Here is a 978,226-nt window from a genome sequence, read left to right as displayed (position 1 = left end):
TCATGGGTAAAAAATTCCCGCAGGTAAAAAGTCTCAGGGGTAAAATAAGTCTCAGGGGTAAAATAAGTCTCACAGGTAAAAAAAGTCTCACGAGTTAAAGAACATCTGACAGGTTAAAAGTCTCAGAGGTAAAAAGTCCCATAAGTAAGAAATGTCTCACGGGAAAAAAGTCTGACGGGTAAAAAAAGTCATGGGTAAAAAGCCTCACAAGTAAAGGAAGTCTCAGAGGTAAAAAAAGATTCGGGTAAAAAGTCTAGCAGGTAGAAAAGTCTCACAGGTAGAAAAAGTCTCATGGGTAAAAAATTCCCGCAGGTAAAAAGTCTCAGGGGTGAAATAAGTCTCATGGGTAAAATAAGTCTCATGGGTAAAATAAGTCTTAGGGGTAAAAAAAGTCTCACAGGTAAAAAAAGTCTCAGAGGTAAAAAAAGATTCGCGTAAAAAGTCTAGCAGGTAGAAAAGTCTCACAGGTAGAAAAAGTCTCATGGGTAAAAAATTCCCGCAGGTAAAAAGTCTCAGGGGTAAAATAAGTCTCAGGGGTAAAATAAGTCTCACCGGTTAAAAAACATCTGACGGGTAAAATGTCTCAGAGGTAAAAAGTCCCATAGGTAAAAAATGTCTCACGTGAAAAAAGTCTGACGGGTAAAAAAACAAAGTCTCAGAGGTTAAAAGTTCCATAGGTAAAAAATGTCTCACGGGAAAAAAAGCCTGATGAGTAAAAAAAGTCTGACGGGTAAAGAAATCTCATGGGTAAAAACTCTAAGGGGTAAAATAGTCTCACAGGTAAAAAATGTCTCATGGGTAAAATAAATCTCACGTTTAAAAATTCTCGCGTGTAAAAAAAGTCTCATGTTTAGAGAAGTCTTACGGGTAAAAAAACTCTCAGAGGTGGAAAAATTCTCATGGGTAAAAAGTCACACAGGTAAAAAAAGTCTCACAGGTAAAAAAAGTCTCACGGTAAGAAAAGTCTCAGGGGTCATAAAAGTTCACGGGACAGTAGTATCACAAGTTAAAAAAGTCTCATGGGTAAAAAAAGTCTCAAGAGTAAAAAGTCTCATGGGGAAAAATGTCTCATGGGTAAAACGTCTCACGGGTAAAAAAAGTCTCTAGGGGTAGATAAATTATCACGCGTACGAAGTCTCAGGTAAAAAAAGTCTCACAGGTAAAAAAAGTCTCAGAGGTAAGTAGTGTCACGGGTAAAATGTCTGACGGGTAAAACAAATCTCACGGGTAAAAGGTCTCACAGGTAAAAAAAGTCTCATGGTTAAAAGTCTCATGGGTGAAAAGTCTCACAGGTAAAAATAGTCTCACGGGTAAAAAGCCTCAAGGGTAAAAATTCTCATGGGTAAAAAAAGTCTCACAGTTAAAAAGTCTGACAGGTAAAAGAAATCTCACAGCTACAAAGTCTCACGGGAAAAAATGCCTTACGAATAAAAAAATCTGACGGGTAAAAAAAGTCTCAAGGGTAAAAACTCTCATGGGTAAAATATCTCACGGGAAAAAAAAGTCTCACGGGTAAAAGAAGTCTCATGGGTAAAAAGTCTCACAGGTAAAAAAAGACTTTTTTTACGCATCAGACTTTTCACCCTTGAGACCTTTTTTACCAGTGAGACGTTTTTTACCCGTGAGACTTTTTACCCATGAGAAATTTTCTACCCATGAGACTTTTTTTACCCGTGAGACTTTTTACCCGCGAGACTTTTTTACTCGTGAGACTTTTTTACCTGTGAGACTTTTCTACCCATAAGACTCTTTTTACCTGTGAGACTTTTTACCCTTGACCTTTTTTACCCGTGAGAATTTTTTTACCGGTGTGACTTTTTACCCATGAGAATTTTTCCACCTCTGAGTGTTTTTTTACCCGTAAGACATTTCTAACCATGAGACTTTTTTTACCTGTGACTATTTTTAAATGAGAGATTTATTTTACCCGTGAGACTTTTTAAGCATGAGACATTTTTCCCCATGAGACTTTTTACTCTTGAGACTCTTTTTACCCATGAGACTTTTTTTACTTGTGATACTACTGTCCCGTGAACTTTTGTGACCCCTGAGACTTTTCTTACCATGAGACTTTTTTTACCCGAGAGACTTTTTTTACCTGTGTGACTTTTTACCCATGAGAATTTTTCCACCTCTGAGTGTTTTTTTACCCGTAACACTTTTCTAACCATGAGACTTTTTTTACATTTGAGAATTTTTAAACGTGAGATTTATTTTACTCGTGAGACATTTTTTACCTGTGAGACTTTTTTACCTGTTAGAGATTTTACCCATGTAATTTCTTTACCCATCAGAATTTTTTTACTCATCAGGCTTTTTTTTCCCGTGAGACATTTTTACCGTTACAGTTTTTTACACATCAAACCTTTTTTACCCATGAGACTTTTTTTACCTGTGAGACATTTTACCTGTGAAACTTATTACCCATGAGACTTTTTTTACTCGTCAGACTTTTTTTCCCGCGAGACGTTTACCGTGAGAATTTTTACCCGTGAGACTTTGTACCTGTGAGACTTTTTTACCCATCAGACTTCTACCCATGACATTTTTTTTACCCATGAGAATATTTACACTTGAGGCTTTTTACACATCAGAATTTTGAACCATCAGACTTTTTTACCTATGAGACTTTTCTTAACCGTGAGATTTTTTTTATCATGGGAATTTCTACTTGTGAGAATTTTTACCCGTAAGACTTTTTTTACCCGTGAGACTATTTACCTGTGAGACTTTTTTTACCCATGAGACTTTTTTTACCGCAACCTGAGCTTTTTAACACAAAAATTTCAACAAGAACATCTTTCTAGTTTAGGTCTCAAGTTTTTTTCTATCCTTTTCTGGAGCCATAATCAAAGATCAGGTGATGTTAATCCCGCACTCTTTCTAGTGTTAGTACCATAGGGTCCCGAGGGGGTACTAATCCACAGTCTTGCCACTCAGGTTTGTCCCGTAGGACGAAGGACCTGTCTGCATATGATACTTCGTCCCATTTTCCCTCTCTTCTCAGAAACAACATTAATTGCAGGAGAGTGTTATAATCTAACGTTCCTCCCTCCTGAGGCCATTTCGCATCACTCCCCAATTTATACAAAGGCCACCACTGATTACAATATTTAATCAATTTAATTCTATTTTCGGTACCACCCTGTCCTACGATATCCCTCCAATGTTTTAATATACAACCCAAGAGCAATTTTTCACAGGGCTTACTCCTTCCATTTCCTATTTCTCAATTTTAATCACTTTGTTTTTCTCCGGCCACCTTGACATGCGGAATTAGACTCTATAACTCGAAAGTTATAAAGTAGGTATGTTTCTTGTGTGCAGATGCACGGGGGATCGCTCCTCCACAAGCGTGCATACCTGAAGTGAAGAACCATCTCACATTTATACAATAAAAGAAATGAATATTCAATTAATGCCTAAACATATTCGTTACCTAAACCCGCTTACTCTCGCTTCGTATGTTAATTAGCTTATCAGTCCATTGCCTGGAATGTGGTGGTCTTACAGGTTTGTAGATGATTCATGTTCTTGTGACCATCCGATCTTCTCCAGCAAGAAGACTTAGCACTCCCTTCCTCTAGATAACATTGAAATGTCTCTCACCCTTTTCTCCTTTTTATAAATAGCCCCTTTGTTAGAGGAAGAAGGGTAGGTGTCTCCTCAAAGCTGTGTGAGTATGTGACCATACACCACACTCATGACCAGGCACCATACCCTCATTCCTTGAGCAGACATATACAATCACAATCGATGTGCATTGTCCCCATTTCACACTATTTCTCCATATCAAGACAATAAAGGAGTTAAAAGAGGAGCCAATGTGTCCCATTCAGTGTTCTCTGTGTATCTGCATGCACCGCTTCCCCTGTTTGGTTTCTGATCTGAGCGGGAAGGACAGGGGGTGTGTAAGGACATTGCAACTCTCAAGAGAGAAGATAGGCTTTTATGCTGGCTTCCCCCAGTTCTGAGCTCTTTGGGGCTTAAATCTCCACAGAATGGGTGTGATGTTGAGTTTGTCTACTCCAGGGCAAATGGAGAGGAGGAGGGGCGCCTGGAGGGAGGACCACCGGCGCAGGGGACACCCTGAGCATCAGAAGTTGTTGGAACCACTGATGACTAGGGCTGTGACCAGGGGGGACCTCTCAGATTTCTCTGCATGGGGTACCCCAGTTGCTGGGACATACAGTAAGCAGAGATTGTGCCGTCTGGTCGGAGGGTGACTTGGTTTGCAAAGGGGGAGCTCAGGCCAACCCCCTGCAAGGCAGGTAGAACTGCAGTTCCTCCCTGTGCTTTGTGTTCACCTTGCCGTTCACTATGACAACCTGCCGCAGAAAAGCTGAGCACAGCCCTTTGCTGACACCCAGCAGCTTGTGCTCCCTCTGAATTTTTTTGGTTGATTGTCATTTCATGGAGAGCTCTATTGTCCCCCAGCCAGGGATACTGCAGCAATAGCAAACCAGGGCTTCTAGTTACTCCCGGATGCCTGCCTTCCTGCCCCCTCTGCATCTCCACAGCTCTCACAGAGGAGGGGTTGCCAGTGGTGCCTTCTTCAGGCAGGGCACATCTGCAGCTTCCCATTGAATACCCTCCTTTCCTCTGAAAGCCCTGCCTCTTTCTGGCGCGTGGGGATTGCTCATTTCCATGAGCGCTTTTGCAGGTGGTGGTGACATGGGAAGGAAAGGGACATACAGTGCTGGAGGTAAAGAGCTGCTCGGCTTCTGTTTACACCGTGTTTGTACAGCTGAGGTGGATACAAATCAGGGGTGGCTTTGCTGGAGAACTTTGCCAGGGATATAACTGACCGCCTGTTTGGGAGTCCCAGAGCAGCACGTTCAGTAACAGGAGATCGCTGCGCTGCCTGCCCTTGCCGTTGCTCTTGCGCATGCGGCAGTAAATACCTCCTCTGCACAAAACTGTGTCCGGGTAGAGTCCATGGAGACAGTTTTGGTAAGAATCCCAGATGCTGCAGAAAAGCAGTCTGAGGTCTCAGCTGAGCTGTACTGCTTCAGAAGGGAGATTAGCCATAGATACGTACGTGCTTTCTTTCTCAAAGAGGGGAAAGATGGTGTGGGATAGTCCTTTGCTCAGTGGTCCTGTGGGCATGTGTACTGGAGAGGAGCCATCACAAGCCACCTCTTCCTGAGCAAGCCACCACTGTGGGAGGCACTGAGATGCTCAGCAGAGGCAGTTTAGGAGCGACAGGGGTGGCTGGTGATCTGTCCCGCTGCTTGGAGGTAATCCCCTCCATACAACCCTGAGATGCAACGTACCCAGCTAGAAGGAATCCCAGAAGAGATGGACAAAAAGATGAACACGTGCAGGTATTGCTCCCCAGCAACATGCGAAAAAATTCATCAGCAGTACATATCCTGGCATGTATCCGTTCATATGGAAGGTGAATATTTATGGGTTTTAGTGTAAGTCAAAAGTTGTTGGACAGTCTGTTTTGCCTTGAAACGAAACCATAAAATTAAATTGCGCAAAGCAACCCGTGTTTCAAATCCGTGGACAAGGTGAAATGCCATGGGCATGAGAGCGTTTCTCATCAGCCCGGATCTTTGCTGTCTCTAAAGCAGTGCAGGCTGGGGCTGTGGGTGCTACTGGAGATACGCAGCCCGCCTGCACTGTAGGAAGGTCATTCTGGTCTCACTGTCAGATGGAGCTGTATGTTGTACAATATTGTACGTGTTGTGCCAGGCTTTCTGCAGGTAAAGAAAGAAGCAGTCATGTATTTGACAACAGCGATCATAGGTGATGCTGTGAAGAGATTCAGGGAAAATCTGTGGCACGTGATTTTGACTGCAACCAAGCTGTAGTTCTGACTTGTCTTGGTCACTTTAATTAGTAATGTGTCATTAATTTAAAAATAACCAGTGCAGTTAAAGAGCATGGGTGTTGGTCAGAAATGCCTGCTTTCTCATGTGTAAATTCACCAAGTCAGACGCACTGATGCAAGTGCCTGGATGAATCAGTAAAACAGGGCTGGGCTAGCCAGGGTTGGCACGGGCAGCGTGGGCAGCATGTAGTTGTTTAGGCAATAGCTCTAATTCAGAGTTATGATGGAGGTGCTGAATGTGCTTGGTTTTGAAAGCACACAGTCTTCGTTAGCTTCAACAGAAACTTCAGGATTCTGCTGTGCAAATCAATGAAACTGTGAGATACAATCCACTGTTCAGGAAAGTCAGAACATGTTTTTAAGGAAGTCTCTGTTGGGAGGTAAAACCGCTGCTGAAGCAATAGCAGCGATGGAGCGTGTGTAAAAGAGCCTAAGGAGACCTGCAGCCTTCTGGAGCCAGGCAGAATATTTAGGTTTGCATGACGCCGTCCAGCTTTACTCCCAGCACTGCTGTGAAGTGTCGCACCTCATCTGAAACCAGCAGGCAGGGAAATAGGGAAGTGATTCTCCCTTCCAAGCCCTGAGGAGGAATGTGGCCTCTAGAAATGCTGAGGGACTTGGTACTTTATGCCGTAAGATTTGCACATGTATTTTGCCAGAGATACTGAGGCTAGAAAAACGTGGCAAGCAATCATTCTATGTTCAAGATACCCATCATTATAAATTATACATATAAGCACTTTTCAGCTGCAATGCTAGGACTCCTGGAATAAAAAGGGTTTCAACACCAGCTGTTTCCCTTTGAACTGGTGGAAATTAAGTGTCAGGATTACCTGCTCTTCTGCTGTCAGACAAATGGCGTATGAAGTAAGTTGGGAGGAGGTATGAAGATGCACAAAAACCTAGGTGAGCTGAAGACGACCAGATGTCAAGTTTACAATCTGCATTATCTGTGCTCCTGGGAGCTTGGGAGCCCAAGCCTGTGTGCCGCCTCCTCCCGGATGTGCTTCCTAGTGAGAGGATCCTTAGCCCGAGTGGGGCGGCTGTGGTTTGTCTGTGAACCTGTGGGCAAGGGTCAGGAGGGAGAGGAGAGCCTGATGGGGAAGAGCCCGTTTGTCATGTCAGAAGCAGATGGTCCCTGTGTGAGGCCACGTGACACCAGCCCCCCGGTTCCCGTGAGAGTTGCCCCCCTGAGTGCAAAGTGCCAGGGCCGGGAAGGCTGGGCTGGGGCTGTGTGGGCATTTGTGTCAGTCCGTGAGTGACCTCTCCCTGCCCCTTGCCTTCCCAGCTCAGCCTGAAATGGGTTTTGCTCGTCTGTTGCGCGCTGTAAAAACTGCTGGGTGCTCAGGGAGCAGGGAAGCAATGGCAGCTGCTCTCATGTAACCCACCCGCTGTCACCCTGGGATGTGCCATGTTATGTCAGCGTCACTCCAGTCTGTGAGCAGCAACTGATATACCGACAGAGAAGGAAGAAGAAACCCAGTGTGTAACTCTTCTGGAGAGCAGCCAATAGCACTTGTGCTCTGTTTGTCTTGTTCCATGTCAGTAATACATCTATATAACTTTTTGTAGTGATTTTTTTTTTTTTCTTTTCTACAAGATCACTTCTACAGTATCCGTATCGCAATGTCTGGAAGTAAAATTCAGTTTTCCAGCAACATCAGTGGGTCTTCTGCTCAGGCGTCTATTGTCAGGGCAGCAGTTTGACTGAAATACTCTGTCTAGATCCATGTCTAGAGACACATTTGTGCCGTGCAAGGAATAAAGCTGGGGTCTTCAAGATTTCAAGCCTGTGACTTTGTTGTTTGTGATTTTCTGTGCGCAACACATAGGGAAACTGAAATTGCTGGAGGAATACTGTGTGGCGCACAGTGTGTCAGAGATACAGAGGTGTATATCTACGTATGAGAGAGAGAGGTTGTGCATGTTTAAGAAATAGGAATGGCCTATTTGTGACCATATATAGCGATTTTCAGCAAATTTCCCGTATACATTAAAAAGTATAATGCCCTGGAAGAAAGGAATTCACACAGATGCATCTTAAATCTGTATTATGATAATTTTCTCTCTAGGAGTGCACAAATTTGAGGGGATGTTTTATTTTGTGTTAAGATTTTTGTCACAAGTAGGATGATTCAAGATGCACTCTAGGTGTAAATAAGTAGTATTAAGTCATGCTGGTTATAAAAATGTGTGGTTTTTCACTGCACGTGAGAACTCAGGATCTACCTTTCATATATCATCAGCTGAAAAAGAAGACATGAAGGATGCCATTGAATATTGTGGGGTGTGGGTATGTAAACCCAAATATTTTGGATTACAGTCTGATTCAGGAAGTTGTACTATACACTAAGGTAAAGAAAACTTACCAGTCAGTGAATAATGCTGAAGGGATGTCCTGTAGGTGAAGGCTGTATTACAGTCTGAAGTAAAGTTGGATACAGTCGTCTTATGGTGGGGTAAAATCCTTGTCACTATGTCGGATGCTTGCTGTTACACTGATTTGTTTTCAGCTCGTTTGCTTAAATTTTGAGCGGTGTTTTTCCTCTTGTGCACTGCTGAGAAACAGTGCAGCCAAATGCGGGTTTTTTTGCCTTGCAAAACGCACGTTCAAGTGAAGAGGGAGATTTGTCTATAATACGCTGATCTGATTGATTAAACATGCCGGTCTTCCTCTTTGTAAGAAAACGATCAAAGAGAATGCCTTGAAATGTGGTGATCTTTCTGATGCTGCCCCAGCCTTTGCAAAATACGCTCTTGTTTGGCCATGTGAAGTGTTTGAAAAGGGTTTTCTCAGAGGGTATCCTAGAGGGGAATAAGGCAGGCGTCCTGCTTGTGTTGGGCGTGCGGGGCAGGGCTGCACAAACGGGTCTGGCGTCCTCCGGAGCACCCGAAGGGACAGCATAGCAAATTATTTCCAGCCCACAGCCAGGCATCACGAGAGAGGGACGTGCCTAATTCTACCAGGCAAAGCACAGGACTTAAACCTGTTGCAAGGTGGTAGTAGTTGGCCAGTAAGCTTGGGAAGGGGGAGGGTGAGACAGGTGGTGGCTGGCTGAGGTGCTCCTTCCCTCTTGTGAGCAGAGGGGTCTTTGCTGCGGGAGAACAGGGCCTGGCTGACAAGAGAGGAGCACGAGGAGCATGACGGTCTCAGCCCGCTGGGACACCAGAGCTGCAGGCCCTGTTCAGAAGGCACCACGAGCCGAGGAGGCATGTGGGGAGGGAGCGTGTGGGCAGGACTGTGACACAAGGCAGAAGCAGTCAGAGCTGTTGAGAAAGAGAGTGGGGACAGGGGCTTGAGGGGGCTGGGTAAGGTTAAGGCATGGTGCGGTTTTCCTGCAAGCTTGGGTTCCTGATTTCTGGGATGAGGGCAGGAGCAGACAGGTTTCCCTAATAAATCCTTTCCTTTGCACCTTGAAATGGAATTTATTATTTCTGAAGCTTGGGTGAAGAAATAATCCTCCCTTAGCCAGTTCTCTGTGTGGTGAACGGTAAAAAGCTTGTCATGTTCATTCCCCTTGGGTTAGCTTAGAAGGCTGGGGACTGTAAAATGCCAGACAGTAGAGTGCAATGGAGGGAGGAGGGTGGGTGAGAAAAGTGTTGGCAGTTTTAATGAAAAATGGTATTAAAGCAAAAAAAAACGTGAAAAATAAACATACTCTGTGACAAATGCCGGCAGTTACAGAAAGCAAGCAGGCTAAAAGGTAAAAGCAACCCTAATGCCTAGGCAAATCTAACCCAAGAAACTGTTGTTTCCAAGTCCTTCTCTTGTTAAGAAGATGGTGATGCAGTGAACCTTTCATTTAGTATCCTTGATTTTTATTATTAAAATGGCTTTCAGAATGCCTTATTTCTATTACAGGATGAGTTTGCAACATAAATTGCATAGATTAACTGTAATGTTTTTTCTTGATAATCTTTCTGTCTGTACCTGTTTACTTAAGGATAAATATATTTTAGAAACTACCAACTTGATAGAAAAAATCAGCACATGAAAATCACACTGATAAGGCAGAAATTTTACATCAGAAAATGAGGAATTGCACAGTGCTGACAAGCAGTTCTAAGTCCAAAACCTTGGAAAGAAAGAGATGCAAGAATGTGGGTTGAAAATGAGAAGAGGGAATTGAAAACAAGTTTTAAAAGCGTTACAGCAGAACTAAAGCAGCTGCTTGGTGAAATTAATGAAACTGGGAAAACTACTTCCTTTGTGGAAGAAATGTCAGAAGATGGCTTCAGTGCTGAGCTGAAGAGTTCTCATGTTGTTTCGTCTCATGCAACAGAATCAAGTAACAGCTTAGAAAGTAAAGGTGAATTTGGAGACATTAAACTTATGCTAGGTGGGAAAGTACCCAAAATGGAAACTGTAATCCGAGTCTTGGTGTCCTTTCTGATCAAGATAAGTGAAATGCAAACACGGAAGATACCTGGAGTACAGATGAAGGAGATTGCACAAATAATATCAATGATACAAAGATGCCTCTAGCAAATCCAGAGAGAAAAAAAAAAGCCTCCTATGGAAATGGAAGAGAATGAAACTGGAAGTAGTAGAAATGCAGTGGGAGGTTGTGAATACTTCCTGAGATACAGCTTAAAAACCAAGTCTTTTGGATGATGTTTCTAGTATTATTCTTAAAATAAGACCAGTTTCTACACGTGATGAAAATGCACTTTTTGTAACAGAGAGGGAACTTGGAAAAGACTCTGGATTTAGTGATGATTTTCCCAGGGACTGCTTTATTGACAACAAAATAGGAAAAACAGAAATGGAAAGTCTTTTTGCAAATGCTCAGCAATCATGTGCCATGCTGAAAAGGAATCTTGATGAAGAACTAAAACAAGATATGGGAAGATTTAAGGGTAAGGTAGGAATGCTGCAAATAGTATTCCTGGCTTTGGAGAAAGAGAAGGTACAGCTGCCAAAAGAGGTAGTTCACGTGCTGCTCTTTATTCTTTAATCTCACTCCGGATCAATGGTCCTATTCATTTTAGCTATTTGTCATGAAGGGAAGATGCTTCCTACAAATTAGGTTTTCTTCTAATGGAAATAGGTGACTGGTGAATAAAGAGGGCAGTGGAGAGTTGTCTTTTTCCCCATTTTTGGAAAATGGAATGCATTATTGTTCCAGTTTAACAGCAGGTGGCACTAGGTTCCAGTGCAAGTAGTTATCACTTTATTGCCATAAAAAGAAATCCATATAAATATGTCGGTTCTGATTCTGAATCAAAGAATGAAAATAGCTTCTGAACAGGGTCTTGACTAATAATTCATGTGCTGTGATATCTGCATGGTGTGTCTTCATTGTCTTTCGTGAAAATTCCTCTTTCCTGTGAAACCAATTGTGTTTGTGGGTTTGGGATCTTTTTTTTCTTTCCTCCCCTTGATCAGGGAGCAGTAGCCCAGCACAGTTCCACTTGATTTTTTTCTGGTGGTGGTCTAACATTGTGCAGTCCTCCTAACTCTTTGTCCATCAGTAATGCTTTCACTTTTTTTGTTGTTCATGTTTTAAGATATTGTTTTCTTTCTAAGGGCTGTATTTTTGTTATGTCTTTCATGATGAGTGAATTTGAAGAACTCTCAATGACAAATAATACAATTTGTAGTGTAATTTTGTGAAAATGCTTCTCTGTGGATTAAAAAAAAGATAACATTTTATATTATTTGAGGGGTAAACCCTGAATTAATCCATCTTGGATGTGGTGTTTCTGTCTTCCAGAAATACTAAGAAATACATGAAGCTTAACTTTGTTTTTATAGGTTGAGAAGAAAAAAGCAAACAAAGATGTTCAAGAGCACAGGCGTTGGCAAAACAGGAATGGCTGGATAAATTAAATACACCACCAGGCAACATCACTAATTGGCAAATGAAGCAAAAGATTACTCTAAGGAAGAATGTGTGTTTGAAAATGGAGAATAAAAACACGATAGAAGAAAAAGACAAAAAGAGTTTTTCATCTGGGGAGCGCTCAAAATTGATTAAAATGCCAACGAAAGGGTAAGCTAAGGAAATGATCTCTAATTCTTATTTGTAGTGCTATGTAAGTGTCTTAGGTTTTCTAATACTGTAGTAGTTGAAGTAGTTTCCCCAGTGGTGAAAGCCATAGTGAGTAGTCCACTGCTTCTCAAAAAGTGAAGAAAATTTCTTTTTAGAAAACACGAAGCTGACGATGGAGGTTCAATTTTATTGCCTGCTCTTAAAAAAGAAAAGGGAAAAAAAAAAAGAAAACAAAACCCACCCAAATTCCTGTGATTTACATGTCAATACTGAGGCAAAATGCATCTTCCAAACCAGAAAGATGCATAAGGAATGTTGAAAATAAAACTTACTGATAAAAATTGCCCTGAGAGCTGGAAGCAAGTTTGGATTTTTGTTGTATTTTGGGTTTTTTGGCAAATCTGATGCATATGAAGATTCTTGTTCTTTTGTGTGACCACACTACCTGATGCGCTTTGTGTTGACAAACACTTCTTTTTTGTTTAGAGTGCTTTGAACATGCTGGCCAAGTCAACAATAAGGTCACGTGCACAAATTCTGATTAATTACATGAGTGTGTGCACAGGCATAGAAGTATTACATGTGTTTAAAAAGGACGAGGAGAGACTTACAGAAAAGCAAAATTACTCTTTCACTGCAGGTATCTCAGGATTTTTTGCCCTGCTCCCCGCTCCAACTTTTCTCTCGCAGCTGTGTACCCTCCTGACTTCTTGCCCACCCTGAACTTACTTGTGTGGGTTGTGGCAAAGTGAGAAAGAGAAGTTGTTGACGCTGTTCAGCCTTAGCTAAAAATCTGGTGTGTTATCAACACTGTTTTGGGCAGAAATCTAACACACAGCGCTGTGTGGGCTGCTGTGAAGAAAATAAACTGCATCCCAGCCAGATGCAGGACACCAGAGAATCCAAAATTACAGTTCTTTGACCTGTAGGAGAGGGATTCTCAGTATTGAAGAGAGCTAAACCCCTGGTATTAAACAGGGAATGCACGTAACCGTATAGCTACATGTCTGTAGCTGTAAGATTTCTGTCACTTTGTGTGAAGCTGAGAGAATAGTTATTTCAACTATTTGCTTAATATCTTGTGGAAAAAATAGCCTTCCAATAGACATAATGGTAGACAATAACTGTTTCAGTCTTCAACTACATCTAACAAAGTTGTTATACTACATTTTAGTTTAGTTCATTTCTGCAATGAAGTTTTCAAACAAACAACTGTAGTGTTATTCATAATCAATGTAAGCATTTCAGTACTGAAATATATTTCTGTTTTCTAGACCTGCAGCAACAACCAGGAGTGAAAAGAACAAGGTACTGTAGAACTGGTTTCTTGATAAACGGTTTCTATCAGCTTTTAATCACTTAGATGGGAACTGTGTTTACGTCGTTGTGATAAATAACTTAGTCCCAAAATAGGATTACAATCAAAGTTTGCAATTTATTAAGCAAATAGAGGCAAGCAAACAGGACTGGGTGCACTGGGAGTCTCCGCTCCACCAAGACGCGTGCTGTACAAAGTTTATTTTTGGTTTATATTTCCTAAACCAATACATATTCATAGCTATTTCTAAGAAAGGGTCGGTTTATGTAAATGGATCCTTGGAATAGGCCTGTACTTCGTGGCACATGCTCTTTCTATCTCCGAGGGTCTTCTTAAGCCCTGTCTGGTGGTCGGTGGATGAAGTCAGCAGTCTTCCTCGGCTCACCCTTAGGATGACCCTAGATTTTACGCATGCGCCCTGTAAACTTCTCTTACTTAACACTATGCTGTTAGCACCTCAGCCTGCGTATCAGGGTGTGTAACCAGATGTCCTTTTTAAGATACAGAAATTAGGTATGTAGCCAGATGTTCTTTGCAAGATACAGGAACTATATCCATTGATCACTCTGTTTTTCTTAAGCGTGTGGTTATACAAGGGTATGTAAGACAGAAGGTTACATTTCATCATATGGTCCTAGCATTGTTCTATATTGACATGAATCAAATGAACACATTTCACACAGGGAAAGTGGCTGTGAAGAGGGAGAGCAATTTAGTGGGGCAGAAGGTTTTAGCCCAGCCGCAGGGTGGGAGTGGGCCAAACCAGGGGAAGTGGTACAGGCTCCCCTGCGCGAGACTGTGGGAAATGAAGGACTCATTACGGTGATGGTCCGATTTTCAATAACAGAGTTGAAGAATTGCAAAGCAACCGCAGGAAATTACCGGGACGACCCTGAGAAGGTGGCTGGTGTTTTTGAAATAATGATGGTTAAAACACAGGATCCAGAGTGTAAGGATATAGAGGCAATACTGCAGGTTTTGTTTGATAGTAGTGAGAAGGAGATGATTTGTCAAGCAGCTAGAATACATGTGGAAGCTGAGGTTAAAACAGGAACTGTGGAGCATCATTTCCCCTGTTGGTCTGAACTGGGACCTGCAAATTAACAGACCCAGGCAGCTTTGGACTCGGTATCAGAAAGGGATTATATTTGGCATTCAAAATGCTGTGGCTAAGGCAATAACCCTGTCTGAATGGTACGAGGCTAGGCACGGTAGCCAAGAGCCCCCCACAGATCTGCAGAACAGAATAAAGGAGGTAGCCTGCAACTCTACAAGTATTGACCCTGAATCTTAAGAGGGATGAGATCAATTGGCCCCTCTATTGGTGGGCCAATCCTGGGATGGTATTAGAAGAAAATTACAAAAGTTAAAAGGAAGTGATTGCTCAAGATAGGGGAAAGCTGTTGGATGTTGCTTGGATTGCATATCATCATAGAGAGTCAAAAGGGAAGAGTAAATTGTTGCTTGTTGGCGGTATCAGAGCAAAATAGTAGGGTGAGGGCAAGGGCCTGAGGATGGGGCAGAGCCCCGAGAGGGGGACTGCGGCCCAGCCCTTGGTTGGGTGATAATCAGTGTGCACAGTGCAAAAGGGATAGGCATTCAGAAGAAGACCATCTGCTTAAGGATTGGAGCCCCTCTGCCCCTTTGCTCCCAGTAAGCGAGGAATGAGGGGGAGCGGAGGAGTCTCTCCCCAGAGGAGCCTCTGGTTAAAGCAGAGCTGGGAAGTGAAGAAGTTGAGCTTTGGGTAGATCCTGGGGCTACTTCCTCTGTTCAGAAGACTTTAGAGGGGAACTAAGCAATAAGAATATAAGCATTGCTGGTATGGCAGGGACCCATGAAACTTGGCCATTTTTGAAACCCTTAGCCATGAATCTGGGAAAACAGTGGGTTACTCATCAGTTTTTATATTAGCCAAATTCTCCAAAAGCATTGTTTGGGGAGAGATCTACTCCAAAAAATTGGAAGCAGAAATCTGATTTTAAAACGAGGAAATAGAAATCTTAATTCCAGAAACTGTGTCGAGGCAGCAGCTTTGTTATTACAGGCTATGCTGCCTTGAAAAGAGAAAGATACGCCCGGAGGTCAGAGATGCTGTGATTCCTATTGTACGTGCCGGAGAGGTTCCTGGAAAATCCCACAGGTCAAAACCTGTAAGGATTGACTTAAAGCCTGGATCATCCCCGCTGAGAATGAGAAGCTAGGAATGGGTAGGTAGCGATAATTCAGAAATTCTTGAAGCACAACCTGTTGGTGGGCTGTGCGTCAAAATCCAACACCCCTGTTTTGCCAGTGAAAAAGGTCAAGGGTCAAGATTGCCGTTTGGTGCAGGATTTAAGAGCAATAAATCACATACCTCAAGATATTTATCCTGTAGTAGCACATCCATACAGATATGAAACCACCCTTACAGGGGAACAGGGATGGTGTACAGGTTTTGATGTGAAGGATGCCTTTTTCTGTGTTCCCCTGGGCACTGACAGTCAGAAGCCTTTTGCTTTTGAATGCGCAAAACCAGAAACGGGAAGGAAAATGCAATACACTTAGGCGGTTATACTACAAGGCTTTCAAAATATCCCGACAATCTTTGGGAATCAGTTGGCAAAGCAGTTCGACATTTGGAGAACAGAAAATGATCAGGGAAGAGTTCTGGTCGCAGCAGGGACTTGGGAGCTGTGTCTTTCCCTGATGATAAGCCTTCTAAATATCTTGGGAATTAGTGGATATGGAATTATCGAGGAGTCACATCCACATTTGGGGTTTGAAGTGCTGGAAGGCCAGAGACAGTTGGGATCTCAACAGAAGGAGACTATTTGCTGCCTTGTGGAGCCTCAAACTCTCAAGGAATGACGAGGATTTCTCGGGGTGGTCGGATGGCGTTGGCTTTGGGGAGGCAATTGTGTTTTATTTGTGAAAGCTCAGTACGAGCTACTGAAAACCTCCTGCCATGGGTCTATTGGCGGGACAGAGGAGGGTAAAGCCACTTTCAAGTATCTGAAAAAAGTGAGCTCTGGTGGAGGCCCCCGTGTGGGGATTACCTGATGTGACAAAGACCTGTGCACTTTTTAAGCGTGAGGGAAAAGGCATTGCCTTTGGAGTTCTGGCACATTGTTTAGGGCCTCAGGGGCGGGCTGTAGCTTGCTCCTGCAAAGAGCTGGATGAGGTGAGCTCAGGATGGCCTGGATGCCTTAAAGCAGGAGAAGCACCTGTGCTACTGATGCAGGAGGCCCCTAAATTCACCATGGGGCAGAAGGTGACCGTCCATGTACCCCCCACAGTCGTCACGGCACTAGAAGATAAAGGAGGACATTGGTTGGCCCCTAGCATAATGTTAAACTAACAAGTGTCATGTGGGGAGGCGGTCCTCCCATTTTGGGATGGGGAGGGTGCGACGAGCGAGGGGAAGCAAGCGGCCGACTCAGTGTGAGTGATAGAGCAAGCTTCAATTTATTACGGCGCGATTATGTCTTATATACAGTTCCAGTTAATTTATGCCTACAATTCATCTGCTAATTGGCTAAGCTCTAAAGGATTACATTTTTATACGTCCTCCTATTTGCGGTTACAGCGGATAGCTACAGCGGGTTCGGGTTACACCTTGTTCTTCATGCTTACTCCCTTAAAGTTGTTTTTCTGTTTTTGTACAAGGTCAGCACAATCTTATCTCTCTTCTCTCTTTCGTAATCCTGGTAACTTTCCACTGCAGCTGGGCTTCTTAGTGTTTTTTTTTCTCTCTGCAGCCTAGTTTGGTTCACTCAGACCTGAGCCAGACTTATGTCAAAAAGTCGTATCACACAGTCCTTCCATAGTACCGTGGCCGTTCTCTTTCATCCATTCTGCAACAATTCCCCCTTTTTCTTTTTGGACAAGGAAAACTGGTCCAGTTACACGTTCAAACAATTTTCGAATACAGGAGAGAGCACAACTTAAACATATAAATCCGATGACAACAATTATCACTATAAGTAATACACTTTGTAAAAGTCCCTTTAACCAGCCTCCTATTCCAAACCAATTTGCTAAACTTTCTAGGCCAAAGAATCCAACATCTTGTTGAATCTTTTGAGAATGTTCCATCAACTGTTTAATTTCTTTGTGTATGGAGCTGGAATTGTCTTCAAGGTCCATACAACACATGCCTTCAAAATCTTCACAGCCATGTCCATGTGCTAATAATAGAAAGTCAATGGCCATGCGATTTTGTAAAACAGCATGTTGAACAGTGGTTAGGCTATCAGCTAGGTCTGATAGTACCCAGCTGGTGAGGTTGGCTTGTTTAACTATCCAACAAGACAGTGTTTCTAAGTTTTTATGGGCTCGAGCAGCAGCAGCACCTGGAATAAAAAACGAAGTAAAAAATACTTCCCATTTATTCCAAAGTTGTACACTATCGTCACAGGTGTTTTGAAGAGTTTGTATAACATCTCTTTTCCATCTTGTTGGATTTGACTTGTTAGGATGATGATGTGGTAAAGCTAAACTTAAGCGACCAATGGTACATGGACCCCCTACAGGCACTGAGGGTATTCCATTCCATGCTCTATTACCACAAATAAAAAATAGACCAGGGGGTAACTTTCTAGGATATAATACTCCAGGGACAGGATTTGACAGGTTTCGACTGGTATGGTTACACCAACCACTCCAAATAGACTGATTTCCAATTGGGTATACAAGAGTGCTAGCAGTTGCATTACAAGGTGTGGCAGAACTTTCACCAGCACAAGGATACTTAGAAGAATTTAGATATACACAATAAGAGGCATTCAATGAGTCAAGTAGTTCAATTTCTTGAGGATTAGGACCAATAGAAAGTTTGTCATCCCAATTATCAAATTTATCAAAAAACTCACTCATATTTGAACCTCGAACTAATTGGGTAATCTTTGTCTGGCTAAGAGACTGGTTAAGGGTGATCCAATCTGAGTCATTTAATGGCACACCTACTAAACAAGTTAAAAAGGGTACACTAGGAGTTGACACGCTTGCACAAAATGTGGTTGTGTTGACAGCTCTGCTTAAGGTTACCCATACATTTTCCCGCACATCAAACAGTGATTTAGATACTAAAGCTACACCTATAACAATAAGATTAATTAACACAACAACTGTTAACATCATGATTAGAATATAGATAAATTTACACTAAAAGATTAATCACAACTGTCACTGGTTGTTGGAACACTGGTGTTGGTCACCGCTGCTTTGGTCCACTTTGCTGGGATCCACTGTGGTCCTGTGGAAGTAAGTACACACATATAACCTCTTCCAGCATATTTCACTTCTGCTGGTCCTTTCCACAAACCAGTTGAAGGATCCCTATACATAACAAACATTGGAACATCATCTTTACATAGCTTAGAATACCCATGTAACCATGCAGGTGGTTCCTGTTGATCTGTAAAGATACATAGATGATTTAACACAAAAAGAACTTTAGCAAGTCTTTCTTGTACATCTGTAATTTTTTCAAACTTTTTTAAATATTGTTTTAATGTCTGATGCGTTCTTTCAATGATTGCTTGCCCTGTGGGAGAATGAGGAATGCCTGTACTATGTCGCACTCCCCACGCTTGACAAAAACGTCTCATTTTTTCACTGACATAAGCAGGGCCATTATCAGTTTTTATTGATTGAGGCACCCCCATAACGGCAAAACAACTTGTTAGATGCCGAGTTACATGAAGTGCACGTTCTCCTGTTTGTGCTGTGGCCCATACAAACTTACTATATGTATCAACAGTAACGTGAACATATTTTAATCTACCAAATTCGGGAACATGAGTGACATCCATTTGCCACAACTCTCTGGCTTCAAGTCCTCTGGGGTTCACACCGATACCTAAGCCCGGTCCATGATGACTGCACGTAGGACAAGCTCGTACAATTCCCCTAGCTTCCTCCATTGTAATGTTAAACTGTCGATGCAGACCCCGCGCGTTCTGGTGAAATGTGTTGTGTGATTCTCGTGCCTTAACAAACTCATTTATAGGAGCCGCTACAGACACGAGCTGGTCAGCGCGCGCATTCCCTTCCCCCAAACCTTCAGACCATTTGTGACTTCTAATGTGTATAATGCAGTAGGGTTGCGTGCGCTGTTGTATTGCTGACAACAGCTGCCTAAGAAGTTCAAACAGTCGTTGATTTTGTAGTTCTTTAAGACGAGCATCTTCAATTCGGCTTACAATTCCAGCAACGTACATTGAGTCTGTTACAATGTTTAATCTTGTATGCATCCATTGGGTACAGACCCATACAACAGCAGCTAGCTCTAAGGTTTGTAACGAATCTCCTGTTTTTGCAGGGAGAATTTGATGGTGCCATTGATTGTTTTCGTACCATGTTGCTGCCGCTTTTCTTGAGCGTTTTCCTGCATCTGTATAAACTGTAATAGCATCTGTTAAAGGTTTCTCACTCCGTTTTGGACACTTTAACCAATCATAATTACTAATCCATTTTAATATTGGTGTTTTCAAAGGCTCGACTTTAATCTCTAGAGCTTCACTTAATAAGCTTAACTGTAAAACCGATGAATTCTGCAACCACCACTCTAAGTCTTCTCTGCGTATTGGTAGATACACAGCATTTGGCTCCATTCCGGTGATTTGTAAAATTTGCATTCTTCCCTTTTGAATGATTTCCGCCAGATTTTGTGTTTTTTCTTGGATGGTGGTTTTTGGTTGCATTTTGGTAAATATCCATTCTAATACTCTTACAGTCTCCCCCTTTTTCTTTTTGCACTGTGTAAGTGCACCGATAAAATGTGAAGGACCATTTAAGACAGTGAGGTCTACAGGAAAGGTAGGGTCAATGCGATCTACTGCTCGTTCTACAATCCGGTTACTGAGCTGTTGGATCATAACGTGTTGCTCTTCAGAAACATTAATAGGGCGTGATGGGTCTGTACCCCTTAACAATGGGCGTAACACGTCTAATTCGTCATTGGTGATGCCTGCTACAGGACGTAACCATTGGAGATCACCTAATAACTTCTGAGCATCATTGAGAGTATGTAAATTTTGACGAATAGTTAATTTCTGTGGACTTACTTGTGAATGAGTAATATTTCAGCCAAGGTATTTCCATGTGGGTGAACGCTGAACTTTCTCAGCTGCTATGACTAACTTCTGTTGTTCTAACTGTTGTCGTAAAAAGAGTTCCTGTTGCGCAGTAAAGGGCTGTTCCTGCGCAAATAAAATATCATCCATATAATGGTAAATAATAACATGGGGCCATGCTTTTCGAATAGGTTGGAGAGCGGCATCAACAAATAACTGACACAAGGTAGGGCTATTTTTCATGCCTTGTGGTAACACAGTCCATTCAAATCGCTGGTCAGGACCTTCTCTGTTCACTGATGGTAATGTAAATGCAAATCGTTGAGTGTCATTGGGGTGTAAATGAATTGTAAAAAAGCAGTCTTTCAGGGCGATTATTAACAAATGCCATTCGCTGGGCAACATGGCAGGATTGGGAAGGCCTGGTTGTAAGGCTCCCATCGCTTGCATCTGTCGATTCACTGCTCTTAAGTTATGTAAAAGTCGATATTTTCCTGATTTTTTCTGAATGACAAATATAGGCGTATTCCAAGGACTGGTCGACGGCTTAAGATGACCTTGTGTTAATTGATCTTGAACTAGTAAATGTGCCTGTCGCAGACTTTCCTTTTTCAACGGCCACTGTCCGATCCAAACAGGCTCTTCTGTCAGCCATTGTAAAGGAATCGGGAAAGTCCAATTGACAGTGACCATTCCTAAAAAGGCGAACTTGTAGTAAGGATTACTCCCATTTGATTCAATACATCTCTTCCGATGAGGGCGTTTACTCCATTTGGTAAAGGCATGACGGTGACATGCAGAAGCGCTGTTTTCCCGTCTAAGATGACTTGTATTCTTTGCTGACTGCGTTGGACAGGAGCCATCCCTCCTACTCCTTCAACTCCTCCAGGAACATGTTGCAATGGCCAGCAAGAAGGCCACTGAGCACGTGCGACGATGGTAATATCCGCACCAGTGTCCAAAAGTGCAGTCATACGTCTTTTGTCAGTTCCATGTACAAGAATAATGTGGGCGAGTGGCCGTTGGTTCATAGGCATGGTTAGCAGTGCCAAGCCTCCTGTGGAACCAAGAGCACTGGTTCCACGATCATGGTCAAACATCGTAGACATGTGGTGAGTCAGCTGTTGAAGCGGTATCAATTGAGCTATGCGACTACCTTTAGGAATATAGATAGGTGGAAAATTTGTTTGTACAATTATGAAAATTTCTCCTTTATAGTCACTGTCGATAAGTCCTGGTAAAATAAAGAGTCCTTTGAGGCCACTCGAAGAGCGACCCAGTAACAAAGCTCCATGAGGCTGGTCGTTTATCATGACAGGTCCTTGGACTCCTGTAGCAACTTTTTGTGGACGAGTATCAAGTAAGGTAATGTCTATTGCCGTTGCCAAATCCAGTCCGAGGCTCCCTCGGGTTGCAGGTTGTAAGTCGGTGGCTGGTCGAGGGTGGGAGATGTCGGTGTTGGGTGGGGAAGCTGATTGGAGACAGTTGTCGGCATGTAAGTTGCTGGAGCCGCTATTGGGGTCAGCGCGCCGCGACTCTTGGCGCTCCGCTTCCTGTTTCCCGAACGCTGACAAGCTGCAGTATTATGATTATTCATTTGACAATTCCGGCACCATACTCGACGCTCTCGACAGTGTCGGCGCATATGACCTGAACGTCCACAACGGTAACATACACAGTCCGTTTGCCAGCATGATTTATTTTGGCGCTCATCTGGAGGTTTCAGTGGAGCGAGCGCTGCAAATGCTTGTTGTTGAGCTTTGACTAAATTGTCCCCTACTTCTTTAAGCGTTTCAACTAACAAAGCTTGAGGCCCTACAGGAACCCTGCTCATTCTTTCTAACATGGTTTCAATAGAAGCATCTAGAGGAAGAGTAACTAAAATGCCTTTTGTGTAAGAGTTACAATTTTCTAACACACATTGTCTTAACAAAGGTCCCTTCATAAAATCAGATACATCAGCTCGATTAATAGCATCCGTAACTTTATCTACAAAAGATGCAAAGGACTCGTCCCTTCCTTGCTTAACTGACATATAAGAGGGTGTAACTGGTGTAGTTTTAACCTTTTGTAAAGCTTCTCTTGCTAGCCTCATAGATTCTAATAAAACATCTGGGCCGGTTTGCATTTGCATTTCTATAGAAGCAAAAGGTCCAGTTCCCATCAATTGTTCTACAGTTAAACCTGCTAAACGATCATTTGGCGCGCGCAGCGTATGCACAGACAAGTCACAAAGCCTTTGCCAATGAGCTTGCCATAACAGTTGTTGCGATTGTTTTAAAATAAGTCTCATTATATTTTTAATGTCTTCAGGACAAAGCAACCCGCTACCCCAGATATAATTTAACATCTGTCTGGCAGGTTCACCATGCAAACCGGAATCATTAACAGTACTTCGTAACTGGCTTAATATTTTCCAGTCTAAAGTATGATGTTCTCCCGTCATTGTGCCTGCATTATCAACAGTATAAAGGACCGGATAGGCTTGAGGATCAATTTGAGCTACAACATCAAATTCCTGTTGTTCCATTGCCTCTCGGATTATTTTATCCCAACCGACTCGAATCAGTCGTTGCTGAGAACGAGGGCAAGATGGCTTAGAAGTTTTAGTGATTAAGTCAATTTGTAACTTTTCCTTATTCATTTTTACGTTTTTATCATTTGCCTCCTCCTCCGAATCACTCTCTTGCGATTCTCCCTGCACCTCCTCTTGAGGGGGTGCCGGGGAATAAGATTTCTCCTCCGGAGGAGAAGAAGAATGATTCGAGGTTTGCCGGACAACAGGAACAGGGATTCCTGAGGCAGGGGGGGTGAAATAGTCACCTCCTGCCGTAAAACGCCCAGCAGCTGGGTCAGACCGCTCGAGTCGGCTGGAAGCAGCTGCTGCCATTTGTTTTTCAACTTTATATCTCTTTAAGCAGTTAATAACTTCCCTCCAAGATTTCATTAATTTCTTAGCAACTTTATCATCATCAATTACCAAGTCCCATAGACAATCTCCATAATTACGCCATTCATCTACTTCAAAGATATGCTCAGGATCTGTAAAATATCCTTTCGCTTTACCCATAGTAATTAACCTGGCCAGATCTTTTAAAGGGCCTACTCCCCGCTTTTCTAAAAAGCATCATAAAAGTGCTACCTCTTTTTCCATAGCGCGCTTAAAATAGTCCTTTTCCTTGATTAAGATGCAGCCTTTTCCCTGGGTAGACACTCACGGACGGCGAACCTTTCCTTGATTAGTCGTCGGTTCAAGCACGGATCGAGTTACGATGCCTGCATCAGTCGATCTTTGCTCCCTGGTCGCTGCTACCAGTGCTTCTCCGTCCTCGCTGTCCGGTGAAGAACAAGGATTGGGGATCCTTTGTTCGGGCGCCACTTGCGACGAGCGAGGGGAAGCAAGCGGCCGACTCAGTGTGAGTGATAAAGCAAGCTTCAATTTATTACGGCGCGATTATGTCTTATATACAGTTCCAGTTAATTTATGCCTACAAATCATCTGCTAATTGGCTAAGCTCTAAAGGATTACATTTTTATACGTCCTCCTATTTGCGGTTACAGCGGATAGCTACAGCGGATTCGGGTTACACCTTGTTCTTCATGCTTACTCCCTTAAAGTTGTTTTTCTGTTTTTGTACAAGGTCAGCACAATCTTATCTCTCTTCTCTCTTTCGTAATCCTGGTAACTTTCCACTGCAGCTGGGCTTCTTAGTGTTTTTTTTTCTCTCTGCGGCCTAGTTTGGTTCACTCAGACCTGAGCCAGACTTATGTCAAAAAGTCGTATCACACAGTCCTTCCATAGTACCGTGGCCGTTCTCTTTCATCCATTCTGCAACAGGAGGGGTCTGGTTTTTGGGCTCCGTTTCATTGACAGTGCAGATCTGAGGGTTGCCCTGCTGCTAAGGACTTCCATCGAGGGGGAGCTTCTGCGTGACAACTGCATGAGAGTGACCTGCTGGAGGGTCCCCTTGGGGGGTCCTGATGTCCCAGGAGTGCTCTGTGGGGGGTCCTTCTGCTTCCAAGATGTCCCTAATGTCACTAGGATGTCCCTGGGAAGGTTCTAATTTCCCCGGGATTGTCCCTGGTGTCCCACAGATGTCTCCAGGGATGTCCTAGTGTTCTCAGGTGTCCCTATAGGCATTTGGGTGTCCCAGTGTGTCTTGGGGGGGTCCTGGTGTCCCAGGGGGAGTTCCTAATGCTCCTACAGTTTCCCTGGATGCAGGTCGTGTGTTTCCAGGGGGGCCCTAAATGTTCCAGTGTTGTCACTGAGGTGGTCCTGGCATCCCCAGGCGATTCTAGATGTCCCAGTTGTGTCTCTCAATGGGTCCTTGTGTATCACAATGTGTCCCTGGTGGGGGTCATTAATATCACAGTGGTGTCCCTGGAGGGGTCCTGATGTCCCCAGGCCATTCTAGATGTCCCAGTGGTGTCTGTCAGTGGGTGCATGTGACCTAATGTGTCCTTCTGGGGGTCCTTAACGTTCTAGTGGTGTCCTCAGGGGAGTCCCTGATGTCCTAATGGTGTCCCTGGGGAGTTGGTGGGTGGGGGTGGGGGGGTAGTCCTGGTGTCCCAGTGTGTCCCTGGGACATTCTGGGGTGTCCCTGGGCATGTCCCTGGGACACCTGTCCCTGGTGTCCCCATGGAGGCAAGTGGGTAGTCCGTTATGTCCCAGGATGGGGTTCCTGGGAAATTCATAATTTTACAGTGGTGTCCCTGGAGGGGTCCTGATGTCCTAAAAGCTATTCTAATGATGTCCCAGTGGTGTCTCCCAGTATGTCCTTGTGTCGCAAGGTATACCTGTGGGGGTCCTTAATGTCCTAGTGGTGTCACTGGGGCGGTCCTGGGGTCCCTGATGTCCCAGTGATGTCCCCAGGAATGTCCTTGTGTCCCCAGTATGTCCCTTGTGCGCTTCTGGTCCTGCAGGGGTCCTGGTGTCCCGCGAGGAGTCCTTAATGCCCCTACATTGTCCCTGGGGTAGGGCTTGTGTTAAAGGGGGGTCCTTAATGTCCCAGTGCTGTCCCTGGTAGGGGTCCTGGTGTCCCCGGGGAAGGTGAGGGGGTGGCCCCTGATGTCCCAGGGGGCATCCCTGGGAAATTCCTGACGTCACACTGGTGTCCCTGGAGGGGTCCAGATATTACCAGGCCATTCTATATATCGCCGTGGTGTCTCCCCGTGTGTTCTTGTGTCCCAGTGTGTCCCAGTGGGTGCCTTTAATGTCCCAGTGACATCCCTTTGGGAGTCCTGGTGTCCCCCCGGAAGTCCCTAACATCATAATATTGTCCCTGCCTGTGTCCTGGTGTCCCTAGTGTGTCCCTGGGGAGTTCCTGTTTCCCTAGGGATGTCCTCAGTGAGCACAGCCTCTCCTGCCTGATCTCTGCCTGCCCTCACCCTCGCTGCACTCTGCGACCGAGACCTGCAGCCGCTGAAAAGCTCACCCACACCCAGCCCGATGGCCAAGGCCAAGAAAGGTGAAGCACTGCTGCTCCTCCCGCGGGGGATTCACAGCAGGCCTCTCTCAGGGAAGTCCCTCAGCAGCTCTCCTGCTCTTGCTTCTTGGTCAACAAGGAGCGAAAGCATGCCCAGATCTAGTCTGAGAAAGCATTTGGCACGTGATAGAGTTTTGCTCTTCCCTGTGGTCAGCCTTTGTGTCATTTTCCTGGGCAGGGGGTCCTGGTCACAGGACTCAGACCTTTGCTACGTTCCAAGAGCAATTCCAAGGTGAGGAAGAGGTGTACGTGGGTTGAAGACCCGTCTCCCAGCTAGACATTGGTGAGTTAACTCTGCGGGAGCTTGCGTTCCCCACAGAGGTTATCCCTGGTGAGAAGGCAATGGACACCATCCACTTTCCCGCGCCCTGTTTGGGACTGGGTGCATGCTCTCTGCACTTCAGAAAGGGCACAGAGAAACTGGGATTTCAGAATTTCTCTGGAGAGAATTCCCTCCAAAGTTAGGCGGACAGCTTGAGCTCCTCCCAAAATAACCACTCCCCAAGAGCCGTTTCCATGAACGACCTTTTCTCTGGCATTCCGTTTCTAATTTTACATGGAAATTCAGCCCGCTCTGCCAGTGACGATGTTCCTCCTCCTTGCAGACAATGTCAAGATCGAGCCACTGAACTACAGGTGGCTATGGCGAGCCACTTCCTTCCCATGGCATGTGGTGCAGAGCTGTGTGCAAGAGACCATACTCTTGCACTCTTTCCAACTGAGGAACAGGCAGCGCCTTGCCTTCGCCTTCAAGGACATTGGCATTCTGTCCTTCACCGACGATGTCTTGTGCATGCAGTTCTATCGCAACTGCGTCACAGGGCTGGAGAGCAAGGCCAGCTGGACTGCTCTGCTCAACACTGCGAGTTGATCAGGCTTTGAGGGTGATGCAGTGACTTTGGGAAGCCTTTTGAAGGGTGAGCAACCCGATGGCCATTGGCCAGCCTGCACATGGCAGGCCAGTCCGACACCTTTCCACGTGCTCACCCACACTGACTTCTCCATTGGAAAAGAAGTTTTATTCTGAGCTTCTGAGTTCTTGTCCTACAGAAAGGCTAGCAGTGTTACTGTGCAGTCTCAGTGTTTGCTGTGCAGCTTCTCCAGAGCAAAGCAAGGGCTCATGTTCACGGAGGAAGATTTGGAGAAGGGGTTTGGAGAAGTGGCTTCCTTTTGGAGCAGGAGGCAGGTCTGCTTCCTTTGGGAGCCAAGAGCAAAGTGCCTTGGAAACCTTCTAGCAGCTCTGTGTCACTTTACAGAGGCTGTGGATGCCCGGTGCAGCTGTCTCCAGTAGAGCGACCAGTACTCGAGGGATGCAGGCTGCTCCTGCCCACGCTTTCCCCAGGTGAGTGCATTTTCTCTGCAGCCCTCGACTGACCGAGCGGGCAGATTCCCATCTCCTGATCAGGGGTGCGCCTTGCCGGGGCTCGGCATTGCGTGTTGAGTTTGGGAGGGGGCCTGACCTGAAGGGGCTGGTTTCTGGTTAACTTACGACGAGTTGGGGTTACACGTGTGTTCCCCTGGAGTGGCCAGGCACCATCATTGCATTTCTCATGCCCAGCCTGCCCGCCATTCCGTCAGAGAGAGCCAGATGCACACAGGGAGGGCTTTAAGCTACATCGTCTGGTGTTGGGGGAAGATTGCTAATAAAACCCATGCATGGCTGCATGGCCACGAGAAGAAGGTGTGCCATGCTTCACACAAGAGTTGTGAGGATTAGTGCTGGGAAGCTGCAGAGGGTAGGGGTCACCCTTCAAGCCTGTGTCATCGTTTCCTGCCCAGGTTTCGCTTTACAGTGGTCAGCAGAGCAGTGGCCAAGGCTTTGTCCACCTGGGCCAAGAAGGCTGCAGCAAAGTCCAGGCTCAGACAAGGTATGGGAACAGGTCTCTGCTGCCCAGCTGAGGCCCTGCTCTGTGCTGGGTGACCACAGCTCCATCAAAAGGCACTCCTCAGGGGGCTGCTCTGCAAAGTTTCTTCCTTTGCCAGGTGCAGAGGAGCATCCTGGCAAGCTGCTGCAGAGACGGATGAAGCTTTCCCTTGCTGCACTGCCAAGTCAGGGGCCAGGCACAAGACAGAAAGACTTGGGCAAGAAGACTTCTGAGAGGTGAGACCCTGGTGGGAAGGGATGAAAGGGATCCTGCACCCATGGAGGAGAGACATCCCCTCCGAACACTCCAGCTGCAGGGACGCGGCAAGGTCCCTGACACGTGCCGCATGGCTCTTACGTGCTTGTTTCCCCTGTTGTGGGCCCCTCACTGGGGAAGGTGGTGGACGCTGTGTGCACCCCACGTCCCTGTGGTTCCCTTACGCAAGAGCTGAGGTGCAGTCCTCACCCATCCATCTGAGGGGGCTCAGGAAAGGCTTCCCCCTGCCAGCAGAAATGGCCCCACCTCCCGTGCTGCTTCTGCCAGCCTGGGGAGCTTTGGTACCAGGCGAAGGTGGGAGAGCAAACTGCCCCGTGCTTATGCCGACTGCTCCTGGTGCCTCTTTGCAGTGCGCTCCCCCCGTGTCCAGGCAGCTCCCCCAGGATGAAGGAGGCAGGCAAGGCAGGCAGGCAGGAGCCGGCTTCTCCAGCCAAACCCACCTCTACACTCCCATCTTCAGACGACTGCCAGAAAGCGCTGCAGGTACGTGCCTTGCTGTAGCTACCATGCTGCTGGGTACTCAGCAAAAGCCTCTTTGTGCAGAGAGCCAGCCTGAAAGGACCCCTGGACATGTGCTCCTTGTCAGCTGTCTGTCACCTCCTTCAGATGTTCCTTGCCCCATGGGTTGTCACAAAACACTTTCTCCTGGCCCAGGGGCTATGGGAGATGCCCAAGTCCTTTCTCGGCTGTTCACAGTGGAGGGCTTTGGTCACAGCTGTGTTTGCCAGGAGCCTAGAATGACCCCACAGCCCCCAGTCTGTTAGGGGCAAAGCCCTGCCAACCGACCAGCTGAGGCAAGGGGCGGCAACACGGGTCAGACCCGAAGGACACCCGTTCCAGGAGCGGAGACTAATCCTGCTTTCTGCTGCCTTGCCATCTCCTCCAGGAGGTCTGGCAGCTGTCTGCAGAGTGGGAGCAAGTGAGGCCCAAGTGGCAAGAGCAGCTCAAGCAAGCAAAGGCAGAGTGGGCGGCGTGGGGAGCCTGGTCTGCAGGGAAGGACTGACAGCAACCCCAGGTACGGGCAGCGATTGACACTGCTGAGGGCAGCAGCGACCCTCTCCTTCGGGGCACCCAGGGCGGCAGGTCTCCAGAGGTGGGGAGCAGGACAGACATCTGGCTGCAGGGCAGGGGTTTGCCTGCTCATGCACATGAGGGAGAGACTGGCAGCAGGATGCAAGCGGCAAAATCAGCTGTGATGACGGGCATGCAGTGCTGGGTCTCCCAGCTGCCAGGTCCTGCTGCAGGCTCCTTTCAAGAGGTCCTCTGGGAAACAGCACCTGTGGATGCCGTCTGCTTTGCTGAGAGCGTCTGCTCCTTGGCAGGCACTCAGCACTGGAGGCGCTTGGACTCCCCACCCTCCAGCCCAGCCCAGGAGAGAGGTGGTCAAGGAGAGGTGGAGAAAGGCTCCAACCCCTCTCCCAGCAGAGCAGAAGACAGCAGCAACCTCTAGGCCTGGGGGAAACCTGCATGAGAGAGGAAATAGGCATTTCCTCCTCCCCTTAAGCTTTGAGTGTTGTTCTGTAGAAGGAAGAGAGTTGCCTTATTGCCCCAGGATGGGGTAGGGGAGCCCAGAGGCAGCGGTGCCTGAGCCTGGGACAGGGTTCTCCAGCCTGGAGGCCAAAGCTGTTGGTGGGACTCTTCCCTCCAGCCTCCCGCCTGGACTCTGCAGGGGGCAGGGGACCTGTGCTGGGGCAGCAAACACTGCTGTAAAGCCTAAGGATGTCCCCAGGGGCTGCTCCCAGCTCTGTCTGGGAGCTGCTGCTGTCAGATTCATCCACTAGCAAGCAGTTCCTGGTCCAGGAGTGATAACTGCATGGAGGAGAACAAGTCTGGGTGTCTAATACCAAGGTCTCCAATATCAGCTGAGCAGCATTTATTTTAATGGGTTTTTTAACTCCCCAGCAGTTTCCATTGTGCCCCAAAGCCATTTTCTGTCAGAAAAGGTGCAGGCATGTGCATGAGACACAGGTGTTTCTCTGTGTTGTAACTAGGAACAAAGGCAGCTTTTCTTTTCGTTCCAGCTCGAAAGGGAGCACAGACCGTCAGCCCCAGGGAGGCAGCCCTGCTCCCTCGTCCTGGCTGTGGGTGTGAGCCCTTGCACACTCCACCTCTGGAGGAAAGGCACTGAAGAAGAGCAGCCTGGGAGGGACCTCCCAAAGCCGGCTGGGGAGAGGGCTGGTCACCCCGCGGCCCACGGCGACTGCCGGGAGCAGCTCAGCATGGCCAGTGGCCTCTGAGCACGGGCCTGCAGGCCTTCCCTGCATTGCTGTAGGCGGGCACCGGAGCGTCCCCAGGCCTGGGCGCCCTGTATGGGAGCCATGCCTGGGGACAAGGCCCAGGGCGGTGGCACCCAGAGCTGCTGCACACACACAGGACTGAGCTCTGCAGAGGCTGCTGGCACCAGGGGGATGTGGGAGGTGCGGGCTCGGGCCTGCTGGGGCCTCTGTGAGGGGTAAGCAGGGGCTGCCCCGTGCCAGGCACAGCTGGTTCCAGCCAGTCCCAGCCAGTCCCCGCCAGGCTCCACAGCAACCACAGCCAGGCTTTGTGATGCAGGTGGCGCACCATGCCCAGAGGTCACTGTGATGCGGGTCCCCACGGTGACCCCGCAGGTATTTAAGGAGCCAGAGCCCTGGGTACCTACTCCCAGGAGAGCCACTCCCTCAGGAGGCAGCATCTCCCCTGGGTGACCATGACCGGTCATGGGCAGACGCCGCCAAAGATGCCCACGGATGAGGAGGCAAATGCCCACCCCCAGCCCAACAGCACGCTGCATCACAAGATACTGCAGTCAGGCACAGTGTCCAGGGCATGTGTGACAGGGAGATGGCTTGTACTGTCCGTGTCATCCCGCTGACATCCCCTCCATCCCCTGCCTGTGCTCTTCGTCTCCCCGTGCAAGTGGCCTCCCAGCACAGAGGTGACACACAGCCCTCCTCTGGCTACAAGGACCATAAGCCTAACCAACCCAACACATGGCACTGCATATTCTACCACTAAATCATGTCCCTAAGTGCCTATGTTTCCCCCAGTACCCAATAACGGATGCTTAGATCTCCTTTTGCCCTTAATGTTTTCAAAGGAGGAGCCAGGGCACTCAGAACTGCAGGAGGACAAGTGGTAAGAGAAGCCTCAAGGTTAAGTCTTTAGGTTAAGTCTTAAGGTTGAGTCTTAGTGTTAAGTCTTATCGAGTTAAGTTTTAAGGTTATGTCTTAAGGATGAGTCTTAGGGTTAAGTCTTAGGGTTAGGCCTTTAAGGTTAAGTCTAAGTTTAAGTCTAAAGGGTTAAGTCATTAGAGTGTGATTCTTAGGGTTACGTCTTATGGTTAAATCTTTAGGTTAAGTCTAAAGGTATAGTCTTCAGAGTTAAGTCTTAGGGTAATGTTTTAGTGTTAAGGCCTAGGGTTAAATCTTAGAGTTAAGACTTTAGACTAAGTTATAAGGTTAAGTCTTAAGGTTGAGTCTTAGGGCTAAGTCTCAGGGTTAAGACTTCAGGTTAAGTCTTTAGGTTAAAGTCTTAAGGTTGAGAATTACGGTTAAGACTTGGGTTAAGTCTTAGAGTTATGTCTTAAGTTTAAGTCTTAAGGTTGAGTCTTAGGGTTAAGTCTTAGAGTTAAGTCTTAAGGTTGAGTCTTAGGGTTAAGACTTTTGGTTAAGTCTTAAGGTTGAGTCTTAGTGTTAAGTCTTAGAGTTAAGTTTTAAGGTTATTTCCAAAGGTTGAGTCATAGGGGTAAGCCTTAGGGTTAAGTCTTAGGGTCAGGTCTTTAGGTTAAGTCTTAAGTCTAAAGGATTAACTCTTTAGAGTATAACTATTAGGGTTAAGTTTTAGGGTCAAGTCTTAGGGTTAAGGCGTAGGGTTAAATCTTAGAGTTAAGTCTTTAGGTTAAGTGGTAAGGTGAAGTCTTTAAGGTTGAGTCTTAGGGTTAAGTCTTAGAGTTAAGTCTTAAAGGTTAAGTCTAAAGGTTCAGTCGTAAGGTTGAGTCTTAGTGTTAAATCTAAGGGTTAAGTCTTGTAGTTAATTCTTAGGATTAAGTTTTAGTTATAAGTCTTAGGGTTAAGTATAAGGGTTAAGTCTTAGGGTTAAGTCTTCAGTTTAACTCTAAAGTGTTAAGTCTTCAGTATTCTTAGGGTTAAGTTTTAATATTGTATCTTAAGGATGAGTCATAGGGTTAAGTCTTAAGGTTAAGTCTAAAGGTATAGTCTTTAGAGTTAAGTCATAGGGATAAGTCTTAGGGTTAAGACCTAGGGTTGAATCTTAGAGTTAAGTCTTTAAGCAAAGTTATAAAGTTAAGTCTTAAGGTTGATTCCTAGGGTTAAGTCTTAGGGATAAGATTTAGGGGTAAGTGTTAGCGTTAAGTCTTTAGATTAAAATCTTAAGGTTGAGAATTACAGTAAAGACTTAGCATTAACTCTTAGAGTTATGTCTTAAGGTTGAGTTTTAGAGTTAAGTCTTAAGGTTAAGTCTTTATGTTGAGTCTTAGGGTTAAGTCTTAAGGGCAGGTCTTTAGGTTAAGTCTTAAGGGTTACGTCTTTAGAGTATAATTATTAGGGTTAAGATTTAGGGTTAAGTTATAAGATTAAATCTTAAGGTTGAGTCTTAGGGTTAAGTCTTAGAGTTAAGTCTTAAGGTTGAGTCTTAGGGTTAGGTCTTAGGGTTAAGTCTTTATGTTAAGTTCTAAAGGTTCAGTGTTAGAGTTAAGCATTAGGGTTAAGTTATAGGGTTAAGTCTTAGGATTAAGGCCTAGGGTTAAATCTTAGAGTTAAGTCTTTAGGCTAAGTTATAAGGTTAAGTCTTAAGGCTGAGCCTTAGGGTTAACTCTCAGGGTTAGGTCTTTAGGATAAGTCTTAAGGTTAAGTCTACAGGGTTAAGTCTTTGGAGTTAAGTCTTAGGGCTAAGTCTAGTTTAAGTTTTAAGGTTAAGTTCTAAAGGTTCAGTGTTAGAGTTAAGCATTAGGGTTAAGTTATAGGGTTTAGTCTTAGGGTTAAGTCTTAAGGTTAAAGTCTTAATTTTTGAGTCTTAGGTTTAAGTCTTAGGGTTAAGTCTTAAGGTTAAGTCTTTAGGTTGAGTCTTAGTATTAAGTGTTAAAGTTTTAAGGTTATGTCTTAATGTTGTGTCTTAGGGCTAAGACTTAGGGTTAGGTCTTTAGGTTAAATATTAAGTTAAAGTGTAAAGGGTTAAGTCTTTAAAGTATAATTATCAGGGTTAAGTCTTACGCTTAAGTCTTAGGGTTAAGTCTCAAAGTTGAGTCTTACAGTTAAGTCTAAAGGTGCAGTCTTAGGGTTAAAGGCCTAGGGTTAAATCTTAGAGTTAAGTATTTAGGCTAAGTATAAGGTAAAGTCTTAAGGCTGAGTCTTAGGGTTAAGTCTTAAGGTTAAGACATAAAGTTGAGTCTTGGGGTTAAGTCTTAGAGTTAAGTCTTAAGGTTAAGTCTTAAGGTTGAGTATTATGGTAAAGTCTTAAGGTTAGGTCTTTAGGTTAAGTCTTAAGGTTAAGTCTACAGGGTTAAGTCTTAGTGTTAAGTCTCAAGGTTAAGTCTTAGGGTTAAGTGTTAAGGTTGAGTCTTAGGGTTATATCTTAGGGTTACGACTTAGGGATAGGTTTTAGGGTTATGTCTTTAGGCTAAGTCATAAGCTTTTAAGTTTGAGTCTTAGGGATAAGTCTTAGGGTTAAGTTTTAGGATTAAGTCTTTAGGTTAAACCTTAAGGTTAAGTCTAAAGGTTCAGTCTTTAGAGATAAGTCTTAGGGTTAAGTCTTAAGTTTAAGTCTTAGAGTTAATTTTTAAGTTTAAGTCTTAAGATTGAATCTTAGAGTTAAGTCTGAAAGTTGAGTATTACGGTTAAGTCTTAGGGTTAAGTCTACAGATTAAGTGTTAAGGTTGGGTCTTAGGGTTAAATATTAGGGTTACGTCTTAGGGATAAGTTTAGGGTTAAGTCTTAAACTTAAGTGTTAAGGTTGAGTCTTAGGGTTAAGTCTTAAAGAGTTAAGTCTCAAGGTTAATTCTTAAGGTTGAGTCTTAGAGTTAACTTTTAAGGTTGTATCTTAATATTGAGTCTTATGATTAAGTCTTTAATGTTAACTCTCAAGGTACAGTCTTTAGAGATAAGTCTTAAGATTAAACCTTTAGGTTAGTTCTTAAGGAGAAGTCTTAGGGTTAGTTCTTTAGGTTAAGTCTAAAGGTTAGAGTCTTAAGGTTAAGTGTCTAAGGTTGAGTCTTATGATAAAGTCTTTGGGTTAAGTCTGAGGACTTAACCTTAACACTTAACCCTAAGGACTTAACCCTAAGACTGAACACTAAGACTCAACCTTAATACTTAACACTAAGACTTGACTCTCAGACTCAAGCTTAAGTCTTAACCATAAGACTTAACACTAAGACCCTATAGATTTAAACCTACAACATATCCCTAAGTCTTAACACTACGACTTAAAACTAAGTCTTAACCATAAGGCTTAACCCTAAGAAATAACACTAATACTTAACCCTAAGAATTAAGCCTAAGTCTTAACTTTAAGATGTAAGCCTAAGACTTAATGCTAAGACCTAACCCTAAGACTCAACCTTGAGACTTAACCCTAAAACTTAACCCTAAGACCTAAATCTAAGACTTAAAGCTGGCTTAACACTAAGACCAAACCCTAAGAAATTACCCTAAGAATTAAGCCTAATACTTAACCCTAGAACGTAATTCTAAGACTTATCCTTCAGAACTAACCCTAAGACTTAACCTAAAGACTTAACCCTAAGACTTAACCATAAAACATAACCCTAAGATTTAACCCTAAAGACTTGACTTAACCCTAAGACTTATCCCTAAGACTTAACCATAACAGTTAACCCTAAGACTCAAATTAAAACTTAACCCAATAACCCTAAGACTTAACCCTCAGACTTAACAATGACTTAACTCTAAGACTGAACCATAAGACTCAACCTTAAGAATTAACCTTAAGATTTAACTATAGGACTTAACCCTAAGACATAACCCTAAGACTCAACCTTAAGACTTAACCCTAAGTCTTAACCTAAAGACCTATACCTAAGACTTATCTGCAAAACTCAACCTTAAGACTTAACCCTAAGACTAAACCTTGATACTTAACCCTAAGTCTTAACCTAAAGACCTATCCCTAAGACTTAACTGTAAGACTCAACCTTAAGACTTAACCTTAAGACTTAATCCTAAGACTTAAACTAAGACTTATCCCTACGACTTAATTCTAAAGACTCAACCTTAAAACTTAACCTTAGGGCTTAACCTAAAGACTTAACCCTAAGACTCAACATTACGACATAACCCTAAGACTTAAGCCTAAGCCTCAACCTTAACACTTAAACTTAAGAATTAAGCTAAGGACTTTAACAATAAGACTTACATATAATGCTTAACTCTAACACTTAAGCTTAAGACTTAACTCTAAGACTCAACCTTCAGACTTAACCTTGAGATTTACCTAAAGACTTAACCCTAAAAATTAACCCTAAGGACTTAACCATAACACTCAACCTTCAGTCTTAACCGTAAGACTTAACCTTAAGACTCAACCTTAAACTTAACCATAGCACTCAACCTTAAACCTTAACCTTAAGACTTAACTCTAAGGCTTAAAACTTAGAGTCAACCTTAAGTCTTAACCTTAAGATTTGACCTTAAGACTTAACCCTAAGGCTCAAGCTTAAGACTTAACATTAAGACTCAACCTTAAGATTTAACCCTAAGACTTAACTCTAAGACTGAAGCTTAAGACTTAATCCTAAGACACAACCTTAAGAATTAACTTTAAGACTTAACTCTAAAACTTAACCCTAAGAATTAACCTTAAGACTCAACCTTAAGACAACCTTAAGACTTAACCCTAAGATTTAACCTTAAGACTTAACCCTAAGTCATAACCCAAATACTTAACCCTAAAGACTCAACTCTAAGATTGAACATTGAGACTTAACCTAAAGACTTAATTGTAGAGTCTTAACCCTAAGACTTATCCCTAAGGCTTAACCCTAAGACTTAACTCTAAGGCTCATCCTTATTCTTAACCCGAAGACTCAACCTTATGACTTGACCTTAAGACTGAACCTAAAGACTTGATCCTAAGACTTAACCCTAAGACATAACATCTAGACATAACCATTAGTCTTAATCTAAAGACCTAACCCTAAGACTTGACCCTAGGACTTAAAACCCTAAGGCTCAACCTTAATCCTTAACCTATAAGAATTAACTATATGATTTAACACAAAGACTTAACTCTAAGACTGAACCTTAAAACTAACCTTAATACCTAGCTCTAAGACTTAACCATAAGACTTATTCCTAAAACTCTAAGCCTAACACTCAACATTTGGACTTAACCTAAAGACCTAACCTTGAGACTTAACCCTAAAACTTAACCTAAGACTTAATCCAAAAACTTAACAGTAATACATAACCTGAAGACTTAACCCTAAGACATAACCATAAGTCTTAAGACTGAACCTTAAAACTTAACCTTAGGACTTAACCTAAAGTCTTAACCCTAAGACTTAACCCTAAGACTCAACCTTAAGACTTAACCTTAAGACTTTACCTAAAGACTTAACCCTAATACTTTACTGTAAGACCTATCTCTATAGATTTAACCCAAAGCCTTAACTCTAAGACTCAAACTTGAGACTTAGCCCATAGACTGAACCTTAAGACTTAACCTAAAGACTTGACCCTAAGACATAACCCTAAGACTTAACATCTAGACTTAACCATTATTTTAAGGTAAGGTCCTAACCCTAAGACTTAACCCAAAGTTTAACCACAAGACTTAACCTTAAGACTTAACCTTAAGACTTACTCTAATTCTTAAACCATACACTTAACCTTAAGGCTTAACCCAAAGTTTAACCACAAGACTTAACCTTAAGACTTAACCTTAAGACTTACTCTAATTCTTAAACCATACACTTAACCTTAAGGCTTAACGCTAAGACTTAACACTGAGACTTAAGCCTAAGATTCAACTTCAAGACTTATCCCTAAGACTTAACCCTAAGGCTCAAGCTTAAGACTTAACCCTAAGACTCAAGCTTAAGACTTAACCCTAAGACTCAACCTGAAAAATTAACCTTAAAACTTAACTCTAAGACTTAATCCTAAGGCTAAAACTTTTAACCTAACCTTAATACTTACCCTAAAACTTAATCCTAGGACTTTAACCCTGAGACTGAACGATAAGACTTAACTGTAAGACAAAACATGGAGGCTTAACCCTTTCTTAACCTTAAGACTTAACCCTAACACTCAACTTTAACCCTTAACCCTAAGATTTATCTCTAAGTCTTAACCCTAAGACTCAACTTTAAGACTTAACCTTAAGACTCAACATTTAGACTTAACCTTAAGACTTAAATGCAAAACTTAACCATAAGAATTAACCCTGATACTTAACCTTAAGAATTAACCCTAAAACTTAACATTAAGGCTTTAAGCAAAGTCTTAAACTAAAGGCCTAACCCTAGCGACGTAACCCTAAGACTCAACCTCATTACTTAACCTTAAATCTTATCTCTAAGATTTAATGCTGACTTAAATATAAGACTTAACCTGAAGACTTTAAGACTTAACCCTATGACTTATCCCAAAGTTTTAACCCTAAGACTCAACCTTTAGACTTAACCTTAAGACTGAACCTAAAGACTTAACCCTAAGACTTATCCCTAAGACTTCACAGTAAGACTCAAACTTAAGACTTAACCTTTAGACTTAACTTGAAGATTTAACCTTAAGTCATAACCTTAAGACTTACACCTAAGACTTAACGCTAAGACTTAACCCTAAGGCTTAACTCTGACAGTTAGACTCAACCGTAAGACTTAACCCTAAAACATAATCCTAAGACTTAACTCTAAGACTTAACCCTAAGTCTTACCCCTAAGACTTAACCCAGACATTTAACACTATAGAATCAACCGTAAGACTTAACCCTAAGACTTAACTCTATAGACTGAACTTTAAGTCTTACCCCTAGGACTCAACCTTAAGAATTAACCTTAACCCTAAGACTTAAAACTAATTCTAACCCTAAGACTCAACCTTAAAAGACTCAACCTTAAGACTTAACCCTAAGACTCAACCTTATGAATTAACCTCTAGACTTAACTCTAAGTCTTAATCTAAAGACCTATCCCTAAGACTTAACTGTAAGACTCCACCTTAAGACATAACCCTAAGACTTAATGCTAAGACTCCACCATAAGAGTTAACCTTAAGATTTAACCTAAAGACTTAATGCTAAAACTTAACCCTAGGATTTAACCTTAAAGATTTGACCCTAAGACTTAAACCTAAGACTTAACATTGAGACATAACCATTAGCCTTAACCTACAGACATAACTGTAAGACTTAACTCTAAGACTGAACCTTAAAACTTAACATTAGGACTTAACCTAAAGACTTAACCCTAATATTTAACCTTAAGTCTTAACTCTAAGACTTAACATTAAGACTTAACCCTAAAACATAACACTAAGACTTAACTCTAAGACTTAACCTGAAGACTCAACCTTTAGACTTAACCTGAAGACTCAACCTTTAGACTTAACTTTAATACTTAACCTAAAGACCTAACCCTACGACTTAACCTTAAGAATTTACTCTAAGACTCAACCCTAAGACTTATCCCAAAGACTTAACCATAAGACTCAACTTTAGACTCAACCTTAAGACTGAACCTAAGGACTTAACCCTAAAACTTACACCTAAGACTTAAACCTGACAGTTAACCCTAAGACTGAACCTTAATTCTTAACCCTAAGACTCAACCTTAAGACTTAACCTTAACACTTTACCCTAAGACTTAATCTTGATACTTAAACCTAAGTCTTAACCCAAATACTTAACCCTAAGACTCGACCCTAAGGGTTATCATTGAGACTTAACCTAAAGACTTACCCCTAGTTATTTAACCCTAAGACTTATCCCTGATCCTTAACACTAAGACTTAACTCTAAGGCTCAGCCTTAAGGCTTAATCCTAAGGCTCAGCCTTAAGACTTAAACTAAGGACTTAACCCTAAAGACTCAACTCTAAGATTTAACATTGAGACTTAATCTAAAGACTTAATTGTAGAGACTTAACGCTAAGACTTATCCCTAAGGCTTAACCCTAAGACTTTAAGGCTCATCCTTAAGACTTAACCCTAAGACTCAACCTTATGACTTGACCTTAAGACTTAACCTAAAGACTTGACCCTAAGACTTAACATTTAGACGTAACCTTTAGTCTTAACCTAAAGACCTAACCCTAAGAATTGACCCTAGGACTTAACCTTAAAGCTCAACCTTAAGCCTTAACCTATAAGAATTAACTATAAGACTTAACCCAAAGACTTAACTCTAAGACTGAACCTTAAACCTAACCTTAATACTTAGCTCTAAGACTTAACCATAAGACTTATTCCTAAAACTCTTAAGTGACGTACGGAATTAGACTCTATAACTCGAAAGTTATAAAGTAGGTATGTTTATTGTGTGCAGATGCACGGGGGATCGCTCCACCACAAGCGTGCATGCCCGAAGTGATGAACCATCTCACAATAAAACAAATGAATATTCAATTAACACCTATACATATTCGTTACCTAAACCAACCTACTCTTGCTTCGTATGTTAATTAGCTTATCAGTCCTTTGCAGGCAATGTGGTGGTCTTGCAGGTTTGTAGGTGATTCATGTCCTTGTGAACATCTGATCTTCTCCAGCAAGAAGACTTAGCACTCCCTCCCTCTAGATAACATTGGAATGTCTCTCATCCTTTTCTCATCCTTTTTATAAATAGCCCCTTTGTTAGAGGAAGAAGGGCAGGCGTCTCCTCAAAGCTGTGTGGCTATGTGACCGGACACCACACCCATGACCAGTCACCATACCCACATTCCTTGAGCAGACATATACAGTCACAATCGATGTCCATTGTCCCTCTTTCACCCTATTTCTCCATATCAAGACCAAATAGAAATTACTTGAACTATGCATGAACACTTTAGTGAAAGTAAAGACCACTGTGCTTTTAAATGGGGACGAAGCTCATAAGACCCAGTGAGGATTAAGTGTGACTAAAGGTCATCGTAAACGGTTTTTCCAGGTGTATAAATTATTTTCCTGTTGCAAAGAGCTGTGCTACCTTTGTGGGTTTGCCCCCCAGCTCCCATCCCCGCAGACACGCGTAACTGGTCCCTCAGCCGTGCGGGTGCTCGATCTGTTGCACAGCAGGCGATGGGATCCAGCCATTTGACGGCAGAATCAGGTCCCAAAGAGATGGTCGCTGCCAGCCCTGGCTGGCCTCGGTGCTCGGAGGGGCTGCGCGATGTCCCGGTGTGACAGCGGCCGTTACCGGGGCTCGCCCCCCCGTCTGGGTGCGAGGGGGGTGGCAGCGCGGTGGGTGGTGGTCCTGCCAGGGTGGGAGATGCGGCTCCAGGTGCTTTGCCTGCCGGCCCAGACGGTGCTTTCGCTTCTCGTTACGCGTTTGGGGGAGGCAGGAGGGTCGCTGTTACCGTCAGCGAGCCCGTGCTGCCGCCGCTGGCCGGCATCAGGGCTGTGTGGCATCCCGGGGTGGCGGGGAGCAGAGCAATGCGCCTCGTCTTTGCAGGGTGCTGAGCTGCCCTTCCCCGGGGGCCAGGGCTCGCTGCCGCTTGCACCTGCACAGGATTTGGTCCCGCAGCCTCAGTGTGAGGGCTGGATTTTCGCAAAATGAGGAGGAACTGCTGGCAACTTCTGTACTAACGGTCGGCTTGATTTCTTGCTGTGCTTTTCTTACATTTTTAATAGCCAGGTGGAGTACAAATTGTAAAGGAAACTTCATACAGAGAGTTTTAAAGTTTGAAGAGAGATTATTCACCCTCTAGCTGTCGTGAGGTTTCACCTCTCCTTCCTGGCAGGACTGATCTTCCAGTTAGAAGTGAAACAAGGTCAAACGGTTTAAAAAAAAGGTTTCTTTCTGTCAGGCTGAATCTAAATCAATCAAATTCCGGGGCACCAAAGTGTGTTGTGTAACAAATGTGAGTGCAAAGGTAAGCAAGTAGCTACAGGCAGCAGAAGAGCATGTGCGAGAGAAGTTGTGGGACTTCTAAGTTCTAATACCTTGCTCTTTGCGCTGTTCTTCTGCAGATTTGCCTGGATTTTAAGTATGGACAGAAGAGGGAGAGAATGAACATATGCATTTGATTTGCTTAATAGAAAATACCTTGGCAGAAACACATGCTTGTGCTGTGTATTCTGTTGGAGTATGGCTTTTTAAAATACTCATGTTCTGTCTAATGAAAAGCTGATAGTATCTCCCATTCACCTAAGAATATGTTCAAACATAGCTTGAGATATGCTGCTAACCATGTTAAGAAAAATGTATAGCTTAATATCAAACTAGCTAAAGTGCAGTCACTGGGGGATGTCTTGGTGCTTGTAAACTTTAAATTAAAGAGCGCTACGAGGCTGGATTACCTGATAACCAGTACAATTGGAACAGCAGTATAAACCCTCTTTTTTGAAGGAAGACTGTAGGTCATTTTGAACAGTGTGGAATCATAGAATCATTTAGGTTGGAAAAGTCCTTTAAGATCATTGAGTCCAGCCATTAACCTAACACTGCCAAGTCCATCACTAAACTGTGTCCCTGATCACCACATCTACACATCTTTGAAATGCCTCCAGGGATGGCGAGGCCACCCTGAAACTTCCCTGGGCAGCTGGTTCCAGTCCTTGACAACCCTTTTGGTGAAGAATTTTTTCCTAATGTCCAATCTAAACCTCCCCTGGGGCAACCTGGGGCCATTTCCTCTTGTCCTATCCCTTGTATCCTTGTTGGATCTGATAGAAATGATCCCCAAATGGCAGTGTGTAAAGGATTAATTTAAATTCCAGATTCCAGTTGCCTGGCATTAGCAAAAATAAAGCTTTTGTGTTATTTCTCTTAACAGTTAAAAATTAGATACAGGAAAAATAAAGAGAAACACGTAAGTTTGGAATTTTTTTTCCCCCCTCCATTTACATTTTGGTAAGACAGAACTAATTTGCTCTCCTGTCTGCTGTGCATCCTGCTGCTGAACTAATCTTTTCTATGCCCTAGACTATGATTAGCTTTGTTTGTTTATTCCTGAAAGATTTACTTTCTAGGACTCCTTTTAATTCCATTTGCTACTACATTGCCTTTTGTCTTAAATGTTATTTTTCTGTAGTGTCCTTTAAAAGATTCTTGGCCTTTTCTAACCTGGGACAAATTTATAGTAGCCTGGTCGAGTTTTCCTAATCATTAATGATCTTCCCAGCAGGATATGTTCTTTGTCTTCTTCCTAACATGATTCAGGACACATTCTGTTTTAAAGTGCCCTTACCCTTGAACCATTGTGCTGGGATTTAGTGTATTAACCCAAACTCTAGTAGATTTTTCTTAAGGCTTTTCTCGGTCACTTTGCACAGCACTCCTAAGATACCTGCTGTCAAAGTGCTTGCATTTTAGTAATAACACCTTGGCACTGTTAAAGTATGTTTAAATTTTCCTTTGGCCGACTTACCTGTTTTAATTCCTTAAATATTCAGATCTCTTCTGAGACAGGTCGAGGAAAGGAGCACTTGTTCTTTGTGGCAAATTAAGAGACGGGACGCAGCTTGATGCAAGCAAATGTCAATTTATTGTACAGAAGCACGAGGTTTTATACACTTTCAGAAGCTGCGCGTTTTAAACTAATTGGTTCTTGAAGCTAAGCCTTGCATACTAGGCAATCCCTGATTGGTGGTTAACTACCATCAATTAACAACAAGGTGTTATCTTTCCTTGGCGCCATCCTTGGCACCATCCGTCTCCCACTCCCCTGTGCTCTGCAAACATGCTTCATCATGTTAATTGTTGTCTAGACAAGCTCGAACAAATTCCCCTCAGCTAACTGATTGCCATGCATGGTCCTAGTTTGCAGACCACTCCTGCATCTCCCCCTTCCTGTTGCACAAAAAGAACCTTTGAAACCGAACAAGTAAAAACAATGTATAAGTAATAGAACAAATAAAAAACTGAGACATATTATCAGTGTCAAAATAACCCACTGTCTCTGTTCCGTACAATTTTACAATTTCCCCTTTTTTGTTTTTGAACAGCTAGTACCAGGTTTTTCATGTTCTGCAGGGCCCTTGCAAACATGACAGCAACCAAGGTAATAGCAAACAAAAATACTGCCAATTGATTGAATGAATGCCAAAAAGGCTGAAATTTTCTCAGATTTTGACAACATGTTGCTGCAATGGGGCGCCTAAAATCCACGCAGCACATATACCATCAAAATCCTCACAGTCATGTGTCCTTGAACCAACAACAAAAAGCAGTAGCAATTTTGACTCACATTCTCAACTGCCTACCAAACAAGGTGATTTAACTCTTTAATGCTTTCCCTGCTGTTACTCCGGATAAGAGAAGAACTGCTGCAATACATTCCCATCATAGCCTCCTACTACATTAGCATCTACAGAAAGACAATTATCGACATTCAAAGTGTAAACAATATCATCTTTTGGATTAACATTATACATAGGTGGAAGGGCACACCAAACAAGAACTGGTTCAGTCAAAAAGTTCAAAACATAGCATGCCTTCTCTGAACACACCTCTGGGGTCATTCCCTTCATTCCCTCTCTTTTTTATGCAAAGAGAAACACTTTACCATAACAGAGAAGCCCCTATTTACATCTCTGAGCCCGGACACAAACCGCAGCTGTATGCTCCACCAGGCTCAGGGCAGAAATCATTCATGTAGTTACATAGCTATATATCTCTACAAGCATGCAGACACCTATTAAACACTAGATAATCATGTTTATCTTTCCTCTTCTCCTTCACAATACCTGGTTGTTCTCTCATTATGAATCCTCCCTTCCCCCACTGCTTTGCTTAACTCTTTAACAGCCTCGTATTGCACAGGCTGCCACTCTGCAGGTTGATTTGTCTGACAAAATACTGAACATGCCATAGCGACTCCCAAAACCCATCACTGAAGTGTTTCCCACTTGCATTCCTGCCACAAATCCCTCAGACTCCCTTTCACCCTCCCCAAAAATACAATCAATGCATCAGGAGAGACAAGGGGGTGGGGGAAAGGTCTAGCTCCTTTTCCAGATCTATAGGACCTGGATCAAAAGGTTTATCAGTGTCAATAAAATCATTGTCCAAGTTGTCTTGTTCCCGTGCTTGGCCCTGTGTTGTGAGGGTCGCTGCAATCAGTGACAGAAGCTTTGGGGGAAGAGGAGGTGTGGACAGAATCGCCATCGCTGACTGTGTCTTGAGAAGAGTCGCACTGTCGGTGGAATTTACAGCTTCCTCTGGTTTAGCACCGTTAGTAGAATTAGTCCACACTTGGCAAAGAGTAGTCAGAATTTGCCACCAAGATGCTAAATGCATTCCCGACACGGAGTTCCCCTCCACGGCAGCATCATACAATTGGCTGCTGTATGTACACACTCTCATTCTTTCAAAGTCTCTAAAGTTTCTTGGCTGCTCACCTGTCTCGATGAATACAGGTGTTATCCTCGGGGTTTAGGTTGTCCGCCTGGTCCAGACAGCAAGTTCAGCCAAGCCGTCTCCTCCGGAACGCAGCCCTCTTCCACGAGCTGTCTTTTTTATCGACCAGTTCTGTCCTTATTCTTCCAAGGCTTCGGAACACCACCATAGGGGTCACCATTTGAGGAGACTGAGGCACGGACTCCCTGATCTGACTAGAAGACCCTTCATGAGTCCATATACGTCTCTTTCTGGGGACGAACCCTGATTCCCCATTACGGATTTCCCACAGCTCACCTCTCAACTCCGGAGGGATTTCAGGCCGGCTCCTGCTTCCTTTCAGCAGATCATTTAAAGTTCTGTGGGATTCGCTGCATGTCGCTCAGATAGGCGATTCGAGAGCCCTTCACGTCAGATCCTTAAAAGCATCACGTCAGGGTCACCAATTTGCGGTGAATGAAGAGACGGGACGCAGCTTGATGCAAGCAAATGTCAATTTATAGTACAGAAGCACGAGGTTTTATACACTTTCAGAAGCTGCGCGTTTTAAACTAATTGGTTCTTGAAGCTAAGCCTTGCATACCAGGCAGTCCCCGATTGGTGGTTAACTACCATCAATTAACAACAAGGTGTTATCTTTCCTTGGCGCCATCCTTGGCGCCATCCGTCTCCCACTCCCCTGTGCTCTGCAAACATGCTTCATCATGTTAATTGTTGTCTAGACAAGCTCGAGCAAATTCCCCTCAGCTAACTGATTGCCACGCATGGTCCTAGTTTCCAGCCCGCTCCTGCAGTTCTTTACAGACGATGAAATAGCAGAAATAAATGTGTAAATAGGCATGAGCATTAGGCCATTAGGGGTGTTTCTATGGGTATGTCTGCTATGCCCAGAATGGTGTAAGAACAGTAATCCGCTTTGCAAATTTGGCTGTATGACCATATCACTATGTTCAGAGGTGCAGGCGTCAATAGATGCAAGTGTTTTCAGAGAATTAAGAAAACCATCTTGTTCATGCAGTCCAGCCATAAACGATGCACAGAACAAAAAATGATAGAAAAAAAAAATGTCTTTTCAGACCCATATGAGTAAATAGAGTATTCTATGCTGTCCTGTACACGCATGTGTGTACATGTATTCGTAGCCAGTGAGTCATGGCTCCTAAGCCTGATTTTAAAACTGAATGAGTTCATTATAATCCCCCCCCCTCCAAAAAAAAATAAATAAAATCTGAGGAATCAATCTAATCTGCTTTACTAAATGAACATGTGAAAGTGCTTACTAGGGATAAACCTGAGGACTATACATATTTCTCTCTTTTTCCTCCAACAGAATGAAAACACCTTTGAGACAATAAAGGAGTTAGGAGAGGAGCCAGTGTGTCCCATTCAGTATTCTCTGTGTATCTGCGTGCACCGCTTCCCCTGTTTGGTTTCTGATCTGAGCGGGAAGGACAGGGGGTGTGTAAGGACATTGCAACTCTCAAGAGAGAAGATAGGCTTTTATGCTGGCTTCCCCCAGTTCTGAGCTCTTTGGGGCTTAAATCTCCACAGAATGGGTGTGATGTTGAGTTTGTCTACTCCAGGGCAAATGGAGAGGAGGAGGGGCGCCTGGAGGGAGGACCACTGGCGCAGGGGACACCCTGAGCATCAGAAGTTGTTGGAACCACTGATGACTAGGGCTGTAACCAGGGGGGACCTCTCAGATTTCTCTGCATGGGGTACCCCAGTTGCTGGGACATACAGTAAGCAGAGATTGTGCCGTGTGGTCGGAGGGTGACTTGGTTTGCAAAGGGGGAGCTCAGGCCAACCCCCTGCAAGGCAGGTAGAACTGCAGATCCTCCCTGTGCTTCGTGTTCACCTTGCCGTTCACTATGACAACCTGCCGCAGAAAAGCTGAGCACAGCCCTTTGCTGACGCCCAGCAGCTTGTGCTCCCTCTGAATTTTTTTGGTTGATTGTCATTTCATGGAGAGCTCTATTGTCCCCCAGCCAGGGATACTGCAGCAATAGCAAACCAGGGCTTCTAGTTACTCCCGGACGCCTGCCTTCCTGCCCCCTCTGCATCTCCCCAGCTCTCACAGAGGAGGGGTTGCCAGTGGTGCCTTCTTCAGGCAGGGCACATCTGCAGCTTCCCATTGAATACCCTCCTTTCCTCTGAAAGCCCTGCCTCTTTCTGGCGCGTGGGGTTTGCTCATTTCCATGAGCGCTTTTGCAGGTGGTGGTGACATGGGAAGGAAAGGGACGTACAGTGCTGGAGATGAAGAGCTGCTCTGCTTCTGTTTACACCGTGTTTGTACAGCTGAGGTAGATACAAATCAGGGGTGGCTTTGCTGGAGAACTTTGCCAGGGATATAACTGACTGCCTGTTTGGGAGTCCCAGAGCAGCACGTTCAGTAACAGGAGATCGCTGCGCTGCCTGCCCTTGCCGTTGCTCTTGCGCATGCGGCAGTAAATACCTCCTCTGCACAAAACTGTGTCCGGGTAGAGTCCATGGAGACAGTTTTGGTAAGAATCCCAGATGCTGCAGAAAAGCAGTCTGAGGTCTCAGCTGAGCTGTACTGCTTCAGAAGGGAGATTAGCCATAGATACGTACGTGCTTTCTTTCTCAAAGAGGGGAAAGATGGTGTGGGATAGTCCTTTGCTCAGTGGTCCTGTGGGCATGTGTACTGGAGAGGAGCCATCACAAGCCACCTCTTCCTGAGCAAGCCACACTGTGGGAGGCACTGAGATGCTCAGCAGAGGCAGTTTAGGAGCGACAGGGGTGGCTGGTGATCTGTCCCGCTGCTTGGAGGTAATCCCCTCCATACAACCCTGAGATGCAACGTACCCAGCTAGAAGGAATCCCAGAAGAGATGGACAAAAAGATGAACACGTGCAGGTATTGCTCCCCAGCAACATGCGAAAAAATTCATCAGCAGTACATATCCTGCCATGTATCCATTCATATGGAATGTGGATATTTATGGGTTTTAGTGTAAGTCAAAAGTTGTTGGACAGTCTGTTTTGCCTTGAAACGAAACCATAAAATTAAATTTCGCGAAGCAACCCGTGTTTCAAATCCGTGGACAAGGTGAAATGCCATGGGCATGAGAGCGTTTCTCATCAGCCCGGATCTTTGCTGTCTCTAAAGCAGTGCAGGCTGGGGCTGTGGGTGCTACTGGAGATACGCAGCCCGCCTGCACTGTAGGAAGGTCATTCTGGTCTGACTGTCAGATGGAGCTGTATGTTGTACAATATTGTACGTGTTGTGCCAAGCTTTCTGCAGGTAAAGAAAGAAGCAGTCATGTATTTGACAAGAGCAATCACAGGTGATTCTATGAAGAAATTCAGGGAAAATCTGCGGCGCATGTGATTTTGACTATTAGTAATGTGTCATTAATTTAAAAATAACCGGTGCAGTTAAAGAGCATGGGTGTTGGTCAGAAATGCCTGCTTTCTCATGTGTAAATTCACCAAGTCAGACGCACTGATGCAAGTGCCTGGATGAATCAGTAAAACAGGGCTGGGCTAGCCAGGGTTGGCACGGGCAGCGTGGGCAGCATGTAGTTGTTTAGGCAATAGCTCTAATTCAGAGTTATGATGGAGGTGCTGAATGTGCTTGGTTTTGAAAGCACGCAGTGTTCGTTAGCTTCAACGGAAACTTCAAGATTCTGCTGTGCAAATCAATGAAACTGTGAGATACAATCCACTGTTCAGGAAAGTCAGAACATGTTTTTAAGGAAGTCTCTGTTGGGAGGTAAAACCGCTGCTGAAGCAATAGCAGCGATGGAGCGTGTGTAAAAGAGCCTAGGGAGACCTGCAGCCTTCTGGAGCCAGGCAGAATATTTCCTGTTCACTTTAGCTATTCGTCATGAAGGGAAGATGCTTCCTACAAATTAGGTTTTCTTCTAACGGAAATAGGTGACTGGTGAATAAAGAGGGAAGTGGAGAGTTGTCTTTTTCCCCATTTTTAGAAAACAGAATGCATTATTGTTCCAGTTTAACAGTAGGTGGCACTCGGTTCCAGTGCAAGTAGTTATCACTTCATTCCCTTAAAAAGGAATCCATACAATTCTATCAGTTCCGCTTCTGAATCAAAGAATGAAAATAGCTTCTGAACAGGGTCTTGACTAATAATTCATGTGCTGTGATATCTGCATGGTGTGTCTTCATTGCCTTGCACTAAAATTCCTCTTTCCTGTGAAACCAGTTGTGTTTGTGGGTTTGGGATCTTTTTTTCTTTCCTCCCCTTGATCAGGGAGCAGTAGCCCAGCACAGTTCCACTTGATTTTTTTCTGGTGGTGGTCTAACATTGTGCAGTCCTCCTAACTCTTTGTCCATCAGTAATGCTTTCACTTTTTTTGTTGTTCGTGTTTTAAGATATTGTTTTCTTTCTAAGGGCTGAATTTTTGTTATGTCTTTCATGATGAGTGAATTTGAAGAACTCTCAATGACAAATAATACAATTTGTAGTGTAATTTTGTGAAAATGCTTCTCTATGAATTAAAAAAAAGTTTTCATTTTATATTATTTCAGGGGTAAACCCTGAATTAATCAATCTTGGATGTGGAGTTTCTGTCTTCTAGAAATACATGAAGCTTAACTTTGTTTTTGTAGGTTGAGAAGGAAAAAAGCAAACAAAGATGTTCAAAAGTGCAGGCCGTGGTGACGTGCAGAATTAGACTCTATAACTCAAAAGTTATAAAGTAGGTATGTTTATTGCGCGCAGATGCACGGGGGATCGCTCCTCCACAAGCATGCATGCCCAAAGTGACGAACCATCTCACATTTATACAATAAAACAAATGAATATTCAATTAACGCCTATACATATTCGTTACCTAAACCCGCTTACTCTCGCTTCGTATGTTAATTAGCTTATCAGTCCATTGCCTGCAATGTGGTGGTCTTGCAGATTTGTAGGTGATTCATGTTCTTGTGACCATCGGATCTTCTTCAGCAAGGAGACTTAGCATTGGAATATCTCTCATCCTTTTCTCATTCTTTTTTAAAATAGCCCCTTTTGTTAGAGGAAGAGGGGCAGGCGTCTCCTCAAAACTGTAGGCGTCTCCTCAAGGCTGTGTACCTATGTGACCAGACACCGCACCCATGGCTAATCACCATACCCACATTCCTTGAGCAGACATATACAATCACAATCGATGTCCATTGTCCCCATTTCACACTATTTCTCCATATCAATCCCCCCTTTTCTATCAAAGTAAATTCTTTTACTTAAGCAGTCTTCCCGAATGATATAAAGCATCATACATAAGTGTTACCCTTTTAAACATTCTCCAAACCCACAAATATAACATAATGGTTAGTATTAAGGAAATTCCTCAACTGATCAATAAGATCACAATGGGGTGTACCATAGTGTTAAGAATTCCTGTTGCAGAAGGTGACCAGCCAAAGAGAGTATCCCACCAATTATGGTTTCCATCCTGTTCTACCTTTTTTAAAACTTTCTTGATCCCATCTACATCATGATGGATCATAAGAAGAGTTTTGTGTCCCTTTTCTTTGGTTTCTTCCAGTATACGTTGTAAATCTGCATGTTTTAATAGTTCTTTTATAGTACTTATATTTAGTCCTATGGGGGTAGGAATTATCATCTGTGATAGGGTAAAGTTAGATTTTAAGAATTGATGAGACACTACTGGGGCTGAGTAACTAAAATCGCATCCTGTGATAGTAGTAATATTACAGATACAGTAATTTGAATATTGTGCAGTCTCCTTTACCTCCCCATCTATGGTTATTGTGTTACACTTAGTTCTCAAACACGCACATCCCTTCCCTGCATATATAATTACTGTTTTCAAGTTTGCATTTGGTCGGGCCTCGAAATGACATATTTTCTGATCTGTATCTAAACAAGTATCCTGAGCTATTATAGTATTGCTTTCACAGAGGAAGCCCTGCTGCTCTCGCATAATACAAGATTCTAAATCTACTGTTTGCCACTTGTTGCCTGTCTTTCTGGCCTATGTTCTATGTTCAAAAGGATATTTTCCTAGGCATATTATAAAGATGGGCTCGGTTAAGGTAAAATTGTGCCAACATTCCCGTGAATTAAAGCACATGGTTGTATTTAGAAGGGTAAATTCCTTATCTACCTTTCTGACATTAATCAGGGTGTCTCCCGAAATCTTGCTGTTATCCTTTTCATTATATGTTTGACACCCTACTTTTATCTATCTCCTAATTTTCCCCATAATCGGTCGAATTTGTGTACATCCTCCCAATCCCATTGATTCCTTTGGTACACCTCATTTTCAGAATAAACCACCATAGCTAGTTTTGTCTTTGAGTCCACCTTTCCCATTATTCCAGTGTGTTTTTTCTGGGCATGATTCCAAGGCCAGTTATCAGCTCTTGGTTGTAGGCAAAAGAGAGGGTACAAAAACCACAAATGGTTTAAACCCACTATTGATCATTTTAAGAATCTAAACGTTCCTCATATGTACATATAAAATCTGTTTTGATCAAAAATATCTTTGTTTGAGTTGGGGCTTACTGATAACAAGTTGGGCAAGAGTGGCCACTGGCTCAGTCCCAGACTCTTTTGTCCTATATTGTTTGTTGTGGTGCCCTTCCCATATGGTGGATCCACAACCGCTCAGGTTCGCTTACTTGTCACCCACATTGTTCCCATTTGTCCGAGTAAATTTGAGTTTCAGTTCTTTTTTATCTGGGGTTACTTTCCACGAAGTTGCAGGGGCTTTCTTAATCCGGGTATGATGAATCCAAGAATTCTGTCCCTCAACCTTGATTGCAGTATAGGTGGTGAGTAGGACTTGAAAAGGTCCAGTCCACTGTGGTTCCAGGGTTTTATCTGTAAAACACTTAACGTATACATAGTCCCCTGGTTGTATATCGTGAACAGGTCCATCCAGACCCCTACTGCATGTTCCCATCACATGCTTCTCAATTCTTATTAATTGTTTGTTTAGTGCCACCATATAGGAAGTCATTGTTTCTTCACCAATCTGTGAAGACGTCCCCTTTTGTACCCCATAGGGTCATCCATATAAAATTTCAAATAGGCTAAGCCCCTCTTTTGCTCTTGGTCTAGTTCGAATTTATGTAAGAGCTAATGGCAAAGACTGGGGCCAAGTTAGATTTGTTTCTTGACCTAACTTGACAATCTGTTGTTTGATTAGATGATTCATCTTTTCCACCTGGCCACTCGATTGTGGTCGGTATGGGGTATGTAATTGCCAATCTATTCCTAGATGGTGGCTGATCTGTTGTACTATTCTGGACACAAAATGTGGTCCTCTATCCAAGGACATTACTGCTGGGACTTCAAACCTAGGTATTATCTCTTGGAGCAGTATTTTGGTCACTTCCCGGGCTTTAGCAGTTCTGCACGGGAAGGCTTCTGGCCAACCTGAAAAGGTATCTGTTAGTACCAATAAATATCAATACCCCCCTTTTCTTGGAAGTTCCGAGAAATCGATCTGCCAATGTTGCCCTGGAACATTGCCTCTACTAATGTTCCCTAGTTTTATTTTATTTGCTGTATTGGGATTATTGCATAAACACATTTCACATTGCTGAGTCACCTGTTTTATTACAGTATACAAGTTTTGCCCTATCAATTTCTGATTTAGACTTTTATATAAAGCATCAGCTCCCCAATGCATCTTATTAATAATAGGGCTGTGGTCCATATTAAATTGGATGGTACTACTATACGAACATCCCTTAAATAAGTCCACTTATTTATTTTTATTTTATCCTTCATGTCCTGAATTACCTTTTAAGTTTTCTTTAGAATAGTTTGGCTCCTGATCTGTACTTACAGTTTGGTTTTTATTGTCTGGTATTAAGGATAATTCCTCTTTTTCTACCTCCTGTTATTTGTCTGGCCTCATGGTCGGCCAGGTGGTTTCCAATTTCCAAATCAGTGCCTCAATGGGTCATCTTATGTTCTTCCTTCCTGGGTGACCCTCTTATAACAGAGGGGGTCATTCCTCACATCAAGGTCTGGCATGGCACATGTTCCCACCGCTCAACGCCTACTGGGTTGCAGCCAACAGCGGAGCTCAAGATTCTTCTCGGTAGCAAACACAGAGGCCAACCCGGTCTTGCCCTTGACTATGGTAGGAGGCACCTGACCAACCTTATTCCTTGTACTTTGTTGTCAATGCAGAGTTTCATCTGGACATCCCATAACAAGTCACAGTCATGGTAAAACACAGATTTACATTAGTAGAACTACTACAGAGTGTATTTTATTTCAGTTTTTCTGCCAATATCCCCACAGCCTTGCTGACCAAGGGATATTGTTTTTATCTGAACTGGGCAAGTCTCCCCCTTATCATTTTTACTGTAACAGGTAAAGCATTTTTCACCTTTTATTTTCAGATACACCTGGTTAAAAATTTCTTTTACTTCAGGGAGGTCCTCTTTTCCTCTTTTCTGTTGAATTAAAGATAAGCTCAAGATTTCAATTACTTGATCATTTTTAACTTTTAGTTTCATTTCTCCTTCTTTAAACGTCTAGATGTTCTAATAAATCTCATCCCAACAAAGATTTTGGTGAATTTGGCATTCTTATTTGTCTTCTTAGTTTGTACTTTAAAGGTTTCAGGATGTTTTCCTGGTGGCCAGCAGCTCCCACAACTGTAACAAATTATTTATTTTTTTTTTACTGAAGTTTAACAAATAAGTTGTTTTTGTATTCACTAAAATTCCACCTCATTTTTCCTAGTCCCTAGTTCACCAGAACCCCTTGCTGGTTCTTTAGCTCAGGGCGATCTTGCTTCCAGTGTCCACTTTCCCTACAATATGAACAGTGATCCGATCCCATAGGAGAGGCTTCACTCTTTCACTTCTGCCTGACACTCCTGTCTCTGCCAGTTTAGCACGATCCAGCTCTTCTTCTCTTACCATCTGTACACATTACCTGTTCCTTCTATCAACTTTTCTATATCACGCTTACCTAGTAACTCGAACCTTTATCTAGTCCTATTAGATCATCCTGACAAATCTTTCATAACCAACTTTCAAACATCTAAATTTCCCATCAGAGATTCACCTTTATTCTCCTCATACCCATTCCCTGCCCTAGAGGGGCCGTTACTGGTCCTGTTGTACTGCAAATGCTGCAGCAATTGGGGTGACATTGTCAGGTCCTTCTGCTCAATCGTCAGCAACAGCAACCTCCTCCTCCTCACCAGCAGAAGGGTTCGGGGCAGGAGATGCTCTTCCTGCTCTGTAGGTTATACAAGCCTGCCTCTGCAACAGCAGTTCTGTTTTAACTCTTTCTTACCCTGAATGCAAATCTGCTCCTTGTTGCTTTAAGTCTGTTCTTACATATCAGCCTTTGCAGGCAAATAGCAAACACCCTGCCATGCATCCCAGCATGATTCAGTCGCACCTTCGAGGGGGTGCGGGGGTTTGTACAAACTCACCCCAATACTTTAACACTTTCACAAGGTCTTTGAACCCCCCCCTCCCCACCCCCTCAGGTTTTACATACATCAGTACAAGTTTTTATCTTACAACGTGTTTCATTCTGGTTGCTCCACAGAAGGAACCACAACCCGAGCTTTTTAACACAAAAATTTCAACAAGAACATCTTTCTAGTTTAGGTCTCAGGTTTTTTTTTTCTATCCTTTTCTAAAGCCATAATCAAAGATCAGGTGATGTTAATCCCGCACTCTTTCTAGTGCTAATACCATAGGATCCCGAGGGGGTACTAATCTACAGTCCTTTTGCCACTCAGGTTTGTCCCGTAGGACGAAGGACCTGTCTGCATACGATACTTCGTCCCATTTTCCCTCTCTTCTCAGAAACAACATTAATTGCAGGAGAGTGTTATAATCTAACGTTCCTCCCTCCTGAGGCCATTTCGCATCACTCCCCAATTTATACAAAGGCCACCACTGATTACAATATTTAATCAATTTCCTTCTATTTTCGGTGCCACCCTGTCCTACGATATCCCTCCAATGTTTTAATATACAACCCAAGAGCGATTTTTCACAGGGCTTACTCCTTCCATTTCCCATTTCGCAATTTTAATTACTTTGTTTTTCTCCGGCCACCTTAGCCACCCAAGGTCAGAAACACGGATAGAGCTCAAACTCGTTTTGCACTCAAATGCATGCCGCAAGCACTCTTGCACTCACACTCAGTCAAAATAATTAAGCTATACACAGAAAATCAAAATGCGCATCTCAATCACACTGTTCACACTCTCCGGGCAGCCCTCAGTCACACAAGCAGTATGTTATATGGTACCGTGCACTTATGTACAACTTTTAGGAACACTGACAGTTCACGAAGTATGCATTTCAATGAACAATTGCCAAAAAACAAACAACAAACAAAAAACCAATTTTTCCTGGTCTTAAGCAGAGTGTTAAGTTTTCCGCTATTTGCCACGAATTACCAGAATATTATTATTTTTCAACATACATTTCATAACTCCAAGTTTTGAACATGTAACAAGACAACACATAGAACAAACAGGACACAGAGCGCTATTTCAATTGTTACATTCTAGGAATTCCCCAATTCTTAAGACAACCTAAAGGAAGTTTTTAGCTTCCCCCCCCCCTTTTTTTTTTTCTTTTCTTCTTTTTTTCTTTTTTTTTCTTTTTTTTTTTTCCTACGCAAAAGTTTCCCTTTTACTTTTGCTATGAGGTCCCTCTTGTTACTGTGAGATTCCGCCTTATTCCGTCCCGCCCCCCGCTTTCTGTCACGAGGCCTCCGGGCTTTTAGGAATGGCAGTAACCACGGGTTCGCTCAATCTGCCCTCAAGATCGCTAGCGGCCACCCCTTCCTTGGTCAGCAAACGCGCTCCCAAGGTACCTTTCCTCCTGGGGACTACGCTGCGCGCCGGACGTCTCCGTGCGTCTCACCAGCCGCCCCGTTACTAAACATACTGTTTTATCCGTGGATCCAGGGGTTTCTCTTCTGCTCCTGGGTGAACAGCTGAGAAGAGGAGGCTCCTCCGAGGAAATCTCCCGGGGCGCGCCTAGGAGCGTCCGCTCCGCAGCTGGTCCCTCAGCCGAGCAGAAATCCTCCTGCCTGGCTCGCCAAAATGACATGCGGAATTAGACTCGAAAGTTATAAAGTAGGTATGTTTATTGCTCGCAGATGCACGGGGGATCGCTCCTCCACAAGCATGCATGCCCAAAGTGACGAACCATCTCACATTTATACAATAAAACAAATGAATATTCAATTAACACCTATACATATTTGTTACCTAAACCCGCTTACTCTCGCTTCGTATGTTAATTAGCTTATCAGTCCATTGCCTGCAATGTGGTGGTCTTGCGGGTTTGTAGGTGATTCATGTTCTTGTGACCATCGGATCTTCTTCAGCAAGGAGACTTAGCACTCCCTCCCTCTAGATAGCATTGGAATATCTCTCATCCTTTTCTCATTCTTTTTTAAAATAGCCCCTTTTGTTAGAGGAAGAGGGGCAGGTGTCTCCTCAAAACTGTAGGCGTCTCCTCAAGGCTGTGTACCTATGTGACCAGACACCGCACCCATGACCAGTCACCATACCCACATTCCTTGAGCAGACATATACAATCACAACCGATGTCCATTGTCCCCATTTCACACTATTTCTCCATATCAGTGGCAAAACAGGAATGTGTGGATAAATAACATCACTAATCGGCAAATGAAACAAAAGATTACTGTAAGGAAGAATGACTGTTTGAAAATGGAGAATGAAAACACAATAGAAGAAAAAGACAAAAAGAGTTTTTCATCTGGGAAGAGCTCAAAATTGATTAAAATGCCAATGAAATGGTAAGCTAAGGAAATAATTTCTAATTCTTATTTGTAGTGCTATGTAAGTGTCTTAGGTTTTCTAATACTGTAGTAGTTGAAGTAGTTTCCTCAGTGGTGAAAGCCATAGTGAGTAGTCCACTGCTTCTCAAAAAATGAAGAAAATTTCTTTTTAGAATACACGAAGCGCGTGATGGAGGTTCAATTTTATTGCCTGCTCTAAAAAAAGAAAAGGGGGAAAAAAAAGAAAACCCCCACCCAAATTCCTGTGATTTCCTTGTCAATACTGAGGCAAAATGCATCTTCAAAACCAGAACTGAAGACTGGAAAAAGCAGTTATTTTTGTAGGAAATGGCCACCTAGAAAAGAAAAGGAGGAACTCGCGGTTTGCTACTACTCCCTTTTCTAGGTGGTTTTAGTGATCTCTGTGCAGTTGGTGTTTTCCTTTTCATTAAGTTAATATGCCCTTTGTCAGAAAAAGATGATATTATCAAACCAATCTCAAAAGTCTAAAGGCGGCACACATATTTTAATGTAAACTTAAGCAGGAGTTTTTTCCTGTCTGTTCTTCAAAGGAATCTCTGCTCTAGATGCTTTCTGTACCGTGGCTATTTGGATATAGTCCAGCTTAACCTGGATCCAGCTCAGATTCCCTGTGTCCCCCTGACTCCTAGGGCAAGGATTTTAAATACTTGGGTATCTTCCATGATCTTTGCAGTTAAGTCTGTGATTTTATCATAGATATTTGTCGTCTCAGTTGTTTCTGGACATCATCTTAAGTATGTCTGTTTCACAGAAATATTTTTTGCAAACCTAGTCACTTGGTGATTTTTTTCTTTCTGTTTAATGCAGTAAAATTGCCCTGAATGCCAAAGTTGCAAAGAAAAATAAAAGCCTTGAAAGCAGAAGGCTCATCAGTAGATGAGCTCTTCCAGTGGCAATCATGGTCAAGTACTGGATGATAGCACTTCCAGTGAAACATCTCAGGATGAAGGAAGGTATGCATATAAGGAATGTTACAAGTAAAACTTACTGATAAAAATTGACCTGAGAGCTGGAGGCAAGTTTGGGGTTTTGTTGTGTTTCGGGGTTTTTGGCAAATATGATGCATATGAAGATTATTGTTCTTTCGTGTGACCACACTAACTGATGTGCTTTGTGTTGACAAACACTTCTTTTTTGTTTAGAGTGCCTTGAGCATGCTGGCCAAGTTAACAATAAGGTCACGTGCACAAATTCTGATTAATTACATGAGTGTGTGCACAGGCATAGAAGTATTTCATGTGTTTAAAATGGGTGAGGTATCTCAGGTTTTTGCACTGCAGGTATCTCAGGATTTTTTGTCCTGCTTCTCGCTCCACCTTTTCTCTTGCAGATGTGTACCCTCCTGACTTCTTGCCCACCCTGAACTTACTTGTGTGGGTTGTGGCAAAGTGAGAAAGAGAAGTTGTTGACGCTGTTCAGCCTTAGCTAAAAATCTGGTGTGTTATCAACACTGTTTTGGGCAGAAATCTAACACACAGCGCTGTGTGGGCTGCTGTGAAGAAAATAAACTGCATCCCAGCCAGATGCAGGACACCGGAGAATCCAAAATTACAGTTCTTTGACCTGTAGGAGAGGGATTCTCAGTACTGAAGATGTTGTCGATTTGTTAAAGAGTTGAGACCAATTGATTTTATTGGTTTGATTATCTGATTTTATAGAGTTATTTTATAGAATAGAAATATAGGAAGATAAAAAATATGTTGAAGAAAGTTATGATTATTTAGTAAAAGTAGTTGTGAGACCCTTTATACATTTTGTACTAAGGCCAGAAGAATGGGTTGGAATCATTGTTGAAGCTTAAGTAATAATTTAGGGTTTGAAAGGTTTCTTTGTATCTAACTAGTCTTCTGTATAAAGAAAGTATATTGAGATGTCAGAATGTAGGATTAATGGAAACTGGGGAGAGTCGACTGGAACAGCTTGTAGTTACCTGCCAAGAAACCGTGAACTTTAGTAAAAGGTAATTCCGGCAGGGGGAGATCGCGACCACCGACTCATATACCACCTACCCAAATCGTACCCCAGACCCATTTCTGGACCTTTCTAAGCTTTATTGCGCAGAATCGGATATGGGAGGAGAATATGTTAATGATTTTTGGGAAATGTTATGATTATGCATGAATAATTAATGAATATGTATGAATAAGTTCTATATATGGAATCTGTTTTTGGGACCTGGCGTGCGTTGATCGCGAGAGGACTCGCTCACCCACCCGGCCGTTAATAAAGAAGTGTCTGCTTATCTACATCACATTGGTGTCGATAAGTTCTTCATTCCGAGATTTCGGTAACAAAGAGAGCTAAACCCCTGGTATTAAACAGGGAATGCACGTAAGCGTATAGCTACATGTCTGTAGCTGTAAGATTTCTGTCACTTTGTGTGAAGTTGGGAGAACAGTTATTTCAACTATTTGCTTAATATCTTGTGGGAAAATTAGCCTTCCAGTATACATAATAGCACACAATAATTGTTTCAGTCTTGAACTATATCTAGCAAAGTTACTATACTAGATTTTAGTTTAATTCACTTCTGAAATGAAGTTTCCAAAGCAACTTGAGGTATTTTTCATAATGCAATGTAAGCATTCCAGTACTGAAATACCTTTCTGTTTTCTAGACCTGCAGCAACAACCAGGAGTGAAAAGAACGAGGTACTGTAAAACTAGTTTCTTGATAAACTGTTTCTATCAGCTTTTAATCACTTAGATGGGAGCAGTGTTTATGTAGTGATCAACCAGATGTACAAATTGCTGCTGGTATGCAGCTTTATTGTATTTGAGACAAATCTGTGGGCTGTGAAGGAGAGAATGAATCATTCATGCATTTGTAATGGTCTGTAATACTAGACAGTGGAACTACAGAAAGTACTGTATTTTTTGTAGGTCAGCAGACAAATGGAAGTAACTGATGACCCTGGTTTAACTCACTCATCTGACCCAACTTCAGAGGATGTCCGGTTACAAGCTTCAACCTGCAAGGAGGCTGTGCTGCTGTTGGAAAAGCTTAGTGTGGTTCATATGGGTATGTTTTCAAGTCTCTGTCTTCAGCTGTTACAAGTTCCCCTTAAAACATGATTTCTTTGCATGCATTCCTAAGTATTTTAATTTCATATTTTGATATAATATTTCTTTCTGATTAGAGATGCCCCTCAAAAGCTGTGAAACTGTCACCTAGCCTGAGATGTCGCCTGTATTACCAGCCAACGTGCCTTACTTTATCATTGGTTCTCTGTGTAGTCAGAGCTGGAGAAGCAGTTTCTTGCAAAGTACAGTTCAGTTCCTTCTAATGTGGTCATCAAAAGTCGGCAAGAGCTTTTTCTTCTTTATATCCCCTTGTTGTGGTTTAACCCCAGCCACACCTAAACACCTAAGCACCACACAGCCACTCACTTGTTCCACCCCAGTGGGGTGGGGAGAGCATCGGAAAGGGAAAAGTGAGAAAACCCATGGGTCAGCAAAGACAGTTTAATAGCAAAAGCAAAAGCCACGCACGCAAGCAAAGCAAAGCAAGGAATTAATCCAGCACGTCCCATGGGCAGGCAGGTGTTCAGCCATCTCCAGGACAGCAGGGCTCCGTCACACACAACAAATACTTGGGAAGACAAAGTGCCATCACTCTGGATGTCCATCCCTTCCTTCGTCCTCCCACAGCTTTATATGCTGAGCATGATGCCGCGTGGTATGGCACATCCCTTGGGTCAGCTGGGGTCAGCTGTCCCAGCTGTGTCCCAGCCCGGCTCCTTGCGTACCCCCAGCCTGCTGGCTGGTGGGGTGGGGTGAGAAGCAGGAAAGGCCTTGGCTCTGTGTGAGCGCTGCTTGGCCATAACGAACACATCCCTGTGCTACCAACCCTGTTTGCGGCACAAATGCAAAACATGGCCCCGTACCAGAGACTGTGAAGAAGATTAACACTATCCCAGCCACAACCAGCACACCCCTCAACAGCTAATGACAAAGAGTATAGCAAAATAATGGCTTTGCTTAAAAATAATAAATAAATAAATATATAACAAAACTCAACTGTCATACGATGCTTGCATTTATACACAAAGCATTATATAAACATAAGCATCACTTACTAGGGCTCTTAAACTATGCTAAAATTTCATTAGGCAAGTGTTAACCTTGGCTGAAGGCCAAACTCCCTCCTGGTGCTGCCACTGCCCCTCCTTGACAAAACAGGGTGAAAAAGCTTGTGGGTCAGTGTGAAGGCAGGGCTGTCACTTCCCAGTGACCGTCACTGGCAAAACAGACTCCAGTGATTAAAATACATTTGGATAGTGAGAAACAAAGACCCAAGACCTGAGAAGGACACGCCAGCACCCCCCCTGCTCAAGCTCTGCTGCGCTCCTTCCCCGCCACCTCCCCAGGCAGCACGGGGAGGCTGCGGTCTGCAGTCGGGACGTAGCAGTTTCTCTCTGCTGCTCCTTCCTCGTCCCTTTTCCCTGCTCCACTGTGAGTCCTCCCCCAGGCTGCAGTCCTTCGGGGAAAATCTCCAGCCTGGGCCCTCCATGGGTCGCAGGTCCTTCGGGAAAGATCCGCCGGCTCTGGCACAGGGTCTTCCGCAGCACTGCGCTGTGGGTATCTGCTCCAGCATGGTTCTCTCAGGGGCTGCAGGGGAATCTCTGCTCTGGCACCTGGAGCAGCACCTCTCCCTCCTCCTTCGCTGACCTGGGTGTTCGTTTGCGGGGCTGGTTTTCACATGCTTTTCACCTTCTCTGCCCGTGTGGTGGTTTCGCCCTTTCCTACATTTGTTTTTCCTGAGGTGCGGCCAGCACGGCTGGGTTTTGGCCCCCTGGCCCCAGCGATCTTGCCCAGTCCGTGTGAGGTCGGCAGGGAGATGCCGGGCTGGCCCGGGGGCAGGAGCACCAGCCCTGTGAGGGGAGGCTGTGGGAGCTGGGCCTGGGGGAGTTGGGCCTCCCAGCGCGGGGGAGGGGGGTACGAGGAAGACGAGACCAGTCCCAGCTTGGCCTGGGTTTGACTTCAGCAGGTGTTCAAAATCCTCAAACATCTATCAAGTATAAAGAAGTAATATTTTCATTCTAAATGAATTCTCCAAGCAGCGTTAATTTATACTTTCAAAAGTTACACTTTTTATGAAATTACACTAAAAATTATATGTAAAGCTTTTTCCTTGCAATATACGCCATTCAAATACAAATGTTTGTCAGTCTTTCAAGTAATTTTAGTGGTGGTTGATTCTTGTTTTGCGGAATTTCTAAAGCAGGCTTTCAATTGGCAGTTCTTTCCTTATGTTGATACTTGATTTTTATTTTTTTCTTGTTCACCGTTGCGAGTTTATCGGAAAAAATAGTCAAGATAATGATCAAACACAAAGCTGCTTTCTTGTTTGGGTACCGTGGGCACACCATGGACCGTTTTTTACCATGTCAGTGCTCATTGCTGATTGTTTCAGTTGGTGAAGAAGCTGACCTTCCATAAGGCTTTCCTTGTAAATCAGCTTCAAAATGAAATTGCTGTTCTTTCTCCCAGAGGTACATCCACTGAGGTTTAAAACTGTTTTTAATTGTATTAAGCATAAACCCCATGCATTTCTGAATCTGGTTTTGAACACTGACATCATTCTTGAGTAAACAGAAACTGCTTGTTCTGTCTGTGGTCAGCAGTTGTTTTAGACTTACCGAAGGCTTGCTGAAAAATTGTTGGGTCTGCCATAGGTAAGCAGCATGCTGATTCACCAGTATTACTTCTAGTCACTGAATCCGTAATATGTAGCCTCAGTATACTAAGAAAATGTATATTAACCATAGTAAAAGTTTATGATGCTTTGATCTGTTGAGACAACAAACTCCTTTTTCAACAAAATGGCTGTAATATGAAGACGATTTATTTTTTTATTATAGAAGTGTGCACACTGGTGTGTGTTTCCCTATACAAACTTACAAATAACTGATAAATCACTCAACTTTTTTTTCTGTATCTTGTACAACTGATACCATGGACAATGGCATGAAGTTAGAATTCTTTAAAAAGTTGAAAAGTACAGTAAAAATATGAACTCTGAAAATATTTAACATTTTTTATGGGTTGAGTTGTCTCTGCAAGTTCATCATGTGGAATATCTACTTTTATATCAGTGCTTTTGTTTCTCAAATACTCTTAAATCCCAGATGTTCTTTGAAACAACAAGAAGAAAAGAGGCTCAGAGTAGAAGTGCTGTGTGAGAAAATGAGAGAAGACCTCCAAAGCAAAGAAGATCAATATTGTAAAGAGATGGAGGAGAAACAGAAACTTGAGTTACACCCAAGGAATTTAGAAATGGAGTTAAGAACACTGAGAAAGCTCTTTAAACTGGTATATTAAATAATGAATTAAACACTTTGTCTTATTTTCTGCTTCTTTTCAATTGTGTTCCAGTATGCCTAGAGAAGAAGGTGCTTTGTTCATGGAAGAGGCACTGGATAACAATTGTCAAATTTTGAGGACAGCAGAATACAGTTGGTTCACAATTGGGCTGTTCTTTTTTTTTCTTTGCAGTTTATTATTCCTTTTTTCCTTTTTCAAAATTTAGGTTTCATTTTGTATTTCAGGCAAAGCCTGACTTTTTTCTGGATTACTACAAAACATCCTGTATTTCTTCTTAAATTTTCATAAGAAAATTTAAATTTATTTATTTATTAAATTTATTTATTATAGGTGGATTATCATAACTGTGGGGAATCAAAAACATTTTCAAGTATACAAGGGAGAGAATGGGAAGATGTATTGCTAGCTCTGGTTTTTCTCAAGATGCAAGTAGTTTTATTGTAGTGCTGCAGGTTGAAGAGGAACGTGATGAAACACAGAGACAGCTCTCTCAGGAAAAGAGGGCCAGAGCTCTTCAAGAAGGAATTTTGAACAACCACCTTGGGAGACAAAAGGAACTAGAAGAAGAGACAAGAAGAACTATAGGAAAAAATTCAGAGGTAAGCAGATACTTTTGCTAATAAATCAGATTTCACCATATTTGTTTTAAAGTCATAATAAATCTTTTGTAACTTTTTTGTTTCTTGATGGTTTATTTACAGTTTATCAGTGTAAATTAATTACACTTGTAATTATGTGTACACTGGTAATACTAAGTGTAAATACCTTTCCTGTTTTCTCGTATGTGTTTAAAAGTTCTGGAAAGCAACATCAGTTCTGTATGTACCTGCATTACTTGTGCAAGTCGGAACTAATAGAAGACACTATTTACCCTGTTTCTTAAACTGTCTGTTTGTAATTGTGTGAGACTACAGCTTTACTAATACAGCTTTTAAAGTGGCTACAACTTCACATAGCTCACGAATGCCTTTTGTGTTGTTGACTTCCATTTATTATGAATTTTCTAGTCTGCCAGTGGCTGGAAAAGTGTTAATTAGATTATGCTTTCTTTCAAGGAAAAATGAATTATTTGAGAAGATGCTGATGTTCGTAGTTTTAGCATTTTTTTATTTTATTTAAGACTTTATAACAAAATACTAGATATGTCTGACTATATTCTGGTTGTGATTTGATACACATGAGCAGAATATGCTTTCATTTTATATTTTATATTTTATATTTTATATTTTATATTTTATATTACATATTACATATTATGTATTATATATTACACATTATGCATTATATATTATATATTATACATTATACATTATATATTATATATTATATATTATATATTATATATTATACATTATATATAATATATAATATATTATATATTATATATTATATATTATATATTATATATTATATGTTATGTATTATATATTATATATTATATATTATATATTATATATTATATATTATATATTATATATTATATATTAGACTTCTCTTTTCCTGGGATGGTAGATTGAAATTGTCATGGATAGAGATGAAAAAGAACTTGAGGAATTGCAATCCAAGTGGTGGTATCAGCTTTTTGTAAATGCTAAGTTTTTTTCAGACTTAAGCCAAAGTATTTGGGAGGTTATATATCTATTTTCAGCATTCAGTGCTTAAAGTGAGTGGGGGACATAACCTTAAATTTAAACCTCCTCTTGCCAGTTCAATAGAATTACAGGTGAAATGGTTCTAATTTCACCTTTTTATACTACCCAATTTAATAAATACCAAGGTGGGGGAAGTATATCAAATTATTTCAGGTGAAAAGTGATACATGCACTTACTCATTTGGTTCTCTCCAGATTTGGAATTAAATACTTTACCACTTATTACATGATTCATAAATCTTTGTTTAAGGGAAGTGCAACTGATTCATAATCTTACGATTCTGATGCTTTTGATAATTTGAAAATGACTATTATAGAAATATTTAAAACTCCATTTCCAAATCTGGCTAGTTTCTGTTACCATCGACTTGTTCCTCTGTTATGTAATTAGTTCTGTGACTAAAAAAACAGCCTGAAATTTACTGTCCGGTGAAATGGATAAGTTCTGGATACCTATTAATTGTAGAACTTGAAGTGTAGTTATTTAGTTATTGGACTTACCAGCGCTGGCGAGAAGAGCTGGCCACGCAGCCTCTTGCTGCTCAGCTGCTCAGTACGAACCGCATCTGACCGTGCAGTTTGTCTAACCCAGTCAAAAGGTCAATTGTCCCAAACAGACCCTACTCAGCTGTGCAGCACTTGGAGTACACCAGGGTGCTCAGTGGCTCCAGGGACTCTGCCAGCGATGAAACCTGCTACTGCTGAGGCTGGGGAGCCCCCAGGCTTGGTGGAGGAGCAAGGAAGAATGGCACTGAGAAAAAAATGGACAGGCATCTGGGAATTCTTGCTTTTTCCTTCTGCTCCCCTGGTTGCTCTCCGCCTAAGGGTGGCCGCTTCAGATGAGTTCCCTGAAGGCCATCTTCTTCAGTCCTGTTGGCCATCAGTGTTTCTGGAGCTGTCCAGCAAGAGTGTTAGACTCTAGACACAGAATTTTAGAAAGCTCTCAAGAAACAAGCTCTGTTGTACTTCCAAAATAAGATGCACAAAATTTTGTGGAATTCCGATACTGTTTTTTGTTTAAATTAGCATGTTATCAGTTTCCTCTTTTTTTCCCCCTGTGATAACTGGAACCCGTATTCTTTCCTGAAAGGTGGAATTTTAAGAGGTATCTTTTTAAGGTAATATGGATGATGTTGAAGTATTATATTAGTCACTGTTTGTCCACCAGGAAAAATGCTATCAGAAGAAATTATTCTTATTTAAATGAAGGTTTTTTTCATGCTGTCACAGCTCTATTTTCTGTATCAGCTGCCTTCATGTATAATAGTAAAAATAATACAGGCTTATAAGTGATGATACTATTAAAGCAGAATACCATATTTTGATATATGCTGTACATACCCAGCAACACTTCTGCAGGGTTGTACCACATAATATTAATAAGATTCATATGCTTATTTTTAATCTGTTTGTATGGAATAGGAAGCTAGTATAGCGAGCTTTGGTGAAAATGGCATAAATGCAGGAAGAGTTTAATGGGAATTTGTAAATAATGCTAGGTTCAAAGCCTAGTCTTTTTTTTTTTCAGTCTTGGGGTTGATGGAGATTGGGTTATAGAAATACAGGATTTTTTTAGAATAGGATTTTTTTAACACCAGCCTTTTTTATTTTCTGTTGTGAATTTTTTTAAAACAATTTTGCAGTATAGAGAAATACTAAAGTAATCATGACAATGAAAGTACCGTATTTCTTTAAAGGACTTCTTTTTAATAGTCAGTGCTTCTCAGGGTAGGAATTGTGCATGTCTGCATTGCTGAATAGCATCTAGCATGGTAAGGCTTTAACTGGGTTTTATTTATACTCTTGCAGTATAAATAAAAACTATGTAAAAAGCTCCAATGTAAAAATGGTTAGGCGGCTTTCCAAAATGGAGGTTTATTAGTATTACTCAATTAATAGGCACTTAGCTTTGTTTATTTACATTGCATGGCTTCTTTATTCAAGCAAGATTTATTCCTTAATGTTGGATTAAATCTGCACTTAGGCTCATTTTTATATTTAAAGAATTATTGGCCTTATCATCAAGCTTTAGGAGAAGGCAAATCATACAGGTTTTTTGAGCTTGTTTATGGCGCCACTTGTTACTTGTCTTTCTACTCCACACCAATGTTCACATTATAGGTAGATATTTTTTTTACCTCTTAATTTTATACCCTAATACAGACATTTCCAACAAAACCTGTAGCTGTACAGTAGTTCTAACTGTCTGTTATTCATCTTTTCCTTCTTGTGAAGGAGTTGATACTATTATCAGTAACACACTCCAAGAGTAAGTGGATAGTAGTTTTACAACAGTGTATCTGTTTCTTTGACTAGTCACCTAAAGATCTGTCCCTTTCTGTGCCATTCTTAGCTTTCCCTTCCCTGCCTCAGGAATGTTGCAAGTTAAATGTTCTAGTATGAGAGTTACCTGATCTGGTTTTAGAAGTTAAAATTAAAAGCATGTGCTGCTATGTTGTGTCTAGAAATTAACAGCAAGATTTAGGTTTTAAAGCAGAGAAATACTGTGCTTAGTTCTCAGAAATATCGACAAACTTGCTTCTGTATTTTTCATTAAGTATATTTAAAGATGATATGATCTGTCTTTTTATGGCCTGTCCCAAAATTGTTTGAGGATCTTCAAAAGCTATTTAAAGTAGAAGAGGGGTGGTAGAAGGTGCTTTTAAAGTATAAAGATCCTGAAGTATTGTGGGTAGGAAGGTTAAAGTAAATTAGGTACAAAACAAATGGATCTTTGTGGTTCTTCCTGCATAATGGTTTTCCATGACAATTTGCAAGTGACACATTCACTGAAAAGCACCTTGAACGTGTGCCACTTATAATAAAGAGGCAACATTAATGTCCAAGATGTAAAGTATGAGAGTGTTCCTGTTTACTCCTGTCTCTGCTTAGAACAGTTTTCTACTTAGTCTTCCTTTGTATTTTAAGTTTCTTTCTATACAATGTCTTCAGAATGCTTGTAGCATTTAAACACATTTAAAATGTAAATACATTTAAGTTCCTTGTTACACTTCACAGGATTGTCTTGTGTTTGCTGCTAATAAAAAAGTGTTAAAACAAAAGAAACAAAACCAAAAACCTTCTGAGGAAATTTTTTCATGGATTAAGGTTTTGTATAATGACTTTACATGTAGAACTAAATCATTTAAGCATAAAAGTGATGTCTGCTTTTTAGTTGTTTTTATGTAACCTGAAGATGTATTGCAGTATGCTGAACAAGTGTTGCAATTCAAACTCGGATATAAAATTTGCAAGTGAAATTTTTCTACAGTAAAGAAAGAAAAATTGTACTGCAGTGACTCAGATTTTTACAGGGTACTAAACTTTTTCAAGATTGCAAGTAATATATTTGAATTAAACTTTTGTTCCTCCTTCAGATTGCTTTGTGGAGGTGAAGAGGGATATTCTAAACGCATGCTGTGTGTGACTGCTGATTTATATGTGTACATACAATTGTGTTTTGGAATGTCTTCAGTAAAGCAATTTTTACAAATGGAAGTACATCAGTTTTATCTGGAACAATTCTATATTAAAATTTTTAAAACAGCACTCATAGATTTGATGTTATCTTTAGGAAATACACAGGCATAAAGTCATCAAACAATATGTTCTTGTGTCCTGATGTTTTTCCATATGATAATACTGAAACATGTCAGCTTCATTTGTTGCAGGAAACAGAGGGCTTGAAGGAACAGAGCACCGAAAGCCAAATCCCATCCCATAACTCTTCAAACTTACTTTCCCCTCTCTCATCCCCACCCCGCAATCATATTTCCTGGAGTTCCCATCCATATTTGCATTCTTCTGGTCTCTCTGTTCTTTTTTCTGAATCATACTTCTGTTTTTTTGTAGAGGACGAGAACTGCTGAGAAAATGCCAAATAAGCAAAACTACTGTTTGTTGCCCTTGCAGTTCCTTCAACAGCCTTCAAAGTACTGAAGACTTCTTGGTTAAGAAGTGTTATACTACAAGGTTTATCAGCTGTGCAGTGTTCCCTGGCCAAGTTGGGAAAGGGTTTGTCAGAGGACTACATACTCTTCCTTATTTTATCTCAAAAGAAAAGTAGCTCTTCCTTGGTACCGTATTTGAACTGCCCAAACTGATTTGGGAATGGTAGACTAGTGTGATGCTTAACTCTCCTCAAATGCTGCACAGCCTGGCTTCTGTTCCCATTTGATGTTTGCAGCTGGACGCTGAGTGTAGTCTTTCAGCTTCCAATGCTATTCATTTCCTTACTCCTTCCATATGTAAATAGCAATTGTATGGGTTCTATTCTCTTGTTTTCCCTTTTCAGTTTGATGATTGTACAATCCTTTTAAGGCGCTGTTGAAGGAAAAGAGTCTCTTATGGAGCCATCCAGCAACATGACTTGGTTATTTGGTACCATCAGAGACAGCTGAAATATGACTGAAACACATTTTGCAAGTAAAAAGTGACACTGTGGTCGGTGGAGGAATTTTGAAGAACAGTGTCCTAAATTTGTCTCCTCTGGAGGTTACAAGTCCACAATGAGTTACTTAGACTATTAACAAAACATATTCTTGGATTAATTTATCTGATCTAGTGACATATGTAAGATCATATCTAGTTGACTAGGGAGAGTTGTGGTAGGTCATAGTGATCCTCTCATTCCTACTTCATCGCTTCTCAGCTTAACTGTGGCAGTTCAGTGTATGTGGCATGAAGTTACCAGCATTAAAGAAACGTCGGTTCTGTCATAGGTGTCCTGCTGTAGCACACTGGGTATCTATACAGAAATGATGATCTGTCTCCATCTATGTGGAGTCTAGAGAACATCTCTTCCAGAAACCACTTGAGAATTCTTCAGCGCCTGGTCCAACACTCCCAGTCTGTTGACCTTTACTTCTTAAAGAGATAAACATACAGCAGTGTGTATGCATGAGATTATACACATGTGTAAACACACATTAGGTTATTTTTTTTAAAGAAAGGAAACCTGGTGGTGTGTGATCAATGTACTTGGATGCATATGCTTCTTTTGAGGGTGAAAGGTATTAGGTGTGTTTTTTAATGATGATTACTACAAGCCTAGTTTAAGAGCTTGCATTAACTAGAATTCCTGGAACTCTTCAGCCATTTTACAGAGACTGGCATGTACTCAGCCTCTGTCAGGTGTAAATTCAGCACATGCAAGTGATGCAGCTGCTAACCTCCAGCACGCCTGCTACTAGAGATTTTTCACTTACTGATGTTTGCCTAGAGTCTAAAAATCTGTATGACTAAAAATGTATGTTTTCAAATATGCTAGCCTATGATGTAACCTAGAAGTCACCATTATCACCTAAATCATACCTGATTTAATCTGCTCGTTAGCTGTGTTTTCTTGCTCAGAATCTCTCACTGTCTTCATTTCCATCAAAACAGGCAGTTGAGTGGGAAACTTGGGACTCCAGTGTCTGCTTATTTTTACCAAAGGAACTTCTGTCATTTCATAAAAACTCTCATTTTTTGATTCAAGTACAGTTTTATTTCTCTTACTTATAACACTTATGTGTGTTTCTAAAACAGTGTATGCAGATTTGGAAAACAGGAGGAGAAGGGACGACAAGAGGTCACCTGCTCTATACACCAGCCTAAGGACAGGCTTATCTCTCTACACGGGTGCCAATATTTTCTGTTAAAACCTCTATGATTAAGGTTTTAAAACAGCCCCAGTCAACACCACTTGCAATACTTTACTGTCCTTACTACTAAAAAGGATTCCATAAGGCTGAGTATCTTGTTTTGATATCTTCAGTACCTAATACAAATTTCCCTTAAGCTTATTAGTTGTCCTATCCACTGTGGACATGAAAATTGCTCTAATTTTATGCAGCAACCTTTTGCACATGTGGTACACATTTGCACATCACATCTCTCTCTAATTTTTTCCTTTCTTCAGATAAACTGGTTAAATTCAATTTATTTATTTATTCCTAAAGCTAGAAACCATGACCACCACTCCTGGTATTTCCCCTACCTCTATTTTGCTCAGAACTTTCTTGAAGGATAGAGCCCAAAACTATACTGGGCTTCTTTTCTAAAGTTGCTTTATAATATTGTTTACACACATATCACAGTCAACTCGTCTAATAATTCCTCTAGAGCCTGTGAGACTCTATGCCTCTGCTGAACTTTGTTCCAGTCTCAAAACAAGCTGTGCAGTGACACCATCTGGTTTGGTTTTGCCTATATAGTTCTTCTGCATTTAAATTGCTGTTTCAACCTAATTCAGTTTAAGCTGCTTTATAAAAACTCTCTCCTTTCCTTGTAATAGCTTTGTGTCCTCATTCGGTGCTGCCCACACAGGACTTCTCCTGTTTTCAGGAATAGAGTTGGCGTTTCTCCCACACGAAAAGTTTGTGGGGAGGGGGCAGTATGTGTTATCAAACTAATCAATTTTGAAAACGCAGACAAGCTTTTTGGTACAAAAGACCTTTAGTTCTGAAATAGCTGAAAAGTTTGAAGATAAACCTGGGTTCAGAGCAGTCATTCTGACTTGAACATAATTAATTTAGTTTAAGAGAGTCTTTCTGCTGCTGAAGTTTGAAATTATGAATAGAAGAACCATGACAAGGATTTTTTCCCTTTTTTGTTATGATTCACTTGGAGATTCTCCATGATCGTGGTTTGTTTAGAAAAGCCTTGAAAACAATTCATTAATGCAATAAACATAAAGGACAAATCAGAGACAGGGCAGCTGTCTTCTCCTTTTTGATGTTCCAGCATAGGCACTAGAAATGGGTAAGCTCTTGCTGAATGAGGAATGGGTGAGCTGCAGTTGCCTGTATTGTCTGTGACAACCATGAAATACTACATTCTTGAAATACAAATGTGAAAATCTGGTAACTCATTTCTTTTTTTCTCTATAAACTGACACCTTCCTACTGAAGTTCATCATTTTCATATTGACCATCTTTGTGATAATAGAACCATGAACTTGACCTGTCTTTGCCGTGTTTGATCACACAGTCTTATGATTGGATGAGAAGAAAAATCACGGTTACCTCAGTCATAACCAGTGAGGATTAATGAAAGGGGAAAAGATCAGGTTATTGTATTTTCTTGAAGAGAAAACTTGGGTCGTTCTCTGCTTTCTGTTGCAATACAAAGATGCCAGGAAAAAAAAAATCTCGGGAGAGGTGGAGAGAGGAAAACTTACAGCTCATGCAGTTGGTAGGACAGCTTGACCTACATACCACTGAATACTCCATTTGAAAACTCAGGAGAACCATCTATTGCTAGAATTCACAGTTATAGTAGCTGAAATACTTCTGTATTTTGTGACTCTGAAAATTATAAAATAATTCTTGAACATAAACCAGAATTTAGCTGAGAGAAGGAAAGATTTACATAGTTAATTTACTACTTCCGTTTATGATACCTGCTTGTATATCTTTTAGCTATGTAAGGGTACCAGAATGGATTTGATTTTTACATAGCATCTGGGGGGGAGGCAGCGGTCTGTTTTGCCAGAACATATTTTTCATTGGTAAAGCTGCTCTGCTTAATGAGAGACTATCACCAGAACTGTCCATTGTGCTGTTTTTTTTAAAGTGATTTATTAATCAAAGATGTATTGTCTTGCAATTTTTTTATAGTTATGTGTTGAATGCAGCAAGTGCTTTTGGACAAAAAAGGAACAAGAATATTTTTTCATTCTCCATTTTATTTTCAAGACTAGAATTCTTCAAAGCTAATTTTGGTATTTTTAGTTTCAAATCAACATTTTCAGAGCAAATTAAGCTGTGTAAAATTAAGCAAACAGGAAAGCAAAACTGTCTGCAGTAGTTTGCTGCTTTTCTTGGTGTGGTTTTGGCTTTGGGTAGACTCAGAACTGTTTGGGTTTGGTTTGTATTGTTCTCTACCTCTTACTTTCCCCCAGACATACTCATTAAGCTTGGACAATCAGTGACTCATACTGCTCAAAGGCTGTTGTCTTACGCAAACAGCTTCTTTCTTACAGACTTCCATGAAACTCTATTTTATCTTTTTTTCTTTGTCAGTAATCCAGATTAAAAGGTTAACAGGAACTGTAGAGTTACATATAGTTTTACAAGCAAGAACTTAAATAGTTAGGCATACTGACTTCAAGGGTGAAGTCAGGATAAAAAAAAAAAAGCAAACCAAATAATACTGTGGCTAAGAGATGAAAAACATATTACTGTTACTGCATTTGTGAAAATGGTAGCAATTTTATTGGTAAGTAATATTTTTTTTCTCAAAGTGACTACAGTTGAATGTGATTTACAGAAATGAGCTGTGGTGTTTTGTTGGGGTTTTTTCCCCTTTTCCCTATTAGTGGGCAGGAAAGAATCAAAGTGCAGGGAGTTTTTTATTGCTGCATTTGAGTATGGTCTTTTTGAACAACCTGCCCGCCAAGTTTGTTAGGAATCTTACTTAGATGGCACTGTTTGCTACACTTGCTAATAAAATATTGCCAAATAATAGCTTGAAATTTGTAGGTGAAGTTGCACAGATAGCTGAGCTGATTTAACAGCTCAACAGTGCCAAACAAAAATCTTCCTTTTTTCTACCTGTGTGCCTTCCACCTCCCCTTGTATAAGCTTCATTCAGAATGCTCTAAGATGCTGCAGCTCACTAAACTATTAGACCAAAGAAAAGTTCTTTGCCAGATTGTGGAGCTGGATCAGCTTAGCGGAAGGGCTAAAGAGCACCAAAAATGGCTTAATACTGGGAGGGATCATGGAACTAAAAGTTGGTGCGTGGGGACGAAGGAGGGGTTTAGGTTTTGAAGAGGATCTGATTCTTCATCCTTTAGTGGACCTGAGCTATTAAGTTGGCTCCAAGGTATGTAATTCTACCATTTGAGAAGCTGAATTGTACATGTTTTTCAGGAAAAAATGTTGTGCCCAGAAGCTGTGGTAAATTCTTCTGAGTCCCTATCATGTGTCCGCCTGCCTCCCAGTCAAAACTAAATGCATGATTTGAGTAGATCTGTCCTCTTTAAGACTATACATATTTTCTTCTGATATGTTTCTGTTATTTTTTTAGAAAGTCTTGTCTTTTTTGTTGTTGTTGTTGTTTGAATTGCTGATGCAGTAGCTACCAGACGGTGGAAGATGACCTCACCAAAAGCCAAGAAAGGCACAGCATCCAGAAGGGGAGTCCAGAAGTAAATTATAGATGGAACAACAGATTAAGTTGCTCTTTGGCTTACCTCTGGGTTGTCTTTTTTTTTCAGTTACTGTAGCACTGGAATCTATTTCATTCCTTTTAAAGTGATGAATCCTGAAATGATGTTTGTACCTGTTTTGAAGAATACATGTTTTATTAAAATAGATGTTTATTAAATAGCCATTTTATTAAAATATTTGCACAATTTATGAATACTTCAATACAAATGCAAAGTTTTGCCAACTTTGAAGTGAGGATGTGTTTTCTTTATATACACAAATTCATATCTTAAAGGCAAACTAAAGTGCTTTTTTCTGCTTTATAATGTAGAAATAAAGCTTCATTTACTTTTGTTGTGGGTACTTTATAAAGAACAGTGGTGTTGCATCTGATTTCTTCTAATTTTGAGTAAGTCCTATTGAGGGCCACTTAGATGTACACCAAGAGGAAGTCTGAAATGGTAGAGACACCTTTTAAATATTTTTCAAGTGTTTGAATTAAAAAAAGAGAATGTAAGACAAAAATCACATCCTTGCATTCCAGTTTGTTACAAAATATGTTTAAACAATTATTTGGAGAACAGGTAGTGAATGTTAGTCATTTTTTTCATAGTATTTGTGTTTGTGTCACTTTTCTAATTATTCAGATTTTCTCTGGAAAGGAGGAGACCAGAATTTCAGACATAGGGCCCAGGGCAAAGAAAAAAACAAACCAAAACCCAAGGTCCATTCTCAACCGCCCCCTCAGGTTTTCTTTTTATGTTAGTGAAAAGCTGTAATTATTAATAATTTTGTAAAGTGTCTAGTTCCAGTGGAAGCTTGACTCACATGTGCTTCTCATAACAAAATAATGGTTTACCTTTTTTTCATAGTTGAGAAGCATGTAACCTTCCATAACCTTTCTTAAAAGTACTTCCTTGCCTGGCTTTGAGTCTTGTTTTCAGAGCTGTAAGTAAAAAAATGCAGTGTTTAATTTTGGTGTGAAATACCACTACTTTACATTTAGATACTGAAAAAAAAAACCCAAACCAGTTAGGGCATGAACATTATTCTTATCAGGGAGAGTGCTTTATGAAGCTTGGCAAACCAAAACGAATGCATATGAGCCAGTGGGTGGTGTATTTGTGTGGATGTCCAGTGCTCTGCTAGCTTGATTTTATGTCTGAATCGCTACTGAAATAAATATGTTGTAGCATAAAATGTTGAATGAATGCTGAGGTTATGTTTTGAAAACAAGGGAATCCATTGTTTTGAAATAAAACTGGAATAACATATTTAAAAGTTCGTTTCTACTCTGACTGCTATACAGACTCAATCAGCAAAGTGTGGCTGGTGACTTTAAGCATAGCATGCTTTTCATTTCAGATGCAAAACAGGACTGCTAAAGCCTCTCTCATATTTAAAACTCCTCAAACCAAACTATCATTTTAATGACTTCATTTAATCATTTTGTTCAAAAAGTATGTCACACTATTCTGAAGAACTTTGTCAAGAAAGCATATTGTATTCTCTTGCTGTCTTGCATACTCAAAGTTAATGTCATTCTTTTGTACTTTAGTTGTTTGACATTTTAATTGTTTTAGAAACTTATTTACCAGTAAACTTTCTCTCTTTATTTTGAAGTTTACAAGCAGTGTGTTTTCTTTTGAGACTGCCAAAGCCAAATGCAGGAAACACAGATATTTCCATATATTTGAAAAGAATGTTCTGAGGTGCAGATTTTGTAAGCCATCCCTGTCTCTTCCCACCCCAAAAAACTCCTGGAAAAAGTTTGTACTGGCAAGTGTTCTGCGAAGAAAAGGGGTGCTTTCCATCCTAGGTGAATGTTGTTTCAGGGCTTGCCTTTGCTCACAAGAGACTGCAAAGCTACAGTCGTGGCAAGCAAGAACGCCTTTGGCTCACTGTGACCTGCAATGATGTTTTAAAGCGTGGGATGGTCAGGATAAGCGAAGTGGAAGGCTGTGATAATCCCTGCAGTGCTACTGTACATACCGCATACTGTATGTGCTTGCACACGTGTGTGTTGTTTTGCAGAACAGGGATAGGGAAACGGTAGGATTTTGTTGCCATCCCTGTTTGAAAGTAAAGCCCCCAACACAAAAGAAGCAAGCTGCCTTTAGACTGCATCTACTGCTCTTGATGGCTCCAGGTGTGTGTAAATATTAGAGAACAGCAGGGTCCTGCATTCCCAGAGCCACTTGAGCAGTGCCGTGAAGACAAGTGTCCTTACTGGTATTGCAGCCATACTCCCAAGCTCTCCTGCTGTTTCCAATCTGTGCGCACAGCCGTGAAAAAAACGGACTGACATTTACAGGCACAGCAGGGAGACTCTTGAGTAGGGAATGTTAAAGACTCCGCTACCTATGTTTCAAAGTGGCCACTAGGAGAATTAGTCGGCACTTCAGCTGATGGTGTAATGAGGCTATTGATAATGAAGCACAGAATGCTTCTTTTAGTGCTTGAACACTTTGCAGACAAATTGTTTCTATTTTTTTTCCTTAATCTAAAATATCTGGCGAAAGAATCAAATTCAGGATGGGTATAAGATATTTTTTAGATGGTGCTGCTTTGCTAATTTTTACAGGAATATTTCCCAATAAGTTAATATAAAATGATAATGTAATTCCCGATGTCTGTTACAGCTAGCATTAAGAAGGGGGTCAGCTGCTTTCCTGAGTAGTTTGACAGACTTTACTCACTGTTTTATCCTAGTGAGCTGCCAGATTTGGGATGCCATAATAACAGTAATGCAATTAGGTTTTCTGCACGTTGTCTGGTTGACTTCTTAGTTAAGAGTTTCTTTCCCTTTGGGAATAAGACTAGACAGCCTGTCATTTGCTATTACTAATTCTGCTTAGCATTATCACTGGAGCTTTTTTGTAATTAGCTATCTTAGTTGGCTCTTAAATTTTCATAGCCAATTGAAGCTACATTTTAGCCAAGTTCCATATCTGAATTGCATTCAGTCCATTAACAAAGTTGGTTAAAAGGCTCTTAAAACAAAAGCCAATAGATGTGGTTAGCACTTCCATGTTTGCAGCAGTAGCAGTACCAGCCTCCAATGAATATTCTCAAGAAATGGCACTTCCTTCTAGCAAAGGAAGTGAACAAAGAATGACCAAAGTTTGTTTTGGGAACAAAGGCTGATTATGCAGAATACTTGTAGAAAAAAAATAAAATTGAAGTGTGTCTTTTCTGGAAGAAGGTGGGGGAGATGCAGAAGGGGGAATTAATGGTTCTGCTCAGACTTGACAGGTTCTGGAAAAGCCAAATAAATGAAGTTATGTTTTTCTCCATTTCAGCTGATCAAAATTATTAGCAAAACCATCTGAAGCACCTTCTGGTGGAATTGTCATCTTGCTGAGTTTAGTTTGTAAAACAACCTGCCAGACATTAAAAAACCTGTAAGCATGCCAGCATATAGACTCAGAGCACCGCTTCTCTAGCTGATAGACCCTATAATTTTCTTTTATACTGAAGACCATGGCTGGATACCTCAGCCTCCCAAATAATTTAATGTAACATCAGTCTGAATTTTTTATCCCTAATAACACTTGTTTAAATTAGATTTTTCTCCTCTTTTCTTTCTTTAAGGTGTAGGCAGGAGATTAACAGCTTTTGAATCATCCCATGACAAATAATGGCTTTCTCAGACTTTTCTGCTTTTTAAAAAATAAATAAATCTTTACTGTTGTGAAGACATCAAATATTAATACTGCTACAGTTTTAATACAGAGTCTACTAGTTGCTGATGAGTTGTTTCAAGGATGGTTTGCAATGCCCTGTATGTGTGATGATAGGTAAGTATCAGTAGATTCATTGCAGGAGGTGTGAGGCAAACCCCAGATTATGTCTGAATAATCAGTGTGTGTGTGTGTGTGTGTGTGTGTGTATTTTTTTATTTATATATATATATATATGCTTTTACCAGCATATATAGTGGGACATCTAAATTAGTTTCCAGAGTGCACCACTTCCATTGTTAAATAAGACGTAGAGCTGGAGCTCTTTGAACATGAGTTGGATCCTGTTGCTTGTAGCTGACCTGCAGTATCAAACCAACTGGAAATGCTCTGTGGCAGTAAGTGCCGGTTCCTTCATCTCTCTTGCTGTTTTGGGGTGCTGGGCTCTCTGTGATGATGCAGTACTCGAAGGGAGAAGGAATCTTATCTGTCTGAAGGTTGATTTTCATGATGTCCTTTCTCATAGGTAGGGAGAAAGCAGGTGTGGTGGGATCAGCTTCTTTGGAAATTCCTAGAGTCCTAGTTGATCTCATGGATCGCTTTATGCAACCGCATGCTAACTCACATGCATTTCAGTTTTCTTCCCCCATATTTTCAAGACTGAGCAACTGAAGATTTAGAAAGGTGATTCTATGAATTCTTGCTTCATTTTAGGCCTTCTTTATCTCTGTAGATGATACCTCTATAGCAACAGTTTTGGGGGTTTGTGTGTCTTGTTGTCTGGTATTTTTTTTTTTCCTTTTCTCCTGAAGTGATACATAAAAAAGGGAATATACTATTTTTGTGAACTGTTTTGCCTGGATGCAGAGTAAGCCGGACAGCTTAGAAAAATGCAGCAGCTCTAATTGGATGCTACAGACTAGTTTTTCTCTGCACTGATGTGCCATGTTTTTAAACATGAAGTCAACCAGCAGTATTGCACTTGTACTTCTTTCTAGTTGTCTGTGTTTCATCTTATCTCAATCAAAACCTGTCTTCTTTCAGACTAGAGCATATCCTGCTCATATAGGCTTTCATGCCAGATTTTAATGCCCTTGCATTTAGGTCTACTGCATACAAATAACTGAAGTATTTTCAAATGGACCTCAAGTTCCACAACTAAGCTGCTGACAAGTGAATCCTGACAGCTTTTTCTCCATCATTGTGAATGCTGCAACAAGCCAAAATTGAGGCTTTGCATTTTCTCAGCGATATCCCAAACAGTAAAAGAGTTGTGGAGGAACTGTTATTTGATGGGAGAACGATTGCCTCCCGTATTTCTGCCCCTTGTGTTGGAAGGTCATCTTTCCAACCCTGCAGACCTTAGCTGCTGTGATGGGTTTTCATAAGTATACTCGAAAGAAAAGTGACAAGAGCACAGTGAGACAGCTGTGAAGTGTAGTAGAAGTGAAAAGAAAATAGACGTTTATGAACTTTCCTGAACTAATTCCTTTTGCCAAACCACACCAGACAGGAAGAAGCTGGCACAGTGGTAATCTGCATCTGCAGCTCCTGAGAGAAGGAAAATGCTTCTTTGGCAAATGAAGCAAGAAACCTAGAAAATTAAGGATTAATATGTTCATTTATAGAGAAGCAGTGAGAACACAGTAAGATGAAATACAACCAAGGAGGATGCATTTAGAAGACAAAAGAGCCCTGGAAGGGAAGGTACTTAGCTTTGTTCAGAATGCAAACTATAACACGCAGTCCTTGGAACTGGTGAGTTGCACAGCTGAATGTTAAAAGAAATTAGTTCATACCACAAGAAATACACAATCTGTGCCTTGAAAACCTGAAGGTACTTTTCTTTTCTGCCAGGAGAGGAGTGGAACACTGGATCTACTTGAAAGTAAGTAACCCTCCAGCTAATTTTGTCTATCTGCTGCTAAACTTCAAGAAAAATAGTCTTATTAATAAACTGAATTCCTTTCTGAAAACAGATATATCTATAAAAATGCCTTTATTCCTGCATTCTCACTAATCTGTCATTATGGAAATGTTTGCTTTGGAATGGTGAAGGTGGATCTGCACTAACAAATGTGCAGTCCCTGACTCACTTCTAATAATGCTTGGCGATAGCCATAGTGAAAGGTATAGAGTAAACGGCACCACATTCAGAAGACAATATGGTGCTGAAAATATCTGGACATGGTCTAACAACTAGTTCCTTTTGTCACCGATGGAGCTGATGATCAGTAATTTGTAGGATTTGGGTTTTTTTTAATCAGTGTTGTCAAACCTGGGATGAGGTGGAATTTAAAACTCTCTCTTATCCAGACCAAATGTTACTTGATATACCACTTTAGAGACTGACAACATTTTTTGCCTCTGTTATCTTCATACATTAGCTGGTTCCATGTGCGGCAGTGAGTTACCTCACTGATTGCTTATTTCCTTTCCTCAAGTCAAAGCCCTCCTAAAAACACCTTTGAAACTTGTCATCCATTTCTGGTGTAAGTGCAACACAAGGTTTTCTTTAAATCTGACCAGAATACTTTTTTCTCTGTGTGGAAACTATTCTGTTTTGGGGATGAATTCCATTGTTTCTATGGAAAGCTTGAGTTTTCTGAGGTGGTAGTGCGCAAGATATCATTTGAAGCCAGTAAGAGCTGCAGTTATCCAGTATCACTGAAAATCAGGTTTATGCGCCTCTAAAAATATACCCCTTGCCTGCAAGAAAGATGATGATATTTTTGGCTGTTTAGCACACTGCTGAATTATCTTTAAGAGCAGTGATAGAAGCAAAATTGCAAGATAGGCCCTAACAAAGAATGAGCAATTTGTTAATGAAATTGCATGCTGCAAGACTGTAACTCTCAAGCTAACTCACAGAACTTACGCTTGAACTTGACATTCTGACATTCAAGGTACTGTGAGCAAGGCAATGAGGAACCACAGGCATGAGAAACAAATGTATTGAAATGTGTCGTGTTTTTGCTGTGTTCTTCACAGTTTTTGCCTGTTGGCTTTGTTTTAAGCTCTTTCAAGAGGTGGTTGTCTTCTTACCCATGTGCATAGTACCTCGTGTACTAGAATGTGAGATGTTGAGTGCTGATGGTGAAGTGAATTTTCTTTTATCAGGTATTTTGCTTACTTCATGTCAATATACTTCCTCCTTCTGCCTTCCAAGAGAATTTTTTGGTTATTCTAACCAGTAGTTTAGCTTTATTAGACTAATTATTTAGCCTCATTAAGCTAATTATTAGCTTTATTGAAATTGGCATTGCCCTGAAGAGCACTGAAAATGAGAGGAGCCATAGCAGACCTGAGGCACTGGCAGGCATTGAAACAGGCCAGGGCACACCAGAGCGTTGTGCTTAGAGCTGAGGAAATGGAATTGCTTTCCCGGACAGGCTCTCTGATTCTTGCCTAGGGTTGAAGTTCCAAGGTGTGGGCCTTTCCTACAACAATGGTTGCCTTGTTGCTTCCTCTTCACCACAAAACAAGACAGAGCCATCCACCTTGGGTCTTCCCTTCATCTCTGTCAGTTCTATTCAATCTGATTTCTTCCCCCTTTAAGTGCAGACAATGTTAACTGCTATTTGATGCACTTGTGATCATACAACTGATGTCTAATCAGGGCCGTGCTTGCAATGTTCAGAGCCCTGGGACCAGAAGTAAGAGTCCTGCACAGGTACTGGGGAACCCACTAGATCACTGTGGGTCAGCTGGGTTTTGCAGCTTGACAGGGGCTAAAATGTTTTGTTGTTGTATTTTGTTTGTTGTTGTTTTGGGTGGGGGGTTTGTTTGTTTTTGGTCCCTGTGGAGTATCAGCCCAGTCCTAACACTGAAAAAAGGTGGAGAAATTAAACTTCAATATGTCTTTGATCATTCAGACTCTGAAGAAACTCAGAACAAATCATTGCTGCATCTTTCTGTTTTCAGAACAAGGCTTTTGAGAGCAGTCAAATTCAACAATTACTGTTCTGGAAATTTAAACAGATCACTAAAATACATCAATATTTTTGCTTCCTCCTCATCAAAGTATTTGATTACCATTTGATGATTAGAGGACTTCACAGTCAGAAACCTTTTGCCTCTCACTGTTGTATCCTTTGCAAAGAAAAAGTTGAGTTCAAGACCTGCCCCAGAATTCACGCCTACTTTCTAGCTCCTTTGGAGAGGTCGAGGGGTGTTAAGAGTAGCACATAGCCTACAGAGGGCATACACATAAGTGATACCAAATGGAATGTAAACTGTTTCTGAAATGTCTAAGAGCACCTCTGATGTGGAGCACAGTTCTGAGAATTAGGGCATGCTATTCCTCTACAGTTCTTTGCTGTGGAAGAAATGGACAAGTCAGTGGATTAATTATGTAAAACTTGTATTTAGTTTTGCTTCCCATTAATGATGAGGATAGCATGCATGGGAATTTATTTTTACATTCAGGATTTCTTACAGTTAGCCTATTTTACCAAAGTTAAGATTCAGTCCATTCTCCATCTGACTTTTCAGTTCTTATCAGCGATCCTGACACTTTATTGATGAGATATAAATATGAAATGGAAGACTCTACAAGCTCAAATGCAGCAAAAGAGCTTTTTATAGGGCTGTTTTCCCCCTTAAGCTGTTCTGTTCTGCCTACCCTAAAAAACAAGCAAGCACCAAAAGAGAAGAATTAACAGCAAACAAAATGATATAAAGGGAGACATTTTTCACCTGTCCTTTTTAGAGGGGTAATTGAAAGAGACAGAAGTCAACTAAATTTAGTACACTAAACCAATGTACAGTGCTGTGAGTTCCTCAACCTGATGGATCAAATACAGTTCTTTAAATCCTTCCCATTGCAAATGCAAGGAGAGAGAATAAAAAGAGGCTTTGTTTTCAGAGTTGTTATTCAGTTAACTGTAAAATAATTTCCAAAGATAAAAAGATGTCCTTAATGCTTTACACAGTGTGGATTCAGGTTGGAATCTTTTTGTTTTGCAAAAAGTCTTCATCACCAGAATCTCTTTTCTTCCTTGTTCAGGCATTTAAAACCCACATTCAGACCTGTCAAGTCTTACACTTGGAGAATGAGACTCATTCAGTTGATTCCTGTCTCACATGTTTCTACAGATAGCCTGGATATCAGTCAGAGAGCAGATTGGCTTTACAACAAAGTTAATCTAATGGGTTCATGGGGTCAGTAGCACAGTCCTGCTTCCTTTTGCGGCGCCCTAGTTACGTGTTCCTGCCCCCTTTACTGTGCCAGTGTTGCTCATTCAAGCCTGTGGTGAGCTGGCTAAACCTGCTGAGTGTACATCCCTTTTTTTAAACAGGGGTCGGGGTGGTGGTGGTGTTTGTTTTCAGAAGGAAATTTTAAAGCCCCTTTTTATCTAAGAAATAAATATTTTTCCCTGGCCCATAATACTTTAATGTCATCTGTTACTGGACTGGATGTGAATCATTCAGGTACTGGCCAAAAGTAGTTGTTGGGCAGCTCTGAATACATGTTCTGTCCTAAGAGCCCTACACTCTCTGAGAAATTCCAGTCTGCCTTCAGACAGTAGAGAATTAGCCAAATACCTGATCAAGCTGCATCGTCGGCCCTCATCACTGGTATTTTCCTATTGAGAAATACACATCATAAGTTGCATGTGAAAGTCAATTATGGAAAGCAAACTTATGCAGGACGAAAGAACAAATTAAATCCCCTCAATTACCTCCATTTTCTGGCATTGCTTCTAGTACTGGAGCCTCAAGCATCACTAGGTGTTGTCACTCTCAGCATGGCACTTGCACCACACTTTGCTGCTCTTCTGCTAAGCAGGTCACAGGGTTAACTCCAGAATGTCCATTTCAAGCTATTAACTTTGTAATCAGAAGTGTTGAGGAATATGATGAACTGGTTTAGAATAATTTCCAGGGCTGTCAAGATGCACTTGGCTTGCCCCATGACTCCAAGAGACATGCAGTGGAAGCTGAATGATTGGGAGGGACAAATTGGAACCAGTTTGCTTCTAGGCTACCCTGTATGGGTTCTTGTATTATAATAAATGTATGCTTATACAGTGGGTGGATTTGATTTTTCATGAAATGGATTACCAGTAAGTCTATGAGGTGGTCATGACATTATCTTTTACTGTAACATTGAAAGGAAACAAAATACACATCCTTTCACAGAAAAGCAGTGGTCCCCAGGAAAGTCTTTTAGTGTTGGAAGGATAATGAGATCCTTCAGAATTTTAGGCCTTCACCTCAAATGTGCATGCCTGAAGCTTTGTGTGTTATAATTATGAAGGGAAGGTGTCACAACGGAGGGAAGACACAGTCACTCAATATGAGTGATCAGCAGGCTTCGTTTATTGTACCTTACAGTCACCTTTTATGCCTTGTTATAATTAGCTCATACATATTACAAAAGTTAATGGTTAGTTGCCTAAATATCAAGTCCGCCCCTAGTTTCTCTTCTGTAGTTAATCTGTTCCCACCTGCAACATTCTTTTCCCACCGAAATCTTCCTGATATTGTGTAACAAGAACAGCCAAGGACGGTGTATTTTTGCTTTACTTCAGATAAGCTGAGAGCGATGTGCATTTTTGTCCAGCCAGCTGGACTATGTCTATGTGAACTTTTTCAGTTAGCCAGTTATCCACAGGAAGGCATTCTTCCCACAAGTGTACTACCTGTTTGAGAGAAAGAGAAATTACAAAGAATGTGGAGTGTAAAATCAGTCTTGATGTTTTAAATAGTATTGACCAGGGACTCTAAAGATTTCCATGGACTGCTTGATAGAGTAGAAAGAGACAATAGAGAATTTTCTGCATGCTGGCTTTGCAGAAACATGTTTTATATTTGAGTGTTTTATTGAGTGCAGCAACAGAGTACACAAAACATTTGGAATCAATAATGATTTTGTACATCTTTCTTCCAAAGTTCCTAAGCTATTTTTCAAACATTGAGCCTTATGGCCTTAGGAGGAGGAACTCATATCTAGGTCCCAGGTACCCTCTTCCTTTTAAAGGCAGGGAAACGGGACCAGCAACACGGTTCATATTGCGCAGCACTACATGCTAAGTCAAGTGGTAAACTGCATATGAAATCCCTACCCAGCACATGCCACTTCAGCTCCTGATCCTTCATACAAGTCCTGAAAAGCATTTGTTCCTTGTTCACTGACCAGCTAAATTATTTAGGAGCAAAGTTAATGCCCTGTGGAGGCCTTGTGGAGTAAAACAGCCTCGGTCTGTTCAGTCAAAGCTAAGGAGCTATCTGTAGTGGAAGTAGGTTCTTCTCTAAACTCCTTTATCTGCCACAAATGAAGAGCAGTGTGGGTATGTCCTGCATTATTTCTCTTGGTCAGTTGCTCTTAAATACCAGGGGTGGTACTGAATTCATCATTTGGCCTCCCCTGGGCTGGGAATTACATTAATCACCTTAAGATAGTAAATGCATGTGCTGCATCAACCAAGCATTCACGTGGCTGACAATTTCCCTTTACAAAAGCCCTTTAACAGTTAAAATATAATTACCTGGGCAGACATGAGATGATTGACTGACTAGGTTGTATCATCACCTTAACTGTAATTCTAGGACTCCGCTAGCATTATGAAGGGCAGAAATTAGCACATTTCTGCCTCTTTATCTGAGGGAAACTTCCTAATGCTTACAAATTCTGATTCTTTAATTATTTGCAACAATAAGTGCAATCTCTCTCATTACATTCTTGAAACCTTCCTCTTTGTATGAGTATGGACATTAAGCTGGTATATGTTTTCTTTGCATTTTGAGGATCTAGTCTTTTCAAAATGATAGATACTATTTTATAGGAAGCTGCTAGTACATCATTAATAAAAGATCAGGTATGTTTACCTTTCGAAATATTTGTTTAAAATTTGTCAGTTTTCTAGTAATTCTATGATTGCAATCAGTTCATAAGTTTGTGGGAAGAATTCTAAATATATATTCATAGAGGATGTTTTCTCAAAAAGGGAAATAACAATGCTCAGCATAAGGTTAAAAAGCAATAAAGGTCTTCTGTTGTTTTTACAAGTCTGATTTAAATGAAAGGTGTTTTGTAATGCTAGTAAAAATAGCTGTGCTTCATTTTCTGAGGGTGGTGAGGGGAGACAAAACTGGTGCCTACACATTCAAAAATTTCAAGGGGGAAATTAGATTGTCAGGAAAGGGTTTGAAATGGATGCTCAGGTATTGTAAGGAGCAAAAATGACAGTGTCCAGCATTCCTAGATTTGGCAGTGTTGAATACAGACTCTTTGAGTAGATATTAATCTTTTGTATTAATTGTAATTAACTCATTACATAAATGTGTTCTGTCTCTGTCTCCTCACTGCTTCCTGTAGCAGTGCGGAAAGAAGTTGACCTTTCGTGTTACCTTAATAGCTGTATATGCAAAATCTCTACTGCTTGCTGGACTGCCTGCTTGAAGCCAGCTATGGCCTACCATCAAAAATTATTTATCAGGTTTCAAGAGCCTTTATAGTGAGGCGGTAAAACCAGTATAGCCACAATATTACTGTACGTGTAGCCCATATAGGGGCTAAGGTACAAGCATGCGAGGTGAGGTTTTTTCAGAAAAAGACTTCTAATGCAACTGCCAGGTACTCACAGAGCGGAGTGTGTCACTGTGTATGATTTTGCCTAAGGACAGAGCAAGGGTGGGAGCAGGAGGACCCACTGACAAGTAGCCCAGGGATGTTTGGGGTGGGATGTGGGACCAAAGCTGAGACTAAACATAAATTCTGCATCCGAGAGTAGATGGGCACTTGCTGATGCTCCATTCTCCCACCCCCCAGTGGAGTCTGCCACGATTCAGGCACAGCAAGGCCAGGGTTAAGTGATGCCAAGGGCCCTCCCACCTGGCAGAGGAAGACTGTGGTAATGGCACATGAGGCTGCTGGAGGCTAGAGAGTGGGCCAGCCCTGTAACTCAGGCTTATCATCACGTGCAAAGCAGCGTGGGCTGTAGAGGGGCCAAGGGTGTGTGAGATCTGGGGTGGCACTGAGCCTGCGTGTCCATTCAGACAGCTGTGGGGCTCTGCAGGAGTGTGCTGCCTGGGATCAGGTGAATTAAGTGGTTGCAGTGAGGCTGTCAGGAATTTGTTGTTGTAGGAAAACTTTGGTTTTAACACATGGAAGAAATCCTCCTCACTTGGGTTACAGCTTCCACTTAGCTCCACCTGCAAGTCCATTAAGGCACTTGAAACTTCCCAGTATTTTGGTACACAGCTCAGGCCCCATAAATACACACCAGACCTGCATCACAGCTCTGGCTGAGAGACTGCCAAAGTTTTTAAAACTTTATAAAGCTATAAACATATATGAACCATATATGTACACTGGAAACAATCCAGATGCAAAAATCATCTGAGAAGGGGTGGTAAACACAGTGCCAGTTACTTTTTCATTACATAAAAGCTACAGGTTTTCCTCGGAACTGCAGAGCTCTGACCACGGTGAATTTGGCAAGCGGGCTGGTGTGGCTTAAGGCAGACCTATTTCTGTGCTGGAGAAGTGATTTCACAGGTATCTGGGGGATTTGAGGGAGAGGTAGAGGAGTATCCCTTGTTAGCTAGAAGTGGCTCCATGTATCTGAGCGCCCCTTGAGATGTACCCAGTTTGAGCCTCCTTCTCCACAAGGAGCATTTACAAAAATGTAGCCATGGGCCTTTTCCTGCATAAAGAAATTTCTGTCATTGCTGGACTACTCGCTGACCTTGTAGTCTTCTGTGCCACATTGCAGAAAAGCAGTGTGCTTATTTAATAGATCTTCACGTGTGTTCAGGACTTAAAGCCAGGTCCCACCAATAAACCACAGGCCTCGACTGACTCCAGTGGGGACCAGTGGTGTAGTGGAAAGACCTTTCAGTAAGCTGAGAAGAGCCCAGAGCGGGGGTCAGGGCCGAGTGGTTGTACTGACGGGAGTCTACATAAAGCGGTAGAGATGTGCCACGAGTAGTGTCTGCAGAGAACTCCACTTGCAGCCAGTTTGTGGCAACGAAGAAGAGGAATTTTGCTAGCAAGTAGTAAGAAAGGAGCTACAAACTGTTTTCAAAAGAAAAGCAAGCTTTAAGCAAGAGGTCTTAGTCTTCCGCCAGAAGGAAGAGGGCTCGGTACTGGGTTGGCCCAAGGCCTCAGGCTGGGCTGCGCCCCCCTGGCACGGCGCAGTAAGGGGGCACACAGCTGCAGTCAGGAGCTTCTCACAGGCCTGGACCTGTCGTGGTTTGAAGGTGTGTTTCTAAAAGAATATTTGTGCTCTCAATTAAGCTTCTCAGCTTCTTGCTTCTCTGTTGCGTTACCTCTGAAAGGGTTAACAGGGGAAGGAGCTACACAGCTGAGAGACTTCAGAGGGAAGGGGGACCCAGGGCTGGGAAGGGCTGTGCCCCCCAGGAGGGCCTGGGCAGAGGTGGGGCTCTGCCAGCTGGGTCACTCATCTGGGAGTATGGTTCAGAGGCCCCAGGCCAGAAAGAATAACCGACTGCTCGTCCCGTACCCCCTCCTTTTGCCTTTTCAGTGGCGCTAGGGACCTGTTGAAGCCCTGGAGACTGAGGGGTGTCAGCGCAGAAGCCCGTGGGCTGAGCGACGCCATAGGCGGGCAGCGTCAGAGGCCTTTCAGCCTTACCCTGCACACATCCATGGAAGAGCTCCTTCTCTGAGGCCCTCTGCACCCTCCCTGTGCCACGGGTCCTGCCACCCTGCCATCGGCCCAGGACACCGTGTGGGAGAGCCAGGCTCATGGGGGAACTGCTGCGCCCACAGCCCCTGCCAGCTGCTCACTGGTCCCTTGGCAAGCACTGCTGTTCTGGAGCTAGTTTGGGGGGTTTGGGTTCTTTTTTTTCTTTTGTCTTCAAATGCCTTCAAAAGATAATTACAAGGAGTTGGGGCCATTTGCTCAAGTTACTTTTAATCCTCACAGTGGTTATAATGTAGTGAGTACTGCACATCCATTTTACTAAAATAGAGTACAAGAACACACTTGACTTTCTCTCTGCAGACGAAAAAGGACAGATCGTTAAGAAAACAGATTTCTTTTGGAAGAGCTGCAGACTGAGTCTTTTAGACCAGCTGAGATCTTCGGTAAAGGGCTTTTGGATGCTTCCTTTCCCCCAGTGCTGATCCCAGCATCATTGCAGGTTTTATCTCAAAGCAGACAGGCTTACTTCCACAAGAACACCAGTAAAAGTGTGCTAGTGAATAGGAGAGATGTCCGTAAGAGAAAAGGAGGTAGAAACATCCCTTACCATGAACAAACACTTTTCTGAAGATTTCCATTTTGTAATACTGGCAGGTGCCATTCCCTCATGGTTCAGGTGAGTGTTGGGGATTTGGGTGTTTAGGTGCTGGCTGGCTTGCCTCAAGCTGAGTGCCCAAGGTACTGGTAGAGGACAGATGTTTTCACATTCAGATCCTCCTTTCCCAGTTCTTTACTGCTCAGAAGTTGCAGCACATACGCAGATGCATACTCACTCACTATTTCCTGAAAAACTGGCTTCTCAGAGCTGCTCTTGAAAGAAGCGTTGTCGTGCAGTCTCTTACAGAGGAACCAATGACAGGGATTTAAATCAAGCCCTTCCTGTCGCAAGAGTACGTAACTCCCTATCCAGAGTGCATTTTGAAGCTGAGATTACATTGCAGCTTTCAAGCTAGATATGTTTTATATAAAATAATTATGCGGTCTTGTGTTTAAGATATTCACTCAAGTTTCAGCCTTTGGTCTAGGAAATGCTTATTTCCCAAAGTGAAACAATGTCACTAGGAGAGATTCATACCTCAAATAGCCTTACTGCTTCAGGGCTGGGGTGCTGTCCTGGGAGACTGAAAACAGGGCTGTTCCATTCCAAGTGATCTACCCAAGCATTGCAATTTGTGAATAGAAGTCAGAGGTGAAAATGGGGCAGGTTGGCATCAGCACTTTTGTAACAATTTAGATTTTCATTTTCTCTGCTCTTTTTTTTTTTTTTAAGGGGGGGGGAGGGAAGTTACCAAAATGATTCATTTCAATCCAAACAAAATGCAGTGATTTTATCTTTGCTACAGAAAACACAAAAATATATTTGGTTCGGATGCATTTGATTTTTGTCTATTTCTTCTTTTGTTTTGGTTCACCTGGTAAATAATATTCTCAAATATGATTAGAGGAGTCTATGCAGAGATTAATTGAGCAGAAACTGGTTCATAATTTCATAAATCTTTGCTCAATGGACTTGGAATTGTCTGTCAAAGCTTTGATTGACATGACAACATTATGATGCATTTTTGTCCGTGGTGACTCATCCAACATCCTTTGCTCGGATGGAAGAGAATTACATTGCTTTTTCATATCTACTGAGGGGTACAAACACCAGGAAGGGATAGGGATAAATTACTAATATGCATGAGTCTTTTGCTTTTGTGTCATCCTGCCATTCATCATGTCTTTCCCCAAGTTTCTTAATGTCAGGACTCACTAGGATGAAAGTATTAAGTTAAAGGTAACTGGGGATTGAAGCTTTTGCATCACCTTATCACAAAAGCACCATTGATAAGGTTTTGCTTCACTGTTCTGCAATTCAAGGGGACTTTGAAGTCCACATATGTAAATGGCATAAGTAAACTCTGAATGACCACTAAAAATAAACCTGTTTGCTATTTATTATTTTATAGCACTACTGAATATGCTTGTTACTTCAGAGATGTGAAAAGAGAAGACCTCATCCTTAGTTGTCTCTGCAGAGCATTTGCAGACAAAGAAGTCAGCATGCACTGGTACGATCCTTGTTATAATCATACTACTACTCCACTACATTTTCAGAGTAATGAAAATATATTCCCCTTTTGGAATTACGGGATTCAATCCTTTGCCCTGTGTTAAACAGATAGTAGCTCAGACTAAGTGATTTTAGTAATCCTTCATCCCTTAAAAAATGTTAACCAAATCTACTACTACGAGTTACAAAAAATGCCATGGCTGTATTAAGGTGTTTCACAAAAGAACTTTTGAACTCTGGATTATAATGAAAAGCTCATTCAGAAAAGAGCAAAATAGTTAATTTTGCAGTGAGAGTGAAACACGTTCTTTGAATTTCCCAAAGAAGGTTTTCCTGTGGTAAACTCAGCCAGGTGAGATCTCAGGAGGAATAGTAACCAGAAAGTGATTCCTGTGATGTTTAGACTTGCAGTTTGCTGTTTTGAAATGTGCCACATAAACTGACTGACAGAAATGTTCATTTTCAATTAGGTGTCACTGATGGAGCATCTGTACTTCTTTGAGAGGGTGCAGTGCACTCCAGTCCTGCATTGTTATGTTCTGCCACCATTAATTCAGAAGTCAGTGCTGATTTCTGCTTCACATTCTCCTATGGCAGCCTTAAATGTCTTTCATTTGCCATGACACAAGATAGGTATCAGTCTATTTTCTTTCCTTTCTCACTGTATCCCAACTTGAACTGAGCTTTTGGTGGGCTCACCCCATGCTTCCCTTATTATCACATTTAAGGCATCCAGGTGGGGAGACAGAATGGAATAAGACACCAGCCCTCCATCTGTTAAAAAACAAGAAAAAAAAAAGAGAAATTAAATACAAGGTTTTATTGTTCTTTAAGTAAGAACAGATACAGTCCGTATGTCAAGGCCAAACTATATCCTACTAAATCTATCCCTTGAAGTCTTCCATTGGGCTGACCAAGGATAGATGGTAAACTGTTATCATTTGATACGGGATTAGGTCAAGTCAAAGTTCAAGTTTGAAGGTAACAGTGAGAGTCTCAGTTCAGCTGTCAAATGTATTAGTTTATATAATGAATAGCACATAGTCAGCATCTTTGCTGCTGTTCTGCTAGTGGGGAGATTCATTTAGCCACAGATCTCCACACTCTTTAGAAGTCTAAAATGGCAACACGTATCTGTTCTAACTTGGTATCTGAATATCAATACAATCTTTATTCTTTTGGAGAAGAAAAGAATTTAGGTCTAGGATGTACTGGCCTAAAATGTAAGACAATTATTTTTTGATGCATTTTCATCAATTGCCTCTGTGTTTCTGTTTTCTTTGCATATTTGCCAAACGCCTATCACATGAATTTATCAGGACATTTAAGCTTTTGAAGATACTTCAAGGACAAAATGCTTAAAAGTTTTTATGATGGCTGGATGAAAAGTGGGATGATGCAAAAAACAAGGGTTCCTTTTGTCACTTTGCACTAAGCTTGTAGAATGTAAGTTATACAGAGATATTATTAAATGGTACATATGCATAGCGTCTTAACCATAATGGAAAATGTGTGTCAAGGTAACACAGTTGATTTGGTAACACATCTGTAGCGAGAATGATGTTGCTGTCTGCTGGGAGAGGGGGGGAAGAGAGTAAGACATTCTGCCCCTCTACCCCTTGCCCTTAACATATTCTTATCATGTCTGAGACATATATATATATATATATATTTAACCCAGGAATAAGGAGATTGAGGTCAAATCTCTATTCTGTGTGCTGCTTTTTAAATCCCTAGGGAATCTGTCCTTTTTTGAGTAAAACGGTGAGTCTAGCCTATAGCAGGTCAGGGAAAGGCTGCTGAGTACTTCCTTCCCTTCAGTTTCTCCTGCCCTTTTTGACTGTGGCACCGAAGGCCGCCGCTGCTTGTGGGAGCCCCCATCTCTAATACAACAGCCCAACATTCTTGTTGAAGCTGAGTAAGCTTGGTTTTGGCTAGCTAACGACTATGAAGTCGTTCTCCTGAAGTAAGTAGTGGAGTCATAGTATACTACCATGTGTGGGTGAGTGTCCCGCAACCCAGGGGAAAAGTGTGTCTGAGCTGCAGCAACAGCAAACTAGTTGTCCGATGTAACAGCTGAAGGGCAAGTCTGGCGTTTCCCCTGTTCCAGCCCTGCAGTCCTGCTACTTCCTTTGCTATTTGGTGAGCACAAGGACCGTTGAGCTGACTGGACTGACCAAATACTGAGTCTCCCCTCGAAAAAGACCGTTACTATAGTTGACGTGCGGAATTAGACTCTATAACTCGAAAGTTATAAAGTAGGTATGTTTATTGCGCGCAGATGCACGGGGGATCGCTCCTCCACAAGCGTGCATGCCCGAAGTGATGAACCATCCCACATTTATACAATGAAACAAATGAATATTCAATTAACGCCTATACATATTCGTTACCTAAACCCCGCTTCGTATGTTAATTAGCTTATCAGTCCGTTTCCTGGAATGTGGTGGTCTTGCAGGTTTGTAGGTGATTCATGTTCTTGTGACCATCTGATCTTCTCCAGCAAGGAAACTTAGCACTCCCTCCCTCTAGATAGCATTGGAATGTCTCTCATCTTTTCTCATTCTCTTTTAAATAGCCCCTTTGTTAGAGAAAGAAGGGCAGGCGTCTCCCGTCTCCCCTTTGTTAGAGGAAGAGGGGCAGGCATCTCCTCAAAAACTGTAGTTGTCTCCTCTAAGCTGTGTGCCTATGTGACCAGACACCGCACCCATGACTAGTCACCATACCCACGTTCCTTGAGCAGACATATACAATCACAATCGATGTCCATTGTCCCCATTTCGCACTATTTCTCCATATCATAGTCATAGAGCAAACACCCTAAAAATCATTCTTCTTGTTGAAGTTTTATAAGAAATGTATATATATATATATATATATATAAATATATAAATATAAAGAAATATTTAAAGAACTGTATAGATCTGTGCTAGAAAACCTAGGACATCTACTTACAGGTAGTACAGTAGAACTCTTTCTTAGTGATTCAAAACAATCCATCCAAAACACAAGTTGAGGAAAAAATTGTGTTGTTTTTGACTCAGTTACTGTACTCTGTCAGCAGCACATTGCTGGAGATAGAAGAGAAGAATTAATGTCTTCTGGAAGCGTACAGTGTCCAAAAGAAACGCAAACACAGCATCACTAAATTTGCACCCCAATCTAGAATGTTAACTGTGTCCCCAGCAGCATCAAAACAGGTTTGCAAATGCATGAAATTTATAACTATTGCATGTATTGTTGCGATGACATAACAAAAATAAAAGGCATACCCAGTGACTAATGTTCACTTTGATTAAATACTTATTTCCATTGAATTTTAAACTCGCTGGGGTAAAAACTTGGGAAAACAACTTCTTTCTGGAAAGGATCCCTTTAGCAAGTGCTGTGACCACTCCTTAAATGGTTTTCAGTTCATTGGTCCCCCTAAACAGTTCTCCAGTTCAGCTCATTCTATTATGCACGTGTGAAATAGGTTTTTTTTCTAGCCTGAAGTTTTCTTTTAACCTAAATGTAGATAGCTTAAATTGATATCACCTAGGCTCTTTTACCTTTATGCTACTCTGTTCCAATAGCCATGATGTTTTGTTTGCCTGTCAGATGGGCGAAGTGTGTGGTTGCAGAATAGTAGTGCTTTTTTGTCTGTGGGGCACGAAAACAAGGGTGTATTGGAACCCTGCAGTTACAGGTCTGAACGTTAAAGCTTGATCTGTTCAGGCATTCCTGCTTGGCAGCATTTAATCCTGGCACAGAAAGGCAATTCTGAAGTCCCTGCGTAGGTGATAGTTCAGTTGAGTAGCTTAGCAGCAGGCTACTTCGAGATCTAACAAAAAAGAGTGAACAGAATAGTGATTTGAATTTGAAAAAAAAAAAGGGGCGGACACGACACACCAGAACACAGTAATATTATCCGGAAATCCTGTGTCTTTGCATCTCATGTACATTCTCATTGTTTCTTCACTCCTTTCCTGTTTGCATAGGTGAAATGGACCAGCACTTCATCTGGCAAGTTGTTTTTCTTCCCTTCCTCCTGAAGGGGAGGCAACTCCCTGAAACTCCTGGAGAGCAGACAGAGATAAGGAGCATTAGATGCAGGAGCTGGAGCAGTATCAGAAGACTGAGGCCTATGAAGTCTTTAGCAGGAGAGCACAAGACAGACAAAAAGGCAAATCACACAGACAAGGTATTGAACGGGACAAAAAGATGTGCCTGGAACAACACAAGATTCCCAGCTGGTTGTGCAGACTGACGCTCGTTTACAGCCTTTGATGTAAAGGCTTGTTAAAACGTGGATGCTCATCTCAGGGAGCTCATCTGTGGACATGAAACAGAACATTTTTCTTCCTGCAGAACCAGGTTTCATAAACGTGACATATAGCAATATACACTAGAAACAGCAATTGTCATCAGCAGTGACCAAACCATTAATTGTTCTCCATTGTTCTGGTATTGCTTGTTAAAGAAAATGTGTTTTGAATTCAGAAATTTAAAGTGCTGAAGCAGTTAAAGTGGCAGAACCAGGCCTCGTCCCCAGTATAGCCCTAATCCAAGGCTGGTTTAACACCCAGTCCAGTTAGTCAGTGGGAGAACAGAGAAACAACAGATGATCAACTTGTGCACACAGGTGCTTGCAGAAACACAGGTGTTTCTAGAGAAATCAGTAGATGTGAATAGGAATTGCTTGTTCAAAGACTTAAGTGTGCTTGAAGGAGTGTGTGAGTTAAAGCTGGCAGAAAGAAGATCACGATCCGAGGAGGAGCCTGGAACCGAGGCAGAGACTGGAACCGAATAGATAATCAGCTGGGACAGGGTCAGGTGATGGATTTGCAGAACTGACAAGACCAAAGGAAACTTCTAAAAACTTCGGACATTGACTAATGATTTGGTAAGTGTATATACGCCGTGCTGTATCCCTTTGCTCTCTGCCACTCGCTGGGGTGGTGGCCCAGCTCTGAGTTGTGATTAAAGCAAACCAATTATAACAAAGTTGTGATTATACCAAACCAATGCTGCCAGCAACTAGGTGAGATCGCCTGATGAGACTTGGACATGGGTAATTCCAGACACAGACCTGAAAGTGCTCTTGCGTTTAAATTTTAAAAATTGCATACTGGTGAGGAAGGTAATGAATTCGGTAAGAATGGAAAATACACCCAGCATTGAAAAGGAGGCACCCCTTGCTGAGTTTTTAGAGAATTGGGAAAAGATATCCCTGGCACAGGCTTTGCTGAAATGAAAATTCATTATTTTGTGCCAGGAGGAATGGCCATTCCTGACTCGTACTAGAGGAGGACCCATGGATGTGTGGCCTCCTAGAGGAACTTCTAAGCCTCATAAACAAAAACTTTGAGAATAATTTTAGAAGATTTTGGCAGCCAGGATATTGATTATTGGTATATATGGTATAATTGGGCACAGCAAAGATGTAAATCACCTAGAAGAAGGGTCCTAGCTAATGCAACTGCAAATTTATTTTTTTTTATTTGTTAGTTGTTTAACGTATTCTCACCCTCACATACCCTTCCCCTGAGTTGTTTGCCTCAGTCTCATGTTTGGAGAGATTCTGTGGATTAGTTAATAAATGTTAACTAGTTATTTTGCCCCTTCCAAATCTTTATCTTTGTGCATTATGTGCCCAAAATGTGGGTGAAAGGACAGGATAGAGGCTTTTCTATTCTAATGTACTTTATAGGCTTTCTTTCCAACTAATCACCACCAACAGAGAGAGGAACAAACTCCAAAGCAGGGAACATCTTGAGATTTGCCTGTGGCACACTGTGAGCTCACAGGAATAACTTAATCGCCACTCATCCTCTTGGCTTCACACTACTACTATAGCAATCTCTGGACAACACTGTTTTCTTACGGTACATACGCACAACTGTTCCAGTGCTTCTCATCTCTCCCCAGATCAGCATGTCCCTGACATCAAGTTAGTTTCAGTTTCCCTTCTGGAATTTGACTACTATTAATTAAACAAGGACCTCACAGATAAAGACAAACTACACGAAGGAGTGTCAAATGCATCTATCAAAAAAAAAAAAAAAACCCCAAGCCACTTTCTTGTAGAACTTTAGTCCCTTCATTTTTTAGTCACCAGGAATCAGTGTGGGATGGCACACAACGTATAGTCTAAAGCAGTAAGCATAATGCCTTCAAAGACACCATGTACTCCCAGAGGAGCACAATGTCACTTTCCTGACTCACAAGGGAGAAAATTAATTGTGGCAGCTGAACATCCAGCCTTCAGAAAAAGACGGAATGCAGCACCAGCCTGTGGACGGGGCTGGCTGACCGGCAGGACGCGTGCTGCTCTCTGTACACGAGAACAGCCAGCTCTCCCCAGCCAGCTGCGTGCAGCTGTGCAACACTGGAGAAAACCAGAAGCACTCCAGAGATGAAAACAGCAAATGGATGAAAATTTGTGATCCTATCCCAAAAAATCTGAGTAGGTAAGGCATACTTCAAGGACAAAACTCCATGCTTTTGCTTCGTTGAGAACTCTGTTACTTCATCTTCCCTCCTCAGGCTTCTGCTCAGCGTTTCCAGCAGTATCAGAGGGCTCATTCTGCAGCTGCCGAACCTGGGACAACTCCTCCGCCCAACGTGGGTTATTCACTGACTGTCAAGTTCCACCACCGAACGAGCTCGTCTGAAAAAGCCCGAACAGCAAAACCCTTGAACCGTCGATGCCCTGCCTGGCAGCCACCCTGACAGCGGCAGCTGCATTTTACCCGAAAAAAGCCTCCTGCAGCATGTGCGCTCCCGTGAGGGGCCCGTTCTCTCTAATCCCCCCCGGAGCAGTTTCCCCCGTGCCCGGCCGACCCCCCCTGCCGCGGGGGCTCCGCAGGCGCCGCTCCCTGCCCGCACCGGGGCTACCGGCACCCGCGCCAAGGCAGCGCCCGGCGCACCGGGCCCGGCTGAGCCGTCACGGCAGGGCCGGGGGCGGGGGGGCTGCGGCCCGGCTGCGGGGGAGGGGCTGGGGCGGGGGGCAGCTGCGCGGGGCGAGCGGGGCCGCGGCAGGCTCGGGGGGGCTCTGGGGAGGCGCCAGCCGCCGCCCCCCCGGCTCTCGGGACCCCCGGGCCGCCCCCCGGGGGCGCGGCGGAAGGAGCCCCCCCTCGGGCCCGCTCGCCCCCCCCCCCCGCCGGGCTCGCCCCCCGCAGCAAAGCGCCCCCCGCGCCGCGCCGGCAGCCCGGGCCCCGCCGCTCCGGCCCGCAGCGCCGCCAGCCCCCGGCACGGCCCGGGCAGCGCGGCCGCAGCCGAGTGCCGGCAGCCGGCACCGCCCGGCACTCCCGGCACAGCGCGGCCGCCCCCCGGCAGCGCAGCCCCCGGCCCCCCGCGCAGCCCCGCGCCCCCCAGCGCGGCTCCGGCCCCGCTCCCCGCCCCGGCCCGGGCCCCGCCGCCCCCCGGCGCTCTCCCCCGCGCCCGCCGCTCGCCGCCCCGGCCCCCGCTCACCTGCCCCGGCGCGGCCGCGGCCCGGCGGCGCTCAGCGGCCGCTCCGCTCCCCGCCCCGGCCCCGCCGCCGGCAGCCGCCCCGCTGCCCGCCCCGGGGTCCCCCCGCCCCGGCCCTCAGCCGGAGCCCCGCGGGGAAAGGGGCCCTGGCCCGACCCCTCCCCCGGGCTCCCTCGCAGCCCCTCGCCCGGCGCCGGGGGGGTCGGCGGGGGGTTACTCGGGGCCCGGGGAGCGAGCCCCGGGAGCGAGCCCGCTGCGGGGCTGGGGGCCCCCGCGCCCCCCCGGCCCCGGGACGCCTCGGCCGGCGTTCCCCGAGCCGCGCTCGCCGTTCCGGGGGGCTCTGCGACGCTCCCCTCCGTGCCCGCACCGGGACGGGCTCCCCAGGGCACGGACGCCCCCGGCCCCAGACCCGCCCCCCCCCCCGGCATGTGGGCACGTGAAGGAGACCCCAGCGGGGCGCGGAGGGGCTGGGGCGGGTGCGGGGCAGGGGGCAGCTGAGCTGAAGGGGGCGCTGGGCGAGCGGCGCAGCTCGGAACGCGGCGCGTCCTCTTGCAGCCCGAGCGGGCTGGACTCTGAACGCCGCTGTTACGGCTGCTCGTCTGCTCGTTGCGGGTTGGCACACGTGCCTGGCACAAAAGCAAACGCTCCGGCTGGTGCTGGAAAATGTCTCATCCCTTCCGTACCGGTTCCGCCTGGGACAGTTAATTTCCCCCCGGTAGCTGGCACAGCCCTGTGATTTGCTGTGGGATGAGCCCCAGGCTGGTGACGCCGTTGCAGTCGGTGTGTGCTGCCCGGCAGCCCCGGGGGCTGCAGCTTCTCGCACCAGCGAGAGGGCTGGGGGCACCAGAGGCTGGGAGGGGACACGGCCGGGACAGCTGACCCACTGGCCAAAGGGCTGTGCCTTACCTTATTTCATGCTCAGTGTATAAACCGGGGGAAAGCTGGCCAGGGGGCAGTGCTCGGGAGCCGGCTGGGCAGCAGTTAGTGGGAGGTGAGCAACCGCCTTGTGCATCACTTGTATACTCTAATCCTTTTCTTATTCCACTTCCTTTACTGGCCTATTAAACTGTCTTTATCTCAACCCACAGATCTGACACCAGCGACACCCTGCCACCACCACCCCAGTTCTATCCCCCAACCCGCTGGGGTAGGGGGTAGGGGCGTGGGGCAGGACAAAATGAGCCAAAGTGCCACCTGTGTGGTATTTAGCTGCTTGCCGGGTTCAACCACAGCACCACCCTTGCAGCACCGCTCAGGGAGATAACCCCACGAGGCCGCAGGACGAGGCTGTACCATCATCAGAATCCAGGCTTACGGATCCACCGCAACAGCCACAGCCCTTGCGCTGCTGCTGCACGTCTTGCTCGCTTGGTCAATAAAGCCAAATGTGTAAAACTTCAAAGAGCAAAATGAAAAATAAAGAACAAATCTCGGTAATTCACTTTCTACTAAAAAGGTGTGGGTATGTTTATGTGCATCCAATAAAAATACTTACAGTGTGGAAGCGTTTGATTTTTGTTTTGCATTAATCGAACTTGCATAGCTGTGAACTGGTACTGTTAAATTATCCGTCTCCAAAATACACAGTTATAATTTGACTAGGGTATTTTTTTTTTTTGTTACATAATTAGGAGTGACATCTGGCCAGCTGTGCTGCCCAAGAAAGATGCTACTGATCTGCCAGGGAAACGTCCCATTGCAAGAAGGAGACAAACAAAGTACTTCAGAGCACTCCTTCAAAATATCGGGGAAAATCCCATAACATTCAGTTGCATCTTTTTAAACATTGATGCCAAAATGGCACAGAGTAACGGCTCAGAGACAAATTTTGTCTTTAAGCAGCAAAGGTATTTATTTTGTGCAACATTGGGGAGCTAGCCGGTTCGCACCGGACAAACTAACCCCAAAGTTTTCAGTGAAAAGTCAGGTAATTTATACAGTTTTCATGAGAGGTTACAACATCTTTACATACATACTCATCTGATTTCGACATCTAATTATTCTATTCATAATAGGTGGGATCTAGGTGGAGTAAACCTTTCAATTTTCGTTGTTCAACAATCTCTTGACTCAGGGTCTCCTTGTGTCCTTCAGGTGCCCACCTTATCTTTTCTAATTATTCAGAGTACATTCCTTTAACATGGTCAGTGGAACCTTTTCCAATTATTCAGACTACATTCCTTAACTTTAACACCGCGTGGAATGGAACAGGCCATGCCCATCATTTGTCATTTATCTTATCTCAACACAAAGTTTTTCATCTTATCTCAACACAAACAGAGCATCACCCAGAGCATTGTACCAAACCCATCCTGACTAATCTTTTTAAGAGCTTGCTCTGTTTCAACATTGAGAACAAATCCCTAACTGCTTAGAGACATCTAATAAATTATGTGCTTCAGCTATTGGGCAGTTGCAGTTTAAACAATGCAAGTCACTTTGTAAACTTTATGATTTGAAATGTCTTTTAAAGTTTCATTTATGATAGAAAATCAGTGAGGGAAGAGATCCTCCATTGTGTTCTACTTCTGGGTGGGGAAAAAATACTAATCAAATCCCCAGTGCTGCAATGCATAAGGCTACCAGAAAGGACAGGCAGATTCGCCAGCGCTTCTGGCTGTACTGAAGCGTGCAGAGGAGCACGTTTGTGGTACCTCGACTGCTACAAGTGAGAGCCCAAAGAGCAGCGATTTCATCAGCTTTTGGAAGACGGGCTGTGCTTGGGTCTTTGTAAAAAGATATTTTTTTAATATTTTTTTTTAAAGAGAGTGAAAAGCCTTGCTACTGCTGACTTTTACTGCCACATGTCATCTCTGAAGATCCACTCTGATGGGAGGTTCATAAAATGCAACTTCTTTCAATGAGCAAAATTTCTGCCTTGGAAAACCTCTTTCCATCCAGAATAAAAAATTACACGCTGTAGGTTAGGGAAAAAGGAAATAACTGAGGCGGTAACTCACGAAAACCACATCAGGACTCACTGTCACTAGTTAAGAGGCTGCTAATGCTTCTTGGGAAAGCCTGGACCACATGTGGAAGTGATACCAGTTTGTCCCGTTTTGTCCACGTCTCTTCTTTGACCCCGATTGCTTTCAGTACGAGTGCCAGTATCTCAGTAAGGTTTTTGAGTATTGCTGTAAGATATTGCCAGAGCTTATTGACTGAAAAAGCATAAAGCTTTTATCATGAAAACAAAGTCTGTTTCTTCTGAACATCTGAACTCTTACAAACAGTTTCCTTTTTTAGTACAGAACTGTTTTCAGTATCATTTAGCAGTAAGCACACAGAAACAGAAGATGATGCTTTCAGGAAGAGAAATTCAATGGAGGGAAGTAAGGTTTTCTCCTGGTTTTGTTTGGGATACAGTTAATTTTCTTCTTAGTAGCTGGTACAGTGCCGTGTTCTGGATTTAGTAGGAGAATAATGCTGATAACATGCTGGTGTTGTAGTTGTTGCTAAGTAGTGCTTACTCTAAACCATGGACTTTTCAAGTTTCCCACGCTTTGCCAGCAAGGAGGTGCACAAGAAGCTGGGAGGGAGCAGAGCAAAGGGATATCCCACACCACAGAACCACCGAACCACCCCATCATGCTCAGTATAGAAACCGGGGGGTTCACTGCTGGGGGACTGGCTGGGCATAGGTCAGCGGGTGGTGAGCAACTGTACTGTGCATCACTTGGGTTCTTTCCCCTTTGGGTTTTACTCCCTTCTCTTTTTCATTACAATCGTTATTATTATTGTATTTTATTTCAATTATTGTTCTTATCTCAACCCACAAGGTTTAACATTTTCCCGACGCTCCCCCCATGCCCACCTGGACACACACCTGGCTCATGCCCAGCTGTCACCCAGCCCCCCCAGGCCCTTCCCAGCCCCCTGCCCCAGCCCGCAGCGCTGCGGGGGGCTGGTGTGCCCCACGGGCAGGACCCAGCGCCGAGCCTTGTTGAACCTCGTACCGCTGGCCTTGGCCCATCGGCCCGGCCTGCCCAGATGCCTCTGTAGTGCTCAGTGCGTGCTCACAGCCCAGATGCCCAAGCCTATCCTGGGCTGCATCAAAAGAAATGTGGCCAGCAGGTCGAGGGAGGTGACTCTGCCCCTCCGCTCTGCTGAGGCCACACGAGGAGTACTGCTGGCAGCTCTGGAGTCCTCAGCACAGGGAAGACCTGGATGGAGCTCTTGGAGCAGGTCCAGAAGAGGGCCACAGAAATGATCAGAGGGACGGAACACCTCTCCTACGGAGAACGACTGAGGGAGTTGGGATTGTTCAGCCTGGGGAAGAGAAGGCTCCGGAGAGACATTATCACTGCCTGTAATACTTAAAGCAGTCCTATAAGAAAGACAGAGAGACCTTTTACCAGGGCCTGTAGTGACAGGACGAGGGGCAATGGTTCTAAACTAAAAGACGGTAGGTTTTGCTTGGCCGTGAGGAAGAAATTCCTTACAACGAGGGTGATGAGATACTGGAACAGGCTGCCCAGAGAAGCTGTAGATGCCGCATCACTGGAAGGGTTCAAGACCAGGCTGGGCAGGGCTTTGAGCAACCTCACCTAGGTGACAATGTCCTTGCCCATGGCAGGGTGTTTGGACTAGATTATATTTAAAGGTCCCTTCCAACCCAAACCATTCTATGATCCTGTGATCTCATGGTGTGAGTATTGGCAAGACAAAATGTGACAATGCAGTAGGTATTGCTGATGTAAATAATTGCAAGCAGCAAGTATGAAAGTGATTAAAATTGTACTTGGCAAGAAGGGACTTTGCGTGCATGTGTGTGCTAGGTATCTGTATTGCTTTGAAGTTGTACTTGCTGGACGCACCAAAATCTGGTAACGGATTTCAACAGTAGAACAGTAGTAGCTGGTGTGGCATGATCTAACAAGATGCCCAGTTTACTCAGTATCATACTATCATGCAAAAGCTGACACAAAAATAAATTCCTCTAAAAAGGAGGGGGAAAAAAATTACCTTTTTTTTTAACACTGTGGAACAGGCCACAGGCGCTCTGACTGTGATTGAAGCTGTATCTCAGCTGCAGTCTGTGAATCCTGAGTGCTTCCCAGGAAAGCTAAAGCACAGCTCCCATCCGGGCGGTAAGGCAAGGCTGTGCAATCCCACCTCTGCTCACGCAGGGTATGCCGGTGCCACCGCACACCCGGGTAGGAGAGCCGCACTCCCTGCAGCGCTCCCGCACCCCAGGGATTTGCTGCATGTACCATCTCCTGCCTACTTTGCCCCGGTTCTCGAGCAGGAATGCATGCAGGCTCTTTGCCCCAAGCTCAATAGAAAAGCATTCCACAGCGCTACTTTTTTTTTTTTTTTTAATACATTAGGCGATTTCTTTTTTTGTTTCTTCCTAGCAGTGCCCATGAGTGTCTTGCAGCCTGCCCCAGCCCAGCCACTCCTTGGGCTCCCCACCCCCTCGAGTGGGGGTCACCTCAAGCCTGGATGAATTTTTTTTGCCTCTAGGCAGGACGGTTAAAGGCAGTTTAGCTCCTCTTTTCCATGAATCTTCAAAGTGCTCTGTAACTTTGGGGAAGCTTTAGCAATGTCAGATAATATCTGTATGTGGAAGGAAAGAAATTCTGACCTCATTGCTCCCATATAGTCCACCGTGCTCCATCATTTGGTGTTTCAGACAGGAGGCGGCTGGAGCCCTAGCAGGTGCCCGGTACCTCATCTAATACGGGAAACCTCTTGGCCCGCAAAGGTCAAGGATGAACCATGTATTTTCTCTTTGCTTACAAGACTTGAAATAAATCAACACGGTCAGGAACCCACAGCCAGAGATTTCAATCCAAACCAGGAGTAAGTAAATGAAGGTAAGATCTATCTAGGATTTAGACACTAAAACTGAAACACATGAACAAGTAACCTCTATCAAACTTTCCAAACCCCTCAGGTTTTTCTCATCTCTAGCCTATCTCCACTTACAATAGTGATGCAAAGAGTTAAAAAAGCAGTGAATATTATGTATATGTTATCTGGTGTTCAATGCAAAGGTGATGGTTTCCAAGGCAGTACTGTCTCAGAATTTCAAAGTCGCTGGTGTTCATGTTACATAGAGTACCACTTGGTGGTCATTTGGAAGGCGCTTCTACTTCTGTGTAACTTTCTTCTAGGTTGGGTACAAATATTCCTGAGAGGCTAAAACAGAAATGTATTTTGTTTAGATACAAGTCTTAGGTACGCGTTAGAAAACTACAGCACTTAGTAGTATCCAATAATATAAAAAATGCTATTCAGAACATCTTCAACTACATATATATGTGTGTGCGTCTATATATAGGTATAAAGGTACAATACGTACATGTATGCATGTAAACACAGACACACAGAGGTATTCACAACTTGAACTGTATTTGTAACCAACCTGAAATACTGCAGCAAAAGTTCATTCTGGTGAACCATTAATATAGTATTTTCCAACTTTGGGCTCTAACCATAGTTACAATGTTAACACAACAAACTAAAGGTTTTGCTATCTGCTGTCCTAGCTTTTTGCTATCTTTTTTGCTACCCTCATGAACATGTCAGAACCCAGAGCTCCTATACGGGGACAGTAAGAGGACCCTGCCTAGTGTAAAGCTGTGCAGCTACTGTGCATGCTTGCAGCCGTGAGCCCTGGGTGCCCGTTGATGGTAATGCTTCCTTGGATGGAAACATTTAGCACACTGGCACAAAGGGCAGGGAACCTTCGGCGCCCAGGTGCTGAATCATTGCCGCAAGGTTCTGACTTTTGCTGGAGAGGCATTCCCTGATGAGCAGCAATAAAAAGAAGCGGACGATGTGGATGAGATCTTCACAGGGCTCATGGCATCTCCCTCCTGCAGCTTCCAGAGGAGCTCTTGGTTAGTCCTGCTCAGCTGCTACATCTCCTCCATTTCTTTCTCAATGTATTCTTGAAGATTCACATTCTCCTCTGACAATGGCCTGGAGAGAGAAGGACAACATGGTGGCATTAACGCAGCCAGCTCTACACAAGAGGCATGGCCAGGCAGGACCCCGAGCACCTCAGTCCCATCCCATCCACCTGCCCTCAGGGCTGCAACTGAGCTTGCCCCAGCTGGGGCACAGATGTCCCCGGTTCTCTTCACTGCTGGGCTAAAGAGGGATCTCCACAAGTCACAGCTGCCCCCCATGCCTGACTGCGCCTCTGGCTGTGCCTGTGTCTTTGCTCTACACCCCTCCGAGGCAGCCCAGCTGCCAAAGCTTAGATGGGCTTTTGACCCAGCAAGGGCCTGGGTCAGTGGGCACTTGTGCCCCCTGCACGTGCCGCTCCTTGGCCAGGGCTTCTGTTTCTGCACCAAGAAGACAAGGGGCTTCAGAGATCCAACCAACGTGGTCTGCCACAGCAATGGCACCTCTGCAGGTGACCACTAAGCAGCACAAAGTGCAGGTGGGCTCCTTAAATCCTGCTTTCTCCCCAGCTTCAATGCCTGGCTCCAGCCACCTCTGCCCTGTGGCATTTCACAGCCCAGAGGTGCTTGCAATGCTGCCTCATTTTTTTCTCCAAAGCAGCACAGCAGCTAGAGCAGTCCCCAGAGGGGGACAGTCCTGAGTTTGAGGCCCTCTTCTGTCTGACTGAGGATGAAAAGCCAAAGTCCCAACTCTGTGGACAGCTGTGACTCTCACCCTTCTTTCTCAACCCTGCCACCAAAGCTGTGCCGTGAGCCGAAGAGCATTTGTGGAGTGGCAGAGCAAGAGCAAAGAGGTGAGAGAGAGCAGCTGCATCCCTGACTTTTCCAACTAGCTGCTCCTGCACAGAAAGGGAAAGGAGTATGCGCTCTCTGTGCATTTTTAGCTGATGTCCTGATGTGGGATGCAGCTCAGCTTCGAGGCCTTCCCTCTCCTCTGTCATTGAGGCTATGGGTCCTTCTGCAGCTCCTCCTTCCTTGGTCCTAACAAACCCTCTATTCCTGACTGCAGCACCAGAGAAACGTCACCAGTGAGGACCAGGGAGATGTTTTCCCCAGAATGCCCTAAAACCTGATGGTGTTTTGGGAAGAAGGGCATGGAAATCTCCTATGGGCACCACAACCTCCGTGAGTCTGTCTTATCTAACCAAGTGACTGCTTTAAGAAGAAATGGGGTGGTGCAGGCGGACTGTGGGGACGGATCGAGATGTGTTTTGGGCATGTGCTGGCACCACCACCTGCCTGGAGGATGCACGCAGGAACATCTGGCTTCTGCAGCCCCATTACACTTGGGCAGGAGCCAGGTCCTGATGTGATCAGCCTGGGGCAGCTCTGGGCATATACCTAACCTGTTTTAGAGGAAATGTAGGATTTTACAGAAATAAAGAGGGAGGCGCCTATCCTCCCCCACTAAGTATTTCCAGGGTTCAGCAGCAGCTGGGTATGGATTTTGGATGCACACATGAAATTCTGGACAACTCCTTTTCTGGCTATAGGCTGACGCCCAAGGAAGATGTCACAGACTGCTGGTCCACTCTCTTTGTGTCATCAAAAGTCTCTGAAATGATGGGGCTGGCATTTCTGATTTTGTTTAAAAATCATTTTATAAGAACGTCTGCTTTTTTAGCCTCAGTTCCTATGGAAATGGAGCTCAGGTGATCAAGAGTATGCCTGTTCTACACTCCCTGAAAGTTTTCAGCCATGAAGCAGTGGCTAGCAGAGTAGAAGGACTGAAAGACACAAGCTGGCAGAAGTTTTCAGAAAGCTGCTTACCTGGTAGAGGATGAACATCCTATTCACAGTCCCATTGGGGAACCAGCTGTGGCACGAACTCATGGTCTAAGAGGCATGAGAAATTCCACATGGGAGCTCACCCTAAAGAAATAACTCCATAGAAAAAGCCTTGTCGCACAGGCAGTTACTTTTTCTTCTGCAGTGTCTAACAAGACAGGCCATAAAAGTTATACACAAAGCCCTACTAGATCCTTTTCCAGCCAGCATTCACTGACGGGAGAACAAAAGACAAAAAAGCACACATGCCTTCCCTGCCTTTGTGTAGCTGTTAGTGTGTGACTGGCTGGTAAAGCTCATCTGGGTATTAGGAACAGGCTTGTCGCAGGGGCACGCAGGGCTGCAAGGGCACACCGACGTGATAAGAAGCAGGGGAAGGTGCTTGAGTCATGCCCTCAACTCACGTTAAAGCCTAAACGGCTCAGGTCAGCAGGTGCCTGGGCTATGCTGACAGAGACCAGACACCCTCCTGGTCCTCTTCATTTCTAGGGTGCTGGAAACTACCATTCCTCAAACATCCTTAGGCCAAAGGACCAAAAACACGATGACAGATTTGGAGGGAGAATCTCAGATGCTGGGAAATCAGATGATTTATTCCAGTGCTTGGGGAAGTCCAAGCAGAGGCTCTGTGGAGCTCCTGTGTCCAAAGCTGGTGCATGACCCACCTGCGAGGCTCATCTCCCTTCCTCTGCACCTGCCCTTGGCTGTGATTGCAGATACCTCTGTGGTGCATCCCTCAGCCCGCCGCTGCCTCTGGGACCCCCCTCCTGACCGTGCTGCAAAGGCTCCCTTTGCTCTGGCTCCCAGCCCTGCTGCTGCCCTCCCTCCTCCTGCTGCTGCTGGTCTGCCACAGCCGCCTGGGCACCCAAATTGCAAATGCCAATCAGCAGGAAAAGCCCTAACCTGCACCGTTCCCCAGCAAGGACAGCTCCCTAAGCTTGTTCGTGCCTCTTCCCAGGCAGTGCCAGTACAACAGAAATAAGCAGTTGCGGTGGCTACTGCTGCCAGGAAACTGCATGTTGTAACGACTCTGACTTTAAAACCCTTCCTGACACTGTCCCTAGAGCTGTCCCCAAACTGTAACAGTTGAAAATAACTGTCCTCCAAGGTGACTTTCTAGGCTGACACCAAATTCAGAATTTCTCCCAAAAGATGTTCTCTGAAACCAGTGCTTGCATAGTTACAAGCAAGAAGCAAAGTGCCGCAGCTGGATGCTGGCAGGACGCAGCCAGGAACAGGTAGCTGCGACGCAGAGATGCCAGGCACTGAACCAGGCACCCTGGCTGCTGTCACAGGTGTGGAGAGAGAGACTGCCCCTTCCAGGGCGCAATTCATCCAGCCCAAAAGCAGGTGTCTCAAACTGGTCTGGTGAACCAGGCCTTACAAATTCCTGGTTTTCCCTCCCCAAGCACAGAAAGGCTGTAGACACCCACCTCAGACAGTGACAAGTGTGTTACAGGCATTTACACTCAGGTGACAGGAAACATAATCCTCACCCCAATCTACATTTTAGTACAAACAATGCTGCCTTTTGAAAATATCTACACGCAGGAGACAATAAGCCATTAATCCCGGAGACACCAGAAAGACAAAAACTAAAATTAAATCAGAGATGAGATGCTGAAGCTTTAAAAAGACAGCTAAACATTAAATTGCATTTTAGGCCAATGGCATAATCTCTGGCAACATCAGCTAGGCAGCGGGTGTGCTGGGACAAGTTCAGCTCTAGCATCTCCCCTGGTACCCCTGCTGCCTGGCTCCAGCTGTGGTCCTTTGCCTGACAGCAGATTATAAACTCTCCGGGGCAGGGACCATCCTACCCTTCTCTATTTCTATACTGCCTAACACAAGGAACCTTGTCACCTTTCTCAAGTTGTGACAAGGGCGCTAACAGACAGTGCAGATGAAAAAAAAACCACCAATGAATAACCCCGCCTGGGTGACAGGGGCATCGTTAGGATGTCTCTCCTGAACTTGCCCCATTTCCCATCCTTGTTACCCACTGACTAACGGGTCTCAGGGCACTGACACTGAGATCAGAAGCCACTGGCAACTTGGCCCTCAGCAGCATGTCAAAATCATGGACATACGCAGACAGACATGAGGCCTTCCTTATGATAAAGTAGGCAAATCCCGATATTAAAAGGATTTTTTAACAAAACAAGCAGATCAGGACACCAATACACTTTCAGGAGGAAACAAGCTTTTCCCCTTCTGCAATAAGTGTCAGCCTCGGGCGAGTAAGATCTGCAGTCTCCTTTCAAGCTCACATAGGTTGCAAATATCAGCACAAACCTTATGATGACAGTATTTAGCTCAATCCTGGCTCTGAGTTCTTCATTCCGCTGTTGCAGCATGGTGATTTCTTCTACCAGTTTTCTAAATTTTTTGGCCTGCAACAAAGGAAGGTTGGTTAAGTCTGAAGGAAGCCCAACACTTGATCCAAGACAATTTGTTCTTTATCTCATTTGTCCCTAGACCAACTTCTAAAATTTGAGAATATATGGAGACGGTCATCTTGACTGCAGCTGACGCTTAGAGGTCTGACTCACACCACATCATGCTGGTGAAGTGGGGTCATCAGCAGAGCCTTGAGTAGGGGCAGAGCTGAACTATCCCTTACTTCTAATGGAGGAGCAGGAGGGTCTTGGTCTTGTCCAGCGCAAATAAAACATCTTCCTCGGTGGTGCCCCCACAACTTTTATCCCCCAGGAGCCAGCAGGACCAGCCGTTGTTCTTGGACAGGGAGCTAGTGGCACTTGGGGACCATGGGGATGCCCAGTATGGAAAGGGCACTGTGGTGTGAGTAGTCAGTCTAGCAACGAAGGAGGAGTGCAAGGCGGTATGATGTGCATCATCCAGCTCAACTAACCTCACCAGACACAAATCCTCTAGGACTGTGATTCCCCAGTTACAGGGAGCAAAGCGTTACCCAACAGGGCGGATTACACCCAGCAGCAGCCTTAGCCTGGTGCTGCACTCACATGAGGTGGTCTGCGCTTTGGAGACACTCCTCCCCACTGCTGACAGTGTTGGCTTAAATGACAGGCTTAAACTAGACATTTAACTATAAGCTACATTTAAGTGAAGTGAATCCTATCCCAACTGTAGGTAGCTTTTACTCAGGGCAGGTCGAGGACAGAGTTTGAGGATGTCGATAGCAGCGTATTAAAACATCAGTAAGATGTTTATAGGCAGGTACCACAGCCTCAGATGCCCTGTTTTTCCCAGTTTTGAATTTGGCATACTTAATCACCTTAGTTCTTAGTTTTCCAGCAGTTTGAATTTTGCTGAATTCAACACTTGGAAGAAAACAAGATACCACAGGGTGCCCTTATCTCTGTGTGAGCTTGGTTATTGAATTTCCCGATCTTCTATAAAGAACCAAAATATTGTGCATTGGAGTTAGCAATAACTCACATCTTACAGCAGAGGCATCAGGTTTATGCAGTGGCTTCCAGTCCATGCATGTAACCATAAGGGATACTCCCGATTCTCAGACATTCTGGCCTAACCCCGTATGCTATGCTGGAGCAGGACAAGGACTCTGGCCCTGTTTTGAAATGCTCTGAGAGAGGAATCACTGTCATGGGCACCTGCTTCCCTAATAGTTTTAGCAAGTAGTAGCTATGACAGCACGAAGCGTGGGAGAAGACCTGTGCATCTCCTTCCCTCTCTGCTGCAACCCTCACCCTATACCACTCCTCTCCTGCCACCTGCATTTCCAGCCGCCCTTTCAGCAGACGAGGAGCCGGCTGCCAGCAGCCCCAGAGAAGGGAGCTTTGTTCCCTGGCCATTCAGCCCAGCAGCGGCCCCCACGCTCTGCGGGCACCAGCGCTTCCTGGGCAGCTGCAGGCGGGTGCTGGTGGGGCCATACAATGGGGTTTGGGGTGGGATGGTGGAGGAAGGGGCAGCCGTTTGGCATGTCTCTGGCCGGGAGGGGAGTCCCAGAGCAGAGGCTCCTTGTGCTGCCCCTCAGCCCGTGGGGCACACGCAGGCAGGCACAGAGCTTTCCAGCAGCTCGCTCAAGCTGGGTTGGGCAAAGGCAGGACCTACCTTGGCTGCAGCTTCTCTTCTTGGCAGGTCTCATCAAGGCAGGTCACCACTTCCAAACCGCCTTTTCTTCTTCCCCAGAGAGGACCTGGGGCTGCAGCATCTCCCTGCCAGCTGCCCATGGTGGCTCCTGCTGCGATGGTAACTGTCTGCAGCAGGAGCCTCACTTAGCAGTATGAAACACAGAGGGTGCAGCCCCTGAGCTGGGGCAGCCGTGTGGCAGGGGCCGGAGATGACAGCATCCCACTGGCTGGCAAGCACAGAGGGACATCCCAGTGGGTTTGTGGCACTGGGTGACTCTCTTTGCCCCCAGCTTTGCTCCTGGAGCTGCACTGCAGCCCCAGTCTGTCCCAGCTGGCTGTGTGCTTGTCGCACAGCCAGAGGGAGTGGTACAGGGTCAGCTGGGCCCCAGCACAGGGCCCTTCCTTGTGGCACTGTTGCCCACTGCAGTGTGGGGACCACTCTACTGTGGGATGCCCAGGACTCCCCGGCCGCTCTGCCCCGGCCAGCCCTGGCTGGTCAGGGTGGGAGGTCACCAGCTCCCCATGGACCCCCACCTATCTGCAGCTGGGGGCAGACAACCCTCTCCCTGCTTACCCTTGTGCCTGTTCCTGGATCCTGCCTTGGGCAGGAGGATGAGGCAGCAGGGAGCAGTGCTGGAAGGTGGCTGTGGGCCATGCCAGGGCAGCTGCAGCGAGCTGGGGGGTTATCGAAAGCTCTTGGAACAGCCCCCAGCCCTGAGTCCCCCAGGGTGGCAGGCACAAGGGCAGCCCCGCTCAGCGGGCATGGACTAGGGAGCTCCGAAGGCCCCAGCTGTGAGTGCAGCCCTTGTCATGCATCAGCTTCTGTGCGGAGTTAAAAGGCGAACGCTGGCGTTTCTCCCAGTGCAGAGGCAGGAAGAGGCCAGCCGGCAGCCTCGGCGTGGGGGCGAGCTCTCCTGCCCTGCCAGGGTGGTGGGACCAACCCCTATGGCAGAGGGCTGCGAGAGAACTCGCTGCCTTGCCAGGGTCTGCCCTCAGAGGGCTCCAGGGTCCTCATTACAGGGTGGCCATGGCCTGCAGCCCAGGGGGCCAGCACAGGGGCTGTCACTGGTGGGGCTCCCACAGTGCATCTTCTTGCCACAGCTTGTCCTGCCGGGGGAAGGAGCGTTCCCAGCATTGTCCTGGTCAGACTCAGTTGTCCAGTGCTGGTGGTGTGCTGTGCCTGCCGTGTGCCTTGGGAGAGCCTCAGCTCAGCTTCACAGAGGGTGTGGGCTCCTGCTGCTGATGGCTCTCCAGGCTGGTGGCAGGAGTGGTGGCATTTGGGGAGGGCTGAGTGCCGGCCTCTGAGTACCTGGGGCCTTCCTCCATCCCTCAGCCCTGCCTCCTCATCCCAGGGCTCTCAGCTGGGCTCTCCTCTGGGGCTCTCCTCCACAATCCCTGCAGCTTGCCCTCCTCACTGCTCTGGTTCCTGGCTGGCACAGAGCAGCGCAGCCAAGCTTGGCGGGGGTCTTGGCGGGGAAAGCGCAGCGCAGCCATCCCCTCCACAAAGCCGCACTGTTCAGAACAAATCCGCCTAGAATTGGGCTGCATTTTTGTCAAGTGATTCATCAGCACGTGAATGGAAAAGGCTGGAGCCCCTGAACCAGTAACCGTTCCCTGCTCTTGGAGCCACTGCACCGGAGTCGTGTGCACGCTCTCCAGCTTGGTTGCACCCAAGTTACACCGCAGATGTGCGCAGAGCAGCGAAGGGCCTGGCATGTGGGGGCACGCAGCAGCTGGGTCGGGGGGCGAGGGGTGGCCTGTGCCAGCGGTGACCCAGGCATGCTGCTGGCAGAGGAGCAGGCGCTGGCAGCGGGCAGGGACTGAGTCTGCACGTGGCAAGCTGAGCTCCTGCAGCCTGGGTTGGGGACTGGGATGGGGGGCTGTGCCGAGGGACTTGCCCTGCTGCCTACTGCAGGCCAGGAGGCTGGGGCTTCCTGCATGGCCAAGATGCTGCGTGTGCTGCCAGTGTGCCAGGGCAGCCTGACCCTTCCCCAGGGAAGGGGAGCAGGGCTGGGAAAGCCCTCGGTGCAGCCCTGGTACTGGTATGCGTTGCATCCCTCTGGCCTGCACCGAGTGAGTGCCCACATTGACCAGGGGTGTCTGTTTTTGAAAGTCTTCTTCCCTGGCCCCTGGTCCTGCTGGTGGCCACCCTCCCTTTTCCAGAGTAAACTCAGCTGGCCCTTACCAGTGCCCATGTGGGGCTGTGCCCCCCTGACCTTCAGCTTAAATAGCCCATCCACATGCCCCCACGCCCCATTAGTATTTATAGAGCGTGGTCAGATTCCTTCTCCTTGCTGTGCCAAATGAAAGAAGGCAAGCTCATCTGTGCTGGGCTGGTGAGCCCTGCGTGTCCCCAGCTGCTCCCACCCCAGCACCTTTTGGGGGGGACACAAGCTAGATCTCCAGCTTGGCTGTTGCTTGCTCTTCTGCCACCCTGGCCAAAGCATGGACCCCATCCCGTACCCTGCAGCATGCACGGGGCTGGCAGGTGCCCCGAGAGATGGGGATCTGGCCTCCCCGTGGGATGGCAGTACCCCCAGCAGAGTGGAGAGCCCTGTGAGCCCCTGCCCTGCAGCCAGGCCCCCTCCTCAGCTCCAGCTGTGAGGGTGCTGAGCAGGAGCTGCAGCTTTGGGGATGCCACTGCCCCCTGTGCCATCAGCGTCCCCGGTGCTGCCTGGGGCCAGCCGGGAGCTTCCGTTCTCACACTGATGGAGAGAACCAGGCAGGGCTGGGAGCCACAGCTCTCAGCACCGCAGCCCTGGCCTTGCATGCCTGTGTCGCTGCGTTCATCACAGGCAGCTGTAACCTGCGCAGCGCAGCACTGAACCAGCTGCCGTGTCCCGAGCCAGTGAGTAAGGGTGAGCTGGCTGCCTGCTTCCTGCCTGCCCTGCCCACCCCGAGTGCCCTGCAGGGCACTGCCACGTGCAGAGCACTCACATGCTCGTTCATGTATCCCCAGGCTGTGCTGGCAGCTCACCACAGGGACCCTTCCACCGCAGAGCTGTCCCCAGGCTCCAGGGTGCTGTGACCTCAATGATCCTGGGGCACCCGACCTTGTCTCTTGGCACCAAGCACTGGAACTGCCCCAGGGCTGTGCAGAACCGGGAGGGCTTTTGCCTGTGGCTGGGCTGCTCCAGGGTGCTGGCTGGGGAACTTGCTGCCTCTCCTCACCGGGCTGTGTTTTTTCACTGCCCAGCCCTCGGTGTCTCCAGGTTATTTTTTCTGGCAGCAGGGGCAGGGATCGACACCCTGCAGCCCCCGGCCCCGAGAGGACGCGATGTTTGCACCTGCATGGTGTGAGGCTCCATGTGGTGGTAGCTGAGGTCTGGCGGGGAGCCAGCAGCCAGAGCATTGCCCCGTGGCAGCTGGGACCCTTCCCTGGTGGGACAGGGACCCCATGCTTCAGCTGTGGGGTGTGAAGGCAGCCTGGTCCAGGGACACCCACTCCCCTGGCATGGTGGTGCAGAGGGGCTGGCAGGGGTCTCGGGGCGTGCCAGGGACCCCAGCATGAGCTGCCTGTGCAGGCACTTGGTGAGCATCGCTGGTGCCCGTGCTGGCCGTGGCAGGCAGCCACGGGGATGCAGCTCCCACCTTCCTCTGCACCCGAAGGTGACCCTCCAAATAGCTCCCCCATGCCCTTTCCCCCTCCAGCCCTGCCAGGCCACACAGGCATTTGGCTGGGGCCCTCGTCAGAAACTGGTTTAATTAATGACAGTGGGACAAATACCGTGGTGCTCCCAGGACGCTGCTGGCAGGTTTTAGCTGACTCAGTGCCATCTGGGTGACAGGCACGAGCCCAGGCAGGGCCAGCCTGCACCCACAACGCTGACAGGAGCTGGGCAGAGACCAAGCCAGTGCTGGCCAAGTGCAACTGGTCCAGCACAACTGGCAGTGGTGGGGCTGGGTGACCCTGGGGTGACCTTTCCTTATTGGCCACCGTGAGGCTGCTGCTGCAGTGCTACCCGTTGCTGTCCTGCACATGTCAGAGCCCTGTCCCTTCGGGGACAGCGTGTGACAACCAGCTCTGCGGGCAGCTGGATGTCTGTGGGGAGGACACTGGGGCTGGCTGCGGGTAGCCAGCCCCATGGAGGGTGGGACTCCCTGTGGGATGGGGAGGCTAAGTGGGACTGTCCAGCCAGGGCAGCACTGTGTGGTGCAGGCAACACCTCCAGTCCTTGGCCACCCCTGCTGACCTTGACACCCCTCCATTGCAGTGATCCGAGCAAAGGCTGTCTCTGCGAAAGAGGTGGATTCGGGGAATGATATATACGGGAATCCAATCAAACGAATCCAGTATGAAATCAAGCAGATCAAGGTAATGGGGCACTTTCAGGGCAGGAGACTGGGAGGGACGGGGCAGCCTCTGTACTGGCCACTCACCCCTGCTCCTTCTCGCCAGATGTTTAAGGGCCCTGACAAGGACATAGAGTTCATCTACACGGCTCCGTCCACTGCTGTGTGTGGCCGGCTGCTGGACACCGGCGGGAAGAAGGAGTATCTCATTGCAGGTGGGTGGCTGTGACAGAGGGCTCTTGGGGGTTTTTGGTGGCACTGATGGCCCTGCTGCCTCATGTGCTTCCCAAGATGCCTGTGACATGTGTGCCCACGTGTGTGTGTTGTATCCTGTCCTGCTTCCACCACCAGCCTTCCATGGACCCCCCCAGCTGTGGCAGAGGTGGCTGTGGGACAAGCCTTTGTTCCCTGGGGTCCACCAGGGACAGTATATGGCAAGAGTGGCTGGTTTGCAGTGGCCTCCAGCCCCCCAGGCTGGGCTGAGACCCGGGCACCCCAAACCAAAGTCGGGTTCCGGGGCGCCTGGAGGGGACCCTCTGATCGGTCTCTCTGGCCTCTCCCCAGGCAAGTCAGAGGGCAATGGCAAGATGCACATCACGCTCTGTGACTTGGTCTCCACCTGGGACTCACTGAGCCCGACCCAGAAGAAGAGCCTAAACCAGCGGTACCAGATGGGCTGCGAGTGCAAGGTGAGCAGCCGGGCTGCCCCAGAGCATGGGCTGCGCCCCACTCCCCACACCAATGGGGTCTGCAGCCCTGAGGCAGGCACGGGCTCTGCGGTGAGATGCTTTTCCCTGTCCTTCAAGGATGATACTGTGCCGGGGGCACAGCATGCAGCTAGGGATATGGGAAGGATGGCTGAGCCTCTGGCGCTCTCTGGCTGGGAACCGACCAGCCCTGGGACCCACACTCCCTCAGTCCCCCTGCATCAGTGTTACGTCCCTGTGCCCTGCAGGGAAAGGGTAGCCTGGCATCCCTGGTCCAGAGCTGGGGGGGTGGATGAAGCAGGGCTGTGGAGAATCACCAGTCACAGCTGCCCCATGCTGCTTCCTCCCACCCCAAGGAGCGACCCTCGGGTCTCTGACGGTCTCTGTTATGTGCAGATCTCACGCTGCCTCTCCATCCCCTGCTTCGTCTCTTCCTCGGATGAGTGTCTCTGGACAGACTGGGCAATGGAGAAGAACAATGTGGATGGGCGGCAGGCAAAGCACTACGCTTGCATCAAGAGGAGCGATGGCTCATGCGCCTGGTACCGTGGCATGCCCCCCCCCAAGCAAGAGTTTCTTGACATCGAGGACCCCTAAGCCAAATGAGCGCATTCCAGTAGCCAGTAGAAAAAACCTGCAAGATGTTAGACTGGTCCACGCTGATATCAATTCCTGGAGACAGCATGAAAATCCACTTGGCTGCGGGGCTCCCCATGCTGTGGTGGCTGCCACACGTGTGCAGAGGGCAGAAATGGGGACCTGCTCTGTCACAGGCACCCAGCAGCCCGTGGCCATGCTGGGTGCTCCTGCTCTTGTGGCAGGGCTGAGCAGGGTGTGAGGGGACCCCCCTGCTGGGGCCATGTCCCTGCCTAGCCACACTCAGCCCCAGCACCCTGGCAGCTGTGAAAGAATTGAACCCTTGTGAGTGGCGGGAGCTGCCCCATCTGCGTAGCAGGTCTACCAGTGACCCTGCCACGGGGTAGCCGCCCCAGCAGCTCTTGTCAGGCAGCCCTCCCCACTGCAGCATCCCTGGCCACCCTCCAGCACTGGGGACCCTGCTGTCCCCCTCCTCACCCACCACCCGTCCCTCCTTTTGGGGGTGCAGGAAGGGTACAGCCTTCCAGGCAGGGGCTCTGGGGGTCTTTACCATGTGGCAGAGCCCCCAGCTGTGTGCGAGGGGCTGTGGGTCTTTTGCAGGGCTGGATGGCTCCTGTGCAGGTGCCTTGTCCCAAGAAGCTGGAGGGACATGTTAGCATGGCTGGGGTGGCCCCCCTGCATGCACCTGGGCACTGCAGCCCCTCTCTCCACACGCTCCTCTCCCCATGGGGACACAGAGGCAAGTGCTGGGGTTTACCATCTTCCCCAGCATCACAGAGGGGTCCGTTCCCACCACAACCTGCTGCACGGGCAGAGAGCTGCTGCTGGACCCTTCTGCTGGACAGCCTTAGACCCACAGCCCTTGCAGGCAGGCAGGCAGGAGGGCTTGGCAGGGCACCGAGGCAAGAGCTCCAACTACACGGGTGCAGGGTGTTTGTCATCACCTCATACAGCTGTTGGCTGAGCTGCACTGCGGCCTTCGGCACCACTGCAGCATTGTGGCCGGTTGAGCTCCCTTCTCTGCGGTGGCGAGGACAGAGCCCGGCACCCAGCTGGGTGCAGGCAGCACCACGGCTGCAGGAAAACCCGTTCCCTCCGGTGAACCCTCCCACACACCTCGGGCCCCGCTTTCTCTGAGCCATTCCCACGTTGTTGCAGCGGCGCTGGTGCGTGCTACGGAGCTGCCCAGCTGCGATGCGGGTGGCACTGTCTCGTGTGCCCGCTGGCCCTTACCGCAGTTGTGTGAGCGTGCTGGGAACAATCCCTGCAGCCCTGCTCTGGGGGCTTTTTCATGCTGTGCATCCCTGTAAGGTTTAAGATGTCGTACTGGACCAGTCTGGGCAATTTCAACATATTAAAGAGAAAAATTAAAAAGAAAGAAAAAACCCCCCACCCAACCTCTAATCAATCCCATATACGACTCCCGTTCGCTTACTGTATGGTTATATCAAATGTGCCATTTACTCCTGTCTCTGCTGGTAGTCTATCTTTGAGTTTAATATTTCCACTTGTTTTGCCACTGGCTCTGTGGTCCCTGTGCTTTAATTTCCGTCTCTCCTCGTCAGGCGCTGGAGTCGCACCGGTTTCGTGCGGGGTGTCTGTACCGGCAGCTGCCAGACGGGGCCGGCGGGGGGCGGGGGCAGGGGCCGCTCTCCGGCTCGGCCGGGCCCCTCACCAGCCGACGAGAGGAGGGGTCCCCGCTGGGTGCTGCTAACCCGGGGCTGGCGCGGGGAGCAGCGGCGGCAAGACCGCGTCTGGCCCCTGCTGGCAGCCCCGGCAGGGCGGGGCCAGAGCGGGCGGGGCGGTTACCCAGGGACGGAGTCACAGGTGACTGGGCCGAACCCATTGTACGTCACAGGCTTTAGAACGCGACCCGTGGCGTTGCTAAGGTCGCGCAGGTGCCACTGCCCGTCACTCCGCTACAGGACTCTGAACTGGGCAGACGCGTGTGGTGGTGTTAGTGAGCGAGAGGTAGTGCTGTCAGTGCGCGCGTTGTCAGTGGCAGCGGTCAGTGCCCTTCAGGGGGAGTGGTGAGTGCCCTCACTGGGAGTGGTCCCTGCCCTCAGCGGGACTTGTCACTGTCCTCATTGGGGGTGGTCACAACCCTCATTGGGAGTGGTTACTGCCCTCAGTAGGACTCGTCACTGCCCTCATTGGGGGTGGTCACTGCCCTCATTGGGAGTGATCGCTGCCCTCACTGGGAGTGATCGCTGCCCTCATTGGGGGTGGTCAGTGCCCTCATTGGAGGTGGTCACTGCCCTCACTGGGAGTGATCGCTGCCCTCATTGGGAGTGGTTACTGCCCTCATTGGGAGTGATCGTTGCCCTCACTGGGAGTGATCACTGCCCTCACTGGGAGTGATCGCTGCCCTCACTGGGAGTGATCGCTGCCCTCATTGGGAGTGGTTACTGCCCTCACTGGGAGTGATCGCTGCCCTCACTGGGAGTGATCGCTGCCCTCATTGGGAGTGGTCGCTGCCCTCACTGGGAGTGATCACTGCCCTCAGTAGGCGTGCCCTGAAGAGCGGTCAGTGCAGGTGCCCTCAGGGGGAGCAGGCAGTGCCCCCAGTGTGATCAGCGGGAGCGGGCAGCACCCTCAGCGAGAGCGGGCAGCCCCCGGTACAGCCTAGCGCCCCTAGGGCCCGCCCTCCGCTGAGCCCACCCCTGTGGTGGGCAGTCGCGCAAGACCGACGAGCCGGCAGCGGACACGCCCCCGCCCCCGGAGCCAGGCAGTGACACGTGCGTGCGGCGCGGAGACCCAGATGGTGAGTACAGCCGCTGGCTGGGATGGGGAGGGCCCAGCTGCACCGCACGCTCTTGCTCCGCCGGCGGGGCCGGCCGCGGGGCGGGCGCGGCGGGGCGCCGGTACCGGGCGGGGCGCACGTGGCCGTGCGGCGGTGCTCAAGGTCGCGGGCGGCGTCGGGCAGGCCGGCAGTGCGGTGGCGACGGCGGGGCCGATGGGGCCTGCGGGCAGCGTGGCGGCAGGGACCGGCCTGCGGCGGGCCTAGGCCGCGGCCGGTTGCACCGGGAGCGAGGGGGAACGGGCCGGCGCCCTCCCGCTCATCCGCTTATCCGCCCGCCCAGTCCCCACAGCCGGGGCCATCCGACCGCGCCATGACGATCCAGGGGAAGCTGAGGGAGGTGCTGAAGCAGAACCGGCGGAGGCCGAGCGAGGATGGGGATCTGGGCCAGCTGCTGGCCGCCTCGGCCAAGAGGGTGCTGCTGGAGAAAGTCGAGTTCGAACCCGCCAGCCGCGACTTCTCCAGCCAGCTGGAGCTGCTGCGCGGGAAGTACGTGGTGCTCAACGGCGGGGCCGCGGCCGCCGACCACCACGGCAGCCCGGAGAAGACGCCACCCAGCAAGCGGGGTAGGTAGAGAGGGTGAGGGGGCCCTCCTCGCGTCTACGTCCCTGCTGCTCACCACCTCTCTCTCCGCTGCTCACCACCTCTCTCCCTGTAGGCAGGGACGATACCCCAGAAGACCAGGGGGACGGGATCCCCATGCCCCAGAAGGTGCTCTTCCCGATGGAGCGGCTCTCCATGAAGTGGGAGCAGAACTACCGCATCGGTGCCGGACTGTGCAACCTAGGGAACACCTGCTTCCTGAACTCTGTTCTTCAGTGCCTGACCTACACACCACCGCTCACCAACTACCTGCTCTCCAAGGAGCACTCCCACAACTGTGAGTGGGGAGGCCTGGCTTGGTGGGCAGCAGGGCCAGGGCAGCTGCATGGGCAGGGCAAGGAGTGCCTGCCTGTCCTGCTCCCAGTGCTGGGCTCGGCAGCTCTGCACATGGCTCTAGCCGGGGGTGTGTGGGTGTCAGGATGCGCGTTCTCTACTCCCTCCTGCCTGTTTCTCCATCAAGAGCATACAGCTCGCTTTTCCTGGCCGTAGTGGTGTTCCTGAGTTCCTTGTGTCTGGGGAGGCTTTGTTTCTGCTGCATGTGGGCAGGACTAAGATGGGTCCAATGTGGTCCGTTGGCTTCCTGGGGACTGAGCTGGGGGTCCCAAACAGCCCCTGGCTGTGGGGACTGCATGAAAGTAGGGCAGCAGGTGCCCTTTCTGGGTGGCTTTGAAAGGGAGTCCAGTGGGCACAGCTCCAAGCTGTGACCACAAGGAGCATCATGGGCCTTGCAGCCTCATCCATAGGGCTCTGGTGGGATCTGCCCCTCAGGGCTGACCTGTGGGGTCCAGTGAGTAGCTGTGACCTGTTTTCTATCCACATGGATGCTGTTCTGTCTGGGTGGGTTGCAGTGGCTGGGACTGTGCCAGCCATGGTCTCTGTGTGCCCAGGGTGCCCCAAAGCTATACTGTAGCACAGAGCTCATAGGGACAGCTAAGCGTGGCTGAGCTGTGTTGGGCCAGAGATCCCCTGTCCCCTGTCCTGCCTCCAGCTCTCCTGGATTTGACCCTAACATCCTGTTTTCTCCTCTTCTGCTCCAGGTCACCAAGAAGGCTTTTGCATGATGTGCGTTATGCAGAGCCATGTGATCCAGGCTTTTACCAACAGTGGCAACGTAATAAAGCCAGTGTCCTTCATCCAAAACCTCAAGAGTAAGGATGGCTCCCCTCCCTTCCTGTAGCCATGCAGGAGAGCAGGGACTAATGCGGGAGCAGAACCTTTGAGACTGCCAGGGGCTTATGACTTCCTGGGCTATGTAGGGGCTTCCCCCATATCCAGCATAAGTCTGATGTCTGGTTTGGGTTGAGGGGGCTCAAACCCCGGAGTTCCTGTCTCAGGGGAGGGAGGGAGGGCAGGCTGCTCCTGTTGCAGCACATGCTGAGGCTGATTCCTCCCTTTTTTGCAGATTTTACCCAGAACATCTTCGGCAGGCAGGAGGATGCGCACGAGTTCCTGCGTTATACCATTGATGCCATGCAGAAGGCCTGCCTGAATGGCTGTACCAAGTATGTGAGGCTTCTGGCCCATCACTGCTCTCTGCTGTCCCTTTGCTTGTCCCCTGTACCCATGTGAGGGGTCTTTGGGGTGAATGTGTCCCCCAGGTTAGACTTGTAGAGGGAGGTACTGACTCCAGGGGCCTCGGGTGGTTGGCCCAACTCTGCCCCTCTCTGACACAGCTCTGGACTGTTGTCTGCTTTCTCCTGACTCCTCTATGCCAGTATAGCTGTGGTCCTGTCCCCAAGTTCTGAGGCTGCTATGGGTCTGGATCTTTTCCCAATTGCCAAGGAATCCAGGCCTGCTTGCTAGTTCAGCCCCAGCGCTGTGGCTGTGGGTGAGCAGCTTTCCCCTCGGCTCTCTGTCCCAGGAAATTTTCGTTGCCTCTCTCTGCAGTGCCTAGCTCTGAGCTCTGCCCCAGGGTTTCTGCTCCTTCTAGAGGAGGGTGTGCATCAGAGCCTGGTGCCACCCTTTCAGTTTTGGCACTGGGAGAGCAAACTGGCAGAGCAACTTCTCTCTGCCCCTGGAGTTCTGCAGCCCGTCTGCTAGCTGGAGCACGCAGGGGAGCTGTCCCGAGGACACAGTGGTGGCCCGCGGGGGTGGCTGGTGTGAAGGGGTGGTGTGAGATCCAATGCTTCTGTCTCTAGGTTGGATCGCCAGACCCAGGCCACGACACTGATTCACCAGATCTATGGTGGTTACCTGCGGTCCTGTGGTGAGTGCTGGCTTCCAGGTCCTGGGCCTGTGACTCCCAGGGGTGCTCTTTCTCTCAGAGCCAGGCTTAGCAGTTTTCCCAAAATATTTTTACTGCAAGTGCAAATTATCCAGAGCTGCAGCTGGTCAGTCTTGTGGGTCGTGACCCCTGTTGTGGTGGTGGAAAAAGCTGCTGTCTGAGGGTCTCTGGCTCATTGCCACCAGAAAAGGGACCTGTGTTGCCAGCTGTGTAGCAATACTTGCTGTCCTAGCACGTAGTGGAATTGCCAGCCTTCCTCTTTGTCAGGCGGTGAATGCTGGTGCTCACATCCCAGAGCCCAAACTCAGAGAGGAGTAACACTGCAACTGCCTGTGCTATGCTGGGGTGGTGGTGGGTGCAAGCGTTGTGCCAGGGTGTGCTCATTGCTCTTTCTTTTGCAGTGAGGTGCTTGGAGTGCAAGAGCGTGTCGGACACCTATGAACCTTTCCTGGACTTGTCGCTGGAGATCATGGTACTGCAGCAGGGCTGAGGACGGGGAGGAGCTCTGCTCTCATGGGACATATTCCTGCAATTGCATCGTTACTGCTCTCGAGGCTCCTTAACCTGCCAGCATCAAGGCATGGTGCAGACAAGAGGGGAAGCAGCTTCTGTTGTGCTGCCTTCTCTGGCAGAGCAGTGCCCGTCGCCTGAGTGTGGCTGTTGAGGCTCTATGGTGTTGGGGTGCAGCGCAGCCATCCCTCCTAGCATGCTGGGCAGTGCCTAGCTGGTGGCGGGTTCATGAGTTTGGTGTAGTCTGTGACCCTGTGCTTGTGCTCTGTGTTACCTCTTGGAGCCAGTGTCTCAGCAGGGATCTGGGCTGTCATGTGGACAGGCCACTTGTGCCCTGACCTCTCCTCTGCCCTTGCAGGAAGTCACAGACATAACGCGGGCGCTAGAGCTGTATGTGCAGCCAGACATGCTGGGTGGGGAGAATGCCTACATGTGTGACAAGTGAGTGTGTAGGGCTGTGGGTGGGAAGGGTCCTGTGGGTCTGCTGGTGGGAAGAAGGTGGAAAGCCTGCTGCAGCAGGGGAGGGCTTCTCTACCTGCTTCTAGCTAAACTGTGAGGTATGTGGCCATGAAAGCCTGTGATGAAGCCTGCCACTCCTCCATGCCAGTCCGCCCATGAGGAACACCTGGGCCAGAAGACATGGCTGTGGGCAGGTGCCCTGGAGCGGTGCCTGGTGTCAGCAGGGTCATTTCTGTGGGGTTTGTGGTTTGGCCAGGGCTGGCAATCATTTGGGTGGTAGAACAGCTTGAATAGCTCGAGCTCTTTCTGTGCAGATGCAAGAAGAAAGTGTTGGCCAGCAAACAATTCACCATCCACCGACCTTCCAATGTTCTCACAATCTCCCTGAAACGCTTTGCGGATTTTCATGGAGTCAAAATCACCAAGGTGAGTGTTCGGCAATCCAGAGCTTGGGCTGTCTCTTGGCCGGAGGCCCTGCTGCCCAGAGCAGGGTGGGAGGTAGTCCTGTGTGCAGTGCAAGCTCTGCCACTGTTCTGCAGCCCTTCCCCAGCTGTGCAGTGCAGTGGGAGTTTGCCTCATCTTGGCATCTTCCTCACAGTGATCTCTGCCTGGGAGAGCAGGTCCCCCTCCCTTGAGAGATGGGACTCACAGGACAGCTGAGCTGCTCTTGCTGTAGCAAGAAAGCTGTCTGCTGTGCAGGCTCCTGAGGCACCTTCTCCTTGCAGGATGTGGAGTACCCTGAGATCTTGAACATCCGTCCTTACCTGACTCAGAGCAACGGGCATCCTGTCTTGTACAAACTCTATGCAGTGCTGGTGCACTCTGGGTACAGCTGCCACTCAGGGCACTACTACTGCTACGTGAAGGTGAGCCCAGGGCGATCTCTTGGCACCCCCTCTGGGCTGTGGGCTGTGTGCGCTCATGGGTCTCTGCAGTGCGCAGAAAGGAGGGTTCTCAGTAGGTGTGCACAGTGTGGAGCACTGGACTAGGGGGGTGGTGGGGGATACAGGCTGTGCTCTGCTGCAGGAAGCACGGAGCTCTGCTCTCGCAGAGCCCCCTTGCCTGCCCTGGGCCATGTGTGGATTTTGGGGAGAGAAGCTCTGGCAACAGACACTGTACCTGCTGCTCTTCAGGCCACAGGGGTCCTCGGACACAGCCCCGACCCTGTTCTCTCTTCTTCCACAGGCTAGCAATGGGCAGTGGTATCAAATGAACGATAACCTGGTCCGCAGCAGCAACATCCAAGTGGTCCTCAACCAGCAGGCCTACTTGCTGTTCTACCTGAGGTGAGAGCGCCCTCTGCCGCCCAGCCCCTCTGCCCCCCGCTCTCAGCATTTGGGAGGGGGCCGGTAGCGTGTGCGTGGGGGTAGAAAGGAGCTTGGCCCAAGCAGCCGCAATGCCCATGTACATGCTCTGACTCGGAGGAGGGTGGCAGGGAGAGGTCCAGTCCCTTGTCATGGTTTTGCTGTATGACCGCGCCTCCTCAGAGCTTCTGGCTCCTGTTTCCTGTGCGCATCACGGATGAGCGTTCCAGTCGCTCAAACCCTTGCAGTTAACATGCACTTCTCTGCCTTGACCAGAACCCCGAATGCCAGCAAGAACCCAGAGTGGCCCATTGCCAAAGCTGCCTCCGCCCCGCGTGCCAACACTGGTGGCACCTCTGATAAGGTCAAGAAAAGCGTGACCAGTAAGCCCCTGTCTTCACCACTGATGAGACAGGTGAGTCCTGAAAGCTGTCCTTGGCTAGTGCTCCCAGAAGCTGAGAGCTGCTGCCACTCTATGAGGGCAGGCAGACCACAGCTTTGCAGGGAGGTGGGTACACTGCTCTGGATGGGCAGGCACAAGGCAGGACGGTTTCCAGGAGGAATCCTGCTCAGCCAAGGGTCCCTGTGTGGGCCTGGGGAGGGACTGGGAGGGCAGTATCACTCTGTGTCCTTGGCTACTCGAATTCTCTCCTTGCTGAACTTCTCTCTTTCTTTTTGTCTAGAAACCAGGTGTGCAGCCAGTGAAGAAGTGGCTAGGGCTGAAGGAGGTTGGAGTCCCTGTGGCTCGTGGCATGGTTAAGATGGGGCCAAAGCCATCAAACGGAACTGGTAGTCTGAAGCTGCGTGTTAGGTCCCCATCCCCCAAACTGCCCCATAAAGCCAACTCAGCGTTGCCAGGTGATGGGGCCCATAGGTTCAAGAAGCCATGCTCCTTCCGGCAGCTGCTTCCCACACCCAAAGCAGTTCAGGGTTTCTGCAACACCAGCAATGCAAGCAGTGACAAAGTGGAGCTGTCCCAGCAGAGCTCCTCCAAGAGCAAGCAGCCACCTACCTCATCCAAGCTGCTGCTGGAGCCCAGACAGCAGCCCGGGGGCAGTGGGGACATTGCTGGGACCCAGCAGAGGGGCTCCTGTGCCAGCAGTGCTGCCAGCCCAGTGCATGGCACAGTGGAAGAGCAAGCCATAGGGTCCCAGGAAGGCAAGAGCAGAACTACCAGCTTCTGCACCTTTCAAGAAATGAACTGTGACACACGCCTCCCTGCTGGCCCTGGTGCTGAGCCAGCTGTCCCTGAAGACTCCAAGACAGCAAAACTGAAATCCTGCCCATTGACCATCACTGCTCTGGAGCCAGGCAGCACCACATCACCACCACCTGCCAAGAAGCTGGCGCTCTCTCCCAAAAAGGTGAGTCTGAGCCCCTGCCTGGAGACTTCTGTAGGTGCCTCATGCCTTCTGAACAGGGGCTTGTTTTGGAGGCAAGTACAGAGCTAATACTGGCTGTCTTGCTAAGCTGGAGGTAGGTGGGGAGAGCCCCTCAGCCCCAGGGCTGTAGCAGTTGCTCTGCCTTCCGTCTGGGTTGGGGCATGGGGCCAGGCCCCCACTGTTGTTCACATCCCTAAGTGATGCAGAATTAATGGCTCCTGCCTTTTTGCTCAGGACAGAGGGGTGGCTGTGCCAGTCCCTGCAGTGGGGCAGCCTCGCCAGCCTCCTTGGGGTACTGTGTCACCTGGGGCGAGTGGGAGCAGGTGATGCAACAGCTGGAGGGCTGTGGGGTTGCTTCCTCCTTGGGCGGTGGCATGGGACTTGCCCTCTGGGCACTGTTGTGCAGCCAGGACTCAGGATGGTGCACTGGGATTTCTGTTCTTTAAATTTCCTACCTTCTTTTTTTTCCTTTGTGCTTCTAACTGAAAACACTTCTGATTGTTCTTCTACCACCTCCCCACTTCCTCCCCCCCATCTGTGTCTGTTCCCCTCCCCTTTCTCTTGGCTCCCCTTTTAATTTTTTCCTCTTGACTCATGGAAACCTCTTTTCTTTAGACCACCAAGTTTTTATTTATGTCAATAACTACAGGGCAACACCCTGCAGAAGATGAGCAGAAGTGACTGCCACGCACAACCTCACCCACAATCTGCTGACCCCACCAACCTCACGAACAACACCCACCCTGAGTCCACTCCCTCGCCTTTTGGCGAGTTGAGGTAAGCAGTGCCAGTCACTCCCAGGCTCCTGCACGGCAACAAGGCCAGTAGCAGCCTTGGGCTACTCCACGAGGCAACTGTCTGGCATCGAAGCTGGCTGGGGGGGGGAGTGACTTTGTCAGCTGGCTCTCCTGTTCTGCTGGGCTGGTATGGCTTGCTCTGGATCCTAGAAGCAGGGCAGTTTCTCTGACTGTCAGCACAAGGCCAGAGGGAGCTTTGCAGGCTCTGACCACATACTAGTGTCCCGTGGGATCAGGAGGAACCACCCTGGTCTAGATCTTACTCTGGGTCTCCCTTGTATGTAACCACCATTGGCATGTGCTGCAGCAACACTTGCTCTGTCCTAATCCCCCATGGGAAAGTGTGTGCCCTGTGCATGGCTGGTGCTGGGCAGGTGCAGGGTCACTGTATGCACTTGCAGCTGCTGCTCTGAGAGCAGGGTCTGATTCAGATTTCCTGCATGAGATGGTAGCAGTTGGATGTTGTGCTCATGCATCTAGAGGTGTGGAGGAAGAGAGGGGCTCCCACTCCTGACCTGGTGGCTTTCAGATCATGTCAGCCTCTTATTGTCCTTCAGGCTGTCCTTATGCCCCCTCAAAATGCCAAATCCTGAAAAGCCTCTACTCAGCTTCTCAGCTCCCAGCCTCCCTCCTGACTAATGGTTCCACTGCCTGCCCTTCACACCACCTTCCTCCCTGCAGCAGGGGGACGGGGCCTGGCCAGGCCACCACTGGTTCTTCCAGAAAGCAGCGTTTTGGAGCCCGTGGCAGCTCTCGTGCTCTGGCTGTGAAGGGCACGGATGAAGACTCCAGCCCCCCCAGGAAGAAGAGGAAGAAGAGTTTCTCTGGGAAGGGCTTGGTGTCCTTCACATGGAAGGAGGCAAGTGAGGGTCCCAGTGGTGGCCAAGAGGGGCCAAGCTGCCAGGATCTGGAGAAGAGGCCCAAGCAGCAAGTGTCAGGCCGCAGTATTTGCCTGGACATGGAGCCCATCTCCTCCAAGAAGAGGAAGAGGAGTGCAGAGGAGATAGAAGAGCCCTGCTCTGGGATGCTGACCTCCTACAGGTGAGGGGCTAGGGTCATGCGAGAGCACACCCGTGCTCTGCCTGAAGTCAGGCTCCCTGGGTGGTGGTCAGGTGCCTCTTGTCTTTCTGCCAGTGGGACAAGTCTTGCCATGGAGCCAACTGAAGTGCCAGCTTGCTGGGAGTGATTTCACCCCTCCCCAAGTGCAGCACTGGGGTCTGAGTGTCCCTGTATCCTGTTGGCGTGCAGGGAGCTCGAACTTTTCCCCACTCTGGTCTGGCCAGAGCAAGCTGACCCCTTCTGACTTCCCCAGCTCTAGGAGATCTGAGTTGGAGCCTCGGAGGACAAAGCGGCCACGGATCATGGAGGCTAGGGCTGGAGAGAATGAGCACTGCAAGCACAAGTGGAGAACAGCACAGCAGCGTGGTCTAGCCATGAACCAGCTGGTGCAGGAGCGGGCTGGAAACTAGGACCATGCGTGGCAATCAGTTAGCTGAGGGGAATGTGCTCGAGCTTGTAGGTCACGAACCCAGGGAGGACAAGGAGTGTGAATAGACACAACAACTAACACGATGAGGCATGTTTGCAGAGCACAGGGGAGTGGGAGACGGATGGCGCCAAGGAAAGATAACACCTTGTTGTTAATTGCTGGTAGTCAACCACCAATCAGGGATTGCCTAGTATGCAAGGCTTAGCTTCAAGAACCAATTAGTTTAAAACGTGCAGCTTCTGAGAGTCTATAAAACCTCGTGCTTCTGTACAATAAATTGACATTTGCTTGCATCAAGCTGCGTCCCGTCTCTTCATTCGCCGCAAGCTGGGTGGTGTTGGCACCTGCACTGTAGATGACACACCAGTTATGACTGTGTGCCTCCACCATGCCTGGTGCTGGCTGCTTCTCTGCCCATGCAGACCCTCACTGGTGTGCAGACCCTGGAGCTTGCTGGTCCCTGCAGCTGTCTGGTGGTGCCTGTCTCCTGACCCACCTTGGCTGAGGGGGTGCTCCTCTCCAGTCTTGTGGGGATGGGTCCCTTGAGGGGTGAAAATTTATCCTCAGATCCTCCCTGTCCAGGACAGGCGCCAGTGTGCCCAAACACCCTGTGCTGTCCGGACCTTGTTAGTCCTGACAGTGTCTTCTGGGGAGAGATTTGCCTTGGAGATGAAGCAGTGCGGGAGCTCCCTCTGACTTGTCATCACCCCACCTGTTTTTGCAGTGCCAGCATGCACCAAGGACAGCCAGGCTGCAAATGGGTGCAGGTACTACCCAGCTGCCCTGAGCCCTGAGCCCAGCTATGGAGCTGGCACGGCACCCAGGAGCCAGGAGGAGTTCGGTGTGGTGAAAGAGCTGCTCAGGAACTCCTTGGACAAGGCTTATGGCAAAGAAGGTAATCCCTTCTCACCTGGGTTGGCAGCTCCCCTGCCTTGAGCCCTGGATGTGGGCAGAGCCCTCTGTGCTCTGCCAGGGCCTGAGCTCCCCCCAGCACCGTCGGGGGGGGGTGGGGTCTTGGAGCTAGGCAGATGCACCCAGTTGAGGGGCTGCTGGGGGTGCTGGAGTGAGGGGCTCCAGCCTCTGGTCCAGGGTGGGGGCCGTGTGCAGGCAGGTGCAGCAGAGCACAGCGTGGTGCTCCCTGCTGACTGCACTGCTCCTGCAGTCTTGACCTGGAAGGGTGAGATCTCGGCTGTCAGCCAGGATGCCATCCAGGACACAGTGCTGGCCCAGAGTGAGACTGTCATCGATGAGTGGGACAAGCAGTTTGACAGAGGGAAGGTGAGTCCTGGCTGTGTCTTGGGTGGGAGCAGGTGGGAGGCAGTAGGGGACTCTGTGCTCTCACCTCAAAAGCCTTTCTGCCTCTGCCCAGGTAAAGAAGATTAGGGAAGTAAGGTGGGAGCAGAGGAGACAATTAAATCCCTTTCAGCAGTGGGAGAACAAGCACAGCTGCACATCGGGGGTGGCTTCTGTCAAGATGTCACCTTGGTGAGTGAAGCCAGTGTGGCAGGGAGCGGGGTCAGCTGCTGGTAGGGTGCTAATGCTGTTCGTCTCCTCCCAGGTTATGATCTGCATCCACCAACTAGAGCCCAGAGCAGTCCTGGGTCAGGGGCTTGTGGAGAAAACTGTCCTGGGAGCTGCTGGTGGACCTTGCTGCAGGAGGGGAGGATCGGGGGCGCTGGTCCTGCATTATACCCAGGGCCTCAGCCCTGGGGATCATGCTGTAGCTGGGGCCCCCTGTCTTCCCATCTTCCTTGTCTTCCTGTCTTCCTTGCCTTCTCCTCCATTCCTTCCCTCTCTGGGAGCTGCTGTCCCTGCAGCCCCCAGGGTCCCTGTGGGCTGGGGCTGCTTCCCTCCAGCTGAGGAGGAGCCTGTTCAGCTGTGACCTGCCTTGTCCAGGCTCCTCCACCAGCTCCTCTGTGCCAGCAGCCTCTTCTCCCAGCCAGCCTGGAGTTAGACTCGTGCCTGCAATTACCCCTGCTGCTCCGGGTTAACGTGCCCCCGCTGGCCCCTGTGCAGGGGGACGCCAGCCCACGCTGAAGAGCTGGGAGCACCGGGGCTGGGGTTCGTCTCCCGGCCGTGGCCCGGCACGGCTCCAGCCCCTCCTGCCCTTCCTCCTCCTCCTCCCTGCCCAGCCACCCCCTTTCCCCTCCCCCTCGCGCTCGCGCTGGCTGCGGGACGGGTACTGCGGCCGGGACCGCAGACAATAAATTCGTGGTGTTTATGGCTCGGCTCGGCTCGGCTCGGGGGCGGGGCACCGGGGGGGCTGGCCCCGGCAGCTCCCACGTCACGTGACGCTGCCCGTGGTGGCGTCGGCGGCCTCGTCAGGCAGGCGGGTCCGGAGAGGCGGCGGCGGGATGGAGGAGGAGGGCGGCTACAGTCAGTGCGGGGCTGGGGTTGCGCCGCTGGGAACCACCCCCGCCCCACCTGGGCCGGGCCGCGGCGGGGCACGCCGCTCCGGTGCACGGGGCCGCGGGGAGGTGGGGGGGTTCCCCAGTGGAGCAGGGGCGGCTCTGCTGGGCGGGCGGCGTGTTCGGGCCGGGACGCTTCCAGGTGTGAGGCCGGGGCCGGGCGGGCAGGGGCGGTGGGAACTGCGCCCGCAGGTGACGGAGCGGCCGCTCGCCCACGCGTGGCCGCGGCCTTCACGGCATCGGCCGGGCGGGGCCGAGGCGGCGGTGGAGGAAGCGCCGGGAGGAAACCGGCGCCCGCGGGGAGCGGGGCGAGCTGCTGGGGCCTGACCCGGTGGCCCCGGCGCGGCCTCATCCTGCCCGGGGCTCTGCCCCAGCGGCTCCGCACCGCCGGCGCCGCGCTGCCACAGCTCACGGGCCGCCCGCGGGGCCGGCGCTGCCGGGCTCTGGGACCGGCTGCCTGCACGCCTTCCCCGCGCCACTCTCACTTTGTATTCAGCTGCTGCCTCTGAGCACTGTCTGAGTTGAGGCTCCGCAGATCTGTAGGGCAGGCTTGTGCCGGTGGCACCCGTCGAGTGGCTCGCCAGGACTCTGGCTCCAGAGCGCATCTGCCTGGCACAGAAGCGCCCGGTGTGTGCCCAGGGTCCGCTGCCAGGGTGGGCCAAGCAGGGCACCACAGCTCAGGGGCTGCAGGTCCCCTTTCTCGTGCACATGCAGCTTGCTTTCCTGCTTTCTTCCATCCACCGTGTCTGCAGAGTATTCCCGTGCTGAGGAACAGGACTGGGCAGGAAGGTGCTGCCTCTGCCTCAGCCCTCTGAGGCAGGTTCCTGTGGGTCAGCAGGTGGGTTTTCCTTGAGCTTTGCCGAGCAGGTGGCTGAAGCCTGTCTGGCTGAGATCTGAAACCAAGGTTTGGATACTGCAAGCTTTACTGGCAACTATTCTTCCTGGGTGCTGAGGTCACTCAGGCACTGCTGGTGCCAATGAAGCCACTGTTGCTAGCAATGCTGGTTCATGGGCCAGCTTCCTGCCTGCCACAGTTGTGCAGTGCAGCTGATTAGGTGGCTGCCGTTACACCCCAGAAGTGACTTCGCACAGCAGTTTACTGTGCAAGATAAGGTGCAAGTGCCTGGCCCCGCTGGTGTGCGGCCCAGCATGGGTGTTGTTGGATGCAGCCCATTAGCAGGAGAGTACTGCAGGGAGTGATTCTGCGAGCAGCCTCTCGCTGCTTCCTAGAATTGCCTGCAAGGATGTCCTGGGTTGTCTGTCAGCATCAGAAATTGCCTGATCACCATGCTGCGGGGGCCACAGGGCAGCTGCAGGATGCGCAGCACAGCCATCTCCAAATCCCTGCTGCTGTCCCTGTTGCAGGGTCATTGCAATCTGCAGCTGTTCTGAAGCCCTTGAGCTCTGTTGGTTTTGCAGAGGACAGTCTGATGAGGCCTTGGTGTGGTGGGAGCCTGATGGGGAGGCTGTTGCTGGTGGGATTGTGCTGACGCCAGTGTCTGCCTCACAATACGTGGCCCCTCTCCAGCCATCTGCATCAGCAGAGAGCAAATCCCAGGGTGAGCAGCTGGTGGCACAGATGTGGGCTCCCCCCACTCCTGCCGGGGTGCGGCCCCACGCTTCCGCCCCCTTCCCCCCATCTCCTTGTGGGGACTGAACCCATACCTGGATTGGAGCTGACCAAGCACGGTGGTGCAGGAGCAAAGGCCTCTGAATGGCAGGGCAGTGGTGTTGCACTGGGGAACCAGCCCAGCTGCTCTTGACATGCAGCACCGGTGAGCAGCTGTGGGGAGCACAATCCCATCCCAGCACTACCTCCTGTGCTGGGCCCTGTGTTGGCTCAGACCTGGCCCCTGGGTGAGGGGGACTGGGCAGCACTGGTAATCCTGCTGCACCCAAGGGATTACTGCTCACTCTGTCTTGGGGGATTAAGGGATTTCGCTAAGCTGGGTTGATGCAGTCTCCTGCAAAGCAGCTTGTGCCGTGGGGGGGCTCGCTGTCTGGGGCACGATGGCCAGTGCCACGGGGCGGGGTGGTCCATGTGAGTTGTGGGAGATCCCCAAAGGAGGGTATGCTGTCAGGTCCCCTGGCAGGCTGGGGGTCACCGCCCGGGGGGAATCCCTGCCCTCTCCTTGCTGCCAGCCTGCACAGCCCTGTTCTGCCAGCAGGCCCTGGCAGGCCCCTGGGCACGGAATCAGCTGTTTTGGAGGCAGCTTGGGACTGCGGTGTGCACCAAGGGGACCAGGGCCGGAAGGCATGCTGCCAGGGGAGCTGCTGGTGACGCACCAGCCCTTTCTCTGGTGTGGTATGGGGTGAGCTGGGGCAAGTCACTGGGCCCATCTTGGGGGGCAGCTCTTCCGCAGAGCAGGAGGCTCCCAGGTTAAAGACACAGGGACAGTGTGGTGATAGCAGTGGGCCTGGAGAGCAGAGCCAGGGGCCCGGGACGGCAGGGCTCAGGCAGTGCAGCACTGAGCAGAGGCAATTAGCCCATTCCTCTGCTGAGATGTTTGGGAGCAGAGAATGATCAGTCATATTGCTGACACTCAGCAGTTACGCATCAGGGACGCAGCAGGGCCTGCGTCTCCTGGAGTGGCTGTTTCAGCCCGTCTGTGTGCTGGGCAGTAGGGCTGGGGTCGGACATTTCTGCTCTGGGCCTGAGGCTGGAGGGAGGCTGCTCTCTGGGGCCCTGCTTTCTGGCAGGCAAAAGATCAGGGCTCAGAGCCATGGTTAAGGTGACCCCAGGGTGTTTGTGAACACTCTGCCTGACCTGAGCAGGGTGTGAAGATCAAGCTGCACGTCCAGGTCGCTTAACATGGGACGTGCTGCCTGGCCCTGCTTCGGGGTGGCTGGAGCACCCATGGGTGCCCTTGCCACGTGGGGGTTGGTTCAGGCCTGGGCAGGTGCTTGCCACATCACGTGCCCAGATCAGCCTCCCTGGCTCCTCTCGCCTGCTCTTTTGCTTCCTGGCAATGCAGCAATCACCACTTCAGCCTCTGGCAAAGGGGAAGTAGCATCAAAACCAGAAGGTCGGTCACATCAGCAGAGAGTGCCTGGCTGCCCTCGTGAGCCTGAGAGCTGCCCTTCTGCATCTTTCCTCCTGTCTCCAGTTATACGGCTTGTGGGCGCCAAGGTCCCCTTCTGCCTTGCACCCTCCTGCCTGCCAGGGCGGCTTCCTCCCAGGGCGCCCTTCCCTGCTGCCTGCCTCATCAGGGCTCTTGCCTGCCTGGCTTGGGTTTCTCCTAGCTCAGCACGTCCCCGTGCTTGCCGGCGCAGGTGAGCAGAGCTTGCTGGCTCCTAGCAACCAAGATTTGGCAGCCAAGTTGTCCGTGGGGTGCTGCCTCGTGCCCCAGCAGGCTCTAGGGTTTGTTACTCATGGCCGTGCCCTACACTCGGGGATTGCTCCTGCTTTAAGGGAAAGAGCTGTCAGTCCGGTTTGGATTCACTCAGCACCTGTGGGGCTGGGGAACACAGGTGCTGCAGGGCAAGAGGGCTGTGCCTTCCCCCCAGCTCCACAGCTGGGTCCGAGGCTGGGATCCTGGGGCAGGACTTCCCCAGTTCCCAGACCCCAGGACCGCAGCAGAGCGGGAGGCATCTCCATTGCCACCAGGGCATGCCTGGAGCCCAGCCATCTGACCGGCATTGCCGGAGGACTGGCAGGAGGCGCAGCAGGCTTGCCCGTGCACAGCACGCGGGGCAGGCTGAGCCTGTCGGGGCTGTGCTGGGACTGGTGCCCGGGCCCTGCACCCCACAAGTGGGAGCCGTGGCAGCACCCCCTGCTCCCCAGGCCTCGCCAGAGCCGCCTTGTCTCTTGGTGCACCTTCCTTTATGCAGTGCTGGTTGCTACGCGACCGTCGGCTCCCGATGCTTAATGCTCTAATACGGAGAGATAAAACAGCTCTAAAAATACCCCGCTGCTGGCCCTCTGCGGGGGCAAGGGGGCTGCTGGGGGCAGGCAGCCCGGGGCGGGGGGGCTGCTGGGGAGTTCCCAAACTCCTTGTCCTCTAAGTGGCTTTGAGCCGCCGGCCAGAGCGGAGCATCGGGAGCGGAGCGGGCTGGTGTGCAGGCAGGGAGCGGCGGGGATTGGCTGGGGCTGCTGCGTGGGCTCCCGCAGCTGGAGCTCCCCTGCCAGAGCCGCCTTCCCTGGCTCCAGCCGGAGTGGGGGGTCCTCCGGCTCCCCTGCCTGCACCCTGCCCGCAGGCCCCGACATGGGGGAGCCTGCTGCTCAGCCACACGGCACCTACCAGGCCTCTGCCTGCTCCTGCCTGCCCTGCTGGAGCTGCTGGTGTCCTGCACGGGACCTCCGCAGCATGGGGACGGTCAGCGAGCTCTGTGCCTCCAGCTTCCAGGCCTTCCTTTGCCCCTCAGTGGCTGCCAAGGCAGGTAGGTGCTTCATGCCCTTCCCTCTGCTCACTGCAGGGTCCCCATTGCCCTGGCAGTCACGGCAGTGCCTGTGGCTCCAGCTCCATATGGTTCTTGCTGGCAGTGGCACAGAGAGTCCTCGCTGTCTCGCCACCTCTGTCCCCCGCACACTACCAGCCTACCCAGGCTCAGGCCTCTGCAAGCACTGAGCCCCAGCAGGACAGCTGAGCACTGGGCTACCTTGCGTGGCATTGCCCTGCACCGGTGCCCGGTGCCATGCTGGGGTGGGGGGTGCTTGGGAACTGGTGGCAGCAGCGGCTGGGAGGTTGCACGCAGCCTGGTCCTTACCTTGCCCCTTGTCTTCCTGCCCTGGGCGATGCGTGAGCACTTGGCCACCCTCGCTGCTGTAAGGGCAGCTCAGGGCAGCACTGTCAAATGGAGATCTGTGTGGGAAAGCCCAGTGCCTGCTGCACTGGCGATGCTGTTGAGGGTTGGCCGCCTGTGTGAAATGCTGCTGTCTGTGAGTTCCTGCCTGAGCATGGGACTAGGTGTGGCTGTGTGGTGGGGCATGGGGCTGTGAGACCTTCTGTGGCCAGCCCTGTGCCGTGGGCATTGTTCCTCCTGAGGCCCAGCACAGTGAGCGGAGTGGAGAGCAAGCAAGGTCCCTGCCAGGCTGTGCTCCCAACACCAGCACAGTGCTCAATGTGTGTGCATGTGGCTGAGCCAGTGCTCGCCCAGCTGCACTGTGAGTCAGGGGTCTGTGCATGGGGAGCGTGGCAGCCTGGAGCTGCCAGGAAGCGAGGCAGCAGCTGTGGATGAGGGTTCCCTGCCAGGCTCTGTGAACAGGGAGCAGGGCTGACAGGCAGGGCTGCACAGAAACAGGACGAGGCCCCTGGCTGGCTCTGGATGCAGGGTCCGGCTACCTGGGAGGGTCTTTGCTGGAAGTGTCTGTCCCCAAACTCTTCTCCTGACGCACCTCAGCTGTCGGTAGGGAAGGATGGGGCTAACGCAACCCAGGATGCACACACAACACGGTGAAAACAGGATGTGGCGCGCTGAGACGGGCAGGAAGCTTCTTAGGGCCCCATGGGCCCCCGAGCCATGGGGCATAGTGGGAGCAGGCAGTGGCACCCCACAGCAGAGCCCAGCAGCAGCCGCTGGCAGCACCCTGAGCTCATCCCCATGGTCTACCTAAACTCTGCCCTTTGCTCCTCGAGCGCAGCCGGGTGCAGGTGCAGCGTGGGCTGGTGGGAGGACTGGCTACTGCTGCAGCACAGCTGTGGGCCAAAGACAATGTGAGACTTCCGAAGCTCTCCCTCCCTTTGCTCCATTGACGGTGTTCTGGGTGCTGCTTCTCCATCTCGTGCTGCTGAGCAAGATTTAGCTGAGTCAAGGTGGCCGAGGCTCATGCAGCCTCTCCAGGCAGCTGACAGCGGGACAGGGATGTGCTGGGGTTTTGCTCCTGCTGCAGGCATGGCCTTGCAAGCCCCAGACTGTGCCACACAGTGGTCCTGTACTGAGCAGTGGGGTCTGTACAGGCACCCAGAGCAAAGGGCCAAGGTAGTGGGGAGCAACTTCCCATGAGGACCAGCATCACCCCTGGTCCCAGTTGTGGTCCCATCCGCCAGTGTGAGCTGCTGTGGAGTCTGCAGAGGGCAGCTGGCACTGGTGGTCCTCACAGCCCTCCCAGTCCTGCCTGGAGCTCAGTCCTTACAGCCTGAGCACGACCTGGACCTGCAGTGGGGGATTCTGGCAGATCTCCAGGGGAGCTGCGGGGCAGGGCCGGGGCTCTGCTGGGAGGGGGTGACCCCAGCTGGTGAAGGGGAAGGGACCCCAATGTTGCAGTGAGCTCAAGATGTGCTGGGTCAAGTGTCCTGGCAGCCTCCAAGGAAGGAATGACAGAGCCAGCCCCCAGTACCTGCCTGGCTGGGACCCCAACACATCATGTCCCCTGACCCAGGGGCCGAGAAGGGGGAGCAGTGTGCTGGCTGCCCTGTTTCCCCTCCTGGCTGGGAGCAGAGGAGTTAAGGTGCTGGCAGCCCTGGGCTGGTGGTGGCAGGAGCAGGGTGTTGAGGCTCCTGCCGAGGCCAGGATGACGCCCAAGCAGCCTTGGAGCTCATTGGCCTGGCATGGCCCTGGCACAGCCCGGGAAGCACCCGGGTGGGCAGGTGTCTGCGCCCTGAAACAGCAGCACCTCTCTGGAGCGATGGGCAGCAGGGGCATGGCTGACAGGGCCTGCCAGGATGGTGCTCAGGGCAGAGGGCAACGGTGAGCTCAGCCCGGGAGTTCAAGGAGGCTAGTGGGGCCAAGATGAGGGGGAGGCAGGGGGGCAGCTCCACGCTGCCCCACTCCTGTGTCACCCACTGTGCTAGCTTGTCTTAGGGCAGTGGGGTGGGAAGCAGAGGGCGCGAGCATGGCTTCCGTGTATCACAGGGTGCTTTGCTTTGGGTATGGTGGGAGAGGGGGAAGTGCTGCTGCTCCCAGTTGCCACAGACCCCAGGGAGCCTGGGACGGATGGACAAATCCTGTCGGTGCCCCTTGCTGCCCTCCTGCTGCTGCTGCTTCCCGGCCCCCTGCACCGGGACCCCATGCTCACAGGGAGCATACGCCAGCACTGGGATCAGCATGCGGTGGGTCGCTGTGCCCCAGCTCCTGCGCCAGGCTGAAGCCAGAGCAGCCAAGCGCCTGCCTCAGCCTCCCCATCCCCGCAGCACCACTCTGCTGCCGTGAGTCTCGCCAGCCTCTTGGGATCTGCTCAGGCTCTGCTCGGCACGGCGAGGCGGGTGCTGTGTGGAGTGCCAGGGAAGGGTTAACGCCCTCTTCCTTTCCCAGAAAAGCTCTTGCGTCTGGGGTTTCTCTTCCTCTGGCTGCTGCTGACATGGCTGGGCCGGTGTCACGAGTGCTTGCCCTTCCCCGCAGCAGCGCAGGCTAGGAGGGACCTTCCCAGGCTCCGGTACAGACCCGCTGGCCGCCTCTGCCCTGCAGAATCTCATCCTCTGCTACACCTGCCCTGGGGCCTGCCGAGACCCCTGCCCGCTCGCAGCTGGGCAGTGGGAGGCAGCGCTGCTCCTGCCTGGGCTCCCTTTGCTCTGGTTCCACCCGAGGCCGGCTTGCCTCAGGGCATGTCCAACCTTGGCACCGAATTTCACCTTCCCTGCGGCCGCAGTGTTGGGAGGGTCCTGCAGCACATGCTGCTGCTTGAGGATTTGGAGGTTTTGTGTCTGGCAATGGGCTTGCGATGCAGCTTGGCCCTCCTGCAGCAAGCCCGGGCTTGCAGTGTGTCCTGGGTGCCGGGCAGGAGGGGCCGGGCACCTGCGGGGACGGCACTGGGGTGTGCATATGGTGCTTGGATGTATTGATAAGGCAAGGCCTCTGGTATTTCAAGTTTACATAACTTTTAGCCCTGTTGCCGTGAGCGGGGTTGTCTGGTTCGTACTTGCTGGTGTCAGAGACTGAAAAGATTGGGAAGTGTTGCTGTCGTGTCTGAAGGTATGGTGTCGCAAGGCAAGGTTGCTCCAACCTTGGCAGTGGGGGAACTTTGTGAAGGAGGAAACTTGTCAGAAAGCCTGAGCGGAACCAGGGAAGTGCTGAGTCCAGAGATTTGGTTCATGTGATCACCATTGCCCCAGGGGCACGTGCAGCTCCCACTGAGGAGGCAGCAGCAGCTCTGGGAGGAACCGTGCATGGTTGAGGACAGTGCTAGTCTGAAGGCATGCTTTGTCCCTGGGTGCTGGTATGGGGCAGGCAGCCATGCTGGGGACACTCTGGGTGAGTCTGGGCTGGTGGCAGTGGTGGCTTGGAGTCCATGGTCATGGTGGCACGCAGGGCCTTGGCAGAAGGGAGCGGGAACGTTTGGGGAAGGAGAGGGCAGTGGCAGTGCCTGTCCCCAGCACCACGGGGTGTGTGGGTAGGAGGCAGCCTGAGGGCCGAGCCAGAAGCTGCTGCTGCCACCTCCCTTGGGGAGAGTGCTCTGGAGGGACAGTGCTTTGGTGTTCTCATGGGTGACCTTGGAGTTGTGTGCAAGGGAGCTGGTGGGACCCACTGGCAGAGGTGTGAGGCGCAGGCAGTAGGCAAGGGCTGGCAGCGCTGCTGGAGTGAATGTGGGTAACCCTGGGGACAGGAGGGAACAGGAATGGGATGCCATGTCACTGCAGAGTGGGAGGTCATGCACTGGGGAGCACTGGGCATGTTGCAGGAGCTGTGGGACTCGGGAGCAAGGAGGGGCATGCGGTGGCCCCAGGCTTGATCCTTGGGAGGGTGTGCCTGGCTCCCGCAGCGTGACAGGGAGGTGTAGATGTCATGGCACACAGGCGAGGTTTATCAAGAGGATGTGCCAGCTATGGGCGCTGGCTTGGAAAAATGGATTGAGCGCAGAGGGGGCTGTAAGGACAGCCAGGAGCTGTTTTTTGTTTGGGACTGACCCGGTGCAACAGAGCAACCCTCCAGATCTATGTGGAACTCATGCCATGGGGCACAGCAGAGCTACCCTGCCACAGGAGGGACTGGGACAGACAACAGCACCAGTCCAGCCAGGGTAGAGTGGAGTTAAACAGGACTTGGCAGGGCCAGGGCCAGCAGGAGGATCGCTGGAGCTGGTCCAGGGGCCATGCTGGTCCTCTCTGCCCGAACTACCCAGCCGCCTCGGGCTGAATCAGCTGGAACTGGCGGTGCCCAGTTACTCCACTGCCCAGTTACCCCACTGCAGCCACTGCTTGGCGGGGCGATGCCCTGGCTCTCGCATTCCTCGCATGCCATCGGTGGCACTTAGCTGCTGCGTGGGGCCAGGGATGCTGATCGCCAGCCCTGCTCCCCCGGGCACCCAGCAGCTCCATATCCCAGCTCCTGACAGGCCCCAGGCTGCTGGCCGGGAGCAGAGACTGTGCCTGGAGCCTGGCAGGGACAATTCCCATGGCGACGCATGCTGACCTGACCATGTCTCTGCTCAGTGCCCAGTGACCTGACCCCAGAGGAGTGCCAGGAGCTGGAGAACATCCGACGCCGCAAGCAGGAGCTGCTGGCCGACATACAGGTGTGATGCTGAGGGCCACTGCCCGCACGTGCAATCCCCCTGTCCTGAACGCAGCTGTCCCCTGGGAGGGAGGGGACAATCTCCCTGCCTGTGTCACTAGGCAGGGTCCCTGCAGCCCTATCCAGGGTCCCTTGCCCCGCTGTAGGAAAGGTGAGGCAGGGAGGAGAGGCTGCCCTGGCTGGGGATGTCTGTAACAGCCATGAGATTGGGGTGCAGCACCGCAGACCTGCAGAGCCTGTGCAGGAGCAAGCCCAGGCAGGGCTGTGGGTCGGGTTTGTGCTCCCGTCCCCTTTCCTTGCCAGCCCCTGGCTCCTCGCATCCCATGGGGGCTCTCATGGACCTTTTGGGGCAGAATATAGAGCTACTGGAACTGCAGGGCAGGGTGGGCTGGGCCGGCGGGGTGAACGCCAGCGGCTGCTGCAGGGAGCCCATGACCTGCTTGCCCAGTGGTGCTGCCTCTGCAGGGCCCCAGGGCTGGGGAGAAGGTCCCAGTGGGGCATGTGGGCCTGGGCTGGCAGCTGACCTGCCCTGCAGCCATGGCTTCTCCTTGTGCCCTGTGTGCTTGTGCCATTCCCTGTGGACTGGGGCACCGGCGTCTCCGTACCAGCCCCTCCCTGGCACAGGCAGGGACTGTGTTTCAGGGCCAGGCCACTGCCCTGGCAAGTGACTGCGAGGTCAGTGCTCATCTGGGACGCTTGTCAGTCATGTCCCTGATTAAGGCAGCAAAGGCTAATTATTGCCATATGCTGGGCATGATCTAAAGGGATCAGGGGGAAATTTTGTTAAACTCTGAATCTCTTCCTTCCTGTACACTCAGAGCATGGCGAAGGTGCAGGGGGATTAGCAGCCAGGTGCAGCCAGCCCCTCTGCAAGTGCCCCCCCCCCCCCGAGCTGGCTCAGTCCCAGGGCAGCCCGCGGGTGGGAAGGGGGGCGGGAAGGAGTGGCTTTTTACCCATGACTTTTTTGTGAGACAAGTCTCACAGGTAAAAAAAGTCTCATGGTTAAAAGGCTCATGGGTGAAAAGTCTCAGAGGTAAAAATAGTCTCACGGGGAAAAATTCTCTTGGGTAAAAAAAGTCTCCCGGGTAAAAAGTCTGACGGGTAAAAGAAATCTCACAGCTACCAAGTCTCACGGGAAAAAATGCCTTACGAGTAAAAACATCTGACGGGTAAAAGAAGTCTCAAGGGTAAAAATCTCTCATGGGTAAAATATCTCAAGGGAAAAAAAAGTCTCATGGGTAAAAAGTCTCACAGGTAAAAAACGTCTCACGGGCACAAAAAGTCTCAAGGGTGAAAAGTCTGATAGGTAAAAAAAGTCTCACAGGTAAAAAAGTCTCACGGGTAAAAAAAGTCTCACACGTAAAAGAAGTCCGACAGGTAGAAAAGCCTCACAGGTAAAAAAAGTCTCATGGGTAAAAAAGTTTATCAGGTAAATAGTATCACGGGTAAAAAAACTCTCCCGGGTAGAAAAATTCTCATGGCTAAAAAGTCTCACAGGTAAAAAAAGTCTGACGGGTAAAAAGTCTCACGGGAAAAAAAGCCTGGCGAGTAAAAAAATCTGATGGATAAAAAAGGTCTTATGGGTAATAAGTCTCACGGCTAAAATGTCTCACGGGTAAAAAGTCTCACGGGTAAAAATTTTCCTGGTAAAAATGTCTGACGTGTAAAAAAATGTCTGACAGGTAAAAAAAGTCTCACAGGTAAAAAAGGTCTCACGAGTGAAAAAAGTCTCACGGGTAAAAGAAGTCTTGGGTAAAAAGTCTCACAGGTAAAAAAAGTCTCACGGGTAAAAAAACATCTGACGCGTAAAAAAACAAAGTCTCAGAGGTTAAAAGTCCCATAGGTAAAAAATGTCTCACGGGAAAAAAAGCCTGATGAGTCAAAAAAGTCTGATGGGTAAAGAAATCTCATGGGTAAAAACTCTAACGGGTAAAATAGTCTCACAGGTAAAAAATGTCTCACGGGTAAAATAAATCTCACGTTTAAAAATTCTCGCGTGTAAAAAAAGTCTCATGGTTAGAGAAGTCTTACTGGTAAAAAAACTCTCAGAGGTGGAAAAATTCTCATGGGTAAAAAGCCACACAGGAAAAAACGTCTCTCGGGTAAAAAAAGTCTCACGGTAAGAAAAGTCTCAGGGGCCACAAAAGTTCACGGGACAGTAGTATCACAAGTAAAAAAAGTCTCATGGGTAAAAAAAGTCTCAAGAGTAAAAAGTCTCATGGGGAAAAATGTCTCATGGGTAAAAAGTCTCACGGGTAAAAAAAGTCTCTAGGGGTAGATAAATTATCACGCGTAAGAAGTCTCAGGTAAAAAAAGTCTCACAGGTAAAAAAAGTCTCAGAGGTAAGTAGTGTCACGGGTAAAATGTCTGACGAGTAAAACGTCTGACGGGTAAAACAAATCTCACGGGTAAAAGGTCTCGCAAGTAAAAAAAGTCTCATGGTTAAAATTCTCATGGGTGAAAAGTCTCACAGGTAAAAATAGTCTCACGGGTAAAAAGCCTCAAGGGTAAAAATCCTCATGGGTAAAAAAAGTCTCACGGGTAAAAAGTCTGACGGGTAAAAGAAATCTCACAGCTACCAAGTCTCACGGGAAAAAATGCCTTACGAGTAAAAACATCTGATGAGTAAAAAAAGTCTCAAGGGTAAAAACTCTCATGAGTAAAATATCTCACGGGAAAAAAAAGTCTCACGGGTAAAAGAAGTCTCAGGGGAAAAAGTCTCACAGGTAAAAAAAGACTTTTTTTACGCATCAGACTTTTCACCCTTGAGACCTTTTTTACCCGTGAGACGTTTTTTACCTGTGAGACTTTTTCCCCATGACTTCTTTTACACATGAGACTTTTTTTACCTGTGAGACTTTTTACCCGCGAGACTTTTTACCCGTCAGACTTTTTTTACCTGTGAGACTTTTCTACCTATCAGACTCTTTTCACCTGTGAGACTTTTTACCCATGACCTTTTTTACCCGTGAGAATTTTTTTACCTGTGTGACTTTTTACACATGAGAATTTTTCCACCTCTGAGAGTTTTTTTACCCTTAAGACGTTTCTAGCCATGAGACTTTTTTTACCTGTGAGAACTTTTAAACAAGAGATTTAGTTTACCCATGAGACTTTTTAAGCATGAGACATTTTTCCCCATGAGACTTTTTACTCATCAGACTTTTTTTACCCATGAGACTTTTTTTACTTGTGATACTACTGTCCCGTGAACTTTTGTGACCCCTGAGACTTTTCTTACCGTGAGACTTTTTTTACCCGAGAGACTTTTTTTACCTGTGTGACTTTTTACCCATGAGAATTTTTCCACCTCTGAGAGTTTTTTTACCAGTAAGACTTCTCTAACCATGAGACTTTTTTTACACGCGAGAATTTTTAGATGTGAGATTTATTTTACTCGTGAGACATTTTTTACCTGTGAGACTTTTTTACCTGTTAGAGATTTTACCCATGAGATTTCTTTACCCATCAGACTTTTTTGACTCATCAGGCTTTTTTTTCCCGTGAGACATTTTTACCGTTACAGGTTTTTACCCATAAGGCTTTTTTTACCCATCAAACTTTTTTACCCATGAGACTTTTTTTACCTGTGAGACATTTTACCTGTGAAACTTATTACCCGTGAGACTTTTTTTACTCGTCAGACTTTTTTTCCCGTGAGACGTTTTTTCCCGTGAGAATTTTTACCCGTGAGACTTTGTACCTGTGAGACTTATTTACCCATCAGACTTCTGCCCATGAGATTTTTTTTACCCGTGAGAATATTTACACTTGAGGCTTTTTACACATCAGAATTTTGAACCATCAGACTTTTTTACCCATGAGACTTTTCTTAACCGTGAGATTTTTTTTATCATGGGAATTTCTACTTGTGAGAATTTTTACCCGTAAGACTTTTTTTACCCATGAGACTATTTACCTGTGACACTTTTTTTACCCATGAGACTTTTTTTACCGCAACCTGAGCTTTTTAACACAAAAATTTCAACAAGAACATCTTTCTAGTTTAGGTCTCAAGTTTTTTTCCTATCCTTTTCTGGAGCCATAATCAAAGATCAGGTGATGTTAATCCCGCACTCTCTCTAGTGTTAGTACCATAGGATCCCGAGGGGGTACTAATCCACAGTCCTTTTGCCACTTTAGGTTTGTCCCGTAGGACGAAGGACATGTCTGCATACGATACTTCGTCCCATTTTCCCTCTCTTCTCAGAAACAACATTAATTGCAGGAGAGTGTTATAATCTAACGTTCCTCCCTCCTGAGGCCATTTCGCATCACTCCCCAATTTATACAAAGGCTACCACTGATTACAATATTTAATCAATTTAATTCTATTTTCGGTACCACCCTGTCCTACGATATCCCTCCAATGTTTTAATATACAACCCAAGAGCGATTTTTCACAGGGCTTACTCCTTCCATTTCCTATTTCACAATTTTAATCACTTTGTTTTTCTCCGGCCACCTTGACATGCGGAATTAGACTCTATAACTCGAAAGTTGTAAAGTAGGTATGTTTATTGCGTGCAGATGCACGGGGGATGGCTCCTCCACAAGAGTGCATACCTGAAGTGAAGAACCATCTCACATTTATACAATAAAAGAAATGAATATTCAATTAATGCCTAAACATATTCGTTACCTAAACCTGCTTACTCTCGCTTCGTATGTTAATTAGCTTATCAGTCCATTGCCTGGAATGTGGTGGTCTTGCAGGTTTGTAGGTGATTCATGTTCTTGTGACCATCTGATCTTCTCCAGCAAGAAAACTTAGCACTCCCTTCCTCTAGATAACATTGAAATGTCTCTCATCCTTTTCTCATTCTTTTTTAAAATAGCCCCTTTGTTAGAGGAAGAAGGTTAGGTGTCTCCTCAAAGCTGTGTGACTATGTGACCAGACACCACACCCATGACCAGGCACCATACCCTCATTCCTTGAGCAGACATATACAATCACAATCGATGTGCATTGTCCCCATTTCACACTATTTCTCCATATCAAGACAATAAAGGAGTTAAAAGAGGAGCCAATGTGTCCCATTCAGTATTCTCTGTGTATCTGCGTGCACCGCTTCCCCTGTTTGGTTTCTGATCTAGACGGGAAGGACAGGAAGGGTGTAAGGACATTGCAACTCTCAAGAGAGAAGATAGGCTTTTGTGCTGGCTTCCCCCAGTTCTGAGCTCTTTGGGGCTTAAATCTCCCCAGAATGGGTGTGATGTTGAGTTTGTCTACTCCAGGGCAAATGGAGAGGAGGAGGGGCGCCTGGAGGGAGGACCACTGGCGCAGGGGACACCCTGAGCATCAGAAGTTGTTGGAACCACTGATGACTAGAGCTGTGAACAGGGGGGACCTCTCAGATTTATCTGCATGGGGTACCCCAGTTGCTGGGACATACAGTAAGCAGAGATTGTGCCGTGTGGTCGGAGGGTGACTTGGTTTGCAAAGGGGGAGCTCAGGCCAACCCCCTGCAAGGCAGGTAGAACTGCAGATCCTCCCTGTGCTTCGTGTTCACCTTGCCTATGACAACCTGCCGCAGAAAAGCTGAGCACAGCCCTTTGCTGACGCCCAGCAGCTTGTGCTCCCTCTGAAATTTTTTTGGTTGATTGTCATTTCATGGAGAGCTCTATTGTCCCCCAGCCAGGGATACTGCAGCAATAGCAAACCAGGACTTCTAGTTACTCCCCTGAATGCCTGCCTTCCTGCCCCCTCTGCATCTCCACAGCTCTCACAGAGGAGAGGTTGCCAGTGGTGCCTTCTTCAGGCAGGGCACATCTGCAGCTTCCATTGAATACCCTCCTTTCCTCTGAAAGCCCTGCCTCTTTCTGGCGCATGGGGTTTGCTCATTTCCATGGGCGCTTTTGCAGGTGGTGGTGACATGGGAAGGAAAGGGACATACAGTGCTGGAGGTAAAGAGCCGCTCGGCTTCTGTTTACACCGTGTTTGTACAGCTGAGGTGGATACAAATCAGGGGCGGCTTTGCTGGAGAACTTTGCCAGGGATATAACTGACTGCCTGTTTGGGAGTCCCAGAGCAGCACGTTCGGTAACAGGAGATCGCTGCGCTGCCTGCCCTTGCCGTTGCTCTTGTGCATGCGGCAGTAAATACCTCCTCTGCACAAAACCGAGTCCGGGTAGAGTCCATGGAGACAGTTTTGGTAAGAATCCCAGATGCTGCAGAAAAGCAGTCTGAGGGCTCAGCTGAGCTGTACTGCTTCAGAAGGGAGATTAGCCATAGATACGTACGTGCTTTCTTTCTCAAAGAGGGGAAAGATGGTGTGGGATAGTCCTTTGCTCAGTGGTCCTGTGGGCATGTGTACTGGAGAGGAGCCATCACAAGCCACCTCTTCCTGAGCAAGCCACCACTGTGGGAGGCACTGAGATGCTCAGCAGAGGCAGTTTAGGAGCGACAGGCGTGGCTGGTGATCTGTCCCGCTGCTTGGAGGTAATCCCCTCCATACAACCCTGAGATGCAACGTAGCCAGCTAGAAGGAATCCCAGAAGAGATGGACAAAAAGATGAACACTTGCAGGTATTGCTCCCCAGCAACATGTGAAAAAATTCATCAGCAGTACATATCCTGGCATGTATCCGTTCATATGGAAGGTGAATATTTATGGTTTTTAGTGTAAGTCAAAAGTTGTTGGACAGTCTGTTTTGCTTTGGAACAAAACCATAAAATTAAATTGCGCAAAGCAACCCGTGTTTCAAATCCGTGGACAAGGTGAAATGCCATGTGCATGAGAGCGTTTCTCATCAGCGCGGATCTTTGCTGTCTCTAAAGCAGTGCAGGCTGGGGCTGTGGGTGCTACTGGAGATATGCAGCCCGCCTGCACTGTAGGAAGGTCATTCTGGTCTGACTGTCAGATGGAGCTGTATGTTGTACAATATTGTACGTGTTGTGCCAAGCTTTCTGCAGGTAAAGAAAGAAGCAGTCATGTATTTGACAACAGCGATCATAGGTGATGCTGTGAAGAGATTCAGGGAAAATCTGTGGCACATGTGATTTTGACTGCAACCAAGCTGTAGTTCTGACTTGTCTTGGTCACTTTAATTAGTAATGTGTCATTAATTTAAAAATAACCAGTGCAGTTAAAGAGCATGGGTGTTGGTCAGAAATGCCTGGTTTCTCATGTGTAAATTCACCAAGTCAGACGCACTGATGCAAGTGCCTGGATGAATCGGTGAAACGGGGCTGGGCTAGCCAGGGTTGGCACGGGCAGCGTGTGCAACACGTAGTTGTTTAGGCAATAGCTCTAATTCAGAGTTATGATGGAGGTGCTGAATGTGCTTGGTTTTGAAAGCACACAGTCTTCGTTAGCTTCATCGGAAACTGCAGGATTCTGCTGTGCAAATCAATGAAACTGTGAGATACAATCCACTGTTCAGGAAAGTCAGAACATGTTTTTAAGGAAGTCTCTGTTGGGAGGTAAAACCTCTGCTGAAGCAATAGCAGTGATGGAGCATGTGTAAAAGAGCCTAGGGAGACCTGCAGCCTTCTGGAGCCAGGCAGAATATTTAGGTTTGCATAACGCCGTCCAGCTTTACTCCCAGCACTGCTGTGAAGTGTCGCACCTCATCTGAAACCAGCAGGCAGGGAAATAGGGAAGTGATTCTCCCTTCCAAGCCCTGAGGAGGAATGTGGCCTCTAGAAATGCTGAGGGACTTGGTACTTTATGCAGTAAGATTTGCACATGTATTTTGCCAGAGATACTGAGGCTAGAAAAACGTGGCAAGCAATCATTCTATGTTCAAGATACCCATCATTATAAATTATACATATAAGCACTTTTCAGCTGCAACGCTAGGACTCCTGGAATAAAAAGGCTTTCAACACCAGCTGTTTCCCTTTGAACTGGTGGAAATTAAGTGTCAGGTTTACCTGCTCTTCTGCTGTCAGACAAATGGCGTATGAAGTGAGTTGGGAGGAGGTATGAAGATGCACAAAAACCTAGGTGAGCTGAAGACGACCAGATGTCAAGTTTACAATCTGCATTATCTGTGCTCCTGGGAGCTTGGGAGCCCAAGCCTGTGTGCCACCTCCTCCCGGGTGGGCTTCCTAGTGAGAGGATCCTTAGCCCGAGTGGGGCGGCTGTGGTTTGTCTGTGAACCTGTGGGCAAGGGTCAGGAGGGAGAGGAGAGCCTGATGGGGAAGAGCCCATTTGTCATGTCAGAAGCAGATGGTCCCTGTGTGAGGCCACGTGACACCAGCCCCCTGGTTCCCGTGAGAGTTGCCCCCCTGAGTGCAAAGTGCCAGGGCCGGGAAGGCTGGGCTGGGGCTGTGTGGGCGTTTGTGTCAGTCCGTGAGTGACCTCTCCCTGCCCCTCGCCTTCCCAGCTCAGCCTGAAATGGGTTTTGCTCGTCTGTTGCATGCTGTAAAAACTGCTGGGTGCTCAGGGAGCAGGGAAGCAATGGCAGCTGCTCTCATGTAACCCACCCGCTGTCACCCTGGGATGTGCCATGTTATGTCAGCGTCACTCCAGTCTGTGAGCAGCAACTGATATACCGACAGAGAAGGAAGAAGAAACCCAGTGTGTAACTCTTCTGGAGAGCAGCCAATAGCACTTGTGCTCTGTTTGTCTTGTTCCATGTCAGTAATACATCTATATAACTTTTCGTAGTGATTTTTTTTTTTTTTTCTTTTCTACAAGATCACTTCTACAGGATCCGTATCGCAATGTCTGGAAGTAAAATTCAGTTTTCCAGCAACATCAGTGGGTCTTCTGCTCAGGCGTCTATTGTCAGGGCAGCAGTTTGACTGAAATACTCTGTCTAGATCCATGTCTAGAGACACATTTGTGCCGTGCAAGGAATAAAGCTGGGGTCTTCAAGATTTCAAGCCTGTGACTTTGTTGTTTGTGATTTTCTGTGCACAACACATAGGGAAACTGAAGTTGCTGGAGGAATACTGTGTGGCGCACAGTGTGTCAGAGATACAGAGGTGTATATCTATGTATGAGAGAGAGAGGTTGTGCATGTTTAAGAAATAGGAATGGCCTATTTGTGACCATATATAGCGATTTTCAGCAAATTTCCCGTATACATTAAGAAGTATAATGCCCTGGAAGAAAGGAATTCACACAGATGCATCTTAAATCTGTATTATGATAATTTTCTCTCTAGGAGTGCACAAATTTGAGGGGATGTTTTATTTTGTGTTAAGATTTTTGTCACAAGTAGGATGATTCAAGATGCACTCTAGGTGTAAATAAGTAGTATTAAGTCATGCTGGTTATAAAAATGTGTGGTTTTTCACTGCACGTGAGAACTCAGGATCTACCTTTCATATATCATCAGCTGAAAAAGAAGACATGAAGGATGCCATTGAATATTGTGGGGTGTGGGTATGTGGGTATGTAAACCCAAATATTTTGGATTACAGTCTGATTCAGTAAGTTGTACTATACACTAAGGTAAAGAAAACTTACCAGTCAGTGAATAATGCTGAAGGGATGTCCTGTAGGTGAAGGCTGTATTACAGTCTGAAGTAAAGTTGGATACAGTCGTCTTATGGTGGGGTAAAATCCTTGTCACTATGTCGGATGCTTGCTGTTACACTGATTTGTTTTCAGCTCGTTTGCTTAAATTTTGAGCGGTGTTTTTCCTCTTGTGCACTGCTGAGAAACAGTGCAGGCAAATGCAGGGGGTTTTGCCTTGCAAAACACACGTTCAAGTGAAGAGGGAGATTTGTCTATAATACGCTGATCTGATTGATTAAACATGCCAGTCTTCCTCTTTGTAAGAAAATGATCAAAGAGAATGCCTTGAAATGTGGTGATCTTTCTGATGCTGCCCCAGCCTTTGCAAAATAAGCTCTTGTTTGGTCATGTGAAGTGTTTTAAAAGGGTTTTCTCAGAGGGTATCCTAGAGGGGAATAAGGCAGGCGTCCTGCTTGTGTTGGGCGTGCGGGGCAGGGCTGCACAGAGGGGTCTGGCGTCCTCTGGAACACCCGAAGGGACAGCATAGCAAATTATTTCCAGCCCACAGCCAGGCATCACGAGAGAGGGACATGCCTAATTCTAGCAGGCAAAGCACAGGACTTAAACCTGTTGCAAGGTGGTAGTAGTTGGCCAGTAAGCTTGGGAAGGGGGAGGGTGAGACAGGTGGTGTCTGGCTGAGGTGCTCCTTCCCTCTTGTGAGCAGAGGGGTCTTTGCCGCGGGAGAACAGGGCCTGGCTGACAAGAGAGGAGCACGAGGAGCATGACGGTCTCAGCCCGCTGGGACACCAGGGCTGCAGGCCCTGTTCAGAAGGCACCACGAGCCGAGGAGGCGTGTGGGGAGGGAGCGTGTGGGCAGGACTGTGACACGGGGCAGAAGCAGTCGGAGCTGTTGAGAAAGAGCGTGGGGACAGGGGCTTGAGGCGGCTGGGTAAGGTTAAGGCATGGTGCGGTTTTCCTGCAAGCTTGGGTTCCTGATTTCTGGGATGAGGGCAGGAGCAGACAGGTTTCCCTAATAAATCCTTTCCTTTGCACCTTGAAATGGAATTTATTACTTCTGAAGCTTGGGTGAAGAAATAATCCTCCCTTAGCCAGTTCTCTGTGTGGTGAACGGTAAAAAGCTTGTCATGTTCATTCCCCTTGGGTTAGCTTAGACGGCTGGGGACTGTAAAATGCCAGACAGTAGAGTGCAATGGAGGGAGGAGGGTGGGTGAGAAAAGTGTTGGCAGTTTTAATGAAAAATGGTATTAAAGCAAAAAAACGTGAAAAATAAACATACTCTGTGACAAATGCCGGCAGTTACAGAAAGCAAGCAGGCTAAAAGGTAAAAGCAACCCTAATGCCTAGGCAAATCTAACCCAAGAAACTGTTGTTTCCAAGTCCTTCTCTTGTTAAGAAGATGGTGTGCAGTGAACCTTTCATTTACTATCCTTGATTTTTATTATAAAAATGGCTTTCAGAATGCCTTATTTCTATTACAGGATGAGTTTGCAACATAAATTGCATAGATTAACTGTAATGTTTTTTCTTGATAATCTTTCTGTCTGTACCTGTTTACTTCAGGATAAATATATTTTAGAAACTACCAACTTGATAGAAAAAACAGCACATGAAAATCACACTGATAAGGCAGAAATTTTACATCAGAAAATGAGGAATTGCACAGTGCTGACAAGCAGTTCTAAGTCCAAAACCTTGGAAAGAAAGAGATGCAAGAATGTGGGTTGAAAATGAGAAGAGGGAATTGAAAACAAGTTTTAAAAGTGTTACAGCAGAACTAAAGCAGCTGCTTGGTGAAATTAATGAAACTGGGAAAACTACTTCCTTTGTGGAAGAAATGTCAGAAGATGGCTTCAGTGCTGAGCTAAAGAGTTCTCATGTTGTTTCGTCTCATGCAACAGAATCAAGTAACAGCTTAGAAAGTAAAGGTGAATTTGGAGACATTAAACTTATGCTAGGTGGGAAAGTACCCAAAATGGAAACTGTAATCCGAGTCTTGGTGTCCTTTCTGATCAAGATAAGTGAAATGCAAACAGGGAAGATACCTGGAGTACAGATGAAGGAGATTGCACAAATAATATCAATGATACAAAGATGCCTCTAGCAAATACAGAGAGAAAAAAAAAAGCCTCCTATGGAAATGGAAGAGAATGAAACTGGAAGTAGTAGAAATGCAGTGGGGGGTTGTGAATACTTCCTGAGATACAGCTTAAAACCCAAGTCTTTTGGATGACGTTTCTAGTATTATTCTTAAAATAAGACCAGTTTCTACACGTGATGAAAATGCACTTTTTGTAACAGAGAGGGAACTTGGAAAAGACTCTGGATTTAGTGATGATTTTCCCAGGGACTGCTTTATTGACAACAAAATAGGAAAAACAGAAATGGAAAGTCTTTTTGCGAATGCTCAGCAATCATGTGCCATGCTGAAAAGGAATCTTGATGAAGAACTAAAACAAGATATGGGAAGATTTAAGGGTAAGGTAGGAATGCTGCAAATAGTATTCCTGGGTTTGGAGAAAGAGAAGGTACAGCTGCCAAAAGAGGTAGTTCACCTGCTGCTCTTTATTATTTAATCTCGCTCCGGATCAATGGTCCTATTCACTTTAGCTATTTGTCATGAAGGGAAGATGCTTCCTACAAATTAGGTTTTCTTCTAATGGAAATAGGTGACTTGTGAATAAAGAGGGCAGTGGAGAGTTGTCTTTTTCCCCATTTTTGGAAAATTGAATGCATTATTGTTCCAGTTTAACAGCAGGTGGCACTCGGTTCCAGTGCAAATAGTTATCACTTTATTGCCATAAAAAGAAATCCATATAAATATGTCGGTTCTGATTCTGAATCAAAGAATGAAAATAGCTTCTGAACAGGGTCTTGACTAATAATTCATGTGCTGTGATATCTGCGTGGTGTGTCTTCATTGTCTTTCGTGAAAATTCCTCTTTCTTGTGAAACCAGTTGTGTTTGTGGGTTTGGGATCTTTTTTTTCTTTCCTCCCCTTGTTCAGGGAGCAGTAGCCCAGCACAGTTCCACTTGATTTTTTTCTGGTGGTGTTACAACTAACACTGCAGTCCTTCTAACTGTCCATCTGTAATGCTTTCACTTTTTTGTTGTTCATGTTTTAAGATACACTATTGTTTTCTTTCTAAGGGCTGTATTTTTGTTATGTCTTTCATGATGAGTGAATTTGAAGAACTCTCAATGACAAATAATACAATTTGTAGTGTAATTTTGTGAAAATGCTTCTCTGTGGATTAAAAAAAGATATCATTTTATATTATTTAAGGGGTGAACCCTGAATTAATCCATCTTGGATGTGGTGTTTCTGTCTTCTAGAAATACTAAGAAATACATGAAGCTTAACTTTGTTTTTATAGGTTGAGAAGAAAAAAGCAAACAAAGATGTTCAAGAGCACAGGCGTTGGCAAAACAGGAATGTCTGGATAAATTAAATACACCACCAGGCAACATCACTAATTGGCAAATGAAGCAAAAGATTACTCTAAGGAAGAATGTGTGTTTGAAAATGGAGAATAAAAACACGATAGAAGAAAAAGACAAAAAGAGTTTTTCATCTGGGGAGCACTCAAAATTGATTAAAATGCCAACGAAAGGGTAAGCTAAGGAAATAATCTCTAATTCTTATTTGTAGTGCTATGTAAGTGTCTTAGGTTTTCTAATACTGTAGTAGTTGAAGTAGTTTCCCCAGTGGTGAAAGCCATAGTGAGTAGTCCACTGCTTCTCAAAAAGTGAAGAAAATTTCTTTTTAGAAAACACGAAGCTGACGATGGAGGTTCAATTTTATTGCCTGCTCTTAAAAAAGAAAAGGGAAAAAAAAAAGAAAACAAAACCCACCCAAATTCCTGTGATTTACATGTCAATACTGAGGCAAAATGCATCTTCCAAACCAGAAAGATGCATAAGGAATGTTGAAAATAAAACTTACTGATAAAAATTGCCCTGAGAGCTGGAAGCAAGTTTGGATTTTTGTTGTATTTTGGGTTTTTTGGCAAATCTGATGCATATGAAGATTCTTGTTCTTTTGTGTGACCACACTAACTGATGTGCTTTGTGTTGACAAACACTTCTTTTTTGTTTAGAGTGCTTTGAACATGCTGGCCAAGTCAACAATAAGGTCACGTGCACAAATTCTGATTAATTACATGAGTGTGTGCACAGGCATAGAAGTATTACATGTGTTTAAAAAGGACGAGGAGAGACTTACAGAAAAGCAAAATTACTCTTTCACTGCAGGTATCTCAGGATTTTTTGCCCTGCTCCCCGCTCCAACTTTTCTCTCGCAGCTGTGTACCCTCCTGACTTCTTGCCCACCCTGAACTTACTTGTGTGGGTTGTGGCAAAGTGAGAAAGAGAAGTTGTTGACGCTGTTCAGCCTTAGCTAAAAATCTGGTGTGTTATCAACACTGTTTTGGGCAGAAATCTAACACACAGCGCTGTGTGGGCTGCTGTGAAGAAAATAAACTGCATCCCAGCCAGACGCAGGACACCAGAGAATCCAAAATTACAGTTCTTTGACCTGTAGGAGAAGGATTCTCAGTATTGAAGAGAGCTAAACCCCTGGTATTAAACAGGGAATGCACGTAAGCGTATAGCTACATGTCTGTAGCTGTAAGATTTCTGTCACTTTGTGTGAAGCTGAGAGAATAGTTATTTCAACTATTTGCTTAATATCTTGTGGAAAAAATAGCCTTCCAATAGACATAATGGTAGACAATAACTTTTTCAGTCTCCAACTACATCTAACAAAGTTGTTATACTACATTTTAGTTTAATTCATTTCTGCAATGAAGTTTTCAAAGCAACTGTAGTGTTATTCATAATCAATGTAAGCATTTCAGTACTGAAATATATTTCTGTTTTCTAGACCTGCAGCAACAACCAGGAGTGAAAAGAACAAGGTACTGTAAAACTGGTTTCTTGATAAACGGTTTCTATCAGCTTTTAATCACTTAGATGGGAACTGTGTTTACATCGTTGTGATAAATAACTTAGTCCCAAAATAGGTTTACAATCAAAGTTTGCAATTTATTAAGCAAATAGAGGCAAGCAAACAGCGCTGGGTGCACTGGGAGTCTCCGCTCCACCAAGACGCGTGCTGTACAAAGTTTATTTTTGGTTTATACTTCCTAAACCAATACATATTCATAGCTATTTCTAAGAAAGGGTCGGTTTATGTAAATGGATCCTTGGAATAGGCGTGTACTTCGTGGCGCATGCTCTTTCTATCTCCGAGGGTCTTCTTAAGCCCTGTCTGGTGGTCGGTGGATGAAGTCAGCAGTCTTCCTCGGCTCACCCTTAGGATGACCCTAGATTTTACGCATGCGCCCTGTAAACTTCTCTTACTTAACACTATGCTGTTAGCACCTCAGCCTGCGTATCAGGGTGTGTAACCAGATGTCCTTTTTAAGATACAGAAATTAGGTATGTAGCCAGATGTTCTTTGCAAGATACAGGAACTATATACATTGATCACTCTGTTTTTCTTAAGCGTGTGGTTATACAAGGTAAGACAGAAGGTTACATTTCATCATGTGGTCCTAGCATTGTTCTATATTGACACGAATCAAATGAACACATTTCACACAGGGAAAGCGGCTGTGAAGAGGGAGAGCAATTTAGTGGGGCAGAAGGTTTTAGCCCAGCCACAGGGTGGGAGTGGGCCAAACCAGGGGAAGTGGTACAGGCTCCCCTGCGCGAGACTGTGGGAAATGAAGGACTCATTACAGTGACGGTCCGGTTTTCAATAACAGAGTTGAAGAATTGCAAAGCAACCGCAGGAAATTACTGAGACAACCCTGAGAAGGTGGCTGGTGTTTTTGAAATAATGATGGTTAAAACACAGGATCCAGAGTGTAAGGAAATGGAGGCAGTACTGCAGATTTTGTTTGATAGTAGTGAGAAGGAGATGATTTGTCAAGCAGCTAGAATACATGTGGAAGCTGAGGTTAAAACAGGAACTGTGGAGCATCATTTCCCCTGTTGGTCCGAACTGGGACCTGCAAATTAACGGACCCAGGCAGCTTTGGACTCGGTATCAGAAAGGGATTATATTTGGCATTCAGAATGCTGTGGCTAAGGCAATAACCATGTCTGAATGGTACAAGGCTAGGCACGATAGCCAAGAGCCCCCTACAGATCTGCAGAACAGAATGAAGGAGGTAGCCTGCAACTCTACAAGTATTGACCCTGAATCTTAAGAGGGATGAGATCAATTGGCCCCTCTATTGGTGGGCCAATCCTGGGATGGTATTAGAAGAAGATTACAAAAGTTAAAAGGAGGTGATTGCTCAAGATAGGGGAAAGCTGTTGGATGTTGCTTGGATTGCATATCATCATAGAGAGTCAAAAGGGAAGAGTAAATTGTTGCTTGTTGGCGGTATCAGAGCAAAATAGTAGGGTGAGGGCAAGGGCCTGAGGATGGGGCAGAGCCCCGAGAGGGGGACTGCGGCCCAGCCCTCGGTTGGGTGATAATGAGTGTGCACAGTGCAAAAGGGATGGGCATTCAGAAGAAGACCATCTGCTTAAGGATTGGAGCCCCTCTGCCCCTTTGCTCCCAGTAAGCGAGGAATGAGGGGGAGCGGAGGAGTCTCTCCCCAGAGGAGCCTCTGGTTAAAGCAGAGCTGGGAAGTGAAGAAGTTGAGCTTTGGGTAGATCCTGGGGCTACTTCCTCTGTTCAGAAGACTTTAGAGGGGAACTAAGCAATAAGAATATAAGCATTGCTGGTATGGCAGGGACCCATGAAACTTGGCCATTTTTGAAACCCTTAGCCATGAAGCTGGGAAAACAGTGGGTTACTCATCAGTTTTTATATTAGCCAAATTCTCCAAAAGCATTGTTTGGGGAGAGATCTACTCCAAAAAATTGGAAGCAGAAATCTGATTTTAAAACGAGGAAATAGAAATCTTAATTCCAGAAACTGTGTCGAGGCAGCAGCTTTGTTATTACAGGCTATGCTGCCTTGAAAAGAGAAAGATACGCCCGGAGGTCAGAGATGCTGTGATTCCTATTGTACGTGCCGGAGAGGTTCCTGGAAAATCCCACAGGTCAAAACCTGTAAGGATTGACTTAAAGCCTGGATCATCCCCGCTGAGAATGAGAAGCTAGGAATGGGTAGGTAGCGATAATTCAGAAATTCTTGAAGCACAACCTGTTGGTGGGCTGTGCGTCAAAATCCAACACCCCTGTTTTGCCAGTGAAAAAGGTCAAGGGTCAAGATTGCCGTTTGGTGCAGGATTTAAGAGCAATAAATCACATACCTCAAGATATTTATCCTGTAGTAGCACATCCATACAGATATGAAACCACCCTTACAGGGGAACAGGGATGGTGTACAGGTTTTGATGTGAAGGATGCCTTTTTCTGTGTTCCCCTGGGCACTGACAGTCAGAAGCCTTTTGCTTTTGAATGCGCAAAACCAGAAACGGGAAGGAAAATGCAATACACTTAGGCGGTTATACTACAAGGCTTTCAAAATATCCCGACAATCTTTGGGAATCAGTTGGCAAAGCAGTTCGACATTTGGAGAACAGAAAATGATCAGGGAAGAGTTCTGGTCGCAGCAGGGACTTGGGAGCTGTGTCTTTCCCTGATGATAAGCCTTCTAAATATCTTGGGAATTAGTGGATATGGAATTATCGAGGAGTCACATCCACATTTGGGGTTTGAAGTGCTGGAAGGCCAGAGACAGTTGGGATCTCAACAGAAGGAGACTATTTGCTGCCTTGTGGAGCCTCAAACTCTCAAGGAATGACGAGGATTTCTCGGGGTGGTCGGATGGCGTTGGCTTTGGGGAGGCAATTGTGTTTTATTTGTGAAAGCTCAGTACGAGCTACTGAAAACCTCCTGCCATGGGTCTATTGGCGGGACAGAGGAGGGTAAAGCCACTTTCAAGTATCTGAAAAAAGTGAGCTCTGGTGGAGGCCCCCGTGTGGGGATTACCTGATGTGACAAAGACCTGTGCACTTTTTAAGCGTGAGGGAAAAGGCATTGCCTTTGGAGTTCTGGCACATTGTTTAGGGCCTCAGGGGCGGGCTGTAGCTTGCTCCTGCAAAGAGCTGGATGAGGTGAGCTCAGGATGGCCTGGATGCCTTAAAGCAGGAGAAGCACCTGTGCTACTGATGCAGGAGGCCCCTAAATTCACCATGGGGCAGAAGGTGACCGTCCATGTACCCCCCACAGTCGTCACGGCACTAGAAGATAAAGGAGGACATTGGTTGGCCCCTAGCATAATGTTAAACTAACAAGTGTCATGTGGGGAGGCGGTCCTCCCATTTTGGGATGGGGAGGGTGCGACGAGCGAGGGGAAGCAAGCGGCCGACTCAGTGTGAGTGATAGAGCAAGCTTCAATTTATTACGGCGCGATTATGTCTTATATACAGTTCCAGTTAATTTATGCCTACAATTCATCTGCTAATTGGCTAAGCTCTAAAGGATTACATTTTTATACGTCCTCCTATTTGCGGTTACAGCGGATAGCTACAGCGGGTTCGGGTTACACCTTGTTCTTCATGCTTACTCCCTTAAAGTTGTTTTTCTGTTTTTGTACAAGGTCAGCACAATCTTATCTCTCTTCTCTCTTTCGTAATCCTGGTAACTTTCCACTGCAGCTGGGCTTCTTAGTGTTTTTTTTTCTCTCTGCAGCCTAGTTTGGTTCACTCAGACCTGAGCCAGACTTATGTCAAAAAGTCGTATCACACAGTCCTTCCATAGTACCGTGGCCGTTCTCTTTCATCCATTCTGCAACAATTCCCCCTTTTTCTTTTTGGACAAGGAAAACTGGTCCAGTTACACGTTCAAACAATTTTCGAATACAGGAGAGAGCACAACTTAAACATATAAATCCGATGACAACAATTATCACTATAAGTAATACACTTTGTAAAAGTCCCTTTAACCAGCCTCCTATTCCAAACCAATTTGCTAAACTTTCTAGGCCAAAGAATCCAACATCTTGTTGAATCTTTTGAGAATGTTCCATCAACTGTTTAATTTCTTTGTGTATGGAGCTGGAATTGTCTTCAAGGTCCATACAACACATGCCTTCAAAATCTTCACAGCCATGTCCATGTGCTAATAATAGAAAGTCAATGGCCATGCGATTTTGTAAAACAGCATGTTGAACAGTGGTTAGGCTATCAGCTAGGTCTGATAGTACCCAGCTGGTGAGGTTGGCTTGTTTAACTATCCAACAAGACAGTGTTTCTAAGTTTTTATGGGCTCGAGCAGCAGCAGCACCTGGAATAAAAAACGAAGTAAAAAATACTTCCCATTTATTCCAAAGTTGTACACTATCGTCACAGGTGTTTTGAAGAGTTTGTATAACATCTCTTTTCCATCTTGTTGGATTTGACTTGTTAGGATGATGATGTGGTAAAGCTAAACTTAAGCGACCAATGGTACATGGACCCCCTACAGGCACTGAGGGTATTCCATTCCATGCTCTATTACCACAAATAAAAAATAGACCAGGGGGTAACTTTCTAGGATATAATACTCCAGGGACAGGATTTGACAGGTTTCGACTGGTATGGTTACACCAACCACTCCAAATAGACTGATTTCCAATTGGGTATACAAGAGTGCTAGCAGTTGCATTACAAGGTGTGGCAGAACTTTCACCAGCACAAGGATACTTAGAAGAATTTAGATATACACAATAAGAGGCATTCAATGAGTCAAGTAGTTCAATTTCTTGAGGATTAGGACCAATAGAAAGTTTGTCATCCCAATTATCAAATTTATCAAAAAACTCACTCATATTTGAACCTCGAACTAATTGGGTAATCTTTGTCTGGCTAAGAGACTGGTTAAGGGTGATCCAATCTGAGTCATTTAATGGCACACCTACTAAACAAGTTAAAAAGGGTACACTAGGAGTTGACACGCTTGCACAAAATGTGGTTGTGTTGACAGCTCTGCTTAAGGTTACCCATACATTTTCCCGCACATCAAACAGTGATTTAGATACTAAAGCTACACCTATAACAATAAGATTAATTAACACAACAACTGTTAACATCATGATTAGAATATAGATAAATTTACACTAAAAGATTAATCACAACTGTCACTGGTTGTTGGAACACTGGTGTTGGTCACCGCTGCTTTGGTCCACTTTGCTGGGATCCACTGTGGTCCTGTGGAAGTAAGTACACACATATAACCTCTTCCAGCATATTTCACTTCTGCTGGTCCTTTCCACAAACCAGTTGAAGGATCCCTATACATAACAAACATTGGAACATCATCTTTACATAGCTTAGAATACCCATGTAACCATGCAGGTGGTTCCTGTTGATCTGTAAAGATACATAGATGATTTAACACAAAAAGAACTTTAGCAAGTCTTTCTTGTACATCTGTAATTTTTTCAAACTTTTTTAAATATTGTTTTAATGTCTGATGCGTTCTTTCAATGATTGCTTGCCCTGTGGGAGAATGAGGAATGCCTGTACTATGTCGCACTCCCCACGCTTGACAAAAACGTCTCATTTTTTCACTGACATAAGCAGGGCCATTATCAGTTTTTATTGATTGAGGCACCCCCATAACGGCAAAACAACTTGTTAGATGCCGAGTTACATGAAGTGCACGTTCTCCTGTTTGTGCTGTGGCCCATACAAACTTACTATATGTATCAACAGTAACGTGAACATATTTTAATCTACCAAATTCGGGAACATGAGTGACATCCATTTGCCACAACTCTCTGGCTTCAAGTCCTCTGGGGTTCACACCGATACCTAAGCCCGGTCCATGATGACTGCACGTAGGACAAGCTCGTACAATTCCCCTAGCTTCCTCCATTGTAATGTTAAACTGTCGATGCAGACCCCGCGCGTTCTGGTGAAATGTGTTGTGTGATTCTCGTGCCTTAACAAACTCATTTATAGGAGCCGCTACAGACACGAGCTGGTCAGCGCGCGCATTCCCTTCCCCCAAACCTTCAGACCATTTGTGACTTCTAATGTGTATAATGCAGTAGGGTTGCGTGCGCTGTTGTATTGCTGACAACAGCTGCCTAAGAAGTTCAAACAGTCGTTGATTTTGTAGTTCTTTAAGACGAGCATCTTCAATTCGGCTTACAATTCCAGCAACGTACATTGAGTCTGTTACAATGTTTAATCTTGTATGCATCCATTGGGTACAGACCCATACAACAGCAGCTAGCTCTAAGGTTTGTAACGAATCTCCTGTTTTTGCAGGGAGAATTTGATGGTGCCATTGATTGTTTTCGTACCATGTTGCTGCCGCTTTTCTTGAGCGTTTTCCTGCATCTGTATAAACTGTAATAGCATCTGTTAAAGGTTTCTCACTCCGTTTTGGACACTTTAACCAATCATAATTACTAATCCATTTTAATATTGGTGTTTTCAAAGGCTCGACTTTAATCTCTAGAGCTTCACTTAATAAGCTTAACTGTAAAACCGATGAATTCTGCAACCACCACTCTAAGTCTTCTCTGCGTATTGGTAGATACACAGCATTTGGCTCCATTCCGGTGATTTGTAAAATTTGCATTCTTCCCTTTTGAATGATTTCCGCCAGATTTTGTGTTTTTTCTTGGATGGTGGTTTTTGGTTGCATTTTGGTAAATATCCATTCTAATACTCTTACAGTCTCCCCCTTTTTCTTTTTGCACTGTGTAAGTGCACCGATAAAATGTGAAGGACCATTTAAGACAGTGAGGTCTACAGGAAAGGTAGGGTCAATGCGATCTACTGCTCGTTCTACAATCCGGTTACTGAGCTGTTGGATCATAACGTGTTGCTCTTCAGAAACATTAATAGGGCGTGATGGGTCTGTACCCCTTAACAATGGGCGTAACACGTCTAATTCGTCATTGGTGATGCCTGCTACAGGACGTAACCATTGGAGATCACCTAATAACTTCTGAGCATCATTGAGAGTATGTAAATTTTGACGAATAGTTAATTTCTGTGGACTTACTTGTGAATGAGTAATATTTCAGCCAAGGTATTTCCATGTGGGTGAACGCTGAACTTTCTCAGCTGCTATGACTAACTTCTGTTGTTCTAACTGTTGTCGTAAAAAGAGTTCCTGTTGCGCAGTAAAGGGCTGTTCCTGCGCAAATAAAATATCATCCATATAATGGTAAATAATAACATGGGGCCATGCTTTTCGAATAGGTTGGAGAGCGGCATCAACAAATAACTGACACAAGGTAGGGCTATTTTTCATGCCTTGTGGTAACACAGTCCATTCAAATCGCTGGTCAGGACCTTCTCTGTTCACTGATGGTAATGTAAATGCAAATCGTTGAGTGTCATTGGGGTGTAAATGAATTGTAAAAAAGCAGTCTTTCAGGGCGATTATTAACAAATGCCATTCGCTGGGCAACATGGCAGGATTGGGAAGGCCTGGTTGTAAGGCTCCCATCGCTTGCATCTGTCGATTCACTGCTCTTAAGTTATGTAAAAGTCGATATTTTCCTGATTTTTTCTGAATGACAAATATAGGCGTATTCCAAGGACTGGTCGACGGCTTAAGATGACCTTGTGTTAATTGATCTTGAACTAGTAAATGTGCCTGTCGCAGACTTTCCTTTTTCAACGGCCACTGTCCGATCCAAACAGGCTCTTCTGTCAGCCATTGTAAAGGAATCGGGAAAGTCCAATTGACAGTGACCATTCCTAAAAAGGCGAACTTGTAGTAAGGATTACTCCCATTTGATTCAATACATCTCTTCCGATGAGGGCGTTTACTCCATTTGGTAAAGGCATGACGGTGACATGCAGAAGCGCTGTTTTCCCGTCTAAGATGACTTGTATTCTTTGCTGACTGCGTTGGACAGGAGCCATCCCTCCTACTCCTTCAACTCCTCCAGGAACATGTTGCAATGGCCAGCAAGAAGGCCACTGAGCACGTGCGACGATGGTAATATCCGCACCAGTGTCCAAAAGTGCAGTCATACGTCTTTTGTCAGTTCCATGTACAAGAATAATGTGGGCGAGTGGCCGTTGGTTCATAGGCATGGTTAGCAGTGCCAAGCCTCCTGTGGAACCAAGAGCACTGGTTCCACGATCATGGTCAAACATCGTAGACATGTGGTGAGTCAGCTGTTGAAGCGGTATCAATTGAGCTATGCGACTACCTTTAGGAATATAGATAGGTGGAAAATTTGTTTGTACAATTATGAAAATTTCTCCTTTATAGTCACTGTCGATAAGTCCTGGTAAAATAAAGAGTCCTTTGAGGCCACTCGAAGAGCGACCCAGTAACAAAGCTCCATGAGGCTGGTCGTTTATCATGACAGGTCCTTGGACTCCTGTAGCAACTTTTTGTGGACGAGTATCAAGTAAGGTAATGTCTATTGCCGTTGCCAAATCCAGTCCGAGGCTCCCTCGGGTTGCAGGTTGTAAGTCGGTGGCTGGTCGAGGGTGGGAGATGTCGGTGTTGGGTGGGGAAGCTGATTGGAGACAGTTGTCGGCATGTAAGTTGCTGGAGCCGCTATTGGGGTCAGCGCGCCGCGACTCTTGGCGCTCCGCTTCCTGTTTCCCGAACGCTGACAAGCTGCAGTATTATGATTATTCATTTGACAATTCCGGCACCATACTCGACGCTCTCGACAGTGTCGGCGCATATGACCTGAACGTCCACAACGGTAACATACACAGTCCGTTTGCCAGCATGATTTATTTTGGCGCTCATCTGGAGGTTTCAGTGGAGCGAGCGCTGCAAATGCTTGTTGTTGAGCTTTGACTAAATTGTCCCCTACTTCTTTAAGCGTTTCAACTAACAAAGCTTGAGGCCCTACAGGAACCCTGCTCATTCTTTCTAACATGGTTTCAATAGAAGCATCTAGAGGAAGAGTAACTAAAATGCCTTTTGTGTAAGAGTTACAATTTTCTAACACACATTGTCTTAACAAAGGTCCCTTCATAAAATCAGATACATCAGCTCGATTAATAGCATCCGTAACTTTATCTACAAAAGATGCAAAGGACTCGTCCCTTCCTTGCTTAACTGACATATAAGAGGGTGTAACTGGTGTAGTTTTAACCTTTTGTAAAGCTTCTCTTGCTAGCCTCATAGATTCTAATAAAACATCTGGGCCGGTTTGCATTTGCATTTCTATAGAAGCAAAAGGTCCAGTTCCCATCAATTGTTCTACAGTTAAACCTGCTAAACGATCATTTGGCGCGCGCAGCGTATGCACAGACAAGTCACAAAGCCTTTGCCAATGAGCTTGCCATAACAGTTGTTGCGATTGTTTTAAAATAAGTCTCATTATATTTTTAATGTCTTCAGGACAAAGCAACCCGCTACCCCAGATATAATTTAACATCTGTCTGGCAGGTTCACCATGCAAACCGGAATCATTAACAGTACTTCGTAACTGGCTTAATATTTTCCAGTCTAAAGTATGATGTTCTCCCGTCATTGTGCCTGCATTATCAACAGTATAAAGGACCGGATAGGCTTGAGGATCAATTTGAGCTACAACATCAAATTCCTGTTGTTCCATTGCCTCTCGGATTATTTTATCCCAACCGACTCGAATCAGTCGTTGCTGAGAACGAGGGCAAGATGGCTTAGAAGTTTTAGTGATTAAGTCAATTTGTAACTTTTCCTTATTCATTTTTACGTTTTTATCATTTGCCTCCTCCTCCGAATCACTCTCTTGCGATTCTCCCTGCACCTCCTCTTGAGGGGGTGCCGGGGAATAAGATTTCTCCTCCGGAGGAGAAGAAGAATGATTCGAGGTTTGCCGGACAACAGGAACAGGGATTCCTGAGGCAGGGGGGGTGAAATAGTCACCTCCTGCCGTAAAACGCCCAGCAGCTGGGTCAGACCGCTCGAGTCGGCTGGAAGCAGCTGCTGCCATTTGTTTTTCAACTTTATATCTCTTTAAGCAGTTAATAACTTCCCTCCAAGATTTCATTAATTTCTTAGCAACTTTATCATCATCAATTACCAAGTCCCATAGACAATCTCCATAATTACGCCATTCATCTACTTCAAAGATATGCTCAGGATCTGTAAAATATCCTTTCGCTTTACCCATAGTAATTAACCTGGCCAGATCTTTTAAAGGGCCTACTCCCCGCTTTTCTAAAAAGCATCATAAAAGTGCTACCTCTTTTTCCATAGCGCGCTTAAAATAGTCCTTTTCCTTGATTAAGATGCAGCCTTTTCCCTGGGTAGACACTCACGGACGGCGAACCTTTCCTTGATTAGTCGTCGGTTCAAGCACGGATCGAGTTACGATGCCTGCATCAGTCGATCTTTGCTCCCTGGTCGCTGCTACCAGTGCTTCTCCGTCCTCGCTGTCCGGTGAAGAACAAGGATTGGGGATCCTTTGTTCGGGCGCCACTTGCGACGAGCGAGGGGAAGCAAGCGGCCGACTCAGTGTGAGTGATAAAGCAAGCTTCAATTTATTACGGCGCGATTATGTCTTATATACAGTTCCAGTTAATTTATGCCTACAAATCATCTGCTAATTGGCTAAGCTCTAAAGGATTACATTTTTATACGTCCTCCTATTTGCGGTTACAGCGGATAGCTACAGCGGATTCGGGTTACACCTTGTTCTTCATGCTTACTCCCTTAAAGTTGTTTTTCTGTTTTTGTACAAGGTCAGCACAATCTTATCTCTCTTCTCTCTTTCGTAATCCTGGTAACTTTCCACTGCAGCTGGGCTTCTTAGTGTTTTTTTTTCTCTCTGCGGCCTAGTTTGGTTCACTCAGACCTGAGCCAGACTTATGTCAAAAAGTCGTATCACACAGTCCTTCCATAGTACCGTGGCCGTTCTCTTTCATCCATTCTGCAACAGGAGGGGTCTGGTTTTTGGGCTCCGTTTCATTGACAGTGCAGATCTGAGGGTTGCCCTGCTGCTAAGGACTTCCATCGAGGGGGAGCTTCTGCGTGACAACTGCATGAGAGTGACCTGCTGGAGGGTCCCCTTGGGGGGTCCTGATGTCCCAGGAGTGCTCTGTGGGGGGTCCTTCTGCTTCCAAGATGTCCCTAATGTCACTAGGATGTCCCTGGGAAGGTTCTAATTTCCCCGGGATTGTCCCTGGTGTCCCACAGATGTCTCCAGGGATGTCCTAGTGTTCTCAGGTGTCCCTATAGGCATTTGGGTGTCCCAGTGTGTCTTGGGGGGGTCCTGGTGTCCCAGGGGGAGTTCCTAATGCTCCTACAGTTTCCCTGGATGCAGGTCGTGTGTTTCCAGGGGGGCCCTAAATGTTCCAGTGTTGTCACTGAGGTGGTCCTGGCATCCCCAGGCGATTCTAGATGTCCCAGTTGTGTCTCTCAATGGGTCCTTGTGTATCACAATGTGTCCCTGGTGGGGGTCATTAATATCACAGTGGTGTCCCTGGAGGGGTCCTGATGTCCCCAGGCCATTCTAGATGTCCCAGTGGTGTCTGTCAGTGGGTGCATGTGACCTAATGTGTCCTTCTGGGGGTCCTTAACGTTCTAGTGGTGTCCTCAGGGGAGTCCCTGATGTCCTAATGGTGTCCCTGGGGAGTTGGTGGGTGGGGGTGGGGGGGTAGTCCTGGTGTCCCAGTGTGTCCCTGGGACATTCTGGGGTGTCCCTGGGCATGTCCCTGGGACACCTGTCCCTGGTGTCCCCATGGAGGCAAGTGGGTAGTCCGTTATGTCCCAGGATGGGGTTCCTGGGAAATTCATAATTTTACAGTGGTGTCCCTGGAGGGGTCCTGATGTCCTAAAAGCTATTCTAATGATGTCCCAGTGGTGTCTCCCAGTATGTCCTTGTGTCGCAAGGTATACCTGTGGGGGTCCTTAATGTCCTAGTGGTGTCACTGGGGCGGTCCTGGGGTCCCTGATGTCCCAGTGATGTCCCCAGGAATGTCCTTGTGTCCCCAGTATGTCCCTTGTGCGCTTCTGGTCCTGCAGGGGTCCTGGTGTCCCGCGAGGAGTCCTTAATGCCCCTACATTGTCCCTGGGGTAGGGCTTGTGTTAAAGGGGGGTCCTTAATGTCCCAGTGCTGTCCCTGGTAGGGGTCCTGGTGTCCCCGGGGAAGGTGAGGGGGTGGCCCCTGATGTCCCAGGGGGCATCCCTGGGAAATTCCTGACGTCACACTGGTGTCCCTGGAGGGGTCCAGATATTACCAGGCCATTCTATATATCGCCGTGGTGTCTCCCCGTGTGTTCTTGTGTCCCAGTGTGTCCCAGTGGGTGCCTTTAATGTCCCAGTGACATCCCTTTGGGAGTCCTGGTGTCCCCCCGGAAGTCCCTAACATCATAATATTGTCCCTGCCTGTGTCCTGGTGTCCCTAGTGTGTCCCTGGGGAGTTCCTGTTTCCCTAGGGATGTCCTCAGTGAGCACAGCCTCTCCTGCCTGATCTCTGCCTGCCCTCACCCTCGCTGCACTCTGCGACCGAGACCTGCAGCCGCTGAAAAGCTCACCCACACCCAGCCCGATGGCCAAGGCCAAGAAAGGTGAAGCACTGCTGCTCCTCCCGCGGGGGATTCACAGCAGGCCTCTCTCAGGGAAGTCCCTCAGCAGCTCTCCTGCTCTTGCTTCTTGGTCAACAAGGAGCGAAAGCATGCCCAGATCTAGTCTGAGAAAGCATTTGGCACGTGATAGAGTTTTGCTCTTCCCTGTGGTCAGCCTTTGTGTCATTTTCCTGGGCAGGGGGTCCTGGTCACAGGACTCAGACCTTTGCTACGTTCCAAGAGCAATTCCAAGGTGAGGAAGAGGTGTACGTGGGTTGAAGACCCGTCTCCCAGCTAGACATTGGTGAGTTAACTCTGCGGGAGCTTGCGTTCCCCACAGAGGTTATCCCTGGTGAGAAGGCAATGGACACCATCCACTTTCCCGCGCCCTGTTTGGGACTGGGTGCATGCTCTCTGCACTTCAGAAAGGGCACAGAGAAACTGGGATTTCAGAATTTCTCTGGAGAGAATTCCCTCCAAAGTTAGGCGGACAGCTTGAGCTCCTCCCAAAATAACCACTCCCCAAGAGCCGTTTCCATGAACGACCTTTTCTCTGGCATTCCGTTTCTAATTTTACATGGAAATTCAGCCCGCTCTGCCAGTGACGATGTTCCTCCTCCTTGCAGACAATGTCAAGATCGAGCCACTGAACTACAGGTGGCTATGGCGAGCCACTTCCTTCCCATGGCATGTGGTGCAGAGCTGTGTGCAAGAGACCATACTCTTGCACTCTTTCCAACTGAGGAACAGGCAGCGCCTTGCCTTCGCCTTCAAGGACATTGGCATTCTGTCCTTCACCGACGATGTCTTGTGCATGCAGTTCTATCGCAACTGCGTCACAGGGCTGGAGAGCAAGGCCAGCTGGACTGCTCTGCTCAACACTGCGAGTTGATCAGGCTTTGAGGGTGATGCAGTGACTTTGGGAAGCCTTTTGAAGGGTGAGCAACCCGATGGCCATTGGCCAGCCTGCACATGGCAGGCCAGTCCGACACCTTTCCACGTGCTCACCCACACTGACTTCTCCATTGGAAAAGAAGTTTTATTCTGAGCTTCTGAGTTCTTGTCCTACAGAAAGGCTAGCAGTGTTACTGTGCAGTCTCAGTGTTTGCTGTGCAGCTTCTCCAGAGCAAAGCAAGGGCTCATGTTCACGGAGGAAGATTTGGAGAAGGGGTTTGGAGAAGTGGCTTCCTTTTGGAGCAGGAGGCAGGTCTGCTTCCTTTGGGAGCCAAGAGCAAAGTGCCTTGGAAACCTTCTAGCAGCTCTGTGTCACTTTACAGAGGCTGTGGATGCCCGGTGCAGCTGTCTCCAGTAGAGCGACCAGTACTCGAGGGATGCAGGCTGCTCCTGCCCACGCTTTCCCCAGGTGAGTGCATTTTCTCTGCAGCCCTCGACTGACCGAGCGGGCAGATTCCCATCTCCTGATCAGGGGTGCGCCTTGCCGGGGCTCGGCATTGCGTGTTGAGTTTGGGAGGGGGCCTGACCTGAAGGGGCTGGTTTCTGGTTAACTTACGACGAGTTGGGGTTACACGTGTGTTCCCCTGGAGTGGCCAGGCACCATCATTGCATTTCTCATGCCCAGCCTGCCCGCCATTCCGTCAGAGAGAGCCAGATGCACACAGGGAGGGCTTTAAGCTACATCGTCTGGTGTTGGGGGAAGATTGCTAATAAAACCCATGCATGGCTGCATGGCCACGAGAAGAAGGTGTGCCATGCTTCACACAAGAGTTGTGAGGATTAGTGCTGGGAAGCTGCAGAGGGTAGGGGTCACCCTTCAAGCCTGTGTCATCGTTTCCTGCCCAGGTTTCGCTTTACAGTGGTCAGCAGAGCAGTGGCCAAGGCTTTGTCCACCTGGGCCAAGAAGGCTGCAGCAAAGTCCAGGCTCAGACAAGGTATGGGAACAGGTCTCTGCTGCCCAGCTGAGGCCCTGCTCTGTGCTGGGTGACCACAGCTCCATCAAAAGGCACTCCTCAGGGGGCTGCTCTGCAAAGTTTCTTCCTTTGCCAGGTGCAGAGGAGCATCCTGGCAAGCTGCTGCAGAGACGGATGAAGCTTTCCCTTGCTGCACTGCCAAGTCAGGGGCCAGGCACAAGACAGAAAGACTTGGGCAAGAAGACTTCTGAGAGGTGAGACCCTGGTGGGAAGGGATGAAAGGGATCCTGCACCCATGGAGGAGAGACATCCCCTCCGAACACTCCAGCTGCAGGGACGCGGCAAGGTCCCTGACACGTGCCGCATGGCTCTTACGTGCTTGTTTCCCCTGTTGTGGGCCCCTCACTGGGGAAGGTGGTGGACGCTGTGTGCACCCCACGTCCCTGTGGTTCCCTTACGCAAGAGCTGAGGTGCAGTCCTCACCCATCCATCTGAGGGGGCTCAGGAAAGGCTTCCCCCTGCCAGCAGAAATGGCCCCACCTCCCGTGCTGCTTCTGCCAGCCTGGGGAGCTTTGGTACCAGGCGAAGGTGGGAGAGCAAACTGCCCCGTGCTTATGCCGACTGCTCCTGGTGCCTCTTTGCAGTGCGCTCCCCCCGTGTCCAGGCAGCTCCCCCAGGATGAAGGAGGCAGGCAAGGCAGGCAGGCAGGAGCCGGCTTCTCCAGCCAAACCCACCTCTACACTCCCATCTTCAGACGACTGCCAGAAAGCGCTGCAGGTACGTGCCTTGCTGTAGCTACCATGCTGCTGGGTACTCAGCAAAAGCCTCTTTGTGCAGAGAGCCAGCCTGAAAGGACCCCTGGACATGTGCTCCTTGTCAGCTGTCTGTCACCTCCTTCAGATGTTCCTTGCCCCATGGGTTGTCACAAAACACTTTCTCCTGGCCCAGGGGCTATGGGAGATGCCCAAGTCCTTTCTCGGCTGTTCACAGTGGAGGGCTTTGGTCACAGCTGTGTTTGCCAGGAGCCTAGAATGACCCCACAGCCCCCAGTCTGTTAGGGGCAAAGCCCTGCCAACCGACCAGCTGAGGCAAGGGGCGGCAACACGGGTCAGACCCGAAGGACACCCGTTCCAGGAGCGGAGACTAATCCTGCTTTCTGCTGCCTTGCCATCTCCTCCAGGAGGTCTGGCAGCTGTCTGCAGAGTGGGAGCAAGTGAGGCCCAAGTGGCAAGAGCAGCTCAAGCAAGCAAAGGCAGAGTGGGCGGCGTGGGGAGCCTGGTCTGCAGGGAAGGACTGACAGCAACCCCAGGTACGGGCAGCGATTGACACTGCTGAGGGCAGCAGCGACCCTCTCCTTCGGGGCACCCAGGGCGGCAGGTCTCCAGAGGTGGGGAGCAGGACAGACATCTGGCTGCAGGGCAGGGGTTTGCCTGCTCATGCACATGAGGGAGAGACTGGCAGCAGGATGCAAGCGGCAAAATCAGCTGTGATGACGGGCATGCAGTGCTGGGTCTCCCAGCTGCCAGGTCCTGCTGCAGGCTCCTTTCAAGAGGTCCTCTGGGAAACAGCACCTGTGGATGCCGTCTGCTTTGCTGAGAGCGTCTGCTCCTTGGCAGGCACTCAGCACTGGAGGCGCTTGGACTCCCCACCCTCCAGCCCAGCCCAGGAGAGAGGTGGTCAAGGAGAGGTGGAGAAAGGCTCCAACCCCTCTCCCAGCAGAGCAGAAGACAGCAGCAACCTCTAGGCCTGGGGGAAACCTGCATGAGAGAGGAAATAGGCATTTCCTCCTCCCCTTAAGCTTTGAGTGTTGTTCTGTAGAAGGAAGAGAGTTGCCTTATTGCCCCAGGATGGGGTAGGGGAGCCCAGAGGCAGCGGTGCCTGAGCCTGGGACAGGGTTCTCCAGCCTGGAGGCCAAAGCTGTTGGTGGGACTCTTCCCTCCAGCCTCCCGCCTGGACTCTGCAGGGGGCAGGGGACCTGTGCTGGGGCAGCAAACACTGCTGTAAAGCCTAAGGATGTCCCCAGGGGCTGCTCCCAGCTCTGTCTGGGAGCTGCTGCTGTCAGATTCATCCACTAGCAAGCAGTTCCTGGTCCAGGAGTGATAACTGCATGGAGGAGAACAAGTCTGGGTGTCTAATACCAAGGTCTCCAATATCAGCTGAGCAGCATTTATTTTAATGGGTTTTTTAACTCCCCAGCAGTTTCCATTGTGCCCCAAAGCCATTTTCTGTCAGAAAAGGTGCAGGCATGTGCATGAGACACAGGTGTTTCTCTGTGTTGTAACTAGGAACAAAGGCAGCTTTTCTTTTCGTTCCAGCTCGAAAGGGAGCACAGACCGTCAGCCCCAGGGAGGCAGCCCTGCTCCCTCGTCCTGGCTGTGGGTGTGAGCCCTTGCACACTCCACCTCTGGAGGAAAGGCACTGAAGAAGAGCAGCCTGGGAGGGACCTCCCAAAGCCGGCTGGGGAGAGGGCTGGTCACCCCGCGGCCCACGGCGACTGCCGGGAGCAGCTCAGCATGGCCAGTGGCCTCTGAGCACGGGCCTGCAGGCCTTCCCTGCATTGCTGTAGGCGGGCACCGGAGCGTCCCCAGGCCTGGGCGCCCTGTATGGGAGCCATGCCTGGGGACAAGGCCCAGGGCGGTGGCACCCAGAGCTGCTGCACACACACAGGACTGAGCTCTGCAGAGGCTGCTGGCACCAGGGGGATGTGGGAGGTGCGGGCTCGGGCCTGCTGGGGCCTCTGTGAGGGGTAAGCAGGGGCTGCCCCGTGCCAGGCACAGCTGGTTCCAGCCAGTCCCAGCCAGTCCCCGCCAGGCTCCACAGCAACCACAGCCAGGCTTTGTGATGCAGGTGGCGCACCATGCCCAGAGGTCACTGTGATGCGGGTCCCCACGGTGACCCCGCAGGTATTTAAGGAGCCAGAGCCCTGGGTACCTACTCCCAGGAGAGCCACTCCCTCAGGAGGCAGCATCTCCCCTGGGTGACCATGACCGGTCATGGGCAGACGCCGCCAAAGATGCCCACGGATGAGGAGGCAAATGCCCACCCCCAGCCCAACAGCACGCTGCATCACAAGATACTGCAGTCAGGCACAGTGTCCAGGGCATGTGTGACAGGGAGATGGCTTGTACTGTCCGTGTCATCCCGCTGACATCCCCTCCATCCCCTGCCTGTGCTCTTCGTCTCCCCGTGCAAGTGGCCTCCCAGCACAGAGGTGACACACAGCCCTCCTCTGGCTACAAGGACCATAAGCCTAACCAACCCAACACATGGCACTGCATATTCTACCACTAAATCATGTCCCTAAGTGCCTATGTTTCCCCCAGTACCCAATAACGGATGCTTAGATCTCCTTTTGCCCTTAATGTTTTCAAAGGAGGAGCCAGGGCACTCAGAACTGCAGGAGGACAAGTGGTAAGAGAAGCCTCAAGGTTAAGTCTTTAGGTTAAGTCTTAAGGTTGAGTCTTAGTGTTAAGTCTTATCGAGTTAAGTTTTAAGGTTATGTCTTAAGGATGAGTCTTAGGGTTAAGTCTTAGGGTTAGGCCTTTAAGGTTAAGTCTAAGTTTAAGTCTAAAGGGTTAAGTCATTAGAGTGTGATTCTTAGGGTTACGTCTTATGGTTAAATCTTTAGGTTAAGTCTAAAGGTATAGTCTTCAGAGTTAAGTCTTAGGGTAATGTTTTAGTGTTAAGGCCTAGGGTTAAATCTTAGAGTTAAGACTTTAGACTAAGTTATAAGGTTAAGTCTTAAGGTTGAGTCTTAGGGCTAAGTCTCAGGGTTAAGACTTCAGGTTAAGTCTTTAGGTTAAAGTCTTAAGGTTGAGAATTACGGTTAAGACTTGGGTTAAGTCTTAGAGTTATGTCTTAAGTTTAAGTCTTAAGGTTGAGTCTTAGGGTTAAGTCTTAGAGTTAAGTCTTAAGGTTGAGTCTTAGGGTTAAGACTTTTGGTTAAGTCTTAAGGTTGAGTCTTAGTGTTAAGTCTTAGAGTTAAGTTTTAAGGTTATTTCCAAAGGTTGAGTCATAGGGGTAAGCCTTAGGGTTAAGTCTTAGGGTCAGGTCTTTAGGTTAAGTCTTAAGTCTAAAGGATTAACTCTTTAGAGTATAACTATTAGGGTTAAGTTTTAGGGTCAAGTCTTAGGGTTAAGGCGTAGGGTTAAATCTTAGAGTTAAGTCTTTAGGTTAAGTGGTAAGGTGAAGTCTTTAAGGTTGAGTCTTAGGGTTAAGTCTTAGAGTTAAGTCTTAAAGGTTAAGTCTAAAGGTTCAGTCGTAAGGTTGAGTCTTAGTGTTAAATCTAAGGGTTAAGTCTTGTAGTTAATTCTTAGGATTAAGTTTTAGTTATAAGTCTTAGGGTTAAGTATAAGGGTTAAGTCTTAGGGTTAAGTCTTCAGTTTAACTCTAAAGTGTTAAGTCTTCAGTATTCTTAGGGTTAAGTTTTAATATTGTATCTTAAGGATGAGTCATAGGGTTAAGTCTTAAGGTTAAGTCTAAAGGTATAGTCTTTAGAGTTAAGTCATAGGGATAAGTCTTAGGGTTAAGACCTAGGGTTGAATCTTAGAGTTAAGTCTTTAAGCAAAGTTATAAAGTTAAGTCTTAAGGTTGATTCCTAGGGTTAAGTCTTAGGGATAAGATTTAGGGGTAAGTGTTAGCGTTAAGTCTTTAGATTAAAATCTTAAGGTTGAGAATTACAGTAAAGACTTAGCATTAACTCTTAGAGTTATGTCTTAAGGTTGAGTTTTAGAGTTAAGTCTTAAGGTTAAGTCTTTATGTTGAGTCTTAGGGTTAAGTCTTAAGGGCAGGTCTTTAGGTTAAGTCTTAAGGGTTACGTCTTTAGAGTATAATTATTAGGGTTAAGATTTAGGGTTAAGTTATAAGATTAAATCTTAAGGTTGAGTCTTAGGGTTAAGTCTTAGAGTTAAGTCTTAAGGTTGAGTCTTAGGGTTAGGTCTTAGGGTTAAGTCTTTATGTTAAGTTCTAAAGGTTCAGTGTTAGAGTTAAGCATTAGGGTTAAGTTATAGGGTTAAGTCTTAGGATTAAGGCCTAGGGTTAAATCTTAGAGTTAAGTCTTTAGGCTAAGTTATAAGGTTAAGTCTTAAGGCTGAGCCTTAGGGTTAACTCTCAGGGTTAGGTCTTTAGGATAAGTCTTAAGGTTAAGTCTACAGGGTTAAGTCTTTGGAGTTAAGTCTTAGGGCTAAGTCTAGTTTAAGTTTTAAGGTTAAGTTCTAAAGGTTCAGTGTTAGAGTTAAGCATTAGGGTTAAGTTATAGGGTTTAGTCTTAGGGTTAAGTCTTAAGGTTAAAGTCTTAATTTTTGAGTCTTAGGTTTAAGTCTTAGGGTTAAGTCTTAAGGTTAAGTCTTTAGGTTGAGTCTTAGTATTAAGTGTTAAAGTTTTAAGGTTATGTCTTAATGTTGTGTCTTAGGGCTAAGACTTAGGGTTAGGTCTTTAGGTTAAATATTAAGTTAAAGTGTAAAGGGTTAAGTCTTTAAAGTATAATTATCAGGGTTAAGTCTTACGCTTAAGTCTTAGGGTTAAGTCTCAAAGTTGAGTCTTACAGTTAAGTCTAAAGGTGCAGTCTTAGGGTTAAAGGCCTAGGGTTAAATCTTAGAGTTAAGTATTTAGGCTAAGTATAAGGTAAAGTCTTAAGGCTGAGTCTTAGGGTTAAGTCTTAAGGTTAAGACATAAAGTTGAGTCTTGGGGTTAAGTCTTAGAGTTAAGTCTTAAGGTTAAGTCTTAAGGTTGAGTATTATGGTAAAGTCTTAAGGTTAGGTCTTTAGGTTAAGTCTTAAGGTTAAGTCTACAGGGTTAAGTCTTAGTGTTAAGTCTCAAGGTTAAGTCTTAGGGTTAAGTGTTAAGGTTGAGTCTTAGGGTTATATCTTAGGGTTACGACTTAGGGATAGGTTTTAGGGTTATGTCTTTAGGCTAAGTCATAAGCTTTTAAGTTTGAGTCTTAGGGATAAGTCTTAGGGTTAAGTTTTAGGATTAAGTCTTTAGGTTAAACCTTAAGGTTAAGTCTAAAGGTTCAGTCTTTAGAGATAAGTCTTAGGGTTAAGTCTTAAGTTTAAGTCTTAGAGTTAATTTTTAAGTTTAAGTCTTAAGATTGAATCTTAGAGTTAAGTCTGAAAGTTGAGTATTACGGTTAAGTCTTAGGGTTAAGTCTACAGATTAAGTGTTAAGGTTGGGTCTTAGGGTTAAATATTAGGGTTACGTCTTAGGGATAAGTTTAGGGTTAAGTCTTAAACTTAAGTGTTAAGGTTGAGTCTTAGGGTTAAGTCTTAAAGAGTTAAGTCTCAAGGTTAATTCTTAAGGTTGAGTCTTAGAGTTAACTTTTAAGGTTGTATCTTAATATTGAGTCTTATGATTAAGTCTTTAATGTTAACTCTCAAGGTACAGTCTTTAGAGATAAGTCTTAAGATTAAACCTTTAGGTTAGTTCTTAAGGAGAAGTCTTAGGGTTAGTTCTTTAGGTTAAGTCTAAAGGTTAGAGTCTTAAGGTTAAGTGTCTAAGGTTGAGTCTTATGATAAAGTCTTTGGGTTAAGTCTGAGGACTTAACCTTAACACTTAACCCTAAGGACTTAACCCTAAGACTGAACACTAAGACTCAACCTTAATACTTAACACTAAGACTTGACTCTCAGACTCAAGCTTAAGTCTTAACCATAAGACTTAACACTAAGACCCTATAGATTTAAACCTACAACATATCCCTAAGTCTTAACACTACGACTTAAAACTAAGTCTTAACCATAAGGCTTAACCCTAAGAAATAACACTAATACTTAACCCTAAGAATTAAGCCTAAGTCTTAACTTTAAGATGTAAGCCTAAGACTTAATGCTAAGACCTAACCCTAAGACTCAACCTTGAGACTTAACCCTAAAACTTAACCCTAAGACCTAAATCTAAGACTTAAAGCTGGCTTAACACTAAGACCAAACCCTAAGAAATTACCCTAAGAATTAAGCCTAATACTTAACCCTAGAACGTAATTCTAAGACTTATCCTTCAGAACTAACCCTAAGACTTAACCTAAAGACTTAACCCTAAGACTTAACCATAAAACATAACCCTAAGATTTAACCCTAAAGACTTGACTTAACCCTAAGACTTATCCCTAAGACTTAACCATAACAGTTAACCCTAAGACTCAAATTAAAACTTAACCCAATAACCCTAAGACTTAACCCTCAGACTTAACAATGACTTAACTCTAAGACTGAACCATAAGACTCAACCTTAAGAATTAACCTTAAGATTTAACTATAGGACTTAACCCTAAGACATAACCCTAAGACTCAACCTTAAGACTTAACCCTAAGTCTTAACCTAAAGACCTATACCTAAGACTTATCTGCAAAACTCAACCTTAAGACTTAACCCTAAGACTAAACCTTGATACTTAACCCTAAGTCTTAACCTAAAGACCTATCCCTAAGACTTAACTGTAAGACTCAACCTTAAGACTTAACCTTAAGACTTAATCCTAAGACTTAAACTAAGACTTATCCCTACGACTTAATTCTAAAGACTCAACCTTAAAACTTAACCTTAGGGCTTAACCTAAAGACTTAACCCTAAGACTCAACATTACGACATAACCCTAAGACTTAAGCCTAAGCCTCAACCTTAACACTTAAACTTAAGAATTAAGCTAAGGACTTTAACAATAAGACTTACATATAATGCTTAACTCTAACACTTAAGCTTAAGACTTAACTCTAAGACTCAACCTTCAGACTTAACCTTGAGATTTACCTAAAGACTTAACCCTAAAAATTAACCCTAAGGACTTAACCATAACACTCAACCTTCAGTCTTAACCGTAAGACTTAACCTTAAGACTCAACCTTAAACTTAACCATAGCACTCAACCTTAAACCTTAACCTTAAGACTTAACTCTAAGGCTTAAAACTTAGAGTCAACCTTAAGTCTTAACCTTAAGATTTGACCTTAAGACTTAACCCTAAGGCTCAAGCTTAAGACTTAACATTAAGACTCAACCTTAAGATTTAACCCTAAGACTTAACTCTAAGACTGAAGCTTAAGACTTAATCCTAAGACACAACCTTAAGAATTAACTTTAAGACTTAACTCTAAAACTTAACCCTAAGAATTAACCTTAAGACTCAACCTTAAGACAACCTTAAGACTTAACCCTAAGATTTAACCTTAAGACTTAACCCTAAGTCATAACCCAAATACTTAACCCTAAAGACTCAACTCTAAGATTGAACATTGAGACTTAACCTAAAGACTTAATTGTAGAGTCTTAACCCTAAGACTTATCCCTAAGGCTTAACCCTAAGACTTAACTCTAAGGCTCATCCTTATTCTTAACCCGAAGACTCAACCTTATGACTTGACCTTAAGACTGAACCTAAAGACTTGATCCTAAGACTTAACCCTAAGACATAACATCTAGACATAACCATTAGTCTTAATCTAAAGACCTAACCCTAAGACTTGACCCTAGGACTTAAAACCCTAAGGCTCAACCTTAATCCTTAACCTATAAGAATTAACTATATGATTTAACACAAAGACTTAACTCTAAGACTGAACCTTAAAACTAACCTTAATACCTAGCTCTAAGACTTAACCATAAGACTTATTCCTAAAACTCTAAGCCTAACACTCAACATTTGGACTTAACCTAAAGACCTAACCTTGAGACTTAACCCTAAAACTTAACCTAAGACTTAATCCAAAAACTTAACAGTAATACATAACCTGAAGACTTAACCCTAAGACATAACCATAAGTCTTAAGACTGAACCTTAAAACTTAACCTTAGGACTTAACCTAAAGTCTTAACCCTAAGACTTAACCCTAAGACTCAACCTTAAGACTTAACCTTAAGACTTTACCTAAAGACTTAACCCTAATACTTTACTGTAAGACCTATCTCTATAGATTTAACCCAAAGCCTTAACTCTAAGACTCAAACTTGAGACTTAGCCCATAGACTGAACCTTAAGACTTAACCTAAAGACTTGACCCTAAGACATAACCCTAAGACTTAACATCTAGACTTAACCATTATTTTAAGGTAAGGTCCTAACCCTAAGACTTAACCCAAAGTTTAACCACAAGACTTAACCTTAAGACTTAACCTTAAGACTTACTCTAATTCTTAAACCATACACTTAACCTTAAGGCTTAACCCAAAGTTTAACCACAAGACTTAACCTTAAGACTTAACCTTAAGACTTACTCTAATTCTTAAACCATACACTTAACCTTAAGGCTTAACGCTAAGACTTAACACTGAGACTTAAGCCTAAGATTCAACTTCAAGACTTATCCCTAAGACTTAACCCTAAGGCTCAAGCTTAAGACTTAACCCTAAGACTCAAGCTTAAGACTTAACCCTAAGACTCAACCTGAAAAATTAACCTTAAAACTTAACTCTAAGACTTAATCCTAAGGCTAAAACTTTTAACCTAACCTTAATACTTACCCTAAAACTTAATCCTAGGACTTTAACCCTGAGACTGAACGATAAGACTTAACTGTAAGACAAAACATGGAGGCTTAACCCTTTCTTAACCTTAAGACTTAACCCTAACACTCAACTTTAACCCTTAACCCTAAGATTTATCTCTAAGTCTTAACCCTAAGACTCAACTTTAAGACTTAACCTTAAGACTCAACATTTAGACTTAACCTTAAGACTTAAATGCAAAACTTAACCATAAGAATTAACCCTGATACTTAACCTTAAGAATTAACCCTAAAACTTAACATTAAGGCTTTAAGCAAAGTCTTAAACTAAAGGCCTAACCCTAGCGACGTAACCCTAAGACTCAACCTCATTACTTAACCTTAAATCTTATCTCTAAGATTTAATGCTGACTTAAATATAAGACTTAACCTGAAGACTTTAAGACTTAACCCTATGACTTATCCCAAAGTTTTAACCCTAAGACTCAACCTTTAGACTTAACCTTAAGACTGAACCTAAAGACTTAACCCTAAGACTTATCCCTAAGACTTCACAGTAAGACTCAAACTTAAGACTTAACCTTTAGACTTAACTTGAAGATTTAACCTTAAGTCATAACCTTAAGACTTACACCTAAGACTTAACGCTAAGACTTAACCCTAAGGCTTAACTCTGACAGTTAGACTCAACCGTAAGACTTAACCCTAAAACATAATCCTAAGACTTAACTCTAAGACTTAACCCTAAGTCTTACCCCTAAGACTTAACCCAGACATTTAACACTATAGAATCAACCGTAAGACTTAACCCTAAGACTTAACTCTATAGACTGAACTTTAAGTCTTACCCCTAGGACTCAACCTTAAGAATTAACCTTAACCCTAAGACTTAAAACTAATTCTAACCCTAAGACTCAACCTTAAAAGACTCAACCTTAAGACTTAACCCTAAGACTCAACCTTATGAATTAACCTCTAGACTTAACTCTAAGTCTTAATCTAAAGACCTATCCCTAAGACTTAACTGTAAGACTCCACCTTAAGACATAACCCTAAGACTTAATGCTAAGACTCCACCATAAGAGTTAACCTTAAGATTTAACCTAAAGACTTAATGCTAAAACTTAACCCTAGGATTTAACCTTAAAGATTTGACCCTAAGACTTAAACCTAAGACTTAACATTGAGACATAACCATTAGCCTTAACCTACAGACATAACTGTAAGACTTAACTCTAAGACTGAACCTTAAAACTTAACATTAGGACTTAACCTAAAGACTTAACCCTAATATTTAACCTTAAGTCTTAACTCTAAGACTTAACATTAAGACTTAACCCTAAAACATAACACTAAGACTTAACTCTAAGACTTAACCTGAAGACTCAACCTTTAGACTTAACCTGAAGACTCAACCTTTAGACTTAACTTTAATACTTAACCTAAAGACCTAACCCTACGACTTAACCTTAAGAATTTACTCTAAGACTCAACCCTAAGACTTATCCCAAAGACTTAACCATAAGACTCAACTTTAGACTCAACCTTAAGACTGAACCTAAGGACTTAACCCTAAAACTTACACCTAAGACTTAAACCTGACAGTTAACCCTAAGACTGAACCTTAATTCTTAACCCTAAGACTCAACCTTAAGACTTAACCTTAACACTTTACCCTAAGACTTAATCTTGATACTTAAACCTAAGTCTTAACCCAAATACTTAACCCTAAGACTCGACCCTAAGGGTTATCATTGAGACTTAACCTAAAGACTTACCCCTAGTTATTTAACCCTAAGACTTATCCCTGATCCTTAACACTAAGACTTAACTCTAAGGCTCAGCCTTAAGGCTTAATCCTAAGGCTCAGCCTTAAGACTTAAACTAAGGACTTAACCCTAAAGACTCAACTCTAAGATTTAACATTGAGACTTAATCTAAAGACTTAATTGTAGAGACTTAACGCTAAGACTTATCCCTAAGGCTTAACCCTAAGACTTTAAGGCTCATCCTTAAGACTTAACCCTAAGACTCAACCTTATGACTTGACCTTAAGACTTAACCTAAAGACTTGACCCTAAGACTTAACATTTAGACGTAACCTTTAGTCTTAACCTAAAGACCTAACCCTAAGAATTGACCCTAGGACTTAACCTTAAAGCTCAACCTTAAGCCTTAACCTATAAGAATTAACTATAAGACTTAACCCAAAGACTTAACTCTAAGACTGAACCTTAAACCTAACCTTAATACTTAGCTCTAAGACTTAACCATAAGACTTATTCCTAAAACTCTTAAGTGACGTACGGAATTAGACTCTATAACTCGAAAGTTATAAAGTAGGTATGTTTATTGTGTGCAGATGCACGGGGGATCGCTCCACCACAAGCGTGCATGCCCGAAGTGATGAACCATCTCACAATAAAACAAATGAATATTCAATTAACACCTATACATATTCGTTACCTAAACCAACCTACTCTTGCTTCGTATGTTAATTAGCTTATCAGTCCTTTGCAGGCAATGTGGTGGTCTTGCAGGTTTGTAGGTGATTCATGTCCTTGTGAACATCTGATCTTCTCCAGCAAGAAGACTTAGCACTCCCTCCCTCTAGATAACATTGGAATGTCTCTCATCCTTTTCTCATCCTTTTTATAAATAGCCCCTTTGTTAGAGGAAGAAGGGCAGGCGTCTCCTCAAAGCTGTGTGGCTATGTGACCGGACACCACACCCATGACCAGTCACCATACCCACATTCCTTGAGCAGACATATACAGTCACAATCGATGTCCATTGTCCCTCTTTCACCCTATTTCTCCATATCAAGACCAAATAGAAATTACTTGAACTATGCATGAACACTTTAGTGAAAGTAAAGACCACTGTGCTTTTAAATGGGGACGAAGCTCATAAGACCCAGTGAGGATTAAGTGTGACTAAAGGTCATCGTAAACGGTTTTTCCAGGTGTATAAATTATTTTCCTGTTGCAAAGAGCTGTGCTACCTTTGTGGGTTTGCCCCCCAGCTCCCATCCCCGCAGACACGCGTAACTGGTCCCTCAGCCGTGCGGGTGCTCGATCTGTTGCACAGCAGGCGATGGGATCCAGCCATTTGACGGCAGAATCAGGTCCCAAAGAGATGGTCGCTGCCAGCCCTGGCTGGCCTCGGTGCTCGGAGGGGCTGCGCGATGTCCCGGTGTGACAGCGGCCGTTACCGGGGCTCGCCCCCCCGTCTGGGTGCGAGGGGGGTGGCAGCGCGGTGGGTGGTGGTCCTGCCAGGGTGGGAGATGCGGCTCCAGGTGCTTTGCCTGCCGGCCCAGACGGTGCTTTCGCTTCTCGTTACGCGTTTGGGGGAGGCAGGAGGGTCGCTGTTACCGTCAGCGAGCCCGTGCTGCCGCCGCTGGCCGGCATCAGGGCTGTGTGGCATCCCGGGGTGGCGGGGAGCAGAGCAATGCGCCTCGTCTTTGCAGGGTGCTGAGCTGCCCTTCCCCGGGGGCCAGGGCTCGCTGCCGCTTGCACCTGCACAGGATTTGGTCCCGCAGCCTCAGTGTGAGGGCTGGATTTTCGCAAAATGAGGAGGAACTGCTGGCAACTTCTGTACTAACGGTCGGCTTGATTTCTTGCTGTGCTTTTCTTACATTTTTAATAGCCAGGTGGAGTACAAATTGTAAAGGAAACTTCATACAGAGAGTTTTAAAGTTTGAAGAGAGATTATTCACCCTCTAGCTGTCGTGAGGTTTCACCTCTCCTTCCTGGCAGGACTGATCTTCCAGTTAGAAGTGAAACAAGGTCAAACGGTTTAAAAAAAAGGTTTCTTTCTGTCAGGCTGAATCTAAATCAATCAAATTCCGGGGCACCAAAGTGTGTTGTGTAACAAATGTGAGTGCAAAGGTAAGCAAGTAGCTACAGGCAGCAGAAGAGCATGTGCGAGAGAAGTTGTGGGACTTCTAAGTTCTAATACCTTGCTCTTTGCGCTGTTCTTCTGCAGATTTGCCTGGATTTTAAGTATGGACAGAAGAGGGAGAGAATGAACATATGCATTTGATTTGCTTAATAGAAAATACCTTGGCAGAAACACATGCTTGTGCTGTGTATTCTGTTGGAGTATGGCTTTTTAAAATACTCATGTTCTGTCTAATGAAAAGCTGATAGTATCTCCCATTCACCTAAGAATATGTTCAAACATAGCTTGAGATATGCTGCTAACCATGTTAAGAAAAATGTATAGCTTAATATCAAACTAGCTAAAGTGCAGTCACTGGGGGATGTCTTGGTGCTTGTAAACTTTAAATTAAAGAGCGCTACGAGGCTGGATTACCTGATAACCAGTACAATTGGAACAGCAGTATAAACCCTCTTTTTTGAAGGAAGACTGTAGGTCATTTTGAACAGTGTGGAATCATAGAATCATTTAGGTTGGAAAAGTCCTTTAAGATCATTGAGTCCAGCCATTAACCTAACACTGCCAAGTCCATCACTAAACTGTGTCCCTGATCACCACATCTACACATCTTTGAAATGCCTCCAGGGATGGCGAGGCCACCCTGAAACTTCCCTGGGCAGCTGGTTCCAGTCCTTGACAACCCTTTTGGTGAAGAATTTTTTCCTAATGTCCAATCTAAACCTCCCCTGGGGCAACCTGGGGCCATTTCCTCTTGTCCTATCCCTTGTATCCTTGTTGGATCTGATAGAAATGATCCCCAAATGGCAGTGTGTAAAGGATTAATTTAAATTCCAGATTCCAGTTGCCTGGCATTAGCAAAAATAAAGCTTTTGTGTTATTTCTCTTAACAGTTAAAAATTAGATACAGGAAAAATAAAGAGAAACACGTAAGTTTGGAATTTTTTTTCCCCCCTCCATTTACATTTTGGTAAGACAGAACTAATTTGCTCTCCTGTCTGCTGTGCATCCTGCTGCTGAACTAATCTTTTCTATGCCCTAGACTATGATTAGCTTTGTTTGTTTATTCCTGAAAGATTTACTTTCTAGGACTCCTTTTAATTCCATTTGCTACTACATTGCCTTTTGTCTTAAATGTTATTTTTCTGTAGTGTCCTTTAAAAGATTCTTGGCCTTTTCTAACCTGGGACAAATTTATAGTAGCCTGGTCGAGTTTTCCTAATCATTAATGATCTTCCCAGCAGGATATGTTCTTTGTCTTCTTCCTAACATGATTCAGGACACATTCTGTTTTAAAGTGCCCTTACCCTTGAACCATTGTGCTGGGATTTAGTGTATTAACCCAAACTCTAGTAGATTTTTCTTAAGGCTTTTCTCGGTCACTTTGCACAGCACTCCTAAGATACCTGCTGTCAAAGTGCTTGCATTTTAGTAATAACACCTTGGCACTGTTAAAGTATGTTTAAATTTTCCTTTGGCCGACTTACCTGTTTTAATTCCTTAAATATTCAGATCTCTTCTGAGACAGGTCGAGGAAAGGAGCACTTGTTCTTTGTGGCAAATTAAGAGACGGGACGCAGCTTGATGCAAGCAAATGTCAATTTATTGTACAGAAGCACGAGGTTTTATACACTTTCAGAAGCTGCGCGTTTTAAACTAATTGGTTCTTGAAGCTAAGCCTTGCATACTAGGCAATCCCTGATTGGTGGTTAACTACCATCAATTAACAACAAGGTGTTATCTTTCCTTGGCGCCATCCTTGGCACCATCCGTCTCCCACTCCCCTGTGCTCTGCAAACATGCTTCATCATGTTAATTGTTGTCTAGACAAGCTCGAACAAATTCCCCTCAGCTAACTGATTGCCATGCATGGTCCTAGTTTGCAGACCACTCCTGCATCTCCCCCTTCCTGTTGCACAAAAAGAACCTTTGAAACCGAACAAGTAAAAACAATGTATAAGTAATAGAACAAATAAAAAACTGAGACATATTATCAGTGTCAAAATAACCCACTGTCTCTGTTCCGTACAATTTTACAATTTCCCCTTTTTTGTTTTTGAACAGCTAGTACCAGGTTTTTCATGTTCTGCAGGGCCCTTGCAAACATGACAGCAACCAAGGTAATAGCAAACAAAAATACTGCCAATTGATTGAATGAATGCCAAAAAGGCTGAAATTTTCTCAGATTTTGACAACATGTTGCTGCAATGGGGCGCCTAAAATCCACGCAGCACATATACCATCAAAATCCTCACAGTCATGTGTCCTTGAACCAACAACAAAAAGCAGTAGCAATTTTGACTCACATTCTCAACTGCCTACCAAACAAGGTGATTTAACTCTTTAATGCTTTCCCTGCTGTTACTCCGGATAAGAGAAGAACTGCTGCAATACATTCCCATCATAGCCTCCTACTACATTAGCATCTACAGAAAGACAATTATCGACATTCAAAGTGTAAACAATATCATCTTTTGGATTAACATTATACATAGGTGGAAGGGCACACCAAACAAGAACTGGTTCAGTCAAAAAGTTCAAAACATAGCATGCCTTCTCTGAACACACCTCTGGGGTCATTCCCTTCATTCCCTCTCTTTTTTATGCAAAGAGAAACACTTTACCATAACAGAGAAGCCCCTATTTACATCTCTGAGCCCGGACACAAACCGCAGCTGTATGCTCCACCAGGCTCAGGGCAGAAATCATTCATGTAGTTACATAGCTATATATCTCTACAAGCATGCAGACACCTATTAAACACTAGATAATCATGTTTATCTTTCCTCTTCTCCTTCACAATACCTGGTTGTTCTCTCATTATGAATCCTCCCTTCCCCCACTGCTTTGCTTAACTCTTTAACAGCCTCGTATTGCACAGGCTGCCACTCTGCAGGTTGATTTGTCTGACAAAATACTGAACATGCCATAGCGACTCCCAAAACCCATCACTGAAGTGTTTCCCACTTGCATTCCTGCCACAAATCCCTCAGACTCCCTTTCACCCTCCCCAAAAATACAATCAATGCATCAGGAGAGACAAGGGGGTGGGGGAAAGGTCTAGCTCCTTTTCCAGATCTATAGGACCTGGATCAAAAGGTTTATCAGTGTCAATAAAATCATTGTCCAAGTTGTCTTGTTCCCGTGCTTGGCCCTGTGTTGTGAGGGTCGCTGCAATCAGTGACAGAAGCTTTGGGGGAAGAGGAGGTGTGGACAGAATCGCCATCGCTGACTGTGTCTTGAGAAGAGTCGCACTGTCGGTGGAATTTACAGCTTCCTCTGGTTTAGCACCGTTAGTAGAATTAGTCCACACTTGGCAAAGAGTAGTCAGAATTTGCCACCAAGATGCTAAATGCATTCCCGACACGGAGTTCCCCTCCACGGCAGCATCATACAATTGGCTGCTGTATGTACACACTCTCATTCTTTCAAAGTCTCTAAAGTTTCTTGGCTGCTCACCTGTCTCGATGAATACAGGTGTTATCCTCGGGGTTTAGGTTGTCCGCCTGGTCCAGACAGCAAGTTCAGCCAAGCCGTCTCCTCCGGAACGCAGCCCTCTTCCACGAGCTGTCTTTTTTATCGACCAGTTCTGTCCTTATTCTTCCAAGGCTTCGGAACACCACCATAGGGGTCACCATTTGAGGAGACTGAGGCACGGACTCCCTGATCTGACTAGAAGACCCTTCATGAGTCCATATACGTCTCTTTCTGGGGACGAACCCTGATTCCCCATTACGGATTTCCCACAGCTCACCTCTCAACTCCGGAGGGATTTCAGGCCGGCTCCTGCTTCCTTTCAGCAGATCATTTAAAGTTCTGTGGGATTCGCTGCATGTCGCTCAGATAGGCGATTCGAGAGCCCTTCACGTCAGATCCTTAAAAGCATCACGTCAGGGTCACCAATTTGCGGTGAATGAAGAGACGGGACGCAGCTTGATGCAAGCAAATGTCAATTTATAGTACAGAAGCACGAGGTTTTATACACTTTCAGAAGCTGCGCGTTTTAAACTAATTGGTTCTTGAAGCTAAGCCTTGCATACCAGGCAGTCCCCGATTGGTGGTTAACTACCATCAATTAACAACAAGGTGTTATCTTTCCTTGGCGCCATCCTTGGCGCCATCCGTCTCCCACTCCCCTGTGCTCTGCAAACATGCTTCATCATGTTAATTGTTGTCTAGACAAGCTCGAGCAAATTCCCCTCAGCTAACTGATTGCCACGCATGGTCCTAGTTTCCAGCCCGCTCCTGCAGTTCTTTACAGACGATGAAATAGCAGAAATAAATGTGTAAATAGGCATGAGCATTAGGCCATTAGGGGTGTTTCTATGGGTATGTCTGCTATGCCCAGAATGGTGTAAGAACAGTAATCCGCTTTGCAAATTTGGCTGTATGACCATATCACTATGTTCAGAGGTGCAGGCGTCAATAGATGCAAGTGTTTTCAGAGAATTAAGAAAACCATCTTGTTCATGCAGTCCAGCCATAAACGATGCACAGAACAAAAAATGATAGAAAAAAAAAATGTCTTTTCAGACCCATATGAGTAAATAGAGTATTCTATGCTGTCCTGTACACGCATGTGTGTACATGTATTCGTAGCCAGTGAGTCATGGCTCCTAAGCCTGATTTTAAAACTGAATGAGTTCATTATAATCCCCCCCCCTCCAAAAAAAAATAAATAAAATCTGAGGAATCAATCTAATCTGCTTTACTAAATGAACATGTGAAAGTGCTTACTAGGGATAAACCTGAGGACTATACATATTTCTCTCTTTTTCCTCCAACAGAATGAAAACACCTTTGAGACAATAAAGGAGTTAGGAGAGGAGCCAGTGTGTCCCATTCAGTATTCTCTGTGTATCTGCGTGCACCGCTTCCCCTGTTTGGTTTCTGATCTGAGCGGGAAGGACAGGGGGTGTGTAAGGACATTGCAACTCTCAAGAGAGAAGATAGGCTTTTATGCTGGCTTCCCCCAGTTCTGAGCTCTTTGGGGCTTAAATCTCCACAGAATGGGTGTGATGTTGAGTTTGTCTACTCCAGGGCAAATGGAGAGGAGGAGGGGCGCCTGGAGGGAGGACCACTGGCGCAGGGGACACCCTGAGCATCAGAAGTTGTTGGAACCACTGATGACTAGGGCTGTAACCAGGGGGGACCTCTCAGATTTCTCTGCATGGGGTACCCCAGTTGCTGGGACATACAGTAAGCAGAGATTGTGCCGTGTGGTCGGAGGGTGACTTGGTTTGCAAAGGGGGAGCTCAGGCCAACCCCCTGCAAGGCAGGTAGAACTGCAGATCCTCCCTGTGCTTCGTGTTCACCTTGCCGTTCACTATGACAACCTGCCGCAGAAAAGCTGAGCACAGCCCTTTGCTGACGCCCAGCAGCTTGTGCTCCCTCTGAATTTTTTTGGTTGATTGTCATTTCATGGAGAGCTCTATTGTCCCCCAGCCAGGGATACTGCAGCAATAGCAAACCAGGGCTTCTAGTTACTCCCGGACGCCTGCCTTCCTGCCCCCTCTGCATCTCCCCAGCTCTCACAGAGGAGGGGTTGCCAGTGGTGCCTTCTTCAGGCAGGGCACATCTGCAGCTTCCCATTGAATACCCTCCTTTCCTCTGAAAGCCCTGCCTCTTTCTGGCGCGTGGGGTTTGCTCATTTCCATGAGCGCTTTTGCAGGTGGTGGTGACATGGGAAGGAAAGGGACGTACAGTGCTGGAGATGAAGAGCTGCTCTGCTTCTGTTTACACCGTGTTTGTACAGCTGAGGTAGATACAAATCAGGGGTGGCTTTGCTGGAGAACTTTGCCAGGGATATAACTGACTGCCTGTTTGGGAGTCCCAGAGCAGCACGTTCAGTAACAGGAGATCGCTGCGCTGCCTGCCCTTGCCGTTGCTCTTGCGCATGCGGCAGTAAATACCTCCTCTGCACAAAACTGTGTCCGGGTAGAGTCCATGGAGACAGTTTTGGTAAGAATCCCAGATGCTGCAGAAAAGCAGTCTGAGGTCTCAGCTGAGCTGTACTGCTTCAGAAGGGAGATTAGCCATAGATACGTACGTGCTTTCTTTCTCAAAGAGGGGAAAGATGGTGTGGGATAGTCCTTTGCTCAGTGGTCCTGTGGGCATGTGTACTGGAGAGGAGCCATCACAAGCCACCTCTTCCTGAGCAAGCCACACTGTGGGAGGCACTGAGATGCTCAGCAGAGGCAGTTTAGGAGCGACAGGGGTGGCTGGTGATCTGTCCCGCTGCTTGGAGGTAATCCCCTCCATACAACCCTGAGATGCAACGTACCCAGCTAGAAGGAATCCCAGAAGAGATGGACAAAAAGATGAACACGTGCAGGTATTGCTCCCCAGCAACATGCGAAAAAATTCATCAGCAGTACATATCCTGCCATGTATCCATTCATATGGAATGTGGATATTTATGGGTTTTAGTGTAAGTCAAAAGTTGTTGGACAGTCTGTTTTGCCTTGAAACGAAACCATAAAATTAAATTTCGCGAAGCAACCCGTGTTTCAAATCCGTGGACAAGGTGAAATGCCATGGGCATGAGAGCGTTTCTCATCAGCCCGGATCTTTGCTGTCTCTAAAGCAGTGCAGGCTGGGGCTGTGGGTGCTACTGGAGATACGCAGCCCGCCTGCACTGTAGGAAGGTCATTCTGGTCTGACTGTCAGATGGAGCTGTATGTTGTACAATATTGTACGTGTTGTGCCAAGCTTTCTGCAGGTAAAGAAAGAAGCAGTCATGTATTTGACAAGAGCAATCACAGGTGATTCTATGAAGAAATTCAGGGAAAATCTGCGGCGCATGTGATTTTGACTATTAGTAATGTGTCATTAATTTAAAAATAACCGGTGCAGTTAAAGAGCATGGGTGTTGGTCAGAAATGCCTGCTTTCTCATGTGTAAATTCACCAAGTCAGACGCACTGATGCAAGTGCCTGGATGAATCAGTAAAACAGGGCTGGGCTAGCCAGGGTTGGCACGGGCAGCGTGGGCAGCATGTAGTTGTTTAGGCAATAGCTCTAATTCAGAGTTATGATGGAGGTGCTGAATGTGCTTGGTTTTGAAAGCACGCAGTGTTCGTTAGCTTCAACGGAAACTTCAAGATTCTGCTGTGCAAATCAATGAAACTGTGAGATACAATCCACTGTTCAGGAAAGTCAGAACATGTTTTTAAGGAAGTCTCTGTTGGGAGGTAAAACCGCTGCTGAAGCAATAGCAGCGATGGAGCGTGTGTAAAAGAGCCTAGGGAGACCTGCAGCCTTCTGGAGCCAGGCAGAATATTTCCTGTTCACTTTAGCTATTCGTCATGAAGGGAAGATGCTTCCTACAAATTAGGTTTTCTTCTAACGGAAATAGGTGACTGGTGAATAAAGAGGGAAGTGGAGAGTTGTCTTTTTCCCCATTTTTAGAAAACAGAATGCATTATTGTTCCAGTTTAACAGTAGGTGGCACTCGGTTCCAGTGCAAGTAGTTATCACTTCATTCCCTTAAAAAGGAATCCATACAATTCTATCAGTTCCGCTTCTGAATCAAAGAATGAAAATAGCTTCTGAACAGGGTCTTGACTAATAATTCATGTGCTGTGATATCTGCATGGTGTGTCTTCATTGCCTTGCACTAAAATTCCTCTTTCCTGTGAAACCAGTTGTGTTTGTGGGTTTGGGATCTTTTTTTCTTTCCTCCCCTTGATCAGGGAGCAGTAGCCCAGCACAGTTCCACTTGATTTTTTTCTGGTGGTGGTCTAACATTGTGCAGTCCTCCTAACTCTTTGTCCATCAGTAATGCTTTCACTTTTTTTGTTGTTCGTGTTTTAAGATATTGTTTTCTTTCTAAGGGCTGAATTTTTGTTATGTCTTTCATGATGAGTGAATTTGAAGAACTCTCAATGACAAATAATACAATTTGTAGTGTAATTTTGTGAAAATGCTTCTCTATGAATTAAAAAAAAGTTTTCATTTTATATTATTTCAGGGGTAAACCCTGAATTAATCAATCTTGGATGTGGAGTTTCTGTCTTCTAGAAATACATGAAGCTTAACTTTGTTTTTGTAGGTTGAGAAGGAAAAAAGCAAACAAAGATGTTCAAAAGTGCAGGCCGTGGTGACGTGCAGAATTAGACTCTATAACTCAAAAGTTATAAAGTAGGTATGTTTATTGCGCGCAGATGCACGGGGGATCGCTCCTCCACAAGCATGCATGCCCAAAGTGACGAACCATCTCACATTTATACAATAAAACAAATGAATATTCAATTAACGCCTATACATATTCGTTACCTAAACCCGCTTACTCTCGCTTCGTATGTTAATTAGCTTATCAGTCCATTGCCTGCAATGTGGTGGTCTTGCAGATTTGTAGGTGATTCATGTTCTTGTGACCATCGGATCTTCTTCAGCAAGGAGACTTAGCATTGGAATATCTCTCATCCTTTTCTCATTCTTTTTTAAAATAGCCCCTTTTGTTAGAGGAAGAGGGGCAGGCGTCTCCTCAAAACTGTAGGCGTCTCCTCAAGGCTGTGTACCTATGTGACCAGACACCGCACCCATGGCTAATCACCATACCCACATTCCTTGAGCAGACATATACAATCACAATCGATGTCCATTGTCCCCATTTCACACTATTTCTCCATATCAATCCCCCCTTTTCTATCAAAGTAAATTCTTTTACTTAAGCAGTCTTCCCGAATGATATAAAGCATCATACATAAGTGTTACCCTTTTAAACATTCTCCAAACCCACAAATATAACATAATGGTTAGTATTAAGGAAATTCCTCAACTGATCAATAAGATCACAATGGGGTGTACCATAGTGTTAAGAATTCCTGTTGCAGAAGGTGACCAGCCAAAGAGAGTATCCCACCAATTATGGTTTCCATCCTGTTCTACCTTTTTTAAAACTTTCTTGATCCCATCTACATCATGATGGATCATAAGAAGAGTTTTGTGTCCCTTTTCTTTGGTTTCTTCCAGTATACGTTGTAAATCTGCATGTTTTAATAGTTCTTTTATAGTACTTATATTTAGTCCTATGGGGGTAGGAATTATCATCTGTGATAGGGTAAAGTTAGATTTTAAGAATTGATGAGACACTACTGGGGCTGAGTAACTAAAATCGCATCCTGTGATAGTAGTAATATTACAGATACAGTAATTTGAATATTGTGCAGTCTCCTTTACCTCCCCATCTATGGTTATTGTGTTACACTTAGTTCTCAAACACGCACATCCCTTCCCTGCATATATAATTACTGTTTTCAAGTTTGCATTTGGTCGGGCCTCGAAATGACATATTTTCTGATCTGTATCTAAACAAGTATCCTGAGCTATTATAGTATTGCTTTCACAGAGGAAGCCCTGCTGCTCTCGCATAATACAAGATTCTAAATCTACTGTTTGCCACTTGTTGCCTGTCTTTCTGGCCTATGTTCTATGTTCAAAAGGATATTTTCCTAGGCATATTATAAAGATGGGCTCGGTTAAGGTAAAATTGTGCCAACATTCCCGTGAATTAAAGCACATGGTTGTATTTAGAAGGGTAAATTCCTTATCTACCTTTCTGACATTAATCAGGGTGTCTCCCGAAATCTTGCTGTTATCCTTTTCATTATATGTTTGACACCCTACTTTTATCTATCTCCTAATTTTCCCCATAATCGGTCGAATTTGTGTACATCCTCCCAATCCCATTGATTCCTTTGGTACACCTCATTTTCAGAATAAACCACCATAGCTAGTTTTGTCTTTGAGTCCACCTTTCCCATTATTCCAGTGTGTTTTTTCTGGGCATGATTCCAAGGCCAGTTATCAGCTCTTGGTTGTAGGCAAAAGAGAGGGTACAAAAACCACAAATGGTTTAAACCCACTATTGATCATTTTAAGAATCTAAACGTTCCTCATATGTACATATAAAATCTGTTTTGATCAAAAATATCTTTGTTTGAGTTGGGGCTTACTGATAACAAGTTGGGCAAGAGTGGCCACTGGCTCAGTCCCAGACTCTTTTGTCCTATATTGTTTGTTGTGGTGCCCTTCCCATATGGTGGATCCACAACCGCTCAGGTTCGCTTACTTGTCACCCACATTGTTCCCATTTGTCCGAGTAAATTTGAGTTTCAGTTCTTTTTTATCTGGGGTTACTTTCCACGAAGTTGCAGGGGCTTTCTTAATCCGGGTATGATGAATCCAAGAATTCTGTCCCTCAACCTTGATTGCAGTATAGGTGGTGAGTAGGACTTGAAAAGGTCCAGTCCACTGTGGTTCCAGGGTTTTATCTGTAAAACACTTAACGTATACATAGTCCCCTGGTTGTATATCGTGAACAGGTCCATCCAGACCCCTACTGCATGTTCCCATCACATGCTTCTCAATTCTTATTAATTGTTTGTTTAGTGCCACCATATAGGAAGTCATTGTTTCTTCACCAATCTGTGAAGACGTCCCCTTTTGTACCCCATAGGGTCATCCATATAAAATTTCAAATAGGCTAAGCCCCTCTTTTGCTCTTGGTCTAGTTCGAATTTATGTAAGAGCTAATGGCAAAGACTGGGGCCAAGTTAGATTTGTTTCTTGACCTAACTTGACAATCTGTTGTTTGATTAGATGATTCATCTTTTCCACCTGGCCACTCGATTGTGGTCGGTATGGGGTATGTAATTGCCAATCTATTCCTAGATGGTGGCTGATCTGTTGTACTATTCTGGACACAAAATGTGGTCCTCTATCCAAGGACATTACTGCTGGGACTTCAAACCTAGGTATTATCTCTTGGAGCAGTATTTTGGTCACTTCCCGGGCTTTAGCAGTTCTGCACGGGAAGGCTTCTGGCCAACCTGAAAAGGTATCTGTTAGTACCAATAAATATCAATACCCCCCTTTTCTTGGAAGTTCCGAGAAATCGATCTGCCAATGTTGCCCTGGAACATTGCCTCTACTAATGTTCCCTAGTTTTATTTTATTTGCTGTATTGGGATTATTGCATAAACACATTTCACATTGCTGAGTCACCTGTTTTATTACAGTATACAAGTTTTGCCCTATCAATTTCTGATTTAGACTTTTATATAAAGCATCAGCTCCCCAATGCATCTTATTAATAATAGGGCTGTGGTCCATATTAAATTGGATGGTACTACTATACGAACATCCCTTAAATAAGTCCACTTATTTATTTTTATTTTATCCTTCATGTCCTGAATTACCTTTTAAGTTTTCTTTAGAATAGTTTGGCTCCTGATCTGTACTTACAGTTTGGTTTTTATTGTCTGGTATTAAGGATAATTCCTCTTTTTCTACCTCCTGTTATTTGTCTGGCCTCATGGTCGGCCAGGTGGTTTCCAATTTCCAAATCAGTGCCTCAATGGGTCATCTTATGTTCTTCCTTCCTGGGTGACCCTCTTATAACAGAGGGGGTCATTCCTCACATCAAGGTCTGGCATGGCACATGTTCCCACCGCTCAACGCCTACTGGGTTGCAGCCAACAGCGGAGCTCAAGATTCTTCTCGGTAGCAAACACAGAGGCCAACCCGGTCTTGCCCTTGACTATGGTAGGAGGCACCTGACCAACCTTATTCCTTGTACTTTGTTGTCAATGCAGAGTTTCATCTGGACATCCCATAACAAGTCACAGTCATGGTAAAACACAGATTTACATTAGTAGAACTACTACAGAGTGTATTTTATTTCAGTTTTTCTGCCAATATCCCCACAGCCTTGCTGACCAAGGGATATTGTTTTTATCTGAACTGGGCAAGTCTCCCCCTTATCATTTTTACTGTAACAGGTAAAGCATTTTTCACCTTTTATTTTCAGATACACCTGGTTAAAAATTTCTTTTACTTCAGGGAGGTCCTCTTTTCCTCTTTTCTGTTGAATTAAAGATAAGCTCAAGATTTCAATTACTTGATCATTTTTAACTTTTAGTTTCATTTCTCCTTCTTTAAACGTCTAGATGTTCTAATAAATCTCATCCCAACAAAGATTTTGGTGAATTTGGCATTCTTATTTGTCTTCTTAGTTTGTACTTTAAAGGTTTCAGGATGTTTTCCTGGTGGCCAGCAGCTCCCACAACTGTAACAAATTATTTATTTTTTTTTTACTGAAGTTTAACAAATAAGTTGTTTTTGTATTCACTAAAATTCCACCTCATTTTTCCTAGTCCCTAGTTCACCAGAACCCCTTGCTGGTTCTTTAGCTCAGGGCGATCTTGCTTCCAGTGTCCACTTTCCCTACAATATGAACAGTGATCCGATCCCATAGGAGAGGCTTCACTCTTTCACTTCTGCCTGACACTCCTGTCTCTGCCAGTTTAGCACGATCCAGCTCTTCTTCTCTTACCATCTGTACACATTACCTGTTCCTTCTATCAACTTTTCTATATCACGCTTACCTAGTAACTCGAACCTTTATCTAGTCCTATTAGATCATCCTGACAAATCTTTCATAACCAACTTTCAAACATCTAAATTTCCCATCAGAGATTCACCTTTATTCTCCTCATACCCATTCCCTGCCCTAGAGGGGCCGTTACTGGTCCTGTTGTACTGCAAATGCTGCAGCAATTGGGGTGACATTGTCAGGTCCTTCTGCTCAATCGTCAGCAACAGCAACCTCCTCCTCCTCACCAGCAGAAGGGTTCGGGGCAGGAGATGCTCTTCCTGCTCTGTAGGTTATACAAGCCTGCCTCTGCAACAGCAGTTCTGTTTTAACTCTTTCTTACCCTGAATGCAAATCTGCTCCTTGTTGCTTTAAGTCTGTTCTTACATATCAGCCTTTGCAGGCAAATAGCAAACACCCTGCCATGCATCCCAGCATGATTCAGTCGCACCTTCGAGGGGGTGCGGGGGTTTGTACAAACTCACCCCAATACTTTAACACTTTCACAAGGTCTTTGAACCCCCCCCTCCCCACCCCCTCAGGTTTTACATACATCAGTACAAGTTTTTATCTTACAACGTGTTTCATTCTGGTTGCTCCACAGAAGGAACCACAACCCGAGCTTTTTAACACAAAAATTTCAACAAGAACATCTTTCTAGTTTAGGTCTCAGGTTTTTTTTTTCTATCCTTTTCTAAAGCCATAATCAAAGATCAGGTGATGTTAATCCCGCACTCTTTCTAGTGCTAATACCATAGGATCCCGAGGGGGTACTAATCTACAGTCCTTTTGCCACTCAGGTTTGTCCCGTAGGACGAAGGACCTGTCTGCATACGATACTTCGTCCCATTTTCCCTCTCTTCTCAGAAACAACATTAATTGCAGGAGAGTGTTATAATCTAACGTTCCTCCCTCCTGAGGCCATTTCGCATCACTCCCCAATTTATACAAAGGCCACCACTGATTACAATATTTAATCAATTTCCTTCTATTTTCGGTGCCACCCTGTCCTACGATATCCCTCCAATGTTTTAATATACAACCCAAGAGCGATTTTTCACAGGGCTTACTCCTTCCATTTCCCATTTCGCAATTTTAATTACTTTGTTTTTCTCCGGCCACCTTAGCCACCCAAGGTCAGAAACACGGATAGAGCTCAAACTCGTTTTGCACTCAAATGCATGCCGCAAGCACTCTTGCACTCACACTCAGTCAAAATAATTAAGCTATACACAGAAAATCAAAATGCGCATCTCAATCACACTGTTCACACTCTCCGGGCAGCCCTCAGTCACACAAGCAGTATGTTATATGGTACCGTGCACTTATGTACAACTTTTAGGAACACTGACAGTTCACGAAGTATGCATTTCAATGAACAATTGCCAAAAAACAAACAACAAACAAAAAACCAATTTTTCCTGGTCTTAAGCAGAGTGTTAAGTTTTCCGCTATTTGCCACGAATTACCAGAATATTATTATTTTTCAACATACATTTCATAACTCCAAGTTTTGAACATGTAACAAGACAACACATAGAACAAACAGGACACAGAGCGCTATTTCAATTGTTACATTCTAGGAATTCCCCAATTCTTAAGACAACCTAAAGGAAGTTTTTAGCTTCCCCCCCCCCTTTTTTTTTTTCTTTTCTTCTTTTTTTCTTTTTTTTTCTTTTTTTTTTTTCCTACGCAAAAGTTTCCCTTTTACTTTTGCTATGAGGTCCCTCTTGTTACTGTGAGATTCCGCCTTATTCCGTCCCGCCCCCCGCTTTCTGTCACGAGGCCTCCGGGCTTTTAGGAATGGCAGTAACCACGGGTTCGCTCAATCTGCCCTCAAGATCGCTAGCGGCCACCCCTTCCTTGGTCAGCAAACGCGCTCCCAAGGTACCTTTCCTCCTGGGGACTACGCTGCGCGCCGGACGTCTCCGTGCGTCTCACCAGCCGCCCCGTTACTAAACATACTGTTTTATCCGTGGATCCAGGGGTTTCTCTTCTGCTCCTGGGTGAACAGCTGAGAAGAGGAGGCTCCTCCGAGGAAATCTCCCGGGGCGCGCCTAGGAGCGTCCGCTCCGCAGCTGGTCCCTCAGCCGAGCAGAAATCCTCCTGCCTGGCTCGCCAAAATGACATGCGGAATTAGACTCGAAAGTTATAAAGTAGGTATGTTTATTGCTCGCAGATGCACGGGGGATCGCTCCTCCACAAGCATGCATGCCCAAAGTGACGAACCATCTCACATTTATACAATAAAACAAATGAATATTCAATTAACACCTATACATATTTGTTACCTAAACCCGCTTACTCTCGCTTCGTATGTTAATTAGCTTATCAGTCCATTGCCTGCAATGTGGTGGTCTTGCGGGTTTGTAGGTGATTCATGTTCTTGTGACCATCGGATCTTCTTCAGCAAGGAGACTTAGCACTCCCTCCCTCTAGATAGCATTGGAATATCTCTCATCCTTTTCTCATTCTTTTTTAAAATAGCCCCTTTTGTTAGAGGAAGAGGGGCAGGTGTCTCCTCAAAACTGTAGGCGTCTCCTCAAGGCTGTGTACCTATGTGACCAGACACCGCACCCATGACCAGTCACCATACCCACATTCCTTGAGCAGACATATACAATCACAACCGATGTCCATTGTCCCCATTTCACACTATTTCTCCATATCAGTGGCAAAACAGGAATGTGTGGATAAATAACATCACTAATCGGCAAATGAAACAAAAGATTACTGTAAGGAAGAATGACTGTTTGAAAATGGAGAATGAAAACACAATAGAAGAAAAAGACAAAAAGAGTTTTTCATCTGGGAAGAGCTCAAAATTGATTAAAATGCCAATGAAATGGTAAGCTAAGGAAATAATTTCTAATTCTTATTTGTAGTGCTATGTAAGTGTCTTAGGTTTTCTAATACTGTAGTAGTTGAAGTAGTTTCCTCAGTGGTGAAAGCCATAGTGAGTAGTCCACTGCTTCTCAAAAAATGAAGAAAATTTCTTTTTAGAATACACGAAGCGCGTGATGGAGGTTCAATTTTATTGCCTGCTCTAAAAAAAGAAAAGGGGGAAAAAAAAGAAAACCCCCACCCAAATTCCTGTGATTTCCTTGTCAATACTGAGGCAAAATGCATCTTCAAAACCAGAACTGAAGACTGGAAAAAGCAGTTATTTTTGTAGGAAATGGCCACCTAGAAAAGAAAAGGAGGAACTCGCGGTTTGCTACTACTCCCTTTTCTAGGTGGTTTTAGTGATCTCTGTGCAGTTGGTGTTTTCCTTTTCATTAAGTTAATATGCCCTTTGTCAGAAAAAGATGATATTATCAAACCAATCTCAAAAGTCTAAAGGCGGCACACATATTTTAATGTAAACTTAAGCAGGAGTTTTTTCCTGTCTGTTCTTCAAAGGAATCTCTGCTCTAGATGCTTTCTGTACCGTGGCTATTTGGATATAGTCCAGCTTAACCTGGATCCAGCTCAGATTCCCTGTGTCCCCCTGACTCCTAGGGCAAGGATTTTAAATACTTGGGTATCTTCCATGATCTTTGCAGTTAAGTCTGTGATTTTATCATAGATATTTGTCGTCTCAGTTGTTTCTGGACATCATCTTAAGTATGTCTGTTTCACAGAAATATTTTTTGCAAACCTAGTCACTTGGTGATTTTTTTCTTTCTGTTTAATGCAGTAAAATTGCCCTGAATGCCAAAGTTGCAAAGAAAAATAAAAGCCTTGAAAGCAGAAGGCTCATCAGTAGATGAGCTCTTCCAGTGGCAATCATGGTCAAGTACTGGATGATAGCACTTCCAGTGAAACATCTCAGGATGAAGGAAGGTATGCATATAAGGAATGTTACAAGTAAAACTTACTGATAAAAATTGACCTGAGAGCTGGAGGCAAGTTTGGGGTTTTGTTGTGTTTCGGGGTTTTTGGCAAATATGATGCATATGAAGATTATTGTTCTTTCGTGTGACCACACTAACTGATGTGCTTTGTGTTGACAAACACTTCTTTTTTGTTTAGAGTGCCTTGAGCATGCTGGCCAAGTTAACAATAAGGTCACGTGCACAAATTCTGATTAATTACATGAGTGTGTGCACAGGCATAGAAGTATTTCATGTGTTTAAAATGGGTGAGGTATCTCAGGTTTTTGCACTGCAGGTATCTCAGGATTTTTTGTCCTGCTTCTCGCTCCACCTTTTCTCTTGCAGATGTGTACCCTCCTGACTTCTTGCCCACCCTGAACTTACTTGTGTGGGTTGTGGCAAAGTGAGAAAGAGAAGTTGTTGACGCTGTTCAGCCTTAGCTAAAAATCTGGTGTGTTATCAACACTGTTTTGGGCAGAAATCTAACACACAGCGCTGTGTGGGCTGCTGTGAAGAAAATAAACTGCATCCCAGCCAGATGCAGGACACCGGAGAATCCAAAATTACAGTTCTTTGACCTGTAGGAGAGGGATTCTCAGTACTGAAGATGTTGTCGATTTGTTAAAGAGTTGAGACCAATTGATTTTATTGGTTTGATTATCTGATTTTATAGAGTTATTTTATAGAATAGAAATATAGGAAGATAAAAAATATGTTGAAGAAAGTTATGATTATTTAGTAAAAGTAGTTGTGAGACCCTTTATACATTTTGTACTAAGGCCAGAAGAATGGGTTGGAATCATTGTTGAAGCTTAAGTAATAATTTAGGGTTTGAAAGGTTTCTTTGTATCTAACTAGTCTTCTGTATAAAGAAAGTATATTGAGATGTCAGAATGTAGGATTAATGGAAACTGGGGAGAGTCGACTGGAACAGCTTGTAGTTACCTGCCAAGAAACCGTGAACTTTAGTAAAAGGTAATTCCGGCAGGGGGAGATCGCGACCACCGACTCATATACCACCTACCCAAATCGTACCCCAGACCCATTTCTGGACCTTTCTAAGCTTTATTGCGCAGAATCGGATATGGGAGGAGAATATGTTAATGATTTTTGGGAAATGTTATGATTATGCATGAATAATTAATGAATATGTATGAATAAGTTCTATATATGGAATCTGTTTTTGGGACCTGGCGTGCGTTGATCGCGAGAGGACTCGCTCACCCACCCGGCCGTTAATAAAGAAGTGTCTGCTTATCTACATCACATTGGTGTCGATAAGTTCTTCATTCCGAGATTTCGGTAACAAAGAGAGCTAAACCCCTGGTATTAAACAGGGAATGCACGTAAGCGTATAGCTACATGTCTGTAGCTGTAAGATTTCTGTCACTTTGTGTGAAGTTGGGAGAACAGTTATTTCAACTATTTGCTTAATATCTTGTGGGAAAATTAGCCTTCCAGTATACATAATAGCACACAATAATTGTTTCAGTCTTGAACTATATCTAGCAAAGTTACTATACTAGATTTTAGTTTAATTCACTTCTGAAATGAAGTTTCCAAAGCAACTTGAGGTATTTTTCATAATGCAATGTAAGCATTCCAGTACTGAAATACCTTTCTGTTTTCTAGACCTGCAGCAACAACCAGGAGTGAAAAGAACGAGGTACTGTAAAACTAGTTTCTTGATAAACTGTTTCTATCAGCTTTTAATCACTTAGATGGGAGCAGTGTTTATGTAGTGATCAACCAGATGTACAAATTGCTGCTGGTATGCAGCTTTATTGTATTTGAGACAAATCTGTGGGCTGTGAAGGAGAGAATGAATCATTCATGCATTTGTAATGGTCTGTAATACTAGACAGTGGAACTACAGAAAGTACTGTATTTTTTGTAGGTCAGCAGACAAATGGAAGTAACTGATGACCCTGGTTTAACTCACTCATCTGACCCAACTTCAGAGGATGTCCGGTTACAAGCTTCAACCTGCAAGGAGGCTGTGCTGCTGTTGGAAAAGCTTAGTGTGGTTCATATGGGTATGTTTTCAAGTCTCTGTCTTCAGCTGTTACAAGTTCCCCTTAAAACATGATTTCTTTGCATGCATTCCTAAGTATTTTAATTTCATATTTTGATATAATATTTCTTTCTGATTAGAGATGCCCCTCAAAAGCTGTGAAACTGTCACCTAGCCTGAGATGTCGCCTGTATTACCAGCCAACGTGCCTTACTTTATCATTGGTTCTCTGTGTAGTCAGAGCTGGAGAAGCAGTTTCTTGCAAAGTACAGTTCAGTTCCTTCTAATGTGGTCATCAAAAGTCGGCAAGAGCTTTTTCTTCTTTATATCCCCTTGTTGTGGTTTAACCCCAGCCACACCTAAACACCTAAGCACCACACAGCCACTCACTTGTTCCACCCCAGTGGGGTGGGGAGAGCATCGGAAAGGGAAAAGTGAGAAAACCCATGGGTCAGCAAAGACAGTTTAATAGCAAAAGCAAAAGCCACGCACGCAAGCAAAGCAAAGCAAGGAATTAATCCAGCACGTCCCATGGGCAGGCAGGTGTTCAGCCATCTCCAGGACAGCAGGGCTCCGTCACACACAACAAATACTTGGGAAGACAAAGTGCCATCACTCTGGATGTCCATCCCTTCCTTCGTCCTCCCACAGCTTTATATGCTGAGCATGATGCCGCGTGGTATGGCACATCCCTTGGGTCAGCTGGGGTCAGCTGTCCCAGCTGTGTCCCAGCCCGGCTCCTTGCGTACCCCCAGCCTGCTGGCTGGTGGGGTGGGGTGAGAAGCAGGAAAGGCCTTGGCTCTGTGTGAGCGCTGCTTGGCCATAACGAACACATCCCTGTGCTACCAACCCTGTTTGCGGCACAAATGCAAAACATGGCCCCGTACCAGAGACTGTGAAGAAGATTAACACTATCCCAGCCACAACCAGCACACCCCTCAACAGCTAATGACAAAGAGTATAGCAAAATAATGGCTTTGCTTAAAAATAATAAATAAATAAATATATAACAAAACTCAACTGTCATACGATGCTTGCATTTATACACAAAGCATTATATAAACATAAGCATCACTTACTAGGGCTCTTAAACTATGCTAAAATTTCATTAGGCAAGTGTTAACCTTGGCTGAAGGCCAAACTCCCTCCTGGTGCTGCCACTGCCCCTCCTTGACAAAACAGGGTGAAAAAGCTTGTGGGTCAGTGTGAAGGCAGGGCTGTCACTTCCCAGTGACCGTCACTGGCAAAACAGACTCCAGTGATTAAAATACATTTGGATAGTGAGAAACAAAGACCCAAGACCTGAGAAGGACACGCCAGCACCCCCCCTGCTCAAGCTCTGCTGCGCTCCTTCCCCGCCACCTCCCCAGGCAGCACGGGGAGGCTGCGGTCTGCAGTCGGGACGTAGCAGTTTCTCTCTGCTGCTCCTTCCTCGTCCCTTTTCCCTGCTCCACTGTGAGTCCTCCCCCAGGCTGCAGTCCTTCGGGGAAAATCTCCAGCCTGGGCCCTCCATGGGTCGCAGGTCCTTCGGGAAAGATCCGCCGGCTCTGGCACAGGGTCTTCCGCAGCACTGCGCTGTGGGTATCTGCTCCAGCATGGTTCTCTCAGGGGCTGCAGGGGAATCTCTGCTCTGGCACCTGGAGCAGCACCTCTCCCTCCTCCTTCGCTGACCTGGGTGTTCGTTTGCGGGGCTGGTTTTCACATGCTTTTCACCTTCTCTGCCCGTGTGGTGGTTTCGCCCTTTCCTACATTTGTTTTTCCTGAGGTGCGGCCAGCACGGCTGGGTTTTGGCCCCCTGGCCCCAGCGATCTTGCCCAGTCCGTGTGAGGTCGGCAGGGAGATGCCGGGCTGGCCCGGGGGCAGGAGCACCAGCCCTGTGAGGGGAGGCTGTGGGAGCTGGGCCTGGGGGAGTTGGGCCTCCCAGCGCGGGGGAGGGGGGTACGAGGAAGACGAGACCAGTCCCAGCTTGGCCTGGGTTTGACTTCAGCAGGTGTTCAAAATCCTCAAACATCTATCAAGTATAAAGAAGTAATATTTTCATTCTAAATGAATTCTCCAAGCAGCGTTAATTTATACTTTCAAAAGTTACACTTTTTATGAAATTACACTAAAAATTATATGTAAAGCTTTTTCCTTGCAATATACGCCATTCAAATACAAATGTTTGTCAGTCTTTCAAGTAATTTTAGTGGTGGTTGATTCTTGTTTTGCGGAATTTCTAAAGCAGGCTTTCAATTGGCAGTTCTTTCCTTATGTTGATACTTGATTTTTATTTTTTTCTTGTTCACCGTTGCGAGTTTATCGGAAAAAATAGTCAAGATAATGATCAAACACAAAGCTGCTTTCTTGTTTGGGTACCGTGGGCACACCATGGACCGTTTTTTACCATGTCAGTGCTCATTGCTGATTGTTTCAGTTGGTGAAGAAGCTGACCTTCCATAAGGCTTTCCTTGTAAATCAGCTTCAAAATGAAATTGCTGTTCTTTCTCCCAGAGGTACATCCACTGAGGTTTAAAACTGTTTTTAATTGTATTAAGCATAAACCCCATGCATTTCTGAATCTGGTTTTGAACACTGACATCATTCTTGAGTAAACAGAAACTGCTTGTTCTGTCTGTGGTCAGCAGTTGTTTTAGACTTACCGAAGGCTTGCTGAAAAATTGTTGGGTCTGCCATAGGTAAGCAGCATGCTGATTCACCAGTATTACTTCTAGTCACTGAATCCGTAATATGTAGCCTCAGTATACTAAGAAAATGTATATTAACCATAGTAAAAGTTTATGATGCTTTGATCTGTTGAGACAACAAACTCCTTTTTCAACAAAATGGCTGTAATATGAAGACGATTTATTTTTTTATTATAGAAGTGTGCACACTGGTGTGTGTTTCCCTATACAAACTTACAAATAACTGATAAATCACTCAACTTTTTTTTCTGTATCTTGTACAACTGATACCATGGACAATGGCATGAAGTTAGAATTCTTTAAAAAGTTGAAAAGTACAGTAAAAATATGAACTCTGAAAATATTTAACATTTTTTATGGGTTGAGTTGTCTCTGCAAGTTCATCATGTGGAATATCTACTTTTATATCAGTGCTTTTGTTTCTCAAATACTCTTAAATCCCAGATGTTCTTTGAAACAACAAGAAGAAAAGAGGCTCAGAGTAGAAGTGCTGTGTGAGAAAATGAGAGAAGACCTCCAAAGCAAAGAAGATCAATATTGTAAAGAGATGGAGGAGAAACAGAAACTTGAGTTACACCCAAGGAATTTAGAAATGGAGTTAAGAACACTGAGAAAGCTCTTTAAACTGGTATATTAAATAATGAATTAAACACTTTGTCTTATTTTCTGCTTCTTTTCAATTGTGTTCCAGTATGCCTAGAGAAGAAGGTGCTTTGTTCATGGAAGAGGCACTGGATAACAATTGTCAAATTTTGAGGACAGCAGAATACAGTTGGTTCACAATTGGGCTGTTCTTTTTTTTTCTTTGCAGTTTATTATTCCTTTTTTCCTTTTTCAAAATTTAGGTTTCATTTTGTATTTCAGGCAAAGCCTGACTTTTTTCTGGATTACTACAAAACATCCTGTATTTCTTCTTAAATTTTCATAAGAAAATTTAAATTTATTTATTTATTAAATTTATTTATTATAGGTGGATTATCATAACTGTGGGGAATCAAAAACATTTTCAAGTATACAAGGGAGAGAATGGGAAGATGTATTGCTAGCTCTGGTTTTTCTCAAGATGCAAGTAGTTTTATTGTAGTGCTGCAGGTTGAAGAGGAACGTGATGAAACACAGAGACAGCTCTCTCAGGAAAAGAGGGCCAGAGCTCTTCAAGAAGGAATTTTGAACAACCACCTTGGGAGACAAAAGGAACTAGAAGAAGAGACAAGAAGAACTATAGGAAAAAATTCAGAGGTAAGCAGATACTTTTGCTAATAAATCAGATTTCACCATATTTGTTTTAAAGTCATAATAAATCTTTTGTAACTTTTTTGTTTCTTGATGGTTTATTTACAGTTTATCAGTGTAAATTAATTACACTTGTAATTATGTGTACACTGGTAATACTAAGTGTAAATACCTTTCCTGTTTTCTCGTATGTGTTTAAAAGTTCTGGAAAGCAACATCAGTTCTGTATGTACCTGCATTACTTGTGCAAGTCGGAACTAATAGAAGACACTATTTACCCTGTTTCTTAAACTGTCTGTTTGTAATTGTGTGAGACTACAGCTTTACTAATACAGCTTTTAAAGTGGCTACAACTTCACATAGCTCACGAATGCCTTTTGTGTTGTTGACTTCCATTTATTATGAATTTTCTAGTCTGCCAGTGGCTGGAAAAGTGTTAATTAGATTATGCTTTCTTTCAAGGAAAAATGAATTATTTGAGAAGATGCTGATGTTCGTAGTTTTAGCATTTTTTTATTTTATTTAAGACTTTATAACAAAATACTAGATATGTCTGACTATATTCTGGTTGTGATTTGATACACATGAGCAGAATATGCTTTCATTTTATATTTTATATTTTATATTTTATATTTTATATTTTATATTACATATTACATATTATGTATTATATATTACACATTATGCATTATATATTATATATTATACATTATACATTATATATTATATATTATATATTATATATTATATATTATACATTATATATAATATATAATATATTATATATTATATATTATATATTATATATTATATATTATATGTTATGTATTATATATTATATATTATATATTATATATTATATATTATATATTATATATTATATATTATATATTAGACTTCTCTTTTCCTGGGATGGTAGATTGAAATTGTCATGGATAGAGATGAAAAAGAACTTGAGGAATTGCAATCCAAGTGGTGGTATCAGCTTTTTGTAAATGCTAAGTTTTTTTCAGACTTAAGCCAAAGTATTTGGGAGGTTATATATCTATTTTCAGCATTCAGTGCTTAAAGTGAGTGGGGGACATAACCTTAAATTTAAACCTCCTCTTGCCAGTTCAATAGAATTACAGGTGAAATGGTTCTAATTTCACCTTTTTATACTACCCAATTTAATAAATACCAAGGTGGGGGAAGTATATCAAATTATTTCAGGTGAAAAGTGATACATGCACTTACTCATTTGGTTCTCTCCAGATTTGGAATTAAATACTTTACCACTTATTACATGATTCATAAATCTTTGTTTAAGGGAAGTGCAACTGATTCATAATCTTACGATTCTGATGCTTTTGATAATTTGAAAATGACTATTATAGAAATATTTAAAACTCCATTTCCAAATCTGGCTAGTTTCTGTTACCATCGACTTGTTCCTCTGTTATGTAATTAGTTCTGTGACTAAAAAAACAGCCTGAAATTTACTGTCCGGTGAAATGGATAAGTTCTGGATACCTATTAATTGTAGAACTTGAAGTGTAGTTATTTAGTTATTGGACTTACCAGCGCTGGCGAGAAGAGCTGGCCACGCAGCCTCTTGCTGCTCAGCTGCTCAGTACGAACCGCATCTGACCGTGCAGTTTGTCTAACCCAGTCAAAAGGTCAATTGTCCCAAACAGACCCTACTCAGCTGTGCAGCACTTGGAGTACACCAGGGTGCTCAGTGGCTCCAGGGACTCTGCCAGCGATGAAACCTGCTACTGCTGAGGCTGGGGAGCCCCCAGGCTTGGTGGAGGAGCAAGGAAGAATGGCACTGAGAAAAAAATGGACAGGCATCTGGGAATTCTTGCTTTTTCCTTCTGCTCCCCTGGTTGCTCTCCGCCTAAGGGTGGCCGCTTCAGATGAGTTCCCTGAAGGCCATCTTCTTCAGTCCTGTTGGCCATCAGTGTTTCTGGAGCTGTCCAGCAAGAGTGTTAGACTCTAGACACAGAATTTTAGAAAGCTCTCAAGAAACAAGCTCTGTTGTACTTCCAAAATAAGATGCACAAAATTTTGTGGAATTCCGATACTGTTTTTTGTTTAAATTAGCATGTTATCAGTTTCCTCTTTTTTTCCCCCTGTGATAACTGGAACCCGTATTCTTTCCTGAAAGGTGGAATTTTAAGAGGTATCTTTTTAAGGTAATATGGATGATGTTGAAGTATTATATTAGTCACTGTTTGTCCACCAGGAAAAATGCTATCAGAAGAAATTATTCTTATTTAAATGAAGGTTTTTTTCATGCTGTCACAGCTCTATTTTCTGTATCAGCTGCCTTCATGTATAATAGTAAAAATAATACAGGCTTATAAGTGATGATACTATTAAAGCAGAATACCATATTTTGATATATGCTGTACATACCCAGCAACACTTCTGCAGGGTTGTACCACATAATATTAATAAGATTCATATGCTTATTTTTAATCTGTTTGTATGGAATAGGAAGCTAGTATAGCGAGCTTTGGTGAAAATGGCATAAATGCAGGAAGAGTTTAATGGGAATTTGTAAATAATGCTAGGTTCAAAGCCTAGTCTTTTTTTTTTTCAGTCTTGGGGTTGATGGAGATTGGGTTATAGAAATACAGGATTTTTTTAGAATAGGATTTTTTTAACACCAGCCTTTTTTATTTTCTGTTGTGAATTTTTTTAAAACAATTTTGCAGTATAGAGAAATACTAAAGTAATCATGACAATGAAAGTACCGTATTTCTTTAAAGGACTTCTTTTTAATAGTCAGTGCTTCTCAGGGTAGGAATTGTGCATGTCTGCATTGCTGAATAGCATCTAGCATGGTAAGGCTTTAACTGGGTTTTATTTATACTCTTGCAGTATAAATAAAAACTATGTAAAAAGCTCCAATGTAAAAATGGTTAGGCGGCTTTCCAAAATGGAGGTTTATTAGTATTACTCAATTAATAGGCACTTAGCTTTGTTTATTTACATTGCATGGCTTCTTTATTCAAGCAAGATTTATTCCTTAATGTTGGATTAAATCTGCACTTAGGCTCATTTTTATATTTAAAGAATTATTGGCCTTATCATCAAGCTTTAGGAGAAGGCAAATCATACAGGTTTTTTGAGCTTGTTTATGGCGCCACTTGTTACTTGTCTTTCTACTCCACACCAATGTTCACATTATAGGTAGATATTTTTTTTACCTCTTAATTTTATACCCTAATACAGACATTTCCAACAAAACCTGTAGCTGTACAGTAGTTCTAACTGTCTGTTATTCATCTTTTCCTTCTTGTGAAGGAGTTGATACTATTATCAGTAACACACTCCAAGAGTAAGTGGATAGTAGTTTTACAACAGTGTATCTGTTTCTTTGACTAGTCACCTAAAGATCTGTCCCTTTCTGTGCCATTCTTAGCTTTCCCTTCCCTGCCTCAGGAATGTTGCAAGTTAAATGTTCTAGTATGAGAGTTACCTGATCTGGTTTTAGAAGTTAAAATTAAAAGCATGTGCTGCTATGTTGTGTCTAGAAATTAACAGCAAGATTTAGGTTTTAAAGCAGAGAAATACTGTGCTTAGTTCTCAGAAATATCGACAAACTTGCTTCTGTATTTTTCATTAAGTATATTTAAAGATGATATGATCTGTCTTTTTATGGCCTGTCCCAAAATTGTTTGAGGATCTTCAAAAGCTATTTAAAGTAGAAGAGGGGTGGTAGAAGGTGCTTTTAAAGTATAAAGATCCTGAAGTATTGTGGGTAGGAAGGTTAAAGTAAATTAGGTACAAAACAAATGGATCTTTGTGGTTCTTCCTGCATAATGGTTTTCCATGACAATTTGCAAGTGACACATTCACTGAAAAGCACCTTGAACGTGTGCCACTTATAATAAAGAGGCAACATTAATGTCCAAGATGTAAAGTATGAGAGTGTTCCTGTTTACTCCTGTCTCTGCTTAGAACAGTTTTCTACTTAGTCTTCCTTTGTATTTTAAGTTTCTTTCTATACAATGTCTTCAGAATGCTTGTAGCATTTAAACACATTTAAAATGTAAATACATTTAAGTTCCTTGTTACACTTCACAGGATTGTCTTGTGTTTGCTGCTAATAAAAAAGTGTTAAAACAAAAGAAACAAAACCAAAAACCTTCTGAGGAAATTTTTTCATGGATTAAGGTTTTGTATAATGACTTTACATGTAGAACTAAATCATTTAAGCATAAAAGTGATGTCTGCTTTTTAGTTGTTTTTATGTAACCTGAAGATGTATTGCAGTATGCTGAACAAGTGTTGCAATTCAAACTCGGATATAAAATTTGCAAGTGAAATTTTTCTACAGTAAAGAAAGAAAAATTGTACTGCAGTGACTCAGATTTTTACAGGGTACTAAACTTTTTCAAGATTGCAAGTAATATATTTGAATTAAACTTTTGTTCCTCCTTCAGATTGCTTTGTGGAGGTGAAGAGGGATATTCTAAACGCATGCTGTGTGTGACTGCTGATTTATATGTGTACATACAATTGTGTTTTGGAATGTCTTCAGTAAAGCAATTTTTACAAATGGAAGTACATCAGTTTTATCTGGAACAATTCTATATTAAAATTTTTAAAACAGCACTCATAGATTTGATGTTATCTTTAGGAAATACACAGGCATAAAGTCATCAAACAATATGTTCTTGTGTCCTGATGTTTTTCCATATGATAATACTGAAACATGTCAGCTTCATTTGTTGCAGGAAACAGAGGGCTTGAAGGAACAGAGCACCGAAAGCCAAATCCCATCCCATAACTCTTCAAACTTACTTTCCCCTCTCTCATCCCCACCCCGCAATCATATTTCCTGGAGTTCCCATCCATATTTGCATTCTTCTGGTCTCTCTGTTCTTTTTTCTGAATCATACTTCTGTTTTTTTGTAGAGGACGAGAACTGCTGAGAAAATGCCAAATAAGCAAAACTACTGTTTGTTGCCCTTGCAGTTCCTTCAACAGCCTTCAAAGTACTGAAGACTTCTTGGTTAAGAAGTGTTATACTACAAGGTTTATCAGCTGTGCAGTGTTCCCTGGCCAAGTTGGGAAAGGGTTTGTCAGAGGACTACATACTCTTCCTTATTTTATCTCAAAAGAAAAGTAGCTCTTCCTTGGTACCGTATTTGAACTGCCCAAACTGATTTGGGAATGGTAGACTAGTGTGATGCTTAACTCTCCTCAAATGCTGCACAGCCTGGCTTCTGTTCCCATTTGATGTTTGCAGCTGGACGCTGAGTGTAGTCTTTCAGCTTCCAATGCTATTCATTTCCTTACTCCTTCCATATGTAAATAGCAATTGTATGGGTTCTATTCTCTTGTTTTCCCTTTTCAGTTTGATGATTGTACAATCCTTTTAAGGCGCTGTTGAAGGAAAAGAGTCTCTTATGGAGCCATCCAGCAACATGACTTGGTTATTTGGTACCATCAGAGACAGCTGAAATATGACTGAAACACATTTTGCAAGTAAAAAGTGACACTGTGGTCGGTGGAGGAATTTTGAAGAACAGTGTCCTAAATTTGTCTCCTCTGGAGGTTACAAGTCCACAATGAGTTACTTAGACTATTAACAAAACATATTCTTGGATTAATTTATCTGATCTAGTGACATATGTAAGATCATATCTAGTTGACTAGGGAGAGTTGTGGTAGGTCATAGTGATCCTCTCATTCCTACTTCATCGCTTCTCAGCTTAACTGTGGCAGTTCAGTGTATGTGGCATGAAGTTACCAGCATTAAAGAAACGTCGGTTCTGTCATAGGTGTCCTGCTGTAGCACACTGGGTATCTATACAGAAATGATGATCTGTCTCCATCTATGTGGAGTCTAGAGAACATCTCTTCCAGAAACCACTTGAGAATTCTTCAGCGCCTGGTCCAACACTCCCAGTCTGTTGACCTTTACTTCTTAAAGAGATAAACATACAGCAGTGTGTATGCATGAGATTATACACATGTGTAAACACACATTAGGTTATTTTTTTTAAAGAAAGGAAACCTGGTGGTGTGTGATCAATGTACTTGGATGCATATGCTTCTTTTGAGGGTGAAAGGTATTAGGTGTGTTTTTTAATGATGATTACTACAAGCCTAGTTTAAGAGCTTGCATTAACTAGAATTCCTGGAACTCTTCAGCCATTTTACAGAGACTGGCATGTACTCAGCCTCTGTCAGGTGTAAATTCAGCACATGCAAGTGATGCAGCTGCTAACCTCCAGCACGCCTGCTACTAGAGATTTTTCACTTACTGATGTTTGCCTAGAGTCTAAAAATCTGTATGACTAAAAATGTATGTTTTCAAATATGCTAGCCTATGATGTAACCTAGAAGTCACCATTATCACCTAAATCATACCTGATTTAATCTGCTCGTTAGCTGTGTTTTCTTGCTCAGAATCTCTCACTGTCTTCATTTCCATCAAAACAGGCAGTTGAGTGGGAAACTTGGGACTCCAGTGTCTGCTTATTTTTACCAAAGGAACTTCTGTCATTTCATAAAAACTCTCATTTTTTGATTCAAGTACAGTTTTATTTCTCTTACTTATAACACTTATGTGTGTTTCTAAAACAGTGTATGCAGATTTGGAAAACAGGAGGAGAAGGGACGACAAGAGGTCACCTGCTCTATACACCAGCCTAAGGACAGGCTTATCTCTCTACACGGGTGCCAATATTTTCTGTTAAAACCTCTATGATTAAGGTTTTAAAACAGCCCCAGTCAACACCACTTGCAATACTTTACTGTCCTTACTACTAAAAAGGATTCCATAAGGCTGAGTATCTTGTTTTGATATCTTCAGTACCTAATACAAATTTCCCTTAAGCTTATTAGTTGTCCTATCCACTGTGGACATGAAAATTGCTCTAATTTTATGCAGCAACCTTTTGCACATGTGGTACACATTTGCACATCACATCTCTCTCTAATTTTTTCCTTTCTTCAGATAAACTGGTTAAATTCAATTTATTTATTTATTCCTAAAGCTAGAAACCATGACCACCACTCCTGGTATTTCCCCTACCTCTATTTTGCTCAGAACTTTCTTGAAGGATAGAGCCCAAAACTATACTGGGCTTCTTTTCTAAAGTTGCTTTATAATATTGTTTACACACATATCACAGTCAACTCGTCTAATAATTCCTCTAGAGCCTGTGAGACTCTATGCCTCTGCTGAACTTTGTTCCAGTCTCAAAACAAGCTGTGCAGTGACACCATCTGGTTTGGTTTTGCCTATATAGTTCTTCTGCATTTAAATTGCTGTTTCAACCTAATTCAGTTTAAGCTGCTTTATAAAAACTCTCTCCTTTCCTTGTAATAGCTTTGTGTCCTCATTCGGTGCTGCCCACACAGGACTTCTCCTGTTTTCAGGAATAGAGTTGGCGTTTCTCCCACACGAAAAGTTTGTGGGGAGGGGGCAGTATGTGTTATCAAACTAATCAATTTTGAAAACGCAGACAAGCTTTTTGGTACAAAAGACCTTTAGTTCTGAAATAGCTGAAAAGTTTGAAGATAAACCTGGGTTCAGAGCAGTCATTCTGACTTGAACATAATTAATTTAGTTTAAGAGAGTCTTTCTGCTGCTGAAGTTTGAAATTATGAATAGAAGAACCATGACAAGGATTTTTTCCCTTTTTTGTTATGATTCACTTGGAGATTCTCCATGATCGTGGTTTGTTTAGAAAAGCCTTGAAAACAATTCATTAATGCAATAAACATAAAGGACAAATCAGAGACAGGGCAGCTGTCTTCTCCTTTTTGATGTTCCAGCATAGGCACTAGAAATGGGTAAGCTCTTGCTGAATGAGGAATGGGTGAGCTGCAGTTGCCTGTATTGTCTGTGACAACCATGAAATACTACATTCTTGAAATACAAATGTGAAAATCTGGTAACTCATTTCTTTTTTTCTCTATAAACTGACACCTTCCTACTGAAGTTCATCATTTTCATATTGACCATCTTTGTGATAATAGAACCATGAACTTGACCTGTCTTTGCCGTGTTTGATCACACAGTCTTATGATTGGATGAGAAGAAAAATCACGGTTACCTCAGTCATAACCAGTGAGGATTAATGAAAGGGGAAAAGATCAGGTTATTGTATTTTCTTGAAGAGAAAACTTGGGTCGTTCTCTGCTTTCTGTTGCAATACAAAGATGCCAGGAAAAAAAAAATCTCGGGAGAGGTGGAGAGAGGAAAACTTACAGCTCATGCAGTTGGTAGGACAGCTTGACCTACATACCACTGAATACTCCATTTGAAAACTCAGGAGAACCATCTATTGCTAGAATTCACAGTTATAGTAGCTGAAATACTTCTGTATTTTGTGACTCTGAAAATTATAAAATAATTCTTGAACATAAACCAGAATTTAGCTGAGAGAAGGAAAGATTTACATAGTTAATTTACTACTTCCGTTTATGATACCTGCTTGTATATCTTTTAGCTATGTAAGGGTACCAGAATGGATTTGATTTTTACATAGCATCTGGGGGGGAGGCAGCGGTCTGTTTTGCCAGAACATATTTTTCATTGGTAAAGCTGCTCTGCTTAATGAGAGACTATCACCAGAACTGTCCATTGTGCTGTTTTTTTTAAAGTGATTTATTAATCAAAGATGTATTGTCTTGCAATTTTTTTATAGTTATGTGTTGAATGCAGCAAGTGCTTTTGGACAAAAAAGGAACAAGAATATTTTTTCATTCTCCATTTTATTTTCAAGACTAGAATTCTTCAAAGCTAATTTTGGTATTTTTAGTTTCAAATCAACATTTTCAGAGCAAATTAAGCTGTGTAAAATTAAGCAAACAGGAAAGCAAAACTGTCTGCAGTAGTTTGCTGCTTTTCTTGGTGTGGTTTTGGCTTTGGGTAGACTCAGAACTGTTTGGGTTTGGTTTGTATTGTTCTCTACCTCTTACTTTCCCCCAGACATACTCATTAAGCTTGGACAATCAGTGACTCATACTGCTCAAAGGCTGTTGTCTTACGCAAACAGCTTCTTTCTTACAGACTTCCATGAAACTCTATTTTATCTTTTTTTCTTTGTCAGTAATCCAGATTAAAAGGTTAACAGGAACTGTAGAGTTACATATAGTTTTACAAGCAAGAACTTAAATAGTTAGGCATACTGACTTCAAGGGTGAAGTCAGGATAAAAAAAAAAAAGCAAACCAAATAATACTGTGGCTAAGAGATGAAAAACATATTACTGTTACTGCATTTGTGAAAATGGTAGCAATTTTATTGGTAAGTAATATTTTTTTTCTCAAAGTGACTACAGTTGAATGTGATTTACAGAAATGAGCTGTGGTGTTTTGTTGGGGTTTTTTCCCCTTTTCCCTATTAGTGGGCAGGAAAGAATCAAAGTGCAGGGAGTTTTTTATTGCTGCATTTGAGTATGGTCTTTTTGAACAACCTGCCCGCCAAGTTTGTTAGGAATCTTACTTAGATGGCACTGTTTGCTACACTTGCTAATAAAATATTGCCAAATAATAGCTTGAAATTTGTAGGTGAAGTTGCACAGATAGCTGAGCTGATTTAACAGCTCAACAGTGCCAAACAAAAATCTTCCTTTTTTCTACCTGTGTGCCTTCCACCTCCCCTTGTATAAGCTTCATTCAGAATGCTCTAAGATGCTGCAGCTCACTAAACTATTAGACCAAAGAAAAGTTCTTTGCCAGATTGTGGAGCTGGATCAGCTTAGCGGAAGGGCTAAAGAGCACCAAAAATGGCTTAATACTGGGAGGGATCATGGAACTAAAAGTTGGTGCGTGGGGACGAAGGAGGGGTTTAGGTTTTGAAGAGGATCTGATTCTTCATCCTTTAGTGGACCTGAGCTATTAAGTTGGCTCCAAGGTATGTAATTCTACCATTTGAGAAGCTGAATTGTACATGTTTTTCAGGAAAAAATGTTGTGCCCAGAAGCTGTGGTAAATTCTTCTGAGTCCCTATCATGTGTCCGCCTGCCTCCCAGTCAAAACTAAATGCATGATTTGAGTAGATCTGTCCTCTTTAAGACTATACATATTTTCTTCTGATATGTTTCTGTTATTTTTTTAGAAAGTCTTGTCTTTTTTGTTGTTGTTGTTGTTTGAATTGCTGATGCAGTAGCTACCAGACGGTGGAAGATGACCTCACCAAAAGCCAAGAAAGGCACAGCATCCAGAAGGGGAGTCCAGAAGTAAATTATAGATGGAACAACAGATTAAGTTGCTCTTTGGCTTACCTCTGGGTTGTCTTTTTTTTTCAGTTACTGTAGCACTGGAATCTATTTCATTCCTTTTAAAGTGATGAATCCTGAAATGATGTTTGTACCTGTTTTGAAGAATACATGTTTTATTAAAATAGATGTTTATTAAATAGCCATTTTATTAAAATATTTGCACAATTTATGAATACTTCAATACAAATGCAAAGTTTTGCCAACTTTGAAGTGAGGATGTGTTTTCTTTATATACACAAATTCATATCTTAAAGGCAAACTAAAGTGCTTTTTTCTGCTTTATAATGTAGAAATAAAGCTTCATTTACTTTTGTTGTGGGTACTTTATAAAGAACAGTGGTGTTGCATCTGATTTCTTCTAATTTTGAGTAAGTCCTATTGAGGGCCACTTAGATGTACACCAAGAGGAAGTCTGAAATGGTAGAGACACCTTTTAAATATTTTTCAAGTGTTTGAATTAAAAAAAGAGAATGTAAGACAAAAATCACATCCTTGCATTCCAGTTTGTTACAAAATATGTTTAAACAATTATTTGGAGAACAGGTAGTGAATGTTAGTCATTTTTTTCATAGTATTTGTGTTTGTGTCACTTTTCTAATTATTCAGATTTTCTCTGGAAAGGAGGAGACCAGAATTTCAGACATAGGGCCCAGGGCAAAGAAAAAAACAAACCAAAACCCAAGGTCCATTCTCAACCGCCCCCTCAGGTTTTCTTTTTATGTTAGTGAAAAGCTGTAATTATTAATAATTTTGTAAAGTGTCTAGTTCCAGTGGAAGCTTGACTCACATGTGCTTCTCATAACAAAATAATGGTTTACCTTTTTTTCATAGTTGAGAAGCATGTAACCTTCCATAACCTTTCTTAAAAGTACTTCCTTGCCTGGCTTTGAGTCTTGTTTTCAGAGCTGTAAGTAAAAAAATGCAGTGTTTAATTTTGGTGTGAAATACCACTACTTTACATTTAGATACTGAAAAAAAAAACCCAAACCAGTTAGGGCATGAACATTATTCTTATCAGGGAGAGTGCTTTATGAAGCTTGGCAAACCAAAACGAATGCATATGAGCCAGTGGGTGGTGTATTTGTGTGGATGTCCAGTGCTCTGCTAGCTTGATTTTATGTCTGAATCGCTACTGAAATAAATATGTTGTAGCATAAAATGTTGAATGAATGCTGAGGTTATGTTTTGAAAACAAGGGAATCCATTGTTTTGAAATAAAACTGGAATAACATATTTAAAAGTTCGTTTCTACTCTGACTGCTATACAGACTCAATCAGCAAAGTGTGGCTGGTGACTTTAAGCATAGCATGCTTTTCATTTCAGATGCAAAACAGGACTGCTAAAGCCTCTCTCATATTTAAAACTCCTCAAACCAAACTATCATTTTAATGACTTCATTTAATCATTTTGTTCAAAAAGTATGTCACACTATTCTGAAGAACTTTGTCAAGAAAGCATATTGTATTCTCTTGCTGTCTTGCATACTCAAAGTTAATGTCATTCTTTTGTACTTTAGTTGTTTGACATTTTAATTGTTTTAGAAACTTATTTACCAGTAAACTTTCTCTCTTTATTTTGAAGTTTACAAGCAGTGTGTTTTCTTTTGAGACTGCCAAAGCCAAATGCAGGAAACACAGATATTTCCATATATTTGAAAAGAATGTTCTGAGGTGCAGATTTTGTAAGCCATCCCTGTCTCTTCCCACCCCAAAAAACTCCTGGAAAAAGTTTGTACTGGCAAGTGTTCTGCGAAGAAAAGGGGTGCTTTCCATCCTAGGTGAATGTTGTTTCAGGGCTTGCCTTTGCTCACAAGAGACTGCAAAGCTACAGTCGTGGCAAGCAAGAACGCCTTTGGCTCACTGTGACCTGCAATGATGTTTTAAAGCGTGGGATGGTCAGGATAAGCGAAGTGGAAGGCTGTGATAATCCCTGCAGTGCTACTGTACATACCGCATACTGTATGTGCTTGCACACGTGTGTGTTGTTTTGCAGAACAGGGATAGGGAAACGGTAGGATTTTGTTGCCATCCCTGTTTGAAAGTAAAGCCCCCAACACAAAAGAAGCAAGCTGCCTTTAGACTGCATCTACTGCTCTTGATGGCTCCAGGTGTGTGTAAATATTAGAGAACAGCAGGGTCCTGCATTCCCAGAGCCACTTGAGCAGTGCCGTGAAGACAAGTGTCCTTACTGGTATTGCAGCCATACTCCCAAGCTCTCCTGCTGTTTCCAATCTGTGCGCACAGCCGTGAAAAAAACGGACTGACATTTACAGGCACAGCAGGGAGACTCTTGAGTAGGGAATGTTAAAGACTCCGCTACCTATGTTTCAAAGTGGCCACTAGGAGAATTAGTCGGCACTTCAGCTGATGGTGTAATGAGGCTATTGATAATGAAGCACAGAATGCTTCTTTTAGTGCTTGAACACTTTGCAGACAAATTGTTTCTATTTTTTTTCCTTAATCTAAAATATCTGGCGAAAGAATCAAATTCAGGATGGGTATAAGATATTTTTTAGATGGTGCTGCTTTGCTAATTTTTACAGGAATATTTCCCAATAAGTTAATATAAAATGATAATGTAATTCCCGATGTCTGTTACAGCTAGCATTAAGAAGGGGGTCAGCTGCTTTCCTGAGTAGTTTGACAGACTTTACTCACTGTTTTATCCTAGTGAGCTGCCAGATTTGGGATGCCATAATAACAGTAATGCAATTAGGTTTTCTGCACGTTGTCTGGTTGACTTCTTAGTTAAGAGTTTCTTTCCCTTTGGGAATAAGACTAGACAGCCTGTCATTTGCTATTACTAATTCTGCTTAGCATTATCACTGGAGCTTTTTTGTAATTAGCTATCTTAGTTGGCTCTTAAATTTTCATAGCCAATTGAAGCTACATTTTAGCCAAGTTCCATATCTGAATTGCATTCAGTCCATTAACAAAGTTGGTTAAAAGGCTCTTAAAACAAAAGCCAATAGATGTGGTTAGCACTTCCATGTTTGCAGCAGTAGCAGTACCAGCCTCCAATGAATATTCTCAAGAAATGGCACTTCCTTCTAGCAAAGGAAGTGAACAAAGAATGACCAAAGTTTGTTTTGGGAACAAAGGCTGATTATGCAGAATACTTGTAGAAAAAAAATAAAATTGAAGTGTGTCTTTTCTGGAAGAAGGTGGGGGAGATGCAGAAGGGGGAATTAATGGTTCTGCTCAGACTTGACAGGTTCTGGAAAAGCCAAATAAATGAAGTTATGTTTTTCTCCATTTCAGCTGATCAAAATTATTAGCAAAACCATCTGAAGCACCTTCTGGTGGAATTGTCATCTTGCTGAGTTTAGTTTGTAAAACAACCTGCCAGACATTAAAAAACCTGTAAGCATGCCAGCATATAGACTCAGAGCACCGCTTCTCTAGCTGATAGACCCTATAATTTTCTTTTATACTGAAGACCATGGCTGGATACCTCAGCCTCCCAAATAATTTAATGTAACATCAGTCTGAATTTTTTATCCCTAATAACACTTGTTTAAATTAGATTTTTCTCCTCTTTTCTTTCTTTAAGGTGTAGGCAGGAGATTAACAGCTTTTGAATCATCCCATGACAAATAATGGCTTTCTCAGACTTTTCTGCTTTTTAAAAAATAAATAAATCTTTACTGTTGTGAAGACATCAAATATTAATACTGCTACAGTTTTAATACAGAGTCTACTAGTTGCTGATGAGTTGTTTCAAGGATGGTTTGCAATGCCCTGTATGTGTGATGATAGGTAAGTATCAGTAGATTCATTGCAGGAGGTGTGAGGCAAACCCCAGATTATGTCTGAATAATCAGTGTGTGTGTGTGTGTGTGTGTGTGTGTATTTTTTTATTTATATATATATATATATGCTTTTACCAGCATATATAGTGGGACATCTAAATTAGTTTCCAGAGTGCACCACTTCCATTGTTAAATAAGACGTAGAGCTGGAGCTCTTTGAACATGAGTTGGATCCTGTTGCTTGTAGCTGACCTGCAGTATCAAACCAACTGGAAATGCTCTGTGGCAGTAAGTGCCGGTTCCTTCATCTCTCTTGCTGTTTTGGGGTGCTGGGCTCTCTGTGATGATGCAGTACTCGAAGGGAGAAGGAATCTTATCTGTCTGAAGGTTGATTTTCATGATGTCCTTTCTCATAGGTAGGGAGAAAGCAGGTGTGGTGGGATCAGCTTCTTTGGAAATTCCTAGAGTCCTAGTTGATCTCATGGATCGCTTTATGCAACCGCATGCTAACTCACATGCATTTCAGTTTTCTTCCCCCATATTTTCAAGACTGAGCAACTGAAGATTTAGAAAGGTGATTCTATGAATTCTTGCTTCATTTTAGGCCTTCTTTATCTCTGTAGATGATACCTCTATAGCAACAGTTTTGGGGGTTTGTGTGTCTTGTTGTCTGGTATTTTTTTTTTTCCTTTTCTCCTGAAGTGATACATAAAAAAGGGAATATACTATTTTTGTGAACTGTTTTGCCTGGATGCAGAGTAAGCCGGACAGCTTAGAAAAATGCAGCAGCTCTAATTGGATGCTACAGACTAGTTTTTCTCTGCACTGATGTGCCATGTTTTTAAACATGAAGTCAACCAGCAGTATTGCACTTGTACTTCTTTCTAGTTGTCTGTGTTTCATCTTATCTCAATCAAAACCTGTCTTCTTTCAGACTAGAGCATATCCTGCTCATATAGGCTTTCATGCCAGATTTTAATGCCCTTGCATTTAGGTCTACTGCATACAAATAACTGAAGTATTTTCAAATGGACCTCAAGTTCCACAACTAAGCTGCTGACAAGTGAATCCTGACAGCTTTTTCTCCATCATTGTGAATGCTGCAACAAGCCAAAATTGAGGCTTTGCATTTTCTCAGCGATATCCCAAACAGTAAAAGAGTTGTGGAGGAACTGTTATTTGATGGGAGAACGATTGCCTCCCGTATTTCTGCCCCTTGTGTTGGAAGGTCATCTTTCCAACCCTGCAGACCTTAGCTGCTGTGATGGGTTTTCATAAGTATACTCGAAAGAAAAGTGACAAGAGCACAGTGAGACAGCTGTGAAGTGTAGTAGAAGTGAAAAGAAAATAGACGTTTATGAACTTTCCTGAACTAATTCCTTTTGCCAAACCACACCAGACAGGAAGAAGCTGGCACAGTGGTAATCTGCATCTGCAGCTCCTGAGAGAAGGAAAATGCTTCTTTGGCAAATGAAGCAAGAAACCTAGAAAATTAAGGATTAATATGTTCATTTATAGAGAAGCAGTGAGAACACAGTAAGATGAAATACAACCAAGGAGGATGCATTTAGAAGACAAAAGAGCCCTGGAAGGGAAGGTACTTAGCTTTGTTCAGAATGCAAACTATAACACGCAGTCCTTGGAACTGGTGAGTTGCACAGCTGAATGTTAAAAGAAATTAGTTCATACCACAAGAAATACACAATCTGTGCCTTGAAAACCTGAAGGTACTTTTCTTTTCTGCCAGGAGAGGAGTGGAACACTGGATCTACTTGAAAGTAAGTAACCCTCCAGCTAATTTTGTCTATCTGCTGCTAAACTTCAAGAAAAATAGTCTTATTAATAAACTGAATTCCTTTCTGAAAACAGATATATCTATAAAAATGCCTTTATTCCTGCATTCTCACTAATCTGTCATTATGGAAATGTTTGCTTTGGAATGGTGAAGGTGGATCTGCACTAACAAATGTGCAGTCCCTGACTCACTTCTAATAATGCTTGGCGATAGCCATAGTGAAAGGTATAGAGTAAACGGCACCACATTCAGAAGACAATATGGTGCTGAAAATATCTGGACATGGTCTAACAACTAGTTCCTTTTGTCACCGATGGAGCTGATGATCAGTAATTTGTAGGATTTGGGTTTTTTTTAATCAGTGTTGTCAAACCTGGGATGAGGTGGAATTTAAAACTCTCTCTTATCCAGACCAAATGTTACTTGATATACCACTTTAGAGACTGACAACATTTTTTGCCTCTGTTATCTTCATACATTAGCTGGTTCCATGTGCGGCAGTGAGTTACCTCACTGATTGCTTATTTCCTTTCCTCAAGTCAAAGCCCTCCTAAAAACACCTTTGAAACTTGTCATCCATTTCTGGTGTAAGTGCAACACAAGGTTTTCTTTAAATCTGACCAGAATACTTTTTTCTCTGTGTGGAAACTATTCTGTTTTGGGGATGAATTCCATTGTTTCTATGGAAAGCTTGAGTTTTCTGAGGTGGTAGTGCGCAAGATATCATTTGAAGCCAGTAAGAGCTGCAGTTATCCAGTATCACTGAAAATCAGGTTTATGCGCCTCTAAAAATATACCCCTTGCCTGCAAGAAAGATGATGATATTTTTGGCTGTTTAGCACACTGCTGAATTATCTTTAAGAGCAGTGATAGAAGCAAAATTGCAAGATAGGCCCTAACAAAGAATGAGCAATTTGTTAATGAAATTGCATGCTGCAAGACTGTAACTCTCAAGCTAACTCACAGAACTTACGCTTGAACTTGACATTCTGACATTCAAGGTACTGTGAGCAAGGCAATGAGGAACCACAGGCATGAGAAACAAATGTATTGAAATGTGTCGTGTTTTTGCTGTGTTCTTCACAGTTTTTGCCTGTTGGCTTTGTTTTAAGCTCTTTCAAGAGGTGGTTGTCTTCTTACCCATGTGCATAGTACCTCGTGTACTAGAATGTGAGATGTTGAGTGCTGATGGTGAAGTGAATTTTCTTTTATCAGGTATTTTGCTTACTTCATGTCAATATACTTCCTCCTTCTGCCTTCCAAGAGAATTTTTTGGTTATTCTAACCAGTAGTTTAGCTTTATTAGACTAATTATTTAGCCTCATTAAGCTAATTATTAGCTTTATTGAAATTGGCATTGCCCTGAAGAGCACTGAAAATGAGAGGAGCCATAGCAGACCTGAGGCACTGGCAGGCATTGAAACAGGCCAGGGCACACCAGAGCGTTGTGCTTAGAGCTGAGGAAATGGAATTGCTTTCCCGGACAGGCTCTCTGATTCTTGCCTAGGGTTGAAGTTCCAAGGTGTGGGCCTTTCCTACAACAATGGTTGCCTTGTTGCTTCCTCTTCACCACAAAACAAGACAGAGCCATCCACCTTGGGTCTTCCCTTCATCTCTGTCAGTTCTATTCAATCTGATTTCTTCCCCCTTTAAGTGCAGACAATGTTAACTGCTATTTGATGCACTTGTGATCATACAACTGATGTCTAATCAGGGCCGTGCTTGCAATGTTCAGAGCCCTGGGACCAGAAGTAAGAGTCCTGCACAGGTACTGGGGAACCCACTAGATCACTGTGGGTCAGCTGGGTTTTGCAGCTTGACAGGGGCTAAAATGTTTTGTTGTTGTATTTTGTTTGTTGTTGTTTTGGGTGGGGGGTTTGTTTGTTTTTGGTCCCTGTGGAGTATCAGCCCAGTCCTAACACTGAAAAAAGGTGGAGAAATTAAACTTCAATATGTCTTTGATCATTCAGACTCTGAAGAAACTCAGAACAAATCATTGCTGCATCTTTCTGTTTTCAGAACAAGGCTTTTGAGAGCAGTCAAATTCAACAATTACTGTTCTGGAAATTTAAACAGATCACTAAAATACATCAATATTTTTGCTTCCTCCTCATCAAAGTATTTGATTACCATTTGATGATTAGAGGACTTCACAGTCAGAAACCTTTTGCCTCTCACTGTTGTATCCTTTGCAAAGAAAAAGTTGAGTTCAAGACCTGCCCCAGAATTCACGCCTACTTTCTAGCTCCTTTGGAGAGGTCGAGGGGTGTTAAGAGTAGCACATAGCCTACAGAGGGCATACACATAAGTGATACCAAATGGAATGTAAACTGTTTCTGAAATGTCTAAGAGCACCTCTGATGTGGAGCACAGTTCTGAGAATTAGGGCATGCTATTCCTCTACAGTTCTTTGCTGTGGAAGAAATGGACAAGTCAGTGGATTAATTATGTAAAACTTGTATTTAGTTTTGCTTCCCATTAATGATGAGGATAGCATGCATGGGAATTTATTTTTACATTCAGGATTTCTTACAGTTAGCCTATTTTACCAAAGTTAAGATTCAGTCCATTCTCCATCTGACTTTTCAGTTCTTATCAGCGATCCTGACACTTTATTGATGAGATATAAATATGAAATGGAAGACTCTACAAGCTCAAATGCAGCAAAAGAGCTTTTTATAGGGCTGTTTTCCCCCTTAAGCTGTTCTGTTCTGCCTACCCTAAAAAACAAGCAAGCACCAAAAGAGAAGAATTAACAGCAAACAAAATGATATAAAGGGAGACATTTTTCACCTGTCCTTTTTAGAGGGGTAATTGAAAGAGACAGAAGTCAACTAAATTTAGTACACTAAACCAATGTACAGTGCTGTGAGTTCCTCAACCTGATGGATCAAATACAGTTCTTTAAATCCTTCCCATTGCAAATGCAAGGAGAGAGAATAAAAAGAGGCTTTGTTTTCAGAGTTGTTATTCAGTTAACTGTAAAATAATTTCCAAAGATAAAAAGATGTCCTTAATGCTTTACACAGTGTGGATTCAGGTTGGAATCTTTTTGTTTTGCAAAAAGTCTTCATCACCAGAATCTCTTTTCTTCCTTGTTCAGGCATTTAAAACCCACATTCAGACCTGTCAAGTCTTACACTTGGAGAATGAGACTCATTCAGTTGATTCCTGTCTCACATGTTTCTACAGATAGCCTGGATATCAGTCAGAGAGCAGATTGGCTTTACAACAAAGTTAATCTAATGGGTTCATGGGGTCAGTAGCACAGTCCTGCTTCCTTTTGCGGCGCCCTAGTTACGTGTTCCTGCCCCCTTTACTGTGCCAGTGTTGCTCATTCAAGCCTGTGGTGAGCTGGCTAAACCTGCTGAGTGTACATCCCTTTTTTTAAACAGGGGTCGGGGTGGTGGTGGTGTTTGTTTTCAGAAGGAAATTTTAAAGCCCCTTTTTATCTAAGAAATAAATATTTTTCCCTGGCCCATAATACTTTAATGTCATCTGTTACTGGACTGGATGTGAATCATTCAGGTACTGGCCAAAAGTAGTTGTTGGGCAGCTCTGAATACATGTTCTGTCCTAAGAGCCCTACACTCTCTGAGAAATTCCAGTCTGCCTTCAGACAGTAGAGAATTAGCCAAATACCTGATCAAGCTGCATCGTCGGCCCTCATCACTGGTATTTTCCTATTGAGAAATACACATCATAAGTTGCATGTGAAAGTCAATTATGGAAAGCAAACTTATGCAGGACGAAAGAACAAATTAAATCCCCTCAATTACCTCCATTTTCTGGCATTGCTTCTAGTACTGGAGCCTCAAGCATCACTAGGTGTTGTCACTCTCAGCATGGCACTTGCACCACACTTTGCTGCTCTTCTGCTAAGCAGGTCACAGGGTTAACTCCAGAATGTCCATTTCAAGCTATTAACTTTGTAATCAGAAGTGTTGAGGAATATGATGAACTGGTTTAGAATAATTTCCAGGGCTGTCAAGATGCACTTGGCTTGCCCCATGACTCCAAGAGACATGCAGTGGAAGCTGAATGATTGGGAGGGACAAATTGGAACCAGTTTGCTTCTAGGCTACCCTGTATGGGTTCTTGTATTATAATAAATGTATGCTTATACAGTGGGTGGATTTGATTTTTCATGAAATGGATTACCAGTAAGTCTATGAGGTGGTCATGACATTATCTTTTACTGTAACATTGAAAGGAAACAAAATACACATCCTTTCACAGAAAAGCAGTGGTCCCCAGGAAAGTCTTTTAGTGTTGGAAGGATAATGAGATCCTTCAGAATTTTAGGCCTTCACCTCAAATGTGCATGCCTGAAGCTTTGTGTGTTATAATTATGAAGGGAAGGTGTCACAACGGAGGGAAGACACAGTCACTCAATATGAGTGATCAGCAGGCTTCGTTTATTGTACCTTACAGTCACCTTTTATGCCTTGTTATAATTAGCTCATACATATTACAAAAGTTAATGGTTAGTTGCCTAAATATCAAGTCCGCCCCTAGTTTCTCTTCTGTAGTTAATCTGTTCCCACCTGCAACATTCTTTTCCCACCGAAATCTTCCTGATATTGTGTAACAAGAACAGCCAAGGACGGTGTATTTTTGCTTTACTTCAGATAAGCTGAGAGCGATGTGCATTTTTGTCCAGCCAGCTGGACTATGTCTATGTGAACTTTTTCAGTTAGCCAGTTATCCACAGGAAGGCATTCTTCCCACAAGTGTACTACCTGTTTGAGAGAAAGAGAAATTACAAAGAATGTGGAGTGTAAAATCAGTCTTGATGTTTTAAATAGTATTGACCAGGGACTCTAAAGATTTCCATGGACTGCTTGATAGAGTAGAAAGAGACAATAGAGAATTTTCTGCATGCTGGCTTTGCAGAAACATGTTTTATATTTGAGTGTTTTATTGAGTGCAGCAACAGAGTACACAAAACATTTGGAATCAATAATGATTTTGTACATCTTTCTTCCAAAGTTCCTAAGCTATTTTTCAAACATTGAGCCTTATGGCCTTAGGAGGAGGAACTCATATCTAGGTCCCAGGTACCCTCTTCCTTTTAAAGGCAGGGAAACGGGACCAGCAACACGGTTCATATTGCGCAGCACTACATGCTAAGTCAAGTGGTAAACTGCATATGAAATCCCTACCCAGCACATGCCACTTCAGCTCCTGATCCTTCATACAAGTCCTGAAAAGCATTTGTTCCTTGTTCACTGACCAGCTAAATTATTTAGGAGCAAAGTTAATGCCCTGTGGAGGCCTTGTGGAGTAAAACAGCCTCGGTCTGTTCAGTCAAAGCTAAGGAGCTATCTGTAGTGGAAGTAGGTTCTTCTCTAAACTCCTTTATCTGCCACAAATGAAGAGCAGTGTGGGTATGTCCTGCATTATTTCTCTTGGTCAGTTGCTCTTAAATACCAGGGGTGGTACTGAATTCATCATTTGGCCTCCCCTGGGCTGGGAATTACATTAATCACCTTAAGATAGTAAATGCATGTGCTGCATCAACCAAGCATTCACGTGGCTGACAATTTCCCTTTACAAAAGCCCTTTAACAGTTAAAATATAATTACCTGGGCAGACATGAGATGATTGACTGACTAGGTTGTATCATCACCTTAACTGTAATTCTAGGACTCCGCTAGCATTATGAAGGGCAGAAATTAGCACATTTCTGCCTCTTTATCTGAGGGAAACTTCCTAATGCTTACAAATTCTGATTCTTTAATTATTTGCAACAATAAGTGCAATCTCTCTCATTACATTCTTGAAACCTTCCTCTTTGTATGAGTATGGACATTAAGCTGGTATATGTTTTCTTTGCATTTTGAGGATCTAGTCTTTTCAAAATGATAGATACTATTTTATAGGAAGCTGCTAGTACATCATTAATAAAAGATCAGGTATGTTTACCTTTCGAAATATTTGTTTAAAATTTGTCAGTTTTCTAGTAATTCTATGATTGCAATCAGTTCATAAGTTTGTGGGAAGAATTCTAAATATATATTCATAGAGGATGTTTTCTCAAAAAGGGAAATAACAATGCTCAGCATAAGGTTAAAAAGCAATAAAGGTCTTCTGTTGTTTTTACAAGTCTGATTTAAATGAAAGGTGTTTTGTAATGCTAGTAAAAATAGCTGTGCTTCATTTTCTGAGGGTGGTGAGGGGAGACAAAACTGGTGCCTACACATTCAAAAATTTCAAGGGGGAAATTAGATTGTCAGGAAAGGGTTTGAAATGGATGCTCAGGTATTGTAAGGAGCAAAAATGACAGTGTCCAGCATTCCTAGATTTGGCAGTGTTGAATACAGACTCTTTGAGTAGATATTAATCTTTTGTATTAATTGTAATTAACTCATTACATAAATGTGTTCTGTCTCTGTCTCCTCACTGCTTCCTGTAGCAGTGCGGAAAGAAGTTGACCTTTCGTGTTACCTTAATAGCTGTATATGCAAAATCTCTACTGCTTGCTGGACTGCCTGCTTGAAGCCAGCTATGGCCTACCATCAAAAATTATTTATCAGGTTTCAAGAGCCTTTATAGTGAGGCGGTAAAACCAGTATAGCCACAATATTACTGTACGTGTAGCCCATATAGGGGCTAAGGTACAAGCATGCGAGGTGAGGTTTTTTCAGAAAAAGACTTCTAATGCAACTGCCAGGTACTCACAGAGCGGAGTGTGTCACTGTGTATGATTTTGCCTAAGGACAGAGCAAGGGTGGGAGCAGGAGGACCCACTGACAAGTAGCCCAGGGATGTTTGGGGTGGGATGTGGGACCAAAGCTGAGACTAAACATAAATTCTGCATCCGAGAGTAGATGGGCACTTGCTGATGCTCCATTCTCCCACCCCCCAGTGGAGTCTGCCACGATTCAGGCACAGCAAGGCCAGGGTTAAGTGATGCCAAGGGCCCTCCCACCTGGCAGAGGAAGACTGTGGTAATGGCACATGAGGCTGCTGGAGGCTAGAGAGTGGGCCAGCCCTGTAACTCAGGCTTATCATCACGTGCAAAGCAGCGTGGGCTGTAGAGGGGCCAAGGGTGTGTGAGATCTGGGGTGGCACTGAGCCTGCGTGTCCATTCAGACAGCTGTGGGGCTCTGCAGGAGTGTGCTGCCTGGGATCAGGTGAATTAAGTGGTTGCAGTGAGGCTGTCAGGAATTTGTTGTTGTAGGAAAACTTTGGTTTTAACACATGGAAGAAATCCTCCTCACTTGGGTTACAGCTTCCACTTAGCTCCACCTGCAAGTCCATTAAGGCACTTGAAACTTCCCAGTATTTTGGTACACAGCTCAGGCCCCATAAATACACACCAGACCTGCATCACAGCTCTGGCTGAGAGACTGCCAAAGTTTTTAAAACTTTATAAAGCTATAAACATATATGAACCATATATGTACACTGGAAACAATCCAGATGCAAAAATCATCTGAGAAGGGGTGGTAAACACAGTGCCAGTTACTTTTTCATTACATAAAAGCTACAGGTTTTCCTCGGAACTGCAGAGCTCTGACCACGGTGAATTTGGCAAGCGGGCTGGTGTGGCTTAAGGCAGACCTATTTCTGTGCTGGAGAAGTGATTTCACAGGTATCTGGGGGATTTGAGGGAGAGGTAGAGGAGTATCCCTTGTTAGCTAGAAGTGGCTCCATGTATCTGAGCGCCCCTTGAGATGTACCCAGTTTGAGCCTCCTTCTCCACAAGGAGCATTTACAAAAATGTAGCCATGGGCCTTTTCCTGCATAAAGAAATTTCTGTCATTGCTGGACTACTCGCTGACCTTGTAGTCTTCTGTGCCACATTGCAGAAAAGCAGTGTGCTTATTTAATAGATCTTCACGTGTGTTCAGGACTTAAAGCCAGGTCCCACCAATAAACCACAGGCCTCGACTGACTCCAGTGGGGACCAGTGGTGTAGTGGAAAGACCTTTCAGTAAGCTGAGAAGAGCCCAGAGCGGGGGTCAGGGCCGAGTGGTTGTACTGACGGGAGTCTACATAAAGCGGTAGAGATGTGCCACGAGTAGTGTCTGCAGAGAACTCCACTTGCAGCCAGTTTGTGGCAACGAAGAAGAGGAATTTTGCTAGCAAGTAGTAAGAAAGGAGCTACAAACTGTTTTCAAAAGAAAAGCAAGCTTTAAGCAAGAGGTCTTAGTCTTCCGCCAGAAGGAAGAGGGCTCGGTACTGGGTTGGCCCAAGGCCTCAGGCTGGGCTGCGCCCCCCTGGCACGGCGCAGTAAGGGGGCACACAGCTGCAGTCAGGAGCTTCTCACAGGCCTGGACCTGTCGTGGTTTGAAGGTGTGTTTCTAAAAGAATATTTGTGCTCTCAATTAAGCTTCTCAGCTTCTTGCTTCTCTGTTGCGTTACCTCTGAAAGGGTTAACAGGGGAAGGAGCTACACAGCTGAGAGACTTCAGAGGGAAGGGGGACCCAGGGCTGGGAAGGGCTGTGCCCCCCAGGAGGGCCTGGGCAGAGGTGGGGCTCTGCCAGCTGGGTCACTCATCTGGGAGTATGGTTCAGAGGCCCCAGGCCAGAAAGAATAACCGACTGCTCGTCCCGTACCCCCTCCTTTTGCCTTTTCAGTGGCGCTAGGGACCTGTTGAAGCCCTGGAGACTGAGGGGTGTCAGCGCAGAAGCCCGTGGGCTGAGCGACGCCATAGGCGGGCAGCGTCAGAGGCCTTTCAGCCTTACCCTGCACACATCCATGGAAGAGCTCCTTCTCTGAGGCCCTCTGCACCCTCCCTGTGCCACGGGTCCTGCCACCCTGCCATCGGCCCAGGACACCGTGTGGGAGAGCCAGGCTCATGGGGGAACTGCTGCGCCCACAGCCCCTGCCAGCTGCTCACTGGTCCCTTGGCAAGCACTGCTGTTCTGGAGCTAGTTTGGGGGGTTTGGGTTCTTTTTTTTCTTTTGTCTTCAAATGCCTTCAAAAGATAATTACAAGGAGTTGGGGCCATTTGCTCAAGTTACTTTTAATCCTCACAGTGGTTATAATGTAGTGAGTACTGCACATCCATTTTACTAAAATAGAGTACAAGAACACACTTGACTTTCTCTCTGCAGACGAAAAAGGACAGATCGTTAAGAAAACAGATTTCTTTTGGAAGAGCTGCAGACTGAGTCTTTTAGACCAGCTGAGATCTTCGGTAAAGGGCTTTTGGATGCTTCCTTTCCCCCAGTGCTGATCCCAGCATCATTGCAGGTTTTATCTCAAAGCAGACAGGCTTACTTCCACAAGAACACCAGTAAAAGTGTGCTAGTGAATAGGAGAGATGTCCGTAAGAGAAAAGGAGGTAGAAACATCCCTTACCATGAACAAACACTTTTCTGAAGATTTCCATTTTGTAATACTGGCAGGTGCCATTCCCTCATGGTTCAGGTGAGTGTTGGGGATTTGGGTGTTTAGGTGCTGGCTGGCTTGCCTCAAGCTGAGTGCCCAAGGTACTGGTAGAGGACAGATGTTTTCACATTCAGATCCTCCTTTCCCAGTTCTTTACTGCTCAGAAGTTGCAGCACATACGCAGATGCATACTCACTCACTATTTCCTGAAAAACTGGCTTCTCAGAGCTGCTCTTGAAAGAAGCGTTGTCGTGCAGTCTCTTACAGAGGAACCAATGACAGGGATTTAAATCAAGCCCTTCCTGTCGCAAGAGTACGTAACTCCCTATCCAGAGTGCATTTTGAAGCTGAGATTACATTGCAGCTTTCAAGCTAGATATGTTTTATATAAAATAATTATGCGGTCTTGTGTTTAAGATATTCACTCAAGTTTCAGCCTTTGGTCTAGGAAATGCTTATTTCCCAAAGTGAAACAATGTCACTAGGAGAGATTCATACCTCAAATAGCCTTACTGCTTCAGGGCTGGGGTGCTGTCCTGGGAGACTGAAAACAGGGCTGTTCCATTCCAAGTGATCTACCCAAGCATTGCAATTTGTGAATAGAAGTCAGAGGTGAAAATGGGGCAGGTTGGCATCAGCACTTTTGTAACAATTTAGATTTTCATTTTCTCTGCTCTTTTTTTTTTTTTTAAGGGGGGGGGAGGGAAGTTACCAAAATGATTCATTTCAATCCAAACAAAATGCAGTGATTTTATCTTTGCTACAGAAAACACAAAAATATATTTGGTTCGGATGCATTTGATTTTTGTCTATTTCTTCTTTTGTTTTGGTTCACCTGGTAAATAATATTCTCAAATATGATTAGAGGAGTCTATGCAGAGATTAATTGAGCAGAAACTGGTTCATAATTTCATAAATCTTTGCTCAATGGACTTGGAATTGTCTGTCAAAGCTTTGATTGACATGACAACATTATGATGCATTTTTGTCCGTGGTGACTCATCCAACATCCTTTGCTCGGATGGAAGAGAATTACATTGCTTTTTCATATCTACTGAGGGGTACAAACACCAGGAAGGGATAGGGATAAATTACTAATATGCATGAGTCTTTTGCTTTTGTGTCATCCTGCCATTCATCATGTCTTTCCCCAAGTTTCTTAATGTCAGGACTCACTAGGATGAAAGTATTAAGTTAAAGGTAACTGGGGATTGAAGCTTTTGCATCACCTTATCACAAAAGCACCATTGATAAGGTTTTGCTTCACTGTTCTGCAATTCAAGGGGACTTTGAAGTCCACATATGTAAATGGCATAAGTAAACTCTGAATGACCACTAAAAATAAACCTGTTTGCTATTTATTATTTTATAGCACTACTGAATATGCTTGTTACTTCAGAGATGTGAAAAGAGAAGACCTCATCCTTAGTTGTCTCTGCAGAGCATTTGCAGACAAAGAAGTCAGCATGCACTGGTACGATCCTTGTTATAATCATACTACTACTCCACTACATTTTCAGAGTAATGAAAATATATTCCCCTTTTGGAATTACGGGATTCAATCCTTTGCCCTGTGTTAAACAGATAGTAGCTCAGACTAAGTGATTTTAGTAATCCTTCATCCCTTAAAAAATGTTAACCAAATCTACTACTACGAGTTACAAAAAATGCCATGGCTGTATTAAGGTGTTTCACAAAAGAACTTTTGAACTCTGGATTATAATGAAAAGCTCATTCAGAAAAGAGCAAAATAGTTAATTTTGCAGTGAGAGTGAAACACGTTCTTTGAATTTCCCAAAGAAGGTTTTCCTGTGGTAAACTCAGCCAGGTGAGATCTCAGGAGGAATAGTAACCAGAAAGTGATTCCTGTGATGTTTAGACTTGCAGTTTGCTGTTTTGAAATGTGCCACATAAACTGACTGACAGAAATGTTCATTTTCAATTAGGTGTCACTGATGGAGCATCTGTACTTCTTTGAGAGGGTGCAGTGCACTCCAGTCCTGCATTGTTATGTTCTGCCACCATTAATTCAGAAGTCAGTGCTGATTTCTGCTTCACATTCTCCTATGGCAGCCTTAAATGTCTTTCATTTGCCATGACACAAGATAGGTATCAGTCTATTTTCTTTCCTTTCTCACTGTATCCCAACTTGAACTGAGCTTTTGGTGGGCTCACCCCATGCTTCCCTTATTATCACATTTAAGGCATCCAGGTGGGGAGACAGAATGGAATAAGACACCAGCCCTCCATCTGTTAAAAAACAAGAAAAAAAAAAGAGAAATTAAATACAAGGTTTTATTGTTCTTTAAGTAAGAACAGATACAGTCCGTATGTCAAGGCCAAACTATATCCTACTAAATCTATCCCTTGAAGTCTTCCATTGGGCTGACCAAGGATAGATGGTAAACTGTTATCATTTGATACGGGATTAGGTCAAGTCAAAGTTCAAGTTTGAAGGTAACAGTGAGAGTCTCAGTTCAGCTGTCAAATGTATTAGTTTATATAATGAATAGCACATAGTCAGCATCTTTGCTGCTGTTCTGCTAGTGGGGAGATTCATTTAGCCACAGATCTCCACACTCTTTAGAAGTCTAAAATGGCAACACGTATCTGTTCTAACTTGGTATCTGAATATCAATACAATCTTTATTCTTTTGGAGAAGAAAAGAATTTAGGTCTAGGATGTACTGGCCTAAAATGTAAGACAATTATTTTTTGATGCATTTTCATCAATTGCCTCTGTGTTTCTGTTTTCTTTGCATATTTGCCAAACGCCTATCACATGAATTTATCAGGACATTTAAGCTTTTGAAGATACTTCAAGGACAAAATGCTTAAAAGTTTTTATGATGGCTGGATGAAAAGTGGGATGATGCAAAAAACAAGGGTTCCTTTTGTCACTTTGCACTAAGCTTGTAGAATGTAAGTTATACAGAGATATTATTAAATGGTACATATGCATAGCGTCTTAACCATAATGGAAAATGTGTGTCAAGGTAACACAGTTGATTTGGTAACACATCTGTAGCGAGAATGATGTTGCTGTCTGCTGGGAGAGGGGGGGAAGAGAGTAAGACATTCTGCCCCTCTACCCCTTGCCCTTAACATATTCTTATCATGTCTGAGACATATATATATATATATATATTTAACCCAGGAATAAGGAGATTGAGGTCAAATCTCTATTCTGTGTGCTGCTTTTTAAATCCCTAGGGAATCTGTCCTTTTTTGAGTAAAACGGTGAGTCTAGCCTATAGCAGGTCAGGGAAAGGCTGCTGAGTACTTCCTTCCCTTCAGTTTCTCCTGCCCTTTTTGACTGTGGCACCGAAGGCCGCCGCTGCTTGTGGGAGCCCCCATCTCTAATACAACAGCCCAACATTCTTGTTGAAGCTGAGTAAGCTTGGTTTTGGCTAGCTAACGACTATGAAGTCGTTCTCCTGAAGTAAGTAGTGGAGTCATAGTATACTACCATGTGTGGGTGAGTGTCCCGCAACCCAGGGGAAAAGTGTGTCTGAGCTGCAGCAACAGCAAACTAGTTGTCCGATGTAACAGCTGAAGGGCAAGTCTGGCGTTTCCCCTGTTCCAGCCCTGCAGTCCTGCTACTTCCTTTGCTATTTGGTGAGCACAAGGACCGTTGAGCTGACTGGACTGACCAAATACTGAGTCTCCCCTCGAAAAAGACCGTTACTATAGTTGACGTGCGGAATTAGACTCTATAACTCGAAAGTTATAAAGTAGGTATGTTTATTGCGCGCAGATGCACGGGGGATCGCTCCTCCACAAGCGTGCATGCCCGAAGTGATGAACCATCCCACATTTATACAATGAAACAAATGAATATTCAATTAACGCCTATACATATTCGTTACCTAAACCCCGCTTCGTATGTTAATTAGCTTATCAGTCCGTTTCCTGGAATGTGGTGGTCTTGCAGGTTTGTAGGTGATTCATGTTCTTGTGACCATCTGATCTTCTCCAGCAAGGAAACTTAGCACTCCCTCCCTCTAGATAGCATTGGAATGTCTCTCATCTTTTCTCATTCTCTTTTAAATAGCCCCTTTGTTAGAGAAAGAAGGGCAGGCGTCTCCCGTCTCCCCTTTGTTAGAGGAAGAGGGGCAGGCATCTCCTCAAAAACTGTAGTTGTCTCCTCTAAGCTGTGTGCCTATGTGACCAGACACCGCACCCATGACTAGTCACCATACCCACGTTCCTTGAGCAGACATATACAATCACAATCGATGTCCATTGTCCCCATTTCGCACTATTTCTCCATATCATAGTCATAGAGCAAACACCCTAAAAATCATTCTTCTTGTTGAAGTTTTATAAGAAATGTATATATATATATATATATATATAAATATATAAATATAAAGAAATATTTAAAGAACTGTATAGATCTGTGCTAGAAAACCTAGGACATCTACTTACAGGTAGTACAGTAGAACTCTTTCTTAGTGATTCAAAACAATCCATCCAAAACACAAGTTGAGGAAAAAATTGTGTTGTTTTTGACTCAGTTACTGTACTCTGTCAGCAGCACATTGCTGGAGATAGAAGAGAAGAATTAATGTCTTCTGGAAGCGTACAGTGTCCAAAAGAAACGCAAACACAGCATCACTAAATTTGCACCCCAATCTAGAATGTTAACTGTGTCCCCAGCAGCATCAAAACAGGTTTGCAAATGCATGAAATTTATAACTATTGCATGTATTGTTGCGATGACATAACAAAAATAAAAGGCATACCCAGTGACTAATGTTCACTTTGATTAAATACTTATTTCCATTGAATTTTAAACTCGCTGGGGTAAAAACTTGGGAAAACAACTTCTTTCTGGAAAGGATCCCTTTAGCAAGTGCTGTGACCACTCCTTAAATGGTTTTCAGTTCATTGGTCCCCCTAAACAGTTCTCCAGTTCAGCTCATTCTATTATGCACGTGTGAAATAGGTTTTTTTTCTAGCCTGAAGTTTTCTTTTAACCTAAATGTAGATAGCTTAAATTGATATCACCTAGGCTCTTTTACCTTTATGCTACTCTGTTCCAATAGCCATGATGTTTTGTTTGCCTGTCAGATGGGCGAAGTGTGTGGTTGCAGAATAGTAGTGCTTTTTTGTCTGTGGGGCACGAAAACAAGGGTGTATTGGAACCCTGCAGTTACAGGTCTGAACGTTAAAGCTTGATCTGTTCAGGCATTCCTGCTTGGCAGCATTTAATCCTGGCACAGAAAGGCAATTCTGAAGTCCCTGCGTAGGTGATAGTTCAGTTGAGTAGCTTAGCAGCAGGCTACTTCGAGATCTAACAAAAAAGAGTGAACAGAATAGTGATTTGAATTTGAAAAAAAAAAAGGGGCGGACACGACACACCAGAACACAGTAATATTATCCGGAAATCCTGTGTCTTTGCATCTCATGTACATTCTCATTGTTTCTTCACTCCTTTCCTGTTTGCATAGGTGAAATGGACCAGCACTTCATCTGGCAAGTTGTTTTTCTTCCCTTCCTCCTGAAGGGGAGGCAACTCCCTGAAACTCCTGGAGAGCAGACAGAGATAAGGAGCATTAGATGCAGGAGCTGGAGCAGTATCAGAAGACTGAGGCCTATGAAGTCTTTAGCAGGAGAGCACAAGACAGACAAAAAGGCAAATCACACAGACAAGGTATTGAACGGGACAAAAAGATGTGCCTGGAACAACACAAGATTCCCAGCTGGTTGTGCAGACTGACGCTCGTTTACAGCCTTTGATGTAAAGGCTTGTTAAAACGTGGATGCTCATCTCAGGGAGCTCATCTGTGGACATGAAACAGAACATTTTTCTTCCTGCAGAACCAGGTTTCATAAACGTGACATATAGCAATATACACTAGAAACAGCAATTGTCATCAGCAGTGACCAAACCATTAATTGTTCTCCATTGTTCTGGTATTGCTTGTTAAAGAAAATGTGTTTTGAATTCAGAAATTTAAAGTGCTGAAGCAGTTAAAGTGGCAGAACCAGGCCTCGTCCCCAGTATAGCCCTAATCCAAGGCTGGTTTAACACCCAGTCCAGTTAGTCAGTGGGAGAACAGAGAAACAACAGATGATCAACTTGTGCACACAGGTGCTTGCAGAAACACAGGTGTTTCTAGAGAAATCAGTAGATGTGAATAGGAATTGCTTGTTCAAAGACTTAAGTGTGCTTGAAGGAGTGTGTGAGTTAAAGCTGGCAGAAAGAAGATCACGATCCGAGGAGGAGCCTGGAACCGAGGCAGAGACTGGAACCGAATAGATAATCAGCTGGGACAGGGTCAGGTGATGGATTTGCAGAACTGACAAGACCAAAGGAAACTTCTAAAAACTTCGGACATTGACTAATGATTTGGTAAGTGTATATACGCCGTGCTGTATCCCTTTGCTCTCTGCCACTCGCTGGGGTGGTGGCCCAGCTCTGAGTTGTGATTAAAGCAAACCAATTATAACAAAGTTGTGATTATACCAAACCAATGCTGCCAGCAACTAGGTGAGATCGCCTGATGAGACTTGGACATGGGTAATTCCAGACACAGACCTGAAAGTGCTCTTGCGTTTAAATTTTAAAAATTGCATACTGGTGAGGAAGGTAATGAATTCGGTAAGAATGGAAAATACACCCAGCATTGAAAAGGAGGCACCCCTTGCTGAGTTTTTAGAGAATTGGGAAAAGATATCCCTGGCACAGGCTTTGCTGAAATGAAAATTCATTATTTTGTGCCAGGAGGAATGGCCATTCCTGACTCGTACTAGAGGAGGACCCATGGATGTGTGGCCTCCTAGAGGAACTTCTAAGCCTCATAAACAAAAACTTTGAGAATAATTTTAGAAGATTTTGGCAGCCAGGATATTGATTATTGGTATATATGGTATAATTGGGCACAGCAAAGATGTAAATCACCTAGAAGAAGGGTCCTAGCTAATGCAACTGCAAATTTATTTTTTTTTATTTGTTAGTTGTTTAACGTATTCTCACCCTCACATACCCTTCCCCTGAGTTGTTTGCCTCAGTCTCATGTTTGGAGAGATTCTGTGGATTAGTTAATAAATGTTAACTAGTTATTTTGCCCCTTCCAAATCTTTATCTTTGTGCATTATGTGCCCAAAATGTGGGTGAAAGGACAGGATAGAGGCTTTTCTATTCTAATGTACTTTATAGGCTTTCTTTCCAACTAATCACCACCAACAGAGAGAGGAACAAACTCCAAAGCAGGGAACATCTTGAGATTTGCCTGTGGCACACTGTGAGCTCACAGGAATAACTTAATCGCCACTCATCCTCTTGGCTTCACACTACTACTATAGCAATCTCTGGACAACACTGTTTTCTTACGGTACATACGCACAACTGTTCCAGTGCTTCTCATCTCTCCCCAGATCAGCATGTCCCTGACATCAAGTTAGTTTCAGTTTCCCTTCTGGAATTTGACTACTATTAATTAAACAAGGACCTCACAGATAAAGACAAACTACACGAAGGAGTGTCAAATGCATCTATCAAAAAAAAAAAAAAAACCCCAAGCCACTTTCTTGTAGAACTTTAGTCCCTTCATTTTTTAGTCACCAGGAATCAGTGTGGGATGGCACACAACGTATAGTCTAAAGCAGTAAGCATAATGCCTTCAAAGACACCATGTACTCCCAGAGGAGCACAATGTCACTTTCCTGACTCACAAGGGAGAAAATTAATTGTGGCAGCTGAACATCCAGCCTTCAGAAAAAGACGGAATGCAGCACCAGCCTGTGGACGGGGCTGGCTGACCGGCAGGACGCGTGCTGCTCTCTGTACACGAGAACAGCCAGCTCTCCCCAGCCAGCTGCGTGCAGCTGTGCAACACTGGAGAAAACCAGAAGCACTCCAGAGATGAAAACAGCAAATGGATGAAAATTTGTGATCCTATCCCAAAAAATCTGAGTAGGTAAGGCATACTTCAAGGACAAAACTCCATGCTTTTGCTTCGTTGAGAACTCTGTTACTTCATCTTCCCTCCTCAGGCTTCTGCTCAGCGTTTCCAGCAGTATCAGAGGGCTCATTCTGCAGCTGCCGAACCTGGGACAACTCCTCCGCCCAACGTGGGTTATTCACTGACTGTCAAGTTCCACCACCGAACGAGCTCGTCTGAAAAAGCCCGAACAGCAAAACCCTTGAACCGTCGATGCCCTGCCTGGCAGCCACCCTGACAGCGGCAGCTGCATTTTACCCGAAAAAAGCCTCCTGCAGCATGTGCGCTCCCGTGAGGGGCCCGTTCTCTCTAATCCCCCCCGGAGCAGTTTCCCCCGTGCCCGGCCGACCCCCCCTGCCGCGGGGGCTCCGCAGGCGCCGCTCCCTGCCCGCACCGGGGCTACCGGCACCCGCGCCAAGGCAGCGCCCGGCGCACCGGGCCCGGCTGAGCCGTCACGGCAGGGCCGGGGGCGGGGGGGCTGCGGCCCGGCTGCGGGGGAGGGGCTGGGGCGGGGGGCAGCTGCGCGGGGCGAGCGGGGCCGCGGCAGGCTCGGGGGGGCTCTGGGGAGGCGCCAGCCGCCGCCCCCCCGGCTCTCGGGACCCCCGGGCCGCCCCCCGGGGGCGCGGCGGAAGGAGCCCCCCCTCGGGCCCGCTCGCCCCCCCCCCCCGCCGGGCTCGCCCCCCGCAGCAAAGCGCCCCCCGCGCCGCGCCGGCAGCCCGGGCCCCGCCGCTCCGGCCCGCAGCGCCGCCAGCCCCCGGCACGGCCCGGGCAGCGCGGCCGCAGCCGAGTGCCGGCAGCCGGCACCGCCCGGCACTCCCGGCACAGCGCGGCCGCCCCCCGGCAGCGCAGCCCCCGGCCCCCCGCGCAGCCCCGCGCCCCCCAGCGCGGCTCCGGCCCCGCTCCCCGCCCCGGCCCGGGCCCCGCCGCCCCCCGGCGCTCTCCCCCGCGCCCGCCGCTCGCCGCCCCGGCCCCCGCTCACCTGCCCCGGCGCGGCCGCGGCCCGGCGGCGCTCAGCGGCCGCTCCGCTCCCCGCCCCGGCCCCGCCGCCGGCAGCCGCCCCGCTGCCCGCCCCGGGGTCCCCCCGCCCCGGCCCTCAGCCGGAGCCCCGCGGGGAAAGGGGCCCTGGCCCGACCCCTCCCCCGGGCTCCCTCGCAGCCCCTCGCCCGGCGCCGGGGGGGTCGGCGGGGGGTTACTCGGGGCCCGGGGAGCGAGCCCCGGGAGCGAGCCCGCTGCGGGGCTGGGGGCCCCCGCGCCCCCCCGGCCCCGGGACGCCTCGGCCGGCGTTCCCCGAGCCGCGCTCGCCGTTCCGGGGGGCTCTGCGACGCTCCCCTCCGTGCCCGCACCGGGACGGGCTCCCCAGGGCACGGACGCCCCCGGCCCCAGACCCGCCCCCCCCCCCGGCATGTGGGCACGTGAAGGAGACCCCAGCGGGGCGCGGAGGGGCTGGGGCGGGTGCGGGGCAGGGGGCAGCTGAGCTGAAGGGGGCGCTGGGCGAGCGGCGCAGCTCGGAACGCGGCGCGTCCTCTTGCAGCCCGAGCGGGCTGGACTCTGAACGCCGCTGTTACGGCTGCTCGTCTGCTCGTTGCGGGTTGGCACACGTGCCTGGCACAAAAGCAAACGCTCCGGCTGGTGCTGGAAAATGTCTCATCCCTTCCGTACCGGTTCCGCCTGGGACAGTTAATTTCCCCCCGGTAGCTGGCACAGCCCTGTGATTTGCTGTGGGATGAGCCCCAGGCTGGTGACGCCGTTGCAGTCGGTGTGTGCTGCCCGGCAGCCCCGGGGGCTGCAGCTTCTCGCACCAGCGAGAGGGCTGGGGGCACCAGAGGCTGGGAGGGGACACGGCCGGGACAGCTGACCCACTGGCCAAAGGGCTGTGCCTTACCTTATTTCATGCTCAGTGTATAAACCGGGGGAAAGCTGGCCAGGGGGCAGTGCTCGGGAGCCGGCTGGGCAGCAGTTAGTGGGAGGTGAGCAACCGCCTTGTGCATCACTTGTATACTCTAATCCTTTTCTTATTCCACTTCCTTTACTGGCCTATTAAACTGTCTTTATCTCAACCCACAGATCTGACACCAGCGACACCCTGCCACCACCACCCCAGTTCTATCCCCCAACCCGCTGGGGTAGGGGGTAGGGGCGTGGGGCAGGACAAAATGAGCCAAAGTGCCACCTGTGTGGTATTTAGCTGCTTGCCGGGTTCAACCACAGCACCACCCTTGCAGCACCGCTCAGGGAGATAACCCCACGAGGCCGCAGGACGAGGCTGTACCATCATCAGAATCCAGGCTTACGGATCCACCGCAACAGCCACAGCCCTTGCGCTGCTGCTGCACGTCTTGCTCGCTTGGTCAATAAAGCCAAATGTGTAAAACTTCAAAGAGCAAAATGAAAAATAAAGAACAAATCTCGGTAATTCACTTTCTACTAAAAAGGTGTGGGTATGTTTATGTGCATCCAATAAAAATACTTACAGTGTGGAAGCGTTTGATTTTTGTTTTGCATTAATCGAACTTGCATAGCTGTGAACTGGTACTGTTAAATTATCCGTCTCCAAAATACACAGTTATAATTTGACTAGGGTATTTTTTTTTTTTGTTACATAATTAGGAGTGACATCTGGCCAGCTGTGCTGCCCAAGAAAGATGCTACTGATCTGCCAGGGAAACGTCCCATTGCAAGAAGGAGACAAACAAAGTACTTCAGAGCACTCCTTCAAAATATCGGGGAAAATCCCATAACATTCAGTTGCATCTTTTTAAACATTGATGCCAAAATGGCACAGAGTAACGGCTCAGAGACAAATTTTGTCTTTAAGCAGCAAAGGTATTTATTTTGTGCAACATTGGGGAGCTAGCCGGTTCGCACCGGACAAACTAACCCCAAAGTTTTCAGTGAAAAGTCAGGTAATTTATACAGTTTTCATGAGAGGTTACAACATCTTTACATACATACTCATCTGATTTCGACATCTAATTATTCTATTCATAATAGGTGGGATCTAGGTGGAGTAAACCTTTCAATTTTCGTTGTTCAACAATCTCTTGACTCAGGGTCTCCTTGTGTCCTTCAGGTGCCCACCTTATCTTTTCTAATTATTCAGAGTACATTCCTTTAACATGGTCAGTGGAACCTTTTCCAATTATTCAGACTACATTCCTTAACTTTAACACCGCGTGGAATGGAACAGGCCATGCCCATCATTTGTCATTTATCTTATCTCAACACAAAGTTTTTCATCTTATCTCAACACAAACAGAGCATCACCCAGAGCATTGTACCAAACCCATCCTGACTAATCTTTTTAAGAGCTTGCTCTGTTTCAACATTGAGAACAAATCCCTAACTGCTTAGAGACATCTAATAAATTATGTGCTTCAGCTATTGGGCAGTTGCAGTTTAAACAATGCAAGTCACTTTGTAAACTTTATGATTTGAAATGTCTTTTAAAGTTTCATTTATGATAGAAAATCAGTGAGGGAAGAGATCCTCCATTGTGTTCTACTTCTGGGTGGGGAAAAAATACTAATCAAATCCCCAGTGCTGCAATGCATAAGGCTACCAGAAAGGACAGGCAGATTCGCCAGCGCTTCTGGCTGTACTGAAGCGTGCAGAGGAGCACGTTTGTGGTACCTCGACTGCTACAAGTGAGAGCCCAAAGAGCAGCGATTTCATCAGCTTTTGGAAGACGGGCTGTGCTTGGGTCTTTGTAAAAAGATATTTTTTTAATATTTTTTTTTAAAGAGAGTGAAAAGCCTTGCTACTGCTGACTTTTACTGCCACATGTCATCTCTGAAGATCCACTCTGATGGGAGGTTCATAAAATGCAACTTCTTTCAATGAGCAAAATTTCTGCCTTGGAAAACCTCTTTCCATCCAGAATAAAAAATTACACGCTGTAGGTTAGGGAAAAAGGAAATAACTGAGGCGGTAACTCACGAAAACCACATCAGGACTCACTGTCACTAGTTAAGAGGCTGCTAATGCTTCTTGGGAAAGCCTGGACCACATGTGGAAGTGATACCAGTTTGTCCCGTTTTGTCCACGTCTCTTCTTTGACCCCGATTGCTTTCAGTACGAGTGCCAGTATCTCAGTAAGGTTTTTGAGTATTGCTGTAAGATATTGCCAGAGCTTATTGACTGAAAAAGCATAAAGCTTTTATCATGAAAACAAAGTCTGTTTCTTCTGAACATCTGAACTCTTACAAACAGTTTCCTTTTTTAGTACAGAACTGTTTTCAGTATCATTTAGCAGTAAGCACACAGAAACAGAAGATGATGCTTTCAGGAAGAGAAATTCAATGGAGGGAAGTAAGGTTTTCTCCTGGTTTTGTTTGGGATACAGTTAATTTTCTTCTTAGTAGCTGGTACAGTGCCGTGTTCTGGATTTAGTAGGAGAATAATGCTGATAACATGCTGGTGTTGTAGTTGTTGCTAAGTAGTGCTTACTCTAAACCATGGACTTTTCAAGTTTCCCACGCTTTGCCAGCAAGGAGGTGCACAAGAAGCTGGGAGGGAGCAGAGCAAAGGGATATCCCACACCACAGAACCACCGAACCACCCCATCATGCTCAGTATAGAAACCGGGGGGTTCACTGCTGGGGGACTGGCTGGGCATAGGTCAGCGGGTGGTGAGCAACTGTACTGTGCATCACTTGGGTTCTTTCCCCTTTGGGTTTTACTCCCTTCTCTTTTTCATTACAATCGTTATTATTATTGTATTTTATTTCAATTATTGTTCTTATCTCAACCCACAAGGTTTAACATTTTCCCGACGCTCCCCCCATGCCCACCTGGACACACACCTGGCTCATGCCCAGCTGTCACCCAGCCCCCCCAGGCCCTTCCCAGCCCCCTGCCCCAGCCCGCAGCGCTGCGGGGGGCTGGTGTGCCCCACGGGCAGGACCCAGCGCCGAGCCTTGTTGAACCTCGTACCGCTGGCCTTGGCCCATCGGCCCGGCCTGCCCAGATGCCTCTGTAGTGCTCAGTGCGTGCTCACAGCCCAGATGCCCAAGCCTATCCTGGGCTGCATCAAAAGAAATGTGGCCAGCAGGTCGAGGGAGGTGACTCTGCCCCTCCGCTCTGCTGAGGCCACACGAGGAGTACTGCTGGCAGCTCTGGAGTCCTCAGCACAGGGAAGACCTGGATGGAGCTCTTGGAGCAGGTCCAGAAGAGGGCCACAGAAATGATCAGAGGGACGGAACACCTCTCCTACGGAGAACGACTGAGGGAGTTGGGATTGTTCAGCCTGGGGAAGAGAAGGCTCCGGAGAGACATTATCACTGCCTGTAATACTTAAAGCAGTCCTATAAGAAAGACAGAGAGACCTTTTACCAGGGCCTGTAGTGACAGGACGAGGGGCAATGGTTCTAAACTAAAAGACGGTAGGTTTTGCTTGGCCGTGAGGAAGAAATTCCTTACAACGAGGGTGATGAGATACTGGAACAGGCTGCCCAGAGAAGCTGTAGATGCCGCATCACTGGAAGGGTTCAAGACCAGGCTGGGCAGGGCTTTGAGCAACCTCACCTAGGTGACAATGTCCTTGCCCATGGCAGGGTGTTTGGACTAGATTATATTTAAAGGTCCCTTCCAACCCAAACCATTCTATGATCCTGTGATCTCATGGTGTGAGTATTGGCAAGACAAAATGTGACAATGCAGTAGGTATTGCTGATGTAAATAATTGCAAGCAGCAAGTATGAAAGTGATTAAAATTGTACTTGGCAAGAAGGGACTTTGCGTGCATGTGTGTGCTAGGTATCTGTATTGCTTTGAAGTTGTACTTGCTGGACGCACCAAAATCTGGTAACGGATTTCAACAGTAGAACAGTAGTAGCTGGTGTGGCATGATCTAACAAGATGCCCAGTTTACTCAGTATCATACTATCATGCAAAAGCTGACACAAAAATAAATTCCTCTAAAAAGGAGGGGGAAAAAAATTACCTTTTTTTTTAACACTGTGGAACAGGCCACAGGCGCTCTGACTGTGATTGAAGCTGTATCTCAGCTGCAGTCTGTGAATCCTGAGTGCTTCCCAGGAAAGCTAAAGCACAGCTCCCATCCGGGCGGTAAGGCAAGGCTGTGCAATCCCACCTCTGCTCACGCAGGGTATGCCGGTGCCACCGCACACCCGGGTAGGAGAGCCGCACTCCCTGCAGCGCTCCCGCACCCCAGGGATTTGCTGCATGTACCATCTCCTGCCTACTTTGCCCCGGTTCTCGAGCAGGAATGCATGCAGGCTCTTTGCCCCAAGCTCAATAGAAAAGCATTCCACAGCGCTACTTTTTTTTTTTTTTTTAATACATTAGGCGATTTCTTTTTTTGTTTCTTCCTAGCAGTGCCCATGAGTGTCTTGCAGCCTGCCCCAGCCCAGCCACTCCTTGGGCTCCCCACCCCCTCGAGTGGGGGTCACCTCAAGCCTGGATGAATTTTTTTTGCCTCTAGGCAGGACGGTTAAAGGCAGTTTAGCTCCTCTTTTCCATGAATCTTCAAAGTGCTCTGTAACTTTGGGGAAGCTTTAGCAATGTCAGATAATATCTGTATGTGGAAGGAAAGAAATTCTGACCTCATTGCTCCCATATAGTCCACCGTGCTCCATCATTTGGTGTTTCAGACAGGAGGCGGCTGGAGCCCTAGCAGGTGCCCGGTACCTCATCTAATACGGGAAACCTCTTGGCCCGCAAAGGTCAAGGATGAACCATGTATTTTCTCTTTGCTTACAAGACTTGAAATAAATCAACACGGTCAGGAACCCACAGCCAGAGATTTCAATCCAAACCAGGAGTAAGTAAATGAAGGTAAGATCTATCTAGGATTTAGACACTAAAACTGAAACACATGAACAAGTAACCTCTATCAAACTTTCCAAACCCCTCAGGTTTTTCTCATCTCTAGCCTATCTCCACTTACAATAGTGATGCAAAGAGTTAAAAAAGCAGTGAATATTATGTATATGTTATCTGGTGTTCAATGCAAAGGTGATGGTTTCCAAGGCAGTACTGTCTCAGAATTTCAAAGTCGCTGGTGTTCATGTTACATAGAGTACCACTTGGTGGTCATTTGGAAGGCGCTTCTACTTCTGTGTAACTTTCTTCTAGGTTGGGTACAAATATTCCTGAGAGGCTAAAACAGAAATGTATTTTGTTTAGATACAAGTCTTAGGTACGCGTTAGAAAACTACAGCACTTAGTAGTATCCAATAATATAAAAAATGCTATTCAGAACATCTTCAACTACATATATATGTGTGTGCGTCTATATATAGGTATAAAGGTACAATACGTACATGTATGCATGTAAACACAGACACACAGAGGTATTCACAACTTGAACTGTATTTGTAACCAACCTGAAATACTGCAGCAAAAGTTCATTCTGGTGAACCATTAATATAGTATTTTCCAACTTTGGGCTCTAACCATAGTTACAATGTTAACACAACAAACTAAAGGTTTTGCTATCTGCTGTCCTAGCTTTTTGCTATCTTTTTTGCTACCCTCATGAACATGTCAGAACCCAGAGCTCCTATACGGGGACAGTAAGAGGACCCTGCCTAGTGTAAAGCTGTGCAGCTACTGTGCATGCTTGCAGCCGTGAGCCCTGGGTGCCCGTTGATGGTAATGCTTCCTTGGATGGAAACATTTAGCACACTGGCACAAAGGGCAGGGAACCTTCGGCGCCCAGGTGCTGAATCATTGCCGCAAGGTTCTGACTTTTGCTGGAGAGGCATTCCCTGATGAGCAGCAATAAAAAGAAGCGGACGATGTGGATGAGATCTTCACAGGGCTCATGGCATCTCCCTCCTGCAGCTTCCAGAGGAGCTCTTGGTTAGTCCTGCTCAGCTGCTACATCTCCTCCATTTCTTTCTCAATGTATTCTTGAAGATTCACATTCTCCTCTGACAATGGCCTGGAGAGAGAAGGACAACATGGTGGCATTAACGCAGCCAGCTCTACACAAGAGGCATGGCCAGGCAGGACCCCGAGCACCTCAGTCCCATCCCATCCACCTGCCCTCAGGGCTGCAACTGAGCTTGCCCCAGCTGGGGCACAGATGTCCCCGGTTCTCTTCACTGCTGGGCTAAAGAGGGATCTCCACAAGTCACAGCTGCCCCCCATGCCTGACTGCGCCTCTGGCTGTGCCTGTGTCTTTGCTCTACACCCCTCCGAGGCAGCCCAGCTGCCAAAGCTTAGATGGGCTTTTGACCCAGCAAGGGCCTGGGTCAGTGGGCACTTGTGCCCCCTGCACGTGCCGCTCCTTGGCCAGGGCTTCTGTTTCTGCACCAAGAAGACAAGGGGCTTCAGAGATCCAACCAACGTGGTCTGCCACAGCAATGGCACCTCTGCAGGTGACCACTAAGCAGCACAAAGTGCAGGTGGGCTCCTTAAATCCTGCTTTCTCCCCAGCTTCAATGCCTGGCTCCAGCCACCTCTGCCCTGTGGCATTTCACAGCCCAGAGGTGCTTGCAATGCTGCCTCATTTTTTTCTCCAAAGCAGCACAGCAGCTAGAGCAGTCCCCAGAGGGGGACAGTCCTGAGTTTGAGGCCCTCTTCTGTCTGACTGAGGATGAAAAGCCAAAGTCCCAACTCTGTGGACAGCTGTGACTCTCACCCTTCTTTCTCAACCCTGCCACCAAAGCTGTGCCGTGAGCCGAAGAGCATTTGTGGAGTGGCAGAGCAAGAGCAAAGAGGTGAGAGAGAGCAGCTGCATCCCTGACTTTTCCAACTAGCTGCTCCTGCACAGAAAGGGAAAGGAGTATGCGCTCTCTGTGCATTTTTAGCTGATGTCCTGATGTGGGATGCAGCTCAGCTTCGAGGCCTTCCCTCTCCTCTGTCATTGAGGCTATGGGTCCTTCTGCAGCTCCTCCTTCCTTGGTCCTAACAAACCCTCTATTCCTGACTGCAGCACCAGAGAAACGTCACCAGTGAGGACCAGGGAGATGTTTTCCCCAGAATGCCCTAAAACCTGATGGTGTTTTGGGAAGAAGGGCATGGAAATCTCCTATGGGCACCACAACCTCCGTGAGTCTGTCTTATCTAACCAAGTGACTGCTTTAAGAAGAAATGGGGTGGTGCAGGCGGACTGTGGGGACGGATCGAGATGTGTTTTGGGCATGTGCTGGCACCACCACCTGCCTGGAGGATGCACGCAGGAACATCTGGCTTCTGCAGCCCCATTACACTTGGGCAGGAGCCAGGTCCTGATGTGATCAGCCTGGGGCAGCTCTGGGCATATACCTAACCTGTTTTAGAGGAAATGTAGGATTTTACAGAAATAAAGAGGGAGGCGCCTATCCTCCCCCACTAAGTATTTCCAGGGTTCAGCAGCAGCTGGGTATGGATTTTGGATGCACACATGAAATTCTGGACAACTCCTTTTCTGGCTATAGGCTGACGCCCAAGGAAGATGTCACAGACTGCTGGTCCACTCTCTTTGTGTCATCAAAAGTCTCTGAAATGATGGGGCTGGCATTTCTGATTTTGTTTAAAAATCATTTTATAAGAACGTCTGCTTTTTTAGCCTCAGTTCCTATGGAAATGGAGCTCAGGTGATCAAGAGTATGCCTGTTCTACACTCCCTGAAAGTTTTCAGCCATGAAGCAGTGGCTAGCAGAGTAGAAGGACTGAAAGACACAAGCTGGCAGAAGTTTTCAGAAAGCTGCTTACCTGGTAGAGGATGAACATCCTATTCACAGTCCCATTGGGGAACCAGCTGTGGCACGAACTCATGGTCTAAGAGGCATGAGAAATTCCACATGGGAGCTCACCCTAAAGAAATAACTCCATAGAAAAAGCCTTGTCGCACAGGCAGTTACTTTTTCTTCTGCAGTGTCTAACAAGACAGGCCATAAAAGTTATACACAAAGCCCTACTAGATCCTTTTCCAGCCAGCATTCACTGACGGGAGAACAAAAGACAAAAAAGCACACATGCCTTCCCTGCCTTTGTGTAGCTGTTAGTGTGTGACTGGCTGGTAAAGCTCATCTGGGTATTAGGAACAGGCTTGTCGCAGGGGCACGCAGGGCTGCAAGGGCACACCGACGTGATAAGAAGCAGGGGAAGGTGCTTGAGTCATGCCCTCAACTCACGTTAAAGCCTAAACGGCTCAGGTCAGCAGGTGCCTGGGCTATGCTGACAGAGACCAGACACCCTCCTGGTCCTCTTCATTTCTAGGGTGCTGGAAACTACCATTCCTCAAACATCCTTAGGCCAAAGGACCAAAAACACGATGACAGATTTGGAGGGAGAATCTCAGATGCTGGGAAATCAGATGATTTATTCCAGTGCTTGGGGAAGTCCAAGCAGAGGCTCTGTGGAGCTCCTGTGTCCAAAGCTGGTGCATGACCCACCTGCGAGGCTCATCTCCCTTCCTCTGCACCTGCCCTTGGCTGTGATTGCAGATACCTCTGTGGTGCATCCCTCAGCCCGCCGCTGCCTCTGGGACCCCCCTCCTGACCGTGCTGCAAAGGCTCCCTTTGCTCTGGCTCCCAGCCCTGCTGCTGCCCTCCCTCCTCCTGCTGCTGCTGGTCTGCCACAGCCGCCTGGGCACCCAAATTGCAAATGCCAATCAGCAGGAAAAGCCCTAACCTGCACCGTTCCCCAGCAAGGACAGCTCCCTAAGCTTGTTCGTGCCTCTTCCCAGGCAGTGCCAGTACAACAGAAATAAGCAGTTGCGGTGGCTACTGCTGCCAGGAAACTGCATGTTGTAACGACTCTGACTTTAAAACCCTTCCTGACACTGTCCCTAGAGCTGTCCCCAAACTGTAACAGTTGAAAATAACTGTCCTCCAAGGTGACTTTCTAGGCTGACACCAAATTCAGAATTTCTCCCAAAAGATGTTCTCTGAAACCAGTGCTTGCATAGTTACAAGCAAGAAGCAAAGTGCCGCAGCTGGATGCTGGCAGGACGCAGCCAGGAACAGGTAGCTGCGACGCAGAGATGCCAGGCACTGAACCAGGCACCCTGGCTGCTGTCACAGGTGTGGAGAGAGAGACTGCCCCTTCCAGGGCGCAATTCATCCAGCCCAAAAGCAGGTGTCTCAAACTGGTCTGGTGAACCAGGCCTTACAAATTCCTGGTTTTCCCTCCCCAAGCACAGAAAGGCTGTAGACACCCACCTCAGACAGTGACAAGTGTGTTACAGGCATTTACACTCAGGTGACAGGAAACATAATCCTCACCCCAATCTACATTTTAGTACAAACAATGCTGCCTTTTGAAAATATCTACACGCAGGAGACAATAAGCCATTAATCCCGGAGACACCAGAAAGACAAAAACTAAAATTAAATCAGAGATGAGATGCTGAAGCTTTAAAAAGACAGCTAAACATTAAATTGCATTTTAGGCCAATGGCATAATCTCTGGCAACATCAGCTAGGCAGCGGGTGTGCTGGGACAAGTTCAGCTCTAGCATCTCCCCTGGTACCCCTGCTGCCTGGCTCCAGCTGTGGTCCTTTGCCTGACAGCAGATTATAAACTCTCCGGGGCAGGGACCATCCTACCCTTCTCTATTTCTATACTGCCTAACACAAGGAACCTTGTCACCTTTCTCAAGTTGTGACAAGGGCGCTAACAGACAGTGCAGATGAAAAAAAAACCACCAATGAATAACCCCGCCTGGGTGACAGGGGCATCGTTAGGATGTCTCTCCTGAACTTGCCCCATTTCCCATCCTTGTTACCCACTGACTAACGGGTCTCAGGGCACTGACACTGAGATCAGAAGCCACTGGCAACTTGGCCCTCAGCAGCATGTCAAAATCATGGACATACGCAGACAGACATGAGGCCTTCCTTATGATAAAGTAGGCAAATCCCGATATTAAAAGGATTTTTTAACAAAACAAGCAGATCAGGACACCAATACACTTTCAGGAGGAAACAAGCTTTTCCCCTTCTGCAATAAGTGTCAGCCTCGGGCGAGTAAGATCTGCAGTCTCCTTTCAAGCTCACATAGGTTGCAAATATCAGCACAAACCTTATGATGACAGTATTTAGCTCAATCCTGGCTCTGAGTTCTTCATTCCGCTGTTGCAGCATGGTGATTTCTTCTACCAGTTTTCTAAATTTTTTGGCCTGCAACAAAGGAAGGTTGGTTAAGTCTGAAGGAAGCCCAACACTTGATCCAAGACAATTTGTTCTTTATCTCATTTGTCCCTAGACCAACTTCTAAAATTTGAGAATATATGGAGACGGTCATCTTGACTGCAGCTGACGCTTAGAGGTCTGACTCACACCACATCATGCTGGTGAAGTGGGGTCATCAGCAGAGCCTTGAGTAGGGGCAGAGCTGAACTATCCCTTACTTCTAATGGAGGAGCAGGAGGGTCTTGGTCTTGTCCAGCGCAAATAAAACATCTTCCTCGGTGGTGCCCCCACAACTTTTATCCCCCAGGAGCCAGCAGGACCAGCCGTTGTTCTTGGACAGGGAGCTAGTGGCACTTGGGGACCATGGGGATGCCCAGTATGGAAAGGGCACTGTGGTGTGAGTAGTCAGTCTAGCAACGAAGGAGGAGTGCAAGGCGGTATGATGTGCATCATCCAGCTCAACTAACCTCACCAGACACAAATCCTCTAGGACTGTGATTCCCCAGTTACAGGGAGCAAAGCGTTACCCAACAGGGCGGATTACACCCAGCAGCAGCCTTAGCCTGGTGCTGCACTCACATGAGGTGGTCTGCGCTTTGGAGACACTCCTCCCCACTGCTGACAGTGTTGGCTTAAATGACAGGCTTAAACTAGACATTTAACTATAAGCTACATTTAAGTGAAGTGAATCCTATCCCAACTGTAGGTAGCTTTTACTCAGGGCAGGTCGAGGACAGAGTTTGAGGATGTCGATAGCAGCGTATTAAAACATCAGTAAGATGTTTATAGGCAGGTACCACAGCCTCAGATGCCCTGTTTTTCCCAGTTTTGAATTTGGCATACTTAATCACCTTAGTTCTTAGTTTTCCAGCAGTTTGAATTTTGCTGAATTCAACACTTGGAAGAAAACAAGATACCACAGGGTGCCCTTATCTCTGTGTGAGCTTGGTTATTGAATTTCCCGATCTTCTATAAAGAACCAAAATATTGTGCATTGGAGTTAGCAATAACTCACATCTTACAGCAGAGGCATCAGGTTTATGCAGTGGCTTCCAGTCCATGCATGTAACCATAAGGGATACTCCCGATTCTCAGACATTCTGGCCTAACCCCGTATGCTATGCTGGAGCAGGACAAGGACTCTGGCCCTGTTTTGAAATGCTCTGAGAGAGGAATCACTGTCATGGGCACCTGCTTCCCTAATAGTTTTAGCAAGTAGTAGCTATGACAGCACGAAGCGTGGGAGAAGACCTGTGCATCTCCTTCCCTCTCTGCTGCAACCCTCACCCTATACCACTCCTCTCCTGCCACCTGCATTTCCAGCCGCCCTTTCAGCAGACGAGGAGCCGGCTGCCAGCAGCCCCAGAGAAGGGAGCTTTGTTCCCTGGCCATTCAGCCCAGCAGCGGCCCCCACGCTCTGCGGGCACCAGCGCTTCCTGGGCAGCTGCAGGCGGGTGCTGGTGGGGCCATACAATGGGGTTTGGGGTGGGATGGTGGAGGAAGGGGCAGCCGTTTGGCATGTCTCTGGCCGGGAGGGGAGTCCCAGAGCAGAGGCTCCTTGTGCTGCCCCTCAGCCCGTGGGGCACACGCAGGCAGGCACAGAGCTTTCCAGCAGCTCGCTCAAGCTGGGTTGGGCAAAGGCAGGACCTACCTTGGCTGCAGCTTCTCTTCTTGGCAGGTCTCATCAAGGCAGGTCACCACTTCCAAACCGCCTTTTCTTCTTCCCCAGAGAGGACCTGGGGCTGCAGCATCTCCCTGCCAGCTGCCCATGGTGGCTCCTGCTGCGATGGTAACTGTCTGCAGCAGGAGCCTCACTTAGCAGTATGAAACACAGAGGGTGCAGCCCCTGAGCTGGGGCAGCCGTGTGGCAGGGGCCGGAGATGACAGCATCCCACTGGCTGGCAAGCACAGAGGGACATCCCAGTGGGTTTGTGGCACTGGGTGACTCTCTTTGCCCCCAGCTTTGCTCCTGGAGCTGCACTGCAGCCCCAGTCTGTCCCAGCTGGCTGTGTGCTTGTCGCACAGCCAGAGGGAGTGGTACAGGGTCAGCTGGGCCCCAGCACAGGGCCCTTCCTTGTGGCACTGTTGCCCACTGCAGTGTGGGGACCACTCTACTGTGGGATGCCCAGGACTCCCCGGCCGCTCTGCCCCGGCCAGCCCTGGCTGGTCAGGGTGGGAGGTCACCAGCTCCCCATGGACCCCCACCTATCTGCAGCTGGGGGCAGACAACCCTCTCCCTGCTTACCCTTGTGCCTGTTCCTGGATCCTGCCTTGGGCAGGAGGATGAGGCAGCAGGGAGCAGTGCTGGAAGGTGGCTGTGGGCCATGCCAGGGCAGCTGCAGCGAGCTGGGGGGTTATCGAAAGCTCTTGGAACAGCCCCCAGCCCTGAGTCCCCCAGGGTGGCAGGCACAAGGGCAGCCCCGCTCAGCGGGCATGGACTAGGGAGCTCCGAAGGCCCCAGCTGTGAGTGCAGCCCTTGTCATGCATCAGCTTCTGTGCGGAGTTAAAAGGCGAACGCTGGCGTTTCTCCCAGTGCAGAGGCAGGAAGAGGCCAGCCGGCAGCCTCGGCGTGGGGGCGAGCTCTCCTGCCCTGCCAGGGTGGTGGGACCAACCCCTATGGCAGAGGGCTGCGAGAGAACTCGCTGCCTTGCCAGGGTCTGCCCTCAGAGGGCTCCAGGGTCCTCATTACAGGGTGGCCATGGCCTGCAGCCCAGGGGGCCAGCACAGGGGCTGTCACTGGTGGGGCTCCCACAGTGCATCTTCTTGCCACAGCTTGTCCTGCCGGGGGAAGGAGCGTTCCCAGCATTGTCCTGGTCAGACTCAGTTGTCCAGTGCTGGTGGTGTGCTGTGCCTGCCGTGTGCCTTGGGAGAGCCTCAGCTCAGCTTCACAGAGGGTGTGGGCTCCTGCTGCTGATGGCTCTCCAGGCTGGTGGCAGGAGTGGTGGCATTTGGGGAGGGCTGAGTGCCGGCCTCTGAGTACCTGGGGCCTTCCTCCATCCCTCAGCCCTGCCTCCTCATCCCAGGGCTCTCAGCTGGGCTCTCCTCTGGGGCTCTCCTCCACAATCCCTGCAGCTTGCCCTCCTCACTGCTCTGGTTCCTGGCTGGCACAGAGCAGCGCAGCCAAGCTTGGCGGGGGTCTTGGCGGGGAAAGCGCAGCGCAGCCATCCCCTCCACAAAGCCGCACTGTTCAGAACAAATCCGCCTAGAATTGGGCTGCATTTTTGTCAAGTGATTCATCAGCACGTGAATGGAAAAGGCTGGAGCCCCTGAACCAGTAACCGTTCCCTGCTCTTGGAGCCACTGCACCGGAGTCGTGTGCACGCTCTCCAGCTTGGTTGCACCCAAGTTACACCGCAGATGTGCGCAGAGCAGCGAAGGGCCTGGCATGTGGGGGCACGCAGCAGCTGGGTCGGGGGGCGAGGGGTGGCCTGTGCCAGCGGTGACCCAGGCATGCTGCTGGCAGAGGAGCAGGCGCTGGCAGCGGGCAGGGACTGAGTCTGCACGTGGCAAGCTGAGCTCCTGCAGCCTGGGTTGGGGACTGGGATGGGGGGCTGTGCCGAGGGACTTGCCCTGCTGCCTACTGCAGGCCAGGAGGCTGGGGCTTCCTGCATGGCCAAGATGCTGCGTGTGCTGCCAGTGTGCCAGGGCAGCCTGACCCTTCCCCAGGGAAGGGGAGCAGGGCTGGGAAAGCCCTCGGTGCAGCCCTGGTACTGGTATGCGTTGCATCCCTCTGGCCTGCACCGAGTGAGTGCCCACATTGACCAGGGGTGTCTGTTTTTGAAAGTCTTCTTCCCTGGCCCCTGGTCCTGCTGGTGGCCACCCTCCCTTTTCCAGAGTAAACTCAGCTGGCCCTTACCAGTGCCCATGTGGGGCTGTGCCCCCCTGACCTTCAGCTTAAATAGCCCATCCACATGCCCCCACGCCCCATTAGTATTTATAGAGCGTGGTCAGATTCCTTCTCCTTGCTGTGCCAAATGAAAGAAGGCAAGCTCATCTGTGCTGGGCTGGTGAGCCCTGCGTGTCCCCAGCTGCTCCCACCCCAGCACCTTTTGGGGGGGACACAAGCTAGATCTCCAGCTTGGCTGTTGCTTGCTCTTCTGCCACCCTGGCCAAAGCATGGACCCCATCCCGTACCCTGCAGCATGCACGGGGCTGGCAGGTGCCCCGAGAGATGGGGATCTGGCCTCCCCGTGGGATGGCAGTACCCCCAGCAGAGTGGAGAGCCCTGTGAGCCCCTGCCCTGCAGCCAGGCCCCCTCCTCAGCTCCAGCTGTGAGGGTGCTGAGCAGGAGCTGCAGCTTTGGGGATGCCACTGCCCCCTGTGCCATCAGCGTCCCCGGTGCTGCCTGGGGCCAGCCGGGAGCTTCCGTTCTCACACTGATGGAGAGAACCAGGCAGGGCTGGGAGCCACAGCTCTCAGCACCGCAGCCCTGGCCTTGCATGCCTGTGTCGCTGCGTTCATCACAGGCAGCTGTAACCTGCGCAGCGCAGCACTGAACCAGCTGCCGTGTCCCGAGCCAGTGAGTAAGGGTGAGCTGGCTGCCTGCTTCCTGCCTGCCCTGCCCACCCCGAGTGCCCTGCAGGGCACTGCCACGTGCAGAGCACTCACATGCTCGTTCATGTATCCCCAGGCTGTGCTGGCAGCTCACCACAGGGACCCTTCCACCGCAGAGCTGTCCCCAGGCTCCAGGGTGCTGTGACCTCAATGATCCTGGGGCACCCGACCTTGTCTCTTGGCACCAAGCACTGGAACTGCCCCAGGGCTGTGCAGAACCGGGAGGGCTTTTGCCTGTGGCTGGGCTGCTCCAGGGTGCTGGCTGGGGAACTTGCTGCCTCTCCTCACCGGGCTGTGTTTTTTCACTGCCCAGCCCTCGGTGTCTCCAGGTTATTTTTTCTGGCAGCAGGGGCAGGGATCGACACCCTGCAGCCCCCGGCCCCGAGAGGACGCGATGTTTGCACCTGCATGGTGTGAGGCTCCATGTGGTGGTAGCTGAGGTCTGGCGGGGAGCCAGCAGCCAGAGCATTGCCCCGTGGCAGCTGGGACCCTTCCCTGGTGGGACAGGGACCCCATGCTTCAGCTGTGGGGTGTGAAGGCAGCCTGGTCCAGGGACACCCACTCCCCTGGCATGGTGGTGCAGAGGGGCTGGCAGGGGTCTCGGGGCGTGCCAGGGACCCCAGCATGAGCTGCCTGTGCAGGCACTTGGTGAGCATCGCTGGTGCCCGTGCTGGCCGTGGCAGGCAGCCACGGGGATGCAGCTCCCACCTTCCTCTGCACCCGAAGGTGACCCTCCAAATAGCTCCCCCATGCCCTTTCCCCCTCCAGCCCTGCCAGGCCACACAGGCATTTGGCTGGGGCCCTCGTCAGAAACTGGTTTAATTAATGACAGTGGGACAAATACCGTGGTGCTCCCAGGACGCTGCTGGCAGGTTTTAGCTGACTCAGTGCCATCTGGGTGACAGGCACGAGCCCAGGCAGGGCCAGCCTGCACCCACAACGCTGACAGGAGCTGGGCAGAGACCAAGCCAGTGCTGGCCAAGTGCAACTGGTCCAGCACAACTGGCAGTGGTGGGGCTGGGTGACCCTGGGGTGACCTTTCCTTATTGGCCACCGTGAGGCTGCTGCTGCAGTGCTACCCGTTGCTGTCCTGCACATGTCAGAGCCCTGTCCCTTCGGGGACAGCGTGTGACAACCAGCTCTGCGGGCAGCTGGATGTCTGTGGGGAGGACACTGGGGCTGGCTGCGGGTAGCCAGCCCCATGGAGGGTGGGACTCCCTGTGGGATGGGGAGGCTAAGTGGGACTGTCCAGCCAGGGCAGCACTGTGTGGTGCAGGCAACACCTCCAGTCCTTGGCCACCCCTGCTGACCTTGACACCCCTCCATTGCAGTGATCCGAGCAAAGGCTGTCTCTGCGAAAGAGGTGGATTCGGGGAATGATATATACGGGAATCCAATCAAACGAATCCAGTATGAAATCAAGCAGATCAAGGTAATGGGGCACTTTCAGGGCAGGAGACTGGGAGGGACGGGGCAGCCTCTGTACTGGCCACTCACCCCTGCTCCTTCTCGCCAGATGTTTAAGGGCCCTGACAAGGACATAGAGTTCATCTACACGGCTCCGTCCACTGCTGTGTGTGGCCGGCTGCTGGACACCGGCGGGAAGAAGGAGTATCTCATTGCAGGTGGGTGGCTGTGACAGAGGGCTCTTGGGGGTTTTTGGTGGCACTGATGGCCCTGCTGCCTCATGTGCTTCCCAAGATGCCTGTGACATGTGTGCCCACGTGTGTGTGTTGTATCCTGTCCTGCTTCCACCACCAGCCTTCCATGGACCCCCCCAGCTGTGGCAGAGGTGGCTGTGGGACAAGCCTTTGTTCCCTGGGGTCCACCAGGGACAGTATATGGCAAGAGTGGCTGGTTTGCAGTGGCCTCCAGCCCCCCAGGCTGGGCTGAGACCCGGGCACCCCAAACCAAAGTCGGGTTCCGGGGCGCCTGGAGGGGACCCTCTGATCGGTCTCTCTGGCCTCTCCCCAGGCAAGTCAGAGGGCAATGGCAAGATGCACATCACGCTCTGTGACTTGGTCTCCACCTGGGACTCACTGAGCCCGACCCAGAAGAAGAGCCTAAACCAGCGGTACCAGATGGGCTGCGAGTGCAAGGTGAGCAGCCGGGCTGCCCCAGAGCATGGGCTGCGCCCCACTCCCCACACCAATGGGGTCTGCAGCCCTGAGGCAGGCACGGGCTCTGCGGTGAGATGCTTTTCCCTGTCCTTCAAGGATGATACTGTGCCGGGGGCACAGCATGCAGCTAGGGATATGGGAAGGATGGCTGAGCCTCTGGCGCTCTCTGGCTGGGAACCGACCAGCCCTGGGACCCACACTCCCTCAGTCCCCCTGCATCAGTGTTACGTCCCTGTGCCCTGCAGGGAAAGGGTAGCCTGGCATCCCTGGTCCAGAGCTGGGGGGGTGGATGAAGCAGGGCTGTGGAGAATCACCAGTCACAGCTGCCCCATGCTGCTTCCTCCCACCCCAAGGAGCGACCCTCGGGTCTCTGACGGTCTCTGTTATGTGCAGATCTCACGCTGCCTCTCCATCCCCTGCTTCGTCTCTTCCTCGGATGAGTGTCTCTGGACAGACTGGGCAATGGAGAAGAACAATGTGGATGGGCGGCAGGCAAAGCACTACGCTTGCATCAAGAGGAGCGATGGCTCATGCGCCTGGTACCGTGGCATGCCCCCCCCCAAGCAAGAGTTTCTTGACATCGAGGACCCCTAAGCCAAATGAGCGCATTCCAGTAGCCAGTAGAAAAAACCTGCAAGATGTTAGACTGGTCCACGCTGATATCAATTCCTGGAGACAGCATGAAAATCCACTTGGCTGCGGGGCTCCCCATGCTGTGGTGGCTGCCACACGTGTGCAGAGGGCAGAAATGGGGACCTGCTCTGTCACAGGCACCCAGCAGCCCGTGGCCATGCTGGGTGCTCCTGCTCTTGTGGCAGGGCTGAGCAGGGTGTGAGGGGACCCCCCTGCTGGGGCCATGTCCCTGCCTAGCCACACTCAGCCCCAGCACCCTGGCAGCTGTGAAAGAATTGAACCCTTGTGAGTGGCGGGAGCTGCCCCATCTGCGTAGCAGGTCTACCAGTGACCCTGCCACGGGGTAGCCGCCCCAGCAGCTCTTGTCAGGCAGCCCTCCCCACTGCAGCATCCCTGGCCACCCTCCAGCACTGGGGACCCTGCTGTCCCCCTCCTCACCCACCACCCGTCCCTCCTTTTGGGGGTGCAGGAAGGGTACAGCCTTCCAGGCAGGGGCTCTGGGGGTCTTTACCATGTGGCAGAGCCCCCAGCTGTGTGCGAGGGGCTGTGGGTCTTTTGCAGGGCTGGATGGCTCCTGTGCAGGTGCCTTGTCCCAAGAAGCTGGAGGGACATGTTAGCATGGCTGGGGTGGCCCCCCTGCATGCACCTGGGCACTGCAGCCCCTCTCTCCACACGCTCCTCTCCCCATGGGGACACAGAGGCAAGTGCTGGGGTTTACCATCTTCCCCAGCATCACAGAGGGGTCCGTTCCCACCACAACCTGCTGCACGGGCAGAGAGCTGCTGCTGGACCCTTCTGCTGGACAGCCTTAGACCCACAGCCCTTGCAGGCAGGCAGGCAGGAGGGCTTGGCAGGGCACCGAGGCAAGAGCTCCAACTACACGGGTGCAGGGTGTTTGTCATCACCTCATACAGCTGTTGGCTGAGCTGCACTGCGGCCTTCGGCACCACTGCAGCATTGTGGCCGGTTGAGCTCCCTTCTCTGCGGTGGCGAGGACAGAGCCCGGCACCCAGCTGGGTGCAGGCAGCACCACGGCTGCAGGAAAACCCGTTCCCTCCGGTGAACCCTCCCACACACCTCGGGCCCCGCTTTCTCTGAGCCATTCCCACGTTGTTGCAGCGGCGCTGGTGCGTGCTACGGAGCTGCCCAGCTGCGATGCGGGTGGCACTGTCTCGTGTGCCCGCTGGCCCTTACCGCAGTTGTGTGAGCGTGCTGGGAACAATCCCTGCAGCCCTGCTCTGGGGGCTTTTTCATGCTGTGCATCCCTGTAAGGTTTAAGATGTCGTACTGGACCAGTCTGGGCAATTTCAACATATTAAAGAGAAAAATTAAAAAGAAAGAAAAAACCCCCCACCCAACCTCTAATCAATCCCATATACGACTCCCGTTCGCTTACTGTATGGTTATATCAAATGTGCCATTTACTCCTGTCTCTGCTGGTAGTCTATCTTTGAGTTTAATATTTCCACTTGTTTTGCCACTGGCTCTGTGGTCCCTGTGCTTTAATTTCCGTCTCTCCTCGTCAGGCGCTGGAGTCGCACCGGTTTCGTGCGGGGTGTCTGTACCGGCAGCTGCCAGACGGGGCCGGCGGGGGGCGGGGGCAGGGGCCGCTCTCCGGCTCGGCCGGGCCCCTCACCAGCCGACGAGAGGAGGGGTCCCCGCTGGGTGCTGCTAACCCGGGGCTGGCGCGGGGAGCAGCGGCGGCAAGACCGCGTCTGGCCCCTGCTGGCAGCCCCGGCAGGGCGGGGCCAGAGCGGGCGGGGCGGTTACCCAGGGACGGAGTCACAGGTGACTGGGCCGAACCCATTGTACGTCACAGGCTTTAGAACGCGACCCGTGGCGTTGCTAAGGTCGCGCAGGTGCCACTGCCCGTCACTCCGCTACAGGACTCTGAACTGGGCAGACGCGTGTGGTGGTGTTAGTGAGCGAGAGGTAGTGCTGTCAGTGCGCGCGTTGTCAGTGGCAGCGGTCAGTGCCCTTCAGGGGGAGTGGTGAGTGCCCTCACTGGGAGTGGTCCCTGCCCTCAGCGGGACTTGTCACTGTCCTCATTGGGGGTGGTCACAACCCTCATTGGGAGTGGTTACTGCCCTCAGTAGGACTCGTCACTGCCCTCATTGGGGGTGGTCACTGCCCTCATTGGGAGTGATCGCTGCCCTCACTGGGAGTGATCGCTGCCCTCATTGGGGGTGGTCAGTGCCCTCATTGGAGGTGGTCACTGCCCTCACTGGGAGTGATCGCTGCCCTCATTGGGAGTGGTTACTGCCCTCATTGGGAGTGATCGTTGCCCTCACTGGGAGTGATCACTGCCCTCACTGGGAGTGATCGCTGCCCTCACTGGGAGTGATCGCTGCCCTCATTGGGAGTGGTTACTGCCCTCACTGGGAGTGATCGCTGCCCTCACTGGGAGTGATCGCTGCCCTCATTGGGAGTGGTCGCTGCCCTCACTGGGAGTGATCACTGCCCTCAGTAGGCGTGCCCTGAAGAGCGGTCAGTGCAGGTGCCCTCAGGGGGAGCAGGCAGTGCCCCCAGTGTGATCAGCGGGAGCGGGCAGCACCCTCAGCGAGAGCGGGCAGCCCCCGGTACAGCCTAGCGCCCCTAGGGCCCGCCCTCCGCTGAGCCCACCCCTGTGGTGGGCAGTCGCGCAAGACCGACGAGCCGGCAGCGGACACGCCCCCGCCCCCGGAGCCAGGCAGTGACACGTGCGTGCGGCGCGGAGACCCAGATGGTGAGTACAGCCGCTGGCTGGGATGGGGAGGGCCCAGCTGCACCGCACGCTCTTGCTCCGCCGGCGGGGCCGGCCGCGGGGCGGGCGCGGCGGGGCGCCGGTACCGGGCGGGGCGCACGTGGCCGTGCGGCGGTGCTCAAGGTCGCGGGCGGCGTCGGGCAGGCCGGCAGTGCGGTGGCGACGGCGGGGCCGATGGGGCCTGCGGGCAGCGTGGCGGCAGGGACCGGCCTGCGGCGGGCCTAGGCCGCGGCCGGTTGCACCGGGAGCGAGGGGGAACGGGCCGGCGCCCTCCCGCTCATCCGCTTATCCGCCCGCCCAGTCCCCACAGCCGGGGCCATCCGACCGCGCCATGACGATCCAGGGGAAGCTGAGGGAGGTGCTGAAGCAGAACCGGCGGAGGCCGAGCGAGGATGGGGATCTGGGCCAGCTGCTGGCCGCCTCGGCCAAGAGGGTGCTGCTGGAGAAAGTCGAGTTCGAACCCGCCAGCCGCGACTTCTCCAGCCAGCTGGAGCTGCTGCGCGGGAAGTACGTGGTGCTCAACGGCGGGGCCGCGGCCGCCGACCACCACGGCAGCCCGGAGAAGACGCCACCCAGCAAGCGGGGTAGGTAGAGAGGGTGAGGGGGCCCTCCTCGCGTCTACGTCCCTGCTGCTCACCACCTCTCTCTCCGCTGCTCACCACCTCTCTCCCTGTAGGCAGGGACGATACCCCAGAAGACCAGGGGGACGGGATCCCCATGCCCCAGAAGGTGCTCTTCCCGATGGAGCGGCTCTCCATGAAGTGGGAGCAGAACTACCGCATCGGTGCCGGACTGTGCAACCTAGGGAACACCTGCTTCCTGAACTCTGTTCTTCAGTGCCTGACCTACACACCACCGCTCACCAACTACCTGCTCTCCAAGGAGCACTCCCACAACTGTGAGTGGGGAGGCCTGGCTTGGTGGGCAGCAGGGCCAGGGCAGCTGCATGGGCAGGGCAAGGAGTGCCTGCCTGTCCTGCTCCCAGTGCTGGGCTCGGCAGCTCTGCACATGGCTCTAGCCGGGGGTGTGTGGGTGTCAGGATGCGCGTTCTCTACTCCCTCCTGCCTGTTTCTCCATCAAGAGCATACAGCTCGCTTTTCCTGGCCGTAGTGGTGTTCCTGAGTTCCTTGTGTCTGGGGAGGCTTTGTTTCTGCTGCATGTGGGCAGGACTAAGATGGGTCCAATGTGGTCCGTTGGCTTCCTGGGGACTGAGCTGGGGGTCCCAAACAGCCCCTGGCTGTGGGGACTGCATGAAAGTAGGGCAGCAGGTGCCCTTTCTGGGTGGCTTTGAAAGGGAGTCCAGTGGGCACAGCTCCAAGCTGTGACCACAAGGAGCATCATGGGCCTTGCAGCCTCATCCATAGGGCTCTGGTGGGATCTGCCCCTCAGGGCTGACCTGTGGGGTCCAGTGAGTAGCTGTGACCTGTTTTCTATCCACATGGATGCTGTTCTGTCTGGGTGGGTTGCAGTGGCTGGGACTGTGCCAGCCATGGTCTCTGTGTGCCCAGGGTGCCCCAAAGCTATACTGTAGCACAGAGCTCATAGGGACAGCTAAGCGTGGCTGAGCTGTGTTGGGCCAGAGATCCCCTGTCCCCTGTCCTGCCTCCAGCTCTCCTGGATTTGACCCTAACATCCTGTTTTCTCCTCTTCTGCTCCAGGTCACCAAGAAGGCTTTTGCATGATGTGCGTTATGCAGAGCCATGTGATCCAGGCTTTTACCAACAGTGGCAACGTAATAAAGCCAGTGTCCTTCATCCAAAACCTCAAGAGTAAGGATGGCTCCCCTCCCTTCCTGTAGCCATGCAGGAGAGCAGGGACTAATGCGGGAGCAGAACCTTTGAGACTGCCAGGGGCTTATGACTTCCTGGGCTATGTAGGGGCTTCCCCCATATCCAGCATAAGTCTGATGTCTGGTTTGGGTTGAGGGGGCTCAAACCCCGGAGTTCCTGTCTCAGGGGAGGGAGGGAGGGCAGGCTGCTCCTGTTGCAGCACATGCTGAGGCTGATTCCTCCCTTTTTTGCAGATTTTACCCAGAACATCTTCGGCAGGCAGGAGGATGCGCACGAGTTCCTGCGTTATACCATTGATGCCATGCAGAAGGCCTGCCTGAATGGCTGTACCAAGTATGTGAGGCTTCTGGCCCATCACTGCTCTCTGCTGTCCCTTTGCTTGTCCCCTGTACCCATGTGAGGGGTCTTTGGGGTGAATGTGTCCCCCAGGTTAGACTTGTAGAGGGAGGTACTGACTCCAGGGGCCTCGGGTGGTTGGCCCAACTCTGCCCCTCTCTGACACAGCTCTGGACTGTTGTCTGCTTTCTCCTGACTCCTCTATGCCAGTATAGCTGTGGTCCTGTCCCCAAGTTCTGAGGCTGCTATGGGTCTGGATCTTTTCCCAATTGCCAAGGAATCCAGGCCTGCTTGCTAGTTCAGCCCCAGCGCTGTGGCTGTGGGTGAGCAGCTTTCCCCTCGGCTCTCTGTCCCAGGAAATTTTCGTTGCCTCTCTCTGCAGTGCCTAGCTCTGAGCTCTGCCCCAGGGTTTCTGCTCCTTCTAGAGGAGGGTGTGCATCAGAGCCTGGTGCCACCCTTTCAGTTTTGGCACTGGGAGAGCAAACTGGCAGAGCAACTTCTCTCTGCCCCTGGAGTTCTGCAGCCCGTCTGCTAGCTGGAGCACGCAGGGGAGCTGTCCCGAGGACACAGTGGTGGCCCGCGGGGGTGGCTGGTGTGAAGGGGTGGTGTGAGATCCAATGCTTCTGTCTCTAGGTTGGATCGCCAGACCCAGGCCACGACACTGATTCACCAGATCTATGGTGGTTACCTGCGGTCCTGTGGTGAGTGCTGGCTTCCAGGTCCTGGGCCTGTGACTCCCAGGGGTGCTCTTTCTCTCAGAGCCAGGCTTAGCAGTTTTCCCAAAATATTTTTACTGCAAGTGCAAATTATCCAGAGCTGCAGCTGGTCAGTCTTGTGGGTCGTGACCCCTGTTGTGGTGGTGGAAAAAGCTGCTGTCTGAGGGTCTCTGGCTCATTGCCACCAGAAAAGGGACCTGTGTTGCCAGCTGTGTAGCAATACTTGCTGTCCTAGCACGTAGTGGAATTGCCAGCCTTCCTCTTTGTCAGGCGGTGAATGCTGGTGCTCACATCCCAGAGCCCAAACTCAGAGAGGAGTAACACTGCAACTGCCTGTGCTATGCTGGGGTGGTGGTGGGTGCAAGCGTTGTGCCAGGGTGTGCTCATTGCTCTTTCTTTTGCAGTGAGGTGCTTGGAGTGCAAGAGCGTGTCGGACACCTATGAACCTTTCCTGGACTTGTCGCTGGAGATCATGGTACTGCAGCAGGGCTGAGGACGGGGAGGAGCTCTGCTCTCATGGGACATATTCCTGCAATTGCATCGTTACTGCTCTCGAGGCTCCTTAACCTGCCAGCATCAAGGCATGGTGCAGACAAGAGGGGAAGCAGCTTCTGTTGTGCTGCCTTCTCTGGCAGAGCAGTGCCCGTCGCCTGAGTGTGGCTGTTGAGGCTCTATGGTGTTGGGGTGCAGCGCAGCCATCCCTCCTAGCATGCTGGGCAGTGCCTAGCTGGTGGCGGGTTCATGAGTTTGGTGTAGTCTGTGACCCTGTGCTTGTGCTCTGTGTTACCTCTTGGAGCCAGTGTCTCAGCAGGGATCTGGGCTGTCATGTGGACAGGCCACTTGTGCCCTGACCTCTCCTCTGCCCTTGCAGGAAGTCACAGACATAACGCGGGCGCTAGAGCTGTATGTGCAGCCAGACATGCTGGGTGGGGAGAATGCCTACATGTGTGACAAGTGAGTGTGTAGGGCTGTGGGTGGGAAGGGTCCTGTGGGTCTGCTGGTGGGAAGAAGGTGGAAAGCCTGCTGCAGCAGGGGAGGGCTTCTCTACCTGCTTCTAGCTAAACTGTGAGGTATGTGGCCATGAAAGCCTGTGATGAAGCCTGCCACTCCTCCATGCCAGTCCGCCCATGAGGAACACCTGGGCCAGAAGACATGGCTGTGGGCAGGTGCCCTGGAGCGGTGCCTGGTGTCAGCAGGGTCATTTCTGTGGGGTTTGTGGTTTGGCCAGGGCTGGCAATCATTTGGGTGGTAGAACAGCTTGAATAGCTCGAGCTCTTTCTGTGCAGATGCAAGAAGAAAGTGTTGGCCAGCAAACAATTCACCATCCACCGACCTTCCAATGTTCTCACAATCTCCCTGAAACGCTTTGCGGATTTTCATGGAGTCAAAATCACCAAGGTGAGTGTTCGGCAATCCAGAGCTTGGGCTGTCTCTTGGCCGGAGGCCCTGCTGCCCAGAGCAGGGTGGGAGGTAGTCCTGTGTGCAGTGCAAGCTCTGCCACTGTTCTGCAGCCCTTCCCCAGCTGTGCAGTGCAGTGGGAGTTTGCCTCATCTTGGCATCTTCCTCACAGTGATCTCTGCCTGGGAGAGCAGGTCCCCCTCCCTTGAGAGATGGGACTCACAGGACAGCTGAGCTGCTCTTGCTGTAGCAAGAAAGCTGTCTGCTGTGCAGGCTCCTGAGGCACCTTCTCCTTGCAGGATGTGGAGTACCCTGAGATCTTGAACATCCGTCCTTACCTGACTCAGAGCAACGGGCATCCTGTCTTGTACAAACTCTATGCAGTGCTGGTGCACTCTGGGTACAGCTGCCACTCAGGGCACTACTACTGCTACGTGAAGGTGAGCCCAGGGCGATCTCTTGGCACCCCCTCTGGGCTGTGGGCTGTGTGCGCTCATGGGTCTCTGCAGTGCGCAGAAAGGAGGGTTCTCAGTAGGTGTGCACAGTGTGGAGCACTGGACTAGGGGGGTGGTGGGGGATACAGGCTGTGCTCTGCTGCAGGAAGCACGGAGCTCTGCTCTCGCAGAGCCCCCTTGCCTGCCCTGGGCCATGTGTGGATTTTGGGGAGAGAAGCTCTGGCAACAGACACTGTACCTGCTGCTCTTCAGGCCACAGGGGTCCTCGGACACAGCCCCGACCCTGTTCTCTCTTCTTCCACAGGCTAGCAATGGGCAGTGGTATCAAATGAACGATAACCTGGTCCGCAGCAGCAACATCCAAGTGGTCCTCAACCAGCAGGCCTACTTGCTGTTCTACCTGAGGTGAGAGCGCCCTCTGCCGCCCAGCCCCTCTGCCCCCCGCTCTCAGCATTTGGGAGGGGGCCGGTAGCGTGTGCGTGGGGGTAGAAAGGAGCTTGGCCCAAGCAGCCGCAATGCCCATGTACATGCTCTGACTCGGAGGAGGGTGGCAGGGAGAGGTCCAGTCCCTTGTCATGGTTTTGCTGTATGACCGCGCCTCCTCAGAGCTTCTGGCTCCTGTTTCCTGTGCGCATCACGGATGAGCGTTCCAGTCGCTCAAACCCTTGCAGTTAACATGCACTTCTCTGCCTTGACCAGAACCCCGAATGCCAGCAAGAACCCAGAGTGGCCCATTGCCAAAGCTGCCTCCGCCCCGCGTGCCAACACTGGTGGCACCTCTGATAAGGTCAAGAAAAGCGTGACCAGTAAGCCCCTGTCTTCACCACTGATGAGACAGGTGAGTCCTGAAAGCTGTCCTTGGCTAGTGCTCCCAGAAGCTGAGAGCTGCTGCCACTCTATGAGGGCAGGCAGACCACAGCTTTGCAGGGAGGTGGGTACACTGCTCTGGATGGGCAGGCACAAGGCAGGACGGTTTCCAGGAGGAATCCTGCTCAGCCAAGGGTCCCTGTGTGGGCCTGGGGAGGGACTGGGAGGGCAGTATCACTCTGTGTCCTTGGCTACTCGAATTCTCTCCTTGCTGAACTTCTCTCTTTCTTTTTGTCTAGAAACCAGGTGTGCAGCCAGTGAAGAAGTGGCTAGGGCTGAAGGAGGTTGGAGTCCCTGTGGCTCGTGGCATGGTTAAGATGGGGCCAAAGCCATCAAACGGAACTGGTAGTCTGAAGCTGCGTGTTAGGTCCCCATCCCCCAAACTGCCCCATAAAGCCAACTCAGCGTTGCCAGGTGATGGGGCCCATAGGTTCAAGAAGCCATGCTCCTTCCGGCAGCTGCTTCCCACACCCAAAGCAGTTCAGGGTTTCTGCAACACCAGCAATGCAAGCAGTGACAAAGTGGAGCTGTCCCAGCAGAGCTCCTCCAAGAGCAAGCAGCCACCTACCTCATCCAAGCTGCTGCTGGAGCCCAGACAGCAGCCCGGGGGCAGTGGGGACATTGCTGGGACCCAGCAGAGGGGCTCCTGTGCCAGCAGTGCTGCCAGCCCAGTGCATGGCACAGTGGAAGAGCAAGCCATAGGGTCCCAGGAAGGCAAGAGCAGAACTACCAGCTTCTGCACCTTTCAAGAAATGAACTGTGACACACGCCTCCCTGCTGGCCCTGGTGCTGAGCCAGCTGTCCCTGAAGACTCCAAGACAGCAAAACTGAAATCCTGCCCATTGACCATCACTGCTCTGGAGCCAGGCAGCACCACATCACCACCACCTGCCAAGAAGCTGGCGCTCTCTCCCAAAAAGGTGAGTCTGAGCCCCTGCCTGGAGACTTCTGTAGGTGCCTCATGCCTTCTGAACAGGGGCTTGTTTTGGAGGCAAGTACAGAGCTAATACTGGCTGTCTTGCTAAGCTGGAGGTAGGTGGGGAGAGCCCCTCAGCCCCAGGGCTGTAGCAGTTGCTCTGCCTTCCGTCTGGGTTGGGGCATGGGGCCAGGCCCCCACTGTTGTTCACATCCCTAAGTGATGCAGAATTAATGGCTCCTGCCTTTTTGCTCAGGACAGAGGGGTGGCTGTGCCAGTCCCTGCAGTGGGGCAGCCTCGCCAGCCTCCTTGGGGTACTGTGTCACCTGGGGCGAGTGGGAGCAGGTGATGCAACAGCTGGAGGGCTGTGGGGTTGCTTCCTCCTTGGGCGGTGGCATGGGACTTGCCCTCTGGGCACTGTTGTGCAGCCAGGACTCAGGATGGTGCACTGGGATTTCTGTTCTTTAAATTTCCTACCTTCTTTTTTTTCCTTTGTGCTTCTAACTGAAAACACTTCTGATTGTTCTTCTACCACCTCCCCACTTCCTCCCCCCCATCTGTGTCTGTTCCCCTCCCCTTTCTCTTGGCTCCCCTTTTAATTTTTTCCTCTTGACTCATGGAAACCTCTTTTCTTTAGACCACCAAGTTTTTATTTATGTCAATAACTACAGGGCAACACCCTGCAGAAGATGAGCAGAAGTGACTGCCACGCACAACCTCACCCACAATCTGCTGACCCCACCAACCTCACGAACAACACCCACCCTGAGTCCACTCCCTCGCCTTTTGGCGAGTTGAGGTAAGCAGTGCCAGTCACTCCCAGGCTCCTGCACGGCAACAAGGCCAGTAGCAGCCTTGGGCTACTCCACGAGGCAACTGTCTGGCATCGAAGCTGGCTGGGGGGGGGAGTGACTTTGTCAGCTGGCTCTCCTGTTCTGCTGGGCTGGTATGGCTTGCTCTGGATCCTAGAAGCAGGGCAGTTTCTCTGACTGTCAGCACAAGGCCAGAGGGAGCTTTGCAGGCTCTGACCACATACTAGTGTCCCGTGGGATCAGGAGGAACCACCCTGGTCTAGATCTTACTCTGGGTCTCCCTTGTATGTAACCACCATTGGCATGTGCTGCAGCAACACTTGCTCTGTCCTAATCCCCCATGGGAAAGTGTGTGCCCTGTGCATGGCTGGTGCTGGGCAGGTGCAGGGTCACTGTATGCACTTGCAGCTGCTGCTCTGAGAGCAGGGTCTGATTCAGATTTCCTGCATGAGATGGTAGCAGTTGGATGTTGTGCTCATGCATCTAGAGGTGTGGAGGAAGAGAGGGGCTCCCACTCCTGACCTGGTGGCTTTCAGATCATGTCAGCCTCTTATTGTCCTTCAGGCTGTCCTTATGCCCCCTCAAAATGCCAAATCCTGAAAAGCCTCTACTCAGCTTCTCAGCTCCCAGCCTCCCTCCTGACTAATGGTTCCACTGCCTGCCCTTCACACCACCTTCCTCCCTGCAGCAGGGGGACGGGGCCTGGCCAGGCCACCACTGGTTCTTCCAGAAAGCAGCGTTTTGGAGCCCGTGGCAGCTCTCGTGCTCTGGCTGTGAAGGGCACGGATGAAGACTCCAGCCCCCCCAGGAAGAAGAGGAAGAAGAGTTTCTCTGGGAAGGGCTTGGTGTCCTTCACATGGAAGGAGGCAAGTGAGGGTCCCAGTGGTGGCCAAGAGGGGCCAAGCTGCCAGGATCTGGAGAAGAGGCCCAAGCAGCAAGTGTCAGGCCGCAGTATTTGCCTGGACATGGAGCCCATCTCCTCCAAGAAGAGGAAGAGGAGTGCAGAGGAGATAGAAGAGCCCTGCTCTGGGATGCTGACCTCCTACAGGTGAGGGGCTAGGGTCATGCGAGAGCACACCCGTGCTCTGCCTGAAGTCAGGCTCCCTGGGTGGTGGTCAGGTGCCTCTTGTCTTTCTGCCAGTGGGACAAGTCTTGCCATGGAGCCAACTGAAGTGCCAGCTTGCTGGGAGTGATTTCACCCCTCCCCAAGTGCAGCACTGGGGTCTGAGTGTCCCTGTATCCTGTTGGCGTGCAGGGAGCTCGAACTTTTCCCCACTCTGGTCTGGCCAGAGCAAGCTGACCCCTTCTGACTTCCCCAGCTCTAGGAGATCTGAGTTGGAGCCTCGGAGGACAAAGCGGCCACGGATCATGGAGGCTAGGGCTGGAGAGAATGAGCACTGCAAGCACAAGTGGAGAACAGCACAGCAGCGTGGTCTAGCCATGAACCAGCTGGTGCAGGAGCGGGCTGGAAACTAGGACCATGCGTGGCAATCAGTTAGCTGAGGGGAATGTGCTCGAGCTTGTAGGTCACGAACCCAGGGAGGACAAGGAGTGTGAATAGACACAACAACTAACACGATGAGGCATGTTTGCAGAGCACAGGGGAGTGGGAGACGGATGGCGCCAAGGAAAGATAACACCTTGTTGTTAATTGCTGGTAGTCAACCACCAATCAGGGATTGCCTAGTATGCAAGGCTTAGCTTCAAGAACCAATTAGTTTAAAACGTGCAGCTTCTGAGAGTCTATAAAACCTCGTGCTTCTGTACAATAAATTGACATTTGCTTGCATCAAGCTGCGTCCCGTCTCTTCATTCGCCGCAAGCTGGGTGGTGTTGGCACCTGCACTGTAGATGACACACCAGTTATGACTGTGTGCCTCCACCATGCCTGGTGCTGGCTGCTTCTCTGCCCATGCAGACCCTCACTGGTGTGCAGACCCTGGAGCTTGCTGGTCCCTGCAGCTGTCTGGTGGTGCCTGTCTCCTGACCCACCTTGGCTGAGGGGGTGCTCCTCTCCAGTCTTGTGGGGATGGGTCCCTTGAGGGGTGAAAATTTATCCTCAGATCCTCCCTGTCCAGGACAGGCGCCAGTGTGCCCAAACACCCTGTGCTGTCCGGACCTTGTTAGTCCTGACAGTGTCTTCTGGGGAGAGATTTGCCTTGGAGATGAAGCAGTGCGGGAGCTCCCTCTGACTTGTCATCACCCCACCTGTTTTTGCAGTGCCAGCATGCACCAAGGACAGCCAGGCTGCAAATGGGTGCAGGTACTACCCAGCTGCCCTGAGCCCTGAGCCCAGCTATGGAGCTGGCACGGCACCCAGGAGCCAGGAGGAGTTCGGTGTGGTGAAAGAGCTGCTCAGGAACTCCTTGGACAAGGCTTATGGCAAAGAAGGTAATCCCTTCTCACCTGGGTTGGCAGCTCCCCTGCCTTGAGCCCTGGATGTGGGCAGAGCCCTCTGTGCTCTGCCAGGGCCTGAGCTCCCCCCAGCACCGTCGGGGGGGGGTGGGGTCTTGGAGCTAGGCAGATGCACCCAGTTGAGGGGCTGCTGGGGGTGCTGGAGTGAGGGGCTCCAGCCTCTGGTCCAGGGTGGGGGCCGTGTGCAGGCAGGTGCAGCAGAGCACAGCGTGGTGCTCCCTGCTGACTGCACTGCTCCTGCAGTCTTGACCTGGAAGGGTGAGATCTCGGCTGTCAGCCAGGATGCCATCCAGGACACAGTGCTGGCCCAGAGTGAGACTGTCATCGATGAGTGGGACAAGCAGTTTGACAGAGGGAAGGTGAGTCCTGGCTGTGTCTTGGGTGGGAGCAGGTGGGAGGCAGTAGGGGACTCTGTGCTCTCACCTCAAAAGCCTTTCTGCCTCTGCCCAGGTAAAGAAGATTAGGGAAGTAAGGTGGGAGCAGAGGAGACAATTAAATCCCTTTCAGCAGTGGGAGAACAAGCACAGCTGCACATCGGGGGTGGCTTCTGTCAAGATGTCACCTTGGTGAGTGAAGCCAGTGTGGCAGGGAGCGGGGTCAGCTGCTGGTAGGGTGCTAATGCTGTTCGTCTCCTCCCAGGTTATGATCTGCATCCACCAACTAGAGCCCAGAGCAGTCCTGGGTCAGGGGCTTGTGGAGAAAACTGTCCTGGGAGCTGCTGGTGGACCTTGCTGCAGGAGGGGAGGATCGGGGGCGCTGGTCCTGCATTATACCCAGGGCCTCAGCCCTGGGGATCATGCTGTAGCTGGGGCCCCCTGTCTTCCCATCTTCCTTGTCTTCCTGTCTTCCTTGCCTTCTCCTCCATTCCTTCCCTCTCTGGGAGCTGCTGTCCCTGCAGCCCCCAGGGTCCCTGTGGGCTGGGGCTGCTTCCCTCCAGCTGAGGAGGAGCCTGTTCAGCTGTGACCTGCCTTGTCCAGGCTCCTCCACCAGCTCCTCTGTGCCAGCAGCCTCTTCTCCCAGCCAGCCTGGAGTTAGACTCGTGCCTGCAATTACCCCTGCTGCTCCGGGTTAACGTGCCCCCGCTGGCCCCTGTGCAGGGGGACGCCAGCCCACGCTGAAGAGCTGGGAGCACCGGGGCTGGGGTTCGTCTCCCGGCCGTGGCCCGGCACGGCTCCAGCCCCTCCTGCCCTTCCTCCTCCTCCTCCCTGCCCAGCCACCCCCTTTCCCCTCCCCCTCGCGCTCGCGCTGGCTGCGGGACGGGTACTGCGGCCGGGACCGCAGACAATAAATTCGTGGTGTTTATGGCTCGGCTCGGCTCGGCTCGGGGGCGGGGCACCGGGGGGGCTGGCCCCGGCAGCTCCCACGTCACGTGACGCTGCCCGTGGTGGCGTCGGCGGCCTCGTCAGGCAGGCGGGTCCGGAGAGGCGGCGGCGGGATGGAGGAGGAGGGCGGCTACAGTCAGTGCGGGGCTGGGGTTGCGCCGCTGGGAACCACCCCCGCCCCACCTGGGCCGGGCCGCGGCGGGGCACGCCGCTCCGGTGCACGGGGCCGCGGGGAGGTGGGGGGGTTCCCCAGTGGAGCAGGGGCGGCTCTGCTGGGCGGGCGGCGTGTTCGGGCCGGGACGCTTCCAGGTGTGAGGCCGGGGCCGGGCGGGCAGGGGCGGTGGGAACTGCGCCCGCAGGTGACGGAGCGGCCGCTCGCCCACGCGTGGCCGCGGCCTTCACGGCATCGGCCGGGCGGGGCCGAGGCGGCGGTGGAGGAAGCGCCGGGAGGAAACCGGCGCCCGCGGGGAGCGGGGCGAGCTGCTGGGGCCTGACCCGGTGGCCCCGGCGCGGCCTCATCCTGCCCGGGGCTCTGCCCCAGCGGCTCCGCACCGCCGGCGCCGCGCTGCCACAGCTCACGGGCCGCCCGCGGGGCCGGCGCTGCCGGGCTCTGGGACCGGCTGCCTGCACGCCTTCCCCGCGCCACTCTCACTTTGTATTCAGCTGCTGCCTCTGAGCACTGTCTGAGTTGAGGCTCCGCAGATCTGTAGGGCAGGCTTGTGCCGGTGGCACCCGTCGAGTGGCTCGCCAGGACTCTGGCTCCAGAGCGCATCTGCCTGGCACAGAAGCGCCCGGTGTGTGCCCAGGGTCCGCTGCCAGGGTGGGCCAAGCAGGGCACCACAGCTCAGGGGCTGCAGGTCCCCTTTCTCGTGCACATGCAGCTTGCTTTCCTGCTTTCTTCCATCCACCGTGTCTGCAGAGTATTCCCGTGCTGAGGAACAGGACTGGGCAGGAAGGTGCTGCCTCTGCCTCAGCCCTCTGAGGCAGGTTCCTGTGGGTCAGCAGGTGGGTTTTCCTTGAGCTTTGCCGAGCAGGTGGCTGAAGCCTGTCTGGCTGAGATCTGAAACCAAGGTTTGGATACTGCAAGCTTTACTGGCAACTATTCTTCCTGGGTGCTGAGGTCACTCAGGCACTGCTGGTGCCAATGAAGCCACTGTTGCTAGCAATGCTGGTTCATGGGCCAGCTTCCTGCCTGCCACAGTTGTGCAGTGCAGCTGATTAGGTGGCTGCCGTTACACCCCAGAAGTGACTTCGCACAGCAGTTTACTGTGCAAGATAAGGTGCAAGTGCCTGGCCCCGCTGGTGTGCGGCCCAGCATGGGTGTTGTTGGATGCAGCCCATTAGCAGGAGAGTACTGCAGGGAGTGATTCTGCGAGCAGCCTCTCGCTGCTTCCTAGAATTGCCTGCAAGGATGTCCTGGGTTGTCTGTCAGCATCAGAAATTGCCTGATCACCATGCTGCGGGGGCCACAGGGCAGCTGCAGGATGCGCAGCACAGCCATCTCCAAATCCCTGCTGCTGTCCCTGTTGCAGGGTCATTGCAATCTGCAGCTGTTCTGAAGCCCTTGAGCTCTGTTGGTTTTGCAGAGGACAGTCTGATGAGGCCTTGGTGTGGTGGGAGCCTGATGGGGAGGCTGTTGCTGGTGGGATTGTGCTGACGCCAGTGTCTGCCTCACAATACGTGGCCCCTCTCCAGCCATCTGCATCAGCAGAGAGCAAATCCCAGGGTGAGCAGCTGGTGGCACAGATGTGGGCTCCCCCCACTCCTGCCGGGGTGCGGCCCCACGCTTCCGCCCCCTTCCCCCCATCTCCTTGTGGGGACTGAACCCATACCTGGATTGGAGCTGACCAAGCACGGTGGTGCAGGAGCAAAGGCCTCTGAATGGCAGGGCAGTGGTGTTGCACTGGGGAACCAGCCCAGCTGCTCTTGACATGCAGCACCGGTGAGCAGCTGTGGGGAGCACAATCCCATCCCAGCACTACCTCCTGTGCTGGGCCCTGTGTTGGCTCAGACCTGGCCCCTGGGTGAGGGGGACTGGGCAGCACTGGTAATCCTGCTGCACCCAAGGGATTACTGCTCACTCTGTCTTGGGGGATTAAGGGATTTCGCTAAGCTGGGTTGATGCAGTCTCCTGCAAAGCAGCTTGTGCCGTGGGGGGGCTCGCTGTCTGGGGCACGATGGCCAGTGCCACGGGGCGGGGTGGTCCATGTGAGTTGTGGGAGATCCCCAAAGGAGGGTATGCTGTCAGGTCCCCTGGCAGGCTGGGGGTCACCGCCCGGGGGGAATCCCTGCCCTCTCCTTGCTGCCAGCCTGCACAGCCCTGTTCTGCCAGCAGGCCCTGGCAGGCCCCTGGGCACGGAATCAGCTGTTTTGGAGGCAGCTTGGGACTGCGGTGTGCACCAAGGGGACCAGGGCCGGAAGGCATGCTGCCAGGGGAGCTGCTGGTGACGCACCAGCCCTTTCTCTGGTGTGGTATGGGGTGAGCTGGGGCAAGTCACTGGGCCCATCTTGGGGGGCAGCTCTTCCGCAGAGCAGGAGGCTCCCAGGTTAAAGACACAGGGACAGTGTGGTGATAGCAGTGGGCCTGGAGAGCAGAGCCAGGGGCCCGGGACGGCAGGGCTCAGGCAGTGCAGCACTGAGCAGAGGCAATTAGCCCATTCCTCTGCTGAGATGTTTGGGAGCAGAGAATGATCAGTCATATTGCTGACACTCAGCAGTTACGCATCAGGGACGCAGCAGGGCCTGCGTCTCCTGGAGTGGCTGTTTCAGCCCGTCTGTGTGCTGGGCAGTAGGGCTGGGGTCGGACATTTCTGCTCTGGGCCTGAGGCTGGAGGGAGGCTGCTCTCTGGGGCCCTGCTTTCTGGCAGGCAAAAGATCAGGGCTCAGAGCCATGGTTAAGGTGACCCCAGGGTGTTTGTGAACACTCTGCCTGACCTGAGCAGGGTGTGAAGATCAAGCTGCACGTCCAGGTCGCTTAACATGGGACGTGCTGCCTGGCCCTGCTTCGGGGTGGCTGGAGCACCCATGGGTGCCCTTGCCACGTGGGGGTTGGTTCAGGCCTGGGCAGGTGCTTGCCACATCACGTGCCCAGATCAGCCTCCCTGGCTCCTCTCGCCTGCTCTTTTGCTTCCTGGCAATGCAGCAATCACCACTTCAGCCTCTGGCAAAGGGGAAGTAGCATCAAAACCAGAAGGTCGGTCACATCAGCAGAGAGTGCCTGGCTGCCCTCGTGAGCCTGAGAGCTGCCCTTCTGCATCTTTCCTCCTGTCTCCAGTTATACGGCTTGTGGGCGCCAAGGTCCCCTTCTGCCTTGCACCCTCCTGCCTGCCAGGGCGGCTTCCTCCCAGGGCGCCCTTCCCTGCTGCCTGCCTCATCAGGGCTCTTGCCTGCCTGGCTTGGGTTTCTCCTAGCTCAGCACGTCCCCGTGCTTGCCGGCGCAGGTGAGCAGAGCTTGCTGGCTCCTAGCAACCAAGATTTGGCAGCCAAGTTGTCCGTGGGGTGCTGCCTCGTGCCCCAGCAGGCTCTAGGGTTTGTTACTCATGGCCGTGCCCTACACTCGGGGATTGCTCCTGCTTTAAGGGAAAGAGCTGTCAGTCCGGTTTGGATTCACTCAGCACCTGTGGGGCTGGGGAACACAGGTGCTGCAGGGCAAGAGGGCTGTGCCTTCCCCCCAGCTCCACAGCTGGGTCCGAGGCTGGGATCCTGGGGCAGGACTTCCCCAGTTCCCAGACCCCAGGACCGCAGCAGAGCGGGAGGCATCTCCATTGCCACCAGGGCATGCCTGGAGCCCAGCCATCTGACCGGCATTGCCGGAGGACTGGCAGGAGGCGCAGCAGGCTTGCCCGTGCACAGCACGCGGGGCAGGCTGAGCCTGTCGGGGCTGTGCTGGGACTGGTGCCCGGGCCCTGCACCCCACAAGTGGGAGCCGTGGCAGCACCCCCTGCTCCCCAGGCCTCGCCAGAGCCGCCTTGTCTCTTGGTGCACCTTCCTTTATGCAGTGCTGGTTGCTACGCGACCGTCGGCTCCCGATGCTTAATGCTCTAATACGGAGAGATAAAACAGCTCTAAAAATACCCCGCTGCTGGCCCTCTGCGGGGGCAAGGGGGCTGCTGGGGGCAGGCAGCCCGGGGCGGGGGGGCTGCTGGGGAGTTCCCAAACTCCTTGTCCTCTAAGTGGCTTTGAGCCGCCGGCCAGAGCGGAGCATCGGGAGCGGAGCGGGCTGGTGTGCAGGCAGGGAGCGGCGGGGATTGGCTGGGGCTGCTGCGTGGGCTCCCGCAGCTGGAGCTCCCCTGCCAGAGCCGCCTTCCCTGGCTCCAGCCGGAGTGGGGGGTCCTCCGGCTCCCCTGCCTGCACCCTGCCCGCAGGCCCCGACATGGGGGAGCCTGCTGCTCAGCCACACGGCACCTACCAGGCCTCTGCCTGCTCCTGCCTGCCCTGCTGGAGCTGCTGGTGTCCTGCACGGGACCTCCGCAGCATGGGGACGGTCAGCGAGCTCTGTGCCTCCAGCTTCCAGGCCTTCCTTTGCCCCTCAGTGGCTGCCAAGGCAGGTAGGTGCTTCATGCCCTTCCCTCTGCTCACTGCAGGGTCCCCATTGCCCTGGCAGTCACGGCAGTGCCTGTGGCTCCAGCTCCATATGGTTCTTGCTGGCAGTGGCACAGAGAGTCCTCGCTGTCTCGCCACCTCTGTCCCCCGCACACTACCAGCCTACCCAGGCTCAGGCCTCTGCAAGCACTGAGCCCCAGCAGGACAGCTGAGCACTGGGCTACCTTGCGTGGCATTGCCCTGCACCGGTGCCCGGTGCCATGCTGGGGTGGGGGGTGCTTGGGAACTGGTGGCAGCAGCGGCTGGGAGGTTGCACGCAGCCTGGTCCTTACCTTGCCCCTTGTCTTCCTGCCCTGGGCGATGCGTGAGCACTTGGCCACCCTCGCTGCTGTAAGGGCAGCTCAGGGCAGCACTGTCAAATGGAGATCTGTGTGGGAAAGCCCAGTGCCTGCTGCACTGGCGATGCTGTTGAGGGTTGGCCGCCTGTGTGAAATGCTGCTGTCTGTGAGTTCCTGCCTGAGCATGGGACTAGGTGTGGCTGTGTGGTGGGGCATGGGGCTGTGAGACCTTCTGTGGCCAGCCCTGTGCCGTGGGCATTGTTCCTCCTGAGGCCCAGCACAGTGAGCGGAGTGGAGAGCAAGCAAGGTCCCTGCCAGGCTGTGCTCCCAACACCAGCACAGTGCTCAATGTGTGTGCATGTGGCTGAGCCAGTGCTCGCCCAGCTGCACTGTGAGTCAGGGGTCTGTGCATGGGGAGCGTGGCAGCCTGGAGCTGCCAGGAAGCGAGGCAGCAGCTGTGGATGAGGGTTCCCTGCCAGGCTCTGTGAACAGGGAGCAGGGCTGACAGGCAGGGCTGCACAGAAACAGGACGAGGCCCCTGGCTGGCTCTGGATGCAGGGTCCGGCTACCTGGGAGGGTCTTTGCTGGAAGTGTCTGTCCCCAAACTCTTCTCCTGACGCACCTCAGCTGTCGGTAGGGAAGGATGGGGCTAACGCAACCCAGGATGCACACACAACACGGTGAAAACAGGATGTGGCGCGCTGAGACGGGCAGGAAGCTTCTTAGGGCCCCATGGGCCCCCGAGCCATGGGGCATAGTGGGAGCAGGCAGTGGCACCCCACAGCAGAGCCCAGCAGCAGCCGCTGGCAGCACCCTGAGCTCATCCCCATGGTCTACCTAAACTCTGCCCTTTGCTCCTCGAGCGCAGCCGGGTGCAGGTGCAGCGTGGGCTGGTGGGAGGACTGGCTACTGCTGCAGCACAGCTGTGGGCCAAAGACAATGTGAGACTTCCGAAGCTCTCCCTCCCTTTGCTCCATTGACGGTGTTCTGGGTGCTGCTTCTCCATCTCGTGCTGCTGAGCAAGATTTAGCTGAGTCAAGGTGGCCGAGGCTCATGCAGCCTCTCCAGGCAGCTGACAGCGGGACAGGGATGTGCTGGGGTTTTGCTCCTGCTGCAGGCATGGCCTTGCAAGCCCCAGACTGTGCCACACAGTGGTCCTGTACTGAGCAGTGGGGTCTGTACAGGCACCCAGAGCAAAGGGCCAAGGTAGTGGGGAGCAACTTCCCATGAGGACCAGCATCACCCCTGGTCCCAGTTGTGGTCCCATCCGCCAGTGTGAGCTGCTGTGGAGTCTGCAGAGGGCAGCTGGCACTGGTGGTCCTCACAGCCCTCCCAGTCCTGCCTGGAGCTCAGTCCTTACAGCCTGAGCACGACCTGGACCTGCAGTGGGGGATTCTGGCAGATCTCCAGGGGAGCTGCGGGGCAGGGCCGGGGCTCTGCTGGGAGGGGGTGACCCCAGCTGGTGAAGGGGAAGGGACCCCAATGTTGCAGTGAGCTCAAGATGTGCTGGGTCAAGTGTCCTGGCAGCCTCCAAGGAAGGAATGACAGAGCCAGCCCCCAGTACCTGCCTGGCTGGGACCCCAACACATCATGTCCCCTGACCCAGGGGCCGAGAAGGGGGAGCAGTGTGCTGGCTGCCCTGTTTCCCCTCCTGGCTGGGAGCAGAGGAGTTAAGGTGCTGGCAGCCCTGGGCTGGTGGTGGCAGGAGCAGGGTGTTGAGGCTCCTGCCGAGGCCAGGATGACGCCCAAGCAGCCTTGGAGCTCATTGGCCTGGCATGGCCCTGGCACAGCCCGGGAAGCACCCGGGTGGGCAGGTGTCTGCGCCCTGAAACAGCAGCACCTCTCTGGAGCGATGGGCAGCAGGGGCATGGCTGACAGGGCCTGCCAGGATGGTGCTCAGGGCAGAGGGCAACGGTGAGCTCAGCCCGGGAGTTCAAGGAGGCTAGTGGGGCCAAGATGAGGGGGAGGCAGGGGGGCAGCTCCACGCTGCCCCACTCCTGTGTCACCCACTGTGCTAGCTTGTCTTAGGGCAGTGGGGTGGGAAGCAGAGGGCGCGAGCATGGCTTCCGTGTATCACAGGGTGCTTTGCTTTGGGTATGGTGGGAGAGGGGGAAGTGCTGCTGCTCCCAGTTGCCACAGACCCCAGGGAGCCTGGGACGGATGGACAAATCCTGTCGGTGCCCCTTGCTGCCCTCCTGCTGCTGCTGCTTCCCGGCCCCCTGCACCGGGACCCCATGCTCACAGGGAGCATACGCCAGCACTGGGATCAGCATGCGGTGGGTCGCTGTGCCCCAGCTCCTGCGCCAGGCTGAAGCCAGAGCAGCCAAGCGCCTGCCTCAGCCTCCCCATCCCCGCAGCACCACTCTGCTGCCGTGAGTCTCGCCAGCCTCTTGGGATCTGCTCAGGCTCTGCTCGGCACGGCGAGGCGGGTGCTGTGTGGAGTGCCAGGGAAGGGTTAACGCCCTCTTCCTTTCCCAGAAAAGCTCTTGCGTCTGGGGTTTCTCTTCCTCTGGCTGCTGCTGACATGGCTGGGCCGGTGTCACGAGTGCTTGCCCTTCCCCGCAGCAGCGCAGGCTAGGAGGGACCTTCCCAGGCTCCGGTACAGACCCGCTGGCCGCCTCTGCCCTGCAGAATCTCATCCTCTGCTACACCTGCCCTGGGGCCTGCCGAGACCCCTGCCCGCTCGCAGCTGGGCAGTGGGAGGCAGCGCTGCTCCTGCCTGGGCTCCCTTTGCTCTGGTTCCACCCGAGGCCGGCTTGCCTCAGGGCATGTCCAACCTTGGCACCGAATTTCACCTTCCCTGCGGCCGCAGTGTTGGGAGGGTCCTGCAGCACATGCTGCTGCTTGAGGATTTGGAGGTTTTGTGTCTGGCAATGGGCTTGCGATGCAGCTTGGCCCTCCTGCAGCAAGCCCGGGCTTGCAGTGTGTCCTGGGTGCCGGGCAGGAGGGGCCGGGCACCTGCGGGGACGGCACTGGGGTGTGCATATGGTGCTTGGATGTATTGATAAGGCAAGGCCTCTGGTATTTCAAGTTTACATAACTTTTAGCCCTGTTGCCGTGAGCGGGGTTGTCTGGTTCGTACTTGCTGGTGTCAGAGACTGAAAAGATTGGGAAGTGTTGCTGTCGTGTCTGAAGGTATGGTGTCGCAAGGCAAGGTTGCTCCAACCTTGGCAGTGGGGGAACTTTGTGAAGGAGGAAACTTGTCAGAAAGCCTGAGCGGAACCAGGGAAGTGCTGAGTCCAGAGATTTGGTTCATGTGATCACCATTGCCCCAGGGGCACGTGCAGCTCCCACTGAGGAGGCAGCAGCAGCTCTGGGAGGAACCGTGCATGGTTGAGGACAGTGCTAGTCTGAAGGCATGCTTTGTCCCTGGGTGCTGGTATGGGGCAGGCAGCCATGCTGGGGACACTCTGGGTGAGTCTGGGCTGGTGGCAGTGGTGGCTTGGAGTCCATGGTCATGGTGGCACGCAGGGCCTTGGCAGAAGGGAGCGGGAACGTTTGGGGAAGGAGAGGGCAGTGGCAGTGCCTGTCCCCAGCACCACGGGGTGTGTGGGTAGGAGGCAGCCTGAGGGCCGAGCCAGAAGCTGCTGCTGCCACCTCCCTTGGGGAGAGTGCTCTGGAGGGACAGTGCTTTGGTGTTCTCATGGGTGACCTTGGAGTTGTGTGCAAGGGAGCTGGTGGGACCCACTGGCAGAGGTGTGAGGCGCAGGCAGTAGGCAAGGGCTGGCAGCGCTGCTGGAGTGAATGTGGGTAACCCTGGGGACAGGAGGGAACAGGAATGGGATGCCATGTCACTGCAGAGTGGGAGGTCATGCACTGGGGAGCACTGGGCATGTTGCAGGAGCTGTGGGACTCGGGAGCAAGGAGGGGCATGCGGTGGCCCCAGGCTTGATCCTTGGGAGGGTGTGCCTGGCTCCCGCAGCGTGACAGGGAGGTGTAGATGTCATGGCACACAGGCGAGGTTTATCAAGAGGATGTGCCAGCTATGGGCGCTGGCTTGGAAAAATGGATTGAGCGCAGAGGGGGCTGTAAGGACAGCCAGGAGCTGTTTTTTGTTTGGGACTGACCCGGTGCAACAGAGCAACCCTCCAGATCTATGTGGAACTCATGCCATGGGGCACAGCAGAGCTACCCTGCCACAGGAGGGACTGGGACAGACAACAGCACCAGTCCAGCCAGGGTAGAGTGGAGTTAAACAGGACTTGGCAGGGCCAGGGCCAGCAGGAGGATCGCTGGAGCTGGTCCAGGGGCCATGCTGGTCCTCTCTGCCCGAACTACCCAGCCGCCTCGGGCTGAATCAGCTGGAACTGGCGGTGCCCAGTTACTCCACTGCCCAGTTACCCCACTGCAGCCACTGCTTGGCGGGGCGATGCCCTGGCTCTCGCATTCCTCGCATGCCATCGGTGGCACTTAGCTGCTGCGTGGGGCCAGGGATGCTGATCGCCAGCCCTGCTCCCCCGGGCACCCAGCAGCTCCATATCCCAGCTCCTGACAGGCCCCAGGCTGCTGGCCGGGAGCAGAGACTGTGCCTGGAGCCTGGCAGGGACAATTCCCATGGCGACGCATGCTGACCTGACCATGTCTCTGCTCAGTGCCCAGTGACCTGACCCCAGAGGAGTGCCAGGAGCTGGAGAACATCCGACGCCGCAAGCAGGAGCTGCTGGCCGACATACAGGTGTGATGCTGAGGGCCACTGCCCGCACGTGCAATCCCCCTGTCCTGAACGCAGCTGTCCCCTGGGAGGGAGGGGACAATCTCCCTGCCTGTGTCACTAGGCAGGGTCCCTGCAGCCCTATCCAGGGTCCCTTGCCCCGCTGTAGGAAAGGTGAGGCAGGGAGGAGAGGCTGCCCTGGCTGGGGATGTCTGTAACAGCCATGAGATTGGGGTGCAGCACCGCAGACCTGCAGAGCCTGTGCAGGAGCAAGCCCAGGCAGGGCTGTGGGTCGGGTTTGTGCTCCCGTCCCCTTTCCTTGCCAGCCCCTGGCTCCTCGCATCCCATGGGGGCTCTCATGGACCTTTTGGGGCAGAATATAGAGCTACTGGAACTGCAGGGCAGGGTGGGCTGGGCCGGCGGGGTGAACGCCAGCGGCTGCTGCAGGGAGCCCATGACCTGCTTGCCCAGTGGTGCTGCCTCTGCAGGGCCCCAGGGCTGGGGAGAAGGTCCCAGTGGGGCATGTGGGCCTGGGCTGGCAGCTGACCTGCCCTGCAGCCATGGCTTCTCCTTGTGCCCTGTGTGCTTGTGCCATTCCCTGTGGACTGGGGCACCGGCGTCTCCGTACCAGCCCCTCCCTGGCACAGGCAGGGACTGTGTTTCAGGGCCAGGCCACTGCCCTGGCAAGTGACTGCGAGGTCAGTGCTCATCTGGGACGCTTGTCAGTCATGTCCCTGATTAAGGCAGCAAAGGCTAATTATTGCCATATGCTGGGCATGATCTAAAGGGATCAGGGGGAAATTTTGTTAAACTCTGAATCTCTTCCTTCCTGTACACTCAGAGCATGGCGAAGGTGCAGGGGGATTAGCAGCCAGGTGCAGCCAGCCCCTCTGCAAGTGCCCCCCCCCCCCCGAGCTGGCTCAGTCCCAGGGCAGCCCGCGGGTGGGAAGGGGGGCGGGAAGGAGTGGCTTTTTACCCATGACTTTTTTGTGAGACAAGTCTCACAGGTAAAAAAAGTCTCATGGTTAAAAGGCTCATGGGTGAAAAGTCTCAGAGGTAAAAATAGTCTCACGGGGAAAAATTCTCTTGGGTAAAAAAAGTCTCCCGGGTAAAAAGTCTGACGGGTAAAAGAAATCTCACAGCTACCAAGTCTCACGGGAAAAAATGCCTTACGAGTAAAAACATCTGACGGGTAAAAGAAGTCTCAAGGGTAAAAATCTCTCATGGGTAAAATATCTCAAGGGAAAAAAAAGTCTCATGGGTAAAAAGTCTCACAGGTAAAAAACGTCTCACGGGCACAAAAAGTCTCAAGGGTGAAAAGTCTGATAGGTAAAAAAAGTCTCACAGGTAAAAAAGTCTCACGGGTAAAAAAAGTCTCACACGTAAAAGAAGTCCGACAGGTAGAAAAGCCTCACAGGTAAAAAAAGTCTCATGGGTAAAAAAGTTTATCAGGTAAATAGTATCACGGGTAAAAAAACTCTCCCGGGTAGAAAAATTCTCATGGCTAAAAAGTCTCACAGGTAAAAAAAGTCTGACGGGTAAAAAGTCTCACGGGAAAAAAAGCCTGGCGAGTAAAAAAATCTGATGGATAAAAAAGGTCTTATGGGTAATAAGTCTCACGGCTAAAATGTCTCACGGGTAAAAAGTCTCACGGGTAAAAATTTTCCTGGTAAAAATGTCTGACGTGTAAAAAAATGTCTGACAGGTAAAAAAAGTCTCACAGGTAAAAAAGGTCTCACGAGTGAAAAAAGTCTCACGGGTAAAAGAAGTCTTGGGTAAAAAGTCTCACAGGTAAAAAAAGTCTCACGGGTAAAAAAACATCTGACGCGTAAAAAAACAAAGTCTCAGAGGTTAAAAGTCCCATAGGTAAAAAATGTCTCACGGGAAAAAAAGCCTGATGAGTCAAAAAAGTCTGATGGGTAAAGAAATCTCATGGGTAAAAACTCTAACGGGTAAAATAGTCTCACAGGTAAAAAATGTCTCACGGGTAAAATAAATCTCACGTTTAAAAATTCTCGCGTGTAAAAAAAGTCTCATGGTTAGAGAAGTCTTACTGGTAAAAAAACTCTCAGAGGTGGAAAAATTCTCATGGGTAAAAAGCCACACAGGAAAAAACGTCTCTCGGGTAAAAAAAGTCTCACGGTAAGAAAAGTCTCAGGGGCCACAAAAGTTCACGGGACAGTAGTATCACAAGTAAAAAAAGTCTCATGGGTAAAAAAAGTCTCAAGAGTAAAAAGTCTCATGGGGAAAAATGTCTCATGGGTAAAAAGTCTCACGGGTAAAAAAAGTCTCTAGGGGTAGATAAATTATCACGCGTAAGAAGTCTCAGGTAAAAAAAGTCTCACAGGTAAAAAAAGTCTCAGAGGTAAGTAGTGTCACGGGTAAAATGTCTGACGAGTAAAACGTCTGACGGGTAAAACAAATCTCACGGGTAAAAGGTCTCGCAAGTAAAAAAAGTCTCATGGTTAAAATTCTCATGGGTGAAAAGTCTCACAGGTAAAAATAGTCTCACGGGTAAAAAGCCTCAAGGGTAAAAATCCTCATGGGTAAAAAAAGTCTCACGGGTAAAAAGTCTGACGGGTAAAAGAAATCTCACAGCTACCAAGTCTCACGGGAAAAAATGCCTTACGAGTAAAAACATCTGATGAGTAAAAAAAGTCTCAAGGGTAAAAACTCTCATGAGTAAAATATCTCACGGGAAAAAAAAGTCTCACGGGTAAAAGAAGTCTCAGGGGAAAAAGTCTCACAGGTAAAAAAAGACTTTTTTTACGCATCAGACTTTTCACCCTTGAGACCTTTTTTACCCGTGAGACGTTTTTTACCTGTGAGACTTTTTCCCCATGACTTCTTTTACACATGAGACTTTTTTTACCTGTGAGACTTTTTACCCGCGAGACTTTTTACCCGTCAGACTTTTTTTACCTGTGAGACTTTTCTACCTATCAGACTCTTTTCACCTGTGAGACTTTTTACCCATGACCTTTTTTACCCGTGAGAATTTTTTTACCTGTGTGACTTTTTACACATGAGAATTTTTCCACCTCTGAGAGTTTTTTTACCCTTAAGACGTTTCTAGCCATGAGACTTTTTTTACCTGTGAGAACTTTTAAACAAGAGATTTAGTTTACCCATGAGACTTTTTAAGCATGAGACATTTTTCCCCATGAGACTTTTTACTCATCAGACTTTTTTTACCCATGAGACTTTTTTTACTTGTGATACTACTGTCCCGTGAACTTTTGTGACCCCTGAGACTTTTCTTACCGTGAGACTTTTTTTACCCGAGAGACTTTTTTTACCTGTGTGACTTTTTACCCATGAGAATTTTTCCACCTCTGAGAGTTTTTTTACCAGTAAGACTTCTCTAACCATGAGACTTTTTTTACACGCGAGAATTTTTAGATGTGAGATTTATTTTACTCGTGAGACATTTTTTACCTGTGAGACTTTTTTACCTGTTAGAGATTTTACCCATGAGATTTCTTTACCCATCAGACTTTTTTGACTCATCAGGCTTTTTTTTCCCGTGAGACATTTTTACCGTTACAGGTTTTTACCCATAAGGCTTTTTTTACCCATCAAACTTTTTTACCCATGAGACTTTTTTTACCTGTGAGACATTTTACCTGTGAAACTTATTACCCGTGAGACTTTTTTTACTCGTCAGACTTTTTTTCCCGTGAGACGTTTTTTCCCGTGAGAATTTTTACCCGTGAGACTTTGTACCTGTGAGACTTATTTACCCATCAGACTTCTGCCCATGAGATTTTTTTTACCCGTGAGAATATTTACACTTGAGGCTTTTTACACATCAGAATTTTGAACCATCAGACTTTTTTACCCATGAGACTTTTCTTAACCGTGAGATTTTTTTTATCATGGGAATTTCTACTTGTGAGAATTTTTACCCGTAAGACTTTTTTTACCCATGAGACTATTTACCTGTGACACTTTTTTTACCCATGAGACTTTTTTTACCGCAACCTGAGCTTTTTAACACAAAAATTTCAACAAGAACATCTTTCTAGTTTAGGTCTCAAGTTTTTTTCCTATCCTTTTCTGGAGCCATAATCAAAGATCAGGTGATGTTAATCCCGCACTCTCTCTAGTGTTAGTACCATAGGATCCCGAGGGGGTACTAATCCACAGTCCTTTTGCCACTTTAGGTTTGTCCCGTAGGACGAAGGACATGTCTGCATACGATACTTCGTCCCATTTTCCCTCTCTTCTCAGAAACAACATTAATTGCAGGAGAGTGTTATAATCTAACGTTCCTCCCTCCTGAGGCCATTTCGCATCACTCCCCAATTTATACAAAGGCTACCACTGATTACAATATTTAATCAATTTAATTCTATTTTCGGTACCACCCTGTCCTACGATATCCCTCCAATGTTTTAATATACAACCCAAGAGCGATTTTTCACAGGGCTTACTCCTTCCATTTCCTATTTCACAATTTTAATCACTTTGTTTTTCTCCGGCCACCTTGACATGCGGAATTAGACTCTATAACTCGAAAGTTGTAAAGTAGGTATGTTTATTGCGTGCAGATGCACGGGGGATGGCTCCTCCACAAGAGTGCATACCTGAAGTGAAGAACCATCTCACATTTATACAATAAAAGAAATGAATATTCAATTAATGCCTAAACATATTCGTTACCTAAACCTGCTTACTCTCGCTTCGTATGTTAATTAGCTTATCAGTCCATTGCCTGGAATGTGGTGGTCTTGCAGGTTTGTAGGTGATTCATGTTCTTGTGACCATCTGATCTTCTCCAGCAAGAAAACTTAGCACTCCCTTCCTCTAGATAACATTGAAATGTCTCTCATCCTTTTCTCATTCTTTTTTAAAATAGCCCCTTTGTTAGAGGAAGAAGGTTAGGTGTCTCCTCAAAGCTGTGTGACTATGTGACCAGACACCACACCCATGACCAGGCACCATACCCTCATTCCTTGAGCAGACATATACAATCACAATCGATGTGCATTGTCCCCATTTCACACTATTTCTCCATATCAAGACAATAAAGGAGTTAAAAGAGGAGCCAATGTGTCCCATTCAGTATTCTCTGTGTATCTGCGTGCACCGCTTCCCCTGTTTGGTTTCTGATCTAGACGGGAAGGACAGGAAGGGTGTAAGGACATTGCAACTCTCAAGAGAGAAGATAGGCTTTTGTGCTGGCTTCCCCCAGTTCTGAGCTCTTTGGGGCTTAAATCTCCCCAGAATGGGTGTGATGTTGAGTTTGTCTACTCCAGGGCAAATGGAGAGGAGGAGGGGCGCCTGGAGGGAGGACCACTGGCGCAGGGGACACCCTGAGCATCAGAAGTTGTTGGAACCACTGATGACTAGAGCTGTGAACAGGGGGGACCTCTCAGATTTATCTGCATGGGGTACCCCAGTTGCTGGGACATACAGTAAGCAGAGATTGTGCCGTGTGGTCGGAGGGTGACTTGGTTTGCAAAGGGGGAGCTCAGGCCAACCCCCTGCAAGGCAGGTAGAACTGCAGATCCTCCCTGTGCTTCGTGTTCACCTTGCCTATGACAACCTGCCGCAGAAAAGCTGAGCACAGCCCTTTGCTGACGCCCAGCAGCTTGTGCTCCCTCTGAAATTTTTTTGGTTGATTGTCATTTCATGGAGAGCTCTATTGTCCCCCAGCCAGGGATACTGCAGCAATAGCAAACCAGGACTTCTAGTTACTCCCCTGAATGCCTGCCTTCCTGCCCCCTCTGCATCTCCACAGCTCTCACAGAGGAGAGGTTGCCAGTGGTGCCTTCTTCAGGCAGGGCACATCTGCAGCTTCCATTGAATACCCTCCTTTCCTCTGAAAGCCCTGCCTCTTTCTGGCGCATGGGGTTTGCTCATTTCCATGGGCGCTTTTGCAGGTGGTGGTGACATGGGAAGGAAAGGGACATACAGTGCTGGAGGTAAAGAGCCGCTCGGCTTCTGTTTACACCGTGTTTGTACAGCTGAGGTGGATACAAATCAGGGGCGGCTTTGCTGGAGAACTTTGCCAGGGATATAACTGACTGCCTGTTTGGGAGTCCCAGAGCAGCACGTTCGGTAACAGGAGATCGCTGCGCTGCCTGCCCTTGCCGTTGCTCTTGCGCATGCGGCAGTAAATACCTCCTCTGCACAAAACCGAGTCCGGGTAGAGTCCATGGAGACAGTTTTGGTAAGAATCCCAGATGCTGCAGAAAAGCAGTCTGAGGGCTCAGCTGAGCTGTACTGCTTCAGAAGGGAGATTAGCCATAGATACGTACGTGCTTTCTTTCTCAAAGAGGGGAAAGATGGTGTGGGATAGTCCTTTGCTCAGTGGTCCTGTGGGCATGTGTACTGGAGAGGAGCCATCACAAGCCACCTCTTCCTGAGCAAGCCACCACTGTGGGAGGCACTGAGATGCTCAGCAGAGGCAGTTTAGGAGCGACAGGCGTGGCTGGTGATCTGTCCCGCTGCTTGGAGGTAATCCCCTCCATACAACCCTGAGATGCAACGTAGCCAGCTAGAAGGAATCCCAGAAGAGATGGACAAAAAGATGAACACTTGCAGGTATTGCTCCCCAGCAACATGTGAAAAAATTCATCAGCAGTACATATCCTGGCATGTATCCGTTCATATGGAAGGTGAATATTTATGGTTTTTAGTGTAAGTCAAAAGTTGTTGGACAGTCTGTTTTGCTTTGGAACAAAACCATAAAATTAAATTGCGCAAAGCAACCCGTGTTTCAAATCCGTGGACAAGGTGAAATGCCATGTGCATGAGAGCGTTTCTCATCAGCGCGGATCTTTGCTGTCTCTAAAGCAGTGCAGGCTGGGGCTGTGGGTGCTACTGGAGATATGCAGCCCGCCTGCACTGTAGGAAGGTCATTCTGGTCTGACTGTCAGATGGAGCTGTATGTTGTACAATATTGTACGTGTTGTGCCAAGCTTTCTGCAGGTAAAGAAAGAAGCAGTCATGTATTTGACAACAGCGATCATAGGTGATGCTGTGAAGAGATTCAGGGAAAATCTGTGGCACATGTGATTTTGACTGCAACCAAGCTGTAGTTCTGACTTGTCTTGGTCACTTTAATTAGTAATGTGTCATTAATTTAAAAATAACCAGTGCAGTTAAAGAGCATGGGTGTTGGTCAGAAATGCCTGGTTTCTCATGTGTAAATTCACCAAGTCAGACGCACTGATGCAAGTGCCTGGATGAATCGGTGAAACGGGGCTGGGCTACCCAGGGTTGGCACGGGCAGCGTGTGCAACACGTAGTTGTTTAGGCAATAGCTCTAATTCAGAGTTATGATGGAGGTGCTGAATGTGCTTGGTTTTGAAAGCACACAGTCTTCGTTAGCTTCATCGGAAACTGCAGGATTCTGCTGTGCAAATCAATGAAACTGTGAGATACAATCCACTGTTCAGGAAAGTCAGAACATGTTTTTAAGGAAGTCTCTGTTGGGAGGTAAAACCTCTGCTGAAGCAATAGCAGTGATGGAGCATGTGTAAAAGAGCCTAGGGAGACCTGCAGCCTTCTGGAGCCAGGCAGAATATTTAGGTTTGCATAACGCCGTCCAGCTTTACTCCCAGCACTGCTGTGAAGTGTCGCACCTCATCTGAAACCAGCAGGCAGGGAAATAGGGAAGTGATTCTCCCTTCCAAGCCCTGAGGAGGAATGTGGCCTCTAGAAATGCTGAGGGACTTGGTACTTTATGCAGTAAGATTTGCACATGTATTTTGCCAGAGATACTGAGGCTAGAAAAACGTGGCAAGCAATCATTCTATGTTCAAGATACCCATCATTATAAATTATACATATAAGCACTTTTCAGCTGCAACGCTAGGACTCCTGGAATAAAAAGGCTTTCAACACCAGCTGTTTCCCTTTGAACTGGTGGAAATTAAGTGTCAGGTTTACCTGCTCTTCTGCTGTCAGACAAATGGCGTATGAAGTGAGTTGGGAGGAGGTATGAAGATGCACAAAAACCTAGGTGAGCTGAAGACGACCAGATGTCAAGTTTACAATCTGCATTATCTGTGCTCCTGGGAGCTTGGGAGCCCAAGCCTGTGTGCCACCTCCTCCCGGGTGGGCTTCCTAGTGAGAGGATCCTTAGCCCGAGTGGGGCGGCTGTGGTTTGTCTGTGAACCTGTGGGCAAGGGTCAGGAGGGAGAGGAGAGCCTGATGGGGAAGAGCCCATTTGTCATGTCAGAAGCAGATGGTCCCTGTGTGAGGCCACGTGACACCAGCCCCCTGGTTCCCGTGAGAGTTGCCCCCCTGAGTGCAAAGTGCCAGGGCCGGGAAGGCTGGGCTGGGGCTGTGTGGGCGTTTGTGTCAGTCCGTGAGTGACCTCTCCCTGCCCCTCGCCTTCCCAGCTCAGCCTGAAATGGGTTTTGCTCGTCTGTTGCATGCTGTAAAAACTGCTGGGTGCTCAGGGAGCAGGGAAGCAATGGCAGCTGCTCTCATGTAACCCACCCGCTGTCACCCTGGGATGTGCCATGTTATGTCAGCGTCACTCCAGTCTGTGAGCAGCAACTGATATACCGACAGAGAAGGAAGAAGAAACCCAGTGTGTAACTCTTCTGGAGAGCAGCCAATAGCACTTGTGCTCTGTTTGTCTTGTTCCATGTCAGTAATACATCTATATAACTTTTCGTAGTGATTTTTTTTTTTTTTTCTTTTCTACAAGATCACTTCTACAGGATCCGTATCGCAATGTCTGGAAGTAAAATTCAGTTTTCCAGCAACATCAGTGGGTCTTCTGCTCAGGCGTCTATTGTCAGGGCAGCAGTTTGACTGAAATACTCTGTCTAGATCCATGTCTAGAGACACATTTGTGCCGTGCAAGGAATAAAGCTGGGGTCTTCAAGATTTCAAGCCTGTGACTTTGTTGTTTGTGATTTTCTGTGCACAACACATAGGGAAACTGAAGTTGCTGGAGGAATACTGTGTGGCGCACAGTGTGTCAGAGATACAGAGGTGTATATCTATGTATGAGAGAGAGAGGTTGTGCATGTTTAAGAAATAGGAATGGCCTATTTGTGACCATATATAGCGATTTTCAGCAAATTTCCCGTATACATTAAGAAGTATAATGCCCTGGAAGAAAGGAATTCACACAGATGCATCTTAAATCTGTATTATGATAATTTTCTCTCTAGGAGTGCACAAATTTGAGGGGATGTTTTATTTTGTGTTAAGATTTTTGTCACAAGTAGGATGATTCAAGATGCACTCTAGGTGTAAATAAGTAGTATTAAGTCATGCTGGTTATAAAAATGTGTGGTTTTTCACTGCACGTGAGAACTCAGGATCTACCTTTCATATATCATCAGCTGAAAAAGAAGACATGAAGGATGCCATTGAATATTGTGGGGTGTGGGTATGTGGGTATGTAAACCCAAATATTTTGGATTACAGTCTGATTCAGTAAGTTGTACTATACACTAAGGTAAAGAAAACTTACCAGTCAGTGAATAATGCTGAAGGGATGTCCTGTAGGTGAAGGCTGTATTACAGTCTGAAGTAAAGTTGGATACAGTCGTCTTATGGTGGGGTAAAATCCTTGTCACTATGTCGGATGCTTGCTGTTACACTGATTTGTTTTCAGCTCGTTTGCTTAAATTTTGAGCGGTGTTTTTCCTCTTGTGCACTGCTGAGAAACAGTGCAGGCAAATGCAGGGGGTTTTGCCTTGCAAAACACACGTTCAAGTGAAGAGGGAGATTTGTCTATAATACGCTGATCTGATTGATTAAACATGCCAGTCTTCCTCTTTGTAAGAAAATGATCAAAGAGAATGCCTTGAAATGTGGTGATCTTTCTGATGCTGCCCCAGCCTTTGCAAAATAAGCTCTTGTTTGGTCATGTGAAGTGTTTTAAAAGGGTTTTCTCAGAGGGTATCCTAGAGGGGAATAAGGCAGGCGTCCTGCTTGTGTTGGGCGTGCGGGGCAGGGCTGCACAGAGGGGTCTGGCGTCCTCTGGAACACCCGAAGGGACAGCATAGCAAATTATTTCCAGCCCACAGCCAGGCATCACGAGAGAGGGACATGCCTAATTCTAGCAGGCAAAGCACAGGACTTAAACCTGTTGCAAGGTGGTAGTAGTTGGCCAGTAAGCTTGGGAAGGGGGAGGGTGAGACAGGTGGTGTCTGGCTGAGGTGCTCCTTCCCTCTTGTGAGCAGAGGGGTCTTTGCCGCGGGAGAACAGGGCCTGGCTGACAAGAGAGGAGCACGAGGAGCATGACGGTCTCAGCCCGCTGGGACACCAGGGCTGCAGGCCCTGTTCAGAAGGCACCACGAGCCGAGGAGGCGTGTGGGGAGGGAGCGTGTGGGCAGGACTGTGACACGGGGCAGAAGCAGTCGGAGCTGTTGAGAAAGAGCGTGGGGACAGGGGCTTGAGGCGGCTGGGTAAGGTTAAGGCATGGTGCGGTTTTCCTGCAAGCTTGGGTTCCTGATTTCTGGGATGAGGGCAGGAGCAGACAGGTTTCCCTAATAAATCCTTTCCTTTGCACCTTGAAATGGAATTTATTACTTCTGAAGCTTGGGTGAAGAAATAATCCTCCCTTAGCCAGTTCTCTGTGTGGTGAACGGTAAAAAGCTTGTCATGTTCATTCCCCTTGGGTTAGCTTAGACGGCTGGGGACTGTAAAATGCCAGACAGTAGAGTGCAATGGAGGGAGGAGGGTGGGTGAGAAAAGTGTTGGCAGTTTTAATGAAAAATGGTATTAAAGCAAAAAAACGTGAAAAATAAACATACTCTGTGACAAATGCCGGCAGTTACAGAAAGCAAGCAGGCTAAAAGGTAAAAGCAACCCTAATGCCTAGGCAAATCTAACCCAAGAAACTGTTGTTTCCAAGTCCTTCTCTTGTTAAGAAGATGGTGTGCAGTGAACCTTTCATTTACTATCCTTGATTTTTATTATAAAAATGGCTTTCAGAATGCCTTATTTCTATTACAGGATGAGTTTGCAACATAAATTGCATAGATTAACTGTAATGTTTTTTCTTGATAATCTTTCTGTCTGTACCTGTTTACTTCAGGATAAATATATTTTAGAAACTACCAACTTGATAGAAAAAACAGCACATGAAAATCACACTGATAAGGCAGAAATTTTACATCAGAAAATGAGGAATTGCACAGTGCTGACAAGCAGTTCTAAGTCCAAAACCTTGGAAAGAAAGAGATGCAAGAATGTGGGTTGAAAATGAGAAGAGGGAATTGAAAACAAGTTTTAAAAGCGTTACAGCAGAACTAAAGCAGCTGCTTGGTGAAATTAATGAAACTGGGAAAACTACTTCCTTTGTGGAAGAAATGTCAGAAGATGGCTTCAGTGCTGAGCTAAAGAGTTCTCATGTTGTTTCGTCTCATGCAACAGAATCAAGTAACAGCTTAGAAAGTAAAGGTGAATTTGGAGACATTAAACTTATGCTAGGTGGGAAAGTACCCAAAATGGAAACTGTAATCCGAGTCTTGGTGTCCTTTCTGATCAAGATAAGTGAAATGCAAACAGGGAAGATACCTGGAGTACAGATGAAGGAGATTGCACAAATAATATCAATGATACAAAGATGCCTCTAGCAAATACAGAGAGAAAAAAAAAAGCCTCCTATGGAAATGGAAGAGAATGAAACTGGAAGTAGTAGAAATGCAGTGGGGGGTTGTGAATACTTCCTGAGATACAGCTTAAAACCCAAGTCTTTTGGATGACGTTTCTAGTATTATTCTTAAAATAAGACCAGTTTCTACACGTGATGAAAATGCACTTTTTGTAACAGAGAGGGAACTTGGAAAAGACTCTGGATTTAGTGATGATTTTCCCAGGGACTGCTTTATTGACAACAAAATAGGAAAAACAGAAATGGAAAGTCTTTTTGCGAATGCTCAGCAATCATGTGCCATGCTGAAAAGGAATCTTGATGAAGAACTAAAACAAGATATGGGAAGATTTAAGGGTAAGGTAGGAATGCTGCAAATAGTATTCCTGGGTTTGGAGAAAGAGAAGGTACAGCTGCCAAAAGAGGTAGTTCACCTGCTGCTCTTTATTATTTAATCTCGCTCCGGATCAATGGTCCTATTCACTTTAGCTATTTGTCATGAAGGGAAGATGCTTCCTACAAATTAGGTTTTCTTCTAATGGAAATAGGTGACTTGTGAATAAAGAGGGCAGTGGAGAGTTGTCTTTTTCCCCATTTTTGGAAAATTGAATGCATTATTGTTCCAGTTTAACAGCAGGTGGCACTCGGTTCCAGTGCAAATAGTTATCACTTTATTGCCATAAAAAGAAATCCATATAAATATGTCGGTTCTGATTCTGAATCAAAGAATGAAAATAGCTTCTGAACAGGGTCTTGACTAATAATTCATGTGCTGTGATATCTGCGTGGTGTGTCTTCATTGTCTTTCGTGAAAATTCCTCTTTCCTGTGAAACCAGTTGTGTTTGTGGGTTTGGGATCTTTTTTTTCTTTCCTCCCCTTGTTCAGGGAGCAGTAGCCCAGCACAGTTCCACTTGATTTTTTTCTGGTGGTGTTACAACTAACACTGCAGTCCTTCTAACTGTCCATCTGTAATGCTTTCACTTTTTTGTTGTTCATGTTTTAAGATACACTATTGTTTTCTTTCTAAGGGCTGTATTTTTGTTATGTCTTTCATGATGAGTGAATTTGAAGAACTCTCAATGACAAATAATACAATTTGTAGTGTAATTTTGTGAAAATGCTTCTCTGTGGATTAAAAAAAGATATCATTTTATATTATTTAAGGGGTGAACCCTGAATTAATCCATCTTGGATGTGGTGTTTCTGTCTTCTAGAAATACTAAGAAATACATGAAGCTTAACTTTGTTTTTATAGGTTGAGAAGAAAAAAGCAAACAAAGATGTTCAAGAGCACAGGCGTTGGCAAAACAGGAATGTCTGGATAAATTAAATACACCACCAGGCAACATCACTAATTGGCAAATGAAGCAAAAGATTACTCTAAGGAAGAATGTGTGTTTGAAAATGGAGAATAAAAACACGATAGAAGAAAAAGACAAAAAGAGTTTTTCATCTGGGGAGCACTCAAAATTGATTAAAATGCCAACGAAAGGGTAAGCTAAGGAAATAATCTCTAATTCTTATTTGTAGTGCTATGTAAGTGTCTTAGGTTTTCTAATACTGTAGTAGTTGAAGTAGTTTCCCCAGTGGTGAAAGCCATAGTGAGTAGTCCACTGCTTCTCAAAAAGTGAAGAAAATTTCTTTTTAGAAAACACGAAGCTGACGATGGAGGTTCAATTTTATTGCCTGCTCTTAAAAAAGAAAAGGGAAAAAAAAAAGAAAACAAAACCCACCCAAATTCCTGTGATTTACATGTCAATACTGAGGCAAAATGCATCTTCCAAACCAGAAAGATGCATAAGGAATGTTGAAAATAAAACTTACTGATAAAAATTGCCCTGAGAGCTGGAAGCAAGTTTGGATTTTTGTTGTATTTTGGGTTTTTTGGCAAATCTGATGCATATGAAGATTCTTGTTCTTTTGTGTGACCACACTAACTGATGTGCTTTGTGTTGACAAACACTTCTTTTTTGTTTAGAGTGCTTTGAACATGCTGGCCAAGTCAACAATAAGGTCACGTGCACAAATTCTGATTAATTACATGAGTGTGTGCACAGGCATAGAAGTATTACATGTGTTTAAAAAGGACGAGGAGAGACTTACAGAAAAGCAAAATTACTCTTTCACTGCAGGTATCTCAGGATTTTTTGCCCTGCTCCCCGCTCCAACTTTTCTCTCGCAGCTGTGTACCCTCCTGACTTCTTGCCCACCCTGAACTTACTTGTGTGGGTTGTGGCAAAGTGAGAAAGAGAAGTTGTTGACGCTGTTCAGCCTTAGCTAAAAATCTGGTGTGTTATCAACACTGTTTTGGGCAGAAATCTAACACACAGCGCTGTGTGGGCTGCTGTGAAGAAAATAAACTGCATCCCAGCCAGACGCAGGACACCAGAGAATCCAAAATTACAGTTCTTTGACCTGTAGGAGAAGGATTCTCAGTATTGAAGAGAGCTAAACCCCTGGTATTAAACAGGGAATGCACGTAAGCGTATAGCTACATGTCTGTAGCTGTAAGATTTCTGTCACTTTGTGTGAAGCTGAGAGAATAGTTATTTCAACTATTTGCTTAATATCTTGTGGAAAAAATAGCCTTCCAATAGACATAATGGTAGACAATAACTTTTTCAGTCTCCAACTACATCTAACAAAGTTGTTATACTACATTTTAGTTTAATTCATTTCTGCAATGAAGTTTTCAAAGCAACTGTAGTGTTATTCATAATCAATGTAAGCATTTCAGTACTGAAATATATTTCTGTTTTCTAGACCTGCAGCAACAACCAGGAGTGAAAAGAACAAGGTACTGTAAAACTGGTTTCTTGATAAACGGTTTCTATCAGCTTTTAATCACTTAGATGGGAACTGTGTTTACATCGTTGTGATAAATAACTTAGTCCCAAAATAGGTTTACAATCAAAGTTTGCAATTTATTAAGCAAATAGAGGCAAGCAAACAGCGCTGGGTGCACTGGGAGTCTCCGCTCCACCAAGACGCGTGCTGTACAAAGTTTATTTTTGGTTTATATTTCCTAAACCAATACATATTCATAGCTATTTCTAAGAAAGGGTCGGTTTATGTAAATGGATCCTTGGAATAGGCGTGTACTTCGTGGCGCATGCTCTTTCTATCTCCGAGGGTCTTCTTAAGCCCTGTCTGGTGGTCGGTGGATGAAGTCAGCAGTCTTCCTCGGCTCACCCTTAGGATGACCCTAGATTTTACGCATGCGCCCTGTAAACTTCTCTTACTTAACACTATGCTGTTAGCACCTCAGCCTGCGTATCAGGGTGTGTAACCAGATGTCCTTTTTAAGATACAGAAATTAGGTATGTAGCCAGATGTTCTTTGCAAGATACAGGAACTATATACATTGATCACTCTGTTTTTCTTAAGCGTGTGGTTATACAAGGTAAGACAGAAGGTTACATTTCATCATGTGGTCCTAGCATTGTTCTATATTGACACGAATCAAATGAACACATTTCACACAGGGAAAGCGGCTGTGAAGAGGGAGAGCAATTTAGTGGGGCAGAAGGTTTTAGCCCAGCCACAGGGTGGGAGTGGGCCAAACCAGGGGAAGTGGTACAGGCTCCCCTGCGCGAGACTGTGGGAAATGAAGGACTCATTACAGTGACGGTCCGGTTTTCAATAACAGAGTTGAAGAATTGCAAAGCAACCGCAGGAAATTACTGAGACAACCCTGAGAAGGTGGCTGGTGTTTTTGAAATAATGATGGTTAAAACACAGGATCCAGAGTGTAAGGAAATGGAGGCAGTACTGCAGATTTTGTTTGATAGTAGTGAGAAGGAGATGATTTGTCAAGCAGCTAGAATACATGTGGAAGCTGAGGTTAAAACAGGAACTGTGGAGCATCATTTCCCCTGTTGGTCCGAACTGGGACCTGCAAATTAACGGACCCAGGCAGCTTTGGACTCGGTATCAGAAAGGGATTATATTTGGCATTCAGAATGCTGTGGCTAAGGCAATAACCATGTCTGAATGGTACAAGGCTAGGCACGATAGCCAAGAGCCCCCTACAGATCTGCAGAACAGAATGAAGGAGGTAGCCTGCAACTCTACAAGTATTGACCCTGAATCTTAAGAGGGATGAGATCAATTGGCCCCTCTATTGGTGGGCCAATCCTGGGATGGTATTAGAAGAAGATTACAAAAGTTAAAAGGAGGTGATTGCTCAAGATAGGGGAAAGCTGTTGGATGTTGCTTGGATTGCATATCATCATAGAGAGTCAAAAGGGAAGAGTAAATTGTTGCTTGTTGGCGGTATCAGAGCAAAATAGTAGGGTGAGGGCAAGGGCCTGAGGATGGGGCAGAGCCCCGAGAGGGGGACTGCGGCCCAGCCCTCGGTTGGGTGATAATGAGTGTGCACAGTGCAAAAGGGATGGGCATTCAGAAGAAGACCATCTGCTTAAGGATTGGAGCCCCTCTGCCCCTTTGCTCCCAGTAAGCGAGGAATGAGGGGGAGCGGAGGAGTCTCTCCCCAGAGGAGCCTCTGGTTAAAGCAGAGCTGGGAAGTGAAGAAGTTGAGCTTTGGGTAGATCCTGGGGCTACTTCCTCTGTTCAGAAGACTTTAGAGGGGAACTAAGCAATAAGAATATAAGCATTGCTGGTATGGCAGGGACCCATGAAACTTGGCCATTTTTGAAACCCTTAGCCATGAAGCTGGGAAAACAGTGGGTTACTCATCAGTTTTTATATTAGCCAAATTCTCCAAAAGCATTGTTTGGGGAGAGATCTACTCCAAAAAATTGGAAGCAGAAATCTGATTTTAAAACGAGGAAATAGAAATCTTAATTCCAGAAACTGTTTGTGTCGAGGCAGCAGCTTTGTTATTACAGGCTATGCTGCCTTGAAAAGAGAAAGATACGCCCGGAGGTCAGAGATGCTGTGATTCCTATTGTACGAGCCGGAGAGGTTCCTGGAAAATCCCACAGGTCAAAACCTGTAAGGATTGACTTAAAGCCTGGATCATCCCCGCTGAGAATGAGAAGCTAGGAATGGGTAGGTAGCGATAATTCAGAAATTCTTGAAGCACAACCTGTTGGTGGGCTGTGCGTCAAAATCCAACACCCCTGTTTTGCCAGTGAAAAAGGTCAAGGGTCAAGATTGCCATTTGGTGCAGGATTTAAGAGCAATAAATCACATACCTCAAGATATTTATCCTGTAGTAGCACATCCATACAGATATGAAACCACCCTTACAGGGAAACCGGGATGGTGTACAGGTTTTGATGTGAAGGATGCCTTTTTCTGTGTTCCCCTGGGCACTGACCGTCAGAAGCCTTTTGCTTTTGAATGCGCAAAACCAGAAACGGGAAGGAAAATGCAATACACTTGGGCGGTTATACTGCAAGGCTTTCAAAATATCCCGACAATCTTTGGGAATCAGTTGGCAAAGCAGTTCGACATTTGGAGAACAGAAAATGATCAGGGAAGAGTTCTGGTCACAGCAGGGACTTGGAAGCTGTGTCTTTCCCTGATGATAAGCCTTCTAAATATCTTGGGAATTAGTGGATATGGAATTATCGAGGAGTCACGTCCACATTTGGGGTTTGAAGTGCTGGAAGGCCAGAGACAGTTGGGATCTCAACAGAAGGAGACTATTTGCTGCCTCGCGGAGCCTCAAACTCTCAAGGAACTACGAGGATTTCTCGGGGTGGTCGGATGGCGTTGGCTTTGGGGAGGCAATTGTGTTTTATTTGTGAAAGCTCAGTACGAGCTACTGAAAACCTCCTGCCATGGGTCTATTGGTGGGACAGAGGAGGGTAAAGCCACTTTCAAGTGTCTGAAAAAAGTGAGCTCTGGTGGAGGCGCCCCCGTGGGGATTACCTGATGTGACAAAGACCTTTGCACTTTTTAAGCGTGAGGGAAAAGGCATTGCCTTTGGAGTTCTGGCACATTGTTTAGGGCCTCAGGGGCGGGCTGTAGCTTGCTCCTGCAAAGAGCTGGATGAGGTGAGCTCAGGATGGCCTGGATGCCTTAAAGCAGGAGAAGCACCTGTGCTACCGATGCAGGAGGCCCCTAAGTTCACCATGGGGCAGAAGGTGACCGTCCATGTACCACCCACAGTCGTCACGGCACTAGAAGATAAAGGAGGACATTGGTTGGCCCCTAGCATAATGTTAAACTAACAAGTGTCATGTGGGGAGGCGGTCCTCCCATTTTGGGATGGGGAGGGGTCTGTTTTTTGGGCTCCGTTTCCTTGACAGTGCAGATCTGAGGGTTGCCCTGCTGCTAAGGACTTCCATCGAGGGGGAGCTTCTGCGTGACAACTGCATGAGAGTGACCTGCTGGAGGGTCCCCTTGGGGGGTCCTGATGTCCCAGGAGTGCTCTGTGGGGGGTCCTTCTGCTTCCAAGATGTCCCTAATGTCACTAGGATGTCCCTGGGAAGGTTCTAATTTCCCCGGGATTGTCCCTGGTGTCCCACAGATGTCTCCAGGGAAGTCCCAGTGTTCTCAGGTGTCCCTATAGGCATTTGGGTGTCCCAGTGTGTCTTGGGGGGGTCCTGGTGTCCCAGGGGGAGTTCCTAATGCCCCTACAGTTTCCCTGGATGCAGGTCGTGTGTTTCCAGGGGGGCCCTAAATGTTCCAGTGTTGTCACTGAGGTGGTCCTGGCATCCCCAGGCCATTCTAGATGTCCCAGTTGTGTGTCTCAATGGGTCCTTGTGTATCACAATGTGTCCCTGGTGGGGGTCATTAATGTCACAGTGGTGTCCCTGGAGGGGTCCTGATGTCCCCAGGCCATTCTAGATGTCCCAGTGGTGTCTGTCAGTGGGTGCATGTGACCTAATGTGTCCTTCTGGGGGTCCTTAACGTTCTAGTGGTGTCCTCAGGGGAGTCCCTGATGTCCTAATGGTGTCCCTGGGGAGTTGGTGGGTGGGGGTGGGGGGGTGGTCCTGGTGTCCCAGTGTGTCCCTGGGACATTCTGGGGTGTCCCTGGGCATGGTCCTGGTGTCCCCATGGAGGCAAGTGGGTAGTCCGTTATGTCCCAGAATGGGGTTCCTGGGAAATTCATAATTTTACAGTGGTGTCCCTGGAGGGGTCCTGATGTCCTAAAAGCTATTCTAATGATGTCCCAGTGGTGTCTCCCAGTATGTCCTTGTGTCGCAAGGTATCCCTGTGTGGGTCCTTAATGTCCTAGTGGTGTCACTGGGGCGGTCCTGGTGTCCCTGATGTCCCAGTGATGTCCCCAGGAATGTCCTTGTGTCCCCAGTATGTCCCTTGTGCGCTTCTGGTCCTGCGGGGGTCCTGGTGTCCCGGGAGGAGTCCTTAATGCCCCTACATTGTCCCTGGGGTAGGGCTTGTGTTAAAGGGGGGTCCTTAATGTCCCAGTGCTGTCCCTGGTAGGGGTCCTGGTGTCCCCGGGGAAGGTGAGGGGGTGGTCCCTGATGTCCCAGGGGGCGTCCCTGGGAAATGCCTAATGTCACAGTGGTGTCCCTGGAGGGGTCCAGATATTACCAGGCCATTCTATATATCGCCGTGGTGTCTCCCCGTGTGTTCTTGTGTCCCAGTGTGTCCCAGTGGGTGTCTTTAATGTCCCAGTGACATCCCTTTGGGAGTCCTGGTGTCCCCCCGGAAGTCCCTAACATCATAATATTGTCTCTGCCTGTGTCCTGGTGTCCCTAGTGTGTCACTGCAGAGTTCCTGTTTCCCTGGGGATGTCCTCAGTGAGCACAGCCTCTCCTGCCTGATCTCTGCCTGCCCTCACCCTCGCTGCACTCTGCGACCGAGACCTGCAGCCGCTGAAAAGCTCACCCTCACCCAGCCCGATGGCCAAGGCCAAGAAAGGTGAAGCACTGCTGCTCCTCCCGGGGAGGATTCACAGCAGGCCTCTCTCAGGGAAGTCCCTCAGCAGCTCTCCTGCTCTTGCTTCTCGGTCAACAAGGAGCGAAAGCATGCCCAGATCTAGTCTGAGAAAGCATTTGGCACGTGATAGAGTTTTGCTCTTCCCTGTGGTCAGCCTTTGTGTCATTTTCCTGGGCAGGGGGTCCTGGTCACAGGACTCAGACCTTTGCTACGTTCCAAGAGAAATTCCAAGGTGAGGAAGAGGTGTACGTGGGTCGAAGACCCGTCTCCCAGCTAGACATTGGTGAGTTAACTCTGCGGGAGCTTGCGTTCCCCACAGAGGTTATCCCTGGTGAGAAGGCAACGGACACCATCCACTTTCCCGCGCCCTGTTTGGGACTGGGTGCATGCTCTCTGCACTTCAGAAAGGGCACAGAGAAACTGGGATTTCAGAATTTCTCTGGAGAGAATTCCCTCCAAAGTTAGGCAGACAGCTTGAGCTCCTTCCAAAATAACCACTCCCCAAGAGCCGTTTCCATGAACGACCTTTTCTCTGGCATTCCGTTTCTAATTTTACATGGAAATTCAGCCCGCTCTGCCAGTGACGATGTTCCTCCTCCTTGCAGACAATGTCAAGGTCGAGCCGCTGAACTACAGGTGGCTATGGCGAGCCACTTCCTTCCCATGGCATGTGGTTCAGAGCTGTGTGCAAGAGACCATACTCTTGCACTCTTTCCAACTGAGGAACAGGCAGCGCCTTGCCTTCGCCTTCAAGGACATTGGCATTCTGTCCTTCACCGACGATGTCTTGTGCATGCAGTTCTATCGCAACTGCGTCACAGGGCTGGAGAGCAAGGCCAGCTGGACTGCTCTGCTCAACACTGCGAGTTGCTCAGGCTTTGAGGGTGATGCAGTGACTTTGGGAAGCCTTTTGAAGGGTGAGCAACCCGATGGCCGTTGGCCAGCCTGCACATGGCAGGCCAGTCCGACACCTTTCCACGTGCTCACCCGCACTGACTTCTCCATTGGAAAAGAAGTTTTATTCTGAGCTTCTGAGTTCTTGCCCTACAGAAAGGCTGGCAGTGTTACTGTGCAGTCTCAGTGTTTGCTGTGTAGCTTCTCCAGAGCAAAGCAAGGGCTCATGTTCACGGAGGAAGACTTGGAGAAGGGGTTTGGAGAAGTGGCTTCCTTTTGGAGCAGGAGGCAGGTCTGCTTCCTTTGGGAGCCAAGAGCAAAGTGCCTTGGAAACCTTCTAGCAGCTCTGTGTCACTTTACAGAGGCTGTGGATGCCCGGTGCAGCTGTCTCCAGTGGAGCGACCAGTACTCGAGGGATGCAGGCTGCTCCTGCCCACGCTTTCCCCAGGTGAGTGCGTTTCCTCTGCAGCCCTCGACTGAACGAGCAGGCAGATTCCCAGCTCCTGATCAGGAGTGCGCCTTGCCGGGGCTCGGCATTGCGCGTTGAGTCTGGGAGGGGGCCTGACCTGAAGGGGCTGGTTTCTGGTTAACTTACGACGAGTTGGGGTTACACGTGTGTTCCCCTGGAGTGGCCAGGCACCATCATTGCGTTTCTCATGCCCAGCCTGCCCGCCATTCCGTCAGAGAGAGCCAGATGCACACAGGGAGGGCTTTAAGCTACATCGTCTGGTGTTGGGGGAAGATTGCTAATAAAACCCATGCATGGCTGCATGGCCACGAGAAGAAGGTGTGCCATGCTTCACACAAGAGTTGTGAGGATTAGTGCTGGGAAGCTGCAGAGGGTAGGGGTCACCCTTCAAGCCTGTGTCATCATTTCCTGCCCAGGTTTTGCTTTACGGTGGTCAGCAGAGCAGTGGCCAAGGCTTTGTCCACCTGGGCCAAGAAGGCTGCAGCAAATTCCAGGCTCAGAAAAGGTATGGGAACAGGTCTCTGCTGCCCAGCTGAGGCCCTGCTCTGCGCTGGGTGACCACAGCTCCGTCAAAAGGCACTCCTCAGGGGGCTGCTCTGCAAAGTTTCTTCCTTTGCCAGGTGCAGAGGAGCATCCTGGCAAGCTGCTGCAGAGACGGATGAAGCTTTCCCTTGCTGCACTGCCAAGTCAGGGGCCAGGCACAAGACAGAAAGACTTGGGCAAGAAGACTTCTGAGAGGTGAGACCCTGGTGGGAAGGGATGAAAGGGATCCTGCACCCATGGAGGAGAGACATCCCCTCCGAACACTCCAGCTGCAGGGACGCGGCAAGGTCCCTGACACGTGCCGCATGGCTCTTACGTGCTTGTTTCCCCTGTTGTGGGCCCCTCACTGGGGAAGGTGGTGGACGCTGTGTGCACCCCACGTCCCTGTGGTTCCCTTACGCAAGAGCTGAGGTGCAGTCCTCACCCATCCATCTGAGGGGGCTCAGGAAAGGCTTCCCCCTGCCAGCAGAAATGGCCCCACCTCCCGTGCTGCTTCTGCCAGCCTGGGGAGCTTTGGTACCAGGCGAAGGTGGGAGAGCAAACTGCCCCGTGCTCATGCTGACTGCTCCTGGTGCCTCTTTGCAGTGCGCTCCCCCCGTGTCCAGGCAGCTCCCCCAGGATGAAGGAGGCAGGCAAGGCAGGCAGGCAGGAGCCGGCTTCTCCAGCCAAACCCACCTCTACACTCCCATCTTCAGACGACTGCCAGAAAGCGCTGCAGGTGCGTGCCTTGCTGTAGCTACCATGCTGCTGGGTACTCAGCAAAAGCCTCTTTGTGCAGAGAGCCAGCCTGAAAGGACCCCTGGACATGTGCTCCTTGTCAGCTGTCTGTCACCTCCTTCAGATGTTCCTTGCCCCCTGGGTTGTCACAAAACACTTTCTCCTGGCCCAGGGGCTATGGGAGATGCCCAAGTCCTTTCTCGGCTGTTCACAGTGGAGGGCTTTGGTCACAGCTGTGTTTGCCAGGAGCCTAGAATGACCCCACAGCCCCCAGTCTGTTAGGGGCAAAGCCCTGCCAACCGACCAGCTGAGGCAAGGGGCAGCAACACGGGTCAGACCCGAATGACACCCGTTCCAGGAGCAGAGACTAATCCTGCCTTCTGCTGCCTTGCCATCTCCTCCAGGAGGTCTGGCAGCTGCCTGCAGAGTGGGAGCAAGTGAGGCCCAAGTGGCAAGAGCAGCTCGAGCAAGCAAAGGCAGAGTGGGCGGCATGGGGAGCCTGGTCTGCAGGGAAGGACTGACAGCAACCCCAGGTACGGGCAGCGATTGACACCGCTGAGGGCAGCAGCGACCCTCTCCTTCAGGGCACCCAGGGCGGCAGGTCTCCAGAGGTGGGGAGCAGGACAGACATCTGGCTGCAGGGCAGGGGTTTGCCTGCTCATGCACATGAGGGAGAGACTGGCAGCAGGATGCAAGCGGCAAAATCAGCTGTGATGACGGGCATGCAGTGCTGGGTCTCCCGGCTGCCAGGTCCTGCTGCAGGCTCCTTTCAAGAGGTCCTCTGGGAAACAGCACCCGTGGATGCCGTCTGCTTTGTTGAGAGCGTCTGCTCCTTGGCAGGCACTCGGCACTGGAGGCGCTTGGACTCCCCACCCTCCAGCCCAGCCCAGGAGAGAGGCGGTCAAGGAGAGGTGGAGAAAGGCTCCAACCCCTCTCCCAGCTGAGCAGAAGACAGCAGCAACCTCTAGGCCTGGGGGAAACCTGCATGAGAGAGGAAATAGGCATTTCCTCCTCCCCTTAAGCTTTGAGTGTTGTTCTGTAGAAGGAAGAGAGTTGCCTTATTGCCCCAGGATGGGGTAGGGGAGCCCAGAGGCAGCAGTGCCTGAGCCTGGGACAGGGTTCTCCAGCCTGGAGGCCAAAGCTGTTGGTGGGACTCTTCCCTCCAGCCTCCCGCCTGGACTCTGCAGGGGGCAGGGGACCCGTGCTGGGGCAGCAAACACTGCTGTAAAGCCTAAGGATGTCCCCAGGGGCTGCTCCCAGCTCTGTCTGGGAGCTGCTGCTGTCAGATTCATCCACTAGCAAGCAGTTCCTGGTCCAGGAGTGATAACTGCATGGAGGAGAACAAGTCTGGGTGTCTAATACCAAGGTCTCCAACATCAGCTGAGCAGCATTTATTTTAATGGGGTTTTTAACTCCCCAAGAGTTTCCATTGTGCCCCAAAGCCATTTTCTGTCAGAAAAGGTGCAGGCATGTGCATGAGACACAGGTGTTTCTCTGTGTTGTAACTGGGAACAAAGGCAGCTTTTCTTTTCGTTCCAGCTCGAAAGGGAGCACAGACCGTCAGCCCCAGGGAGGCAGTCCTGCTCCCTCGTCCTGGCTGTGGGTGTGAGCCCTTGCCCGCTCCACCTCTGGAGGAAAGGCACTGAAGAAGAGCAGCCTGTGAGGGACCTCCCAGAGCCGGCTGGGGAGAGGGCTGGTCACCCCGCGGCCCACGGCGACTGCCGGGAGCAGCTCAGCATGGCCAGTGGCCTCTGAGCACGGGCCTGCGGGCCTCCCCTGCGTTGCTGTAGGCGGGCACCGGAGCGTCCCCAGGCCTGGGCGCCCTGTGTGGGAGCCAAGCCTGGGGACAAGGCCCAGGGCGGTGGCACCCAGAGCTGCTGCACGCACACAGGACTGAGCTCTGCAGAGGCTGCTGGCACCGGGGGGATGTGGGAGGTACGGGCTCGGGCCTGCTGGGGCCTCTGTGAGGGGTAAGCAGGGGCTGCCCCACACCGAGCACAGCTGGTTCCAGCCAGTCCCAGCCAGTCCCCGCCAGGCTCCACAGCATCCACAGCCAGGCTTTGTGATGCAGGCGGCGCACCATGCCCAGAGGTCATTGTGATGCGGGTCCCCACGGTGACCCCGCAGGTATTTAAGGAGCCAGAGCCCTGGGTACCTACCTGCAGGAGAGCCACTCCCTCAGGAGGCAGCATCTCCCCTGGGTGACCATGACCGGTCATCGGCAGACGCCGCCAAAGATGCCCACGGATGAGGAGGCAAATGCCCACCCCCAGCCCAACAGCACGCTGCATCACAAGATACTGCAGTCAGGCACAGTGTCCAGGGCATGTGTGACAGGGAGATGGCTTGTACTGTCCGTGTCATCCCGCTGACATCCCCTCCATCCCCTGCCTGTGCTCTTCGTCTCCCCGTGCAAGTGGCCTCCCAGCACAGAGGTGACACACAGCCCTCCTCTGGCTACAAGGACCATAAACCTAACCAACCCAACACATGGCACTGCATATTCTACCACTAAATCATGTCCCTAAGTGCCTATGTTTCCCCCAGTACCCAATAACGGATGCTTAGATCTCCTTTTGCCCTTAATGTTTTCAAAGGAGGAGCCAGGGCACTCAGAACTGCAGGAGGACAAGTGGTAAGAGAAGCCTCAAGGTTAAGTCTTTAGGTTAAGTCTTAAGGTTGAGTCTTAGTGTTAAGTCTTATCGAGTTAAGTTTTAAGGGTATGTCTTAAGGATGAGTCTTAGGGTTAAGTCTTAGGGTTAGGCCTTTAAGGTTAAGTCTAAGTTTAAGTCTAAAGGGTTAAGTCATTAGAGTGCAATTCTTAGGGTTACGTCTTATGGTTAAATCTTTAGGTTAAGTCTAAAGGTATAGTCTTCAGAGTTAAGTCTTGGGGTAATGTTTTAGTGTTAAGGCCTAGGGTTAAATCTTAGAGTTAAGACTTTAGACTAAGTTATAAGGTCAAGTCTTAAGGTTGAGTCTTAGGGCTAAGTCTCAGGGTTAAGACTTCAGGTTAAGTCTTTAGGTTAAAGTCTTAAGGTTGAGAATTACGGTTAAGACTTGGGTTAAGTCTTAGAGTTATGTCTTAAGGTTAAGTCTTAAGTTTAAGTCTTAAGGTTGAGTCTTAGGGTTAAGTCTTAGAGTTAAGTCTTAAGGTTGAGTCTTAGGGTTAAGACTTTTGGTTAAGTCTTAAGGTTGAGTCTTAGTGTTAAGTCTTAGAGTTAAGTTTTAAGGTTATTTCCAAAGGTTGAGTCGTAGGGGTAAGCCTTAGGGTTAAGTCTTAGGGTCAGGTCTTTAGGTTAAGTCTTAAGTCTAAAGGATTAACTCTTTAGAGTATAACTATTAGGGTTAAGTTTTAGGGTCAAGTCTTAGGGTTAAGGCGTAGGGTTAAATCTTAGAGTTAAGTCTTTAGGTTAAGTGGTAAGGTGAAGTCTTTAAGGTTGAGTCTTAGGGTTAAGTCTTAGAGTTAAGTCTTAAAGGTTAAGTCTAAAGGTTCAGTCGTAAGGTTGAGTCTTAGTGTTAAATCTAAGGGTTAAGTCTTGTAGTTAATTCTTAGGATTAAGATTTAGTTATAAGTCTTAGGGTTAAGTATAAGGGTTAAGTCTTAGGGTTAAGTCTTCAGTTTAACTCTAAAGTGTTAGTCTTTAGTATTCTTAGGGTTAAGTTTTAATATTGTATCTTAAGGATGAGTCATAGGGTTAAGTCTTAAGGTTAAGTCTAAAGGTATAGTCTTTAGAGTTAAGTCATAGGGATAAGTCTTAGGGTTAAGACCTAGGGTTGAATCTTAGAGTTAAGTCTTTAAGCAAAGTTATAAAGTTAAGTCTTAAGGCTGATTCCTAGGGTTAAGTCTTAGGGATAAGATTTAGGGGTAAGTGTTAGTGTTAAGTCTTTAGATTCAAATCTTAAGGTTGAGAATTACGGTAAAGACTTAGCGTTAACTCTTAGAGTTATGTCTTAAGGTTAAGTCTTAAGGTTGAGTTTTAGAGTTAAGTCTTAAGGTTAAGTCTTTATGTTGAGTCTTAGGGTTAAGTCTTAAGGGCAGGTCTTTAGGTTAAGTCTTAAGGGTTACGTCTTTAGAGTATAATTATTAGGGTTAAGATTTAGGGTTAAGTCTTAGGGTTAAGTCTTTAGGTTAAGTTATAAGATTAAGTCTTAAGGCTGAGTCTTAGGGTTAAGTCTTAGAGTTAAGTCTTAAGGTTGAGTCTTAGGGTTAGGTCTTAGGCTTAAGTCTTTATGTTAAGTTCTAAAGGTTCAGTGTTAGAGTTAAGCATTAGGGTTAAGTTATAGGGTTAAGTCTTAGGATTAAGGCCTAGGGTTAAATCTTAGAGTTAAGTCTTTAGGCTAAGTTATAAGGTTAAGTCTTAAGGCTGAGCCTTAGGGTTAACTCTCAGGGTTAAGTCTTTAGGTTAAGTCTTAAGGTTAAGTCTACAGGGTTAAGTCTTTGGAGTTAAGTCTTAGGGTTAAGTCTTTAGGTTAAGTCTTAGGGTTAAGTCTAGGTTAATTTTTAAGGTTAAGTTCTAAAGGTTCAGTGTTAGAATTAAGCATTAGGGTTAAGTTATAGGGTTTAGTCTTAGGGTTAAGTCTTAAGTTTAAAGTCTTAATTTTGAGTCTTAGGGTTAAGTCTTAGGGTTAAGTCTTAAGGTTAAGCCTTTAGGTTGAGTCTTAGTATTAAGTGTTAAAGTTTTAAGGTTATGTCTTAATGTTGTGTCTTAGGGCTAAGACTTAGGGTTAGGTCTTTAGGTTAAATATTAAGTTAAAGTGTAAAGGGTTAAGTCTTTAAAGTATAATTATCAGGGTTAAGTCTTACGCTTAAGTCTTAGGGTTAAGTCTCAAGGTTGAGTCTTACAGTTAAGTCTAAAGGCGCAGTCTTAGGGTTAAAGGCCTAGGGTTAAATCTTAGAGATAAGTATTTAGGCTAAGTATAAGGTAAAGTCTTAAGGCTGAGTCTTAGGGTTAACTCTCAGGGTTAAGTCTTAAGGTTAAGTCTTAAGGTTGAGTATTATGGTAAAGTCTTAAGGTTAGGTCTTTAGGTTAAGTCTTAAGGTTAAGTCTACAGGGTTAAGTCTTAGTGTTAAGTCTCAAGGTTAAGTCTTAGGGTTAAGTGTTAAGGTTGAGTCTTAGGGTTATATCTTAGGGTTACGACTTAGGGATAGGTTTTAGGGTTATGTCTTTAGGCTAAGTCATAAGCTTTTAAGTTTGAGTCATAGGGATAAGTCTTAGGGATAAGTCTTAGGGTTAAGTCTTAGGATTAAGTCTTTAGGTTAAACCTTAAGGTTGAGACTTAGGGTTAAGTCTTAGGTTTAAGTCTTTATGCTAAGTCTTAAGGTTAAGTCTAAAGGTTCAGTCTTTAGAGATATGTCTTAGGGTTAAGTCTTAAGTTTAAGTCTTAGAGTTAATTTTTAAGTTTAAGTCTTAAGATTGAATCTTAGAGTTAAGTCTGAAAGTTGAGTATTACGGTTAAGTCTTAGGGTTAAGTCTACAGATTAAGTGTTAAGGTTGGGTCTTAGGGTTAAATATTAGGGTTACGTCTTAGGGATAAGTTTAGGGTTAAGTCTTAAACTTAAGTGTTAAGGTTGAGTCTTAGGGTTAAGTCTTAAAGAGTTAAGTCTCAAGGTTAATTCTTAAGGTTGAGTCTTAGAGTTAGCTTTTAAGGTTGTATCTTAATATTGAGTCTTATGATTAAGTCTTTAATGTTAACTCTCAAGGCACAGTCTTTAGAGATAAGTCTTAAGATTAAACCTTTAGGTTAGTTCTTAAGGAGAAGTCTTAGGGTTAGTTCTTTAGGTTAAGTCTAAAGGTTAGAGTCTTAAGGTTAGAGTCTTAAGGTTAAGTGTCTAAGGTTGAGTCTTATGATAAAGTCTTTGGGTTAAGTCTGAGGACTTAACCTTAACACTTAACCCTAAGGACTTAACCCTAAGACTGAACACTAAGACTCAACCTTAATACTTAACACTAAGACTTGACTCTCAGACTCAAGCTTAAGTCTTAACCATAAGACTTAACACTAAGACCCTATAGATTTAAACCTACAACATATCCCTAAGTCTTAACACTACGACTTAAAACTAAGTCTTAACCATAAGGCTTAACCCTAAGAAATAACACTAATACTTAACCCTAAGATTTAACCCTAAGAATTAACCCTAAGTCTTAACTTTAAGATGTAAGCCTAAGACTTAATGCTAAGACCTAACCCTAAGACTCAACCTTGAGACTTAACCCTAAAACTTAACCCTAAGACCTAAATCTAAGACTTAATGCTGGCTTAACACTAAGACCAAACCCTAAGAAATTACCCTAAGAATTAAGCCTAATACTTAACCCTAAAACGTAATTCTAAGACTTATCCTTCAGAACTAACCCTAAGACTTAACCTAAAGACTTAACCCTAAGACTTAACCATAAAACATAACCCTAAGATTTAACCCTAAAGACTTGACTTAACCCTAAGACTTATCCCTAAGACTTAACCATAACAGTTAACCCTAAGACTCAAATTAAAACTTAACCCAAAAACATAACCCTAAGACTTAACCCTCAGACTTAACAATGACTTAACTCTAAGACTGAACCATAAGACTCAACCTTAAGAATTAACCTTAAGATTTAACTATAGGACTTAACCCTAAGACATAACCCTAAGACTAAACCTTGATACTTAACCCTAAGTCTTAACCTAAAGACCTATACCTAAGACTTATCTGCAAAACTCAACCTTAAGACTTAACCCTAAGACTAAACCTTGATACTTAACCCTAAGTCTTAACCTAAAGACCTATCCCTAAGACTTAACTGTAAGACTCAACCTTAAGACTTCACCTTAAGACTTAATCCTAAGACTTAAACTAAGACTTATCCCCACGACTTAATTCTAAAGACTCAACCTTAAAACTTAACCTTAGGGCTTAACCTAAAGACTTAACCCTAAGACTCAACATTACGACATAACCCTAAGACTTAAGCCTAAGCCTCAACCTTAACACTTAAACTTAATAATTAAGCTAAGGACTTTAACAATAAGACTTACATATAATGCTTAACTCTAACACTTAAGCTTAAGACTTAACTCTAAGACTCAACCTTCAGACTTAACCTTGAGATTTACCTAAAGACTTAACCCTAAAAATTAACCCTAAGGACTTAACCATAACACTCAACCTTCAGTCTTAACCGTAAGACTTAACCTTAAATTTAACCATAGCACTCAACCTTAAGCCTTAACCTTAAGACCTAACTCTAAGGCTTAAAACTTAGAGTCAACCTTAAGTCTTGACCTTAAGACTTAACCCTAAGGCTCAAGCTTAAGACTTAACCTTAAGACTCAACCTTAAGATTTAACCCTAAGACTTAACTCTACGACTGAAGCTTAAGACTTAATCCTAAGACACAACCTTAAGAATTAACTTTAAGACTTAACTCTAAAACTCAACCCTAAGAATTAACCTTAAGACTCAACCTTAAGACAACCTTAAGACTTAACCCTAAGATTTAACCTTAAGACTTAACCCTAAGTCATAACCCAAATACTTAACCCTAAAGACTCAACTCTAAGATTGAACATTGAGACTTAACCTAAAGACTTAATTGTAGAGTCTTAACCCTAAGACTTATCCCTAAGGCTTAACCCTAAGACTTAACTCTAAGGCTCATCCTTATTCTTAACCCGAAGACTCAACCTTATGACTTGACCTTAAGACTGAACCTAAAGACTTGATCCTAAGACTTAACCCTAAGACATAACATATAGACATAACCATTAGTCTTAAGCTAAAGACATAACCCTAAGACTTGGCCCTAGGGCTTAAAACCCTAAGGCTCAACCTTAATCCTTAACCTATAAGAATTAACTATATGATTTAACACAAAGACTTAACTCTAAAACTGAACCTTAAACCTAACCTTAATACCTAGCTCTAAGACTTAACCATAAGACTTATTCCTAAAACTCTAAGCCTAACACTCAACATTTGGACTTAACCTAAAGACCTAACCTTGAGACTTAACCCTAAAACTTAACCTAAGACTTAATCCAAAAACTTAACAGTAATACATAACCCGAAGACTTAACCCTAAGACATAACCATAAGTCTTAAGACTGAACCTTAAAACTTAACCTTAGGACTTAACCTAAAGTCTTAACCCTAAGACTTAACCTTAAGACTTTACCTAAAGACTTAACCCTAATACTTTACTGTAAGACCTATCTCTATAGATTTAACCCAAAGCCTTAACTCTAAGACTCAAACTTGAGACTTAACCCATAGACTGAACCTTAAGACTTAACCTAAAGACTTGACCCTAAGACATAACCCTAAGACTTAACATCTAGACTTAACCATTATTTTAAGGTAAGGTCCTAACCCTAAGACTTAACCCAAAGTTTAACCACAAGACTTAACCTTAAGACTTAACCTTAAAACTTACTCTAATTCTTAAACCATACACTTAACCTTAAGGCTTAACACTAAGACTTAACACTGAGACTTAAGCCTAAGATTCAACTTCAAGACTTATCCCTAAGACTTAACCCTAAGGCTCAAGCTTAAGACTTAACCCTAAGACTCAAGCTTAAGACTTAACCCTAAGACTCAACCTGAAAAATTAACCTTAAAACTTAACTCTAAGACTTAATCCTAAGGCTAAAACTTTTAACCTAACCTTAATACTTACCCTAAAACTTAATCCTAGGACTTTAACCCTGAGACTGAACCATAAGACTTAACTGTAAGACAAAACATGGAGGCTTAACCCTTTCTTAACCTTAAGACTTAACCCTAACACTCAACTTTAACCCTTAACCTTAAGCCTTAACCCTAAGATTTATCTCTAAGTCTTAACCCTAAGACTCAACTTTAAGACTTAACCCTAAGACTTAACCTTAAGACTCAACATTTAAACTCAACCTTAATACTTAAACGCAAAACTTAACCATAAGAATTAACCCTGATACTTAACCTTAAGAATTAACCCTAAAACTTAACATTAAGGCTTTAAGCAAAGTCTTAAACTAAAGGCCTAACCCTAGCGACGTAACCTTAAGACTCAACCACATTACGTAACCTTAAATCTTATCTCTAAGATTTAATGCTAAGACTTAAATATAAGACTTAACCTGAAGACTTTAAGACTTAACCCTATGACTTATCCCAAAGTTTTAACCCTAAGACTCAACCTTTAGACTTAACCTTAAGACTGAACCTAAAGACTTAACCCTAAGACTTATCCCTAAGACTTAACAGTAAGACTCAAACTTAAGACTTAACCTTTAGACTTAACTTGAAGATTTAACCTTAAGTCATAACCTTAAGACTTACACCTAAGACTTAACGCTAAGACTTAACCCTAAGTCTTACCCCTAAGACTTAACCCAGACAGTTAACCCTATAGAATCAACCGTAAGACTTAACCCTAAGACTTAACTCTATAGACTGAACTTTAAGTCTTACCCCTAGGACTCAACCTTAACAATTAACCTTAACTCTAAGACTTAACCCTAATTCTAACCCTGAGACTCAACCTTAAAAGACTCAACCTTAAGACTTAACCCTGACTCAACCTTATGAATTAACCTTAGACTTAACTCTAAGTCTTAATCTAAAGACCTATCCCTAAGACTTAACTGTAAGACTCCACCTTAAGACATAACCCTAAGACTTAATGCTAAGACTCAACCATAAGAGTTAACCTTAAGATTTAACCTAAAGACTTAATGCTAAAACTTAACCCTAGGATTTAACCTTAAAGACTTGACCCTAAGACTTAAACCTAAGACTTAACATTGAGACATAACCATTAGCCTTAACCTACAGACATAACCGTAAGACTTAACTCTAAGACTGAACCTTAAAACTTAACATTAGGACTTAACCTAAAGACTTAACCCTAATATTTAACCTTAAGTCTTAACTCTAAGACTTAACATTAAGACTTAACCCTAAAACATAACACTAAGACTTAACTCTAAGACTTAACCTGAAGACTCAACCTTTAGACCTAACTTTAATACTTAACCTAAAGACTTAACCCTACGACTTAACCTTAAGAATTTACTCTAAGACTCAACCCTAAGACTTATCCCAAAGACTTAACCATAAGACGCAACTTTAGACTCAACCTTAAGACTGAACCTAAGGACTTAACCCTAAAACTTACACCTAAGACTTAAACCTGACAGTTAACCCTAAGACTGAACCTTAATTCTTAACCCTAAGACTCAACCTTAAGACTTAACCTTAACACTTTACCCTAAGACTTAATCTTGATACTTAAACCTAAGTCTTAACCCAAATACTTAACCCTAAGACTCGACCCTAAGGGTTATCATTGAGACTTAACCTAAAGACTTAACCCTAGTTATTTAACCCTAAGACTTATCCCTGATCCTTAACACTAAGACTTAACTCTAAGGCTCAACCTTAAGGCTTAATCCTAAGGCTCAACCTTAAGACTTAAACTAAGGACTTAACCCTAAAGACTCAACTCTAAGATTTAACATTGAGACTTAATCTAAAGACTTAATTGTAGAGACTTAACGCTAAGACTTATCCCTAAGGCTTAACCCTAAGACTTTAAGGCTCATCCTTAAGACTTAACCCTAAGACTCAACCTTATGACTTGACCTTAAGACTTAACCTAAAGACTTGACCCTAAGACTTAACATTTCGATGTAACCATTAGTCTTAACCTAAAGACCTAACCCTAGGACTTAACCTTAAGGCTCAACCTTAAGCCTTAACCTATAAGAATTAACTATAAGACTTAACCCAAAGACTTAACTCTAAGACTGAACCTTAAACCTAACCTTAATACTTAGCTCTAAGACTTAACCATAAGACTTATTCCTAAAACTCTTAAGTGACGTACGGAATTAGACTCTATAACTCGAAAGTTATAAAGTAGGTATGTTTATTGCGCGCAGATGCACGGGGGATCGCTCCTCCACAAGCGTGCATGCCCAAAGTGATGAACCATCTCACATTTATACAATAAAACAAATGAATATTCAATTAACACCTATACATATTCGTTACCTAAACCCACCTACTCTTGCTTCGTATGTTAATTAGCTTATCAGTCCTTTGCAGGCAATGTGGTGGTCTTGCAGGTTTGTAGGTGATTCATGTCCTTGTGACCATCAGATCTTCTCCAGCAAGAAGACTTAGCACTCCCTCCCTCTAGATAACATTGGAATGTCTCTCATCCTTTTCTCATCCTTTTTATAAATAGCCCCTTTGTTAGAGGAAGAAGGGCAGGCGTCTCCTCAAAGCTGTGTGGCTATGTGACCGGACACCACACCCATGACCAGTCACCATACCCACATTCCTTGAGCAGACATATACAGTCACAATCGATGTCCATTGTCCCTCTTTCACACTATTTCTCCATATCAAGACCAAATAGAAATTACTTGAACTATGCATGAACACTTTAGTGAAACTAAGGACCACTGTGCTTTTAAATGGGGACGAAGCTCATAAGACCCAGTGAGGATTAAGTGTGACTAAAGGTCATCGTAAACAGTTTTTCCAGGTGTATAAAGTATTTTCCTGTTGCGAAGAGCTGTGCTACCTTTGTGGGTTTGCCCCCCAGCTCCCATCCCCGCAGACACGCGTAACTGGTCCCTCGGCCGTGCGGGTGCTCGATCTGTTGCACAGCAGGCGATGGGATCCGGCCATTTGACGGCAGAATCAGGTCCTAAGGAGATGGTCGCTGCCAGCCCTGGCTGGCCTCGGTGCTTGGAGGGGCTGTGCAATGTCCCGGTGTGACAGCGGCTGTTACCGGGGCTCACCCCCCCATCTGGGTGCGAGGGGGGTGGCGGCGCGGTGGGTGGCGGTCCTGCCGGGGTGGGAGATGCGGCTCCAGGTGCTTTGCCCGCCGGCCCAGACCATGCTTTCGCTTCTCATTACGCTTTCGGGGGAGGCAGGAGGGTCGCTGTTACCGTCAGCGAGCCCGTGCTGCCGCCGCTGGCCGGCATCGGGGCTGTGTGACATCCCGGGGTGGCGGGGAGCGGAGCGATGCGCCTCGTCTTTGCAGGGTGCTGAGCTGCCCTTCCCCGGGGCCAGGGCTCGCTGCCGCTTGCACCTGCACAGGATTTGGTCCCGCAGCCTCAGTGTGAGGGCTGGATTTTCGCGAAACGAGGAGGAGCTGCTGGCACCTTCTGTACTGACGGTCGGCTTGATTTCTTGCTGTGCTTTTCTTACATTTTTAATAGCCCGGTGGAGTACAAATTGTAAAGGAAACTTCATACAGAGAGTTTTAAAGTTTGAAGAGAGATTTTTCACCCTCTAGCTGTCGTGAGGTTTCACCTCTCCTTCCTGGCAGGACTGATCTTCCAGTTAGAAGTGAAACAAGGTCAAACGGTTTAAAAAAAAGGTTTCTTTCTGTCAGGCTGAATCTAAATCAATCAAATTCCGGGGCACCAAAGTGTGTTGTGTAACAAATGTGAGTGCAAAGGTAAGCACGTAGCTACAGGTAGCAGAAGAGCATGTGCGAGAGAAGTTGTGGGACTTCTCTCTAAGTTCTAACACCTTGCTCTTTGCACTGTTCTTCTGCAGATTTGCCTGGATTTTAAGTATGGACAGAAGAGGGAGAGAATGAACATATGCATTTGATTTGCTTAATAGAAAATACCTTGGCAGAAACACATGCTTGTGCTGTGTATTCTGTTGGAGTATGGCTTTTTAAAATACTCATGTTCTGTCTAATGAAAAGCTGATAGTATCTCCCATTCACCTAAGGATATGTTCAAACATAGCTTGAGATATGCTGCTAACCATGTTAAGAAAAATGTATAGCTTAATATCAAACTAGCTAAAGTGCAGTCACTGGGGGATATCTTGGTGCTTGTAAACTTTAAATTAAAGAGCGCTACGAGGCTGGATTACCTGATAACCAGTACAATTGGAACAGCAGTATAAACCCTCTTTTTTGAAGGAAAACTGTAGGTCATTTTGAACAGTGTGGAATCATAGAATCATTTAGGTTGGAAAAGTCCTTTAAGATCATTGAGTCCAGCCATTAACCTAACACTGCCAAGTCCATCACTAAACTGTGCCCCTGAGCACCACATCTACACATCTTTGAAATGCCTCCAGGGATGGCGAGGCCACCCTGAAACTTCCCTGGGCAGCTGGTTCCAGTCTTTGACAACCCTTTCGGTGAAGAATTTTTTCCTAATGTCCAATCTCAACCTCCCCTGGGGCAACTTGGGGCCATTTCCTCTTGTCCTATCCCTTGTATCCTTGTTGGATCTGATAGAAATGATCCCCAAATGGCAGTGTGTAAAGGATTAATTTAAATTCCAGATTCCAGTTGCCTGGCATTAGCAAAAATAAAGCTTTTGTCTTATTTCTCTTAACAGTTAAAAATTAGATGCAGGAAAAATAAAGAGAAACACGTAAGTTCGGAATTTTTCCCCCCCCCTCCATTTACATTTTGGTAAGACAGAACTAATTTGCTCTCCTGTCTGCTGTGCATCCTGCTGCTGAACTAATCTTTTCTATGCCCTAGACTGTGATTAGCTTTGTTTGTTTATTACTGAAAGATTTACTTTCTAGGACTCCTTTTAATTCCATTTGCTACTACGCTGCCTTTTGTCTTAAATGTTATCTTTTTGTAGTGTCCTTTAAAAGATTCTTGGCCTTTTCTAACCCGGGACAAATTTATAGTAGCCTGGTCGAGTTTTTCTAATCATGAATGATCTTCCCAGCAGGATATGTTCTTTGTCTTCTTCCTAACATGATTCAGGACACATTCTGTTTTAAAGTGCCCTTACCCTTGAACCATTGTGCTGGGATTTAGTGTATTAACCCAAACTCTAGTAGATTTTTCTTGAGGCTTTTCTCTGTCACTTTGCACAGCACTCCTAAGATACCTGCTGTCAAAGTGCTTGCATTTTAGTAATAACACCTTGGCACTGTTAAAGTAAGTATGTTTAAATTTTCCTTTGGCCGACTTACCTGTTTTAGTTCCTTAAATATTCAGATCTCTTCTGAGACAGGTCGAGGAAAGGAGCACTTGTTCTTTGCGGCGAATGAAGAGACGGGACGCAGCTTGATGCAAGCAAATGTCAATTTATTGTACAGAAGCACGAGGTTTTATACACTTTCAGAAGCTGCGCGTTTTAAACTAATTGGTTCTTGAAGCTAAGCCTTGCATACTAGGCAGTCCCTGATTGGTGGTTAACTACCAGCAATTAACAACAAGGTGTTATCTTTCCTTGGTGCCATCCTTGGCGCCATCCGTCTCCCACTCCCCTGTGCTCTGCAAACATGCCTCATCATGTTAATTGTTGTCTAGACAAGCTCGAGCAAATTCCCCTCAGCTAACTGATTGCCACGCATGGTCCTAGTTTCCAGCCCGCTCCTGCATCTCCCCCTTCCTGTTGCACAAAAAGAACCTTTGAAACCGAACAAGTAAAACCAAGGTATAAGTAATAGAACAAATAAAAAACTAACTGAGACATATTATCAGTGTCAAAATAACCCACTGTCTCTGTTCCATACAATTTTACAATTTCCCCTTTTTTGTTTTTGAACAGCTAGTACCAGGTTTTTCATATTCTGCAGGGCCCTTGCAAACATGACAGCAACCAAGGTAATAGCAAACAAAAATTCTGCCAATTGATTGAATGAATGCCAAAAAGGCTGAAATTTTCTCAGATTTTGACAACATGTTGCTGCAATGGGGCGCCTAAAATCCACGCAGCACATATACCATCAAAATCCTCACAGCCATGTGTCCTTGAACCAACAACAAAAAGCAGTAGCAATTTTGACTCACATTCTTAACTGCCTACCAAACAAGGTGATTTAACTCTTTAATGCTTTCCCTGCTGTTACTCCGGATAAGAGAAGAACCGCTGCAATACGTCCCCATCATAGCCTCCTACTACATTAGCATCTACAGAAAGACAATTATCGACATTCAAAGTGTAAACAATATCATCTTTTGGATTAACATTATACATAGGTGGAAGAGCACACCAAACAAGAACTGGTTCAGTCAAAAAGTTCGAAACATAGCATGCCTTCTCTGAATATACCTCTGGGGTCATTCCCTTCGTTCCCTCTTTTTTTATGCAAAGAGAAATACTTTACCATAACAGAGAAGCCCCTATTTACATCTCTGAGCCCAGACACAAACCGCAGCTGTATGCTCCACCAGGCTCAGGGCAGGAATCATTCATGTAGTTACGTAGCTATATATCTCTACAAGCATGCAGACACCTATTAAACACTAGATAACCATGTTTATCTTTCCTATTCTCCTTCACAATACCTGGTTGTTCTCTCATTATGAATCCTCCCTTCCCGCACTGCTTTGCTTAACTCTTTAACAGCCTCGTATTGCACAGGCTGCCACTCTGCAGGTTGATTTGTCTGACAAAATACTGAACATGCCATAGCGACTCCCAAAACCCATCACTGAAGTGTTTCCCACTTGCATTCCTGTCACCAGTCCCTCAGACTCCCTTTCACCCTCCCCAGAAATACAATCAATGCATCAGGAGAGACAAGGGGGTGGGGGAAAGGTCTAGCTCCTTTTCCAGATCTATAGGACCTGGATCAAAAGGTTTATCAGTGTCAATAAAATCATTGTCCGAGTTTTCCTGTTCCCGTGCTTGGTCCTGTGTTGTGAGGGTCGCTGCAATCAGTGACAGAAGCTTTGGGGGCAGAGGAGGTGTGGACAGAATCGCCATCGCTGACTGTGTCTTGAGAAAAGTCGCGCTGTCGGTGGAATTTACAGCTTCCTCTGGTTTAGCACCGTTAGTAGAATTAGTCCACACTTGGCAAAGAGTAGTCAGAATTTGCCACCAAGATGCTAAATGCATTCCCGACACGGAGTTCCCCTCCGCGGCAGCATCATACAACTGGCTGCTGTATGTACACACTTTCATTCTTTCAAAGTCTCTAAAGTTTCTTGGCTGCTCACCTGTCTCGATGAATACAGGTGTTATCCTCGGGGTTTAGGTTGTCCGCCTGGTCCAGACAGCAAGTTCAGCCAAGCCGTCTCCTCCGGAACGCAGCCCTCTTCCACGAGCTGTCTTTTTTATCGACCAGTTCCGTCCTTATTCTTCCAAGGCTTCGGAACACCACCATAGGGGTCACCATTTGAGGAGACTGAGGCACGGACTCCCTGATCTGACTAGAAGACCCTTCATGAGTCCATATACGTCTCTTTCTGGGGACGAAGCCTGATTCCCCATTACAGATTTCCCACAGCTCACCTCTCAACTCCGGAGGGATTTCAGGCCGGCTCCTGCTTCCTTTCAGCAGATCATTCAAAGTTCTGTGGGATTCGCTGCATGTCGCTCAGGCGATGCGAGAGCCCTTCACGTTAGATCCTTAAATGCATCACGTCGGGGTCACCAATTTGCGGCGAATGAAGAGACGGGACGCAGCTTGATGCAAGCAAATGTCAATTTATTGTACAGAAGCACGAGGTTTTATACACTTTCAGAAGCTGCGCGTTTTAAACTAATTGGTTCTTGAAGCTAAGCCTTGCATACTAGGCAATCCCTGATTGGTGGTTAACTACCAGCAATTAACAACAAGGTGTTATCTTTCCTTGGCGCCATCCTTGGCGCCATCCGTCTCCCACTCCCCTGTGCTCTGCAAACATGCCTCATCATGTTAATTGTTGTCCAGACAAGCTCGAGCAAATTCCCCTCAGCTAACTGATTGCCACGCATGGTCCTAGTTTCCAGCCCGCTCCTGCAGTTCTTTACAGACGATGAAATAGCAGAAATAAATGTGTAAATAGGCATGACCTTTAGGCCATTAGGGGTGTTTCTATGGGTATGTCTGCTATGCCCAGAATGGTGTAAGAACAGTAATCCGCTTTGCAAATTTGGCTGTATGACCATATCACTATGTTCAGAGGTGCAGGCGTCAATAGATGCAAGTGTTTTCAGAGAATTAAGAAAACCATCTTGTTCATGCAGTCCAGCCATAAACGATGCACAGAACAAAAAATGATAGAAAAAAAAAATTTCTTTTCAGACCCATATGAGTAAATAGAGTATTCTATGCTGTCCTGTACACGCATGTGTGTACATGTATTCGTAGCCAGTGAGTCATGGCTCCTAAGCCTGATTTTAAAACTGAATGAGTTCATTATAATCCCCCCCCCTCCAAAAAAAAATAAATAAAATCTGAGGAATCAATCTAATCTGCTTTACTAAATGAACATGTGAAAGTGCTTACTAGGGATAAACCTGAGGACTATACATATTTCTCTCTTTTTCCTCCAACAGAATGAAAACACCTTTGAGACAATAAAGGAGTTAGGAGAGGAGCCAGTGTGTCCCATTCAGTATTCTCTGTGTATCTGCGTGCACCGCTTCCCCTGTTTGGTTCCTGATCTAGACGGGAAGGACAGGGGGTGTGTAAGGACATTGCAACTCTCGAGAGAGAAGATAGGCTTTTGTGCTGGCTTCCCCCAGTTCTGAGCTCTTTGGGGCTTAAATCTCCCAGAATGGGTGTGATGTTGAGTTTGTCTACTCCAGGGCAAATGGAGAGGAGGAGGGGCGCCTGGAGGGAGGACCACTGGCGCAGGGGACACCCTGAGCATCAGAAGTTGTTGGAACCACTGATGACTAGAGCTGTGAACAGGGGGGACCTCTCAGATTTATCTGCATGGGGTACCCCAGTTGCTGGGACATACAGTAAGCAGAGATTGTGCCGTGTGGTCGGAGGGTGACTTGGTTTGCAAAGGGGGAGCTCAGGCCAACCCCCTGCAAGGCAGGTAGAACTGCAGATCCTCCCTGTGCTTCGTGTTCACCTTGCCTATGACAACCTGCCGCAGAAAAGCTGAGCACAGCCCTTTGCTGACGCCCAGCAGCTTGTGCTCCCTCTGAAATTTTTTGGTTGATTGTCATTTCATGGAGAGCTCTATTGTCCCCCAGCCAGGGATACTGCAGCAATAGCAAACCAGGGCTTCTAGTTACTCCCGGACGCCTGCCTTCCTGCCCCCTCTGCATCTCCACAGCTCTCACAGAGGAGGGGTTGCCAGTGGTGCCTTCTTCAGGCAGGGCACATCTGCAGCTTCCCATTGAATACCCTCCTTTCCTCTGAAAGCCCTGCCTCTTTCTGGCGCGTGGGGTTTGCTCATTTCCGTGAGTGCTTTTGCAGGTGGTGGTGACATGGGAAGGAAAGGGACATACAGTGCTGGAGGTAAAGAGCTGCTCTGCTTCTGTTTACACCGTGTTTGTACAGCTGAGGTGGATACAAATCAGGGGTGGCTTTGCTGGAGAACTTTGCCAGGGATATAACTGACCGCCTGTTTGGGAGTCCCAGAGCAGCACGTTCAGTAGCAGGAGATCGCTGCGCTGCCTGCCCTTGCCGTTGCTCTTGCGCATGCGGCAGTAAATACCTCCTCTGCACAAAACTGAGTCCGGGTAGAGTCCATGGAGACAGTTTTGGTAAGAATCCCAGATGCTGCAGTAAAGCAGTCTGAGGGCTCAGCTGAGCTGTACTGCTTCAGAAGGGAGATTAGCCATAGATACGTACGTGCTTTCTTTCTCAAAGAGGGGAAAGATGGTGTGGGATAGTCCTTTGCTCAGTGGTCCTGTGGGCATGTGTACTGGAGAGGAGCCATCACAAGCCACCTCTTCCTGAGCAAGCCACCACTGTGGGAGGCACTGAGATGCTCAGCAGAGGCAGTTTAGGAGCGACAGGGGCGGCTGGTGATCTGTCCCGCTGCTTGGAGGTAATCCCCTCCATACAACCCTGAGATGCAACGTAGCCAGCTAGAAGGAATCCCAGAAGAGATGGACAAAAAGATGAACACTTGCAGGTATTGCTCCCCAGCAACATGCGAAAAAATTCATCAGCAGTACATATCCTGGCATGTATCCATTCATATGGAATGTGGATATTTATGGTTTTTAGTGTAAGTCAAAAGCTGTTGGACAGTCTGTTTTGCTTTGGAACAAAACCATAAAATTAAATTTCGTGAAGCAACCCGTGTTTCAAATCCGTGGACAAGGTGAAATGCCATGTGCATGAGAGCATTTCTCATCAGCGCGGATCTTTGCTGTCTCTAAAGCAGTGCAGGCTGGGGCTGTGGGTGCTACTGGAGATACGCAGCCCGCCTGCAGTGTAGGAAGGTCATTCTGGTCTCACTGTCAGATGGAGCTGTATGTTGTACAATATTGTACGTGTTGTGCCAAGCTTTCTGCAGGTAAAGAAAGAAGCAGTCATGTATTTGACAACAGCGATCATAGGTGATGCTGTGAAGAGATTCAGGGAAAATCTGTGGCACATGTGATTTTGACTGCAACCAAGCTGTAGTTCTGACTTGTCTTGGTCACTTTAATTAGTAATGTGTCATTAATTTAAAAATAACCAGTGCAGTTAAAGAGCATGGGTGTTGGTCAGAAATGCCTGGTTTCTCATGTGTAAATTCACCAAGTCAGACGCACTGATGCAAGTGCCTGGATGAATCGGTGAAACGGGGCTGGGCTACCCAGGGTTGGCACGGGCAGCGTGTGCAACACGTAGTTGTTTAGGCAATAGCTCTAATTCAGAGTTATGATGGAGGTGCTGAATGTGCTTGGTTTTGAAAGCACACAGTCTTCGTTAGCTTCAACGGAAACTGCAGGATTCTGCTGTGCAAATCAATGAAACTGTGAGATACAATCCACTGTTCAGGAAAGTCAGAACATGTTTTTAAGGAAGTCTCTGTTGGGAGGTAAAACCACTGCTGAAGCAATAGCAGCGATGGAGCGTGTGTAAAAGAGCCTAGGGAGACCTGCAGCCTTCTGGAGCCAGGCAGAATATTTCCTGTTCACTTTAGCTATTCGTCATGAAGGGAAGATACTTCCTACGAACGGGGTTTTGTTCTAACGGAAATAGGTGACTGGTGAATAAAGAGGGAAGTGGAGAGTTGTCTTTTTCCCCATTTTTAGAAAACAGAATGCATTATTGTTCCAGTTCAACAGTAGGTGGCACTCGGTTCCAGTGCAAGTAGTTATCACTTCATTCCCTTAAAAAGGAATCCGTACAATTCTATCAGTTCCGCTTCTGAATCAAAGAATGAAAATAGCTTCTGAACAGGGTCTTGACTAATAATTCATGTGCTGTGATATCTGCGTGGTGTGTCTTCATTGCCTTGCACTAAAATTCCTCTTTCCTGTGAAACCAGTTGTGTTTGTGGGTTTGGGATCTTTTTTTCTTTCCTCCCCTTGATCAGGGAGCAGTACCCCAGCACAGTTCCACTTGATTTTTTTCTGGTGGTGTTCTAACATTGTGCAGTCCTCCTAACTCTTTGTCCATCAGTAATGCTTTCACTTTTTTTGTTGTTCATGTTTTAAGATATTGTTTTCTTTCTAAGGGCTGTATTTTTGTTATGTCTTTCATGATGAGTGAATTTGAAGAACTCTCAATGACAAATAATACAATTTGTAGTGTAATTTTGTGTAAATGCTTCTCTATGAATTAAAAAAAAGTTTTCATTTTATATTATTTCAGGGGTAAACCCTGAATTAATCAATCTTGGATATGGAGTTTCTGTCTTCTAGAAATACATGAAGCTTAACTTTGTTTTTGTAGGTTGAGAAGGAAAAAAGCAAACAAAGATGTTCAAAAGTGCAGGCCGTGGTGACGTGCAGAATTAGACTCTATAACTCGAAAGTTATAAAGTAGGTAGGTTTATTGCACGCAGATGCACGGGGGATCGCTCCACCTCAAGCATGCATGCCCAAAGTGACGAACCATCTCACATTTATACAATAAAACAAATGAATATTCAATTAACACTTATACATATTCGTTACCTAAACCCGCTTACTCTCGCTTCGTATGTTAATTAGCTTATCAGTCCATTGCCTGCAATATGGTGGTCCTGCAGGTTTGTAGGTGATTCATGTTCTTGTGACCATCAGATCTTCTTCAGCAAGGAGACTTAGCACTCCCTCCCTCTAGATAGCATTGGAATATCTCTCATCCTTTTCTCATTCTTTTTTAAAATAGCCCCTTTTGTTAGAGGAAGAAGGGCAGGCGTCTCCTCAAAACTGTAGGCGTCTCCTCAAGGCTGTGTACCTATGTGACCAGACACAGCACCCATGGCTAATCACCATACCCACATTCCTTGAGCAGACATATACAATCACAATCGATGTCCATTGTCCCCATTTCACACTATTTCTCCATATCAATCCCCCCTTTTCTATCAAACTAAGTACATTCTTTTACTTAAGCAGTCTTCCTGAATGATATAAAGCATCATACATAAGTGTTACCCTTTTAAATATTCTCCAAACCCACAAATATAACATAATGGTTAGTATTAAGGAAATTCCTCAACTGATCAATAAGATCACAATGGGGTGTACCATAGTGTTAAGAATTCCTGTTGCAGAAGGTGACCAGCCAAAGAGAGTATTCCACCAGTTATGGTTTCCATCCTGTTCTACCTTTTTTTAAACTTTCTTGATCCCCTCTACATCATGATGGATCATAAGAAGAGTTTCGTGTCCCTTTTCTTTGGTTTCTTCCAGTATACGTTGTAAATCTGCATGTTTTAATAGTTCTTTTATACTGCTTATATTTAGTCCTATGGGGGTAGGAATTATCATCTGTGATAGGGTAAAGTTAGATTTTAAGAATTGATGAGACACTACTGGGGCTGAGTAACTAAAATCGCATCCTGTGATAGTAGTAATATTACAGATACAGTAATTTGAATATTGTGCAGTCTCCTTTACCTCCCCATCTATGGTTATTGTGTTACACTTAGTTCTCAAACACGCACATCCCTTCCCTGCATATATAATTACTGTTTTCAAGTTTGCATTTGGTCGGGCCTCGAAATGACATATTTTCTGATCTGTATCTAAACAAGTATCCTGAGCCATTATAGTATTGCTTTCACAGAGGAAGCCCTGCTGCTCTCGCATAATACAAGATTCTAAATCTACTGTTTGCCACTTGTCGCCTGTCTTTCTGGCCTATGTTCTATGTTCAAAAGGATATTTTCCTAGGCATATTATAAAGATGGGCTCGGTTAAGGTAAAATTGTGCCAACATTCCCGTGAATTAAAGCACATGGTTGTATTTAGAAGGGTAAATTCCTTATCTACCTTTCTGACATTAATCAGGGTGTCTCCCGAAATCTTGGTGTTATCCTTTTCATTATACGTTTGACACCCTACTTTTATCCTATCTCCTAATTTTCCCCATAATCGGTCGACTTTGTGTACATCCTCCCGGTCCCATTGATTCCTTTGGTATACCTCATTTTCAGAATAAACCACCATAGCTAGTTTTGTCTTTGAGTCCACCTTTCCCATTATTCCAGTGTGTTTTTTCTGGGCATGATTCCAAGGCCAGTTATCAGGCTCTTGGTTGTAGGCAAGAGAGAGGGTACAAAAACCACAAATGGTTTAAACCCACTATTGATCATTTTAAGAATCTAAACGTTCCTCATATGTACATATAAAATCTGTTTTGATCAAAAATATCTTTGTTTGAGTTGGGGCTTACTGATAACAAGTTGGGCAAGAGTGGCCACTGGCTCAGTCCCAGACTCTTTTGTCCTATATTGTTTGTTGTGGTGCCCTTCCCATATGGTGGATCCACAACCGCTCAGGTTCGCTTACTTGTCACCCACATTGTTCCCATTTGTCCGAGTAAATTTGAGTTTCAGTTCTTTTTTATCTGGGGTTACTTTCCACGAAGTTGCAGGGGCTTTCTTGATCTGGGTATGGTGAATCCAAGAATTCTGTCCCTCAACCTTGATTGCAGTATAGGTGGTGAGTAGGACTTGAAAAGGTCCAGTCCACTGTGGTTCCAGGGTTTTATCTGTAAAACACTTAACGTATACATAGTCCCCTGGTTGTATAACGTGAACAGGTCCATCCAGACCCCTACTGCGTGTTCCCATCACATGCTTCTCAATTCTTATTAATTGTTTGTTTAGTGCCACCATATAGGAAGTCATTGTTTCTTCACCAATCTGTGAAGACGTCCCCTTTTGTACCCCATAGGGTCATCCATATAAAATTCCAAATAGGCTAAGCCCCTCTTTTGTTCTTGGTCTAGTTCAATTTCGTGTAAGAGCTAATGGCAAAGACTGGGGCCAAGTTAGATTTGTTTCTTGACCTAGCTTGACAATCTGTTGTTTGATTAGATGATTCGTCTTTTCCACCTGGCCACTCGATTGTGGTCGGTATGGGGTATGTAATTGCCAATCTATTCCTAGATGGTGGCTGATCTGTTGTACTATTCTGGACACAAAATGTGGTCCTCTATCCAAGGACATTACCGCTGGGACTCCAAACCTAGGTATTATCTCTTGGAGTAGTATTTTGGTCACTTCCCGGGCTTTAGCAGTTCTGCGTGGGAAGGCTTCTGGCCAACCTGAAAAGGTATCTGTTAGTACCAATAAATATCGATGCCCCCCTTTTCAAGGAAGTTCCGAGAAATCGATCTGCCAATGTTGCCCTGGAACATTTCCTCTACTAATGTTCCCTAGTTTTATTTTATTTGCTGTATTGGGATTATTGCGTAAACACATTTCACATTGCTGAGTCACCTGTTTTATTACATATACAAGTTTCGCCCTATCAATTTCTGATTTAGACTTTTATATAAAGCATCAGCTCCCCAATGCATCTTATTAATAATAGGGCTGTGGTCCATATTAAATTGGATGGTACTACTATACGACCATCCCTTAAATAAGTCCACTTATTTATTTTTATTTTATCCTTCATGTCCTGAATTACCTTTTAAGTTTTCTTTAGAATAGTTTGGCTCCTGATCTGTACTTACAGTTTGGTTTTTATTGTCTGGTATTAAGGATAATTCCTCCTTTTCTACCTCCTGTTACTCGTCTGGCCTCATGGTCGGCCAGGTGGTTTCCAATTTCCAAATCAGTGCCTCAATGGGTCATCTTATGTTCTTCCTTCCTGGACGACCCTCTTATAACAGAGGGGGCCATTCCTCACATCAAGGTCTGGCATGGCACATGTTCCCACCGCTCAACGCCTACTGGATTGCAGCCAACAGCGGAGCTCAAGATTCTTCTCGGTAGCAAACACAGAGGCCAACCCAGTCTTGCCCTTGACTATGGTAGGAGGCATCTGACCAACCTTATTCCTTGTACTTTGTTGTCAATGCAGAGTTTCATCTGGACATCCCATAACAAGTCACAGTCATGGTAAAACACAGATTTACATTAGTAGAACTACTACAGAGTGTATTTTATTTCAGTTTTTCTGCCAATATCCCCACAGCCTTGCTGACCAAGGGATATTGTTTTTATCTGAACTGGGCAAGCCTCCCCCTTATCATTTTTACTGTAACAGGTAAAGCATTTTTCACCTTTTATTTTTGGATACACCTGGTTAAAAATTTCTTTTACTTCAGGGAGGTCCTCTTTTCCTCTTTTCTGTTGAATTCAAGATAAGCTCAAGATTTCAATTACTTGATCATTTTTAACTTTTAGTTTCATTTCTCCTTCTTTAAACGTCTAGATGTTCTAATAAATCTCATCCCAACAAAGATTTTGGTGAATTTGGCATTCTTATTTGATTTTTTAGTTTGTACTTTAAAGGTTTCAGGATGTTTTCCTGGTGGCCAGCAGCTTCCACAACTGTAACAAATTATTTATTTTTTTTTTACTGAAGTTTAACAAATAAGTTGTTTTTGTATTCACTAAAATTCCACCTCATTTTTCCTAGTCCCTAGTTCACCAGAACCCCTTGCTGGTTCTTTAGCTCAGGGCGATCTTTCTTCCAGTGTCCACTTTCCCTACAATATGAACAGTGATCCGATCCCATAGGAGAGGCTTCACTCTTTCACTTCTGCCTGACACTCTGTCTCTGCCAGTTTAGCACGATCCAGCTCTTCTTCTCTTACCATCTGTACACATTACCTGTTCCTTCTATCAACTTTCCTATATCACGCTTACCTAGTAACTCAAACCTTTATCTAGTCCTATTAGATCATCCTGACAAATCTTTCATAACCAACTTTCAAACATCTAAATTTCCCATCAGAGATTCACCTTTATTCTCCTCATACCCATTCCCTGCCCTAGAGGGGCCGTTACCGGTCCTGTTGTACTGCAAATGCTGCAGCAATTGGGGTGACATTGTCAGGTCCTTCTGCTCAATCGTCAGCAACAGCAACCCCCTCCTCCCCACCATCAGAAGGATTCGGGGCGCAGGAGATGCTCTTCCTGCTCTGTAGGTTATACAAGCCTGCCTCTGCAACAGCACTTCTGTTTTAACTCTTTCTTACCCTGAATGCAAATCTGCTCCTTGTTGCTTTAAGTCTGTTCTTACATATCATGCCTTTGCAGGCAAATAGCAAACACCCTGCCATGCATCCCAGCATGATTCAGTCGCACCTTCGAGGGGGTGCGGGGGTTTGTACAAACTCACCCCAATACTTTAACACTTTCACAAGGTCTTTGAACCCCCCCCTCCCCACCCCCTCAGGTTTTACATACATCAGTACAAGTTTTTATCTTACAACGTGTTTCATTCTGGTTGCTCCACAGAAGGAACCACAACCCGAGCTTTTTAACACAAAAATTTCAACACGAACATCTTTCTAGTTTAGGTCTCAGGGGGTTTTTTTTTCTATCCTTTTCTAAAGCCATAATCAAAGATCAGGTGATGTTAATCCCGCACTCTTTCTAGTGCTAGTACCATAGGATCCCGAGGGGGTACTAATCCACAGTCCTTTTGCCACTCAGGTTTGTCCTGGAGGACGAAGAACATGTCTGTATACGATACTTCGTCCCATTTTCCCTCTCTCCTCAGAAACATTAATTGCAGGAGAGTGTTATAATCTAACGTTCCTCCCTCCTGAGGCCATTTCGCATCACTCCCCATTTTATACAAAGGCCACCACTGATTACAATATTTAATCAATTTCCTTCTATTTTCGGTGCCACCCTGTCCTACGATATCCCTCCAATGTTTTAATATACAACCCAAGAGCGATTTTTCACAGGGCTTACTCCTTCCATTTCCCATTTCGCAATTTTAATTACTTTGTTTTTCTCCGGCCACCTTAGCCACCCAAGGTCGGAAACACGGATAGAGCTCCTTACTTGTTTTGCACTCAAACGCGCGTCTCAAGCACTCTTGCACTCACACTCAGTCAAAATAATTAAGCTATACACAGAAAATCAAAATGCGCATCTCAATCACACCATTCACACTCTGCGGGCAGCCCTCAGTCACACAAGCAGTATGTTATACGGTACCGTGCACTTATGTACAACTTTTAGGAACACTGACAGTTCACAAAGTATGCATTTCAATGAACAATTGCCTAAAAACAAACAACAAACAAAAACCCAATTTTTCCTGGTCTTAAGCAGAGTGTTAAGTTTTCCGCTATTTGCCACGGATTACCAGAATATTATTCTTTTTCAACATACATTTCATAACTCCAAGTTTTGAACATGTAACAAGACAACGCATAGAACAAACAAGACACAGAGCGCTATTTCAGTTGTTACATTCTAGGAATTCCCCAATTCTTAAGACAACCTAAAGGAAGTTTTTAGCTTCCCCCCCCCCCCCGCCCTTTTTTTTTTTCTTTTATTCTTTTTTTCTTTTATTTTCTTTTTTTTTTTTCCTACGCAAAAGTTTCCCTTTTACTTTTGCTATGAGGTCCCTCTTGTTACTGTGAGATTCCGTCTTATTCCGTCCCGCCCCCTGCTTTCTGTCACGAGGCCTCTGGGCTTTTAGGAATGGCAGTAACCTCGGGTTTGCTCGATCTGCCCTCAAGATCGCTAGCGGCCACCCCTTCCTTGGTCAGCAAACCCCCTCCCAAGGTACCTTTCCTCCTGGGGACTACGCTGCACGCCGGACGTCTCCGTGCGTCTCACCAGCCACCCCGTTTCTAAACATACCGTTTTATCCGTGGATCCAGGGGTTTCTCTTCTGCTCCCGGGTGAACAGCTGAGAAGAGGAGGCTCCTCCGAGGAAATCTCCCGGGGCGCGCCTAGGAGCGTCCGCTCCGCAGCTGGTCCCTCAGCCGAGCAGAAATCCTCCTGCCTGGCTCGCCAAACTGACGTGCGGAATTAGACTCTATAACTCGAAAGTTATAAAGTAGGTATGTTTATTGCGCGCAGATGCACGGGGGATCGCTCCTCCACAAGCGTGCATACCCGAAGTGATGAACCATCCCACATTTATACAATAAAACAAATGAATATTCAATTAACACCTATACATATTTGTTACGTAAACCCGCTTACTCTCGCTTCGTATGTTAATTAGCTTATCAGTCCTTTGCCTGCAATGTGGAGTTCTTGCAGGTTTGTAGGTGATTCATGTTCTTGTGACCATCGGATCTTCTTCAGCAAGGAGACTTAGCACTCCCTCCCTCTAGATAGCATTGGAATATCTCTCATCCTTTTCTCATTCCTTTTTAAAATAGCCCCTTTGTTAGAGGAAGAAGGGCAGGGTCTCCTCAAAACTGTAGGCGTCTCCTCAGAGCTGTGTGCCTATGTGACCAGACACCGCACCCATGGCTAATCACCATACCCACATTACTTGAGCAGACATATACAATCACAATCGATGTCCATTGTCCCCATTTCACACTATTTCTCCATATCAGTGGCAAAACAGGAATGTGTGGATAAATAACATCACTAATCGGCAAATGAAACAAAAGATTACTGTAAGGAAGAATGACTGTTTGAAAATGGAGAATGAAAACATGATAGAAGAAAAAGACAAAAAGAGTTTTTCATCTGGGGAGAGCTCAAAATTGATTAAAATGCCAATGAAATGGTAAGCTAAGGAAATAATTTCTAATTCTTATTTGTAGTGCTATGTAAGTGTCTTAGGTTTTCTAATAGTGTAGTAGTTGAAGTAGTTTCCTCAGTGGTGAAAGCCATAGTGAGTAGTCCACTGCTTCTCAAAAAATGAAGAAAATTTCTTTTTAGAATACACGAAGCGCGTGATGGAGGTTCAAATTTATTGCCTGCTCTAAAAAAAGAAAAGGGGGGAAAAAAAGAAAACCCCCACCCAAATTCCTGTGATTTCCTTGTCAATACTGAGGCAAAATGCATCTTCAAAACCAGAACTGAAGACTGGAAAAAGCAGTTATTTTTGTAGGAAATGGCCACCTAGAAAAGAAAAGGAGGAACTCGCGGTTTGCTACTACTCCCTTTTCTAGGTGGTTTTAGTGATCTCTGTGCAGTTGGTGTTTTCCTTTTCATTAAGTTAATATGCCCTTTGTCAGAAAAAGATGATATTATCAAACCAATCTCAAAAGTCTAAAGGCGGCACACATATTTTAATGTAAACTTAAGCAGGAGTTTTTTCCTGTCTGTTCTTCAAAGGAATCTCTGCTCTAGATGCTTTCTGTACCGTGGCTATTTGGATATAGTCCAGCTTAACCTGGATCCAGCTCAGATTCCCTGTGTCCCCCTGACTCCTAGGGCAAGGATTTTAAATACTTGGGTATCTTCCATGATCTTTGCAGTTAAGTCTGTGATTTTATCATAGATATTTGTCGTCTCAGTTGTTTCTGGACATCATCTTAAGTATGTCTGTTTCACAGAAATATTTTTTGCAAACCTAGTCACTTGGTGATTTTTTTCTTTCTGTTTAATGCAGTAAAATTGCCCTGAATGCCAAAGTTGCAAAGAAAAATAAAAGCCTTGAAAGCAGAAGGCTCATCAGCAGATGAGCTCTTCCAGTGGCAATCATGGTCAAGTACTGGATGATAGCACTTCCAGTGAAACATCTCAGGATGAAGGAAGGTATGCATATAAGGAATGTTACAAGTAAAACTTACTGATAAAAATTGACCTGAGAGCTGGAGGCAAGTTTGGGGTTTTGTTGTGTTTCGGGGTTTTTGGCAAATATGATGCATATGAAGATTCTTGTTCTTTCGTGTGACCACACTACCTGATGTGCTTTGTGTTGACAAACACTTCTTTTTTGATTAGAGTGCCTTGAGCATGCTGGCCAAGTTAACGGTAAGGTCACGTGCACAAATTCTGATTAATTACATGAGTGTGTGCACAGGCATAGAAGTATTTCATGTGTTTAAAAAGGGTGAGGTACCTCAGGTTTTTGCACTGCAGGTATCTCAGGATTTTTTGCCCTGCTCCCCGCTCCACCTTTTCTCTCGCAGCTGTGTACCCTCCTGACTTCTTGCCCACCCTGAACTTACTTGTGTGGGTTGTGGCAAAGTGAGAAAGAGAAGTTGTTGACGCTGTTCAGCCTTAGCTAAAAATCTGGTGTGTTATCAACACTGTTTTGGGCAGAAATCTAACACACAGCGCTGTGTGGGCTGCTGTGAAGAAAATAAACTGCATCCCAGCCAGACGCAGGACACCAGAGAATCCAAAATTACAGTTCTTTGACCTGTAGGAGAAGGATTCTCAGTATTGAAGAGAGCTAAACCCCTGGTATTAAACAGGGAATGCACGTAAGCGTATAGCTACATGTCTGTAGCTGTAAGATTTCTGTCACTTTGTGTGAAGGTGGGAGAACAGTTATTTCAACTATTTGCTTAATATCTTGTGGGAAAATTAGCCTTCCAGTAGACATTAATAGCACACAATAATTGTTTCAGTCTTGAACTATATCTAGCAAAGTTACTATACTAGATTTTAGTTTAATTCACTTCTGAAATGAAGTTTCCAAAGCAACTTGAGGTATTTTTCATAATGCAATGTAAGCATTCCAGTACTGAAATACCTTTCTGTTTTCTAGACCTGCAGCAACAACCAGGAGTGAAAAGAACGAGGTACTGTAAAACTAGTTTCTTGATAAACTGTTTCTATCAGCTTTTAATCACTTAGATGGGAGCAGTGTTTATGTAGTGATCAACCAGATGTACAAATTGCTGCTGGTGTGCAGCTTTATTGTATTTGAGACAAATCTGTGGGCTGTGAAGGAGAGAATGAATCATTCATGCATTTGTAATGGTCTGTAATACTAGACAGTGGAACTACAGAAAGTACTGTATTTTTTGTAGGTCAGCAGACAAATGGAAGTAACTGATGACCCTGGTTTAACTCACTCATCTGACCCAACTTCAGAGGATGTCCGGTTACAAGCTTCAACCTGCAAGGAGGCTGTGCTGCTGTTGGAAAAGCTTAGTGTGGTTCATATGGGTATGTTTTCAAGTCTCTGTCTTCAGCTGTTACAAGTTCCCCTTAAAACATGATTTATTTCTTTGTATGCATTCCTAAGTATTTTAATTTCATATTTTGATATAATATTTCTTTCTGATTAGAGATGCCCCTCAAAAGCTGTGAAACTGTCACCTAGCCTGAGATGTCGCCTGCATTACCAGCCAACGTGCCTTACTTTGTCATTGGTTCTCTGTGTAGTCAGAGCTGGAGAAGCAGTTTCTTGCAAAGTACAGTTCAGTTCCTTCTAATGTGGTCATCAAAAGTCGGCAAGAGCTTTTTCTTCTTTATATCCCCTTGATGTGGTTTAACCCCAGCCACACCTAAACACCTAAGCACCACACAGCCACTCACTTGTTCCACCCCAGTGGGGTGGGGAGAGCATCGGAAAGGGAACAGTGAGAAAACCCATGGGTCAGCAAAGACAGTTTAATAGCAAAAGCAAAAGCCACGCACACAAGCAAAGCAAAGCAAAGCAAGGAATTAATCCAGCACATCCCATGGGCAGGCGGGTGTTCAGCCATCTCCAGGACAGCAGGGCTCCGTCACACATAACAAATACTTGGGAAGACAAAGTGCCATCACTCTGGATGTCCCTCCCTTCCTTCGTCCTCCCACAGCTTTATATGCTGAGCATGATGCCGCGTGGCATGGCTCGTCCCTTGGGTCAGCTGGGGTCAGCTGTCCCAGCTGTGTCCCAGCCCGGCTACTTGCATACCCCCAGCCTGCTGGCTGGTGGGGTGGGGTGAGGAGCAGAAAAGGCCTTGGCTCTGTGTGAGCGCTGCTGGGCCATAAGGAACACATCCCCGTGCTACCAACCCTGTTTGCGGCACAACTGTAAAACATGGCCCCGTACCAGCGACTGTGAAGAAGATTAACACTATCCCAGCCACAACCAGCACACCCCTCAACAGCTAATGACAAAGAGTACAGCAAAATAATGGCTTTGCTTAAAAATAATAAATAAATAAATATATAACAAAAATCAACTGTCATACGATGCTTGCATTTATACACAAAGCATTATATAAACATAAGCATCACTTACTAGGGCTATTAAACTATGCTAAAATTTAATTAGGCAAGTATTAACCTTGGCCGAAGGCCAAACTCCCTCCTGGTGCTGCCACTGCCCCTCCTTGACGAAACGGGGTGAAAAAGCTTGTGGGTCAGTGTGAAGGCAGGGCTGCCACTTCCCAGTGACTGCCACTGGCAAAACAGACTCCACCGATTAAAATACATGTGGATAGTGAGAAACAAAGACCCAAGACCTGAGAAGGACACGTCGACACCCCCCCTGCTCAAGCTCTGCTGCGCTCCTTCCCTGCCACCTCCCCAGGCAGCACGGGGAGGCTGCGGTCTGCAGTCGGGACGTAGCAGTTTCTCTCTGCTGCTCCTTCCTCGTCCCTTTTCCCTGCTCCACTGTGAGTCCTCCCCCAGGCTGCAGTCCTTTGGGGAAAATCTCCTCCAGCCTGGGCCCTCCATGGGTCGCAGGTCCTTCGGGAAAGATCCGCCGGCTCTGGCACGGGGTCCTCCGCAGCACTGCGCTGTGGGTATCTGCTCCAGCATGGTTCTCTCAGGGGCTGCAGGGGGATCCCTGCTCTGGCACCTGGAGCAGCACCTCTCCCTCCTCCTTCGCTGACCTGGGTGTTCGTTTGCGGGGCTGGTTTTCACATGCTTTTCCCCTTCTCTGCCCGTGTGGTGGTTTCACCCTTTCCTACCTTTGTTTTTCCTGAGGTGCGGCCAGCACGGCTGGTTTTTGGCCCCCCGGCCCCAGCGATCTTGCCCAGTCCGTGTGAGGTCGGCAGGGAGATGCCGGGCTGGCCCGGGGGCAGGAGCACCAGCCCTGTGAGGGGAGGCTGCGGGAGCTGGGCCTGGGGGAGTTGGGCCTCCCAGCGCGGGGGAGGGAGGTACGAGGAAGACGAGGCCGGTCCCAGCTTGGCCTGGGTTTGACTTCAGCAGGTGTTCAAAATCCTCAAACATCTATCAAGTATAAAGAAGTAATATTTTCATTCTAAATGAATTCTCCAAGCAGCGTTAATTTATACTTTCAAAAGTTACACTTTTTATGAAATTACACTAAAAATTATATGTAAAGCTTTTTCCTTGCAATATACGCCATTCAAATACAAATGTTTGTCAGTCTTTCAAGTAATTTTAGTGGTGGTTGATTCTTGTTTTGCAGAATTTCTAAAGCAGGCTTTCAATTGGCAGTTCTTTCCTTATGTTGATACTTGATTTTTATTTTTTTCTTGTTCACCGTTGCGAGTTTATCGGAAAAAATAGTCAAGATAACGATCAAACACAAAGCTGCTTTCTTGTTTGGGTACCGTGGGCCCACCATGGACCGTTTTTTACCATGTCAGTGCTCATTGCTGATTGTTTCAGTTGGTGAAGAAGCTGACCTTCCATAAGGCTTTCCTTGTAAATCAGCTTCAAAATGAAATTGCTGTTCTTTCTCCCAGAGGTACATCCACTGAGGTTTAAAACTGTTTTTAATTGTATTAAGCATAAACCCCATGCATTTCTGAATCTGGTTTTGAACACTGACATCGTTCTTGAGTAAACAGAAACTGCTTGTTCTGTCTGTGGTCAGCAGTTGTTTTAGACTTACAGAAGGCTTGCTGAAAAATTGTTGGGTCTGCCATGGATAAGCGGCATGCTGATTCACCAGTATTACTTCTAGTCACTGAATCCGTAATATGTAGCCTCAGTATACTAAGAAAATGTATATTAACCATAGTAAAAGTTTATGATGCTTTGATCTGTTGAGACAACAAACTCCTTTTTCAACAAAATGGCTGTAATATGAAGATGATTTATTTTTTTATTATAGAAGTGTGCACACTGGTGTGTGTTTCCCTATACAAACTTACAAATAACTGATAAATCACTCAACGTTTTTTTTCTGTATCTTGTACAACTGATACCATGGACAATGGCATGAAGTTAGAATTCTTTAAAAAGTTGAAAAGTACAGTAAAAATATGAACTCTGAAAATATTTAACATTTTTTATGGGTTGAGTTGTCTCTGCAAGTTCATCATGTGGAATATCTACTTTTATATCAGTGCTTTTGTTTCTCAAATACTCTATTAAATCCCAGATGTTCTTTGAAACAACAAGAAGAAAAGAGGCTCAGAGTAGAAATGCTGTGTGAGAAAATGAAAGAAGACCTCCAAAGCAAAGAAGATCAATATTGTAAAGAGATGGAGGAGAAACAGAAACTTGAGTTACACCCAAGGAATTTAGAAATGGAGTTAAGAACACTGAGAAAGCTCTTGAAACAGGTATATTAAATAATGAATTAAACACTTTGTCTTACTTTCTGCTTCTTTTCAATTGTGTTCCAGTATGCCTAGAGAAGAAGGTGCTTTGTTCATGGAAGAGGCACTGGATAACAATTGTCAAATTTTGAGGACAGCAGAATACAGTTGGTTCACAATTGGGCTGTTCTTTTTTTTTTTTCTTTGCAGTTTATTATTCCTTTTTTCCTTTTTCAAAATTTAGGTTTCATTTTGTATTTCAAGCAAAGCCTGACTTTTTTCTGGATTACTACAAAACATCCTGTATTTCTTCTTAAATTTTCATAAGAAAATTTAAATTTATTTATTTATAGGTGGATTATCATAACTGTGGGGAATCAAAAACATTTTCAAGTATACAAGGGAGAGAATGGGAAGATGTATTGCTAGCTCTGGTTTTTCTCAAGATGCAAGTAGTTTTATTGTAGTACTGCAGGTTGAAGAGGAACGTGATGGAACACAGAGACAGCTCTCTCAGGAAAAGAGGGCCAGAGCTCTTCAAGAAGGAATTTTGAACAACCACCTTGGGAGACAAAAGGAACTAGAAGAAGAGACAAGAAGAACTATAGGAAACAATTCAGAGGTAAGCAGATTCTTTTGCTAATAAATCAGATTTCACCATATTTGTTTTAAAGTCATAATAAATCTTTTGTAACTTTTTTGTTTCTTGATGGTTTATTTACAGTTTACCAGTGTAAATTAATTACACTTGTAATTATGTGTACACTGGTAATACTAAGTGTAAATACCTTTCCTGTTTTCTCGTATGTGTTTAAAAGTTCTGGAAAGCAACATCAGTTCTGTATGTACCTGCATTACTTGTGCAAGTCGGAACTAATAGAAGACACTATTTACCCTGTTTCTTAAACTGTCTGTTTGTAATTGTGTGAGACTACAGCTTTACTAATACAGCTTTTAAAGTGGCTACAACTTCACATAGCTCATGAATGCCTTTTGTGTTGTTGACTTCCATTTATTATGAATTTTCTAGTCTGCCAGTGGCTGGAAAAGTGTTTATTAGATTATGCTTTCTTTCAAGGAAAAATGAATTATTTGAGAAGATGCTGATGTTCGTAGTTTTAGCATTTTTTATTTTATTTAAGACTTTATAACAAAATACTAGATATGTCTGACTATATTCTGGTTGTGATTTGATACACATGAGCAGAATATGCTTTCATTTTATATTTTATATTTTATATTACATATTATGTATTATGTATTATATGTAAATTATTTCAGGTGAAAAGTGATACATGCACTTACTCATTTGGTTCTCTCCAGATTTGGAATTAAATACTTTACCACTTATTACATGATTCATAAATCTTTGTTGAAGGGAAGTGCAACTGATTCATAATCTTACGATTCTGATGCTTTTGATAATTTGAAAATGGCTATTATAGAAATATTTAAAACTCCATTTCCAAATCTGGCTAGTTTCTGTTACCATCGACTTGTTCCTCTGTTATGTAATTAGTTCTGTGACTAAAAAAACAGCCTGAAATTTACTGTCCGGTGAAATGGATAAGTTCTGGATACCTATTAATTGTAGAACTTGAAGTGTAGTTATTTAGTTATTGGACTTACCAGCGCTGGCGAGAAGAGCCGGCCACGCAGCCTCTTGCTGCTCAGCTGCTCAGTACGAACCGCATCTGACCGTGCAGTTTGTCTAATCCAGTCAAAAGGTCAATTGTCCCAAACAGACCCTACTCAGCTGTGCAGCACTTGGAGTACACCAGGGTGCTCAGTGGCTCCAGGGACTCTGCCAGCGATGAAACCTGCTACTGCTGAGGCTGGGGAGCCCCCAGGCTTGGTGGAGGAGCAAGGAAGAATGGCACTGAGAAAAAAATGGACAGGCATCTGGGAATTCTTGCTTTTTCCTTCTGCTCCCCTGGTTGCTCTCCGCCTAAGGGTGGCCGCTTCAGATGAGTTCCCTGAAGGCCATCTTCTTCAGTCCTGTTGGCCATCAGTGTTTCTGGAGCTGTCAAGCAAGAGTGTTAGACTCTAGACACAGAATTTTAGAAAGCTCTCAAGAAACAAGCTCTGTTGTACTTCCAAAATAAGATGCACAAAATTTTGTGGAATTCTGATACTGTTTTTTGTTTAAATTAGCATGTTATCAGTTTCCTCTTTTTTTCCCCCTGTGATAACTGGAACCCGTATTCTTTCCTGAAAGGTGGAATTTTAAGAGGTATCTTTTTAAGGTAATATGGATGATGTTGAAGTATTATATTAGTCACTGTTTGTCCACCAGGAAAAATGCTATCAGAAGAAATTATTCTTATTTAAATGAAGGTTTTTTCATGCTGTCACAGCTCTATTTTCTGTATCAGCTGCCTTCATGTATAATAGTAAAAATAATACAGGCTTATAAGTGATGATACTATTAAAGCAGAATACCAAATTTTGATATATGCTGTACATACCCAGCAACACTTCTGCAGGGTTGTACCACATAATATTAATAAGATTCATATGCTTATTTTTAATCTGTTTGTATGGAATAGGAAGCTAGTATAGCGAGCTTTGGTGAAAATGGCATAAATGCTGGAAGAGTTTAATGGGAATTTGTAAATAATGCTAGGTTCAAAGCCTAGTCTTTTTTTTTTTCAGTCTTGGGGTTGATGGAGATTGGGTTATAGAAATACAGGATTTTTTTAGAATAGGATTTTTTTAACACCAGCCTTTTTTATTTTCTGTTGTGAATTTTTTTTAAACAATTTTGCAGTATAGAGAAATACTAAAGTAATCATGACAATGAAAGTACCGTATTTCTTTAAAGGACTTCTTTTTAATAGTCAGTGCTTCTCAGGGTAGGAATTGTGCATGTCTGCATTGCTGAATAGCATCTAGCATGGTAAGGCTTTAACTGGGGTTTATTTATACTCTTGCAGCATAAATAAAAACTATGTAAAAAGCTCCAATGTAAAAATGGTTATACTGATGAATTGGTTAGGCGGCTTTCCAAAATGGAGGCTTATTAGTATTACTCAATTAATAGGCACTTCGCTTTGTTTATTTACATTGCATGGCTTCTTTATTCAAGCAAGATTTATTCCTTAATGTTGGATTAAATCTGCACTTAGGCTCATTTTTATATTTAAAGAATTATTGGCCTTATCATCAAGCTTTAGGAGAAGGCAAATCATACAGGTTTTTTGAGCTTGTTTATGGCGCCACTTGTTACTTGTCTTTCTACTCCACACCAATGTTCACATTATAGGTAGATATTTTTTTTACCTCTTAATTTTATACCCTAATACAGACATTTCCAACAAAACCTGTAGCTGTACAGTAGTTCTAATTGTCTGTTATTCATCTTTTCCTTCTTGTGAAGGAGTTGATACTATTATCAGTAACACACTCCAGGAGTAAGTGGATAGTAGTTTTACAACAGTGTATCTGTTTCTCTGACTAGTCACCTAAAAATCTGTCCCTTTCTGTGCCATTCTTACCTTTCCCTTCCCTGCCTCAGGAACGTTGCAAGTTAAATGTTCTAGTATGAGAGTTACCTGATCTGGTTTTAGAAGTTAAAATTAAAAGCATGTGCTGCTATGTTGTGTCTAGAAATTAACAGCAAGATTTCGGTTTTAAAGCAGAGAAATACTGTGCTTAGTTCTCAGAAATATCGACAAACTTGCTTCTGTATTTTTCATTAAGTATATTTAAACATGATATGATCTGTCTTTTTATGGCCTGTCCCAAAATTGTTTGAGGATCTTCAAAAGCTATTTAAAGTAGAAGAGGGGTGGTAGAAGGTGCTTTTAAAGTATAAAGCTCCTGAAGTATTGTGGGTAGGAAGGTTAAAGTAAATTAGGTACAAAACAAATGGATCTTTGTGGTTCTTCCTGCATAATGGTTTTCCATGACAATTTGCAAGTGACACATTCACTGAAAAGCACCTTGAACGTGTGCCACTTATAATAAAGAGGCAACATTAATGTCCAAGATGTAAAGTGTGAGAGTGTTCCTGTTTACTCCTGTCTCTGCTTAGAACAGTTTTCTACTTAGTCTTCCTTTGTATTTTAAGTTTCTTTCTATACAATGTCTTCAGAATGCTTGTAGCATTTAAACACATTTAAAATGTAAATACATTTAAGTTCCTTGTTACACTTCACAGGATTGTCTTGTGTTTGCTGCTAATAAAAAAGTGTTAAAACAAAAGAAACAAAACCAAAAACCTTCTGAGGAAAATTTTTCATGGATTAAGGTTTTGTATAATGACTTTACATGTAGAACTAAATCATTTAAGCATAAAAGTGATGTCTGCTTTTTAGTTGTTTTTATGTAACCTGAAGATGTATTGCAGTATGCTGAACAAGTGTTGCAATTCAAACTCGGATATAAAATTTGCAAGTGAAATTTTTCTACAGTAAAGAAAGAAAAATTGTACTGCAGTGACTCAGATTTTTACAGGGTACTAACCTTTTTCAAGATTGCAAGTAATATATTTGAATTAAACTTTTGTTCCTCCTTCAGATTGCTTTGTGGAGGTGAAGAGGGATATTTTAAACGCATGCTGTGTGTGACATACAATTGTGTTTTGGAATGTCTTCAGTAAAGCAATTTTTACAAATGGAAGTACATCAGTTTTATCTGGAACAATTCTATATTAAAATTTTTAAAACAGCACTCATAGATTCGATGTTATCTTTAGGAAATACACAGGCATAAAGTCATCAAACAATATGTTCTTGTGTCCTGATGTTTTTCCATATGATAATACTGAAACATGTCAGCTTCATTTGTTGCAGGAAACAGAGGGCTTGAAGGAACAGAGCACCGAAAGCCAAATCCCATCCCATAACTCTTCAAACTTACTTTCCCCTCTCTCATCCCCACCCCACAATCATATTTCCTGGAGTTCCCATCCATATTTGCATTCTTCTGGTCTCTCTGTTCTTTTTTCTGAATCATACTTCTGTTTTTTTGTAGAGGAAGAGAACTGCTGAGAAAATGCCAAATAAGCAAAACTACTGTTTGTTGCCCTTGCAGTTCCTTCAACAGCCTTCAAAGTACTGAAGATTTCTTGGTTAAGAAGTGTTATACTACAAGGTTTATCAGCTGTGCAGTGTTCCCTGGCCAAGTTGGGAAAGGGTTTGTCAGAGGACTACATACTCTTCCTTATTTTATCTCAAAAGAAAAGTAGCTCTTCCTTGGTACCGTATTTGAACTGCCCAAACTGATTTGGGAATGGTAGACTAGTGTGATGCTTAACTCTCCTCAAATGCTGCACAGCCTGGCTTCTGTTCCCATTTGATGTTTGCAGCTGGACGCTGAGTGTAGTCTTTCAGCTTCCAATGCTACTCATTTCCTTACTCCTTCCATATGTAAATAGCAATTGTATGGGTTCTATTCTCTTGTTTTCCCTTTTCAGTTTGATGATTGTACAATCCTTTTAAGGCGCTGTTGAAGGAAAAGAGTCTCTTATGGAGCCTTCCATCAACATGACTTGGTTATTTGGTACCATCAGAGACAGCTGAAATATGACTGAAACACATTTTGCAAGTAAAAAGTGACACTGTGGTCGGTGGAGGAATTTTGAAGAACAGTGTCCTAAATTTGTCTCCTCTGGAGGTTACAAGTCCACAATGAGTTACTTAGACTATTAACAAAACATATTCTTGGATTAATTTATCTGATCTAGTGACATATGTAAGATCATATCTGGTTGACTAGGGAGAGTTGTGGTAGGTCGTAGTGATCCTCTCATTCCTACTTCATCGCTTCTCAGCTTAACTGTGGCAGTTCAGTGTATGTGGCATGAAGTTACCAGCATTAAAGAAACGTCGGTTCTGTCATAGGTGTCCTGCTGTAGCACACTGGGTATCTATACAGAAATGATGATCTGTCTCCATCTATGTGGAGTCTAGAGAACATCTCTTCCAGAAACCACTTGAGAATTCTTCAGCGCCTGGTCCAACACTCCCAGTCTGTTGACCTGTACTTCTTAAAGAGATAAACATACAGCAGTGTGTATGCGTGAGATTATACACATGTGTAAACGCACATTAGGTTATTTTTTCTAAAGAAAGGAAACCTGGTGGTGTGTGATCAATGTACTTGGATGCATATGCTTCTTTTGAGGGTGAAAGGTATTAGGTGTGCTTTTTAATGATGATTACTACAAGCCTAGTTTAAGAGCTTGCATTAACTAGAATTCCTGGAACTCTTCAGCCATTTTACAGAGACTGGCATGTACTCAGCCTCTGTCAGGTGTAAATTCAGCATATGCAAGTGATGCAGCTGCTAACCTCCAGCACGCCTGCTACTAGAGATTTTTCACTTACTGATGTTTGCCTAGAGTCTAAAAATCTGTATGACTAAAAATGTATGTTTTCAAATATGCTAGCCTATGATGTAACCTAGAAGTCACCATTATCACCTAAATCATACCTGATTTAATCTGCTCATTAGCTGTGTTTTCTTGCTCAGAATCTCTCACTGTCTTCATTTCCATCAAAACAGGCAGTTGAGTGGGAAACCTGGGACTCCAGTGTCTGCTTATTTTTACCAAAGGAACTTCTGTCATTTCATAAAAACTCTCATTTTTTGATTCAAGTACAGTTTTATTTCTCTTACTTATAACACTTATGTGTGTTTCTAAAACAGTGTATGTAGATTTGGAAAACAGGAGGAGAAGGGACGACAAGAGGTCACCTGCTCTATACACCAGCCTAAGGACAGGCTTATCTCTCTACATGGGTGCCAATATTTTCTGTTAAAACCTCTATGATTAAGGTTTTAAAACAGCCCCGGTCAACACCACTTGCAATACTTTACTGTCCTTACTACTAAAAAGGATTCCATAAGGCTGAGTATCTTGTTTTGATATCTTCAGTACCTAATACAAATTTCCCTTAAGCTTATTAGTTGTCCTATCCACTGTGGACATGAAAATTGCTCTAATTTTATGCAGCAACCTTTTGCACATGTGGTACACATTTGCACATCACATCTCTCTCTAATTTTTTCCTTTCTTCAGATAAACTGGTTAAATTCAATTTATTTATTTATTCCTAAAGCTAGAAACCATGATCACCACTCCTGGTATTTCCCCTACCTCTATTTTGCTCAGAACTTTCTTGAAGGATAGAGCCCAAAACTATACTGGGCTTCTTTTCTAAAGCTGCTTTATAATATTGTTTACACAGATATCACAGTCAACTCGTCTAATAACTCCTCTAGAGCCTGTGAGACTCTATGCCTCTGCTGAACTTTGTTCCAGTCTCAAAACAAGCTGTGCAGTGACACCATCTGGTTTGGTTTTGCCTATATAGTTCTTCTGCATTTAAATTGCTGTTTCAACCTAATTCAGTTTAAGCTGCTTTATAAAAACTCTCTCCTTTCCTTGTAATAGCTTTGTGTCCTCATTCGGTGCTGCCCACACAGGACTTCTCCTGTTTTCAGGAATAGAGTTGGCGTTTCTCCCACATGAAAAGTTTGTGGGGAGGGGGCAGTATATGTTATCAAACTAATTAATTTTGAAAACGCAGACAAGCTTTTTGGTACAAAAGACCTTTAGTTCTGAAATAGCTGAAAAGTTTGAAGATAAACCTGGGTTCAGAGCAGTCATTCTGACTTGAACATAATTAATTTAGTTTAAGAGAGTCTTTCTGCTGCTGAAGTTTGAAATTATGAATAGAAGAACCATGACAAGGATTTTTTCCCTTTTTTGTTATGATTCACTTGGAGATTCTCCATGATCGTGGTTTGTTTAGAAAAGCCTTGAAAACAATTCATTAATGCAATAAACATAAAGGACAAATCAGAGACGGGGCAGCTGTCTTCTCCTTTTTGATGTTCCAGCATAGGCACTAGAAATGGGTAAGCTCTTGCTGAATGAGGAATGGGTGAGCTGCAGTTGCCTGTATTGTCTGTGACAACCATGAAATACTACATTCTTGAAATACAAATGTGAAAATCTGGTAACTCATTTCTTTTTTTCTCTATAAACCGACACCTTCCTACTGAAGTTCATCATTTTCATATTGACCATCTTTGTGATAATAGAACCATGAACTTGACCTGTCTTTGCCGTGTTTGATCACACAGTCTTATGATTGGATGAGAAGAAAAATCACGGTTACCTCAGTCATAACCAGTGAGGATTAATGAAAGGGGAAAAGATCAGGTTATTGTATTTTCTTGAAGAGAAAACTTGGGTCATTCTCTGCTTTCTGTTGCTATACAAAGATGCCAGGAAAAAAAAAAATCTCGGGAGAGGTGGAGAGAGGAAAACTTACAGCTCATGCAGTTGGTAGGACAGCTTGACCTACATACCACTGAATACTCCATTTGAAAACTCAGGAGAACCGTCTATTGCTAGAATTCACAGTTATAGTAGCTGAAATACTTCTGTATTTTGTGACTCTGAAAATTATAAAATAATTCTTGAACATAAACCAGAATTTAGCTGAGAGAAGGAAAGATTTACATAGTTAATTTACTACTTCCGTTTATGATACCTGCTTGTATATCTTTTAGCTATGTAAGGGTACCAGAATGGATTTGATTTTTACATAGCAGCTGGGGGGGAGGCAGTGGTCTGTTTTGCCAGAACATATTTTTCATTGGCAAAGCTGCTCTGCTCAATGAGAGACTATCACCAGAACTGTCCATTGTGTTGGTTTTTTTAAAGTGATTTATTAATCAAAGATGTGTTGTCTGGCAATTTTTTTATAGTTATGTGTTGAATGCAGCAAGTGCTTTTGGACAAAAAAGGAACAAGAATATTTTTTCATTCTCCATTTTATTTTCAAGACTAGAATTCTTCAAAGCAAATTTTGGTATTTTTAATTTCAAATCAACATTTTCAGAGCAAATTAAGCTGTGTAAAATTAAGCAAACAGGAAAGCAAAACTGTCTGCAGTAGTTTGCTGCTTTTCTTGGTGTGGTTTTGGCTTTGGGTAGACTCAGAACTGTTTGGGTTTGGTTTGTATTGTTCTCTACCTCTTACTTTCCCCCAGACATACTCATTGAGCTTGGACAATCAGTGACTCATACTGCTCAAAGGCTGTTGTCTTACGCAAACAGCTTCTTTCTTACAGACTTCCATGAAACTCAATTTTATCTTTTTTTCTTTGTCAGTAATCCAGATTAAAAGGTTAACAGGAACTGTAGAGTTACATATAGTTTTACAAGCAAGAACTTAAATAGTTAGGCATACTGACTTCAAGGGTGAAGTCAGGATAAAAAAAAAAAAGTAAACCAAATAATACTGTGGCTAAGAGATGAAAAACATATTACTGTTACTGCATTTGTGAAAATGGTAGCAATTTTATTGGTAAGTAATATTTTTTTCTCAAAGTGACTACAATTGAATGTGATTTACAGAAATGAGCTGTGGTGTTTTGTTGGGGTTTTTTCCCCTTTTCCCTATTAGTGGGCAGGAAAGAATCAAAGTGCAGGGAGTTTTTTATTGCTGCATTTGAGTATGGTCTTTTTGAACAACCTGCCCGCCAAGTTTGTTAGGAATCTTACTTAGATGGCACTGTTTGCTACACTTGCTAATAAAATATTGCCAAATAACAGCTTGAAATTTGTAGGTGAAGTTGCACAGATAGCTGAGCTGATTTAACAGCTCAACAGTGCCAAACAAAAATCTTCCTTTTTTCTACCTGTGTGCCTTCCACCTCCCCTTGTATAAGCTTCATTCAGAATGCTCTAAGATGCTGCAGCTCGCTAAACTATTAGACCAAAGAAAAGTTCTTTGCCAGATTGTGGAGCTGGATCAGCTTAGCGGAAGGGCTAAAGAGCACCAAAAATGGCTTAATACTGGGAGGGATCATGGAACTAAAAGTTGGTGCGTGGGGACGAAGGAGGGGTTTAGGTTTTGAAGAGGATCTGATTCTTCATCCTTTAGTGGACCTGAGCTATTAAGGTGGCTCCAAGGTATGTAATTCTACCATTTGAGAAGCTGAATTGTACAACATGTTTTTCAGGAAAAAATGTTGTGCCCAGAAGTTGTGGTAAATTCTTCTGAGTCCCTATCATGTGTCCACCTGCCCCCCCCCCCCCCCCCCCCCCCCGTCAAAACTAAATGCATGATTTGAGTCGATCTGTCCTCTTTAAGACTATACATATTTTCTTCTGATATGTTTCTGTTATTTTTTTAGAAAGTCTTGTCTTTTTTGTTGTTGTTGTTGTTTGAATTGCTGATGCAGTAGCTACCAGACGGTGGAAGATGACCTCACCAAAAGCCAAGAAAGGCACAGCATCCAGAAGGGGAGTCCAGAAGTAAATTATAGATGGAACAACAGATTAAGTTGCTCTTTGGCTTACCTCTGGGTTGTCTTTTTTTTTCAGTTACTGTAGCACTGGAATCTATTTCATTCCTTTTAAAGTGATGAATCCTGAAATGATGTTTGTACCTGTTTTGAAGAATACATGTTTTATTAAAATAGATGTTTATTAAATAGCCATTTTATTAAAATATTTGCACAATTTATGAATACTTCAATACAAATGCAAAGTTTTGCCAACTTTGAAGTGAGGATGTGTTTTCTTTATATACACAAATTCATATCTTAAAGGCAAACTAAAGTGCTTTTTTCTGCTTTATAATGTAGAAATAAAGCTTCATTTACTTTTGTTGTGGGTACTTTGTAAAGAACAGTGGTGTTGCATCTGATTTCTTCTAATTTTGAGTAAGTCCTATTGAGGGCCACTTAGATGTACACCAAGAGGAAGTCTGAAATGGTAGAGACACCTTTTAAATATTTTTCAAGTGTTTGAATTAAAAAAAGAGAATGTAAGACAAAAATCACATCCTTGCATTCCAGTTTGTTACAAAATATGTTTAAACAATTATTTGGAGAACAGGTAGTGAATGTTAGTTATTTTTTTCATAGTATTTGTGTTTGTGTCACTTTTCTAATTATTCAGATTTTCTCTGGAAAGGAGGAGACCAGAATTTCAGACATAGGGCCCAGGGCAAAGAAAAAAACAAACCAAAACCCAAGGTCCATTCTCAACCGCCCCCTCAGGTTTTCTTTTTATGTTAGTGAAAAGCTGTAATTATTAACAATTTTGTAAAGTGTCTAGTTCCAGTGGAAGCTTGACTCACATGTGCTTCTCATAACAAAATAATGGTTTACCTTTTTTTCATAGTTGAGAAGCATGTAACCTTCCATAACCTTTCTTAAAAGTACTTCCTTGCCTGGCTTTGAGTCTTGTTTTCAGAGCTGTAAGTAAAAAAATGCAGTGTTTAATTTTGGTGTGAAATACCACTACTTTACATTTAGATACTGAAAAAAAAAAAAAAAACAAACCAGTTAGGGCATGAACATTATTCTTATCAGGGAGAGTGCTTTATGACGCTTGGCAAACCAAAACGAATGCATATGAGCCAGTGGGTGGTGTATTTGTGTGGATGTCCAGTGCTCTGCTAGCTTGATTTTATGTCTGAATCGCTACTGAAATAAATATGTTGTAGCATAAAATGTTGAATGAATGCTGAGGTTATGTTTTGAAAACAAGGGAATCCATTGTTTTGAAATAAAACTGGAATAACATATTTAAAAGTTCGTTTCTACTCTGACTGCTATACAGACTCAATCAGCAAAGTGTGGCTGGTGACTTTAAGCATAGCATGCTTTTCATTTCAGATGCAAAAATAGGACTGCTAAAGCCTCTCTCATATTTAAAACTCATCAAACCAAACTATCATTTTAATGACTTCATTTAATCATTTTGTTCAAAAAGTATGTCACACTATTCCGAAGAACTGTTGTCAGGAAAGCATATTGTATTCTCTTGCTGTCTTGCATACTCAAAGTTAATGTCATTCTTTTGTACTTTAGTTGTTTGACATTTTAATTGTTTTAGAAACTTATTTACCAGTAAACTTTCTCTCTTTATTTTGAAGTTTACAAGCAGTGTGTTTTCTTTTGAGACTGCCAAAGCCAAATGCAGGAAACACAGATATTTCCATATATTTGAAAAGAATGTTCTGAGGTGCAGATTTTGTAAGCCATCCCTGCCTCTACCCACCCCAAAAAACTCCTGGAAAAAGTTTGTACTGGCAAGTGTTCTGCAAAGAAAAGGGGTGCTTTCCATCCTAGGTGAATGTTGTTTCAGGGCTTGCCTTTGCACACAAGAGACTGCAAAACTACAGTCTTGGCAAGCAAGAATGTCTTTGGCTCACTGTGAACTGCAATGATATTTTAAAGTGTGGGGTGGTCAGGATAAGCGAAGTGGAAGGCTGTGATAATCCTGTAGTACTACTGTACATACTGCGTACTGTATGTGCTTGCACACGTGTGTGTTGTTTTGCAGAACAGGGATAGGGAAACGGTAGGATTTTGTTGCCATGCCTGTTTGAAAGTAAAGCCCCCAACACAAAAGAAGCAAGCTGCCTTTAGACTGCATTTACGGCTCTTGGTGACTGCAGGTGTGTGTAAATATTAGAGAACAGCAGGGTCCTGCATTCCCAGAGCCACTTGAGCAGTGCCGTGAAGACAAGTGTCCTTACTGGTATTGCAGTCATACTCCCAAGCTCTCCTGCTGTTTCCAACCTGTGCGCACAGCCGTGAAAAAAACGGACTGACATTTACAGGCACAGCAGGGAGACTCTTGAGTAGGGAATGTTAAAGACTCCGCTACCTATGTTTCAAAGTGGCCACTAGGAGAACTAATCGGCACTTCAGCTGATGGTGTAATGAGGCTATTGATAATGAAGCACAGAATGCTTCTTTTAGTGCTTGAACACTTTGCAGACATTGTTTCTATTTTTTTTCCTTAATCTAAAATATCTGGCGAAAGAATCAAATTCAGGATGGGTATAAGATATTTTTTAGATGGTGCTGCTTTGCTAATTTTTACAGGAATATTTCCCAATAAGTTAATATAAAATGATAATGTAATTCCCGATGTCTGTTACAGCTAGCATTAAGAAGGGGGTCAGCTGCTTTCCTGAGTAGTTTGACAGACTTTACTCACTGTTTTATCCTAGTGAGCTGCCAGATTTGGGATGCCATAATAACAGTAATGCAATTAGGTTTTCTGCACGTTGTCTGGTTGACTTCTTAGTTAAGAGTTTCTTTCCCTTTGGGAATAAGACTAGACAGACTGTCATTTGCTATTACTAATTCTGCTTAGCATTATCACTGGAGCTTTTTTGTAATTAGCTATCTTAGTTGGCTCTTAAATTTTCATAGCCAATTGAAGCTACATTTTAGCCAAGTTCCATATCTGAATTGCATTCAGTCCATTAACAAAGTTGGTTAAAAGGCTCTTAAAACAAAAGCCAATAGATGGTGGTTAGCACTTCCATGTTTGCAGCAGCAGCAGTACCAGCCTCCAATGAATATTCTCAAGAAATGGCACTTCCTTCTAGCAAAGGAAGTGAACAAAGAATGACCAAAGTTTGTTTGGGGAACAAAGGCTGATTATGCAGAATACTTGTAGAAAAAAAATAAAATTGAAGTGCGTCTTTTCTGGAAGAAGGTGGGGGAGATGCAGAAGGGGGAATTAATGGTTCTGCTCAGACTTGACAGGTTCTGGAAAAGCCAAATAAATGAAGTTATGTTTTTCTCCATTTCAGCTGATCAAAATTATTAGCAAAACCATCTGAAGCACCTTCTGGTGGAATTGTCATCTTGCTGAGTTTAGTTTGTAAAACAACCTGCCAGACATTAAAAAACCTGTAAGCATGCCAGCACATAGGCTCAGAGCACCGCTTCTCTAGTTGATAGACCCTATAATTTTCTTTTATACTGAAGACCATGGCTGGATACCTCAGCCTCCCAAATAATTTAATGTAACATCAGTCTGAATTTTTTATCCCTAATAACACTTGTTTAAATTAGATTTTTCTCCTCTTTTCTTTCTTTAAGGTGTAGGCAGGAGATTAACAGCTTTTGAATCATCCCATGACAAATAATGGCTTTCTCAGACTTTTCTGCTTTTTAAAAAATAAATAAATCTTTACTGTTGTGAAGACATCAAATATTAATACTGCTACAGTTTTAATACAGAGTCTACTAGTTGCTGATGAGTTGTTTCAAGGATGGTTTGCAATGCCCTGTATGTGTGACGATAGGTAAGTGTCAGTAGATTCATTGCAGGAGGTGTGAGGCAAACCCCAGATTATGTCTGAATAATCAGTGTGTGTGTGTGTGTATATGTATTTTTTTTATTTTTATATATATATATATATATATGCTTTTACCAGCATATATAGTGGGACATCTAAATTAGTTTCCAGAGTGCACCACTTCCATTGTTCAATAAGACGTAGAGCTGGAGCTCTTTGAACATGAGTTGGATCCTGTTGATTGTAGCTGACCTGCAGTATCAAACCAATTGGAAATGCTCTGTGGCAGTAAGTGCCAGTTCCTTCATCTCTCTTGCTGTTTTGGGGTGCTGGGCTCTCTGTGATGATGCAGTACTCGAAGGGAGAAGGAATCTTATCTGTCTGAAGGTTGATTTTCATGATGTCCTTTCTCACAGGTAGGGAGAAAGCAGGTGTGGTGGGATCAGCTTCTTTGGAAATTCCTAGAGTCCTAGTTGATCTTATGGATAGCTTTATGCAACCACATGCTAACTCACATGCATTTCAGTTTTCTTCCCCCATATTTTCAAGACTGAGTAACTGAAGATTTAGAAAGGTGATTCTATGAATTCTTGCTTCATTTTAGGCCTTCTTTATCTCTGTAGATGATACCTCTATAGCAACAGTTTTGGGGGTTTGTGTGTCTTGTTGTCTGGGGTTTTTTTTCCTTTTCTCCTGAAGTGATACATAAAAAAGGGAATATACTATTTTTGTGAACTGTTTTGCCTGGATGCAGAGTAAGCCGGACAGCTTAGAAAAATGCAGTAGCTCTAATTGGATGCTACAGACTAGTTTTTCTCTGCACTGATGTGCCATGTTTTTAAACATGAAGTCAACCAGCAGTATTGCACTTGTACTTCTTTCTAGTTGTTTGTGTTTCATCTTATCTCAATCAAAACCTGTCTTCTTTCAGACTAGAGCATATCCTGCTCATATAGGCTTTCATGCCAGATTTTAATGCCCTTGCATTTAGGTCTACTGCATACAAACAACTGAAGCATTTTCAAATGGACCTCAAGTTCCACAACTAAGCTGCTGACAAGTGAATCCTGACAGCTTTTTCTCCATCATTGTGAATGCTGCAACAAGCCAAAATTGAGGCTTTGCATTTTCTCAGCGATATCCCAAACAGTAAAAGGGTTGTGGAGGAACTGTTATTTGATGGGAGAACGATTGCCTCCCGTATTTCTGCCCCTTGTGTTGGAGGGTCAGCTTTCCAACCCTGCAGACCTTAGCTGCTGTGATGGGTTTTCATAAGTATACTCGAAAGAAAAGTGACAAGAGTACAGTGAGACAGCTGTGAAGTGTAGTAGAAGTGAAAAGAAAATAGACGTTTATGAACTTTCCTGAACTAATTCCTTTTGCCAAACCACTCCAGACAGGAAGAAGCTGGCACAGTGGTAATCTGCATCTGCAGCTCCTGAGAGAAGGAAAATGCTTCTTTGGCAAATGAAGCAAGAAACCTAGAAAATTAAGGATTAATATGTTCATTTATAGAGAAGCAGTGAGAACACAGGAAGATGAAATACAACCAAGGAGGATGCATTTAGAAGACAAAAGAGCCCTGGAAGGGAAGGTACTTAGCTTTATTAGAACGCAAACTATAACACGCAGTCCTTGGAACTGGTGAGTTGCACAGCTGAATGTTAAAAGAAATTAGTTCATACCACAAGAAATACACAATCTGTGCCTTGAAAACCTGAAGGTACTTTTCTTTTCTGCCAGGAGAGGAGTGGAACACTGGATCTACTTGAAAGTAAGTAACCCTCCAGCTAATTTTGTCTATCTGCTGCTAAACTTCAAGAAAAATAGTCTTATTAATAAACTGAATTCCTTTCTAAAAACAGATATATCTATAAAAATGCCTTTATTCCTGCATTCTCACTAATCTGTCATTATGGAAATGTTTGCTTTGGAATGGTGAAGGTGGATCTGCACTAACAAATGTGCAGTCCCTGACTCACTTCTAATAACGCTTGGTGATAGCCATAGTGACAGGTATAGAGCAAACGGCACCACATTCTGAAGACAATATGGTGCTGAAAATATCTGGACATGGTCTTGTTACCGAAATCTCGGAATGAAGAACTTATCGACACCAATGTGATGTAGATAAGCAGACACTTCTTTATTGACGGCCGGGTGCGTGAGCGAGTCCTCTCACGATCAACGCACACCAGGTCCCAAACTCAGATTCCATATATAGAACTTATTCATACATATTCATTAGTTATTCATGCATAATCATAACATTTCCCGTAAATCATTTACATACTCTCCTCCTATATCCGATTCTGCGCAGTAAAGCTTAGAAAGGTCTAGAAATGGGTCTAGGGTACGATTTGGGTAGGTGTTATATGAGTCGGTGGTCGCGATCTCCCCCTGCCGGAATTACCTTTTACTAAAGTTCACGGTTTCTTGGCAGGCACCTACAAGCTGTTCCAGTCGACTCTCCCCAGTTCCCATTAATCTCATCCTCTGACATTTCAATGCACCTCTACGTAAAGAAGACTGGTTAAGTACAAAGGAACCTTTCAACCCTAAAGTTATTACCTAAGTTTTTCCACAATAGTTCCAGGCCCTTCTTCTAGCCTTGGTACAGGATGTACAAAAGATGTCATAACTACTTCTACTATATAGCTGTAAATTTTCCATAAAAATTTTCTTATTCCTCTATATTTTAATTCTATTAAATGATTTTATAAAATCAATCAATCAATCTAATATAATCAATCAATCTTAACTTATTAACAAATCGATAACATTTCCCCCCTTTGAAAGTGTTGAAAATCATTATTTCAATACTTTCACATTATTCATATATCTTTTGTTTCAACATATTTTGGTGATGGATCATATCTTGGTGAAATGGTTGGTACTTCTCTCATAATCATACGATTCACTGCAATTCTATTAGTAAACTGTTTCTTCAGACATGCTTATACTAGCATGCTCATCAAAAAGACAACTAGTAACAGAAACAAAGTTTTAATTATAGATTGTATCCAAGAGCTCAAATTCCATCCCAGTTTGTTAAAAATTTTCCCAAGCCAATCTTCTAACATATCCTTTTGAATTGTTTCAGTTTCTTTTTCAATTTTTCCCAATAGGTCTAGATCATGTTCCACATCCTGAGTGACATTTGGAATGTGGATACAACAGTGGTCCAATTTATCCTTGAGATATCCACATACTCCATGTTCTTTAAGTAGGAGCATATCTAGTGCCATTCCATTTGTAAAGTCATTCTGGAAGTTGCCTGTAGTTGTATATTCAATTCCTTAAACCCCTTCTTGGTAACATTTGCCAATTTTTCCACTTGACCAGTTAAATGATAGAGCCATGCTCTGTTTCTATATGAAGCTATAGGATTTAAAAGTGATTCCAGTGCCCAGCCAATTTTCACTCCTGTAGATGGTTCATTCCAAACATCATTATTTATCCCTGATCTCTTTATTCGTTTCAATTCTAAATTCTCTAGAGATCCTTTAAATGGTGATTTCTTCCAGATTGGACACAATGTTGGCATGCCTAACGTGATTTGTTTCACCTTACCATCTAATGGTAGGTGTGTTGTCCAGGTTCCATCACTTAATGCCCAAACTAAATGTCCTGGACTTCGAATAGTAGATTTTCTACAACTAAACAAAGTTCCTCTTCTGACTGTAAAAGCGCTGGTTAAATTTAGAGTATTCTTAATACCTCGACAAAAACAACCATATTTCAAAGCAGCAGCCAACGGAGGAATTCTTTGGATTACTAAGTCTGCATTACTACAATCATACACTTTTTCACATTTCCACCATGGCACTATTTTATTTTCTTTCTCTCCCGATGTAGTTGACCTATCATCTACCCAGGGTAATACTGAAAAAAAACTTTTCCATCCCATGTAAAACACCAAGGAGTTCTTGCTATATATTGAAAATGGGAAAATATGGACATAGACCATATAGAGTCCCACTGGTCTACTAATTGGGTGCTTTGGCCAGTTTCGTTACACTTCCATTCCATAACACTTTTGCTCACATTGGTTTTAAATTGTTCATCATAAGAACACCATCCTACATTCTTAAATCTCCCTATTTTGGTAAAAACATGATTTAACAATTTTTCACAATCTGCCAGACTACCTGGAGTTTTCCATTGTTTTCTAGTGACTTTCACTTGTTCATACCATTGAGTCACTGGCCTCTGTTCACAATAATTGGTTTCATTTTTATGTTCCAGGTTAGTCAAATTCATAGTTAAAATTCCCCATGGAATAGATTCACCTACTGCCCTCAGTATTGGCAAACAAGCAGTGATCTGCGTGTCATTTTGTAAATTGGCAAATTCTTTAGTCAATCCTACCAACAAATTTTCCTCAGCCATTTGTTTGGGAATTTCAATCACTTGTTCTGTTTCTACTTGTCTTTTGTTCCTGTCCACCATGCCAGCCCATGATCCCACCAACAATACCAACCAAAAAAATCCAAAAACCAATCATAACCTGATATAAAAATTAGACATGTTTCAAAGTCAATTTTTAAGTCTCTGGGTCACGATTAGCAATCTTCCACAGAGTAGATGTTTTCTTCACGGTGCTTTCTTCACTCAAGTATAATGTATCCAAGCATCCGATTCTGCAATTTTGATAGCTGTAAAAGTGGTTAACAGTATCTGGAAAGGTCCTCTCCAGTGCTCCTGCAAAGTTTCGGAGGTCCAAGTCTTCACATAGACATAGTCTCCTGGTTGGAAATCATGCACTGCATTTTCCAGGGGTAAAGGTCTATTCCAAATTACTACACTCCAAATCACAGCCAAAGTTTTCCTTAGAAAAAGCAAATAGTTATACACATCTTGTTTTCCTTTTACATATATGTTTCGATTTGGTTCTAGAGACTCATATGGTTTTCCATATAATAATTCATAAGGACTGACTGAGGTTCCACTCTTTGGTTGTACTCTGATTCGTAATAATGCCAATGGAAGTGCCTGAGGCCACTTTAAACTAGTTCCTTGACAAATTTTACTTATTTGTCGTTTTAACGTTTGATTCATCCTTTCCACTTTCCCACTAGATTGTGGCCTCCAAGATGAATGTAAATCCCAATTAATACCCAATGCTTTGCTAACACTTTGGACTACTTCAGCAACAAAGTGTGGACCTCTGTCAGAGGAAATTCCAATAGGAACTCCAAATCTTGGAATTATTTCTTGTAATAACCACTTTACAACCTCTTTTGCTTGTGTGGTGCGACAGGGAAGGGCTTCTGGCCATCCTGTAAAAGTATCAACCCTTACCAGGATGTACCGGTACCCATTTTGTCTAGGTAACTCTGAAAAATCTACTTGCCAATAATCTCCAGGTTCTGTACCAGATTTCAGTCTACCCATTTGAACCTTTTTCTTAATCACTGGATTATTTTCCAAACATACTTCACACTTTGCAGTTACCATTTTAGCTATTCCCCACATCTTAACTGATATTATTTGCTTTCGTAAAGATGTTACTAAGGCTTCTGCTCCCCAGTGACATTCTTGATGTCTTGTTTGAATTATCTCTCTCATCACAAGAGGTGGAATTACTACTTGTCCATTAGGAGTTATCCACCATCCAGCTAAGTTTTTCTTAGCACTTAATAACTGACCCAATTTGTCATCTTCCTCTGAATATCTCAGTTTTTCCCTAGGAAGGGTTACTGTTTTAGAAGGAATTATTGCCATTTGCAATGCTTGTTTCTTTGCTACCTTTTTTCTCTCTCTCTCTTTTTTTTTTTTTTTTCTGGGTTTTTTTTTTTCTGTTTGTGGTTTTTTTTTTTTTGTTTTTTTTTTTTTTTTGCTAAATTATTCCCAGCTATTATTTTTGTATTCCAAATCTGGTGTGCCTTACAGTGCATGATTGCTACTTGATCTGGCTTTTGAACTGCTTGCAATAATCGTAAAATTTCTGTTTGATGCTTAATGTTTGATCCTTGAGAGGACAATAACCCCCTCTCTTTCCACAAAGCTCCATGGACATGCACTACCCCAAAGGCATATTTTGAATCAGTCCAGATATTTACTCTCTTGTCTTTGCTTAATTCTAAGGCTCGAATTAAAGTGATGAGTTCTGCCTTTTGGGCTGATGTGGTACTCGCCGATGCTCCTGCTTCTATAGCTGTAGTCTCTGTTGTTACCGCATATCCGGCATATCAGACTCCTTGTTCCATAAAGCTGCTTCCATCAGTATACAATTCCCAGTCTGGTCGCTCCAATGTCACATCCTTCAGATCTTCACGACTGGAATAAACATACTCGATGGTAGCCAAGCAATCATGTTCCAGTCGTCCTTCTTCCTGTATGGAACTTAAAAACACTGCAGGATTTACCAGGTTAGTTGTCTTTAGAATCACATCATCTTGTTCAGTCAATACCACCTGGTATTTCATCATCCGGCTGGGGGACAGCCAGTGTCCCCCCTTCTGTTCTAGGACAGTTATCACCATGTGTGGAACATAGACTGTTATTGTTCTTCCCAAAGTCAATTTCCGAGCTTCTTGTATGAGCATCATTGTTGCAGCCACTGCTCGAAGGCAGTTTGGCCACCTTTTACTCACTGTGTCCAGTTGTTTAGAGAAATATCCGACTGGTCGTTTCCAGCTTCCTATCCTCTGGGTTAGTACTCCCAGTGCCAGGTGTTGCCTTTCATGAACAAACAGCTGGAAATCTTTGGTTAGATCCGGCAGTCCCAAGGCAGGTGCAGACATTAAGGCGTGTTTTAACTCTACAAAAGCCTTTTGCTGTTGTGGGCCCCATACAAAGGGAGAGTTCTTTCGGGCCTCATACAGCGGTTTAGCTATTAGCCCATAGTTCATGATCCAAAGGCGACAACACCCGCTCATTCCCAGAAGTGCTCTGAGTTCATGAATATTTCTCGGCTCAGGTATACCACAAATAGCTTCTGTGCGATTTCTTCCTAATTGTCGTTGTCCTTTTGAAATCTCAAAGCCGAGATATATCACAGTCTGGCAGGCTATCTGGGCTTTCTTCCTGGACACTTTGTACCCATTTAGTCCCAGAAAATTTAAGACGTCAATAGTCACCTGTATACAGGTAAGTCTTTCTTCTGTAGCAATCAGTATGTCATCCACATACTGTAGGAGTAAATGTCCAGGCCTTGATTTATCCTGTTTCCAGATTTCAAGTTCCTTTGCTAATTTATTTCCAAAAATAGTTGGACTGTTTTTAAATCCTTGGGGTAATCTAGCCCATGTCAGCTGCATCTTTCGCCCAGTTTGTGGATTTTCCCATTCAAAAGCAAACAGTTTTCTGCTTTCTTTTTCCAAAGGTACACAAAAGAAAGCATCTTTTAAATCAAGCACTGTAAACCACTGATAAGTCTCCCTTAATGCTGTTAACAGTGTATAAGGGTTTGCTACCACAGGATAAATATCCTTAACTATTTGATTTACTGCTCTCAAGTCTTGTACCAGTCTATATTCACCCAAAGGTTTTCTGACTGGTAAAATAGGAGTATTATACTCAGATTCACATTCTTCTAAAATTTTATACTCCAAAAATTTATCAATCAATTTCTTCAATTCCTGTCTCACTTCTGGTTTGATTGGATATTGTTTAATTCTCACTGTTCCTGCGCCTTCCTTCAAATCTATTTTAACCGGTTCTGCTAGTTTCGATTTGCCAGGAATATCTGTCTCCCATACAGTAGGGATCACTGCCAAATCCACCTCCGGTGGAATTTCTTGTTCCTTTACCTTTTCTTGTATCATCAAAACTTCTCCCGTTTTTGACTCGGGAATTTTCAAAAGAATTCTCCTTCATCAAAAACAATTTGTGCATTTAATTTAGACAACAAATCTCTCCCTAACAAAGGTACCGGACATTCTGGTACATATAAAAATTCATGTGTAATTATTTTATTTCCAAATTTCAAATCTATGGGTTGTAGGAATGGCCTGTTTTCTTCTTTCCCTGTTGCTCCTTTTATATTGGCTGTCTTTGTTCCAATTTTTCCTTTACAAGTATTTAATACTGAAAGTGTCGCCCCTGTATCTACTAAAAATTTAACTTCTTTATCTCCCAGCTTAATTTTAACCAGAGGTTCAGCTGGGCTCCCCTCCGGTCCCCTTCAGTCATCTAAAACCATTATTTTGGCAAGGTCGTGAAAAGCACTCCTGTTTCTGGGGCAGTCCTTTTTCCAGTGTCCTTCCTCTTTACACAAGGCACACTGATTTATTCCTAAGAGGGTATTAAATTTCCAATCACCACAATTCATATACCCTCCATGCCACTTCCAACATTGCATTTAAACTTCTTGAATTCTCTCCCTCCAGTTTCTGGAGGGGTTTTTTTTGTGTTTTTTTGTTTTTTTTTCTTATATCTGGTGCCGATTGCCCCATAAAAGTCAAAGCCAATTGTATCTGTGCTGCCTCTGTTTCCACTCTCAAATCAGTGTATTTTCTAGCAGCTTCCTTTAATCTTTCCAAAAATGCTGAGGGAGATTCATTTTTATCTTGTCTTACTTCATATAATTTAGACCAATTCAAAGATTTAGGCATGGCATGTCTAATCCCATACAAAACCCACTTTTGATACCGCTTTAATCTTTCTCTATGTGCCACATTATTTGGATCCCACTGCGGATCCCCAGATGGAAAATTCTGTTCTATTGTTCCACCTGTTATTCCACTCATCACATCCAACTCTGCCTGTGTTTTGCCAGCTTTTAATACCATTTGTTTCTCTGTATCATCTAACAAATTATCCAAAATCACCTGTAAATCACTCCAGTCTGGATTCTGTGTTCTAATTATAGTATCTACCACCTTGCCCACTTTTTCAGGATCTTCTCTATAGTTTCCTGCTGCCTGTTTCCAAGTCATCAAATCCGTAGCTGTAAAAGGTATTTTCACATAGACTGGTCCGTTGCTGCCAACTCCCTGTCGCAGGGGAGCTATTGTATGGGTCTGTTGCCAAGTTCTCCGTGAAACAGGAGTATGAATTACAATCTCCGATAATCTCTCTCCCACATCTCTTGTTCCACTGCTATCTGGTTCAGTCGCCGGTTCTTGTATCCTTAATTCTCGACCCTGATTCATTTCTCTCCTAGGAGGGGATATATCTAACTCTGGTCCATCGTCATTCTCAATAGCAGTCCTTTTCTTCAAACAACCTTTCCCAATCTCACAAGTTGTACAACACTTTTTCACTTTCTTATTATCAGCGGTTACAGCCATTACCAAATTATCTCTAATAGTTAGCTTACATTCATCCTGCCAATCCTTTCTTTGTCTTAAGTAAAAAAACAAATCCACATCTGGCATTTTATTCCATTTCCCTTCTCTTTTACAATACAACATTAACTGCAAAACAGTGTTATAATTCAGTGTCCCATTCGTGGGCCACTTTTCCTGATCATCCAATATATACAAAGGTCACCAATTATTACAATACTCAAATTATTACAATACTGAATCATCTGGCTCTTTTGCAGATCATCCTGTAAATTTCCCCAATGTGCCAATAAACATCCCAACAAATAATTTTTCGGGATTTTGTCATTTACAGCAGGATTACCCATGCTTTTACTTTTAAACGACCGAGTTAACTTAGTTGCCATGGTGTAATTACTCACAGTACAATACACAATTATTCAACTCTGTCACTCCGATCCGCGGATCCACACTCCACACTCGCTTTCGTTTTCAATTATACGTCTCACCCTTACAACCACACTCACACTTTCCCACAGTTGCTTTAAACAAGCATATAACACAATTTTATACCTCTTAATTTTCTTCTTAATACACAGACTCACAAAACAACAGAAAAGCACTAAAACTTCTAACTTCTTGTTAGAGGCACTACCTTAGAGAACACTATAGCATATAGTTTCTCTTGTCTACACTTTTGTCCAACCCTGCAATAGCTTTCGCTTATGTCTTACGGGCAGACGCCTAGGCTTCCACTTCCACAAGGATCCTTTTAGTCCAACCCTGCAATAGCTTTCGCTTATGTCTTACGGGCAGACTCCTAGTCCTACCCTGCGCAGGTCTTTCACTGCGTCTGACAGGTAGACTTACTCAGTGGGACTCCAACCCACTGGTGGGACTCCATCCCACTCTTTCCCATACACTTATTATAGTGGGACTCCTGCCCACTTCCTCTAGTGCACTTACTTACTACAATTAAAAAGAAGAAGTGTCTTACCAAAAAAATCCAGGGAACGTCGCGAAGAGCCTTACGGATCGGGGATCGATGGGTATCCCCGAGAAATCCTCGGTGCCGGCTGGAACCGATCAGGTCCCCGACTCCTCCGGTCTCCTTCAGCGAGGTCCCATCTGGGTCGCCAAAACTGTTACCGAAATCTCGGAATGAAGAACTTATCGACACCAATGTGATGTAGATAAGCAGACACTTCTTTATTGACGGCCGGGTGCGTGAGCGAGTCCTCTCACGATCAACGCACACCAGGTCCCAAACTCAGATTCCATATATAGAACTTATTCATACATATTCATTAGTTATTCATGCATAATCATAACATTTCCCGTAAATCATTTACATACTCTCCTCCTATATCCGATTCTGCGCAGTAAAGCTTAGAAAGGTCTAGAAATGGGTCTAGGGTACGATTTGGGTAGGTGTTATATGAGTCGGTGGTCGCGATCTCCCCCTGCCGGAATTACCTTTTACTAAAGTTCACGGTTTCTTGGCAGGCACCTACAAGCTGTTCCAGTCGACTCTCCCCAGTTCCCATTAATCTCATCCTCTGACATTTCAATGCACCTCTACGTAAAGAAGACTGGTTAAGTACAAAGGAACCTTTCAACCCTAAAGTTATTACCTAAGTTTTTCCACAATAGTTCCAGGCCCTTCTTCTAGCCTTGGTACAGGATGTACAAAAGATGTCATAACTACTTCTACTATATAGCTGTAAATTTTCCATAAAAATTTTCTTATTCCTCTATATTTTAATTCTATTAAATGATTTTATAAAATCAATCAATCAATCTAATATAATCAATCAATCTTAACTTATTAACAAATCGATAACAGTCTAACAACTAGTTCCTTTTGTCACCGATGGAGCTGATGATCAGTAATTTGTAGGATTTGGGGTTTTTTTAATCAGTGTTGTCAAACCTGGGATGAGGTGGAATTTAAAACTCTCTCTTATCCAGACCAAATGTTACTTGATATACCACTAGAGACTGACAACATTTTTTGCCTCTGTTATCTTCATACATTAGCTGGTTCCATGTGCGGCAGTGAGTTACCTCACTGATTGCTTATTTCCTTTCCTCAAGTCAAAGCCCTCCTAAAAACACCTTTGAAACTTGTCATCCATTTCTGGTGTAAGTGCAACACAAGGTTTTCTTTAAATCTGACCAGAATACTTTTTTCTCTGTGTGGAAACTATTCTGTTTTGGGGATGAATTCCATTGTTTCTATGGAAAGCTTGAGTTTTCTGAGGTGGTAGTGCGCAAGATATCATTTGAAGCCAGTAAGAGCTGCAGTTATCCAGTATCACTGAAAATCAGGTTTATGCGCCTCTAAAAATATACCCCTTGCCTGCAAGAAAGATGATGATATTTTTGGCTGTTTAGCACACTGCTGAATTATCTTTAAGAGCAGTGATAGAAGCAAAATTGCAAGATAGGCCCTAACAAAGAATGAGCAATTTGTTAATGAAATTGCATGCTGCAAGACTGTAACTCTCAAGCTAACTCACAGAACTTACGCTTGAACTTGACATTCTGACATTCAAGGTACTGTGAGCAAGGCAATGAGGAACCACAGGCATGAGAAACAAATGTATTGAAATGTGTCGTGTTTTTGCTGTGTTCTTCACAGTTTTTGCCTGTTGGCTTTGTTTTAAGCTCTTTCAAGAGGTGGTTGTCTTCTTACCCATGTGCATAGTACCTCGTGTACTAGAATGTGAGATGTTGAGTGCTGATGGTGAAGTGAATTTTCTTTTATCAGGTATTTTGCTTACTTCATGTCAATATACTTCCTCCTTCTGCCTTCCAAGAGAATTTTTTGGTTATTCTAACCAGTAGTTTAGCTTTATTAGACTAATTATTTAGCCTCATTAAGCTAATTATTAGCTTTATTGAAATTGGCATTGCCCTGAAGAGCACTGAAAATGAGAGGAGCCATAGCAGACCTGAGGCACTGGCAGGCATTGAAACAGGCCAGGGCACACCAGAGCGTTGTGCTTAGAGCTGAGGAAATGGAATTGCTTTCCCGGACAGGCTCTCTGATTCTTGCCTAGGGTTGAAGTTCCAAGGTGTGGGCCTTTCCTACAACAATGGTTGCCTTGTTGCTTCCTCTTCACCACAAAACAAGACAGAGCCATCCACCTTGGGTCTTCCCTTCATCTCTGTCAGTTCTATTCAATCTGATTTCTTCCCCCTTTAAGTGCAGACAATGTTAACTGCTATTTGATGCACTTGTGATCATACAACTGATGTCTAATCAGGGCCGTGCTTGCAATGTTCAGAGCCCTGGGACCAGAAGTAAGAGTCCTGCACAGGTACTGGGGAACCCACTAGATCACTGTGGGTCAGCTGGGTTTTGCAGCTTGACAGGGGCTAAAATGTTTTGTTGTTGTATTTTGTTTGTTGTTGTTTTGGGTGGGGGGTTTGTTTGTTTTTGGTCCCTGTGGAGTATCAGCCCAGTCCTAACACTGAAAAAAGGTGGAGAAATTAAACTTCAATATGTCTTTGATCATTCAGACTCTGAAGAAACTCAGAACAAATCATTGCTGCATCTTTCTGTTTTCAGAACAAGGCTTTTGAGAGCAGTCAAATTCAACAATTACTGTTCTGGAAATTTAAACAGATCACTAAAATACATCAATATTTTTGCTTCCTCCTCATCAAAGTATTTGATTACCATTTGATGATTAGAGGACTTCACAGTCAGAAACCTTTTGCCTCTCACTGTTGTATCCTTTGCAAAGAAAAAGTTGAGTTCAAGACCTGCCCCAGAATTCACGCCTACTTTCTAGCTCCTTTGGAGAGGTCGAGGGGTGTTAAGAGTAGCACATAGCCTACAGAGGGCATACACATAAGTGATACCAAATGGAATGTAAACTGTTTCTGAAATGTCTAAGAGCACCTCTGATGTGGAGCACAGTTCTGAGAATTAGGGCATGCTATTCCTCTACAGTTCTTTGCTGTGGAAGAAATGGACAAGTCAGTGGATTAATTATGTAAAACTTGTATTTAGTTTTGCTTCCCATTAATGATGAGGATAGCATGCATGGGAATTTATTTTTACATTCAGGATTTCTTACAGTTAGCCTATTTTACCAAAGTTAAGATTCAGTCCATTCTCCATCTGACTTTTCAGTTCTTATCAGCGATCCTGACACTTTATTGATGAGATATAAATATGAAATGGAAGACTCTACAAGCTCAAATGCAGCAAAAGAGCTTTTTATAGGGCTGTTTTCCCCCTTAAGCTGTTCTGTTCTGCCTACCCTAAAAAACAAGCAAGCACCAAAAGAGAAGAATTAACAGCAAACAAAATGATATAAAGGGAGACATTTTTCACCTGTCCTTTTTAGAGGGGTAATTGAAAGAGACAGAAGTCAACTAAATTTAGTACACTAAACCAATGTACAGTGCTGTGAGTTCCTCAACCTGATGGATCAAATACAGTTCTTTAAATCCTTCCCATTGCAAATGCAAGGAGAGAGAATAAAAAGAGGCTTTGTTTTCAGAGTTGTTATTCAGTTAACTGTAAAATAATTTCCAAAGATAAAAAGATGTCCTTAATGCTTTACACAGTGTGGATTCAGGTTGGAATCTTTTTGTTTTGCAAAAAGTCTTCATCACCAGAATCTCTTTTCTTCCTTGTTCAGGCATTTAAAACCCACATTCAGACCTGTCAAGTCTTACACTTGGAGAATGAGACTCATTCAGTTGATTCCTGTCTCACATGTTTCTACAGATAGCCTGGATATCAGTCAGAGAGCAGATTGGCTTTACAACAAAGTTAATCTAATGGGTTCATGGGGTCAGTAGCACAGTCCTGCTTCCTTTTGCGGCGCCCTAGTTACGTGTTCCTGCCCCCTTTACTGTGCCAGTGTTGCTCATTCAAGCCTGTGGTGAGCTGGCTAAACCTGCTGAGTGTACATCCCTTTTTTTAAACAGGGGTCGGGGTGGTGGTGGTGTTTGTTTTCAGAAGGAAATTTTAAAGCCCCTTTTTATCTAAGAAATAAATATTTTTCCCTGGCCCATAATACTTTAATGTCATCTGTTACTGGACTGGATGTGAATCATTCAGGTACTGGCCAAAAGTAGTTGTTGGGCAGCTCTGAATACATGTTCTGTCCTAAGAGCCCTACACTCTCTGAGAAATTCCAGTCTGCCTTCAGACAGTAGAGAATTAGCCAAATACCTGATCAAGCTGCATCGTCGGCCCTCATCACTGGTATTTTCCTATTGAGAAATACACATCATAAGTTGCATGTGAAAGTCAATTATGGAAAGCAAACTTATGCAGGACGAAAGAACAAATTAAATCCCCTCAATTACCTCCATTTTCTGGCATTGCTTCTAGTACTGGAGCCTCAAGCATCACTAGGTGTTGTCACTCTCAGCATGGCACTTGCACCACACTTTGCTGCTCTTCTGCTAAGCAGGTCACAGGGTTAACTCCAGAATGTCCATTTCAAGCTATTAACTTTGTAATCAGAAGTGTTGAGGAATATGATGAACTGGTTTAGAATAATTTCCAGGGCTGTCAAGATGCACTTGGCTTGCCCCATGACTCCAAGAGACATGCAGTGGAAGCTGAATGATTGGGAGGGACAAATTGGAACCAGTTTGCTTCTAGGCTACCCTGTATGGGTTCTTGTATTATAATAAATGTATGCTTATACAGTGGGTGGATTTGATTTTTCATGAAATGGATTACCAGTAAGTCTATGAGGTGGTCATGACATTATCTTTTACTGTAACATTGAAAGGAAACAAAATACACATCCTTTCACAGAAAAGCAGTGGTCCCCAGGAAAGTCTTTTAGTGTTGGAAGGATAATGAGATCCTTCAGAATTTTAGGCCTTCACCTCAAATGTGCATGCCTGAAGCTTTGTGTGTTATAATTATGAAGGGAAGGTGTCACAACGGAGGGAAGACACAGTCACTCAATATGAGTGATCAGCAGGCTTCGTTTATTGTACCTTACAGTCACCTTTTATGCCTTGTTATAATTAGCTCATACATATTACAAAAGTTAATGGTTAGTTGCCTAAATATCAAGTCCGCCCCTAGTTTCTCTTCTGTAGTTAATCTGTTCCCACCTGCAACATTCTTTTCCCACCGAAATCTTCCTGATATTGTGTAACAAGAACAGCCAAGGACGGTGTATTTTTGCTTTACTTCAGATAAGCTGAGAGCGATGTGCATTTTTGTCCAGCCAGCTGGACTATGTCTATGTGAACTTTTTCAGTTAGCCAGTTATCCACAGGAAGGCATTCTTCCCACAAGTGTACTACCTGTTTGAGAGAAAGAGAAATTACAAAGAATGTGGAGTGTAAAATCAGTCTTGATGTTTTAAATAGTATTGACCAGGGACTCTAAAGATTTCCATGGACTGCTTGATAGAGTAGAAAGAGACAATAGAGAATTTTCTGCATGCTGGCTTTGCAGAAACATGTTTTATATTTGAGTGTTTTATTGAGTGCAGCAACAGAGTACACAAAACATTTGGAATCAATAATGATTTTGTACATCTTTCTTCCAAAGTTCCTAAGCTATTTTTCAAACATTGAGCCTTATGGCCTTAGGAGGAGGAACTCATATCTAGGTCCCAGGTACCCTCTTCCTTTTAAAGGCAGGGAAACGGGACCAGCAACACGGTTCATATTGCGCAGCACTACATGCTAAGTCAAGTGGTAAACTGCATATGAAATCCCTACCCAGCACATGCCACTTCAGCTCCTGATCCTTCATACAAGTCCTGAAAAGCATTTGTTCCTTGTTCACTGACCAGCTAAATTATTTAGGAGCAAAGTTAATGCCCTGTGGAGGCCTTGTGGAGTAAAACAGCCTCGGTCTGTTCAGTCAAAGCTAAGGAGCTATCTGTAGTGGAAGTAGGTTCTTCTCTAAACTCCTTTATCTGCCACAAATGAAGAGCAGTGTGGGTATGTCCTGCATTATTTCTCTTGGTCAGTTGCTCTTAAATACCAGGGGTGGTACTGAATTCATCATTTGGCCTCCCCTGGGCTGGGAATTACATTAATCACCTTAAGATAGTAAATGCATGTGCTGCATCAACCAAGCATTCACGTGGCTGACAATTTCCCTTTACAAAAGCCCTTTAACAGTTAAAATATAATTACCTGGGCAGACATGAGATGATTGACTGACTAGGTTGTATCATCACCTTAACTGTAATTCTAGGACTCCGCTAGCATTATGAAGGGCAGAAATTAGCACATTTCTGCCTCTTTATCTGAGGGAAACTTCCTAATGCTTACAAATTCTGATTCTTTAATTATTTGCAACAATAAGTGCAATCTCTCTCATTACATTCTTGAAACCTTCCTCTTTGTATGAGTATGGACATTAAGCTGGTATATGTTTTCTTTGCATTTTGAGGATCTAGTCTTTTCAAAATGATAGATACTATTTTATAGGAAGCTGCTAGTACATCATTAATAAAAGATCAGGTATGTTTACCTTTCGAAATATTTGTTTAAAATTTGTCAGTTTTCTAGTAATTCTATGATTGCAATCAGTTCATAAGTTTGTGGGAAGAATTCTAAATATATATTCATAGAGGATGTTTTCTCAAAAAGGGAAATAACAATGCTCAGCATAAGGTTAAAAAGCAATAAAGGTCTTCTGTTGTTTTTACAAGTCTGATTTAAATGAAAGGTGTTTTGTAATGCTAGTAAAAATAGCTGTGCTTCATTTTCTGAGGGTGGTGAGGGGAGACAAAACTGGTGCCTACACATTCAAAAATTTCAAGGGGGAAATTAGATTGTCAGGAAAGGGTTTGAAATGGATGCTCAGGTATTGTAAGGAGCAAAAATGACAGTGTCCAGCATTCCTAGATTTGGCAGTGTTGAATACAGACTCTTTGAGTAGATATTAATCTTTTGTATTAATTGTAATTAACTCATTACATAAATGTGTTCTGTCTCTGTCTCCTCACTGCTTCCTGTAGCAGTGCGGAAAGAAGTTGACCTTTCGTGTTACCTTAATAGCTGTATATGCAAAATCTCTACTGCTTGCTGGACTGCCTGCTTGAAGCCAGCTATGGCCTACCATCAAAAATTATTTATCAGGTTTCAAGAGCCTTTATAGTGAGGCGGTAAAACCAGTATAGCCACAATATTACTGTACGTGTAGCCCATATAGGGGCTAAGGTACAAGCATGCGAGGTGAGGTTTTTTCAGAAAAAGACTTCTAATGCAACTGCCAGGTACTCACAGAGCGGAGTGTGTCACTGTGTATGATTTTGCCTAAGGACAGAGCAAGGGTGGGAGCAGGAGGACCCACTGACAAGTAGCCCAGGGATGTTTGGGGTGGGATGTGGGACCAAAGCTGAGACTAAACATAAATTCTGCATCCGAGAGTAGATGGGCACTTGCTGATGCTCCATTCTCCCACCCCCCAGTGGAGTCTGCCACGATTCAGGCACAGCAAGGCCAGGGTTAAGTGATGCCAAGGGCCCTCCCACCTGGCAGAGGAAGACTGTGGTAATGGCACATGAGGCTGCTGGAGGCTAGAGAGTGGGCCAGCCCTGTAACTCAGGCTTATCATCACGTGCAAAGCAGCGTGGGCTGTAGAGGGGCCAAGGGTGTGTGAGATCTGGGGTGGCACTGAGCCTGCGTGTCCATTCAGACAGCTGTGGGGCTCTGCAGGAGTGTGCTGCCTGGGATCAGGTGAATTAAGTGGTTGCAGTGAGGCTGTCAGGAATTTGTTGTTGTAGGAAAACTTTGGTTTTAACACATGGAAGAAATCCTCCTCACTTGGGTTACAGCTTCCACTTAGCTCCACCTGCAAGTCCATTAAGGCACTTGAAACTTCCCAGTATTTTGGTACACAGCTCAGGCCCCATAAATACACACCAGACCTGCATCACAGCTCTGGCTGAGAGACTGCCAAAGTTTTTAAAACTTTATAAAGCTATAAACATATATGAACCATATATGTACACTGGAAACAATCCAGATGCAAAAATCATCTGAGAAGGGGTGGTAAACACAGTGCCAGTTACTTTTTCATTACATAAAAGCTACAGGTTTTCCTCGGAACTGCAGAGCTCTGACCACGGTGAATTTGGCAAGCGGGCTGGTGTGGCTTAAGGCAGACCTATTTCTGTGCTGGAGAAGTGATTTCACAGGTATCTGGGGGATTTGAGGGAGAGGTAGAGGAGTATCCCTTGTTAGCTAGAAGTGGCTCCATGTATCTGAGCGCCCCTTGAGATGTACCCAGTTTGAGCCTCCTTCTCCACAAGGAGCATTTACAAAAATGTAGCCATGGGCCTTTTCCTGCATAAAGAAATTTCTGTCATTGCTGGACTACTCGCTGACCTTGTAGTCTTCTGTGCCACATTGCAGAAAAGCAGTGTGCTTATTTAATAGATCTTCACGTGTGTTCAGGACTTAAAGCCAGGTCCCACCAATAAACCACAGGCCTCGACTGACTCCAGTGGGGACCAGTGGTGTAGTGGAAAGACCTTTCAGTAAGCTGAGAAGAGCCCAGAGCGGGGGTCAGGGCCGAGTGGTTGTACTGACGGGAGTCTACATAAAGCGGTAGAGATGTGCCACGAGTAGTGTCTGCAGAGAACTCCACTTGCAGCCAGTTTGTGGCAACGAAGAAGAGGAATTTTGCTAGCAAGTAGTAAGAAAGGAGCTACAAACTGTTTTCAAAAGAAAAGCAAGCTTTAAGCAAGAGGTCTTAGTCTTCCGCCAGAAGGAAGAGGGCTCGGTACTGGGTTGGCCCAAGGCCTCAGGCTGGGCTGCGCCCCCCTGGCACGGCGCAGTAAGGGGGCACACAGCTGCAGTCAGGAGCTTCTCACAGGCCTGGACCTGTCGTGGTTTGAAGGTGTGTTTCTAAAAGAATATTTGTGCTCTCAATTAAGCTTCTCAGCTTCTTGCTTCTCTGTTGCGTTACCTCTGAAAGGGTTAACAGGGGAAGGAGCTACACAGCTGAGAGACTTCAGAGGGAAGGGGGACCCAGGGCTGGGAAGGGCTGTGCCCCCCAGGAGGGCCTGGGCAGAGGTGGGGCTCTGCCAGCTGGGTCACTCATCTGGGAGTATGGTTCAGAGGCCCCAGGCCAGAAAGAATAACCGACTGCTCGTCCCGTACCCCCTCCTTTTGCCTTTTCAGTGGCGCTAGGGACCTGTTGAAGCCCTGGAGACTGAGGGGTGTCAGCGCAGAAGCCCGTGGGCTGAGCGACGCCATAGGCGGGCAGCGTCAGAGGCCTTTCAGCCTTACCCTGCACACATCCATGGAAGAGCTCCTTCTCTGAGGCCCTCTGCACCCTCCCTGTGCCACGGGTCCTGCCACCCTGCCATCGGCCCAGGACACCGTGTGGGAGAGCCAGGCTCATGGGGGAACTGCTGCGCCCACAGCCCCTGCCAGCTGCTCACTGGTCCCTTGGCAAGCACTGCTGTTCTGGAGCTAGTTTGGGGGGTTTGGGTTCTTTTTTTTCTTTTGTCTTCAAATGCCTTCAAAAGATAATTACAAGGAGTTGGGGCCATTTGCTCAAGTTACTTTTAATCCTCACAGTGGTTATAATGTAGTGAGTACTGCACATCCATTTTACTAAAATAGAGTACAAGAACACACTTGACTTTCTCTCTGCAGACGAAAAAGGACAGATCGTTAAGAAAACAGATTTCTTTTGGAAGAGCTGCAGACTGAGTCTTTTAGACCAGCTGAGATCTTCGGTAAAGGGCTTTTGGATGCTTCCTTTCCCCCAGTGCTGATCCCAGCATCATTGCAGGTTTTATCTCAAAGCAGACAGGCTTACTTCCACAAGAACACCAGTAAAAGTGTGCTAGTGAATAGGAGAGATGTCCGTAAGAGAAAAGGAGGTAGAAACATCCCTTACCATGAACAAACACTTTTCTGAAGATTTCCATTTTGTAATACTGGCAGGTGCCATTCCCTCATGGTTCAGGTGAGTGTTGGGGATTTGGGTGTTTAGGTGCTGGCTGGCTTGCCTCAAGCTGAGTGCCCAAGGTACTGGTAGAGGACAGATGTTTTCACATTCAGATCCTCCTTTCCCAGTTCTTTACTGCTCAGAAGTTGCAGCACATACGCAGATGCATACTCACTCACTATTTCCTGAAAAACTGGCTTCTCAGAGCTGCTCTTGAAAGAAGCGTTGTCGTGCAGTCTCTTACAGAGGAACCAATGACAGGGATTTAAATCAAGCCCTTCCTGTCGCAAGAGTACGTAACTCCCTATCCAGAGTGCATTTTGAAGCTGAGATTACATTGCAGCTTTCAAGCTAGATATGTTTTATATAAAATAATTATGCGGTCTTGTGTTTAAGATATTCACTCAAGTTTCAGCCTTTGGTCTAGGAAATGCTTATTTCCCAAAGTGAAACAATGTCACTAGGAGAGATTCATACCTCAAATAGCCTTACTGCTTCAGGGCTGGGGTGCTGTCCTGGGAGACTGAAAACAGGGCTGTTCCATTCCAAGTGATCTACCCAAGCATTGCAATTTGTGAATAGAAGTCAGAGGTGAAAATGGGGCAGGTTGGCATCAGCACTTTTGTAACAATTTAGATTTTCATTTTCTCTGCTCTTTTTTTTTTTTTTTTTTTTTTTTTTTTTTTTTTTTTAAGGGGGGGGGAGGGAAGTTACCAAAATGATTCATTTCAATCCAAACAAAATGCAGTGATTTTATCTTTGCTACAGAAAACACAAAAATATATTTGGTTCGGATGCATTTGATTTTTGTCTATTTCTTCTTTTGTTTTGGTTCACCTGGTAAATAATATTCTCAAATATGATTAGAGGAGTCTATGCAGAGATTAATTGAGCAGAAACTGGTTCATAATTTCATAAATCTTTGCTCAATGGACTTGGAATTGTCTGTCAAAGCTTTGATTGACATGACAACATTATGATGCATTTTTGTCCGTGGTGACTCATCCAACATCCTTTGCTCGGATGGAAGAGAATTACATTGCTTTTTCATATCTACTGAGGGGTACAAACACCAGGAAGGGATAGGGATAAATTACTAATATGCATGAGTCTTTTGCTTTTGTGTCATCCTGCCATTCATCATGTCTTTCCCCAAGTTTCTTAATGTCAGGACTCACTAGGATGAAAGTATTAAGTTAAAGGTAACTGGGGATTGAAGCTTTTGCATCACCTTATCACAAAAGCACCATTGATAAGGTTTTGCTTCACTGTTCTGCAATTCAAGGGGACTTTGAAGTCCACATATGTAAATGGCATAAGTAAACTCTGAATGACCACTAAAAATAAACCTGTTTGCTATTTATTATTTTATAGCACTACTGAATATGCTTGTTACTTCAGAGATGTGAAAAGAGAAGACCTCATCCTTAGTTGTCTCTGCAGAGCATTTGCAGACAAAGAAGTCAGCATGCACTGGTACGATCCTTGTTATAATCATACTACTACTCCACTACATTTTCAGAGTAATGAAAATATATTCCCCTTTTGGAATTACGGGATTCAATCCTTTGCCCTGTGTTAAACAGATAGTAGCTCAGACTAAGTGATTTTAGTAATCCTTCATCCCTTAAAAAATGTTAACCAAATCTACTACTACGAGTTACAAAAAATGCCATGGCTGTATTAAGGTGTTTCACAAAAGAACTTTTGAACTCTGGATTATAATGAAAAGCTCATTCAGAAAAGAGCAAAATAGTTAATTTTGCAGTGAGAGTGAAACACGTTCTTTGAATTTCCCAAAGAAGGTTTTCCTGTGGTAAACTCAGCCAGGTGAGATCTCAGGAGGAATAGTAACCAGAAAGTGATTCCTGTGATGTTTAGACTTGCAGTTTGCTGTTTTGAAATGTGCCACATAAACTGACTGACAGAAATGTTCATTTTCAATTAGGTGTCACTGATGGAGCATCTGTACTTCTTTGAGAGGGTGCAGTGCACTCCAGTCCTGCATTGTTATGTTCTGCCACCATTAATTCAGAAGTCAGTGCTGATTTCTGCTTCACATTCTCCTATGGCAGCCTTAAATGTCTTTCATTTGCCATGACACAAGATAGGTATCAGTCTATTTTCTTTCCTTTCTCACTGTATCCCAACTTGAACTGAGCTTTTGGTGGGCTCACCCCATGCTTCCCTTATTATCACATTTAAGGCATCCAGGTGGGGAGACAGAATGGAATAAGACACCAGCCCTCCATCTGTTAAAAAACAAGAAAAAAAAAAGAGAAATTAAATACAAGGTTTTATTGTTCTTTAAGTAAGAACAGATACAGTCCGTATGTCAAGGCCAAACTATATCCTACTAAATCTATCCCTTGAAGTCTTCCATTGGGCTGACCAAGGATAGATGGTAAACTGTTATCATTTGATACGGGATTAGGTCAAGTCAAAGTTCAAGTTTGAAGGTAACAGTGAGAGTCTCAGTTCAGCTGTCAAATGTATTAGTTTATATAATGAATAGCACATAGTCAGCATCTTTGCTGCTGTTCTGCTAGTGGGGAGATTCATTTAGCCACAGATCTCCACACTCTTTAGAAGTCTAAAATGGCAACACGTATCTGTTCTAACTTGGTATCTGAATATCAATACAATCTTTATTCTTTTGGAGAAGAAAAGAATTTAGGTCTAGGATGTACTGGCCTAAAATGTAAGACAATTATTTTTTGATGCATTTTCATCAATTGCCTCTGTGTTTCTGTTTTCTTTGCATATTTGCCAAACGCCTATCACATGAATTTATCAGGACATTTAAGCTTTTGAAGATACTTCAAGGACAAAATGCTTAAAAGTTTTTATGATGGCTGGATGAAAAGTGGGATGATGCAAAAAACAAGGGTTCCTTTTGTCACTTTGCACTAAGCTTGTAGAATGTAAGTTATACAGAGATATTATTAAATGGTACATATGCATAGCGTCTTAACCATAATGGAAAATGTGTGTCAAGGTAACACAGTTGATTTGGTAACACATCTGTAGCGAGAATGATGTTGCTGTCTGCTGGGAGAGGGGGGGAAGAGAGTAAGACATTCTGCCCCTCTACCCCTTGCCCTTAACATATTCTTATCATGTCTGAGACATATATATATATATATATATTTAACCCAGGAATAAGGAGATTGAGGTCAAATCTCTATTCTGTGTGCTGCTTTTTAAATCCCTAGGGAATCTGTCCTTTTTTGAGTAAAACGGTGAGTCTAGCCTATAGCAGGTCAGGGAAAGGCTGCTGAGTACTTCCTTCCCTTCAGTTTCTCCTGCCCTTTTTGACTGTGGCACCGAAGGCCGCCGCTGCTTGTGGGAGCCCCCATCTCTAATACAACAGCCCAACATTCTTGTTGAAGCTGAGTAAGCTTGGTTTTGGCTAGCTAACGACTATGAAGTCGTTCTCCTGAAGTAAGTAGTGGAGTCATAGTATACTACCATGTGTGGGTGAGTGTCCCGCAACCCAGGGGAAAAGTGTGTCTGAGCTGCAGCAACAGCAAACTAGTTGTCCGATGTAACAGCTGAAGAGCAAGTCTGGCGTTTCCCCTGTTCCAGCCCTGCAGTCCTGCTACTTCCTTTGCTATTTGGTGAGCACAAGGACCGTTGAGCTGACTGGACTGACCAAATACTGAGTCTCCCCTCGAAAAAGACCGTTACTATAGTTGACGTGCGGAATTAGACTCTATAACTCGAAAGTTATAAAGTAGGTATGTTTATTGCGCGCAGATGCACGGGGGATCGCTCCTCCACAAGCGTGCATGCCCGAAGTGATGAACCATCCCACATTTATACAATGAAACAAATGAATATTCAATTAACGCCTATACATATTCGTTACCTAAACCCCGCTTCGTATGTTAATTAGCTTATCAGTCCGTTTCCTGGAATGTGGTGGTCTTGCAGGTTTGTAGGTGATTCATGTTCTTGTGACCATCTGATCTTCTCCAGCAAGGAAACTTAGCACTCCCTCCCTCTAGATAGCATTGGAATGTCTCTCATCTTTTCTCATTCTCTTTTAAATAGCCCCTTTGTTAGAGAAAGAAGGGCAGGCGTCTCCCGTCTCCCCTTTGTTAGAGGAAGAGGGGCAGGCATCTCCTCAAAAACTGTAGTTGTCTCCTCTAAGCTGTGTGCCTATGTGACCAGACACCGCACCCATGACTAGTCACCATACCCACGTTCCTTGAGCAGACATATACAATCACAATCGATGTCCATTGTCCCCATTTCGCACTATTTCTCCATATCATAGTCATAGAGCAAACACCCTAAAAATCATTCTTCTTGTTGAAGTTTTATAAGAAATGTATATATATATATATATATATATATAAATATATAAATATAAAGAAATATTTAAAGAACTGTATAGATCTGTGCTAGAAAACCTAGGACATCTACTTACAGGTAGTACAGTAGAACTCTTTCTTAGTGATTCAAAACAATCCATCCAAAACACAAGTTGAGGAAAAAATTGTGTTGTTTTTGACTCAGTTACTGTACTCTGTCAGCAGCACATTGCTGGAGATAGAAGAGAAGAATTAATGTCTTCTGGAAGCGTACAGTGTCCAAAAGAAACGCAAACACAGCATCACTAAATTTGCACCCCAATCTAGAATGTTAACTGTGTCCCCAGCAGCATCAAAACAGGTTTGCAAATGCATGAAATTTATAACTATTGCATGTATTGTTGCGATGACATAACAAAAATAAAAGGCATACCCAGTGACTAATGTTCACTTTGATTAAATACTTATTTCCATTGAATTTTAAACTCGCTGGGGTAAAAACTTGGGAAAACAACTTCTTTCTGGAAAGGATCCCTTTAGCAAGTGCTGTGACCACTCCTTAAATGGTTTTCAGTTCATTGGTCCCCCTAAACAGTTCTCCAGTTCAGCTCATTCTATTATGCACGTGTGAAATAGGTTTTTTTTCTAGCCTGAAGTTTTCTTTTAACCTAAATGTAGATAGCTTAAATTGATATCACCTAGGCTCTTTTACCTTTATGCTACTCTGTTCCAATAGCCATGATGTTTTGTTTGCCTGTCAGATGGGCGAAGTGTGTGGTTGCAGAATAGTAGTGCTTTTTTGTCTGTGGGGCACGAAAACAAGGGTGTATTGGAACCCTGCAGTTACAGGTCTGAACGTTAAAGCTTGATCTGTTCAGGCATTCCTGCTTGGCAGCATTTAATCCTGGCACAGAAAGGCAATTCTGAAGTCCCTGCGTAGGTGATAGTTCAGTTGAGTAGCTTAGCAGCAGGCTACTTCGAGATCTAACAAAAAAGAGTGAACAGAATAGTGATTTGAATTTGAAAAAAAAAAAGGGGCGGACACGACACACCAGAACACAGTAATATTATCCGGAAATCCTGTGTCTTTGCATCTCATGTACATTCTCATTGTTTCTTCACTCCTTTCCTGTTTGCATAGGTGAAATGGACCAGCACTTCATCTGGCAAGTTGTTTTTCTTCCCTTCCTCCTGAAGGGGAGGCAACTCCCTGAAACTCCTGGAGAGCAGACAGAGATAAGGAGCATTAGATGCAGGAGCTGGAGCAGTATCAGAAGACTGAGGCCTATGAAGTCTTTAGCAGGAGAGCACAAGACAGACAAAAAGGCAAATCACACAGACAAGGTATTGAACGGGACAAAAAGATGTGCCTGGAACAACACAAGATTCCCAGCTGGTTGTGCAGACTGACGCTCGTTTACAGCCTTTGATGTAAAGGCTTGTTAAAACGTGGATGCTCATCTCAGGGAGCTCATCTGTGGACATGAAACAGAACATTTTTCTTCCTGCAGAACCAGGTTTCATAAACGTGACATATAGCAATATACACTAGAAACAGCAATTGTCATCAGCAGTGACCAAACCATTGTTAATTGTTCTCCATTGTTCTGGTATTGCTTGTTAAAGAAAATGTGTTTTGAATTCAGAAATTTAAAGTGCTGAAGCAGTTAAAGTGGCAGAACCAGGCCTCGTCCCCAGTATAGCCCTAATCCAAGGCTGGTTTAACACCCAGTCCAGTTAGTCAGTGGGAGAACAGAGAAACAACAGATGATCAACTTGTGCACACAGGTGCTTGCAGAAACACAGGTGTTTCTAGAGAAATCAGTAGATGTGAATAGGAATTGCTTGTTCAAAGACTTAAGTGTGCTTGAAGGAGTGTGTGAGTTAAAGCTGGCAGAAAGAAGATCACGATCCGAGGAGGAGCCTGGAACCGAGGCAGAGACTGGAACCGAATAGATAATCAGCTGGGACAGGGTCAGGTGATGGATTTGCAGAACTGACAAGACCAAAGGAAACTTCTAAAAACTTCGGACATTGACTAATGATTTGGTAAGTGTATATACGCCGTGCTGTATCCCTTTGCTCTCTGCCACTCGCTGGGGTGGTGGCCCAGCTCTGAGTTGTGATTAAAGCAAACCAATTATAACAAAGTTGTGATTATACCAAACCAATGCTGCCAGCAACTAGGTGAGATCGCCTGATGAGACTTGGACATGGGTAATTCCAGACACAGACCTGAAAGTGCTCTTGCGTTTAAATTTTAAAAATTGCATACTGGTGAGGAAGGTAATGAATTCGGTAAGAATGGAAAATACACCCAGCATTGAAAAGGAGGCACCCCTTGCTGAGTTTTTAGAGAATTGGGAAAAGATATCCCTGGCACAGGCTTTGCTGAAATGAAAATTCATTATTTTGTGCCAGGAGGAATGGCCATTCCTGACTCGTACTAGAGGAGGACCCATGGATGTGTGGCCTCCTAGAGGAACTTCTAAGCCTCATAAACAAAAACTTTGAGAATAATTTTAGAAGATTTTGGCAGCCAGGATATTGATTATTGGTATATATGGTATAATTGGGCACAGCAAAGATGTAAATCACCTAGAAGAAGGGTCCTAGCTAATGCAACTGCAAATTTATTTTTTTTTATTTGTTAGTTGTTTAACGTATTCTCACCCTCACATACCCTTCCCCTGAGTTGTTTGCCTCAGTCTCATGTTTGGAGAGATTCTGTGGATTAGTTAATAAATGTTAACTAGTTATTTTGCCCCTTCCAAATCTTTATCTTTGTGCATTATGTGCCCAAAATGTGGGTGAAAGGACAGGATAGAGGCTTTTCTATTCTAATGTACTTTATAGGCTTTCTTTCCAACTAATCACCACCAACAGAGAGAGGAACAAACTCCAAAGCAGGGAACATCTTGAGATTTGCCTGTGGCACACTGTGAGCTCACAGGAATAACTTAATCGCCACTCATCCTCTTGGCTTCACACTACTACTATAGCAATCTCTGGACAACACTGTTTTCTTACGGTACATACGCACAACTGTTCCAGTGCTTCTCATCTCTCCCCAGATCAGCATGTCCCTGACATCAAGTTAGTTTCAGTTTCCCTTCTGGAATTTGACTACTATTAATTAAACAAGGACCTCACAGATAAAGACAAACTACACGAAGGAGTGTCAAATGCATCTATCAAAAAACAAAAAAAAACCCCAAGCCACTTTCTTGTAGAACTTTAGTCCCTTCATTTTTTAGTCACCAGGAATCAGTGTGGGATGGCACACAACGTATAGTCTAAAGCAGTAAGCATAATGCCTTCAAAGACACCATGTACTCCCAGAGGAGCACAATGTCACTTTCCTGACTCACAAGGGAGAAAATTAATTGTGGCAGCTGAACATCCAGCCTTCAGAAAAAGACGGAATGCAGCACCAGCCTGTGGACGGGGCTGGCTGACCGGCAGGACGCGTGCTGCTCTCTGTACACGAGAACAGCCAGCTCTCCCCAGCCAGCTGCGTGCAGCTGTGCAACACTGGAGAAAACCAGAAGCACTCCAGAGATGAAAACAGCAAATGGATGAAAATTTGTGATCCTATCCCAAAAAATCTGAGTAGGTAAGGCATACTTCAAGGACAAAACTCCATGCTTTTGCTTCGTTGAGAACTCTGTTACTTCATCTTCCCTCCTCAGGCTTCTGCTCAGCGTTTCCAGCAGTATCAGAGGGCTCATTCTGCAGCTGCCGAACCTGGGACAACTCCTCCGCCCAACGTGCGTTATTCACTGACTCTCAAGTTCCACCACCGAACGAGCTCGTCTGAAAAAGCCCGAACAGCAAAACCCTTGAACCGTCGATGCCCTGCCTGGCAGCCACCCTGACAGCGGCAGCTGCATTTTACCCGAAAAAAGCCTCCTGCAGCATGTGCGCTCCCGTGAGGGGCCCGTTCTCTCTAATCCCCCCCGGAGCAGTTTCCCCCGTGCCCGGCCGACCCCCCCTGCCGCGGGGGCTCCGCAGGCGCCGCTCCCTGCCCGCACCGGGGCTACCGGCACCCGCGCCAAGGCAGCGCCCGGCGCACCGGGCCCGGCTGAGCCGTCACGGCAGGGCCGGGGGCGGGGGGGCTGCGGCCCGGCTGCGGGGGAGGGGCTGGGGCGGGGGGCAGCTGCGCGGGGCGAGCGGGGCCGCGGCAGGCTCGGGGGGGCTCTGGGGAGGCGCCAGCCGCCGCCCCCCCGGCTCTCGGGACCCCCGGGCCGCCCCCCGGGGGCGCGGCGGAAGGAGCCCCCCCTCGGGCCCACTCGCCCCCCCCCCCGCCGGGCTCGCCCCCCGCAGCAAAGCGCCCCCCGCGCCGCGCCGGCAGCCCGGGCCCCGCCGCTCCGGCCCGCAGCGCCGCCAGCCCCCGGCACGGCCCGGGCAGCGCGGCCGCAGCCGAGTGCCGGCAGCCGGCACCGCCCGGCACTCCCGGCACAGCGCGGCCGCCCCCCGGCAGCGCAGCCCCCGGCCCCCCGCGCAGCCCCGCGCCCCCCAGCGCGGCTCCGGCCCCGCTCCCCGCCCCGGCCCGGGCCCCGCCGCCCCCCGGCGCTCTCCCCCGCGCCCGCCGCTCGCCGCCCCGGCCCCCGCTCACCTGCCTCGGCGCGGCCGCGGCCCGGCGGCGCTCAGCGGCCGCTCCGCTCCCCGCCCCGGCCCCGCCGCCGGCAGCCGCCCCGCTGCCCGCCCCGGGGTCCCCCCGCCCCGGCCCTCAGCCGGAGCCCCGCGGGGAAAGGGGCCCTGGCCCGACCCCTCCCCCGGGCTCCCTCGCAGCCCCTCGCCCGGCGCCGGGGGGTCGGCGGGGGGTTACTCGGGGCCCGGGGAGCGAGCCCCGGGAGCGAGCCCGCTGCGGGGCTGGGGGCCCCCGCGCCCCCCCGGCCCCGGGACGCCTCGGCCGGCGTTCCCCGAGCCGCGCTCGCCGTTCCGGGGGGCTCTGCGACGCTCCCCTCCGTGCCCGCACCGGGACGGGCTCCCCAGGGCACGGACGCCCCCGGCCCCAGACCCGCCCCCCCCCCCCGGCATGTGGGCACGTGAAGGAGACCCCAGCGGGGCGCGGAGGGGCTGGGGCGGGTGCGGGGCAGGGGGCAGCTGAGCTGAAGGGGGCGCTGGGCGAGCGGCGCAGCTCGGAACGCGGCGCGTCCTCTCGCAGCCCGAGCGGGCTGGACTCTGAACGCCGCTGTTACGGCTGCTCGTTGCGGGTTGGCACACGTGCCTGGCACAAAAGCAAACGCTCCGGCTGGTGCTGGAAAATGTCTCATCCCTTCCGTACCGGTTCCGCCTGGGACAGTTAATTTCCCCCCGGTAGCTGGCACAGCCCTGTGATTTGCTGTGGGATGAGCCCCAGGCTGGTGACGCCGTTGCAGTCGGTGTGTGCTGCCCGGCAGCCCCGGGGGCTGCAGCTTCTCGCACCAGCGAGAGGGCTGGGGGCACCAGAGGCTGGGAGGGGACACGGCCGGGACAGCTGACCCACTGGCCAAAGGGCTGTGCCTTACCTTATTTCATGCTCAGTGTATAAACCGGGGGAAAGCTGGCCAGGGGGCAGTGCTCGGGAGCCGGCTGGGCAGCAGTTAGTGGGAGGTGAGCAACCGCCTTGTGCATCACTTGTATACTCTAATCCTTTTCTTATTCCACTTCCTTTACTGGCCTATTAAACTGTCTTTATCTCAACCCACAGATCTGACACCAGCGACACCCTGCCACCACCACCCCAGTTCTATCCCCCAACCCGCGGGGGTGGGGGGTAGGGGCGTGGGGCAGGACAAAATGAGCCAAAGTGCCACCTGTGTGGTATTTAGCTGCTTGCTGGGTTCAACCACGGCACCGCCCTTGCAGCACCGCTCAGGGAGATAACCCCACGAGGCCGCAGGACGAGGCTGTACCATCATCAGAATCCAGGCTTACGGATCCACCGCAACAGCCACAGCCCTTGCGCTGCTGCTGCACGTCTTGCTCGCTTGGTCAATAAAGCCAAAAGTGTAAAACTTCAAAGAGCAAAATGAAAAATAAAGAACAAATCTCGGTAATTCACTTTCTACTAAAAAGGTGTGGGTATGTTTATGTGCATCCAATAAAAATACTTACAGTGTGGAAGCGTTTGATTTTTGTTTTGCATTAATCGAACTTGCATAGCTGTGAACTGGTACGGTTAAATTATCCATCTCCAAAATACACAGTTATAATTTGACTAGGGTATTTTTTTTTGGTTACATAATTAGGAGTGACATCTGGCCAGCTGTGCTGCCCAAGAGAGATGCTACTGATCTGCCAGGGAAACGTCCCATTGCAAGAAGGAGACAAACAAAGTACTTCAGAGCACTCCTTCAAAATATCGGGGAAAATCCCATAACATTCAGTTGCATCTTTTTAAACATTGATGCCAAAATGGCACAGAGTAACGGCTCAGAGACAAATTTTGTCTTTAAGCAGCAAAGGTATTTATTTTGTGCAACATTGGGGAGCTAGCCGGTTCGCACCGGACAAACTAACCCCAAAGTTTTCAGTGAAAAGTCAGGTAATTTATACAGTTTTCATGAGAGGTTACAACATCTTTACATACATACTCATCTGATTTCGACATCTAATTATTCTATTCATAATAGGTGGGATCTAGGTGGAGTAAACCTTTCAATTTTCGTTGTTCAACAATCTCTTGACTCAGGGTCTCCTTGTGTCCTTCAGGTGCCCACCTTATCTTTTCTAATTATTCAGAGTACATTCCTTTAACATGGTCAGTGGAACCTTTTCCAATTATTCAGACTACATTCCTTAACTTTAACACCGCGTGGAATGGAACAGGCCATGCCCGTCATTTGTCATTTATCTTATCTCAACACAAAGTTTTTCATCTTATCTCAACACAAACAGAGCATCACCCAGAGCATTGTACCAAACCCATCCTGACTAATCTTTTTAAGAGCTTGCTCTGTTTCAACATTGAGAACAAATCCCTAACTGCTTAGAGACATCTAATAAATTATGTGCTTCAGCTATTGGGCAGTTGCAGTTTAAACAATGCAAGTCACTTTGTAAACTTTATGATTTGAAATGTCTTTTAAAGTTTCATTTATGATAGAAAATCAGTGAGGGAAGAGATCCTCCATTGTGTTCTACTTCTGGGTGGGGAAAAAATACTAATCAAATCCCCAGTGCTGCAATGCATAAGGCTACCAGAAAGGACAGGCAGATTCGCCAGCGCTTCTGGCTGTACTGAAGCGTGCAGAGGAGCACGTTTGTGGTACCTCGACTGCTACAAGTGAGAGCCCAAAGAGCAGCGATTTCATCAGCTTTTGGAAGACGGGCTGTGCTTGGGTCTTTGTAAAAAGATATTTTTTTAATATTTTTTTTTAAAGAGAGTGAAAAGCCTTGCTACTGCTGACTTTTACTGCCACATGTCATCTCTGAAGATCCACTCTGATGGGAGGTTCATAAAATGCAACTTCTTTCAATGAGCAAAATTTCTGCCTTGGAAAACCTCTTTCCATCCAGAATAAAAAATTACACGCTGTAGGTTAGGGAAAAAGGAAATAACTGAGGCGGTAACTCACGAAAACCACATCAGGACTCACTGTCACTAGTTAAGAGGCTGCTAATGCTTCTTGGGAAAGCCTGGACCACATGTGGAAGTGATACCAGTTTGTCCCGTTTTGTCCACGTCTCTTCTTTGACCCCGATTGCTTTCAGTACGAGTGCCAGTATCTCAGTAAGGTTTTTGAGTATTGCTGTAAGATATTGCCAGAGCTTATTGACTGAAAAAGCATAAAGCTTTTATCATGAAAACAAAGTCTGTTTCTTCTGAACATCTGAACTCTTACAAACAGTTTCCTTTTTTAGTACAGAACTGTTTTCAGTATCATTTAGCAGTAAGCACACAGAAACAGAAGATGATGCTTTCAGGAAGAGAAATTCAATGGAGGGAAGTAAGGTTTTCTCCTGGTTTTGTTTGGGATACAGTTAATTTTCTTCTTAGTAGCTGGTACAGTGCCGTGTTCTGGATTTAGTAGGAGAATAATGCTGATAACATGCTGGTGTTGTAGTTGTTGCTAAGTAGTGCTTACTCTAAACCATGGACTTTTCAAGTTTCCCACGCTTTGCCAGCAAGGAGGTGCACAAGAAGCTGGGAGGGAGCAGAGCAAAGGGATATCCCACACCACAGAACCACCGAACCACCCCATCATGCTCAGTATAGAAACCGGGGGGTTCACTGCTGGGGGACTGGCTGGGCATAGGTCAGCGGGTGGTGAGCAACTGTACTGTGCATCACTTGGGTTCTTTCCCCTTTGGGTTTTACTCCCTTCTCTTTTTCATTACAATCGTTATTATTATTGTATTTTATTTCAATTATTGTTCTTATCTCAACCCACAAGGTTTAACATTTTCCCGACGCTCCCCCCATGCCCACCTGGACACACACCTGGCTCATGCCCAGCTGTCACCCAGCCCCCCCAGGCCCTTCCCAGCCCCCTGCCCCAGCCCGCAGCGCTGCGGGGGGCTGGTGTGCCCCACGGGCAGGACCCAGCGCCGAGCCTTGTTGAACCTCGTACCGCTGGCCTTGGCCCATCGGCCCGGCCTGCCCAGATGCCTCTGTAGTGCTCAGTGCGTGCTCACAGCCCAGATGCCCAAGCCTATCCTGGGCTGCATCAAAAGAAATGTGGCCAGCAGGTCGAGGGAGGTGACTCTGCCCCTCCGCTCTGCTGAGGCCACACGAGGAGTACTGCTGGCAGCTCTGGAGTCCTCAGCACAGGGAAGACCTGGATGGAGCTCTTGGAGCAGGTCCAGAAGAGGGCCACAGAAATGATCAGAGGGACGGAACACCTCTCCTACGGAGAACGACTGAGGGAGTTGGGATTGTTCAGCCTGGGGAAGAGAAGGCTCCGGAGAGACATTATCACTGCCTGTAATACTTAAAGCAGTCCTATAAGAAAGACAGAGAGACCTTTTACCAGGGCCTGTAGTGACAGGACGAGGGGCAATGGTTCTAAACTAAAAGACGGTAGGTTTTGCTTGGCCGTGAGGAAGAAATTCCTTACAACGAGGGTGATGAGATACTGGAACAGGCTGCCCAGAGAAGCTGTAGATGCCGCATCACTGGAAGGGTTCAAGACCAGGCTGGGCAGGGCTTTGAGCAACCTCACCTAGGTGACAATGTCCTTGCCCATGGCAGGGTGTTTGGACTAGATTATATTTAAAGGTCCCTTCCAACCCAAACCATTCTATGATCCTGTGATCTCATGGTGTGAGTATTGGCAAGACAAAATGTGACAATGCAGTAGGTATTGCTGATGTAAATAATTGCAAGCAGCAAGTATGAAAGTGATTAAAATTGTACTTGGCAAGAAGGGACTTTGCGTGCATGTGTGTGCTAGGTATCTGTATTGCTTTGAAGTTGTACTTGCTGGACGCACCAAAATCTGGTAACGGATTTCAACAGTAGAACAGTAGTAGCTGGTGTGGCATGATCTAACAAGATGCCCAGTTTACTCAGTATCATACTATCATGCAAAAGCTGACACAAAAATAAATTCCTCTAAAAAGGAGGGGGAAAAAAATTACCTTTTTTTTTAACACTGTGGAACAGGCCACAGGCGCTCTGACTGTGATTGAAGCTGTATCTCAGCTGCAGTCTGTGAATCCTGAGTGCTTCCCAGGAAAGCTAAAGCACAGCTCCCATCCGGGCGGTAAGGCAAGGCTGTGCAATCCCACCTCTGCTCACGCAGGGTATGCCGGTGCCACCGCACACCCGGGTAGGAGAGCCGCACTCCCTGCAGCGCTCCCGCACCCCAGGGATTTGCTGCATGTACCATCTCCTGCCTACTTTGCCCCGGTTCTCGAGCAGGAATGCATGCAGGCTCTTTGCCCCAAGCTCAATAGAAAAGCATTCCACAGCGCTACTTTTTTTTTTTTTTTTAATACATTAGGCGATTTCTTTTTTTGTTTCTTCCTAGCAGTGCCCATGAGTGTCTTGCAGCCTGCCCCAGCCCAGCCACTCCTTGGGCTCCCCACCCCCTCGAGTGGGGGTCACCTCAAGCCTGGATGAATTTTTTTTGCCTCTAGGCAGGACGGTTAAAGGCAGTTTAGCTCCTCTTTTCCATGAATCTTCAAAGTGCTCTGTAACTTTGGGGAAGCTTTAGCAATGTCAGATAATATCTGTATGTGGAAGGAAAGAAATTCTGACCTCATTGCTCCCATATAGTCCACCGTGCTCCATCATTTGGTGTTTCAGACAGGAGGCGGCTGGAGCCCTAGCAGGTGCCCGGTACCTCATCTAATACGGGAAACCTCTTGGCCCGCAAAGGTCAAGGATGAACCATGTATTTTCTCTTTGCTTACAAGACTTGAAATAAATCAACACGGTCAGGAACCCACAGCCAGAGATTTCAATCCAAACCAGGAGTAAGTAAATGAAGGTAAGATCTATCTAGGATTTAGACACTAAAACTGAAACACATGAACAAGTAACCTCTATCAAACTTTCCAAACCCCTCAGGTTTTTCTCATCTCTAGCCTATCTCCACTTACAATAGTGATGCAAAGAGTTAAAAAAGCAGTGAATATTATGTATATGTTATCTGGTGTTCAATGCAAAGGTGATGGTTTCCAAGGCAGTACTGTCTCAGAATTTCAAAGTCGCTGGTGTTCATGTTACATAGAGTACCACTTGGTGGTCATTTGGAAGGCGCTTCTACTTCTGTGTAACTTTCTTCTAGGTTGGGTACAAATATTCCTGAGAGGCTAAAACAGAAATGTATTTTGTTTAGATACAAGTCTTAGGTACGCGTTAGAAAACTACAGCACTTAGTAGTATCCAATAATATAAAAAATGCTATTCAGAACATCTTCAACTACATATATATGTGTGTGCGTCTATATATAGGTATAAAGGTACAATACGTACATGTATGCATGTAAACACAGACACACAGAGGTATTCACAACTTGAACTGTATTTGTAACCAACCTGAAATACTGCAGCAAAAGTTCATTCTGGTGAACCATTAATATAGTATTTTCCAACTTTGGGCTCTAACCATAGTTACAATGTTAACACAACAAACTAAAGGTTTTGCTATCTGCTGTCCTAGCTTTTTGCTATCTTTTTTGCTACCCTCATGAACATGTCAGAACCCAGAGCTCCTATACGGGGACAGTAAGAGGACCCTGCCTAGTGTAAAGCTGTGCAGCTACTGTGCATGCTTGCAGCCGTGAGCCCTGGGTGCCCGTTGATGGTAATGCTTCCTTGGATGGAAACATTTAGCACACTGGCACAAAGGGCAGGGAACCTTCGGCGCCCAGGTGCTGAATCATTGCCGCAAGGTTCTGACTTTTGCTGGAGAGGCATTCCCTGATGAGCAGCAATAAAAAGAAGCGGACGATGTGGATGAGATCTTCACAGGGCTCATGGCATCTCCCTCCTGCAGCTTCCAGAGGAGCTCTTGGTTAGTCCTGCTCAGCTGCTACATCTCCTCCATTTCTTTCTCAATGTATTCTTGAAGATTCACATTCTCCTCTGACAATGGCCTGGAGAGAGAAGGACAACATGGTGGCATTAACGCAGCCAGCTCTACACAAGAGGCATGGCCAGGCAGGACCCCGAGCACCTCAGTCCCATCCCATCCACCTGCCCTCAGGGCTGCAACTGAGCTTGCCCCAGCTGGGGCACAGATGTCCCCGGTTCTCTTCACTGCTGGGCTAAAGAGGGATCTCCACAAGTCACAGCTGCCCCCCATGCCTGACTGCGCCTCTGGCTGTGCCTGTGTCTTTGCTCTACACCCCTCCGAGGCAGCCCAGCTGCCAAAGCTTAGATGGGCTTTTGACCCAGCAAGGGCCTGGGTCAGTGGGCACTTGTGCCCCCTGCACGTGCCGCTCCTTGGCCAGGGCTTCTGTTTCTGCACCAAGAAGACAAGGGGCTTCAGAGATCCAACCAACGTGGTCTGCCACAGCAATGGCACCTCTGCAGGTGACCACTAAGCAGCACAAAGTGCAGGTGGGCTCCTTAAATCCTGCTTTCTCCCCAGCTTCAATGCCTGGCTCCAGCCACCTCTGCCCTGTGGCATTTCACAGCCCAGAGGTGCTTGCAATGCTGCCTCATTTTTTTCTCCAAAGCAGCACAGCAGCTAGAGCAGTCCCCAGAGGGGGACAGTCCTGAGTTTGAGGCCCTCTTCTGTCTGACTGAGGATGAAAAGCCAAAGTCCCAACTCTGTGGACAGCTGTGACTCTCACCCTTCTTTCTCAACCCTGCCACCAAAGCTGTGCCGTGAGCCGAAGAGCATTTGTGGAGTGGCAGAGCAAGAGCAAAGAGGTGAGAGAGAGCAGCTGCATCCCTGACTTTTCCAACTAGCTGCTCCTGCACAGAAAGGGAAAGGAGTATGCGCTCTCTGTGCATTTTTAGCTGATGTCCTGATGTGGGATGCAGCTCAGCTTCGAGGCCTTCCCTCTCCTCTGTCATTGAGGCTATGGGTCCTTCTGCAGCTCCTCCTTCCTTGGTCCTAACAAACCCTCTATTCCTGACTGCAGCACCAGAGAAACGTCACCAGTGAGGACCAGGGAGATGTTTTCCCCAGAATGCCCTAAAACCTGATGGTGTTTTGGGAAGAAGGGCATGGAAATCTCCTATGGGCACCACAACCTCCGTGAGTCTGTCTTATCTAACCAAGTGACTGCTTTAAGAAGAAATGGGGTGGTGCAGGCGGACTGTGGGGACGGATCGAGATGTGTTTTGGGCATGTGCTGGCACCACCACCTGCCTGGAGGATGCACGCAGGAACATCTGGCTTCTGCAGCCCCATTACACTTGGGCAGGAGCCAGGTCCTGATGTGATCAGCCTGGGGCAGCTCTGGGCATATACCTAACCTGTTTTAGAGGAAATGTAGGATTTTACAGAAATAAAGAGGGAGGCGCCTATCCTCCCCCACTAAGTATTTCCAGGGTTCAGCAGCAGCTGGGTATGGATTTTGGATGCACACATGAAATTCTGGACAACTCCTTTTCTGGCTATAGGCTGACGCCCAAGGAAGATGTCACAGACTGCTGGTCCACTCTCTTTGTGTCATCAAAAGTCTCTGAAATGATGGGGCTGGCATTTCTGATTTTGTTTAAAAATCATTTTATAAGAACGTCTGCTTTTTTAGCCTCAGTTCCTATGGAAATGGAGCTCAGGTGATCAAGAGTATGCCTGTTCTACACTCCCTGAAAGTTTTCAGCCATGAAGCAGTGGCTAGCAGAGTAGAAGGACTGAAAGACACAAGCTGGCAGAAGTTTTCAGAAAGCTGCTTACCTGGTAGAGGATGAACATCCTATTCACAGTCCCATTGGGGAACCAGCTGTGGCACGAACTCATGGTCTAAGAGGCATGAGAAATTCCACATGGGAGCTCACCCTAAAGAAATAACTCCTTAGAAAAAGCCTTGTCGCACAGGCAGTTACTTTTTCTTCTGCAGTGTCTAACAAGACAGGCCATAAAAGTTATACACAAAGCCCTACTAGATCCTTTTCCAGCCAGCATTCACTGACGGGAGAACAAAAGACAAAAAAGCACACATGCCTTCCCTGCCTTTGTGTAGCTGTTAGTGTGTGACTGGCTGGTAAAGCTCATCTGGGTATTAGGAACAGGCTTGTCGCAGGGGCACGCAGGGCTGCAAGGGCACACCGACGTGATAAGAAGCAGGGGAAGGTGCTTGAGTCATGCCCTCAACTCACGTTAAAGCCTAAACGGCTCAGGTCAGCAGGTGCCTGGGCTATGCTGACAGAGACCAGACACCCTCCTGGTCCTCTTCATTTCTAGGGTGCTGGAAACTACCATTCCTCAAACATCCTTAGGCCAAAGGACCAAAAACACGATGACAGATTTGGAGGGAGAATCTCAGATGCTGGGAAATCAGATGATTTATTCCAGTGCTTGGGGAAGTCCAAGCAGAGGCTCTGTGGAGCTCCTGTGTCCAAAGCTGGTGCATGACCCACCTGCGAGGCTCATCTCCCTTCCTCTGCACCTGCCCTTGGCTGTGATTGCAGATACCTCTGTGGTGCATCCCTCAGCCCGCCGCTGCCTCTGGGACCCCCCTCCTGACCGTGCTGCAAAGGCTCCCTTTGCTCTGGCTCCCAGCCCTGCTGCTGCCCTCCCTCCTCCTGCTGCTGCTGGTCTGCCACAGCCGCCTGGGCACCCAAATTGCAAATGCCAATCAGCAGGAAAAGCCCTAACCTGCACCGTTCCCCAGCAAGGACAGCTCCCTAAGCTTGTTCGTGCCTCTTCCCAGGCAGTGCCAGTACAACAGAAATAAGCAGTTGCGGTGGCTACTGCTGCCAGGAAACTGCATGTTGTAACGACTCTGACTTTAAAACCCTTCCTGACACTGTCCCTAGAGCTGTCCCCAAACTGTAACAGTTGAAAATAACTGTCCTCCAAGGTGACTTTCTAGGCTGACACCAAATTCAGAATTTCTCCCAAAAGATGTTCTCTGAAACCAGTGCTTGCATAGTTACAAGCAAGAAGCAAAGTGCCGCAGCTGGATGCTGGCAGGACGCAGCCAGGAACAGGTAGCTGCGACGCAGAGATGCCAGGCACTGAACCAGGCACCCTGGCTGCTGTCACAGGTGTGGAGAGAGAGACTGCCCCTTCCAGGGCGCAATTCATCCAGCCCAAAAGCAGGTGTCTCAAACTGGTCTGGTGAACCAGGCCTTACAAATTCCTGGTTTTCCCTCCCCAAGCACAGAAAGGCTGTAGACACCCACCTCAGACAGTGACAAGTGTGTTACAGGCATTTACACTCAGGTGACAGGAAACATAATCCTCACCCCAATCTACATTTTAGTACAAACAATGCTGCCTTTTGAAAATATCTACACGCAGGAGACAATAAGCCATTAATCCCGGAGACACCAGAAAGACAAAAACTAAAATTAAATCAGAGATGAGATGCTGAAGCTTTAAAAAGACAGCTAAACATTAAATTGCATTTTAGGCCAATGGCATAATCTCTGGCAACATCAGCTAGGCAGCGGGTGTGCTGGGACAAGTTCAGCTCTAGCATCTCCCCTGGTACCCCTGCTGCCTGGCTCCAGCTGTGGTCCTTTGCCTGACAGCAGATTATAAACTCTCCGGGGCAGGGACCATCCTACCCTTCTCTATTTCTATACTGCCTAACACAAGGAACCTTGTCACCTTTCTCAAGTTGTGACAAGGGCGCTAACAGACAGTGCAGATGAAAAAAAAACCACCAATGAATAACCCCGCCTGGGTGACAGGGGCATCGTTAGGATGTCTCTCCTGAACTTGCCCCATTTCCCATCCTTGTTACCCACTGACTAACGGGTCTCAGGGCACTGACACTGAGATCAGAAGCCACTGGCAACTTGGCCCTCAGCAGCATGTCAAAATCATGGACATACGCAGACAGACATGAGGCCTTCCTTATGATAAAGTAGGCAAATCCCGATATTAAAAGGATTTTTTAACAAAACAAGCAGATCAGGACACCAATACACTTTCAGGAGGAAACAAGCTTTTCCCCTTCTGCAATAAGTGTCAGCCTCGGGCGAGTAAGATCTGCAGTCTCCTTTCAAGCTCACATAGGTTGCAAATATCAGCACAAACCTTATGATGACAGTATTTAGCTCAATCCTGGCTCTGAGTTCTTCATTCCGCTGTTGCAGCATGGTGATTTCTTCTACCAGTTTTCTAAATTTTTTGGCCTGCAACAAAGGAAGGTTGGTTAAGTCTGAAGGAAGCCCAACACTTGATCCAAGACAATTTGTTCTTTATCTCATTTGTCCCTAGACCAACTTCTAAAATTTGAGAATATATGGAGACGGTCATCTTGACTGCAGCTGACGCTTAGAGGTCTGACTCACACCACATCATGCTGGTGAAGTGGGGTCATCAGCAGAGCCTTGAGTAGGGGCAGAGCTGAACTATCCCTTACTTCTAATGGAGGAGCAGGAGGGTCTTGGTCTTGTCCAGCGCAAATAAAACATCTTCCTCGGTGGTGCCCCCACAACTTTTATCCCCCAGGAGCCAGCAGGACCAGCCGTTGTTCTTGGACAGGGAGCTAGTGGCACTTGGGGACCATGGGGATGCCCAGTATGGAAAGGGCACTGTGGTGTGAGTAGTCAGTCTAGCAACGAAGGAGGAGTGCAAGGCGGTATGATGTGCATCATCCAGCTCAACTAACCTCACCAGACACAAATCCTCTAGGACTGTGATTCCCCAGTTACAGGGAGCAAAGCGTTACCCAACAGGGCGGATTACACCCAGCAGCAGCCTTAGCCTGGTGCTGCACTCACATGAGGTGGTCTGCGCTTTGGAGACACTCCTCCCCACTGCTGACAGTGTTGGCTTAAATGACAGGCTTAAACTAGACATTTAACTATAAGCTACATTTAAGTGAAGTGAATCCTATCCCAACTGTAGGTAGCTTTTACTCAGGGCAGGTCGAGGACAGAGTTTGAGGATGTCGATAGCAGCGTATTAAAACATCAGTAAGATGTTTATAGGCAGGTACCACAGCCTCAGATGCCCTGTTTTTCCCAGTTTTGAATTTGGCATACTTAATCACCTTAGTTCTTAGTTTTCCAGCAGTTTGAATTTTGCTGAATTCAACACTTGGAAGAAAACAAGATACCACAGGGTGCCCTTATCTCTGTGTGAGCTTGGTTATTGAATTTCCCGATCTTCTATAAAGAACCAAAATATTGTGCATTGGAGTTAGCAATAACTCACATCTTACAGCAGAGGCATCAGGTTTATGCAGTGGCTTCCAGTCCATGCATGTAACCATAAGGGATACTCCCGATTCTCAGACATTCTGGCCTAACCCCGTATGCTATGCTGGAGCAGGACAAGGACTCTGGCCCTGTTTTGAAATGCTCTGAGAGAGGAATCACTGTCATGGGCACCTGCTTCCCTAATAGTTTTAGCAAGTAGTAGCTATGACAGCACGAAGCGTGGGAGAAGACCTGTGCATCTCCTTCCCTCTCTGCTGCAACCCTCACCCTATACCACTCCTCTCCTGCCACCTGCATTTCCAGCCGCCCTTTCAGCAGACGAGGAGCCGGCTGCCAGCAGCCCCAGAGAAGGGAGCTTTGTTCCCTGGCCATTCAGCCCAGCAGCGGCCCCCACGCTCTGCGGGCACCAGCGCTTCCTGGGCAGCTGCAGGCGGGTGCTGGTGGGGCCATACAATGGGGTTTGGGGTGGGATGGTGGAGGAAGGGGCAGCCGTTTGGCATGTCTCTGACCGGGAGGGGAGTCCCAGAGCAGAGGCTCCTTGTGCTGCCCCTCAGCCCGTGGGGCACACGCAGGCAGGCACAGAGCTTTCCAGCAGCTCGCTCAAGCTGGGTTGGGCAAAGGCAGGACCTACCTTGGCTGCAGCTTCTCTTCTTGGCAGGTCTCATCAAGGCAGGTCACCACTTCCAAACCGCCTTTTCTTCTTCCCCAGAGAGGACCTGGGGCTGCAGCATCTCCCTGCCAGCTGCCCATGGTGGCTCCTGCTGCGATGGTAACTGTCTGCAGCAGGAGCCTCACTTAGCAGTATGAAACACAGAGGGTGCAGCCCCTGAGCTGGGGCAGCCGTGTGGCAGGGGCCGGAGATGACAGCATCCCACTGGCTGGCAAGCACAGAGGGACATCCCAGTGGGTTTGTGGCACTGGGTGACTCTCTTTGCCCCCAGCTTTGCTCCTGGAGCTGCACTGCAGCCCCAGTCTGTCCCAGCTGGCTGTGTGCTTGTCGCACAGCCAGAGGGAGTGGTACAGGGTCAGCTGGGCCCCAGCACAGGGCCCTTCCTTGTGGCACTGTTGCCCACTGCAGTGTGGGGACCACTCTACTGTGGGATGCCCAGGACTCCCCGGCCGCTCTGCCCCGGCCAGCCCTGGCTGGTCAGGGTGGGAGGTCACCAGCTCCCCATGGACCCCCACCTATCTGCAGCTGGGGGCAGACAACCCTCTCCCTGCTTACCCTTGTGCCTGTTCCTGGATCCTGCCTTGGGCAGGAGGATGAGGCAGCAGGGAGCAGTGCTGGAAGGTGGCTGTGGGCCATGCCAGGGCAGCTGCAGCGAGCTGGGGGGTTATCGAAAGCTCTTGGAACAGCCCCCAGCCCTGAGTCCCCCAGGGTGGCAGGCACAAGGGCAGCCCCGCTCAGCGGGCATGGACTAGGGAGCTCCGAAGGCCCCAGCTGTGAGTGCAGCCCTTGTCATGCATCAGCTTCTGTGCGGAGTTAAAAGGCGAACGCTGGCGTTTCTCCCAGTGCAGAGGCAGGAAGAGGCCAGCCGGCAGCCTCGGCGTGGGGGCGAGCTCTCCTGCCCTGCCAGGGTGGTGGGACCAACCCCTATGGCAGAGGGCTGCGAGAGAACTCGCTGCCTTGCCAGGGTCTGCCCTCAGAGGGCTCCAGGGTCCTCATTACAGGGTGGCCATGGCCTGCAGCCCAGGGGGCCAGCACAGGGGCTGTCACTGGTGGGGCTCCCACAGTGCATCTTCTTGCCACAGCTTGTCCTGCCGGGGGAAGGAGCGTTCCCAGCATTGTCCTGGTCAGACTCAGTTGTCCAGTGCTGGTGGTGTGCTGTGCCTGCCGTGTGCCTTGGGAGAGCCTCAGCTCAGCTTCACAGAGGGTGTGGGCTCCTGCTGCTGATGGCTCTCCAGGCTGGTGGCAGGAGTGGTGGCATTTGGGGAGGGCTGAGTGCCGGCCTCTGAGTACCTGGGGCCTTCCTCCATCCCTCAGCCCTGCCTCCTCATCCCAGGGCTCTCAGCTGGGCTCTCCTCTGGGGCTCTCCTCCACAATCCCTGCAGCTTGCCCTCCTCACTGCTCTGGTTCCTGGCTGGCACAGAGCAGCGCAGCCAAGCTTGGCGGGGGTCTTGGCGGGGAAAGCGCAGCGCAGCCATCCCCTCCACAAAGCCGCACTGTTCAGAACAAATCCGCCTAGAATTGGGCTGCATTTTTGTCAAGTGATTCATCAGCACGTGAATGGAAAAGGCTGGAGCCCCTGAACCAGTAACCGTTCCCTGCTCTTGGAGCCACTGCACCGGAGTCGTGTGCACGCTCTCCAGCTTGGTTGCACCCAAGTTACACCGCAGATGTGCGCAGAGCAGCGAAGGGCCTGGCATGTGGGGGCACGCAGCAGCTGGGTCGGGGGGCGAGGGGTGGCCTGTGCCAGCGGTGACCCAGGCATGCTGCTGGCAGAGGAGCAGGCGCTGGCAGCGGGCAGGGACTGAGTCTGCACGTGGCAAGCTGAGCTCCTGCAGCCTGGGTTGGGGACTGGGATGGGGGGCTGTGCCGAGGGACTTGCCCTGCTGCCTACTGCAGGCCAGGAGGCTGGGGCTTCCTGCATGGCCAAGATGCTGCGTGTGCTGCCAGTGTGCCAGGGCAGCCTGACCCTTCCCCAGGGAAGGGGAGCAGGGCTGGGAAAGCCCTCGGTGCAGCCCTGGTACTGGTATGCGTTGCATCCCTCTGGCCTGCACCGAGTGAGTGCCCACATTGACCAGGGGTGTCTGTTTTTGAAAGTCTTCTTCCCTGGCCCCTGGTCCTGCTGGTGGCCACCCTCCCTTTTCCAGAGTAAACTCAGCTGGCCCTTACCAGTGCCCATGTGGGGCTGTGCCCCCCTGACCTTCAGCTTAAATAGCCCATCCACATGCCCCCACGCCCCATTAGTATTTATAGAGCGTGGTCAGATTCCTTCTCCTTGCTGTGCCAAATGAAAGAAGGCAAGCTCATCTGTGCTGGGCTGGTGAGCCCTGCGTGTCCCCAGCTGCTCCCACCCCAGCACCTTTTGGGGGGGACACAAGCTAGATCTCCAGCTTGGCTGTTGCTTGCTCTTCTGCCACCCTGGCCAAAGCATGGACCCCATCCCGTACCCTGCAGCATGCACGGGGCTGGCAGGTGCCCCGAGAGATGGGGATCTGGCCTCCCCGTGGGATGGCAGTACCCCCAGCAGAGTGGAGAGCCCTGTGAGCCCCTGCCCTGCAGCCAGGCCCCCTCCTCAGCTCCAGCTGTGAGGGTGCTGAGCAGGAGCTGCAGCTTTGGGGATGCCACTGCCCCCTGTGCCATCAGCGTCCCCGGTGCTGCCTGGGGCCAGCCGGGAGCTTCCGTTCTCACACTGATGGAGAGAACCAGGCAGGGCTGGGAGCCACAGCTCTCAGCACCGCAGCCCTGGCCTTGCATGCCTGTGTCGCTGCGTTCATCACAGGCAGCTGTAACCTGCGCAGCGCAGCACTGAACCAGCTGCCGTGTCCCGAGCCAGTGAGTAAGGGTGAGCTGGCTGCCTGCTTCCTGCCTGCCCTGCCCACCCCGAGTGCCCTGCAGGGCACTGCCACGTGCAGAGCACTCACATGCTCGTTCATGTATCCCCAGGCTGTGCTGGCAGCTCACCACAGGGACCCTTCCACCGCAGAGCTGTCCCCAGGCTCCAGGGTGCTGTGACCTCAATGATCCTGGGGCACCCGACCTTGTCTCTTGGCACCAAGCACTGGAACTGCCCCAGGGCTGTGCAGAACCGGGAGGGCTTTTGCCTGTGGCTGGGCTGCTCCAGGGTGCTGGCTGGGGAACTTGCTGCCTCTCCTCACCGGGCTGTGTTTTTTCACTGCCCAGCCCTCGGTGTCCCCAGGTTATTTTTTCTGGCAGCAGGGGCAGGGATCGACACCCTGCAGCCCCCGGCCCCGAGAGGACGCGATGTTTGCACCTGCATGGTGTGAGGCTCCATGTGGTGGTAGCTGAGGTCTGGCGGGGAGCCAGCAGCCAGAGCATTGCCCCGTGGCAGCTGGGACCCTTCCCTGGTGGGACAGGGACCCCATGCTTCAGCTGTGGGGTGTGAAGGCAGCCTGGTCCAGGGACACCCACTCCCCTGGCATGGTGGTGCAGAGGGGCTGGCAGGGGTCTCGGGGCGTGCCAGGGACCCCAGCATGAGCTGCCTGTGCAGGCACTTGGTGAGCATCGCTGGTGCCCGTGCTGGCTGTGGCAGGCAGCCACGGGGATGCAGCTCCCACCTTCCTCTGCACCCGAAGGTGACCCTCCAAATAGCTCCCCCATGCCCTTTCCCCCTCCAGCCCTGCCAGGCCACACAGGCATTTGGCTGGGGCCCTCGTCAGAAACTGGTTTAATTAATGACAGTGGGACAAATACCGTGGTGCTCCCAGGACGCTGCTGGCAGGTTTTAGCTGACTCAGTGCCATCTGGGTGACAGGCACGAGCCCAGGCAGGGCCAGCCTGCACCCACAACGCTGACAGGAGCTGGGCAGAGACCAAGCCAGTGCTGGCCAAGTGCAACTGGTCCAGCACAACTGGCAGTGGTGGGGCTGGGTGACCCTGGGGTGACCTTTCCTTATTGGCCACCGTGAGGCTGCTGCTGCAGTGCTACCCGTTGCTGTCCTGCACATGTCAGAGCCCTGTCCCTTCGGGGACAGCGTGTGACAACCAGCTCTGCGGGCAGCTGGATGTCTGTGGGGAGGACACTGGGGCTGGCTGCGGGTAGCCAGCCCCATGGAGGGTGGGACTCCCTGTGGGATGGGGAGGCTAAGTGGGACTGTCCAGCCAGGGCAGCACTGTGTGGTGCAGGCAACACCTCCAGTCCTTGGCCACCCCTGCTGACCTTGACACCCCTCCATTGCAGTGATCCGAGCAAAGGCTGTCTCTGCGAAAGAGGTGGATTCGGGGAATGATATATACGGGAATCCAATCAAACGAATCCAGTATGAAATCAAGCAGATCAAGGTAATGGGGCACTTTCAGGGCAGGAGACTGGGAGGGACGGGGCAGCCTCTGTACTGGCCACTCACCCCTGCTCCTTCTCGCCAGATGTTTAAGGGCCCTGACAAGGACATAGAGTTCATCTACACGGCTCCGTCCACTGCTGTGTGTGGCCGGCTGCTGGACACCGGCGGGAAGAAGGAGTATCTCATTGCAGGTGGGTGGCTGTGACAGAGGGCTCTTGGGGGTTTTTGGTGGCACTGATGGCCCTGCTGCCTCATGTGCTTCCCAAGATGCCTGTGACATGTGTGCCCACGTGTGTGTGTTGTATCCTGTCCTGCTTCCACCACCAGCCTTCCATGGACCCCCCCAGCTGTGGCAGAGGTGGCTGTGGGACAAGCCTTTGTTCCCTGGGGTCCACCAGGGACAGTATATGGCAAGAGTGGCTGGTTTGCAGTGGCCTCCAGCCCCCCAGGCTGGGCTGAGACCCGGGCACCCCAAACCAAAGTCGGGTTCCGGGGCGCCTGGAGGGGACCCTCTGATCGGTCTCTCTGGCCTCTCCCCAGGCAAGTCAGAGGGCAATGGCAAGATGCACATCACGCTCTGTGACTTGGTCTCCACCTGGGACTCACTGAGCCCGACCCAGAAGAAGAGCCTAAACCAGCGGTACCAGATGGGCTGCGAGTGCAAGGTGAGCAGCCGGGCTGCCCCAGAGCATGGGCTGCGCCCCACTCCCCACACCAATGGGGTCTGCAGCCCTGAGGCAGGCACGGGCTCTGCGGTGAGATGCTTTTCCCTGTCCTTCAAGGATGATACTGTGCCGGGGGCACAGCATGCAGCTAGGGATATGGGAAGGATGGCTGAGCCTCTGGCGCTCTCTGGCTGGGAACCGACCAGCCCTGGGACCCACACTCCCTCAGTCCCCCTGCATCAGTGTTACGTCCCTGTGCCCTGCAGGGAAAGGGTAGCCTGGCATCCCTGGTCCAGAGCTGGGGGGGTGGATGAAGCAGGGCTGTGGAGAATCACCAGTCACAGCTGCCCCATGCTGCTTCCTCCCACCCCAAGGAGCGACCCTCGGGTCTCTGACGGTCTCTGTTATGTGCAGATCTCACGCTGCCTCTCCATCCCCTGCTTCGTCTCTTCCTCGGATGAGTGTCTCTGGACAGACTGGGCAATGGAGAAGAACAATGTGGATGGGCGGCAGGCAAAGCACTACGCTTGCATCAAGAGGAGCGATGGCTCATGCGCCTGGTACCGTGGCATGCCCCCCCCCAAGCAAGAGTTTCTTGACATCGAGGACCCCTAAGCCAAATGAGCGCATTCCAGTAGCCAGTAGAAAAAACCTGCAAGATGTTAGACTGGTCCACGCTGATATCAATTCCTGGAGACAGCATGAAAATCCACTTGGCTGCGGGGCTCCCCATGCTGTGGTGGCTGCCACACGTGTGCAGAGGGCAGAAATGGGGACCTGCTCTGTCACAGGCACCCAGCAGCCCGTGGCCATGCTGGGTGCTCCTGCTCTTGTGGCAGGGCTGAGCAGGGTGTGAGGGGACCCCCCTGCTGGGGCCATGTCCCTGCCTAGCCACACTCAGCCCCAGCACCCTGGCAGCTGTGAAAGAATTGAACCCTTGTGAGTGGCGGGAGCTGCCCCATCTGCGTAGCAGGTCTACCAGTGACCCTGCCACGGGGTAGCCGCCCCAGCAGCTCTTGTCAGGCAGCCCTCCCCACTGCAGCATCCCTGGCCACCCTCCAGCACTGGGGACCCTGCTGTCCCCCTCCTCACCCACCACCCGTCCCTCCTTTTGGGGGTGCAGGAAGGGTACAGCCTTCCAGGCAGGGGCTCTGGGGGTCTTTACCATGTGGCAGAGCCCCCAGCTGTGTGCGAGGGGCTGTGGGTCTTTTGCAGGGCTGGATGGCTCCTGTGCAGGTGCCTTGTCCCAAGAAGCTGGAGGGACATGTTAGCATGGCTGGGGTGGCCCCCCTGCATGCACCTGGGCACTGCAGCCCCTCTCTCCACACGCTCCTCTCCCCATGGGGACACAGAGGCAAGTGCTGGGGTTTACCATCTTCCCCAGCATCACAGAGGGGTCCGTTCCCACCACAACCTGCTGCACGGGCAGAGAGCTGCTGCTGGACCCTTCTGCTGGACAGCCTTAGACCCACAGCCCTTGCAGGCAGGCAGGCAGGAGGGCTTGGCAGGGCACCGAGGCAAGAGCTCCAACTACACGGGTGCAGGGTGTTTGTCATCACCTCATACAGCTGTTGGCTGAGCTGCACTGCGGCCTTCGGCACCACTGCAGCATTGTGGCCGGTTGAGCTCCCTTCTCTGCGGTGGCGAGGACAGAGCCCGGCACCCAGCTGGGTGCAGGCAGCACCACGGCTGCAGGAAAACCCGTTCCCTCCGGTGAACCCTCCCACACACCTCGGGCCCCGCTTTCTCTGAGCCATTCCCACGTTGTTGCAGCGGCGCTGGTGCGTGCTACGGAGCTGCCCAGCTGCGATGCGGGTGGCACTGTCTCGTGTGCCCGCTGGCCCTTACCGCAGTTGTGTGAGCGTGCTGGGAACAATCCCTGCAGCCCTGCTCTGGGGGCTTTTTCATGCTGTGCATCCCTGTAAGGTTTAAGATGTCGTACTGGACCAGTCTGGGCAATTTCAACATATTAAAGAGAAAAATTAAAAAGAAAGAAAAAACCCCCCACCCAACCTCTAATCAATCCCATATACGACTCCCGTTCGCTTACTGTATGGTTATATCAAATGTGCCATTTACTCCTGTCTCTGCTGGTAGTCTATCTTTGAGTTTAATATTTCCACTTGTTTTGCCACTGGCTCTGTGGTCCCTGTGCTTTAATTTCCGTCTCTCCTCGTCAGGCGCTGGAGTCGCACCGGTTTCGTGCGGGGTGTCTGTACCGGCAGCTGCCAGACGGGGCCGGCGGGGGGCGGGGGCAGGGGCCGCTCTCCGGCTCGGCCGGGCCCCTCACCAGCCGACGAGAGGAGGGGTCCCCGCTGGGTGCTGCTAACCCGGGGCTGGCGCGGGGAGCAGCGGCGGCAAGACCGCGTCTGGCCCCTGCTGGCAGCCCCGGCAGGGCGGGGCCAGAGCGGGCGGGGCGGTTACCCAGGGACGGAGTCACAGGTGACTGGGCCGAACCCATTGTACGTCACAGGCTTTAGAACGCGACCCGTGGCGTTGCTAAGGTCGCGCAGGTGCCACTGCCCGTCACTCCGCTACAGGACTCTGAACTGGGCAGACGCGTGTGGTGGTGTTAGTGAGCGAGAGGTAGTGCTGTCAGTGCGCGCGTTGTCAGTGGCAGCGGTCAGTGCCCTTCAGGGGGAGTGGTGAGTGCCCTCACTGGGAGTGGTCCCTGCCCTCAGCGGGACTTGTCACTGTCCTCATTGGGGGTGGTCACAACCCTCATTGGGAGTGGTTACTGCCCTCAGTAGGACTCGTCACTGCCCTCATTGGGGGTGGTCACTGCCCTCATTGGGAGTGATCGCTGCCCTCACTGGGAGTGATCGCTGCCCTCATTGGGGGTGGTCAGTGCCCTCATTGGAGGTGGTCACTGCCCTCACTGGGAGTGATCGCTGCCCTCATTGGGAGTGGTTACTGCCCTCATTGGGAGTGATCGTTGCCCTCACTGGGAGTGATCACTGCCCTCACTGGGAGTGATCGCTGCCCTCACTGGGAGTGATCGCTGCCCTCATTGGGAGTGGTTACTGCCCTCACTGGGAGTGATCGCTGCCCTCACTGGGAGTGATCGCTGCCCTCATTGGGAGTGGTCGCTGCCCTCACTGGGAGTGATCACTGCCCTCAGTAGGCGTGCCCTGAAGAGCGGTCAGTGCAGGTGCCCTCAGGGGGAGCAGGCAGTGCCCCCAGTGTGATCAGCGGGAGCGGGCAGCACCCTCAGCGAGAGCGGGCAGCCCCCGGTACAGCCTAGCGCCCCTAGAGCCCGCCCTCCGCTGAGCCCACCCCTGTGGTGGGCAGTCGCGCAAGACCGACGAGCCGGCAGCGGACACGCCCCCGCCCCCGGAGCCAGGCAGTGACACGTGCGTGCGGCGCGGAGACCCAGATGGTGAGTACAGCCGCTGGCTGGGATGGGGAGGGCCCAGCTGCACCGCACGCTCTTGCTCCGCCGGCGGGGCCGGCCGCGGGGCGGGCGCGGCGGGGCGCCGGTACCGGGCGGGGCGCACGTGGCCGTGCGGCGGTGCTCAAGGTCGCGGGCGGCGTCGGGCAGGCCGGCAGTGCGGTGGCGACGGCGGGGCCGATGGGGCCTGCGGGCAGCGTGGCGGCAGGGACCGGCCTGCGGCGGGCCTAGGCCGCGGCCGGTTGCACCGGGAGCGAGGGGGAACGGGCCGGCGCCCTCCCGCTCATCCGCTTATCCGCCCGCCCAGTCCCCACAGCCGGGGCCATCCGACCGCGCCATGACGATCCAGGGGAAGCTGAGGGAGGTGCTGAAGCAGAACCGGCGGAGGCCGAGCGAGGATGGGGATCTGGGCCAGCTGCTGGCCGCCTCGGCCAAGAGGGTGCTGCTGGAGAAAGTCGAGTTCGAACCCGCCAGCCGCGACTTCTCCAGCCAGCTGGAGCTGCTGCGCGGGAAGTACGTGGTGCTCAACGGCGGGGCCGCGGCCGCCGACCACCACGGCAGCCCGGAGAAGACGCCACCCAGCAAGCGGGGTAGGTAGAGAGGGTGAGGGGGCCCTCCTCGCGTCTACGTCCCTGCTGCTCACCACCTCTCTCTCCGCTGCTCACCACCTCTCTCCCTGTAGGCAGGGACGATACCCCAGAAGACCAGGGGGACGGGATCCCCATGCCCCAGAAGGTGCTCTTCCCGATGGAGCGGCTCTCCATGAAGTGGGAGCAGAACTACCGCATCGGTGCCGGACTGTGCAACCTAGGGAACACCTGCTTCCTGAACTCTGTTCTTCAGTGCCTGACCTACACACCACCGCTCACCAACTACCTGCTCTCCAAGGAGCACTCCCACAACTGTGAGTGGGGAGGCCTGGCTCGGTGGGCAGCAGGGCCAGGGCAGCTGCATGGGCAGGGCAAGGAGTGCCTGCCTGTCCTGCTCCCAGTGCTGGGCTCGGCAGCTCTGCACATGGCTCTAGCCGGGGGTGTGTGGGTGTCAGGATGCGCGTTCTCTACTCCCTCCTGCCTGTTTCTCCATCAAGAGCATACAGCTCGCTTTTCCTGGCCGTAGTGGTGTTCCTGAGTTCCTTGTGTCTGGGGAGGCTTTGTTTCTGCTGCATGTGGGCAGGACTAAGATGGGTCCAATGTGGTCCGTTGGCTTCCTGGGGACTGAGCTGGGGGTCCCAAACAGCCCCTGGCTGTGGGGACTGCATGAAAGTAGGGCAGCAGGTGCCCTTTCTGGGTGGCTTTGAAAGGGAGTCCAGTGGGCACAGCTCCAAGCTGTGACCACAAGGAGCATCATGGGCCTTGCAGCCTCATCCATAGGGCTCTGGTGGGATCTGCCCCTCAGGGCTGACCTGTGGGGTCCAGTGAGTAGCTGTGACCTGTTTTCTATCCACATGGATGCTGTTCTGTCTGGGTGGGTTGCAGTGGCTGGGACTGTGCCAGCCATGGTCTCTGTGTGCCCAGGGTGCCCCAAAGCTATACTGTAGCACAGAGCTCATAGGGACAGCTAAGCGTGGCTGAGCTGTGTTGGGCCAGAGATCCCCTGTCCCCTGTCCTGCCTCCAGCTCTCCTGGATTTGACCCTAACATCCTGTTTTCTCCTCTTCTGCTCCAGGTCACCAAGAAGGCTTTTGCATGATGTGCGTTATGCAGAGCCATGTGATCCAGGCTTTTACCAACAGTGGCAACGTAATAAAGCCAGTGTCCTTCATCCAAAACCTCAAGAGTAAGGATGGCTCCCCTCCCTTCCTGTAGCCATGCAGGAGAGCAGGGACTAATGCGGGAGCAGAACCTTTGAGACTGCCAGGGGCTTATGACTTCCTGGGCTATGTAGGGGCTTCCCCCATATCCAGCATAAGTCTGATGTCTGGTTTGGGTTGAGGGGGCTCAAACCCCGGAGTTCCTGTCTCAGGGGAGGGAGGGAGGGCAGGCTGCTCCTGTTGCAGCACATGCTGAGGCTGATTCCTCCCTTTTTTGCAGATTTTACCCAGAACATCTTCGGCAGGCAGGAGGATGCGCACGAGTTCCTGCGTTATACCATTGATGCCATGCAGAAGGCCTGCCTGAATGGCTGTACCAAGTATGTGAGGCTTCTGGCCCATCACTGCTCTCTGCTGTCCCTTTGCTTGTCCCCTGTACCCATGTGAGGGGTCTTTGGGGTGAATGTGTCCCCCAGGTTAGACTTGTAGAGGGAGGTACTGACTCCAGGGGCCTCGGGTGGTTGGCCCAACTCTGCCCCTCTCTGACACAGCTCTGGACTGTTGTCTGCTTTCTCCTGACTCCTCTATGCCAGTATAGCTGTGGTCCTGTCCCCAAGTTCTGAGGCTGCTATGGGTCTGGATCTTTTCCCAATTGCCAAGGAATCCAGGCCTGCTTGCTAGTTCAGCCCCAGCGCTGTGGCTGTGGGTGAGCAGCTTTCCCCTCGGCTCTCTGTCCCAGGAAATTTTCGTTGCCTCTCTCTGCAGTGCCTAGCTCTGAGCTCTGCCCCAGGGTTTCTGCTCCTTCTAGAGGAGGGTGTGCATCAGAGCCTGGTGCCACCCTTTCAGTTTTGGCACTGGGAGAGCAAACTGGCAGAGCAACTTCTCTCTGCCCCTGGAGTTCTGCAGCCCGTCTGCTAGCTGGAGCACGCAGGGGAGCTGTCCCGAGGACACAGTGGTGGCCCGCGGGGGTGGCTGGTGTGAAGGGGTGGTGTGAGATCCAATGCTTCTGTCTCTAGGTTGGATCGCCAGACCCAGGCCACGACACTGATTCACCAGATCTATGGTGGTTACCTGCGGTCCTGTGGTGAGTGCTGGCTTCCAGGTCCTGGGCCTGTGACTCCCAGGGGTGCTCTTTCTCTCAGAGCCAGGCTTAGCAGTTTTCCCAAAATATTTTTACTGCAAGTGCAAATTATCCAGAGCTGCAGCTGGTCAGTCTTGTGGGTCGTGACCCCTGTTGTGGTGGTGGAAAAAGCTGCTGTCTGAGGGTCTCTGGCTCATTGCCACCAGAAAAGGGACCTGTGTTGCCAGCTGTGTAGCAATACTTGCTGTCCTAGCACGTAGTGGAATTGCCAGCCTTCCTCTTTGTCAGGCGGTGAATGCTGGTGCTCACATCCCAGAGCCCAAACTCAGAGAGGAGTAACACTGCAACTGCCTGTGCTATGCTGGGGTGGTGGTGGGTGCAAGCGTTGTGCCAGGGTGTGCTCATTGCTCTTTCTTTTGCAGTGAGGTGCTTGGAGTGCAAGAGCGTGTCGGACACCTATGAACCTTTCCTGGACTTGTCGCTGGAGATCATGGTACTGCAGCAGGGCTGAGGACGGGGAGGAGCTCTGCTCTCATGGGACATATTCCTGCAATTGCATCGTTACTGCTCTCGAGGCTCCTTAACCTGCCAGCATCAAGGCATGGTGCAGACAAGAGGGGAAGCAGCTTCTGTTGTGCTGCCTTCTCTGGCAGAGCAGTGCCCGTCGCCTGAGTGTGGCTGTTGAGGCTCTATGGTGTTGGGGTGCAGCGCAGCCATCCCTCCTAGCATGCTGGGCAGTGCCTAGCTGGTGGCGGGTTCATGAGTTTGGTGTAGTCTGTGACCCTGTGCTTGTGCTCTGTGTTACCTCTTGGAGCCAGTGTCTCAGCAGGGATCTGGGCTGTCATGTGGACAGGCCACTTGTGCCCTGACCTCTCCTCTGCCCTTGCAGGAAGTCACAGACATAACGCGGGCGCTAGAGCTGTATGTGCAGCCAGACATGCTGGGTGGGGAGAATGCCTACATGTGTGACAAGTGAGTGTGTAGGGCTGTGGGTGGGAAGGGTCCTGTGGGTCTGCTGGTGGGAAGAAGGTGGAAAGCCTGCTGCAGCAGGGGAGGGCTTCTCTACCTGCTTCTAGCTAAACTGTGAGGTATGTGGCCATGAAAGCCTGTGATGAAGCCTGCCACTCCTCCATGCCAGTCCGCCCATGAGGAACACCTGGGCCAGAGGACATGGCTGTGGGCAGGTGCCCTGGAGCGGTGCCTGGTGTCAGCAGGGTCATTTCTGTGGGGTTTGTGGTTTGGCCAGGGCTGGCAATCATTTGGGTGGTAGAACAGCTTGAATAGCTCGAGCTCTTTCTGTGCAGATGCAAGAAGAAAGTGTTGGCCAGCAAACAATTCACCATCCACCGACCTTCCAATGTTCTCACAATCTCCCTGAAACGCTTTGCGGATTTTCATGGAGTCAAAATCACCAAGGTGAGTGTTCGGCAATCCAGAGCTTGGGCTGTCTCTTGGCCGGAGGCCCTGCTGCCCAGAGCAGGGTGGGAGGTAGTCCTGTGTGCAGTGCAAGCTCTGCCACTGTTCTGCAGCCCTTCCCCAGCTGTGCAGTGCAGTGGGAGTTTGCCTCATCTTGGCATCTTCCTCACAGTGATCTCTGCCTGGGAGAGCAGGTCCCCCTCCCTTGAGAGATGGGACTCACAGGACAGCTGAGCTGCTCTTGCTGTAGCAAGAAAGCTGTCTGCTGTGCAGGCTCCTGAGGCACCTTCTCCTTGCAGGATGTGGAGTACCCTGAGATCTTGAACATCCGTCCTTACCTGACTCAGAGCAACGGGCATCCTGTCTTGTACAAACTCTATGCAGTGCTGGTGCACTCTGGGTACAGCTGCCACTCAGGGCACTACTACTGCTACGTGAAGGTGAGCCCAGGGCGATCTCTTGGCACCCCCTCTGGGCTGTGGGCTGTGTGCGCTCATGGGTCTCTGCAGTGCGCAGAAAGGAGGGTTCTCAGTAGGTGTGCACAGTGTGGAGCACTGGACTAGGGGGGTGGTGGGGGATACAGGCTGTGCTCTGCTGCAGGAAGCACGGAGCTCTGCTCTCGCAGAGCCCCCTTGCCTGCCCTGGGCCATGTGTGGATTTTGGGGAGAGAAGCTCTGGCAACAGACACTGTACCTGCTGCTCTTCAGGCCACAGGGGTCCTCGGACACAGCCCCGACCCTGTTCTCTCTTCTTCCACAGGCTAGCAATGGGCAGTGGTATCAAATGAACGATAACCTGGTCCGCAGCAGCAACATCCAAGTGGTCCTCAACCAGCAGGCCTACTTGCTGTTCTACCTGAGGTGAGAGCGCCCTCTGCCGCCCAGCCCCTCTGCCCCCCGCTCTCAGCATTTGGGAGGGGGCCGGTAGCGTGTGCGTGGGGGTAGAAAGGAGCTTGGCCCAAGCAGCCGCAATGCCCATGTACATGCTCTGACTCGGAGGAGGGTGGCAGGGAGAGGTCCAGTCCCTTGTCATGGTTTTGCTGTATGACCGCGCCTCCTCAGAGCTTCTGGCTCCTGTTTCCTGTGCGCATCACGGATGAGCGTTCCAGTCGCTCAAACCCTTGCAGTTAACATGCACTTCTCTGCCTTGACCAGAACCCCGAATGCCAGCAAGAACCCAGAGTGGCCCATTGCCAAAGCTGCCTCCGCCCCGCGTGCCAACACTGGTGGCACCTCTGATAAGGTCAAGAAAAGCGTGACCAGTAAGCCCCTGTCTTCACCACTGATGAGACAGGTGAGTCCTGAAAGCTGTCCTTGGCTAGTGCTCCCAGAAGCTGAGAGCTGCTGCCACTCTATGAGGGCAGGCAGACCACAGCTTTGCAGGGAGGTGGGTACACTGCTCTGGATGGGCAGGCACAAGGCAGGACGGTTTCCAGGAGGAATCCTGCTCAGCCAAGGGTCCCTGTGTGGGCCTGGGGAGGGACTGGGAGGGCAGTATCACTCTGTGTCCTTGGCTACTCGAATTCTCTCCTTGCTGAACTTCTCTCTTTCTTTTTGTCTAGAAACCAGGTGTGCAGCCAGTGAAGAAGTGGCTAGGGCTGAAGGAGGTTGGAGTCCCTGTGGCTCGTGGCATGGTTAAGATGGGGCCAAAGCCATCAAACGGAACTGGTAGTCTGAAGCTGCGTGTTAGGTCCCCATCCCCCAAACTGCCCCATAAAGCCAACTCAGCGTTGCCAGGTGATGGGGCCCATAGGTTCAAGAAGCCATGCTCCTTCCGGCAGCTGCTTCCCACACCCAAAGCAGTTCAGGGTTTCTGCAACACCAGCAATGCAAGCAGTGACAAAGTGGAGCTGTCCCAGCAGAGCTCCTCCAAGAGCAAGCAGCCACCTACCTCATCCAAGCTGCTGCTGGAGCCCAGACAGCAGCCCGGGGGCAGTGGGGACATTGCTGGGACCCAGCAGAGGGGCTCCTGTGCCAGCAGTGCTGCCAGCCCAGTGCATGGCACAGTGGAAGAGCAAGCCATAGGGTCCCAGGAAGGCAAGAGCAGAACTACCAGCTTCTGCACCTTTCAAGAAATGAACTGTGACACACGCCTCCCTGCTGGCCCTGGTGCTGAGCCAGCTGTCCCTGAAGACTCCAAGACAGCAAAACTGAAATCCTGCCCATTGACCATCACTGCTCTGGAGCCAGGCAGCACCACATCACCACCACCTGCCAAGAAGCTGGCGCTCTCTCCCAAAAAGGTGAGTCTGAGCCCCTGCCTGGAGACTTCTGTAGGTGCCTCATGCCTTCTGAACAGGGGCTTGTTTTGGAGGCAAGTACAGAGCTAATACTGGCTGTCTTGCTAAGCTGGAGGTAGGTGGGGAGAGCCCCTCAGCCCCAGGGCTGTAGCAGTTGCTCTGCCTTCCGTCTGGGTTGGGGCATGGGGCCAGGCCCCCACTGTTGTTCACATCCCTAAGTGATGCAGAATTAATGGCTCCTGCCTTTTTGCTCAGGACAGAGGGGTGGCTGTGCCAGTCCCTGCAGTGGGGCAGCCTCGCCAGCCTCCTTGGGGTACTGTGTCACCTGGGGCGAGTGGGAGCAGGTGATGCAACAGCTGGAGGGCTGTGGGGTTGCTTCCTCCTTGGGCGGTGGCATGGGACTTGCCCTCTGGGCACTGTTGTGCAGCCAGGACTCAGGATGGTGCACTGGGATTTCTGTTCTTTAAATTTCCTACCTTCTTTTTTTTCCTTTGTGCTTCTAACTGAAAACACTTCTGATTGTTCTTCTACCACCTCCCCACTTCCTCCCCCCCATCTGTGTCTGTTCCCCTCCCCTTTCTCTTGGCTCCCCTTTTAATTTTTTCCTCTTGACTCATGGAAACCTCTTTTCTTTAGACCACCAAGTTTTTATTTATGTCAATAACTACAGGGCAACACCCTGCAGAAGATGAGCAGAAGTGACTGCCACGCACAACCTCACCCACAATCTGCTGACCCCACCAACCTCACGAACAACACCCACCCTGAGTCCACTCCCTCGCCTTTTGGCGAGTTGAGGTAAGCAGTGCCAGTCACTCCCAGGCTCCTGCACGGCAACAAGGCCAGTAGCAGCCTTGGGCTACTCCACGAGGCAACTGTCTGGCATCGAAGCTGGCTGGGGGGGGGAGTGACTTTGTCAGCTGGCTCTCCTGTTCTGCTGGGCTGGTATGGCTTGCTCTGGATCCTAGAAGCAGGGCAGTTTCTCTGACTGTCGGCACAAGGCCAGAGGGAGCTTTGCAGGCTCTGACCACATACTAGTGTCCCGTGGGATCAGGAGGAACCACCCTGGTCTAGATCTTACTCTGGGTCTCCCTTGTATGTAACCACCATTGGCATGTGCTGCAGCAACACTTGCTCTGTCCTAATCCCCCATGGGAAAGTGTGTGCCCTGTGCATGGCTGGTGCTGGGCAGGTGCAGGGTCACTGTATGCACTTGCAGCTGCTGCTCTGAGAGCAGGGTCTGATTCAGATTTCCTGCATGAGATGGTAGCAGTTGGATGTTGTGCTCATGCATCTAGAGGTGTGGAGGAAGAGAGGGGCTCCCACTCCTGACCTGGTGGCTTTCAGATCATGTCAGCCTCTTATTGTCCTTCAGGCTGTCCTTATGCCCCCTCAAAATGCCAAATCCTGAAAAGCCTCTACTCAGCTTCTCAGCTCCCAGCCTCCCTCCTGACTAATGGTTCCACTGCCTGCCCTTCACACCACCTTCCTCCCTGCAGCAGGGGGACGGGGCCTGGCCAGGCCACCACTGGTTCTTCCAGAAAGCAGCGTTTTGGAGCCCGTGGCAGCTCTCGTGCTCTGGCTGTGAAGGGCACGGATGAAGACTCCAGCCCCCCCAGGAAGAAGAGGAAGAAGAGTTTCTCTGGGAAGGGCTTGGTGTCCTTCACATGGAAGGAGGCAAGTGAGGGTCCCAGTGGTGGCCAAGAGGGGCCAAGCTGCCAGGATCTGGAGAAGAGGCCCAAGCAGCAAGTGTCAGGCCGCAGTATTTGCCTGGACATGGAGCCCATCTCCTCCAAGAAGAGGAAGAGGAGTGCAGAGGAGATAGAAGAGCCCTGCTCTGGGATGCTGACCTCCTACAGGTGAGGGGCTAGGGTCATGCGAGAGCACACCCGTGCTCTGCCTGAAGTCAGGCTCCCTGGGTGGTGGTCAGGTGCCTCTTGTCTTTCTGCCAGTGGGACAAGTCTTGCCATGGAGCCAACTGAAGTGCCAGCTTGCTGGGAGTGATTTCACCCCTCCCCAAGTGCAGCACTGGGGTCTGAGTGTCCCTGTATCCTGTTGGCGTGCAGGGAGCTCGAACTTTTCCCCACTCTGGTCTGGCCAGAGCAAGCTGACCCCTTCTGACTTCCCCAGCTCTAGGAGATCTGAGTTGGAGCCTCGGAGGACAAAGCGGCCACGGATCATGGAGGCTAGGGCTGGAGAGAATGAGCACTGCAAGCACAAGTGGAGAACAGCACAGCAGCGTGGTCTAGCCATGAACCAGCTGGTGCAGGAGCGGGCTGGAAACTAGGACCATGCGTGGCAATCAGTTAGCTGAGGGGAATGTGCTCGAGCTTGTAGGTCACGAACCCAGGGAGGACAAGGAGTGTGAATAGACACAACAACTAACACGATGAGGCATGTTTGCAGAGCACAGGGGAGTGGGAGACGGATGGCGCCAAGGAAAGATAACACCTTGTTGTTAATTGCTGGTAGTCAACCACCAATCAGGGATTGCCTAGTATGCAAGGCTTAGCTTCAAGAACCAATTAGTTTAAAACGTGCAGCTTCTGAGAGTCTATAAAACCTCGTGCTTCTGTACAATAAATTGACATTTGCTTGCATCAAGCTGCGTCCCGTCTCTTCATTCGCCGCAAGCTGGGTGGTGTTGGCACCTGCACTGTAGATGACACACCAGTTATGACTGTGTGCCTCCACCATGCCTGGTGCTGGCTGCTTCTCTGCCCATGCAGACCCTCACTGGTGTGCAGACCCTGGAGCTTGCTGGTCCCTGCAGCTGTCTGGTGGTGCCTGTCTCCTGACCCACCTTGGCTGAGGGGGTGCTCCTCTCCAGTCTTGTGGGGATGGGTCCCTTGAGGGGTGAAAATTTATCCTCAGATCCTCCCTGTCCAGGACAGGCGCCAGTGTGCCCAAACACCCTGTGCTGTCCGGACCTTGTTAGTCCTGACAGTGTCTTCTGGGGAGAGATTTGCCTTGGAGATGAAGCAGTGCGGGAGCTCCCTCTGACTTGTCATCACCCCACCTGTTTTTGCAGTGCCAGCATGCACCAAGGACAGCCAGGCTGCAAATGGGTGCAGGTACTACCCAGCTGCCCTGAGCCCTGAGCCCAGCTATGGAGCTGGCACGGCACCCAGGAGCCAGGAGGAGTTCGGTGTGGTGAAAGAGCTGCTCAGGAACTCCTTGGACAAGGCTTATGGCAAAGAAGGTAATCCCTTCTCACCTGGGTTGGCAGCTCCCCTGCCTTGAGCCCTGGATGTGGGCAGAGCCCTCTGTGCTCTGCCAGGGCCTGAGCTCCCCCCAGCACCGTCGGGGGGGGGTGGGGTCTTGGAGCTAGGCAGATGCACCCAGTTGAGGGGCTGCTGGGGGTGCTGGAGTGAGGGGCTCCAGCCTCTGGTCCAGGGTGGGGGCCGTGTGCAGGCAGGTGCAGCAGAGCACAGCGTGGTGCTCCCTGCTGACTGCACTGCTCCTGCAGTCTTGACCTGGAAGGGTGAGATCTCGGCTGTCAGCCAGGATGCCATCCAGGACACAGTGCTGGCCCAGAGTGAGACTGTCATCGATGAGTGGGACAAGCAGTTTGACAGAGGGAAGGTGAGTCCTGGCTGTGTCTTGGGTGGGAGCAGGTGGGAGGCAGTAGGGGACTCTGTGCTCTCACCTCAAAAGCCTTTCTGCCTCTGCCCAGGTAAAGAAGATTAGGGAAGTAAGGTGGGAGCAGAGGAGACAATTAAATCCCTTTCAGCAGTGGGAGAACAAGCACAGCTGCACATCGGGGGTGGCTTCTGTCAAGATGTCACCTTGGTGAGTGAAGCCAGTGTGGCAGGGAGCGGGGTCAGCTGCTGGTAGGGTGCTAATGCTGTTCGTCTCCTCCCAGGTTATGATCTGCATCCACCAACTAGAGCCCAGAGCAGTCCTGGGTCAGGGGCTTGTGGAGAAAACTGTCCTGGGAGCTGCTGGTGGACCTTGCTGCAGGAGGGGAGGATCGGGGGCGCTGGTCCTGCATTATACCCAGGGCCTCAGCCCTGGGGATCATGCTGTAGCTGGGGCCCCCTGTCTTCCCATCTTCCTTGTCTTCCTGTCTTCCTTGCCTTCTCCTCCATTCCTTCCCTCTCTGGGAGCTGCTGTCCCTGCAGCCCCCAGGGTCCCTGTGGGCTGGGGCTGCTTCCCTCCAGCTGAGGAGGAGCCTGTTCAGCTGTGACCTGCCTTGTCCAGGCTCCTCCACCAGCTCCTCTGTGCCAGCAGCCTCTTCTCCCAGCCAGCCTGGAGTTAGACTCGTGCCTGCAATTACCCCTGCTGCTCCGGGTTAACGTGCCCCCGCTGGCCCCTGTGCAGGGGGACGCCAGCCCACGCTGAAGAGCTGGGAGCACCGGGGCTGGGGTTCGTCTCCCGGCCGTGGCCCGGCACGGCTCCAGCCCCTCCTGCCCTTCCTCCTCCTCCTCCCTGCCCAGCCACCCCCTTTCCCCTCCCCCTCGCGCTCGCGCTGGCTGCGGGACGGGTACTGCGGCCGGGACCGCAGACAATAAATTCGTGGTGTTTATGGCTCGGCTCGGCTCGGCTCGGGGGCGGGGCACCGGGGGGGCTGGCCCCGGCAGCTCCCACGTCACGTGACGCTGCCCGTGGTGGCGTCGGCGGCCTCGTCAGGCAGGCGGGTCCGGAGAGGCGGCGGCGGGATGGAGGAGGAGGGCGGCTACAGTCAGTGCGGGGCTGGGGTTGCGCCGCTGGGAACCACCCCCGCCCCACCTGGGCCGGGCCGCGGCGGGGCACGCCGCTCCGGTGCACGGGGCCGCGGGGAGGTGGGGGGGTTCCCCAGTGGAGCAGGGGCGGCTCTGCTGGGCGGGCGGCGTGTTCGGGCCGGGACGCTTCCAGGTGTGAGGCCGGGGCCGGGCGGGCAGGGGCGGTGGGAACTGCGCCCGCAGGTGACGGAGCGGCCGCTCGCCCACGCGTGGCCGCGGCCTTCACGGCATCGGCCGGGCGGGGCCGAGGCGGCGGTGGAGGAAGCGCCGGGAGGAAACCGGCGCCCGCGGGGAGCGGGGCGAGCTGCTGGGGCCTGACCCGGTGGCCCCGGCGCGGCCTCATCCTGCCCGGGGCTCTGCCCCAGCGGCTCCGCACCGCCGGCGCCGCGCTGCCACAGCTCACGGGCCGCCCGCGGGGCCGGCGCTGCCGGGCTCTGGGACCGGCTGCCTGCACGCCTTCCCCGCGCCACTCTCACTTTGTATTCAGCTGCTGCCTCTGAGCACTGTCTGAGTTGAGGCTCCGCAGATCTGTAGGGCAGGCTTGTGCCGGTGGCACCCGTCGAGTGGCTCGCCAGGACTCTGGCTCCAGAGCGCATCTGCCTGGCACAGAAGCGCCCGGTGTGTGCCCAGGGTCCGCTGCCAGGGTGGGCCAAGCAGGGCACCACAGCTCAGGGGCTGCAGGTCCCCTTTCTCGTGCACATGCAGCTTGCTTTCCTGCTTTCTTCCATCCACCGTGTCTGCAGAGTATTCCCGTGCTGAGGAACAGGACTGGGCAGGAAGGTGCTGCCTCTGCCTCAGCCCTCTGAGGCAGGTTCCTGTGGGTCAGCAGGTGGGTTTTCCTTGAGCTTTGCCGAGCAGGTGGCTGAAGCCTGTCTGGCTGAGATCTGAAACCAAGGTTTGGATACTGCAAGCTTTACTGGCAACTATTCTTCCTGGGTGCTGAGGTCACTCAGGCACTGCTGGTGCCAATGAAGCCACTGTTGCTAGCAATGCTGGTTCATGGGCCAGCTTCCTGCCTGCCACAGTTGTGCAGTGCAGCTGATTAGGTGGCTGCCGTTACACCCCAGAAGTGACTTCGCACAGCAGTTTACTGTGCAAGATAAGGTGCAAGTGCCTGGCCCCGCTGGTGTGCGGCCCAGCATGGGTGTTGTTGGATGCAGCCCATTAGCAGGAGAGTACTGCAGGGAGTGATTCTGCGAGCAGCCTCTCGCTGCTTCCTAGAATTGCCTGCAAGGATGTCCTGGGTTGTCTGTCAGCATCAGAAATTGCCTGATCACCATGCTGCGGGGGCCACAGGGCAGCTGCAGGATGCGCAGCACAGCCATCTCCAAATCCCTGCTGCTGTCCCTGTTGCAGGGTCATTGCAATCTGCAGCTGTTCTGAAGCCCTTGAGCTCTGTTGGTTTTGCAGAGGACAGTCTGATGAGGCCTTGGTGTGGTGGGAGCCTGATGGGGAGGCTGTTGCTGGTGGGATTGTGCTGACGCCAGTGTCTGCCTCACAATACGTGGCCCCTCTCCAGCCATCTGCATCAGCAGAGAGCAAATCCCAGGGTGAGCAGCTGGTGGCACAGATGTGGGCTCCCCCCACTCCTGCCGGGGTGCGGCCCCACGCTTCCGCCCCCTTCCCCCCATCTCCTTGTGGGGACTGAACCCATACCTGGATTGGAGCTGACCAAGCACGGTGGTGCAGGAGCAAAGGCCTCTGAATGGCAGGGCAGTGGTGTTGCACTGGGGAACCAGCCCAGCTGCTCTTGACATGCAGCACCGGTGAGCAGCTGTGGGGAGCACAATCCCATCCCAGCACTACCTCCTGTGCTGGGCCCTGTGTTGGCTCAGACCTGGCCCCTGGGTGAGGGGGACTGGGCAGCACTGGTAATCCTGCTGCACCCAAGGGATTACTGCTCACTCTGTCTTGGGGGATTAAGGGATTTCGCTAAGCTGGGTTGATGCAGTCTCCTGCAAAGCAGCTTGTGCCGGGGGGGGGCTCGCTGTCTGGGGCACGATGGCCAGTGCCACGGGGCGGGGTGGTCCATGTGAGTTGTGGGAGATCCCCAAAGGAGGGTATGCTGTCAGGTCCCCTGGCAGGCTGGGGGTCACCGCCCGGGGGGAATCCCTGCCCTCTCCTTGCTGCCAGCCTGCACAGCCCTGTTCTGCCAGCAGGCCCTGGCAGGCCCCTGGGCACGGAATCAGCTGTTTTGGAGGCAGCTTGGGACTGCGGTGTGCACCAAGGGGACCAGGGCCGGAAGGCATGCTGCCAGGGGAGCTGCTGGTGATGCACCAGCCCTTTCTCTGGTGTGGTATGGGGTGAGCTGGGGCAAGTCACTGGGCCCATCTTGGGGGGCAGCTCTTCCACAGAGCAGGAGGCTCCCAGGTTAAAGACACAGGGACAGTGTGGTGATAGCAGTGGGCCTGGAGAGCAGAGCCAGGGGCCCGGGACGGCAGGGCTCAGGCAGTGCAGCACTGAGCAGAGGCAATTAGCCCATTCCTCTGCTGAGATGTTTGGGAGCAGAGAATGATCAGTCATATTGCTGACACTCAGCAGTTACGCATCAGGGACGCAGCAGGGCCTGCGTCTCCTGGAGTGGCTGTTTCAGCCCGTCTGTGTGCTGGGCAGTAGGGCTGGGGTCGGACATTTCTGCTCTGGGCCTGAGGCTGGAGGGAGGCTGCTCTCTGGGGCCCTGCTTTCTGGCAGGCAAAAGATCAGGGCTCAGAGCCATGGTTAAGGTGACCCCAGGGTGTTTGTGAACACTCTGCCTGACCTGAGCAGGGTGTGAAGATCAAGCTGCACGTCCAGGTCGCTTAACATGGGACGTGCTGCCTGGCCCTGCTTCGGGGTGGCTGGAGCACCCATGGGTGCCCTTGCCACGTGGGGGTTGGTTCAGGCCTGGGCAGGTGCTTGCCACATCACGTGCCCAGATCAGCCTCCCTGGCTCCTCTCGCCTGCTCTTTTGCTTCCTGGCAATGCAGCAATCACCACTTCAGCCTCTGGCAAAGGGGAAGTAGCATCAAAACCAGAAGGTCGGTCACATCAGCAGAGAGTGCCTGGCTGCCCTCGTGAGCCTGAGAGCTGCCCTTCTGCATCTTTCCTCCTGTCTCCAGTTATACGGCTTGTGGGCGCCAAGGTCCCCTTCTGCCTTGCACCCTCCTGCCTGCCAGGGCGGCTTCCTCCCAGGGCGCCCTTCCCTGCTGCCTGCCTCATCAGGGCTCTTGCCTGCCTGGCTTGGGTTTCTCCTAGCTCAGCACGTCCCCGTGCTTGCCGGCGCAGGTGAGCAGAGCTTGCTGGCTCCTAGCAACCAAGATTTGGCAGCCAAGTTGTCCGTGGGGTGCTGCCTCGTGCCCCAGCAGGCTCTAGGGTTTGTTACTCATGGCCGTGCCCTACACTCGGGGATTGCTCCTGCTTTAAGGGAAAGAGCTGTCAGTCCGGTTTGGATTCACTCAGCACCTGTGGGGCTGGGGAACACAGGTGCTGCAGGGCAAGAGGGCTGTGCCTTCCCCCCAGCTCCACAGCTGGGTCCGAGGCTGGGATCCTGGGGCAGGACTTCCCCAGTTCCCAGACCCCAGGACCGCAGCAGAGCGGGAGGCATCTCCATTGCCACCAGGGCATGCCTGGAGCCCAGCCATCTGACCGGCATTGCCGGAGGACTGGCAGGAGGCGCAGCAGGCTTGCCCGTGCACAGCACGCGGGGCAGGCTGAGCCTGTCGGGGCTGTGCTGGGACTGGTGCCCGGGCCCTGCACCCCACAAGTGGGAGCCGTGGCAGCACCCCCTGCTCCCCAGGCCTCGCCAGAGCCGCCTTGTCTCTTGGTGCACCTTCCTTTATGCAGTGCTGGTTGCTACGCGACCGTCGGCTCCCGATGCTTAATGCTCTAATACGGAGAGATAAAACAGCTCTAAAAATACCCCGCTGCTGGCCCTCTGCGGGGGCAAGGGGGCTGCTGGGGGCAGGCAGCCCGGGGCGGGGGGGCTGCTGGGGAGTTCCCAAACTCCTTGTCCTCTAAGTGGCTTTGAGCCGCCGGCCAGAGCGGAGCATCGGGAGCGGAGCGGGCTGGTGTGCAGGCAGGGAGCGGCGGGGATTGGCTGGGGCTGCTGCGTGGGCTCCCGCAGCTGGAGCTCCCCTGCCAGAGCCGCCTTCCCTGGCTCCAGCCGGAGTGGGGGGTCCTCCGGCTCCCCTGCCTGCACCCTGCCCGCAGGCCCCGACATGGGGGAGCCTGCTGCTCAGCCACACGGCACCTACCAGGCCTCTGCCTGCTCCTGCCTGCCCTGCTGGAGCTGCTGGTGTCCTGCACGGGACCTCCGCAGCATGGGGACGGTCAGCGAGCTCTGTGCCTCCAGCTTCCAGGCCTTCCTTTGCCCCTCAGTGGCTGCCAAGGCAGGTAGGTGCTTCATGCCCTTCCCTCTGCTCACTGCAGGGTCCCCATTGCCCTGGCAGTCACGGCAGTGCCTGTGGCTCCAGCTCCATATGGTTCTTGCTGGCAGTGGCACAGAGAGTCCTCGCTGTCTCGCCACCTCTGTCCCCCGCACACTACCAGCCTACCCAGGCTCAGGCCTCTGCAAGCACTGAGCCCCAGCAGGACAGCTGAGCACTGGGCTACCTTGCGTGGCATTGCCCTGCACCGGTGCCCGGTGCCATGCTGGGGTGGGGGGTGCTTGGGAACTGGTGGCAGCAGCGGCTGGGAGGTTGCACGCAGCCTGGTCCTTACCTTGCCCCTTGTCTTCCTGCCCTGGGCGATGCGTGAGCACTTGGCCACCCTCGCTGCTGTAAGGGCAGCTCAGGGCAGCACTGTCAAATGGAGATCTGTGTGGGAAAGCCCAGTGCCTGCTGCACTGGCGATGCTGTTGAGGGTTGGCCGCCTGTGTGAAATGCTGCTGTCTGTGAGTTCCTGCCTGAGCATGGGACTAGGTGTGGCTGTGTGGTGGGGCATGGGGCTGTGAGACCTTCTGTGGCCAGCCCTGTGCCGTGGGCATTGTTCCTCCTGAGGCCCAGCACAGTGAGCGGAGTGGAGAGCAAGCAAGGTCCCTGCCAGGCTGTGCTCCCAACACCAGCACAGTGCTCAATGTGTGTGCATGTGGCTGAGCCAGTGCTCGCCCAGCTGCACTGTGAGTCAGGGGTCTGTGCATGGGGAGCGTGGCAGCCTGGAGCTGCCAGGAAGCGAGGCAGCAGCTGTGGATGAGGGTTCCCTGCCAGGCTCTGTGAACAGGGAGCAGGGCTGACAGGCAGGGCTGCACAGAAACAGGACGAGGCCCCTGGCTGGCTCTGGATGCAGGGTCCGGCTACCTGGGAGGGTCTTTGCTGGAAGTGTCTGTCCCCAAACTCTTCTCCTGACGCACCTCAGCTGTCGGTAGGGAAGGATGGGGCTAACGCAACCCAGGATGCACACACAACACGGTGAAAACAGGATGTGGCGCGCTGAGACGGGCAGGAAGCTTCTTAGGGCCCCATGGGCCCCCGAGCCATGGGGCATAGTGGGAGCAGGCAGTGGCACCCCACAGCAGAGCCCAGCAGCAGCCGCTGGCAGCACCCTGAGCTCATCCCCATGGTCTACCTAAACTCTGCCCTTTGCTCCTCGAGCGCAGCCGGGTGCAGGTGCAGCGTGGGCTGGTGGGAGGACTGGCTACTGCTGCAGCACAGCTGTGGGCCAAAGACAATGTGAGACTTCCGAAGCTCTCCCTCCCTTTGCTCCATTGACGGTGTTCTGGGTGCTGCTTCTCCATCTCGTGCTGCTGAGCAAGATTTAGCTGAGTCAAGGTGGCCGAGGCTCATGCAGCCTCTCCAGGCAGCTGACAGCGGGACAGGGATGTGCTGGGGTTTTGCTCCTGCTGCAGGCATGGCCTTGCAAGCCCCAGACTGTGCCACACAGTGGTCCTGTACTGAGCAGTGGGGTCTGTACAGGCACCCAGAGCAAAGGGCCAAGGTAGTGGGGAGCAACTTCCCATGAGGACCAGCATCACCCCTGGTCCCAGTTGTGGTCCCATCCGCCAGTGTGAGCTGCTGTGGAGTCTGCAGAGGGCAGCTGGCACTGGTGGTCCTCACAGCCCTCCCAGTCCTGCCTGGAGCTCAGTCCTTACAGCCTGAGCACGACCTGGACCTGCAGTGGGGGATTCTGGCAGATCTCCAGGGGAGCTGCGGGGCAGGGCCGGGGCTCTGCTGGGAGGGGGTGACCCCAGCTGGTGAAGGGGAAGGGACCCCAATGTTGCAGTGAGCTCAAGATGTGCTGGGTCAAGTGTCCTGGCAGCCTCCAAGGAAGGAATGACAGAGCCAGCCCCCAGTACCTGCCTGGCTGGGACCCCAACACATCATGTCCCCTGACCCAGGGGCCGAGAAGGGGGAGCAGTGTGCTGGCTGCCCTGTTTCCCCTCCTGGCTGGGAGCAGAGGAGTTAAGGTGCTGGCAGCCCTGGGCTGGTGGTGGCAGGAGCAGGGTGTTGAGGCTCCTGCCGAGGCCAGGATGACGCCCAAGCAGCCTTGGAGCTCATTGGCCTGGCATGGCCCTGGCACAGCCCGGGAAGCACCCGGGTGGGCAGGTGTCTGCGCCCTGAAACAGCAGCACCTCTCTGGAGCGATGGGCAGCAGGGGCATGGCTGACAGGGCCTGCCAGGATGGTGCTCAGGGCAGAGGGCAACGGTGAGCTCAGCCCGGGAGTTCAAGGAGGCTAGTGGGGCCAAGATGAGGGGGAGGCAGGGGGGCAGCTCCACGCTGCCCCACTCCTGTGTCACCCACTGTGCTAGCTTGTCTTAGGGCAGTGGGGTGGGAAGCAGAGGGCGCGAGCATGGCTTCCGTGTATCACAGGGTGCTTTGCTTTGGGTATGGTGGGAGAGGGGGAAGTGCTGCTGCTCCCAGTTGCCACAGACCCCAGGGAGCCTGGGACGGATGGACAAATCCTGTCGGTGCCCCTTGCTGCCCTCCTGCTGCTGCTGCTTCCCGGCCCCCTGCACCGGGACCCCATGCTCACAGGGAGCATACGCCAGCACTGGGATCAGCATGCGGTGGGTCGCTGTGCCCCAGCTCCTGCGCCAGGCTGAAGCCAGAGCAGCCAAGCGCCTGCCTCAGCCTCCCCATCCCCGCAGCACCACTCTGCTGCCGTGAGTCTCGCCAGCCTCTTGGGATCTGCTCAGGCTCTGCTCGGCACGGCGAGGCGGGTGCTGTGTGGAGTGCCAGGGAAGGGTTAACGCCCTCTTCCTTTCCCAGAAAAGCTCTTGCGTCTGGGGTTTCTCTTCCTCTGGCTGCTGCTGACATGGCTGGGCCGGTGTCACGAGTGCTTGCCCTTCCCCGCAGCAGCGCAGGCTAGGAGGGACCTTCCCAGGCTCCGGTACAGACCCGCTGGCCGCCTCTGCCCTGCAGAATCTCATCCTCTGCTACACCTGCCCTGGGGCCTGCCGAGACCCCTGCCCGCTCGCAGCTGGGCAGTGGGAGGCAGCGCTGCTCCTGCCTGGGCTCCCTTTGCTCTGGTTCCACCCGAGGCCGGCTTGCCTCAGGGCATGTCCAACCTTGGCACCGAATTTCACCTTCCCTGCGGCCGCAGTGTTGGGAGGGTCCTGCAGCACATGCTGCTGCTTGAGGATTTGGAGGTTTTGTGTCTGGCAATGGGCTTGCGATGCAGCTTGGCCCTCCTGCAGCAAGCCCGGGCTTGCAGTGTGTCCTGGGTGCCGGGCAGGAGGGGCCGGGCACCTGCGGGGACGGCACTGGGGTGTGCATATGGTGCTTGGATGTATTGATAAGGCAAGGCCTCTGGTATTTCAAGTTTACATAACTTTTAGCCCTGTTGCCGTGAGCGGGGTTGTCTGGTTCGTACTTGCTGGTGTCAGAGACTGAAAAGATTGGGAAGTGTTGCTGTCGTGTCTGAAGGTATGGTGTCGCAAGGCAAGGTTGCTCCAACCTTGGCAGTGGGGGAACTTTGTGAAGGAGGAAACTTGTCAGAAAGCCTGAGCGGAACCAGGGAAGTGCTGAGTCCAGAGATTTGGTTCATGTGATCACCATTGCCCCAGGGGCACGTGCAGCTCCCACTGAGGAGGCAGCAGCAGCTCTGGGAGGAACCGTGCATGGTTGAGGACAGTGCTAGTCTGAAGGCATGCTTTGTCCCTGGGTGCTGGTATGGGGCAGGCAGCCATGCTGGGGACACTCTGGGTGAGTCTGGGCTGGTGGCAGTGGTGGCTTGGAGTCCATGGTCATGGTGGCACGCAGGGCCTTGGCAGAAGGGAGCGGGAACGTTTGGGGAAGGAGAGGGCAGTGGCAGTGCCTGTCCCCAGCACCACGGGGTGTGTGGGTAGGAGGCAGCCTGAGGGCCGAGCCAGAAGCTGCTGCTGCCACCTCCCTTGGGGAGAGTGCTCTGGAGGGACAGTGCTTTGGTGTTCTCATGGGTGACCTTGGAGTTGTGTGCAAGGGAGCTGGTGGGACCCACTGGCAGAGGTGTGAGGCGCAGGCAGTAGGCAAGGGCTGGCAGCGCTGCTGGAGTGAATGTGGGTAACCCTGGGGACAGGAGGGAACAGGAATGGGATGCCATGTCACTGCAGAGTGGGAGGTCATGCACTGGGGAGCACTGGGCATGTTGCAGGAGCTGTGGGACTCGGGAGCAAGGAGGGGCATGCGGTGGCCCCAGGCTTGATCCTTGGGAGGGTGTGCCTGGCTCCCGCAGCGTGACAGGGAGGTGTAGATGTCATGGCACACAGGCGAGGTTTATCAAGAGGATGTGCCAGCTATGGGCGCTGGCTTGGAAAAATGGATTGAGCGCAGAGGGGGCTGTAAGGACAGCCAGGAGCTGTTTTTTGTTTGGGACTGACCCGGTGCAACAGAGCAACCCTCCAGATCTATGTGGAACTCATGCCATGGGGCACAGCAGAGCTACCCTGCCACAGGAGGGACTGGGACAGACAACAGCACCAGTCCAGCCAGGGTAGAGTGGAGTTAAACAGGACTTGGCAGGGCCAGGGCCAGCAGGAGGATCGCTGGAGCTGGTCCAGGGGCCATGCTGGTCCTCTCTGCCCGAACTACCCAGCCGCCTCGGGCTGAATCAGCTGGAACTGGCGGTGCCCAGTTACTCCACTGCCCAGTTACCCCACTGCAGCCACTGCTTGGCGGGGCGATGCCCTGGCTCTCGCATTCCTCGCATGCCATCGGTGGCACTTAGCTGCTGCGTGGGGCCAGGGATGCTGATCGCCAGCCCTGCTCCCCCGGGCACCCAGCAGCTCCATATCCCAGCTCCTGACAGGCCCCAGGCTGCTGGCCGGGAGCAGAGACTGTGCCTGGAGCCTGGCAGGGACAATTCCCATGGCGACGCATGCTGACCTGACCATGTCTCTGCTCAGTGCCCAGTGACCTGACCCCAGAGGAGTGCCAGGAGCTGGAGAACATCCGACGCCGCAAGCAGGAGCTGCTGGCCGACATACAGGTGTGATGCTGAGGGCCACTGCCCGCACGTGCAATCCCCCTGTCCTGAACGCAGCTGTCCCCTGGGAGGGAGGGGACAATCTCCCTGCCTGTGTCACTAGGCAGGGTCCCTGCAGCCCTATCCAGGGTCCCTTGCCCCGCTGTAGGAAAGGTGAGGCAGGGAGGAGAGGCTGCCCTGGCTGGGGATGTCTGTAACAGCCATGAGATTGGGGTGCAGCACCGCAGACCTGCAGAGCCTGTGCAGGAGCAAGCCCAGGCAGGGCTGTGGGTCGGGTTTGTGCTCCCGTCCCCTTTCCTTGCCAGCCCCTGGCTCCTCGCATCCCATGGGGGCTCTCATGGACCTTTTGGGGCAGAATATAGAGCTACTGGAACTGCAGGGCAGGGTGGGCTGGGCCGGCGGGGTGAACGCCAGCGGCTGCTGCAGGGAGCCCATGACCTGCTTGCCCAGTGGTGCTGCCTCTGCAGGGCCCCAGGGCTGGGGAGAAGGTCCCAGTGGGGCATGTGGGCCTGGGCTGGCAGCTGACCTGCCCTGCAGCCATGGCTTCTCCTTGTGCCCTGTGTGCTTGTGCCATTCCCTGTGGACTGGGGCACCGGCGTCTCCGTACCAGCCCCTCCCTGGCACAGGCAGGGACTGTGTTTCAGGGCCAGGCCACTGCCCTGGCAAGTGACTGCGAGGTCAGTGCTCATCTGGGACGCTTGTCAGTCATGTCCCTGATTAAGGCAGCAAAGGCTAATTATTGCCATATGCTGGGCATGATCTAAAGGGATCAGGGGGAAATTTTGTTAAACTCTGAATCTCTTCCTTCCTGTACACTCAGAGCATGGCGAAGGTGCAGGGGGATTAGCAGCCAGGTGCAGCCAGCCCCTCTGCAAGTGCCCCCCCCCCCCCGAGCTGGCTCAGTCCCAGGGCAGCCCGCGGGTGGGAAGGGGGGCGGGAAGGAGTGGCTTTTTACCCATGACTTTTTTGTGAGACAAGTCTCACAGGTAAAAAAAGTCTCATGGTTAAAAGGCTCATGGGTGAAAAGTCTCAGAGGTAAAAATAGTCTCACGGGGAAAAATTCTCTTGGGTAAAAAGCCTCAAGGGTAAAAATTCTCATGGGTAAAAAAAGTCTCCCGGGTAAAAAGTCTGACGGGTAAAAGAAATCTCACAGCTACCAAGTCTCACGGGAAAAAATGCCTTACGAGTAAAAACATCTGACGGGTAAAAGAAGTCTCAAGGGTAAAAATCTCTCATGGGTAAAATATCTCAAGGGAAAAAAAAGTCTCATGGGTAAAAAGTCTCACAGGTAAAAAACGTCTCACGGGCACAAAAAGTCTCAAGGGTGAAAAGTCTGATAGGTAAAAAAAGTCTCACAGGTAAAAAAGTCTCACGGGTAAAAAAAGTCTCACACGTAAAAGAAGTCCGACAGGTAGAAAAGCCTCACAGGTAAAAAAAGTCTCATGGGTAAAAAAGTTTATCAGGTAAATAGTATCACGGGTAAAAAAACTCTCCCGGGTAGAAAAATTCTCATGGCTAAAAAGTCTCACAGGTAAAAAAAGTCTGACGGGTAAAAAGTCTCACGGGAAAAAAAGCCTGGCGAGTAAAAAAATCTGATGGATAAAAAAGGTCTTATGGGTAATAAGTCTCACGGCTAAAATGTCTCACGGGTAAAAAGTCTCACGGGTAAAAATTTTCCTGGTAAAAATGTCTGACGTGTAAAAAAATGTCTGACAGGTAAAAAAAGTCTCACAGGTAAAAAAGGTCTCACGAGTGAAAAAAGTCTCACGGGTAAAAGAAGTCTTGGGTAAAAAGTCTCACAGGTAAAAAAAGTCTCACGGGTAAAAAAACATCTGACGCGTAAAAAAACAAAGTCTCAGAGGTTAAAAGTCCCATAGGTAAAAAATGTCTCACGGGAAAAAAAGCCTGATGAGTCAAAAAAGTCTGATGGGTAAAGAAATCTCATGGGTAAAAACTCTAACGGGTAAAATAGTCTCACAGGTAAAAAATGTCTCACGGGTAAAATAAATCTCACGTTTAAAAATTCTCGCGTGTAAAAAAAGTCTCATGGTTAGAGAAGTCTTACTGGTAAAAAAACTCTCAGAGGTGGAAAAATTCTCATGGGTAAAAAGCCACACAGGAAAAAACGTCTCTCGGGTAAAAAAAGTCTCACGGTAAGAAAAGTCTCAGGGGCCACAAAAGTTCACGGGACAGTAGTATCACAAGTAAAAAAAGTCTCATGGGTAAAAAAAGTCTCAAGAGTAAAAAGTCTCATGGGGAAAAATGTCTCATGGGTAAAAAGTCTCACGGGTAAAAAAAGTCTCTAGGGGTAGATAAATTATCACGCGTAAGAAGTCTCAGGTAAAAAAAGTCTCACAGGTAAAAAAAGTCTCAGAGGTAAGTAGTGTCACGGGTAAAATGTCTGACGAGTAAAACGTCTGACGGGTAAAACAAATCTCACGGGTAAAAGGTCTCGCAAGTAAAAAAAGTCTCATGGTTAAAATTCTCATGGGTGAAAAGTCTCACAGGTAAAAATAGTCTCACGGGTAAAAAGCCTCAAGGGTAAAAATCCTCATGGGTAAAAAAAGTCTCACGGGTAAAAAGTCTGACGGGTAAAAGAAATCTCACAGCTACCAAGTCTCACGGGAAAAAATGCCTTACGAGTAAAAACATCTGATGAGTAAAAAAAGTCTCAAGGGTAAAAACTCTCATGAGTAAAATATCTCACGGGAAAAAAAAGTCTCACGGGTAAAAGAAGTCTCAGGGGAAAAAGTCTCACAGGTAAAAAAAGACTTTTTTTACGCATCAGACTTTTCACCCTTGAGACCTTTTTTACCCGTGAGACGTTTTTTACCTGTGAGACTTTTTCCCCATGACTTCTTTTACACATGAGACTTTTTTTACCTGTGAGACTTTTTACCCGCGAGACTTTTTACCCGTCAGACTTTTTTTACCTGTGAGACTTTTCTACCTATCAGACTCTTTTCACCTGTGAGACTTTTTACCCATGACCTTTTTTACCCGTGAGAATTTTTTTACCTGTGTGACTTTTTACACATGAGAATTTTTCCACCTCTGAGAGTTTTTTTACCCTTAAGACGTTTCTAGCCATGAGACTTTTTTTACCTGTGAGAACTTTTAAACAAGAGATTTAGTTTACCCATGAGACTTTTTAAGCATGAGACATTTTTCCCCATGAGACTTTTTACTCATCAGACTTTTTTTACCCATGAGACTTTTTTTACTTGTGATACTACTGTCCCGTGAACTTTTGTGACCCCTGAGACTTTTCTTACCGTGAGACTTTTTTTACCCGAGAGACTTTTTTTACCTGTGTGACTTTTTACCCATGAGAATTTTTCCACCTCTGAGAGTTTTTTTACCAGTAAGACTTCTCTAACCATGAGACTTTTTTTACACGCGAGAATTTTTAGATGTGAGATTTATTTTACTCGTGAGACATTTTTTACCTGTGAGACTTTTTTACCTGTTAGAGATTTTACCCATGAGATTTCTTTACCCATCAGACTTTTTTGACTCATCAGGCTTTTTTTTCCCGTGAGACATTTTTACCGTTACAGGTTTTTACCCATAAGGCTTTTTTTACCCATCAAACTTTTTTACCCATGAGACTTTTTTTACCTGTGAGACATTTTACCTGTGAAACTTATTACCCGTGAGACTTTTTTTACTCGTCAGACTTTTTTTCCCGTGAGACGTTTTTTCCCGTGAGAATTTTTACCCGTGAGACTTTGTACCTGTGAGACTTATTTACCCATCAGACTTCTGCCCATGAGATTTTTTTTACCCGTGAGAATATTTACACTTGAGGCTTTTTACACATCAGAATTTTGAACCATCAGACTTTTTTACCCATGAGACTTTTCTTAACCGTGAGATTTTTTTTATCATGGGAATTTCTACTTGTGAGAATTTTTACCCGTAAGACTTTTTTTACCCATGAGACTATTTACCTGTGACACTTTTTTTACCCATGAGACTTTTTTTACCGCAACCTGAGCTTTTTAACACAAAAATTTCAACAAGAACATCTTTCTAGTTTAGGTCTCAAGTTTTTTTCCTATCCTTTTCTGGAGCCATAATCAAAGATCAGGTGATGTTAATCCCGCACTCTCTCTAGTGTTAGTACCATAGGATCCCGAGGGGGTACTAATCCACAGTCCTTTTGCCACTTTAGGTTTGTCCCGTAGGACGAAGGACATGTCTGCATACGATACTTCGTCCCATTTTCCCTCTCTTCTCAGAAACAACATTAATTGCAGGAGAGTGTTATAATCTAACGTTCCTCCCTCCTGAGGCCATTTCGCATCACTCCCCAATTTATACAAAGGCTACCACTGATTACAATATTTAATCAATTTAATTCTATTTTCGGTACCACCCTGTCCTACGATATCCCTCCAATGTTTTAATATACAACCCAAGAGCGATTTTTCACAGGGCTTACTCCTTCCATTTCCTATTTCACAATTTTAATCACTTTGTTTTTCTCCGGCCACCTTGACATGCGGAATTAGACTCTATAACTCGAAAGTTGTAAAGTAGGTATGTTTATTGCGTGCAGATGCACGGGGGATGGCTCCTCCACAAGAGTGCATACCTGAAGTGAAGAACCATCTCACATTTATACAATAAAAGAAATGAATATTCAATTAATGCCTAAACATATTCGTTACCTAAACCTGCTTACTCTCGCTTCGTATGTTAATTAGCTTATCAGTCCATTGCCTGGAATGTGGTGGTCTTGCAGGTTTGTAGGTGATTCATGTTCTTGTGACCATCTGATCTTCTCCAGCAAGAAAACTTAGCACTCCCTTCCTCTAGATAACATTGAAATGTCTCTCATCCTTTTCTCATTCTTTTTTAAAATAGCCCCTTTGTTAGAGGAAGAAGGTTAGGTGTCTCCTCAAAGCTGTGTGACTATGTGACCAGACACCACACCCATGACCAGGCACCATACCCTCATTCCTTGAGCAGACATATACAATCACAATCGATGTGCATTGTCCCCATTTCACACTATTTCTCCATATCAAGACAATAAAGGAGTTAAAAGAGGAGCCAATGTGTCCCATTCAGTATTCTCTGTGTATCTGCGTGCACCGCTTCCCCTGTTTGGTTTCTGATCTAGACGGGAAGGACAGGAAGGGTGTAAGGACATTGCAACTCTCAAGAGAGAAGATAGGCTTTTGTGCTGGCTTCCCCCAGTTCTGAGCTCTTTGGGGCTTAAATCTCCCCAGAATGGGTGTGATGTTGAGTTTGTCTACTCCAGGGCAAATGGAGAGGAGGAGGGGCGCCTGGAGGGAGGACCACTGGCGCAGGGGACACCCTGAGCATCAGAAGTTGTTGGAACCACTGATGACTAGAGCTGTGAACAGGGGGGACCTCTCAGATTTATCTGCATGGGGTACCCCAGTTGCTGGGACATACAGTAAGCAGAGATTGTGCCGTGTGGTCGGAGGGTGACTTGGTTTGCAAAGGGGGAGCTCAGGCCAACCCCCTGCAAGGCAGGTAGAACTGCAGATCCTCCCTGTGCTTCGTGTTCACCTTGCCTATGACAACCTGCCGCAGAAAAGCTGAGCACAGCCCTTTGCTGACGCCCAGCAGCTTGTGCTCCCTCTGAAATTTTTTTGGTTGATTGTCATTTCATGGAGAGCTCTATTGTCCCCCAGCCAGGGATACTGCAGCAATAGCAAACCAGGACTTCTAGTTACTCCCCTGAATGCCTGCCTTCCTGCCCCCTCTGCATCTCCACAGCTCTCACAGAGGAGAGGTTGCCAGTGGTGCCTTCTTCAGGCAGGGCACATCTGCAGCTTCCATTGAATACCCTCCTTTCCTCTGAAAGCCCTGCCTCTTTCTGGCGCATGGGGTTTGCTCATTTCCATGGGCGCTTTTGCAGGTGGTGGTGACATGGGAAGGAAAGGGACATACAGTGCTGGAGGTAAAGAGCCGCTCGGCTTCTGTTTACACCGTGTTTGTACAGCTGAGGTGGATACAAATCAGGGGCGGCTTTGCTGGAGAACTTTGCCAGGGATATAACTGACTGCCTGTTTGGGAGTCCCAGAGCAGCACGTTCGGTAACAGGAGATCGCTGCGCTGCCTGCCCTTGCCGTTGCTCTTGTGCATGCGGCAGTAAATACCTCCTCTGCACAAAACCGAGTCCGGGTAGAGTCCATGGAGACAGTTTTGGTAAGAATCCCAGATGCTGCAGAAAAGCAGTCTGAGGGCTCAGCTGAGCTGTACTGCTTCAGAAGGGAGATTAGCCATAGATACGTACGTGCTTTCTTTCTCAAAGAGGGGAAAGATGGTGTGGGATAGTCCTTTGCTCAGTGGTCCTGTGGGCATGTGTACTGGAGAGGAGCCATCACAAGCCACCTCTTCCTGAGCAAGCCACCACTGTGGGAGGCACTGAGATGCTCAGCAGAGGCAGTTTAGGAGCGACAGGCGTGGCTGGTGATCTGTCCCGCTGCTTGGAGGTAATCCCCTCCATACAACCCTGAGATGCAACGTAGCCAGCTAGAAGGAATCCCAGAAGAGATGGACAAAAAGATGAACACTTGCAGGTATTGCTCCCCAGCAACATGTGAAAAAATTCATCAGCAGTACATATCCTGGCATGTATCCGTTCATATGGAAGGTGAATATTTATGGTTTTTAGTGTAAGTCAAAAGTTGTTGGACAGTCTGTTTTGCTTTGGAACAAAACCATAAAATTAAATTGCGCAAAGCAACCCGTGTTTCAAATCCGTGGACAAGGTGAAATGCCATGTGCATGAGAGCGTTTCTCATCAGCGCGGATCTTTGCTGTCTCTAAAGCAGTGCAGGCTGGGGCTGTGGGTGCTACTGGAGATATGCAGCCCGCCTGCACTGTAGGAAGGTCATTCTGGTCTCACTGTCAGATGGAGCTGTATGTTGTACAATATTGTACGTGTTGTGCCAAGCTTTCTGCAGGTAAAGAAAGAAGCAGTCATGTATTTGACAACAGCGATCATAGGTGATGCTGTGAAGAGATTCAGGGAAAATCTGTGGCACATGTGATTTTGACTGCAACCAAGCTGTAGTTCTGACTTGTCTTGGTCACTTTAATTAGTAATGTGTCATTAATTTAAAAATAACCAGTGCAGTTAAAGAGCATGGGTGTTGGTCAGAAATGCCTGGTTTCTCATGTGTAAATTCACCAAGTCAGACGCACTGATGCAAGTGCCTGGATGAATCGGTGAAACGGGGCTGGGCTACCCAGGGTTGGCACGGGCAGCGTGTGCAACACGTAGTTGTTTAGGCAATAGCTCTAATTCAGAGTTATGATGGAGGTGCTGAATGTGCTTGGTTTTGAAAGCACACAGTCTTCGTTAGCTTCATCGGAAACTGCAGGATTCTGCTGTGCAAATCAATGAAACTGTGAGATACAATCCACTGTTCAGGAAAGTCAGAACATGTTTTTAAGGAAGTCTCTGTTGGGAGGTAAAACCTCTGCTGAAGCAATAGCAGTGATGGAGCATGTGTAAAAGAGCCTAGGGAGACCTGCAGCCTTCTGGAGCCAGGCAGAATATTTAGGTTTGCATAACGCCGTCCAGCTTTACTCCCAGCACTGCTGTGAAGTGTCGCACCTCATCTGAAACCAGCAGGCAGGGAAATAGGGAAGTGATTCTCCCTTCCAAGCCCTGAGGAGGAATGTGGCCTCTAGAAATGCTGAGGGACTTGGTACTTTATGCAGTAAGATTTGCACATGTATTTTGCCAGAGATACTGAGGCTAGAAAAACGTGGCAAGCAATCATTCTATGTTCAAGATACCCATCATTATAAATTATACATATAAGCACTTTTCAGCTGCAACGCTAGGACTCCTGGAATAAAAAGGCTTTCAACACCAGCTGTTTCCCTTTGAACTGGTGGAAATTAAGTGTCAGGTTTACCTGCTCTTCTGCTGTCAGACAAATGGCGTATGAAGTGAGTTGGGAGGAGGTATGAAGATGCACAAAAACCTAGGTGAGCTGAAGACGACCAGATGTCAAGTTTACAATCTGCATTATCTGTGCTCCTGGGAGCTTGGGAGCCCAAGCCTGTGTGCCACCTCCTCCCGGGTGGGCTTCCTAGTGAGAGGATCCTTAGCCCGAGTGGGGCGGCTGTGGTTTGTCTGTGAACCTGTGGGCAAGGGTCAGGAGGGAGAGGAGAGCCTGATGGGGAAGAGCCCATTTGTCATGTCAGAAGCAGATGGTCCCTGTGTGAGGCCACGTGACACCAGCCCCCTGGTTCCCGTGAGAGTTGCCCCCCTGAGTGCAAAGTGCCAGGGCCGGGAAGGCTGGGCTGGGGCTGTGTGGGCGTTTGTGTCAGTCCGTGAGTGACCTCTCCCTGCCCCTCGCCTTCCCAGCTCAGCCTGAAATGGGTTTTGCTCGTCTGTTGCATGCTGTAAAAACTGCTGGGTGCTCAGGGAGCAGGGAAGCAATGGCAGCTGCTCTCATGTAACCCACCCGCTGTCACCCTGGGATGTGCCATGTTATGTCAGCGTCACTCCAGTCTGTGAGCAGCAACTGATATACCGACAGAGAAGGAAGAAGAAACCCAGTGTGTAACTCTTCTGGAGAGCAGCCAATAGCACTTGTGCTCTGTTTGTCTTGTTCCATGTCAGTAATACATCTATATAACTTTTCGTAGTGATTTTTTTTTTTTTTTCTTTTCTACAAGATCACTTCTACAGGATCCGTATCGCAATGTCTGGAAGTAAAATTCAGTTTTCCAGCAACATCAGTGGGTCTTCTGCTCAGGCGTCTATTGTCAGGGCAGCAGTTTGACTGAAATACTCTGTCTAGATCCATGTCTAGAGACACATTTGTGCCGTGCAAGGAATAAAGCTGGGGTCTTCAAGATTTCAAGCCTGTGACTTTGTTGTTTGTGATTTTCTGTGCACAACACATAGGGAAACTGAAGTTGCTGGAGGAATACTGTGTGGCGCACAGTGTGTCAGAGATACAGAGGTGTATATCTATGTATGAGAGAGAGAGGTTGTGCATGTTTAAGAAATAGGAATGGCCTATTTGTGACCATATATAGCGATTTTCAGCAAATTTCCCGTATACATTAAGAAGTATAATGCCCTGGAAGAAAGGAATTCACACAGATGCATCTTAAATCTGTATTATGATAATTTTCTCTCTAGGAGTGCACAAATTTGAGGGGATGTTTTATTTTGTGTTAAGATTTTTGTCACAAGTAGGATGATTCAAGATGCACTCTAGGTGTAAATAAGTAGTATTAAGTCATGCTGGTTATAAAAATGTGTGGTTTTTCACTGCACGTGAGAACTCAGGATCTACCTTTCATATATCATCAGCTGAAAAAGAAGACATGAAGGATGCCATTGAATATTGTGGGGTGTGGGTATGTGGGTATGTAAACCCAAATATTTTGGATTACAGTCTGATTCAGTAAGTTGTACTATACACTAAGGTAAAGAAAACTTACCAGTCAGTGAATAATGCTGAAGGGATGTCCTGTAGGTGAAGGCTGTATTACAGTCTGAAGTAAAGTTGGATACAGTCGTCTTATGGTGGGGTAAAATCCTTGTCACTATGTCGGATGCTTGCTGTTACACTGATTTGTTTTCAGCTCGTTTGCTTAAATTTTGAGCGGTGTTTTTCCTCTTGTGCACTGCTGAGAAACAGTGCAGGCAAATGCAGGGGGTTTTGCCTTGCAAAACACACGTTCAAGTGAAGAGGGAGATTTGTCTATAATACGCTGATCTGATTGATTAAACATGCCAGTCTTCCTCTTTGTAAGAAAATGATCAAAGAGAATGCCTTGAAATGTGGTGATCTTTCTGATGCTGCCCCAGCCTTTGCAAAATAAGCTCTTGTTTGGTCATGTGAAGTGTTTTAAAAGGGTTTTCTCAGAGGGTATCCTAGAGGGGAATAAGGCAGGCGTCCTGCTTGTGTTGGGCGTGCGGGGCAGGGCTGCACAGAGGGGTCTGGCGTCCTCTGGAACACCCGAAGGGACAGCATAGCAAATTATTTCCAGCCCACAGCCAGGCATCACGAGAGAGGGACATGCCTAATTCTAGCAGGCAAAGCACAGGACTTAAACCTGTTGCAAGGTGGTAGTAGTTGGCCAGTAAGCTTGGGAAGGGGGAGGGTGAGACAGGTGGTGTCTGGCTGAGGTGCTCCTTCCCTCTTGTGAGCAGAGGGGTCTTTGCCGCGGGAGAACAGGGCCTGGCTGACAAGAGAGGAGCACGAGGAGCATGACGGTCTCAGCCCGCTGGGACACCAGGGCTGCAGGCCCTGTTCAGAAGGCACCACGAGCCGAGGAGGCGTGTGGGGAGGGAGCGTGTGGGCAGGACTGTGACACGGGGCAGAAGCAGTCGGAGCTGTTGAGAAAGAGCGTGGGGACAGGGGCTTGAGGCGGCTGGGTAAGGTTAAGGCATGGTGCGGTTTTCCTGCAAGCTTGGGTTCCTGATTTCTGGGATGAGGGCAGGAGCAGACAGGTTTCCCTAATAAATCCTTTCCTTTGCACCTTGAAATGGAATTTATTACTTCTGAAGCTTGGGTGAAGAAATAATCCTCCCTTAGCCAGTTCTCTGTGTGGTGAACGGTAAAAAGCTTGTCATGTTCATTCCCCTTGGGTTAGCTTAGACGGCTGGGGACTGTAAAATGCCAGACAGTAGAGTGCAATGGAGGGAGGAGGGTGGGTGAGAAAAGTGTTGGCAGTTTTAATGAAAAATGGTATTAAAGCAAAAAAACGTGAAAAATAAACATACTCTGTGACAAATGCCGGCAGTTACAGAAAGCAAGCAGGCTAAAAGGTAAAAGCAACCCTAATGCCTAGGCAAATCTAACCCAAGAAACTGTTGTTTCCAAGTCCTTCTCTTGTTAAGAAGATGGTGTGCAGTGAACCTTTCATTTACTATCCTTGATTTTTATTATAAAAATGGCTTTCAGAATGCCTTATTTCTATTACAGGATGAGTTTGCAACATAAATTGCATAGATTAACTGTAATGTTTTTTCTTGATAATCTTTCTGTCTGTACCTGTTTACTTCAGGATAAATATATTTTAGAAACTACCAACTTGATAGAAAAAACAGCACATGAAAATCACACTGATAAGGCAGAAATTTTACATCAGAAAATGAGGAATTGCACAGTGCTGACAAGCAGTTCTAAGTCCAAAACCTTGGAAAGAAAGAGATGCAAGAATGTGGGTTGAAAATGAGAAGAGGGAATTGAAAACAAGTTTTAAAAGTGTTACAGCAGAACTAAAGCAGCTGCTTGGTGAAATTAATGAAACTGGGAAAACTACTTCCTTTGTGGAAGAAATGTCAGAAGATGGCTTCAGTGCTGAGCTAAAGAGTTCTCATGTTGTTTCGTCTCATGCAACAGAATCAAGTAACAGCTTAGAAAGTAAAGGTGAATTTGGAGACATTAAACTTATGCTAGGTGGGAAAGTACCCAAAATGGAAACTGTAATCCGAGTCTTGGTGTCCTTTCTGATCAAGATAAGTGAAATGCAAACAGGGAAGATACCTGGAGTACAGATGAAGGAGATTGCACAAATAATATCAATGATACAAAGATGCCTCTAGCAAATACAGAGAGAAAAAAAAAAGCCTCCTATGGAAATGGAAGAGAATGAAACTGGAAGTAGTAGAAATGCAGTGGGGGGTTGTGAATACTTCCTGAGATACAGCTTAAAACCCAAGTCTTTTGGATGACGTTTCTAGTATTATTCTTAAAATAAGACCAGTTTCTACACGTGATGAAAATGCACTTTTTGTAACAGAGAGGGAACTTGGAAAAGACTCTGGATTTAGTGATGATTTTCCCAGGGACTGCTTTATTGACAACAAAATAGGAAAAACAGAAATGGAAAGTCTTTTTGCGAATGCTCAGCAATCATGTGCCATGCTGAAAAGGAATCTTGATGAAGAACTAAAACAAGATATGGGAAGATTTAAGGGTAAGGTAGGAATGCTGCAAATAGTATTCCTGGGTTTGGAGAAAGAGAAGGTACAGCTGCCAAAAGAGGTAGTTCACCTGCTGCTCTTTATTATTTAATCTCGCTCCGGATCAATGGTCCTATTCACTTTAGCTATTTGTCATGAAGGGAAGATGCTTCCTACAAATTAGGTTTTCTTCTAATGGAAATAGGTGACTTGTGAATAAAGAGGGCAGTGGAGAGTTGTCTTTTTCCCCATTTTTGGAAAATTGAATGCATTATTGTTCCAGTTTAACAGCAGGTGGCACTCGGTTCCAGTGCAAATAGTTATCACTTTATTGCCATAAAAAGAAATCCATATAAATATGTCGGTTCTGATTCTGAATCAAAGAATGAAAATAGCTTCTGAACAGGGTCTTGACTAATAATTCATGTGCTGTGATATCTGCGTGGTGTGTCTTCATTGTCTTTCGTGAAAATTCCTCTTTCTTGTGAAACCAGTTGTGTTTGTGGGTTTGGGATCTTTTTTTTCTTTCCTCCCCTTGTTCAGGGAGCAGTAGCCCAGCACAGTTCCACTTGATTTTTTTCTGGTGGTGTTACAACTAACACTGCAGTCCTTCTAACTGTCCATCTGTAATGCTTTCACTTTTTTGTTGTTCATGTTTTAAGATACACTATTGTTTTCTTTCTAAGGGCTGTATTTTTGTTATGTCTTTCATGATGAGTGAATTTGAAGAACTCTCAATGACAAATAATACAATTTGTAGTGTAATTTTGTGAAAATGCTTCTCTGTGGATTAAAAAAAGATATCATTTTATATTATTTAAGGGGTGAACCCTGAATTAATCCATCTTGGATGTGGTGTTTCTGTCTTCTAGAAATACTAAGAAATACATGAAGCTTAACTTTGTTTTTATAGGTTGAGAAGAAAAAAGCAAACAAAGATGTTCAAGAGCACAGGCGTTGGCAAAACAGGAATGTCTGGATAAATTAAATACACCACCAGGCAACATCACTAATTGGCAAATGAAGCAAAAGATTACTCTAAGGAAGAATGTGTGTTTGAAAATGGAGAATAAAAACACGATAGAAGAAAAAGACAAAAAGAGTTTTTCATCTGGGGAGCACTCAAAATTGATTAAAATGCCAACGAAAGGGTAAGCTAAGGAAATAATCTCTAATTCTTATTTGTAGTGCTATGTAAGTGTCTTAGGTTTTCTAATACTGTAGTAGTTGAAGTAGTTTCCCCAGTGGTGAAAGCCATAGTGAGTAGTCCACTGCTTCTCAAAAAGTGAAGAAAATTTCTTTTTAGAAAACACGAAGCTGACGATGGAGGTTCAATTTTATTGCCTGCTCTTAAAAAAGAAAAGGGAAAAAAAAAAGAAAACAAAACCCACCCAAATTCCTGTGATTTACATGTCAATACTGAGGCAAAATGCATCTTCCAAACCAGAAAGATGCATAAGGAATGTTGAAAATAAAACTTACTGATAAAAATTGCCCTGAGAGCTGGAAGCAAGTTTGGATTTTTGTTGTATTTTGGGTTTTTTGGCAAATCTGATGCATATGAAGATTCTTGTTCTTTTGTGTGACCACACTAACTGATGTGCTTTGTGTTGACAAACACTTCTTTTTTGTTTAGAGTGCTTTGAACATGCTGGCCAAGTCAACAATAAGGTCACGTGCACAAATTCTGATTAATTACATGAGTGTGTGCACAGGCATAGAAGTATTACATGTGTTTAAAAAGGACGAGGAGAGACTTACAGAAAAGCAAAATTACTCTTTCACTGCAGGTATCTCAGGATTTTTTGCCCTGCTCCCCGCTCCAACTTTTCTCTCGCAGCTGTGTACCCTCCTGACTTCTTGCCCACCCTGAACTTACTTGTGTGGGTTGTGGCAAAGTGAGAAAGAGAAGTTGTTGACGCTGTTCAGCCTTAGCTAAAAATCTGGTGTGTTATCAACACTGTTTTGGGCAGAAATCTAACACACAGCGCTGTGTGGGCTGCTGTGAAGAAAATAAACTGCATCCCAGCCAGACGCAGGACACCAGAGAATCCAAAATTACAGTTCTTTGACCTGTAGGAGAAGGATTCTCAGTATTGAAGAGAGCTAAACCCCTGGTATTAAACAGGGAATGCACGTAAGCGTATAGCTACATGTCTGTAGCTGTAAGATTTCTGTCACTTTGTGTGAAGCTGAGAGAATAGTTATTTCAACTATTTGCTTAATATCTTGTGGAAAAAATAGCCTTCCAATAGACATAATGGTAGACAATAACTTTTTCAGTCTCCAACTACATCTAACAAAGTTGTTATACTACATTTTAGTTTAATTCATTTCTGCAATGAAGTTTTCAAAGCAACTGTAGTGTTATTCATAATCAATGTAAGCATTTCAGTACTGAAATATATTTCTGTTTTCTAGACCTGCAGCAACAACCAGGAGTGAAAAGAACAAGGTACTGTAAAACTGGTTTCTTGATAAACGGTTTCTATCAGCTTTTAATCACTTAGATGGGAACTGTGTTTACATCGTTGTGATAAATAACTTAGTCCCAAAATAGGTTTACAATCAAAGTTTGCAATTTATTAAGCAAATAGAGGCAAGCAAACAGCGCTGGGTGCACTGGGAGTCTCCGCTCCACCAAGACGCGTGCTGTACAAAGTTTATTTTTGGTTTATATTTCCTAAACCAATACATATTCATAGCTATTTCTAAGAAAGGGTCGGTTTATGTAAATGGATCCTTGGAATAGGCGTGTACTTCGTGGCGCATGCTCTTTCTATCTCCGAGGGTCTTCTTAAGCCCTGTCTGGTGGTCGGTGGATGAAGTCAGCAGTCTTCCTCGGCTCACCCTTAGGATGACCCTAGATTTTACGCATGCGCCCTGTAAACTTCTCTTACTTAACACTATGCTGTTAGCACCTCAGCCTGCGTATCAGGGTGTGTAACCAGATGTCCTTTTTAAGATACAGAAATTAGGTATGTAGCCAGATGTTCTTTGCAAGATACAGGAACTATATACATTGATCACTCTGTTTTTCTTAAGCGTGTGGTTATACAAGGTAAGACAGAAGGTTACATTTCATCATGTGGTCCTAGCATTGTTCTATATTGACACGAATCAAATGAACACATTTCACACAGGGAAAGCGGCTGTGAAGAGGGAGAGCAATTTAGTGGGGCAGAAGGTTTTAGCCCAGCCACAGGGTGGGAGTGGGCCAAACCAGGGGAAGTGGTACAGGCTCCCCTGCGCGAGACTGTGGGAAATGAAGGACTCATTACAGTGACGGTCCGGTTTTCAATAACAGAGTTGAAGAATTGCAAAGCAACCGCAGGAAATTACTGAGACAACCCTGAGAAGGTGGCTGGTGTTTTTGAAATAATGATGGTTAAAACACAGGATCCAGAGTGTAAGGAAATGGAGGCAGTACTGCAGATTTTGTTTGATAGTAGTGAGAAGGAGATGATTTGTCAAGCAGCTAGAATACATGTGGAAGCTGAGGTTAAAACAGGAACTGTGGAGCATCATTTCCCCTGTTGGTCCGAACTGGGACCTGCAAATTAACGGACCCAGGCAGCTTTGGACTCGGTATCAGAAAGGGATTATATTTGGCATTCAGAATGCTGTGGCTAAGGCAATAACCATGTCTGAATGGTACAAGGCTAGGCACGATAGCCAAGAGCCCCCTACAGATCTGCAGAACAGAATGAAGGAGGTAGCCTGCAACTCTACAAGTATTGACCCTGAATCTTAAGAGGGATGAGATCAATTGGCCCCTCTATTGGTGGGCCAATCCTGGGATGGTATTAGAAGAAGATTACAAAAGTTAAAAGGAGGTGATTGCTCAAGATAGGGGAAAGCTGTTGGATGTTGCTTGGATTGCATATCATCATAGAGAGTCAAAAGGGAAGAGTAAATTGTTGCTTGTTGGCGGTATCAGAGCAAAATAGTAGGGTGAGGGCAAGGGCCTGAGGATGGGGCAGAGCCCCGAGAGGGGGACTGCGGCCCAGCCCTCGGTTGGGTGATAATGAGTGTGCACAGTGCAAAAGGGATGGGCATTCAGAAGAAGACCATCTGCTTAAGGATTGGAGCCCCTCTGCCCCTTTGCTCCCAGTAAGCGAGGAATGAGGGGGAGCGGAGGAGTCTCTCCCCAGAGGAGCCTCTGGTTAAAGCAGAGCTGGGAAGTGAAGAAGTTGAGCTTTGGGTAGATCCTGGGGCTACTTCCTCTGTTCAGAAGACTTTAGAGGGGAACTAAGCAATAAGAATATAAGCATTGCTGGTATGGCAGGGACCCATGAAACTTGGCCATTTTTGAAACCCTTAGCCATGAAGCTGGGAAAACAGTGGGTTACTCATCAGTTTTTATATTAGCCAAATTCTCCAAAAGCATTGTTTGGGGAGAGATCTACTCCAAAAAATTGGAAGCAGAAATCTGATTTTAAAACGAGGAAATAGAAATCTTAATTCCAGAAACTGTTTGTGTCGAGGCAGCAGCTTTGTTATTACAGGCTATGCTGCCTTGAAAAGAGAAAGATACGCCCGGAGGTCAGAGATGCTGTGATTCCTATTGTACGAGCCGGAGAGGTTCCTGGAAAATCCCACAGGTCAAAACCTGTAAGGATTGACTTAAAGCCTGGATCATCCCCGCTGAGAATGAGAAGCTAGGAATGGGTAGGTAGCGATAATTCAGAAATTCTTGAAGCACAACCTGTTGGTGGGCTGTGCGTCAAAATCCAACACCCCTGTTTTGCCAGTGAAAAAGGTCAAGGGTCAAGATTGCCATTTGGTGCAGGATTTAAGAGCAATAAATCACATACCTCAAGATATTTATCCTGTAGTAGCACATCCATACAGATATGAAACCACCCTTACAGGGAAACCGGGATGGTGTACAGGTTTTGATGTGAAGGATGCCTTTTTCTGTGTTCCCCTGGGCACTGACCGTCAGAAGCCTTTTGCTTTTGAATGCGCAAAACCAGAAACGGGAAGGAAAATGCAATACACTTGGGCGGTTATACTGCAAGGCTTTCAAAATATCCCGACAATCTTTGGGAATCAGTTGGCAAAGCAGTTCGACATTTGGAGAACAGAAAATGATCAGGGAAGAGTTCTGGTCACAGCAGGGACTTGGAAGCTGTGTCTTTCCCTGATGATAAGCCTTCTAAATATCTTGGGAATTAGTGGATATGGAATTATCGAGGAGTCACGTCCACATTTGGGGTTTGAAGTGCTGGAAGGCCAGAGACAGTTGGGATCTCAACAGAAGGAGACTATTTGCTGCCTCGCGGAGCCTCAAACTCTCAAGGAACTACGAGGATTTCTCGGGGTGGTCGGATGGCGTTGGCTTTGGGGAGGCAATTGTGTTTTATTTGTGAAAGCTCAGTACGAGCTACTGAAAACCTCCTGCCATGGGTCTATTGGTGGGACAGAGGAGGGTAAAGCCACTTTCAAGTGTCTGAAAAAAGTGAGCTCTGGTGGAGGCGCCCCCGTGGGGATTACCTGATGTGACAAAGACCTTTGCACTTTTTAAGCGTGAGGGAAAAGGCATTGCCTTTGGAGTTCTGGCACATTGTTTAGGGCCTCAGGGGCGGGCTGTAGCTTGCTCCTGCAAAGAGCTGGATGAGGTGAGCTCAGGATGGCCTGGATGCCTTAAAGCAGGAGAAGCACCTGTGCTACCGATGCAGGAGGCCCCTAAGTTCACCATGGGGCAGAAGGTGACCGTCCATGTACCACCCACAGTCGTCACGGCACTAGAAGATAAAGGAGGACATTGGTTGGCCCCTAGCATAATGTTAAACTAACAAGTGTCATGTGGGGAGGCGGTCCTCCCATTTTGGGATGGGGAGGGGTCTGTTTTTTGGGCTCCGTTTCCTTGACAGTGCAGATCTGAGGGTTGCCCTGCTGCTAAGGACTTCCATCGAGGGGGAGCTTCTGCGTGACAACTGCATGAGAGTGACCTGCTGGAGGGTCCCCTTGGGGGGTCCTGATGTCCCAGGAGTGCTCTGTGGGGGGTCCTTCTGCTTCCAAGATGTCCCTAATGTCACTAGGATGTCCCTGGGAAGGTTCTAATTTCCCCGGGATTGTCCCTGGTGTCCCACAGATGTCTCCAGGGAAGTCCCAGTGTTCTCAGGTGTCCCTATAGGCATTTGGGTGTCCCAGTGTGTCTTGGGGGGGTCCTGGTGTCCCAGGGGGAGTTCCTAATGCCCCTACAGTTTCCCTGGATGCAGGTCGTGTGTTTCCAGGGGGGCCCTAAATGTTCCAGTGTTGTCACTGAGGTGGTCCTGGCATCCCCAGGCCATTCTAGATGTCCCAGTTGTGTGTCTCAATGGGTCCTTGTGTATCACAATGTGTCCCTGGTGGGGGTCATTAATGTCACAGTGGTGTCCCTGGAGGGGTCCTGATGTCCCCAGGCCATTCTAGATGTCCCAGTGGTGTCTGTCAGTGGGTGCATGTGACCTAATGTGTCCTTCTGGGGGTCCTTAACGTTCTAGTGGTGTCCTCAGGGGAGTCCCTGATGTCCTAATGGTGTCCCTGGGGAGTTGGTGGGTGGGGGTGGGGGGGTGGTCCTGGTGTCCCAGTGTGTCCCTGGGACATTCTGGGGTGTCCCTGGGCATGGTCCTGGTGTCCCCATGGAGGCAAGTGGGTAGTCCGTTATGTCCCAGAATGGGGTTCCTGGGAAATTCATAATTTTACAGTGGTGTCCCTGGAGGGGTCCTGATGTCCTAAAAGCTATTCTAATGATGTCCCAGTGGTGTCTCCCAGTATGTCCTTGTGTCGCAAGGTATCCCTGTGTGGGTCCTTAATGTCCTAGTGGTGTCACTGGGGCGGTCCTGGTGTCCCTGATGTCCCAGTGATGTCCCCAGGAATGTCCTTGTGTCCCCAGTATGTCCCTTGTGCGCTTCTGGTCCTGCGGGGGTCCTGGTGTCCCGGGAGGAGTCCTTAATGCCCCTACATTGTCCCTGGGGTAGGGCTTGTGTTAAAGGGGGGTCCTTAATGTCCCAGTGCTGTCCCTGGTAGGGGTCCTGGTGTCCCCGGGGAAGGTGAGGGGGTGGTCCCTGATGTCCCAGGGGGCGTCCCTGGGAAATGCCTAATGTCACAGTGGTGTCCCTGGAGGGGTCCAGATATTACCAGGCCATTCTATATATCGCCGTGGTGTCTCCCCGTGTGTTCTTGTGTCCCAGTGTGTCCCAGTGGGTGTCTTTAATGTCCCAGTGACATCCCTTTGGGAGTCCTGGTGTCCCCCCGGAAGTCCCTAACATCATAATATTGTCTCTGCCTGTGTCCTGGTGTCCCTAGTGTGTCACTGCAGAGTTCCTGTTTCCCTGGGGATGTCCTCAGTGAGCACAGCCTCTCCTGCCTGATCTCTGCCTGCCCTCACCCTCGCTGCACTCTGCGACCGAGACCTGCAGCCGCTGAAAAGCTCACCCTCACCCAGCCCGATGGCCAAGGCCAAGAAAGGTGAAGCACTGCTGCTCCTCCCGGGGAGGATTCACAGCAGGCCTCTCTCAGGGAAGTCCCTCAGCAGCTCTCCTGCTCTTGCTTCTCGGTCAACAAGGAGCGAAAGCATGCCCAGATCTAGTCTGAGAAAGCATTTGGCACGTGATAGAGTTTTGCTCTTCCCTGTGGTCAGCCTTTGTGTCATTTTCCTGGGCAGGGGGTCCTGGTCACAGGACTCAGACCTTTGCTACGTTCCAAGAGAAATTCCAAGGTGAGGAAGAGGTGTACGTGGGTCGAAGACCCGTCTCCCAGCTAGACATTGGTGAGTTAACTCTGCGGGAGCTTGCGTTCCCCACAGAGGTTATCCCTGGTGAGAAGGCAACGGACACCATCCACTTTCCCGCGCCCTGTTTGGGACTGGGTGCATGCTCTCTGCACTTCAGAAAGGGCACAGAGAAACTGGGATTTCAGAATTTCTCTGGAGAGAATTCCCTCCAAAGTTAGGCAGACAGCTTGAGCTCCTTCCAAAATAACCACTCCCCAAGAGCCGTTTCCATGAACGACCTTTTCTCTGGCATTCCGTTTCTAATTTTACATGGAAATTCAGCCCGCTCTGCCAGTGACGATGTTCCTCCTCCTTGCAGACAATGTCAAGGTCGAGCCGCTGAACTACAGGTGGCTATGGCGAGCCACTTCCTTCCCATGGCATGTGGTTCAGAGCTGTGTGCAAGAGACCATACTCTTGCACTCTTTCCAACTGAGGAACAGGCAGCGCCTTGCCTTCGCCTTCAAGGACATTGGCATTCTGTCCTTCACCGACGATGTCTTGTGCATGCAGTTCTATCGCAACTGCGTCACAGGGCTGGAGAGCAAGGCCAGCTGGACTGCTCTGCTCAACACTGCGAGTTGCTCAGGCTTTGAGGGTGATGCAGTGACTTTGGGAAGCCTTTTGAAGGGTGAGCAACCCGATGGCCGTTGGCCAGCCTGCACATGGCAGGCCAGTCCGACACCTTTCCACGTGCTCACCCGCACTGACTTCTCCATTGGAAAAGAAGTTTTATTCTGAGCTTCTGAGTTCTTGCCCTACAGAAAGGCTGGCAGTGTTACTGTGCAGTCTCAGTGTTTGCTGTGTAGCTTCTCCAGAGCAAAGCAAGGGCTCATGTTCACGGAGGAAGACTTGGAGAAGGGGTTTGGAGAAGTGGCTTCCTTTTGGAGCAGGAGGCAGGTCTGCTTCCTTTGGGAGCCAAGAGCAAAGTGCCTTGGAAACCTTCTAGCAGCTCTGTGTCACTTTACAGAGGCTGTGGATGCCCGGTGCAGCTGTCTCCAGTGGAGCGACCAGTACTCGAGGGATGCAGGCTGCTCCTGCCCACGCTTTCCCCAGGTGAGTGCGTTTCCTCTGCAGCCCTCGACTGAACGAGCAGGCAGATTCCCAGCTCCTGATCAGGAGTGCGCCTTGCCGGGGCTCGGCATTGCGCGTTGAGTCTGGGAGGGGGCCTGACCTGAAGGGGCTGGTTTCTGGTTAACTTACGACGAGTTGGGGTTACACGTGTGTTCCCCTGGAGTGGCCAGGCACCATCATTGCGTTTCTCATGCCCAGCCTGCCCGCCATTCCGTCAGAGAGAGCCAGATGCACACAGGGAGGGCTTTAAGCTACATCGTCTGGTGTTGGGGGAAGATTGCTAATAAAACCCATGCATGGCTGCATGGCCACGAGAAGAAGGTGTGCCATGCTTCACACAAGAGTTGTGAGGATTAGTGCTGGGAAGCTGCAGAGGGTAGGGGTCACCCTTCAAGCCTGTGTCATCATTTCCTGCCCAGGTTTTGCTTTACGGTGGTCAGCAGAGCAGTGGCCAAGGCTTTGTCCACCTGGGCCAAGAAGGCTGCAGCAAATTCCAGGCTCAGAAAAGGTATGGGAACAGGTCTCTGCTGCCCAGCTGAGGCCCTGCTCTGCGCTGGGTGACCACAGCTCCGTCAAAAGGCACTCCTCAGGGGGCTGCTCTGCAAAGTTTCTTCCTTTGCCAGGTGCAGAGGAGCATCCTGGCAAGCTGCTGCAGAGACGGATGAAGCTTTCCCTTGCTGCACTGCCAAGTCAGGGGCCAGGCACAAGACAGAAAGACTTGGGCAAGAAGACTTCTGAGAGGTGAGACCCTGGTGGGAAGGGATGAAAGGGATCCTGCACCCATGGAGGAGAGACATCCCCTCCGAACACTCCAGCTGCAGGGACGCGGCAAGGTCCCTGACACGTGCCGCATGGCTCTTACGTGCTTGTTTCCCCTGTTGTGGGCCCCTCACTGGGGAAGGTGGTGGACGCTGTGTGCACCCCACGTCCCTGTGGTTCCCTTACGCAAGAGCTGAGGTGCAGTCCTCACCCATCCATCTGAGGGGGCTCAGGAAAGGCTTCCCCCTGCCAGCAGAAATGGCCCCACCTCCCGTGCTGCTTCTGCCAGCCTGGGGAGCTTTGGTACCAGGCGAAGGTGGGAGAGCAAACTGCCCCGTGCTCATGCTGACTGCTCCTGGTGCCTCTTTGCAGTGCGCTCCCCCCGTGTCCAGGCAGCTCCCCCAGGATGAAGGAGGCAGGCAAGGCAGGCAGGCAGGAGCCGGCTTCTCCAGCCAAACCCACCTCTACACTCCCATCTTCAGACGACTGCCAGAAAGCGCTGCAGGTGCGTGCCTTGCTGTAGCTACCATGCTGCTGGGTACTCAGCAAAAGCCTCTTTGTGCAGAGAGCCAGCCTGAAAGGACCCCTGGACATGTGCTCCTTGTCAGCTGTCTGTCACCTCCTTCAGATGTTCCTTGCCCCCTGGGTTGTCACAAAACACTTTCTCCTGGCCCAGGGGCTATGGGAGATGCCCAAGTCCTTTCTCGGCTGTTCACAGTGGAGGGCTTTGGTCACAGCTGTGTTTGCCAGGAGCCTAGAATGACCCCACAGCCCCCAGTCTGTTAGGGGCAAAGCCCTGCCAACCGACCAGCTGAGGCAAGGGGCAGCAACACGGGTCAGACCCGAATGACACCCGTTCCAGGAGCAGAGACTAATCCTGCCTTCTGCTGCCTTGCCATCTCCTCCAGGAGGTCTGGCAGCTGCCTGCAGAGTGGGAGCAAGTGAGGCCCAAGTGGCAAGAGCAGCTCGAGCAAGCAAAGGCAGAGTGGGCGGCATGGGGAGCCTGGTCTGCAGGGAAGGACTGACAGCAACCCCAGGTACGGGCAGCGATTGACACCGCTGAGGGCAGCAGCGACCCTCTCCTTCGGGGCACCCAGGGCGGCAGGTCTCCAGAGGTGGGGAGCAGGACAGACATCTGGCTGCAGGGCAGGGGTTTGCCTGCTCATGCACATGAGGGAGAGACTGGCAGCAGGATGCAAGCGGCAAAATCAGCTGTGATGACGGGCATGCAGTGCTGGGTCTCCCGGCTGCCAGGTCCTGCTGCAGGCTCCTTTCAAGAGGTCCTCTGGGAAACAGCACCCGTGGATGCCGTCTGCTTTGTTGAGAGCGTCTGCTCCTTGGCAGGCACTCGGCACTGGAGGCGCTTGGACTCCCCACCCTCCAGCCCAGCCCAGGAGAGAGGCGGTCAAGGAGAGGTGGAGAAAGGCTCCAACCCCTCTCCCAGCTGAGCAGAAGACAGCAGCAACCTCTAGGCCTGGGGGAAACCTGCATGAGAGAGGAAATAGGCATTTCCTCCTCCCCTTAAGCTTTGAGTGTTGTTCTGTAGAAGGAAGAGAGTTGCCTTATTGCCCCAGGATGGGGTAGGGGAGCCCAGAGGCAGCAGTGCCTGAGCCTGGGACAGGGTTCTCCAGCCTGGAGGCCAAAGCTGTTGGTGGGACTCTTCCCTCCAGCCTCCCGCCTGGACTCTGCAGGGGGCAGGGGACCCGTGCTGGGGCAGCAAACACTGCTGTAAAGCCTAAGGATGTCCCCAGGGGCTGCTCCCAGCTCTGTCTGGGAGCTGCTGCTGTCAGATTCATCCACTAGCAAGCAGTTCCTGGTCCAGGAGTGATAACTGCATGGAGGAGAACAAGTCTGGGTGTCTAATACCAAGGTCTCCAACATCAGCTGAGCAGCATTTATTTTAATGGGGTTTTTAACTCCCCAAGAGTTTCCATTGTGCCCCAAAGCCATTTTCTGTCAGAAAAGGTGCAGGCATGTGCATGAGACACAGGTGTTTCTCTGTGTTGTAACTGGGAACAAAGGCAGCTTTTCTTTTCGTTCCAGCTCGAAAGGGAGCACAGACCGTCAGCCCCAGGGAGGCAGTCCTGCTCCCTCGTCCTGGCTGTGGGTGTGAGCCCTTGCCCGCTCCACCTCTGGAGGAAAGGCACTGAAGAAGAGCAGCCTGTGAGGGACCTCCCAGAGCCGGCTGGGGAGAGGGCTGGTCACCCCGCGGCCCACGGCGACTGCCGGGAGCAGCTCAGCATGGCCAGTGGCCTCTGAGCACGGGCCTGCGGGCCTCCCCTGCGTTGCTGTAGGCGGGCACCGGAGCGTCCCCAGGCCTGGGCGCCCTGTGTGGGAGCCAAGCCTGGGGACAAGGCCCAGGGCGGTGGCACCCAGAGCTGCTGCACGCACACAGGACTGAGCTCTGCAGAGGCTGCTGGCACCGGGGGGATGTGGGAGGTACGGGCTCGGGCCTGCTGGGGCCTCTGTGAGGGGTAAGCAGGGGCTGCCCCACACCGAGCACAGCTGGTTCCAGCCAGTCCCAGCCAGTCCCCGCCAGGCTCCACAGCATCCACAGCCAGGCTTTGTGATGCAGGCGGCGCACCATGCCCAGAGGTCATTGTGATGCGGGTCCCCACGGTGACCCCGCAGGTATTTAAGGAGCCAGAGCCCTGGGTACCTACCTGCAGGAGAGCCACTCCCTCAGGAGGCAGCATCTCCCCTGGGTGACCATGACCGGTCATCGGCAGACGCCGCCAAAGATGCCCACGGATGAGGAGGCAAATGCCCACCCCCAGCCCAACAGCACGCTGCATCACAAGATACTGCAGTCAGGCACAGTGTCCAGGGCATGTGTGACAGGGAGATGGCTTGTACTGTCCGTGTCATCCCGCTGACATCCCCTCCATCCCCTGCCTGTGCTCTTCGTCTCCCCGTGCAAGTGGCCTCCCAGCACAGAGGTGACACACAGCCCTCCTCTGGCTACAAGGACCATAAACCTAACCAACCCAACACATGGCACTGCATATTCTACCACTAAATCATGTCCCTAAGTGCCTATGTTTCCCCCAGTACCCAATAACGGATGCTTAGATCTCCTTTTGCCCTTAATGTTTTCAAAGGAGGAGCCAGGGCACTCAGAACTGCAGGAGGACAAGTGGTAAGAGAAGCCTCAAGGTTAAGTCTTTAGGTTAAGTCTTAAGGTTGAGTCTTAGTGTTAAGTCTTATCGAGTTAAGTTTTAAGGGTATGTCTTAAGGATGAGTCTTAGGGTTAAGTCTTAGGGTTAGGCCTTTAAGGTTAAGTCTAAGTTTAAGTCTAAAGGGTTAAGTCATTAGAGTGCAATTCTTAGGGTTACGTCTTATGGTTAAATCTTTAGGTTAAGTCTAAAGGTATAGTCTTCAGAGTTAAGTCTTGGGGTAATGTTTTAGTGTTAAGGCCTAGGGTTAAATCTTAGAGTTAAGACTTTAGACTAAGTTATAAGGTCAAGTCTTAAGGTTGAGTCTTAGGGCTAAGTCTCAGGGTTAAGACTTCAGGTTAAGTCTTTAGGTTAAAGTCTTAAGGTTGAGAATTACGGTTAAGACTTGGGTTAAGTCTTAGAGTTATGTCTTAAGGTTAAGTCTTAAGTTTAAGTCTTAAGGTTGAGTCTTAGGGTTAAGTCTTAGAGTTAAGTCTTAAGGTTGAGTCTTAGGGTTAAGACTTTTGGTTAAGTCTTAAGGTTGAGTCTTAGTGTTAAGTCTTAGAGTTAAGTTTTAAGGTTATTTCCAAAGGTTGAGTCGTAGGGGTAAGCCTTAGGGTTAAGTCTTAGGGTCAGGTCTTTAGGTTAAGTCTTAAGTCTAAAGGATTAACTCTTTAGAGTATAACTATTAGGGTTAAGTTTTAGGGTCAAGTCTTAGGGTTAAGGCGTAGGGTTAAATCTTAGAGTTAAGTCTTTAGGTTAAGTGGTAAGGTGAAGTCTTTAAGGTTGAGTCTTAGGGTTAAGTCTTAGAGTTAAGTCTTAAAGGTTAAGTCTAAAGGTTCAGTCGTAAGGTTGAGTCTTAGTGTTAAATCTAAGGGTTAAGTCTTGTAGTTAATTCTTAGGATTAAGATTTAGTTATAAGTCTTAGGGTTAAGTATAAGGGTTAAGTCTTAGGGTTAAGTCTTCAGTTTAACTCTAAAGTGTTAGTCTTTAGTATTCTTAGGGTTAAGTTTTAATATTGTATCTTAAGGATGAGTCATAGGGTTAAGTCTTAAGGTTAAGTCTAAAGGTATAGTCTTTAGAGTTAAGTCATAGGGATAAGTCTTAGGGTTAAGACCTAGGGTTGAATCTTAGAGTTAAGTCTTTAAGCAAAGTTATAAAGTTAAGTCTTAAGGCTGATTCCTAGGGTTAAGTCTTAGGGATAAGATTTAGGGGTAAGTGTTAGTGTTAAGTCTTTAGATTCAAATCTTAAGGTTGAGAATTACGGTAAAGACTTAGCGTTAACTCTTAGAGTTATGTCTTAAGGTTAAGTCTTAAGGTTGAGTTTTAGAGTTAAGTCTTAAGGTTAAGTCTTTATGTTGAGTCTTAGGGTTAAGTCTTAAGGGCAGGTCTTTAGGTTAAGTCTTAAGGGTTACGTCTTTAGAGTATAATTATTAGGGTTAAGATTTAGGGTTAAGTCTTAGGGTTAAGTCTTTAGGTTAAGTTATAAGATTAAGTCTTAAGGCTGAGTCTTAGGGTTAAGTCTTAGAGTTAAGTCTTAAGGTTGAGTCTTAGGGTTAGGTCTTAGGCTTAAGTCTTTATGTTAAGTTCTAAAGGTTCAGTGTTAGAGTTAAGCATTAGGGTTAAGTTATAGGGTTAAGTCTTAGGATTAAGGCCTAGGGTTAAATCTTAGAGTTAAGTCTTTAGGCTAAGTTATAAGGTTAAGTCTTAAGGCTGAGCCTTAGGGTTAACTCTCAGGGTTAAGTCTTTAGGTTAAGTCTTAAGGTTAAGTCTACAGGGTTAAGTCTTTAGGTTAAGTCTTAGGGTTAAGTCTAGGTTAATTTTTAAGGTTAAGTTCTAAAGGTTCAGTGTTAGAGTTAAGCATTAGGGTTAAGTTATAGGGTTTAGTCTTAGGGTTAAGTCTTAAGTTTAAAGTCTTAATTTTGAGTCTTAGGGTTAAGTCTTAGGGTTAAGTCTTAAGGTTAAGCCTTTAGGTTGAGTCTTAGTATTAAGTGTTAAAGTTTTAAGGTTATGTCTTAATGTTGTGTCTTAGGGCTAAGACTTAGGGTTAGGTCTTTAGGTTAAATATTAAGTTAAAGTGTAAAGGGTTAAGTCTTTAAAGTATAATTATCAGGGTTAAGTCTTACGCTTAAGTCTTAGGGTTAAGTCTCAAGGTTGAGTCTTACAGTTAAGTCTAAAGGCGCAGTCTTAAGGTTAAAGGCCTAGGGTTAAATCTTAGAGATAAGTATTTAGGCTAAGTATAAGGTAAAGTCTTAAGGCTGAGTCTTAGGGTTAACTCTCAGGGTTAAGTCTTAAGGTTAAGTCTTAAGGTTGAGTATTATGGTAAAGTCTTAAGGTTAGGTCTTTAGGTTAAGTCTTAAGGTTAAGTCTACAGGGTTAAGTCTTAGTGTTAAGTCTCAAGGTTAAGTCTTAGGGTTAAGTGTTAAGGTTGAGTCTTAGGGTTATATCTTAGGGTTACGACTTAGGGATAGGTTTTAGGGTTATGTCTTTAGGCTAAGTCATAAGCTTTTAAGTTTGAGTCATAGGGATAAGTCTTAGGGATAAGTCTTAGGGTTAAGTCTTAGGATTAAGTCTTTAGGTTAAACCTTAAGGTTGAGACTTAGGGTTAAGTCTTAGGTTTAAGTCTTTATGCTAAGTCTTAAGGTTAAGTCTAAAGGTTCAGTCTTTAGAGATATGTCTTAGGGTTAAGTCTTAAGTTTAAGTCTTAGAGTTAATTTTTAAGTTTAAGTCTTAAGATTGAATCTTAGAGTTAAGTCTGAAAGTTGAGTATTACGGTTAAGTCTTAGGGTTAAGTCTACAGATTAAGTGTTAAGGTTGGGTCTTAGGGTTAAATATTAGGGTTACGTCTTAGGGATAAGTTTAGGGTTAAGTCTTAAACTTAAGTGTTAAGGTTGAGTCTTAGGGTTAAGTCTTAAAGAGTTAAGTCTCAAGGTTAATTCTTAAGGTTGAGTCTTAGAGTTAGCTTTTAAGGTTGTATCTTAATATTGAGTCTTATGATTAAGTCTTTAATGTTAACTCTCAAGGCACAGTCTTTAGAGATAAGTCTTAAGATTAAACCTTTAGGTTAGTTCTTAAGGAGAAGTCTTAGGGTTAGTTCTTTAGGTTAAGTCTAAAGGTTAGAGTCTTAAGGTTAGAGTCTTAAGGTTAAGTGTCTAAGGTTGAGTCTTATGATAAAGTCTTTGGGTTAAGTCTGAGGACTTAACCTTAACACTTAACCCTAAGGACTTAACCCTAAGACTGAACACTAAGACTCAACCTTAATACTTAACACTAAGACTTGACTCTCAGACTCAAGCTTAAGTCTTAACCATAAGACTTAACACTAAGACCCTATAGATTTAAACCTACAACATATCCCTAAGTCTTAACACTACGACTTAAAACTAAGTCTTAACCATAAGGCTTAACCCTAAGAAATAACACTAATACTTAACCCTAAGATTTAACCCTAAGAATTAACCCTAAGTCTTAACTTTAAGATGTAAGCCTAAGACTTAATGCTAAGACCTAACCCTAAGACTCAACCTTGAGACTTAACCCTAAAACTTAACCCTAAGACCTAAATCTAAGACTTAATGCTGGCTTAACACTAAGACCAAACCCTAAGAAATTACCCTAAGAATTAAGCCTAATACTTAACCCTAAAACGTAATTCTAAGACTTATCCTTCAGAACTAACCCTAAGACTTAACCTAAAGACTTAACCCTAAGACTTAACCATAAAACATAACCCTAAGATTTAACCCTAAAGACTTGACTTAACCCTAAGACTTATCCCTAAGACTTAACCATAACAGTTAACCCTAAGACTCAAATTAAAACTTAACCCAAAAACATAACCCTAAGACTTAACCCTCAGACTTAACAATGACTTAACTCTAAGACTGAACCATAAGACTCAACCTTAAGAATTAACCTTAAGATTTAACTATAGGACTTAACCCTAAGACATAACCCTAAGACTAAACCTTGATACTTAACCCTAAGTCTTAACCTAAAGACCTATACCTAAGACTTATCTGCAAAACTCAACCTTAAGACTTAACCCTAAGACTAAACCTTGATACTTAACCCTAAGTCTTAACCTAAAGACCTATCCCTAAGACTTAACTGTAAGACTCAACCTTAAGACTTCACCTTAAGACTTAATCCTAAGACTTAAACTAAGACTTATCCCCACGACTTAATTCTAAAGACTCAACCTTAAAACTTAACCTTAGGGCTTAACCTAAAGACTTAACCCTAAGACTCAACATTACGACATAACCCTAAGACTTAAGCCTAAGCCTCAACCTTAACACTTAAACTTAAGAATTAAGCTAAGGACTTTAACAATAAGACTTACATATAATGCTTAACTCTAACACTTAAGCTTAAGACTTAACTCTAAGACTCAACCTTCAGACTTAACCTTGAGATTTACCTAAAGACTTAACCCTAAAAATTAACCCTAAGGACTTAACCATAACACTCAACCTTCAGTCTTAACCGTAAGACTTAACCTTAAATTTAACCATAGCACTCAACCTTAAGCCTTAACCTTAAGACCTAACTCTAAGGCTTAAAACTTAGAGTCAACCTTAAGTCTTAACCTTAAGACTTAACCCTAAGGCTCAAGCTTAAGACTTAACCTTAAGACTCAACCTTAAGATTTAACCCTAAGACTTAACTCTACGACTGAAGCTTAAGACTTAATCCTAAGACACAACCTTAAGAATTAACTTTAAGACTTAACTCTAAAACTCAACCCTAAGAATTAACCTTAAGACTCAACCTTAAGACAACCTTAAGACTTAACCCTAAGATTTAACCTTAAGACTTAACCCTAAGTCATAACCCAAATACTTAACCCTAAAGACTCAACTCTAAGATTGAACATTGAGACTTAACCTAAAGACTTAATTGTAGAGTCTTAACCCTAAGACTTATCCCTAAGGCTTAACCCTAAGACTTAACTCTAAGGCTCATCCTTATTCTTAACCCGAAGACTCAACCTTATGACTTGACCTTAAGACTGAACCTAAAGACTTGATCCTAAGACTTAACCCTAAGACATAACATCTAGACATAACCATTAGTCTTAAGCTAAAGACATAACCCTAAGACTTGGCCCTAGGACTTAAAACCCTAAGGCTCAACCTTAATCCTTAACCTATAAGAATTAACTATATGATTTAACACAAAGACTTAACTCTAAAACTGAACCTTAAACCTAACCTTAATACCTAGCTCTAAGACTTAACCATAAGACTTATTCCTAAAACTCTAAGCCTAACACTCAACATTTGGACTTAACCTAAAGACCTAACCTTGAGACTTAACCCTAAAACTTAACCTAAGACTTAATCCAAAAACTTAACAGTAATACATAACCCGAAGACTTAACCCTAAGACATAACCATAAGTCTTAAGACTGAACCTTAAAACTTAACCTTAGGACTTAACCTAAAGTCTTAACCCTAAGACTTAACCTTAAGACTTTACCTAAAGACTTAACCCTAATACTTTACTGTAAGACCTATCTCTATAGATTTAACCCAAAGCCTTAACTCTAAGACTCAAACTTGAGACTTAACCCATAGACTGAACCTTAAGACTTAACCTAAAGACTTGACCCTAAGACATAACCCTAAGACTTAACATCTAGACTTAACCATTATTTTAAGGTAAGGTCCTAACCCTAAGACTTAACCCAAAGTTTAACCACAAGACTTAACCTTAAGACTTAACCTTAAAACTTACTCTAATTCTTAAACCATACACTTAACCTTAAGGCTTAACACTAAGACTTAACACTGAGACTTAAGCCTAAGATTCAACTTCAAGACTTATCCCTAAGACTTAACCCTAAGGCTCAAGCTTAAGACTTAACCCTAAGACTCAAGCTTAAGACTTAACCCTAAGACTCAACCTGAAAAATTAACCTTAAAACTTAACTCTAAGACTTAATCCTAAGGCTAAAACTTTTAACCTAACCTTAATACTTACCCTAAAACTTAATCCTAGGACTTTAACCCTGAGACTGAACCATAAGACTTAACTGTAAGACAAAACATGGAGGCTTAACCCTTTCTTAACCTTAAGACTTAACCCTAACACTCAACTTTAACCCTTAACCTTAAGCCTTAACCCTAAGATTTATCTCTAAGTCTTAACCCTAAGACTCAACTTTAAGACTTAACCCTAAGACTTAACCTTAAGACTCAACATTTAAACTCAACCTTAATACTTAAACGCAAAACTTAACCATAAGAATTAACCCTGATACTTAACCTTAAGAATTAACCCTAAAACTTAACATTAAGGCTTTAAGCAAAGTCTTAAACTAAAGGCCTAACCCTAGCGACGTAACCTTAAGACTCAACCACATTACGTAACCTTAAATCTTATCTCTAAGATTTAATGCTAAGACTTAAATATAAGACTTAACCTGAAGACTTTAAGACTTAACCCTATGACTTATCCCAAAGTTTTAACCCTAAGACTCAACCTTTAGACTTAACCTTAAGACTGAACCTAAAGACTTAACCCTAAGACTTATCCCTAAGACTTAACAGTAAGACTCAAACTTAAGACTTAACCTTTAGACTTAACTTGAAGATTTAACCTTAAGTCATAACCTTAAGACTTACACCTAAGACTTAACGCTAAGACTTAACCCTAAGTCTTACCCCTAAGACTTAACCCAGACAGTTAACCCTATAGAATCAACCGTAAGACTTAACCCTAAGACTTAACTCTATAGACTGAACTTTAAGTCTTACCCCTAGGACTCAACCTTAACAATTAACCTTAACTCTAAGACTTAACCCTAATTCTAACCCTGAGACTCAACCTTAAAAGACTCAACCTTAAGACTTAACCCTGACTCAACCTTATGAATTAACCTTAGACTTAACTCTAAGTCTTAATCTAAAGACCTATCCCTAAGACTTAACTGTAAGACTCCACCTTAAGACATAACCCTAAGACTTAATGCTAAGACTCAACCATAAGAGTTAACCTTAAGATTTAACCTAAAGACTTAATGCTAAAACTTAACCCTAGGATTTAACCTTAAAGACTTGACCCTAAGACTTAAACCTAAGACTTAACATTGAGACATAACCATTAGCCTTAACCTACAGACATAACCGTAAGACTTAACTCTAAGACTGAACCTTAAAACTTAACATTAGGACTTAACCTAAAGACTTAACCCTAATATTTAACCTTAAGTCTTAACTCTAAGACTTAACATTAAGACTTAACCCTAAAACATAACACTAAGACTTAACTCTAAGACTTAACCTGAAGACTCAACCTTTAGACCTAACTTTAATACTTAACCTAAAGACTTAACCCTACGACTTAACCTTAAGAATTTACTCTAAGACTCAACCCTAAGACTTATCCCAAAGACTTAACCATAAGACGCAACTTTAGACTCAACCTTAAGACTGAACCTAAGGACTTAACCCTAAAACTTACACCTAAGACTTAAACCTGACAGTTAACCCTAAGACTGAACCTTAATTCTTAACCCTAAGACTCAACCTTAAGACTTAACCTTAACACTTTACCCTAAGACTTAATCTTGATACTTAAACCTAAGTCTTAACCCAAATACTTAACCCTAAGACTCGACCCTAAGGGTTATCATTGAGACTTAACCTAAAGACTTAACCCTAGTTATTTAACCCTAAGACTTATCCCTGATCCTTAACACTAAGACTTAACTCTAAGGCTCAACCTTAAGGCTTAATCCTAAGGCTCAACCTTAAGACTTAAACTAAGGACTTAACCCTAAAGACTCAACTCTAAGATTTAACATTGAGACTTAATCTAAAGACTTAATTGTAGAGACTTAACGCTAAGACTTATCCCTAAGGCTTAACCCTAAGACTTTAAGGCTCATCCTTAAGACTTAACCCTAAGACTCAACCTTATGACTTGACCTTAAGACTTAACCTAAAGACTTGACCCTAAGACTTAACATTTCGATGTAACCATTAGTCTTAACCTAAAGACCTAACCCTAGGACTTAACCTTAAGGCTCAACCTTAAGCCTTAACCTATAAGAATTAACTATAAGACTTAACCCAAAGACTTAACTCTAAGACTGAACCTTAAACCTAACCTTAATACTTAGCTCTAAGACTTAACCATAAGACTTATTCCTAAAACTCTTAAGTGACGTACGGAATTAGACTCTATAACTCGAAAGTTATAAAGTAGGTATGTTTATTGCGCGCAGATGCACGGGGGATCGCTCCTCCACAAGCGTGCATGCCCAAAGTGATGAACCATCTCACATTTATACAATAAAACAAATGAATATTCAATTAACACCTATACATATTCGTTACCTAAACCCACCTACTCTTGCTTCGTATGTTAATTAGCTTATCAGTCCTTTGCAGGCAATGTGGTGGTCTTGCAGGTTTGTAGGTGATTCATGTCCTTGTGACCATCCGATCTTCTCCAGCAAGAAGACTTAGCACTCCCTCCCTCTAGATAACATTGGAATGTCTCTCATCCTTTTCTCATCCTTTTTATAAATAGCCCCTTTGTTAGAGGAAGAAGGGCAGGCGTCTCCTCAAAGCTGTGTGGCTATGTGACCGGACACCACACCCATGACCAGTCACCATACCCACATTCCTTGAGCAGACATATACAGTCACAATCGATGTCCATTGTCCCTCTTTCACACTATTTCTCCATATCAAGACCAAATAGAAATTACTTGAACTATGCATGAACACTTTAGTGAAACTAAGGACCACTGTGCTTTTAAATGGGGACGAAGCTCATAAGACCCAGTGAGGATTAAGTGTGACTAAAGGTCATCGTAAACAGTTTTTCCAGGTGTATAAAGTATTTTCCTGTTGCGAAGAGCTGTGCTACCTTTGTGGGTTTGCCCCCCAGCTCCCATCCCCGCAGACACGCGTAACTGGTCCCTCGGCCGTGCGGGTGCTCGATCTGTTGCACAGCAGGCGATGGGATCCGGCCATTTGACGGCAGAATCAGGTCCTAAGGAGATGGTCGCTGCCAGCCCTGGCTGGCCTCGGTGCTTGGAGGGGCTGTGCAATGTCCCGGTGTGACAGCGGCTGTTACCGGGGCTCACCCCCCCATCTGGGTGCGAGGGGGGTGGCGGCGCGGTGGGTGGCGGTCCTGCCGGGGTGGGAGATGCGGCTCCAGGTGCTTTGCCCGCCGGCCCAGACCATGCTTTCGCTTCTCGTTACGCTTTCGGGGGAGGCAGGAGGGTCGCTGTTACCGTCAGCGAGCCCGTGCTGCCGCCGCTGGCCGGCATCGGGGCTGTGTGACATCCCGGGGTGGCGGGGAGCGGAGCGATGCGCCTCGTCTTTGCAGGGTGCTGAGCTGCCCTTCCCCGGGGCCAGGGCTCGCTGCCGCTTGCACCTGCACAGGATTTGGTCCCGCAGCCTCAGTGTGAGGGCTGGATTTTCGCGAAACGAGGAGGAGCTGCTGGCACCTTCTGTACTGACGGTCGGCTTGATTTCTTGCTGTGCTTTTCTTACATTTTTAATAGCCCGGTGGAGTACAAATTGTAAAGGAAACTTCATACAGAGAGTTTTAAAGTTTGAAGAGAGATTTTTCACCCTCTAGCTGTCGTGAGGTTTCACCTCTCCTTCCTGGCAGGACTGATCTTCCAGTTAGAAGTGAAACAAGGTCAAACGGTTTAAAAAAAAGGTTTCTTTCTGTCAGGCTGAATCTAAATCAATCAAATTCCGGGGCACCAAAGTGTGTTGTGTAACAAATGTGAGTGCAAAGGTAAGCACGTAGCTACAGGTAGCAGAAGAGCATGTGCGAGAGAAGTTGTGGGACTTCTCTCTAAGTTCTAACACCTTGCTCTTTGCACTGTTCTTCTGCAGATTTGCCTGGATTTTAAGTATGGACAGAAGAGGGAGAGAATGAACATATGCATTTGATTTGCTTAATAGAAAATACCTTGGCAGAAACACATGCTTGTGCTGTGTATTCTGTTGGAGTATGGCTTTTTAAAATACTCATGTTCTGTCTAATGAAAAGCTGATAGTATCTCCCATTCACCTAAGGATATGTTCAAACATAGCTTGAGATATGCTGCTAACCATGTTAAGAAAAATGTATAGCTTAATATCAAACTAGCTAAAGTGCAGTCACTGGGGGATATCTTGGTGCTTGTAAACTTTAAATTAAAGAGCGCTACGAGGCTGGATTACCTGATAACCAGTACAATTGGAACAGCAGTATAAACCCTCTTTTTTGAAGGAAAACTGTAGGTCATTTTGAACAGTGTGGAATCATAGAATCATTTAGGTTGGAAAAGTCCTTTAAGATCATTGAGTCCAGCCATTAACCTAACACTGCCAAGTCCATCACTAAACTGTGCCCCTGAGCACCACATCTACACATCTTTGAAATGCCTCCAGGGATGGCGAGGCCACCCTGAAACTTCCCTGGGCAGCTGGTTCCAGTCTTTGACAACCCTTTCGGTGAAGAATTTTTTCCTAATGTCCAATCTCAACCTCCCCTGGGGCAACTTGGGGCCATTTCCTCTTGTCCTATCCCTTGTATCCTTGTTGGATCTGATAGAAATGATCCCCAAATGGCAGTGTGTAAAGGATTAATTTAAATTCCAGATTCCAGTTGCCTGGCATTAGCAAAAATAAAGCTTTTGTCTTATTTCTCTTAACAGTTAAAAATTAGATGCAGGAAAAATAAAGAGAAACACGTAAGTTCGGAATTTTTCCCCCCCCCTCCATTTACATTTTGGTAAGACAGAACTAATTTGCTCTCCTGTCTGCTGTGCATCCTGCTGCTGAACTAATCTTTTCTATGCCCTAGACTGTGATTAGCTTTGTTTGTTTATTACTGAAAGATTTACTTTCTAGGACTCCTTTTAATTCCATTTGCTACTACGCTGCCTTTTGTCTTAAATGTTATCTTTTTGTAGTGTCCTTTAAAAGATTCTTGGCCTTTTCTAACCCGGGACAAATTTATAGTAGCCTGGTCGAGTTTTTCTAATCATGAATGATCTTCCCAGCAGGATATGTTCTTTGTCTTCTTCCTAACATGATTCAGGACACATTCTGTTTTAAAGTGCCCTTACCCTTGAACCATTGTGCTGGGATTTAGTGTATTAACCCAAACTCTAGTAGATTTTTCTTGAGGCTTTTCTCTGTCACTTTGCACAGCACTCCTAAGATACCTGCTGTCAAAGTGCTTGCATTTTAGTAATAACACCTTGGCACTGTTAAAGTAAGTATGTTTAAATTTTCCTTTGGCCGACTTACCTGTTTTAGTTCCTTAAATATTCAGATCTCTTCTGAGACAGGTCGAGGAAAGGAGCACTTGTTCTTTGCGGCGAATGAAGAGACGGGACGCAGCTTGATGCAAGCAAATGTCAATTTATTGTACAGAAGCACGAGGTTTTATACACTTTCAGAAGCTGCGCGTTTTAAACTAATTGGTTCTTGAAGCTAAGCCTTGCATACTAGGCAGTCCCTGATTGGTGGTTAACTACCAGCAATTAACAACAAGGTGTTATCTTTCCTTGGTGCCATCCTTGGCGCCATCCGTCTCCCACTCCCCTGTGCTCTGCAAACATGCCTCATCATGTTAATTGTTGTCTAGACAAGCTCGAGCAAATTCCCCTCAGCTAACTGATTGCCACGCATGGTCCTAGTTTCCAGCCCGCTCCTGCATCTCCCCCTTCCTGTTGCACAAAAAGAACCTTTGAAACCGAACAAGTAAAACCAAGGTATAAGTAATAGAACAAATAAAAAACTAACTGAGACATATTATCAGTGTCAAAATAACCCACTGTCTCTGTTCCATACAATTTTACAATTTCCCCTTTTTTGTTTTTGAACAGCTAGTACCAGGTTTTTCATATTCTGCAGGGCCCTTGCAAACATGACAGCAACCAAGGTAATAGCAAACAAAAATTCTGCCAATTGATTGAATGAATGCCAAAAAGGCTGAAATTTTCTCAGATTTTGACAACATGTTGCTGCAATGGGGCGCCTAAAATCCACGCAGCACATATACCATCAAAATCCTCACAGCCATGTGTCCTTGAACCAACAACAAAAAGCAGTAGCAATTTTGACTCACATTCTTAACTGCCTACCAAACAAGGTGATTTAACTCTTTAATGCTTTCCCTGCTGTTACTCCGGATAAGAGAAGAACCGCTGCAATACGTCCCCATCATAGCCTCCTACTACATTAGCATCTACAGAAAGACAATTATCGACATTCAAAGTGTAAACAATATCATCTTTTGGATTAACATTATACATAGGTGGAAGAGCACACCAAACAAGAACTGGTTCAGTCAAAAAGTTCGAAACATAGCATGCCTTCTCTGAATATACCTCTGGGGTCATTCCCTTCGTTCCCTCTTTTTTTATGCAAAGAGAAATACTTTACCATAACAGAGAAGCCCCTATTTACATCTCTGAGCCCAGACACAAACCGCAGCTGTATGCTCCACCAGGCTCAGGGCAGGAATCATTCATGTAGTTACGTAGCTATATATCTCTACAAGCATGCAGACACCTATTAAACACTAGATAACCATGTTTATCTTTCCTATTCTCCTTCACAATACCTGGTTGTTCTCTCATTATGAATCCTCCCTTCCCGCACTGCTTTGCTTAACTCTTTAACAGCCTCGTATTGCACAGGCTGCCACTCTGCAGGTTGATTTGTCTGACAAAATACTGAACATGCCATAGCGACTCCCAAAACCCATCACTGAAGTGTTTCCCACTTGCATTCCTGTCACCAGTCCCTCAGACTCCCTTTCACCCTCCCCAGAAATACAATCAATGCATCAGGAGAGACAAGGGGGTGGGGGAAAGGTCTAGCTCCTTTTCCAGATCTATAGGACCTGGATCAAAAGGTTTATCAGTGTCAATAAAATCATTGTCCGAGTTTTCCTGTTCCCGTGCTTGGTCCTGTGTTGTGAGGGTCGCTGCAATCAGTGACAGAAGCTTTGGGGGCAGAGGAGGTGTGGACAGAATCGCCATCGCTGACTGTGTCTTGAGAAAAGTCGCGCTGTCGGTGGAATTTACAGCTTCCTCTGGTTTAGCACCGTTAGTAGAATTAGTCCACACTTGGCAAAGAGTAGTCAGAATTTGCCACCAAGATGCTAAATGCATTCCCGACACGGAGTTCCCCTCCGCGGCAGCATCATACAACTGGCTGCTGTATGTACACACTTTCATTCTTTCAAAGTCTCTAAAGTTTCTTGGCTGCTCACCTGTCTCGATGAATACAGGTGTTATCCTCGGGGTTTAGGTTGTCCGCCTGGTCCAGACAGCAAGTTCAGCCAAGCCGTCTCCTCCGGAACGCAGCCCTCTTCCACGAGCTGTCTTTTTTATCGACCAGTTCCGTCCTTATTCTTCCAAGGCTTCGGAACACCACCATAGGGGTCACCATTTGAGGAGACTGAGGCACGGACTCCCTGATCTGACTAGAAGACCCTTCATGAGTCCATATACGTCTCTTTCTGGGGACGAAGCCTGATTCCCCATTACAGATTTCCCACAGCTCACCTCTCAACTCCGGAGGGATTTCAGGCCGGCTCCTGCTTCCTTTCAGCAGATCATTCAAAGTTCTGTGGGATTCGCTGCATGTCGCTCAGGCGATGCGAGAGCCCTTCACGTTAGATCCTTAAATGCATCACGTCGGGGTCACCAATTTGCGGCGAATGAAGAGACGGGACGCAGCTTGATGCAAGCAAATGTCAATTTATTGTACAGAAGCACGAGGTTTTATACACTTTCAGAAGCTGCGCGTTTTAAACTAATTGGTTCTTGAAGCTAAGCCTTGCATACTAGGCAATCCCTGATTGGTGGTTAACTACCAGCAATTAACAACAAGGTGTTATCTTTCCTTGGCGCCATCCTTGGCGCCATCCGTCTCCCACTCCCCTGTGCTCTGCAAACATGCCTCATCATGTTAATTGTTGTCCAGACAAGCTCGAGCAAATTCCCCTCAGCTAACTGATTGCCACGCATGGTCCTAGTTTCCAGCCCGCTCCTGCAGTTCTTTACAGACGATGAAATAGCAGAAATAAATGTGTAAATAGGCATGACCTTTAGGCCATTAGGGGTGTTTCTATGGGTATGTCTGCTATGCCCAGAATGGTGTAAGAACAGTAATCCGCTTTGCAAATTTGGCTGTATGACCATATCACTATGTTCAGAGGTGCAGGCGTCAATAGATGCAAGTGTTTTCAGAGAATTAAGAAAACCATCTTGTTCATGCAGTCCAGCCATAAACGATGCACAGAACAAAAAATGATAGAAAAAAAAAATTTCTTTTCAGACCCATATGAGTAAATAGAGTATTCTATGCTGTCCTGTACACGCATGTGTGTACATGTATTCGTAGCCAGTGAGTCATGGCTCCTAAGCCTGATTTTAAAACTGAATGAGTTCATTATAATCCCCCCCCCTCCAAAAAAAAATAAATAAAATCTGAGGAATCAATCTAATCTGCTTTACTAAATGAACATGTGAAAGTGCTTACTAGGGATAAACCTGAGGACTATACATATTTCTCTCTTTTTCCTCCAACAGAATGAAAACACCTTTGAGACAATAAAGGAGTTAGGAGAGGAGCCAGTGTGTCCCATTCAGTATTCTCTGTGTATCTGCGTGCACCGCTTCCCCTGTTTGGTTCCTGATCTAGACGGGAAGGACAGGGGGTGTGTAAGGACATTGCAACTCTCGAGAGAGAAGATAGGCTTTTGTGCTGGCTTCCCCCAGTTCTGAGCTCTTTGGGGCTTAAATCTCCCAGAATGGGTGTGATGTTGAGTTTGTCTACTCCAGGGCAAATGGAGAGGAGGAGGGGCGCCTGGAGGGAGGACCACTGGCGCAGGGGACACCCTGAGCATCAGAAGTTGTTGGAACCACTGATGACTAGGGCTGTGACCAGGGGGGACCTCTCAGATTTATCTGCATGGGGTACCCCAGTTGCTGGGACATACAGTAAGCAGAGATTGTGCCGTGTGGTCGGAGGGTGACTTGGTTTGCAAAGGGGGAGCTCAGGCCAACCCCCTGCAAGGCAGGTAGAACTGCAGATCCTCCCTGTGCTTCGTGTTCACCTTGCCTATGACAACCTGCCGCAGAAAAGCTGAGCACAGCCCTTTGCTGACGCCCAGCAGCTTGTGCTCCCTCTGAAATTTTTTGGTTGATTGTCATTTCATGGAGAGCTCTATTGTCCCCCAGCCAGGGATACTGCAGCAATAGCAAACCAGGGCTTCTAGTTACTCCCGGACGCCTGCCTTCCTGCCCCCTCTGCATCTCCACAGCTCTCACAGAGGAGGGGTTGCCAGTGGTGCCTTCTTCAGGCAGGGCACATCTGCAGCTTCCCATTGAATACCCTCCTTTCCTCTGAAAGCCCTGCCTCTTTCTGGCGCGTGGGGTTTGCTCATTTCCGTGAGTGCTTTTGCAGGTGGTGGTGACATGGGAAGGAAAGGGACATACAGTGCTGGAGGTAAAGAGCTGCTCTGCTTCTGTTTACACCGTGTTTGTACAGCTGAGGTGGATACAAATCAGGGGTGGCTTTGCTGGAGAACTTTGCCAGGGATATAACTGACCGCCTGTTTGGGAGTCCCAGAGCAGCACGTTCAGTAGCAGGAGATCGCTGCGCTGCCTGCCCTTGCCGTTGCTCTTGCGCATGCGGCAGTAAATACCTCCTCTGCACAAAACTGAGTCCGGGTAGAGTCCATGGAGACAGTTTTGGTAAGAATCCCAGATGCTGCAGTAAAGCAGTCTGAGGGCTCAGCTGAGCTGTACTGCTTCAGAAGGGAGATTAGCCATAGATACGTACGTGCTTTCTTTCTCAAAGAGGGGAAAGATGGTGTGGGATAGTCCTTTGCTCAGTGGTCCTGTGGGCATGTGTACTGGAGAGGAGCCATCACAAGCCACCTCTTCCTGAGCAAGCCACCACTGTGGGAGGCACTGAGATGCTCAGCAGAGGCAGTTTAGGAGCGACAGGGGCGGCTGGTGATCTGTCCCGCTGCTTGGAGGTAATCCCCTCCATACAACCCTGAGATGCAACGTAGCCAGCTAGAAGGAATCCCAGAAGAGATGGACAAAAAGATGAACACTTGCAGGTATTGCTCCCCAGCAACATGCGAAAAAATTCATCAGCAGTACATATCCTGGCATGTATCCATTCATATGGAATGTGGATATTTATGGTTTTTAGTGTAAGTCAAAAGCTGTTGGACAGTCTGTTTTGCTTTGGAACAAAACCATAAAATTAAATTTCGTGAAGCAACCCGTGTTTCAAATCCGTGGACAAGGTGAAATGCCATGTGCATGAGAGCATTTCTCATCAGCGCGGATCTTTGCTGTCTCTAAAGCAGTGCAGGCTGGGGCTGTGGGTGCTACTGGAGATACGCAGCCCGCCTGCACTGTAGGAAGGTCATTCTGGTCTCACTGTCAGATGGAGCTGTATGTTGTACAATATTGTACGTGTTGTGCCAAGCTTTCTGCAGGTAAAGAAAGAAGCAGTCATGTATTTGACAACAGCGATCATAGGTGATGCTGTGAAGAGATTCAGGGAAAATCTGTGGCACATGTGATTTTGACTGCAACCAAGCTGTAGTTCTGACTTGTCTTGGTCACTTTAATTAGTAATGTGTCATTAATTTAAAAATAACCAGTGCAGTTAAAGAGCATGGGTGTTGGTCAGAAATGCCTGGTTTCTCATGTGTAAATTCACCAAGTCAGACGCACTGATGCAAGTGCCTGGATGAATCGGTGAAACGGGGCTGGGCTACCCAGGGTTGGCACGGGCAGCGTGTGCAACACGTAGTTGTTTAGGCAATAGCTCTAATTCAGAGTTATGATGGAGGTGCTGAATGTGCTTGGTTTTGAAAGCACACAGTCTTCGTTAGCTTCAACGGAAACTGCAGGATTCTGCTGTCCAAATCAATGAAACTGTGAGATACAATCCACTGTTCAGGAAAGTCAGAACATGTTTTTAAGGAAGTCTCTGTTGGGAGGTAAAACCACTGCTGAAGCAATAGCAGCGATGGAGCGTGTGTAAAAGAGCCTAGGGAGACCTGCAGCCTTCTGGAGCCAGGCAGAATATTTCCTGTTCACTTTAGCTATTCGTCATGAAGGGAAGATACTTCCTACGAACGGGGTTTTGTTCTAACGGAAATAGGTGACTGGTGAATAAAGAGGGAAGTGGAGAGTTGTCTTTTTCCCCATTTTTAGAAAACAGAATGCATTATTGTTCCAGTTCAACAGTAGGTGGCACTCGGTTCCAGTGCAAGTAGTTATCACTTCATTCCCTTAAAAAGGAATCCGTACAATTCTATCAGTTCCGCTTCTGAATCAAAGAATGAAAATAGCTTCTGAACAGGGTCTTGACTAATAATTCATGTGCTGTGATATCTGCGTGGTGTGTCTTCATTGCCTTGCACTAAAATTCCTCTTTCCTGTGAAACCAGTTGTGTTTGTGGGTTTGGGATCTTTTTTTCTTTCCTCCCCTTGATCAGGGAGCAGTACCCCAGCACAGTTCCACTTGATTTTTTTCTGGTGGTGTTCTAACATTGTGCAGTCCTCCTAACTCTTTGTCCATCAGTAATGCTTTCACTTTTTTTGTTGTTCATGTTTTAAGATATTGTTTTCTTTCTAAGGGCTGTATTTTTGTTATGTCTTTCATGATGAGTGAATTTGAAGAACTCTCAATGACAAATAATACAATTTGTAGTGTAATTTTGTGTAAATGCTTCTCTATGAATTAAAAAAAAGTTTTCATTTTATATTATTTCAGGGGTAAACCCTGAATTAATCAATCTTGGATATGGAGTTTCTGTCTTCTAGAAATACATGAAGCTTAACTTTGTTTTTGTAGGTTGAGAAGGAAAAAAGCAAACAAAGATGTTCAAAAGTGCAGGCCGTGGTGACGTGCAGAATTAGACTCTATAACTCGAAAGTTATAAAGTAGGTAGGTTTATTGCACGCAGATGCACGGGGGATCGCTCCACCTCAAGCATGCATGCCCAAAGTGACGAACCATCTCACATTTATACAATAAAACAAATGAATATTCAATTAACACTTATACATATTCGTTACCTAAACCCGCTTACTCTCGCTTCGTATGTTAATTAGCTTATCAGTCCATTGCCTGCAATATGGTGGTCCTGCAGGTTTGTAGGTGATTCATGTTCTTGTGACCATCAGATCTTCTTCAGCAAGGAGACTTAGCACTCCCTCCCTCTAGATAGCATTGGAATGTCTCTCATCTTTTCTCATTCTCTTTTGAATAGCCCCTTTGTTAGAGAAAGAAGGGCAGGCGTCTCCCGTCTCCCCTTTGTTAGAGGAAGAGGGGCAGGCGTCTCCTCAAAAACTGTAGTTGTCTCCTCAGAGCTGTGTGCCTATGTGACCAGACACCGCACCCATGGCTAATCACCATACCCACATTCCTTGAGCAGACATATACAATCACAATCGATGTCCATTGTCCCCATTTCACGCTATTTCTCCATATCAATCCCCCCTTTTCTATCAAACTAAGTACATTCTTTTACTTAAGCAGTCTTCCCGAATGATATAAAGCATCATACATAAGTGTTACCCTTTTAAACATTCTCCAAACCCACAAATATAACATAATGGTTAGTATTAAGGAAATTCCTCAACTGATCAATAAGATCACAATGGGGTGTACCATAGTGTTAAGAATTCCTGTTGCAGAAGGTGACCAGCCAAAGAGAGTATTCCACCAGTTATGGTTTCCATCCTGTTCTACCTTTTTTTAAAACTTTCTTGATCCCCTCTACATCATGATGGATCATAAGAAGAGTTTCATGTCCCTTTTCTTTGGTTTCTTCCAGTATACGTTGTAAATCTGCATGGTTTAATAGTTCTTTTATACTGCTTATATTTAGTCCTATGGGGGTAGGAATTATCATCTGTGATAGGGTAAAGTTAGATGTAAAATTACAGATATAGTAATTTGAATATTGTGCAGTCTCCTTTACCTCTCCATCTACAGTTATTGTGTTACACTTAGTTCTCAAACACGCACATCCCTTCCCTGCATATATAATTACTGTTTTCAAGTTTGCATTTGGTCTGGCCTCGAAATGACATATTTTCTGATCTGTATCTAAACAAGTATCCTGGGCCATTATAGTATTGCTTTCACAGAGGAAGCCCTGCTGCTCTCGCATAATACAAGTTTCTAAATCTACTGTTTGCCACTTGTTGCCTATCTTTCTGGCCCACGTTCTATGTTCAAAAGGGTATAGGAGCACCCCATTATGGTTAATTCCAAGGGCTACAATGGGGTGTATGGTAATTATTACTGCATTATGTATGGTTAATACAAAAACTGTGATTGTGTGTGTGTTGGGGTCGTAGGTAAAGTTCACCATATTCCACCATGACTGGAGTTTTCTTTCTACTTCCGTAGCATTGTCCCAAACCATCTTTCGAATTTCCGTAGGAAATATGCCTTCCTCTCCTTCTCTTATTATGGATGCAGCTATTGATTGCATCCACATTTGGGCTTGGATACAACTTAGAGCCAGGGCGACGTCGTCCTGTAAACCACCTAATGCCTTAGTGATGAGTTGATGATCTTTCATGTTGATTTGTTCCCACCTGGGGAGTACCTTCGATATCAACCATTGGTGTGCCCCTAATGCCAATAATGAAGATTTTAGTGGTTGTTGTAGTTTTGATAGATCGGCCGTGGTGGCGGCTAGTTTATTCATTATCACCTCTGAGTCTATGGAATTTAATACTCCGAGTCCTGTTCCCAATATTCCAGTTACATCCCTCACTATTTGGTTTCGATAAATATTTCCCCTTTTTCTTAACCAAGTTGTCCATCCCTCATAAGAGGTTCGTAAGAAGGGGGAACAGGATGGCTTAACAACAGAAACATTGACTTGTATTTGTAACTCTATACTTTTAAGAGACCATTCTGGGTTAAACAACATTTGTTGCTGACCTGTATTCCTGATTACATTGATATGGAGAAATAGTGTGAAATGGGGACGCTTAACACCGACTGTGATTGTATATGTCTACTCAGAAATGTGGGTATGGTGACTAGTCATGGGTGCGGTGTCTGGTCACATAGGCACACAGCTCTGAGGAGACAACTACAGTTTTTGAGGAGACGCCTGCCCCTCTTCCTCTAACAAAGGGGAGACGGGGAGACGCCTGCCCTTCTTTCTCTAACAAAAGGGGCTATTTAAAAGAGAATGAGAGAAGATGAGAGACATTCCAATGCTATCTAGAGGGAGGGAGTGCTAAGTCTCCTTGCTGGAGAAGATTGGATGGTCACAAGGACATGAATCACCTTTCCTTGCTGAAAAAGATTAGATGGTCACAAGAACATGAATCACCTACAAACCTGCAAGACCACCACATTCCAGGAAACGGACTGATAAGCTAATTAACATACGAAGCGGGGTTTAGGTAACAAATATGTATAGGCGCTAATTGAATATTCATTTGTTTCATTGTATAAATGTGGGATGGTTCGTCACTTCGGGTATGCACGCTTGTGGAGGAGCGATCCCCCGTGCATCTGCGCGCAATAAACATACCTACTTTATAACTTTCGAGTTATAGAGTCTAATTCCGCACGTCAACATATGGTCCAATTGTATAAATTTTTGGATTTGGTTTAGTTAACTTAAGATCAAGCGTTAATGGGGTTGTTGTAACTGTGGTGGTGGTAGGAACAGTGGTTAGCATGATTGTTATTTTGATCTTATAAGTCAGAGCTGTTCTTGAGGATTCCTTTCCTAGGCATATTATAAAGATGGGCTCGGTTAAGGTAAAATTGTGCCAACATTCCCGTGAATTAAAGCATATGGCTGTATTTAGAAGGGTAAATTCCTTATCTACCTTTCTGACATTAATCAGGGTGTCTCCTGAAATCTTGGTGTTATCTTTTTCATTATATGTTTGACACCCTACTTTTATCCTATCTCCTAATTTTCCCCATAATCGGTCGACTTTGTGTACATCCTCCCGATCCCATTGATTCCTTTGGTATACCTCATTTTCAGAATAAACCACCATAGCTAGTTTCGTCTTTGAGTCCACCTTTCCCATTATTCCAGTGTGTTTTTTCTGGGCATGATTCCAAGGCCAGTTATCAGGCTCTTGGTTGTAGGCAAGAGAGAGGGTACAAAAAAACACAAATGGTTTAAACCCACTATTGATCATTTTAAGAATCTAAATGTTCCTCATATATACATATAAAATCTGTTTTAATCAAAAATATCTTTGTTTGAGTTGGGGCTTACTGATAACAAATTGGGCAAGAGTGGCCACTGGCTCAGTCCCAGACTCTGTTGTTCTATATTGTTTGTTGTGGTGCCCTTCCCATATGGTGGATCCACAACCGCTCAGGTTCACTTACTTGCCACCCACATTGTTCCCATTTGTCCGAGTAAATTTGAGTTTCAGTTCTTTTTTATCTGGGGTTACTTTCCATGAAGTTGCAGGGGCTTTCTTGATCCGGGTATGGTGAATCGAAGAATTCTGTCCCTCAACCTTGATTGCAGTGTAGGTGGTGAGTAGGACTTGAAAAGGTCCAGTCCACTGTGGTTCCAGGGTTTTATCTGTAAAACACTTAACGTATACATAGTCCCCCGGTTGTATATCGTGAACAGGTCCATCCAGACTCCTACTGCGTGTTCCATCACATGCTTCTCAATTCTTATTAATTGTTTGTTTAGTGCCACCATATAGGAAGTCATTGCTTCTTCACCAATCTGTGAAGACGTCCCCTTTTGTACCCCATAGGGTCGTCCATATAAAATTTCAAATGGGCTAAGCCCCTCTTTTGCTCTTGGTCTAGTTCAATTTCATGTAAGAGCTAATGGCAAAGACTGGGGCCAAGTTAGATTTGTTTCTTGACCTAGCTTGACAATCTGTTGTTTGATTAGATGATTCGTCTTTTCCACCTGGACACTTGATTGTGGTCAGTATGGGGTATGTAATTGCCAATCTATTCCTAGATGGTGGCTGATCTGTTGTACTATTCTGGACACAAAATGTGGTCCTCTATCCAAGGACATTACCGCTGGGACTCCAAACCTAGGTATTATCTCTTGGAGTAGTATTTTGGTCACTTCCCGGGCTTTAGCAGTTCTGCGTGGGAAGGCTTCTGGCCAACCTGAAAAGGTATCTGTTAGTACCAATAAATATCGATACCCCCCTTTTCAAGGAAGTTCCGAGAAATCGATCTGCCAATGTTGCCCCGGAACATTTCCTCTACTAATGTTCCCTAGTTTTATTTTATTTGCTTTATTGGGATTATTGCATAAACACATTTCACATTGCTGAGTCACCTGTTTTATTACAGTATACAAGTTTCGCCCTATCAATTTCTGATTTAGACTTTTATATAAAGCATCACCTCCCCAATGCGTCTTATTAATAATAGGGCTGTGGTCCATATTAAATGAGATGGCACCACTATATGACCATCCCTTAAATAAGTCCACTTACTTAGTTTTATTTTATCATTCATGTCCTGAATTACCTTGAAGTTTTCTTTAGAATAGTTTGGCTCTTGATCTATACTTACAGTTTGGATTTTATCATCTGGTATTAAGGATAATTCCTCCTTTCCTACCTCCTCTGTTACTCGTCTGGCCTCATGGTCGGCCAGGCGGTTTCCAATTTCCAAATCAGTGCCTCAATGGGTCATCTTATGTTCTTCCTTCCTGGACGACCCTCTTATAACAGAGGGGGCCATTCCTCACATCAAGGTCTGGCATGGCACATGTTCCCACCGCTTAACGCCTACTGGGTTGCAGCCAACAGCGGAGCTCAAGATTCTTCTCGGTAGCAAACACAGAGGCCAACCCAGTCTTGCCCTTGACTATGGTAGGAGGCACCTGACCAACCTTATTCCTTGTACTTTGTTGTCAATGCAGAGTTTCATCTGGACATCCCATAACAAGTCACAGTCATGGTAAAACACAGATTTACATTAGTAGAACTACTACAGAGTGTATTTTATTTCAGTTTTTCTGCCAATATCCCCACAGCCTTGCTGACCAAGGGATATTGTTTTTATCTGAACTGGGCAAGCCTCCCCCTTATCATTTTTACTGTAACAGGTAAAGCATTTTTCACCTTTTATTTTTGGATACACCTGGTTAAAAAATTATTTTACTTCAGGGAGGTCCTCTTTTCCTCTTTTCTGTTGAATTCAAGATAAGCTCAAGATTTCAATTACTTGATCATTTTTAACTTTTAGTTTCATTTCTCCTTCTTTAAATGTCTAGATGTTCTAATAAATCTCATCCCAACAAAGACTTTGGTGAATTTGGCATTCTTATTTGATTTTTTAGTTTGTACTTTAAAGGTTTCAGGATGTCTTCCTGGTGGCCAGCAGCTCCCACAACTGTAGCAATTTTTTTATTATTATTATTTTTTTACTGAAGTTTAACAAATAAGTTGGTTTTGTATTCACTAAAATTCCACCTCATACCCATTCCCTGCCCTAGAGGGGCCGTTACCGGTCCTGTTGTACTGCAAATGCTGCAGTAATTGGGGTGACATTGTCAGGTCCCTCAGCTCAATTGTCAGCAACAGCAACCCCCTCCTCCCCACCATCAGAAGGATTCGGGGCAGGAGATGCTGTTCCTGCTCTGCAGGTTACACAGGCCTGCCTCTGCAACAGCACTTCTGCTTTAACTCTTTCTTACCCTGAATGCAAATCTGCTACTTGTTGCTTTAAGTCTGTGTTCTTACATATCAGCCTTCGCAGGCAAATAGCAAACACCCTGCCATGCATCCAGCATGATTCAGTCGCACCTTCGAGGGGGTACGGGGGTTTGTACAAACTCACCCCAATACTTTAACACTTTCACAAGGTCTTTGATTCTCCACACACACACACACCTGCCTCAGGTTTTACATACATCAGTACAAGTTTATATCTTACAATGTGTTTCATTCTGGTTGCTCCACAGAACGAACCACAACCTGAGCTTTTAAACACAAAAATTTCAACAAGAACATCTTTCTAGTTTAGGTCTCAGTTGTTCTTTTTTTTTTTTTCTATCCTTTTCTAGAGCCATAATCAAAGATCAGGTGATGTTAATCCCGCACTCTCTCTAGTGTTAGTACCATAGGATCCCGAGGGGGTACTAATCCACAGTCCTTTTGCCACTCAGGTTTGTCCTGGAGGACGAAGAACATGTCTGCATACGATACTTCATCCCATTTTCCCTCTCTCCTCAGAAACAACATTAATCGCAGGAGAGTGTTATAATCTAACGTTCCTCCCTCCTGAGGCCATTTCGCATCACTCCCCAATTTATACAAAGGCCACCACTGATTACAATAGTTAATCAGTTTCCTTCTATTTTTGGTACCACCATGTCCTACGATATCACTCCAATGTTTTAATATACAACCCAAGGGCGATTTTTCACAGGGCTTACTCCTTCCATTTCCCATTTTGCAATTTTAATTACTTTGTTTTTCTCCGGCCACCTTAGCCACCCAAGGTCGGAAACACGGATAGAGCTCCTTGCTTGTTTTGCACTCAAACGCGCGTCTCAAGCACTCTTGCACTCACACTCAGTCAAAATAATTAAGCTATACACGGAAAATCAAAATGCGCATCTCAATCACACCATTCACACTCTCCGGGCAGCCCTCAGTCACACAAGCAGTATGTTATACGGTACCGTGCACTTATGTACAACTTTTAAGAACACTGACAGTTCACAAAGTATGCATTTCAATGAACAATTGCCAACAAACAAAAAAACAATTTTTCCTGGTCTTAAGCAGAGTGTTAAGTTTTCCGCTATTTGCCACGGATTACCAGAATATTATTATTTTTCAACATACATTTCATAACTCCAAGTTTTGAACATATAACAAGACAACACATAGAACAAACAAGACACAGAGCGCTATTTCAGTTGTTACATTCTAGGAATTCCCCAATTCTTAAGACAACTTAAAGGAAGTTTTTAGCTTCCTTTTTCCTATGCAAAAGTTTCCCTTTTACTTTTGTTGTGAGCTCCCTCTTGTTCCCGTGAGATTCCGCCTTATTCCGTCCCGCCCCCCGCTTTCCGTCACGAGGCCTCCGGGCTTTTAGGAATGGCAGTAACCTCGGGTTTGCTCGATCTGCCCTCAAGATCGCTAGCGGCCACCCCTTCCTTGGTCATCAAACCCCCTCCCAAGGTACCTTTCCTCCTGGGACTACGCTGCGTGCCGGACGTCTCCGTGCGTCTCACCAGCCGCCCTGTTTCTAAACATACCGTTTTATCCGCGGATCCAGGGGTTTCTCTTCTGTAGGCGTCTGCTCAGAGCTGTGTGCCTATGTGACCAGACACCGCACCCATGGCTAATCACCATACCCACATTCCTTGAGCAGACATATACAATCACAATCGATGTCCATTGTCCCCATTTCACACTATTTCTCCACATCATAGTCATAGAGCAAACACCCTAAAAATCATTCTTCTTGTTGAAGTTTTATAAGAAATGTATATATATATATATAAAAATATATAAATATAAAGAAATATTTAAAGAACTGTATAGATCTGTGCTAGAAAACCTAGGACATCTACTTACAGGTAGTACAGTAGAACTCTTTCTTAGTGATTCAAAACAATCCATCCAAAACACAAGTTGAGGAAAAAATTGTGTTGTTTTTGACTCAGTTACTGTACTCTGTCAGCAGCACATTGCTGGAGATAGAAGAGAAGAATTAATGTCTTCTGGAAGCGTACAGTGTCCAAAAGAAACGCAAACACAGCATCACTAAATTTGCACCCCAATCTAGAATGTTAACTGTGTCCTCAGCAGCATCAAAACAGGTTTGCAAATGCATGAAATTTATAACTATTGCATGTATTGTTGCGATGACATAACAAAAATAAAAGGCATACCCAGTGACTAATGTTCACTTTGATTGAATACTTATTTCCATTGAATTTTAAACTCGCTGGGGTAAAAACTTGGGAAAACAACTTCTTTCTGGAAAGGATCCCTTTAGCAAGTGCTGTGACCACTCCTTAAATGGTTTTCAGTTCATTGGTCCCCCTAAACAGTTCTCCAGTTCAGCTCATTCTATTATGCACGTGTGAAATAGGTTTTTTTTCTAGCCTGAAGTTTTCTTTTAACCTAAATGTAGATAGCTTAAATTGATATCACCTAGGCTCTTTTACCTTTATGCTACTCTGTTCCAATAGCCATGATGTTTTGTTTGCCTGTCAGATGGGCGAAGTGTGTGGTTGCAGAATAGTAGTGCTTTTTTGTCTGTGGGGCACGAAAACAAGGGTGTATTGGAACCCTGCAGTTACAGGTCTGAACGTTAAAGCTTGATCTGTTCAGGCATTCCTGCTTGGCAGCATTTAATCCTGGCACAGAAAGGCAATTCTGAAGTCCCTGCGTAGGTGATAGTTCAGTTGAGTAGCTTAGCAGCAGGCTACTTCGAGATCTAACAAAAAAGAGTGAACAGAATAGTGATTTGAATTTGAAAAAAAAAAAGGGGCGGACACGACACACCAGACACAGTAATATTATCCGGAAATCCTGTGTCTTTGCATCTCATGTACATTCTCATTGTTTCTTCACTCCTTTCCTGTTTGCATAGGTGAAATGGACCAGCACTTCATCTGGCAAGTTGTTTTTCTTCCCTTCCTCCTGAAGGGGAGGCAACTCCCTGAAACTCCTGGAGAGCAGACAGAGATAAGGAGCATTAGATGCAGGAGCTGGAGCAGTATCAGAAGACTGAGGCCTATGAAGTCTTTAGCAGGAGAGCACAAGACAGACAAAAAGGCAAATCACACAGACAAGGTATTGAACGGGACAAAAAGATGTGCCTGGAACAACACAAGATTCCCAGCTGGTTGTGCAGACTGACGCTCGTTTACAGCCTTTGATGTAAAGGCTTGTTAAAACGTGGATGCTCATCTCAGGGAGCTCATCTGTGGACATGAAACAGAACATTTTTCTTCCTGCAGAACCAGGTTTCATAAACGTGACATATAGCAATATACACTAGAAACAGCAATTGTCATCAGCAGTGACCAAACCATTGTTAATTGTTCTCCATTGTTCTGGTATTGCTTGTTAAAGAAAATGTGTTTTGAATTCAGAAATTTAAAGTGCTGAAGCAGTTAAAGTGGCAGAACCAGGCCTCGTCCCCAGTATAGCCCTAATCCAAGGCTGGTTTAACACCCAGTCCAGTTAGTCAGTGGGAGAACAGAGAAACAACAGATGATCAACTTGTGCACACAGGTGCTTGCAGAAACACAGGTGTTTCTAGAGAAATCAGTAGATGTGAATAGGAATTGCTTGTTCAAAGACTTAAGTGTGCTTGAAGGAGTGTGTGAGTTAAAGCTGGCAGAAAGAAGATCACGATCCGAGGAGGAGCCTGGAACCGAGGCAGAGACTGGAACCGAATAGATAATCAGCTGGGACAGGGTCAGGTGATGGATTTGCAGAACTGACAAGACCAAAGGAAACTTCTAAAAACTTCGGACATTGACTAATGATTTGGTAAGTGTATATACGCCGTGCTGTATCCCTTTGCTCTCTGCCACTCGCTGGGGTGGTGGCCCAGCTCTGAGTTGTGATTAAAGCAAACCAATTATAACAAAGTTGTGATTATACCAAACCAATGCTGCCAGCAACTAGGTGAGATCGCCTGATGAGACTTGGACATGGGTAATTCCAGACACAGACCTGAAAGTGCTCTTGCGTTTAAATTTTAAAAATTGCATACTGGTGAGGAAGGTAATGAATTCGGTAAGAATGGAAAATACACCCAGCATTGAAAAGGAGGCACCCCTTGCTGAGTTTTTAGAGAATTGGGAAAAGATATCCCTGGCACAGGCTTTGCTGAAATGAAAATTCATTATTTTGTGCCAGGAGGAATGGCCATTCCTGACTCGTACTAGAGGAGGACCCATGGATGTGTGGCCTCCTAGAGGAACTTCTAAGCCTCATAAACAAAAACTTTGAGAATAATTTTAGAAGATTTTGGCAGCCAGGATATTGATTATTGGTATATATGGTATAATTGGGCACAGCAAAGATGTAAATCACCTAGAAGAAGGGTCCTAGCTAATGCAACTGCAAATTTATTTTTTTTTATTTGTTAGTTGTTTAACGTATTCTCACCCTCACATACCCTTCCCCTGAGTTGTTTGCCTCAGTCTCATGTTTGGAGAGATTCTGTGGATTAGTTAATAAATGTTAACTAGTTATTTTGCCCCTTCCAAATCTTTATCTTTGTGCATTATGTGCCCAAAATGTGGGTGAAAGGACAGGATAGAGGCTTTTCTATTCTAATGTACTTTATAGGCTTTCTTTCCAACTAATCACCACCAACAGAGAGAGGAACAAACTCCAAAGCAGGGAACATCTTGAGATTTGCCTGTGGCACACTGTGAGCTCACAGGAATAACTTAATCGCCACTCATCCTCTTGGCTTCACACTACTACTATAGCAATCTCTGGACAACACTGTTTTCTTACGGTACATACGCACAACTGTTCCAGTGCTTCTCATCTCTCCCCAGATCAGCATGTCCCTGACATCAAGTTAGTTTCAGTTTCCCTTCTGGAATTTGACTACTATTAATTAAACAAGGACCTCACAGATAAAGACAAACTACACGAAGGAGTGTCAAATGCATCTATCAAAAAACAAAAAAAAACCCCAAGCCACTTTCTTGTAGAACTTTAGTCCCTTCATTTTTTAGTCACCAGGAATCAGTGTGGGATGGCACACAACGTATAGTCTAAAGCAGTAAGCATAATGCCTTCAAAGACACCATGTACTCCCAGAGGAGCACAATGTCACTTTCCTGACTCACAAGGGAGAAAATTAATTGTGGCAGCTGAACATCCAGCCTTCAGAAAAAGACGGAATGCAGCACCAGCCTGTGGACGGGGCTGGCTGACCGGCAGGACGCGTGCTGCTCTCTGTACACGAGAACAGCCAGCTCTCCCCAGCCAGCTGCGTGCAGCTGTGCAACACTGGAGAAAACCAGAAGCACTCCAGAGATGAAAACAGCAAATGGATGAAAATTTGTGATCCTATCCCAAAAAATCTGAGTAGGTAAGGCATACTTCAAGGACAAAACTCCATGCTTTTGCTTCGTTGAGAACTCTGTTACTTCATCTTCCCTCCTCAGGCTTCTGCTCAGCGTTTCCAGCAGTATCAGAGGGCTCATTCTGCAGCTGCCGAACCTGGGACAACTCCTCCGCCCAACGTGCGTTATTCACTGACTCTCAAGTTCCACCACCGAACGAGCTCGTCTGAAAAAGCCCGAACAGCAAAACCCTTGAACCGTCGATGCCCTGCCTGGCAGCCACCCTGACAGCGGCAGCTGCATTTTACCCGAAAAAAGCCTCCTGCAGCATGTGCGCTCCCGTGAGGGGCCCGTTCTCTCTAATCCCCCCCGGAGCAGTTTCCCCCGTGCCCGGCCGACCCCCCCTGCCGCGGGGGCTCCGCAGGCGCCGCTCCCTGCCCGCACCGGGGCTACCGGCACCCGCGCCAAGGCAGCGCCCGGCGCACCGGGCCCGGCTGAGCCGTCACGGCAGGGCCGGGGGCGGGGGGGCTGCGGCCCGGCTGCGGGGGAGGGGCTGGGGCGGGGGGCAGCTGCGCGGGGCGAGCGGGGCCGCGGCAGGCTCGGGGGGGCTCTGGGGAGGCGCCAGCCGCCGCCCCCCCGGCTCTCGGGACCCCCGGGCCGCCCCCCGGGGGCGCGGCGGAAGGAGCCCCCCCTCGGGCCCACTCGCCCCCCCCCCCGCCGGGCTCGCCCCCCGCAGCAAAGCGCCCCCCGCGCCGCGCCGGCAGCCCGGGCCCCGCCGCTCCGGCCCGCAGCGCCGCCAGCCCCCGGCACGGCCCGGGCAGCGCGGCCGCAGCCGAGTGCCGGCAGCCGGCACCGCCCGGCACTCCCGGCACAGCGCGGCCGCCCCCCGGCAGCGCAGCCCCCGGCCCCCCGCGCAGCCCCGCGCCCCCCAGCGCGGCTCCGGCCCCGCTCCCCGCCCCGGCCCGGGCCCCGCCGCCCCCCGGCGCTCTCCCCCGCGCCCGCCGCTCGCCGCCCCGGCCCCCGCTCACCTGCCTCGGCGCGGCCGCGGCCCGGCGGCGCTCAGCGGCCGCTCCGCTCCCCGCCCCGGCCCCGCCGCCGGCAGCCGCCCCGCTGCCCGCCCCGGGGTCCCCCCGCCCCGGCCCTCAGCCGGAGCCCCGCGGGGAAAGGGGCCCTGGCCCGACCCCTCCCCCGGGCTCCCTCGCAGCCCCTCGCCCGGCGCCGGGGGGTCGGCGGGGGGTTACTCGGGGCCCGGGGAGCGAGCCCCGGGAGCGAGCCCGCTGCGGGGCTGGGGGCCCCCGCGCCCCCCCGGCCCCGGGACGCCTCGGCCGGCGTTCCCCGAGCCGCGCTCGCCGTTCCGGGGGGCTCTGCGACGCTCCCCTCCGTGCCCGCACCGGGACGGGCTCCCCAGGGCACGGACGCCCCCGGCCCCAGACCCGCCCCCCCCCCCCGGCATGTGGGCACGTGAAGGAGACCCCAGCGGGGCGCGGAGGGGCTGGGGCGGGTGCGGGGCAGGGGGCAGCTGAGCTGAAGGGGGCGCTGGGCGAGCGGCGCAGCTCGGAACGCGGCGCGTCCTCTCGCAGCCCGAGCGGGCTGGACTCTGAACGCCGCTGTTACGGCTGCTCGTTGCGGGTTGGCACACGTGCCTGGCACAAAAGCAAACGCTCCGGCTGGTGCTGGAAAATGTCTCATCCCTTCCGTACCGGTTCCGCCTGGGACAGTTAATTTCCCCCCGGTAGCTGGCACAGCCCTGTGATTTGCTGTGGGATGAGCCCCAGGCTGGTGACGCCGTTGCAGTCGGTGTGTGCTGCCCGGCAGCCCCGGGGGCTGCAGCTTCTCGCACCAGCGAGAGGGCTGGGGGCACCAGAGGCTGGGAGGGGACACGGCCGGGACAGCTGACCCACTGGCCAAAGGGCTGTGCCTTACCTTATTTCATGCTCAGTGTATAAACCGGGGGAAAGCTGGCCAGGGGGCAGTGCTCGGGAGCCGGCTGGGCAGCAGTTAGTGGGAGGTGAGCAACCGCCTTGTGCATCACTTGTATACTCTAATCCTTTTCTTATTCCACTTCCTTTACTGGCCTATTAAACTGTCTTTATCTCAACCCACAGATCTGACACCAGCGACACCCTGCCACCACCACCCCAGTTCTATCCCCCAACCCGCGGGGGTGGGGGGTAGGGGCGTGGGGCAGGACAAAATGAGCCAAAGTGCCACCTGTGTGGTATTTAGCTGCTTGCTGGGTTCAACCACGGCACCGCCCTTGCAGCACCGCTCAGGGAGATAACCCCACGAGGCCGCAGGACGAGGCTGTACCATCATCAGAATCCAGGCTTACGGATCCACCGCAACAGCCACAGCCCTTGCGCTGCTGCTGCACGTCTTGCTCGCTTGGTCAATAAAGCCAAAAGTGTAAAACTTCAAAGAGCAAAATGAAAAATAAAGAACAAATCTCGGTAATTCACTTTCTACTAAAAAGGTGTGGGTATGTTTATGTGCATCCAATAAAAATACTTACAGTGTGGAAGCGTTTGATTTTTGTTTTGCATTAATCGAACTTGCATAGCTGTGAACTGGTACGGTTAAATTATCCATCTCCAAAATACACAGTTATAATTTGACTAGGGTATTTTTTTTTGGTTACATAATTAGGAGTGACATCTGGCCAGCTGTGCTGCCCAAGAGAGATGCTACTGATCTGCCAGGGAAACGTCCCATTGCAAGAAGGAGACAAACAAAGTACTTCAGAGCACTCCTTCAAAATATCGGGGAAAATCCCATAACATTCAGTTGCATCTTTTTAAACATTGATGCCAAAATGGCACAGAGTAACGGCTCAGAGACAAATTTTGTCTTTAAGCAGCAAAGGTATTTATTTTGTGCAACATTGGGGAGCTAGCCGGTTCGCACCGGACAAACTAACCCCAAAGTTTTCAGTGAAAAGTCAGGTAATTTATACAGTTTTCATGAGAGGTTACAACATCTTTACATACATACTCATCTGATTTCGACATCTAATTATTCTATTCATAATAGGTGGGATCTAGGTGGAGTAAACCTTTCAATTTTTGTTGTTCAACAATCTCTTGACTCAGGGTCTCCTTGTGTCCTTCAGGTGCCCACCTTATCTTTTCTAATTATTCAGAGTACATTCCTTTAACATGGTCAGTGGAACCTTTTCCAATTATTCAGACTACATTCCTTAACTTTAACACCGCGTGGAATGGAACAGGCCATGCCCGTCATTTGTCATTTATCTTATCTCAACACAAAGTTTTTCATCTTATCTCAACACAAACAGAGCATCACCCAGAGCATTGTACCAAACCCATCCTGACTAATCTTTTTAAGAGCTTGCTCTGTTTCAACATTGAGAACAAATCCCTAACTGCTTAGAGACATCTAATAAATTATGTGCTTCAGCTATTGGGCAGTTGCAGTTTAAACAATGCAAGTCACTTTGTAAACTTTATGATTTGAAATGTCTTTTAAAGTTTCATTTATGATAGAAAATCAGTGAGGGAAGAGATCCTCCATTGTGTTCTACTTCTGGGTGGGGAAAAAATACTAATCAAATCCCCAGTGCTGCAATGCATAAGGCTACCAGAAAGGACAGGCAGATTCGCCAGCGCTTCTGGCTGTACTGAAGCGTGCAGAGGAGCACGTTTGTGGTACCTCGACTGCTACAAGTGAGAGCCCAAAGAGCAGCGATTTCATCAGCTTTTGGAAGACGGGCTGTGCTTGGGTCTTTGTAAAAAGATATTTTTTTAATATTTTTTTTTAAAGAGAGTGAAAAGCCTTGCTACTGCTGACTTTTACTGCCACATGTCATCTCTGAAGATCCACTCTGATGGGAGGTTCATAAAATGCAACTTCTTTCAATGAGCAAAATTTCTGCCTTGGAAAACCTCTTTCCATCCAGAATAAAAAATTACACGCTGTAGGTTAGGGAAAAAGGAAATAACTGAGGCGGTAACTCACGAAAACCACATCAGGACTCACTGTCACTAGTTAAGAGGCTGCTAATGCTTCTTGGGAAAGCCTGGACCACATGTGGAAGTGATACCAGTTTGTCCCGTTTTGTCCACGTCTCTTCTTTGACCCCGATTGCTTTCAGTACGAGTGCCAGTATCTCAGTAAGGTTTTTGAGTATTGCTGTAAGATATTGCCAGAGCTTATTGACTGAAAAAGCATAAAGCTTTTATCATGAAAACAAAGTCTGTTTCTTCTGAACATCTGAACTCTTACAAACAGTTTCCTTTTTTAGTACAGAACTGTTTTCAGTATCATTTAGCAGTAAGCACACAGAAACAGAAGATGATGCTTTCAGGAAGAGAAATTCAATGGAGGGAAGTAAGGTTTTCTCCTGGTTTTGTTTGGGATACAGTTAATTTTCTTCTTAGTAGCTGGTACAGTGCCGTGTTCTGGATTTAGTAGGAGAATAATGCTGATAACATGCTGGTGTTGTAGTTGTTGCTAAGTAGTGCTTACTCTAAACCATGGACTTTTCAAGTTTCCCACGCTTTGCCAGCAAGGAGGTGCACAAGAAGCTGGGAGGGAGCAGAGCAAAGGGATATCCCACACCACAGAACCACCGAACCACCCCATCATGCTCAGTATAGAAACCGGGGGGTTCACTGCTGGGGGACTGGCTGGGCATAGGTCAGCGGGTGGTGAGCAACTGTACTGTGCATCACTTGGGTTCTTTCCCCTTTGGGTTTTACTCCCTTCTCTTTTTCATTACAATCGTTATTATTATTGTATTTTATTTCAATTATTGTTCTTATCTCAACCCACAAGGTTTAACATTTTCCCGACGCTCCCCCCATGCCCACCTGGACACACACCTGGCTCATGCCCAGCTGTCACCCAGCCCCCCCAGGCCCTTCCCAGCCCCCTGCCCCAGCCCGCAGCGCTGCGGGGGGCTGGTGTGCCCCACGGGCAGGACCCAGCGCCGAGCCTTGTTGAACCTCGTACCGCTGGCCTTGGCCCATCGGCCCGGCCTGCCCAGATGCCTCTGTAGTGCTCAGTGCGTGCTCACAGCCCAGATGCCCAAGCCTATCCTGGGCTGCATCAAAAGAAATGTGGCCAGCAGGTCGAGGGAGGTGACTCTGCCCCTCCGCTCTGCTGAGGCCACACGAGGAGTACTGCTGGCAGCTCTGGAGTCCTCAGCACAGGGAAGACCTGGATGGAGCTCTTGGAGCAGGTCCAGAAGAGGGCCACAGAAATGATCAGAGGGACGGAACACCTCTCCTACGGAGAACGACTGAGGGAGTTGGGATTGTTCAGCCTGGGGAAGAGAAGGCTCCGGAGAGACATTATCACTGCCTGTAATACTTAAAGCAGTCCTATAAGAAAGACAGAGAGACCTTTTACCAGGGCCTGTAGTGACAGGACGAGGGGCAATGGTTCTAAACTAAAAGACGGTAGGTTTTGCTTGGCCGTGAGGAAGAAATTCCTTACAACGAGGGTGATGAGATACTGGAACAGGCTGCCCAGAGAAGCTGTAGATGCCGCATCACTGGAAGGGTTCAAGACCAGGCTGGGCAGGGCTTTGAGCAACCTCACCTAGGTGACAATGTCCTTGCCCATGGCAGGGTGTTTGGACTAGATTATATTTAAAGGTCCCTTCCAACCCAAACCATTCTATGATCCTGTGATCTCATGGTGTGAGTATTGGCAAGACAAAATGTGACAATGCAGTAGGTATTGCTGATGTAAATAATTGCAAGCAGCAAGTATGAAAGTGATTAAAATTGTACTTGGCAAGAAGGGACTTTGCGTGCATGTGTGTGCTAGGTATCTGTATTGCTTTGAAGTTGTACTTGCTGGACGCACCAAAATCTGGTAACGGATTTCAACAGTAGAACAGTAGTAGCTGGTGTGGCATGATCTAACAAGATGCCCAGTTTACTCAGTATCATACTATCATGCAAAAGCTGACACAAAAATAAATTCCTCTAAAAAGGAGGGGGAAAAAAATTACCTTTTTTTTTAACACTGTGGAACAGGCCACAGGCGCTCTGACTGTGATTGAAGCTGTATCTCAGCTGCAGTCTGTGAATCCTGAGTGCTTCCCAGGAAAGCTAAAGCACAGCTCCCATCCGGGCGGTAAGGCAAGGCTGTGCAATCCCACCTCTGCTCACGCAGGGTATGCCGGTGCCACCGCACACCCGGGTAGGAGAGCCGCACTCCCTGCAGCGCTCCCGCACCCCAGGGATTTGCTGCATGTACCATCTCCTGCCTACTTTGCCCCGGTTCTCGAGCAGGAATGCATGCAGGCTCTTTGCCCCAAGCTCAATAGAAAAGCATTCCACAGCGCTACTTTTTTTTTTTTTTTTAATACATTAGGCGATTTCTTTTTTTGTTTCTTCCTAGCAGTGCCCATGAGTGTCTTGCAGCCTGCCCCAGCCCAGCCACTCCTTGGGCTCCCCACCCCCTCGAGTGGGGGTCACCTCAAGCCTGGATGAATTTTTTTTGCCTCTAGGCAGGACGGTTAAAGGCAGTTTAGCTCCTCTTTTCCATGAATCTTCAAAGTGCTCTGTAACTTTGGGGAAGCTTTAGCAATGTCAGATAATATCTGTATGTGGAAGGAAAGAAATTCTGACCTCATTGCTCCCATATAGTCCACCGTGCTCCATCATTTGGTGTTTCAGACAGGAGGCGGCTGGAGCCCTAGCAGGTGCCCGGTACCTCATCTAATACGGGAAACCTCTTGGCCCGCAAAGGTCAAGGATGAACCATGTATTTTCTCTTTGCTTACAAGACTTGAAATAAATCAACACGGTCAGGAACCCACAGCCAGAGATTTCAATCCAAACCAGGAGTAAGTAAATGAAGGTAAGATCTATCTAGGATTTAGACACTAAAACTGAAACACATGAACAAGTAACCTCTATCAAACTTTCCAAACCCCTCAGGTTTTTCTCATCTCTAGCCTATCTCCACTTACAATAGTGATGCAAAGAGTTAAAAAAGCAGTGAATATTATGTATATGTTATCTGGTGTTCAATGCAAAGGTGATGGTTTCCAAGGCAGTACTGTCTCAGAATTTCAAAGTCGCTGGTGTTCATGTTACATAGAGTACCACTTGGTGGTCATTTGGAAGGCGCTTCTACTTCTGTGTAACTTTCTTCTAGGTTGGGTACAAATATTCCTGAGAGGCTAAAACAGAAATGTATTTTGTTTAGATACAAGTCTTAGGTACGCGTTAGAAAACTACAGCACTTAGTAGTATCCAATAATATAAAAAATGCTATTCAGAACATCTTCAACTACATATATATGTGTGTGCGTCTATATATAGGTATAAAGGTACAATACGTACATGTATGCATGTAAACACAGACACACAGAGGTATTCACAACTTGAACTGTATTTGTAACCAACCTGAAATACTGCAGCAAAAGTTCATTCTGGTGAACCATTAATATAGTATTTTCCAACTTTGGGCTCTAACCATAGTTACAATGTTAACACAACAAACTAAAGGTTTTGCTATCTGCTGTCCTAGCTTTTTGCTATCTTTTTTGCTACCCTCATGAACATGTCAGAACCCAGAGCTCCTATACGGGGACAGTAAGAGGACCCTGCCTAGTGTAAAGCTGTGCAGCTACTGTGCATGCTTGCAGCCGTGAGCCCTGGGTGCCCGTTGATGGTAATGCTTCCTTGGATGGAAACATTTAGCACACTGGCACAAAGGGCAGGGAACCTTCGGCGCCCAGGTGCTGAATCATTGCCGCAAGGTTCTGACTTTTGCTGGAGAGGCATTCCCTGATGAGCAGCAATAAAAAGAAGCGGACGATGTGGATGAGATCTTCACAGGGCTCATGGCATCTCCCTCCTGCAGCTTCCAGAGGAGCTCTTGGTTAGTCCTGCTCAGCTGCTACATCTCCTCCATTTCTTTCTCAATGTATTCTTGAAGATTCACATTCTCCTCTGACAATGGCCTGGAGAGAGAAGGACAACATGGTGGCATTAACGCAGCCAGCTCTACACAAGAGGCATGGCCAGGCAGGACCCCGAGCACCTCAGTCCCATCCCATCCACCTGCCCTCAGGGCTGCAACTGAGCTTGCCCCAGCTGGGGCACAGATGTCCCCGGTTCTCTTCACTGCTGGGCTAAAGAGGGATCTCCACAAGTCACAGCTGCCCCCCATGCCTGACTGCGCCTCTGGCTGTGCCTGTGTCTTTGCTCTACACCCCTCCGAGGCAGCCCAGCTGCCAAAGCTTAGATGGGCTTTTGACCCAGCAAGGGCCTGGGTCAGTGGGCACTTGTGCCCCCTGCACGTGCCGCTCCTTGGCCAGGGCTTCTGTTTCTGCACCAAGAAGACAAGGGGCTTCAGAGATCCAACCAACGTGGTCTGCCACAGCAATGGCACCTCTGCAGGTGACCACTAAGCAGCACAAAGTGCAGGTGGGCTCCTTAAATCCTGCTTTCTCCCCAGCTTCAATGCCTGGCTCCAGCCACCTCTGCCCTGTGGCATTTCACAACCCAGAGGTGCTTGCAATGCTGCCTCATTTTTTTCTCCAAAGCAGCACAGCAGCTAGAGCAGTCCCCAGAGGGGGACAGTCCTGAGTTTGAGGCCCTCTTCTGTCTGACTGAGGATGAAAAGCCAAAGTCCCAACTCTGTGGACAGCTGTGACTCTCACCCTTCTTTCTCAACCCTGCCACCAAAGCTGTGCCGTGAGCCGAAGAGCATTTGTGGAGTGGCAGAGCAAGAGCAAAGAGGTGAGAGAGAGCAGCTGCATCCCTGACTTTTCCAACTAGCTGCTCCTGCACAGAAAGGGAAAGGAGTATGCGCTCTCTGTGCATTTTTAGCTGATGTCCTGATGTGGGATGCAGCTCAGCTTCGAGGCCTTCCCTCTCCTCTGTCATTGAGGCTATGGGTCCTTCTGCAGCTCCTCCTTCCTTGGTCCTAACAAACCCTCTATTCCTGACTGCAGCACCAGAGAAACGTCACCAGTGAGGACCAGGGAGATGTTTTCCCCAGAATGCCCTAAAACCTGATGGTGTTTTGGGAAGAAGGGCATGGAAATCTCCTATGGGCACCACAACCTCCGTGAGTCTGTCTTATCTAACCAAGTGACTGCTTTAAGAAGAAATGGGGTGGTGCAGGCGGACTGTGGGGACGGATCGAGATGTGTTTTGGGCATGTGCTGGCACCACCACCTGCCTGGAGGATGCACGCAGGAACATCTGGCTTCTGCAGCCCCATTACACTTGGGCAGGAGCCAGGTCCTGATGTGATCAGCCTGGGGCAGCTCTGGGCATATACCTAACCTGTTTTAGAGGAAATGTAGGATTTTACAGAAATAAAGAGGGAGGCGCCTATCCTCCCCCACTAAGTATTTCCAGGGTTCAGCAGCAGCTGGGTATGGATTTTGGATGCACACATGAAATTCTGGACAACTCCTTTTCTGGCTATAGGCTGACGCCCAAGGAAGATGTCACAGACTGCTGGTCCACTCTCTTTGTGTCATCAAAAGTCTCTGAAATGATGGGGCTGGCATTTCTGATTTTGTTTAAAAATCATTTTATAAGAACGTCTGCTTTTTTAGCCTCAGTTCCTATGGAAATGGAGCTCAGGTGATCAAGAGTATGCCTGTTCTACACTCCCTGAAAGTTTTCAGCCATGAAGCAGTGGCTAGCAGAGCAGAAGGACTGAAAGACACAAGCTGGCAGAAGTTTTCAGAAAGCTGCTTACCTGGTAGAGGATGAACATCCTATTCACAGTCCCATTGGGGAACCAGCTGTGGCACGAACTCATGGTCTAAGAGGCATGAGAAATTCCACATGGGAGCTCACCCTAAAGAAATAACTCCATAGAAAAAGCCTTGTCGCACAGGCAGTTACTTTTTCTTCTGCAGTGTCTAACAAGACAGGCCATAAAAGTTATACACAAAGCCCTACTAGATCCTTTTCCAGCCAGCATTCACTGACGGGAGAACAAAAGACAAAAAAGCACACATGCCTTCCCTGCCTTTGTGTAGCTGTTAGTGTGTGACTGGCTGGTAAAGCTCATCTGGGTATTAGGAACAGGCTTGTCGCAGGGGCACGCAGGGCTGCAAGGGCACACCGACGTGATAAGAAGCAGGGGAAGGTGCTTGAGTCATGCCCTCAACTCACGTTAAAGCCTAAACGGCTCAGGTCAGCAGGTGCCTGGGCTATGCTGACAGAGACCAGACACCCTCCTGGTCCTCTTCATTTCTAGGGTGCTGGAAACTACCATTCCTCAAACATCCTTAGGCCAAAGGACCAAAAACACGATGACAGATTTGGAGGGAGAATCTCAGATGCTGGGAAATCAGATGATTTATTCCAGTGCTTGGGGAAGTCCAAGCAGAGGCTCTGTGGAGCTCCTGTGTCCAAAGCTGGTGCATGACCCACCTGCGAGGCTCATCTCCCTTCCTCTGCACCTGCCCTTGGCTGTGATTGCAGATACCTCTGTGGTGCATCCCTCAGCCCGCCGCTGCCTCTGGGACCCCCCTCCTGACCGTGCTGCAAAGGCTCCCTTTGCTCTGGCTCCCAGCCCTGCTGCTGCCCTCCCTCCTCCTGCTGCTGCTGGTCTGCCACAGCCGCCTGGGCACCCAAATTGCAAATGCCAATCAGCAGGAAAAGCCCTAACCTGCACCGTTCCCCAGCAAGGACAGCTCCCTAAGCTTGTTCGTGCCTCTTCCCAGGCAGTGCCAGTACAACAGAAATAAGCAGTTGCGGTGGCTACTGCTGCCAGGAAACTGCATGTTGTAACGACTCTGACTTTAAAACCCTTCCTGACACTGTCCCTAGAGCTGTCCCCAAACTGTAACAGTTGAAAATAACTGTCCTCCAAGGTGACTTTCTAGGCTGACACCAAATTCAGAATTTCTCCCAAAAGATGTTCTCTGAAACCAGTGCTTGCATAGTTACAAGCAAGAAGCAAAGTGCCGCAGCTGGATGCTGGCAGGACGCAGCCAGGAACAGGTAGCTGCGACGCAGAGATGCCAGGCACTGAACCAGGCACCCTGGCTGCTGTCACAGGTGTGGAGAGAGAGACTGCCCCTTCCAGGGCGCAATTCATCCAGCCCAAAAGCAGGTGTCTCAAACTGGTCTGGTGAACCAGGCCTTACAAATTCCTGGTTTTCCCTCCCCAAGCACAGAAAGGCTGTAGACACCCACCTCAGACAGTGACAAGTGTGTTACAGGCATTTACACTCAGGTGACAGGAAACATAATCCTCACCCCAATCTACATTTTAGTACAAACAATGCTGCCTTTTGAAAATATCTACACGCAGGAGACAATAAGCCATTAATCCCGGAGACACCAGAAAGACAAAAACTAAAATTAAATCAGAGATGAGATGCTGAAGCTTTAAAAAGACAGCTAAACATTAAATTGCATTTTAGGCCAATGGCATAATCTCTGGCAACATCAGCTAGGCAGCGGGTGTGCTGGGACAAGTTCAGCTCTAGCATCTCCCCTGGTACCCCTGCTGCCTGGCTCCAGCTGTGGTCCTTTGCCTGACAGCAGATTATAAACTCTCCGGGGCAGGGACCATCCTACCCTTCTCTATTTCTATACTGCCTAACACAAGGAACCTTGTCACCTTTCTCAAGTTGTGACAAGGGCGCTAACAGACAGTGCAGATGAAAAAAAAACCACCAATGAATAACCCCGCCTGGGTGACAGGGGCATCGTTAGGATGTCTCTCCTGAACTTGCCCCATTTCCCATCCTTGTTACCCACTGACTAACGGGTCTCAGGGCACTGACACTGAGATCAGAAGCCACTGGCAACTTGGCCCTCAGCAGCATGTCAAAATCATGGACATACGCAGACAGACATGCGGCCTTCCTTATGATAAAGTAGGCAAATCCCGATATTAAAAGGATTTTTTAACAAAACAAGCAGATCAGGACACCAATACACTTTCAGGAGGAAACAAGCTTTTCCCCTTCTGCAATAAGTGTCAGCCTCGGGCGAGTAAGATCTGCAGTCTCCTTTCAAGCTCACATAGGTTGCAAATATCAGCACAAACCTTATGATGACAGTATTTAGCTCAATCCTGGCTCTGAGTTCTTCATTCCGCTGTTGCAGCATGGTGATTTCTTCTACCAGTTTTCTAAATTTTTTGGCCTGCAACAAAGGAAGGTTGGTTAAGTCTGAAGGAAGCCCAACACTTGATCCAAGACAATTTGTTCTTTATCTCATTTGTCCCTAGACCAACTTCTAAAATTTGAGAATATATGGAGACGGTCATCTTGACTGCAGCTGACGCTTAGAGGTCTGACTCACACCACATCATGCTGGTGAAGTGGGGTCATCAGCAGAGCCTTGAGTAGGGGCAGAGCTGAACTATCCCTTACTTCTAATGGAGGAGCAGGAGGGTCTTGGTCTTGTCCAGCGCAAATAAAACATCTTCCTCGGTGGTGCCCCCACAACTTTTATCCCCCAGGAGCCAGCAGGACCAGCCGTTGTTCTTGGACAGGGAGCTAGTGGCACTTGGGGACCATGGGGATGCCCAGTATGGAAAGGGCACTGTGGTGTGAGTAGTCAGTCTAGCAACGAAGGAGGAGTGCAAGGCGGTATGATGTGCATCATCCAGCTCAACTAACCTCACCAGACACAAATCCTCTAGGACTGTGATTCCCCAGTTACAGGGAGCAAAGCGTTACCCAACAGGGCGGATTACACCCAGCAGCAGCCTTAGCCTGGTGCTGCACTCACATGAGGTGGTCTGCGCTTTGGAGACACTCCTCCCCACTGCTGACAGTGTTGGCTTAAATGACAGGCTTAAACTAGACATTTAACTATAAGCTACATTTAAGTGAAGTGAATCCTATCCCAACTGTAGGTAGCTTTTACTCAGGGCAGGTCGAGGACAGAGTTTGAGGATGTCGATAGCAGCGTATTAAAACATCAGTAAGATGTTTATAGGCAGGTACCACAGCCTCAGATGCCCTGTTTTTCCCAGTTTTGAATTTGGCATACTTAATCACCTTAGTTCTTAGTTTTCCAGCAGTTTGAATTTTGCTGAATTCAACACTTGGAAGAAAACAAGATACCACAGGGTGCCCTTATCTCTGTGTGAGCTTGGTTATTGAATTTCCCGATCTTCTATAAAGAACCAAAATATTGTGCATTGGAGTTAGCAATAACTCACATCTTACAGCAGAGGCATCAGGTTTATGCAGTGGCTTCCAGTCCATGCATGTAACCATAAGGGATACTCCCGATTCTCAGACATTCTGGCCTAACCCCGTATGCTATGCTGGAGCAGGACAAGGACTCTGGCCCTGTTTTGAAATGCTCTGAGAGAGGAATCACTGTCATGGGCACCTGCTTCCCTAATAGTTTTAGCAAGTAGTAGCTATGACAGCACGAAGCGTGGGAGAAGACCTGTGCATCTCCTTCCCTCTCTGCTGCAACCCTCACCCTATACCACTCCTCTCCTGCCACCTGCATTTCCAGCCGCCCTTTCAGCAGACGAGGAGCCAAGCCTGACCCTGTGTTTGAAATGCCCTCCTCCTCCCTCATGAGGCACTCCATCTTTCAGAGCATGTGGAGATGCCCTGTAGATGTTCTGGCACTTATGGCGGTAGATCTTTCAACAGAATGCTGTTGTGCCTTTGGACCACAGTAAATTCAGTGTTTGACTGCCATAAAGGGCAGGAGCAGGACTGTGTGCTCGTATCTGGCTGATTAGCAAAAGCAGCTAAATGACCAGGAACTATTTAAGCTGTTGTTTGGGTGGGTTTTTTTCCAGTCTAACACTACGATGCGCATTTCCAGAAGCTGGCTTAGCTCCAGGAGCGGCATGCTGGAAGGAGCACAGTTAACAAGCCGCAGTTGTAAACAGGCACTTTTCTCTACTCAAGCATCTGTTCAGCAAAATAATCACCAGAGTTCTCAAATTTCCCCGTAAACGGAAACAAATCTTGCTGAATGCTGTGCTGAACCAGCTGTGGTGTTGCCTCATCCTGCCCCCACACTATGCATGTGCTGTCACTGTAGGATATGCCTTACAAAATTAATCCCCTTTCCAACAAAAAGTGTAATTGGTGGTGAACTGGGGAGTTCTTTGATATGGACCCCCACACACAAAGAATGAGAAAACAGCATAGGCTGCAGCAAAGCATTACTTTAGGGTTAGAGAGATCTTTCCTAGCACAAGCCTTGCTAGGGACTGCTTGCTGAACATTGCTAATTCATACTTGCAGCTGGGAGCGCCCTAAATGCCTGCACAAGCAGCAGCAAGACACACATGGCTCAGCCTTCCTCCAGTTGCCCTCTCCAGCCCTGAATGGCTACCTGACTCCCGCAGGGACGTACGGTGCAGGCTGGTGTACAAGATGAAGCCCTGGACTACCACAAAGTTCCCCTTCCTCCATTCTTCCTACACCACTTGCGTCACTGTCTAACATCATAGGCTGAGCAGGTATTGCATGGAGAAGTAACACGGATCGATGGATGTGTGGGAGAAAGCAAGGGTGTCATGGGTGGGTGAAGGGATGGGAAAAGATCCCAATTTCTGAGTGAAAATCTGAGACGTGGTATATTAGAAGCAACTCTGTAGGCTGACAGTGGAACACCACGCTATGTGGGCATTTATGAACTTCTTTGTGTCTCGCCCCAGCCTCTTGTGTTTTCTCACCTCTTTTAAGTTCATCTGCTGTAACCAAACTTTTACTTTATTACTTCTGTGATGCCTCCTCTGGAGGGAAAATGACAACTCACATTTGTTTCTAGCTCCATGATCATCTTTTCCTGCCAGCCAATCTGCTGGTTCTTCATTTCCAGAACACGTTTTAAGTTCTTCAAATCATTTTCTATGTGCAGATATGGAGCTCGTACAATCGAGCAAATATACCAGCAATTAGGGTATCTGTAAGCCATAAATGCATCTTCAGCCGTAAGGTACATTTTCCTCAATGCACCCAGTGGTTTAGGAGTCCCAGTGATGTGAACACCACCTGGATGTGGGCCTCCACAGCCCATCTGAACCCTGATATTCTCTCCTAGACCACCCCTCTGACTGGACAGCCTCATGGCTAGAAAGATGGGATGCCAGGTTGTCCAGCAACTTCATTCCTGCTCGTAGCGTGGGAAGAGCATGAGGTGCTTTATGCTTGTGCAGGTATTTTGGCTTGGGACAAGTACCAACATAAAGCTAAGGAAAGCAGACGAGGGGGACGGAGGTGAAAATGAGTGTTGTGCCTTGCCTGCACCCCTGCACCACAGCGCCTGTTAACAGAGATCAGATCTGCTGGGAAGAAGTTCCTCCTCTGCTCAAGAACTTCAGATGTAGGGGATATTCGGGTTCAACTCACGGGCCAAGGATGCTCTCTGAATTAGACTGATGAAATAGTGTTGCTGAGTTAAACTCTTTGGACTCTGCCGGTGTAACTCACTCCAGTGAACTGCCTGGTGGTACTTGCCATTAACATCACCGTGGCACAGCAGAATTTGTCCTTTCACGTAAATTAAATGCTGCGGCAGAGGGTGAAAGGGACTGTTGCTATTTGTTTCCCATGGCCAGGCCTGTTTCAGAGATTTGCACTCCTTTCGTAAGGAGTTTTCTCACCTAAAAACTCACTGAGCCCCTTGCTTACCCCACTGTTCTCATTCTGTCCCCTTGATCATGTTGATACAACTGCCCATGGGGTTGTGCTGTGAACCAGATGAAATGCCCTGAGTTAAAAGAAAACTTTTGGGGGGTCATTTCAGGGCTGTTTCATTTCAGATAGATAACTGCAGCGTGTGTTTACTTACACACTGTAAAAACCAGCGCATCCCCAGCAGACAACAATTGAATATATACTTCATACGACAGGGCTGTTCCCTGCAAGTTCAGGAAAAAATGAAAGAACGCAGGGATACCAAAGAACTTGGTTCAGAAGGTACAAAAAAAAAAAAAAAAAAAGAAATCTAAATGTGAAAAAAAATTAAGAAAAAAGAGAGGAAGAAAGGAAAGAAGAATAGACAGCAGTAAGGTCATACTAGATGGAGTTAACAAAATGTTTTGGAAACAGAGCTACAAATGCTGGATGAAAGAATAAAGAAAAAGAAATAAAATCAGAAAATGATGGCCCTAGACTAAGATTTCTGACTCCCCCTCAAAGTTCAAGATCTGGGGCGGGATCCTATTGCTCTCCACTGAATCGTGTGATGTGAGTCACACTTAGTGATGGATCTTGGTGACTGTAGAGTTACAGTTGCCATTTACCTGCAGTTGTTCCTTTTTTTTTTCCTTCAGAGCCTCTTCAGATTGCTCTGCTTTGGCCTTAGGAGGTTGGTTCTGAAGGGTGAGGGTGTCTGTCTGGTCCTGGAGGGGAGACACACCAATGAACACACCAGCCATGCTATCGCCCCTCTTACACTCATACAAGTCAATCTGCGCTGAGAAACCACCAGGGGAGCTGAACAAGGCTTAGAAATCCCTGCAAGGTGGTGTGTTGTTACAGAAGGCCACTGGAACACCCAGTGTTTTGATAATCCAGTGCCTCAGGGAATCTCAAATCCCTGTAATGCCTGCAGCTGGCCGGCACTGTGTCCTGGTTTCAGCTGGGACAGAGTTAATTTTCTTAGTGGCTGGTGCAGGCTTGTGTTCTGGATGTGGTGTGAGAACCGTGTTGACAACATGCTGATGGTTTCAGGTCTTCCTAGGTAATGTTCATACCAAGTCAAGGACCTGTCAGTTTTTCAGGCCCTGTCAGCAAGAAGGCTGGAGGGGCACAAGAAATTGGGAGGGCACACAGCCAGGACAGGTGACCTGAACTGGCCAAAGGAATATTCCATACCATTGAACGTCATGCTGAGTATATAAGCTGGGGGAAGAAGCAGGGGGAGACGTTTGGCATTATGGCATTTGTCTTCCCGAGTAACCATTAGTAACCATTATGCATGACGGAGCCCTGCTTTCGTGGAGATGGCTGAGCGCCTGCCTGCCGATGGGAAGTAGCGAATGGATTCCTTGTTTTGCTTTGCTTGCGTGTGCGGCTTCTGCTTTACGTATTAAACTGTCTTTATCTCAGCCCACCAGTTTTCTCACTTTTACTCTTCCGGCTCTCTCTCCCATCCCACTGGGGGGTACTGAGCAAAGGGTTGTGTGGGGCTTAGTTGCTGGCTGGGGTTAAACCACGACACGCTGGCTGGCACTAGTTCATGAAATGTCTTTGATGCTGAATCACCCCAGCACCTTCGGCTGGATGAGATACAACCATGCTCTTCCTTAAGAAGCTGGCGTTTGTAACAGAGGCATGAAAGAGATTATTTGCGTGGTCCCTAGAGTCTGAATGAGGTGGCAGATATCCCATCCCTGCCTCCTTCACCTTTCTAGGCTTCTAACATGGTGACAAGCAACAATGAGTTAGCGGTGTGGACTTCAAATGACTGTCGGTTCATCTCAGAGTTACACACAGAAACAACATTATTTTAAGCAGTCCTATTTCTGTTACGATCAAAGGCATTCCTGTAAACTCTCTCTATACAACACCTGTAAACACACAGTTGCTGTGGAACTGATATTCTTATCTTTCATGTATGTCATTTCTTGGCTGTAACATTACATCAGTGCTTACTGCAAAACTGCTGACATGCCTTGAGCTGTCACAGCAGCATGAGGAAGGCAGTGACAGTTGCTGCGTGCAACAGTATGTGCTAGTCAGGGCTTTTAAAAACTGTAATTAATGTCTGCCTATGAAATCAAACAAAGCTTGCATTATTTGCTGCAGCACCTTTACTTGTTCACACGAGATTTTTCAAACTTAGTGTGAATGCCAGGGGCATGCTTCTGCTCTCCACTTCTTGGGAATTCTTCATCTAGAGAGTGCAAACAGTATGGAGTTATCAGCAGGACTGAAAAAGCCAAGATGAGCTTGGTGTTAAATAGCGGAATGGGGGACACACGATGTGGCGGGCTGACCCTGGCTGGCCACAGCCTGACTGCACAGCAGGGCCAGCCCTGGGACATCTCTCATCAGTGACTGCATTGCTCTCCAGCGGGAGCAGAGATGTCTCTACAACGTGGGACCAGCTCCCCCAAACTCAGACAGCAGGGAAGAGTTTAAAGCACAGGCACAGGGCCAGGCAGGGAGAGGTCACCATTCCTGAGCCTTGGGGTCCCTGCCGGAAGGTACCGTGCAGACAAGGTGATGCTCACAGCCACCGCAGGTGCCAGAGCCCTCCCCACCACGCAGGGAAGAGCTCAACTGTGCTCCTTGGGCTGGGCCAGCAACCAGCAGGGTCAAAAGGACATTTCCTTGCTTTATCCAGCTGCCTTTTCATCCCTTTCGGTTTGCCCTCTCTTCTCTTTCAGACAGTATCTTGCTGAACCAGACAAGGGGAAAGGCAAAAGACCGAGGGGGCACCTTTGCTGCTGGATCCCAGTTTGGACAGGCAGAGGACAAGGGGTACTATAGCTGGTAAGAAGCAATAGCCTGGTGTGCTGGCAGCTGGTGAGGGGGCTGGGGCTGCCCCGGCAGCTGCTCCACCACATCGTTACAGGAGTGGGAAACAATGAAACTGCTAACCTGGAGTGACAGCGGCAGTTTTTCAAAATTCTCTTCTAATTGTGCCTTTTCCAGATGGTGAGCAGCATTCAGTTCTGGGGAAGATGCACAGACATGACACTGCTAGGTGAAGCCCAGCAAACCACGGTCCGGGAGTGCAGACACTGTGAGCCAAGCGCAATTCACGATGCAGTTCTAGGGCATGGAGGCCGAGTTGGAAACTGATAGTAATATGCCCTGCGACCTTAGGTGAATTCCTTTGAGGATCAGGATTTCCTCATCTTTCACTGGTTGCAGGTATCTCTATATCTATGTGGCCAGATTCTGATTTTTCAGAACTGCACAGAATTCCTGGCTCCCAGGGCTCTGATCTGAAAAGGGTCACTTTGACCCAGCTCAGGGTCAGTATCCCCAAATCAAAGATTTTTAAATTTTTGAATTAGATATATTTAAAAGCTTGGGTTGCAAGTTCTTTGGGGAGAGTGAGATGGGGGCCAGCAACTCAGGATGCAAAAATGCAGATGACAGTGCTTCTCCAGGAGCTGTGGCAGATGACCTGGGAGATTCATTCCGTTAGTGAGACAGACAGAGTCTGAAGGCAGAAAAGTCCTCCATTTATATTACACGATCAAAGGTTTCACTGCTAGGACAACTCACCCTGGACTTAGTAACAACCAAAAGTTTAATAACCAAAGTGGAATAAAGTTTGATCTCCAAACCAGTGACATCAAACTGTCACTCAGCACAGCAGTAGCACCTAGCTTTTTAGGATACAGGCGCTCTATTTTTTGTGTCTTTACCCTCAGTCCCATGGGGTTCTGCCTTCTGACCATTGCTCACTAGCCACAATAACAGCAGCAATAACACTCATGCTCTAGCGCTCTCCTTACAGCGCACTAGCCCGCAGCTGCTGCAGCGCCTTCTCCATGCACAGGAGGGCATTTCATAGCCACGCCTGGACCAGGGAGCACAAACCGGCCACCAGACCCTTGCTAACCCACAGCCAAGTTTTATCATCAGAGAACACCCACACAAATGGAAGGGCAAGGATATCCTCAAGCAGGGAAGAGGAGCCTTTTATTATTTGCAAAACTGTGTATGTTGATTTAGAAATGGTATGCTAGATACCATCTCTGCCTACAGGAGAGGGGAGTAAACTGTTCTTAGTTCACATTATGCTCCAGACCGTGTCTCTAATTAACGCAGTGCAAAGCTAAGCAGTATGGCTCGATTTAGGGAATGTTGTGGGAAAACCTAATAAAGCTATTTAAAAATTAGACCCTTAAACTTATGTGTAAAGCAAAAGAGAGAGACCGTACAGGTAACTGTTAAACGACAGCTAAAGCATGTACAAAGACATGTATTTAGATACTGAACTGGTAGGGAGGAAACAGCTCTGTCTGCAGCGTCAAATTCCACGGGAAAATGTAACACAAAATAAAGACAGCAGTGCTGAGGGGCAGATTTGCACTAGCTTTGGTCTATCAGCATGGACAGGCTTTAGCTACTGAAAACAATGAGTCTTGTTTTTAGAAGCAGTGTAGTAGGCATTTAAGCACCTAAATTCAGAGACGTTCAGTGAGCTCCAGCCTCCTGAGCACCCAAGGATAAGGCTCTTGAGAACAGTCTGTGTGTGAAATGAGGTGGAGTTTGGACTCTAGGTTTAGTGTTCCGTGGAGAAAGCCTTATCTTTGGCCCAAAGATCTCTCAGGTAGTCTCAGTTCCAAGTCAGATGCTGTACATGCTGCACGTACCTCTCCTCCTTCCCTAGCGTGAACCTGATGTGAACCTGGTGGTCCACCCCCCATGAAAGCACTAGACCAACACAGATTTTCTGTATCATCTATTCTGGAAGAAGACAATCCAAGCTCACACAATCTAGAGCACGAATTCCTGCTCTGGAACAGCTCTGTAGCCATTGGGCTGTCTTTGGCTTACTTTGAATCTTGCAGGCTCTCTCCTCCAGCAGTTCTTCCATAATGGTTCTGTGGTTAGCTTCCAACCATAACATTGCAGCTCTACGTGCAGCTATGATCTTCTGCATCTGTTCCAGTGACAAGGAATGGAGACATGGATGCACAATTAGACACCTTGTGGCACACTGACAGGCCGCTTACTTAAGAGCTCCAGTGAGCTGGAAACAGTAAAGGGATCTACTGAGTGTGACACCGACACTTCCAGCACCTGAGCCGTTTCTATTTATTATGGAACAGGCATGCTGAAGCCTTGAGTGGTAGTCTGTAGTCACCGCTGGTAGCGGTTTTGTTCTTTTAACTTAATGGCGATACAAGAGGCACATAAGAAAGCAAAAAGCCAAAAAGCCCTTAAGCAAAGAAACCATTTATGATATGTTCATAAATATCAACAATTCATTAATCTAAATTATATTAATGACCTGACTCCCTCTGATGGTCAGATAAACAAACAGAGTTCTGAGCCATCCTTGGTTTTGTTTGCACGGCACTTTGCTGCAATGATCTTTATTGTAAGGTCTTGGATTAACTCCCATGAAAAGTGCCTATGAATTATTCATAGTTGTAAAATATTTATTTCTAGAGAAAAATTGGAATTGTTATCAGTGGGTAGGTAAACCAAGTTGCAATGTATCACACTTTTACTTGAAAAAGAGTATCCTACACAGTCATCAATACCCAAATTCCTGAGTCCTCTGGAATCATGCATTTTTAGTCCACACCCAGTAAGCTGATGAAAGATAGGAACAGCACTTTTTTGAGTGTAGACACCAGAGTTTTCAGGTTGGTGTGAAAGTACGAAAGATAATAGTGAAGCCACAAAACCTTTTTCCAATCTCACATTGGAGGCTGAGAGAGGTCCTGCTGCCACAAACTGCCCAACAAACTGAACCACACAGCACACGGCACACACCCATCACGGGAGCAGGGGATGCCGTTGGAAGAGGGCTGTGGGCAGCCTGTGTTCCTGTGCCCCTGCTAGGTTTGGGACTCCTTCAGTACATTGTTTGTTACTAGACTTGGCTAAAGGCAAAGCAAGATCCCTCATGATGGTGCTTTGACATGTTCCATTAAAGAAAATCCAGTCAGAAACGGTTAATCTGGTTAAGTCAGTGGTCCAGAGCAGTTTCCAAGTGCAATTCATAAGTTTGCTTTTCTGGGTTTTATAATCACAGTGATCTTCTTCCCTACATTCAACACATTATCTGTGATATCTGGCAATGCAGAGGATCAAACTATTTTACTTTTACAAGGAAACAGTTGTTTGTTGCAAATTGACTTGACTTTAAACAGCTTTTATTTCTCACTCTTATGTTAAATAATGGTAGAAAGTTACTGCAGCTGAGCATGTCTCGACTGGAATAAAGGGTATTTCACTGTATTTAACCGTCAAACATATGTGTTAGATGACCCGCCAGAACCAAAATTTCCAGCTGTACTGGAGAAAGCGTGCTCTTAGAATGAAAGGCGGGCATTTAACATGAAATGTAAAATTATCCAAACTGTTTTTCATAATGATGCGGGAGACAACCCAGTGGTGAAGAACCCTTTGCAAAACAATGGGGACTCAGCCTGCTGCTGTACTGCATGAAAGAGCAGGGAAAGGAGGGGCTGACTCAACGGGCTACCAATGGGATAGGGACTATCACCTGACTTTTCCCAGAGCATGATCTCCTTGCCCATGATGTCTGTGTGCTGAAACCTCATCAGCATTGCCGTGTTCTTTACCTCACCCTTGCTTAGGTCTTTATTCAGACACTAATTGCTTCTCAGCTGAGCAGCACCCCAAAGGAATGATTATGCTCAACTCCAACACCTTCAGAAGGTGAAGGGGTTTCCTTTTACTGCCACCATCTTTGGCAGGTTATTTAACTATAAAGCCAATTCCATATGTTCCGATTCCATATGGTCTGCAGGGATTTTTCTGTCTTCTGTGTGTTTCAAACCCGCATCCTAAATGACTCTTTCTAACATTCCAGTGTGACCTCTCGGTCTGCAGTTTTTTACAGGAGATAGTATACTTGGCACTGGGAAGCAGATCTCTTGGGTATTCATTCCAGCTTCACCCCTGACTTACCCTATAGGCTTGTTCAACTCACTTATTCTGTGTCATGGTCATTTCTGGCTGTAAGAAGAACCTCAGGTGGGATTTTGAAGGCTTGACAAAGTAAAATCAAGAGGAGGCTCTAGTGACAGAAGTTCAGTACGCTGGCACGCCAAACAGCTTGAGGTGAGCAGCTCAAGTGAGAAACGCTGGCAAGCCAGGATCACAGCCTTCACTTGGCAATTTTGCCCTTCGCTGCAAGGAGATACGAGGGAGATTGGGATGCACTGGCACACGTGACCGCTTTGTAAGGAGTTTGGCTCTCATGCTCTGCTCTGCTGGAAGAGCTGCCTCACCCCCGCGGAGACAGCCGAGCCTCCAAATCCTTTCAACCATGTAACCAAAGAAAAAAACAGCTATCTGATATTAAACTAAATGATGACTACAGTAAACCAGGGTGCTTTCTGAATGCTTTCAAAAGCATTAGAGAGATTGGAAAATTCTGGTTTAGAACACAGAACCCGATTTGACAGCACCCTCTAACACATCTTTGAAAATCAATGCACTAACAGAAAACAGTAGGTTGTCTGGGACAAACAGCCCAGTTACATGAAGCCTTTCTGCTGCACATTACAAACTGCAAATCAGTAACAACTACAAGGCACAGCAATTAAAATAGGTAGAGTCCAGCAAGAGCTCTTCAATGCCCTGTCACTGAAGAGCCAAACCAAACCGCACGGTGGCACGCAGGGCAGCAGGCACTCTGGGGCACAGGCTGGGATGCCGTGTGTCTGTCCAACACAGCTGCCTGACCCACATGCCAGCGAGGACCACGCTGCACCCAGCCCCAGGGTACCATTGGTGTTACACAGTACATCTAACACTGGGCAGCTGTACACGAATGACATCAAACTGCCACCATCTCAGTTTGTATTTGCACTCCCATCCCAGGAGTGTCTGTGCAGAGGAGGTATTTACTGCCGCATGCGCAAGAGCAACGGCAAGGGCAGGCAGCGCAGCGATCTCCTGTTACCGAACGTGCTGCTCTGGGACTCCCAAACAGGCAGTCAGTTAGATCCCTGGCAAAGTTCTCCAGCAAAGCCACCCCTGATTTGTATCCACCTCAGCTGTACAAACACGGTGTAAACAGAAGCCGAGCAGCTCTTTACCTCCAGCACTGTATGTCCTTTTCCTTCCCATGTGACATGGGAAGGAAAGGGACATACACCACCACCTGCAAAAGCACTCACGGAAATGAGCAAACCCCACGCGCCAGAAAGAGGCAGGGCTTTCAGAGGAAAGGAGGGTATTCAATGGGAAGCTGCAGATGTGCCCTGCCTGAAGAAGGCACCACTGGCAACCCCTCCTCTGTGAGAGCTGTGGAGATGCAGAGGGGGCAGGAAGGCAGGCGTCCGGGAGTAACTAGAAGCCCTGGTTTGCTATTGCTGCAGTATCCCTGGCTGGGGGACAATAGAGCTCTCCATGAAATGACAATCAACCAAAAAAATTCAGAGGGGCACAGCAGGGAGCACAAGCTGCTGGGCATCAGCAAAGGGCTGTGCTCAGCTTTTCTGCAATAGGTGAGAGCGTAAGGGCACTTTAAATCGGAATGTGTCCTGAATCATGTTAGGAAGAAGACAAAGAACATATCCTGCTGGGAAGATCATTAATGATTAGGAAAACTATATGATTAGGCTACTATATTAGGTTATTATATTAATGATTAGGCTGCTATAAATTTGTCTCAGGTTAGAAAAGGCCAGGAATCTTTAAAGGACACTACAAAAAAACTACATTTAAGAGAAAAGGCAGTGTAGTAGCAAATGGAATTAAAAGGAGTCCTAGAAAGTAAATCTTTCAGTAATAAGCAAGCAAGGCTAAAAACAATCTAGGGCATAGAAAAGATTAGTTCAGCCGCAGGACACACGGCAGATAGGAGAGCAAATTAGTTCTGTCTTACCAAAATGTAAATGGAGGGGGGGAAAAAAATTCCGAACTTATGTGTTTCTCTTTATTTTTCCTGCATCTAATTTTTAACTGTTAAGAGAAATAACACAAAAGCTTTATTTTTGCTAATGCAAGGAAACTGGAATCTGGAAGTTAAATTAATCCTTTACACATTGTCATTTGGGGATTATTTCTCCCAGATCCAAGGGAGACACTTTCTAGAAAGTTTTGCTGTGAATGGTGTGATTAACTGAGCTGAGTTGAGATCCTTGGGTGCCTAAGGAGGCCCAGGCGATACTGGCATCATTCTTACTGTGTTATGGGAAGAAGCCAGGCACGCAAGGCTGGGCTCCTCCAAACAGCCAGCTCTGTACTCTGCTGAGTGATGCACAGGGTGCTGTGTGCCAGGATTGCAGAGTCCCCAGCCCTGACCAGCTGCATTAGGCTCAGAATAAAATGCAGTGGATTGTTTTGTTGCTGCTTGCTAGAGTTTTATTACTATTATTAATTAATAAAAAGTGGTGGTTTTTTTTAAAAAAAAAAAGAAAAGATGTGGATGAATATAGCCTGGTATGTTAAAAAAGAACCTAGCCCTTCACACAGATTCCCAAACCAGCTGTCTTACAGGCACAAGGTTTCCCCTTTTTGGGGAATATCACCGCATCTGCCCATGCCATCTGTTTAACTCACTGGAGCAATTTTAAGAAGTGTTCTTGACAGACTGCCAGGACTGTGGCCCTTGAAGGCGTCTGCACGGGGAGATATTGGAGACGGGGCTTGCAGAAGGAAAGCACCCACCCAGATCACCAGCTCCTACTACTTGAAACAAAAGCCATCTAAAGCAAGAGAGCTCTGTACAAATCATCACCAGCACCTACGGACCAGCAGAACTCGGTGGGGTTGTTACTGTTCTACTTACATGAGGAAAACGAAAAGCCAGTAAAAAAAATGACAACTAGGAGAAAGAAGTTGTTAAAATGTTGATCCTCCATAAGAAGTATTACAGAATCCTTTTCTTACATTCTGTTTTATCTGAGATAAGGTCTGTGCTACCCTTGAGGACGCTTGGTGGCGAGACTCTCTCCAAGAGTGGGGAATCACCACAGTGCCAGCTTAAAAATGCTATCCCGTAACTCCAACTTCAGCACGGACACCACCCCACCAGGACAGCGGGCCTCCTGGCTGTCTCCCACCATGCTGGGGCCGTGGTTTCCAGAGCAGCCTCTGGGGCTACCTTGAGCAGCTGCTGCTGGCACGGCTCAGGTGGCTTCCCTGTCACTTGCCTGCCCTGCCAAGACTTCTTGCATTGTATTGTATTTTGGTTAAAGCTTTCCGACTGCTCTTCGGGACCGCATATTTATGTTTCCCGGGAGGCCAGATGTGCAAGGCTTGGCCTCAGTGCCAAGGTTCTCAAGTAGTCCCTCTTTCTCAGAGGGTTCTTCTAGGACAGCAGCAGCACATGAGTCCTGATCTTCCTCTTCTGCAAAAAAGGCAAGGTGTAGTTTTGGCGTATCATCATAGCAGCCTTATGGTCTCCTAGATGCACGGTGAACTTACAAATTCCAGACATTTTGTGTTACTGCAACCTGCTTTGTCAGTGTAACAGGTTTGGACTGGCCATGTTCCTGCTACCAATGTAAACATGACATTAGTACAAAACGAAAAAGCCCCTCCTTGTTATCATCAGCGTGGCTCTGCAGACAACCAGCACTTCAGTGTCAGGGCAGCCGGGGAAGTGGGAATGCCAGCACTGAGGGAAACCAAACGTTACAGCAGAGCAAAACTGGCTCTGATGTGACAATGTAAAGTTATCGGCTCCAATGCCGAGATTCACACAGATCCAATGTCAAAATATCAGTTAGAAAATTCAGAAGCACCTGGGGAAAAATCCCCCCAAACAAAGCTGTAAAAAAACCCAAATTAACAGGACATACCATTGAATTAATCAAGCTTAGTTAAGATTTACCTCAACTAAGTATTTGAAAGAGAAGACAGGGTAAGCAGGAATCTTTGCTGCGCCCCCTCCCCCCCAGTTTTGTGTCCAAAAGGCTAAACATATCAAAGGAGCTTAGCAGGTGTCCTTTTCTAGGCCACCAGCTGGAGTAAAGCCATTGAGGGTCAGTGACTAAGGGCCAAATCCAACCAAAGTCTGAAAAGACTCGGCAACTGGACAAGTGACCCAGCTGTTGCCAGTGGGTGAAAAGGACAGAGACATGTACAGATTGTGCAAATACGCAGCATTTCAGTGGGGCAGTTCAATGGCAAGTGAGAAAAAAAACTGCTTTAATGTGATTTCGCATTGATTTTTTCTAGCCAAAATGCGAACATAAGAAAGTAGATTTTATACACACTGTTGCATTTATTTTTAAGGTACTTTTAATGAAAGGTATATTCCCCTGTTGCTTAGAAAACTACATGAAACAGGTCTTCCATTGGCTGCATCCCAAGAAATGACTGTGACGCTGAAGGAACTTCCTTGATCCTCCGACGTGGCGACAACAACGACTCCTGCGCGACGGCACAAGCACGGGCTCCTCCAGCGCAAAGCAACAAAAGGCTCCTCCAGGGCGCTGCCACCATCGGCTCCTCCTCGGCAGCGTAACAAAGGGCTTCTCCACGACGAGGGGCTCCCGAGGCGCTTTGCCACCAATCGCTCCCCTGCGGCGCTGCGCTACCGGGGGCTCTCCAGGATGGCTTGATGACAATAAAGCACAATTAATACCATGCTTGAAATACAATACAGAACACAACAGATTTAAAGTACCACACAAACAATGCATTACCAACAAGACAACCGAAAATGCAAGTTATACCGCAGCACACACAAGACTATACAGACCAGACCCACTATACACACGATGCATAAAACACAAGACAACACAGACAATACAATATACAATACAAAACAAACCACAGCACAAAGCGCTACCTACCGTGCTCCAACGTGGAACAGCACAAGGCTCCTACAGGGACGAGGACAACGGCTCCCAGAGAACGGTGCGACCAACAGCTCCTCCAGAACAAAGCCATCAAGGGCTCCTCTGCAGTGGTGCGATGAAGGGCCCTCCAACACACGGCAATGAAGAGCTCCTCCAGGGGAGCACGATGCAGGCTCCTCCAACATAATTAGACACAGGTGCCCTAGCAGACAGGGCAAGGAGCGGCACCTGCAGGACGGTGCAGCTAATGGCTCATCCGGTGCGGCACAACAAAGGGCTCCTCCACCATCGAGCCATCAGGGGCTCCTCCAATGCTGCACCACCAAGGGCCCCACCAGCATGGCACCACCAACAGCTGCTCCGCTGCACCAAAGGGGCTCCAAGAAGAGCTGGGCATCAAACAAACTGCTCCTCCGGCGCTCCCTGCTAACCACTGCTCTGCTGCGGCAGCACAAAGCCAACCTCTGGGGAGGCGCCAAGACACGCTCCTCCGACAGGGTGACAACAACGACTCCTGCGCGACGGCACAAGCACGGGCTCCTCCAGCGCAAAGCAACAAATGGCTCCTCCAGGGCGCTGCCACCATCGGCTCCTCCTCGGCAGCGTAACAAAGGGCTGCTCCACTGCGGCACGACGAGGGGCTCCCGAGGCGCTTTGCCACCAATCACTCCCCTGCGGCGCTGCGCTACAGGGCTGCTCCGGGGCGGCGCCACTGGGGGCTCTCCAGGAGCAACACTATCAGCATCTCCTCTGGGGTGGTGTGAGCGCAGTGCAACACAACTCATACCACGCTGGAAAGAACAGACTTGAAATACAATACGTCATACCATGTATTACAAACAGCCCAGCAGAAAACACAAGACGTACCATAGGATACAAAATACAACCCTACGCACACCATACCCACTAGGCAGGAAATACAAGATACAACTCAAGAGACCCTCAGTACAATGAGCACTAAACCACGAGGAGCTGCCGTGCTGTGGTGGTCGGAGCCCCTTTGCCATGCTGTGGGCGCGGAGGGCCGTGGGCTGACTGCTGGTGCTGCTGCTGATTGGGCCCCGTCCTGTTCCCGTCAGAGGGCTGGGATGACGCACGCGGCCATGGCAGCACTTAACCCGTGGCTCCCGCACAGGCCGGCGGGTGAGTGGGGCCTGGTGCCTCCCACCTCCCCGTGGGCACCGCCGTGCTCCAGGGGAGCCCCCATGGCCTCCTGCTGCCTCTCTGCTGTGGGGCTGCCGTGCTCAGCTCCACATTCCCCCAGCCTCCACACCCCCAGAAGCACCCTGCCACTGTGCCGGGGCGGGGGCGCCCTGCTCCGCTGCCCCTGCCAGGGTGCGAGCAAGCACCTGGGGGCTGGTTGTTGCCTGCGTGCCAGGGTGCAGGAGTCCCTCCCGGGGGTGTTTTGCTGGATCCCTGGCTCTGCCAGCCTCAAGCAGAGTTGGAGTGACCCCAAGGCTGCCCCTGCTGTGGGGATGGGTGCCCAGGCTGGTGGTGCTGGGTGGGCAGTGGGCAGTGCTGGCACTGGCAGCTGGCCCCTTTGCTCAGCCGGCTGCCAGCAGCCCCAGAGAAGGGAGCTTTGTTCCCTGGCCATTCAGCCCAGCAGCGGCCCCCACGCTCTGCGGGCACCAGCGCTTCCTGGGCAGCTGCAGGCGGGTGCTGGTGGGGCCATACAGTGGGGTTTGGGGTGGGATGGTGGAGGAAGGGGCAGCCGTTTGGCATGTCTCTGGCCGGGAGGGGAGTCCCAGAGCAGAGGCTCCTTGTGCTGCCCCTCAGCCCGTGGGGCACACGCAGGCAGGCACAGAGCTTTCCAGCAGCTCGCTCAAGCTGGGTTGGGCAAAGGCAGGACCTACCTTGGCTGCAGCTTCTCTTCTTGGCAGGTCTCATCAAGGCAGGTCACCACTTCCAAACCGCCTTTTCTTCTTCCCCAGAGAGGACCTGGGGCTGCAGCATCTCCCTGCCAGCTGCCCATGGTGGCTCCTGCTGCGATGGTAACTGTCTGCAGCAGGAGCCTCACTTAGCAGTATGAAACACAGAGGGTGCAGCCCCTGAGCTGGGGCAGCCGTGTGGCAGGGGCCGGAGATGACAGCATCCCACTGGCTGGCAAGCACAGAGGGACATCCCAGTGGGTTTGTGGCACTGGGTGACTCTCTTTGCCCCCAGCTTTGCTCCTGGAGCTGCACTGCAGCCCCAGTCTGTCCCAGCTGGCTGTGTGCTTGTCGCACAGCCAGAGGGAGTGGTACAGGGTCAGCTGGGCCCCAGCACAGGGCCCTTCCTTGTGGCACTGTTGCCCACTGCAGTGTGGGGACCACTCTACTGTGGGATGCCCAGGACTCCCCGGCCGCTCTGCCCCGGCCAGCCCTGGCTGGTCAGGGTGGGAGGTCACCAGCTCCCCATGGACCCCCACCTATCTGCAGCTGGGGGCAGACAACCCTCTCCCTGCTTACCCTTGTGCCTGTTCCTGGATCCTGCCTTGGGCAGGAGGATGAGGCAGCAGGGAGCAGTGCTGGAAGGTGGCTGTGGGCCATGCCAGGGCAGCTGCAGCGAGCTGGGGGGTTATCGAAAGCTCTTGGAACAGCCCCCAGCCCTGAGTCCCCCAGGGTGGCAGGCACAAGGGCAGCCCCGCTCAGCGGGCATGGACTAGGGAGCTCCGAAGGCCCCAGCTGTGAGTGCAGCCCTTGTCATGCATCAGCTTCTGTGCGGAGTTAAAAGGCGAACGCTGGCGTTTCTCCCAGTGCAGAGGCAGGAAGAGGCCAGCCGGCAGCCTCGGCGTGGGGGCGAGCTCTCCTGCCCTGCCAGGGTGGTGGGACCGACCCCTATGGCAGAGGGCTGCGAGAGAACTCGCTGCCTTGCCAGGGTCTGCCCTCAGAGGGCTCCAGGGTCCTCATTACAGGGTGGCCATGGCCTGCAGCCCAGGGGGCCAGCACAGGGGCTGTCACTGGTGGGGCTCCCACAGTGCATCTTCTTGCCACAGCTTGTCCTGCCGGGGGAAGGAGCGTTCCCAGCATTGTCCTGGTCAGACTCAGTTGTCCAGTGCTGGTGGTGTGCTGTGCCTGCCGTGTGCCTTGGGAGAGCCTCAGCTCAGCTTCACAGAGGGTGTGGGCTCCTGCTGCTGATGGCTCTCCAGGCTGGTGGCAGGAGTGGTGGCATTTGGGGAGGGCTGAGTGCCGGCCTCTGAGTACCTGGGGCCTTCCTCCATCCCTCAGCCCTGCCTCCTCATCCCAGGGCTCTCAGCTGGGCTCTCCTCTGGGGCTCTCCTCCACAATCCCTGCAGCTTGCCCTCCTCACTGCTCTGGTTCCTGGCTGGCACAGAGCAGCGCAGCCAAGCTTGGCGGGGGTCTTGGCGGGGAAAGCGCAGCGCAGCCATCCCCTCCACAAAGCCGCACTGTTCAGAACAAATCCGCCTAGAATTGGGCTGCATTTTTGTCAAGTGATTCATCAGCACGTGAATGGAAAAGGCTGGAGCCCCTGAACCAGTAACCGTTCCCTGCTCTTGGAGCCACTGCACCGGAGTCGTGTGCACGCTCTCCAGCTTGGTTGCACCCAAGTTACACCGCAGATGTGCGCAGAGCAGCGAAGGGCCTGGCATGTGGGGGCACGCAGCAGCTGGGTCGGGGGGCGAGGGGTGGCCTGTGCCAGCGGTGACCCAGGCATGCTGCTGGCAGAGGAGCAGGCGCTGGCAGCGGGCAGGGACTGAGTCTGCACGTGGCAAGCTGAGCTCCTGCAGCCTGGGTTGGGGACTGGGATGGGGGGCTGTGCCGAGGGACTTGCCCTGCTGCCTACTGCAGGCCAGGAGGCTGGGGCTTCCTGCATGGCCAAGATGCTGCGTGTGCTGCCAGTGTGCCAGGGCAGCCTGACCCTTCCCCAGGGAAGGGGAGCAGGGCTGGGAAAGCCCTCGGTGCAGCCCTGGTACTGGTATGCGTTGCATCCCTCTGGCCTGCACCGAGTGAGTGCCCACATTGACCAGGGGTGTCTGTTTTTGAAAGTCTTCTTCCCTGGCCCCTGGTCCTGCTGGTGGCCACCCTCCCTTTTCCAGAGTAAACTCAGCTGGCCCTTACCAGTGCCCATGTGGGGCTGTGCCCCCCTGACCTTCAGCTTAAATAGCCCATCCACATGCCCCCACGCCCCATTAGTATTTATAGAGCGTGGTCAGATTCCTTCTCCTTGCTGTGCCAAATGAAAGAAGGCAAGCTCATCTGTGCTGGGCTGGTGAGCCCTGCGTGTCCCCAGCTGCTCCCACCCCAGCACCTTTTGGGGGGGACACAAGCTAGATCTCCAGCTTGGCTGTTGCTTGCTCTTCTGCCACCCTGGCCAAAGCATGGACCCCATCCCGTACCCTGCAGCATGCACGGGGCTGGCAGGTGCCCCGAGAGATGGGGATCTGGCCTCCCCGTGGGATGGCAGTACCCCCAGCAGAGTGGAGAGCCCTGTGAGCCCCTGCCCTGCAGCCAGGCCCCCTCCTCAGCTCCAGCTGTGAGGGTGCTGAGCAGGAGCTGCAGCTTTGGGGATGCCACTGCCCCCTGTGCCATCAGCGTCCCCGGTGCTGCCTGGGGCCAGCCGGGAGCTTCCGTTCTCACACTGATGGAGAGAACCAGGCAGGGCTGGGAGCCACAGCTCTCAGCACCGCAGCCCTGGCCTTGCATGCCTGTGTCGCTGCGTTCATCACAGGCAGCTGTAACCTGCGCAGCGCAGCACTGAACCAGCTGCCGTGTCCCGAGCCAGTGAGTAAGGGTGAGCTGGCTGCCTGCTTCCTGCCTGCCCTGCCCACCCCGAGTGCCCTGCAGGGCACTGCCACGTGCAGAGCACTCACATGCTCGTTCATGTATCCCCAGGCTGTGCTGGCAGCTCACCACAGGGACCCTTCCACCGCAGAGCTGTCCCCAGGCTCCAGGGTGCTGTGACCTCAATGATCCTGGGGCACCCGACCTTGTCTCTTGGCACCAAGCACTGGAACTGCCCCAGGGCTGTGCAGAACCGGGAGGGCTTTTGCCTGTGGCTGGGCTGCTCCAGGGTGCTGGCTGGGGAACTTGCTGCCTCTCCTCACCAGGCTGTGTTTTTTCACTGCCCAGCCCTCGGTGTCCCCAGGTTATTTTTTCTGGCAGCAGGGGCAGGGATCGACACCCTGCAGCCCCCGGCCCCGAGAGGACGCGATGTTTGCACCTGCATGGTGTGAGGCTCCATGTGGTGGTAGCTGAGGTCTGGCGGGGAGCCAGCAGCCAGAGCATTGCCCCGTGGCAGCTGGGACCCTTCCCTGGTGGGACAGGGACCCCATGCTTCAGCTGTGGGGTGTGAAGGCAGCCTGGTCCAGGGACACCCACTCCCCTGGCATGGTGGTGCAGAGGGGCTGGCAGGGGTCTCGGGGCGTGCCAGGGACCCCAGCATGAGCTGCCTGTGCAGGCACTTGGTGAGCATCGCTGGTGCCCGTGCTGGCCGTGGCAGGCAGCCACGGGGATGCAGCTCCCACCTTCCTCTGCACCCGAAGGTGACCCTCCAAATAGCTCCCCCATGCCCTTTCCCCCTCCAGCCCTGCCAGGCCACACAGGCATTTGGCTGGGGCCCTCGTCAGAAACTGGTTTAATTAATGACAGTGGGACAAATACCGTGGTGCTCCCAGGACGCTGCTGGCAGGTTTTAGCTGACTCAGTGCCATCTGGGTGACAGGCACGAGCCCAGGCAGGGCCAGCCTGCACCCACAACGCTGACAGGAGCTGGGCAGAGACCAAGCCAGTGCTGGCCAAGTGCAACTGGTCCAGCACAACTGGCAGTGGTGGGGCTGGGTGACCCTGGGGTGACCTTTCCTTATTGGCCACCGTGAGGCTGCTGCTGCAGTGCTACCCGTTGCTGTCCTGCACATGTCAGAGCCCTGTCCCTTCGGGGACAGCGTGTGACAACCAGCTCTGCGGGCAGCTGGATGTCTGTGGGGAGGACACTGGGGCTGGCTGCGGGTAGCCAGCCCCATGGAGGGTGGGACTCCCTGTGGGATGGGGAGGCTAAGTGGGACTGTCCAGCCAGGGCAGCACTGTGTGGTGCAGGCAACACCTCCAGTCCTTGGCCACCCCTGCTGACCTTGACACCCCTCCATTGCAGTGATCCGAGCAAAGGCTGTCTCTGCGAAAGAGGTGGATTCGGGGAATGATATATACGGGAATCCAATCAAACGAATCCAGTATGAAATCAAGCAGATCAAGGTAATGGGGCACTTTCAGGGCAGGAGACTGGGAGGGACGGGGCAGCCTCTGTACTGGCCACTCACCCCTGCTCCTTCTCGCCAGATGTTTAAGGGCCCTGACAAGGACATAGAGTTCATCTACACGGCTCCGTCCACTGCTGTGTGTGGCCGGCTGCTGGACACCGGCGGGAAGAAGGAGTATCTCATTGCAGGTGGGTGGCTGTGACAGAGGGCTCTTGGGGGTTTTTGGTGGCACTGATGGCCCTGCTGCCTCATGTGCTTCCCAAGATGCCTGTGACATGTGTGCCCACGTGTGTGTGTTGTATCCTGTCCTGCTTCCACCACCAGCCTTCCATGGACCCCCCCAGCTGTGGCAGAGGTGGCTGTGGGACAAGCCTTTGTTCCCTGGGGTCCACCAGGGACAGTATATGGCAAGAGTGGCTGGTTTGCAGTGGCCTCCAGCCCCCCAGGCTGGGCTGAGACCCGGGCACCCCAAACCAAAGTCGGGTTCCGGGGCGCCTGGAGGGGACCCTCTGATCGGTCTCTCTGGCCTCTCCCCAGGCAAGTCAGAGGGCAATGGCAAGATGCACATCACGCTCTGTGACTTGGTCTCCACCTGGGACTCACTGAGCCCGACCCAGAAGAAGAGCCTAAACCAGCGGTACCAGATGGGCTGCGAGTGCAAGGTGAGCAGCCGGGCTGCCCCAGAGCATGGGCTGCGCCCCACTCCCCACACCAATGGGGTCTGCAGCCCTGAGGCAGGCACGGGCTCTGCGGTGAGATGCTTTTCCCTGTCCTTCAAGGATGATACTGTGCCGGGGGCACAGCATGCAGCTAGGGATATGGGAAGGATGGCTGAGCCTCTGGCGCTCTCTGGCTGGGAACCGACCAGCCCTGGGACCCACACTCCCTCAGTCCCCCTGCATCAGTGTTACGTCCCTGTGCCCTGCAGGGAAAGGGTAGCCTGGCATCCCTGGTCCAGAGCTGGGGGGGTGGATGAAGCAGGGCTGTGGAGAATCACCAGTCACAGCTGCCCCATGCTGCTTCCTCCCACCCCAAGGAGCGACCCTCGGGTCTCTGACGGTCTCTGTTATGTGCAGATCTCACGCTGCCTCTCCATCCCCTGCTTCGTCTCTTCCTCGGATGAGTGTCTCTGGACAGACTGGGCAATGGAGAAGAACAATGTGGATGGGCGGCAGGCAAAGCACTACGCTTGCATCAAGAGGAGCGATGGCTCATGCGCCTGGTACCGTGGCATGCCCCCCCCCAAGCAAGAGTTTCTTGACATCGAGGACCCCTAAGCCAAATGAGCGCATTCCAGTAGCCAGTAGAAAAAACCTGCAAGATGTTAGACTGGTCCACGCTGATATCAATTCCTGGAGACAGCATGAAAATCCACTTGGCTGCGGGGCTCCCCATGCTGTGGTGGCTGCCACACGTGTGCAGAGGGCAGAAATGGGGACCTGCTCTGTCACAGGCACCCAGCAGCCCGTGGCCATGCTGGGTGCTCCTGCTCTTGTGGCAGGGCTGAGCAGGGTGTGAGGGGACCCCCCTGCTGGGGCCATGTCCCTGCCTAGCCACACTCAGCCCCAGCACCCTGGCAGCTGTGAAAGAATTGAACCCTCGTGAGTGGCGGGAGCTGCCCCATCTGCGTAGCAGGTCTACCAGTGACCCTGCCACGGGGTAGCCGCCCCAGCAGCTCTTGTCAGGCAGCCCTCCCCACTGCAGCATCCCTGGCCACCCTCCAGCACTGGGGACCCTGCTGTCCCCCTCCTCACCCACCACCCGTCCCTCCTTTTGGGGGTGCAGGAAGGGTACAGCCTTCCAGGCAGGGGCTCTGGGGGTCTTTACCATGTGGCAGAGCCCCCAGCTGTGTGCGAGGGGCTGTGGGTCTTTTGCAGGGCTGGATGGCTCCTGTGCAGGTGCCTTGTCCCAAGAAGCTGGAGGGACATGTTAGCATGGCTGGGGTGGCCCCCCTGCATGCACCTGGGCACTGCAGCCCCTCTCTCCACACGCTCCTCTCGCCATGGGGACACAGAGGCAAGTGCTGGGGTTTACCATCTTCCCCAGCATCACAGAGGGGTCCGTTCCCACCACAACCTGCTGCACGGGCAGAGAGCTGCTGCTGGACCCTTCTGCTGGACAGCCTTAGACCCACCAGCCCTTGCAGGCAGGCAGGCAGGAGGGCTTGGCAGGGCACCGAGGCAAGAGCTCCAACTACACGGGTGCAGGGTGTTTGTCATCACCTCATACAGCTGTTGGCTGAGCTGCACTGCGGCCTTCGGCACCACTGCAGCATTGTGGCCGGTTGAGCTCCCTTCTCTGCGGTGGCGAGGACAGAGCCCGGCACCCAGCTGGGTGCAGGCAGCACCACGGCTGCAGGAAAACCCGTTCCCTCCGGTGAACCCTCCCACACACCTCGGGCCCCGCTTTCTCTGAGCCATTCCCACGTTGTTGCAGCGGCGCTGGTGCGTGCTACGGAGCTGCCCAGCTGCGATGCGGGTGGCACTGTCTCGTGTGCCCGCTGGCCCTTACCGCAGTTGTGTGAGCGTGCTGGGAACAATCCCTGCAGCCCTGCTCTGGGGGCTTTTTCATGCTGTGCATCCCTGTAAGGTTTAAGATGTCGTACTGGACCAGTCTGGGCAATTTCAACATATTAAAGAGAAAAATTAAAAAGAAAGAAAAAACCCCCCACCCAACCTCTAATCAATCCCATATACGACTCCCGTTCGCTTACTGTATGGTTATATCAAATGTGCCATTTACTCCTGTCTCTGCTGGTAGTCTATCTTTGAGTTTAATATTTCCACTTGTTTTGCCACTGGCTCTGTGGTCCCTGTGCTGTAATTTCCGTCTCTCCTCGTCAGGCGCTGGAGTCGCACCGGTTTCGTGCGGGGTGTCTGTACCGGCAGCTGCCAGACAGGGCCGGCGGGGGGCGGGGGCAGGGGCCGCTCTCCGGCTCGGCCGGGCCCCTCACCAGCCGACGAGAGGAGGGGTCCCCGCTGGGTGCTGCTAACCCGGGGCTGGCGCGGGGAGCAGCGGCGGCAAGACCGCGTCTGGCCCCTGCTGGCAGCCCCGGCAGGGCGGGGCCAGAGCGGGCGGGGCGGTTACCCAGGGACGGAGTCACAGGTGACTGGGCCGAACCCATTGTACGTCACAGGCTTTAGAACGCGACCCGTGGCGTTGCTAAGGTCGCGCAGGTGCCACTGCCCGTCACTCCGCTACAGGACTCTGAACTGGGCAGACGCGTGTGGTGGTGTTAGTGAGCGAGAGGTAGTGCTGTCAGTGCGCGCGTTGTCAGTGGCAGCGGTCAGTGCCCTTCAGGGGGAGTGGTGAGTGCCCTCACTGGGAGTGGTCCCTGCCCTCAGCGGGACTTGTCACTGTCCTCATTGGGGGTGGTCACAACCCTCATTGGGAGTGGTTACTGCCCTCAGTAGGACTCGTCACTGCCCTCATTGGGGGTGGTCACTGCCCTCATTGGGAGTGATCGCTGCCCTCACTGGGAGTGATCGCTGCCCTCATTGGGGGTGGTCAGTGCCCTCATTGGAGGTGGTCACTGCCCTCACTGGGAGTGATCGCTGCCCTCATTGGGAGTGGTTACTGCCCTCATTGGGAGTGATCGTTGCCCTCACTGGGAGTGATCACTGCCCTCACTGGGAGTGATCGCTGCCCTCACTGGGAGTGATCGCTGCCCTCATTGGGAGTGGTTACTGCCCTCACTGGGAGTGATCGCTGCCCTCACTGGGAGTGATCGCTGCCCTCATTGGGAGTGGTCGCTGCCCTCACTGGGAGTGATCACTGCCCTCAGTAGGCGTGCCCTGAAGAGCGGTCAGTGCAGGTGCCCTCAGGGGGAGCAGGCAGTGCCCCCAGTGTGATCAGCGGGAGCGGGCAGCACCCTCAGCGAGAGCGGGCAGCCCCCGGTACAGCCTAGCGCCCCTAGAGCCCGCCCTCCGCTGAGCCCACCCCTGTGGTGGGCAGTCGCGGAAGACCGACGAGCCGGCAGCGGACACGCCCCCGCCCCCGGAGCCAGGCAGTGACACGTGCGTGCGGCGCGGAGACCCAGATGGTGAGTACAGCCGCTGGCTGGGATGGGGAGGGCCCAGCTGCACCGCACGCTCTTGCTCCGCCGGCGGGGCCGGCCGCGGGGCGGGCGCGGTGGGGCGCCGGTACCGGGCGGGGCGCACGTGGCCGTGCGGCGGTGCTCAAGGTCGCGGGCGGCGTCGGGCAGGCCGGCAGTGCGGTGGCGACGGCGGGGCCGATGGGGCCTGCGGGCAGCGTGGCGGCAGGGACCGGCCTGCGGCGGGCCTAGGCCGCGGCCGGTTGCACCGGGAGCGAGGGGGAACGGGCCGGCGCCCTCCCGCTCATCCGCTTATCCGCCCGCCCAGTCCCCACAGCCGGGGCCATCCGACCGCGCCATGACGATCCAGGGGAAGCTGAGGGAGGTGCTGAAGCAGAACCGGCGGAGGCCGAGCGAGGATGGGGATCTGGGCCAGCTGCTGGCCGCCTCGGCCAAGAGGGTGCTGCTGGAGAAAGTCGAGTTCGAACCCGCCAGCCGCGACTTCTCCAGCCAGCTGGAGCTGCTGCGCGGGAAGTACGTGGTGCTCAACGGCGGGGCCGCGGCCGCCGACCACCACGGCAGCCCGGAGAAGACGCCACCCAGCAAGCGGGGTAGGTAGAGAGGGTGAGGGGGCCCTCCTCGCGTCTACGTCCCTGCTGCTCACCACCTCTCTCTCCGCTGCTCACCACCTCTCTCCCTGTAGGCAGGGACGATACCCCAGAAGACCAGGGGGACGGGATCCCCATGCCCCAGAAGGTGCTCTTCCCGATGGAGCGGCTCTCCATGAAGTGGGAGCAGAACTACCGCATCGGTGCCGGACTGTGCAACCTAGGGAACACCTGCTTCCTGAACTCTGTTCTTCAGTGCCTGACCTACACACCACCGCTCACCAACTACCTGCTCTCCAAGGAGCACTCCCACAACTGTGAGTGGGGAGGCCTGGCTCGGTGGGCAGCAGGGCCAGGGCAGCTGCATGGGCAGGGCAAGGAGTGCCTGCCTGTCCTGCTCCCAGTGCTGGGCTCGGCAGCTCTGCACATGGCTCTAGCCGGGGGTGTGTGGGTGTCAGGATGCGCGTTCTCTACTCCCTCCTGCCTGTTTCTCCATCAAGAGCATACAGCTCGCTTTTCCTGGCCGTAGTGGTGTTCCTGAGTTCCTTGTGTCTGGGGAGGCTTTGTTTCTGCTGCATGTGGGCAGGACTAAGATGGGTCCAATGTGGTCCGTTGGCTTCCTGGGGACTGAGCTGGGGGTCCCAAACAGCCCCTGGCTGTGGGGACTGCATGAAAGTAGGGCAGCAGGTGCCCTTTCTGGGTGGCTTTGAAAGGGAGTCCAGTGGGCACAGCTCCAAGCTGTGACCACAAGGAGCATCATGGGCCTTGCAGCCTCATCCATAGGGCTCTGGTGGGATCTGCCCCTCAGGGCTGACCTGTGGGGTCCAGTGAGTAGCTGTGACCTGTTTTCTATCCACATGGATGCTGTTCTGTCTGGGTGGGTTGCAGTGGCTGGGACTGTGCCAGCCATGGTCTCTGTGTGCCCAGGGTGCCCCAAAGCTATACTGTAGCACAGAGCTCATAGGGACAGCTAAGCGTGGCTGAGCTGTGTTGGGCCAGAGATCCCCTGTCCCCTGTCCTGCCTCCAGCTCTCCTGGATTTGACCCTAACATCCTGTTTTCTCCTCTTCTGCTCCAGGTCACCAAGAAGGCTTTTGCATGATGTGCGTTATGCAGAGCCATGTGATCCAGGCTTTTACCAACAGTGGCAACGTAATAAAGCCAGTGTCCTTCATCCAAAACCTCAAGAGTAAGGATGGCTCCCCTCCCTTCCTGTAGCCATGCAGGAGAGCAGGGACTAATGCGGGAGCAGAACCTTTGAGACTGCCAGGGGCTTATGACTTCCTGGGCTATGTAGGGGCTTCCCCCATATCCAGCATAAGTCTGATGTCTGGTTTGGGTTGAGGGGGCTCAAACCCCGGAGTTCCTGTCTCAGGGGAGGGAGGGAGGGCAGGCTGCTCTTGTTGCAGCACATGCTGAGGCTGATTCCTCCCTTTTTTGCAGATTTTACCCAGAACATCTTCGGCAGGCAGGAGGATGCGCACGAGTTCCTGCGTTACACCATTGATGCCATGCAGAAGGCCTGCCTGAATGGCTGTACCAAGTATGTGAGGCTTCTGGCCCATCACTGCTCTCTGCTGTCCCTTCGCTTGTCCCCTGTACCCATGTGAGGGGTCTTTGGGGTGAATGTGTCCCCCAGGTTAGACTTGTAGAGGGAGGTACTGACTCCAGGGGCCTCGGGTGGTTGGCCCAACTCTGCCCCTCTCTGACACAGCTCTGGACTGTTGTCTGCTTTCTCCTGACTCCTCTATGCCAGTATAGCTGTGGTCCTGTCCCCAAGTTCTGAGGCTGCTATGGGTCTGGATCTTTTCCCAATTGCCAAGGAATCCAGGCCTGCTTGCTAGTTCAGCCCCAGCGCTGTGGCTGTGGGTGAGCAGCTTTCCCCTCGGCTCTCTGTCCCAGGAAATTTTCGTTGCCTCTCTCTGCAGTGCCTAGCTCTGAGCTCTGCCCCAGGGTTTCTGCTCCTTCTAGAGGAGGGTGTGCATCAGAGCCTGGTGCCACCCTTTCAGTTTTGGCACTGGGAGAGCAAACTGGCAGAGCAACTTCTCTCTGCCCCTGGAGTTCTGCAGCCCGTCTGCTAGCTGGAGCACGCAGGGGAGCTGTCCCGAGGACACAGTGGTGGCCCGCGGGGGTGGCTGGTGTGAAGGGGTGGTGTGAGATCCAATGCTTCTGTCTCTAGGTTGGATCGCCAGACCCAGGCCACGACACTGATTCACCAGATCTATGGTGGTTACCTGCGGTCCTGTGGTGAGTGCTGGCTTCCAGGTCCTGGGCCTGTGACTCCCAGGGGTGCTCTTTCTCTCAGAGCCAGGCTTAGCAGTTTTCCCAAAATATTTTTACTGCAAGTGCAAATTATCCAGAGCTGCAGCTGGTCAGTCTTGTGGGTCGTGACCCCTGTTGTGGTGGTGGAAAAAGCTGCTGTCTGAGGGTCTCTGGCTCATTGCCACCAGAAAAGGGACCTGTGTTGCCAGCTGTGTAGCAATACTTGCTGTCCTAGCACGTAGTGGAATTGCCAGCCTTCCTCTTTGTCAGGCGGTGAATGCTGGTGCTCACATCCCAGAGCCCAAACTCAGAGAGGAGTAACACTGCAACTGCCTGTGCTATGCTGGGGTGGTGGTGGGTGCAAGCGTTGTGCCAGGGTGTGCTCATTGCTCTTTCTTTTGCAGTGAGGTGCTTGGAGTGCAAGAGCGTGTCGGACACCTATGAACCTTTCCTGGACTTGTCGCTGGAGATCATGGTACTGCAGCAGGGCTGAGGACGGGGAGGAGCTCTGCTCTCATGGGAGATATTCCTGCAATTGCATCGTTACTGCTCTCGAGGCTCCTTAACCTGCCAGCATCAAGGCATGGTGCAGACAAGAGGGGAAGCAGCTTCTGTTGTGCTGCCTTCTCTGGCAGAGCAGTGCCCGTCGCCTGAGTGTGGACCATGACTCCTCTGTTGAGGCTCTATGGTGTTGGGGTGCAGCGCAGCCATCCCTCCTAGCATGCTGGGCAGTGCCTAGCTGGTGGCGGGTTCATGAGTTTGGTGTAGTCTGTGACCCTGTGCTTGTGCTCTGTGTTACCTCTTGGAGCCAGTGTCTCAGCAGGGATCTGGGCTGTCATGTGGACAGGCCACTTGTGCCCTGACCTCTCCTCTGCCCTTGCAGGAAGTCACAGACATAACGCGGGCGCTAGAGCTGTATGTGCAGCCAGACATGCTGGGTGGGGAGAATGCCTACATGTGTGACAAGTGAGTGTGTAGGGCTGTGGGTGGGAAGGGTCCTGTGGGTCTGCTGGTGGGAAGAAGGTGGAAAGCCTGCTGCAGCAGGGGAGGGCTTCTCTACCTGCTTCTAGCTAAACTGTGAGGTATGTGGCCATGAAAGCCTGTGATGAAGCCTGCCACTCCTCCATGCCAGTCCGCCCATGAGGAACACCTGGGCCAGAAGACATGGCTGTGGGCAGGTGCCCTGGAGCGGTGCCTGGTGTCAGCAGGGTCATTTCTGTGGGGTTTGTGGTTTGGCCAGGGCTGGCAATCATTTGGGTGGTAGAACAGCTTGAATAGCTCGAGCTCTTTCTGTGCAGATGCAAGAAGAAAGTGTTGGCCAGCAAACAATTCACCATCCACCGACCTTCCAATGTTCTCACAATCTCCCTGAAACGCTTTGCGGATTTTCATGGAGTCAAAATCACCAAGGTGAGTGTTCGGCAATCCAGAGCTTGGGCTGTCTCTTGGCCGGAGGCCCTGCTGCCCAGAGCAGGGTGGGAGGTAGTCCTGTGTGCAGTGCAAGCTCTGCCACTGTTCTGCAGCCCTTCCCCAGCTGTGCAGTGCAGTGGGAGTTTGCCTCATCTTGGCATCTTCCTCACAGTGATCTCTGCCTGGGAGAGCAGGTCCCCCTCCCTTGAGAGATGGGACTCACAGGACAGCTGAGCTGCTCTTGCTGTAGCAAGAAAGCTGTCTGCTGTGCAGGCTCCTGAGGCACCTTCTCCTTGCAGGATGTGGAGTACCCTGAGATCTTGAACATCCGTCCTTACCTGACTCAGAGCAACGGGCATCCTGTCTTGTACAAACTCTATGCAGTGCTGGTGCACTCTGGGTACAGCTGCCACTCAGGGCACTACTACTGCTACGTGAAGGTGAGCCCAGGGCGATCTCTTGGCACCCCCTCTGGGCTGTGGGCTGTGTGCGCTCATGGGTCTCTGCAGTGCGCAGAAAGGAGGGTTCTCAGTAGGTGTGCACAGTGTGGAGCACTGGACTAGGGGGGTGGTGGGGGATACAGGCTGTGCTCTGCTGCAGGAAGCACGGAGCTCTGCTCTCGCAGAGCCCCCTTGCCTGCCCTGGGCCATGTGTGGATTTTGGGGAGAGAAGCTCTGGCAACAGACACTGTACCTGCTGCTCTTCAGGCCACAGGGGTCCTCGGACACAGCCCCGACCCTGTTCTCTCTTCTTCCACAGGCTAGCAATGGGCAGTGGTATCAAATGAACGATAACCTGGTCCGCAGCAGCAACATCCAAGTGGTCCTCAACCAGCAGGCCTACTTGCTGTTCTACCTGAGGTGAGAGCGCCCTCTGCCGCCCAGCCCCTCTGCCCCCCGCTCTCAGCATTTGGGAGGGGGCCGGTAGCGTGTGCGTGGGGGTAGAAAGGAGCTTGGCCCAAGCAGCCGCAATGCCCATGTACATGCTCTGACTCGGAGGAGGGTGGCAGGGAGAGGTCCAGTCCCTTGTCATGGTTTTGCTGTATGACCGCGCCTCCTCAGAGCTTCTGGCTCCTGTTTCCTGTGCGCATCACGGATGAGCGTTCCAGTCGCTCAAACCCTTGCAGTTAACATGCACTTCTCTGCCTTGACCAGAACCCCGAATGCCAGCAAGAACCCAGAGTGGCCCATTGCCAAAGCTGCCTCCGCCCCGCGTGCCAACACTGGTGGCACCTCTGATAAGGTCAAGAAAAGCGTGACCAGTAAGCCCCTGTCTTCACCACTGATGAGACAGGTGAGTCCTGAAAGCTGTCCTTGGCTAGTGCTCCCAGAAGCTGAGAGCTGCTGCCACTCTATGAGGGCAGGCAGACCACAGCTTTGCAGGGAGGTGGGTACACTGCTCTGGATGGGCAGGCACAAGGCAGGACGGTTTCCAGGAGGAATCCTGCTCAGCCAAGGGTCCCTGTGTGGGCCTGGGGAGGGACTGGGAGGGCAGTATCACTCTGTGTCCTTGGCTACTCGAATTCTCTCCTTGCTGAACTTCTCTCTTTCTTTTTGTCTAGAAACCAGGTGTGCAGCCAGTGAAGAAGTGGCTAGGGCTGAAGGAGGTTGGAGTCCCTGTGGCTCGTGGCATGGTTAAGATGGGGCCAAAGCCATCAAACGGAACTGGTAGTCTGAAGCTGCGTGTTAGGTCCCCATCCCCCAAACTGCCCCATAAAGCCAACTCAGCGTTGCCAGGTGATGGGGCCCATAGGTTCAAGAAGCCATGCTCCTTCCGGCAGCTGCTTCCCACACCCAAAGCAGTTCAGGGTTTCTGCAACACCAGCAATGCAAGCAGTGACAAAGTGGAGCTGTCCCAGCAGAGCTCCTCCAAGAGCAAGCAGCCACCTACCTCATCCAAGCTGCTGCTGGAGCCCAGACAGCAGCCCGGGGGCAGTGGGGACATTGCTGGGACCCAGCAGAGGGGCTCCTGTGCCAGCAGTGCTGCCAGCCCAGTGCATGGCACAGTGGAAGAGCAAGCCATAGGGTCCCAGGAAGGCAAGAGCAGAACTACCAGCTTCTGCACCTTTCAAGAAATGAACTGTGACACACGCCTCCCTGCTGGCCCTGGTGCTGAGCCAGCTGTCCCTGAAGACTCCAAGACAGCAAAACTGAAATCCTGCCCATTGACCATCACTGCTCTGGAGCCAGGCAGCACCACATCACCACCACCTGCCAAGAAGCTGGCGCTCTCTCCCAAAAAGGTGAGTCTGAGCCCCTGCCTGGAGACTTCTGTAGGTGCCTCATGCCTTCTGAACAGGGGCTTGTTTTGGAGGCAAGTACAGAGCTAATACTGGCTGTCTTGCTAAGCTGGAGGTAGGTGGGGAGAGCCCCTCAGCCCCAGGGCTGTAGCAGTTGCTCTGCCTTCCGTCTGGGTTGGGGCATGGGGCCAGGCCCCCACTGTTGTTCACATCCCTAAGTGATGCAGAATTAATGGCTCCTGCCTTTTTGCTCAGGACAGAGGGGTGGCTGTGCCAGTCCCTGCAGTGGGGCAGCCTCGCCAGCCTCCTTGGGGTACTGTGTCACCTGGGGCGAGTGGGAGCAGGTGATGCAACAGCTGGAGGGCTGTGGGGTTGCTTCCTCCTTGGGCGGTGGCATGGGACTTGCCCTCTGGGCACTGTTGTGCAGCCAGGACTCAGGATGGTGCACTGGGATTTCTGTTCTTTAAATTTCCTACCTTCTTTTTTTTCCTTTGTGCTTCTAACTGAAAACACTTCTGATTGTTCTTCTACCACCTCCCCACTTCCTCCCCCCCATCTGTGTCTGTTCCCCTCCCCTTTCTCTTGGCTCCCCTTTTAATTTTTTCCTCTTGACTCATGGAAACCTCTTTTCTTTAGACCACCAAGTTTTTATTTATGTCAATAACTACAGGGCAACACCCTGCAGAAGATGAGCAGAAGTGACTGCCACGCACAACCTCACCCACAATCTGCTGACCCCACCAACCTCACGAACAACACCCACCCTGAGTCCACTCCCTCGCCTTTTGGCGAGTTGAGGTAAGCAGTGCCAGTCACTCCCAGGCTCCTGCACGGCAACAAGGCCAGTAGCAGCCTTGGGCTACTCCACGAGGCAACTGTCTGGCATCGAAGCTGGCTGGGGGGGGGAGTGACTTTGTCAGCTGGCTCTCCTGTTCTGCTGGGCTGGTATGGCTTGCTCTGGATCCTAGAAGCAGGGCAGTTTCTCTGACTGTCGGCACAAGGCCAGAGGGAGCTTTGCAGGCTCTGACCACATACTAGTGTCCCGTGGGATCAGGAGGAACCACCCTGGTCTAGATCTTACTCTGGGTCTCCCTTGTATGTAACCACCATTGGCATGTGCTGCAGCAACACTTGCTCTGTCCTAATCCCCCATGGGAAAGTGTGTGCCCTGTGCATGGCTGGTGCTGGGCAGGTGCAGGGTCACTGTATGCACTTGCAGCTGCTGCTCTGAGAGCAGGGTCTGATTCAGATTTCCTGCATGAGATGGTAGCAGTTGGATGTTGTGCTCATGCATCTAGAGGTGTGGAGGAAGAGAGGGGCTCCCACTCCTGACCTGGTGGCTTTCAGATCATGTCAGCCTCTTATTGTCCTTCAGGCTGTCCTTATGCCCCCTCAAAATGCCAAATCCTGAAAAGCCTCTACTCAGCTTCTCAGCTCCCAGCCTCCCTCCTGACTAATGGTTCCACTGCCTGCCCTTCACACCACCTTCCTCCCTGCAGCAGGGGGACGGGGCCTGGCCAGGCCACCACTGGTTCTTCCAGAAAGCAGCGTTTTGGAGCCCGTGGCAGCTCTCGTGCTCTGGCTGTGAAGGGCACGGATGAAGACTCCAGCCCCCCCAGGAAGAAGAGGAAGAAGAGTTTCTCTGGGAAGGGCTTGGTGTCCTTCACATGGAAGGAGGCAAGTGAGGGTCCCAGTGGTGGCCAAGAGGGGCCAAGCTGCCAGGATCTGGAGAAGAGGCCCAAGCAGCAAGTGTCAGGCCGCAGTATTTGCCTGGACATGGAGCCCATCTCCTCCAAGAAGAGGAAGAGGAGTGCAGAGGAGATAGAAGAGCCCTGCTCTGGGATGCTGACCTCCTACAGGTGAGGGGCTAGGGTCATGCGAGAGCACACCCGTGCTCTGCCTGAAGTCAGGCTCCCTGGGTGGTGGTCAGGTGCCTCTTGTCTTTCTGCCAGTGGGACAAGTCTTGCCATGGAGCCAACTGAAGTGCCAGCTTGCTGGGAGTGATTTCACCCCTCCCCAAGTGCAGCACTGGGGTCTGAGTGTCCCTGTATCCTGTTGGCGTGCAGGGAGCTCGAACTTTTCCCCACTCTGGTCTGGCCAGAGCAAGCTGACCCCTTCTGACTTCCCCAGCTCTAGGAGATCTGAGTTGGAGCCTCGGAGGACAAAGCGGCCACGGATCATGGAGGCTAGGGCTGGAGAGAATGAGCACTGCAAGCACAAGTGGAGAACAGCACAGCAGCGTGGTCTAGCCATGAACCAGCTGGTGCAGGAGCGGGCTGGAAACTAGGACCATGCGTGGCAATCAGTTAGCTGAGGGGAATGTGCTCGAGCTTGTAGGTCACGAACCCAGGGAGGACAAGGAGTGTGAATAGACACAACAACTAACACGATGAGGCATGTTTGCAGAGCACAGGGGAGTGGGAGACGGATGGCGCCAAGGAAAGATAACACCTTGTTGTTAATTGCTGGTAGTCAACCACCAATCAGGGATTGCCTAGTATGCAAGGCTTAGCTTCAAGAACCAATTAGTTTAAAACGTGCAGCTTCTGAGAGTCTATAAAACCTCGTGCTTCTGTACAATAAATTGACATTTGCTTGCATCAAGCTGCGTCCCGTCTCTTCATTCGCCGCAAGCTGGGTGGTGTTGGCACCTGCACTGTAGATGACACACCAGTTATGACTGTGTGCCTCCACCATGCCTGGTGCTGGCTGCTTCTCTGCCCATGCAGACCCTCACTGGTGTGCAGACCCTGGAGCTTGCTGGTCCCTGCAGCTGTCTGGTGGTGCCTGTCTCCTGACCCACCTTGGCTGAGGGGGTGCTCCTCTCCAGTCTTGTGGGGATGGGTCCCTTGAGGGGTGAAAATTTATCCTCAGATCCTCCCTGTCCAGGACAGGCGCCAGTGTGCCCAAACACCCTGTGCTGTCCGGACCTTGTTAGTCCTGACAGTGTCTTCTGGGGAGAGATTTGCCTTGGAGATGAAGCAGTGCGGGAGCTCCCTCTGACTTGTCATCACCCCACCTGTTTTTGCAGTGCCAGCATGCACCAAGGACAGCCAGGCTGCAAATGGGTGCAGGTACTACCCAGCTGCCCTGAGCCCTGAGCCCAGCTATGGAGCTGGCACGGCACCCAGGAGCCAGGAGGAGTTCGGTGTGGTGAAAGAGCTGCTCAGGAACTCCTTGGACAAGGCTTATGGCAAAGAAGGTAATCCCTTCTCACCTGGGTTGGCAGCTCCCCTGCCTTGAGCCCTGGATGTGGGCAGAGCCCTCTGTGCTCTGCCAGGGCCTGAGCTCCCCCCAGCACCGTCGGGGGGGGGTGGGGTCTTGGAGCTAGGCAGATGCACCCAGTTGAGGGGCTGCTGGGGGTGCTGGAGTGAGGGGCTCCAGCCTCTGGTCCAGGGTGGGGGCCGTGTGCAGGCAGGTGCAGCAGAGCACAGCGTGGTGCTCCCTGCTGACTGCACTGCTCCTGCAGTCTTGACCTGGAAGGGTGAGATCTCGGCTGTCAGCCAGGATGCCATCCAGGACACAGTGCTGGCCCAGAGTGAGACTGTCATCGATGAGTGGGACAAGCAGTTTGACAGAGGGAAGGTGAGTCCTGGCTGTGTCTTGGGTGGGAGCAGGTGGGAGGCAGTAGGGGACTCTGTGCTCTCACCTCAAAAGCCTTTCTGCCTCTGCCCAGGTAAAGAAGATTAGGGAAGTAAGGTGGGAGCAGAGGAGACAATTAAATCCCTTTCAGCAGTGGGAGAACAAGCACAGCTGCACATCGGGGGTGGCTTCTGTCAAGATGTCACCTTGGTGAGTGAAGCCAGTGTGGCAGGGAGCGGGGTCAGCTGCTGGTAGGGTGCTAATGCTGTTCGTCTCCTCCCAGGTTATGATCTGCATCCACCAACTAGAGCCCAGAGCAGTCCTGGGTCAGGGGCTTGTGGAGAAAACTGTCCTGGGAGCTGCTGGTGGACCTTGCTGCAGGAGGGGAGGATCGGGGGCGCTGGTCCTGCATTATACCCAGGGCCTCAGCCCTGGGGATCATGCTGTAGCTGGGGCCCCCTGTCTTCCCATCTTCCTTGTCTTCCTGTCTTCCTTGCCTTCTCCTCCATTCCTTCCCTCTCTGGGAGCTGCTGTCCCTGCAGCCCCCAGGGTCCCTGTGGGCTGGGGCTGCTTCCCTCCAGCTGAGGAGGAGCCTGTTCAGCTGTGACCTGCCTTGTCCAGGCTCCTCCACCAGCTCCTCTGTGCCAGCAGCCTCTTCTCCCAGCCAGCCTGGAGTTAGACTCGTGCCTGCAATTACCCCTGCTGCTCCGGGTTAACGTGCCCCCGCTGGCCCCTGTGCAGGGGGACGCCAGCCCACGCTGAAGAGCTGGGAGCACCGGGGCTGGGGTTCGTCTCCCGGCCGTGGCCCGGCACGGCTCCAGCCCCTCCTGCCCTTCCTCCTCCTCCTCCCTGCCCAGCCACCCCCTTTCCCCTCCCCCTCGCGCTCGCGCTGGCTGCGGGACGGGTACTGCGGCCGGGACCGCAGACAATAAATTCGTGGTGTTTATGGCTCGGCTCGGCTCGGCTCGGGGGCGGGGCACCGGGGGGGCTGGCCCCGGCAGCTCCCACGTCACGTGACGCTGCCCGTGGCGGCGTCGGCGGCCTCGTCAGGCAGGCGGGTCCGGAGAGGCGGCGGCGGGATGGAGGAGGAGGGCGGCTACAGTCAGTGCGGGGCTGGGGTTGCGCCGCTGGGAACCCCCCCCGCCCCACCTGGGCCGGGCCGTGGCGGGGCACGCCGCTCCGGTGCACGGGGCCGCGGGGAGGTGGGGGGGTTCCCCAGTGGAGCAGGGGCGGCTCTGCTGGGCGGGCGGCGTGTTCGGGCCGGGACGCTTCCAGGTGTGAGGCCGGGGCCGGGCGGGCAGGGGCGGTGGGAACTGCGCCCGCAGGTGACGGAGCGGCCGCTCGCCCACGCGTGGCCGCGGCCTTCACGGCATCGGCCGGGCGGGGCCGAGGCGGCGGTGGAGGAAGCGCCGGGAGGAAACCGGCGCCCGCGGGGAGCGGGGCGAGCTGCTGGGGCCTGACCCGGTGGCCCCGGCGCGGCCTCATCCTGCCCGGGGCTCTGCCCCAGTGGCTCCGCACCGCCGGCGCCGCGCTGCCACAGCTCACGGGCCGCCCGCGGGGCCGGCGCTGCCGGGCTCTGGGACCGGCTGCCTGCACGCCTTCCCCGCGCCACTCTCACTTTGTATTCAGCTGCTGTCTCTGAGCACTGTCTGAGTTGAGGCTCCGCAGATCTGTAGGGCAGGCTTGTGCCGGTGGCACCCGTCGAGTGGCTCGCCAGGACTCTGGCTCCAGAGCGCATCTGCCTGGCACAGAAGCGCCCGGTGTGTGCCCAGGGTCCGCTGCCAGGGTGGGCCAAGCAGGGCACCACAGCTCAGGGGCTGCAGGTCCCCTTTCTCGTGCACATGCAGCTTGCTTTCCTGCTTTCTTCCATCCACCGTGTCTGCAGAGTATTCCCGTGCTGAGGAACAGGACTGGGCAGGAAGGTGCTGCCTCTGCCTCAGCCCTCTGAGGCAGGTTCCTGTGGGTCAGCAGGTGGGTTTTCCTTGAGCTTTGCCGAGCAGGTGGCTGAAGCCTGTCTGGCTGAGATCTGAAACCAAGGTTTGGATACTGCAAGCTTTACTGGCAACTATTCTTCCTGGGTGCTGAGGTCACTCAGGCACTGCTGGTGCCAATGAAGCCACTGTTGCTAGCAATGCTGGTTCATGGGCCAGCTTCCTGCCTGCCACAGTTGTGCAGTGCAGCTGATTAGGTGGCTGCCGTTACACCCCAGAAGTGACTTCGCACAGCAGTTTACTGTGCAAGATAAGGTGCAAGTGCCTGGCCCCGCTGGTGTGCGGCCCAGCATGGGTGTTGTTGGATGCAGCCCATTAGCAGGAGAGTACTGCAGGGAGTGATTCTGCGAGCAGCCTCTCGCTGCTTCCTAGAATTGCCTGCAAGGATGTCCTGGGTTGTCTGTCAGCATCAGAAATTGCCTGATCACCATGCTGCGGGGGCCACAGGGCAGCTGCAGGATGCGCAGCACAGCCATCTCCAAATCCCTGCTGCTGTCCCTGTTGCAGGGTCATTGCAATCTGCAGCTGTTCTGAAGCCCTTGAGCTCTGTTGGTTTTGCAGAGGACAGTCTGATGAGGCCTTGGTGTGGTGGGAGCCTGATGGGGAGGCTGTTGCTGGTGGGATTGTGCTGACGCCAGTGTCTGCCTCACAATACGTGGCCCCTCTCCAGCCATCTGCATCAGCAGAGAGCAAATCCCAGGGTGAGCAGCTGGTGGCACAGATGTGGGCTCCCCCCACTCCTGCCGGGGTGCGGCCCCACGCTTCCGCCCCCTTCCCCCCATCTCCTTGTGGGGACTGAACCCATACCTGGATTGGAGCTGACCAAGCACGGTGGTGCAGGAGCAAAGGCCTCTGAATGGCAGGGCAGTGGTGTTGCACTGGGGAACCAGCCCAGCTGCTCTTGACATGCAGCACCGGTGAGCAGCTGTGGGGAGCACAATCCCATCCCAGCACTACCTCCTGTGCTGGGCCCTGTGTTGGCTCAGACCTGGCCCCTGGGTGAGGGGGACTGGGCAGCACTGGTAATCCTGCTGCACCCAAGGGATTACTGCTCACTCTGTCTTGGGGGATTAAGGGATTTCGCTAAGCTGGGTTGATGCAGTCTCCTGCAAAGCAGCTTGTGCCGGGGGGGGGCTCGCTGTCTGGGGCACGATGGCCAGTGCCACGGGGCGGGGTGGTCCATGTGAGTTGTGGGAGATCCCCAAAGGAGGGTATGCTGTCAGGTCCCCTGGCAGGCTGGGGGTCACCGCCCGGGGGGAATCCCTGCCCTCTCCTTGCTGCCAGCCTGCACAGCCCTGTTCTGCCAGCAGGCCCTGGCAGGCCCCTGGGCACGGAATCAGCTGTTTTGGAGGCAGCTTGGGACTGCGGTGTGCACCAAGGGGACCAGGGCCGGAAGGCATGCTGCCAGGGGAGCTGCTGGTGATGCACCAGCCCTTTCTCTGGTGTGGTATGGGGTGAGCTGGGGCAAGTCACTGGGCCCATCTTGGGGGGCAGCTCTTCCACAGAGCAGGAGGCTCCCAGGTTAAAGACACAGGGACAGTGTGGTGATAGCAGTGGGCCTGGAGAGCAGAGCCAGGGGCCCGGGACGGCAGGGCTCAGGCAGTGCAGCACTGAGCAGAGGCAATTAGCCCATTCCTCTGCTGAGATGTTTGGGAGCAGAGAATGATCAGTCATATTGCTGACACTCAGCAGTTACGCATCAGGGACGCAGCAGGGCCTGCGTCTCCTGGAGTGGCTGTTTCAGCCCGTCTGTGTGCTGGGCAGTAGGGCTGGGGTCGGACATTTCTGCTCTGGGCCTGAGGCTGGAGGGAGGCTGCTCTCTGGGGCCCTGCTTTCTGGCAGGCAAAAGATCAGGGCTCAGAGCCATGGTTAAGGTGACCCCAGGGTGTTTGTGAACACTCTGCCTGACCTGAGCAGGGTGTGAAGATCAAGCTGCACGTCCAGGTCGCTTAACATGGGACGTGCTGCCTGGCCCTGCTTCGGGGTGGCTGGAGCACCCATGGGTGCCCTTGCCACGTGGGGGTTGGTTCAGGCCTGGGCAGGTGCTTGCCACATCACGTGCCCAGATCAGCCTCCCTGGCTCCTCTCGCCTGCTCTTTTGCTTCCTGGCAATGCAGCAATCACCACTTCAGCCTCTGGCAAAGGGGAAGTAGCATCAAAACCAGAAGGTCGGTCACATCAGCAGAGAGTGCCTGGCTGCCCTCGTGAGCCTGAGAGCTGCCCTTCTGCATCTTTCCTCCTGTCTCCAGTTATACGGCTTGTGGGCGCCAAGGTCCCCTTCTGCCTTGCACCCTCCTGCCTGCCAGGGCGGCTTCCTCCCAGGGCGCCCTTCCCTGCTGCCTGCCTCATCAGGGCTCTTGCCTGCCTGGCTTGGGTTTCTCCTAGCTCAGCACGTCCCCGTGCTTGCCGGCGCAGGTGAGCAGAGCTTGCTGGCTCCTAGCAACCAAGATTTGGCAGCCAAGTTGTCCGTGGGGTGCTGCCTCGTGCCCCAGCAGGCTCTAGGGTTTGTTACTCATGGCCGTGCCCTACACTCGGGGATTGCTCCTGCTTTAAGGGAAAGAGCTGTCAGTCCGGTTTGGATTCACTCAGCACCTGTGGGGCTGGGGAACACAGGTGCTGCAGGGCAAGAGGGCTGTGCCTTCCCCCCAGCTCCACAGCTGGGTCCGAGGCTGGGATCCTGGGGCAGGACTTCCCCAGTTCCCAGACCCCAGGACCGCAGCAGAGCGGGAGGCATCTCCATTGCCACCAGGGCATGCCTGGAGCCCAGCCATCTGACCGGCATTGCCGGAGGACTGGCAGGAGGCGCAGCAGGCTTGCCCGTGCACAGCACGCGGGGCAGGCTGAGCCTGTCGGGGCTGTGCTGGGACTGGTGCCCGGGCCCTGCACCCCACAAGTGGGAGCCGTGGCAGCACCCCCTGCTCCCCAGGCCTCGCCAGAGCCGCCTTGTCTCTTGGTGCACCTTCCTTTATGCAGTGCTGGTTGCTACGCGACCGTCGGCTCCCGATGCTTAATGCTCTAATACGGAGAGATAAAACAGCTCTAAAAATACCCCGCTGCTGGCCCTCTGCGGGGGCAAGGGGGCTGCTGGGGGCAGGCAGCCCGGGGCGGGGGGGCTGCTGGGGAGTTCCCAAACTCCTTGTCCTCTAAGTGGCTTTGAGCCGCCGGCCAGAGCGGAGCATCGGGAGCGGAGCGGGCTGGTGTGCAGGCAGGGAGCGGCGGGGATTGGCTGGGGCTGCTGCGTGGGCTCCCGCAGCTGGAGCTCCCCTGCCAGAGCCGCCTTCCCTGGCTCCAGCCGGAGTGGGGGGTCCTCCGGCTCCCCTGCCTGCACCCTGCCCGCAGGCCCCGACATGGGGGAGCCTGCTGCTCAGCCACACGGCACCTACCAGGCCTCTGCCTGCTCCTGCCTGCCCTGCTGGAGCTGCTGGTGTCCTGCACGGGACCTCCGCAGCATGGGGACGGTCAGCGAGCTCTGTGCCTCCAGCTTCCAGGCCTTCCTTTGCCCCTCAGTGGCTGCCAAGGCAGGTAGGTGCTTCATGCCCTTCCCTCTGCTCACTGCAGGGTCCCCATTGCCCTGGCAGTCACGGCAGTGCCTGTGGCTCCAGCTCCATATGGTTCTTGCTGGCAGTGGCACAGAGAGTCCTCGCTGTCTCGCCACCTCTGTCCCCCGCACACTACCAGCCTACCCAGGCTCAGGCCTCTGCAAGCACTGAGCCCCAGCAGGACAGCTGAGCACTGGGCTACCTTGCGTGGCATTGCCCTGCACCGGTGCCCGGTGCCATGCTGGGGTGGGGGGTGCTTGGGAACTGGTGGCAGCAGCGGCTGGGAGGTTGCACGCAGCCTGGTCCTTACCTTGCCCCTTGTCTTCCTGCCCTGGGCGATGCGTGAGCACTTGGCCACCCTCGCTGCTGTAAGGGCAGCTCAGGGCAGCACTGTCAAATGGAGATCTGTGTGGGAAAGCCCAGTGCCTGCTGCACTGGCGATGCTGTTGAGGGTTGGCCGCCTGTGTGAAATGCTGCTGTCTGTGAGTTCCTGCCTGAGCATGGGACTAGGTGTGGCTGTGTGGTGGGGCATGGGGCTGTGAGACCTTCTGTGGCCAGCCCTGTGCCGTGGGCATTGTTCCTCCTGAGGCCCAGCACAGTGAGCGGAGTGGAGAGCAAGCAAGGTCCCTGCCAGGCTGTGCTCCCAACACCAGCACAGTGCTCAATGTGTGTGCATGTGGCTGAGCCAGTGCTCGCCCAGCTGCACTGTGAGTCAGGGGTCTGTGCATGGGGAGCGTGGCAGCCTGGAGCTGCCAGGAAGCGAGGCAGCAGCTGTGGATGAGGGTTCCCTGCCAGGCTCTGTGAACAGGGAGCAGGGCTGACAGGCAGGGCTGCACAGAAACAGGACGAGGCCCCTGGCTGGCTCTGGATGCAGGGTCCGGCTACCTGGGAGGGTCTTTGCTGGAAGTGTCTGTCCCCAAACTCTTCTCCTGACGCACCTCAGCTGTCGGTAGGGAAGGATGGGGCTAACGCAACCCAGGATGCACACACAACACGGTGAAAACAGGATGTGGCGCGCTGAGACGGGCAGGAAGCTTCTTAGGGCCCCATGGGCCCCCGAGCCATGGGGCATAGTGGGAGCAGGCAGTGGCACCCCACAGCAGAGCCCAGCAGCAGCCGCTGGCAGCACCCTGAGCTCATCCCCATGGTCTACCTAAACTCTGCCCTTTGCTCCTCGAGCGCAGCCGGGTGCAGGTGCAGCGTGGGCTGGTGGGAGGACTGGCTACTGCTGCAGCACAGCTGTGGGCCAAAGACAATGTGAGACTTCCGAAGCTCTCCCTCCCTTTGCTCCATTGACGGTGTTCTGGGTGCTGCTTCTCCATCTCGTGCTGCTGAGCAAGATTTAGCTGAGTCAAGGTGGCCGAGGCTCATGCAGCCTCTCCAGGCAGCTGACAGCGGGACAGGGATGTGCTGGGGTTTTGCTCCTGCTGCAGGCATGGCCTTGCAAGCCCCAGACTGTGCCACACAGTGGTCCTGTACTGAGCAGTGGGGTCTGTACAGGCACCCAGAGCAAAGGGCCAAGGTAGTGGGGAGCAACTTCCCATGAGGACCAGCATCACCCCTGGTCCCAGTTGTGGTCCCATCCGCCAGTGTGAGCTGCTGTGGAGTCTGCAGAGGGCAGCTGGCACTGGTGGTCCTCACAGCCCTCCCAGTCCTGCCTGGAGCTCAGTCCTTACAGCCTGAGCACGACCTGGACCTGCAGTGGGGGATTCTGGCAGATCTCCAGGGGAGCTGCGGGGCAGGGCCGGGGCTCTGCTGGGAGGGGGTGACCCCAGCTGGTGAAGGGGAAGGGACCCCAATGTTGCAGTGAGCTCAAGATGTGCTGGGTCAAGTGTCCTGGCAGCCTCCAAGGAAGGAATGACAGAGCCAGCCCCCAGTACCTGCCTGGCTGGGACCCCAACACATCATGTCCCCTGACCCAGGGGCCGAGAAGGGGGAGCAGTGTGCTGGCTGCCCTGTTTCCCCTCCTGGCTGGGAGCAGAGGAGTTAAGGTGCTGGCAGCCCTGGGCTGGTGGTGGCAGGAGCAGGGTGTTGAGGCTCCTGCCGAGGCCAGGATGACGCCCAAGCAGCCTTGGAGCTCATTGGCCTGGCATGGCCCTGGCACAGCCCGGGAAGCACCCGGGTGGGCAGGTGTCTGCGCCCTGAAACAGCAGCACCTCTCTGGAGCGATGGGCAGCAGGGGCATGGCTGACAGGGCCTGCCAGGATGGTGCTCAGGGCAGAGGGCAACGGTGAGCTCAGCCCGGGAGTTCAAGGAGGCTAGTGGGGCCAAGATGAGGGGGAGGCAGGGGGGCAGCTCCACGCTGCCCCACTCCTGTGTCACCCACTGTGCTAGCTTGTCTTAGGGCAGTGGGGTGGGAAGCAGAGGGCGCGAGCATGGCTTCCGTGTATCACAGGGTGCTTTGCTTTGGGTATGGTGGGAGAGGGGGAAGTGCTGCTGCTCCCAGTTGCCACAGACCCCAGGGAGCCTGGGACGGATGGACAAATCCTGTCGGTGCCCCTTGCTGCCCTCCTGCTGCTGCTGCTTCCCGGCCCCCTGCACCGGGACCCCATGCTCACAGGGAGCATACGCCAGCACTGGGATCAGCATGCGGTGGGTCGCTGTGCCCCAGCTCCTGCGCCAGGCTGAAGCCAGAGCAGCCAAGCGCCTGCCTCAGCCTCCCCATCCCCGCAGCACCACTCTGCTGCCGTGAGTCTCGCCAGCCTCTTGGGATCTGCTCAGGCTCTGCTCGGCACGGCGAGGCGGGTGCTGTGTGGAGTGCCAGGGAAGGGTTAACGCCCTCTTCCTTTCCCAGAAAAGCTCTTGCGTCTGGGGTTTCTCTTCCTCTGGCTGCTGCTGACATGGCTGGGCCGGTGTCACGAGTGCTTGCCCTTCCCCGCAGCAGCGCAGGCTAGGAGGGACCTTCCCAGGCTCCGGTACAGACCCGCTGGCCGCCTCTGCCCTGCAGAATCTCATCCTCTGCTACACCTGCCCTGGGGCCTGCCGAGACCCCTGCCCGCTCGCAGCTGGGCAGTGGGAGGCAGCGCTGCTCCTGCCTGGGCTCCCTTTGCTCTGGTTCCACCCGAGGCCGGCTTGCCTCAGGGCATGTCCAACCTTGGCACCGAATTTCACCTTCCCTGCGGCCGCAGTGTTGGGAGGGTCCTGCAGCACATGCTGCTGCTTGAGGATTTGGAGGTTTTGTGTCTGGCAATGGGCTTGCGATGCAGCTTGGCCCTCCTGCAGCAAGCCCGGGCTTGCAGTGTGTCCTGGGTGCCGGGCAGGAGGGGCCGGGCACCTGCGGGGACGGCACTGGGGTGTGCATATGGTGCTTGGATGTATTGATAAGGCAAGGCCTCTGGTATTTCAAGTTTACATAACTTTTAGCCCTGTTGCCGTGAGCGGGGTTGTCTGGTTCGTACTTGCTGGTGTCAGAGACTGAAAAGATTGGGAAGTGTTGCTGTCGTGTCTGAAGGTATGGTGTCGCAAGGCAAGGTTGCTCCAACCTTGGCAGTGGGGGAACTTTGTGAAGGAGGAAACTTGTCAGAAAGCCTGAGCGGAACCAGGGAAGTGCTGAGTCCAGAGATTTGGTTCATGTGATCACCATTGCCCCAGGGGCACGTGCAGCTCCCACTGAGGAGGCAGCAGCAGCTCTGGGAGGAACCGTGCATGGTTGAGGACAGTGCTAGTCTGAAGGCATGCTTTGTCCCTGGGTGCTGGTATGGGGCAGGCAGCCATGCTGGGGACACTCTGGGTGAGTCTGGGCTGGTGGCAGTGGTGGCTTGGAGTCCATGGTCATGGTGGCACGCAGGGCCTTGGCAGAAGGGAGCGGGAACGTTTGGGGAAGGAGAGGGCAGTGGCAGTGCCTGTCCCCAGCACCACGGGGTGTGTGGGTAGGAGGCAGCCTGAGGGCCGAGCCAGAAGCTGCTGCTGCCACCTCCCTTGGGGAGAGTGCTCTGGAGGGACAGTGCTTTGGTGTTCTCATGGGTGACCTTGGAGTTGTGTGCAAGGGAGCTGGTGGGACCCACTGGCAGAGGTGTGAGGCGCAGGCAGTAGGCAAGGGCTGGCAGCGCTGCTGGAGTGAATGTGGGTAACCCTGGGGACAGGAGGGAACAGGAATGGGATGCCATGTCACTGCAGAGTGGGAGGTCATGCACTGGGGAGCACTGGGCATGTTGCAGGAGCTGTGGGACTCGGGAGCAAGGAGGGGCATGCGGTGGCCCCAGGCTTGATCCTTGGGAGGGTGTGCCTGGCTCCCGCAGCGTGACAGGGAGGTGTAGATGTCATGGCACACAGGCGAGGTTTATCAAGAGGATGTGCCAGCTATGGGCGCTGGCTTGGAAAAATGGATTGAGCGCAGAGGGGGCTGTAAGGACAGCCAGGAGCTGTTTTTTGTTTGGGACTGACCCGGTGCAACAGAGCAACCCTCCAGATCTATGTGGAACTCATGCCATGGGGCACAGCAGAGCTACCCTGCCACAGGAGGGACTGGGACAGACAACAGCACCAGTCCAGCCAGGGTAGAGTGGAGTTAAACAGGACTTGGCAGGGCCAGGGCCAGCAGGAGGATCGCTGGAGCTGGTCCAGGGGCCATGCTGGTCCTCTCTGCCCGAACTACCCAGCCGCCTCGGGCTGAATCAGCTGGAACTGGCGGTGCCCAGTTACTCCACTGCCCAGTTACCCCACTGCAGCCACTGCTTGGCGGGGCGATGCCCTGGCTCTCGCATTCCTCGCATGCCATCGGTGGCACTTAGCTGCTGCGTGGGGCCAGGGATGCTGATCGCCAGCCCTGCTCCCCCGGGCACCCAGCAGCTCCATATCCCAGCTCCTGACAGGCCCCAGGCTGCTGGCCGGGAGCAGAGACTGTGCCTGGAGCCTGGCAGGGACAATTCCCATGGCGACGCATGCTGACCTGACCATGTCTCTGCTCAGTGCCCAGTGACCTGACCCCAGAGGAGTGCCAGGAGCTGGAGAACATCCGACGCCGCAAGCAGGAGCTGCTGGCCGACATACAGGTGTGATGCTGAGGGCCACTGCCCGCACGTGCAATCCCCCTGTCCTGAACGCAGCTGTCCCCTGGGAGGGAGGGGACAATCTCCCTGCCTGTGTCACTAGGCAGGGTCCCTGCAGCCCTATCCAGGGTCCCTTGCCCCGCTGTAGGAAAGGTGAGGCAGGGAGGAGAGGCTGCCCTGGCTGGGGATGTCTGTAACAGCCATGAGATTGGGGTGCAGCACCGCAGACCTGCAGAGCCTGTGCAGGAGCAAGCCCAGGCAGGGCTGTGGGTCGGGTTTGTGCTCCCGTCCCCTTTCCTTGCCAGCCCCTGGCTCCTCGCATCCCATGGGGGCTCTCATGGACCTTTTGGGGCAGAATATAGAGCTACTGGAACTGCAGGGCAGGGTGGGCTGGGCCGGCGGGGTGAACGCCAGCGGCTGCTGCAGGGAGCCCATGACCTGCTTGCCCAGTGGTGCTGCCTCTGCAGGGCCCCAGGGCTGGGGAGAAGGTCCCAGTGGGGCATGTGGGCCTGGGCTGGCAGCTGACCTGCCCTGCAGCCATGGCTTCTCCTTGTGCCCTGTGTGCTTGTGCCATTCCCTGTGGACTGGGGCACCGGCGTCTCCATACCAGCCCCTCCCTGGCACAGGCAGGGACTGTGTTTCAGGGCCAGGCCACTGCCCTGGCAAGTGACTGCGAGGTCAGTGCTCATCTGGGACGCTTGTCAGTCATGTCCCTGATTAAGGCAGCAAAGGCTAATTATTGCCATATGCTGGGCATGATCTAAAGGGATCAGGGGGAAATTTTGTTAAACTCTGAATCTCTTCCTTCCTGTACACTCAGAGCATGGCGAAGGTGCAGGGGGATTAGCAGCCAGGTGCAGCCAGCCCCTCTGCAAGTGCCCCCCCCCCCCCGAGCTGGCTCAGTCCCAGGGCAGCCCGCGGGTGGGAAGGGGGGAGGGAAGGAGTGGCTTTTTACCCATGACTTTTTTGTGAGACAAGTCTCACAGGTAAAAAAAGTCTCATGGTTAAAAGGCTCATGGGTGAAAAGTCTCAGAGGTAAAAATAGTCTCACGGGGAAAAATTCTCTTGGGTAAAAAGCCTCAAGGGTAAAAATTCTCATGGGTAAAAAAAGTCTCCCGGGTAAAAAGTCTGACGGGTAAAAGAAATCTCACAGCTACCAAGTCTCACGGGAAAAAATGCCTTACGAGTAAAAACATCTGACGGGTAAAAGAAGTCTCAAGGGTAAAAATCTCTCATGGGTAAAATATCTCAAGGGAAAAAAAAGTCTCATGGGTAAAAAGTCTCACAGGTAAAAAACGTCTCACGGGCACAAAAAGTCTCAAGGGTGAAAAGTCTGATAGGTAAAAAAAGTCTCACAGGTAAAAAAGTCTCACGGGTAAAAAAAGTCTCACACGTAAAAGAAGTCCGACAGGTAGAAAAGCCTCACAGGTAAAAAAAGTCTCATGGGTAAAAAAGTTTATCAGGTAAATAGTATCACGGGTAAAAAAACTCTCCCGGGTAGAAAAATTCTCATGGCTAAAAAGTCTCACAGGTAAAAAAAGTCTGACGGGTAAAAAGTCTCACGGGAAAAAAAGCCTGGCGAGTAAAAAAATCTGATGGATAAAAAAGGTCTTATGGGTAATAAGTCTCACGGCTAAAATGTCTCACGGGTAAAAAGTCTCACGGGTAAAAATTTTCCTGGTAAAAATGTCTGACGTGTAAAAAAATGTCTGACAGGTAAAAAAAGTCTCACAGGTAAAAAAGGTCTCACGAGTGAAAAAAGTCTCACGGGTAAAAGAAGTCTTGGGTAAAAAGTCTCACAGGTAAAAAAAGTCTCACGGGTAAAAAAACATCTGACGCGTAAAAAAACAAAGTCTCAGAGGTTAAAAGTCCCATAGGTAAAAAATGTCTCACGGGAAAAAAAGCCTGATGAGTCAAAAAAGTCTGATGGGTAAAGAAATCTCATGGGTAAAAACTCTAACGGGTAAAATAGTCTCACAGGTAAAAAATGTCTCACGGGTAAAATAAATCTCACGTTTAAAAATTCTCGCGTGTAAAAAAAGTCTCATGGTTAGAGAAGTCTTACTGGTAAAAAAACTCTCAGAGGTGGAAAAATTCTCATGGGTAAAAAGCCACACAGGAAAAAACGTCTCTCGGGTAAAAAAAGTCTCACGGTAAGAAAAGTCTCAGGGGCCACAAAAGTTCACGGGACAGTAGTATCACAAGTAAAAAAAGTCTCATGGGTAAAAAAAGTCTCAAGAGTAAAAAGTCTCATGGGGAAAAATGTCTCATGGGTAAAAAGTCTCACGGGTAAAAAAAGTCTCTAGGGGTAGATAAATTATCACGCGTAAGAAGTCTCAGGTAAAAAAAGTCTCACAGGTAAAAAAAGTCTCAGAGGTAAGTAGTGTCACGGGTAAAATGTCTGACGGGTAAAACAAATCTCACGGGTAAAAGGTCTCGCAAGTAAAAAAAGTCTCATGGTTAAAATTCTCATGGGTGAAAAGTCTCACAGGTAAAAATAGTCTCACGGGTAAAAAGCCTCAAGGGTAAAAATCCTCATGGGTAAAAAAAGTCTCACGGGTAAAAAGTCTGACGGGTAAAAGAAATCTCACAGCTACCAAGTCTCACGGGAAAAAATGCCTTACGAGTAAAAACATCTGATGAGTAAAAAAAGTCTCAAGGGTAAAAACTCTCATGAGTAAAATATCTCACGGGAAAAAAAAGTCTCACGGGTAAAAGAAGTCTCAGGGGAAAAAGTCTCACAGGTAAAAAAAGACTTTTTTTACGCATCAGACTTTTCACCCTTGAGACCTTTTTTACCCGTGAGACGTTTTTTACCTGTGAGACTTTTTCCCCATGACTTCTTTTACACATGAGACTTTTTTTACCTGTGAGACTTTTTACCCGTCAGACTTTTTTTACCTGTGAGACTTTTCTACCTATCAGACTCTTTTCACCTGTGAGACTTTTTACCCATGACCTTTTTTACCCGTGAGAATTTTTTTACCTGTGTGACTTTTTACACATGAGAATTTTTCCACCTCTGAGAGTTTTTTTACCCATAAGACGTTTCTAGCCATGAGACTTTTTTTACCTGTGAGAACTTTTAAACAAGAGATTTAGTTTACCCATGAGACTTTTTAAGCATGAGACATTTTTCCCCATGAGACTTTTTACTCATCAGACTTTTTTTACTTGTGATACTACTGTCCCGTGAACTTTTGTGACCCCTGAGACTTTTCTTACCGTGAGACTTTTTTTACCCGAGAGACTTTTTTTACCTGTGTGACTTTTTACCCATGAGAATTTTTCCACCTCTGAGAGTTTTTTTACCAGTAAGACTTCTCTAACCATGAGACTTTTTTTACACGCGAGAATTTTTAGATGTGAGATTTATTTTACTCGTGAGACATTTTTTACCTGTGAGACTTTTTTACCTGTTAGAGTTTTTACCCATGAGATTTCTTTACCCATCAGACTTTTTTGACTCATCAGGCTTTTTTTTCCCGTGAGACATTTTTACCGTTACAGGTTTTTACCCATAAGGCTTTTTTTACCCATCAAACTTTTTTACCCATGAGACTTTTTTTACCTGTGAGACATTTTACCTGTGAAACTTATTACCCGTGAGACTTTTTTTACTCGTCAGACTTTTTTTCCCGTGAGACGTTTTTTCCCGTGAGAATTTTTACCCGTGAGACTTTGTACCTGTGAGACTTATTTACCCATCAGACTTCTGCCCATGAGATTTTTTTTACCCGTGAGAATATTTACACTTGAGGCTTTTTACACATCAGAATTTTGAACCATCAGACTTTTTTACCCATGAGACTTTTCTTAACCGTGAGATTTTTTTTATCATGGGAATTTCTACTTGTGAGAATTTTTACCCGTAAGACTTTTTTTACCCATGAGACTATTTACCTGTGACACTTTTTTTACCCATGAGACTTTTTTTACCGCAACCTGAGCTTTTTAACACAAAAATTTCAACAAGAACATCTTTCTAGTTTAGGTCTCAAGTTTTTTTCCTATCCTTTTCTGGAGCCATAATCAAAGATCAGGTGATGTTAATCCCGCACTCTCTCTAGTGTTAGTACCATAGGATCCCGAGGGGGTACTAATCCACAGTCCTTTTGCCACTTTAGGTTTGTCCCGTAGGACGAAGGACATGTCTGCATACGATACTTCGTCCCATTTTCCCTCTCTTCTCAGAAACAACATTAATTGCAGGAGAGTGTTATAATCTAACGTTCCTCCCTCCTGAGGCCATTTCGCATCACTCCCCAATTTATACAAAGGCTACCACTGATTACAATATTTAATCAATTTAATTCTATTTTCGGTACCACCCTGTCCTACGATATCCCTCCAATGTTTTAATATACAACCCAAGAGCGATTTTTCACAGGGCTTACTCCTTCCATTTCCTATTTCACAATTTTAATCACTTTGTTTTTCTCCGGCCACCTTGACATGCGGAATTAGACTCTATAACTCGAAAGTTGTAAAGTAGGTATGTTTATTGCGTGCAGATGCACGGGGGATGGCTCCTCCACAAGAGTGCATACCTGAAGTGAAGAACCATCTCACATTTATACAATAAAAGAAATGAATATTCAATTAATGCCTAAACATATTCGTTACCTAAACCTGCTTACTCTCGCTTCGTATGTTAATTAGCTTATCAGTCCATTGCCTGGAATGTGGTGGTCTTGCAGGTTTGTAGGTGATTCATGTTCTTGTGACCATCTGATCTTCTCCAGCAAGAAAACTTAGCACTCCCTTCCTCTAGATAACATTGAAATGTCTCTCATCCTTTTCTCATTCTTTTTTAAAATAGCCCCTTTGTTAGAGGAAGAAGGTTAGGTGTCTCCTCAAAGCTGTGTGACTATGTGACCAGACACCACACCCATGACCAGGCACCATACCCTCATTCCTTGAGCAGACATATACAATCACAATCGATGTGCATTGTCCCCATTTCACACTATTTCTCCATATCAAGACAATAAAGGAGTTAAAAGAGGAGCCAATGTGTCCCATTCAGTATTCTCTGTGTATCTGCGTGCACCGCTTCCCCTGTTTGGTTTCTGATCTAGACGGGAAGGACAGGAAGGGTGTAAGGACATTGCAACTCTCAAGAGAGAAGATAGGCTTTTGTGCTGGCTTCCCCCAGTTCTGAGCTCTTTGGGGCTTAAATCTCCCCAGAATGGGTGTGATGTTGAGTTTGTCTACTCCAGGGCAAATGGAGAGGAGGAGGGGCGCCTGGAGGGAGGACCACTGGCGCAGGGGACACCCTGAGCATCAGAAGTTGTTGGAACCACTGATGACTAGAGCTGTGAACAGGGGGTACCTCTCAGATTTATCTGCATGGGGTACCCCAGTTGCTGGGACATACAGTAAGCAGAGATTGTGCCGTGTGGTCGGAGGGTGACTTGGTTTGCAAAGGGGGAGCTCAGGCCAACCCCCTGCAAGGCAGGTAGAACTGCAGATCCTCCCTGTGCTTCGTGTTCACCTTACCTATGACAACCTGCCGCAGAAAAGCTGAGCACAGCCCTTTGCTGACGCCCAGCAGCTTGTGCTCCCTCTGAAATTTTTTTGGTTGATTGTCATTTCATGGAGAGCTCTATTGTCCCCCAGCCAGGGATACTGCAGCAATAGCAAACCAGGGCTTCTAGTTACTCCCCTGAATGCCTGCCTTCCTGCCCCCTCTGCATCTCCACAGCTCTCACAGAGGAGAGGTTGCCAGTGGTGCCTTCTTCAGGCAGGGCACATCTGCAGCTTCCATTGAATACCCTCCTTTCCTCTGAAAGCCCTGCCTCTTTCTGGCGCATGGGGTTTGCTCATTTCCATGGGCGCTTTTGCAGGTGGTGGTGACATGGGAAGGAAAGGGACATACAGTGCTGGAGGTAAAGAGCCGCTCGGCTTCTGTTTACACCGTGTTTGTACAGCTGAGGTGGATACAAATCAGGGGCGGCTTTGCTGGAGAACTTTGCCAGGGATATAACTGACTGCCTGTTTGGGAGTCCCAGAGCAGCACGTTCGGTAACAGGAGATCGCTGCGCTGCCTGCCCTTGCCGTTGCTCTTGTGCATGCGGCAGTAAATACCTCCTCTGCACAAAACCGAGTCCGGGTAGAGTCCATGGAGACAGTTTTGGTAAGAATCCCAGATGCTGCAGAAAAGCAGTCTGAGGGCTCAGCTGAGCTGTACTGCTTCAGAAGGGAGATTAGCCATAGATACGTACGTGCTTTCTTTCTCAAAGAGGGGAAAGATGGTGTGGGATAGTCCTTTGCTCAGTGGTCCTGTGGGCATGTGTACTGGAGAGGAGCCATCACAAGCCACCTCTTCCTGAGCAAGCCACCACTGTGGGAGGCACTGAGATGCTCAGCAGAGGCAGTTTAGGAGCGACAGGCGTGGCTGGTGATCTGTCCCGCTGCTTGGAGGTAATCCCCTCCATACAACCCTGAGATGCAACGTAGCCAGCTAGAAGGAATCCCAGAAGAGATGGACAAAAAGATGAACACTTGCAGGTATTGCTCCCCAGCAACATGTGAAAAAATTCATCAGCAGTACATATCCTGGCATGTATCCGTTCATATGGAAGGTGAATATTTATGGTTTTTAGTGTAAGTCAAAAGTTGTTGGACAGTCTGTTTTGCTTTGGAACAAAACCATAAAATTAAATTGCGCAAAGCAACCCGTGTTTCAAATCCGTGGACAAGGTGAAATGCCATGTGCATGAGAGCGTTTCTCATCAGCGCGGATCTTTGCTGTCTCTAAAGCAGTGCAGGCTGGGGCTGTGGGTGCTACTGGAGATATGCAGCCCGCCTGCAGTGTAGGAAGGTCATTCTGGTCTCACTGTCAGATGGAGCTGTATGTTGTACAATATTGTACGTGTTGTGCCAAGCTTTCTGCAGGTAAAGAAAGAAGCAGTCATGTATTTGACAACAGCGATCATAGGTGATGCTGTGAAGAGATTCAGGGAAAATCTGTGGCACATGTGATTTTGACTGCAACCAAGCTGTAGTTCTGACTTGTCTTGGTCACTTTAATTAGTAATGTGTCATTAATTTAAAAATAACCAGTGCAGTTAAAGAGCATGGGTGTTGGTCAGAAATGCCTGGTTTCTCATGTGTAAATTCACCAAGTCAGACGCACTGATGCAAGTGCCTGGATGAATCGGTGAAACGGGGCTGGGCTACCCAGGGTTGGCACGGGCAGCGTGTGCAACACGTAGTTGTTTAGGCAATAGCTCTAATTCAGAGTTATGATGGAGGTGCTGAATGTGCTTGGTTTTGAAAGCACACAGTCTTCGTTAGCTTCATCGGAAACTGCAGGATTCTGCTGTGCAAATCAATGAAACTGTGAGATACAATCCACTGTTCAGGAAAGTCAGAACATGTTTTTAAGGAAGTCTCTGTTGGGAGGTAAAACCTCTGCTGAAGCAATAGCAGTGATGGAGCATGTGTAAAAGAGCCTAGGGAGACCTGCAGCCTTCTGGAGCCAGGCAGAATATTTAGGTTTGCATAACGCCGTCCAGCTTTACTCCCAGCACTGCTGTGAAGTGTCGCACCTCATCTGAAACCAGCAGGCAGGGAAATAGGGAAGTGATTCTCCCTTCCAAGCCCTGAGGAGGAATGTGGCCTCTAGAAATGCTGAGGGACTTGGTACTTTATGCAGTAAGATTTGCACATGTATTTTGCCAGAGATACTGAGGCTAGAAAAATGTGGCAAGCAATCATTCTATGTTCAAGATACCCATCATTATAAATTATACATATAAGCACTTTTCAGCTGCAACGCTAGGACTCCTGGAATAAAAAGGCTTTCAACACCAGCTGTTTCCCTTTGAACTGGTGGAAATTAAGTGTCAGGATTACCTGCTCTTCTGCTGTCAGACAAATGGCGTATGAAGTGAGTTGGGAGGAGGTGTGAAGATGCACAAAAACCTAGGTGAGCTGAAGACGACCAGATGTCAAGTTTACAATCTGCATTATCTGTGCTCCTGGGAGCTTGGGAGCCCAAGCCTGTGTGCCACCTCCTCCCGGGTGGGCTTCCTAGTGAGAGGATCCTTAGCCCGAGTGGGGCGGCTGTGGTTTGTCTGTGAACCTGTGGGCAAGGGTCAGGAGGGAGAGGAGAGCCTGATGGGGAAGAGCCCGTTTGTCATGTCAGAAGCAGATGGTCCCTGTGTGAGGCCACGTGACACCAGCCCCCTGGTTCCCGTGAGAGTTGCCCCCCTGAGTGCAAAGTGCCAGGGCCGGGAAGGCTGGGCTGGGGCTGTGTGGGCGTTTGTGTCAGTCCGTGAGTGACCTCTCCCTGCCCCTCGCCTTCCCAGCTCAGCCTGAAATGGGTTTTGCTCGTCTGTTGCGTGCTGTAAAAACTGCTGGGTGCTCAGGGAGCAGGGAAGCAATGGCAGCTGCTCTCATGTAACCCACCCGCTGTCACCCTGGGATGTGCCATGTTATGTCAGCGTCACTCCAGTCTGTGAGCAGCAACTGATATACCGACAGAGAAGGAAGAAGAAACCCAGTGTGTAACTCTTCTGGAGAGCAGCCAATAGCACTTGTGCTCTGTTTGTCTTGTTCCATGTCAGTAATACATCTATATAACTTTTCGTAGTGATTTTTTTTTTTTTTCTTTTCTACAAGATCACTTCTACAGGATCCGTATCGCAATGTCTGGAAGTAAAATTCAGTTTTCCAGCAACATCAGTGGGTCTTCTGCTCAGGCGTCTATTGTCAGGGCAGCAGTTTGACTGAAATACTCTGTCTAGATCCATGTCTAGAGACACATTTGTGCCGTGCAAGGAATAAAGCTGGGGTCTTCAAGATTTCAAGCCTGTGACTTTGTTGTTTGTGATTTTCTGTGCACAACACATAGGGAAACTGAAGTTGCTGGAGGAATACTGTGTGGCGCACAGTGTGTCAGAGATACAGAGGTGTATATCTATGTATGAGAGAGAGAGGTTGTGCATGTTTAAGAAATAGGAATGGCCTATTTGTGACCATATATAGCGATTTTCAGCAAATTTCCCGTATACATTAAGAAGTATAATGCCCTGGAAGAAAGGAATTCACACAGATGCATCTTAAATCTGTATTATGATAATTTTCTCTCTAGGAGTGCACAAATTTGAGGGGATGTTTTATTTTGTGTTAAGATTTTTGTCACAAGTAGGATGATTCAAGATGCACTCTAGGTGTAAATAAGTAGTATTAAGTCATGCTGGTTATAAAAATGTGTGGTTTTTCACTGCACGTGAGAACTCAGGATCTACCTTTCATATATCATCAGCTGAAAAAGAAGACATGAAGGATGCCATTGAATATTGTGGGGTGTGGGTATGTGGGTATGTAAACCCAAATATTTTGGATTACAGTCTGATTCAGTAAGTTGTACTATACACTAAGGTAAAGAAAACTTACCAGTCAGTGAATAATGCTGAAGGGATGTCCTGTAGGTGAAGGCTGTATTACAGTCTGAAGTAAAGTTGGATACAGTCGTCTTATGGTGGGGTAAAATCCTTGTCACTATGTCGGATGCTTGCTGTTACACTGATTTGTTTTCAGCTCGTTTGCTTAAATTTTGAGCGGTGTTTTTCCTCTTGTGCACTGCTGAGAAACAGTGCAGGCAAATGCAGGGGGTTTTGCCTTGCAAAACACACGTTCAAGTGAAGAGGGAGATTTGTCTATAATACGCTGATCTGATTGATTAAACATGCCAGTCTTCCTCTTTGTAAGAAAATGATCAAAGAGAATGCCTTGAAATGTGGTGATCTTTCTGATGCTGCCCCAGCCTTTGCAAAATAAGCTCTTGTTTGGTCATGTGAAGTGTTTTAAAAGGGTTTTCTCAGAGGGTATCCTAGAGGGGAATAAGGCAGGCGTCCTGCTTGTGTTGGGCGTGCGGGGCAGGGCTGCACAGAGGGGTCTGGCGTCCTCTGGAACACCCGAAGGGACAGCATAGCAAATTATTTCCAGCCCACAGCCAGGCATCACGAGAGAGGGACATGCCTAATTCTAGCAGGCAAAGCACAGGACTTAAACCTGTTGCAAGGTGGTAGTAGTTGGCCAGTAAGCTTGGGAAGGGGGAGGGTGAGACAGGTGGTGTCTGGCTGAGGTGCTCCTTCCCTCTTGTGAGCAGAGGGGTCTTTGCCGCGGGAGAACAGGGCCTGGCTGACAAGAGAGGAGCACGAGGAGCATGACGGTCTCAGCCCGCTGGGACACCAGGGCTGCAGGCCCTGTTCAGAAGGCACCACGAGCCGAGGAGGCGTGTGGGGAGGGAGCGTGTGGGCAGGACTGTGACACGGGGCAGAAGCAGTCGGAGCTGTTGAGAAAGAGCGTGGGGACAGGGGCTTGAGGCGGCTGGGTAAGGTTAAGGCATGGTGCGGTTTTCCTGCAAGCTTGGGTTCCTGATTTCTGGGATGAGGGCAGGAGCAGACAGGTTTCCCTAATAAATCCTTTCCTTTGCACCTTGAAATGGAATTTATTACTTCTGAAGCTTGGGTGAAGAAATAATCCTCCCTTAGCCAGTTCTCTGTGTGGTGAACGGTAAAAAGCTTGTCATGTTCATTCCCCTTGGGTTAGCTTAGACGGCTGGGGACTGTAAAATGCCAGACAGTAGAGTGCAATGGAGGGAGGAGGGTGGGTGAGAAAAGTGTTGGCAGTTTTAATGAAAAATGGTATTAAAGCAAAAAAACGTGAAAAATAAACATACTCTGTGACAAATGCCGGCAGTTACAGAAAGCAAGCAGGCTAAAAGGTAAAAGCAACCCTAATGCCTAGGCAAATCTAACCCAAGAAACTGTTGTTTCCAAGTCCTTCTCTTGTTAAGAAGATGGTGTGCAGTGAACCTTTCATTTACTATCCTTGATTTTTATTATAAAAATGGCTTTCAGAATGCCTTATTTCTATTACAGGATGAGTTTGCAACATAAATTGCATAGATTAACTGTAATGTTTTTTCTTGATAATCTTTCTGTCTGTACCTGTTTACTTCAGGATAAATATATTTTAGAAACTACCAACTTGATAGAAAAAACAGCACATGAAAATCACACTGATAAGGCAGAAATTTTACATCAGAAAATGAGGAATTGCACAGTGCTGACAAGCAGTTCTAAGTCCAAAACCTTGGAAAGAAAGAGATGCAAGAATGTGGGTTGAAAATGAGAAGAGGGAATTGAAAACAAGTTTTAAAAGCGTTACAGCAGAACTAAAGCAGCTGCTTGGTGAAATTAATGAAACTGGGAAAACTACTTCCTTTGTGGAAGAAATGTCAGAAGATGGCTTCAGTGCTGAGCTGAAGAGTTCTCATGTTGTTTCGTCTCATGCAACAGAATCAAGTAACAGCTTAGAAAGTAAAGGTGAATTTGGAGACATTAAACTTATGCTAGGTGGGAAAGTACCCAAAATGGAAACTGTAATCCGAGTCTTGGTGTCCTTTCTGATCAAGATAAGTGAAATGCAAACAGGGAAGATACCTGGAGTACAGATGAAGGAGATTGCACAAATAATATCAATGATACAAAGATGCCTCTAGCAAATACAGAGAGAAAAAAAAAAGCCTCCTATGGAAATGGAAGAGAATGAAACTGGAAGTAGTAGAAATGCAGTGGGGGGTTGTGAATACTTCCTGAGATACAGCTTAAAACCCAAGTCTTTTGGATGACGTTTCTAGTATTATTCTTAAAATAAGACCAGTTTCTACACGTGATGAAAATGCACTTTTTGTAACAGAGAGGGAACTTGGAAAAGACTCTGGATTTAGTGATGATTTTCCCAGGGACTGCTTTATTGACAACAAAATAGGAAAAACAGAAATGGAAAGTCTTTTTGCGAATGCTCAGCAATCATGTGCCATGCTGAAAAGGAATCTTGATGAAGAACTAAAACAAGATATGGGAAGATTTAAGGGTAAGGTAGGAATGCTGCAAATAGTATTCCTGGCTTTGGAGAAAGAGAAGGTACAGCTGCCAAAAGAGGTAGTTCACCTGCTGCTCTTTATTATTTAATCTCGCTCCGGATCAATGGTCCTATTCACTTTAGCTATTTGTCATGAAGGGAAGATGCTTCCTACAAATTAGGTTTTCTTCTAATGGAAATAGGTGACTTGTGAATAAAGAGGGCAGTGGAGAGTTGTCTTTTTCCCCATTTTTGGAAAATTGAATGCATTATTGTTCCAGTTTAACAGCAGGTGGCACTCGGTTCCAGTGCAAGTAGTTATCACTTTATTGCCATAAAAAGAAATCCATATAAATATGTCGGTTCTGATTCTGAATCAAAGAATGAAAATAGCTTCTGAACAGGGTCTTGACTAATAATTCATGTGCTGTGATATCTGCGTGGTGTGTCTTCATTGTCTTTCGTGAAAATTCCTCTTTCCTGTGAAACCAGTTGTGTTTGTGGGTTTGGGATCTTTTTTTTCTTTCCTCCCCTTGTTCAGGGAGCAGTAGCCCAGCACAGTTCCACTTGATTTTTTTCTGGTGGTGTTACAACTAACACTGCAGTCCTTCTAACTGTCCATCTGTAATGCTTTCACTTTTTTGTTGTTCATGTTTTAAGATACACTATTGTTTTCTTTCTAAGGGCTGTATTTTTGTTATGTCTTTCATGATGAGTGAATTTGAAGAACTCTCAATGACAAATAATACAATTTGTAGTGTAATTTTGTGAAAATGCTTCTCTGTGGATTAAAAAAAGATATCATTTTATATTATTTAAGGGGTAAACCCTGAATTAATCCATCTTGGATGTGGTGTTTCTGTCTTCTAGAAATACTAAGAAATACATGAAGCTTAACTTTGTTTTTATAGGTTGAGAAGAAAAAAGCAAACAAAGATGTTCAAGAGCACAGGCGTTGGCAAAACAGGAATGTCTGGATAAATTAAATACACCACCAGGCAACATCACTAATTGGCAAATGAAGCAAAAGATTACTCTAAGGAAGAATGTGTGTTTGAAAATGGAGAATAAAAACACGATAGAAGAAAAAGACAAAAAGAGTTTTTCATCTGGGGAGCGCTCAAAATTGATTAAAATGCCAACGAAAGGGTAAGCTAAGGAAATAATCTCTAATTCTTATTTGTAGTGCTATGTAAGTGTCTTAGGTTTTCTAATACTGTAGTAGTTGAAGTAGTTTCCCCAGTGGTGAAAGCCATAGTGAGTAGTCCACTGCTTCTCAAAAAGTGAAGAAAATTTCTTTTTAGAAAACACGAAGCTGACGATGGAGGTTCAATTTTATTGCCTGCTCTTAAAAAAGAAAAGGGAAAAAAAAAAGAAAACAAAACCCACCCAAATTCCTGTGATTTACATGTCAATACTGAGGCAAAATGCATCTTCCAAACCAGAAAGATGCATAAGGAATGTTGAAAATAAAACTTACTGATAAAAATTGCCCTGAGAGCTGGAAGCAAGTTTGGATTTTTGTTGTATTTTGGGTTTTTTGGCAAATCTGATGCATATGAAGATTCTTGTTCTTTTGTGTGACCACACTAACTGATGTGCTTTGTGTTGACAAACACTTCTTTTTTGTTTAGAGTGCTTTGAACATGCTGGCCAAGTCAACAATAAGGTCACGTGCACAAATTCTGATTAATTACATGAGTGTGTGCACAGGCATAGAAGTATTACATGTGTTTAAAAAGGACGAGGAGAGACTTACAGAAAAGCAAAATTACTCTTTCACTGCAGGTATCTCAGGATTTTTTGCCCTGCTCCCCGCTCCAACTTTTCTCTCGCAGCTGTGTACCCTCCTGACTTCTTGCCCACCCTGAACTTACTTGTGTGGGTTGTGGCAAAGTGAGAAAGAGAAGTTGTTGACGCTGTTCAGCCTTAGCTAAAAATCTGGTGTGTTATCAACACTGTTTTGGGCAGAAATCTAACACACAGCGCTGTGTGGGCTGCTGTGAAGAAAATAAACTGCATCCCAGCCAGACGCAGGACACCAGAGAATCCAAAATTACAGTTCTTTGACCTGTAGGAGAAGGATTCTCAGTATTGAAGAGAGCTAAACCCCTGGTATTAAACAGGGAATGCACGTAAGCGTATAGCTACATGTCTGTAGCTGTAAGATTTCTGTCACTTTGTGTGAAGCTGAGAGAATAGTTATTTCAACTATTTGCTTAATATCTTGTGGAAAAAATAGCCTTCCAATAGACATAATGGTAGACAATAACTTTTTCAGTCTCCAACTACATCTAACAAAGTTGTTATACTACATTTTAGTTTAATTCATTTCTGCAATGAAGTTTTCAAAGCAACTGTAGTGTTATTCATAATCAATGTAAGCATTTCAGTACTGAAATACCTTTCTGTTTTCTAGACCTGCAGCAACAACCAGGAGTGAAAAGAACAAGGTACTGTAAAACTGGTTTCTTGATAAACGGTTTCTATCAGCTTTTAATCACTTAGATGGGAACTGTGTTTACATCGTTGTGATAAATAACTTAGTCCCAAAATAGGTTTACAATCAAAGTTTGCAATTTATTAAGCAAATAGAGGCAAGCAAACAGCGCTGGGTGCACTGGGAGTCTCCGCTCCACCAAGACGCGTGCTGTACAAAGTTTATTTTTGGTTTATACTTCCTAAACCAATACATATTCATAGCTATTTCTAAGAAAGGGTCGGTTTATGTAAATGGATCCTTGGAATAGGCGTGTACTTCGTGGCGCATGCTCTTTCTATCTCCGAGGGTCTTCTTAAGCCCTGTCTGGTGGTCGGTGGATGAAGTCAGCAGTCTTCCTCGGCTCACCCTTAGGATGACCCTAGATTTTACGCATGCGCCCTGTAAACTTCTCTTACTTAACACTATGCTGTTAGCACCTCAGCCTGCGTATCAGGGTGTGTAACCAGATGTCCTTTTTAAGATACAGAAATTAGGTATGTAGCCAGATGTTCTTTGCAAGATACAGGAACTATATACATTGATCACTCTGTTTTTCTTAAGCGTGTGGTTATACAAGGTAAGACAGAAGGTTACATTTCATCATGTGGTCCTAGCATTGTTCTATATTGACACGAATCAAATGAACACATTTCACACAGGGAAAGCGGCTGTGAAGAGGGAGAGCAATTTAGTGGGGCAGAAGGTTTTAGCCCAGCCACAGGGTGGGAGTGGGCCAAACCAGGGGAAGTGGTACAGGCTCCCCTGCGCGAGACTGTGGGAAATGAAGGACTCATTACAGTGACGGTCCGGTTTTCAATAACAGAGTTGAAGAATTGCAAAGCAACCGCAGGAAATTACTGAGACAACCCTGAGAAGGTGGCTGGTGTTTTTGAAATAATGATGGTTAAAACACAGGATCCAGAGTGTAAGGAAATGGAGGCAGTACTGCAGATTTTGTTTGATAGTAGTGAGAAGGAGATGATTTGTCAAGCAGCTAGAATACATGTGGAAGCTGAGGTTAAAACAGGAACTGTGGAGCATCATTTCCCCTGTTGGTCCGAACTGGGACCTGCAAATTAACGGACCCAGGCAGCTTTGGACTCGGTATCAGAAAGGGATTATATTTGGCATTCAGAATGCTGTGGCTAAGGCAATAACCATGTCTGAATGGTACAAGGCTAGGCACGATAGCCAAGAGCCCCCTACAGATCTGCAGAACAGAATGAAGGAGGTAGCCTGCAACTCTACAAGTATTGACCCTGAATCTTAAGAGGGATGAGATCAATTGGCCCCTCTATTGGTGGGCCAATCCTGGGATGGTATTAGAAGAAGATTACAAAAGTTAAAAGGAGGTGATTGCTCAAGATAGGGGAAAGCTGTTGGATGTTGCTTGGATTGCATATCATCATAGAGAGTCAAAAGGGAAGAGTAAATTGTTGCTTGTTGGCGGTATCAGAGCAAAATAGTAGGGTGAGGGCAAGGGCCTGAGGATGGGGCAGAGCCCCGAGAGGGGGACTGCGGCCCAGCCCTCGGTTGGGTGATAATGAGTGTGCACAGTGCAAAAGGGATGGGCATTCAGAAGAAGACCATCTGCTTAAGGATTGGAGCCCCTCTGCCCCTTTGCTCCCAGTAAGCGAGGAATGAGGGGGAGCGGAGGAGTCTCTCCCCAGAGGAGCCTCTGGTTAAAGCAGAGCTGGGAAGTGAAGAAGTTGAGCTTTGGGTAGATCCTGGGGCTACTTCCTCTGTTCAGAAGACTTTAGAAGGGAACTAAGCAATAAGAATATAAGCATTGCTGGTATGGCAGGGACCCATGAAACTTGGCCATTTTTGAAACCCTTAGCCATGAAGCTGGGAAAACAGTGGGTTACTCATCAGTTTTTATATTAGCCAAATTCTCCAAAAGCATTGTTTGGGGAGAGATCTACTCCAAAAAATTGGAAGCAGAAATCTGATTTTAAAACGAGGAAATAGAAATCTTAATTCCAGAAACTGTTTGTGTCGAGGCAGCAGCTTTGTTATTACAGGCTATGCTGCCTTGAAAAGAGAAAGATACGCCCGGAGGTCAGAGATGCTGTGATTCCTATTGTACGAGCCGGAGAGGTTCCTGGAAAATCCCACAGGTCAAAACCTGTAAGGATTGACTTAAAGCCTGGATCATCCCCGCTGAGAATGAGAAGCTAGGAATGGGTAGGTAGCGATAATTCAGAAATTCTTGAAGCACAACCTGTTGGTGGGCTGTGCGTCAAAATCCAACACCCCTGTTTTGCCAGTGAAAAAGGTCAAGGGTCAAGATTGCCATTTGGTGCAGGATTTAAGAGCAATAAATCACATACCTCAAGATATTTATCCTGTAGTAGCACATCCATACAGATATGAAACCACCCTTACAGGGAAACCGGGATGGTGTACAGGTTTTGATGTGAAGGATGCCTTTTTCTGTGTTCCCCTGGGCACTGACCGTCAGAAGCCTTTTGCTTTTGAATGCGCAAAACCAGAAACGGGAAGGAAAATGCAATACACTTGGGCGGTTATACTGCAAGGCTTTCAAAATATCCCGACAATCTTTGGGAATCAGTTGGCAAAGCAGTTCGACATTTGGAGAACAGAAAATGATCAGGGAAGAGTTCTGGTCACAGCAGGGACTTGGAAGCTGTGTCTTTCCCTGATGATAAGCCTTCTAAATATCTTGGGAATTAGTGGATATGGAATTATCGAGGAGTCACGTCCACATTTGGGGTTTGAAGTGCTGGAAGGCCAGAGACAGTTGGGATCTCAACAGAAGGAGACTATTTGCTGCCTCGCGGAGCCTCAAACTCTCAAGGAACTACGAGGATTTCTCGGGGTGGTCGGATGGCGTTGGCTTTGGGGAGGCAATTGTGTTTTATTTGTGAAAGCTCAGTACGAGCTACTGAAAACCTCCTGCCATGGGTCTATTGGCGGGACAGAGGAGGGTAAAGCCACTTTCAAGTGTCTGAAAAAAGTGAGCTCTGGTGGAGGCGCCCCCGTGGGGATTACCTGATGTGACAAAGACCTTTGCACTTTTTAAGCGTGAGGGAAAAGGCATTGCCTTTGGAGTTCTGGCACATTGTTTAGGGCCTCAGGGGCGGGCTGTAGCTTGCTCCTGCAAAGAGCTGGATGAGGTGAGCTCAGGATGGCCTGGATGCCTTAAAGCAGGAGAAGCACCTGTGCTACCGATGCAGGAGGCCCCTAAGTTCACCATGGGGCAGAAGGTGACCGTCCATGTACCACCCACAGTCGTCACGGCACTAGAAGATAAAGGAGGACATTGGTTGGCCCCTAGCATAATGTTAAACTAACAAGTGTCATGTGGGGAGGCAGTCCTCCCATTTTGGGATGGGGAGGGGTCTGTTTTTTGGGCTCCGTTTCCTTGACAGTGCAGATCTGAGGGTTGCCCTGCTGCTAAGGACTTCCATCGAGGGGGAGCTTCTGCGTGACAACTGCATGAGAGTGACCTGCTGGAGGGTCCCCTTGGGGGGTCCTGATGTCCCAGGAGTGCTCTGTGGGGGGTCCTTCTGCTTCCAAGATGTCCCTAATGTCACTAGGATGTCCCTGGGAAGGTTCTAATTTCCCCGGGATTGTCCCTGGTGTCCCACAGATGTCTCCAGGGAAGTCCCAGTGTTCTCAGGTGTCCCTATAGGCATTTGGGTGTCCCAGTGTGTCTTGGGGGGGTCCTGGTGTCCCAGGGGGAGTTCCTAATGCCCCTACAGTTTCCCTGGATGCAGGTCGTGTGTTTCCAGGGGGGCCCTAAATGTTCCAGTGTTGTCACTGAGGTGGTCCTGGCATCCCCAGGCCATTCTAGATGTCCCAGTTGTGTGTCTCAATGGGTCCTTGTGTATCACAATGTGTCCCTGGTGGGGGTCATTAATGTCACAGTGGTGTCCCTGGAGGGGTCCTGATGTCCCCAGGCCATTCTAGATGTCCCAGTGGTGTCTGTCAGTGGGTGCATGTGACCTAATGTGTCCTTCTGGGGGTCCTTAACGTTCTAGTGGTGTCCTCAGGGGAGTCCCTGATGTCCTAATGGTGTCCCTGGGGAGTTGGTGGGTGGGGGTGGGGGGGTGGTCCTGGTGTCCCAGTGTGTCCCTGGGACATTCTGGGGTGTCCCTGGGCATGGTCCTGGTGTCCCCATGGAGGCAAGTGGGTAGTCCGTTATGTCCCAGGATGGGGTTCCTGGGAAATTCATAATTTTACAGTGGTGTCCCTGGAGGGGTCCTGATGTCCTAAAAGCTATTCTAATGATGTCCCAGTGGTGTCTCCCAGTATGTCCTTGTGTCGCAAGGTATCCCTGTGTGGGTCCTTAATGTCCTAGTGGTGTCACTGGGGCGGTCCTGGTGTCCCTGATGTCCCAGTGATGTCCCCAGGAATGTCCTTGTGTCCCCAGTATGTCCCTTGTGCGCTTCTGGTCCTGCGGGGGTCCTGGTGTCCCGGGAGGAGTCCTTAATGCCCCTACATTGTCCCTGGGGTAGGGCTTGTGTTAAAGGGGGGTCCTTAATGTCCCAGTGCTGTCCCTGGTAGGGGTCCTGGTGTCCCCGGGGAAGGTGAGGGGGTGGTCCCTGATGTCCCAGGGGGCGTCCCTGGGAAATGCCTAATGTCACAGTGGTGTCCCTGGAGGGGTCCAGATATTACCAGGCCATTCTATATATCGCCGTGGTGTCTCCCCGTGTGTTCTTGTGTCCCAGTGTGTCCCAGTGGGTGTCTTTAATGTCCCAGTGACATCCCTTTGGGAGTCCTGGTGTCCCCCCGGAAGTCCCTAACATCATAATATTGTCTCTGCCTGTGTCCTGGTGTCCCTAGTGTGTCACTGCAGAGTTCCTGTTTCCCTGGGGATGTCCTCAGTGAGCACAGCCTCTCCTGCCTGATCTCTGCCTGCCCTCACCCTCGCTGCACTCTGCGACCGAGACCTGCAGCCGCTGAAAAGCTCACCCTCACCCAGCCCGATGGCCAAGGCCAAGAAAGGTGAAGCACTGCTGCTCCTCCCGGGGAGGATTCACAGCAGGCCTCTCTCAGGGAAGTCCCTCAGCAGCTCTCCTGCTCTTGCTTCTTGGTCAACAAGGAGCGAAAGCATGCCCAGATCTAGTCTGAGAAAGCATTTGGCACGTGATAGAGTTTTGCTCTTCCCTGTGGTCAGCCTTTGTGCCGTTTTCCTGGGCAGGGGGTCCTGGTCACAGGACTCAGACCTTTGCTACGTTCCAAGAGCAATTCCAAGGTGAGGAAGAGGTGTACGTGGGTCGAAGACCCGTCTCCCAGCTAGACATTGGTGAGTTAACTCTGCGGGAGCTTGCGTTCCCCACAGAGGTTATCCCTGGTGAGAAGGCAACGGACACCATCCACTTTCCCGCGCCCTGTTTGGGACTGGGTGCATGCTCTCTGCACTTCAGAAAGGGCACAGAGAAACTGGGATTTCAGAATTTCTCTGGAGAGAATTCCCTCCAAAGTTAGGCAGACAGCTTGAGCTCCTCCCAAAATAACCACTCCCCAAGAGCCGTTTCCATGAACGACCTTTTCTCTGGCATTCCGTTTCTAATTTTACATGGAAATTCAGCCCACTCTGCCAGTGACGATGTTCCTCCTCCTTGCAGACAATGTCAAGGTCGAGCCGCTGAACTACAGGTGGCTATGGCGAGTCACTTCCTTCCCATGGCATGTGGTTCAGAGCTGTGTGCAAGAGACCATACTCTTGCACTCTTTCCAACTGAGGAACAGGCAGCGCCTTGCCTTCGCCTTCAAGGACATTGGCATTCTGTCCTTCACCGACGATGTCTTGTGCATGCAGTTCTATCGCAACTGCGTCACAGGGCTGGAGAGCAAGGCCAGCTGGACTGCTCTGCTCAACACTGCGAGTTGCTCAGGCTTTGAGGGTGATGCAGTGACTTTGGGAAGCCTTTTGAAGGGTGAGCAACCCGATGGCCGTTGGCCAGCCTGCACATGGCAGGCCAGTCCGACACCTTTCCACGTGCTCACCCGCACTGACTTCTCCATTGGAAAAGAAGTTTTATTCTGAGCTTCTGAGTTCTTGCCCTACAGAAAGGCTGGCAGTGTTACTGTGCAGTCTCAGTGTTTGCTGTGTAGCTTCTCCAGAGCAAAGCAAGGGCTCATGTTCACGGAGGAAGACTTGGAGAAGGGGTTTGGAGAAGTGGCTTCCTTTTGGAGCAGGAGGCAGGTCTGCTTCCTTTGGGAGCCAAGAGCAAAGTGCCTTGGAAACCTTCTAGCAGCTCTGTGTCACTTTACAGAGGCTGTGGATGCCCGGTGCAGCTGTCTCCAGTGGAGCGACCAGTACTCGAGGGATGCAGGCTGCTCCTGCCCACGCTTTCCCCAGGTGAGTGCGTTTCCTCTGCAGCCCTCGACTGAACGAGCAGGCAGATTCCCAGCTCCTGATCAGGAGTGCGCCTTGCCAGGGCTCGGCATTGCGCGTTGAGTCTGGGAGGGGGCCTGACCTGAAGGGGCTGGTTTCTGGTTAACTTACGACGAGTTGGGGTTACACGTGTGTTCCCCTGGAGTGGCCAGGCACCATCATTGCGTTTCTCATGCCCAGCCTGCCCGCCATTCCGTCAGAGAGAGCCAGATGCACACAGGGAGGGCTTTAAGCTACATCGTCTGGTGTTGGGGGAAGATTGCTAATAAAACCCATGCATGGCTGCATGGCCACGAGAAGAAGGTGTGCCATGCTTCACACAAGAGTTGTGAGGATTAGTGCTGGGAAGCTGCAGAGGGTAGGGGTCACCCTTCAAGCCTGTGTCATCATTTCCTGCCCAGGTTTTGCTTTACGGTGGTCAGCAGAGCAGTGGCCAAGGCTTTGTCCACCTGGGCCAAGAAGGCTGCAGCAAATTCCAGGCTCAGACAAGGTATGGGAACAGGTCTCTGCTGCCCAGCTGAGGCCCTGCTCTGCGCTGGGTGACCACAGCTCCGTCAAAAGGCACTCCTCAGGGGGCTGCTCTGCAAAGTTTCTTCCTTTGCCAGGTGCAGAGGAGCATCCTGGCAAGCTGCTGCAGAGACGGATGAAGCTTTCCCTTGCTGCACTGCCAAGTCAGGGGCCAGGCACAAGACAGAAAGACTTGGGCAAGAAGACTTCTGAGAGGTGAGACCCTGGTGGGAAGGGATGAAAGGGATCCTGCACCCATGGAGGAGAGACATCCCCTCCGAACACTCCAGCTGCAGGGACGCGGCAAGGTCCCTGACACGTGCCGCATGGCTCTTACGTGCTTGTTTCCCCTGTTGTGGGCCCCTCACTGGGGAAGGTGGTGGACGCTGTGTGCACCCCACGTCCCTGTGGTTCCCTTACGCAAGAGCTGAGGTGCAGTCCTCACCCATCCATCTGAGGGGGCTCAGGAAAGGCTTCCCCCTGCCAGCAGAAATGGCCCCACCTCCCGTGCTGCTTCTGCCAGCCTGGGGAGCTTTGGTACCAGGCGAAGGTGGGAGAGCAAACTGCCCCGTGCTCATGCTGACTGCTCCTGGTGCCTCTTTGCAGTGCGCTCCCCCCGTGTCCAGGCAGCTCCCCCAGGATGAAGGAGGCAGGCAAGGCAGGCAGGCAGGAGCCGGCTTCTCCAGCCAAACCCACCTCTACACTCCCATCTTCAGACGACTGCCAGAAAGCGCTGCAGGTGCGTGCCTTGCTGTAGCTACCATGCTGCTGGGTACTCAGCAAAAGCCTCTTTGTGCAGAGAGCCAGCCTGAAAGGACCCCTGGACATGTGCTCCTTGTCAGCTGTCTGTCACCTCCTTCAGATGTTCCTTGCCCCCTGGGTTGTCACAAAACACTTTCTCCTGGCCCAGGGGCTATGGGAGATGCCCAAGTCCTTTCTCGGCTGTTCACAGTGGAGGGCTTTGGTCACAGCTGTGTTTGCCAGGAGCCTAGAATGACCCCACAGCCCCCAGTCTGTTAGGGGCAAAGCCCTGCCAACCGACCAGCTGAGGCAAGGGGCAGCAACACGGGTCAGACCCGAATGACACCCGTTCCAGGAGCAGAGACTAATCCTGCCTTCTGCTGCCTTGCCATCTCCTCCAGGAGGTCTGGCAGCTGCCTGCAGAGTGGGAGCAAGTGAGGCCCAAGTGGCAAGAGCAGCTCGAGCAAGCAAAGGCAGAGTGGGCGGCATGGGGAGCCTGGTCTGCAGGGAAGGACTGACAGCAACCCCAGGTACGGGCAGCGATTGACACCGCTGAGGGCAGCAGCGACCCTCTCCTTCGGGGCACCCAGGGCGGCAGGTCTCCAGAGGTGGGGAGCAGGACAGACATCTGGCTGCAGGGCAGGGGTTTGCCTGCTCATGCACATGAGGGAGAGACTGGCAGCAGGATGCAAGCGGCAAAATCAGCTGTGATGACGGGCATGCAGTGCTGGGTCTCCCGGCTGCCAGGTCCTGCTGCAGGCTCCTTTCAAGAGGTCCTCTGGGAAACAGCACCCGTGGATGCCGTCTGCTTTGTTGAGAGCGTCTGCTCCTTGGCAGGCACTCGGCACTGGAGGCGCTTGGACTCCCCACCCTCCAGCCCAGCCCAGGAGAGAGGCGGTCAAGGAGAGGTGGAGAAAGGCTCCAACCCCTCTCCCAGCTGAGCAGAAGACAGCAGCAACCTCTAGGCCTGGGGGAAACCTGCATGAGAGAGGAAATAGGCATTTCCTCCTCCCCTTAAGCTTTGAGTGTTGTTCTGTAGAAGGAAGAGAGTTGCCTTATTGCCCCAGGATGGGGTAGGGGAGCCCAGAGGCAGCAGTGCCTGAGCCTGGGACAGGGTTCTCCAGCCTGGAGGCCAAAGCTGTTGGTGGGACTCTTCCCTCCAGCCTCCCGCCTGGACTCTGCAGGGGGCAGGGGACCCGTGCTGGGGCAGCAAACACTGCTGTAAAGCCTAAGGATGTCCCCAGGGGCTGCTCCCAGCTCTGTCTGGGAGCTGCTGCTGTCAGATTCATCCACTAGCAAGCAGTTCCTGGTCCAGGAGTGATAACTGCATGGAGGAGAACAAGTCTGGGTGTCTAATACCAAGGTCTCCAACATCAGCTGAGCAGCATTTATTTTAATGGGGTTTTTAACTCCCCAAGAGTTTCCATTGTGCCCCAAAGCCATTTTCTGTCAGAAAAGGTGCAGGCATGTGCATGAGACACAGGTGTTTCTCTGTGTTGTAACTGGGAACAAAGGCAGCTTTTCTTTTCGTTCCAGCTCGAAAGGGAGCACAGACCGTCAGCCCCAGGGAGGCAGTCCTGCTCCCTCGTCCTGGCTGTGGGTGTGAGCCCTTGCCCGCTCCACCTCTGGAGGAAAGGCACTGAAGAAGAGCAGCCTGTGAGGGACCTCCCAGAGCCGGCTGGGGAGAGGGCTGGTCACCCCGCGGCCCACGGCGACTGCCGGGAGCAGCTCAGCATGGCCAGTGGCCTCTGAGCACGGGCCTGCGGGCCTCCCCTGCGTTGCTGTAGGCGGGCACCGGAGCGTCCCCAGGCCTGGGCGCCCTGTGTGGGAGCCAAGCCTGGGGACAAGGCCCAGGGCGGTGGCACCCAGAGCTGCTGCACGCACACAGGACTGAGCTCTGCAGAGGCTGCTGGCACCGGGGGGATGTGGGAGGTACGGGCTCGGGCCTGCTGGGGCCTCTGTGAGGGGTAAGCAGGGGCTGCCCCACACCGAGCACAGCTGGTTCCAGCCAGTCCCAGCCAGTCCCCGCCAGGCTCCACAGCATCCACAGCCAGGCTTTGTGATGCAGGCGGCGCACCATGCCCAGAGGTCATTGTGATGCGGGTCCCCACGGTGACCCCGCAGGTATTTAAGGAGCCATAGCCCTGGGTACCTACCTGCAGGAGAGCCACTCCCTCAGGAGGCAGCATCTCCCCTGGGTGACCATGACCGGTCATCGGCAGACGCCGCCAAAGATGCCCACGGATGAGGAGGCAAATGCCCACCCCCAGCCCAACAGCACGCTGCATCACAAGATACTGCAGTCAGGCACAGTGTCCAGGGCATGTGTGACAGGGAGATGGCTTGTACTGTCCGTGTCATCCCGCTGACATCCCCTCCATCCCCTGCCTGTGCTCTTCGTCTCCCCGTGCAAGTGGCCTCCCAGCACAGAGGTGACACACAGCCCTCCTCTGGCTACAAGGACCATAAACCTAACCAACCCAACACATGGCACTGCATATTCTACCACTAAATCATGTCCCTAAGTGCCTATGTTTCCCCCAGTACCCAATAACGGATGCTTAGATCTCCTTTTGCCCTTAATGTTTTCAAAGGAGGAGCCAGGGCACTCAGAACTGCAGGAGGACAAGTGGTAAGAGAAGCCTCAAGGTTAAGTCTTTAGGTTAAGTCTTAAGGTTGAGTCTTAGTGTTAAGTCTTATCGAGTTAAGTTTTAAGGGTATGTCTTAAGGATGAGTCTTAGGGTTAAGTCTTAGGGTTAGGCCTTTAAGGTTAAGTCTAAGTTTAAGTCTAAAGGGTTAAGTCATTAGAGTGCAATTCTTAGGGTTACGTCTTATGGTTAAATCTTTAGGTTAAGTCTAAAGGTATAGTCTTCAGAGTTAAGTCTTGGGGTAATGTTTTAGTGTTAAGGCCTAGGGTTAAATCTTAGAGTTAAGACTTTAGACTAAGTTATAAGGTCAAGTCTTAAGGTTGAGTCTTAGGGCTAAGTCTCAGGGTTAAGACTTCAGGTTAAGTCTTTAGGTTAAAGTCTTAAGGTTGAGAATTACGGTTAAGACTTGGGTTAAGTCTTAGAGTTATGTCTTAAGGTTAAGTCTTAAGTTTAAGTCTTAAGGTTGAGTCTTAGGGTTAAGTCTTAGAGTTAAGTCTTAAGGTTGAGTCTTAGGGTTAAGACTTTTGGTTAAGTCTTAAGGTTGAGTCTTAGTGTTAAGTCTTAGAGTTAAGTTTTAAGGTTATTTCCAAAGGTTGAGTCGTAGGGGTAAGCCTTAGGGTTAAGTCTTAGGGTCAGGTCTTTAGGTTAAGTCTTAAGTCTAAAGGATTAACTCTTTAGAGTATAACTATTAGGGTTAAGTTTTAGGGTCAAGTCTTAGGGTTAAGGCGTAGGGTTAAATCTTAGAGTTAAGTCTTTAGGTTAAGTGGTAAGGTGAAGTCTTTAAGGTTGAGTCTTAGGGTTAAGTCTTAGAGTTAAGTCTTAAAGGTTAAGTCTAAAGGTTCAGTCGTAAGGTTGAGTCTTAGTGTTAAATCTAAGGGTTAAGTCTTGTAGTTAATTCTTAGGATTAAGATTTAGTTATAAGTCTTAGGGTTAAGTATAAGGGTTAAGTCTTAGGGTTAAGTCTTCAGTTTAACTCTAAAGTGTTAGTCTTTAGTATTCTTAGGGTTAAGTTTTAATATTGTATCTTAAGGATGAGTCATAGGGTTAAGTCTTAAGGTTAAGTCTAAAGGTATAGTCTTTAGAGTTAAGTCATAGGGATAAGTCTTAGGGTTAAGACCTAGGGTTGAATCTTAGAGTTAAGTCTTTAAGCAAAGTTATAAAGTTAAGTCTTAAGGCTGATTCCTAGGGTTAAGTCTTAGGGATAAGATTTAGGGGTAAGTGTTAGTGTTAAGTCTTTAGATTCAAATCTTAAGGTTGAGAATTACGGTAAAGACTTAGCGTTAACTCTTAGAGTTATGTCTTAAGGTTAAGTCTTAAGGTTGAGTTTTAGAGTTAAGTCTTAAGGTTAAGTCTTTATGTTGAGTCTTAGGGTTAAGTCTTAAGGGCAGGTCTTTAGGTTAAGTCTTAAGGGTTACGTCTTATAGAGTATAATTATTAGGGTTAAGATTTAGGGTTAAGTCTTAGGGTTAAGTCTTTAGGTTAAGTTATAAGATTAAGTCTTAAGGCTGAGTCTTAGGGTTAAGTCTTAGAGTTAAGTCTTAAGGTTGAGTCTTAGGGTTAGGTCTTAGGCTTAAGTCTTTATGTTAAGTTCTAAAGGTTCAGTGTTAGAGTTAAGCATTAGGGTTAAGTTATAGGGTTAAGTCTTAGGATTAAGGCCTAGGGTTAAATCTTAGAGTTAAGTCTTTAGGCTAAGTTATAAGGTTAAGTCTTAAGGCTGAGCCTTAGGGTTAACTCTCAGGGTTAAGTCTTTAGGTTAAGTCTTAAGGTTAAGTCTACAGGGTTAAGTCTTTAGGTTAAGTCTTAGGGTTAAGTCTAGGTTAATTTTTAAGGTTAAGTTCTAAAGGTTCAGTGTTAGAGTTAAGCATTAGGGTTAAGTTATAGGGTTTAGTCTTAGGGTTAAGTCTTAAGTTTAAAGTCTTAATTTTGAGTCTTAGGGTTAAGTCTTAGGGTTAAGTCTTAAGGTTAAGCCTTTAGGTTGAGTCTTAGTATTAAGTGTTAAAGTTTTAAGGTTATGTCTTAATGTTGTGTCTTAGGGCTAAGACTTAGGGTTAGGTCTTTAGGTTAAATATTAAGTTAAAGTGTAAAGGGTTAAGTCTTTAAAGTATAATTATCAGGGTTAAGTCTTACGCTTAAGTCTTAGGGTTAAGTCTCAAGGTTGAGTCTTACAGTTAAGTCTAAAGGCGCAGTCTTAAGGTTAAAGGCCTAGGGTTAAATCTTAGAGATAAGTATTTAGGCTAAGTATAAGGTAAAGTCTTAAGGCTGAGTCTTAGGGTTAACTCTCAGGGTTAAGTCTTAAGGTTAAGTCTTAAGGTTGAGTATTATGGTAAAGTCTTAAGGTTAGGTCTTTAGGTTAAGTCTTAAGGTTAAGTCTACAGGGTTAAGTCTTAGTGTTAAGTCTCAAGGTTAAGTCTTAGGGTTAAGTGTTAAGGTTGAGTCTTAGGGTTATATCTTAGGGTTACGACTTAGGGATAGGTTTTAGGGTTATGTCTTTAGGCTAAGTCATAAGCTTTTAAGTTTGAGTCATAGGGATAAGTCTTAGGGATAAGTCTTAGGGTTAAGTCTTAGGATTAAGTCTTTAGGTTAAACCTTAAGGTTGAGACTTAGGGTTAAGTCTTAGGTTTAAGTCTTTATGCTAAGTCTTAAGGTTAAGTCTAAAGGTTCAGTCTTTAGAGATATGTCTTAGGGTTAAGTCTTAAGTTTAAGTCTTAGAGTTAATTTTTAAGTTTAAGTCTTAAGATTGAATCTTAGAGTTAAGTCTGAAAGTTGAGTATTACGGTTAAGTCTTAGGGTTAAGTCTACAGATTAAGTGTTAAGGTTGGGTCTTAGGGTTAAATATTAGGGTTACGTCTTAGGGATAAGTTTAGGGTTAAGTCTTAAACTTAAGTGTTAAGGTTGAGTCTTAGGGTTAAGTCTTAAAGAGTTAAGTCTCAAGGTTAATTCTTAAGGTTGAGTCTTAGAGTTAGCTTTTAAGGTTGTATCTTAATATTGAGTCTTATGATTAAGTCTTTAATGTTAACTCTCAAGGCACAGTCTTTAGAGATAAGTCTTAAGATTAAACCTTTAGGTTAGTTCTTAAGGAGAAGTCTTAGGGTTAGTTCTTTAGGTTAAGTCTAAAGGTTAGAGTCTTAAGGTTAGAGTCTTAAGGTTAAGTGTCTAAGGTTGAGTCTTATGATAAAGTCTTTGGGTTAAGTCTGAGGACTTAACCTTAACACTTAACCCTAAGGACTTAACCCTAAGACTGAACACTAAGACTCAACCTTAATACTTAACACTAAGACTTGACTCTCAGACTCAAGCTTAAGTCTTAACCATAAGACTTAACACTAAGACCCTATAGATTTAAACCTACAACATATCCCTAAGTCTTAACACTACGACTTAAAACTAAGTCTTAACCATAAGGCTTAACCCTAAGAAATAACACTAATACTTAACCCTAAGATTTAACCCTAAGAATTAACCCTAAGTCTTAACTTTAAGATGTAAGCCTAAGACTTAATGCTAAGACCTAACCCTAAGACTCAACCTTGAGACTTAACCCTAAAACTTAACCCTAAGACCTAAATCTAAGACTTAATGCTGGCTTAACACTAAGACCAAACCCTAAGAAATTACCCTAAGAATTAAGCCTAATACTTAACCCTAAAACGTAATTCTAAGACTTATCCTTCAGAACTAACCCTAAGACTTAACCTAAAGACTTAACCCTAAGACTTAACCATAAAACATAACCCTAAGATTTAACCCTAAAGACTTGACTTAACCCTAAGACTTATCCCTAAGACTTAACCATAACAGTTAACCCTAAGACTCAAATTAAAACTTAACCCAAAAACATAACCCTAAGACTTAACCCTCAGACTTAACAATGACTTAACTCTAAGACTGAACCATAAGACTCAACCTTAAGAATTAACCTTAAGATTTAACTATAGGACTTAACCCTAAGACATAACCCTAAGACTAAACCTTGATACTTAACCCTAAGTCTTAACCTAAAGACCTATACCTAAGACTTATCTGCAAAACTCAACCTTAAGACTTAACCCTAAGACTAAACCTTGATACTTAACCCTAAGTCTTAACCTAAAGACCTATCCCTAAGACTTAACTGTAAGACTCAACCTTAAGACTTCACCTTAAGACTTAATCCTAAGACTTAAACTAAGACTTATCCCCACGACTTAATTCTAAAGACTCAACCTTAAAACTTAACCTTAGGGCTTAACCTAAAGACTTAACCCTAAGACTCAACATTACGACATAACCCTAAGACTTAAGCCTAAGCCTCAACCTTAACACTTAAACTTAAGAATTAAGCTAAGGACTTTAACAATAAGACTTACATATAATGCTTAACTCTAACACTTAAGCTTAAGACTTAACTCTAAGACTCAACCTTCAGACTTAACCTTGAGATTTACCTAAAGACTTAACCCTAAAAATTAACCCTAAGGACTTAACCATAACACTCAACCTTCAGTCTTAACCGTAAGACTTAACCTTAAATTTAACCATAGCACTCAACCTTAAGCCTTAACCTTAAGACCTAACTCTAAGGCTTAAAACTTAGAGTCAACCTTAAGTCTTAACCTTAAGACTTAACCCTAAGGCTCAAGCTTAAGACTTAACCTTAAGACTCAACCTTAAGATTTAACCCTAAGACTTAACTCTACGACTGAAGCTTAAGACTTAATCCTAAGACACAACCTTAAGAATTAACTTTAAGACTTAACTCTAAAACTCAACCCTAAGAATTAACCTTAAGACTCAACCTTAAGACAACCTTAAGACTTAACCCTAAGATTTAACCTTAAGACTTAACCCTAAGTCATAACCCAAATACTTAACCCTAAAGACTCAACTCTAAGATTGAACATTGAGACTTAACCTAAAGACTTAATTGTAGAGTCTTAACCCTAAGACTTATCCCTAAGGCTTAACCCTAAGACTTAACTCTAAGGCTCATCCTTATTCTTAACCCGAAGACTCAACCTTATGACTTGACCTTAAGACTGAACCTAAAGACTTGATCCTAAGACTTAACCCTAAGACATAACATCTAGACATAACCATTAGTCTTAAGCTAAAGACATAACCCTAAGACTTGGCCCTAGGACTTAAAACCCTAAGGCTCAACCTTAATCCTTAACCTATAAGAATTAACTATATGATTTAACACAAAGACTTAACTCTAAAACTGAACCTTAAACCTAACCTTAATACCTAGCTCTAAGACTTAACCATAAGACTTATTCCTAAAACTCTAAGCCTAACACTCAACATTTGGACTTAACCTAAAGACCTAACCTTGAGACTTAACCCTAAAACTTAACCTAAGACTTAATCCAAAAACTTAACAGTAATACATAACCCGAAGACTTAACCCTAAGACATAACCATAAGTCTTAAGACTGAACCTTAAAACTTAACCTTAGGACTTAACCTAAAGTCTTAACCCTAAGACTTAACCTTAAGACTTTACCTAAAGACTTAACCCTAATACTTTACTGTAAGACCTATCTCTATAGATTTAACCCAAAGCCTTAACTCTAAGACTCAAACTTGAGACTTAACCCATAGACTGAACCTTAAGACTTAACCTAAAGACTTGACCCTAAGACATAACCCTAAGACTTAACATCTAGACTTAACCATTATTTTAAGGTAAGGTCCTAACCCTAAGACTTAACCCAAAGTTTAACCACAAGACTTAACCTTAAGACTTAACCTTAAAACTTACTCTAATTCTTAAACCATACACTTAACCTTAAGGCTTAACACTAAGACTTAACACTGAGACTTAAGCCTAAGATTCAACTTCAAGACTTATCCCTAAGACTTAACCCTAAGGCTCAAGCTTAAGACTTAACCCTAAGACTCAAGCTTAAGACTTAACCCTAAGACTCAACCTGAAAAATTAACCTTAAAACTTAACTCTAAGACTTAATCCTAAGGCTAAAACTTTTAACCTAACCTTAATACTTACCCTAAAACTTAATCCTAGGACTTTAACCCTGAGACTGAACCATAAGACTTAACTGTAAGACAAAACATGGAGGCTTAACCCTTTCTTAACCTTAAGACTTAACCCTAACACTCAACTTTAACCCTTAACCTTAAGCCTTAACCCTAAGATTTATCTCTAAGTCTTAACCCTAAGACTCAACTTTAAGACTTAACCCTAAGACTTAACCTTAAGACTCAACATTTAAACTCAACCTTAATACTTAAACGCAAAACTTAACCATAAGAATTAACCCTGATACTTAACCTTAAGAATTAACCCTAAAACTTAACATTAAGGCTTTAAGCAAAGTCTTAAACTAAAGGCCTAACCCTAGCGACGTAACCTTAAGACTCAACCACATTACGTAACCTTAAATCTTATCTCTAAGATTTAATGCTAAGACTTAAATATAAGACTTAACCTGAAGACTTTAAGACTTAACCCTATGACTTATCCCAAAGTTTTAACCCTAAGACTCAACCTTTAGACTTAACCTTAAGACTGAACCTAAAGACTTAACCCTAAGACTTATCCCTAAGACTTAACAGTAAGACTCAAACTTAAGACTTAACCTTTAGACTTAACTTGAAGATTTAACCTTAAGTCATAACCTTAAGACTTACACCTAAGACTTAACGCTAAGACTTAACCCTAAGTCTTACCCCTAAGACTTAACCCAGACAGTTAACCCTATAGAATCAACCGTAAGACTTAACCCTAAGACTTAACTCTATAGACTGAACTTTAAGTCTTACCCCTAGGACTCAACCTTAACAATTAACCTTAACTCTAAGACTTAACCCTAATTCTAACCCTGAGACTCAACCTTAAAAGACTCAACCTTAAGACTTAACCCTGACTCAACCTTATGAATTAACCTTAGACTTAACTCTAAGTCTTAATCTAAAGACCTATCCCTAAGACTTAACTGTAAGACTCCACCTTAAGACATAACCCTAAGACTTAATGCTAAGACTCAACCATAAGAGTTAACCTTAAGATTTAACCTAAAGACTTAATGCTAAAACTTAACCCTAGGATTTAACCTTAAAGACTTGACCCTAAGACTTAAACCTAAGACTTAACATTGAGACATAACCATTAGCCTTAACCTACAGACATAACCGTAAGACTTAACTCTAAGACTGAACCTTAAAACTTAACATTAGGACTTAACCTAAAGACTTAACCCTAATATTTAACCTTAAGTCTTAACTCTAAGACTTAACATTAAGACTTAACCCTAAAACATAACACTAAGACTTAACTCTAAGACTTAACCTGAAGACTCAACCTTTAGACCTAACTTTAATACTTAACCTAAAGACTTAACCCTACGACTTAACCTTAAGAATTTACTCTAAGACTCAACCCTAAGACTTATCCCAAAGACTTAACCATAAGACGCAACTTTAGACTCAACCTTAAGACTGAACCTAAGGACTTAACCCTAAAACTTACACCTAAGACTTAAACCTGACAGTTAACCCTAAGACTGAACCTTAATTCTTAACCCTAAGACTCAACCTTAAGACTTAACCTTAACACTTTACCCTAAGACTTAATCTTGATACTTAAACCTAAGTCTTAACCCAAATACTTAACCCTAAGACTCGACCCTAAGGGTTATCATTGAGACTTAACCTAAAGACTTAACCCTAGTTATTTAACCCTAAGACTTATCCCTGATCCTTAACACTAAGACTTAACTCTAAGGCTCAACCTTAAGGCTTAATCCTAAGGCTCAACCTTAAGACTTAAACTAAGGACTTAACCCTAAAGACTCAACTCTAAGATTTAACATTGAGACTTAATCTAAAGACTTAATTGTAGAGACTTAACGCTAAGACTTATCCCTAAGGCTTAACCCTAAGACTTTAAGGCTCATCCTTAAGACTTAACCCTAAGACTCAACCTTATGACTTGACCTTAAGACTTAACCTAAAGACTTGACCCTAAGACTTAACATTTCGATGTAACCATTAGTCTTAACCTAAAGACCTAACCCTAGGACTTAACCTTAAGGCTCAACCTTAAGCCTTAACCTATAAGAATTAACTATAAGACTTAACCCAAAGACTTAACTCTAAGACTGAACCTTAAACCTAACCTTAATACTTAGCTCTAAGACTTAACCATAAGACTTATTCCTAAAACTCTTAAGTGACGTACGGAATTAGACTCTATAACTCGAAAGTTATAAAGTAGGTATGTTTATTGCGCGCAGATGCACGGGGGATCGCTCCTCCACAAGCGTGCATGCCCAAAGTGATGAACCATCTCACATTTATACAATAAAACAAATGAATATTCAATTAACACCTATACATATTCGTTACCTAAACCCACCTACTCTTGCTTCGTATGTTAATTAGCTTATCAGTCCTTTGCAGGCAATGTGGTGGTCTTGCAGGTTTGTAGGTGATTCATGTCCTTGTGACCATCCGATCTTCTCCAGCAAGAAGACTTAGCACTCCCTCCCTCTAGATAACATTGGAATGTCTCTCATCCTTTTCTCATCCTTTTTATAAATAGCCCCTTTGTTAGAGGAAGAAGGGCAGGCGTCTCCTCAAAGCTGTGTGGCTATGTGACCGGACACCACACCCATGACCAGTCACCATACCCACATTCCTTGAGCAGACATATACAGTCACAATCGATGTCCATTGTCCCTCTTTCACACTATTTCTCCATATCAAGACCAAATAGAAATTACTTGAACTATGCATGAACACTTTAGTGAAACTAAGGACCACTGTGCTTTTAAATGGGGACGAAGCTCATAAGACCCAGTGAGGATTAAGTGTGACTAAAGGTCATCGTAAACAGTTTTTCCAGGTGTATAAAGTATTTTCCTGTTGCGAAGAGCTGTGCTACCTTTGTGGGTTTGCCCCCCAGCTCCCATCCCCGCAGACACGCGTAACTGGTCCCTCGGCCGTGCGGGTGCTCGATCTGTTGCACAGCAGGCGATGGGATCCGGCCATTTGACGGCAGAATCAGGTCCTAAGGAGATGGTCGCTGCCAGCCCTGGCTGGCCTCGGTGCTTGGAGGGGCTGTGCAATGTCCCGGTGTGACAGCGGCTGTTACCGGGGCTCACCCCCCCATCTGGGTGCGAGGGGGGTGGCGGCGCGGTGGGTGGCGGTCCTGCCGGGGTGGGAGATGCGGCTCCAGGTGCTTTGCCCGCCGGCCCAGACCATGCTTTCGCTTCTCATTACGCTTTCGGGGGAGGCAGGAGGGTCGCTGTTACCGTCAGCGAGCCCGTGCTGCCGCCGCTGGCCGGCATCGGGGCTGTGTGACATCCCGGGGTGGCGGGGAGCGGAGCGATGCGCCTCGTCTTTGCAGGGTGCTGAGCTGCCCTTCCCCGGGGCCAGGGCTCGCTGCCGCTTGCACCTGCACAGGATTTGGTCCCGCAGCCTCAGTGTGAGGGCTGGATTTTCGCGAAACGAGGAGGAGCTGCTGGCACCTTCTGTACTGACGGTCGGCTTGATTTCTTGCTGTGCTTTTCTTACATTTTTAATAGCCCGGTGGAGTACAAATTGTAAAGGAAACTTCATACAGAGAGTTTTAAAGTTTGAAGAGAGATTTTTCACCCTCTAGCTGTCGTGAGGTTTCACCTCTCCTTCCTGGCAGGACTGATCTTCCAGTTAGAAGTGAAACAAGGTCAAACGGTTTAAAAAAAAGGTTTCTTTCTGTCAGGCTGAATCTAAATCAATCAAATTCCGGGGCACCAAAGTGTGTTGTGTAACAAATGTGAGTGCAAAGGTAAGCACGTAGCTACAGGTAGCAGAAGAGCATGTGCGAGAGAAGTTGTGGGACTTCTCTCTAAGTTCTAACACCTTGCTCTTTGCACTGTTCTTCTGCAGATTTGCCTGGATTTTAAGTATGGACAGAAGAGGGAGAGAATGAACATATGCATTTGATTTGCTTAATAGAAAATACCTTGGCAGAAACACATGCTTGTGCTGTGTATTCTGTTGGAGTATGGCTTTTTAAAATACTCATGTTCTGTCTAATGAAAAGCTGATAGTATCTCCCATTCACCTAAGGATATGTTCAAACATAGCTTGAGATATGCTGCTAACCATGTTAAGAAAAATGTATAGCTTAATATCAAACTAGCTAAAGTGCAGTCACTGGGGGATATCTTGGTGCTTGTAAACTTTAAATTAAAGAGCGCTACGAGGCTGGATTACCTGATAACCAGTACAATTGGAACAGCAGTATAAACCCTCTTTTTTGAAGGAAAACTGTAGGTCATTTTGAACAGTGTGGAATCATAGAATCATTTAGGTTGGAAAAGTCCTTTAAGATCATTGAGTCCAGCCATTAACCTAACACTGCCAAGTCCATCACTAAACTGTGCCCCTGAGCACCACATCTACACATCTTTGAAATGCCTCCAGGGATGGCGAGGCCACCCTGAAACTTCCCTGGGCAGCTGGTTCCAGTCTTTGACAACCCTTTCGGTGAAGAATTTTTTCCTAATGTCCAATCTCAACCTCCCCTGGGGCAACTTGGGGCCATTTCCTCTTGTCCTATCCCTTGTATCCTTGTTGGATCTGATAGAAATGATCCCCAAATGGCAGTGTGTAAAGGATTAATTTAAATTCCAGATTCCAGTTGCCTGGCATTAGCAAAAATAAAGCTTTTGTCTTATTTCTCTTAACAGTTAAAAATTAGATGCAGGAAAAATAAAGAGAAACACGTAAGTTCGGAATTTTTCCCCCCCCCTCCATTTACATTTTGGTAAGACAGAACTAATTTGCTCTCCTGTCTGCTGTGCATCCTGCTGCTGAACTAATCTTTTCTATGCCCTAGACTGTGATTAGCTTTGTTTGTTTATTACTGAAAGATTTACTTTCTAGGACTCCTTTTAATTCCATTTGCTACTACGCTGCCTTTTGTCTTAAATGTTATCTTTTTGTAGTGTCCTTTAAAAGATTCTTGGCCTTTTCTAACCCGGGACAAATTTATAGTAGCCTGGTCGAGTTTTTCTAATCATGAATGATCTTCCCAGCAGGATATGTTCTTTGTCTTCTTCCTAACATGATTCAGGACACATTCTGTTTTAAAGTGCCCTTACCCTTGAACCATTGTGCTGGGATTTAGTGTATTAACCCAAACTCTAGTAGATTTTTCTTGAGGCTTTTCTCTGTCACTTTGCACAGCACTCCTAAGATACCTGCTGTCAAAGTGCTTGCATTTTAGTAATAACACCTTGGCACTGTTAAAGTAAGTATGTTTAAATTTTCCTTTGGCCGACTTACCTGTTTTAGTTCCTTAAATATTCAGATCTCTTCTGAGACAGGTCGAGGAAAGGAGCACTTGTTCTTTGCGGCGAATGAAGAGACGGGACGCAGCTTGATGCAAGCAAATGTCAATTTATTGTACAGAAGCACGAGGTTTTATACACTTTCAGAAGCTGCGCGTTTTAAACTAATTGGTTCTTGAAGCTAAGCCTTGCATACTAGGCAGTCCCTGATTGGTGGTTAACTACCAGCAATTAACAACAAGGTGTTATCTTTCCTTGGTGCCATCCTTGGCGCCATCCGTCTCCCACTCCCCTGTGCTCTGCAAACATGCCTCATCATGTTAATTGTTGTCTAGACAAGCTCGAGCAAATTCCCCTCAGCTAACTGATTGCCACGCATGGTCCTAGTTTCCAGCCCGCTCCTGCATCTCCCCCTTCCTGTTGCACAAAAAGAACCTTTGAAACCGAACAAGTAAAACCAAGGTATAAGTAATAGAACAAATAAAAAACTAACTGAGACATATTATCAGTGTCAAAATAACCCACTGTCTCTGTTCCATACAATTTTACAATTTCCCCTTTTTTGTTTTTGAACAGCTAGTACCAGGTTTTTCATATTCTGCAGGGCCCTTGCAAACATGACAGCAACCAAGGTAATAGCAAACAAAAATTCTGCCAATTGATTGAATGAATGCCAAAAAGGCTGAAATTTTCTCAGATTTTGACAACATGTTGCTGCAATGGGGCGCCTAAAATCCACGCAGCACATATACCATCAAAATCCTCACAGCCATGTGTCCTTGAACCAACAACAAAAAGCAGTAGCAATTTTGACTCACATTCTTAACTGCCTACCAAACAAGGTGATTTAACTCTTTAATGCTTTCCCTGCTGTTACTCCGGATAAGAGAAGAACCGCTGCAATACGTCCCCATCATAGCCTCCTACTACATTAGCATCTACAGAAAGACAATTATCGACATTCAAAGTGTAAACAATATCATCTTTTGGATTAACATTATACATAGGTGGAAGAGCACACCAAACAAGAACTGGTTCAGTCAAAAAGTTCGAAACATAGCATGCCTTCTCTGAATATACCTCTGGGGTCATTCCCTTCGTTCCCTCTTTTTTTATGCAAAGAGAAATACTTTACCATAACAGAGAAGCCCCTATTTACATCTCTGAGCCCAGACACAAACCGCAGCTGTATGCTCCACCAGGCTCAGGGCAGGAATCATTCATGTAGTTACGTAGCTATATATCTCTACAAGCATGCAGACACCTATTAAACACTAGATAACCATGTTTATCTTTCCTATTCTCCTTCACAATACCTGGTTGTTCTCTCATTATGAATCCTCCCTTCCCGCACTGCTTTGCTTAACTCTTTAACAGCCTCGTATTGCACAGGCTGCCACTCTGCAGGTTGATTTGTCTGACAAAATACTGAACATGCCATAGCGACTCCCAAAACCCATCACTGAAGTGTTTCCCACTTGCATTCCTGTCACCAGTCCCTCAGACTCCCTTTCACCCTCCCCAGAAATACAATCAATGCATCAGGAGAGACAAGGGGGTGGGGGAAAGGTCTAGCTCCTTTTCCAGATCTATAGGACCTGGATCAAAAGGTTTATCAGTGTCAATAAAATCATTGTCCGAGTTGTCCTGTTCCCGTGCTTGGTCCTGTGTTGTGAGGGTCGCTGCAATCAGTGACAGAAGCTTTGGGGGCAGAGGAGGTGTGGACAGAATCGCCATCGCTGACTGTGTCTTGAGAAAAGTCGCGCTGTCGGTGGAATTTACAGCTTCCTCTGGTTTAGCACCGTTAGTAGAATTAGTCCACACTTGGCAAAGAGTAGTCAGAATTTGCCACCAAGATGCTAAATGCATTCCCGACACGGAGTTCCCCTCCGCGGCAGCATCATACAACTGGCTGCTGTATGTACACACTTTCATTCTTTCAAAGTCTCTAAAGTTTCTTGGCTGCTCACCTGTCTCGATGAATACAGGTGTTATCCTCGGGGTTTAGGTTGTCCGCCTGGTCCAGACAGCAAGTTCAGCCAAGCCGTCTCCTCCGGAACGCAGCCCTCTTCCACGAGCTGTCTTTTTTATCGACCAGTTCCGTCCTTATTCTTCCAAGGCTTCGGAACACCACCATAGGGGTCACCATTTGAGGAGACTGAGGCACGGACTCCCTGATCTGACTAGAAGACCCTTCATGAGTCCATATACGTCTCTTTCTGGGGACGAAGCCTGATTCCCCATTACAGATTTCCCACAGCTCACCTCTCAACTCCGGAGGGATTTCAGGCCGGCTCCTGCTTCCTTTCAGCAGATCATTCAAAGTTCTGTGGGATTCGCTGCATGTCGCTCAGGCGATGCGAGAGCCCTTCACGTTAGATCCTTAAATGCATCACGTCGGGGTCACCAATTTGCGGCGAATGAAGAGACGGGACGCAGCTTGATGCAAGCAAATGTCAATTTATTGTACAGAAGCACGAGGTTTTATACACTTTCAGAAGCTGCGCGTTTTAAACTAATTGGTTCTTGAAGCTAAGCCTTGCATACTAGGCAATCCCTGATTGGTGGTTAACTACCAGCAATTAACAACAAGGTGTTATCTTTCCTTGGCGCCATCCTTGGCGCCATCCGTCTCCCACTCCCCTGTGCTCTGCAAACATGCCTCATCATGTTAATTGTTGTCCAGACAAGCTCGAGCAAATTCCCCTCAGCTAACTGATTGCCACGCATGGTCCTAGTTTCCAGCCCGCTCCTGCAGTTCTTTACAGACGATGAAATAGCAGAAATAAATGTGTAAATAGGCATGACCTTTAGGCCATTAGGGGTGTTTCTATGGGTATGTCTGCTATGCCCAGAATGGTGTAAGAACAGTAATCCGCTTTGCAAATTTGGCTGTATGACCATATCACTATGTTCAGAGGTGCAGGCGTCAATAGATGCAAGTGTTTTCAGAGAATTAAGAAAACCATCTTGTTCATGCAGTCCAGCCATAAACGATGCACAGAACAAAAAATGATAGAAAAAAAAAATTTCTTTTCAGACCCATATGAGTAAATAGAGTATTCTATGCTGTCCTGTACACGCATGTGTGTACATGTATTCGTAGCCAGTGAGTCATGGCTCCTAAGCCTGATTTTAAAACTGAATGAGTTCATTATAATCCCCCCCCCTCCAAAAAAAAATAAATAAAATCTGAGGAATCAATCTAATCTGCTTTACTAAATGAACATGTGAAAGTGCTTACTAGGGATAAACCTGAGGACTATACATATTTCTCTCTTTTTCCTCCAACAGAATGAAAACACCTTTGAGACAATAAAGGAGTTAGGAGAGGAGCCAGTGTGTCCCATTCAGTATTCTCTGTGTATCTGCGTGCACCGCTTCCCCTGTTTGGTTCCTGATCTAGACGGGAAGGACAGGGGGTGTGTAAGGACATTGCAACTCTCGAGAGAGAAGATAGGCTTTTGTGCTGGCTTCCCCCAGTTCTGAGCTCTTTGGGGCTTAAATCTCCCAGAATGGGTGTGATGTTGAGTTTGTCTACTCCAGGGCAAATGGAGAGGAGGAGGGGCGCCTGGAGGGAGGACCACTGGCGCAGGGGACACCCTGAGCATCAGAAGTTGTTGGAACCACTGATGACTAGGGCTGTGACCAGGGGGGACCTCTCAGATTTATCTGCATGGGGTACCCCAGTTGCTGGGACATACAGTAAGCAGAGATTGTGCCGTGTGGTCGGAGGGTGACTTGGTTTGCAAAGGGGGAGCTCAGGCCAACCCCCTGCAAGGCAGGTAGAACTGCAGATCCTCCCTGTGCTTCGTGTTCACCTTGCCTATGACAACCTGCCGCAGAAAAGCTGAGCACAGCCCTTTGCTGACGCCCAGCAGCTTGTGCTCCCTCTGAAATTTTTTGGTTGATTGTCATTTCATGGAGAGCTCTATTGTCCCCCAGCCAGGGATACTGCAGCAATAGCAAACCAGGGCTTCTAGTTACTCCCGGACGCCTGCCTTCCTGCCCCCTCTGCATCTCCACAGCTCTCACAGAGGAGGGGTTGCCAGTGGTGCCTTCTTCAGGCAGGGCACATCTGCAGCTTCCCATTGAATACCCTCCTTTCCTCTGAAAGCCCTGCCTCTTTCTGGCGCATGGGGTTTGCTCATTTCCGTGAGTGCTTTTGCAGGTGGTGGTGACATGGGAAGGAAAGGGACATACAGTGCTGGAGGTAAAGAGCTGCTCTGCTTCTGTTTACACCGTGTTTGTACAGCTGAGGTGGATACAAATCAGGGGTGGCTTTGCTGGAGAACTTTGCCAGGGATATAACTGACCGCCTGTTTGGGAGTCCCAGAGCAGCACGTTCAGTAGCAGGAGATCGCTGCGCTGCCTGCCCTTGCCGTTGCTCTTGCGCATGCGGCAGTAAATACCTCCTCTGCACAAAACTGAGTCCGGGTAGAGTCCATGGAGACAGTTTTGGTAAGAATCCCAGATGCTGCAGTAAAGCAGTCTGAGGGCTCAGCTGAGCTGTACTGCTTCAGAAGGGAGATTAGCCATAGATACGTACGTGCTTTCTTTCTCAAAGAGGGGAAAGATGGTGTGGGATAGTCCTTTGCTCAGTGGTCCTGTGGGCATGTGTACTGGAGAGGAGCCATCACAAGCCACCTCTTCCTGAGCAAGCCACCACTGTGGGAGGCACTGAGATGCTCAGCAGAGGCAGTTTAGGAGCGACAGGGGCGGCTGGTGATCTGTCCCGCTGCTTGGAGGTAATCCCCTCCATACAACCCTGAGATGCAACGTAGCCAGCTAGAAGGAATCCCAGAAGAGATGGACAAAAAGATGAACACTTGCAGGTATTGCTCCCCAGCAACATGCGAAAAAATTCATCAGCAGTACATATCCTGGCATGTATCCATTCATATGGAATGTGGATATTTATGGTTTTTAGTGTAAGTCAAAAGCTGTTGGACAGTCTGTTTTGCTTTGGAACAAAACCATAAAATTAAATTTCGTGAAGCAACCCGTGTTTCAAATCCGTGGACAAGGTGAAATGCCATGTGCATGAGAGCATTTCTCATCAGCGCGGATCTTTGCTGTCTCTAAAGCAGTGCAGGCTGGGGCTGTGGGTGCTACTGGAGATACGCAGCCCGCCTGCACTGTAGGAAGGTCATTCTGGTCTCACTGTCAGATGGAGCTGTATGTTGTACAATATTGTACGTGTTGTGCCAAGCTTTCTGCAGGTAAAGAAAGAAGCAGTCATGTATTTGACAACAGCGATCATAGGTGATGCTGTGAAGAGATTCAGGGAAAATCTGTGGCACATGTGATTTTGACTGCAACCAAGCTGTAGTTCTGACTTGTCTTGGTCACTTTAATTAGTAATGTGTCATTAATTTAAAAATAACCAGTGCAGTTAAAGAGCATGGGTGTTGGTCAGAAATGCCTGGTTTCTCATGTGTAAATTCACCAAGTCAGACGCACTGATGCAAGTGCCTGGATGAATCGGTGAAACGGGGCTGGGCTACCCAGGGTTGGCACGGGCAGCGTGTGCAACACGTAGTTGTTTAGGCAATAGCTCTAATTCAGAGTTATGATGGAGGTGCTGAATGTGCTTGGTTTTGAAAGCACACAGTCTTCGTTAGCTTCAACGGAAACTGCAGGATTCTGCTGTCCAAATCAATGAAACTGTGAGATACAATCCACTGTTCAGGAAAGTCAGAACATGTTTTTAAGGAAGTCTCTGTTGGGAGGTAAAACCACTGCTGAAGCAATAGCAGCGATGGAGCGTGTGTAAAAGAGCCTAGGGAGACCTGCAGCCTTCTGGAGCCAGGCAGAATATTTCCTGTTCACTTTAGCTATTCGTCATGAAGGGAAGATACTTCCTACGAACGGGGTTTTGTTCTAACGGAAATAGGTGACTGGTGAATAAAGAGGGAAGTGGAGAGTTGTCTTTTTCCCCATTTTTAGAAAACAGAATGCATTATTGTTCCAGTTCAACAGTAGGTGGCACTCGGTTCCAGTGCAAGTAGTTATCACTTCATTCCCTTAAAAAGGAATCCGTACAATTCTATCAGTTCCGCTTCTGAATCAAAGAATGAAAATAGCTTCTGAACAGGGTCTTGACTAATAATTCATGTGCTGTGATATCTGCGTGGTGTGTCTTCATTGCCTTGCACTAAAATTCCTCTTTCCTGTGAAACCAGTTGTGTTTGTGGGTTTGGGATCTTTTTTTCTTTCCTCCCCTTGATCAGGGAGCAGTACCCCAGCACAGTTCCACTTGATTTTTTTCTGGTGGTGTTCTAACATTGTGCAGTCCTCCTAACTCTTTGTCCATCAGTAATGCTTTCACTTTTTTTGTTGTTCATGTTTTAAGATATTGTTTTCTTTCTAAGGGCTGTATTTTTGTTATGTCTTTCATGATGAGTGAATTTGAAGAACTCTCAATGACAAATAATACAATTTGTAGTGTAATTTTGTGTAAATGCTTCTCTATGAATTAAAAAAAAGTTTTCATTTTATATTATTTCAGGGGTAAACCCTGAATTAATCAATCTTGGATATGGAGTTTCTGTCTTCTAGAAATACATGAAGCTTAACTTTGTTTTTGTAGGTTGAGAAGGAAAAAAGCAAACAAAGATGTTCAAAAGTGCAGGCCGTGGTGACGTGCAGAATTAGACTCTATAACTCGAAAGTTATAAAGTAGGTAGGTTTATTGCACGCAGATGCACGGGGGATCGCTCCACCTCAAGCATGCATGCCCAAAGTGACGAACCATCTCACATTTATACAATAAAACAAATGAATATTCAATTAACACTTATACATATTCGTTACCTAAACCCGCTTACTCTCGCTTCGTATGTTAATTAGCTTATCAGTCCATTGCCTGCAATATGGTGGTCCTGCAGGTTTGTAGGTGATTCATGTTCTTGTGACCATCGGATCTTCTTCAGCAAGGAGACTTAGCACTCCCTCCCTCTAGATAGCATTGGAATATCTCTCATCCTTTTCTCATTCTTTTTTAAAATAGCCCCTTTTGTTAGAGGAAGAAGGGCAGGCGTCTCCTCAAAACTGTAGGCGTCTCCTCAAGGCTGTGTACCTATGTGACCAGACACAGCACCCATGGCTAATCACCATACCCACATTCCTTGAGCAGACATATACAATCACAATCGATGTCCATTGTCCCCATTTCACACTATTTCTCCATATCAATCCCCCCTTTTCTATCAAACTAAGTACATTCTTTTACTTAAGCAGTCTTCCCGAATGATATAAAGCATCATACATAAGTGTTACCCTTTTAAATATTCTCCAAACCCACAAATATAACATAATGGTTAGTATTAAGGAAATTCCTCAACTGATCAATAAGATCACAATGGGGTGTACCATAGTGTTAAGAATTCCTGTTGCAGAAGGTGACCAGCCAAAGAGAGTATTCCACCAGTTATGGTTTCCATCCTGTTCTACCTTTTTTTAAACTTTCTTGATCCCCTCTACATCATGATGGATCATAAGAAGAGTTTCGTGTCCCTTTTCTTTGGTTTCTTCCAGTATACGTTGTAAATCTGCATGTTTTAATAGTTCTTTTATACTGCTTATATTTAGTCCTATGGGGGTAGGAATTATCATCTGTGATAGGGTAAAGTTAGATTTTAAGAATTGATGAGACACTACTGGGGCTGAGTAACTAAAATCGCATCCTGTGATAGTAGTAATATTACAGATACAGTAATTTGAATATTGTGCAGTCTCCTTTACCTCCCCATCTATGGTTATTGTGTTACACTTAGTTCTCAAACACGCACATCCCTTCCCTGCATATATAATTACTTTTTTCAAGTTTGCATTTTGTTGGGCCTCGAAATGACATATTTTCTGATCTGTATCTAAACAAGTATCCTGAGCCATTATAGTATTGCTTTCACAGAGGAAGCCCTGCTGCTCTCGCATAATACAAGATTCTAAATCTACTGTTTGCCACTTGTCGCCTGTCTTTCTGGCCTATGTTCTATGTTCAAAAGGATATTTTCCTAGGCATATTATAAAGATGGGCTCGGTTAAGGTAAAATTGTGCCAACATTCCCGTGAATTAAAGCACATGGTTGTATTTAGAAGGGTAAATTCCTTATCTACCTTTCTGACATTAATCAGGGTGTCTCCCGAAATCTTGGTGTTATCCTTTTCATTATACGTTTGACACCCTACTTTTATCCTATCTCCTAATTTTCCCCATAATCGGTCGACTTTGTGTACATCCTCCCGGTCCCATTGATTCCTTTGGTATACCTCATTTTCAGAATAAACCACCATAGCTAGTTTTGTCTTTGAGTCCACCTTTCCCATTATTCCAGTGTGTTTTTTCTGGGCATGATTCCAAGGCCAGTTATCAGGCTCTTGGTTGTAGGCAAGAGAGAGGGTACAAAAACCACAAATGGTTTAAACCCACTATTGATCATTTTAAGAATCTAAACGTTCCTCATATGTACATATAAAATCTGTTTTGATCAAAAATATCTTTGTTTGAGTTGGGGCTTACTGATAACAAGTTGGGCAAGAGTGGCCACTGGCTCAGTCCCAGACTCTTTTGTCCTATATTGTTTGTTGTGGTGCCCTTCCCATATGGTGGATCCACAACCGCTCAGGTTCGCTTACTTGTCACCCACATTGTTCCCATTTGTCCGAGTAAATTTGAGTTTCAGTTCTTTTTTATCTGGGGTTACTTTCCACGAAGTTGCAGGGGCTTTCTTGATCTGGGTATGGTGAATCCAAGAATTCTGTCCCTCAACCTTGATTGCAGTATAGGTGGTGAGTAGGACTTGAAAAGGTCCAGTCCACTGTGGTTCCAGGGTTTTATCTGTAAAACACTTAACGTATACATAGTCCCCTGGTTGTATAACGTGAACAGGTCCATCCAGACCCCTACTGCGTGTTCCCATCACATGCTTCTCAATTCTTATTAATTGTTTGTTTAGTGCCACCATATAGGAAGTCATTGTTTCTTCACCAATCTGTGAAGACGTCCCCTTTTGTACCCCATAGGGTCATCCATATAAAATTCCAAATAGGCTAAGCCCCTCTTTTGTTCTTGGTCTAGTTCAATTTCGTGTAAGAGCTAATGGCAAAGACTGGGGCCAAGTTAGATTTGTTTCTTGACCTAGCTTGACAATCTGTTGTTTGATTAGATGATTCGTCTTTTCCACCTGGCCACTCGATTGTGGTCGGTATGGGGTATGTAATTGCCAATCTATTCCTAGATGGTGGCTGATCTGTTGTACTATTCTGGACACAAAATGTGGTCCTCTATCCAAGGACATTACCGCTGGGACTCCAAACCTAGGTATTATCTCTTGGAGTAGTATTTTGGTCACTTCCCGGGCTTTAGCAGTTCTGCGTGGGAAGGCTTCTGGCCAACCTGAAAAGGTATCTGTTAGTACCAATAAATATCGATGCCCCCCTTTTCAAGGAAGTTCCGAGAAATCGATCTGCCAATGTTGCCCTGGAACATTTCCTCTACTAATGTTCCCTAGTTTTATTTTATTTGCTGTATTGGGATTATTGCGTAAACACATTTCACATTGCTGAGTCACCTGTTTTATTACATATACAAGTTTCGCCCTATCAATTTCTGATTTAGACTTTTATATAAAGCATCAGCTCCCCAATGCATCTTATTAATAATAGGGCTGTGGTCCATATTAAATTGGATGGTACTACTATACGACCATCCCTTAAATAAGTCCACTTATTTATTTTTATTTTATCCTTCATGTCCTGAATTACCTTTTAAGTTTTCTTTAGAATAGTTTGGCTCCTGATCTGTACTTACAGTTTGGTTTTTATTGTCTGGTATTAAGGATAATTCCTCCTTTTCTACCTCCTGTTACTTGTCTGGCCTCATGGTCGGCCAGGTGGTTTCCAATTTCCAAATCAGTGCCTCAATGGGTCATCTTATGTTCTTCCTTCCTGGACGACCCTCTTATAACAGAGGGGGCCATTCCTCACATCAAGGTCTGGCATGGCACATGTTCCCACCGCTCAACACCTACTGGATTGCAGCCAACAGCGGAGCTCAAGATTCTTCTCGGTAGCAAACACAGAGGCCAACCCAGTCTTGCCCTTGACTATGGTAGGAGGCACCTGACCAACCTTATTCCTTGTACTTTGTTGTCAATGCAGAGTTTCATCTGGACATCCCATAACAAGTCACAGTCATGGTAAAACACAGATTTACATTAGTAGAACTACTACAGAGTGTATTTTATTTCAGTTTTTCTGCCAATATCCCCACAGCCTTGCTGACCAAGGGATATTGTTTTTATCTGAACTGGGCAAGCCTCCCCCTTATCATTTTTACTGTAACAGGTAAAGCATTTTTCACCTTTTATTTTTGGATACACCTGGTTAAAAATTTCTTTTACTTCAGGGAGGTCCTCTTTTCCTCTTTTCTGTTGAATTCAAGATAAGCTCAAGATTTCAATTACTTGATCATTTTTAACTTTTAGTTTCATTTCTCCTTCTTTAAACGTCTAGATGTTCTAATAAATCTCATCCCAACAAAGATTTTGGTGAATTTGGCATTCTTATTTGATTTTTTAGTTTGTACTTTAAAGGTTTCAGGATGTTTTCCTGGTGGCCAGCAGCTCCCACAACTGTAACAAATTATTTATTTTTTTTTTACTGAAGTTTAACAAATAAGTTGTTTTTGTATTCACTAAAATTCCACCTCATTTTTCCTAGTCCCTAGTTCACCAGAACCCCTTGCTGGTTCTTTAGCTCAGGGCGATCTTTCTTCCAGTGTCCACTTTCCCTACAATATGAACAGTGATCCGATCCCATAGGAGAGGCTTCACTCTTTCACTTCTGCCTGACACTCTGTCTCTGCCAGTTTAGCACGATCCAGCTCTTCTTCTCTTACCATCTGTACACATTCCCTGTTCCTTCTATCAACTTTCCTATATCACGCTTACCTAGTAACTCGAACCTTTATCTAGTCCTATTAGATCATCCTGACAAATCTTTCATAACCAACTTTCAAACATCTAAATTTCCCATCAGAGATTCACCTTTATTCTCCTCATACCCATTCCCTGCCCTAGAGGGGCCGTTACCGGTCCTGTTGTACTGCAAATGCTGCAGCAATTGGGGTGACATTGTCAGGTCCTTCTGCTCAATCGTCAGCAACAGCAACCCCCTCCTCCTCACCATCAGAAGGATTCGGGGCGCAGGAGATGCTCTTCCTGCTCTGTAGGTTATACAAGCCTGCCTCTGCAACAGCACTTCTGTTTTAACTCTTTCTTACCCTGAATGCAAATCTGCTCCTTGTTGCTTTAAGTCTGTTCTTACATATCATGCCTTTGCAGGCAAATAGCAAACACCCTGCCATGCATCCCAGCATGATTCAGTCGCACCTTCGAGGGGGTGCGGGGGTTTGTACAAACTCACCCCAATACTTTAACACTTTCACAAGGTCTTTGAACCCCCCCCTCCCCACCCCCTCAGGTTTTACATACATCAGTACAAGTTTTTATCTTACAACGTGTTTCATTCTGGTTGCTCCACAGAAGGAACCACAACCCGAGCTTTTTAACACAAAAATTTCAACACGAACATCTTTCTAGTTTAGGTCTCAGGGGTTTTTTTTTTCTATCCTTTTCTAAAGCCATAATCAAAGATCAGGTGATGTTAATCCCGCACTCTTTCTAGTGCTAGTACCATAGGATCCCGAGGGGGTACTAATCCACAGTCCTTTTGCCACTCAGGTTTGTCCTGGAGGACGAAGAACATGTCTGTATACGATACTTCGTCCCATTTTCCCTCTCTCCTCAGAAACATTAATTGCAGGAGAGTGTTATAATCTAACGTTCCTCCCTCCTGAGGCCATTTCGCATCACTCCCCATTTTATACAAAGGCCACCACTGATTACAATATTTAATCAATTTCCTTCTATTTTCGGTGCCACCCTGTCCTACGATATCCCTCCAATGTTTTAATATACAACCCAAGAGCGATTTTTCACAGGGCTTACTCCTTCCATTTCCCATTTCGCAATTTTAATTACTTTGTTTTTCTCCGGCCACCTTAGCCACCCAAGGTCGGAAACACGGATAGAGCTCCTTACTTGTTTTGCACTCAAACGCGCGTCTCAAGCACTCTTGCACTCACACTCAGTCAAAATAATTAAGCTATACACAGAAAATCAAAATGCGCATCTCAATCACACCATTCACACTCTGCGGGCAGCCCTCAGTCACACAAGCAGTATGTTATACGGTACCGTGCACTTATGTACAACTTTTAGGAACACTGACAGTTCACAAAGTATGCATTTCAATGAACAATTGCCTAAAAACAAACAACAAACAAAAACCCAATTTTTCCTGGTCTTAAGCAGAGTGTTAAGTTTTCCGCTATTTGCCACGGATTACCAGAATATTATTCTTTTTCAACATACATTTCATAACTCCAAGTTTTGAACATGTAACAAGACAACGCATAGAACAAACAAGACACAGAGCGCTATTTCAGTTGTTACATTCTAGGAATTCCCCAATTCTTAAGACAACCTAAAGGAAGTTTTTAGCTTCCCCCCCCCCCCGCCCTTTTTTTTTTTCTTTTATTCTTTTTTTCTTTTATTTTCTTTTTTTTTTTTCCTACGCAAAAGTTTCCGTTTTACTTTTGCTATGAGGTCCCTCTTGTTACTGTGAGATTCCGTCTTATTCCGTCCCGCCCCCTGCTTTCTGTCACGAGGCCTCTGGGCTTTTAGGAATGGCAGTAACCTCGGGTTTGCTCGATCTGCCCTCAAGATCGCTAGCGGCCACCCCTTCCTTGGTCAGCAAACCCCCTCCCAAGGTACCTTTCCTCCTGGGGACTACGCTGCACGCCGGACGTCTCCGTGCGTCTCACCAGCCACCCCGTTTCTAAACATACCGTTTTATCCGTGGATCCAGGGGTTTCTCTTCTGCTCCCGGGTGAACAGCTGAGAAGAGGAGGCTCCTCCGAGGAAATCTCCCGGGGCGCGCCTAGGAGCGTCCGCTCCGCAGCTGGTCCCTCAGCCGAGCAGAAATCCTCCTGCCTGGCTCGCCAAACTGACGTGCGGAATTAGACTCTATAACTCGAAAGTTATAAAGTAGGTATGTTTATTGCGCGCAGATGCACGGGGGATCGCTCCTCCACAAGCGTGCATACCCGAAGTGATGAACCATCCCACATTTATACAATAAAACAAATGAATATTCAATTAACACCTATACATATTTGTTACGTAAACCCGCTTACTCTCGCTTCGTATGTTAATTAGCTTATCAGTCCTTTGCCTGCAATGTGGAGTTCTTGCAGGTTTGTAGGTGATTCATGTTCTTGTGACCATCGGATCTTCTTCAGCAAGGAGACTTAGCACTCCCTCCCTCTAGATAGCATTGGAATATCTCTCATCCTTTTCTCATTCCTTTTTAAAATAGCCCCTTTGTTAGAGGAAGAAGGGCAGGGTCTCCTCAAAACTGTAGGCGTCTCCTCAGAGCTGTGTGCCTATGTGACCAGACACCGCACCCATGGCTAATCACCATACCCACATTACTTGAGCAGACATATACAATCACAATCGATGTCCATTGTCCCCATTTCACACTATTTCTCCATATCAGTGGCAAAACAGGAATGTGTGGATAAATAACATCACTAATCGGCAAATGAAACAAAAGATTACTGTAAGGAAGAATGACTGTTTGAAAATGGAGAATGAAAACATGATAGAAGAAAAAGACAAAAAGAGTTTTTCATCTGGGGAGAGCTCAAAATTGATTAAAATGCCAATGAAATGGTAAGCTAAGGAAATAATTTCTAATTCTTATTTGTAGTGCTATGTAAGTGTCTTAGGTTTTCTAATAGTGTAGTAGTTGAAGTAGTTTCCTCAGTGGTGAAAGCCATAGTGAGTAGTCCACTGCTTCTCAAAAAATGAAGAAAATTTCTTTTTAGAATACACGAAGCGCGTGATGGAGGTTCAAATTTATTGCCTGCTCTAAAAAAAGAAAAGGGGGGAAAAAAAGAAAACCCCCACCCAAATTCCTGTGATTTCCTTGTCAATACTGAGGCAAAATGCATCTTCAAAACCAGAACTGAAGACTGGAAAAAGCAGTTATTTTTGTAGGAAATGGCCACCTAGAAAAGAAAAGGAGGAACTCGCGGTTTGCTACTACTCCCTTTTCTAGGTGGTTTTAGTGATCTCTGTGCAGTTGGTGTTTTCCTTTTCATTAAGTTAATATGCCCTTTGTCAGAAAAAGATGATATTATCAAACCAATCTCAAAAGTCTAAAGGCGGCACACATATTTTAATGTAAACTTAAGCAGGAGTTTTTTCCTGTCTGTTCTTCAAAGGAATCTCTGCTCTAGATGCTTTCTGTACCGTGGCTACTTGGATATAGTCCAGCTTAACCTGGATCTAGCTCAGATTCCACGTGTCCCCCTGACTCCTAGGGCAAGGATTTTAAATACTTGGGTATCTTCCATGATCTTTGCAGTTAAGTCTGTGATTTTATCATAGATATTTGTCGTCTCAGTTGTTTCTGGACATCATCTTAAGTATGTCTGTTTCACAGAAATATTTTTTGCAAACCTAGTCACTTGGTGATTTTTTTCTTTCTGTTTAATGCAGTAAAATTGCCCTGAATGCCAAAGTTGCAAAGAAAAATAAAAGCCTTGAAAGCAGAAGGCTCATCAGCAGATGAGCTCTTCCAGTGGCAATCATGGTCAAGTACTGGATGATAGCACTTCCAGTGAAACATCTCAGGATGAAGGAAGGTATGCATATAAGGAATGTTACAAGTAAAACTTACTGATAAAAATTGACCTGAGAGCTGGAGGCAAGTTTGGGGTTTTGTTGTGTTTCGGGGTTTTTGGCAAATATGATGCATATGAAGATTCTTGTTCTTTCGTGTGACCACACTACCTGATGTGCTTTGTGTTGACAAACACTTCTTTTTTGATTAGAGTGCCTTGAGCATGCTGGCCAAGTTAACGGTAAGGTCACGTGCACAAATTCTGATTAATTACATGAGTGTGTGCACAGGCATAGAAGTATTTCATGTGTTTAAAAAGGGTGAGGTACCTCAGGTTTTTGCACTGCAGGTATCTCAGGATTTTTTGCCCTGCTCCCCGCTCCACCTTTTCTCTCGCAGCTGTGTACCCTCCTGACTTCTTGCCCACCCTGAACTTACTTGTGTGGGTTGTGGCAAAGTGAGAAAGAGAAGTTGTTGACGCTGTTCAGCCTTAGCTAAAAATCTGGTGTGTTATCAACACTGTTTTGGGCAGAAATCTAACACACAGCGCTGTGTGGGCTGCTGTGAAGAAAATAAACTGCATCCCAGCCAGACGCAGGACACCAGAGAATCCAAAATTACAGTTCTTTGACCTGTAGGAGAAGGATTCTCAGTATTGAAGAGAGCTAAACCCCTGGTATTAAACAGGGAATGCACGTAAGCGTATAGCTACATGTCTGTAGCTGTAAGATTTCTGTCACTTTGTGTGAAGGTGGGAGAACAGTTATTTCAACTATTTGCTTAATATCTTGTGGGAAAATTAGCCTTCCAGTAGACATTAATAGCACACAATAATTGTTTCAGTCTTGAACTATATCTAGCAAAGTTACTATACTAGATTTTAGTTTAATTCACTTCTGAAATGAAGTTTCCAAAGCAACTTGAGGTATTTTTCATAATGCAATGTAAGCATTCCAGTACTGAAATACCTTTCTGTTTTCTAGACCTGCAGCAACAACCAGGAGTGAAAAGAACGAGGTACTGTAAAACTAGTTTCTTGATAAACTGTTTCTATCAGCTTTTAATCACTTAGATGGGAGCAGTGTTTATGTAGTGATCAACCAGATGTACAAATTGCTGCTGGTGTGCAGCTTTATTGTATTTGAGACAAATCTGTGGGCTGTGAAGGAGAGAATGAATCATTCATGCATTTGTAATGGTCTGTAATACTAGACAGTGGAACTACAGAAAGTACTGTATTTTTTGTAGGTCAGCAGACAAATGGAAGTAACTGATGACCCTGGTTTAACTCACTCATCTGACCCAACTTCAGAGGATGTCCGGTTACAAGCTTCAACCTGCAAGGAGGCTGTGCTGCTGTTGGAAAAGCTTAGTGTGGTTCATATGGGTATGTTTTCAAGTCTCTGTCTTCAGCTGTTACAAGTTCCCCTTAAAACATGATTTATTTCTTTGTATGCATTCCTAAGTATTTTAATTTCATATTTTGATATAATATTTCTTTCTGATTAGAGATGCCCCTCAAAAGCTGTGAAACTGTCACCTAGCCTGAGATGTCGCCTGCATTACCAGCCAACGTGCCTTACTTTGTCATTGGTTCTCTGTGTAGTCAGAGCTGGAGAAGCAGTTTCTTGCAAAGTACAGTTCAGTTCCTTCTAATGTGGTCATCAAAAGTCGGCAAGAGCTTTTTCTTCTTTATATCCCCTTGATGTGGTTTAACCCCAGCCACACCTAAACACCTAAGCACCACACAGCCACTCACTTGTTCCACCCCAGTGGGGTGGGGAGAGCATCGGAAAGGGAACAGTGAGAAAACCCATGGGTCAGCAAAGACAGTTTAATAGCAAAAGCAAAAGCCACGCACACAAGCAAAGCAAAGCAAAGCAAGGAATTAATCCAGCACATCCCATGGGCAGGCGGGTGTTCAGCCATCTCCAGGACAGCAGGGCTCCGTCACACATAACAAATACTTGGGAAGACAAAGTGCCATCACTCTGGATGTCCCTCCCTTCCTTCGTCCTCCCACAGCTTTATATGCTGAGCATGATGCCGCGTGGCATGGCTCGTCCCTTGGGTCAGCTGGGGTCAGCTGTCCCAGCTGTGTCCCAGCCCGGCTACTTGCATACCCCCAGCCTGCTGGCTGGTGGGGTGGGGTGAGGAGCAGAAAAGGCCTTGGCTCTGTGTGAGCGCTGCTGGGCCATAAGGAACACATCCCCGTGCTACCAACCCTGTTTGCGGCACAACTGTAAAACATGGCCCCGTACCAGCGACTGTGAAGAAGATTAACACTATCCCAGCCACAACCAGCACACCCCTCAACAGCTAATGACAAAGAGTACAGCAAAATAATGGCTTTGCTTAAAAATAATAAATAAATAAATATATAACAAAAATCAACTGTCATACGATGCTTGCATTTATACACAAAGCATTATATAAACATAAGCATCACTTACTAGGGCTATTAAACTATGCTAAAATTTAATTAGGCAAGTATTAACCTTGGCCGAAGGCCAAACTCCCTCCTGGTGCTGCCACTGCCCCTCCTTGACGAAACGGGGTGAAAAAGCTTGTGGGTCAGTGTGAAGGCAGGGCTGCCACTTCCCAGTGACTGCCACTGGCAAAACAGACTCCACCGATTAAAATACATGTGGATAGTGAGAAACAAAGACCCAAGACCTGAGAAGGACACGTCGGCACCCCCCCTGCTCAAGCTCTGCTGCGCTCCTTCCCTGCCACCTCCCCAGGCAGCACGGGGAGGCTGCGGTCTGCAGTCGGGACGTAGCAGTTTCTCTCTGCTGCTCCTTCCTCGTCCCTTTTCCCTGCTCCACTGTGAGTCCTCCCCCAGGCTGCAGTCCTTTGGGGAAAATCTCCTCCAGCCTGGGCCCTCCATGGGTCGCAGGTCCTTCGGGAAAGATCCGCCGGCTCTGGCACGGGGTCCTCCGCAGCACTGCGCTGTGGGTATCTGCTCCAGCATGGTTCTCTCAGGGGCTGCAGGGGGATCCCTGCTCTGGCACCTGGAGCAGCACCTCTCCCTCCTCCTTCGCTGACCTGGGTGTTCGTTTGCGGGGCTGGTTTTCACATGCTTTTCCCCTTCTCTGCCCGTGTGGTGGTTTCACCCTTTCCTACCTTTGTTTTTCCTGAGGTGCGGCCAGCACGGCTGGTTTTTGGCCCCCCGGCCCCAGCGATCTTGCCCAGTCTGTGTGAGGTCGGCAGGGAGATGCCGGGCTGGCCCGGGGGCAGGAGCACCAGCCCTGTGAGGGGAGGCTGCGGGAGCTGGGCCTGGGGGAGTTGGGCCTCCCAGCGCGGGGGAGGGAGGTACGAGGAAGACGAGGCCGGTCCCAGCTTGGCCTGGGTTTGACTTCAGCAGGTGTTCAAAATCCTCAAACATCTATCAAGTATAAAGAAGTAATATTTTCATTCTAAATGAATTCTCCAAGCAGCGTTAATTTATACTTTCAAAAGTTACACTTTTTATGAAATTACACTAAAAATTATATGTAAAGCTTTTTCCTTGCAATATACGCCATTCAAATACAAATGTTTGTCAGTCTTTCAAGTAATTTTAGTGGTGGTTGATTCTTGTTTTGCAGAATTTCTAAAGCAGGCTTTCAATTGGCAGTTCTTTCCTTATGTTGATACTTGATTTTTATTTTTTTCTTGTTCACCGTTGCGAGTTTATCGGAAAAAATAGTCAAGATAACGATCAAACACAAAGCTGCTTTCTTGTTTGGGTACCGTGGGCCCACCATGGACCGTTTTTTACCATGTCAGTGCTCATTGCTGATTGTTTCAGTTGGTGAAGAAGCTGACCTTCCATAAGGCTTTCCTTGTAAATCAGCTTCAAAATGAAATTGCTGTTCTTTCTCCCAGAGGTACATCCACTGAGGTTTAAAACTGTTTTTAATTGTATTAAGCATAAACCCCATGCATTTCTGAATCTGGTTTTGAACACTGACATCGTTCTTGAGTAAACAGAAACTGCTTGTTCTGTCTGTGGTCAGCAGTTGTTTTAGACTTACAGAAGGCTTGCTGAAAAATTGTTGGGTCTGCCATGGATAAGCGGCATGCTGATTCACCAGTATTACTTCTAGTCACTGAATCCGTAATATGTAGCCTCAGTATACTAAGAAAATGTATATTAACCATAGTAAAAGTTTATGATGCTTTGATCTGTTGAGACAACAAACTCCTTTTTCAACAAAATGGCTGTAATATGAAGATGATTTATTTTTTTATTATAGAAGTGTGCACACTGGTGTGTGTTTCCCTATACAAACTTACAAATAACTGATAAATCACTCAACGTTTTTTTTCTGTATCTTGTACAACTGATACCATGGACAATGGCATGAAGTTAGAATTCTTTAAAAAGTTGAAAAGTACAGTAAAAATATGAACTCTGAAAATATTTAACATTTTTTATGGGTTGAGTTGTCTCTGCAAGTTCATCATGTGGAATATCTACTTTTATATCAGTGCTTTTGTTTCTCAAATACTCTATTAAATCCCAGATGTTCTTTGAAACAACAAGAAGAAAAGAGGCTCAGAGTAGAAATGCTGTGTGAGAAAATGAAAGAAGACCTCCAAAGCAAAGAAGATCAATATTGTAAAGAGATGGAGGAGAAACAGAAACTTGAGTTACACCCAAGGAATTTAGAAATGGAGTTAAGAACACTGAGAAAGCTCTTGAAACAGGTATATTAAATAATGAATTAAACACTTTGTCTTACTTTCTGCTTCTTTTCAATTGTGTTCCAGTATGCCTAGAGAAGAAGGTGCTTTGTTCATGGAAGAGGCACTGGATAACAATTGTCAAATTTTGAGGACAGCAGAATACAGTTGGTTCACAATTGGGCTGTTCTTTTTTTTTTTTCTTTGCAGTTTATTATTCCTTTTTTCCTTTTTCAAAATTTAGGTTTCATTTTGTATTTCAAGCAAAGCCTGACTTTTTTCTGGATTACTACAAAACATCCTGTATTTCTTCTTAAATTTTCATAAGAAAATTTAAATTTATTTATTTATAGGTGGATTATCATAACTGTGGGGAATCAAAAACATTTTCAAGTATACAAGGGAGAGAATGGGAAGATGTATTGCTAGCTCTGGTTTTTCTCAAGATGCAAGTAGTTTTATTGTAGTACTGCAGGTTGAAGAGGAACGTGATGGAACACAGAGACAGCTCTCTCAGGAAAAGAGGGCCAGAGCTCTTCAAGAAGGAATTTTGAACAACCACCTTGGGAGACAAAAGGAACTAGAAGAAGAGACAAGAAGAACTATAGGAAACAATTCAGAGGTAAGCAGATTCTTTTGCTAATAAATCAGATTTCACCATATTTGTTTTAAAGTCATAATAAATCTTTTGTAACTTTTTTGTTTCTTGATGGTTTATTTACAGTTTACCAGTGTAAATTAATTACACTTGTAATTATGTGTACACTGGTAATACTAAGTGTAAATACCTTTCCTGTTTTCTCGTATGTGTTTAAAAGTTCTGGAAAGCAACATCAGTTCTGTATGTACCTGCATTACTTGTGCAAGTCGGAACTAATAGAAGACACTATTTACCCTGTTTCTTAAACTGTCTGTTTGTAATTGTGTGAGACTACAGCTTTACTAATACAGCTTTTAAAGTGGCTACAACTTCACATAGCTCATGAATGCCTTTTGTGTTGTTGACTTCCATTTATTATGAATTTTCTAGTCTGCCAGTGGCTGGAAAAGTGTTTATTAGATTATGCTTTCTTTCAAGGAAAAATGAATTATTTGAGAAGATGCTGATGTTCGTAGTTTTAGCATTTTTTATTTTATTTAAGACTTTATAACAAAATACTAGATATGTCTGACTATATTCTGGTTGTGATTTGATACACATGAGCAGAATATGCTTTCATTTTATATTTTATATTACATATTATGTATTATGTATTATATGTAAATTATTTCAGGTGAAAAGTGATACATGCACTTACTCATTTGGTTCTCTCCAGATTTGGAATTAAATACTTTACCACTTATTACATGATTCATAAATCTTTGTTGAAGGGAAGTGCAACTGATTCATAATCTTACGATTCTGATGCTTTTGATAATTTGAAAATGACTATTATAGAAATATTTAAAACTCCATTTCCAAATCTGGCTAGTTTCTGTTACCATCGACTTGTTCCTCTGTTATGTAATTAGTTCTGTGACTAAAAAAACAGCCTGAAATTTACTGTCCGGTGAAATGGATAAGTTCTGGATACCTATTAATTGTAGAACTTGAAGTGTAGTTATTTAGTTATTGGACTTACCAGCGCTGGCGAGAAGAGCCGGCCACGCAGCCTCTTGCTGCTCAGCTGCTCAGTACGAACCGCATCTGACCGTGCAGTTTGTCTAATCCAGTCAAAAGGTCAATTGTCCCAAACAGACCCTACTCAGCTGTGCAGCACTTGGAGTACACCAGGGTGCTCAGTGGCTCCAGGGACTCTGCCAGCGATGAAACCTGCTACTGCTGAGGCTGGGGAGCCCCCAGGCTTGGTGGAGGAGCAAGGAAGAATGGCACTGAGAAAAAAATGGACAGGCATCTGGGAATTCTTGCTTTTTCCTTCTGCTCCCCTGGTTGCTCTCCGCCTAAGGGTGGCCGCTTCAGATGAGTTCCCTGAAGGCCATCTTCTTCAGTCCTGTTGGCCATCAGTGTTTCTGGAGCTGTCAAGCAAGAGTGTTAGACTCTAGACACAGAATTTTAGAAAGCTCTCAAGAAACAAGCTCTGTTGTACTTCCAAAATAAGATGCACAAAATTTTGTGGAATTCTGATACTGTTTTTTGTTTAAATTAGCATGTTATCAGTTTCCTCTTTTTTTCCCCCTGTGATAACTGGAACCCGTATTCTTTCCTGAAAGGTGGAATTTTAAGAGGTATCTTTTTAAGGTAATATGGATGATGTTGAAGTATTATATTAGTCACTGTTTGTCCACCAGGAAAAATGCTATCAGAAGAAATTATTCTTATTTAAATGAAGGTTTTTTCATGCTGTCACAGCTCTATTTTCTGTATCAGCTGCCTTCATGTATAATAGTAAAAATAATACAGGCTTATAAGTGATGATACTATTAAAGCAGAATACCAAATTTTGATATATGCTGTACATACCCAGCAACACTTCTGCAGGGTTGTACCACATAATATTAATAAGATTCATATGCTTATTTTTAATCTGTTTGTATGGAATAGGAAGCTAGTATAGCGAGCTTTGGTGAAAATGGCATAAATGCTGGAAGAGTTTAATGGGAATTTGTAAATAATGCTAGGTTCAAAGCCTAGTCTTTTTTTTTTTCAGTCTTGGGGTTGATGGAGATTGGGTTATAGAAATACAGGATTTTTTTAGAATAGGATTTTTTTAACACCAGCCTTTTTTATTTTCTGTTGTGAATTTTTTTTAAACAATTTTGCAGTATAGAGAAATACTAAAGTAATCATGACAATGAAAGTACCGTATTTCTTTAAAGGACTTCTTTTTAATAGTCAGTGCTTCTCAGGGTAGGAATTGTGCATGTCTGCATTGCTGAATAGCATCTAGCATGGTAAGGCTTTAACTGGGGTTTATTTATACTCTTGCAGCATAAATAAAAACTATGTAAAAAGCTCCAATGTAAAAATGGTTATACTGATGAATTGGTTAGGCGGCTTTCCAAAATGGAGGCTTATTAGTATTACTCAATTAATAGGCACTTCGCTTTGTTTATTTACATTGCATGGCTTCTTTATTCAAGCAAGATTTATTCCTTAATGTTGGATTAAATCTGCACTTAGGCTCATTTTTATATTTAAAGAATTATTGGCCTTATCATCAAGCTTTAGGAGAAGGCAAATCATACAGGTTTTTTGAGCTTGTTTATGGCGCCACTTGTTACTTGTCTTTCTACTCCACACCAATGTTCACATTATAGGTAGATATTTTTTTTACCTCTTAATTTTATACCCTAATACAGACATTTCCAACAAAACCTGTAGCTGTACAGTAGTTCTAATTGTCTGTTATTCATCTTTTCCTTCTTGTGAAGGAGTTGATACTATTATCAGTAACACACTCCAGGAGTAAGTGGATAGTAGTTTTACAACAGTGTATCTGTTTCTCTGACTAGTCACCTAAAAATCTGTCCCTTTCTGTGCCATTCTTACCTTTCCCTTCCCTGCCTCAGGAACGTTGCAAGTTAAATGTTCTAGTATGAGAGTTACCTGATCTGGTTTTAGAAGTTAAAATTAAAAGCATGTGCTGCTATGTTGTGTCTAGAAATTAACAGCAAGATTTCGGTTTTAAAGCAGAGAAATACTGTGCTTAGTTCTCAGAAATATCGACAAACTTGCTTCTGTATTTTTCATTAAGTATATTTAAACATGATATGATCTGTCTTTTTATGGCCTGTCCCAAAATTGTTTGAGGATCTTCAAAAGCTATTTAAAGTAGAAGAGGGGTGGTAGAAGGTGCTTTTAAAGTATAAAGCTCCTGAAGTATTGTGGGTAGGAAGGTTAAAGTAAATTAGGTACAAAACAAATGGATCTTTGTGGTTCTTCCTGCATAATGGTTTTCCATGACAATTTGCAAGTGACACATTCACTGAAAAGCACCTTGAACGTGTGCCACTTATAATAAAGAGGCAACATTAATGTCCAAGATGTAAAGTGTGAGAGTGTTCCTGTTTACTCCTGTCTCTGCTTAGAACAGTTTTCTACTTAGTCTTCCTTTGTATTTTAAGTTTCTTTCTATACAATGTCTTCAGAATGCTTGTAGCATTTAAACACATTTAAAATGTAAATACATTTAAGTTCCTTGTTACACTTCACAGGATTGTCTTGTGTTTGCTGCTAATAAAAAAGTGTTAAAACAAAAGAAACAAAACCAAAAACCTTCTGAGGAAAATTTTTCATGGATTAAGGTTTTGTATAATGACTTTACATGTAGAACTAAATCATTTAAGCATAAAAGTGATGTCTGCTTTTTAGTTGTTTTTATGTAACCTGAAGATGTATTGCAGTATGCTGAACAAGTGTTGCAATTCAAACTCGGATATAAAATTTGCAAGTGAAATTTTTCTACAGTAAAGAAAGAAAAATTGTACTGCAGTGACTCAGATTTTTACAGGGTACTAACCTTTTTCAAGATTGCAAGTAATATATTTGAATTAAACTTTTGTTCCTCCTTCAGATTGCTTTGTGGAGGTGAAGAGGGATATTTTAAACGCATGCTGTGTGTGACATACAATTGTGTTTTGGAATGTCTTCAGTAAAGCAATTTTTACAAATGGAAGTACATCAGTTTTATCTGGAACAATTCTATATTAAAATTTTTAAAACAGCACTCATAGATTCGATGTTATCTTTAGGAAATACACAGGCATAAAGTCATCAAACAATATGTTCTTGTGTCCTGATGTTTTTCCATATGATAATACTGAAACATGTCAGCTTCATTTGTTGCAGGAAACAGAGGGCTTGAAGGAACAGAGCACCGAAAGCCAAATCCCATCCCATAACTCTTCAAACTTACTTTCCCCTCTCTCATCCCCACCCCACAATCATATTTCCTGGAGTTCCCATCCATATTTGCATTCTTCTGGTCTCTCTGTTCTTTTTTCTGAATCATACTTCTGTTTTTTTGTAGAGGAAGAGAACTGCTGAGAAAATGCCAAATAAGCAAAACTACTGTTTGTTGCCCTTGCAGTTCCTTCAACAGCCTTCAAAGTACTGAAGATTTCTTGGTTAAGAAGTGTTATACTACAAGGTTTATCAGCTGTGCAGTGTTCCCTGGCCAAGTTGGGAAAGGGTTTGTCAGAGGACTACATACTCTTCCTTATTTTATCTCAAAAGAAAAGTAGCTCTTCCTTGGTACCGTATTTGAACTGCCCAAACTGATTTGGGAATGGTAGACTAGTGTGATGCTTAACTCTCCTCAAATGCTGCACAGCCTGGCTTCTGTTCCCATTTGATGTTTGCAGCTGGACGCTGAGTGTAGTCTTTCAGCTTCCAATGCTACTCATTTCCTTACTCCTTCCATATGTAAATAGCAATTGTATGGGTTCTATTCTCTTGTTTTCCCTTTTCAGTTTGATGATTGTACAATCCTTTTAAGGCGCTGTTGAAGGAAAAGAGTCTCTTATGGAGCCTTCCATCAACATGACTTGGTTATTTGGTACCATCAGAGACAGCTGAAATATGACTGAAACACATTTTGCAAGTAAAAAGTGACACTGTGGTCGGTGGAGGAATTTTGAAGAACAGTGTCCTAAATTTGTCTCCTCTGGAGGTTACAAGTCCACAATGAGTTACTTAGACTATTAACAAAACATATTCTTGGATTAATTTATCTGATCTAGTGACATATGTAAGATCATATCTGGTTGACTAGGGAGAGTTGTGGTAGGTCGTAGTGATCCTCTCATTCCTACTTCATCGCTTCTCAGCTTAACTGTGGCAGTTCAGTGTATGTGGCATGAAGTTACCAGCATTAAAGAAACGTCGGTTCTGTCATAGGTGTCCTGCTGTAGCACACTGGGTATCTATACAGAAATGATGATCTGTCTCCATCTATGTGGAGTCTAGAGAACATCTCTTCCAGAAACCACTTGAGAATTCTTCAGCGCCTGGTCCAACACTCCCAGTCTGTTGACCTGTACTTCTTAAAGAGATAAACATACAGCAGTGTGTATGCGTGAGATTATACACATGTGTAAACGCACATTAGGTTATTTTTTTTAAAGAAAGGAAACCTGGTGGTGTGTGATCAATGTACTTGGATGCATATGCTTCTTTTGAGGGTGAAAGGTATTAGGTGTGCTTTTTAATGATGATTACTACAAGCCTAGTTTAAGAGCTTGCATTAACTAGAATTCCTGGAACTCTTCAGCCATTTTACAGAGACTGGCATGTACTCAGCCTCTGTCAGGTGTAAATTCAGCATATGCAAGTGATGCAGCTGCTAACCTCCAGCACGCCTGCTACTAGAGATTTTTCACTTACTGATGTTTGCCTAGAGTCTAAAAATCTGTATGACTAAAAATGTATGTTTTCAAATATGCTAGCCTATGATGTAACCTAGAAGTCACCATTATCACCTAAATCATACCTGATTTAATCTGCTCATTAGCTGTGTTTTCTTGCTCAGAATCTCTCACTGTCTTCATTTCCATCAAAACAGGCAGTTGAGTGGGAAACCTGGGACTCCAGTGTCTGCTTATTTTTACCAAAGGAACTTCTGTCATTTCATAAAAACTCTCATTTTTTGATTCAAGTACAGTTTTATTTCTCTTACTTATAACACTTATGTGTGTTTCTAAAACAGTGTATGTAGATTTGGAAAACAGGAGGAGAAGGGACGACAAGAGGTCACCTGCTCTATACACCAGCCTAAGGACAGGCTTATCTCTCTACATGGGTGCCAATATTTTCTGTTAAAACCTCTATGATTAAGGTTTTAAAACAGCCCCGGTCAACACCACTTGCAATACTTTACTGTCCTTACTACTAAAAAGGATTCCATAAGGCTGAGTATCTTGTTTTGATATCTTCAGTACCTAATACAAATTTCCCTTAAGCTTATTAGTTGTCCTATCCACTGTGGACATGAAAATTGCTCTAATTTTATGCAGCAACCTTTTGCACATGTGGTACACATTTGCACATCACATCTCTCTCTAATTTTTTCCTTTCTTCAGATAAACTGGTTAAATTCAATTTATTTATTTATTCCTAAAGCTAGAAACCATGATCACCACTCCTGGTATTTCCCCTACCTCTATTTTGCTCAGAACTTTCTTGAAGGATAGAGCCCAAAACTATACTGGGCTTCTTTTCTAAAGCTGCTTTATAATATTGTTTACACAGATATCACAGTCAACTCGTCTAATAACTCCTCTAGAGCCTGTGAGACTCTATGCCTCTGCTGAACTTTGTTCCAGTCTCAAAACAAGCTGTGCAGTGACACCATCTGGTTTGGTTTTGCCTATATAGTTCTTCTGCATTTAAATTGCTGTTTCAACCTAATTCAGTTTAAGCTGCTTTATAAAAACTCTCTCCTTTCCTTGTAATAGCTTTGTGTCCTCATTCGGTGCTGCCCACACAGGACTTCTCCTGTTTTCAGGAATAGAGTTGGCGTTTCTCCCACATGAAAAGTTTGTGGGGAGGGGGCAGTATATGTTATCAAACTAATTAATTTTGAAAACGCAGACAAGCTTTTTGGTACAAAAGACCTTTAGTTCTGAAATAGCTGTAAAGTTTGAAGATAAACCTGGGTTCAGAGCAGTCATTCTGACTTGAACATAATTAATTTAGTTTAAGAGAGTCTTTCTGCTGCTGAAGTTTGAAATTATGAATAGAAGAACCATGACAAGGATTTTTTCCCTTTTTTGTTATGATTCACTTGGAGATTCTCCATGATCGTGGTTTGTTTAGAAAAGCCTTGAAAACAATTCATTAATGCAATAAACATAAAGGACAAATCAGAGACGGGGCAGCTGTCTTCTCCTTTTTGATGTTCCAGCATAGGCACTAGAAATGGGTAAGCTCTTGCTGAATGAGGAATGGGTGAGCTGCAGTTGCCTGTATTGTCTGTGACAACCATGAAATACTACATTCTTGAAATACAAATGTGAAAATCTGGTAACTCATTTCTTTTTTTCTCTATAAACCGACACCTTCCTACTGAAGTTCATCATTTTCATATTGACCATCTTTGTGATAATAGAACCATGAACTTGACCTGTCTTTGCCGTGTTTGATCACACAGTCTTATGATTGGATGAGAAGAAAAATCACGGTTACCTCAGTCATAACCAGTGAGGATTAATGAAAGGGGAAAAGATCAGGTTATTGTATTTTCTTGAAGAGAAAACTTGGGTCATTCTCTGCTTTCTGTTGCTATACAAAGATGCCAGGAAAAAAAAAAATCTCGGGAGAGGTGGAGAGAGGAAAACTTACAGCTCATGCAGTTGGTAGGACAGCTTGACCTACATACCACTGAATACTCCATTTGAAAACTCAGGAGAACCGTCTATTGCTAGAATTCACAGTTATAGTAGCTGAAATACTTCTGTATTTTGTGACTCTGAAAATTATAAAATAATTCTTGAACATAAACCAGAATTTAGCTGAGAGAAGGAAAGATTTACATAGTTAATTTACTACTTCCGTTTATGATACCTGCTTGTATATCTTTTAGCTATGTAAGGGTACCAGAATGGATTTGATTTTTACATAGCAGCTGGGGGGGAGGCAGTGGTCTGTTTTGCCAGAACATATTTTTCATTGGCAAAGCTGCTCTGCTCAATGAGAGACTATCACCAGAACTGTCCATTGTGTTGGTTTTTTTAAAGTGATTTATTAATCAAAGATGTGTTGTCTGGCAATTTTTTTATAGTTATGTGTTGAATGCAGCAAGTGCTTTTGGACAAAAAAGGAACAAGAATATTTTTTCATTCTCCATTTTATTTTCAAGACTAGAATTCTTCAAAGCAAATTTTGGTATTTTTAATTTCAAATCAACATTTTCAGAGCAAATTAAGCTGTGTAAAATTAAGCAAACAGGAAAGCAAAACTGTCTGCAGTAGTTTGCTGCTTTTCTTGGTGTGGTTTTGGCTTTGGGTAGACTCAGAACTGTTTGGGTTTGGTTTGTATTGTTCTCTACCTCTTACTTTCCCCCAGACATACTCATTGAGCTTGGACAATCAGTGACTCATACTGCTCAAAGGCTGTTGTCTTACGCAAACAGCTTCTTTCTTACAGACTTCCATGAAACTCAATTTTATCTTTTTTTCTTTGTCAGTAATCCAGATTAAAAGGTTAACAGGAACTGTAGAGTTACATATAGTTTTACAAGCAAGAACTTAAATAGTTAGGCATACTGACTTCAAGGGTGAAGTCAGGATAAAAAAAAAAAAGTAAACCAAATAATACTGTGGCTAAGAGATGAAAAACATATTACTGTTACTGCATTTGTGAAAATGGTAGCAATTTTATTGGTAAGTAATATTTTTTTCTCAAAGTGACTACAATTGAATGTGATTTACAGAAATGAGCTGTGGTGTTTTGTTGGGGTTTTTTCCCCTTTTCCCTATTAGTGGGCAGGAAAGAATCAAAGTGCAGGGAGTTTTTTATTGCTGCATTTGAGTATGGTCTTTTTGAACAACCTGCCCGCCAAGTTTGTTAGGAATCTTACTTAGATGGCACTGTTTGCTACACTTGCTAATAAAATATTGCCAAATAACAGCTTGAAATTTGTAGGTGAAGTTGCACAGATAGCTGAGCTGATTTAACAGCTCAACAGTGCCAAACAAAAATCTTCCTTTTTTCTACCTGTGTGCCTTCCACCTCCCCTTGTATAAGCTTCATTCAGAATGCTCTAAGATGCTGCAGCTCGCTAAACTATTAGACCAAAGAAAAGTTCTTTGCCAGATTGTGGAGCTGGATCAGCTTAGCGGAAGGGCTAAAGAGCACCAAAAATGGCTTAATACTGGGAGGGATCATGGAACTAAAAGTTGGTGCGTGGGGACGAAGGAGGGGTTTAGGTTTTGAAGAGGATCTGATTCTTCATCCTTTAGTGGACCTGAGCTATTAAGGTGGCTCCAAGGTATGTAATTCTACCATTTGAGAAGCTGAATTGTACAACATGTTTTTCAGGAAAAAATGTTGTGCCCAGAAGTTGTGGTAAATTCTTCTGAGTCCCTATCATGTGTCCACCTGCCCCCCCCCCCCCCCCCCCCCCGTCAAAACTAAATGCATGATTTGAGTCGATCTGTCCTCTTTAAGACTATACATATTTTCTTCTGATATGTTTCTGTTATTTTTTTAGAAAGTCTTGTCTTTTTTGTTGTTGTTGTTGTTTGAATTGCTGATGCAGTAGCTACCAGACGGTGGAAGATGACCTCACCAAAAGCCAAGAAAGGCACAGCATCCAGAAGGGGAGTCCAGAAGTAAATTATAGATGGAACAACAGATTAAGTTGCTCTTTGGCTTACCTCTGGGTTGTCTTTTTTTTTCAGTTACTGTAGCACTGGAATCTATTTCATTCCTTTTAAAGTGATGAATCCTGAAATGATGTTTGTACCTGTTTTGAAGAATACATGTTTTATTAAAATAGATGTTTATTAAATAGCCATTTTATTAAAATATTTGCACAATTTATGAATACTTCAATACAAATGCAAAGTTTTGCCAACTTTGAAGTGAGGATGTGTTTTCTTTATATACACAAATTCATATCTTAAAGGCAAACTAAAGTGCTTTTTTCTGCTTTATAATGTAGAAATAAAGCTTCATTTACTTTTGTTGTGGGTACTTTGTAAAGAACAGTGGTGTTGCATCTGATTTCTTCTAATTTTGAGTAAGTCCTATTGAGGGCCACTTAGATGTACACCAAGAGGAAGTCTGAAATGGTAGAGACACCTTTTAAATATTTTTCAAGTGTTTGAATTAAAAAAAGAGAATGTAAGACAAAAATCACATCCTTGCATTCCAGTTTGTTACAAAATATGTTTAAACAATTATTTGGAGAACAGGTAGTGAATGTTAGTTATTTTTTTCATAGTATTTGTGTTTGTGTCACTTTTCTAATTATTCAGATTTTCTCTGGAAAGGAGGAGACCAGAATTTCAGACATAGGGCCCAGGGCAAAGAAAAAAACAAACCAAAACCCAAGGTCCATTCTCAACCGCCCCCTCAGGTTTTCTTTTTATGTTAGTGAAAAGCTGTAATTATTAATAATTTTGTAAAGTGTCTAGTTCCAGTGGAAGCTTGACTCACATGTGCTTCTCATAACAAAATAATGGTTTACCTTTTTTTCATAGTTGAGAAGCATGTAACCTTCCATAACCTTTCTTAAAAGTACTTCCTTGCCTGGCTTTGAGTCTTGTTTTCAGAGCTGTAAGTAAAAAAATGCAGTGTTTAATTTTGGTGTGAAATACCACTACTTTACATTTAGATACTGAAAAAAAAAAAAAAACAAACCAGTTAGGGCATGAACATTATTCTTATCAGGGAGAGTGCTTTATGACGCTTGGCAAACCAAAACGAATGCATATGAGCCAGTGGGTGGTGTATTTGTGTGGATGTCCAGTGCTCTGCTAGCTTGATTTTATGTCTGAATCGCTACTGAAATAAATATGTTGTAGCATAAAATGTTGAATGAATGCTGAGGTTATGTTTTGAAAACAAGGGAATCCATTGTTTTGAAATAAAACTGGAATAACATATTTAAAAGTTCGTTTCTACTCTGACTGCTATACAGACTCAATCAGCAAAGTGTGGCTGGTGACTTTAAGCATAGCATGCTTTTCATTTCAGATGCAAAAATAGGACTGCTAAAGCCTCTCTCATATTTAAAACTCCTCAAACCAAACTATCATTTTAATGACTTCATTTAATCATTTTGTTCAAAAAGTATGTCACACTATTCCGAAGAACTGTTGTCAGGAAAGCATATTGTATTCTCTTGCTGTCTTGCATACTCAAAGTTAATGTCATTCTTTTGTACTTTAGTTGTTTGACATTTTAATTGTTTTAGAAACTTATTTACCAGTAAACTTTCTCTCTTTATTTTGAAGTTTACAAGCAGTGTGTTTTCTTTTGAGACTGCCAAAGCCAAATGCAGGAAACACAGATATTTCCATATATTTGAAAAGAATGTTCTGAGGTGCAGATTTTGTAAGCCATCCCTGCCTCTACCCACCCCAAAAAACTCCTGGAAAAAGTTTGTACTGGCAAGTGTTCTGCAAAGAAAAGGGGTGCTTTCCATCCTAGGTGAATGTTGTTTCAGGGCTTGCCTTTGCACACAAGAGACTGCAAAACTACAGTCTTGGCAAGCAAGAATGTCTTTGGCTCACTGTGAACTGCAATGATATTTTAAAGTGTGGGGTGGTCAGGATAAGCGAAGTGGAAGGCTGTGATAATCCTGTAGTACTACTGTACATACTGCGTACTGTATGTGCTTGCACACGTGTGTGTTGTTTTGCAGAACAGGGATAGGGAAACGGTAGGATTTTGTTGCCATGCCTGTTTGAAAGTAAAGCCCCCAACACAAAAGAAGCAAGCTGCCTTTAGACTGCATTTACGGCTCTTGGTGACTGCAGGTGTGTGTAAATATTAGAGAACAGCAGGGTCCTGCATTCCCAGAGCCACTTGAGCAGTGCCGTGAAGACAAGTGTCCTTACTGGTATTGCAGTCATACTCCCAAGCTCTCCTGCTGTTTCCAACCTGTGCGCACAGCCGTGAAAAAAACGGACTGACATTTACAGGCACAGCAGGGAGACTCTTGAGTAGGGAATGTTAAAGACTCCGCTACCTATGTTTCAAAGTGGCCACTAGGAGAACTAATCGGCACTTCAGCTGATGGTGTAATGAGGCTATTGATAATGAAGCACAGAATGCTTCTTTTAGTGCTTGAACACTTTGCAGACATTGTTTCTATTTTTTTTCCTTAATCTAAAATATCTGGCGAAAGAATCAAATTCAGGATGGGTATAAGATATTTTTTAGATGGTGCTGCTTTGCTAATTTTTACAGGAATATTTCCCAATAAGTTAATATAAAATGATAATGTAATTCCCGATGTCTGTTACAGCTAGCATTAAGAAGGGGGTCAGCTGCTTTCCTGAGTAGTTTGACAGACTTTACTCACTGTTTTATCCTAGTGAGCTGCCAGATTTGGGATGCCATAATAACAGTAATGCAATTAGGTTTTCTGCACGTTGTCTGGTTGACTTCTTAGTTAAGAGTTTCTTTCCCTTTGGGAATAAGACTAGACAGACTGTCATTTGCTATTACTAATTCTGCTTAGCATTATCACTGGAGCTTTTTTGTAATTAGCTATCTTAGTTGGCTCTTAAATTTTCATAGCCAATTGAAGCTACATTTTAGCCAAGTTCCATATCTGAATTGCATTCAGTCCATTAACAAAGTTGGTTAAAAGGCTCTTAAAACAAAAGCCAATAGATGGTGGTTAGCACTTCCATGTTTGCAGCAGCAGCAGTACCAGCCTCCAATGAATATTCTCAAGAAATGGCACTTCCTTCTAGCAAAGGAAGTGAACAAAGAATGACCAAAGTTTGTTTGGGGAACAAAGGCTGATTATGCAGAATACTTGTAGAAAAAAAATAAAATTGAAGTGCGTCTTTTCTGGAAGAAGGTGGGGGAGATGCAGAAGGGGGAATTAATGGTTCTGCTCAGACTTGACAGGTTCTGGAAAAGCCAAATAAATGAAGTTATGTTTTTCTCCATTTCAGCTGATCAAAATTATTAGCAAAACCATCTGAAGCACCTTCTGGTGGAATTGTCATCTTGCTGAGTTTAGTTTGTAAAACAACCTGCCAGACATTAAAAAACCTGTAAGCATGCCAGCACATAGGCTCAGAGCACCGCTTCTCTAGTTGATAGACCCTATAATTTTCTTTTATACTGAAGACCATGGCTGGATACCTCAGCCTCCCAAATAATTTAATGTAACATCAGTCTGAATTTTTTATCCCTAATAACACTTGTTTAAATTAGATTTTTCTCCTCTTTTCTTTCTTTAAGGTGTAGGCAGGAGATTAACAGCTTTTGAATCATCCCATGACAAATAATGGCTTTCTCAAACTTTTCTGCTTTTTAAAAAATAAATAAATCTTTACTGTTGTGAAGACATCAAATATTAATACTGCTACAGTTTTAATACAGAGTCTACTAGTTGCTGATGAGTTGTTTCAAGGATGGTTTGCAATGCCCTGTATGTGTGACGATAGGTAAGTGTCAGTAGATTCATTGCAGGAGGTGTGAGGCAAACCCCAGATTATGTCTGAATAATCAGTGTGTGTGTGTGTGTATATGTATTTTTTTTATTTTTATATATATATATATATATGCTTTTACCAGCATATATAGTGGGACATCTAAATTAGTTTCCAGAGTGCACCACTTCCATTGTTCAATAAGACGTAGAGCTGGAGCTCTTTGAACATGAGTTGGATCCTGTTGATTGTAGCTGACCTGCAGTATCAAACCAATTGGAAATGCTCTGTGGCAGTAAGTGCCAGTTCCTTCATCTCTCTTGCTGTTTTGGGGTGCTGGGCTCTCTGTGGTGATGCAGTACTCGAAGGGAGAAGGAATCTTATCTGTCTGAAGGTTGATTTTCATGATGTCCTTTCTCACAGGTAGGGAGAAAGCAGGTGTGGTGGGATCAGCTTCTTTGGAAATTCCTAGAGTCCTAGTTGATCTTATGGATAGCTTTATGCAACCACATGCTAACTCACATGCATTTCAGTTTTCTTCCCCCATATTTTCAAGACTGAGTAACTGAAGATTTAGAAAGGTGATTCTATGAATTCTTGCTTCATTTTAGGCCTTCTTTATCTCTGTAGATGATACCTCTATAGCAACAGTTTTGGGGGTTTGTGTGTCTTGTTGTCTGGGGTTTTTTTTCCTTTTCTCCTGAAGTGATACATAAAAAAGGGAATATACTATTTTTGTGAACTGTTTTGCCTGGATGCAGAGTAAGCCGGACAGCTTAGAAAAATGCAGTAGCTCTAATTGGATGCTACAGACTAGTTTTTCTCTGCACTGATGTGCCATGTTTTTAAACATGAAGTCAACCAGCAGTATTGCACTTGTACTTCTTTCTAGTTGTTTGTGTTTCATCTTATCTCAATCAAAACCTGTCTTCTTTCAGACTAGAGCATATCCTGCTCATATAGGCTTTCATGCCAGATTTTAATGCCCTTGCATTTAGGTCTACTGCATACAAACAACTGAAGCATTTTCAAATGGACCTCAAGTTCCACAACTAAGCTGCTGACAAGTGAATCCTGACAGCTTTTTCTCCATCATTGTGAATGCTGCAACAAGCCAAAATTGAGGCTTTGCATTTTCTCAGCGATATCCCAAACAGTAAAAGGGTTGTGGAGGAACTGTTATTTGATGGGAGAACGATTGCCTCCCGTATTTCTGCCCCTTGTGTTGGAGGGTCAGCTTTCCAACCCTGCAGACCTTAGCTGCTGTGATGGGTTTTCATAAGTATACTCGAAAGAAAAGTGACAAGAGTACAGTGAGACAGCTGTGAAGTGTAGTAGAAGTGAAAAGAAAATAGACGTTTATGAACTTTCCTGAACTAATTCCTTTTGCCAAACCACTCCAGACAGGAAGAAGCTGGCACAGTGGTAATCTGCATCTGCAGCTCCTGAGAGAAGGAAAATGCTTCTTTGGCAAATGAAGCAAGAAACCTAGAAAATTAAGGATTAATATGTTCATTTATAGAGAAGCAGTGAGAACACAGGAAGATGAAATACAACCAAGGAGGATGCATTTAGAAGACAAAAGAGCCCTGGAAGGGAAGGTACTTAGCTTTATTAGAACGCAAACTATAACACGCAGTCCTTGGAACTGGTGAGTTGCACAGCTGAATGTTAAAAGAAATTAGTTCATACCACAAGAAATACACAATCTGTGCCTTGAAAACCTGAAGGTACTTTTCTTTTCTGCCAGGAGAGGAGTGGAACACTGGATCTACTTGAAAGTAAGTAACCCTCCAGCTAATTTTGTCTATCTGCTGCTAAACTTCAAGAAAAATAGTCTTATTAATAAACTGAATTCCTTTCTAAAAACAGATATATCTATAAAAATGCCTTTATTCCTGCATTCTCACTAATCTGTCATTATGGAAATGTTTGCTTTGGAATGGTGAAGGTGGATCTGCACTAACAAATGTGCAGTCCCTGACTCACTTCTAATAACGCTTGGTGATAGCCATAGTGACAGGTATAGAGCAAACGGCACCACATTCTGAAGACAATATGGTGCTGAAAATATCTGGACATGGTCTTGTTACCGAAATCTCGGAATGAAGAACTTATCGACACCAATGTGATGTAGATAAGCAGACACTTCTTTATTGACGGCCGGGTGCGTGAGCGAGTCCTCTCACGATCAACGCACACCAGGTCCCAAACTCAGATTCCATATATAGAACTTATTCATACATATTCATTAGTTATTCATGCATAATCATAACATTTCCCGTAAATCATTTACATACTCTCCTCCTATATCCGATTCTGCGCAGTAAAGCTTAGAAAGGTCTAGAAATGGGTCTAGGGTACGATTTGGGTAGGTGTTATATGAGTCGGTGGCCGCGATCTCCCCCTGCCGGAATTACCTTTTACTAAAGTTCACGGTTTCTTGGCAGGCACCTACAAGCTGTTCCAGTCGACTCTCCCCAGTTCCCATTAATCTCATCCTCTGACATTTCAATGCACCTCTACGTAAAGAAGACTGGTTAAGTACAAAGGAACCTTTCAACCCTAAAGTTATTACCTAAGTTTTTCCACAATAGTTCCAGGCCCTTCTTCTAGCCTTGGTACAGGATGTACAAAAGATGTCATAACTACTTCTACTATATAGCTGTAAATTTTCCATAAAAATTTTCTTATTCCTCTATATTTTAATTCTATTAAATGATTTTATAAAATCAATCAATCAATCTAATATAATCAATCAATCTTAACTTATTAACAAATCGATAACATTTCCCCCCTTTGAAAGTGTTGAAAATCATTATTTCAATACTTTCACATTATTCATATATCTTTTGTTTCAACATATTTTGGTGATGGATCATATCTTGGTGAAATGGTTGGTACTTCTCTCATAATCATACGATTCACTGCAATTCTATTAGTAAACTGTTTCTTCAGACATGCTTATACTAGCATGCTCATCAAAAAGACAACTAGTAACAGAAACAAAGTTTTAATTATAGATTGTATCCAAGAGCTCAAATTCCATCCCAGTTTGTTAAAAATTTTCCCAAGCCAATCTTCTAACATATCCTTTTGAATTGTTTCAGTTTCTTTTTCAATTTTTCCCAATAGGTCTAGATCATGTTCCACATCCTGAGTGACATTTGGAATGTGGATACAACAGTGGTCCAATTTATCCTTGAGATATCCACATACTCCATGTTCTTTAAGTAGGAGCATATCTAGTGCCATTCCATTTGTAAAGTCATTCTGGAAGTTGCCTGTAGTTGTATATTCAATTCCTTAAACCCCTTCTTGGTAACATTTGCCAATTTTTCCACTTGACCAGTTAAATGATAGAGCCATGCTCTGTTTCTATATGAAGCTATAGGATTTAAAAGTGATTCCAGTGCCCAGCCAATTTTCACTCCTGTAGATGGTTCATTCCAAACATCATTATTTATCCCTGATCTCTTTATTCGTTTCAATTCTAAATTCTCTAGAGATCCTTTAAATGGTGATTTCTTCCAGATTGGACACAATGTTGGCATGCCTAACGTGATTTGTTTCACCTTACCATCTAATGGTAGGTGTGTTGTCCAGGTTCCATCACTTAATGCCCAAACTAAATGTCCTGGACTTCGAATAGTAGATTTTCTACAACTAAACAAAGTTCCTCTTCTGACTGTAAAAGCGCTGGTTAAATTTAGAGTATTCTTAATACCTCGACAAAAACAACCATATTTCAAAGCAGCAGCCAACGGAGGAATTCTTTGGATTACTAAGTCTGCATTACTACAATCATACACTTTTTCACATTTCCACCATGGCACTATTTTATTTTCTTTCTCTCCCGATGTAGTTGACCTATCATCTACCCAGGGTAATACTGAAAAAAAACTTTTCCATCCCATGTAAAACACCAAGGAGTTCTTGCTATATATTGAAAATGGGAAAATATGGACATAGACCATATAGAGTCCCACTGGTCTACTAATTGGGTGCTTTGGCCAGTTTCGTTACACTTCCATTCCATAACACTTTTGCTCACATTGGTTTTAAATTGTTCATCATAAGAACACCATCCTACATTCTTAAATCTCCCTATTTTGGTAAAAACATGATTTAACAATTTTTCACAATCTGCCAGACTACCTGGAGTTTTCCATTGTTTTCTAGTGACTTTCACTTGTTCATACCATTGAGTCACTGGCCTCTGTTCACAATAATTGGTTTCATTTTTATGTTCCAGGTTAGTCAAATTCATAGTTAAAATTCCCCATGGAATAGATTCACCTACTGCCCTCAGTATTGGCAAACAAGCAGTGATCTGCGTGTCATTTTGTAAATTGGCAAATTCTTTAGTCAATCCTACCAACAAATTTTCCTCAGCCATTTGTTTGGGAATTTCAATCACTTGTTCTGTTTCTACTTGTCTTTTGTTCCTGTCCACCATGCCAGCCCATGATCCCACCAACAATACCAACCAAAAAAATCCAAAAACCAATCATAACCTGATATAAAAATTAGACATGTTTCAAAGTCAATTTTTAAGTCTCTGGGTCACGATTAGCAATCTTCCACAGAGTAGATGTTTTCTTCACGGTGCTTTCTTCACTCAAGTATAATGTATCCAAGCATCCGATTCTGCAATTTTGATAGCTGTAAAAGTGGTTAACAGTATCTGGAAAGGTCCTCTCCAGTGCTCCTGCAAAGTTTCGGAGGTCCAAGTCTTCACATAGACATAGTCTCCTGGTTGGAAATCATGCACTGCATTTTCCAGGGGTAAAGGTCTATTCCAAATTACTACACTCCAAATCACAGCCAAAGTTTTCCTTAGAAAAAGCAAATAGTTATACACATCTTGTTTTCCTTTTACATATATGTTTCGATTTGGTTCTAGAGACTCATATGGTTTTCCATATAATAATTCATAAGGACTGACTGAGGTTCCACTCTTTGGTTGTACTCTGATTCGTAATAATGCCAATGGAAGTGCCTGAGGCCACTTTAAACTAGTTCCTTGACAAATTTTACTTATTTGTCGTTTTAACGTTTGATTCATCCTTTCCACTTTCCCACTAGATTGTGGCCTCCAAGATGAATGTAAATCCCAATTAATACCCAATGCTTTGCTAACACTTTGGACTACTTCAGCAACAAAGTGTGGACCTCTGTCAGAGGAAATTCCAATAGGAACTCCAAATCTTGGAATTATTTCTTGTAATAACCACTTTACAACCTCTTTTGCTTGTGTGGTGCGACAGGGAAGGGCTTCTGGCCATCCTGTAAAAGTATCAACCCTTACCAGGATGTACCGGTACCCATTTTGTCTAGGTAACTCTGAAAAATCTACTTGCCAATAATCTCCAGGTTCTGTACCAGATTTCAGTCTACCCATTTGAACCTTTTTCTTAATCACTGGATTATTTTCCAAACATACTTCACACTTTGCAGTTACCATTTTAGCTATTCCCCACATCTTAACTGATATTATTTGCTTTCGTAAAGATGTTACTAAGGCTTCTGCTCCCCAGTGACATTCCTGATGTCTTGTTTGAATTATCTCTCTCATCACAAGAGGTGGAATTACTACTTGTCCATTAGGAGTTATCCACCATCCAGCTAAGTTTTTCTTAGCACTTAATAACTGACCCAATTTGTCATCTTCCTCTGAATATCTCAGTTTTTCCCTAGGAAGGGTTACTGTTTTAGAAGGAATTATTGCCATTTGCAATGCTTGTTTCTTTGCTACCTTTTTTCTCTCTCTCTCTTTTTTTTTTTTTTTTCTGGGTTTTTTTTTTTCTGTTTGTGGTTTTTTTTTTTTTGGTTTTTTTTTTTTTTTGCTAAATTATTCCCAGCTATTATTTTTGTATTCCAAATCTGGTGTGCCTTACAGTGCATGATTGCTACTTGATCTGGCTTTTGAACTGCTTGCAATAATCGTAAAATTTCTGTTTGATGCTTAATGTTTGATCCTTGAGAGGACAATAACCCCCTCTCTTTCCACAAAGCTCCGTGGACATGCACTACCCCAAAGGCATATTTTGAATCAGTCCAGATATTTACTCTCTTGTCTTTGCTTAATTCTAAGGCTCGAATTAAAGTGATGAGTTCTGCCTTTTGGGCTGATGTGGTACTCGCCGATGCTCCTGCTTCTATAGCTGTAGTCTCTGTTGTTACCGCATATCCGGCATATCAGACTCCTTGTTCCATAAAGCTGCTTCCATCAGTATACAATTCCCAGTCTGGTCGCTCCAATGTCACATCCTTCAGATCTTCACGACTGGAATAAACATACTCGATGGTAGCCAAGCAATCATGTTCCAGTCGTCCTTCTTCCTGTATGGAACTTAAAAACACTGCAGGATTTACCAGGTTAGTTGTCTTTAGAATCACATCATCTTGTTCAGTCAATACCACCTGGTATTTCATCATCCGGCTGGGGGACAGCCAGTGTCCCCCCTTCTGTTCTAGGACAGTTATCACCATGTGTGGAACATAGACTGTTATTGTTCTTCCCAAAGTCAATTTCCGAGCTTCTTGTATGAGCATCATTGTTGCAGCCACTGCTCGAAGGCAGTTTGGCCACCTTTTACTCACTGTGTCCAGTTGTTTAGAGAAATATCCGACTGGTCGTTTCCAGCTTCCTATCCTCTGGGTTAGTACTCCCAGTGCCAGGTGTTGCCTTTCATGAACAAACAGCTGGAAATCTTTGGTTAGATCCGGCAGTCCCAAGGCAGGTGCAGACATTAAGGCGTGTTTTAACTCTACAAAAGCCTTTTGCTGTTGTGGGCCCCATACAAAGGGAGAGTTCTTTCGGGCCTCATACAGCGGTTTAGCTATTAGCCCATAGTTCATGATCCAAAGGCGACAACACCCGCTCATTCCCAGAAGTGCTCTGAGTTCATGAATATTTCTCGGCTCAGGTATACCACAAATAGCTTCTGTGCGATTTCTTCCTAATTGTCGTTGTCCTTTTGAAATCTCAAAGCCGAGATATATCACAGTCTGGCAGGCTATCTGGGCTTTCTTCCTGGACACTTTGTACCCATTTAGTCCCAGAAAATTTAAGACGTCAATAGTCACCTGTATACAGGTAAGTCTTTCTTCTGTAGCAATCAGTATGTCATCCACATACTGTAGGAGTAAATGTCCAGGCCTTGATTTATCCTGTTTCCAGATTTCAAGTTCCTTTGCTAATTGATTTCCAAAAATAGTTGGACTGTTTTTAAATCCTTGGGGTAATCTAGCCCATGTCAGCTGCATCTTTCGCCCAGTTTGTGGATTTTCCCATTCAAAAGCAAACAGTTTTCTGCTTTCTTTTTCCAAAGGTACACAAAAGAAAGCATCTTTTAAATCAAGCACTGTAAACCACTGATAAGTCTCCCTTAATGCTGTTAACAGTGTATAAGGGTTTGCTACCACAGGATAAATATCCTTAACTATTTGATTTACTGCTTTCAAGTCTTGTACCAGTCTATATTCACCCAAAGGTTTTCTGACTGGTAAAATAGGAGTATTATACTCAGATTCACATTCTTCTAAAATTTTATACTCCAAAAATTTATCAATCAATTTCTTCAATTCCTGTCTCACTTCTGGTTTGATTGGATATTGTTTAATTCTCACTGTTCCTGCGCCTTCCTTCAAATCTATTTTAACCGGTTCTGCTAGTTTCGATTTGCCAGGAATATCTGTCTCCCATACAGTAGGGATCACTGCCAAATCCACCTCCGGTGGAATTTCTTGTTCCTTTACCTTTTCTTGTATCATCAAAACTTCTCCCGTTTTTGACTCGGGAATTTTCAAAAGAATTCTCCTTCATCAAAAACAATTTGTGCATTTAATTTAGACAACAAATCTCTCCCTAACAAAGGTACCGGACATTCTGGTACATATAAAAATTCATGTGTAATTATTTTATTTCCAAATTTCAAATCTATGGGTTGTAGGAATGGCCTGTTTTCTTCTTTCCCTGTTGCTCCTTTTATATTGGCTGTCTTTGTTCCAATTTTTCCTTTACAAGTATTTAATACTGAAAGTGTCGCCCCTGTATCTACTAAAAATTTAACTTCTTTATCTCCCAGCTTAATTTTAACCAGAGGTTCAGCTGGGCTCCCCTCCGGTCCCCTTCAGTCATCTAAAACCATTATTTTGGCAAGGTCGTGAAAAGCACTCCTGTTTCTGGGGCAGTCCTTTTTCCAGTGTCCTTCCTCTTTACACAAGGCACACTGATTTATTCCTAAGAGGGTATTAAATTTCCAATCACCACAATTCATATACCCTCCATGCCACTTCCAACATTGCATTTAAACTTCTTGAATTCTCTCCCTCCAGTTTCTGGAGGGGTTTTTTTTGTGTTTTTTTGTTTTTTTTTCTTATATCTGGTGCCGATTGCCCCATAAAAGTCAAAGCCAATTGTATCTGTGCTGCCTCTGTTTCCACTCTCAAATCAGTGTATTTTCTAGCAGCTTCCTTTAATCTTTCCAAAAATGCTGAGGGAGATTCATTTTTATCTTGTCTTACTTCATATAATTTAGACCAATTCAAAGATTTAGGCATGGCATGTCTAATCCCATACAAAACCCACTTTTGATACCGCTTTAATCTTTCTCTATGTGCCACATTATTTGGATCCCACTGTGGATCCCCAGATGGAAAATTCTGTTCTATTGTTCCACCTGTTATTCCACTCATCACATCCAACTCTGCCTGTGTTTTGCCAGCTTTTAATACCATTTGTTTCTCTGTATCATCTAACAAATTATCCAAAATCACCTGTAAATCACTCCAGTCTGGATTCTGTGTTCTAATTATAGTATCTACCACCTTGCCCACTTTTTCAGGATCTTCTCTATAGTTTCCTGCTGCCTGTTTCCAAGTCATCAAATCCGTAGCTGTAAAAGGTATTTTCACATAGACTGGTCCGTTGCTGCCAACTCCCTGTCGCAGGGGAGCTATTGTATGGGTCTGTTGCCAAGTTCTCCGTGAAACAGGAGTATGAATTACAATCTCCGATAATCTCTCTCCCACATCTCCTGTTCCACTGCTATCTGGTTCAGTCGCCGGTTCTTGTATCCTTAATTCTCGACCCTGATTCATTTCTCTCCTAGGAGGGGATATATCTAACTCTGGTCCATCGTCATTCTCAATAGCAGTCCTTTTCTTCAAACAACCTTTCCCAATCTCACAAGTTGTACAACACTTTTTCACTTTCTTATTATCAGCGGTTACAGCCATTACCAAATTATCTCTAATAGTTAGCTTACATTCATCCTGCCAATCCTTTCTTTGTCTTAAGTAAAAAAACAAATCCACATCTGGCATTTTATTCCATTTCCCTTCTCTTTTACAATACAACATTAACTGCAAAACAGTGTTATAATTCAGTGTCCCATTCGTGGGCCACTTTTCCTGATCATCCAATATATACAAAGGTCACCAATTATTACAATACTCAAATTATTACAATACTGAATCATCTGGCTCTTTTGCAGATCATCCTGTAAATTTCCCCAATGTGCCAATAAACATCCCAACAAATAATTTTTCGGGATTTTGTCATTTACAGCAGGATTACCCATGCTTTTACTTTTAAACGACCGAGTTAACTTAGTTGCCATGGTGTAATTACTCACAGTACAATACACAATTATTCAACTCTGTCACTCCGATCCGCGGATCCACACTCCACACTCGCTTTCGTTTTCAATTATACGTCTCACCCTTACAACCACACTCACACTTTCCCACAGTTGCTTTAAACAAGCATATAACACAATTTTATACCTCTTAATTTTCTTCTTAATACACAGACTCACAAAACAACAGAAAAGCACTAAAACTTCTAACTTCTTGTTAGAGGCACTACCTTAGAGAACACTATAGCATATAGTTTCTCTTGTCTACACTTTTGTCCAACCCTGCAATAGCTTTCGCTTATGTCTTACGGGCAGACGCCTAGGCTTCCACTTCCACAAGGATCCTTTTAGTCCAACCCTGCAATAGCTTTCGCTTATGTCTTACGGGCAGACTCCTAGTCCTACCCTGCGCAGGTCTTTCACTGCGTCTGACAGGTAGACTTACTCAGTGGGACTCCAACCCACTGGTGGGACTCCATCCCACTCTTTCCCATACACTTATTATAGTGGGACTCCTGCCCACTTCCTCTAGTGCACTTACTTACTACAATTAAAAAGAAGAAGTGTCTTACCAAAAAAATCCAGGGAACGTCGCGAAGAGCCTTACGGATCGGGGATCGATGGGTATCCCCGAGAAATCCTCGGTGCCGGCTGGAACCGATCAGGTCCCCGACTCCTCCGGTCTCCTTCAGCGAGGTCCCATCTGGGTCGCCAAAACTGTTACCGAAATCTCGGAATGAAGAACTTATCGACACCAATGTGATGTAGATAAGCAGACACTTCTTTATTGACGGCCGGGTGCGTGAGCGAGTCCTCTCACGATCAACGCACACCAGGTCCCAAACTCAGATTCCATATATAGAACTTATTCATACATATTCATTAGTTATTCATGCATAATCATAACATTTCCCGTAAATCATTTACATACTCTCCTCCTATATCCGATTCTGCGCAGTAAAGCTTAGAAAGGTCTAGAAATGGGTCTAGGGTACGATTTGGGTAGGTGTTATATGAGTCGGTGGTCGCGATCTCCCCCTGCCGGAATTACCTTTTACTAAAGTTCACGGTTTCTTGGCAGGCACCTACAAGCTGTTCCAGTCGACTCTCCCCAGTTCCCATTAATCTCATCCTCTGACATTTCAATGCACCTCTACGTAAAGAAGACTGGTTAAGTACAAAGGAACCTTTCAACCCTAAAGTTATTACCTAAGTTTTTCCACAATAGTTCCAGGCCCTTCTTCTAGCCTTGGTACAGGATGTACAAAAGATGTCATAACTACTTCTACTATATAGCTGTAAATTTTCCATAAAAATTTTCTTATTCCTCTATATTTTAATTCTATTAAATGATTTTATAAAATCAATCAATCAATCTAATATAATCAATCAATCTTAACTTATTAACAAATCGATAACAGTCTAACAACTAGTTCCTTTTGTCACCGATGGAGCTGATGATCAGTAATTTGTAGGATTTGGGGTTTTTTTAATCAGTGTTGTCAAACCTGGGATGAGGTGGAATTTAAAACTCTCTCTTATCCAGACCAAATGTTACTTGATATACCACTAGAGACTGACAACATTTTTTGCCTCTGTTATCTTCATACATTAGCTGGTTCCATGTGTGGCAGTGAGTTACCTCACTGATTGCTTATTTCCTTTCCTCAAGTCAAAGCCCTCCTAAAAACAGCTTTGAAACTTGTCATCCATTTCTGGTGTAAGTGCAACACAAGGTTTTCTTTAAATCTGACCAGAATACTTTTTTCTCTGTGTGGAAACTATTCTGTTTTGGGGATGAATTCCATTGTTTCTATGGAAAGCTTGAGTTTTCTGAGGTGGTAGTGCGCAAGATATCATTTGAAGCCAGTAAGAGCTGCAGTTATCCAGTATCACTGAAAATCAGGTTTATGTTCCTCTAAAAATATACCCCTTGCCTGCAAGAAAGATGATGATATTTTTGGCTGTTTAGCACACTGCTGAATTATCTTTAAGAGCAGTGATAGAAGCAAAATTGCAAGATAGGCCCTAACAAAGAATGAGCAATTTGTTAATGAAATTGCATGCTGCAAGACTGTAACTCTCAAGCTAACTCACAGAACTTATGCTTGAACTTGACATTCTGACATTCAAGGTACTGTGAGCAAGGCAATGAGGAACCACAGGCATGAGAAACAAATGTATTGAAATGTGTCGTGTTTTTGCTGTGTTCTTCACAGTTTTTGCCTGTTGGCTTTGTTTTAAGCTCTTTCAAGAGGTGGTTGTCTTCTTACCCATGTGCATAGTACCTCGTGTACTAGAATGTGAGATGTTGAGTGCTGATGGTGAAGTGAATTTTCTTTTATCAGGTATTTTGCTTACTTCATGTCAATATACTTCCTCCTTCTGCCTTCCAAGAGAATTTTTTGGTTATTCTAACCAGTAGTTTAGCTTTATTAGACTAATTATTTAGCCTCATTAAGCTAATTATTAGCTTTATTGAAATTGGCATTGCCCTGAAGAGCACTGAAAATGAGAGGAGCCATAGCAGACCTGAGGCACTGGCAGGCATTGAAACAGGCCAGGGCACACCAGAGCGTTGTGCTTAGAGCTGAGGAAATGGAATTGCTTTCCCGGACAGGCTCTCTGATTCTTGCCTAGGGTTGAAGTTCCAAGGTGTGGGCCTTTCCTACAACAATGGTTGCCTTGTTGCTTCCTCTTCACCACAAAACAAGACAGAGCCATCCACCTTGGGTCTTCCCTTCATCTCTGTCAGTTCTATTCAATCTGATTTCTTCCCCCTTTAAGTGCAGACAATGTTAACTGCTATTTGATGCACTTGTGATCATACAACTGATGTCTAATCAGGGCCGTGCTTGCAATGTTCAGAGCCCTGGGACCAGAAGTAAGAGTCCTGCACAGGTACTGGGGAACCCACTAGATCACTGTGGGTCAGCTGGGTTTTGCAGCTTGACAGGGGCTAAAATGTTTTGTTGTTGTATTTTGTTTGTTGTTGTTTTGGGTGGGGGGTTTGTTTGTTTTTGGTCCCTGTGGAGTATCAGCCCAGTCCTAACACTGAAAAAAGGTGGAGAAATTAAACTTCAATATGTCTTTGATCATTCAGACTCTGAAGAAACTCAGAACAAATCATTGCTGCATCTTTCTGTTTTCAGAACAAGGCTTTTGAGAGCAGTCAAATTCAACAATTACTGTTCTGGAAATTTAAACAGATCACTAAAATACATCAATATTTTTGCTTCCTCCTCATCAAAGTATTTGATTACCATTTGATGATTAGAGGACTTCACAGTCAGAAACCTTTTGCCTCTCACTGTTGTATCCTTTGCAAAGAAAAAGTTGAGTTCAAGACCTGCCCCAGAATTCACGCCTACTTTCTAGCTCCTTTGGAGAGGTCGAGGGGTGTTAAGAGTAGCACATAGCCTACAGAGGGCATACACATAAGTGATACCAAATGGAATGTAAACTGTTTCTGAAATGTCTAAGAGCACCTCTGATGTGGAGCACAGTTCTGAGAATTAGGGCATGCTATTCCTCTACAGTTCTTTGCTGTGGAAGAAATGGACAAGTCAGTGGATTAATTATGTAAAACTTGTATTTAGTTTTGCTTCCCATTAATGATGAGGATAGCATGCATGGGAATTTATTTTTACATTCAGGATTTCTTACAGTTAGCCTATTTTACCAAAGTTAAGATTCAGTCCATTCTCCATCTGACTTTTCAGTTCTTATCAGCGATCCTGACACTTTATTGATGAGATATAAATATGAAATGGAAGACTCTACAAGCTCAAATGCAGCAAAAGAGCTTTTTATAGGGCTGTTTTCCCCCTTAAGCTGTTCTGTTCTGCCTACCCTAAAAAACAAGCAAGCACCAAAAGAGAAGAATTAACAGCAAACAAAATGATATAAAGGGAGACATTTTTCACCTGTCCTTTTTAGAGGGGTAATTGAAAGAGACAGAAGTCAACTAAATTTAGTACACTAAACCAATGTACAGTGCTGTGAGTTCCTCAACCTAATGGATCAAATACAGTTCTTTAAATCCTTCCCATTGCAAATGCAAGGAGAGAGAATAAAAAGAGGCTTTGTTTTCAGAGTTGTTATTCAGTTAACTGTAAAATAATTTCCAAAGATAAAAAGATGTCCTTAATGCTTTACACAGTGTGGATTCAGGTTGGAATCTTTTTGTTTTGCAAAAAGTCTTCATCACCAGAATCTCTTTTCTTCCTTGTTCAGGCATTTAAAACCCACATTCAGACCTGTCAAGTCTTACATTTGGAGAATGAGACTCATTCAGTTGATTCCTGTCTCACATGTTTCTACAGATAGCCTGGATATCAGTCAGAGAGCAGATTGGCTTTACAACAAAGTTAATCTAATGGGTTCATGGGGTCAGTAGCACAGTCCTGCTTCCTTTTGCGGCGCCCTAGTTACGTGTTCCTGCCCCCTTTACTGTGCCAGTGTTGCTCATTCAAGCCTGTGGTGAGCTGGCTAAACCTGCTGAGTGTACATCCCTTTTTTTAAACAGGGGTCGGGGTGGTGGTGGTGTTTGTTTTCAGAAGGAAATTTTAAAGCCCCTTTTTATCTAAGAAATAAATATTTTTCCCTGGCCCATAATACTTTAATGTCATCTGTTACTGGACTGGATGTGAATCATTCAGGTACTGGCCAAAAGTAGTTGTTGGGCAGCTCTGAATACATGTTCTGTCCTAAGAGCCCTACACTCTCTGAGAAATTCCAGTATGCCTTCAGACAGTAGAGAATTAGCCAAATACCTGATCAAGCTGCATCGTCGGCCCTCATCACTGGTATTTTCCTATTGAGAAATACACATCATAAGTTGCATGTGAAAGTCAATTATGGAAAGCAAACTTATGCAGGACGAAAGAACAAATTAAATCCCCTCAATTACCTCCATTTTCTGGCATTGCTTCTAGTACTGGAGCCTCAAGCATCACTAGGTGTTGTCACTCTCAGCATGGCACTTGCACCACACTTTGCTGCTCTTCTGCTAAGCAGGTCACAGGGTTAACTCCAGAATGTCCATTTCAAGCTATTAACTTTGTAATCAGAAGTGTTGAGGAATATGATGAACTGGTTTAGAATAATTTCCAGGGCTGTCAAGATGCACTTGGCTTGCCCCATGACTCCAAGAGACATGCAGTGGAAGCTGAATGATTGGGAGGGACAAATTGGAACCAGTTTGCTTCTAGGCTACCCTGTATGGGTTCTTGTATTATAATAAATGTATGCTTATACAGTGGGTGGATTTGATTTTTCATGAAATGGATTACCAGTAAGTCTATGAGGTGGTCATGACATTATCTTTTACTGTAACATTGAAAGGAAACAAAATACACATCCTTTCACAGAAAAGCAGTGGTCCCCAGGAAAGTCTTTTAGTGTTGGAAGGATAATGAGATCCTTCAGAATTTTAGGCCTTCACCTCAAATGTGCATGCCTGAAGCTTTGTGTGTTATAATTATGAAGGGAGGTGTCACAACGAAGGGAAGACACAGTCACTCAATATGAGTGATCAGCAGGCTTCGTTTATTGTCCCTTACAGTCACCTTTTATGCCTTGTTATAATTAGCTCATATATATTACAAAAGTTAATGGTTAGTTGCCTAAATATCAAGTCCGCCCCTAGTTTCTCTTCTGTAGTTATCTGTTCCCACCTGCAACATTCTTTTCCCACTGAAATCTTCCTGATATTGTGTAACAAGAACAGCCAAGGACAGTGTATTTTTGCTTTACTTCAGATAAGCTGAGAGCGGTGTGCATTTTTGTCCAGCCAGCTGGACTATGTCTATGTGAACTTTTTCAGTTAGCCAGTTATCCACAGGAAGGCATTCTTCCCACAAGTGTACTACCTGTTTGAGAGAAAGAGAAATTACAAAGAATGTGGAGTGTAAAATCAGCCTTGATGTTTTAAATAGTATTGACCAGGGACTCTAAAGATTTCCATGGACTGCTTGATAGAGTAGAAAGAGACAATAGAGAATTTTCTGCATGCTGGCTTTGCAGAAACATGTTCTATATTTGAGTGTTTTATTGAGTGCAGCAACAGAGTACACAAAACATTTGGAATCAATAATGATTTTGTACATCTTTCTTCCAAAGTTCCTAAGCTATTTTTCAAACATTGAGCCTTATGGCCTTAGGAGGAGGAACTCATATCTAGGTCCCAGGTACCCTCTTCCTTTTAAAGGCAGGGAAACGGGACCAGCAACACTGTTCATATTGCGCAGCACTACATGCTAAGTCAAGTGGTAAACTGCATATGAAATCCCCACCCAGCACATGCCACTTCATCTCCTGGTCCTTCATACAAGTCCTGAAAAGCATTTGTTCCTTGTTCGCTGACCAGCTAAATTATTTAGGAGCAAAGTTAATGCCCTGTGGAGGCCTTGTGGAGTAAAACAGCCTCAGTCTGTTCAGTCAAAGCTAAGGAGCTATCTGTAGTGGAAGTTATACAGGTTCTTCTCTAAACTCCTTTATCTGCCACAAATGAAGAGCAGTGTGGGTATGTCCTGCATTATTTCTCTTGGTCAGTTGCTCTTAAATGCCAGGGGTGGTACTGAATTCATCATTTGGCCTCCCCTGGGCTGGGAATTACATTAATCACCTTAAGATAGTAAATGCATGTGCTGCATCAACCAAGCATTCACGTGGCTGACAATTTCCCTTTACAAAAGCCCTTTAACAGTTAAAATATAATTACCTGGGCAGACATGAGATGATTGACTGACTAGGTTGTATTGTCACCTTAACTGTAATTCTAGGACTCCGCTAGCGTTATGAAGGGCAGAAATTAGCACATTTCTGCCTCTTTATCTGAGGGAAACTTCCTAATGCTTACAAATTCTGATTCTTTAATTATTTGCAACAATAAGTGCAATCTCTCTCATTACATTCTTGAAACCTTCCTCTTTGTGTGAGTATGGACATTGAGCTGGTATACGTTTTCTTTGCATTTTGAGGATCTAGTCTTTTCAAAATGATAGATACTATTTTATAGGAAGCTGCTAGTACATCATTAATAAAAGATCAGGTATGTTTACCTTTCGAAATATTTGTTTAAAATTTGTCAGTTTTCTAGTAATTCTGTGATTGCAATCAGTTCATAAGTTTGTGGGAAGAATTCTAAATATATATTCATAGAGGATGTTTTCTCAAAAAGGGAAATAACAATGCTCAGCATAAGGTTAAAAAGCAATAAAGGTCTTCTGTTGTTTTTACAAGTCTGATTTAAATGAAAGGTGTTTTGTAATGCTAGTAAAAATAGCTGTGCTTCATTTTCTGAGGGTGGTGAGGGGAGACAAAACTGGTGCCTACACATTCAAAAATTTCAAGGGGGAAATTAGATTGTCAGGAAAGGGTTTGAAATGGATGCTCAGGTATTGTAAGGAGCAAAAATGACAGTGTCCAGCATTCCTAGATTTGGCAGTGTTGAATACAGACTCTTTGAGTAGATATTAATCTTTTGTATTAATTGTAATTAACTCATTACATAAATGTGTTCTGTCTCTGTCTCCTCACTGCTTCCTGTAGCAGTGCGGAAAGAAGTTGACCTTTCGTGTTACTTTAATAGCTGTATATGCAAAATCTCTACTGCTTGCTGGACTGCCTGCTTGAAGCCAGCTATGGCCTACCATCAAAAATTATTTATCAGGTTTCAAGAGCCTTTATAGTGAGGTGGTAAAACCAGTACAGCCACAATATTACTGTACGTGTAGCCCATATAGGGGCTAAGGTACAAGCATGCGAGGTGAGGTTTTTTCAGAAAAAGACTTCTAATGCAACTGCCAGGTACTCACAGAGCGGAGTGTGTCACTGTGTATGATTTTGCCTAAGGACAGAGCAAAGGTGGGAGCAGGAGGACCCACTGACAAGTAGCCCAGGGATGTTTGGGGTGGGATGTGGGACCAAAGCTGAGACTAAACATAAATTCTGCATCCGAGAGTAGATGGGCACTTGCTGATGCTCCATTCTCCCACCCCCCAGTGGAGTCTGCCACGATTCAGGCACAGCAAGGCCAGGGTTAAGTGATGCCAAGGGCCCTCCCACCTGGCAGAGGAAGACTGTGGTAATGGCACATGAGGCTGCTGGAGGCTAGAGAGTGGGCCAGCCCTGTAACTCAGGCTTATCATCACGTGCAAAGCAGCGTGGGCTGTAGAGGGGCCAAGGGTGTGTGAGATCTGGGGTGGCACTGAGCCTGCACGTCCATTCAGACAGCTGTGGGGCTCTGCAGGAGTGTGCTGCCTGGGATCAGGTGAATTAAGTGGTTGCAGTGAGGCTGTCAGGAATTTGTTGTTGTAGGAAAACTTTGGTTTTAACACATGGAAGAAATCCTCCTCACTTGGGTTACAGCTTCCACTTAGCTCCACCTGCAAGTCCATTAAGGCACTTGAAACTTCCCAGTATTTTGGTACACAGCTCAGGCCCCATAAATACACACCAGACCTGCATCACAGCTCTGGCTGAGAGACTGCCAAAGTTTTTAAAACTTTATAAAGCTATAAACATATATGAACCATATATGTACACTGGAAACAATCCAGATGCAAAAATCATCTGAGAAGGGGTGGTAAACACAGTGCCAGTTACTTTTTCATTACATAAAAGCTACAGGTTTTCCTCGGAACTGCAGAGCTCTGACCACGGTGAATTTGGCAAGCGGGCTGGTGTGGCTTAAGGCAGACCTATTTCTGTGCTGGAGAAGTGATTTCACAGGTATCTGGGGGATTTGAGGGAGAGGTAGAGGAGTATCCCTTGTTAGCTAGAAGTGGCTCCATGTATCTGAGCGCCCCTTGAGATGTACCCAGTTTGAGCCTCCTTCTCCACAAGGAGCATTTACAAAAATGTAGCCGTGGGCCTTTTCCTGCATAAAGAAATTTCTGTCATTGCTGGACTACTCGCTGACCTTGTAGTCTTCTGTGCCACATTGCAGAAAAGCAGTGTGCTTATTTAATAGATCTTCACGTGTGTTCAGGACTTAAAGCCAGGTCCCACCAATAAACCACAGGCCTCGACTGACTCCAGTGGGGACCAGTGGTGTAGTGGAAAGACCTTTCAGTAAGCTGAGAAGAGCCCAGAGCGGGGGTCAGGGCCGAGTGGTTGTACTGACGGGAGTCTACATAAAGCGGTAGAGATGTGCCACGAGTAGTGTCTGCAGAGAACTCCACTTGCAGCCAGTTTGTGGCAACGAAGAAGAGGAATTTTGCTAGCAAGTAGTAAGAAAGGAGCTACAAACTGTTTTCAAAAGAAAAGCAAGCTTTAAGCAAGAGGTCTTAGTCTTCCGCCAGAAGGAAGAGGGCTCGGTACTGGGTTGGCCCAAGGCCTCAGGCTGGGCTGCGCCCCCCTGGCACGGCGCAGTAAGGGGGCACACAGCTGCAGTCAGGAGCTTCTCACAGGCCTGGACCTGTCGTGGTTTGAAGGTGTGTTTCTAAAAGAATATTTGTGCTCTCAATTAAGCTTCTCAGCTTCTTGCTTCTCTGTTGCGTTACCTCTGAAAGGGTTAACAGGGGAAGGAGCTACACAGCTGAGAGACTTCAGAGGGAAGGGGGACCCAGGGCTGGGAAGGGCTGTGCCCCCCAGGAGGGCCTGGGCAGAGGTGGGGCTCTGCCAGCTGGGTCACTCATCTGGGAGTATGGTTCAGAGGCACCAGGCCAGAAAGAATAACCGACTGCTCGTCCCGTACCCCCTCCTTTTGCCTTTTCAGTGGCGCTAGGGACCTGTTGAAGCCCTGGAGACTGAGGGGTGTCAGCGCAGAAGCCCGTGGGCTGAGCGACGCCATAGGCGGGCAGCGTCAGAGGCCTTTCAGCCTTACCCTGCACACATCCATGGAAGAGCTCCTTCTCTGAGGCCCTCTGCACCCTCCCTGTGCCACGGGTCCTGCCACCCTGCCATCGGCCCAGGACACCGTGTGGGAGAGCCAGGCTCATGGGGGAACTGCTGCGCCCACAGCCCCTGCCAGCTGCTCACTGGTCCCTTGGCAAGCACTGCTGTTCTGGAGCTAGTTTGGGGGGTTTGGATTCTTTTTTTTCTTTTGTCTTCAAATGCCTTCAAAAGATAATTACAAGGAGTTGGGGCCATTTGCTCAAGTTACTTTTAATCCTCACAGTGGTTATAATGTAGTGAGTACTGCACATCCATTTTACTAAAATAGAGTACAAGAACACACTTGACTTTCTCTCTGCAGACGAAAAAGGACAGATCGTTAAGAAAACAGATTTCTTTTGGAAGAGCTGCAGACTGAGTCTTTTAGACCAGCTGAGATCTTCGGTAAAGGGCTTTTGGATGCTTCCTTTCCCCCAGTGCTGATCCCAGCATCATTGCAGGTTTTATCTCAAAGCAGACAGGCTTACTTCCACAAGAACACCAGTAAAAGTGTGCTAGTGAATAGGAGAGATGTCCGTAAGAGAAAAGGAGGTAGAAACATCCCTTACCATGAACAAACACTTTTCTGAAGATTTCCATTTTGTAATACTGGCAGGTGCCATTCCCTCATGGTTCAGGTGAGTGTTGGGGATTTGGGTGTTTAGGTGCTGGCTGGCTTGCCTCAAGCTGAGTGCCCAAGGTACTGGTAGAGGACAGATGTTTCACATTCAGATCCTCCTTTCCCAGTTCTTTACTGCTCAGAAGTTGCAGCACATACGCAGATGCATACTCACTCACTATTTCCTGAAAAACTGGCTTCTCAGAGCTGCTCTTGAAAGAAGCGTTGTCGTGCAGTCTCTTACAGAGGAACCAATGACAGGGATTTAAATCAAGCCCTTCCTGTCGCAAGAGTACGTAACTCCCTATCCAGAGTGCATTTTGAAGCTGAGATTACATTGCAGCTTTCAAGCTAGATATGTTTTATATAAAATAATTATGCGGTCTTGTGTTTAAGATATTCACTCAAGTTTCAGCCTTTGGTCTAGGAAATGCTTATTTCCCAAAGTGAAACAATGTCACTAGGAGAGATTCATACCTCAAACAGCCTTACTGCTTCGGGGCTGGGGTGCTGTCCTGGGAGACTGAAAACAGGGCTGTTCCATTCCAAGTGATCTACCCAAGCATTGCAATTTGTGAATAGAAGTCAGAGGTGAAAATGGGGCAGGTTGGCATCAGCACTTTTGTAACAATTTAGATTTTCATTTTCTCTGCTCTTTTTTTTTTTTTTTTTTAAGGGGGGGGGGGGAGGGAAGTTACCAAAATGATTCATTTCAATCCAAACAAAATGCAGTGATTTTATCTTTGCTACAGAAAACACAAAAATATATTTGGTTCGGATGCATTTGATTTTTGTCTATTTCTTCTTTTGTTTTGGTTCACCTGGTAAATAATATTCTCAAATATGATTAGAGGAGTCTATGCAGAGATTAATTGAGCAGAAACTGGTTCATAATTTCATAAATCTTTGCTCAATGGACTTGGAATTGTCTGTCAAAGCTTTGATTGACATGACAACATTATGATGCATTTTTGTCCGTGGTGACTCATCCAACATCCTTTGCTCGGATGGAAGAGAATTACATTGCTTTTTCATATCTACTGAGGGGTACAAACACCAGGAAGGGATAGGGATAAATTACTAATATGCATGAGTCTTTTGCTTTTGTGTCATCCTGCCATTCATCATGTCTTTCCCCAAGTTTCTTAATGTCAGGACTCACTAGGATGAAAGTATTAAGTTAAAGGTAACTGGGGATTGAAGCTTTTGCATCACCTTATCACAAAAGCACCATTGATAAGGTTTTGCTTCACTGTTCTGCAATTCAAGGGGACTTTGAAGTCCACATATGTAAATGGCATAAGTAAACTCTGAATGACCACTAAAAATAAACCTGTTTGCTATTTATTATTTTATAGCACTACTGAATATGCTTGTTACTTCAGAGATGTGAAAAGAGAAGACCTCATCCTTAGTTGTCTCTGCAGAGCATTTGCAGACAAAGAAGTCAGCATGCACTGGTACGATCCTTGTTATAATCATACTACTACTCCACTACATTTTCAGAGTAATGAAAATATATTCCCCTTTTGGAATTACGGGATTCAAACCTTTGCCCTGTGTAGCTCAGACTAAGTGAATTTAGTAATCCTTCATCCCTTAAAAAATGTTAACCAAATCTACTACTACGAGTTACAAAAAATGCCATGGCTGTATTAAGGTGTTTCACAAAAGAACTTTTGAACTCTGGATTATAATGAAAAGCTCATTCAGAAAAGAGCAAAATAGTTAATTTTGCAGTGAGAGTGAAACACGTTCTTTGAATTTCCCAAAGAAGGTTTTCCTGTGGTAAACTCAGCCAGGTGAGATCTCAGGAGGAATAGTAACCAGAAAGTGATTCCTGTGATGTTTAGACTTGCAGTTTGCTGTTTTGAAATGTGCCACATAAACTGACTGACAGAAATGTTCATCTTCAATTAGGTGTCACTGATGGAGCATCTGTACTTCTTTGAGAGGGTGCAGTGCACTCCAGTCCTGCATTGTTATGTTCTGCCACCGTTAATTCAGAAGTCAGTGCTGATTTCTGCTTCACATTCTCCTATGGCAGCCTTAAATGTCTTTCATTTGCCATGACACAAGATAGGTATCAGTCTATTTTCTTTCCTTTCTCACTGTATCCCAACTTGAACTGAGCTTTTGGTGGGCTCACCCCATGCTTCCCTTATTATCACATTTAAGGCATCCAGGTGGGGAGACAGAATGGAATAAGACACCAGCCCTCCATCTGTTAAAAAACAAGAAAAAAAAAGAGAAATGAAATACAAGGTTTTATTGTTCTTTAAGTAAGAACAGATACAGTCCGTATGTCAAGGCCAAACTATATCCTACTAAATCTATCCCTTGAAGTCTTCCATTGGGCTGACCAAGGATAGATGGTAAACTGTTATCATTTGATACGGGATTAGGTCAAGTCAAAGTTCAAGTTTGAAGGTAACAGTGAGAGTCTCAGTTCAGCTGTCAAATGTATTAGTTTATATAATGAATAGCACATAGTCAGCATCTTTGCTGCTGTTCTGCTAGTGGGGAGATTCATTTAGCCACAGATCTCCACACTCTTTAGAAGTCTAAAATGGCAACACGTATATGTTCTAACTTAGTATCTGAATATCAATACAATCTTTATTCTTTTGGAGAAGAAAAGAATTTAGGTCTAGGATGTACTGGCCTAAAATGTAAGACAATTATTTTTTGATGCATTTTCATCAATTGCCTCTGTGTTTCTGTTTTCTTTGCATATTTGCCAAACGCCTATCACATGAATTTATCAGGACATTTAAGCTTTTGAAGATACTTCAAGGACAAAATGCTTAAAAGTTTTTATGATGGCTGGATGAAAAGTGGGATGATGCAAAAAACAAGGGTTCCTTTTGTCACTTTGCACTAAGCTTGTAGAATGTAAGTTATACAGAGATATTATTAAATGGTACATATGCATAGCGTCTTAACCATAATGGAAAATGTGTGTCAAGGTAACACAGTTGATTTGGTAACACATCTGTAGCGAGAATGATGTTGCTGTCTGCTGGGAGAGGGGGGGAAGAGAGTAAGACATTCTGCCCCTCTACCCCTTGCCCTTAACATATTCTTATCATGTCTGAGACATATATATATATATATTTAACCCAGGAATAAGGAGATTGAGGTCAAATCTCTATTCTGTGTGCTGCTTTTTAAATCCCTAGGGAATCTATCCTTTTTTGAGTAAAACGGTGAGTCTAGCCTATAGCAGGTCAGGGAAAGGCTGCTGAGTACTTCCTTCCCTTCAGTTTCTCCTGCCCTTTTTGACTGTGGCACCGAAGGCCGCCGCTGCTTGTGGGAGCCCCCATCTCTAATACAACAGCCCAACATTCTTGTTGAAGCTGAGTAAGCTTGGTTTTGGCTAGCTAACGACTATGAAGTCGTTCTCCTGAAGTAAGTAGTGGAGTCATAGTATACTACCATGTGTGGGTGAGTGTCCTGCAACCCAGGGGAAAAGTGTGTCTGAGCTGCAGCAAAAGCAAACTACTTGTCCGATATAACAGCTGAAGGGCAAGCTGGCATTTCCCCTGTTCCAGCCCTGCAGTCCTGCTACTTCCTTTGCTATTTGGTGAGCACAAGGACCGTTGAGCTGACTGGACTAACCAAATACTGAGTCTCCCCTCGAAAAAGACCGTTACTATAGTTGACGTGCGGAATTAGACTCTATAACTCGAAAGTTATAAAGTAGGTATGTTTATTGCGCGCAGATGCACGGGGGATCGCTCCTCCACAAGCGTGCATGCCCGAAGTGCCGAACCATCCCACATTTATACAATGAAACAAATGAATATTCAATTAACGCCTATATATATTCGTTACCTAAACCCCGCTTCGTATGTTAATTAGCTTATCAGTCCGTTTCCTGGAATGTGGTGGTCTTGCAGGTTTGTAGGTGATTCATGTTCTTGTGACCATCCGATCTTCTCCAGCAAGGAAACTTAGCACTCCCTCCCTCTAGATAGCATTGGAATGTCTCTCATCTTTTCTCATTCTCTTTTAAATAGCCCCTTTGTTAGAGGAAGAAGGGCAGGTGTCTCCCGTCTCCCCTTTGTTAGAGGAAGAGGGGCAGGCGTCTCCTCAAAAACTGTAGTTGTCTCCTCAGAGCTGTGTGCCTATGTGACCAGACACCGCACCCATGACTAGTCACCATACCCACATTCCTTGAGCAGACATATACAATCACAATCGATGTCCATTGTCCCCATTTCACACTATTTCTCCATATCAATCCCCCCTTTTCTATCAAACTAAGTACATTCTTTTACTTAAGCAGTCTTCCCGAATGATATAAAGCATCATACATAAGTGTTACCCTTTTAAACATTCTCCAAACCCACAAATATAACATAATGTTTAGTATTAAGGAAATTCCTCAACTGATCAATAAGATCACAATGGGGTGTACCATAGTGTTAAGAATTCCTGTTGCAGAAGGTGACCAGCCAAAGAGAGTATCCCACCAGTTATGGTTTCCATCCTGTTCTACCTTTTTTTAAAACTTTCTTGATCCCCTCTACATCATGATGGATCATAAGAAGAGTTTCATGTCCCTTTTCTTTGGTTTCTTCCAGTATACGTTGTAAATCTGCATGTTTTAATAGTTCTTTTATACTGCTTATATTTAGTCCTATGGGGGTAGGAATTATCATCTGTGATAGGGTAAAGTTAGATGTAAAATTACAGATATAGTAATTTGAATATTGTGCAGTCTCCTTTACCTCTCCATCTACAGTTATTGTGTTACACTTAGTTCTCAAACACGCACACCCCTTCCCTGCATATATAATTACTGTTTTCAAGTTTGCATTTGGTTGGGCCTCGAAATGACATATTTTCTGATCTGTATCTAAACAAGTATCCTGGGCCATTATAGTATTGCTTTCACAGAGGAAGCCCTGCTGCTCTCGCATAATACAAGATTCTAAATCTACTGTTTGCCACTTGTTGCCTATCTTTCTGGCCCATGTTCTATGTTCAAAAGGGTATAGGAGCACCCCATTATGGTTAATTCCAAGGGCTACAATGGGGTGTATGGTAATTATTACTGCATTATGTATGGTTAATACAAAAACTGTGATTGTGTGTGTGTTGGGGTCGTAGGTAAAGTTCACCATATTCCACCATGACTGGAGTTTTCTTTCTACTTCCGTAGCATTGTCCCAAACCATCTTTCGAATTTCCGTAGGAAATATGCCTTCCTCTCCTTCTCTTATTATGGATGCAGCTATTGATTGCATCCACATTTGGGCTTGGATACAACTTAGAGCCAGGGCGACGTCGTCCTGTAAACCACCTAATGCCTTAGTGATGAGTTGATGATCTTTCATGTTGATTTGTTCCCACCTGGGGAGTACCTTCGATATCAACCATTGGTGTGCCCCTAATGCCAATAATGAAGATTTTAGTGGTTGTTGTAGTTTTGATAGATCAGCCGTGGTGGCGGATAGTTTATTCATTATCACCTCTGAGTCTATGGAATTTAATACTCCGAGTCCTGTTCCCAATATTCCAGTTACATCCTTCACTATTCGGTTTCGATAAATATTTCCCCTTTTTCTTAACCAAGTTGTCCATCCCTCATAAGAGGTTCGTAAGAAGGGGGAACAGGATGGCTTAACAACAGAAACATTGACTTGTATTTGTAACTCTATACTTTTAAGAGACCATTCTGGGTTAAACAACATTTGTTGCTGACCTGTATTCCTGATTACATTGATATGGAGAAATAGTGTGGAATGGGGACGCTTAACACCGACTGTGATTGTATATGTCTACTCAGAAATGTGGGTATGGTACTAGTCATGGGTGCGGTGTCTGGTCACATAGGCACACAGCTCTGAGGAGACAACTACAGTTTTTGAGGAGACGCCTGCCCCTCTTCCTCTAACAAAGGGGAGACGGGGAGACGCCTGCCCTTCTTTCTCTAACAAAAGGGGCTATTTAAAAGAGAATGAGAGAAGATGAGAGACATTCCAATGCTATCTAGAGGGAGGGAGTGCTAAGTCTCCTTGCTGGAGAAGATTGGATGGTCACAAGGACATGAATCACCTTTCCTTGCTGAAAAAGATTAGATGGTCACAAGAACATGAATCACCTACAAACCTGCAAGACCACCACATTCCAGGAAACGGACTGATAAGCTAATTAACATACGAAGCGGGGTTTAGGTAACAAATATGTATAGGCGTTAATTGAATATTCATTTGTTTCATTGTATAAATGTGGGATGGTTCGTCACTTCGGGTATGCACGCTTGTGGAGGAGCGATCCCCCGTGCATCTGCGCGCAATAAACATACCTACTTTATAACTTCCGAGTTATAGAGTCTAATTCCGCACGTCAACATATGGTCCAATTGTATAAATTTTTGGATTTGGTTTAGTTAACTTAAGATCAAGCGTTAATGGGGTTGTTGTAACTGTGGTGGTGGTAGGAACAGTGGTTAGCATGATTGTTATTTTGATCTTATAAGTCAGAGCTGTTCTTGAGGATTCCTTTCCTAGGCATATTATAAAGATGGGCTCGGTTAAGGTAAAATTGTGCCAACATTCCCGTGAATTAAAGCATATGGCTGTATTTAGAAGGGTAAATTCCTTATCTACCTTTCTGACATTAATCAGGGTGTCTCCCGAAATCTTGGTGTTATCTTTTTCATTATATGTTTGACACCCTACTTTTATCCTATCTCCTAATTTTCCCCATAATCGGTCGACTTTGTGTACATCCTCCCGATCCCATTGATTCCTTTGGTATACCTCATTTTCAGAATAAACCACCATAGCTAGTTTCGTCTTTGAGTCCACCTTTCCCATTATTCCAGTGTGTTTTTTCTGGGCATGATTCCAAGGCCAGTTATCAGGCTCTTGGTTGTAGGCAAGAGAGAGGGTACAAAAAAACACAAATGGTTTAAACCCACTATTGATCATTTTAAGAATCTAAATGTTCCTCATATATACATATAAAATCTGTTTTAATCAAAAATATCTTTGTTTGAGTTGGGGCTTACTGATAACAAATTGGGCAAGAGTGGCCACTGGCTCAGTCCCAGACTCTGTTGTTCTATATTGTTTGTTGTGGTGCCCTTCCCATATGGTGGATCCACAACCGCTCAGGTTCACTTACTTGCCACCCACATTGTTCCCATTTGTCCGAGTAAATTTGAGTTTCAGTTCTTTTTTATCTGGGGTTACTTTCCATGAAGTTGCAGGGGCTTTCTTGATCCGGGTATGGTGAATCGAAGAATTCTGTCCCTCAACCTTGATTGCAGTGTAGGTGGTGAGTAGGACTTGAAAAGGTCCAGTCCACTGTGGTTCCAGGGTTTTATCTGTAAAACACTTAACGTATACATAGTCCCCCGGTTGTATATCGTGAACAGGTCCATCCAGACTCCTACTGCGTGTTCCATCACATGCTTCTCAATTCTTATTAATTGTTTGTTTAGTGCCACCATATAGGAAGTCATTGCTTCTTCACCAATCTGTGAAGACGTCCCCTTTTGTACCCCATAGGGTCGTCCATATAAAATTTCAAATGGGCTAAGCCCCTCTTTTGCTCTTGGTCTAGTTCAATTTCATGTAAGAGCTAATGGCAAAGACTGGGGCCAAGTTAGATTTGTTTCTTGACCTAGCTTGACAATCTGTTGTTTGATTAGATGATTCGTCTTTTCCACCTGGACACTTGATTGTGGTCAGTATGGGGTATGTAATTGCCAATCTATTCCTAGATGGTGGCTGATCTGTTGTACTATTCTGGACACAAAATGTGGTCCTCTATCCAAGGACATTACCGCTGGGACTCCAAACCTAGGTATTATCTCTTGGAGTAGTATTTTGGTCACTTCCCGGGCTTTAGCAGTTCTGCGTGGGAAGGCTTCTGGCCAACCTGAAAAGGTATCTGTTAGTACCAATAAATATCGATACCCCCCTTTTCAAGGAAGTTCCGAGAAATCGATCTGCCAATGTTGCCCCGGAACATTTCCTCTACTAATGTTCCCTAGTTTTATTTTATTTGCTTTATTGGGATTATTGCATAAACACATTTCACATTGCTGAGTCACCTGTTTTATTACAGTATACAAGTTTCGCCCTATCAATTTCTGATTTAGACTTTTATATAAAGCATCACCTCCCCAATGCGTCTTATTAATAATAGGGCTGTGGTCCATATTAAATGAGATGGCACCACTATATGACCATCCCTTAAATAAGTCCACTTACTTAGTTTTATTTTATCATTCATGTCCTGAATTACCTTGAAGTTTTCTTTAGAATAGTTTGGCTCTTGATCTATACTTACAGTTTGGATTTTATCAACTGGTATTAAGGATAATTCCTCCTTTCCTACCTCCTCTGTTACTCGTCTGGCCTCATGGTCGGCCAGGCGGTTTCCAATTTCCAAATCAGTGCCTCAATGGGTCATCTTATGTTCTTCCTTCCTGGACGACCCTCTTATAACAGAGGGGGCCATTCCTCACATCAAGGTCTGGCATGGCACATGTTCCCACCGCTTAACGCCTACTGGGTTGCAGCCAACAGCGGAGCTCAAGATTCTTCTCGGTAGCAAACACAGAGGCCAACCCAGTCTTGCCCTTGACTATGGTAGGAGGCACCTGACCAACCTTATTCCTTGTACTTTGTTGTCAATGCAGAGTTTCATCTGGACATCCCATAACAAGTCACAGTCATGGTAAAACACAGATTTACATTAGTAGAACTACTACAGAGTGTATTTTATTTCAGTTTTTCTGCCAATATCCCCACAGCCTTGCTGACCAAGGGATATTGTTTTTATCTGAACTGGGCAAGCCTCCCCCTTATCATTTTTACTGTAACAGGTAAAGCATTTTTCACCTTTTATTTTTGGATACACCTGGTTAAAAAATTATTTTACTTCAGGGAGGTCCTCTTTTCCTCTTTTCTGTTGAATTCAAGATAAGCTCAAGATTTCAATTACTTGATCATTTTTAACTTTTAGTTTCATTTCTCCTTCTTTAAATGTCTAGATGTTCTAATAAATCTCATCCCAACAAAGACTTTGGTGAATTTGGCATTCTTATTTGATTTTTTAGTTTGTACTTTAAAGGTTTCAGGATGTCTTCCTGGTGGCCAGCAGCTCCCACAACTGTAGCAATTTTTTTATTATTATTATTTTTTTACTGAAGTTTAACAAATAAGTTGGTTTTGTATTCACTAAAATTCCACCTCATACCCATTCCCTGCCCTAGAGGGGCCGTTACCGGTCCTGTTGTACTGCAAATGCTGCAGTAATTGGGGTGACATTGTCAGGTCCCTCAGCTCAATTGTCAGCAACAGCAACCCCCTCCTCCCCACCATCAGGAGGATTCGGGGCAGGAGATGCTGTTCCTGCTCTGCAGGTTACACAGGCCTGCCTCTGCAACAGCACTTCTGCTTTAACTCTTTCTTACCCTGAATGCAAATCTGCTACTTGTTGCTTTAAGTCTGTGTTCTTACATATCAGCCTTCGCAGGCAAATAGCAAACACCCTGCCATGCATCCAGCATGATTCAGTCGCACCTTCGAGGGGGTACGGGGGTTTGTACAAACTCACCCCAATACTTTAACACTTTCACAAGGTCTTTGATTCTCCACACACACACACACCTGCCTCAGGTTTTACATACATCAGTACAAGTTTATATCTTACAATGTGTTTCATTCTGGTTGCTCCACAGAAGGAACCACAACCTGAGCTTTTAAACACAAAAATTTCAACAAGAACATCTTTCTAGTTTAGGTCTCAGTTGTTCTTTTTTTTTTTTTCTATCCTTTTCTAGAGCCATAATCAAAGATCAGGTGATGTTAATCCCGCACTCTCTCTAGTGTTAGTACCATAGGATCCCGAGGGGGTACTAATCCACAGTCCTTTTGCCACTCAGGTTTGTCCTGGAGGACGAAGAACATGTCTGCATACGATACTTCATCCCATTTTCCCTCTCTCCTCAGAAACAACATTAATCGCAGGAGAGTGTTATAATCTAACGTTCCTCCCTCCTGAGGCCATTTCGCATCACTCCCCAATTTATACAAAGGCCACCACTGATTACAATAGTTAATCAGTTTCCTTCTATTTTTGGTACCACCATGTCCTACGATATCACTCCAATGTTTTAATATACAACCCAAGGGCGATTTTTCACAGGGCTTACTCCTTCCATTTCCCATTTTGCAATTTTAATTACTTTGTTTTTCTCCGGCCACCTTAGCCACCCAAGGTCGGAAACACGGATAGAGCTCCTTGCTTGTTTTGCACTCAAACGCGCGTCTCAAGCACTCTTGCACTCACACTCAGTCAAAATAATTAAGCTATACACGGAAAATCAAAATGCGCATCTCAATCACACCATTCACACTCTCCGGGCAGCCCTCAGTCACACAAGCAGTATGTTATACGGTACCGTGCACTTATGTACAACTTTTAAGAACACTGACAGTTCACAAAGTATGCATTTCAATGAACAATTGCCAACAAACAAAAAAACAATTTTTCCTGGTCTTAAGCAGAGTGTTAAGTTTTCCGCTATTTGCCACGGATTACCAGAATATTATTATTTTTCAACATACATTTCATAACTCCAAGTTTTGAACATATAACAAGACAACACATAGAACAAACAAGACACAGAGCGCTATTTCAGTTGTTACATTCTAGGAATTCCCCAATTCTTAAGACAACTTAAAGGAAGTTTTTAGCTTCCTTTTTCCTATGCAAAAGTTTCCCTTTTACTTTTGTTGTGAGCTCCCTCTTGTTCCCGTGAGATTCCGCCTTATTCCGTCCCGCCCCCCGCTTTCCGTCACGAGGCCTCCGGGCTTTTAGGAATGGCAGTAACCTCGGGTTTGCTCGATCTGCCCTCAAGATCGCTAGCGGCCACCCCTTCCTTGGTCATCAAACCCCCTCCCAAGGTACCTTTCCTCCTGGGACTACGCTGCGTGCCGGACGTCTCCGTGCGTCTCACCAGCCGCCCTGTTTCTAAACATACCGTTTTATCCGCGGATCCAGGGGTTTCTCTTCTGTAGGCGTCTGCTCAGAGCTGTGTGCCTATGTGACCAGACACCGCACCCATGGCTAATCACCATACCCACATTCCTTGAGCAGACATATACAATCACAATCGATGTCCATTGTCCCCATTTCACACTATTTCTCCACATCATAGTCATAGAGCAAACACCCTAAAAATCATTCTTCTTGTTGAAGTTTTATAAGAAATGTATATATATATATATATAAAAATATATAAATATAAAGAAATATTTAAAGAACTGTACAGATCTGTGCTAGAAAACCTAGGACATCTACTTACAGGTAGTACAGTAGAACTCTTTCTTAGTGATTCAAAACAATCCATCCAAAACACAAGTTGAGGAAAAAATTGTGTTGTTTTTGACTCAGTTACTGTACTCTGTCAGCAGCACATTGCTGGAGATAGAAGAGAAGAATTAATGTCTTCTGGAAGCGTACAGTGTCCAAAAGAAACGCAAACACAGCATCACTAAATTTGCACCCCAATCTAGAATGTTAACTGTGTCCTCAGCAGCATCAAAACAGGTTTGCAAATGCATGAAATTTATAACTATTGCATGTATTGTTGCGATGACATAACAAAAATAAAAGGCATACCCAGTGACTAATGTTCACTCTGATTGAATACTTATTTCCATTGAATTTTAAACTCGCTGGGGTAAAAACTTGGGAAAACAACTTCTTTCTGGAAAGGATCCCTTTAGCAAGTGCTGTGACCACTCCTTAAATGGTTTTCAGTTCATTGGTCCCCCTAAACAGTTCTCCAGTTCAGCTCATTCTATTATGCACGTGTGAAATAGTTTTTTTTTCTAGCCTGAAGTTTTCTTTTAACCTAAATGTAGATAGCTTAAATTGATATCACCTAGGCTCTTTTACCTTTATGCTACTCTGTTCCAATAGCCATGATGTTTTGTTTGCCTGTCAGATGGGCGAAGTGTGTGGTTGCAGAATAGTAGTGCTTTTTTGTCTGTGGGGCACGAAAACAAGGGTGTATTGGAACCCTGCAGTTACAGGTCTGAACGTTAAAGCTTGATCTGTTCAGGCATTCCTGCTTGGCAGCATTTAATCCTGGCACAGAAAGGCAATTCTGAAGTCCCTGCGTAGGTGATAGTTCAGTTGAGTAGCTTAGCAGCAGGCTACTTCTAGATCTAACAAAAAAGAGTGAACAGAATAGTGATTTGAATTTGAAAAAAAAAAAGGGGCGGACACGACACACCAGAACACAGTAATATTATCCGGAAATCCTGTGTCTTTGCATCTCATGTACATTCTCATTGTTTCTTCACTCCTTTCCTGTTTGCATAGGTGAAATGGACCAGCACTTCATCTGGCAAGTTGTTTTTCTTCCCTTCCTCCTGAAGGGGAGGCAACTCCCTGAAACTCCTGGAGAGCAGACAGAGATAAGGAGCATTAGATGCAGGAGCTGGAGCAGTATCAGAAGACTGAGGCCTATGAAGTCTTTAGCAGGAGAGCACAAGACAGACAAAAAGGCAAATCACACAGACAAGGTATTGAACGGGACAAAAAGATGTGCCTGGAACAACACAAGATTCCCAGCTGGTTGTGCAGACTGACACTCGTTTACAGCCTTTGATGTAAAGGCTTGTTAAAACGTGGATGCTCATCTCAGGGAGCTCATCTGTGGACATGAAACAGAACATTTTTCTTCCTGCAGATCCAGGTTTCATAAACGTGACATATAGCAATATACACTAGAAACAGCAATTGTCATCAGCAGTGACCAAACCATTGTTAATTGTTCTCCATTGTTCTGGTATTGCTTGTTAAAGAAAATGTGTTTTGAATTCAGAAATTTAAAGTGCTGAAGCAGTTAAAGTGGCAGAACCAGGCCTCGTCCCCAGTATAGCCCTAATCCAAGGCTGGTTTAACACCCAGTCCAGTTAGTCAGTGGGAGAACAGAGAAACAACAGATGATCAACTTGTGCACACAGGTGCTTGCAGAAACACAGGTGTTTCTAGAGAAATCAGTAGATGTGAATAGGAATTGCTTGTTCAAAGACTTAAGTGTGCTTGAAGGAGTGTGTGAGTTAAAGCTGGCAGAAAGAAGATCACGATCCGAGGAGGAGCCTGGAACCGAGGCAGAGACTGGAACCGAATAGATAATCAGCTGGGACAGGGTCAGGTGATGGATTTGCAGAACTGACAAGACCAAAGGAAACTTCTAAAAACTTCGGACATTGACTAATGATTTGGTAAGTGTATATACGCCGTGCTGTATCCCTTTGCTCTCTGCCACTCACTGGGGTGGTGGCCCAGCTCTGAGTTGTGATTAAAGCAAACCAATTATAACAAAGTTGTGATTATACCAAACCAATGCTGCCAGCAACTAGGTGAGATCGCCTGATGAGACTTGGACATGGGTAATTCCAGACACAGACCTGAAAGTGCTCTTGCGTTTAAATTTTAAAAATTGCATACTGGTGAGGAAGGTAATGAATTCGGTAAGAATGGAAAATACACCCAGCATTGAAAAGGAGGCACCCCTTGCTGAGTTTTTAGAGAATTGGGAAAAGATATCCCTGGCACAGGCTTTGCTGAAATGAAAATTCATTATTTTGTGCCAGGAGGAATGGCCATTCCTGACTCGTACTAGAGGAGGACCCATGGATGTGTGGCCTCCTAGAGGAACTTCTAAGCCTCATAAACAAAAACTTTGAGAATAATTTTAGAAGATTTTGGCAGCCAGGATATTGATTATTGGTATATATGGTATAATTGGGCACAGCAAAGATGTAAATCACCTAGAAGAAGGGTCCTAGCTAATGCAACTGCAAATTTATTTTTTTTTATTTGTTAGTTGTTTAACGTATTCTCACCCTCACATACCCTTCCCCTGAGTTGTTTGCCTCAGTCTCATGTTTGGAGAGATTCTGTGGATTAGTTAATAAATGTTAACTAGTTATTTTGCCCCTTCCAAATCTTTATCTTTGTGCATTATGTGCCCAAAATGTGGGTGAAAGGACAGGATAGAGGCTTTTCTATTCTAATGTACTTTATAGGCTTTCTTTCCAACTAATCACCACCAACAGAGAGAGGAACAAACTCCAAAGCAGGGAACATCTTGAGATTTGCCTGTGGCACACTGTGAGCTCACAGGAATAACTTAATCGCCACTCATCCTCTTGGCTTCACACTACTACTATAGCAATCTCTGGACAACACTGTTTTCTTACGGTACATACGCACAACTGTTCCAGTGCTTCTCATCTCTCCCCAGATCAGCATGTCCCTGACATCAAGTTAGTTTCAGTTTCCCTTCTGGAATTTGACTACTATTAATTAAACAAGGACCTCACAGATAAAGACAAACTACACGAAGGAGTGTCAAATGCATCTATCAAAAAACAAAAAAAAACCCCAAGCCACTTTCTTGTAGAACTTTAGTCCCTTCATTTTTTAGTCACCAGGAATCAGTGTGGGATGGCACACAACGTATAGTCTAAAGCAGTAAGCATAATGCCTTCAAAGACACCATGTACTCCCAGAGGAGCACAATGTCACTTTCCTGACTCACAAGGGAGAAAATTAATTGTGGCAGCTGAACATCCAGCCTTCAGAAAAAGACGGAATGCAGCACCAGCCTGTGGACGGGGCTGGCTGACCGGCAGGACGCGTGCTGCTCTCTGTACACGAGAACAGCCAGCTCTCCCCAGCCAGCTGCGTGCAGCTGTGCAACACTGGAGAAAACCAGAAGCACTCCAGAGATGAAAACAGCAAATGGATGAAAATTTGTGATCCTATCCCAAAAAATCTGAGTAGGTAAGGCATACTTCAAGGACAAAACTCCATGCTTTTGCTTCGTTGAGAACTCTGTTACTTCATCTTCCCTCCTCAGGCTTCTGCTCAGCGTTTCCAGCAGTATCAGAGGGCTCATTCTGCAGCTGCCGAACCTGGGACAACTCCTCCGCCCAACGTGCGTTATTCACTGACTCTCAAGTTCCACCACCGAACGAGCTCGTCTGAAAAAGCCCGAACAGCAAAACCCTTGAACCGTCGATGCCCTGCCTGGCAGCCACCCTGACAGCGGCAGCTGCATTTTACCCGAAAAAAGCCTCCTGCAGCATGTGCGCTCCCGTGAGGGGCCCGTTCTCTCTAATCCCCCCCGGAGCAGTTTCCCCCGTGCCCGGCCGACCCCCCCTGCCGCGGGGGCTCCGCAGGCGCCGCTCCCTGCCCGCACCGGGGCTACCGGCACCCGCGCCAAGGCAGCGCCCGGCGCACCGGGCCCGGCTGAGCCGTCACGGCAGGGCCGGGGGCGGGGGGGCTGCGGCCCGGCTGCGGGGGAGGGGCTGGGGCGGGGGGCAGCTGCGCGGGGCGAGCGGGGCCGCGGCAGGCTCGGGGGGGCTCTGGGGAGGCGCCAGCCGCCGCCCCCCCGGCTCTCGGGACCCCCGGGCCGCCCCCCGGGGGCGCGGCGGAAGGAGCCCCCCCTCGGGCCCGCTCGCCCCCCCCCCCCGCCGGGCTCGCCCCCCGCAGCAAAGCGCCCCCCGCGCCGCGCCGGCAGCCCGGGCCCCGCCGCTCCGGCCCGCAGCGCCGCCAGCCCCCGGCACGGCCCGGGCAGCGCGGCCGCAGCCGAGTGCCGGCAGCCGGCACCGCCCGGCACTCCCGGCACAGCGCGGCCGCCCCCCGGCAGCGCAGCCCCCGGCCCCCCGCGCAGCCCCGCGCCCCCCAGCGCGGCTCCGGCCCCGCTCCCCGCCCCGGCCCGGGCCCCGCCGCCCCCCGGCGCTCTCCCCCGCGCCCGCCGCTCGCCGCCCCGGCCCCCGCTCACCTGCCCCGGCGCGGCCGCGGCCCGGCGGCGCTCAGCGGCCGCTCCGCTCCCCGCCCCGGCCCCGCCGCCGGCAGCCGCCCCGCTGCCCGCCCCGGGGTCCCCCCGCCCCGGCCCTCAGCCGGAGCCCCGCGGGGAAAGGGGCCCTGGCCCGACCCCTCCCCCGGGCTCCCTCGCAGCCCCTCGCCCGGCGCCGGGGGGTCGGCGGGGGGTTACTCGGGGCCCGGGGAGCGAGCCCCGGGAGCGAGCCCGCTGCGGGGCTGGGGGCCCCCGCGCCCCCCCGGCCCCGGGACGCCTCGGCCGGCGTTCCCCGAGCCGCGCTCGCCGTTCCGGGGGGCTCTGCGACGCTCCCCTCCGTGCCCGCACCGGGACGGGCTCCCCAGGGCACGGACGCCCCCGGCCCCAGACCCGCCCCCCCCCCCGGCATGTGGGCACGTGAAGGAGACCCCAGCGGGGCGCGGAGGGGCTGGGGCGGGTGCGGGGCAGGGGGCAGCTGAGCTGAAGGGGGCGCTGGGCGAGCGGCGCAGCTCGGAACGCGGCGCGTCCTCTTGCAGCCCGAGCGGGCTGGACTCTGAACGCCGCTGTTACGGCTGCTCGTTGCGGGTTGGCACACGTGCCTGGCACAAAAGCAAACGCTCCGGCTGGTGCTGGAAAATGTCTCATCCCTTCCGTACCGGTTCCGCCTGGGACAGTTAATTTCCCCCCGGTAGCTGGCACAGCCCTGTGATTTGCTGTGGGATGAGCCCCAGGCTGGTGACGCCGTTGCAGTCGGTGTGTGCTGCCCGGCAGCCCCGGGGGCTGCAGCTTCTCGCACCAGCGAGAGGGCTGGGGGCACCAGAGGCTGGGAGGGGACACGGCCGGGACAGCTGACCCACTGGCCAAAGGGCTGTGCCTTACCTTATTTCATGCTCAGTGTATAAACCGGGGGAAAGCTGGCCAGGGGGCAGTGCTCGGGAGCCGGCTGGGCAGCAGTTAGCGGGAGGTGAGCAACCGCCTTGTGCATCACTTGTATACTCTAATCCTTTTCTTATTCCACTTCCTTTTCTGGCCTATTAAACTGTCTTTATCTCAACCCACAGATCTGACACCAGCGACACCCTGCCACCACCACCCCAGTTCTATCCCCAACCCGCTGGGGTAGGGGGTAGGGGCGTGGGGCAGGACAAAATGAGCCAAAGTGCCACCTGTGTGGTATTTAGCTGCTTGCCGGGTTCAACCACAGCACCACCCTTGCAGCACCGCTCAGGGAGATAACCCCACGAGGCCGCAGGACGAGGCTGTACCATCATCAGAATCCAGGCTTACGGATCCACCGCAACAGCCACAGCCCTTGCGCTGCTGCTGCACGTCTTGCTCGCTTGGTCAATAAAGCCAAAAGTGTAAAACTTCAAAGAGCAAAATGAAAAATAAAGAACAAATCTCGGTAATTCACTTTCTACTAAAAAGGTGTGGGTATGTTTATGTGCATCCAATAAAAATACTTACAGTGTGGAAGCGTTTGATTTTTGTTTTGCATTAATCGAACTTGCATAGCTGTGAACTGGTACGGTTAAATTATCCATCTCCAAAATACACAGTTATAATTTGACTAGGGTATTTTTTTTTGGTTACATAATTAGGAGTGACATCTGGCCAGCTGTGCTGCCCAAGAGAGATGCTACTGATCTGCCAGGGAAACGTCCCATTGCAAGAAGGAGACAAACAAAGTACTTCAGAGCACTCCTTCAAAATATCGGGGAAAATCCCATAACATTCAGTTGCATCTTTTTAAACATTGATGCCAAAATGGCACAGAGTAACGGCTCAGAGACAAATTTTGTCTTTAAGCAGCAAAGGTATTTATTTTGTGCAACATTGGGGAGCTAGCCGGTTCACACCGGACAAACTAACCCCAAAGTTTTCAGTGAAAAGTCAGGTAATTTATACAGTTTTCATGAGAGGTTACAACATCTTTACATACATACTCATCTGATTTCGACATCTAATTATTCTATTCATAATAGGTGGGATCTAGGTGGAGTAAACCTTTCAATTTTTGTTGTTCAACAATCTCTTGACTCAGGGTCTCCTTGTGTCCTTCAGGTGCCCACCTTATCTTTTCTAATTATTCAGAGTACATTCCTTTAACATGGTCAGTGGAACCTTTTCCAATTATTCAGACTACATTCCTTAACTTTAACACCGTGTGGAATGGAACAGGCCATGCCCGTCATTTGTCATTTATCTTATCTCAACACAAAGTTTTTCATCTTATCTCAACACAAACAGAGCATCACCCAGAGCATTGTACCAAACCCATCCTGACTAATCTTTTTAAGAGCTTGCTCTGTTTCAACATTGAGAACAAATCCCTAACTGCTTAGAGACATCTAATAAATTATGTGCTTCAGCTATTGGGCAGTTGCAGTTTAAACAATGCAAGTCACTTTGTAAACTTTATGATTTGAAATGTCTTTTAAAGTTTCATTTATGATAGAAAATCAGTGAGGGAAGAGATCCTCCATTGTGTTCTACTTCTGGGTGGGGAAAAAATACTAATCAAATCCCCAGTGCTGCAATGCATAAGGCTACCAGAAAGGACAGGCAGATTCGCCAGCGCTTCTGGCTGTACTGAAGCGTGCAGAGGAGCACGTTTGTGGTACCTCGACTGCTACAAGTGAGAGCCCAAAGAGCAGCGATTTCATCAGCTTTTGGAAGACGGGCTGTGCTTGGGTCTTTGTAAAAAGATATTTTTTTATTATTTTTTTTTAAAGAGAGTGAAAAGCCTTGCTACTGCTGACTTTTACTGCCACATGTCATCTCTGAAGATCCACTCTGATGGGAGGTTCATAAAATGCAACTTCTTTCAATGAGCAAAATTTCTGCCTTGGAAAACCTCTTTCCATCCAGAATAAAAAATTACACGCTGTAGGTTAGGGAAAAAGGAAATAACTGAGGTGGTAACTCACGAAAACCACATCAGGACTCACCGTCACTAGTTAAGAGGCTGCTAATGCTTCTTGGGAAAGCCTGGACCACATGTGGAAGTGATACCAGTTTGTCCCGTTTTGTCCATGTCTCTTCTTTGACCCCGATTGCTTTCAGTACGAGTGCCAGTATCTCAGTAAGGTTTTTGAGTATTGCTGTAAGATATTGCCAGAGCTTATTGACTGAAAAAGCATAAAGCTTTTATCATGAAAACAAAGTCTGTTTCTTCTGAACATCTGAACTCTTACAAACAGTTTCCTTTTTTAGTACAGAACTGTTTTCAGTATCATTTAGCAGTAAGCACACAGAAACAGAAGATGATGCTTTCAGGAAGAGAAATTCAATGGAGGGAAGTAAGGTTTTCTCCTGGTTTTGTTTGGGATACAGTTAATTTTCTTCTTAGTAGCTGGTACAGTGCCGTGTTCTGGATTTAGTAGGAGAATAATGCTGATAACATGCTGGTGTTGTAGTTGTTGCTAAGTAGTGCTTACTCTAAACCATGGACTTTTCAAGTTTCCCACGCTTTGCCAGCAAGGAGGTGCACAAGAAGCTGGGAGGGAGCAGAGCAAAGGGATATCCCACACCACAGAACCACCGAACCACCCCATCATGCTCAGTATAGAAACCGGGGGGTTCACTGCTGGGGGACTGGCTGGGCATAGGTCAGCGGGTGGTGAGCAACTGTACTGTGCATCACTTGGGTTCTTTCCTCTTTGGGTTTTACTCCCTTCTCTTTTTCATTACAATCGTTATTATTATTGTATTTTATTTCAATTATTGTTCTTATCTCAACCCACAAGGTTTAACATTTTCCCGACGCTCCCCCCATGCCCACCTGGACACACACCTGGCTCATGCCCAGCTGTCACCCAGCCCCCCCAGGCCCCTTCCCCCCAGGCCCTTCCCAGCCCCCTGCCCCAGCCCGCAGCGCTGTGGGGGGCTGGTGTGCCCCACGGGCAGGACCCAGCGCCGAGCCTTGTTGAACCTCGTACCGCTGGCCTTGGCCCATCGGCCCGGCCTGCCCAGATGCCTCTGTAGTGCTCAGTGCGTGCTCACAGCCCAGATGCCCAAGCCTATCCTGGGCTGCATCAAAAGAAATGTGGCCAGCAGGTCGAGGGAGGTGACTCTGCCCCTCCGCTCTGCTGAGGCCACACGAGGAGTACTGCTGGCAGCTCTGGAGTCCTCAGCACAGGGAAGACCTGGATGGAGCTCTTGGAGCAGGTCCAGAAGAGGGCCACAGAAATGATCAGAGGGACGGAACACCTCTCCTACGGAGAACGACTGAGGGAGTTGGGATTGTTCAGCCTGGGGAAGAGAAGGCTCCGGAGAGACATTATCACTGCCTGTAATACTTAAAGCAGTCCTATAAGAAAGACAGAGAGACCTTTTACCAGGGCCTGTAGTGACAGGACGAGGGGCAATGGTTCTAAACTAAAAGACGGTAGGTTTTGCTTGGCCGTGAGGAAGAAATTCCTTACAACGAGGGTGATGAGATACTGGAACAGGCTGCCCAGAGAAGCTGTAGATGCCGCATCACTGGAAGGGTTCAAGACCAGGCTGGGCAGGGCTTTGAGCAACCTCACCTAGGTGACAATGTCCTTGCCCATGGCAGGGTGTTTGGACTAGATTATATTTAAAGGTCCCTTCCAACCCAAACCATTCTATGATCCTGTGATCTCATGGTGTGAGTATTGGCAAGACAAAATGTGACAATGCAGTAGGTATTGCTGATGTAAATAATTGCAAGCAGCAAGTATGAAAGTGATTAAAATTGTACTTGGCAAGAAGGGACTTTGCGTGCATGTGTGTGCTAGGTATCTGTATTGCTTTGAAGTTGTACTTGCTGGACGCACCAAAATCTGGTAACGGATTTCAACAGTAGAACAGTAGTAGCTGGTGTGGCATGATCTAACAAGATGCCCAGTTTACTCAGTATCATACTATCATGCAAAAGCTGACACAAAAATAAATTCCTCTAAAAAGGAGGGGGAAAAAAATTACCTTTTTTTTTAACACTGTGGAACAGGCCACAGGCGCTCTGACTGTGATTGAAGCTGTATCTCAGCTGCAGTCTGTGAATCCTGAGTGCTTCCCAGGAAAGCTAAAGCACAGCTCCCATCCGGGCGGTAAGGCAAGGCTGTGCAATCCCACCTCTGCTCACGCAGGGTATGCCGGTGCCACCGCACACCCGGGTAGGAGAGCCGCACTCCCTGCAGCGCTCCCGCACCCCAGGGATTTGCTGCATGTACCATCTCCTGCCTACTTTGCCCCGGTTCTCGAGCAGGAATGCATGCAGGCTCTTTGCCCCAAGCTCAATAGAAAAGCATTCCACAGCGCTACTTTTTTTTTTTTTTTTTAATACATTAGGCGATTTCTTTTTTTGTTTCTTCCTAGCAGTGCCCATGAGTGTCTTGCAGCCTGCCCCAGCCCAGCCACTCCTTGGGCTCCCCACCCCCTCGAGTGGGGGTCACCTCAAGCCTGGATGAATTTTTTTTGCCTCTAGGCAGGACGGTTAAAGGCAGTTTAGCTCCTCTTTTCCATGAATCTTCAAAGTGCTCTGTAACTTTGGGGAAGCTTTAGCAATGTCAGATAATATCTGTATGTGGAAGGAAAGAAATTCTGACCTCATTGCTCCCATATAGTCCACCGTGCTCCATCATTTGGTGTTTCAGACAGGAGGCGGCTGGAGCCCTAGCAGGTGCCCGGTACCTCATCTAATACGGGAAACCTCTTGGCCCGCAAAGGTCAAGGATGAACCATGTATTTTCTCTTTGCTTACAAGACTTGAAATAAATCAACACGGTCAGGAACCCACAGCCAGAGATTTCAATCCAAACCAGGAGTAAGTAAATGAAGGTAAGATCTATCTAGGATTTAGACACTAAAACTGAAACACATGAACAAGTAACCTCTATCAAACTTTCCAAACCCCTCAGGTTTTTCTCATCTCTAGCCTATCTCCACTTACAATAGTGATGCAAAGAGTTAAAAAAGCAGTGAATATTATGTATATGTTATCTGGTGTTCAATGCAAAGGTGATGGTTTCCAAGGCAGTACTGTCTCAGAATTTCAAAGTCGCTGGTGTTCATGTTACATAGAGTACCACTTGGTGGTCATTTGGAAGGCGCTTCTACTTCTGTGTAACTTTCTTCTAGGTTGGGTACAAATATTCCTGGGAGGCTAAAACAGAAATGTATTTTGTTTAGATACAAGTCTTAGGCACGCGTTAGAAAACTGTAATGAAAATATATCAGCACTTAGTAGTATCCAATAATATAAAAAATGCTATTCAGAACATCTTCAACTACATATATATGTGTGTGCGTCTATATATAGGTATAAAGGTACAATACGTACATGTATGCATGTAAACACAGACACACAGAGGTATTCACAACTTGAACTGTATTTGTAACCAACCTGAAATACTGCAGCAAAAGTTCATTCTGGTGAACCATTAATATAGTATTTTCCAACTTTGGGCTCTAACCATAGTTACAATGTTAACACAACAAACTAAAGGTTTTGCTATCTGCTGTCCTAGCTTTTTGCTATCTTTTTTGCTACCCTCATGAACATGTCAGAACCCAGAGCTCCTATACGGGGACAGTAAGAGGACCCTGCCTAGTGTAAAGCTGTGCAGCTACTGTGCATGCTTGCAGCCGTGAGCCCTGGGTGCCCGTTGATGGTAATGCTTCCTTGGATGGAAACATTTAGCACACTGGCACAAAGGGCAGGGAACCTTCGGCGCCCAGGTGCTGAATCATTGCCGCAAGGTTCTGACTTTTGCTGGAGAGGCATTCCCTGATGAGCAGCAATAAAAAGAAGCGGACGATGTGGATGAGATCTTCACAGGGCTCATGGCATCTCCCTCCTGCAGCTTCCAGAGGAGCTCTTGGTTAGTCCTGCTCAGCTGCTACATCTCCTCCATTTCTTTCTCAATGTATTCTTGAAGATTCACATTCTCCTCTGACAATGGCCTGGAGAGAGAAGGACAACATGGTGGCATTAACGCAGCCAGCTCTACACAAGAGGCATGGCCAGGCAGGACCCCGAGCACCTCAGTCCCATCCCATCCACCTGCCCTCAGGGCTGCAACTGAGCTTGCCCCAGCTGGGGCACAGATGTCCCCGGTTCTCTTCACTGCTGGGCTAAAGAGGGATCTCCACAAGTCACAGCTGCCCCCCATGCCTGACTGCGCCTCTGGCTGTGCCTGTGTCTTTGCTCTACACCCCTCCGAGGCAGCCCAGCTGCCAAAGCTTAGATGGGCTTTTGACCCAGCAAGGGCCTGGGTCAGTGGGCACTTGTGCCCCCTGCACGTGCCGCTCCTTGGCCAGGGCTTCTGTTTCTGCACCAAGAAGACAAGGGGCTTCAGAGATCCAACCAACGTGGTCTGCCACAGCAATGGCACCTCTGCAGGTGACCACTAAGCAGCACAAAGTGCAGGTGGGCTCCTTAAATCCTGCTTTCTCCCCAGCTTCAATGCCTGGCTCCAGCCACCTCTGCCCTGTGGCATTTCACAGCCCAGAGGTGCTTGCAATGCTGCCTCATTTTTTTCTCCAAAGCAGCACAGCAGCTAGAGCAGTCCCCAGAGGGGGACAGTCCTGAGTTTGAGGCCCTCTTCTGTCTGACTGAGGATGAAAAGCCAAAGTCCCAACTCTGTGGACAGCTGTGACTCTCACCCTTCTTTCTCAACCCTGCCACCAAAGCTGTGCCGTGAGCCGAAGAGCATTTGTGGAGTGGCAGAGCAAGAGCAAAGAGGTGAGAGAGAGCAGCTGCATCCCTGACTTTTCCAACTAGCTGCTCCTGCACAGAAAGGGAAAGGAGTATGCGCTCTCTGTGCATTTTTAGCTGATGTCCTGATGTGGGATGCAGCTCAGCTTCGAGGCCTTCCCTCTCCTCTGTCATTGAGGCTATGGGTCCTTCTGCAGCTCCTCCTTCCTTGGTCCTAACAAACCCTCTATTCCTGACTGCAGCACCAGAGAAACGTCACCAGTGAGGACCAGGGAGATGTTTTCCCCAGAATGCCCTAAAACCTGATGGTGTTTTGGGAAGAAGGGCATGGAAATCTCCTATGGGCACCACAACCTCCGTGAGTCTGTCTTATCTAACCAAGTGACTGCTTTAAGAAGAAATGGGGTGGTGCAGGCGGACTGTGGGGACGGATCGAGATGTGTTTTGGGCATGTGCTGGCACCACCACCTGCCTGGAGGATGCACACAGGAACATCTGGCTTCTGCAGCCCCATTACACTTGGGCAGGAGCCAGGTCCTGATGTGATCAGCCTGGGGCAGCTCTGGGCATATACCTAACCTGTTTTAGAGGAAATGTAGGATTTTACAGAAATAAAGAGGGAGGCGCCTATCCTCCCCCACTAAGTATTTCCAGGGTTCAGCAGCAGCTGGGTATGGATTTTGGATGCACACATGAAATTCTGGACAACTCCTTTTCTGGCTATAGGCTGACGCCCAAGGAAGATGTCACAGACTGCTGGTCCACTCTCTTTGTGTCATCAAAAGTCTCTGAAATGATGGGGCTGGCATTTCTGATTTTGTTTAAAAATCATTTTATAAGAACGTCTGCTTTTTTAGCCTCAGTTCCTATGGAAATGGAGCTCAGGTGATCAAGAGTATGCCTGTTCTACACTCCCTGAAAGTTTTCAGCCATGAAGCAGTGGCTAGCAGAGCAGAAGGACTGAAAGACACAAGCTGGCAGAAGTTTTCAGAAAGCTGCTTACCTGGTAGAGGATGAACATCCTATTCACAGTCCCATTGGGGAACCAGCTGTGGCACGAACTCATGGTCTAAGAGGCATGAGAAATTCCACATGGGAGCTCACCCTAAAGAAATAACTCCATAGAAAAAGCCTTGTCGCACAGGCAGTTACTTTTTCTTCTGCAGTGTCTAACAAGACAGGCCATAAAAGTTATACACAAAGCCCTACTAGATCCTTTTCCAGCCAGCATTCACTGACGGGAGAACAAAAGACAAAAAAGCACACATGCCTTCCCTGCCTTTGTGTAGCTGTTAGTGTGTGACTGGCTGGTAAAGCTCATCTGGGTATTAGGAACAGGCTTGTCGCAGGGGCACGCAGGGCTGCAAGGGCACACCGACGTGATAAGAAGCAGGGGAAGGTGCTTGAGTCATGCCCTCAACTCACGTTAAAGCCTAAACGGCTCAGGTCAGCAGGTGCCTGGGCTATGCTGACAGAGACCAGACACCCTCCTGGTCCTCTTCATTTCTAGGGTGCTGGAAACTACCATTCCTCAAACATCCTTAGGCCAAAGGACCAAAAACACGATGACAGATTTGGAGGGAGAATCTCAGATGCTGGGAAATCAGATGATTTATTCCAGTGCTTGGGGAAGTCCAAGCAGAGGCTCTGTGGAGCTCCTGTGTCCAAAGCTGGTGCATGACCCACCTGCGAGGCTCATCTCCCTTCCTCTGCACCTGCCCTTGGCTGTGATTGCAGATACCTCTGTGGTGCATCCCTCAGCCCGCCGCTGCCTCTGGGACCCCCCTCCTGACCGTGCTGCAAAGGCTCCCTTTGCTCTGGCTCCCAGCCCTGCTGCTGCCCTCCCTCCTCCTGCTGCTGCTGGTCTGCCACAGCCGCCTGGGCACCCAAATTGCAAATGCCAATCAGCAGGAAAAGCCCTAACCTGCACCGTTCCCCAGCAAGGACAGCTCCCTAAGCTTGTTCATGCCTCTTCCCAGGCAGTGCCAGTACAACAGAAATAAGCAGTTGCGGTGGCTACTGCTGCCAGGAAACTGCATGTTGTAACGACTCTGACTTTAAAACCCTTCCTGACACTGTCCCTAGAGCTGTCCCCAAACTGTAACAGTTGAAAATAACTGTCCTCCAAGGTGACTTTCTAGGCTGACACCAAATTCAGAATTTCTCCCAAAAGATGTTCTCTGAAACCAGTGCTTGCATAGTTACAAGCAAGAAGCAAAGTGCCGCAGCTGGATGCTGGCAGGACGCAGCCAGGAACAGGTAGCTGCGACGCAGAGATGCCAGGCACTGAACCAGGCACCCTGGCTGCTGTCACAGGTGTGGAGAGAGAGACTGCCCCTTCCAGGGCGCAATTCATCCAGCCCAAAAGCAGGTGTCTCAAACTGGTCTGGTGAACCAGGCCTTACAAATTCCTGGTTTTCCCTCCCCAAGCACAGAAAGGCTGTAGACGCCCACCTCAGACAGTGACAAGTGTGTTACAGGCATTTACACTCAGGTGACAGGAAACATAATCCTCACCCCAATCTACATCTTAGTACAAACAATGCTGCCTTTTGAAAATATCTACACGCAGGAGACAATAAGCCATTAATCCCGGAGACACCAGAAAGACAAAAACTAAAATTAAATCAGAGATGAGATGCTGAAGCTTTAAAAAGACAGCTAAACATTAAATTGCATTTTAGGCCAATGGCATAATCTCTGGCAACATCAGCTAGGCAGCGGGTGTGCTGGGACAAGTTCAGCTCTAGCATCTCCCCTGGTACCCCTGCTGCCTGGCTCCAGCTGTGGTCCTTTGCCTGAAAGCAGATTATAAACTCTCCGGGGCAGGGACCATCCTACCCTTCTCTATTTCTATACTGCCTAACACAAGGAACCTTGTCACCTTTCTCAAGTTGTGACAAGGGCGCTAACAGACAGTGCAGATGAAAAAAACCCCACCAAAGAATAACCCCGCCTGGGTGACAGGGGCATCGTTAGGATGTCTCTCCTGAACTTGCCCCATTTCCCATCCTTGTTACCCACTGACTAACGGGTCTCAGGGCACTGACACTGAGATCAGAAGCCACTGGCAACTTGGCCCTCAGCAGCATGTCAAAATCATGGACATACGCAGACAGACATGCGGCCTTCCTTATGATAAAGTAGGCAAATCCCGATATTAAAAGGATTTTTTAACAAAACAAGCAGATCAGGACACCAATACACTTTCAGGAGGAAACAAGCTTTTCCCCTTCTGCAATAAGTGTCAGCCTCGGGCGAGTAAGATCTGCAGTCTCCTTTCAAGCTCACATAGGTTGCAAATATCAGCACAAACCTTATGATGACAGTATTTAGCTCAATCCTGGCTCTGAGTTCTTCATTCCGCTGTTGCAGCATGGTGATTTCTTCTACCAGTTTTCTAATTTTTTTGGCCTGCAACAAAGGAAGGTTGGTTAAGTCTGAAGGAAGCCCAACACTTGATCCAAGACAATTTGTTCTTTATCTCATTTGTCCCTAGACCAACTTCTAAAATTTGAGAATATATGGAGACGGTCATCTTGACTGCAGCTGATGCTTAGAGGTCTGACTCACACCACATCATGCTGGTGAAGTGGGGTCATCAGCAGAGCCCTGAGTAGGGGCAGAGCTGAACTATCCCTTACTTCTAATGGAGGAGCAGGAGGGTCTTGGTCTTGTCCAGCGCAAATAAAACATCTTCCTCGGTGGTGCCCCCACAACTTTTATCCCCCAGGAGCCAGCAGGACCAGCCGCTGTTCTTGGACAGGGAGCTAGTGGCACTTGGGGACCATGGGGATGCCCAGTATGGAAAGGGCACTGTGGTGTGAGTGGTCAGTCTAGCAACGAAGGAGGAGTGCAAGGCGGTATGATGTGCATCATCCAGCTCAACTAACCTCACCGGACACAAATCCTCTAGGACTGTGATTCCCCAGTTACGGGGAGCAAAGCGTTACCCAACAGGGCGGATTACACCCAGCAGCAGCCTTAGCCTGGTGCTGCACTCACATGAGGTGGTCTGTGCTTTGGAGACACTCCTCCCCACTGCTGACAGTGTTGGCTTAAATGACAGGCTTAAACTAGACATTTAACTATAAGCTACATTTAAGTGAAGTGAATCCTATCCCAACTGTAGGTAGCTTTTACTCAGGGCAGGTCGAGGACAGAGTTTGAGGATGTCGATAGCAGCGTATTAAAACATCAGTAAGATGTTTATAGGCAGGTACCACAGCCTCAGATGCCCTGTTTTTCCCAGTTTTGAATTTGGCATACTTAATCACCTTAGTTCTTAGTTTTCCAGCAGTTTGAATTTTGCTGAATTCAACACTTGGAAGAAAACAAGATACCACAGGGTGCCCTTATCTCTGTGTGAGCTTGGTTATTGAATTTCCCGATCTTCTATAAAGATCCAAAATATTGTGCATTGGAGTTAGCAATAACTCACATCTTACAGCAGAGGCATCAGGTTTATGCAGTGGCTTCCAGTCCATGCATGTAACCATAAGGGATACTCCCGATTCTCAGACATTCTGGCCTAACCCCGTATGCTATGCTGGAGCAGGACAAGGACTCTGGCCCTGTTTTGAAATGCTCTGAGAGAGGAATCACTGTCATGGGCACCTGCTTCCCTAATAGTTTTAGCAAGTAGTAGCTATGACAGCACGAAGCGTGGGAGAAGACCTGTGCATCTCCTTCCCTCTCTGCTGCAACCCTCACCCTATACCACTCCTCTCCTGTCACCTGCATTTCCAGCTGCCCTTTCAGCAGACGAGGAGCCAAGCCTGACCCTGTGTTTGAAATGCCCTCCTCCTCCCTCATGAGGCACTCCATCTTTCAGAGCATGTGGAGATGCCCTGTAGATGTTCTGGCACTTATGACGGTAGATCTTTCAACAGAATGCTGTTGTGCCTTTGGACCACAGTAAATTCAGTGTTTGACTGCCATAAAGGGCAGGAGCAGGACTGCGTGCTCGTATGTGGCTGATTAGCAAAAGCAGCTAAATGACCAGGAACTATTTAAGCTGTTGTTTGGGTGGGGTTTTTTCCAGTCTAACACTACGATGCGCGTTTCCAGAAGCTGGCTTAGCTCCAGGAGCGGCATGCTGGAAGGAGCACAGTTAACAAGCCGCAGTTGTAAACAGGCACTTTTCTCTACTCAAGCATCTGTTCAGCAAAATAATCACCAGAGTTCTCAAATTTCCCCGTAAACGGAAACAAATCTTGCTGAATGCTGTGCTGAACCAGCTGTGGTGTTGCCTCATCCTGCCCCCACACTATGCATGTGCTGTCACTGTAGGTTATGCCTTACAAAATGAATCCCCTTTCCAACAAAAAGTGTAATTGGTGGTGAACTGGGGAGTTCTTTGATATGGACCCCCACACACAAAGAATGAGAAAACAGCATAGGCTGCAGCAAAGCATTACTTTAGGGTTAGAGAGATCTTTCCTAGCACAAGCCTTGCTAGGGACTGCTTGCTGAACATTGCTAATTCATACTTGCAGCTGGGAGCGCCCTAAATGCCTGCACAAGCAGCAGCAAGACACACATGGCTCAGCCTTCCTCCAGTTGCCCTCTCCAGCCCTGAACGGCTACCTGACTCCCGCAGGGACGTACGGTGCAGGCTGGTGTACAAGATGAAGCCCTGGACTACCACAAAGTTCCCCTTCCTCCATTCTTCCTACACCACTTGCGTCACTGTCTAACATCATAGGCTGAGCAGGTATTGCATGGAGAAGTAACACGGATCGATGGATGTGTGGGAGAAAGCAAGGGTGTCATGGGTGGGTGAAGGGATGGGAAAAGATCCCAATTTCTGAGTGAAAATCTGAGACGTGGTATATTAGAAGCAACTCTGTAGGCTGACAGTGGAACACCACGCTATGTGGGCATTTATGAACTTCTTTGTGTCTCGCCCCAGCCTCTTGTGTTTTCTCACCTCTTTTAAGTTCATCTGCTGTAACCAAACTTTTACTTTATTACTTCTGTGATGCCTCCTCTGGAGGGAAAATGACAACTCACATTTGTTTCTAGCTCCATGATCATCTTTTCCTGCCAGCCAATCTGCTGGTTCTTCATTTCCAGAACACGTTTTAAGTTCTTCAAATCATTTTCTATGTGCAGATATGGAGCTCGTACAATCGAGCAAATATACCAGCAATTAGGGTATCTGTAAGCCATAAATGCATCTTCAGCCGTAAGGTACATTTTCCTCAATGCACCCAGTGGTTTAGGAGTCCCAGTGATGTGAACACCACCTGGACGTGGGCCTCCACAGCCCATCTGAACCCTGATATTCTCTCCTAGACCACCCCTCTGACTGGACAGCCTCATGGCTAGAAAGATGGGATGCCAGGTTGTCCAGCAACTTCATTCCTGCTCGTAGCGTGGGAAGAGCATGAGGTGCTTTATGCTTGTGCAGGTATTTTGGCTTGGGACAAGTACCAACATAAAGCTAAGGAAAGCAGACGAGGGGGACGGAGGTGAAAATGAGTGTTGTGCCTTGCCTGCACCCCTGCACCACAGCGCCTGTTAACAGAGATCAGATCTGCTGGGAAGAAGTTCCTCCTCTGCTCAAGAACTTCAGATGTAGGGGATATTCGGGTTCAACTCATGGGCCAAGGATGCTCTCTGAATTAGACTGATGAAATAGTGTTGCTGAGTTAAACTCTTTGGACTCTGCCGGTGTAACTCACTCCAGTGAACTGCCTGGTGGTACTTGCCATTAACATCACCGTGGCACAGCAGAATTTGTCCTTTCACGTAAATTAAATGCTGTGGCAGAGGGTGAAAGGGACTGTTGCTATTTGTTTCCCATGGCCAGGCCTGTTTCAGAGATTTGCACTCCTTTCGTAAGGAGTTTTCTCACCTAAAAACTCACTGAGCCCCTTGCTTACCCCACTGTTCTCATTCTGTCCCCTTGATCATGTTGATACAACTGCCCATGGGGTTGTGCTGTGAACCAGATGAAATGCCCTGAGTTAAAAGAAAACTTTTGGGGGGTCATTTCAGGGCTGTTTCATTTCAGATAGATAACTGCAGCGTGTGTTTACTTACACACTGTAAAAACCAGCACATCCCCAGCAGACAACAATTGAATATATACTTCATACGACAGGGCTGTTCCCTGCAAGTTCAGGAAAAAATGAAAGAACGCAGGGATACCAAAGAACTTGGTTCAGAAGGTACAAAAAAAAAAAAAAAAAAGAAATCTAAATGTGAAAAAAAATTAAGAAAAAAGAGAGGAAGAAAGGAAAGAAGAATAGACAGCAGTAAGGTCATACTAGATGGAGTTAACAAAATGTTTTGGAAACAGAGCTACAAATGCTGGATGAAAGAATAAAGAAAAAGAAATAAAATCAGAAAATGATGGCCCTAGACTAAGATTTCTGACTCCCCCTCAAAGTTCAAGATCTGGGGCGGGATCCTATTGCTCTCCACTGAATCGTGTGATGTGAGTCACACTTAGTGATGGATCTTGGTGACTGTAGAGTTACAGTTGCCATTTACCTGCAGTTGTTCCTTTTTTTTTTCCTTCAGAGCCTCTTCAGATTGCTCTGCTTTGGCCTTAGGAGGTTGGTTCTGAAGGGTGAGGGTGTCTGTCTGGTCCTGGAGGGGAGACACACCAATGAACACACCAGCCATGCTATCGCCCCTCTTACACTCATACAAGTCAATCTGCGCTGAGAAACCACCAGGGGAGCTGAACAAGGCTTAGAAATCCCTGCAAGGTGGTGTGTTGTTACAGAAGGCCACTGGAACACCCAGTGTTTTGATAATCCAGTGCCTCAGGGAATCTCAAATCCCTGTAATGCCTGCAGCTGGCCGGCACTGTGTCCTGGTTTCAGCTGGGACAGAGTTAATTTTCTTAGTGGCTGGTGCAGGCTTGTGTTCTGGATGTGGTGTGAGAACCGTGTTGACAACATGCTGATGGTTTCAGGTCTTCCTAGGTAATGTTCATACCAAGTCAAGGACCTGTCAGTTTTTCAGGCCCTGTCAGCAAGAAGGCTGGAGGGGCACAAGAAATTGGGAGGGCACACAGCCAGGACAGGTGACCTGAACTGGCCAAAGGAATATTCCATACCATTGAACGTCATGCTGAGTATATAAGCTGGGGGAAGAAGCAGGGGGAGACGTTTGGCATTATGGCATTTGTCCTCCCGAGTAACCATTAGTAACCATTATGCATGACGGAGCCCTGCTTTCGTGGAGATGGCTGAGCGCCTGCCTGCCGATGGGAAGTAGCGAATGGATTCCTTGTTTTGCTTTGCTTGCGTGTGCGGCTTCTGCTTTACGTATTAAACTGTCTTTATCTCAGCCCACCAGTTTTCTCACTTTTACTCTTCCGGCTCTCTCTCCCATCCCACTGGGGGGTACTGAGCAAACGGTTGTGTGGGGCTTAGTTGCTGGCTGGGGTTAAACCACGACACGCTGGCTGGCACTAGTTCATGAAATGTCTTTGATGCTGAATCACCCCAGCACCTTCGGCTGGATGAGATACAACCATGCTCTTCCTTAAGAAGCTGGCGTTTGTAACAGAGGCATGAAAGAGATTATTTGCGTGGTCCCTAGAGTCTGAATGAGGTGGCAGATATCCCATCCCTGCCTCCTTCACCTTTCTAGGCTTCTAACATGGTGACAAGCAACAATGAGTTAGCGGTGTGGACTTCAAATGACTGTCGGTTCATCTCAGAGTTACACACAGAAACAACATTATTTTAAGCAGTCCTATTTCTGTTACGATCAAAGGCATTCCTGTTAACTCTCTCTATACAACACCTGTAAACACACAGTTGCTGTGGAACTGATATTCTTATCTTTCATGTATGTCATTTCTTGGCTGTAACATTACATCAGTGCTTACTGCAAAACTGCTGACATGCCTTGAGCTGTCACAGCAGCATGAGGAAGGCAGTGACAGTTGCTGCGTGCAACAGTATGTGCTAGTCAGGGCTTTTAAAAACTGTAATTAATGTCTGCCTATGAAATCAAACAAAGCTTGCATTATTTGCTGCAGCACCTTTACTTGTTCACACGAGATTTTTCAAACTTAGTGTGAATGCCAGGGGCATGCTTCTGCTCTCCACTTCTTGGGAATTCTTCATCTAGAGAGTGCAAACAGTATGGAGTTATCAGCAGGACTGAAAAAGCCAAGATGAGCTTGGTGTTAAATAGCGGAATGGGGGACACACGATGTGGCGGGCTGACCCTGGCTGGCCACAGCCTGACTGCACAGCAGGGCCAGCCCTGGGACATCTCTCATCAGTGACTGCATTGCTCTCCAGCGGGAGCGGAGATGTCTCTACAACGTGGGACCAGCTCCCCCAAACTCAGACAGCAGGGAAGAGTTTAAAGCACAGGCACAGGGCCAGGCAGGGAGAGGTCACCATTCCTGAGCCTTGGGGTCCCTGCCGGAAGGTACCGTGCAGACAAGGTGATGCTCACAGCCACCGCAGGTGCCAGAGCCCTCCCCACCACGCAGGGAAGAGCTCAACTGTGCTCCTTGGGCTGGGCCAGCAACCAGCAGGGTCAAAAGGACATTTCCTTGCTTTATCCAGCTGCCTTTTCATCCCTTTCGGTTTGCCCTCTCTTCTCTTTCAGACAGTATCTTGCTGAACCAGACAAGGGGAAAGGCAAAAGACCGAGGGGGCACCTTTGCTGCTGGATCCCAGTTTGGACAGGCAGAGGACAAGGGGTACTATAGCTGGTAAGAAGCAATAGCCTGGTGTGCTGGCAGCTGGTGAGGGGGCTGGGGCTGCCCCGGCAGCTGCTCCACCACATCGTTACAGGAGTGGGAAACAATGAAACTGCTAACCTGGAGTGACAGCGGCAGTTTTTCAAAATTCTCTTCTAATTGTGCCTTTTCCAGATGGTGAGCAGCATTCAGTTCTGGGGAAGATGCACAGACATGACACTGCTAGGTGAAGCCCAGCAAACCACGGTCCGGGAGTGCAGACACTGTGAGCCAAGTGCAATTCACGATGCAGTTCTAGGGCATGGAGGCCGAGTTGGAAACTGATAGTAATATGCCCTGCGACCTTAGGTGAATTCCTTTGAGGATCAGGATTTCCTCATCTTTCACTGGTTGCAGGTATCTCTATATCTATGTGACCAGATTCTGATTTTTCAGAACTGCACAGAATTCCTGGCTCCCAGGGCTCTGATCTGAAAAGGGTCACTTTGACCCAGCTCAGGGTCAGTATCCCCAAATCAAAGATTTTTAAATTTTTGAATTAGATATATTTAAAAGCTTGGGTTGCAAGTTCTTTGGGGAGAGTGAGATGGGGGCCAGCAACTCAGGATGCAAAAATGCAGATGACAGTGCTTCTCCAGGAGCTGTGGCAGATGACCTGGGAGATTCATTCCGTTAGTGAGACAGACAGAGTCTGAAGGCAGAAAAGTCCTCCATTTATATCACACGATCAAAGGTTTCACTGCTAGGACAACTCACCCTGGACTTAGTAACAACCAAAAGTTTAATAACCAAAGTGGAATAAAGTTTGATCTCCAAACCAGTGACATCAAACTGTCACTCAGCACAGCAGTAGCACCTAGCTTTTTAGGATACAGGCGCTCTATTTTTTGTGTCTTTACCCTCAGTCCCATGGGGTTCTGCCTTCTGACCATTGCTCACTAGCCACAATAACAGCAGCAATAACACTCATGCTCTAGCGCTCTCCTTACAGCGCACTAGCCCGCAGCTGCTGCAGCGCCTTCTCCATGCACAGGAGGGCATTTCATAGCCACGCCTGGACCAGGGAGCACAAACCGGCCACCAGACCCTTGCTAACCCACAGCCAAGTTTTATCATCAGAGAACACCCACACAAATGGAAGGGCAAGGATATCCTCAAGCAGGGAAGAGGAGCCTTTTATTATTTGCAAAACTGTGTATGTTGATTTAGAAATGGTATGCTAGATACCATCTCTGCCTACAGGAGAGGGGAGTAAACTGTTCTTAGTTCACATTATGCTCCAGACCGTGTCTCTAATTAACGCAGTGCAAAACTAAGCAGTATGGCTCGATTTAGGGAATGTTGTGGGAAAACCTAATAAAGCTATTTAAAAATTAGACCCTTAAACTTATGTGTAAAGCAAAAGAGAGAGACCGTACAGGTAACTGTTAAACGACAGCTAAAGCATGTACAAAGACATGTATTTAGATACTGAACTGGTAGGGAGGAAACAGCTCTGTCTGCAGCATCAAATCCCACGGAAAAACGTTACACAAAATAAAGACAGCAGTGCTGAGGGGCAGATTTGCACTAGCTTTGGTCTATCAGCATGGCCAGATTTAGCTACTGAAAACAACGAGTCTTGTTTTTAGAAGCAGTGTAGTAGGCATTTAAGCACCTAAATTCAGAGACGTTCAGTGAGCTCCAGCCTCCTGAGCACCCAAGGATAAGGCTCTTGAGAACAGTCTGTGTGTAAAATGAGGTGGAGTTTGGACTCTAGGTTTAGTGTTCCGTGGAGAAAGCCTTATCTTTGGCCCAAAGATCTCTCAGGTAGTCTCAGTTCCAAGTCAGATGCTGTACATGCTGCACGTACCTCTCCTCCTTCCCTAGCGTGAACCTGATGTGAACCTGGTGGTCCACTCCCCATGAAAGCACTAGACCAACACAGATTTTCTGTATCATCTATTCTGGAAGAAGACAATCCAAGCTCACACAATCTAGAGCACGAATTCCTGCTCTGGAACAGCTCTGTAGCCATTGGGCTGTCTTTGGCTTACTTTGAATCTTGCAGGCTCTCTCCTCCAGCAGTTCTTCCATAATGGTTCTGTGGTTAGCTTCCAACCATAACATTGCAGCTCTACGTGCAGCTATGCACGAGAAAACTCATTTTGCTTCTGGTTTATGTTTCAAAAGCTTCTTGCAAAATTTAATAAATAGCTGTTGGACTGAGATTTCCTCCCCCTCCAACTTTTAGTGAAGTTTTCCTGTAGCTATAAACTAAGAAATGCCTACTGTGTGCTCTCAAGAGTGGCTGTTGGAAAATGCACTCGGTAGCACTTCTCTTTTTCTGTCATGGATCTCCTGTTGTAGAAGCTGTAGCACAGACTTCTTTAATTTACAAAATGAAATTACCTGGGGACGAATTTTACCCTGATCCAGCAATTTACATTTACCCTCTGGCAAAGGAGAGGTGGGATTCCTTTCCCCTGCTCTCTAGCTGTCAAGCAATCATTTTTCCAGTCTGAGCTAATTTTGGAGTTGATCCAATGGATAGGAGAGTTCTGCAGAAAGAAAACTGTTCCTCCCTCCTTCTTTTGATATTGTGGCTCTAGAAAAGTCATTTAGCCTAAATGCCTACATTGTAGAAGGCCAATGTGGAGTGAGAAGGCTTCCATCTATTACCCTCGTTTGATAAAATCCAAAGCTTGTAAAAGTTTTCCTTTAGCCATCTTTCAATTTTTTCTTTTTCCTCCCCTCACCCCCTCTCCTCCAGGGAAGCTTATGCTAGAGGGAAGAAGGAAAGCCTCCCTTTTTACCAGAGGAGCCTTCCTCCTCCTCCTCAGACGATCCCATTCCAGAGGAGTTGTTACGTCCCATTTGTAAAGATGCGATGACGGATGCAGCAGTTATTCCCTGCTGTTTCTGTAATGGTATGCAGCCCATGGCTCAGCACCTCCACATCACCTACAAAAAGGCAACACCCTGACACCAGGAGGGCCAGATTTCCCTGCGGAGGGCAAGGAGCGGGGCGTCGTGCACCGAGAGCAGGGGCAGCTCCGGAGCACAGCACGGCAGAGCCAGGAACTGGCAGCCTGTGCTCGCCCCCAGGGCCGCGGAGCTGCCTGTCCTGTTGAGAATGTTATGCAGAGGCTTCTGTGATTGTATATTTACAAAAAAAACCCAACCCAAAAAAAAGGAAATAAAAAGCTTTTCTTTTTCTGGCTGTGTCCTTGGGTGTGATTGCATAGTGGTCTGTGCATCCCTCTGCTCTGGCAGGGGTTAGAGAGGGGCGGTTTGGTGCCTGTTCATTAGTAGGCATTGGGTTGCAATCCAAGCTCCTGGACCCTTCTCCGCCACCTGAATAACGCTGCAAGAAGCAGCAGGGTCAGGAATGGATTTGCGTGGCAGGGACATACCCTGAAAACTGCAGCTCCTGCCTAATGAAACTCGGCTCAAATGTTTGGAGGGAGCACCTACATCTTGCTGTGGGACCAGGAGACCTGTCACAGGACTCAGTTCTGATGGTGCCGTCCAGCTGACTTGAGAGGACTTGGGGCAGTCCTGAAAGTCAGGACCAGACCTTGCCTAGCTTCAGTGCAGAACAACATGAGAGTTTGGGTGAGTACTGCGAGCCAACAGACAGAAGAGAAACTGCCAACAGTGGGATTGATCTCAGCAGCTCTTTTTTTTCTAGCATGGGCGTGATGATGCAGCCTCTGACCTTTGTGAAATGTGTCCTGGAGTCCCTCCCCAGTGAGGGAGGCGGAGGTCTAGCACTGCCTCTGGCCCACGGCAGAGGTGGGAGAGAGTTCTGGACGTGTCTCTCCCATCAATTGTCTCCAAAGGCTTTCTGTGGTGGGTGTGGGGCTCTAGGGAAGGCCTGGGCCGTGATATTTCTTTCTCACAAACTTTCTGATGCCAACCATCTGGACAACACATCTCTCCGGTGAGAAGGGGCTGAGAGAGATGGGACTCTTCAGCCTGCAGAAGAGAAGGCCCAGGGCACCTTCTCCATGTAGGTCACTATCTGAAGGCAGGGTGCAAAGAAGCTGGAGCCTGGCTCTTTCCAGTGGTGCCCAGCATCCATGCGGCTCAGGGTGGCCCTCCTTCAACAGGGGCTGGCACCAGGTGGCCCCCAGAGGGCTCTGCCAGCCCCAACCGCTCCAACAGCGTGTGATGCTGGCACAACTACCAGCAGCAGCAGGGACCGCCTGAAAGGGGCCTGAGCAGACACGGAGGTGTGAAGCAACGCTGCCGGAAGGGCTTTGCATCACAGGGTCTGTCTCTGAGGCTGGGCGAGCGCCTGGGTGCGCCTGTAGGTGCACCCCTGAGACCACTGTGATGTCACCAGAGGGTCACAGTCACCCCTTGACTTCACTTGGGCTGCGCAGCAACACTGCCAGCGTCACGTACTGCCAGCGTCGTGCGAGACGTGGAGTCCTGTGGGCAGCACCCAAGCCATCGAGTCCTGCCACAGCACACCGGACGTTGAGAGCTGCCAGCAGCTGAGGAGCCAGAGAGTCCTGCCCGTGGAACCCGAGCCTTCACGACCCACCAGCAGCACCCGAGCCTTCGAGCCCTGCCGGCGGCACCCATCCAGCCCTGCCAGTGGCAGGTGAGATAGCAAGTGCCGCCAGCAGCTGACAGGGCACCAACTTCCAGCACCAGCAATGGAGGCGTCCAGGCATGAGCCAGTAGCACTGGGAGCCGCCAGGATCTCCCGGCGGGAGGACACCTGCCCCATCTGCTTGGGTCCCCTTGAGGGCCCCGCTGCTGTGGATCCGTGCTGGCATGCGTTCTGCCACGCTTGCATCCAGCACTGGGCTGACACCACCGTCGCTGCCACCTGCCCCATCTGCCGGGGGCGCATCGTGGCCATCCGCCGCCTGCAGGGACAGGTGGACCACAATGGGGCAGCTCGCCATCATCACGGCAGGCTCCCCGTGCCCCGCCAGCGCGTCCGCAGCATGTCCAGCCCGCAGGACAGAGACCGCAGCCCCCTCCGCCGCTTGCCGGACATCAGCGAAGATCTGCAATGGCTGCGCAGGTTGTTGGAGGATGAGCCGGGCTCAGGGGACCATGCGCGCCGCCTCCCCTTGCCCCGCTACCGAGTGAGGCGGCCAGGCCCCCCAGGGCCCCCCTGAAATAAAAACACTGGGGATGCTGAGGGGGGCCACACCTGGTTTCTTCTGTGTCTGGTTGCTCATCGCTGCACAAGTCGGGGAGTGAGAGGGGTATGGCCCTGGGAACTGGGGAAGAGGCTGGCATATGGCTCATGAACTGGGAGGGAGGGAGGAATGTGTGTGTCGGAACTGTGGGAGAGGGGCCACTACTGGCTTCTTCTCTGCTGCTTTGCTCATTGCTGCGGGGATGGGATGCATCCCCAGAAGGGGAAGGGGGAGTGCCCTGGGACTCTTGCCAGCAGATCCCCAAAGGAGCCAGTGCCTGCTGTCCTGAAGGCCAGGGCGAGGCAAGCAGCTGAGATGGGGGTTTCAGGGAGACCCTCCTCTCCTCTCCTGCCCCCACACCCCTGTGCTGCTGAGGGCTGGGGGAGGCTCTCTGGGCTGGGGGAGGCAGCCCTGGCACAGCCACCTGCCCAAGGGCAGCTGCCTGCGGGAGAAGCAGCCCCAGCTGGGATGTGCCTCACGTTTTGGGGTCACTTCTCCAGGGAAACCTGCAGCCCTTCCCTGCTGCAGGGCAGCCCCACCAGCTGTGCTGCAGGGTGGCCTGTGGCCCTGCTGGGGGGGGAGCTGTGGCGGTTTTAACCCCCACTCGCAGCCTCTCCCCCCGGCAGGCTTTGGGGGGACACAGGTTCCCTAGGAGAGACCTGCCCGGGCTGCGGCACTTCCAAGAGCCTCGCTTGCTTTTCCAGGCATTCACGGGTGGTTCTGTCTGGGCTTCCTCCCATCCATGGCTGCCTGGCAGGGCTGGCGCTTGCTGTCAGCTCCACTCGCGGCTGACTGCTTCATGGCGTTTGACTTTTTTGTGTAGCGGCACTTTGCTGTTGACACAGCTGGATGGGCTACAGCCAGCTGCCAGTAAGATGGCACAGCTGGAGCTGGTGCGGCGTGCAGAGGTCACCGCTGGAATGCCAGCTGTCACACACAGAGGCAGTCGTCTTGGCTGACCAGCAGCTGAGAAAGACAGCAGTGCTGAACAAGCTCTCACAGGGAGTAGGTACCAGCATGTTCTTGCACCTGTTTGGTATTCTCTGATAACATGTGAACCAAGTGACCGGCTGCAAGGTTTGAAGGGGACAAGTGAGGTGTGGCTCTGGGGAGAGAAGACACTACTTGGATTCCCGCAAATACAGTGCTGCCTCGTTCTGGACTCCAAGGCTCAATTTTGCAACCTAGTTTCTACACGCCATAAAAGCAACCCATAGATAACAGAGCGCACGAGTTTGTGCACATGCAGCCAGTGTCATAACCCTACTCCCTACACTCACTGACGCGCCAAAAGGTGTATGTGCCTACGCGAACAGCGCCGAACTCCATAAAGGCAGTCCTAACTGCCCTGCCTTCCCCTGCCTGTTTTAAGCTGTCGGCTTTCTCCTTTCCCCGGACCAGCTGTATCACCTCCTTTCTGTAGCAAAAGTAATAAAGCCACTAAATACCTTCTCCAGGGGAGCAGTGCTGCACTTGCCCAAGACGTACTTTTTTGGCTCTGCATGAGTGCAGAAGTGTTGGGTCAGTTTTCTGACCACAGAAAGCAGGGAGCAGAACTTTTGTGCTGTGCCTCACATGGCTGCCAGGGCAGGGTGAGAAGCAGCAAGAGAATTCCTGCCTGGCACCTTCTCCAGGAGAGCACTGCTGCACTTTGCCAGCGTGTTTTGGGGTTCTGCATGAGTGCAAAGGTGAGTGGCCAGTCTTCTCAGTACAGAGAGCTGGTAGCAGAACTTTTGCGGTGTGCCTTTCGATGGCTAGGAGGGCAGGGTAAGAAACAGCAAGAGAATTCTTCCGTGGCACCTTATGTGGCGGAGCTGTGGCTGGATATTTCAGTGGAGCATTTGGGCTCTGTACGAGTGCGAAAATGAGCTCTTAAATTTTTCAACACAGAAAACAGGTAGCCAGACTTTTGTGGTGTCCTGCACATAGGCACCAGGGCAAGGTGAGATCCAGCAAGAGAAAACCTTCTTGACACCTTCTCTGGGGGAGCTGTGGCTGGAGGTTTCCACGGAGCACTTGGGCTCTGTACGAATGCAAAAGGGAGCACTTAAATTTCTCAACACAGAAAGCAGGTAGCAAAACTTTTATGATGTCTTTCACATGGCTACCAGGGCAGGGTGAAAACCAGGGTAAACAGGTCCAGCTCCCAGCCTTTACTCCTAAGAGAGATGCTCCAGGTCCCCTCATGTTTGGATCCATACACTGGACCTGCTCCAGTAGTTCCCCATCTCTCTTGAACTAGGAATTCCAGAACTGGATAGAGCACTCCAGATGCAGCCTCACCAGGGCAGGGTAGAGGGCACCCCAGACAGCGCTGTAGACAGATTTTGTGCCTTTGTGCAAGGCACAGTTTGCAGCACCTGCAGTGCGTAAGGTCTGTCCCTTACTGGGAAACGAGCAGCAGCAGCAGACGAGGCCGAGGGGACGGCACCTGGAATCTTAAAGCTGAAACTGGATGCCAAGGACGTGAGCAAACGCTGCTGTCCTCAACAGCAGAGAGAAACACGACTGGGAAGCACAGCCCTGACAAGAAAAGAGGTTGCTGACAGTGGTGTCTCTGCTGCCCATGAGGGCCTTTGGTGGAGGTGAAGGTGATCACCAGGAACGATAAGGTGCTACTGACAGGCTCACTGTGAAAGTGGTTGGTGTGTTCATTGGCTGTGTCATCAATGGGGCGAGTACTGGCCAGTGGTGAGAAAAAACAGCAGTTTGAGGACATAGTCACATGAGCGGAGACACTGATGTGATGTGCATTGTGGATATATCAAGATGAAGTCCCTGGCGGTCGCACGAAACGTCATGGGTCACCTGAAGAGGACAAAGGCCAGCCCCATCGCTGTCCAGCTGTTGGAGAAGCTCCTGCCCCTCTTTGCTGCGGTAAGGCTGATGGGGGAGCCCAAGCCTCATGGGCAGGCAGGCGCTGGTCGGGGACAGCTACCTACAAGGACGCAAGTCCTACTCTGCTTCTCTCTACCAGGGCTTCGGCGAGCTGAGAGAGCTCTCCATCAGCCTCTTCAGAGACCTAATGAAGACTGTGGTGAGGAAAAACAAGAGGCAGGTGAAGACAAAAGTGGAAATGGGCTTGTTCCCTCTCATCTTTCACATGAGCGACCAAATCCACAGCGTGGCCAAGGCACAGATTCCAAAGCTAAGCAGTGATGTAGGGATGAAAACCTGAGATGTTTGGGCCAGGGTACCTCCCAGCTTCCTAAGGGCAGGATGACCCCAGGAAGAAAGGAAAAGGCAGGGAGATGCCAGGTCTCCTTCCCCAGGCCGTGGTGCCACCTCCCAGTTTCTGCTGTTCTGCAGGCCTCCAGGGAAGCCCTCCTCGCTGCAGCAGAGCTCCTCAAGTGGAAAACGCTCAAAAACCTCTGCAGAGCCATCAGGCATGGAGGATTGCAGAGGGCTTGGTGAGGACAACCCCTGGACGAGGGCTGCCCCACGGGTCTGCCCTGTGCGCTCTGCAGCTGTGCCTCACCTGCCCTGCTGCAGCCCGCAGCCCACAGCCTGGAGCTGCATCCTTGTTCCCTGTCCTCAAGAAGAGAGCCCCAAGGGCTCTTCTCCACACCCCTCTCCCCGCACCCAGCGGGAGGGAGGGCTCTGGGCAGTGGCGGGGGCTGGCAGGCGGGACTGCTCCGGCCAGCTGGGGAGGCTGTGTGACATGCCCATACCCTTGTGCTCTCTCCAGCTACGGCGGGACAGGCGCAGGACCGAAGAGTACTTGAATCAGAGCCTGCCATACCTGGAGGATGCTCAGGCCACCTTGCGAACAACGGCCGTCAGGTTCGTCGGTGAGCCACAGCCCCCAGGGTCCCGCTTTTGGCAGCCCAGCCCCAGTCCCGCCGCTGCACCGGCAGCAAGGAGCAGCCCTGTGGCTGCCAGAGCCTCGGCTGCCCCGTGCAGGGCCTTGGCCTCTCTCTCCCACCCTTGACCATGCAGGTGGGCTCGGTGGCTGCCTTGCTCAGTCCCACCGGCCTCAGCTACTGCTCTTCCCTGGGGTCAGCCCGGTGAGGGGGAGGAGGGCGTGCAGCCCAGCCAGCTGAGCTGGGGGCTGTGCTGCTGGGAGCACGCTGGGGAGTGGGGGGTCTGATGAAGCTCTGTCCCTAGGGCTTGCTGGGCAGCTCCTGAGGGACCAAAGGGAGGAGAAGCTGGCTGAGATCTGCAGCAGGGAGTAGGGAGCATGGGCTGGAGGGGATGCCTGGTGGTTTTCGCAGACACGGCAGTTCATCTCTGCTCCGTTTCTTTCCATCACAGCCCTTCAGGCCTTGGAGGAAGAGAGCGGACCCTCCATCTGTTCCCTGGCAGCTCAGACCACCGCCATCCTGAGCACTCCAAGGGTGCGGCAAATGTCACGATGCACCCTGCGATCACTGTGCTGCTGGTGCTGCTAAGCCAGGCAGAGGTGCATCTCTTCTCCAGAGAATGGCTGCAATTCAATAAAGCTGGAACAAGAAGCCTGAACCCAGGGTGTCTTTCCCAAGTAGAACTGACGGGCAGCGAGGAGAGGGCATGGGATGGGTGGTCCCAGCTCTGACCTCCCTGTAGTTCTCCGGGCATCCCAGCGACACCACAGTATCTGCTTTTACTGCACTGCCACATCCCTGCACCATGATGCACTCAGGAAGGTTTCCATGCAGAGTACAGAGGTGCTAAGGGGGCCAGAGGGACTGGGGGACAAACAGAGTGCCTGGGTCACCATGACGGCCTCGGGAGGGCTCCCAAGGTCTGGCTAGTCGAGCAACAGAAGGCTCTGGGGCATACCAGACACCTATGGAGGAGTGCCACGGGGACTCAAGTGGAATGGTCGAGTCTAGGGGGGCAGGCCCCCAGTCCAGCGGGCTTCCTTTGAGTGCTTGAGGCTCTGCAGAGGGGTCTGGGGTGCAAGGAAGGTCTCAGGAGGCTAGTCCACCTGGGTGGACTAGCACGAGCCTAAGACAGCTCCAGGGCAAAGACAGCTCCAGCGCACCCCAGGGTAGAGGGTGACCAGGGCCAGGTGGCCTCCGCAGCCATCAGGGACCTGGGCACAGGCACTGTCATGTGGGGAGGCAGGGAGCGTGGCATGGGCTTGTTGTGCTCATCGTCTCCCTGCCCCTTGGCAGTGCCTTGACGTTGCAGCTAGCCCAGGCACTGCCCCCTACCAGCGCAGGGACCCTCGCACAGCACTCCAGCTTAAGATCCCTGGCACCGGCTGCCCAGAGAGGCCTCTGGAGACGTTCCAGCACCACCTGCACAGGATTTTGTGCAACCTGCTCTAGCACAGCCTGCTTTTGCAGGGCGTTGGACTAGATAATCTCCAGAGGTTCCCTCCAACCCTGACCATCGTGTGATTCTGTGACTCCTGGCACTTTGGATGAGGAAGAAGAAGTCAGGATCTTCAGGCAACACACCTGACTGCCCTCCCAGTGCCTGTCCAAGAAACCTGCCAGTCCTCCCTAACAGAAGTTGGACCTCCACACGTGGGCTTGCAGATGTGCATGAGCACTGCAGGGCAACAGCCTTCTCTCTCTTCCCCATCCTCCACTGCAGGGCGAGTGCAGATGTTCTGTGGAGGGAGCACCAGCCTGCACAGGCCCTGCTGCCCTCCCTGTCATGCACTGGCCGTTCTACCCCGGGCTCCCTCTACTGTGTCCCACACCACTGGCCTGGTGTGATGGCAGAGCCAGTGGCACTGCCCGGCACTGCACCTTCCTGGTCCATCAGGGCAACCTGGGTGCCAGTGGGAAGCTGGGAATCGCCCTTGGCCAGGGCCTCTCCCTGGAGCTGCCAGAGGAGGAATTCCTTGTGGATGGCAGGGATGCCAAAGCATGAGGAGTTCCCCATTGGATGGCAGGGGCAGGGCGTAGAGCCCCATCGATGTGCAGCCACCCCCAGCAGCCCCTCAGCCATGGCCACGGTCACACAGAACCTCACTGAGGAGCTCATCTGCATCGTCCAGGGCACCCTCATAGTGACCAGGCAGTACCAAAAGTTTCTGCAAGTAATGATGGCCAAGTGGCAAGAGGCGGTCTGTAGTGGGACACACACCACGCACACCACCACCCCACAGCTGTCTCCCTCCCCTCCGCCAGGAAAGAGGAGCAGCAGGAAAGAGGGGCAGCTCTATCCAGGGCTGCTGGAGCCCAGAGGGTTTCGCCAGGGCCTTAGAGTGGAGCTGCTGGGGGCAGATGCGCACATGGAGAAGATGGCAGATGGGGACAAAGACCAAGGGGAGGACATGGGGCCAAGCAGAAGCAGCCCTGCGCAGGTGGGCAGAAGGAGCCCAATGGGGATGAGGAAGAGGAGCCCCATTACTCCAGACAGAATCAGCTCCATGGGCCTGGGCAGCACCATCCACGTGGGGCCGGGCAGGAGCACCCCAGCAGACCCCAGTCCCCGGCACCATATCCCTGTGGGCAGGGCACGTGGGCAGGCAGCCTCAGGACCGTGCTGGGCAGGATTGTGCCTGCAGGAGGGCTGCTCCCGCCTGTGGGGCTGCCCAAAGGCTTGGTGGAGATGCCACTGCCGGCTCCATTGTGTCCGTTTCTGCAAGCCCCCATGGCGGCAGCACTGCTCCCACAAGAGCAATGGGTTCCCCTGCCAGTGAGCGGCTGGTGGGGTGCAGGGCTGGGACCCCCCTGGCCTGCCCCCTCATCTGAAATGTTCAATCTTTCCTCTATCCATGGATCTATCTGTGGAGCTCATCCATCCGTCCCGCAGCTGGGGCTGCTTCACCCTCAGTGCCTGAACCCAGTGGGGATGGTCTGGCATTGGGCACTGCTGGCACCCACAGAATGGCGGGTGGGGGTGTCTGGTACCACACTGGTTGTGCTGGCAGGTGGGGACCGGGCTGGGCTGGAGAAAGGGGCCAGCAGGAACCTCATGAGGTCCAACAAGTGCCAGCTCCGGCCCCTGGGGAGGACCAAGCCCAGGAGGAACAAGCACAGGCGGGGGCCACCTTGCTGGAAAGAAGCTTGGCAGAGAAGGTCCTGGTGGGCCCCTCAACGAGCTGCCTACTGGGCAGGGGATCTGTGCCCCTTGCAAAGGGGGGAACTAGTATGTAGTGAGACCCCACGGTGAATCCATACACCACAAATAGAAAGTCATGTTATCCCCAGCTTGGCATATTCAAATGGCTAATAAATGGGGTATGGCCTTGGTGCCTTAAACATTTTTGTCCAAACTAGATAACAGAGTTGAAACATGGGAATAAGTCCCCCACCCCATCAGAACACTCCGCTCAGGAATTGTTCGTGAACGATTTGTTGTGAATCGTGGAACAGAACCATGGTATACCCCAGACTTGCGAACCCTTATTCCAGGCATGTGTCCTTGTTTTCAGGCACCAGGGTTTAAACTGCATAACACGTTTGCAGAACAGGTTTGCAGGTTTGGAGATCCCACGTGTTATGCAAAAACTGCCAATCAAGGAAACACATTGCAATATGCAGTTTTGCTTACCCACAAAACAAAATTAATTTTGTGTGAGAAGGAAAAAAAACATGCTACGACCCATCAATGCACTCCACCGTTCAATATCCAGCCCCTCAGGGTCCTTTCTGAGCATGTTCAGATGGGAAGATGTACTTTGCACTAACTACTTCCTCAAAATTATTTACATATGCATAAGGCACGTGCATATGTCACTTTGTTCCTGGGGGCCTTTCTTGGGGTCTTTAGAGATCGTTGGTGGTCAACAACCTGGTGAACTTCAGCTGAACTTTCCTGGGGCACCTGTACTCTACGTGTGGTTATAGACCTTCATTTATTCTCTGTGCTGTGTGGTCTTGAAGGCAACACACCGTTACCCCACTACCCTCATCTATCGGTATAGCCCAGGTGCCTCAGAAAGCTTGCCACCCCTTACTGAGCTTATACAATAGGTCGAGTTAATCACTGCTTTAGCTGCAGCCTCTCCGAGTGATTCTTTATAACTTAGTCCTGTCAGCGAGGAGAAGCATCCAGCTCTGCCACTGAAGGCAGCGGCTTCCAGTCACCAGCGTGCTCCCTACAGGAAGCAATCCCGACTGCCTGGATCTCACCGCTGAGAGGCTGTATTTAAAAATGAAGTGTTTTCCAGCAAGGGAAACAAGGCTGGAGCACTCATACTCTGGCTGGTGACTCTCCCAGGCAGCTGCATGTTCCCAGTCCCTCAGCAGGACAGGTGTAGCCAGAGCCCTGTCGGAGTCAGCAGTAAAACACGCTAGCCCTATTCCTGCAGGACCTACAGACGCCAGGGCAGCTCCAGGGGGCTCTGCGAGTCGGGGTGCCCGGTGCCTGTGCCCGGGGCACCTGCCGGCGCCTCTTTCCCTCCTTAGCTCTCAGCTCACCCCCAGGGCTGCCCCGGCCAGGCCTGACTCCAGCTGCCCCGGGGCCTGGCACAGCGGGGGGCTGGAACCTCCCCACAGAACCCCCGGGCAGCCAGCAGGCAGCAGACACCCCTGTGCCAGCCCAAGGGGCATCCCTCGCCCCACGGCCGGCCACAGGTCCCCTCAGCCGGGCCACAGCCCCAGCACAGGCTGCGCCTGCCCAGCCCAACATGGCTGCCAGGAGGCTGAGGGTGGGCAGTGGCAGCTCCCAGCATGCCCCGGGAACAACCTGGCCATGGGGCAACCCTGGGCCTACAGCTCCCAGCATGTCCCGGGAACAACCTGGCCATGGGGCAACCCTGGGCCTACAGCTCCCAGCATGCCCCGGGAACAACCTGGCCATGGGGCAACCCTGGGCCTACAGCTCCCAGCATGCCCCGGGAACAACCTGGCCATGGGGCAGCCCCGGGCCTACAGCTCCCAGCATGCCCCGGGAACAACCTGGCCATGGGGCAACCCTGGGCCTACAGCTCCCAGCATGCCCCGGGAACAACCTGGCCATGGGGCAGCCCCGGGCCTACAGCTCCCAGCATGCCCCGGGAACAACCTGGCCATGGGGCGGCCCCAGGCCTACAGCTCCCAGCATGCCCCGGGAACAACCTGGCCATGGAGTGGTCCTGGGCCTACAGCTCCCAGCATGCCCTGGGGCACGCCTTCTCCCAGCAGGCCATGGGACATCCCTGCCCTGCAAGTCGGGCCCTGGGGGGACACCAGCCCCGACCCCGGGCCCGTTAGGCCCCATGGCCCATTCCCAGGGCTGCCGAAGCACAGGCCCCGGCCCCGGAGCCCCCGTGGGGCAGGGACGAGGGGAAGGGAGGCACCGAGTGGCAAGGAGAGGTGGGTCAAGGCGGAGGGGTGGCCGGAGAGGGACAGGAGGCTGCCAGAGGGGCAGGGAGAGCAGGAGGGGCTGGGCAGGGATGGAGAAAGGACAGGGACTGGTGAGGAGCGGGCAGAGGGATGGAGCGGGACAGAGGGGCAGGGAGTGCCGCAGGGAATGCAGGATCAGCAGCAGGAGAGAGGGCTAGGGAGAGGAGCGGAGGGGCGGGAAGGGGGACAGAGGCACAGACCAGCACAGGCAGGGCGAGGGGACAGGATCCGTGAGCGGCTTGTGACTTTGGCAGTGGGCGGCAAAGCTGCTTCTGTGGGTCTTTCCTTTCCCCCTCTGCCCTTATCCCCTCCCCACCCTTCCCCTCGTCTGTGGTGTGCCTGCTCTGGTGAAAGGAGCTCCTGCACTAGCCTGAGGGCAAAAGAAGAGGGGCAAGGAGTGAGCTGTCCCAGTCCTTAGTTTGCAGGTTTAATGTATCGTCCCTGTTCAGAAAACACAGCGTGTCTGTGTGTCAGTGGTGCCGGCAGATTTTTATTCTTTATAGCAATTTCTTTAAATACCGGGCTTCATGCAGAAGGTTCACATGGTGCTGTGCTTGTAGTAAACGGAACTGCTTTTATGCATGCTGCATTCTGGAGGTGGCAAGTGCCAGGTTAGAGATGAAGATGGAAATGAAAGCAAGTGACGCACACGCAGTGGTAATCCTGCCACAAACGTGCTGTGTATTGACCTGGGAGAACGCTGCAGGGACTCTCAGAAGTCAAGGTTTTCAGTGCTGTTTCTGTGTTTGATACCCAAGGGATGGTTTCCCTCTGCATGCGTTTCTGGGCAGGCATGTGCATGGAACATAGGTGTGTCTCTGTGCCATAAGAGGGACTGATGGCAGTTTTTCATTTCATTCCAACTCAAAAGTAAAGAAAGATTGTACCTGCAAAAGCATTCAAACAGCCGTCTTTGTTTCCCAGAGCGAGCATACAAGCATGGGGGAGCGGTTTACAGGTTCAGAACTTCAGTCAGCTCTGGATGGTAAACCCTCAGGAGAGGAAAGAGAAGCCCCACTTTTTTAACTACAGCTCTGCTTCCCTTAATGTGTCTTCTTGTTAGATTGTGTCGGTGGTCAGATTAAAAGCACATGATTAAACTGTGCTTGTTCATGAAGATATTTGAGGGTTATTTACTGCCTTAAATCCTCTTACGAGTGGGGCACTCTGTTGCCCTGTGAGCAGTACAATGTCGTGACTGGTAATTTTCCTTTTCTTGCCTAGTGTACGGATGCATTTATGAAGGCAAGTGTTGGGTCTTATTGGCGCCGCACAAGAAACCAACATGTGAAACCCAGACATGCACTGTTAGAAACAGGAAGAAGCTATGGGCCCTTGCTTCAGATTCTGCAAAAGATGTACCAAGGCTGAGGAAAGTGGCAAAAAGGGAAGAAATGCCGTAGCATAACTTTGGGATGGCAGGTGAAGTTTCCATCAGTGTTCCTCAAATGTAGCAGCCTCATTTGGTTTGCAGATGTGGTGTTGAACTCAAACTGCGAGACTAGTTTCCTTTATTGCGGGTGGTACTGTAGCGCACGTACCTTTCATGTCCCAAGTGAAGTTGCCAAGGCTCTAGTTAAACTTCCGCAGAACCACCTCAAATTTTCCGTAGTGCGTGATTTCCTTCAACAGTCAAGTCCATACAATTGTGGCATACAATAACCCCTACCCCATTTGGGATCTGGATGTGGTTGATTTTTAATTCAGACTTACCTGCTGTTAGAGATGTTCGGGTTTTGGTCCAAATAGGGAAATGCTGATTGTGTGCATTCTTTTGCTTTTTTCACAGTGTTGTTCCATGTTTAGTCATTTGTTCCTTACAAAAATAATGTATGGGTGTCTATGGAGCTGGAGGTGTTTATGTTCTTGTGGCTGAATGTAGCAGTGGAGCTATCTTGCTGTATTTAAATCAAGAGCAGCATAATGTAACTTCACTTAAAATCTGGTCATGGTAGGCAGATCCTACCCTGATAAACATTTAAAACAAAAAAAAAAAAAATAAAATCTGTGACAAGGTATAGGTGGAGCACCTGAACTGGTGCAAGGCAGCAATTCTCTCGCTGATATCCACACATTGCAGAACTGTTGCCATCACGACCTTGAAATAGTGAGCCATTAACGTTAACTACTAGCAGCTTGTGAACCTCACAGTCAAGGTAGAAAATAATTTCCCACTGCCACCTTTTTTTAATTTTCTTTTATGTTTTAAAGTTTCTGATTTGATACTTTCTGATGTATTTGAAACCTGTGTCATATCCTGCGTAGTTTGTGACAAGTGTGTGGCAGATGGGACTTGTCTGCTTGGAGAGGTAGTGAGATGGAGAGTGGAGAATGGTTTTATGGCACAAGTGTAGAAGTATAAAAAGGGATTAAGAGGCTTGTGTACCTTGCTGCCCGTTCAGTGGCATGAGAATTCCTGTAATGACAAATTCCTTCTGGCTCTGAAGGAATGAACGTGCCAGCCTGCTGAGTTCCCAACCAGAGCAACACTAGCAACGGATGTCGTTCCCAAATGGTGAGGTGGTTGTAAGCTTCATCAGTAGTAGAAGCTGTGGAGAAAGTCACGAATCATCTGCCGTTCTGCAAGTCACGTGCTTGGCTCTTTTGTCACTAGTGTTGATTTAAGGGTGCATTGCTTATAAATAGCACTTGACCTTTGTAATTCTTCATACTGCTAAGTTCTGGGTGCCATCAGAGAACCACTGTGCTGTGAAGGCCCTGTAAACATGTTTGTGTTTATGCATTTTGCCTTCCCTTAGATGATGTTATTTTGTCATTTGAAACCTTAGTGGCAGGATTTGGGGCTTTATCCTGATCAGGCATCTAAGGGCCAGCTCTCAGCTGCAGCAGAAGTATTCAGGTGGTTTGAGCACCAAATGAAACTTCCACTTGGCTGCCATTTTGGCTTTTCCCTTCCTCTTAATTTTCATATTTTAATTAAGAGTATTTGGCTTCCTTACAGAAAAAACCCCCAGTGCTATCCTTGTCCTGTTATGATAAGGCCCTAATCTGGAGGGCAGAAAGCTGAGACCACTAGGAAGATGTTGAGAGGAAGGGGAAGAATGTTAGAGCCATGAGCTGGGTGTTCTTCAGCTGGCCAGATCTGAGGAGATGGAAAAGGTGCCTCCCAGGTAGCTAAAGGGAAGCACAGGAGAGCAGCTGGGAGCCAGAGGTGTGGTGTGGGCATACGGAAGTGCTACGCTGTGGTGTGTTAGGCAAATATTATTTTCAGAAACTTCCACATTTGTTGTCATTTCCCAGGCTCCTGAGGTGCAGGAATGCTGGAGGCAAGAAGCTGCCAGCATCAACTACGTGGAAAACGAACACTTCTATCTCCATTTCACTTCCCTCACTTCTGTGTAGCGGTGGCAGGGCAGTACAGACCCTGACCCGGACCCGGACCCTGACCCTGCAAGTACGCAGGCAGCTTGTGTGGCCAGTGCCGGTGTGGTTCTGGCACAGAGGATCAAGCTCTTCATGCTTCAGAGCTGTCAGGCTGACACTCTTCAGCACTCAATGAAGCTCTAAATTACAGCTAAAGGAAGACAGAAGTTTTGCTTCAGAGCTTGATAATGTCGTTCTGATCCATCCTTTTGCTTGTTCAGTGGCTACAGAAGGGAACCACTGCCTTGGTAGGAGCATCCATTGAGTTCTTCACGTGTGATATTAGAGGATCATTGTGTCTGTTTATGCATGAGACCATTACAGTAGGTGATTTGAAGATGTTCACATGTGGTACATAAAACCTTTGCCAGTAAAACAGTAAATCCACGCAGTGGGGTCTAAAGCACACAGATCCAGTGCAATCCTCCAAAGAGCTTTGAAAGTGTCTCCCCAAGGGTACAGACCTGGCTGTTGGTGATTCTGTTGACCTGGCTTTTATAGCAGGTTGCTTGGAGAAGTTGCTATGTCAGAAGTCGTCTTCTGGGGGCCGAATGCTGCAAATGGTAGAATGTTTAAGGAAGCAAATGAATAACCTTCAGACTTGATTTTACTCTTTTAACAGATTGTACACAAATGGGAGGCCTGAGCAGGCTGCCTTTAGCAGGGGAACGTGACCTGACTGCACAGGAGGCAAGGAACTCTCTTCTCTCGCTGACCATGAGCCCTCAGTTTCAAGGCAAATGTGAAGAGGAATATTTGACCCGTGGGAAATGCAACTTCAGATACGTAACCCGGGTGGGACTGCCATGTGAGCCCTGTGATAGGAGCCGTGTATCCCAACCGTGAACGTAGAGGTTGGGCCCAGTTTTTAGCTTGGTTCAATATGAACTCTGCTGACTGATTCTGTGATCAAGAGCAGGCAAGTCTGCCCCCTGAGAGGATGTTGTCATGGGTGGAAGGGTTGAAGTGCAGTGACTGCGTCAACAAACAGGTGGTTTGAAAAGTCTTTTGGGCAAGGATCTGGTACGCTGGTGTAATGCCTTTTCCCTTTACAAAGGTGTCCAGTAAACACAAGTGTTCCTGCATGTGTCCAGTAGCGCAGAGACCTCTGTTCTTTCTTTGGACTGATTGTTGTGTAAGATCTGGGGGTTTGGGGACAGTTCTGAAAATTGTTCAAAAGGTGTCTTGAATGTTGGGTGAAATGGGTCATCACTTCCATAAACCTCTAGCCTGTAAAGAAGAGCCATGGATGTAAGGAGATTTTCTTTTTTTCTCTTTTTATTGTTACTGGGAGGAAAAGCGGTGATTAACTATTGACCTGTGATACCCCCAGGTGCAGACTGTGCAGTGCATTTGAGGTGGATCACTCCTGTACTGCCAAGACTGAGCCCAGACTCCTCAATGCTTTGCACACTGGCACTGGAAGTCCTTGTGCAGCTGTGGGTACTGGCTTTCTGTGCTGCAGTGTGAAAAACACAAAACACTGGGGTTAAGGTTTGCAGAGAAGTGGGAAAAAGTTGATTATTTTGTGCTAGGAAGAGAATGTCCTGTAGTTTTCAAACTTTGCACCTCTCCACTTGGAATTTAAAACCTGCTTTTAACTCGGCTGCTATGTTTCAATGAGAGGGAGGGTGTCTGGTTGTCACAGATGATGCGTCCCATCAAGAAGGATCTTTCCCTTCTGAGTTGAGCTTTCTTTGCTTGACGTGGAAAGTGCCTTAAGCTGAACGATTTCAGATGGCAGTGAAGGAATTACATTGACATGGGGATTTAGAGACAAATCCAAAGGTATGTCGTCTTACATTTCAGTATATGATTTTTTAAATCAGGATTTGCTGGGTTTTGAGCAGCAGACCTATTTTGCATGTGCCTACATAAACCCCATTTTTATGGATAGATGCATGCAGTATGTTTCGTGATGTGATACTTAATTACGTATAAGCTGTTCTATGCTGTGCTCTTCTGGGATTGTCGTAGTCCTTTGAAACGCAGCCCTGTGCATCAAGGGGGCAAGCTGTGTCACCTGCTTTCCCCCACAACAGAGAGCAATGTAACTGTCATAAATACAGGCTGCGCAAAACTAGTTGAGAGATTTGTGGGCTACTGTTAGCATCACAGTGGGCCAGGAATTAGCCCATGCTTACTAATAAGTTCCTGTATTTTAATTGTCCTACGCCACCTGAGAGGCAGGACAGTGTCAGGGCACTTTCCCAGGGAATAAAACTGGACATGTCTGCTTCTCTCCGAGGGTCCCCTATGTACAAAGCATCCTTCAGCACAATCTGGGTGCTTGGTGTTCTCAAAAGGACCCAAAGGGATGAAGTTCACTCCTGCTGCCTGCGTGACAGCAGGAATTATGTCTGCAGCTGTGCTTCTGCGCACTTCGAAACTGCCTCCGTTTCTTTGCTTAGCCAACCAGAGAAAAAAGCCAAAAAACCCTAAGCTGAGTTGGCAACAGTGTCTTGCTGTCCTCTCTGAAGGAAGTAATTTACCATCGTCTCGCAGCTTTCAAACGTGCACCAAGTGTGAAGAAGAACATGACGTGCACTGTCCTAAGCTCTCAGCAGGTCAGGTTTTGCTGTCCTCTGGAAACTGTCTAGCTCTTCAGTTTTTCTCCACAAAGGACACATTGTTTGGAGTAGTGATGAGGTGGCCCCCCAGATACCCCAGCTTTGTTTCTAAGTGCTATTGAAGTATTTTGCCTCCTGAAGAGACTGTGTTCCTCATGAGGAACGGTTACTTTGAAATAAAGTGACCCCCTTTCCGTCTAAAGGGATGGAGCTTGAGACTGTGGAGGTGGAGGTGCGTGGTGAGGGAGGCAGTCAGGCAGGGCCAGTCTGGGGTGCCCAGCTGCGCAGGGCAGTGACGGCACCCGTGTGCCTGGCGAACGCTTCTCTCGCAGTGTCGCAGGGAGAAGGTGTGAGGGTGCTGGGAGAGAGCCGGCGCCCCTGGGAATGACAGCAGCTAAAGGTGAGGGCTGGCTGCGTGGGCAGCAAAGGGTGAGCCAGCCACTCCCTTTGCAAATGCAGTGGAGAGGGAGGGAGCCCCTCCATCAGCGCAGCAACGTCTGCTGGGGCAGGGCCGGAGGCACCGGCGCCCAGGGCAGGGCTGGCAGGGGGTCTGAGAGAGCCACTCCGCCACCCCCTTGCTTACTGACCCTGTGGGGAAATCGCTTCGGGGGCAGCGATTAAAAAGTGCGTGCAAAGTTTTTAGGTCCAATTGGAACACTGAGAAGGGGTTCGGGGCCTTTCTCAGAGCGCCGCACGTTGCATGGTCATGTGTCATACACAGGTTTGGTGACTGGTTTCTCGCTTCTAATGCAAACGCGTACGCATCCTCAGTAGCACTGCTGAAGTGTTTTACGGACTACGCATGCTCCCCAAGTGGGATTTTGGCCTCTTTGGGGCAGAACTATTTCAGTTAGAGGTCCCCATCTCCCACTGCCACCATTATCTTTGTCCTATTTTAAACTCATTTCCTGTTGATGTCAGTGGATCCCAAGACCTGATCAGCTTGTGTTCTCTTGCAGCCAGAACTTTCCTCATTGGAAGTCTTCTTCCTGCGCAACTTAGATAACGGTGCTCTTTTCACTACCTGCTCTTTGTTTCTCACCCCTGCCAAGGCTGCCTCCCTTGATGAGAAGTCCCTCCATTTGTAAATACTTCAGAGAGTGGGTCAGCTCGGTGGAGGTGTCACCTCGACAGAGGGGAAGGTGGAGCCAGAGGGGAAGGTGGAGCATCAGGTCTCTGCATGTGGCAGGGCTGCATTAACCCTCATCTCCCGCTGCGCGAATGACCGCAGGCAGAGGCACTGTGCAAGGAACATCAAACCTTTAATGAATTAAGAAAGACAGATCTGGTAGAGGGCCGGGGCTGCAGTGGGCAGGTGCAGGTCACACGTCAGAGGGATCTGTGCTCCACACCTTCTCTATCAATATATCAAGGGCGACTGGGGCAGCGTGGAGCACCTTGTCTCCTGGTGTTCCTCAGGGTTCTGGCTCGCTTGGTGGGCACATAGTCGCTATTGGATGGCCTCTGCTTGCTGCTGCCCCCCTGCTCCCCACTACAGCCCACTGCCGTGGCATCCCTGTGTGGCTTCCCCTCCCAGAGGGTTTTGGAGCTTTTTGCCACCGGGCACACCACCATCTTCTTCCTCTTCTTGGGTGGCATGCTGCCCCATGGGGACATCTCTGGCATCCCGAGGGTGTCAGCCGATGTGGGGCGCTTGGCCTGTTTGCCAGCAGCCTTGCCTGATCTGGGCACCACCCGGCAGGAGGAGATGCCCGGTGGTGGTGGCAAGTGGGTCAGAATGACCCGGGGCTGCCTCTGCAGCACCTCCTCCACCAGCTGGGCCATGCGGGGCGGATGATGCTGGGGTGCAGTCGGGGGGCTGGCCAGGGGACTCTTCAGCAGGATCTGCTGAGGACTCTCTGGGAGACCCTTGTGGGGACCCTCTGGGCATCCCTTCAAGGGGCTCTCCTCTGAAGTGTCCATAGGACCCTCCTGAGAGGGCTCCATGGGGCTCTCTGGCAGCCGGGTGGGGAAGACCGCTGCCAGCCCACCCTGCTTGCCTTTGGCGTCCAGCAAGGGGGATGTTGCCACCCTCTGCCAGGAGGGGTTGGTGTCCTCCTGCATTGCGGCCACCACTTGGTCCTTGGGACAGTTGCCCTCCATCATGCACTCCAAGAGGTCAGGGATCCTGTTGAGGGTGGTGGTCAAGACAGGGACATCAGGGACACCACGGTCGGTGTCCTCGCTGTCCCCCAGCCCTGCCGCCAGCGATTGCTCCTTGGAGCAGCCACCCTTTGCCACTTACTCTGAGAACTCCGGGAACTTGTTGAGGAGGGTGGTCAAGCAGGAGCCGCTGAGAACTTCAGGGAGCTCCAGGATGCTGTCGAGCCAGGCGAGCGGGTCACTGCTGTCCATGGCGGACGAATGCTCATCCTGAAACTGCAGGTTGTCCTCTGCCAGCTCAGGAAAGGCCTCGTTGAAGGCATCTGGCCCCAGCTCGGGCAGGTCCAGGAGATTCTCTGGGCTTGGCGGGGTGGTCACCACTTCTGAAAAAGCAAACGAAGCCAAGCCACCCCCAGGGTGATGCAAGCCTTCCTTGGTGCAGGTCACCCCTATGGGCTCTGCCACCCTGCAGACCTCACCTTGGTGCTTGGTCCTGCTTCTGCCAGAGAGCATATCCAGGGCGGGCTGGCAGGGGGTGGCAGCAGGGACGCCATCCTCACTGGCCACCACGTCGTTGTTAAAGGCCTCCAACAGCTTCTGGGCGCTGCCAGGATGGGTGCGGAGCACAGGGGAGACCTGCATGCGATGCTGAGCCGCAGGGTGTTGGGGTGGCAGGGGCCCAGCATGGGCAGGGACGTTCAGCACAGTGCAGCCCCTAGGGTAGAGGGGCTGCCCCTGGCCCACGTCCCATGGGCCCAGCCCCACTGGCTGGTGGGGCACAAGTGTCCCCATCACCACTTGCTGTCCCCAGCCATAGGCAGGGGGACAAGGAGCAGGCAGAGGGGGCAGCTGCACACCGCTGGGGAGCTGCAGCACGTGTGGCAGCTGCACGACCTGCCCCGAGTCCCCCAGGGGCCCCTGCACCCCCTGCCAGGTTGCCTGGGCGGGCTGATGGGTGACAGTGTGGAGCTGGGAAGGCCGAACGGTGATCAGCAGCCCTGGGACAGAGGGCAGCACACCAGCAGTGACCGGTGGCGGCATGGTCAGGGTGGTGAAGCTCATGCCGGGCACCTCTGGTCCTGTCAGCAGCTGGAGGGGGAACCTCTCTGTGGGCAGAAGCAAAGGGGGGTGATGGGGTGAGATGCTGGCCGGCACAGCTGGTTGGGGGTTACCCGGAGGGCAGGAGCACCACGAGGAGCGTGCTGCTCTGTGCCGCGGCAGTTGGCCAGTGTGGCGTTTGGTGGGGCACACAGTGTTCTGGGGTTCCGTCTCCATGGCGATCATTATGCCAGCACCTGGGTCAGCCAGCGTTGTGACGGTTTGACTTTTAATGACAGAACAACTTCCCAACTCAATGGTTTCCCATGCTGCTGATGCTTTCCTGCCCTCAGTGCTGATCTCCCACCCCCACCGTAGTTTCCCATCACAACTGTTTTTTGGTTTGGGAGTTGAGTTTCATGTCAAAGGGGAGTTTTCACCTAAATTTCTGTTGATGTCAGTGGATCCCAAGACCTGGTCAGCTTGTATTCTCTTGCAGCCAGAACTGTCCTCATTTGAAGGCTTCTTTCTGCCTTCTTTCAGCCAGGGCAGGGCTGGGAGGGAGTTTGAGAGAGCCACTCCTCTACTGCCTTGCTTAGGGACCCTGTGGGGAAATTGCTTTGGGGTGGGGGCAATTCGAGAAAAGTGGGACCTCAGAGAAGCATAGTATTACAGGAAGCTTTTTAGGGTAAGAGACAGCTGTCGCTTTCAGGATGGCCGGCATTCACCATCCTAAATGTGTGTTGCCACGGCTCCCTAAGCAGCGCAGCCTGCAACCTCAGCACGTGCTGACAGGGGTAACGGGGGCTGGAGCGGAGTGGAGAGCCCGCGGCCAGGCTCTGTTATGCTCCTGCAGGAAGGGGAACTTGACGGTACCACAGAGCTGATGAGATGTCCACTGCCATGATTTTCCCTTTTATAACAAATTCTACCAGGGACGAGCAATGACGGAAAAGGCAGGACTATGGTTACGCCAGTACTTCACAGTCCCTTGAACTTGTTGTAGTTCCAGCGTACTGGATGGATTGTGCCCGGATTCTTTCTTTTCCAGTGTGTCTGGTGGAAGAGAGGCAGCTCCTGCAACCCACCAGACTCCTTGGAATTTAACTTCTCGTGCTGGCCCTTGGCACTTTGACTCTGGGACTTCCAGTCCCAACTTGGTTAGTGTTGCCCAAATGTTTTTCATTGCATCTGTAATGCTTTCTGGCCCTTCTGCCCCGCTGAGGATGCCATCAATGTATCGATACACTGTGAGGCCAGGTGGAATGGTGATCTGTGCTAAGGCTGTGGCCAGAGCATTGTGAGCGATAGTGGGGCAGTGTTTGTATCCTTGTGGAAAACTGTTTGAAAACATACTGAGTCCCGCTCCAGGCAAAGGCAAGCCGGGCTTTTTCTTGTGCGTGGAGCAGAATCACGAGGAATGCATCTCTAACATGTAAAGCATCTGAAGCTAACCTAACATCTATGCTAACCCTAACGTCCCCCCAAAATCACTGGGTAGCTAGGTTACGGACAACGAAAGGAGAGGAAACAGCACTGTGAGAACGAAAATACCCCACTAAGTCAATTTTTTTGTCTACCTATACAGCAGAAGTGTTCTTTCATGTTAAAGTCAGAGTATGTTCTGATTTGCACTGCCCCACTAAATGGTTTTATGCTGGAAAGGTTTACTAAGAAATAATTGTTAGTGTTCTTCCTGGTTATGCACCCACATCTTATAATGAAAAAATTAGATGATAACGTCTTTGCTGTGCTACACTGTTCTATAACTGAGAGTTAGGTTGTGTTTTATTTTAAGCATTCTCAAAAAAATACGGATAGTTACAGCTTTTACTAACAGCACTGCGGCAAATGTGAATTCACAGGTGGGCTTTTAAGCCTCACCTCAGCATGTTTGGTGTAGGAACAAACATTACAAGTACTCTAGTATTTTTGCCAGTGCTTTCCTGCACAAATTGTATTAAAAGCATCGATTCTTCTGGTCTTCCATGCAGAAAGTATGGTGAGAATAAATCTGATATTAAAATGACTTCTTCAGATGTCAGAGGTTTATTTAGAAATGTCCACTACCTGTATTTTTTCTTATTTACTTGCAGCGGGTCGTAACAACCTGCAGAGAAGATATGCAAAGTATGTCATCCCTATTATTTCCATTCCTGGGTTATGATAGAGTTTGGCACAGAATTTTAGATCAGTTGCAAAAAGTAGTGCTGGGCCACGCATATTCAGATTGATCCATGATCCCAGGTAGCTGTATGGGATTTGGTAATTTTCTTTAATAAGTAAAGGAAAACTGCATGTATTACAGAAATGAGAATTTAGTGAGACAAAGGGCAGGTCCAGTTCCTTTTCGACTACTACACAGAGATATTCTAACACATCAAATGAAAAGAATTTCTAAAGAAGTAGACCTTTCTGAGCTGGAGAAGAGGTAGATGAAATAGAAAAGATAGAACTAAAATCTGCAGCAAAATATTGCCTCTAAAGGAAGATGTGTTGGGGTTTTTTTCTTTCACGGAAACAAACGAACAATTACTCTGCGATTCTCCAGACTGGAAATTTGCAAAAAGCTGTGTAGTGTGGTTTTCAGTAGTATAAAAAGCGAAAGCTTTTCAGGGTTTCAAGTACATCTTTGCAACAGCTGTTAAAAAAATGCAAGCATGCAGATTGTTCCATTGTATGAAAACACCTTCATTTACTACTTATTTGTCATATAGGGAATAAACTAGCAGTGACGACCGTTGGAAAGTTTTAGGTGAATAAAAAAATCCTCCAAACCAGGAAAAAAACTGTGCTATCAGGTAGCTGCAGCTTTGCTGTGTGAGCTTAATATTCACGCAGAGACTTTTTCTAAATGCGTCACTTAAGGCAGGGATGGCTTCTAATTCTAAAAAGCCATTTGCCTAGAGCAGTCGCTCATGTGCCACATACAGGATTTTTATGCTAACACTATTAAAAAATTTCCCTAGAAAATTTTCCACCTCCTTCGAGTAAATACAACCGACGTCCCTAACTGTCTCAGTTTCCTATTCCACCATAGGTTGCTGTATTTCAAAGACGAAGTTAACCAACGGCTGGTTACTAACCGAGGGCTCAAACCAATTTTTGCAGCAGTCAGGTAGAGAGCGGCCATTTAGTCTGGACCCACTGAAGTGCCAATGTAAATACAAACAAAATAAGGTCTATCAAACTTTAGATTCTCTAGCAAAACAACGGAAAGAATATGAAGAACTAGGTCTTGTCTACTGTCTGTTTCCCATATGTGTGGTGATCGGCTCCCTGGAAAACAAGAGGCTGGGCTGGTCCTGGCTGTGCCCATGAGCTTGCCAGCTGAGTGCTAGGTGGTAGCAAGGAGAGCACCAGAGAAAAGCACAGACCCATTGACCCAGCACCACCGTTCTCATGTTCTTCATGCACGTGAGGCCTGTTAGCCATTGTACTTGTATTTATTCTAACACGGGACATCAGTCAACAGTCACAACACCAGTGGATTACCAGCACTTCTGTCATATGCTTCACATATAGTGTTAAAGGAGAAATTTACACAGACGTGGGTACCACTGGGTTTGCTTTAATCGCCCCTCAGAGCTGGGCCACCGCCCCAGCGAGTGGCAGAGAGCAAAGGGATACAGCACGGCTTATATACACTTATCAAATCATTAGTCAATGCCCGAGGTTTTTAGAAGTTTCCTTTGGTCTTGTCCATTCTGCAAATCCATCACCTGACCCTGTCCCTGTTGATTCATCTATTTGCTTCCAGTCTCTGCCTCGGTTCCAAGCTCCTCCTCGGATCGTGATCTTCTTTCTGCCTGCTTTAACTCACACACTCCTTCAAGCACACTTAGTCTTTGAGCAATTCCTATTCACATATACTGATTTTTTTTTCTTGAAACATCTGCGTTTCTGCGAGCACCTGTGTGCACAAGTTGATCATCTGTTGTTTCTCTGTTCTCCCAGTGATTAACTGGACTGGGTGTTAAACCAGCCTTGGATTAGGGCTATACTGGGGACGAGGCCTGGTTCTGCCACTTAGCTGCTTTAGCACTTTAAATTTCTGAATTCAAAACACATTTTCTTTAACAAGCAAAACCAGAACAATGGAGACCAATTAACAATGGTTTGGTCACTGCTGTGACGGAATAATGACAATTATTATTTCTGGTGTAGGTTGCTGTATGTCATATTTATGAAACTAGGATTTGCCCGAAGAAAAATGTTCTATTTCACACCCACAGATGAGCTCCCTGAGATGAGCATCCACGTTTTAACAAGCCTTTACATCAAAGGCTGTAAACGAGCGTCAGTCTGCACAACCAGCTGGGAATCTTGTGTTGTTCCAGGCACGTATTTTTGTCCCATTCAATACCTTGTCTGTGTGATTTGCCTTTTGTCTGTCTTGTGCTCTCCTGCTAAAGATTTATAGGCTTCAGTCTTCTGATACTGCTCCAGCTCCCGCATCTAATGCTCCTTATCTCTATCCGCTCCATCAAGGTGTTGCTGAAACAAAGAAGTCCAAGAGTAGCAGGGAGTTGCCTCCCCTTCAGGAGGAAGGGAAGAAAAACAACTTGCCACATGAAGTGCTGATCCATTTCACCTGTGCAAACAGGAAAGGAGTGAAGAAACAATGAGAATGTACGTGAGATGCAAAGACACAGGATTTCCGGATAATATTACTGTATTCTGGTGTGTGTCGTGTCCGTGTCTCCCCCCCCGCCCGCCTTTCCCTTTTTTTTTTTTTTAATTCAAATCACTATTCTGTTAACTCTTTTGTTTTTAGATCAAGCTTTAACATTCAGACCTGTAACAGCGTGGTTCCAATACGCCCTTGTTTTTGTACCCCATGGACAAAAATGCACTACCATTCTACAAGCACACACTTTTCCCATCTGAGAGGCGAACAAAACATCATGGCTATTGGAAAAGAGTAGCATAAAGGTAAAAGAGCCTAGGTGATATCAATTTAAGCTAGCTACGTTTAGGTTAAAAGAAAACTTCAGGCTAGGAAGAAAAAAAATATTTCACACGTGCATAATAGAATGAGCTTAACTGGAGAACTCTTTAGGGGGACCACTGAACTGAAAACCATTTAAGGAGTGGTCACAACACTTGCTAAAGGGCTCTTTTCCAGAAAAAAAAAAAAGTTGTTGAGGAAGTTTTTCATCCAATGAGTTTAAAATTCAATGGAAATAAGTATTCAATCAAAGTGAACATTAGTCACTGGGCATGCCTTTTTATTTTCATTACGTCATCGCAACAATACATGCAATAGTTATAAATTTTGTGCATTTGCAAACCTGTTTTGATGCTGTTGAGGACACAGTTAACATTCTAGATTGGGGTGCAAATTTAGTGATGCTGGGTTTGCATTTCTTTTGGACACTGTATTCTTCCAGAAGACATTAATTCTTCTCTTCTGTCTCCAGCAATGTGCTGCTGACAGAGTACAGTAACCGACTCAAAACCAGCAGAAGTTTTCCCTCAGCTTGTGTCTTGGATGGATTGTTTTGAATCAGTAAGGAGGAGTTCTACTGTACTACCTGTAAGTAGATGTCCTAGGTTTTCTAGCACAGATCTATACAGTTCTTTAAATATTTCTTTTTATATATATATATATATATTTCTTATAAAACTTAAACAAGAAGAATGATTTTTAGGGTGTTTGCTGTATAACTATAGTAATGGTCTTTTTCTAGGGGAGACTCGCTCTTTGGTCAGCTCAACCAGTCCTTATTTCAGTCAGTTCCAGCCAGCTCAGCGGTCCTTATGCTCACCAAACACAACAAGCAGTAGCAGGACTGCAAGGCTGGAACAGGGGAAGCGCGAGACTTTCCCTTCAACTGTTGTATCGGACAACTAGTTTGCTGTTGCTGCAGCTCAGACACTTTTCCCCTGGGTTGCGGGACACTCACCCACACACAGTAGTATACTATTGTTACCGATTTGTTAATAAGTTAAGATGGATTGACTTTATTTGATTGATTATTTGATTTTATAGAATTATTTTATAGAATAGAAATATAGAAGGATAAAAATATATTTTGAGGAAACTTATAATTGCTCAGTAAAAGCTGCTGTGAGACCCTCTGTACATCCTGTACCAAGGCCAGAAGAATGGGCTGGAATTATTGTTGAAACTTTGGTAATAACTTTAGGGTTTGAAAGGTTTCTTTGTATCTGACCAGTCTTCTGTATGTAGAAAGTGTATTGAGATGTCAGAATATGAGATTAATGGAAATTGGGAAGAGTCGACTGGAACAGCTTGTGGTTACCTGCCAAGAAATATTCCTGGCAAATCGAAACTAGCAGAACCGGTTAAAATAGATTTGAAGGAAGGCGCAGGAACAGTGAGAATTAAACAATATCCAATTAAATTGGAAGTGAGACAGTAATTGAAGAAATGGAGTGATAAATTTTTGGAGTATAAAATTTTGGAAGAATGTGAATCTGAGTATAATACTCCTATTTTACCAGTCAGAAAACCTTCGGGTGAATATAGACTGGTACAAGACTTGAGAGCAGTAAATCAAATAGTCAAGGATATTTATCCTGTAGTAGCAAACCCTTATACACTGTTAACAGCATTGAGGGAGACTTATCAGTGGTTTACAGTGCTTGATTTAAAAGCTGCTTTCTTTTGTATACCTTTGGAAAAGGAAAGCAGAAAACTGTTTGCTTTTGAATGGGAAAATCCTCAAACTGGGCGAAAGATGCAGCTGACATGGGCTAGATTACCCCAAGGATTTAAAAACAGTCCAGCTATTTTTGGAAATCAGTTAGCAAAGGAATTTGAAATCTGGAAACAGGATAAATCAAGACCTGGGCATTTACTTTTACAATATGTGGATGATATATTGATTGCTACAGAAGAAAGATTTACTTGTATACAGGTGACTATTGATCTCTTGAATTTCCTGCGACTAAATGGGTACAAGGTATCCAGGAAGAAAGCCCAGATAGCCTGCCAGACTGTGATATATCTGGGCTTTGAGATTTCAAAAGGACAACGGCAATTAGGAAAAGATCACACAGAAGCTATTTGTGGTATACCTGAGCCAAGAAATATTCATGAACTCAGAGCATTTTTGGGAATGAGCGGGTGGTGTCGCCTTTGGATCATGAACTATGGGCTAATAGCTAAACCGCTGTATGAGGCCCGAAAGAACTCTCCCTTTGTGTGGGGCCCACAACAGCAAAAGGCTTTTGTAGAGTTAAAACACGCCTTAATGTCTGCACCTGCCTTGGGACTGCTGGATCTAACCAAAGATTTCCAGCTGTTTGTTCATGAAAGGCAACACCTTGCACTGGGCGTGTTAACCCAGAAGATGGGAAGCTGGAAACGACCAGTCGGATATTTCTCTAAACAACTGGACACAGTGAGTAAAGGGTGGCCAAACTGCCTTCGAGCAGTGGCCGCAACAGTGATGCTCATACAAGAAGCTCGGAAATTGACTTTGGGAAGAACAATAACAGTCTATGTTCCACACATGGTGATAACTGTCCTAGAACAGAAGGGGGGACACTGGCTGTCCCCCAGCCGATTGATGAAGTACCAGGTAGTACTGACTGAACAGGATGATGTGATTCTAAAGACAACTAACCTGGTAAATCCTGCAGTGTTCTTAAGTTCCATACAGGAAGAAGGACAACTGGAACATGATTGCTTGGCTACCATCGAGTATGTTTATTCCAGTCGTGAAGATCTGAAGGATGTACCACTGGAGCGACCAGACTGGGAACTGTATACTGACGGAAGCAGCTTTATGGAACAAGGAGTTCGATACGCCGGATATGCGGACAACAGAGACTAGTTATAGAAGCAGGAGCATTGGCAAGTACCACATCAGCCCAAAAGGCAGAACTCATGGCTTTAATTCGAGCCTTAGAACTAAGCAAAGACAAGAGAGTAAATATTTGGACTGATTCAAAATATGCCTTTGGGGTAGTGCATGTCCACGGAGCTTTGTGGAAAGAGAGGGGGTTATTGTCCTCTCAAGGATCAAACATTAAGCATCAAACAGAAATTTTAAGATTATTGCAAGCAGTTCAAAAGCCAGATCAAGTAGCAATCATGCACTGTAAAGCACACCAGATTGGGAATACAAAAATAATAGCTGGGAATAATTTAGCTGATAGAACAGAAAAAAAAAAAAAAAAAGGTAGCAAAGAAACAAGCATTGCAAATGGCAATAATTCCTTCTAAACCAGTAACCCTTCCCAGGGAAAAACTGAGATATTCAGAGGGAGATGACAAATTGGGTCAGTTATTAAATGCTAAGAAAAACGTAGCTGGATGGTGGATAACTCCTAATGGACAGGTAGTAATTCCACCTCTTGTGATGAGAGAGATAATTCAAACGAGACATCAGGAATGTCACTGGGGGGCAGAAGCCTTAGTAACATCTTTATGAAAGTAGGTAACGTCAGTTAAGATGTTGGGAATAGCTAAAATGGTAACTCAAAGTGCGAAGTATGTTTGAAAAATAATCCAGTGATTAAGAAAAAGGTTAAAAAGGGTAGACTGAAATCTGGTACAGAACCTGGAGATTATTGGCAAGTAGATTTTTCAGAGTTGCCTAGATACAATGGGTACCGGTACATCCTGGTAGGGGTTGATACTTTTACAGGATGGCCAGAAGCCCTTCCCTGTCGCACCACACAAGCAAAAAGAGGTTGTGAAGTGGTTATTACAAGAAATAATTCCGAGATTTGGAGTTCCTATTGGAATTTCCTCTGACAGGTCCACACTTTGTTGCTGAAGTAGTCCAAAGTGTTAGCAAAGCATTGGGTATTAATTGGGATGTGCATGCGTCTTGGAGACCGCAATTTAGTGGAAAAGTGGAGAGGATGAATCAAACTTTGAAATGACAAATAAGTAAAATTTGTCAGGAAACCAGTCTAAAGTGGCCTCAGGCACTTCCATTGGCATTATTATGAATCAGGGTACAGCCAAAGAGTGGAACCTCAGTCAGTCCTTATGAATTATTATATGGAAAACCATATGAGTCTCCAGAACCAAATCTAAACATACATGTAAAAGGAAAACAAGATGTGTATAACTATTTGCTTTTTCTAAGGAAAACTTTGTCTGCGATTTGGAGTGTAGTAATTTGAAATAGACCTTTACCCCTGGAAAATTCAGTGCATGATTTCCAGCTGGGAGACTATGTCTATGTGAAGACTTGGACCTCCGAACCTTTGCAGGAGCGCTGGAGAGGACCTTTCCAGATACTGTTAACCACTTTTACAGCTATCAAGATAGCAGAATCAGATGCTTGGATACATTGTACTCGAGTGAAGAGAGCACCTACTCCATGGAAGATTGTCAGTTGTGACCCAGAGACTTTAAAATTGACACTGAAACATGTCTAATTTTTATATTGGATTTTATTGTGGTCGGTAGTGTTGGTGGGATCATGGGCCGGCTTGGTGGACAGGAACAAAAGACAAATAGAAACAGAACAAGTAATTGACATTCCCAAACAAATGGCTGAGGAAAATTTGATGGTAGGATTGATTAAAGGATTTGCCAATTTACAAAACGTCACGCAGATCACTGCTTGTTTGCCAATACCGAGGGCAGTAGGTGAATCTATTCCATGGGGAATTTTAACCATGAATCTGACTAATCTGGAACATAAAAATGAAACCACCTATTGTGAACAAAGGCCAGTAACTCAATGGTATGAACAAGTAAAGGTTATTAGAAAACAGTGGAAGTCGCCAGGTAAAGAAACAGATTGTAAAAAAAAAAAAACCACCAAACTATTGAATTATGATTTTATAACAGGATCCCGACCTAGTGCCATAGCTTGAGTTCTTCTTCCTGGGGGTCCAAATCTCCAGTTAGGATGGTGTTCTTATGATGAACAACGTAAAACCAATGTGAGCAGAAGTATCATGAAATGGAAGTGTAACAAAACTGGCCAAGGTACCCAATTAGTAGAACAGTGGGACTCTATATGGTCTATGTCCATATTTTCCCATTTTCAGTATATGGCAAGAACTTCTTGGTGTTTTACCTGGGATGGAAAAGTTTTTTCTGTATTACCCTGGGTCAATGATAGGTCAACTTCATCGGGAGAGAAGGAAAATAAAATAGTGCCATTGTGGAAATGTGAAAAAGTGTATGATTGCAGTAAAGCAGACTTGGTAATCCAAAGAATTCCTCCGTAGGCCACTGTTTTAAAATATGGTTGTTTTTGTCGAGGTCTTAAGAACACTCTCAATTTAACCAGCACTTTTATAGTTAGAAAAGGAACTTTGTTTAGTTGTAGTAAAACTACTATTTGAAGTCCAGGATATTTAGTTCGGGCATTAAGAGATGGAACCTGGACCACTCATCTACCATTAGATGGTAAAGTGAAACAAATTACTTTAGGCATGCCAACATTGTGTCCGATTTGGAAGAAATCACCATTTAGAGGATCCCTAGAGAATATAGAACTGAAATGAATAAAGAGATCTGAGACAAATGATGATATTTGGAATGAACCATCTACAGGAGTGAAAATTGGCTGGGCACTTGAATCACTTTTAAATCCTATAGCTTCATACAGAAACAGAGCATGGCTCTATCAGTTAACTGGTCAAGTGGAAAAATTAGCAAACGTTACTAAAAAGGGGTTTAAGGAATTGAACATACAATTACAGGCGACCTCTAGAATGACTTTACAAAATAGAATGGCATTAGATATGCTCTTATTTAAAGAACATGGAGTATGTGGATATCTCAGGGATGAACTGGACCACTGTTGTATCCACATTCCAAATGTCACTCAGGATGTGGAACATGATCTAGACCTATTAGGAAAAATTGAAAAAGAAACTGAAACAATTCAAAAGGATATGTCAGAAGATTGGCTTGGAAAAATTTTTAACAAATTAGGATGGAACTTGAGTGTTGACGGTGAGGGAAGTCAAGCGGGCAAACTCAATATGAGTGATAAAGCAAGCTTCGATTTATTACGGCGCAATGATGTCTCATATACAGTTCCAGTTAATTATGCCTACTAGTCATCTGCTGATTGGCTAAGCTCTAAAGGGTTACATTTTCATACGTCCTCCTACTTGCGGTTTCTGCGGTTAGCTAGCTACATTTTTTTTTTCTCTTTTGTCTACGCGAATTCCTCAAAGTTATTTACAGCATTAGGCACAAGGTCAGTGTGTTTTTCTCAGCTTCCTTATCAGCATGCCTCAGCACAGCTGCAAGGCCTGCTTCAGCTAACTTACGCTAACTTTGTTTCACAAAGATCTTTAAGGGAGTCATGGCCGTGATCACACAGCCATTCTGCAGCACTTGAGCTCTTGGATACAATCCATAATCAAAACTTTGGTTTTGTTACTGACTGTCTTTTTGATGATCATGCTAGTATATGCATGTTTGAAGAAGCAGTTTACCAGTAGGATTGCAGTCAATCGTATGATTATGAGAGAAGTACCTACTAGTCCACCAAGGTATAGCCCACCACCAAAATATGTTGAAACAAATGATATGTAAATAATGTGAAAGTATTGAAATAATGATTTTCAACATTTTCAAGGGGGGAAATGTTATCAATTTGTTAATAAGTTAAGATTGATTGACTTTATTTGATTGATTATTTGATTTTATAGAATTATTTTATAGAATAGAAATATAGAAGGATAAAAATATATTTTGAGGAAACTTATAATTGCTCAGTAAAAGCTGCTGTGAGACCCTCTGTACATCCTGTACCAAGGCCAGAAGAATGGGCTGGAATTATTGTTGAAACTTTGGTAATAACTTTAGGGTTTGAAAGGTTTCTTTGTATCTGACCAGTCTTCTGTATGTAGAAAGTGTATTGAGATGTCAGAATATGAGATTAATGGAAACTGGGGAGAGTCGACTGGAACAGCTTGTGGTTACCTGCCAAGAAACCGTGAACTTTAGTAGCAGGTAATTCTGGCAGGGGGAGATCGCGACCACCGACTCACATACCACCTACCCAAATTGTACCCCAGACCCATTTCTAGACCTTTCTAAGCTTTATTGCGCAGAATCGGATATAGGAGGAGAATATGTTAATGATTTACGGGAAATATCATGGTTATGCATGAATACTTAATGAATATGTATGAATAAGTTCTATATATGGTGTCTGATTTTGAAACCTGGCGTGCGTTGATCGTGAGAGGACTCGCTCACGCACCCGGCCGTCAATAAAGAAGTGTCTGCTTATCTACATCACATTGGTGTCGATAAGTTCTTCATTCCGAGATTTCGGTAACACTGTGACTCCACCACTTGCTTCGAGAACGACTTCATAGTCGTTAGCTAGCCAAAACCCGGCTTACGCAGCGTTTTGGCTGCGGACAAGTGCAAAGGCAGCGGTTCCGCATCTCGCCCCAGAAAGCGGGCAGCACAGCTCCTGTGGTGCGCTCCACACGGCTACCGGGGCAAAGTGAGAAGCACCAGCACGAGAAGAAGCACCAGCCGCCCGTTCGAGCTGCGGCGGGCGGGGGCTGGGCTGCCGTTCCGCGCGGGGCCGGGGCTCGGTGCCGCCGCGGGCTCCCCTCAGCCTGCCGGCCCCGGGGCTCTGCGGGGGGGTGCGGGCTGTGCCCACAGCGGCTGCCTGGGGGGGCTCGGTCCCGAGGCGAAGCTGCTGGCCGAGAGCAGCTGCCGCTCGCTGTCACAGCCCCCCGGCCCGCCGCTGACTCCGCCTGCAGAGCGCTGCACTCGCTTACAGACGCGCTGCCGAGAGCAACCGAGCTGCCCCTCCGACCGGCTGGCACAGCGGAAAGCAAATCCTCGCCGGAGGGTACCCGCTGCCGGGGGGCGGGGGGCGGGTGGGGGGAGGGAGGGAGGCAGGAGGAGGAAAGACCCCGCCCCTTGTCCCACCTTTCGGCCCTGCCGCATACTCTGCACCCCTTCACTCCGGTAACGGCTGACTTTCCCGTCACGGGGAGCGGCTGTGAACACAAGAGCTCGTGATGGCTTAGTGGTGCAAGGGGAAACCTAGTGGGAGCTTCTCCTAAGCCACATATTTACACCGCTCGTTTTTCCCTACTCAAAAAGGGCAGTCTTGCAAGGTCTCTTCTCTTTTGTAAAAAAATAATTTAAAGGTGCTGTTACCAACAGCTGCTTCCAAATGCAAACAGAGCAAATGCACCCGTTTCCCACAGCGAAACAGAGCGCATCATACGCAAAGGACTGAAATGCTTGAGGCACGTAGATGCTTTTGCGTACGGAATCAATGAGTATGAGTGCCCGGGCTGCGAGTGGGCAAAGGGCAGAGCGCAGGGAACCCCGCAGCCGCAGCGAGCACTCCCGGGACCCGGTGGTGTAAACTGGGCTGAGACCCGGCCCAGGGCTCGCCCGGCCAGTGCTCAGCACAGGGCTGGTGGGGACCTGCTGCCACCTGGCGACCAGAAGTGGGTACCACCAGCCCGGACCTAGACCCCTGGGACCGGGACACCCTGCGGTTCGAGACCGGGACTGGGACCCCCGCGGCTCGGACCGAGACCGGGACCAGGACCGGCATTCTCGCAGCTCAGGACTGGGACCCAGACCACCGGGACCCGGGACCCCCGTGGCTCGGGACCGCGACCGGGACTCCGGGGACCGGGACCCCCGAGGCTCGGGACCGGGACCTCCAGACCCCGGGGACCGGGACCCCCGCGGCTCGGGACCGCGACCGGGACTCCGGGGACCCGGACCACCGCGGATCGGGACCGGGACCGGGATCCTCGGAACCGAGACCCCCGCGGCTCGGACCGGGACTGGGACCCAGACCCCCGGGACCGGGACCCCCACGGCTGGGGATCGAGACCGGGATCCCCCCGCGGCTCGGACCGGGACTGGGGCCAAGACCCCGGGACCGGGACCCCCGCGGCTGGGGATCGAGACCGGGATCCCCCTGCGGCTCGAACCGGGACTGGGGCCAAGACCCCGGGAGCGGACCCCTGCAGCTCGGACCAGGGACCGGGACCGGGACTCCCAGGACCGGGACCCTCGAAGCTCGAAACCAGGACTGGGACCGAGACCGGGACTGGGACCCTCGCGGCTCGGACCGAAACCGGGACCGGGACCGGCATTCTCGCAGCCCAGGACTGGGACCGGGACCACTGGGAGCCCTGAACCCCGCGCTTAGGGACCGGGACACCCCTGTGCTCGGGACCGGGACCAGGATCCTCGGAACCGAGACCAGTTCGGCTCGGACCAGGGACAGGGACCCAGACCCCCGGGACTTGGACCCCTGTGGCTCGGACCAGGGACCGGGACCGGGACTCCCGGGACCGGGACCCTCGACGCTCGAAACTGGGACCGGGACCCCCGCGGCTCGGAACCAGGACCCACGTGGCTCGGGACCCGGACTGGGACCCCGGCGGCTCGGGACCGAGACCGGGACCACGGGACCGGGACACCCAGCGACTCAGGACCGGGACTGGGACCCCCGCGGCTCGGGACCGCGACCGGGACCCCGGGGACCGGGACACCCTGCGGCTCGGGACGGGGCCGGGACCCCGCGGCTCGGGACGGGGAACCCCGCAGCTCGGGACCGGGACTGGGACCCCCGCGGCTCGGGACCGGGACCCCGGCGACTCGGGACCTCCGTGGCTCGAGACCGCGACCGGGACCCGGTGACCGGGACCCCCGCGGCTCGGGACCGGGACCTCCGCGGCTCGCGACCAGGACCGGGACCCCGAGGACTGGAACCCCCGAGGCTCGGGACAGCGAACGAGACCCCGGGGACCGGGACCCCTGCGGCTCGGGACCGGGACCCCCGCGGCTCGGACCAGGACCGGCATTCTCGCAGCTCAAGACTGGGACCTGGACCGCTGGGACCCGTGACCCCCGCGGCTCTGGATCGGGACCCCCGCGGCTCGGGACCGCGAACGGGGCCCCGGGGACCGGGACCCTCGCTGCTCGGGACCGCGACCGGGATCCTCGGAACCGAGACCCCTGCGGCTCGGACCAGGGACCGGGACCGGGACTCCCGGCACCGGGACCCCCGCGGCTCGGAACCGGGACTGGGACCCCCACGGCTTGGACCGAGACCGGGACTGGGACCCTCGCGGCTCGGACCGAAACCGGGACCGGGACCGGCATTCTCGCAGCTCAGGACTAGGACCGGGACCACTGGGAGCCGTGACCCCCGCGGTTAGGGACCGGGACCCCGGCGGCTCGGGACCGAACCGGACCCCGGGGACCGCGACACTCCTCAGCTCGGGACCGGGACCGGTATTCTCGCAGCTCAGGACTGGGACCGGGACCACTGGGAGCCGTGACCCCCGCGGTTAGGGACCGGGACCCCAGCGGCTCGGGACCGAACCGGACCCCGGGGACCGGGACACCCCTCAGCTCGGGACCGGGACCGGGATCCTCGGAACCGAGACCCCTGCGGCTCGGACCAGGGACCGGGACCCAGACCCCCGGGACTGGGACCCCTGTGGCTCGGACCAGGGACCGGGACCGGGACTCCCGGGACCGGGACTCCCGGGACCGGGACCCTCGACGCTCGAAACCGGGACCGGGACCCCCGCGGCTCGGGACCGGGACCCACGTGGCTCGGGACCGGGACTGGGACCCCGGCGGCTCGGGACCGAGACCGGGACCACGGGACCGGGACACCCAGCGACTCAGGACCGGGACTGGGACCCCCGCGGCTCGGGACCGCGACCGGGACCCCGGGGACCGGGACACCCTGCGGCTCGGGACGGGGCCGGGACCCCGCGGCTCGGGACGGGGAACCCCGCAGCTCGGGACCGGGACTGGGACCCCCGCGGCTCGGGACCGGGACCCCGGCGTCTCGGGACCTCCGTGGCTCGAGACCGCGACCGGGACCCGGTGACCGGGACCCCCGCGGCTCGGGACCGGGACCTCCGCGGCTCGCGACCAGGACCGGGACCCCGAGGACTGGAACCCCCGAGGCTCGGGACGGCGAACGAGAGCCCGGGGACCGGGACCCCTGCGGCTCGGGACCGGGACCCCCGCGGCTCGGACCAGGACCGGCATTCTCGCAGCTCAGGACTGGGACCTGGACCGCTGGGACCCGTGACCCCCGCGGCTCTGGATCGGGATCCCCGCGGCTCGGGACCGCGAACGGGGCCCCGGGGACCGGGACCCTCGCTGCTCGGGACCGCGACCGGGATCCTCGGAACCGAGACCCCTGCGGCTCGGACCAGGGACCGGGACCCAGACCCCCGGGACTGGGACCCCTGTGGCTCGGACCAGGGACCGGGACCGGGACTCCCGGGACCGGGACCCTCGACGCTCGAAACCGGGACCGGGACCCCCGCGGCTCGGGACCGGGACCCACGTGGCTCGGGACCGGGACTGGGACCCCGGCGGCTCGGGACCGAGACCGGGATCACGGGACCGGGACACCCAGCGACTCAGGACCGGGACTGGGACCCCCGCGGCTCGGGACGAGGAACCCCGCAGCTCGGGACCGGGACTGGGACCCCCGCGGCTCGGGACCGGGACCCCGGCGACTCGGGACCTCCGTGGCTCGAGACCGCGACCGGGACCCGGTGACCGGGACCCCCGCGGCTCGGGACCGGGACCTCCGCGGCTCGCGACCAGGACCGGGACCCCGAGGACTGGAACCCCCGAGGCTCGGGACGGCGAACGAGACCCCGGGGACCGGGACACCCTACGGCTCGGGACAGGGCCGGGACCCCCGCGGCTCAGGACGGGGAACCCCGCGGCTCGGGACCGGCACTGGGACCCCCGCGGCTCGGACCGGGACCGGGATTCTCGCAGCTCAGGACTGGGACCTGGACCACTGACGGGGACGCGTGACCCCGCGGCTCGGGACCGGGAACTCGGCGGCTCGGGACAGGGACCGGGACCCCCGCAGCTCGGACCGGGACTGGGGCCAAGACCCCGGGAGCGGAACCCTGCGCCTCGGACCAGGGACCGGGACCGGGACTCCCAGGACCGGGACCCTCGAAGCTCGAAACCAGGACTGGGACCCCCACGGCTTGGACCGAAACCGGGACAACGGGACCGGGACACCCAGCGACTCAGGACCGGGACTGGGACCCCCGCGGATCGGGACCGCGACCGGGACCCCGGGGACCGGGACACCCTGCGGCTCGGGACGGGGCCGGGACCCCGCGGCTCGGGACGGGGAACCCCGCAGCTCGGGACCGGGACTGGGACCCCCGCGGCTCGGGACCGGGACCCCAGCGACTCGGGACCTCCGTGGCTCGAGACCGCGACCGGGACCCGGTGACCGGGACCCCCGCGGCTCGGGACCGGGACCTCCGCCGCTCGCGACCAGGACCGGGACCCCGAGGACTGGAACCCCCGAGGCTCGGGACGGCGAACGAGAGCCCGGGGACCGGGACCCCTGCGGCTCGGGACCGGGACCCCCGCGGCTCGGACCAGGACCGGCATTCTCGCAGCTCAGGACTGGGACCTGGACCGCTGGGACCCGTGACCCCCGCGGCTCTGGATCGGGACCCCCGCGGCTCGGGACCGCGAACGGGGCCCCGGGGACCGGGACCCTCGCTGCTCGGGACCGCGACCGGGATCCTCGGAACCGAGACCCCTGCGGCTCGGACCAGGGACCGGGACCGGGACTCCCGGCACCGGGACCCCCGCGGCTCGGAACCAGGACTGGGACCCCCACGGCTTGGACCGAGACCGGGACTGGGACCCTCGCGGCTCGGACCGAAACCGGGACCGGGACCGGCATTCTCGCAGCTCAGGACTGGGACCGGGACCACTGGGAGCCGTGACCCCCGCGGTTAGGGACCGGGACCCCGGCGGCTCGGGACCGAACCGGACCCCGGGGACCGCGACACTCCTCAGCTCGGGACCGGGACCGGGATCCTCGGAACCGAGACCCCTGCGGCTCGGACCAGGGACCGGGACCGGGACTCCCGGGACTGGGACCCCTGTGGCTCGGACCAGGGACCGGGACCGGGACTTCCGGGACCGGGACCCTCGACGCTCGAAACCGGGACCGGGACCCCCGCGGCTCGGGACCGGGACCCACGTGGCTCGGGACCGGGACTGGGACCCCGGGGACCGGGACCCTCGCTGCTCGGGACTCAGGACCGGGATCCTCGGAACCGAGACCCCTGCGGCTCGGACCAGGGACCGGGACCGGGACTCCCGGCACCGGGACCCCCGCGGCTCTGGATCGGGACCCCCGCGGCTCGGGACCGCGAACGGGGCCCCGGGGACCGGGACCCTCGCTGCTCGGGACCGCGACCGGGATCCTCGGAACCGAGACCCCTGCGGCTCGGACCAGGGACCGGGACCGGGACTCCCGGCACCGGGACCCCCGCGGCTCGGAACCAGGACTGGGACCCCCACGGCTTGGACCGAGACCGGGACTGGGACCCTCGCGGCTCGGACCGAAACCGGGACCGGGACCGGCATTCTCGCAGCTCAGGACTAAGACCGGGACCACTGGCAGCCGTGACCCCCGCGGTTAGGGACCGGGACCCCGGCGGCTCGGGACCGAACCGGACCCCGGGGACCGCGACACCCCTCAGCTCGGGACCGGGACCGGGATCCTCGGAACCGAGACCCCTGCGGCTCGGACCAGGGACCGGGACCCAGACCCCCGGGACTGGGACCCCTGTGGCTCGGACCAGGGACCGGGACCGGGACTCCCGGGACCGGGACTCCCGGGACCGGGACTCCCGGGACCGGGACTCCCGGGACCGGGACCCCCGCGGCTCGGGACCGGGACCCACGTGGCTCGGGACCGGGACTGGGACCCCGGCGGCTCGGGACCGAGACCGGGACCACGGGACCGGGACACCCAGCGACTCAGGACCGGGACTGGGACCCCCGCGGCTCGGGACCGCGACCGGGACCCCGGGGACCGGGACACCCTGCGGCTCGGGACGGGGCCGGGACCCCGCGGCTCGGGACGGGGAACCCCGCAGCTCGGGACCGGGACTGGGACCCCCGCGGCTCGGGACCGGGACCCCGGCGACTCGGGACCTCCGTGGCTCGAGACCGAGACCGGGACCCGGTGACCGGGACCCCCGCGGCTCGGGACCGGGACCTCCGCGGCTCGCGACCAGGACCGGGACCCCGAGGACTGGAACCCCCGAGGCTCGGGACGGCGAACGAGACCCCGGGGACCGGGACCCCTGCGGCTCGGGACCGGGACCCCCGCGGCTCGGACCAGGACCGGCATTCTCGCAGCTCAGGACTGGGACCTGGACCGCTGGGACCCGTGACCCCCGCGGCTCTGGATCGGGACCCCCGCGGCTCGGGACCGCGAACGGGGCCCCGGGGACCGGGACCCTCGCTGCTCGGGACCGCGACCGGGATCCTCGGAACCGAGACCCCTGCGGCTCGGACCAGGGACCGGGACCGGGACTCCCGGCACCGGGACCCCCGCGGCTCGGAACCGGGACTGGGACCCCCACGGCTTGGACCGAGACCGGGACTGGGACCCTCGCGGCTCCCACCGAAACCGGGACCGGGACCGGCATTCTCGCAGCTCAGGACTAGGACCGGGACCACTGGGAGCCGTGACCCCCGCGGTTAGGGACCGGGACCCCGGCGGCTCGGGACCGAACCGGACCCCGGGGACCGCGACACTCCTCAGCTCGGGACCGGGACCGGTATTCTCGCAGATCAGGACTGGGACCGGGACCACTGGGAGCCTTGACCCCCGCGGTTAGGGACCGGGACCCCAGCGGCTCGGGACCGAACCGGACCCCGGGGACCGGGACACCCCTCAGCTCGGGACCGGGACCGGGATCCTCGGAACCGAGACCCCTGCGGCTCGGACCAGGGACCGGGACCCAGACCCCCGGGACTGGGACCCCTGTGGCTCGGACCAGGGACCGGGACCGGGACTCCCGGGACCGGGACCCTCGACGCTCGAAACCGGGACCGGGACCCCCGCGGCTCGGGACCGGGACCCACGTGGCTCGGGACCGGGACTGGGACCCCGGCGGCTCGGGACCGAGACCGGGACCACGGGACCGGGACACCCAGCGACTCAGGACCGGGACTGGGACCCCCGCGGCTCGGGACCGCGACCGGGACCCCGGGGACCGGGACACCCTGCGGCTCGGGACGGGGCCGGGACCCCGCGGCTCGGGACGGGGAACCCCGCAGCTCGGGACCGGGACTGGGACCCCCGCGGCTCGGGACCGGGACCCCGGCGACTCGGGACCTCCGTGGCTCGAGACCGAGACCGGGACCCGGTGACCGGGACCCCCGCGGCTCGGGACCGGGACCTCCGCGGCTCGCGACCAGGACCGGGACCCCGAGGACTGGAACCCCCGAGGCTCGGGACGGCGAACGAGACCCCGGGGACCGGGACACCCTGCGGCTCGGGACCGGGACTGGGACCCCCGCGGCTCGGGACGGGGAACCCCGCGGCTCGGGACCGGCACTGGGACCCCCGCGGCTCGGACCGGGACCGGCATTCTCGCAGCTCAGGACTAGGACCTGGACCACTGACTGGGACGCGTGACCCCGCGGCTCGGGACCGGGAACCCGGCGGCTCGGGACAGGGACCGGGACCCCCGCGGCTCAAACCGGGACTGGGGCCAAGACCCCGGGACCGGACCCCTGCGCCTCGGACCAGGGACCGGGACCGGGACTCCCAGGACCGGGACCCTCGAAGCTCGAAACCAGGACTGGGACCCCCACGGCTTGGACCGAAACCGGGACAACGGGACCGGGACACCCAGCGACTCAGGACCGGGACTGGGACCCCCGCGGATCGGGACCGCGACCGGGACCCCGGGGACCGGGACACCCTGCGGCTCGGGACGGGGCCGGGACCCCGCGGCTCGGGACGGGGAACCCCGCAGCTCGGGACCGGGACTGGGACCCCCGCGGCTCGGGACCGGGACCCCAGCGACTCGGGACCTCCGTGGCTCGAGACCGCGACCGGGACCCGGTGACCGGGACCCCCGCGGCTCGGGACCGGGACCTCCGCGGCTCGCGACCAGGACCGGGACCCCGAGGACTGGAACCCCCGAGGCTCGGGACGGCGAACGAGACCCCGGGGACCGGGACCCCTGCGGCTCGGGACCGGGACCCCCGCGGCTCGGACCAGGACCGGCATTCTCGCAGCTCAGGACTGGGACCTGGACCGCTGGGACCCGTGACCCCCGCGGCTCTGGATCGGGACCCCCGCGGCTCGGGACCGCGAACGGGGCCCCGGGGACCGGGACCCTCGCTGCTCGGGACCGCGACCGGGATCCTCGGAACCGAGACCCCTGCGGCTCGGACCAGGGACCGGGACCGGGACTCTCGGCACCGGGACCCCCGCGGCTCGGAACCAGGACTGGGACCCCCACGGCTTGGACTGAGACCGGGACTGGGACCCTCGCGGCTCGGACCGAAACCGGGACCGGGACCGGCATTCTCGCAGCTCAGGACTAGGACCGGGACCACTGGGAGCCGTGACCCCCGCGGTTAGGGACCGGGACCCCGGCGGCTCGGGACCGAACCGGACCCCGGGGACCGCGACACTCCTCAGCTCGGGACCGGGACCGGGATCCTCGGAACCGAGACCCCTGCGGCTCGGACCAGGGACCGGGACCGGGACTCCCGGGACTGGGACCCCTGTGGCTCGGACCAGGGACCGGGACCGGGACTTCCGGGACCGGGACCCTCGACCCTCGAAACCGGGACCGGGACCCCCGCGGCTCGGGACCGGGACCCACGTGGCTCGGGACCGGGACTGGGACCCCGGCGGCTCGGGACCGAGACCGGGACCACGGGACCGGGACACCCAGCGACTCAGGACCGGGACTGGGACCCCCGCGGCTCGGGACCGCGACCGGGACCCCGGGGACCGGGACACCCTGCGGCTCGGGACGGGGCCGGGACCCCGCGGCTCGGGACGGGGAACCCCGCAGCTCGGGACCGGGACTGGGACCCCCGCGGCTCGGGACCGGGACCCCGGCGACTCGGGACCTCCGTGGCTCGAGACCGCGACCGGGACCCAGTGTCCGGGACCCCCGCGGCTCGGGACCGGGACCTCCGCCGCTCGCGACCAGGACCGGGACCCCGAGGACTGGAACCCCCGAGGCTCGGGACGGCGAACGAGACCCCGGGGACCGGGACCCCTGCGGCTCGGGACCGGGACCCCCGCGGCTCGGACCGGGACCGGCATTCTCGCAGCTCAAGACTGGGACCGGGACCACTGGGAGCCGTGACCCCCGCGGTTAGGGACCGGGACCCCGGCGGCTCGGGACCGAACCGGACCCCGGGGACCGCGACACCCCTCAGCTCAGGACCGGGACCGGGATCCTCGGAACAGAGACCCCTGCGGCTCGGACCAGGGACCGGGACCCAGACCCCCGGGACTGGGACCCCTGTGGCTCGGACCAGGGACCGGGACCGGGACTCCCGGGACCGGGACCCTCGACGCTCGAAACCGGGACCGGGACCCCCGCGGCTCGGGACCGGGACCCACGTGGCTCGGGACCGGGACTGGGACCCCGGCGGCTCGGGACCGAGACCGGGATCACGGGACCGGGACACCCAGCGACTCAGGACCGGGACTGGGACCCCCGCGGCTCGGGACGAGGAACCCCGCAGCTCGGGACCGGGACTGGGACCCCCGCGGCTCGGGACCGGGACCCCGGCGACTCGGGACCTCCGTGGCTCGAGACCGCGACCGGGACCCGGTGACCGGGACCCCCGCGGCTCGGGACCGGGACCTCCGCGGCTCGCGACCAGGACCGGGACCCCGAGGACTGGAACCCCCGAGGCTCGGGACGGCGAACGAGACCCCGGGGACCGGGACACCCTACGGCTCGGGACAGGGCCGGGACCCCCGCGGCTCAGGACGGGGAACCCCGCGGCTCGGGACCGGCACTGGGACCCCCGCGGCTCGGACCGGGACCGGGATTCTCGCAGCTCAGGACTGGGACCTGGACCACTGACGGGGACGCGTGACCCCGCGGCTCGGGACCGGGAACTCGGCGGCTCGGGACAGGGACCGGGACCCCCGCAGCTCGGACCGGGACTGGGGCCAAGACCCCGGGAGCGGAACCCTGCGCCTCGGACCAGGGACCGGGACCGGGACTCCCAGGACCGGGACCCTCGAAGCTCGAAACCAGGACTGGGACCCCCACGGCTTGGACCGAGACCGGGACTGGGACCCTCGCGGCTCGGACGAAACCGGGACCGGGACCGGCATTCTCGCAGCTCAGGACTGGGACCGGGACCACTGGGAGCCGTGACCCCCGCGGTTAGGGACTGGGACCCCGGCGGCTCGGGACCGAACCGGACCCCGGGGACCGCGACACCCCTCAGCTCAGGACCGGGACCGGGATCCTCGGAACAGAGACCCCTGCGGCTCGGACCAGGGACCGGGACCCAGACCCCCGGGACTGGGACCCCTGTGGCTCGGACCAGGGACCGGGACCGGGACTCCCGGGACCGGGACCCTCGACGCTCGAAACCGGGACCGGGACCCCCGCGGCTCGGGACCGGGACCCACGTGGCTCGGGACCGGGACTGGGACCCCGGCGGCTCGGGACCGAGACCGGGATCACGGGACCGGGACACCCAGCGACTCAGGACCGGGACTGGGACCCCCGCGGCTCGGGACGAGGAACCCCGCAGCTCGGGACCGGGACTGGGACCCCCGCGGCTCGGGACCGGGACCCCGGCGACTCGGGACCTCCGTGGCTCGAGACCGCGACCGGGACCCGGTGACCGGGACCCCCGCGGCTCGGGACCGGGACCTCCGCGGCTCGCGACCAGGACCGGGACCCCGAGGACTGGAACCCCCGAGGCTCGGGACGGCGAACGAGACCCCGGGGACCGGGACACCCTACGGCTCGGGACAGGGCCGGGACCCCCGCGGCTCAGGACGGGGAACCCCGCGGCTCGGGACCGGCACTGGGACCCCCGCGGCTCGGACCGGGACCGGGATTCTCGCAGCTCAGGACTGGGACCTGGACCACTGACGGGGACGCGTGACCCCGCGGCTCGGGACCGGGAACTCGGCGGCTCGGGACAGGGACCGGGACCCCCGCAGCTCGGACCGGGACTGGGGCCAAGACCCCGGGAGCGGAACCCTGCGCCTCGGACCAGGGACCGGGACCGGGACTCCCAGGACCGGGACCCTCGAAGCTCGAAACCAGGACTGGGACCCCCACGGCTTGGACCGAGACCGGGACTGGGACCCTCGCGGCTCGGACGAAACCGGGACCGGGACCGGCATTCTCGCAGCTCAGGACTGGGACCGGGACCACTGGGAGCCGTGACCCCCGCGGTTAGGGACTGGGACCCCGGCGGCTCGGGACCGAACCGGACCCCGGGGACCGCGACACTCCTCAGCTCGGGACCGGGACCGGGATCCTCGGGACCGAGACCCCTGCGGCTCGGACCAGGGACCGGGACCCAGACCCCCGGGACTGGGACCCCTGTGGCTCAAACCAGGGACCGTGACCGGGACTCCCGGGACCGGGACCCTCGACGCTCGAAACCGGGACCGGGACCCCCGCGGCTCGGGACCGGGACCCACGTGGCTCGGGACCGGGACTGGGACCCCCGCGGCTCGGGACCGAGACCGGGACCACGGGACCGGGACACCCAGCGACTCAGGACCGGGACTGGGACCCCCGCGGCTCGGGACCGCGACCGGGACCCCGGGGACCGGGACACCCTGAGGCTCGGGACCGAGAACAGGACCCCCGTGGCTCGAACCGGGACCCCCGCGGCTCGGGACCGTGACCGGGACCCCGGGGACCGAGACACCCTGCGGCTCGGGACGGGGCCGGGACCCCGCGGCTCGGGACGGGGAACCCCGCAGCTCGGGACCGGGACTGGGACCCCCGCGGCTCGGGACCGGGACCCCGGCGACTCGGGACCTCCGTGGCTCGAGACCGCGACCGGGACCCGGTGACCGGGACCCCCGCGGCTCGGGACCGGGACCTCCGCCGCTCGCGACCAGGACCGGGACCCCGAGGACTGGAACCCCCGAGGCTCGGGACGGCGAACGAGACCCCGGGGACCGGGACCCCTGCGGCTCGGGACCGGGACCCCCGCGGCTCGGACCGGGACCGGCATTCTCGCAGCTCAGGACTGGGACCTGGACCGCTGGGACCCGTGACCCCCGCGGCTCTGGATCGGGACCCCCGCGGCTCGGGACTGCGAACGGGGCCCCGGGGACCGGGACCCTCGCTGCTCGGGACCGCGACCGGGATCCTCGGAACCGAGACCCCTGCGGCTCGGACCAGGGACCGGGACCGGGACTCTCGGCACCGGGACCCCCGGGGCTCGGAACCGGGACTGGGACCCCCGCGGCTCGGACTGAGACCGGGACCAGGACCGGGATTCTCGCAGCTCAGGACTGGGACCTAGACCACCGGGACCCGGGACCCCCGTGGCTCGGGACCGCGACCGGGACTCCGGGGACCGGGACCCCCGAGGCTCAGGACCGGGACCTCCAGACCCCGGGGACCGGGACCCCTGCGGCTCGGGACCGCGACCGGGACTCCGGGTACCCGGACCACCGCGGATCGGGACCGGGACCGGGATCCTCGGAACCGAGACCCCCGCGGCTCGGACCGGGACTGGGACCCAGACCCCCGGGACCGGGACCCCCACGGCTGGGGATCGAGACCGGGATCCCCCGGCGGCTCGGACCGGGACTGGGGCCAAGACCCCGGGACCGGGACCCCCGCGGCTGGCGATCGAGACCGGGATCCCCCCGCGGCTCGAACCGGGACTGGGGCCAAGACCCCGGGAGCGGACCCCTGCGGCTCGGACCAGGGACCGGGACCGGGACTCCCAGGACCGGGACCCTCGAAGCTCGAAACCAGGACTGGGACCGAGACCGGGACTGGGACCCTCGCGGCTCCCACCGAAACCGGGACCGGGACCGGCATTCTCGCAGCTCAGGACTAGGACCGGGACCACTGGGAGCCGTGACCCCCGCGGTTAGGGACCGTGACACCGGCGGCTCGGGACCGAACCGGACCCCGGGGACCGCGACACCCCTCAGCTCGGGACCGGGACCGGGATCCTCGGAACCGAGACCCCTGTGGCTCGGACCAGGGACCGGGACCGGGACTCCCGGCACCGGGACCCCCGCGGCTCGGAACCGGGACTGGGACCCCCGCGGCTCGGACCGAGACCGGGACCAGGACCGGGATTCTCGCAGCTCAGGACTGGGACCTAGACCACCGGGACCCGGGACCCCCGTGGCTCGGGACCGGGACCCACGTGGCTCGGGACCGGGACTGGGACCCCCGCGGCTCGGGACCGAGACCGGGACCACGGGACCGGGACACCCAGCGACTCAGGACCGGGACTGGGACCCCCGCGGCTCGGGACTGCGAACGGGACCCCGGGGACCGGGACACCCTGAGGCTCGGGACCGAGAACAGGACCCCCGTGGCTCGAACCGGGACCCCCGCGGCTCGGGACCGCGACCGGGACCCCGGGGACCGGGACACCCTGCGGCTCGGGACGGGGCCGGGACCCCGCGGCTCGGGACGGGGAACCCCGCAGCTCGGGACCGGGACTGGGACCCCCGCGGCTCGGGACCGGGACCTCCGCGGCTCGCGACCAGGACCGGGACCCCGAGGACTGGAACCCCCGAAGCTCGGGACGGCGAACGAGACCCCGGGGACCGGGACACCCTGAGGCTCGGGACAGGGCCGGGACCCCCACGGCTCGGGACGGGGAACCCCGCGGCTCGGGACCGGCACTGGGACCCCCGCGGCTCGGACCGGGACCGGGACCGGGATTCTCGCAGCTCAGGACTGGGACCTGGACCACTGACTGGGACGCGTGACCCCGCGGCTCGGACCGGGAACCCGGCAGCTCGGGACAGGGACCGGGACCCCCGCAGCTCGGACCGGGACTGGGGCCAAGACCCCGGGAGCGGACCCCTGCGCCTCGGACCAGGGACCGGGACCGGGACTCCCAGGACCGGGACCCTCGAAGCTCGAAACCAGGACTGGGACCCCCACGGCTTGGACCGAGACCGGGACCGGGACCCTCGCGGCTCGGACCGAAACCGGGACCGGGACCGGCATTCTCGCAGCTCAGGACTAGGACCGGGACCACTGGGAGCCGTGACCCCCGCGGTTAGGGACCGTGACACCGGTGGCTCGGGACCGAACCGGACCCCGGGGACCGGGACACCCCTCAGCTCGGGATCGGGACCGGGATCCTCGGAACCGAGACCCCTGCGGCTCGGACCAGGGACCGGGACCCAGACCCCCGGGACCGGGACCCCTGCGGCTGGGGATCAAGACCGGGACCCGGACCCCCGGGACTGGGACCCCCGCAGCTCGGACCGGGACCGGGACTGGGACCGGCATTCTCGCAGCTCAGGACTGGGACCTGGACCACTGGGACCCGTGACCCTCGCGGCTCGGGACCGAACCGGGACCCTGGGGACTGGGACCACCGCGGCTCGGAGCCGGACCGGGACCCCAGGGACCGGGACCCCCGCGGCGCGGGACGGGGACCTCTGGACCTTGGGGACCGGGACCCCCGCGACTCGGAACCGGGATCCCGGGACCAGGACCCCCCGCGGCTCGGAAGAGGGACCCACGTGGCTCGGGACAGGGACCCCTGTAACCGAGACCCCCGCGGCTTGGGACCGTGACCGGGATCCTCGGAACCGAGACCCCCGTGGCTCGGAGCAGGGACCGGGACCCAGACCCCCGGGACTGGGACCCCCGCGGCTCGGATCAGGACCGGCATTCTCGCAGCTCAGGACTGGGACCTGGACCGCTGGGACCCGTGACCCCCGCGGCTCTGGATCGGGACCCCCGCGGCTCGGGACCGCGAACGGGGCCCCGGGGACCGGGACCCTCGCTGCTCGGGACCGCGACCGGGATCCTCGGAACCGAGACCCCTGCGGCTCGGACCAGGGACCGGGACCGGGACTCCCGGCACCAGGACCCCCGCGGCTCGGAACCGGGACTGGGACCGCCGCGGCTCGGACCGAGACCGGGACCAGGACCGGCATTCTCGCAGCTCAGGACTGGGACCTAGACCACCGGGACCCGGGACCCCCGTGGCTCGGGACCGCGACCGGGACCCCTGTGACCGGGACCCCCGAGGCTCGGGACCGGGACCTCCGGACCCCGGGGACCGGGACCCCTGCGGCTCGGGACCGCGACCGGGACTCCGGGGACCCGGACCACCGCGGATCGGGACCGGGACCGGGATCCTTGGAACCGAGACCCCCGCGGCTCGGACCGGGACTGGGGCCAAGACCCCGGGACCGGGACCCCCACGGCTGGGGATCGAGACCGGGATCCCCCTGCGGCTCGGACTGGGACTGGGGCCAAGACCCCGGGACCGGGACCCCCGCGGCTGGCGATCGAGAGCGGGATCCCCCCGCGGCTCGGACCGGGACTGGGGCCAAGACCCCGGGAGCGGACCCCTGCGGCTTGGACCAGGGACCGGGACCGGGACTCCCAGGACCGGGACCCTCGAAGCTCGAAACCAGGACTGGGATCCCCACGGCTTGGACCGAGACCGGGACTGGGACCCTCGCGGCTTGGACCGAAACCGGGACCGGGACCGGGACCGGCATTCTCGCAGCTCAGGACTAGGACCGGGACCACTGGGAGCCGTGACCCCCGCGGTTAGGGACCGGGACCCCGGCGGCTCGGGACCGAACCGGACCCCGGGGACCGCGACACTCCTCAGCTCGGGACCGGGACCGGGATCCTCGGAACCGAGACCCCTGCGGCTCGGACCAGGGACCGGGACCGGGACTCCCGGGACCAGGACTCCCGCGGCTCGAAACAAGGACTGGGACCCCCGCGGCTCGGACCAGGACCACGACCCCCAGGACAGGGACCCACGCAGCTCGGTACCGGGACCGGGACAAGGACCCTCGACGCTTCAAACCGGGACTCACCGGACTAGGGCTCGAGACCTAGACTGGGACCGGGAACCCCGGGATAGTGACCCTTGCGGCTCGGACTGGTCCGGGACTGGGAACCACGGGGCTCGGACCGGGACCGGGACCCCCTCGGCTTTGATAAATGAATTGCAAAGGCAAACCAGCTCGTTTTGGCATGACTTGTGGAAATGCATCCGTATCCTGTGCTGACGTGCTATTTTGTTTTGCTGCAAACCACACAAGTCTGCATCTCGAGAGGACAAGGTATTAGTCATCACCGGTGTCCTTACACAGCCTCTTTACAGCCTCACCGCCTGGACTGCAGGCGTGCTCTTGCCTTTTCCAGGCATCCGAGTGATGGGTTTTGCCTCAATATTGCCTCCACAATGTTTTATTTTTCCTCAGTATTTTCAGATGACTCCTAATACAGTTTCACATATGAAGCACTTTACTCACTTGTGTAGATCATTCAAAACAAAAAAAACCCACCCACCCACCATGAATAGTGTATCTATGTATTTTGCCACAATACAGGTATGTTTTTTAATTATAATTTCCAATTCAGTACCAGGGTTAGTTTAAATAATTTAATTCTTCTTCTAAGTGCTTTACCGAAACACGTAACAAATTCTCCCTCTATGAATGCTCTGCCAGCGCATGCTATGAGCTTGGCAACTTGATCGCTTGCTCAAAGTGATGATATATTGAGCTGCTTTTGCTTCACAAAAGTTTTTTGCTGAGTTGTCAACCCATGTTTCAGTCTTAATATTTTAACTTTTCTCACTTGTCCGACCAAAGAATCATATTTACCTTTATGTTGAGTTTCGTAGTGTTGACGCAAATTGTATTCCTTGAACACAGACACTGAATACTGGCATACCAGACAAACAGCTCTTTCTTTGTACTCCGTGAAAAAATAATCAGAAGTCCACTTTTCTTGGAATACCCCGCACTCGGAGTCCATTTTTCTTTTTCTTTGACATGATGGTGTGCGCGCGCTTCCCACTGGTGCTGGCTTGCTTGTCCTGCCCGGGAGCTGGAGGGAGGGAGGGAGGGAGAGACAGGGGAGCCCCCCCCTCCTCAGCCCGGCCGCGCAGTCCGGACAGGGTGGCCAGAAGGGACTGAAGGGACTTTGCCGCGCCGGGGCTCTGGCGACTCGCCCGAGTTGGCTGGGCCTCGCAGTGCAGAGGCTGCCGGCTGAGCTTGCCCGGCAGAGGAGATGCCCGCGCCTCTCGCCCGCCGCGCACCGCAGAGGAGGAGGAGGAGGGGGAGGAGGAGGGGGAGGGCAAAGGAAAAAGCTCCTTTCTTGAAAGTGGAATGGCAGAAGGTGCCATCGTGTTTTAACATATGTGGACAAAATTATTCTTTAGAGAGCCTCAGTTTACTTTTAATGACTCAAGAACCCAAAGCCAGAGTATGCGGTGCATTTGTAGTTTATCAGTTGAGTTTTTACTCCTAGATTCGTTTGGAGCACAAGGCTAAAGTGCATCTGATACCATCAGCACATGCCATTTAGCCCACAGCAATCATCCAGAAGCATCAAGTAACCTCTCTGTTATTTTCTGGCCGTAAAAGTGCTCATCCACAATGCAAAGCCAAACAGCTTAGCTTGAAACAAGAAAAAGCCGAGAGAGGGTTTACACAGCCGTCACCTAAAGGTTCCCAGCTGAGAGGCACGTCTACAAGTGCTTTCGTTTCTCAAGCCTCAACTAAACTCCTGGCCCACTCTGGCGTGATCTGAAGAGCCCGAGACTGAGCGCTCAGCCATGGTGCTGGAGCAACGCCCACTGGTTTCCCGCTGCTGCCCCGACAGCCACTGCAGCATGAGCAAGGCAAGGTGATGCTGAGTGTCTGTGAGGAGCTCTCTCACTAACATAGTCCCAAGGTCTTCTCAAGGTGGCTGTGCAGACAGAGAGTAGTAACGAGGAGCGGCTGGCATACAGTGCCCGTCTGCCTCTGCAGTCAGCTAAATGGTTAATTGCATCCTTGGCGCTGTTTTACACAATTCACTATTGTGCCTGGAGGCTCCTGCATCTCTGCTGTACATCTCCACTGAGGACCCAGAGATGGAGACCTGAACTTCTGCTTTGCCTAACAGCTAAATTATACTTTGTATAGAAAACTGATCACGTGGTACCCTTGGTGGCAAGTTGTATAGATCTGTGACCCAATGAATTCAGAGTTGCTCTCCAAAAGCTCTGAAGTCTACCAGTCTTAGGGTTACAGAGTCCCTACAGGGATGCACACAGTCCAGCTGGGTTCTGCGCTCTCTCCTGAACTATGAGCGAGGAGGAGGAGGAACTGAGCGTAGGGCTTCTCGTTTCTTCCCCTTCCATGCAGCACAAGGCACTCCAGAAGCAGCCATGGCTTCACAGAGCCTCCTGGCCAAAAGACTTCGATCTTGAGGGCAAAGGCTGAAGAGTGCATGAAAGTGAGAGAGACACCGGGGCAAGCACGTGTCCCACCTTGCAACATCACTTGTTGGCATCTTCTCATCTGATCCCAGGCTGCAAAGGGTTGCAGCTCCACTTGTGAACTACTGGGTACCCTTACAGCGGTATTATCACGTAAGGAACAACGTTCGAGTAGCAAAAAGACACGGCTCTGCCCTCGGCTGGGGAGGCACACTGGGACAGCCTCCAGCGCCAGACCATTTTTAGCAAAAGCAATCACAAATACAATTAACTTCTTAGCTGACTTGTCTACAAAGAGGGAAAGGCTCCATACGATAAGCAGCACTCATTATTACTCTGCTGCAGTATTTAGTTCTTCCAGAAGTAATACACTCTGTTTCGCCAGCACCTAACAGCAAACCATATAATGTGAAGATGCGGAGTTAAGGTACCTGTAAATGCACTGGTTTTGTTTCCTGGCTTTTGTGCTTCCCAGGGCTGTCCTTTGTTGTGCAGCTCTGATATTTTCCAATTTTTTTATATTTGGATATAGTAATTGCTAACACAGAGCCTAAGGCTAGCAATCATAACATCTATTTACAACACGCACACTGGCTGTGTGCACCTATTCCACCAGCCTCCCGTTTGCTTCAAACATGTCAGTCTCCCTGAGGACACGTTCAATGAGAAACCACCCCCCTACCCTGCAAAGCCCTGCTTTACTTGCTGCCAAGCCTCCTGCATCCCCCTGGGCAGATTACTTTTGGAAGGCTGGCCAGGGAATATTTACCAGCTATTGAATCAACAAAGTTCAGCCACATGCCAACGTTTCATGCTGTTACCTAAACGGTGGCAGAACTCTCAGAACTCCATCAAAACAGAACTGGTTTGCACTTTGGTATTAAAAGTTATGTCCAGGCCTGAACACCTCGTTGAGAGCTGGGCCACACAGCAGGCTCCTCTGGGCAAAGATTTCTTTTCTAAGCAGCCATTACGCAAGTACCAATCTGTGAAAAAAATCTGAAAGTCAAAGAGAGAGAACCTTGATTTGACATAGTGCTCTTGCTGCATGTTCCGTAGAAGGGAAGTCACCCACATCTTTAGATCTAACGGAAAGTAGGAAAGAAGCACCAAGTGCAAGGTTCTGCATGTGGGCTGGGGCAATACCAAGCACAAGCGCAGGCTGGGCAGAGAACGGATGGAGAGCAGCCCTGAGGAGAAGGACTGTGGGGTGTTGGTGGATGAGAAGCTCAACTTGGCCCAGCAACGTGTGCTTGCAGCCCGGGAAGCCCAGGGCCGGGGTGGGTGGAAACTGGGCTGTAAATCCTGGGCCAAAGTTATTTCCTGCAGCTTAAGAAAACTGCGTGGGTCTGGTGATGTCTGGTCGTTGTTTTTAAACCCTCCCCCCCCCCCCCCCAGTCGGTATTTCTAATAACAAAGGGTTAGAAGCCAGCAGGCAGCCCCGCGGTGCGCAGGCAGCAGGCAGGCAGGTGCGAGCGGAGCCCAGAGCCCCCAGCAGCATCAAGGGCAGCACCCACCGCCGCAGGCAGCGCAGCCGAGCGGAGCAGAGCAGAGTGTCCGCAGCAGCGTGAGCCCCGTGCACCGCCCCCCCGCGGGGCACCCCCCCTCGCTGCCGCGGCCGCCCCACAGGAACTGGGACATGGCGCAAAGGAAGAGCGGCTGCCCGCTTGGGAACTGCTCCGCCGGGCAGCGGCCGCTGGGGGATACACGTCTCAGCGAGAACCGCTGGAACAGGAAGCAGCTGTTTCTTCCAGCTGTGACACGCTCACCCCTGGTCATCAAGAACACGGAGAGAACACCGATGCGACACCCGTTGCCGTGCCAAAGCTCCATTTATTGCAACACCGCTACACGTCTGACAAGGGAAGCCAGCTGGCAGCTGCTGCACGTCTGTCACCGCCAGAAAGCACCCCCGCTTCCAAGGTGCGTCCACCAGCAGACGGAGATCTAGGAAGAAAAGGGAACACTGAGTACACAGCAGGGCTCGGGTATGTTTCCCTCGGCAGCGTACAGAGCAACCACATTTCTGTCGGGCACTACAAAATACGCTTCCAACGGCAGACTAGAACCTGATCACCTGAGGCCGACCCTGCCTGGGCAGGGGCACAACAGGGCACACACGGGAAACCACATCCCGCCCTGCTCCCGGTAACAAGACTGTCGGTAAAAACATCTTTATTACAGAAGGTGCTACTTATTTAAAATACCTTATTACAAAACATCTTATTACTACTTTTTAAAAAATAACTTGTGTATCTTGTTACAAACCACCTTATTACAGAAGTTACTACTGGTTAAGAAAGATCTCATTACAGAAGCTGTAAGGAAAGGTTTCGCCTCAGTTCATCTTACTGCCCGGTGCTCCCGTAGCACATCCCGGCCACAGCTGGGAGCTACACAAGCCGAGGCGGTCCTGACAGCTTCTCTGCTCCCTTCTCGTGCGTTTCGCTCAAGGCTGGCTCATATGAACACGCATGAAGCCATTACATGGATGGTTTAGGTGCTCTTCCACATGGATCTCCTGAACACCACAAGTAGAGGATGTGTCCCCTTTATCCTTCAAACAGTATTTTAACATGAACACAAATGTATAGCTATTAAAAACTTAAGATCTGCTATCAACATAAGTACAATCTTCCTCTAAAAGTTTAAAAAATATTTTCAAGACATAATTAGAACAGAGTACTAGAATAATAAATAAGTTATCATTACAGATACCATTAGCATCAAAAGGAAATTATTAAACCAGAAGAATTCCCCAGGAACGTAAAAGATCAGCAGCTGTGACATACATACACTTGCCGGTGAAACAGAGAGCTGGTTCAGGAAGGAAGAAGGTTTCTTGGTTAATCACTTAGAAAATTAGCTCATCTTTCCTTTAGCTGCTCTCCTGAAATCTCAGACCCATTCAGACCCAGAATCTTGCGACTTTCCAATGCTTTTGTTTCATACACGATCCCCAGTAAAGGGCCACGGTACGACTGCAAGAAAAGACAGCGAGAGCACCAGCCACCACCTATGCCGAGCATACTGTAGCTCCCAACGTTAAATAGATAAATAAATAAGTGAAACAGATTCCTAACAGAGCACTAAAACCCATTTGCTTCCCAGTAAGGATGTCTCGAGAAAGTGTTTAAGGGTTCCTGTAAAGTTCAGACTTTCCAAATCTAAAGAATACAAACAGCTAAGGAATTACTTCATATTAATTACTCTGACCACTCGGTGCTTTATAACTTGACGGGTAGAAAATGTAATGAAAGAGGCCTACTAAACAATACCCTACCAAGTTAAAAAGAAAGCAAAAAATAGAGTGGTGTGGGGCTGGTTTTGTTGTTGGTTTTTTGTTGTTTTGTCTTGGGCTTTTTTGTGTGTGGTCTTTGGTGTTTTGTTGGAGGTTTTTTGGTGTTTTTTTTAAACACAGCTGAAATGATCCAAAGTGGTTGTTGTGGGCAAAGCTCCACTGCTGCTGGAGTCTGACAGGGGAATCCAGCTGGCAGCTGCTGCACATTTGTCACCCACTTCTCACTCTCTTATTTCGTCCTCCAGAAAGCACCCCCGCTTCCGAGGTACATCCACCGGCAGACGGAGATCTAGGAAGAAAAGGGAATACTGAGCACGTATCAGTGCTCGGATATGTTTCCCTTGGCAGCATACAGAGCAATTTCATTTCTATCAGGTACTATAAAATATGCTTTCAATGTCAGACTATAACCTGATCACCTGAGGCCTACTGTTTAAAGAAACAGGAATTCTTCCAATTTTTCAAAAATTTAAATATAAAAACCCAAAGCAGATTATAAGAAAAGTGCTCCCATTCTTCAGTATGTATTATTTAGAAATGCCTTTGCCACCATGGATACCAAAAGCCAAACATTAATTACTATAAGCCCCGGGCAGTATCTACAGAAAGGCCTGACCTGCTTGTGCCATATCCCTTTGTTTACCCAGAAAAGGCACAATTGCCTCAAAGCACCCCACAGCCAGCGCCAGGATCCCAGAAAAAACTCGTGGCCTCACAGAGAGGACAGACAAGAGGCTCCTTTTTTGACAGTTACCTCGATCCACAGCAAAACAGAGATACTTCCCACGTATGGCCAGATCTTGCAGGTCAAGAAAGCGAACAAGTACCCCGATAAAGTCACAACAGCGCTACCACTGCAAACATCACCCACAAGAAATTTAACCTCTAAACAAACACATTCACATCTTCCAGCCTCTGTTCGTTCTCTGTACTACGGAGTTCCTGCCCAATAGGCACCACTTTTGCACTTTCTGACACCTGCCTCCTGCCAAAGCAGACTCTGTTGGGAACACATCTTGAAAACGCATAGGGGTGGAGAAATGAGGGGGCTTGTAACAATGCACCTCTAAATTATGGCAAGTTAAGACACAGGGTATAACATCCACTCATCCCAAAGAGCAGACTGCTAGGACAGGCAATTTGAAATGCCTTCAATGAATATATAATGACGTCAAGGTAATGGCAACTGAGCTGGAGCAAGCAGCTGCCGCTCGGACTCCCGAGAGCAACTTCGCTTTGGGCTTCACACAGATGTTCGAGAGTTCAGGGCCAGGCCTGTCCCCACATTAACTCTTAACACCTTTGTAGGAAGAGATCTCACTGTGACTGGATAGGAAAACTAAATGAACATTAACAATATTTTTGGCTGGAAGGTGCAGGAAACAGTTCAAGGGAACAGATGACAGCATGGGAGACCTTGCCTGAATGCAGATTTGCCTGTAGCAATTGCACCTAGAAATCTATTTACCTTGGAGGGAATGAGAGAGAACACACAGTGACACAACTGCAGCGGCATGGGAGTGGGTGGCAAATGTCTAGGGCACCTTGCAGCATAAAAAAGAAAAAAAAGTCAGAGACAGTCATCAGATTATTTGCAGGACTAGACGACTCACAGAAAATATATGGTCAGCCATCGAGAAAGAAAGTTTTTTTCCTTAATGTCTCAGCATCAGCTTAAATGCTTCAATCCAGAAGTAACAAATTCCCCCTGCTCCATTCTGAGATGCCTGTTTCCAGAAAGACGGGCTGCAAACAAAAATTCCTCCCATCAGAATCTGGTCCTTCTCCCGTGCTCTTTTAGAAGAGGAAGCACAAGCCACAGATATTAGGTCCAGTACAGCTGTGCTCACTAGCTGAGTGTACCTGTGGAGCACAACGCAGAGGAGATGGGGAAGGGGACTCAAAGTATTTACAGAGTTCCTCTCAATCCTTTGTGAAGTCCAAAAGGACTCCTGTTGCAAGTGTGTATGCTGCCAACAAAAGCGGACAGATTTATTTCAAAACTCCCATTTTAACAGACGAGCTCAGCTAGAAAGTAGTGGGAAAAGCAGATGCATCATCAGCACCTTCAAATCTATGTCCTAAGAGCGAGCTTGGGGCTGAAAAAAAGCAGTCCCTGAAAGGTGAACCATTCCTTGCACCTCCGTGTGATAAACACGGCAGGAGCTAGAGCACCATACCCATCGCCTCTCAAGAAAAAGAGTGGGAAGGGAACAGATGACACAGCCCATAATCATTTGCAATGATGTATTTTAGCGCCGAGTTAAGCTCTGCACCCTTTGTAGCAGACTCTGGCTCCCGGGAGGACTCAGAAGTAGTTGAAGAGGAGGGTTCTTCACCCGCTGTGTAGTTAATCTGCATTAATGACATTAACTTACAAAACCCACAGTGGATGCTAAATGTTTGCACAGCTTCAAAAAGGGACTCTAAAAATCAACTGAAGGTTACTGAGGCCTTTTCTGCTTAATGGTACAGAAATGCCGAAGACACTGTTGGAGACAGGACAATGAACTAGAGACACCTTTCATCTAGATTCTGCTGGGCAGAATGTTCTTAAAACTGGTAAACTAGAATTTAGCTGAGAAGGCTGGTTAAATACATTGGTTTTCCATTTGAAGGAAGCAGATAACCCATCTCAGTGATTTATGGTGCTGCAGAGATGGGCTGGCAGCTATGGAGGGAAACCCTGGGGACGGTGTTTTAGTGAAAAGACGCTTGCCTTTTCTTGCTACAGAACAGCTGTGAAATGCAAAGAAGTCCAGTCCAGCTCTTTGGAGGGAAGCAATGCCTTCTCCACAAAGGCGGGGGTTTGATTCTTGGTGCGTTTTTACAGATTAACACCTTGGGTTGGGCTCAGAGCTGCTCCCAGTCACTGAAATGTACCACACTATATTGGCTCTCGCTGTGTGGTATCTAGAACTTGGTGTCACCGCGTAACAAAGAAAAGTGATGTTAAAGAAAAGTGACATTAACATAGAAAAAACCAGCCTACTGAAATAGATGGAAGAAGAGCCTTTTTCACAGCAGGGTGTATGTATCAAAGTGCAGGCTCAGAAAACTTGCAAAGGAGTGCCCAAAGGAAAACAGGAAAACAGAGAGGACTCCATCACACTCAGAGGGCAAGTTGCCAAGAAACACCTGGAAATCATCGTGATGCATTTTAGCACAGAGAGATTAAAAAAGAAGTTGTTTCCAAAGTCTCACAGAGGACAGGAGGTGCTGACAGACAAAGGTGTAGTCAGAGCAGCAGAAGTCAGCTTGCACTTGAGCCTGCCTGCTTCAGGCTTACAGCTGACATGCAGCCGACAGGCTACGCCAGCTTGGAGGCTTCTATCACGCACCCAACTGACCTTGGGCTAGCTTGAGCCTGATCACGTTTGGCTCAGCTGTGCTGTCTATCTCTACCCTTAACACGCACACCAAGCCTCAAAGGTACAACCGTGGAGATGCAGGCCTGGATGACCGTCACATTTCCCAGAGAGCAGACTATGCCAATTGTTGCTAATTAGCGTTAGCATAACAGTGTTTCATCCCTGTGGAACAATCCCATGGGAATGCTTTCCAACATGTTCCTGTACATAACTTTACAACTGGCACGTTAAGCAGATGTTTTGCTTCAGATATGAAAGCTGAGAAGTTTGCTAGTTATCTGTGATACCAGGAAGTAATTGAACAAGAACTCTCGATTATATGTTTTAAACAAAAATTGTCTTTTTTCAAGGTGGCATCCCACCTTTTTTCTCAGCTTCCTGACAGAAAGACTTTATTCCTTACTTAAATGTTTGAAACTGATGGGCATTATGAGCTGAACTATTAACTAGCATCATGATCTGGAATCTAGAAACTACCCTTTGAAGTGAGCAACAGCTCTTCAAACTCTACCATCGGCTCTTTGATGAACAGCTGTGAGGGAAACAGCCTCTTAGAGACTTGCAGGCTGAACCAAATTCCCCTCTAGAATGGATCCCAAGTACTTTTTGTGTCCTCTTATGTCTCTCTAATCTGTGGACATTTAGGTTTTCCCTTCAGTTACTAGATTTGTGAAGTTTTTAGCCTCAGATACTCTGCGGCTTGTTTTTCTCATGTGCTTCAGGACACTATCAGACTGGTACAATGTATTCAGTGATCTGAGACAAAGAGTTCAGACTTCTACACTAGCTTCATCAGTTCGGTGGTTTTTGCCCCTGGAACTTCCATAGTTACCTCATTACTCAGTGTTTCCTTCACAGCACTGTCGCCCTCCAGCGAACACATCTATGGACTTAATCTCAATATTGTGACATCCAGGTTTCTGGCACAACTCCCAGAACTTCAAGTTTTATTTACTTACATAATTTATACCCTTGCCCACATCAGAGTAATTAGCATAAGTGTCTCTATTGAAGTGTGTTGGTAAGTACACTAAGAGGTTGTACAAGTTTAGTATTTTAACTGAAGGAACAATGAGGTACTTACACGGCAGACAACAAGTAAATTCTTCTACTCTCCCCTTTCTGTAATAGTTAGTTTCAGAGTAGCTGTCACCGTAATCTCTGAGAAAACGTAGAATCTTTCTTACCGAGAGAGTTGCCTGTGTCTGAACTGCGTCTTTTCCGGGAGAAAGATTTTACAGATGAATCTGTCTGTTCTACAGATTCGTTCACAGGCTCAGCTCCTGAAGTGAATTGTCTCTCTTCTGTCTCCGATGTCCTGGATTCACTTTTAACACTAGTATTCTCCTTAAAAAAACACAACACAACAACAAAAGAAATAAAACCAAAGATCACTCAATGTTATCTTATAATAAAACTAATATAAAACCAATAAAACAAAATAAAAGCTATTCTTCTCCACTCCAAAAGGGCATCTAACAGGTGGTGAACACTGCCTAGACAGTTGACATAGTAAGTGTTTTTAACTCAGAATTAAGGTTGCTGAATTGAAACAACCTCTTACAAAACATCTTATTAAGCAAAATATGAGATCAGAAAACTAGAACACACAAAGTTAGGGTACATGTCCCCACAGTCTGAACTTTTCCCTCAGTTATTAAACTAGCTAGAAGAAATAAGCTAGAAGAAATACAGGGGCACTCATTCTTACCAGCACGTGTAATAATAATGACAGATCTAGCTCAAACAACTTGACAGAGCTGTGTGATGCAGAACCACATGTGAACCACACATTTCTGGTTGGGAATCTCACCCCACCCCATCCAGTCGTTAAGACATTAAGTTATAATGTGTTGCTTGCTTTTTAGAGCCCTCTGCTGCTGCTCTACATGTATTTTGCAGGCAACCATTTGGTAAACTGGTACATTTCCATGATCATGTGGCAAAAACCTGTAGCTTAAAAAAAAAAAAAAAAAAAAAAAAAAAAAAGGTCCGAACAACCAAGTTCTGTTTCATTTTCATTGAGGCAGTACAGGCCCAAAGTTAAGCACCTGGAATCTACCTTTAGACAGAAAAATTTTCACAGTATCACCTGTTCTAGAATAGTCATCTCTTCTGCAAATATCTCATCCATCAATAACCTAAAGATGAATGACTGCTCAGAGCCTGCAATGTTTCCTTCTATTAAGGGGAAAAAAAGCTTTTGAAAACCATTCTGTGTGAGTTTACAGAAGACAAGAGGTCACACTTGGTAAGAAGATAGTCTTTCCAAAAATCACGCTCACCACCTTGAGTCTGTCATTACTCAATGTTGAGTATATAACAGGCTATGTGTATACGTATCAATAGAAACACACATACATTGCTTGACAAAGTTGTATAATAACATTCAAAAAGGCCTGTGCAAATACAGTAATGGAGTACTCCAGGGAGAACTAGTTCCCTCCCACACACCTCCTGCACTTGCTGGATACCCATTTGACTCTTTTTTTCCTCTTTGAAATGTGCTGTCTGGATGTATTGCTTTAGTACTGTTAACAAGGCCACGTGAAAAACATGTGGCTAGCAGTGCCTTTTGTCTAATGTCTGAACCACAACCCCTTCCCAGGCACAAAAACAAAGAAGGAAGGCAGGCTGTAGGTCACTACCTTCACCAGCTAGAATCCAAGTCTCATGAGTGATGATGACTTCTCTATTCCTGGCGACATTTACATAATAGCAAGTTCTAGAAAAATTAGTGAGCAGCCTTCATCAAGTAGTGAGAGAAGGGAAGATTTCTCAGGTAAGCATTCTAAACTGGATATTCCACCGGACAACTGCTCTAGAAACAATTCTGCAAACTTCATTATTTAAAAAGAAGAGAATAATGAAAAGCAATACCAGGCAGGTGATGTAGAAACCAAACTGCAGTGTCTGATAAAGAAAAAACAAATAACATGCATATTGGGATCACCATTATTAAGAAACTGTTACTAGCCTACGTGGTGAAAGTAGTCTAGACACTCTAACTAGCAGTTCTGCAAAGGACCTGGGGATGCTGCAGTGCCCAGTAAGGCTAACGACACCTTGGGCTACACCGGGACAAGCGTGGCCAGCAAACATTTCATTCCCCCTCACTGCTGAACCTGTACTTCCAACGCTGTGTCCAATTTTAACCCTCACAGCTGCGTGTGTGGAAACTGAAGAGCAGTCATACTGCACAGCACCCCTTTCAGATTTCTTTTTATCACTGTGTTTATAGAATCTTACACACCAACTCTTCAGTAATCTAATGTAATTGGTAATACTACCATTTTCATCCTAACAGCATCAGCCTAGCCCGCACAAGTCTGGTTCCCAAGCTATCCCTTTTTTTTATTGTTTGGTCTTTTAAGCGAGCATGTTTCTGACCATGGATTCACCGCACCTGTGGACAGACCCTCCACTCAGGTCTAATACTTCTGCAACTTCAGAGTCCGAAACATTGTTTGGCAGAGAATCAAGCAAAGCTACCAAAGCTGACAGACGTGAAAGTTTTGCCTTTTCACTTCAGTTACTGAAAAACGCCAAAACTGCTGCATCTCACTACTTACACGACTTACGAGACACTGACTGGACTATACCTATACCCACCTGGAACCATGATGGGAAGCTGAGGCACTAAAATTAGCAACTCGCATGAATGGGGTTTGCTGGATTAACCCTCCCCAAAGAAAGCAAGCGTTTCAGCCTTCACATAGGTATGCTGCCAAGGAGACTGAACGAAATCGGAGGCAAATTCCTCTTGATCAAGCATTACAGAAATGTTCTATTTCCACTTTAACAAGAAAATAAAACATTTCTTAGGAGTAGGAGTGGAATAAGAGATGCCCATTGAAGGCCAAAGCCTCTAGAAGTCTAGGACAGAAATTCACTGAGGCTGAGAGGACAACGCTGGATCTGAACTGTTGAATGTACTAACTCTTTTCATGTAAAGAGCTGCTCTTTAATTTGCTGTCTTTTAGGAAATCGGGAAAGCAGAATAAAGCAGGTTTCTACTAAACTGTTACTTCTATGAAGAAGACAGTTCAAGGCTCAGTGCGGGTCACAAAAGTAATTAAATGCTGGGAAATACTGTGAACGGAACAGAAAACAGAACAGTACCAGCTTGGTCAAAAGGTCCCGTATGCTAAAACCGACAGTTTCAAGGGCTGACTTCAGTCCACAGAGCAGAAACCCGAGATGAAGTACACGGTATCATCGCAAGTCTTTGGGCTGAAAGTAGCTGGAATGTGTAAGCAGGAATGCCCTGCTCTGTTTGCGCTCCTTGTTCTTGCTCTTCCCTACACATCAGGTTACAGCTCTTGTTTTGAGACTTGACACTGGGCAAGACAAACCTTTGATCTGACCCAGCAGACCTGTTCTGATGCTCTTGTATGAACGGTGGAGGAATTTGCTCCCCCTCTGCTTGTATAGAGAGGAATAGAGCGGTCTTCTGTGCACGTCCACTATTCTGTCATAAGCTTGCTCTAAAACACATGGTACCAACAGCCACTGAAAGCCTGAGTACTTCCAGATTCAGGGATGAGGAAAAAAACTGTGCTGGAGCCTGATGTGAGGAGTACAGGCACAGAAGCCTCCTCTGGAGAGTTCTGCACCTGCCATGACCCCAGGTTCTGGACAAGCAGGGTGTTAAGTTAACCTTCCCTCTCCTGAGTTTGGGAGGAGGAGACTAGTTGAAGAGTAGTTCTAACAGAAACAGGGAATCTGTCAAACAAAATGCTGAACAGTCCCTGAATTGCTTTTCAATTGCTCAAAAAATGAGGCCAGTTATTTAACCAGTTACAGTCCAGGACCAACATCAGGATTCTCACAAATATACAAAACCTCCCTCCCAAACAACTACGTGGTTCGTGTGCTTAATTCCCCCGGTTCTTGACAAGGAAGTTCGGGTCACGGACTCCAAAGGCCTTCAACAAGGGACAACCTATCATTCTAAAAATGCAGTTCAAAAATTCTCAAAACTGACAACATTTAAAGTGCGGTCAACACTTAATATAATGAGTGGGCACCAATTAAGGAGTACTGCCAACTCTATGCACTAGCACAGGGATGTGCTCTTCCCTACACGGTACTGGGCAGAACAGTCTAGTCTAGGCTTGAGCTATGCAGAGGCTTGATCAGAATACACATCCCTTTCTAGAAAGATACCCAAGAGGAAGAGGACTAATCTTTATAACGCTGAAAGCAACAATGGGAGGTTTGCGCCAGCTGATGATTCCCAATCTAGAAACTTCAGTGAAGGCGTCAAGCTACCGACAGAACAATAAAACAGTAGCTTCAATGCACACACAAAAATGAGATTGAGTGCCTACATGCAAGGTAGGTCTCATGCAGCAGAAACAGATGCAGTCAATCTCCTGAGCTTACCTTGTTTTCAAAACAAAACAAAAAAAAAAAGCAGAGCACGCATTTGCTGCCTTAACAGAGTAACATCTAGAATGCCCCTCACCCCTCATGAGACTTACAATTTTACATACCGGGAAGACCAGGTACACCGAAGTACAATTACAACTTGTTGTACAACACAGAGTATAAACCAATGAAGATGCTTTATACCAGTCAAATACTTTCCACAGAAAACAGAACTTAACAACTATTTATCAGAAACAATCTAACCGTTTATCTAAATTTAAGCAAAAATCTGCCTCCAGCAGAAATTCTCAAAATACTCTTCTTTGTTGGAGATTAAAGACGGTACGTTACAACCTAAAAAAGCATCCACTTCATCACCACGAATACACCTGCACTACGCATGTTTCCCATGCAAATGAGCACCCTAACTCGGCCAACAGGCTGACACATGTCATGCTCATTAACATGGGAAACATGGGATACTTTTTCATTCCGTCTTCTTTTTTATACCTTGCTTTACCAAGCAAACCCTTCACTGTCCATTAAAAGCTTAATTAAAGAAGCCTTCAGTTCTTAAGCAGGCAAGAATATTGAAAAGCTATCGGTCCAGACCCTAGCATTACTATCAAATATAGTTACCTCAAGAAAGATGTTGGTTTACCTCTCCTTACCCCTTACCTGCTCTGGACTGAACAATTCTTCCTAAAAAACATGAGGGAGAACTCAGCTGGGCGGTGATCTGGTTCTTTGCTCCATTTTTCATCTGCTTCCTGTGTGGTCAGAAGTTCTTGTAGTATTTTAGCAGCAGTTTCTATAGGCAGAGTGGTATCGGCAGCACAAAGAATGTCAGAAGGCTGTAACGGAGACAAATCCAGTGCTCCATCTGCTTCCACCAGAAATGATGTGTCTGAAGTTACAGCAGTGAGACATTCCAGCTGGCTTTCCTCAGTTGAAGAGGGTGTGTAACTATTAACAGGCAGTGCCTGATTTCCATTAAACTCCAGGATTGAATACTGGCTCTCTGCAGGTGCCACTCCCACCTTTTCAGCTTTGCATGATGAACGCACCTCAGCGGCAACCTGAAACGTGGCTTCAAGACTGACTTCTGCCTTCCTGTTTTCTTCAGATATATTACATAGCCAGTCAGACGGCATCAGTTCAGCTTCGTAAGATGACTGCATTGGAGGATCCTGGAAAAAACAAAATGCAGTGAACTTTTGTATCAAAAAATTACCGTGACAGGATGTGTATTGATTCTGTTTATCCATTTATCCAAAAGCTTGAAAGATTGTCCATTATTCTCAGTTAAAATAGCAAGTTTAACCAGAAGAAAAAAGAAAAAAGCTACTGCTTTGTCTTGGTTTTCATTAACCACCTTACTCTTGGCACGTTTCCTTTCTTCTATTCATGGTCTATCCTGGAGAGAAGGTTACTTACTAGGAGCTGGTGTATGCCTGCAGATGCATTGTCTGCACACCCTTTGCACCGCAGGTGTTAAATATACCCAAGCACTCAAATCAGAGACTTCTGGTCTTAGTAGGACCTGTGGGGGTACACTAGAACCACCCTCTTCACGTGCCACATACGTAATAGAAAATGAGAGAGAAAATCCACCTGCCTTCAGTTCCTTCTAAAACTCAAGCATTCCTGTTGTTGTATAAAAAAATCAGTATAACCCACAACATTTTTAAGCAAAAGAGAAAGGTCCATATGCTGTAAATGTGCATATGGACAACACAACTTGAGGAACTCACCGCTTCTTAACCAATAATACCATTTTCCTCCTCAAGTGATTGTCCATAGGCACATCTACACAAGGGGTGCCCCCCAGGGATGCCCCAGTCCCAGGATGAGTGGGAGTTCAAATACCGATGAAAGGAAATACTGCAAAACTGCCCTGCCTGTCACAGCCTCACATCTGGACTCTCCGGTCATGACAGTGTCCCACAGAGGCACAACTCAAAGTCTGCATCAATCTGCATAAAAACCCGACAGAATTTCAGGTCAGAAACACTTCTTGTAGAACCTACAGAGACTCTGCCTTTGCCATCACAGATCAGGTCTGAACACTACTAAAATTTTTCACTGTAATGACATCACAGGACGACAGGACACAATCAGCAATCCAGTGATGATTTTTTTAGTAGCATTCATATATATCGAGTAACCTTTAAAACAGAATGAAGACAATGAAAGAGTTTTTCCAAAGCAGCAAGTCCTACCCAAGTGAAATGATAGATGACATTTTAACAGCCAGTGTCTGTACTGCTACTTCTTCTGGAGGTGACTCAGTCAAAGGACACTAGAAGGGTCATTTCTTCTGACAAATACAAGTCATACAATGATGTTGAACAGAAACTCAGGTCTATTTAAAATACAGCCTTCTTTTGGAAGGGATCCAGTATGAAGGAGTAGTCCTTAGTGCCTGACTATCCTTAGACCTTTTAGCTGAGCTCATGGTTAATGAAAAGCTACTTCCAGAGACGAGTAAATTAGAGAACAGGAAGCTACAGGATCACCTACTAGGAAAGCCGTATCAGATCAAATGCCAGTGAAGGACTTGGTCTCTCCCTGAAGGAGATACCACAAAGAGATGAGATCCTGTCTCCTGGGTGTGTGAAGGCAAGTCCTAGTGTGGATTCGTGTAGATGTGCCAGTTTGTAGATAGCCACAAACTGTGGAGGGTGGGGGGAAACGGAGGGGGAAATAAAACCTGGAATTTGAGAAATTTAGGTTAAGTTAAGCAAAATCTTTTCATTAAAGGCTAAGCCACCTTTATGTTTTTATGAGATAAGTTCAAACATTATTCCTCTCATTTGATTTTTTTTTCAGTTCTATGTTTTTAAAATGTTAATAAGGTGTTTCATTTCTGTTGCTTTGCTTGTTTAGTGTCATAAGTAGTCAGGATTCTAAGTAAGATCTGGGTTACCAAACCGTCCAGGAATAAGATCATCCCTGCCAAAAACCAATGAACCAACCCACCCATACTGAATCTTTTTCTGCCTCTTCTTAGGGGACCTCAGCTTGAAGCTGTTACAGCACATATTGTCCTCTTGGATGCACTACAGGATCTCGTGTGTATTTCCAACAGGAGAAAGGGGCCACGCAAAGGTACAATTTAAATCCTTTTAGTTCACCTGGAGAAGGATGGGGGGAGGCAGCAACAAAACAAGGAAAACCGATAAAAGATTGAGAAGTCAGGGCCTGAAAGACTAATAGCTTGCTGGTCATTCAAGCTCAAGAGGAAAAATGGTCTGACTTAGCAGAAGTGGTGAAAGAGAAGATGGGCATTTCACTTATAAGATTAGCGTAGCGTGTGCAGGAATTAAAGCACAACCACACCTTTTCAGGGACTGCTAGGACTACACAAATCTGGCTTGAGTGCTTGGGCAATCGGAATTAGTTCAGACTTGATTTCTTTTTGAAATAACATGGCTGATTATCATTCCTTATTACAAATAAAAGCAAACTACTTAGGACTGCTTTTAAGGTCAGAAAGTTCTTATTTTTTCTTGCATGTTTATTTCTTCCCGTTACCTCTCGCTTCAGTTCCACAAGGAAATACCGACAGCTTAATAACCATGGTAATAGCAATAATCAAACAGCAGGGCTGCCATTAAAAAAAAACAAAACGAGGTGGGAGCAGGAAAAAAAAAAATTAAAAAAATCGCTGAAATCCAATATGTAGCCTCGGCTCACATCTATGATAAAGCAGCAGGGAAGTACTGAGCTAATGGTTGTGAGCTGCCAGCACTGCTGTTGCAGAAGATAGCAGGAGGTCTCTCAAAAGACTCATTCCTACCCAAGGATACTGATTCATCACACTAATCCAAACCCCACTTAAGAGAACCCAAATGAAAAATGGGTAAGAAGTTGTACCTGAGCTCCCTGTTTTGTAACTAACCGTGATGAGAGTGTAATACAAACCTCTGAAACCCCAATTTCAGAAACCTGGTGAGATACACCACCATCAGCCACCATGTCTGGGTATAACCACCTATGTCCCCTTGCCATTCCACGCAGTAATTCTCTGTAGCTTTTTCTGGAGAGCAAACTGCAGCCAACCAACCAGTTAGTTACCGGCCTGGTCTGCCCGTGTTCCAGTCAGGGTCACCTAACACTTTCAGCAGCTCAGGTGTGTACTGTACAAGCCCAGCAGCTGGCCTCCAAGACCCAGAAACTCCACCTGTCTTAAATCTCTCCTAAACTTAAGAGTGATGCTCTCTGCAAGACCCAGTAAGGAACAGCACAAGGTTTAGGCTTCCTTGTCCAAGAGTGCCTGCTTTTCCTTCTGAGACCACAAAGCACCGTCTGGATCCAACAGAAACGGGGCTGGTAACCAGCTTGCTGACTACTAGCGCGCCGATACGGTTCGCTGTCTTCGGGACTGGTCCAGCAGTTTCGTATAGGCTTTGCCACTCCTACCTAGCAGCACACAGTGTGACCAAACAGCCTAAAACGCCCCGCAAACCATGCTTCAACAGCATCACACTGAATTCCTGCAACTGGTAGAAGGTATTGAGTGGAACGATAGGAAACATACCATGCAATAGTTCTATTTTTTGTGAAGAACAATAAAAATGCTTAGTCAGCCAGGGCTGATGAATTTTATCGCTTTTGAGGATTTGTGCAAGTGGTTACTGATGGATGATCAATACACCAGCAGGGCAGGATGCTCAATACTGCAGCTTGCCACATCCCCCAGCAGAAGTCTGGGGAAGTATATGCCCCAGAACACACAAAAGGCAAACTGATTATTCCCCACAGCTCAGCAAGAACCGCAGGCAAACTGCTGTCTTCTGTACCACCTGCACAGCCTGTCACCACGTTCCAGGAGAAATGACCTATGCTATGCTAAGACTCAGAAATCTCAAGAAGTCCCGTTGATCCACGCGGTACGATAGTTGTGTTACCCTGCTCAGAGACAGCCGGTTACTGACCTGGTGGAACTGATGCAGGGCACTGCTCGCCTTTGGCCTTCTCACGCAGAGCATCGCCTTCCCGCAGTCTGCCCAGATGCTCGGCAGCTTTTTGCTGGGGGTTTCCAGAAAACAAAGCAACCACTAGCAAGTGGCCTAAAGCTCTTCTGACTCCACACACTGCCCACGGACTTGCTTCTCCAAACAACTGATTTTTACTAGACCCTTTGGACACTGTATATTATCCTTCAATCTAGCCACAACACCACCTTTGACAACTCCTTTGGAATGATTTACTATCCCATGGATCTCGGCCTTCCGAGATAAGCTATTTAATTGTGACTGCCCATCGCTCAGATGGATCCTCATGTCCTGGATGAAAAAAGCAGCTCACAATGAAAGTGAGAGGACAAAGATGTACTGTGCGAAAAATAAATACTACAATATCGACGGCATGACTGGCTGTTGGCTATTTATAGCCTTACGCTAACGTGTTATCCTGGCCATAAGCTTATCCAAGATGGGCAGGTTATTTTTTAAAAGAAGTCACGAATAAAAGAGAAAGGTTGATATTTGCAAGACAGGAAACTGGATGATCAAGCTTGGGTAGGTCAACCCTTTTTCAACACGCATAAGCATAACTTGCTTCACTTGTCCTCTGTGAGGGGAAAAAAGTATATGCGTTATGCTGTAATAAAAAAGGAAGCTCTTGCATTTTTACTTCAGATCTTCTGATATCTGATAAGCCAGGCCCTCCAAATAAGGCGCAGTTTCCACTAAAATTTTTACTAGACCCTTTACTAGCCAGCCAGAGGATCTGTGTGGGCTGCTGCTGAACAACTCTGTGGTGTGGCTGCAAGAATTCAAACACAGCTGTCAGACTGCAAGAACTTGTGTCCGGTGTGCAGAGTTCTATTGCTTACTTTGATTAAACATTTCAATAATCACACAGTAAACGACATTCCAGAAATTTATTGTTACCTCCCAAGTCATTTTAAGACCAATTTCTTAACCTTAAAAATATCTAAGATATGTATAGATATATTAAAAACATATATTGTAAAATTGGTAACACACAGACATACATGCAGAAACTTCATAATCAGAGTCTTTTGTGTCTTAGTATCACCTCTCTGATTTGGCTGCTTGAGTTTCTTGTCACAATACACCACAGAAAGCGTATTCACATAGCTGAGCCTAGGTGTTCATACACACTTGTGACCATGTGAATTTTAAAGACTTACAAAGAAAATGAATTATCTTAACCAAGAGTGTATCATTCCGAAGAATATCATGACTACTCCTAAACTACCACTCACCAGAAAGGTCTTCTTATGTAAATGAACCCTACAGGCACAGATGCATTCAAAAGGCGCGACTGGACTTGCACTGTCAGGTGGCACCAATAACTAATATGTCTCACATGGTCTCCATGACTGATTTTTCATTATTAGACACTCTCAGATAATAAAGCTTCAACGCATTTCTTTGATGCGATTCTACTACTGTCAAAGGTTTTGCAGATAGTTGAAAGTAAACAGAACTAAATCCTTAAACTAATTATGGTCTAAGGCTAGTGGGGAAAAAAAGACTTAGATGAGCATATTTTATGTTACTGACTTTTCAATAAGAATCATAATGAAAAACCAGGGAAATCTTTTGGTCACGGAAGTTAACAAACAAGTTTGAATACACACAAAAAGAAATCTTTTGACAAAGTTCTACTTTGATTTCATTTAATGGGACTTCAAAAGTGAAATGAATAGAGTCAAGAATAAGATTGAACATACATTCTTTAGTTCTCTCACTTACTAAATACATATCTTAAAGTTAACTATCACTTTCCAAACAAACTAATCTTGCTGCTGTGCTCTCATGATGAAGGAAACCAGACTTTTTCATGTGGACATATGAAGAAACACGCTTTCAGCATTCTGTATGTTATAATATATAGAAGAAAGGATAGCGGAGAGATTAAGAGATACACAGGCACAGAAGTAAAACCACTGAGACAGTCCTAGAGTGACAGTGAAAATTAAAAGATTTATCATACTCCAGTGAAATGTCACTTACACTCTCAGAAACGCTAATTAATTCACTGGAGGTTTCAAACGCCTCAGGTTCCCTAAGTTTCTGTATTTTAGTTTTGATTACACCTTGCAAAATTTGGTATGTTTTCACTGCGTTCTCACACCCACCTCCCACCCCAGAAGATTCTACCTGAGCAACATAGCCAAGTTGTCCTTTAAACTTAAAGCAAAAGGAGCGTCATCCAGTGAGAGAGATCTCCATATTCATGTCTGAATCTACGCTGGTCTCCCTCAGCTCCCCTGCAGGCAGTACTTCAAAACAGGCACTTCCAGGACACCAGTAATCTTACCCCAAGACAAACTCTAAACCGAGCTACGTGAATCGCACCCGGGACGCCCCTTTCCTTCCCTTGACTACGGGAGAGGGCTGGGGCCTTAGCTGAGACAGAGACAACTACAATTCATCATGATGAGTTTCAGCCTATGCTCTGTACCAATAGAGACGCAAAGCGGGGACCACCTCCCACCTTAATGAAGCAAGTATTCTGGATGAGGCTTGGAGCTACCTGGTCTAATAGAAGGTGTCCCTGCCCACGGCAGGGGGGTGGGAACTTGCTGATCTTTAAGGCCCCTTCCAACCCAAACCATTCTATGATTCTCAGGACACCTGCTCCTGGGAGAAGACTTAATAGTTAGCAGCTGGTAAGGCAGGCTCCACACTCTGGCCACCACAGTGATCTCTGCATAAGGAGCACGTGGCAGAAGTTGCCTGTCTCTTAAACATTTAAGTGTGTCTACAAGAAATGCCCAGCTCCTCAGAACCCTTCCTTGACAAAAATGACGTTACGGGAACTGTTGATTATTGTCTGAAATGTTCTCAGCAGAGGTCTCAGAAGAGATGCACAAAAGATGTAACGATTTCACTGTGTAGGATTTCTAAACAGGGATAGATAGCTGTCTTTGTGAAGGGGCGGCTGCCAAAGGAGGAGCAGGCAGAAGGAAAGAATAATAACTGAGCTTTAGTTTGTTCAAGGCAAGAGTCACTGTTCTGAATTTCAGAAGTTTTAGGGAAATTAAAAAAAACACCACAAACCCACAACAAATACACCACCACTCCCCAGAAAATACCCTATCATGTGATTTTTCCCATTCAAGGTAAGGGCAAGGAAAAGAACAGTAATTTGCTTCAACTCCTCTTCTGAAGAATAAAAACACTTAAGTGAGACTGATTTATTTTGTAATTGAGTGATTAAGTGAGACTGACAATTGTGGCAGAAATAATTTAGAAAAAAAAAAGGAGCCAAGACTTTTGTACTTTCTAGTCTTCAGTGCATCAAAAAATACAACATAAAGAAGCTAAGCAAGAAAAAAAATTCAGATACAAAAATAGTATGAGCAGAATGAAATATTCTACACCAGGAGTCCTCAAACTACAGCCCACGGGCCGGATATGGCCCCCCAGGGTCCTCAATCCAGCCCCCCGTATTTACAGAACCCCCACACCACCACCACCCCCGCCGGGGGTTGGAGGGGGAAACCAAGCAGCTGCAGATGACTTCCTGCCATCTAATCCGCACGTCAGCCCCCTGTTTAAAAGGTTTGAGGACCCCTGTTCTGCACAATACTTTTGACTGATCTTTGAGTTTAAAACCTTAACCTGGAGAAACATGAGACCAAGGCCTAGGATACTACTTCTTAACAAGGTCTCAGTGCTTTAATATCATTGTCCAAGTTTTGCTTAATTAAAAAAACAAAAATGAAAGTTAGCCTCACACCGACTAGTTTTGGACAAACGTTCTTTTCCTCGCCCTTTCACCTCAACAGAAAGGCTATCCAGAAAATCACCAGGGGACACACAAAATCTGGAGGAAGGACACGAATACCAAACAGAAACTCCTTTTGCTTTAGGTCCATCTTCCTTTTAGACTTGACACTTTCTAGTTCTCACTTGAGATATACACATGGCGGAGTATTGTAGAAAAATATTTGAAAGTCTCACTTTAAAAATCTGTTTTTGAAAAGCAAATGCAGACATTTTTTTTCATACCTCTTGGATAGCAGGCTTGTGAGTACGGCACTGAAGATGCAGAGCTGCTGCAATTTGCAATGGATGTGGCAACGCTTTGGGTCCCTTGCTGAAGTGGCGGAAGCGAAGCCGCAGGCTGGAGTGTGTACGTGGCTCCTGTTGGAAGTGTCTGGAGTACCGGAAAGGCAGCCCCTTTATCTGGAAAAGCTGGGGAAGCCCCTTGCCCTGGCAGCAACCCAAGTGGTCCCTGCTGGATCCAAGTGGAAGGGACTGGAGTCGCATCTAATCTTTGTGCTGGTAAAGTGCTGGGGGCTTGGCACGAGGTTGCCATGTAGGAGTTAAGGAGAGAAAACACCTTGACCGTAAAGTTGATGAAACTGCCCTACAGTCAGCAGTCCTGCAGTGGGTACAAAATAAAGTGAAACAAGTGTTAAGGAAAGTTTTCACAGGCAAAGAAAGGCAATATGAGGAGCCAAGGCTCTACAACATGATTTGGGAAGACGACCTTTGCTCCAGCATACTTAATCCAGAAAGGAGACTGTACTCTTAGACCCGAGCATGCAGTAACTGCTGTGTGGCACACGAGCGAAGCGCCAACACAGAGGTGTCTGCGTAGCATTCAGTCTCCTTAAACTGGCAGTAACGAGTTACCCATATTTAGAAACATGCTATAAATCAAAATGCGTAGTAACTTACTAAACCAAAAAAAAAGCAATTTTGAAAGTACGGTGTGTTAAATCAGACAATACATTCTAAAAAAGGGACATCATAAAGCAAGATTTGACCAAACTCCACTACTGACAGCTCACAAACAGCTAAGGGAAGGGCAATGTCAAAATCCTCCAAAGGACTTTGCAAGTACTTTATGACAAGTCATTTATTTGGTCAAGAAAAAAATTTCAAAGCCAATTTTTTCGCAGACAGCTCAAATAGTTCAGTGCAGACTAAAATATCCCAGACTTTGCCATTTTGTTATTTCCTAGAGAGTCCTTTTATTCTTCTCTATTATTTTATAGTTTCCTCTCTCAGACGGTTACTGTTTCATGAAATGGTATTTGCTTTTATACCATGACAGCTCAATTTCTGTTTCGGTGACTTTGTGGAAACACTGACAGTAACACTGCAAACGCCTGTGCTCATTGATTTCTGCAAGAACTACTGCATTTGTGACTCCCCTGCAGGATTGCATTTAGTCATGAGAATTACGAGTTTCAGGATCGTTCACGTCAATAGGGTTTATCTAGAAGCCAGGCTTTCTCAGACCTGTAGTTTCCAATTCTCACTCAAAAGGACTTTTTTTAAAAATAGCCTCACATTTACCTCTTGCACTCCTCTGATGAAAACTAATTCAAGAAATCACTAACATACAGACATTATTCTGCAAGTTCACATTTAATCATTAAGAATCACTAAATAAATACCAGCTGACCCTGAAGATTTGCTAAGACTTAATGTATAGGACCGTTTATTTCCTGTTCAGTACTTTCACCATTTATAAACAGAGAAGGAGCAGGGATATGAAAATTCTTTTGTTTATATTTTACCTTTGGATAGGGACATGAAGATTATCTAGTTCTAACACGTAAACAAGACACCACGGGATGCCAAGTTACCAACCTCCAGTTGCTGTCCAGGAATTGTTCCTGAATGTTTAACAGAGCGTTACACCCTGCAAGACACTGGGAACAGACGTGCCCCTAAACAGTCAGTACAGAGCGCACAGTGCATTGTCAGCCTGTCAGAACTTGACTGCATAGAAACCCCAATGTTTTCCTTGTTCTGTCTTTCTAGAAAATGAGACTCCTAGAGCAAAAACTCTGAAACTGCAGCCATAAAAACAGAGGACAAAAAATGAAAGAGTCATCTCTTTCTCATAATTTCCTTTACCAATGGTCTGCATTACATCAGACAAACCACATGTCACTGAAGTCTGCAATGACTCACCTTAGCCTTAACAAGGTTAACATCAAATCATTAATTTAAATGCTTCCTAGCCTCCCTACTGAACTAAGTTCCATCCCTTCTCAGATGCTTCATTTTGTTTTCTTGGTATTGCACGTGCAGTTCCACACACATCACTGAAAACACCACTTGAATTAGATGACAGTTCCTACCCTGACACAGTAACCAAGAGTATGGGGATACCCTACTCTGCTCTAAACGCCAGCCGGTGCTGCAGAGAGCAGTACCGTCAACTGCTTCTCCCCTTCTCCTGGTCGCACAGTCCTGCCGCTTCTCCTACACCGCGCCTTACAGCTCTGCACCCATGGGGTGCATCACTCGGGTCCAAGAGCCAGCCACAAATAGGCTATTAAAGTCTTCTCCGATCACTGCGCTGAACCAACACGCTGCTGTATCAGCTGCAAGGAAGATGACAGTTAACATGCCACCAAGGGAATGGGAAGCCGGAGTGCTCTTCTGGCAGCAGCCCAAGAGCACTGCAAAGCAAGATATTCACATCTTCCTTACACAGCGCCAACTACAAAGCTTTAGGGCCGATACAAAATTTGTGGAATAATCCTGAGGGCTCACACTTGTCTTGGGAAAACTCAGATCCTCTCAAAGAGGCTTAGAAAGAAAGAAAACATGTTCTAGGGCTTTTCAGCAGTATTATTTTCTAATTAGCTCTCACCTACTCATTCAATCCCTTTTAAAAACTACGTAGCTTGTGAGTTCTTTTTCAGGAGACAACTGACAAAAATCTTACTACCAGGTCTTGTCTCCTTTGCACAAAACTAACAGGATGCTCTAGTTACCACTTCACATGACTCACTGTTTCACACACATTTAATGACAGCTTATTAAGCATCCCTACTGATGGGCATCCTTACTGACGGGCAAGAAGCAGTAACGTGCATCTGGTAGAGCTGTGCCAGCTCCACAGAGATCGAGCAAGGGTGTTCTTAGTGTAGTACGCAACAGAGACTGTACTGTAGTCTACAGGCAGCCTGAAATACATGTGAACCATGCTACTCATGCTTACTGGCAGCAGATCTACCTGCATAAACAACAACAGCTTCCCTACACCAGGTGAACTGAGATGCCACCGGCAAGGACAGGTAACCCTTCTCCCTCAGGAGAGCGTTGATTTTCAAATCCCATGCCACCCAGCGCTTCTCAAAAACCCACCAAGATCCCACATGGCCCACTCCGACTCACCAGGCCTGTTGGCATTGCTGAGCGTCGAGGGCGGAGGCAGCGGCTGCCCGTTCAGCGGCGTGCCGAGCAAGCGCTGGAAGCGGTTGGGTGGGCGGCTGGTCACAGCCAGGCCCGCTGCCATCTTCGCCCTGTTGCCTTTCGTCAGGCGCTTCAGGTGGACAAGGAGGTCGGGGCGGTCGCGGCAGAAGTGGGGGCTGCGGAAGTGATGCAGGGGCCCGGTGCAGTTGCCACCGTTGCCTTGTCCACCCTCTGGGCCCGGCCCAGGCCCGGGCCCCACCACACTGCTCCCCGGCAACATCCCCACCTTGCGGAAGCCATAGAGACTGAGCTGCCGGATGAAGCTGCTGAAACCGGCGGCTGCCGCTGCCCCGTCACCACCCGGCTGCGCGGCGACGGCCGGCCCGGCGCCCAGCAGCTCGCACCCAAAGAGCGGCTGGTTGATGAGCAGCCCCTGGCCGGAGGCACCCAGCAAACGGAGCGGCAGCGCGGGCTGCTGACCAGCCGCCACAGTCTGGCGGGGAAGGTGTCGGCACTGACGGGGACGGGCTGCTGCGACGCGTCCGTGTCGGTAGGTGGCACCAACGCCGCGCTCAACCGCCGCCCGCGCGGCCTCCGCTTCCCCCGCCTCGCGCCGAACGGCACGTGCCCCGCCTGCGAGGCGCTGCCCGCCGCGCGCGGCCCCCGGCCCTCAGCCCCGCCGCGGCGCTGGTCCGCGCAGCGCCCCAGTCCCTCGGCACGGCACGGCCGCAGCCCGGCCCCCCCTCAGCCCCGCCATCCCCCGCGGCCCCGCCATCCCCCGCGGCCTCGCCATCCCCCGCGGCTCCCCCCGTCCATTCAGCTCCCCAAGTCCCCTCATCCAGGCCACGTCCCTCAGCCCCCCCATCCCCCTCCGCCACCCCCTCCGCCCCGCCGGTCCCCTCACCCCGCCGGCCCCTCAGCTCCGCTGCCACCAGCATCTCCCGTAGCTTCTGTGAGCGACCGGGCGGCTGAAGCCCGGGGCCGAAAGCTGCCGCTCGGGGCGGCCCCGCTGCCAGCCCAGAGCCGTCCCGGGGGCAGCCTGGACCTCCTTGAACCACGGCGCGGGTGGGCGCCGGGCCGTGGAAAGCGGCTGCAGGCGGGGCAGAGCGGGGAACACGCGCTCCGCGGCCCCGCACCCCGCCATGGCTGCCCGGCGCCCCGGGACGGCGCGCGGGAAAGGGGGCGGTGCCGCAGGACCACGTGACACAACATCGAATCCCAGGGAGGGGCGGGGCGGGGGCGGGTTCTGCTGAGCAGCCGGACCTGCCCGGGCCGCCGCGGCTGCCGCGGGGTGCGGGCGGCGGGGACGGAGGGGGCGGAGTGGGTGCGGGCGTCGGGGGCTGGGGAGCTGCTCCATGTGCCGGGGGCACCCCGGGCTGGTGCGTGCCCCGCCGGGAGGAATGCAGCCGGCAGAGCAGGTGTTGCAAAGTGTCGGCTTGAAAACCACTGGCAGTTCACAAAAGGAAAAGCAAATTTATAAAGAGTGCAGAGGAACACGGAACAAATCGGGAATTGTGTCACGTTTGCCCTAAACCCACCCCAGACCTGTGCAGCTCTGATCCCCACGCCAGAACAGATCAGGTGGAGTTAAAACGGGGCAGAGAAAATCAGCAGCGAGGATAAGAACTAGCTTCAGCGGAAGGAAATGCTGAAGAAGGAATCTTCAGAGGGGCAGTTATTGTATAAAAAGATAGGTAGTAAAGTTGTAGTTAGTGTAAAGGAGGCAAGCACGACTAATGGAGGATTTCAAATAGGAGAAATCAAATCAGGTACTTAATCACAGGGAAACCGGGGAACTGATTGCCACAGGATGTTTTGGGTACCATAATGTTACTTGGCTAAGGGAGGGTGTTGGGGGGGTGCGTGTGTGTGAAGAAAAGAGAGAGGAAAAAAAAACAAGATTAGCTACATTCACAAAGACTAGAACTCTTAAAGCGGCACCTTTGTCACTGCGAGTGCTTGCACTGTGCGCTGGCACAGCTCTGAGGCGGTGCCTGAGCTGCACTGGTGCAGATCTGCCCTCTCCTCAGCCTTGTGCTGTCAGCTGTGACTGCAGGCAGACTGCAGGAACCAGCAGAACCATCCTTACCGCTGCAGAACAGGAATCTGCTATGAACCAACAGGCAAAGAAGAGCAGGGAGCCAGGGAAGGAAGAGTGCGGTGATCTCTCTCTGCTTGCATCTTGCCCACAGGTCACCAGCAGTGGCAGAAGAAAATGACATTCCTCTGTCTTGGCTGCCCTCAAAGCAAGACAGTGAGAAAACTGAGCACCTGTGTGTGTTGTGAGCTCAAAGATATTATCTTGACCTCAAATATATTATCTTGGAGTTGTCGTAAGATTTCTTAGCAAGAAGGTACAAAACCAAACCTCTTCTTTAACTAAAGTCGTCCTTATTGCTTTGGTTTACAGCACAGCCCCTAACCACCAAGGCAAGTAAAAGCGCAGTAACTTCCAGAAAGGGGGCAAAATTGAATAAACTGATGGGAAACTGTTCCTATTTTTAAACTGAAAGTAATATCCCTCTGCTCTTCTGCATAGCTGAAGTGAGGAAAATGATGTTTGGGTGGGGTTGCTAACAGAGTTTCACACTTCAAATTAAACCAGAAGCAGAAATTTTGTCAATGTTGTCATCAAAGCTGAAATCCAGCACCACAGAAGGATGCTGCTTTACCCAAGGAATTAATGGCCTACAATTCTAGTAAGCTCATGCTGTCATCTTCTCAAGAGGCTTTGCATTTTTTCCCCCTCTGTAATAATTTATTCAGAATTACGTTGCTCAGTGTAAACAGCCAAAACTTAAGTAAAGCAAATCTGAAAAATCCAGAAAAATGTCCACAAAGAAATGCTTCTCGGCATTCTTGAGGTTGTCTTTTGCATTACTTCAGTGAAATGAATTTGGGTTTCTTTCTCCCTGTGCAGCAAGAGTGCCAGAAGACCATGACTACCTGATGGTGGGACAGGTGAGGTTTTTAGTGTATCATCCGTAAATCAGGGTAGAGCCAGCAATACGTCGTCCATAACTGAAATGCAGAGCATGATTCCCTAAAACTAACACACAGAAACAGCGGTCCCTTTCGTACCACTGGCCATTCTTGACTTCAGCCACAAGACTGGGTTCATTTGCCACTTCTTGGTCAGTGGGTTAAATTTGGTCCTGAGGGCTTTAATTGTTACTTTACTGTCAAAGATTGTTATTAGCCAAAGGTGATGGGAGCTGCAAGAATAAATAGCTTATTACTAATTTGTGTCATTGACATATGGACTCAGTGCTTTCCTTCTTTTTCACCCATGTGAACTCAAATTGCTGTTAGCCCGCACGCCCCTATTTGCCATGTACCATGGCAGTTACTCTCTGGTGTCTGCCTCTCCCACAGCTGTGCCTTTCTCTGCAGCTAGCTTTCTTCCTCCTTCCCTGCTGCGGGACACCAGCGGTGTGTCCATTTTACAGACGAGAAGGTGGGCCTTTGCCAGAAATTCATAATCCTCTTCTGCCAGTGCTTAACCTCCATTCCAACCCTTTGTAATAACCTCCTGGGTTTCTACATTTCCCTTGCTTATACATATATATATAGTACAAAAACCCCCTACCAACTTAACGATGTAGGTTACACATTTTGCAAACTGATTCTGCAGAGCTGAACAAAAATGTTATTGTTAGCTTGTCTACTGTATGTCAGGGCAAGGACAGCTGCATTTCCATGCAGTGTGCTGACCCTGACTACCATCCAAGGACATACCACTGTTAGTAAAGGCAGCACTTAATCCCTGGAAGGTTTTACCAGGTTAAGTGGAGGATTTTTCATCACTTGGAAAATGTAAATCAATGTGTGCTTTTGTTCAGCTACCAGTTAGTTGAGGAAGTGACCAGTTTACGTTATCAAGCCTGTAATTTGCAGAAGGCCAGACATGCTACGTACAGTCACCCTTCCTGGGCTGAAAATGTCCACCTCTAAATGCATAAGGGGAATGTACATATATAATACAAAGCTGGAAAATAACTGTTCTTACCATGATTATAGGCATGTTAGATTTGTGAGTGGTAAGAAGTGTTGCTGTAATTATTTTCAGTTTTGTTAGGAAGATAACAAAGAACCGTTGAGAAACATTCCCTAGAGAATTAACATTTTGGAAGAAAAGTGATTTTTCTTACATTTTTTTTTTCTAGCTAAAGAAATAATTAGCTAGTACAGAAGGATGGGTATTATTTTCTTATTGAATGTATAGCAATACAAATCTTTGAGCTCCAGACCTCTTGTAACGCAGCTAAGACAGAGTCTCATACTACTACATTTTAATTTGTTCTGGATCAACATAAGTAAACATTGAGTATTTCTATCCATTTCATCTTAGTTAGGAAGGAAAGAAGGACCTAGATGCTTTGCTAATAAGTCAGATAAGATTAAACTCAAAACTGTTTTCAGATCTGACAAATTTTGGCAAATAATCTCTATTTTTAATTAGGGATGGGATTAGGTCCGGAAGCACAAGCACAGTACAAGACAACCAACTTTCCTACTCAGCTGACTCATCTGAAGCTATGGAACATGACAATTTTAGAACAGAAGCCTAAGAACATATCATCAGCCCATTTTTCTCAGTTCTGTTTTAAGTGATCTTTGAGAAGCATAGTTAACCTCTGTTTCATGTGTTAATACCGTATTAAATTGCCTTATTGCTTTGTGATGCAGAGAAACTTTGATGTTGATGTCTCTGATTCGTTTCAAGAATGTTTTTTTCTTGTAAGCTTGAAAAAAGAATATTCCACTGAAATAAGTTGATTGCAAGGAGTTTCAGTAATTGAATCCCTAGATAGTCGTCTTTATGCTGGGAGGTTTTGTCCCACTTCTAATGGATTTTCAATGCTGAAACAGTTTCATTTAAAACTGTTGCCATAAAACATGTTAGAATTTTCTAATTTTGTTGCAGGATTTTTTTTCCCCCAAAACCTTTTTAAAAGCTGAGGTTAAAGATAATAGTATTACACTAAGAAATACTGTAAAATATATTCTGAGAAATTAGAAAGATTTCTACAAGATAGACCTGTTAAGACTATCATGCTGTCAGTCTGTTGCGGAGTGTTCACCAGTACTAAAACGACTGCATTTAAATACTATTATAAGTTACTGGGGTGTTTTTTCAGTGGGAAGAAAAATCCTTTGTGACCAAAATGTAAACCAAAGACCTATCTTCCACAAAGTTCAGAAGTCTGTGGCTATCCAACTGCACAGCAGTTCTGTCATCAGAGCAGCTTACCTAAACTCACCACCTGTTAAAGGGGGATGATGAACTTCTTGCTTCCTTTAATTGCACCCTCTATAAAACCGGTTTCATTTCACTCCCTGCTGTTCCCTGGTGTGGGGTCAGCAGGATGCAGACAGCACCCTTCTGTGCTGTGAATTGGGGTCTGATGGGTGAGCAGTCTGCGGGGGTAGGGTGGGGGGGCAGGAAGGGTACCGAGGTGACACCCCCCAAGCCCAGGGCACACTCGCTCCAAGGACAGGCAGCCCCCCTAAGTCAGCATTTGAGAACCAGAAGATGCTGGTGAGGGCTCCCAGCACAGGGCTCTACTCCATTGTCTGTGGAGGAAAGAGGGTTGATGACTTTGATGTTTATCAAGACGAGTGCTCTATAAATTCATGCTCCCAAAAATTCTTGTACTACTACCGTGATTTTGGGGTGCAGAGCGCAGGAATTTAGTTGGTGGTCCTAATCCACCAAGCTAATGCAGCTTCATAAGATCCTATCTGTCAGCTGAGCTACGGTAGCAACGGGTGTGCTCTGGTCAGCCTGAGTTGCAAAGCAGTTTGGCTAGATAAGCATCTTCTGATACAAAAAGTTTTAAGGGTAGGACAAGCCTTACATGACTGTTTCTTGTAATTATTCATTCACACAGATCATCTTTTTTGACATACTTTGGAAAAATTTTGAAGTGTTCCCAAGATGTAGGACAAGTGGCTGGATCGTAAGAGCATAGATATTTCAGATCCAGGTGGGTAAATATCTGAACTACCTCAGGCAAGATAAACCCAAAGTTTTGTTCCTCACAAACCAATCACAGAAATGAAAAATTACCATTCTTGTAATAAGACAATATGTAAAATGACAAACAAAATATGACAATAGGGAAGTCAGTGGCTTTGTTACATACTCTCATAATCTGGCCCTTAAAAGCTATCTCCTGGCTACATCATTGTTGCAGTGAAATTCATTGTTCTCTTTACACATCTTTGAAACTCTCATGTATCAATGACTATAAGATCAGAGTATGATCATCTTCAAGGAAGAGTTGGTAGCTCACTCTTCACCAGGGTTGTAGAATGACCAAATCTGGACTTCTGCACACATTGTCAGGAATTTTGTCTGATTTTCTATTTTGAGGGATGTGGGGTGGGGGTGTGTGTGTGTCGCGCAGAATGTGCTCTTAAGTTCCTGTATTCAGTTAATGCTGTGATCATGCTCAGGAAGGTCCTCCACTGAAGTCAGGGCAGGTACAACAAAATGAGAATTCTGGATTTGGCTTCATTGTCCAAATTCACAGTGTCTGGGAGATGAATAAGCCAGGCTGATACTTACAATGATGCGTAGCCATTCTCAGACAGTTTAGCATAATACGTTATTCCAAAAATCTTTTGAACATGCCAGCATTTGGACATTCATAAGGTTTTTAACAAAGAACTCTCTAAATGCATTTAAAACCATTTTAAGCCTTGTATCACTAACAAGCAGACCGGAAGAATCAAGTTGCTGTGACTTTGCATTAGTGGCCATGACAGCATACATTCAGTTCTGACATTTACTGTTATTCCCATGACACCCATAAATACTGCAGACAGCTAGCTGGCTGATCACACATTGCTTGGCTTAGCTGCTTCTATAATTTAGGGGGGGTTAAGTTAGCATTTGAAAAATAGAAACTTTTTTACATTTCATATTTATTACTTTGCAATCTTCAAAAGGAAAATCACCCCCCCACACACCATGTTCTGATCCATCCAGTGAAAAGTTCCTCAAGGACCAATAATTCCTATTGTTGTTAGTCAGTTCTCTAATATTACAGATTAATGTGGAATATCTTTTTCTGACTCCTGTTTGTGGCCTTGCCCATATGATTTCCTTCACGATATTTTGGGGTGTGTCATTTAATCATTCAAGGTCATCACAGACATTTTGCCTCCTGCAGCAGTGAATCCCACAGTTTACTTACACATGTTAAATATATTTCCCAATAATTGTAAAACATGCCGCTTCTTTCCTTTTCTTTCTCTCCATTCGCACTGCCAAATGTTACAGTAAAAGGAACTCTAAAGCTTATTTTTCCTGCTACCATTTCAGCTAGTCCCTGTGTCTTAAAATCTTTGCTTTAGCAAAGCATTTCAAATACAACAGTAGCATTGAAGAATATAAAGATGTCATATGTTTTATTTTCCTTTGCTCATTTAAAAAATGTTATCTGTATTATCTGTAATTTCTGGTGGAGGCTGGGCAGAAATCGATATTGCTATTTATGTTTGCTCCTACGGAGAGGTTCTGCCTACCCAGAGCACAGTAATTGTGCTCAGTAATTGAAGTATGGGATTTTTTTAGGCTAATGTGTGTTTACTTACTCCAAGTTAAATTTCATCACTGCTACTTCTATTTCCATTTGAAATATTTCTTAATCCTCCATAATTTTTCACCATCTCTGCTGAAGCACTTCTCCAATAGTATTACTGACTGCCCTGTTTCTGTCTTCTTCCTTCCGCACATCAAATGTCTGGGATTTTTTGGTGTTATCTTAGAAGTTTAATTTGTATCTAATGCGGATTTGGACCATTATATCAGACACTGAGCCAGAGTCGTGTGGCTTTTGTGATGAGCAGTCCTGTCTCACCAACCTGCAGGTTCTAGGAGCTGACAAGCATATTGATAGGGGCTTGACTGCTGGTTTTCCAGAAGGCTTTTGGCAAGGTCCTTCACCAAAGGCTCTTAAGGAAATTCAGACATTACAAGGAGGAAGGCAGTTGCATGGTTAAATAACTGGGTAAAAGACAGGGAACAGAAGATAAGGGTAAACGTTCAGTAAATGGTCAGAAGGCTGTTTTTCACCTTCATGAGCAACTTAGGAGTAGGTATCAATGACAGATGAGGTATCAATCTTTACAAATAATATGAAGTTATTCAGGATGGAGCAACTGTCAAGGACTGCAGAAGCTGCTAACAAAACTGAGTAACTGTTTAAATGTATTTTGCACCCAGTTATTAAATGTGTTGCTTTATTTGCCTCATCTCATAAAGACAGAGTGGGAAAAAGCTCATAGGAGAACAGCAAAGATCACGGGTATGGAGTATCTTCCATGTGAAGGAAGACTGTGCAGACCAGGACTCTTCAGCCCAGAAAAGCTCCAATATGTGACAGAGGCATATAAAACCATAAATAGCCAGAGAAGTTTATTGTTTATTTTCTTTCCCTGTGGGACAATTAGGGTTCAGCCAATGAAGCTCGCAGGAAGCAAGTTCACACTGAACAAAACAGGGTGAATCTTTATACAATATGTAGTTAAACTGGTGGGAAGCCTTGCTGTAGGATGCTATGAATGATAGCATTTACACGATCTCAAGAGGACACTGTGTAAAAGCCTGGACAGGAAATCCTGTCGAGCTATTAAATGCAAAGATTTTCCTGAATCCCTCTGGAGAGGTCCATAAGCTGCACATTCGTGGCAAGAGTGCATACCAGGAGGTGTCACTGGAGGCTTTGCATCCCCAGGCACCTGCTGGTGGCCACGACTGGCAACAGGACACAGGGTTAGACACCGTGCAGCCATTTCTTATGGTCTGCTCCCCTCAGGACACTTGGAACAGCTTCTCTTCTTAAGCGACAGCAGATGTTGTGCCTGACTGATGATATCCCAGTCAGCAAAGTTACAAAAAGACCCGTCAGGTGTATATTGAGGCCAAGAAAGTTCAGGCTGAGACACAGGTTTTAAACACGTAAGGTCATTTCTGTTTGGAAGCCTTAGTCCAGCCGCAGCACGCTCCTGCTCACTGAAGGCTTTGGAAGCAACTAAGATTTCCCTGGGGCTGCTGAGCTCAGCAGAACGGGAACGGTTTGCTCCTGCAGACTGTCCTTTCTTTTGCTAGCTGCATGCTTCCCAGATCCCTCCCTGCTAATGAGGGCCACAGAGAGGCCACCAGGACCCTTCTACTTGTGAAGGAGAAGTTGAGTAATTGCTGGCTGCATGTGCCCCTCTCTCCGTACCCTTCCCAGCAGGTGCACTGGCTCTTCCCTTGCTACGCAGCCCCTCCTCGCTTCCCCAGTTGCTGCATTGCTGCCCCTACCAGATCTTGGCAGCTCTCCTGATGTTGTAAACTGAAGGAGGGTGGCTATCCTCATTTCCCACTCTTGCTATTGTTTCAAAGAACGTCTTCAGAATTTCTTAGTGATTAAGTATTCTTTATTGTCGGCGCCGGGCGTACGGGGGATCCTTCCACCAATTGTACACACTCAGAGGGGCAGACTATCTTATATTTATATAATGAAACAATGAATATTCCATTAACGCCTATACATATTCATTACCTGAACCCGCCTACCCTCGCTTCGTATGCTAATTAGCTTATCAGTCTTTCAGGCTTGCGCAGATTCTTCCAAAAATTGTGGGCCGGGGTCTTTAGAATGTGGGCAGTGGTCTATGGGAGGAAGGCTGTAGGTCTTCCTCATGGTGTACTTTTCACCTTTTGCCCATTATGTGATGGTCTTGCACCTTATCAGTCTGAGGTAATTTATGCCCTTGCTGGCCCTCTGCTTTTCTTGCTTAATTATTTCTTTTACCCTTATCTGTCCTCTCCTGCTGAAGTGTTTCGCTAAAGTTTTAACACAGAAGGTCAGCAGATAGGCGGATATCTAACAAAGGATAACAGAACAGACACCACAGGTAGATGAGTAACATGTGGCGGTACATGATATCTACAATTGTTACAGTGGCTAACAAACATAATGTTTATTCTTTAATTCTATTCTAAAGTTCATTCACACTACATCACTTTGAAGCATATGCTTTGCTGTGTTTCAAAAGTGATGAGTTGGCAGACTTGTAGAAACCTTTCCCAGGGTTTTTACAATACCCCTTGTAGTTTTACTCAGGGACATCCAGCTGTCCCATTATCTCCTTGGTAGGGCAGCTTGCTTTGCAGATAAGGAGGACAGCTCTCCTTGAAGAGATTTGCAACTTCCTTGTCAGAACAGTCTATATGATCTTTCAGACATTTTAACCCCTTTGTCGCTATACAATTACAAGCTTATTTATGCATTAAAATGAATATTGGTTTATGAATACAAACTTGACCATATTATTTACAGCTTATTCACATCAGGTGGCCGCTTTATAAGTTGGAATGTGGAGAAAAGTGGCCTTTTAATTAATAATTACAAGGTTATTAATAATTGTTATACTCATTTATGCTGGAAATGTGAGAACATTTCTGTATTCAGTATATTACAAATGTTGGTATGTGGTTATTGTCTTGAACATCCGAGGGGTGAATGTGAACCTCTGTATGTTTTAAAGTGTATATGGTGTAAAGAATTATTATATGTATGGTGGTGACAAGAAATTGAATGCCCTGACTGTAAGGTTTGGACGCCTTGGGATAAGAGAGAGAGCTATAAGTGAAATTAGAGTCTCTGTGGTTGGGATAGCAATTGAGATAATAGTAAGAAAGGTCACTGGAAGGAAATGGGGGGGCAGCTGGGGGAAGCGTGAATAAGAGAACTTTGGCTAAGTACTGCAATCAGTGGTGGCCCCTGTATAAGTTAGGGGACAGAGAAAATGGCCCTTAAACGGCACACTGAATTATAATGTTTTGCTAAAATTAATGTTATTTTTAAGGCGAGAGGAAAAATGGGATGAAGTAATGTATGCTGGTATGTTTTTCACTCTGAGGAATCACCCAGAGTGGCAAAAGAGTGTGGTATTAACCTAGCTCCACAAGATCCCTTAATATTAGCAATGGAAAAGATCAGAGGGGAGGTTGTGGTTCCTTCTATGGAGCAACCAGAATGAAACACGTTGTAAGATAAAAAAACTTGTGCTAATGTGTGTAAGATCTGAAGCCGGGGGGTGGGGGGGGGTGGGGGTGGGGGGGTGGAGAGTAAAAAAACCCTGTGAAAGTGTTAAAGTATTGGGGTGAGTTTGTACAAAGCCCCGTATCCCCTCGAAGGTGCGGCTGAGTCCTGCTGGACGCATGGCAGGGTGTTTGCTGTTTGCCTGCGAAGGCTGATATGTAATAACACAGACTTAAAGCAACAAGTAACAGATTTGCATTCAGGGTAAGAAAGAGTTAAAACAGAAGTGCTGCTGCAGAGGCAGGCTTGTGTAACCTGCAGAGCAGAGCAGGAAGAGCATCTCCTGCCCCGAACCCTTCGCTGGTGGGGAGGAGGGGGTTGCTGTTGCTGACGATTGAGCAGAAGGACCTGACAATGTCACCCCGATTGCTGCAGCATTTGCAGCACAACAGGACCGGTAACGGCCCCTCTAGGGCAGGCAGCGGGTCTGAGGAGAGTAAAGGTGAATCTCTGATGAGGAAATTTAGATGTTTGAAAGTTAGTTGTGAATAGGACTGGATAAAGGTTCGAGTTGATTTTTACTAAGGTAATCGTGATGTAGAAAAGTTGGTGAATACAAAACCAACTTATTTGGTGTTAAACTACAGTGAAAAGAATTTGTTACAGTTGTGGGAGCTGCTGGCCGCCAGGAAAATATCCTGAAACCTTTAAAGTACAAACTAAGAAAACAAATAAGAATGCCAAATTCACCAAAATCTTTGTTGAGAAGAGATTTATTAGAACATCTAGACGTTTAAAGAAGGGGAAATGAATCCAAAAGTTAAAATGATCAATTAACTAAAATGTTGAGCTTATCTTTAATTCAACAGAAAAGTGGAAGAGAAGACTTCCCTGAAGTAAAAGAAATCTTTAACGAAGTATATCTGAAAGTAAATTCCAAGTAAAGGGAAAAATGCTTTCCCTGTTACAATAAAAATGATAAACAGGAGGCCTGCCTAGTTCAGGTAAAACAATATCCCTTGGTCAGCAAGGCTGTGGGGAATACTGCATAAAAAAAAAAAACTAAAATAAAATACACTCTGTAGTAGTTCTACTAATGTAAATCTGTGTTTTACCATGACTGTGACTTGTTATGGGATGCGCAGATGAAACTCTGCATTGACAACAAAGTACAAGGAATAAGGTTGGTCAAGTGCCTCCTACCACAATCAAGGGCAAGACTGGGTTGGTCTCTGTGTTTGCCACCAAGAAGGATCTTGAGCTCTGCTGCTGGCTGCAACCCAGTAGGCGTTGAGCGGTGGGGACATATGCCATGCCAAACCTTGATGTGAGGAAGGGCCCCCTCTGTTATAAGAGGGTCGTCCAGGAAAGAAGAATATAAGATGGCCCATTAAGGCACTGATTTGGAAATTGGAAACCGCCTGGCCGACCATGAAGCCATACAAGTAGCAGAAGAGGTAGGAAAGGAGGAATTATCCTTAATACCAGGCGGTAAAATCCAAACTGTAAGTACAGATCAGGAGCCAAATTATTCTAACTTATTTGAGGGATGGTCGTATAGTGGTACCATCCAATTTAATATGGACCACAGCCGTAATAGAACATAATAAGATGCATTGGGGAGCTGATAATTTATATAAAAGTCTAAATCAGAAATTGATAGGGCAGAAATTGTTTACTGTAATAAAATAGGTGACTCAGCAATGTGAAATGTGTTTGAAAATTAGCCAGGGCAACAGTGGCAAGTTGATTTTTCCAGACTCCCAAGAATTGAGGGGGTACCAATATTTATTAAATGAATGGACACCCCAACGTATCATACAGTATTATAAACCTGCAACTTGGAATCCTAATGAACTTATTAACGGCGCTCGAGAACCGATCTACAATCTGAATTATATCATTCGTCTACAGGCTGTCTTGGAAATTATTATTAATCAAACAGCTAAAGCTTTTGATGTTAAATGCAATTTATCAACACAGGATGGTTCTGGACTACCTGCTAGCCAAAGAAAGAGGTGTTTGTGGTAAAGTAAATGTCTCCAATTGTTGTTTGAAAATTGATGACAATGGTGAGGTAGTTAAACAAATCACATCAGAGACAGGGAAGTTAGCCCATGTTCCCGTCTGAACTTGGAAAGACGAATATTGACTTGTTTTCCTAGCTTCTCGGGAGCCCCTGGGTAAAACGAATCCTATTTTATTTGTTATGTGGATTAGCCACCTTATTGTTTTTGCCATGTGTTGTTCCATGTTTATAAGATTAATTCAACACGTTATAACTAACATGCAATTTGCTATTATGGTTTCACCCGATGGCATTAAACAAATGCGAGTAGTATGACAAAATGTACACACAAAATAACATTTTAATAGCCAACAAGAATTTGGAAACAATTAACTCTTAACAATTCAGATAATAATGTAAGCTGAGTAAAAAAAAAAATAGAATAGCAATAAAAACAAGCGCCAGGAACGCAAAGACGACGATATGGAAACGCCTTTTATACTTTTTCACCTCCGCCATAAGTTCTTGACGTGAGACAACAGAAAAACGCACCCTCTGCCTAAACAGCAAAAGGAAAAAAAAAAAAAAAAAAAAAGATATATATATAAAATTTTGATCTTCTTTCTAATGAACCATATAGGTTAAACGTTTTGAGAACACTCACCTTACAGAATGTTCAGAGGGCGAAATGTCCACTCTAGACCTTTCTTCTCTGGCAGGTGACGTGGTGGTCTGGTGGTGAAAAAAACCTTACATTGAAAACTGGGACCTGTCATTTGGCCATAGTGCCATGAATGTTACCATTAACAGACTTACCGGAGTGGTAAGCTCGGGAAAGGGGTTTGGGACTTCATCTGGGCACGCAGTAGCCATTGTTTATCACGCGAATGGTCCGTGTATACCTTTGAGCATGCGCATGCGCGATTTTAAAGCCCCAAAGAATGTGCTGGAAAAATCTGGAAAGACCGCGCATGCGAAATCCCTATAGTCTAGCCATGATAGTGACGCATTAAAAAAAAAAAAAAAAAAAAAAAGGAGTACGTGTTAAGAAAAAGTGTTATTTTTAAGTTTTGGTTCTGTATGTTATTATTATATGTATTACCCAACTACGCCTATTGTAATTGTGACGTATTACCTTGTGAGTGTTATGATAAATGTTGGGATTGTGGAAAAAGGTTTATTTGCAGTGCCGAGAATGAAAGTAGTGTCTAATAAACAATAATAGGATAAAAAAGAAAAAGGGGGGATTGTAAGAAACTATGGACTAGGATATTGTTTATTAAGATTTATGTTAAGCATAATGTAAAGACTAGGCGCCAGATATCCAGGATGCCTCTTGTGAAAAATAAGATAACCGCCAGATGTCCAGGATGCTGCTTGTAAAAGAGAAGATAACCGCCAGACAGAAACAAGACAGACGACCCCATATAAAGATATAGGAGTAAGGGGTTAACACCTCCACTACATCCAGGATGCTGCTTGTAAAAGAGAAGATAACCGCCAGACAGAAACAAGACAGACAACCCCATATAAAGATATATGAGTAAGGGGTTAACACCTCCACTACTTCATAAACACGAAAGTAAAAAGTATAAAAAAGGACTGTTTAAACTGCTCAGGGCGGCAGTTGGCGGAGCGCAGACTCCCCTGCCGTCCAGCGCTGTCTTTGCTCATATTCTACTTGCTATAATTAATAAAATTTTAATTGGATTATGATCAATTGTGGTCTCAATTTATAACACTAAGAATGGTATTGTTTAAGCAAAAGAATTTGCTAAGGGAAAAGAAAAGGGGGGGACTTGATGCGAGATAGCGCGGTGCCCCCCGAAAGCCGGGCTGCAGGCAGGAGCCGCCCCGGGGCCGGCAGCCACCGGCAGGCGGGCAGGAGCCTCCCTGCCTGCAGAGAGGGGCTGGGGCTCGGCCCGCTCAGCGCCTCGGGGGGCAGCCAGGGCAGGGGGAGCTGAGCCCCACCGGTGTGTGAATACAGAGCCTCTGGCAGGGGCCTGCGAGCTGCTGAAAGAAAACAGGCTGCTGAAGGGGTAAGACTCAAGGACACCGGGGTACAATCACTGTGGTAGGGGGAGATCCCGACCTCCTACTCAAATGGACCCCCCGAAGAGAGTGAATCCCCCCACTCGGGGAGCACAGGGAGTAAATTTAAAATGAACTTTACCTTTAAATTGAAGCGAGAATGCAACTAACCAATAATTAGCTCGTAGGTGTAGACTTTGGGCAGAACTAACCAACTTCACTGTGTAAATATGTGAATAAAACTACGTGTGCAAGTCAGGAGGAGCGACCCCCCTTGCACCCGGCACCGCAATAAACACCCCGCTTTATAACTTACCCTGGGTTACGGAGTTTAATTCCGCACGTCAGACAGAATAAGCAACCTTTTTACTAAGCAATTAGTTCTTCACCTACCATTTCCCCAGCCACTCTCTCACCTGAATGCACTCAAACATCGACCTGCAGTAAAACTCTCCTGCAGAGCCTCTGTGCCTGCTGTGCAGCCTCAGGATTTCAGGCAGGGAGAGCAGTTTGCTGCTGCTCCTCTCCTGCCCCTCCAGATGCCTTTGCTCCTGTGCTCACTGCCTGCTGCCCGGGGGGGATGGGGGCGGGGGCGGGGTGGTGGTGATGGCTCACTCCCACCCATTGCCCTGCAGGACAGAGACATCCACCGCATTACAGACAGGGTCGGGCCCGGCAAGTCTCTGCCTCCCCCGTGTATTGCTTTCCTGATCCTGCTTCCCACCTCAGCCGTAGGGCCACGAGGCACCAGCCTGGAGCAGGGGGACCCAGCCAGGCCTGGGGGAAGGGGTGCATCTCAGAGGCAGAGGGGCCCTAATCGCCCCGTTTGCAGTGAGGAAGTAGCTTGTGCAAGTGAGTCCACATCACAGAGCAAAATCCTGCCACAGGACCTGGGCTACCCAGGAGCACACAGCTAAAATGTACGGAGAGTGGGATACTGCACTGCCTGGTCCTACTCCCACCTCACACAGTGCCCGCCTCAGGAGCCCTCAGTGGGGAATTCCCCTGTTTTCTCGCAATACCCAGTATCCCCATCATCACCTCCACTCCAGCCAGTTCACACCCCCATGCCCCTTCGATGGGTGTGCAATTGCATCCGCAGCCCAGCAGCAGCACAGTGAAGCGGTGCGGTACCCAGGTGGGTGGATGCCCCCTCCGTGGGGCAGATCCGTCACACAGCTACAGCACGAGGTAGAGCACAGCACTCCCACTGTGCCCGGTGAACAGGCATGTCAGTACTCATTTCTGGATTTGCTGATCTTTGTAATGCACTCTGTAGCCCAAGGCCTTATTTATCACCCATGCTATCCTCTGCACTGACAGCAGTGCTGCTCTTCCTCGCAGGCTGTTGTTTTCTCATCTCACCCCTGACATCAGAGTGCATCAGAAATAACAATTTTTTTCCTCTGTGGCCTCTTAATGTGAGGGCAGTTCCCTGGCATCCCTGCCTAACAGCTAGGCACTGAGGCACAGGGAAATAACAAACATTCCTTAGATCCTGGGCCAGGTGAGCCGTGGGTTTTGCTGGCAGACCCGAAGGGCACAGTGCAGTGAGTACCTGGCTCTGCAGCCACAGCAGCGGAGCGCTGAGCACCAAGAGGTGCTGTGCCAGTGGAAAATGAGGGACGCACCCTGGCACGGCGGTGTAGAGACTGGATGAAATGATCTTCCTGTAGGCCCTGTGTAGCCTCCGCCGGTAACATTCAGTTACCCAGAGTGATTTAAAGAGTCAGTCACCAATATTCGAGTGAGCGGAGGAGGTTATCTTTATTCGCCAGCGCTGGGTGCATGGGGGATCCCTCCACCAAAGTCATGCACACCGAGGGGATTCTTCAGTCCCCTCTTTATACAAGCAACTCAGACCTATTCATTAACTTTCCAGGAAATTGTTTACATATTCATTACAATGCCAGGAACTCATTTACACATCTCACTAAACTAGTGACCATGATTTAAGTCCTTGTCTTTGCCACCTTCCATAAACAACAGGAACTTAGGACCAGATAGCCTTTTTAAAGATGACAAATCCAAGGACTTCGCAATTAGTACATCCGTCATGTTAGCAATAAGGGTCCTTGCGTGTTTCCCAGCTTTTAGATAAACATAAGTACATCATCCTATAGATAAGTGGTGCATCATTCATCATTCAGCATTTCGTTGTCAATGCAGTTTCATCTGCGCATCCCATAACAAGTCTGTGTCGTGGTAAAACACACAGATTTACATTGGTTGTAGAACTACTACACAGTGCGTTTTATTTCAGTTTTTATGCCAATATCCCCCACAGCCCTGCTGACCAAGGGATATTGTTTTACCTGAACTAGGCAGGCCTCCCGCTTATCATTTTTACTGTAACAGGTAAAGCATTTTTTGCCTTACCTGGAATTTACTCCCGGATATACCTGGTTAAAGATTTCTTTTACTTCAGGGAGATCCTCTTTTCCACTTTTCTGTTGAATCAAAGATAAGCTCAAGATTTCAATTAATTGATTATTTTTAAATTTTGGTTTCATTTCTCCTTCTTTAAACATCTAGATGTTCTAATAAATCTCATCCCAACAAAGATTTTGGTGAATTTGGCATTCTTGTTTGTTTTCTTAGTTTGTACTTTAAAGGTTTCAGGATGTTTTCCTGGTGGCCAGCAGCTCCCACAACTGTAACAAATTCTGTTCACTGAAGTTTAACACCAAGTAAGTTGGTTTTGTATTCACTAAAAATTCCACCTCATTTTTCCTAGTCCCTAGTTCACCAGAACCCCTTGCTGGTTCTTTAGCTCAGGGCAATCTCGCTTCCAGTGTCCACTTTCCCTACAATATGCACAGTGATCCGATCCCATAGGAGAGGGATTCACTTTTCACTTCTGCCTGACATTCCTCCTGTCTCTGCCTCGTCTCCTCTACCAGCTCAGCACGACCGGACCCAGCTCTTCTCTTACCTTCTGTACACGTTCCCTGTTCCTTCTATCAACTTTTCTACATCACAATTACCTAATAACAATCAACTCGAACCTTTATCTAGTCCTATTAGATCATCCTGATAAGTCTTTCACAACCAACTTTCAAACATCTACATTTCCCCATCAAAGACTCACCTTTACTCTCCTCAGACCCGCTGCCTGCCCTAGAGGGGCCGTTACCGGTCCCGTTGTACTGCAAATGCTGCAGCAATCGGGGTGACATTGTCAGGTCCTTCTGCTCAATCGTCAGCAACAGCAACCCCCTCCTCCTCACCAGCAGAAGGGTTCGGGGCAGGAGATGCTCTTCCTGCTCTGCAGGTTACACAAGCCTGCCTCTGCAGCAGCACTTCTGTTTTAACTCTTTCTTACCCTGAATGCAAATCTGCTCCTTGTTGCTTTAAGTCTGTGTTCTTACACATCAGCCTTCGCAGGCAAACAGCAAACACCCTGCCAGGCGTCCAGCATGCACCTTCGAGGGGGTATGGGGGTTTGTACAAACTCACCCCAATACTGTAACACCTTCACAGGGTCTTTGACTCTCCACACCCCGCTTTAGGTCTTACATAGGTTAGTGCAAGCTTTTATCTTACAACGTGCTTCATTCTGGTTGCTCCACAGAAGGAAAGGAACCACAACCTGAGCTCTTCTCTCTCTTCCCCCCTGCCCCCCCCCCAAAAAAAAAAAAAATTCAACAAGAACATCTTTCTAGTTTAGGTCTCAGTTTTTCCCTTATCCTTTTCTAGAGCCATAATCAAAGATCAGGTGGTGTTAATTCCACTTTTGTTCTCTATGAAGAAACAGCATAAGGTGTAAAATTGTGTTGTAATATAAGACTTCCTTCGAGTGGCCATCTTTCACCATCACCTAATGTATACAAAGGCCACCAATTCTGACAATATTTTAAATATGTCTTTTTGTTCAAATTTCCACTGGGATTTCTGCCAAATTCTTTCCAATGCTTCAAAATACATCCCAGGGGTGTTTTGGTATTTATTTCTTGGCTCGGCCTGCCCCCCATCGTCCTAATAAGTCTGGCATTTGTCTACAATGTGTTAGTTATTACTGGAGGTACCATACTTATCTCAGAACACACACCACAGTTCCAGACCTCTATTTAGCCTTATTTCTTGGTCTCATTATTTTTCTTCTTCTTATTATTATTGGGGGTTTTTTGGGAGGAGATAATATATCTTAGACACTTGCAACCTTTTGCTCGAGTGTACAGACAGCACCTATGACACTAAGGGCAGAGGCCAGTTCGTGCTTTTTCCAAAGATGTTAGTTCTAATGTTTTGTCCACAGTCTCCCGCTCTAATTTCTAATTATGCATTCCAACACTTCATAAATTGATTTTTCAATCGCTCCGTCCGTCTCTGGCTGGCCCCTCGCGGGGAACACGGACACACAGATCGGGACTCCCCACTCGCTTTGCAGTGACACCGCGTCTCTCACACACGTCACACTCTCTGGGCAGCCCTCAGTCACACAGGCAGTATGTTACACGGTACCGTGCACTTACATACAACTCTAGGAACGCTGACAGTTCACGTTATCACACAAAGTACGCATTTCAATGAACAATTTCCAAAAAACAGATTCTCATTTTTTTCTGGCCTTAAGCAGAGTGTTAAGTTTTCAGCTATTTGCCTAGAATTACCAGAATATTTTTTTTTTCAACATACATTTCATAACTCCAATTTTGAACATGTAACAAGACAATACATAGAACAAACAAGACACAGAGCGCTATTTCAGTTGTTATATTCTAGGAATTCCTCAAATCTTAAGGCAACCTAAAGAGAGTTTTTAGCTTCCCAAATCTTAAGATAATCAAATAGGGCTATTACCCTTCTCAGAAGGCGTCCCTTCTTCTCAACCCTGCAAGACGGCGCCCCGTCTTTTGTCTTATGGGGTAAAAACAAATCTTAAGACAATCAAATATTCAAAACAAAGAATAAATATAAATACCTTTTATGTTGTGCAGAAGTCCTTGTCCACCTGTGTGAGAAGCCGAGAGGCAGGGGAGTCTTGCCGACAGAAGATGCAGTCGGGGGCCCTGAGGGTCCCCAGGCCCCTGGATTCCAGCACTGGTGGAGAGTTCTCCTGGCTGGCTCGCCAAATCGATGCCAAAACAGCACAGATAACTGCTCAGAGACAAATTTTGTCTTTAAGCAGCAACTCCCACCATATACTCACTAATTCTTTACACTATATGCGCTTTAAAACATATAGAGGTTTACACTCACCCCTCGGATGTTCAAGACAATAACCACATGTCAACATTCATAATATACCTAATACAGAAATGTTCTCACATTTCCAGCATAAAATGAGTATAACAATTATTATTAGTAACCCTATAATTATTAATCCTATATACACAGATTGACTTCAAATCGTCAAACGTGTCAGTCTTCCAACCAAAACAGCATTAGAGTTCCGATATTACCTCAATATCAGAACAAATACCAGAACAGAATCAGAGTTCCGATATTACCTTAATACCGGAACGAATACCAGAACAGAATCAGATGCATACCTGCGGTGCTAGCTACCCGGCATACGCCATCCTGCATAAGCATACAATGATCTTATGTCTTATGGACAGCTTTACAGATGGACCGGTCCCAGAACAGAAATATCCAAAACAGTACTGTTCAAAATATAATATTAATATATTTACAATTAATATAATATTTGAATAAAGATAGTACCTTTGCTCCGCAAGATGGAGTCCTTGTCTGCTCCTGCGGTGATCCAGATGAGACGAGGAGCCCCTCCGGAAAAATCCCCGGGGGTACCCTAGGGAGTCCCCGCTCGCTCTCAATGGGTCCCGCAGCCGAGCAGAGGAGGTCCCATCTGGGTCGCCAAATTGATTTAAAGAGTCAGTCACCAATATTCGAGTGAGCGGAGGAGGTTATCTTTATTCACCAGCGCTGGGTGCATGGGGGATCCCTCCACCAAAGTCATGCACACCGAGGGGATTCTTCAGTCCCCTCTTTATACAAGCAACTCAGACCTATTCATTAACTTTCCAGGAAATCGTTCACATATTCATTACAATGCCAGGAACTCATTTACACATCTCACTAAACTAGTGACCATGATTTAAGTCCTTGTCTTTGCCACCTTCCATAAACAACAGGAACTTAGGACCAGATAGCCTTTTTAAAGATGACAAATCCAAGGACTTCGCAATTAGTACATCCCTTATGTTAGCAATAAGGGTCCTTGCATGTTTCCCAGCTTTTAGATAAACATAAGTACATCATCCTATAGATAAGTGGTGCATCATTCATCATTCAAGAGCATGAGGAGGGGAAAGATATTCAGCTGCTTTAAGGTTTCTATTCTACAGCACCTTATCTTCTCACTGCCTGTCATCTAGCACCCACAGCAAATAAGCAGGCGACCCGCAGAAGGCACCTTCTTTCAGTTTACAAACCCTGACCCATTCCTTGGGCAGATCGAGCATGAATGAGTGTCCCTGAGTCCCAGAGCAGCTGCATTATAGAGCCTTCACTGCAATGCTTGCAAGGAAAGGAGCACCTCTCAATTCTTACTGCACTCTTTTACCATAACTAGTTGTCCCCAGCACCAAATCTTGTGCGTTTCTACTTGAAAAGCAGTTTAGAAAGCCCTAAATGATGACAAAGTTTCTTTCTAATTTTTTGCTCCCAAGCAAACAAAGTGTTTTGTTTGTCTTGCAATAAAATGGTTTTGATTCATATCCCAAAACTGTCAGGGCTTGGTGAATCCAAAATGGATTTCTTCCAGGATACACAATGAAAAGATTGAGTTGTTCTCACTGCTCTGGTCTCCAGGAGGAGCAAAGAAAAGACCGAACTTGCTCCATACAGGAAATCGGGCCCAGCTGTAATAATGATGAGGGAGAAACGGAGCGGCACTTTCCTAAGAGCTATTCTTGGGCTAAATTCTAATATATTTTGCAAATGCTGGGAAAGTAGTACCCCTGAAAGCCAGAAGGTCAGTCTTTCTGATGAGTGCTGGCTTCTTACCACTGTGCCACCACCAGGCACAAACAATACATATCTTTCTCCTAAACTAACTCTCAGAGGCAGCTGTGGAAATAAACCATTGTCAGCCCAGCCTGAGATGAGCACTTGAAATGTTATCCCAAATTACTGTTTCGGAGGCAATGGTGGGAAGCCCAAGTGACTTGGAACTAGTGCAACCAGTTCTGCCTCTTACACAAGAGGTCATTAGCATTTGAACAAGGTAGTGACATGGCACTTCACAGGCAGAAACCTTGCTTTGAAGAATACACAAAAGCACACACATCTCTCAGTTATTTGAATGGGGGAAAAGGTTTCTCTTGTCCATCCCAGATTTTCCAGGGCACCGCTATGTGTGTTTACTTGTCTGGAAGATGTGCCTTGTATACCCACCCAAAAGTAACTCACACTCTGGTGTGGAGACAAACACACACATGGGTTACTGGTGACAGGTCTTTCTCAGTGTTGGTAGACACAAACTGTTGGGATGCTGTCAGGTACTGCAGTGCTGTCCCTGCTTGCCGCAACTGAGAGACGGGACGCAGCTTGATGCAAGCAAATGTCACTTTAATTAGCCGAATATCATGATTATATACACACAAGCAATTGTTACATCTAATTCTGATCGGTTCAAAAACTTGCTTATTCAATAACTATGTGGCAACTCCTGCGAGGATCTCACACTAGCTATTTAGCAATTCAGCAATAAAGACAACAATGTCTGCAGCTCTTGCACCACGTCTTTGAGCAAGCTGACAAACCGACCGCCTTATTCCTTGTATAGTCTCAACTTGATGATTAGTCCCTGTTTCTATACCCTTCAGAAATTTCTCATGTCCCTTTCACCAGGGCTTGTGACCCACAAGCTCAAGCACATTCCTTTCAACTAACTGATTGTTACTTGTGGTCCTGCTTCCCAGGCCCCCTCCTGCACCTGCTCTCATCCAGCGCATCTGTGTGGTTCCTCCATTCCCAGCTGATCTGCTTGCGCCCACATGCCAGCACCTGTCCAGAGCAGTTTTTCCCCTGTGATGGAAAGTGCAGCATAAGGCTATGCCGCAAGTCTGGAAACCCCTCCATGCCCCAGCAGAGTGTGGGACAGACTCCCATAGCACAGCGCCTTCCCTTACCTCCTCCCACCCTTGGGGTCTGCAGCTCAGAAACGATCCCTTCCCCTCACGTGCCCTGCAGCTCTGGAGTCCTCATTTGAAATTTCAGGGGCAGAACTTATGAGCGGGGCTCCAACAGTCCAGCTGCTTGGGCATGCAGGACTGGCAGAAAGGCATCAGTCCAGTGTCCAGGGCCTTGGTGCAGTTTGGTGCCTCACAGCACAAGGGTTGTATCGACATGATGAACATCCGACGTTAGGGGCAAACTCCATCTGCTCCTCTTCAGGAGAAGTTTAAAGTGGTTCCCAAAGTCAATAGGAGTCATGTGTGCATATCTGAGGGTCTTCACTAATCCATCTGCTAATTAAATAATAATTAAAAGCCATGCTGTCCACACGCACTGCAATCATTACTTTTCATAATTAGCTAAACGTGTAAGTCAGAGCCACTGCTTCAATTTTTTTTTTGTCCGCTGCCTCAGCCATCGCTTGCTTTGACTGCCTAGGCTCTTCACCAAGGCAGAAAATTGGTTTAGCTGCATTCAATGGGTCTGTGCTAAGTACCACTACATGCTGTGAACTCCTTGATGCCTATTTAATGACCCTTGCCTATTACAACTGAGAAAAAGAGATGATTTCAGGATGATGTTCAGCAGTGGTCTGGAACAGCAATTGAACAAATCCAACGAAACCCAAAGAAAATGGTCATGCCGCCTTAAGGTTGCTACAGCAGGTGCTTACAATTAGAAAGCACTCAAAGAAACCCTGGGTGTGGGCCAACACTGTTTACTACGTATTGACACACTCTTTCTTCAGCTAAACACGTCTGTTGGACCACTTGCATTGGTGCTTTCCCCAGCTTTGGAGAGAGAACAGAAACGGTGTGAGCAAGACAAGAGAGCCATGGGCACAGGGAGGCTCCCACCTGTGTGCAAAACACTGGCCCTTGGGTTGCTTTTAAGACTCAGCCCAGTCCTCACTGCCTGGAGCACATTTTCCAACAGAATTCAACTCCAGTTCAGATAAAAGCCTATGTTTTGGGCATTATTTTGATGTGGTGTAAGGAGAGAGAGACACACACAGTAAAATTAGGCTATGGCTGGTTATCAGCCCAAAGAGGCTCCCTAGCACCAAAGTAGGGTTGGGTCCTCTGCTAAGCAGAGCAGAACTGCCAGTTGGACAACTCAAGCTCAAACTTCTCTGGAATAAGGCCCCACCTTTTTCCTGAATGAGTATTATTCCCTTGCCAAACTGCAGTTCTACTCAGACCTCAACATTCTGCCTGCAGGCTTCTCGGGAACAAACATAAGTATTATTTTTATAATGGGGAAAGTTCCTTTTTTCATGCTGCCCTAACTCAAAGCCAGCCAATGCAATTTTGCTCAAGCTTTCAAACAATAATGCCATCTCAGAAAATGTCTACAGATTGTATTTTTGAATGACTCCAAAACCTGGAAGCCTGTGTCTATGTTGCAGGAGAACAGACTGCCCAGTTACACGATTGCTTGAATGCTCCCAGATCATCCCATCACATGTAGGCTCTCAACTTCAGCATTGAATTTAAAAGCGCAGCAGCTTTAGGCATCCCTGGAGGCCACAGTACAGGCAAGTACCTCAAGCAGAAATTCAGATCTTTGGTGCTGAAAACGGTCTCCTGGAAGTGCTCACCTGCCTCCATTCCCTAAAGATGGAGCCTAAAGCAACCATACTCCTAATGTAGGTACCACACCTAAGTGACTAATGGGTAACTGTTGGGCTCACGCTGACTGTGCAGCTCACCACCCGGGGAAGCCGGGAGTCTCTTTGCCGTGTTACATGGCTCCCAGCAGCGAGCAGCAAGATACAGGTGTCTGGCACTGCACTGAATGATGATGTGCACATATATATCTCCAGGGCGACCAGACAAGCCCAGAAGAAACTGACGCTCAGGCTGAACACAGGTAAACGAGCCCAGCGGTGGATCTGGAAAAAATCTACACCTAATCCTGCCCAAGCCTGAAGGTGCTTAAATTCCAGAAGTATATTCTTTTTCACCTGCAAGAGCCCCGGGTATCACTGCAAACCCCCAGCCGGCCTGATGGTGCAGGGGAGCTGGAAACAGGAGGTGCAGCTACGCCCGGCAGGACTTGGAGAGGACTCTGTTAAATAAAGTCCCCTGAGGTGTTCAGTTCAGTAGGCATTCTCAGGACAGATCTAACATGCGCCAACTGGATGAGAGTCATCTGAAAGCTCAGCTGCAGCAGCCGTTCTCACTGAAAACGTATCCAGAGGAGACACAGGAGGTGTGCCCAAGCTTCCAGAATTCCTTCAGCAAGTTGTGAATGAGGCGTGAGATGAAAAATCTCTCCCCAGTGGACAACACACAGACAAAGCTCAGCATACACTGCCCTTCCCTTTTTTGTTTCCCTCTGCTTTAATCAAGGACACTCCACAGTCAGCTCGAATGAAAAAAAAAAACCCAAAAGGAAAAAAAAAAAGCCCTTTACAAATGCCCATCAAGCCCAAAAGTGTCAAGACCATAGAAAAATGGATGGGGAAAACCCCTTGAGAAGGTATTTAAAATATTCAGTACATATTAAAAAATTTCCCTTTTTTTTAAGTTCACTGAAGCTCCCCCTAGCAAGATCAGCTCCTGCTTAGGGAAAAGTGTGAACTGTGGTTATTTGTTCAAAGGTAACCTTTCCCGCTAATATAAAAAAAAATAACTGAACCAAGTATTTCAGAAGTTGTAAAGACTGTTTGAATCTGTGCTTTGGGTTTTGTTGGTTTTTTTCATCCTAGTTAACACTGAAAGTTTACTCTTGCCTCTTCCAGAAGTAGCCAAACAGGCAACCAGGGATATTCTCCAGACCTTGGGTCCTACTGCTGGTGACTGTCTGCCTGTTTTACAAAGTACTTGGAACACCAGGTTAACCCGGGACGGTACAAAATACGTGGGCATCAGGTGAACCAGGTCTGGACCTCAGAGCCCAGCTAGATTTCCCAGATCAGTAAATGGCTTTTGAAACAAGCACTACCTACAAGTCCTTCAGGGTTGTCTTAAAATTTGCTCATTTTGTCTCAGGTTTAGTGAATAAATAAGCTTCTCTAATTAGTGGCAACATTTCCTTTAATGTTCTCTATACCTGCTGAATGTAATCTAAATGCTGAGATAATGTTATTCTAACGTCTTCAGGAACTGGCACCTCTGTAACAGGGACACTGACTGATCTGTGGTGAACAGCAGGAGTAGGCAAGCACTGTGAGAAAGCAAATCTCTTCCTTCATCCAACACCTTTGGTTGACTAAATGCATGGATTGTTTTTGCATTTGGTCACAGGTATCAAGATCTCAGCTATACTTTCCATTCCAGCTGTAGCAGTCAGGGACTTGTACTTCTAAGTTTGTGCATCTGCTTTACTCCTAAAAACATCCTGAAACCCCTCCATGAGAAATACTTCAGTCACAATTCTTCCTCTTCCAAGTTCCTGAACCTTGATTTTCAAATACATGGCATCAAATTACGATTCCCTCATCATAATAACTGTTGCAAAGAAATTACATGCTTTTCTCCCAAGAGCAAAGTCTCAACAACTGTGGAATAAATCTGGGCAAGTGGCTGGTGTAAAGGCAAAGTATCTTTCCAATGGTAGAAAATACTCATCGCACCTACCTGCCTGAAAAAGTGCTGTGTTGTTATAGCAAAGACATCAAAGCCACAGCTGGCCCTTTTAAGGTCACCTTGAATATTGCTTAATTGCTGGGACTGCTCATCACACTCTTCCTTCAGTCTCTGAATGAACTGCTTTTCAGCATCTCGATTCTCTCCCGGTTTGGGGGAGAATCCCCTCTTTGGGGTGGTTGGCCTTTGCTTGGGATGTCCTACAAAGGAGAGAAGAAAAGACCATCAGGGCCCCTTTATATGTATGGATATGACCTTCCTGTGTTTCTAAGACCCTTGGGACTCAGCCCTATAAAAGAAAAAAAGGTCTGTAGCATTCACACAGATCTGTAATGACTTTCAAAAAAAGCAAGAGCACAGCGCAATATGTTTCTGTAGGGGCCAAAGCTCAAACCTTTGTAACAGTCATCTCATCACAGGCTCTGAGCCTGAAGGTCTGCTATGAGCCGGGGAGAGCTCTCCTAAGAACGTCTTACTGAGAACTGAGGTTGTTAGAGGAAGGTTCCCTCTCACCTATGTTAGACATCAACAACAGAGGTCTGCATCTTGATGCGTGATGCTGGACTCCCTTGGATAACAGTGAGAGAAATGGGCACGTCCGGACTGAGATTCAGCTTATCCTGTTGTGGATGTGGGAAACAGTAGGATGATGTCTACACTCTACACATGATTTCTTTGGCCACCTCAACCCCAAGTCTGGTGACTTGACAGAGGTCCCAGATGGCCTTTGTAGATTTCCTTTTGCCTCCAAATAGGACAATGTGGGACTGGAGTTGTCCTTCCCTGAATGCAAACACAGCATGGGTTGCTTGCTATTGGGATTCACGACTTCTTTTTCTCAGCAATACTGCAGTCTACCTTGCCAGTCCCCCTTGCTCTGCCCTTTGTAACACTTCTAAAGTTGCAGCACAAAACAGATCTGTACAGAAATGCCCCCAGGTGCCACACGGTGCTGACTGTTACACCGCTGACCCTGCATGGCTGCTCTCTCTGCACCGTCGGTCACAGCAGCAGCGCTGTACGGTTTGCCCGCAGAAATGGGCCCTGACCGACTCTGGCTCCTCTGACGTGCTCCAGGTTGGCTTGAAGCAAGTCTGATCCTGTATAAAGATGTGGAACCACTGGTGTAGCTTGTGTTCAGGATATCAGCTCAAACACGGTGTCATATTCACGTGAATGGCTCAGGAACTAAAGCTCGCTCACGATAAGCCACTTCGGGGAAGTGAGGCTTTTATCCTAATTTAAGTTCATATCCTGCCTGGGTCAGCTACTCCTTTCTCTGGAGATACTCGGGAGGATGAAGCAAGAAAGGGCAGTGTTCTGGTAGTGCCAGGTTGCTCAAGCCACTGCTTGGACCATCTGTTTTGTCTTTATCTTCTTAGCTTCCTGAGAACTCTCTGCAAACATCAGGCTGGGGCAACACCTTTGATTTAAGGATTCTTGTTGCTACCCTTGTGTCTCCTCAGTTGTTGCTTTCTAGCTCATTCCTGAATACTGGCCAGGAATTCCTGGTTCACTTCTTGAGCTCCTCCCACTAGTATCAAGCTTTTAGCCGAGGAGCTCGAGTCAGTAAGAAAGAGGCAGAAAACAGCCAGACACCTGGTTCCCATGCGTTACTAGGAATGGAGGACATTGGTCTGGATAGATGAAAAACAAACACTGCTATGCTGGCAGCAAGGGTTGGGTACGGAAGAATCTGGGAAAAAAGAAAAGGAAGGAAAAAAAAAAAGAGTATCTTGTGGTCTTACAGTCTTGTAGCACGCAGTTCCTGCAAAACAACACAGGAACAATGTCTCCAACTAGTTGTCAGCAATCAAGGTAACAGGGGACAGTCTTCCACTGTGGATGCTACCTACCCCTTTCCCAAAACCCAGAAGAATCTTTCCACAGAGATGCATCTAATGGTATGAGTTGGAACCAATTTACGAAGCCAAGCATTGTTCCAGAGGTAATTTTGTTAGATGTGCTTTAGATATTTTAGATTTTTCAGACTGTGGCCTGGGTGTGCAAACAGACCCTTAGGGCAATTTTACTACATCAGGCAGGGAAGCAGCATAGCTTTTCCAGAACAATACACCAGGAGCATATTCCTACTTTTTTAGATCCCTGACTTGTGTGGAGCCACTGGGAGCATGTCTTCCAGTTTGCTGGACTGTGTCCTGGCTCCAGGCTAAGCTTACAGGGAACTAGCTCCAGAGATGCTCCCTCATGACCCCAAGTATCTCGTGCTGCAACCGCAGAGAGCCACGAGTGCAAAACAGCCTTTGACACAATTTGTGCCCATGACTGGCATTTGTAAGGAGGAATACCAGGTTTCCCAACATGTCAAAACTAACTTTACGATGTTGCAAGTCCTAAATACTACAATACCGGATGAGAGAGAGAGAGGACTTTCTGTCATTAAGAGAGTTCAACCAGCACAGCCATTGCCCTCTATCCATTTTCGTGTCAGTTAAAGCCTGTACGCCTTTTTGTTCAGGAATGCTATTTTCTTACAGATTCTTCCGTTCATGTAAAGGGGCTCTTAGCTGGGCAGTAGGCAGTAGGTATTATCACAAAATAAGAGATTCATAGGAGCAACGGCCACAAATATCTGTCTTTCTAGTGTGAAAATCTTGGGCTGTTGAGGCAGCGTGGTGATGTTACAACAAAAGGCATAGGGAGAAGTGTAAAGGGAAGCTCTTGAAATCAGTCCAGTTTTAATGAAAACAGAAACCCATCAGGTTGCTTTGCCTTATATCTTTCTAGCTTTCCTGTTCACTGGAACACTTGAAGCACACATCTCTGTGTTGTCCTCGTCAGTGTTATAAGCTGTCCTTGCAAATGAAATTGTGCTATTCTCCTCAGGGATGAATCTGAACTTCTCAGTTCGTTTGGGTCTGAAAAGCAGCTTACTAAGCTTACTCTGCCATTCGTGTCTCCCTTCTGTTGCTCTGCACAAAACAGGGTATGTATTAATGATGCTGGCCCTGATCCTGAATGCCCTTTTTGCTGATGGTGGGACCAGGGGGGAGACCTCGTGTATGCTGAAATAATCACCGAACCCCTTTGATCCACTTCAAAACTCCCAGGTCTTTTTTATCTACTTGTGTTTGAACTAGGAGACATGACAAGTAACTACTCACAATTAACACAGTCCATGAGGATTTAGATGGGGAATGCAATTTATTTGCCCTTTAACTGTCCAATTTTGGACATTTTCATAAGGAAAATGAGAAAATTACTTTCAGAGGACTGATAACAAGCAATTTGTAGAGTGACAGATGTCAGAAACAGACGGCACCATCCTAAAATGGAGTGGATGCAGAGCACCTGCATCTATGTACACTTCTTCCTATACACATATTTCAGGAATGGGATTGCATCAATAGATAAAATAGATATCGCTATGAGACTCTGCATCTCAAAACTCCTTGCAAGTCTGCAGGAGGACTGACCAAAAGTCTAAAGATCAGATTCAAGGCTAAAAAAAATTTGCATGACAGTCAAAGACCAGCACTGATTTAAAAGAATTGTACATGAGGAGGCCAGTAACAGAGGGAACACAACCTAAAGACAGCACTCTAAAGTTTTACAGCCTGTTTCATGGCCACATGTAGGTGTGGCAGTTACCTGGAGGACACCTGCTCTCCTATCACAAAGAGTAAATGCCTCACAAGTTTGTGATCCTGATGGAGGAAAGGCTGTGCTACTGCCCCTTAGCCCCAGCTACACTCACGCCTTGCCCTGTTTAATGGCTGCTTTGATTGTTTTTTGGAATTGTTAAATAGGTGAAAACATTGTCTGTTTGTTATTTCTGTTATTGCTGTTGTCATTTCATAGAATGCTAAAGGCTACTCTCAAAAGATAAAGATGAGGTTTACCTTCCTATTTGATCCTTACAGTGATAAACAATTTTAGGTTGCCATAATTTCAGACAACCAAGCTTAAGAAATCCTAAATCAGTCTGTGCAGTGGGAGAGAGGGCACTTACTCAACCTGTCATGACAATGAAGCAACATTTGAGGACTTACGAATTGGATATGCCAAAAATTTCAGCCTTGAAAACCATTAAGTGACCTGTGGAAATGCAGGCCTCCTTAGGACAACAGAAACACGCAGTACCAATACACCTATGTTTCATTTTGCTTTCCAGTTCTAGCGGAAGCAAATCAGCTGTTCTGTAACATGCTGCTACCACCACAGTCAGTTCTGGTGCTTAAACTGGAGTCCCACCGTTATAAATGCTGGTGAGCTGCTGGTCAGGCACTCTGCACAACAAATTTTTCTTTGGATCTCTCTTGGTGATCTCACCAGTTGCAAAACAGCCTAAAAATTGTATGATTCAGAAGACAGTGGTAAGTTCATGTTTTTACCCTAGTAGCTTCGTGAGGAGAATTCTGAATCCTGTCGGTGCCTGGGAAGATTAAATTTAACCTCCCATTTTCTGGATTTTGTTGGGCGTGAAGGAGGAAGAAGAGTTTGAGTTTAGTAAACATGAAGAGACTCTTGATGAATGTTCTAGAGGCCAAAGAGCTGTTCTACATATTTTTTACTTTACCATCAAATGAAGAAACATGGGGTTCTGCCCCCCATAATAGTAACAACTCAAGCATCATATAGCTGTAGAGATGACATTTGAAGTATTTAAGTAGAGTCTAAAAAATGAGGCAACAGAACAGGAGATAAACTGCAAGCACAAAGAAATCATTGGGACCATGCCCACGCATTTCAGAAGCGTTATCAGCCAAAGGCCAGCCTTAGAAAAGCCTTTAGGTACCTTGTACATCTGTTGATGTACACGTAGGAAACATAAATAGAAAGAAATTCCCTTCATTTTAGTAAATAAGCAAAGGTATTCTTCAGAAATGCTAAACCCATGTGTTTGTACGCAATGTTGAGGGCTAAGCTGACAATGCCCCAATAGCACTCGGAAGGTTATTTCTATAGATAACCCCTTTTCCAGTCTTGCACAGAAACAGCCCAGGAAATTCAGCGCCTCTGCAAACAGTAAGAGTAGACCCCAGGCAACATACAGTATACTCTCATTCCAGGTATCTGAGGTGTCTTTTATTTCACTATACCTATCTGTTCTCTTGTTAGAGAAGAAAATTGTAATGATAAACATAAATGTTCCCGTGACCTTAAAGATGTAATAGCAACAACTCTTTGTTTTGACGGAGAGATGACTTCGCGGTTGTAACAAAGAAAACACAAGTCTGTTCAGCTCATGCGTTGGTATGATAAAGCCTGCTGTACTCAGAGCCGGCTTAATGAACCTTGGACACAATCAGTCCTCACTTAATAGCAGGTCTCCACTTAGTGTGTTGACAAGAGATGCAAAGTCAACAAGTTTAAATCTTCCCTGAGCAGTGGGTTTTGGTTCATAATTACCTGGTGAATGGAGCCTGGTGGTTGTTACCGCTGATCTCTTAGGGGATGAGACAACAGGCCTGTTAGCATCCCGATCTTTTTGTACTTCTTTCTTCACACCTTTAGGGAAAAAAAAAAAAAAAGGAAAAGGTAGAAAGAAACCCGTTTTATAATTCTGTTTGCAACTGTGCAGAACTATGTCACTAAGATACATACCGGAATGGCAAAATACCGGTATTTCACCCATGGGCTTTGCACAGAATGATACTACACAGTACTTCTGTGTTGGATGTCAACCTGCCACCTCTGCAAGCATGACTGCGTGCATGTGGCTGAGCTGACATGCACAGCACTAAAGAAGGTCAGAAGGTGCCTTACACACTATCTGGGTTCTCCAGCCACCTGCACGGTGACAAATGCCATTAAGGCACAAACAGCTACATAGGTAGCCCATCCTATCTGTTCTGAGCTCCGTGTTCTCTCTCTTTACCTTGCTGTGCATCCTCACCCTGGGCTGGAGGAGAAGCTGAGTAGGACTATGCAAAGCTGACTGAAGTTACCTGCAGGGCCCTGCTCTACCAGCTTCTTCCCCAGGTTAGGAAACTGCCTTTTCTGGTGGCCAGCTTTCCCAAGAGGGTCTCACACAGGCAAGAGACGAGCTTCTGCAGAACCAGAAGCAGGCCGGCTGTGTCCGGGCTGTGCTGGATGTGGCGTGCCAGACAGGAGAGGGGGTCTCTGCCTGTGCCCTAACTCAGCCAGGGCCAGAGAGGTGCAGCACAGGCGACGCACAGAACCGACAACACGCTGTGCAGGATACAACAGGGCCACATCATTTTCTTGATGTCCACAAGGCCGAACCAGAACCTGGTTCATGCTCATCTACGACCCAGGCATGTTCCAGGCTGTCTGCCCTCCCTCCTCTCCCCTCTGTGTGTGTAGCTCTCCACATCACTCTTGACCTCTGCATTTATCCTTTTTTTCTGCAGCCACTAATTCTTCCCACTGACAGCAGGATGCCCCAGAGCTCTTGGATTATGACCTCCAGAAACTTTGTGCTAGCCTTTCCTCTTCCTTTAGTTTTCCAGAGGGAGGCAACTGGGTGTCTATTATTATCCCTCCCGTGGCTGGAGCTCTCTGGTTAGGGGCTCAGGGTGGTCTGTCAGTTGTCCAGGCTCTGCAGCCACCGACTGCCTCTTGTACCAGGGAGATCCAGCTTCGTCTGGAAGCCAGAGCGGCCACCCAAGCTCAGCCCACCCCTCTCACCCACCCACAACTCTCATCAAAATAGCTTTGGGGACCATGCTGAGTGCAGCAACGCGAAAGACCGGCCCTGCTTGTTTGCCCATGGTGTGACAGTCAAGCCACGGGATTTCATGTGGAAAACACCGAGGAAGTAAGAAGAAAGAGCAAGGAAAAGCAAATCTCTGAGACGGTAAGGTATTTTTCTGTTTGCTTTCCTTTTTTATCGTTAGTGTTTGTTGGGGGTTGCATTTTAGTCTGCAGGACTGTGTCACAGCCCCCGGACACACAGGAGAAACAGACACTTAAGGCAAACAATGTTTGCCTCATTAACTTGCCCTTCTCTTGAGTAAGTTCACAGACGGCTTGTAAGAAAATGTCAACGTCCCACAGAATCTGTAGTATCTGAAGCAGGAAAACAAACTCCTCTTTTCTTGCTGGTGCTTAAAGAGAGTGACAGTCCAAAAACTAATGCTCTCTTCCATTTGGCTTAATGCATATGTGGTACGTCTATTTCAATAGTGGAGAAAAGTGATAATTTTATAGGGAGATCAAAGCTTCAGGCACACTTCCTGCATGACTAGTTTTCTGCTCTTTCCAAAGCCACAGCCAGTCACAGTTGCAGTATCAGATGCATCATTCACCCTTCCACTTCCGTCTGCATCGGGACTTGCAAGCAGTGAGCTGCAGACACAGCATTGTGCACCGAGCTTCATGTCTTCTAGCCCCACATCTCAGCATTCCCTTGCAGAGTTCTGCGAAGAACACGGGCACACCCACCAGCCCCGAGCCCAGCCATCTGCAGGAGGATAGCACAAGAGAAAGTCTAAGACCCTCTCTGACTCCCTTCCACCACTCAGAGGCAAATCACACCATCAGTCCTCAGGGGCTGGTAAAGACTGAACTTTTCTTCATACCTTTACTTTGGTCCATCTCCATTTTCTCTGCTGTTTATAAATTTGACATGTTGAGGCTACCGCTCATTTGTGATTAATACCTTTCACAGTGAAGTGACTAAGAATACAAATTTCTTGTGTCTGCCACCTACTACACTGTGCTTTACTACAGAGCAGGACATAAAACAAGTTTATGGTGCCATTTTATCACTAAGGACCAAGTGAAAGCAACCTGAGATGGGAGCTGTGAGAGAAAAGCAGAGCTTGTTTTATAAAGTATAGTTTATATTCTTACAGATTTGAGCATTACTTTTTCATGGCAATGAGGCTTTGGGTTTCTTGTGTTTCCAAATTAAAAATATGATGCACAAATGGGCCATACACCAAACTCCTCTGTAAATTTTGCTATGGCAAATGTCAAACAGGGACAATGGTAGGGAAAGTGTGTTTTCCTTTTGCTTTCAGGAGTAACAAGGGGCATATAAGTACTTAACTACTTTTGGGTTTGGGACATTTTCAATAAGGAACACCTGGGGAACTAGTTCAGCTTCTTAACCTTAAGCACAAAGCAAGGAACAATTCCCCGGTTAGAGCTCAGGCAGAAGAAAACAGAGCAAAGAGGCAAAGCCGCCCAGCAAGCCCCATTGTTCCGCAGGGGGCAAGGTGAGGTCTGCGGAGAGCAGCAGGAGCCACAGGCAGGTGCAGGCAGCGGTGCCTGGCAGGGGCGGCTGCATGGGCGACATCGGCCCTGGAAGGTGGGAGATCAGCAGGGCGAAGGTGGAAATAGTATCTCAACAAGGACAGAGGAGTAGGATTAATAGCAGGAGTGGGAAATGAGGATAGCCACCCTCCTTCAGTTTACAACATCAGGAGAGCTGCCAAGATCTGGTAGGGGCAGCAATGCAGCAACTGGGGAAGCGAGGAGGGGCTGCGTAGCAAGGGAAGAGCCAGTGCACCTGCTGGGAAGGGTACGGAGAGAGGGGCACATGCAGCCAGCAATTACTCAACTTCTCCTTCACAAGTAGAAGGGTCCTGGTGGCCTCTCTGTGGCCCTCATTAGCAGGGAGGGATCTGGGAAGCATGCAGCTAGCAAAAGAAAGGACAGTCCGCAGGAGCAAACCCTTCCCGTTCTGCTGAGCTCAGCAGCCCCAGGGAAATCTTAGTTGCTTCCAAAGCCTTCAGTGAGCAGGAGCGTGCTGCGGCTGGACTAGGGCTTCCAAACAGAAATGACCTTACGTGTTTAAAACCTGTGTCTCAGCCTGAACTTTCTTGGCCTCAATATACAGCTGACGGGTCTTTTTGTAACTTTGCTGACTGGGATATCATCAGTTAGGCACAACATCTGCTGTCGCTTAAGAAGAGAAGCTGTTCCAAGTGTCCTGAGGGGAGCAGACCATAAGAAATGGCTGCACGGTGTCTAACCCTGTGTCCTGTTGCCAGTCGTGGCCACCAGCAGGTGCCTGGGGATGCAAAGCCTCCAGTGACACCTCCTGGTATGCACTCTTGCCACGAATGTGCAGCTTATGGACCTCTCCAGAGGGATTCAGGAAAATCTTTGCATTTAATAGCTCGACAGGATTTCCTGTCCAGGCTTTTACACAGTGTCCTCTTGAGATCGTGTAAATGGCCATCATTCATAGCATCCTACAGCAAGGCTTCCCACCAGTTTAACTACATATGGTATAAAGATTCACCCTGTTTTGTTCAGTGTGAACTTGCTTCCTGCGAGCTTCATTGGCTGAACCCTAATTGTCCCACAGGGAAAGAAAATAAACAATAAACTTCTCTGGCTATTTATGGTTTTATATGCCTCTGTCACATATTGGAGCTTTTCTGGGCTGAAGAGTCCTGGTCTGCACAGTCTTCCTTCACATGGAAGATACTCCATACCCGTGATCTTTGCTGTTCTCCTATGAGCTTTTTCCCACTCTGTCTTTATGAGATGAGGCAAATAAAGCAACACATTTAATAACTGGGTGCAAAATACATTTAAACAGTTACTCAGTTTTGTTAGCAGCTTCTGCAGTCCTTGACAGTTGCTCCATCCTGAATAACTTCATATTATTTGTAAAGATTGATACCTCATCTGTCATTGATACCTACTCCTAAGTTGCTCATGAAGGTGAAAAACAGCCTTCTGACCATTTACTGAACGTTTACCCTTATCTTCTGTTCCCTGTCTTTTACCCAGTTATTTAACCATGCAACTGCCTTCCTCCTTGTAATGTCTGAATTTCCTTAAGAGCCTTTGGTGAAGGACCTTGCCAAAAGCCTTCTGGAAAACCAGCAGTCAAGCCCCTATCAATATGCTTGTCAGCTCCTAGAACCTGCAGGTTGGTGAGACAGGACTGCTCATCACAAAAGCCACACGACTCTGGCTCAGTATCTGATATAATGGTCCAAATCCGCATTAGATACAAATTAAACTTCTAAGATAACAAAAAAATCCCAGACATTTGATGTGCGGAAGGAAGAAGACAGAAACAGGGCAGTCAGTAATACTATTGGAGAAGTGCTTCAGCAGAGATGGTGAAAAATTATGGAGGATTAAGAAATATTTCAGATGGAAATAGAAGTAGCAGTGATGAAATTTAACTTGGAGCAAGTAAACACACATTAGCCTAAAATAATCCCATACTTCAATTACTGAGCACAATTACTGTGCTCTGAGTAGGCAGAACCTCTCCCTAGGAGCAAACATAAATAGCAATATCGATTTCTGCCCAGCCTCCACCAGAAATTACAGAAAATACAGATAACACATTTTTTAAATGAGCAGAGGAAAATCAAACATATGACATCTTTATATTCTTCAATGCTACTGTTGTATTTGAAATGCTTTGCTAAAGCAAAGATTTTAAGACACAGGGACTAGCTGAAATGGTAGCAGGAAAAATAAGCTTTAGAGTTCCTTTTACTGTAACATTTGGCAGTGCGAATGGAGAGAAAGAAAAGGAAAGAAGCGGCATGTTTTACAATTATTGGGAAATATATTTAACATGTGTAAGTAAACTGTGGGATTCACTGCTGCAGGAGGCAAAATGTCTGTGATGACCTTGAATGATTAAATGACACACCCCAAAATATCGTGAAGGAAATCATATGGGCAAGGCCACAAACAGGAGTCAGAAAAAGATATTCCACATTAATCTGTAATATTAGAGAACTGACTAACAACAATAGGAATTATTGGTCCTTGAGGAACTTTTCACTGGATGGATCAGAACATGGTGTGTGGGGGGGTGATTTTCCTTTTGAAGATTGCAAAGTAATAAATATGAAATGTAAAAAAGTTTCTATTTTTCAAATGCTAACTTAACCCCCCCTAAATTATAGAAGCAGCTAAGCCAAGCAATGTGTGATCAGCCAGCTAGCTGTCTGCAGTATTTATGGGTGTCATGGGAATAACAGTAAATGTCAGAACTGAATGTATGCTGTCATGGCCACTAATGCAAAGTCACAGCAACTTAATTCTTCCGGTCTGCTTGTTAGTGATACAAGGCTTAAAATGGTTTTAAATGCATTTAGAGAGTTCTTTGTTAAAAACCTTATGAATGTCCAAATGCTGGCATGTTCAAAAGATTTTTGGAATAACGTATTATGCTAAACTGTCTGAGAATGGCTACGCATCATTGTAAGTATCAGCCTGGCTTATTCATCTCCCAGACACTGTGAATTTGGACAATGAAGCCAAATCCAGAATTCTCATTTTGTTGTACCTGCCAGTGGAGGACCTTCCTGAGCATGATCACAGCATTAACTGAATACAGGAACTTAAGAGCACATTCTGCGCGACACACACACACCCCCACCCCACATCCCTCAAAATAGAAAATCAGACAAAATTCCTGACAATGTGTGCAGAAGTCCAGATTTGGTCATTCTACAACCCTGGTGAAGAGTGAGCTACCAACTCTTCCTTGAAGATGATCATACTCTGATCTTATAGTCATTGATACATGAGAGTTTCAAAGATGTGTAAAGAGAACAATGAATTTCACTGCAACAATGATGTAGCCAGGAGATAGCTTTTAAGGGCCAGATTATGAGAGTATGTAACAAAGCCACTGACTTCCCTATTGTCATATTTTGTTTGTCATTTTACATATTGTCTTATTACAAGAATGGTAATTTTTCATTTCTGTGATTGGTTTGTGAGGAACAAAACTTTGGGTTTATCTTGCCTGAGGTAGTTCAGATATTTACCCACCTGGATCTGAAATATCTATGCTCTTACGATCCAGCCACTTGTCCTACATCTTGGGAACACTTCAAAATTTTTCCAAAGTATGTCAAAAAAGATGATCTGTGTGAATGAATAATTACAAGAAACAGTCATGTAAGGCTTGTCCTACCCTTAAAACTTTTTGTATCAGAAGATGCTTATCTAGCCAAACTGCTTTGCAACTCAGGCTGACCAGAGCACACCCGTTGCTACCGTAGCTCAGCTGACAGATAGGATCTTATGAAGCTGCATTAGCTTGGTGGATTAGGACCACCAACTAAATTCCTGCGCTCTGCACCCCAAAATCACGGTAGTAGTACAAGAATTTTTGGGAGCATGAATTTATAGAGCACTCGTCTTGATAAACATCAAAGTCATCAACCCTCTTTCCTCCACAGACAATGGAGTAGAGCCCTGTGCTGGGAGCCCTCACCAGCATCTTCTGGTTCTCAAATGCTGACTTAGGGGGGCTGCCTGTCCTTGGAGCGAGTGTGCCCTGGGCTTGGGGGGTGTCACCTCGGTACCCTTCCTGCCCCCCCACCCTACCCCCGCAGACTGCTCACCCATCAGACCCCAATTCACAGCACAGAAGGGTGCTGTCTGCATCCTGCTGACCCCACACCAGGGAACAGCAGGGAGTGAAATGAAACCGGTTTTATAGAGGGTGCAATTAAAGGAAGCAAGAAGTTCATCATCCCCCTTTAACAGGTGGTGAGTTTAGGTAAGCTGCTCTGATGACAGAACTGCTGTGCAGTTGGATAGCCACAGACTTCTGAACTTTGTGGAAGATAGGTCTTTGGTTTACATTTTGGTCACAAAGGATTTTTCTTCCCACTGAAAAAACACCCCAGTAACTTATAATAGTATTTAAATGCAGTCATTTTAGTACTGGTGAACACTCCGCAACAGACTGACAGCGTGATAGTCTTAACAGGTCTATCTTGTAGAAATCTTTCTAATTTCTCAGAATATATTTTACAGTATTTCTTAGTGTAATACTATTATCTTCAACCTCAGCTTTTAAAAAGGTTTTTGGGGAAAAAAAAATCCTGCAACAAAATTAGAAAATTCTAACATGTTTTATGGCAACAGTTTTAAATGAAACTGTTTCAGCATTGAAAATCCATTAGAAGTGGGACAAAACCTCCCAGCATAAAGACGACTATCTAGGGATTCAATTACTGAAACTCCTTGCAATCAACTTATTTCAGTGGAATATTCTTTTTTCAAGCTTACAAGAAAAAAACATTCTTGAAACGAATCAGAGACATCAACATCAAAGTTTCTCTGCATCACAAAGCAATAAGGCAATTTAATACGGTATTAACACATGAAACAGAGGTTAACTATGCTTCTCAAAGATCACTTAAAACAGAACTGAGAAAAATGGGCTGATGATATGTTCTTAGGCTTCTGTTCTAAAATTGTCATGTTCCATAGCTTCAGATGAGTCAGCTGAGTAGGAAAGTTGGTTGTCTTGTACTGTGCTTGTGCTTCCGGACCTAATCCCATCCCTAATTAAAAATAGAGATTATTTGCCAAAATTTGTCAGATCTGAAAACAGTTTTGAGTTTAATCTTATCTGACTTATTAGCAAAGCATCTAGGTCCTTCTTTCCTTCCTAACTAAGATGAAATGGATAGAAATACTCAATGTTTACTTACGTTGATCCAGAACAAATTAAAATGTAGTAGTATGAGACTGTGTCTTAGCTGCGTTACAAGAGGTCTGGAGCTCAAAGATTTGTACTGCTATACATTCAATAAGAAAATAATACCCATCCTTCTGTACTAGCTAATTATTTCTTTAGCTAGAAAAAAAAATGTAAGAAAAATCACTTTTCTTCCAAAATGTTAATTCTCTAGGGAATGTTTCTCAACGGTTCTTTGTTATCTTCCTAACAAAACTGAAAATAATTACAGCAACACTTCTTACCACTCACAAATCTAACATGCCTATAATCATGGTAAGAACAGTTATTTTCCAGCTTTGTATTATATATGTACATTCCCCTTATGCATTTAGAGGTGGACATTTTCAGCCCAGGAAGGGTGACTGTACGTAGCATGTCTGGCCTTCTGCAAATTACAGGCTTGATAACGTAAACTGGTCACTTCCTCAACTAACTGGTAGCTGAACAAAAGCACACATTGATTTACATTTTCCAAGTGATGAAAAATCCTCCACTTAACCTGGTAAAACCTTCCAGGGATTAAGTGCTGCCTTTACTAACAGTGGTATGCCCTTGGATGGTAGTCAGGGTCAGCACACTGCATGGAAATGCAGCTGTCCTTGCCCTGACATACAGTAGACAAGCTAACAATAACATTTTTGTTCAGCTCTGCAGAATCAGTTTGCAAAATGTGTAATCTACATCGTTAAGTTGGTAGGGATTTTTTGTACTATATATATATGTATAAGCAAGGGAAATGTAGAAACCCAGGAGGTTATTACAAAGGGTTGGAATGGAGGTTAAGCACTGGCAGAAGAGGATTATGAATTTCTGGCAAAGGCCCACCTTCTCGTCTGTAAAATGGACACACCGCTGGTGTCCCGCAGCAGGGAAGGAGGAAGAAAGCTAGCTGCAGAGAAAGGCACAGCTGTGGGAGAGGCAGACACCAGAGAGTAAACTGCCATGGTACATGGCAAATAGGGGCGTGCGGGCTAACAGCAATTTGAGTTCACATGGGTGAAAAAGAAGGAAAGCACTGAGTCCATATGTCAATGACACAAATTAGTAATAAGCTATTTATTCTTGCAGCTCCCATCACCTTTGGCTAATAACAATCTTTGACAGTAAAGTAACAATTAAAGCCCTCAGGACCAAATTTAACCCACTGACCAAGAAGTGGCAAATGAACCCAGTCTTGTGGCTGAAGTCAAGAATGGCCAGTGGTATGAAAGGGACCGCTGTTTCTGTGTGTTAGTTTTAGGGAATCATGCTCTGCATTTCAGTTATGGACGACGTATTGCTGGCTCTACCCTGATTTACGGATGATACACTAAAAACCTCACCTGTCCCACCATCAGGTAGTCATGGTCTTCTGGCACTCTTGCTGCACAGGGAGAAAGAAACCCAAATTCATTTCACTGAAGACAACCTCAAGAATGCCGAGAAGCATTTCTTTGTGGACATTTTTCTGGATTTTTCAGATTTGCTTTACTTAAGTTTTGGCTGTTTACACTGAGCAACGTAATTCTGAATAAATTATTACAGAGGGGGAAAAAATGCAAAGCCTCTTGAGAAAATGACAGCATGAGCTTACTAGAATTGTAGGCCATTAATTCCTTGGGTAAAGCAGCATCCTTCTGTGGTGCTGGATTTCAGCTTTGATGACAACATTGACAAAATTTCTGCTTCTAGTTTAATTTGAAGTGTGAAACTCTGTTAGCAACCCCACCCAAACATCATTTTCCTCACTTCAGCTATGCAGAAGAGCAGAGGGATATTACTTTCAGTTTAAAAATAGGAACAGTTTCCCATCAGTTTATTCAATTTTGCCCCCTTTCTGGAAGTTACTGCGCTTTTACTTGCCTTGGTGGTTAGGGGCTGTGCTGTAAACCAAAGCAATAAGGACGACTTTAGTTAAAGAAGAGGTTTGGTTTTGTACCTTCTTGCTAAGAAATCTTACGACAACTCCAAGATAATATATTTGAGGTCAAGATAATATCTTTGAGCTCACAACACACACAGGTGCTCAGTTTTCTCACTGTCTTGCTTTGAGGGCAGCCAAGACAGAGGAATGTCATTTTCTTCTGCCACTGCTGGTGACCTGTGGGCAAGATGCAAGCAGAGAGAGATCACCGCACTCTTCCTTCCCTGGCTCCCTGCTCTTCTTTGCCTGTTGGTTCATAGCAGATTCCTGTTCTGCAGCGGTAAGGATGGTTCTGCTGGTTCCTGCAGTCTGCCTGCAGTCACAGCTGACAGCACAAGGCTGAGGAGAGGGCAGATCTGCACCAGTGCAGCTCAGGCACCGCCTCAGAGCTGTGCCAGCGCACAGTGCAAGCACTCGCAGTGACAAAGGTGCCGCTTTAAGAGTTCTAGTCTTTGTGAATGTAGCTAATCTTGTTTTTTTTTCCTCTCTCTTTTCTTCACACACACGCACCCCCCCACACCCTCCCTTAGCCAAGTAACATTATGGTACCCAAAACATCCTGTGGCAATCAGTTCCCCGGTTTCCCTGTGATTAAGTACCTGATTTGATTTCTCCTATTTGAAATCCTCCATTAGTCGTGCTTGCCTCCTTTACACTAACTACAACTTTACTACCTATCTTTTTATACAATAACTGCCCCTCTGAAGATTCCTTCTTCAGCATTTCCTTCCGCTGAAGCTAGTTCTTATCCTCGCTGCTGATTTTCTCTGCCCCGTTTTAACTCCACCTGATCTGTTCTGGCGTGGGGATCAGAGCTGCACAGGTCTGGGGTGGGTTTAGGGCAAACGTGACACAATTCCCGATTTGTTCCGTGTTCCTCTGCACTCTTTATAAATTTGCTTTTCCTTTTGTGAACTGCCAGTGGTTTTCAAGCCGACACTTTGCAACACCTGCTCTGCCGGCTGCATTCCTCCCGGCGGGGCACGCACCAGCCCGGGGTGCCCCCGGCACATGGAGCAGCTCCCCAGCCCCCGACGCCCGCACCCACTCCGCCCCCTCCGTCCCCGCCGCCCGCACCCCGCGGCAGCCGCGGCGGCCCGGGCAGGTCCGGCTGCTCAGCAGAACCCGCCCCCGCCCCGCCCCTCCCTGGGATTCGATGTTGTGTCACGTGGTCCTGCGGCGCCCCCCCTTTCCCGTGCGCCGTCCCGGGGCGCCGGGCAGCCATGGCGGAGTGCGGGGCCGCGGAGCGCGTGTTCCCCGCTCTGCCCCGCCTGCAGCCGCTTTCCACGGCCCGGCGCCCACCCGCGCCGTGGTTCAAGGAGGTCCAGGCTGCCCCCGGGACGGCTCTGGGCTGGCAGCGGGGCCGCCCCGAGCGGCAGCTTTCGGCCCCGGGCTTCAGCCGCCCGGTCGCTCACAGAAGCTACGGGAGATGCTGGTGGCAGCGGAGCTGAGGGGCCGGCGGGGTGAGGGGACCGGCGGGGCGGAGGGGGTGGCGGAGGGGGATGGGGGGGCTGAGGGACGTGGCCTGGATGAGGGGACTTGGGGAGCTGAATGGACGGGGGGAGCCGCGGGGGATGGCGGGGCCTCGGGGGATGGCGGGGCCTCGGGGGATGGCGGGGCCTCGGGGGATGGCGGGGCCTCGGGGGATGGCGGGGCCTCGGGGGATGGCGGGGCCTCGGGGGATGGCGGGGCCTCGGGGGATGGCGGGGCCTCGGGGGATGGCGGGGCCTCGGGGGATGGCGGGGCCTCGGGGGATGGCGGGGCCTCGGGGGATGGCGGGGCCTCGGGGGATGGCGGGGCCTCGGGGGATGGCGGGGCCTCGGGGGATGGCGGGGCCTCGGGGGATGGCGGGGCCTCGGGGGATGGCGGGGCCTCGGGGGATGGCGGGGCCTCGGGGGATGGCGGGGCCTCGGGGGATGGCGGGGCCTCGGGGGATGGCGGGGCCTCGGGGGATGGCGGGGCCTCGGGGGATGGCGGGGCCTCGGGGGATGGCGGGGCCTCGGGGGATGGCGGGGCCGCGGGGATGGCGGGGCCGCGGGGGATGGCGGGGCCGAGGGGGGGCCGGGCTGCGGCCGTGCCGTGCCGGGGGACCGGGGCGCTGCGCGGACCAGCGCCGCGGCGGGGCTGAGGGCCGGGGGCCGCGCGCGGCGGGCAGCGCCTCGCAGGCGGGGCACGTGCCGTTCGGCGCGTGGCGGGGGAAGCGGAGGCCGCGCGGGCGGCGGTTGAGCGCGGCGTTGGTGCCACCTACCGACACGGACGCGTCGCAGCAGCCCGTCCCCGTCAGTGCCGACACCTTCCCCGCCAGACTGTGGCGGCTGGTCAGCAGCCCGCGCTGCCGCTCCGTTCGCTGGGTGCCTCCGGCCAGGGGCTGCTCATCAACCAGCCGCTCTTTGGGTGCGAGCTGCTGGGCGCCGGGCCGGCCGTCGCCGCGCAGCCGGGTGGCGACGGGGCAGCGGCAGCCGCCGGTTTCAGCAGCTTCATCCGGCAGCTCAGTCTCTATGGCTTCCGCAAGGTGGGGATGTTGCCGGGGAGCAGTGTGGTGGGGCCCGGGCCTGGGCCGGGCCCAGAGGGTGGACAAGGCAGCGGTGGCAACTGCACCGGGCCCCTGCATCACTTCCGCAGCCCCCACTTTCGCTGCGACCGCCCCGACCTCCTTGTCCACCTGAAGCGCCTGACGAAAGGCAACAGGGCGAAGATGGCAGCGGGCCTGGCTGTGACCAGCCGCCCACCCAACCGCTTCCAGCGCTTGCTCAGCACGCCGCTGAACGGGCAGCCGCTGCCTCCGCCCTCGACGCTCAGCAATGCCAACAGGCCTGGTGAGTCGGAGTAGGCCATGTGGGATCTTGGTGGGTTTTTGAGAAGCGCTGGGTGGCATGGGATTTGAAAATCAACGCTCTCCTGAGGGAGAAGGGTTACCTGTCCTTGCCGGTGGCATCTCAGTTCACCTGGTGTAGGGAAGCTGTTGTTGTTTATGCAGGTAGATCTGCTGCCAGTAAGCATGAGTAGCATGGTTCACATGTATTTCAGGCTGCCTGTAGACTACAGTACAGTCTCTGTTGCGTACTACACTAAGAACACCCTTGCTCGATCTCTGGAGCTGGCACAGCTCTACCAGATGCACGTTACTGCTTCTTGCCCGTCAGTAAGGATGCCCATCAGTAGGGATGCTTAATAAGCTGTCATTAAATGTGTGTGAAACAGTGAGTCATGTGAAGTGGTAACTAGAGCATCCTGTTAGTTTTGTGCAAAGGAGACAAGGCCTGGTAGTAAGATTTTTGTCAGTTGTCTCCTGAAAAAGAACTCACAAGCTATGTAGTTTTTAAAAGGGATTGAATGAGTAGGTGAGAGCTAATTAGAAAATAATACTGCTGAAAAGCCCTAGAACATGTTTTCTTTCTTTCTAAGCCTCTTTGAGAGGATCTGAGTTTTCCCAAGACAAGTGTGAGCCCTCAGGATTATTCCACAAATTTTGTATCGGCCCTAAAGCTTTGTAGTTGGCGCTGTGTAAGGAAGATGTGAATATCTTGCTTTGCAGTGCTCTTGGGCTGCTGCCAGAAGAGCACTCCGGCTTCCCATTCCCTTGGTGGCATGTTAACTGTCATCTTCCTTGCAGCTGATACAGCAGCGTGTTGGTTCAGCGCAGTGATCGGAGAAGACTTTAATAGCCTATTTGTGGCTGGCTCTTGGACCCGGGTGATGCACCCCATGGGTGCAGAGCTGTAAGGCGCGGTGTAGGAGAAGCGGCAGGACTGTGCGACCAGGAGAAGGGGAGAAGCAGTTGACGGTACTGCTCTCTGCAGCACCGGCTGGCGTTTAGAGCAGAGTAGGGTATCCCCATACTCTTGGTTACTGTGTCAGGGTAGGAACTGTCATCTAATTCAAGTGGTGTTTTCAGTGATGTGTGTGGAACTGCACGTGCAATACCAAGAAAACAAAATGAAGCATCTGAGAAGGGATGGAACTTAGTTCAGTAGGGAGGCTAGGAAGCATTTAAATTAATGATTTGATGTTAACCTTGTTAAGGCTAAGGTGAGTCATTGCAGACTTCAGTGACATGTGGTTTGTCTGATGTAATGCAGACCATTGGTAAAGGAAATTATGAGAAAGAGATGACTCTTTCATTTTTTGTCCTCTGTTTTTATGGCTGCAGTTTCAGAGTTTTTGCTCTAGGAGTCTCATTTTCTAGAAAGACAGAACAAGGAAAACATTGGGGTTTCTATGCAGTCAAGTTCTGACAGGCTGACAATGCACTGTGCGCTCTGTACTGACTGTTTAGGGGCACGTCTGTTCCCAGTGTCTTGCAGGGTGTAACGCTCTGTTAAACATTCAGGAACAATTCCTGGACAGCAACTGGAGGTTGGTAACTTGGCATCCCGTGGTGTCTTGTTTACGTGTTAGAACTAGATAATCTTCATGTCCCTATCCAAAGGTAAAATATAAACAAAAGAATTTTCATACCCCTGCTCCTTCTCTGTTTATAAATGGTGAAAGTACTGAACAGGAAATAAACGGTCCTATACATTAAGTCTTAGCAAATCTTCAGGGTCAGCTGGTATTTATTTAGTGATTCTTAATGATTAAATGTGAACTTGCAGAATAATGTCTGTATGTTAGTGATTTCTTGAATTAGTTTTCATCAGAGGAGTGCAAGAGGTAAATGTGAGGCTATTTTTAAAAAAAGTCCTTTTGAGTGAGAATTGGAAACTACAGGTCTGAGAAAGCCTGGCTTCTAGATAAACCCTATTGACGTGAACGATCCTGAAACTCATAATTCTCATGGCTAAATGCAATCCTGCAGGGGAGTCACAAATGCAGTAGTTCTTGCAGAAATCAATGAGCACAGGCGTTTGCAGTGTTACTGTCAGTGTTTTCACAGTCACCGAAACAGAAATTGAGCTGTCATGGTATAAAAGCAAATACCATTTCATGAAACAGTAACCGTCTGAGAGAGGAAACTATAAAATAATAGAGAAGAATAAAAGGACTCTCTAGGAAATAACAAAATGGCAAAGTCTGGGATATTTTAGTCTGCACTGAATTATTTGAGCTGTCTGCGAAAAAATTGGCTTTGAAATTTTTTTCTTGACCAAATAAATGACTTGTCATAAAGTACTTGCAAAGTCCTTTGGAGGATTTTGACATTGCCCTTCCCTTAGCTGTTTGTGAGCTGTCAGTAGTGGAGTTTGGTCAAATCTTGCTTTATGATGTCCCTTTTTTAGAATGTATTGTCTGATTTAACACACCGTACTTTCAAAATTGCTTTTTTTTTGGTTTAGTAAGTTACTACGCATTTTGATTTATAGCATGTTTCTAAATATGGGTAATTCGTTACTGCCAGTTTAAGGAGACTGAATGCTACGCAGACACCTCTGTGTTGGCGCTTCGCTCGTGTGCCACACAGCAGTTACTGCATGCTCGGGTCTAAGAGTACAGTCTCCTTTCTGGATTAAGTATGCTGGAGCAAAGGTCGTCTTCCCAAATCATGTTGTAGAGCCTTGGCTCCTCATATTGCCTTTCTTTGCCTGTGAAAACTTTCCTTAACACTTGTTTCACTTTATTTTGTACCCACTGCAGGACTGCTGACTGTAGGGCAGTTTCATCAACTTTACGGTCAAGGTGTTTTCTCTCCTTAACTCCTACATGGCAACCTCGTGCCAAGCCCCCAGCACTTTACCAGCACAAAGATTAGATGCGACTCCAGTCCCTTCCACTTGGATCCAGCAGGGACCACTTGGGTTGCTGCCAGGGCAAGGGGCTTCCCCAGCTTTTCCAGATAAAGGGGCTGCCTTTCCGGTACTCCAGACACTTCCAACAGGAGCCACGTACACACTCCAGCCTGCGGCTTCGCTTCCGCCACTTCAGCAAGGGACCCAAAGCGTTGCCACATCCATTGCAAATTGCAGCAGCTCTGCATCTTCAGTGCCGTACTCACAAGCCTGCTATCCAAGAGGTATGAAAAAAAATGTCTGCATTTGCTTTTCAAAAACAGATTTTTAAAGTGAGACTTTCAAATATTTTTCTACAATACTCCGCCATGTGTATATCTCAAGTGAGAACTAGAAAGTGTCAAGTCTAAAAGGAAGATGGACCTAAAGCAAAAGGAGTTTCTGTTTGGTATTCGTGTCCTTCCTCCAGATTTTGTGTGTCCCCTGGTGATTTTCTGGATAGCCTTTCTGTTGAGGTGAAAGGGCGAGGAAAAGAACGTTTGTCCAAAACTAGTCGGTGTGAGGCTAACTTTCATTTTTGTTTTTTTAATTAAGCAAAACTTGGACAATGATATTAAAGCACTGAGACCTTGTTAAGAAGTAGTATCCTAGGCCTTGGTCTCATGTTTCTCCAGGTTAAGGTTTTAAACTCAAAGATCAGTCAAAAGTATTGTGCAGAACAGGGGTCCTCAAACCTTTTAAACAGGGGGCTGACGTGCGGATTAGATGGCAGGAAGTCATCTGCAGCTGCTTGGTTTCCCCCTCCAACCCCCGGCGGGGGTGGTGGTGGTGTGGGGGTTCTGTAAATACGGGGGGCTGGATTGAGGACCCTGGGGGGCCATATCCGGCCCGTGGGCTGTAGTTTGAGGACTCCTGGTGTAGAATATTTCATTCTGCTCATACTATTTTTGTATCTGAATTTTTTTTCTTGCTTAGCTTCTTTATGTTGTATTTTTTGATGCACTGAAGACTAGAAAGTACAAAAGTCTTGGCTCCTTTTTTTTTTCTAAATTATTTCTGCCACAATTGTCAGTCTCACTTAATCACTCAATTACAAAATAAATCAGTCTCACTTAAGTGTTTTTATTCTTCAGAAGAGGAGTTGAAGCAAATTACTGTTCTTTTCCTTGCCCTTACCTTGAATGGGAAAAATCACATGATAGGGTATTTTCTGGGGAGTGGTGGTGTATTTGTTGTGGGTTTGTGGTGTTTTTTTTAATTTCCCTAAAACTTCTGAAATTCAGAACAGTGACTCTTGCCTTGAACAAACTAAAGCTCAGTTATTATTCTTTCCTTCTGCCTGCTCCTCCTTTGGCAGCCGCCCCTTCACAAAGACAGCTATCTATCCCTGTTTAGAAATCCTACACAGTGAAATCGTTACATCTTTTGTGCATCTCTTCTGAGACCTCTGCTGAGAACATTTCAGACAATAATCAACAGTTCCCGTAACGTCATTTTTGTCAAGGAAGGGTTCTGAGGAGCTGGGCATTTCTTGTAGACACACTTAAATGTTTAAGAGACAGGCAACTTCTGCCACGTGCTCCTTATGCAGAGATCACTGTGGTGGCCAGAGTGTGGAGCCTGCCTTACCAGCTGCTAACTATTAAGTCTTCTCCCAGGAGCAGGTGTCCTGAGAATCATAGAATGGTTTGGGTTGGAAGGGGCCTTAAAGATCAGCAAGTTCCCACCCCCCTGCCGTGGGCAGGGACACCTTCTATTAGACCAGGTAGCTCCAAGCCTCATCCAGAATACTTGCTTCATTAAGGTGGGAGGTGGTCCCCGCTTTGCGTCTCTATTGGTACAGAGCATAGGCTGAAACTCATCATGATGAATTGTAGTTGTCTCTGTCTCAGCTAAGGCCCCAGCCCTCTCCCGTAGTCAAGGGAAGGAAAGGGGCGTCCCGGGTGCGATTCACGTAGCTCGGTTTAGAGTTTGTCTTGGGGTAAGATTACTGGTGTCCTGGAAGTGCCTGTTTTGAAGTACTGCCTGCAGGGGAGCTGAGGGAGACCAGCGTAGATTCAGACATGAATATGGAGATCTCTCTCACTGGATGACGCTCCTTTTGCTTTAAGTTTAAAGGACAACTTGGCTATGTTGCTCAGGTAGAATCTTCTGGGGTGGGAGGTGGGTGTGAGAACGCAGTGAAAACATACCAAATTTTGCAAGGTGTAATCAAAACTAAAATACAGAAACTTAGGGAACCTGAGGCGTTTGAAACCTCCAGTGAATTAATTAGCGTTTCTGAGAGTGTAAGTGACATTTCACTGGAGTATGATAAATCTTTTAATTTTCACTGTCACTCTAGGACTGTCTCAGTGGTTTTACTTCTGTGCCTGTGTATCTCTTAATCTCTCCGCTATCCTTTCTTCTATATATTATAACATACAGAATGCTGAAAGCGTGTTTCTTCATATGTCCACATGAAAAAGTCTGGTTTCCTTCATCATGAGAGCACAGCAGCAAGATTAGTTTGTTTGGAAAGTGATAGTTAACTTTAAGATATGTATTTAGTAAGTGAGAGAACTAAAGAATGTATGTTCAATCTTATTCTTGACTCTATTCATTTCACTTTTGAAGTCCCATTAAATGAAATCAAAGTAGAACTTTGTCAAAAGATTTCTTTTTGTGTGTATTCAAACTTGTTTGTTAACTTCCGTGACCAAAAGATTTCCCTGGTTTTTCATTATGATTCTTATTGAAAAGTCAGTAACATAAAATATGCTCATCTAAGTCTTTTTTTCCCCACTAGCCTTAGACCATAATTAGTTTAAGGATTTAGTTCTGTTTACTTTCAACTATCTGCAAAACCTTTGACAGTAGTAGAATCGCATCAAAGAAATGCGTTGAAGCTTTATTATCTGAGAGTGTCTAATAATGAAAAATCAGTCATGGAGACCATGTGAGACATATTAGTTATTGGTGCCACCTGACAGTGCAAGTCCAGTCGCGCCTTTTGAATGCATCTGTGCCTGTAGGGTTCATTTACATAAGAAGACCTTTCTGGTGAGTGGTAGTTTAGGAGTAGTCATGATATTCTTCGGAATGATACACTCTTGGTTAAGATAATTCATTTTCTTTGTAAGTCTTTAAAATTCACATGGTCACAAGTGTGTATGAACACCTAGGCTCAGCTATGTGAATACGCTTTCTGTGGTGTATTGTGACAAGAAACTCAAGCAGCCAAATCAGAGAGGTGATACTAAGACACAAAAGACTCTGATTATGAAGTTTCTGCATGTATGTCTGTGTGTTACCAATTTTACAATATATGTTTTTAATATATCTATACATATCTTAGATATTTTTAAGGTTAAGAAATTGGTCTTAAAATGACTTGGGAGGTAACAATAAATTTCTGGAATGTCGTTTACTGTGTGATTATTGAAATGTTTAATCAAAGTAAGCAATAGAACTCTGCACACCGGACACAAGTTCTTGCAGTCTGACAGCTGTGTTTGAATTCTTGCAGCCACACCACAGAGTTGTTCAGCAGCAGCCCACACAGATCCTCTGGCTGGCTAGTAAAGGGTCTAGTAAAAATTTTAGTGGAAACTGCGCCTTATTTGGAGGGCCTGGCTTATCAGATATCAGAAGATCTGAAGTAAAAATGCAAGAGCTTCCTTTTTTATTACAGCATAACGCATATACTTTTTTCCCCTCACAGAGGACAAGCGAAGCAAGTTATGCTTATGCGTGTTGAAAAAGGGTTGACCTACCCAAGCTTGATCATCCAGTTTCCTGTCTTGCAAATATCAACCTTTCTCTTTTATTCGTGACTTCTTTTAAAAAATAAGCTTATCCAAGATGGGCAGGTTATGGCCAGGATAACACGTTAGTGTAAGGCTATAAATAGCCAACAGCCAGTCATGCCGTCGATATTGTAGTATTTATTTTTCGCACAGTACATCTTTGTCCTCTCGCTTTCATTGTGAGCTGCTTTTTTCATCCAGGACATGAGGATCCGTCTGAGTGATGGGCAGTCACAATTAAATAGCTTATCTCGGAAGGCCGAGATCCATGGGATAGTGCTGCGGGCATTTCGGGCGAGCGGGAGTCAGATTCAAATACTCATGGAGTTCAAGATCTGATCCGTTTATTGTACAAACCAGGTACACTTTTATAAGGCACTCTATAAGCGTGTGATAATATGATTGGCTATCTTACAAGCGTATAATAATATGATTGGTTAACAATTGTTTATTGGCAAGATTTCTGTTTCTACTTTTTCAGGCACGTAGGCTCTTTTCTGCTGTTTCCCAGCTCCTCTTATCGCGTCCTGCTGGCCCTGGTTTTGTGCAAGCACCTGCAATTTGTTCCTCCCTCTTCATTCCACTGTTCTGGTCGTGACCTCGTCTTATTTCTTCAGTATTTTTCCACTTGCTTCAAAGTTCAGTATAATCATTCAATACAGCAAAAGCCCCAACACCTCCCCCTTTCTTTTTAAATACAGCATTAATACTGCGTTCCACACAGCTCTGAAAACATTGTAAAAGGCAAGGCACTAAAAGTAACAAAAGAATAACAAACAACAATATCAACACAGCAAGAGCCCCAACACCTCCCCCTTTCTTTTTAAATACAGCATTAATACTGCGTTCCACACAGCTTTGGAAACATTTGTAAAAGGCAAGGCACTAAAAGTAACAAAAGAATAACAAACAACAATATAGACAGACCTTGTTTCAGTAAATCCCTCAACCGCCCTCCAATGCCCAAAGAAGCAAACCACGCATCTATACCTGAAGAACCTTCTTTAACTTGATGTATACGATCTCTTAACTCCTCCAGCTGTCGGTGGATACTTTGTCCCATTTTCCCTCTCTCCTCAGAAACAACATTAATTGCAGGAGACTGTTATGATCTAACGTTCCTCCCTCCTGAGGCCATTTCGCATCACTCCCCAATTTATACAAAGGCCACCACTGATTACAATATTTAATCCATTTCCTTCTATTTTCGGTACCACCATGTCCTACGATATCACTCCAATGTTTTAATATACAACCCAAGGGCGATTTTTCACAGGGCTTACTCCTTCCATTTCCCATTTTACAATTTTAATTACTTTTTCTCCGGTCGCCTTAGCCACCCAAGGTCGGAAACACGGATAGAGCTCCTTGCTCATATTGCACTCAAACACATGTCTCAAGCACTCTTGCACTCACACTCAGTCAAAATAATTAAGCTATACATTGAAAATCAAAATGTGCATCTCAATCACACCATTCACACTCTCCGGGCAGCCCTCAGTCACACAAGCAGTATGTTATACGGTACCGTGCACTTATGTACAACTTTTAGGAACACTGACAGTTCACAAAGTATGCATTTCAATGAACAATTGCCAAAAAACAAACAACAAACAAAAAACACATTTTTCCTGGTCTTAAGCAGAGTGTTAAGTTTTCCGCTATTTGCCATGAATTACCAGAATATTATTATTTTTCAACATACATTTCATAACTCCGAGTTTTGAACATGTAACAAGACAACACATAGAACAAACAAGACACAGAGCGCTATTTCAGTTGTTACATTCTAGGAATTCCCCAATTGTTAAGACAACCTAAAGGAAGTTTTTAGCTTCCCCCCCTTTGTTTTTTTTTTGTTTTTTTTTTTTTTTTTTCCTGGGGACTGCGCTGTGCGCCGGACGTCTCCGTGCGTCTCACCAGCCGCCCCGTTACTAAACATACCGTTTTATCCGTGGATCCAGGGGTTCTCTTCTGCTCCCGGGTGAGCAGCTGAGAAGAGGAGGCTCCTCCGAGGAAATCTCCCGGGGCGCGCCTAGGAGCGTCCGCTCCGCAGCTGGTCCCTCAGCCGAGCAGAAATCCTCCTGCCTGGCTCGTCAAAACTGATGTGCGGAATTTGACTCTATAACTCGAAAGTTATAAAGTAGGCATGTTTATTGCGCGCAGATGCACGGGGGATCGCTCCTCCACAAGCGTGCATACCCGAAGTGACGAACCATCCCACATTTATACAATGAAACAAATGAATATTCAATTAACGCCTATACATATTCATTACCTAAACCCCGCTTCCTATGTTAATTAGCTTATCAGTCTGTTTCCTGGAATGTGGTGGTCTTGCAGGTTTGTAGGTGATTCATGTTCTTGTGACCATCCGATCTTCTCCAGCAAGGAAACTTAGCACTCCCTCCCTCTAGATAGCATTGGAATATCTCGCATCCTTTTCTCATTCTTTTTTTTTTTTTTTTTTTTTTTTTTTCCAATAGCCCCTTTTGTTAGAGGAAGAAGGGCAGGCGTCTCCCCAAAACTGTAGTTGTCTCCTCGAAGCTGTGTGCCTATGTGACCAGACACCGCACCCATGACTAGTCACCATACCCACATTCCTTGAGCAGACATATACAATCACGATCGATGTCCATTGTCCCCATTTCACACTATTTCTCCATATCAAAATTACTTTATGTAATGCCAGAAACATCAGTCTCAGGATGAAATATAACTTACAACTTGATTTCAGCATTGCTCCTACCAGGTTTGTCCAAAGTCACACAATCATCTTAAAGTAGCCAGAGGCCATGGTGCATTTTAACACTGGTCAGGAAGTCAGATCTCAACTTTCACCTTTGCAAAGACAAACATGCTTCAAAAAATGCAGTCTGTTATTTAGGAGCTGGTGGAGCTGTGCCGTTCCCACCCCAGCAGTTTTACATCCAGTACTCGCAATTGCCGGTATTAATGTCTGTCTGCCGCTTGCCGTTTGTTCCTTATCAGGACACCAGGGTGGTAATTCATCATCTGATCCCCACGCTATTCGTTCAGCAGTAGTCATTACTGGATAAGCTTTAGATGTATAATCGGGGGGATTTTCACACGGAGGTTGCCCCTCTGGCTCTTCCTCCGACTGAGCAGTAGGATCGCCGGGAGGCTGCACTGCAGCTTTAACAGCTGCAGCGACTTGCGCCTCGCCGTGTAACTGCGCGACCATACCCCGTACAGCCCGATACGTGCGAGCCAAAGTCTTTACCCCCTTAGTCCCGACTTGCACAGATTCCCACAAGTCCTCTCCCACTTTCTTCCATGTTTCATTATTGTATACATCTTGCGTAGAAGCAAGGAAACCACGGCAGCGACTCCAACATAGCAGATCAATTACTGCCTGCCGTGAGACTGGCGTTTCAGTTTTCTCTGCCAGTTTCATCAAACTGTCTACGATTGCTTTTTCCACCACTGATGCAGTGATTCCCATCCTGCTTAAATTTCCTGACTCACCGGTCAGCCGTGCACGTTCCGCCTTTCTTCGGGCGCCCAGCTCTCTCTCCGCTGGCAGCAGGATCCTCGCCGGCTCCGCAGCTTGTAACACGATCCTTAATGAATCCTCCTGACTTTTTGACCGATCCACACGTCGGGGTCACCAGATGCTGCGGGCATTTCGGGCGAGCGGGAGTCAGATTCAAATAATCATGGAGTTCAAGATCTGATCCGTTTATTGTACAAACCAGGTACACTTTTATAAGGCACTCTATAAGCGTGTGATAATATGATTGGCTATCTTACAAGCGTATAATAATATGATTGGTTAACAATTGTTTATTGGCAAGATTTCTGTTTCTACTTTTTCAGGCACGTAGGCTCTTTTCTGCTGTTTCCCAGCTCCTCTTATCGCGTCCTGCTGGCCCTGGTTTTGTGCAAGCATCTGCAATTTGTTCCTCCCTCTTCATTCCACTGTTCTGATCGTGCCCTCGTCTTATTTCTTCAGTATTTTTCCACTTGCTTCAAAGTTCAGTATAATCATTCAATACAGCAAAAGCCCCAACAGGATAGTAAATCATTCCAAGGGAGTTGTCAAAGGTGGTGTTGTGGCTAGATTGAAGGATAATATACAGTGTCCAAAGGGTCTAGTAAAAATCAGTTGTTTGGAGAAGCAAGTCCATGGGCAGTGTGTGGAGTCAGAAGAGCTTTAGGCTACTTGCTAGTGGTTGCTTTGTTTTCTGGAAACCCCCAGCAAAAAGCTGCCGAGCATCTGGGCAGACTGCGGGAAGGCGATCCTCTGCGTGAGAAGGCCAAAGGCGAGCAGTGCCCTGCATCAGTTCCACCAGGTCAGTAACCGGCTGTCTCTGAGCAGGGTAACACAACTATCGTACCGCGTGGATCAACGGGACTTCTTGAGATTTCTGAGTCTTAGCATAGCATAGGTCATTTCTCCTGGAACGTGGTGACAGGCTGTGCAGGTGGTACAGAAGACAGCAGTTTGCCTGCGGTTCTTGCTGAGCTGTGGGGAATAATCAGTTTGCCTTTTGTGTGTTCTGGGGCATATACTTCCCCAGACTTCTGCTGGGGGATGTGGCAAGCTGCAGTATTGAGCATCCTGCCCTGCTGGTGTATTGATCATCCATCAGTAACCACTTGCACAAATCCTCAAAAGCGATAAAATTCATCAGCCCTGGCTGACTAAGCATTTTTATTTTTCTTCACAAAAAATAGAACTATTGTATGGTATATTTCCTATCGTTCCACTCAATACCTTCTACCAGTTGCAGGAATTCAGTGCGATGCTGTTGAAGCGTGGTTTGCGGGGCGTTTTAGGCTGTTTGGTCACACTGTGTGCTGCTAGGTAGGAGTGGCAAAGCCTATACGAAACTGCTGGACCAGTCCCGAAGACAGCGAACCGTATCGGCGCGCTAGTAGTCAGCAAGCTGGTTACCAGCCCCGTTTCTGTTGGATCCAGACGGTGCTTTGTGGTCTCAGAAGGAAAAGCGGGCACTCTTGGACAAGGAAGCCTAAACCTTGTGCTGTTCCTTACTGGGTCTTGCAGAGAGCATCACTCTTAAGTTTAGGAGAGATTTAAGACAGGTGGAGTTTCTGGGTCTTGGAGGCCAGCTGCTGGGCTTGTACAGTACACACCTGAGCTGCTGAAAGTGTTAGGTGACCCTGACTGGAACACGGGCAGACCAGGCCGGTAACTAACTGGTTGGTTGGCTGCAGTTTGCTCTCCAGAAAAAGCTACAGAGAATTACTGCGTGGAATGGCAAGGGGACATAGGTGGTTATACCCAGACATGGTGGCTGATGATGGTGTATCTCACCAGGTTTCTGAAATCGGGGTTTCAGAGGTTTGTATTACACTCTCATCACGGTTGGTTACAAAACAGGGAGCTCAGGTACAACTTCTTACCCATTTTTCATTTGGGTTCTCTTAAGTGGGGTTTGGATTAGTGTGATGAATCAGTATCCTTGGGTAGGAATGAGTCTTTTGAGAGACCTCCTGCTATCTTCTGCAACAGCAGTGCTGGCAGCTCACAACCATTAGCTCAGTACTTCCCTGCTGCTTTATCATAGATGTGAACTGAGGCTACATATTGGATTTCAGCGATTTTTTTTTACATTTTTTTTTTCCTGCCCCCACCTCGTTTTGTTTTTTTTTAATGGCAGCCCTGCTGTTTGATTATTGCTATTACCATGGTTATTAAGCTGTCGGTATTTCCTTGTGGAACTGAAGCGAGAGGTAACGGGAAGAAATAAACATGCAAGAAAAAAGAAGAACTTTTTGACCTTAAAAGCAGTCCTAAGTAGTTTGCTTTTATTTGTAATAAGGAATGATAATCAGCCATGTTATTTCAAAAAGAAATCAAGTCTGAACTAATTCCGATTGCCCAAGCACTCAAGCCAGATTTGTGTAGTCCTAGCGGTCCCTGAAAAGGTGTGGTTGTGCTTTAATTCCTGCACACGCTACGCTAATCTTATAAGTGAAATGCCCATCTTCTCTTTCACCACTTCTGCTAAGTCAGACCATTTTTCCTCTTGAGCTTGAATGACCAGCAAGCTATTAGTCTTTCAGGCCCTGACTTCTCAATCTTTTATCGGTTTTCCTTGTTTTGTTGCTGCCTCCCCCCATCCTTCTCCAGGTGAACTAAAAGGATTTAAATTGTACCTTTGCGTGGCCCCTTTCTCCTGTTGGAAATACACATGAGATCCTGTAGTGCATCCAAGAGGACAATATGTGCTGTAACAGCTTCAAGCTGAGGTCCCCTAAGAAGAGGCAGAAAAAGATTCAGTATGGGTGGGTTGGTTCATTGGTTTTTGGCAGGGATGATCTTATTCCTGGACGGTTCGGTAACCCAGATCTTACTTAGAATCCTGACTACTTATGACACTAAACAAGCAAAGCAACAGAAATGAAACACCTTATTAACATTTTAAAAAAATAGAACTGAAAAAAAAATCAAATGAGAGGAATAATGTTTGAACCTATCTCATAAAAACATAAAGGTGGCTTAGCCTTTAATGAAAAGATTTTGCTTAACTTAACCTAAATTTCTCAAATTCCAGGTTTTATTTCCCCCTCCGTTTCCCCCCACCCTCCACAGTTTGTGGCTATCTGCAAACTGGCACATCTACACGAATCCACACTAGGACTTGCCTTCACACACCCAGGAGACAGGATCTCATCTCTTTGTGGTATCTCCATCAGGGAGAGACCAAGTCCTTCACTGGCATTTGATCTGATACAGCTTTCCTAGTAGGTGATCCTGTAGCTTCCTGTTCTCTAATTTACTCGTCTCTGGAAGTAGCTTTTCATTAACCATGAGCTCAGCTAAAAGGTCTAAGGATAGTCAGGCACTAAGGACTACTCCTTCATACTGGATCCCTTCCAAAAGAAGGCTGTATTTTAAATAGACCTGAGTTTCTGTTCAACATCATTGTATGACTTGTATTTGTCAGAAGAAATGACCCTTCTAGTGTCCTTTGACTGAGTCACCTCCAGAAGTAGCAGTACAGACACTGGCTGTTAAAATGTCATCTATCATTTCACTTGGGTAGGACTTGCTGCTTTGGAAAAACTCTTTCATTGTCTTCATTCTGTTTTAAAGGTTACTCGATATATATGAATGCTACTAAAAAAATCATCACTGGATTGCTGATTGTGTCCTGTCGTCCTGTGATGTCATTACAGTGAAAAATTTTAGTAGTGTTCAGACCTGATCTGTGATGGCAAAGGCAGAGTCTCTGTAGGTTCTACAAGAAGTGTTTCTGACCTGAAATTCTGTCGGGTTTTTATGCAGATCGATGCAGACTTTGAGTTGTGCCTTTGTGGGACACTGTCATGACAGGAGAGTCCAGATGTGAGGCTGTGACAGGCAGGGCAGTTTTGCAGTATTTCCTTTCATCGGTATTTGAACTCCCACTCATCCTGGGACTGGGGCATCCCTGGGGGGCACCCCTTGTGTAGATGTGCCTATGGACAATCACTTGAGGAGGAAAATGGTATTATTGGTTAAGAAGCGGTGAGTTCCTCAAGTTGTGTTGTCCATATGCACATTTACAGCATATGGACCTTTCTCTTTTGCTTAAAAATGTTGCGGTTTATACTGATTTTTTTATATAACAGCAACAGGAATACTTGAGTTTTAGAAGGAACTGAAGGCAGGTGGATTTTCTCTCTCATTTTCTATTACGCATGTGGCACGTGAAGAGGGTGGTTCTAGTGTACCCCCACAGGTCCTACTAAGACCAGAAGTCTCTGATTTGAGTGCTTGGGTATATTTAACACCTGCGGTGCAAAGGGTGTGCAGACAATGCATCTGCAGGCATACACCAGCTCCTAGTAAGTAACCTTCTCTCCAGGATAGACCATGAATAGAAGAAAGGAAACGTGCCAAGAGTAAGGTGGTTAATGAAAACCAAGACAAAGCAGTAGCTTTTTTCTTTTTTCTTCTGGTTAAACTTGCTATTTTAACTGAGAATAACGGACAATCTTTCAAGCTTTTGGATAAATGGATAAACAGAATCAATACACATCCTGTCACGGTAATTTTTTGATACAAAAGTTCACTGCATTTTGCTTTTTCCAGAATCCTCCAATGCAGTCATCTTACGAAGCTGAACTGATGCCGTCTGACCGGCTATGTAATATATCTGAAGAAAACAGGAAGGCAGAAGTCAGTCTTGAAGCCACGTTTCAGGTTGCCGCTGAGGTGTGTTCATCATGCAAAGCTGAAAAGGTGGGAGTGGCACCTGCAGAGAGCCAGTATTCGATCCTGGAGTTTAATGGAAATCAGGCACTGCCTGTTAATAGTTACGCACCTTCTTCAACTGAGGAAAGCCAGCTGGAATGTCTCACTGCTGTAACTTCAGACACATCATTTCTGGTGGAAGCAGATGGAGCACTGGATTTGTCTCCGTTACAGCCTTCTGACATTCTTTGTGCTGCCGATACCACTCTGTCTATAGAAACTGCTGCTAAAATACTACAAGAACTTCTGACCACAGAGGAAGCGGATGAAAAATGGAGCAAAGAACCAGATCACCGCCCAGCTGAGTTCTCCCTCATGTTTTTTGAGGAAGAATTGTTCAGTCCAGAGCAGGTAAGGGGTAAGGAGAGGTAAACCAACATCTTTCTTGAGGTAACTATATTTGATAGTAATGCTAGGGTCTGGACCGATAGCTTTTCAATATTCTTGCCTGCTTAAGAACTGAAGGCTTCTTTAATTAAGCTTTTAATGGACAGTGAAGGGTTTGCTTGGTAAAGCAAGGTATAAAAAAGAAGACGGAATGAAAAAGTATCCCATGTTTCCCATGTTAATGAGCATGACATGTGTCAGCCTGTTGGCCGAGTTAGGGTGCTCATTTGCATGGGAAACATGCGTAGTGCAGGTGTATTCGTGGTGATGAAGTGGATGCTTTTTTAGGTTGTAACGTACCATCTTTAATCTCCAACAAAGAAGAGTATTTTGAGAATTTCTGCTGGAGGCAGATTTTTGCTTAAATTTAGATAAACGGTTAGATTGTTTCTGATAAATAGTTGTTAAGTTCTGTTTTCTGTGGAAAGTATTTGACTGGTATAAAGCATCTTCATTGGTTTATACTCTGTGTTGTACAACAAGTTGTAATTGTACTTCGGTGTACCTGGTCTTCCCGGTATGTAAAATTGTAAGTCTCATGAGGGGTGAGGGGCATTCTAGATGTTACTCTGTTAAGGCAGCAAATGCGTGCTCTGCTTTTTTTTTTTGTTTTGTTTTGAAAACAAGGTAAGCTCAGGAGATTGACTGCATCTGTTTCTGCTGCATGAGACCTACCTTGCATGTAGGCACTCAATCTCATTTTTGTGTGTGCATTGAAGCTACTGTTTTATTGTTCTGTCGGTAGCTTGACGCCTTCACTGAAGTTTCTAGATTGGGAATCATCAGCTGGCGCAAACCTCCCATTGTTGCTTTCAGCGTTATAAAGATTAGTCCTCTTCCTCTTGGGTATCTTTCTAGAAAGGGATGTGTATTCTGATCAAGCCTCTGCATAGCTCAAGCCTAGACTAGACTGTTCTGCCCAGTACCGTGTAGGGAAGAGCACATCCCTGTGCTAGTGCATAGAGTTGGCAGTACTCCTTAATTGGTGCCCACTCATTATATTAAGTGTTGACCGCACTTTAAATGTTGTCAGTTTTGAGAATTTTTGAACTGCATTTTTAGAATGATAGGTTGTCCCTTGTTGAAGGCCTTTGGAGTCCGTGACCCGAACTTCCTTGTCAAGAACCGGGGGAATTAAGCACACGAACCACGTAGTTGTTTGGGAGGGAGGTTTTGTATATTTGTGAGAATCCTGATGTTGGTCCTGGACTGTAACTGGTTAAATAACTGGCCTCATTTTTTGAGCAATTGAAAAGCAATTCAGGGACTGTTCAGCATTTTGTTTGACAGATTCCCTGTTTCTGTTAGAACTACTCTTCAACTAGTCTCCTCCTCCCAAACTCAGGAGAGGGAAGGTTAACTTAACACCCTGCTTGTCCAGAACCTGGGGTCATGGCAGGTGCAGAACTCTCCAGAGGAGGCTTCTGTGCCTGTACTCCTCACATCAGGCTCCAGCACAGTTTTTTTCCTCATCCCTGAATCTGGAAGTACTCAGGCTTTCAGTGGCTGTTGGTACCATGTGTTTTAGAGCAAGCTTATGACAGAATAGTGGACGTGCACAGAAGACCGCTCTATTCCTCTCTATACAAGCAGAGGGGGAGCAAATTCCTCCACCGTTCATACAAGAGCATCAGAACAGGTCTGCTGGGTCAGATCAAAGGTTTGTCTTGCCCAGTGTCAAGTCTCAAAACAAGAGCTGTAACCTGATGTGTAGGGAAGAGCAAGAACAAGGAGCGCAAACAGAGCAGGGCATTCCTGCTTACACATTCCAGCTACTTTCAGCCCAAAGACTTGCGATGATACCGTGTACTTCATCTCGGGTTTCTGCTCTGTGGACTGAAGTCAGCCCTTGAAACTGTCGGTTTTAGCATACGGGACCTTTTGACCAAGCTGGTACTGTTTTGTTTTCTGTTTCGTTCACAGGATTTCCCAGCATTTAATTACTCTTGTGACCAGCACTGAGCCTTGAACTGTCTTCCTCATGGAAGTAACAGTTTAGTAGAAACCTGCTTTATTCTGCTTTCCCAATTTCCTAAAAGACAGCAAATTAAAGAGCAGCTCTTTACATGAAAAGAGTTAGTACATTCAACAGTTCAGATCCAGCGTTGTCCTCTCAGCCTCAGTGAATTTCTGTCCTAGACTTCTAGAGGCTTTGGCCTTCAATGGGCATCTCTTATTCCACTCCTACTCCTAAGAAATGTTTTATTTTCTTGTTAAAGTGGAAATAGAACATTTCTGTAATGCTTGATCAAGAGGAATTTGCCTCCGATTTCGTTCAGTCTCCTTGGCAGCATACCTATGTGAAGGCTGAAACGCTTGCTTTCTTTGGGGAGGGTTAATCCAGCAAACCCCATTCATGCGAGTTGCTAATTTTAGTGCCTCAGCTTCCCATCATGGTTCCAGGTGGGTATAGGTATAGTCCAGTCAGTGTCTCGTAAGTCGTGTAAGTAGTGAGATGCAGCAGTTTTGGCGTTTTTCAGTAACTGAAGTGAAAAGGCAAAACTTTCACGTCTGTCAGCTTTGGTAGCTTTGCTTGATTCTCTGCCAAACAATGTTTCGGACTCTGAAGTTGCAGAAGTATTAGACCTGAGTGGAGGGTCTGTCCACAGGTGCGGTGAATCCATGGTCAGAAACATGCTCGCTTAAAAGACCAAACAATAAAAAAAAGGGATAGCTTGGGAACCAGACTTGTGCGGGCTAGGCTGATGCTGTTAGGATGAAAATGGTAGTATTACCAATTACATTAGATTACTGAAGAGTTGGTGTGTAAGATTCTATAAACACAGTGATAAAAAGAAATCTGAAAGGGGTGCTGTGCAGTATGACTGCTCTTCAGTTTCCACACACGCAGCTGTGAGGGTTAAAATTGGACACAGCGTTGGAAGTACAGGTTCAGCAGTGAGGGGGAATGACATTTCCTCAGTTTGCTGGCCACGCTCGTCCCGGTGTAGCCCAAGGTGTCGTTAGCCTTACTGGGCACTGCAGCATCCCCAGGTCCTTTGCAGAACTGCTAGTTAGAGTGTCTAGACTACTTTCACCACGTAGGCTAGTAACAGTTTCTTAATAATGGTGATCCCAATATGCATGTTATTTGTTTTTTCTTTATCAGACACTGCAATTTGGTTTCTACATCCCCTGCCTGGTATTGCTTTTCATTATTCTCTTCTTTTTAAATAATGAAGTTTGCAGAATTGTTTCTAGAGCAGTTGTCCGGTGGAATATCCAGTTTAGAATGCTTACCTGAGAAATCTTCCCTTCTCTCACTACTTGATGAAGGCTGCTCACTAATTTTTCTAGAACTTGCTATTATGTAAATGTCGCCAGGAATAGAGAAGTCATCATCACTCATGAGACTTGGATTCTAGCTGGTGAAGGTAGTGACCTACAGCCTGCCTTCCTTCTTTGTTTTTGTGCCTGGGAAGGGGTTGTGGTTCAGGCATTAGACAAAAGGCACTGCTAGCCACGTTTTTCACGTGGCCTTGTTAACAGTACTAAAGCAATACATCCAGACAGCACATTTCAAAGAGGAAAAAAAGAGTCAAATGGGTATCCAGCAAGTGCAGGAGGTGTGTGGGAGGGAACTAGTTCTCCCTGGAGTACTCCATTTCTGTATTTGCACAGGCCTTTTTGAATGTTATTATACAACTTTGTCAAGCAATGTATGTGTGTTTCTATTGATACGTATACACATAGCCTGTTATATACTCAACATTGAGTAATGACAGACTCAAGGTGGTGAGCGTGATTTTTGGAAAGACTATCTTCTTACCAAGTGTGACCTCTTGTCTTCTGTAAACTCACACAATGGTTTTCAAAAGCTTTTTTTCCCCTTAATAGAAGGAAACATTGCAGGCTCTGAGCAGTCATTCATCTTTAGGTTATTGATGGATGAGATATTTGCAGAAGAGATGACTATTCTAGAACAGGTGATACTGTGAAAATTTTTCTGTCTAAAGGTAGATTCCAGGTGCTTAACTTTGGGCCTGTACTGCCTCAGTGAAAATGAAACAGAACTTGGTTGTTCGGGCCTTTTTTTTTTTTTTTTTTTTTTTTTTAAGCTACAGGTTTTTGCCACATGATCATGGAAATGTACCAGTTTACCAAATGGTTGCCTGCAAAATACATGTAGAGCAGCAGCAGAGGGCTCTAAAAAGCAAGCAACACATTATAACTTAATGTCTTAATGACTGGATGGGGTGGGGTGAGATTCCCAACCAGAAATGTGTGGTTCACGTGTGGTTCTGCATCACACAGCTCTGTCAAGTTGTTTGAGCTAGATCTGTCATTATTATTACACGTGCTGGTAAGAATGAGTGCCCCTGTATTTCTTCTAGCTTATTTCTTCTAGCTAGTTTAATAACTGAGGGAAAAGTTCAGACTGTGGGGACATGTACCCTAACTTTGTGTATTCTAGTTTTCTGATCTCATATTTTGCTTAATAAGATGTTTTGTAAGAGGTTGTTTCAATTCAGCAACCTTAATTCTGAGTTAAAAACACTTACTATGTCAACTGTCTAGGCAGCGTTCACCACTTGTTAGATGCCCTTTTGGAGTGGAGAAGAATAGCTTTTATTTTGTTTTATTGGTTTTATATTAGTTTTATTATAAGATAACATTGAGTGATCTTTGGTTTTATTTCTTTTGTTGTTGTGTTGTGTTTTTTTAAGGAGAATACTAGTGTTAAAAGTGAATCCAGGACATCGGAGACAGAAGAGAGACAATTCACTTCAGGAGCTGAGCCTGTGAACGAATCTGTAGAACAGACAGATTCATCTGTAAAATCTTTCTCCCGGAAAAGACGCAGTTCAGACACAGGCAACTCTCTCGGTAAGAAAGATTCTACGTTTTCTCAGAGATTACGGTGACAGCTACTCTGAAACTAACTATTACAGAAAGGGGAGAGTAGAAGAATTTACTTGTTGTCTGCCGTGTAAGTACCTCATTGTTCCTTCAGTTAAAATACTAAACTTGTACAACCTCTTAGTGTACTTACCAACACACTTCAATAGAGACACTTATGCTAATTACTCTGATGTGGGCAAGGGTATAAATTATGTAAGTAAATAAAACTTGAAGTTCTGGGAGTTGTGCCAGAAACCTGGATGTCACAATATTGAGATTAAGTCCATAGATGTGTTCGCTGGAGGGCGACAGTGCTGTGAAGGAAACACTGAGTAATGAGGTAACTATGGAAGTTCCAGGGGCAAAAACCACCGAACTGATGAAGCTAGTGTAGAAGTCTGAACTCTTTGTCTCAGATCACTGAATACATTGTACCAGTCTGATAGTGTCCTGAAGCACATGAGAAAAACAAGCCGCAGAGTATCTGAGGCTAAAAACTTCACAAATCTAGTAACTGAAGGGAAAACCTAAATGTCCACAGATTAGAGAGACATAAGAGGACACAAAAAGTACTTGAGATCCATTCTAGAGGGGAATTTGGTTCAGCCTGCAAGTCTCTAAGAGGCTGTTTCCCTCACAGCTGTTCATCAAAGAGCCGATGGTAGAGTTTGAAGAGCTGTTGCTCACTTCAAAGGGTAGTTTCTAGATTCCAGATCATGATGCTAGTTAATAGTTCAGCTCATAATGCCCATCAGTTTCAAACATTTAAGTAAGGAATAAAGTCTTTCTGTCAGGAAGCTGAGAAAAAAGGTGGGATGCCACCTTGAAAAAAGACAATTTTTGTTTAAAACATATAATCGAGAGTTCTTGTTCAATTACTTCCTGGTATCACAGATAACTAGCAAACTTCTCAGCTTTCATATCTGAAGCAAAACATCTGCTTAACGTGCCAGTTGTAAAGTTATGTACAGGAACATGTTGGAAAGCATTCCCATGGGATTGTTCCACAGGGATGAAACACTGTTATGCTAACGCTAATTAGCAACAATTGGCATAGTCTGCTCTCTGGGAAATGTGACGGTCATCCAGGCCTGCATCTCCACGGTTGTACCTTTGAGGCTTGGTGTGCGTGTTAAGGGTAGAGATAGACAGCACAGCTGAGCCAAACGTGATCAGGCTCAAGCTAGCCCAAGGTCAGTTGGGTGCGTGATAGAAGCCTCCAAGCTGGCGTAGCCTGTCGGCTGCATGTCAGCTGTAAGCCTGAAGCAGGCAGGCTCAAGTGCAAGCTGACTTCTGCTGCTCTGACTACACCTTTGTCTGTCAGCACCTCCTGTCCTCTGTGAGACTTTGGAAACAACTTCTTTTTTAATCTCTCTGTGCTAAAATGCATCACGATGATTTCCAGGTGTTTCTTGGCAACTTGCCCTCTGAGTGTGATGGAGTCCTCTCTGTTTTCCTGTTTTCCTTTGGGCACTCCTTTGCAAGTTTTCTGAGCCTGCACTTTGATACATACACCCTGCTGTGAAAAAGGCTCTTCTTCCATCTATTTCAGTAGGCTGGTTTTTTCTATGTTAATGTCACTTTTCTTTAACATCACTTTTCTTTGTTACGCGGTGACACCAAGTTCTAGATACCACACAGCGAGAGCCAATATAGTGTGGTACATTTCAGTGACTGGGAGCAGCTCTGAGCCCAACCCAAGGTGTTAATCTGTAAAAACGCACCAAGAATCAAACCCCCGCCTTTGTGGAGAAGGCATTGCTTCCCTCCAAAGAGCTGGACTGGACTTCTTTGCATTTCACAGCTGTTCTGTAGCAAGAAAAGGCAAGCGTCTTTTCACTAAAACACCGTCCCCAGGGTTTCCCTCCATAGCTGCCAGCCCATCTCTGCAGCACCATAAATCACTGAGATGGGTTATCTGCTTCCTTCAAATGGAAAACCAATGTATTTAACCAGCCTTCTCAGCTAAATTCTAGTTTACCAGTTTTAAGAACATTCTGCCCAGCAGAATCTAGATGAAAGGTGTCTCTAGTTCATTGTCCTGTCTCCAACAGTGTCTTCGGCATTTCTGTACCATTAAGCAGAAAAGGCCTCAGTAACCTTCAGTTGATTTTTAGAGTCCCTTTTTGAAGCTGTGCAAACATTTAGCATCCACTGTGGGTTTTGTAAGTTAATGTCATTAATGCAGATTAACTACACAGCGGGTGAAGAACCCTCCTCTTCAACTACTTCTGAGTCCTCCCGGGAGCCAGAGTCTGCTACAAAGGGTGCAGAACTTAACTCGGCGCTAAAATACATCATTGCAAATGATTATGGGCTGTGTCATCTGTTCCCTTCCCACTCTTTTTCTTGAGAGGCGATGGGTATGGTGCTCTAGCTCCTGCCGTGTTTATCACACGGAGGTGCAAGGAATGGTTCACCTTTCAGGGACTGCTTTTTTTCAGCCCCAAGCTCGCTCTTAGGACATAGATTTGAAGGTGCTGATGATGCATCTGCTTTTCCCACTACTTTCTAGCTGAGCTCGTCTGTTAAAATGGGAGTTTTGAAATAAATCTGTCCGCTTTTGTTGGCAGCATACACACTTGCAACAGGAGTCCTTTTGGACTTCACAAAGGATTGAGAGGAACTCTGTAAATACTTTGAGTCCCCTTCCCCATCTCCTCTGCGTTGTGCTCCACAGGTACACTCAGCTAGTGAGCACAGCTGTACTGGACCTAATATCTGTGGCTTGTGCTTCCTCTTCTAAAAGAGCACGGGAGAAGGACCAGATTCTGATGGGAGGAATTTTTGTTTGCAGCCCGTCTTTCTGGAAACAGGCATCTCAGAATGGAGCAGGGGGAATTTGTTACTTCTGGATTGAAGCATTTAAGCTGATGCTGAGACATTAAGGAAAAAAACTTTCTTTCTCGATGGCTGACCATATATTTTCTGTGAGTCGTCTAGTCCTGCAAATAATCTGATGACTGTCTCTGACTTTTTTTTCTTTTTTATGCTGCAAGGTGCCCTAGACATTTGCCACCCACTCCCATGCCGCTGCAGTTGTGTCACTGTGTGTTCTCTCTCATTCCCTCCAAGGTAAATAGATTTCTAGGTGCAATTGCTACAGGCAAATCTGCATTCAGGCAAGGTCTCCCATGCTGTCATCTGTTCCCTTGAACTGTTTCCTGCACCTTCCAGCCAAAAATATTGTTAATGTTCATTTAGTTTTCCTATCCAGTCACAGTGAGATCTCTTCCTACAAAGGTGTTAAGAGTTAATGTGGGGACAGGCCTGGCCCTGAACTCTCGAACATCTGTGTGAAGCCCAAAGCGAAGTTGCTCTCGGGAGTCCGAGCGGCAGCTGCTTGCTCCAGCTCAGTTGCCATTACCTTGACGTCATTATATATTCATTGAAGGCATTTCAAATTGCCTGTCCTAGCAGTCTGCTCTTTGGGATGAGTGGATGTTATACCCTGTGTCTTAACTTGCCATAATTTAGAGGTGCATTGTTACAAGCCCCCTCATTTCTCCACCCCTATGCGTTTTCAAGATGTGTTCCCAACAGAGTCTGCTTTGGCAGGAGGCAGGTGTCAGAAAGTGCAAAAGTGGTGCCTATTGGGCAGGAACTCCGTAGTACAGAGAACGAACAGAGGCTGGAAGATGTGAATGTGTTTGTTTAGAGGTTAAATTTCTTGTGGGTGATGTTTGCAGTGGTAGCGCTGTTGTGACTTTATCGGGGTACTTGTTCGCTTTCTTGACCTGCAAGATCTGGCCATACGTGGGAAGTATCTCTGTTTTGCTGTGGATCGAGGTAACTGTCAAAAAAGGAGCCTCTTGTCTGTCCTCTCTGTGAGGCCACGAGTTTTTTCTGGGATCCTGGCGCTGGCTGTGGGGTGCTTTGAGGCAATTGTGCCTTTTCTGGGTAAACAAAGGGATATGGCACAAGCAGGTCAGGCCTTTCTGTAGATACTGCCCGGGGCTTATAGTAATTAATGTTTGGCTTTTGGTATCCATGGTGGCAAAGGCATTTCTAAATAATACATACTGAAGAATGGGAGCACTTTTCTTATAATCTGCTTTGGGTTTTTATATTTAAATTTTTGAAAAATTGGAAGAATTCCTGTTTCTTTAAACAGTAGGCCTCAGGTGATCAGGTTATAGTCTGACATTGAAAGCATATTTTATAGTACCTGATAGAAATGAAATTGCTCTGTATGCTGCCAAGGGAAACATATCCGAGCACTGATACGTGCTCAGTATTCCCTTTTCTTCCTAGATCTCCGTCTGCCGGTGGATGTACCTCGGAAGCGGGGGTGCTTTCTGGAGGACGAAATAAGAGAGTGAGAAGTGGGTGACAAATGTGCAGCAGCTGCCAGCTGGATTCCCCTGTCAGACTCCAGCAGCAGTGGAGCTTTGCCCACAACAACCACTTTGGATCATTTCAGCTGTGTTTAAAAAAAACACCAAAAAACCTCCAACAAAACACCAAAGACCACACACAAAAAAGCCCAAGACAAAACAACAAAAAACCAACAACAAAACCAGCCCCACACCACTCTATTTTTTGCTTTCTTTTTAACTTGGTAGGGTATTGTTTAGTAGGCCTCTTTCATTACATTTTCTACCCGTCAAGTTATAAAGCACCGAGTGGTCAGAGTAATTAATATGAAGTAATTCCTTAGCTGTTTGTATTCTTTAGATTTGGAAAGTCTGAACTTTACAGGAACCCTTAAACACTTTCTCGAGACATCCTTACTGGGAAGCAAATGGGTTTTAGTGCTCTGTTAGGAATCTGTTTCACTTATTTATTTATCTATTTAACGTTGGGAGCTACAGTATGCTCGGCATAGGTGGTGGCTGGTGCTCTCGCTGTCTTTTCTTGCAGTCGTACCGTGGCCCTTTACTGGGGATCGTGTATGAAACAAAAGCATTGGAAAGTCGCAAGATTCTGGGTCTGAATGGGTCTGAGATTTCAGGAGAGCAGCTAAAGGAAAGATGAGCTAATTTTCTAAGTGATTAACCAAGAAACCTTCTTCCTTCCTGAACCAGCTCTCTGTTTCACCGGCAAGTGTATGTATGTCACAGCTGCTGATCTTTTACGTTCCTGGGGAATTCTTCTGGTTTAATAATTTCCTTTTGATGCTAATGGTATCTGTAATGATAACTTATTTATTATTCTAGTACTCTGTTCTAATTATGTCTTGAAAATATTTTTTAAACTTTTAGAGGAAGATTGTACTTATGTTGATAGCAGATCTTAAGTTTTTAATAGCTATACATTTGTGTTCATGTTAAAATACTGTTTGAAGGATAAAGGGGACACATCCTCTACTTGTGGTGTTCAGGAGATCCATGTGGAAGAGCACCTAAACCATCCATGTAATGGCTTCATGCGTGTTCATATGAGCCAGCCTTGAGCGAAACGCACGAGAAGGGAGCAGAGAAGCTGTCAGGACCGCCTCGGCTTGTGTAGCTCCCAGCTGTGGCCGGGATGTGCTACGGGAGCACCGGGCAGTAAGATGAACTGAGGCGAAACCTTTCCTTACAGCTTCTGTAATGAGATCTTTCTTAACCAGTAGTAACTTCTGTAATAAGGTGGTTTGTAACAAGATACACAAGTTATTTTTTAAAAAGTAGTAATAAGATGTTTTGTAATAAGGTATTTTAAATAAGTAGCACCTTCTGTAATAAAGATGTTTTTACCGACAGTCTTGTTACCGGGAGCAGGGCGGGATGTGGTTTCCCGTGTGTGCCCTGTTGTGCCCCTGCCCAGGCAGGGTCGGCCTCAGGTGATCAGGTTCTAGTCTGCCGTTGGAAGCGTATTTTGTAGTGCCCGACAGAAATGTGGTTGCTCTGTACGCTGCCGAGGGAAACATACCCGAGCCCTGCTGTGTACTCAGTGTTCCCTTTTCTTCCTAGATCTCCGTCTGCTGGTGGACGCACCTTGGAAGCGGGGGTGCTTTCTGGCGGTGACAGACGTGCAGCAGCTGCCAGCTGGCTTCCCTTGTCAGACGTGTAGCGGTGTTGCAATAAATGGAGCTTTGGCACGGCAACGGGTGTCGCATCGGTGTTCTCTCCGTGTTCTTGATGACCAGGGGTGAGCGTGTCACAGCTGGAAGAAACAGCTGCTTCCTGTTCCAGCGGTTCTCGCTGAGACGTGTATCCCCCAGCGGCCGCTGCCCGGCGGAGCAGTTCCCAAGCGGGCGGCCGCTCTTCCTTTGCGCCATGTCCCAGTTCCTGTGGGGCGGCCGCGGCAGCGAGGGGGGGTGCCCCGCGGGGGGGCGGTGCACGGGGCTCACGCTGCTGCGGACACTCTGCTCTGCTCCGCTCGGCTGCGCTGCCTGCGGCGGTGGGTGCTGCCCTTGATGCTGCTGGGGGCTCTGGGCTCCGCTCGCACCTGCCTGCCTGCTGCCTGCGCACCGCGGGGCTGCCTGCTGGCTTCTAACCCTTTGTTATTAGAAATACCGACTGGGGGGGGGGGGGGGAGGGTTTAAAAACAACGACCAGACATCACCAGACCCACGCAGTTTTCTTAAGCTGCAGGAAATAACTTTGGCCCAGGATTTACAGCCCAGTTTCCACCCACCCCGGCCCTGGGCTTCCCGGGCTGCAAGCACACGTTGCTGGGCCAAGTTGAGCTTCTCATCCACCAACACCCCACAGTCCTTCTCCTCAGGGCTGCTCTCCATCCGTTCTCTGCCCAGCCTGCGCTTGTGCTTGGTATTGCCCCAGCCCACATGCAGAACCTTGCACTTGGTGCTTCTTTCCTACTTTCCGTTAGATCTAAAGATGTGGGTGACTTCCCTTCTACGGAACATGCAGCAAGAGCACTATGTCAAATCAAGGTTCTCTCTCTTTGACTTTCAGATTTTTTTCACAGATTGGTACTTGCGTAATGGCTGCTTAGAAAAGAAATCTTTGCCCAGAGGAGCCTGCTGTGTGGCCCAGCTCTCAACGAGGTGTTCAGGCCTGGACATAACTTTTAATACCAAAGTGCAAACCAGTTCTGTTTTGATGGAGTTCTGAGAGTTCTGCCACCGTTTAGGTAACAGCATGAAACGTTGGCATGTGGCTGAACTTTGTTGATTCAATAGCTGGTAAATATTCCCTGGCCAGCCTTCCAAAAGTAATCTGCCCAGGGGGATGCAGGAGGCTTGGCAGCAAGTAAAGCAGGGCTTTGCAGGGTAGGGGGGTGGTTTCTCATTGAACGTGTCCTCAGGGAGACTGACATGTTTGAAGCAAACGGGAGGCTGGTGGAATAGGTGCACACAGCCAGTGTGCGTGTTGTAAATAGATGTTATGATTGCTAGCCTTAGGCTCTGTGTTAGCAATTACTATATCCAAATATAAAAAAATTGGAAAATATCAGAGCTGCACAACAAAGGACAGCCCTGGGAAGCACAAAAGCCAGGAAACAAAACCAGTGCATTTACAGGTACCTTAACTCCGCATCTTCACATTATATGGTTTGCTGTTAGGTGCTGGCGAAACAGAGTGTATTACTTCTGGAAGAACTAAATACTGCAGCAGAGTAATAATGAGTGCTGCTTATCGTATGGAGCCTTTCCCTCTTTGTAGACAAGTCAGCTAAGAAGTTAATTGTATTTGTGATTGCTTTTGCTAAAAATGGTCTGGCGCTGGAGGCTGTCCCAGTGTGCCTCCCCAGCCGAGGGCAGAGCCGTGTCTTTTTGCTACTCGAACGTTGTTCCTTACGTGATAATACCGCTGTAAGGGTACCCAGTAGTTCACAAGTGGAGCTGCAACCCTTTGCAGCCTGGGATCAGATGAGAAGATGCCAACAAGTGATGTTGCAAGGTGGGACACGTGCTTGCCCCGGTGTCTCTCTCACTTTCATGCACTCTTCAGCCTTTGCCCTCAAGATCGAAGTCTTTTGGCCAGGAGGCTCTGTGAAGCCATGGCTGCTTCTGGAGTGCCTTGTGCTGCATGGAAGGGGAAGAAACGAGAAGCCCTACGCTCAGTTCCTCCTCCTCCTCGCTCATAGTTCAGGAGAGAGCGCAGAACCCAGCTGGACTGTGTGCATCCCTGTAGGGACTCTGTAACCCTAAGACTGGTAGACTTCAGAGCTTTTGGAGAGCAACTCTGAATTCATTGGGTCACAGATCTATACAACTTGCCACCAAGGGTACCACGTGATCAGTTTTCTATACAAAGTATAATTTAGCTGTTAGGCAAAGCAGAAGTTCAGGTCTCCATCTCTGGGTCCTCAGTGGAGATGTACAGCAGAGATGCAGGAGCCTCCAGGCACAATAGTGAATTGTGTAAAACAGCGCCAAGGATGCAATTAACCATTTAGCTGACTGCAGAGGCAGACGGGCACTGTATGCCAGCCGCTCCTCGTTACTACTCTCTGTCTGCACAGCCACCTTGAGAAGACCTTGGGACTATGTTAGTGAGAGAGCTCCTCACAGACACTCAGCATCACCTTGCCTTGCTCATGCTGCAGTGGCTGTCGGGGCAGCAGCGGGAAACCAGTGGGCGTTGCTCCAGCACCATGGCTGAGCGCTCAGTCTCGGGCTCTTCAGATCACGCCAGAGTGGGCCAGGAGTTTAGTTGAGGCTTGAGAAACGAAAGCACTTGTAGACGTGCCTCTCAGCTGGGAACCTTTAGGTGACGGCTGTGTAAACCCTCTCTCGGCTTTTTCTTGTTTCAAGCTAAGCTGTTTGGCTTTGCATTGTGGATGAGCACTTTTACGGCCAGAAAATAACAGAGAGGTTACTTGATGCTTCTGGATGATTGCTGTGGGCTAAATGGCATGTGCTGATGGTATCAGATGCACTTTAGCCTTGTGCTCCAAACGAATCTAGGAGTAAAAACTCAACTGATAAACTACAAATGCACCGCATACTCTGGCTTTGGGTTCTTGAGTCATTAAAAGTAAACTGAGGCTCTCTAAAGAATAATTTTGTCCACATATGTTAAAACACGATGGCACCTTCTGCCATTCCACTTTCAAGAAAGGAGCTTTTTCCTTTGCCCTCCCCCTCCTCCTCCCCCTCCTCCTCCTCCTCTGCGGTGCGCGGCGGGCGAGAGGCGCGGGCATCTCCTCTGCCGGGCAAGCTCAGCCGGCAGCCTCTGCACTGCGAGGCCCAGCCAACTCGGGCGAGTCGCCAGAGCCCCGGCGCGGCAAAGTCCCTTCAGTCCCTTCTGGCCACCCTGTCCGGACTGCGCGGCCGGGCTGAGGAGGGGGGGGCTCCCCTGTCTCTCCCTCCCTCCCTCCCTCCAGCTCCCGGGCAGGACAAGCAAGCCAGCACCAGTGGGAAGCGCGCGCACACCATCATGTCAAAGAAAAAGAAAAATGGACTCCGAGTGCGGGGTATTCCAAGAAAAGTGGACTTCTGATTATTTTTTCACGGAGTACAAAGAAAGAGCTGTTTGTCTGGTATGCCAGTATTCAGTGTCTGCGTTCAAGGAATACAATTTGCGTCAACACTACGAAACTCAACATAAAGGTAAATATGATTCTTTGGTCGGACAAGTGAGAAAAGTTAAAATATTAAGACTGAAACATGGGTTGACAACTCAGCAAAAAACTTTTGTGAAGCAAAAGCAGCTCAATATATCATCACTTTGAGCAAGCGATCAAGTTGCCAAGCTCATAGCATGCGCTGGCAGAGCATTCATAGAGGGAGAATTTGTTACGTGTTTCGGTAAAGCACTTAGAAGAAGAATTAAATTATTTAAACTAACCCTGGTACTGAATTGGAAATTATAATTAAAAAACATACCTGTATTGTGGCAAAATACGTAGATACACTATTCATGGTGGGTGGGTGGGGTTTTTTTGTTTTGAATGATCTACGCAAGCGAGTAAAGTGCTTCATATGTGAATCTGTATTAGGAGTCATCTGAAAATACTGAGGAAAAATAAAACATTGTGGAGGCAATATTGAGGCAAAACCCATCACTCGGATGCCTGGAAAAGGCAAGAGCACGCCTGCAGTCCAGGCGGTGAGGCTGTAAAGAGGCTGTGTAAGGACACCGGTGATGACTAATACCTTGTCCTCTCGAGATGCAGACTTGTGTGGTTTGCAGCAAAACAAAATAGCACGTCAGCACAGGATACGGATGCATTTCCACAAGTCATGCCAAAACGAGCTGGTTTGCCTTTGCAATTCATTTATCAAAGCCGAGGGGGTCCCGGTCCCGGTCCGAGCCCCGTGGTTCCCGGTCCCGGCCCAGTCCGAGCCCCAGGGGTCACTATCCCGGGGTTCCCGGTCCCAGTCTAGGTCTCAAGCCCTAGTCCGGTGAGTCCCAGTCCGAGCCCGGGGGTCCTTGTCCCACTCCCAGTCTCGAGCCGCCGGGGTCCCTGTCCTGGGGGTCGTGGTCCTGGTCCGAGCCGCGGGGGTCCCAGTCCCGGTTTCGAGCCGCGGGAGTCCTGGTCCCGGGAGTCCCGGTCGCGGTCCCTGGTCCGAGCCACAGGGGTCCCAGTCCCGGGGGTCTGGGTCCCGGTCCCTGGTCCGAGCCGCAGGGGTCTCGGTTCCGAGGATCCCGGCCCCGTCCCGAGCCGCAGGGTGTCCCGGTCCCCGGGGTCCTGTTCGCGGTCCCGAGCCGCGGGGGTCCCAGTCCCGGTCCTGAGTCGCTGGGTGTCCCGGTCCCGTGGTCCCGGTCTCGGTCCAAGCCGTGGGGGTCCCAGTCCTGGTTTTGAGCTTCGAAGGTCCCGGTCCTGGGAGTCCCGGTCCCGGTCCCTGGTCCGAGCTGCAGGGGTCCGCTCCCGGGGTCTTGGCCCCAGTCCCGGTCCGAGCCGCGGGGGGATCCCGGTCTCGATCGCCAGCCGCGGGGGTCCCGGTCCCGGGGTCTTGCCCCCAGTCCCGGTCCGAGCCGCGGGGGGATCCCGGTCTCGATCGCCAGCCGCGGGGGTCCCGGTCCCGGGGTCTTGGCCCCAGTCCCGGTCCGAGCCGCGGGGGGATCCCGGTCTCGATCCCCAGCCGCGGGGGTCCCGGTCCCGGGGTCTTGGCCCCAGTCCCGGTCCTGAGCCGCGGGGGTCTCGGTTCCGAGGATCCCAGTCCCGGTCCCGAGCTGAGGAGTGTCCCGGTCCCCGGGGTCCGGTTCGGTCCCGAGCCGCGGGGGTCCCGGTCCCTAACCGCAGGGGTCACGGCTCCCAGTGGTCCCGGTCCCAGTCCTGAGCTGCGAGAATGCCGGTCCCGGTCCCGGTTTCGGTCCGAGCCGCGAGGGTCCCAGTCCCGGTCTCGGTCCAAGCCGTGGGGGTCCCAGTCCTGGTTTCGAGCTTCGAGGGTCCCGGTCCTGGGAGTCCCGGTCCCGGTCTCGATCCCCAGCCGCAGGGGTCCGCTCCCGGGGTCTTGGCCCCAGTCCCGGTTCGAGCCGCGGGGAGATCCCGGTCTCGATCGCCAGCCGCGGGGGTCCCGGTCCCGGGGTCTTGGCCCCAGTCCCGGTCCGAGCCGCGGGGGGATCCCGGTCTCGATCCCCAGCCGTGGGGGTCCCGGTCCCGGGGTCTTGGCCCCAGTCCCGGTCCGAGCCGCGGGGGTCTCGGTTCCGAGGATCCCGGTCCCGGTCCCGATCCGCGGTGTTCCGGGTCGCCCGAGTCCCGGTCGCGGTCCCGAGCCGCGGGGGTCCCGGTCCCCTGGGTCTGGAGGTCCTGGTCCCGAGCCTCGGGGGTCCCGGTCACAGGGGTCCCGGTCGCGGTCCCGAGCCACGGGGGCCCCGGGTCCCGGTGGTCTAGGTCCCAGTCCTGAGCTGCGAGAATCCCGGTCCTGGTCCCGGTCTCGGTCCGAGCCGCGGGGGTCCCAGTCCCGGTTCCGAGCCGCGGGGGTCCTGGTGCCGGGAGTCCCGGTCCCGGTCCCTGGTCCGAGCCGCAGGGGTCTCGGTTCCGAGGATCCCGGTCGCGGTCCCGAGCAGCGAGGGTCCCGGTCCCCGGGCCCCCGGTCGCGGTCCCGAGCCGCGGGGGTCCCGATCCAGAGCCGCGGGGGTCACGGGTCCCAGCGGTCCAGGTCCCAGTCCTGAGCTGCGAGAATGCCGGTCCTGGTCCGAGCCGCGGGGGTCCCAGTCCCGGGGGTCTGGGTCCCGGTCCCTGCTCCGAGCCACGGGGGTCTCGGTTCCGAGGATCCCGGTCACGGTCCCAAGCCGCGGGGGTCTCGGTTACAGGGGTCCCTGTCCCGAGCCACGTGGGTCCCTGTTCCGAGCCGCAGGGGGTCCTGGTCCCGGGATCCCGGTTCCGAGTCGCGGGGGTCCCGGTCCCCGGCGTCCAGAGGTCCCCGTCCCGCGCCGCGGGGGTCCCGGTCCCTGGGGTCCCGGTCCGGCTCCGAGCCGCGGTGGTCCCAGTCCCCAGGGTCCCGGTTCGGTCCCGAGCCGCGGGTGTCACGGGTCCCAGTGGTCCAGGTCCCAGTCCTGAGCTGCGAGAATGCCGGTCCCAGTCCCGGTCCCGGTCCGAGCTGCGGGGGTCCCAGTCCCGGGGGTCCGGGTCCCGGTCTTGATCCCCAGCCGCGGGGGTCCCGGTCCCGGTCCCTGGTCCGAGGCGCAGGGGTCCGGTCCCGGGGTCTTGGCCCCAGTCCCGGTCCGAGCCGCGGGGGTCCCGGTCCCTGTCCCGAGCCGCCGGGTTCCCGGTCCCGAGCCGCGGGGTCACGCGTCCCAGTCCTGAGCTGCGAGAATCCCGGTCCCGGTCCGAGCCGCGGGGTTCCCCGTCCCGAGCCGCGGGGGTCCCGGCCCTGTCCCGAGCCGCAGGGTGTCCCGGTCCCCGGGGTCTCGTTCGCCGTCCCGAGCCTCGGGGGTTCCAGTCCTCGGGGTCCCGGTCCTGGTCGCGAGCCGCGGAGGTCCCGGTCCCGAGCCGCGGGGGTCCCGGTCACCGGGTCCCGGTCGCGGTCTCGAGCCACGGAGGTCCCGAGTTGCCGGGGTCCCGGTCCCGAGCCGCGGGGGTCCCAGTGCCGGTCCCGAGCTGCGGGGTTCCCCGTCCCGAGCCGCGGGGTCCCGGCCCCGTCCCGAGCCGCAGGGTGTCCCGGTCCCCGGGGTCCTGTTCGCGGTCCCGAGCCGCCAGGGTCCCAGTCCCGGTCCCAAGCCACGTGGGTCCCGGTCCCGAGCCGCGGGGGTCCCGGTCCCGGTTTCGAGCGTCGAGGGTCCCGGTCCCGGGAGTCCCGGTCCCGGGAGTCCCGGTCCCGGTCCCTGGTCCGAGCCACAGGGGTCCCAGTCCCGGGGGTCTCGGTCCCGGTCACTGGTCCGAGCCGCAGGGGTCTCGGTTCCGAGGATCCCGGTCCCGGTCCCGAGCTGAGGGGTGTCGCGGTCCCCGGGGTCCGGTTCGGTCCCGAGCCGCCGGGGTCCCGGTCCCTAACCGCGGGGGTCACGGCTCCCAGTGGTCCCGGTCCCAGTCCTGAGCTGCGAGAATGCCGGTCCCGGTCCCGGTTTCGGTCCGAGCCGCGAGGGTCCCAGTCCCGGTCTCGGTCCAAGCCGTGGGGGTCCCAGTCCTGGTTTCGAGCTTCGAGGGTCCCGGTCCTGGGAGTCCCGGTCCCGGTCCCTGGTCCGAGCCGCAGGGGTCCGCTCCCGGGGTCTTGGCCCCAGTCCCGGTTCGAGCCGCGGGGGGATCCCGGTCTCGATCGCCAGCCGCGGCGTCCCGGTCCCAGGGTCTTGGCCCCAGTCCCGGTCCGAGCCGCGGGGGGATCCCGGTCTCGATCCCCAGCCGTGGGGGTCCCGGTCCCGGGGTCTTGGCCCCAGTCCAGGTCCGAGCCGCGGGGGGCTCGGTTCCGAGGATCCCGGTCCCGGTCCCGATCCGCGGTGTTCCGGGTCCCCGGAGTCCCGGTCGCGGTCCCGAGCCGCGGGGGTCCCGGTCCCCGGGGTCCGGTTCGGTCCCGAGCCGCCGGGGTCCCGGTCCCTAACCGCGGGGGTCACGGCTCCCAGTGGTCCCGGTCCCAGTCCTGAGCTGCGAGAATGCCGGTCCCGGTCCCGGTTTCGGTCCGAGCCGCGAGGGTCCCAGTCCCGGTCTCGGTCCAAGCCGTGGGGGTCCCAGTCCTGGTTTCGAGCTTCGAGGGTCCCGGTCCTGGGAGTCCCGGTCCCGGTCTCGATCCCCAGCCGCAGGGGTCCGCTCCCGGGGTCTTGGCCCCAGTCCCGGTCCGAGCCGCGGGGTTCCCCGTCCCGAGCCGCGGGGGTCCCGGCCCTGTCCCGAGCCGCAGGGTGTCCCGGTCCCCGGGGTCTCGTTCGCCGTCCCGAGCCTCGGGGGTCCCAGTTCTCGGGGTCCCGCTCCTGGTCGCGAGCCGCGGAGGTCCCGGTCCCGAGCCGCGGGGGTCCCGGTCACCGGGTCCCGGTCGCGGTCTCGAGCCACGGAGGTCCCGAGCCGCCGGGGTCCCGGTCCCTAACCGCGGGGGTCACGGCTCCCAGTGGTCCCGGTCCCAGTCCTGAGCTGCGAGAATGCCGGTCCCGGTCCCGGTTTCGGTCCGAGCCGCGAGGGTCCCGGTCCCGGTCTCGGTCCAAGCCGTGGGGGTCCCAGTCCTGGTTTCGAGCTTCGAGGGTCCCGGTCCTGGGAGTCCCGGTCCCGGTCCCTGGTCCGAGCCGCAGGGGTCCGCTCCCGGGGTCTTGGCCCCAGTCCCGGTTCGAGCTGCGGGGGGATTCCGGTCTCGATCGCCAGCCGCGGGGGTCCCGGTCCCGGGGTCTTGGCCCCAGTCCCGGTCCGAGCCGCGGGGTTCCCCGTCCCGAGCCGCGGGGGTCCCGGCCCTGTCCCGAGCCGCAGGGTGTCCCGGTCCCCGGGGTCTCGTTCGCCGTCCCGAGCCTCGGGGGTCCCAGTTCTCGGGGTCCCGCTCCTGGTCGCGAGCCGCGGAGGTCCCGGTCCCGAGCCGCGGGGGTCCCGGTCACCGGGTCCCGGTCGCGGTCTCGAGCCACGGAGGTCCCGAGTCGCCGGGGTCCCGGTCCCGAGCCGCGGGGGTCCCAGTCCCGGTCCCGAGCAGCGGGGTTCCCCGTCCCGAGCCGCGGGGGTCCCGGCCCTGTCCCGAGCCGCAGGGTGTCCCGGTCCCCGGGGTCCTGTTCGCGGTCCCGAGCCGCCGGGGTCCCAGTCCCGGTCCCGAGCCACGTGGGTCCCGGTCCCGAGCCGCGGGGATCCCAGTCCCGGTTTCGAGCGTCGAGGGTCCCGGTCCCGGGAGTCCCGGTCCCGGGAGTCCCGGTCCCGGTCCCTGGTCCGAGCCACAGGGGTCCCAGTCCCGGGGGTCTCGGTCCCGGTCCCTGTTCCGAGCCGCAGGGGTCTCGGTTCCGAGGATCCCGGTCCCGGTCCCGAGCTGAGGAGAGTCCCGGTCCCCGGGGTCCGGTTCGGTCCCGAGCCGCCGGGGTCCCGGTCCCTAACCGCAGCGGTCACGGCTCCCAGTGGTCCCGGTCCCAGTCCTGAGCTGCGAGAATGCCGGTCCCGGTCCCGGTTTCGGTCCGAGCCGCGAGGGTCCCGGTCCCGGTCTCGGTCCAAGCCATGGGGGTCCCAGTCCTGGTTTCGAGCTTCGAGGGTCCCGGTCCTGGGAGTCCCGGTCCCGGTCCCTGGTCCGAGCTGCAGGGGTCCGCTCCCGGGGTCTTGGCCCCAGTCCCGGTTCGAGCCGCGGGGGGATCCCGGTCTCGATCGCCAGCCACGGGGGTCCCGGTCCCGGGGTCTTGGCCCCAGTCCCGGTCCGAGCCGCGGGGGGATCCCGGTCTCGATCCCCAGCCGCGGGGGTCCCGGTCCCGGGGTCTTGGCCCCAGTCCCGGTCCGAGCCGTGGGGGTCTCGGTTCCGAGGATCCCGGTCCCGGTCCCGATCCGCGGTGGTCCGGGTCCCCCGAGTCCCGGTCGCGGTCCCGAGCCGCGGGGGTCCCGGTCCCCTGGGTCTGGAGGTCCCGGTCCCGAGCCGCGGGGGTCCCGGTCCCCTGGGTCTGGAGGTCCCGGTCCCGAGCCACGGGGGTCCCGGGTCCCGGTGGTCTAGGTCCCAGTCCTGAGCTGCGAGAATCCCGGTCCTGGTCCCGGTCTCGGTCCGAGCCGCGGGGGTCCCAGTCCCGGTTCCGAGCCGCGGGGGTCCCGGTGCCGGGAGTCCCGGTGCCGGTCCCTGGTCCGAGCCGCAGGGGTCTCGGTTCTGAGGATCCCGGTCGCGGTCCCGAGCAGCGAGGGTCCCGGGTCCCGGGCCCCCGGTCGCGGTCCCGAGCCGCGGGGGTCCCGATCCAGAGCCGCAGGGGTCACGGGTCCCAGCGGTCCAGGTCCCAGTCCTGAGCTGCGAGAATGCCGGTCCTGGTCCGAGCCGCGGGGGTCCCAGTCCCGGGGGTCTGGGTCCCGGTCCCTGCTCCGAGCCACGGGGGTCTCGGTTCCGAGGATCCCGGTCACGGTCCCAAGCCGCGGGGGTCTCGGTTACAGGGGTCCCTGTCCCGAGCCACGTGGGTCCCTGTTCCGAGCCGCAGGGGGTCCTGGTCCCGGGATCCCGGTTCCGAGTCGCGGGGGTCCCGGTCCCCGGCGTCCAGAGGTCCCCGTCCCGCGCCGCGGGGGTCCCGGTCCCTGGGGTCCCGGTCCGGCTCCGAGCCGCGGTGGTCCCAGTCCCCAGGGTCCCGGTTCGGTCCCGAGCCGCGGGTGTCACGGGTCCCAGTGGTCCAGGTCCCAGTCCTGAGCTGCGAGAATGCCGGTCCCAGTCCCGGTCCCGGTCCGAGCTGCGGGGGTCCCAGTCCCGGGGGTCCGGGTCCCGGTCTTGATCCCCAGCCGCGGGGGTCCCGGTCCCGGTCCCTGGTCCGAGGCGCAGGGGTCCGGTCCCGGGGTCTTGGCCCCAGTCCCGGTCCGAGCCGCGGGGGTCCCGGTCCCTGTCCCGAGCCGCCGGGTTCCCGGTCCCGAGCCGCGGGGTCACGCGTCCCAGTCCTGAGCTGCGAGAATCCCGGTCCCGGTCCGAGCCGCGGGGTTCCCCGTCCCGAGCCGCGGGGGTCCCGGCCCTGTCCCGAGCCGCAGGGTGTCCCGGTCCCCGGGGTCTCGTTCGCCGTCCCGAGCCTCGGGGGTTCCAGTCCTCGGGGTCCCGGTCCTGGTCGCGAGCGGCGGAGGTCCCGGTCCCGAGCCGCGGGGGTCCCGGTCACCGGGTCCCGGTCGCGGTCTCGAGCCACGGAGGTCCCGAGTCGCCGGGGTCCCGGTCCCGAGCCGCGGGGGTCCCAGTCCCGGTCCCGAGCAGCGGGGTTCCCCGTCCCGAGCCGCGGGGTCCCGGCCCCGTCCCGAGCCGCAGGGTGTCCCGGTCCCCGGGGTCCTGTTCGCGGTCCCGAGCCGCGGGGGTCCCAGTCCCGGTCCTGAGTCGCTGGGTGTCCCGGTCCCGTGGTCCCGGTCTCGGTCCCGAGCCGCCGGGGTCCCAGTCCCGGTCCCGAGCCACGTGGGTCCCGGTCCCGAGCCACGTGGGTCCCGGTCCCGAGCCGCGGGGGTCCCGGTCCCGGTTTCGAGCGTCGAGGGTCCCGGTCCCGGGAGTCCCGGTGCCGGGAGTCCCGGTCCCGATCCCTGGTCCGAGCCACAGGGGTCCCGGTCCCGGGGGTCTCGGTCCCGGTCCCTGGTCCGAGCCGCATGGGTCTCGGTTCCGAGGATCCCGGTCCCGGTCCCGAGCTGAGGGGTGTCGCGGTCCCCGGGGTCCGGTTCGGTCCCGAGCCGCCGGGGTCCCGGTCCCTAACCGCGGGGGTCAGGGCTCCCAGTGGTCCCGGTCCCAGTCCTGAGCTGCGAGAATGCCGGTCCCGGTCCCGGTTTCGGTCCGAGCCGCGAGGGTCCCAGTCCCGGTCTCGGTCCAAGCCATGGGGGTCCCAGTCCCGGTTCCGAGCCGCGGGGGTCCCGGTGCCGGGAGTCCCGGTCCCGGTCTCGATCCCCAGCCGCAGGGGTCCGCTTCCGGGGTCTTGGCCCCAGTCCCGGTTCGAGCCGCGGGGGGATCCCGGTCTCGATCGCCAGCCGCGGGGGTCCCGGTCCCGGGGTCTTGGCCCCAGTCCCGGTTCGAGCCGCGGGGGGATCCCGGTCTCGATCCCCAGCCGCGGGGGTCCCGGTCCCGGGGTCTTGCCCCCAGTCCCGGTCCGAGCCGCGGGGGTCTCGGTTCCGAGGATCCCGGTCCCGGTCCCGATCCGCGGTGGTCCGGGTCCCCCGAGTCCCTCGCGGTCCCGAACCGCGGGGGTCCCGGTCCCGGTTCCGAGCCGCGGGGGTCCCGGTGCCGGGAGTCCCGGTCCCGGTCCCTGGTCCGAGCCGCAGGGGTCTCGGTTCCGAGGATCCCGGTCGCGGTCCCGAGCCGCGGGGGTCCCAGTCCTGGTCCTGAGTCGCTGGGTGTCCCGGTCCCGTGGTCCCGGTCTCGGTCCCGAGCCGCCGGGGTCCCAGTCCCGGTCCCGAGCCACGTGGGTCCCGGTCCCGAGCCGCGGGGGTCCCGGTCCCGGTTTCGAGCGTCGAGGGTCCCGGTCCCGGGAGTCCCGGTCCCGGGAGTCCCGGTCCCGGTCCCTGGTCCGAGCCACAGGGGTCCCAGTCCCGGGGATCTCGGTCCCGGTCCCTGGTCCGAGCCGCAGGGGTCTCGGTTCCGAGGATCCCGGTCCCGGTCCCGAGCTGAGGGGTGTCGCGGTCCCCGGGGTCCGGTTTCTGTCCCGAGCCGCCGGGGTCCCGGTCCCTAAACGCGGGGGTCACGGCTCCCAGTGGTCCCGGTCCCAGTCCTGAGCTGCGAGAATGCCGGTCCCGGTCCCGGTTTCGGTCCGAGCCGCGAGGGTCCCGGTCCCGGTCTCGGTCCAAGCCGTGGGGGTCCCAGTCCTGGTTTCGAGCTTCGAGGGTCCCGGTCCTGGGAGTCCCGGTCCCGGTCCCTGGTCCGAGCCGCAGGGGTCCGCTCCCAGGGTCTTGGCCCCAGTCCCGGTTCGAGCCGCGGGGGGATCCCGGTCTCGATCGCCAGCCGCGGGGGTCCCGGTCCCGGGGTCTTGGCCCCAGTCCCGGTCCGAGCCGCGGGGGGATCCCGGTCTCGATCCCCAGCCGTGGGGGTCCCGGTCCCGGGGTCTTGGCCCCAGTCCCGGTCCGAGCCGCGGGGGTCTCGGTTCCGAGGATCCCGGTCCCGGTCCCGATCCGCGGTGGTCCGGGTCCCCGGAGTCCCGGTCGCGGTCCCGAGCCGCGGGGGTCCCGGTCCCCGGGGTCCGGTTCGGTCCCGAGCCGCCGGGGTCCCGGTCCCTAACCGCGGGGGTCACGGCTCCCAGTGGTCCCGGTCCCAGTCTTGAGCTGCGAGAATGCCGGTCCCGGTCCCGGTTTCGGTCCGAGCCGCGAGGGTCCCGGTCCCGGTCTCGGTCCAAGCCGCGGGGGTCCCAGTCCTGGTTTCGAGCTTCGAGGGTCCCGGTCCTGGGAGTCCCGGTCCTGGTCCCTGGTCCGAGCCGCAGGGGTCCGCTCCCGGGGTTTTGGCCCCAGTCCCGGTTCGAGCCACGGGGGGATCCCGGTCTCGATCGCCAGCCGCGGGGGTCCCGGTCCCGGGGTCTTGGCCCCAGTCCCAGTCCGAGCCGCGGGGGGATCCCGGTCTCGATCGCCAGCCGCGGGGGTCCCGGTCCCGGGGTCTTGGCCCCAGTCCCGGTCCGAGCCGCGGGGGTCTCGGTTCCGAGGATCCCGGTCCCGGTCCCGATCCGCGGTGGTCCGGGTCTCCGGAGTCCCGGTCGCGGTCCCGAGCCGCGGGGGTCCCGGTCCCCGGGGTCCGGTGGTCCCGGTCCCGAGCCTCGGGGGTCCCGGTCACAGGGGTCTCGGTCGCGGTCCCGAGCCACGGGGGTCCCGGGTCCCGGTGGTCTAGGTCCCAGTCCTGAGCTGCGAGAATGCCGGTCCTGGTCCCGGTCTCGGTACGAGCCGCGGGGGTCCCAGTCCCGAGCTGCGGGGGTCCCTGTCCTGGTCTCGAACCGCAGGGTGTCCCGGTCCCAGGGGTCTAGGTCCGGGCTGGTGTAGTATCCACTTCTGGTCGCCAGGTGGCAGCAGGTCCCCACCAGCCCTGTGCTGAGCACTGGCCGGGCGAGCCCTGGGCCGGGTCTCAGCCCAGTTTACACCACCGGGTCCCGGGAGTGCTCGCTGCGGCTGCGGGGTTCCCTGCGCTCTGCCCTTTGCCCACTCGCAGCCCGGGCACTCATACTCATTGCCTCCGTATGCAAAAGCATCTACGTGCCTCAAGCATTTCAGTCCTTTGCGTATGATGCGCTCTGTTTCGCTGTGGGAAACGGGTGCATTTGCTCTGTTTGCATTTGGAAGCAGCTGTTAGTAACAGCACCTTTAAATTATTTTTTTACAAAAGAGAAGAGACCTTGCAAGACTGCCCTTTTTGAGTAGGGAAAAACGAGCGGTGTAAATATGTGGCTTAGGAGAAGCTCCCACTAGGTTTCCCCTTGCACCACTAAGCCATCACGAGCTCTTGTGTTCACAGCCGCTCCCCGTGACGGGAAAGTCAGCCGTTACCGGAGTGAAGGGGTGCAGAGTACGCGGCAGGGCCGAAAGGTGGGACAAGGGAGCGGGGTCTTTCCTCCTCCTGCCTCCCTCCCTCCCCCCACCCGCCCCCCGCCCCCCGGCAGCGGGTACCCTCCGGCGAGGATTTGCTTTCCGCTGTGCCAGCCGGTCGGAGGGGCAGCTCGGTTGCTCTCGGCAGCGCGTCTGTAAGCGAGTGCAGCGCTCTGCAGGCGGAGTCAGCGGCGGGCCGGGGGGCTGTGACAGCGAGCGGCAGCTGCTCTCGGCCAGCAGCTTCGCCTCGGGACCGAGCCCCCCCAGGCAGCCGCTGTGGGCACAGCCCGCACCCCCCCGCAGAGCCCCGGGGCCGGCAGGCTGAGGGGAGCCCGCGGCGGCACCGAGCCCCGGCCCCGCGCGGAACGGCAGCCCAGCCCCCGCCCGCCGCAGCTCGAACGGGCGGCTGGTGCTTCTTCTCGTGCTGGTGCTTCTCACTTTGCCCCGGTAGCCGTGTGGAGCGCACCACAGGAGCTGTGCTGCCCGCTTTCTGGGGCGAGATGCGGAACCGCTGCCTTTGCACTTGTCCGCAGCCAAAATGCTGCGTGAGCCGGGTTTTGGCTAGCTAACGACTATGAAGTCGTTCTCGAAGCAAGTGGTGGAGTCACAGTGTTACCGAAATCTCGGAATGAAGAACTTATCGACACCAATGTGATGTAGATAAGCAGACACTTCTTTATTGACAGCCGGGTGCGTGAGCGAGTCCTCTCGCGATCAACGCACGCCAGGTCTCAAAATCAGACACCATATATAGAACTTATTCATACATATTCATTAAGTATTCACGCATAACCATGATATTTCCCGTAAATCATTAACATATTCTCCTCCTATATCCGATTCTGCGCAGTAGAGCTTAGAAAGGTCTAGAAATGGGTCTGGGGTACGATTTGGGTAGGTGGTATGTGAGTCGGTGGTCGCGATCTCCCCCTGCCAGAATTACCTGCTACTAAAGTTCACGGTTTCTTGGCAGGTAACCACAAGCTGTTCCAGTCGACTCTCCCCAGTTTCCATTAATCTCATATTCTGACATCTCAATACACTTTCTACATACAGAAGACTGGTCAGATACAAAGAAACCTTTCAAACCCTAAATTATTACCGAAGTTTCAACAATAATTCCAGCCCATTCTTCTGGCCTTGGTACGGGATGTACAGAGGGTCTCATAGCAGCTTTTACTGAGCAGTTATAAGTTTCCTCAAAATATATTTTTATCCTTCTATATTTCTATTCTATAAAATAATTCTATAAAATCAAATAATCAATCAAATAAAGTCAATCAATCTTAACTTATTAACAAATCGATAACATTTCCCCCCTTGAAAGTGTTGAAAATCATTATTTCAATACTTTCACATTATTTACATATCATTTGTTTCAACATACTTTGGTGGTGGGCTATACCTTGGTGGACTAGTAGGTACTTCTCTCATAATCATACGATTGACTGCAATCCTACTGGTAAACTGCTTCTTCAAACATGCATATACTAGCATGATCATCAAAAAGACAGTCAGTAACAAAACCAAAGTTTTGATTATGGATTGTATCCAAGAGCTCAAGTGTTGCAGAATGGCTGTGTGATCACGGCCATGACTCCCTTAAAGATCTTTGTGAAACAAAGTTAGCGTAAGTTAGCTGAAGCAGGCCTTGCAGCTGTGCTGAGGCATGCTGATAAGGAAGCTGAGAAAAACACACTGACCTTGTGCCTAATGCTGTAAATAACTTTGAGGAATTTGCATAGACAAAAGAGAAAAAAAAAATGTAGCTAGCTAACCGCAGAAACCGCAAGTAGGAGGACGTATGAAAATGTAACCCTTTAGAGCTTAGCCAATCAGCAGATGACTAGTAGGCATAATTAACTGGAACTGTATATGAGACATCATCGCGCCGTAATAAATCGAAGCTTGCTTTATCACTCATATTGAGTTTGCCCGCTTGACTTCCCTCACCGTCAACACTCAAGTTCCATCCTAATTTGTTAAAAATTTTTCCAAGCCAATCTTCTGACATATCCTTTTGAATTGTTTCAGTTTCTTTTTCAATTTTTCCTAATAGGTCTAGATCATGTTCCACATCCTGAGTGACATTTGGAATGTGGATACAACAGTGGTCCAATTTATCCTTGAGATATCCACATGCTCCATGTTCTTTAAGTAGGAGCATATCTAGTGCCATTCTATTTTGTAAAGTCATTCTAGAGGTCGCCTGTAATTGTATGTTCAATTCCTTAAACCCCTTTTTAGTAATGTTTGCTAATTTTTCCACTTGACCAGTTAACTGATAGAGCCATGCTCTTTTTCTGTATGAAGCTATAGGATTTAAAAGTGATTCAAGTGCCCAACCAGTTCTCACTCCTATAAATGGTTCATTCCAAATATCATCATTTATCTCAGATCTCTTTATTTGTTTCAATTCTAAATTCTCTAAGGATCCTTTAAATGGTGATTTCTTTCAAATCGGACACAATGTTGGCATGCCTAAAATAATTTGTTTCACCTTACCATCTAATGGTAAATGTGTGGTCCAGCTTCCATCTCTTAATGCCCGAACTAAATATCCTGGACTTCAAATAGTAGTTTTACTACAACTAAACAAAGTTCCTTTCCTAACTGTAAAAGTGCTGGTTAAATTGAGAGTGTTCTTAAGACCTCAACAAAAACAACCATATTTTAAAACAGTGGCCTACGGAGGAATTCTTTGGATTACCAAGTCTGCTTTACTGCCATCATACACTTTTTCACATTTCCACCATGGCACTATTTTATTTTCCTTCTCTCCCGATGAAGTTGACCTATCATTGACCCAGGGTAATACTGAAAAAACTTTTCCATCCCAGGTAAAACACCAAGAAGTTCTTGCCATATACTGAAACTGGGAAAATATGGACATAGACCATATAGAGTCCCACTGTTCTACTAATTGGGTACCTTGGCCAGTTTTGTTACACTTCCATTTCATGATACTTCTGCTCACATTGGTTTTAAGTTGTTCATCATAAGAACACCATCCTAACTGGAGATTTGGACCCCCAGGAAGAAGAACTCAAGCTATGGCACTAGGTCGGGATCCTGTTATAAAATCATAATTCAATAGTTTGGTGGTTTTTTTTTTTTTACAATCTGTTTCTTTACCTGGTGACTTCCACTGTTTTCTAATAACCTTTACTTGTTCATACCATTGAGTTACTGGCCTTTGTTCACAATAGGTGGTTTCATTTTTATGTTCCAGATTAGTCAGATTCATGGTTAAAATTCCCCATGGAATAGATTCACCTACTGCCCTCGGTATTGGCAAACAAGCAGTGATCTGCGTGACATTTTGTAAATTGGCAAATCCTTTAATCAATCCTACCATCAAATTTTCCTCAGCCATTTGTTTGGGAATGTCAATTACTTGTTCTGTTTCTATTTGTCTTTTGTTCCTGTCCACCAAGCCGGCCCATGATCCCACCAACACTACCGACCACAATAAAATCCAATATAAAAATTAGACATGTTTCAGTGTCAATTTTAAAGTCTCTGGGTCACAACTGACAATCTTCCATGGAGTAGGTGCTCTCTTCACTCGAGTACAATGTATCCAAGCATCTGATTCTGCTATCTTGATAGCTGTAAAAGTGGTTAACAGTATCTGGAAAGGTCCTCTCCAGCGCTCCTGCAAAGGTTCGGAGGTCCAAGTCTTCACATAGACATAGTCTCCCAGCTGGAAATCATGCACTGAATTTTCCAGGGGTAAAGGTCTATTTCAAATTACTACACTCCAAATCGCAGCCAAAGTTTTCCTTAGAAAAAGCAAATAGTTATACACATCTTGTTGTCCTTTTACATGTATGTTTAGATTTGGTTCTGGAGACTCATATGGTTTTCCATATAATAATTCATAAGGACTGACTGAGGTTCCACTCTTTGGCTGTACCCTGATTCATAATAATGCCAATGGAAGTGCCTGAGGCCACTTTAGACTGGTTTCCTGACAAATTTTACTTATTTGTCATTTCAAAGTTTGATTCATCCTCCCCACTTTTCCACTAAATTGCGGTCTCCAAGACGCATGCACATCCCAATTAATACCCAATGCTTTGCTAACACTTTGGACTACTTCAGCAACAAAGTGTGGACCTCTGTCAGAAGAAATTCCAATAGGAACTCCAAATCTCGGAATTATTTCTTGTAATAACCACTTCACAACCTCTTTTTGCTTGTGTGGTGCGACAGGGAAGGGCTTCTGGCCATCCTGTAAAAGTATCAACCCCTACCAGGATGTACCGGTACCCATTTTGTCTAGGCAACTCTGAAAAATCTACTTGCCAATAATCTCCAGGTTCTGTACCAGATTTCAGTCTACCCTTTTTAACCTTTTTCTTAATCACTGGATTATTTTTCAAACATACTTCGCACTTTGAGTTACCATTTTAGCTATTCCCAACATCTTAACTGACGTTACCTACTTTCATAAAGATGTTACTAAGGCTTCTGCTCCCCAGTGACTTTCCTGATGTCTCGTTTGAATTATCTCTCTCATCACAAGAGGTGGAATTACTACCTGTCCATTAGGAGTTATCCACCATCCAGCTACGTTTTTCTTAGCATTTAATAACTGACCCAATTTGTCATCTCCCTCTGAATATCTCGGTTTTTCCCTGGGAAGGGTTACTGGTTTAGAAGGAATTATTGCCATTTGCAATGCTTGTTTCTTTGCTACCTTTTTTTTTTTTTTTTTCTGTTCTATCAGCTAAATTATTCCCAGCTATTATTTTTGTATTCCCAATCTGGTGTGCCTTACAGTGCATGATTGCTACTTGATCTGGCTTTTGAACTGCTTGCAATAATCGTAAAATTTCTGTTTGATGCTTAATGTTTGATCCTTGAGAGGACAATAACCCCCTCTCTTTCCACAAAGCTCCGTGGACATGCACTACCCCAAAGGCATATTTTGAATCAGTCCAAATATTTACTCTCTTGTCTTTGCTTAGTTCTAAGGCTCGAATTAAAGCGATGAGTTCTGCCTTTTGGGCTGATGTGGTACTTGCCAATGCTCCTGCTTCTATAACTAGTCTCTGTTGTTACTGCATATCCGGCGTATCGGACTCCTTGTTCCATAAAGCTGCTTCCGTCAGTATACAGTTCCCAGTCTGGTCGCTCCAGTGGTACATCCTTCAGATCTTCACGACTGGAATAAACATACTCGATGGTAGCCAAGCAATCATGTTCCAGTTGTCCTTCTTCCTGTATGGAACTTAAGAACACTGCAGGATTTACCAGATTAGTTGTCTTTAGAATCACATCATCCTGTTCAGTCAGTACCACCTGGTACTTCATCAATCGGCTGGGGGACAGCCAATGTCCCCCCTTCTGTTCTAGGACAGTTATCACCATGTGTGGGACATAGACCGTTATTGTTCTTCCCAAAGTCAATTTCCGAGCTTCTTGTATGAGCATCACTGTTGCGGCCACTGCTCGAAGGCAGTTTGGCCACCCTCTACTCACTGTGTCCAGTTGTTTAGAGAAATATCCGACTGGTCGTTTCCAGCTTCCCATCTTCTGGGTTAACACGCCCAGTGCAAGGTGTTGCCTTTCATGAACAAACAGCTGGAAATCTTTGGTTAGATCCAGCAGTCCCAAGGCAGGTGCAGACATTAAGGCGTGTTTTAACTCTACAAAAGCCTTTTGCTGTTGTGGGCCCCATACAAAGGGGGAATTCTTTTGGGCCTCGTACAGCGGTTTAGCTATTAGCCCATAGTTCATGATCCAAAGGCGACACCACCCAGTCATTCCCAGAAATGCTCTGAGTTCATGAATATTTCTTGGCTCGGGTATACCACAAATAGCTTCTGTGTGATCTTTTCCTAATTGCCGTTGTCCTTTTAAAATCTCAAAGCCGAGATATATCACAGTCTGGCAGGCTATCTGGGCTTTCTTCCTGGATACTTTGTACCCATTTAGTCCCAGGAAATTCAAGAGATCAATAGTCACCTGTATACAAGTAAATCTTTCTTCTGTAGCAATCAATATATCATCCACATACTGTAAAAGTAAATGCCCAGGTCTTGATTTATCCTGTTTCCAGATTTCAAATTCCTTTGCTAACTGATTTCCAAAAATAGCTGGACTGTTTTTAAGTCCTTGGGGTAATCTAGTCCATGTCAGCTGCATCTTTTGCCCGGTTTGAGGATTTTCCCATTCAAAAGCAAACAGTTTTCTGCTTTCCTTTTCCAAAGGTATACAAAAGAAAGCAGCTTTTAAATCAAGCACTGTAAACCACTGATAAGTCTCCCTCAATGCTGTTAACAGTGTATAAGGGTTTGCTACTACAGGATAAATATCCTTGACTATTTGATTTACTGCTCTCAAGTCTTGTACCAGTCTATATTCACCCGAAGGTTTTCTGACTGGTAAAATAGGAGTATTATACTCAGATTCACATTCTTCCAAAATTTTATACTCCAAAAATTTATCACTCCATTTCTTCAATTACTGTCTCACTTCCAATTTAATTGGATATTGTTTAATTCTCACTGTTCCTGCGCCTTCCTTCAAATCTATTTTAACCGGTTCTGCTAGTTTCGATTTGCCAGGAATATTTCTTGGCAGGTAACCACAAGCTGTTCCAGTCGACTCTTCCCAATTTCCATTAATCTCATATTCTGACATCTCAATACACTTTCTACATACAGAAGACTGGTCAGATACAAAGAAACCTTTCAAACCCTAAAGTTATTACCAAAGTTTCAACAATAATTCCAGCCCATTCTTCTGGCCTTGGTACAGGATGTACAGAGGGTCTCACAGCAGCTTTTACTGAGCAGTTATAAGTTTCCTCAAAATATATTTTTATCCTTCTATATTTCTATTCTATAAAATAATTCTATAAAATCAAATAATCAATCAAATAAAGTCAATCCATCTTAACTTATTAACAAATCGGTAACAATAGTATACTACTGTGTGTGGGTGAGTGTCCCGCAACCCAGGGGAAAAGTGTCTGAGCTGCAGCAACAGCAAACTAGTTGTCCGATACAACAGTTGAAGGGAAAGTCTCGCGCTTCCCCTGTTCCAGCCTTGCAGTCCTGCTACTGCTTGTTGTGTTTGGTGAGCATAAGGACCGCTGAGCTGGCTGGAACTGACTGAAATAAGGACTGGTTGAGCTGACCAAAGAGCGAGTCTCCCCTAGAAAAAGACCATTACTATAGTTATACAGCAAACACCCTAAAAATCATTCTTCTTGTTTAAGTTTTATAAGAAATATATATATATATAAAGAAATATTTAAAGAACTGTATAGATCTGTGCTAGAAAACCTAGGACATCTACTTACAGGTAGTACAGTAGAACTCCTCCTTACTGATTCAAAACAATCCATCCAAGACACAAGCTGAGGGAAAACTTCTGCTGGTTTTGAGTCGGTTACTGTACTCTGTCAGCAGCACATTGCTGGAGACAGAAGAGAAGAATTAATGTCTTCTGGAAGAATACAGTGTCCAAAAGAAATGCAAACCCAGCATCACTAAATTTGCACCCCAATCTAGAATGTTAACTGTGTCCTCAACAGCATCAAAACAGGTTTGCAAATGCACAAAATTTATAACTATTGCATGTATTGTTGCGACGACGTAATGAAAATAAAAAGGCATGCCCAGTGACTAATGTTCACTCTGATTGAATACTTATTTCCATTGAATTTTAAACTCATTGGATGAAAAACTTCCTCAACAACTTTTTTTTTTTTTTTCTGGAAAAGAGCCCTTTAGCAAGTGTTGTGACCACTCCTTAAATGGTTTTCAGTTCAGTGGTCCCCCTAAAGAGTTCTCCAGTTAAGCTCATTCTATTATGCACGTGTGAAATATTTTTTTTCTTCCTAGCCTGAAGTTTTCTTTTAACCTAAACGTAGCTATCTTAAATTGATATCACCTAGGCTCTTTTACCTTTATGCTACTCTTTTCCAATAGCCATGATGTTTTGTTCGCCTCTCAGATGGGAAAAGTGTGTGCTTGTAGAATGGTAGTGCATTTTTGTCCACGGGGTACAAAAACAAGGGCGTATTGGAACCATGCTGTTACAGGTCTGAATGTTAAAGCTTGATCTAAAAACAAAAGAGTTAACAGAATAGTGATTTGAATTAAAAAAAAAAAAAAGGGAAAGGCGGGCGGGGGGGGAGACACGGACACGACACACACCAGAATACAGTAATATTACCCGGAAATCCTGTGTCTTTGCATCTCACGTACATTCTCATTGTTTCTTCACTCCTTTCCTGTTTGCACAGGTGAAATGGATCAGCACTTCATGTGGCAAGTTGTTTTTCTTCCCTTCCTCCTGAAGGGGAGGCAACTCCCTGCTACTCTTGGACTTCTTTGTTTCAGCAACACCTTGATGGAGCGGATAGAGATAAGGAGCATTAGATGCGGGAGCTGGAGCAGTATCAGAAGACTGAAGCCTATAAATCTTTAGCAGGAAAGCACAGGACAGACAAAAGGCAAATCACACAGACAAGGTATTGAATGGGACAAAAATACGTGCCTGGAACAACACAAGATTCCCAGCTGGTTGTGCAGACTGACGCTCGTTTACAGCCTTTGATGTAAAGGCTTGTTAAAACGTGGATGCTCATCTCAGGGAGCTCATCTGTGGGTGTGAAATAGAACATTTTTCTTCGGGCAAATCCTAGTTTCATAAATATGACATACAGCAACCTACACTAGAAATAATAATTGTCATTATTTCGTCACAGCAGTGACCAAACCATTGTTAATTGGTCTCCATTGTTCTGGTATTGCTTGTTAAAGAAAATGTGTTTTGAATTCAGAAATTTAAAGTGCTAAAGCAGCTAAGTGGCAGAACCAGGCCTCGTCCCCAGTATAGCCCTAATCCAAGGCTGGTTTAACACCCAGTCCAGTTAATCACTGGGAGAACAGAGAAACAACAGATGATCAACTTGTGCACACAGGTGCTCGCAGAAACGCAGATGTTTCAAGAAAAAAAAATCAGTATATGTGAATAGGAATTGCTCAAAGACTAAGTGTGCTTGAAGGAGTGTGTGAGTTAAAGCAGGCAGAAAGAAGATCACGATCCGAGGAGGAGCCTGGAACCGAGGCAGAGACTGGAAGCAAATAGATGAATCAACAGGGACAGGGTCAGGTGATGGATTTGCAGAATGGACAAGACCAAAGGAAACTTCTAAAAACCTCGGGCATTGACTAATGATTTGATAAGTGTATATAAGCCGTGCTGTATCCCTTTGCTCTCTGCCACTCGCTGGGGCGGTGGCCCAGCTCTGAGGGGCGATTAAAGCAAACCCAGTGGTACCCACGTCTGTGTAAATTTCTCCTTTAACACTATATGTGAAGCATATGACAGAAGTGCTGGTAATCCACTGGTGTTGTGACTGTTGACTGATGTCCCGTGTTAGAATAAATACAAGTACAATGGCTAACAGGCCTCACGTGCATGAAGAACATGAGAACGGTGGTGCTGGGTCAATGGGTCTGTGCTTTTCTCTGGTGCTCTCCTTGCTACCACCTAGCACTCAGCTGGCAAGCTCATGGGCACAGCCAGGACCAGCCCAGCCTCTTGTTTTCCAGGGAGCCGATCACCACACATATGGGAAACAGACAGTAGACAAGACCTAGTTCTTCATATTCTTTCCGTTGTTTTGCTAGAGAATCTAAAGTTTGATAGACCTTATTTTGTTTGTATTTACATTGGCACTTCAGTGGGTCCAGACTAAATGGCCGCTCTCTACCTGACTGCTGCAAAAATTGGTTTGAGCCCTCGGTTAGTAACCAGCCGTTGGTTAACTTCGTCTTTGAAATACAGCAACCTATGGTGGAATAGGAAACTGAGACAGTTAGGGACGTCGGTTGTATTTACTCGAAGGAGGTGGAAAATTTTCTAGGGAAATTTTTTAATAGTGTTAGCATAAAAATCCTGTATGTGGCACATGAGCGACTGCTCTAGGCAAATGGCTTTTTAGAATTAGAAGCCATCCCTGCCTTAAGTGACGCATTTAGAAAAAGTCTCTGCGTGAATATTAAGCTCACACAGCAAAGCTGCAGCTACCTGATAGCACAGTTTTTTTCCTGGTTTGGAGGATTTTTTTATTCACCTAAAACTTTCCAACGGTCGTCACTGCTAGTTTATTCCCTATATGACAAATAAGTAGTAAATGAAGGTGTTTTCATACAATGGAACAATCTGCATGCTTGCATTTTTTTAACAGCTGTTGCAAAGATGTACTTGAAACCCTGAAAAGCTTTCGCTTTTTATACTACTGAAAACCACACTACACAGCTTTTTGCAAATTTCCAGTCTGGAGAATCGCAGAGTAATTGTTCGTTTGTTTCCGTGAAAGAAAAAAACCCCAACACATCTTCCTTTAGAGGCAATATTTTGCTGCAGATTTTAGTTCTATCTTTTCTATTTCATCTACCTCTTCTCCAGCTCAGAAAGGTCTACTTCTTTAGAAATTCTTTTCATTTGATGTGTTAGAATATCTCTGTGTAGTAGTCGAAAAGGAACTGGACCTGCCCTTTGTCTCACTAAATTCTCATTTCTGTAATACATGCAGTTTTCCTTTACTTATTAAAGAAAATTACCAAATCCCATACAGCTACCTGGGATCATGGATCAATCTGAATATGCGTGGCCCAGCACTACTTTTTGCAACTGATCTAAAATTCTGTGCCAAACTCTATCATAACCCAGGAATGGAAATAATAGGGATGACATACTTTGCATATCTTCTCTGCAGGTTGTTACGACCCGCTGCAAGTAAATAAGAAAAAATACAGGTAGTGGACATTTCTAAATAAACCTCTGACATCTGAAGAAGTCATTTTAATATCAGATTTATTCTCACCATACTTTCTGCATGGAAGACCAGAAGAATCGATGCTTTTAATACAATTTGTGCAGGAAAGCACTGGCAAAAATACTAGAGTACTTGTAATGTTTGTTCCTACACCAAACATGCTGAGGTGAGGCTTAAAAGCCCACCTGTGAATTCACATTTGCCGCAGTGCTGTTAGTAAAAGCTGTAACTATCCGTATTTTTTTGAGAATGCTTAAAATAAAACACAACCTAACTCTCAGTTATAGAACAGTGTAGCACAGCAAAGACGTTATCATCTAATTTTTTCATTATAAGATGTGGGTGCATAACCAGGAAGAACACTAACAATTATTTCTTAGTAAACCTTTCCAGCATAAAACCATTTAGTGGGGCAGTGCAAATCAGAACATACTCTGACTTTAACATGAAAGAACACTTCTGCTGTATAGGTAGACAAAAAAATTGACTTAGTGGGGTATTTTCGTTCTCACAGTGCTGTTTCCTCTCCTTTCGTTGTCCGTAACCTAGCTACCCAGTGATTTTGGGGGGACGTTAGGGTTAGCATAGATGTTAGGTTAGCTTCAGATGCTTTACATGTTAGAGATGCATTCCTCGTGATTCTGCTCCACGCACAAGAAAAAGCCCGGCTTGCCTTTGCCTGGAGCGGGACTCAGTATGTTTTCAAACAGTTTTCCACAAGGATACAAACACTGCCCCACTATCGCTCACAATGCTCTGGCCACAGCCTTAGCACAGATCACCATTCCACCTGGCCTCACAGTGTATCGATACATTGATGGCATCCTCAGCGGGGCAGAAGGGCCAGAAAGCATTACAGATGCAATGAAAAACATTTGGGCAACACTAACCAAGTTGGGACTGGAAGTCCCAGAGTCAAAGTGCCAAGGGCCAGCACGAGAAGTTAAATTCCAAGGAGTCTGGTGGGTTGCAGGAGCTGCCTCTCTTCCACCAGACACACTGGAAAAGAAAGAATCCGGGCACAATCCATCCAGTACGCTGGAACTACAACAAGTTCAAGGGACTGTGAAGTACTGGCGTAACCATAGTCCTGCCTTTTCCGTCATTGCTCGTCCCTGGTAGAATTTGTTATAAAAGGGAAAATCATGGCAGTGGACATCTCATCAGCTCTGTGGTACCGTCAAGTTCCCCTTCCTGCAGGAGCATAACAGAGCCTGGCCGCGGGCTCTCCACTCCGCTCCAGCCCCCGTTACCCCTGTCAGCACGTGCTGAGGTTGCAGGCTGCGCTGCTTAGGGAGCCGTGGCAACACACATTTAGGATGGTGAATGCCGGCCATCCTGAAAGCGACAGCTGTCTCTTACCCTAAAAAGCTTCCTGTAATACTATGCTTCTCTGAGGTCCCACTTTTCTCGAATTGCCCCCACCCCAAAGCAATTTCCCCACAGGGTCCCTAAGCAAGGCAGTAGAGGAGTGGCTCTCTCAAACTCCCTCCCAGCCCTGCCCTGGCTGAAAGAAGGCAGAAAGAAGCCTTCAAATGAGGACAGTTCTGGCTGCAAGAGAATACAAGCTGACCAGGTCTTGGGATCCACTGACATCAACAGAAATTTAGGTGAAAACTCCCCTTTGACATGAAACTCAACTCCCAAACCAAAAAACAGTTGTGATGGGAAACTACGGTGGGGGTGGGAGATCAGCACTGAGGGCAGGAAAGCATCAGCAGCATGGGAAACCATTGAGTTGGGAAGTTGTTCTGTCATTAAAAGTCAAACCGTCACAACGCTGGCTGACCCAGGTGCTGGCATAATGATCGCCATGGAGACGGAACCCCAGAACACTGTGTGCCCCACCAAACGCCACACTGGCCAACTGCCGCGGCACAGAGCAGCACGCTCCTCGTGGTGCTCCTGCCCTCCGGGTAACCCCCAACCAGCTGTGCCGGCCAGCATCTCACCCCATCACCCCCCTTTGCTTCTGCCCACAGAGAGGTTCCCCCTCCAGCTGCTGACAGGACCAGAGGTGCCCGGCATGAGCTTCACCACCCTGACCATGCCGCCACCGGTCACTGCTGGTGTGCTGCCCTCTGTCCCAGGGCTGCTGATCACCGTTCGGCCTTCCCAGCTCCACACTGTCACCCATCAGCCCGCCCAGGCAACCTGGCAGGGGGTGCAGGGGCCCCTGGGGGACTCGGGGCAGGTCGTGCAGCTGCCACACGTGCTGCAGCTCCCCAGCGGTGTGCAGCTGCCCCCTCTGCCTGCTCCTTGTCCCCCTGCCTATGGCTGGGGACAGCAAGTGGTGATGGGGACACTTGTGCCCCACCAGCCAGTGGGGCTGGGCCCATGGGACGTGGGCCAGGGGCAGCCCCTCTACCCTAGGGGCTGCACTGTGCTGAACGTCCCTGCCCATGCTGGGCCCCTGCCACCCCAACACCCTGCGGCTCAGCATCGCATGCAGGTCTCCCCTGTGCTCCGCACCCATCCTGGCAGCGCCCAGAAGCTGTTGGAGGCCTTTAACAACGACGTGGTGGCCAGTGAGGATGGCGTCCCTGCTGCCACCCCCTGCCAGCCCGCCCTGGATATGCTCTCTGGCAGAAGCAGGACCAAGCACCAAGGTGAGGTCTGCAGGGTGGCAGAGCCCATAGGGGTGACCTGCACCAAGGAAGGCTTGCATCACCCTGGGGGTGGCTTGGCTTCGTTTGCTTTTTCAGAAGTGGTGACCACCCCGCCAAGCCCAGAGAATCTCCTGGACCTGCCCGAGCTGGGGCCAGATGCCTTCAACGAGGCCTTTCCTGAGCTGGCAGAGGACAACCTGCAGTTTCAGGATGAGCATTCGTCCGCCATGGACAGCAGTGACCCGCTCGCCTGGCTCGACAGCATCCTGGAGCTCCCTGAAGTTCTCAGCGGCTCCTGCTTGACCACCCTCCTCAACAAGTTCCCGGAGTTCTCAGAGTAAGTGGCAAAGGGTGGCTGCTCCAAGGAGCAATCGCTGGCGGCAGGGCTGGGGGACAGCGAGGACACCGACCGTGGTGTCCCTGATGTCCCTGTCTTGACCACCACCCTCAACAGGATCCCTGACCTCTTGGAGTGCATGATGGAGGGCAACTGTCCCAAGGACCAAGTGGTGGCCGCAATGCAGGAGGACACCAACCCCTCCTGGCAGAGGGTGGCAACATCCCCCTTGCTGGACGCCAAAGGCAAGCAGGGTGGGCTGGCAGCGGTCTTCCCCACCCGGCTGCCAGAGAGCCCCATGGAGCCCTCTCAGGAGGGTCCTATGGACACTTCAGAGGAGAGCCCCTTGAAGGGATGCCCAGAGGGTCCCCACAAGGGTCTCCCAGAGAGTCCTCAGCAGATCCTGCTGAAGAGTCCCCTGGCCAGCCCCCCGACTGCACCCCAGCATCATCCGCCCCGCATGGCCCAGCTGGTGGAGGAGGTGCTGCAGAGGCAGCCCCGGGTCATTCTGACCCACTTGCCACCACCACCGGGCATCTCCTCCTGCCGGGTGGTGCCCAGATCAGGCAAGGCTGCTGGCAAACAGGCCAAGCGCCCCACATCGGCTGACACCCTCGGGATGCCAGAGATGTCCCCATGGGGCAGCATGCCACCCAAGAAGAGGAAGAAGATGGTGGTGTGCCCGGTGGCAAAAAGCTCCAAAACCCTCTGGGAGGGGAAGCCACACAGGGATGCCACGGCAGTGGGCTGTAGTGGGGAGCAGGGGGGCAGCAGCAAGCAGAGGCCATCCAATAGCGACTATGTGCCCACCAAGCGAGCCAGAACCCTGAGGAACACCAGGAGACAAGGTGCTCCACGCTGCCCCAGTCGCCCTTGATATATTGATAGAGAAGGTGTGGAGCACAGATCCCTCTGACGTGTGACCTGCACCTGCCCACTGCAGCCCCGGCCCTCTACCAGATCTGTCTGTCTTAATTCATTAAAGGTTTGATGTTCCTTGCACAGTGCCTCTGCCTGCGGTCATTCGCGCAGCGGGAGATGAGGGTTAATGCAGCCCTGCCACATGCAGAGACCTGACGCTCCACCTTCCCCTCTGTCGAGGTGACACCTCCACCGAGCTGACCCACTCTCTAAAGTATTTACAAATGAAGGGACTTCTCATCAAGGGAGGCAGCCTTGGCAGGGGTGAGAAACAAAGAGCAGGTAGTGAAAAGAGCACCGTTATCTAAGTTGCGCAGGAAGAAGACTTCCAATGAGGAAAGTTCTGGCTGCAAGAGAACACAAGTTGATCGGGTCTTGGGATCCACTGACATCAACAGGAAATGAGTTTAAAATAGGACAAAGATAATGGTGGCAGTGGGAGATGGGGACCTCTAACTGAAATAGTTCTGCCCCAAAGAGGCCAAAATCCCACTTGGGGAGCATGCGTAGTCCGTAAAACACTTCAGCAGTGCTACTGAGGATGCGTACGCGTTTGCATTAGAAGCGAGAAACCAGTCACCAAACCTGTGTATGACACATGACCATGCAACGTGCGGCGCTCTGAGAAAGGCCCCGAACCCCTTCTCAGTGTTCCAATTGGACCTAAAAACTTTGCACGCACTTTTTAATCGCTGCCCCCGAAGCGATTTCCCCACAGGGTCAGTAAGCAAGGGGGTGGCGGAGTGGCTCTCTCAGACCCCCTGCCAGCCCTGCCCTGGGCACCGGTGCCTCCGGCCCTGCCCCAGCAGACGTTGCTGCGCTGATGGAGGGGCTCCCACCCTCTCCACTGCATTTGCAAAGGGAGTGGCTGGCTCACCCTTTGCTGCCCACGCAGCCAGCCCTCACCTTTAGCTGCTGTCATTCCCAGGGGCGCCGGCTCTCTCCCAGCACCCTCACACCTTCTCCCTGCGACACTGCGAGAGAAGCGTTCGCCAGGCACACGGGTGCCGTCACTGCCCTGCGCAGCTGCGCACCCCAGACTGGCCCTGCCTGACTGCCTCCCTCACCACGCACCTCCACCTCCACAGTCTCAAGCTCCATCCCTTTAGACGGAAAGGGGGTCACTTTATTTCAAAGTAACCGTTCCTCATGAGGAACACAGTCTCTTCAGGAGGCAAAATACTTCAACAGCACTTAGAAACAAAGCTGGGGTATCTGGGGGGCCACCTCATCACTACTCCAAACAATGTGTCCTTTGTGGAGAAAAACTGAAGAGCTAGACAGTTTCCAGAGGACAGCAAAACCTGACCTGCTGAGAGCTTAGGACAGTGCACGTCATGTTCTTCTTCACACTTGGTGCACGTTTGACAAGCTGCGAGATGATGGTAAATTACTTCCTTCAGAGAGGACAGCAAGACACTGTTGCCAACTCAGCTTAGGGTTTTTTGGCTTTTTTCTCTGGTTGGCTAAGCAAAGAAACGGAGGCAGTTTCGAAGTGCGCAGAAGCACAGCTGCAGACATAATTCCTGCTGTCACGCAGGCAGCAGGAGTGAACTTCATCCCTTTGGGTCCTTTTGAGAACACCAAGCACCCAGATTGTGCTGAAGGATGCTTTGTACATAGGGGACCCTCGGAGAGAAGCAGACATGTCCAGTTTTATTCCCTGGGAAAGTGCCCTGACACTGTCCTGCCTCTCAGGTGGCGTAGGACAATTAAAATACAGGAACTTATTAGTAAGCATGGGCTAATTCCTGGCCCACTGTGATGCTAACAGTAGCCCACAAATCTCTCAACTAGTTTTGCTCAGCCTGTATTTATGACAGTTACATTGCTCTCTGTTGTGGGGGAAAGCAGGTGACACAGCTTGCCCCCTTGATGCACAGGGCTGCGTTTCAAAGGACGACGACAATCCCAGAAGAGCACAGCATAGAACAGCTTATACGTAATTAAGTATCACATCACGAAACATACTGCATGCATCTATCCATAAAAATGGGGTTTATGTAGGCACATGCAAAATGGGTCTGCTGCTCAAAACCCAGCAAATCCTGATTTAAAAAATCATATACTGAAATGTAAGACGATATACCTTTGGATTTGTCTCTAAATCCCCATGTCGATGTAATTCCTTCACTGCCATCTGAAATCGTTCAGCTTAAGGCACTTTCCACGTCAAGCAAAGAAAGCTCAACTCAGAAGGGAAAGATCCTTCTTGATGGGACGCATCATCTGTGACAACCAGGCACCCTCCCTCTCATTGAAACATAGCAGCCGAGTTAAAAGCAGGTTTTAAATTCCAAGTGGAGAGGTGCAAAGTTTGAAAACTACAGGACATTCTCTTCCTAGCACAAAATAATCAACTTTTTCCCACTTCTCTGCAAACCTTAACCCCAGTGTTTTGTGTTTTTCACACTGCAGCACAGAAAGCCAGTACCCACAGCTGCACAAGGACTTCCAGTGCCACTGTGCAAAGCATTGAGGAGTCTGGGCTCAGTCTTGGCAGTACAGGAGTGATCCACCTCAAATGCACTGCACAGTCTGCACCTGGGGGTATCACAGGTCAATAGTTAATCACCGCTTTTCCTCCCAGTAACAATAAAAAGAGAAAAAAAGAAAATCTCCTTACATCCATGGCTCTTCTTTACAGGCTAGAGGTTTATGGAAGTGATGACCCATTTCACCCAACATTCAAGACACCTTTTGAACAATTTTCAGAACTGTCCCCAAACCCCCAGATCTTACACAACAATCAGTCCAAAGAAAGAACAGAGGTCTCTGCGCTACTGGACACATGCAGGAACACTTGTGTTTACTGGACACCTTTGTAAAGGGAAAAGGCATTACACCAGCGTACCAGATCCTTGCCCAAAAGACTTTTCAAACCACCTGTTTGTTGACGCAGTCACTGCACTTCAACCCTTCCACCCATGACAACATCCTCTCAGGGGGCAGACTTGCCTGCTCTTGATCACAGAATCAGTCAGCAGAGTTCATATTGAACCAAGCTAAAAACTGGGCCCAACCTCTACGTTCACGGTTGGGATACATGGCTCCTATCACAGGGCTCACATGGCAGTCCCACCTGGGTTACGTATCTGAAGTTGCATTTCCCATGGGTCAAATATTCCTCTTCACATTTGCCTTGAAACTGAGGGCTCATGGTCAGCGAGAGAAGAGAGTTCCTTGCCTCCTGTGCAGTCAGGTCACGTTCCCCTGCTAAAGGCAGCCTGCTCAGGCCTCCCATTTGTGTACAATCTGTTAAAAGAGTAAAATCAAGTCTGAAGGTTATTCATTTGCTTCCTTAAACATTCTACCATTTGCAGCATTCGGCCCCCAGAAGACGACTTCTGACATAGCAACTTCTCCAAGCAACCTGCTATAAAAGCCAGGTCAACAGAATCACCAACAGCCAGGTCTGTACCCTTGGGGAGACACTTTCAAAGCTCTTTGGAGGATCGCACTGGATCTGTGTGCTTTAGACCCCACTGCGTGGATTTACTGTTTTACTGGCAAAGGTTTTATGTACCACATGTGAACATCTTCAAATCACCTACTGTAATGGTCTCATGCATAAACAGACACAATGATCCTCTAATATCACACGTGAAGAACTCAATGGATGCTCCTACCAAGGCAGTGGTTCCCTTCTGTAGCCACTGAACAAGCAAAAGGATGGATCAGAACGACATTATCAAGCTCTGAAGCAAAACTTCTGTCTTCCTTTAGCTGTAATTTAGAGCTTCATTGAGTGCTGAAGAGTGTCAGCCTGACAGCTCTGAAGCATGAAGAGCTTGATCCTCTGTGCCAGAACCACACCGGCACTGGCCACACAAGCTGCCTGCGTACTTGCAGGGTCAGGGTCCGGGTCCGGGTCAGGGTCTGTACTGCCCTGCCACCGCTACACAGAAGTGAGGAAAGTGAAATGGAGATAGAAGTGTTCGTTTTCCACGTAGTTGATGCTGGCAGCTTCTTGCCTCCAACATTCCTGCACCTCAGGAGCCTGGGAAATGACAACAAATGTGGAAGTTTCTGAAAATAATATTTGCCTAACACACCACAGCGTAGCACTTCCGTATGCCCACACCACACCTCTGGCTCCCAGCTGCTCTCCTGTGCTTCCCTTTAGCTACCTGGGAGGCACCTTTTCCATCTCCTCAGATCTGGCCAGCTGAAGAACACCCAGCTCATGGCTCTAACATTCTTCCCCTTCCTCTCAACATCTTCCTAGTGGTCTCAGCTTTCTGCCCTCCAGATTAGGGCCTTATCATAACAGGACAAGGATAGCACTGGGTTTTTTTTCTGTAAGGAAGCCAAATACTCTTTATTAAAATATAAAAATTAAGAGGAAGGGAAAAGCCAAAATGGCAGCCAAGTGGAAGTTTCATTTGGTGCTCAAACCACCTGAATACTTCTGCTGCAGCTGCAGCCGAGAGCTGGCCCTTAGATACCTGATCAGGATAAAGCCCCAAATCCTGCCGCTAAGGTTTCAAATGACAAAATAACATCATCTAAGGGAAGGCAAAATGCATAAACACAAACATCGCCGTATGTTTACAGGGCCTTCACAGCACAGTGGTTCTCTGATGGCACCCAGAACTTAGCAGTATGAAGAATTACAAAGGTCAAGTGCTATTTATAAGCAATGCACCCTTAAATCAACACTAGTGACAAAAGAGCCAAGCACTTGACTTGCAGAACGGCAGGTGATTCGTGACTTTCTCCACAGCTTCTACTACTGATGAAGCTTACAACCACCTCACCATTTGGGAACGACATCCGTTGCTAGTGTTGCTCTGGTTGGAAACTCAGCAGGCTGGCACGTTCATTCCTTCAGAGCCAGAAGGAATTTGTCATTACAGGAATTCTCATGCCACTGAACTGGCAGCAAGGTACACAAGCCTCTTAATCTCTTTTTATACTTCTACGCTTGTGCCATAAAACCATTCTCCACTCTCCATCTCACCACCTCTCCAAGCAGACAAGTCCCATCTGCCACACACTTGTCACAAACTACGTAGGATTTGACACAGGTTTCAAATACATCAGAAAGTATCAAATCAGAAACTTTAAAACATAAAAGAAAATTAAAAAAAGGTGGCAGTGGGAAATTATTTTCTACCTTGACTGTTAGGTTCACGAGCTGCTAGTAGTTAACATTAATGGCTCGCTATTTCAAGGTCATGATGGCAACAGTTCTGCAATGTGTGGATATCAGCGAGAGAATTGCTGCCTTGCACCAGTTCAGGTGCTCCACCTATACCTTGTCACAGATTTTATTTTTTTTTTGTTGTTTTGTTTTAAATGCTTATCAGGGTAGGATCTGCCTACCAAGACCAGATTTTAAGTGAAGTTACATTATGCTGCCTTTGATTTAAATACAGCAAGATAGCTCCACTGCTACATTCAGCCACAAGAACGTAAACACCTCCAGCTTCATAGACACCCATACACTATTTTTGTAAGGAACAAATGACTAAACATGGAACAACACTATGAAAAAGCAAAAGAATGCACACAATCAGCATTTCCCTATTTGGACCAAAACCCGAACATCTCTAACAGCAGATAAGTCTGAATTAAAAATCAACCACATCCAGATCCCAAATGGGGTAGGGGTTATTGTATGCCACAGACCCGGACTTGACTGTTGAAGGAAATCACGCACTACGGAAAATTTGAGGTGGTTCTGCGGAAGTTTTACTAAAGCCTTGGCAACTTCACTTGGGACATGAAAGGTACGTGTGCTACAGTACCACCCGCAATAAAGGAAACTAGTCTCACAGTTTGAGTTCAACACCACATCCGCAAACCAAATGAGGCTGCTACATTTGAGGAACACTGATGGAAACCTCACCTGCCATCCCAAAGTTATGCTACGGCATTTCTTCCCTTTTTGCCACCTTCCTCAGCCTTGGTACATCTTTTGCAGAACCTGAAGCAAGGGCCCACAGCTTCTTCCTGTTTCTAACAGTGAATGTCTGGGTTTCACACGTTGGTTTCTTGTGCGGCGCCAATAAGACCCAACACTTGCCTTCATAAATGCATCCGTACACTAGGCAAGAAAAGGAAAATTACCAGTCACGACACTGTACTGCTCACAGCGCAACAGAGTGCCCCACTCGTAAGAGGATTGAAGACAGTAAATTACCATCAAATATCTTCATGAACAAGCACCGTTTAATCATGTGCTTTTAATCTGACCACCGACACAATCTAACAAGAAGACACATTAAGGGAAGCAGAGCTGTAGTTAAAAAAGTGGGGCTTCTCTTTCCTCTCCTGAGGGTTTACCATCCAGAGCTGGCTGAAGTTCTGAACCTGTAAACCGCTCCCCCATGCTTGTATGCTCGCTCTGGGAAACAAAGACGGCTGTTTGAATTCTTTTGCAGGTACAATCTTTCTTTACTTTTGAGTTGGAATGAAATGAAAAACTGCCATCAGTCCCTCTTATGGCACAGAGACACACCTATGTTCCATGCACATGCCTGCCCAGAAACGCATGCAGAGGGAAACCATCCCTTGGGTATCAAACACAGAAACAGCACTGAAAACCTTGACTTCTGAGAGTCCCTGCAGCGTTCTCCCAGGTCAATACACAGCATGCTTGTGGCAGGATCACCACTGCGTGTGGGTCACTTGCTTTCATTTCCATCTTCATCTCTAACCTGGCACTTGCCACCTCCAGAATGCAGCATGCATAAAAGCAGTTCCGTTTACTACAAGCACAGCACCGTGTGAACCTTCTGCATGAAGCCCGGTATTTAAAGAAATTGCTATAAAGAATAAAAATCTGCCGGCACCACTGACACACAGACACGCTGTGTTTTCTGAACAGGGCCGATACATTAAACCTGCAAACTAAGGACTGGGACAGCTCACTCCTTGCCCCTCTTCTTTTGCCCTCAGGCTGGTGCAGGAGCTCCTTTCACCAGAGCAGGCACACCACAGACACAGCCTCACCGAGGGGAAGGGTGGGGAGGGGATAAGGGCAGAGGGGGAAAGGAAAGACCCACAGAAACAGCTTTGCCGCCCACTGCCAAAGTCACAAGCTGCTCACGGATCCCGTCCCCTCGCCCTGCCTGTGCTGGTCTGTGCCTCTGTCCCCCTTCCCGCCCCTCTGCTCCTCTCCCTAGCCCTCTCTCCTGCTGCTGATCCTGCATTCCCTGCGGCACCCCCCTGCCCCTCTGTCCCGCTCCATCCCTCTGCCCGCTCCTCACCAGTCCCTGTCCTTTCTCCATCCCTGCCCAGCTCCTCCCGCTCCCCCTGCCCCTCTGGCAGCCTCCTGTGCCTCTCCGGCCACCCCTCCGCCTTGACTCACTCCCTGCTGCTCGGTGCCTCCCTTCCCCTCGTCCTTGCCCCACCGGGGCTCCGGGGCCGGGGCCTGTGCTTGGGCAGCCCTGGGAAGGGGCCATGGGGCCTACAGGGCCCGGGCTGGGGGCTGGTGTCCCCCGAGGGCCCGACTGCAGGGCAGGGATGTCCCATGGCCTGCTGGGAGAAGGTGTGCCCCAGGGCATGCTGGGAGCTGTAGGCCCAGGGTTGCCCCATGGCCAGGTTGGTCCCGGGGCATGCTGGGAGCTGTAGGCCCAGGGCCGCCCCATGGCCATGTTGGTCCCGGGGCATGCTGGGAGCTGTAGGCCCGGGGCCACCCCATGGCCAGGTTGTTCCCGGGGCATGCTGGGAGCTGTAGGCCTGGGGCCGCCCCATGGCCAGGTTGTTCCCAGGGCATGCTGGGAGCTGTAGGCCCAGGGTTGCCCCATGGCCAGGTTGTTCCCGGGGCATGCTGGGAGCTGTAGGCCCAGGGTTGCCCCATGGCCAGGTTGTTCCCGGGGCATGCTGGGAGCTGTAGGCCCGGGGCCGCCCCATGGCCAGGTTGTTCCCGGGGCATGCTGGGAGCTGCCACTGCCCACCCTCAGCCTCCTGGCAGCCGTGTTGGGCTGGGCAGGCACAGCCTGTGCTGGGGCTTTGGCCCGGCTGAGGGGACCTGTGGCCGGCCGTGGGGCGAGGGATGCCCCTTGGGCTGGCACAGGGGTGTCTGCTGCCTGCTGGCTGCCCGGGGGTTCTGTGGGGAGGTTCCAGCCCCCCGCTGTGCCAGGCCCCGGGGCAGCTGGAGTCAGGCCTGGCCGGGGCAGCCCTGGGGGTGAGCTGAGAGCTAAGGAGGGAAAGAGGTGCCGGCAGGTGCCCCGGGCACAGGCACCGGGCACCCCGACTCGCAGAGCCCCCTGGAGCCGCCCCGGCGTCTGTAGTTCCTGCAGGAATAGGGCTAGCGTGTTTTACTGCTGACTCCGGCAGGGCTCTGGCTACACCTGTCCTGCTGAGGGACTGGGAACATGCAGCTGCCTGGGAGAGTCACCAGCCAGAGTATGAGTGCTCCAGCCTTGTTTCCCTTGCTGGAAAACACTTCATTTTTAAATACAGCCTCTCAGCGGTGAGATCCAGGCAGTCGGGATTGCTTCCTGTAGGGAGCACCCTGGTGACTGGAGGCTGCTGCCTTCAGTGGCAGAGCTGGACGCTTCTCCTCGCTGACAGGATTAAGTTATAAAGAATCACTCGGAGAGGCTGCAGCTAAAGCAGTGATTAACTCGACCTATTGAATAAGCTCAGTAAGGGGTGGCAAGCTTTCTGAGGCACCTGGGCTATACCAGTCGATGAGGGTAGTGGGGTAACAGTGTGTTGCCTTCAAGACCACACAGCACAGAGAATAAATGAAGGTCTATAACCACACGTAGAGTACAGGTGCCCCAGGAAAGTTCAGCTGAAGTTCACCAGGTTGTTGACCACCAATGATCTCTAAAGACCCCAAGAAAGGCCCCCAGGAACAAAGTGACATATGCACGTGCCTTATGCATATGTAAATAATTTTGAGGAAGTAGTTAGTGCAAAGTACATCTTCCCATCTGAACATGCTCAGAAAGGACCCTGTGAGGGGCTGGATATTGAACGGTGGAGTGCGTTGATGGGTCATGGCATGTTTTTTTTCCTTCTCACACAAAATTCATTTTGTTTTGTGGGTAAGCAAAACTGCATATTGCAATGTGTTTCCTTGATTGGTAGTTCTTGCATAACACGTGGGATCTCCAAACTTCAAACCTGTTCTGCAAACGTGTTATGCAGTTTAAACCCTGGTGCCTGAAAACCCCAACAAGGACACATGCCTGGAATAAGGGTTCGCAAGTCTGGGGTATACCATGGTTCTATTCCACAATTCATAACAAATCCTTCACGAACAATTCCTGAGCGGAGTGTTCTGATGGGGTGGGGGACTTATTCCCATGTTTCAACTCTGTTATCTAGTTTGGACAAAAATGTTTAAGGCACCAAGGCCATACCCCATTTATTAGCCATTTGAATATGCCAAGCTGGGGATAACATGACTTTCTATTTGTGGTGTATGGATTCACCGTGGGGTCTCACTACATACTAGTTCCCCCCTTTGCAAGGGGCACAGATCCCCTGCCCAGTAGGCAGCTCGTTGAGGGGCCCACCAGGACCTTCTCTGCCAAGCTTCTTTCCAGCAAGGTGGCCCCTGCCTGTGCTTGTTCCTCCTGGGCTTGCTCCTCCCCAGGGGCCGGAGCTGGCACTTGTTGGACCTCATGAGGTTCCTGCTGGCCCCTTTCTCCAGCCCAGCCCGGTCCCCACCTGCCAGCACAACCAGTGTGGTACCAGACACCCCCACCCCCCATTCTGTGGGTGCCAGCAGTGCCCAATGCCAGACCATCCCCACTGGGTTCAGGCACTGAGGGTGAAGCAGCCCCAGCTGCGGGACGGATGGATGAGCTCCACAGGTAGATCCATGGATAGAGGAAAGATTTAACATTTCAGATGAGGGGGCAGGCCAGGGGGGTCCCAGCCCTGCACCCCACCAGCCGCTCACTGGCAGGGGAACCCATTGCTCTTGTGGGAGCAGCGCTGCCACCACGGGGGCTTGCAGAAACGGACACAATGGAGCCGGCAGTGGCATCTCCACCAAGCCTTTGGGCAGCCCCACAGGCGGGAGCAGCCCTCCTGCAGGCACAATCCTGCCCAGCACGGTCCTGAGGCTGCCTGCCCACGTGCCCTGCCCACGGGGATATGGTGCCGGGGACTGGGGTCTGCTGGGGTGCTCCTGCCCGGCCCCACGTGGATGGTGCTGCCCAGGCCCATGGAGCTGATTCTGTCTGGAGTCATGGGGCTCCTCTTCCTCATCCCCATTGGGCTCCTTCTGCCCACCTGCGCAGGGCTGCTTCTGCTTGGCCCCGTGTCCTCCCCTTGGTCTTTGTCCCCATCTGCCATCTTCTCCATGTGCGCATCTGCCCCCAGCAGCTCCACTCTAAGGCCCTGGGGAAACCCTCTGGGCTCCAGCAGCCCTGGATAGAGCTGCTCCTCTTTCCTGCTGCTCCTCTTTCCTGGCGGGGGGGAGGGAGACAGCTGTGGGGTGGTGGTGTGCGTGGTGTGTGTCCCACTACAGACCGCCTCTTGCCACTTGGCCATCATTACTTGCAGAAACTTTTGGTACTGCCTGGTCACTATGAGGGTGCCCTGGACGATGCAGATGAGCTCCTCAGTGAGGTTCTGTGTGACCGTGGCCATGGCTGAGGGGTTGCCGGGGGTGGCTGCACATCGATGGGGCTCTACGCCCTGCCCCTGCCATCCAATGGGGAACTCCTCATGCTTTGGCATCCCTGCCATCCACAAGGAATTCCTCCTCTGGCAGCTCCAGGGAGAGGCCCTGGCCAAGGGCGATTCCCAGCTTCCCACCGGCACCCAGGTTGCCCTGATGGACCAGGAAGGTGCAGTGCCGGGCAGTGCCACTGGCTCTGCCATCACACCAGGCCAGTGGTGTGGGACACAGTAGAGGGAGCCCGGGGTAGAACGGCCAGTGCATGACAGGGAGGGCAGCAGGGCCTGTGCAGGCTGGTGCTTCCTCCACAGAACATCTGCACTCGCCCTGCAGTGGAGGATGGGGAAGAGAGAGAAGGCTGTTGCCCTGCAGTGCTCATGCACATCTGCAAGCCCACGTGTGGAGGTCCAACTTCTGTTAGGGAGGACTGGCAGGTTTCTTGGACAGGCACTGGGAGGGCAGTCAGGTGTTGTGTTGCCTGAAGATCCTGACTTCTTCTTCCTCATCCAAAGTGCCAGGAGTCACAGAATCACACGATGGTCAGGGTTGGAGGGAACCTCTGGAGATTATCTAGTCCAACGCCCTGCAAAAGCAGGCTGTGCTAGAGCAGGTTGCACAAAATCCTGTGCAGGTGGTGCTGGAACGTCTCCAGAGGCCTCTCTGGGCAGCCGGTGCCAGGGATCTTAAGCTGGAGTGCTGTGCGAGGGTCCCTGCGCTGGTGGGGGGCAGTGCCTGGGCTAGCTGCAACGTCAAGGCACTGCCAAGGGGCAGGGAGATGATGAGCACAACAAGCCCATGCCACGCTCCCTGCCTCCCTACATCACAGTGCCTGTGCCCAGGTCCCTCACAGCTGCGGAGGCCACCTGGCCCTGGTCACCCTCTACCCTGGGGTGCGCTGGAGCTGTCTTTGCCCTGGAGCTGTCTTAGGCTCGTGCTAGTCCACCCAGGTGGACTAGCCTCCTGAGACCTTCCTTGCACCCCAGACCCCTCTGCAGAGCCTCAAGCACTCAAAGGAAGCCCGCTGGACTGGGGGCCTGCCCCCCTAGACTCGACCATTCCACTTGAGTCCCCGCGGCACTCCTCCATAGGTGTCTGGTATGCCCCAGAGCCTTCTGTTGCTCGACTAGCCAGACCTTGGGAGCCCTCCCGAGGCCGTCATGGTGACCCAGGCACTCTGTTTGTCCCCCAGTCCCTCTGGCCCCCTTAGCACCTCTGTACTCTGCATGGAAACCTTCCTGAGTGCATCATGGTGCAGGGACGTGGCAGTGCAGTAAAAGCAGATACTGTGGTGTCGCTGGGATGCCCGGAGAACTACAGGGAGGTCAGAGCTGGGACCACCCATCCCATGCCCTCTCCTCACTGCCCATCAGTTCTACTTGGGAAAGACACCCTGGGTTCAGGCTTCTTGTTCCAGCTTTATTGAATTGCAGCCGTTCTCTGGAGAAGAGCTGCACCTCTGCCTGGCTTAGCAGCACCAGCAGCACAGTGATCGCAGGGTGCATCGTGACATTTGCCGCACCCTTGGAGTGCTCAGGATGGCGGTGGTCTGAGCTGCCAGGGAGCAGATGGAGGGTCCGCTCTCTTCCTCCAAGGCCTGAAGGGCTGTGATGGAAAGAAACGGAGCAGAGATGAACTGCCGTGTCTGCAAAAACCACCAGGCATCCCCTCCAGCCCATGCTCCCTACTCCCTGCTGCAGATCTCAGCCAGCTTCTCCTCCCTTTGGTCCCTCAGGAGCTGCCCAGCAAGCCCTAGGGACAGAGCTTCATCAGACCCCCCACTCCCCAGCGTGCTCCCAGCAGCACAGCCCCCAGCTCAGCTGGCTGGGCTGCACGCCCTCCTCCCCCTCACCGGGCTGACCCCAGGGAAGAGCAGTAGCTGAGGCCGGTGGGACTGAGCAAGGCAGCCACCAAGCCCACCTGCATGGTCAAGGGTGGGAGAGAGAGGCCAAGGCCCTGCACGGGGCAGCCGAGGCTCTGGCAGCCACAGGGCTGCTCCTTGCTGCCGGTGCAGCGGCGGGACTGGGGCTGGGCTGCCAAAAGTGGGACCCTGGGGGCTGTGGCTCACCGACGAACTTGACGGCCGTTGTTCGCAAGGTGGCCTGAGCATCCTCCAGGTATGGCAGGCTCTGATTCAAGTACTCTTCGGTCCTGCGCCTGTCCCGCCGTAGCTGGAGAGAGCACAAGGGTATGGGGTGTCACACAGCCTGCCCAGCTGGCCGGAGCAGTCCCGCCTGCCAGCCCCCGCCACTGCCCAGAGCCCTCCCTCCCGCTGGGTGCGGGGAGAGGGGTGTGGAGAAGAGCCCTTGGGGCTCTCTTCTCGAGGACAGGGAACAAGGATGCAGCTCCAGGCTGTGGGCTGCGGGCTGCAGCAGGGCAGGTGAGGCACAGCTGCAGAGTGCACAGGGCAGACCCGTGGGGCAGCGCTCCTCCAGGGGTTGTCCTCACCAAGCCCTCTGCAATCCTCCATGCCTGATGGCTCTGCAGAGGTTTTTGAGCTTTTTCCACTTGAGGAGCTCTGCTGCAGCGAGGAGGGCTTCCCTGGAGGCCTCAGAACAGCAGAAACTGGGAGGCGGCACCACGGCCTGGGGAAGGAGACCTGGCATCTCCCTGCCTTTTCCTTTTTTCCTGGGGTCATCCTACCCTTAGGAAGCTGGGAGGTACCCTGGCCCAAACATCTCAGGTTTTCATCCCTACATCACTGCTTAGCTTTGGAATCTGTGCCTTGGCCACGCTGTGGATTTGGTCGCTCATGTGAAAGATGAGAGGGAGCAAGCCCATTTCCACTTTTGTCTTCACCTGCCTCTTGTTTTTCCTCACCACAGTCTTCATTAGGTCTCTGAAGAGGCTGATGGAGAGCTCTCTCAGCTCGCCGAAGCCCTGGTAGAGAGAAGCAGAGTAGGACTTGCGTCCTTGTAGGTAGCTGTCCCCGACCAGCGCCTGCCTGCCCACGAGGCTTGGGCTCCCCCATCAGCCTTACTGCAGCAAAGAGGGGCAGGAGCTTCTCCATCAGCTGGACAGCGATGGGGCTGGCCTTTGTCCTCTTCAGGTGACCCACGACGTTTCGTGCGACTGCCAGGGACTTCATCTTGATATATCCACAATGCACATCACATCAGTGTCTCCGCTCGTGTGACTACGTCCTCAAACTGCTGTTTTTTCTCACCACTGGCCAGTACTCGCCCCATTGATGACACAGCCAATGAACACACCAACCACTTTCACAGTGAGCCTGTCAGTAGCACCTTATCGTTCCTGGCGATCACCTTCACCTCCACCAAAGGCCCTCATGGGCAGCAGAGACACCACTGTCAGCAACCTCTTTTCTTGTCAGGGCTGTGCTTCCCAGTCGTGTTTCTCTCTGCTGTTGAGGACAGCAGCGTTTGCTCACGTCCTTGGCATCCAGTTTCAGCTTTAAGATTCCAGGTGCCGTCCCCTCGGCCTCGTCTGCTGCTGCTGCTCGTTTCCCAGTAAGGGACAGACCTTACGCACTGCAGGTGCTGCAAACTGTGCCTTGCACAAAGGCACAAAATCTGTCTACAGCGCTGTCTGGGGTGCCCTCTACCCTGCCTGGTGAGGCTGCATCTGGAGTGCTCTATCCAGTTCTGGAATTCCTAGTTCAAGAGAGATGGGGAACTACTGGAGCAGGTCCAGTGTATGGATCCAAACATGAGGGGACCTGGAGCATCTCTCTTAGGAGTAAAGGCTGGGAGCTGGACCTGTTTACCCTGGTTTTCACCCTGCCCTGGTAGCCATGTGAAAGACATCATAAAAGTTTTGCTACCTGCTTTCTGTGTTGAGAAATTTAAGTTCTCCCTTTTGCATTCGTACAGAGCCCAAGTGCTCCGTGGAAACCTCCAGCCACAGCTCCCCCAGAGAAGGTGTCAAGAAGGATTTCTCTTGCTGGATCTCACCTTGCCCTGGTGCCTATGTGCAGGACACCACAAAAGTCTGGCTACCTGTTTTCTGTGTTGAAAAATTTAAGAGCTCATTTTCGCACTCGTACAGAGCCCAAATGCTCCACTGAAATATCCAGCCACAGCTCCGCCACATAAGGTGCCACGGAAGAATTCTCTTGCTGTTTCTTACCCTGCCCTCCTAGCCATCGAAAGGCACACCGCAAAAGTTCTGCTACCAGCTCTCTGTACTGAGAAGACTGGCCACTCACCTTTGCACTCATGCAGAACCCCAAAACATGTTGGCAAAGTGCAGCAGTGCTCTCCTGGAGAAGGTGCCAGGCAGGAATTCTCTTGCTGCTTCTCGCCCTGCCCTGGCAGCCATGTGAGGCACAGCACAAAAGTTCTGCTCCCTGCTTTCTGTGGTTAGAAAACTGACCCAACACTTCTGCACTCATGCAGAGCCAAAAAAGTACGTCTTGGGCAAGTGCAGCACTGCTCCCCTGGAGAAGGTATTTAGTGGCTTTATTACTTTTGCTACAGAAAGGAGGTGATACAGCTGGTCCGGGGAAAGGAGAAAGCCGACAGCTTAAAACAGGCAGGGGAAGGCAGGGCAGTTAGGACTGCCTTTATGGAGTTCGGCGCTGTTCGCGTAGGCACATACACCTTTTGGCGCGTCAGTGAGTGTAGGGAGTAGGGTTATGACACTGGCTGCATGTGCACAAACTCGTGCTCTCCGTTATCTATGGGTTGCTTTTATGGCGTGTAGAAACTAGGTTGCAAAATTGAGCCTTGGAGTCCAGAACGAGGCAGCACTGTATTTGCGGGAATCCAAGTAGTGTCTTCTCTCCCCAGAGCCACACCTCACTTGTCCCCTTCAAACCTTGCAGCCGGTCACTTGGTTCACATGTTATCAGAGAATACCAAACAGGTGCAAGAACATGCTGGTACCTACTCCCTGTGAGAGCTTGTTCAGCACTGCTGTCTTTCTCAGCTGCTGGTCAGCCAAGACGACTGCCTCTGTGTGTGACAGCTGGCATTCCAGCGGTGACCTCTGCACGCCGCACAGACAAAAATAGGTGTGAAAGTTCACTGAGAAAGATCTATGGACATCTTTAATGACTGTGAGCTAGAGAAAAGAAAATTTCACATTCAGAATTCCAGGCTTCCCTTGAATATGGAAGGGCTTTGCAACATTGCCATGTAACCTCTGTATTTCACCCCAAGAGAAACAATTCTTACTAGGAGCGTTCATGTCTTTGTCACATAAATGCCAAGGTAAAAACCCTAAAAGGTTCAGTAACACCAGAAGCACCCCACAACCTTACCCATTTTGTTGGGCAGTTCTTTCTATCGCGGCCAGGTTTTCCACAACGCAAGCAAATGTTCGATGGTGGAGGTGGATCCCAGGGGTCTTTCATGTAACTAGAAGTTTTTTGAAAAAGAAAAAAAAAAGGAAAACGTATGCATGTATCTTTCCTCTTAAAACAAACATCTCTACAATGTTCCCATAACCTTCAAAGAACATACCTGACACTCACTTGACTGGGTTGTATTCACAGCAAGACTGTACCATCATAGCCTGTACCTTATCCTCTTTGGTAGCATTGTCTTCAGCCAGGTTGTCAGTCTGTTTAACAGGTAATGATTATTTGACACTCACGTTAGGCTACAAATAGGCTCTCTTTGTACCTTGTGTAACCAATCCAATTTTCTTCCAAGTGGACTGAAGCTATGTTTAGAAAAAAGCCCACCAGCCAGCATTTTGAAGCTGAACTTTAAGCTCCAGACTGGTTGAAGAAGCTAGCCACGGTACATTTAACTGAGATGCATGCAAGTAGCATTATTTATGTTTTGCAGCATTAAAAGGACACACAGCTTAAGAGTTGTTGCAGATGCTTTTGCTTGCTGAAATTCAGCTTCAGACCCAGAAGCACTAAAAGGAATCAAGCTTTTGATAATCCCTTAGCAAGGGATTTAAGAATTTTCTGTTGGTACTGGATTTTCTGTTGGTTTTTGTCTGCCCACAAGCTCTGCTTCTGGCCAGGAAAAGGAGTCCTTAACAGCAGCTATTGCCAAGTGCAGTGGAACTGCAGGCCTAACACGTACTCAGAAGCTGCTCTTTGTTGATCTTAAATGATTCCAAAACCATCCTCAGCACTCCTTTTCAAAACAATCGCCCTTTGACACCCAAAAGGAAACCTTTGGGATCAACGTGTCCCCAGGGAGGGCTCGACACAAAACCTCTGCCCAGACCTGCTGTCCTGTGATGCCTGCCAGCAGAGCTGGTGACGCGAGTGCTCCTTCCCTGTCTCCGTTGAGGATACTAAGGTTAGCAGAGCCCTCCTGTTTGTCTTGTTGACAGGCGTGCTCAGCCTGAAACGCGGTGAGGGAGCGCTAACAGGCAGCCCTGCCAGCCAGCCTGAAGGGCAGGGGGGATGTGAAAAGCAGCTTGGGGCCGCCTGAGAACTAGCACAGGCATTTACGGAGGGAACGCGTGGGAGCAGGGTGTTCTCTCGCTTTCACTCGCTGGGAATGTGCAATCCATTCCTTCCCTCGGAATCTCTCATCTCTAAGTGAGAGATAGTCAACGTTTTAACTAATGTTTTACAAAATGCCTCTTTGTAAATACCTACACATACATACACATACACGTTCTGTTAAAGTAGCAAAGAGTATGTTTCCCAGAAAAGAAGTACCTGAATTTTGAGAAATTTTGAAGACTCTTTGATGGCCATCTGAATTGTGGACCGCATCATCTGATTTGTGGACCCCATTTTAAACTCTATTTAAGGAAAAGGAGGTATGGGAATGATACCACTATGGAAATAGATAGTTAGGCATTTCACAGGAGTCAGAAAATGGTGCGTCAGCCACAGCTGGTGACTACCAGCTCCAATATTTTGAAGATTAGGAAACTATTTCAAAAACTTGTTGACAAGTCTTTCCTAGAAGTGTAATGCTCTTTCTAAGAAATCATTCGCGCAGTGCATTGCAAGAGTTGAAAAGCCCCTCGTTCTTCTTCCTTGCAAAAAAAAAAGAAAAAAACTGTTTACAGTTCTCTTCCTCTTCATTGTACTCCTCATTGTCATCTTCACCACTGTAGATGACAGTGGTGAAGACGTTAATCAGTGCAGAGCGTGTTGGTCTTAAAATATTCTCTTGAATTCTGCGTGATTATTTATGATGGGCTGGATGCAGAATCCCTGCCTGGAGACCCCGTTGCAATGGGGCATCTACAGCAAAGAACATTCTATTTATTTTGTTAGGAGGGAACTAGAACATGAAATCCAGGTTCAGACCAGCAGGCACAGTTTTTAAATCATTATCAGGCTGAAGGAACACTTAAATGGACAGATTATGCCTTTTAGGAAAACTTGTCTGTGGTGGCTGGCAAAAACACTTCTTCCAGCTACAGAAAATCTGAAAAAAGATGGACATGACCTCCTCTGAATGGACAGGGGAGGCACTGCTGATTAAAGCCTTTAGATAGCATAGAAAGCATGATAACCCCTGATTTCTCATTTTTATAAAAAAAGGAGTAATCTAAGGAGGTCTATAAAAAAGAAAGAAATGTTGTGGTTTATCTGTTTTTAAGCTTTTTGTGAGCTTTCCCAATCTTAATGGCTGTCCATTGCACGTTTAGTTAGAGCTCACAAAACAGAAGCCACTCTGTGCAGCTGTACCCTCAGCCCTCTGCACTACTGGCTTCTGCAGAAGCAGCAAAGGTACAAAGAAAAAAACCAAAACTCCATTGGTGAGGGGTGTGTGGATTTACTTGACACAACATTATTATTGTCCAAGGAATTGCATTTTAAAGACTGATCTCCAGTTTTTGAAAATCACAGGCCGTCTTTACACTGCAGAACAGTGAAAATGTCACAGAGGTACCTTGGTGCCAAGAACCCAGCTCATCAGAGTGGTGGGCTTCTCCTCTGCCTCATTTAACCTGCTACCTAATAGACCTTGTGCTGGCCAAGTTCCGTGGTTCTCAGTGATGATCCCAGATTGACCGGAGCCAGATCAGGAGCTTCTACCCTTTAGGTCTTAGGGTTGAGTATTAGGGTTAAGTCTTAAAGGTTAGGTCTTTAGGTTAAGACTTATGGTTATGTCTCAAGGTTAAGTCTTAGAGGTAAGTCTTAGAGACACGCTGAAACTCGCCGGTATACTTTATTTATTGAGAACTAACATTAGAAAGACAAGGCAAAACCACAGGTCAATAATATCTACTCATGGTGGAGGAGAGGTCTGTCTTGAAGAAGCCTTGAAAACATGACCATTCAAACCATGCTGATGCAGCTGATACAGAACTGGACTGTACGAATACATCGATGACAGCGACAATGCTGTAGTCAGGCTTACATTTGAGTATCTGCAATTGTAATCAGATTCTCTGTCCTCCATAAATCTGAGGAATACAGCAGTAATACCTGGAGCACAGAGAGCAGCTTAGGGTGAAATCAGACTTAGAAAGGTAACTACTAACATTTGGGAAAGTGCTCAACTGCTTTCTGAGCTTCAGGTTTGGAAAAGATCAACTGTTCCTTCACCGTCCTGGCACAAAAGGCAATACGCTTTAGGACGTTGCTCTTTTTCTCTTGCCCGACATAGACATTGTCTTTAGGAATCTAATAGGAAGCACTTAAGAATGAAAATTCTTGTTTGCACGGTTTGCCAGCTGGCCACTCTCAGGCTTTCCTCTGGAGACAGTATGCAGCCCACACACACACACCGCTTTGGGGTGTAAGAATACCCTGCCCCCCTCCCCCAAACAAAGGAAGCAGGCAAACACGGAGACTCAGACTGCTGGCAGATGGGAACAAATCACCAGTTCACACTGCAACGTGTCTCTCCGTTTACTCTAAAAGCAATACAAGCAAAAGCATACAATAAGGGATCTCTCTGCATAGAGGAAACAGGATGGAGAACTTGACTCTCAGAAAAACCAAGCCCAAGAACAAACCCAATTCAAACATCTGAACAGTTACCACTGTTGGAGCTTGAATGCCACGTCCCAGCGGGCTGAAAAATCTAAGTCTGCTTTGGGACAGATACCTTCAAATCTGCCCTGTCACAACAAAAGTTAACAGCAGCTTTAACAAGAAAGATACAACCGGAATGCCTCCGTAAACCAACAGCCACAAAGAAGGTGAACACACTGAAACCCCTCCCAAAGAACACAATGCGTTATGGCTACTTACCCAAGGTCTGTTTTGCCGGTAGCTTTAACTCCTCTAACAGGGACTCCCCTAACAGTTACCGATGAGTTCCTTGGAATCAGGGCATTGTCATCTGTGTATTCTGGAAACAACATCAATACAGAGAAAGCATCAGTCAGTTCGTAAGAGTGATATTAACATGTCGTGACGTAGCACTTCAGGGAATCCCTTTACAGATAGAAAAGCAACATTTTACACACAGCGTCATGCTTTCATCATCTCACGGTACCTTTCCAGAAATCTTCAGGTCTGATAGTCAAACACAAGCAGCAAAATCTTTTCCATTTGTTTTGAATCGTTTCAATGCCAACAGCAAAATGGTCTCTAAAGTCACTAAAGCAGTGTCTGCTAAAGCATGAGGTTCTTTCCTGATCTAACTTTCATTGCTTTTGCTCCTGTTAGCTTACAAAACCCTAGAACATGTCTCTATAATAGCGAGCACGGAAGAGGACACCCCCACCCTGCCTCCCACCTTTTCAAACACATCCCAACCATCCATTTCGCCTTCCCACCATCTTCAAAAAGAGTCCACCATCTCTTTTTTTTCCCCCCCAGTGATGTTTAAAATCCTGTTTACTTTCAGCTTCTATTAGCATTGCTTCTATTACGAGATTTCTGTGATCACGCAGCCCGGAAAAATCTGAACAAGTTGGCCATCTTCACTCAAGGTTCACTGAAGGGTCTTTCCAAGATCATGTCAACATTTAGTCAGGACTCCTGCACCAAGTTATAAAACCCACGACCGTATCTCCACAGGGAAGATCTCCAAGAAGCCCCTTTAGGCAGAACATCCTGGCCGAGTTCTTTCCTTCATCTTCTGAAGGTGACTTTAGGCACGCAGATGCTGTTCAACAAAAACGGAAATTCACGGTTATGTATAAAACCCCAAAATCTGGCATACACGTGTATGACACTGAAATGTATTCCTTAGCTTTGCTCTGACAACCGCTGGGGGATTTTTCCATTTCCACAGGGAAGACACCCTTACAGAAGTTCCAGTAAGCATCTGTGTCACAACCTGTACGTCTGCCTCTACCTGCATGTCTATCTCTACCGCCGTATGACACGCGACCCCGTAACACCCCCAAGACCCCTAACACCGTGCTGTTAAGTCTGCTCACAGATACTCTCCTGAACATACTTTACCTGTCTGTAGGTAAACAGCGTGTTTAGGTCCAACCACTGGAAAGGCTGGGGCCAAAGTTACAGTTACCACAGCAGGCATGTCATTCTGTTTCAGTTTTAATACATCAAAGAGGAAGAGGAAAAAATCCTATGAGTACACATTGTAAAGACAAGACTGTTGTGAGAATGTCACAGAACCACAGGAAAAAAAGAAAAAAACAAAACAAAACACCCGGTAAAATTTGAATGTTTAAGGAATGGAAACGGTTTCCAAGTCTTTTTATTTCTGTCATATTCCAAAGTCTTTAATCACATGCAAGCTTTGCCAGACAGTAGATTACCAAACTGAAACAGCACGCTAAGTAATACGAAACCATTACCATCTCTGAGAATCAAGCACCATTTCTGAGATTCAAAAGAACTTAGGGCTTCTCAAAGAACATTTTTAGGTATATTCACCATAAGTGATCTGCCATAAAATTCAGTATTGCCCAGACACCGTCTAACACGCAGTACCAGGAAAAAAATGCACCGTTTGAAAGAAAAGAAGAAATGATGCCCAATAGCATCTGAATGAAAATGTCTTTGGTGTAGAAAAGAAGCTGTATTGGCAAGAAATGCCAAGTATACTTTAGACAGAACGCTCGTCTACAAGATGGCTTTCCAGGGTCTGCATAGATTCTCACTCACAGATACACTCTTGATCCCAAACGTTGCTACTGAGCAGTTTCTGCAACAGCCAAGCACCACTTTTCCAATGCGGTGGAGTAAAAGTGGCTGAAGACAAATTTCAGTCACCAAACCCACTTTTTTCCCCTTCAAATTAGCCACCCACTCCTTTTCTATCACATTCAGCCTTCTCTGCCGGCTTTCAAAGGAATCTGGCAGGATTGTGATGACAAGGCATTGTCCCACATTCCCTTATCATTTTACCTAGAAGGGTTCCCAGAAACCAAACCTCTTCCACGCGCAGTGTCGCACACGGACCCCGTACGCTGCTGTGCCTGGCTGCGCACACAGCCCTGACGGCAGCTGCCAGCGCACAACCACGGAAGAGCAGCTCTGAGGCCCCAGCACAAGTCACCGCTGCTGGCCGCGGCCCAACCGCCTCACTGGGCGCCTGCGCCGCCGCCAGCCGGCCGGTCCCCGGTCCCCGCGCCCGCCGCCCCCACGCACCTTCCATGGTCTGGGCGCTGGTGACCTGCAGGTCGCAGTGAGTCGCCTTCAGCCTCTCGCAGCCCATGATCTGGCGCCTGAGGTCCTGTCACCCCCAGGCTGTCACGGCCTGCTGTCCCCTCCTGTCACCCCCCAGGCTGCCACTGCCTGCTGTCCTCTCCTGTCACCCCCCAGGCTGTCACGGCCTGCTGTCCCCTCCTGTCACCCCCAGGCTTTCCCCAGCCACTGACCCTTCCCATCACCCCCAGGCTGTCCCCAACAGTTGTCCCCTCCTGTCACCCACCAGGCTGTCCCCACCAGCTGTCTCTCCTGTCACCCTCCAGGCCTGTTACTACCAGCTGTCCCCTCCTGTCACCCCCAGACTGTCCCCACCTGCTGTCCCCTCCTGTCCCAAGGCAGCCTGGGGAAAATGCTGGGGCTCTGCCGGGTGGCACTTGGCTGCCCGCACTGCAGGGACAGCGCGGGGAGGGGACATCTCAGGGTGTCGCAGTGTTGTCCTTGTTGTACTCCTCCATGGTATTAATGATGGTTCCTTTTGTAACTGGCTTTTATTCACTGTCTGACGGGGCTTCCTCTGGTAGAACCAGTGCCAAGAGGAAAAAAGGGCGCAGTCCAGTCGTAACGGGCGAGGTGCACACTGTCATCTTTTGTAATGCTTCATAAAATAGCTTTTATTTAAATTCTGTATCTGCAGTATTTTTTCCAAAAATGTTCAGTTAAGGGAAGACGAGAGAAAGGGTGAGTCCACTAGCATGAGCGGGGAGAGCCATGCGACCTTGACCTTGAGCGGGGATAACCACGTGACCTTGACCTAGAATGACAGCCCCGACTCTTCTCTCTGCCTCTTCTTGGATACGGTGGTGATCGTGAGTAGGAATGAGAGGGGTCACGACTAGATGATTGAGAGCAGCAGCGAGGGTGGGAAGGACCTGATCTTGACTTGGAGTAGGTATGCGCACTTCTAGAGCGAGAGGAAGTGGCATAGGGAGACCTGGGCCTTAAAAAACAAAATGCAACACAAAGGAAATTAATGAAGTTAATTCAAAACAGTCACTCACACCATTTTTTTTTCTCCCAAATTTGTTTGGGTTTGGGTTTTTTTCCTCTCCATACGCTTATGTCAAAGTTCCTTTCAGCTGCTGATATACTGCTCCTGCAAACCGAAGAGCATGACGGCATGTAAAGGTTTCTGCTTACGAGCCAGAACAGCTGCTGCTGTGGTAGTGTAAAAACACGCAGGAAGGGTAAGTCTGTTCCCACTCACTTCTATCGCATGGACTAACCTAGCTATGGATGGATTTCAGGGGTGTCTACTGGTCTCTGCTGGTACATGGACATGCAGATGTCTCACTACCCAGCATCCACCTGCAGCGCAAATCACTCTTGTTGTCGTAAGATGCAAAACAAGTGAGTCTTAATGGCTACGGAGCAGTATCAACTATCAGGAAAGCAGGGTTTAGCCTGGAGGCAGTAAAGCTCCATTTGAAAATGCCAGCTTAGTCTATTTAACTTCACTACGTATTTGGCAATTTGTACAGGATGCAAAATGCCCCACTTCTAGCCAGTGGTAGCCAAATACTGCACATACCTCTAGCTCCAACCAAGGCCAGTGACTGCATTTCAAGAAAAATCCTAGCTAAAAGCTTCTAAACTCAGTCTCCAGTAACCTGACGGAATGCCACTACTCTGGGAAAGATGCTGACAGCATTACTACAGAGAGCTCTTCAGATTCCTGCCCTAGGGCTTTTTAAGGACAGAAGACAGCAGCTATCTTTAGATTTTTCTTCACAAGTTATTCCACGTATGTTCATTCCTCCTCCAACTGAAGATTTCCTTACGCAAGTCTGATCTTTTAATTTGTAAGAAAAATTTAAGGATGTCAGCAGAATCTGAGCAAAAGGCGCCAGTTTGCAGTCCAGGTTGCAATCCGTCTGTGCGAGATTAGATGACAGAGGCAACAAAGGCAATTCCTCTCACGTATCTCCTCCAAAGTGCTTTGAGGTAACAGTTACAGTCAGAGCACGGAGGCGCAGGAATCCACACCTGTCCAGTTTCTAGCCTCCTCAGGGCTGTCAGGAGGCGAAGGATGTCACTACAGAGAAGCTCTGGCAAAGAGACACCCGTTCCTTCTCAACTGCTGCCCAGTTATAACTATCAGTCGCCTGTAATCCCTGCCATCTTTGAGCTAGGGACCTACATGTGGAGCTCCCATCACTGCTCGTCCCTTGAACCATCCAACCCACCTCAGGATAGAGAGGTGGACTGGAACTCCTCCTGATTCTTCTACACAATCTGCTTCTCCGTTAGGGACATGCAACGCAATTCCCTGGGAAATGAATGCCTGCGCTCCTCCTGAAACTCCTCACGTGCCACCAATTGCATAGAAGAAGTGTTTGTGAACACTTCGGGTCTGGGCTTTTTCTTTTCCCTGTTAAAATCAGTTTGACCATTATTACAATTATAGATGGGTATTTATTCCAAACAGACACCAAAATACAAAACACGGCCAAGATGAGAAAATGTCTACCGCATGTAATGCCAAACATGAACATCCTAGTCAAGCAAAACGAGTTTAGAATTCCCCCAGGATTTAGGGAAAGTTCTACAATTCCATTTGTCTTGCTTGAGTTTTGCACATTTACCAACTGCAATGAAAAGGTCTGTTGGATAAAACACGATGCCATTTTTGCTTCTGCCAGATGCACTTTAGTGTAACTGCAGTCCAAGGTGCTAACGAAATACCAAAGCGCAAACCCGTGCAACTTCCTGGAGCCAAACACTTACTCCTTTTGAAGTCTCCATTGTTCCCGTAAAACTCCTCCCTAGACAAGCCAACGGCATCCTGGCTTCTGCCTGAAAGACGGTGGCCAGCAGGACCAGGGGAGGGATTGTCCCTCTGCACTCAGCCCTGGTGAGGCTGCACCTCCAACACTGGGTTCGGTTTTGGGCCCCTCACTACAAGAAAGACACCGAGGTGCTGCAGCGTGTCCAGAGAAGAGCAACAAAGCTGCTGAAGGCTCTGGAGCACAAGTCCTGTGAGGAGCAGCTGAGGGAACTGGGGTTGGTTAACCTGGGGAAAAGGAGGCTGAGGGGAGACCTCACTGCTCCCTGCAACTACCTGAGAGGCAGCTGTAGTGAGGTGGGGGTCGGTCTCTTTTTTTCCCAGGTAACAATTGATAGGAGGAAAGGAAGTGGCCTCAAATTGCGCCACAGGAGCTTGAGATGGGATATTTGGGAAAATTCCTTCACCAAAAGGTTTGTCAAGCGTTGGAACAGGCTGCCCAAGGAAGCGGTTGGGTCACCATCCCTGGGTGTATTAAAAGAAATGTAGAGGTGGCGCTTAGGGACCTGCTGTAATGGCGGACTGTGTAGGTTTAGGTTAACTGCTGGACTCAACGATCTTAAAGGTCTTTTCCAACTAAACCTAAATGACCCTGTGATCCTATAAAGAAAGTGCTGGTGTCGCTGGGAGGGTATTTGAATGAGTCGCTGGCAGTGCTGTTGGCTGATGACATGTTTGCAGGAGCTGGGGGATATTCTGGAGCGGGGCGGGGGTATACCCAGCAGATGGAGGCTGACCAGGTGGAAACTGAGGAGGTAGTGGTGGTGGTGGTACCACCAGCGGGAAAGGAAGCGCCTGGGGTGGGGGAGGATGCAAGGGAGGTGGAGGCACAGGTACAAAGGCTGCTGTTGATGATGGCAGTGTCGGGGCCCGAGTCCTCTGGGTACGTGTGCTACATGGATGTCCTCCATTTGAACTTCCAGAGAAACCCAAACCCGCGTGTCACTGTCACACTCTGCCCTGATTTTAAAGAGGAATGTGAATGAAGCGGGAGCACGGTGGCGAGCACTTCTTGTTCTCAACCTGAGCATTTTTCTGGCAGCTTCCTGTCCATTTGAGCCTACCCTCATTTCTGGATCCTCACACTTGCCTTCCACATCCTCACCCCAAGCAGTTGCCTCAGGCTTCTCCCCCTACATTCAGCTTTGTGACTGTGGGCAGAGGCTGCCCATGCTTAAAGGAGACTCCCATCTCCCAGGTGCCAGGTGACCACGGCTCCTCTGCCACTCCTCCATACACTTCCTACTTCACACTTCCGAGCTTCAAAGTACTGCACAGATATTAACCAAGCTTCTCTCAAACTTCCTTTCAATTCTTCCCCATAAACTTCCTAGGTTGTTGCCTCGCGATGATCTGTTTGGCCTGGTCTTGTCCCTGAACTGTTCTTTCCTTGCTTACTGAACCTGAGAATTTTAGGTATCTCTGGGACAGATGCTGTGTTTTCTTTTATCTTTAAGATTTTATAAACACGATGCACACTTATAATCTATCCATAACAAATACATACCAAAAGGAAGAACTAACTGGTATGGCAATAATAGCAAAAACAGATTCCTCTCTCTCCAACGGAGAGAAAGCAGCTTGGCTATTTGAGATGACTAGACTAAAGAAATTCAAAATGGTCACAAAAAACCAGCACTGACTCTTCCAACAATTTGCTCCATCACTAAGTCATTAAAAATCAAATGGTGGAGGCTGACTTCAATTGGGAAATCAATTTCTTCAGCCCTATCCAGCCAGTAATTCGAAAGGGTGGCTTTGCACCTCATCCTGTCATTATGTTTAATTTTGATATATACTTACGGTTTCCTCCAAAAGCGTTTGTTTTTCAGAGTCTACTTTTGGGTCACATACTGGAGTTTGATTTGTAATCGTTTTACTGCAAGCACAGATCCCCTTTGTTAGAGCCAACTCAAGCTGAGCCACTTAAAAATGAATTGCCACCTGTATTCTCCACAGCTATCTGTGCATAGGCATTTCATTATAAATCAGCTACTGTAGAAGTAATGTAGGTGTTACAGCCTGGTTTAACGGGTTACAAGTCATCATAGACTGAATTTCTGTGAAATACTTACAGTCCCCAGCCTGGTCTGCCACCTGCTGAGCGAACTGCACTGGCTCTCATCGGATGACCTTTTGGAGTGGGGAGAGGAAAAAGAAATAAATCCCATTCAGTTCATCTGAAGATAATTTTTTTAGAAGAAATTCTAAAGTTACGGTCACTCACCAGGTGTGGGTATTTTTTGCTCTTGGGGGCCCAGAAGACATGGTACTGCCGGTTGTCTTGCTACAGGGACCGGAAAGCCCTTGTGAATAAATGCAAACAGTTGGAAAATAAGCTCTAATAAATACTGTATTTCAAAAGCATATGTTGAAATAAAACTTAACAGACCGCTGACTGACAGAGAGGAAGATTTAGAAAGTTTGGTGGCAGTCACCTGAGCAGCAGGTGTCACAGTCACAAGTGGTCGTGCAGGCGGTGACGGCGGCTGTCGCTGCTGCTGCTGAGTCTCCTTATGGAGCCCTGTTGTGTAGCCGGTTCCACTGTGGAAGTTGTTCACAGCCTAGAGGCAGAAGAACATTGACAAAAAGATCCAAGTGTCAGATTATGATGACAATAGATGAAGAAAAGCCTCCACAGGGTAAAATGACTTGTATAATCCTGTACATGCTATCAAGCCTAGAGTAAAGCAGCACACAGAGATAGGAACACATCACAGGAAACACTGCTATTAAGGACTGGTAGCTCAGAGTATCTGTAGTTAAAAGACTTCGGTGTTAACAGCGAATCTGAGAGGCAGGCAAGCATGTTTAGACAAAAGTTTGACCTGAGTTTGCCTGATTATCTCTAAAGAGTTGTCAGCTTCTGTAACAACAGACAATGCATTTGAAAAGTACATGCACCCTTATTCAGTTTATCCTTCTTTAAGGAGATGTCAACAATTTCTTCCCTTTCAGCTTTTTACAAACAGACTTTCCTTACAAACAGTTGATGAGAAAGTCACCACGTTACCTGGCGCAGGAAGTTGTTGGCAACTAAAGCGTCAGGAGAAACACCTGTCTGATGACACGCCGGGCAAGTATGTTCCTCCGATTCCAGTAAAGCTGTTCTAATACCTGTGTGTAATTAGAAGCGTCAAAATAGGTTTCAGCCAAAGTAGGGAAATCTTTGGGGTTCTCATCAATTATAAGAACACACAGACGATTAATGGGTGGATATGGTCTTGAATGGAGAGCACGAAGCTATAAATGGTCAGTAGTGTAAAAAATGCCCAGTACGCAGCAAATCGCTATACAGTTTTGACATTCCCCCGCTGTAACAGCTGAAGACATAGAGCGGGCTGTGTCCTGATGTTTGGACTAGTCTTTTTTCCACTACCGAGTACAGCAAGAAGCCACTAACATCAAGGCTAATGAACAAAGCACATCTCAAAAAGCCGTGAGTCGGTTCGAGTTTTGAAGGTTTAACCAACTCCTGTGGCAAAGAATGTAGATTAAATGCCCGACTGCCTGTTTGTGGCGGACCAGAGTCAGTCACCAGAGCTGGCTCTATAGTTGTGTATGAGAGAAAGAGCTGTGGACAAACTACGTGCATTCCACATCTAATACTGTAATCACCTGCACAATTATGCACTCTTCTCGTACTCGACCTTCCGCATGTGAAGAAGATTTGACTAGATACACAGAAAGGGAAAAAAGCTCTGTGGCGCCTCCCCCCCCCCCCCCCCCCCCCCATTACGGAGAAGAGGCCTTTCCTACTCCGGGCGTACTGAAGTATGAAATAGACCGCGTAGCACAGGTGATCTCCTATTCCTGCCTTCAGAAGATCCGATGTGGTGTTTTGGATTAAAAAACACGGGAGGGGAGTTTACTCCTTACATTACATTACTCACTTACATTCGTCACAGTAACTTGCTCCACAGCAGGGAATAAGCGCTGCATCCGTCGCTGGATCTTTACAAATGGGACATAACAACTCGTTTGGAACAGGCCTGTCTGCGGAGGAGGAGGAGGGCTCCTCTGGTAAAAAGGGTGGCTTTTCCTTTCTCTCTCTAGCATAAGCTTCCCTGGAGGGCAGGTGGGGAAGGAAAAAGAAAAAAGTGAAAGATGGGAAAGGAAAAATTTTCCAAGCTTTGGATTTTATCAAAGGAAGATAATAGATGGAAGTCTTCTCACGCCACATTGGCTTTCTACAATGTAGGCATTTACGCTAAATGACTTCTCTAGGGCCACACTATCAGAAGAAGAAGGAGGGGGGAACATTTTTCCTTCTGCAGAACTCTCCCATCTGTCGGATCAACTACGAAATTAGCTCAGACTAGAAAAATAATTGCTTGACAGCTAGAGAGCAGGGGAAAGGAATCCCACCTCTCCTTTGCCAGAGGGTAAATGTAAATTGCTGGATCAGGGTAAAATTCGTCCCCAGGTAATTTCATTTTGTAAATGAAAGAAGTCTGTGCTACAGCTTCTACAAGAGGAGATCCATGACAGAAAAAGGGAAGTGCTACCGAGTGCAATTTCCAACAGCCACTCTTGTCAGCACACAGCAGTAATTTCTTAGTTTATAGCAACAGGAACACTTCAGCCCGCTTCACACATGAGATTTGCTAAAAGTCAGAGGAGGAGGAAATCTCAGTCCAAGGGCTATTTGTTAAATTTTGCAAGAAGCCTTTGAAACATAAACCAGAAGCAAAACGAGCATTCAGAGAGAATGATGCCAGCTGGAAACACTACTGAAATGCCTTGCAGAAATACAGGTTCTTAGCATACCCCAAGGTCAGCCAGCTTCCCGGGGCATGAACAGCAGGACTACTCTATTTCAATATGGGAAAGTATTGCAGATTTTAAGGTTAAGATACGACGGTAGTGCTTCCTCCCTCGTAATTAGAGGCTGGCCACCTCGGCTGCATTGCCACTCAGACATTTACGCATGGTTGCTCTCATTCGCATTTTGCTCGGCCCAATTAATTCCATACTTACGCATTAATAGTTGGTATCACGTATTTCCCAGCCTTTGTCAGCATGGCACCTTTTGTGTTGGGATCCTTCACCTCCATCAGGAAACTCCTTGGAATTCCGGTGCTCCTTTTAATTCTGCGAACAGGCTCCACATTTTTGTCCTGTTGAGAAAAGAAATGCAGACATCTCTCCTCTTCAGACGCACACTTAAAATGACGTTTCAGAGATAATTTTAAGCAGCGAAAGCCTTTAATCCCCTCCTTTTACCTAACATAATGGCTGCTCGACTCATACTCCTGCTTTCCCCAACGAGCATAGCCAGGACGTACCACAGGTTTGAGCAGAGTTTTGAACCCAGTCGTCATTCTTTGGCTTAACTTCAGGACCCTTCAGGGTGAAATAGCCCTTTGCTCACCATCCGCTCAGAGCAGAGACCTGTTCCCCCTCCAAAGCCCTTGGGCAACGTGTGAGAGCTTAATTCAGGGCTCCAAATCAGCCCCCACGGAAACTTACATTCACTTCTATATAGGAAGGCTGAATTCATCCCTCCTGCATGTACATTCAGGGACTGATGTTAAACGGCATGAATATTCAGCCAGAGGCTTCTGTAGTTAAAACTGACAGATACTCAATAGACGGGGTCAACAGAAACCTCTTGTTTTTAGAGGAAATACCAACAACTTTGAACTGTCATTAGAGTTAGAACCAGGAAAATTTCCAGTACTATTGAAAGAGATACAAATATGTATGAAAGTTCACTGAGAAAGATCTATGGACATCTTTAATGTCTGTGACCTAGAGAAAAAAAAGTTTCACATTTAGGATTCCAGGTTTCCCTTGAATTTGGAAGGGCTTTGCAACATTGCCATGTAACATTTCGCCCCGAGAGAAACAATTCTTACTGGGAGTGTTCATGTCTTTGTCACATAAATGCCAAGGTAAAAAACCCTAAAAGCTCGGTAACACCAGAGGCCTGCCTCAATCTTACCCTATTTACCGGGCAGTTCTTGGCATAGTGGCCAGGTTTTCCACAGCAAAAGCAACTGGATGATGGTGGAGGCAGATCCAAGGGTTCCCTCAAGTAACTAGAAGGTTTGGGGAAAAAAAGGAAAAGGTATGCATGTGTCTCTCTTCTTAAAAGAAACATCTCCATACTTTTTCCATAACCTTTGAAGACCACATTTGATACTTACTTGGATGGATCGTATTCATGGCAGGACTGTATCATCATCGCCTTTATCTTATCCTCTTCGGAAGCATTGGCTTCAGCCAGGTTGGCAGTCTGTTTAACAGGTAATGGTTATTTGACACGCACATTAGGCTACAAATAGGCTCTCTTTGTACCTTACATAAAGACTTGCGGACTGAAGCTATGTGTAGAAAAAAGCACACCAGCCAGCATTTTGAAGCTGGCCTTTAAGCTCCAGACTGGTTGAAGAAGCTAGCCACGGTACATTTAACTGAGATGCATGCAAGTAGCATTATTTATGTTTTGCAGCATTAAAAGGACACACAGCTTAAGAGTTGTTGCAGATGCTTTTGCTTGCTGAAATTCAGCTTCAGACCCAGAAGCATTAAAAGGAATCAAGCTTTCTATAATCCCTCAGCAAGACAAAAGATTCTTTTCAGCAGACATCTGACCATCATGTGCTGTAGGCAGTCCAAACCGCACGGTTCCGCCCCCTCCCCCGCCGCCACTCGCTTCTTCATAGGAAGTGACTGAACTACAATTTTTTTCCAGTTGGCACTGTCCTTTTAACACGCAAATTGTAATATAAACCTTACGCAGGACTAGATCTTCGAACTATGGAAGCCAGATGGGGTTTTTTTACACAGTACTTCTTCAAATGTTTCTATTACACACTAGTCCAGATACAAGCAGGGTCAAAGGGGGTGACTGTAAATTATATGGAACTTCAAGCACCTATCCTACAGACCAACTGCTCATGTTTTCCTTTTTACATGCATTCACTCACAAAAGCAACCAACTAGTTTCCACATGTTATTAAATAGCTGTTCCATATACTCAGGAACATAATCCAGATCGCCATCTATGAAATCATTTCCAGTAACATTTGCAGAGAACTTTTATAGACACTTGACTGATTTGTCTGAACCCAAATGGTTTACAAAACACACCCAAAACCCACAACACATTCCTAGGAACAGGCCGACATTCAACTATGGCATTCAATACATAGTCATAGCAAAGCAGAAAAGTTCTTACTACACATTGCCTCCTGTGCCAGCCTGCACTAAAGAGGTTAGGGTGACAGTTCGGAGCTGCTTTGTTACCTATCTCCGTATTTCTGAAATCTTTGAATTTCTCAAAAGCTTGGACAGTTTTCCACATTTTAGAGTAAATTTCACATGCCTTTACAGAACCAAGGGACAGCCCTGAGGGAGGCCAATGTCTTTTGGTGGCTGCTTCCCAAACTAATTCTGCACACACCCCCACCCCCACCCTGCCGCAAAATGTTAATTAACACAATTAAATTTCTGCAGTGAGCGAGGGAAGACGTTCCCAGTGGGAAGAGATTTCTTTCTCGTGGAAATGAGCTCTGGCCTTCATTTTCAGAGGAAAGAACTAGCTCCTCTGCGTTAGGCCCTGCCTTCTCTAGTCTTTGTAACTTTAAAGACTATGTTTTTAATCACTTCTGTGGCTAGCACTACGCCTCTTCACCAAGTGCAATCACTAGTGTTTCCCCAGACAACGTTACACGTTGCTGAGCACAAAATACCAGCAGTTCCATTACAAAACATGCTTTCAGGCGGTCACGTCTGCTGATGTGCCTCGCATAAACACTGGCACAGTCCTATCAACAATTAGGTGCACTTGCACAGTTTGCACAGTCTGCATGTAAACAAATTAGGTTGCGTCGTCCTCTGTCTGTATGCCACAATTCAGGCAGTCCCGCACCATTCAAAGAATGGACCTGTAGCTGTAATGACTAGAAATTCAAAAACAGCCATGCAATTGTCCATGTTCCAGAAACACGTCTGTTCTGGCTGTTGCAAAGGCCCTAGAAATGTCCATAACTTACAGCCAATTAAATCCTGCTGTAAAAATTGTGTTCGTTTCCAATGAACAATGAGCAGGACGTATGAAAAATGGTAAACAGCTTCTGAAGCGCTGCTTCTTTGTGTCTTGCAGATGGGTAACACTGCAGCATTACACCGAGGCCAGTAAGGTGCTCCCCTTCCCTCTTCCCAAGCTGGGAACTACTCTCTACAGGATAGTATCAAAGTAACATTTTAAAGTTAGGAGAAACACTCTGAATTATTAACAATTAATGTTTTGCTCATATTACAGCAGTTATCCAGCTAGAGAGCACAGTGTAAGGTTTACAAACACTGTTTCACAAGCAAGTACATCTAAGCATACCTTAATAAGCTGGGCCAGAGAAAGAGGTGCAGAAGGGTCGCCAACCTATTCAGAAAAATTAAACACATATTCAAGTTCTACAATCAAAACAGAGCAATAGTTCACCCCTACTGCTGTATGAAAGCCTGCGCTATATCCTCTGAGCGTCACCGGAAGAGCCATCTCCAAGCCAGTGGAATTTGTACTTGTTCAAAACAAAGTCCAAACCTTAAACAGCTTAAGTATGCCTACGTTGTTAATGAGAAGAAACTAAAGCAACCAACCCCTCCTGAGATCAACCGATTGCTCAGAATACCTCAGAGGGGGACCCTTGTCAAATGCTCACAACTGCTTAAAAGACGGAGGGTTAAGGAAGCTGTCCATTTTCAGCTCGAAAGGATCTAAAAAAAATATTTCCGTTTATTTGAGAAGGAAGTGTCACTACAGGAAACATTGTCAGCGCAGTTTATAAATCAATCAGTTAATAGCTCATCATTTACTAAATGCACACAGGTGTGATACATGAACGCAGTATAGTTTTTGCGCTGTCTTTCGTTTACTTTCATTAGACCCCAAGTTCACAAATTTCTAGATTAAGTTATCCTAAGAGCTTACAAAGTGATCAGATCCCGTGACCTAGAGCTCGTGTAATGCCTCACTCCATTCTAGTGAAGAACAAGCAGTTATACTTACAGATGAAAACCAAACACCACCGCAAAGTAATGTTTGTACTATGAGGGCTATTTTGAAATGCATCGTTGCACGTACCATTCCTCCCAAGGGCCAAATGGAGATCTAGGCCATTACTAGTCAAGTATCTCCTCGAGTTACTTATTCATGCCTTAGCAGCAGAACAACAGTGTTTTCTGACCGGAAGAAAAAGGCTGCCCCTTTTCCAAATGTAAATTCAAAGTGGTGGTGTACCAAGTTCAGTGGTGCAAACCTTGAACCTACAAGCTCTACAAATGAGCATACATTATCGGTACAACACACAGTCATACAAGAAATAGTCTAGCCTATTCAGTACGAAATGCAATGCGTTACTAGGCACAAATACCATTATTCACATTAGAACCACACAAATGTTGGCATTGCTCAGTTTTCACTATGCTGAATGAAATACATTGGATTTACAGCATACACTGTGTTTCACTGGAAAATATGTTTTATATATATATTATAAATATTATATATAAAACATATCTATTTTATGTATTTTTATATATATAAAAACAATTAGTACAAGGCTACATTTCTTAGACTTAGGTGCAGCATGTAGAAAAAAGTTTCAGCTTGTGTTTTTACATACCTCTTTTGACGTTCTACTCGCTGGCTCAGGTCGACTTCTAGAAGAAGAAAGAAAGATGATCAGAACTTAAAATAAAGCACTTGTAACCAACATAAAGCAGCGAAAACAGTTTATAAAACCTGAACATCAAAACATTGTGTTCTGGTAGTCTTATGAATACGGAAATTTATTTCTATACATAAAGTGCGCTCTCCTGGTACATTCAGTGCAATTGAAATAAAGCCCAAAATCCCATTCCTTCTTTGTCCCCAATGACTCTAAGATACAGAATACAGCAGTGCAAGAAGAAGTCCTCACATATTTTCTTTCTGCCCTCTAAGTACCAAAACTGTGAAGACTGTGCTACAGTTTTCTGTTCTTAAATAGTCAGCCATCCAAATACAAAGGCACCTTCAGGCAATCTGTATAGCCCCACTATCACAAATAGGTACCAGATAGAGCACTTTGGTTTCTACACTCCTCTGACAAAACAAGAACAACAGTTGTCTGTAGAAAAGTGTTTCTTGGTGGAAGCCCAAGCACTGTGTTCAGGTACCTACCATACTTAGCCTAAAGTGACTACAAATAGCAGTAGAAACATCACCTGAAAGCAGTTCCTAGGATTTTCTGTGATCGAGGAGGCCTGTGTTAAAAAAATAAGAAAAAAAGTCTTGATTACCAGAACTTGCTTTAAGATCATCTTGAACATGCTACAATATTTTAGGAAACGCTTATGACACACAAGCCCTTGCCGAGATTCCACATACTCATTGGTCTGTACCTGCACGCTACTCATGAATCAAACATGCAACCGCCGATCTAGTTAACAAACAATTCATACATCATCCAAAGCGTCCCACGAGCAGAGGCAACCCAAAGGCTGCTGTGCAGGTCCTGCACAAATAGAAAGGCTCATTCTTCCTGCCACTGCTACACCACCACCAGGCTCGCAAGTACAGCCACGTACCTCCTGAACATGAGGAAGCGCGAGGAAAAGCTTTAGATTCCCACACCACGGTTTCTTCCATCCACTTGCCTTGAGGAAGATACTGCAAGGTGACTAACGCATTCCTGAAGGCCTCTCCACCATGACAGCATGCATTCACCATTCCCAAACACTAACGACTCTACCAGTTGTTTCCACAATGGTTCCAGCTGAAGGAATAGAAAGCTAACCTGCCCGATCCATTGGCAACTTTAGGAGAGCAGCGGCGTTCATCCCTTATCCCCACGTGCAGGTATTTCTTGGATCTTTGATGCTAGTGGCACCTAGTCTCTCATTTTAGGGCAGCATTCCAACACCAGGAGAGGGTGCCATCCAACCAGAAATGGAGGCTATATTGACAAGACAGCACTAAGCATCCCCATCTAAATTAACCCCCCAAACCAGGCCATGTTTAGAAGCACAGTGCTGTGGCATCCAGAAAGTCTTGGTAGTGCTGGGAAGCACTAATATGCTCAAAGCTTACAGGAGAGCCACATAAATTCAGGGGGGTTTGCTTGCAGATGCTTCATGGGTACTAGGATGCTGCTGTACTGTTTGTTTGAGACACGCTGTAACTTGCCGGTATACTTTATTAATTGAGAACTAACATTAGAAAGACACGGCAAAACCACAAGTCAGTAATATCTACTCATGGTGGAGGAGAGGTCTGTCTTGAAGAAGCCTTGAAAACATGACCATTCAAACCATGCTGATGCAGCTGATACAGAACTGGACTGTACGAATACATCGATGACAGCGACAATGCTGTAGTCAGGCTTACATTCGAATATCTGCAATTGTAATCAGATTCTCTGTCCTCCATAAATCTGAGGAATACAGCAGTAATACCTGGAGCACAGAGAGCAGCTTAGGGTGAAATCAAACTTAGAAAGGTAACTACCAACATTTGGGAATGTGCTCAACTGCTTTCTGAGCTTCAGGTTTGGAAAAGATCAACTGTTCCTTCACCGTCCTGGCACAAAAGGCAATACGCTTTAGGATGTTGCTCTTTTTCTCTTGCCCGACACAGGCATTGTCTTTAGGAAACTAATAGGAATCACTTAAGAATGAAACTTCTTGTTTGCACGGTTTGCCAGCTGGCCACTCAGTCTTTCCTCTGGAGATAGCATGCAGCCCCGCCACGCCCACCCCTCTGGGGTGTAAGAATACCCTGCCCCCCCGCCCCCAAACAAAGGAAGCAGGCAAACACGGAGACTCGGACTGCTGGCAGATGGGAACAAATCACCAGTTCACACTGCAGTGTGTCTCTCCGTTTACTCTACAAGCAATACAAGCAAAAGCATACAATAAGGGATCTCTCTGCTTAGAGGAAACAGGATGGAGAACTTGACTCTCAGCAAAAACAAGCCCAAGAACAAACCCAATTCAAACATCAGAACAGCTACCACTGTTGGAGCTTGAATGCCACATCCCAGCGGGCTGAAAAATCTAAGTCTGCTTTGGGACAGATACATTCAAATCTGCCCTGTCACAACACAATTTAACAGCAGCTTTAACAAGAAAGATACAACCGGAATGCCTCCGTAAACCAACAGCCACAAAGAAGGTGAACACACTGAAACCCCTCCCAAAGAACACAACGTGTTATGGCTACTTACCCAAGGTCTGTCTTGCCGGTAGCTTTAACTCCTCTAACAGGGACTCCCCTAACAGTTACCGATGAGTTCCTTGGAATCAGGGCATTGTCATCTGTGTATTCTGGAAACAACATCAATACAGAGAAAGCATCAGTCAGTTTGTAAGAGTGATATTAATATGTCATGACATAGCACTTCAGGGAATCCCTTTACAGATAGAAAAGCAACATTTTACACACAGCGTCATGCTTTCATCATCTCACGGTACCTTTCCAGAAATCTTCAGGTCTGATAGTCAAACACAAGCAGCAAAATCTTTTCCATTTGTTTTGAATCGTTTCAATGCCAACAGCAAAATGGTCTCTAAAGTCACTAAAGCAGAGTCTGCTAAAACATGAGGCTCTTTCCTGATCTAACTTCCATTGCTTTTGCTCCTGTTAGCTTACAAAACCCTAGAACATGTCTCTATAATAGCGAGCACGGAAGAGGACACCCCCACCCCGCCTCCCACCTTTTCAAACACATCCCAACCATCCATTTTGCCTTCCCACCATCTTCAAAAAGAGTCCACCATCTCTTTTTTTTTCCCCAGTGATGTGTAAAATCCTGTTTACTTTTAGCTTCTATTAGCATTGCTTCTATTACGAGATTTCCGTGATCACGCGGCTCGGAAAAATCTGAACAAGTTGGCCATCTTCACTCAGGGTTCACTGAAGGGTCTTTCCAAGATCATGCCAACATTTAGTCAGGACTCCTGCACCAAGTTATAAAACCCACGACCGAATCTCCACAGGGAAGATCTCCAAGAACCCCCTTTAGGCAGAACATCCTGGCTGAGTTCTTTCCTTCATCTTCTGAAGGTGACTTTAAGCACGTAGATGCTGTTCAATAAAAACGGAAATTCACGGTTATGTATAAAAACCCAAAATCTGGCATACACATAAATGACACTGAAATATATTCCTTAGCTTTGCTCTGACAACCGCTGGGGGATTTTTGCATTTCCACAGGGAAAACACCCTTACAGAAGTTCCAGTAAGCATCTGTGTCACAACCTGTACGTCTGCCTCTACCTGCATGTCTGTCTCTACCGCTGTATATGACACGCGACCCCGTAACACCCCCAAGACCCCTAACACCGTGCTGTTAAGTCTGCTCACAGATACTCTCCTGAACATACTTTACCTATCTGTAGGTAAACAGCGTGTTTAGCTCCAACCACTGGAAAGGCTGGGGCCAAAGTTACAGTTACCGCAGCAGGCATGTCATTCTGTTTCAGTTTTAATACATCAAAGAGGAAGAGGAAAAAATCCTATGAGTACACATTGTAAAGACAAGACTGTTGTGGGAATGTCACAGAACCACAGGAAAAAAGAAAAAAAAACCCAACCGATAAAATTTGAATGTTTAAGGAATGGAGACGGTTTCCAAGTCTTTGTATTTCTGACAAGTCATATTCCAAAGTCTTTAATCACATGCAAGCTTTGCCAGACGGAAGATTACCAAGCTGAAACAGCACGCTAAGTAATACAAAACCATTACCGTCTCTGAGAATCAAGCACCATTCCTCAGATTCAAAAGAACTTAGGGCTTCTCGAAGAACATTTTTAGGTATATTCACCATAACTGATCTGCCATAAAACTTCAGTACTGCCCTGACACCGTCTAACACGCAGTACCACGACAAAAATGCACCGTTTGAAAGAAACGAAGAAATGATGCTTAATAGCATCTGAATGAAAATGTCTTTGGTGTAGAAAAGAAGCTGTATGGGCAAGAAATGCCAAGTATACTTTAGACAGAACACTCGTGTACAAGATGGCTTTCCAGGGTCTGCATAGATTGTCACTCACAGATACACTCTTGATCCCAAACGTTGCTACTGAGCAGTTTCTGCAGCAGCCAAGCACCACTTTTCCAATGCGGTGGAGTAAAATTAGCTGAAGACAAATTTCAGTCACCAAACCCACTTTTTTTTCCCCTTTAAATTAGCCACCCACTCCTTTTCTATCACGTTCAGCCTTCTCTGCCGGCTTTCAAAGGAATCTGGCAGGATTGTGATGACAAGGCATTGTCCCACATTCCCTTCTCGTTTTACCTAGAAGGGTTCCCAGAAACCAAACCTCTTCCACGCGCGGTGTCGCACACGGACCCCGTACGCTGCTGTGCCTGGCTGCGCACACAGCCCTGACGGCAGCTGCCAGCGCACAACCACGGAAGAGCAGCTCTGAGGCCCCAGCACAAGTCACCGCTGCTGGCCGCGGCCCAACCGCCTCACTGGCCGCCTGCGCCACCGCCAGCCGGCCGGTCCCCGGTCCCCGCGCCCGCCGCCCCCACGCACCTTCCATGGTCTGGGCGTTGGTGACCTGCAGGTCGCAGTGAGTCGCCTTCAGCCTCTCGCAGCCCATGATCTGGCGCCTGAGGTCGCGCAGGGAGATGTGGGGGCCGTGAAAGGTGACCACATCAGAGCTCAGCCTGGAGGAGAACTTGTAGTGGACACACGACATGGCCGGGGCCAGGCGGTGCCCGCTCCGCAATGGCACCTCACGCAGCAGCTGGCCTCGCGGCCCCCACAGCAGGTCAGGGCCCACCGAGGGGCTGGGGCCAGCAGCGCGGGCTGAGCCCGCCGGCTCCTCCTCGCAGCCCCGGTGGGAGGACGATGGCGACAGGCCCTGGCTCGGCCTCCGCTCCCTCCTCGCACCAGCGCTGCCAGGCCAAGCTGCTCGCTATGGCAACCCGGGCGGCTCCGCATTGTGACAGAGGGGCTCAGGGGGCCACTCAGCGCCCCTGGGGGAGGGGCCTTCATCAGCCCCGCCTGGGCCGCCGGTGTCCCTGCTGTCCCCCAGCCTGTCACCGCCCCGTGCCCTGTCACACTCCAGGGCTGCGGTGTCCCTCCTGTCACCCCCTGGGGCCTTCACCACCCAGCGTCACCTGTCAGCCCCTGCGCCTGTGGTGGCTCTCCCAATGGCCCTGGGCACATCACCGCCCCGTGCCCTGTCACCCCCCAGGTTGTCCCTGCCTGCTGTCCCCTCCTGTCACCCCCCAGGCTGTCACAGCCTGCTGTCCCCTCCTGTCACCCTCCAGGCTGTCATGGCTTGCTGTCCCCTCCTGTCACCCCCCCAGGCTGCCAGTGCCTGCTGTCCCCTCCTGTCACCCCCCAGGCTGTCCCAATCTGCTGTCCCCTCCTGTCACCCCCCAGGCTGCCACTGCCTGCTGTCCCCTCCTGTCACCCCCATGCTGTCCCAATCTGCTGTCCCCTCCTGTCATCCCCAGGTTGTCATGGCCTGCTGTCCCCTCCTGTCACCTCCCAGGCTGTCATGGCCTGCTGTCCCCTCCTTTCACCTATAGACTGCCACTGCCTGCTGTCCCCTCCCGTCACCCCCCAGGCTGCCACTGCCTGCTGTCCCCTCCTGTCACCCCCATGCTGTCCCAATCTGCTGTCCCCTCCTGTCACCTCCCAGGCTGTCATGGCCTGCTGTCCCCTCCTTTCACCCCTAGGCTGCCACTGCCTGCTGTCCCCTCCTGTCACCCCCCAGGCTGCCACTGCCTGCTGTCCCCTCCTGTCACCACGCAGGCTGTCACCGCTTGTTGTCCCCTCCTGTCACCCCCCAGGCTGTCCCAATCTGCTGTCCCTTCCTGTCACCCCTAGGCTGCCACTGCCTGCTGTCCCCTCCTGTCACCACCCAGGCTGTCACTGCCTGCTGTCCCCTCCTGTCACCACCCAGGCTGTCACTGCCTGATGTCCCCTCCGGTAACCCCCAGGCCTGTCCCCGCCTACTGTCCCGTCTGGTCACCCTCCACACTGCCACTGCCTGTTGTCCCCTCCTGTCACCCCCAGGCTGTCACTACCTGCTGATTTAAGCTACATAAGATAAAAAAGAAAATAAGAAAAAAACCAAAATGAAAACCTGCTTTGGTGAACACCAAAACACCCGTGACTTTCTCAGACTCTTCACTACCCCACATGTGAGTCAAGGGACAGGGTCTCCTAAAGGCTCTTTTGCGGGCACTTCCTGAAGACACCCCCAGCCCCCACCCCCCACCCCACCCTGCTTTTCTACAAGTGCACAAAGAGGTTAAGAAGAATTTCATGTTTAAGTTAAAGGAGGCAGTTTCTGAAATTAGCTTAGGTGAATAAAACAAGGTGGTGTATTCATGGATTTTCTCCTCTGCAAAGCCATGAAGAAAACATGAACCGCACTCCCCAAAGGCAAAGGAGCAAACTGAGGGAGAGCAGCTCATCGTCGCCTTTCAGAGCTTCAACAGTCTGGAGAAACGGGAAAAAACCCATACAAAGATAAAGAGCAGCCAAGATGCACTTTTATAAAATGCACATTGGGGCCTGTTCCAGATCTCCGAATGACTTTCAATATTGCTTTGCTTGACTATTAGACCAAGGCCTAAAGTGGAGTGATAGCTTCTGCTTGCCGGGGCATGGTAAGATCACTCAAACGAGCGACAAGGTAACAAGTAAACACCAAAGGCAACAGCGGAGCTTACCGTTTCCCTCCACTGGCGACCAGCTGTGCAGTAAACCAGCTTAACCAGCCTCCCTAAGGATGGCTCTAAAGTCGCTGAAAAGGAAAAAAAGAAGGTAAGTCCTTAGCCTGGAATGTAAAGGCACCATCTTGGCTCCCAGGCAGGTGGCACTGATGGCCCAGCAGGGTCATGTCCCCACGTTCCAGGAAAGATAAAAAAAGTGCAGGACGTGTTTGTGGGGTGGGTTTGATGCATCCTTTCCGTTTGCTGAAAGCCTGAGGAAGGACGTACCCCACGGTAGGACCGGTGGCACTTTAGACCTGAGGTTAAAAAAGTGCTGCACTTCAGTGACGCTCCCCAAGCTGCTTTCACCACCAAAGAGAAAAAGATTTGCTCTCTCCAGTATGGTGGGAATGATGCCATAAAGTCGGTCATGGAGAGAAACCCTCTAAGACTTGCTTGCAAGTTTCAGAAGGCCGGCATTCTTTATGGCAGTGCTGGGAGCACGGGGGAATGTTTCCTCTGAGCGTGCTCACCCAGTTCCTCGAGGGTACGCACTACGGACAGCAGAGCACTTGCACACTCATAGCGCATTACACATGCATTTTCAGTCAGGCACGGGATGGGTTACAAGTTGCTTGCTTTAATGCAAACGAGCACACACCCTCAGACAGCACTGCTGAGGTTTTTTACTAGCTCCCCGTGCTCCCCAAGCGGGGCCTTGCCCTCTCTCGGGGGGCTATCTGAGTCAGAGGTCACGATCTCCCCCCACAACAATTACCTTTGTCCGAATTCCAACCAACATTCTGCAGATCGCAGCACTCTATCGGCTTGTCTCCTCCTGCGACCACAACGTCCTCACCCAGAGGCTCTTTCTGCATCACCAAAGAGAACGCAGATCTTTTCCCCACCCATTCTTTCTTCCCCATCCTTCCCAAGGCTGACTCCCTGGATGAGAGGTCCCTTAATTCGTCACTTCTAACAGCTTTAGAGAGTCAGCTTGGCCTAACCTTTGTGCGCAGGTGTGTTTAACGTAGAGCTACACACCAAATCAGAGCGTGGCAACTGGGGAGCTCAGACATCTTGTCCCTTTGCCGAGCCAGCAGCTTCCCCTTAGCAGAATCCCTGGACATAAATGTATAAACAGTGGAATCTAAACAGTGGCATCAAACGTCCCCCCAGACACCACATCCGTCCCCAAAATCCTTCCCCCCAAACAACCCTGAAAGACTTCCCTTGACACCCTCCTCCATCCTGGCTGTTCCTGAAATCATCCTCCACCTCCACCTCCCCGCCCTGGGCCTAAAACCTGTTCCCCCAGACCCTGGTGTAGCCCTCCCTCACCCTCGGTCCGTCCCTAAAATCCTTCCCCAGCTCCCCGGTCCTTCCCTAAAGGCCATCATCAAACCTCCCGTCCGTCCCTAAAACCCTTCCCCCAGCCTCCCCACTCTGTTCTCTAAATAACACACACACCCTCCACCCTCCCCCACCCCCACCCCCCCCCACCCCCATACCCAGGTTTACCAATACACACACACCCGCCTCCTCAAACCTCCCCCACCCCCCATACACCCACTCCCACAAACACACATCCTTGCCCCACCCCCCACCCCCACACACCCCGCTCCATCCCTAAACACCTTCATCGATTCCCACCTGTCCCTCCCTAAACCCCTTCCCCCCGCCCCCTCCCCTGCTCCCGTCCCTCTGTCCCTGGCATGGCCCAACTGCCCAGCACCACCAGACCACTCTGGCCCAAACACCATAAGGCAATGGTTCCCACCTGACAATAGCAAGTCGAGGAACATTTTTTTTTTCCTAAATAGAGAGAGTTTTACTTCGTATGCTGCCGACTACGCTGAATTATGTTTTGCTGGCTGACTGGATACACAGCAAAGCTGAACTCCACATCAAATATAATCAAATCTATCAAGTATATCAAATAATGGAATATACAAACGCAGTTTCTTATATTGCAATAAAAGAAAATAGCATGCAATATGATAAAAGGAACCAGTAGCAGTTACTGTGAGCGATATGATAAAAGAGCAATAGGAGCGAAGCATCCGTTTGTTATCCCAAAGTGTTAACGTGACTAAGGAAAGGAGACATCACCAATTCCCACCCCAACAACACCCAGGCCCACCCTTCGGCTGGGAGCCCCCTTGCAGCCAGTGCCAGGAGTCTCTCGGGAACTGGGAAATTCCCCTGGAGAAGGTACCAGGAAGGAATTCTCTCGCTGCTTCCCACCGTGCATGGTAGCCATGTGAGGCACAGCACAAGAGGTCTGCTCCCTGCTTTCTCTGGTGAGAAAATTGACACAGCACTTTTGAACTCACACAGAACCAAAAAACATGGCCTGGGAAAGTGCAGGGCTGCTCCCCTGGAGAGGGTTCCAGAAGGAATTTTATTGCTACCTCTCACCATTTCCTTGCAGCCACGTTAGGCACAGTAGAGAAGTTGTGCACCCTGCTCTCTGTGGGGAGAAACTGGACACCTTTACACTGGCAATAATGCACAGCCCAAATAACTCACCTTGACAAAGTGCAGGGCTGCTCCCCTGGAGAAGGTGGCAGGAAGGAATTCTCTTGCTGCTTCTCACCCTGCCCTGGCAGCCGTGTGAGGCACAGCACAAATGTTCTGCTCCCTGCTTTCTGTGGTCAGAAAATGGACCCCTCACATTTGAAATTGCGCAGAGCCCAAAAAACTCACCTTGGCAAAGTGCAGCACTGCTCCCCGGAGAAGGTTCCAGGAACAAATTCTCTGGCTGCTTCTCACCCTGCCCTGGCAGCCATGTCAGGCACAGCACAAAAGTTCTGCTCCCTGCTTTCCGTGGTGAGCAAAATTAATCCTTCAGCGTTGCAGTCGTTAAGAGCCCAAAAAAGTCACTTTGGGAAAGTACAGCACTCCTCCCATAAAGAAGGTACCAGGAAAAAATTCTCTTGTTGTTCTCACCCTGCCCTGGAAGCCATGTGAGGAAGAGCACCAAACTTCTTCTCCCTGCTTTCTGTGCTGAGAACATTGACACAAACCTTGTGCACTCATGCAGAGCTAAAAGAAAAAGTATCTCTTAAGAAAGTGCAGCACAGCTCCCCTGGAGAAGGTTCCAGAAACGAATTCTCTTGCTGCTTCTCACCCTGCCCTGGCACCCATGTGAGGCACAGCACAAAAGTGCTGCTTCCTGCTTCCTGTGGTGAGAAAATTGACCAAAACCTTGTGCACTCATGCTGAACCAGAGCTCACTTTGTGAAAGTGCAGCACTATTTCCCTGCAGAAGGTGCCAGGCAGGAATTCTCTTGCTGTTTCTCACTCTGTCCTTGCAGCCATGTGAGGCACAGCACAAATGTTCTGCTCCCTAGTATCTGTGTTCTGAAAATTAACCCCTCACATTTGCAATCGCATAGAGCCAAAAAACCCCTCACCTTGACAAGTGCAGCACTGCTCCCCTGGAGAAGGTTCCAGGAAGAAACTCACTTGCTGTTTCTCACCAAGCCCTGGCCGCCATGTGAGGCACAGCACAAAAGTGCTGCTCCCTGCTTTCTAAAGTTGGCAAAATTGACCGTTTATAGTTCTACTCATGTAGAGACAGGACTTTCTTATTCAAAAGCAAAACCCAAAAAGCCACGTAGCCGTGGGAAACCCTTTATCCTTCCGTGTGGCTGGTGACTTCCCATGGCTCTTCCGCAAGGCAGGAGAAACAACCATGAATTTGGAAGCCCACGTAAATTCAAGTACACTTAGTCCTCTGACAGTCACTACTTATGGGCCAGCGGTCCTCTCACCCCTCCACAGATCTGCCTCTTAGTCCTCTAGCAGTCATTCTCCATGGAGGGACCACAAGTCCTCCATACCTACCTACCAACTCACCAGAAATGAGTCAGACCACGCCAGAAGTGACACTGCCTGACCTGCAGGAGATATATTAGGCCTGTAACGATGGTTTCAAGACAGAAAAAAACCACCACCATCCACCAGCACAGCAGAAAAACAACCAGAAGAAACATCATACACAAACCAAAGGCCCCCATCCAAACCCCACAAAGGCAAAATAGCTGAAAAAAGGCACTCTCCACAAAAAAAAACAACCACACAGAACACATGATAAAAATGCCATAACCCCAGGAACGCAGGGCCAACAAACACAGGTTCTGTCCATAACAATAACACACTTTGACACTAACTCGCCTGGCCTCTGGCATACCATAACCTTGTTGCCCCCAAACCCCAGCACATTGTAGCCCTAAGGCAACACAAAATGGAATGCAAAGTCCCTGAAGATCTCTGCCAGGGCAAAAGCAAAGCACAGAGCCACACGGGAGGGTGGGGTTGGAAGGGACCCGTGGAGGTCCTCTGGGCAAAGCCCTCTGCTGCAGCACGCTCACCTCAAGCAGGTCGCAGAGAACTGTGTGCCCTTGGCCTTTGAAGATCTCCAAGGACAGAGACGCCACAACCTCCTTGGACAACCTCTGCCAGCATTTGACCGCTCTGAGGGGGAAAATTTGCCATTTCTATTTCTAATTTCACTGTACCACATTCCAGAACAGCCATGACATTACAAGATCAGGCTTGAAAGCCAGTGCTGTGGCTGGCCTGAAATTCTGTCCCCCTATTTTTCATCCACTGGTAGCTAAAGGAGGACAAAGAAGGATTTCTTTCAAAGGAGAACTTCTCTTTTCCTCTGTCCTACTTCTCTGCCAGTGATCTGGATTCTGAGTGCTGCGCCACTGTCCTAATGGCTGGGAGAGGGATACTTCTCGTAGGACAGGGAGGAGGTGACAGTGGAGATGATCAGGCTGGGGAAGCTGAAGGAAAACGCAAGCAACTGGAGTTGCCTGGAGCAAGAGTGGCCAGCTTCAGAGCTAGGTCACCTCGTGTCCTCAGCTCCCATGCAAGAGCTGAACCACACACATGGACTGCAAAGCAGTGTGGCCCATAGAAAAAAGTTTGCTTGGCTCGGGATCGCCCAGGAGCATTTAACTGCAATTCCGCCCTTGTCAGCAGGAAGGAAACATGCCCTGCAAGCACACACTGAGGCATGACACCTTCACCGGGGCTAAAGGGTACCTCAGGAGACCTGCATGGGACCCCCCAGCACCTGGATTGCTGGCTGGAGGATGGGTAGCCCTGCAGGCTCCATACATTGGACCAACGGGCACCTTCCCTTGTCACACAGAGCATCCTCTCGGATGCTCTGCACAGTTTCTGGTAGATCTCTGGAGAAGAGCTTCTCCACAGCCCTCTCCCGTGGGCTTGCTCACCCCCGGAGCCCTTCCCAAGCACAGCCCCATCAGGTGGATGCAGCCGGCGATGCAGGGAAGAACAAGCAGCAGGCACCACAGTCAGCACTGCGGGAAAGCTGGGACCCCAGACACCCACCCAGGCTCCCCAATCCCAGCCTGGCCCACAAGAGTGCCTTTATATCCCTTTCCCAGGAGTGCTGAATTCCCCTTCCAGCATTAGCCACTGGACCCACGCTGCTTCTTGCTGCAGTGTACAACAGCCACAAGAGAATTTGCTAGATCTCTCTGATTTCCTGCATTTTTCCTGAAAAGGGCGGGTGTGTAACTCTCTGAATGGCTTCTATTTGAAGCAAGGCATTGCTTAGGGTCAACAGTGAAACGAGACACGGGCCATCAAAAGCCGACTACGGGTCCCTTCTTTGCCATGGTCATGGCCTACCCCACAGACTCGCCCCTGGCCGTGTTGGCCACCGGCAGGGTGAAGGTCATGGCTAACAGGGCAGGGGCTCCTGGGTGCTGCTCATCCAGCCCTGATTGCCAAGGGTGAAGCCTTAACACCCAGGTGGGATAAGGCCTTCCCAAGCAAGGGTGGTGCTCCAGAGGCACCACAATCCCTGTCGAAGGTCACCACACATTTCATTTCCCTGTGGCGCCTGGCAGGACACGAGCGGCTCTTGACTGCTGCTAGTCCCCCCGTCTTTTGGTAAAAATGGAAGTTTTTCCTCCCGGTGGGCCTGCTCCAGTTCCAGCGCCTTGGGGCCTGAGGCCTAGCACGGCCTGGTTGCCAGAGGCCTTCCGACCGCTAGGCCGGCCTCCACCAAGAGGAGTCTGCCTCAGGCCACAACGGCCATCTCTAGGAAAAACAGCTTCTTTTATTGAGCAGGACCCTGCCAAAAAGCCAGGTGAAAGCGTTGGCCGCAGGCGCAGGGAGGTGGCCCTCGCCCCCTGCCCTGTCCTGCTCGGGGCTCCCCCGGGCAAGGCAGGGCCAGCCATACTGGAGAGGGCCCCGGCCCCGCCCCCCCAGGCCCCGCCCCCCCAGGCCCCGCCCACTTTCCGTTGGGCTCAGACCGTTGGTCACGGGGAGCCCACGGCCACCACAGGCAGCAGGGCAGAGCTGTGCTGGCACGCAGCGGCGCTGGCAGGAGGCAGCCTCTGGCCCAGGAGCGCTGCCACAGCACCAGCACCCCGCTTCCCAGCCTCCCCGTCGCCGGCTGGGCCCCCTCCTCGGTGCACGGCCAGGGCCCTCCTCTCCCGGGCAGGATGGGCCAGGCCTGCTGCTGCTGCGGCTCCAGGTGGGCTCCCCCCGGGCTCGGGGACACGCGGGCACAGCTGGGCCACGCAGCACTGGTGTTGCTCATGCCCGCCGCGCTCTGCTCTGCAGGGAGGCTCTCAGCGACGCCGAGCCGGTGCTGAGTGCGGACGTGCGGCTGACCCGGGGCCGCAAGAGGAGCGAGAGGCGCCTTCTGCTCCTCCACGAGGAACTGGTGGTCGCCAAGTTGCGGTAAGACCCTCAGAGCCCAGATCCTTCCCCCCAGCCCCGGCCCAGGGACACCCTGGCACCAGCCCCAGGCCCCGGCCCCTCGGTGCTGGAGGCACCCATGTCCGTCCCAAGGGCAGGTGGGGGACAGGGCTCTGCGCGTGAGGACCCAGCCCAAGGAGCCCCCCTCCAGCTCAGTGCCCGCCTCTGCTCTCTGCAGACATGGCACCAGCCTGCGCCCACAGCTCCGCCTGGCCCTGGACCAGCTGTGGGTGCTCAGCAGCGGGAAGGAGGCTGCAGGGCAGGATGGACAGGAGGAGGAGGAGCAAGGCACCGATGAGGACAGCACCTCTGTCATCCTCGCCTGGCCCACCGGCTCCTGCATCGCCACTTTTGGGTGAGTCGTGGTCGGGCAGGAGAGCTTCCCAGCCGTGCCCACGCCATCCCGTGAATACTGGCCTCTGCCTTGCGTGCAGAGCCTGGGCAGGGAGCAGGCAGCTCGGTGGCAGGGAGGGAGGGATGGGGGATGTTTCCCCATCCTGCATCCCCTGGTCACCTTTTGGTCCCCAGAAGGGAAGGGCAAATACAGCTGCTCGGGCAGGACAGAGCGACCCAGGGCTTGGACAGCGCCTCTGTCCTGCCCCACGGGGCAGGGCTGTGCAGGCACCCACCTTTGCCCAGGGCTGGGGGCAGCAGGGCCTGACGCTGTCTCCCCTCTCTTTCTGCAGCTCCCAGGCACTGAAGGAGCTGTGGGTGGCCACGCTGCTGGGGTAAGCCGGGGGGGTGCTCCAGGAGAAGCTGGGCCCACGGGGGAACACAGCCCCCAGCTGGGGAAGGTGCCCCTGGGGCTGCAGGCAGCTCTCGGGTGCAGCTGCCTGACGAGAGACAAGAGACGGCTTGGGGCTCACCCAGCTCTCTCCCTCTCCCTTCCCGGTGCACAGGACACCAGAAAGACGCACGGGAGCCCGTGTCACCCGCCTAACATCCATCAAGCTCCTGGAGAAGGAGCTGAGCCGCCGCCACGCCGTGAGTGTCTCTCTGCTCTGGGCCCTGTCCCCGAGCACTGCTCCTGCAGCCGAGCAGCAGAGCCATGGCTGCTCACCTTCTTCCCCTCCTTCTCTCCCGCCCAGTGGAGGACAGTGCGCGCCAGGAGCCTGGAGAGGCTGATGGAGGCACAGGCAGAGGTGAGAATGGCTGCCTTTCACCCATCTCTGGCTGTGCTGGGATGTGCAGCGAGTGGGGTGACCATGTGCAGGAGGGCGGGGGTTCCCACAGAACCGCTCCGCAGCAGAGGGGGTTGGGGAGACACCAGGAACGCTGGTATGTACTGGCTGGCTGGCGGAGCTGGGACGAAACCTGCCGCACGGGGCAGAGAGCCTGGGAGGGCAGAGGGTCCCAGCTCTGCCATGCTCAGGCTGCTGGCTCCGGGGGGAAGCTCGCCGCTGGCCCTTTCTGCTGCGGGGCTGCTGTCCAAGCGCAGCCTCATTCTTGGTTCTTGCAGGCTCATCCCAAGCAAGGGCCTGCGACGGCCCCATCTGCAAACGCAGGGGGACTTTGCCACGAGCCAGGTGAGTTTGGGAAAGAAAGGCAACCTCCTGCAATGGATTGAACTGTGCTCACTTGTCCCCTGAGTGTCGCCATGCAGGTTGGGCACCACACGGGAGGACAACACCTGGACTGGCAAGGACACCTGCTGGAGAGCGGCCGCTGCATGAGCTTCTGCAGGACACAGAGCCTCTGCGGCTGCCCACAGCTTGCAGGAGGGCAGGGCAAGGGCTGGGACAGGCTGTCCTGGTGGCACACCAGCTCTCGGCAGCCTCCAAGCCACAGCTGCTGAGCCAAAGCCACGGTTCCAGCTGCTGGCTCCCTGCCTGTCCTGCCGCACTACACAGCATCGCGCTGCGGGCAGGACAGAGCAGGGCAGGGCAGGCTCTGGGACCGCTGGCCTGGGGTTCTCCGTTGATGGCATCTTACTCCGTTTTCCTTTGCAGCAGGAGGGAGCAGCAGCAGCAGCAGGAGGAGGATGGGGCTGCCCTGGCCCTTTTGTCTACAGCGCACCCCGGCCGCTGCCCAGGCACCAGGGCAGGCGGGCTCCGGCTGCAGCAGGGCGCTCTTTGGGCAGCCCCTGGCAGCCCTCTGTGGGGAGGACAACACGCTGCCCCGGCCCATCCAGGTAAGCCAGCCTGCACACGGGGTCCCCAGCCCCCCACTCAGTCCACAGGCAGTGTCCCCTGGCTCCAGGTACTGGGGAATTGGGCTCTCTGCCCATGGCTCACGCTTCTCTGCTCCCAGCCCCTTTGCAGGAGGACAGAGCCCAGTCTGGGGAAGAGCTCTGGCCACGGCCACCGCTCCTGCAGGGCAGCTCCTCAGCCAAGCCACTGTCCTGCATCTCTTGCAGGAGCTGCTGGCTGTCCTGCACCAGGAAGGACCGATGACGGAGGGGATATTCCGCAGAGCTGCCGGCGGCACGGAACTTCGGCAGCTACGCGAGGCCCTGGACCGCGGCACGGAAGTCGATGTGGGAAGCCAGCCTGCACTGCTGCTGGCCGTCATCTTGAAGGTGAGCGCTTCTGAGCTGCAGCTGGAGGAGCTGCTGGCTGGCCTGCAGCGTTCAAAGGCTCACCTGCAGCCCTTGGCATTGCAGGAATTCCTGCGAAGCATCCCCACCAAGCTCCTCGTCATCGACCTCTACGAGGACTGGATGGCAGCCATGGAGAGGGCCAGCAAGCAGGCCAAGGTGGAGGAGCTGAAAGCGTAAGTGTGGGCAGCAGCCTGCCTGGTGAGCAGGGACCGGGAGAGTTCTGGGACCTGCCTGCAAAGCATGGGTTCCTCAGAAAGCTGTCTTTTCGGGCAGCTGCAAAGCTGTGCAACACGGCTGCTGGCTCCCACCCGCCTGGGGCCAGCTGCGGGGACGGCTGTGGGCACCCTCTGCTTCATCAGCCTTGTCTTCCTCTTCCCTCAGGGTGGCTGACAAGTTGCCTGTGGCCAACCTCCTCCTCCTGAAGCGTCTGATGGCCCTGCTGCAGCACATTGGCCACAACGCAGCCACCAGCAGAATGAGCTGCAGCAACCTGGCCATCTGCGTCGGGCCCAACCTGCTGAGCCCACCCAACGAGGACCTGCTCCCGCTGCAGGCCATGCTGGCGGTGACCGAGAAGGTACGCCCTACCCAGCAGCCAGCTGCTGCCTTCCCGGCCCATCGGAGCTTGGCTGTTGAGAGGTCCCTGGCTGCCTCCTCCCTTGAGCCAGGGCTGGTGGGCTGGGTGCCTGGAAGAGCAACCCCCAGCCGCAGCCACCTGCGCAGACAAAGGGTCAGCAGCGGGAAAGGCTGCTTGACACGTCTGCAGGCACCTGGCTTGAGACCAAGGCTTTCATGTCTGCAGGTGAACGTGCTGGTGGAGTTCCTCATTGAAAACTGCGGGGACATCTTTGGGGGGGAGGTGGCCGGCCTCTCCCCTCCATCAGCCGAGGAGGTGCCAGCACCCATGGACAGGCGCACAGGTAGGAGGAGGGGCTGAGGCTTGTCACAGACACTGGGGCTTGGGATGCCAGAAACCTCAACGTTGAGGAGACAAGCGGTGTAGGGCTTGGCTGGGCTTTGCTTGAGATGTTCTTGACTTCCAAGAAGTCACGCTGCTGCACGTGCTTTTGCTTTCCAGAGCTGCAGTGCGAAGAGCAAAGTGGCCCTGCAGGCACAGCAGAGACCCAGCGTCCAGCAAAAGCCTTTCTGGATGCAGACGCCTCTCTGCTGGACATCGAAAGAGGAGCTGGGGGAGACACAGGGGCAGGGCCCAAAGCAGCAGAGGTACGGCAGCTCCACAGACACTGGGACAACATGTCTCAAGTGGGACAGTAATTTCCCAGGAGGCCAAGCAGCTGCTGGGCCTCCTCCTGGCAGCCGCTCTCTTGTGCCTTTGGGGCTCCTCCTCTCCCCCCAGAGTGGTACGTGTTAAGGAAAACTGGAAAGGCTGTTTCTGGAATGCATTTCATTAAGTATGATCTGCTTCATCAAACAAAACATACCTACAAAATACCCACAGAAGGACAGAAAGGAGTAGCTGCCACCTTGAGAGGGCTTTTGCTCAAATCCTACTCCGTCACAGCTTCATCAAGTCTAGGCTGCATTGGCTGGGCTGTGCAAAATGTGCATGATGCAAACCAGCATCTCCTCTGTAGAGCTAAGATGGCAATTTGGCAGTCAGGCCCTCACTACCCCAGGCCGTTACTTGCCACCCGTTACCTCCCAAATTTCTGGTTTAGGCACCTCCAGATTTGCCTCCAGCCACCCCCGAGGGCACGGAAGAGTCCCCGGCACGCCTGCCACAACTGACCAGCCTGCCCCAGGAAACCAGGTAGGAAGAGCTCCCCTTGCCTGACCTGAGAGCTCACTGCAGGGGCCTGGGGCTTTCCCCATCTCATCACGCTGTGGGATGGAAAGTTTTTCAGGATCCCACCAGGAGAAGGAAAACTTGAGGAAAAGAAAGAGAAAAGAAATCTGGGCAGAGGAGAGGGACAGCACAGCAGAAATAAAACGGAGAAGAGAGGAAGTCATTTTGCTGACCCAAACCTGAGAAAATGCAGGAAGGTGCAGCACGTCAGGAAGGCCAGGTGCGTACCAGGCGCTGCTGCCCATCTTTCCCAGCTCTGAACACGGCCCTAAGTCAGCCCAGCTGGCTGGCAAGGGCCGGCGAGGGCTGGTGCTGAGCAGGGTTTGGGATGAGCCCCACGGCAGCTCCCCAGGGGCTCCCCGTCGAGCCCTGCTGTGTGGCACAGGGGCACTGTCAGCATCCCTGCGCACGCACAGCTCCCTAGGGACATCACCCCTGGGGAGAAGGCCCCTAGTGGAGGCCAGCAAGAGCTCTCCCTTCTGGGTCATGAGGAATTCCTCAGAAACAGTGTCCTCCAAAGAAGGGGGAACCAAATCCTGCCTCTTCCTGCCTCTGGGGGCTTATCAGAGCTTTCTGACTCTGTCGTTGCAGGTGCTGACTGATTTTCACCGGCTGAACCGCTGTGACTCCTGGGCCCTCGCAGCTGGTGTTGACAATAAAAGAATCTTTTCCCTCTCCTGACTGTGTCTGCCATCGTGTCTTCCGGAGTGGGGAGCTCTTGTGCTGGGAAGGACCCTGGGAAGGGGAGGAGTTTGGGATCGTCCCTTGCCCCAGCACCCTTTCCAGCGGGCATCGGGGCTGAGCTGAGGGGCTTTAGGAGGAAAAGCAAAGCACAGAGCCACACGGGAGGGTGGGGTTGGAAGGGACCCATGGAGGTCCTCTGGGCAAAGCCCTCTGCTCCAGCACGCTCAGCTAGAGCAGGTTGCAGAGGACTGTGTGCCCTTGGCCTTTGAAGATCTGCAAGGACAGAGAGCCCACAACCTCCTCGGACAACCTTTGCCAGCATGGGACCACCCTGAGAGGGAACATTTGCCATTTCAATCTCTTCTTTCACTGTACCACGTTCCAGAACAGCCATGACATGACCAGCTCAGGCTTGAAACCAAGTGCTGTGGCCGGCCTTCAGGGCCAGCAGGGACTGGGGGCCAGAGGGGAAGTGTTTTAGGGACGGACCGTGGGGGCCGGAGGGAGGGTTTGAGGGACGGACGCCAAGGAAGGCCTCATCCCTGCAGAGATGGCTCAGGCCCAGGGCCTGTCTTAAGGTTCAGTCTTAGTGTTAGGTCTTAAGGTTATATCTTAGTTATATATATATATATATATATAGTTATATAGTTATAGTTATATATATAGTTATATATATATAACTTAGTTATATATATAAGTCTTAGGCTTCATTCTTAGGGTTAGGTTTTAAGGTTAAGTCTTAAAATTTATCTTAGGGATAAGTCTTTGGGTTAAGTCTTAATATTTAAGTGTTAAGGCTAAGCCTTAGGGTTAAGTCTTTAGGTCAAGTCTTAAGGTTAAGTCTTAAAGTTAACTCTTAAGTTTAAGACTTATGGATTGAGTCTTAGGGTTTAGTATAAAGTTTAATTCTTAAGTTTAAGTCTCAGGGTTAACTCTTAGAGTTAAGTCTTGGGCATAAGTCTTGGGTTAAGTCGTAAGGTTGTGTCTTAAGGTTCAGTCTTAATGTTAAGTCTTAAGGTTAAATCTTAGGGTTCAGTCTTAGGGTTAATTTTTATGGTGAAGTCTTAAGGTAAAATATTAGGGTTAAGTCTCAGGGTTGAGCCTTAAGGTTGAGTTTTCGGGTTAAGTCTTAGGATTATTTCTTACGTTTAAGTCTTAGGGTTATGACATAGGGTTAACTCTTATGGTTATGTCAGGGTTAATTCTCAGGGTTAAGTCTTAAGGTTTAACCTTAAGTTTAAGTCATAGGCTTAAGTCTTAAGGTTAAGTCTTTAGTGTAAATGTTAAGTTTTAAGGTTAAGTCTTAAGGTTAAGTCTTGGGGTTAAGTCTTAATGGTACATCTTAAAGTTAATCTTACCATTAAGTCTTAGGGTTAAATCTCAGGGTTATGTCTCAAGGTTAAGTCTCAGGGTTAATTCGTAAGGTTGTGTCTTTAAGGTTCAGTCTTATGGTTAAGTCTTAAAGGTTAAGTCAATGCTTAAGGTTAAGTCTTAAGGATAAGTCTTAGGGTTAAGTCTTAATGTTCACTCTTACGGATTGAGTCTTAGGGTTAAGTCTATAGTTTAATGCTTAAGTTTAAGTCTTAGGGTTAACCCGTAGAGTTAAGTCTTGGGGATAAGTCTTAGGGATAACTCTTTGGGTTAAGTCTTAAAATTTAAGTCTTAGGGTTATGACTTAGGGTTAAGTTTTAAGGTTATGTCTTAGGGTTAATTCTCAGGGTTAAGTCTTTAAGTTAAGTCTTAAAGTTGAGCCTTAAGTTTAAGTCATAAGGTGAAGTCTTAGGGTTAAATCATGAGTGTAAATCTTAAGGTTAAGTTTTAAGGTTAAATCTTAGGGTTCAGTCTTAGGGTTAAGTTTTAAGGTTAAGTCTTCAGGTTAAGTCTTAAAATTTATCTTAAGGATAATTCACTGGGTTAAGTCTTAATATTTAAGTGTTAAGGTTAACTCTTAGGGTTAAGTCTTAAGGACAAGTCTTAAGCTTAAATCTTAGGGTTAAGTTTTAGGGTTAAGTCTTAATGTTAAGTCTTAACGTTAACTCTTAAGTTTAAGTCTTATGGATTGAGTCTTAGGGTTAAGTATAAAGTTTAGTTCCGGAGTATAAGTCTTAGGGTTGATGCTTAGAGTTAAGTCTTGGGCATAAGTCTTAGGGTTAAGTCTTAAGGTTAAGTCTTAGGTTTAAGTCTCAGTGTTAAGACTAAGGGTTACATCTTTGGGTTAAGCCTTAAAATTTAACTCTTACGGTTAATTCTAAGGTTAAGCCTTAAAGTTAAGTCTTAAGGTTGAGCCTTAAGTATAAGTCATAGGGTTAAGTCTTAGGGTTAAGTCTTATAGGTTAAGTCTTAGGGTTAAGTTTTTAGTGTAAATCTTAAGTATATGTTTTAAGGTTAAGTCTTGAGGTTAAGTCTTAATGGTACATTTTAAAGTTAAGTCTGAGCATTAAGACTTAGGGTTAAATCCCAGGGTTAAATCTCACGGTAAAGTCTCAAGGTTAAGTCTCAGGGTTAAGTCGTCTGGTTGTGTCTTAGGGTTCGGTCTTAGGGTTAAGTTTTAAAGTTAAACTTTAGGTTAAGTCTTAGGATTAAGTCTCAGGGTTAAGTCTCAGGATTATGTCTTAGGGTAAAATCTAGAGTTAAGTCTTAATGTTAAATCTTAAATTTAAGTCTTCAGCTTAAGTCTTAAGTTTACATCTTATAGACTGAGTCTTAGGGTTAAATCTTAACTTTAAGTCTTAGGGTTAAGTCTGAAGTGTTAAGTCTTGAGGATACGTCTTAGGGTTAAGTCTCAGGGTTAAGTCTCAAGGATAAGTCTCAGGGTTATGTCTTAGGATTAAATCTTAAGGTTTTGTTTTAAAGTTGAGTCTTATGGTTAAATCTCAGGGTTAAGTCTTAATGTTAACTCTTAAGGTTGAGCCTTAAGGTTAAGTCTTAGGGTTAAGCCTTAGAAGTATGTCTTGGGGATAAGTCATAGGGCTAAGTCTCAGGATTAAGTCTCAAGGTTAAGTCTCAAGGCTAAGTCTCAGGGCTACGTTTTAGGGTTACATCTTAAGGTTAAATCTTAGGTTTAAGTCTCAGTTTTAAATTTTAGGGATAAGTCTTACGGATAAGTTTCACGGTTAACTCTAAGGGTTGAGACTTAAGGTTAAGTCTTAAGATTAAAACTTAACCTTAAGTCTAATGGTTCAATCTTAATGTTAAATCTGAAGTTTAAGTCTTAGGGTGTAAGTCTTAATATTAACTTTTAAATTTAAGTCTTAAGGTTAAGGCCCAAGTTTAAATCTTAAGCTTAAGTCTTAGGGTTAATATTAGGGTTAACTCTCAGGGTTAAATCTTAAGGTTGAGTCATAAGTCTAAGAGATAGGTCTTAGGCTTAAGGCATAGGGATACGTCATAGGGTGAAGTCTTAAGGTTATGTCTTAAAATTCAGACTTAGGGTTAGGTCATACCTACCATAGGGTTAGGAAATGACTAGAAATTCAATAACCGCCATGCAATTGTCCATGTTCAAGAAACACGTCTGTTCTGGCTGTTGCAAAGGCCCCAGCAATGTCCATAACTTACAGCCAATTAAATTCTTCTGTAAAATTTGTGTTAGTTTCCAATGAACAATTAACGGGACGTATGAAAAATGGTAAACAGCTTCTGAAGTGCTGCTTCTTTGTGTCTTGCAGATGAGTAACACCGCAGCATTACACCGAGGCCAATAAGGTGCTCCCCTTCCCTCTTCCCAAGCTGGGAACTACTCTCTACAGGATAGTATCAAAGTATACGCACATTTTAAAGTTAGGAGAAACACTCTGAGTTATTAACAACTAATGTTTTGCTCATGTTACAGCAGTTCTCCAGCTAGAGAGCACACTGTAAGGTTTAAAACCACTATTTCACAAGAAAGTACATCTAAATATACCTTAATAAGCTGGGTCAGAGAAAGAGGTGCAGAAGAGTCGCCAATCTATTCAGAAAAATTAAACACATATTCAAGTTCTACATACACGCCTACTGCTGTATGAAAGCCCGCACTATATCCTCTGAGTGCCACTTAAAGAGCCACCTCCAAGCCAGTGGAATTTGGATTTGTTCAGAACAAAGTACAAACCTTAAAGGGCTGAAGTATGCCTGCGTTGTTAATGAGAAGAAACTAAAGTAACCAACCCCTCTCGAGATCAATCTATCGCTCAGGATACCTCAGAGGGGGACCCTTGTCAAATGCTCACAACCGCTTAAAAGACGGAGGGTCAAGGAAGCTGTCCATTTTCAGCTCAAAAGGATCTAAAAAAAATATTTCCATTTATTTGAGAAGGAAGTGTCACTACAGGAAACATTGCCCGTGCAGTTTATAAATTAATCAATTAATAGCTCAACATTTTCTAAATGCACACAGGTATGGTTCATGAACGCAGTATAGTTTTTTGCGCTGTCTTTCATTTACTTTCATTAGACCCCAAGTTCATGAATTTCTAGATTAAGTTATCCTAAGAGCTTACAAAGTGATCAGATCCCGTGACCTAGAGCTCGTGTAATGCATCACACCATTCGAGTGAAGAAAAAGCAGTTATACTTACAGATGAAAACCAAACACCACCGCAAAGTAATGTTTGTACTATGAGGGCTATTTTGAAATGCATCGTTGCACGTAGCATTCCCCCCAAGGGCCAAATGGAGATCTAGGCCATTACTAGTCAAGTATCTCCTCGAGTTACTTATTCATGTCTTAGCAGCAGAACAACAGTGTTTTCTGACCGGAAGAAAAAGGCTGCCCCTTTTCCAAATGTAAATTCAAAGTGGTGGTGTACCAAGTTCAGTGGTGCAAACCTTGAACCTACAAGCTCTACAAATGAGCAAACATTACCGGTACAACACACAGTCGTACAAGAAATAGTCTAGCCTATTCAGTACGAAATGCAATGCGTTACTAGGCACAAATACCATTATTCACATTAGAACCGCACAAATGTTGGCATTGCTCAGTTTTCACTATGCTGAATCAAATACATTGGATTTACAGCATACACTGTGTTTCACTGGAAAATATGTTTTTTATATATATTATAAATATTATATATAAAACATATCTATTTTATGTATTTTTATATATATAAAAACAATTAGTACAAGGCTACATTTCTTAGACTTAGGTGCAGCATGTAGAAAAAAGTTTCAGCTTGTGTTTTTACATACCTCTTTTGACGTTCTACTCGCTGGCTCAGGTCGACTCCTAGAAGAAGAAAGAAAGATGATCAGAACTTAAAATAAAGCACTTGAAACCAACATAAAGCAGTGAAAACAGTTTATAAAACCTGAACATCAAAACATTGTGTTCTGGTAGTCTTATGAATATGGAAATTTATTTCTATACATAAAGTGTGCTCTCCTGGTACATTCAGTGCAACTGAAATAAAACCCCAAATCCCATTCCTTCTTTGTCCCCAATGACTCTAAGATACAGAATACAGCAGTGCAAGAAGAAGTCCTCACATATTTTCTTTCTGCTCTCTAAGTCTCAAAACTATGAAGACTGTGCTACAGTTTTCTGTTCTTAAATAGTCAGCCATCCAAATATGAAGGCACCTTCAGGCAATCTGTATAGCCCCACTATCACAAACAGGTACCAGACAGAGCACTTTGGTTTCTACACTCCCCTGACAAAACAAGAACAGTTGTCTGTAGAAAAGTGTTTCTTTGTGGAAGCCCAAGCACTGTGTTCAGGTACCTACCATCCTCTAGCCTAAAGTGACTACCAATAGCAGTAGAAACATCACCTGAAAGCAGTTCCAAGGATTTTCTGTGGTCGAGGAGGCCTGTGTTAAAAAAATACGAAAAAAAGCCTGGATTACCAGAATTTGCTTTAGGATCATCTTGAACATGCTCCAGTATTTTAGGAAACACTTATGACACACAAGCCCTTGCCGAGATTCCACATACTCATTGGTCTGTACCTGCACGCTACTCATGAATCAAACATGCAACCGTCCATCAGTTAACAAACAATTCATACATCATCCAAAGCGTCCCACAAGCAGAGGCAACCCAAAGGCTGCTGTGCAGGTCCTGCACAAATAGAAAGGCTCATTCTTCCTGCCACTGCTACACCACCACCAGGCTCGCAAGTACAGCCACGTACCTCCTGAACATGAGGAAGTGCTTTAGATTACCGCACCGTGGTTTCTCCATCCACTTGCCTTGAGGAAGATACTACAAGGTGACTAACGCATTTCTGAAGGCCTCTCCACCGTGACACCAAGCGTTCATCATTCCCAAACACTAACGACTCTACCAGTTGTTTCCACAAGGTTTCCAGCTGAAGGAATAGAAAGCTAACCTGCCCGATCCATTGGCAACTTTAGGAGAGCAGCGGCGTTCATCCCTTATCCCCACGTGCAGGTATTTCTTGGATCTTTGATGCTAGTGGCACCTAGTCTCTCATTTTAGGGCAGCATTCCAACACCAGGAGAGGGTGCCATCCAACCAGAAATGGAGGCTATATTGACAAGACAGCACTAAGCATCCCCATCTAAATTAACCCCCCAAACCAGGCCATGTTTAGAAGCACAGTGCTGTGGCATCCAGAAAGTCTTGGTAGCGCCTGAAAGCACTGCAACACCTACTGCAGTAATATGCCCAAAGCTTACAGGGGAGCCACATAAATTCAGGGGGTTTTGCTTGCAGATGCTTCATGGGTACTAGGATGCTGCTGTACTGTTTGTTTGAGACACGCTGTAACTCGCCAGTACACTCTATTTATTGAGAACTAACATTAGAAAGACATGGCAAAACCACAAGTTAATAATACCTACTAATGGTGGAGGAGAGGTCTGTCTTGAAGAAGCCTTGAAAACATGACCATTCAAACCATGCTGATGCAGCTGATACAGAACTGGACTGTACGAATACATCGATGACAGCGACAATGCTGTAGTCAGGCTTACATTTGAGTATCTGCAATTGTAATCAGATTCTCTGTCCTCCATAAATCTGAGGAATACAGCAGTAATACCTGGAGCACAGAGAGCAGCTTAGGGTGAAATCAGACTTAGAAAGGTAACTACTAACATTTGGGAAAGTGCTCAACTGCTTTCTGAGCTTCAGGTTTGGAAAAGATCAACTGTTCCTTCACCGTCCTGGCACAAAAGGCAATACGCTTTAGGACGTTGCTCTTTTTCTCTTGCCTGACATAGACATTGTCTTTAGGAAACTAATAGGAATCACTTAAGAATGAAACTTCTTGTTTGCACGGTTTGCCAGCTGGCCACTCTCAGTCTTTCCTCTGGAGACAGTATGCAGCCCCGCCACCCCCACCCCTCTGGGGTGTAAGAATACCCTGCCCCCCTCCCCCAAACAAAGGAAGCAGGCAAACATGGAGACTCGGACTGCTGGCAGATGGGAACAAATCACCAGTTCACACTGCAATGTGTCTCTCCGTTTACTCTAAAAGCAATACAAGCAAAAGCATACAATAAGGGATCTCTCTGCATAGAGGAAACAGGATGGAGAACTTGACTCTCAGAAAAACCAAGCCCAAGAACAAACTCAATTCAAACATCTGAACAGTTACCACTGTTGGAGCTTGAATGCCACGTCCCAGCGGGCTGAAAAATCTAAGTCTGCTTTGGGACAGATACATTCAAATCTGCCCTGTCACAACAAAAGTTAACAGCAGCTTTAACAAGAAAGATACAACCTGAATGCCTCCGTAAACTAACAGCCACAAAGAAGGTGAACACACTGAAACCCCTCCCAAAGAACACAACGCGTTATGGCTACTTACCCAAGGTCTGTCTTGCCGGTAGCTTTAACTCCTCTAACAGGGACTCCCCTAACAGTTACCGATGAGTTCCCCGGAATCAGGGCATTGTCATCTGTGTATTCTGGAAACAACATCAATACAGAGAAAGCATCAGTCAGTTTGTAAGAGTGATATTAACGTAGTGACGTAGCACTTCAGGGAATCCCTTTACAGATAGAAAAGCAACATTTTACACACAGCGTCATGCTTTCATCATCTCACGGTACCTTTCCAGAAATCTTCAGGTCTGATAGTCAAACACAAGAAGCAAAATCTTTTCCATTTTTTTGGAATCGTTTCAATGCCAACAGCAAAATGGTCTCTAAAGTCACTAAAGCAGTGTCTGCTAAAGCATGAGGCTCTTTCCTGATCTAACTTCCATTGCTTTTGCTCCTGTTAGCTTACAAAACCCTAGAACATGTCTCTATAATAGCGAGCACGGAAGAGGACACCCCCACCCCGCCTCCCACCTTTTCAAACACATCCCAACCATCCATTTTGCCTTCCCACCATCTTCAAAAAGAGTCCACCATCTCTTTTTTTCCCCCCCCAGTGATGTTTAAAATCCTGTTTACTTTCAGCTTCTATTAGCATTGCTTCTATTACGAGATTTCTGTGATCACGCGGCCCGGAAAAATCTGAACAATTGGCCATCTTCACTCAAGGTTCACTGAAGGGTCTTTCCAAGATCATGTCAACATTTAGTCAGGACTCCTGCACCAAGTTATAAAACCCACGACCGTATCTCCACAGGGAAGATCTCCAAGAAGCCCCTTTAGGCAGAACATCCTGGCCGAGTTCTTTCCTTCATCTTCTGAAGGTGACTTTAGGCACGCAGATGCTGTTCAACAAAAACGGAAATTCACGGTTATGTATAAAACCCCAAAATCTGGCATACACATGTATGACACTGAAATGTATTCCTTAGCTTTGCTCTGACAACCACTGGGGAATTTTTGCATTTCCACAGGGAAGACACCCTTACAGAAGTTCCAGTAAGTATCTGTGTCACAACCTGTACGTCTGCCTCTACCTGCATGTCTATCTCTACCGCCGTATGACACGCGACCCCGTAACACCCCCAAGACCCCTAACACCGTGCTGTTAAGTCTCCTCACAGATACTCTCCTGAACACACTTTACCTATCTGTAGGTAAACAGCGTGTTTAGCTCCAACCACTGGAAAGGCTGGGGCCAAAGTTACAGTTACCACAGCAGGCATGTCATTCTGTTTAAGTTTTAATACAACAAACAGGAAGAGGGAAAAATCCTATGAGTACACATTGTAAAGAAAAGACTGTTGTGAGAATGTCACAGAACCACAGGAAAAAAAGAAAAAAAAACAAAACAAAACACCCGGTAAAATTTGAATGTTTAAGGAATGGAAACGGTTTCCAAGTCTTTTTATTTCTGTCATATTCCAAAGTCTTTAATCACATGCAAGCTTTGCCAGACGGTAGATTACCAAACTGAAACAGCACGCTAAGTAATACGAAACCATTACCATCTCTGAGAATCAAGCACCATTTCTGAGATTCAAAAGAACTTAGGGCTTCTCAAAGAACATTTTTAGGTATATTCACCATAAGTGATCTGCCATAAAACTTCAGTATTGCCCTGACACCGTCTAACACGCAGTACCACGACAAAAATGCACCGTTTGAAAGAAAAGAAGAAATGATGCCCAATAGCATCTGAATGAAAATGTCTTTGGTGCAGCAAAGAAGCTGTATTGGCAAGAAATGCCAAGTATACTTTAGACAGAACGCTCGTCTACAAGACGGCTTTCCAGGGTCTGCATAGATTCTCACTCACAGATACACTCTTGATCCCAAACGTTGCTACTGAGCAGTTTCTGCAGCAGCCAAGCACCACTTTTCCAATGCGGTGGAGTAAAAGTGGCTGAAGACAAATTTCAGTCACCAAACCCACTTTTTTCCCCATCAAATTAGCCACCCACTCCTTTTCTATCACGTTCAGCCTTCTCTGCCGGCTTTCAAAGGAATCTGGCAGGATTGTGATGACAAGGCATTGTCCCACATTCCCTTATCATTTTACCTAGAAGGGTTCCCAGAAACCAAACCTCTTCCACGCGCAGTGTCGCACACGGACCCCGTACGCTGCTGTGCCTGGCTGCGCACACAGCCCTGACGGCAGCTGCCAGCGCACAACCACGGAAGAGCAGCTCTGAGGCCCCAGCACAAGTCACCGCTGCTGGCCGCGGCCCCACCGCCTCACTGGCCACCTGTGCCACCGCCAGCTGGCCGGTCCCCGGTCCCCGCGCCCGCCGCCCCCACGCACCTTCCATGGTCTGGGCGTTGGTGACCTGCAGGTCGCAGTGAGTCGCCTTCAGCCTCTCGTGGCCCATGATCTGGCGCCTGAGGTCCTGTCACCGCCAGGCTTTCAATACCTGCTCTCCCCTCCTGTCACCCCCCAGGCTGTCCCCAACAGCTGTCCTCTCCTGTACCCCCCAGGCCTGTCCCCACCTACTGTCCCCTCCTGTCACCGTCCAGGCTGCCATTGCCTGTTGTCCCCTCCTGTCACCCCCGGGCTGTCACTACCTGGTGACATAAGCTACATAAGTTAAAAAAGAAAATAAGAAAAAAAAAAAAAAAACCGAAAACCTGCCTAGGTGAACACCAAAACACCCGTGACTTTCTCAGACTCTTCACTACCCCACATGTGAGTCAAGGGACAGGGTCTCCTAAAGGCTCTTTTGCGGGCACTTCCTGAAGACACTCCCATCCCCCACCCCCCACCCCCCCCTGCTTTTCTACAAGTGCACAAAGAGGTTAAGAAGAGTTTCATGTTTAAGTTAAAGGAGGCAGTTTCTGAAATTAGCTTAGGTGAATAAAGCAAGGTGGTGTATTCATGGATTTTCTCCTCTGCAAAGCCATGAAGAAAACATGAACCGCACTCCCCAAAGGCAAAGGAGCAAACTGAGGGAGAGCAGCTCATCGTCGCCTTTCAGAGCTTCAACAGTCTGGAGAAACGGGAAAAAACCCATACAAAGATAAAGAGCAGCCAAGATGCACTTTTATAAAATGCACATTGGGGCCTGTTCCAGATCTCCGAATGACTTTCAATATTGCTTTGCTTGACTATTAGACCAAGGCCTAAAGTGGAGTGATAGCTTCTGCTTGCCGGGGCATGGTAAGATCACTCAAACGAGCGACAAGGTAACAAGTAAACACCAAAGGCAACAGCGGAGCTTACCGTTTCCCTCCACTGGCGACCAGCTGTGCAGTAAACCAGCTTAACCAGCCTCCCTAAGGATGGCTCTAAAGTCGCTGAAAAGGAAAAAAAGAAGGTAAGTCCTTAGCCTGGAATGTAAAGGCACCATCTTGGCTCCCAGGCAGGTGGCACTGATGGCCCAGCAGGGTCATGTCCCCACGTTCCAGGAAAGATAAAAAAAGTGCAGGACGTGTTTGTGGGGTGGGTTTGATGCATCCTTTCCGTTTGCTGAAAGCCTGAGGAAGGACGTACCCCACGGTAGGACCGGTGGCACTTTAGACCTGAGGTTAAAAAAGTGCTGCACTTCAGTGACGCTCCCCAAGCTGCTTTCACCGCCAAAGAGAAAAAGATTTGCTCTCTCCAGTATGGTGGGAATGATGCCATAAAGTCGGTCATGGAGAGAAACCCTCTAAGACTTGCTTGCAAGTTTCAGAAGGCCGGCATTCTTTATGGCAGTGCTGGGAGCACGGGGGAATGTTTCCTCTGAGCGTGCTCACCCAGTTCCTCGAGGGTACGCACTACGGACAGCAGAGCACTTGCACACTCATAGCGCATTACACATGCATTTTCAGTCAGGCACGGGATGGGTTACAAGTTGCTTGCTTTAATGCAAACGAGCACACACCCTCAGACAGCGCTGCTGAGGTTTTATACTAGCTCCCCGTGCTCCCCAAGCGGGGCCTTGCCCTCTCTCGGGGGGCTATCTGAGTCAGAGGTCACGATCTCCCCCCACAACAATTACCTTTGTCCGAATTCCAACCAACATTCTGCGGATCGCAGCACTCTATCGGCTTGTCTCCTCCTGCGACCACAACGTCCTCACCCAGAGGCTCTTTCTGCATCACCAAAGAGAACGCAGATCTTTTCCCCACCCATTCTTTCTTCCCCATCCTTCCCAAGGCTGACTCCCTGGATGAGAGGTCCCTTAATTCGTCACTTCTAACAGCTTTAGAGAGTCAGCTTGGCCTAACCTTTGTGCGCAGGTGTGTTTAACGTAGAGCTACACACCAAATCAGAGCGTGGCAACTGGGGAGCTCAGACATCTTGTCCCTTTGCCGAGCCAGCAGCTTCCCCTTAGCAGAATCCCTGGACATAAATGTATAAACAGTGGAATCTAAACAGTGGCATCAAACGTCCCCCCAGACACCACATCCGTCCCCAAAATCCTTCCCCCCAAACAACCCTGAAAGACTTCCCTTGACACCCTCCTCCATCCTGGCTGTTCCTGAAATCATCCTCCACCTCCACCTCCCCGCCCTGGGCCTAAAACCTGTTCCCCCAGACCCTGGTGTAGCCCTCCCTCACCCTCGGTCCGTCCCTAAAATCCTTCCCCAGCTCCCCGGTCCTTCCCTAAAGGCCATCATCAAACCTCCCGTCCGTCCCTAAAACCCTTCCCCCAGCCTCCCCACTCTGTTCTCTAAATAACACACACACCCTCCACCCTCCCCCACCCCCACCCCCCCCACCCCCATACCCAGGTTTACCAATACACACACACCCGCCTCCTCAAACCTCCCCCACCCCCCATACACCCACTCCCACAAACACACATCCTTGCCCCACCCCCCACCCCCACACACCCCGCTCCATCCCTAAACACCTTCATCGATTCCCACCTGTCCCTCCCTAAACCCCTTCCCCCCGCCCCCTCCCCTGCTCCCGTCCCTCTGTCCCTGGCATGGCCCAACTGCCCAGCACCACCAGACCACTCTGGCCCAAACACCATAAGGCAATGGTTCCCACCTGACAATAGCAAGTCGAGGAACATTTTTTTTTTCCTAAATAGAGAGAGTTTTACTTCGTATGCTGCCGACTACGCTGAATTATGTTTTGCTGGCTGACTGGATACACAGCAAAGCTGAACTCCACATCAAATATAATCAAATCTATCAAGTATATCAAATAATGGAATATACAAACGCAGTTTCTCATATTGCAATAAAAGAAAATAGCATGCAATATGATAAAAGGAACCAGTAGCAGTTACTGTGAGCGATATGATAAAAGAGCAATAGGAGCGAAGCATCCGTTTGTTATCCCAAAGTGTTAACGTGACTAAGGAAAGGAGACATCACCAATTCCCACCCCAACAACACCCAGGCCCACCCTTCGGCTGGGAGCCCCCTTGCAGCCAGTGCCAGGAGTCTCTCGGGAACTGGGAAATTCCCCTGGAGAAGGTACCAGGAAGGAATTCTCTCGCTGCTTCCCACCGTGCATGGTAGCCATGTGAGGCACAGCACAAGAGGTCTGCTCCCTGCTTTCTCTGGTGAGAAAATTGACACAGCACTTTTGAACTCACACAGAACCAAAAAACATGGCCTGGGAAAGTGCAGGGCTGCTCCCCTGGAGAGGGTTCCAGAAGGAATTTTATTGCTACCTCTCACCATTTCCTTGCAGCCACGTTAGGCACAGTAGAGAAGTTGTGCACCCTGCTCTCTGTGGGGAGAAACTGGACACCTTTACACTGGCAATAATGCACAGCCCAAATAACTCACCTTGACAAAGTGCAGGGCTGCTCCCCTGGAGAAGGTGGCAGGAAGGAATTCTCTTGCTGCTTCTCACCCTGCCCTGGCAGCCGTGTGAGGCACAGCACAAATGTTCTGCTCCCTGCTTTCTGTGGTCAGAAAATGGACCCCTCACATTTGAAATTGCGCAGAGCCCAAAAAACTCACCTTGGCAAAGTGCAGCACTGCTCCCCGGAGAAGGTTCCAGGAACAAATTCTCTGGCTGCTTCTCACCCTGCCCTGGCAGCCATGTCAGGCACAGCACAAAAGTTCTGCTCCCTGCTTTCCGTGGTGAGCAAAATTAATCCTTCAGCGTTGCAGTCGTTAAGAGCCCAAAAAAGTCACTTTGGGAAAGTACAGCACTCCTCCCATAAAGAAGGTACCAGGAAAAAATTCTCTTGTTGTTCTCACCCTGCCCTGGAAGCCATGTGAGGAAGAGCACCAAACTTCTTCTCCCTGCTTTCTGTGCTGAGAACATTGACACAAACCTTGTGCACTCATGCAGAGCTAAAAGAAAAAGTATCTCTTAAGAAAGTGCAGCACAGCTCCCCTGGAGAAGGTTCCAGAAACGAATTCTCTTGCTGCTTCTCACCCTGCCCTGGCACCCATGTGAGGCACAGCACAAAAGTGCTGCTTCCTGCTTCCTGTGGTGAGAAAATTGACCAAAACCTTGTGCACTCATGCTGAACCAGAGCTCACTTTGTGAAAGTGCAGCACTATTTCCCTGCAGAAGGTGCCAGGCAGGAATTCTCTTGCTGTTTCTCACTCTGTCCTTGCAGCCATGTGAGGCACAGCACAAATGTTCTGCTCCCTAGTATCTGTGTTCTGAAAATTAACCCCTCACATTTGCAATCGCATAGAGCCAAAAAACCCCTCACCTTGACAAGTGCAGCACTGCTCCCCTGGAGAAGGTTCCAGGAAGAAACTCACTTGCTGTTTCTCACCAAGCCCTGGCCGCCATGTGAGGCACAGCACAAAAGTGCTGCTCCCTGCTTTCTAAAGTTGGCAAAATTGACCGTTTATAGTTCTACTCATGTAGAGACAGGACTTTCTTATTCAAAAGCAAAACCCAAAAAGCCACGTAGCCGTGGGAAACCCTTTATCCTTCCGTGTGGCTGGTGACTTCCCATGGCTCTTCCGCAAGGCAGGAGAAACAACCATGAATTTGGAAGCCCACGTAAATTCAAGTACACTTAGTCCTCTGACAGTCACTACTTATGGGCCAGCGGTCCTCTCACCCCTCCACAGATCTGCCTCTTAGTCCTCTAGCAGTCATTCTCCATGGAGGGACCACAAGTCCTCCATACCTACCTACCAACTCACCAGAAATGAGTCAGACCACGCCAGAAGTGACACTGCCTGACCTGCAGGAGATATATTAGGCCTGTAACGATGGTTTCAAGACAGAAAAAAACCACCACCATCCACCAGCACAGCAGAAAAACAACCAGAAGAAACATCATACACAAACCAAAGGCCCCCATCCAAACCCCACAAAGGCAAAATAGCTGAAAAAAGGCACTCTCCACAAAAAAAAACAACCACACAGAACACATGATAAAAATGCCATAACCCCAGGAACGCAGGGCCAACAAACACAGGTTCTGTCCATAACAATAACACACTTTGACACTAACTCGCCTGGCCTCTGGCATACCATAACCTTGTTGCCCCCAAACCCCAGCACATTGTAGCCCTAAGGCAACAGAAAATGGAACGCAAAGTCCCTGAAGATCTCTGCCAGGGCCTTCAGGGGGACCCTGACCTCAGGCATCACAACCTTGAAGTGGAAGCCAGATGGAGGCACCAGAACATTACTGGCACCCATCTTCACACCCTGAAACAGGGCCTGGGATAAACGCTACTGGGGACAGAGGCTGAGGCACTCGGAGGCTTTTAGCCAGCCCTCCACCATCACAGGGCTTCAGCTCATCATTTCTGTGTCAGAGCCACCAGGCAGGTGGCCCCATCCTCCCTGAGAGACTGCTCAGGGCACCTGTACCCAGCTCCAGGGGGCTGGACACACAGCCTCAGATCCATGGGGGGGAGGGGTGCTTTAATCCTGGGAGCAGGATTTCTGACAGTGCCCCTGGGGAGGAAAGCCTCCTCAGGCCTGGAAGCCTGAGAGACGTCCCTGCGCTGCTCCACATGTCACCAAAAGCTGGGGCTGAGGAAGGCTGCTTTGGGGCCCGTCGAGGGAACCAGCTCCCCTGGGCTGCTCTGCGGCCACCGGCTGCCGTTGCTGTCTCGCGGGTCTCAGTGCTGCTCTGCAGTCGGCCGTCACCTCCCCGTGGGACACTCCCCAGCGCAGCACACATCTGCACTGGCTCTCCCTGGGGACAAAGATCACAAGCGAGGGATGGGCTTGGCTTTGGCCCCAGCCCCAGGCTGCCACCAGAGAGACCTGCCACCCCCGCCCCAGCTGTGCGATGTGGGCACCACGTACAGCTGCAGATGTGGGTCAGGGCAGCTGTGGGCAGGGGGCAAGCCCCGTGGCGGTGCCCCCGGCACTGGCAGCAGGCAGAGCTGGGGAGAGCGAGGGGCAGCCCAGGGCAGCCGGCAGCCGGCGGCGGGGCCCGTCAGGGTGCAGCACCCTCAGCAATGCCCGGCTCCGTGCGCCTCGGCCCCAGGGCTGCAGCGCAGGGCTGGCCCCAGCTGGGGCTGGGCTGGGAACAGGCAGGCAGGGCCCCTGGCAGCCCCGGCACGCACCTGCTCCCTGCATGGGGCAGCCTGGTCCTCTGCAATCGACCCCGTGGCATCCAGAGAAGAGCCCTGCCCTGGGCCTGAGCCATCGCTGCAGGGATGAGGCCTTCCTCGGCGTCCGTCCCTCAAATCCCTCCCTCTGGCCGCCATGGTCCGTCCCTAAAACACTTCCCCTCGCCCCCAGTCCCTGCTGGCCCTGAAGGCCGGCCACAGCACTTGGTTTCAAGCCTGAGCTGGTCATGTCGTGGCTGTTCTGGAATGCGGTACAGTGAAAGAAGAGATTGAAATGGCAAATGTTCCCTCTCAGGGTGGTCCCATGCTGGCAAAGGTTGTCCGAGGAGGTTGTGGGCTCTCTGTCCTTGCAGATCTTCAAAGGCCAAGGGCACACAGTCCTCTGCAACCTGCTCTAGCTGAGCGTGCTGGAGCAGAGGGCTTGGCCCAGAGGACCTCCACGGGTCCCTTCCAACCCCACCCTCCCGTGTGGCTCTGTGCTTTGCTTTTCCTCCTAAAGCCCCTCAGCTCAGCCCCGATGCCCACTGGAAAGGGTGCTGGGGCAAGGGACGATCCCAATCTCCTCCCCGAGGGTCCACCCCAGCACAAGAGCTCCCCACTCCGGAAGACACGATGGCAGACACAGTCAGGAGAGGGAAAAGATTCTTTTATTGTCAACACCAGCTGCGAGGGCCCAGGAGTCACAGCGGTTCAGCCGGTGAAAATCAGTCAGCACCTGCAACGACAGAGTCAGAAAGCTCTGATAAGCCCTCAGAGGCAGGAAGAGGCAGGATTTGGTTCCCCCTTCTTTGGAGGACACTGTTTCTGAGGAATTCCTCATGACCCAGAAGGGAGAGCTCTTGCTGGCCTCCACTAGGGGCCTTCTCCCCAGGGGTGATGTCCCTAGGGAGCTGTGCGTGCGCAGGGATGCTGACAGTGCCCCTGTGCCACACAGCAGGGCTCGACGGGGAGCCCCTGGGGAGCTGCCGTGGGGCTCATCCCAAACCCTGCTCAGCACCAGCCCTCGCCGGCCCTTGCCAGCCAGCTGGGCTGACTTAGGGCCGTGTTCAGACTCGGGAAAGATGGGCAGCAGTGCCTGGTACGCACCTGGCCTTCCTGACGTGCTGCACCTTCCTGCATTTTCTCAGGTTTGGGTCAGCAAAATGACTTCCTCTCTTCTCCGTTTTATTTCTGCTGTGCTGTCCCTCTCCTCTGCCCAGATTTCTTTTCTCTTTCTTTTCCTCGAGTTTTCCTTCTCCTGGTGGGATCCTGAAAAACTTTCCATCCCACAGCGTGATGAGATGGGGAAAGCCCCAGGCCCCTGCAGTGAGCTCTCAGGTCAGGCAAGGGGAGCTCTTCCTACCTGGTTTCCTGGGGCAGGCTGGTCAGTTGTGGCAGGCGTGCCGGGGACTCTTCCGTGCCCTCGGGGGTGGCTGGAGGCAAATCTGGAGGTGCCTAAACCAGAAATTTGGGAGGTAACGGGTGGCAAGTAACGGCCTGGGGTAGTGAGGGCCTGACTGCCAAATTGCCATCTTAGCTCTACAGAGGAGATGCTGGTTTGCATCATGCACATTTTGCACAGCCCAGCCAATGCAGCCTAGACTTGATGAAGCTGTGACGGAGTAGGATTTGAGCAAAAGCCCTCTCAAGGTGGCAGCTACTCCCTTCTGTCCTTTTGTGGGTATTTTGTAGGTATGTTTTGTTTGATGAAGCAGATCATACTTAATGAAATGCATTCCAGAAACAGCCTTTCCAGTTTTCCTTAACACGTACCACTCTGGGGGGAGAGGAGGAGCCCCAAAGGCACAAGAGAGCGGCTGCCAGGAGGAGGCCCAGCAGCTGCTTGGCCTCCTGGGAAATTACTGTCCCACTTGAGACATGTTGTCCCAGTGTCTGTGGAGCTGCCGTACCTCTGCTGCTTTGGGCCCTGCCCCTGTGTCTCCCCCAGCTCCTCTTTCGATGTCCAGCAGAGAGGCGTCTGCATCCAGAAAGGCTTTTGCTGGACGCTGGGTCTCTGCTGTGCCTGCAGGGCCACTTTGCTCTTCGCACTGCAGCTCTGGAAAGCAAAAGCACGTGCAGCAGCGTGACTTCTTGGAAGTCAAGAACACCTAAGCAAAGCCCAGCCAAGCCCTACACCGCTTGTCTCCTCAACGTTGAGGTTTCTGGCATCCCAAGTCCCAGTGTCTGTGACAAGCCTCAGCCCCTCCTCCTACCTGTGCGCCTGTCCATGGGTGCTGGCACCTCCTCGGCTGATGGAGGGGAGAGGCCGGCCACCTCCCCCCCAAAGATGTCCCCGCAGTTTTCAATGAGGAACTCCACCAGCACGTTCACCTGCAGACATGAAAGCCTTGGTCTCAAGCCAGGTGCCTGCAGACGTGTCAAGCAGCCTTTCCCGCTGCTGACCCTTTGTCTGCGCAGGTGGCTGCGGCTGGGGGTTGCTCTTCCAGGCACCCAGCCCACCAGCCCTGGCTCAAGGGAGGAGGCAGCCAGGGACCTCTCAACAGCCAAGCTCCGATGGGCCGGGAAGGCAGCAGCCGGCTGCTGGGTAGGGCGTACCTTCTCGGTCACCGCCAGCATGGCCTGCAGCAGGAGCAGGTCCTCGTTGGGTGGGCTCAGCAGGTTGGGCCCGACGCAGATGGCCAGGTTGCTGCAGCTCATTCTGCTGGTGGCTGCGTTGTGGCCAATGTGCTGCAGCAGGGCCATCAGCCGCTTCAGGAGGAGGAGGTTGGCCGCAGGCAACTTGTTGGCCACCCTGAGGGAAGAGGAAGACAAGGCTGATGAAGCAGAGGGTGCCCACAGCCGTCCCCGCAGCTGGCCCCAGGCGGGTGGGAGCCAGCAGCCGTGTTGCACAGCTTTGCGGCTGCCCAAAAAGACAGCTTTCTGAGGAGCCCGTGCCTTGGCAGGCAGGTCCCAGAACTCTCCCGGTCCCTGCTCACCAGGCAGGCTGCTGCCCACACTTACGCTTTCAGCTCCTCCACCTTGGCCTGCTTGCTGGCCCTCTCCATGGCTGCCATCCAGTCCTCGTAGAGGTCGATGACGAGGAGCTTGGTGGGGATGCTTCGCAGGAAGTCCTGCAATGCCAAGGGCTGCAGGTGAGCCTTTGAACGCTGCAGGCCAGCCAGGAGCTCCTCCAGCTGCAGCTCAGAAGCGCTCACCTTCAAGATGACGGCCAGCAGCAGTGCAGGCTGGCTTCCCACATCGACTTCCGTGCCGCGGTCCAGGGCCTCGCGTAGCTGCCGAAGTTCCGTGCCGCCGGCAGCTCTGCGGAATATCCCCTCCGTCATCGGTCCTTCCTGGTGCAGGACAGCCAGCAGCTCCTGCAAGAGATGCAGGACAGTGGCTTGGCTGAGGAGCTGCCCTGCAGGAGCGGTGGCCGTGGCCAGAGCTCTTCCCCAGACTGGGCTCTGTCCCCCTGCAAAGGGGCTGGGAGCAGAGAAGCGTGAGCCATGGGCAGAGAGCCCAATTCCCCAGTACCTGGAGCCAGGGGACACTGCCTGTGGACTGAGTGGGGGGCTGGGGACCCCGTGTGCAGGCTGGCTTACCTGGATGGGCCGGGGCAGCGTGTTGTCCTCCCCACAGAGGGCTGCCAGGGGCTGCCCAAAGAGCGCCCTGCTGCAGCCGGAGCCCGCCTGCCCTGGTGCCTGGGCAGCGGCCGGGGTGCGCTGTAGACAAAAGGGCCAGGGCAGCCCCATCCTCCTCCTGCTGCTGCTGCTGCTCCCTCCTGCTGCAAAGGAAAACGGAGTAAGATGCCATCAACGGAGAACCCCAGGCCAGCGGTCCCAGAGCCTGCCCTGCCCTGCTCTGTCCTGCCCGCAGCGCGATGCTGTGTAGTGCGGCAGGACAGGCAGGGAGCCAGCAGCTGGAACCGTGGCTTTGGCTCAGCAGCTGTGGCTTGGAGGCTGCCGAGAGCTGGTGTGCCACCAGGACAGCCTGTCCCAGCCCTTGCCCTGCCCTCCTGCAAGCTGTGGGCAGCCGCAGAGGCTCTGTGTCCTGCAGAAGCTCATGCAGCGGCCGCTCTCCAGCAGGTGTCCTTGCCAGTCCAGGTGTTGTCCTCCTGTATGGTGCCCAACCTGCATGGCGACACTCAGGGGACAAGTGAGCACAGTTCAATCCATTGCAGGAGGTTGCCTTTCTTTCCCAAACTCACCTGGCTCGTGGCAAAGTCCCCCTGCGTTTGCAGATGGGGCCGTCGCAGGCCCTTGCTTGGGATGAGCCTGCAAGAACCAAGAATGAGGCTGCGCTTGGACAGCAGCCCCGCAGCAGAAAGGGCCAGCGGCGAGCTTCCCCCCGGAGCCAGCAGCCTGAGCATGGCAGAGCTGGGACCCTCTGCCCTCCCAGGCTCTCTGCCCCGTGCGGCAGGTTTCGTCCCAGCTCCGCCAGCCAGCCAGTACATACCAGCGTTCCTGGTGTCTCCCCAACCCCCTCTGCTGCGGAGCGGTTCTGTGGGAACCCCCGCCCTCCTGCACATGGTCACCCCACTCGCTGCACATCCCAGCACAGCCAGAGATGGGTGAAAGGCAGCCATTCTCACCTCTGCCTGTGCCTCCATCAGCCTCTCCAGGCTCCTGGCGCGCACTGTCCTCCACTGGGCGGGAGAGAAGGAGGGGAAGAAGGTGAGCAGCCATGGCTCTGCTGCTCGGCTGCAGGAGCAGTGCTCGGGGACAGGGCCCAGAGCAGAGAGACACTCACGGCGTGGCGGCGGTTCAGCTCCTTCTCCAGGAGCTTGATGGATGTTAGGCGGGTGACGCGGGCTCCCGTGCGTCTTTCTGGTGTCCTGTGCACCGGGAAGGGAGAGGGAGAGAGCTGGGTGAGCCCCAAGCTGTCTCTTGTCTCTCGTCAGGCAGCTGCGCCCGAGAGCTACCTGCAGCCCCAGGGGCACCTTCCCCAGCTGGGGGCTGTGTTCCCCCGTGGGCCCAGCTTCTCCTGGAGCACCCCCCCGGCTTACCCCAGCAGCGTGGCCACCCACAGCTCCTTCAGTGCCTGGGAGCTGCAGAAAGAGAGGGGAGACAGCGTCAGGCCCTGCTGCCCCCAGCCCTGGGCAAAGGTGGGTGCCTGCACAGCCCTGCCCTGTGGGGCAGGACAGAGGCGCTGTCCAAGCCCTGGGTCGCTCTGTCCTGCCCGAGCAGCTGTATTTGCCCTTCCCTTCTGGGGACCAAAAGGTGACCAGGGGATGCAGGATGGGGAAACATCCCCCATCCCTCCCTCCCTGCCACCGAGCTGCCTGCTCCCTGCCCAGGCTCTGCACGCAAGGCAGAGGCCTGTGTTCATGGGATGGCGTGGGCACGGCTGGGAACCTCTGCTGCCCGACCACGACTCACCCAAAAGTGGCAATGCAGAAGCCGGTGGGCCAGGCGAGGATGACAGAGGTGCTGTCCTCATCGGTGCTTTCCTCCTCCTCCTGTCCATCCTGCCCCGCAGCATCCTTCCCACTGCTGAGCACCCACAGCTGGTCCAGGGCCAGGCGGAGCTGTGGGTGCAGGCTGGTGCCATGTCTGCAGAGAGCAGAGGCGGGCACTGAGCTGGAGGGGGGCTCCTTGGGCTGGGTCCCCACGCGCAGAGCCCTGTCCCCCACCTGCCCTTGGGACGGACATTGGTGCCTCCAGTACCGAGGGGCCGGGGCCTGGGGCTGGTGCCAGGGTGTCCCTGGGCCGGGGCTGGGGGCAAGGACCTGGGCTCTGAGGGTCTTACCGCAACTTGGCGACCACCAGTTCCTTGTGGAGAAGGAGCAGGCACCTCTCGCTCCTCTTGCGGCCCCGGGTCAGCCACACGTCTGTGCTCAGCACCGGCTCGGCTGAGAGCCTCCCTGCAGAGCAGAGCGCGGCGGGCATGAGCAACGCCAGTGCTGCGTGGCCCAGCTGTGCCCGCGTGTCCCCGAGCCAGGGGGGAGCCCACCTGGAGCCGCAGCAGCAGCAGGCCTGGCCCATCCTGCCCGGGAGAGGAGGGCCCTGGCCGTGCACCGAGGAGGGGGCCCAGCCGGCGACGGGGAGGCTGGGAAGCGGGGTGCTGGTGCTGTGGCAGCGCTCCTGGGCCAGAGGCTGCCTCCTGCCAGCGCCGCTGCGTGCCAGCACAGCTCTGCCCTGCTGCCTGTGGTGGCCGTGGGCTCCCCGTGACCAACGGTCTGAGCCCAACGGAAAGTGGGCGGGGCCTGGGGGGGCGGGGCCTGGGGGGGCGGGGCCGGGGCCCTCTCCAGTATGGCTGGCCCTGCCTTGCCCGGGGGAGCCCCGAGCAGGACAGGGCAGGGGGCGAGGGCCACCTCCCTGCGCCTGCGGCCAACGCTTTCACCTGGCTTTTTGGCAGGGTCCTGCTCAATAAAAGAAGCTGTTTTTCCTAGAGATGGCCGTTGTGGCCTGAGGCAGACTCCTCTTGGTGGAGGCCGGCCTAGCGGTCGGAAGGCCTCTGGCAACCAGGCCGCGCCAGGCCTCAGGCCCCAAGGCGCTGGAACTGGAGCAGGCCCACCGGGAGGAAAAACTTCCATTTTTACCAAAAGACGGGGGGACTAGCAGCAGTCAAGAGCCGCTCGTGTCCTGCCAGGCACCACAGGGAAATGAAACATGTGGTGAGCTTCGGCAGGGATTGTGGTGCCCCTGGAGCACCACCCTTGCTTGGGAAGGCCTTATCCCACCTGGGTGTTAAGGCTTCACCCTTGGCAATCAGGGCTGGATGAGCAGCACCCAGGAGCCCCTGCCCTGTTAGCCATGACCTTCACCCAGCCGGTGGCCAACACGGCCAGGGGAGAGTCTGTGGGGTAGGCCATGACGATGGCAAAGAAGGGACCCGTAGTCAGCTTTTGATGGCCCGTGTCTCGTTTCACTGTTGACCCTAAGCAATGCCTTGCTTCAAATAGAAGCCATTCAGAGAGTTACACACCCGCCCTTTTCAGGAAAAATGCAGGAAATCAGAGACATGTAGCAAGTTCTCTGTTGGCTGTTGTACACCGCAGCAAGAAGCAGCGTGGGTCCAGTGGCTAATGCTGGAAGGGGAATTCAGCACTTCTGGGAAAGGGATATAAAGGCACTCTTGTGGGCCAGGCTGGGATTGGAGAGCCTGGGTGGGTGTCTGGGGTCCCAGCTTTCCCGCAGTGCTGACTGTGGTGCCTGCTGCTTGTTCTTCCCTGCATCGCCGGCTGCATCCACCTGATGGGGCTGTGCTTGGGAAGGGCTCCGGGGGTGAGCAAGCCCACGGGAGAGGGCTGTGGAGAAGCTCTTCTCCAGAGATCTACCAGAAACTGTGCAGAGCATCCGAGAGGATGCTCTGTGTGACAAGGGAAGGTGCCCGTTGGTCCAATGTATGGAGCCTGCAGGGCTCCCATCAGGGTCCTTTGACCGACCCATCCTCCAGCCAGCAATCCAGGTGCTGGGGGGTCCCATGCAGGTCTCCTGAGGTACCCTTTAGCCCCGGTGAAGGTGTCATGCCTCAGTGTGTGCTTGCAGGGCATGTTTCCTTCCTGCTGACAAGGCCGGAATTGCAGTTAAATGCCCCTGGGCGATCCCGAGCCGAGCAAACTTTTTTCTATGGGCCACACTGCTTTGCAGTCCATGTGTGTGGTTCAGCTCTTGCATGGGAGCTGAGGACACGAGGTGACCTAGCTCTGAAGCTGGCCACTCTTGCTCCAGGCAACTCCAGTTGCTTGCGTTTTCCTTCAGCTTCCCCAGCCTGATCATCTCCACTGTCACCTCCTCCCTGTCCTACGAGAAGTATCCCTCTCCCAGCCATTAGGACAGTGGCGCAGCACTCAGAATCCAGATCACTGGCAGAGAAGTAGGACAGAGGAAAAGAGAAGTTCTCCTTTGAAAGAAATCCTTCTTTGTCCTCCTTTAGCTACTAGTGGATGAAAAAAAGGGGGACAGAATTTCAGGCCAGCCACAGCACTGGCTTTCAAGCCTGAGCTTGTAATGTCATGGCTGTTCTGGAATGTGGTACAGTGAAATGAGAGATAGAAATGGCAAATTTTCCCCCTCGGGGCGGTCAAATGCTGGCAGAGGTTGTCCAAGGAGGTTGTGGAGTCTCTGTCCTTGCAGATCTTCAAAGGCCAAGGGCATACAGTTCTCTGCGACCTGCTCGAGGTGAGCGTGCTGGAGCAGAGGGCTTGGCCCAGAGGACCTCCACAGGTCCCTTCCAACCCCACCCTCCCGTGTGGCTCTGTGCTTTGCTTTTGCCCTGGCAGAGAACTTCAGGGACTTTGCGTTCCATTTTGTGTTGCCTTAGGGCTACAATGTGCTGGGGTTTGGGGGCAACAAGGTTATGGTATGCCAGAGGCCAGGCGAGTTAGTGTCAAAGTGTGTTATTGTTATGGACAGAACCTGTGTTTGTTGGCCCTGTGTTCCTGGGGTTATGGCATTTTTATCATGTGTTCTGTGTGGTGGGTTTTTTTGTGGAGAGTGCCTTTTTTCAGCTATTTTGCCTTTGTGGGGTTTGGATGGGGGCCTTTGGTTTGTGTATGATGTTTCTTCTGGTTGTTTTTCTGCTGTGCTGGTGGATGGTGGTGTTTTTTTCTGTCTTGAAACCATCGTTACAGGCCTAATATATCTCCTGCAGGTCAGGCAGTGTCACTTCTGGCGTGGTCTGACTCATTTCTGGTGAGCTGGCGGGTAGGTATGGAGGACTTGTGGTCCCTCCATGGAGGATGACTGCTAGAGGACTAAGAGGCAGATCTGTGGAGGGGTGAGAGGACTGCTGGCCCATAAGTAGTGACTGTCAGAGGACTAAGTGTACTTGAATTTACGTGGGCTTCCAAATTCATGGTTGTTTCTCCTGCCTTGCGGAAGAGCCATGGGAAGTCACCAGCCACACGGAAGGATAAAGGGTTTCCCACGGCTACGTGGCTTTTTGGGTTTTGCTTTTGAATAAGAAAGTCCTGTCTCTACATGAGTAGAACTATAAACGGTCAATTTTGCCAACTTTAGAAAGCAGGGAGCAGCACTTCTGTGCTGTGCCTCACATGGCGGCCAGGGCATGGTGAGAAACAGCAAGTGAGTTTCTTCCTGGAACCTTCTCCAGGGGAGCAGTGCTGCACTTGTCAAGGTGAGGGGTTTTTTGGCTCTATGCGATTGCAAATGTGAGGGGTTAATTTTCAGAACACAGATACTAGGGAGCAGAACATTTGTGCTGTGCCTCACATGGCTGCAAGGACAGAGTGAGAAACAGCAAGAGAATTCCTGCCTGGCACCTTCTCCAGGGAAATAGTGCTGCACTTTCACAAAGTGAGCTCTGGTTCAGCATGAGTGCACAAGGTCAATTTTCTCACCACAGGAAGCTGGAAGCAGCACTTTTGTGCTGTGCCTCACATGGGTGCCAGGGCAGGGTGAGAAGCAGCAAGAGAATTCGTTTCTGGAACCTTCTCCAGGGGAGCTGTGCTGCACTTTCTTAAGAGATACTTTTTCTTTTAGCTCTGCATGAGTGCACAAGGTTTGTGTCAATGTTCTCAGCACAGAAAGCAGGGAGAAGAAGTTTGGTGCTCTTCCTCACATGGCTTCCAGGGCAGGGTGAGAACAACAAGAGAATTTTTTCCTGGTACCTTCTTTATGGGAGGAGTGCTGTACTTTCCCAAAGTGACTTTTTTGGGCTCTTAACGACTGCAACGCTGAAGGATTAATTTTGCTCACCACGGAAAGCAGGGAGCAGAACTTTTGTGCTGTGCCTGACATGGCTGCCAGGGCAGGGTGAGAAGCAGCCAGAGAATTTGTTCCTGGAACCTTCTCCGGGGAGCAGTGCTGCACTTTGCCAAGGTGAGTTTTTTGGGCTCTGCGCAATTTCAAATGTGAGGGGTCCATTTTCTGACCACAGAAAGCAGGGAGCAGAACATTTGTGCTGTGCCTCACACGGCTGCCAGGGCAGGGTGAGAAGCAGCAAGAGAATTCCTTCCTGCCACCTTCTCCAGGGGAGCAGCCCTGCACTTTGTCAAGGTGAGTTATTTGGGCTGTGCATTATTGCCAGTGTAAAGGTGTCCAGTTTCTCCCCACAGAGAGCAGGGTGCACAACTTCTCTACTGTGCCTAACGTGGCTGCAAGGAAATGGTGAGAGGTAGCAATAAAATTCCTTCTGGAACCCTCTCCAGGGGAGCAGCCCTGCACTTTCCCAGGCCATGTTTTTTGGTTCTGTGTGAGTTCAAAAGTGCTGTGTCAATTTTCTCACCAGAGAAAGCAGGGAGCAGACCTCTTGTGCTGTGCCTCACATGGCTACCATGCACGGTGGGAAGCAGCGAGAGAATTCCTTCCTGGTACCTTCTCCAGGGGAATTTCCCAGTTCCCGAGAGACTCCTGGCACTGGCTGCAAGGGGGCTCCCAGCCGAAGGGTGGGCCTGGGTGTTGTTGGGGTGGGAATTGGTGATGTCTCCTTTCCTTAGTCACGTTAACACTTTGGGATAACAAACGGATGCTTCGCTCCTATTGCTCTTTTATCATATCGCTCACAGTAACTGCTACTGGTTCCTTTTATCATATTGCATGCTATTTTCTTTTATTGCAATATAAGAAACTGCATTTGTATATTCCATTATTTGATATACTTGATAGATTTGATTATATTTGATGTGGAGTTCAGCTTTGCTGTGTATCCAGTCAGCCAGCAAAACATAATTTGGCGTAGTCGGCAGCATACAAAGTAAAACTCTCTCTATTTAGGAAAAAAAAATGTTCCTCGACTTGCTATTGTCAGGTGGGAACCATTGCCTTATGGTGTTTGGGCCAGAGTGGTCTGGTGGTGCTGGGCAGTTGGGCCATGCCAGGGACAGAGGGACGGGAGCAGGGGAGGGGGCGGGGGGAAGGGGTTTAGGGAGGGACAGGTGGGAATCGATGAAGGTGTTTAGGGATGGAGCGGGGTGTGTGGGGGTGGGGGGTGGGGCAAGGATGTGTGTTTGTGGGAGTGGGTGTATGGGGGGTGGGGGAGGTTTGAGGAGGCGGGTGTGTGTGTATTGGTAAACCTGGGTATGGGGGTGGGGGGGGTGGGGGTGGGGGAGGGTGGAGGGTGTGTGTGTTATTTAGAGAACAGAGTGGGGAGGCTGGGGGAAGGGTTTTAGGGACGGACGGGAGGTTTGATGATGGCCTTTAGGGAAGGACCGGGGAGCTGGGGAAGGATTTTAGGGACGGACCGAGGGTGAGGGAGGGCTACACCAGGGTCTGGGGGAACAGGTTTTAGGCCCAGGGCGGGGAGGTGGAGGTGGAGGATGATTTCAGGAACAGCCAGGATGGAGGAGGGTGTCAAGGGAAGTCTTTCAGGGTTGTTTGGGGGGAAGGATTTTGGGGACGGATGTGGTGTCTGGGGGGACGTTTGATGCCACTGTTTAGATTCCACTGTATATACATTTATGTCCAGGGATTCTGCTAAGGGGAAGCTGCTGGCTCGGCAAAGGGACGAGATGTCTGAGCTCCCCAGTTGCCACGCTCTGATTTGGTGTGTAGCTCTACGTTAAACACACCTGCGCACAAAGGTTAGGCCAAGCTGACTCTCTAAAGCTGTTAGAAGTGACGAATTAAGGGACCTCTCATCCAGGGAGTCAGCCTTGGGAAGGATGGGGAAGAAAGAATGGGTGGGGAAAAGATCTGCGTTCTCTTTGGTGATGCAGAAAGAGCCTCTGGGTGAGGACGTTGTGGTCGCAGGAGGAGACAAGCCGATAGAGTGCTGCGATCCGCAGAATGTTGGTTGGAATTCGGACAAAGGTAATTGTTGTGGGGGGAGATCGTGACCTCTGACTCAGATAGCCCCCCGAGAGAGGGCAAGGCCCCGCTTGGGGAGCACGGGGAGCTAGTATAAAACCTCAGCAGCGCTGTCTGAGGGTGTGTGCTCGTTTGCATTAAAGCAAGCAACTTGTAACCCATCCCGTGCCTGACTGAAAATGCATGTGTAATGCGCTATGAGTGTGCAAGTGCTCTGCTGTCCGTAGTGCGTACCCTCGAGGAACTGGGTGAGCACGCTCAGAGGAAACATTCCCCCGTGCTCCCAGCACTGCCATAAAGAATGCCGGCCTTCTGAAACTTGCAAGCAAGTCTTAGAGGGTTTCTCTCCATGACCGACTTTATGGCATCATTCCCACCATACTGGAGAGAGCAAATCTTTTTCTCTTTGGCGGTGAAAGCAGCTTGGGGAGCGTCACTGAAGTGCAGCACTTTTTTAACCTCAGGTCTAAAGTGCCACCGGTCCTACCGTGGGGTACGTCCTTCCTCAGGCTTTCAGCAAACGGAAAGGATGCATCAAACCCACCCCACAAACACGTCCTGCACTTTTTTTATCTTTCCTGGAACGTGGGGACATGACCCTGCTGGGCCATCAGTGCCACCTGCCTGGGAGCCAAGATGGTGCCTTTACATTCCAGGCTAAGGACTTACCTTCTTTTTTTCCTTTTCAGCGACTTTAGAGCCATCCTTAGGGAGGCTGGTTAAGCTGGTTTACTGCACAGCTGGTCGCCAGTGGAGGGAAACGGTAAGCTCCGCTGTTGCCTTTGGTGTTTACTTGTTACCTTGTCGCTCGTTTGAGTGATCTTACCATGCCCCGGCAAGCAGAAGCTATCACTCCACTTTAGGCCTTGGTCTAATAGTCAAGCAAAGCAACATTGAAAGTCATTCGGAGATCTGGAACAGGCCCCAATGTGCATTTTATAAAAGTGCATCTTGGCTGCTCTTTATCTTTGTATGGGTTTTTTCCCGTTTCTCCAGACTGTTGAAGCTCTGAAAGGCGACGATGAGCTGCTCTCCCTCAGTTTGCTCCTTTGCCTTTGGGGAGTGCGGTTCATGTTTTCTTCATGGCTTTGCAGAGGAGAAAATCCATGAATACACCACCTTGCTTTATTCACCTAAGCTAATTTCAGAAACTGCCTCCTTTAACTTAAACATGAAACTCTTCTTAACCTCTTTGTGCACTTGTAGAAAAGCAGGGGGGGGTGGGGGGTGGGGGGTGGGGGATGGGAGTGTCTTCAGGAAGTGCCCGCAAAAGAGCCTTTAGGAGACCCTGTCCCTTGACTCACATGTGGGGTAGTGAAGAGTCTGAGAAAGTCACGGGTGTTTTGGTGTTCACCTAGGCAGGTTTTCGGTTTTTTTTTTTTTTTTCTTATTTTCTTTTTTAACTTATGTAGCTTATGTCACCAGGTAGTGACAGCCCGGGGGTGACAGGAGGGGACAACAGGCAATGGCAGCCTGGACGGTGACAGGAGGGGACAGTAGGTGGGGACAGGCCTGGGGGGTACAGGAGAGGACAGCTGTTGGGGACAGCCTGGGGGGTGACAGGAGGGGAGAGCAGGTATTGAAAGCCTGGCGGTGACAGGACCTCAGGCGCCAGATCATGGGCCACGAGAGGCTGAAGGCGACTCACTGCGACCTGCAGGTCACCAACGCCCAGACCATGGAAGGTGCGTGGGGGCGGCGGGCGCGGGGACCGGGGACCGGCCAGCTGGCGGTGGCACAGGTGGCCAGTGAGGCGGTGGGGCCGCGGCCGGCAGCGGTGACTTGTGCTGGGGCCTCAGAGCTGCTCTTCCGTGGTTGTGCGCTGGCAGCTGCCGTCAGGGCTGTGTGCGCAGCCAGGCACAGCAGCGTACGGGGTCCGTGTGCGACACCGCGCGTGGAAGAGGTTTGGTTTCTGGGAACCCTTCTAGGTAAAACGAGAAGGGAATGTGGGACAATGCCTTGTCATCACAATCCTGCCAGATTCCTTTGAAAGCCGGCAGAGAAGGCTGAACGTGATAGAAAAGGAGTGGGTGGCTAATTTGAAGGGGAAAAAAGTGGGTTTGGTGACTGAAATTTGTCTTCAGCCACTTTTACTCCACCGCATTGGAAAAGTGGTGCTTGGCTGCTGCAGAAACTGCTCAGTAGCAACGTTTGGGATCAAGAGTGTATCTGTGAGTGAGAATCTATGCAGACCCTGGAAAGCCATCTTGTAGACGAGCGTTCTGTCTAAAGTATACTTGGCATTTCTTGCCAATACAGCTTCTTTGCTACACCAAAGACATTTTCATTCAGATGCTATTGGGCATCATTTCTTCTTTTCTTTCAAACGGTGCATTTTTGTCGTGGTACTGCGTGTTAGACGGTGTCAGGGCAATACTGAAGTTTTATGGCAGATCACTTATGGTGAATATACCTAAAAATGTTCTTTGAGAAGCCCTAAGTTCTTTTGAATCTCAGAAATGGTGCTTGATTCTCAGAGATGGTAATGGTTTCGTATTACTTAGCGTGCTGTTTCAGTTTGGTAATCTACCGTCTGGCAAAGCTTGCATGTGATTAAAGACTTTGGAATATGACAGAAATAAAAAGACTTGGAAACCGTTTCCATTCCTTAAACATTCAAATTTTACCGGGTGTTTTGTTTTGTTTTTTTTTCTTTTTTTCCTGTGGTTCTGTGACATTCTCACAACAGTCTTTTCTTTACAATGTGTACTCATAGGATTTTTCCCTCTTCCTGTTTGTTGTATTAAAACTTAAACAGAATGACATGCCTGCTGTGGTAACTGTAACTTTGGCCCCAGCCTTTCCAGTGGTTGGAGCTAAACACGCTGTTTACCTACAGATAGGTAAAGTGTGTTCAGGAGAGTATCTGTGAGGAGACTTAACAGCACGGTGTTAGGGGTCTTGGGGGTGTTACGGGGTCGCGTGTCATACGGCGGTAGAGATAGACATGCAGGTAGAGGCAGACGTACAGGTTGTGACACAGATACTTACTGGAACTTCTGTAAGGGTGTCTTCCCTGTGGAAATGCAAAAATTCCCCAGTGGTTGTCAGAGCAAAGCTAAGGAATACATTTCAGTGTCATACACGTGTATGCCAGATTTTGGGGTTTTATACATAACCGTGAATTTCCGTTTTTGTTGAACAGCATCTGCGTGCCTAAAGTCACCTTCAGAAGATGAAGGAAAGAACTCGGCCAGGATGTTCTGCCTAAAGGGGCTTCTTGGAGATCTTCCCTGTGGAGATACGGTCGTGGGTTTTATAACTTGGTGCAGGAGTCCTGACTAAATGTTGACATGATCTTGGAAAGACCCTTCAGTGAACCTTGAGTGAAGATGGCCAATTGTTCAGATTTTTCCGGGCCGCGTGATCACAGAAATCTCGTAATAGAAGCAATGCTAATAGAAGCTGAAAGTAAACAGGATTTTAAACATCACTGGGGGGGGAAAAAAAGAGATGGTGGACTCTTTTTGAAGATGGTGGGAAGGCAAAATGGATGGTTGGGATGTGTTTGAAAAGGTGGGAGGCGGGGTGGGGGTGTCCTCTTCCGTGCTCGCTATTATAGAGACATGTTCTAGGGTTTTGTAAGCTAACAGGAGCAAAAGCAATGGAAGTTAGATCAGGAAAGAGCCTCATGCTTTAGCAGACACTGCTTTAGTGACTTTAGAGACCATTTTGCTGTTGGCATTGAAACGATTCCAAAAAAATGGAAAAGATTTTGCTTCTTGTGTTTGACTATCAGACCTGAAGATTTCTGGAAAGGTACCGTGAGATGATGAAAGCATGACGCTGTGTGTAAAATGTTGCTTTTCTATCTGTAAAGGGATTCCCTGAAGTGCTACGTCACTACGTTAATATCACTCTTACAAACTGACTGATGCTTTCTCTGTATTGATGTTGTTTCCAGAATACACAGATGACAATGCCCTGATTCCGGGGAACTCATCGGTAACTGTTAGGGGAGTCCCTGTTAGAGGAGTTAAAGCTACCGGCAAGACAGACCTTGGGTAAGTAGCCATAACGCGTTGTGTTCTTTGGGAGGGGTTTCAGTGTGTTCACCTTCTTTGTGGCTGTTAGTTTACGGAGGCATTCAGGTTGTATCTTTCTTGTTAAAGCTGCTGTTAACTTTTGTTGTGACAGGGCAGATTTGAATGTATCTGTCCCAAAGCAGACTTAGATTTTTCAGCCCGCTGGGACGTGGCATTCAAGCTCCAACAGTGGTAACTGTTCAGATGTTTGAATTGAGTTTGTTCTTGGGCTTGGTTTTTCTGAGAGTCAAGTTCTCCATCCTGTTTCCTCTATGCAGAGAGATCCCTTATTGTATGCTTTTGCTTGTATTGCTTTTAGAGTAAACGGAGAGACACATTGCAGTGTGAACTGGTGATTTGTTCCCATCTGCCAGCAGTCCGAGTCTCCATGTTTGCCTGCTTCCTTTGTTTGGGGGAGGGGGGCAGGGTATTCTTACACCCCAGAGGGGTGGGGGTGGCGGGGCTGCATACTGTCTCCAGAGGAAAGACTGAGAGTGGCCAGCTGGCAAACCGTGCAAACAAGAAGTTTCATTCTTAAGTGATTCCTATTAGTTTCCTAAAGACAATGTCTATGTCAGGCAAGAGAAAAAGAGCAACGTCCTAAAGCGTATTGCCTTTTGTGCCAGGACGGTGAAGGAACAGTTGATCTTTTCCAAACCTGAAGCTCAGAAAGCAGTTGAGCACTTTCCCAAATGTTAGTAGTTACCTTTCTAAGTCTGATTTCACCCTAAGCTGCTCTCTGTGCTCCAGGTATTACTGCTGTATTCCTCAGATTTATGGAGGACAGAGAATCTGATTACAATTGCAGATACTCAAATGTAAGCCTGACTACAGCATTGTCGCTGTCATCGATGTATTCGTACAGTCCAGTTCTGTATCAGCTGCATCAGCATGGTTTGAATGGTCATGTTTTCAAGGCTTCTTCAAGACAGACCTCTCCTCCACCATTAGTAGGTATTATTAACTTGTGGTTTTGCCATGTCTTTCTAATGTTAGTTCTCAATAAATAGAGTGTACTGGCGAGTTACAGCGTGTCTCAAACAAACAGTACAGCAGCATCCTAGTACCCATGAAGCATCTGCAAGCAAAACCCCCTGAATTTATGTGGCTCCCCTGTAAGCTTTGGGCATATTACTGCAGTAGGTGTTGCAGTGCTTTCAGGCGCTACCAAGACTTTCTGGATGCCACAGCACTGTGCTTCTAAACATGGCCTGGTTTGGGGGGTTAATTTAGATGGGGATGCTTAGTGCTGTCTTGTCAATATAGCCTCCATTTCTGGTTGGATGGCACCCTCTCCTGGTGTTGGAATGCTGCCCTAAAATGAGAGACTAGGTGCCACTAGCATCAAAGATCCAAGAAATACCTGCACGTGGGGATAAGGGATGAACGCCGCTGCTCTCCTAAAGTTGCCAATGGATCGGGCAGGTTAGCTTTCTATTCCTTCAGCTGGAAACCTTGTGGAAACAACTGGTAGAGTCGTTAGTGTTTGGGAATGATGAACGCTTGGTGTCACGGTGGAGAGGCCTTCAGAAATGCGTTAGTCACCTTGTAGTATCTTCCTCAAGGCAAGTGGATGGAGAAACCACGGTGCGGTAATCTAAAGCACTTCCTCATGTTCAGGAGGTACGTGGCTGTACTTGCGAGCCTGGTGGTGGTGTAGCAGTGGCAGGAAGAATGAGCCTTTCTATTTGTGCAGGACCTGCACAGCAGCCTTTGGGTTGCCTCTGCTTGTGGGACGCTTTGGATGATGTATGAATTGTTTGTTAACTGATGGACGGTTGCATGTTTGATTCATGAGTAGCGTGCAGGTACAGACCAATGAGTATGTGGAATCTCGGCAAGGGCTTGTGTGTCATAAGTGTTTCCTAAAATACTGGAGCATGTTCAAGATGATCCTAAAGCAAATTCTGGTAATCCAGGCTTTTTTTCGTATTTTTTTAACACAGGCCTCCTCGACCACAGAAAATCCTTGGAACTGCTTTCAGGTGATGTTTCTACTGCTATTGGTAGTCACTTTAGGCTAGAGGATAGTAGGTACCTGAACACAGTGCTTGGGCTTCCACAAAGAAACACTTTTCTACAGACAACTGTTCTTGTTTTGTCAGGGGAGTGTAGAAACCAAAGTGCTCTGTCTGGTACCTGTTTGTGATAGTGGGGCTATACAGATTGCCTGAAGGTGCCTTCATATTTGGATGGCTGACTATTTAAGAACAGAAAACTGTAGCACAGTCTTCATAGTTTTGAGACTTAGAGAGCAGAAAGAAAATATGTGAGGACTTCTTCTTGCACTGCTGTATTCTGTATCTTAGAGTCATTGGGGACAAAGAAGGAATGGGATTTGGGGTTTTATTTCAGTTGCACTGAATGTACCAGGAGAGCACACTTTATGTATAGAAATAAATTTCCATATTCATAAGACTACCAGAACACAATGTTTTGATGTTCAGGTTTTATAAACTGTTTTCACTGCTTTATGTTGGTTTCAAGTGCTTTATTTTAAGTTCTGATCATCTTTCTTTCTTCTTCTAGGAGTCGACCTGAGCCAGCGAGTAGAACGTCAAAAGAGGTATGTAAAAACACAAGCTGAAACTTTTTTCTACATGCTGCACCTAAGTCTAAGAAATGTAGCCTTGTACTAATTGTTTTTATATATATAAAAATACATAAAATAGATATGTTTTATATATAATATTTATAATATATATAAAAAACATATTTTCCAGTGAAACACAGTGTATGCTGTAAATCCAATGTATTTGATTCAGCATAGTGAAAACTGAGCAATGCCAACATTTGTGCGGTTCTAATGTGAATAATGGTATTTGTGCCTAGTAACGCATTGCATTTCGTACTGAATAGGCTAGACTATTTCTTGTACGACTGTGTGTTGTACCGGTAATGTTTGCTCATTTGTAGAGCTTGTAGGTTCAAGGTTTGCACCACTGAACTTGGTACACCACCACTTTGAATTTACATTTGGAAAAGGGGCAGCCTTTTTCTTCCGGTCAGAAAACACTGTTGTTCTGCTGCTAAGACATGAATAAGTAACTCGAGGAGATACTTGACTAGTAATGGCCTAGATCTCCATTTGGCCCTTGGGGGGAATGCTACGTGCAACGATGCATTTCAAAATAGCCCTCATAGTACAAACATTACTTTGCGGTGGTGTTTGGTTTTCATCTGTAAGTATAACTGCTTTTTCTTCACTCGAATGGTGTGATGCATTACACGAGCTCTAGGTCACGGGATCTGATCACTTTGTAAGCTCTTAGGATAACTTAATCTAGAAATTCATGAACTTGGGGTCTAATGAAAGTAAATGAAAGACAGCGCAAAAAACTATACTGCGTTCATGAACCATACCTGTGTGCATTTAGAAAATGTTGAGCTATTAATTGATTAATTTATAAACTGCACGGGCAATGTTTCCTGTAGTGACACTTCCTTCTCAAATAAACGGAAATATTTTTTTTAGATCCTTTTGAGCTGAAAATGGACAGCTTCCTTGACCCTCCGTCTTTTAAGCGGTTGTGAGCATTTGACAAGGGTCCCCCTCTGAGGTATCCTGAGCGATAGATTGATCTCGAGAGGGGTTGGTTACTTTAGTTTCTTCTCATTAACAACGCAGGCATACTTCAGCCCTTTAAGGTTTGTACTTTGTTCTGAACAAATCCAAATTCCACTGGCTTGGAGGTGGCTCTTTAAGTGGCACTCAGAGGATATAGTGCGGGCTTTCATACAGCAGTAGGCGTGTATGTAGAACTTGAATATGTGTTTAATTTTTCTGAATAGATTGGCGACTCTTCTGCACCTCTTTCTCTGACCCAGCTTATTAAGGTATATTTAGATGTACTTTCTTGTGAAATAGTGGTTTTAAACCTTACAGTGTGCTCTCTAGCTGGAGAACTGCTGTAACATGAGCAAAACATTAGTTGTTAATAACTCAGAGTGTTTCTCCTAACTTTAAAATGTGCGTATACTTTGATACTATCCTGTAGAGAGTAGTTCCCAGCTTGGGAAGAGGGAAGGGGAGCACCTTATTGGCCTCGGTGTAATGCTGCGGTGTTACTCATCTGCAAGACACAAAGAAGCAGCACTTCAGAAGCTGTTTACCATTTTTCATACGTCCCGTTAATTGTTCATTGGAAACTAACACAAATTTTACAGAAGAATTTAATTGGCTGTAAGTTATGGACATTGCTGGGGCCTTTGCAACAGCCAGAACAGACGTGTTTCTTGAACATGGACAATTGCATGGCGGTTATTGAATTTCTAGTCATTTCCTAACCCTATGGTAGGTATGACCTAACCCTAAGTCTGAATTTTAAGACATAACCTTAAGACTTCACCCTATGACGTATCCCTATGCCTTAAGCCTAAGACCTATCTCTTAGACTTATGACTCAACCTTAAGATTTAACCCTGAGAGTTAACCCTAATATTAACCCTAAGACTTAAGCTTAAGATTTAAACTTGGGCCTTAACCTTAAGACTTAAATTTAAAAGTTAATATTAAGACTTACACCCTAAGACTTAAACTTCAGATTTAACATTAAGATTGAACCATTAGACTTAAGGTTAAGTTTTAATCTTAAGACTTAACCTTAAGTCTCAACCCTTAGAGTTAACCGTGAAACTTATCCGTAAGACTTATCCCTAAAATTTAAAACTGAGACTTAAACCTAAGATTTAACCTTAAGATGTAACCCTAAAACGTAGCCCTGAGACTTAGCCTTGAGACTTAACCTTGAGACTTAATCCTGAGACTTAGCCCTATGACTTATCCCCAAGACATACTTCTAAGGCTTAACCCTAAGACTTAACCTTAAGGCTCAACCTTAAGAGTTAACATTAAGACTTAACCCTGAGATTTAACCATAAGACTCAACTTTAAAACAAAACCTTAAGATTTAATCCTAAGACATAACCCTGAGACTTATCCTTGAGACTTAACCCTGAGACTTAACCCTAAGACTTATCCTCAAGACTTAACACTTCAGACTTAACCCTAAGACTTAAAGTTAAGATTTAACCCTAAGACTCAGTCTATAAGATGTAAACTTAAGACTTAAGCTGAAGACTTAAATTTAAGATTTAACATTAAGACTTAACTCTAGATTTTACCCTAAGACATAATCCTGAGACTTAACCCTGAGACTTAATCCTAAGACTTAACCTAAAGTTTAACTTTAAAACTTAACCCTAAGACCGAACCCTAAGACACAACCAGACGACTTAACCCTGAGACTTAACCTTGAGACTTTACCGTGAGATTTAACCCTGGGATTTAACCCTAAGTCTTAATGCTCAGACTTAACTTTAAAATGTACCATTAAGACTTAACCTCAAGACTTAACCTTAAAACATATACTTAAGATTTACACTAAAAACTTAACCCTAAGACTTAACCTATAAGACTTAACCCTAAGACTTAACCCTATGACTTATACTTAAGGCTCAACCTTAAGACTTAACTTTAAGGCTTAACCTTAGAATTAACCGTAAGAGTTAAATTTTAAGGCTTAACCCAAAGATGTAACCCTTAGTCTTAACACTGAGACTTAAACCTAAGACTTAACCTTAAGACTTAACCCTAAGACTTATGCCCAAGACTTAACTCTAAGCATCAACCCTAAGACTTATACTCCGGAACTAAACTTTATACTTAACCCTAAGACTCAATCCATAAGACTTAAACTTAAGAGTTAACGTTAAGACTTAACATTAAGACTTAACCCTAAAACTTAACCCTAAGATTTAAGCTTAAGACTTGTCCTTAAGACTTAACCCTAAGAGTTAACCTTAACACTTAAATATTAAGACTTAACCCAGTGAATTATCCTTAAGATAAATTTTAAGACTTAACCTGAAGACTTAACCTTAAAACTTAACCCTAAGACTGAACCCTAAGATTTAACCTTAAAACTTAACCTTAAGATTTACACTCATGATTTAACCCTAAGACTTCACCTTATGACTTAAACTTAAGGCTCAACTTTAAGACTTAACTTAAAGACTTAACCCTGAGAATTAACCCTAAGACATAACCTTAAAACTTAACCCTAAGTCATAACCCTAAGACTTAAATTTTAAGACTTAACCCAAAGAGTTATCCCTAAGACTTATCCCCAAGACTTAACTCTACGGGTTAACCCTAAGACTTAAACTTAAGCATTAAACTATAGACTTAACCCTAAGACTCAATCCGTAAGAGTGAACATTAAGACTTAACCCTAAGACTTATCCTTAAGACTTAACCTTAAGCATTGACTTAACCTTTAAGACTTAACCATAAGACTGAACCTTAAAGACACAACCTTACGAATTAACCCTGAGACTTAACCTTGAGACATAACCCTGAGATTTAACCCTAAGACTTAATGGTAAGATTAACTTTAAGATGTACCATTAAGACTTAACCCCAAGACTTAACCTTAAGACTTAACCTTAAAACTTAACATTTACACTAAAGACTTAACCTTAAGACTTAAGCCTATGACTTAAACTTAAGGTTAAACCTTAAGACTTAACCCTGAGAATTAACCCTGACATAACCATAAGAGTTAACCCTATGTCATAACCCTAAGACTTAAACGTAAGAAATAATCCTAAGACTTAACCCGAAAACTCAACCTTAAGGCTCAACCCTGAGACTTAACCCTAATATTTTACCTTAAGACTTCACCATAAAAATTAACCCTAAGACTGAACCCTAAGATTTAACCTTAAGACTTAACATTAAGACTGAACCTTAAGACACAACCTTACGACTTAACCCAAGACTTATGCCCAAGACTTAACTCTAAGAGTTAACCCTGAGACTTAAACTTAAGAATTAAACTTTATACTAAACCCTAAGACTCAATCCATAAGTCTTAAACTTAAGAGTTAACTTTAAGACTTAACCTTAAGACTTGACCTAAAGACTTAACCCTAAGGCTTAGCCTTAACACTTAAATATTAAGACTTAACCCAAAGACTTATCCCTAAGATAAATTTTAAGACTTAACCTTAAAACCTAACCCTAAGAATGAAGCCTAAGACTTATATATATAACTAAGTTATATATATATAACTATATATATAACTATAACTATATAACTATATATATATATATATATAACTAAGATATAACCTTAAGACCTAACACTAAGACTGAACCTTAAGACAGGCCCTGGGCCTGAGCCATCTCTGCAGGGATGAGGCCTTCCTTGGCGTCCGTCCCTCAAACCCTCCCTCCGGCCCCCACGGTCCGTCCCTAAAACACTTCCCCTCTGGCCCCCAGTCCCTGCTGGCCCTGAAGGCCGGCCACAGCACTTGGTTTCAAGCCTGAGCTGGTCATGTCATGGCTGTTCTGGAACGTGGTACAGTGAAAGAAGAGATTGAAATGGCAAATGTTCCCTCTCAGGGTGGTCCCATGCTGGCAAAGGTTGTCCGAGGAGGTTGTGGGCTCTCTGTCCTTGCAGATCTTCAAAGGCCAAGGGCACACAGTCCTCTGCAACCTGCTCTAGCTGAGCGTGCTGGAGCAGAGGGCTTTGCCCAGAGGACCTCCATGGGTCCCTTCCAACCCCACCCTCCCGTGTGGCTCTGTGCTTTGCTTTTCCTCCTAAAGCCCCTCAGCTCAGCCCCGATGCCCGCTGGAAAGGGTGCTGGGGCAAGGGACGATCCCAAACTCCTCCCCTTCCCAGGGTCCTTCCCAGCACAAGAGCTCCCCACTCCGGAAGACACGATGGCAGACACAGTCAGGAGAGGGAAAAGATTCTTTTATTGTCAACACCAGCTGCGAGGGCCCAGGAGTCACAGCGGTTCAGCCGGTGAAAATCAGTCAGCACCTGCAACGACAGAGTCAGAAAGCTCTGATAAGCCCCCAGAGGCAGGAAGAGGCAGGATTTGGTTCCCCCTTCTTTGGAGGACACTGTTTCTGAGGAATTCCTCATGACCCAGAAGGGAGAGCTCTTGCTGGCCTCCACTAGGGGCCTTCTCCCCAGGGGTGATGTCCCTAGGGAGCTGTGCGTGCGCAGGGATGCTGACAGTGCCCCTGTGCCACACAGCAGGGCTCGACGGGGAGCCCCTGGGGAGCTGCCGTGGGGCTCATCCCAAACCCTGCTCAGCACCAGCCCTCGCCGGCCCTTGCCAGCCAGCTGGGCTGACTTAGGGCCGTGTTCAGAGCTGGGAAAGATGGGCAGCAGTGCCTGGTACGCACCTGGCCTTCCTGACGTGCTGCACCTTCCTGCATTTTCTCAGGTTTGGGTCAGCAAAATGACTTCCTCTCTTCTCCGTTTTATTTCTGCTGTGCTGTCCCTCTCCTCTGCCCAGATTTCTTTTCTCTTTCTTTTCCTCAAGTTTTCCTTCTCCTGGTGGGATCCTGAAAAACTTTCCATCCCACAGCGTGATGAGATGGGGAAAGCCCCAGGCCCCTGCAGTGAGCTCTCAGGTCAGGCAAGGGGAGCTCTTCCTACCTGGTTTCCTGGGGCAGGCTGGTCAGTTGTGGCAGGCGTGCCGGGGACTCTTCCGTGCCCTCGGGGGTGGCTGGAGGCAAATCTGGAGGTGCCTAAACCAGAAATTTGGGAGGTAACGGGTGGCAAGTAACGGCCTGGGGTAGTGAGGGCCTGACTGCCAAATTGCCATCTTAGCTCTACAGAGGAGATGCTGGTTTGCATCATGCACATTTTGCACAGCCCAGCCAATGCAGCCTAGACTTGATGAAGCTGTGACGGAGTAGGATTTGAGCAAAAGCCCTCTCAAGGTGGCAGCTACTCCTTTCTGTCCTTCTGTGGGTATTTTGTAGGTATGTTTTGTTTGATGAAGCAGATCATACTTAATGAAATGCATTCCAGAAACAGCCTTTCCAGTTTTCCTTAACACGTACCACTCTGGGGGGAGAGGAGGAGCCCCAAAGGCACAAGAGAGCGGCTGCCAGGAGGAGGCCCAGCAGCTGCTTGGCCTCCTGGGAAATTACTGTCCCACTTGAGACATGTTGTCCCAGTGTCTGTGGAGCTGCCGTACCTCTGCTGCTTTGGGCCCTGCCCCTGTGTCTCCCCCAGCTCCTCTTTCGATGTCCAGCAGAGAGGCGTCTGCATCCAGAAAGGCTTTTGCTGGACGCTGGGTCTCTGCTGTGCCTGCAGGGCCACTTTGCTCTTCGCACTGCAGCTCTGGAAAGCAAAAGCACGTGCAGCAGCGTGACTTCTTGGAAGTCAAGAACATCTCAAGCAAAGCCCAGCCAAGCCCTACACCGCTTGTCTCCTCAACGTTGAGGTTTCTGGCATCCCAAGCCCCAGTGTCTGTGACAAGCCTCAGCCCCTCCTCCTACCTGTGCGCCTGTCCATGGGTGCTGGCACCTCCTCGGCTGATGGAGGGGAGAGGCCGGCCACCTCCCCCCCAAAGATGTCCCCGCAGTTTTCAATGAGGAACTCCACCAGCACGTTCACCTGCAGACATGAAAGCCTTGGTCTCAAGCCAGGTGCCTGCAGACGTGTCAAGCAGCCTTTCCCGCTGCTGACCCTTTGTCTGCGCAGGTGGCTGCGGCTGGGGGTTGCTCTTCCAGGCACCCAGCCCACCAGCCCTGGCTCAAGGGAGGAGGCAGCCAGGGACCTCTCAACAGCCAAGCTCCGATGGGCCGGGAAGGCAGCAGCCGGCTGCTGGGTAGGGCGTACCTTCTCGGTCACCGCCAGCATGGCCTGCAGCGGGAGCAGGTCCTCGTTGGGTGGGCTCAGCAGGTTGGGCCCGACGCAGATGGCCAGGTTGCTGCAGCTCATTCTGCTGGTGGCTGCGTTGTGGCCAATGTGCTGCAGCAGGGCCATCAGACGCTTCAGGAGGAGGAGGTTGGCCACAGGCAACTTGTCAGCCACCCTGAGGGAAGAGGAAGACAAGGCTGATGAAGCAGAGGGTGCCCACAGCCGTCCCCGCAGCTGGCCCCAGGCGGGTGGGAGCCAGCAGCCGTGTTGCACAGCTTTGCAGCTGCCCGAAAAGACAGCTTTCTGAGGAACCCATGCTTTGCAGGCAGGTCCCAGAACTCTCCCGGTCCCTGCTCACCAGGCAGGCTGCTGCCCACACTTACGCTTTCAGCTCCTCCACCTTGGCCTGCTTGCTGGCCCTCTCCATGGCTGCCATCCAGTCCTCGTAGAGGTCGATGACGAGGAGCTTGGTGGGGATGCTTCGCAGGAATTCCTGCAATGCCAAGGGCTGCAGGTGAGCCTTTGAACGCTGCAGGCCAGCCAGCAGCTCCTCCAGCTGCAGCTCAGAAGCGCTCACCTTCAAGATGACGGCCAGCAGCAGTGCAGGCTGGCTTCCCACATCGACTTCCGTGCCGCGGTCCAGGGCCTCGCGTAGCTGCCGAAGTTCCGTGCCGCCGGCAGCTCTGCGGAATATCCCCTCCGTCATCGGTCCTTCCTGGTGCAGGACAGCCAGCAGCTCCTGCAAGAGATGCAGGACAGTGGCTTGGCTGAGGAGCTGCCCTGCAGCAGCGGTGGCCGTGGCCAGAGCTCTTCCCCAGACTGGGCTCTGTCCTCCTGCAAAGGGGCTGGGAGCAGAGAAGCGTGAGCCATGGGCAGAGAGCCCAATTCCCCAGTACCTGGAGCCAGGGGACACTGCCTGTGGACTGAGTGGGGGGCTGGGGACCCCGTGTGCAGGCTGGCTTACCTGGATGGGCCGGGGCAGCGTGTTGTCCTCCCCACAGAGGGCTGCCAGGGGCTGCCCAAAGAGCGCCCTGCTGCAGCCGGAGCCCGCCTGCCCTGGTGCCTGGGCAGCGGCCGGGGTGCGCTGTAGACAAAAGGGCCAGGGCAGCCCCATCCTCCTCCTGCTGCTGCTGCTGCTCCCTCCTGCTGCAAAGGAAAACGGAGTAAGATGCCATCAACGGAGAACCCCAGGCCAGCGGTCCCAGAGCCTGCCCTGCCCTGCTCTGTCCTGCCCGCAGCGCGATGCTGTGTAGTGCGGCAGGACAGGCAGGGAGCCAGCAGCTGGAACCGTGGCTTTGGCTCAGCAGCTGTGGCTTGGAGGCTGCCGAGAGCTGGTGTGCCACCAGGACAGCCTGTCCCAGCCCTTGCCCTGCCCTCCTGCAAGCTGTGGGCAGCCGCAGAGGCTCTGTGTCCTGCAGAAGCTCATGCAGCGGCCGCTCTCCAGCAGGTGTCCTTGCCAGTCCAGGTGTTGTCCTCCCGTGTGGTGCCCAACCTGCATGGCGACACTCAGGGGACAAGTGAGCACAGTTCAATCCATTGCAGGAGGTTGCCTTTCTTTCCCAAACTCACCTGGCTCGTGGCAAAGTCCCCCTGCGTTTGCAGATGGGGCCGTCGCAGGCCCTTGCTTGGGATGAGCCTGCAAGAACCAAGAATGAGGCTGCGCTTGGACAGCAGCCCCGCAGCAGAAAGGGCCAGCGGCGAGCTTCCCCCCGGAGCCAGCAGCCTGAGCATGGCAGAGCTGGGACCCTCTGCCCTCCCAGGCTCTCTGCCCCGTGCGGCAGGTTTCGTCCCAGCTCCGCCAGCCAGCCAGTACATACCAGCGTTCCTGGTGTCTCCCCAACCCCCTCTGCTGCGGAGCGGTACTGTGGGAACCCCCGCCCTCCTGCACATGGTCACCCCACTCGCTGCACATCCCAGCACAGCCAGAGATGGGTGAAAGGCAGCCATTCTCACCTCTGCCTGTGCCTCCATCAGCCTCTCCAGGCTCCTGGCGCGCACTGTCCTCCACTGGGCGGGAGAGAAGGAGGGGAAGAAGGTGAGCAGCCATGGCTCTGCTGCTCGGCTGCAGGAGCAGTGCTCGGGGACAGGGCCCAGAGCAGAGAGACACTCACGGCGTGGCGGCGGCTCAGCTCCTTCTCCAGGAGCTTGATGGATGTTAGGCGGGTGACACGGGCTCCCGTGCGTCTTTCTGGTGTCCTGTGCACCGGGAAGGGAGAGGGAGAGAGCTGGGTGAGCCCCAAGCCGTCTCTTGTCTCTCGTCAGGCAGCTGCACCCGAGAGCTGCCTGCAGCCCCAGGGGCACCTTCCCCAGCTGGGGGCTGTGTTCCCCCGTGGGCCCAGCTTCTCCTGGAGCACCCCCCCGGCTTACCCCAGCAGCGTGGCCACCCACAGCTCCTTCAGTGCCTGGGAGCTGCAGAAAGAGAGGGGAGACAGCGTCAGGCCCTGCTGCCCCCAGCCCTGGGCAAAGGTGGGTGCCTGCACAGCCCTGCCCCGTGGGGCAGGACAGAGGCGCTGTCCAAGCCCTGGGTCGCTCTGTCCTGCCCGAGCAGCTGTATTTGCCCTTCCCTTCTGGGGACCAAAAGGTGACCAGGGGATGCAGGATGGGGAAACATCCCCCATCCCTCCCTCCCTGCCACCGAGCTGCCTGCTCCCTGCCCAGGCTCTGCACGCAAGGCAGAGGCCAGTATTCACGGGATGGCGTGGGCACGGCTGGGAAGCTCTCCTGCCCGACCACGACTCACCCAAAAGTGGCGATGCAGGAGCCGGTGGGCCAGGCGAGGATGACAGAGGTGCTGTCCTCATCGGTGCCTTGCTCCTCCTCCTCCTGTCCATCCTGCCCTGCAGCCTCCTTCCCGCTGCTGAGCACCCACAGCTGGTCCAGGGCCAGGCGGAGCTGTGGGCGCAGGCTGGTGCCATGTCTGCAGAGAGCAGAGGCGGGCACTGAGCTGGAAGGGGGCTCCTTGGGCTGGGTCCTCACGCGCAGAGCCCTGTCCCCCACCTGCCCTTGGGACGGACATGGGTGCCTCCAGCACCGAGGGGCCGGGGCCTGGGGCTGGTGCCAGGGTGTCCCTGGGCCGGGGCTGGGGGCAAGGACCTGGGCTCTGAGGGTCTTACCGCAACTTGGCGACCACCAGTTCCTCGTGGAGGAGCAGAAGGCGCCTCTCGCTCCTCTTGCGGCCCCGGGTCAGCCGCATGTCCGCACTCAGCACCGGCTCGGCGTCGCTGAGAGCCTCCCTGCAGAGCAGAGCGCGGCGGGCATGAGCAACACCAGTGCTGCGTGGCCCAGCTGTGCCCGCGTGTCCCCGAGCCCGGGGGGAGCCCACCTGGAGCCGCAGCAGCAGCAGGCCTGGCCCATCCTGCCCGGGAGAGGAGGGCCCTGGCCGTGCACCGAGGAGGGGGCCCAGCCGGCGACGGGGAGGCTGGGAAGCGGGGTGCTGGTGCTGTGGCAGCGCTCCTGGGCCAGAGGCTGCCTCCTGCCAGCGCCGCTGCGTGCCAGCACAGCTCTGCCCTGCTGCCTGTGGTGGCCGTGGGCTCCCCGTGACCAACGGTCTGAGCCCAACGGAAAGTGGGCGGAGCCTGGGGGGGCGGGGCCTGGGGGGGCGGGGCCGGGGCCCTCTCCAGTATGGCTGGCCCTGCCTTGCCCGGGGGAGCCCCGAGCAGGACAGGGCAGGGGGCGAGGGCCACCTCCCTGCGCCTGCGGCCAACGCTTTCACCTGGCTTTTTGGCAGGGTCCTGCTCAATAAAAGAAGCTGTTTTTCCTAGAGATGGCCGTTGTGGCCTGAGGCAGACTCCTCTTGGTGGAGGCCGGCCTAGCGGTCGGAAGGCCTCTGGCAACCAGGCCGTGCTAGGCCTCAGGCCCCAAGGCGCTGGAACTGGAGCAGGCCCACCGGGAGGAAAAACTTCCATTTTTACCAAAAGACGGGGGGACTAGCAGCAGTCAAGAGCCGCTCGTGTCCTGCCAGGCGCCACAGGGAAATGAAATGTGTGGTGACCTTCGACAGGGATTGTGGTGCCCCTGGAGCACCACCCTTGCTTGGGAAGGCCTTATCCCACCTGGGTGTTAAGGCTTCACCCTTGGCAATCAGGGCTGGATGAGCAGCACCCAGGAGCCCCTGCCCTGTTAGCCATGACCTTCACCCAGCCGGTGGCCAACACGGCCAGGGGCGAGTCTGTGGGGTAGGCCATGACCATGGCAAAGAAGGGACCCGTAGTCGGCTTTTGATGGCCCGTGTCTCGTTTCACTGTTGACCCTAAGCAATGCCTTGCTTCAAATAGAAGCCATTCAGAGAGTTACACACCCGCCCTTTTCAGGAAAAATGCAGGAAATCAGAGAGATCTAGCAAATTCTCTTGTGGCTGTTGTACACTGCAGCAAGAAGCAGCGTGGGTCCAGTGGCTAATGCTGGAAGGGGAATTCAGCACTCCTGGGAAAGGGAGATAAAGGCACTCTTGTGGGCCAGGCTGGGATTGGGGAGCCTGGGTGGGTGTCTGGGGTCCCAGCTTTCCCGCAGTGCGTACTGTGGTGCCTGCTGCTTGTTCTTCCCTGCATCGCCGGCTGCATCCACCTGATGGGGCTGTGCTTGGGAAGGGCTCCGGGGGTGAGCAAGCCCACGGGAGAGGGCTGTGGAGAAGCTCTTCTCCAGAGATCTACCAGAAACTGTGCAGAGCATCCGAGAGGATGCTCTGTGTGACAAGGGAAGGTGCCCGTTGGTCCAATGTATGGAGCCTGCAGGGCTACCCATCCTCCAGCCAGCAATCCAGGTGCTGGGGGGTCCCATGCAGGTCTCCTGAGGTACCCTTTAGCCCCGGTGAAGGTGTCATGCCTCAGTGTGTGCTTGCAGGGCATGTTTCCTTCCTGCTGACAAGGGCGGAATTGCAGTTAAATGCTCCTGGGCGATCCCGAGCCAAGCAAACTTTTTTCTATGGGCCACACTGCTTTGCAGTCCATGTGTGTGGTTCAGCTCTTGCATGGGAGCTGAGGACACGAGGTGACCTAGCTCTGAAGCTGGCCACTCTTGCTCCAGGCAACTCCAGTTGCTTGCGTTTTCCTTCAGCTTCCCCAGCCTGATCATCTCCACTGTCACCTCCTCCCTGTCCTACGAGAAGTATCCCTCTCCCAGCCATTAGGACAGTGGCGCAGCACTCAGAATCCAGATCACTGGCAGAGAAGTAGGACAGAGGAAAAGAGAAGTTCTCCTTTGAAAGAAATCCTTCTTTGTCCTCCTTTAGCTACCAGTGGATGAAAAATAGGGGGACAGAATTTCAGGCCAGCCACAGCACTGGCTTTCAAGCCTGATCTTGTAATGTCATGGCTGTTCTGGAATGTGGTACAGTGAAATTAGAAATAGAAATGGCAAATTTTCCCCCTCAGAGCGGTCAAATGCTGGCAGAGGTTGTCCAAGGAGGTTGTGGCGTCTCTGTCCTTGGAGATCTTCAAAGGCCAAGGGCACACAGTTCTCTGCGACCTGCTTGAGGTGAGCGTGCTGCAGCAGAGGGCTTTGCCCAGAGGACCTCCACGGGTCCCTTCCAACCCCACCCTCCCGTGTGGCTCTGTGCTTTGCTTTTGCCCTGGCAGAGATCTTCAGGGACTTTGCATTCCATTTTGTGTTGCCTTAGGGCTACAATGTGCTGGGGTTTGGGGGCAACAAGGTTATGGTATGCCAGAGGCCAGGCGAGTTAGTGTCAAAGTGTGTTATTGTTATGGACAGAACCTGTGTTTGTTGGCCCTGCGTTCCTGGGGTTATGGCATTTTTATCATGTGTTCTGTGTGGTTGTTTTTTTTTGTGGAGAGTGCCTTTTTGCAGCTATTTTGCCTTTGTGGGGTTTGGATGGGGGCCTTTGGTTTGTGTATGATGTTTCTTCTGGTTGTTTTTCTGCTGTGCTGGTGGATGGTGGTGGTTTTTTTCTGTCTTGAAACCATCGTTACAGGCCTAATATATCTCCTGCAGGTCAGGCAGTGTCACTTCTGGCGTGGTCTGACTCATTTCTGGTGAGTTGGTAGGTAGGTATGGAGGACTTGTGGTCCCTCCATGGAGAATGACTGCTAGAGGACTAAGAGGCAGATCTGTGGAGGGGTGAGAGGACCGCTGGCCCATAAGTAGTGACTGTTAGAGGACTAAGTGTACTTGAATTTACGTGGGCTTCCAAATTCATGGTTGTTTCTCCTGCCTTGCGGAAGAGCCATGGGAAGTCACCAGCCACACGGAAGGATAAAGGGTTTCCCACGGCTACGTGGCTTTTTGGGTTTTGCTTTTGAATAAGAAAGTCCTGTCTCTACATGAGTAGAACTATAAACGGTCAATTTTGCCAACTTTAGAAAGCAGGGAGCAGCACTTCTGTGCTGTGCCTCACATGGCGGCCAGGGCATGGTGAGAAACAGCAAGTGAGTTTCTTCCTGGAACCTTCTCCAGGGGAGCAGTGCTGCACTTGTCAAGGTGAGGGGTTTTTTGGCTCTATGCGATTGCAAATGTGAGGGGTTAATTTTCAGAACACAGATACTAGGGAGCAGAACATTTGTGCTGTGCCTCACATGGCTGCAAGGACAGAGTGAGAAACAGCAAGAGAATTCCTGCCTGGCACCTTCTCCAGGGGAATAGTGCTGCACTTTCACAAAGTGAGCTCTGGTTCAGCATGAGTGCACAAGGTTTTGGTCAATTTTCTCACCACAGGAAGCAGGAAGCAGCACTTTTGTGCTGTGCCTCACATGGGTGCCAGGGCAGGGTGAGAAGCAGCAAGAGAATTCGTTTCTGGAACCTTCTCCAGGGGAGCTGTGCTGCACTTTCTTAAGAGATACTTTTTCTTTTAGCTCTGCATGAGTGCACAAGGTTTGTGTCAATGTTCTCAGCACAGAAAGCAGGGAGAAGAAGTTTAGTGCTCTTCCTCACATGGCTTCCAGGGCAGGGTGAGAACAACAAGAGAATTTTTTCCTGGTACCTTCTTTATGGGAGGAGTGCTGTACTTTCCCAAAGTGACTTTTTTGGGCTCTTAACGACTGCAACGCTGAAGGATTAATTTTGCTCACCACGGAAAGCAGGGAGCAGAACTTTTGTGCTGTGCCTGACATGGCTGCCAGGGCAGGGTGAGAAGCAGCCAGAGAATTTGTTCCTGGAACCTTCTCCGGGGAGCAGTGCTGCACTTTGCCAAGGTGAGTTTTTTGGGCTCTGCACAATTTCAAATGTGAGGGGTCCATTTTCTGACCACAGAAAGCAGGGAGCAGAACATTTGTGCTGTGCCTCACACGGCTGCCAGGGCAGGGTGAGAAGCAGCAAGAGAATTCCTTCCTGCCACCTTCTCCAGGGGAGCAGCCCTGCACTTTGTCAAGGTGAGTTATTTGGGCTGTGCATTATTGCCAGTGTAAAGGTGTCCAGTTTCTCCCCACAGAGAGCAGGGTGCACAACTTCTCTACTGTGCCTAACGTGGCTGCAAGGAAATGGTGAGAGGTAGCAATAAAATTCCTTCTGGAACCCTCTCCAGGGGAGCAGCCCTGCACTTTCCCAGGCCATGTTTTTTGGTTCTGTGTGAGTTCAAAAGTGCTGTGTCAATTTTCTCACCAGAGAAAGCAGGGAGCAGACCTCTTGTGCTGTGCCTCACATGGCTACCATGCACGGTGGGAAGCAGCGAGAGAATTCCTTCCTGGTACCTTCTCCAGGGGAATTTCCCAGTTCCCAAGAGACTCCTGGCACTGGCTGCAAGGGGGCTCCCAGCCGAAGGGTGGGCCTGGGTGTTGTTGGGGTGGGAATTGGTGATGTCTCCTTTCCTTAGTCACGTTAACACTTTGGGATAACAAATGGATGCTTCGCTCCTATTGCTCTTTTATCATATCGCTCACAGTAACTGCTACTGGTTCCTTTTATCATATTGCATGCTATTTTCTTTTATTGCAATATGAGAAACTGCATTTGTATATTCCATTATTTGATATACTTGATAGATTTGATTATATTTGATGTGGAGTTCAGCTTTGCTGTGTATCCAGTCAGCCAGCAAAACATAATTTGGCGTAGTCGGCAGCATACAAAGTAAAACTCTCTCTATTTAGGAAAAAAAAATGTTCCTCGACTTGCTATTGTCAGGTGGGAACCATTGCCTTATGGTGTTTGGGCCAGAGTGGTCTGGTGGTGCTGGGCAGTTGGGCCATGCCAGGGACAGAGGGACGGGAGCAGGGGAGGGGGCGGGGGGAAGGGGTTTAGGGAGGGACAGGTGGGAATCGATGAAGGTGTTTAGGGATGGAGCGGGGTGTGTGGGGGTGGGGGGTGGGGCAAGGATGTGTGTTTGTGGGAGTGGGTGTATGGGGGGTGGGGGAGGTTTGAGGAGGCGGGTGTGTGTGTATTGGTAAACCTGGGTATGGGGGTGGGGGGGGTGGGGGTGGGGGAGGGTGGAGGGTGTGTGTGTTATTTAGAGAACAGAGTGGGGAGGCTGGGGGAAGGGTTTTAGGGACGGACGGGAGGTTTGATGATGGCCTTTAGGGAAGGACCGGGGAGCTGGGGAAGGATTTTAGGGACGGACCGAGGGTGAGGGAGGGCTACACCAGGGTCTGGGGGAACAGGTTTTAGGCCCAGGGCGGGGAGGTGGAGGTGGAGGATGATTTCAGGAACAGCCAGGATGGAGGAGGGTGTCAAGGGAAGTCTTTCAGGGTTGTTTGGGGGGAAGGATTTTGGGGACGGATGTGGTGTCTGGGGGGACGTTTGATGCCACTGTTTAGATTCCACTGTATATACATTTATGTCCAGGGATTCTGCTAAGGGGAAGCTGCTGGCTCGGCAAAGGGACGAGATGTCTGAGCTCCCCAGTTGCCACGCTCTGATTTGGTGTGTAGCTCTACGTTAAACACACCTGCGCACAAAGGTTAGGCCAAGCTGACTCTCTAAAGCTGTTAGAAGTGATGAATTAAGGGACCTCTCATCCAGGGAGTCAGCCTTGGGAAGGATGGGGAAGAAAGAATGGGTGGGGAAAAGATCTGCGTTCTCTTTGGTGATGCAGAAAGAGCCTCTGGGTGAGGACGTTGTGGTCGCAGGAGGAGACAAGCCGATAGAGTGCTGCGATCCGCAGAATGTTGGTTGGAATTCGGACAAAGGTAATTGTTGTGGGGGGAGATCGTGACCTCTGACTCAGATAGCCCCCCGAGAGAGGGCAAGGCCCCGCTTGGGGAGCACGGGGAGCTAGTAAAAAACCTCAGCAGCGCTGTCTGAGGGTGTGTGCTCGTTTGCATTAAAGCAAGCAACTTGTAACCCATCCTGTGCCTGACTGAAAATGCATGTGTAATGCGCTATGAGTGTGCAAGTGCTCTGCTGTCCATAGTGCGTACCCTCGAGGAACTGGGTGAGCACGCTCAGAGGAAACATTCCCCCGTGCTCCCAGCACTGCCATAAAGAATGCCGGCCTTCTGAAACTTGCAAGCAAGTCTTAGAGGGTTTTTCTCCCTGACCGACTTTATGGCATCATTCCCATCATACTGGAGAGAGCAAATCTTTTATTGTTTGGTGGTGAAAGCAGCTTGGGGAGCGTCACTGAAGTGCAGCACTTTTTTAACCTCAGGTCTAAAGTGCCACCGGTCCTACCGTGGAATACATCCTTCCTCAGGCTTTCAGCAAACGGAAAGGATGCATCAAACCCACCCCACAAACACGTCCTGCACTTTTTTTATCTTTCCTGGAACGTGGGGACATGACCCTGCTGGGCCATCAGTGCCACCTGCCTGGGAGCCAAGATGGTGCCTTTACATTCCAGGCTAAGGACTTACCTTCTTTTTTTCCTTTTCAGCGACTTTAGAGCCATCCTTAGGGAGGCTGGTTAAGCTGGTTTACTGCACAGCTGGTCGCCAGTGGAGGGAAACGGTAAGCTCCGCTGTTGCCTTTGGTGTTTACTTGTTACCTTGTCGCTCGTTTGAGTGATCTTACCATGCCCCGGCAAGCAGAAGCTATCACTCCACTTTAGGCCTTGGTCTAATAGTCAAGCAAAGCAACATTGAAAGTCATTCGGAGATCTGGAACAGGCCCCAATGTGCATTTTATAAAAGTGCATCTTGGCTGCTCTTTATCTTTGTATGGGTTTTTTCCCGTTTCTCCAGACTGTTGAAGCTCTGAAAGGCGACGATGAGCTGCTCTCCCTCAGTTTGCTCCTTTGCCTTTGGGGAGTGCGGTTCATGTTTTCTTCATGGCTTTGCAGAGGAGAAAATCCATGAATACACCACCTTGCTTTATTCACCTAAGCTAATTTCAGAAACTGCCTCCTTTAACTTAAACATGAAATTCTTCTTAACCTCTTTGTGCACTTGTAGAAAAGCAGGGTGGGGTGGGGGGTGGGGGCTGGGGGTGTCTTCAGGAAGTGCCCGCAAAAGAGCCTTTAGGAGACCCTGTCCCTTGACTCACATGTGGGGTAGTGAAGAGTCTGAGAAAGTCACGGGTGTTTTGGTGTTCACCTAGGCAGGTTTTCGTTTTGTTTTTTTTTTTTTTTTCTTATTTTCTTTTTAAACTTATGTAGCTTATGTCACCAGGTAGTGACAGCCTGGAGGTGACAGGAGGGGACAGTAGGTGGGGACAGGCCTGGGGGGTACAGGAGAGGACAGCTGTTGGGGACAGCCTGGGGGGTGACAGGAGGGGAGAGCAGGTATTGAAAGCCTGGCGGTGACAGGACCTCAGGCGCCAGATCATGGGCCACGAGAGGCTGAAGGCGACTCACTGCGACCTGCAGGTCACCAACGCCCAGACCATGGAAGGTGCGTGGGGGCGGCGGGCGCGGGGACCGGGGACCGGCCAGCTGGCGGTGGCACAGGTGGCCAGTGAGGCGGTGGGGCCGCGGCCGGCAGCGGTGACTTGTGCTGGGGCCTCAGAGCTGCTCTTCCGTGGTTGTGCGCTGGCAGCTGCCGTCAGGGCTGTGTGCGCAGCCAGGCACAGCAGCGTACGGGGTCCGTGTGCGACACCGCGCGTGGAAGGGGTTTGGTTTCTGGGAACCCTTCTAGGTAAAATGATAAGGGAATGTGGGACAATGCCTTGTCATCACAATCCTGCCAGATTTCTTTGAAAGCCGGCAGAGAAGGCTGAACGTGATAGAAAAGGAGTGGATGGCTAATTTGATGGGGAAAAAAGTGGGTTTGGTGACTGAAATTTGTCTTCAGCCACTTTTACTCCACCACATTGGAAAAGTGGTGCTTGGCTGCTGCAGAAACTGCTCAGTAGCAACGTTTGGGATCAAGAGTGTATCTGTGAGTGACAATCTATGCAGACCCTGGAAAGCCATCTTGTAGACGAGTGTTCTGTCTAAAGTATACTTGGCATTTCTTGCCAATACAGCTTCTTTGCTGCACCAAAGACATTTTCATTCAGATGCTATTGGGCATCATTTCTTCTTTTCTTTCAAACGGTGCATTTTTGTCGTGGTACTGCGTGTTAGACGGTGTCAGGGCAATACTGAAGTTTTATGGCAGATCACTTATGGTGAATATACCTAAAAATGTTCTTTGAGAAGCCCTAAGTTCTTTTGAATCTCAGAAATGGTGCTTGATTCTCAGAGATGGTAATGGTTTCGTATTACTTAGCATGCTGTTTCAGTTTGGTAATCTACCGTCTGGCAAAGCTTGCATGTGATTAAAGACTTTGGAATATGACAGAAATAAAAAGACTTGGAAACCGTTTTCATTCCTTAAACATTCAAATTTTACCGGGTGTTTTGGTTTGGTTTTTTTTTTCTTTTTTTCCTGTGGTTCTGTGACATTCTCACAACAGTCTTTTCTTTACAATGTGTACTCATAGGTTTTTTCCCTCTTCCTGTTTGTTGTATTAAAACTTAAACAGAATGACATGCCTGCTGTGGTAACTGTAACTTTGGCCCCAGCCTTTCCAGTGGTTGGAGCTAAACACGCTGTTTACCTACAGACAGGTAAAGTATGTTCAGGAGAGTATCTGTGAGGAGACTTAACAGCACGGTGTTAGGGGTCTTGGGGGTGTTACGGGGTCGCGTGTCATACGGCGGTAGAGATAGACATGCAGGTAGAGGCAGATGTTCAGGTTGTGACACAGATACTTACTGGAACTTCTGTAAGGGTGTCTTCCCTGTGGAAATGCAAAAATTCCCCAGTGGTTGTCAGAGCAAAGCTAAGGAATACATTTCAGTGTCATACACGTGTATGCCAGATTTTGGGGTTTTATACATAACCGTGAATTTCCGTTTTTGTTGAACAGCATCTGCGTGCCTAAAGTCACCTTCAGAAGATGAAGGAAAGAACTCGGCCAGGATGTTCTGCCTAAAGGGGGTTCTTGGAGTTCTTCCCTGTGGAGATACGGTCGTGGGTTTTATAACTTGGTGCAGGAGTCCTGACTAAATGTTGACATGATCTTGGAAAGACCCTTCAGTGAACCTTGAGTGAAGATGGTCAATTGTTCAGATTTTTCCGGGCCGCGTGATCACAGAAATCTCGTAATAGAAGCAATGCTAATAGAAGCTGAAAGTAAACAGGATTTTAAACATCACTGGGGGGGGAAAAAAAGAGATGGTGGACTCTTTTTGAAGATGGTGGGAAGGCAAAATGGATGGTTGGGATGTGTTTGAAAAGGTGGGAGGCAGGGTGGGGGTGTCCTCTTCCGTGCTCGCTATTATAGAGACATGTTCTAGGGTTTTGTAAGCTAACAGGAGCAAAAGCAATGGAAGTTAGATCAGGAAAGAACCTCATGCTTTAGCAGACACTGCTTTAGTGACTTTAGAGACCATTTTGCTGTTGGCATTGAAACGATTCCAAAAAAATGGAAAAGATTTTGCTGCTTGTGTTTGACTATCAGACCTGAAGATTTCTGGAAAGGTACCGTGAGATGATGAAAGCATGACGCTGTGTGTAAAATGTTGCTTTTCTATCTGTAAAGGGATTCCCTGAAGTGCTACGTCACGACATGTTAATATCACTCTTACAAACTGACTGATGCTTTCTCTGTATTGATGTTTTTCCAGAATACACAGATGACAATGCCCTGATTCCGGGGAACTCATCGGTAACTGTTAGGGGAGTCCCTGTTAGAGGAGTTAAAGCTACCGGCAAGACAGACCTTGGGTAAGTAGCCATAACGCGTTGTGTTCTTTGGGAGGGGTTTCAGTGTGTTCACCTTCTTTGTGGCTGTTAGTTTACGGAGGCATTCCGGTTGTATCTTTCTTGTTAAAGCTGCTGTTAACTTTTGTTGTGACAGGGCAGATTTGAATGTATCTGTCCCAAAGCAGACTTAGATTTTTCAGCCCGCTGGGACGTGGCATTCAAGCTCCAACAGTGGTAACTGTTCAGATGTTTGAATTGGGTTTTTTCTTGGGCTTGGTTTTTCTGAGAGTCAAGTTCTCCATCCTGTTTCCTCTATGCAGAGAGATCCCTTATTGTATGCTTTTGCTTGTATTGCTTTTAGAGTAAACGGAGAGACACATTGCAGTGTGAACTGGTGATTTGTTCCCATCTGCCAGCAGTCTGAGTCTCCGTGTTTGCCTGCTTCCTTTGTTTGGGGGAGGGGGGCAGGGTATTCTTACACCCCAGAGGGGTGGGGGTGGCGGGGCTGCATGCTATCTCCAGAGGAAAGACTGAGAGTGGCCAGCTGGCAAACCGTGCAAACAAGAAGTTTCATTCTTAAGTGATTCCTATTAGATTCCTAAAGACAATGTCTATGTCGGGCAAGAGAAAAAGAGCAACGTCCTAAAGCGTATTGCCTTTTGTGCCAGGACGGTGAAGGAACAGTTGATCTTTTCCAAACCTGAAGCTCAGAAAGCAGTTGAGCACTTTCCCAAATGTTAGTAGTTACCTTTCTAAGTCTGATTTCACCCTAAGCTGCTCTCTGTGCTCCAGGTATTACTGCTGTATTCCTCAGATTTATGGAGGACAGAGAATCTGATTACAATTGCAGATACTCAAATGTAAGCCTGACTACAGCATTGTCGCTGTCATCGATGTATTCGTACAGTCCAGTTCTGTATCAGCTGCATCAGCATGGTTTGAATGGTCATGTTTTCAAGGCTTCTTCAAGACAGACCTCTCCTCCACCATTAGTAGGTATTATTAACTTGTGGTTTTGCCATGTCTTTCTAATGTTAGTTCTCAATAAATAGAGTGTACTGGCGAGTTACAGCGTGTCTCAAACAAACAGTACAGCAGCATCCTAGTACCCATGAAGCATCTGCAAGCAAAACCCCCTGAATTTATGTGGCTCCCCTGTAATCTTTGGGCATATTACTGCAGTAGGTGTTGCAGTGCTTTCAGGCGCTACCAAGACTTTCTGGATGCCACAGCACTGTGCTTCTAAACATGGCCTGGTTTGGGGGGTTAATTTAGATGGGGATGCTTAGTGCTGTCTTGTCAATATAGCCTCCATTTCTGGTTGGATGGCACCCTCTCCTGGTGTTGGAATGCTACCCTAAAATGAGAGGCTAGGTGCCACTAGCATCAAAGATCCAAGAAATACCTGCACGTGGGGATATGGGATGAACGCCGCTGCTCTCCTAAAGTTGCAAATGGATTGGGCAGGTTAGCTTTCTATTCCTTCAGCTGGAAACCTTGTGGAAACAACTGGTAGAGTCGTTAGTGTTTGGGAATGATGAACGCTTGGTGTCACGGTGGAGAGGCCTTCAGGAATGCGTTAGTCACCTTGTAGTATCTTCCTCAAGGCAAGTGGATGGAGAAACCACGGTGCGGTAATCTAAAGCACTTCCTCATGTTCAGGAGGTACGTGGCTGTACTTGCGAGCCTGGTGGTGGTGTAGCAGTGGCAGGAAGAATGAGCCTTTCTATTTGTGCAGGACCTGCACAGCAGCCTTTGGGTTGCCTCTGCTTGTGGGACGCTTTGGATGATGTATGAATTGTTTGTTAACTGATGGACGGTTGCATGTTTGATTCATGAGTAGCGTGCAGGTACAGACCAATGAGTATGTGGAATCTCGGCAAGGGCTTGTGTGTCATAAGTGTTTCCTAAAATACTGGAGCATGTTCAAGATGATCCTAAAGCAAATTCTGGTAATCCAGGCTTTTTTTCGTATTTTTTTAACACAGGCCTCCTCGACCACAGAAAATCCTTGGAACTGCTTTCAGGTGATGTTTCTACTGCTATTGGTAGTCACTTTAGGCTAGAGGATAGTAGGTACCTGAACACAGTGCTTGGGCTTCCACAAAGAAACACTTTTCTACAGACAACTGTTCTTGTTTTGTCAGGGGAGCGTAGAAACCAAAGTGCTCTGTCTGGTACCTGTTTGTGATAGTGGGGCTATACAGATTGCCTGAAGGTGCCTTCATATTTGGATGGCTGACTATTTAAGAACAGAAAACTGTAGCACAGTCTTCATAGTTTTGAGACTTAGAGAGCAGAAAGAAAATATGTGAGGACTTCTTCTTGCACTGCTGTATTCTGTATCTTAGAGTCATTGGGGACAAAGAAGGAATGGGATTTGGGGTTTTATTTCAGTTGCACTGAATGTACCAGGAGAGCACACTTTATGTATAGAAATAAATTTCCATATTCATAAGACTATCGGAACACAGTGTTTTGGTGTTCAGGTTTTATAAACTGTTTTCACGGCTTTATGTTGGTTACGAGTGCTTTATTTTAAGTTCTAATCATCTTTTTTTCTTCTTCTAGAAGTCAAACTCAGCCAGCGAGTAGAACATCAAAAGAGGTATGTAAAGACACAAGCTGAAACTTTTTTCTACATGCTGCACCTAAGTCTAAGAAATGTAGCCTTGTACTAATTCTTTTATATATGTAAAATATAAATGTTGTTATAAATTGAGACCACAACGGATCATAATCCAATTAAAATTTTATTAATTATAGCAAGTAGAATATGAGCAAAACCAGCGCTGGACGGCAGGGCAGTCTGCGCTCCACCAACTGCCGTGCTGAGCAGTTCAAACAGTCCCTTTTTATACATCTTTATTTCCGTGTTCATGAAGTAGTGGAGGTACTCTGCGCATGTTTCAGTTGTTGTTAGGGGGTCGTTTTCTGCCTCCTGGTGGTCGTTGAGGCCGAAGTAAGAAGTCTTCCTCCTTCATCCCATAGTTGACCCCTCACTCATATGTCCTTATATGGGGTTGTTTGTCCTGTTTCTGTCGGTTCCTGGACATCTGGTGGTTATCTTATCTTGCACAAGCGGTATCTGGTTTAGTTTGTGTAAGCGATTGCGGCTATCCTACCTTACACAAGCGGTGTCTGGTGGCTGTTTGCATAAGCGATTTCATATCTTTTGCTGTCTGACCTTTACATTGGGCTTAACATAAATCTTAATAAACAATACCCTAGTCCATAGTTTCTCACATGTGCCAAACACTTGTAAAGTGAAGTGCAGTTGTAGCTGTATCCTTAAGTGTTACCACAACTTCATTAAAAAAACCCAAACAAAAACAACCCACAAACAACTAAAAAAACCTTTAAGTTAGGTGGCTAAAGGTCTCAAAAAGTTGCTGTTTATCTCTTGTTGTTCCACTTTGTGCTCAAAGCATGCCACTGCTTTGTTTGTTACTCAAACAACTTGAAGAAAAAAGGCTGGTAGGTGTTTTTTGGAGTGATAGCTGATCTTTAAAAGATGGAGTTTGTAATTCTCGTGGACATTCCTCAGTAGTGGGATTCAGATTTAAACTGAGTAGCTATAGGGCAGCCATTTGTGTTCATCTTGGGTCTCCTGATTCCGTACGTGGGTACCTGTATCTCTTAAAAGGCACATAAACCCTTGAACCTTCCTTAACTTTCAGGGATGGGATGGGCCACGCTTTCTGAAGGGTGTGTTGGTACTAATGTTTCCTAATAATGAAACGTGGTGATCTTTCTTTGCTTTGTTTTCCAGGATGGAGATGTGATTAAGAAGCCACCCTCCATGGACCTGGCAAGCAAGAAGTGCCAGCAGGTGCTGACAGAACTGGAGGAAATGTTCCAGCGCTTGGAAATAATGTTTAGTTTGACACTGGTTCCTCGGGTTCTTATTCTACTTGGAGGCAATGTCATGAGCCCCAAGGAGCTCTATGAGCTCAGCTTGGAGGGTATCTGTGAGGGCGGTGCTGAGGAGAGCCTGAGAACTGCATCCTGCGTTTGCAAGCTCTTTCACTCGCTCTTTGTTGCGGATGTCTTCAGTGAGCTGAAGGCTCTCCCTGTCATGGGCACTGTTGTTATGCTCCAAGGACACCGTGATTGTGGTGTTGATTGGTTCCGGCCCAAGCTCAACTATAAAGTGCCGACTCGAGGGAGGAAACTAGCTGTTAACTTGTCCTGCGATGGAGACATCAACAGAAGTGCCTCGGCTTCTCAGCATGTGACCTCTACTTGGGAGGACTATGTCTGGTTTCAAGCACCAGCGGCGCTCAAAGGCTTTCACAAATGACCCGCACTCTGCAGAACTTTAATGGAATATCGAATAACCTTTGGTGCCGCTTTAAGCGATAACTTTATCAAATACAACTGTGTATTCTTGTCTGTCTGGATCCTTTATTCAGGGCGTCTACTACCTTCCTGTAGTTCAACCGTGTCCATCTGTTTTCATCTCCTGAATGGCTGTTGAAAGCAATTACCCTTTAATGCACAGCTGCACAAAGATACAGTGATTCTTTGGGGACCTGAGTTATGGTACAGGAGACTAATTGGCGCGTTGGGAGTAAAACTTTCCTGCTGTGTACTTGCTGAACTGGCAAATACTGGATAAACCTTTTCCCTCCCGAGTTTTAATGCGGCCATTACTAAATTAGCTGATTGCTTGGGACTCTCTCTGGGTAATGTACATGACTATTAATACACCTGGCCTTTACTAAAAAGGCTATAGCCATTCTTACCCGTAAAAGGAGACCTTTGTAGTCTGATCAGGCTTGAGTGAGTACTCGAGTGTTTGCCTATCTATTTGATAAAATTAGACTTCTGTATAACTCAATTTCAGTTACTTAACAATCCAAACAAAGAGTGGGACTTCTGAGTAATTGGGAGGTCTTGTACTGGTGACAAAAAGAGATTGATTGGCCCTGTGGAAGTGGGGAAGCACGTCTTCCTATTTTTTTACTAACCTTTAGCCCAACAACCTTGACGGTCAGTTAGATATACAGTTAAAACTAAAAGCAAGCAGTTTCTGCTCTAACCCTCTTCAGAGGAGGTTAGGACTGCGGCGAATGAAGAGACGGGACGCAGCTTGATGCAAGCAAATGTCAACTTATTGTACAGAAGCACGAGTTTCTATACACTTTCAGAAGCTGCGCGTTTGAAACAGATTGGTTCTTGAAGCTAAGCCTTGCATACTAGGCAATCCCCGATTGGTGGTTAGCTGCCATCAATTAACAGCAAGCTGTTACCTTTCCTTGGCGCCATCCGTCCCCCACTCCCCTGTGCTCTGTAAACATTCATCATGTTAATTGTTGTCCAGAGAAGCTCGAGCACATTCCCCTCAGCTAACTGATTGCCACGCATGGTCCTAGTTTCCAGCCCGCTCCTGCATCTCCCCCTTCCTGTTGCACAAAAAGAACCTTTGAAACCGAACGAGTAAAAACAAGGTATAAGTAATAGAACAAATAAGAAAGCAACTAAGTCATATTATCAATGTCAAAATAACCCACTGTCTCTGTTCCGTACAATTTTACAATTTCCCCTTTTTGTTTTTGAACAGCTAGTACCAGGTTTGCCATGTTCTGCAGGGCCCTTGCAAACATGACAGCAACCAAGGTAATAGCAAACAAACAATACTGCCAATTGAGTGAATGGATGCCAAAAAGGCTGACATCTTCTCAGATTTTGATAACATGTTGCTGCAATGGGGCGCCTAAAATCCATGCAGCACATACCATCCAAATCCTCACAGCCACGTCCTTGAACCAACGACAAAAAGCAGTGGCAATTTTGACTCACATGCTTAACTGCCTACCAAACAAGGTGATTTAACTCCTCAGTGCTTTCCCTGCTGTTACTCCGGATAAGAGAAGAACCGCTGCGACACGTTCCCATCACAGCCTCCTACTACATTAGCATCTGCAGAAAGACAATTATTGACATTCAAAGTGTAAACAGTATCATCTTCTTTTGGATTAACATTATACATAGGTGGAAGGGCACACCAAACAAGAACTGGTTCAGTCAAAAAGTTCGAAACATAGCATGCCTTCTCTGAACATACCTCTGGGGTCATTCCCTTCATTCCCTCTTTTTTTATGCAAAGAGAAACACTTCCACCAAAACAGAGAAGCCCCTATTTACGTCTCTGAGCCCGGACACAAACCGCAGCTGTATGCGCCACCAGGCTCAGGGCAGGAATCATTCATGCCGTTACACAGCTATATATCTCTACAAGCGTGCAGACACCTATTAAACACTAGATAACCGTGTTTATCTTTCCTATTCTCCTTCACAATACCTAGTTGTTTCTCTCATTAGTTTCCAGCCCGCTCCTGCATAGGACTCCTGCCCCAATATGCTAGCTTGTTCTCACTTAAGACAACAACAATAAAAGTTAGTTTCTTGCTTGCTTTTACTTCTAAGTCTTAGACTCTTCAATGTTTATGAAATGTGAAGAGGCAGTGAGGCGAGTGTGATCAAGTTCAGCACTATCTTTACTTGTCAAACTCCTGTTCAAAGTCAGAAGGTATTACTTGGGAGCAGAACTTGAGCCCTTTCTTCTGGCCTGGTGTCTAGTGCAGGATGGGAGAAGGAGGGAGGGTGAGAAACACTTGAGAGCTTTGAACAGTGTGTCAAAACTAGGTGTCTGCTGGACTTAACCTTCAGTCAGCTACTTAGAAGTGTCTGTAATGTAGTGAGCTTAACAGCTCCAAACAGCTCTATCCCATTTGAAGAGAAACTCGAGCCTACTGGTAGCAAGGTTGCTTGCAGCTTCTTGCTAGCAAAAATTGCACGATGGTGTGATAAGAATCGTTTTAAATGAGGGTAAAGGTTGAAGTAACCTGCTACGCTTGGTGCATATTTTAACTTTACCATTTGGAATGGAATGATAAAGAACAAAGAGGAAATTAAGTTGGTATTTTTGAGCTTGGAGCACACTAGGAACGCTGTCTCTGCCTTGTTATCCATTAAACATCTGTTTACATAGCGTAGTAGCTGCTAAAGCTAGCCGTAGGGGGAAAACCTGTTAGAATGAAGAAAGCTGCGTTGTGTGCAGCTGCCCACTTGAATATGTAATTCCTGGTCTCTTGAATGAAACATAACTTGAACGTAGGAGTGTTTGTGCTCAGGAGATCAAAACCCTTTACACTTCCACCAAAGCTGCTTGTAATGCATATTTCAGACGCTAGCACTCAAGTGTTTAAAGAAGCTTTTAAACAGAAGCCTTCATTCTAAGGATCAAGGGGCTGGTTTCTTCCTACTCTCTTCCCCAGATGAGTGCAGTGTTTCTGCAGTAAACCGTTCATGTATTCTGTTACACTTGAACTATGAGTGCAGCAATGATACGGTGCCGGGAGTGAAAGAAGACAAGTTGCTTACTTTGGGGTTTTTTCTTTTATTCTTTAGAAAAGCTTTAGAGCTTCATTAACAATTTTAGTACTGTAATGATTATCAAAATGAAATGTTGTTTTCTCTATGTGATTACATTGGATTTATTTGATCCCTCAAAGTAAAGGTTCTGCTGGTGGCAGAACAACTTGCTTCTGTTCTATATATGTATCTAAAGTGCATGTTCACAGCTGTTCCACCTTTCTGACAAAGTGCATGATGTCTTGTGCCAGAAGCTTTGGTTCCTCAAAGGCAGCAAAATGCCCTCCACGTGGCATGTAAGAGTAAGTGATGATGTTCTTGAAGACCTCCTTTGCCCAGACCCGTGGTGTATGTACTAGCTCCTGAGGAAAAAGCTGCAGTCCCTGTGGGAACATACACTGCAAACCTAGAGGACATTAATTAAGTGCCTTTTTGAAAAAAGTCCTGGGGAAATTCTATAAAAACCTCCTGACTCTAGTAATTGCCACAGTCAGCTGGCAGAGCTTCACCGCAGCGACACATTTTGTGGTTTGTACTCTGCTGAAAAGCTTTGCTTGTATTTGAATCTCCTTGAGTATGAGAATATTATACCCAAAAACGTAAAGTAGAGCCAACTTCGCACATGGTTCAATCTTGAAACGCTTCCTATTTTTAAACTTACCTTGTTTTACAGTTTTGCGATAAATGGCAAGACGCATCACCTCTTTGTGACAGTCAGAAATGAGCCTGCTCGAGTTTACTTTAGAATTTATAGTACCAGCGTAACGAATGAGTTGAGGAAAGGTAAGCTGGCTCAGTCTACAAAGGAAAAGACTCTTCTATTTGTTTGTGTGATCAATCACATGGAATTCCGTTCTGCAGCATTTTCTGGTCAGCCTCTCTTATAGTCATCTTAAAGTCAGTGGCTGTTAGAAGGTGCTTGGTTTGTTAGAAGGTACTGCTCTCCAGATTGCTTCCCCAAGTTTGTGCTTAACACTTGTAGTCGTTAGTTTTATCCACCACTAAGCCGTATGCTTCCTAATTCAGTTTAAACGTCTCTCTTGGAAATGCTCCTGATTTTCTGTTTTGTTTTAACTGAACTGAGCCAGAGATCACATTTGTTTGGTGACTAAGTATATAGACCTGTATTTTGAACACAAGACTGAATATAGTTTGATATGTCCGCTGCATTGTCTTGGCTACAAGCTACTTTGTGTGAATTACAGGTTCAAAAGAAAAATGACTCAACTATTTTTATCAAAAGAAAATAAGAACTTAGATTATTTTTTTAACAAGTTAAGTTTGCTGTTTTAAGTAATCTAAATGTTTATACAGGCAAACGTGGTTCAAACTCATTTGCAAATCTTTCTTACACCTACCACTTCATTACCTGGCATCACCTGCTAGACCAGGGTCCTTGGAGATGTTCTCCTTGTAGAATCGCATTGAGGACACAATGGAGGATGTCACGCAATAAATCATCACGTTGGCCAAAAGCTCATCAAGAGTGTATTTGCTATTGATAGAAAAAGATGAAGACGTTTCATTGGAAGCTGTTTCTCAATATGCTGTATTGGGCTCATGCCCTGAAGAACAGTTGTTCTTGTTCTCCACTTGTTTTCAAGCAGCAAATTAATTGGCACCCATGTGCCCAGAGCAAAACTGCCCGGTGCTGAAGCAGTAGTTTGCAGGCAGTCTGCTGTAAGTTTACACTACTACTTGTCATGTGTAACCTTTCATGCTCAAAATTCAGCTTTGGCCAGTCTTTTACCTATCTCCTCATTAGTTACCATTGCTCATTCTTTTAATGAGTCCTCTCATGGAAGAGCACCTGTTTTCTTACCTTTCCAAGCCTCCATCATCTTTATGCAGAAATGATTTATCTCTCCAGGTAGAGAATTTTTCCAATATATATGCAGCAAGCCCCACAGGGGAGTCATTCAGTCCACAACCTAATTCAAGAGAAGAAGAGAACCATTGCAGTTGCCTGGCATTGCAAATACTTCAGTGGGAGTTAAACTGGACTTACATCAATTCTTCAGAGTTTTCTATGAGAATTCAGTAAAGAGTGCATTTTACTAGCCCTGGTAGTACTTTATTCTTGAAAAGTTCACCCCAATGGAATTTTGGCTATAACTGACAGCACTATAAAGTTGAGCAATTCCTATACAGAAGAAAATAGAAGTTAAGAAAATCCTCTGGGCTTCTTGGTAATGTGTGGCAGAAAGAGCAAATTCAGATGTAAAGGGATTACACTCTGAAAAGAAATTTCAGATAAACTGTTTGGGAGCACTGTCCTGCTTAGGATGGCTAACTGGGACCCTGAGTGCTGTTCACTTTCTATGTAATTTAAACAGTGGAGTGTTGTGTATCTGCTATCTGCTCCTGCCTTTGGGGAATGCTAACAAACATTATAAACACAGCATATTATATCTGTGTTTTAACCTGTAAAACGGGTGGGGATTCCTTCAGCAGTGGTAGAGCTTGCCTTGGGAAAATTCCTGTACCACACTCTAGGCTGTAGTTTTACAGTATCCTTAGAATTGCCTACTCTCAAGTGTATTTTAGTGTGACTTTAGCATTGAATGACTGCGTAGAAGATGATGCACAATGTGATTTCAATTTAATAGTGGACATAGTTAATGCAAAGTAAGTTTGTGCATTGGCACAACAGTTTCCCTGTGCTGTCAGGCCTAAAGTGATTTGCTACACATCAAAGTCATGTAAATGCTTTGACCAGCAAAGGTAGGGCAGGCTAAAATGTGCCAGCTAGCATATGACCCGTCTGGAGGTGAGCATTTTCTGAGCTGAAAGCTGTCTCCGAATCACTGTATTCAACTTTCATGGAGTGGATGCTCAGAAATACCAGTCTTGTTTGCAGCTTACTAATGATTCAACCTGTACACATCTTAGGTACCACAGCTTCTGGTGAGTGAAAATACTGTAGCTTTGCTTTAAACCTGCCTAATGAGAACTAAACTGATAATATAGATATTTTTTGAGACTAAGCAGGGAATATGTATTTTTTCCCCCTATTTATTTTCTACCTTTCACAATTTTAGTGTGCTACAAAATCCCTGCTCTTCTTTTTTTCCAGGTTAAAGAGTCCTAGACTATGTACAGTGCTTGTAGGGAAGCTGCTTGGTCACTTTAGGGTTCTTTTTCTCCCCTTCTTGTATTCTTTTGGTTATAAAATATATTAATGAAACAGGGGTGGAACAGATTCTAAATATCATGGATTTAGTGTTTTGTCTTACTCTCTTTTTGCTTTCTTTAAGAGTTTGTAAGATTCTCTTAAAGTCTGAGCTGGCTGATGTTTCAAAGCACTGTCCTTGACTCTTGGATTCTCTCACATAGCAGCAACCAAACTAGAGCCCATTGTGATTTTCTTCCTCTGCTTAAATTGCTTTGCACTTTGTTGACATCAGTTTTTATTGGCCAGTTTAATCAACCAGTCACTTAACTGCAGAGAGGTACAAAACCATTTATCTTTAGATTAAACCAAACCCTGGATAGGTGTCAGATTTTCACTTAACCATTAACTTTTATCTGTAGAGAAATTAAGATCATATTGAAAGGTACAGGTGCCAGCACAGATTTTTGTGATACTCTCTCTCCCCTGGAACTTGCTTACTTATTTATATTCATGAATTCTCATGTTAACTAGTTATTAACCCATGAACTTAATCTTTTTCTTAAGGCAGTTTAATGTCTTTAAGAACACTGGGAGAAGGAACCTCAACAAAACTTTTCTTGGAAATTAAATATGTTCCATTACTAGGTCCACAGCTTCTTGATCCTGCCAGAGCTCTGATATTTGAAGCATGATTTCCCTGTGATATTATCACCTGTAAATGAATTCTCCTTTTAAAAACATTTCTGCTAGTTTTCTGATCAGACACTAGACATACTGGTCTTTGTTTTTCTGGGGGTTGTCTTCATTGTTTGGCTTTTGAAAAGAAAACCCAAAAAACCCCAACCTGGTATCTGGTTTGTCTCCTTTTATTTCTCTGATATTGCAATCAGTTCAAGCAACAGACTAGGCATTAGCTGATGTTTCACTTTGAGTTTCCTCTTTTCCAGTTAAATGCCAGGATGGGGTGCTATTCCTTCTATGGTCTCCGTACCTGATGCCAGTCTGAGACAGCTCTGCTGTCTTTCCTGATGAGGGTTTATTTCAATAAAGGAATACCTCATAATCTTTGATAATATTATACAAATAAATCATTTAACTTTTCTGAGATGGCCGTACCTTTCTTCAGACTCCTTATCTACTGGTCCCACTACATCATGCTTCTGGCTTCAGGTATTATGGCTGTGTCTACCTTTCTGCAAGATTCACATTGCACTTGCTTATGGTATTTTTCTTGTTTTCACCCACATTTATTTCTAGAAGCTTCAATTTCAGGGTCCTGTGCTTTACTTTAAGAGGCTTTTTGCAAAGGGGTTCTTTGCCATAGAGAAGTGGTATGCCATTTAACAGACCTTGAAAAGTGATATTTGTAGTCTCCGTCTTTTTTTAAGCGGTTCCTTTTCACTTCCTTTTACACAGCTCTTGTCCCCATGTCTTGCATTCAGTCACCAGAATTCATTGCTTCTCAAACATGGTTGGCTTTTGTTCAACTATGTTTTTATACGCCTTAAGCAGTCAGTATACAAAGTTCACAGTGATATAGAGAGGGTTCATTACCTGCAGTGTCTGGTTTGGTGGCTTGGATGTGTAAGTATCCAGACTCTCGCAATAGTTCATGTATATTCTTCTGGATGAAAGGATACATACGTCGAACATCTTCCCTAGTAAAGCCTATGAGCCATGGTATATAAGCCCCAAGCATCACGGAAATCATCCTTCTCAAACCTTCTCTGCCAGCGAAGATAAGATTCACAGATCTGAAATCAAGTTAATGAATAGAAGGTTAAATCAAGCCATTTTCTGTTTCCAAATTTTCTAGAAAATAAGTCTGACGGGAGCTGTAATAGAAGCATTTCACTAAGCCAAATACATAAGCCCTTCACATTTATCGTGATTTCCAAAAAAATTTGGGAGAGTTAAAAATGGTACAGCTGGTGTCATCTCCATCCAGGAAAGTTCTATACTTCATGGTACTGATCAGCTGCTGAAAGGCTGAGCTCCTTCCTTTTCTCCCTGCCAATTTTAAATTTATCTCCTTCCTGATTTAGAATGATGATCCTTGAGGTCTCAAATCAAAATGCAGCAGAGCTTACTTCCATGCCTAGTGAAAGAGAAGCCAAACAGCACTCCATTTTTCTCTGTACAACTCTTCCGTAGATAAGGGAGGCCAACAGCATCCTGGCTTGTGTCAGAAATTGCGTGGCCAGCAGGACAAGGGCAGTGATGCTGTACCCAGCACTGGTGTGGCTGCACCTCGAATACTGTGTTCGGTTTTGGGCCTCTCACTACAAGAAAGATGTGTCCAAAGAAGAGCAACGGAGCTGGTGAAGGGTCTAGAGAACAAGTCCTATGAGAAACAGCTGAGGCAACTGGGCTTGTTTAGTCTGGAGGAAAGGGGGCTTGGGGGAGACCTTCTTGCTCTCTAAAACTACAGGAAAGGAGGTTGTAACAAGGCGGGTGTTGGTCATTTTTTCCCAGGTAACAAGTGATAGGATGAGAGGAAATGGCCTCAAGTCGTGCCAGGGGAGGTTCAGATGGGATATTAGGAAAAATTTCTTCACTAAAAGGGTTGTCAAGCATTGGAACAGGCTGCCCAGGGAAGTGGTAGAGGTATTTAAAAGGTGTGTAGATGTGGCACTTAGGGACCTGGTTTAGCAGTGGACTTGGCAGTGTTAGGTTTATGGTTGGACTCAATGATCTTAAAGGTCTTTTCAACCTAAATGCTTCTATGATTCTATGAAATTTAGAAAGCGTGAGAATGCAAATACCACTGTCAATGCAAAGCACGTGAATATGACTGAATGCACAGGGGTGGGGATACCCCTGGAGAAAACAAAGCAGAAGGCGATGAGAGGCAGGGCAAACAGAAGGCAGGACCCGGATCGTGGAGCCAGAAGGTAGGGTAAGAACTGGAGAAACCTTCTCTGCACTGATTCCCTTTGCTACTCACTGTGGCAGCATCTGGGCCATGTTTGTGGTAATAAGAGATCCCCAGTCTTCTCCCTGTAGGTAGTATTCTTTGGAGCCCAATCTATTCATCAGCTTATGAAATTTCCGAGCAGTTGCTTTGCTGTCAAAGCCTGTAGGTAAAGAGAAACAGAGGAAACCTGTTTGTCTTGGTGTATCATCCCCTGGCCAAAGATCATGGCCTGACAGAGGCACATGTTTATGCTGCTGTGTAAAGGCACAGTGTGCTATGCTGCTCTGCCTTGCTCCTTGGCAATACAGTGAACACAAGATGGAAATTCAGTGGAAAGTGGATAAAGTGGAAAGCAGACCTGGTTTCCAGCTACCATTACCTTCCAGATCTCCACAGCCAGCCCCAGAGCCTCAGCCACATGGGTGTTAGTGCAGAGCCAAGCATCTGCATTCACAGACTGCATTCCCTGGTGAGGGCCAGGGATGACTGAGGCTCCAAGAACCTGGCAATTCCAACAGCGCCTTTTCATCGCTCACCTTTCTGGTGTGGTGCCTCAGAGAAGCCATATCCTGGGATGGATGGGCAGATGACCTCAAACACCATGTCACCCTCATTCAGGCCATGCTCAGCTGGCTCTGTGAGTAGAGTGATGGTCTTGTAGAACTCGTAGAAGAAGCCAGGCCAGCCGTGGACCATCAGCAGAGGTCGAACAGCTTGACCATGAGGGACATAGGAGGGCTTCACGCGGATAAAATGGATATCAATCCCTGCCACACATCCAGACAGATAAATTAAAGCCTTAGTTCCATCACAGTTTCTGTTCCGAACTCTGAAGAAGGAGGGTGGCAAAACTGTGATTAGCATTCACAGCAGAAGGTACACAATCAACCCATGGCAAGAAGATGCCTAGCTGAAAGGACATGCCTGGTATTTTACCTGTGTCTCATCTTTTACTTACAGACAGAGGTATTGATCCCAGTCCCAGTTACTAGGGTCACAGGAGACTGAGCATCCACCTCCTGAGAAATTGGTCTTACAGTATATAAGTACAGCTGCACTTCAATGAATAGCATAATGCAGCTAAGACACGTGCAAAAACATGACTAAATTACAAAATGTGTGGGTGATAGAAAGAGAAACATGGAAAAAGTAAGCGCAGGATATAAGTTTAACCTGCAGATCACTTATCTAAAGTCTGGCTAACCTCACCTGGCTAAACTGGGTGGTGGTGGTGGATATTCCAACCTCAGGGCCTGGGTAAATTTTACAGTTTTCAAAGGTGGCTTCAAGGCAATAGCAGAAGAAAACCTCATTGTTATTTAGTGCAGGTTCAGAGCCAGATGAAGCCCATCTTCAAGCAGATCTAATCTTATCACCACTGTGCAATGATCTTAATCTATAGAGGGTTACTAATAACATAGCCTCCACTACTGATCCTTCATTAAGCTGTTATGCACACTGTTGTCTTAATAGAGTAACCTCTTAAAGCCCCCCATTCTCTCTGTGCATTTCAGAGTGAGACCTGCTCAAGCCACAGAGACCCCCTCACCTTCAATGGTGGTTCGGAAATGGGGATATTTGTTCAGGATTTCCACTTGCTTGCGTCGGTCAAACTGGTTCCTCCAGTAGGCCACCACCTTCTGCAGGTAGCTGGAGGTGAAGCCGTAGCGGAAGGCAGCCCCTTCCAGCTGCGGTGTGTAGCGGACCTGCTCCAGGCGGCGATGCAGGTCCTGCGGACAGGAGCTCTTGCAAGGCTGGCCAGATGCCTGCATGTGCCCTATGCTAAGGCAGGCATGAACAGGCTCTCCTGGCTCCACCGGCTTCTGTGTCTCTCTCTGGGACACCACAAGCCCTCCTGAAGCAGTGCCATACTCTGTATAACTTCCTGAATCATTTATATGGAGAATATATTTCTCTACAGGTTAGCAGTTCCCCTAGGGCACCCAGGAGTAGTGGGTTCTACGCTTGCCTTACTGCTAACTCGCTTTAGGGTTTTTGGCCCTAGGAACTTGCCAGCACTGCCAGCTGAGAGAAGAATAAGCAGCTCAGCCTGTGCTACCAACTGCTAGTTGGCCAGATAATTAGTGACAGGCTTGTAGGGACAGAAGGAAGAAGGACCCCATCCTTCTTCACCCTTCCAACCCTGTCCTCTGCGGAAGCCCCTCAGTCCTGCCCTACTGGTGCCTTTGCTATCCCGGTGCCCTCCCACCCCATTCCACCACTGCAGACCTGCTGTCAAATTCTGCTGCTCAAAGCATGGCCTTTCTGCAGGAGCAGCCCCAGGTTGCATTGAGAGTCTGTGGTCTCAGAAAGCATAAAGACATTGCAGTGAATCTGAGCTCAAATCCCATTCGTAAAGGGCAGTGAGCCAGAGCATCATCTAACGGACCTGCGCTGGCTATTGCCCCCAAGGCATCACCTCAAAGCAGTAAGGTGGGTGATGAACTGGCTCCACCTCGCAGCTTTCTGCCCCTCCTTACCTCCCAGGCACGGGTACCTCGATTTCTTTGTCAGGTGTTTCAATCTTGAAGGGACAGATACTTTCATCTTCTTTCCCTTTTAGAGGTCTTTCATCTGAGCCCCACCATCCATTGCCCATTTCAATAGTCTTGATCTTGTGTCTAGACCTCAGCCAGTAAACCAGCATCCCTCCAACGCCCAGAGCGGCCACAGGGACCAGGACTGCATTCCTCTGAGAACATTTAAATGACCTGGGGAGGCATAAAATTGTTTGCGCCCAACAGAAGTGTCAAGGGTAAAGGGACTATGCTGAGGCTTGTAGTCACATTGGTTGGACGTGAGTAACAAACCCCATGCAGTCAGCAGGGGCTGGGTGTTTCTGTTATTTTTGAAGATCGCAGGCAGGATTTGTGGCAGGGTTACAGCTACCAGTGTTTCTTAGGGACCTTAAGCCTTCGCTGATCAGGACTTGTTAATCACAAGGCTTCTCTGTCCCTCTCCTTATGAACCAGGTGTGCCCTGGGAGACAAGGATCAGTAGGATCTGGATCTATCTGTTTTAAGGCAGGTACTGAAGTGAATGGGATAGTAGCACCTGGACAGCTTCAGGAATAAAAACTGCACAGAGTGGGCTGAGGAGCAGAGACAAGAGTTTTCAGCTGCTGGAGACAGCTGGATGTGCTAGACATGCCCCTTGACTGTGCTATATACATAGCTCCCCTACAGATTCAGTCATCTTTTAGGGCAACGCTAGCCCTCCACCATAGCTGTCCATAGGTAAAGGTCTCAACTTGTCTGTCTGGTGCCTCTTTTTCTTACCTAGACAGCAAAGTTTCAGACTTTCTTGAGGTGTGGGAGCTAAGGCGCCAGAGCTGGATTTAACAGACAGACAGCAATGTTTTAAAACCGTTCAAACCCTTCAGCAATCAGTCCTAAATGTAGTGTCCCTTCCCATCCCCCTGACCTGTGCCTCAAGCTCTCCAGCTTCCCTTGGGGATTAGCAGAGCTGTCTGGGGCTATTGCAGGGGGCTCAAAGAAGACTGAATGAAGATTTTTTGTCATACAGGGTATGGAAGGGACTATGCTGTGCCCCAGCCCAGGTGCTAATAAAAAGTGAACTCCTCAGCACAGAGCAGCTATTTCACTTACCTGATCCGGGACAAGGTGCCATCCCTAGAAAATGGGGGTGGGGGTGGGGTGGGAAAGATTCTTGGTCTGATAGTGTTGTCTGAATGGTACCATCCCTTGGGGATGGTGCAAGGAACATCCCCTGCCAGCACCATTTACCGCGCAGCCATGGGATCACAAGCTGTTCAGCTGGCTGGCAACAGAGACAGTGTTTCTGGGCTGTGTTTTAGCTGGATAGTTTGTCACAATAATATTCCCTCCTTCAGCGCAATTTAAATAAAAGGCACTGAACAACTGGGTAGGTGTCCTTGCGGTGTTTCATCCTACAGAGGGCTGTGTTACTTCAGCCAAGTAAATAGTTTATTTTGGCAGCTGTGTAGCGATAGGTGCCCAGCCTTGGCAGGGGACTTCCAAGCTCAAGGGTTACTCTGCTGCCAGCCATGTGGTACTCATCCTGCCCAGGGCTGGCATGAGGAGCAGCTTGTGGGACCCTTCCCTGTTCAGGTTCAGTGAGCTGCTGTACCTTTGCTACTTCCAACTGCTCCTGACTGGATACCAAGCTTTTAGGTCTCATCTGCCCGCAAGAAAAAGAAAACATCCTCGTTGGTTCTCTTTTAGCCTGGTAGATTCTCTTGCAAGAAAAGCAGAATCTAAAATCTACCAAAAACTTAGAAGCAACAGAGAAAGTCTTGTTACTCTGCAGCTAGATGAGGGAGCTGTTTGGTGTCATAATTACGATGCCTTGAGACAAAAAAAAATTAAAAAGGACAGGAAACTCCATGAAAAACCAAGTCCACTGGGTGTTTCCTGTTGCCTGGTACCCTTTCCCACTGCTACCTGTGATGCAGAACACAGTGCCTGTACTGGACACCCCAGCAGTAGTGAAGGCAATTGGGTAATTGATCTCTGAGACAGTCTATGTGATTTTTAAGGAAGCATCTCCTGAAACCACTCCCAGACAAAGAAGACCAAGAGCTCCTAAGAGTAAACAGTGTCAGCCTCCACCTCCCTGGAGGCTGAGTAGCTTATGCAACAGGTAATAACAACCCCCTGCACTTACATCCTGGAGTTTAGTGAGTCAGAGGCACGAAACCAGTTATCACGGCAACAGCACAAACTCGGCACTGCTAACAAAGCAAGCATGTCCCAGAAACAGCTCTCTGAGTGGCACAGAACAAGGCTCAGTCTTATAAAACCTCCTCCCTACCCATGCTCAGGAAAGCTCAGCTGCATGCTCCCACCCACCGATGGCCTGGTGGACCCCACCGGGCCTTTCTCCTGCCCCAACCCTGGGGACCCCTGTTTACAGTCCCTCCTCCCTGTGCCAAAGAGATCGCACCAGGCGTTTGGAAGCATCTCCTGCCACATGTCCGCTCCTCCTCGCCTAGCCACAGCTCCCAGCGAAACAACCCAGGTGTCTCCTCTGCTGGCTTTCTCTTCCGCAGCGACACTCTCCTGGTGACAATGCAAGCTACATCAACCATCAGTGCCACCTATTGCCTAAACGTGCGCTTGCAAATTAAGTTCAGCAAGAGACAAGTGCCAAGTCCTGCACGGGGAGGGAACAGCTCCGTGCATCAGCACAGGCTGGACGCCAGATGCATAGAAAGCAGCTCTGCAGAGCCTGGCCTGAGGTCCTCAGCTGAGCCTGAGTCAACAAGGTGCAGCAAAGGCCGGTGCGTACAGGGCTAGATAGCAAGCGTGTTAGCCAGCAGGCTGAGCGAGGTGATCCTTCGCTCTCTTCAGCACTTGTGGGGCCACATCTGGAGTGCCATGTCCAGTGCTGGCCTTGCTGGCAGAGGAAGGGCTGGAGTGAGGCTGCCCACCCTCGGTGGTCAGGGCCACCAGGCTGCTGGGGGGCTGGAGCCATGTGGTGTACCAGGAGAGACAGAGAGACCTGGGCTTGTTCAGCCTGGAGGAGAGAAGGCAAAGGGTGGGGTCTTACTGCTGTCTGCATCTACCTAGTGGAGAGTGTAGGAAAAACGGACCAAGAACAAAAGGCAATGGACGCAAATTGCAAGAAGGGAAATTCTGGTTAGATGTGAGGAAAAATTAGTTCACCATGGAGGTATTCAGACACTGGGACAGGGGCCCAGAGAGGATGTGGGATCTCCATCCTTAGAGGCAATCAAAATTTGACAGGAACAAGGCACTGAGCAATCTACCTGAACCTGCTCTGAGCAGAAGCTGCGATGAGCTGACCTCCATGTGTCCCTTCTGACCTGTGCATCGTGTGGCTCTATTCCATGTGCACCTGTGATCTGCAGCAGCCCAAACAAAAAAGGAAAAGTTGCTTTTCATTTTCCACAGAAATCAATGCTTTGTTTTAGCTCATTTTTAGACTTCATTTCCTTCATGGTTAGTAAAATCTTACTAGGTAAAGGCTTCTCTTTCCTAAATTGTGTCCTTGCTGTGCTTCAGTCCAGGAATAACTACATCTTACTGTGAGAGAAAATGATTCCTATCTCCATGCAACGCTCTAAGCGAAGTACCATCACCAGTGAGCTCTGTGATGGTTAGGTCTCATACCGTGACTTCATACGCAGCCACTGTGCCATCAAAAAAGAGTCATCAGGAAGAAAAGCTTGTAAATCCTTCATTTGGTCAAAGTTCAGTTTATTGCTACACCACAGCTATTTCTGGTTACATCCGTCTGGGATTACTTAGCTTTAAGGTTCTATTTCCCAAACAAAACCAGCTCTTTTGAGGCCTCTTGGAAGATGATATCCCTGATTGCAGGGGGACTATAGTCAGAAGACAAGGGAATTATTAGCAACAAGGGGAAAGAACTACAACCCATGTGGAAGGTAGCTGAGGACCCTGTAAAGAGCCAGGTTGAGGTACTGCAGGCTGTGATGTCGTCAGTAGACAAAAGAGACCTCGAGGAAATTCTGTTTCTTACTTAGCACTGGGAAAAAGCATAAAGGCTGGTGGAGGAAGGACTGGCTTAAACAGCTGTGAGTGAATTTATCTATACCAGGAATGTGGGAGAAGAGCCAGCAGAGCTAGTTACAGCTACAAAGAAAAGACAGAAGTTGCTGCTTTCTGTATAAAAAGCTTGGGAAAGTCAGAATGGCTTTTACTTAAGATACAAGGTGACACACCAAGGCCACTAATACCCTGGGGCTAAAAGGCAACACCTCACCACCACCTTCACCCCCAATAAATCTGGAACAGCTGGGATGCCAGGATCCCATCTACCGAAATGCAGGGGATGTGCAGGAGTTTTGTGTGAGTGCTGGTGAGCAGAGATCAAAGGGTTCCCAGAGGAAATTCCATCCTGGGATGCAGCAGCAGTGGAAAGCAAGGGGTTTTTCCCCTCCTCTCTTACAACCTCTCGAGGCCAAAATGCACAAATTCAGGCAGAAACTGCTTGCTGGAGACAGCAAGGCTGCCTCCCACGAGATTTTGATGCATGTCTCATAAATGGAAAGGGTAATCCCACAGGAAAGGACCTGCAAAAATGTCTCAGAGCATCTCCCTGCATTGGGGCAGGATCCCTTATTCTTAATGACAGACGTCTTAGCAAACCCATTTTTAAAAAGCCCCTTCGGAGCACTATTAGAAAAAATTCTGCCTCTGTCCCAGTGCTGTGCTTTTGCTGGTTCAGCTGCTACTCTGGCATGGGAAAAAAAAAAAACAAAACAAACCAACCCAAAAGGAGAGAGAATAAAATTTGATACACTGAATCTCACTATTGCACCTCTGTCTAAACTTCCAAATGCTGCCATCCCACAGTCCCTGTGCGACAGGCATCATTTTATAAAGGGATTTCATATGTTCTCATTGCACAAATCACATACTAACAGGAAGCTTGTTTCCTATGCTTTTCTCTTGCTCTTGTCACTGATCTGCAGGATCACCCCTGCAGCAATGATAGAAAATACAGACATGGAAATGTTACCGTAATGTATTTTTTCAGCTGGTTTAACAGCTGGATACAAGCAGGAGGAGCCAAACACAACACAACCTGCCAGCTCTCCCAGACCCGTTGGCTACTGCTGGTACAGTGTGACCTGCTGCTGGAGAAAGCACCCAAAGGCCAAGCAGTAGTTCTGCAAACACTGGGTGCCCTCTTGTGGGAAAGAGGAGCTCGCAGCACCAGTAATAACACTTTTTTTTGTGTATTTGGGCTTTTTTCTATTTTGGACTTTATGTGTTTCTCGTTGCCAGTTTCACGTAATCATAATCCAAGCCTCATCAATGCCATTAATACTGAAACCTGAAACACAGGGAGGAAAGCTGGTGACTTCTCATTATGAAATGGGCTATTGAACAGGGGTAAGAATGGAGCACAAAACCTTTGAACGCAGCTCTTTTATAGCTTGAGATGCTGTGGCAACTTGGAAATGATTATTCTGACCTTTAGAGCCGTTGCAAGGCCCTTGCTGGGATTTATGGCCCCAACTGTAATGCACTGCCCTTCACAGAATCATAGATTCATGGAATTGTTGAGGTTGGAAAAGACCTTTTAAGATCATCAAGCCATCATCTTACAGCATGAAGGCATTGCTGCGTAATTTTCCTTTTGCATGCACAAGATCAGGTTCACTGTCTTAAGCATTACTAGAAAGCAAATGGTGCTCATTAACAGGGGATCTTTGTGAATATGGTCTCCTGACTTATACCAGGGACCAGCTCTCTTCTTTTTTTCTGGTCGGTGGCCACTACCAGTGAGCTGCTGGCCAGTGATGTTGCAGGGCAGGACAACTGGAAGCTTCAGATCTCTCCTGTGCTCTTCCAGGTTCCCGAAACCCTGCTTGCCCCATGGCATCACTCTGTCTTTGAACGTTATGTTCTTCCTTTGCTTTTAAGGAAGGTCCTAAGGCTAACAAGGATTTCATGTGTTATGCTGGATCTTTGCTCCTACAGGCCAAAGACACTGAACGCTGTATTTCCCTGCATGACTTCTGAAGGAAAATGGTCCCCATGTTCCAACAGGTCCAAGCTGGGACTGTCCATGCACATGCAACTCTTTCCAACTGGTATTGTATGAAAAAAGCCATGCCCAGAGATGGGATTAGATGGGAAAAATTGGAGATCTTACCACGTGTGGCTGTGTCCTTGGGGTTAAGGGAAAGCCCCCAGCACATCACCCTACTTGCAATGGACAAGCAAAGTTTTCACCTTTCCAGTGAGGTCTCAGGACATTCAGCTGGTTGGTGGGAGATTTGTTTGGTACCAAAGTCGACTCTGGCACTGAATTGACGTGCGGAATTAGACTATAACTCGAAAGTTATAAAGTAGGTATGTTTAGTGCACGCAGATGCACGGGGGATCGCTCCTCCACAAGCGTGCATACCCGAAGTGACGAACCATCCCACATTTATACAATAAAACAAATGAATACTCAATTAACGCCTATACATATTCGTTACCTAAACACCGCTTCCTATGTTAATTAGTTTATCAGTCCATTTCCTGGAATGTGGTGGTCTTGCAGGTTTGTAGGTGATTCGTGTTCTTGTGACCATCCGATCTTCTTCAGCAAGGAAAGGTGATTCATGTCCTTGTGACCATCCAATCTTCTCCAGCAAGGAGACTTAGCACTCCCTCCCTCTAGATAGCATTGGAATGTCTCTCATCTTTTCTCATTCTCTTTTAAATAGCCCCTTTCTTAGAGAAAGAAGGGCAGGCGTCTCCCCGTCTCCCCTTTGTTAGAGGAAGAAGGGCAGGCATCTCCTCAAAAACTGTAGTTGTCTCCTCAGAGCTGTGTGCCTATGTGACCAGACACCGCACCCATGACCAGTCACCATACCCACAGTCCTGAGCAGACATATACAATCACAGTCGGTGTTAAGCGTCCCCATTTCACACTATTTCTCCATATCAATACCACCTGGTATTTCATCATTCGGCTCGGAGACAGCCAATGTCCCCCCTTCTGTTCTAGGACAGTTATCACCATGTGTGGGACATAGACTGTTATTGTTCTTCCCAAAGTCAATTTCCGAGCTTCTTGTATGAGCATCACTGTTGCGGCCACTGCTCGAAGGCAGTTTGGCCACCCTTTGCTCACTGTGTCCAGTTGTTTAGAGAAATATCCGACTGGTCGTTTCCAGCTTCCCATCTTCTGGGTTAACACGCCCAGTGCCAGGTGTTGCCTTTCATGTACAAACAGCTGGAAATCTTTGGTTAGATCCAGCAGTCCCAAGGCAGGTGCAGACATTAAGGCGTGTTTTAACTCTACAAAAGCCTTTTGCTGTTGTGGGCCCCATACAAAGGGGGAATTCTTTTGGGCCTCGTACAGCGGTTTAGCTATTAGCCCATAGTTCATGATCCAAAGGCAACAACACCCAGTCATTCCCAGAAATGCTCTGAGTTCATGAATATTTCTCGGCTCAGGTATACCACAAGTAGCTTCTTTGTGATTTTTTCCTAATTGTCGTTGTCCTTTTAAAATCTCAAAGCCGAGATATATCACAGTCTGGCAGGCTATCTGGGCTTTCTTCCTGGATACTTTGTACCCATTTAGTCCCAGGAAATTCAAAAGGTCAATAGTCACCTGTATACAAATACATCTTTCTTCTGTAGCAATCAATATGTCATCCACATATTGTAAAAGTAAATGCCCAGGTCTTGGTTTGTCCTGTTTCCAGATTTCAAATTCCTTTGCTAACTGATTTCCAAAAAAGAGTTGGACTGTTTTTAAATCCTTGGGGTAATCTAGTCCATGTCAGCTGCATCTTTTGCCCGGTTTGAGGATTTTCCCATTCAAAAGCAAACAGTTTTCTGCTTTCCTTTTCCAAAGGTATACAAAAGAAAGCAGCTTTTAAATCAAGCACTGTAAACCACTGATAAGTCTCCCTCAATGCTGTTAACAGTGTATAAGGGTTTGCTACTACAGGATAAATATCCTTAACTATTTGATTTACTGCTCTCAAGTCTTGTACCAGTCTATATTCACCCGAAGGTTTTCTGACTGGTAAAATAGGAGTATTATACTCAGATTCACACTCTTCCAAAATTTTATACTCCAAAAATTTATCAATCAATTTCTTCAATTCCTGTCTCACTTCCGGTTTGATTGGATACTGTTTAATTCTCACTGTTCCTGCGCCTTCCTTCAAATCTATTTTAACAGGTTCTGCTAGTTTCAATTTACCAGGAATATTTGTTTCCCATACAGTAGGGATCACTGCCAAATCCACCTCCGGTGGAATTTCTTGTTCCTTTAGCTTTTCTTGTATCATCAGGATTTCTCCCGTTTTTGACTCAGGTATTTTCAAGAAAAGTTCTCCTTCGTCAAAAACACTCTGTGCATTTAATCTGGATAACAAATCTCTTCCTAAGAAGGGTATCGGACATTCTGGTACATACAAAAATTCATGTGTAATTATCTTACTTCCAAATTTCAAATCCAGGGGTTGCAGGAATGGCCTGGTTTTGTTCCAGTTTTTCCTTTACAGGTATTTAATAGAAAAATGTCGCTCCTGTATCCACTCCCAACCTCACAATTTAAACAACACTTTTTTCCACTTTCTTATTATCAGAAGTTATAGCCATTACCAAGTTATCTCTAATAGTTAGCTTACATTCATCCTGCCAATCCTTTCTTTGTCTTAAGTAAAAAAACAAATCCACACCTGGCATTTTATTCATTTCCCTTCTATTTTACAATACAGCATTAACTGCAAAATAGTGTTATAATTCAGTGTGCCATTTGTGGGCCACTTTTCCTGATCATCCAATATATACAAAGGCCACCAATTATTACAATACTCGAATTATTACAATACTCAATCTCCTGGCTCTTTTGCAGATCATCCTGTAAATTTCCCCAATATGCCAATAAACATCCCAACAAAGAATTTTTTGGGATTTTGTCATTTACAGCAAGATTACCCATGCCTTTACTTTTAAACAACCGAGTTAACTTAGTTGCCATGGTGTAATTACTCACAATACAATACACAATTATTCAACTCTGTCACTCCGATCCGCGGATCCACACTCCACACTCGCTTTCGTGCTCAATTATACGTTTCACCCTTACAGCCACACTCACACTTTCCCACAGTTACTTTAAACAAACATATAACACAATATTATATCTCTTAATTTTCTTCTTAATACACAAACTCACAAAACAACAAAGAACACCAAAACCTTCTAACTTCTTGTTAGAGGCACTACCATAGAGAACACTATAGCATATAGTTTCTCTTGTCTACACTTTTGTCCAACCCTGCAATAGCTTTCACACATGTCTTACGGGCAGACTCCTAGTCCTACCCTGCGCAGGTCTTTCACCACATCTGACAGGTAGACTTACTCAGTGTTACTCCAACCCACTGGTGGGACTCCATCCCACTCCTTACCATACACTTATTATAGTGGGACTCCTACCCACTTCCTCTAGTGCACTTACTTACTACAATTAAAAAAAAGAAGTGGCTTACCCAAAAATCCAGGGAATGCCGCGAAGAGCCTTATGGATCGGGGATCGATGGGTATCCCCGAGAAATCCTCGGTGCCGGCCGGAACCGATCAGGTCCCCGACTCCTCTGGTCTCCTTCAGCGAGGTCCCATCTGGGTCGCCAAAACTGTTACCGAAATCTCGGAATGAAGAACTTATCGACACCAATGTGATGTAGATAAGCAGACACTTCTTTATTGACGGCCGGGTGCGTGAGCGAGTCCTCTCACGATCAACGCACACCAGGTCCCAAAATAAGATTCCATATATAGAACTTATTCGTACATATTCGTTAATTATTCGTGCATAATCATAACATTTCCCGTAAATCATTTACATACTCTCCTCCTATATCCGATTCTGCGCAGTAAAGCTTAGAAAGGTCTAGAAATGGGTCTGGGGTACGATTTGGGTAGGTGGTATATGAGTCGGTGGTCGCGATCTCCCCCTGCCGGAATTACCTTTTACTAAAGTTCACGGTTTCTTGGCAGGCACCTACAAGATGTTCCAGTCGACTCTCCCCAGTTCCCATTAATCTCATCCTCTGACATTTCAATGCACCTCTGCATACAGAAGACTGATTAAATACAAAGGAACATTTCAACCCTAGAGTTATTACCTATGTCTTAACAAGAGTTCTAGGCCCTTCTTCTAGCCTTGGTACAAGACGTACAGAAGATCTCATAACAACTTTTACTGTGCAACTATAAGTTTCATTAAAAATATTTCTTATCCTTCTATTTTTAAATTTTATAAATCAATTAATCAATCAAATAAAGTCAATCAATCTTAACTTATTAACAAATCGATAACAACTCCACCAAAGAAGGTGCCAGGAAGGAATTCTGTTGGTAGTTCTCACACTGCCCCGGTAGCCACATGAAAGGCACCACAAAAGTTGTTCTACCTGCTTTCTGGGCTGACATGTGGAACCGCTGATTTTTGAACTCGGCCAGAGACAAACTGTTCCAAGGCATACCCCATGCACAACTCCACCGGGGAAGGTACAGGAAGGAGTTCTGTTGGTAGTTCTTACACTGCCCCAGTAGTCAGAGGAAAGGCACCACAATAGTGGAGCTACTTGTTTTCTGGGCTGAGATGGGGAAGCACAGACTTTTGGACTCGGCTGGAGACAAAATGTTCCAAGGCACACCCCATGCACAGCTCCACGGGGGAAGGTGCCAGAAAGGAATTGTTCTTGTACTTCTCACACTGCCCTGGTAGCCAGTGTAAAGACACAACAAAATTGGGCTACCTGCTTTCTGGGCTGAGATGGGGAACCACTGACTTTTGGAATCTCCCAGAGACAAAATGTTCCAAGGCACACCCCATGCACAACTCCACTGGGGAAGGTGACGGGAAGGACTTGTGTCGGTAGATTTTACATTGCCCCGGCAGACAGTGCAAAGAGACAACAAAAGTTGGGCTACCTGCTTTCTGGCCTGAGATGGGGAACCGCTGACTTTTAGACTCGGATGGAGACAAAATATTCCAAGGCACACCCCATGCACAACTCCACCGGGAGAGGTGCCAGAAAGAAATTCTGTTGGCAGTTCTCACTCTGCCCCGGTAGACAATGTAAAGACACAACAAAATATGAGCTACCTGCATTCTGGGCTGAGCTGGGAGAACCGCTGATTTTTGAACTCGGCCAGAGACAAAATGTTCCAAGGCACACGCCATGCACAACTCCACCAGGGAAGGTGACAGGAAGGAGTTGTGTTGGTAGTTCCCACACTACCCCAGTACCCAGAGGAAATGCACAACAAAGTGGGGATACCTGCTTTCTGGGCTGAGATGGGGAACCGCTATATTTTTGACTCGGCTGAAGACAAAATGTTCCAAACACACCCCATGCACAATTCCACCAGGGAAGGTGTCAGGAAGGAATTCTGTTGGTAGTTCTCACACTGACCCGGTAGTCAGAGGAAAGGCACCACAAAAGTGGAGCTACCTGTTTTCTCATCTGAGATGGGGAAGCATAGACTTTTGGACTCGGCTGGAGACATAATGTTCCAAGGCACACCCCATGCACAACTCCACCGGGGTAGGTGCCAGGAAGGAGTTCTGTTGGTAGCTCTTACACTCCCCCGGCAGCCAGATTAAAGACACAATAGTTGGGCTATCTGCTTTCTGGGCTGAGATGGGGAACCGCTGACTTTTGAACCTGTCCGTTGACAAAACGTTCAGATTCATACCCCATGCACAACTCCACCGGGGAAGATGCCAGGAACCTTTTCAGCACCTTCCCGGAGGAGTTGTGCATGGGGTGTGCCTTGGAACATTTTGTCTCCAGACGAGTCCAAAAGTCAGCAGTTCCCCATCTCAGCCCAGAAAGCAGGTAGAACAACTTTTGTGGTGTCTTTCAGCTGGCTACCGGGGCAGTGTAAGAACTACCAAGAGCATTCCTTCCTGGCACCTTCCCCGGTGGAGTTGTGCATGGGGTGTGCCTTGGAAGATTTTGTCTCCAGTCGAGTCCAAAAGTCTGCGCTTCCCCATCTCAGCCCAGAAAACAAGTAGCTCCACTATTGTGGTGCCTTTCCTCTGACTACTGGGGCAGTGTGAGAACTACCAACAGAATTGTGCTGGTAGTTATCACTCTGCCCCGGTAGCCAGTGTAAAGACATAACAAAAGTTCTTCTACCTGCTTTCTGTGCTGAGATGGGGAACGGCTGAATTTTGGACTCAGCTGGAGACGAAATGTTCCAAACACACCCCATGCACAACTCCACCGGGGAAGGTGCCAGAAAGTTCTGTTGGTAGTTCCTACACTGCCCCGGTAGCCAGCTGAAAGGCACCACAAAAGTTGTTCTACCTGCTTTCTGGGCTGAGATGCAGGACAGCTGACTTTTGCACTCAGCTGGAGAAAAAATGTTCCAGGGCACACCCCATGCACAACTCCACCGGGGAAGGTGCCAGAAAGGAGTTCTGTTGGGAGTTCTTACACTGCCCCGGTAGCCAGTGTAAAGACATAACAAAAGTTGGGCTACCTGCTTTCTGGGCTGAGATGGGGATCTGCTGACTTTTGGACTTGGCTGGAGACAAAATGTTCGAAGGTACACCCCATGTGCAACTCCACCGGGGAAGGTGACAGTGTGGATAACTGGCTAGCTGAAAAAGGTCTCATAGACATAGTCCAGCTGGCTGAACAAAAATGCACATCGCTCTCAGCTTATCTGAAGTAAAGCAAAATACACTGTCTTTGGCTGTTTTTGTTACACAGTAACAGGAAGATTTCGGTGGGAAAAGAATGTTGCAGGTGGGAACAGATAACTACAGAAGAGAAACTAGGGGCGGACTTGGTATTTAGGCAACTAACCAATAATGAGCTTAACTTTTGTAATATGTATGAGCTAATTATAACAAGGCATAAAAGGTGACTGTAAGGGACAATAAACGAAGTCTGCTGATCACTCATATTGAGTGACTGTGTCTTCCCTTCGTCGCGACAAATGGTGCCCGAACAGGGACCCTAGAGAGGGCTGAACCTGCGAGCCACGGTTCGACGGAGATTCGGGTACCGGTCCTGAAAGCAGCGCAGGAGGCGGCAGGGCACAGTCCCCGTGCCCGGGAGCACCTACAGAGGGTCCCGCCGGCCACGCGTCGCCGAAGTCTCGCAAAGGCTGCAACAACGCTGACGAAGGTATGGAGAGACAAGCGACGTATGATTCGCTCATATGCTTTTTAGAAAAGCGGAGCGTTCAGGACATAGACTGTAAAAAGGAATTACCCGGGTTATTAGCGTATGGGATAGCATCCGGGACCCCCGCGGCAGCGGCGAGCGGCGAGCGGCGGTGCAGCCTGGCAGGCCCCTTCCCGGCCGCGGTTTCTCTCCAAGGCGGCACCCCCACCCCACCCCCCACCCCCCTCCGATCGGCGCCATAGCGATGCAAGCGGCCAAGCGAGCTAACATCTGGCTGCCCCCAGAGGTCAATCGGATCCTCTATATTCGGAACCTGCCGTACAAAATCACAGCGGAGGAAATGTATGATATGTTTGGGAAATACGGACCTATTCGACAACTCAGAGTTGGAAACACTCCTGAAACAAGTGGAACAGCTTAAGCTTCTCAAGGAAAAATACGGAATTGATTACAAACCCACCAAAAAAAGTGCTTCAGATGTCCCCTACAAGAAATGGGTTTCTGCCTTGAACTAGCAAACATCTCTGTGCTTAAAGAGAAGCCTTTTTGCCTTGATGGAGATAATTTATTCTGTATTCTGTATTTATGCTGTATTCTGAATGTGGAAATTGGTTGGGGCTAGGAGGCTGGCTTAAAGGCATTTTGCAAACAGCATTATTATTTTTGATCATTATTGTAATAATAGTTTTTTGATCAAAACCAGCCAAAATTATTTGTAAGCATTAGGCATATCTGAAGAGAATGCCTTTATTTGAATCAGCAGTTAAGGTGTAGTTTAGTCTGATGCTGTGGTTTTATCTGCTCCTGGTGAATTTTTGAAGTGATGAAATCAGAGATACAAGGTATACTAAGAGTTACAAGGTAATAAGGTAATAATCTAAGTAAGGGTGCTGTCTTTTATATCTACAAGTGCAACATGCATTTATGTAGCAGAGAGAAACTTTAACAATAATGTTGCTTGAGCGAGATGTGCATGTGACAACTTGGGAAAAGGGATATCACAACTGGAGTGCAACAGTGTTTCTATGTCTGGCAGAGTGAAATCTTTCAAGACCTGAGTTTAGACAGTCTATAATAAATTGTTAGTATTCAGAAAACCCATCTTAAGCCTATTTTGCTTACATAGTGTTATGGAAGTCAACTACTATTGTAGAGAATTAATGATTTTTTAATACATATTAACAAAACCTACTATTTTAACTTGAGGCAGTTGAGTGAGAAATACTCACGTGTAGCATTTGAGGGAATGTCAGCATAAATCGCACTTACAGTAAGACTGCATTTTTGATTACTGTACTCGTTAAGATTCGATGATGCCATAAGGCTAAGGCCTTTTATCACAAATTGGTTCTGAACTAAAAGGTGTGTGCACATGTAGATATGCACATTTGTGTTATTTTCCTTAATTGGCTACAACATAATATAATTAGGTTGGGGACTAGATCTTGGGATTTTACCTATTATACTTCTGTTTGTTAAGGAACGTGCATAACATACAGCACCCATGTAGGCTTGGCTTGTGGCATAGTTGTCAAATTTAGCATAGACATTCAGACAGATAAGCAACGTACTCTTCTTGTGTGTATCACCTACAAGCCATTATGGCTTAGTGTGTAAATCTGTATGTAACTGTTGAAAAATCCACTTATGAATGTATATAGCTTAGAACTAATTTCCCCCCTTTGTTAATTCTTTGATATCAATGAGGTATTCTTCAGAAAATGTATGGACTGGTTGGTTGCATAAGGGCAGTTGTTATTTGGACAGAAAATTGTTAATGATCAGGGATTTTCCACTAAAATATTTGCAAATATTCCTAGTCAAACATCAGGTTGGTTTCTTTTTGGGTTTTGAGCTTGCATTAGTCCAGGTTCAGAACTTTAAAATTACCTTTGAATTTTTTAAACTTTTTATATCACTGGAACAGAAAGAGCATCTAAATTAAAGCTTCAAGCTAACTTTATTTTTCAAGTGTTTCTGGAATTATCCTTCTGAACTGAGATTTTATAAGTTGGCTGTGTATTTTCCTGTGTTAAAACGCTGTTATTGAAAATGGTCAACCAGGCCTATGTCGCCCAAAATAAAAATGGGGGAATTGTGGTTAACTGGCTAGCTGAAAAAGGTCTCATTTAGATGCTCTTTCTGTTCCAGTGATATAAAAAGTTTAAAAAATTCAAAGGTAATTTTAAAGTTCTGAACCTGGACTAATGCAAGCTCAAAACCCAAAAAGAAACCAACCTGATGTTTGACTAGGAATATTTGCAAATATTTTAGTGGAAAATCCCTGATCATTAACAATTTTCTGTCCAAATAACAACTGCCCTTATGCAACCAACCAGTCCATACATTTTCTGAAGAATACCTCATTGATATCAAAGAATTAACAAAGGGGGGAAATTAGTTCTAAGCTATATACATTCATAAGTGGATTTTTCAACAGTTACATACAGATTTACACACTAAGCCATAATGGCTTGTAGGTGATACACACAAGAAGAGTACGTTGCTTATCTGTCTGAATGTCTATGCTAAATTTGACAACTATGCCACAAGCCAAGCCTACATGGGTGCTGTATGTTATGCACGTTCCTTAACAAACAGAAGTATAATAGGTAAAATCCCAAGATCTAGTCCCCAACCTAATTATATTATGTTGTAGCCAATTAAGGAAAATAACACAAATGTGCATATCTACATGTGCACACACCTTTTAGTTCAGAACCAATTTGTGATAAAAGGCCTTAGCCTTATGGCATCATCGAATCTTAACGAGTACAGTAATCAAAAATGCAGTCTTACTGTAAGTGCGATTTATGCTGACATTCCCTCAAATGCTACACGTGAGTATTTCTCACTCAACTGCCTCAAGTTAAAATAGTAGGTTTTGTTAATATGTATTAAAAAATCATTAATTCTCTACAATAGTAGTTGACTTCCATAACACTATGTAAGCAAAATAGGCTTAAGATGGGTTTTCTGAATACTAACAATTTATTATAGACTGTCTAAACTCAGGTCTTGAAAGATTTCACTCTGCCAGACATAGAAACACTGTTGCACTCCAGTTGTGATATCCCTTTTCCCAAGTTGTCACATGCACATCTCGCTCAAGCAACATTATTGTTAAAGTTTCTCTCTGCTACATAAATGCATGTTGCACTTGTAGATATAAAAGACAGCACCCTTACTTAGATTATTACCTTATTACCTTGTAACTCTTAGTATACCTTGTATCTCTGATTTCATCACTTCAAAAATTCACCAGGAGCAGATAAAACCACAGCATCAGACTAAACTACACCTTAACTGCTGATTCAAATAAAGGCATTCTCTTCAGATATGCCTAATGCTTACAAATAATTTTGGCTGGTTTTGATCAAAAAACTATTATTACAATAATGATCAAAAATAATAATGCTGTTTGCAAAATGCCTTTAAGCCAGCCTCCTAGCCCCAACCAATTTCCACATTCAGAATACAGCATAAATACAGAATACAGAATAAATTATCTCCATCAAGGCAAAAAGGCTTCTCTTTAAGCACAGAGATGTTTGCTAGTTCAAGGCAGAAACCCATTTCTTGTAGGGGACATCTGAAGCACTTTTTTTGGTGGGTTTGTAATCAATTCCGTATTTTTCCTTGAGAAGCTTAAGCTGTTCCACTTGTTTCAGGAGTGTTTCCAACTCTGAGTTGTCGAATAGGTCCGTATTTCCCAAACATATCATACATTTCCTCCGCTGTGATTTTGTACGGCAGGTTCCGAATATAGAGGATCCGATTGACCTCTGGGGGCAGCCAGATGTTAGCTCGCTTGGCCGCTTGCATCGCTATGGCGCCGATCGGAGGGGGGTGGGGGGTGGGGTGGGGGTGCCGCCTTGGAGAGAAACCGCGGCCGGGAAGGGGCCTGCCAGGCTGCACCGCCGCTCGCCGCTCGCCGCTGCCGCGGGGGTCCCGGATGCTATCCCATACGCTAATAACCCGGGTAATTCCTTTTTACAGTCTATGTCCTGAACGCTCCGCTTTTCTAAAAAGCATATGAGCGAATCATACGTCGCTTGTCTCTCCATACCTTCGTCAGCGTTGTTGCAGCCTTTGCGAGACTTCGGCGACGCGTGGCCGGCGGGACCCTCTGTAGGTGCTCCCGGGCACGGGGACTGTGCCCTGCCGCCTCCTGCGCTGCTTTCAGGACCGGTACCCGAATCTCCGTCGAACCGTGGCTCGCAGGTTCAGCCCTCTCTAGGGTCCCTGTTCGGGCACCATTTGTCGCGACGAAGGGAAGACACAGTCACTCAATATGAGTGATCAGCAGACTTCGTTTATTGTCCCTTACAGTCACCTTTTATGCCTTGTTATAATTAGCTCATACATATTACAAAAGTTAAGCTCATTATTGGTTAGTTGCCTAAATACCAAGTCCGCCCCTAGTTTCTCTTCTGTAGTTATCTGTTCCCACCTGCAACATTCTTTTCCCACCGAAATCTTCCTGTTACTGTGTAACAAAAACAGCCAAAGACAGTGTATTTTGCTTTACTTCAGATAAGCTGAGAGCGATGTGCATTTTTGTTCAGCCAGCTGGACTATGTCTATGAGACCTTTTTCAGCTAGCCAGTTATCCACACTGTCACCTTCCCCGGTGGAGTTGCACATGGGGTGTACCTTCGAACATTTTGTCTCCAGCCAAGTCCAAAAGTCAGCAGATCCCCATCTCAGCCCAGAAAGCAGGTAGCCCAACTTTTGTTATGTCTTTACACTGGCTACCGGGGCAGTGTAAGAACTCCCAACAGAACTCCTTTCTGGCACCTTCCCCGGTGGAGTTGTGCATGGGGTGTGCCCTGGAACATTTTTTCTCCAGCTGAGTGCAAAAGTCAGCTGTCCTGCATCTCAGCCCAGAAAGCAGGTAGAACAACTTTTGTGGTGCCTTTCAGCTGGCTACCGGGGCAGTGTAGGAACTACCAACAGAACTTTCTGGCACCTTCCCCGGTGGAGTTGTGCATGGGGTGTGTTTGGAACATTTCGTCTCCAGCTGAGTCCAAAATTCAGCCGTTCCCCATCTCAGCACAGAAAGCAGGTAGAAGAACTTTTGTTATGTCTTTACACTGGCTACCGGGGCAGAGTGATAACTACCAGCACAATTCCTTCCTGTCACCTTCCCCGGTGGAGTTGTGCATGGGGTGTGCCTTGGAACATTATGTCTCCAGCCGAGTCCAAAAGTCTACGCTTCCCCATCTCAGACGAGAAAACAGGTAGCTCCACTTTTGTGGTGCCTTTCCTCTGACTACCGGGTCAGTGTGAGAACTACCAACAGAACTCCTTTCTGGCACCTCCCCCGGTGGAATTGTGCATGGGGTGTGTTTGGAACATTTTGTCTCCAGCCGAGGCCAAAAGTCAGCTGTTCTTCATCTCTAGCCCAGAAAGCAGGTAGCCCAACTTTTGTTGTGTCTTTACACTGGCTACTGGGGCAGTGTGAGAACTACCAACAGAATTCCTTCCTGGCACCTTCCCCGGTGCAGTTGTACATGGGGGGTGCCTTGGAACATTTTTTTCTCCAGCCAAGTCCAAAAGTCAGCTGTTCCCCATCTCAGCCCAGAAAGCAGGTAGCCCACCTTTTGTTGTGTCTTTCAACTGGCCTGAACCTAAAAGGCCTGACCCTATGAGGCCTTAACCTTAGGAGGTCTAACCCTAACCATAACCCCAACCCTAACCAAGAGACCTAACCCTAAAGAGGCCTATCCCTAAGAAGCCTACCCCCAACCCTAACGCTAACCTGAACTCTATCCTTAAGCTGTGCATGGCATATACCTAGCCCTAACAATAACCCTAACCCTAACCCTCACCCTAATCCTAACTCTAAGAGGACTAACCCTAACCCCAACCCTAAAACCTAACCCAGACCCTAGCCCTAACCCTAACTTTAAACACTAACTCTAAGCCTTACCCTAACACTAAGAAGCCTAACCCTAACCCTACCCCTACCCCTAACCCTAACCTTAATCCTTATGCAAACCCTAACCCTAAACTTAATCCTTACGCAAACCCTAACCCTAACCCTAACCCAAACCCTAACCCTAAGATGTGCATGTCATGTTCCTAATCCTCACCTTAAACCTAACCCTAACCCTAACAGGAACATCAACACTAACCCCAGCGCTAACCCTAAACCTAACAATTACCCTAACACTAAACCTAACCCTAAGCCTCACACTAACCCTAACCCTAACCCTAAAACGCATCTGAAACCATCCCTAACCCTAACCCTAACCCTAACCCTAACCCTAACCCTAACCCTATTCCTAACCCTAACCCTAAAACTAACCAAACCCTAACCCTAATCCTAACCCTAACCCTGAACCCTAACCCTAACCCAGACCCTGAATCTAACCCTAACCCAAACCCTAACCCTATCCCTTACCCTTAGCCTAATCCTAACCCTAACCCTAAATCTAACCTTCAACCTAACCCTAAGAAAGGCCTAACCCTAAGAGGCCTAACCCTAAGCCTAACACCAAACCTAACCTAACCCTAACCTGAAATCTAACCCTAACCCTAACATAACCCTAACCGTAACCGTAACCGTAACCGTAACCCTAATGATGTGAATAAGCTGTAAATAATATGGTCAAGTTTGTATTCATAAACCAATATTCATTGTAATGCATAAACAGGCTTGTAATTGTATAGCGACAAAGGGGTTAAAATGTCTGAAAGATCATATAGACTGTTCGGACAAGAAAGTTGCAAATCTCTGCAAGGGGAGCTGTCCTCCTTATCTGCAAAGCAAGTTGCCCTACCAAGGAGATAACGGGACAGCTGGATGTCTTTGAATAAAACTACAAGGGGTATTGTAAAAAACCCTGGAAAAGATTTCTACAAGTCTGCCAACTCATCACTTTTGAAACACAGCAGTGAAAGCAAAGAGAAGGGCCAAGACCTGGAGGGAAACCTACTGCTTACTAAAGCATATGCTTCAAAGTGATGTAGTGTGAACGAACTTTAGAATAGAATTAAAGAATAAACATTATGTTTGTTAGCCACTGTAACAATTGTAGATATCATGTACCGCCACATGTTACTCATCTACCTGTGGTGTCTGTTCTGTTATCCTTTGTTAGATATCCGCCTATCTGCTGACCTTCTGTGTTAAAACTTTAGCGGAACACTTCAGCAGGAGAGGACAGATAAGGGTAAAAGAAATAATTAAGCAAGAAAAGCAGATGGCCAGCGAGGGCATAAATTACCTTAGACTGATAAGAACACTGCAAATGAGCAAAAGGTGAAAAGTATACCATGAGGAAGACCTACAGCCTTCCTCCCATAGACCACTGCCCACATTCTAAAGACCCCGGCCCACAATTTTTGGAAGAATCTGCGCAAGTGTGAAAGACTGATAAGCTAATTAGCATACGAAGCGAGGGTAGGCGGGTTCAGGTAATGAATATGTATAGGCGTTAATGGAATATTCATTGTTTCATTCTATAAATATAAGATAATCTGCCCCTCTGAGTGGGTACGATTGGTGGAAGGATCCCCCGTACGCCTGGCGCTGACAATAAAGAATACTCAATCACTAAGAAATTCTGAAGACGTTCTTTGAAACACTAACCCCGACCCTAACCCCGACCCTAACCCTAACCCTAATACGCATGCGCAATATCATTACAGGCAAACTAAGGGCAGCGCATGAGCAGAATGGGCTTTACCCCGCGGGGCGTGGTTTCCTACCGCGCATGCGCATTACGTAATCTGCTTTCCGCATGCGCAGTCCCATTACTGGCAAAACTCATGGTTGCGCATGCGCAGAATGGGCTTGACGCCGAGGCGCTTGATTTCCGGTGGCGCATGTGTGTGACGTCATCGAGTTTTACGCATGCGTAGTGGAGTTTCTTTGAAAACTAAGGGCTGCACATGCGTAAAGTGGGTTTGACACCGTGGTGCGCGGTTTCCGGCGGCGCATGCGCATTACCAAATCGCCCTTTACGCATGCGCAGAATTGTTTTTGGCAAAACTAAGGGCAGCGCATGCGTAGAATCGGCTTGACACGTAGGGGCGGGGTTTGTGGATGCGTATGTGTATTATCACATAGGATTTTACGCGTGCGCAATTGCGTTTCTTGGAAAACTGAAGGCAGCGCATGCGCGGAATCGGCTTGACGCCTAGGGGCGCGGTTTGTGGCTACGTATGCGTATTACAAAATCCGCTTTTACGGATGCCCAGTAGCGTTTCGGTCAAACTAAGGGCAGCGTATGCGTAGAAGTGGCTCGGCTGCAATGACCGGGGTTCGCGTCACGCCGTCGGTAGAATCTTTCCCGCTCCGAGGACACGCATTCGAGCCCCGTGGTCTGGTACCAATTTTTGGTCGCCAGATGGCAGCAGCGCTCCACCAACCGTGCGGCTGCAGTAC

The 978,226-nt window shown here is 47.9% G+C and overlaps 13 protein-coding genes and 21 long non-coding RNA genes across 138 annotated transcripts; 26 read left to right on the top strand and 8 right to left on the bottom strand.

Moving 5' to 3' along the window:
* Positions 1-30,169: 30,169 nt before the first annotated feature.
* On the top strand, positions 30,170-307,418 carry LOC308055214. Of its 36 annotated transcripts, none has more exons than XR_013924410.1 (10): positions 30,170-31,316; positions 31,421-31,743; positions 32,424-32,506; positions 32,764-33,075; positions 171,219-171,362; positions 171,467-171,789; positions 172,470-172,547; positions 172,783-172,848; positions 304,001-305,224; positions 305,798-307,418. It is a non-coding gene; the product is annotated as an uncharacterized lncRNA (long non-coding RNA). The 36 variants fall into 36 exon arrangements; XR_013924411.1 differs by having other exon boundaries at positions 171,467-172,349; positions 172,495-172,547; positions 172,783-173,121; positions 304,595-305,224; XR_013924422.1 differs by having other exon boundaries at positions 171,467-172,349; positions 172,495-172,547; positions 172,783-173,147; positions 304,608-305,224.
* On the bottom strand, positions 34,325-562,658 carry LOC308055213. Of its 50 annotated transcripts, none has more exons than XR_013924360.1 (11): positions 560,380-562,658; positions 559,925-560,289; positions 448,474-450,677; positions 447,962-448,344; positions 311,555-311,717; positions 308,197-308,650; positions 307,685-308,067; positions 177,454-179,301; positions 38,290-38,354; positions 37,002-37,357; positions 34,342-36,590 (listed from the first exon to the last, which is right to left on the bottom strand). It is a non-coding gene; the product is annotated as an uncharacterized lncRNA (long non-coding RNA). The 50 variants fall into 50 exon arrangements; XR_013924361.1 differs by having other exon boundaries at positions 307,841-308,067; XR_013924386.1 differs by lacking the exons at positions 307,685-308,067; positions 308,197-308,650; positions 311,555-311,717 and adding an exon at positions 308,718-310,400 and having other exon boundaries at positions 34,325-34,394; positions 36,187-36,590; positions 177,454-179,203; positions 447,980-448,344; positions 560,380-562,657.
* On the bottom strand, positions 88,925-93,668 carry LOC308055233. The gene is made up of 2 exons (XR_013924491.1): positions 93,543-93,668; positions 88,925-90,425 (listed from the first exon to the last, which is right to left on the bottom strand). It is a non-coding gene; the product is annotated as an uncharacterized lncRNA (long non-coding RNA).
* Positions 93,546-98,445, top strand: LOC308055228. Its single transcript, XR_013924486.1, has 3 exons — positions 93,546-93,834; positions 94,385-96,408; positions 98,192-98,445. It is a non-coding gene; the product is annotated as an uncharacterized lncRNA (long non-coding RNA).
* LOC308054914 (metalloproteinase inhibitor 2-like) lies at positions 114,051-117,005 on the top strand. Its single transcript, XM_080368363.1, has 4 exons — positions 114,051-114,199; positions 114,284-114,392; positions 114,742-114,866; positions 115,281-117,005. Exons 2-4 carry the CDS (start codon positions 114,284-114,286, stop codon positions 115,479-115,481), a joined length of 435 nt encoding a protein of 144 aa, XP_080224489.1. The 5' UTR covers positions 114,051-114,199; the 3' UTR covers positions 115,482-117,005.
* On the top strand, positions 118,184-127,002 carry LOC308054825 (ubiquitin carboxyl-terminal hydrolase 36-like; the record flags this gene model as incomplete). Its single annotated transcript, XM_080368203.1, has 16 exons — positions 118,184-118,245; positions 118,565-118,847; positions 118,940-119,161; positions 119,922-120,032; positions 120,287-120,386; positions 121,023-121,090; positions 121,510-121,580; positions 121,977-122,059; positions 122,392-122,503; positions 122,803-122,943; positions 123,263-123,363; positions 123,658-123,796; positions 124,065-124,745; positions 125,413-125,540; positions 126,242-126,601; positions 126,873-127,002. Coding segments are annotated over exons 1-16 (2,733 nt in total), but the record flags the coding sequence as incomplete, so codon positions are not given.
* On the top strand, positions 127,006-155,212 carry LOC308055230. Its single transcript, XR_013924488.1, has 3 exons — positions 127,006-127,079; positions 127,115-127,380; positions 154,886-155,212. It is a non-coding gene; the product is annotated as an uncharacterized lncRNA (long non-coding RNA).
* Positions 127,387-129,323, top strand: LOC308055219. The gene is made up of 3 exons (XR_013924476.1): positions 127,387-127,944; positions 128,212-128,327; positions 128,419-129,323. It is a non-coding gene; the product is annotated as an uncharacterized lncRNA (long non-coding RNA).
* LOC308055232 lies at positions 228,971-233,714 on the bottom strand. Its single transcript, XR_013924490.1, has 2 exons — positions 233,589-233,714; positions 228,971-230,471 (listed from the first exon to the last, which is right to left on the bottom strand). It is a non-coding gene; the product is annotated as an uncharacterized lncRNA (long non-coding RNA).
* LOC308055223 lies at positions 233,591-238,499 on the top strand. Its single transcript, XR_013924481.1, has 3 exons — positions 233,591-233,880; positions 234,431-236,454; positions 238,238-238,499. It is a non-coding gene; the product is annotated as an uncharacterized lncRNA (long non-coding RNA).
* LOC308055300 (metalloproteinase inhibitor 2-like) lies at positions 254,097-257,051 on the top strand. The gene is made up of 4 exons (XM_080369122.1): positions 254,097-254,245; positions 254,330-254,438; positions 254,788-254,912; positions 255,327-257,051. The coding sequence occupies exons 2-4, from the start codon at positions 254,330-254,332 to the stop codon at positions 255,525-255,527; spliced, it is 435 nt and encodes a 144-aa protein (XP_080225248.1). The 5' UTR covers positions 254,097-254,245; the 3' UTR covers positions 255,528-257,051.
* LOC308054824 (ubiquitin carboxyl-terminal hydrolase 36-like) lies at positions 258,230-267,048 on the top strand (the record flags this gene model as incomplete). Its single annotated transcript, XM_080368202.1, has 16 exons — positions 258,230-258,291; positions 258,611-258,893; positions 258,986-259,207; positions 259,968-260,078; positions 260,333-260,432; positions 261,069-261,136; positions 261,556-261,626; positions 262,023-262,105; positions 262,438-262,549; positions 262,849-262,989; positions 263,309-263,409; positions 263,704-263,842; positions 264,111-264,791; positions 265,459-265,586; positions 266,288-266,647; positions 266,919-267,048. Coding segments are annotated over exons 1-16 (2,733 nt in total), but the record flags the coding sequence as incomplete, so codon positions are not given.
* On the top strand, positions 267,052-295,439 carry LOC308055226. Its single transcript, XR_013924484.1, has 3 exons — positions 267,052-267,125; positions 267,161-267,426; positions 294,932-295,439. It is a non-coding gene; the product is annotated as an uncharacterized lncRNA (long non-coding RNA).
* Positions 267,433-269,375, top strand: LOC308055218. Its single transcript, XR_013924475.1, has 3 exons — positions 267,433-267,990; positions 268,258-268,373; positions 268,465-269,375. It is a non-coding gene; the product is annotated as an uncharacterized lncRNA (long non-coding RNA).
* On the bottom strand, positions 369,249-373,994 carry LOC308055231. The gene is made up of 2 exons (XR_013924489.1): positions 373,869-373,994; positions 369,249-370,749 (listed from the first exon to the last, which is right to left on the bottom strand). It is a non-coding gene; the product is annotated as an uncharacterized lncRNA (long non-coding RNA).
* LOC308055235 lies at positions 373,869-377,057 on the top strand. Its single transcript, XR_013924493.1, has 3 exons — positions 373,869-374,160; positions 374,714-376,432; positions 376,521-377,057. It is a non-coding gene; the product is annotated as an uncharacterized lncRNA (long non-coding RNA).
* On the top strand, positions 394,369-397,323 carry LOC308054818 (metalloproteinase inhibitor 2-like). Its single transcript, XM_080368188.1, has 4 exons — positions 394,369-394,517; positions 394,602-394,710; positions 395,060-395,184; positions 395,599-397,323. Exons 2-4 carry the CDS (start codon positions 394,602-394,604, stop codon positions 395,797-395,799), a joined length of 435 nt encoding a protein of 144 aa, XP_080224314.1. The 5' UTR covers positions 394,369-394,517; the 3' UTR covers positions 395,800-397,323.
* On the top strand, positions 398,502-407,320 carry LOC308054823 (ubiquitin carboxyl-terminal hydrolase 36-like; the record flags this gene model as incomplete). Its single annotated transcript, XM_080368201.1, has 16 exons — positions 398,502-398,563; positions 398,883-399,165; positions 399,258-399,479; positions 400,240-400,350; positions 400,605-400,704; positions 401,341-401,408; positions 401,828-401,898; positions 402,295-402,377; positions 402,710-402,821; positions 403,121-403,261; positions 403,581-403,681; positions 403,976-404,114; positions 404,383-405,063; positions 405,731-405,858; positions 406,560-406,919; positions 407,191-407,320. Coding segments are annotated over exons 1-16 (2,733 nt in total), but the record flags the coding sequence as incomplete, so codon positions are not given.
* LOC308055225 lies at positions 407,324-435,743 on the top strand. The gene is made up of 3 exons (XR_013924483.1): positions 407,324-407,397; positions 407,433-407,698; positions 435,236-435,743. It is a non-coding gene; the product is annotated as an uncharacterized lncRNA (long non-coding RNA).
* Positions 407,705-409,647, top strand: LOC308055217. Its single transcript, XR_013924474.1, has 3 exons — positions 407,705-408,262; positions 408,530-408,645; positions 408,737-409,647. It is a non-coding gene; the product is annotated as an uncharacterized lncRNA (long non-coding RNA).
* LOC308055215 lies at positions 440,434-559,187 on the top strand. 19 transcript variants are annotated; one of them, XR_013924446.1, is made up of 8 exons: positions 440,434-444,056; positions 444,899-444,995; positions 445,326-445,528; positions 446,075-446,498; positions 556,001-556,105; positions 556,288-557,251; positions 557,291-557,473; positions 558,020-559,187. It is a non-coding gene; the product is annotated as an uncharacterized lncRNA (long non-coding RNA). The 19 variants fall into 19 exon arrangements; XR_013924447.1 differs by having other exon boundaries at positions 444,899-445,306; positions 445,346-445,528; XR_013924451.1 differs by having other exon boundaries at positions 444,899-445,528; positions 558,020-558,430; positions 558,811-559,187.
* Positions 470,402-473,572, top strand: LOC308055119. Its single transcript, XR_013924341.1, has 3 exons — positions 470,402-470,675; positions 471,229-472,947; positions 473,036-473,572. It is a non-coding gene; the product is annotated as an uncharacterized lncRNA (long non-coding RNA).
* LOC308054816 (metalloproteinase inhibitor 2-like) lies at positions 506,351-509,306 on the top strand. Its single transcript, XM_080368185.1, has 4 exons — positions 506,351-506,499; positions 506,584-506,692; positions 507,042-507,166; positions 507,581-509,306. Exons 2-4 carry the CDS (start codon positions 506,584-506,586, stop codon positions 507,779-507,781), a joined length of 435 nt encoding a protein of 144 aa, XP_080224311.1. The 5' UTR covers positions 506,351-506,499; the 3' UTR covers positions 507,782-509,306.
* On the top strand, positions 510,469-519,321 carry LOC308054822 (ubiquitin carboxyl-terminal hydrolase 36-like; the record flags this gene model as incomplete). Its single annotated transcript, XM_080368200.1, has 16 exons — positions 510,469-510,546; positions 510,866-511,148; positions 511,241-511,462; positions 512,223-512,333; positions 512,588-512,687; positions 513,324-513,391; positions 513,811-513,881; positions 514,290-514,372; positions 514,705-514,816; positions 515,116-515,256; positions 515,576-515,676; positions 515,971-516,109; positions 516,378-517,058; positions 517,726-517,853; positions 518,555-518,914; positions 519,186-519,321. Coding segments are annotated over exons 1-16 (2,739 nt in total), but the record flags the coding sequence as incomplete, so codon positions are not given.
* LOC308055227 lies at positions 519,325-547,259 on the top strand. Its single transcript, XR_013924485.1, has 3 exons — positions 519,325-519,392; positions 519,428-519,693; positions 547,180-547,259. It is a non-coding gene; the product is annotated as an uncharacterized lncRNA (long non-coding RNA).
* Positions 519,700-520,642, top strand: LOC308055221. The gene is made up of 2 exons (XR_013924478.1): positions 519,700-520,257; positions 520,525-520,642. It is a non-coding gene; the product is annotated as an uncharacterized lncRNA (long non-coding RNA).
* Positions 562,659-633,168: 70,510 nt separating the features above from the next.
* Positions 633,169-634,197, top strand: LOC308055229. Its single transcript, XR_013924487.1, has 2 exons — positions 633,169-633,274; positions 633,828-634,197. It is a non-coding gene; the product is annotated as an uncharacterized lncRNA (long non-coding RNA).
* Positions 634,198-730,071: 95,874 nt separating this feature from the next.
* On the bottom strand, positions 730,072-733,128 carry LOC308054819 (heat shock factor protein 5-like). Its single transcript, XM_080368189.1, has 2 exons — positions 732,786-733,128; positions 730,072-731,305 (listed from the first exon to the last, which is right to left on the bottom strand). The coding sequence occupies exons 1-2, from the start codon at positions 733,081-733,083 to the stop codon at positions 731,289-731,291; spliced, it is 315 nt and encodes a 104-aa protein (XP_080224315.1). The 5' UTR covers positions 733,084-733,128; the 3' UTR covers positions 730,072-731,288.
* A 17,334-nt stretch (positions 733,129-750,462) lies between these two features.
* LOC308055220 lies at positions 750,463-755,848 on the bottom strand. Its single transcript, XR_013924477.1, has 2 exons — positions 753,558-755,848; positions 750,463-752,950 (listed from the first exon to the last, which is right to left on the bottom strand). It is a non-coding gene; the product is annotated as an uncharacterized lncRNA (long non-coding RNA).
* Positions 755,849-788,435: 32,587 nt separating this feature from the next.
* LOC308055195 (heat shock factor protein 5-like) lies at positions 788,436-807,055 on the top strand. 3 transcript variants are annotated; one of them, XM_080368920.1, is made up of 5 exons: positions 788,436-790,666; positions 792,459-792,971; positions 797,675-797,834; positions 803,747-803,924; positions 804,708-807,055. In XM_080368920.1, exons 2-5 carry the CDS (start codon positions 792,468-792,470, stop codon positions 804,721-804,723), a joined length of 858 nt encoding a protein of 285 aa, XP_080225046.1. In that variant the 5' UTR covers positions 788,436-790,666; positions 792,459-792,467; the 3' UTR covers positions 804,724-807,055. The 3 variants fall into 3 exon arrangements, with proteins under 3 accessions (XP_080225046.1, XP_080225045.1, XP_080225047.1); XM_080368919.1 differs by having other exon boundaries at positions 804,695-807,055; XM_080368921.1 differs by lacking the exons at positions 803,747-803,924; positions 804,708-807,055 and adding an exon at positions 802,104-803,435 and having other exon boundaries at positions 788,437-790,666.
* Positions 807,056-880,099: 73,044 nt separating this feature from the next.
* Positions 880,100-886,798, top strand: LOC308055113 (uncharacterized protein). The gene is made up of 2 exons (XM_080368715.1): positions 880,100-881,144; positions 881,341-886,798. Exons 1-2 carry the CDS (start codon positions 880,353-880,355, stop codon positions 881,458-881,460), a joined length of 912 nt encoding a protein of 303 aa, XP_080224841.1. The 5' UTR covers positions 880,100-880,352; the 3' UTR covers positions 881,461-886,798.
* Positions 886,799-944,560: 57,762 nt separating this feature from the next.
* Positions 944,561-945,070, top strand: LOC308055293 (MAD2L1-binding protein-like; the record flags this gene model as incomplete). The annotated part of the gene is made up of 1 exon (XM_080369103.1): positions 944,561-945,070. Exon 1 carries the CDS (start codon positions 944,570-944,572, stop codon positions 945,068-945,070), a length of 501 nt encoding a protein of 166 aa, XP_080225229.1. The 5' UTR covers positions 944,561-944,569.
* A 4,547-nt stretch (positions 945,071-949,617) lies between these two features.
* Positions 949,618-953,204, bottom strand: LOC308055224. Its single transcript, XR_013924482.1, has 3 exons — positions 952,817-953,204; positions 949,970-950,078; positions 949,618-949,642 (listed from the first exon to the last, which is right to left on the bottom strand). It is a non-coding gene; the product is annotated as an uncharacterized lncRNA (long non-coding RNA).
* Positions 953,205-954,861: 1,657 nt separating this feature from the next.
* Positions 954,862-957,083, bottom strand: LOC308055205 (epoxide hydrolase 1-like). The gene is made up of 2 exons (XM_080368940.1): positions 956,677-957,083; positions 954,862-955,909 (listed from the first exon to the last, which is right to left on the bottom strand). The coding sequence occupies exons 1-2, from the start codon at positions 956,824-956,826 to the stop codon at positions 955,706-955,708; spliced, it is 354 nt and encodes a 117-aa protein (XP_080225066.1). The 5' UTR covers positions 956,827-957,083; the 3' UTR covers positions 954,862-955,705.
* Positions 957,084-978,226: the final 21,143 nt, after the last annotated feature.

The sequence above is a fragment of the Falco punctatus genome, assembly GCF_963210335.1.
Source record: "Falco punctatus genome assembly, chromosome: 18".
NCBI lineage: Eukaryota > Metazoa > Chordata > Aves > Falconiformes > Falconidae > Falco > Falco punctatus.
This window is presented reverse-complemented; position numbering and strand designations above follow the sequence as displayed.

Bases quoted from the DNA above. Each gene is read 5' to 3' on its own strand.
- LOC308054914 (XM_080368363.1), top strand. From the start codon at position 114,284: ATGTTTAAGGGCCCTGACAAGGACATAGAGTTCATCTACACGGCTCCG. The intron at 114,393-114,741 runs GTGGGTGGCTGT...GCCTCTCCCCAG, and splicing joins GAAGGAGTATCTCATTGCAG to GCAAGTCAGAGGGCAATGGC. The intron at 114,867-115,280 runs GTGAGCAGCCGG...TGTTATGTGCAG, and splicing joins AGATGGGCTGCGAGTGCAAG to ATCTCACGCTGCCTCTCCAT.
- LOC308055300 (XM_080369122.1), top strand. From the start codon at position 254,330: ATGTTTAAGGGCCCTGACAAGGACATAGAGTTCATCTACACGGCTCCG. The intron at 254,439-254,787 runs GTGGGTGGCTGT...GCCTCTCCCCAG, and splicing joins GAAGGAGTATCTCATTGCAG to GCAAGTCAGAGGGCAATGGC. The intron at 254,913-255,326 runs GTGAGCAGCCGG...TGTTATGTGCAG, and splicing joins AGATGGGCTGCGAGTGCAAG to ATCTCACGCTGCCTCTCCAT.
- LOC308054818 (XM_080368188.1), top strand. From the start codon at position 394,602: ATGTTTAAGGGCCCTGACAAGGACATAGAGTTCATCTACACGGCTCCG. The intron at 394,711-395,059 runs GTGGGTGGCTGT...GCCTCTCCCCAG, and splicing joins GAAGGAGTATCTCATTGCAG to GCAAGTCAGAGGGCAATGGC. The intron at 395,185-395,598 runs GTGAGCAGCCGG...TGTTATGTGCAG, and splicing joins AGATGGGCTGCGAGTGCAAG to ATCTCACGCTGCCTCTCCAT.
- LOC308054816 (XM_080368185.1), top strand. From the start codon at position 506,584: ATGTTTAAGGGCCCTGACAAGGACATAGAGTTCATCTACACGGCTCCG. The intron at 506,693-507,041 runs GTGGGTGGCTGT...GCCTCTCCCCAG, and splicing joins GAAGGAGTATCTCATTGCAG to GCAAGTCAGAGGGCAATGGC. The intron at 507,167-507,580 runs GTGAGCAGCCGG...TGTTATGTGCAG, and splicing joins AGATGGGCTGCGAGTGCAAG to ATCTCACGCTGCCTCTCCAT.
- LOC308054819 (XM_080368189.1), bottom strand. From the start codon at position 733,083: ATGTTGCCGGGGAGCAGTGTGGTGGGGCCCGGGCCTGGGCCGGGCCCA.
- LOC308055195 (XM_080368919.1), top strand. From the start codon at position 792,468: ATGCAGTCATCTTACGAAGCTGAACTGATGCCGTCTGACCGGCTATGT. The intron at 792,972-797,674 runs GTAAGGGGTAAG...TGTTTTTTTAAG, and splicing joins AATTGTTCAGTCCAGAGCAG to GAGAATACTAGTGTTAAAAG. The intron at 797,835-803,746 runs GTAAGAAAGATT...TTTTCTTCCTAG, and splicing joins AGACACAGGCAACTCTCTCG to ATCTCCGTCTGCTGGTGGAC.
- LOC308055113 (XM_080368715.1), top strand. From the start codon at position 880,353: ATGGAAGTTTTTCCTCCCGGTGGGCCTGCTCCAGTTCCAGCGCCTTGG. The intron at 881,145-881,340 runs GTAAGACCCTCA...TGCTCTCTGCAG, and splicing joins CTGGTGGTCGCCAAGTTGCG to ACATGGCACCAGCCTGCGCC.
- LOC308055205 (XM_080368940.1), bottom strand. From the start codon at position 956,826: ATGCTGGTTTACTGGCTGAGGTCTAGACACAAGATCAAGACTATTGAA. The intron at 955,910-956,676 runs GTACCCGTGCCT...TCCTGTCCGCAG, and splicing joins CACCTGACAAAGAAATCGAG to GACCTGCATCGCCGCCTGGA.